The sequence below is a fragment of the Choloepus didactylus genome, chromosome 14, assembly GCF_015220235.1.
Source record: "Choloepus didactylus isolate mChoDid1 chromosome 14, mChoDid1.pri, whole genome shotgun sequence".
NCBI classification, from domain to species: domain Eukaryota; kingdom Metazoa; phylum Chordata; class Mammalia; order Pilosa; family Megalonychidae; genus Choloepus; species Choloepus didactylus.
The window spans coordinates 94436225-95550819 of record NC_051320.1 but is presented as its reverse complement, the minus strand read 5'-3'; the positions used below and the strand labels follow the sequence as shown (position 1 = coordinate 95550819).

At 46.6% G+C, this 1114595-nt stretch overlaps 4 protein-coding genes, 1 long non-coding RNA gene, 1 other non-coding gene and 5 pseudogenes across 10 annotated transcripts; 6 read left to right on the top strand and 5 right to left on the bottom strand.

The window, feature by feature from the left end:
* The first annotated feature begins 58159 nt into the window (after window positions 1-58159).
* AGO2 (argonaute RISC catalytic component 2) lies at window positions 58160-188564 on the top strand. Of its 4 annotated transcripts, none has more exons than XM_037803585.1 (19): window positions 58160-58353; window positions 125180-125375; window positions 139066-139186; window positions 146395-146576; window positions 147450-147586; window positions 149268-149402; window positions 150195-150282; window positions 151355-151502; window positions 153554-153673; window positions 153799-153921; window positions 157392-157525; window positions 160713-160897; window positions 161935-162094; window positions 162999-163089; window positions 166154-166348; window positions 167942-168076; window positions 176069-176170; window positions 176950-177149; window positions 177325-178161. In XM_037803585.1, the coding sequence occupies exons 1-19, from the start codon at window positions 58332-58334 to the stop codon at window positions 177431-177433; spliced, it is 2583 nt and encodes an 860-aa protein (XP_037659513.1). In that variant the 5' UTR covers window positions 58160-58331; the 3' UTR covers window positions 177434-178161. The 4 variants fall into 4 exon arrangements, with proteins under 4 accessions (XP_037659513.1, XP_037659516.1, XP_037659514.1 ...); XM_037803586.1 differs by lacking the exon at window positions 58160-58353 and adding an exon at window positions 63198-63800; XM_037803587.1 differs by lacking the exon at window positions 58160-58353 and adding an exon at window positions 83698-83715.
* On the top strand, window positions 106772-106925 carry LOC119509715. The gene has a single exon (XR_005211773.1). It is a non-coding gene; the product is annotated as a small nucleolar RNA SNORA62/SNORA6 family (small nucleolar RNA).
* LOC119509525 lies at window positions 169028-169729 on the top strand (annotated as a pseudogene).
* Window positions 188565-193246: 4682 nt separating the features above from the next.
* CHRAC1 (chromatin accessibility complex subunit 1) lies at window positions 193247-196485 on the bottom strand. Of its 2 annotated transcripts, none has more exons than XM_037802920.1 (3): window positions 196250-196485; window positions 194559-194685; window positions 193247-193907 (listed from the first exon to the last, which is right to left on the bottom strand). In XM_037802920.1, exons 1-3 carry the CDS (start codon window positions 196394-196396, stop codon window positions 193774-193776), a joined length of 408 nt encoding a protein of 135 aa, XP_037658848.1. In that variant the 5' UTR covers window positions 196397-196485; the 3' UTR covers window positions 193247-193773. The 2 variants fall into 2 exon arrangements, with proteins under 2 accessions (XP_037658848.1, XP_037658849.1); XM_037802921.1 differs by having other exon boundaries at window positions 193764-194454.
* Window positions 196486-217578: 21093 nt separating this feature from the next.
* LOC119509350 lies at window positions 217579-218055 on the bottom strand (annotated as a pseudogene).
* Window positions 218056-228050: 9995 nt separating this feature from the next.
* Window positions 228051-229627, top strand: LOC119509290 (annotated as a pseudogene).
* A 15332-nt stretch (window positions 229628-244959) lies between these two features.
* On the top strand, window positions 244960-988338 carry TRAPPC9 (trafficking protein particle complex 9). The gene is made up of 24 exons (XM_037803518.1): window positions 244960-245071; window positions 248842-249434; window positions 260441-260586; window positions 263794-263922; window positions 274071-274097; window positions 285898-286019; window positions 291987-292112; window positions 340997-341213; window positions 350641-350784; window positions 400326-400452; window positions 414952-415097; window positions 423912-423997; window positions 439657-439783; window positions 443648-443780; window positions 450223-450403; window positions 459814-459830; window positions 463899-464017; window positions 528984-529108; window positions 725219-725361; window positions 759183-759293; window positions 824482-824635; window positions 846745-846835; window positions 986897-987120; window positions 987457-988338. The coding sequence occupies exons 2-24, from the start codon at window positions 248851-248853 to the stop codon at window positions 987622-987624; spliced, it is 3447 nt and encodes a 1148-aa protein (XP_037659446.1). The 5' UTR covers window positions 244960-245071; window positions 248842-248850; the 3' UTR covers window positions 987625-988338.
* LOC119509524 lies at window positions 328787-329143 on the bottom strand (annotated as a pseudogene).
* LOC119509522 lies at window positions 505973-509263 on the bottom strand (annotated as a pseudogene).
* On the bottom strand, window positions 847163-853952 carry LOC119509473. Its single transcript, XR_005211716.1, has 3 exons — window positions 853827-853952; window positions 851509-851589; window positions 847163-847235 (listed from the first exon to the last, which is right to left on the bottom strand). It is a non-coding gene; the product is annotated as an uncharacterized LOC119509473 (long non-coding RNA).
* A 25892-nt stretch (window positions 988339-1014230) lies between the features above and the next one.
* Window positions 1014231-1112689, top strand: KCNK9 (potassium two pore domain channel subfamily K member 9). The gene is made up of 2 exons (XM_037802969.1): window positions 1014231-1015029; window positions 1111548-1112689. The coding sequence occupies exons 1-2, from the start codon at window positions 1014369-1014371 to the stop codon at window positions 1112387-1112389; spliced, it is 1503 nt and encodes a 500-aa protein (XP_037658897.1). The 5' UTR covers window positions 1014231-1014368; the 3' UTR covers window positions 1112390-1112689.
* The last annotated feature ends 1906 nt before the right edge of the window (window positions 1112690-1114595 follow it).

Sequence of the window (1114595 nt, the reverse complement as noted above, 5' to 3'; positions counted from 1 at the left end):
AGGAGATGAGCCCCACAGGAGATGAGCCCCGTGTAAGCGGCCAAGGGCTCTGCATATGTCGCAAGAGGTTTTGCTGAGGGGCCTTCCTGTGCCTCCTCGGGGGTCTGGCAGCTCCCCGGCCTCTACCTACTACATGCCAATAGCACCCCCTCCAGGGGTGACAACCCAAAATGCCTCCAGAAGTGCCAAATGTCCCCCAGATGAGAGTCACTGACTCGGAGTCACAGTTTGCCTGAAACTAATGTCCTTTGCCTCCTGATCTGGCTTTTCAGGAACCACTGCCAGTACAAAATCTCAGGTGAGTCTCACTCCTTCCACAATTCAAAGCCCTTCGGTTTGAGATGCTGAGTGGTGTTGGGGGCATCGTGTCAGCCGGGCTGAGCTGGAGGACAGGCATGGCACGGCCCCAGGTGCCCATCAGAGCTGGCCACCACTTGGGCTCGGTGCCAGTGGCTTGGAGGTTCACGGCCCTGGGGGCCATCACAGGAGCCATTAGGCGACTTCAGTTGTCACATAGAACCAGGGTGTTTCAAATCCAAAACCCAGAGAAGCTTTCGTTTGAAAGATAAAAGGATTCAGATTATTCAGTTTTATTGTGGTGAGAAAAACAATGACCTAATGAGGCAAACCCCATATTAGGTAGGAGAGGTCATGAAAACGAACAGAAGCCTGTTCACAAGCTCTCCCTCTTTTTGCTCCTACTGAATATTTTTATTTATTTAACACTATTTTAATTCAAGAGTAATTTAAATAGAAAAGGGGGCACATAAAGGAGCTCATTGAATTTTTCACAAAGTAAACACACGCTTGTAACTGACACTGAGATTCAGAAACATAATAATGCTGGCACCCCACAAGTCCCGGTGCTCCCTTCCAGGCACTGTTCCCCCAGAACTGTACTTGCCACTCTGATTTGTTTTATCAGTTTTGTTGAGCTATAGTTTACATGCAGTGAAGTGAACCCCTTGAGTGAATACTTAAGTGATTTTGTTGTTGCTGTAAGAATGCATCCAGTCAACCATCACTGCAATCAGGTGAGAACATTCTATCACCCTGGAAAACTCCCTCCTGCCCCCTGTAGTCAGTTCCCAATCCCACCCTAGGCAACCGCTGCACTGATTTCTTCCACTACAGACGGATTCTAGAACTCCAAGTAACTCTAATTCAGAACTCATGAACTCTAATTTCTGACTCTTTCACTCAGAATATTTTGAATATCCATGTTGTTGCATTTTTCAGAAACTTTTTTTATATTTCTGATAATATTCCATGGTATGGATGTATCACAGTCTGTTTACCTGTTCCCTTGTTGATGAATGGGACTTTGGTGGGTTCTCAGTTTTTAGCTGTTATAAAGCTGCTATGGACATTTATGAACAAATACATGTTTACATTTCTCTTGGGCAAATAACTAGGGGTGAAGTTTCTGAAACATGATAAATGTATGTTTAAATTTATTAAAAATTGCCAAAACATTTTCCAGCACGGTTGTACCATTTTATAATTCAGCCAACAATGTGTAACATTCCCATTGTCCCCCATTCTTGCCAACACTTGATATTGTCAGTCTCTTAATTTTAGACATTCTAATGGTATAGTGTCCTATTACATTTTAATTTGTTTCTTCAATGACCAATGCTAAGCATCTTTTCCTATACTTACTATTTATAATTTTTTTTTTAAAGTATTTGCTCAAGGATCTTGCCTTTTTTAAAATCAGGCTCTTGATTTTTTTGTATTTAGCATGGAAGTTCTCTGTTTACTAATGCTGCCGGAATGCAAAACAAGAGAGATGGATTGGCTTTTATAAAAGGGGGTTTATTTGGTTACACAGTTACAGTCTCAAGGCCATAAAGTGTCCAAATTGGGTACCTTCACTGGAGGATGGCTGTTGGTGTCTGGAAAACCTCCGTTAGCTGGGAAGGCATGTGGCTGGCATCTGCTCTAAAGTTCTGGTTTCAAAATGGCTTTCTCCCAGGACGTTCCTCTGGGCTGCAGTTCCTCAAAAATGTCACTCTTAGTTGCACTTGGGATATTTGTCCTCTCTCAGCTTCTCCAGAACAAGAGTCTGCTTTCAATGGCCGTCTTCAAACTGTCTCTCATCTGCAGCTCCTGTGCTTTCTTCAAAGTGTCCCCCTTGGCTGTAGCGAGCTCGCTCCTTCTGTCTGATCTTATATAGTGCACCAGTAATTTAATTCAGACCCACCCAATGGGCGGGCCAACACCTCCATGGAAATTATACAATCAGAGTCATCACCCACAGTTGGGTGGGGCGCATCTCCATGGAGACACTCAGAATTACAATCTAATTAACACTGATAGATCCACCCACACAAGATTACATCAAAGATAATGGCATTTGGGGGACATAACACATTCAAACTGGCCCAGGATGGGATTTTTGTGATTGGAATTTCACTGAATGTATAGATTTCACTGAATGTATTGTTAACATCTTAACAATATTGAGTCTTCAGAAACCTGAGCTTGGTTTATCCTTCCATTTATTTGCACCATTTATTTCTTTCAGTAATGCCTTGAAATTTTCAGCATGAAATAAAGGTTTTGAACAATTTTTGTTAGATTTAATTCTACTCAGGCATAATATGTTATCCTTTTATATACTGCTGGATTCAATTTGATAAAAATATTTTGCTGAGGATTTTTGAGTCCATGTTCATGAGAGCTGTTGGTCTGAAACTTTCTTAAAACATTTTGTCCAGTTTTGATGTTAGGGGTATGGTGCCCTCTTAAAATGACCTAAAAAGCATTCTCTCCTTTATTTTATGATGGAGTTTATATAATATCAGTATTATTTCTTCCTTAAATGTTTGATAGAATTCACTAGTGAAATAATCGGTGTCTGGAGTTTTGTTGTGGGAAAAGGATTTTTTTTAATATTATGAATTCATTTTTTAAATTAATTTTTAAATTGTCAAGGAGGCAATTAAGAAAAAAACTCCATTCACAATAGCAGCAAAAAGAATCAAGTACCTAGGAAAATAACCAAGGATGTAAAGGACCTGTACTCAGAAAACTACAGAACATTGCCAAAAGAAATCAAAGAAGACCTAAATAGGTGGAAAGACATTTTGTGTTCATGGATAGGAAGGCTAAATGTCGTTAAGATGTCAATTCTACCCAAATTGATCTACAGATTCAACGCAATACCAATCAAAATTTCAACAACTTACTTTGCAGAACTGTAAAAGTTAGTTACCAAATTTATTTGGAAGGGAAAGGGGTCTCAAATAGCTAAAAGCATCCTGAAAAAACAATGAAGTTGGAGAACTTAGACTTCCTGACTTGAAAGCCTATTATAAAGCTACAGTGGTCAGAACAGCCTGGTACTGGCAGAAAGATGGACATATTGATCAATGGAATCGAATTAAGAGTTCAGAAATAGATCCTCAGACTATGGTCATTTGATTTTTTACAACATCCCCAAATCCACTGAACTGGGATTTAATAGTTTCTTCAATAAGTGGTGCTGGAAGAATTGGATATCCGTCACCAAAAGAATGAAAGAGGACCCTTACCTCACACCTTATACAAAAATTAACCCAAGGAGGATCAAAATCTAAATGTATGAGCCAGTACCGTAAAACACTTAGAAGAAAATATAGGGAAACATCTTCACGACCTAAATTAAATATGGGGTTCGATTTTTCTTACTTCTTCTTGAGTCAGTCTTGGTAAGTTCAGTTTTTCAAGCATGTCTTCTAAGCATGTCTTCAACTTGCTTCTAAGTTGTCAAATTTATTGGCATACAATTATTTTTTATTTCTGCTGTGATCTTTAATATTTTTTCTTTCTAGTTACTTTGAGTTTGATTTGCTCTTTTTTCCTACTTCTTAAATCAGAAACTTAAAGCATTCTATTTTTTATTTTCATTTTAAGCTTTTTTATTTTGAGATCATTATAGATCCACATTCAATTGTAGCATATAATACAGAGCGGTCCTTTGTGCCTTTTTCCCAGTTTCCCCCAGCGGTAACTTTACGTCAGGCAAAACTGTAGTACAATATCACAACCAGGATATTGACATCGATACATCAAAATTTGTAAATTGTCTCTCACTACAATTATCCCTCTGTTGCTTTTTTGTAGCCATCAACTTTGCTCCCACCTGCACCCCCTCCTCAACCCTGGGCAACCACTAACCTGTTTTCCATCGCTAAGATTTTGTCATTTCAAGGTTACACAAGTGGAATCACAGAGTATGTGCCCTTTTGAGATGGGTTGTTTTCCCTGTTCAGGATCCCCTAGCGACTCATGCAGGTGGTGGTGCTGAGTAGCTGTCCACGGATGGGTGGATCACCGTTTGTTTAACCTCTCACCTGTCGAAGGGCTGTGCGTCGTTTCCAGTTTGGGGCAAGTACGAATAAAGCACAGGATTTGGTGTGAATAGAAGTTTTCATTTCTCTGGGATAAATACCCAGGGCTGAGATTGCTAGGATATTTATTGTAGTTGCATGGTTAGTTTTTTAAGAAACTGTCCAGTGTGTTCCAGAATGGCTGCACCATTTTACATTCCCCCCTCAGCAACGTGTAAGTGATCCAGTTTCTCCACATCCTTGTCAACATTTGATGTGGTCACAATTTTTCGTTGCAGCCATCCTGATACAACATCCTGATGTGTAATGTTATTTTAGGGGCTGTCTTTTGGATTTCCCTTATGGCTAAGGATGTCGAGCATCTTTTCATGTGCTTATTTCCCATCTCTGTATTATCTTCCGTGAAATGTCTCCTCTTGTCGTTTGCCCATGTTCTAATTGGATTGTTTTATTACTGTTGAATTTTGAGAGTTATTTATATATTCTAGATATTAGTCCTTTGTAGGATATGTAGCTTATAGCTATTTTCTCCCACTCTTTATCTTATTAGCCTTTAACAGGAATTTTTTTTTTCACAGCAAAAGTTTTTATTTTTGATGAAGTTCAATACATTTGGGGGGTCAGGTCTAAGAACTATTTGCCTAGCCCTAGATCCCAAAGATTTTCTCCTGTTTTTTTCCATAAAAGTCTTACAGTTTTATATGTTACACATAAGTCTGATGCTTTTTATTTTTTATATAGTTTGAAGCTTGGGTCAGTTTTTTTGCCCTGTGTACGTCCAGTTGTTCCAGCACCGTATGTTGAAATGGCCATCTTTCCTTCAATGAATGCTTTTGTGCCTTGTCAGAAATCACTGGGGCATATTTCTGTGCCTGCTTCTGGGTTCTCTCTTCTCTTCCATTGATCTGTGGGTCTGTCCCTCCGCTGTTACCACCCAGTCTTGATGACTGTAGCTATATTGAAGGTCTTCAAATTGGAAAGACTGATTCTTCCCGCTCTATTCTTCCTTACCTTTTTGTAGCTATTCTAGTTCCTTTGCCTTTTCATGTAAATTTTATAGTAATCTTGTTTCTGCCTACAAAAAAAAAAAATATTGCTGGGCTTTTATAGGAATCTCATTAAACCTGTGTATCAAGTTGGGGAAACTTGTTTTTTTCCTCTGACACCTTTACTATGTTGAGTCTTCTGACCCATGATCACAGCAGGTCTCCCCGTTTGTTGGGAGCTGCTGTGATTTCTCTCATGAGTGTTGTGCAGAATTTAGCATGCAAGTCCTGCACGTATGTTAGTTTTACGCACAAGTATACTTCTTTTTAGTTTTTGAGTGATTGTAAATGTTACTGTAATTTTAACATCAGTACCCACATGTTCACTGCTAGTGTCTAGAAATACAAGTGAGTTTTTCATCTTTGTCTGGTATCTTGTGATGTTCCTGAATTCCATTTTTGCTTCTCATTTTTTGGGATTTTCTACGCAGATAACCATTTCATCTGCAAATAGGGACAGTTTTATTCCTTCCCAAGCTACATACATTTTATTTCCTTTTTGCCACATTGCCCTGGCTAGAACTGCCAGCCTTATGTTGAATAACAGAGCGGACATCCTTGCCTAGTTCATGATCTTAGGAGAGCATTCTGTCGTTCACCATTAAATATAATGTTCACTGTAGGATTTTTGTAGATGTTCTTTATCAGGTTGAGGAAGTCCCCCTCTATTCCTGTTTTTCTGAGGGTTTTTATCTGGAGAGTTGAATTTTCTCAAACGCTTTTTCTGAGCAATATAATCACTTTTCTTTTTTAGACTTAACATGGATTACAATGATTAATCTTCCAAGATTGGACAAGCCTTGCATCCCTAGAATAAGCCTCGCTCGGTCCTGGTGTATCATTCTTTTTATATGTCACTGAGTTCTATTTGCTACTATTTTGATAAGGATATTTTTGTCTTTAGTCATGAAAGATATTGGTCTGTAGTTATCTTTTTTGGTACAGTCTTTTTGTGGATTTGGTATCTGGGTAATGCTAACTTCATAAAAGGAATTGGGAAATGTTCCCCACCTCTTCTGTTTTCTGGTGGAGATTGTGTAATATTGGTGTTAAACAATTAACACTTGGTAGAATTCTCCAGTTAAACCTTCTGCTTTTGTATTTTGGGTGGGGGTGGGGGGTTTAATTTTTACAGATTCAGTTTCCTCAATAGCTATGTGGTAGTTTGTGGAATTGGTGCATTTGTCTTTGTTGTCAAATTTCCCTTATAATTTTTGACGTCTGCAGGGTCAGTAGTGATATGTCCTGTTTCATTCCTGATTATCAGTAATTCGTGTTTTCTCTCTCTTGAATTGTCAGTCTTGTTACAGGTTTGTGAATTTTATTGATCCTTTCAAAGAGCACACTCTGTTTCATTGATTGTTTTTTCTCTCTTGAGTTTCTATTTTCACTGACCTTTGCTCTTTATTATTTCCGTCCTTCCGCTTGCTTTGGGTTTACTCTTTTTCTCAATTATTGGCTGGAAGTTTGGATTATTGATTTGGATTATTGATCTTTTCTAATATATGCTACAGATTTCCCTGTTTACACTGTTCAACTGTGTCCCACGAATTTTATTTTGATATGTTGTATTTTCAATTTCATTCAGTTCAGTGTTTTGTGGTTTTTTGTTTTGTTTTGTTTTTTTCCTTTGAGACTTCTTCTTTGACCCATAGATTATTTAGAAATGTATTGTTTAGTTTTCAAGTGTTTGGAGATGTTCCATTATGTTTCTGTTACTATTTTCTAGCTTAATTCTATAATGTTCAGCAAACACACTCTCAATTATTTTAAATTGGTTAAGGTTTGTTTTGTGGTCCAGGAATGTTATATCTTACTACATGTGTGTAGATAAAGAATGTGTCTTCTGCTTTTGGATGGAGGGTTGAATCAATGCTGATTAGATCCTGTTAGTTGATGGCATTGTTGAGTTTTTTTTTTAATATCCTTGCTGATTTTCTATCTAGTTCTATCAGTTGTTAAAAGGGGTATTGAAGCCACTGTATCTAATAGTGGATTTGTTTATTTCTCCTTTTAATTCTATCAGTTTTTGCTTCACATATTTTACAGCTCTGATGTTTGATGTATTCACATTTAGGGTTGCTATGTCTTCTTAGCGATTGAGCCTTACATCATTATATAATATTCCTCTGTGTCTCTAGTAATTTTCTTTATTCTGAAGCCTACTTTATCTGATATCAATGTAGCCACTTCTGTATTCCTTTGATTAATGTTTCCATGACACATTTTTCCCCTTCATTTTACTTTCAACCTGTTTGTATCATTATACTTTGAGTTTCTTGTAGACAGCATATAGTTGGGTTTATTTTTAATCCACTCTGCTAATCTCTGTCTTTTGGTTTGTGTTTTAGACCATTTACATTTACTGTAATAATTGACATGTTAGGGTTTAAGTCTGCCATGTTTTTTGTTTGTTTGTTTTCTGTTTGTTCTCTCTTTTTCTTGTTTCTTTTCTTTTTTTCTGCCTTCCTGTGGGTTACTGGAACATTTTTGATTTATCTATAGTGGTTTTGAGTGTATCTCTTTATAGCTTTTCTAGTGGTAGCTCTAGATATTACATTATACATACATAATCTCTCATAGGCTATCAGTATCACCATTTTACAAGTTGGAGTGAAGAATAGAAACCTTACCCTTCTTTATCTCCCTTTATCCTCCCTTGTTTATAACAGAATTGTCTTAAGTATTTCCTCTGTGTACGTTTAGAACACATCAGATGTTACAAATTTTGCTTCAACCATCAAACTTAATTTAGAAAACTCACAAGGAGAAGGAAAGCTTATTTTACCCATATTTTTGTTTACCATGTTCTTTCTTTTTTCTCAGTGATCCAGGATTCCTTCATTTATTTTTCTTTCTGCTTAAAAAAATTCTTCTAACCGTTCTTTTATGATAGGTCTGCCAGCAACAAATTCTCCTAATTTTCCTTCATCTGAGGATGTCTTGATTTCTCCTTCATTACTAAAGGATATTTTCTGTAGGTATAGTATTCTAGCCTGACAGTTCTTTCAGCACTTGAAAATGATTTTGCCATTTCCTTCTAGCCTCCATAGTTTCTGGTGAGACATCTGCTGTCATTTGAACTGTTTTTCCCCTATAGGTAAGGTGTCATTATTCTCTGGCTACTTTCAAGATTTTTTCTTTGTTTCCAGTTTTCCTAAGTTTAGTTATGATGCGTCTTGGCAGGATTTTTTTTTTTTGCATTTATCCTTTTTGCAGTTTGCTTAGCTTCTCAAATCTCTAGGTTTAAGCATTGCAAATTTAGGAAGTTTTCAGCTATCATTTCTTTAAGTATTTTTTCAGCCCCACCTTCTATCTCTTTTTTTCCTTCTCACATTCCAATGAAATGAATATTAGATCTTTTGTTAGCATCTACAGATCCCAGCAGCTTGTGCTTCCCCCCCCCCACCCTAACCCCACAGTTTTTGTTTTTGTTTTTGTTTTTCTATTTTTCAGATTGGGTGATTTTTATAATTCTATCTTCCAATTCACTGACTCTTTCCTCTGTCCAGTACATTCTGCCATTGAGCCCATCCACAGAGCTTTTGTTTGTTTGTTTATTTGTTTTGGTTGTTGTATTTTTAATTCTAAAATTTCCATCTGGTTCTTGGTTATATCATCTATTTCTTGGCTGAGAGTTTCTATTTCCTTGGTGAGGCTTTCTGTTTTCTCTTTTTTCTCTATTTTTTTTCTATTTTCTTTTTTTTCTATTTTCTTTTTTCTCATTTTTTTCTCTATTTTCTCTTTTTTTCAAGCATGTTCATAATGTTCATTGAAGCATTTTTATGATGGTTGCTTTAAAATCTTTGCCAGATCATTCTAACTCGGCTTTGGCATCTATACATTGTCTTCATTCTTTTAGCTTGGGATCTTCCTGATTCTCGGTAGGATGAATGATTTTCTATCAAAACCTGGACATTTTCATATTTTGTTACATGACTCCAAATAATATTTGAACCTTCTGTTTTAGCTGGCTTTTTCTGACACTGCCAGGTGGAGGTAGAGTCCAGGTTCCCAACTTGTCTTATCTGAGGTGGGGTTTCTTCTCAACCACTGGAGAAGGGTAGGCTTCCGGCTCACCCCGTGGTCTCCACAAACACTGCAGGAGAATGGCCTGGTGACCGCTGGCGATGGTCAAAGTCCTAACTCTCCATTAGAGTTCCTCTGGCACCACCGCAGTGGGGAAGAGGAAGACGCCTCATTATTGACAGGGTGGGGGTGGTAGAGCCCCTGGTCTCCACTGACTCCACAGCCAATGGGGGTGGAAACCCCAGATCCCTACTTGACCTCCTCTGACACTACCCTGGTGGGCATGTTGGCGTCCCTCATTAGAGGCTCTCGAAAGTGGACGTCTGAGCTCCTCACTTGCTCTTGGTGGGGGTGGAGCCACTGTGCTTTCTTGATGTTTGGCTGCCGTAGAGTGGCCATTGTCTATGAATTTTCTGTCTTAGCTACCCCTTTCCTGGTCCTTTACTAGAGAGAGCAGGCTTTTGTTGGGGCCTTGTTGGCTGTACCCACTGGTATTTCTGGGTTACTGGGTACTTTGGGTCTAAGTATGGGATATATGAGGAAAACTCAGGGAACTTACCACCATGTTGTTCCTTGGGTCCCCAGATTTAGCCAGTCTTGTTCTGTACCTTTCACAGTTTTCTTACATTTGTTTTATTTATGATGTCCAGTGTTTTAGTTGTACTTAGCTAGAGTAATAGAGAAAAAATATGTCTATTCAGTTTTCCCAGAAAAGGGGTCCTATACTGTTTAAAAATAAAACTATTAATTGAATATGTTTCTTCTGATTGCCTTTCTAAAATAAATTCATAAGAAAACATAGTATGGTTTTATACTGTACATAAATAATAATTACTACCAGTAGAATTTTTATAAATGTGGAAACCAGGCCTTTAAGTTTTCCTCCTCTATTGGGAAATAGATGAGAAATAAAATCCAGGCCAATCTACTGACTCTTTGAGAAGCTATTTTGTGAGGCACATGAACTGCCTTTCTTAATGTTTTCCACATTTTTTTCTGAGTTTAATTTATTTACATAAGTACAATAGTGAATTTTTTATTAAGATAAAATTCACATACTGTACAATTCACCTATTTGAAGTGTACAATTCAGAGTATTCAAAGAATTGTGCAACCATCACCACAATCAATTTTAGAAGATTTTCTTCACCCCAGAAGGAACCCCAATATTTATTAGCAGTCACTCCCCATTCTTCTCTCCCCATAGCCCTACGCAGCCACCAGTCTACTCTCTGTCTCCATATATTTGCCTGTTCTAAATGTTTGGAATGTTTAAATGTTGGAATAACATTAATGCCAAAGGCTTACTGGAATGTCATTAAATCCAAACCCTGACCATCTCTTTAGCCCAGGGGTCCACTCTGACCATGACATCTTGTAGCAACAAGTGTTTCCTACATTTTCCAGGAGTACCCACCACATTTATAATGACTTCATAGAGTGTGTCTACCAAGCGACGTGCTGGTATGTGTTTAACAACCAACTCCCCAGGAAAAAAATGAAAAAGCACTTGTTTGTAGTGTTTGCCAGTTTCCATGATGTAAATAGTCTCACTGTGGCCAATTTCACTAAAAGCATCTTCAGGAAGGGATGTGCACAGTTTGCTTTCATAAGCTGGTACAGGCTGGTTCCACTGGACCACTGGATGCCCAAATGCAGGGCCAGAATGGCAGCAAACTATTTCCAGCTGCCTGAACTCCCCGCTGTCACAGAAGCCTGTCTCGTCTTGTGATGTTCTGACCCGCCCGGAAGTGTCACTTCACTCCTAGTGAGGCTGCAAGTCCACGGCCTCCCAGCATGGCTCTGTCCTCATTCATGAGAGACGGGGTGTTTTTTTTTATGGACTTTATTTTATAGAACAGTTTTAGATTTATGGAAACATTGAGCAGATAGTTGAGGGTGTTCCTCTAGGCCTCCTCACCCCTGTTAATAACCTGCTCAGCGTGGTACATTTGTTACAGCTAGTGAACCAATACTGATACATTGTGATCCACCATTACAGTATCAGAACAGTTTCTCCCTAAAACTCCTCTGTGCTGCACTGACTCGGCACCCTCCTCTCCTGACGCCTTGGCAGCCAATGACCTTCACACATTCTCTGTGGTTCTGTCTTTTCCAGAATGTCGTACGGTTGGAATCATAGAGTATGTAGCCTTTTAGAACTGGCTTCTTGTACTTAACAACATGCATTTAAGGTTCCTCCATGCCTGTCCATGGCTTGAAGACTCATGTGTTTTTACCACTCAATAATATTTCGTTATATGGTTGTACCAGTTAGTTTATCCATTGAAGGACAGCTTGGTTGCTTCCAGTTTGGGACAGTTTTGAATACAGCTGCTGTAAACATTTGCATACAAGTTTTTGTGTAGACATAAGTTTTCAGCTCAGTTGGGTTGATACCAAGGAGTGTGATTGCAGAACCATAGGACAGGACTTCCAAAGCGGCCATACCCCTTTGCTTTCCCATCAGCAATATTATGGGACTTCCTGCTGCTCTACTGCCTCAGCATTGGATGTTGCCTGTTTTTTGGAGTTCTGCAACTCTAATAGTTGTGTAGTTGTATCTTGTTATCTTAATTTTCAACTCCCTAACAACTAATGAGGGTGGACATACTTTCAAAAGTTTACCTGCCATTTGTATATCTTCTCTGGTGAGGTGTCAACTCAAATCTTTTGCCATTAATTGGGTTGTTTACTTTCTTGCTGTTGAATTTTGAAAGTTCTTCATATATTTTGGATGCAAGTCCCTTATCAGATATGTGTTTTCAAATATTTTTCCCAGTCTGTGGTTCGGCTGTCCATTCTCATAATCTGATGGATGTTTCAGACCATTTTCCCGCAGAACCAGTAGGCACAGGCCTTACCCAGAGAGGGTGTCCTGCAGGCACTGCGGTATTTTTGTTTGATGATGACTCTGGCCACCAACAGGGGGTTGCAAAGATAATTTAACCTTCCCAAGTAACACAAGTTCCTACATGTTAGCTTGTAGTTGGAAATGATTTGTAAGGGTCCTGGGAAACAAATAGACAAGTTGGGGAAGGCCCATTTCCCTATATTTTACCCATTTAAGAGTTTGGGTTTAGAATGACACCATTGTTAAACATACACACACACACACACACCCCTCAGAAATGTTAAAGACTGGTATTGTAAAGGGTACAATGGTATTGCATGGTTTGGGAAATAACACATGCAAGTCCCTTGTGTCATCTAGAAAACTTAGAGTCGCTGATATTTCAAGCATATTCACAGTTGTTTTCACTGAGATGGGCAACGATGCCCTTTACCAGGCTCGGAAACCCCTTAGGAGTAGGAATAGAGTGTATGGGGGATGATTGGCTCCTGGCCTCGAGAGGGATTAAGCTGACCCCGTGGGGGGACACAGTCGTGCCAAGACGTCCATGAGGACAGGGTCCTGCGGCCAAGGAATCGGGGTGCATAAACCTCAACCAACCGGAGCCTTCTGTTCTGCACATGAGAAGGTAGCAAGCCCAGGTTTGGGGCCCTGACTGGGGTTTGGAGCAGTGGGTACAGGTGGTTGTTTCAGTTTGCATAACATCATGACCAAGAGTACACCATGGGGCTTCGTGATCGCAACAGACAGAACATTACATTTAACTATTAAAATAGTAATTTTAACATAAAAATCAGGGTCAGAGCTAAAGCAAATATAGCAAAATGTAAATTGTAGAATCCATGTAGTTGATAGGCACTGTACAAGTATTTCAATTTTCATTTGAAAATGTTCATAATAAAATGTTGAGGGCCAGGGGACAAGCCCAGAAAAAGTCCAAGATGAATAACCTCAGTTGCATCTCTCTCGTGCCCTGAATAATCCTGTTCTACGTGACCTCGGTCAGGAGGGCTCAGGCGGGTTAGCAGCCTGCTTCGAGAAGTCATCCGCTCCTGGATTAGTTTGTCCCAGAACCTTCCTTGCTAAATTACCTGCAGCCTGATCAGCTCAAAGGTGGGATTGTTCTGGAGAAGCAACTCATTTGTCTTGGGCACGAGCACCCAAGGCCCGTCCACCGGGGCTCTCATGTTTGGGTGTGTGTTTTCCAAAGCGTTAAATCACGAGGTGTTGGTTGTGTGTCCTGGGCTTTCAGGGAGGTGTCAGAGGACAGGGGTGGGCACCTGTTGATGAGAACACAGGATTGGGTTGGTTCTTTGGCAGATTGGTTGACATCAGGCTGTAACAGGTTAGCGTCTGCTGGATACATGGCCCCAGAACTCGGACGCCATCTTCTTGCTGAGAGCATGGGCCCACCTTGGCCACAAGCGAAGAAGAGAGTATCAGGGCATTTCAGTTTCCTCAATAGTTTAGCCAAAAATTTTAAGCTATTTATTTTCAACGTAGAAAATATCACAAGAAAAATAACATAAAGAACTATATCCCTTTCACCTAGATTCATCATTTTAACATTTTGCCCCATCTGCTTTCTCTCTCTCTCCTAGTATCTGTGTCTCTGTCTCTGTGTCTGTCCCTCTTTCCATACAGATTAATAAATGTGTATGTAGGTAATTATCATTTTTTGCTAAGAAATTTAAGAACATTGAAAACATCATCCCATCTTAACCCTAAATACTTCCACATGCATCTCCTAACACTGAGGACATTCACTTACATAAACACAATATATGAGTATCACACTCAGAAAACTTTAATACTATTATCCAATATACAGTCCATCAAAATGTCCTTTATAGCATTTTTTCTCCAAAATCCAGTGCAGGGTCATTCATTGCATTTGGTTGTCATGTTTCTTTAGTAGTCTAATGTTCAGGAGTTTTGTCAACTGTTTGTTAAATACAGCCATTACTAAAAATTAAATTATATAAACTTACAATTAAATGTTATATTTAAAACAGGTAATAAATACACAAAACTCATCACTTCCCAATTATTTACTACATTCTGTTATGATCTGTGCTCTCGAGGTTCTTTATGTCACTGCCTCTGATTGGTGGAAACGCTGTGTAACCACGGTGAGCACGAATGTTCCCAGTAGCTTGCAGCTGGCCATGGCAGAAGTATTTACACCACGGAAATTGGCAAACACTACCGATCAGAGCTTTTTATTCTCCTGACTTGCCAGCACACCACTGCTCTGGAATCAACTCCGATCTCAAACAGTTCCTTCCATTTCCTTTGTCTTTTATGTCATCAAAATTTTTTAAAAATACAAGTGACCCTGAGTTTGAGTTTGATGTTTCTTCATTATTAGATTCTGAGTTTGGCTGGAATATTTCATAAGTGGCAGTACCATCCAATTGCCCATTCAAAGTGTTCAATTCAATGGTTCTTACTATATTCACACATATGCGCAATCAACATCAGAACAGTTTAGAACATTTTCGTCACCTCAAGAAGAAAGCCCATACGCCTTAGGCATCACCCCTTCCTCAACAGCCCTGAGCAACTGCTCATCTACTGTCTGTTCCTTAGATTTCCCTATTCTGGACTCTTGGATGAGAGGAATCACGCAGTGACTGGGTTCTTTCACAGCATAATGTTTCCAAGGTTCATCTGTATTGTAACACGGCAGCGCTTCATTCCTTTTCACGGCTGAATAATAGTCCATGTGTGGAACTGATGGACATTCAGGCTGTCTACACCTTTTGGCTATTATGAATAATGCTGCTGCGAGCACGTATATGCAAGTTTCCTGTGTATGTATGTTTTCATTTCTCAGGGTGTATTCCAAGGAGTGGAGTTATTGGGTTATATGGTACCTCTAATTAATTGTTTGAGAAACACCAGGCTGTTTTCCACAGGGCACCACCATTTAAATTCCCATGGGGTTCTGACTTCCCCATATCCTCATCAACACTTCTTACCTGACTTTTGATTCCAGCCTTCCAGGTGGTTTTGATTTGCATTTCTCTGATGACTAATGATGTTGGGCATCTTTTCACATGCTTATTGGCCGTTTGTGTATCTTCCTTGGAGATGTGTGTTCTGATACCTTGCCCATGGTTTAATTGGGTTATTTTTTTATTATTGAGATGTAAGAATTTTTTATACATTCCAGATACAAAACCCTTATCAGATATATGGTTTGCAAATGAGCCAATTCATTTTTTTTCTTTTTTCTTTGTTTTCCCCCAGTTCATTTTTAATGGTTCAGTGTGTTCATTCTACTTTGCCCCAGCTTTGAGGGTACAGTCAGTGAAGTTCTTGAGGGAACCGAAAAGCTTGGCCAACCCCAGCACAGCCCGTGCTTGTGTTGTGGGTGTCCTAGAGCAGACTGACGCGAGTGCCGTGGAATCCCTCGCCGGGCTAATTTGTTTACTGTAAAGTGGGGGCTTTGCAGCAAGGGAAGGCCCCATCCAGCCTCACTGCGACAAGGACACATTTGTACCCGTGAGGTCTGGGGACTGCAAAGTTCACCTGCACTTGTGTAAATGGGCCCAGCAGTGCTGGCTCCACTCCCGCCTCTTTTGCACGTTTTCCAGGGTGCTGTTTGTTGCAGGAGAGACAACAACTATTTACATAGCATGTGCTTCCATAAAATTCTCCTGACAGCGTCTCTGTAACGTGGTGTTGATGCCTGTCTCCCAGCGGGCGACGGCATTGAGGACCGAGGAGGGGCCCCCGCGTGCTGCCCAGGTGTGCCAGGGCTCATCTGGGGGTAGCTGCACCCTGCACTGGCCAACGTTGTTCCAGCCAAAAACTGCAGCTCTGAGGAGTCTTTGGGGTCCCTGGAGAAGGTCGACATCTGGAAGGAGCTGCCAGGCCAGGGGGTCAAGATAACAGCAAAGGGCCCGAGAAGAAGACACAGCCTCAGCCCCAGATGCTCCTTCCCTGAGCACGCACCGCGCAACACGCACCAGGAGGCGGCTGCCGGGCCTGTGGCCGCTCCAGAAGCAAGGAGCTGCTGCTCAGGCGGCCACGTGACATTGGCACGGAAGGCTGCCCATGGGGCCCGCATGCAGTCACTGCTTAAAAGTACAGAGTCACTTCTGGATGGTGAAAGACTTTGGGTTGGAGGAGGAGACGACAGCACCCCGCGGCGGAGCTGACACCACGGAACGGGACACTTGAAAGGGCCTAAAATGGAAACTTTAAGGTGGTGTGTATGTTGCCAGAATAAAAAAACAAAATCTATAGAACTGTTCAACACCAAGAGAGAACCTTAAATGTAAACTATGGACTCTGGTGAATAATATAATTATTACTATTACAGAACGTTAACACTAGGGGGCAACTGTGTGTGAGGGTGGGGTACAGGGGACCCGTGCTTTCTGCATGACTTTTCTGTAAACCCTCAACTACTCTAATAAAAAGAATTTTTAAGGTTAAAATGGGAAGTTTGAGTTAGATATATGTTACCACAATAAAAAAATAAATAAATAAAATGAAGACTGCACATAATTTTAGCAAATAGTGTGACTCTGAGAAATAGGAACGCTCACCAGGGTGAGGGGAAATCCTACTTTCCAGACAGACTATGCAGAAGCAAAGGGGGGGCCTCTTCTCCCGCATTGGCAAACCGTGGCCTCTTCTGCAGGAGACGCGGGTTTCTTTCGTCTTACTCTCCATATAGCAGGGCAAGTGTCCACATAATTACACACACACACCACATAGATACTGTTCCTCACCGTGGATGGACTTTGTATTTGCCAATGTCCCTGCTCACTACAATTTATGTGTAACCCCAAAAGCAACTCTCGCAGCTCCTTCCTGGTCATCTGGGGACAGCACAGAGCAGTGGAAAGTCCGAGTGTCCTGACACACACACTCCCTGCTGAGGCTGAACAAGGCCACACTCGGCCTTCCTGCTTCTGCTCGCTGACAGTAAACAAGTGTCCTTTTCACGGTTATTTACTGCCATGTTTTTGCATTCTTGTGCTTTTTGTTGGTGATGTTTAAAACAGCTCCCAAGCGTAGTGCCGCCATGCTGTCCAGTGCTTCTGGGCGCGGAAGGCTCTACTGCACCATGGAGACAACAAGCGTTAGATCCACTGCGCTCAGCCAAGTTCAGTGCTGCAGGCCCGGAGCTCAGCGATAGTGAGTCAACAATCTCTAGTCAACAGGCACCCGCAGAACAAGGTTATATGTCAGTCGCTTGATGAAAATGTGCCCAGGGCTCACAGGAAACGTACCCTATAGATCTCCCAGGAGCATGGTTCTGTTTTCACTAATTCAGTGTCTGTGTTGATCCTAGAACGTAACTACTGTGAATAATGACAATCAACATAGTTACACCAAGTGATGCTTAGGTTACAATATTATCTAAAACCTGACTTTTTAAAAATACACTTAACCTTATCAAGTGTATTACAGCTCACTTATGTTACTATATTAATATGAGGATCTTGAAGAACAAATATTTATTTGTAGAGAACAGAGTCTTTACCTTCTCTGTCTCCATGAATTTTAATGTCTTTAAAATTTTCCAGGCAAAAAAATTTCTCAGTTAACTACCTCAACTTAGCATCAGTCCAAGACTCAAAGTCAATTGGAAATGTTAGAAATTATATTTTAGGTGGAGAAGAAAGAATAATGCAGGCACTTTTGGTATTAACAATTGCTCAGATGCATAAGACATTTTTAAACTTCAGCCAGGGGAGGGTCCCTGCACAGCCATGTAATTTGTGTACTTCTGGAGTTTGCAAGAACCAACTATTTAAATAAAGACAGTAGTTGCTGTAATTCAGATTGGTTTTTTTTTTTTTTCCTTTTTAATTTTTATTGGGATTGTTCAGATACCATAAAATTATCCAAAGATCCAAAGTGTACAATCACTTGCCCCTGGGTACCCTCATACAGCTGTGCATCCATCACCACACTTAATTTTTGTTCAATTTTTAGAAACTTTTCATTACTGCAGACCAGAAATAAAGTGAAAGATGAAAAAAGAAAAAAAAGAAAAGGAAACTCGAATCCTCCCCATCCCTAACCAACCCCCCTCAATTGTTGACTCGTAGTATTGATATAGTACATTTGTTACTGTTTATGAGAAGATGTTGAAATACTACTAATTGTAGTATATAGTTTGCAATAGGTATATATTTCTTCCCTATATGCCCCTCTATTATTAACTTCTAATTGTATTGTCATACATTTGTTCTGGTTCATGGAAGCGATTTCTAGTATTTGTACCATTGATCATGGACATTGCCCACCACAGGATTCAGTTTTATACATTCCTATCTTTTGACCTCCAACTTTCCTTCTGGTGACATGTATGACTCTGAGCTTCCCCTTTCCACCTCATTCACACACCATTCGGCGCTGTTAGTTATTCTCACATCTTGCTACCAACACCCCTGTTCATTTCCAAACATTTAAGTTCATCCTAGTTGAACATTCTGCTCATACTAAGCAACTGCTCCCCATTCTTAAGCCTCGTCCTATATCTTGGTACCTTATATTTCATGTCTATGAGTTTACATATTATAATTAGTTCCTATCAGTGAGACCCTGCAATATTTGTCTTTATGTGACTGGCTTATTTCACTCAGTATACTGCCCTTGAGGTTTTGTCATCAACCAATTTTTTTTTAATATGGTTTTGTTCACTCACCATACATTCCATCCTAAGTAAATAATCGAAGGTTCTCTGTATGGTCATATATTTATGTGTTCACCACCTTCACCACTATCTATATAAGGACATCTACATTTCTTCCACAAGGCAGGAGGGAGAGTCAAAAAAGGTAGAGAGGCAAAAGAAAGAGGAAAAAAAAATGACAGCTAGGAAGCAGCAAAAGGAAAAATAACCTTAAATCAAAGTAGAGTTAAGAATCAGACAATACCACCAATGTCAAGTGTCTAACATGCCTCCCCTCTCCCCCCCTCTTATCTGCATTCACCTTGGTATATCACCTTTGCTACATTAAAGGAAGCATAATACAATGATTCTATTAGTTACAGTCTCTAGTTTATGTTGATTGCATCCCTCCCCCAATGCCTCCCCATTTTTAACACCTTGCAAGGTTGACATTTGCTTGTTCTCCGTCATAAAAGAACATAGTTGTACATTTTATCACAATTGTTGAACACTCTAGATTTCACCAAGTTACACAGTCCCAGTCTTTATCTTTCCTCCATTCTTGTGGTGTCTCACATGCTCCCCACCTTCCTCTCTCAACCGTATTCATAGTTACCTTTGTTCAGTGTACTTACATTGTTGTGCTACCATCTCCCAAAATTGTGTTCCAAACCACGCACTCCTGTCTTCTATCACTCTGTAGTGCTCCCTTTAGTATTTCCTGTAGGGCGGGTGTCTTATTCACAAAGTCTCGCACTGTCTGTTTGTCAGAAAATATTTTGAGCTCTCCCTCATATTTGAAGGACAGCTTTGCTGGATATAGGATTCTTGGTTGGCGGTTTTCCTCTTTCAGTATCTTAAATATATCACACCACTTCCTTCTTGCCTCCATGGTATCTTCTGAGAGATCTGCACATAGTCTTATTAAGCTTCCTTTGTATGTAATGGATTGCTTTTCTCTTGCTGCTTTCAGGATTCTCTCTTTGTCTTTGACATTTGATAATCTGATTATTAAGTGTCTTGGCGTAGGCCTATTCATATCTCTTCTGTTTGGAGTACGCTGCTCTTCTTGGATCTGTATTTTATGTCTTTCATAACAGATGGGAAATTTTCATTAATTATTTCCTCTGTTATTGCTTCTGCCCCTTTTCCCTTCTCTTCTCCTTCCGGGACACCAATGATACGTACATTATTGTACTTTGTTTCATCCTTAAGTTCCCGGAGACACTGCTCATATTTTTTCATTCTTTTCTCCATCTGCTCCTTTGCATGTAGTCTTTCAGGTGTTTTGTTCTCCAGTTCCTGAGTGTTTTCTTCTGCCTCTTGAGATCTGCTGTTGTATGTTTCCATTGTGTCTTTCATGTCTTGTGTTGTGCCTTTCATTTCCATAGATTCTACTAGTTGTTTTTTTGAACTTTCGATTTCTGCCTTACGTATGCCCAGTGTTTTCTTTACAGCCTCTATCTCTTTTGCAATATCTTTAAACTTTTTGAATTGATTTAGCATTAGTTGTTTAAATTCCTGTATCTCAATTGAAGTGTACGTTTGTTCCTCTGACTGGGCCATAACTTTGTTTTTCTTAGTGTAGGTTGTAATTTTCTGTTGTCTAGGCATGGTTTCCTTGGTTATCCAAATCAGGTTTTCCCAGACCAGAACAGGCTCAGGTCCCAGAGGGAAGAAATATTCAGTATCTGGTTTCCCTGAGGGTGTGTCTTAGAAAATTGCTCCACCCTTTGATGCCTCAGGTCACTGTGCTTTTCTGCCCAGCAGGTGACGCCTGTTAGCCTATGATTCTTGACTGGTGTGAGGAGGTGTGGCCGTGTTCCCCCAGGCTCTGGGGTCTGGTTCTGAATGGAAAGGGCCCCACCCCTTTCCTCCTAGAGAAGACAGAGCCCCCAGGTGGAGGTCATTAGCATTTCAATGGTCTCTCTCTCTGCTTGTGCTGTCTCCACCCTTCTCTGAGTCACAGCCCTGGAAACTGAAAGTGACTGGGGCTTTCTCTGCTGAGCCAAAAAAGAAAAAGATAGTCACCTCAGACCCAGTCCAAGGTGACCCTCCGGCTCTCCAAGGTCAGTCTTCACCCAAAGCCTCTGTCTGTTTTCTGGGGCTGCGTACCTATAGTGAGCAGTTCACACTAGCTACTTAAAACCCCAGTTGGAGCTCAGCTGAGCTATATTCGCTTGCTGGGAGAGAGCTTCTCTCTGGCACCACGAGGCTCCGCAGCTTGGGCTATGGGGGAGGGGGTCTCACGACTTGGATCCGCAGGTTTTACTTACAGATTTTATGCTGTGATCTTGGGCATTCCTCCCAATTCAGGTTGGTGTATGATGAGTGGACGGTCTCGTTTGTCCCCCTGCAGTTATTCTGGATTATTTACTAGTTGTTTCTGGTTTTTTTAAGTTGTTCCAGGGGGACTACTTAGCTTCCATTCCTCTCTATGCCGCCATCTTGCCCAAGCTCCCAGATTGGTTTTGCACACATATTCACATACAAAGTCTTAAAAGTGTAAGTAACGACAACTCATCTAACATAAAGGTAAATATAAAGAATTTAGGAAATTTCTTTTAATTAGCCTTTTTTTTTACTTTAATTCATTTAAGTTTGGTTTTTAAAAGAAAAGAATGTCGGTTTGTAGTATATTTAGTGTTTCCACACTGTGATAAATGTGAGACAAAGCATATAGCTGTCTTTAAACAGAAATTCACCAAACAGTTAAATGTCCTTGATCAGAATATCAAGTCAGCATGGATTTTTTTTTAAGTACAATTCTTTTGTATTTTTCCTCTTATTAAAACCTGTTAAACCTTGGTCCAATGTCAGTGCAGAGGGTTTGTTTAAAATCTTTTGGGGCACACAAACCATCAGTTCACATTTATTATCTTATAGCTCAGCAGCAGAGGCCCTGAGGTCATTAAATTAAGGTTTCAGGTTCCGTTTTTTTTCCTCATCTGAAACTTTTAGAGAAGAAGAGTTTATATTAGAAAATAGGAATACTGCTTTATTAATGACATTATTTTAACACTTATACAAAATTATATTTAATACTTACTAAACTAGTTACCTTTTAATCAAAGGATTTTAATACTTGAATACTTTTTTCTTTCATTTCTCTCTCCCTCTCCTTCCCTTCCTCCCTCCTCCCTTTTCTCTCTCTCCCTCTCTCCCTCTCTCCTTCTCTGTCCTTCCGTCCTCCCGCCTTCTCCCCCTAGCAATTGGAAGTCACCTTTTCCAAAGAGAAACCGTTAAAAGATTGAGCCCCAGTGACCAATTTCTTCAACCTACTTCCTCATCAGCCCAGATCAGCTACATCTTAGCTCCTGAAGTTTCTTTTCTCCCAGCCTGGAGAGTGTTCTTAAAAGCTAACCCTTTAAGCACTTCAGGAGTTTTAACTTGCATTCATATTTTTTTTCCTTCCTGAAAGTGTTGAGACCCTTAGCTTATGTTCATATAAGCTCTGAGCTAGAAACCAATCAAAAGAGAAACCCTAATGAATTCCAGAGGATTTACAAACTTATTGGCTAATTCCCTCAGGAGGTTGGCTGGTTTTTCTGTGTTTCTGAGCGGCTGAGTCAGCTCACTGGGGCTCATCACCAGGTTAGGGATGACTTTATACCACAGTTAATTATATACCGGGATGCAGGCTGATGGTTTATTGCATTCAGGGGATTATGTACCACACTAATTATGAACCAGTAATTCTACACTTCACCTAACGATGAACCAGAGATTATGTGCTACATATTCTATGCCAGGAACTAAATGCTACATCTTAATATTAACAGAGACTACTACAGCTAATTACATACCAGGAATTACATACTTCAGCTAATTATGCAGCAGGGATTCAATACTAGAGCCTATTATATGGTAGGGATTAAATAACACACTTCTTGCCTTAGAGGTAAGATTAAGATGCAGGATCACAACATCCTGGGGCCTGGGGTGTTTTCGATCCATATGCAGAGCTGCCCCAGAAAAAAAGTAAATATAATACTTTAGTAAGTATTATATTTAATACTTTCTAAACTAGTTACCTTTTAATCAAAGGCTTTTAGTACTTGAATACTTGAAAGAAAGTTGTGTATGTGGAGTTTCAGAGCCTGACCCACTGTCGTTATCATAAACTGAAGGAACGTTTCTCACCGAGGAGGGCGTTGATGAAAAGGTGCTGGAGGGGGGGAGAGCAGTGGGTGCAGGTGGGGCATGGGACGGGGGTTCCCATTCGCTCTACCCAGAACCCCGGCTTTGGCCACAGCAAACGATGCCTATGAAGGTCGTTTTCAAGTTTGGGTCACCCCAAGTAAACCAATTTCAGCTCCTCCAGCCCTCCAAAAAACTGTATTTTTCATAATGCATGAACTTGGACAGACAGATTATTATAGTCGTCATGACTCTGGATGAACTACTTGGTCTTCCCCAGATGAGCTTGTCCGGGACCGTGGAGACAAACCGCTCTCCTCAAGATGGGCAGACAGGTGGCTGGAGAGGACCCAGAGGTCTTCACCTTCACAGGCACAAACCATGCCCTGCACACAAGTTGCCCAGTGGATCGGGTCCTTCCACCTTCTCACTCCAGGTGACAAAAGTGGTTCCCAAACAGGGATCTTTAGTCTCACACAAGGAGACAAAAGAGTTACAAGCCACATCTTGAGAGGGGGTCAGGAAAAACTGTGAAAGGCCTTGAAAGGGACAAGGAGATCCCCGAGTGTCCTTTCGAAGGCGGGCGCAGCCCAGGACTCTGCTGAGGGCTCTGACTCTCTAGCGTCTGGGCAGGTAAACACCCCTCACTACTTAGAGCCTCCGCAGAGTGGAAGCCAGCGGTGGGCAGCTGACATGATGCAGACGATCCTGGCCTAGAAAGGCCGGTGAGTTCTTCCTGGAGAAGATGGCAGCTGATTACCACCCTGTGGGCAGGGCCAGGTGCGCACCCGTGAGCAAATTTGTTTCTGCATTTCTGTCTGGTATTGTCTGTTCTTTGGATTCTCCTTAGAAAATTTTAACTTCCGACTGGTGTCCTTACTAATGACTGCCCTCCGTAAAATCTTTGACCGTCTTGATGTATACTTTAGCAACATCCTATCCAAACAAAAATAGTCACAACCCAGACTAGGAACTCGGAGAAAGCAAGCATCATGGAATTATCTCAGGGCCAGAGACAAAGCGTAAACATTTTAAAATTTTGTGTACATTGTCTTTGAATAAACCTGGAATTATTTTAAAGAACTTAATCCTAAATCAGGTCAACAATTAGATGCACATAATAAAAATCCCAAGCTAGTGGCTCTAATGAAACATATTTCAAAGTAGGAAATAGTAACTTTTGTATAACAAATCTTATTGAGATGTAATTCGCATGCCAGAAAATTCACCTATTGGCAGTGTACAATTCAGTGATTTTTTCATGTATTTATATAGTTGTGTGACCATCACCACAATCAATTTTAGAAATTTTTCTTCACTCCAAAAAAGAAACCCCACTCCCATTACCAGTCACTCCCCATCCACCCCTCCGCCCAGCTCCCAGTCTCCCCACACCTGCTTTCCATCTCTATAGGTTTGCCTGTTCTCAACATTTCATATAAATGGAATTATACAGTATATGGTCCTTTGTGACTAGCTTCTTTCGCTTAGCATATTTCAGGGTTCATCAGTATTGTAATATGTATCAATACTTCATTTCTTTTTATTGCCATGTAATATTCCATTATATGGATTTACCACATTTGTTCAGCCATTTGTTCCTTCATGGACATTTAGAGCGTTCCCACTTTGGGGCTGTTATCGATAATGCTGCTATAACATTCTTGTTCAAGATTTTGTGTGGGTTTTTGTGGAATTTCTGGATCATATGGTGTTTGGGTTTGCTAAAGCTGCTGGAATGCAATTTACCAGAAATGGGTTGGCTTTTACAATGGGGGTTTATTAACTTCTTAGACCATGAAAGTGTCCATCTCAAGGCATCACCAGGACAACACCTGGACTCTGAAGACAGGCTGCCGGCTGCCGGGGCGCCTGTGTCTCGGGAAAGCACATGGGTGGCGTCTTCTGGGCCTCCGCTCCCCGGCTTCGTTGCTTTCAGCTTCTGGTTCCAGTGGCTCCTCTCTGAGCTTCTCTGGGACTTTGCTCTATGAGCTGCTCTTAATGTCACCTTCTGGGCTTTTTCTGTGTGCCCTTTATCCTCTCGTAGAGGGCTCTAGCCAGGGGATTAAGACCCATCTTGAATGGGTGGGGTCACATCTCCATGGAAACAACCTAATCAAAACTCCCACCCACAATAGGTCCGCACCCATAGGACTGGAGTAAAAGAACATGGCCTTTTCTGGGGACATAACAGCTTCAAATTGCCACATTCGGTACTGAATGACTATTTTACATTGCCACATGCAGCGTATGAGGGTTCCAGTTTCCCCACATTCTTGCCAACACATGTTATTATCTGTCTTTAATTCTCACCACCCTGGTGGATGTGAAGTGGTGTTTCATTGTGGTTTTGATCTGCATTTATCTGATGCCTAATGATATCTGTATCTGTATCACATCTTTCCATGTGTTTATTGGTCATTTGTGTATCTTCTTTGGAGATGTTTCTCTTCAGATCTTCTCCATTTTAAAAATTGGGTTGTTTATCTTTTTATTGTTGAGTTGTAAGAGTTCTTTATAAATTACAGATACATGTCCCTTATCAGGTATATAATCTGCAAGTATTTTCTCCATGTTCATAAGAGATCTTGCTCTGTAGTTTTTTCTCCTTGTTATGTCTTTGTCTGATATTGCCATCAGGATAATACTGGCATCATCAAATGAATTGGGCAGTGCTTTTCCCTCTTCTGTTTTTTGGAAACATTTGTGAATTGGGAAGTGCTTTTTCCTCTTCTATTTTTGGAAAAATTTGTGAGGAATTGGTATTAGTTCTTCTGTAATGATTTGTAGAATTCACTGGTAAAGCCATTTAGACCTGAGCCTTTTTTTGCTCTTTGTATGAATTTTTTTTTTTTATTAGAGAAATTGTAGGTTTACAGAAAGATCATACAGAAAATACAGGGTTCCCATCTACCTACTCCTATCTTTAACATTTTACATTACAGTGGTAATTTTGTTACAATTTGTAAGAGAATATTATTATAATTGTACTATTAACCATAGTCTATAGTTTACATTAGGTTTCAATGTTTGTTTATACAGACCTAGGGTTGTTATTTTTATTTCTAGCAACATATATACCACCTAAAATTTCCACTTTTAACCACATTCAGATATCTAATTCAGTGGTGTTAATTACATTCCTAATGTTGTGTTACCTATTTCTTCTTGAGACAGTTTTAGTAGTTGTGTCTTTCTAGGAATTTCTCCATTTTATCTAAATTATCTAATTTATTGGTGTGCTGGTTTGGATATATTATGTACCCCCAAAAGCCATGTTTTAATGCAATCTTGTGGGATATTTGGATTAGGTTGTTTCCATGGAGATGTGACTCACCCAACTGTAGGTGATACTTTCAATTAGATTATTTCCATGGAGCTGTGGCCCCACCCACTCAGCGTGGGTCTTGATTAGTTTTCTGTAGTCTTTTAAAAAGAGCCACACACCAGACTGCATGGTACTGGCACAAAGATAGACATATAGATCAATGGAATCGAATTGAGAATTCACAGATAGACCCTCAGATCTATGGCCGACTGATCTTTGATAAGGCCCCCAAAGTCACCGAACTGAGCCATAATGGTCTTTTCAACAAATGGGGCTGGGAGAGTTGGATATCCATATCCAAAAGAATGAAAGAGGACCCCTACCTCACCCCCTACACAAAAATTAACTCAAAATGGACCAAAGATCTCAATATAAAAGAAAGTACCATAAAACTCCTAGAAGATAATGTAGGAAAACATCTTCAAGACCTTGTATTAGGAGGCCACTTCCTAGACTTTACACCCAAAGCACAAGCAACAAAAGAGAAAATAGATAAATGGGAACTCCTCAAGCTTAGAAGTTTCTGCACCTCAAAGGAATTTCTCAAAAAGGTAAAGAGGCAGCCAACTCAATGGGAAAAATTTTTTGGAAACCATGTATCTGACAAAAGACTGATATCTTGCATATACAAAGAAATCCTACAACTCAATGACAATAGTACAGACAGCCCAATTATAAAATGGGCAAAAGATATGAAAAGACAGTTCTCTGAAGAGGAAATACAAATGGCCAAGAAACACATGAAAAAATGTTCAGCTTCACTAGCTATTAGAGAGATGCAAATTAAGACCACAATGAGATACCATCTAACACCGGTTAGAATGGCTGCCATTAAACAAACAGGAAACTACAAATGCTGGAGGGGATGTGGAGAAATTGGAACTCTTATTCATTGTTGGTGGGACTGTATAATGGTTCAGCCACTCTGGAAGTCAGTCTGGCGGTTCCTTAGAAAACTAGATATAGAGCTACCATTCGATCCAGTGATTGCACTTCTCGGTATATACCTGGAAGATCAGAAAGCAGTGACACGAACAGATATCTGCACGCCAATGTTCATAGCAGCATTATTCACAATTGCCAAGAGATGGAAACAACCCAAATGTCCTTTAACAGATGAGTGGATAAATAAAATGTGGTATATACACACGATGGAATACTACGCGGCAGTAAGAAGGAACGATCTGGTGAAACATATGACAACATGGATGAACCTTGAAGACATAATGCTGAGCGAAATAAGCCAGGCACAAAAAGAGAAATATTATATGCTACCACTAATGTGAACTTTGAAAAATGTAAAACAAATGGTTTATAATGTAGAATGTAGGGGAACTAGCAGTAGAGAGCAATTAAGGAAGGGGGAACAATAATCCAAGAAGAACAGATAAGCTATTAAAAAAAAAAAAAAAAAACCAAATGGCAGAACTTATGGGAATGAAAGGCACAATAGAAGAGATGAAAAACACAATGGAGACATACAACAGTAGATGTGAAGAGGCAGAAGAAAGGATCAGTGAACTAGAAGACAGGACATCTGAAATCATACACACAAAAGAACAGATAGAGAAAAGAATGGAAAAATAAAAACAGTGTCTTAGGGAACTGAATGATAACATGAAGTGTATAAATATATGTGTTATGGGTGTCCCAGAAGGAGAAAATAAAGGAAAAGGGGCAGAAAGAATAATAGAAGAAATAATCTCTGAAAATTTCCCAACTCTTATGAAAGATAAAAAATTACAGATTCAAGAAATGCAGCATACCCCAAACAGAATGGATCTGAATGGACCTACTCCAAGAAACTTACTAATCATATTGTCCAATGTCAAAGACAAAGAGAGAATTCTCAAAGCAGCAAGAGAAAAGTGATCTATCACATACAAGGGAAGCTTGATAAGACTATGTGCGGATCTCTCAGCAGAAACCATAGAGGCAAGAAGGAAGTGGTGTGATATATTTAAGATATTGAAAGAGAAAAACTGCCAACCAAGAATCCTATATCCAGCAAAGCTGTCCTTCAAATATTAGGGAGAGCTCAAAATATTTTCCAACAAACAGACAATGAGAGACTTTGTGAAGAAGACACCAGCCGTACAGGAAATACTAAAGGGAGCACTACAGGAAGATAGGAAAAGATACGAGAGAGAGGTTTAGAGAAGAGTGTAGAAGTGAAGACTATCAGGAAGGGTAAAATGTGAGAGAGAGAAAAAAATAAGATATGAGATATAAAATCCAAAAGACAAAATGATAGAAGAAAGTACTGCCCTCACAGTATTAACACTAAATGTTAATGAATTAAACTCCCCAATAAAAAGACATTGACTTGCAAAATGGATTAAAAAACAAGACCCATCTATATTCTGTCATCAAAAGTCTTAACTTTGGACACAAAGACAAAACTAGGCTGAAAGTGAAAGGTTGGGGAAAGGTACTTCACACAAACAACAACCAGAAAAAAGCAGGAGTAACTATATTAATATCAGACAAATTAGAATTCAAATTTTAAACAACTAACAGAGACAAAGAAGGACACTAAAAATAACAGGGCAATTCATCAAGAAGACATAACAATCATAAATATTTATGCACCAAGCCAGAGTGCCCCAAAATACATGAGGCAAACATTGACAACACTGAAGGGAGAAGTAGATATCTCTACAATAATAGTTGGAGACTTCAATACACCACTCTAATCAATGGATAGAACATCTAGACAGAGGATCAATAAGGAAAAAGAGATGTTGAATTGTATGATAAATGAACCAGACTTGACGGACATTTATAGAACACTACACCCCAACTATATGCTAATAAACTAGATGATTTAGACAAAAGGGACAACTTCCTAGAAAAGCATGACCAACAAACATTGACTCAAAAAGAAATAGACGACCTCAACAAACCAATCACAAGAGATTCAGTCTTAAAAAAGACTCCCAGAAAAGCCCAAGACCAGATGGCTTGACATGTGAATTCTACCAAGCATTCAAGAAAGAATTAGTACCAATCCTGCTCAAACTATTCAAAAAAATTGAAGATGAGGGAAAACTACCTAACTCATTCTATGAAGTTAAAATCACCCTCATACCAAAGTCAGACAAAGATATTACAAAAAAAGAAAATTATACACCAATCTCTTTAATGACTATAGATGCAAAAATCCTCAACAAAATACAACTCGAATCCAGAAGCACATTTGAAGAATTATAGTCCATAACCAAGTAGGATTTATTCCAGGTATGCAAGCCTGGTTCAACACAAGAAAATCAATTAATGTAATGCACCACATCAATAAATCAAAATGGAGAAACCACGTGATCAACTCGATCAATTCAGAAAAGGCATCTGACAAAATTCAACATCCTTTCTTGATGAAAATACTCAAAAGGATAGGAATAGAAGGGACCTTTCTCAATGTGGTAAAGGCAATATACGAAAAACCCACAGCTAATGTCATACTCAATGGGGAATGACTGAAAGCTTTCCCTCTAAGACCAGGAACAAGACAGGGATGCCCGCTGTCACCATTGTTATTCAACATTGTACTGGAAGTTCTAGCTATAGCAATTAGGCAAGAAAAAAGAAATATAAGGCATCTAAATTGGAGAGGAAGAAATAAAACTTTCACTGTTTGCAGATGACATGATCCTACACGTAGAAAACCCGCAAAAATCTACAGCAAAGCTATTAGAGCTAATAAATTAATACAACAAAGTGGCAGGGTACAAGATGAACCCGCAAAAATCAGTTGTGTTATATACACCAGTAATGAGCAAAAGGAGGAGGAAATCAAGAAAAAAATTCCATTTACAATAGCAACAAAAAGAATCAAGTATTTAGGAATAAACTTAACCAAAGCCACAAAAGACCTATACATAGAAAGTTACAAGAAATTGCTGAAAGAAGTCAAACAGGATTTTTAAAAATGGAAGAACATACTGTCTTCATGGATTAGAAGACTAAATATAGTTAAGATGTCTTAACTAAACTGATTTATAGATTCAATGCAATACCAATTAAAATCCCAACAACTTAATTTGCAGAAATAGAAAAACCAATAACCAAATTTATGTAGAAGGGCAGGGTGCCCTGAATAGCCAAAAACATCTTGAGAAAGAGGAATGAAGTGGGAGGTCTCACACTACCTGACTTTGAAGCATATTACAAGCATTGGGGACTATCAATTTAGAAGGCTGAGTCTTCAATCTTGAGGCTTGCCCTTATGAACCTTGTTACTGCAAAGGAGAGGCTAAGCCTACTAATAATTGTGCTAAGAGTCTCCCCCAGAGAACCTCTTTTGTTGCTCAGATGTGGCCTGTCTCTCTCTAAGCCCACACAGCAGGTAAACACACTGCCGTCCCCACTACGTGGGACATGACTCCCAGGAGTGTAAATCTCACTGGCAATGTGGGACATGACTCCTGGGGATGAGCCTGGACCCAGTATTATGGGATTGAGAAAGTCTTCTTAACCAAAAAGTGGAAGAGAAATTTTAAAAAATAATGTTTCAGTGGCTAAGAAATTTCAAATGGAGCCAAGAGGTCATTCTGGAGGTTATTCTTATGTGTTATATAGATATCCCTTTTTAGTTTTTAGTGTATTGGAATAGCTAGAAGGAAATACCTGAAACTGTTGAACTGCAACCCAGTAGCCTTGATTCTTGAAGACAATTGTATAAGCAAGTAGCTTACATGGTGCGACTGTGTGACTATGAAAACCTTATGACTCACACTCTGTCTGTCCAGTGTATGGACCAATGAGTAGAAAAATGGAGACAAAAACTAAATGAATAATAGGGGGGGATGGGGCATGGGATGTTTTGGCTGCTCTTCTTGTCTTTTTATTCTTATTTTTACTTTTATTTTGGAGTAATGGAAGTGTTCAAAAATTGATTTTGGTGATGAATTCACAGCTGTATGATTGTACTGTGAACAGTTGATTGTACACTGTGGATGATTGTAGAATATATGAATATATCTCAATAAAATTGAATTGAAAAAAAAGTTGATTTTATTCCATTGTAGTCAGAGAACATACATTGTATTAATTCAATACTTTAAAATTTATTGAGACTTGTTTTATGGCCTAATGTATGGTCTATCCTGGAAAATGTTCCATGTGCACCTTAGTAGAACGTGTATTCTGCTGTTGTTAGGTAGAGTGTTCTATAGATGTCTGTTGAGTCTAGTTGGTTTATAGTATTGTTCAAGCCTTCTGTTTCTTATTGATCTTCTGCCTGCTTGCTCATCCATTTTTGAAAGTGGGGTGTTGACATACGTCTCTATTGCGCTGAATTTTCTGTCTCCCTTCATTTATGTCAGATTTGCTTCTTGTATTTTGTTGCTCCTGTTATTAAGTGCATATATGTTTATAATTTTTATGACTTTCTGTTATAAAATGTCCCTCTTTTATCTCTAGCAAGTTTTTTGTTTTAAAATCTATTTTGTCTGCTGTTAATATCACTCTAGCTTTCTTATGTTGTGTTTGCATGACAAGTCTTTTTCAATCCTTTTACTTTCAATCTACTATTCTCTTTTAATCTAAAGCATGTGTCCTATAGACAGCAGATCGTTTGATCATGTTTTTATGTCCAGTCTGACAATCTCTGCCTCTTAACAGGATTGTTTAATCCATTCACATATAATGTTGTTATTGAAATAGTTGGATTTACATCTGCTATTTTACTTTTTTTTACTTTTTCTTTTCAATGATCTCATGTCTTTTTTGTTCCTCTATTGCTCATTTACTGCTTTCCTTTTCATTAAGTGAATATTTTCTAACATAGACTTTTTTTGGCTTTGTAATATGCTTTATTTTTTTATTAAGATTTATACACATACCATACAATCATCCAAAATATATAATCCATTTGTCACATTACCATCATATATTGGCTCATTCATGACCCCAATCTATTTTTTTAACATTTTCCTTGTACCAGAAAAAGTGAAAGTAAGAAAAAAAATTAAGAGTAAAAACAGAACGCCCAAATTTCCCCCCTCCACCCTATTTTTCCTTTAATTTTTTGCCCCTGTTTTTCTACTCATCCATCCATAGACTGGATAAAGGGGAGTGTGGTACACATGGCTTTCATAATCACATTGTCACCCCTTGTAAGCTCCATTGTTATACAATTGTCTTCAACATTCAAGGCTTCTGGATTGGAGTTTAATAGTTTCAGGTATTTAATACTAGCTATTCCAATGCATTGAAGCCTAAAAAGAGGAGAGAACTCTAAGATGGCAGCATAGAGAGGAGTGGAAGCTAGTTAGTTCCCCTGGAACAACTAATAAACAACCAGGAACAACTAGAAAATAATCCAGAATTACTGTGGGGAGACAAACATGACCATTCACTCTCATACACCAACCTGAACTGGGAGGAATGCCTGAGATCACAGCATAAAATCTGTAAGTAAAAACTGTGGCTCCAAGCTGGGAGACCCCTCCCCCCATGGCCCAAGCTGCAAAGCCTGGCGGTGCTAGAGAGCAGCTCTCTCTGAGCAAGCAAATATAGCTCAGCTGAGCACCATTTGGGGGGTTAATTAACAAGTGTGGACTGTTCAATGGGAATCCCCAACAAGCAGACAGAGGCTTTGGGTGAAGACTGACCTTGGAGAGCTGGACTGGCCCTGAAGGGGGCTTTCTGTCCCTGTTTCGGCTCAGTGGAGAAAGCCTCAGCCATTTTCAGTTCCCAGTTCTCTGACCCAGACAAGGGTGAAGATAGCACAGGCAGAGAGAGAGAGACCACTGAAATGCTAATGACCTCTGTCTGGGGGGTCTATCTTCCCTACCTAAGAGGAAAGAGGTGGGGCCCAGCTCTATTACCAGCCTTCCATTCAGAACTAGAGCCCAGAGCCTGGGGGGAAACAGCCACGGGCCACACCTCCTTACACCAGTCTGGAGTTACAGGCTGACAGGCACCACCTGCTGGGCAGAAGAGCACAGTGACCTGAGGCCTCACAGGGTACATCAGTCTTCTAAGACACACCCTCAGGGAAACTGGATACTGAATAGTTCTTCCTTCTGGGACCGGAACCCATTTTGCTCTGGGAAAACCTGATTGGGGTAACCAAGGAAACCCTGCCTAGACAACAGAAAACTACAACCTACACTAAGAAAAATGAAGTTATGCCCAGTCAAAGGAACAAACTTACACTTCAACTGAGATACAGGAATTTAAACAACTAATACTAACTCAATTCAAAATGTTTAGGGAAGATATGGCAAAAGAGATGAACTGTATAATGAAAACGCTCAGCGTACATAAGGTAGAAATTGAAAGTTCAAAAAACCAACTGGCGGAATCTATGGAAATGAAAGGCACAACACAAGAGAGGAAAGACACAATGGAAACATACAACAGCAGATCTCAAGAGGCAGAAGAAAACACTCAGGACCTGGAGAATAAGGCATCTGAAAGCCTACACACAAAAGAACAGATAGAGAAAAGAATGGAAAAATACAAGCAATGTCTCTGGGAACTTAAGGACAAAATGAAAATCAGGAATGTATGTGTCATTGGTGTCCCAGAAGGAGAAGAGAAGGGAAAAGGGGCAGAAGCAACAATAGAGGAAATAATCAATGAAAATTTCCCATCTCTTATGAAAGACATAAAATTATGGATCCAAGAAGCACAGCATACACCAAACAGAATAAATCTGAATGGGCCTATGCCAAGACACTTAATAATCAGATTATCAAACGTCAAAGAGAAAGTGAGAATCTTGAAAGCAGCAAGAGAAAAGCGATCCATCACATACAAAGGAAGCTTGATAAGACTATGTGCAGATTTCTCAATAGCAACCATGGAGGCAAGAAGGAAGTGGGGTGAAATATTTAAGATACTGAAAGAAAAACCACAAACCAAGAATCCTATACCCAGCAAAACTGTCCTTCAAATAAGATGGAGAGCTTAAAATATTCTCAGACAAACAGACAATGACAGAGTTTGTGAACAAGATACCGTCTCTACAGGAAACATTAAAAGAAGCACTGCAGACAGAAAGGAAAAGACAGGAATGAGAGATTTGGAAAACAATTTTATGAGATAGCAGCACAGCAATGTAAGTACACTGAACAAAGATGGCTGTGAGTATGGTTGAAACAGGAAGGTTGGGACGATGTGGGAACTAGAACAAAGATGAAGAACAAGGACTAGGACTGTGTAACTCAGGGAAACCTAGGATGCTCAACAATTGTAATCAAAGGTACAAATATGTTTTGACATGAAGTAGAATAAATGAATGTTAACATTGCAAGGTGTTAAAAATAGGGTGGGATTGGGGGAAAAATACAATCAATGCAAATTAGAGACTGTAATTAACAGAAACATTGTATTATGCTTCCTTTAATGTAACAAAGGCAATATACCAAAGCTAAATGTATATGGGGGAGGGGAAGGATATGGGACTCCTGGCATTGGTGATGTTGTCTGACTCTTTATTCTACTTTAGGTTAATGCTATCTTTCCTTTTGTTGCTTTCTAGCTGTCATGTGTTTTTTTGTAGTTGTTTTTTTTTCTCTCTTTCTCTTGTCGTTTTCTTTTGCCTCTCTGCCTTCATTGACTCTTCCACCCTCTTTGTGGAAGAAATGTCCTTATATAGATAGTGGCGATGGTGCTGAATACATAAATACATGACAATACAGGGAACCAACGATTGTTTACTTAGGACGGAATGTATGGTGTGTGAACAAAACCATCTTAAAAGAAAGGGGTTGATGAAGAAACCTTGAGGGCTCTATATTGAGTGAAATAAGACAGACACATAAAGGCAAATGTTGCAGGGTCTCACTGATATGAACTAATTATAATATGTAAACTCATAGACATGAAATATAAGTTACCAGGATATAGAAGGAGGCTAAAGAATGGGGAGCAGTTGCTTATTATGAACAGAATGTTCAACTAGAGTGAACTTAAGTGTTTGGAAATGGACGGGGTGATGGTAGCACATTATGAGAATAACTAGCAGAGCTGAAAGTGTGTGAAGGTGGTGGAAAGGGTAAGCTCATAGTCACGTATGTCACCAGAAGGAAAGTTGGAGGTTAAAAGATGGGAATGTATGAAACAGTGAATCTTGTGGTGGACAATGTCCATGATTAACTATATAAATATTAGAAATCTCTCTCACAAACTAGAACAAATGTATGACACTATATCTAGAAGTTAATAATAGAAAGGTGTGATGGTTGGGTTCATGTGTCAACTTGGCTAGGTGACCCAGCTGTCTGGTCAAGCGTGCACTGGCCTGACGATTGCTGTGAGGATATTTGAGGCTGGTTAATACACCAAAGGGCTGGTTTGTTGGATCATCAGTCAATTGACTGCAGCTGACTGATGACTCATCAAGGGGTGTGCCTTCCACAATGAGAGAATGCAATTGGCTGGATTTGGTCCGGGTGATCAGTTGAAGGCTTATAAGTGGGACGGTTAGAGAACCTTCACTTCTTCTTTGGCTGCCCAGTGAAGCATTTCCTGGGGAGCTCGTCGAAGTTGCCAGTTCGTTTCCTGAGGAGTTCATCGAGCACATTCGTCGAAAATCCCAGTTCATTTCCTGAGGAGTTCGTCGAAGTTGTTGGTTCATTTCCCGAGGAGTTCATCGGACATCTTCCTTGGAGTTGACAGTTTGTTACATCTCTCATTGATTCTGTCTCCCTAGAGAACCCTAACTAATACAACTTGGTACCAGGAGTGGGGGTTGCTTTCTCAGGGGAGGTGATTACAGGATTAGCAGGCACTGAAGGGTTAATCTCCTTAGGTGGGGGTTGGGTGGCAGGCTTCTTAGGGCAGACTGGAGGTAGAGAAGCTGTTTCCCCAGGACAGCCCTCTACAGGTAAATCTAACAATGACCCAGCAGAATCCAGGGTTCCAATGTCCTCACTGCCATTATTATCAATCGATATGTCCCCATCCCAAGTTTCCAGATCCCATTCTTTTCCAATCAATGCCTTTACTTTAACAGCAGACACCCTGAGAGGTTGAGATTTTAGTTTACGTTGTAAATGTGCTACTCGCACAATGAGAGACTGTGTCTGATTTTCAGAAACTTCCAGTCTGCGGGCACAGGAAATAAGATTTTCTTTCAGGGCACACATGGAAACCTTTACATCTGTCATATGGCATTTAAGTTTTGAATTTGAAGCCTTTAGCTCATCCCTTTCTCTTACAACTTTATCCAAAGTATCTAAGAGCAGCCAGCCAACATCATTATACTTCTTAATACTGCAAAACTCCGTGAAAGTGTCGAAAACACTGTCACCCAGAGCCTTGCTTCGTACTAGAGTATGTTTAGGAGAATCAAATGGTGCTATTGTGTGTATTTCCTTTGCCAACTCATGCCATGGACTGTCAGTGCCCTCTTGATTATTGGAAATAGAGTCATTAGTGCCTCTGAATCTAATCAGAGTAGAAAACAAATTGTAAAAGCCCGTTTTAAGATTCTGTTTCTCAAGAACCACTCCTTCAGACCAAGGAACCCACTTCACAGCAAATGAAGTGAGGGAATGGGCACATGCTAATGGAATTCTGTGGTCTTACCATGTTCCCCATCATCCAGAGGCAGCTGGGTTGACAGAACAGTGGAATGGCCTGTTGAGGACTCAATTATGGCACCAACTAGGTGGCAATACCTTGCAGGGCTGGGGCAGTGTTCTCCAGGAGGCTGTGTATGCTCTGAATCAGCGTCCACTCTATGGTGCTGTTTCTCCCATAGCCAGGATTCATGGGTCCAGGAATCAAGGGGTGGAAACAGGAGTGGCACCACTCACTATCACTCCTAGTGATCCACTAGGGAAATTTTTCTTCCTGTCCCTGCAAGTTTAAGCTCTGCTGGTCTACAGGTCTTGGTTCCAAAAGGAGGAGTGCTTCCACCAGGAAACACAACAATAATCCCACTGAACTGGAAGTTAAGACTGCCACCTGGCCACTTTGGGCTTCTTATGCCTCTGAATCAACAGGCAAGTAAGGGGATTACTGTACTGGCTGGGGTGATTGATCCTGACTATCAAGGGGAAATAGCACTGCAACTACACAATGGAAGAAAAGAAGAGTTTTCCTGGAATACAGGAGATCCCCTGGGGCGTCTCTTAGTACTACCATGCCCCATGATTCAAGTCAATGGAAAACTGCAACAACCCAATCCAGGAAGGACTACCAATGGCCAAGAAACTTCGGGAATGAAGGTTTGGGTCACCCTACCAGGCAAAGAACCACGGCCAGCTGAAGTGCTTGCTGAGGGTAAAGGGAACATGGAATGGGTAGTGGAAGAAGGTCGTGATAAATATGAACTACGGCCACGTGACCAGTTATAGAAATGAGGACTATGATGACATGAATATTTCCTCCTCGTTTTGTTATGATTATGTTTGTATTTGTCTGTAAAGCAAATATCTTTGCTTTCTTCTCTCTCTTATCCCCTTATCATAAGGCATAAGCTGTAACGTTCATTTTGAAGGTATGGTTTTAGGTGATGTGTACAACTGCCAGGTTGACAAGGGGTGGACTGTGATGGTTGGGTTCATGTGTCAACTTGGCTAGGTGACCCAGCTGTCTGGTCAAGCGTGCACTGGCCTGACGATTGCTGTGAGGATATTTGAGGCTGGTTAATACACCAAAGGGCTGGTTTGTTGGATCATCAGTCAATTGACTGCAGCTGACTGATGACTCATCAAGGGGTGTGCCTTCCACAATGAGAGAATGCAATTGGCTGGATTTGGTCCGGGTGATCAGTTGAAGGCTTATAAGTGGGACGGTTAGAGAACCTTCACTTCTTCTTTGGCTGCCCAGTGAAGCATTTCCTGGGGAGCTCGTCGAAGTTGCCGGTTTGTTTCCTGAGGAGTTCATCAAGTATGTTCGTCGAAAATCCCAGTTCATTTCCTGAGGAGTTCATTGAAGTTGTCGGTTTGTTTCCCGAGGAGTTCATCGGACATCTTCCTTGGAGTTGACAGTTTGTTACATCTCTCATTGATTCTGTCTCCCTAGAGAACCCTAAGTAATACAAGAGGCATATAGGAAAAATATATATACCTATTGCAAACTATATACTACAGTTAGTAATATTTTAACATTCTTTCATCAACAGTAACAATACTATGAATCAATAATCAAGGGGGGTTGGTTAGGGGTATGGAAGGATTTGAGTTTCCTTTTTTGTCTTTATTTCTTTTCTGGAGCAATGAAAATGTTCTAATAAGTGAAAAAAAATTGTGGAGATAGATGCACAGCTGTATGATGGTACCATGGGCAATTGATTGTACACTTTGGATCTTTGGATAGTTGTATGGTATGTGAAAAATCTCAATAAAATATATATATATATAGAACAAAAAACTAAAAAGACTTATCTATATAGCATGTAAGAATGCCCACCAGAGTGACCTCTCAGCTCCTTTTGGAATCTCACAGCCACTGAAACTTTATTTCATTTCATTTCACATCCTCCTTTTGGTCAAGAAGATTCTAACATAGACTTTTAATTTCTTTAATTCACTAATGTTGTGAAGCTGCTTTTCACTGCAATTTTCAGTTATCTCCCCAGTGGTTGCTGTAGGACTTGGCGTATACATCTTGTCTAATCAGAATCAGCTTCAGATTTATACTAACTCAATTCCAGTGAAATATAGAAACATTATCCCTATATAGTTTTATTCTGTTGTTCCCCTTTTTATACATGTTACATTTGTACATGTTGCAAACACAACAGTACATAGTTATAATTATTACTTTGCGTAACTTTTATGTCTTTTAAAGAAGGTGAGAGAGGAAAGGAGAACAAATATATATTTATAGGTTTTATTATATTATCCTTCTTATTTATCATTTCTGGTTCATTTGTTCTTGTGGATTTGAGTTACCATCTGGTGTCATTTCCTTATCCCAAAATAGCTTTGCTCCATTCACCTCCTTCGTGGTGTTACTGGCAAATATATTGTATTTCTATATATTATAGGCCCAAAAATACATTGTATACATATTGTTTTATACAATTCTGTTTTTTTTTTGCCAGTTAACCATTTTTATGGTGAAATATATAGAACATAAAATTTGCTATTCAAATATTTTTAAGTAAACAACTCAGTGGCATTAATTACCTTCACATTTTTGTGCAATCATCATCACTATCAATTTCTAAAACTTTTTAATTGCCCCAAACAGAAACTCTGTACCTATTAAACAATAACTCATCCCCCTCCCTTAAGCCCCTGGTAACCTCTAATCTACTTTCTGTCTCTATTAATTTACCTGTCCTAGATATTTCATATTAGTGGGACCATATAATAGTTGGCCTTTTGTGTCTGACTTACTTCATGTAGCATAATGTTTTCAAGGCTCACCCACTTTGTAGCATGTGTCAGAACTTCATTCCTCTTAATGGTGAGTAATATTCCACGGTATGTAACATGTTGTCTGTACCACATCGTTTGTGCATGTATTGCTGTCCATTGACGGACACTTTGGTTGTTTCCACCTTTTGACTGTTGTGGATAATGCTGCTATGGACATTCGTGTACAAGGTTCTGGGCGAGCCCCTGTTTTCAGTTCTCCTGGATCTATACCTTAGGAGTAGAATTGCTGGGTCATATGGCAATTCTATGTTCAACTTTTTGAGGAACCGCCAACTGTTTTCCGGAGCAACTACATATTCCCTTTAGCAAAAGTACAAGGGCTCTGATATTTCCACATCCTTGCTAGAACTTATTTTCTGTTGTTTGGGTTTATTAATGATACCCATCATAGTGGCTGCGAAGTAGTATCTCGTTGTGGTTTAATTTGTATTCCCCTGATGATTAATGATGTTGCCCATCTTTTCATGTGCTTATTAGCTATTTGTATTTTTCTGGAGAAATGTCTATGCAAATTCTTTGACCATTTTTCACCTGGGCTGTTAGTCTTTATTTGTTGTTGAATTGTATGGGTTCTTCATATATTCTAGATATTAATCCTTATTAGATATAAGATCTGCAGCTATTTTCTCCCATTTTTTTCATTGTCTTTTCACTCTCTTAATAGTGTCCTTTGTTGCACAAAAGTTTCTAATTTTAATGAAGTCCAAACTTATCTACTTTTTCTTTTGTTACCTGTGATTTTGGTGTCATATATAGGAAACTGTTGCCAGATCCAAAATCATGAAAATTTGCCTCTATGTTTTCCTCTGAGTTTTATACTTTTAGCTCTTAAATTTAGGTCTTTGATCCATTTTAAGTTAATTTTATATATGGTATAAGGTAAGCATCCAACTTCATTCTTTTGCATGTGAATATCCAGTTTTCCCAGAACCATTTGTTGAAGAGACTTTCTCCATTGAATTGCCTTGGTGACCTTGTCAAAAATTACTGAGCCATACGTGTGTGGGTTTCTTTCTGGACTCACAATTCTATCCCAATGATCTAAGTATCTATCCTTGTGCCAGTAACATATTGTCTTGATAACTGTAGCTTTGTAGTAATGCTTGAATTTGAGACAGATCAACAGATCAACAGTGACTTTCTTAAATGCAAGTGTCTTCCTTTCCTGCCTGCCCCAGGACTCTGCAGAGGCTTTAAATGGTTGTCTTGGGTCATTTTCACCATTTCCACTGGGGAGCAGGTCTGGGAAGCTCCTCACACTGTCGTGCTGGAAGCAGGAGACCGAGAGCGGCGAGGGGGTGCCGCAGGGCTGGGGGGCACCCCAGGAAGGGAGGCCAGCACCCTGGAATGAAGGGGAGAGGGACTCCAGTGGAGAGGGGACAGCCTGACCTCCTGTCACATCACACTTCCACGGAGGGGACCATCATGGGCGTCACCCCAGATCCCAGGAGCCTGAAAATGCGGGGACCACGGCTAAGGCTCCTCAGCCCACTCCAGTCGTTCACCAGGGAGCCTCGGCCTGACCTACCCCCGCTGTCTGCCCCTCTTTCACCCCTTGACGTAACTATTCCATGCATTTCCCGTCCACAGAAGAAAGCTGTAGCCTGAAACGTACCAGTTCAAGTTTCAAGAGCTGACCCATCGTTCAAACGTCCAGGGAATGACCCAGCAGACTGAAGTCGCCCTTTCCATATTTGTTTTAAAGATACTTAACACATAACCCCTTCAGCAGTGATACAAACAGACAAAAAGCCGCATCTCACGCCTCTGTTTCCTCACCTGGGAGCCACGTCCTCGGTCTGAGGTGGTGGTTTTGCGCTGGGGAGGCTGCCCATCTTGCCGAGTTGCTGGGAGAGCTTTGCAGGAACATTGCCCACAGGCTCAGCTTCTATCCGTGCTCGTCTCTGTGCGGACGGAAGGGTCACCCCCACCTTCCCCGACCCCCCTGAGGTGAGGAAACCCCTTCAGGGGACTCGGGACGGGTGGGCTGTGGGCACGCTCTGGATACGGGGTGGTGGACACCGGCCCTGGGACAGGAGACCTGGTTGGTTAAGAGCTTTGCCTTTTCCTTCCCCGGCCGTCACGACGGACCGAATGCTCTCAAGGGAGAATCTCATATGAGAACACGGCAAAGCTATCGGAAAGAAATATTAATCGCCCAAAGTAGCTTTGTCCATGCATTTAAGCACTTCTGCCCCCCTGACTCATGCTGGTTGGCGTGTCAAGCTGGAGAGAAAAACTGCTTTTGAACGGCCAAAGCCGCAAGGTGCATGATGACAATTCTGTGAAATGTAACTGAGCGTCTTCTCGGACAATCTCATACTTGAAGAAACATTCGGATAAAACTTTTGCACAATCTCTTTCATTTGAAGTAGGCATTAATTAATGTAATCATTAAAACCTATTTCATTAAATCATTTTGGTTAATCTTCATTTTATTTCACCTTATCACATGTTTAATATTTTCTACTTCAAACAGCAAAAAGTAAAAATTATATTGTAGTAAAATGGGCACAACACAAAATTTCCCATTTTAATCTCCTTCTCATGTACAATTCAGTGATATTAGTTACATTCACAGCATGGTTCTACCGTCACTTCTGTCCATCACCAAAACTTCATCAACCCAAACAGAAACTCTGCACCCTTTAAGCAATAACTCCCCATTCCTCCCCTGCTCCCAGCCCCTAGGATCTCTAATCTACTTTCTGTTTCTATAATTTACATATTCTAGGTATTTCATGTAAGTGAGATCATACAATATTTGTCCTTTTGGACCTGGCTTATTTCATTCAGCATGATATCTTCAAGGTTCATCCATATTGTTGTATGTATCAGAACTTCATTCCTTTTAAAGGTTGAATAATATTCCATTGCATGAATATACCACATTTTGTTTGTGCATTCTTCTGTCGATGGACACTCAGGTTGCTTCCACTTTTTGGTTACTGTGAATCACGCTGCAATGGACACTGGTGTACAAGTATCTGTCCAAGTAGACTGATTATTTGTTAACCACTATATACCGTTCTCTTTCTTTAAATTCATAATATATCTAATCATCATGTTTAACAAAAATGAATGGAGTTGTTTCCAGTTTTTACACTTGATACTCATTTAGTTATTTCCTAAAACCAAAAATGCACATCTGGATACATATTCACAAACATTTACCAAAGGAATATCATGCCTTCTGTCATACTCCTTGTTTCATAAGTTACTTATTATTTTAGCTACAAATTGCATTATAATATTGCAAATTAAGTGATGTTGGACTGCATATTGATTTTCTTCCTCTTGCAACATATTATAAAGGATACATTAGTTATATTAGACTGTATCATTTTCATCTTGACTTGGCTGCTTTTAGTTAGCTATCTCACAAATGCAGTCATTAAAAATCCCTTTGTGGATCTTATTATATTCCTTGAAACACATATTAACACATTTATTTGAATTGGGAAATGATACTGGACACCTTCTGTCTACCTGGCGACTGGTTGCCCAGGAGGACCAGCTCTGCACATCAGGTTATATGGTATATTTTTCCATAAATTGCATGAGCTGTATCAGCTGCTCCAAGAGCTTGGCAGAAATATATTTCATGAAGCAATAAAACTGTTTCATCAAAAAAATACTTTATTGGCAAAGTTGCAAGTGAATTAACAATATTTTGATTTCCCTCAAGCCTTTCTGAATATATTGGGTTAAACTTGGTTCCCCTAAATGAAAGAATATTTGATATCATTCATTGCCTCAGAAAAGTTTCTTTTTTTAATGAGGTAAAATATACATACAGCAAACTGCACAATTCATTGAATTTTAACAAATGAATACACCTGTGTCACCATCACTCAAACTGAAATATAAAACACTTCCATCAATCTGGAACGTTCCCTTATGTCTCTTTCCTTCAATCCCACTCCCATAGGCAAGCCCTGTTTGGAATTTGCTGGTTGCAGATTAGTTTTTGCCTGTCATGAGTTCATACAAGTTGCAGTGCGCAGTGAGTGCTCTTTGGTATCTAGCTTCTTTCACTTAGCATAATATGTTTGAGATTCATCCACGTCATCATGTGTGTCATTCTTTTCTATTGCTGAATAGTTTTCCATGGTGGGAATAGACCATAATTTATTTATCTGTTCTCCTGTCGACAAACTCCAGATTGTTTCCAGCTGGGGGCTTTATGAATAAAGTTGTTATAAATATTTGTGGATATGTATGCTTTCATTTCTCTTGAGTAAATGTCTGGAGTAGAATTGCCAGGTCATAAGGTGGATGTCTGTTTACTTTTATTAGAAATTGACAAACAGTTTTCCAAATTAGAGGTAGCATTTCTGCACCTCCGTCAGCAGTGCAGGCGAATGCCAGATGCCCCACATGCTTGGCAGACTTGGCACTGTCAGCCCGTTCGCTCTAGTGGTTGTCAAGTGGCAGCTCATCGTGGTTTTCATTTGCATTCCCCTGATGACTAATGATGTGGAGCATTTTTTCTTGTGCATATTGACAATTTGAATATATTTTGTGAAATCCGTCCAAGTCTTCCGCTCATTTTAAAAACTGAGCTGTTAACTTTTTATTATTGATTTGTAGCAGTTCTTTATATATTCTGGAAACAGGTTTTTGCCAGCTAAATGTATTGCAAATATTATCTCCCAGTCTGTTACTTGACTTTATTTTCTTAACCATATCTTTTTTTAACGCAATTTTATTGAGATATAGTCACACACCATATAATCCATCCAAAGTATACAATCAGTGGTTCACAGTGTCATCATATAGTTGTGCATTCATCACCATAATCAATTTTAGAACATTTTCAATACTCCAAAATAAAGAGAAAAATAAAGATAAAAAAGAACACCCAAAACATCCCATACCTCTTATCCCTTCCTATTATTTATATGCATTTTTGGTCTTATTATATTACTCATTTGCCATACACTGGATAATGGGAGTGTCAGTCACCAGGTTTTCACAATCACATGGTCACACCATAAAAGCTATATAGTTATACAATCATCATCAAGAATCAAGGCTACTGGATTACAGTTCAACAGATTCAGGTATTATCTTTTATCTATTCTAATACACTCAAAACTAAAAAGGAAAATCTATACAACCCATAAGAATAACCTCCAGAATGACCTCTCGACTCTGTTTGAACTCTCTTAGACATTGAAAGTTTATTTTGTTCCATTTATTTTCCCCCTTTTGGTGAAGAAGGCATTCTCAATCCCACGATGCCAGGGCCAGGATCATCCCCAGGAGTCATGTCCCACATTGCCAGAGAGATTTACACCCCTGGGAGTCATGTCCCAGGTAGTGTGGGGAGGGCAGTGAGTTCACCTGCTGAGTGGGCTTAGAGAGAGAGGGCACATCTGAGCAACAAAAGAGGTTCCCTAGAGGTGACTCCTGGGCATAATTATAAGTAGGCTTAGCTTCTCCTTTGCAGGAGTAAGTTTCATAAGGGCAAGCCCCAAGATTGAGAATTTCAGGAATTCCTTAAGTGAGGAAGTTTAACATTTGCACATTTTCCCCCAGTCCCTCAAGGCGACTTTGAAAATACTTTTTTATTTTCTGTATGAAATACTCTGGAATTTATTGGGGTACTACATTAACCTGTACAGAATAACAAGATCTCATTCCCTATCCTGGGTTCCATGTAATTATGTTGTTTAAACAAACTGACCATACAGGTTAAATTAGATAGTGTGCTGCAGAGAATATACATTTTGTACCAAATAAACATCTCTTAAATAACACTAACCATATCTTTTGATGAGCAGAAATTTCAAATTTTAATGAAGTCCAGTTTCCTATATTTTTCTTTTTTACTTACTGCTTCTTTTCATATTTCCTAGGATATCTTTGCCTACCTCAAGTTGGAAAGATATTCACTATGTTTTCTTCTAAAAGTTTTATAGCTGCAGCTTTTGTGTTTAGGTCTATCTGGAATTAATTTGTGGGAGGAATGTGAGATAAATGTTGAAGCTCATTATTTTTTGTATGGCATCCAATTCTTCCAGTACCATTTACTGAAAAGGTTTTCCTTTCTCAGTGGTATTACCCAGGTAGCTTGGTCAAAAATCAGTTGACCATATATGTGTGAATCTACTTCCAGAGTTGTCACTCGGTTCGCTGATTTATTTGTCTGTTCTCACACCCCTCCTGAGTGTCTTGATTACCATGGTAGTTTGTCTTAAAATTGGGTAGTGTGTCATCATCCAACTTTGCTCTTTTTTTCTAGATGTTTTATTTTTGACACTTCTAACTCGTTTATGCTTGTATAATAATTTTTAGAGTCAATTTGTCAGCATCCATAAAAAGAGCCTTTAGGATTTTGACCAGATTAGCTTTTGCCGTGTGACAACAGTCATTTCACCCCCATCTGTGCCTCAGTTGGCTGCTGGCAGCAGCTGGGTGGCTCTGCTCAGATGGCAGCTGCAAGGGGGAAGCTACCGGGGTGGCAGGAAGGGCAGGCAAGCCCGCAGTCAAACCTCACCAGCATGCAAACGGATTTAAAGCCTCTGAAGGCAGGTCTGCAAACATCCTAGGGCCTGAGCCCACTGTCAGTGGAGGCAGAAGTAAACTGTTACCAGTGGGGAGAGGGGACAGAGCTGTAACTTTGGAACATAATCTAATCTACACGCCTTCTTGCAGACACTCAGGCTCTTTTAGGTGCACAAAAACTCATTTTGAAAGCCTGGAGATTTCCAGCTCTTTGTTTTCCCCAACTTGAAGGCAGCCCTAATTGAATTGTCAGCTATAGATGATTATAAGTGATTGTTTGTAAGTAGATGGTCAAGGGGTTTTTGGCATGTACCTTGGAAGGGGTTCAAATAATTGACCTGCATTGCTGATGACAAACTTTCCTTCCACTCCCATCTCCGTGTTTACTTACATGGATCTCAGCACTTACATCTAGAAAAGTGAAAATGGGGACAGAGTTGATGAAGAGCTCGTCTCAGTCCAGCAACGAGACATTTCTTATCTGAATCCATGGACTAAAGTTGAAAAAGAAATCCCTGTTCTTTTCTTTAAGAGATCCATTTCCAACAAACTTGTATTTTTCATGGTTAATAATCATTGTTCAGAATTTGCGATATATTTGTGTTTTGATTAGTTCCATACTGATAACAATTGTAATGATTATAACCCAGAAGAAAGTTTTCTAACATTTAGAGCTTCACAGGAAATAAAGCAACTTTTAAGATTTCAATTTATGCACACATTTTTTTGTTGTTGCAGGGAAGTATATAGAGTGATCAACAAGATTTTCAAACATGGTAATGTTACATTAGGATAAATATAGGTGGAAAATTTGAAATGGAAATGTGAGTTCTGGGGGTAAAGAAAGACGTAAACTATCTAAATATTGAAGAAGTGGATGATGTACTTAAAAACGTGTCAGACGGGGCGTAGGTAAAACTAGTGGGTAACTTAGAAGCCAATTCCAGTCAGTATCTCTTCTTTGAAAACAATTCAGTTTGAATCTCTAAACGATAAGGGCTCTTTTTTTCTCAATATAGCAAAATGCTATTTCAGCTAAAAAATATATTATTCCTTAATGTCATCAAATATCCAGAGTTCAAATTTTCCTAAATGTTTCATGATTTTTTTTTCTGTTTCTTTGAATCAGAATCCAAATTAGGGGCATACTTGAGGTGTCTTTTGACGAATAGAAGTTTTCAATTTATTGCAGTCCGATTTTTCATTATTTTCTTCCATGCTAATGTTCTTTTGCTTTATGTAAGAAATCTTTCCTAAATTACCTTATTAAAGCTTTATTATTTTGCCTTTCAGTTTTAGTCTATGACTCACTTAAAATTGATTTTAGGTATTTTTTTTTTTCCATCTTGAAAAGTCCCCCCACCCGCTCTGTGGTACCAGCTTATCCATAAGTCAGGGTCCCACACAGGAGAGGTGACGCCCTGGGCTCTCTCTTCTGTCCCGTTGGCTCTCCGTGTCCGTCGACTGAGCAATGCCATCTCCTCACAGCTGCTACGGCTTCATAACAAGTCCCGACACCTAGTTCACGCTCTCCCACCTGGGTCTTCTTTCTCAAGAGTGGTCGGTTTTTCTCACCATTTGCATTTTCACAAAAATTGCAAAATAAGCATGTCAAGTTCCAACAACCAACCAACCAACAGACCCACAGCAACCTATTGGGGTTGCCCTGAGTCTATAGGTCAATTTGGGGACAACCGATGTCTTTACACTATTGAGTTCCAATCCGTGAAACAGGCTACCTCCCTCCACTTATTGAGATCTTGTTAAATTTCTCAGTAATGTTTTCCGGATTTCTGCACAGAGCTTTGGGCATCGTCCATTAGATTTATTCCTGGATTCTTGGTGTTTTGTTCTTGTTAATTTTCGTTTTTAATTGTCACTAGTCTTTAGAATTAGGATTAATTTTTAGATATTGACCTTACGGCCCAAAACCTTGCTCAGTAGAAGTTTATGAGTAGATATTTTGAGGAAACCTCATACTAGATGTCAGGAATGCCCATATAAAGTAGCCTTTGTGGAGAGTTAAAAATTGATGCTTGCTTATGTCACTACAGGCTTTCATCCTGAGCTAATTTTCCGGGGCTGCTGGAACAGATTACCACAAATTTGGTGGCTTGAAACAACAGGAATTTATTCTCTTGCACGAAATCAAACTGTCAGCAGGGCCATGCTCCCTGGGGGGCTCTGGGAGGGGCCTTCCCAGTCTCTCCAGCTTTGGGGGGCTCCAGGCTTGGCACCTTTGGGACCACAGCTCTCCAGTCCCTGCCTCTCTCCACGCGCCTTCTTCTCTGCTTGTCTATCTTCTCTTCCTACAAGGATGCATGTTGTTGGAAATGGACCCACCCAGATCGACGACGACCACATCTCGAGCTCCTTGACCTAATTCCATCCGCAAAAACACTTTGCAGGGACGTGCCTTTTTGGAGGCTGCTGGTCAACCCATTTGAACTCCTATGATAAATAATAATAACTTTTCCTTAATGGTTTCTCCCTGGACTAAAGACAGCTTTTCTTCTCCTTTTCTGGTTTGTGGAAATGCCCCAAGTTGCCTGCAGTATGTCCACATTCATCCTGAAGAACTTTGGAGAAGATGTATCTGGATAAGTTTGTAAATCTTGACACTACTGCTGTAAAGCCCCCGCGGGCATTTGGTAAGTGCTCCAGATGTGGTGCTCCCGGACACGTGGGAAGGGCACCCCCTCCTTCAGACAAGGCCCGCCGTCCTTCAAAGGGGAGGTGGGTCCTGAGTTGAATTGAAAGGACTTTAAGTGCGTGTGCCAGGTGGAAGGTGGAGTTAATTCTCTAAGTGAAAAATGCCACAGTTTGAGAGGAAAGTGGAAGATGTAGTCAGAGATCAAGTGAGGTCACCAAATGAGCCCCCCACCCCATCCTGCCAGGGGGCCAGGCCACTGGAGGACACTGTGGCAGATTTTGAAGCAGATGTTGTCCCCGTGTCCCAGGACCCCAGGCTGTCCTTGCACCTTTCCGCCGCTCGCTCCAGCCCCTTCTGTGGGAATGAGATGGCTGAGCGTGGGCATGGGTGGGCCCTGGCGGCTTCTCCCCACACCCCTCACCGACAGCAGGGCTGCTTCTGTGATCCCCAGTAATAAAGTTGACTGCGATAAAAGTACAAGCCGTACACACTTCCCATAGAGCTATGGAGTCATTGCACAACACTTTGGGAGTTGCAAAGATATGTGTAAGAACGTTATGTTAGTCATCCAGGAACTCGGCTGCTAACTTCGTTTTTCTATGAGGCATCCCATTCATACATTTCAGCGTTCTTCTTTCCAAATTACCAAGGGTTCTCCAAAGTATAAATGTAAATATTTCAGTGAGAGATGAGTGAACACACAAAAACAAAACAACAAAGAAGCCCCCCCCCCCAGCATACATTTGTCTGTGTCCTCTGCCTGACATACTTCCTGGCCCCCCGATGGAGGGTCCCGGACCATCTACTTTACTGGAGGGCATCGCAGGAAACAGGGTGCTTGGAGCTGGCAGTGGAGCGGCAACACTCGTGGGTAAACTCGAGCGAGCCCACGTGCCACGTGGGTGCTGGAGAAAGTGACCTCGATTAGAGGACCGGGGAAGGGGTCGGAGTGTGTCCTAACTCCCTGGAACGCCTCTTCTGATAACTGGGAACTATTTTTCCCAGAAATATTTAAGAAATCACAAGTCGGGGAGGGGAGAGAAAAGGGATGTAAAGGGTGTTGAGCTTTGAGCCTGGGAGCTGACATTCTCTGGGGGAAGAAGAGACATTTCTTGCAAAGTGTCTGCATTTCATCTAATAATTCTACCAATTCTGTTTCTCTCTTTTTTTTGGGGGGGGGGGTGAGTTTACAGCCCACTAGAATATTTTTAATTAAACTTTTTCTTTTAACATACTTGTGGATTCACATGCAGTTGTAAGAAGTATATATGTATATATAACTTTCACAACCTACCGGTGTCATCATTTTACCAGTTTAAGTGAAGTATAGTCCTTACCACCTTAACATCCCTTTTCTCTCCCTTCCCCCACTTGTAATTTCTTAAATATTTCCTGTGCACACATTTAGAACCACTTATGACAGCTATAGCTTTTGCTTTAATGTTGAAAACAGTTTGGAAAACTCAGGAAATATGGAAAGCCTATTGCATTTAACCATAATTTTGCTCACCATTTGCTTCCTTCCTAATGTTCCAGTGTTTGTTCTTTTATTGTTTCCTTTCTGTTTAGAGAGCTTCTTTTAGCTGTCTTTTGGAGTAGCCTGCTGGTGATAAGTTCTCTCAGTTTTTCTTCATCTGAAAATGTCTTGATTTTCTCTTTATTCCTGAAGGACATTTTTGCTGGCTGTAGTATTCTGGGTTGGCAGTTGTCTTCCTTCAGCACTTGAAAAATATTGTTCCACTTCCTTCTGGCCTCTGTGGTTTCTAATAAGAAATCCTCATTAAAACTGTTTTTTGAACTGTTTTTTTCCCCCTATAGATAAGCCATTTTTCAGTGGCTGCTTTCAAGATTTTTCTTTGTCTTCAGGCTGCAGAAGTTTAATTATGATGTGACTTGGTGTGATGGTTAGGTTTATGTGCCAACTTGGACAGGTGATGGTATCCAGGTGTCTGGTCAAGCAAGCACTCTCCTGTCACTGCAAGGACATTTATGGCTGGTTAATACAGCAGAAGGCTGGTTTATTAAATCGTCAGTCAGTTGACTGCAACTGTGACTGATTACGTCAACGAAAGTTGTGTCTTCCACAATGAAAGAATTCAATCAATTGGATTTAATCCAGTCAGTTGAGGACTTTTAAGGAAGAGAGAGAGAGGACTTTCACTTCTTCCGCTAGCTAGTGAAGCGTTTCCTGAGGAGTTTATCGAACACCTTTATTGGAGTTGCCAGTTCGCGGCCTGAGGAGTTTATCAAACACCTTCATTGGAGTTGCTAGTTTGTTGCCTGCCCTACGGAATTTGGACTCGTGCATACCCACAGTTGTGTGAGGCACTTTTATAAAATCTTTTCTTTAAATACTTTTCCAGCCCACCTTCTGTCTCTTCTCTTTCCAGAATGTCAAAGAAACAAGTGTTTGTTATAGTCCCACAGGTCTCTAATACTCTGTTCATTTTTTCAATCCCGTTGTCCACCTTGGGTATTATCTGTTCTATCTTAGAGCTCGCTGATTCTTTTCTCCCTCACCTCCATTTTACTATTGAACCCATCCACTAAGCTTTTTCTTTTGACTATTGTATTTTTCAGTTCTAAAATTTCTATCTGGTTCTTTATTATCTCTTCTATATCTTTGCTGAGATTTTGTATTTCCTTGCTGAGGATTCCAAATTTTTCATTTGTTTCAAGTATGTTTGTAATTGTCCCTTGAAGTCTTTTTATCATGGCTGCTTTAAAATCTTTGTCAGAATATTCTATCATCTGTCATCTCAGTGTTGGTGCCTATAAATTGTCTTTTTCTTTCAGTTTGAGATCTTCCTGGTTCTTGGTATGAGGGATTTTCACTTGAAACCTGGACATGTTAGTATCGTGCTATCTGAGTCTGCCTTCTATTTTAGCTGGCTTTCTCTGATGGCATTCCAGCAGGGGAGGGAGGGTCACTGCCTCCTTACTGCCTGATGTCCCCCCTCAGCCTCCAAGGACACCCAAGGGGTGGGTCCCCTCAATACTGCTGGGTGCTCCCTGTGTCAGAACATCTCCACTGACACCACCATGGGGGTGGCCTTATTCCTGCCGGGAGTGATGCAAATCCTGAGTCCCCCCTTGGCCTCCTCTGACCCCACCTCTGCGAGGAGGGGGAGGCTACCTCGTTATCACCAGGTGGGGGTAAAGTCCTGGCTCCCTGTGTGGTTTCCACTGACACCGCATGAGGACCTTCTTAACGTCAGTGGGGGGTGAAAATCCCAGCTCCCTACTTGGCCCTCTCTGATAAGCACCCTAGAGGGGGTCTTGGGAGGGCTCTGCACAGCCCCATGAGGGGGGAATTCACTTGGCCTCTCCGGTGTGGGGGGAGATGGAGCTGCAGTTTTTTCTGTGGTGTTTGGCTGAGTAGACTGGGAGTTTTTTGTCTCGTTTTGTTTTGTTTGTCTGTACCATATCTGTTGGCATTTCCAGGCTGCTGTCTTCTTCAGTCCCAAAGTCTGGGATATATGGCACAAAAAGAAAACCCAGGGAATTCACCACAGCATTGTTCCTCTGGTACTGGGGTCCCTAGCAGGTTGCCACCTTCTCTCAACCTTCCAGAATCCTCCATGATTGTATTATATATAATGTCCAGGATGTTTAGCTATATTTAGCAGGAAGTCTAGGGAAATGTATGTCTAATCCATCTTCTGGGAAGGAAAGAACCAATAATTCTGTTTTTAACTATTTCATCATTAAATTGTTTCTGCTTCTTTTACAATTAAGCTAGAGTTTGTGGAGATACTAGATGGCCTGCTTCCTGTCGCTCTTTTAAAAGCCGTTCATGAACATGGAGCTCTTTTATATATGAGCCTTGCATGTGATAGCATGGGCACAGTTCTGGTTTTTCCTGTCTACACGGCAGCCCACAGACCAGTGAGTGCAGAATGAGCTCCATCTTCACCGAGGGTTTGACCGCAGATGAGGTTTTCCACTCTCTTCAGTCAGTGATATCTTGGCTGGTCTTTCCTTATCATACAGAGGAAGGAACACAGCCCTAGAGTAAACAGTGTCTCCTGGATCTAAATTAGATGCAGCGTGATTCCCAGGGGACTGGTTCATTGGGTGCTGTATACAGGCACCGTCTGAAGCACAGTGATGTCAGCGACATCCCCAGGCACACGTGTGTGCTCAGGAGTCCCAGCTTACCCACTGGGGAGCCCACAAAATGACAGGGTAATTTATTTATTCAAACTAAGTGGTTTCCATTTAATATTGGGTTCAGCGCGTAGAAATTGCTTGGTTGTGTATCTTGCTTCTGCCGTGATAGAACTATTTGTCAAATCACATCCATGCTCTTGAGTTTTCAATTCAGAAAACAGCCAATACTTTTATTCAAAGGATCCTGGAATATTAGAGCTGGAAGGGAACATAGAGGACATCTAAAGCAGTGATTCCCAAAGTGTACTCCGGGGAACACCAGTCCTCCAGGCACCCTGTGAAAAGGGCTCTGTGATAAAATGGGTTTGGGAAACATGTCACTCCGTATTGATCTACCCCATCTTTCCTTGGAAAATCACACTTCTTAATACCTTGTGTAAGCCTCTGAGAAGGCTTGCAGTTGATACACCTGTTTAGGATTGTTTGACTTAATGATTCCCAATTTATTTGACTTTCTAACCCCTCTCTCATCATGTGCAGGACACGTTTCAGTAACACATGATTTATTCCAGCGCCCTTATTTTAGTCTTGAAGAAACTCAGAACCCCCAAATTTGAGGGCTCTGTGGACTCCATGCCTTGTGCTTTTCCCTGGGTCTTAGTGTCCTGGGGCTGCTGAAACATTGCCACAAATTGGCTCACTTAAAACCACAGACATTTATTCTTGCATCATCTTGGAGGTCAGAGGCTGAGAGCCAGGTGTCCTCAGGCTCTAGGGGAGAATCTGTTCCGCAGCTCCCTCCTGGTGCCCAGCCATCCCTGGCACTCCTGGCCTGTGGTGGCACGGTGCCAGCCTCTGCCTCTGTCGTCATGTGGCCGCCGTCCCCTCCTGTGAGTCTGCGTCCTGATTCCCCTCTTCCTGGGACACCTGGCCCTGTATTCGGGCCCACCTGGATGCAGTATGACCTCATCTTAGCTTCCTTACATCTCCAAGAACCTGTTTCCAAAGAGGGGCACAGGTTCTGGGTGGGCACACATTTTTGGGGGACACTGCTCAACCCCAGGCAGCCCCCCTTATCCTCTCCTGCTGTGTTACAGCTCTGGGTGGGGGCATTGCTGTGGACTCCCAGGGTCAGGTGTCGTTGCTGCATTAGCTTCTGCAGTTTTATCAAAGCACAAGGACCCGGCCACAGCAAGGGAAGGCCAGGGCCAGGGGACCCCCGTGGGCTCTCCAGTGGGGATCCCGGGCTGTGGGGACATAGTGGCAGAGGCTTGGAGAGGGTTCAAGAGAATGGAGAGGACGCCACTGATGGATCTGTTGGATTCACGGAGTCAGGGAGCAGCGGAAGGAGCGGGGATTGGGGTGTTAAGCTTACTGGGTGGGTGTGAGTCTGTTAGCCAGGCTGGGGGGGAAGCGCAGGATGAGAGGGGCAGAGGGGGCGGGGCTCAGGGGAGAGGACCTGCTGGCGAGCAAGGGGCGCACGGCCACAGCCGGGGGCACCCACATCCCCGCGGGAGGCGGAGCGGGAGCCGAGCCGGGGACCGGCCGTGAGCAGCCCCGGAGCTTCCCCCGGGAGGGGACGGGGTCGGGCAGCGACAGCGCCCCTGGGTGGGCAGGGCCGGCGAGCGTTGGCGCTCAGCTGAGCGGCGACCCAGTGAAGCTCCGGGGATGGCAGCTCGTGCGACCCCCCGTCGGGGACCCCGTGCAACAAAGTCACCCGAAGCAGAGACGGTGCCACACGCCGCAGCAGACCCCTGGGCGTTCTCCGACGGGGAGGATTACGGTTAACACCAGCAGGGCAGGGAGGCCTCCGAGCGAGTCAGCGATTTCAGGTAGAAAACAGTTTTGGGGGCGTGTGAGAGAGGCGGAGGAAGAGAAGGCACTTGGAGATGGGGAGAGTTAGGAGATTGTGAGGTTCATAAAGAGGAGTAAGATACACGGTTAATTTTTAATGTTCTTTATTGTGAAACATAACAAAGGAACAAAAGTCTATAAAACATACATGTGCAGCTTAAGGGATTGTTGCAAAATGAACACTAGCATCACACCGCCCGGCACCCCCAAATGCACCCACCCCTAGCAGAAACCACTCTCTTCCTGCGTTTCTTTAGGTTTTTATTAATTATGCATCCCTAAGCAATGCAATTTAATTTGACCTGTTTGGGGACTGTCATAAGTGGAATCGTGCCGTGTGGCCTCTTTTGTGTCCTCCTGTTGGTTGGATTCATCCAGCTCATTGCTGGAGCAAAAGTTGGTTCCTGTTCCTTGCTAGGTTCTGTTTTAGGAGCATGCCCGCTCTGCGATCTCCTCTCCTGCTGACGGACCTTGGGGCCGTGTCCAGTTCTGGCTGTTATGGGCAGTGCTATGTGCATTTTGCCCAGATTCCCTGGTGCTCATAAACCTATACTTCAGGAGTGGCCACGTGGGCCATGAGTGTAACTTTTACCAGAACCCACCAAACTTTTCTACCAAAGTGGTTGAACCAACTCACATTCCTACAAAAATGCCCTGGAGAAAGTGAAGGTGTGGATCTGAAGAGGCCAGAAGAGGCCGAGATGAGAAGATTCTGGCAAAGCAGGCAGGGGCTGTACCATACTGGACCTTGCAAACCTAACTAAGGATTATGGACCAAGTGTAGTGGAAATGGGGAGCCCTTGGGGGTTTAAGCACCGTAAGGGCACGGTCAGATTTGTGTTCACACAACACTGGCTGTCGGGTGCAGAGCGAGTCAGCGAGAAGTAACTCTGGGGGCCATGCAAGTGGTCCAGGCCTCGGGCAGGGGGAGGGAGAGGGACGGGTGGACCACTCCCGTGCATATCAGTGACTTGGTGAAGATAAATGTCCTTTTACGTTTTCCTGTGGGGGAAATGCTGCATCTTAAGGGATGTCCTTGAGGATGCGGAGAACTAGAAGTGGACCAGGATGAAAAGCACTTGCGGGGGGATCCCTGTTCATCTTTGTGTCTCCCCAGGGTCTCCACATGTGGGGCCTGGAACCTGATATGCAGTGAACACCTTTATAGGAGGGACACAGGAACGAGCAGGCAAAAATATTAGGCCATGTTGAGGAGCTTTGGATTGTACCTCACCTTCTGAGTTCTGATCACCCCTACTTAGGGAAGAAAGGGGGTGCTGTTAGTAGGCATCCCTGGGAAAGGCCCAAAGGAGAGTTGAAGCCCAGAGGGATTTGACGGTTGAAGAGGATTTGGCTTGGAGGGAGAACATTCCAGGCAGAAGTGGAGAAGGTGTGGAGACGAGCAGAGAAGCTGATGGGTCTGATAAGGGAACCCGTGTGAAGAATCTGGGAGAGGCCCCCGGGCTGGAACGAGGGCTTTTAGTTTGGTTCTTTTTTTTTTTTTTTATTATTTTTTTTTAATCATCATTTTATTGAGATATATTCACATACCACGCAGTCATACAAAACAAATTGTACTTTCGATTGTTTACAGTACCATTACATAGTTGTACATTCATCACCTAAATCAATCCCTGACACCTTCATTAGCACACACACAAAAATAACAAGAATAATAATTAGAGTGAAAAAGAGCAATTGAAGTAAAAAAGAACACTGGGTACCTTTGTCTGTTTGTTTCCTTCCCCTACTTTTCTACACATCCATCCATAAACTAGACAAAGTGGAGTTTGGTCCTTATGGCATTCCCAATCCCATTGTCACCCCTCATAAGCTACATTTTATACAACTGTCTTCGAGATTCATGGGTTCTGGGTTGTAGTTTAATAGTTTCAGGTATCCACCACCAGCTACCCCAATTCTTTAGAACCTAAAAAAGGTTGTCTAAAGTGTTCGTAAGAGTGCCCACCAGAGTGATCTCTCGGCTCGTTTTGGAATCTCTCTGCCAGTGAAGCTTATTTCATTTCCTTTCACATCCCCCTTTTGGTCAAGAAGATGTTCTCCATCCCACGATGCCGGGTCTACATTCCTCTCCGGGAGTCATATTCCACGTTGCCAGGGAGATTCACTTCCCTGGGTGTCTGGTCCCACGTAGGGGGGAGTAGTTTGGTTCTTGATAGCAGTTAAAATTTATCAACGATTTCCTACATGATCTGATTCTTGGGCCTGGCGGCACAACGGTGAGGGGCTGGAAGGCGGTGGGTGGCGGCCAGCGGGCCCCGCTGCTTTCCACCCGAGCGGCGCCGGGAGGTGGCGGTGTGGTCGTGTGAGCGGACCGGGAGCGCGTTCAAGTTCAAGCACCGGGTAGGGAGGAAGCTTCCCGACGTTCACGTTTCGTTATTAACTTAGAAAGAGCCAGGCTCAAGTGCGGCGGCGGCGGGGGCGCTGCTGGGGGCTGCCTCCTGCGCTCCCGCCAGCATTTCGCCCAAGTTCACCCGCGGGAGGGGGGGTGCGGGAGGCAGGACCCTTCCCCACCCTTCCCCACCCTCCGCCACCGCGAGCAGCCGTTAGGCACGACCTCCGGGCGCCCGGGGAAAAAGAAAGAAACGCCACCGGAGGTTTCTTTTTTTCCTTCCCGGTCTTGGGTAGCACGCGATGCTGTCTCGCTCCTCCCGGGGCGGAGGAAGGCGCCGCCTTTCCGAGTGGCTGTGAAGGAGCCCCGCCGCCCCCACGCGCCCCCACCAGCCCCGGATTCCCCCCTGCCCGGGCTCCCGGCCCCCGATCCCTGCCCCCACCCCGCCCCCAGCCTCCGCCTCCCGGGGGGTCTCCGCTCCCAAAGGGGCCCGCGCCGTCCCCGGTGCCCGCTCGGCCTCCGCCGTCCCCGGTGCCCTCTCCCGCCTCCGCCGTCCCCGGTGCCCTCTCCCGCCTCCGCCGTCCCCGGTGCCCGCTCGGCCTCCTCCGTCCCCGGTGCCCTCTCCCGCCTCCTCCGTCCCCGGTGCCCTCTCCGGCCTCCTCCGTCCCCGGTGCCCTCTCCCGCCTCCGCCGTCCCCGGTGCCCGCTCGGCCTCCTCCGTCCCCGGTGCCCTCTCCGGCCTCCGCCGTCCCCGGTGCCCTCTCCCGCCTCCGCCAGGCCAGCCGCCGCCGCCCCCTGCCCGCGCACCCGCGCGCCCGGCCCGGCCTTCCCTTCGCGAGCGCGCGCCCGCCGCCTCCCCGCTCGCGCCCGCTCCCCCGCCCTCCCCCCCCCGCCCTCCCCCTCCCTCCCCTCCCTCCCCCCCCCCGCCCTCCCCCGCCCGCTCCTCTCCCGCCCGCCGCCCGCCTCCGCCCGCCGCCCGGGCCGCGTCGGGTAAACCTGTTTGGCGAGGCGGCCGCGCCGGGGCGGGTCGTGCGGCCGGCGGCTCCCTCGCGCTCGCGGAGTCGGGGCCCGTGGCGCGCGCGGCCGCCCCTCGGCCCCGGAGCCCCTCGGCGGCGCCGCCATGTACTCGGGAGCCGGCCCCGGTGAGTCCCGCGCGGCGGGGGCGGCGGTTGGCGGGCCCGGCGCGAGCGCGGCGGCCGTTCCCCCGGCCCGGACCCCTCGGCCCCTCGGGCCCCCGGCCCCCGCGAGTCTTCGCGGCGCCCCGCGCGGCCTGGCGCGCTCCGGGCCTCGGGGCCTGGCCGGGGTGGGCGGGCGCGCGGCGAGTAGGCCCCAGGCCCGGGGCGCCCGGCCTCGCCTGGCCTCGGCCCCCGGCCTGGCTGCCTCGCGGCCGCGCCGCTCCCGGGCGCCGGGCGGGGGTTGGCGAGCGGCTCGGGCCGGGCGGGGCAGGGCTCGACCCGGGGAGGGTTCCCGCGCCGGGGCCGGTCCGCCGGCGGCCGCGGGGGCTCAGGCCCCGGGGTGGGGGCGTCCGGGGGGCGCCGGGCCGGCCAGGGCAGGGATGCTCTCCGGAGCGCGCTCGGTTTCGTTTTTTTTGTTTTTGTTTTTGTTTTGTTTTGCCAGCACTTCTTCGGTCCTTTCTCTGAAGGAAAGTCTGGAAATGCTGAATTGTGGCCAATTCTGTTGGTCGTTTGGACTGTAGACTGAAGGGGATAGGAAACGGCACCCTAAAACTGCGAGCGTGTCTCATTTTCATTCAAGACACGCTGTCTTCCTTATTCAAGTGCTAATTGCTTTTTTTTTTTTTTAATTAGAAAAGTTGGGGGCTTACAGAACAGAACAATCCTGCATAAAATACAGGATTCCCATATACCTCCCTGTTACTAACACCTTGCCTTGGTGAGGAATCCTTAACTGATGAAAGCACATGTTTATGATGATATTAACTATTGTCCGTGGTTTAATTTAGGGTTCACAGTGTTACACAATTCCATGGTTTTTGTTTTTTTCTACAATGTTTATTCTAGCGCCATATATACAACCTAACATTTTCCTTTTTAACCACATTCAAATATCTCATTTGCTGCTGTTAATTACCTTCACAATGAAGTGCCTTCATCACCGCCATCCATCCTCGCAGAAAGAAACTGTCCATGTTAAGCCTGAGCTCCTTACTCCCTACCCACACCTGGCCCCTGGGAACCTAAAATTCTACATTCTAGATTCTGATTCTGCATTGCAAATTGCTTTTACAATCTTATTAGAAGGTGAGGCAATTTGTTGATTTCCTTAGTGCCCCTTCTTTCTAGGCAGCCTCTCTTTTTTTGGGGAAAAGTTCTAAAATAACTTAAAGCAGTAACACATTACAAAAAAGAAAAAAAAAAAAAGTAGAGGGGTGGTTTCCTTGCTGGGCTAGAAAATGGTCAAGTGTTGAAATGCTTTTTTGCCTTCTCCCGCCAGGCACGTGGCTGCTACGTTTCCCCGCCAGCCCTGCCTCTCAGACTGGGTAGGGCCTGCCCCCTTTGTCCCCAGACCCCAGTCAACTGGCTGCACACCCCAGTCGGCCGCAGGCCCTGCAGGCTCTCGGCCTGGCCCCCGCTGAACGCATTTGCACTCCCTGCCTCCCGCCAACGCCTCACCTGCGGCCCCCTCTCCCTCCTGTTCCAGACCTGCTCCAAGTCCCCTTGGATGGTCCTCAGGGACCATTTGCAGTCGCCCCCCGTGGCTGTGTCTGTTCACATCCCTGAGCTCCGTGCCTTGTGAATTCTGAGTGTCTTGTTCCTGGTGGCATCGTTCGGTGGAAAGCTTTTCCAAAGCATAACCAGCTTTCTGGCTCTTTAGGTCTCTCAGCCATGTGATAGAAGGATGGCTTGCACCCCACACCTGGGAGGTGCCACAGCCCTGGGTTGGGGGAGACCCCTGCTGCTCTGTCACAAGCCCTGGGGTCTGATCCTGGCTTCTTGGGACCTTGGGCTGGCAGTCCACCGCAGGTGAAATGGGCCTGACAGCCCCCCACTGTGCTGAGTGAGTGTCTCCAGGTGACCCCTGTGAAGGGACCCACCCCGTAAATGTTAGCCATGCTTCTCTACATTTTTTTTTTTTCCAGACTTACAGTTTAAACATTGGAGGTCAGGAACAAGTGAAGAACCTTGAAGAAGGTCAGGCTTTTGTGCTAACTGTTTTACCCGTAATTTAATCCATTTGGCAGCTTGCTAATGGTGGTGGTGTCTTCGTTTTGAAGACAAGACAACAGCAGCTCAGAGAGGTTAAGAACTTCGCCAAGGTCATACAACCAGTGAGCTTTAGAACAAACTGACTCCCAAGCTCATTCTCTGTAGACACTCCTTACAATCCTTTTTGACCTTGACCCACAGTTAAATATACCTGTTGGGTGTAGACCAGAACATACTTAGAATTGAAACAAGAGTTTCGTAAAGAACACTTAGTACCCTTCCTGCCTGCACTGCACTGAGATATTTAAAAAAAAAAGAAAAATGCTTTAACTCTCTCTGTCTCCTGGCTCATTCTGGTCACTGCCTACTTTTTGAAGAATCCCACTCTCCTGTGGCCTTAGCATTGTGGGAGGGTATGGGTGGGGGTGGGGGACACAGCTCACTGACAAAACCTGCTCTGGAATGGGACGGCTTTTGTTGAAAAAGTAAATGGGTCTGTTGGATAATCCTTAGCTAATGGCAGGATGGGAATGAATCCAAATATCAGGTTGTACAGTATGCTGTAATTATAAGGCTGTGGTGCAGTTCAATTTTATTCCACATGTGCTAAGTCTTTCAATTTTGTTTAAAATGAATTTTTGGAATAGAGTCTCTTCAATGAGACGCCTTTTAATGTTATATTTCCTAATTTAGAATAATGAAAAGACATTCAATCTACATTGTAGAATAAATACAAATAGTTTGCTACTTCCAATTTTAATGTATTTATTAAACAACTTACTAAGTAATTTAAAGAGTTCACAATAGGTCTATATTATGTCTAACAAAGAAATACTATTACATATTTGTGTTAGTATGTGGACTCTAAAAGTTAGGCATGTTAACATTTCTTAGTTGTTGGAGCTACTATTTGGATTCTAATGGAACTAATGGATTCTCTAGTGATCCTGAACCTTCATTAATGAACAGATTAGTTTGATTTTCTTTTTTTTTTAACCACTTAAAGCTCTTACTTCATGTCTGAGCGATTGTATGCTCCCAACTGGTTGTTTTTATTGACTTGATTCTGCTCAAACCCCTGTGGGCTAGCCTACTCTCCCATTTGAGACAAAGTAACTTTGTGACATCTAAGTCTCCCTTGAGAGATGTCTAAACAGGATTTTTACTTTGAGATGAACTGATTTACACCGTGGTTTCTAGTGCCGTTTAGCTTGTCCTCTACCCTGCTTCTCTTCCTGCTCCCCCGGCTGTCTACTTTGTGTGGCTACCACCTGCCCTTTGCCACTCTGAAGCGGCTGTGAGCTGGGAGGCGCAGTGGAATGGGTGGATGTTATCTGTCCGCGCAAACTCCCCCTTGGATCTTTATTTTTATTTTTTCCCCAGAAGATTTTAAGAAGCAGAATTTTTTTTTGTTAATGTCTCCATCATTAACTTCTAGTTCCTATGTCTGTCAAAAGTTAGCAATGCCAGTTGAGTTTATTCTTTATAATGTGAGTTATGTAACCCTCTGCAGTAACATGCCAGCCTGAAGAAGGATGTTTTTGTTACATGGATTGTTATTGTGTACCTTCAAAATGTAACGTTTGTTTTTCTTATAGTTTCCCTGGCAAAATTAAAATACACAAAGGTGTGCTAGTTGTACAATATTCTCCCATTTACCCATCACCAAAATTCAACAATTATCAATATTTTCCACATTTGGGTAAAATACACTGCGTTCCCTTTTTTTTAATTCTAAAGCAAGTTCAGACTTGTCCTTTCTTTTCATATACTTAAGTATGAATGTTTAAAGCAAAGGTACATCTTCTTGACATTACCCAATGCCAGTATCACACTTACCAGTCCATAGTCAATTTATTTCATTATCTCGGAAATGATGTTTCTAGTTGGTTGTTTGGGATCCTGAATTTTAATAAAAGTTCACTTATTGCATTTGGTTTTATTTCTCTTGAGGCTCTTTAATCTTTAATTTTTTTCCTGTTGACTTGTTGCAGACATTTACGTTTTTAAATTCTCCTTCTTTAGTTTATGTATATCTGTTTCCCCCATGGTTTTCTTTAATTGATTCTAAAACGAATCCCATTGCTACAGATCCCTTCTTTTTAGGTTTCTCTGCTCTTGGATGAGGCTGGCTGGAGACCAGTTGATTGTGAGTTTAATCCTGGCACATTTATCTTTGGTCCATCTATCTTAGGTGTTTTCTGATGGGTTATTTTGCATCTTTATCTTTCATTTTCAGTAGAATCCTGTGCTTTCAGCAGAAGTGATATTTTATAGAAAATATTAATGATGGCTGTGCCTCTTTTGCAGTTTGTCTCTTGATTGCTCAAAGGAGATGGATTCTTTTCCTCCCCGGTTCTGGGGGTTGGGAGGTGGAGAGAAGGGTGGTCTCCCTCAGTCTCCTCTCACCCTTATCTGTTCCTGGCCATTTCTCTAGGCTTTACTGTGTCACTCCCAGGGTCCTTATCTCATCTTCAGTTGTTGCTTCTCTGGCACACGGCCACACTTCTGAGCCCCAGCGCCTGTCCCTTCTCCCTGGGTCTGGTAAAAATCCAGCTTTTGCTGTGGCAAAATATCATCCAGCTACACTTTTCTGATTTTCTTTCTCCTTCTTTCCCCCTCAAAGTATTTGTGACCAGATACCATGTCCTCTTAATTTAGCTTTTGACAGAACCCTTTCCATGATGAGCTTACAGTTTATCATCTGAACTGGGAACTTTTGAAAGTGAAGTGGGGCGCTATTAGTTATGTCCCAGGGACAACAGACCTGAGGGAATCAGGAGGGACAAGCTCGCTGGCGAAATGCATCTAAAAGATCTAAAGCCTGTATATAAGCTCAAAAATAACAGGCTTGAACATATTTACTTGCTTTGCTTTTCAGTCACCCTGTGCTCAATTAATAGAGTGCAAGGATGGAGGCTGGGAGGCTGCCTCTGATTTGTACCACAGGGTGCCTCTGGGTGACCCTCTCCCGCTTGTCAGCTGGAGGCTGTAGCCATGTGGACTGGGGGGCCAGCTCGGGCTCCCCGCTGTCTGCCGAGAACTGGGTTCTTGCCAGGCTCTTGAGGAGTTGGATCAGGAGCTTGAAGCCCCGCCTTTTTATCTTCCTCTTCCAGCCCTCTGGGTGCGTGAAGTGGTGACTGATAGAGAAATGGGGGTCCATCTGCTCTGCTCCAGCCCGTCCTTCCCCTGTTACACGGTGTTTGCCAGCTAGTCCTCTTCCTTGGTTCTCAATTTCCTCTTGTAAAGCGAGGAGTTTGGACGTTCCCCTCCAGCCCACTCCTGTGACCCATTTCCCCCTTCACTGCCTTCTGAGGGGACGTGTGCCTCGTGGCCAGGGGGCTTGATCTGTGTGCACTGGACGGTGCTCGGCTGGGCTGGTGCAGGTGAGAAGGCCGCACGGGCCTCGTAGTGGATGCCAGGTAAGGGCACAGACCCCCTGGCCTCTGCGTCAGGGGCCCCCAGGGCTTCTTCCTTTTTATTGCCTCAAAATGACTACAGCTTCCAGAGTTGGGCATTTCTTGGGTGCGTCCGTGCTGTTAAACACTGCAGGCTGTCATGGATGCAAAGGGAATTAAAACCACACTCCCACACGCATGCACACACATGTGTGCTTACACACTTGCCTCGCTCCCTGGTCAGGTCAGAATGGGGGCCGAAGGGGACTGCTAAAGCCCATTACAGGGTGGACTCCAGTACTATCTCAGAGAAAGTTGCTCTTTATCCATCTTTCTAAGTACCCATGAAAAACAAACAGATACAGCGGGGATGAAAAACAGACCAACCCAGGAGTCAGATTGTCCCTAATGTGAGTCTCTATTGAATGTGAGCTGTCTTCTGAGAGATGGGCAGTATCTCCAGGTACAGTATTTTTGTAGTTGCCTAAGTTATTTCTTGGTGTTTCGGCTGTAAGTTCTGATTCTTAGAGAATTAGCCTAAAGAAGACTGTGACTAGAGGCTTTCACCTTGTGGGTGAATGCAGGGAGTTCAGAATAGTGAGGTTCATAGGCCAGAGCAAGTTGAGATGTTTTGTCAGGTTTTACTCATAAAGCTGAGATAATATGACCGTTGGCAGTTTATCTTTACAACGCAAAGTCAGTTTGTTTCATGGTGAAGCTTGAATTGGCTGCGTTGGCCAGGATGGTCCAAGGACTAAGAATTTGGGGGGCTTTCTTGAACTGAGGTGTGGGTCTCACGCCCTTTGGGTCGGCCTTAGGTGGGCCGAGCTCCTGGGGGACTGGAGGTGGCAGGGTGCTTGGTGGGCCTGGGGTTCTCACCAGGGTTTCGGGCTGGCTGCCACAGCATCTTGGCTACAAACACCAGTTAAAGCCTAAAGCCTACCTTTGTGCAGTGTTCACCGGAGCTGGGGCCAGCCATGCCAGGCAGCCAGAGCTGCGAAACCGGGGAGGAGACTGGGATTTTAGAACCAGAACTCTCAAGTGCTGGCATCACTTGTTTTATTTTTATAGGAATGAAGCAATTAGGAAAGTGAAACAAGTAGAAAGTGAGAGAAGGCAGAGGCAGCTGCAGGGTGATGTGAGGGGTGACTTTGGACAGAGCCCGGATATCGAGATGCCCTGAGCTCCTGGGCGGCAGGCCTCCCTAGCAACAGTCCCCTCCCCTCAGCACCCCTCCCCGCTCACAGCAGCCCCTTCTGCTCAGCACTGCCCCCTCCGCCCCTGCCTTGCTCCGGCTGGGTTGTGCCACCTCGCTTGGATCCGGGCTGCCTTGCTCACTCTCTTCACCCCTACGAGCCTCGGTTTCCTACGGTGGGACAGAAGGCGCCCGTGGTGGTGGATTTTGATCAGAGGGGACAGTGCCGGCAGCCATGCCCCAGCGAGCTGGCCTCAGAGAGTGCCTCGGAGTTACTAGGATTTCTTGTACTGCTTTCTCCCTCCGCATTGCACATGTATTGCGGAGTTTGGAAGCCAAGTGTTTACCCACCTCTGACCCCCTCCTCTCCTGCTTCCTCTTTGGTGACCTCGGGGTCTCTACTTGGGGGCACCGAAGGCAAAGGAGAACATTTAAAAACCACGTCCCCGAGAAGTAGCCCTGTAGACCCACGGCCGGGGTGAGCCATGCCCGGACAGCCCGGATACCTGTGGCCGATTGCGGGTCAGAGCCCCGGGGGTCACAGGCCCACTGACTTCTTGCTGTCCCTGTGGATTTGCCTGGTGACCCCAGACAGCTCTGTCAATGAGTGGTGGCTCTGCTGAGGAGTGTGGCAGCTGCTAAGGGCGGTGGCTCCTGCAAGGACGGCCTTATCTGATGTGAAAGCGTCTCAGCACATACAGGTTCACCGTGAGGGGTCGGCCTTAGGAGCTGCTGTGGGGTGAGCCACCAGTCCCACTTGGGGAGCGCACCCCGCTCCTGAGAGCCCCCAGGAGGCTGGCAGCTGGGAGACTGGTCAGGGACTATTGTGGTTGGGAGAGGGGCAGCCGCCGAGGCGGGGGTGTGGAGGGGGCTATTCCCCAGTGCCTCCCCAAACCCCGTTTCTCTGCTTGTTTGCCCCAGAGGGCAGGGGTTTGGCTTACTCACCAGCTGCCCGCCCCGGAGCTGGTCCATGGTGGGCTCCCAAACGTGATGGACCCCAGGGAGGTAGCCTTTGAGTTGGACTTAAAAGGATGGTGTCGGTGTGTGATTGCCTCCAGTGTGCATGGTGAGGAGGCCGTCGTCAGAGCACCACTGCCGGGCACCTGGTGTGTGCCAGGCCCTGAGGCAGTGACAGGGCAGCCTCAGGTGGGCGGGAGGGGGCTTGGAGGGTCAAAACGAGGCATGCACAGATAAGCTCGTTTTACAGCGTGGGGCCGGATGGGGGCCTGGGCATGCATGGGGGCCACATCGCCCTGTGAGCGGGTAGCAGTACAGGTGCCTTGGGAAGCTGAGATTGGAGCAGGGACTTGAGGAAGGGGAAGAAGGACTCTAGGGGAGAGTTGGGGGAAGAGAGAGGTCATGGGAGCCTCAGGGGTCCTGGGGGGCCTGAGCAGAGCAGGGATGGTAGCTGACTTTGTTTTGTTTTTTTTTTTTTTTTATCAAATTCATTTTTTTTTTTTCTGTAACTGAAGCTTTCCTTTATTTTTAAATAGTTTTCTTATTAGAGAAGCTGTAGGTTTACAGGAACATCATATAGAAAATACAGATTAACATTTCTCATTAGTGTGGCACCTTTGTTACAACTGGTAAAAGAATATTACTATGAAGGTACTATTAGCCATAGCCCATAGTTTAGATTAGGGTTCATTGTTTGTGTTATACAGTCTTATGTTTTTTTTCCTTGGAACCATGTATACAAACTAGAATTTCCCCTTTTACCCACATTCAAATATACAATACAGTTGTGTTAATTACAGTAACCATGTTGATTTTTTTAATCTTCATTTTATTGAGATATATTCACATACCACGCAGTCATACAAAACAAATCGTATATTCGATTGTTCACAGTACCATTACATAGTTGTACATTCATCACCTAAATCAATCCCTGACACCTTCATTAGCATGCACACAAAAGTAACAAGAATAATAATTAAAGTGAAAAAGAGCAATTGAAGTAAAAAAGAACACTGGGTGCCTTTGTCTGTTTGTTTGTTTGTTTCCTTCCCCTATTTTTCTACTCATCCAACCATAAACTAGACAAAGTGGAGTGTGGTCCTTATGGCTTTCCCAATCCCTTTGTCACCCCTCATAAGCTACATTTTTATACAATTGTCTTCGAGATTCATGGGTTCTGGGTTGTAGTTTGATAGTTTCAGGTATCCACCACCAGCTACCCCAATTCTTTAGAACCTAAAAAGGGTTGTCTAAAGTGCGTAAGAGTGCCCACCAGAGTGACCTCTCGGCTCCTTTTGGAATCTCTCTGCCGCTGAAGCTTATTTCATTTCCTTTCACATCCCCCTTTTGGTCAAGAAGATGTTCTCCGTCCCACGATGCCGGGTCTACATTCCTCCCCGGGAGTCATATTCCACGTTGCCAGGGAGATTCACTCCCCTGGGTGAGCTGACTTTGTTTTTGAAAGGATCTCTCTGGGAGCTGTGTTCAGAACAGACCGACAGGGGCAGGGTGGAAGCTGGGAGGCCTGCCTGGAGGAGGCTGCCAGTGCCATTTGCCATGGGGGGGATGGGCGTTGACGTGACCCCACCATGGGTACCCCTGCTTCATTTTCACCCTGCTCACATTCCACTTTCCTCATTATTTTGATTCAAATCCCAGTCATAGCACTTTATAAATATTTCTGAGTATATACCTGCAAGTTTATAAGGGCATGTATCTGTCTCGACCCCGCCTTGTAGCCCATTGCTGTCCCCAGGCCCTTAAAAGACTAACCCTTCTTGGTGTCTGTCCGCACAGGCAGTGGTCAGGGCTCCCCAGGGTCTTGCATGATGTGGGTTTTATTTTAACAGTCGACTGACTCAGGGTCCAAGTAAAGGCCACATTGTGATTGGTTGATGTGCCACTTACATACCTTTTTTTAAATAACAGTTTTATTGAGGTATAATTCACCTCCCATGCAATCCACCCGTTTAAAGTGTCCAGTTTAGTGATTCTTAGTGTAGTCACAAGGTTGTGTGACCATCACCACTAATTTTGGACATCCTTGTTCCACCCAAAAAAAAAATAAAAACAAACCTCCTCAGTAACTGCCACTTCCCCTTCTCCACAGCCACTATCTTAAGTCTCTTAATCTTTCTCCATCTCCTCCCACCCTTGCTATTTACTTGTTCATCCTGTCGAGTACACCAGGGTCTGAATTTTGCTGGTTGTGCCTTGGTGTAGTTCTGCATTCCTCTCTTCTGTGTATTTCCTGCCAATCAGTAGTCAGAGCTAGAGCAGCCTGATCGGAGTCTTGATCTGGTTCAGGACTACTTGTTTTTTTTTTGGCCAGAACAGTTCAGGAGATGGGCTCTTCCGTCAGGAGGTGTCTGTCTGGGCGTCTTGCAGCGGCAGCTCTCGGCATGTGCTGTCAGTCATTGCCCGGAACCATTAATTCATTAGGTCTTGCACAATGTCATCTTCTGGGTTAGCCTCTATGAATAAAACTGCCCCCCATCAGCCGTTTGGTTTGGGGTAGATTTTGAAGATAGAGGGAACGTCCGTGAATGAAACCTTGTTTGGAGGAAGGAGACGGGTCCGGGTTGGCAGCCACGCAGGGTGATGTCAGGGCAGGAAACCGACGCTGTCAAGTGCTGGGACCAGCCCACAGACCTAGATTTGGCCATCGCCTGACCGCTGTCCATCTTCAGGGCCAGGATGCCATCCAGGGTCCCACGCTGCATTTGTCATCTTCATGTTGTCTCTGTGTTCTCCAGGCTGTGGCCGTCCCTCAGTCTTCGTCTGTAGTGACCTTACATGGGAGTTCTGTCACCGTTGGCTCTGGTGTCCTTTAGACATGCCCCATCATTTTTTGAGTATTTCCTTTCCCGACCCATGAGATGCTCCTGGCTCGTCTTGTTTTTCCCCTGAGCCCAATTTCCTGAATCACGTTTTGTCAAGGAACCCGGTTTCCTGGATTGGAGACTGTCTTAGATCTGGGCACTGGGTGTGTTCAGACTAACACGTGTGTGCAGACTCAGTCTTACTTATCTCTGTCTATCCTCGTGTATATATATATTAAGAGCCATGAGTTCATACTGGTACTTCTGATTTAAGTCCAGTGCCACAGAGTTTGTTCTCGTCTTCCCTTTTCTTTTCTTTCTTTCTTTTTTTTTTAAAAAATAGTTCTTTATCAGAGACTGAGAAGCCTGGCTCTTATTATCCATAATAGATTTACTTATTTGTTTAAATGTAGTATATACATAAAGCAGTTTCAGAATCACTAACCCTTAATCCTGTGAGAAACAAACTTGCTAACAAGAGTGCAGTATGTGTCTACAGCAGTCTGGTCATCAGCCGCCCAGCACACAACATTGTTTTCCAGAGTTCCTTAGGTTACTTCCTTTCTTCTCGGCTCCTTTCATGGTGGTTACCTTAGGTTTGTTTGTTACTGTTTTTATTCCATTTTGGGAGCCCCTGCCCCCATCCCAGTTGAGTTTACTGAATTATTTATTTTTCATGTACTACAAGGCAGAGCTCTGTAAAAAAAAAAATCTGCTCTGAGAAGGCTTGCTCTGCCCCAGTTCCCCTGCTTTGTTTGCATCTCCTCACTTTTCACCTCCTGTCCTTTTTCTGTCCCGGGATCCCGTCCAGGGCACCACATTCCACTTAGCTATCAGGTCTCCTTGGGCTCCCTTGGCTGTGACAGCTTCTCAGACTTTTCCTTGATTTTGATTACCTTTAGCAGTTCTGCAGAAGATGGTCAGGTGTTTTGTAGGATGTGCCTCTGTTGGAATTTGTTTTCCCTTATTTTTCATGGCAACACAGTCCTCCGTTGTGTGTGTGCACCTCGGGTTATTCAGTCTGTTGTGGGTGGGCATTTCGGTTTCCTTCCCCGATGTTTTGCATATACAACGTGGTGATAAATAACATTGCACATCTGTATTTTGTATTGTTGGAGGGAGATCAGTGTGTCTGCCCCCACAGCCTCACCAGCAGATTGTGTTACACTTTCATGTTTTCAGGTGAGAGGTTGTATTTTTTTTTTTTAATTCAGTTTTATTGAAATACATTCACACAGCATACAATCATCCATGATATACAATCCACTGTCCACAGTATGATAACATAGTTATGCGTTCATCACCACAATCTATACAATCCACTGTCCACAGTATGATAACATAGTTATGCGTTCATCACCACAATCTATCTCTGAACATTTTCCTTACATCAGAAAGAACCAGAACAAGAATAAAAAATAAAAGTGAAAAAAAACACCCAAATCATCCCCCCATCCCACCCCATTTGTCCTTTAGTTTTTATCCCCATTCCTCCACTCATCCATACACTAGATAAAGGGGGTGTGATCCACAAGGTCTTCACAATCACACTGTCACCCCTTGTAATCTACATTATTATATAATTGTCTTCAGGAGTCCAGACTGCTGGGTTGGAGTTTGGTAGTTTCAGGTATTTAGTTCTAGCTATTCCAATACATTAAAGCCTAAGAGGTGTTATCTATATAGTGCATAAGAATGTCCACCAGAGTGACCTCTTGACTCCATTTGGAATCTCTCGGCCACTGAAACTATTTCGTCTCATTTTGCATCCCCCTTTTGGTCAAGAAGATACTCTCAGTCCCACGATTCCGGGTCCACACTCATCCCCGGGAGTCATACTCTGCGTTGCCAGGGAGATTTACACCCCTGGGAGTCGGGTCCCACGTAGGGGGGAGGGCAGCGAGTTCACCTGTCTAGATGGCTCAGTTAGAGAGAGAGAGGGCCACATCTGAGCAACAAAGAGGCACTCAGGGGGAGACTCTTAGGCACCATTACATACAAGTTTAGACTCTCCTTTGTGGTAATGAGCTTCATAAGGGCAAGTCCCATGCTCGAGGGCTCAGCATATCAAACCGCCAGTCCCAATGTTTGTGACAACATACGCTAGGGAATCAGCATCTCAAAGTTTAGAGATAGGCCTTACAATTCAGGGATAGAGTTAACTGCTGTAAGAGCTTACAATCTAGGGACTATTACAATTATTGTGTCCACGTTAGGCTATGTTCTAAGATTCAATTCTGAGTTTACACATTGTAGTTAGTCCATATTGGTGAGGCATCATCCCTCTCACCATGTTTTCTCCAACACTTTTACTCCTATATATATATTTTCCTACAATTTTGTAGAGTTATGTTCACATGCCATACATTTGTCCACAGTGTACAATCAGTTGTTCATGGTATCATCATAAAGTTGTACATTTATCACCACAATCAGCATTTGAACATACTGATTACTACAAGAAAAATTTTTTTTTTTTTTTTTTAGCAATAAGAAAAAATGATAAAAAGAAAAATAACATGTCATACAATACAATATACTAGTAAGGACAGCAAATAACACTACTACCAAGAATCCCATATTACTCCCTTATATCCCCTTCTCATATACATTTAGCATTGGCGTATTGCCTTTGTTACATTTAAATGGAGGTATATTACAATGTTACTGTTGACCATACACTCCAGTTTGCTTTGATTATGTTTTTTCCTGAATACAATCCCTTTTTCAAATTTCTACATGGTTGACATTCATTTGCTTTCCCACATGCAAAAACATTTTTATATTTGTATATTTAGTAACAGTCATTGGCCACTCCAGTTTTTGCCACATTATGCAGTCCCAGTCTTTATCATCTATCTTTACTTCTGGTGTCATACATTCTCCTATCCCACCTCTTTCAGCTTTACTCACAGACATCTTTGTTCAGTGTACTTACAATACCATGCTACCATCACACAGTATTATGCTATCTATTTCTGGATCTATGCAATCAATCCTAAACATTCTGTAGTCCTTCAGCATCAAATGGCTGATCTCTGCCCTCTTTCTATCTCCTGGTCGCCTGTGTTGTCAGCTTTTAACTCCCAAAGTTTGTTCAGTAATGTCTGTTCATATTAGTGAGACCATACAGAATCTGTCCTTTTGTTTCTGGCTAACTTCACTCAACATAATGTCCTCAAGGTTCATCCACATTATTACATGATCCATGTCTTTGTTCTGTCTTACAGCTGCATAATATTCCATCATGTGTATATACCACAGTTTGTTTATCCACTCGTCCTTTGATGGACATTTGGGCTGTTTCCATCTCTTGGCAATTGTGAATAATGCTGCAATAAGCATCGGTTTACAAATGTCTGTTTGTGTCTTAAGTTTCAGTTCCTCTGAGTATATACCCAGCAATGGAATAGCTGGGTCATATGGCAAATCTATATTTAGCTTCCTGAGGAACCTCCATACTGTCTTCCAGAGTGGTTGCACCATTCTGCATTCCCACCAACAATGAATAAGTGTGCCTCTTTCTCCACATCCTCTCCAGCTCTTGTCATTTTCTGTTTTTTGGATAATGGCCATTCTGGTAGGTGTGAGATGATATCTCATTGTGGTTTTGATTTGCATTTCCTTAATAGCCAGTGAAGTTGAACATTTTTTCATATGCTTTTGAGCCATTTGTATGTCCTCTTCAGAAAAATGTCTGTTCATGTCTTTTGCCCATTTTTTAATTGGATTGTTTGTCTTTCTGTTATTGAGATGCAGGATTCCTTTATATATTCGGGATATTAAACCCTGATCTGATATGTGGTTTCCAAATATCATCTCCCATTGTGTAGGTTGCCTTTTGACTTTTCTGACAAAGTCCTTTGATGTACAAAAGTGTTTAATTTTGAGGAGATCCCATTTGTCTATTTGTTCTTTGGTTGCTTGTGCCTTGGGTGTGAGGTCTAAGAAACCACCTCCTTTCACAAGATCTTTAAGATATTGCCCTACATTTTCTTCTAAGAGTTTTATGGTCTTGGTGCTAATGTTTAGGTCTGTGATCCACTTTGAGTTAATTTTGGTATAAGGTGTGACATGGACATCCTTTTTCATTCTTTTGGAAATGTATATCCAGTTCTCCAAACACCATTTATTGAACAGGCTGCTCTTTCCCAGTTGCTTCGGCTTCACTGCCTTATCAAAGATCAGTTGTCCATAGATGTGAGGGTCTACTTCTGAACACTCAATTCGATTCCATTGATCAGTATATCTGTCCTTATGCCAGTACCATGCTGTTTTGAGCACTGTAGCTTTGTAATATGCTTCAAAGTCAGGTAGTGTGAGACCTCCCACTTCACTCCTTTTTCTCAAGACATTTTTGGCTATTCGGGGCAGAGAGGTTGTATTTTAAGTATTGTTTCAATGTACATTTCTCCAGTTATGAACGCTTGAACATTTTTTCATGTGATTAAGTGTTTTTATGTCTTTGTGTGTGTGTGTGAATTGTTTATCAGGTTTTTAATTCTATTTCCTTCAATTTTTAAGCATCCTTTATATGTTAGGAACTTTAGAACTTAGTCTGGTATATATGGCACACGTTTTCTTCCCATGTGTCCATAGTCTTTTAGCTTTGTTTATGCTGTTTTTAGCCGTGTTAAAACTTCTTATGTCATCAAATTTATTCCTCTTTTATTGCCTCTGGCTTTTGTGTCATAGTTAGAAAGCTTTCCTCTACTCGGAGGTTAAGGAGGAATTTCTCCATGTTTTCCTCTAGTACTTGTGTGGTTTCATTTTTTACAATTAGATCCTTTATCCGTTTGGAGTTTGTTTTCAAATTGGCTACCCTTATTCCCTTCATTATGAATGAAAAAGCCCACCGCTGCCCAGTGATTTGAGTTGCCATCTTTCTTATAGACTCAAGTTGCAGTTTTTTGAGCTCTCTAGTCTGTTCCGCTGGGTGATGCACCTGTTTATTTGCCACTGCTGATTTAATGACAGAAATTTGTGTTTGTCAGCTGGGCTACCCCTCACTTTCATTCTTGCAAGTTTATGCTTTTTATACTTTCATGAATATTTTAGAATTTATAACGATAAGTGCTGTCTTTAAAAAACATGACCGTAATACCATTATCATACCAAACATTAACAAGCATTTCTTACTCTTGTCATATATCCAGGCTGTTTACATTTCCAGTCGTCTCAAATGTCATGGTCCTTTTTGAATCAGGATCTAAATAAAGTCTGTGTATTGCGCTGCCTCTTAAGTGTCTTTTAATCTGTATACTCCCCTTCCCTTTCTTTTTTTCCTTTAGAATTTGCTGTTTCCCACAGTCTAGATTTTGCTTTTCATCCCTATGGTGAGGTTTAACATGTTCCTCTGTCCCTGTATTTCCTTTGAATTGTTAGTTTGCTGCTTTGCAGTTCTGGCTGGTTGCGGGTTTGATTTTCTGTTTTGTTTTTGCAAGGAATGTCAAAGCATCCAAGCAGAGATGTATGGTAAACAATTGGAATGTAGGGCCTGGAGTTGGGAAGGGGAGACATCTGAAGGAGAGTTGGCTTTTCTCCTGGGTGGGAGTAGGAGGTGAGGGTGCTCTGCAGACGTGGTGGACTTGCATCCTGGAGCCCCCCGGGGTGGGTGGCTAGCCACACCTTAGGGTGTAACGGGGATGGAGGGAGCCGCCAGATGGGAGGGTACCCTTTGCTGAGTTACTCGTAGCTCCCAACTCTTGCAAGAATAGACACGAAGAGTGACTTTTTAATTAGTGAAATGATAATGCAGTTGCAGTGGTCTGTTATCTTTGTGCTTCTAGTTGCTTTCTTTGGTAATTTTACCACACATGTATTTCATCTATCAGTTACCTACAAATAAGCTTTGGGGACATATTTTCCTCTGACACCTAGATGTTTATGTGTACTTGAATCTTTTGAATGCATTATCTTGTCCATGTGTAAAAATAGATTTTAGTTTTCTGTGTCCATGGGTATTCCTAAATTCAGGGGCCCTTTTAAAATTGGGTGCTTTGGTTCCCGAGGTCCCCTCCCCACCACTCTCAGTTCCCCTCACTTTTCTGAGTGATCCTTTCCACCCCCTCCACTGAAAGGAAAATGTTCAGTAAGCCTTTGGAAAAGGGTAGAGCAGTCACTGGGCAGGGCCTGGTGGTGGCTTCTGTGGGGTGTGCGGGAGGGAAACAGTGCAAGGGGAAGGGGTGACGGACAGGGGACGGAGTGCCTGGAAGGAGGGAGGAGAGAGTGCGGAGGAGGAGAGCAAGCAGCTGATCCAGAGTGGCCAAGGAGCTGGGGAGGGGGGTCAGTCTGACTTTGTCCCGCGGGGGTTCCGGGCAGTCTTAGCAGCCCCCCACCTCCCTGCACTCTCCCACCTGCTCCTCTCCCACAGGTTCTCTCCGAGCCATGCGGTTGAGACCCTGGGGGCTAAGCCGCGTTATTGTTTCCTGTGTCCCTGCCTCCAGTTCTTCTAGCAGAGAAGAGATTCTCTTAACTTTTTAATTTTTGTAGGTGATAAGTAATCTGTAGTGGAAAATGAGATTTTTATGAAATTCATGTTTCAGTTAAAATCTGACACAAACCCAGGAGAGTCTGAACCTGGCTCTCATGTCGGAGTCGTCGTTGGGGTTGTCACTGGGGTGGGTGTGAGAGTGGGGCTTGGTAACTGTGGCCGCCGAGGGCCCACTGCCACGCCGCTCTCCTGGGGTAGGGAGAAAACAGCTGCTACCTTAAGAGAGGACGGGCACCTGTCACTCCACGGGTTTTTCACCACAATTTTCTTGTGCTATGTCCTGTGACCACAGGCAGTGCTGCCTTTTGATTCTAGTGTTTTAAAAAATTGTTCTTCCCTGCATGATGAAAGAAACACATGCTCATTTCAGCAAATTCAGAGCATATGGGAACAGAAAGAAAAGAAATCACCCGTAGTGTTACCAGAAATACGTGCTAATGTGTATTTATTCATTTATACAGACTTCCCCCCATACATATAAAGACAGTTGGGGTTAGCCTACATCTGTAATTTTACATTGTTCTTTTTTTCACCTAATATCTTGAGCATTTTTGAGTGCTGTGTATTATTTTGGGGTAGGGGGCAGGCCCATGTTTACAACAAGTTTTTAAAGTAAAAGGGTGATGGCACTAGACTCAGCTCAGACGGCGGCTCCCCGGGACAGAGGAGAGGGTGGGCAGGGGTGCTGGTGAGTGGTTCCCCACCTGTAGCTGTGAGTCCCTGGTGAGCCGTCACCGCTGTCCCTCCTGTGCCTCGGTCTCCCCTCTTGGTGTAATGGATGCAGTTAGGCCCTTCCCTCAAAGAGTTGCTGTGAAGACTGAGTGGGGGACGCCAGGCACCCCTGTTAGCTGCCTTTTTTAAAAAAATTAAATTCAGTTTTATTGAAATATATTCACATACCATACAGTCATCCATGGTGTACAATCAGCTGTTGACAGTACCATCATATATGGTTATACATTCATCACCCCAATCTATTTTTGAACATTTTCCTTACACCAGAAAGAATCAGAATAAAAAATAAAAAAGAACACCCAAATCACCCCCCCATCCCACCCTATTTTTCATCTAATTTTTGTCCCCATTTTTCTACTCATCCATCCATACACTGGATAAAGGGAGTGCGATCCACAAGGTTTTCACAATCACGCTGTCATCCCTTGTGAGCTACACTGTTATACAATTGTCTTCAGGAGTCTAGACTACTGGGTTGGAGTTTGATAGTTTCAGGTATTTACTTCTAGCTCTTCCAATACATTAAAACCTAAGAGGTGTTATCTATATAGTGCGTAAGAATGTCCACCAGAGTGACCTCTCGACTCCATTTGAAATCTCTCAGCCACTGAAGCTTTATTTTGTTTCATTTTGCATCCCCCTTTTGGTCAAGAATATGTTCTCAATCCCATGATGCCAGGTCCAGATTCATCCCCGGGAGTCATATCCTGCGTTGCCAGGGAGATTTACACCCCTGGGAGTCGGGTCCCATGTAGGGGGGAGGGCAGCAAGTTCACCTGTCGAGGTGGCTCAGTTAGAGAGAGAGAGGGCCACATCTGCGTAACAAAGAGGCACTCAAGGGGAGACTCTTAGGCACAATTATAAACAGGTTTAGCCTCTCCTTTGCAGTAAGGAGCTTCATAAGGGCAAGTCCCGTGATAGAGGGCTCAGCACATCAAACCACCAGTCCCAGTGTTTGTGACAACATCAGCATCAGTCCAGGTGAGGAAGCCCAACACTTCCGCACTTTCCCCCAGCTCCTGGGGGGGGGTGCTGCATGTATATTTTTTTCTCTGCCCAAATTACTTTGCGATGTTTCACTTCATTCAGAAGTGGATCTGAAATTCAAAGAAATTCTGGGTACTCTGTCTCCCCCCAAGACTAGCCTAGACCTTCAACTTGGGCTGTTTGATAGAAAATAACCACATATGTTACTTTTAAATTAAAAAAAAGAAAAGAAAAAAAAACAGGGAAAAAAGTCCCTTTTAAAAGCCTTTCCCCAGCCTGGAAGTTTTGTCAGTGTCAAAATAGAGGATTTAAGGATGCACTTTGGGCTATTGTCTGGATAATTACTCTCCAACAGCTTTAATCCCACCCTTGCAGGGGGCTATTGAAGTGCAAAAAGATACGAAGTCAGTGAGAAAGGAGAAGGGACAAAATGTAGGGAAAAAAAAAATCTTTTTTGGAGCCAGGGAATGGGTGCCCGCTTTTATGTGCCCTCCTTTCCTGGAGGCCCACCCTTCTCTAGCACCCCCAGCTCCAAAAATTAGTTGATTAATTCTGCCATTGAGGCTGGGTTGAGTCCCCCTTCTTGCCCTCAGCAGATTGTTTTGTTTTGTTGTTTTTCCTTTCAGGGAGTCCGTGGGGTCTGGGTGGGGAGGGGCGCCAGACCCCTGGTCGAGGGAACTTACAATGTTTGCTGCCATCTCAGCTTCTCCTCCAGTTCCAGAGTTGTGTACGATGTGTGACTGGTCACTGGAGACCCCGAAAACACTGTTTCATACAGCTCCTGGGTAATTACCAGCTGCCTTATAGGAGAGACTAAATTCCACGCCTCACCACTCCACATCTTGCCCCTTATTTTTTAGGATAAATGATAGGTTTACAGAAAGTTCCTTGTCCCCATATTCCTCCTCACACACGCAGCTTTCCCTGCTGTTACCACTTGGCCTCGGCTGCTGGTTTCTCATCGTCATTGGGGTCTCATAGCTCACCTCCTTGTCCTTCATGGTCTCTGGTAAGGCGTGTGGGGGTGGCTCGTGTCTGTCCCCTGCTGTCAGCTGCCAGCGTCCGGCATGGTTACTGCTGGACAGCAGAGCACTGGTAAATACTTGGCGAGGTGTGTGAGGGTGGGGAGACTGTTTAGTAAAAACACAAGCACTTGGGCCTGAGCAGCTGAGGCTGAGAGATGGCTGCTTCCAAAAGGGGGGGTCACCAGAGCTGCTGGCCGTGGGCGGCCGCAGGCCGGTGGCTCTGCAGCGGCCTCAGAGCACCCACCGTGTGGGGACAGTGCCCAAGGCTGAGGGCAGAGAGGAATGGGCATGGGGGAGAGCCCTAGGCAACAGGCACTTTCAGCTAAGCGGGTTCGCACCGGAAGTACTCGCCAGCAGATTCTTCCTGCGCCATCCCTCTTCTGTGAAACAGGGATGAAAGTTACCTGTCGTTGTCCTTTGTTATTAGAATGAACAATCATATGCCAATATAAAATTGTGTAATGCTATAACTCATAATGGTTGTTAATATGTTTCTATATAATATAGAATAGTGTGTATTTATTTACAACAGACAATTATTGATGTAATTATTCATTGTAGTCACACATTAACGATTGTCGTATGATTGTGTTAATTTATAACTATTCATGCTATAGTTATAGTCATCGTTCCAATGCCAGTCGTTATTCCTGTGAAGGAAAAATGAGGTGATTCCTGGGCCTTGCTGCCTGGAGCACAGTAGGTGCTTGATGCACGCTAATGTGTGTGTTATAGTAGTGATTGTCGTACTGGTGGACGAGGTGTCACAGTTCCTCTGAGGAGTGTGCCGTTCAACAGGAATTTAAAACGGTGCTTAGAAGGAAGGTTGTGTCCGTGTTGCCTGCTGGCTGGGAAGCAGGTGCTGTCGGGGCTGCGGTCGGGTCCTCGGGGTCACCTGTCTAGCCTGGGCTGGACAGGTGTAGAGGCCGTGCCGGACGACTTGCCGGGATGTGGATACTCTGTGCAGACCCTGTAATGCCCCCCGAAACACTTCCCAGGTGCCCTGTGTGACAGCATGTCCATTGGTCTGTAGGATTTTCCACCGTGTTGGGAGGAGTTGTGCTCACTATGGGATGTCACACTCGGGCAGTCTCATCTGGATGAGTGATGGTGTAAGCCTGTGCTTTTCATAGAACATCCTCCTTTGATCAGGAACAGACATCTCTTGTTGTTCTGTTAAGCGACTTTGCCGGTATTTGGTCCAAGCGGTTTGCTCGGACGTTGTCAGTCTTTTCTAAACAGAGGCCCAGGAGGTGTACAGTAGCTTGGTAGAGCTGTAATGCAATAGTGCGTTTTATTTCAAAACAGACCACTGTGTGGAAGGGGTCTGCAATGCATCTGCGAGGCAGAGCCACGGAGCTCGGAACCGACCCTTGTGAGTGGCTCGTCCAGCTTAAAACAAATGTGCATCTTGAGCGTGGATTTCACTTTACCTGTCTTTATCTCCAGAAACCCATGCTGTAGTTCAAAACAGCTACATTTTCCCGCCTGATGTGGGTTCCCTTTTGTTCTGTCTCTAAATATCGGCTATCGGGCAGGTACCCAGGGCTCCTTTCCATTCTGGCTCTTGGGCTTTAACTCACCACATGGCCGTCCTTCAGAGGGTTATTTTTAGTGCCTTGAGAGCATGTGGTCTGGTCTGCAGAGACGCCGCTGGGGCCCGTGTGGGAAGAGTGTGGCCGCCGGTGGCCTAGCGGCTTCCCTTGGGGATCTGGAGGCTCTGAGTGGGCGTCGGAAGCTGATCAGGCCGCTTCTGGGCCGTCAGAATCCGTGCCCGGAAGCCTAGAGCGGTGCGCAGCCACCAAACTCTTCATTACGTTTGTTTGTTTTACTTTAAAAGTGCATTTTCAGCACTTGCGTTTGGCAAGGAGATGGCTGGCGACAGTGAGTCCACAGGTGACAGAGCTTTGCAGATGGTGGCTGTAGTTTGAGTATGAAATCAAGAAGGCACCAAGAATCACGTAGATGAGGTTCCAGGCTGGGGAAGTGGCTTTGGGGGTGAAGTGAGGACTGTTTGGGGTGAGGGAGAGCTGAGGCGGTCAGTGCTCATTCCTCCCACAGTACTGGCGACGGCCGAGGCTCCCGCGTACCAGGCCCGTGTGATGTGCTCTCCTGCGCTCACGTTGCCGTCGCAGCAGCCCTGGGTGGCAGTGCCGTCCCTGTGCTCGTTCGGGCCCCACAGCCGGGCATGCTGGACACCGGATCCGAGTCCAAGCGGGTGCCTGGTGGTCCAGGAGCTGCACGTCAGGGCTGTGCTGCCGGGTGTCAGGCCCTGAGGGGACTGGTCGGCCCCAGAGCCTCAGGACCGGGGCCCAGAGCTGGCGGCCTGTCTGTGGGCACCAGAAGAGAAGCTTGCATTGTTTTTCCATGAATATGCAAGTATATGGGACTTTTTAGGAGCATTCTTTGAGGTAGTGCAAACTTCATTAAGGAATAAAAGAAAAAAAAATGATTTTGAACTAAGTAGGTTTAGATTTTCCAGTGTTTTAATTGAAGAATAATAATCAGTTGAATAGGTGCTATTTTGAGTAAATGGATACTGACCCTAGTTCTGCAGCTTTTCTTTACTGTGGGTTTCTGAGCCCACTGCAGAGCTTAGCACTTGGGGGATGCTCCATTGAGGGGCCCTTTGCTAACATTTCAGGCATTTTCTTAGGCTGTTCCTGCCACTTCCTGATGTCTGAGGTCATTTTCACCTGCTTGTTTATGAGGGCTGATGACCAGAATTGGGTATTGGGATGAAAGGATTGGAAAAAAACAACAGTGAAACTCACCTTCCAGCTTCCTTTATCAATTTCCTCCTTTTACACCAGCATAAAAAGGGCTGCAGCCGGGGAAGGGGCTGGGGACCTGCGTTTGGAGGTAACATTTCACAGTGGTTTTGGGGGAGCCCTGGGGTCCCTCACCTTGACCTGCCCCCTGAGCTCAGACAGGTGAGATTGGCCCTGTTAGCTGGGCGTGCCACTGCTCACCCGTGAGCGAGAGGGTGGTGTCCCAAATTCAGTGGCAGCGTTTTGTTTTCAGGTCAAATGATAAGAAAGGGGGAAAGAGCAGACTGTGGTTTCTCCGGGAGTGAGGGGCCGCTAAAGTCTTCAGGAGGTGATTTCCTTCCTCCATCTTAGTAGCCAGGTGGAGCCCACTGTTTGCTCACTGACAGGCATGAGGAGGACCTGTTTGCTCACATCTTTTCCCTGAAGAAATTTTGTGTATTTTGAAGTGAATGGTGTTTGCTGTCTTTGAGTTGAGCACTTAATAAATAGCCATTTAAATTTAAATAACTGGATCTACTTGGAGGTGATTTATGAGGATTTGCCAAAGCCCCCCCCCCCCCCCAAAAGTACGGGAAGTGTGCACTGCTGCCGACATTCATTATAAGCTTCTGAATTAAAGTCCCCTCCTTAGACTGACCACATGGGCCCGTCTCCTGCCCCACCCCTTCCCTGGGTTGTTCGTAGTAGGAGAGTAATATCTAGGTCTAGGCAGAGGTATTTGTGAGTTAATTTAATACGTTCCGTCCTGTTGTGGAGCGATGCTTTCAGTCACTTTGGAACTAGCATGGAATACCGGCGTATTTACTAATGATCAGCTCTGCTCGTTCTGGTGGAATTCTCACACGTGCCCTTGCTCCTGTTCTGGGTGGTGGTTTCCTGGAGAGTGTAGCTGCCTGATAGAGAGTTTCGGCTGCTGCTTCTCACATGCTGAGTCTGCACCAGGCTGGGCGTGGGAATGTCTGCTCCGGACGGGTGTGCAGCTCCATCCAGCACATGCCCGGGAGCCCTGGGACACGGGTTAGAGGGCTTAGGTACCTCCTTTTGTATTTTTTTCTGTGGATTTTTAAATGCTTTTATTTACATGAGTTATACCTATCAATGTCTGCTGTATTAGAAATTAAAAGTGGGGAATTTAAAAACATTTATTAATTGATGTAAATGGCAGCACACACATTCTATTAATATAAATATAGTTTTTATGAAAAATAGTTTTTCTAAGACTAAAAGTATATACTGAGAAGAGTGGCACTGCCCTACATTTTGCAAGTTTCTCTAATGTTTGGCTTAACAGAAGGTGGCGGTCGGTGCCTGTCTTCCTTCTGCGGGGATATGTTGCTTTGTGTGATGTGTAAGGAAACAGCCTGGCCTCCCACAGCTGTGCATCGGAAGGGAGGAGCGTTTTGGTAGCTTTTCAGAACATTGTGGGTGTTCTTTTTTGATACTACACCAAAAACTGGACAAGTAGTAGTTTCTTAAAAGTTAGTTGCAATGTGGAATCTGAATCCATGTCAATTGCAGTTTGAATGGATCTTTTTACCTGTGTGGGATTTTGTAACATCGTGCATGTTCATTTGGGAAATACTGGTGTACTGAGTTAGGTAGAGCTTCAAATACTGGCACTTGCCACCCCATGGTAGGAAGACATCCTATTCATTAACATCACCACTGATCTCAACGGCAGAGTCTTTAAATATCAGGAAACTTTAAGCTCATGGTGCTGAATATCAGTTTTCCACCATTCTGATTTTCCCATTAAAGCCTGAATCTGATCATTGCAACAAATGCTGACAGTTTTCCCTGGAATAGCAGGCTCCTTGGGTTGACTCTGGAGAAAATGCCCGTCAAATGCCTGACTCTGGGCTTCTGTGAAGGACGCAGTGAGTTTAGCTCAGAGCTCAGTGCTCCACCCCCACACCCCACCCCCGGCACCTCCAGAGTGCCCTGGGCCAGGGCGGGAAGCAGGGGTGCCTTCCCTGTGCCACCCGCCGTCTCCTGAGGCATCTCAGACCTGCGGGGCGATGTTCAATAGGGGCAGCTCTTTTCACTGCGTTCATCAAGGACTGTCGCAAGTAAACTGGCTTTTTATTTTGCTTGTTTCTTTACTACCAGTGTGTTCTGGTGAAGAGTCCGGTGAGTAAGAGAACCGTTGGCGCCACTGCTGAACATTTGCCACGGTAACTGCTGCTGCACCCTCCTTGCATTTGAACCTTCAACCCAGCGAAAAAGGCGACCGATGTCTTAACATGAAAATTGTTTTGACTCTGGGGCTGCCTCTTGGGGATGCTGGGGTTCTGTGGACCGTGCTTTGACAACGGCTTATCGGAAGGCTCCTAAATTCTGTTTCGCTCTGCAGAATGATCTTGGGGTGTGTGTGTGTGAATACTGAATCCCAGGAATGTTTGAGAGAGATGCTCTACTTTTAAGTTGCACCACGGTTTACAGACAGGAAGACTGTGATTCTGATCCTAAGCTCGCCTGGCTCTGTGTGAGGGGTTCGCAGCTGTGCTGATGGTCTGAGGTGTTCACGTGTCTGTTGTCTGCGAGCTGTGGGGGAAGGTGTGAGACGGTCGGTCAGTCTGTCGGGGCGGCCTGCAGGGGACCCGCCTCCCCACGTCGAGGCGCAGGAGGAAACGGGGCCCCAAGGACCACGTCTTCAGCAGCGCACCAGGCCGGGGTGGACATTTGGGGAGGCTGGTGAAGGAGCAGCCCCCTGCCTCACGTCTCGCGGACTTCTTTCTGAAAATCGGCAGCTTTAGGGGGTGGTGTCCTTAGATTGCTGAAATTCTGTTTGTGCCTTTGGGGGAGATGTGTATGAAAGTCGCCCTGTTAAGAAAGCCTCTGTCTTTACCAGGTGATGCGATGGGTTTCCTGGTAATCAAAGTGCACACTGAGGGGTGTTCCCCGAAGAGGGTGAGCAGTCTGTGGGTGACTTCCGTTCCTTGCTGCCTCCAGTAAGTGCTTCTAAACACTTTGCGGGGTCATGGAAAAAAGAAGCACCTGTCCTGCTTGCTCCTCATTTCCACTGTTTTTAAAATAAAGTCTATCCTTTCCCTCACCAGCAAACAGCCAGAAACACACTTGAAGATTTGTTGGCGGTTGTTTCTGTGGCCACTTTTCAGGATAGTTTTTTTGTGTTTTCAATAGGTAGGTCTGACCTGCTTCAGAGAAATAGGAGTGAATGGTGTGGTGCTTAGAGAGGGAAGTGTTCTCACTGATTCTTTTATTTTTTTTTTCCTTTAAACTTTTATTTTGAAATACTTTCAAATGTACGGGTCAGTTACAAAAGTAATAAATACCCCATGCAGAGAACATACCCTGTCCCCCTAGATACCCACATCCACCAATTCTGACATTTTGCTACATTTGCCATGTCATTCTGCCTATCAGTCTATCAGTCCATCTGCCTGTCTAGCTGTCTGTCTAGTTATCAATCCATTTTCTGAACATGTGTGTGCGTGTAAACTGTATATATCACGCTCCTTGAACACTTAATATAGCCATGTACATTTCCAAAGAATAAGGATAGTCAGTTATTTAACTGCCTTAAGTGTGGTTATCCAGTTCAAGCAATTTAAGTATAAAGCTTACAGTCTATATTCCAATTTTTTCATCAGTCCCAGTAATGTCCTTTTGAGCCTGCTCTCTTCCCCTCCAGGATCAGGTATTGACTTGGTCGTTGTCTCTTTAGTTGCCCCACTTCTCTCCTTTCCCCTTTCCCTTTTGCCTTCCCTTTCTCGTTCCCTTCCCCCTTTTCCTTTCCTATCCTGTATACAACGTAAACTTTCCCAAACAGAAACCTGACGCCCATTATGCATTAACTACCCCCTCCCTGCCCCTGGCAACCTGGACTCCACAAGCTTGCATATTCTCCAGTGTTTTCTTAGTATTTACCATGGGGCTTAAAATTAACACCATAATTGTCTAACAATCTTGTTTGCTTTGTTACCAACCTAATTTCAATAGGGTACACATACAGTGTTCTACCCCCCTCCAGCCCCCCACCTTTATATAATTCCTGCCACAGATTACATGCTTATTCATTGTGAGTCCAAAACATTACATTTAACATTACGTTTCATGCATTTGCCCTTTAAATCCTGTAGGAAGTAAAAAGTGGAGTTACAAATCAAAAATATTCTAGCACTGGCATTTATATTTACCCATGCCATTACCCTTACTGGAGAGCTTCATCTCTTCGTGCCACTTTGATCTTTCGTCTGTTGTCCTTTCCTTTCAGCTTGCAGACTTTCTTTAGGGCTTTGCTAGCAGTGACAACCTCTCGGTTTTTGTTTATCTGGGTATGCCTTAATCTCTTCCTCATTGTTGAAAGGCAGTTTTGCCGGATATAGAATTCTTGGTTGGCAATTTTTTGCTTTCAGCACTTTTAACTGTGTCCTCCTACTGCCTTCTTCTATGGTTTCTGGTGGGAAATTGGCCTTGATCTTATGGGGCCCCATTGTCTGTGACACACTGCTTCTCTCTTTCTTTGGCATTTTAATTGTAATGTGCCATGGCATGGGTCTATTTGGGTTTATCCTGTTTGGAGTTTGTTGAGTGCCGGGGACGTTTGTTAAATTTGGGAAGTTTTCAGCCATTGTTTCCTGAATATTCTCTCTGCCCTTTCTTCTCCTTTTGGGTTGCCGACTGTGCATTTATTGGCATGCTGGATAGTGTCCCACAGGTTCCTCAGGCCCTGTTCACTTTCCTTCGTTCTTTCCTCTTTCTGCTTGTCACACTGGATGATTTCAGTGATCTTATCTTCAAGTTCTCTGATTCTTCTGCCAGCTCCAAGCTGCTGTTGAAACCCTCTGGGGAATTTTTTATTTCTGTTGCTGTGATCTTCAGCTCTGTTTGGTTACATCTTCTAATTTCCACCTCTCTATTGATATTCTCTTTGTGCTCCTCTGTTGTTTTCCTGATCTCCACTAGTTGTCTGTCGATGTTTTCCTTGAATTCTTTGAGCATATTTAGGAGCATTTTAAAGTCTTTGTCAGGTATGTCCCAGGACTGGTCCTCTTCACTGATGGTTTCTAATACTTTAATTTTCCCCTTTTCCCGGGCCATCGCTTCTTGTTTCTTTGTATGTTTTGTAATCTTTTGTTGAAACCTGGACGTGTTGATATTTTAATGGTGTGTTGCTGGAATTTAGACTCGGAGGCTTCTGTTCCTTAAGCTTGTGTCCAGCGACTGTTATGACAGAGCTTTCCTTGACTGCCAGGAGCTAACACCAACAACAGGAAGTGCCTTCCCGGTCTGCAGATTGACCTGTACAATCCTCTTCACGGCTTGTCCGCACGGTGAGCCTGGAGAATAGCTCCTGCAGGCCTCCGTAATCCTTTCTGCACAGGACTCTTGTCTTGGGGGTAGGCATGTGGCCTGAGGAGCTCCCCAGTTTTCACGGTTTTGAATGTCCCCTCTTCCTCAGGGAACGGAGTCCTCATGGTGTGTCCTGCGGCCTGCACGGGACGTTCTGTAGGAGAGCTCGGAGAGCCGCTTTCTACCCCAGGGCAGGTTCTGGGATGGGGCGTTCCTCAGGCCACCACCGCACAGATTGGGCCAGGTGCACATGCTCCCAGCATGGGCACGAGGGTTACTCTGCTCCCTCCAGAACCGGGTCCAGGGATCTGTACCGGGAGTGTGGGCCGTTTCCTTGCGGAACCAGTGAGGGGACAGGGATGGGGCCAGCCTGGGCGCCAGGAGATCCTACCGTTTTTAACTGGCCTTTTTCTGGATTTGGCACTCACTCTGTTACTGCATTCCTTTAACCCCAGTCCTTTCTGGGGCTTTGAGAAAGATGTTCCTTCCAGTTCTTGCCGGTTGGTCGAAGCTCCTGTGGGGTATCAGAGCCCCGAAGCATCTCACTCCACCTTCTTGACTGGGGCAGGATCCCCCTCTCTCCTTGATTCGTAACCAGCAGGCAGGTGTTTCCCAGTGCTTGTAAGTTGTCAGTTAGGATTAGTGCTCACTCATCTGCTGGCTTGCCTCCGGCCCCATCCCCACGCCGCTGTCCTCCCTGCTTCTGAGCTCCTGCCTTTACAGTCTGCCTTCACTCATTCATGCATGCATTCATTCAGTGTGCTGAGCCACTTACACTGTGCTGGGCTGCCTTCCAGGTGCAGAAAAAAAAGCATTGACCAAAACAGAATTCCTGCCCTCAGGGAGCTTTTGGTCTCCCGTGTGGGGTGGGGGCGGGGCATGGGCGAACAGAACAAGTGAATAAAATGTGTAGTGCATTTGGTGTGAGGTTTGTGCACACACAGTGGGTAGGGTTGGCCTCGTCGGGATGGCAGATTGCTGAAGGCCTGGGCCCTGTGTGTGGAGGAGGAGCTGATGCAAGAGTAGGGGAGTGGGGGCAGTTGAGACCCATGTGGCCGGAGTGGTTGGAGCCGGGGCAGGGGAGGAAGGAGGTCATGGGGAGAGGGGCAACCAGCCACGCTGCCTGGGTCAGAGTTTAGGGACACTGTCACAGGCACCTGTTGGAGACTCTCAGCAGTGTCTCGAATGTGACATTTGGGCCTGTGGGATTCCCACCTCCCCTGCGGCCCCTACACCCTGCCTGTGGCCTCACATAACACAACAGTCATGCCGCCACGTGGGCCCCTCGGCGCGGTGCTCTCCTGCCTCCCTCCTATCTGCTAATGGAAATTCATCCCTTCCAGGATCAGCTCAGAATGGGTTTCTTAGGACACCTTTCCAGGTAGCGAAGTGAGGGCCTGTCAGTCCTTTCCCCGCAGTCCTGTTTGTCTCACCTGGCCCTGTGTTATGCTTGGTGGCCCACGTCCTCCCCCTCAGGAAAGGGGCTGGAAGTGCACAGTCCTGCAGCTCCAATGGGCCTTCACTGGCTCTGCAGACATTTATTAGGATCTCAGAGTCCAGTACCAGGAGGTAGTGGTGAGCTACCCTGGCAGAGCAGGTGCTGGGGCGTGGAGTCACAGGACAGTTGGGGGGCAGCAAGGTGCTGCAGTGGGGGGAAGGGGAGCGCTGAAAGTACCCAGGGCAGGACCCCTGACGGGGGAGGATGGACGAGGGCTCCGTGATGGGCTGCTTTGCCCAGCTGTGCTAGGCTGGGGTGTGGGGCCTCTCCTGGAGACCATCCACATGGCCCGCTGGTCCGCCCAGGTGTTCCAGGTAGATCCAACACTCTGTTCTGTGACCCAGCCGGTGCCGCGAGTTTCACCTTTGGAGCAACTGGACAGCCACTGGTATTGGCACAGAGCTCCCCCCCTTACCACTTTTATCTGACTCCTGTAGCATTTAGGATGTGGGGCTCTCCTTAGGAACCGTGGGGGAATGGCCCCAAGCCCCAGAAGCCCTGCTCCCCAGGCCCAGGGCTCAGGGGCCTCCTCAGCGCGCCCCGGCCAGCCCCCACCTTGGTTACCATGAACCCTTTCGCTGGGGCAGGGTTTGCTGGACACCCTGTGGGCACTGGGCAGCTGGGGTTCAGGGGCACCTGCCTCCGTGGCTGCACGCTGGCCGCCTGCCCTCCCGGGAGCCTGGGCACCTCGGAGAGGGCCGAGAAGAAGGTGCAGAGGCTGTGCGAGTGCAGATACTCGAGGTCTGTCTGTCGGAGTCTCCACTGAAAACGGGGACGAGGAGAGAAAAGATCGGGCTGGCCGGTGCCCCGAGACCTTGGTGGTTTCCACCTGGCCAGAGAGCAGTGTAGTGGACCTCGACCTGCTCTGCAGGTGCCGGGGAGGAAGGGCTGCCTGAGGCTGGTGTTCCTTGGCGGGGGCTGGGCCAGAACAAGGTGGTTGATAGGGCCCAGAGGAGAGGGTAGACCTCCACGCTGTGGTGGGTGACTTCTGTCTCATGTAACACTAATATTTTAAAAGAGAGCAGCTTTGTTTTCTCAGGTACAGCGCTCAAAGCCCCAAATCACTGGTGCATTTTCCTGGGGCTGGCTGGGTTCTGTAAAATAGAGTTCCCACATACCACCCCATTATAACACTTCGCATTGTTTACATTTGTTATATTTACATTTGTTTCATTTGTCACAATTCATGAAAGAACATTTTTATGATTGTTCTATTGATTAACTATAGTACATCATTTACAGTAGGGGTCACTGTGTTGTACACTCCTGTGTTGCTTTCTTAAAAGTTTTTATTCTAGTAATATATACAACCTAAAATTTCCCCTTTTAACCACATTCAAATATATAATTCAGTGCTGTTAATTACATTCACAGTGCTGTGCCACCGTCACCACCGTCTGTTACCAAAACTTAATGATCAACCTAAATAGAAACTGGACAATTTAAGCATTAATTCACTGTCTCCTACCCCCTCCTGGTAACCTATATTCTAGATTATGACTATGAATTCTAATTATTTCCTATCAGGTCGTATAATATTTGTCCTTTTGTGTCTGGCATATTTCATTCAACATGAATGTCTTCAGGGTTTATCCATGTTGTTGCATGCATTAGGACTTCATTCTCTTTTATGGCAGAATATTATTCTATTGTGTATATACATTGTTCCAGTTTGCTAATGCTGCCATTTTGCAAAACACTTTTATAAAGGGGGTTTATTTGGTTACAAAGTTACAGTCTTAAGGCCACAAAGTGTCAACAATCGGATACCAAAGGATGGCCAGTGGCATCCAGAAAACCTTTGTTAGCTGGGAAGGCATGTGGTTGGCGTCTGCTTGCTCCCAGGTTGCGTTTCAAAATGGCATTCTCCAAAATGTCGGTGTCAGCTTTCAATGGTTGTCTTCAAAATGTCTGTCTCAGCTGCAGCTCCCAGAGTTCCTTCTGTCTGAGCTTATATAGGGTTCTAGTAAACTAATCAAGGCCTGTGCTGAGTGGGCCGGGCCACACCTCCATGGAAATTATCCAATCAGAGTTATCACCCATAGTTGCGTGGAGTGCATCTCCATGGAAACAACCTAATCCAAAGGTTCCAACCTAATTAACACTAATACCTCTGTCCCCGCAAGATTGCATCAAAGAACATGGTGTTTTGGGGGACATAATACATCCAAACCGGCATATATATCTGTACCACATTTTCTTGTCCATTCATCAATTGATGGACACTTGGGTTGCTTCCATCTTTTGGCAATGGTGAATAATGCTGTTGTGAACATTGGTGTGCAAATATCTGTTTGAGTCCCTGCTTCCTAATGTTTGGGATCTGTACCTCGAAGTGGGATCAGAATCCACGTGCTTCCTTTAGGCAAATTAAAATGTAGCCAGTGTTCTGGAAGGTATATCTGTGTTATTTCTCTGTGTAGTGTAAGTATGGAAAAATTGTAACGTATTTGCATACCTTTCTGAATTTTTCACTTTTGACTGTGACTGGTTTATAATCATAAGAAAGCCATGCATTCTGCATATTTAGTTTCTAATAATGGTCATGTTTAGTGTATTTCAGGACTTGAAGGCACAGAATAGTAAGCAGAGTGGGGAAAATAAAGCTATTTTGTTGGTGCTTTGCTTCATTTTACAGGAGTTGCTTGACATGCCCCGTTAGCGTTGAACTTCGCGTTCTCACTCTGCTGGGTTCCTTCCGAAGCTTCTCAGCAGGTTTGCAGCTTTTCCTCCAGCAGGTTGCTCCTCCTCAACTCCCCATCATCCTATATGCCTGAGCATCCCTTACTCTCATGCATTGTGGTTCTTGACCCGCTGGTGAAAGTCGCAGGCTCCTGCCTGGCCCAGCGCCCAGTGCTCCTGCAGCTTCCGGGGTTGCCTGGGCCCTGGGTGAAGACCCGCGTGGCAGGCGCTGCAGCTGTGCACCCCGGCAGGGGCGGCGCTCTGCCCCCTTCCTCACCCACATTGCATGCTGCTTCCCCAGCCCAGCTCTTCCATCTCCGCATCAGTCTTCACCCAGCTCAGAACTTCCCTGGGCTCATTCCACTGGGGGCATCCCCTCATTTGCTGTAACTCTTTTTAAGCTTTAAAAAATACTGTAAAATTTCAAGCATTTGTAAAGGGAGAGACAGTCTAATGATCCCAGCTTCAAGAATTATCAATCCATGGCCAGCCTTTTTTTTTTTTTATAACGGCTTTATTGAACTATAATTAACATATTACTCAATTCAGCTATTCAGAGTGTACAATTTGGTGGGTTTTAGTATATTCATAGAATTGTGCAACCACCACCACAATTAATTTAGAGCAGTTTATCACCCCAAAAAGAAGCACTGTACCCCTTAGCTGTCACTCCCTCTCCCCCAAACCCCCAGCCTCTGGCAACTGCAAATCTATTCTCTGTCTTTATGGACTTGCCAATACTGGGTATTTCATGTGAACAGAATCATACAGTATTTGTCCTTTTGTGACTGGCTTCTTTCACTGAGCATCCTGTTTTCAAGGCACTTCATTCCTTTTATGACTGAATGCTATTCCACCACATGGCTAGACCACAATTTGTTTATCCATGCACCAGTTGATGGGCAGTGGTTGATTCTACTTTTTTGGCTATTAATACATGGCCAATTTTATTTCATTACTGACTGGATGATTTTGAAGTAAATCCCACATATTGTTTCATTTATTCATAAATACTTCAATGTGTGTCTCTGAAAGATAAGGATGGACTCTTTTTTTTTTTAAAAACAGAATCGTAATACCATCTCAGATAAACGGTCATTCCTTAATTGTCTCAAAAGTGCTTTTTAAAGCACTTCTAATTATTTGAATCAGTATCTGTACCAGGTCCACACACAGTTAGCTGTTACCTCCAGCATACCTATATATTTTTGCCTGTGTAATTTTCAACTTCTTGAAAGCTGCTACAGAGCCGAGACCAATGTGCTTTTAAGTTTTCCCAAAATGCACAGCACACGAGTTGCTCAGGTAGTTTTAAGAATGTGTCTTTGTCACTGTATCATTTGGGTAGTGCTCTGTAACACCCCCTCCACCACCACCACCAGCACTCTGTGGCTGGAAACCACCTTTATTACTGCTCGCAAGCCTCCTGGGCGGTTGGTTTGTGTGACTCACTCAACATCTGGCCAGATGCAGGCGAGTCGGCTGCTTTGCCCTCTTGGCTGGGTTCTCCTGCCTGCCAGGGACGCGTGGGCTGCCTCGGCTTGGCTCCACCCGGAGTGTCACGCTCTGCAGGGCAGGGGTCCCAGAGCAAGCGAGCAGGAGCACGCAGTGCTTCTGCAGGTCTCTGATGGTGGCCACGGCAAGTCCCACGGCTGAGCCCAGAGTCATCTCGTGACCTGCAAAGCTGCAGAGTGTGGGCCAGTTCCTGGTTAACTGGGGCCCTAGGTGCAGGCACCTGCCCCCGCCGCATGGCTGTTCCGAGTGAGGTCCTCACTTGGAAACCTTGGAAATATGATGCTCAGGGACGTGAGCTGGTCCCAAAGGACCATGCATTGTGCCATTCCATTCATTTGAAATGCCCGGGAGAGGTAGATCCACAGGGATAGGCAGCAGATTAGCAACTGGGGGGGGGGGGGGCAAGGGGAATGTGTGATTTAAATGTTCTAGAATTAAATAGTAGCATAGTTGCACAGCATTGTGGATGTACTAAAAGCCACTGAATTGCATGTATTAAAATGGTTCAAATGGTGAATTTTATGTTACGTGAATTTTACTTCAATGAGAAAGCAAGCCCTGGATCATTTCATGAGTAGTCATGAACCCAGGTCTCCAAACTCAGCTCGGCATTGAGCTGGAAGTTTCCAGCATCCTTTACATTGAAGTTGCGTTTTCTGTTGGTTGAATCCTTGATGCCTGTCCTGGTTTGTATATTTATGTCCCCCAGCAAAAACCATATTTTTTAATGCATTCTTGTAGGGGCAGATGTATTAATGTGGATTGGGTTGGAACCTATTGGTTCAGTGTCCATGGAGATGTGACCCACCCAACTGTAGGTGATAACTCTGATTGGATAATTTCCATGGAGGTGAGACCCTGCTCATTCAGCATGGGCCTTGTTTAGCTTACTGGAGCACTATATAAGCTCAGACAGAAGGAGCAGGCTTGCTAGAGCCAAGAGGGACAGTTTAAAGAATACACAGGACCTGAGAGAGTAGCTGCAGATAAGAGACAGTTTGAAGACGGCCATTGAAAGCAGACTCTTGCTCCGGAGAAGCTAAGAGAGGACAAACACCCCAAGAGCAACTAAGAGTGACATTTTTGAGGAACTGCAGCCTAGAGAGGAACGTCCTGGGAGAAAGCCATTTGAAACCAGAACTTTGGAGCAGACGCCAGCCACGTGCCTTCCCAGCTAACAGAGGTTTTCCGGACGCCATTGGACATCCTCCAGTGAAGGTACCTGACTGTTGATGCCTTACCTTGGACGCTTTATGGCCTTAATACTGTAACTGTGTAACCAAATAAACCCCCTTTATAAAAGCCAATCCATTTCTGGTGTTTTGCATCCTGGCAGCATTAGCAAACTAGGACAATGCCTTTTGGGGTGCACCAGGATGCACGAGACCCAGCCCTGAACCCCTTGTTCAAAGCTGCAGTTGGTAGCTTAGCAGAGCAGCCCGTGCTATTAGCCCTCGCATCCTCAGCAGCAGAGGACTCTCGGGGAAGTCCTGAAGCAAACTCTTTCCCCAGCCCCTGCTGGAGGCCTTACATATACCAAATAAATTGAAGTTCAGTGGGAGCTGGAGCCTGGCTTGGGAAGGAAAATTCCATGATTTCAGAGATGGCAGCCCAAGTCCTGCACCCAGGATCGTCCATTGCCCCACATCCTTGCAGGTGATCAGTGTTCTTTCCAGCTCCCCAGACCCCATTCTTGGGAACACACTGCTGTTTATTTTAAATTGTGAGTTTGAATCTCTTTGGAAAGGAATTGATTAAAGAAGCCAAACGGTCCTGGGGATTTTATCTGCTTGGTTTTCAACAATTTACTCTTAATTAATTATACTGACTAGAAAAAAAGCTGTACCTCCACGGGATGCCAGCATTTAGAAATGATATTTCAAATATCTAGTTGTTCAAATGGGGGGAATTTTCCTGTTTCTGTCATTTGGTAAATTTGCTTTTAAGTATCCCCTCTGGGAGTTGTATTCATTCCAAGTGACAGGAATTAAAGCAGGATTTGCATGCAGTTGAATTGGAGCAAGCCACGGTTCTTGGCTGCAGATGCCTTACTCAGTCACGCAGGGACATTTTGCCTTGTAAAACAAAGCTAAGGCTGATTTTACTTAGTTTTTTCAGATGCTCCTGGTATAAGGAGCATTCTATTTTGTTTTGTAATAGCGCCAAGGTATAGTTTGCTATTCGATGTGTGCTCTGTTTTAGTAACATTAAAAAGATTCCTTCACAATATGTAGTGATTGTAATTTAAAGTAATTGCAGTGTCCTTCTAACTAAAACTTTGCTGTGCTGAACCGGAGCAGAGGGGCGTCTGCTGGACGGCTGCCTCATCCGAGTCCCTCTGGCTGCTGTGTAGAGCAGAGGTGGGGGAGCTGTTAGGAGGCAGGGGGCTCTCCAGGCCAGCATGGTGGTGGCTCGGACCAGAGTGTTAACGGTGGAACTGGTGACCTTGATGGGTTCTGGACGCATCCTAAAGGTATTCTCCTGGTGAAGGGAGTACGATGTAGTCGCGGTCAGCTGTGAGATGAGAGGGTCAGACTTGTGAGGGCCACGCCGACTGTTCGTTTGCTAATGCTGCCGGAATGCAAAACACCAGAGATGGATTGGCTTCTATAAAGGGGGTTTACTTGGTTACACAGTTACAGTCTTAGGGCCATAAAGTGTCCAAGGTAACACATCAGCAATTGGGTACCTTCACTGGAGGATGGCCCATGGTGTCGGGAAAACCTCTGTTAGCTGGGAAGGCACGTGGCTGGTGTCTGCTCCAAAGTTCTGGTTTCAAAATGGCTTTCTCCCAGGACGTTCCTCTCTAGGCTGCAGTTCCTCAAAAATGTCACTCTTAGTTGCACTTGGGGTGTTTGTCCTCTCTTAGCTTCTCTGGAGCAAGAGTCTGCATTCAACTGTCTTCAAACTGTCTCTCATCTGCAGCTCCTGTGCTTTCTTCAAAGTGTCCCTCTTGGCTGTAGCTCCTCTTCAAAACATCACTCACAGCTGCACTGAGTTCCTTCTGTTTGTCAGCCCATTTGTATGGCTCCACTGATCAAGGCCCACCCTGAATGGATGGGGCCACGCCTCCATGGAAATATCTCATCAGTCGTCACCCACAGTTGGGTGGGGCGCATTTCCATGCAAACAACCTAATCCAAACATTCCAATTTAATCCCCACTAATATGTCTGCCCCACAAGATTGCATCAAAGAATATGGCTTTTTCCGGGGGACATAATACATTCAAACCAGCACACCAACATTTGGGATGTTTTTGGCCTGAGCAGGGGCCTTGTGGTGGAGACGAGGACAGCGGGGGTACAAGGGGTTAGTAAGGTGGACATCCTGGTGACACTGCCAGGAGGTTCAGCGGGGGCCCTGCCTGATTGGAGTCAGTGCCAGGGAGAACAGGAGGGGAGGACTTGGAGCCAGCGAGTCAAACGCTGGACTGAGATTTGACCATGGGTGGACAGCACCTGAGGCTGCACAGCCAGGTGAGGTGACTGCGGCAGTGATGGCGACGGGAGGGGGTGGGTGTTTCTATTTACTGGAGAACATCTTTATCTTCATTCTTGCGAGAGAGTTCTTCTGAGTGCAAAGACATAGGTTAAAAATTATTTCGCTTAGCACTTTGAAGACTCCCCCCACCCTGTTCTGGGTGGGCACTGTTGGGTTGAAGTCGTTTGTCTAATCATGGTGGTTTGTAGCTTATTTGTTGTTTTTTTTCCTCTCTTCTACTGTCTTGCAAGGTCTTTTCTCCATCTATGTCTTATTTTGTTTGTTTTAGGAGGGGTCTCCTCCCAGATATTTGTATGCTGTTGAGAATGATCTAGTAGAGGGGAGAATTTATGCTGGAAAAAAGCAGAAAAACTCGCTCGGGTGATGTCTTTGAGTGTGGGAACTAGCCTGTAAGTGGGTGCTTGGCCCTTGTTGGGACACCCCAGTTCACCCTAATAACAGGAGAGCCGTTGTCCCGGGAGGGTGGAAGGGTGAATGGACAGGGACAGCGTAGGATTGTCTCATGTGGGGCTCAGTTCAGCTTATTGTTGCCTCAGTCGCTGTCCCAGGGGATCCCATTTTCTCTGAGCTTTGCAACATTTTATTTTATTTTTTATTTTATATAATTTGTTTGTTGGTTTGCCCTTGGAGACATCCCTTCCTGTGAACCTCCAGGCAGAGCGTCAAGAGTTCGTTTCACCCGGGCTTAAGTTGTTTTGCAGAGGGAGGCCCTTGTGAAAACCTGGCTCTGTGCAGATGGGAGCACAACACTTAATTTGTACTCCCATTTTCCCCATTTCCTTAAACGGGAGCATGACTGACACGAGACTTCCCATCAGTCGTTTCTCAACTCCACATGCATTTCTGTTACGATTTATGGCCTCACAGGGCTGAGTAGCAGTTGGATGTCTAAATAGTCTGAATAGGGGACATAATTTTGGCCAAGAATCAGGTTGGTGTGGCACTATAAGAAAACTGGTGCTTGTTCCAGTTATCTTGCTGCGTGAAAAACCACTCCAGAGTTAGTGTTGTGAGACAACAACCATTTCATTATGCCCGTGGGTTCTGCCAGCCAGGGATTTGGGTGGGGTGCAGTGGGGGTGGCTTGTGCTGCTGCGTCACATCCCAGCCGGGGCGAGTGGTGGCTGAGGATGGGGTCACCAGGCAGCCTCTTCCTCCCCTGCCCTGCCCCTGGGCTGGAGGAGCCCCAGGACTCACTCAGCTGGACCGACGGGCCTGCAGTGGCCTCCCCGTGGGGCTTGGGCTTCCTTGCATCATGGCAGCAGGCTTCCCAGAGGAGGTGTCTGCAGATGCAGCATTTCTAGAGAAGGAGGTGTAAGCTGCAAGGCCTCTGGTGACCCAGCCGCAGGAGTCCCATATCATCACCTCCACCCTGCTCTATTAGACAAAGCACTCACAAACCCCCCCGGGTTCAAGGGAAGGGGACACAGACCCCACCTCTGAATGGAAGGCATGTCAAAGAATTCGGGGATTTTTAGTATTGTCCTTACAACAAAGTGGATTAGGACCAACATGAAGAACTAACTCTGTTTAAGAAACAGTCTCGTAATTCATTGTTGTTCAAGATGGTCATCAAATATGTCTGCTTCCCTTTTGTGACAATGTGTGGGAAAGGCTGACTCAGCGTGAGCGCTTCCAGCCACACTAAAGCACAGATTACAGCAACCGGTAAACACATTCCCCTTCCAAACCGGGCTGAACCAGTATTGAACAAAGCCATCCTAATGTAGTTGGGGGCTGTGGGAGGGGGCAGCGTAGCATCAGGGGGAGAGTCAGACTTTGGAACCAAAAAAGCTGGAGTCACAGCCCCAGCTCTCCCCACCGGCTTAACCTTTCTGAGTCTCAGCTTATCCTTCTGCAGAATGGCAATAATACCTCTCTTACAGCGGTGTTGTCAGTGCTACAGGAAACGTAAGGGGCCTGTCTAGGTGTCTGGTACGTAGATTTACAATAATAACTGGAAGCTGTTATTGGGGGATAGACTTCTGTAGTTAAGCAAATGTTATTGCACCTTTTCTTGGAATTCTAACGTGAAATATCCACACAGAACTTAATTCCACTTTTCTCTGACCGAATGAACACTTTTTGGGTCTTTAAAGCCCCCTTGTGTTAACACAAGGCCAGATAGCAGAGGCTGTTGCCAGGGTGAGACTGATTACCTGAAATACCTTTCAGGTCTATTTCATACGTGTCCTTTTATATACCTTACAGTTTTTGTCATTTGTAAAATTGACTTTGTTAATTAGTGGTTGTTCACATTTGGAAATTTGATAGGTTTTTTTGTATGTTTTGGTCTTGTTTTCAGCCAGCATGTTGGACTCTTTAGATTTAACCGTGTCTGTGGATTCCTTTCTCTCTCTCTCTTTTTAAACTTTTTTTTTATTGTGAGATATAACATGAATATAGAAAAGTGATAACTTTCAAAGTCTGATTTAACAAGTAGTTATAGAGCAAATTTAAAAGAATGTTATGGGTTACAGTTCCACAATTTCAGTTATTTCCTTTTAACATTAAAAAATGTTAGAGAGAGGAGGGGGGAGGAATCCACAGGCACAGTTAAAACTAAAAACAGTCCAGCATGCCTGCTGAAATCAAGACCAAAACACAAAAAAATCTATAGTATTTCCAAATGTGAGCAACTACTGATTAACAAAGTCAATTTTACAAGGAGACCATTCTAGTATTCGTAATCCTTTGTTAAATCTTGTCTGTTCTACCCCTCCCTCTCATTTGATCACTGTCTCAGTCTTCAGGGATATCTGGGCAGTGACCACCCTGACTTGTTTGTATTGAGGAGGGGTGTTGACATTATGGGGAAGGGGGCTGCAGCTGGATGATGTTCTTGGGGAGGCTGTTGCCTCTGGGTCCTCTCTTTTTATATATGTAGATGCTCGTGTCATATGCATAGCGGTATTTTTTGCCTTCATTTCCAGTCATGCTGCTTATTCCTTTTTTTTTTCTTACTGCACTTGCTAACATCTCTGGTAAAGTGGTGATATAGAGCATTGTTGTTTGGTTCTGACCTTAAAAGAAATTCTCTGACTGTTTCACCAATGGGACTGATATTTTCAGAAGGTTTTGTTAGCTGCCCTCTATCAAATTGGAAAGAAATCCTTCCTATCCTGATTTGCTAGGTACCTTTTGTCTGTTTTGTTTATTTGGTTTTGTTTTCAAATCATGAGAGTGCCTTGATTTGCAGACATTTAATTGAATAATACCAAGAATGATGTATGGAATGTTTGTGCACGCACACCACCAACCCTGACCCTGACCCTGACCCTGACCCTAACCTCGCTTAAAGAAATAGCTTAAGCCCCTGGTAGGACTTTTTATGTGTGTGTTAAATTTCTCAGCTGGGGAGTTGCCTGGGCCCTATAGGCAGTGTAAATTCCAAACCCAATCCTGTGAATATGGTACCCTGTAGCTACAGATTCTCAGGGGAGATTTGCCTCCACCTCCTACCCCCACCCCCCATTCTCAGCTCTGGCTGCAGAGCCTCCCTGTTCCCTGTGCCAGTGGCAGAACTGTCCTCATTGCCACTGAAGATGCTGAGCCCTCAGAGCCCAGCAGACTTGGTTTCACATCAGCATGTGTACTTTCTAATGGCATGACCCTAATGGTTAATTTATCTCCACCATTTCATCTATAAAATGGAGACACTTCATTATGCCACTTTACAGGATTCTTAATACTGGATAAGTGAATGAATGACACACCTGTTACTTGGTGGGTGTTCAGTTAACCTCCCCTCTGTCTGGTGCAGTCTCTGCTGTTGGTGGAGCACTTGTGACCTGCAGATTCCAGCACTGTGCAGGGAGCTGGGGGAGCTGAGTAAGCCCTTCTGTCTTCAGTGGGCTCAGAATCTTGTAGGAGGACAGACAGTCCTGCCCACAAGCCACTAAGATACAAGGTAGCACAGACTCTGCTCCTAGAAGTGGCACAGGTGGTAGAAACAACGAGAAGGGGAGGTACGATTGGAGACAGTGGTGTATTGTTGCTTTCCTCTAGCCGCCGAGCAGGAGCGCGGTGGGAAGTGTGAGCAGGAGGGCTGGGTTGTGGGATCCCCTGTCGCAATTGGGCACCGAGTGTGAAAGGTTTTCCTGCCAAAAGGTGACGGAGGCTTTGGATGTCTCCAGCACTGAAGGGTTTTTGGAAGAGATGATGTCCACTGGACAGCTACACTATGTTAATGATTTCTCCCCACAAAATGAAGTTGTAGCTCCAGTCTCCAGAGGAGGAAACGGGCAGAGAAAAGGGGTGTGTCTCTGTGTTTAGGAGCTCAGTGCACGGATGCCTGGGTGAAGCAAGAGGATGGATGGAGCACACAGTGTGGCTGCGTGCAGGGAATGCGCAGTGGTAACACACAAATCGATGTCTTTCTAGCTCACAGTGGGCCTGCTCCTTAGAAGGCAGAGATGGAGGTGCTTTCCAGAGAAAACTTAACATCAAGGCAGGGTGGGAGACTGAGTAAAATTATAAAAAAAAAAATTTAGGTTAAAGAGGGAGAGATTTAAGCAGTGTTCGAAGTGTTCCTTCAAGGTTTGACAGTCGATTAGCGTAAACCATGCTAGAATGTCACGCTGCAAAACTCCGGATCCTGTTCTGTTTTTCCAGTGTTGGGATGTACTCTTTCTTGTGGTTTGAGCCTCTTGCCATCAGGGTCATGGAAACAAAACTGTCTGCCTGCACTTTCCACCTATGTGGCCACATCTTTTCGGTGGCTGAGCTGCTTAGGGGTATACCATGGCCCCTTCCTGCTGTCCTTTCCTTCTTTGCCTCCTTCCTTGTAGAAAAACGAATAAGTTAGAGTAAATCGCTCAGTGGTGGGTGGGGTGTCCAGAGAAGAGAGCCGTGGGCCAGTTCTCCCAGGCCAGCGGATGATGCCACGCCTGGTTCTGAGTGTAACGGGCTGTGTGTTTCGCAACTGAGGGGGTGATGTTGGTGGGTTTCACTGTCTAGCTGGGAAAAATAACCGTTTATTCTCTTCGAGACAGGCAAAAGGTTAAGGCTTTACTTAGTAGCCCTGTGAAACGCAACCAAAATTGCAGTTTTTCCTTCTCAATGTCATTTTTTCTTTCTGATTCCTTTCCCTTAAAATCAATTAGGTCTCCCAAGTGAATAGTGATAGATCAGGTTTAAGCAGAATTTCATTAGCTAGAAATACCTGGGTGTTAATTCGTTCTTCCTCCATCCCTGAATTAAGTCAAGAGTTAGTCCTGGGGAAAGAGCCCCGATGGTGTCAGGGAGACAGGTCGGCAGCCCCCATGTGCCCCCCACTCACTTTTAGACCACTCCACATAATGAGAAATTCATTTTTCAGCACACCCACTTCTTGCTTACGCGTTTACCAGTTTGACACAAGTGAGAGTTTACTCAGTGGTACTCGCCCTTAGCAGGTGAAATGTGCTCTCAATGTTACATTCTTTTCCATTTAGGAAGGAAGGGAGGGAGGAGGGAAGGGGAAGGAAGGAAAGGAGCCGGTCGGTGGCTCTGGACGAGCCCCTGGAGACTTCCTGCCTGGGGCAAGCGTGGCTCCTGCCCAGGGCAGTGGGGCTGGGAGGGCGTCCTCGCGGGAGCCGCAGCCCGTGCTTGCTGGGAAACGTGCATGTGAATGAAGCGGTTTTCTTGCCACCTCATACAATGATTGCACCCTGTAACCGCAGCAGGGGGATTCCCCACCTGGGTAGGGCTGCTGCATGTGGGCCCAGAGATCCCTCCCTCGGTGTCATCAGAGGATGGCTCTTCTGGTAATTTTTTCCATTTATACCATTCCAGCATACACACCCTTTAATTGTGATGTAAAACCCCAAATGTGGCTCTGGTCTTCTATTTCAAATAACGTGTTCTCCAGCCACAGTGCGAAGAGAGCTTGGTGAACTGGGGAGCCAGGCCCCCTGGTGTCCATCCTGCCCTGGCCAGGTGGGTGCCCTCAGGTCCCCAGGTACTAGCAGGCACAGGGCAGTTCTTCTAGGACAGGGCTGAGTGGCTGCGGTTAGCAGGTGGCAATCAAAATGCCACCTGAGCTCTGTGCAGGCAGACGGGCAAGGGGTGCCTCTGCTATGCTGGTTGCCCGCTGCCCGTTAACCTCAGTTTATTCAACTGTAAAATGTAAAATGGGAACCTTGAAGTGGGCAAGTTTAAAAATCTCTGGATGTCTGTTAAATGGGGTAATGACTACCCCAAGCTAACGCCTTACATCATTCTATTTTCTTTAACTTCGGAAAATGTCAGACTTAGAGATAGAGAGATATTACATATCCAGCTCTCATTTGTCCTTCCCCAGAATAGAGCAACTTTGACATTTGTTCATATTTGCACTTGCAGGTTCTTTTTATTTTTCTAACAGTAGACGTAACATGCCTAATATGAAACACAGATGCTTGAAGGGGAGCAGGGAAGGCTGCCTGCTCCGGGAGAAATGCTGCTGGTGTTTTGTTTTCTGTCCTTGCCTGCAAGCTCCGTGCAGCATGTCACCAGATGAAGGAGTGTGTCAGCACCGAACAGATGGGAGTCATTTGGAAACTTTCTTTCTCTCACTTAACAATGTATGTAATATGTACATCTTTCTTTGTAGTAAGTGTAGACACACAGTGTCATTAAATCATTGTCACGGTTTATTTAAGCAGTTCTTTACTTATGGGCATTTAAATCATTGCCGGGCTTCTCTAGTTAAAGTAAACTGTGGCAAATGATCTTGTGTGTAGAGGTCTGTAACTTAAGGCTTCCGAAAGCAGACAACATAGCCATTCATATGCATGAGTGCTCATTTTATCGTGCTCTTATTAATGACACACAGGGAAAAATTATTTACAATTTCAACCTGTATTTTTTTGACTAAAGGCTGAATATGCTTTCATGTTTTTTGGCCATCAATGTTTTTTATAAGCACTGTTTGTTCATATGTTTTCCCATTTCCTGTTGGAGTTTTTAATCTCATTAATTTATATATACTCTATATTAAGGCTTGTATTTGTAGGTTTCTGAGTTTGTCATGCAGTCAGGTAAGTTTTAGGATCATATGAAGGCAGGTCTGTCTTGTGGCCTTTGCTTTTTGGTTCTAAGAAAGAAAGCATGCTCCCACCCCCAAATTATAAAAGGTTATTAATGCTTTTTATATTCCTTTGGATTTTTTTTTTTCATTTAAAAATATTGTCTATTTGCAACCCCCATCTGGAGCTTACTTTGTAATAAGCTGTTAGAGGGAGCTCGTCCTATTTTTTTCCCCTCAGATCTACAGAGAGCTGCTTCATTTTGCTTCCTGCTCTCGGTGTCCCCTTGGCTGACGTGCCCCCAGCTGCCCTGAGCTCTCTCGAGCCTGACTGACCTGTCGGTGCCACCCCCTCCCTGAGGAGCTGTGGTGGAGCAGGGCCGGGGCCGGGCTGAGGGCTCGCCGGACGGAGGCGTGTGTGGGGTGCTGGCTGCAGGGACTCCGCGAGGAGGGCTTCCTCTGTCTTGGTAGTTGCCAGGGCTCTTTTTCTCATTTGTCCAGTTGAAACACGGCTGCTTCCTGAAAGGCTTTGAGGCAGCTTGGCGCGGTGGCAGAGCTCACGTGCTCTGGCCGCCATGAGACCTGCGTTAGAGCCCGGCTTTGCCAACTGGTAACGTCAGCACACGGACACCCCAGCTTCCCATCCGTAAAATGGGGGTCGTGTTCTCCTTAACCATTTTAAAGATTAAATGAAATAATATCTGTGAAGGTATTTTGCACAGTACCTGCTGTTTTAGTGGTGGGCATTACTTTTAAAATTACTGTGGGAGCTTAAAATCCTAATGCACACATTAAAAAGGGAAATAAAATATTTTATGTAAGTATTGAGAGATGTTCTAGGAACCTAGGATGGTTCTGTTGACTAAAAGAACATTAAATTGAGTTTTGAATTTCCTAGCTGCTTAAGGGGGACAGGGTGTGGGAGAGTGGTAGGTTACTTCTTGTTTGTTTTGGGTGATAAAAAATGGATTTAGGTTCTTTGGAAAAAAAAAGATTCTCTCCTGAAGTATGAGAGAAATGTCGTGTGGATTCTTTTTTAAGGGAGATTGGGTGATTTGATGGACATATCAGCAGAGGGGTCGGTTGGAAAACACTTTGGTATTGGGCAGCTGGGAATCTGAATCCAAGCCCGTTGACTGCTGTGTGTGCGGTGGGGGCAGCCCCTCGCTCCTCCCCTGTAAGTGAAGGTGGCACAGGCTCCTTGGGGTGGGTGTGAGACAGAGGGGAGTGTGCCTGACGCCGCATGTCTTGTGCCTAGAACATGGAAGATGCCTGATAAATGCCGGTTGCTTTAGCTGAAACTGTGCAGACTGTTTGCAAAAGGTGCACAGTAATTGTCTTCGAGCAGATGCCTCTGGTTTTTGCCCTAAAAAGGCATGGCATTTAGTTATAAACCAATAGATGTGTTTCTGCAAGGAGCGTGTCAGTAAGATATTCTTCTACTCGTCCATCCATTCATTCAATAGTTCTTTAAAAACGGACTTAATCCTCTTCCTCATGGTGCCTGCATCCTAGTGGATGGGGGGTACCAAAAAGGAATGGGATAAAAACAAAACTGAGAGGGCTAAGAGAGGAGACAAGCAGTGAGTGTTGCACAGGTGGTTCCTTTTTGGTGTTTTCCTGGGAATATTTCTTAAAGAATACAGAGAAATGTGTATGTAGGATATTTTTCATGTATTCACTGAGTTTCTGTTGAGTGCTTACATCACACATTCTTGGCGGGCTCTTTTAGTGAGCCCCTGGTCAATGTTAAAAGAGCCAGAAGTGATGATGGTGGTGATAACAGCTGCCATTTTGGGAAACATTTACATTTAACCAGTATTTCTTTACTGCTTTGCATGTATTATCGTATTTCTAATACTGTTCAGTAGATCATAGAGGATGCTTTTAACTTGTGAGGGGAAGTTTATTCTGAAAATGTTTATAGGAAAAGATTTTTTTGTTTTGTTTTGTTTTTTGTTTTTTGTTCTTTAACCTATCACAGAGGTGGCTTTGGGCACAATTTCTCAAAGAGTGAGTGATGTAAATAATGGTTAGGGTTTCAGGTTGAATCAGAAAAGCCCATCAAAAACCCTCTTGTACAGGGATTGTGGGAAGACACAGAGTAGAAGCTCTAGGAATCAGTCCCTTCACAGAACAACAATTAAACAGGCAGGAACTGTCCAAGGTCCGGTAGAATACTGTAAATTACAGTAAACAGCAGTAAATTGCTCTCTCCAGTGGCGGTTATGGCGCCCAGCCCCCACCCTCGCTGCCTAGTGTGGCTTGCCAGGAAGGGACATAAAAACCTGCTTCCCCAAATCTGCAGTGGGCACAGGCCCACGGATTGCGGCTTTTGATTAGTGACTTAGGGTCCTGAGGGGCCATTGTTCCAACCCACCTGGACAGAGTGGTGGAGAAGCTTCCTCAGAGCTGCAGGGGACAGTCGAAGGGCTGCCTTTGCTGGGCAGGTCAAGAAAGTGCAGCTTTGGGGAGCCATGGAAGAAGCCCCTGGTTCCCTTCTGGACCCTGCCTCATCCCTTCCCCAGGGTAGTTTGAGGCTGGTCTCACCTCCTTCCTGGGTCCTTGCCCTTGTTCTGGCTGAGAAAGACTTGGGGAGCTCCTCTCTTGTGTGTCCTCCCCGCCCTTTCCCAGAATTTGCCTTCCTGGCAATAGCAGCTTGAGACAGTTAAAGCTGTGTAAGAAACAATTGAGGCAGGTGGCCTGGAGCAAAGGCTTACCCTTCCAGGGAGGGAGAAGGTCTGTCTCTTGGGACGTAGAGGAGCCTTCAAACTCCTGTAAACGGAACTCCTAAGCAATGAGCAAGCACAAGCCCAGGACAAGACACAGGCGCAGGAAAGAGGGAGGACCCTGCACTTGGCGGTCACCTTAGGTGGATCTTCCTGAAAGAAGGGCTGACACTCAAGAAAATCTGTGTCACATCACCAGCTGGTTCCAAAACCAAGAAACAGACGTCTCAGGGAGTAAATCCCAGAGTTAACATTTTAGAATGTACAGTGTACAACAAAAGATTACAAGATGTGCCAGTTTGAGTGTATTGTGTCCCCCAAATGCCATTATCTTTGTGGTCTTGTGTGGGGCAGGCGTTTTGGTGATGGTTGGATTTGCTTGGAATGTGCCCCACCCAGCTGTGGGCAATGATTCTGATGAGATGTTCTCATGGAGGCGTGGCCCTGCCCATTTAGGGTGGGCCCTTATCCGTGGAGCTATATAAATGAGCTGACTGGGGGGGGGGGAGAAAGAGAGTGCAGCAGGGAGTGATGTTTTGAAGAGAAGCAAGCTTGCTAGAAAGGAACGTCCTGGGAGAAAGCCGTTTTGAGGCCGGAGCTTTGGAGCAGATGCCAGCTGCCTTCCTAGCTAGCAGAGGTTTTCTGGACGCCATTGGCCATCCTCCGGTGAAAGTACCCGATTGCTGAGGTGTTACCTTGGATGCTTTGTGGCCTTAAGACTGTAACTGTGTAGTGAAATAAACCCCCATTTTATAAAAGCCTATCCATCTCTGGTATTTTGCATTCTGCAGCATTAGCAAACTAAAACACAAGACAAAGAAACAGGAAATGATGGCTCATCCAAAAGAAGAGGATAAAAATCCAGAAAACACCACTGGATTACACCAGACAGTGTACATATCAGGCGAAGTCTTAAAAAAAAAAAATGGTCTTCAATATGGCCAGAGAGATGAAGGAAAATACAGAGAAAGAACTAGAGGATACCAAGAAAACAATGAACGAGCAATTTGAGAATCTTAAAGAAATAGAAATTTCAAAAGGAACCAGACAGAACTACTGAAGACCACAATAACTGAAATGAAAAATTCCCAGGAGGGTTTCAACAATTGGAGCTGGCGGAAGGAATCAGCAAACTTGAAGATAAGACAGTTGTAATGAGTCAGGCTGAGATGCAGAAAGAAAAAAGAATTATTAAAAAAAGCTCAAAAATGCGCCTTCCCACACTACCCAGAGAGGGTCCATATAGCGTTATCCTGTGTTCCTGTTGTAACTGAAAGGGAAATGTAAACAATGTCCAGAGCCCTTGATGTTCTGCAGATGAAAGAGGAGGATGTCCTCAAATTCCTTGCAGCAGGAACCCACTCAGGTGGCACCAACCTTGACTTCCAAAAGGAGCAGTGCATCTACAAGAGGAAAAGCGATGGCATCTACATCATAGACCTGAAGCAGACCCGGGAGAAGCTTCTGCCTTTGAACACCCTACTGCTGCCAGTGTCATATCCTCCAGGAACCAGCCAGTAGGCTGTGTGGACGTCTCCTGCTACCACTGGAGCTGCTTCTGTTGCCAGGCATTTCACTCCTGGAACTGTCCTTACCAGATTCAGGCAGTCTTCTGGGAGTTGTGTCTTCTGGTAGCGACTGATCCTGGGGCTGACTGCCAGCCTCCCACAGGTTCCTCTCTGCGCTGTATGGACATTGCCATCCCATGCAACAAGGTAACTTTATGACCTAGACTGGAGCTTTTCAATGAGTGCCCTAGAAACAGCTGGGCCTTCCCTTGCACATTGTTGGAGCTTGTTGCTGAGGCCCCTGGCTGGCCAATGAACTCTCAAGGGTAGGCAGTGTGGCACACAAAGGGCATGTTTTTCAGTAACACCACAAGGGTCTCTGGCCCAAGGAGTGGAGTTTGGTAGTAATCCTTGCCACAAGTTTAAAAAACGAAATGAAACAAAGCAAAACAAAACAAACAACCAAAAATAGCCTAAGAGTTATCTGGGACACCATCAGTCATACAATATATACATTCAAGGAGTCCCAGAAGGTGAAGAAAGAGAGAAAGAAGCAGAAGGAATATTCTAAGAAACAATAACAGAAACCTTTCAAACCATAACAAAAGATGGGAAGATGTACACCCAGAAGCCCAGAGAACACCAAACAGGATACACATGTAGAAAAATACACTCTGTCAAATATTGATTAAACTCTCAAATGGAAAGGACAGGGAGAGAATTCTGGAAGCTGCAAGAGAAAAGCAATGTGTTATGTATGTGTTATGTATATATTTAAGATACTGAAAGAGTCCCAATGAGATTGAGTGCTGTTTTCTCACCAGAAGCCATGGAGGCATGAAGGCAGTGGTTGAAATACTTAAAGTGCTTCTTTGAAAGAAAGTGTTTTCTTTGAAAGAAAACAACTGTCAACCAAGAATTTTGTACCTGGCAAGACTTTCTTTCAAAAATGAGGGAGAGATCTGGACTTTTGGGAAGATGGTGGAATAAACACAGGGCTCACACTTCTCCCTAAGATCACTAATGGACAGGCAGAAACTGAAACCACTGTTCTGGGGCTGCGGAGATCAGGGAAGTACTAAACAACATCCAGGGAAGAGCAAGACGAAGAGACTGTAGTGAAAAACTGAGTAACTGTGCAGCCAAGGCTCCTGGTGTCCCCCCTCACCAAAAACAGAGGGGGACACAGCCCATTACTGAACCAGCTATTAGCCAGCACACTTAGACTGCTGGACGCCTCTACTTTAGGCTGTCCTGGACAGGTGCCACCCAGGCAATTGTTTCAACCTGCCTCAGAGGCAGAACTGCCAGAGAGCTTAAAAATACCCTGCCTTCATAGGGCTATGGGGAATAGGTTGCCAAAAAGCACCATCTGCTGGGCAGGCCAGGAAAGTGCACCTTCAGGGAGCTGTCAAAATATTGCTTGGTGAAGAGCACAATCTTCTGAGCAAACTAGGAAAGCACACACTTGAGGATCTGAAAAACAGACTTTGGTGTCTTCCTGACCCTCTCCTCAGGGCTCTTTGGAACTGGTCTGTGACACACTCCCAGTGTGGGTCACTGGTGCTGTTTTGACTGAGAAATAATTGATGAAAACCAAGGGTCAAAGAAGAGCTTTAATACAAACCCAACCAACAACAAAATCCTAGACAAAGGGAGAGAAACCAACTTTCAGAATAATCTTGTCAAGGTAATCAGATGCCCAGTTATCTTCACAGAATTACAAGCCATAAGCCGTACTTAGAAACAGGAATATATGGGGTCTTCCTGACCTACAATTTATTCAAAGGAACAAACTAAAAAGAGGAAATACAGAATTTTGAACAACTAATCAAAGATGTTCAAACAAATCTCTTAAACCAATTCAAGGAGATGAAGGAAAATTTGACTAAAAACATAAAGGATATTAAGAAGACACTCGATGAAAATAAAGAATTTGAAAGCATGCAAAAAAAAATAACTAATGGGAATGAAAGGCACAACAGATGAGATTAAAAATATGCTAAAGGCATAGAGCAGCAGATTTGAAGGCAGAAGAAAAGATCAACCTAGCAGACAGGACATCCAAAATTGAACAGAAAAAGGAGCAGTTAGAGGAAAGAAGGAAAAAACTAGAGCAGGGGTCAGGTAATTGACAGCATGAAGTGCACAAACATATGCATCCTGGGTTCCCAGCAGAAGAGAAGGAAAAGGGGGCAGAAAGAATATTTGAGGAAATAATGGCTGAAAACTTCCCAACTCTTTGAAAGACATAAACACACATATCGAAGAAGCACAACATACTCCAAACAGAATAAATCCAAATAGATCTATCCAAGAAACATGCTAATCAGACTATCAGCTGCCAAAGATAGAGAATTCTGAAAGCAGCAGGAAAAAAAGTGATCCATCACATAGAAGGGATTTAATAAGACTTCAGTGCTGATTTCTTGTCAGAAACCATGGAAGACAGTGGTGTGATATATTTAAGATACTGAAAGAGAAAAACTGCCAGCCAAGAATTCTTTATCCAGCAAAACTGTCCTTCAAAAATGAGAGGGAATTTAAAATAGTCACAGAAAAACAGAAGCAGAGTACTAAAGGTAGTTCTGCAGGCTGAAAAGAAAAAAAAGGAGACAGGCTTGGAGGAGTGTGTGGAAATGAAGAATATCAGTAAGGGTAACTAAAAAGGTAGAGAGCCAGATGCAAGATAGGACATTGTTCCTGTTTGCTAATGCTGCTGTTTTGCAAAACACCAGAAATGTATTGGCTTTTATAAAGGGGGTTTATTTTTATTTGGTTACAAGGTTACAGTCTTAAGGCCATGAAAGTGTCCAACCTAAGGTGTGAACAACAGAGCACCTTCACAGAAGAATGGCCAATGGTGTCTGGAACACCTCTGTTTTCTGGGAAGGCGCGTGGCTGGCATCATCTTCCTCTGAGTTTCAAAATGGCTTTCTCTCAGGATATTTCTCTCTAGGCATCTGGGGATGTTCTCTTAGTTTCTCTGGAGTACAGAAGTCTACTTTCAATGGCCATCTTCAAAATGTCTCTCTTGGCTGCACCTGCATTGAGTTCCTTCTGTTTGTCAGCTCTTTTATATGGCTCCAGTGATTTAATTAAGACTCACCTGAATGGGTGGGGTAACACCTCCATGGAAATTATCCAATCAAAGGTCTTGCCCACAGTTGATTGAGGCACATCTCCATGAAAACACTCAATCAATAGGTTCCAACCTAATGAAACACCAATACATCTGTCCCCACAAGACTGCATCAAAGAACATGGCATTTTGGGGAACATAATACATCAAAGCCAGCACAGCCATATAAAAGCCAAAAGATTACATGGTTGCATTAAAAAATATATGATCCATCTGTATGCTGTCTACAGTAAAGATTCATCTTAGACCCAAGGATGCAAATAGGTTGAAAGCGAAAGCCTGGAAAAACATATTCCAGGCAAACACTAACCAAAAAAGACTTGGGGTAGCTATACTAATACCAGACAAAATAGGCCTTAAATGCAAAACTGTTATAAGAGACAAAGGGGCAATCCACCAAGAAGAAATAACAATCATAAATATTTATGCACCTAAACAGGGTGCCCCAGAATACATGAGGCAAACATTGGCAACACCAAACGGAGAAATAGACATCTCTACAATAATTGTTGGAGACTTCAATACACCACTCTCATTAATAAATACAACATCTGTACAGAGGATCAACAAGGAAACAGAAAACTTAAATAATTTGATAAACGAACTAGACCTAACAGACATGCAGATCCCTGCACTCCAAAACAGCAGGCTCTACATCCTGCTCAAGTGCTCATGGATCGTTCTTAAGGATAGACCACATGTTCGGCACAAAAGAAGTCTCAATAAATTTAAAAGGATTGAAATTATACAAAGTACTTTCTCTGATCATAATGGGATGAAACGGGAAATCAATAGCAGGCGGAGAACTGGAAAAGTCATAAATATATGGAGGTTAACCAATATTCTCCTAAACAATCAGAGGGTCAGAGAAGAAACTGCAAGAGAAATCAGTAAATATCTTGAGACAAATGAAAGCAAGAGCAAAACATACCAAAACTTATAGAATGCAGCAAAGGCAGTGCTGAGAAGGTAATTTATAGCCCTAAGCACCTACATTAAGAAGGAAGAGGTAAAGTCAAAGAGCTAACTGCATACCTGAAGGAAGTAGAAAAAGAACAGCAAACAAATCCCAAATCAAGCAGAAAGAAAGAAATAACAAAGATTAGAGCAGTATTAAATGAAATTGAGATTGAAGAACAATAAAAACAACAAAGTCAAAAGTTGGTTCTTTAAGAAGATCAATAAAATCGACAAACCTTTAGCTAGACTGAAAAAGAAAAAAAAGAGAGGAGATGCAAATAAATAAAATCAAAAAATGAGAGGGGGGGGCATTACTACTGACCCCACAGAAATAAAAAAAAAAAAATCATAAAATGATACCAGGAACAACTGTATGCCAAAAAATTAGACAACTTAGATGAAATGGACAATTTCCTAGAAATGCACAAACAACCTACACTGATTCTAGAAGAAATAGAAGACCTCAGCAAACCAATCACAAGTGAAGGTATTGAATCAGGCATCAAAAACCTGTTAACAAAGAAAAGCCCAGGACCAGATGGCTTCACAGGTGAATTCTAGCAGTCATTCCAAGAAGAATTAATATCAATCCTGCTCAAACTCTTCCAAAAAAATTGAAGAGGAGGGAACACTGCCTAACTCATTCTGTGAAGCCTGTATCACCCTAATACCAAAGCCAGACAAAGATGCTACAAGAAAAGAAAATTACAGACCATTCTTTCTAGTGAATATGGATGCAAAAATTCTCAACAAAATACTAGGAAACTGAATCCCACAGCACACACTAAAATAATTATATGCCATGATTAAGTGGGATTTATCCCAGGTATGCAAGGGTGGTTCAACTTAAGAAAATCAATTAATGTAATACACCACATTAACAGAATGAAGGAAAAAAGTAGATGGTCATCTTGATTGGTGCAGAAAAGGCGTATGACAAAAAACAGCACCCTTCTTGATAAAAACACTTAGAAAACTAGGAAGGGAAGGGAACCTTCTCAACATGATGAAGGATAAATATGAAAAACCCATAGCTAACATCATACTTGATGGTGAAAGACTGACAGCTTTCCCTCTAAGATAAGATCAGGAAAAAGACAAGGATGCCCACCGTCACCACTGTTATTTCACATTGTCCTGAAAGTTCTAGCCAGAGCATTTAGACAAGAAAAAGAAATAAAATGCATCCAAATTTGAAACAAAAATTAAAACTTCCCGTTTGCTGATGAAATGATCTAATATACAGAAAATCCTGAAAAAAAAACCCACAACAAAGCCCCTAGAGCTAATAAATGAATTCAGCAAAGTGGCAGGGTACACAATCAACATGCAAAAATCAGTAGTGTTTCTATACGATAGTAATGAGCAATCAGAAGAAGAAATCAGATGAAAAATTCCATTTGTAATAGCAACTAAGGGACTCAGATATCTAGTAATAAATCTAACCAAGGATGTAAAGGACTTTTACACAGAAAACTAGAAAACATTGCTAAAAGAAATCAAAGATCTAATTAAATGGAAAGATAGTCCATTATTATTGATCAGGTGACTAAATACTGTTAAGGTGTCAATTCTACCCAAAGTGATTTACAGAGTCAATGCAATCCCAATCAAAATTCTAACAACCTTCTTTGCAGAAATGGAAGAGTCAGTAGTCAAATTTATATGGGTGAGTGGCCCAAATAGCCGAAGCCATCTTGAAAAAGAATGATGAATTTGGCGTACTCACACTTTCTAGTCTTAAGACTTGTTACAAAGCCACAGTAATCAAAACAGCATGGTACTGGCACAAGGACAGACATATGGACCAATGGAATAGGATTGAGAGCTCAGAAATCAGTCCTTACGTTTATGGCCAACTGATTTTTGACAACGGGGCAAAGACCACTCAGTAGGAAAGAATAGTCTCTTCAACAAATGGTGCCGGGAAAACTTGGGTGTCCATTTGCAAAAGAAAGATGGTGGAACCCTACCACATACCGTGTAGAAAAATCAATTAAAAATGGGTCAGAGACCTAAATGTAAGAGCCAGAACTTTCAAACTCCAAGAAGAAAAAGTAGGGAAGCATTTCAGGACCTTGTGCTAGGCAGTGCTTTCTTAGACTTTACACCCAAAGCACAAACAACAAAAGAAAAAATAGATAAATGAGACCTCATCAAAAGTAAAAACTTTTGTGCCTCAGAGGACTTTATCACAAAAGTAAACTGACAGCCTACACAATGGGAGAAAATATTTGGAAACCACATATCTGATAAGGATTTATTGTCCGGAATATATTGAAAAAAATCCTTTTACTCAACAACAGAAAGACAAACAGCCCAATTTAAAAATGGGCGAAAGATTTGAGTAGACATTTCTCCGAAAAGATATGTAAGTGGCCAATAAACATATGAAAAGATGCGTAACATCATCAGCAATCAGGGAAATGGGAATCAAAACCAAAATGAGGTATCATTTCACACACACTAGAATGGCTAGTATTAAAAAAAGATAATTACAGATGTTGGAGAGGATGTTGAGAAATAGGAACACTCATTCATTGCTGGTGGGAACGTAAAAAGGTACAGCGCGGTGGAAGACAATTTAGCGGTTCCTTTGAAAGTTGAGGATAGACTTACCATATGACCCAGCAATCCCTCTACTAGGTATATAGCCCAAAGAATTAAAAGCAGGGACTTGAACAAATATTTGGACACTGATGTTCATAGTGGCATTATTTACAATTGGCCAAAGCTGCAAGCAACCCAACTGTCCATCAGCTGATTAATGGAGAAACAAAATGTGGTGTGTAGACACAATGGAATATTATTCGGCCATAAAAAAGAATGCTGTTCTGATACATGTGACATTGTGGATGAACCTTGAAGACATCGTGTTGAGTGAAGTAAACCAGACACAAAAGGATAGTGTATTACTTTCCTGGTATGAATAGGTAAACTCATACTTAGAATCTGGAATATAGGTTACCAGGGGTGAGGTGGGGATAGGGAGCAGAAGTTAAGGATTAAAATGTAGAGTTTCTGTTTGGTATGATGGGAATGTTTTGGTAATGGATGGTAGTGATGGTAGATCAATATTGTGAATGTAATTAAGAGCACTAAAATACACACCTGAATGTGGTTAAAAGGAAAAATATTAGGTTTTATATATATAGGTACTAGAATAAACATTTAATAAAAAAATCCATGGACTTGCAAAACACAGTGAACTTACCTAAATTAAACCATGGACTACAGTTAATAGTACAATTATAAAAATGTGCTTTCATCAGTTGTAACAATGTACCACACCAGTCAAGGTGTTATAATAGGGTGGTGTATGGGAGTCCTGTATTTTATGTATGATTGTTCTGTAAACCCACAACTTCTCCAGTTAAAAAAAAAAAGCTGTAGATGAATCACAATTCTATGAATCAAAGAATTTCTTGAGTTTGCAATGAAAATAAAGTACAATGTTACTAATCTGCAGGAAAGTGGTTGGATTTTTATGATTAAACTTTAAACTACGTATTTGTCATATGTTCCTATGTTTGTCATACTGCTCGCTGAAAAAAAAAGTTTAAATATTTTTAGAATATTAGTCATTAAACCAAAAGAGTTCCTTGAGTAGTTTCTGTAGCAGTCTGCAGTGCGGTCTGGGGGAAGCAGGCGGAGCTGTGACAGAGCCCCGACTCATAAGGTCTTCCTTCCCCCGGGGTTTTCTGGCTCTGGTTTTGCCCCAGCCCCGTGCCCCCCACCCCCCGCAGGGCGCTGCTCCTCTCTAGGTCACCTCCCAGGGCCCCTCCGTTGGTGGTGCCTACAACCCGGCTGACCTAGTTTGGAATTCCCCCCAAATTTTTTTACCAGGGGTGAACATAAGCAAAATACTTACAGGAACCCTGCCCAGCATGGAGGTGACATATTTCCAAAGATCCACACCCAGATGCTGCAGCGTGGCCGCTCCTCCCCATCCCAGCTGGGGCCCTGTCCTGGGTCTCACCCGGCCTCTCCCTCCTTTCCTTCCTCTTTTCCCCAGTGGGAGGTGGTGACCACAGCTTCCCGGAGGAGGGATGAGTAAAAGTGGGTCCTTCCTCAGGGTACGGACACAGCGTCCTGCTGGGCTAGGGTCCTCTGCCCACCCCCGCGGGGCAGGGGCTAGGCGGGCCCAGGAACAGGGCGGGGGTGGTGCTGATCTCACCCATTCACATCCTTGTGCCCCTTGCATTCTGGAGCCAGCATTTACTGTCACATTTAAACACCTTGGTGGCACCAACGAGCTCCTGAGCACAGACCCCTGTGGTTCCCAGGGGCAGGGGCTGATGACATAGCTGCGCTTTCCAGGCTGCGTGTGCTCCAGCAGGTGTAGGAGCAACCTCGGCCACACCAGGGTGGGTTTGCGCCACCCTGTTTCCTGTCGAGCGAAGTGTGCCCAGCTCTGGGAGTCGGGGGCCTGGGACCATTGGAAGGTGTCTGGGATGCTTGGCTGGGAGGGCTTGAGCCTGACGTCAGAGCAAGTCAAGTATTGCAAAGGGTCCGTGTGTCTTGGCGTTTGGCCAGGCTAAAATCCACTCCTCTGGGGATACAGGTTAGGTTTGGGTTTGTTTTCTTCGTTCTCAGTCAGCCGATAGGTTGCCCAGGCCAAACCGCTTTGTCCTGTAGGTGCCGCAGAATTGCTTTAATCATATCTCCAGCCAACAGGAGCACGTGTTCCCTTCTGCGTTCTTACTGCCTGCTATGAGAATGCTCCATTAATTGCGCAGGAAGGGCCGCTGTGACTGAGTTCAGTGTAGTTCAGTCACCTTGGGTGGCCAAGAAAAAGACTTCCCTGTGCAGACGACAGGTGGATTTGGAAAGCGGCAACCGGATGCCCTGTTTTCTCCAGGAGAGGACCGGTGTGGCGAGGTCTGCCCTCTGAGCCATCAGAATCCCTTCTGCTCAGGACGAAGAGCGCGGCTGCCGCTTGTCCAGGTGACCCCGACAAATCAAATGGCCCCCAAGCCTGCACCCCCTCCTTGCAGGGAGCCATAAAGGAGGTGCTGGCCCAGCCCAGTTTGTGGCACTGAAGTATCCAGGAGCCCTGAGCTATTTCCGTCACTTTCCTTACCTTCATAATTTCTGGCTAATACCTAGTCTCAGGCCAATCGGAGGTGCATGGCCTTGAGGTATGATGCTAACTTTGCAGTTTCAGGGGGCTCTTTGCATCTCTCAGTCTCACTAAGACACAGCGGCAGGCGGGCAGCTGGACTCTCATCCCCGGAGTGCCCCGGGCCCTGCGGGAGCCTCAGCAGGTGTATGCGTCAGCAGCCGGGTGGACGGACAGCAAGCCCAAGCCAACAGTTCACTGCGCTGTAACCAAAGCTGCTGCTTTTAAGAGCCAGGCTGCTCGTTTAGTTAATCATTCTCTGTGATGGAGAAGACTGTCCTTAAGGAATATTTAAGTCACCCTGTAATGAGCAGATCATTTTGGTTTTCTAAAGGTCAGATAGCTCATAATACGATGTGGCGGAAGGAATGCTGCCTCCCAGGGTGGGGTGGTGGCAGGAAACCCGCTGCCCGTCTCGCCAGCCCCTCCTGGGCAGCTGGTGCCGCTCGCACTCATGCTGCCAGTTCCCCCGCTCGACTGGTGGCGCCGGGTCCCCCTTGGCCTCTGCAGCCCACGCGGAGCCGGGCTCATGGCGATGACTCAGCAGGCTGACGGGCGTGGGTGGGTTGTTCTCTTCCGGCTCTGCATCCTGCGATTTATTCCGTGTCATCTGTGGCTAAGGGTGTGGCGCTCAGCCTGACAGGTGTGCCCTGGCCGGCAGGGAGTGAGGGGCAGATGCAGCGAGTGAGGGTCCCTCTCTGCCTCACCCAGGTCTGTGCACCTGTCCAAGTGTGGGGCATGCTTTTTGGAAATGCTGCTTTGTATGCTTCGATGTTTGGGAAATGATCCCTGAACAAGTGGACGTGCCGCACCCCCTTGCCTGTCCCCGAAAGCTGCTGTCAGGCCGGTCGCTGGGTGAACTAGCCTGGCTCTTCTCCCGTCGGCTCCCTGTGCCCCAGGTGAACCCAGGCAGAGCCACTCATGGGGAGGACTGTCGGGAAGGGGAGGGGGCTCCCAGGGTTCCGGGGTCCCCGCCTTGGCAAGACACTGTAAGCACAGGGGGAAGCAGCGCGGAGGTGAGGGGGTTGGGCAGGGTCAGGATGTCTGTTTTCCAACTGCAAACTCAGAGCCCCTGGCCCTGGCAGGCAGCCTGGGTGACGAGCCAGAGGCCCTGAGAGCCCGGTTGTCATGGCAGCCATGAATCGTGCACGTCAGGCATGGCCCCTCTCCTTCGGGTGGCTTCTCGGCCTCTGTGCAGCCCGAGGGCGGTCCTGGTGCTGGCATGGAGCCCCTGCCTGGCGCCCAGCAGCACGGTGAGGCCGTTTGAGGGTTTGTGACATTACCGGGAGCTGGAACACTGTCTTTCTTTGTCCCTTGAGTGCAGGGCTCTAAATCTTTGGACCACAAACCCTTTTGTCAAGTTGGTGAAGCTCACAGATGGATCCCTTTGCAGAATAGTTGTCAGAATCCTAAAACGATGTGTGAAAAAGTCATAAATGACTTTATCACGGTTAATAGCAAGATCTAGCAGCCGGTCTAATAATTATGGTTTTGAAATAGTGTTGCAACGTGTTACAACCGGAATGTGATATGAGAAATGTGTGTGTTTTCTGTTGGTGTCGCAAGAACTGCTAATTTTGCTGTTATTTGCTGTCCTCGTTGCTGACGGGGGGAAATGCTAGGTTGAAGTTGGAGGTTGGTGAAAATAAAGGGGTCCCGTGTTGCCCACCCGAGCTCGCAGACCCGAGCTCTCCGTGTGGACCCCAGCTGGGAGCTCACACAGTGGTGGGTTTCGGGCTCTTTGGCCTCTAAGTGGCAAGCGGGTCTGGCCAGCTGTGAAGACAGAGGCCATGCAGGGGCAGGGGGGCCGGGCCGTGGTGGGGCTGGGTGCGTGCTGTCTTGGGGGCAATGCGGGAGCTCCAGGGACTCACCTGCAGCGGGGACCACAGGGTAAACCCAGCATCAGAGGGTTCAGGACACCAAGGAGGAAAAAGTGCAGAGCCCTGGTGAAACAAGAGCCGTGGGTGCTCCAGGTAGGGTGCAAGCAGGGGTTGCAGGGAGGCTGTCCGCTGGCCCTGGGTGTTCTCTCAGCAGTGTTGGGCAGCTCCTGGCTCGGTGTAGACCCTGCCCTTGAGAAACACATGGGATGACGGGGTGCTGCCCAGAAGTCGAAGCCCAGCGTAATGGCCAAGGTAACTGGTGCTAGCTCTTGGAGGGCAATGGGGAGGGGGATGTGTCAGTGCTTGTCACATGTGTGCTCGGGGCTCACTCCCCGAGTGCATGGATGAGCGCCAGGCTCTGAGCAGATTAGCTTGTTGGCGAGTCTAGCCACCCAGAGGTGCCCACCCCGGGGAGTGCAGGTGTGCAGAGGGTGCAGTGGCGAGCCCCCCGTGCTCCTGCTGCTGGCCGGGGCAGGGTGGGGTGATGGGACAGCCTGTGCACTAGGCACAGCCGGGCTCTTCAAGGATGTAGGTGAAGAGTTTGTGCAAGGCGACCTTGACTTTTTGAAATGAAAATTTGGAAATCACTGATGTGATGTCATTAGGAGACAACAAGTAATGCACTCATTAAAAAATGAGTTTTGGAGAATATTTCATCTGCATAATGTAACGTTAAGCAAAAGAAACAGGATATAAAATGGTGCAATCCCAGCTTAGCACATGGGCACATAGTTTTGTAAAGGTGTAAAGGAATCTCTGGCATTTTAAGTCATTATCTCTTGAGTGATGGCATTAAGGGCGATTTTTATGTTGTTTGAATTTTTCTGTATCTCGTGTTACAAGTGTGTGTTTTGATAACCAGGGAAAAGACCACAGTGTATGAGAGAAGCCAACCCGTCCAGCTGTGCCTCCACAGGGGGACACGGCCCTCCGCTCACCTGCATGTGCTCTGCAGGTGCTGGTTCCGAGGGCACCCGTGCCCTGTGGAGAGCTCTCGGCCCTGCTGGTGTGTGCGTGGCAGGGGCTTTGGGGGCGGAGTGCTGTGGGCCCTTCTCCTGGAAGGTCCTGAGCCACGCGTGGTGTGGCCACCGGGCACTGCTGAGCGCCCCTCAGTTCCCCTCCCCGGGGGACGATGTGGCTTCTGGATGGTAAACGAGGGACTGGTAGCTGGGCTCGTTGCACCCAGCACTGCCCTCTCATTCTTTTCGGGGACTGGACTCACCCCGAGAAGCACATGCTCTGCTCTTGTTCCAGTGTGGGTGCACGTTTAGTAACACATTGAATGACCTTTTCGTTCTTCCTCCCAGTTCCAGGTGGGCCAGACGGAAATTTGTCGGTGTTTACTGATCATTCATGTGTTTTCCAAGTAGGGTTAGGGAATTCTTCCCTGGGGGGGCTGAAAACTGGACTGTGGTGTTTTTTTTTTGTTTTTTTTTTTAATTAAATTCAGTTTTATTGAGATATATTCACATACCATGCAATCATCCATGGTGTACAATCAGCTGTTCACAGTACAATTTTATAGTTGTGCATTCATCACCACAATCTACTTTTGAACACTTGCCTTACATCAGAAAGAATCAGAATAAGAATAAAAAATAGAAGTAAAAAAGAACACCCAAATCATCCCCCCCAACCCACCCCACCTTTCATTTAGTTTTTTGTCCCCATTTTTCCACTCATCCATCCATACACTAGATAAAGGGGGTGTGATCCACAAGGTCTTCACAATCACACTGTCACCCCTTGTAATCTACATTATTGTGTAATTGTCTTCAGGAGTCCAGACTGCTGGGTTGGAGTTTGGTAGTTTCAGGTATTTACTTCTAGCTATTCCAATACATTAAAACCTAAGAGGTGGTATCTATATGGTGCATAAGAATGTCCACCAGAGTGACCTCTCGACTCCACTTGAAATCTCTCAGCAATTGAAGCTTTATTTGTTTCGTTTCACATCCCCCTTTTGGTCACGAGGATGTTCTCAATCCCATGATGCCAGGTCCACATTCATCCCCGGGAGTTATATCTTGCGTTGCCAGGGAGATTTACACCCCTGGGAGTCAGGTCCCATGTAGGGGAGAGGGCAGTGAGATCACCTGCGGAGGTGGCTTAGTTAGAGAGAGAGAGAGGGCCACATCTGAGCAACAAAGAGGTACTCAGGGAGAGACTCTTAGGCACAATTATATGCAAGTCTAGCCTCTCCCTTGCAGTAACGAGCCCCATAAGGGCAAGTCCCATGATAGAGAGTTCAGCACATCAAACCACTAGTCCTCAGTGTTTGTGAGAACATCGGCATTAGTCCAGGTGAGGAAGTCCAGTACTTCTTCATTTTCCCCTAGTTCCTCAGGGTGGCCCTGCAAATATATTTTTATTCTCTGTCCAAATTACTTTGGGATGTCGGACTGTGTGTTTTTAAAACGAACATGGTCTCCAAAGCAGGCTCAGCCTGGCCTTGCCAAGGCCGACCTGCAGCATGCCCACGGGGCCGCGGTGGGACGTGGGCTCACTTGACCGGGAGGTGGAAGCCTGTGTTCCCAGCTGGCCCATTGACCAGCTGTGGGGACAGAGGCTGCGGCCCTTTGAGTGCCAAAATCATTACTCGTGACCAGGCTGACCTGCTGGGGAACCAGGTGTTCAGCGCTTCACTGACTTACCGCACACCGCTCGGCAAGCCTCGACTCGGAGGAACGCCTCCCCGGGCCAGGGGGCACCCCGGCACATTGCTCCCTGGGGACCCTCGGCTGCCCTGCCAACTCCCTCACCTTTCAAATGGGCCGAGAGCCCACATGATCCCTTCCTCCCTGTGAGGCTAGCGGGATGTCCGTGGAAGTTCCTGGAGGGTGTTTGTGGCGGGGTCACTGTTGACAGTCTGATCCAGCTGGGGCTGTCCCCTGTTGCTGAATTTCTGCAGCACCTACCGGCCCCAGCCAGGACACCCACCCAGTTTGAGAACTTCCAGAAGCCTCTCACTTTTCCTTCTCTGCTCACTCCAGTGCTTGACCTGCGTGCCAGCTTTTCCTCGTCTCCATCCCTTACCTCGGTGGAGGGTTGGGCGTGCAAGCACCGCCATGGAGAGGGGCTTCCTTTCTTTTTGGGGGGTTGTGGAGGCAGCTGGGAGGTTGCACTTGGGGTCTGGGGTCCCCTCTGCGGTCCTCTTCCCGCTGGGTGCCCTCTCTGTGGTCTGCTGACCTCCGGCCCCTGCTGGCACGGGACCTGTTGCTGTGACCTGGTGACTCACGCAGGCAGGCGGTCACTCCTGGGCTACCTGTTCTCTCTCATTGTTCGCGATGTGGCTCTAAAAATGGAATTTCAGGCAAACGTGCTGAGCGGTCTCGGGAGGCTGCGTCTTCGGCAGCAGTGGGGCCCCTGGCCCTGCGCCGGGTCCGCGGCTCCGGAGCCCGACCCATCAGGGGCTCCCGACCGGGGCTGAGTCGTTAGGGTGCTGAGGGTCATGTGCGCCAGGCCCGTGGGAAATCCTTCACCTCTCGGGAACCGTGAAGTGAGCTCAGCGATTCCCGGATGAAAAAGATAGATTTGCCTTTCCATCCTTGAGAGCTTTGACCCGCAGTGCAGGCACAAGACGAGCCCTTCCATAAATAACTGGAAATCAGTTCCAAACAAAACTGTTTGATCAGCTGCCCGCTGAGGGACGTGGCTGCGTGCTGCCTGCGGCTGCGGAGGAAATGCTGGCCGGGACGCCGGGGACGTTTTTCAAGGGAAGGCAGAGCCTGGTTTTCTGGGGGGGCAGAGCTTGAGCCAGCCCGGGGTGCCTGCGTGGCCATCACTGGGAGGTCGAGCAGAGTCGTAAACGCGGGGTGGGGATGGGGATGTGGTCGCGTCAACACCAGCCCAGGGGTCTCCTCCGGGAAGCCTCCCTGTGCGTCGTGGGCTGCTGCCCAGGCTTCCACTTACTCCACCAGTGCTGGCTGAGCTGGGCTCTGTGCTGGGGGAGCTCATGCTCTGGGGGCACCTGCCTTGGTGCCCCCCTCCCCACACACAGAGTGCTCCCTCTTCATCTGCTCTCCCCGAGACCCCCGCGTGGTTCTGGGTCCTAGATCAACAGTGCCTGGCGGTACCAGGGAAGGAAATTGGGGTGTTGACGAGGTGGTCTTGTGTCAGCCCCCCTTAACTGCCTGTCCACTCGTCTGCTCTTTGGCCTGTCATAGTGTTTGGTCTCCATCTTTGCTTTGGCGCCCCAGGGAGGGGCCCGTTTCCCCTGTCTTCATGCTCACGTGGAATTCCGTGCCCGGAGCACCTTCCTGCTGTAACTTTGCCTCCTGGTGTTTTGTTTTTGAATCCTGCTTGTTTCGGTAGCTTGCACCTGGGACTCCTTATGAATTATAAAAATAGATCTAAGACATCCCGGAGGACTTAGAGACCCAGTAGAGTTAGATATTCTCCAATAGTTAGTAGTTTCCTTTCCAAAGGTGTAAAGCTCCTGGGTCCTTCCCCCATCCCTCCACTTGGAAACCTGTTCTGGTTTCTTGTGATTTTATGTTCCATATGCCTTCCCACAAAGTGACAGTGTTTTCCTTATTAAAAGCTAGAAGTGAGGAAGAAATATCTTTGTGAAATTTTTTATGAATAAACTCATCTTGTGCCCCTGCCCCAAATGCTTTTATTAAAACAAGTTGGTAACACGAGGTGGTTAATAATGTTAATTTTCATTGTTTCCCATGGCAAATGTGGAAGTAAAGGGTTTGGGGTAGGCTCCTTGGGGTAAATAGGCTCAACCTGAGAAATCAACCCTAGGTCTAATGTGTGCTAGTTGGTCAGATTTCATCACTGTCTCCTAAGTCATGGCTGATGCAGTGGAAGGAGGTGCGGTTGGGGTGTGGGGTCTCCACTCTGCCCATCACCAGCGAGTTGCTTTATCTGTCTGAGCCCTGGATGTTTTCACTTGTATATGTTACATCTTTGCTCTGTAGAATCATTTAAGAAACGTGCAAAAGCACGTTGTAAACTAGGAAGCACTGAACAGATGACAGTCCTCTTCTTTAATACGAATCCCCGTTTACTGAAATTGATGGGAGGGGTGGAGGGTTTTTTTGGCGCCATGCCTGGAGATTTCCTTTGGCACATGCGTACTTTTTATAGTTTAGCTTTGTTTCTATGGTCACAAGATCCCTCTTGCTGAATAGGCGTAATCCGCTTGTGAATGGGGACCACATGTTAGTGCACGTCCTGGTTTTGCCCCGTGCCACGTACCCGGGAGAGCTCCGGCTCTTAGAGAGCAAAGGGCTGACCAGTTTGACAAGCTGATCTGGACAGCAATGTCCACCCTTCGTCACAGCCAGCATCCCCAGTGACAGGGTCACGTGTGACCTGCTACGCTTATGAAGAGTAAACAGGCTCCATCCATTTGGAGGCTTACAGCCCAAAATCGTCCTCTGGGAATGGCATGTGGGCTGCTGGAGGGCACAGTGTACATTTGTTTCCTTGGTCCTAGCACAGTGCCCAGCACGTAAGAGGCACGTGGTGCTTGTGTGGTGAAGGAAGGAAATGTTTTACAAGTCTGCAAACACAAGCTCCATGAAGCAGTAGTCGTCCAGTGGAGAGAGGCCGTACTTCGGACTCAGTGAGATTAATGACCTGCAAAGACTGTTCATTTTCTTAAAGAAGACAAAAAAGTGACTCAAGGACTCCCTGAGTTTTCTTGGGTCAGAAATGCAGTGAGGACAGCTTATAGTATTTTTAGTAGAGTACTTTTGTTTCCAATGACTATTGATAGGGATTGAATATATGGATTTTTTTAAATGTGGGGGTGGTTCTTTCTTTATTTCTTTTTTTTCTTTCTTTCTGAAAAAAAAAGGCATTTGATTGAAAATTTAAATTATTCTGTTTTTGGAAAAATGTTCATTGCCTTTCTTCTAAAGCCACAGTTTGAACTTAAAGCATTCCCTCATTAAATTAATGGTTTAAAGTAAAAGAGGGGGGCTTTACTTGACAACTTTTGCCCCTTTAATTCTAAATGAGCCTTCTTCCTCTGGGCTTGTCTGCCTTGCCTGTAATTCACACTGTCCCATCTTTCCAGTTTATCAAATGCAAACGGAGTGTGCGTGGCAAGTATGATGACCAGCTAGGTATGATGCTGCATTTTAGGAAGGATAGCACATTGGCTAAGTATGGAGATGCTTCCTTGGTGGCAGTGTGATTCTGGGCTAAGAAGAAAAGAGGTCGCTGATTCGTTTCCAGGGACCGGAGGGGCTGCCAGAAGCCCCAGGAATGGAGGCTTGTGTGTGTTGAGTGGTTTTCAGGGTGAAGCATGGCATCTTGCATGAGTGCTGAGTTGGGAAAGCTTGATCTTCTTGACTTCTCTTTGCTGCCAGCATCTTCCTTGGTGACTTCCATGGCCCATTAAAGAGGCCCTTGTGTACCTCCCTCCCCTGGTGCTTATCTGATGTTTCTGGGCTCTTCTTGTGCGTTGGTGGGCTCCCAGGCCCTGGGGCATGTGGAGATTTTTGCCTCGAGGCAGTCATGGCCTGGCCAGGAGGCAGGTGTGCCCCCCCCCCCCCCGTGGCCCTGGGAGTGTGAGGACAGCGGAGGGGCGGGGGGGGGGGGCGGGGAGGAAGTCGTTCCTGCTGATGCTTGAGCTGGTCCTCGGAGGGATGTTCCCAGTGGGACTGTTGGGCAGGAGCCGTGATGGGCCAGGCCCTGAGGGGTTCTTGGGGAGGGGAGGAGGTGGAAGGCTAGGCTGTAGTTGGTTGAGACCAGATGATGTCCGAGCCGGGTGCTGGGGAGCCACGGATGTGGTGGGGAAGATGGGGTCTGGCGCACTGGCCTGCAGGGTGGACGAGGGAAGAGGGCGTGCAGGGGGCACTGAAAGGTGAGACCCACTGGGGTGCTTCTGCCATAGCCCCTGCAGGGTGAAGTGGGGAGCGGAGCTGAGGCCAAGGCCCAGAAGCCCTGGGAGGGAAGGGATGAATGAGGAAAGCAGGTGACGTGGTGAGGATGGTGGAGCATTGGCTGAGGAAGGGAACAGGGGTCTTGCGGGTGGGTGGTCCATGGTGTCACTGACGGTGTCCTTCCCACAGGCTTGGGGGAGAGAAGTTCAGTTGTGGATACGGAGTTTGAATTGACCGTGAGCCTTCCATGTAGCAGGAACTCAGAGGGAAGGGGGGCCTGTAGCTTGGGGATTTACTGACCACAAACAGGAGAAATGAAGAGGGCCGAGTTGAGAAAAGGCAACGTTTCAAGTAACTGGGCAGAGCAAGGAGAGGACCTGGGGGGGGAAGCGTTTGAGAAAGGAGGGCCTGGCCACACGTCACCGGGTGATCAGCGGAGGGAGCACAGTGCAGTGGTGGGAGCCCAGCGGCTGGGACGGGCTGGGTGCAGGGGCCAGGTCACAGCCCAAGGGGGGACGAGGTCCGGTGTGTAGCGGGAGGGCAGAGGAGAAGGGCGAAGGAGAGGACAAGGGGGCGTGAGGCGCAGGGCCACGGGCCGCAGTGGTGGGCTCGCACGTGGGAAGAGGGCCCTTCCCCGCTCAGCCCAGCCTTCCGAGGCACCCCGCGGCGAGGTGGCCGAGGGGGAGCCGCTGCCCTGCGTAACGGGCCTTCTTTTGCTCTTTTGCAGTGCTCGCGCCTCCCGCGCCGCCACCACCCCCCATCCAAGGATATGCCTTCAAGCCTCCACCTAGACCCGACTTTGGGACCTCTGGGAGAACAATCAAATTACAGGCCAATTTCTTTGAAATGGACATTCCAAAAATTGACATCTATCATTATGAATTGGATATCAAGCCAGAGAAGTGCCCACGAAGAGTCAACAGGTATTCTATTTCATCCTTTATCGAGCTTGATGAATTTATGAATGTGGGTGACCTACAAATGGAAAATGTAAAAATTTTAAACGATTCCACTCTTCAGTTCTCAGCAGATCCTCCTGATTTTTTTTCCCAGAAAATTTCAGTTGCATTTATTTATTTTTTAAACCTAGTTTTGTAATGAGATAAAATTTCGGTGCAGTGAGATACACGCTACAGTTCACTGGGGTTTGAGAACTGTATGTTCCCGTCACTGGAGGAAGTTGCCTCGTGCCCTCTCCCAGTCATTCCCCAACCCCGAAAGTCACGGTGATTTCTGTCACCCTAGACTTGGTTTCCCTAGTCATCTCGCGAGCCTGGCCTCTTTCCCTCGGAATAATGTTTTTGCGATTCTTCTGTATTGTGTGTATAGCAGCTTATTATTTTTGTCTCCGAGGAACACTTTATTGTATGACTATTCCGTAATTTATTAGTTCATTTTCTGTTCTGACACATCTGGACCACCCCAGTTTTGGCCATCACCAGTAAGGTTGCTGTGGACGTCGTTGTGCAAATGTTTTTATCTCCCTCCGGTGCAGACCCAGCGGTGCACTTGCTGGTGCCACGGGTGGGTGCAGGTTGAACTGCGTGAGAACTGCCGAATCCTTTCTAAAGTGATTGTCCCGCTTCACTGTCCCTTTTCACCGCCGTCAGCAGTGTCTGACGGCACATTTCTTGCCGGTGCTTGGCATAGTCAGTCTGATTTTGCCATTGGGCCGGTGTGTGATGATTTCTCATTGTGCTTTTAGTTGGCGTCTTCTTGATAACCAACCAGTTGAGCACCTTTTCATGTGCTTGTGGGCCATTCACATATTATTTTTAGCACAGTGTCTGTTGACATCTCTAGCCTCTTTTTCTATTGGGTTATTTGCCTTTTTGTTATTGATTTGTAGGAGTTTTTAATATATTCTGCATGCAAGTCCACATTGGGAGTATTTTCTCTGAGTCCGAGGCTTGCCATTTCATTTTCTTGATGTTTTCTTTTAATAAGCAGAACTTTAAAAATTTGTCAGAGTCTAATTTATCAATTTATAAGAATGATTATATTTTGTATTCTTTCTAAGAAAGCTTTTTCTCCCCAGAGTTATATTCTGTTTTCTACTGGAAGAATTGTAGTTTTGGCTTGTATGTTTAATTAATTGTGAGTTGATGTTTTCATATGGCATGAGTTAAGGGCCTATTGAAAGACTTTTCATTCCCCACTCATTTACCTGGGCACTTTTGTAAAAAAAAAAGTCAATCCAATTGTATATGTGTGGGTCATATTTCTGGACTCTCTTTTGTTCTCTTGACCTGTTTATCTGTCTGTAGGCCAGTAACTCACTGTCTTGATTACTCTAGTTTTATAGTAAGGTTTGAAATCAAAGAGATTAAGTCCTCCAAATTTATTTTTCTCAATTGTTTTGGCTATTCTAAGTCCTTTGTTTTTCCAAATAATAGAATCAGCTTCTTAGTTTGCACCAGACAGTCTTTTGGAATTTTTTTTATTGTGATGGCTTTGAATCTATAGATGAATTTGGGGGCCATATCCCTATGCTGATTCCTGAACATGGTACAGCTCTCCATTTATTTAGGTCTCCTTTAATTTCTCTTTGAAGGTTTTTGTAATTTTCAGTGTGGAGGTCTTGCATGAAAATTTATTCTTAAGTATGCTATATTCTTTGAGGATATTGTAAATAGTATTTAAAATTTTTATTTTTCAGAATGATGGGGAGTTACTGCTAATGGCTGTGAACTTTCTCTTTGAGGTGAAGAAAATGTTCTAAATGTAGATTATGGTGATGGTTGGTTGCACAACTCTGGAAATACTAAACCATTTAATTGTACATTGCTAAAGATGTTAATTTTTTTTTTCCTTTTTCCAACTATTCATTGCTAGTAAAGAGACTTAAATTCAGTGTTTGTATTTTGACCTTGTATTTTGACTTTGTGAAGTGTGCTTTAGTTCTAGCAGGTTTTTTGTTTTGTTTTTCCGTTTTGTGTTTTTGTATGTTCCTTTGGATTTTCTAAGTAAACAATCATATTGTCTGTGAATAAAGGCGTCTTTCTTTCTTTCTTTCCCATTTTTATGTATTTTATTTCTTTTACTTGACTTCTTTTACTTGGCTAGGAAATCATCCTATACAGTATTGAAAAGAACTGGTGAAGCAGACATCCTTGCCTTGTTCCTAATCTTAGGAAGAAAGCATCCAGTCTTTATCATATTTTAATCTATAAAATACGATATTAGCCATAGGGTTTTTATAGAGGTGCTTTATCAGGCTGAGGGAGTTATCTTCCTAATTTTGTTGAGAATTATCATTATCACTTAGTGTTGAATTTTGTCAAATGCTTTTTTGCATCTATTGAGGTGATCGTATGGTTTCTCTACCTTTTTTTTCCTGTTCATGTTGGAGAATTATGTTGATTTTTTTTCAGATGTTAAATCAACCTGACATAGCTGATATAATTCCATTTGTTCATGGTGTATTATTTTTAGATATTGCTGGATTTTACTTGTTAGCGTTTTGTTGAGAATTTTTGTGTTTGTGTTCCTACGGGACTTTGTAATTCTCTCTCGTCAGGTTTTGTTGTCAGGGTTTTGTGACGTAAAGTAGGCTGGGAGGTGATCCCCCTCTCCTGTATACTGAAAGGTTTGTGTAAGATTGTTATAATTTCTTTCTTAAGTGTTTGACTGAATTTGTCATTGAATCCATTTGTAGTTTTCTTCATAGGGAGCATTTTCATACAGTTTAATTTATTTAGCAGATATCAGGCTATTCAGATTTTTCTGCTGCTTCTTGTATCAGTTTTGATAGTTTGTGCTTTTCAGGGAGTCCTGTTCGTTTCATCTGAGCTGTTTAGTTTATGGGAATAAACTTGTTCATATTGTTCTTTTAGTGTCTCTAGTTCCCTAGTGAAACCCCCGTTTTACTCCTGATATTTTTACTTTGTATTTTCCCTTTCTCCTTTTTTCTTGATTAGTTTTGCTGTGGGTTTATCAATTATGGTCCTCTTTACACAGAACCAAGGTTTTACTTTTTTGAATTTTCTCTTTCGTTTGTTGACTTTTCTCTGATTTTCTCCTCTCATCTTTACTTCCTTCGACTCGCTTTGGGTTTAGATCATTGATTAAAAACGTATCTTACAATGATTTAAGGCTGTAAGTTTTGCTTTAAGCACTGTTTTAGCTTAATCCACAAATTTTCTTAGACTGCATTTTAATATCTATTCAGTTCAAAATATTTTGTCATTTCCCTTGTGATATCTTTACCCATGGGTTATTTGAGTATGATGTTCGATTTCTAGGTGTTCAGGGATTTTTTTTATACCCTTTGTCATTGATTTCTAATTTAATTCCTTTATGGCCAAAGAACATACGCTGTAAGATTTCAATCTTTTGAAATTCGTAGGGGCTAAACATGTGGTTTGTCTTGGTAAATGTTCTTCTTGCATCTGAAAAGAATGTGTATTCTGGATTCACTGGATGTGGTGCTCTATAAATGTGTATTATCTTGTGTTGGTTAATAGTGTATTCTGGTCCTCAATACCCTTTCTGTTTATTTTCTCCAAGTATGATGTGAATTTGTCCATTTCTTCATTTAGTACTGTCTGGTTTTGGTTCCTGTACTTTGAAGTTCTTTAAGTATGTGCTCAGTTGTAATTGTTATGTTTTCTACAATAAAATGACCCTTTCATCATTAGGAAATGATCTTTTATTTTTGGTAGTTCTCAAAGCTTTATTTTTGTCTGATTATTAACATAGGCTTATGAACTTTATTTTACTGTTCAACTGATACATTTTTTCCCATGGTTATATTTTCAACCTCTCTTATGTGTATGTTTGTATTTCAAGTGTATCTCTTGTAGACAGCATGTAGTTGGACCTTTTAATTGGAATGGTTGGTTCATTTAAATTTAATGTAATTTTCAGTGGTTGGCTTTAAGTTTGCCATTTTGCTTTTTTTTGTTTTTTTCCTTGTGGGCGCATCAAACATTTTTTTAGTATTCTACTTTGTTTCTTCTACTGGCCTTTAACTTTACCTCTTTGTACTTTTTTAATGATTGCTTTACAGATTTCCGTATACATCTTTAACTTTTCACAGTCTACTTAGAATTAAAATCCATATGAATGTAAAGATTTTATAACAGAATAATTCTTATGACCCCCTGTCCTTTTGCTCTGATCATATATTTACTTCTACATAAGTTATACCCCATAGTACAATGTTATCATTTTTGCTTTTAAAAATTAAAATAGTTCTCTTTACCCACATATTGACCATATCTAGTGTTCTTTACCTCTTCCTGTTGACCAGTTTTCATCTGCCTTCATTTTCCTTCATCCTGAAAAACATCCTTTAGCTTTTCTTGTTCGTGTCTGCCAGTGATGAATTCTTCCAACATTTAAAAAGAATCTGCAAATGTCTTTGTATCACCTTGACTTTGGGAAGATATTGTTGCTGGATATGGAATTCTGGGTTGGCATTTTTTTCCCTCAGCACATTACCGATGTCGTGACGTTGTCTTTTTTTATTTTAAAATTTTTTATTTATTGAGATTGTGTACATACCATACAATTATCCAAAAATCCAAAGTGTACAATCAGTTGCCCCCGATACCATCATACAGCTGTGCATCCATCACCACAATTTTTTTTTCAATTTTTAGAACATTTTCATTACTCCAGAAAAGAAATACAGACAAAAAAAAGGAAACTCAAATCCTCCCATACCCCTAACTACTCCCTCCATTGTTGACTCAAAGTATTGGTATAGTACATTTGTTACTGTTGATGAAAGAACATTAAAATGCTACTAACTGTATTTAGTTTGCAGTAGGTATATTTTTTCCCTATATGCCCCTCTATAATTTTTTTGTAAGTTTCAGAATAGTATTTAATTTTCAGATATTCATAGTCATCTTATTTGATATCACAAAATAGTGGCCGTGTTATAAATTTTACAGATAAGGATATTGTTGCACTATTCTCACCATACATAGGGTGCAGAATAAATCTGAATACAGATCAATATTTCCCCTTCTTCCTCCTTTGTATATTTACAAACATGCCTACACATAACCCTTGCTATTCAAATTATTTTTATCGGAACCAAGGAACTAAATGCATTGAGATAATTTTGTTTTGTTTATAGGAATTCATGCTGTAAACTATACAGGCTTGGGGATCAGAGAGTAAATAGATTTTTTTTTTGTCAAACCCTTTATCTGAACTCAGAAGCTAAAATGGTTCAGTATTTTCATTAACTATGCAATAAATAGCAAATCTTGGGTCCACAGTTAATGTTCTTTTATTTCAGTGTATGAAATAGAAGTTAATAATTGCCACTTAAATTTAGTGGTTCAATGACTACAGTAACAGATGTCTCTCCATATATAAATAGACATTCTCACCAACTCTGCTCCCTATATGTCTTTGCTCTATATATCCCATGCCTATCTCCAGACAATGGCCTCTAATCTACACCAACCAATAAAACATAATTGAGAATACACATTTTTCAATGCTCTCAAAAAGTACAAGAGCATTCCTTTGGATTTTCAAAAGAAGTCTATATTTTCAGACTAAAATTTAATAGTTTTTAATTATTCTTAGTCTAATTCCTGTCTTATCAATTAGGAAACTAAGAGTCATCTTACAAGTTAAGTGAGATGACCACATTTAGAATCAGCAAGTCAGAAAAGTGAGGTAAGTATCTTCTGACTGCTAACGTTTCAGAAAGAATGCCGTACCATAAACCTGAGTTATCCATTTGAAATAGAATGAAAGAAATGGTAGCATGGAATAGGATGTGATGATACCAAGTATGTTTTCTCCTTCATAATGTCACCATTCTGTAATGTCTGTTTCTTCCTCTCTGAATTAAATTCTTTTTTATTATTAAAAATAATTTAATATAGGGTTGTGTCTTATGATGACTATGATGATAATAAAGCCAAACTTATATTCAGTGGTCACTAATGGCTTAAAAAATGCATCTTTATCTAATATTATGGAACCTTTCTCCATATCTCTCTCTCCTATCTTTGTTTCTCTGTCGGTAGGGCTCCCTTTAGTATCTCAAGTAGGGCAGGTTTTTTATTAGCAAAATCTCTCAGCATTTGTTTGTCTGTGAAAAATTTAAGCTTTCCCTCAAATTTGAAGGAGAGCTTTGCTGGATAAAGAATTCTTGGCTGGCAATTTTTCTCTCTCAGGATTTTAAAAATGTCATGCCACTGCCTTCTCGCCTCCATGATGGCCGCTGAGTAGTCACTACTTAGTCTTATGTTGTTTCCTTTGTATGTGGTGAATTGCTTTTCTCTTGCTGCTTTCAGAACTTGCTCCTTCTCTTCAGTATTTGACAGTCTGATGAGAATATGTCTTGGAGTGGGTTTATTTGGATTTATTCTATTTGGAGTTCGCTGGGCATTTATGCTTTGTGTATTTGTGTAGAAGGTTTGGGAAATTTTCCCCAACAATTTGTTTGAATACTCTTTTTAGACCTTTACCCTTCTCTTCCCCTTCTGGGGCACCAAATGAGTCTTATATTTGGTTGTTTTATTTTATCTATCATATCCCTGAGGTCCATTTTGATTTTTTCAATTTTTTTCTCCATTCTTTCTTTTCTTCTTTCATTTTCCATTTTGTTGTACTCCAGGTCACTGATTCATTGTTCAGCTTCCTCTAGTCTTGTACTATGAGTATCCAGAATCTTTTTAATTTGGTCGACAGTTGCTTTTATTTCCATAAGATCATCTACTTTTTTATTTACTCTTGCAATTTCCTCTTTATGCTCTTCTAGGCTCTTCCTCATGTCCTTTATATCCTGTGTCATGGACTTTTGTTTGTCTTTAGTTCTTTGATTAATTGCTCCAAGTACTGCATCTCATCCAATCTTTTGATTTGGGTTTTTGGGTTTGGGTTATCCATATCATCTGATTTTTTCATATGCTTTAAAATTTTCTGTTGTTTTTGGCCTCTTGGCATTTTCTTAACTTGATAGGTTCTTTTAGGATATGTAGGCTAATTCAAAGACTTATCTCTAATTTGTCAGATCTACAGCTTGGTGGTGTACACTTTCTCTAACTAACCAGCAGATGGTGTCTGTGAGCCACCTATTCCCCTCAAATCAGTTCTCTCCCACTTTGTCTTTGTGGTGTGTGGGGGTCTGATTCTTGTGGGGTCCAACTGGTGCACCAGTTTTGCATTTGTAGTTGGTGCTGTCCACCCATGAATGTGGGGTGTGTGTCTGAGTGGTTAGGGAGCAAGGGCGGCTTTAACAATCAAACCTCCCAGGTGTTCCTGGAGATTTAAGGCTGTCCCAAGAGTCTGAACCTTCAGTTCGGTCTCGCCACAGATTGTCTCTGCTGCTGACCCACAAGTCCTTGGTATTGGTGTATGGTCCCTGGGATTTCCGAGTGGGTCCCTCTTCCAAGCCGTGCCCTCCTAGGGCCTCTGCTGAGGGACGGCTGTGCTACATCACAGGTGAGCACCGTTCCCCAAGGGAAGTTCTGGGCCGCAGAGCTGTGCAGGGGCGTTCCCTGCCTGCTGAAAGGATGGCTGAATGGGGCGTGTTAATTCCCCCCTTTTCGCACCACTCTGCCTTCCTAGCTCCAGGACAGTTAGCTGCAGGTTAGTGAAAGGCTGTTGTCCACGCCAGATATTGTGGCCTGTGCGCGCGTTACTGGAAACACTTCCCGTCACACTGGGTTTTTTTGGTGCAGCTCTGGGCTGTGGCACCAGCGCCGGGCAGGAGCGTTCCCAGCCCGCCAGGAAGATGGCTGTAAGGGGCGTGGTTTTTCTCCCCTTTTGGCTAACCTCTGCCTTCCTAGCTCCGACACGATTAGCAGCAGGTGCGCGAAAGGCTATTGTCCACTCCAGATACTGAGGCATGCCCACAGGTTGTGGAGACACCATTCCTTTCACACTTCTCTGTGCAGTTCTCACTGCCATATCTGCAGCCGCTTTTGGGTTTTTAAAAAAGAACTAGTCCAACTCCAAATGCCAACCCATGGTTTCATCACACAGCAGCGTGGTTGCCTGATATTCAGCCAGCTTACTCGCTCGTTTCAGAACACAGACTCCCGGTTTCACCAAGTGCATGGTCCCTGTGGATTTAGCAGACCTTGTGCAGCTGGTGCATCACTGGAACTGGTGTTCTGGGTCACTTTCTGGCTTTTATCTAGTATTTTTCACGGCGGTATTTTTTTGCCCTTTCTCTCCTAACTGCCATCTTCCGGAAGTCCATGACGTTGTCTTTTAACCTCCATTGTTTCTGACGAAGTGTCAGCTGTCATTCTCATCGTAGTTCCCCTGTGTGCAGGTTGAATATTTGTGTTTGGGTTTGATTTTCTTTTTGATTTTCCTTCTTGGGGTTCATTGAGCTTCTTGGATTTTTATGTTGATATCTTTCAGCATAAAATTTGGGAAAATACTGGTTATTTTGTCAAATAATTTTTCTGCTCCCTTGTGTCCTCTACTTCTGGGACTCCAGTTACATACATGTTAAAGCACTTGAAATTGTCTCTGTGATACTGAGATTATGATTTTTTTAAGTCTTTCCCTCTCCTCCTCAGGTTGGACAGTTTTTATTGGTCTGTCTTCAAGATCAAGATCAACAGTTTCCCTGGGTCTGTTGCCTTTCAAGCAAGGTCAGGGCTGAGAATGAGAACGCTGCTCAGTGGAGATGTTCCTCCAGGGAGCCACTGGTGCAGTGCATGTGCCGTGCTTGGTGGTGGCCACAACCACTGTAAAGAAACTCCAATCTCGGAGGCTCAAGGAGTAACACGTCCCCACGTGGCTCCTCCCAGGGGTCCCTGGGCAGCTGCTAAGTAGCAGCTGGACCTGGGAGTTGGTCTTTGCTAGAGGAGGGGAAGGAGCCCCAAGTTTAGAATTTGTGTTGACATCCTGTCATAAAAATGAAGCAGTCTCATTTCTGTCTGTGCTTTGCACCTTCCTTCCCATGAGGGGGGCCCACAGTGGCCTGGGAGCAGCGTGTGGGTGCTGAGGAATGCATTCTCTTGGCAGCAGAGGTCCCTGTGGTGGCCAGGTTGTCCTGCTGATGGACTGAGCAGGGGTCTATTGTAGTCAGTCCATCAGGGTGGTACTAGCTTCCTTTATTCAGCAAATATTTACCAAGCACCTGCTGTGTGCCAAATGCTGTGCCTGGGGCCAAATGTGGGTAAGATACGACTCCTGCCCCCGAGGACCCCCACAGCTCAATGTGTGAGTGGAGTCTTCATGCCGACAGCTGGGTGACAGCCTAGGACACTAAGCATGGTGGTGGAGACTTGTTTCACAGGCTGTGGGCTCAATTTATTTCTTTGAATGTTGGGTACCACTTGTGCCAGCACAAGTTATTGAAAAGTGTGCCTTGTTCTTTCTTTTCTGCTTCTTCACAAATGAAAAGTCCAGGAGCCTGTTTCTGGGCTCTCTGTTCTGTTCTGAGGTCTCCTTGTTGACCCCTGCACAGCACCACGCCTTCGTAGTGGAGTTTTCATGTGCCTTTGTGTCTGGTAAAGCCAGCCCTCTATCTTGTTCCTTTTAAGAGTTCCCTTCCAGGTACATTTTAGAATTAGTTTGTGAAATCATATCAAATAAAAAATAAATATCTCTCTGGAATTCTCTTGGGGTTGAAGGAATGGAAATAAAAGATTTGCATCATGGAGGTAGGAGATCCCTAGTCTCCATTTCCTATCCATTTAACTCAGAGTAAAATCCATTCCTCATCGTAACACATGACAAACCGCTGTACTCCTGCGGTTGGAAGGGACCAAGCTGCTGTATTAGCTATTCCCCAGTCTAAGGGTGGAGAAGGATGGTGGGAGGTGAGATTTTCCTTCTGGAAACTTGGAGGAGGAGAAAAGGGAGGTAGAGGATGTCTGCCAATTGTGGGAATATGGGTGGATGTGTGATACAGGGTGCATTGATACTATGTTACTATGTAAAGTAATTTAAATCTACGCTGCTAAGACATAGCCACCCTGTGTAGCCAAGCCAGGCAGGAATTCCTCTGCTGTTTGTAAGAAACTTAAATCAGAGCAGTCACAAGATGGTATCATAGGACAAGAAAAAATGTAACTCCGTCTTCACTGCTGGAAACCGAAGCTTCCTAGAGAAGGTGAGAGGTGGGGCAAGTACGTGCCTGTGGCTGCTGTCTCCCAGCCCTTCGCTCGCTCCATGACTGCCCGAGACTGCTTCCCTGTGGGTTATCGCTCACATACGTTGGGTTGATGGTTGATTTTGCATTCTGGGTTCTTCATTCCTGAGCTTTCCCCTCCCCCAGCTCTTCCTCTGAAAATATAAAATGAATAACGACTTACCAGTACTGGGGAGAAAGCGTGTGCAGTTATTCAAGAAATGTTTATGGTGTGCCCACCCTGTGCTGGGCTTGGGAGTTGCAGAGCTGTGGGAAGGACGGGGCTCTGTCTTTATTAAACTTGTATTTTTTGCATATAGGTCTGTCTGGATTTTTAGCAAGTGGAGTCTGAACATCCAGCACCTATGGCAGTTTTTCCTTCAGCACAGTCCCTATCTTTTTCATACCCCAGCGTGGTGATCATGACATGCAATACAAGACTGAACAGGAGTGGTGACAGTGGGCTCTTTGTTTCTTTGTGACTCCAGGACGGAAAGCTCGCTTGCTATCGATTTTCTGAAGTGTGTCTACCAGATTAAGGGTTTCCTTCTGTTCCTAGTTGGCTAGGTTTAAAAATAATCGTGGCTGAGTACTGAATTTTATTAAGTGTTCTTTTTCTATATCTTTGAGGTTATCATAATTTTTCTGTAATTTGATCAACTTTACTGATATAACTTAAATACAACAAAATGCTATAGCCTATGAACTTTGAAAAACGAATACAGTCACTTAACCACCACCACAGTTAAGACATACATTTCTGTCAACTCCAAAAGCTCCGCTGTGCCCCTTTGCTGTCTGTCTCCCCACCCCTACACTTGGACCAATGCTGAGCTGCTTGCTGTCACTGTAGATTAGTTTTTGCCTGTTGAGGATTTCACATTAATGGAATCATACCATATGTGTCCTTTATATCTAGCTTCTTTTATTGAACATGTTCTTAAGATTCACTCGTGATGGTGTATGTATCAGTAGTTCCTAGAATGGAGTAAAGGTATTCCCGTGTGTGGATGTACCACAACTTGTTTTTCTTGTGCCAGTTAATGGACATTTGAGTTGTTTCCAGTTTCAGGTTAGTATAAGTATCTGTAAGCAAGTATGGTGTGGATAAATGTTTTCATACCCCTTGTGTAATGATCTAGGAGTAGTAAAGCTGTGTGGTATGGTAAATAAATGTTGACCTTTGGAGGAAACTGTCTGACTTTTTTCCAAAGTTGTCGTACCATTTTACATTCCCAGTAACAGTGTCTGAGTGCTCATTGCCCTATATCCTGCATTTCCCTAACGACTGGTGATGAGTATCCTTTCGTGTGCTTATTGGCCATTTGTATATCTTGTGTGAAGTGTCTTTTGTTTATTTTTACAGTTGGATTGTTTGTCTTATTACTGAATTGAGAATTTTTTATTGTGCATATAAGTCCTTTCTTGGATAAGTTTATGTGTGTTATGAATATTTTCTCCTAATTTGTGGTTTGCCTTTCATTTTCATAGCAGTATCTTTTGAAGAATAAAAGTTTTTAATTTTGGTGAGGTCCAATTTATTTTTTTCTCTTATGACACTTTTCATTTCTGAGGAAGTCTGTCTATCCCAAGGTTCACTTACATTTTCTTCTAGAAAATTTTAGTTTTAGCTTTTACTTTAAGTCTGTGATCTGTTTTATGTTGTTAATTTTCTAATGTTGAACCAACCTTTCACTCCTGGTATATACCCAACTTTGACTTGATGTTTGTTTTTGTTCTTTTGCTTTAACATGTTGCTGAATTTGGTTAGTTAATAGATTGTTTCTGCATCAATGTTTATAAGTGAGAGGGGCCGCTCATTTTTCTTAGTACCCACCTTGCCAGCTTTTGATGTAAAGGTTTTGCTGGCCTGTAGAGTGAGTTGGAGCGTGTACCCTCTTGCTCTATTCAGGATACATTTGAGTTTGGTTGAAATGATTTGTTCTTTGAACGTGGCTGGAGCTCCCCAGTGGAGACCCCAGGCCTTGAGTTGACCGCGACATCTTGAATGGGAAGACGGGGTCCTTGAAGGTTGCGCCTCATTGTCTGGAGGCCGCGTGGAGAAAGGAGCAGCCCCCTCGTGAGGGGTTCAGGGCAAGCCTGGTTTTGGGTGGCTCGGAGTCCAGTGGAGAAAATGGGGGTTGCTGCGAGTGTTGCCTGGAGGGTGTGCAGCCTGGCAGCTGGCCAGAGCACACTGACCCTACTTGGGATCATAGCCCTGCTGAGCAGGTGTCCCCCTTGGTGTGAGGGGCTGGGGCGTTCTTGGGGAGCCATCAGAGAGGTTGCCGAGGGGCTCCTCTGCCCCAGGTGCTGTCTCAGGATTATCTAGATCTTTGGAGACTCACCTTTTGTGCCTAGCACAGTTGAAGATCAGCTAGGCAGAACCAGTTTGAATAAGGAAAGTCTTGTAGACCAGCTCTCCTTATAATCTGGGAAAGGAATGGGATGAATTGCCAGATTCTTCCTGAAAGACAGGGAGGTTGGTCAGGACCACTAGAGCAGAGCTGAGCTCCAGTCTCACCTTCTCACGGATCTTTCAGATCTCCTGAGCCTCTCACCCTCTCCAAAGCTCCCTCCCTCGCCGTTGGAATCCATCTCACCCTCTTTGCCACAGACCCGTGACCTGCCGTTTCCTGGCGAAAGATTGCGATTTGAGCATCTAACAGTAGGCGTGTTGTCAGTCCTTCACGTGCTTCCCGTGGACCTCGGGGGTGGACAAGGACCACAGCTGCCCATACCTTACTTTATTAGGCACAGTGTGCAAGAATCGAGCATTTAGTGAGTGGACTCGAAATGCCGGGAGAGCCATGTGCCAGGTGGGGGTCTCTCTGACTCAAGGGCAAGCAGAGGGAGTTGGGTGGGGCTGGCCGGTTGGTGAGGCCGCCTCTGATGGTTCCGTGTCCCCTCTGCTGACCGGCGGAGGGGGTCGTGCAGCTTGGAGCACCACAACGCGGCAGTTTCTCCGCATCAATGCCTGAGGAACAAATAACACCCACCTTTCCCCGGCCCCCAACAACAAACGTTCATTTCGTGCTTGTTGCTCTGCCAGTGAGCCCAGCCTGCAGGGGCCGCAGTGCCCGGGCCTGGCTGCTACTGCAGATCGCGGGAGCAGAGCCCAGCCAGGTAGCAGCCCACCGAGGGCCCTGCCTGCGTCCTGCCCCCGCACCGCAAAGGCCGCATCAGCGCCAGTGGGGCGGGAAGTGCTCTGCGCTCGGGAGGGAGGCCCTGGGGCGCTGTCGCTTGGGGACTGGAGTCTGTGGGTCTCCTCCTCTCTTCAGTGCCCGAAGGAGCTGGTGGAGGTCTCCTCTGCTGGTGTTAGCGTGTAAAGTCAGTTTCCTGTTGTTTGCACGAGTAAAGGAACAAGTAGAAACCCACTTAGGGTTCTTGCTTGCCTTTTCAGAGAAGGCAGTGGAGAGTCGCGTTACCAAAAGCAGCCACAGGTCTTATGAAATTGCTTACAAACTAGTGTCAGAAAAATGTGGCTTTTGCCTGCCGTTTCCCTGGTTTTATTGACATTTTGCCTGAATTCTTTGTTTCAGGGAAATAGTGGAACATATGGTCCAGCACTTTAAAACACAGATCTTTGGGGATCGGAAACCAGTGTTTGATGGAAGAAAGAATCTTTATACAGCCATGCCCCTTCCGATTGGGAGGGATAAGGTAAGTTCCTAAAGTTGTGTTTGCGTCAGATAATGTACAGTGAAATAACATCCAAACGTGCAGCAAAGTTTAAGCGATCCCTTGTCACAAGCCACATCATTTCTCCTAGGAAGTGGCCATAGGCTTCATGCTGAAATCCATAAAAATGTGTGTCCAGAGACCAGGACCAGCGGGTCTCCAGAACTTGTGGAAACCACCAAACTTAAATTTAAAACCCACACTCAACACCAGCCACGAACCTCAGTTAACCAGTGGAGCCGGAAAGACCTCAGGAAAAGGGTGTTGGTGTAGATGCGGGTGTGTGTGTGACGGATGGCAGCATAACAGAGTTAATATTCTGGTGTAGCCGGTGATTCATCTGAAATAATGATGGTAATTAGCCAGCCCAGGAGCAGTGGTGTTAAAGTGTCGCCTTTTCTTCTTGTTCCTTGGCTTTATTGTGGCTTTATTTAAAAGTAATAAAGTTTCTGCCTGGAGTTGTCACTGCTCTGCACCAACTTTCAGCAGATGCTCCACTCCAGGGTGATGTCGGGCAGGGTTGTAAGTAGAAGAGCCAAGGCCCAGGTTCACACACAGGCTCTGTGTGTGCTGTCACGTCTGGAGAGCTGGTGAGGTGGGGAAGCAGAGCCGTCCGGGCACCCAGAGCACTTCATACCCCTCTGGGACTGTCCGAGCACCCGCACAGTCAGCACCTTACACCCCTCTGTTGCTGTCCGAGCACCACACAGTCAGTGCCTTACACCCCTCTGTTGCCGTTTGAGCACTGCGCAGTCAGCGCCTTACACCCCTCTGTTGCCGTCCGAGCACCGCACAGTCAGCGCCTTACACCCCTCTGTTGCCGTCTGAGCACCGCACAGTCAGCGCCTTACACCCCTCTGTTGCTGTCCAAGCGCCGCACAGTCAGCGCCTTACACCGCTCTGTTGCCGTCCGAGCGCCGCACAGTCAGCGCCTTACACACCTCTGTTGCCGTCTGAGCGCCACACAGTCAGCACCTTACACACCTCTGTTGCCGTCCGAGCGCCGCACAGCCAGCGCCTTACACCGCTCTGCTGCCGTCCGAGCGCCGCACAGCCAGCGCCTTACACACCTCTGCTGCCGTCCGAGCGCCGCACAGTCAGCGCCTTACACCGCTCTGTTGCTGTCCGAGCACCGCACAGTCAGCGTCTTACACCCCTCTGTTGCCGTCAGAGCACCGCACAGTTAGCACCTTACACCCCTCCGGGGCGGTCCAAGCACCTGCACAGTCAGCGCCTCATACCCCTCTGTCCCCGAGGGGAAGGACAGCGTGGTGCTTGGAGGGCAGGAGAGCTGCAGTTCTCGACAGGCGTAAGCATTTGAGTGTGTGTGCGCTTTCGTGATGATCTGAAAACGATTATGCTTTTTTGGGCCCACCTGCCTGGAGCCTTCGGGAGCCATTGGCGTTTGTCCTTTCGATGAAGTTGGCGCCCGGTAGCCTGGCTTGCATTGGCCCTGGTAAGGGTCGACCGCTTTGATTGGGTCGAGGCGGGCTCATGCTGTAGCAGCGGGTCTCGCAGCGATTCTGAGTTATGTCACCTGGGCGCAATTGGCATGGGCGCTGGCTGAGGAGGGCTGCCCCTGGCAGCAGCATGTTGTTATTTGATACACGTTTTTTTTTTTTAATTTTGTGTTTAATGTGTATACTTGTTTTTTTGTTTAAAGTTGTATCAGCTTTATTTGTGTTCACAATCAAACACTAGCAGGGACAAACGACTATTTTTCCTTTGAAAGGGCTCGGGCAGTTGATAGGGCATTCCCGTTTGAGACTGTCCTCATGGAAGGGGACCGCATGGCTCTCAAGGCCACCTCACCCTGCCGGGTACTGTGAGGAGGTGTAGTGGCCACGGCTTGCAGGGTCCCTGTGAGAACGGCACGAGGCGTGCACGCACCCCGAGCGCCTCTCCAGGATCCTGTTAGGGTCCGGGCTCAGGTTCAGGATGGGGGTGGGGGGCGGCACTGAGAGCCCGCGCCTCCAACTGACCCCCAGCTCCCACTCACAGACCAACCAGCGGGCCTCAGCCCTCACTGGCCAGCGTTGCTGCTGATCCTCGGACCCAAGTCGGTCATCTTTACCTCTGTTCAGAGCATTTCCTGGGTGCCCCAGAGCCCCAAGCAGCCCACCATGCTCCCCTTTGTCTCCCTGGTGGGCACTCCGTGTTTCTCAAGTGTGATCCCAGCCAACCTCGTGGTGTTTTTAGCCTGGAAGCCCCAGGACTTTGTTCACAGGGCATCTCCTGATCCCAGGCCATGCTGTTCCTGCCGAGTTCCCCGCTTCTGGCGCTCTCTGCGGCCTGCTGAATTTGACATTTGATACGCTGAGGTGTTGCCTCCTTCCCCTTCCCATAAGTTCACATGATGCAGAGAAGTGCCATCTTTTGGAGGTATTTTTTTCCTTTAGCATTTGCTCTTCGTTCTGTACTTTTCTTCTCCTGGAGTGAGAGAGAGCTCCTCCTGTGTCCTGTAGCCCCGTGTCTGCTGAGGGGCCGGGCAGGGACTGCAGGGGCTCTTTCCTGTCCCGGCTCAGGCTCCCTTACTTGGGAAGGTTTCTCTCTAAATCTGTCCCTGTTCTCTCCTACTGACACGTGCGCCCACTGCCTTGGTTCCCGTCCCCCCGTGGAGAGAGATCACCTCTGTCAGGACTGAAGGGCCCTGGGGCCGGCTCCCTTGCTTCTCAGAAGAGGACCCTGCGGGTAGCCACGTGGTATGTCTGGCAGGACCTGGGTCTGGGCCCAGCAGGCCGCCCCTCGTCTGGTCCCTGCATCTCACTCTGTGAAACGTGAGGCTCTGCTTCCCTGAAGGATGCGCCGGGGAGGCAGGTGCCCGGCTCCCATTGCAGCAGGGCCCTGCTCCGGGGGGCAGCTGTACACAGACTCACTGCCCAACAAGACGCACACACAGAGGCCTCCCCCACCTCTGTGCCCCTGCTTTGGTCAGGCCGGGCCTTTGAGCACCCACCAGGGACTTTTCGACCAGAAATGGAAGGTACCAGAGATGAGGGAGCCAGGGAGGCTGGGGTTCACTCTGACCAGGGCAGTGGATGTCTGGGTGGCCAGGCAGTTTTGACTGACAGGTGGAGGGAGGGAGCAGGGAGCTGTACTCGGGGTGGGGTCTGTCTGTAGGCCTGTGGTAGCAGCCATCCTGGTGGCTGGCCTGCAGCCTCTTGGGGTGAGGGTCCCCCAGGGAAACAGCAGCGTTTGGACAAGTGCCTTGAGTCGAGCCAGCGCAAGTTGGAGGCACTTGGTGAATGTTGGCTAGACCTGACCGAGCAGCCGCCTCGACTTGCTGGTTTTGTCTGCCGAGGGTTACTGTGAATTCCTAGAGCATGGCAAGATTGTGAAAATTGTGGGACTGTGGTTTTTGTAGTAAGGCAGTCTGGGGCAGTGCTGATTTGCTTCATGAGGAGATTTGTTGCTGTGCAAGATCGCAGAAGGCTCTTGAATGGTCGGTTCCAGGAACACATTTTAAATAAGACGTGGCCTGCATGTCCCCTTGGAGGGACCCGACAGCTGCTGCCCTTGGCATCAGCTTGGGGAGGCACAAGGAGCAGGGGCAGCCCCTCCGAGCCCTGGAGGCCCCGGGTTGGGCCTGGCGTCCTCTCCAAGCGGAGCCATGCCAGCAGCGGGGGCCCCTGCCAGCTCCATCCTCCCTCCTTAGCGGCAGATGGCAGGGGTGCCCAGGGCCCTCACCCACCCGACAGCTGAGAGCTGCTCGAGGAAACGTCTGGAGATGCGGCTGCTTCTCTCATTTCTCTCCTGGCTCAGGGATTGGTTTCTTTGTGCTCGTTAAAGGGATGTTTTCCCTTTCTTTGTCCTGTGGTTGTATCGCTACACCAAAACAGGAATCTTTTTATTATGGTTCCCTTTTTGCTCACCCTGATGATTTTCAAATAAGAGGGAGTTTAGTTGTTTGTCTTCTCATCTGTGTGGGGAGATTGAATGTCACAGCTGCCTCACCATTCTCCAGGCCCTGGACTGGTGCCGCTTTGCTGACATTTTCGGTTGTCCACATCCAGAAAATGTTAGTGTGACGCCTGGTGTCAGATGCAGCTCCTGACAGTGTGCTGGGCTGCAGCCGGTGGGCCTGGTGCCCGAGCAGTGAGCAGGGCTGGCTGGCTGACCTGCGAGGGCTGAGGGGTGCCTGGTGGAGCCGCCCGCCAAGGCCGGGCAATGGGCAGTTGCAGAGCTGGACGTCGAGCCTGGGCCTGGGGGCTGCCAGGGCCGTGGGCTGACCCCTGCGCTGGCAGCCTGGGCACATGGGAGCCCCCCTGCCGTGGCACGTGGCCTTGCTTTTAGCAGCTCCGTGAGCCCTAAACCTTTGCAGACGTCTACAGTCAGCCCCCCTGAGACGTAGAACACGTCAATTAAAGGTGTGGAGCCTGGAGTCTATTTTGCTACCTTGTTATGGAGGCTGGAGAAGCTGGAAAAGAACGCATTTCAAAATATAAGTGTATTTTACAACAGGAAAAAATACTCCTCTGAATGCCTCCTTAGTTTTGATTGTAGCGTTGTTTTGAAGGATGATATTTAAGTGCATCTAATTAATGACAATTCACAGTACTGGTTTTTAGCTATGCCAGGTGCCATTGGGTAGAGATGTGTACATTAGGTTTTAAAATACTAATGCTAATCGAGAGGCTTCTGTGTAATTTAGAGATTAGCATGTTGGTTTCTCTTTCAGGCCCCCTTTGGCCTGAATGCCCACGGTGCCATTCATGAATCTGGAGCCACCATTGCCGGCAGCCCCCTCCCCACCCTCTGCTGGTCCAGATACCCCCCTGCTGTCCCCCATAACATGAGGCCAGCCTGCAGGCACGTGTCTCCTTTGGAGTCAGACCATCCGAGGTGGCTGCTTGCCCTTCTACATCCCCCCCTGTGACCCTGGGGGTTCGGCCCACCTCTGGGTCTTCATTTCTCGAACTGAAAGTAGAAGGGGGGTTGATGAGATCAGTGGGAAGAATAAGTTATTGTGCAAATTAAGTAATATTTGTCACATTGCTATGTTAAATGTCCACTTTTTGTTTTTATCACTTTTATATAACTTACTAAAATTTTTAATTTTTTAGTTTTCTATCTATAGTTTACAGAACAGTAATGAAACGACCACCCTGGACTCGCTGTCCTAGCCAAGGGACCCCCTCCCCCCGCCCCCACGGCCTCGGCCCCTTCTCCCGGCCACTGTCCTGGGGACTTGGCCTTTTGCCCCCGCTGTCACCTGTGATTGCAGTCCCTGCCGACATCTGTTTCCTCCCGCCCATTTTTCGACTCTCGGAAGGCACCATGCTGAGGAGGCTGTCAGTGGCTTGCTTCCTTGACTCAGGATTGGGAACCTGAAGTCCATGCACTTTGAGGACTTTGATCCTGTCACTGCTCTGGGAGCAGACTAGCGCGTGTTTCTCTCCCCGTCGGTTTGGAACCCTCAGGTGCGGTGGTGCTCTGAGAGGGGCTGGGCGAGCAGGCCGGCACCCACGCAAGGGCTGCCAGCGACTGCAGCACACCCTGGGGGTTGCTCTTGTGAGGTGGGTGCTCCTGGAGGGCTGAGCCTATGTGGAGGGACCTGGGCCAGGAGGATGAGCAGGACAGGAGCTGAGTGCAGGCGTGATGGTGGGGGGACTGAGGGGTGGATGGAGGGTGGAGGGATGAGTGAGTAAATGTGCCCACAGTGGTCGGTTGACCTGGGATGCTGAGCAGGGGTTAGTGCATGCACGAGTGGGGAGAGCACACCACGCGGTGCAGTGTGGAGGCAGCGGGAGGGATGGCCGTCCTTCTGGGATGATGGGGGCCGGGACTTCAGGTTCGGGGGTGCTGGCAGTGGTGGGCGTGGCTGTGCGGCTGTGTGAGACCCCGAGAGTGATGCTGTCAGCCCAGCCTGGGTTCCCACCCACCTCTGCCCTTTGAATAGCTGGGTGGCCTTGGGCTGTTTTCTTCACTTGTAAAGTGAGTCTCCCTTGCTGAGATTTTAGGTTTTGAAGGATAAAGTGTATGTAGTTCAGTATTGTCAGCAAATGTCAAACTTGCTCTTATGGGTTAGGTTAATGAGTGAGGTTTTGCGTGTGCCAGATATTGAGACTGCATCAAGGAGTTACTCAAATTATAAATTAATGCTGGGTTTTAAGGAGTGGAAATAAGTGATCAGGCAGAGGTGGGTCTGGGCATAACGTGGGAGTTGGGGAGACAGCTCAGAGGCTGAGGGTCAGAGAGGGGAGTGGGCGTCAGAGTTTGCTAAGCAGGCTGCACCAGGGGGCACAGGATGGACCGCTGTCCGGCACAGCAGCCACTGGCCACGCGGGGCGAAATGAAGTCGGAGTGAATACAGCGTGAGGTTCCACTCCGCAGTCCTGCGCCCCATGCTTCAAGCGCTCGGTGGCCAAGTGTGGCCAGTGCTGGCGTCCTGCACGTGCAGATGCAGAGCCTGCCGTCCACACGGGACGTTCTCGGACGTGGCTCATGGTCTGAGGTTCCTGCTGCGAGTTTTAGGAGCCCCCCCGGAATGCTAGTGGCTCTCCTTGTGGTTGGAAGCGTCCTCTGCCTGCCTCGTGCCTGGGGGTCCAGGCTCTCCCCCGTGCGCGTGAGCGGGCTTCCGGGGCCATCTACGCAGGGATGAGCCCAGTGCGGGGAGGCAGAGAGAAATGTGCGATGAAGGCCCTTCTGTGTTTAGATGCTGCAGCGGTTGGCATTTTGCTCTGTTTTTATCACACATCTATTCCGAGAAGGCTTTTGTTTACAGTTTATTCCCTGCAAAGCATCTCCTAGACTTTTAAGGGACCCAGAACACGGCAAACCCTGTCACAGGCTTCTCACAGCCTTCTTGGTTCCACTGGGGAAATAAACGATGCCCAGGGCCCCCGGCGAGCTTTAGCCTTGCGCTCAGGTTCCGCCGAGCTGGCTGCTGCCTTCTGCCGTTGAGGCCGTGGCTGCTGGCAGGCCCCTGGGGGTCTCCAGGCCCCCTTGGGTGTTGAACCTCCAGGTGGAACAGCTCCCGCCTCCTCGTGTCTGCTCTCAGGGCTTGCCTGCACCCCCAGCCTGCCCAGGACTGGGCGCGGCGCTGGCCTCGGGATCCCGGCCCTGCTCCGGTGACTTTGCTTATGAGGGAAGGGAGAGTGTGGTCGGATAAAGGAAGGAACTGGCTTCCCCCAACCCGGGAGAGCTGCTGTCCCTGCCCGGTGGTAACGTGTGTGCTCTGCCCCGTGCAGGTGGAGCTGGAGGTCACGCTGCCCGGAGAAGGCAAGGACCGCATCTTCAAGGTGTCCATCAAGTGGGTGTCCTGCGTGAGCCTGCAGGCGTTACACGATGCACTTTCGGGGCGGCTGCCCAGCGTCCCCTTTGAGACCATCCAGGCCCTGGATGTGGTCATGAGGCATTTGCCATCCATGAGGTGAGCTCCCGCGTCCCCTGGAGCGTGGAGGGTGGTGATGGCCTTGCGGACTCGCTGCGGGAAGATAGGCAACAAGCAGGGCTATGGTGCAAGGTGCCTCTTCTAACCAAATAAACCGTCGCCGGTGCCCTTAGCCTAGCACGGGAGGATGGCCTCCCTGTGCCTGCCCGCTGGGCATTCTCTCTTCCCCCAGCCCACATCCCGCCGGCCCACACTGGGGCCTGGAATGGTGAGCTTTGCAGGCCTCACCCTTGCAGGAGCCTTCACGCCGGCTTTCCATGCCGGCAGGTGACACCGCGGGTGCTTGCGGCATGTTTTTTATGCCCGTGGGATTCCTCTTACCACAGAGCACTGGGGACAGAGGGTGGGTGGACATGTTAACGACTCCTCACCTGCCACATTGCTGGGTAGAGACTTGTGCTAATTTCCCGTTTGAGCGAAGGCAGTCCCACAGCTGGACCTGACGTGGCGGCCCCTGGCACATGAGGACCTCGGAGCCACGTGGATGAGACAGACCACCACGCGGAAACCTTCCAGGGCCCGCCGCCCGCCGGGGAGATCTTAGGGGAGAGCTGAAGCCCCTTGGTCCCCTTGTAACTAGATTTTAAGGGGGGCCATGGTGCTTGACTGTCATCGGGCTGGGGCAGAGGCTGTGCAATGCAGGACAGGCTGCCACTCCTTGCGGGGATCCCCCCACCCCCTGACAGGGATGTAAACGGATGCTGGCAGTATGGATGAAAATCAGCAATTAAAGACATTAAGGAGAGAGGGGCATCAGATCGGAAACAGTGCCCCCGAGCGAGCGGCGACGCTGCTGTGGGCCGGTCTCCTCGTGAGCTGCGTTGCTCACCCGTGGGTGTCTTTTGGTTCCAGGTACACCCCCGTGGGCCGCTCCTTCTTCACCGCATCCGAGGGCTGCTCAAACCCCCTTGGAGGAGGCCGAGAAGTGTGGTTTGGCTTCCATCAGTCCGTCCGACCTTCTCTCTGGAAAATGATGCTGAATATTGACGGTAAGCAGAGCCGCATCTGTTGCAGGTGGGTTAGGGAAGGCGTTGGCAGGGCCAGGACCTGGGTCCCCGGGCAGGTGTGTGGTCTCCAGTGTGGCCTCTTTTGGAGCTGCAGATGCCACGTGGCACCTGGCCTCCCCCCACTGGGTTGGTTAGGTTCCCAGTTCCCCGGAGGACCCCACACCCAGAGTTCAGGGGGCTGGTGGGGCCTGAGACTGTGCCTTTGTGACGAGTTCCTGGGTGAGGCTGCTGGTTGGGGGCCTCCCCCTGCGGGTGAGTTTAGGGATTGTGGGGGGCGGACTAGTCCCCCTGTTCCCTGCATTGTGAGGGGAGGTCCCCCTGGCTAAGGCAGCATTGCCCCTCCTTGCTGGGGGATCTTGGGCAAGTTGCTCACCCTCTCTGTGCGCTCCGTTCCCTTTCTGTAAATCGGGGTCCACGGTGCCTCCAGGTTGTGCAGGGTCAGTGAGTTAATTCAGCAGCACACTAAGGACAGGCTGTGGTGCTTGGAAAGTGCGCAGTCAGGATTAGGTGATGATATTTGTCATCATGACCGTTAAAGCCACTGAGCTCTTAATAACTGATGCCGCGTGTGCCTGAGAACCTCACGGTGTAACGGTCACAGCTCACCCAGGGCTGCTCGTGTCCTGGGACAGCGCCCCTCGAAGTGTGCTCCCTGGTGTGTGCCAGCTGTCCACCAGGCAGGCCGTGGGGGTTGCCGGCCTGCATTTGTAGTAAGACTTCCCCAGCCAGGGAAGCAGAGCTGTGATGTCCAGCCTCAGGCCGCTCCTTGTCCACCACTGCTGGCACTTCAAGGAGCACTGCCCCAGAGGCTCCCCCAGTTTATCTGAGTCAGGTGGGCAGGTTCCTGGTGGACAATGGACTTGACCCTCTCCCACCCCCAGCACGCTCGGATCCACGTCAGGGAGCTGTCAGATGTCACGGAATAGTGCAAGCTGGGCAAGCTGGGGTGTCCACCCCAGGGGCCCTGCGTGGGGACCTCGGATCGCGTTTTCTTGGCGGGTAGTGCATGATCCCACCTCTGGGTTCCTCCTTACTCTGAGACGCCCACTTGGGGACTTGTGAGGCCGACCCGCCGGGCCTGTGCTGCTGCCCCAAGAGAGGGAGGTTGTCAGTGGCTTCTCTGTCCTGGGCCACACTTATCCCTTGGGCCAAAAGGCAATGGGAGTGAATTTACGTGAAAAGTTCTAGAAAAGCATGAAAATTAAATCTTGCTCAATTGTGCAGATATTGAAAAAATAATTACATAAAAAGGGAACGGCAAATTTCAGAAATATCTATACCAGAAGAGTCAGTACTTGAAATTGAAAATGTCCTAGAAAATCCAAGGCTTATGGTTGCCCCCATCTGTTTGCTCTTGTTTGGTTTCAAAAACTAGTTTCATTCCCAGAAGGTGGCTTTGTCTTGAGTGTCTGCCACCCTTCCCGTTGTCTCTGATTGCTGACCAGACGGGCCAGGCAGCCCGTGACGAGGCCGAATCCCCCTCTGGGCTCTGTCCCACCCCCTCGGGGCCGGGAGGCGAGCTCTGCGGAGAGGACGGGGGCCCGTGCCCGCCCCGGCCATGCCCTGGCCCGGTGCTGGCACCCGGGATGTTCGGTGCTTGACCAGCAGGTGTCGTGAGGCAGACCCTCCACGCTCTGTTGTCTTTTTCTTTTCTCACCTGTAGTCTCGGCCACCGCGTTTTATAAGGCACAGCCCGTCATCGAGTTTGTTTGTGAAGTTTTGGATTTTAAAAGCATTGAAGAACAACAAAAACCTCTGACAGATTCCCAAAGGGTAAAGTTTACCAAAGAAATCAAAGGTAACTGCCTGTCCTGCTGCACCGGCCGAGGGGCCGGGGAGCCCTGGTGGTTCTGTGCCTGCCGCCGCGCGGGAGTTCTAGTTCCTGAGGGAGGCGTCGGCTGCGGGGAAACAAGGTGGCAGGGAGATGAGGCGGCAGGGAAGGGAGCCTTTGGTGAATTAGCCCTGAGATGACCTTCAGCCGTTTCACAGCATGCTGGTAACGACCCTCTAGAGAAACACGTCCTTCCTTGTAGGCCAAGGAGCGGGACAGGGAGCCGGCGCGCCTGCATTGGGCTGTCAGGACGGAACCATCAGAGAGAGCAGGGGCGCGGCCGTAACGGGCGCTTTGCAGTTTCTGGCTGGGAGGGAGGCACATGGCCATGTGTCATTTAACCCCGTTGGCCGCCCTGGTTGGCGCTGCCCCCCCTGGCCGTGGTCCCCTCGAGGGGGTGCAGCCCGATCGGGTCATGCTGCCCGAAAGCGGCAGGTTCGGCAGCCCCCAGCACTCTCCCCTCAGGCCACCCCCTCTGCACTTGTCCTTTTCTGAGGGTGTTTAAAGGCCGGCAGTACTTGGTGTTAAACACCCTGAAGGACAGCAGAAACCCACGGTGGCAGGCGTCCCACGTGTCCCTGTCTCGGCCTTCCTTGGCCGTCCTCGGGCGCCGGGTCCCTGTGGGTGGGCGGCTCGGGGAGGGCGGCCTGCAGCCCGCTCGGTGGGCACCGGGTTCCTCCCGGGCTGCTCACCACGGCGGCTGCCGGCTCCTGGGCGCGGGTGAGCTGGAGGCTGACGCCGGGCTCCGTGTGTGGCCAGGTCTCAAGGTGGAGATAACGCACTGTGGGCAGATGAAGAGGAAGTACCGCGTCTGCAATGTGACCCGGCGGCCGGCAAGTCACCAAACGTGAGTGGCCCTTTCCCACGCTCGCTCGGTCCCCACTGAGGCTGCACCTGACAACGTAAACGTAAACGCAGATAGCAAAGCTCTCCCTGTCTGCGGAGGGGTGTAATTAGCGTTTCCTTCCTCAGTTTTATAGGTGGGAAAAAGCTTGTTTTTTTCTTTTTTTGCTTTTCCGTTCAGTCCTCAGTGCTGTGCGTGGCTGTAGAAGGCAGTCTGGGCCAGGAGGCAGGTTCTGTGCCGGCCACGGCCTCGGGGACTTGGTGTGCAAACCCTCGCCCTGATTACCCAGCATGTGAGGACGCTGGGCCCTCCCGGGTCACACGTGTGTTCTCTTTGGGAGGAAGCTCTGACTGCTGTGCTCCACCGTGGGGTCTTACGGGCCCAGAGGGGATTCACTTGTTCGTTTCCTGGGTCATTCCATGCTGAGGTGGCTGCGGCCCCTCCAGCAGGAGAGCAGGACGAGCCTGTCCGTGATGTGCTGAGTCTCCTCCCGCTGGGTGGAGGCTGCCCCCGGCCTGGATGGAGCGAGTGAGTCAGTGTAGGGAGAGCGGGGTGTCCCAGACCCTCCCCCAGGCCCTCGCCACTCTAGCCCCTGGACTCAGGCCTTAGCGATGCCCCGAGCATCTGCTCCTGCCCCAGCCGCACCTCGTGCAGCGAGGGTTTGTGAGCTCACCAGGCTCCCCCTTCCTTACCCTGTCACTGGAGTTGCAGCTCCTCTGGGCCGTGGGCTGGGGCACTGGGCTCCTAAATGTCCCCTGGAAGATGCACAGTTCCTTGTGGATTTGTCTTCATTTATCCTGACTCTTCTGCATGTTTTGTGTATGCAATGTCTAATTGATGACTGTTGCATATTATACGCATGTGAGTATTTTTTATTTCCCAACTCCAGAGGCAGAACAAGAGCTTAGGGCCCCAGCGACGTGCCGGATAATCCAGAGCGTGATTTGGTTTTGCCCCTGGGGAGGTGCAGTGACCCCCCGCTGCTGACTCGTCATCGCACCCCTGAATCTGCCTGGGCGCCTGGCCCCCGGGGAGCCCTGGGATGTCACAGCCTGAGCTGCCTCTTTGTCCCCAGGTTCCCGCTGCAGCAGGAAAGCGGGCAGACGGTGGAGTGCACGGTGGCCCAGTACTTCAAGGACAGGCACAAGCTGGTCCTGCGCTACCCCCACCTGCCGTGTTTGCAGGTCGGGCAGGAGCAGAAGCACACCTACCTTCCCCTGGAGGCAAGTCGCCCGGGGCTGCGTGGGGCCACGGCCCGGACTCCCACAGGACTCTGGCAACTTAGAAACTCCCTAGAGCCTCGGTTTCTGCGTTAACAACCTGTGTTCAGTAATCTTCTGGTGGGGTCCACGTGAGGATTAGACGAGCTCCTGGGACGTGGAGGGTCCGTGCTGGGGTGTGGGCCCTCTCCTCGCTCGCGAGCATCCCCTCCAGGGCTGCCGGCTTGAGGACTTCTTGGCCTGGGAGAAGGTCAAACGCTGAAACTAAGATGCAAGGTTTTGTTTTTTGTTTTTTTGTTTTTTTTCCACCTGTACTTTTGAAACATTTTATTTAAAAAAACATCAAAAACCCTTTGGAAGGTTCTGCTGATAGAACATTCAAAGGCAGACAGAGACAGAGCAGAACTATTTCTGGCTGTTAATAATCCTACTTACCTGAAGACAACGCCAACAATTCTAATGTATTGCAAAGATCTTAAATGTTTCTCAAACTTGAGAAGGGTTGTTTGGTTTCTGCATTTGAGCCAGGTTCCCTTAATTTTGTAACATGACACTGCTGGTGCAATTGGTTCTTTCCTGTGCAGCGAAGACTGAAAAGACCAATGCATGACGAGCAAGCGCTGCTCCACTCCAGAGGGAGCAAGGGCTCCAGCCCCGGGTGGAAAGCACGGTGGCTCCTCTGTCTGCCCTTGTCTTCCCCAGCTCATTCAACGCATGTTGCTTCAGAGCCCCTCTCTGCCCAGGAAAGACTGTTCATCCAAAATCTGACATCTCTTCTCTAAAGATAGATACTTTCAGAATTTCAAGCATTCCATTTCTCTGATAAATCATTCTTATATTTTCATACATATTGATAAAACACGAGGTTACCTTTTTTCTTTCATTTTTTAAAAATTCAATTTTATTGAGATATATTCACATACCATACAGTCATCCATGGTGTGCAATCAGTTGTTCAGAGTACCATCATATAGTTGTGTATTCATCAACATAATCTATTTTTTGAACATTTTCCTTACACCTGAAAGAATAAAAATAAGAATAAAAAATGAAAAGTAGAAAAGAACATCCTAATCATCCCCCCCACCCTGTTTTTCATTTAGTTTTTTGTCCCCGTTTTTCCACTCATCTGTCCATACACTGGAAAACGGGAGTGCGATCCACAAGTTTTTCACAGTTACACTGTCATCCCTTGTAAGCTACATAGTTATGTAATCGTCTTCAAGAGTCCAGGCTACTGGGTTGGAGTTTGATAGTTTCAGGTATTTAGTTCTAGCTATTCCAATACATTAAAACCTAAAAAAAGTGTTATCTATATAGTGCATAAGAATGTCCACCAGAGTGACCTGTTGGCTCCATTTGGAATCTCTCAGCCACTGAAACTTTGTTGTTTCATTTCGCATCCCCTTTTTGGTCAAGAAGATGTTCTCAATCCCATGAAGCCGGGTCCAGTTTCATTCCTGGGAGTCATATCCTGCTTTGCCAGGGAGATTTGCACCCCTGGGAGTCAGGTCCCACATAGAGGGGAGGGCAGTGAGTTCACCTGCCGAGGTGGCTCAGAGAGAGAGAGAGAGGGCCACATCTGAGCAACAGAGGCACTCAGTAAGATGCGAGTTTTAACTCGTTTCTTTTTGTGTTTTAAATTCTCCATACTTCTGCAGCTACCCAAAATGTGGGGCCTGGGGGTTCAAGTGTGGTAGTCCTGAGCAGACCCCGTGCATCAGCAGGTGGTTTTGCACACACCATGGGGTCTGCACTCTCCCTCACGGGTGGGCACGGTTGTGCCTGCTTTAGGCGGGGTCTGCCTAGGGCGGGATCTTCTGCTGTGAGAGAGAAGGCAGTCGAGCAGCTACCACGGGCGAGGGGTTCCTGGGCAGTTCCAGAACCAGGCACCGCCATCGGGCTGTGCACAGCGCCCCATGGTCACGGAGGAAGGACTGCACCTTGGTGGCGGGTGGCGTGCCCTGGCGCTCCGCCTCCGAGACCCAGCCTGCTCCCCCACCCCCTCTGCGGAGCCCCCGTGGCGCTGACCCTGCGTCTCCACGTCTCTGTAGGTCTGTAACATAGTGGCAGGGCAGAGATGTATAAAGAAACTGACCGACAATCAAACCTCAACCATGATCCGAGCGACTGCCCGGTCAGCGCCCGACCGGCAGGAAGAGATTAGCAAATTGGTGAGCCTGGTGTCCTGGGGAGGTCCTGGGGGGGGACACGCCCATTGCGAGGGCACACGTGGGCTTCCAGAAGGAAACAAAGTCTGCCTCTGACTCTGCTTTCATTTATGTTTTCTCTTTTCAAGATGCGCAGTGCAAGTTTCAATACAGACCCGTACGTCCGTGAGTTTGGAATCATGGTCAAGGACGAGATGACGGACGTGACTGGGCGGGTCCTGCAGCCGCCCTCCATCCTGTACGGGGGCAGGGTGCGTGCGGATGCCGGGGCCAGGCAGCGTGGGGACGTGTGGGCGGGGGGGGGGGGGCAGTGGGGGGGGCCGCCAGTCACCGGGGGTGGGATAGCAGCATTTGGCCCCACCACCTGCAGGGGAAAGGAATTCTTTCTCTTTTGGTCAGAACCTGTACAAGTTATAGGATTTCATAAAGATCTGAGTTTCCTTGGTCCTTTACAAAACTTCTTCAGAATACTCAGAATCTTTCTAATGATAATCTTCTGATCCCATCTGAACTAAAACATATCCTTTGTGCAACGGGTACTGTGCCAGTGTCAATTTATTTTCCAGGAGCTTTTACTGTTTTTCTATCTTTTGCCTTTTGCTTTGGGTATATTTGGGAGCAGGCATAGCAGTTAGTCACTGTTTTTTGTTCGTTATTGTCTTTGGTGGTGGGCCTCTAGCTGTTGATGAGCAGTCCTTAATCAGAGGTGTCAGGGCCTTTGAGCCCCTCTCACGCCTCGGGGTGGGATGTCCTCCCCGGGGTCCCATTGGACTGGCCTTGCAGAGGCAGTGGGCACCCCTGCTGGGCTCCAGGCGACTGTACTCTGCCCCCGCCCCTGCCCTCTGCTAAGGTCCTTCCGGCCAGGGCCCTGCAGGACACCATGCCGTCTGCCTAGCATAAGTGGGCTGTAATCCTTGGGACCTGGGCAGGCCTTTTGTTTGTTTTTGTTTTGTTTTTAGTCATTTCTTGCTCTTTGACTACGTTTTTGTTTGTTTATATTTTGTTTTTAATGCTTCATAGTTCAAAAGATACCAAAAGATTATTGGGAAAAGTCTCCTTTTCCCAGCAGCCAGTGGCCTTCCCAGGAAGCAGTTGATGTGATGGGTCTTCTTTGCAAATGTGCACAGGAATTACTCACATTTTCCCTCCCTTTTTTTAATGCAAATAGTAGCATGCTAAATATGCTTCTGTGCCTTGTTCTTTTTACTTAAGGTTTCCTCTTAGAGCTCATAGAGGCTGTTCACCTTGCTGGGTAACACCCTTGCTCGTTCTTTCGGAGCCTTGCACGGCTTTCCATAGTGTGGATGTGCCTGTCCTGTCTGTGGGCACAGAGGTGGCTCCCGACTCCGGAGGCGGCTCCTCAGCCTACTGGTACCCTCGTGCCACTGGACCTGCTGAACACAGTGCCTCACCACAACTCCCTGCAACACTGCAGGAAGAGAGTGATTTCCTTTTAAAATGAGCAGAGAGATGCTCAGAGATAGTCAGAAATTTCAAATCCCGTGTCTTTTCCTGCACTCTCTGCTGTCATGTTTCATTGACTTTCCACCTCCTGGTATGGACGGGGGTGGGCTAGAAAACCATGAAGCTTTTCTAATCCAATCCCGCAAAAACCTTAGGATGACAGGCATTAAAAGAGTTTGTGACTTCCTAATGAACACATTTGGCCTGGTTTCCGAAATATTTTTTTCTTTAAACTTATTTTGAAATACTTTCAAACTTAGAGGATAGTTACAAAAGTAATCCTTAACCCCATACAGAGAACTCCGACATACCCTTTTCCCCTAGACCCACCGATTTTAACCTTTTTCCAGATTCGCCATATCCATTCTTCTTTCCGTCTGTCCATCTCTGTATCTATGAACCCAATTTCTGAGCACTTGAGTGTAGCTTGTGCACATCATGCTCCTTGGAACACTTTAATACTCCCACGTACATTTCCTAAGACAAGGTTATTCACTTACGTAACCTTCTTCAGAGCCGTGATCAAGTTCAGGAACTTCAACACTGATGTGAAGCTCACAGTCTATATTCCAGTTTTTTCTTGTGCTCCATATGTCCCCTCGAGCCTTTCTCCTCCCTTGAGAGATCCCATCCAGGTTCATATGTTGCATTTAATTGTCATCAGGTGCCACAAGATTCTGCAGCTTTTAAGTGGCCTTTTTCTTGAGTTAGCGTTCGCCCTGTCACTGCAGACCTTTAACTGTTTTTGGAGCTTTGAGAAAGATGTCTCTGCCAGTTTGTGCTGGTTGTTCAAAGCCTCTGTGGGGGAGACGTGGCCCTGAAGCATCTCGCACTAGGTCGTGGTTGGGTGGGGCTCCTGTGGGAACAGACTCCCTCATCACCGGCCTGCCCGCGGTCTGCTGTTAGAGCCATTAACCGCCTCTTCCACGGGCAGTGAGCGTGCCGGTGCTTCTCCACGGGGCGGCTCTGCCCCCCGGGGGCACTTGGCGATGTCTGGAACCGTTCTGGTTCTCACAAACGGAGTCAGGATGTGCTGGCCTCTGGTGGCGGAGGCTGCCAGCGTCCTGCAGCGCACAGGGCAGGCAGGCCCCCAGCAGCCACCAGCCCCAGACGCAGCAGTGCGGAGGCTGAGGAGCCCTCCTGTCTGTGAGAGCCCCTTTGTCTTTCAGCCGCAGGCGTGAGTGTGTGCGCACGCGCGCGTTTGTGTGACCGTGTGACTGTGTGTGTGCTGTCAAAGTCTGCAACGTAAGGTGTGGGGCAGGAGTCATAAAAATATAGAAAACAAAAACATTTATTTCTAGAGTGCGTTTCATTTTTACAACAGGCTTGGGGTACTTTTCTAAGAAAAAATGTTTTCTGCTAAAAAAATAAACCTCAGCGGAGTAAATGATGGACAGCAACGTAGCAGCTCCCCGTCCCACTCACCGCCCGTGATGCCCTTCCCGGCCATCCCTTTGCCTGAGAATCACTTGAAGACAGTTCAGAGATTCCTTAGGGAACAGCCTGAGAGTGCCGGGGGCTGGTCGTGTCAGATAAATCGGGTCCTTTCTAGTTGAGAGTTGACGGCCTTAGGCAGATGCTCCCCTTCCTATAGCTACCCCTGCCTTACACAGCCCTGCTGCTCCAGGCGTAGCACTCAGTGTGGAAGGAGCAGTGGGCTCGCCCCAGTGGTCTTGTCTTCTCACGGGTCACATGACCGGGCAGAAGCACCTTGACTTCTCCCTGCTCTGCCCCCCCTGTTGGCAGTGGATGAGGTACCTTAAGAGAAAGCATTTTGTGAAACAGGAAGCCTTCCTGGGGCATCACAAGGTGCTTTCTTCCCTCCAGCCTGCCCAGGAGGGCGAATGGAGTCCTGACCCCCCCTGATCTCTGGGCTTAGCCCCCTCCAGCGTTCTTCCATCCTCCGTCTACCCGTCTGTCCTCCATCCTTTTATCCGTCCTTTATCCACCCATTCATCCTCTTTCTGTCCGTCTTCCATCCACCCACCCACCCTGCCTCCATCTCTCTGCCTTTTCTCCACCCATCTGCCCACCCACCCGTCCATCCGTCATGTATCCAACCACCGTCTTCCCACCCCCCCTGCAGATGTCTGCAGAGTGCCTTTGGTGCTGGGCAGGTCAGAGGTGGGTGAGACAGCAGGTTTGGTTCTTCACCTCTGGTCAGGGACCCAGCAGTCACAGGGAGAGTGATGACGTCCAGGGTCAGTAGGAATGTGTTTCCCATTTCTTCTTACTCAGAACTTCTTGTCATTTGCAGAATAAAGCGATTGCCACCCCTGTGCAGGGCGTCTGGGACATGAGGAACAAACAGTTCCACACGGGCATCGAGATCAAGGTGTGGGCCATCGCCTGCTTCGCTCCCCAGCGCCAGTGCACGGAGGTCCATCTCAAGTAAGCGCGCCCGGGGCCTCGCTGGCCAGGTGGAGTGACCTGGGAGGGCTGCCTCCCGGGTGGGGAGGGGAGGAGCAGCCCCACACCCATTGCTGGAGTGGGCATGGAGAACTAGCACAGGTTATATTAGAAACAACACAGCACCTGGAGATTCAGAGTTTCAAAATTAAAAGCAAGGTAAAATTGAATTCCGTGGACTGAAACTATATTTTCAAACACTTCAGCTTCATATTTCTGAAAATTAAGTGAGAAGCGGGAAGTGACTGGTGAACGGGGAGGCAGGAAAGCCTGGGGTTTATTTTCTTACCTCCCCAGGTGAGAAGGGGAGGAGGAGATCTTTGGCTCGCCCTCTGCTCGGGCCCTTGCCCAGGTGGCCGAGGGCCTCTCCAGGTGATGCCCAAGGGCCGGCCACTCCCTGGCTGTGACTCAGGCAGCGCAGCGGCAGAAGGAAGCTATGTGCTAACCAGGCTGGCTTTCGGATCCTGGCTGGGGTGTCGGCCCCTTAGAAAATAGCCCGATAAACATGCAGATTTGTCTCTTACGGTTTTGTGCCAAACAAACCTAGAAGGGAAAATAAAGCTTTTGCTTTCAGCCCCTTTTGGGTGGTAAGCAGGAAAAACCGCTAAGCCTCCGAGGTGTGGCAGGTGGCCCCAGCTTCCAGAAAGTGTCTGTTAGTGAGAGCTGACGTCCAGAGGCTGGGAGACATTGCTCTCGTCCAGTGGCCGGTGGAACGAGCTGGAAGCACAGACAGGGGTCCTGGGACACTGGACTTAAGTGGGTCATAACCCGAACGCCGGGCAACTCTCCTGCCTCATTACCTCCCTTGGCTCTTCTGTTCGGTTTTTGCCTGGAGCTCAGTGGTCCTGAGATAAAGTAACACGGAGACATAAACTTCCTCAGACACACGTGTTTCCTTAGCCGCACTAATGTATATGAAATTGAACACCCTCAGCTAGTTTGAATCAGAGTTTCTTTGCCCTTGTTATAGAAGGCCACATTATTTTTAGTCTGAGCTTAAAATAGCAGCTGTTGCTCCGTGTCCTCCTCCGCCCCCAACTCCAGAAGACCGGTTGGCTCGGCTGTCAGTGCTACTGTAGTGGTGGTTTTGTTTTTGTTTTTTCCCTCCCGTGCTTATGGCGTCCACACCCAAGATGTGCACACTGGAATAACTGAAAGAAAAAAACCAAAAGGGCAGGCAGCGAATAATTCTGATCACTCTGGGAATGCGCGGCACGCTTGAGAAGCGCTTCTGGCCGTTCCTGTGAAGCCCTGCTGAGGGGGTGGCAGCTGCTGGCGAGCTGTCCGGAGGGACGGGCCCTCTGCCCGACGCTGCCCGCTGGGGGCGTCGAGGGCTGGGGAGGCAACATGGGTGCAGGTGACACACAGCTCTCGGTCTGTGACGCTGGAGGCGACTTCCCAGTGTGTGAAGTCGGCTGTGTGGACGTTCCGCAAACCGAGCCTTTCCACGTTAATGTGTAGAGGTGCAGCTTTTTATTTTATTGTGGAATGTAACATTTATATAGAAGTGATGACTTTCCAAGTGCAATTTAACAAATAGTTAGCAAATTTCAAAGAATATTATGGGTTATAGAACCATAGTTTCAGTTATTTCTTTGTTGTGAAATACAACATACATACAGAAAGGTGGTAACTTTCAGATTACAATTTAACAAATAGCTATATAGCAGATTTCAAAGAATGTTATAGGTTACAGTTCCACCGTTTCAATTCTTTCCTTCTAGCTATTCTAATACCCTAGCAACTAAGAAAAAGAAAATTATATAGAGATTCAGTATTCATAATCCTTTGTTAAATTCCATCAGTCTGTTGTTACCCCTTCCTCTAGTGTAATCCCTTTCCCGATCTTCAGGGATGTCTAGGCAGTGACCACCCTATCCTGTTCGTGATGACAAGGGGTGTCAACTTTATGAGCAAAGGGACACATCTAGTTTATGTTCTTGAAGAGTTTGTTGCCTCTGGGTTTTGGGACTTAGCTGGCATAAGAGCTCTCTGAAGGATTTAAGTTTAACAATCTTTACCCCTATCCATTTCCATACCTTTGAATTCACCATCATTAACGTATCTGAACATATTAGATTATCATTACCCCTCAGCCAGCTACTGTCTATTACTAGGTCCCCAATATTCTTGTGTTATAAGTCATTGATTTTACATTGTTCAGGTAGTTCATAGAAGTAGTAATGTTCAATATCTCTCCTTTCGTGTCTGACTTATTTCATTCAGGATTATATCTTCAGGGTTCATCCATGTTGCCATATGTTTCAGGACCTTGTTGCTTCTTACTGCTGCATAGTATTCCATTGTATAAATATACCACATTTTGTTTATCCAATCGTCTGTGGAAGGACATTTGGATTGTTTCCATCTCTTAGCAATTGTGAACAGTGTCGTTATGAACATCAGTGTGCAAATGTCTGTTCGTGTCACTGCTTTCAGATCTTCTGGGTATATGCCAAGAAGTGAAATTGCTGGATCGTAGTAACTTAATACCTAGTTTTCTGATGAACTGCCAAACTGTCTTTCAGAGTGGCTGTACCGTTATACAGTCCCACCAGCAATGAATAAGAGTTCAATTTCTCCACATCCTCTCCAGCATTTGTAGTTCCAGTTTGTTTAACGACAGCCATTTTTATTGATGTGAGATGGTTATCTCATAGTGGTTTTGATTTGCATTTCTCTGATAGCTAATGAAGATGAACATTTTTTTCATGTGTTTTTTAGCCATTTGTATTTCCTTTTTGAAAAATGCCTTTTCCTATCTTTTGCCCATTTTATAATTGGGTTGTTTGTACTATTGTTGAGTTGTAGGATTTCTTTCTATATGCAAGATATCAGTCTCTTCTCAGGTGTACAGTTTCCAAATATTTTCTCCTATTGCGATGGCTGCCTCTTCCCCTTTTTGACAGACTCCTTTGAGGCTCAGAAGCTTTTGATTTTGAGGAGTCCCCGCTTAACCTATTTTTTCTCTTGTTGCTTGTGCTTTGGGTGTGAGGCCTCAGGAGCTAGGAGGTGCAGCTTTGATTTCTGGCTTTGGCCAGGACTCCCAGGAACTTTGATCCTGACCATGGTGCATGTTTGGGTGGGTTGAGATGTGAACGGGGCCTCTCATTGGTCTGGAACCCGTTGCCGCTCCGGGGCATCCTCAGACAAGAGCCTTCTCCTGCAGGTCCTTCACGGAGCAGCTCCGAAAGATCTCAAGGGATGCTGGGATGCCAATCCAGGGGCAGCCGTGCTTCTGCAAGTATGCCCAGGGGGCGGACAGTGTGGAGCCCATGTTCCGGCACCTGAAGAATGCCTACGCGGGCCTGCAGCTGGTGGTCGTCATCTTGCCGGGCAAAACCCCCGTGTATGGTAAGTGTGGGGCCCCCAAGCTGGCCCAGGGATTAGGTGTGGAGGCCGCTGGTCGCAGCTGACACCAGGGTTGTGGGGACGAAGGGACAGTCACTTAGTGTCCCGCTAGGGTGCCACCATCAGCACCTGCCCACACCTAGGCCCACCCCAGATTTCTCTGGAAGGTCCTCAGAGTCTTTGAGGCTGAAGGGCAGGTGCACATTCTTTCAGCTGAAATGTACTGGGCCCCCAGGCGTTGTCCCGGCCCTGGAGAATACGATGATACAGCACAGGCCCTGTTCGGGAAGCTCACAGGGTAGTGGGAGAGGTGGCGTGTGGATGGGGTGCGGAAGGGCTGTTTCAACCTGGTCGAGGCACTGTGAGGCTCAGAGGCTCCCGCGAGGGCGTTCACCCCGGGAGCTGGGGTGGACGAGGTGCTGGGAAGCTCTCTTGGATGCCCCCTCCCCCACCCCCTGCACGTGGGAAAGCTCCTCTGCCCTCTGAGTCACACGTCCAAAAACAGAAAGATGACACTGTCTGTGTGTACATCCTAGTTACAACCCCCAGGAGCCACCCTGTTTCCACGGACGTGCCCGGGGAGCGGCGGAGCAGTTGCTCTGTGGAGGAATCCGGGCACGGAGGGGTGTGGGCCCAGATAGCTCTTTGATGTTGAGTGTGCATTTGGCAAGGATTTGAAGGCAGCCAGTTTCTTTTTATTTTTAGCTCATCAAGCCTTTGCCTGTCACCGTGAACGCTGTGGTATCAGGGTCTCATCCCGGGTTCGGGAGTGCCAGCCCCTTGGGTCTAGCGTGCCCCTGTGCCCGGGGCCCTGGATAGGTCCTGCAGAGTGCCCCCATTCGTGCGTGGAAACAGGCGCGCTCGCTCAGCCACCCTTCCAGGGTGGGTGCGCCCCGGGCGGCGCCCAGCAGACCCGCGCCCGGGTGCTCTGCCAGATGCCCTCTCTCCTCGGCTTCCTTGCAGACTGGGGCGAGCGTGGGAGGGCTGGGGGCGGGCGGCTGCTGGGAGGGCTGCTGAGCGTGCGAGGCCTGTGTCCCCAGCCGAGGTGAAGCGCGTGGGCGACACGGTGCTGGGGATGGCCACGCAGTGCGTGCAGATGAAGAACGTGCAGAGGACCACGCCGCAGACCCTGTCCAACCTCTGCCTAAAGATCAACGTCAAGCTCGGGGGCGTCAACAACATCCTGCTGCCCCAGGGCAGGTGAGGCGGGACCCCCGGAGGGCGGGCGGGGGGCACGGGGCGCGGGCAGACGGTGCCTGCTCACCTGGGGGTCTTGCTGCTGCTGTGATTTTTAACTTTTTGTGCGTAGTAAGATAAAAATAACATAACCATTTGCCATCATGGTCGTTTTTAATTGTACACGCTTTAGTGGCATTAATTACGTTTACGGTGGCGTGTAATCATCACCACTATCTATTTACGGAACTTTCTCATCACCTCTAACCAAATCTCTATTCCCGTGAAGTAATAATTCCCTATTCCCAGCCCCCGTGCATGCTGCCTTTTCTGAAAAATGACACTGCATGTGATTAACGTTTAAAAGCTTAGAGGGGAATGTCGCAGCACGGCTTCTTGGCTGCTTTTTGTCTCACTATGGACATGTGACAGTGTCTGAGACACTTTGGGTTGTCACCACTGGGGAGGGGGCTCCTGGCAGCCAGAGGGTAGAGGCTGGGGGTGCTGCTCGACCTCCTGCAGTGTGCAGGGCGGCCCCACAGCAAAGAAGGAGCCCCCCAAAATGTCAGTACTGAGGGTGGGAAACGCTGGGTCAGGGTGGAGCTGCAGGTCAAAGGTGAGTGACACTTTTTTTTTTAAGTTTTTTTTAAACATCTATGAAGATAGAGGATATAGAATGATGAATCCCCACATACGTGTCCCCCAGCCTCAACAGCCCTCTTGCTTCATACACGTACCCCCATCCCACCCCACTGGGTGATTTTGAAGCAAACCTCCCCCTGATACCGTGTTATCTGTGAGGAGCTCTCTATGCTTCGTGAAAAGATAGGGGCCCTTTTTAAGGGCAACCCAGTACCCTCACCACAGCAGCCCCTTGTGACGCCGGAGACCCCTAGGCCCCGGCTCACATGCCCGCTTCCCCCCGCAGACCCCCCGTGTTCCAGCAGCCCGTCATCTTTCTGGGGGCAGATGTCACGCACCCCCCCGCCGGGGATGGGAAGAAGCCCTCCATTGCCGCCGTGAGTGCACACGCTTTCCTCTGGGCTGTCCTGCTGGAGGTGTCCTGCCTGTGGGGGCACCGGGGGCCGTGTGCCTGGGCAGAGGCGGCCGGGAAGGGGCTGCAGTTTCTTCCTGAGCTGCAGTTGGCCCAGTAGGGGTCTCCTGGGTGACAGGTGTTGGGGGGACAGCAAAGATGGCATAGAGGGTGTCTGGAGGAGGAGTCAGCGTGGCGTGAGCTGGCACTGCCCAGCCCACACCCACCAGACAGGGCAGCGCCAAGGGCCCAGGGTGAGGCCTCACCTGCTGCTCGGGCCTCACCTTGGCGGCCCCTGGTCCCCGGGACGGATGCTGCAGCCTGTTCCCCACAGTGCCTTGGCGCTCACCAATCATGTCGGCCCTCCCCGAGTGCCTCGACGTGCTGGGAACGGTGCTGGGCACGTTGGCACAGGACCCCCACAGGAAGGTGACACCGCTGATTTCCTCTTTTACTCGCAGGAGGCTGCAGTTTGGGAAGGCCGAGTCCAACTGTCTGGGCCTGTTTTAAATGCAGTCTGGTTTGTATTATAAAACACACACCATAAAATAGCAAGCAGTCTAGAGTTAAAGGCCCATGTTTCTTTTTATACCCGGCTTAGTCTGCAGGGCTGCTGGACCCAGGTGTACTGTGGACTAGCTGGCTCCCGCAACAGGGATTTATCCTCTCACAGTTTTGGGGGCTGGAAGTCCAAAGCTAAGCTAAGGCCAGGGCCATCCCTGTGCTGTCCGTCTGGTTCTGGCGGCTGCTGGCCGGCAACCCCAGCCTCAGCCAGGGGCAGGCACGTGGCCGTCTTCCTGGCCTTACCTCCGCTGCTCCCAGTTTCCCCCGCGAAGAGGGGCTCCTCATTGGGTTAGGACCCACTCTGATTCGGTCTGGCCTTGCCGTAACTGATGGCATCTTTAAAGGTCTGTTTGTAAACGGGTGCGAACCAGCAGGTGTCTCTGTGGAGGGCCCAAGCCCATCCGTGACAAGGGCCCTTCCCAGTCTCCTGCGGGTGACTCTTGTTAACTGTGTCTTTTAAACCAGTGTTTGAACTGACTTCAGACTTCCCCTTATTTTGATTTTGTAAGCGTCATCACGGTGCCAGCGTGGGTGTCTCACTCCTGCTCTGTTCTTTCCTCACCTGGAAGGTGCCGGTGCACCATCCTCACCTGCCCTGCTCCCAGAGGGGAGGGGTGCAGAGATCCCTGTGGCTGTGGCCTTTGTTCAGAAGGACTCAGCGGAACCCTGCGTTCGTGGTGGTGTGGATTCTAAAGTGTGGAGTGTGGAGAGCAAAGGCTGTCACCTCCAGGTTGTGTTTGAGGGGAAACGGCGTGTCCTGCAGCCGAGGTGTCGAGGTGGGGCGTCGGTAGTGGGCTGTGCCTGGAGCGGGTGCCCAGGGACGTTGTCTGCGCCCAGCAGTGCCCACCCATGTGAGTGCCTTCCCGGAGGCACGGGGCTGCTGGGCGGGACCCTGCCCTGGTGGTGCACCCTATCTCCTTGTCCCTGGCGCTGTGGGGGCCAGGAGGTGGAGCAGGGCCCCGTCCAGCCAGGCCCGAGGAGCCCCAGCGGGACCTCCAGAGCCAGGCGGCTGACCTCATGCCTGCGCCGCACAGGCTGGAGCTGCCTTTTCTGCCCTTTACCTCGGGCCATTGGACTCGGCCTTCCCGAACCGCAGCCTTCTACGAGTAAAATGAGGAAATCAGCAGCATCGCCCTTCTGCGATGCCAACATCGCAGCATGTCCAGCACCATTCCCGGCATATCAAGGATTCCTGAGCACCAGGTCACTGCGGGGAGGACGGTTTGCCTGCTGGCCGCCTGGCGTTGCTCAGGGAGGGCCTTGCTAACTTGATCACATTAGCAGCCGCGTGGCCTCTGCCCGCACACACAGCATCTTTTACGTTGAGAAGTGTCTCCCAGCCCTTTCCTCGTCTGATCAGTGAAGAACAGCACAGCCAGGTGTCCTGGGCATAGTTTATCCTGGATGGCAGAGGAGGAGACCGAGGTTCCTAGAGAACCCCTGTTGAGGTTTTCCCCAATAGGGGACTGCCGAGAATGCCCAGGGTTCCTCACTTGTCATTGCCTCGTTTCTTCCCATTTTCTTGCCATCTCCAGTGGTCCCTGTTTTGTTTTTCTGCACAAATAAATTTTTATGTAGCTCCATTCATGTATTTGGTTTTAGGAGGCTCAGACTGTAGTTTTTAAACTTTCAGGAACAGAAAAATCTGTGTTTATCCCATTTCTCCACAATTCTCCATCAGTAGGAACAGATTTCTGTTTATATTTTTACCTACTTGAAACTTTTAAGAGCATATTTCTTTTTCTCCTGGAGTGAGAGAGAAGCGATCTCCTGCAGCAGGACGGGGGACGTGGTGTGGGGGAAAGGTGAACCAAGGAGAAAGCTGTTCTGTAAGGACTTCCGAAGAAAGGGGCGGGGGTCTAAGGAGTAGTTTCTGTTTTTCAGTGACATGGAAGTTTTGGTTTTTTTTCCTCATAAACGTTTTTTCAAAAATTAATGAACAAGCCTTTGCCAGCCAGGTCAGAGCCCTTGGCAGGGACAAGCTTCATCACCCTGCAGATCCCCCAGTTGCGTGACAAAAAAGAATTCCAAAGTCACCGTGCATGTGTGCACGCATGTGTGCACGGATTCTTCCTGGGTGACCGTTTAGAATTTGGCAGTGTAAAGGGGGACACTTTGAGACCAGCCCCCCCAGCTCCCAGGGCCGACTCTTGGGCCCCGTACATGAGCGTGCAAATGACTGCTTGGGGGAAGCAGCTTGCCTTGAGACGCACACGGGCAGGTCCCTGGCTGCTTTCTTCACAGGGTTGTCGTCCAGCCACGGCAGGTCAGAGCAGGATAAAGGTTCTGAGTCCCGTCTGGGTTTATGATGTGCCTTGGGCACAGTGTTTGTTCTTTGGAGTGTATTTATGAACAGCATTGGCTCGTGCACAAAAGCATGAAGGTACCAAGCTGGGTTTGACGAGGTGCTGTTACTCACCAGGATAAGAGGTAGGGGGTGGGGGCAGCCCCTCCTGCAGCCCCTCTGGCAGCCTCTCCGCCGACAGGTCGTGGGCAGCATGGATGCGCACCCCAACCGCTACTGCGCCACCGTGCGGGTCCAGCAGCATCGGCAGGAGATCATCCAGGACCTGGCTGCTATGGTCCGCGAGCTGCTCATCCAGTTCTACAAGTCCACACGCTTCAAGCCCACCCGCATCATCTTCTACCGCGACGGCGTCTCCGAGGGGCAGTTCCAGCAGGTGGGTGGTCGCACTGTCGACCGCATGTCTCCTCATTTGCCTGATGGGAAGGTGGGTGCCAGGAGACTGCACCTGGGGGCTTGGCCAGGGGACAGGCTGCTGTTGGGCAGATGACCATGGGAGGGGGGTGAAGAGGAAGAGGGGGCGTGCATGGGGGGGTGGAGGGCTGTGGGGTGAGGTTTGGGAGAAGATGCTCCGGCTGCACCCCCAGAGTTGGGGCTTTGTCTCGTGGGCTGCGGGCAGCTGTTGGAGGAGGGATGTCTTTGCCGGGGAGGGGCATCATTGTGTCCGTGAGGCACCTCAGTCTGCAGGGCCCGTGTGTGGCTGTCTGGAAGGATCAGGGAGCTGCTGCATACAGGGGCGAGGGGAGAGGGAGGACGAAAGCACTTGGGCTTGGGTTGAAAGCCTCAGGTCAGGGTGACCTTGGGTGGCCATCTGTCCTCCTGGCCTGGGATTCGGGAGATGGGTGCCCTGGAATGTCGCTCCACCTTGGCTGATGTTGGAGCCTCTCCCACAGCCCCAGCAGACGGTCAATTGGGAGATACGGGGAAGGTGGGAAGGAAGACATGGGGGCTGTACTCTGGTGACGAAGGAGGCCCACCCACTTGGGAGGCAGGCTTGCTCGCTGCCCTGGCCTTGGTCACACCGGACAGAGCCTGGAAGTGCTTGCCTGTCTAGCCCAGAGTAGCAGCAGCTTGTCTTCCCGAAACCCACAGCTGCTCAGGGAAGAGTGGAATTGCCACTGCCACCTGCCTGGGGGAACGTCTTTTATGAAACCTTCTGGATTCCCTCTAGTTGGAAAAGTTCTCATTCCTGCTGGGGAGACGGATCTGCGCCTTTCTCTGTTCTCATCACCCCGCCACACACTCAGGGCCTTCCAGAATCACCATACCTGGATTTTCTGAGCAGAACCCAAGACATGTTCTTGAGATAAAGTAATGTGATACTGGGTTCGGACTGTGGTCTCTGGATAGCCTTTATCACACTGGGATACGTTGTGCACCAATTTACCCATTTCTCACCCCGGGGAGAACAGAAACTGGTCTTGCCTTCCTTTGTACCCAGATCACCTGGTGCTTGGGTGCCACATGCTTCAGTCTTCTCATCAAGCTTGAAAGTGAAAAGACTGGGGACCCGGGACGTTATGTGGCCACACAGCACTGAATGTGGGACCTGGATTTGAGTCCCTTCTCTGTCTTCTGAACCGGTCCTTTCCACTGGATCCTGTCCTCCTGAGAACAGACACCGAGGCTCAGCAAACAGTTGCTGAACTGATTTGTTCATGTCCCGTAGTGCCTCGTTACTGCTGTGGATGTTCACAGAGCACTTAGAGCTTTCCGGTTTCAGGCGTTATCTAATTCAAACCATTTAACTGTTGAAGCTGGATAGTAATAGCTCCATTTTATAGATGAAAAAACCCACCTAGAAAGGCAAAGTCATACAGTTGATAAGAAGCTAGCAGAACTAGAAGGTTTAACCACAAGTATTTGTTAAATGGTACATTTTATTAAGGGATCTAATTCTAAGGTAACAGGAGTCCCTCAAAAGACAATCCTTAAATATACTTTTTCTCTCCCTTCTCCTTTTCTTTAGGTCCTCCACCATGAATTACTGGCCATCCGAGAGGCGTGCATTAAGCTGGAGAAAGATTACCAGCCGGGGATTACTTTTATAGTTGTGCAGAAGAGGCACCACACGCGGCTCTTCTGTACTGACAAGAATGAGCGGGTGAGTCTCCTTGGTCGAAGGGGCAGCAGGCAAGGCTTCACCTGATACTACCCAGTCCCACCCGAGCCACCACCCCATTGTGCACCTGCTCCCGGATGCACCGCTCAGCCCCACCCAAGCACCCCATCTGCACCTGCTTCTGGGTGAATCACCCAGCCCCCACCTGAGCACCCCATCTGTACCTGCTCCTGGGCGCACTGCCCAGCCCCCACACTAGCACCCCACCGTGCACCTGCTCCTGGGCGCACCGCCCAGCCCCTACCCAAGCACCCCATCGGTATCTGCTGGGACTCTGCCCTGGGGTGGGGGCTTTGCAGAGACCCAGCCTCAGGTGCCAGGGAAGCGCTGCCTGCCATTTGGTAAAAAGGTTTGATCTGTAGGTCCCAGAGCCTCAGGGTGTCAGGCGTGAGATGTCATTTATCCAAAAGGAAAGAAAAGCAGATATTACCAAAAGCGGTGGCTTTGCAGAACCAGAAAGGATGCGAGTGGACTGTGTCGTCACCAAGAACTCAGTAGAACAGAGCAAACTGTCAGTGCCCCCGAGGGAGACTGGAGGGCTAGAGGGGGTTTAGGGGGCTCCTCCAGTCTGGAGAGAAATGTGGAAAGATGAGTGAAGAGATGTTGGGGGTCAGGAAGCTCCACTTGACGGCATCTCAGAGGAGCCCAGAGTAATAATAATAACGAGGGGGGAGATGGCAAGAGTTGTAGATACAGCAACGGAGAACTCTCCACAATTGAAGAAACATAGAAGTTCTCAGGTTAAAAGTGCATTCCATGGGCAGCCATTGAAGGGGAGGAGCTGTGGGATGTGTGTGCACATGAGTGTGTGTGAACAAGGAGGTGGTGTGCACGTGCATGCAAGAGTGTGTGGGCAAGGAGGTGGGGTGCTCGTGTGCACGTGAGTGTGCGTGGACAAGGAGGTGGGTGTGCATGCGGTTGTGTGGACAACAAGGTGGCTGTAGGAACGGAGTTCTGAAGGAGGTGACGAGTTAGTCCTTGACAGCTGCTTGTGTGTCAATGGGGAAGCTGAGGACCAGATGATATTTTTCAAGAACTAAGAGTTTCTGAGTATGGCTAATGTGGGACTAAGTTCACTGGCCTGGCTTCCCAGCTTAAATAAACTTTCAAAGTTAGAACATAGGGACAAGACAATTTCTGGAGGCTCGGAAGTCCTGGTGGAAAAATGTCCAAGTCATACCTACCTCAGTCTGAGTGGAGACAAAATCAAAGATCTCAGCACAGTAGAAGCGCTGCAAAATCTTAAAAACTTGGAAAGTCTCAACTTGTTTAACTGAGATCTCAAACGTGGAATATTACAGAGGACGCATTTTTGAACAACTGCAGCAAATCACATACTTAGATGGGTTTGAGCCGGAGGATAAGGAAGCAGCAGACCCTGGAGTGGCGGCGGACGGAGAGGAGGACGAGGCAGGCTCAGAACTGGGAGAGGGAGAGATAAGGAGAGGGGGGCTTCTCCTTCCAAATGAAAGAAGGGTTTGGGATGAAGAGGAGGAGGAGGACTTTGTTGAAGACGGAGATGAGAAGGAAGGTCTTGAAGGGGAGAAGAGGAAATGAGAGGCTGAAGATGACGGAGAGGAAGATGACTCCGTCAGTCCAAGACTGGATTCCCTGAAGTTCCTGGGTTTGCGGTAGAGTGGTCACGTCGTCTTTGGTTCCACACGTACGACAGCTATCCCTATCCAAGATAATGTGTAACTTTTTATAGAAAAATGTGGTTTTACTATTTCTGCCTTTTTATCATTCCAAAGAGGTTAAATTAATCTGTTTATGGTCATATTGTATGTAGAGAAAACTTTTCATTGACGCCTTTGTAAAATTCCCTGACAATTATTTGGAATTTTAATTTTTCTAATTCAGGTTTACTGTCCTAGTCATTTATAGCCCATAATTAAAACATGATAGCTTTTATACAGGTTTAGTATGGTGTGTTGCATTCATAAGGTTTAAAAGTTATTTATAAACTAATTGAAATTACAGTAGACTTTAATAGGAAATGGCAGTAGCCTCTTGAATGGCAAGTTGGGGCTTTTAGAGGTGACCCAGTAATCTTTAGTTCAGAGACAGTGACTTTTTTTGGCTCAGAGTATTTGGGTACTTTTTGTCATGTGTGTAACTTAGAAAGTAGAAGCAGAATTTAAAGGTTCTGTTCAGCAATAGAGCTCATAGAGTTTGAGGACTCGGAAACCTCTGAAGCCAGGTGACTGGTAAGACCTTATTTTTGAAGGAAAAATTGCTTCTACTAAATTCAGAGACCTGCAAGTGAGCCCTTTTTTCTTCAAGTGGCAAATCATGATGTGCCAGGCGTTTCTTGTTTTGTTTTCCAGTGTGTATTCTTTTTTCTCCTCAGCAATTCTTCAAGATCACTTTCCTTTCTTGTTTCGTTTCCCCCTTCTATCTCAAAAAGAAAGTTGGAAAACTTACAGATACACAGGAAAACCTTTACTCTTACATTGCAGCCACTTTTTCAGAACTGTCTCAGTTTTAAACACCAAGTGAAAGAAACTGAGTTTTCTCAGATACAAATATTATTATCCATACAGTTTTATATAAGCAACAAGTTCTGCTTAGTGTCAGTCTCTCTTGGTTGGCAGCATGTGCAGACTGTATTGGTAGGATGGAGAAAAAGGGGCAGGGAAGGCTTTTGGAAGCCCAACAGTCGCCTGTTCTGTAATTAGTGAGACAGTCAAGTCGATATTGTTAAATTGGCTTCCCAAATGATTTGGATACTACTTTGCAAAGTATTTTTAAATTTTCGATTATTCTTCCTATAGTTATACAGCATTACCAGATATTACAACATTTAATTGAAATATCGCAGGGAGTTGGAAAAGTATTTAAAACTAAAGCAATATTAAAAGTAAGATTTCTTTTCAAATGGATGTCCGATAAGAATAGACAGATATTTGGGATAAGTGTGTGAGTATGCGTGTACGTATTCTTTTTATGGCTACTAAGTAAATTATAATGAGTAGACTAAAGTATATCTCCCTTGTAGTCGTGAAGGCTCCACTCAGCTGTCTAAATTTTTTTCCCTTTGTTTCGAATATTTGTAAATATTTTTAAATTTGGTATCAGCAAATTTGAAGTTATGTTTAACTACTGGGACACATTTAAATTACTGAATATATAGTACTACTTTTTATTTTTTTATTTTTAAAATGTAATACTTTGGGGTTTTAAACTAAAAATTAATTTATTTGTGGAGAAACTTAAAAAGTTGCATAACTGACAAATAAAATTCTTGGGAAAAGTTCAGTGGAGGGATTGGAATCTCCAAAAGACATTAATACTTTGCTCCTTTTTAGCAGTTGAAATGCCCCATTTTAGTTCATAAGCATTTTGCTCACATAGTATGCCAGATTATAAAATACTGGTTTTAAAAATTAAATGTATAGATTTTATTTTAAATCTATTTTATTGACTATTGTATCAATCATCTTAATGTGCAAACAAAAATAGAATTCTTTGGTTTGTAAACAATAGCCTCCAGATACTTTTAAAACTTAGTTTGCTTCGTGGGTGGTATTTTCATGCAAGTAAGTAAGGGTGGGTTTTATATTTTGTAGAGTTATTTGGTCCTATTTTAATGCTCTTTTGTATGGCAGTATGTATATAGTGTGTTAAATTCCTCAAGAATCTCTCCTTTAAAAAACTTTGAAGTTAATACTTTTGTGCAACTGTTTTAAATAAAGCCGAGACAGTGTTAAAATAAAAAGTGCATTCCCTGTTCCCAACAGGATAAATAAAAACAAATCATACTTAGATACATTGTCCTGAAACTGCAGAACATCAAGATAGCTGTCTAAGATAAAAGGCATTAGATAAAGAATAGTTAATAAGTGAGAAGAAGAGATACTTTGTCATGATAAAAGGAGATACAACAGTTATGAGCTTGGATACATCTAAACATGACCTTAAAGTATGTAAAGGAAAAAAAAAGAGAGCAAACATTGATAGAATGCCAAGGAGAAACTGACAAATCCATCACCAAAGAAGGATATTTTAGCATACCTTTACAAGAAACTGATAGGTGAAACAGGTAAAAATTAGTAAAAACTGAAAAGAGTGAAATGAACAAGCCAGATTTAGTAGAATCCTGCTAACCGCAGCTAAGTTCATAAGGGAGGGTTATAAAATTGGCCCCATTTCACATCACAAAGGAAGTCTCAGGAGATTTCCAACTCTCGGTGTTGTTCGCGTTAAAAATGTAGAGAGAATAGAAATTGCAAAATAATTGGAATTGAACAAAAATGAAAGAATTTAATGTCAAACCTTATGCGATGCAGTAAAAGCAGTGCTTGTAGGGAAAATTATAGCCTCTTACGTATTTGATGTAAAATGAGGAGAAAGTGAAAATAAGCCGAGGGAGCCAGGGAGGAGAGAAAGAGGAGCTCCCAGGCACCCAGAGCTCCTGTGCTCGCACTTGCCCTCCTCTCCTCAGCCTCCATCCTCCAAAGCCAGGGATCCCGAGGGCCCAGAAGTCACCTGCACCCCCCTTCCTCATCCCAGACTAGAAAGTAATGGAATAGAAGAGGAAAAAGCAACAGAGAAAATAACAAAGTCAAACCTTCTCTGAAAATAGACAAACCTAGCAAGACTCAACAAGGAGAAGAAAGAGAGCAGTTAAAACGCTATTATGAACAAAAAAGGAACTGTAGCTACAGATTATACATTATTTAAACTATAATGGGATATTGATATCAGCTTTATGCTAATACTTTTTTTTTTTTTTTTATTTCTATCGTTTATTTGAAATGTTTGTAGAGGTCACAAACGAGCAATTTGTCTGCATGGGAAGCTTTGTTTCTGTCTTGGCCCATGTTCTTTTCATTAAAGAGGTAGAGAATGAGAACAAATTACATTTTTAGCAAAATTAAATTCAGCTGCACTTTTACTTCTACAATTTAATAAATATAAAAAGCTATACATGCTTTATTCAGTTATCTAATAAAGATTAGAGAGATAGTTGAAGGGAGAATTATAACAGTATTTTTTAATGCAATTTTATTGAGATATAGTCACACAAAATATAATCCATCCAAAGTAAACAATCAGTGGCTCACAGTATCATCATATAGTTGTGCATTCATTGCCACAATCAGTTTTCAAATATTTTCATTACTCCAAAATGCATAAAAAAATGAAAATGGAAATTAAAAAGAGCACCCAAAACATCCCATACCCCTTACCCCCCACCCCATTATTTACATATTTTTTGTCTTTATTTTATTATTCATCTGCCCATACTCTGGATAAAGGGAGTGTCAGTCTCGAGGTTTTCACCATCACATGGTCCCATGATAAAATCTATACAGTTATACAATCATCATCAAGAATCAAGGCTACCGGATTACAGTTCAACAGATTGAGGTATTTCCTTCTAGCTATTCTAGTAGACTAGAAACTGAAAAGAAATATCTATATAATGCATAAGAATAACTTCCAGAATGACCTCTTGATTCTACCTGAAATCTCTCAGCCACTGAAATTTTATTTAGTTTCATTGTCTTCCCCCTTTTGGTTGAAGAAGTCTTTCTCAATCCCACAATGCCAGGGCCAGGCTAATCCCTGGGAGTCATGTCCCACATAGGAAGGAGGATAGTAAATTTATTGGTAGAGTTGGCTGAGGGAGAGAGGCCATGTCTGAGAAACAAAGGAGGTTCTCTGGGGGTGACTCTTAGGTATAATTACAAGTAGGTCTAGCTTCACTGTTGCAGAAATAAGCTTCATAAGGGCAAGCCCCAAGATTGAGGGCTTGACTTATTAAATTGAGAATCCCTAATGCTTGCGAGACTATCAGGAGTTCCCCAGGTGGGGAAGTTTAATATTTCCACATTTTTCCCCAGTCCCTCAAGGGGACTTTGCAAATACTTTTTTATTTTCTGCCCCAAATACTCTGGGATGTATCGGGGTATTTAACAGTATTTTTTTTTTTTAATCTTCATTTTATTGAGATATATTCACATACCACGCAGTCATACAAAACAAATCGTACTTTTCGATTGTTTACAGTACCATTACATAGTTGTACATTCATCACCTAAATCAATCCCTGACACCTTCATTAGCACACACTCAAAAATAACAAGAATAATAATTAGAGTGAAAAAGAGCAATTGAAGTAAAAAAGAACACTGGGTACCTTTGTCTGTTTGTTTCCTTCCCCTATTTTTCTACTTATCCATCCATAAACTAGACAAAGTGGAGTGTGGTCCTTATGGCTTTCCCAATCCCATTGTCACCCCTCATAAGCTACATTTTTATACAACTGTCTTCGAGATTCATGGGTTCTGGGTTGTAGTTTGATAGTTTCAGGTATCCACCACCAGCTACCCCAATTCTTTAGAACCTAAAAAGGGTTGTCTAAAGTGTGCGTAAGAGTGCCCACCAGAGTGACCTCTCGGCTCCTTTTGGAATCTCTCTGCCACTCAAGCTTATTTCATTTCCTTTCACATCCCCCTTTTGGTCAAGAAGATGTTCTCCGTCCCACGATGCCAGGTCTACGCTAATACATTTTAAAACTTAGAAGAAACAGATATTCGTGGAATAATAAAATTACCAGAATCAATTCAGAAGATACAGAATGCTGAAATAATCCAGTTGTCATTTTTAAAAGCCTCCCACCCCAAAAGGTATTGGGCCTAGAGAATTTTTTGGGCAAATTTTACCAAACCTTTAAGGAATATATACTCTTAAAGTGTTGCAGAAAGTAGGAAAAGGGGGGAGAGCTACTCAGCTCATTTTATGAGGCAAGTACAGAGGTTTTTTTAAACAGGTTTTACTAACCTTCAAGAAATGATCTTATGCAGCATGTGAGAGAATGGAAAACAGGGGAGTGTAAACTCCTGTTGTGAGGTTAGCCCGATCATGCCAAGTGCGGGCACGGTGTGGGTGCCGTGCCGGGCTCCGGGTTTGGGCTCTGCAGCCACAGCCTTCCTGTGCTGACCCCTCCCGGGGAGCGTCAGCTGGGCTCTCACAGGGCAGCTGGGGTCACCGCAGTGTAGCCCGACCACGTCGCCAGGAAGACACCTGTTGCTCACTCTCTGTGGGACCATGCACAACCAGCTCGGGACACAGATGGCAGCTCCAGGGGTCTTCCCTAGAGAAACACACATGCCCTTGTACGCGTACAGGAATATATATTTACTGCAGCGTTGTTTGGAAGGACAAATGAAAACAATCCAATGGCCACTAAGACAGAGAGTACATTGTAATGTATCCCCATGTTGATGGTCTGTACAGCAGTGAAAGTGAATAAACCACACCTGTCAAATGGGCATGTGTTTTCCTAATATTAAGGTGTGAGAGGTACCCTGGTCAGTCCCTGTTTCAGCAGATGTGTTTGAAAGGTTTGGTGGCTTTGGCAACGGTTGTGGGTAGGAAGTTGTCTGGCAGTGGGAGCTTTGCTTCTGCTGTGGTGTTTACTGGATCATCAGATGACTTTTTGATCTGAGTGTAAACTCGTGGTTGGGTAGTTGAGTGTCATTTATAACCCCGCACCCTGCTCCAGCTCCTGGAGTGGGCTTGCGGGGATCACCAGCTCTTCTGTGTCTCCTGCTCCATGTGTGTTTGTGCACAGACGGTAGCCCGTCATGCATCCATTGTCCAGTTCAGTTTTTGATTTGTGTGTTGGTCACAGTTTCCATCTTGATCTCAAGTCAAAATCTTGCCAACAGAAAGAACTCAGAAGTGTCGAATGCAGATTCTCCGGTGGAGACTACAGGTCATGCCTCCCTCACGGGCCTTGGTGAGGCCAGATAGAATGTCAAATCGAACTGTTGAACCGTGTTTTAGTGCTAGGGCACTGAGCCAATGTTTTAACCAGTGCAAAGACTTCAGAAGGAGGCAGCCTCTGGCCCAGAAAGGGCAGCATCAGCAGCTGGTGGGGAACTGTCCTCCTGGTTGCCTGTTTCATTTGGTCTTTACTTGGGTAGCCTGGACGTGTCTAGAGAGATTCCTTTGTTGCCACAGGTCGGGAAAAGTGGAAACATTCCAGCAGGCACGACCGTGGACACGAAAATCACCCACCCGACTGAGTTTGACTTCTACCTGTGCAGCCATGCTGGCATCCAGGTAAGGGTAGGGCCCCCCTTGGGCAGAGTCTGGGCCACCTCTGGGAGGTCACCTGTAACACGTTCCAAACCTTGTCTGAGCACACACCCCGAACCTCCAGGGAACTGGGTCAGCGGCAGACACCGCCCCAGGGCGGGCTCGGCAGGCCAGGTGTGTTCTGCCGCTGCCCACTTTGCAGGGGCTACACAGGGTGCACGCGGTGGTCAGCTGGGCTGCCTGCTTCCCGGGCAGTGGGCACTGGGACATCCCTGCCAGGCTGGCTGGGGCGGCGCGGCGGGTGGGAAGGGGTGGGGGGGGCACCGTGTGTCCTCGCCCACTGGCCTCCAGGTGCTGCGGCAACCGTCTGATGTCCACCCGTAAGATGGGCAAGACAACTACCTCCGCTTCTTCAGATTTAAAGACTGCAGGCTGCAGAAACTGCGTAAAATATTATAACTCTCATGCTCAAACACCTACTTCAAAATGTTATCAAGATGTAACTTTTATTGGAGAATTTTTCTTGCCTTATTATATATAAAACTTTGCAGAAAACCTATCATGTACAAATGACAACATCCCCCAACCATGTTTCCTACTGCTGTACACCTTTCCTGTAATTTCCCTATGTGTAAATAAATAAGGATAGTGCCCTCATCTTACGGAGACGGGACACGGACCCACGCGGCTCTGCTGCCTTTCTTGTCCCCAGCGTGTCGGAAGTGCCCCCTGTCAGTCAGTGCGCTTGCCCAGCCTCCTTGTCAGGCGCTTCACTCGGCCCTGAGCCCATGCTCTGCTTTCAGGGCACGAGCCGGCCCTCCCACTACCATGTGCTCTGGGACGACAACCGCTTCTCCTCGGACGAACTGCAGATCCTCACCTACCAGCTCTGCCACACCTACGTGCGCTGCACACGCTCCGTGTCCATCCCGGCGCCCGCCTACTATGCCCACCTGGTGGCCTTCCGGGCCAGGTACCACCTGGTGGACAAAGAGCATGACAGGTGAGCCCAGGCCTGGGAAGCAGCCCCCCACCCCCCGCCCCTGCCCAGGGCCCCCACGAGTCCACTCACCACTGGCTGGCGTATGACCAGCCACCTGCCCCCTCCCACTCCCCGCTCCCCTCCCCGAGAGTCTTTGCTAAGGGCCGCACCCCCTTTCTCCCTGTGTCCCCCCCAGTGCTGAAGGAAGCCATACCTCGGGGCAGAGTAACGGGCGCGACCACCAGGCCCTGGCGAAGGCCGTGCAAGTGCACCAGGACACGCTGCGCACCATGTACTTTGCTTGACGTGTTCCAGTGTTTAGCGATTGTGTATGAAGTTGGATTCACACGAGACCAGCTACAGTCCGACCAACAGCTGCCCAGCCCTCCCGTGACAGCCAGCATTAAACATGAGACATCATTTATTTTATTAGATCCTCCACTTTCCAGAATGCCTTCTGTCCCAGATTTCAACTTGGATTTTGAACTGCAGACCTGTATGAGACCCCACTGTTGTAGGAAATATGGTTTGCCAAAATCTATAAGCTGCTTATTAAAATAGAGTCCCATGTTTCCTAAAATTTCCTAAAACCAATCTATGAACTCAGGGCTTTAAAACATTTTTAATTTATTTGGTCATTCAATTTACTTGTTTTTAAACACATGATTCTCTATGAAATTGATCGGCTGAAACTAGCTGTGAACATTCTTTTTAAGAGGTAAAAGCAACAGAAAACATGATTGTGGTTTTAAAGCCTTGAACATTCTGATGTCGTCACTGAAGTTTCTTTGAAAGCGATTCCCGGCGAGCTGCTGGCGTTGCCCCTGGGCACGCCAGGCGCAGGGGCAGGTGGCCACATAAGGCCTGACCCCCAGGTGTCCCTCCTGCCAGCGCCGCCCTTTCACTCAGCCCGAAAGGGGGGGGTGGTGGCAGGAGACGGCCGCGTGTGCTGCAACATTCAGAGGTCCAGAGAGATTGGCAGACAAGTGCCATTTTAATAGAAAATTATTTAAAAAAAAAAAAAAAAAGACAATATACAGACAGTCTAATTGTAAGATTTGTCCTGTAGGACTGTGACATTTATTTTCCAAAGTTTCTAAAGAATACGGGTCTGTGGTGATAAATACAGTACAATCCTTTTTTCACTGTTATGTCTTTAATGTAAGAGAAAAATATATATCTGGTTTGCAGTATTAACGTGGTAGCTAGGCGCTGCTCCTTTTATTTACCCCGGGTGCTTCTCGTGGTGGGCACAGGCAAGCCCCGGCTTGTGGCTCCTGGAGCTCGAGGTCAGGAATATGCACTTGGCAGAAGGTGTCGCGGCCACCCCTTGATGTAGACGTTTGTCACCGTGACTGTGGGGGTCGGGGGGGGAGAGGGTGTCCCCACGGGCTGCTCAGCCAACTCAGCACAGTGGGGCACGGTCCTGGGAAGCAGGCTCACATGTCACAGCACGCCTCTCCACGCACGGCTTCGCTAGGCAGGTTTCATAGGATGTGCGTACTGACACCTAGAGAGCCGGGGGGCTGCTGGCTGCCAAGTGCGACCACCTGCCACCTCAGTTGGGCGATTGCAGCCCCGGTGAGACTGTGGGCAGCTGGCAAGGCAGCGCCACCACCAGTCTGCTTGTGGGCTCTTTAGTGAAGAGTCGGAGCCGGGATTGGGAGAGGGGCAGCTGCCCGGTGCCCCCAGCCCTCGTGGCACTTACCTCTGGCACCGCGGTGCCCAGCGACAGTGAGCGCCGACTGCTGGGGAGAGCGGGCGGGACAGTAGGTGCAGGCGACCAAGGGCTGGCTGTCGTTTGTGAAGCTAGATGCTCAGAGTGGTGTGTGTGCATCCGCGTGTATGTGTGGGTGTCTTAATGGCATTAGTCTCTCCTTGCTGTATCTTTTTGTGTGTGTGTCTTTTTAAATGACATAAGCCTCTGCTCTAAGAAATGTTGCAATTCCCTGTTGTTTTATTGGCAAGTGGCACTTTCTCCTGTTTTCAGAAGGAGCATTTGGGCTCAGTAGGACTCGGTAACAGTAAACTTTCAGAATCTGAAATTAGGTTACTCTTCAGCCACTTTTGGAATCATCTAGAGCCGCGTGTCTCCAAGGTGTGGGTCTGCTGTCTGCAAAGGCTCTGGTGGGAGGTGGGGGGAGATGGGTGGTGCTGGTTGAAATGCAGATTCCTGGCCCTCCCCGAGAACCTTCTGCAGCAGCTTCGCCAGAGCTGGGCGCTGGCAGTCCTGGGCCCGCGGACCTCACTGGCCCTCCCGAGTGCGAGCGTGGAGGGAGTGGTGGGGACCCAGGGGCAGTGCTTGGAGATGCTTTCCCAAGTGAATGCCTAGGCCGGTGGAAAACTAGACCTGTACTTTAAGAAAAAATCATTTTGAAGGAAAAGTTTGCTTTTTAGTGGGCCCAAGTATTTTGAGAAAGGTACTTTTTAAAGCCCTATACTTGTTTTATAAAACTTTTAATACTAAAAATATTAACAGACCAAATGTCTCCAGTTGGGTTAACCACATACCTTTGTCCATGCCTGATGATTCAGAATTCAAAGAGCTGTAATTACACTTTCTCAGGTAAAGAGTTGTTTCCCCCAAATTCTACCAATCTCCCCCATTACTAGGATTTATTCTTCAATAAATAAAATAAATCCATTGCTAGGATTTATTTTATACTTAAGGAGAACCCCAGCACCAAGGCTTTCTTCATAAATTTGGAGACAGTGTAAGGCCTCGAAGTGCAGCAGAGTAAGTCTAAGCACTGTTTGTGTGGAAGCCAGAGAGCCGCCTTCCCATCTGCTCCTGTGTGTGTGTGCACGGTAGGGTTTGGGGTGCCCCAGGCCTGCTCTGCGGGGCTCCCACAAGGCACACGGGCGTTCTCTAGATCAGCTGACCTCCTGGGGTGCGGCCTGTTCAGATTCGAGGGGCGCCCATCCCCTGGCTGTGCCCCCACCCCACTGTTAAGTGAGCTGTGCCTTGCTTTAAGCAAACGAGGTGAACACTGTGAGGCTCCACCGGGGTTGATTCAAAAGAAAACTGGGATTTATCTCACCTCTTTAAAAGAGGCCTCCTGCTCAGATTCCTATACTGACCCTCTTCCTGGTGTGTTTTTAAATTCCCTTTTAAGATAGATTACTGTACACTCACCCTTTCCCCGCTCTCTGTGGCTTTGGAGAAGCTCTCTCTGTAACAACTAAGGGATTAGAGGAACCCAGGGGAGCTGCTCCGAGTCTCGCTTTGTGTAACGCTAAGGCACCATCGGTTTTGTGTGTGTTGTTTAAGCTCTGATTTTCCTAGTTCAGATCCATTTTTTAAAACTGCGCATACCTGTACTTTTTTAGAAAGGGATTGTTTTATTTTGGTTTTGCTTTTGCTGTTTTGCGAAGTCTTTGCATATACAGTTTTGATAACTGCGTTTTAGGGTCCGCTTTTCTCTTCGAGATGATGTTGCTCTTCGGCGTGTCCGCACACTGCCTGGAGGAGGTGTCTCCCTGGGAATGAATGTTTGCACTCTCTGAAATCACAAAGAGCCGCGGCCGCTGCGTGGGCCGGCCCCGGGGGGGCGTTGGAAGCGGGGAGGGGTCTCCTTGCTGTTGGGGGCTGGCCGCAGTCACTGTTACTCCGAGGTTTACCCAGTTCCTGAGCGCTTGCTCCAGGAGGCAGCCTCGGTCCAGTTCCCGCAGGGGCTGGGGTGGGGGGTTCCTGTCGTTATTATATGTTATTTGTATTGTTGTTAAATGCGGATGTTGCTATTTATTTTGTCCTCTCTGCCTGGTTGGATTTGGCCTATGTGGATATTCCCGTGCGTGTGGTACTTAATGAATATGATAGAAATTATTTCCCCCCCGTTTTTATAAATTGCCTAATGTTTACCTTCAAGTTTGCAGGATGATTTATTTTTGAAAGCCACAAAAGTAACTTTTCTGGATGAATTGTTTTTCTTATATATGCAGCGGTGTAATTTTACATTGATCTGCGGATGATTTAAATTTTATTTTTTCAAGGTCGTTTTTCAGCCGAATTGTATATTTGATACAGTATGATAAGGGTAGACCAGCCAGGCGTCCTGCAGTGGGGACACCGGGGTGGCATCTCCGGTCCCCTGTTGCCGTGGCAGCACTTGGCTTGTTGCGTGGCCCCGTGGGAGCCTGGGTGGTGGCACCCTTCATGGGGACTCAGATCTGCTGGGCAGTTACATGAGAACTCTTCGTGGGCATTTTCCTATCCCTAAGGCAGTTCCTTTGGGGGGGGGGGGGCTTTAGAAGTCGACATCACCCAGACAGTGACAATCCCAGTGGCACAGACAAGCCATACGAAATTTTCCTGTGACCTCTTTGACTCATCTCTCATGCTCATGAGAAAAGGAATGTACAATAAATAGAAACTTCCTCAGTGTTCGTACGCCTCACTTTCAGAATGCAAATATTTTATTTATATCCTAAGTCCCACCCCAGAGGAACTGAGACTCTTCCCCCTAGCAGCCGCCATGCCAGCAGTTTTGGCTGGTGTGACATTTTTCGATGTTGACACAGTGCACTTGTGGCTTTTGTAACATTGGGTGTCTGTGTGCTCTGAAGCCCACTCGCTGAGTCTTTTTTAAGGAAACTTTTCAACTCAAAATAATTGCACTGATTTTTTGACAACTTCCTTTTTATTATGTCCAACTTTGCATCTGCTGTACTTGTTTGAAAAGACTGTAAATAGATTTATGATAGCAGAAATGATAAGAATACAACACATTGCTTTGTCTTGTGCCAGCTGCCCCGTGTTTCAGTATTACGTGTTAGTCACGTGGACCTCTTAGTGCTGTTCTCCTGTGCGGCTTTGTGCCTGTCGGCCAGCCATTCATGAAGGACTCATCAGCTTTGTTTCTTTGTTTTCTTGTGTTTCTGAAAGGAAGCTTTCAATCTGTTTGTAGTGTGTGCTCTTCTTGAGATCTGAAAATTGATTTTGAGAGGACTGATTGTAAACCTTTTTGTCAACACCCCTTTGGTTTGCTTACCTCCTTGTTGTTGGTTGTGGCTTCCTAAAGCATTTCCTTCTCGTTCTGCCCAGCACTTGGCAGTTTGGCTAGGAAGCATCTGCGGCAGGACCAGCTGTCCCCCTGGTCAGCCCTTGTCCTAAAGCCAGCGGTCCCTGCTGGGTGGCCTCACCCACTGACACTGGGGGAGCTGCAGTCCAGGGCCCTTCCCGCGTGGCTCGTGGCTTTGCTGGGTTAGAAGTGGGTGCTGCAGCCCCACATGTGCATGTGGTTATGCTACCAAGCCTGAGAAATAGGAAGAAGCATTTGGATCCCCACTGGTCCCCCGTGTGTGCCAATCTCATGCCCACACCACTGCAGAGCCCTCCCTCAGGCTTCTTTGGTTATGTTTTGCCATTTTATTGTCTAAAGTGAATGTATTGGCTTAGCCAAATCACTACAGATGGTGGTTTCTAAATACCTTTCAGATAAAAAACAAATGCAGATAAAGGCTACCTCTGAATTCTCGATAGATTCATGTTTGCTCTTAAGCTTTGCGATCCACACTGAAAACAGCCAAAATGTTGCCTGAATAAACTGAATTGTGACCACCTATCTCTTCAGTTCTGGCTTGAAAATCTGTGTGCCATGGTGGGGCCTCGGGCGGCCCCTGCTCCGTGAGAGAGGCCAGGACATGCAGAGGCCAGCACTGGTGCAGCAGCAGGCTTCTCTCCCTGGACAGCGTGTATCTCGGCACGGCAAAAAAATAGCCCGCTGGCCCAAGTGACTTTCACTTGCCTGTCCGAAACATGAAAGCACTTCACTCTTCCCCCTTTTCCCATGCTGTCAGGTCCTGGCGGTGCTCCAACACCGACACTGTCTGTTAAACGTGCATTTAAATAGCCACCTGGCTTTGAAAGAGTGCAGGCATAACTCACCTTTGAGTTAACATCACTCCCTGCCTAAGAATGATCTAAGGTTTGACAGCAGAACGTTCTGTTCAAGCCAGGGTGTTTCATTTGCAAGGAACATCAGGGCCACAGCTGGCGTCCTGAGGCACAAGTCCCTGCTCCGGGAGAGTTTGTTTTGGCTCGGAGCGCCCTTCCCTCTGATTAACCACTTTGCTGTCAGAAATGTCATTTACCCACACGCGGTACCGTGGGTCAGACGTGGTACCCTCTGCCTTCTTCACTGCTTGCTTTAGAGTCTTCGCATTGGCTCCGAGTCGCCTGGGTTTGCTCTGGAATTGAGGACATCGGGGAGTGTGGAGGTGGCTCCGTTCTCAGGCTCAGGGCCCAGGTGCTGGTTTTGGCAAGGAGAGGCCTCCAGTCACCACCACCTAGGTCTGGCCTCTGCTGCTGCCACCTGGGGGTTCTGATGCTTTTACGCCACGGGGCGGGAATTAATTCTGAAAGAACTAAGTGTCCTTTGCAGTCTTTCTAAGAATGTTTTTTTAATTCTGCATACACACTGCCCCAAGATGCACGGACTTTAGGGGGGTGTCCCCGATGTCTGCTGACCTGCCTGAGGGGCTGCTTGGCGACCTCTGGGTCAGCCTCGGGTTTCGGGCCAGAATCCGGTACACGGTTTTCAGAGGGCACCACTGCCATGGCCCGCTCCGCCGTTCGATCCCTGAGCCGCTGGCTTTTTGCACGCGTGTCTCGGACCCTGGGGTGGGTCTTTCCCGTGATCTCGCGCTCATGAGAGATCTTCCAGTAAATGAGAGAACGGAGGATGACTGGTGCTTCTGTGAACGCTTTTCTAGCTAATGGCTGACGTGGAAGTCTAGGTGTGTTAGACTTAGAAAGTCTAAATGCCCTTGGTGGCTTGACGGAAGGGTTTTTAGTGGGTGGAGAAGGTTGCATTATCTCCTATTTAAGACCTCCTTGAATTTAAGTAGCTCGGAATTAAAGCTCAAACACCAAATACAAACTCTTCCCCCCCAAGTGCCTCCAGGAAACAGATGCTGAGGCCCCTCCCCATTCAGTGCTTTCTCAGTCTTTAAGGTCCTTATGACCAGGGAGTTGACCCCAAGAAACCCCCACAGCACCTGACTGACTGCCCGGCCCTCGGGCCCCCCGATAGACAGGTGCTCATGGGGGCCGAGGTTCCTCTGAGTTCTGGAGGTGGTGGGAGAGGCAGCCCCCGCATCCCCAGCCACAGGCAGGCACCAGATGTTCAGCCTGCGGGTGCGTGGAAGACCTAGTGTCGACCCCGTGCTTTACCAGGCAGGCCCTCAGTGTCTCTGCGAGTTAGGTCGGGCCGTGTTCCTGCCGGGCAGTGAACCTGCACCCTTCCACAGCCAGTCGCGGACCCTCGGCCTCTGAGCTGCTTTTGCTCCTGAGCTCCTCCCTCTGTAGGCTGTGAAACCAGCTCAGTCTGGGGACGGCGGGAGAGGCTGCTGCCTGGCTTCAGCTGCTTGATTTCTCTCGTGCTCCTGAGCAGTCCCACACCTGCTGGGATTTCAGGAATTAGGCTCAAAGACCCATCTCCTAGCCAGGCATCGATCGCGAGCACCAGCAAAACCTGGTGGGTTTGTTCTCATAGTTACGCGAGAAAAATATTTATTATAATGAAACTATGTTTTTTTTTAAAAAGGAAGTAGAATCATGTCTTTGCACAATGCTTGTGAAGTCCTCAGATGTAAGGTGCTATTGAGTCCTGTTACCCTGATTTTGGAATGCTTTTAGTTGCCATTGCTTTGTTTTGTGACTTGTGGGGAAATTGCGTGCGCAGGTGTGGGTGTTAGCTTGAGCGGTTCACACAGGACTCCGATTTTGGCGTACCTAATAATTTTCATCTCTAACTTTGTCAAGTCAGGTATTTAGCAGTTTCTTGGCTTGTGGTCTAATTAAAATCAGGCTTCCCTATCAAGGATGATTTCATTTTTTTGGTTTTTAGTGGGGAAACAATCCAGTGTACTCATTTGAAGTGGACAGGATCGTTTCTGATGGCCCCCCTTGCCGCTTGTGTCTCCCCAGACCCCTCGTTCCGAAAGACACCCCTGTCCAGGCCGAGGCGCAGGTTGCAGGGGGGATAATGTGTTAGCCAACTCGGCTCCTCTGCAAAGCTGAACACACACAGTGTGACACACCCTGGAAGTGTACAGGTTAGCATTAAACTGAAATCAAGGCCTGAGTTTGATAGTGGATTTTGGTGTAGTTGTTGAAGGTATGAATTCATGTTGAAGTGAGTTTTTACTGCTTAACAAGTTTTAAGAGATTAATTGTAAGTTTTCTGTGCAGCAAAGTGGCTAATTACTCATGAAATAAGAGAATGTATTGTCTAAATCCAGATTTTTTTCTTACCTCCAGTACACTTCAGCTTACTGACCTACTATGTATTGAAGGGTCTTATCCCTTAGTTTTTATCAATTTTTCTAGTTTTATTTTATTTTTATAAAATAATTGAAAAAGAACCAAAAATGAACTCAAAAGTCACATAGGTGGCTCTTGTCCCTTCTTAATTCTCCCCCAGAATAAATAAAAGAAGCGGTGCAGCTCCAAGGGCCTGGTGTCGTGGTGCCCCAGGTGGTCTGCGTCCAGGCCGGGCTGGGGGCTCCAGGACCCCCGCGCCTGTGCTTGGGAGATAGAGACCATGCCGTGCTGGTCTGTAAAATTTACAGGTCCTGTGTGGACTATGATTTATAGACATTGGCCTCTCTGTATAATTCTTTTGCTTCCTGGATTGTACAATTAATGATAAAATTATAGTCCCTGCTAACCACAATTCTGGGGCTTCATGTCGTTGACCATTCTGTGTGTCTGGAGGGTGTCAGTGCTTGTGTGAAGCTATGTGCTAAGGCCACTTTAAATTAAGCCTTAATCAGATGTTAAGTTTGTAAGTTTCAGAGTATGCAAAAACATTAGGCCAAGTGAGTTTAAACTGTTCAGACCAAGATGCTATGATAACACAAGGAGTCTTTTCTCCAGAGTTAAAAAGGGAAACTTTTAGTGCTACAGCTCTCTCCCCCCCCTTTCCCTGCCCCCCACTGTCCCCCCACCCCTTTTTCTCTCAGGTCTGGCTTGGTTGTCGCCATTCCTTGATGTAAATGGACCATTGTGCATTTCTATGGCAGTCAGTCAAAAAGACCTGTTCTGAAAGTCTTGGGACTTTTTCAGGGTTAATTTCAATGTTTTGTTTTTTTTCCTCCAGTCTTGAGATTTATTTATGGCTGATGGAGAATGTGATTTGGGCATAAATCTTCTTTGCAAACCTGCTCACATTTTAAGCTTTCTTCAGGTGGTGCCACCTGTCATCGCTTCTGCATATGATTAAAATGGATTTTTGTTTTTGTAAAAGTATTTTAAATTTAGAGATAAATGGAGGGGACCCAGCTTTCTTTACAATGTGGATCTACCTCAGTTAAACAGTTGGGTGCTATTTACTAAGTCTGTCAAATTAAATTGGAAAAAGTAACCAAACAGTGAGCTACAAATCCACATGAAGCTTGAAATCGTAATTTCCGTTTATTTAATATTTTATTTATTTTGTGCCTTTTGTGTTGAATTCTAATGCATTGAAAAAATCAATATAAAAATTAAATATTTTATGTTGAAAGTGGGGAGAAAAGCCCAATTGGCCATGAAATTTGATAGATTTCCCCCCTCCCAATTATATTGGAATCCCAACTGCCCTCTTGTGGAAAAAAAAAACACAAAATATATATATATATACTTATATATATGTATATATAAAGAGCAAATTTAACATTTTCAAACGATAAATTCCAAACTCTTCTATGCATATATTTATAGCTATTGCTTCATATTCTGTGCCAATGAAGGGGAGCCCCCCCCCCAAAAAAAAAAAAAAAAAACACATAAACTCTTATCACTGCTTTTGTAGCCATTCATGCCCCCTCTTCCTCTGGCATATCCGCTGAGCAGCACATGGACTGTTCTCGGTTTCGTCTCTCCTGACCCACCTGGCAGAGGTGCTAATGACCATGGACAGAGACGGGGGAGAGCACACGTGGCTGGCTGGGGGGCGGGAGGACTGCATGTAGCAGCAACCCCAGGGTCCCCCCAAATTAGGAAAGCTTTACGGCAGGTGAGAGAATACGATAGGAGATCGATGACTTTCCATGCTTTTATATTTGGCAATGTACAATTCTAGACTTTTCCTACTATGGTGATCTTTTTTTACTTAATTCTTTGGAGGTGACACAATATTTTGGAGTCTTAAGAATTTGATTTTATACCAATGAGAAATTTAAAAATTTTGGGATCTTTCCTGTAGTATATAGCTTTACTATTTTAAAAAAGGTCTCTGAATTTTACAAGAGAACCAACATTCCTTAGTGGCAAAACTTTGAAAGTTGATTTGGGAGGCTTTTTGCTGCAGGATCTCAAAAGAAGGGGATGATTCTAGTTAAATATTTTTAATTTTTAAACTTCCATCAGGTTGATACTTAAGCTATATTTTGTAAAGAGTAAATCATCCTTTAATATGCTGCATATAAAGATCAGCGTTGTTGCACTTTCTCAGTAATAATAAATGCCCTACAATTGGCTCACCAGGAAGCATTTTGTTTTTAACCTAACAGGAGTACTTTGGGGCAGGTGATTAAATTTATACAGGTACCTCAAGAAAAAGAACCTGAATATGCTGCATTTTGTTTCTTTAAGCTTTTACAGGTAGCATTTTGTTTAGCCTTTATTATTTTGTTTAGATAAATGCTTTCTGGACCCCAATAGACTGTTGAAAGAAATGATAAAGTTACTCTTGTAGGAATATGGTATCCTTTTTTTTCTCTCATTTTTTTTTAACTTACTGCAATATATGGTTCAAAGGTTGCCCTACATTATACTTTCCCCAAATAGACCCGAGGAAAAGGATACTATGTTTATAAGCAGACAATAATGTTCAAATCCTTTCTGTTCATGCTGCTTTCTTAATTTTCTCCATGTCATCAGAGGTTGGATAACTTATTTCTAAGTTCAAACTTAAAAATCATGGCATTTTAATGTTTTCAACACAGACCTCACAAAACTGCCATTGAGGAAGTAGCATGACCCTAAAGGTATTGGGGACCTCGGGCAGCCGGCCAGTCTTCACGTCTCTTCCTCCCCAGCACTCGCCCCGAGCTGACCCCACGGGGAGTGGTCGTGACGGACAGAAGATAAACTGGTGACGAGAGCCACAGGCTGAGACACTGAGCATCTATTGTCGGGTTAAAGCTTAGCTGGGTCCTTTCAAGTTTGTTTTACAGCTTCCTAGGTTTAGTAGTTTGCACTATTTTTGCAATAAATACATGGAAAACCTAACAGTTACTTGTTTTGTTTCTTACTGTGTGTATATAAACTAATACTAAAGGTTTGGCATAGTGTTTTTTCACCTCCTTACATAACCCTTAACATGCACAGAATGCTGTAAATCTGATAAAATATGATGTGAATGATATTTTATAAAGTTATTTTGTATGGTGTCAATTTTGTTTTGCCTCATAGTATGTCAGCAAAAAAATAAAATAAAATTCCTCATATTTACAGCTGCCTCTTCAAAGATCTTCAATTATTCACTTATTTACTTGGGTACTTCTGCACAGGTGGAGATTCTCAGCTTTCCAAGATGGGAGCATTCCTTAAATGACAGATGTCTACAGCTCTATTCTAAACACAGGGGGCCTGGTCCTTAAAAAAATATCCTCAATAGAGCTAGGCACTACCCCCGAGAATTTGGGGCTGGATGGGAGTGAGAAAGGTAACTGGCATCTCGGATGACTGGAGAGTGTCCACACTAGCTGCCACGGAGAAGAGACGTGTAGATCTGGTGAGCTGGGCCCAGCCTACATGACGCCACATGCTCCCTGCCAAACGTGGCGATCGGTGCCAACACCGTCTAGGGTTCTTGGCTCCCAGAGCTCCGTCCCCCATGGTCTGGTTAGATTTAAACACTCAGCACGGCTTGCAATCCGGGCAGCCTCACTGCTTGGGCTCTTTTTGACAACTGCTTGCTGGACTGAAAAGAATATGGGTGTTGGGAAAGGAGGGTTGGATTAGGAAAGCCTAAAGGTAGCTGAAGATCACTGGGATGTACATCAGTGCTAAAGCAAGTCACAGTTTTGTCCTAATTTAAAGCTATTTTCTGGTTTTAAGAATACTACGTGTTCATTATCACAAAAGTGAAAACTCAGGAAAACATGAAGAGATTTAAATGATCTGTAGTCACAACACTGACAGTCATTACTCTTGACATTCTGGTATATTTTGTTCCAGTCTTCTTATACATATAATAAGTTTATTTACAAAACTGAGATGCAGTTCTCTTTTTTACTTTGCATGGATAAGACATCTACTTCTTACTTCTTAATACCCAAAACCACACACTCAAAAAAAACCTTTGTTCCATTTGTCTTGCTAGTCAAGACTGGAAGAAACGATAGAGACTGATGGCAGTCTTTAAGAAGTCCACACTGATGGTGGGATCTGCAATATCCTTATTTAATGACTGTGACAGGGCCTTAATATAGTCAGTATTTCACTGTCACTCACTGGCTAGTCAGAGCTCATGATTTGGTTGGAAAAACCAAAATGTAAAAGCAGTCAGTCTATAGTGTTATGTGAGTTAAGAAAGGACTGCAGAAAAGAAACAGCTCCCAGATCGTAAGATGCACAAGGGATGCTTACGCCCCATAGAGGATGAGACCATGTCAGCGGGAATGGACGGTTGGTGAGTAGTAGGATATAAAGTAGCTTGAGATCAGCGTCAAGGACCTTGAATAATGTAGATACTTACTGTGCAAGTTGTGAGGATTATATGAAAATGGATACAATGCATATAGAAGAGGGTTAGCCCCAGTGGCTATTTGAAGATCAGCTATTTTTAACACTTCTGACCAGGAGCAGGAGATTTATCTTCATAAGATCACTTTGGTAATCTGAGAGCAGTATGCAAGATGGAAAGAAGAGAGACGATCAAGAGTGAGGAAACCAGTTCGGAAGCTACTGTAGTAGTCTAATGCAGGATTCAAAGGAACCAAGAAGGATGAGAGCTCCTTAAATAACTGTCATCTAAAGTGCTTATGGTAGCTTAAGGATACCTCAGCTGTTACATACAGAAACCAGTTTTTTCCTTGGGATTTCTTAAACAGCATTTTATTACTGTAGGTATAAAGACTGGAAGCCAAGCACAGCACTAAAAAGATACTGACACAGAAGGTCTTTGTGACCTTAGGTTTGGTAATGAGTTTTTAGATACAACATGAAAAGCATGATCTGCAAAAGAAAAAATTGATGAACTGGACTTCCTCAAAATTAAGGATGTTTGCTCTTTGAAAGATATGATTAAGAAAATGAAAAAACAAGACACAGTCTGGGAAAAAAATATTTGCAAATCACATATCTAGCAGAGGATTTGTATTCAGGATATCTAAAACGCAACAAAAAGAAAATAGCCCAATAAAGAGAAGGGCAAAAAGATTTGGACACGTCACCAAAGAAGATAGAAAGGTGGTAACTATATGCAAATGAAGACACCATCATTAATCTCTAGAGAAATGCAAATAATAACCTACACCTACTAGAATGGCCAAAATTAAAAAACAAAAAACAAAAACCTGATACCAGGTGTTGCAAAGGATGCAGATGAACTGGAATCCTCCTACATGGCTAATGGGAAGGCAAAGTGGTTCAGCCCCTTTGAAAACAAGTCTGGCAGTTTCTTATAAACAAATTTACAATTCCACTTGCAGGTATTTACACCCAAGTGAAATGAAATCCTATTTTCACGCAAAAACCTATTTATAAGTATTTATAGGACTTTAGTCATTACCATAAAAAACCGGACACAACCTAAATGGAGAATTATCCATTCATTGGGGGAATGGATGAACTGATACATCCTGATGGAATTACTCAGCATTAAAAAGGAATGAACTGATACACGCAGCATGGATGAATCTTAGATGCATTATGCTAAACATAAAGAAACCAGACTCAAAGGTTAAATACTGTATGATTCCATTTTATGAAATCCTGGAAAACTAGTCTGTGGGCCCAAACTAGACCACTGTGTTTTTGTATGGCCTGTGAGTCAGGAAATGTTTTTACATTTTTAAGCGGTGACACATGAAAATTATACAAAATTTAGTTTTCAGCATCCAGAAATAGAGTTTTCTTGCAACTTACCACGTTCATTCCTGTATGTATGTCCACGGCTGCTTTCTTACTACAACAGCAGCACTAAGCAGTTGCGACAGAGATCGTATGGCCCATGAAGGCTAAAATGTTTTCCATCTGGCCTTTTCCGAGACAAGTCTGCTGCTGTGGTAGGGGCAGCGGGTAGCTGGGCAGCTGCCAGGGTAAAGGGTGGGGCGAAGCTCGACTATGCAGGGCACTGTGAGGGAACTGGAGGGGCAGGTGACAGACTGCTACATCTCAATGGTGGTGACGGTTCCTGACTATGCATTTGTCAATATTGAGAACTCTATACCATAAAGCAAATTTTGCTGCATGTAAATGATTTCAAAATAAATTTTAAAAAACCAGAGAGGGAAAGAAAACATCTGTGGTTGCTGGGGATGGGAAAGGGATTGACAAGGGGGCAAAGGAATTTTTTGGATGGTGGAACTGTTCTATACAGTGACAGGTTCCACAACTGTATTTGTAAAAAATCACAGATTGGACACTAAAAGTGGTGCTTTTACTAGATTTAAATTATACGTAATTTTTTTTTTTTAATTTCCAGAATTCTGAAGCAGTTTATTCTGTCTGACAATTTTTACCAGTTTTCCCCTTGCTTTTTTTTTTTTTATTAAATTCAGTTTTATTGAAATACATTCACACACCATACAATCATCCATGATATACAATCCACTGTCCACAGTACGACAACATGGTTATGCGTTCGTCACCACAGTCTACCTCCGAACATTTTCCTTACATCAGAAAGAACCAGAACAAGAATAAAAAATAAAAGTGAAAAAAAACACCCAAATCATCCCCCCATCCCACCCCACCTGTCCTTTAGTTTCTATCCCCATTCCTCCACTCATCCATACACTAGATAAAGGGGGTGTGATCCACAAGGTCTTCACAACCACACCGTCACCCCTTGTAATCTACATTATTATATAATTGTCTTCAGGAGTCCAGACTGCTGGGTTGGAGTCCGGTAGCTTCAGGTATTTACCTCCAGCCACTCCAATACATTAAAGCCTAAGAGGTGTTATCTATATAGTGCATAAGAATGTCCACCAGAGTGACCTCTCGACTCCATTTGGAATCTCTCAGCCACTGAAACTATTTCATCTCATTTTGCATCCCCCTTTTGGTCAAGAAGATACTCTCAGTCCCACGATGCCGGGTCCACATTCATCCCCGGGAGTCATACTCTGCATTGCCAGGGAGATTTACACCCCTGGGAGTCGGGTCCCACGTAGTGGGGAGGGCAGCGAGTTCACCTGTTGAGATGGCTCAGTTAGAGAGAGAGAGGGCCACATCTGAGCAACAAAGAGGCACTCAGGGGGAGACTCTTAGGCACCATTACATACAACTTTAGACTCTCCTTTGTGGTAATGAGCTTCATAAGGGCAAGTCCCATGCTCGAGGGCTCAGCACATCAAACCGCCAGTCCCAATGTTTGTGACAACATACGCTAGGGGATCAGCATCTCAAAGTTTAGAGATAGGCCTTACAATTCAGGGATAGAGTTAACTGCTGTAAGAGCTTACAATCTAGGGACTATTACAATTATTGTGTCCACGTTAGGCTATGTTCTAAGATTCAATTCTGAGTTTACACATTGTAGTTAGTCCATACTGGTGAGGCATCATCCCTCTCACCATGTTTTCTCCAACACTTTAACTCCTATATATATATTTTCCTACATAAATTATACGTAATTTTAAAAAATAGAGATACTGAGAAGATAGGAGCCAAAAATGTACCCTGTGTTAAAAATAAAAAATGGGGCTTACGGTTTTCTCTTGTGGACAGTAAAAACAATAACGGTATAAAAAAAAGGAACAATAAGATGAAAGATATCTTCAGCACACAAAATGTTTCAAAATGTTTTCTAAGAACAATATGCTTATAAAAAAATTTCTTTTTGTATTTGATTTGATAATTTTGAGTTGGGATTTTTTTCTAGGAGTAATAGTGATAGAAATGCTTATTTTAAAATCTTACAAGATGTTAAAACAATAGAGGACAATAGAACAATAACTCCACAAAATATTTTACTGTAAAAATATATACAGAGCTTTAGCAGAAAAGGAAAATTATATTCTTTTAAGGTTAAAAAAAAGCAATATTTGGACAAATAGGAAATAAATCTTCTTGAAATACAAAAATTCAAATGTTAACATACTACCCAAAAACTATATATTTAGCTAAAATTGGGTCCAGTTGTTTACCAAAACTAATTTCAAAATATACATAGAGGAATTTACACAACTGATATTTAGAAAGTCTTCAAAATCCATCTGTCAATTAAAAAGTCAAGCAGAGCCGCCTTTGCCGTGACAGCGCCGGGCTGGGCACCTGGGCAGGTGGCGGCTGGTACAGCGGCGGCTCCTTCCTGGGAACCCCGAGAGGGGCTGCGTGCGGTGTGGCTGCATCAGATGCCTTAGCCAGGAAAGAAGTCTCTGAAAAGTGGAGTTGAAGTCCCACAGGCCTGGGCTTACTTGGGAGCTGTGCTGCTAATCCAGAAGGTCCTCACCAGGGTGACTTTTAAAGCATTTCTTCTTTGGTTTAGGATTCCGCTTCATCGTCACTTTCGTCATCATTGTTGGCCTCCTCCTCCTCATCCTCCTCCTCGTCTTCTTCCCTCTTTTCTTTAAGCATTTTCAGGTATTTACTAGCTAAAATCTTCTTTGGTAATATATCTTAAAAACATAAAGCTTACATCAGCAATCATTTATGGTATTCATTTGGAGATGAATACATCGATGAAATTTCAAAATGTCCTAGTTCTAGAATAGGTCCCCAAACAAGACAGAATTCAGGCTATGTTTCTGGGGGAAATATCAGAGAAACTAGCACTGCCTCCTGCCTGGTGCCAGCCGCCTGTTTCCAGCACAAACCCTGGGGCTTCCCTGTGCAGGTAATGACAGAGAGAGACCCTGCCCAGCCCACCTGGGACAGCTGGGCCTACCCAAAGGGAGACTCGCTCTTTTTGGTATGGTCCTGTTCCCCAGCAGCGAATATTAGATTCTCTGTTTCTGGGCCCAGACGACTAGCACTGAGTTTTCCCTTCCATAGCAGGCTGGATCCTGGGAGAGTGGGGTCTGCCAGGCTCACCCACCCAGCCAGCCACACACTGTCGTGCAGGTTGTTGACTTCATTATCATTCTAGGAGAACCACATAACAAACATGTTCAAAGAGAAGACTGAAAACGTCTTCTTGTGCCAGGTCATGGTAAACTTTGGCACCTAGGGAAAGCAGCAAAATGTCTATTTCAGTGAAAGGAGAACAGACAATAATGCTGTAGATTACTAAGCATTTTTTTAACCAGAATGTTTCAAAGGCTAAGTACCTTCAAGAAACTGAAAAGTTTCCGATTCCTCTGCAGTATTTGATAAATCACTGTAAGTCAGTGCTTTCTTTTCTTTTCCACTGCCATGTTTGTAGGAATATGTGGCAAGATATTGAACAAAGAGTTCCTAAAACAAAACAAAAAAGCAAAATGAAAGGTAAGCTTTGAAAACTTATTGCAGGTAGAATTTAATTTTTAAAATTACATTAAGTTTAGATGACTGAAAACCATTTTGGTTTCTCAAATTAAATTACAGGAAATCACTGGGGGAAGGAGAAACGTGAGGTCAGAAAGAAAGCAAGACCATATCAAAGTTGATGAGGAAGCAGGCACTTCCCTGAGGTTTATTTTAAATTTCTAACTTAAGAAAAATATTTAAAATAGATTGATGAATCATAAATGTTTAATGACACTGAAAGGAAGGAGTAGGAGACCATTCAACAATTGTTTGGCTCAAGAACACATTTTTAATTATCTATTTGAATGCTTTGTTTCTACCGGGCTTACCTAGAATACAATCAAATCAGCAGCTTGAAGCTGAAAATTAGCACGTTCCCATTTTGCCTAAACACTTTTCCTTATGCCAGGAACTGCCACATAATCCTCAGACTAACCTAAAGCTACAACTTAGACCTAACCTCCCTCAAAGTTTTAATTTTATGTTTATTTTATTCATTTATTTTAATAAGGGCTTCAAGAAGTGCCTGCCTAAATCTTAGTTTTCTTCATACTAACAGAACAGGCAAACACTAGTACCCCAATATTCCATGCGGAATGTGCACATATTTTCCCGGGCCCTAAGAAAGCATGGCTCTGGCATAAAGCAAGCAAGAAACGTGTGGTTTCCCTCCTCCCTCAGCTCCACTGCAGGGCCATCGCGCCCCGGCCAGGAGGCCCGGCAAGACCAAGCGCTGCAGAGCACAGCCGAGGGCCGGCCCGCCTCCGTCAGGCCACAGGCGGGTCACCGATCTGCACCTAGGAGGGGCTGGGACAAGCTGTAAAATCAAGTTTCCTGGCAGCACGTGCATCCCTGCGCAGGAGAGGGGGCCGCAGAGCCCGCCGCTCGTCCCGTCCGATTTCCTTTCTGGTGCCTCTCCCAGAGAGCACTTCCACTCCGGGGCCGGGAACGCGCCAGAGGGCGGCCCAAGCGCGCGGCTCCGGCCCGCCGGGCCCGCGGCCACGGGACGAGAGGGGGCTCTGGCTTCTCGGTGGGCCGAGGAACCACGGAACAGAGCGGACGCGGGCAGAGAGGCTTTGCAGATCGGAATCGCGGGACGCCAGAAGGCGAAGCAACGAAGAAACCCGGGACCGCGCGCCTGAGGGGGCGAGAGCAGCACGGAATGGGCGGGCCGATGCGCGGGTAGGCGGAGCGGAAGAGGGCGGGATGAGCGGGGCGACGCATAGGGTAGGCGGGGCGAGAGGGCGCGGGATAGGCGGGGCGACGCGAGGGCGCGCGAAGGCGAGCAGGCTGAGCTGGGCGCACGGGGAAGGGCGTGGGCGGGGCGCGCGGGCATGGGGCGCGCGCCGGCGGGGGAGGGGCAACGAGGAGAGGCGCGCGGGCCCGCGCAAAGGTGCCGCGGCGCGCGGGCCGAAGAGGACTGGGCAGCGCCGCGGGACCCGGCGGGGCGGGGCGCGGCGGTTAAGGGCGGCCTCCACCCCCGCCCCTCTCTCCTCCCCGCACGCAGCCTCACCGTAGCCTTGGCCGTGAGCACCAGCGCCTCCTGGTTAATGCTGGACACTTCGGGGGAGCTCTTCATGATGACCCGGATGCGGGACAGGGGCAGCGAGACCAGCCGCTGCTCCCCGCACTTCTCTTTACCAACGACTACATCCGCCATCTTCCCGCCCCCTCCCCGCGGGCGGAAACCGCGGCGGACCCGACCGCGAGCACGCCGCCTCCGCCGCGAGTGACGTGGCTGGCAAACAAAGTCGGGGCCGGGGAGCGTCCCGCTGCCCCGTGGGAGTTGTAGTGTTGGGAAGGCGCGGCCCGAGAGGTCCGGAGCCGCCCTCCCGCGGGTGGACTACAAGTTCCGTGATGCTCCGCGCCCGCCGTGCCTCTGCGCCTGCGCGGACTCGGCATCCTGAGCCGCCGCCGACGCGCCAGGATTTCCCCCGTCCCGGGCCCTGCTGTGTCTTTCCCTGCAGGCGGTATCCGCGGGAAGGCAGTGCCCGCCCATACGGGGCGCCCGCGGGAGCCGAGAGTACGCGGGGACGAGCGTGGAGCTTGCTCCCAGCACAGGCCCTGAACGGAGGGGTGGGAGGCACTCTCACAGGTGCCAGGGCGGAATCCTGGGCTTTACGCCAGGAGGAGCCGTGGAAGCGGGGTGCCCAGCCCCCTCGGAAACCCGAGGGGCGGTAGGGTGCTGCCGAGAGGTGGGGGGCCGCGGGCCCGGCTTTTGAAGGCTAAGTAAGAGTTGTACCGGAAGGTGAGGAGAGGTTTGAAACTCCGGCTCTTGTCAGTTAGTGTGTAAGTGCCTATACTAGGCACTGGGGAGGCAGCAGTGAACAAAAAGGAATTCTTGACGCTCACATTCTCGAGTAAAAGACGGAGGATAAGCAAATATTTAATGTACTGTCTGGTAGTGAGAAATATATGAAAGAAAATAGAGCAGTGCAAGAAGATACACAGTATCGGGGAATACAAGTTTAGCCAGGGTGGTAGGGAAAAGAGAAGGCAAGCCTTAGGGATGTTGGAGAAAGCGCTTTCCTGGGAGAAGGAACAACAAATGCAGAAACCCTGAGGTGGAGTCAGCCTTTTCAGGGGTGTTCAAAGAGACGCTATGGAGCCGTGAGTGCTAGATGCGGTCCCAGAGGTAGCCAGGGTCCAGCCCCTGTTGGATTTTATTCTAAGAAAAATGGGAAGCTGGAGCAGAGTATTATTAGAAGAATAATGACCTATGTCTTAAGTTTTGAAAGGATTCTTCTGTCAACTTATTGTGAATAATAAGCTTATTGTGGGGGGCAGGGGTGGGTGAAAGTAGAGAGTCCAGGTAGGAGGCCAGTGCAGCGATGCATGCAAGCAACGATGAGGATAGCATTGTGGTTGAAGGAAAATAAGCCAGGAAAAGGATGGTAGGAGGTAGCTGGGGGCCAGGTCAGATAGGAGCTAGGTGAGTTGGGAGGCTTTTGGAGGGATATGAGAAAAGTAGCAAGATGGCCTGACTTAAGTTTTACAAGGATCACTAAATTTTCTGTGTGCAGCATAGACTGTGAGAGCAAGAATGGAAGCAGGAAGAGAGCACAGTTAGGCGGCTGTTCCTGGAGCCAGGAGAGAGAGAATGGTGAGTTAGACAAGGGCAGTGGTGGTGGGAAGTCGCAAGATTTAGCATCAGATTTGTAGAGCTAACAGGATTTGCTAATGTGATGTGGAATAGGAGAGAAAGAAGGGTGGTGGTATTTACTGAGCACAGTTGGCAGGGGCATGGTTGGGAAGGTGCTAAATGGCCGTTGTCTATCGACAGTGGACAGTATCGAGCAGACAATTGGCTATTCCATCCTGCAGTTCAGGCTGGAGAAGTGCAATGAGCCATTATCATCTAAGTGGTGGGTAAAGCTCTGGACCCAGATGCGCGGGTCTAGGAAGTGGGTGTGGACAGAATAGAGAGAGCTGAGGCCTGTGTCCTGGGCACCCCAACATGTCGAGGTTGGAAAGAGAAGGAAAATCCAACAAAAGAGACTGAGAAGAAGTGGCCAGCAAGTAAGAAAAATCAAGAGATTGTGGTGCCCAGAAAGCAAAGCAAAGAAAATTTTTCTGAAAGGGGAAACTGATGGACTAGGTCACATGCTGTGGAGAGGTTAGTGAGATGCGGGTGGTCTAAACCACTCACTGGCAGTGCCCCGGGCAGGGCATGTGCCCTCCCTGGGCCACTGTGTCCTAGTCATATCTGTCTCAGGTATGAAAATGCCTGGCCATAGGTATTCAGCAAAGTTCCGTCCAAGGTGCCTCCCTCCCAGATTGTGGTGAGTGTCAAAAAGGAGGAGAATGTGAAAGCTTTTTATAAACTGCAAAGCACCTGCAAAAGCCTAAATTACTATTACTATGTAAAAGCTCAGTGTTTCTACTATAAGGTCTTGTCACATCACATTCCCCCATAGCCCAGAAGACCCAGTAACCTCAGCACCAGTAATATCACTCGAAGGTGAAGGCTGAGAATGCAGGGACAGTGTCTTCACCCTCGTGACCCCAGGCCTGGCCCAGATACTGAGCACAGAGTATGTGTCAGGGCCCAGGAACCATGCCCAGTGAATGAGCACGATGGCCGTGGCCTCTGTGCTTATGGGGTTCATGTTCACGTGCGCAGGAGACAGGATAAAAAGGACTTCTTGGATGGTAAGCGTGCGAGGGTGATGTTTGAGCTCAGATCTAAAGGAAGAAAAGGAGCCAGCCATGTAGAAAGGAGGATGAGGCAAGTGTTGTGCGCCCATAGCTGGTGTGCAGGAGCCTGAGAGGAGGGTGCCTTGGAGAAGTTGAGGAACCGCAAGGCCAGTGTGGCTGGAGGGTGGCATCGAGTCAGGGTGATACAGTCAGCAAGGTGGGTGGCACCTGCTCAATCAGCTGTTCCCCTTCTGAGAGCCTGCTCCAGTTTGCTAATGCCGTTATGCAAAATACCAGAAATGGATTGGCTTTTATAAAGGGGGTTTATTAAGTTACAAATTTATAGTTCTACAGCCATAAAAGTGTCCAAACCAAGGCATAAACATGAGTATACCTTCACTGGAGAAAGCAGCCGGCGTCCGGAAAAGCCTCTGTTAGCTTGGAAGGCATGTGGATGGCATCTGCTTGCTCCCAGGTTGTGTTTCAAAATGGTGTTCTCCAAAATGTCTAAGTGTCAGCCAACGTCGGGTCCGCTATTTCAAGCATCTCAGCTAAGCCAGCAAGCGTCTGGTTCTATGCCAGCATATTTTAATTTGTTTTTTTCATTCAGTTTTATTGCGATATATTCACATATCGTACAATTATCTGTGGTGTACAATCAACTGTTCACAGTACTATCACCCCAGTCTATATTTTGAACATTTTCCTTATACCAGAAAAAAGTAAAAATAAGAATAAAAAATAAAAAAGGAACACCCAAATCATCCCCCCCACCCTATTTTTCATTTAGTTTTTGTTCCCATTTTTCTATTCATCCATCCATACACTGGATAAAGGGAGTGTGATCCATGAAGTTTTCACAATCACACTGTCACCTCTTGTAAGCTGCATATTTATACAATCGTCTTCAAGAGTCAAGGATACTGGGTTACAGTTTGATATTTTCAGGTATTTACTTCTAGCTATTCCAATATATTAAAACCTAAGAGGTGTTATCTGTATAGTGCGTAAGAATGTCCACCAGAGTGACCTGGCTTGATTTGAAATCTCTCAGCCACTGAAACTTTATTTTGTTTCATTTTGTGTGCCATTGTTTTTAAAGGACCCCAGTAAACAAGTCAAGACCCATGCTGAATGGGCAGGGCCACGCCTCCATGGAAATAATCTAATCAAAAGTTTCACCTACAGTTGGGTAAGTCACATCTCCATGGAAACAACCTAATCCCAATGTCCCACAACATTGGATTAAAGATCATAGTTTTTTGAGGAGGACATAATATATCCAAACTGGCACAGAGCCCTGGAAAGCCATTCAGACTTTGAAGTAAGAAAGTTGGAACCAATTTACATTTTCCCTCTGCAGCAGTAAGAGATGCTGCTGCAGCCTTGGGACTCAGCTCTTAGTCAGTGGAGTCCCTTTCCTCTCCCTTCTGGCCTCTAGATGAGAAAGCTCTGAGTACACCAACTGATCGATAAAATCAGCTACATAATATGGTCTGTGGTCTGCCCAAGAAACAATATTGTTGACATATTTTAAGGTTTTTCGATATTTTGTTTCTCTAGCTGGTTACTTGTAAGGCTGTGGTTCTCTTTTGAGTATGTTCAAGAGTGGGGTTGGTTAAGATTAGGAAAGAGAACAGAAGAGACAGGCATCTAGAGAGTCAAAAGAAGGGAAGAGAGCCAAAAGAATTCAGAGAGAAAAGGGGATGAGAATCACAGGCTAGAGAATTAGCAGGTGATATTTACAGTCATTCATCATTTTGAGAAGAGGGTCAAGGAAGCAAATTTTGGGGCTGGAAAAGAGAAAAAGATGTTCACCATTTTAAAAAATAAGAAATGCACTTCAAGCCCAAGACAGTGGGAGAATGAAAGATTCTGTAACCCAGGAGCTTCCCTGCGCTGGAGAAAGCTCAGTGAATTAGCATTCTGTTGTTAGCTCTGCTACACCTTGGCCTCCTGTAGCTCCCTCTATCTTCACGACTACCAGAGGGCTGTGCCGGGCCTTTCCCGAGGCCTCTTGGCACCATTCTCAGCTCTGCACCGCCCTTCCCTGTCTGTATCCCAAGGATGCGCCTCCAGTTCGGTTCTGCCTCTGGGAGGCCGTCGTGAGGGAACACAGGGCGGGTGGAAGGAAGAGGCCCTGTTTGTCTGCTTTTGGTGGCCCCTTCAGAGGAGACATGGTGGGAGGGTGGTTCCCGCAGACATCTGCAGCACCAGGGTGACAGTGCCGGCCCCCCAGGCGGTGGGCTGGGCAGCAGCAGGTCCAGGGGCAAGGTGGGCTCTCAGGAGCCAGCTTCCTTGATCTCTGGGTGGCATCCTCTCTTCTGCACCACTCGCTTCCCCTCAGGTACCTCCAGCTCTTCTTAAACCCTTGTAACCAAGTCTGTTGACACCTAGAGAAGTGTCTGCTTTCCTGACAAGGTTCAAATTTATGTACTCATCCCAGGAGTTGTTGTAGGAAAGATTCATGGGATTGGGAGTTGGGCTGGTTCCTGAACTGATTGTACAGCGTGCCCTGCAAAACAGCTAACTGATCCCCTGTCACTGCCTGGGATGACAGACCTGCTGAAGGCAAGGCCACTCAGGTGGCTGTTCCTTGGGGTGGTGAGACCAGGCTGGGGGAACAGGCTGGCTTCTTCCCATGGCATTGGAGAGGTTTCCCAAAGAAAGCGACCTCTGAGGTCAAGCAGATCAAGGGAACCAGCTTCTGTGCAGGCCCTGGAGGTCCCTTGTCTCTTGTAGCCTCAGGGCTGGGACGGCTGAAGGTCAGGCCCAACCTTTGATCCTATCCGAGGCATAATTACATCATAAGTTCAGTTCCCAGCTTCTTGGATCTTTTATGTGAGGTTAGATTTCTGGTTGGTAAGAGCAGGGACCTGAGAATTAGGGTGGGGAGGGGGGAGGATCTAGGCAAAGAACTTTCAGCCCCATCTCTGAGCCTGCCTTCAGCGGAAGCCCCTCCTCCCCATCCGAGGAGATCAGTCTTCCTTGCTGGACATCCTCCTCATGACCTTGCTTCAGGTGGGTACCTGGCAGGGGCGTGCTGAGTTTCCCTAAGAGCCACCCCTCATTAACTCCAGATCCCTAATTTGAGTCAGAGCCCGGCATTCCTCATGGAAATGGCTCCGCTTTTATCAGCAGAAACCTCGGGAACGCTGGGGGCCGGGTTCTGATGGTGCGAGTCCAGATGGACAGAGCATGGTGTTGGATTGAGTTTATCAATATAGTCGATGGACCAGAGACTCCTTCTCTGGTGGCTTCACTCTGAAAGCTGGGAGTGGCTCGCACACTTTGCCTAGCTGGTGGGTAGACTGAGGCCTGCCTCCAGAGTGTCCTGAATTGGTAGCTTTCTTTGACTTTCCTTTACCACATTTGAGTGCGCTGCTCTGATCTGTTTACCAAGGAACCCATAGAGCTCTCTGTTTGTAGTGGGGCCCAGGGCAAGAGAAGGCCCTGCAGCAGCCAGGCTGCTCTCGTGATGCTTAAAAGGTCTCTTTCTTGCAGACAGTGCCCTTGTTTGGAACCACAGGCAGGTCCCATTAAGAGTCACAGCGTGGACTCCTGGGGGCTTGGAGCAAAGACATCCTCTTCTACAAATAACTTTTCCACTTAGAAAGCAGCCCTGGATTTGCTAGTGGGCTCTGGTAGAGTCTGAGTGCCTGACCACAGGACCCTAAATGAGTATGTGACGTGAGCTGAGTGTTAGCTGGCCCGGGTGTCACGATACCACCAAGCCATCTGCCACGCCCCTCGTCAAGGGGAAGGAGATGCGGAGGAGAGCAGGCTTCAGCAGGTTGCAGCTTGAGTCACCTGAGCAGGTGGCTCAGAATCCCATGGCACCAACTCCCACCCATCTCCTCCCCTTGTCCCCCACACCTGTGCCCTCTTGGGGCTTCTCTGTGGGCAGATGACTGAAGAAAAGGCAGACACGGTTGATAGATTGTTTTGTAAAGGAGCTGGCACCAGCCAGAAGTGAGCTGTTGCGGACTTGTGTCCCATGGGAATGCTCACCACAAGGCACCTTCTGTAGAGGAGGCCTGTCATAAACAAGTGGCAAGCACCCCACGTGTGGATGTCAGCTGGCCTCTGTCCAGGCACCCTTTGGTGCCACCACCTCAATGCTTGCTCAGTCAGCTTCTGTTCAAAGTGGCCATGGCCACATCTGGGGCTGCAGGAATCAAATCTGGAGCTGATGCAGCAAGGGTGTCCTCAAGAACCCCAGATCTTGCAGTCTTTTGGCTTTGTCATTCTTGGCGTGTTGGTTTTAGTTCTCATGCTTACCAGTTGGAAGAAGACCTTGGAATCTCACCTCTGCTACTTCCTAGCTCTGCCCTTCCGTGGCCTGAACTTCAGTTTGCTCATCAGTAAAATGAGGCTATTGGCATCCGTTCCCCAGGAGTGTTTACATGTAAAGCCCCAGACAAAAAGCATACAAGTCCCCTCCTTCTCCAAGAAGGAGATGTAACCTAAGTTGAAATGAGTTTGGGGTGGAATTAGGAAGGAAGATTTTAAAGAGCTGAGGCTACATCTTATTTATATGCTTTGCACAGCTAGAAGTGCCTACTAAATATTTAATAAAGATAATGATTATTTAGCTTGCTAAAATGTAATTATACAATTGTGAAAATATGATCGGGCCCGGCTGTTGTTGCAGATAATGGCCTGAGTACAGGGATGAGGGGGACACGCCAGACCCCACCATCTTGTGACGGCCACTGCAGATTATCGGTGGGGCCAGAGGGAGGGAGGCGGTGGGGCGGGGGTGTTGGCGGGGGTGGGGAGTGGAGTGGGAGGGGGAGTAATCTGCTTTTTGTGCGGTGCTCAGGGGCTAAGGAGAGAAGCCAGCAGGGCCACCCTGTCCAGAGCCTTGTGGTCCAGGGGATGTCGTGGGAAGTCACTGTTGAGTGATGAGAGGTGACACATGACTTTAGCTTGGGGGTGTGGCAAGCCTGGAAGCAGGGAGAAAGTTTGGAGGGGGTTCAGGCAGGAACTGGCAGTGTGTCTGAGTGGAGAGGCAGGGCTGGCTACAGAGAGCTGGAGGGTCAGGGAAAGAGTTGGGTGCTGAAAGCCTTGGGATTTCACGGTGGATCAGATGTGGGTGGGGAGGAAAGAAAGGAATCAAGAGTGACTCCTGGGTCGGGTTGGAGCAAATGGTGGTGCCCGTTTTCTGGGATGGGGGAGAAGAAGGAACAGGTTTGGGGGACATGGGGTATCAGGAGTTCCACTGAGGGCACCTGAGGTCCGAGGTGGCGCAAGGCAGCCAGGAGGAAAGGTCATCCGGGCTCCAGGGAGCCGTTGGGGCTGGGGAGGGGACCGTGACCATCACCTCTGGGCACCTGGTGCGTGAAGCCCTGGGCCCCGAGATGACGGAGGGAGGAGAGGACCCGGCCCTGTCTGGCTCTTCTACTTTGGGGGCCAGGGGAAGGAGATAGGGGCGGCCCCCGGGGAGCGGGCTGGCTGTGCTCACCAATGTCCCCGAGTGTCAGCGCCTCGCCTGCAGATCACACCATAACCACCCAGGAGCTGGGGTGGTTTGACTCGGCCCTGGGCTGACGTTGGACTTATAAATAAGGTCCTTGTGTTAGCCTTGGGGTCTAGGGTCCAGCCTCCCCCCCCAACCCCCTCCCCTGGCTCTCCGAACCCCATCTCTTCTTGGCTCAGGAAGCCCTTCCTCCCTGGAGCCTTGGGCACCCCTTCCCCGTCTTGCTGAGCTGCTCTCGCGGGTATAGCTGGAGCACCGTAGCCTGCAGAGTTGATGAAGGCAGGGATTGTGTTTTGTTCCTCTTTGCCTTCCCAGCACCCAGAGTGAAGCTTGGAACATGAGTCTCTGGATGGAGAGATTAAGGGGTAATTTTACATTTCCATACTCTGGCTATGTTTCTGTATAATTATCAAAAATAACCAAAGCCGAATCACGCATGCCTTCAACGATGATTGCTGGTGCACCACGAGGAGCCGGCCCCGGGTCCGTTGCTGGGAGGTGGAAATCTGACCCCACCGTACCCAGAGCACCCAGCAGCAGAGGCACCCACGCACTGTGGGTGGCCGTGCAATAGGGTGTGGGCACTTTGGAAAACAGTTTGACAGTTCTCCAAAAGCTGTCCATCCACTTACCATGTGATCCAGGAATTCCACTCCGGGTATTTTACCCATGAGACACAAATAATTATGTCCACACAAAGACTGGTACCCAAATGTTCACAGCAGCTTTACGCATACTGGTAAAGATGGAAACAACCCAAATGTCCACAAACAGATGAATCCTTAAGCAAACTGTGGCACATCCATACAGGGGGCACTACTCAGCACTAAAAAAGAACGACTGACAAATGCAGTAACATGGATGAATCCCCAGAGCATCATGCTAAGTAAAAGATGCCAGACACAGAAGGACGCATCCTGCCTGTCTGCGTTTATATGGAATTCTAGATAAGGCAAAACAAATTCGTAACAACAGAAAGCAGATCTTTGGCTGCCTGCCAGGGCTGGGGCTGGGGGACTGACTGCAAAGGAATGTGATGGAAATGTTCTCAATCCTGACTGTGGTGGTAGATGCATGCATTTGTCAAAACTCATTAAACTGTACACTTAAAATGGATACCTTTGTTGTATGAAATTATATCATGATGAAATGGATTAACTAAAAGCATAGGCACAGTCCCTGCCCTCATGGAGCCATTGGGCATGAAACATGGCACTCAGTAATGGTAGCAATGCTGGCAGACTGGATGAAATGCGGTGAAGAAACGATGCGGGGCCGCACAGAAGGAGCTGGGAAGAGCGGAGCCTGTGCAGGCGCTAGTTTGGTGAAGACGGACAGAGGGGCAGAACATGCCCGGCGTGGCCTGCACAGATGCTGTGGATAAAGAACAGGACCCACCTGGCACAGTCAAGATGGCAGGTGAGACGCTTTGGGGCTCCGTCCCATACAGAAGCTTTGCCCAAAGCAAGAACTGGCAGAAACATCTTTCTCGAAGCTTTAGAAAACAGTGTAATGGGCTGCAGGAGCAGGGCGCGCACCCAGTCAAGGAAAAGGCCACTTAAAAGTTGTAGGATCCCAGATGGCCCTGGCTGGCCCCTTCCATTCCCCTCACCAGCCAGGCGCAGAGCAGGTCCAGGCTCCACAGGGAGCAGAGTGACCCTCGTGCACATGCTGGGAGCTGGTGGGTCTGGCCCGATGTGCACGGTGGTGGCCTGAGGGACTTGGCAGCCCAGAACTTGCCCTGGGCTTAGCAGGTGACTCACCGAGCTCCCCCCCAGCAGGCAGTAGGAAGGCAGTCGAGTTGTGGGAGGCACGGTGGAGATGAACTCTGACCTGGGGGGAAGTGCGGTAACTTCATGTTCCACCCACCTCCTGCCCCATGGTTGCTGCAGCCAGGCCCCGAGGCGTAGCCTTCCTGCCTCTCCTATTGAGCTGAGCCTTGAAGGACAAGGAGTTCACCAGCAGGGATGGGCCGGGAGGGCGCTAGGGGTGGAAGGAGCAGCCTGTAAAAAGGCATGGGTGCAGAGCAAAACTGTGACCCTACGGAGACTCGCTCTTGGAATTGGGCTACTCCGTTTGACCTCGACCTAGAGCTGACCTGGGAGAGATGCAGTCACTGCTGCTCGGGAAAAGTGGCCGGGATGCTCCTTCCTGATTCCGGTGGGCACAGGTGGGAAGGGGCTTGGGGATCTGGCTCTGATGCAGGAATCGTTCCATTGTCCCCACGGATCCCGACCCTCAAGCTTCAAGTTTGGCTCTTGATTGAAAAGCCACGAAGCTCTTCCTGCCAGCCTTCAGGCTGAGAAAGACCTGGTGGCCCGTGGTCCCCACAGCAGGCCCGTGCTGCCCACCTGGCCAGAGCTGTCTCTGGGCAGCGGCTGAGGGGCTCTTCCGCTGCCCCGAGGGCTCCTGGTGCCTCTCCCTGGGTGCTGGTGCTTACGGTGGGAATCCTGCGTGCGTTTCTGTCAGAGCCTGGCGTGTTCCCGGGCTGGGTTCAGGGCAGGCCGGAATCCAAGAGCAGCTGGGCCCTAGATCAGTGACTGGGTCCTTTCATTAGGTGGGAAGAGAGCCCCAGGGACACAGGGAGACACACAGAGACCCCACAGGAAGAGGGAGGCAGAGACTGGAGGGGGCTGCACAAGCCACAGAGCCCTGGGGCCACCAGGAGTTGGCAGCAGGCTCCCCCAGAGCCTGTGGAGGGAAAAGGCTCTGGCTGACAGCCTGGTTTCAGACTTCTGCCCCCAGGAGTGAGAGGATAAATTCCTGTTGTTGAAAGTCGACCCGGTTTTTGGGGCTTTGCTACGGCAGCCCCAGGAAACCAGTACAGAGGGGAAAAGGAGCAGCTCGTGTGTGTGTTTAGTCATTTTGCAGATCAGGAAACTAAAGCTGAGTGCGAGCCAGCGTCCCCGGGAGCGTGTTAGAGAGTGCAAGAGCCAGGGTCAAGCCCATTTGCCAGATGGGCGTCAGATCTAGATGGTGTTGCCTGACAATACACTTACCTAAAAATCACATCCATTAACTTTACATTTCTTACGTGACAACGGATTTAGTCTTTTAGGGGAATCCTTGCATTATTCTTTTTTTTAAATGCAATTTTATTGAGATATATTCATATAACATACAATCATTCAAAGTGTGCAATCAGTTGTTCACAGTATCAGCATTTAATTGTGCTCTTATCACCACAATCTTTGAACATTTTCATTACTCCAAAAAATAAAATAGAAATTAAAAAAGAACATCCAAAACATTCCATTCCCCTCCTCTCCCCATTGTTCATTTACTTTTTTAAAAATTCAGTTTTATCGAGATATATTCACACACCCTACAGTCATCCACAGTGTATAGTCATTCACAGCACCATCATACCGTTGTGCATTCATCACCAGAATCAATTTTTGAACCTTTTCCTTACTCCAAAATAAAAGCAATAACACCAAAAACTTTCCATCCCCTCCATCCCACCCTGTTTTTCATCTAATTTTTGTCCCTATTTTTCCACTCATCTGTCCATACACTGGATAAAGGAAGTGCGAGCCATAAGGTTTTCGCACACACACGGTCACACTGTGCAAGCTACATGGTTATTTAATCATCTTCAAGAACCAAGGTCACTGGGTTGCAGTTTGACAGCTTCAGGTATTTCCCTCTAGCCATTCCAACACACCAAAAACTAAAAGGTGATATCTGTATAGCATAAGAATAACCTCCACAGTGACCTCTTGTCTCCATTTTAAATCTCTCAGCCACTGGAACCTTATTCGTTTCATCTCTCTTCCCCCTTCTGGTCAAGAAGATCCTCTCAATCCCACAGTGCCGGGTCCAGGCTCATCCCCAGGAGTCATGTCTCACGTTGCCAGGGAGATTTACACCCCTGGGTGTCAGATCCCATGTAGGGGGGAGGGCAGTGAGATCACCTGCCAAGTTGGCTTAACCAGAGAGAGACAGAGAGGGCCACATCTGAGCAACAAAGAGGCGAGGTGAGGTGGGGCGGGGGGGGTGGGGAGCTTTAGGCACGATTATAAGTGGGCTTAGCCTCTCCCTTGCAGCAATTAGCCTCACAAGGGAAGGCCCCCAGGTCGAAGGCTCAGCACACTGAATTGGCAGTCCTCAATGTTTGCAGTAAAATCAGCAATAACCCAGGTGGGGAAGTCCAACATTTCTGCATTTCTCCCCAGTTCCTCGGGTGGCCCCGCAAATACACTTATACTCTCTGCCCATATCACTCTGGGATGTACTGGGACTTCACCCCAGCCTGTACAAACTCACCAAATCCCACTTCCCATTCACCGCTCCCTGCACCTATGGTGTTCAAACAAACTGATTGTACAAGTTAAATTATCTAGTGTGCTATGGAAAATACAGATCCTGCACCAGATAAACTTCTCCTCTCCTGGTCTCACACAAAAGTTGTAGTTTTAAAACGCAGTCAGTATCATCCTTTTCCCTTGAGCCCGATTTGTCTTAGTTCCAAGCAGATCCGCTTCATTCATATCTCTGGTTGAAGTCTGAACTCTTTTTCAGCTCTTTGGACAGTTGCTGTATGGGGTAATACTGACATTCATAGCTGCCAAGCTGTAGCTCCAAGTCTTGGTTGTCACATAGATACCCAAAATTCCAGAGACCGACCAGGTTATACACAAGGAGCTCAGCATCTCAGGATTTAGAGATAACCATTACAACTCAGAAGTAGATGTAACTGCTGTAAGAGCTTACAATTTAGGGACCATTACAATAAGCGTTCCCCTGGCAAGCTGTGCCCTAAGATTCCGTTCTCAGGGTTTACACATTATAGTTAGTCCATAATAATGAGGCATTGTAATGTTTGTCCCCTCGTTTCTGGCGTACTTCACTCAAAATGCTGTACTCAAGATCCATTCACCTAGTTGCGAGTCTCACAGCTTCATTCCTTCTTGTAGCCACTCAATATTCTATTGTATGCATACACCACAGTCCACTATTGTGCTCATCAGTCAATGTACCCTTAGGCCACCTCCATCCATTGCAAATCACGAATACTGCCACTATATACGCCGGTGTGTAAATGTCCATTTGTGTCCCCTGCTCTCCGATCTTCCAAGTATATACCCCATAATGAGGTTGCAGGTCCTTATGCACCCACATACTTAGCTTCTTGTGGAACCACCACACTGTCCTCCAGATAGGCTACACCATTCTACTTCCCTACCATACATTACATGTTACAGTTAACCCCAGACTCCAGTTGCATTGATTATATTTTTTCCCTAATAGCATCCCTTTTTCAACACCTTGCAAAGTTAACATTCATTTGTTCTCTGTCATGTAAAAACATTTTTATATTTGTGTATTTGGTCACCATCACTGACCACTCTAGGTTTCACTAAGTTACACAGTCCCAGTCTTTATCGTCCATCCTTCCTCTGGTATCACACTTGACCACAGCCCTCCTCTTTCCACTTTACTCACAGACATCTTTGGTCAGTGCCCCTACAATACTGTGCTACCATCACACAGCTCTGCGCTCTCTCCATTTCTGGATGTACACGGTCAATCCTGCTGAACATTCCATAATCCTTCAGCCTGAAGTGCCTGATCTCTACCATCTATGTCCTGATAACCTGCGTTCTCAGCTTTAACTCTCAAAGTTTGTTCATTAACGTTAGTTCATATCAGTGAGACCATACAGTATTTGTCCTTTTGTTTCTGGCTAACTTCATTCAACATAACGTCCTCGAGGCTTATCCACATTGTTATATGTTCTGTGTCTTTTTTCTGTATTACAGCTGTGTAATATTCCACTGTGTGTATATACCACAGTTTATCCACTCATCCATTGTTGGACATTTGGGCTGTTTCCGTCTCTTGGCAATTGTGAATAATACCACTGTAAATATTAGTTTACAAATGTCTGTTCATGTTTTAGCTTTCAGTTCCTCTGAGTGTATACCTAGTAATGGAATTGCTGGATCATATGGCAATTCTATATTTAGCTTCCTGAGGAACTGCCACACTGTCTTTTAGAGTGGCTGCACCATTCTACAGTCCCACCAACAGTGAATAAGTGTACCTTTTTGCACATCCTCTCCAGCACTTGTAATTTTCTGTTTTTTGGATAATGGCCATTCTGATAGGTGTGAGATGATATCTCATTGTGGTTTTGATTTGCATTTCCCTGATGGCTGGTGAAATTGAGCGTCTTTTCACATGTTTTTGAGCCATTTGTATTTCCTTCAGGAAAGGGTCTATCCATGCCTTTTGCCCATTTTTAAATTGGGTTGTTTTCTTTCTGTTGTTGAGTTGTAGGATCTCTTTATATATTCTGGATAGTAAACCCTTATCTGATATGTGGTTTCCAAATATTGTCTCCCATTGTGTAGGCTGCCTTGTTACCTTTCTAACAAAGTCCTTTGATTTACAAAAGTGTTTAATTTTGAGGAGATCACATTTATCTATTTCTTCTTTGATTGCTTGTGCTTTGGGTGTAAGGTCTAGGAAACCACCTCCCATCACTGGATCTTTAAGATATTTCCCTACATTTTCTTCTAAAAGTCTTATGGTCTTAGCACTAATATTTAGCCCCTTGATCCATTTTGAGTTAATTTTTATATAATGTGTGAGATGGGAGTCATCTTTCATTCTTTTGGATATGGACATCCAGTTTTCCAAACACCATTTATTGAAGAGGCTGCTCTGTCCCAGTTGCTTTGGCTTGACTGCCTTATCAAAGATCAAATGTCCATAGATGAGAGGGTCTACTTCTGAACACTCAATTCAATTCCATTGCTTGGTATATCTGTCTTTATGCCAGTACCATGCTGTTTTGACAACTGTTGCTTTGTAGTATGCTACAAAGTCAGGTAGTGTGAGACCTCCCACTTCATTCCTCTTTCTCAAGATATTTTTGGCTATTTGGTGCACCTTGCCCTTCCAAATAAATTTGGTTATTGGTTTTTCTATTTCTGCAAAGTAAGTTGTTGGGATTTTAATTGGTATTGCATTGACTCTATAAATCAGTTTAGATAGAATGGACATCTTAACTATATTTAGTCTTCCAATCCATGAACACAGTACGTTCTTCCATTTTTTTAAGTCCTGTTTGATTTGTTTTAGCAGTATTCTTTTTTTGGGGGGGAGGGGTATATTGCCTTTGTTACATTAAAGGAAGCATAATACAATGTTTCTGCTAACTATAGTTTCTAGTTTGCATTGATTGTATTTTTTCCCCAATACCACCCTATTTTTAACACCTTGCATGGTTGACATTCATTTGTTCCTCCTCATGTAGAAGCATATTTGTACATTTTATCACAGTTGTTGAGCACTCTAGGTTTCACTGAGTTACACAGTCCCAGTCTTCATCTTTCCTCTTTCCTTCTGGCGTCCCACATGGTCCTAATCTTCCTCTTTCAGCCACACTCACAGTCATCTTTGTTCAGTGTACTTACATTGCTATACTACCATCACCCAAAATTGTGTTCCAAACCTCTCACTCCTGTCTTTTCCTTTCTGTCTGTAGTGCTCCCTTTAGTATTTCCTGTAGAGCAGGTATCTTGTTCACAAACTCTGTCTTTGTCAGTTTGTCAGAGAATATTTTAGACTCTCCCTCATATTTGAAGGACATTTTTGCCAGATATAGGATTCTTGGTTGGCAGTTTTTCTCTTTCAGTATCTTAAATATATCACACCGCGTCCTTCTTGCCATCATGGTTTCTACTGAGAAATCTGCACATAGTCTTATTAAGCTTCCTTTGGATTGCTTTTCCTTCTCTCTTGCTGCTTTTAGGATTCTCTCTTTGTCTTTGACGTTTGATAATCTGATTATTAAGATCTATTCTGTTTGGGGTATGCTGTGCATCTTGGATCTGTAATTTTAAGTTTTTCTTAAGAGATGGGAAATTTTCAGTGATTATTTCCTCCATTATTGTTTCTGTCCTTTTTCCCTTCTCTTCTCCTTCTGGGACACCCATGACATGTACATTCATGTGCTTCATGTTGTCATTCAGTTCCCTGAGACATTGCTCATATTTTTCCTTTCTTTTCCCTATCTGTTCTTTTGTGTGTAGGCTTTCAGGTGTCTTGTTCCTTGGTTCCTCAGTGTTTTCTTCTGCCTCTGAGATCTGCTGTTATGTGTCTCCATTGTGTGTTTCATCTCTTGTGTTGTGCCTTTCATTTCCAGAGATTCTGCCAGTTTTTTCAAATTTTTGATTACTACCTTATGTTTGTCCATTGTTTTCTGTATATACTTCATCTCTTTTGCCATATCTTCCCTGAACTCGTTGATTTGGTTTTTGAGTTGATTTAGCATATTTCTTGGTAAATCTTTAATTGATTGTTTCATTAAAGTGAAACAATATCTCAACTGTATCTTAATTGAGGTGTAAGTTTGTTCCTTTGACTGGGCCATATCTTCATTTTTCCTAGTGTAATTTGTAGTTTTCTGTTGTCTAGTCATCTGGTTTTCTTGGTTACCCCAATCAGATTTTCTGAGACCAGAATGGGTTCAGGTCTCAGAATGGGGTTATATTCAGTTTCAAGTTTCCCTGAGGGTGTGTCTTAGAAGAATGACAGGCTTTCCTGTGAGGTCTCTAGCTGCTGTGCTTTTCCTAACCTGCCCAGCAGGTGGCACCTGTCAGCGTGTCACTCCTGACTGGTGTAAGGAGGTGTGGCCCCTTCAGTTTCTGTTTTGGCTGTTTTCCCCCAGGCTCTGGGGTCTGATTCTGAAGGGAAGGCAGGTAGTAGAGCTTGGCCCCACCTCCTTCCTCTTAGGGAAGATACACCTCCTAGGGAGTTATCTTCTTTTTTTTTTTTTTTTTTTTTTTTTTAGTTTTATTGAAATACATTCACACACCATACAGCCATCCATGCTATACAATCCACTGTCCACAGTATGATAACATAGTTATGCGTTCATCACCACAGTCTATCTCTGAACATTTTCCTTACATCAGAAAGAACCAGAACAAGAATAAAAAATAAAAGTGAAAAAAAACACCCAAATCATCCCCCCATCCCACCCCATTTGTCCTTGGGAGTTATCTTCTGCATTTGAATTGCTCCTTTGTGTCTCTGATTCTGTTATCTCCACCCCTGTCTGGGTCAGAGCGCTGTGAACTGAAAATGGCTGAGTCTCTCTCCACTGAGCCACTCAGGTTGAGAGAGAGAAAAAGAGACAGAAAACCTCCTTTCAGAGCCAGTCCATGGCCCCCCAGTTTTGCCTGTCAGTCAGAGAGAGAACTTGGTTTTCTGGGGTCCCTTTCCCAGGGCACAGGAGTTTTCTGTCTCTTTAAGGTCAGTTGTCTCTAAAAGCCTCCATTTGCTTGTTAGGGGTTTGTCTATATTTGTAGCTTGTATTCAGCCGTCCACATTGGTTAATTAAAGCCCTAGTTGGAGCTGGGCTGAACTAGATTTGCTTGCTCTGGGACTGCTGCAAGGTCCTGCAGCTCAGCCTGCGAGAGGGGAGGGGGCTCCCAGTGCAGTTCCACAGTTTTTTACTTACAGATTCTATGCTGTGATCTCAGCCATTCCACCCAATCCAGGTTGGTGTATGTTGTGTGGACAGTCACAGTTGTGCCCCAGCAGTTGTTCCAGATTATTTACTAGTTGTTCTTGGTTGTTTATTAGTTGCTCCAGGGAACTAACTAAATTCCACATCTCTCTATGCCACCATCTTGCCCCTCCTCCCAGCATTCTCTTTAAAGAGGTCTTTTGAGTTGAATTTTTTTTTCTGGTAGGAAAATCTCATGGGATGCATTTTTCTTAATTTCAAGCAACAGGCAAAAATTTAAATAACTACAATCCACAAAGTGAGCACATTCAGGAAGAGCCAGTCAGTAGCAGAGAAAGCACTGCCACTCCTTATAATCAGGAAAAGTCCATCTCAGTATTTCCCACATCTCTGCTTTGACATGTCTCCCTCTTTGTGCATGGCCTGGAAGAAGCTTAGGTCTGAGTGCAGGAGCATCGAATGCCGAGAAAATGCTGCACATCTCCATTTTGGCCTGGGATCATGTCAGCTCCATGCAGCCATCCTGGTGGGAGCTCCTGCTGATAAATTGTTGATGAGTTTGATTAATAAAGGATGAGCAAACAAAGCAATGATTCTTTATTGAATGTGGCTTGTTTGGCAGGGTTCTCCCACCTACTGGGTCTATGGAAATTGTACTCACTCACTGGAAATCTATTTGTCCTTAAAAATGGGCTTGCTCTTTGATCCAGAAACTCTACTTCTATGATTGTCAGTCTAAGGAAATAATCTGAAATTTGGAGAAAGCATTGTACATAAAGATGGTTTTGTGCACTGTGGTACATGCCCTGATGGTATATCATACAGCCTTACAAATAAGGTGCATGGGCATACACGCACATACTCATGCCCACACATGTACACACATGCACACACACACGCACACACATGCACACACACACATGCGTGCCCGTACATGTCCACATACACACTCCTCCACATCTGCCCTTCACTGCCTCCTCTGATTAGGTCTGGGTGGAGTTATTTTTTAGTGAAGGGAAGGGAGAATGGGTTATTAATATCAAAAATAAAAACTTTACACCAGTGCTTTAAGAATGTTTATACGTAACTTGTAAAAGCATGAAAAATGTTTTTGTTAAATGGAAAGAGAATGCCAGGAAGTTATACAGTAGGATTATAACCATAGTAATATGGTTAATGTGGAAAGCTGGACTAGAACAATTGTGAAAAGGCTTTTGGGAGACAATTCTCCATGGGATCTTAAGTTTCTGCCCTGTAAACAAAGGCACTGAGAGCCTTGGATCCAGAACACCTTTTCAAGGATGTTCGCCTTGGAGATAGACACAGTGTCTCTTTCTGGAGCAGAGGGTGGGTTTCCCTACTGTTCAGTATAAGAAGGAAACTTGGGGCAAAGGGCAGGTTTGCTTGCAGCCCATTATAAAAGGTTGGGGTTTCCAAAGCTCATGGTTGCTCCACTGTGATGCAAGCCTACGGGGCCCACATCCTTGTTTCCCAAATGGAAGCTGACGCACCCCTGAAGCTCATGTGGCTTGTTGTGCTCTGAGTAAAAAAGTCCTTTGTCTCTGGCCCAAGAGTCGCATGTCTTTTGCTGGCATCCCCAAGACTCTGGCAGGCTAACTAGTTACACGTTAACTAGTTAACAAGGCTAACTCACTCATTTGCAGATAGGGTAAAATCTCCGGCTCTTGATAGAAATGTGCCAACATGTTAGCAGTGGTTGGGCCTAAATACCTGGGGCCTTTAGTCTTTCTATTTTTTCTGCTTTTTTGAATTTTTCGTTGTCTTTGATCAGAGTTGGTGAGAAGGCCGCTGAGCGCTGTTCCAGAGCTCCGTGAGGTGCTGTGAGATGCTGACCTCTGGGCCCTCCTGACACACACACCATCCCCTGCATTCAGCTTTCTGGCAGTTTCTCATGTTCCACCACGTCCTTGGGCACGTTCCTTAACTTCTTTGACTCTCAATTGCCTCCCCTGTAAAATGGGAATAATGCTTACTTTTTAAAAATTTTTATGCAATTTTATTGAGATATAATCACATAATATACAGTCATTCAAAGTGTACAATCAGTTGTTCACAGATATCATCATAAAGTTGTGTTTTCATCACCATAATCAAACTTTGAACATTTTCGATGCTGCTTACTTTTAAGAGAGAGACAATTGCATAAAGCCCCTGGCCTGGTGTCTGCCCTTACTTGGTGCTCTGTTGATACCCTGCCTCCCATGGCTCTGCCTTCCAAGCAACGGTCCCCTCATCACCCCAATCACCCCACCTTTTAGATGGTGGTCCAGAGGCTCAGTTGCACAGCTTGCCCAGAGTTACTCAACAGAGTCAAGAAGCAAATTCAGGTCTCCAAAGACTGGCTCTTTCTACCACCAGGCCTCTGTCTGCAAGCCTTTTGACTCTTTCGGCATCTTTCCCAACACGCTCACGTTTCATTGTGTTTAACTGGGTCCCAAATGTGCTGCAGGACTTAGTACTTTCTCTCACCAGAACTGCAGCCATTAGGCTCACTGTACCATTGCAGAAAGTTTTGGAAATAAAACATTTTTTCCATATTCTCCACTCTTCCAACCCAGTGATTTTTGATTTTTGTATTTATAAATTCCTTCCCAAGCTTTTCCTATGCACAGACATTCTTTATATGTTGCTATGTTGCATTCTTGCTCTTTGTCCAACCTGCTTTCTCACTTAATATTCAATATTTCTCTCCCTCTCCCTCTTTCTCTCCCTCTCTCTCTCTCTCTCTGGTACTAGAGAAGTTGTAGGTTCCTGTACTTTTTAATGGTTGCTCACTATTCCTTTGACTAGTAGAAGGAAATGCATCAAATTGTTAGTGGTAGTTGTGTTATGGTAGTGCAATTATGGAATATTTTTCTTTCCCTCATCTTTAGATTTCTTGCATTGATTTTTTTAATGTTTTATTTTGAAACTTTCAGACTTTCAGGACGGTAACAAAAATAATACAAGCCCATGCAGAGGACTCCAATATACACCAACCCCTCCCCCAGATACCCAGTTCCACCAATTTTTTTTTTTTTTTGTATACATATATATTCTCAAGGCCTTATTTTATTGTACTTATTAATTATGTAAATCAGGGGCCAAAGGAGAATAAACATTTAAATAACTGAAGCTGAGAAATTGCTATTTGGGGTATTATAAGCAAATTCTTTCATTCGGTGGTAAAAACTAGAATTTATCATCAGGAAAGGCTATTCTCTATAGGTTTTATTACACAGGAGCATTGGTCCTTATCATAGTTTGGCTTCAACAGGAAGATATAAACCCTAGAAAACCTAACTCGGTTTCTGACCTTCAGGATTTCCCAATTTTCTCCTTACCATTATGACTGTAAGAAATACTACTAATTCTAGATTCTAGTTATAACTAGAACGGTTCAGTCCAAGGTAAGCAACCCAGGAGGTAACCCTTAGGATCAGGAATTCAGCTCTATAGAACTGCCTCAAACCCATCAAAACTGTCTCAGTCCCCAAGGGATAGATGAGGGTACGTTCTCCCACCCACTGTAAAAAATGCAAACAGGTGTTCAACTAAAATTTTATCAAGAGGTATCGTTCTCATTTTATAAATGAAAGTCAGGTTCAAGTTTGCTAATTAGCTAAGGCCTCCACATTTCTTCTTAGAACCTGGTTGAGGTGGGTTCCTGATGCTGACTATGCTCAGTCTACACTCCCATCAGTCTACACTCAGACCACAAGGGAAAAGCATTTGTTAGCATTTAATGAACCTCCCTCCACATGGCTTCAAGCCACGAGGACACAGGCTCCCCCCGCACCCTTGATCTTCTCCTCAGCTCTTCTGCTGAAGGATTTGGCCTTCACGACGACAGGCTGCTTTGGGAGCTTTCCCTTTCCCAGAACTTTGTAGTAGCCCGATCGTACCACATCAATGATGGGAGCAACTCCAGTCTTGTTTTTAGCAGCATTTCCCCGTGTCTGCTCACTAACTAAGGTCCACAATTTATCAAGGTTGACAGTTGGACAGAAGCTCTGGTTCCTCTTCAAGTGATAATGTCTCATACCAACCTTCCCAAAGTAACCTAGGTGCTATTTGTCGCAGTTGATCCTGTGGTGATGCATGCACCAGCATTACCCCGGCCTCCCAGATGCTTCCAGTGTTTGCCAATACGGCCATGGCCATGGCTCACGTGGCCCCGGAGTTTCTGGGTCTTTCTCAATCTGGAAGGCATGTCGGCGGCCAAGACGAAAAAGAGCAGTTCCACCAATTTTAACATTTTGCCACATTTGCTGTATCATTCTATCATCTATCAATCCATTTTCTGAACACTTGCGTGTAGGTTGTGTACATCATTCTCCATGAGCTCTTAATACAGCCATGTGCATTTCCTAAGAACAAGGACATTCACTTATGTAACCACCCTAAGTTCACTTACCAAGTTCAAGCAATTTAACATTGATATAAAGCTTACAGTCTATATTCCAGTTTTTTCGTATGTCCCTATCATGTCTCCTCCCTTGCTAGATCCCATCCAGGATCGCGTACTGCATTTTATTGTTATTTTCTCTTTAGTTGCTCTTTTTTAAAAAAAAATTTTAGGAACATGTATACAGTGTAACTTTTTCCCATCTGTGCCACTCTGTAGCATACCATTCAATGGGATTAATCACATAATAGTGCAGTACTCTCACCATCTCCCATCTCCCTAAACAGAAACCTTACACCTGTTATGCCTCAACTCCCCATTGCCCCTGCTGCCCACCCCTGGTAACCTGGACTCTAATTTCTGTCTCTATGCGCTTGCATATTCTCCAGCATTTTCTCTGTAGTTACCATGGGGCTTACATTTAGTATTCTAAATCTATGACAATCTCTTTTGCTTGATACCAAGTTGACTTCAATAGTATATACAAACTATATTCCTGTTCCCCTCGATCCCCCTACCTTTATGTATTTCTTGTCACAAATTACATTTTAGACATGAGTCCAAAATCATTGATTTATCGTTACATTTTGGGCATGCGCCTTTTAGATCTGGTAGTAAGTAAAAAGTGGAACTAAAAACCAAAAATCAGTTGTACTGGTATTTATATTTACCCTTGTCATTACCCTCACTGGAGATCTTTGTTTCTCCATGCTGCTTCAATCTATTGTCTGTTGTCCTTTCCTTCCAACTTGCAGAACTCCCTTTAGCCTCTCTTGTAGAACCAGTCTAGGGGTGACAAACTCCCTCAGTTTTTGTTTATCTGGGAATGCCTTAATCTCACCCCCATTATTGAAAGACAGTTTTGCTGGATATAGAATTCTTGGTTGGCAGTTTTTGGCCACTTTAAATATATCCTCCCTTTGCCTTTTTGCCTCCATGGTTTCTGATGAGAAATAACAACTTAATCTTACATTCCGTTGCATGTGACATGTTGCTTCTCTCTTGCAGCTTTCAGAATTTTCTCTTTATCTTTGACATTCCACAGTTTGATTATAACCTGGTTTGGGATGTGGATCTATTTGAATTTATCCCATTTGGAGTTTGGGATAATAAAGGAAAAATAAACCTTTAAAGTTGATGAAATTTCTTCCAGTCAGCAATCAAGTAAAAAATGCCATGCCACAATACTAGAAAACATTCTTCTTTGAGCCCACTAAATTGATCCAAGCCATGCTGCTCTTAGAAACCATCTTCTCTCATTTTCTGAAATATATGCTTCTTCATGGGCATCTTGGATGTATACTTACATTAAATTTTAACATAGAAATATAGCTGAAGTCCCAATACTGCATTTTTTCCCAGTGTTGTGCTGTAGTGCAGGTTCCTCGGCCCGTTTTGGCCCATGTCCCATTTGAAAGAAAACTTGAAATCCTGCCTGGAGGGTACAGTGGATATTTTCAACCTGAAGGGAGAGAAGCAGGGTATAAGTTATATTCACATCTAAGGGAGGGAAAAGTGTCCTGAAAATCCAGTTGCATAATGATGGAATTGTACCCCCATTTCTTTCCCACCCTTGCATCTGGAAGGCAGAGACCATTTCTTGTTCATTTGTTTCCCCAGTCCCTCATGCCAGGCCTGGCACATAGTAGGGGCTCAGTAGATGTTGGGAGAATGAGTGATTCACTTAAATAAGATCCAGTGCCTGGGGCAAGGAACTTACGGCTCATCCAGGGTTTGTTTATTTCAAGCTATCCAAGTAAAGATGAGAAAAATAAACCTTTAAAGTTGAAAAAATTTCTTCCAGTCAGCAATCAAGTGAAAAATGCCATGCCACAATGCCAGAAAACATTCTTCTTTGAGCCCACTAAATTGATCCAAGCCATGCTGCTCTTAGAAACCATCTTCTCTCATCTTCTGAAATGAATATATGCTTCTTCATGGGAAATCGCTCTCTCATCCTCGAGACAGAAGAGTACAGTGGTTAGCTGTGAATTCTCTGTGGAAATATACTTCTTTGAGGGTTCTCTCCTGAGTGTGTATTGGAGGTATCTCCTAATACAGACTATCTCAGGAATGAAAACCTAAGAGTCTGAATTCATCTGGACCCAGACAGTGTCTCGATGACGCCTTTGAGCACCTGGGTTCAGCCTTATCTGAAGGAAGTCGACTCCTGGACTTTCCAGTCAGTGAGCCAATAAATTCATTGTTTTAAAACTTTTTATTGTAGTAGCAGATATACAACTCAAAAATTTCCCATTTTGACCACATTCAATTGTACGATTCAGTAGTATTAATTACATTCACAATATTGTACTACATCACCAATATCCATTACCCCAACTTTTTCATCAGCTCAAACAGAAACTCTGCACCCTGTTAAACAATAATTCTCTCTTCATGCCCCACACCCTGCCCCCTGGTAGCCTAAAATCTCCTATCTGGCTCTATGAAATTTGCTTCTTCTAGGTATTTCATATAAGCGAGAGCGTATAATATTTGTCTTTTTGGGTCTGGCTGGTTTCACTGAATGTGACGGTTTTGGCTTAAGCCATTTTTTTTTTTTTTTTTTTTTTTTTTTTTTTGTTTTTTTTTTTGTTTTTTTTGTTTTTTTTTTTTTTATAAAGGAGGTCTATTTGGTTACACAGTTACAGTCTTAAGGCCATTAAGTGTCCAAGGTAATGAATCAACAATCGGGTATCTTCACTGGAGGATGGCCAATGGTGTCCGGAAAACCTCTGTTAGCTGGGAAGGCACGTGGCTGGTGTCTGCTCCAAAGTTCTGGTTTCAAAATGGCGTTCTTCCAGGACATTCCTCTCTAGGCTGCAGCTCCTCTTCAAAATGTCACTCTCAGTTGCTCTTGGGGTGTTTGTCCTCTCTTAGCTTCTCTGGAGCAAGAGTCTGTGGCTTAAGCCATTTGCAACCAAAGATCTCTTGACTGATAAAAAGAGCCTTTGCAAAGTCACCCCAATCACCCTCTTCTGTCGGGATGATGTAATTCCCAACGTCCGCTCAGTGTGGGATGTAATCGGAGCCCAGTAACTCTCCACCTGTGCTTCTAACAGCAGGTGTCCAAGAGATAAAGGGCAGCTGCGGCTTCCTGAGGGTGAGCTCAGAGCCGAGAGGCACCTGGCGGCAGCAGGGAGGCAGGGAAGCAGGAGGTAAGGCACGTGACCTGGAAGAGGAGGGGCTTGTCCCAGGCTGGAGGCAGTGTTTCCCAGAACGAGGCTGGGAGAACGTTCCACCTTCCCTGGCCAAGTGGTGCAGCACTTGCTCACGTGTCCCCCCGCCCCTTCCCGAGGGCCAGCATTGGGTTCGATTCATTCATCATCCCCCACGGAGCCTCACACAGGCCCTGGCACTTAGTAGGACCTCAGGAATCTCTTACTGAGTCAATCAAACAGGTGAGCATGACTTTAGTCAAAGGCTATGTGATGAAATAAAATCAGTCTCTGTTTGGATGGGGAAGGAAGCTCGAGTAGTAGCCAGAGCACCTACTGTGTGCCAGGTCTGTGATCGGATCTCTCCAGGTTCAACCACATTTAACCTGCACAGCCCCCTCAGAGGGCACCATCCCTGCCTCCATTCTGCAGGCGAAAAAGGGAGGCTCAGGCAGGTGCAGTAACTGGCCCAAGGTCACACAGCTGCCAATGGACAGGTCTGAACTCATTGATTTAAGCCGTTTTATTCACACACCATGCAATCCATCCAGTGTGTACAATCAGTGGCTCTTGGTATAATCACAGAGTTGTGCTTTCATTGCCACAACCAATTTTTGAACATTTTGATTGCTCCAAAAAGAAAAACCCCATACCTCTTTACCCCCCTATTATTGACACTTAGCATTGGTATGGTACCTTCGTTGCAGTTGATGGAAGGATATTAAAATATTACTGAGCTACAGTTCATAGTTTACATTAGGTATATTTTTTCCCTACATACCACCCTATTGTTAATACCTTGTAATAGTGATGTACATTTGTTCTAGTTCATGGAAGAACATTCTTATATTTGTATTACTTGTATCATTAACTAACTACCTTTATTGTCCTCCACAGGGTTCACTATGTGAATTCTTTTATTTTTTACTGTGGTAAAATAGATATAACAGAATTTTCCATTTTAACTGTTTTAACCATACAACTCAATGGTATTAATTACATTCACAATGTTGTGAAATCATCACCACTATCTATTTTCAAAACTTTTTCATCACCCCAAACAGAAACCCTGTCTCCATTACACGATAATTCCCCCTTTCCCCTCCCCCCCAGTGCTGGTAACTTCTAATCCACTTTTTTGTCTCCCTGTATTTGCTTATTGTGAGTATTTCATATAAGTGTAATGTTCCAGTTTGCTAATGCTGCTGTTATGCAAAATGGATTGGTTTTTATAAGGGAGGTTTATTTGGTTACAAATTTACAGTTTTACAGCCATAAAAGTGTCCAAACCAACTCATAAACATGAGTTTGCCTTCACTGGAGAAAGGCCATTGGTGTCCGGAAAATCTCTGATAGCTGGGAAGGCACGTGGCTGGCGTCTGCTTGCTCCCAGGTTGTGTTTCAAAATGGCATTCTCCAAAATGTCTAAGTGTCAGCCAATGTTGGGTCCTCAACTCCAAGCATCTCTGAGCTAAGCCAGCAGTCGTCTTGGCCTGTAATGGTTCTTTTTAAAGGACTCCAGGAAACCAATCAAGACCCATGCAGAATGGGTGGGGCCACACCTCCACGGAAATAATTCCCCCAAAATTATCACATCTTCATGAAAACAACCCAATCCAATCCCACAGGACTGGATTAAAAGATCATGGCTTTTTCTTGGGGGACATAATATATCCAAACCGGCACACGGAATGACACAATAGCTGTCCTTTTGTGTCTGGCTTTTTTCACTTAGCATAGTGTCTTCAGGGTTCATCCATGTTGTTGCAGGTTTCAGAACGTTGTCCCTTCTTGTGGCTGGATAACGTCCCCTCTGTGGATGAGCTCATTTTAGCTGAGATCAGGTGTTCCTCTGTGCTGCCTGCCGGGCCCCACCGAGGCCAGCTGCGTGCGACCAGATGGTAGGGACTGGACCTCAGCTCGTGCTGCCCAGTGGCTGCACAGCAGGCTTTGGGGTGAAGCCAGCCCCTAACAGACCAGGGCTCTGCCTCTACCACGCCACTCCCCTCTTCAGAGCCTGAGTCCCCTGACGTGTGAGTGGAGGAAAATATGTGCACAGAGGGCTGTCGGGAGCCCTAGGGATAATTATGGAAAGCCCAGACTGGGCTCCCTACATTTTGGCTCTGAGTCCCTTCCTCTCCTTGGGGCTGGAGGCCGTGTCCATTCTGCCTTCAGGGAGGGTCTCCATAACTCCTCGGTTTCCTCCCTGGGGAGGGCCCGAACAGCCCCCAAAGACGTCCACACTGGATCAGCCTGTGCATCTGTTTCTGTCCAGGTCAAAGGAACTGTGAGCTGTCACTGAGGTGACCTGGCGATGGGGAGAGGCTCCTGGAGAACCCAGGAGGGCCCAGGGTGGGCACAGGGTCCTTAAAAGCAGAAGAGGGCAGTGGGGAGGCCGAGGGGCTTGGCCAGGCACTGCTGGCCTTGGAGATGGAGGACGTGGCCCCTGGTGCTGACAGCCAGCCAGGAAGCGGGACTACAGTCCTACAACCGCAAGAAGTAATCAAATCCTGCCAGCAACCCCAACACACATGGAAGCAGATCCTCCCCAGAAGCCTACCTGGCTTCGGACCTCCCACACTGTACAATGGTAAGTAAGTGCTGTTTTAAGCTCCTAAATTTGTGGTAATGTGTCACAGCAGCAGTAGAGAATGCATATGCTCCCCAAACTCTCTTCCCACTTGGGGTTGAGAGGTCGGTTCTCAGCCTGCAGCGGAAGCAAAGGCTGGACCCCTAGACCTGCACCCCTGGATCCTACAAGGCTCCTTTCTCCTCCATCTCTGCCTAACCATAGGCAGGAAGGCACAGCCCCGAGAGAGTCAAGCCCACGTGGCTTTGTGCCCAAACAAAGCTTCTGGACATGAGCACACTTCTTTTTTTTCTTTCTTTCTTTTTTTTTAAAGCCAAGTGCTGACCCATTTTTTCCTGAATGCTCTGGCTCAGACATGTCCCTCTAAAAGGAAATTAATTTCAAGTACACATTGTTCCCAGGGCTGACATTACCCAACTTGATTGGAAGCAGAAACACTGATGAGCTCTCAGAGGCAGGCATCCAACCTCTGATAGTGGAGCCAAAGCATCCACAGAAGCTGTGGTAGCTGCAGTGGACTGGCGCTGGGGGGGCTGTGGCCTTGGTTAGGATCTCCAGCCGGCGGCAATGCCATGTGATGCTCAGCCCCAGAGCTCCAGCCATCCTGGGCAAACCACGGCAGGCCAAAGAAGGAGCAGCATCTGGCCTGGCCTGGAACAAGGGCTGATGCCTGGGAAACCAACCGTGCCAGCCGAGTGGGTGCACGCCTTCGAGGCCCTGCTGAGATTTCCGGAGCCCTTGCTGGCTCTGGGACACTGATGCCCGGGGCAGATAGGCAGGTGCCGGGGAGAGTCGGCCAGCCTGGGCTTCCCTCCTGGCTCCTCACTCACCAACTGGGGGACCTGACATCGAGCCTCAGTTTCCTCATCTGTAGAACGGGGCTTGTCTTAGATTCCAGTGGCTGCTGGAACAAATTATCACAAACTTAGTCATTTAAAACAGCACATTCATTATCTTACAGTTCTGGAGTCGGAGTCCTGTCATTGAGCTGCCAGCAAGGCTGCATTCTTTCGGGAGGCTGTGGGAAAATCTGCTTTTCCAGCTTCTCCGGGCTGTCGGCCCCTTCCTCCAGCTTCAAAGCCAGCCCCCCCCGACCTCTGCTTCAGTGGTCCCCTTCTCCAGCTCCACTTCCCTGCCACCCTCTTACAAGGACCCTTGTGACTATGTCGGGTACACCCGGATAACCCAGATTGTCTCCCCATCTTCAGACGGTGAATCCCTTCTGCAAAGTTCCTTCTGCCAATAAAGTAACATATTCACAGTTCCCAGGGATTAGAAGGCGGACGTCATTTTTTGGGTGGGTGGGTGGGTGGGATGGTTTATTTTTCTGCCTGCCCCAGGGGTGGTAATTCACACCTGGAAGGTTGTGGGAGGCTTCCAGAGAGCCTGGTGTCCTGGGCTCAGCGGATAGTCGTCTTGTTTTACTGTTTGTTTCCCCCCAGGACTGCAGAGCTCCGCATGGAAGGAACGTGTCCGTCTCACCGTCGTGTCCCCAGTCTGGGCAGGTCTGGCGTGGAGCAGGTGCGGGGTAAACATGTGTTGAGCACACGCACGAACGCGGCACTCCTCCTTCCCAGATGATGAGCTCAGTCGCTGGGAGAGGCCGCCCGAGGCCGTTGCGGTGCAGGGGAATGAGGGGGAGTTGCAGGGGGTTACGGCCAGGGGAGACCCCCAGGGCCCCGGAAACGCCTTCGGTCCAGCTGGCCTTTAAGCCGGCAAGAAACATTCTGATTCCCGCTGAGGGGCCTTTGGGAGACCCTCTTTAAGGAAAAGATTATCTACACGTTTTACGAGGTCGTGGATAATATAAACACGGTGCTAGAGCCCATCCCAGGCAAGTGGGGGCCGAGCACCTGAGGGGCCACGAGGTATAGCCTTCAGTAGCTTCTTGGTGAGCCTGCCTGGGCTCGTTCTACTGTATTTTTAAGCCTCTGTATACCAGCTCCACAGCTTATTTATTCACTTTGAGTAGAACAGGTTTCCTTTTTGGGGCGTTGGAGTTTTATGCTAGATAAATTGACACTTCTTGAGAGTCAGGGTTTCCCCCCCCTCTTTATTTATACATAACAGCTTTATTGAGCCATAATTCACAGCCACTGCCCAAGTCAATTTTATAAAGTTGTCATCACCCTAAAAAGAAACCCTGTACCCATTAGCTGTCACATTCCATGCCCCCTCTTCCTAGCCCTAAAAACCACTAATCTGCTTTCTATCTCTAAGGATTCGCCTATTCTGGGTATTGCATATAAATGGAATCATACAGTGTGTGATCTTTGGTGATAAGCTTCTTGGATTAGCACAGTATTTTCAAGCTTCATGCAAGTTGTAGCAGGCATCCATACTTCATCCCTTTTTATTGTCAAATAATATTTCATTGTATGAATATAACATATTTATCCATTTGTCAGTTGATGGCCATTTGTGTTGTTTCTACTTTTTGGCTATTATGAATAATGCTTCCATGAATGTGCATACAGGTTTTTTTGTGTATGCATTTTTTCATTTCTCTCGGGAGTGGAATTGCTAGGTCATATGATAACTCTATGTTTAACCTTTTAAGTTGCTGCCAGACTGTTTTCCAAAGCAGGTACATTAGTTTACATTCTCACCAGCAGTGCATGGAGGTTCTAATTTTTCCACATTGTTGCCAACCCCTGTTATTATCTGTCCTTTGATTATAGTCATCCCAGTGAGTGTGAGATGGTATCTCATTGTGGTTTTGCTTTGCACTGAAAAATTTCCCTGATGGCTAATGATGTTGAGCATCTTTTTCTGTAATTGGTAGCCACTTGTATATCTTCTTTGGAGAAATATCCATTCAGATACTTCAATTGGGTTATTTTCTTTTTATTATTGAGTTTTCAGAGTTATATTCTAAGTGCACGTCCTTTATCAGGCTTATGATTTGAAAATATTTTCTCCTATTCTGTGAATTGTCTGTTCACTTTCTTGATTGTGTCCTTTGAAGCACAAAAATTCTTAATTTTGATGAAGTCCAATTTATCTTTTTTCTTTTTTTCCTTTGGTTGCTTGCTTTTGGTGTCTTATCTAAGAAGCCGTTGCCTAATCAAAGGTCACACAGTAAATACTATATTTTCTTCTAAGATCTGTGGTTCTTTACTTTCAGGTCTTTGCTTCGTGCTAATTTTTGTAGATGGTCTGAGGGTGGGGTTAGCCGTCATTTTCATACAGGGGAACACCCAGGTGTCCCAGTATCAGCTTTTTGAAAAGACCATTCTTTCCTCATTGAATTGTCTGGACACCCTTGTTGGAAATCAATTGGCCATAAATGTGAAGGTAACTTTTAAAATTACATATGTGTATTTAAAATACATCCATGCATATATTTTAGGACACACTGTAGAAAAATAGATAATATAGATAAAGAAGAAAGTACCGTCACTCAGAGTTGAACGTGATTATTGGTCTGATGTAAATCCCAGAAAGTTCTTTGTTGTGGCTTAACTATGGCCGTCCAAAGTAAAACAAATTAATCCAAAGAGATGCCCCGGACTTCCCTGGGCAGGGGAAGAGCGTGGGATTGGAAGCCAGAAACTGGCCCCCGTGCTTGCCTGTGGGCGGCGGCAGTGCCTCCCTCCTCCTTCCAGCTCTTTGGTGGGAGGTGGCTTCGCAGAGGAAAGTGCTTTTGCGGTTATTGGAGTTAAATCTGGGGTCAAATTCTGGATGGACCCTTTATAGTTTAGAGTGAATGGTTTTTCCTTTCAGAACTTCAGTTTCCTCAGAGCTAGGGTGGCGAGTCTGATATCTTTTTCCAGATAGTTAGGAAAAAGGGGTGTGGGGATGTGTGATATGCCTAGCAAGGAGCAGTGCTCAGTGAATTTCAGCTTCTAAATCAGCAGGATCAACTTGATCTAGCCAATGGAAAGCAGGAATGGAAAACTATAGAAAGGGTAAATGGAAAATACGAAATTAGACAGCAGATCCAAAACCTAACATAGTAGATATAAATAGGCCAATTCAGGCAGACGCACTGAGCCTAAGCAGCCAGTGATGGCGGCAGCCGCGGCAGTGGCTGCGGCGGGTCCGGGCCCATGAGGCGAAGACGGAGGCAGGACGGCTTTTACCCAGCGCTGGACTTCTGAGACAGGGAGGCTGAGGACATGGCAGGAGTGTTTGACGTAGACCTGGACCAGCCAGAGGACGCGGGTTCTGAGGATGAGCTGGAGGAGGGGGGTCAGTTAAATGAAAGCATGGACCATGGGGCAGTTGGACCGTATGAACTTGTCATGGAACATTGTGAGAAATTTGAAATCTCAGAAACTAGTGTGAACAGAGGGCCAGAAAAAATCAGACCAGAATGTTTTGAGTTACTTTGGGTACTTGGCAAAGGGGGCTATGGAAAGGTTTTTCAAATATGAAAAGTAACAGGCACAAATACTGGGAAAATATTTGCCATGAAGGTGCTTAAAAAGGCAATGATAGTAAGAAATGCTAAAGATACAGCTCATACAAAAGCAGAACGCAATATTCTGGAGGAAGTAAAGCATCCCTTCATTGTGGATTTAATTTATGCCTTTCAGACTGGTGGAAAACTCTACCTCATCCTTGAGTATCTCAGCGGAGGAGAACTATTCATGCAGTTAGAAGGAGAGGGAATATTTATGGAAGACACAGCCTGCTTTTACTTGGCAGAAATCTCCATGGCTTTGGGGCATTTAAATCAAAAGGGGATCATCTACAGAGACCTGAAGCCGGAGAATATCATGCTTAATCACCAAAGTCACGTGAAACTCACAGACTTTGGACTTTGCAAAGAATCTATTCATGATGGAACAGTCACACATACCTTTTGTAGAATGATAGAATACATGGCCCCTGAGATCTTGATGAGAAGCGGCCATAATCGTGCTGTGGATTGGTGGAGTTTGGGAGCATTAATGTATGACATGCTGACTGGAGCACCCCCGTTCACTGGGGAGAACAGAAAGAAAACAATTGACAAAATCCTCAAATGTAAACTCAATTTGCCTCCCTACCTCACACAAGAAGCCAGAGATCTGCTTAAAAAGCTGCTAAAAAGAAATGCTGCTTCTCGTCTTGGAGCTGGTCCTGGGGATGCTGGAGAAGTTCAGGCTCATCCTTTCTTCAAACATATTAACTGGGAAGAACTTCTGGCTCGGAAGGTGGAGCCTCCGTTTAAACCCCTGTTGCAATCTGAAGAGGATGTGAGTCAGTTTGATTCAAAGTTTGCACGTCAGACACCTGTTGACAGCCCAGATGACTCAACTCTCAGTGAAAGCGCCAACCAGGTCTTTCTGGGTTTCACATATGTGGCTCCATCTGTACTTGAAAGTGTGAAAGAAAAGTTTTCCTTTGAACCAAAAATCCGATCACCTAGAAGATTTTTTGGCAGCCCACGAACACCTGTCAGCCCGGTCAAATTTTCTCCGGGGATTTCTGGGGAAGAGGTGCTTCAGCCAGCACAGCAAATCCTCAGACACCTGTGGAGTACCCGATGGAAACCAGTGGAATAGAGCAGATGGATGTGACAATGAGTGGGGAAGCATCAGCACCACTTCCAATATGACAGCCGAACTCTGGGCCATACAAAAAACAAGCTTTTCCCATGATCTCCAAACGGCCAGAGCACCTGCATATGAATCTATGACAGCAGTGCTTTTAATGAATTTAAGGCAAAAAAAAAAAAAAAAAAAAAAAAAAGGGGGGGGAGGAATGTGTGAGCATCCCGGCATCCTGCAAGGTGAAATAAGAAGACTCAAAATGACAGTCTAAAAGAGTCAATATTGTTACATAGAACATTTTGGACAGAAGGAAAAATACACATGGATTTTTAAAAATCAATCAGTGGTGCAAAAAAAAAAAAAAAAAAACTTAAGCAAAATAGTATTGCAGAACTCTTAGGCACATCGATTAATCGATTCCTGGCAACATCTTCTCCACCTTATCAAGGATTTTCATGTTGATGGCTCAAAACTGACAGTATTAAGGATAGAATGTTGCTTCTGAATCACTGTTGAGTTCTGATTGTGTTGAAAAAGTGTTCTCCTTTCACTAGACAAAGAAACTGCCTGTAATACTTGCTACTAAGGACAAATTAGCATGCAAGCTTGGTCAAACTTTCCAGCAACATGGAATCAAAGACAAAAGAAACTTATCAATTGATGTTTTATGTGCAAACAACCTGAATCTTTTTTATATAAATATATATTTTTCAAATAGATTTTTGATTCAGCTCATTATGGAAAACATCCCAAACTTTAAAATGCAAAATTTTTGGTTGGTGTGAAGAAAGTCAGACAACTTCTGTTTCTTCTCTTGGTCCGAATAATAAAATGCAAATGAATCATTGTTTTTTTTTTTTTTTAAAAAAAAAGGCCAATTCACATTTAAAAGGCAAAGATTCTCTGGGCTGAACTAAAGGAAAAGAGCCAAAAATATATTGACTACAAGGAACAATCTAAAAACAAAAAGACAAAGCAAGAACAATCTAAAAACAAAAAGGAAATGTTGAAAATAAATAAAAGGATGAAAAAAGATCTGCCAGGCAAATATAAACCAAAAGAAAGCTAGGGTAGCAATATAAACAGATATTATTTTTAATAAAGCACAGAGAGACACAAGTTTTGTGGGAGTGTGAAGCTTATACTCATTTATAAACTTTCATTGTTCCCATTTTGATGGATGAGAAATGGTATCTTATGTAGGTTAAACTGCATTTCTTATATTATGAATAAAATTGAGTATCTTTTTGTATGTTTAAGTGCCATTGTATTTCTTCGACTGTGAACTGTCTGTTCATGTCCTTTGCCAATTTTGGGGGGGTTATTTGTCCTTTTCCTCCTGATTTCTAGTTTCTAGGATCTCTTTTTATTTTAGGAAGGTTTAGCCCCTTTTCCCAGCTTGTCATTTGTCTTTTGACTTCACCTTTTTCTTGTTTTTTCTGTAATACACACACACACACACACACACACACACAATGAATTCTTTTGAGATCCAGCTTCTTTCTCTCAGTATTATGTTGGCAAGATCCATCTGTGTTGTTGCATGTACCAGTAGTTTTTTTTTGTTTTTTTATTATTAATGAGTAGTATTGCATTGTGTGAATATACAACAGTTTGTTTATACATTCTCCCATTGACGGACACTTGAGCTGCTCTAGTTTTGGCAATTTTAAATAAACCTACTATGCTTATTCTTGGACAAGTCTTTGTAAACATGATTTCATTTCTCTTAGATAAATACCTAGGAGTGGAATTACTGGGTGAAAGAGTTGGTGTAGGAAACATTTGGTAAGAAATTGCCAAACATTACTCCAAAGTGTTTGTACCATTTTCCTTCCCACTAGCAATATGTGAAAATTCCACTCACTCTACCTCTTTACCAGCTCTTGGTATGGTCATTCTTTTCAATTTTAGCATTCAAATGAGTGTGTAGGGTTATGTAATTGTGGATTTAATGTGCATTTCCCTGATGACTAATCATGTTGAGAATTTTTAAATGTGCTTTTTCACCCTTCCTGTATCTTTATTCATGAAATGTCCAATCAAACATTTTCCCCATCTTTATTGGGCAATTTATTGTTTGTCTCCTAGTTATTTATATATTCTATATAAAAGTCCTTTGTCAGATATATGTATTGTGAATATTTTCTCCCAGTTTGTGTCTTTCTTTTTTATTTGCTTAATGGTGTCTTTCACTGTTACTTATTTATTATTGTTACAAATTACCCCAAAACTTAGAAATTTCTGAGGGAAAGGCATTTGAGAGAAGGTTAGTTCAGTGGCTCAGGGTCCTTCACGGGGTTGCAGGCGAGCTGTTGGCTGGGTTGCAGTCATATTAAGGCTCCACTGGGGCTGGAGAATCTCCTTCCAGTCCGCCCACAGGGCTGTTCGCCGGCCTCAGTTTCTCCTTGGCTGTTGGCTGGAGGCTTCCTCTCTTTTCCTTGGCGATCTCTCTGTAGGTTGCCAGGGGAGCTGGCTTCCCCCAGAGCAAGCGCTCCAATAGAGAGGGTGAGCAAGCAAGAAGCTGAGAAAGTGCCCAAGCCAGAGTCTTTTATACCATCACCTCCGCAGCATGTTTTAGTTTCACAGACCAACCCTGGTGCAATGTGGGAAACAGCTAGGCAAGGGGATGAATTACCGGGAGGTGGGGTCATGGAGGGCAATCTCCGAGGCCGGCTACCATACTTTCCAAAAGCTCACGTTTTAAAATTTTTATGAGGTCAAATTTATTAATCTATCCATTGATGGCTTGTGCTTTTATAAGAAATCTGTCTACTCCAAGGTTGCAAAGATTTTATCCCATATTTTCTTCTGGAGTTATATAATTTTAATTTGTACATTTAGGTCTTTGATCCAACGTGAGGGATATTTGGGTGTGGTATGAGGTTCTCTTTTTTTGGTATCAGTGTTCTTTTTTTTTCCATATGGGGTAGTCAGTTGTTTTAGCAGCAACTAAATGTTGAAAACACTATAGTTCCCCTATTGAATTCCCTTGGCACCTTTGTCAGAAGTCAATTGATCATACATGTGTGGGTCTATTTTCTGAACTCTCAAAAACATTTTAGGCTAATTGAGGTTCTTTGCATTTCCATATAAAATTTAAAATCAGCTTATTATTATCTACAGAAAAGCCTGCTGACATTTTGATCACACTTACATTGAATCTACAGATCAATTAGGGGATAATTGATATCTTAACAATATGGAAGTTTTTGATCCACAAACATGGTATATCTCTTCATTTATTCAGGCCTGCTTTGTAGTTTTCAATGTACAGACCTTGCAGATATTTGTAAAATTTATCCCTAATATTTTCATGTCTTTTGGCTGATATTACAAGTGAAACTTTTCAATTTCAATATCCAGTTGTTTGTTAGTATATGAAATGTAATTGATTTTTGTATGTTGACCTTGTATTCTGTGATTTGGTAGACTCAACCTTTTTCTAGTTGTCCCATTTATTAATCAGGCCATTTCTGCTCCAGTGATGAAACTCACTTTTAGACTATTCACTTATTCAGATTCCTTAGGTTTTCTATGTACATCATCATGTTGTCTGTGAATAAAAAGTGCTTATTTCATTTCCAATCGCTATACATTTATTTCTTTTTGTTTCTTTAGTGCCTTGGTTTCCAATAACAATATCAAAGAGGTGAGATCCTTGTCTTATTCCTGATCTTGGGAAGAAAGCATTCAAATTTTTACCATTACATATAATGTTAGCTGTGGGTTTTTCATAGATGCCCTTTGTCTGGTTGAGGAAATTCCCTTCTATTCCTAGTGTGATGAGAGTTTTTTTGCTTCTTTATTTGCTTTTTCACCATGAATGAATGTTGAATTTTATCAAGTGCTTTTTTTGCATTAATGTGATATGTTTTTTTCTTCTTCAGTCTTTTAATAGGGATGACTGGTTTTAGGAAAGAGTGCATGTGGAAACTGAAATTCTCAAATGGTGAAAATGAGTCTTTTAAAACTGTACCCATGTATTCCTTTGGAAACCTTCCTTACTCCAGAGTGTACACTTACCCATTGAAAAAGCACTGGTCCACAGTGACACCGGGGAAAGAGAGCAAACTTTAAATATATTTATATTAGGCCCATCTATATAAAAAGAGATACAAAAGAATATACAAATTCATACACACTGAAACAGCTACATGATGTGCTGCTCACAAATATGGGGGGGGGGGATGAGGGGTGGGATTTGGTGGAGAGTGAAGGAATGAAAGCAAATAAAAATTGGCTCCAGCTGGTAGAACCCTTGAACTGACTCTTGAAAGAGGAGCAGGACATTTTTGCAGCTCAAGAATGACCCGAGTGGGGAGCAGATGGATCTGGTCCCTGGGTCTGCAGGCCTCTTGCCTAGCTGGCAAGAGTCTAAAGAGTACATCCAGTACCGGATGCAGATGTGGGCGGCAAATCGAGAAGATGGAGAAGTTTGGCTTTGCAACAGAGGTGGCATTTCAAAGTGGCCAAGAAGCCTGGCTCTGCAGCCATACTCCTGGATTTAAGTCTCATCTCTGCCACTTATGAGCGCTATGATCTGGGGCTCAATAATTAGCATCCCTGCACCCCAGTTTCCTCATGTGTGAAATAATGATTGAGTTCTTACACAGAGAGCACTAAAGATAGTACCCCAAATGTGGTTTATATGCAACAGGCCTGGATGCCATCATCACTGTTAGAAATGAGAAGTCTTTGTAATTACTGGAATCAGGAAACGGAGTCCTCAGTCTCAAGAAACATGAATTCCTTGAGAGGCAAGGTCAATGGTTAATTTGATTTTGTTTCCCCACTGACCCACTTGGAACTTTGAACAAGGATAATAGGAAGCCAAACTATATTTAGTGCTCTTTATATATTATTTCATCAAATTCTCATAGCAGTGTAACGAAGTAACATTAGTCTTCCAATGAATAAATGAAGGAGTCAGTGAATGAAATCAAGCCATTTACTAACTAACTGACCTGCTAACAGACACTTCGTCCTTGGACTAGGAATCCTGAGAATGGAAGCCGTAATGCAGGCGCGAGTGGTGAGTCCTTCTTACAGCCTGAGACCCACCACCTTCCGGGCGAGGTCTTAGCAGGCATTTTCTCCAGCAGCCCTCGCCCTGCCTGCAGTCCCTGCCTCTGTGGGGTGAAGGGTTTGCCCTGGATGACCTGGCAGTTTGCCTTGAAAACTCCAGGATTCTGAAAGTGTATGTGAAGTTGTGTGTTAAGGAATCTCCTTCTCTATCTGACGCTTCTAGCTGAGGTTTAAACCATGCTTCCCTTAGTCAAGAGGCTGCCCTTGCTGTGGGCTGAGGGCTGGGGGTGCTGGAGCCCCTGGTCACCTGCTCCCTGCCTTTATTTGTGGGTCCTTAGTTGCTGTGTCATGGAGAAATGTGGGCTTTGGAGTCAGACAAGCTGGGGTCCACATCCCTGCTCTCTTTACTTACTAGGGGTGTGATGCTGGGCAAGTCAGGCAACCTCTTGGAGCCTTGATTTCTTCATTTAAAAAAATGTGGATAATAATACTGTCTCCTTAATTTTTGGGGGGGGATTAAATGACATCATGGATATAGTTCTTTGAACAGCGTCTGTCATATTCTAAGTGCTCAATAAAGGATGGCTGCTATTAGTATACTGTAATAACAAAGCGAGGTGTACTTTAGCACCTGCCTTCTTTGCCACATGCTACTTTATCCCTTGAGGTCCTGTGGTCCAACCCAGGGGTTCTGACCCAAGTCTGCTTTATCTGGGCCATCTCCCATCATTTCTCTTTCTACTCACATAAAAACTTCCCACTGAAGTCCTTGCCTGGTCCCTGTGCTAGAGATGGAACAGGGTTGGGGACAGATCTGAGAACAGTCCGTCACAGTGCGGGGTGGGAAGGCAGGACAGAGAGGCGGGGTGGGTTGAGGGATCCCTGGGGATGGAGCAACTCCCTCTGCTTGGGGAGCCAGGGAGGGCTTCACAGAGGAGACGGGACTGGAATTGAGACTTGAAGAACGTTTGGAAAGTTGCCAGATGGGCAAAGTGGGGCTGAGAAAGGGACAGGATCTGCTAGTGCTCAGAGGGACAGGGAGAACAAAGTAGTTAGAAAACTGTAGGAGTTCAGTAAGGTTGGAAAATTCTTTCCTTCTTTTTAACAACCTTATTGAGATATACGTCACATACCATACAATTCACCCATTTAAAGCACACTATCCGGTGAATGGCTTTTAGTATCTTTACAAAGTCACATGCAATCATAGGAAGCAGATTTTGAAGCCCTGTACCTCCTGTTCAAGGTGGCTTTCTGGGGCCCCATGCACTGGCTTGTAGGGAGAAGCGTGGGCACATCAGACTAACTAGAGGGAGCAGGGGCTGGGTTTGGATCCAGGCAGAAAAGAAAAAAGGCTGCCAGCAATCTTTGCCCTGAGCAAAGGAGAACTGTAGCAAGCATCCAGTGGATTGCCGGGCAAGGGAAGAGGGGCCCCCCAAATCCACCCTTTGACAGGCCACAGCTCTTTTAACCTGCGGCCACGGCTCAATCGTCAAAGCACACGGGGCCATAAAACACAGAGGGGGTCGTCCGCACTTCATTTGGCCAGCACCAAATGGAGCCCAGGTGGCCAAGAGCTTTCTTGGGAAGTAAAAGGAGAGGAGCACTTATGGATTTGTTAGTTTTCCTTTTTAAAGTGGGAGAGGGAGGGCCTCCAGGTTATTGGCAGGGGTGGAAAACAAAACCTCAGGGATCAGTGGAGGCTGAATTTAACTAGGCAACTTGTAAGGAACACTTTTTTTTTTTTTTTTTGCCATCCTGGATTATGATCTTGGTGAAAGGATGATGAAAATATCTGTTTCCCAGGCTGCTCTGACCTTTTCTTAGGCCTTGTAGAGTAGGTGCTTTCCAAACCCAGCTGAGCTTTTAAAAATACTCACCTCAGGCCCACACGACTCCAGGTGTTCTGATTCAGTACATCTGAGCAGAACACCAGGAAATAGTACTGCATTAAAAAAAAAAAGTTTTGATAGTTTTATTAATCCTCTGGTGAAAAATCTGCACAATTACCGATTCAAGTCACTGCAGAATCTCTACTTTTTTTTTTGCCAAGCACCAACATTGGCCTTTGCACTCCCCCTGACTTTCTTTTCTGTCGTTGTGCTCCTTTTGCTGTTCCCTTGAGATCTTTCCCTTCTCATACAGGCCATGTCACTCATGTCTGTGTTTGGGTTCCATGTTCTTTGCATAATCCCAGGAATCATGAATCACGTCCAAGCCAGTTGTCTTGCCACCACCAAAATGGGTACTGAATCCAAACACAGAGAAGACATCTGAGGTAGTCTTGTACATTTGGGCTTGCCTTTCCGGGGAGAAGGACATCGAGGACCATTTGCTTCCGCTGAAGTTGTCTGTTGGTCATGAACATCCTGGTCTGGAGAGTTAATGTGTTCTTGATGGTGGCGAATCCTCAGGCAGCCAGGAAGGAAAGCGCTCCTGGTGCATTTTTAACGGCTTGGACTTTCTTTCAAATCCTTTCTAGTAACTTTTGAAACAACTTCAAACTTAAGTTGCAAGTACAGTGCAAATAACTTGTGTTCCTGAACCATCTGAGAATAAGCTGCTGATCAGATACCTCAATGCCCCTGAAGAGTCACAAATAAGGACATTATCCCGTAAAACCACAGTACAGCCATCAGGACCAGGAAATTAACATTGATACATTGCCAGCATCAAATCCTCAGACTCCAAGTTTCGCCAGTTTTCCTAATGATTTTTTTTTTTTTTTTTTTTTTTTTAGCAAAATAATCCAGTTTGGAATCATGCATGACATTTGGTTGTCACATCTCTTTATTCTTCCTCAGTCTGGAATGGTTCTTCAATCTTTCCTTTGCTTTCTGGACCTTGACACTTTTGAAGATCACAGGCCAGTTATTTGGTAGAATGCTTGTTGTTTCCTCATGATTGATTTAGGCCCAACAGAGCCATAAAGCACAGAGGGAGTGGGAGTGGAGCGTGTGGAAGGTTCCAGATGTCCACTCTCCATGTGACCAGTACAGAGTGGAAGGCAATTGGGACAGAGTGGAGGCCATGCATCCTTGGCAGGAATGTCACAGAGTGATGCTGCGTGCTTCTCGTTGCTTCCTGTCAGCCGGCACATGATTTCTATCTGCCCCATTACCGGTGGTGTTTACTTTGACTTGAATCCTCTTTACCTGCCTCAGTTAGAAAAAGAAGGAAAACCATGGCAAATGTATGGATAATTCAGGTAAAAACAAAAAACAACAACAAAAAAAACCCTTCCACTCTGATCTCTTTGAATAATTCAGATAAACCCTGCTAGTTGGCAGCTAGCAGAGATGTAGCCTCATTCTGTCCTTTAAAAATTCCGCTTTTATTCTGTAACGTTTAAGACACACAAAAGGGATAAAGGATAATATAATAACTTGAATTAAAATATAACAATATATGATATAATATATAACACATATTTGCAGTTGGATTATTATATATTATTAACATATTATTTTGTATGTAACATAATAAAATAATTTGAATTCTTGAACCACCAGTTCAGGAATTAAACCACAACCAATTCAGTCAAGTCTCTCTTGTGAATACCTCCCCAGCTTCAGTCTACTCTGAATTGCCAGGACGAACTGACCTAGGATTCTCTAACAAAGTCTCAAAATCCTAGGTTTCAGAGGCAATTTCAGGCAATTAGATCTGTAATTCAGCCAGATACGGATGTTTTTGTAGGGTGGCTTCCTAGCTTGTTCTGACATCTGGTGATCACATGTGGAATTGCAGCTCCTTATATGTTATGCTTGCCACACTCTCTTTTTTCTTTTTTAAAAAATTCTTTCTTTTTCTGTTGCCTTATTTTGAAATGTAAAAATCTGTTTTTTAAAAAGTTGGGTATATTATAGCCTATTTTTTAAAGTTTTCTGGCTCTACAGGTGACCATCCTGCCTTGACCAAGAGAACTCTTGTTTTAAGGATTAGCTGCTCACATTTATCAAAGTTTTTCAGTCTTTTCAACATAGTTTCTTGATCTGTGTGTGTCTGGAGATGGCTTTCATTTATTAATGAAAAACATTTATTGCTAGTGTATTATACGATAGGCCCTGAGGTAGATATGGCACAAAATAAGAAAAATCTGGATTGCAAATTAACCTAGTGCTTCCGGATATACCCCATGAAACAGAACCCTCTTTATTAATCTGTAAAGGAAGGAACCTAACATTTACTAGCTAATATTTATTGATTACCTGTCATGTGCTATGTGAATTCACGTTATATCATGGAGAATGTCACACACATGTGCATTGTTTGAAATTTATTAAGTAGTAAGTTATAGTCATTACTAAACTGCTTGGTGATCCTCCTTGAGATGTCTGTGGCGGTTAAAATTTGCTGGTGAAAATGTGATGAGGAATAGACAATTTGCATAATCTTAAAGTATCTTCCCACCAATTGCTTATTAATTACCAAGAGGAAAATAGTAACTTTACAGTGGAGAAACTTGGTAGTCTCTACCTTAAGCAAGCAATCAAGGTTAACATCACAAACCATGGGACAAACCAACATCATGTGTCTCTGTATATGATAAACTGAGAAGGGTACACATTACTTCTGTATAACCTGAATCTAATCATGGGAAAACATCAGACTAAGTCAAATTGAGGAAGAGTCTACAAAACAACTCTTCAAACATGGTATAATCAAAAAAGACAAACAAAGACTGAGAAACTTCCAGATTACATTTACAAAAAGGTAAATAATTAGTGCATGTGGATAAAGGGCTCATGGGAGTTCTTTTTAACAATTCTTGCACATTTTCTGTAAATGTGAAATTACATTAAAAAGTGTTCTGAAAGTAACAAGCTCTTTGAGGACAAAGAGCTGGTCTCTTTAAAAATAACATGTATTTTCATTATAAAATTATAAAATAAATGTGTATGTGCTTTATAAAGAAAAAAAAAATGAGGAAATGTAGAAAAGTAAAAAAGAAAGAAAAACTATTGTCAAGGAGAAAATTGCACCAGGCAATGTGATACAGATGAGGATGACTTTGAGTTATCATGGTAGGGAAGAGAGTAGAACTTTGCTCTATTACACAAAGGACAGCGAGCCTTTTAAGGGGTGGGAGTGGGCTGTAGGGTGAAGGGGCACTGATCACTGGGTTGGGTGAGTGGTTTACCGGGTGGCAATTAGGACCGCTTGGTTACACGTTTCCCTTTGTGATAATTAGGTTAACTGGAGTCTGCGGAAGCAGTTGATGAGGAACTACCTAGTTATTAGCCTCTGAGGTGCTTGGATTGTGTAAGGGCTGGGATGAGAGGCAGGTCGGGAGCCTGGAGTCAGGGAGAAGCCTGTCTAAAGTTTGGTCAAGCTAAAGGGAAGTTAAGGCCCTCTTGGTCCTATCAATCAACCACACAGGTCACAGACCACAGGTACCTGGAAGACTGAAAGGAGTGGTTTCGGCAGCATGCTAAGGAACGAATAGGAACGTGCTAGGGGGAGGGTATTTTGGAGCGAAGGAACAATATAGAAAAGGCAAGAAGCGTGGAAGGGCATGGCTTAGTAAAAAGTGAGAATAGCGCCGTGGGTTTGCTCTAAGGTCGGGAAGCTGGGGTTTGAAAACTGAGCAGATGAGCGATGGGTAAGACTTCCAAGGAGGGACAGTCAGTGGGCGGGGAGACGGAAGTCAGTTAAATCATAATTCTCCCTGTTGGTTTTCCCAATGCCTGGCACCCTGCCGGTGCTCAATACGTATTTCTAGGCTGAATAAACGAACACACAAAAGACGAGTCCTCAAGCCCCTGGCACCCTCGAGCCCAGCACCGGGGCCAGTCGCACTGGTGACGTAATGGGACGCAGGCAGAGGCTCGGTTTCCAGGACAACCAGTGTCGGGCCGCTTCCTTCCCCTCGCGCGTCACTTCCGGTCGTTTCCCGTTTTCTTCAGCCCCGTCATAGGGAGGTTCCGGTTGGGACTGTATCGCCTCGTTAGCTGGGGCGTCGGGGTGGGGGTTGGCTTGGAAAAGGGCCGGCTAAAATGAGTCTCCGGTTCTGCGCGAGTTGCTGAGGACCGGGACGGGCAGGTGGAGCTTAACTTCTGTTCCGCCAACCAAAGGATCTCAAATGCGGGCGCCGCGGGAAAAGATGCCGGGCAGCTGCCGGCTCGGGAGCATGCGCACTTCCACGGAGGGAGCAGCATGATCCTGTGTTCCGGGATTTCCGCGTAGCCGGAGGGACTCAAGAGGGGCGGGGCCGGCGAGTGAAGGTGTTGATTGGCCAGTTGGAAGCCGGGCTCTCGGGAGTGTTGATAGACCCTCTGTGACAGGCTCTGGCGTTTCATTCATTCGTTCCCCGAATGGGTTGATTCACGCAACAAACATATACTGAGTGTACACTGTGTCAGAGCTTGTGCCAGGCACTGGTGATTCAACGTTGACTCAGACGCAGTCCCTGTCCTCACGGAACCCACAATTTGGCTGACACTGCTGCGTACCCTGCTTTCTCCCTCTGCAACCTTATCACTTCTCTTCTCCACTCAAGTCTGTGGTCAGATAGGGTTCTTGCAAAGGGAGATCACGCCCAGCCTATCTTCCTCCAGGAACCTGTCCTGATGGTTCTGTACCTCTGAAGGCAGCTGTTGAATTCTGGACTTGCAGCCAGAAAGACTTGAAGTGGAATCCTGTTAAGCTGTTTAATTACTAAGCCACTTCTATCGCTTCATGTTCACCTCTGAGAGCAGAGTAATTATCCTGAGGGGGGTGAATTGAGGTGGGTTGTGAGATTTAAAATGAGCTTTGGATTTATTCGGGGCTGAATCCGAGATTCTCCCTTATTAGCTGTGTGACTGGGCCCTTGAGGGGAGGCCTGGGGTTGTCTGAATAATTCTAAGGAGAAGGATTAGTAAAACCTTTTGGCTCCAGATCTAAAGCACCCTCTTCAATTAACATTTGATAATAAAGCTGACGTTGTAATCTTAATTGCCTGTCTCCTGTGTCTTATTTCTCTATTGTTTTAAATTTAGGCCCCTGAAACTAGAGCAACCTACCTCATAGGTTCATTGTGAGGATTATATGAGAAATTTATGCCGAGCACATGCCACATATCTGAGGGTTGCAGCTCTATAAACAGTACCTGCCGTCATTGTGTTATCTTGAGGGAATAGATGTGAAAGTTCTAACAAAGTGGTTGGTCCTTAATGATGCTAAATAAATGTAGTTAAATGAATGAATTTCATCTCTCCTTGGGTTGGGGACTAGAAAGCTGGGTGAGACATGGCACTGGAGTCAAGGGTCCCAGGGAGCCTCAATTCTTGATAGTAGTGGTGGGAGGTTGGAAACCCTGAGAGGAGGGGGCATCACCCAGCCTAGGATGACCGTATTACCCAACCAAAACACTTTAGCCAGGACAATAGACATAAACTGGAATTGTCCCAGGCAAATCTGGATGTATGTCACCTTGGCCCAAAGCCATACAAGCGGCATGCGACAGAATTGAAATGGAATTTAGATTTGGCTCACTCTGTCTCAAAGTACTTTCCCATTCTTTATTTCATTTAATCCTCATAACAGCCCTATGAAGCTATTTACCCGATTTTATAGATGAAGACATTAAGGTCATAGAGATAGTGAGTGATGGAGTGGGGGCTCCCTGCTGCACTTTTGACTTGTGGTTCAGTGATAATCCTCAACCCCACAAAGCCTCTTTGGGCATTGGTCTATTCTTTGAGACTTGTGGTAGGTAGAATTATGTACTCAGTAAACACACATTCTTAATCCACATCCCTGTGGTGTGAACCCATTGTATAGGAGCTTTCCAAAATGTGATTTTCAATTAAGCTGTGGCCGGACTGAACGAGAGTGGGTCTTGATTCGAATTGCTGGAGGCCTCGAATGGGAAAGCCAAGAGGAGGGCTAGAAGCAGGAAATCAGCGGGAAGTCATCCCCTGACCACTTGGGAGGAAGCAAGCCTAGCGAGACAATAAATTTCCCCATGTGTGGTGTTTGTCATGGCAGCCTGGCAAACCAAACAAGACCCCAACACTGGATGTTTCAGGGAAGCCAGCTCAGCTTACTGGAAAACTTTCCAATAGTGTTCTGCCTCATTTATGTCTTCAGCCTCTGTCAGAACTTCTGTAGAGGGGATCTGGTGTTGGTTAAGGTTGGACCTGCTTATTGTTGAGGCTCCTTCCAACTTCAGGTTGGAACAAAACTCCTTGAGGGCAGATGTGGGGACCCAGAGCCTGCCCCCCTCCGTAGTGAAAGTGAGTTACTGCACACGTAGCCGCCTACTCTACCAGGACAGAAGTTAAAGGTTGTCAGGCCTCCCCAGGGGCGGAAGGAATGTACACATGGGATCGTAAACAGAGCATTGAAACACCCCTCCCGGATCACTGTTGATAACAAACCTCCACACCCCTGTGTCACAAGACCCCGCTGAAACTCTGTTCTCACACCCTATGGAATGTCTTTGTTCTAACTGTCCCCTGGCACCCCCTGCTCTTTGCAAAGCACTAAATTCCATTTTCCCTGGCCGGCTGCCCCGTGGAACCATCTCCTGTTCATAAGTCCTAATTAAACTCATGTCTTACTCCGTGCCTGGAGTGTTCTTCAGTCTTTGGGCTGAGCTGGGTTGGAACAGCAGATTTTTGGATACTGCTTCGAATACATACAAAGTAGGTGCTCCCAAAGCGGGAAGCAGCCCTGGGGCTGATTCTGCAACCCCCCACCCCACCCCCATCTGATGGCTGTGGAACTGTGGCAAGCCCTTATGCCTTGTAAGCCTTAGTTTCATCATTGGTAAAAATGCAGAATAATAAATAATCCCTTCCCTTGCTCAGTTCCCCATGAATTTGCTGAGACAATAAAGTAAACTAATGTGTGTGTACACTGTAGACAAACACTCTACAAAACTAAGCAATGTTTCCTTTTGCCAGCTTTCAATTTTGCTTTCCAAGCTGCTTCTCTTATCTGTTTACAGAGAGGATAAAAACCAAAAAGGGCCTTGGAAAGAGCACAGGCAGTGGTGTCAGCCAGCCAGGGATTTGAATCCCCAAGTAACACCGCCCACTTTGCATGACCCCAGCCAAGTGATGTATCCTTTGTGACCTCAGTGCTAAGAATAGCAACTTCCCATGGACCTCCTGAGTCTGTGTGACCTCAGCCTGGGGCCTGTTCCTGGCATACAGAAGATAAATGTGTCCACAAATGGTTTCTCTCATCAATGTCTGTCTTCTGTATTCCATAGTTGTCCACCCCATTCACTGTCAACACCACAGGGCAACCACCTTGGGCAGCTTTTTGTGTCTTCCTGGAGACACTGTGTCTCAGCCCCTGGGTGCCTCTGCTGAAAACTCTGGCAAGCTGGGAATCTGCTCCATTTGTTTTACCTGGATGTTGCATCCTATTTATTACTCATTTCTGCTCCTTGGACAACAATTCAATAAAAATCCAAATGGTTTTCCACTGGCCCTGAACAGGGATGAGGAAGAGTGTATTATTTTATAAAAAAAAATATGAATAATAAAATAAGTCATAAAACAGCACTGGGCATGTAGCAGAGTCAATAACTGCTTGCTGGCTTAAAGCAACACTGGTGATGCAGGCCATTTGTCCGGGGCTGCTGGATTTGCTGAGAACCATTCCTGTTCTCCATTACATTTTTTTTTTTTACGTTTATTTAATGGAAAAAGAAATAGGTGCATGTAGTAAAAAAACTGTGTTCCTTCCCCTATGTTCTCCAGGCCCTCCCTGGGGGTGCCCACTAGCAATCCCTTCGTTGTCTTTCCAAGTATTCAATGCATATTCCAACATATGTATGTTAATTCCATTTTTTCCTTTTTTTTTCTTAAACAGAGAGAGGACTGAATTCTTCAGCGGCTTTCCCCCTAGCAAGCTGGGCGCCTGGTTCCGGAGAGCGGCCCTGCTCGGGGCCGGTTTGGAGTCCTGTCGCGTCCACAGCGTCGTTGCACCACGGCGCGCCCTCGGGAGGGTCCAACGCGCGCAGGCGCCCGGCGAGTCTCGGTTTCCCCACCTTTAAAAAAGGGGGATTTTCACTCCCCACGGGGGTAATTTTCCTCTTTAGCGTCATCGCCTCGGGGGCACAGAGCCGGCCTCGACGCGGCGGTGGCTGTAGGGACGGCCGGGCAGCACAGGCGGTCTCCCCCGGGGCGGAATTCGGGCCTCGAGGGGTCAGCGTGGAGCGGGGGCGGGCCAGGCCTCCCCCGGGTGCGCGGCCGGGAGGGTTAAGGTTCTTCGCCCCTCCTCCCTCTTCCCCCTTCTTTTCCGCCCCTCTCTTCCCGCCTGCTCCCGCCTCCGACTCCTCCTCCCGCCTCGGCTCTCCCCCTCCTGTCCTTGCCCCGACTTCCCCCCTCCCGCCGTCCTCCCCCCTCCCGCCGTCCCCCCTCCTCCCCCAGCGTCCCTTCCAAAGCCCGGAGTGGATCACTGGCCCGGAGCTGCCCTCCGCGCATGCGCAGGAGCAGGGCCGGCTCGGCCCCCTGTCGGAAGCTTCAGCTCAGAGTAGGGAAAGCGGCCGCAGAGCCCGCTCCACCCCGCTCGCTGGCCAGGCCGTGGGCTCCTGCTCCGGGCCCGGGACCACCCGCTGTGTAAGTGCAACGTGGGGGACTCCCGGCCAGGGAATGCGGCCCCGCCGCGGGGAGGGCTGTCGGGGGGTCGCGGGTGCGAGGGCGCGAGTCGGCGTGTGTCCCACCGAGGGCACTTGCCCCTGCCCACACCGCCTCTGGGCCGAGCCTGTCCCCGCCTGCGGGGCCCACGCCGCCCCGGCCCGCGGTCCCGTTTGCGCCTGCCCAGGGCCGGGTCCACACCTGCCGGGTCCACACCTGCCGCCTCCCGGGCCGCGGCCTTTGCTCTCACAGCTGCTCCCTCCTGGGCCGCCCCCTCCCCGCCGCCTGCTGACGCCCCCGGGCCCCGCGGGCGCTGCAGCCCACGCCCCCCAGCCGCGGTCCCTGCCCGGGGCTTCCCTCTTCCCCCTTTCCCTCCTGCATCTCTTCTGGATTAGAAGTGCCTCGCGTCCAGCTCGGAGGCGCCGGGCGCCGTTTCCCCGCGACGAAATTCCTCCAACTTATCCCAAAGAAGTCTCGGGAAAAGAGGCACCGGTGTGCGCCCCGCTGCATCCCGTCCCTCCCAGGTGTCCCATCTGAGCGCTCCTCGGTTCACCTTCCCGACGAAAATGCCTGTCAAGCCAGACTCCGAGATGTTGGGATGGGGTGTGATGTCACCTGTTTTTACAGAGAGAGGGGCGAAGGGTTGAAAGCAGGGCTCAGTGTAGTTCAAAGTGATTTCACGGCTGTGGGGCTGTGACGGCCGCCGACAACCCCCACCCCCACCCCCAGTTTAAACCAGTGACTGTCGGTTTTTAAAGGAGTTATAGCCAATTCTTGGTGCAGCCCATCTAGTGTTTGTCAACATGAAGTAGAAGAGGGGAGGGGCATGCGGTTGGAGACCCAGGAATATTGCAAACCTACAAATCTTTGTTGTTGTTTTTAAAATGTGTGGCGAACTAGTAGTGTAGAGAGAAAAATAGTTGTCGGGAAACTTTTCTCATAACAGCTTTATTGAGCTATAGTTCACATTCTTTAAAACTCACTCTTTAAAAATGTACAGTTTAGTGGTTTTTAGTATATTTGCAGTTGTGCAACCCCATCACCACTCTCTTAATTCCTGAGCATTTCCATCACCCCCAAAATCACTCCCCATTTCCCTCTCTGCCCCAGCCCCTGTCAACCACTAATCTATATTCCATCTCTTGTGGATTTGCCTATTCTGGGTGTTTCATATAAATGGAGTCAGGTATTTTGTGGTCTTTTGTGACTGACTCTTTTCCCTTAGCATTTTTCAGGGCTCATCCATGTTGTATTTTGCATTCATCAGTACTGTGCTCTTTTTTATTTTTATTATTTTGAATAGTCTTCTATTATATGATATACCACATTTTGTTTATTCCCTGGGTGATGGACATTTGGGTGGTTTCCACTTTTTGGCTATTCCAAAAACGTGCTATGAACATATGCACATATGTGTGTGCATGTGTTTTCAACTGGATGCCATAACCTAGCCAAACTGACACATTAAATTAACTATCACATATATCTTTTTCTTACTCATGGAGTAACCATTGTCTCAGTGCCATTTACTGAAGGGCCTTTCCTACTGCTTTACAATGGCAACTCTGCCATTTTTTAGATGTGTATGTGTGGGTCTGGTTCTGAGCCCAGTCGTGTTTCACTGGTCTGTTTCTCCATTCGTGTGGCAACAGTTTTATTGAGATTTGCATATCACACAGTTCACCCATTTGAAGTGTTCAGTTGGATGGTTTTTAGTATGTTCACAGAGTTTCTAATCTGTGAATTGACCACAGTCAATTTGAGAACATTTCCATCTTCCCCAAAATAAATCCTGTGCCCCGTTAGGGGTTGTGTCTGGTGTTGATATCTTGTGGAGCAAGTCCAACTCCCTGGTGGTGGTTTTTCTGGAGTTTCTTTATTCTTGAGCATTAGTTAACTTGTTACATTTCATGAAAAATTTGGAAGGAATTCTGATCAGATGCATTGCACCTGTATATCAAACTGGGGAGAAGGGGCATCTTTTTGATATTACCCCTTTCTATCCATGAATATATTTGGGACCCTGTCTTGCCATCTATGCATCCTCAGCACTTAATACAGAGCCTGGTAAGTCCTGGGAAGGTAGGGCACATGAATGATGAGATTTTATAGATCATTGGTTTCAACTGCAGCTTTTCACAAAAGAGCAAACCAAGCCTCAGTGAAATTATGTGACTCTCTTATGGTCACGTGGACTGTTAGAGCCAGTGCTTGGACCCGAGCCCCAACTTGGCAGACTTGCTGCATGGAACCAGAGTTACCTGTTTACTGGCTGCTGATGGGATAGCAGCGTACTTTTTGCTAATACCATTTGCTACTTGGCCACTTTAAATTTCATTAATATGATCTTATTTAGAGGCAACGTTTTTTTGTGTGTGTGGGCCTGTGTATGGTTTGTGCATATGTTAACAATAAAAATGAGTATTTTGGAGAACTTGGCGCCCAGTGTACTGTTGGCACAGAGTGGCCAGTGAGCATTTTGAATTGGGAAAATCCATAGGCTCCAAAATACTCAATTTCCATAGCCTATTACATGCAAGTCCACCTTAATTTTGGATTGAAATAAATTAATTTGATGAAATTTCATTGTACAGTATTATAGGGAAAGGGACTTGTATGGTGTTTCTCTTTCTTCTTTTTCCCTTCCCTTTGTCTCTTTTCCTCCTCTTTGTCCTCCTCCATAGTCTTTATTTAAAATTTATCTCAAAAATTTTATTTTGAGATAATTGTGGATTCCCATGAAGTTGTAAGAAATAATACAGAGAAACTTTACCCAGTTTCTTCCAGTGGTAACATCTTGCAAAATTATAGAACAATGTCAAAGAACAATATAGAATATTGTCTCAAAGGGATGTGTTATTATCCTCATTTTATTCACCTTTAAATTAAGGCTCAGAGAAGTGCCCAGACCTCCCTGAGGTCACCGAAACAGGGAGTGATAGAGCTGGGAGTGGAACATAGTCTTCCGGTTCCTAGTCAGGGTTGTTTCCATTGTGATGTTCCCGGGATGGGTGAACAGCATTCCTTTGGTTCTTTGTTCATTCATTCATTCAGACATTTACTGATGATCTCCTGTGGGCCACATTCTTTCATGTGGGTTATCTAATTAATTCTTGCAACAGTGCTGGAAATGGAATGCTGTTTTCATTTTATTTCTGAAAAAATTGGCTCAACGAGGTTACAAAAGCTAGCCCAGGGTGGCACAGCTTATACCTGGGGTTTAGTATAGTCGTATAATGTCTGTGCTTATGTAGGTACTATGCTAGGCCCTTTATCTTTGCAACTTCACTTAATCCGGCTACCAGTCTCATAAGGGAAGTTTTATTTATCTCTATTATTTTGTAGCTGAGGTGCACATGAAGACTAGAATTCAAATCCAGTGTGGTTCTTCTTTTCATTATGTCATGCTGAGGGGATGGTGGAGCATTTCCTTCATTTTCTTATTCTTTCAGCAAACGTTTTTGAGCACATACTCTCTACCTGGCTAGGTGCTGGGAATAGAAGGGTAAGGGACAGCCTCTTTTCTGCAGGGGCTCAAAGCCTAGTGCAAGAGACAGAAAAACCAAGTTAGGAGATTGTGAGAGGTGCTCTGATAGCCCCATGCAGAACTCCAAGGACTCATTTTATTTCACAGTTTTATTTGGGGCTTATCCTGCCTTCCAGCTGGTAGCATTAGAGTCCCTGCCTCCCATAGGGGGCCAACAGCCTTCCAAACAGGTGCATCTCAAAGTCTCACTTTTCTTTCCATTCAGGAATTCGAGATGAGCGTCCCTGACTATATGCAGTGTGCTGAGGACCACCAGACCCTCCTGGTTGTGGTCCAGCCTGTCGGGATCGTATCCGAAGAGAACTTCTTCCGCATCTACAAGAGGATCTCCTCTGTGAGCCAGATCAGCGTGCGGGACTCACAGCGGGTCCTGTGCATCCGCTACCGGCATCACTACCCTCCCGAGAACAACGAGTGGGGCGACTTCCAGACGCACCGTAAGGTCGTGGGCCTCATCACCATCACCGACTGCTTCTCCCCCAGGGACTGGCCGCAGACCTTTGAGAAGTTCCACGTGCAGAAGGAGATCTATGGCTCCACCCTCTACGACTCCCGGCTCTTCGTGTTCGGGCTGCAGGGGGAGGTGGCCGAGCAGCCGCGCACCGACGTGGCCTTCTACCCCAACTACGACGACTGCGACTCGGTGGAGAAGAGGACTGAAGACTTCATCGAGTCGCTCTTCATCGTGCTTGAGTCCAAGCGCCTGGACAGAGCCACAGACAAGTCCGGGGACAAGATCCCCCTGCTTTGCGTCCCATTTGAGAAAAAGGACTTCGTGGGGTTGGACACAGACAGTAGGTAGGTTTACCTGGAGACTCAGGTGCCTTGGCTTCACATTGGGGTTGCTTCCTCACAGCACATGGGATAGTCAAGTGGTGGAATTTCATTGCAGTGAGGGGTTGAAAGGTGCAGTCTGTGGGTTTCCGGGCTTTGAACAATGGGGACAGACTTTGGTTAAGGGAAATCTTTTAAATTAGTATGTTCACTCCCGCCTTTCAGTGGGGATCCCCTAGTGGGATCTCTTAGAGCTACAATGTCCAGTATAGCAGCTGCTGGCCGCATGTTGCCCTTGAGTGCTAGAAACAAGGTTGTAAATAAAATACACACTAGATTTTCAGACTTAGTACAGAAAAAAAGAATGTAAAGTATTACTATTTTCTTAATATTGACTACATGTTGAAATGACATTTTGCCTATGTTAGGATAAAGTATATTATTAAAATCAGTTTCACCTGTTTTTTACTTTTTAAAAATGTGGAAACCAGAAAACTTAAAATTATGTATGTGGTTTACATTTTTTATGTAAACCTGTGCCCTGGAGCACTTTGAAAACTTGTGTTCAATTTCATCCCTTGGATTTATAGATGAGATGCTGAAGCTGGAGTGTGAACAGAAATGGGTAATAGTTGATCTGGAAGTCGAGCGCATGCCCCTGACTCCAGGCCTGGCACTGTGCCTCATATCAGGCTACCTTTCTCTTACCTGGTAACCACAGTGTCTGATTCCCCACTTAGAGATCAGCCAAGACAGAACATCAGATTATCAGAAATACCACTAGGGAGTTCCTAAATAGCTGCCTCATTCCGATGGAAAGCTTGTTTATATTCTCTGTATGAGAAGAGCTGTTAGGTGGAGAAGGAAAAGGTCAGTCTTCATGATTTTCTCTCCTCGTAAGTCCGAAACTTGACCTTGGGCAGAGTTGCAGATCAGCTCCTCTTCATCGCTTATCTCCACTGCTGGTCCTTGCTTGGTTTCACCGTATCGTGGCTGTCCAGCGGAAGAGGATGAGATGCAGATGTGAGCTGAGGCAGCAGTCACTTGCCAAGAGCTGGTCCTACCCCCTTTCGCTAAAGGGCATGGTGGAGCCGTGTCACCAATTGGCTTCGTGCTCACAGGCATTGGTGCCCAGCCACCCTGAGCCTCTTTCTGGTTGTCTGCAGGTCTTAGAGGAAGAGTCACAGAACTGGGGGAAAGAGGCCAAGCATGGCCCTGTGAGCTAGAAGTGGAGTCACCCCAGTCACACCTGCAGGTGGTGCTTTGCAGAGTTGGAAGTAATTTTCATTTCCTGACCTGAACATTTTCATTTAGCTTAAGGTGAGGAAAAGGCGTATTGTATTTATGACCTGTGCTTGGTCCCCGTGTTGGCCTGGACTTACGTGGCACTGCTGTCCACTGATGTGGAGCTGAGGGAGCAAGGTTTAGAAACCTGGGTCGCTACCAGGTGCTGGGCAGTACCAAGCTGGTACATGAACCAGGCCTGACCCCTGGCCCGTGGGGCACTGCCTGGTGTGAAGAAACCCACTCTGCTGTCAGGCCAAGATGGTACCCATAGTCATCATCCCTTAGAAAGCAGCTCTGCATGGAATTCCGGGCCCTCCCATCTGCTGTTTGATCCTTACAACAGCCTGCAAGGCTTACAGGGAGTGGATTATTTCCGCTTTACAGACCAGAAGGCTTGCTCAGGGAGGTAGGTGTGCAGCTGAAGCTTCAAAGGCAGCTCGGGTTAGAGACCCAGCTCTGTCCCCTTCACTGGTGTCTTCCTCCTTCCCCACACTAGGCACCAGTGACATTTTTCAGCTGTCAGCTTCTTGGCTTTGAGCTTGCACATCCACCAGACAATGCTAGCTCTTTTTTGTCTTGTGAAATCTATGTTCACAATTCAGCAGGAGCAACAAGACTGTGTCAGGACGGAGGCCTGGTGTAGAGCCTTGCATGTGGTGGCCGATAGTTACTAACTCGTGCATCAAGAGCCTCACGGGCACTGTGCAGGGCTCCGGAGACACAGCCAGTCTGAAGCCCATTCCGTTCCCCTGGGATGGTCATCTTGATGAGCCCTCAGGCAGGATTGGAACTTCAGTGAGTGAATCTCAGCGATCTCAAATCAAATACATTCTCCTCTAATAAATCCTAAGCTCTTGTTGCTTTCACTTCTCCACAGTTCTCTAATTTTCTGAGCAGTGATTTGGTACAGTACAGAGCTTAGCTCTCGCCTACAGCTCTGGGGACGAATGATAAAAAATGTCCAGCCTGAGATGAGATGGTACTTTGTAGTGCAAAAAGAAATGTCTCTGTGTAAGTCCAGTTTCAGTTTGACAAATTGAACAGACTCTTGCCTAGAATTCTGACTTCAGGTCCCAGATGTACTTGTAGCTTTAGGTGCGGGTGTGTTTTACTTAAAAGTTCGCGTCTGTCTCAAGCCTCTTCCAAGACCGATGGTGATACTGAACACATAGTGTTGTAGCTATCAAAATTACTTTCATTCTTGTATCTAATTTTTGCTTTTTCCTCTTTTTTTTTTTTCCTTTTTTTTTCCCATCATATTGCCCTGTGAGTATGTTGTTGGGTCTGAAAAGGTAGGCTGTGAACACATTGCGTTAAAAATAGCTGGATTTCCCTATGTGCTTCCTTCTCATAGCCTTCCTTGCTTTAAAAAACAAAAATTTACTGCTTCCTAGATCCATGTTATCCTGGAAAATTTTTTTTTACTTTTTTAGCATGTAACTCACTGGTGTTTGATTCCTATTAAAATGCTTGCTCTGGGGAACTTGTTTGTTCTGTCGTATTTGGTGCAAATGACCCTTTATTAATTTTTCATTTTGAGAAAGTGAGATGCTGATTGATTTAGGTGGCTGCAGAGGGATCTTACACGGGGCATTTTAACTTGGAAAGTCTAAAACTGCAGAGCCTTGCTTGAGTCTAGCTTTTACATTAGGGTACGAGGCATGCGACCCTTGGCTGTGCTGTGTGGCATGCATGGTGATGCTCGCTGGGAGTGTTCCTGGGGGGGACGTTGCAGGAAGCCGTGGCGAGGCCTTTCCCTCCCTTTCGTCGTGAGCATGCCCTGCAGTTTTCCTTCTCCTCAGCGACTTTGCCACCTAGAGTAGGCAGAGGCCCTTGCAGTTCTACACTAGTGTTTTTGCCCCCTTGATGAGGGCTCAAGGGAGATTTTTCTACCTATCAGGAGAATATGGGCTTCTCCTAAATAGCCAGTTCACTGGAATCTTAGGGACACCAGAACCTCTGTTCGCCACCATGGTCCCCTTTCTGCTGTAGCCAGGAGGATGTTCCCAGAGTCGGACATGCAGTTCACCTGTAGACACCCCACAGGACCTTATGGGCACCAGGCTTTCCTTTACCCCTGGGTTGGTGAGAAGTAACTGTTTCTGCATTTGTTGAAGCTGAAGCCCATTACTGATGGGCGGGTCGTTAGTTTACATACGCGATCTAGAACCTCCAGCATCCGGGGTTAGCCCCGAGAGGAGAGCCTGCGGTGGACCTGGTCCCTGTGTGCTCTCCCCTCCTTTTCATGTCACTGCTGGGAAAGGCTTTGTGCTGCCGCTGCCGCTGTGCTGGCCAGGGCGACTTGCTTCTTCTCTCACGTTCTGGTCCAGATGTGAACACATTCATTCTTAACTTTGTCTCTGCTAAGACAGGCCAAACTTTCAGAAAGATTTTATTACGCGCAGAGTTGGGGGAACAAAACAGTGCAAATGTAGCAAGTACAAGAAGTGCTGAAAGAAGCCGCGCAGCTTAGAAAAGCCAGAGCAGGGACGGTGTGATGGCTGGGCTGGCCCTTGGGGTTGCAGGCCCTTTCTCTTGCTCCTTCGCTCTCAGAAGGGCCTTGCCTGGGCTCCTCCCCTCTGAGCCTCTCATCTCTGCCATGAGGCAGGTGTGTCCTTAGTGTCTGTTACCCAGGAGCGCTCTCAGCCCCCTGTGAGAGACAAGGGTCTTTCCTAGGTGACCCGTGCCTGGAATGCCCTTCAGTGGGTGTGGCTGCGCGTGCTGTGTCCTGTGCCAGGTCTGAGGAACCAAAGCTGAGACGTGTTTTAGAGTCTGAAATGACCGGACCTGCTGATGATTACAGTGCAGGGGTGAGGGGAGGAAAAGAGAAGTCGGGTGTGACGCTTAGGTTTCCGACTCAAACAGCAGGGCGGGTGGTGATGCTGTTTGCTCAGATGGGAAGACTGGGAGGAAATGGGGGTGAAACTCCAGCGACTGTTGGATGTGTTGTTGGAGAGGCCAGTTAGACTCCGATTGGAGATAGCCAAGAGGCAGCTGGATTTAAGAGTCTGCAGGTGAAGGCCTCGACTAGAGGTGAACATTAGGAGCCGTCAGCAATTAGACTGTATTTTAAACCATGAATATGGATGAGCGTCTCTGGGGAGACTGGACTGAGGGGGAGGAAGGCTCAGGGCTGAAGCCTGTGCCGAGGGGCCGGAGGAGAGCCCACCTTGGGGAGGCTTTGTTCTTCTAAGGAGTTTGGGGTTTTAGAAGCAGCTGCCATTATCCTACAGGTGCTGGGTGAGTGGGGGTGGTTTGAGGCAATCTGAAGGGAGCGATGTGTTCAGAAAGATTTCAGGAAGATTGCCTGGGCAGTGGGGCGGAGGAGATGCGCCCCCATGGAGCCCAGCTGAGTGGGGGTGGGCGCTCACCTGGGCGGGGAGAAAGGTGTGAGGAGGGGTAGGGATTCCCAACCAACGGGCTCTTTCTATCCTGTGAAACAAAAGAGCAGATTGGATAGAGCCTGAGGTGATGGGGAATTGGGACCAGGAGCTGACGTGTGGAAGGCTTCTTGGATAGTTCTGAAATAGTCTTCATCCCAAAAAGCAGACTTAAAGAACACAACTCTTAATGTACATTGAGAGTTACCTTTGAGGAAGTGATTCTTTTTTGATCCTGGTAAGTGTAGGACACCGTGTGGGTGGATGCAAAAATGAACAGCACAGTCCCACATCAGGGGCTTCATATTTACTGGGGGGTCATAGTTGCGGACAAGGGAAAGGGAGGGTGGGAGACCCCCACTACTGCAGGTCCAGTTAGCCTCCTCCCACACAGTCTAGTCAGGCCACATGGTGCCATGCGAGGTGGTGGTGGCAGCCCATTTTGCAGAGTGGGAAAGAGTCTCAGAGAGGTTAACTAATTAGTCCCCCCCACACAGGTAGTGCATGAAGTAGCACGATTCAGACCCTGGTTTGTCGGACTTCAGAGACATTTTGTCTCTACTAAGTCCATTACCTGCCTGTTATACTTGCAGTGGCAGTTCCCTTGTTTAATTGCTGCAGATCTAAGCTCAAACTTGTTGGTTAGGCAGCCCATAGAGAGAGCTTTTTCATTTCACTCCTGTAATATCTTGGTTGTACATAGTGCACACATGCAAAATAAAACCTAGCAATTCTGAACTTTTAAATGAAAACGTTTCCCTTCTCCCTTGATAAGATTTCTTTCAGCAGAATGTAACATATACTGCAGGATAAACCCGAGCTGTTTGTTTGTTTTAATATGCAATTTCAGCATAAAAAAGTTCAGATGGAGATAATTAACACTAACAATTTGCTTTCATAAGTTATTAATTAGAAAAGATGCAATATCAATTAGCAGCCTTTATAGCATCTGACATTGAGTATAAAACATTCTATTTTTTACTTTCTGTTTAGAGCCCCCTTACAACTTAGGGTTGTCTATTTTGTACCATGTTTTGGTATATTTATTTGATTGCATTAACATAATGTATGTAATCTGGTGGTTCTCCCCTCCAAAATATATGGGCTGTGACTGTTATTTAATTATGCAGATACTTCTAAAGCTATCTAATAATAAAAAAGATCACCTTTATCAAAGTTCTTTTAGTTTTTTAAATGTAATTTTACTGAGATATATTCACACATCGTACAATCCATCCAAAGTATACAGTGGTTCACCATATCATCACATATTTGTGCATTCATCACCATGATCAATTTTAGAACATTTGCATTACTCTAGAAAAATACATAAAAAGAAAAAAGAAAACCCCAAACATCCTATAACCCTTATTCCCCTCTCTCCCCCTTTTTAACCCCTAGTATTGCACTCTACCCAATTTTAAGACTTACAATAAAGGTAGGTTAACTAAGACAGTGTAGTATTGTCAGTGATAGTTCTATAGATCAGTGGAACAGAATAAAACTTCCAGAAGTAGATCCATACAAACAGGGGCAACCAACTTTTTTTTTCCTTTGTAACTACATATAATCATTATTAAAGATCAGGGCTACTGGATTATAGCTCAGCTATTTCTGTTATTTCCTTCTAGCTATTCTAAAACACTAGAAACTAAGAAGAAATTTAGTTTCTACATAATGAGTCAATGGTCATAATCATTTGTTAAATCCTAATTTCTCGGTTATACCTCCTTCCTCTCATTTGATCATTCTCTCAATCTTCAGGGATATCTGGGCAGTGACCATATTAACTCCTTGGTGCTGGAAAGAGGTGTTGACCTTATAGGGTAGAGGAATGAAACTGGTAGATGTTCTCAGAGAGACTGGTCCCTCTGGGTTTCAGGGCTTATCTGGCACAGGAACAATCTGGAGGCTTTACGTTTCTGAAAAAATAAACTTAGTAGGTAAAGCGTTTATGGAATCTTAGATAGAGCCCAGGGTATTCTTTAGGGTTTTCAGGAATATTGTTGGTTGGTGCTTGGCATATTGTGGCAATTTGCAATATCTGGCTACAGCTTGCATGAGAATAACCTCCAGAATGACCTCTCAAGTCTGTTTGAAATCTCTCGGCCATTGAGACTTTATTTTGTTCCATTTCTTTTCCTCCTTTTGGTAAAGAAGGCAGTCTCAATCTCGCGATGTCAAGGCCAGGCTCATCCCTCGGAGTCATGTCCAACATCGAGGGGAGAGTTCTTTTAGATTTTAACTGCAAACTATTATTGGGCAGCTCTGCCTTTTTTATGGATTTGAATATATGTAAGTTTCTTTGGATATAAATTGGTTTTTGGATTTGAATACAGAGCTCTTGCTTTTCTGAGCCATATAAATAGTGTAATAAAAATCACACAAAAATAAAACATTGTCTTTTTATATCTGGTCAAGAGTCATGGAGAGAATATAGCCTATACCTTTAATTGAATTTTAATTACAGCGTTAAGTGCAGAAAAGAAGTACAATTTGAGTGCCTTCTCTTACAATGTTTGAGGCTCTGTTTTAGGTACTTTTATACAACTTCTAGAAAGGATGCATTTCCCTTTATCTGTGTAGACTGTCAGGTCTTTGCCTATGATTTAGTTATTATTGATACAAGACCATGATGAATTAGGGGATTCTCAGGACCTAACCCCATTACTTTTTCTACTGATTCTTAATTCTGATTCCTTTAACCATTGTTTACAATTTGTATTTTAGGAATAAGGGTCACTCTTTAAGTATTTATAGCATATTCATGTTTTTGTGGCTAAGTTCTGTTACTCATGGTTTAAAGTGTACCATTAGTTAAAAAATTTACAACAAGCTAATGGCATTATATTTTTTATGTTTGAATTTTGTGTTAACTTCAAATTTATTTGCTATTGTGGTTTCATGCTGGAGTTTTCTTTTTAATATCCTGTCTGCTTGTATGTTTTCCTCCATATCCATTAAACATATTTAATGGTAATAGAATTTAATTAAGATTAAACAATTCTAATAATTGCATATGTGAGAATTCAGAAGTTCTAGAGAGATTTAAACATAACTGACGTTCTCATTTTCAAAGAAGAAAGGATGCATGCCCTAATTTTCTTTCTTTTTTTATTCTGAATTTTGCCAAAATTGGGTTAAAAATTTTTAGTTGTTTCTCTGTACCATCACTAACTAGAAAATGAATTGTCTTAATTGTGATATACATTTCTTGTTGTGCTTTTCAAAGGATTAGAACAGAATTGCTTGTGATCTTGAGACAACCCAGTCTTGGGGCACATAGCATTCTGAGAATTAAGTACTTTACATTATATAAATCTAAGGTAGAATTTTGTTTGTATGGCATTTGCAGATTTTCCCCCAAAGTACTAGGATTCATTGTTTTTTTATATTTAAAAATGTTTTAAATGGTTTTATTCAATCATATGACCTTAATATGAAAGGTGTTTAGATGACTTCTTGTGAAAATCCTATGTTTTCAAAAGTAATTGTTGCTGAATTTAATGATTGTGCTTACTGTTTTTTGAAAAATTTCTGGACTATATTTCGCTACAGCAGATGTGCATCTTTGTTACGTTCATGCAAAGATGTAATAATTGACTTCTTTTGAAGAGTTAAGATAGGATGCTCGAAAGCAAATCTTTGTCTTTTTGATTCAGAGTAAAGTCTATTTAAAAAGTCTCATTCAAAATATAGCGAGCCAATATAATGGTAGTATTCTTAAAATTATCCATGTATCGAGTTGACAATTATGTTATGGGAAGAAGAAAAGTTCATTTGGATATTGAATTCTTTTCCATGTTAGAGCAGGAAAACATACCCAGGAAGTGACTAAAACACTGTTCATCTTTGTGAGGGAGAGACACTGTGGAAACTGCTTTTTTTTTTGTGAATTGAATGTAGTAACATTTTTCTGTTTCTCAGGAGCACTGGGGAGCACATTCCCTGAAGTTCTGTTCAGTTTCTATTATTCACTCCATTGTTTTATATCAGATTAATACAATATGTTTCCGTCAGAGTAAGATACTTTCACAGTTGTTCAATTAAACATTTTTTCCCCTGAGAAGTCCTGTGGCTTGAGACATGTCTATGATAATCCTTGAATTTGGGGCTCGGGCTGTAATTCTGATTTCTCTTCCTCCTCCTCCCAGATTCCCTCAGAGAGGTAATGGTCTTGGTGGATGGGATAGACAAATAATCAGATAGTAACCATGCAGCAGGCTAAGTCCTGTTTTGGAGGACTTATCAGGGTAGACTTCCTGGAGGAAGAGGTCTCTGCCTTGAGCTCTGAGGACAGAGTATGAGTTAGCCTGGCGAGGGGGCAAGGAGAGTGGTTGAGGGAGAGGAGGCAGCCTGGGCAGAGGCCTGGAGACTTGGGTGGAGGCACAGAGAGTGCTCTGTGCTGAGAAGCTCTAAGCAGGACATCCCCCAGAACTCAGGGTGGGATGGTACCCACTAGGGAGGATGCTGGAGAGGGTCTGCTCATGGAGAGTCTTAGAGGAGCTTGCTGTCTTTTTTTTTTTTTTTTGTTAGTTTGAGAAGTTGTGGGTTTTAGAACAATCATGCATAAAATAAGGAGCTCAGTTTTTATACTGACAACGGAGGTAGTGAAGGGTTTAAAGTATTCCTGGTTTTGCCTCTGCTGACAGTTCTGCAGAAAGGAGTAGGAATGGGCAAGAGCAGCTCTGTCTGTCTGTTTTGAAACCCATCCATGCATTTGTTTATTCATAACAACTACATTTTTGAGTGTTGGGGGAAAGAGGTAGTCATACAATAGTAAGCAAAACATGCTTGCCTCTGCAGAGTTGACAGACAACAAATGTCAGAACTGATTAAGTATAGAATGTCATGGGAGTACCCAGCAGGGACTCTCATCCAGAGTGCTCGGCAGGAATGGAAGCAGAGAGCCCTAAGGAAGAGTGGGAAGTGCTGGGCAGAAGGGGTCAGGGAGGGCCTGAGCTGGCTGAGGACTTTTGCTCTGCAGCAAGGCTGAGTGTAGGCGCAGGGCCGCAGCCAGAGGAGGAAGGGTGAGCAGTGAGGAGGGGCCACTTTATGAAGCCCCTTGTAGACCACGTTTCTCCCTAGAACTGTGTTGGGAGTCTCTGAAGGGTTTGCAGTGTGGGAGTGCCATGATCAGATTTGTGCTTTGGGATGGTCACTCTGGCTGTGTATGTGTGTGTGTGTCACTCTGGCTGTGTGTGTGTGTGTGTGTGTGTGTGTGTAGAATGGATGAAGGGGAGGGGTGGTAGCAGAGGGCCAGAGAGCAGCAGAGGGCTGTTGAAGTAACCAGGGAGAGAGAGATGCCAGGTTGGGGTGGGCACGAGCAGTACAGGTTTTAGTGTTTTATTGTGGGGAGGGTTTGTCAGCTGGCACCATCACAGCGCTACCTGTGGCTAGGAGGACAGCAGCGGAGGCTGGTGTTTCCTCTACACCCGTCTCTGCCTTAAGTGATGATTTGAGTTCAAGCGATACTTGGAACAGAAAAGCTGAATTCCAGGTTAGCCAAAGAGTTTGTAAAGCTTGTTAGAGTTAAATCTGATAGGATTTAGCTTGTACTGAGATCTGTTAATGACATTCATTTAGTTAGGAACGTCAGATCCTTTAGATTTCCATAGGAGTTTGTGTTCTTGATAATATTGCTTTCTTGGGAAAGGAGAATTTAATACCCCTGCTATTTTTCTTAAAAATCATATCTTTAAAGAACATTAATATTCAAAAGATCAGGAATTTTTAAAAATTTTTAAGGAAGGTTTTGATATAGTTGTTTTGGTTTCCGAGTTGATAAGGAGTTAGGACTCTTTGCATTATTTAATAGCATATCCTTGCCAGTATTTATAGGGCTGTTGGTGAGTATTCTGGGGCTCCCACCCTCTCAAAGCATTATAAAAGCTTGTTCTGAAACAGTGACGATTAAAGGTCTTGTTTGTAAAAGTCAAAGGGTTGGCTTATAATGAGCAGCATATCTCTCTTTATAAAATAATAATAGGTTTGACATAAAGAAAGTGGAAGAAGATTGATTTTTTAAAAAGCTGAAACAAACTTTATTCTGCTAATGTGGCAACTGGAAAATTTGAAAAGAAGAATCCTATTTCAATGTTACCTAATTGAAATACATGGCAGAAATCCCATATATATATATATTACCTTTGAAACATAACTTGGCAGTTTTTTTTTGAAGGCAGTACCACTCCCGCTCACCTAACTGGCAGTTATTGTTGTTGGCTTTCAAGTGTACTGCCTCAAGTTGCTTTTTTGGCATTTTTCGGTAGTGAGAGGATTGAACAGTGCTTAGCCAGTGTGCTTTTGGGTCAGAAGCCATGTTTTAATAATGGAACATTTCCGTGGTATTTTATTTGTTAGACACTATAAGAAGCGGTGCCAGGGACGCATGCGGAAACATGTGGGGGACCTGTGTCTTCAGGCCGGGATGCTCCAGGACTCCCTGGTACATTACCACATGGCCGTGGAACTGCTCCGCTCCGTGAATGACTTTTTGTGGCTTGGAGGTAAGATTATCTGAAGAAGATTATCTGATGTGTAATTATTTCAATAGTTATTTGAACTAGGAGAAAACATTAAAAGGAAAACTGGCTCTACAAAGAAAGGATGCGAGAGAAGAGGCAGCCAGCTCATGCTGGTTGTCTAGGGGAGCCGTCTGGGGGAGCGTCTCTGCAGACCTGCTGCCTCTTCCCCGTGCAGACCTGCACGTGGGTGCACTGAAGGCCACGTGCATGGCCCTGCACCGCGAGCTGTGTTTCCTTGTTCCTCTGTTCTTAGCACATCGTTTCCTGTCCTTAGAATTCCATTCCCCACGTCATTCACCTGTTATGCTCATTTTTCAACACCTCATCCATACATTAACCAATGGGTGGATAAACAAACCATATGGTCTAGCCTTGCAATGGAATATTATCCAGCTATAAAAGGGAATGAAGTTCTGGTACATGCTACAATGTAGATGAACCTCACAAACATGCTAAGTAAAAGAGGCCAGACATAAAAGGCCACACATTTTATGATTCCATTTATATGAAATACCCAGAATAGGCAAATCTATAAAGGCAGAAAATAGATTAGTTGTTGCTAGGGGCTGTGGGGAAGGGGAATGGGAAGTGACTACTATCAGTATGGGGTTTCTTTTTGGGGTGATGAAAATGTTCTGGAATTAGATAGTGGTGATGGTTGCAGAATTTTGCAGAAATACTAAGAACCAGTGAATTGTACATTTTAAAAGCGTGAATTTTATGGTATGTAATTTATATTTAAAAAAACACAGAAAACCAGAAGAAAAAACCTTATCCAAAGGACAGCCTTTTCTGACCCTTCCAGGCAGTTAGGCAGAGTTTTGTATACATCCCCACAGGGTCTGTACAGAACTGCAGCATCTGTACAGAACTTGATCTGTTACAGAGCTTATCCCGTTGTACTGGAATTGCTTGTTTATGTGTTTCTCTCCTTCAGGGACTGTGTCTCCTGGGGGTGGGAGTGGGAGGCATGAACTGTGTTTTTTCGTCTGTATCTGTCCATCATCTAGCATATTATAGATGTCCCTTGAATGCTTGTTGAATGAACGTAGTGTCAATAAGAACTCAAATAGGGCTCTTTCCTTGGAGATGTTGACAGTGGAAGGCATATCTGTCAAGTAATGAAGGAAGTTCTTTAATAGAGATTTAATAAACAGCTGTGAAACACAAAACTTATTCATTCACTATAAGACACTTAAAATCAACTTCATTTTCATAATTTGGCTTCTTAATGAAGGTAGAGAAATAAAAGGGGTGGTGGAAGAGAGGGAGTGGGAACTAGGAATAGATGGAAAAGAGAAACAGATAAAGGAATAAGCAGGGTGAGAAAGAATGTTTTACTCATTTTTTTGAAAGAAATCTTCATAAATACTCGTTACCGACTGCATCCATATCCCAGTGCGCTGTAAGATGGGGGCTCCTGAAGCATGCACTCAGACGTAAAGACTGGTGCCAGCTGTGTGTGATTTACCCATCTCATGATAACCGGGCCAGTAGACTCCCAGTGAGGGTGCACTGTATGTCCCGTCCACTTACTTGTCTGTCTGTCCCACTGGCCCTCGAGCTTCTGGAGGTCAGGATTGTCTCATTTCATCCCTGTACCTCTAATGCCTGCAGTTCTTGGCACACAGTGGATGCTCTGTACATGTTTGTTGTATGAAAAGTAAGTGAATAAATGATATTCTTTTCTTAAGATCACCTGTGTCTGAATTCCAGCCGTTAGTCTCAAAAGCTCCAGACGTATGAACTATTATTGAGACATTGTAGGAAATCAGATGCATCTGCCTGTCTCAGTTGTCATTATGTCATTAAGATAAGAACCAGCAAGCTACAGAATCTTTGCAGTAAGGTGCTCAAATAAATGTTTGATAAATATGTGTGTGCTGGTCTTCGATAGATTCTGGTGTTGGGGGTTAAGAATCCAGAGGGCAGGGAGCTTACAGTCTAGGCTGTAGTCTGGCTGAGAGCCTAACCTTCCTGCAACAGGGCTTTACTCATGTCCAGGGCAGGGACCCTGTCGTTTTCACCTTTGAATCCCTGGGCCAGCACAGAACCTTGTGCAGAGGAGGTGTTTGGCTCATATTCCTTGAATTAAGTAAGAAGTGTATTTGTGGACTAAATGAATACATTAATGCAGCAGTTCTCAAACTGTGGTCTAGGGACTCCTGGGGAGATTTGAGATCCTTTCAGGGGGTCCATGAGGTAAAAGTATTTTCATAATGATATTAAGATATTATTTGTCTTTTTCCCTTTCATTCTCTCACAACCTGTGAAAGGGCAATATATTCAATGCAAAAGCAATTCTGAGAATCCAGCTGACTTCTATGGCCAGATTAAAGAAATCTGTAAAAATGTAAAATAATGGCATTCTTCCCAGTACATTGTTTTTGCTTTGGAAAATAGTTTATTTTTCATAGAAATTTTTATTATTATTTTAAAAGGAATTGATACATAGCTATTTAATTTTTTTTCTCAGTTTTATTTTCTAAAAGGTAAATATTGATAGATGTAACCCACATTAGAAAAAGCTCTTTGTGGTCCTCAGTAATTTTTAAGTGTCACGGGGTTCTATGACCAAAAAGTGTGAGAACCACTGAATTAATGAATAAAGATACACGCTCTAGTACAACTTACAAGGCATAGCCTTAGATTATTAGGATAGAAACACCAGTGAGAAACAAATGTGCAAGAAGTCTTTGAGGGAGACACAGGTCTACAGGTGTTTGCTGTAGCCCGAATGGAGCAGGTGGATTTAGTGCGTGATGTGGAAAGGGTTCCTTCTGGGCCTGCCTGGCTGGGATTGCTTTCAAGTATTTTCAGACCAAGGCACTTTCTGCTGCACATCTCTACACCTCCAGAGCCTGCCACACAGCATGTGCTGAAAATGTTGGTTAAATGAATGAATCAGTGAATGAGGAGGCTGCCCATTTCACGAGTGTCCCTGCGTGAAACCCTGGGCATTGTGAGGGTTTTCTGTGTCTTCATGCCTCAACTGGCCTGTGAAAGAAAAGGGGTGGCACCTTCCTGTCTGTAACAGAACGAGTGATTTTTAGGTTTGATCTTTACTTTGGGGAAAATCTATCATTTCCAAACACTTAAACTCTTGAAATAATTCTTAGCTGCTGCAATTTGAACCAATGATGGGTCACTAACCCTACTAAATGTGCTTTTATTTTTTTTAATGCCCAGCTGCCCTGGAAGGGTTATGTTCTGCTTCTGTCATCTATCACTATCCTGGTGGAACTGGCGGTAAGACTGGAGCGCGAAGGTTTCAGGGTAGCTTATTTCCTGCTGAAGCGGCCAACAGACATCGCCCAGGTAAGCTTTGCTCTTTCCTTGGCCTGTACTCATTTGAAGTCTTCAAAGCAAGCAGGAAAGTAATTTTTTACTTTTCCCTTTTTGAGTGAGGTCTGACTAGTGCTAAATGTAGTATAAAACATGCTGAGTCCAAAATCTTGCATGAGACATTTTCTTCTGATTTTTTGAATACTTACTAAACTTATTGAATCTTATTAAATAATAGTAACAGATAATAATAATTAGTTGAATTCTGGAACACTTGCATAAAATTCCATGGAAGATCTAACTTGAGGTTCTTAGGTCTGGGTCTTTTTCATAATTTCTATGTATTGGATGAAGTTAGTATCAGAAATCAATTTTAACAGCGAATTCAGGGTTTGGGGCTGTTTATTATTTTACTGGTTGATGAAGTTCTCTTAATTATATTGATTTGCTTATGCTTGTTAGCACCAGTGAAGAGTGAACAAACTTCTTTTGAGGAAATTGAACCTTTGAACTGTAGTGAATGAACTTGGCTTTAATGGTTCAGGATATAGTTGTCATGTTGCACATATCACAAAGAAAATAACAAAGAATACAGAGCTAGGTATTTTAGATCCATGAGATTTTTTTAGGCATTTTTTTTCCTCCAAAGAGAAAACCCACCATAGCTAATATGTATCGGATGGGGGAATGCCTTACATTTCTTTCTGACCTGAGTGAAGCCATCCTCCATCACCAAGAATGCAAGGAATACCTTTATGAACCAGTTACTGCACTTGCTCATAACTGCTTGGATGTGTGCACAGTGATTCTTAAAGATGTCTTAACATTCTCAGTGGAGAGTTCTTAATGATCTCAGTTATTTAAGAGGAAAATGAAGCTGGCTGAGAAGTGATATAGAAAGTCTGAAACTTTAAAATGTAAGTATTTCTGATCCTCCTTTTCAACCGTGCTTTGATTCTGACTTGAGATGCAGTGTTCACCACCTATGCTTATAACCTTGTTCTTGTAACTGCTAACACTCGCATGAGATAACAGTGACTTAAGTTTCATTGTTTTCTCTAGTCACTTACCGAGTGCTAAGATCTCCAACACACTCAGAAGGGTGAAAGCACTTTTTATTTTCTCTTTAAACTTCTGTGCTCTTTCTAGGGGTGACTTTTCAGTGGACGGTTTTCTGCTGGGATAGGAAGAGTTACAAATGTGTTGAGGCTGTTCTGCACATGGGACTAGTGAGACTACAGAGACTTTTTAGGGTAATGGTTCATTTTCCCCCTTGCTGAATATAGACAAAAAAAGTTAAGTTGAAAAATTGCTCTGTCTGCAGTAATGTCTTTATTTAGCTTTGCACAGTGTAAAAACTTGGGAACTTTTTACAATTGAAGACAGTCTGTGGGGAAAATATCCAGATGAAGTGGAGCCCAGATGAGAGCTGAGCACTGTTATGATCTCATTTGGAAGCTTGATAATGATTTTACTCCTTGGAAACAATACAGGTGCATATGACTCTGTCACCAACTACAAGTCAGTTCTGGTTCTGACTCTACTAACCTGGAGTAACCAGATTTGTAGGTTAAGAGCTCTGTCCTTGCAAGATTGCCATAAGTTTTGGGGGGCTGGGTTCCCAGCCCACCTGCACTCTGACCAACTGGCTACTTATTCGGGGTTTCCCTCTCCTCCCGCAGATGCAATAATTCATCAGAAGGACTCACAGAACTCAGGAAAGTACTATTCTTACTATTAGTTTTATTATAGCAAAAGGATACAAATAAGAAACCAGAAGATGAGAGTACGGGGAAGGTCTGGGTGGGTCCCCAACATGCCAAGTCCTCTCCCCAAGAGGTCAGATCACATCACCCTCGCGCACATCAGTGTGTGTTGTCGACCACGGAGGCTCTCTGAGATTCTGTGCACAGAGTTTTTATGGGGTTTCATTACATTGGCATGATTGATGGAATCTGCCCCTGGGGTTGAACTCAGTCTCCAGAGCCCTCTCCTTCTGAGATCCCCTCAGAGCCCCAGCCCCTGAATCCCAGGGTTGGTTTCTATGCTGTGCCCCCTCCTCCAGGCTCCCAGTGAGGCTTGCGGGACACTGATTACGTGCTTCAACTTGGCGGGCCTGGGCTGGGGGACCTGATCAGCCCCTGGGGAGGGTGGTGGGCACGGGCGACAGCGCCCTCCGCAGCCCCCCGGGCCTGGGAAAGTGAGGCCGGAGGCAGGCCCCATTTCCTCACCCAAAATAACACTGTTAGGGGAGGCTTGCCGGAGGGAACCGCCTTTTCCCCACCCCCTTATCTTGCCCGCACACCTCCCGTTGCCAGTGCAACTCCCATTACCACCAGTGCGCATACATTGTTGCCAGACACCGTTACCAGAGCAACTCTCGCCCCTTTTCAATCAACCTCCGCGCCCTCTCAGAACCAATCCAAGCCTTTAACCTCTACAGCTACCCCGCCCTCTAAACGCCCGATATAAGCTTGTACTCTCCCCTAATAAACTCTCTCTCTCTTGGCTTCTTCACCCTAAAAGAACCGTGTCCCGCCTGTTCCTTTCTCGCCGCCCTCCATACTTTGCACGCCACCCCGCCGGGGACCTGGCCAAGTCCCCCGCCTCGCCCTCGCCTCCGGGGAAGAGCCCCCGCCGCCGGTACCCTCCGAGCAATCCTGGGAGCCTAGGATTTAGCAACCGGCCGCCACCCCCCCCCCAGACGAATCAACTGCGACCGCAAGGCTGCCCCTTCCTGGTCCATTAACATAAGCTCTTGCGTCTGGTGCCCCCCCCCCCCCCCGAGAATAACAAAGACACAGCTGTCCTCAGGAAATTCCAAAGACTTACAGGGTATGTCCCAGGAACTGGGGATGAACACCAGCCAGGTTCTTTATTATACAACAGTAGGCTCCAGATCCATTAGCAAGCTTGATAACCTAAACAGATACATTGTCTTCTCTTGGATAAGTCAGTCCCTTTGCAGCGTCAGTCTCACCCTACTTCAGGAATTTATGGCATCTGTCACCCAAAATGAAGACCAGGCAAACTGATTGTTAACATTCTCCCTTGAACTTCATGGAGTGAATTCGCAGGTACCTTTTTAACATCAAAACAGCAGAAAAACTGAGATCATTTAATATTCATGTGAACTGAGCTCCCTTGTCTATGAAATGGGGAAGATAATAAGAGTTCCTCACGCCCAGGGGTGTTGTGGTTGTGGAATGAGATATACGGGGTCTAGGATAGTCCAGACTCCTGGAAGCGCTGGAAAAATGTGCGACAGTTACTATGAACACTGTGACTGCTGTTGTTGGTTAACAAATAATTCTAAGACTTTGCAATATGAATTCATGAATACTATTAAAGGACTCTAGGAATACCAGACTCAGATTACACAGTTTCCAGGCAATGCCCCTGAGAAAGGGAAATTTTTTCCCTTTTAAAATTGAGTTGTCTCAGTTTAAAAGGCAATTCTGTAGTCCCTCTTTTTTGCTTTAATCCCTGTTGTTATAATCGCCCCCGCCTCTTTTTATTTGACTTCCCTTCCACAGAATTCAAAGATTAGGGACAGCCAATTCTTTATTTTGGAGACTTGGTTGTGAACATTTAAGTTACAATTAATGAACAAAACTTGGTTTATTCAAAAATTAATAGGACATTCTACAATCATTCCAAAGGAAAATGCTTGTTAGTGACTTTTAGATGTTTCTGCTTTATAACAATTTCCACTTTTTGGTTTGTCTTAATTTTTTGGTAAGCCTTATCATCACAGCCACGTGTTGTTCAGTATTCACCACAGCAGTTGCTGTGCTGGGCGCTGCTGAATGCTTCCCGCATGCTTCGCTTCCCGGCCGGTGTTGGAGTGCAGGCATCCGTCGCTCCGTGTTGCAGAGGAGGGAATGGGCTTTAGAGGGATTAGGTAAAGTGCCCCAAGTCACGCAGCTGGCGAGTGGCAGTTAGGATTTGGACCCAGATTAGAGTGACCGCCAAGGATGCACTAATCGTTACTCAGATTAGCCTCCCGTTTACTGGTTGCCCTGTTAAAAGACAAACTTCACGCAGGTTGGGATCCCACAGCGTTATTGAGCGAGTCATGAACTGGGCAGCGCTCCCTTCAGAGTAGACGGGCGCCCCTGCGGGATGGAGGGGAGGCCCATGTGGGGGAACGGGAAGGCAAGTGGGGAAGCACCCTTAAAGTGTGCTGCATGGTCACCCCGAGTGCGTGGTGGACTGAGGTGCTGCCTGTATCATTCCTGGCTCTATTTTGCATCCCGGCTTTTGTTTTACTTTCATTCCCACTTTAAGTTTTTTTTTTTTTAAATCCTGTTTGTAGCCTTACAAGTAAGTAATTTGGGGTACAAGGAAAGTTATAAGTCTACATGCCTTTGGTACATATGTGTTGTGTTTAAGTAGCTAGCTTCTTTTACTCTGCATAATTATTTGGCGATTCATTCATGTTGTGTATATCAGCATTCCTTTTTATTGCTTGGTGGTTGTCCATTGTCTGGAAATAGTGTGGTTTGTTTTCCTAGTCACCTGCTGAGAGAGATTTGGGTTGTTCCCCATTTTTGGCTTTTGTGAATAAAGCTGCTATGAATACTCAAAAAAAAAAAAATATATATATATATATATATAAATAAATTATCTTTCTGAATCTAAGTCACTCATGGGGAGTGTGACCCTCTTAAAATATTCACCAGGACCTATCTGGGCACCCATTTTGAACAAGACAGTACAGCCCCTTGGTGAAGAGCTCTGAATCATGCATGGATTAAAATCTTGGTGTATGATATTGGCTGAGCAGATAAGCAAAACTCAAGGCCCCAGTTCTCATCTTTAAAATGGGGATGATAATGGTATCTACTTCGTAGAGTTACCAAGATCAAATGACATAAGATGTTTAATAAGCACACAAAACATGATGATTATTGAATTGAATGGTGATAATGGTGATGGTGATGGTGATGGTGATGGTGGAGAATGATGACAGTGGAGAATAATTCAGGGTTTTGAATCTGTGTATGTAAGGACCAAGTAGCTCCTGGATCTTGGTGGCCCTAAAGTCCTCCAGCAGCCCAGGATCTTCATATACATTAATCTTAGAGGTAATAATCATTTTTAAAGACCCAGCTAAAACCAATAAAATGAACAGAAAAATAGAATCCACTTTTTGGTGGAATCTCAGTTTGGGGGTTTAGATATGTTTTGTCATTTGGTAGGAATTTGTATGTCTATTCTTTTGCAATATACAATGTTTTATATGAAATACTGAACAGTCCCTGGGAAAGCAATTCAGTCCACCTCCCATCCAATTCCTGACCCCGTATTGCCTTGTTCTTTTCTACTTGTCGAACCGAGCATGAGCAATTAAACTTCTCAGATGAATTCTAAGCTTTGGCCTCAGCGTGCTGTACCCTCTCCTTTTAGGTTGCACCCTGGCTGGTTCACCTCCTTCTGGGGACCCAGTGAGGAGTTGGTAGAATATTTTGATTTATATCTGAGCAGAGTAATCAGATAGTCTTAAAAGATTGTCAGTGAAGGATGTGTTTAAGCAGAATTAAAAAATATTAACAAGAACTAGAAGATGTGGTTACTCAACTGTAAAAAAAAAAAAAAGCTACTCATCTTCCAAGTGTTTTACATAAACTAATTTAATCCTTTAATCCTTACACAAACCCAGTGAGGTAGTTTATTATCCCAGTTTTACAGATGTGCAAACATGGAGGCAGAGCGAGAGTGAGTAACTTGTCCCAGGTTATGGAGCTAGTAAGGGGCAGAGCTGGGATTTGGGCCCTGGCCAGCTGGTTGCAGTGGGGTTTAGGGGTATCAGCATAGCTGTGGATCTATCTATAGTCTAGGTGTCAATCAGCAGGGCGGGGGGCTGGTCCCCTAGAAAGTGTGAGAAAGGGAGAGTTCTCCTGAGGCTGGCAGTGGTGGCATGGCCAGTGTCTGTGGGCACCGAGGTCAGCCTCATCTGTATAAGCAGCACATCTGTCCCTGTAGCAGAAACTAGTCTACTGAATTCTCTAGAAAACTCCTCTTGCTAAATTCTCTTGAACATTCTCACCACCTAATTTACTGCTTGTGATTTGGCTGTTGAAAAAATATGCTTATTGTTAAACCTTGATATTTTGGTCTGATTGATAATCTTGTCTCCTTTTAAGTTAAGAAGTTAAACCTTCAATTTTTCTGTGTCTGTCTCTTATGATTTTGGTTAATGTGAAAACACTCCACTGGAGCCTGAAATTATTGATAGGCTAATTTGTGAGCACATCGAGGTACTTCCACCCCATGGAGACCTGGCAGGATGATTCCACTTTTTTCTCATCGTGTGGTTTCTTTAAAAAGTACCGGTTACTTGTCAACTCATGATGAAAACCCAGAGGAAAGGCAGGTGCCTGGCTAGCTGAATACAGAAGTCCTCTTGGGTTTTACTCAAACCTTTTTCAGGATATGTGATGTGGGAGTCTTTGGGTCTTGGCTTGACTCTTACCTAGGAATTAAGCAGCTGACTTGATAAATGCAAGCACTGCTTTAGCAGGTAATGTCTCTGCAGGATTTTAGGGTGTTTGTAAATTTGTAAATTTTTAATTCCAACTGGGCCCTTTCCAGTTCAAGGCCAAAAGTGAGACTCAGTAGCCCCTTGGCTTTCTGGGGGGGCAGATCTCAGAACCAGATCCCATAGAGGGCTTCAAGCCAGAAGTGTGCCTGTTCAGCACTCTGCTGGCCGTGATGCCGGCGCCTGGTGCTTGCTGGCTTCTGCCTGGGTCTGGGGCCTGCTGCCCTCGGGCCCACCCTGGCCCTTTCCCTGCTCTGCCTCTCGGGGGGTTGGCCCCGGAAGGCTGCCTTTCCCAGGCTTTCCTGTCAGCTGGCTTCAGTGGGAAAGCCAGTGGAGCGCCTGGACCGGGATGTGGAGGGGGCTGAGGAGGGGGACGTGGAGGGGGATGTGGAGCGGGGTGGGGGAGCAGAGGTTATTTCTGCCCCTCCCTCTCTACTTCTCTCTGCTTCAGGCCCGTCTCCCACCTGGCAGGCCCACAGTTCCAGGGCACTCCAGGTGACCTCCCCTCTCCATCCCGGGGCTCAGGTGGCACACCACTTCCTCCTTGGTCCCTGCAGCCCTGGTGGGCTGTTCCTTTGCACCCCCGTGTGGCTTCTGGTCGTCCCATCAACTGCACTACCAGTTTGCTGCATTAAATTCCCTTTATTGTAAATGTTTCGAGATAGTTTTGTTTTTCTGGTTAAATCCTGACTTTATGCCGTCATGACTGGATTTCCCTCATCCTGCTGTCAGTTTCCTCTGTGCAGCGCATGTGTGGACCTGAGTTAATTTCAAACGATTTGATTTAGACCGAAGTTTCCACTGAAATTTGATGAGTCTTATGTCTGTACATGAGCATCTCTAATAAACGTAAGCTGTGCCCATGCATGGATTTCATCTATCCAGAAACTTCCCTCTTTCCCCACAGGCAAGAAGCCTCCCTAGTAGGCTAGATCATCAAACAGATCGCAGAGTCCCAATCAGAAAATATTAAGTACCTACGAGTGCGTTGAAAGGAGACGGCTGCTGGGAAGCCCAACTAGATGTTAAAGTCTGTTTGGTAAAAAGCCGCCCATCATTCGTGGTTGAGTTTATTCTTCACTTTCTGTAAAAAATTACTGGGGAGCACAGATGACAGATCCACAGTGAAGTAGGTGAAGAGGACGTAAATGGCAGAAAACGGTTGTTGCAAGTTGTACCTCCACACCAACGAGAAGTCATAGTTGTCTGCGTGGTTGTGAGGAAGAGATGGACATTTTTATGAATTAAATAAAATAACTTTAAAAGCTCTGCAACCTGAGCACATTTTGTACGGGGCCCAGTTCATCACTTGAGGCCTTGAGAAGTCAAAATAATCAATGATTGTGATAATGACTCAGGTATCAAAAGTTTAAGTCATATTTCCTATTTAAAAGGTACAGCACAGTATAATATATTTGCCCAAGTTTTTCACAAAACCGAAAAGTTTTTAGGTTTAGGGGGCTGTTCCGGTTTGCTAATGCTGCCCTTTTGCAAAACACCAGAAATGGATTGGCTTTTATAAAAGGGGTTTATTTACTTTACTTCAGCCATAAAGTGTCCAAGGGAAGGCATCAACAAAGGGTACCTTCACTGGAGAAAGGCCATTGGCATCCAGAAAACCTCTGTTAGCTGGGAAGGCACGTGGCTGGTGTCTGGTATGGAGTTCTGGTTTCAAAACGGCTTTCTCCCAGGACATTCCTCTCTAGGCTGCAGCAGCATCTGGGCCTGCGTGGCTCTTTTTAAAGTACTCCAGTGATCCAATCATGATCCACGCAGAATGGGTGGGGCAGCACGTCCATGGAAACATTCAATCAAGAGGTCACATCCTAATCAAATGTGTCACTCACAGTTGGGTGGGTCAGATCTCCATGGAAACACTCAATCACAAGTTTCCAACCTAATCAATACCAATACATCTGCCCCCACAAGACTGCATCAAAGATAATGGCGTTTTGGGGGATATAATACATCCAAAGTGGTAAAGGATGTTTATGGGAATGCTACTTTCTGAGTAATTTTCCTATAAACCTACAACTGCTCTAAAAATAATGTCTACTAAAAAAGTTTTTAGGGTAATCTGGAAATCCAGAATTCCCAAGGTTCTGTGTAGCTGGAAGTTTTCCGATTGTTGATCTGTTAGCTCATTTTACAGGGGCCTGGTGTCATGGAAAAGTGTGACTTTGAGCATCCTTTAGCTCCTTGAGAGTGCCGGGTTAACGATATCTGTCTGCTACTTTGTAGGGTTGCTCTGAGAATCATGTTCGATGCTTGTAACGTATTGCAGTTGGCAGATAGTTGGTGTGCAATAGAAAGCACCTATATATATATGTATTTTAATGGTGGCTTCTAGCTTGGAGTGAATTTTAGTCTGCGTTTAAAAGTAGAGATCACAGTGCACAAAATAGGTCTTAAATAAAACTGTAATCATGGGGTTTATTCTCTATAGACAGAATTGAATGGAGATGTTATTTTAATAAGAATATATTGTTAAAAATATTAGACAAAATTACTTATGGGAGTTTATTTGAGCAGCTTATGATTCATGAATTGGGAGCTCCACCAAGGGGGCGGAAAGGGGTAATTTATACAGGGCAAACATAATTTATACAGGGGTAATTTATACAGGGTAATTTATACAGGGCACCAAGGGGGGGGGTGTGTTTTACAAAGTAGGAGGCAGATAGCAGATATCCATTTATTGGTGTGGTATGCTTGTCCATTCCAATAAGCTCTCTCTACTGGATCCAAACTGGTATAACACCAGGTGTTGCTCCTGTGCAATCCTGTAGGGTTTATTCCCCTGCAGGTCAGTTTTTGTCTTCTGGAAAATCCTTTCTCCAAAAGGTGCCCCTCCCAGCAAGGCCCAACGTAGGCAGCCCTTGTATTTTACGTAACTGTGTTAGTGGGAAACATATTTTTGAATCTTGTTAATCTGTTTAAAAATGATCATGGCCAATGATAAACACAGCTCTTGAAAGTAGTATTTCTTAGGGTTTGTTTTACCCTTGTGGGAAATTGCATTTTACAGAGAAGGCTAATTGGATCTCATTGAATTTGGATAGTTTAGCGAATGTTCAAGGCTTTTAGAAGCGTCTTGATAATAATGAAGTTAATTATTTTGTATTTTAAACAACTGTCTACAAAGCTACCTTCTAAAAGTTGGAAGTCCTTAGCTTGATGAAGTGCACAGTAAATCTGCATGTGTGTATAATTTTAGGGGGTTCGCCATATATTTCAGCATAACTTTTGGCGTCCCTCCCCCCCATTCCAGAGTTTTGATGTATATTTGCACAAATAAATGAATATTCCTTTGTCATTTGGCTTACTTGATTGAAATGAGAAATTCTCATGCTTGTTTACAAAGATTTGGGGAGCATGAGCTTAGAAAGTGGGAAGGGAAGGAGGTAAGGATGCACTTTACATTTCATTTAGGATATGAGTAATGGTAGCTTTTTTTTTCCTTCTAAAGGAGCAAAAAGGCATTGAACTTATATTGTTATTCATAATTGCTTTTCTGATCATATAGCAGTGCCTCAGATTTTTCAAGAGTATCTGAATTATGAAATGTGATCTAGTAGTAACTTTAAAAGTAGTTTTGTTTTCCAAATAAAAGACCATAATCTGTTCTTTCTTCCAGGGGCACAGGAAGTTCTCATTGATCCAGGTACACGATCTATGTGCTCAGTTTCTTTTCTTTTTCTTGTGGTGGTTGTATTTTTAAGTGCTTGTTTCATGGTGATGTGAATGAATGGTTAAAATTTCTGGATTATGATCTTTGGAACATTCTGATTTAAATAACTTTAAATCAGAGCTATTAAAAACCTGATTACTGTGTAGTGCTTGTTGGTGGGGCACCCTGCTGCTTTCTGTGTCTGTGGAGGGGATCAGCCCCCCTCCGGCATGGTTGCCTGAGTGACCTGAGAGGTGTGGCCTTGATTCCTGGAATGCACTGAGCATGCTTCTCCTGGTAATTCTGAATTCATTCACAGTAATGACCTTGTTTTGATTCTATAATTTATGCTCCTCTCAATATGAATTTGGATTCTACACTGTATTTTGTATATGTTCTTAACAGGGAAAGAAAGTTTGCATTTTTTACTGAGGTGGGTCTTTTTTTCCCCTTAACACTGTCTGTAATTAATATAGCTAAAATCCCTTTTATCACATTGCTTAATTATTTCATGATGAGGTCTGTTATTTTCTGGCTTAATGAGAAACAGTGACAAAGAGTAAATAATTTTAAAGTGAAAAACTTCCTTCATTTGAAGCATCTGATTAGTTGTGCTTACACAAGCTTTGAAACCAACACATTTACTTTTATCTCATTGGTATCTTGACTGTGAAACAAAGCTGCTTCCATTTCCAGATTTCTGTTTTAATATTTGTAGTGAAGTTTTTCTCTATGCTGATGGGAGTTTCTTGATGTGGTTTGTGGAAAGCATAGAGAAAGGAAAGTAAACGCTTTGTGTTGATTTTAGGGGACCTCAGTTAAAAAAGCACTGGAGGGCTCTATCGAGGCTTCATGTCACCGAGACATGGAATGGCCCCCTCGGCCTACATTGATGAACACTTACGTAGGAATTTGATGTATTGGTATTTGACCAAAGGAAGTTATGAGCTCTAATCTGGCTCGTTATGCCTCAAATAGAGTACTGATTTCAGTATGTTGATACTTGACTTTGTAGAAGAAATTAGATGCTTATACCAATTAGAAGTAGCTTGGAGCCATAAGAAAAGTTTATTTATGATTTTCAAAGTAACGTTGTACAATGATGAAATTGAGTTTAGAGTGTTGGGAGTAAAAGTAAGGATGATTCTGTGGGGCTTTGTTAGGCAGGGATCCAGCTGCGGAGATTAAAATCAACAGGAAGGCACAAAGGAACCAGCATCTGGCATTTGGTGGCATGTTCTGTAACGGCCCAAATTAGCAAAAAAATTGATTTGCTCTCTCCTTAACCAAAAGAGAGCAGGTAAAGAGAACGGAAATCTTGCTCCCCCACCCTCTTCCCATTCCTGCCCCACAGGCGGTGGAATTCACCTGTCTTCCTGCTTGGCTCACTCTGGCCTGGTGCCTGGACTGAACACATCTCATCCTGCCCTTAGTAAGATCTTACCTGGCTGTCGAGCAAATATGTTGGTAGTATATGTGCTGGGAGGGAATCATTTCACGGTTTCTAGGAGCAATGTGATTTGATTCTCCTTAGTCCCTAAATCTGAAGAGCTACCCTTCTTTTATGGGTTATAAACTTGTTCAGCTCCATAGAAAAGCCATTCACGTGAAGCTATTACAAAATTGACCTGCTTTCATTTTACTTTTGAGTTTTAAATGGATGTAGTATTTGAAGCAAACTCCTTCAGAAAGTTTTTTTCTACCTGGTTTACCCACAACTTTCTAAAACCGGAAAGAAAAGAGTTTGAGATTCTTTGTGTGTTGGCTTCATTGCTTGCTTTAAGAACAAAGCTTCTCCAGTCATTTCTAGAAGCTAGGCTTCTGAGTCCTTGATCAATATTTTAAATTTAATGCTTCTTGGTGTCAAATTATTTTTTCTCATTATTTCTGAACATTTTGTGTACATTCAGTAACTGTCCCAAGTAAAATGATCTGGCCAATTTCAGTTAACTCAAATTTACTTTTTCCATTTTCATATTGAGAGGATTTTCTTTTTCCTATAATAAAAATGAGCAATTAGCACTTATATGACAGGAACCTTTTAAGGTGCCCTTTTTTTTTTTTTTTAACAGCCACAGTTCACATAGCATACAACTCACCTATTTAAAGTGGGCAATTCAGTGGTTTTTTAGTGTGTTCACAGAGTTATGCAACTGTCACCACACTCGATTTTAGGACATTTTCATCACCCCAACAAGAGCACCACATCCCCACCGCCATACCCATTAGCAGTCACTCTCCATATCCCCAATCCTGGACACCACTAATCTATTTTATGTCGCTATGGATTTGCCTCTTCTGGACATTTCTTGTAAACAGAATCATGTAATATGTGATCTTTGTGACTGGCTTCTTTTACCTAACATTTTCACGATTCATCCATGTTATAGTACTTCATTTCTTTCTCTTTTTTGGAGGGGGGAATATATATCATAAAATTTGCCATTTTAATGTGTGCATTCAGTGGCATTAATTACATTTACAGTGTTGCATTACCATCCATATGCTCCATTACCAAAACTTTTTTTTTTTTTTTAATCATTTCAAACAGAAACTCTGTATCCATTAAGTAGTAACTTTTCATTTCTGCCTTCCCCTGGTAACCACTAATCTACTTTTTATCTCTATGAATTTGTTTATTCCAGGTATTTCATAAATGTGGTATCGTACAGTATTTGTCCTTTTGTGTCTGGCTTCTTTCACTTAGCTTGTTGTTTTCAAGGTTCTGTCATGTTGTATCACATATCAGGGCTTCATTCCTTTTTATGGCTGGATAATATTCCATTGCATGGATACATCTCATTTTGTTTATCCATTCACCCATTGATGGACATTTGGATTGTTTTCACTTGTTAGCTATTATGAATAATGGTGTTGTGAAATTTGTGAGACGTTTTTGTGTTTTCAGATATCTCGGGTATGTATCTAGGAGTGGAGTTTCTGTCTCCTATGGTAACTGTATGTTCAGTGTTTTGTGGAACAGCCAAACTGCCTTCCATAGTGGCTGCAATACTTTATATTCCCACTAGCTATGTGTAAGAGCCCCTTTTTCTCCACATCTTCATCAACACTTTATATTGTCTTTTTGATTATAGCCATCTTAGTGGGTGTGAATTGGCATCTCATTGTCATTTTGATTTGCATTTCCCTGATTACTAATGACATTGAGCATCTTTTCATGTGCTTCCTGGCCATTTGTATATCTTCTTTGGAGAAATGTCTATTCAGGTCCTTTGCTCAGTTTTTAATTGGATTATTTGTTTTTTAATTGAGCTGTAAGATTATTTTTATGTTTTATATGCAAGTCCTGTTTTAATTTGCCAGAGCTGCTAACACATGTACCACAAACTGGTTTTTGCGTAACAATCAGAATTTATTGGCTGACATTTTTTTTGAGGCTAGATGAAATCCAAAATCAAGATACTGGCAAGGCTTCCTTTCTCCCCGAAGACTGTAGCACTCTGGTTGCTGCTGGCAGCTCTTGAGGTTCCTTGGCTTTTATCTTTGCCTCCTGTCATGTGACCAAGTCCCTTCTCACTTCTGTGGCTTTCAGGTTTGCTCCCTGTTCCGATTTGCTAATGCTGCCATTATGCAAAATACCAGAAATGGATTGGCTTTTATAAAGGGGGTTTATTTGGTTACAGAGTTACAGACCTACAGCCATGAAAGTGTCCAAAGTAAGGCATCAACAATAGGATACCTTCACTGAATAATGGCTGATGGTGTCTGGAAAACCTCTGTCCCTGGGAAGGCACTGGCTGGTGTCTGCTCTGGGGTTCTGGTTTCAAAATGCCTTTCTCCCAGGACATTTCTCTCTGTGCATCTGGGGGTGTTCTCTTAGTTTTTCCCAGGCAAACTCTATTAGCAAAAGTCTACTTTCAGTGGCCATCTCCAAAATGCCTCTCTCAGCTGTAGCATTCTGGGCCTGTGATGGATTTTTTTTTTGTGCAATTTTATTGAGATATAATCACATAAAATACAGTCATTCAAAGTGTACAATCAGTTGTTCATAGTCTCATCATATAGTTGTGCTCTCAGCACCACAATCAAACTTTGAACATTTTCATTACTCCAAAAAATTAAATAAAAATTAAAATAAAAAAGAACATCCAGAACATCCCATTCCCCTCCTCCACCCATTGTTCATTTACTTTTTTTAAAATACAGTTTCATTGAGATATAGTCATACACCCTACAGTCATCTACAGTGTACAATCAGTTATTCACAGCCGCATCATACAGTTGTGCGTTCACTGTGATGGATCTTTTTAAAGGACTCCAGTAAACTAATCAAGACCCATGCTGAATGGGTGGGGCCACACCTCCATGGAAATAATTGTCAAAGTTATCACCTACAGTTGGGTGAGTCACATCTCCATGGAAACCTAATCCACGTATCCCTCAAGATTTCATTAAAAGATCAGGGCTTTTTCTTGGGGGACATAATATATCCGTACGGGCACTTTTTAAGGCCTGGAATCCAGGTTAAGGCCAACCCTGCTTCAGTTGGCCACCCCTAACTAAAAATTGCGTCCTCAAAAGGTCCTATTTATAAATGGGTTCACACAAACAGGGATGGATTAAGAACATGTTTTTGCTGGGGTGTATGACTCAATCTACCACAAATCCCTTATCAGATATATGATTTGCAAAAATTTTCTCCTGTGAGTTGTCTTTTCACTTTCTTGATGATGTCCTTTGAAGCATAGAAATTTTAAATTTTGATGTTGTCCAATTTATCCGTTTTCGTTGTTGCTTGTGCTTTTGGTGTTGCATCTGAGATCTAAGGTGTTTTTTTTATAGACCTTACCTAGAAAGTCATTTGATCCTCACGTCCATTCTAGGAGAGAGGTACTGTTGCTAACCCCAGCCCATGGGTGAGGAAACTGAGATGCAGAGGGGTGCACAGACTTGCTCAAGGTCGAGGCTAGTACGTGGTGATATGGGGGTTCACGCCCACGAGTTTCTCACCGACATCTGTCCTCACCACTACTCTGCGCTCCCTTCTATGGAAACCGTTTAGTAAAAACTCAAAATTGCTTACTTTCTGTCTTGCCATTTTTCTCCCTTTATTCACCTTGTGGAGCTCAGTGCTGGTTTATTTTAGGTCTAATGGAGGTGGAAGCCTTAATCTCTGATTACGTACCCTTCAGTGATGAATGTTGTTTGATGGTTGATAAAGTTGGGCTTAAGCCTTTTTTGGTCATCGCACTAAAATTCAGTTCATGACTACAAGAATATCAAGAAAGTATTTGATTGATTTCATTTTGTTAACTGATGAAGTTCGAATCCCAGTGTTGAAGTAGGTTGTAAGCCCTCCACGGATTGTTGTCTTCCTTTTATTTCATTTATTTCTGCATTGTGTCTAGGATAGTCCTTCCTGACCAGCAGATTGGTTAGAACAAGAATGTCATGAAGGGTAGGGACAGAATTTTTACAGTGGTAGCCGTTGTTCATTTCACAGGGGAAAAGATAACATTGAAATGCCTTTCAGATCTATTTTAAAAAGCCTGGAATTTTCAGAGTTCCACAAACCATATGAAAGCATTTTCAGTAACTTTAGATCTATCTTAGATGTATTTTGGTTACATAGCAGAGTAAATTCATTAACTAGGCTTGACAAGAGAAGTGCAATATTTATTATTTGTCTCAATTAAAATATTCTGCCTTGGATTATTTTTTCGCTTATTGTGAAAGTTGCGTTCAAGGTAGAGAATTTATAAAGTAAAGATAAACAAATAAATTAAAATTTACCCATAATTTCTCCACCTAGAGATAAGTTGTAGTAAGTTTTGAAATAGGGAAGTATGACTCCTCCAAATTTGTTCTCCTTTTTCAAGATTGTTTTGGCTATTCTGGGTCCCTTGAATTTCCATATGAATTTTAGGAGCAGCTTGTCAGTTTCTTCGAAGAATCCAGCTGGAATTTTGTAGGGATACATTGAATCTGTATATCAATTTGGTGAGTACTGCCATCTTAAGAATAACAAGTTTTCTGATCAATGAACATGGTATGACTTTCCATTTATTTAAGTCTATTTTAATTTCTTTCAACAATGTTTTGCAGTTTTCAGAGTATCATTTTGTTCTTCTATTAAATTTATTTTTTCTGCTGCCATTGTAAATTCAATTTTCTTAATTTTGTTTTCAGATTGTTCATTGCAAATGTATAGAAATACAAATATTTTTGTGTTCTGATCTTGTATCCTGCAACCTTGTATAACTTGTTTATTAGTTCTTATAGTTTTTTAGTGAACTCTTTACTATTTCTTATATGCAAGATTATGTCTGAATGTCAAGATAATTTTACTTCTTCCTTTGTAATCTGGATGCCTTTTGTTTCACCCCCCCCCCCCCCCCAGCAGCCCTGGATAGTACTGCCAGTACAGTGTTGAATAGAAGTGATAAGAAAGGACATGCTTGTCCTATTCTTGATCTTAGGGGCAAAGCATTTAGTTTTTCACCAGTAAGTATCATGTAAGCTGGGGGTTGTTTGTAGATGCCCTTTATCAGGTAGAGGACTTTCCTGTCTATTCCCGAGGTTTTTTGTTTTTTATTTTTTTAATTAATCAAGAAGGAGTGTTGAATTTTGTCAGATGCTTTTTATGTGTCTGTTAATATGATCATATGGTTTTTATCCTTTATTCTATTGATATGGTGTAGTGCATTAATTGCTTTTTAGATTTTTAAACCAACCTTGCATTCCAGGGATTTTTATCTCTGTATTTGTAAGAAATACTGGTCTGTAGTTTTCTTTTGTTATGATGTCTTTGTCTGGTTTTTGTATCAGGGCACTGTTGTCCTCATAGAATGAGTTGGAAAATGTTTCCTCCTCTTCTATTTTTTGGAAGAGCTCGTGAAGGATTGGTTTTAATTCTTATTTAAACATTTGATAGAAATTACTAAAGAAGCTATTTGGTCCCATGATTTTCTTTGTGGGAAAATTTTTAATGACTGATCTTTACTTATTAAAGGTCTATTCAGATATTCTGTTTTTTTCTGGTATCAGTTTTGGTAGTTTGTGTTTTTCTGGAATTTGTTCATTTAATCTAGGTTGTCTGATTTATTGCTTTACAATTGTTCACAGCAGTCCCTTATAATCATTTTTATTTCTGTAAAGGCTGTAGTAATCTCCCCTCTTTCAGTACTGATTGTAGTAATTTAAGTCTTTTCTCTTTTTTTCTTAGTCTAGCTAAAGATTTGTCAATTTTGTTGAACTTTTCAAAGAATCAACTTGTGGTTACATTGATATTCTCTGTTGTTTTCCTATTTTTGGTTTAATTTCTTTCTGCTCTTTTAGACTTTCCTTCTGTTTGCTTTGAATTAGTTTGCTCTTCTTTATCTAGTTTCTTCATGTAGAAGGTTAGGCTTTTGATTTGAGATTTTTGTTTTCTTTTTAAATTCTGATATAAATTTCTCCCTAAGCTCTGCTTCTGCTACATCTCTTAAGTTTTGGTGTGTGATGTTTTGGTTTTTATTCAGCTCAAAGTATTTTCTAATTTCCCTTGTGATTTCTTCTTTGACTCATTGGTTATTTTATATTTATTTTTGATGGTTCTACCATTTATTGATGGGCAATTTTTTGCCATGTACTCTGCTCTATTTTTTTAATATTCACATACCATACAGTCATCCAAAGTGTATCATCAGTTGTTCACAGTATCATCATATAGTTGTGCATTCATCACCACAATCAATTTTTGAACGTTTTTGTTACTCCAAAAAATAAAAATAAGAATAAAAATAAAAATAAAAGTAAAAAAGAACACCCAAACATCCCATACCTCTCCTCCCCTCCATTATTCATTTACTTTCTGTCCCCATTTTTGTGTTCATCTGTCCATATGCTGGATAAAGGGAGTGTGAGCCACAAGGTTTTCACAATCACACGGTCACACCATGTAAGCTATATAGTTATACGATCATCTTCAAGAATTGAGGATTCTGGATTACAGTTCAACAGTTTCAGGTATTTCCTTCTAGCTATTTTAATACACTTAAAAACGAAAAGGGATATCTATATAATGCGTAATAATAACCTCCAGAATGACCTCTTGACTCCATTTGAAATCTTTCAGCCTCTTAGACTTTATTTTGTTTCATTTCCCTTCCCCCTTTTGATCCAGAAGGTGACTCATTGGTTATTTAGGTATGTGTTGTTTAATTTCCAAATATTTGTGGATTTCCAAAATATCCTTCTGTTGATTTGTAATACAAGAGGTTGTGGTCAGAAAACACACTTTGTATGATTTAAATTTGTTTACATTTATTAAGACTTGTTTTCTGGCCTTCCTTGTGGTCCATCCTGGAGAATTTTCTATGTGCAGTAGAGAAGAATGTGTATTCTGCTGCTGTTGGCTGAGTACTCTCCTAGGTCTAGCTGGTTTCTAGTGTTGAAGTCTTCTGTTCTTATTTTATTTCTGTAGGATTTTTTACGTGATTCTTCAGCCTGTTTTCAGCTTGCTTAAAAGCCACAGGTCCCTCAGTATTTCTTCCTAGGTCAGTTTCTCTGAAGTTCTTTTTATGATATTATCTCCAGGGTCATTCCAGGATTTTTATTTCTTGGGAAAAAATCAGACCCTCTAGTAGACTTGGTTCTTTAACAAGGCTGGCAGCTGTCAGTAACCCCACAGGGTGGCTTGAGGCTGATGTTCTTTTCTCATGATGCCCTGATGGTGACTTCTTAGTGGCAGCACCCACCGCTGTGGTGCTGCTGGTGGTGCCCACGTGGCAGGTGTCTCTGCTTTCGTTTTGCGATAGGGCGCCGTGTGGAAGGTGCCTGGGCTGGTGCCAGCCTGCCAGCAGTTGCTAGAAGTGTTGCCACACCGGCATTTGCCTTATCTGAGCTTATTTTGTTATATTCTCTTTATGGTTTTGCCTTTCTCTTTTATGCCCAGTCTCTGCTTTATTCCTCTTACTTTTGTTTTGTTCTACTTCTATGTCTGCTTGAGTTTCTACTTTTGTGCCTTCTATAGAACATTGCACATAATAGGAATTCGATTACTGTGTCTTGAATAAATGGTTAAATGATTGATGACTTGATACTTGAGAACCTTGGTGATGGTGTCTTTTTTCAACCATTTTTTCTCCTTACTTCTTAACTATGTCCTTTCTTTTTCTTTCCTCAAGCCTAGATTTTAGCCTGCCTGTGGCATTGATTTTCCTTTTTGTAGACTGAAGGTGTGTGTCTCGATGACTCCTGGTTTCACCAGTTCATGACAGTGTTACATGTGGGCTGTCAAAACTTTATAGATGTCAAGAAAGAGCAAATCGATTGCACACTAGTATTTTTAGAGCTTGTTATTTTGTTATTGAGGGAAATGAAATCATTCTCAGCCACTCATTCCTCTTTTGAGCTATGTTCTTATGACCTTTCCTACAGGGCTGTTGTTCTGGGTTGCCCCAGTGGATTTCCTCCCTGCTTCAGCATTGGAGCTAAGTTAGTCATTCCATGAGCCGTCATTATCAGTGGTACCCTTTCTTCAAAAGATGGATGGAGCTTTTACTCTTGCTCTGTGGGGGTCCTCCAACATGTCGATCATGTCCTGCTTGGACTGCATGAGCTATATGAAGAATGAAGGACCCACTTCATTCTGACCCCAGTTATCCTTCCTTTCCTTTCTCCATGGGAAAGAGGAGTAAAATTCAGTAATATAAAGGTAACTTGTTACAGCAATGAGAGAAATAAAGATTACCTTGATTAAATATTGTCTATTCCAGAAACAAATATATTGTACCTATGGGAAACACACAAAGCCTGATATTACAGTGGTTAGGAACACAGGCTCAAGATTGACTCCTACTCAGGAGTGGCCAGCTCTATTGTAATCTTGACAACTAGTAAGAATAATTAACCTCTCTTGGACTTTGTTTCCTAACTTGTAAAAATGGAGTACACTAAGAGTCTTTCCCTTGTAGAGTTGCTTTGGGTTGTGTATTAGTCAGGGTCCTCTAGGGAAACAGAACCAATAGGAGATACCTGTAAATGTGAGATTTTATAAAAGTATCTCACACAACTGTGGGAATGCACGAGTACCAATTCTGTAGGGCAGGGCGCATGAGTCCAAATTCTATAGGGCAGGCAGTGAACTGGCAACTCTGATGAAGGTCTTCAATGAACTCCCCTGGAGAGACTGGTCGGCTAAAGAAGTGAACATTCTCTCTCTTCTCCCTTAAAAGTCTTCACCTGATTGGATTGAATCCAGCAGATTGGATTCTCTCATTGTGAAGGCACTCCCTTTGTTGATGTAATCAGCCACAGATGCACTCAATTGGCTGATGATTTAATAAACAAGGACATTTTATTAACCAGCCACAAATGTCCTTGCAGTAGGTCCGTGGTTGCTTGACCAGACACCTGGGCACCGTAACCTGGCCAAGTTGCACATGAAGCTAACCATTACAGGTTGTAAATGAGAATTTGCATGGGAGTCCTAGGCTCAGGTCCTGATTCCCTGTAGGTGTGACATAGTGTAGCTTTTGTGTTACTGTGTTATAACCTCCTGTGTAAACTCTCATTGCTTCAAAGGGATGACTTGTGCTTGGAAATGGAAATCTCTCTTAGTCCTGTAAGTACACAACGAGATGTGCTGTTGGGTCTTGCTGATTTGAATCTGTTCTTTAAAAAGTATTTATTTTTGATCTTTTTTTCAAGCATGCCCTTATCTTTTATTATTTATAGTTCTACATTCTCATTTCTTGTGATTTTTACAGAATCGGAAAGAAAGAAAGCCCTAAACCACCTGCTTCTTCAAGTTTTCTTTTTAATTCTTTCTTCCCTTACTAGAGAAGGATTTGCATATGAAATTTTCTTTGTTTCTTTTTCTTAGAGTCTCTCTGTCCATTTGTCCACCTGTCACCGATCCATCTATCCATTTATCTATCTGTTCATCCTTCTTCTGTCTTGTTCCAAAATGCAGTTGAGGTGGCTTAGAGAATTATGGAGTGAAAAATAAGGAGGTGTGGAGATTGGAGCAGGCTTAGAAAACTTAGAGAAAGAAGCTTCCGGGTGTCAAGGCTCGTGTGAGGGGCACGTCCCGGGCCCGGGCGTCTGCTGCAGTCCGGCAGTGAGTGTGGCTCTCAGCTCCCACAGGCCAAGGGAAGTGGAATTTGTGGGTGATGTCGTCTGTAAGATAAACAGGCCTTTTCTGCTACTGCAGCCTAGGAGAGTTTTTTTCTGAGAGTTCTATGAAATAAAATAATATTTCTTTTTTTTTCTGTTAGAGTCTATGCGTAATTGGTTACATCCTTTCAGTGGAAACTTTTCCAAAACTCTTTCCCACATGAGTTTGACGGCTGGGAATTAGGTGGCTTTGCTTATTGACAGGGTTGGTCAGAAACAGAAAGAGATGACCGTGGAAGGAATGCTGATAGTTCTAGGTTGTATTTGTCTAGTATTGTGGGGTGCAGACAATGCTTTTGTATGTCTTATCTCCTTTGATGATCAGAGTGGCCCTTGGCTGGCACTCATCGCTCAAAACCATAAGATAACGCATGTTTCAAGACAACTCGTCTAGATGTTGTAAACGTGCTATTTTTATACAGTACATTTCATGTTCTTTAATAAAAAATTTGAACAGTGAGGAAAACTTATTCCAAGTTAACATTTAATGCAATGCTTTGATGGTAAGACTAATATGGGGAGAATATAAGCTATGAAGATTTTTAAAAATCATTATTTAAAATTCAGTTGGGTCTATTAAAGTTTTATCTTATTTATGCTCCTCTTGTAAAATGACAAAGAAACCCAGACAGGAAAAATGAAGATGATTTCTTTTCTTCCTCTTGGTTTGCAGGTGCCCTCACCACCAATGGCATAAACCCTGACACCAGTGCTGAAATTGGGCGTGCCAAGAACTGTCTTAGTCCCGAAGACATCATTGAGAAATATAAAGAGGCCATTTCCTATTACAGCAAGGTGATTTTATTGCTTTGTAAATTTTTTTACATAATTGTGTTGTTTCGTAATACTGTGGTTTCTCCTAATTATCTTTTCCGTAAGTACTTGTGTATTATTGCTTAACGTCTGCTTAATACCATATGCCTAAACATATTTTTTTATTCAAAATAATGCACATTTAATCTAATTAATTTGGAAAAAGGAAAAAAAAAAGACATAGCTTCCATATTGAGATAATCATTGCTAACATTTTTATATCTATTTTTCTTGTCTTTTTGTCAGTGTATATTATCTATATCATAAAAAATGGTGAGCATATTGTAGTTATTTACTGAGTGATGACCTACACTTTTCATTTGTCATACTATGTGTGTTTTTCTATGTCATTAAATCTTCCATGGCTTGATTTTTAATGACCCTGTATAGCATTCCATCTTGTGGATGCACCATTCTTTTCACTTTGGACTTAAAAATTTTTAAAATTACAAGTGTATTTACTGGAATGCTGTAAAAAGGAGCTCAATCAGCACAGAAGAATGGTAGTAAGTAAAAAGTGCAAGTCCCCTACCTCCCCTATCCTAATTTCCTAAGGGTAATGGCTACTAGCAATTTGGTATGTATCTTTCACAACCTTTGTCTATGCATATAGGATATCTATGTATAAACTTTTATTTACAAAAATGGGATCATACTATTAATGTTATTTTGCAGCTTGCTTTATTCCCTCAGTAACAAATGATGGACATCCTCCCCTCTCAGATTTACTCTGTGTTTTCAAATAGAATGGTCTTCTAAACTGTGGCTGTGCTCATGTGTTAGTCAGCACCTTTTGTGAGAGATGATCATAAATGGACCCTGGGAGGATGTAGCATCCAGAGCAAGACAAAGTGTCTGCTCTTACGGAGCTCAGTGTGCCATGATTTATTGCTTATTCTCTTGTGGATGGATATTTAGTTTTCTCCCCTTTTTTACTATTAGAAAAAATACTCTGTGGAACATTCTTATACATAGCTTCTATCATTCTTATATGAATATTCTTTTAGCTTGGAGTTCTAAAAATCTAACTGCTAACAATGGATATTTACATTTGTGATAGATTGCATTCTCCAACAGGAAATGAAAAGATGTAGAATTATTTATTTAACTAATCCTCTGTTACTAAATATTATTTAGTTTCGATTTTTCTTTCCACTATTGTGAACAGTGCTGTGATAAATGTCCCTACAGATAAATCTTTGTTGACTGATTTTTTTGGGGGGTAGACTTGAGTCAGAGTCCACATTTTTTTTTTTTTTTTGAGTTTGTATATACATTGCTGTATTTTCAAAAAAGGTTGTTAACAGTTTACCCTCCTATGGATGAACATTCGCAATTATCCTTTTAAAATATTTGCCAATAGGATGGGCAAAAATCATTTTCCATTTTTTAAATTTGCATTTGGTTATCAGTGTAGCAAGACTGAACATTTTTCACTAGTTAGCCATTTGCATTTCTTTTCTGAATTGTCTGTTTTTGTCCTTTGCCCACGTTTTGGTTAGGATGCTTTTCTTATTAGTTTATGGTAGCTCTTTGTATATTATGAATATTAGCTCTTGTCTGTCATATATATATATTGCAGATCTTTTTCTTAATGTTGTTTGCCTTTTAATTTTGTTTAGGAGGTTTTTCTTTTTAGTTGTGGTTAACAATATATTTTTAATGTACAGATCTTTTTTTTATATGCTTTATATTTGGTGTTATGCTTAGGAGAACCTTCTTAATGGTGGAATAATGTGGGCAAGTCAGAACCTCTGTTCTTTGGTTGTTCTGTCTACAACGGAGGTAGTCATAGCGCCTACCTCGTGGGATTGTTGTGAGGGTGCACTGAGTTATATTTGCAAAAAATTATGTGTTTACCATTGTTATTTTAAATATTTATAACATTTTCTGAAATTATTCTGTATACATTAAGATATAGGAATATAATTAATTTTTTTCCTGATGATTATTTATCTCACAATTCATACTTTCTCATTTGTAATCTTGTTTATACTTTTACCAGAGTACTTTCTTGCCAATTTAAAAATTTGTTTCCAATTATCAAAATGGTAACAGCTAAATTCCGTAGGTGGGGAGACAGATGAAGAGAATAATGTGGCTTGAGTAAATACTTTTAGCAAGTTAGGGCTGACTCAGAGCTAGAGAAGCAGGCGTGCCCCTGAGAGAGCCCGGGTTAGGGTTCTGAAGTGCTGTGTCATGTGTGCCAGACTTCGACTCTGTGGGAAAGACTTGTCCGCTGGGCACAGCAGGGGAGCCAGGTGGCCTGTGTGTCATCACTGCGCCATCCTGGGGGGCGCAGGCTCAGGAGTCTGAGAGACGTGAGGTTGAATCCCTCCTTTCCTGATCACTGTCTAATTTTAGTCAACTTACATCATCTTTGAACCCTAGTTTTCTCATCTCTCAAGTGAGAAATTAAGGCCTGCTCCATAGAGTTTTTAATCAGGGTAAATTATTTTATATATGTAAAATGCCTCGCATGGTGACAGGCTTGTTAGTATTGCTCAATAAAAAGTCAGTCTTCTCTATGTCCTTAGTTCACTTTTCTACAAGACATCTCGGGGATAAAGCAGTTCCTAATACATTTGTGATGCAAGTAGAAAAAGAAAATGAAGGTTTTGCCTTTTTCTGGCTATGCTTTTCTTCCTTTGCTTCATTTACCTTTTTCTCTTTTTCTGTTCTCTTTCACCTCTTTCACCAAAAGAGACTGAGTTATTTCTCATGTTACCTGGAACACTAGATTAAAATTGTTAAGGTTGGTTCATTACCATGAAATGACAGTTCTATAGAAACCATTTGTATACTTCCTAGACTTGATTGCATTTGCTCTGTATCTACACATGCGTACATAGACCAGGCTACCTCCTGCTTTATAGGTGAGAAACACCACCTTTTGGTTTTCATATACTGAGAAGGGTAATATGTTTTCTAAGCAGACTCTTGCCTGGCTTTGTGAGTCATTTTTTTGTTGGATTGCTGATTTTGACCATACAAGTTCTCTTTTGTTAGAAGAGGTAAAATGAAGAAATCGACATTCTGCTTAAGATATTGGTGTCATCATATTTTGAATATGACCTTAGCGTAGAGTCGATTACCTTTTCCTAGGTGAGAAACTGAAGCCCGGGGAGGTGAAGTGACTTGACCAGAGTCACATGATGACCTGATTTGGATCTGTCTTCTTGCTGGTCCTGAGCCAGCTGCAAGGTAGCTTGCAGATAAGACAGCTGGGTTAGGAGGGCAGAGGGTCCTCTGTGCTTGGGTCCCAGTGTCTCAGTGGAGTTTTAAATGCTCACCTGCCTTGTTTATGTCCATGGTGGCCTCTCCAGTGAAACCCACTCTCTCCTGATGGATTGAGTTTCTAACCCACAAGAAGTTCTGAAGCTCTCCATCTGCTCTTGGGTCCTAGAGCTTTTTGCTGACCTGACACTTTGTCAGTAAGTCCTAAGAAACTGTTGGGCATAAAATCCTTATTGATAGTTTGTCCTTGAGTCCTTGTGTAGAGGGTGCCATCTAAGGCTAGACCAGACGTGCTGAAGGTCTGAACAAAGTCAGGGGATCGTCCGTGGTGCTGAGGCTTTCTCCCTTTCCTAATGTAGGTGCATGATGAGTTCAGATCCTGCCTTCACCAGTTACTGGCTTTGTGACCTTGGGCAAGAAACATTACTTTTTTTTAGATCTCAGTTTATCTGTAAATATAGTACTTATTTTAGGATATTTTTTAGAATTGAATTCATTTATTCCTCAAATATTGATTGTATGACTCTATGCTGGGACCTTGGTGGGTAGTTGCTAGGGTAGTGACTCAGTGGTGAAAACAGAGCTCATGTTCAAGGATAATGTTTGTAAAAGACCAGTCCCTAGTGGATTTCTAGTAAATATCCATTCTTTTCCTAATCCCCATGATTGCATATGTTTTTCTACTAATAAATGAATAATTTTTCATGATTACATTTTAATCTCTTTGTAATACAATTTAAAGTATATAAATTTACCCAGAATATGTGAAAAAACCTGAGATAATTTTATTTTCACTTTGATAGAAACTGTTTTTAAGAGTTTTGAAGGAAGTCATTTTATTTCAATTGAATCAATTCCTTGTCTTAGTTTTTTTAATTGTATTAAGTGGTTTATAAAAATTGATAAATTTTTTACTTCAATGTTAGTATTTAGGTAAGTATACATAGTTTTTTTAAACTATCATTGTGATAAATTGTATGTAATATAACACAAATTATGTGCATGTTATATGTGTGGGAAAGAGGAAAGAATGGAGATGTGCCCTTTCTGGCACAGTACTTCTGAAATTTCTTTTCCGCCTTATAAATAATTTCAGTGGGAAAGGCGACCAGTTATATCTTTGTTTCTTGGTAATTGGTGTTTTAGGTTCCCAGCTAGGAAAAGCCAGCAAGGAGATGCTAGGAGAAGTCCAAAATTGAGGTGCCATCAAGGCGATGCCTTTTCCCTGAAGACCGTGGCATTCTGGGGCTGGCTGCTGGTGACCTTTCTGTCACATGGAAAAGCACTTGGTGGCATCTTCTTTCTTTTCCAGGTTCTACTGACTTTCAGAGTCTTTTTCCTTTCCAATTTCCTTTGCTTATAAGGACTTCAGTCACGTTGGATGCAGGCCCACCCGCATTCAGTTTGGACCTCAGCTTCACTAATAACATCTTTGAGGGTTCTGTTTACAAATGATTTCGTATGCACAGGATTGGGACCTGACCATGCTTTCTGTGGGGGACATGATTCAATCCCCAGCAATTGGTAAATAGGCAGACTGCATTTAAAGGGACGTGTGCCAGCCTACAGTGGTCTCAGTAAGCACTTGTGGGTTACAAGGGTTGACTTTCGCAGTATGTGTCAATGCTTCAGTATTGAGGTAATCCCTTGTGGATGGAAAAGAAGGTTTGTGGGATTGACTGAACCTATGAATGCCCATATAAATAGTTTTCATTCATTAAAACAATCACAATAGCTTTATGTTTTACAATATCCCTCCCCAAACTCAGGCTCTCTTTAGGCACCGGAAAACATGGGTTCAGATTTATGAATCTTTTCTTCAATTGCAAGCATTTTTTTTTTTACGTATATCAATTGAAAATCACTCCAGTTTAGGATAATATAAAAAAAGAAAAAGCATTAAGTGTAGAAATGAAAAAAAGCAGAAAAATAGTTATTGTGGGAGATCTTGCAGTACAGCCTTGGAGAAAGAGAGTTTGGAGGGAGGGCAAGGAGACCTGGGCCTGGAACCTTCTCCTTTGTCTGCTCGAGGATGCTCTCTGTGGTATTTAGAATGGTTGGGAGCAGCTCTCTTGGAGTGAGGTTGCCTTGGGCAGAACCTTGAGAATTGGGGGTGGACTTTGAAAAGTATCCAGTTTGAGCAGTTAAATGAAGTTCCACAGAGCCTTCCTTCTTCAAATACCCCCACTTGTCCTTCATCTCACGAACTATAACGGGATCTGAGAAGCAGGAACAACCCAACTCTGAGGCAGAAAATCAGAAAGATTTTGAACATTTGAACAGAGGACATGTACCGGGAGGCAGGAGTTTCCAACAAAGAAAAATGGGCTTACAACTACTGCATTACAGTTGCGGATGTGAGAAATATTAAAAATGTTCTAGGGTGATAAGTGTAAACGAATAACAAAGTATCCCTTAATATTATTTTGAAATATCGTAAAACATGTGATTGTTTTAATGAATGCAACATATTTTTATGGCATTCATAGGTTCACTCAATCCCACAAATCTCCTTCTCCCCCCATAAGGGATTTGCCTCTTTCAAACACATATTACCCTGCCGAGTGTGTGGTTGGGGAGTGGGTGCCCAGGGAGCTTGTAGAGAGGTGCTCTTGCAGAGTGCTTGAGTCCCAGTGCTTTTCAGTCTTCATATATGACAGAGACATCTGTACTCTTCTTTTCTGACTGAGGTGCCTCCTTTATACTCTACAGTATAAGAACGCTGGAGTGATTGAGTTGGAAGCGTGTGTCAAAGCCGTACGTGTTCTCGCCATTCAGAAGCGGAGCATGGAAGCATCAGAATTTCTTCAGAATGCAGTTTACATTAATCTTCGCCAGGTGAGTATATGTCCTACTGTAAGTGAAAGAGTTAATACCTTCTTGTGACATTCATTCACCAGTCATCCAGTACACTTTGCTATCCTAGGGTTCAGTATGGCATGACAAACTTTGGAATCAAACTTTGATATCCTAACTGAGGTGGTTATTTATGTTTCTTTTATGATATTTTACTTTCAAAATTCAGAATTTGCTATCCTTTCCAATTTTTTCTTGTAGGAGAAATAACTTTTCCTCTTACCAGCTTTGTGACCTTAAATAAGCTTTATTCTTCTTTTGCCTAATTTTTGTCATTTGTCAAGTGAGGTTATCTACCTACCTGCCTAGGTTGTTAGGTTTATAAAATATAAAGTATGTGAAAGTACTTTGTATAGCTTGAAGATGGTAGGCTTTCAACAAGTATTAGACAGTAGGCTCTCAACAAGTAATATTTAAATCTGAATATGTTCGTAATAAAAAAAACCTTCAAACATTTTACTGCAGCTTGAAAATACAAAATCCCCAAATTTGTAGTCTAGAAAGATTTTGAATATTTAGGTAATCTAACTTGGATCTTTACAGATAGGGAAACCAAGACTCAAAAGTCATGCAATTTGCCTAGGACACAAGACTAGGATTAGAATGTAGGTCACTTTAAACCAAGAGACATGTACTGAGTATGGCATTGTGGTAGAAGGAGGGAGAGAGGTGAAGAAAGCAGACTCTGCCCCCATTGAGCTGACAGTGTAGGGGAAAGACAGACATTGAGCAGGTGGCACACAGGGAGAAGAGTGAAGGTTCAGGGTGTGAAGGGGGCAAGTGATAAAAGGATTTAACCTAGTTGGCTGGGGACAGGGGGCTGTCAGGGACACAGTCTCTTAGGCAGTAAAGTTTTAGCTGGGATGCACAGGAGACAGCTAGGTCAAAAGTAGGTAGGCAAAGAGTATTCCAGGAAGATGGGCCAGCGTGAGTGATTGTCTGAAGACAGGAGAATCAGTCCTGAGGGATGCTGGGTGAACGGAGAGTTGACATCTGGATATTTCTTTCCGTCACTGATTTTTTGGGGACCTACTGAGTGTTAGCACAATGCCAGGCAGTGGGTTTGAGGGATGGAGAGGGCGTGGTCCCCACTCCTAGGAACATGGTTGGAGTGACCAGGCCTGGGCACGCCACAAGTGGCGAGTGCTCTGGGCAGAGTCAGCAAGCAGCCAGGGGGAGGTTCTGTACTGAGGCTGAGGCGAGGCCTCCAAGAGGACTGCTGCCTGCAGAGAGTTGAGCCCAGAGACCCAGAGTGGGTAGACCCAGCACAACAAACAGCAGTATTTGGGGAGCCATAGGGAATTGGGTGAGTGAGTCTGTTGAGGGAATTGGGCAGTGAGGGAGAGTGCCTGGATGGACCTTATATGAAGGACCATATAAGTAAGGAAGTAAGGACCAGATCAGGGAGGCAAGGGGGAGACCTCAGGATTTCAAGCTGGGGACTCACACTGGAGCTGAGGAGCAGAGTTGGATGGACTTGGGTTCAAATCCCTACCTTTGCCACTTATTGGCTGGGTTACCTTGAGCAAAATTCTGTGTAACTTTTAATATCTTAATAGTTTCACCTGTAAAACAACAGAATAATAAGCCCATAAAAAGACTGGAAGGGTGGATGTGGATTAGACGTCTGTCTAGCATGGTGGCCGCCATGTAAATGCTCCTCAGCAATGGGCAGCTGTTACCAGACTGGAGGGTTGAGAAGTCATCTTTAGTGACAGCGAGAAGGATGGATTATGCTTTCAAAACGGACACTTGGAAGGCCTGGAGCTGTAGCATTTCAGACAGCAGTTGGGGGAGGGGTGCAGGGAGACCCTGGTCGGGGGAGCACCTGCTTCCGGAATGCCACCTGCACCCCCGCCTCACCATGTGCTGGCCCTTGGCCACTGGAGTTGCCTTTGCAAACTAATGGTGAAAATTTGGACCAGCTACGAAGCTGTTTTCACTGGTGGGTATATAAACATAAATATTTATAAAAATAAAATGTTTTTACTCAAAAAGTGTGGAAATTTCTTGCTGTTTCGAACAGCCCTTCCTTTTGCTGCCGCCTGCCCGAGCTTCGCGAGCAACGCTAGGGGTCAGCAGTGACCCGGCGTGAGGGTGAGTGGCGCTGCTCTCCTGCTGCCCGGCTGCACGGTGGAAATCCTGTCATTTGGCCTTTTGAGTTTTCCCCAACACGGCACTTTGCTTTAGTTGACTCATCTCGATGTTTGCTTGCCAGATGAGCAGGCAGGAAAATGATGCGTTTTGGTGGGATTTTATAATAACCATAAAAAAGAGGAGCCTGTAGGTTTTCTGAAATAGAACAAGCTCTTGGTCCTTGGCCACATGTTCCATCATAGAATTGATGACTTGTATCTCTTTCTGGGTGTGATTTTTATCTAATATGAAAGTTTTGAAAGGAGCTGAGATATGATTATTGCAGATTTCGTCTACTTTAAAAAGTCCTGTGCTTTGGTGGTATTGGGAAGAGATTCTTTAGTTTACAGAAGAATTCAATGCAGAATTCCTCATCTTTGTGTGAAGGAGCATGCATTGACCTGTCTTGTCTTTAGTTGTTCAGTAGAAAAGTTTGTGACAATTATCTAGCACTGACAAAAAGCAGCAAATATTTCATTTAATGACTGCTGTCTATAAATTTATGAATTGGGCATGCACATTTTACAGGCGCATGGTGAGGTAGAAGTGAAGTAGGAGGAGCACAGACTTTGGAACCCCAGATTTAGGTTTTAATCACCGTTTCCTCATGGTGTGCCCTTTGTTAGCCTGTTTTCACTCCTATAAAATAAGAACCATAATATTTGTCTCTTCTAGAGTTGTTGTGTAGATGATATATTGCAGACAAAGTGCTTTACACACAGGTTGGCACATAGTAATTTAAGTAATGTGTCAGCCTCCTGATGTTTCTTGAGGACCTGTTAACTGACACTTGTGAATTTGATGATTCCCTTTAATCCTTGTAACTGTGTGTGCCGAGTGCAGCTATTCTTACCGGCAGAGAAGCAACCTCAGTCTACAGAAAGGTTATGTAACATGTCCAAAGTCAGATCATCGTTCCAGAGATGAAGGGGCCTTTGTATAGCTTGCCTACTCTTTCGTTCATTCGTGTGATTGAGACAGAGACTGGGCACTGTCTGCTGCCTGCCATTCTTGAATATTCAGTGGGGAATAAAATAGACACTGCCCTGCATTCTTTGAGCTTAAACAGATTATCTACTGAATAGATAAACATAGAAATAAATAATTACAAACTGTGATCAAGTCTATAAAGGAAAGGAGCATGCCCTGCCATGTAGAGGACTTTTTGAGTCAGAGTTGCTTTAGTGGTATTAACTCCAGTAAAATCAGTTTTTTTTTTTTTATTGCATGAAGACAGTAAAGCAAAGCATTTCCATCAGATAAACTGAAACTCACTGATAATGTCTGTTCATTAAACAGCCAACTTGTTGCAGGCACTTACCTAGGTTCTTGACAGGTGACGGCCATAATCAGCAGGGCAGCTTTGCTAAGTAGTTCATGGTACTCAATCTTAGAGAAATTGAGGACAGGAGAGTTTGCTGCTTACCCAGGATTATCTCATAAATGCACCAATGGTATTTAGACCTAGTTTGTTGTGTACTTGGATTCTTCCAAACAACCCAAATGATTGAAATTAGTTTTCTCGATTGTTAAGTAGTAGAAGATGGCAAGTGACAATACATGAAAGTGGTAGTAGGGAATTGTTTGAAAAAGTAGAAAAACCCCATCTTACCAGGTGCCAGAACATACTCTAGGATCAAGGTATATTCACTCCACCTTCCTGTGCCTCCTGCAAACCCAGTGTTCAGGAATGATTCCAAGCCACTTAAGAACATTTCAGCTATGCTTATAATACTGTTAACTAGGACCTGCAACCTCTTTGTCTCCGGTTAATTTTCTCTTTGAAAGCCATTCCAGTTTTATGCAGGATATTCTGTTCAGATGCAAGAATAGCCCTTTTAAATTTTTTAATGCATTTCCTTAATGAAGCTGTTGTTAAGGAAATCTAGCAAAAGCCTGCTAGCTATGCATCTAGTAATTGTAACCTCAGAACTATGTTGATTTAAGCTGAGAATCAGAAGGACAGGAGATTTGAAAATAGCCTTTTAAGATAGCAGGAGGAAATGTGAGAATGCAGTCTAGATTAGGCTAAAACATTTTAGTCTTAGCCAGAAGGCATATGACTTTCAGAGATGGTTTGTCGGTAATTTGTAGTTCTCACAGAGAAAGGAACTTTTGGGTGGGGAGGAAAGAAAGTGAAGTTCCTTATTGGAGAAGGAGAAAGGGGGAACTGAGAACTTTCTTGTTGGACAAGAGTCTGGGGTATGGCATGATGATCTTGTATTGGGAGAGAGGTGTTTCCTTTCGTGAGGAACAGGCGTGTAAAGAGGTCTCTCGTGAGTGAGAAGTCCAGTGCATGCACCGCTTAACACAGGGATGTATAGAAGGGTTCCTGGCAAGTTGTTTCAGAAATCCCGGCTACTGGCATGTAAATTGATCTCACAAGCATTGCAGCTCTTACAGCTGATCGTGGTTTTCTTTTTGCTTTAGCTGTCTTAGGGATCTCAGGGCTGAATCTGTAGCCTACCCTACATCTTGACGCCTGTGGCATGACGTGCTTTCGCGATTTAACCTCCCCTTGTTTCAAGTCCTCAAATTCTCTTCCCTTGATTTTGGCTTTTTCTTACTGTTGTAAATTGTATGTGTTTAGAAAATTGATTAAATCCTTTTTTTTTTTTTAAAGAATGGGGCAGAATATGAATAAATGCATAAATAGAGCATGTCACAGACACTTATTACTTTTAAAAATTCTAAGCTATTTACCTTAGTAGTTACCTAAAAGCTGAACTGAATATTAAAGTGACACATCTTATTTTTATTTTATTTATTTTTTAAAGCAGTTGTAGGTTTATGGGAAATATCTATTTCCCATTTACCATCTCCCTCCCCAGTTTTCTCTATTGTTAACGTTTTACACTAGTATAATACATTTGTTACAATTTGTGAACTGGCATTATTATAATTATGTTATTAATTAAAATCCGTATCTTACATTAGGCATCACTCTGTATTGTATAATTCTGTTTTTTTTTTTTTAAATTTATTGTATTAACATGGACAACTTGGAATTTCCCATTTTAGCCACTTTCAAATATACAGTTCAGTGGTGTTAATTGCATTCATAGTGTAGTGCCGCCATCAACAGAGGAGAAACATATAAATACAGAAGCTTGGTGACGTGTGTGGATTCCGGAGCAGGGCCTGTCCTCCTCATCTTGGCGACACGGCGCTCAGCGCAGTGCCTGTGGGAGGGCAGGCCTGCAGCAGGTGCCTGGATGGACATGGCGCTGCCAGCTGGGCCTGCGGCCCCTTCCCCAGTGCTCGCTTCTGCCTTCCTGCATTTAATCCTTAAAACCCTCCTGTGAGGCACTATTTTCATAGTTTATATTTTAGCAAGTAATACACTTTGTTTTTATTTTGAAAGATTTCAAACCTTCAGAAAAGTTGCAGGAATAGTACAATGAACACATATATCCCCTTCTAAATTCAGTAGTTGTTAACACTGCCAGTTTTTTTTGAAACATTTGAGATTTGGTTGCAGACATCATTTCATTTCACCTCTCAATACTTCAGTATATTTTTTGAAGACCCAAATCATTTTTTAATTCATAATATAGTGATCATATTTGGGGAATTTAGCATCAATACAAATGATCTGTTAGACAGCCCTTATTCACATTTCCTCTGCTGTTCTAGTAATGTCTTCAGAGCTGTTTTTTGCCCTGATTCAGGAGCCAAACATATATTCTATATAATTGTCATGTCTCTTTAATCCTCTTTAATTTAAAATTGATCTCCAGCCTTTTTAAAATCCTTTCATGACACATTTCTACAGAAACTAGAACAGTTTTGTGCCATGTTCCTTCATAATTAGTTGTAAGCTGAGCATTTTTGACAGGAATTTACACTGGTGATGTGTCCTTCTCAGTGCATCTGATCAGGAGACACATGAAGCCATGTTGATCCATTCTTGGGGTGGTTTACTTTGGTCATTTGGCTCAGGGGGTTTCTACCAGATTGCTCTGTGGTAAAGACAGCTTTTCTACTCTGTAGTTAATAAGTGATCCGCAGAGTGATATTTCCCAAGGGCCTTTCACCTCACATCTTTTTATATTTCTGTGATTTTTTTCTTAGCATCTGGACATCTTGGGGCTTTTGGTACTTCATGGATGGTTCTCGATTATGGGATGGGAGATGTATTCTTGCATGTGGAGAGGCAGAGAAAGGACGTGGGCCTGGATTTAAGTCCTGATCCTGCAACTAACTGTGTGACAACACGCAAGCTAGTGCAGTGTACTCAGCTTCAGTTTCTTCATCTGCAAGATTAGGGATGGTACCCTCTCTTTTGAGAGGTTAAATGATAGTTATATAAAGACTTGTTTGTTTTTTGGTACATAGTGGGCACTTGATAATGGTAGTAATTATAACTATTATCTCATTCATTTTCTGATTTTCAGGTATGGCTTTCTGTTCTACATTGTCCTTTGTCTTCAGTTGTGTAATAGGGATAGATAAGAATTTAAAGTCAGCATGATAAAATCCTACATTCAGTCAAAACCAAATACGCAAAAAGTACCATACTTTGTTGTGCAAGTAGATTGATTTACTTGTTCCTGTGTTTGTAGTTTAGTGTAAAACAATTCCAGTTTTAAGGGAAAGAAATTCCAATTTTCTGAGGTACTTCAGGCTGTCTTGGAGTTATCTACCAAGAGTCCCCTACTATAATTTTTGTTCTGATTTTTTTTTCTTTAAAGTTTCTGGTGGCATTTGTTCTTGAGAATGCAGTGATCTGATTGAAGGGGGTTGTTATGGTAATGTGGTGAAGAGCAGAGTTAAAAATATGGCAGCTTGTTTTCTGAGCCTTCCTGGCTGTTTCCTGCCTGATTTGGGTCTGGAGCTTCCGTTTTCATCGCTCGCCCGTCCTTATCCTGCTCAGTTGATTTCACTCACAGCAGTTTCTTCTCACTGTGGGGTCTCTGACCTAGCAGTCCATGGACCCCCTGCAGTAGTCCCCTCAGGCTTGACAGTGGGACCCTTGTGCTCACTTGCATTTATCGAGGGCAAACCTTCCCGGTTTCAGCTGCTCTTCCCAGATTGGCTTCGGGTACTTTCCAGTGAATACCTATAGGCGGCTTTGGGGTTTTCCCATTGTCAGGTCTTCCAGAGATTCCCCCTACCCCCACCCCACACACACATTCCTTCCTTCTTTTTCCCACTCGCTTATACGTAGATATTACTACCCTGTAGGTTTTGTGGCTGTTTGTCCCTATTTGCTTGCTTTTTGGGATTTGTGGGGATACCTTGTTATCCCTATTTAATTATAAATGTTGTCCATGAGTTTTCCACCAAATTTGGGTAGTTTTCAGCCATTATTCAAATTTTTTTTTGCCCTCTTCACTCCTCTTTCTTCTGGAACTCCCATTATGTGTATGTGCTGTTATACTTGATGGTGTCCCACAGGTCTCTTTGAGTATCTGTTCATTTTTCTTCATTCTTTTTCCTTTATGTTCCTCAGACTGTATAATCTCAATCAACCTATCTTCAATTTGATGATACTTTCTTGTGTCTGCTCAGATCTACTGTTGAACCCGTCTAGTGAAATTTTTGTTTATTTTATTTTTCAACTCCAGACTTCTTATTTGGTTCTTTTCCCACCCCCCCCTTCCTCCTCCTCCTCATCTTTTTATTATTATTCTCTATTTGGTGAGACTTTGTTCTAATGCTTTCCTTTATTTCTTTAAGCATGATTTCCTTTAGTTCTTTAAATATATTTATAATAGCTGATTTAAAGTCTATGTCTAATCAGCCCAAGGTCTGAACTGCCTCAGGGACAGTTGCTATTGATTGTTTTTCTCCTTGTATGACTCATACTTATCTGTTTCTTTGAATGTCTCAATTTTTGGTAGAAAAGCAGGCATTTTAAATAATATGGTATAGCAGCTCTGGAAATCAGATTCTCCCCCTTCACCAGAATTTGCTGTTGTGGCTGTTTGTTGTACTAGTTCTTTATTTGTTCAGAGATTTTCTGAATTAATTCTGCAAAGTCTTTATTCTTTGTTGTGTGTGGCCCCTGAAGTTTCTGCTTGGTTAGCTTAATGGTTGGCTAATGACTGGACAGAGCTTTCCTTAAACACCTGGATCCAATAAATCTCCCAATTTGCCGAGGGACTCTTATGTGTAAGTCTTGGGGCACACCTTCCACACTCAGCCAGGCAGCTGACAGCTCTGCCTTAGCCTTCACTTCCTGCCTCAAGGGGAACCAGAGGTGTGTGCTTAGGGCCCTCTCAGCCCTTCCCGAGCACACATGCAGCTCTGGGCATGTGCACAGCCCTACGTATGTGCAGAACCCTTAAGATACTTGGGAATATGTTGGAGCTTTCCAAAGATCCCTATGGACATTTCACCCCCTGGTTTTTCCCTTTAAGCTTTTTGGTTAGTATATTGTTTGCCTCAACTGTAATATACTGCCTCAGGCAACCTCAGTGTTCAATAATTGCCTCATTTTTTTTTCTCAAAAGCTCCCTCATCATCCCCCCAGCCCAACCCCAAGCTGGGCAGTCTCCAAGGTAAAAAACTCAAGGCTGAGTTTTTGATTTTGCTATCAGTTGTTTCTTTTGTTTTTATGTGGGGAATAAGAGAGATTGAAAAATTTTGTTGCTGCCACTGCCACCATCTTCCTAGAATCTGGTTTTCTTTCTTTTTTTTCTTAATATTTTTTAAAGGGTAAAAAAAGCAACCGAGCAAACTTCTGGGCTTCTGCAAGAATGATGTGGCCATGCTTACAAGTTCTCTCTGGCACTGAGAACTCTCACCAGGAAAATATCTTTTTTGTTTCGGTCTCAAATATTTTGGATTTATAACTTGGTAGGCTTTAGAAAGCGTCATTTTTCATTTTGCCTTCTTCATATCTCTACTGAAGTCTGCTTGTCTTGTGAAGAGTCACTGGTCCTACCTGAGGAGGCAGTTCCTAGTGCCCTGTGGCAGGGGCTGCCTGCACATGAGCCATCAGTCCAGGAACTCACGCCCTCGTCCTAGCCAGCGTGGATGTGAGGGCCCATGTCTGTCTCTCCAGCTCTTCATTTCTGCTCCCAGAGATATAAATTCATGGAGTTTTGGAGATGAATGGTATTTAAAGTGATTGTGAGCCAGTTGTGGTGACGTAGCCCTTTCACTGTGTTATTAATGGGGTGGTGTCAGGGCCCCTGGGTGCTTTGTGGCAGAGAAAAGGTTAGAAGTTCCCATGCCTTCCACATGTAGGCAGAGGAGCTCCTGCTGCTTCCTCCTCTTCTTTATAACATTTTTATTGAGCTGTAATTCACGTTCCATAAAATTCACCCTTTTTAAACTGGACGTTTCAGTGGTTGTCAGTGTAGTCTCATAGTTATGCAATACAACAGTGTTGTCACACCCATTAGCAGTCAGTCCCCATTCCTCACTGCAGTCCCCCAACCCCCTGCCCGCCCAAGCCCTAAGCAATCACAAATCTTCTGTCTCTAAGGATTTGCTTATTCTGAACATTTCATATAAATGGAATCATATAATATGTGGCCTTCTGTGCCAGCTTTCTTTCACTTGCAGAATATTTTCAAGATACATCCATGTTGTAGCATGTATTTCATTCCTTTTTATGGCTGAATAACATTCCACCATATGGATATACCATATTTTGTTTATACATTCATTGGTTGATGGATATTTGAGTTGTCCACCTTTTGGCTGTTTTGAGTAATGCTGCTGTGAACATGCCTCTGCAGTTTTGTGTGTGTGTGTGTGTACATAATGCTTTGAGTTCTCTTGGGCATACACCTGGGAGTGGAATTGCTGGGTCATATGTTAACTCTATATTTAACTTTTTGAGGAACTGCCAAACTGTTTTCTGAAGAGGCTGTACCATTACCATTTTGCCTTCCCACGAGCAACATATGAGGGTTCCAGTTTCTCCACATCTTCATCAACACTTGTTATTGTCTGTCTTTTTTTGATATAGCCGGCTAGTGGGTGTGTAGTGGTATCTCACTATGGTATTGATTTTTATTTCCCTGATGGCTAATGATGTTGAGCATCTTTTCATGGTCTTATTGGCCATTGTGTATTTTCTTTGAAGAAATGTGTCTTCAAATCTTTTGTCCATAAAATTTTTATTTTGTCTTTTTTTGTTGAGTTGTAAGAGTCCTTTATATATTCTGGATACAAATTCCTTATCAGATATATGATTTGCAAAAAATATTTCCTATTCTGCATGTTGTCTTTTCAGTTTCTTGGTAGTGTCCTTTGAAGCACAAAATTTTTAAATTTCGATGAAGTCCAATTTATCTATTTTCTTTTGTTGCTGGTGCTTTTGATATATCATCTAAGAAACCATTGCCTAACCTCAAGTCATGAAGAATTTACTCCTGTATTTTCTTCTATGAATTTGTAGGATTAGCTCCTACATTTAGGTCTATGATCCATTTTGAGGTAATTTTGTTTGTGCTGTGAGGTAGAGGTATGTGGTAGTATGGAATTGTATGTTCTTAAAGCTAATCCATTCCTGTGGGTGTAAACCTATTGTAAGAAGGACCTTCTGATAAGGCTACATCAGTTAAGGCATGGTCCAGGATGGGTCTTAATCTTCTTACTGGAATCCTTTATAAGAGAATGAATTTCAGACAAAGAGAGAGAAAGCCATGGAAGCAAGAAGTTGGAAGCAGTGAAACCCGGCAGATGCTGCCGTATGCCTTGCCATGTGATGGAGGAGTCCAGGATCGCTAAAAGCTGGTCTTCAGGAGGAAAGCATCATCCTAGATGATGCCTAGATTTGGGCACTTCGACAGCTTAAAAACTGTAAGCTTGTAAGCTAATAAATTCCCATAGTTAAATGAATATCATGGTATCTGCTTTAAGCAGCTTAGCAAACTAAAACAGGGTCTAAATTCATTCTTTTGAATGTGAATATCCAGTTGTCCCAGCACCATTTGTTGAAAAGACTATTCTTTCTGCATTGAATTGTCTTGGCACCCTTGTCAAAAGTCAATAGACAGTAAATATAAGGGTGTTTTTTCTGGATTCTCAGTTCTGTTTCATTGATCTGTATGTCTGGCCTTATGTCAGTACCACCCAATTTTGATTGCTGTAGCTTTGTAGTACATTTTGATGTTGGGAAGTGTGAGTCCTCCAATTTTGTTCTTCTTCTTCCAGATTGTGTTGGCTATTCTGTTTCCCTTGCCTTTCCATATGATTTGTAGGATTAGCCTGTCAATTTCTTCAAAGAAGTCAGCTGAGGTTCTGATAGGGATTGCATTGAATCCGTAGACCAATTCTGGGGAGTTTTGCCATCTTAACAGTATTTTCTTCTATTCCACAAACATGAGATATCTTTCTGTATATTAGATGTTCTTTGATTTCTTTCAATGATATTTTGTAGTTTTCAGTATACAAGTCTTGCACTTTTTTTGGTCAAATTTATTTCTCAGTTTTTATTCTTTTTGGTGCTCTCATAAATGGATTGGTTGAGCTTCTTGAGGGCATTACTATGTATCATTTATAATGTGTTACCAGGATCTTATACATAGTATGACTAGGTATATATTTGTTTCATGAATTTATTCGTAACTGTTCTCCCCTCTCTATTTTATAAATGAGGAACTGAGATTCAAGTTAAGCTTCCTGAACATGCATATGAAATGGAGAAATCAGACCTTTGGGTGGAGCACCATGCAGGTGATATTGTGAGTTTATTTAGGATGACTTCATCCTAATTTCTTTAAAAACATCCTTTGGGTGTATTTAGTCAGATGCTTTAGGAAGATGGCCTTTTTTTTTTTTTTTTTTAAATTCAGTTTTATTGAAATATATTCACAAACCATACAGTCATCCATGGTATACAATCAACTGTTCACAGTATGATCATATAGTTATGCGTTCATCACCACAATCTATTTCTGAACATTTTCCTTACATTAGAAAGAATCAGAATAAGAATAAAAAATAAAAGTGAAAAGAGAATACCCAAACCATCCCCCCATCCCACCCTATTTGTCATTTAGTTTTTACTCCCATTTTTCTACTGATTTTTTTTTTTCAATTTTTTAACTTTGTTTATCAAAAAATTAAAAACAAACAGGCAAACAACAACCAAAAAAAACCCCACATTTCAAACAAAGCAATGGATTAAGGAAAACAAATAACCTAAAATAACTACTTTGCTTCCAATATGTTCCTACCATACCCCAAGAAAATTAATAAACCATGTCCAAACAGAGGAGTAAGAAAAACAAATAATCTAAAATAACTACATTGCTTCCAACATGTTCCTACCATACCCCAAGAAGATTAACAACCCCTAAGAAAACAAAGGAATAAGAGAAAAAAAAAAAAACCTAAAATAACTCTATTGCTTCCAACATGATCTTACTATATCCAAGAAAGTTTACAAACCATAATCATTCCTGAGCATTCCCATAACATTGAGATTACCCTCCATAGTTTATCTGTTCTTACTAGATTATCATTCCCCCTCCACTAATTGGTATCTCTAGGTCCCCTACATTCTACAGTATAAAACATTGTACATTTTTCACAGAATTCACATTAGTGGTAACATACAATATCTCTCTTTTTGTGCCTGGCTTATTTTGCTCAGCATTATGTCTTTTTTTTTTTTTTTTTTTTTTTTAATCTTCATTTTGAGATATATTCATATACCACGCAGTCATACAAAACAAATCGTACTTTCGATTGTTCACAGTACCATTACATAGTTGTACATTCATCACCCAAATCAATCCCTGACACCTTCATTAGCACACACACAAGAATAACAAGAATAATAATTAGAGTGAAAAAGAGCAATTGAAGTAAAAAAGAACACTGGGTACCTTTGTCTGTTTGTTTCCTTCCCCTATTTTTCTACTCATCCATCCATAAACTAGACAAAGTGGAGTGTGGTCCTTATGGTTTTCCCAATCCCCTTGTCACCCCTCATAAGCTACATTTTTATACAACTGTCTTTGAGATTCCTGGGTTCTGGGTTGTAGTTTGATAGTTTCAGGTATCCACCACCAGCTACCCCAATTCTTTAGAACCTAAAAAGGGTTGTCTAAAGTGTGCGTAAGAGTGCCCACCAGAGTGACCTCTCGGCTCCTTTTGGATTCTCTCTGCCACTGAAGCTTATTTCATTTCCTTTCACATCCCCCTTTTGGTCAAGAAGATGTTCTCCGTCCCACGATGCCAGGTCTACATTCCTCCCCGGGAGTCATATTCCACGTTGCCAGGGAGATTCACTCCCCTGGGTGTCTGATCCCACGTAGGGGGGAGGGCAGTGATTTCACCTTTCAAGTTGGCTTAGCTAGAGAGACAGGGCCACATCTGAGCAACAAAGAGGCATTCGGGAGGAGGCTCTTAGGCACAACCATAGGGAGGCCTAGCCTCTCCTTTGCAGCAACCGTCTTCCCAAGGGTAAACCTGTGGTAGAGGGCTCAACCCATCAAACCACCAGTCCCCTATGTCTGTGGTCATGTTAGCAACCATGGAGGTGGGGTAGGCGAATACCCCTGCATTCTCCACAGGCTCCTCAAGAGGGCACTGCATCTTTTTTTTTTCTTGTTTTTTTTTTTTTTTTTTTTTTAACTTTCCCTTCTTTTTTAAATCAACTGTATGAAAAAAAAGTTAAAAAGAAAACAAACATACAATAAAAGAACATTTCAAAGAGACCATAACAAGAGAGTAAGAAAAAGACAACTAACCTAAGATAACTGCTTAACTTCCAACATGTTCCTACTTTACCCCAAGAAAGTTACCTAATATAGCAACATTTCTGTGAACTTGCTCCTACTATATCCATCAGAAATTAACAGACCATAGTCATTCCTGGGCATCCCCAGAACGTTAAATAGCTTATCTGTTCTTCTTGGATTATTGTTCCCCCTTCCTTAATTGCTCTCTATTGCTAGTTCCCCTACATTCTACATTATAAGCCATTTGTTTTACATTTTTCAAAGTTCACATTAGTGGTAGCATATAATATTTCTCTTTTTGTGCCTGGCTTATTTCGCTCAGCATTATGTCTTCAAGGTTCATCCATGTTGTCATATGTTTCACGAGATCGTTCCTTCTTACTGCCGCGTAGTATTCCATCGTGTGTATATACCACATTTTATTTATCCACTCATCTGTTGAAGGACATTTGGGTTGTTTCCATCTTTTGGCAATTGTGAATAATGCTGCTATGAACATTGGCGTGCAGATATCTGTTCGTGTCACTGCTTTCCGATCTTCCGGGTATATACCGAGAAGTGCGATCGCTGGATCGAATGGTAACTCTATATCTAGTTTTCTAAGGAACTGCCAGACTGACTTCCAGAGTGGCTGAACCATTATACAGTCCCACCAACAGTGAATAACAGTTCCAATTTCTCCACATCCCCTCCAGCATTTGTAGTTTCCTGTTTGTTTAATGGCAGCCATTCTAACCGGTGTTAGATGGTATCTCATTGTGGTCTTAATTTGCATCTCTCTAATAGCTAGTGAAGCTGAACATTTTTTCCTGTGTTTCTTGGCCATTTGTATTTCCTCTTCAGAGAACTGTCTTTTCATATCTTTTGCCCATTTTATAATTGGGCCGACTGTACTATTGTCATTGAGTTGTAGGATTTCTTTATATATGCAAGATATCAGTCTTTTGTCAGATACATGGTTTCCAAAAATTTTTTCCCATTGAGTTGGCTGCCTCTTTACCTTTTTGAGAAATTCCTTTGAGGTGCAGAAACTTCTAAGCTTGAGGAGTTCCCATTTATCTATTTTCTCTTTTGTTGCTTGTGCTTTGGGTGTAAAGTCTAGGAAGTGGCCTCCTAATACAAGGTCTTGAAGATGTTTTCCTACATTATCTTCTAGGAGTTTTATGGTACTTTCTTTTATATTGAGATCTTTGGTCCATTTTGAGTTAATTTTTGTGTAGGGGGTGAGGTAGGGGTCCTCTTTCATTCTTTTGGATATGGATATCCAACTCTCCCAGCCCCATTTGTTGAAAAGACCATTATGGCTCAGTTCGGTGACTTTGGGGGCCTTATCAAAGATCAGTCGGCCATAGATCTGAGGGTCTATCTGTGAATTCTCAATTCGATTCCATTGATCTATATGTCTATCTTTGTGCCAGTACCATGCTGTTTTGGCAACTGTGGCTTTATAATAAGCTTCAAAGTCAGGGAGTGTAAGTCCTCCCACTTCGTTTTTCTTTTTTAGAGTGTCTTTAGCAATTCGAGGCATCTTCCCTTTCCAAATAAATTTGATAACTAGCTTTTCCAAGTCTGCAAAGTAGGTTGTTGGAATTTTGATTGGGATTGCATTGAATCTGTAGATGAGTTTGGGTAGAATTGACATCTTAATGACATTTAGCCTTCCTATCCATGAACATGGAATATTTTTCCATCTTTTAAGGTCCCCTTCTATTTCTTTTAGTAGAGTTATGTAGTTTTCTTTGTATAGGTCTTTTACATCTTTGGTTAAGTTTATTCCTAGGTACTTGATTTTTTTAGTTGCTATTGAAAATGGTATCTTTTTCTTGAGTGTCTCTTCAGTTTGTTCATTTCTAGCATATAGAAACATTACTGACTTATGTGCATTAACCTTGTATCCCGCTACTTTGCTAAATTTGTTTATTAGCTCTAGTAGGTGTATCGTTGATTTCTCAGGGTTTTCTAGATATAAGATCATATCATCTGCAAACAATGACAGTTTTACTTCTTCTTTTCCAATTTGGATGCCTTTTATTTCTTTGTCTTGCCGGATTGCCCTGGCTAGCACTTCCAGCACAATGTTGAATAACAGTGGTGACAGCGGGCATCCTTGTCTTGTTCCTGATCTTAGAGGGAAGGCTTTCAGTCTCTCACCATTGAGTACTATGCTGGCTGTGGGTTTTTCATATATGCTCTTTATCATGTTGAGGAAGTTTCCTTCAATTCCTACCTTTTGAAGTGTTTTTATCAAAAAGGGATGTTGGATTTTGTCAAATGCTTTTTCAGCATCTATTGAGATGATCAATTGATTTTTCCCTTTTGACTTGTTAATGTGTTGTAATACATTGATTGATTTTCTTATGTTGAACCATCCTTGCATGCCTGGAATAAACCCCACTTGGTCATGGTGTATGATTTTTTTTAATGTGTCTTTGGATTCGATTTGCAAGTATTTTGTTGAGGATTTTTGCATGTATATTCATTAGGGAGATTGGCCGGTAGTTTTCCTTTTTTGTAACATCTTTGCCTGGTTTTGGTATTAGATTGATGTTAGCTTCATAAAATGAGTTAGGTAGTGTTCCATTTTTTTCAATGTTTTGAAAGAGTTTGAGTAAGATTGGTGTCAGTTCTTTCTGGAAAGTTTGGTAGAATTCCCCTGTGAAGCCATCTGGCCCTGGGCATTTATTTGTGGGAAGATTTTTTTTTTTTTTTTTTAATCATCATTATATTGAGATATATTCACATACCACGCAGTCATACAAAACAAATTGTACTTTCGATTGTTTACAGTACCATTACATAGTTGTACATTCATCACCTAAATCAATCCCTGACACCTTCATTAGCACACACACAAAAATAACAAGAATAATAATTAGAGTGAACAAGAGCAATTGAAGTAAAAAAGAACACTGTGTACCTTTGTCTGTTTGTTTCCTTCCCCTACTTTTCTACACATCCATCCATAAACTAGACAAAGTGGAGTTTGGTCCTTATGGCATTCCCAATCCCACTGTCACCCCTCATAAGCTACATTTTTATACAACTGTCTTCGAGATTCATGGGTTCTGGGTTGTAGTTTAATAGTTTCAGGTATCCACCACCAGCTACCCCAATTCTTTAGAACCTAAAAAGGGTTGTCTAAAGTGTGCGTAAGAGTGCCCACCAGAGTGATCTCTCGGCTCCTTTTGGAATCTCTCTGCCACTGAAGCTTATTTCATTTCCTTTCACATCCCCCTTTTGGTCAAGAAGATGTTCTCCATCCCACGATGCCGGGTCTACATTCCTCCCCGGGAGTCATATTCCACGTTGCCAGGGAGATTCACTTCCCTGGGTGTCTGATCCCACGTAGGGGGGAGGGCAGTGATTTCACCTTTCAAGTTGGCTTAGCCAGAGAGAGAGAGCCACATCTGAGCAACAAAGAGGCATTCAGGAGGAGACTCTTAGGCACAAAAACAGGGAGGCCTAGCCTCTCCTTTGCAGCAACCGTCTTCCCAAGGGTAAAACTTATGGTAGAGGGCTCAACCCATCAAACCACCAGTCCCCTATGTCTGTGGTCATGTTAGCAACCATGGAGGTGGGGTAGGCGAATACCCCTGCATTCTCCACAGGCTCCTCAAGGGGGCACTACATCTTTTTTTTTTTTTTTTCCTTGTTTGTCTTTTTTCTTTTTTTTCTTTTTTTTAACTTTCCCTTCTTTTTTAAATCAACTGTATGAAAAAAAAAGTTAAAAAGAAAACAAACATACAATAAAAGAACATTTCAAAGAGAGCATAACAAGGGAGTAAGAAAAAGACAACTAACCTAAGATAACTGCTTAACTTCCAACATGTTCCTACTTTACCCCAAGAAAGTTACATAATATAGCAACATTTCTGTGAACTTGTTCCTACTACATCCATCAGAAATTAACAGACCATAGTCATTTCTGGGCATCCCCAGAACGTTAAATAGCTTATCTGTTCTTCTTGGATTATTGTTCCCCCCTTCCTTAATTGCTATCTACTGCTAGTTCCCCTATATTCTACATTATAAACCATTTGTTTTACATTTTTCAAAGTTCACATTAGTGGTAGCATATAATATTTCTCTTTTTGTGCCTGGCTTATTTCGCTCAGCATTATGTCTTCAAGGTTCATCCATGTTGTCATATGTTTCACCAGATCGTTCCTTCTTACTGCCGCGTAGTATTCCATCGTGTGTATATACCACATTTTATTTATCCACTCATCTGTTGAAGGACATTTGGGTTGTTTCCATCTCTTGGCAATTGTGAATAATGCTGCTATGAACATTGGCGTGCAGATATCTGTTCGTGTCACTGCTTTCCGATCTTCCGGGTATATACCGAGAAGTGCGATCGCTGGATCGAATGGTAGCTCTATATCTAGTTTTCTAAGGAACTGCCAGACTGACTTCCAGAGTGGCTGAACCATTATACAGTCCCACCAATAATGAATAAGAGTTCCAATTTCTCCACATCCCCTCCAGCATTTGTAGTTTCCTGTTTGTTTAATGGCAGCCATTCTAACCGGTGTTAGATGGTATCTCATTGTGGTCTTAATTTGCATCTCTCTAATAGCTAGTGAAGCTGAACATTTTTTCATGTGTTTCTTGGCCATTTGTATTTCCTCTTCAGAGAACTGTCTTTTCATATCTTTTGCCCATTTTATAATTGGGCTGTCTGTACTATTGTCATTGAGTTGTAGGATTTCTTTGTATATGCAAGATATCAGTCTTTTGTCAGATACATGGTTTCCAAAAATTTTTTCCCATTGAGTTGGCTGCCTCTTTACCTTTTTGAGAAATTCCTTTGAGGTGCAGAAACTTCTAAGCTTGAGGAGTTCCCATTTATCTATTTTCTCTTTTGTTGCTTGTGCTTTGGGTGTAAAGTCTAGGAAGTGGCCTCCTAATACAAGGTCTTGAAGATGTTTTCCTACATTATCTTCTAGGAGTTTTATGGTACTTTCTTTTATATTGAGATCTTTGGTCCATTTTGAGTTAATTTTTGTGTAGGGGGTGAGGTAGGGGTCCTCTTTCATTCTTTTGGATATGGATATCCAACTCTCCCAGCCCCATTTGTTGAAAAGACCATTATGGCTCAGTTCGGTGACTTTGGGGGCCTTATCAAAGATCAGTCGGCCATAGATCTGAGGGTCTATCTGTGAATTCTCAATTCGATTCCATTGATCTATATGTCTATCTTTGTGCCAGTACCATGCTGTTTTGGCAACTGTGGCTTTATAATAAGCTTCAAAGTCAGGGAGTGTAAGTCCTCCCACTTCGTTTTTCTTTTTTAGAGTGTCTTTAGCAATTCGAGGCATCTTCCCTTTCCAAATAAATTTGATAACTAGCTTTTCCAAGTCTGCAAAGTAGGTTGTTGGAATTTTGATTGGGATTGCATTGAATCTGTAGATGAGTTTGGGTAGAATTGACATCTTAATGACATTTAGCCTTCCTATCCATGAACATGGAATATTTTTCCATCTTTTAAGGTCCCCTTCTATTTCTTTTAGTAGAGTTATGTAGTTTTCTTTGTATAGGTCTTTTACATCTTTGGTTAAGTTTATTCCTAGGTACTTGATTTTTTTAGTTGCTATTGAAAATGGTATCTTTTTCTTGAGTGTCTCTTCAGTTTGTTCATTTCTAGCATATAGAAACATTACTGACTTATGTGCATTAACCTTGTATCCCGCTACTTTGCTAAATTTGTTTATTAGCTCTAGTAGGTGTATCGTTGATTTCTCAGGGTTTTCTAGATATAAGATCATATCATCTGCAAACAATGACAGTTTTACTTCTTCTTTTCCAATTTGGATGCCTTTTATTTCTTTGTCTTGCCGGATTGCCCTGGCTAGCACTTCCAGCACAATGTTGAATAACAGTGGTGACAGCGGGCATCCTTGTCTTGTTCCTGATCTTAGAGGGAAGGCTTTCAGTCTCTCACCATTGAGTACTATGCTGGCTGTGGGTTTTTCATATATGCTCTTTATCATGTTGAGGAAGTTTCCTTTAATTCCTACCTTTTGAAGTGTTTTTATCAAAAATGGATGTTGGATTTTGTCAAATGCTTTTTCAGCATCTATTGAGATGATCAATTGATTTTTCCCTTTTGACTTGTTAATGTGTTGTAATACATTGATTGTTTTTCTTATGTTGAACCATCCTTGCATGCCTGGAATGAACCCCACTTGGTCATGGTGTATGATTTTTTTAATGTGTCTTTGGATTCGATTTGCAAGTATTTTGTTGAGGATTTTTGCATCTATATTCATTAGGGAGATTGGCTGGTAGTTTTCCTTTTTTGTAGCATCTTTGTCTGGTTTTGGTATTAGATTGATGTTAGCTTCATAAAATGAGTTAGGTAGTGTTCCATTTTTTTCAATGTTTTGAAAGAGTTTGAGTAAGATTGGTGTCAGTTCTTTCTGGAAAGTTTGGTAGAATTCCCCTGTGAAGCCATCTGGCCCTGGGCATTTATTTGTGGGAAGATTTTTGATGACTGATTGGATCTCTTTGCTTGTGATGGGTTGGTTGAGGTCTTCTATTTCTTCTCTGGTCAGTCTAGGTTGTTCATATGTTTCCAGGAAATTGTCCATTTCTTCTACATTATCCAGTTTGTTGCCATACAGTTGTTCATAATATCCTCTTATAATTTTTTTAATTTCTTCAGGATCTGCAGTTATGTCACCTTTTTCATTCATTATTTTGTTTATATGGGTCTTCTCTCTTTTTGATTTTGTCAGTGTAGCTAGGGGCTTGTCAATCTTGTTGATCTTCTCAAAGAACCAACTTTTGGTGATATTTATCCTTTCTATTGTTTTTTTGTTCTCTATGTCATTTATTTCTGCTTTAATCCTTGTTATTTCTTTTCTTGTACTTGGTTTAGGATTGGTTTGCTGTTCATTTTCTAGCTTCTTCAGTTGATCCATTAGTTCTTTGATTTTGGCTCTTTCTTCCTTTTTAATATATGCGTTTAGTGCTATAAATTTCCCCCTTAGCACTGCTTTTGCTGCATCCCATAGGTTTTGGTATGTTGTGTTCTCATTTTCATTCGTCTCTATATATTTAGCAATTTCTCTTGCTATTTCTTCTTTAACCCACTGATTGTTTAGGAGTGTGTTGTTTAACCTCCAGGTATTTGTGAATTTTCTAAGTCTCTGATGGTTATTGACTTCTAATTGTATTCCATTGTGGTCAGAGAATGTGCTTTGAATAATTTCAATCTTTTTAAATTTATTGAGGCTTGTTTTATGTCCCAGCATATGATCTATTCTGGAGAAAGTTCCGTGAGCACTAGAAAAGTATGTGTATCCTGGTGATTTGGGATGTAATGTCCTGTAGATGTCTGTTAAATCTAATTCATTTATCAGATTGTTTAGGTTTTCAATTTCCTTATTGGTCTTCTGTCTGGTTGATCTATCTATAGGAGAGAGTGATGTGTTGAAGTCTCCCACAATTATTGTGGAAACATCAATTGCTTCCTTTAGTTTTGCCAATGTTTCTCTCATGTATTTTGTGGCACCTTGATTGGGTGCATAGACATTTACGATTGTTATTTCTTCTTGCTGAATTGCCCCTTTTATTAGTATGTAGTGGCCTTCTTTGTCTCTCAAAACATCCCTGCATTTGAAGTCTATTTTATCTGAGATTAATATTGCTACACCTGCTTTCTTTTGGCTGTAGCTTGCATGAAATATTTTTTTCCATCCTTTCACTTTCAGTTTCTTTGTGTCCCTGTGTCTAAGATGAGTCTCTTGTATGCAACATATTGATGGTTCATTTTTTTTGATCCATTCTGCAAATCTGTATCTTTTAATTGGGGAGTTTAATCCATTTACATTCAACGTTAAAACCGTGAAGGCATTTCTTGAATCGGCCATCTTATCCTTTGGATTATGTTTGCCATATTTTTCCCTCTCTCTATTAATATCCTTTATTGTACCCATACTGAATCTCTTTAGTACTGAACCTTTCTCCAAGTCTCTCTGTCCTGTCTTTGTTTCTCTGTCTGTAGGGCTCCCTTGAGTATCTCCAGTAGGGCAGGTCTCTTGTTAGCAAATTCTCTCAGCATTTCTTTGTCTGTGAAAAATTTAAGCTCTCCCTCAAATTTGAAGGAGAGCTTTGCTGGATAAAGTATTCTTGGCTGGAAATTCCTCTCACTCAGAATTTTAAATATATCGTGCCACTGCCTTCTCGCCTCCATGGTGGCTGCTGAGTAGTCACTACTTAGTCTTATGCTGTTTCCTTTGTATGTGGTGAATTGCTTTTCTCTTGCTGCTTTCAGAACTTGCTCCTTCTCTTCTATGTTTGACAGTGTGATCAGTATATGTCTCGGAGTGGGTTTATTTGGATTTATTCTATTTGGAGTTCGCTGAGCATTTATGATTTGTGTATTTATGTTGTTTAGAAGATTTGGGAAGTTTTCCCCAACAATTTCTTTGAATACTCTTCCTAGACCTTTACCCTTTTCTTCCCCTTCTGGGACACCAATGAGTCTTATATTCGGACGTTTCATATTATCTATCATATCCCTGAGGTCCATTTCGAGTTTTTCAATTTTTTTCCCCATTCTTTCTTTTATGCTTTCATTTTCCATTCTGTCATCTTCCAGGTCACTGATTCATTGTTCAACTTCCTCTAGTCTTGTACTATGAGTGTCCAGAATCTTTTTAATTTGGTCAACAGTTTCTTTAATTTCCATAAGATCATCCATTTTTTTATTTAGTCTTGCAATGTCTTCTTTATGCTCTTCTAGGGTCTTCTTGATTTCCTTCATATCCCGTAGTATGGTCTCATTGTTCATCTTTAGTTCTTTGAGTAGCTGCTCTAGGTGCTGTGTCTCTTCTGGTCTTTTGATTTGGGTGCTTGGGCTTGGGTTATCCATATCGTCTGTTTTTTTCATATGCTTTATAATTTTCTGTTGTTTTTGGCCTCGTGGCATTTGCTGAACTTGATAGGGTTCTTTTAGGGTTTGTAGACCAGTTGAAGTCCTTATCTCTAATTTATCAGATCTACAGCTTCGTGGAGTAGACTTTCTCTAACTAACCAGCAGGTGGCGTCCACGAGCCACCTGTTCTCCACAAGCCAGATCTCCCCTGCTTAGCCTTTTTGGTGAGTGGGGGAGTGAGTCTTTTGGGGCCCAATTGGTGTACCAAGCTTGCGTGTGTAGTTGGTGTTGCCTGCCCTGTATGTGGGGCGTGTTTCTGGGCAGTCGGGGAGGGGGGGTGGCCCTAACAATCAAATCTCCCTGATGATCCTAGAGTTTTAAAGCTGCTGCAATAGTCTAATCCTTCAGTTCAGTCCTGCCACAGTTTGTCTCTGCCACTGACCCACAAGTCTTTGGTATTGGCGTATGGCTCCTGAGACTTGCAAGTGGGCCACTCTTCCAGGCTGTGCACCCCGGGTCCTCTGTTGAGGGATGACTTTGCTATGTCACAGGTGAGTGCCGTCCCCCCAGGGCAGTTCTGGGCTGCTGGGCTGTGTTGGGAGGCTCCCAGTCTGCTCAAATGATGGCTGAATGGGGCTCTGTTAATTCACACTGCTCCCCCTTCCCAGCTCTGGGACATTCAGCTGAGGTTGCAGGGAAGGCTAATGTCCACGCCTAGTTTTGTGGTGTGTGCCTGTTATTTGAAGCACTTCCGTCACACTGGGTTGTCTCGGGCAGCTCTGGGCTATGGGGCTGGCGATGGGCAGGAGTGTTTTCTGTCCACCAGGATGGTGGCTGTGAGCGGACACCCCCCTTTTCTTGGGAAGTTGTGTTGTTTAGTGAATTTTCTCAGCCACTGGATTATTGCCTTTTGTCTCAGAGCTCTCTTAGTTCTGCTCTTGACTTGACGTGCCCAAATTTCAATTCTTTGAAGCTTTCTGTATTGAGCTTCTTAGAGTAATTGTTTTAGAAAAAGCAAAAAGGATTTAAAAAAAAAAAAACAAAAAAAAAAAACGGCCCTCCTCAGAGATCTAATGGGTTATTGAAATGCTAATAGACAAAGCAACCAGGGCCATTAAGGAAAGGTGCACAGGGCAGAGAGATCAGCTTTGCTTCGGGATTTGCATATGCGCCTCAAGGCCTGATCTCCGCCCTTCCCCTTTCTGTGTTCACCAGAACTCCCAAAATCCTCTGCTTTTATTTTGGAGTTTTTCGTGTTGTTTGTTTTCTATGCCTGTCTCCTCTCTGCTGGGCTGGCTGCTCTCAGAGTCTCTGGTGTCTGGTCTCAGTCTATCTATGGTTGGAGTTTGAATCAGTAGAATGAGTTTCCGATAAGAGCAGCCACTGCAATTCTCCCTTCTCCTTCCCGGAGCTGACAGCCCCTCCTCCCCCGGGACTGAGCCTGGCAGGGAGGGGCGCGGGTCCCCTGGCCGCAAAAACTTACAGATTTCGCTGATCTCAGCAGTTCCACGTTTTCATGAGTGTTGTATGAAGTATGCCCAAAGACAGATTGCTCTGTGGTGTCCAGTCCACGCAGTTCCTGGCTTTTTACCTACTTTCCTGGAGGAGTAACTAAAACATACAGCTCACCAGTCTGCCATCTTGCCCCGCCTCTTGTGGGAAGATTTTTGATGACTGATTGGATCTCTTTGCTTCTGATGGGTTGGTTGAGGTCTTCTATTTCTTCTCTGGTCAGTCTGGGTGGTTCATATGTTTCCAGGAAATTGTCCATTTCCTCTACTTTATCCAGTTTGTTGCCATACAGTTGTTCATAGTATCCTCTTATAATTTTTTTAATTTCTTCAGGATCTGCAGTTATGTCACCTTTTTCATTCATTAATTTGTTTATATGGGTCTTCTCTCGTTTTGATTTTGTCAGTGTAGCTAGGGGCTTGTCAATCTTGTTGATCTTCTCAAAGAACCAACTTTTGGTGATATTTATCCTCTCTATTGTTTTTTTGTTCTCTATGTCATTTATTTCTGCTTTAATCCTTGTTATTTCTTTTCTTGTACTTGGTTTAGGATTGGTTTGCTGTTCATTTTGTAGCTTCTTCAGTTGATCCATTAGTTCTTTGATTTTGGCTCTTTCTTCCTTTTTTAATATATGTGTTTAGTGCTATAAATTTCCCCCTTAGCACTGCTTTTGCTGCATCCCATAGGTTTTGGTATGTTGTGTTCTCATTTTCATTCGTCTCTATATATTTAGCAATTTCTCTTGCTATTTGTTCTTTAACCCACTGATTGTTTAGGAGTGTGTTGTTTAACCTCCAGGTATTTGTGAATTTTCTAAGTCTCTGATGGTTATTGACTTCTAATTGTATTCCATTGTGGTCAGAGAATGTGCTTTGAATAATTTCAATCTTTTTAAATTTATTGAGGCTTGTTTTATGTCCCAGCATATGATCTATTCTGGAGAAAGTTCCATGAGCACTAGAAAAGTATGTGTATCCTGGTGATTTGGGATGTAATGTCCTGTATATGTCTGTTAATTCTAATTCATTGATCAGATTGTTTAGGTTTTCAATTTCCTTATTGGTCTTCTGTCTGGTTGATCTATCTATAGGAGAAAGTGATGTGTTGAAGTCTCCCACAATTATTGTGGAAACATCAATTGCTTCCTTTAGTTTTGCCAGTGTTTCTCTCATGTATTTTGTGGCACCTTGGTTGGGTGCATAGACATTTACGATTGTTATTTCTTCTTGCTGAATTGCCCCTTTTATTAGTATGTAGTGGCCTTCTTTGTCTCTCAAAACATCCCTGCATTTGAAGTCTATTTTATCTGAGATTAATATTGCTACACCTGCTTTCTTTTGGCTGTAGCTTGCATGAAATATTTTTTTCCATCCTTTCACTTTCAGTTTCTTTGTGTCCCTGTGTCTAAGATGAGTCTCTTGTATGCAACATATTGATGGTTCATTTTTTTTGATCCATTCTGCGAATTTATATCTTTTAATTGGGGAGTTTAATCCATTTACATTCAACGTTATAACCGTGAAAGCATTTCTTGAATCAGCCATCTTATCCTTTGGTTTATGTTTGTCATATTTTTCCCCTCTGTCTATTAATATCCTTTATTGTACCCATACCGAATCTCTTTAGTACTGAACCTTTCTCTAAGTCTCTCTGTCCTTTCTTTGTTTCTCTGTCTGTAGGGCTCCCTTGAGTATCTCCAGTAGGCCAGGTCTCTTGTTAGCAAATTCTCTCAGCATTTGTTTGTCTGTGAAAAATTTAAGCTCTCCCTCAAATTTGAAGGAGAGCTTTGCTGGATAAAGTATTCTTGGCTGGAAATTTTTCTCACTCAGAATTTTAAATATATCGTGCCACTGCCTTCTCGCCTCCATGGTGGCTGCTGAGTAGTCACTACTTAGTCTTATGCTGTTTCCTTTGTATGAATGAATTGCTTTTCTCTTGCTGCTTTCAGAACTTGCTCCTTCTCTTCTGTGTTTGACAGTGTGATCAGTATATGTCTCGGAGTGGGTTTATTTGGATTTATTCTATTTGGAGTTCGCTGAGCATTTATGATTTGTGTATTTATGTTGTTTAGAAGATTTGGGAAGTTTTCCCCAACAATTTCTTTGAATACTCTTCCTAGACCTTTACCCTTTTCTTCCCCTTCTGGGACACCAATGAGTCTTATATTTGGACGTTTCATATTATCTATCATATCCCTGAGGTCCATTTCGATTTTTTCAATTTTTTTCCCCATTCTTTCTTTTATGCTTTCATTTTCCATTCTGTCATCTTCCAGGTCACTGATTCGTTGTTCAACTTCTTCTAGTCTTGTACTATGAGTGTCCAGAATCTTTTTAATTTGGTCAACAGTTTCTTTAATTTCCATAAGATCATTCATTTTTCATTTAGTCTTGCAGTGTCTTCTTTATGCTCTTCTAGGGTCTTCTTGATTTCCTTTGTCTCCCGTACTATGGTCTCATTGTTCATCTTTAGTTCTTTGAGTAGCTGCTCTAGGTGCTGTGTCTCTTCTGGTCTTTTGATTTGGGTGCTTGGGCTTGGGTTATCCATATCGTCTGGTTTTTTCATGTGCTTTATAATTTTCTGTTGTTTTTGGCCACGTGGCATTTGCTGAACTTGATAGGGTTCTTTTAGGATTTGTAGACCATTTGAAGTCCTTATCTCTAATTTATCAGATCTACAGCTTCGTGGAGTACACTTTCTCTAACTAACCAGCAGGTGGCGTCCACGAGCCACTTGTTCTCCACAAGCCAGTTCTCCCCTGCTTAGCCTTTTTGGTGAGTGGGGGAGTGAGTCTTGTGGGGTCCAATTGGTGTACCAAGCTTGCGTGTGTAGTTGGTGTTGCCTGCCCTGTATATGGGGCGTGTTTCCGGGCAGTCAGGGAGGGGGGGGTGGCTCTAACAATTAGATCTCCCTGGTGATCCTAGAGTTTTAAAGCTGCTGCAATAGTCTAATCCTTCAGTTCAGTCCTGCCACAGTTTGTCTCTGCCACTGACCCACAAGTCCTTGGTATTGGCGTATGGCTCCTGAGACTTGCAAGTGGGCCCCTCTTCCAGGCCGTGCACCCCGGGTCCTCTGCTGAGGGATGACTGTGCTATGTCACAGGTGAGTACCGTCCCCCCAGGGCAGTTCTGGGCTGCTGGGCTATGTAGGGAGGCTCCCAGTCTGCTGAAATGATGGCTGAATGGGGCTTTGTTAATTCACACTGCTCTACCTTCCCAACTCTGGGACATTCAGCTGAGGTTGCAGGGAAGGCTAATGTCCACGCCCAGTTTTGTGGTGTATGCCTGTTATTTGAAGCACTTCCGTCACACTGGGTTGTCTGGGGCAGCTCTGGGCTATGGGGCTGGCGATGCGCAGGAGTGTTTCCTGTCCACCAGGATGATGGCTGTGAGCGGACACCCCCCTTTTCTTGGGAAGTTGTGGTGTTTAGTGAATTTTCTCAGCCACTGGATTATTGCGTTTTGTCTAAGAGCTCTCCTAGTTCTGCTCTTGATTTGACCTGCCCAAATAGCAAGTCTTTGAAGCTTTCTGTATTGGGTTTCTTAGAGTAATTGTATTAGAAAAAGAAAAAAGGATTTAAAAAAAAAAAAACAATAAAAAAACGGGCCCTCCTCAGAGGTCTAATGGGTTATTGAAATGCTAAGAGACAAAGCAACCAGGGCCATTAAGGAAAGGTCCACAGGGCAGAGAGATCAGCTTTTCTTTGGAATTTGCATATGCGCCTCAGGGCCCTTCCCCTTTCTATGTTCACCAGAACTCCAAAAATCCTCCGCTTTTATTTTGGAGTTTTTCGTGTTGTTTTTTTTCTATGCCTGTCTCCTCTCTGCTGGGCTGGCTGCTCTCAGATTCTCTGGTGTTTGGTCTCAGTCTATCTATTGTTGGAGTTTGAATCAGTAGAATGAGTTTCCGATAAGGGCTGCCACTGCGGTTCTCCCTTCTCCTTCCTGGAGCTGACAGCCCCTCCTCCCCCGGGACTGAGCCTGGCAGGGAGGGGCGCGGGTCCCCTGGCCGCAAAAACTTACAGATTTCGCTGATCTCAGCAGTTCCACGTTTTCATGAGTGTTGTATGAAGTATGCCCAAAGTCAGATTGCTCTGTGGTGTCCAGTCAACGCAGTTCCTGGCTTTCTACCTACTTTCCTGGAGGAGTAACTAAAACATACAGCTCACCAGTCTGCCATCTTGCCCCGAAGATGGCCTTTTATGCATAGAGTAGGTAAGGCCATCAGTTCCAAAGTAAATTTCTAGGCATAGTGTTACACTTGAAATCTAATTTTTATTAATCTTTGAAGATATTTATGTTTGGGGAACTCTGACAAAATAGTACCCATTTTCCCTAAGTAACTATAAATAATAAACAGGACTTACAAGAATAAGGGAAGCTTTTTCCTGTGATTTTGTTAGTTGACCACAGCTGCTAAGCTTACATTTGACATTTTATGTGCACTCATAGTGACATGCTTAAATGACCTTATTAAATATTTTGCCAGCAGTCTGTTGGAACAAAGCCATAAACACTGATTTAAGTCTCCTTGCATAGAATATATTCTTATTTATGACAGTACTTACTATATGTTAGGCATTGTCGTAAGCCTTTTGTGCACATTATTTTATTTAAAACTCACAAGTATTCCTATTATTCCCACTTTATAGATAAGGAAATCAGGATTATCTTCCTTCTCAATTTTTTTTGGGGGGGGGAGTTCATTATCAATGAATGGAAGTCATAAGGAGGAAGATTTTGTTCATACTAAGAAAGAATTTTCTAAGAGTCAGGGTTAAGTCAGGTTGAAGAGGGCGATGATTCTCGACTGTTGTTTGATTGGGACTCATCTGGTACTGTAGTGTCCCAGCTGAGAGCCCAGGATTATGCAAAGTTAGCATTCGAAGGCAAAGAAATGGTAAGTACAAGGTTTGTGATGGGAGAGAGGGGGGCTCCTTAGAGAAATGGAGGCACAGAGAGCTGCCTGGGGTAAGAGGGCCTGATACAAACTGGAGAGGTGGCAGGGAACAGACCATGCAGGGGCTGTGTGAGGTCACCCATGTTTGTTTTTTTTTTTTTTTTTTTTTTAATGCATTTATTTATTGTGAACTTTAACATGTATACATAACAGTGATAACTTTCAAAGTATGATTTAACAAGTTGCTAGAGAGCAAATTTCAAAGAATATTATGGGTCACAGTTCCACAACTTCAGCTATTTTCATTATTGTAAAATATAACATACATATAGAAAGGTGTGACCTCTCGATGTACAGCTCAACAAGCAGTTATGTAGGTAATTTCAAAAATTTTTATGGGTTATAGTTCCACAGTTTCAGTTCTTTCCTTATTATGCAATATAGGGTATATACAGAAAGGTGAAGACTTTCAAAGCACAATTCAACAAATAGCTATAGAACAAATTTCAAAGGATGTTATAGATTACAATTCTACCACATCATTTACCTCCTTCCAGCTGTTCCAATACCCCAGCATCTAAATAGATATATAAAGTTTCAGTGTTCATAGACCTTTGTTAAATATTATCTTGTTTGTTGCTACCCCTTCCTCTCACTTAATCTCTTTCTCCATATTCAGGAGTGTCTAGAAAGTGAGCACCCTAACTTGTTCATATTGAAAGGGGGTGTCAACAGTATAGGGAAGGGGGCTGCATCTGATTGTTGTTCTTAAAGAGGCTGTCACCTCTGGGTTTTAGGACTTGTCTGGCATAGGAACACTCTGGTGGATTTAAGTGTCTGAGAAAGAAAACTTAGTGAGTGTATCTTTTATAGAATCTCAGGTAGGGACCTAGATATTTGGGGGACTATTTTTGGTAAGAGCATGGCATACTGTGGCCATTTGGGATATCTAGCTGGAGCCTGCGTAAGAGAAACCTCCAGAATAGCCTTTCAACTCTATTTGGGATCTCTCAGCCACTGTGACCTCAGCTTGTCACCTTTCTTCCCCCCTCCCCCTTTTGGTCAAGTAGGCATTTTCAATCCCTTGCTAACAGGGCCCAACTCATTCCTGGGCATCATGTCCCACATTACCAGGGAGGTTCATTCCCCTCAGCGTCATGTCCCTCCTGGGGGGTAGGTTAATGAATTTATTTGCCGAGTTGGGCTTAGAGAGAGAAAGGCCACATCTGAGCAACAAAAGAGGTTCCCTGGAGGTGCCTCTTAGGCATAATTTTAAGAGGGCTCAGCCTCCCATTTACAACCCTGAGTTTCACAAGAGCAAGCCTCAAGTTGAGGGCTTGATTTATTAAGTAGTGGGTTCTTAATTCTATCCCAAGCTAAACAGTTAGTTTCTTACATTATCTTCACTTTGTTGTACAATCCTAATCACTCTCAACTTTAAGCAATTATCATAACATAGTACATCCCAGAGCTCTTATCAGTTGCTAGTTATTCATCTCTAAATTAGTGTAGCATGGTAATATATTTTATTAAACATAGTCTTTAATATGTAATGGGTAACTTTCTGCACCAGTGTCATACCTTATAAGTGTATCATGCTAACACTTATTTAGGTTTGTGGTGCTACTCTGTGGGTTACATGCCTTTCAACAACCGTTTACAAACATGTTCATCTTCAATGAATCACTGATACTTAATCCTATTAATGAACCCTAGTCACATCTGACCATTCTCATACCATTAAGTTCACCCTCATTATCGTATCTGTACATATTAGATTATCATTCCCCCTTCACTAGCTTCTGTCTATCTCTAGGTCCCCTATATTCTACATAATAAGATAATTATTTTACATTTTTCACAGACACCTATGGGTTTTATCCTAAGAGCAATGAGCAGCCACCAAAGGGTTTTAAGTAGGGGAATAACCTGACCCAATTCATGCTTTAAAAGATCACTCCAATGATATTTCTGTATCCATCAATTATTTCACTAATCAGACACTTATTAGGTATGTACTTTGTGCCTGCTGGACTCTGGTTTTACATTAGAGAGCCAAATCTCCCTCTTTTCCAGGAAAGGGGCACATTTAATCACCAGCATTGTGGCAGGTGGCCATGATGGTCACTCCTCACTGACCACTTGAGACATTGGATTTGTCATTCCTGAGCTCCTCTTTAGAGTTTCTGTCCTTGTCTGAAGATTCTCTGCGTGCATTTTAATTGATAGCCTCCAAAACTTGCCCAAATTTGGGATTTTAGTTTTTTTTATTTTATTTGATTGTGTTTTACCTTGGTCATTTCCTGACAAGGGAAGCATTTATTCTGTTGTCATGTTGAGTTTAGGTATTTCCAAGACTTGACAATTTCATCCATTATATATGGATTTTATTAACCTTGTAGATTGTCTTATTTTCCTGCTTCATCCTTAGTTTTGTATGCCCCTCTGAGGCGCTATTCTTTTTGGGGCAGTTGACTGTCTACAGAAAAATCATGCAAAAAGTACAGAGTCCCCACAGGCACCTCCCCTGCCAGTTTCTCCTATTATTGTTTTATTTTAGTATGGTACATTTGTTATAATTAATGACCCAATATTATTGTAATTGTATTATTAACTAACGTCCATTGTTTACATTAAGGTTCACTGTGTTGTACTTTCTATGGGGTTTTATAAATTTTTATTCTGGTAACATACATACAACCTAAAATTTCCCATTTTAACCACTTTTAAGTATACAATTCAGTGGTGTTAATTACACTCAATGTTGTACCACCATCACCACCATTCAATACCAAAACTTTTCCATCATCCCCAACAAGAACTCTGTTCCATTTTTTTAATTAAAAAAAAAAAAAAAGAAAGAAAAATTTTAAATGATACATAAGTTTAGAAAATACCTAGTGGTTTTTGTTTTGGCAATATGTTGTACTATAAACTCTCAAGAACTCTCTCGGCCTTATGGTGCATGGGAGATAAAAAATTTCCCCCATCTTTCAAAATGCCTAGCTAACTGGCAAGAAAATAAGCATACCCCAGAGGCCAGAAACAACCAGAGAGCAGGAACTTGGAAAGGTGCGGGAGCCATGACAGCCTGCAAATGCCCACCTGCCCCCCTCAATTACTCGAGTAATTTCAAGAAGTCACATAGGAGGGACAGGAGAGGAGCCTTGGGCCTGCCTGAACTTGAGAGTTGGATGAGAGACCCATAAATGAAGCCAAGGTTCTTGAAAGGAGACATGTTTAGTAAAAGGGTGAAAATGAACAGAAAATCTCATTCCTCAAAGGGAGAAAATAAGGAACCTCTTAATCTTGTTGGAAGAAGAAAAAAAGCTACACCAGCACCACCCAAAGTGAGGATTTAGTTTAAACTTGTCCTGGCAGAAAAATGTTAAGTTATCTCTGAAGGAGAAGTAGTGTTCTTAATGAATAAGTGAAGGCAACACAAAACTTCGGGATCAAATGTTGGACACACTAAGGCCCTCTCTCTCCCAAGGCCTCACTTAAATATCCAAAACGATTTTTAAAGGAAAGAAGCCATAATTGTAATCAAATCTATTGATACTACAATATGGTATGTATTTGGAGTTGAAAAATGGTCTCTCTTTCTGGAGCTCACATTCTGTTTGGGGAGACAAACCTGTTATTCTGTGACCTTAGCAGAGCGCGGCCTTGGTTCTGTTGCAGACAGGCAGAGAGGAGCCAAGATGGCAGGGCAGTGGGGATGGGTGGGGGGGGTGGTGTTCTACTACATCCAGTCTTATTTAGTTGGCCTTTAATTTCAGGCTCCATGAGTTGCCACTGGAGGGAATAGATTTTTTTTTTTAAGTTAAACTTTTTGTTTTGAGGTAGTTGTAGATTCACATGGAGTTTTTTCCCCAGTATATGCATTTTCTATAATTTATTCCCCTTTAATGCTAAATATAAAATCATCGATTTCACCAATGTCTTTAGAGACATATGCTTACAAATTGAAATAATTACATAAGTCAAAGTGGACCCTGATGCTTAAGAAAAGCTGTTAAACGAAAAGCATTTCTAGAAAAAGAAAACCTCATGACAAAACAAAACAAACAAAAGAGAAAGGGTCATTAGTACTTTTCAATAGTAGAGGACAAAAATAAATTTAATTCATTATTAAATTCATGTAGTATAAAAACACTTCTATGGGAGTGTTGAATTATGTTTTTAAAACAGAAACAAATTGGAAATATGTTAGAGTCTGGGTAGGGTGGGGGTGGGGGTGGGGGAACCTTCCTTTTCTCCTGTTTGATTTTTATAGAACACCAGGTTTTGGCAACCAAAGTATTTCCCCAACGAAATTTTCTTCTGCTCTTCAGACACTTCAGACTTCAGACACAGCAGGATGGCACTTTGTACTCTATCTAATTTTTTTTTTTAAATTAAATTCAGTTTTATTGAAATACATTCACATACCATACAGTCATCCATGGTATACAATCAACTGTCTACATAGTTATGCATTCATCACCACAATCTATCTCTGAACATTTTCCTTACATCGAAAGAACCAGAACAAGAATAAAAAATAAAAGTGAAAAAAGAACACCCAAATCATCCCCGCCATTCCACCCCATTTGTCCTTTAGTTTTTATCCCCATTTTTCTACTCATTCATACACTAGATAAAGGGGGTGTGATCCACAAGGTTTTCACAATCACACTGTCACCCCTTGTAATCTACATTATTATATAATTGTCTTTAGGAGTCCAGACTGCTGGGTTGGAGTTTGGTAGTTTCAGGTATTTACTTCTAGCTATTCCAATACATTAAAACCTAAGAGGTATTATCTATATAGTGTATAAGAATGTCCACCAGAGTGACCTCTCGACTCCATTTGGAATCTCTCAGCCACTGAAACTATTTCGTCTCATTTTTCATCCCCCTTTTGGTCAAGAAGATACTCTCAGTCCCACGATGCCGGGTCCACATTCATCCCCGGGAGTCATATTCTGCATTGCCAGGGAGATTTACAACCCTGGGAGTCAGGTCCCACGTAGGGGGGAGGGCAGTGAGTTCACCTGTCGAGGTGACTCAGTTAGAGAGAGAGAGGGTGTACTCTATCTAATTTTAAAGTGGCATAATTTAATTTTTAGCAGCACATTTCCTTTGCCCCAATAAACTACAGAAAATAAAATTAAAATTCTGTCTTAAAATGCCCTTGATTTTACAACTATTCTTGCAATTCCCATCCATTTTTTTCCCCTAGTTTTTAAAGACTGTGATTGTCAAAATCTAAAGAGAGCTAGTTAAAGAAGGGAACAAGAAAGTCATTATTATGCTTGAAATCTGGCTAGTATAGTAGTACGACACAGTATTCTCTGAACACGGCGTGATCCTGCAGGGCAATTCCTGGGTACTCTGGATGGCTGAGGCACTGAGACAACGTCACACGCTGTGCTTCCAGCTCACACACAGCAAGTACAAGACTAGCCAGACTTGGTCTCTTGATTGCTTTGCTGATTTAAAAAACAAACAAACAAACACAAAATCTAGGGTGGAGAATGGATGGTGTGTGTTGTGGGGTAGTAATTCAGCACTACTCTCCATATGGTTTAGTATAAACATGCTGGGTATATTATGGTTATCACAAAAGCTCTAAGACAAATCTAGATAGATTTTTTGTTTTTTAAGATCTGGAAGGTATGGTATTGATCCTACAGCCCCAGAATCTAACTCACAAAGACTTGACCCTACCAAGCTGGTTTTGGTGTTCAATGGCAAGGACAGATAATTGTAACACTGAAATAAAAACTGCTGTATCTTAAAAGAAAAAAACAAACAAAAAAAACCTGTCTTATCAGAAGACCCACATGATTGAAAATAATAGCCAGTTCAAAAGGAAAAAAATTCCTGGATAGTCCTGGAATTTACCAGATGGAATTTGGCCTGGATCTTATTTAATGCCTACTAACCAGTAATATCCATAATTTGACAATAGCTTTTCTTGGAGAGAAAATCGTGGATCATTGAACATGTGTCTGTTCCAGTTGAGCAGAAATCTGTATTGTGCTGATTTCTCTGGCTGCAAATCTTGGGCTGGGATTTCAGCTTCTGCTTTCAACAAGTTCATTAGAATAGTCCACATTTAGCAAGGCAGAAGGGGATAGGGCTTTACTTCTTCTCCTCTTTCAACTTCTTATAAACTTCCTGCTCAGAATCCTAATGGCAGGCCCAGCATCCGTGTGCTGGGGATAGCAGAATATTCCAGGCAGCCGTCTGAGCATTCATCTTCTTCAAGGCTGTTCCCACTCTTGACAGTTAAATATTCTAAAAACTACAAATGTCCCTGTTGTGAGGATACGGATGCAGAAACGAGGCCTCTGTCCTAATGAAGTAGACATGTTTAGTGTTTGTCTGCATGCATTCCAACTGGATAGAGATTTTGCAAGCCAAATACAATTCAGTTCCTTTCTAGACAGCCTGCTGCCCCTTTCCTACATATGTTGTTCTTAAAACTCAACTCACATGCTTATATCTGGAATGAGATCATGTGTCTACATTAATCTGAAAAAAGCTGACACGTGCTTTGGCAAGAAATACGAGGAAGCAAAGTTAGAGAAGTGATGAAAAGTAACACAGGAAAAAGTTTAAATTGTGTAGCAATATTGGTATCTTTTAATATGTCTCATCAAGTGTTCATGAAATATATCTGAAATCTTCCTTTCTCAGAAAAATATAATCCCTTCACAAAATAGAATAAGCAGCTGTTAGGGGAGCTGCATTTGAAAATATATGTATATTTATGTATAAATAAATTACTAGAGCTGAAAATGCCTTTAGATGTTAGACAATTTTCCTATAAATTTACTACCTAGTTAGTGCACCTCTTAAAATGTATCTTTCAGTCTTATGCATTTAGGTGAAACTTTCCCCTAAAGAAGCATGTATTTTCCAAAATAGCGATTATTTTCATCCCTGTAACTTGATTCTGTTCACACGTTGTTGCTACAGTGATTTTTGGAAACATCTGTAGGAGCCTGGAGGATTTATGGGGTAAGAGTTTCCATAACAAAAAGAGGGCAAGGACATCTAACTTTTTCTACAGGTGTTATTACAAAGCACTGGAACTGTGATGTTTATGATTCTGCAGCAAAAATCTTCAATGCCTTTTGTCAACCAGCGTTGCTTTTTTCTCTTTCTGATCCAGAGATTTTAATAGCCTGGCAAACTAATTTCAAGGGTGCAATCCAGGTAGCTTCAAGAGAAATGAGTTTTATCAAAGCTGGCATCTACTATACAACCCAGGGTAGATCCAGCATTTTCTTTCTGATGACCATCAGATAAGAATGACTCATCTTTTTAGTCGTTACGGAAAAATGCCTGTAAGAGATTACAGTACCTCCAGGTGAGTGAGGCAGCTGTAGGAAAATCTGAAAATAAAAAACCCACCACAGTCCTGATTTGGCTTAAAGGAATAGAGCAATCCCCATTATATCCACATCTTCCAAAAACATCTTTTCCATGGCAAGCAAAGTTACTGATGATGTATGTGGCTTTTATCACAGTCACACATCGAGTAAGCAGGTGTGTGTTGAGTACCAGAGGGTGCTTCAAAATATATCTCCATCATCTTCTACTTTTCCTCTCTGAGAGTCTGCCTTTGATGCCAACTGTGGTTTTCGGCCTAAGAATGAAAAGATTGTGTTGCTTTCCTTTGATTTAAAAAGCCTGTCATAATCTCCACAGTATTGGTTGCCTTTAAATGTCTGAGGTGGCAGAGGGTTGCCCTGAGTGGACTTCTTTTCCAGAGGGTGTTTTTGTACATCACTGCCAGTGTTCTCCTGACATTGTGATAGCCACCTCCTCTAACTCTGTCTTGTTGGCTCCTGGAAAGCCAACCACATCCTGCTGTTTCTTCTTTATCACCACGAGCTGGGGGAAGAGGCGATGGACGTGCGGGTGACCATCCTCGCTGTATCTGGGATGGACCCTCTGCCCCAGGGGCCCCAGGCTGGCGTGGATGCAGAGGTAGCACCCAGCTCTGGGCCACCACCTCACCTGGCAGAGAGCGCGCGTCTGGGAAGATCTTGATCTCCGCATGCAGTTTTAAGAAATATTAGAGAGAGCTCATATCCTCTTTACCCAGTTTCCCACAGTAGTAACATCTATCCTACAATATCACAATTAGGATATTGACAAGATAGAGTCAAGATAAAATATTTCCATCACCATAAGGATCCCTCATATTGCCTTTTTTTAAGCCACTTTCACATCAGTGCTGTTAGTTACATTCACAATGTTGTACTACCATCGCCACCATCCATTACCAAAACTTTACAATCAGCCCCGATAGGAATTCTGTACAATTCAAGCATTATTTCCCCATGGAGGGAATAGATTTTATGGAGGACAGACCTAAGAAAATTTCAGTCTCTGCAGTGTGGAAAGGTGTATGCCAAGAAAGATTGTGGTCAAAGTTTGTGAGTCATCAAAGTACACAAAAGCTCTCCAAGCTCAAAGACTGTCAAAGTAGGCAACACTTCCTGCGCCAGAGCAGCTAACTTTTAAAGTTATCTAAGAATGAATTAAAGGGACCCAGGAGGATCAGGAGTCAAACTATTGACTTTGCTTTAACTACCGCTTTTGGGTGATATGCTTACCAAGGGTATTGCCTGTTTATAAAAGTTTACTCCTATAATATGTGTCCCAGTGCTCCGTCCTGGACCCTTTCTGGTAGGTGTCCAGGAATGTGGAGCACAAACGCCACTACATCATCCATTCTCCACCCATCTTCCGAGCACCAGAACCCTGCAGAGTGATTACTCCTGGCTCATCCGACTCCTCCACTACCCTGTTAACCGCTCAAGCATGGTTTATTTAACTCTGTTTATAATCATCCTTATTGAATGAATAAATTGTACTGGATCCAATTACTTTAGGAAAATCTTTTATAAAAAAGGTTCTTAGCACAAATCTTGTGACTCCTGCTTTGAGATATAGGGAGAAAAGTTACATTGTTTCCAATCTTTTTGGACACACATATATAGAAATTTTGTATAATTTTGAATATATGTTTTCTATCCATATAATTAGGGATAGAAATAATTGTGGATAGAAACAAAATTTGTTGTACATACTTGAGGTTGTCTGGTCTCTGCAGTTTACCACCAGCTTGTTTCACAGACATTACTGGAGTGCTCTCACCAGGCTCTCCCGAAACATCCATCACTGCTATGGTTTGGTTACCACAAGTCCCTACATTTGAAAAGACTGATGGCATTTTCTGAAGCATCTCTGGCTGGCTAATTTGGTGTTAGCACCTGTGATTTCAAAGGCATTAACTAATAATAATAATGTTTCCCATTTTTAAAATATTCATTGAGAGTTGTAGTCCCATGCTAAAATGTACATGCATTATTTTATTTAGTGTTGCCAACAATCATAATTAGATTTTATGATTGATAAGAAAGTAGATAAGAAAGTGCCAAAGCTAGGAACTTGCTGATTGGGATTGGAACTCAGGTCCTTTTGAATCCAGTCTGTGCTCCCTCCTCCCACCGTCCTGTCAGACAGAATAGTCCCAGGTGTGTGTTTGCCACTAACATTGCCACTTTATTTCAGATTGGTAGAATAAACCAGTTGTAAATTCAATTTCAAGTTGGAAATGAAATGGTGAATTAGTATTTGAATTCCCCAGAGAATTTCTCTTGTGAGTAAAGCTGCTTGTCTTGAGTGGTCTTGGAACTACTTCTGCTGTAACTTTTCATAAACATCTGGCCCTGGATTCAGACATCGTGACTGTGCAGCCTATTGAAACATTAGAACAGAGGTGTGCTGATTAATGCTTCCTAAAAGAGCAGTAGGTTGGAAATGAGTTTTGGGATTTGATTTGATTTCAAAATTTCATGAGGATCTTGGCCTAAAATTTTGCTTGGGACCATTTCATATTCCCTAGATTCTTACGCTGTAGGTATCTGTGTCGAACCAACGTGGCTTTGTCCTGAGGCACACAGGGCTCACAGGCTAATGAGACATTTGTTGGTCACACGTCAGCCTAGTGCTCCAAAGCAGTTATACCCAAGCTTTTCCCATTAAGGATCTTTTTCAGGCCTCAGAGTGATTCAACGTGTAATATAATGTTTACCATTGGTTTCTCATTACATGCAAATGATAAGAAGAAGGATCCAAGAAGGTAGTAATGATCAGAGTATTAAAGCCTTCCATCTGTAATAGGGTTGGTGACAGAATCAGAAACACTCACAGATTGGATGCCAAGGCCCGCGGTCTTCCCATGGCTGTCACCCTTTAGATGGTGGCCTCATTTACCATATTCAGCACATAGGAGGTACAGTGGAGGCCTAGGAGGCTCCAGGTTTGTGATAAAGGTGTGCAGTATCCCCCTTCTCTTTTATAGACTTCCTTTCAGTTCTCTCATGGCTGCAGTCCCACTGCACTGGCATCTCCTGCAGCTATACTGAATGCTCCGGAGAGCAGGGGCTATGTCCTGCTCAGACTTGAATCTCCATGTATCACAGACCTAAACACACAGCTTCTCGAAGAAAACATAGGAACTTTTTGGGTAGGCAAAGGTTTCTTAAACAAGGTCCCAGAAAGCACTGATCATAAAAGAAAAAAATGATAAATTGAGCTACATCAAAATTAAATGTTTTTGCTTGTCAAAAGACTCCCTTAGGAAAATAAATGGGCAACAAACTGGGGAAAGTATTTGCAAAACATTTATGACTAAGGACTTACATTCAGAATACGTAAAGAGCTCCTACAACACAGCAATAAGATAAATGATCCAGTGTAAACAATAGGCAAAAGACTTGAAAAAACACTTCATAAATGAAGATACACAAATGGCCAATAAACACATGAAAAGATGTTCAAATTCATTAGCTATTAGGAAAATACAAATTAATACCACCAGAATAGCTGCAATGAAAAAGACTGATGAGCATGTGGAGCAACTGTAATTCTCACACATCATTGGTGTGAGTGTAAAATGCTGCAGCCACTTTGGAAGGTTTGGAAAAGGTTTGGCAGTTTCCGATCAAACAGAACATACACCTGTTCTGTGACCAAGGCATTCCATTCCTAGGTATTTTCCCGAGGGACTTGCACAAGATGTTCACAGCAGTTTTCTTCATATCAGCCGACAGATGGGAAGGGCCAGGTGTCCATGAACAGGAGAATGGCTATACAAACTGGGGTGTACTCTTACAAGGAAATACTATCAGCAGTAAAAAGAAATGAAACACCGATACACGTGACAATGTGGGTGAATCTCTCAGACATGATGCTAAGTGATAGAAGCTGGCCACAAAGGAATATATACTATGTGTTTCTATTTTTATGATGTTTTAGAACAGGCAGAAATAATATATGGAGGAAAAAATCTATATTGTCTCTGGAGGAGGGTGGTGGGGGCAGGAGATTGACTGGGAAAGGGCATGAGGGAACTTTCAGGGATGGTGGAGTTGTTCTCTATCTTGTGGTTTGGGTTACTCAAGTGTGCATTTGTCAGAACTCATGAAAGGGACTTAAGATTTATAGATTTCACTGTATGTAAATTTTTCTTAGAAGAAAATCGAGAACTCTAATAATATGCATGTTGTAGTGTTTAGAGATGACTATGTCTGGAACTTAGTTTGAAATGGATTAAAAAAAGAAGATGTATAGATGTATAGATACATAATAAAGCAAACAAAGCAAAATGTGCAATCGCCAAGCCTAGGTGATGGATATGTGGATGACAACAGTGCAATTCTTTCATCTTTTCTGTATGGTGGAAAGTATTGGGGAGGAAAATTAAATGTATCTCCTGCACTTAGCAGAGCACTTGGAGCAACACATATTTGTTTAATGCATCCATACATTCACCACTGCCTGCTGTCCATCTTATCACCTGTCAGGCCCTGCCTATCACTGAAAGAGGCCCAGACTTCAATGACAGATCACCTGGGGTTGAATCTTGCTTTGCCTCTTACTAGCGTGTGACCCTGGACAAGTCATTGAACCTTTCTTTGCTTTGTTTATAAAATGGGGATCACAAGATAACGCATAGAGTTTTTTTGTGAGGATGAAATGAGAATATAGGTAAAGCAACCACTGGGCCAAGCACCTGTTAAGCCCTGCACACGTGGTAGCTGTTTGTCCTGTTCTCAAGAAGCCTGTTGTCCTGTTGGGAGGGGGTCTCACTGTGTACTTGCATAATACAGGAGATTGGGAGAAATGACATAATGGAGCCCAGAACGTTTATGGGAAGTTAGAGACAGAAGCTGTAATTTACAGCTGAAGGGCTGCAAGAAGCCCAGTGAAGAAGGTGGTGTTGGCATGGACTCTGAAGGGAGAGTGGACATGGACCTGTGGAAAAGGGGAGAGGAGCACTCTAAGCAGAGCAAGAGCATGAATGGAGAGCTGGGGTGGGAAGGCACAGGGAGGCCTGTGCTTGTTTGTTTTCTCTCTGCCAAGAATGCTCTTCATCCAGTTGATTCCTTTATTTTTTTCATTTTTCATTTTTTTTTTTATTGTGATTGTTCACATACCATACAATTATCCAAAGATCCAAAGTGTACAATCAGTTGCCCCTGGTACGACCATATAGCTGTTCATCCATCACCACAATTAATTTTTGTTCAATTTTTAGAACATTTTCATAATTCCAGAAGAGAAATAAAGACAAAAGAAGAAAAAAAAAAAGAAAAGGAAACTCAAATCCTCTCAAATCCTCCAATATCCCTAACCATCCCCCTCCATGTTGACTCACAGTATTGGTATAGTACATTTGTTACACTGTGAAAGAACATTGAAATACTACTAACTGTAGTATATAGTTTGCAATATGTATATATTTTTTCCCTATATGCCCCTCTATTATTAACTTCTAGTTGTAGTGTCATACGTTTGTTCTGGTTCATGAAAGACATTTCTACTATTTGTACAGTTAATCTCAGACATTGCCCACCACAAGGTTTACTGTTTTTTTAATTAAATTCAGTTTTATTGAAATATATTCACATGCCATACAATCATCCATAGTGTACAATCAACTGTTCACAGTACCATCATATAATTATGCATTCATCACCACAATCTATTTCTGAACATTTTCCTTACATCACAAACAATCAGAATAAGAATAAAAAATAAAAGTAAAAAAGAACATGCAAACTATCCCCCCCATCCCACCCTATTTTTCATTTAGTTTTTGTCCCCCTTTTTCTACTCATCCATCCATACATTAGATAAAGGGAGCATGATCCACAAGGTTTTCACAATCATACTGTCACCCCTTGTAATCTACATTGTTATACAGTCGTCTTCAGGAGTCCAGACTACTGGGTTGGAGTTTGGTAGTTTCAGGTATTTACTTCTAGCTATTCCAATACATTAACACCTAAGAGGTGTTATCTATATAGTGCATAAGAATATCCACCAGAGTGACCTCTTGAATCCATTTGAAATCTCTCAGCCACTGAAGCTTTATTTCGTCTCATTTTGCATCCCCCTTTTGGTCAACAAGATATTCTCAATCCCACGATGCTTGGTCCAGATTCATCCCTGGGAGTCATATCCTGCATTGCCAGGGAGATTTACATCCCTGGGAGTCGGGTCCCATGTAGGGGGGAGGGCAGTGAGTTCACCTGCTAAGGTGACTCAGTTAGAGAGAGAGAGAGAGAGGGCCACATCTGAGCAACAGAGAGATACTCAGGGGGAGACTCTTAGGCAAAATTATATGCAAATTTAGCTTCTCCTTTGCAGTAACAAGCTTCATAAGGGCAAGTCTCATGATCGAGGGCTCAGCACATCAAACCACCAGTCCCAATGTTTGTGACAACATCAACACCAGTCCAGGTGAGGAAGCCCAACACTTCCACACTTTCCTCCAGCTCCTCAGGGGGGCCCTGTAAATATATTTTCATTCTCTGCCCAAATTAGTTTGTGATGTGTCACTATTTCACTCTAATCTATATTAACCTACCCTATCTCACATCCTATTCAGAGTTCCATGTAATTGTAGTGTTTGAACAAACCGACTGTAGAGTTATACTGTTTAGACAATATAGATCCTGCACCAAATAGACCTCTCTTCCCTTGGTCTCACATGGAAGTTGAAGTTTTAAAACACAGTCATTTTGGCCTTTACCCTTTGGCCTGGTTTGCCCTAGTCTTGACCAAATCTGCTTCATTCATATCACTAATTGAAGTCTGGGTTCTTTTTCAGCTTTTTTTTTTTTTTTTTTTTTTTAAACAGTTGCTGTATGTGCTGATACTGACATTCATATCTGCCGAACTCTAGCTCTGAGTTTCAGGTGTCGAGAGACACCCAATGTTCCAGAGACCAATCAGGTTATACACTAAGGGATCAGCATCTCAGAGTTTGGAGATAGCCATTGCAATTCAGGAATAGATGTGACTGCTGTAAGAGCTTACAATCTAGGGACTATTACAATAATTGTTCCCCTCTTAGACTGTGTTCTAAGATTCAATTCTGAGTTTACACATTGTAGTTAGTCCATATTGGTGAGGCATTATAGTGTTTGCCTTTATTTCTGGTGTACTTCATTCAAAATGCTGGTACAGGATCCATTCACCTTGTTGCGTGTCTCACAGCTTCACTCCTTCTCATAGTTGCTCAATATTCCATTGTATGCGTATACATTCTGTTCCTCGAGGTTTACTGTTTTATACATTTCCATCTTTTAACCTCCAACTTTCCTTCTGGTGACATACATGACTCTGAGCTTCCCCTTTCCACCACAGTCACGCACCATTCAGCACTGTTAGTTATTCTCACATCGTGCTACTGTCACCTCTGTTCATTTCCAAACATTTAAGTTCATCGTAGTTGAACATTCTGCTCATACTAAGCAACCACTCCCCATTCTTGAGCCTCGTGCTCTATCTTGGTAACTTATATTTCATGTCTATGAGTTTACATATTGTAATTAGTTCCTATCAGTGAGACCCTGTAATAGTTGTCCTTATGTGTCTGGCTTCTTTCACTCAGTATATTGCCCTCAAGGTTTCGTCATCAACCCATTTTTTTTTTTTAAGATGGTTTTGTTCACATACCATACATTCCATCTGAAGTAAACAATTGATGGTTCCCTGTATAGTCACATATTTTTGTGTTCACTACCTTCACCACTATCTATATAAGGACATCTACATTTCTTCCACAAAGCAGGAGGAAGAGTCAAAGAAGATAGGCAAAAGAAAAAGAAAAAGGAAAGAGAAAAAACAAAACAAAACAAAACCTGACAGCTAGGAAGCTGCAAAAGGAAAGATAACCTTAAATCAAAGTAGAATAAAGAGTCAGACAACACCACCAATGCCAAGAGTCTCACACCCCTCCCCTGTGCCCCACTCTTATCTGCATTTATGTTGGTATATTGCCTTTGTTACATTAAAGGAAGCATAATATAATGATTCTGTTAATTACAGTTAAATACATTGATTGTATTTTTCCCCCAATACCTCCGTATTTTTAACATCTTGCAAGGTTGACAGTCGTTTGTTCTCCCTTGTGAAAAAACATATTTGTACATTTTATCGCAATTGTTGAAAACTCTAGGTTTCACTGAGTTATACAGTCTCAGTCTATATCTTTCCTCTTTTCTTCTGGTGTCCCACATGCTCCTAACCTTCCTCTTTCAACCATCTTCATAGTTATTTTTGTTCAGTGTACTTACATTGCTGTGTTACCGTCATCCAAAATTGTGTTCCAGACCTCTCACTACTGTCTTTTCCTATCAGTCTGTAGTGCTCTCTTTAGTATTTCCTGTAGAGCAGGTATCTTGTTCACAAACTCTCTCATCGTCTGTTTGTCAGAGAACATTTTTGAACTCTCCCTCATATTTGAAGGACAGTTTTGCCGGATATAGGATTCTTGGTTAGCAGTTTTTCTCTTTCAGTATCTTAAATATATCACACCACTTCCTTCTTGCCTCCATGGTTTCTACTGAGAAATCTGCACATAGTCTTATCAAGCTTCCTTTGTATGTGATGGATCGCTTTTCTCTTGCTGCTTTCAGGATTCTCTCTTTGTCTTTGACGTTTGATAATCTGATTATTAAGTGTCTTGGCGTAGGCCTATTCAGATCTATTCTGTTTGGAGTATGCTGTGCTTCTTGGATCTGTAATTTTATGTCTTTCATAAGAAATGGGAAATTTTCATTGATTATTTCCTCTATTATTGCTTCTGCCATTTTCCTTTCTTTTCTCTTCTGGGGCACCAATAATATGTACATTCTTATATTTTGTTTTGTCCTTAAGTTCCTGGAGATGTTGCCCATATTTTTCCATTCTTTTCCCTATCTGTACTTTTGTGTGTAGGCTTTCAGGTGCCTTGTTCTCCAGTTCCTGAGTGTTTTCTTCTGCCTCTTGAGATCTGCTGTTGTACGTTTCCATTGTGTCTTTCATCTCTTGTGTTGTGCCTTTCCTTTCCATAGATTCTGCCAGTTGTTTTTTTGAACTTTTGATTTCTGCCTTTTGTATGCCTAGTGTTTTCTTTATAGCCTTTATCTCTTTTGCCATATCGTCTCTAAACTTTTTGAATTGATTTAGCATTAGTTGTTTAAATTCCTGTATCTCAGTTGAAGTGTAAGTTTGTTCCTTTGACTGGTCCATAACTTTGTTTTTCTTAGTGTAGGTTATAGTTTTCTGTTGTCTAGGCATCTGACCTCCTTGGCCACTCCAATCAGGTTTTCCCAGATGAGAACAGGCTCAGGTCCCAGAAGGAAGAAATATTCAGTATCTGGTTTCCCTGATGGTGTGTGTGCTGGTTTGAATGTACTGTATCCCTCAGAAAAAGCCGTATTTTTTGATGCAATCTTGTGGGGCAGACATATTAGTGGGGATTAAGTTGGAATGTTTGGATTAGGTTGTTTGCATGGAAATCTGCCCCACCCAACTGTAGGTGATAACTCTGATGAGATATTTCCATGGAGGCGTGGCCACACCCATTCAGTGTGGGCCTTGATCAGTGGAGCCATATAAATGGGCTGACAAACAGAAGGAAAGTGCGGCTGAGAGTGACCTTTTAAAGAGGAGCTATAAGCAAGAGGGACACTTCGAAGAAAGCACAGGAGCTGCAGATGAGAGACAGTCTGAAGATGGCCATTGAAAGCAGACTCTTGCTCCAGAGAAGCTAAGAGAGGACAAAGGCCCCAAGAGCAATTAAGAGTGACATTTTTGAGGAACTGCAGCCTAGAGAGGAACATCCTGGGAGAAGGCCATTTTGAAACCAGAACTTGGAGCAGATGCCAGCCACATGCTTTTCCCAGCTAACAGAGGTTTTCCAGACACCATTGACCATTCTCCAGTGAAGGTACATGATTGGTGATGGACACTTTATGGCCTTAAGACTGTAACCGTGTAACCAAATAAACTCCCTTTTATAAAAGCCAATCCATGTCTGGTGTTTTGCATTCTGGCAGCATTAGCAAACTAGAACAGTGTGTCTTAGAGGATTGACACACCCTGTGCTTTTCTGCCTGGCAGGTGGTGCCTGTCAGCCTGTCACTCCATACTGGTATAAGTAGGTATGGCCTGTGACTGTTTTCCCCCAGGCTCTGGGGTCTGGTTCTGAATGGAAGGCGGGTAGTAGAGCTGGGCCCCATCTCTTTCCTCTTGGGAAGATAGACCCCCCTAGGGAGAGGTCATTAGCATTTGAATACTCTCTCTTTCTGCCTGTACTATCTCAACCCATGTCAGGGTCAGAGTGCTGTAAGTTTAAAATGGCTGAGGCTTTCTCTGCTTCAGAACACTGCAAGCTGAAAATGGTTGGGGCTCTCTCCACTGAGCTGCCCAGGTTGAGAGAGAGAAAGGGACAGAAAGCCCCTTTTGAGGGTCAATCTAGGCCCCCAGATTCACCTGTTGGCCAGAGATAGTACCCGATCCTTTGGGTTCCCCGTCCCAACACACATACTTCCCGTGACTCTCCAACGTCAGTCGTCACCAAAAGCCTCTGTGTGCTTGTTGGGGATTCGTTGTCTGTATTGAGCAGTTAACATTAAAACCCCAGTTGGAGCTGGGCTGAGGTATATTCACTTGTTTAGAGAGTTCTGCTCTCTAGCTCTGCGAGGCTTCCATGAGGGAGGGGCTCTCGGCTCTCTGCTCGCGGCGCAGGTCTGCAGTTTTTACTTACAGATTTTATGCTGTGATCTCGGGCATTCCTCCCAATTCAGGTTGGTAGATGAGTGGACAGTCACGTTTGTCTCCCCACAGTTATTCCAGATTATTTACTAGTTGTTCCTGTTGTTTATTAGTTGTTCCAGGGGGACTAACTAGCTTCCACTCCTCTCTATGCTGCTGTCTTAGCTCCTCCGGTTGATTCCTTTTTACTGCCTCTCTAGAGTTGAGTCTCCCCCAATCTCTGTCATTCTTTGTCATTGTACACTGAATTGCACATACAACAATTATTTTATTTCTTTGTTCACTTGTTTATTGTCGGCTTTTCCACGGATCCCAAGCAAGGGCTTAGAGGGCCAGAACTTGCCTGTCACTAGCATGTAAGCCCCTTGAGGGCAGGGGTCTTTGCCTGTTTTGTTCTCTGCTGCGTCTGCAGTAAGTAGAACGGTGGCTGGTACAGAGGAGGCATTCAATAAAAATGTGTGGACAGAATGAGAGAACGAATGAACTATCTAGGGTTCCGTTGGCTCAGTCATGGGTAGGCAGTGGGACCTGGAGTTACAGGGGCAGATGGGGCCTAACTCGAGGGGGCCTGGCATGCCAGTGAAGGAACTGGGCTTAGTTTGGAGCACTGAAGGGTTTCTGAGCTATGTGTGTTTTCCGAGCTGTGCTCGAGAATGCGAGTCATCAGAGAGAGGTGGTAGGAAGAGCTCTTAGGTTGGTCTTCTGGGGCAACGCGAATGAGGACCTGAGTGGGCCGGAGCAGTGAGAGTGAAGAGGGCGTGGGTGGGAGGGATTAGAGAACATGGGTGGCCAGGGAAAGGACGGGAGGGGAGAGGGCTGCTTCCGCAAGCAGGTGGCCTCAGCAGCAGTGTGGGTTCTGGCTGGACCTTCCTCTGTGACGCAGCCGTGGTGGAACCAGGTCAGTGCTTGTGGCAGGCACAATTGGAACCCAAAGTCAGCTCTTATTTCTGACACTTCTTAGCTGTGTGATTTTGCACGAGTTATTATCTCCTTTCTGAGCTTCAGATTCCCTCCTCTATTAGCTGGGGCAATAGTAGGCCCGGGGATTGCTGTGATGGTTAAATAAGGCATGCTAAGTTTGCCTTAAACCTACTAAACTGAAGATGTCACTGCTACTTCACTGGGTTTTTGGAAAATTCAGGTAGGCCATGGATGAAAACAAACCTTTTGTGAACCGTGAAGTCTTAAATCTAAGTTAGCTGGTGTTATTAACCATTTATTACCTGGTTACATGGTACTGTGTATTTGTCCATTTGAGAAATTTTGTCTTTGATGAAAGGCCCTGTCAAAATCCTAGATAGTGCCTAGATGAACTAATATTCCTTTCTTCTTCTTTTATAAAGAAACTTAAAATAGATGTCTTGTGATGTGCAGCAAACACCTTTGTTCTAGAGAATATGGGCCTTATTAGCAAAAGGACAGGATGAAATTGAAGAGAGCAGGGCTCATAAAAGGCTTTGGAGCTTTCACATAAGGCTGTATCACATCGTGCTCTTCTTTTTATTGTCATAAGTATCACAGTGTTGGGCTTTCCCTTTCCTTGACATTTCCTCATATCTTTGTTTTGCTTTTAAGAACAAACATTTTTTATGTATGCTTCCTTTTTCATTTATAAATTTCTTTGAAATGTTTTTTGCTTTCTTTCTATGCTTCAGCTTTCTGAAGAAGAAAAAATTCAGCGGTACAGCATCCTCTCTGAGCTCTACGAGTTGATTGGTTTCCATCGCAAGTCGGCGTTCTTCAAGCGTGTGGCTGCTATGCAGTGTGTGGCCCCCAGCATCGCGGAGCCTGGGTGGCGGGCCTGCTACAAGCTTCTGCTGGAGACGCTGCCTGGCTATAGCCTGTCGCTGGACCCAAAAGACTTCAGCAAAGGTACGTGGACATCCCGTGGCTGAAATTAAAATGCCGTTTTAATTAATGGGTCATGCATTTCTTTCAGCACCTGCTCAACATGGCAGATATTGTGATTGGTGCTGGAGATTCGAAGATGAATAAAACCCTGCCCTGCACTTGAGGACCTACATGAATAGGAAGTAGGGATGTTTTGCTTTGGAACTTACCTTCTTAGACCTTTATCAGTGGGAGTCAGAATTCTCCCCTGAGCTCATTGACTTGTATTATTAACAAAATACTTTATAAATATTTGATGAATTTCACTTATTTTTTGAAATTTACCTAAGTTAGCAATTAGCTAAGAATAAATACCCTTGGCTATATGTGTACACATAGAGGTATGTGCTTGGTAATAAATCCTTATTCTGCAAGATTTACGCATGGTAGTACACAGTACATATTAAAAATAAAGCTGTAAATCTAATAACAACTATATATAATATAGTGCCTGGTATTAGGCAAAATCTGATTAATGGAAAATTTTTTTGGTTATTATTTTAGGTAAGACATAAATATGTAGCACTTTTTTTCAGTTCAAATATAGAGTTAGTGAAGGCATAGGCTCCTGGAATGGGAGCTGAGATGTCATCTGGCCACTTAGTCCCCAGAGCAGAGATGGATTCTCCAGCATCTTCTGTATATGCTCATGTGATTTGGCCTCAAGTCTGCACTGGAGGAGGAGCTCACGGTCTGAATGAAGAATCCTTTGGGAGTGTTCTAACTATTAGGGTTCTCCCCCAGTGTTGAATCAAAGATCACCAGCGTCCTTACTTTCACCTACTACAAAGTCTCAGACTGGAGGTTTGGAAGAGAAAAGGAAGACTCAGTGAGTGGCAGAGCAGGAGGAGGGTCTTTTCATGCAGTCTCTGGGGGGAGAAGGAAAGGAGGTGGGGCACACGCAGTCCCCTAGACTCGCACCTCTGGATGGGAAGAGACTTAGAATGTGAGTGCGAGGGGCTGAGTGCAGTCCACTGAGCGCACTTTGATCTGGCCTGCGTGCTCGGCGGGAGTTACGGTAGGAAGAGCTGAGGCTCCATATGTGGGCAGGTGTGCTGAGGAGGGGGTGGAGACCCACCCAGCCCCATTGAGGCCCCTGTAGGAGTAAAGCGGCTGGAGGGTTTTGTCTTTAGGGCCTAGCATGTCTTGTTTCTCTGCAAGGATTTGGTAGGCAAAATGCTAATTATGGCAGTCTGTATATTTTTCTATTTATGTGGCCCAAGAGTGCATGCCTCATTTTAAAAAATTGTATAATCAAATAGGTAATAAATTTAGGTAATAATTTGATAGGTGATACATTTACCATCCTTTCAGCATAGCATCCTATAAACAAAATTGCCTTTAGGTTCTAGTCAATTTGTTTTATAACTTCCTTTTAATTAAATCAGATTAAAAATATTCATCTTTAATATTTTTGTTAAATGTATACATACACAAAAGCATGTGTGAAACATGTTTTCATCATTTTTAGAATGATTTAACAAAAGCAATTACCAGTATACCCACTGCTCAGCTTAAGAAAAACAACATGAGCACCACTTTAGAAGCCCTGTTCCTCCTTTCCCCAGACCTAACCATCACAGTGCACTATTCTTTTGCCTTGTTTTTAATAGTTTTCATATAGGTGTACTTTAGCTTATACATATATTATAAATATATATTTTATTATCTATTATTTTTATGCAAATATATATTTTTATTTTATAAAATAGTTGTAATGGTTTATATATGTTTTATTATATATATAAACACATTTTAAAAATTTTGTATGTGAATCTATAGAAACAGAAAGTAGATCAGTGGTTACCCAGAGCAGGGGATTGGAGCAGGGCGAATGAGCGTGAAATAACTTTTTGGGATAATGGAAATGTTTTAAAACTATATTGTGGTGGTAGTTGCACAACTCACAAATTTACTAAAAATCACAGAACTGTATTCTTACAGTGGGTAATTTTATGATAGGTAAACTTTACTAATAAATCTGTAACTAATTATCTATAGATCTGTGTATCTGTTCACATGCTATCTCTTCTGGGAAGCCTTCTCTGACTACCCCAGACAGAAATTCGTTTGTGTTCCTGTGTTATGGTACTCTGTTTTCAACTAGAGTTTAAAGCTCCCGGTGCACCTGAGTGTCTTTTTTCAATCCTGTATCACTCTCTACCACCACCCGCCCTAATATCGCAAGAGCAGTTCTTGAAATCTTGCCGCTCATTAAATAGCTGTTTGATGAATGGGTGAGCCCCCCTCTGAGAAGGGTGGCCTTCCGTGATCCCCGGGGGAAGAGTGAGTGGGTCCCCTGAGAGGCTGCAGAGAGCGGGTGGAGGTGAAGAGCTCTGGCCCTGGAGCTGCATCCTCCACGTCCAGTCGCAGCTCCACCCCTGTGATCTTCCGGCAAGTTACCGAACCTTCTGTGCCTCAGTTTCTTCATCTTAATCACTTGATTTCCATGGGATTTCACGAAACAACCAGAACTTGCTGTATATTCTCTACATGTCCAACTTTTGGATGATGATTTTTAACTGTCAGTTCTTCAGTTCTTTTCACATTTCCAGACCTGCTGTAAGTCTACCCTCTCCATGGGTCACTCTTGAGGAGGACTCGGAGAATCTCAGGTGTGAAAGTTAAGCCACCACCGTGTCCCTGAGGCTGGGTGGGAGGGGCCAGCTCGCCCTAGCCTTGGCCCAGTCGAGCCACCGTGGCCAGGTAGGGTCTGGCACTCCAAAGTGCCCCAGCGGGCTCCACTGGCTGCATTCCCTTTGAAAATCTGCCTCATGCAACATACCTTTTCACCTTACCATGCCAAGTTCCCTCCATCCTCTACTGATGCAGGTGATTTTTTTTTTTAATTAATCCAGGGACTTAACAATTGTCTATGTTGGATATCATTGAGGATTGTGACTCGTATTATTGGTGGAGTTCATTTTGAACTTGGGTCTTGCCCTCACTGTTGGTGATGGTATTGAGTACAGGAGGTCAATTGTTGAATTTTGGGACCGTCTTTAACAGGTCTTGCTATTTAGCAGGCATTTCTTGGTTCTAGCTTTGTGCTGGACATCATGCCATGTATTAAGGATAAACACATGAATACGACAGGCTCCCTGCCAGATATCAACCCTGTCTGGATTCATTAGGGGTACTCTCATCTACATCATATTTCACCATCTTATTCAAATGGATATCGTGACAGATTTTTTATCACCTATGCATATGAAACAGGCCATACTTTCCTGTTTATTTGTGTTTCATAATATTTTAATGATAAACTGGACTTTCTGAGTATTATTTCATAATACTCCCTGTCTCCCTGTCTCTGGGTTCCCTCGAGAGATGGGCTGGAATCCCAGGCTTGCTGAGCACCCATTTCCTAGCCTGTACCGCTTTTAGATGGACTACCAGTATTCTATAAATCAATACTGATGCTCCTGCGATTTAGTACTGCTGCTTCTCTTTCACAGACAAGGAACCTCAGGGCAGGTAAAGTGCTTCTTGGACCACTTTCCAGTTTCCACGTGGCCCTTTGGCAGTCCTTTAGCTGGCTTCTCAGGGGCTTCCACCCTCAATAGATTTGCCTCAAAGCACTGTTATGACTGTGTAGTCTTGTTTAACAAAACATTGCATGAATCCTGAGGACAGCAGGTAGTTCACAGTTCAGAAATGAAAACCTTCAGGTGGGATGGAGTCCGATGCCAGGCCTCTGTGTTGGCTGTCCCCCAGTCGCGCTCTTTGCCCTGGCTCTGAGCCTATCACGTCAGATGCAGGGGCCACCGCCATCCCCCATTGGAGTCCAGGACCAGCTCTTTCCCCCTTCAGAGAGAGGAGGATGTCTTTCCTGTGGCTCCCCCCCATTCCACACACATTTTTTTTTTTTTGCTCCAGAGATGAGGACAACACTTCATTGGCCAGGGTGTGGTGTGCAGTGAGGCCTGGGCGTGCGTATTTGGGAAAGTCTCATGTGATCCCGAGCCTAGTTCTGAGAATCTGGCCTAGTTCTTACCCTTTCCGTACAGAGGGGCAGTGGGCGCTTGCTTTGTGTGCTTTCTGTGGGAAACGTCAAGTTGGTTATGGAGTAAGGAAGGGGACCCCTAGAGTGAAGGCTGTGGGTCTAGGTTGACCAAGGGGAGATGGAGGACAGTTAAGGGGAGAAAGGAAAGGTGTAACGAGTAATCAGGGAGTTGCTGCATTTGGGGTTGTGTATTTCATGTCTTTCATCAAATTTAAGAAGTTTTCAGCTGTTACTTCTTCAGATATATACATATATATATATATGTATATATATATAGACCCTTTCTCTCTTGTGCTTCTGGGACTCCACTGATGGGTGGGTTGGTATCCTTGATGGTGTCCCACAGGTCCCTCAGGCTCTGTTCGTTATTTTTTTCCTTCTCCTGACACTGGATGATTTCAATTGTCTTCCTTTTCCAGTTTGCTAATCCTTTTTTCTGCTTGTTCAAGTCTGCTGTTGAATCTGTCTAGTGAGTTTTTAATTTCAATTACTGTACTTTGCAGCTCCGAAATTTTGTTTGGTTCCTTTTTGTAATTTCCATCTCTTTATTTTGTTTAGACAATGTTTTCTTAATTCCTTTTAGTTCTTTGTATATGGATTCCTTTAGCTCACTGAACATGTTTGACAGTTAATTTAAAAGCTTTGACTAATAGTTCCAGTGTATGAGCTTCCTCAAGGATGGTTTCTGGCTTTTTTTTTTTTTTTTTTTTTTCCTGTGAATGGGCCATACTTTCCTGTTTATTTGTGTGTTTTGTAGTATTTTATTGAGAACTGGACTGAGTATTATTTTCTAATACTCAGAAACTCTGGAAATCTAGTTCTCCCACTCCTCTGGAATTGCTAATTTTATTTTATTTTTGTTCTTGTTGAGGGCTGGAGCCATTGATTTGTGACTTTTCCAAACTATTTTTACCCCCAAATAGAGACTGGAAAGAGAGAGGGGGTGGGGGTGGGGTGGGAGAAGGTCTCTGCCTGAGGGGTCTGGGCCAGTGGCCACCCTCAGAGCCAGCGCCCAGCAGTCCGACATAGCTGGTCAAAAGCAGTGGTCGGCAGTCAGACCACACTCCCCGGGGTTTTGGAGGACTAGGTCCTTACAGCCCACCCCAGCACCAGCACGCTGCCCTGGAGCCCCAGCTGCAGTCCCCACTGCTGCCTGCCCGCAGCTGGAGCTTGAAATTCTCTGCTGTTTACCACCACTCACCAGCCTCTCCCTCCAGCTCTTCCCTGGGTGCTGCCCAGTATTCCAGAGAGGCCAGGGGTTGAAATACTTGGTTCAGACGGTTCCTGCTGGCTCTGTAGTTGTTCTGGGAGAGGAACTGATTCCTGGAGATTCCTACTCCAACATCTTCCCATAATCCTCTCCCTCAGCTAGCTGTATAAATAAAAAGTAAAATTCCCGTTAAAGCCCATCTTCCACTCTCCCTCCACACCACTTTAAACCTTTCTCAGAGAATTAAATGGAAATCGACTAAAACCCTGTACCTGTGAATAAAAGATAACTTCTTTCTTCTCAGGACCAAAATGTATTTCTACCTGTTTCTTGAAATGAACATTTTCAGTAGTTGGTTATAAGAGTAGTTGAGTTAGGAGCACAGATGTGTGCTGTGTATACTTGCCAGCTGAGGAGGCTGCTTATTATCATTATAATGTGATTCGTGTTGCTATATATGAAGATTTTTGATCATGCTTTTTGCTCATCATTTTGCTGAACGAGGGATTAAATTTTCCTCAGGAACTCTTATGAAAGAATCTGGCAAGGCAAATGGATTTGTTAAAAGGCAATGGTTGACATGTATAATAAACTCCCAAATCACTGAACTTTTTGATTACATGAATGTTGAAAATTTTATCACGTGGGTCATATACTTTATATCTGTCTTGGGAAAAAAAAAGATTCATATTTTGTATAGGAGCAGCAATTTGAATCACATAGAAATGACTTGCACACCATTTAGTGTTAAAAAAACATACTCAGTCTTACTCATGTTTGTCTGTGGTAGGAACTGGATCATTATCTATTTTAAAAAAATTGTTTGCCCTATTCTTAAATGAAAAAAACTTCTGATGTGGTAGTGTTGAGATTAATTAAATTGGGTCCTTTTGAATTAATGGCTAGGTTAGGCACAGCATTGATTTAAGTTTCTTAATCTTTTTAAAATTTCTTTTATCATTTGACAATGTGGTAATATTGCAGTGACACGTTTTTCTACTCTTCCCTGTGGTTGTATGAAAAGCACCATTATTTTACATTCTAAAAGATTTCTCTGCATTAACAACTAGGACCTAAAGTAGTGGCTTTCTGTGTGTGTTTGGCCAGCTCAAAGACTTTCAACTAAAAAAATTAAGAAATATTTTAAATATGCATAAAAGGAGAATAGTATGAGTCCTTTACCCAGATTAAATGATTATCAGGATTTTTCCACATTTGCTTTATTTATTCTTCTCTCTTTGTTCAAGTATTTTATAGTAAATCCCAGAAATCTTATCATTTCCCCTCTACATACTTAAGTTTGCATCTCTACAAGATAGAAACGTTTTCTTTCCTCTGGCTTTCAGCTGAATCCACAGGTGTCCTGGGTTGTCCATGTGCCAGGCATCATGTTGGGCACTAGAGGTTGTTGAATGAATGAGCCACAGCCCTGGTGCCCATGGAAGGTAAAGGTGGAAGGAACAGCTGCGGGAATTGACAGGCGCCTCGCTGTCCCCTGCGGCTCGAAATGTGTGCGGTGGAAGTGCAGAACAGGCTGTGCAGGGTGGGCCAGCGAGAGAGGAGGCCTCCTCCGAGCGGAGTCTGAAAATAGTAGCAAACTATTTCAGGATAGAAAACAGACTGCTGGCTGCTGTGAGTGCTGGGGGAAGGCTTTCCTGCCTCTCTTGGGGGCAACCGTTCCTGAGTCAACTGGGGCTGAGGGCTTCACTCTTTGCCAGGGCTGGCCTGGGGCACAATGCTAAAGAGCACGCAGTCTTCAAATTACAGAACTCATACCTGAGCAGGAGATTTTGACCCGATAAATACATGAACAGAAATCTGAACAAAGAGCTGTGGCTCCAAATGGTTGGGTCATCAGTCTTTTCACAGCTAGAGTAAAAGCCTGATGTTGTCTGTTAACCCCATCATACCAACTGAAAAATAATAATAATAGCAACTAACATTTGTTGAGACCTTGTTGTAAGTGAGCTGCTAAAGCACCTGTAGCCTCACGTCGCCAAGTTCATGTCACAGGTGGTTGCCACTGTCTGATCATCAAGGTCTCACACAGATGTCTCCTCCTTGCCCAACCCCCCTGGTTAACATGGTACCCTCGCGCCTCCAGCTGTCTCCCCACCATCCTGTCTTGTGTTCTTCACAGCATTTGCCAGTACTTGAAATTGTCTTCCGTATGTCTTTCCTAAGGACTTACTGCCTGGCTCTCCCCAGCAGAATGGGCCCTGGGTTAGGCCCCCAGTAGACATTGTTAACTGACTAGCTGTGCTGAGCTGGTGCAGATGTTCAGTACATGTTTGTTTTGTCTGAGCATGAGTGCCCCTGTGTGTGTGTGTGTGTGTGTGTGTGTTTTCATGACATATGTTTTGTATTAGCTGCAACAATGATTTCCCAATCTGGTTGATTATTAAATTCATTTGGAGGGCTTTTAAAAACTCAGATTTCCTGACCTCACTCTAGATATACTGAAATCAGAAGCATGTGGAGGGAAGGATGTGGTGCAATCTGTATTTTTAAAAAGCCTCTGAAGTGACTCTGTTGGGAGTCACTGGAGTAGAGACCCCTTGGCTCACAGCTGAGTGTCTGCCAGGCAAGTGGGTTCCGGATAGGTGGGAAAGGAGGTCTTGAGTTGGCAAGGTCTCTGAGTCAGACCTGATAGGACTGAGACTCATGTCTGAAATCTTTTCTCCCCAACCTTTCCACCAAGCCCCTGAAGCCTCTGAACACACTACATTGCGTGATAACTTGTCTGCCTGGATTCCTGTTATCACATCTTCTTCATGAAGTTCTGTTTTTTTTCTTTTAATTGAGGTGAAATTCATGTAACATAAAATTAACCATTTGAAAGCGAACAGTTCAGTGGTGTTTAGTATATTTACAGTGTTTTGCAACCACTACCTTTATCTGGTTCCAAAACATTCCATTACCCTAAAAGGAAACTCCATACTCATTAAGAAGTTGCTTCCCCCGTCCCCAGCAATCACCAATTTGCTTTTTCTCTTCATGGATCTACCTATTCTGAATATTTTCTATAAAGGGAATCATAAATATGTGATCTTTTGTGTCTGGCTTCTTTCACTCAGCAACATGTTTTTTATCTTCATCCTTGTTGTAGCGTGTACCAATACTTCATTTTTTCTGCTTAATAATCTATTGTATGGATATATTTTGGGCTGTTTCCACGTTTTGGCCATTGTGAATAGTGCTGCTATGAACAAACATGTACATGTATTTGTTTGAGTCCCTGTTTTCAATTCTTTGAATTGAGTTCTTTTCAATTCTAGGAGTGGAATTGCTGGGTCATGTGATAATTCTGTGTCTAACTTTCTGAGGAACTGCCAAACTATTTTCCTCAATAGCTACACCATTTTGCATTCCCACTAGCAATGTACAAGGGTTCCAATTTGTCTATATCTTCACCAATACTTCTCATTTCCATTAAAAAAATTAGTAGAGTCATCCTGGTAGGTGTGAAGTGGTAGCTCATTGTGGTTTTGATTTGCATTTCCCTAATGGATAATGATATTGAGCATCTTCTCATATGTTCTTTGGGCATTTGTATATCTACTTTGCATAAATGACTATTCAAGTCATTTTTAAATTGGGTTGTTTGTCCTTCTTGAAGGATTTAAAGGTGGAAAATGATGAAAAATAGTAATTGATACTTTTTGATTGGCTTTCCAGCTGATTTCTCTCATTATTAATTTCAAACATGGAAAATTATTTTGGAGGGAGTAGCCACAAGTCTTTTTTTTCCTTCTAATTTAGCTATGACCCTTTCTGTACTTTTCTTATACATTAGAGAAATATACTTTTAAATTTAATGTCCTTGGTTGTTGATAATGAAGCCCCAACTAATATCACCATTTTGGGGGGTGGGATGGGGGGGAATGTCTGTAATCTAAATGCCTGCCAGTGAAAATGTAATCTTTTGCTCTAAGCTTGTTACAATTTTTTCAGAATAGGTTATTTTTGCAGATGAGGGGTAATATAAAACATAGTTTTAATGTATGAAAAAATATAGCATTTGAGTTCCTTTCCAGGATAAACACAGGGAAAATGTTTTTTGTTGCCCGTTGAGGCATTTGTTTTGAAACCACCAGATTTTACACGTTACATTGAATGTATTCAGGGAGACCCTGTCTGCGCTGCTGCCCGCGCTCCCCCCATGCGCTCACGGTGTCCGTCCTCCGTTGCAGGCGCGCACAGAGGCTGGGCGGCCGTGCAGATGCGGCTGCTCCACGAGCTGGTCTACGCCTCGCGGAGGATGGGGAACCCTGCGCTCTCCGTCCGGCACCTGTCCTTCCTGCTGCAGACCATGCTGGACTTCTTGTCGGATCAGGGTGAGTGATCTCACACTCGGAGTTTTCTCATGGAGATGTGAATGGGCGCACCTAAACTTCCGGTGTAGGGTGGCGGGGGTGGCGGGGGTGGCAGGGGTGGCGGGGTGGGTGGGTGGGGAGGGGGTGGATGCCTCGCCGTTTTGTGTCGGTGAGAAGACGCTGGGCCCCACCGTGCCCTCAGCAGCCGCGCCCGCCCCTGCGTCCGTCGGGGCGCTCGATGCCGTGACTCCTTTGTCCTTCACACCTCTCTTCCTGGGTGCCCTGACACCACACCCTTCTGGTTTCCTTTCTACCTCTCTGGCTTCTCCTTCTCGGTATCCTTTATGGACTCATCTTTGCTTACTTTTTTTGTTTGTTTCACAATACCCTTCATTTTTAGAGCAGTTTTAGGGTTACAGAAAAATTGCACAGAAAGTTGAGTTCCCATAGTTTCCTCCCCCATAGTCTTTGCCTACGTTAAAAAAACTGTAAATGTTGAGTTTAAACATTTATGTAGAAGGGTGCACAATTTATAAGAATACAACTCAGCGAATTTTCACCAAGCGGCCGCTCCCATGCAGATCAGAGATGGAACATGTCAGGAACCCACAGCCTCCGTGGGCCCCTTTTAGTCACCAACCCCTTCAAGGGTAACCTCTGCCCTGACTTCCAATACCGAAGGTGAGTTGTCCGGTGTTTGCTGTAACGGAATCATGCCATATTGCCCCCCCCTTTTTTTAAATTCATTTTATTGAGATATATTCACATACCTGCAGTCACCACAGTGTACAGTCAGTACCATCATACAGTTGTGCACTCATCACCACAATCAATTTTTGAACATTTTCATTACTCCAAAAAAAAAAAAAATAAATAAAGAATAAAAATAAAAGTAAAAAAGAATACCTAAAACATCGCACTCCCCACATCTCACCCTATTTTTCATTTAACTTTTGTTCCCATTTTTCTACTCATGTGTCCATATACTGGTTAAAGGTATTGTGGGCCACGAGGTTTTTACAGTCACACAGTCACACCGTGTAAGCTTCATAGTTATACAGTCTTTAAGAATCAAGGCCACTGGGTTGCAGTTCAATATTTTCAGATATTTCCTTCTAGCTATTCCGATACACAAAAAACTAAAGATGTATGTCTGTATAGCACGTAAGAATGCCCTCCAGAGTGACCTCTCCACTCCACTTGAAATCTCTCAGCCACGAAACTTTGTTTTGTTTCATTTCGCTTCCTCCTTTTGCTCAAGAAGACTTTCTCAGTACCGTGGTGCCAGGTCCAGGCTCATCCCCGGGAGTCATGTCCTGCATTGCCAGGGAGATTTACACCCCTGGGAGTCCGGTCCCACATAGTGGGGAGGCTGCCCACATTTTAGAGGCCGCTTTCCTCTTGGGTTCTTTCCTTGGTCATGTTCTCTTTTCACATTGTTTCTGGATGTCAGCTGCTTTTTAGGTTTCCTCCCAGAGCCCCAGACAAGTTTATTCACTTGCTTTCAGGATATCGCCCCTGGGATGTTCCATGGACACCTGAAAATCAGCTTGTCAAAAATGGAACTCAATTGCTTCCCCATCAAACGTATTTACTTTTCTGCTCACCTTAGTTTAGTGTATGTTGCAGGTTGGGTTTTCAGGAGCACATTCTCTGATATGGAGATGCATATGCAGAAAGGGTATTAAGAAGTACTCTTGGGGTCAACATCTACTGAAGGAAAGAGAAAGAAAGAAGGCTGGGCAGAGGGGGAGACTGGGCCTCAGTGCAGTGTCCACAAAGGCCTCCACTAGCCTAAGGGGAGCTCTGAGGCTGGGGTGGTCCAGCAGAGCTGTCCTGCATTCTAGCAAGGGGCTGGGCCTTTTGCCTTCCTCACTGAGTGGTAATTGGACACAGGTCACCCTTCTAGGTCTTGCCTTCCTCTTAGAAGCTGTTTATAAGTCCTTAGCTAGGCTAGGCACTCCTGTTATTTGTTCTCTTCCTTCATGCACTTATCATAATTATAATTAATCAGTTGTGTATTTATGGGGTCAAACCTGTCTTTTCCTTGGAAGCTTCTTAGGATATGAACGTACTGAATGTCTGGTTGACTGCTTGAGCACCAACTCCCCGAGCTGTACCTTGTTGAACACATACTTGTTTAAAAAATAAAACCACAGATTGTAGTAGTTCTCAGATGTGATTGATATCCTTATAACCCTTGCTTTAATCATGATTACTTACAGGAAAATTGCTTTTAACCTTAGTTTTTAGGCAATTTTCAATTCTCTTGGATTTTCTATTTCTCAAGGAACATGGGTCATATCTTCAGCTTGGGGTGCCCTGCAGTTTATATGGGACATAGGAAGCATTTAGTGCTTGTTAGTAAATGAACTTGTGAGTGGGATCTATAACTAGAACAATCCTTTCCACTCTTGTCCTATATTTTTATTTTTTTAAAAAATTAAAAAAAATTTAAAGTTGTAGGTTTATACAAAATCATGCAGAAAATACAGAGTTCCCATATATCCCTCTCATAGTTTTCCCTGTTAACACTTTGCATTCTTATGGTACCTTTGTTATAATCGATGAAACAATATTATTAAATTTTACTATTAACTATAGTCCATAGTTTACATTAGGGTTCACTGTGTTGTACAGTCCTATGTTTTCTTTTTTTTTTTTCTTTTTTCTTTTTACTCTAGTAACATACATACAACCTAAAATTTCCCCTTTAACCACATTCAGATATATATTAATGTTCACAATGTTGTGCTACCATCACCACTATCCTTTACCAAAACTTTTCCATCACCCCAAACAGAAACTCTGTGCCAATTAAGCCTTAATATCTCATTCCCTTCTCCCAGCACTGCCCCTGGTAACTTATATTCTAGTCTCTGACTCCACTAATTTGCTTGCTCTAATTATTTCATATCAGCTGGATCATACAATATTTGTCCTTTTGTGTCTGCCTTATTTCACTCAACATGAAGTCTTCAGGGTTCATCCGTGCTGTCGCCATCCTGTTTTGAAAGAATGCACAGAGGAGAGGGCATCCAACAGCCTCTCGCATCACACACCCGCTCGACGGTTTATGTGATCTGTGTGATGGCTGGGGAAGCTGAAGGCCCCTGGGGAGACAAACACTAGAGGAACACATTAGGACTCTCATATTTTTCAGTTTTTTTTTTTTTTTTTTCCCTCTTTGTCAACAGCATTCCTTTATTGTTGACAAAAAGGCCAAGGGCCAGTAAGTAAAAGTAAACATCTGCTTTTCCATCTACCTTGCAATTCACATTAGGGACTCAAGATTCACCATCTTTTTTTCAAATGGCAAGTAAAATCTCTCACAATAATAAGACTTCTAGCTGATGATTTAACAATCTTCTTTACCACTGACTCTTGCCTTCCCTCTCATTTTTCTTCTATCCTGTTTATATTTTTAAGACATGTTGACTTCTAAACCTGTCGTGAGATTGTTGTACTTACTCCTCATGTGATCTTTCAGAAAGGGTGATCTGTATGCTATGTCCTATAACAGTCATATTCAAGGCTCCTTTAATATATGCATACAAGATATTTAAATATAAAATGTTATTGAAATGACAGCTAATTGTGGCCTATGGTCTTTAATGGTCTTAATGAGGCCTTTTGAACTACTTTGTTCCACGTGAGGGCTGGTTTTGTTTGTGGCTCATCAGTCAGACTCTTTTTTTTCTCCCTCAGCTGGGAATGGATGCCTGAGTCCCCGATAATTGCACTTTCACCCTGTGGTCTCTCTGCAGTGTGTCTTCTGCACATTGGAATCCTGAAAATAGTTTCTTTTCTTTTCCTTTCTTTTCCCCCTCATTTTGAGATCTACTAGATAGGAGTATTGGAGAAGAAAATAAATTTAAAATCTAAGTTCCAGGTAGAACTCACAGAGAGTGGAATTAGTACACTTTCATGTTGCCTTCATTTTCTTTAGAAACAAGTTGTTTTCTACATTTGATAGAGAGGCTGTGTAACTCTTTACTCTGAAAGTGCAGGTCCTTTCTTGGGAAGACTGATGAATCCTGTGATTGATGGGATCCTGGCTGTATGTTTTTTAGGTAGCAGAAGGATTTGTTTGCCCATGAAATGCTGGTTTTTTGAGGTCATATTAATTAGCAATCCAAAGACCTGAGATTTAAATGGAGGAGAACTTGGGCATTTGATGCTGTTGAACAAATAGCTATCTCTGTAAAGGCCTACATATAATGATATTTAGTTAATTGGGGTCTTCTGAGGAAAGGGTGAAAGTCAGGAAGGTTTTTTCCACCAACCTCAGCCTATAATTACTGTAATCTCAGATCAATAATTAAATTCTTCCCGGGCCTCAGTTTTCTCATTTGTACAACTGGGATGTTGCAAATTCTGTGGTAGTTTATTATTTTCTTAATGATTTATTTTAACATTTGTTGGATGCCCTTTCTTCTGACGAGTCCATGGTATCATTCGCAGAGAGGATAATTAACACTTCTGAATATGGCTGTGTTGAAATTAAAGATGGAATAGAGGAGTAGAGCAGAAAGAAAAAAGAGATACACTGGGCTTGAGAAATCTGTCTTTCTAGTTTTCATATCATGTATTGGTTATTTGTACTGAAGATAATAATTTGGGAAGTTGCCCTTCCCTAACCTTCCTAATATATGCAAATAGGAGTGAACTCACAAGATAAGTTATGAGTACAATCTATTTAAAGGCTCAGGGCTCTCCAAGACTTCTGGCATTTTTTTTTACAAGAGAGAAGTACTAAAATTGAGGATATATAGAATGTTCTTTGGAACCATGATGTATTATTTCTTATTATTATTGATGTGGGGTCATTTTGTGGTGGTGTCTTAACTAGGCACACAGCTTCAAGCTTCCAGGGCATTATGGCTGTAGATTAATGGAGCTGTTATCCCCACAGCTTCATGGGCTGTGAATGCAAAACTGGTCCTGTGTACTGCACTAGAGTCTCATGGAAAAGGATTCTTCACTTGGCAAAGCTTCCTGAGTGGCTGACGTGGGTTGAATTATGACCCTCCCAAAAGATATGCCCAAGTCCTAGCCCTTGGTACCCAGGAATTTGACCTTATTTGGATAAAGGGTCTTTGCAGATGTAGTTAAGTGAAGGATCTTGAGATGAGATCATCTGGATTTACCACATGGGCTCTAAATCCAGTGACAAGTGTCCTTGAAAGGAGAAGAGAAGACACTGACATGGGCGGCCACGGTAGGAGGGAGGCACAGACTGGAGCCACGCTGCCCGAGGAGTGCCCGAGGCCGCCGGCAGCCGGGGGAGGCAAGGAGGGCTTCTCCCTCTCAGCCCTTTGAGGGAGCATGACTCTGGCATCTTATTTTCGGGTTTCTGGCCTCTGGACTGAGAGAGAATAAATTTCTCTGGTTTTTCAGTCACTAAGTTTGTGATAATCTGTTACAGCAGCCGCAGGAAACCAACACAAAGGTGTATTTTCACGATCTCTGTATTCTTATCATTTACTTCTCAGAGTCACCCTGTGTTTTGGCCAGACTAACTTCTTGACAGTTGTCCACATGCAAGAGTGTTTCATTTTTGCTGCCTTTGCATGTGCTGGCCCACCTGTCCTCACTGGCACCTCCCCATTTCTGTTACTCTGTCCAGGAATTCATTCCCTCCGTGACCTAGTCCCTGCCCCTCCACCCCACCCTGGGTGCCCACCGTGCCACGGCCAGCCTCTGTCAGGGCTCCCACCACTCTGGGCTGCCCGAGTGGAGTTGCTGGTCTGTTTGCCCCACCAGCCTAACCTGTAAGCTGCTCAAGGACAGGGACTGTCAGCTGTACACAGCACTGGCACCTGGAAGGCCCTGGAATGCTGACTGAATGAGTGGAGGTTTCTCTCTTTAAGTCCACCCCCTGCTATGCTGCCAAACTGGTATTTCTACTAATTAGCCAGTTAAACCCCCTTCTGTGGCTTTTCATCATCTATTGCAGGGATTGAGGAACTGCCACCTATGGGCCAAATCCGGCCCACCTACTGTTTCCAACCTTTGCATTGGCTCTTCCGGAATGCGTTTGTGGATGCTAACACCAGCTCCTGAGGACATAAAAGACTTGCTACTTTGACATCAAATTATGCAAAGTGTAAGCTCAGAGATGGATGGAGCAGGGGCAAAGGAAAACTTGGCAAAAGCACCAGGGGATAAGGACTGACCATATATTGCATGTGCTACTGGGAGTGAAGTGTTATGTAGAAAATATGCACACTTTAAATAGCGTGTGTCAACACCCCGAGGAAGAGTCGGACAATGAGGAAAGGAGGGCCCTGTGGATGGACCAGTACTAAGGACGTGCCTTATTTCAAAGCCTTGCACCGTTTAAGCCTCTTTACCGTGCTGTCTTGGCAGAGATTGCTCAGTTCTTGGCTCTAGAGTATAGATGCTTTCATTAGCAAAATCTAAATTTCGAATGGTTGCTTGGTCATGTCCCTTTTGGGGCCCACAGCTTTCTTGTTTGTCTTTTTACTGTAGTTCAGCATTTGCTGATAGATGGTGGTTTTCTTGTTAAGGCAGCATCCATTTCCTGACCTCTCAGAACCTCAATTTCTCATCCACCTTGCAGGGTTGTTGTAGGGATAGTATCAGAAATAACATACATGAGGTGATAACAAGGAAGTGCTAACAAGTATCCTAAGTTGGCACTGCTGTCTCCCAGGGGGACTTGCACACCTGCTTATTCGTCAGAGGCTCACAGTCCTTACCTGTGGTGCCGTAAAAGGACCGTGAGAGAGAAATATGGAATCTCTTGTTGGCAGAACAGCGGAATGACCCCAAGGGGCTAGTAGATGAGGGTGCTGTTCTTTTCATGGCATACTGGTATAATCTGCATTACATGACTAGAATTGACAGTAGCATCTCTCAACAGGAGCTGGTCGGGGTGTGATTGGGAGTTGGAGAGGGAGGAGGTGGCAGGGGAACGGGGTGCAGCCCCACCGGGGCACCCTCTGGGTGGAGAGCAGTGGTCAGCCTAACTGGGGCCTTGGCATCCTTGTCTCCATCCTTCCGGTGGGAGTGTTGGCATCACCACCTCTTCACTGGAAGTGTAGACTGAGATTAGGCAGCCAGTTCCTCATTTAGCTAAAGCAGCGTAGAATGTCAGGTGTCATAGTCTAGAAGGTGACTTTGACTTAATGTTAGAATTTGATTGAGGTCCTAGGAGAACATTTGGCTCAGCTGGCCTCTACTACTTGGGGCACTGAGTGGGAGATACAGGATTTAGGGGACATGCAGATACAGATTCACAGATTCCAGCCTCAGTGGCTTCATCAGAAAATGAGGATTATAATACATAGATGGTGCTAGGTCAGTGTGAGAATAAATGACATAATGACTTAACTTGCAACATCTGAAATTTATATCTTGAGTTTCCTAGCCTTTTCTCTGATTCCCAGATTTGCATACCTCACATCCCTTGGATGTTTAATAGGTATCTCAGACTTCCAAAACAGAGCTGTTGTTATGCAACCCCTTCCACCCATAGCAGTTACAATGTTTTTGCCTATAGGAAACCAAGTATCTTACTAAAATGGACTTAATGGTTTTTTTTTAAAAACAACTTTATTGAGAAACAATTCACACACCACACATTTCACCCATTTAAAGTTCAATGTATTTTAGTATATTCACACTGCTATACAACCATTGCTACAGTATAATCTTAGGAAATTTCCCCACTGCTTAAAGAAACCCTGTATCCAGCCAGTTGCTGTTCTCCCTTCCTCATCCCCACCCCCTTCCTTTGCTCTGCCAGAGGCCACCCTTTCCTTTCATGCCTCTCAGTTTTCTCGGCTCCCTCCTCCTTCTTCACTTTTTCCCACTCTACTGGATTATTCCCATGGGTATGCAATGGGAATCCCATATGTATGCCCGTATGTGTCCAAAAGAAAACAAAACCACAAAACCCTCCGCCTTTGAAGCAAAACCTCTACAAAGAGTTGTCCATATGTGCACTTACATTTCCATTTCTTTCCCTTCCAGACTCTGTTCAGCCCGCTCCACCAGGCCTGCCCCTCTCACGCTGGCCATGGTCGCAGTTCCCAGGCCGTTGGCATTTCTCGCTCCTCTCTTCTTTCTTTCAACACCGTAGTTGAATGATTCTTCCTTCACACCCTTTCTTTCTTTCCTTGGCTTCCATGATGTCTCTTGTTACTTCCTTCTTGGCCTCCATTGCTGAATTGTCTTTCCTGATTTCTAAGTGGCGGAATGCGTCAGGGCTTGGTTCTGGGTCTCTTCTCTAGCTGGTCCCACTGCCCAGGTGATTTCAACTAGTCCTGTGCTTAAGTACCATTTGTGTGCCGATGACTGGTCCACTGGTATCTCTGGCCCTGACTGCCCCCTCCCCCCAAACTCCAGATTCCACTCAGCTGTCTAACAGGGACTTGTCCAAAACAGAGAGATTGTTTCATCTTCTCCCAAAGCTGTGTCTCACCATTCCTCACCTAACTGTTCAAGCTGAAGTCCTGGGTGTTGTCATTGAATCCTCTTGGCCTCACACCCCCTTCAAGTCAGCAGTAAGCTGCATCAGCTGTAACTCTGCGCAGTCGCTCCAGCCTGGCCAGTTCTCCCTCTCTCCCTTGTGAATACCTGGATCCTGCACCACATCTCTTTCATGGACTACTGCTGCAACTTCCTCACTCATCTTCCTGCTGCCACTTCTGTCCCCCTCTACAATTCATTCTTTACCAAGCAGCTGGGGTGATCTTTTAAAACATGTATCAGATTATGTCACTTTCCTGCTTTCAACCTCCATGGCCTCTCACTGTACTTCAAATAACACTTAAATTCCTTACCATAGTTTAAAACATAGGTTGGCAAACTATAGCTTGTGGGCGAAATCTGCATCACTGCCTGCTTTTCTGTATGGCCCATGAGCTAAGAATGGTTTTTACAGATGAACATTTGCAATTGATTTGATAGGAAACCTTGCTTTGAACCCCAAATGAACAAAACATTACCGTCAAAGAAAACAAACAAACATGGAATTCTGTTGTTCTCATTTGTAGATCTGTATTTCAAAAATTGTATTCAATGATTATATTATGTATCTTTTCAATAAAAACTATGTAGAAATTTGCTTTCTCACTTGTTATATAAGTACATGCTCCTTGGCCTGCAAAGCCTAAAATATTGACTACCAAGTCATTTACCCTTTACAAAAAAGTCGGCTGACCCTGGGTTATAGGGTCGTGGTGATCTGGTCTCGGCCTCTCTCGGCCTCATCTTGGACGACTTTGCTTTGGTCGCTGTGTCCAGGTCACTGCCCTTCTTACAGGCCCATTTCCTTTAAGCTATTTTTCTTTTTTGGATCCTTACACTTGCTTTTCCCAGGTTTTCATGTGGCTGGCTCCTTTGTATTGTTCAAGTCTCACTTCAAATTGTGAGTGCCCTTCCCTGACCTTCTCATCCTGAGGAGTCACCCCCTACACCCACCCCCTTACTCCCCTCATCACCGTCTTTCACATTACCCTGGATCCCCAGTAAATATTTGGTGAATAGAAGTGTGGATGAATGACTTGGGTTTAGATGTCAGTTTAGATCACTGTTACTGTTACAAACCAGGTAACTTAAAGAAGGCTACTGATGTCTTAAAGAGGTTACTGAAGTCTCCTTGCTGTAAAATAGGGGTTAAAAATATGTTTCCTTCTCTGAGTTGTTGTGAAGATCAAATGAGATAGTAGATATGAAGGGGTTTTGAAGTGACAAAAGCTAAATTCTCATTACCTAGTGATTGTTCCTTCATTTCTCCTTCTCTGTTCTTTAGTGCCATTTGTCACTCTTGTGTATCAGATTCTGAGTTGCCATACGGGTTCCATGGGTTCCATAGGGTTGGAACCTATCGTCTTTTACTTTTGTGACTCTGCACAGGTAATTTATCTTCTCCAAGCCCCAGCTTTCTGATCTGTACATTAAGGATAACATCTGTCTCATAGGACTGTTAGTCGAAGTCAGATGCTTAGGAAGTGCCTGGTGTAGAGCCTGGCACACACTGGACATCGGATACCTAGAGTAGGGCCTGTTGATGTTGACAGCATCGTGGGCAGCTGTCTGCAGTGTGGGCCAGGGGTGCGGGCGAGCTGGGAGGAAGCAGTGGTCAGTGCTGTGCCATGCAGAGTGATGGTCGGGAGGGTGCCTGTGTCAGCACATGGAGAGAGGAGCACCATGGGAGAACTCACTAATTCTTTTTAGAGGTGGAAGAATGGTTTGGGTAATGTTCCAAGAGGACAGTGGCCTTTGAACTAGACCTTGAAGAACAAGTCAGTGTTTGCCAGACTGAGTACAGGGAAGAGGATTTCAGGTAGAGGAACTTTCTCTAATTCTGGTGGAATTAGAGTGTGTGCTTGATTTGGGGAAGGATAAATATGGTACTTTGGTTCATGTGTCTGGGATTTTGGGAAGTAAGGTGGATGATCATATTACGGGAAAAAACCATTAGACAATGTATAGCCCAGCAGTTCTTCTATGTGTATACCCAAGAGAATTGAAACACATCTGCACAAAGACTTGCACGTGAATGTTTATAGTAGCATTATGCAAAATAGCCACAAAATGGAAACAACCTAAATATCCATTGACTGTTAAATGGGTAAAGAAAATGTTGTGTATCCATACAATGGACTGTTAGTCAACAGTAAAATGATACATGCTAGAGTTCATTCATTTCAGTACATGGATGAATCTCGAAATTATTGTGCTAATAGAAAGAAGCCAGACACAAAGGGGCACATATTTATGATTGCATTGATATGAAATATCCAGAATAGACCAATGTATAGAGATAGAGAGTAGATTAGTGTTTGCAGGACCTGGGAGGGAGGAGGGAATGGATAGTGACTGCTGATGGATCAGAGGTTTCCTCTGAGAGGGTGATAAAATGTTCTAAAATTAGCTTGTATTGATAGTTGCACAATTTTGAATATACTGAAAACTACTGAACTGTACCCTCTAAATTGGTGAGTTTTATGGTATGTAAATTTTATCTCAATAAAGCTGTTAAAACAAAACAAAACATTAACAAACAAACAGTTATGGCCAAATAGTGCCAGAATGTCAGATGGAGTAAGGAATTTTCAGCCTTGCATGTCAGTTGCTGATTATTTCTGTGGGAGCTAAAATTTCAAATTAATCGGATGGAATAGTTCAGCATGACCCAACCCTGGAGTGTTTGGGGGGATTGGGGGTGATGGTCAGCAGAGGCTAGAGAGGGAGGTGGGTGGCTGTCGGCTTGTGAAAGGCCTTATGGGAAGCGGATGTTTACGCATCAAACATGTAATTCGTTCTCTCCCTCTACCATGGGGTCACCCCTGGGAAAGAGAAGGTGCACAGGCCCTGTCTCCTGTAAACTTGTTGATGTTGGCAAACACAGTAATGGTATTTCCTAGTGGAGGAGTCCTTATCTGTGGATGGACCTTGTCACCAGAATGGCTTATCGTGAAGGAACCTGGAATTTATGCTGTTTAAGGAAATGGTTCCCTGGAAAATGTCACAGTGTGTATCTTCGCATAAAATGGAGATGTTTTATAACCAAAGCGGGTCCTTCTGTGTAAATGAATTGACCATGCACATCACTCAGAGACCTGGCGTGCTTGTTTGGGCCAGAGCCCCTGCTATGTCGTAGGGATTCTTTTTTTATTTTGTTCAGGAGTTTTCTTAATCATCTTAAAGGCTGTATAATTCTGTTGGTTGATGTACCACATTCACTTAATAATTTCCCTACTATTGGCTAATCTCAGCCCACCCTCGTCTAATTAATTACTGTCCCACTGTGACTGTTGAGGGCCCCATATCTGGACCTCCTTCCGAGCCTGTTTCTAGTCTGTTCATCCACCTGCCTCGAAAGCATTTTGACTTGGGTGTCCCACAGGCACCCTAGACTCCATGCAAAGCTGAACTCACCCTCAGTTCTTCCCAGAAATCTGGGTGTCATCTACTCCCAGTGTGCGTTGTGTCACCAAGTGCTGTCAGGTTTGCCTGCTCAACAGCTCTCAAGTCTGTCTCCTTCTGGCAGCCCCACATGAGTCCGGGCTGCTACCATCTTGAGCCTCCAGCACTGCAACAGGCTGCCCCTGCTTTCAGTTTGTCCAGTCTCCACGTGGTAGCCAGAGTGACCTTTTTGAATGCAGGTTACATTATGCTATGAGCCTGCTTGAAACCGGTCGGTAGCTTCTTATTCCCTTTATGTTAGAAAACAAAACCCAAATTCCTTAATTTGGCATTTTAATCTCTGACGTGTTCTGCCTCATCGTCTGCCTCTCTGTCTCCTGCTGTTCTGAATTTCTTTCTATTCCTTGACTGCTCCGTGTTCTTTCCCCTCTGAGCCGTCAGGCTCACGCTTTTCCACTTCCACATCCCTTCTCTTTTACGCTTGCCCTCCTCCATTCCTGCCTTCTTTGTTTGATAGCATATGTTCATCCTTCACTTCTCAACTTGGATAGCACTTTTATTTTTTTCTGTGGAGAGTTTCTTGATCCCTCAATACTAACTGTTTCTTTTAAGACTTCCTACTGGTTATGTCCTTACCTCCAGAGCACTTTCTCCTCCCACTGTATTTTGATTCCTTGTTTAATGACAGCCTCTTCCCCAACCTTCTCTCCCTGCAGGCTGTAGGCCCTCTGAAGGCAGGGTCCCTGTCTGACTTGTTATTTTTCCTATTCTTGGTACATACTTAGATTCATATATTATTGATTTTGTTTGTTTGTTTGCTTGCTTTTTTTGCAGTTTGGGTTTGTTTTTGCTATTGTTGATAATAGGATTGTGAACATCTTCAGGTGTTTGGCTTTTTTTTAATAGGAGAGAGTTTTCTTTAGGAGAGGGCTTATTGGATCAGCCATTTTGGACGTTTTTATTGCTGTGGAGGCAAACTGCCTTCTGAAAGGGTTCCAGTTACATGGGTAGCAGTGATGCTAAGTTAGTATGTATAGAATGTTGCTTTATGGTTTTAATTTTGTGTTTTCTTAGTAATTTGCAAGGTTGAATATTTTTTCCCATGTGTTTGTTTACTAATTGTGTCTCTTTTCTGTGAAATTCCTTTACAGTCTTCTGACTACTTTCAAGTCTCTTGCCTCATTTGATTCTCAAGGAAGCTCTGTGGGTTTGGCAGGGCAGATAATGTCATGGCCATTTTGCGAGGTAGGGCTTTAATATTCTAGGATGCTAATTAAGTAGTATGTCCCCAGATAGCCCTAATTATTCTGGGCAAAAATGAGGTCTCAGACCCAAGCTCTTAGCCATAGCACAAAGCATATGTACATACCTAAATATAAAATACATCCTGTGCCTTATGAGACCTAGATAGTGGCCATGGTCTTGAAAGAGTTAAAATGCTTTCCAAAAGTGCTTCACTTGTTTCTGGACTAGAGCTTAAAGTATCAGGAAAATCCATTTTAAAGATTTTATGATAGCTCTCATTAGCCTAGTTTGAAAATTAAAAACTATCATTGTAACTTTGAGAGAGACATTTTAAGTTACAGAAGATTAGCTTCAGATTGACATGTATCAATTTAAAAGAGCATGTAAGGCTCACATTTGACCCATGTCGGCTGCCTTTTTGTTTCTTGAATTCGTTAACCCTTTTCCATTTCAGACATCCACACTTGCTGTCAGTCAAGCTCTTATCCCAGCCTTTCACATGGCTAGCTTTTCTAATCCTTCAGTTATGTGGTGGATATTTGTGGGTTGCTTTCCCAATAGCCATCTTCTTCTTTAGTCTTCCTAATAGTTTCCTGACTTTTCATCTAGGAAGGCAATTTAGAAGAAATTGACCCACTCTTTATTGCTTATCCTATAATTCCTCTCCTGATAAATTTGTGAAAGTCCATCCAGTCAGGGCCAACAAGGCTGAATTTTGGGACTGTGTCTGAGCTATCTGGGAAGGGAAGGGATGTACTTTTTTCCACTGCATTTGAATGGAGAAGTGTGAAGCTACAAGAGTTGCTAGCAACCACTCTGGATCCTGTGGGGAGAAGAGTCTAGGAATGCAGCAAAAGCTGAGGACATGGCTTAGGAGATGAAGAGTGAGGAACTGAGCTGGTCTACCATTAGCATCCGCATAAAGCCTTCCCTGCATCCATCCTGAACTGTTAGGTTATGTGAGCCAGCGAGGTCTCTTTTCCACTTAAGTCAGTTTGGGTTGAATTTTCTGGTACTTGCATGTGAAAGCACATGCTACATGGTCTCAGCTCAGAGGCCACCTTTTCGTTGCCCTCCTCTCATCATCCTGTGTAAAATATGTCCCCATCTTTCCTGTCTTTTTCTCTGTCTCACATATGTATTTGTTCATATGTGTTCTAGTTTGCTAATGCTGCCAGAATGCAAAACACCAGAGATGGATTGGCTTTTATAAAATGGGGTTTATTTGGTTACACAATTACAGTCTTAAGGCCATCAGCAATTGGGTACCTTCACTGGACGATGGCCAATGGTGTCCGGAAAACCTCTGTTAGCTGGGAAGGCACGTGGCTGGTGTCTGCTCCAAAGTTCTGGTTTCAAAATGGCTTTCTCCCAGGACGTTCCTCTCTAGAGTGCAGTTCCTCAAAAATGTCACTCTTAGTTGCCCTTGGGGTTTTTGTCCTCTCTCAGCTTCTCTGGAGCAATAGTCTGCTTTCAATGGCTGTCTTCAAACTGTCTCTCATCTGCAGCTCCTGTGCTTTCTTCAAAGTGTCCCTCTTGGCTGTAGCAGCTTGCTCCTTCTGTCTGATCTTATAATAGTGCTCCAGTAACTTAATTCAGACCCAACCAATGGGCAGGCCAACACCTCCATGGAAATTATCCAATCAGAGTCATCCCCTACAGTTGGGTGGGTCACATCTCCATGGAAATACTCAAAGGATTCCAGTCTAATCAGCACTAGAACGTCTGACCCACAAGATTGCATCAAAGTACGTGGCTTTTTCTGGGGGACATAATACCTTCAAACCAGCACAATATGTTGATCATCAGTTTTGTTTCTCCATGAGAATGTAAGCTTCAGAAAGGCAGGCTGTGTCTACCTTGTTCGTCAGGGCGTCCCCCTGCCCGGAAGGGCACCCGGCACACAGTAGGTCCTCAGCAGTTTCTTGTGAGTTGCTGAATGGAGCATAGTCACGTAAGAAACCCAGAATAAACATTAGAGTATTTTTTACCAGCTCACAGTTCTAGACCTTCTAAGAGAAGCATTCCAGAGCTTTTCTGTGCACCCACAGTACTGCTTGTTGTCAGCTCTTCTCTGTACTTGCGTATCAGATTCTTGGTAGGTTTGGGAGGGAGCTGCGTGAAAATGTCTGGCCACTAGAGCAGCAAGGCTGTTTGAGAGAACTGTAGCCTTCTGATACTGGGGCCATTCAGCAGTAAACACCTGGAAGACCCTTGTGCTCTTTTCCAGGCCTTAACCTAGTACCAAATGGGCTGTGCCAGTGGGATCTTAGAATTGGAGGGATCATCTTCCTCCTGTTAACCTCACACTCCTGCACCATCATCCTCTAATGTGCAGATGGACATGCCAGTCCCCCAGCAAGACCTTCCTTAGCTCCCTGCTGCCTGCAGGGCAGAGTCCGAACCCCTCTGCACAGCTTCCGTGCTGATCATTGTCATCCCTTGTCTGGACTCTCAGCTGCCTTTCTTACCTCTTCTTGCCTCTTATCCTTTAGGGGTTGTAAACACCTGAAATGTTCGAGTGCCCTGCTCACTCATCCTCCAGGCTTCCCAGATGCTCTGCTGCCTCCTGCTGTCCCCTCATGCCTCCGTCTGGTCCTGGGTTACATTTCTTCATAACTGTCTGTTGGTCTCTCATACTATCCCTATAGCAGGGACTGTGTTTTTTCATCATCATATCACCAATCCTAGAATAGTATCTGGCATTTAAGACTCACTCAGGAAATACTGACTGAAGAAAAAATAAAGGAACAATTTAAATAATGCATAAATGCAGTTTAACATAGTGCTTTGTATTTAGCAAACAGACATTTGAATGAATGAAAATAATATTTAAAAGTTGATTCTAAATATGTATATTTGTTGTAAATATATATGCACACATATAATTTGAACACTATTTTAAAAAATGAGATTCTGGAAGCTTTTAAACCAGAGTACAAGTGTCTTTAAAAACCTGTGTGAGAGGACTTTTAAGACTAACCCCCTATTATTCATTCCACATGTAGTAAAGTGAATTTAGAACCTTGCCTTTTACTGTACACAAAGATAAACTTAAAATAGATCATAGACCTAAATGTAAGAGCTAAAGTTATACAATTTTTAGAAGAAAATACAGGAGAAAATCTTTGTGACCTTAGGTTAGGCAGAGTTCTTAGCTATAATACCAAAAGTATGATCCATACAAGTAAAAATTGGTAAGTTGAGTTTCACCAAAATTAAAACCTTTTGGTCTTCAAAAGACACGGTTAAGAAAATGAAAATACAAGCCACAGACTGAGAGGAAATATTTGTAAATCAAATATTGGGTAAAATACAGAATATGTAAGGAACACTTACAACTCAGTAATAAAAAGACAACCCAATTAAAAAAAAATGGACAAAAGACTCAATAGACATTTCATCAGAGAAGATATACAAAGTCAATAAGCCCATGAAAATATGTTTGATATCATTAGTCATTTGGAAAATTCAAATTGAAACGACAGTGAGATGTCACCACCCACCTCTTAGGATGGTAAAATGAAAACAAACAAACAAACAAACAAACAAACAAAAAAACTGACCATGCCAAGTGTTGTTGAACATGCAGAGAACCTGGACCTTCAAGCATGGTTGGTGGTGGTATAAGGTGGTGCAGTCACTTTGGAAAAAGGTTGGCAGTTTCTTAAAGAGTTAAGCAAATTTACCCAGCAATTTCCCTCTTCTTTCTATGGTCTTCTCCTTCTCAGTAAATGTACCCTAATTTAATTCCTGAAACCCAGCAACCCACCTAGATGCATTCTCTAGGAGAGGCAGTGACTTTGCTTTGTTCACTTGTACTTGTAGCACTGTGCCAGTTTGAATGTATTGTGTCCCCCAAACGCCATTATCTTTGATGTAATCTTGTGTGGGCAGATGTTATCAGTTTTGATTATATTTCCTTGAGTATTTCTTTGGAGATGCGCCCCACCCAGCTGTGGGTGATGACTCTAATTGGATATCTCCATGAAGCCTTGGCCCCACCCATTTAGGGTGGGCCTTGATCAGTGGAGCCATATAAATGAGCTGACGGGCGGAGGGAACTCAGTGCAGCTGTGAGTGACATTTTGAAGAGGAGCTACAGACAAAAGGGACACTTTGAAGAAAGCACAGGAGCTGCAGATGAGAGAAAGTTTGAAGATGGCCGTTGAAAGCAGACTCTTGCTCTGGAGAAGCTGAGAGAGGACAGATACCCCAGGTGTAAGTAAGAGTGACATTTTTGAGGAACTGCAGCCTAGAGAGGAACATCCTGGGAGAAAGCCATTTGAAACCAGAACTTTGGAGCAGACACCAGCCACGTGCCTTCCCAGCTAACAGAGGTTTTCCGGACACCATTGGCCGTCCTCCAGTGAAGGTACCCAATTGCTGATGCGTTACCTTGGACACTTTATGGCCTTAAGACTGTAACTGTGTAACCAAATAATCCCTTTTATAAAAGCCAATCCATCTCTGGTGTTTTGCATTCTGGCGGCATTAGCAAACTAGAACAAGCACCTAAGATGACTGTGTCGTTTGTTCACGTTAATAGTGACAGAATGGATGAGGTGCCTGGCCCCTCCCCCAGTCCAGTCCTTGGCCTGGCCTCTGACTGGATCATTAACAAGAATATAGATTTTGTTTTTGTCATTTATGGCAGGTTTTTTTAAAAATACCATTTTATTTAGATATATTCACATACCATACAATCATCCATGGTGTACAATCAACTGTTCACAGTACCATCTTATAGTTGTGCCTTCATCACCCCAGTCAATTTTTGAACATTTTCCTTATTCCGAAAAGAATGAAAATAAGAATAAAAATAAAAGTTAAAAAGAACACCCAAAGCATTCCATCCCTCTATACACCCTGTTTTTCATTTAATTGTTGTCCTCATTTTTCTACTCATCTGCCCATACACTGGGTAAAGGGAGTGTGAGCTACAAGGTTTTCCCAGTCACACCGTCATCCATTGTAAGATACATAGTTATACAATCATCTTCAAATCAAGGCTAGTGAGTTCGACAGTTTCAGTTATTTCATATTTCAATATTTCTAGCTATTCCAATGCATCAAAACCTAAAAAAGGTTACCTGTATAGTGGATAAGAATGCCCTCCAGAGTGACCTCTCCTCCGTCTGAAATCTCTCAGCCACTGAAACTTTATTTTGTTTCATTTCTCTTCCCCTTTTCGGTCAAGAAGATGTTCTCAGTCCCATGATGCCGGGTCCAGGCTCTTCCTCAGGAGTCGTGTCCCATGTTGTCACGAGTATAGTTTTAAGGAAACCCGGGAGAGTGATTGCTCCTCTCGGGGAGGGATGAGAAAGCTTCACCAGGAGGAAATGAATGCTTGAGGTTGGCCTTGAAGAACCAGTAGGTTTTTGGCAGGTATGTGAAAGAACGATGGAAAAGGATCTGGGAGGGGGATTGAATTTTAAGGAAAGGGCCGGGTGTGTGAAGGTGAAAGTGTGCCATGTGGCCAGGGCCTGGGGATGCTGGTCTGCCTGTGAGCTCTGTCCTCATGCCCACCGTGTCACTTGGTGCACAGAGGCCATCGTCTTGTACAGCGGGAAGGGAAAATCCTCCCTTGCAGGGTTGTTGAAAGGGTTAAGTGAAGTCGGGTGTGTTAAAATCCTTTTCAAACTATGCACGTCTCCAGTCAGCTGTGTTCGTGGCCTCTAGGACGTCAGAGCTGAGCATGGCCCAGCTTGGTTGCAGATGGGGTTGCCAAGGCCCAGCTGGGGTTAAGCACCTGCCTTAACGGCTGTGAGTGGCCGAAAGTGCGGAGACCCTGAGCTTCCCAACTCCTGATAGAGGAGGAACCACTTGCCATGCACCGCTTGACGGGTGTATTTTGTTGTTCAATTATCAAACGAGAGAATGCTTCTCATGCAGCTGGTTCCTTGTTGCACAGTGCTACTGCCCTCTGGTGGTAGGGAGGTGATGTGTGAGTGTTTTTCCTTGACGGGAAAAAACCCACTTTTTGAACTTTGAGATAGTTCCGAATCAGTCTTTGTCGCACAAAGGGTTTTGTTTATGGGGAAGGAAGACATACCAATTTGTAAATGAGGGAAAAGCTTTAAACTGCTGTATTGGTCAGGGTTCAAAACATACACATGCATGATTTATTATTGGGCTTTGGCCTAACACAGTAGTAGATAGAGGCTGGTTACCGGGTTAGGTGAAACTGTCGCTTCTGTGTCTGCGGCCGGGGCCTGGAACCCTCAGACAGGCAGTTGGGCAGGGGTTTGAGATGAGAGAAGGATGTCAAGTGTGTGAATGTGGTGGGGGGCAGGGGGAGTGAGGATCAGCTGGAACAACAAGGACGGGCTGGGACCCTAGTTAGCTTCTCCCCCCTCCCAGCCTTGGATTTTGACGATGGGGGTTCCCGGAGGAGAGGCTGGTGCCCTTTGTCACTGAGCTAAACGCACGCTTGGCCCAGGAGAGAGAGGAGCTGAAGCAGAGACTGGCAGGAGTGGGAGGGACTGGGAGTGGGTGCTGCTGCAGCCCCGGGGGCCCTGCCTGACTTCCTGGGCACAAGGGCTGCCCCTTCCCGTCTGCCTTCCAGATCGCAGGCAGCGTGCTCCCTCACGACTGCAGGGGAGAGGACTCTGGACTCCGGGGACTGGAGCTGCAGCGTCGTGGCTTACGGGCCCTGGTTTCAAAATGAATGGACTTGACGCCAGTGCACCACAGTTCCAGTGGGGAAGGTTTTAATTTCTGGTTTGAAAATTTCAGGAAGTAGGAGATAAATCTCCTTGGAGAAAAAGCACTCTTATTTGTGCTTGTCTCTCCAGCATATTTGATATTTTACTTTTCTTTTCTTTTTTTTTTTAAACACCAGGAAATTTTGGTTTCCCTTTGGCAAGCCTATACTTGTAGGCTTAGATGGATTAGACAAATTATTCTTCTTTTCCTTCTTTTTATTTTGCTGGATTGAAAAATCTCTGAGATTATTGATGCCTTTTGAATGAGAGTAAATTGTATTGTGGAGACAATAAGAAAAAAAAAAGTAGTATTTCCTTTAAAATTTTGGTTTTTACATATAAAATAGGTTTTTGAGTTGTGAATACAATCCCAGTAGACCCATAGGGCTCATAAAGGATGCAATTTAAGGTTCTAGGAAAACTGTACAGATAATAAGGGTCAAGGAAAAGATTGAGCGTTTACAGAGGAGAGGGTATCTATTTTCTACAAATATTTGTCTACAAATATTTATCGATCATCTCTTTGAACTGGGGCTCTACGCTGGATGCAAGTGGCTCAGGAGGTGACTTAGGAGCTGCACTTTTAAGACTGAGTAGGACGATGCCGAGGAGGCTGTGGGAGGGGTGGGAGACATTCTGGGCAGAAGTGGTTGTGTGAGCAAAGATGCAAGGGGTTGTGAATGTTCCTGGTGTCTGTGGGCACAGCACGCATTCTTTGTGGCAGAGATATCTACAGAACAGCTGGCATTGGGATTGACGGGGTGGGGCGATGAGAGCCTTTCATGCCAGGCCGAGAGCTTGAACCCAGCCCTGTAGCTGGTGAGAGGGAGGCTTTCAGCATGGGGGTTACCTGATCACTTTCCTTTTTGTCTTGGGGAAGGACGAACGGATGGATAGGTGATGGAAGGGGCTTGGGATGAACTGGAGAATCTGGGTTGGATTATTTTGGGCTGGGGAAACAGTTAAACTGGAAGAAGCCAAAGGTCACTGTCTTCCATGCTGTTCAGTTTGCCAAAGCTGCTGGAATGCAATGTAACAGAAATGGGTTGGCTTTTTCAATGGGGATTTGTTAGTTTACAAATTTATAGTTCTGAGGGCATGCAAAAGTCCAAATGAAGGCATCAAGAGGTAGGTATCTGTGCTGGGTTGAATGTATCATGTCCCCCAAAACTCCATTATCTTTGATGGAATCTTGTGTGGGCAGACGTATCAGTGTTGATTAGATTGTAATTCTTTGAGTGTTTCCATGGAGATGCGATCCACCCAACTGTGGATGATGACTCTGATTGGATAATTTCCATGGCGGTGTTACCCCACCTATTTAAGGTGGGTCAAAATTAAATCACTGGAGCCATATAAATGAGCTGACAAACAGAAGGAACTCAGTGCAGCTGTGAGTGACATTTTCAAGTGCAGCTGAGAGCGACATTTTGAAGAGGAGCTACAGCCAAGAGGGACACTTTGAAGAATGCGCAAGAACGGAGAGAGGAGCTGCAGATGATGGGACAGTTTGAAGACTGCTGTTGAAAGCAGACTTTTACTCCAGAGAAGCTGAGAGAGGAAAAACACCCCAAGAGCAACTGAGAGTGACATTTTTGAGGAACTGCAGCCTGGAGAGGAACGTCCTGGAAGAAAGCCATTTTGAAACCAGAACTTTGGAGCAGACCCCAGCCACGTGCCTTCCCAGCTAACAGAGGTTTCCTGGACACCATTGGCCATCCTCCAGTGAAGGAACCCGATCGCTGATGTGTTACCTTGGACACTTTATGGCCTTAAGACTATAACTGTGTAACCAAATAAAGCCAATCCATCTCTTCTCTGGTGTTTTGCATTCTGGCAGCATTAGCAAACTAGGAACAGAATCTTATCTGAGGACAGGCTGGCACCTGGGTTCCTGTGTCACATGGGAAGGCACGTGGTGATATCTGCTTGTCCTTCTTCCCTGGGCCCTGATTTCAAAATGGCTCTCTCAGTTTCTGTGAGTCCTTCTTGCTTCTCCTGGGGTGTTTTCTTTCTCAGCTTCTCTCCTGGTTCTCGTTGCAATGACTGTCTCCAAAACGCCTCTCTAAAAAGTTTCTCTGTGTGTTTCCTCGTGAGTGACTGTCCTTTATCCTCTCACAGAGGACTCCAGTAAAGATGACTAAGCCCCACCCTGAATGGGCAGGGTCACGTCTCCATGGAAACAACCTAATCAAAAGGTCCCACCCACAATAGGTCTGCCCCCAAAAGAATAGATCAGAAGAACATAGTCTTTTCTGGGGTATGTAACAGCTCCAAACCAGCTCACATGCCAATCAAAGCTTTCTAAACGTGCTGCAGGGATTTTCAGATTTACAGGCTCCTTAGGTAGAATGTTAACCTATATTAAAGGCCTTCATAGCTTTTATTTTGACTCTTGATTTTGGAGTTGGGCACACGTGGGTGTGAATCCTTCTTACAGCATCATGGCTTACCATTTTTCTGCTTGATCTCTCCTCTGGGTTCCCATTACACACTTAATAAAATTGAATAAAATCCAGTTACTATTTACTACTTTTGTTTCTTTAATACTCCAGACCCTGTGGCTGTTCCTCTGAGCCTGCCCCTCCTGCAAGGGTGTGACCAATCTCCCGAAGGTCTTCAGCCCCTACTGCCACAGGCCATTCATCACAATCCCAGTGCATCTCGACCCTGTCAGAGGTCCTTCCAGATCACCCGTCACTGCACAGATGTTCACCTTCACCAGTCTGTGTCCCTGGATCAGGCCCCATTTCCCATCCCTTCCTGCCCTGTGGACCCTTCGACTGTGACCTCAGGAACCCGTAGTCTGTTATAGCAAACTCCCCTATTCCATCCCAGCCTCTATTTGTCTAACTGCTCCATTAACCTTCTTATATTAGCTAGTGGCTCTTCACCCCAGGAGTTTGGAAATGTGTTTCTGGTAGAACCATGACTGGGTTGTGCCACTGTCGTTTGGTGGGAAGGGACGAGGAAGGTAAATGCAGGTGCCACTCGAGTCCTGCCCAGTGAAGCACTGCCCCACTCCGAATGCTGACAGTCGGAGGCGCCCTGTGAGCCAGGAAGGCTTCCTCTGCCAATCCCTCTCCTGTTTCCTCCTGTATCCCCAGTGTCTCAGGGCCTGGGGGGGTGGAAGTCATTCTTCATTGCTGCTCCTCAGCAGTCCTCTTTCAGAAATTCCTGGTTGTTCTGGCTCCAAACCCGGAAGTTGTTTTCTCCCTCTCAGACCCCACAGGGAATACACCAGTAAGAACTAATGGTTTTCCCTCCTGGAGTCCCAGATGTCACCCCTCTCCCCACTGCAGCAGCACAGTCCAAAGCCCCCGCTGTCCTGCCTGCACTGCCCAGCGGTCTCCTTGCCGGGCTCCTTGCCTGGAGTCCGTCCTCCCTGCAGCATCGCCACCGACCACTTTCCTGTGTGAACTCTCCTGTGGGTTCCCATTACTCATTTAATAAAATTGAATAAAATCAAATTTATTTCCCAAAGCCTACCAGGCCCCATATAATATTCCTCTCTTGAGTTCTCCACATTAATCTCCTTCCAGTTTTCCTCCCATTCACTCAGCTCCAGTGATATTTGGTCTTCTTTGTTGCTTTCCAAGAAAACAAGCTCATTTTTGTCCCCCTCTGTGGGACCTTGTACTTGTTTCTTCTGCTTCAGTAGCTTTTCCCCCAGATCTTTGTGAGCCTGCCTTTCCTGCGTCCTTCAGGTCTGGTCTCAAAGCCCCGTCCACTCTCTGCCGAGCATCATCTTGTTTATCTCTTTGCCCTCTTATGGCCAGTCTCTCTCCTCGCTGGAGCATGAGCTCTGGGAGGGCAGGCAGGGATTCTGTCTCTGCTGCTCGCCTTGCTCTCTGCTACCCACAGGGCGTGCCATGTGCTCGGTAAATATTTTGGTGACTTTATGTCCAACAAGGGAGGTCATTTGCTTTCTTGCCCCTTCACTTTCCCTGGAATGGGCACAGAGAGGACCTACCTCCTGCAGTGCTCGAGGACCAGAGCAGCCAAGGCGGTTGTGTGTGTTCTGTGCTCCCACTCTGGCTTCCACCTGATGAGCTCTGGTAACTGTGAATCCCCCCCCAACTTCTGAGCACCACTCAGCTCGCATGGATTTGGCTATTTTGTTGAAGTAAGACTCAGCCCTCAGGGAAATACTTATATTCTGAAGAAAAATCTTGCTAACTCTAAGCTAACTCAGCATTTACAGTGCAAGTTCTGGGGCCCCACTCTACACCTGCTGAATCAGAATCTCTGGCCTAGAACCCAGGACCACCCAGTGTTTCTCAGGACCTCTGGCGCGTCTAAACAGAGGTCCTGGCCTGCAGTCGGAAAAACAGGCCATGAGAAGTAGAAATTATCCATGCGTTTTTATCCCCCTTGCATTTTTATCGAACCATGCAGTACTTTTAATCGCAGACTTTTCTGGGTCTTGGCTTATTTCTGAAAATCATCCTCCCTGCTCTTCACCGCCTTAGTCAGTAGTTGTTGGTTAGGAAGTAAAGTGCGCATACTCACCATGGTTGCCCACGTCGCCCTCAGAGGAGGTGGAATGCCCTTTTGGGGCCCTGCTTTGTGGATGGCACTGTTTTCCAAATCATATTCATGCCATATAGACTAAGGAGATTGTTTGCATGGAAATTTATGTGTATGAAAAGTCATGCAAAACTATACAAGTTATGTCAATTTAGTTACATATTTAGTGAAATGCTTTTATTGAAAAGAAAGATACTGGGGTGTTGACTTGAAAATCTTACTTCTATGATTGTTGATACCAACTGCTTCAGCAAAATTCTCCCTCTTTTAGGGAGTCAAGACAGCGAGGAGCAGAACTGTGCAATGTCTAGTACCGGACAAAACAAATACAGAAATACCCACTCTGACTCCCCTAACTCCCACCTTCTCTTACAGGAGTTCTAGGCTTTTTGTGAATTATAATATAATTTTCTGGTTACTTTTTTATAATCTGGGGTACTTTAATACATATTGTTTACATTTTCTGAATTTAAGAAATGGATAAAATAGTATTTGAAATAAGAATGCTTTATTTTACTAGATTTTGGTATGAGATTTTATGAGTAAAATAATATGAATATAATAACAAAAAATCCCCCATACTATAGACCAACAGGCTTAAAACATACAGGATTTGGGTTTAGGGCCCTAGTTATCTTATTCCCGTTATGAAGTCCGTGCAGACTTTAGATTCACATTTTTTGTCCTTTGGTTTCATATAGCAAAATATATAGAGGTACAGTATGAACTCTGGCCAAAACTGAAGGACATATTTTTTCTGTTTTTAAGACAAATATATTTTTTTACTTCCTTAAATGATTTTTCCCCTTGCATTTTTTTTCCAGATGGTATGTGTGGTTTTTCAGTGAATTTTGATTTGTTATATTTCATTTTTCACCTGGTTGGGAGAGATATGAATATGAATTATTATGTTATAAAGAGTCCTGGTGGGAGCTCTTCAATAAAGGGGTGTAATTTGTTTCCGTTGCAGTTTACACCATCCCTTTGTCTGTTCAGAAATAGACGGAAGGGGTTGAACAAAAAACCCAGCCGAAATGAAGGGAAACTTTTGACTTTCTTTTAGTTCCATGTTGAAGAGATAAGTACCGTCTAGTACAACATAATGAGTACCTGCTAATAAAATGTGTTCTTGGTAGAGAAAGCAAATGTGTAAAATAATGAGGCAAAGAAAAACTACCACTAGATCAAAATTCCAAATATATTACTGGATTTACTAGTTATGGGAAAATACTAATTTGCCAAGTTTTAGGTGAGCTAAAATAGCGCATCACAGGAAGGCGTCGGAAGGGGCATTCTGCAGCTGCTTAGCCTCTGTGGTCAGTGTGGTCTGAATAGTGAGTGATTTTGAACCATGGGTGGAGACAGCCTTTTCTGATGACTTGCCCACCATCTGCTGGTCAAGTGGCCAGAGAGCTTTGCCCAGCTGGCCTTGCCATCTCTGGTTGGCATGTGGCAACGTGGCTTCCCACGTCCCCCGTTTCTTGTCTGTTCTCCACCAGATTATAAAGTGAATTTCTGTAGCAATTATCTTCTCAAGTCGCTCAAAGCCTTCCCTTTGCCTACAGGAATATAGTTCAGATTCCTAGCATATTATGTGATATTCTTTTCAGTCTGGGCCCAGTCTGTCTTTTGAGTCTGGCTCATGTATTTAGCTGCTGTTTCCAGAGCAGAGTGTCTGTGTTTGCATTCCTGTGGTTGTGATTATTGCCCCCTTGGATTTTCAGTACACAGAGGGTAGCACTGACTTCCATTCCACCTGCCTCTTTTTTTGATACCTTCAGGTAGCATCAATTTCTTTCTTGCCAAAGTCTTATTACATTGTATATTAAGACTGGGCAGCTGGGATTGGGTCTCTGTGTTTTTTTAACCCCAGCCTTGAACACAGTCTGGCCCGTAGGGGCTCAATAAAGGCTTATTAAATCAAATTGCCTTGCTTTTCTCTGGCATTGTTTCCTCTGGTAAAGTGAGAATCATACATACCTTGCTGTGCTGTTGGATTAGAGACAATGTATATAAAAAGCCTGTAACATAATATGCACTCAATACATAGTACTTGTTTTTGTTTATGTTGATTTGTTTCTGCTTTCCAGAAGAGTGCTTCAACATTATACTGCTCTTAAACTGAAGAACTGTGCTAGCTTTATATTTTGATGATGTGTACATGTCATTCATGGGATGGTGGTTGCATGGCCTCAGATGGGATGTGGATGGGGACAAGGCCTCACAGGCAGGGGTGCGTGGGGCAGCGAGTGTGGGCCATGGGCCTCGGACCAGGCGGCGCGGGTTGGCATGCTGCTCGTCCGCTCGGGCAGTGTGACCTTTGACGTTTACCTGCTTTACTAAGCCTGTGTTTCAACTGTAAAATTAGGAAGATAATGCCTGGCTAGTGGGAGGCTGGTCAGAAACAATGTCAATTAACTGCTTGGCTAAGTACTTGCAATAAAAGGAGCTTGGGAATTTACTTCTTTGAAAGATAGGTGTTTTCTACCTGATAATATCGTTACACAGTCTTTTCTAGCTTGAGGATCTTCCTATCTTTAAGCTTTTGGTGGGTATTACAGAAAGTTTTAGCAGCAGAGTAACCTGTTAAGAGTATAACAAGATAGTTTCTCAGTAGGATTTTCATAGTTAGGTGGGAACTTTTGGTTTTGGCTATGTCTGGCTCTAATCTTTGACAAATTTTATTTAAAAAGTATTTATCTAGGTGTTATGCTGTGGGTACTTACTTATTGCTAAGGGTGACTGACATGATCAAAGTGTCCGCATTTCTGTATCAGGAAAGTATCTGAGTAAGAGGGCAGACCTTCTGTTTATTGTATTCAAGCCAAAATGAAGTAGTAGGGATTTCACATGGAAGGCTTGAACCTGAAAACTGGAAGCACCTGGAAAAGGTCGGGCAGGCCATGGGACAACTGTGGGTTGCTCGGGATTTGGCATGGGGTTCTGAATGGGTGGCAGGATGAGGAACTAGGATATTGAGATTTTAGCCTTAAGTGGCCTTTTCAGGCATGGCTTTGGGCCAATCATTTCTCTTTTCTCTGGCCTTCAGTTTCCTCTTTGGTAAAAAAAAATGAAGAAATTAGGTTAAATGATCACTTATATATGCTCACTTATTTATCAGATAGCTCTGCATTAGATAGTGCATCATGGAGTTGATTTAGAATTTTCAATCTACTGTTATATTCTGTCATTTCAGTGGGAGGGGTTTAAGAAGTATTGGGAAAACTTACTGAGCACCAAAGAGGACAGCTGACCTGGATCCGTGACAGTAGCTGCTTTCCAACTTCTTTGATTATGACCTGTTAGAGGAAAAACAGTGTGTGTGGAAAATCAGGTTTCACACAACTGTACTCACTCTTACTGTGTGAGGTGCTGTGACGTGCTCTACCCTATTCTACCCCAGGCCATCCCATCTACCTGCCCCCACCTCATTCCATTTAAAATGCTGGTCATTGCTCACCAGGTTGATTTTTATGACTCACAAATAAGTCACAAATGCTTACAATCTGTTACTTGCTTGAATGGCTCGTTTAGTAGTGGTGATGAAAGAGAATGGTTTGAAACAATTCAGTCTCGCACTGCTCTAGTTTCTCCCGTGCCAGTGGCCCGTAGCTGTGAGGCTCCCTTGCACGTAGAGCAGGGGACAGAATAAGGCCGCCTGGCCCGTGCGCGCCTCAAACCTGACTGCTATCCTGCTTCAGTAGGACGAGAGAGTAAAGGGGGCATCAGGCCAAGCTTTTCTGGAGAGCTTTTTTCTTCAATCTCTAAGTGGCAGGGATCTGTTTTACGGAAAGAAATGGTGTATCCTTTAGTAAAAATAAAATGCAGAGACCTTTTTAGAGTGTTCAGGTTTTTTCTCTTCTCTGAGGATTGTCCCTGCAAATGACCCCCCTTCCCAGGGGATTAGCCCCTGCACTCAGCACACAGGGGCACAGCCTTGTTTGTGGAGGTCCTTAGAGAACCACCCCGGAGGTCAGAATGCGAGACCCCAGGCAGTGCTGGCTCCAGCTGTTTGTCAGCAACCCTGAAGGTCCAGGTTTTGTAGTGAATTTAAAATTCTGCTGAGAACCACAAATATAGATAGGTGCTTGCATGATAAACCTCTAAGGTATGACACTGGCACAGAGAGTTGACACTGGCACAGAAGGGTACATGGGAAAAATCTACACATTGCATACTAGGGACTATAGTAATAGGAATACTGTGCTAGTATTATGTATATACTAGGGACAAATAATTCAGGGCTGAGAAGAGCTATGACATGTTTTGGGTCATGAGAATTGTTTAAAATGGAGAGTGATGAGGATTGTATTAGAATGGTTAGAAGGAAACTCAGTTGTTGTGAGATATGAATGGATTATCGATATAATGTATGCTATGTGAACTTAGGAACACCCTGCTTTATGAGTCAAGCCCTCAGTCTTGAGGCTTGGGTGAAACTTACGGCTGTAAAGAGGAGGCTGAGCCCATCTGTAACTATGCCGAGGAGCCACCTCCAGGGAACCTGTCTTGTTGCTCAAGCCTAACTCTGCAAATAAATTGATCACCTTCCTCCCAACATGGGACAGGACCCCCAAGATGAATGAGCCTTCCTGGGGACATGATATGGATTCCAGGAATGAACCTGACCTGGCATCGAGGGATTGAGAATGCCTTTTTGACCAAAAGGAAGAAAAGAAAGGCAACAAAATAAGGTTTTAGTGGCTAAGAGAATTCAAATAGAGTCAGAAGGTTGTCCTGGAGGTTACTCCTATGCAAGCCTCACCTAGATATGCCAAATGACCACAATATGATAAGCCCCAGTCAACAGTAGTCCTGAAAACCTTAAAGAACACCTGGATCCCTCTCTGAGACTCTAGAAGTTTGACGCACTAAGTTTATTCATCAGAAACTTAGATCCTTCAGAGAGCTCCTACGCCAGCTAAGTCCCCAACCCACAGGCAACAGCCTCCTCAAGAACATCGCCTAGAGGTGTCGCCTTTGTTCATCGACGCCCTTTTTCAGCACAAGCAGGTCAGGGTGGTCACTGCCTAGACATCCCTGAAGACTGGGAAAGGGGTTAAACTAGAGGAGGGTCACAACAGACATGACGGAATTTAACAAAGGATTACGAGTACTGAAACTTCATGTAATTTTCTGTTTCTTAGTTGCTAGGGTATTAGAATGGTTAGAAGGAAAGAATAGAAATAGTAGAACTGTAACCCATAGCATCTTTTGTATTTGTTCTATAGCTGCTTGTTAAATTGTAATTTGAAAGCTAACCTTTTTGTATATATGTTATGTTTCACAATAAGGAAATAACTGCAACTATGGTACTATAACTCATAATAACTTTGGGAATTTCATATATATCTACTTGTTAAATCATACTTTGAAAGATAATACCTTTTTGTATTTATGTTATATTTCATAATAAGGAAACAACTGAAACTGTGGAATTATAACTTATATTCTTTGAAATTTGCTCTCTGTTAAATTGCTCAAACAGCAACAACAACAACAACAACAACAACAAACTCTGCTGAGGCAGGGGTTTTGGGTTGTACCTCCAGTGAGGCTAGCATAGGAAAGTGTCCCATCGCTTCTGAGCCAGCCTGGTGGTTGCTCGGCTGCTGTACTTTGGTGTGTCCTCATTATTCTCTAATTGATATTGTGAAAATATGATAGTTCTTACTATGTGTCCAAGGACTTGCTTAAACAGTTCAGTGATCATATTTTATGCATTTATAAAAAGTTTCAGTGAACCATGGAGTTTGCAAAAGTCCAAGGACTTCTCCCAAGTGTCAAGGCTCCGCTGGACATAACAGTAACCCCAGCAGTGGTGTGAGAGAGATCTAGACAGCAAGGGGATGGGGGTATTTGTCATGGCTGTAGATGGATTTGGAGGAAATAAATGTCTGAGATGCTGGCAGATGTGAAAAGTGCACAGATGGTCTAATCAAAGTGCCACAGAAAATCTAAGGTGAGCACGTTCACTCTGACTGGGGCGCTCTGGCTGTGACAGAGGTGATAATGTCACAGCTGGACTTAAGAGAGAACCAGAACTTCAGATGGGGCCAACGCTGCAGCAAAAGCAGAGACAGTCACTTTCCCTCCTGGAGGCTCACTTGGCTCTGTAAAATCGGGGTGATTAATGACCAAACAGGGTGCTGCATATTTTACACCCAGCATAGCATCCGGCACACTCTGGGAACTCAATTATTGAGAACTCCCTTTTTTATTTCTTACCTCAAGTTCCCTTTGTTCTGATATTTTGGATTTTAATAAGAAAAGTTAATGGCAACACTCGCTGCCCCACTGTGTGTTGCATGCTTACTGTGTGCCCAGCCTCTGCAGCATCTCATAACAGGCTCAGAGCAGTCCAGCCACGGGTGCTCACCTCCACAGCCGGTGCTGGGCAGGGCCAGAGACTCGGACCCTGGTGCTGACCTCTGATTTGTCCACCCTCTTCTGATGGTCTAACTCAGTCTCAGCACTTAGCCTCTGCTTCTCAGATCGAAGACTCCTGATGTTTTCATCCTGTGCTCATATGTCAGGCAGTCCTGGGATCTGAAGCTTGATTCATTCATCTGCTCAGTCACTCAGTCAGTGCTTACCTTTTTAGTATGCTTTTCTTGTTCCTCAAAGGCTGTACCTTCAAGATGAGAGAAAAAGTGACCAGCCTTTGCCTTAATGAGGGTTTCTGGTCCCTAGAGAGTGTGTGTGACAAATAGTTACCAAGCACCTCCCCTGTGCTGGGCCTGGTGTAAGTGCTTCTACATGGACAAGCCATTGCAGCCCTCTCAACTGCCCCATGACGGCAGCTACTGTCATTATGCTCATTTTGCAGTGGTGGAATCAAGATCTAAAGAGATTGGCTGACAGGCCTTAAAGGTCTCCAAGGAAGTACACAAAAACCAGGAATTTGAACCCTTGTAGTCTGGCTCTGGACTCCCTGCCCCTCTGTCCTATGCTGCACTGTCTCCAGTAAGCTGAGTGCACCCTTCAGATACCAAATCTCATTGTCCTGCACTGACAAGGAACAGGACACCAGAGGTTGCATCTACTGGCATTGGATACTGCACCTTTGGTTTGTCTGTAGACCAAGGAGTTTGTCTATCAACTTAGACACGGTTGTCATTTGTTTAAAAGGCAAGGATTGGATGAGACTGAAAATGTCAGACTAAATTTATTCAGCTACTCCTTCATTTTATCGTCAGCTCATTACTTTGCTGCTCAGCCCAAAGAAAATGCATTACCAGTTTGCTCTTCATCAGTGTCAGAGCAGATTGATACTTGGCTTGGGTAAGGTCACGCTCTGCTAGGGCCTTGAGATGGGTCTCAGTCTCATTTCACTGTGTTTCTTGGGAAGAGAGAGGGAAAGAAATGAAAGACGTTATGCATTTTCAAAATATTTCCAGTGGTCCTCAGTTTTGACATTGCTTTTCTTTCTTTCTCAGTTCCACACCAATCTATGCAGAGTGGTGTAGCCAGAGGCAACTAGCATTGGAATCTTCAGCTGGATTGCTGCTGCATCCAGAAACACTAGAAAAATCTGTTGAACAAAATCTTTTGTTCCATTTTAACTTGTGATCATATGTCAGAATGCCAAAAAGGTGTTCTTATTTTAAATACTAAGTAGTATTACCTCTGGAGTATGGCACAGAAGTACATTTATTTCATTCGCATCAACTTGGGAAAGAACCTAAGCAACTGGAAAAGAAACTTTGGGTTTTGAAAAAATTATGACATTAGTTATACATCAAAAATAATTATTTGAGTTAGGAAAAGAAGGATGTTAAAAACCAGAAATTAAAAAGTGGGTCAATGAGGGCATATATTTTTAAAATTCTGTGAAGATTTATGGGGGGAGTTTAAGAAGTGAAATTCTTGGTGTATTTGGAATATTCTTTAACAGAAATTTGCTCATGATTTTGTATACTTATGCTTCCAGTTCTGACTGCTGAGCTTCGGTTTCCAAATGCAGGCTGGACACATCTCCTGAGTGCTTCAGATGACCTCAAAGTCACTGTATTCTCTGTTGAATTTTTCTCCCTCCATGTTTCCTGTTTAACTCTGTTCTCCAGTATCTGTCTTATGTTGCTAATTTCTCAGTCTTAGAAGCAAGTTTGCAGTCACTCTCATATTGTACTTATTATCCCATACCCTATTAATTACTTGGAATGTCCATTCTTAAGCTTGAGTTGAACTCATATGTGACTCCTCTTCTCTCGTCTACTGCCACTGCTCTGGTCCAGGCTTGCAGCATCATTTATTTGGATTTTTGCAGTAGAGCCTTAGCATCATGTCCTGTTTCCTGTCTTTGCTTCTTCCAGTCCATCCTTCATACTGAAGACAGAATTATCTCCTTAAAATACGAGCTAAAGCACACCATTCTGTTCCTTAAGAACCTGCAGTGACTACCCTTTGTCTGTCTAGTAAAGTCTCAGCGCCATCTCAAGGATGTTCGTAATGACCAAGGGGTCTTGAACTTCACTGTAGCTCGACTAAACGTTAGATGGGCTCTTCCTCAACGCCAGGCCCCGACCACCCTCTCACTCCAGCCCTCGCACTATCCGGGCGCCAGAGAAACTCTTACCCAGGTGGTTCCTCCTCTCCTTCCTCCGCACCAGCCTTCACGGACTCCAGGTGGCTTAATGACCACTAACCAAGTGGTCCTAATGGCAGCCTCAGTGAATCACTCACCCTCCCGGTGATCCAGGGTCGATACTCCGCATTTGTTGTTAAATGAATGTTGCGTTAAACACAAAATAGTTTTAGAAGAAGGAGAGATGGGTAACATAGTAATTTACACACCGAGAGATTGTGGTGGAGAGGCAGAGGCACCTTGAACTAGGAGTAAGATCTTTCCAAGCTTCAATTTCCTCGTCTGTAAAATACAGATTATTCTTTTTATGAGAGTTTAGGGGTGACTTCATGAGATAACAGGTAAAGTGCCTGGCATTTAATAAGTCCTCAATAAATGTCAGTTGCTGATGTAGCTGTTGTTCCCAAGCGCTGTTGAGAACAGCTGTGTGACGTGGGGAATGCCTGTTAATTTCCTTACATTACACGCCCACCTCTGTGACAGGGGGGGACTGCACCAATTCCTTGCTACATTGACATTGTGTGATTCGATGTTCTTTACTCATATGGAACATTGGCAGACAAATCCGGACTCTTCTTTATAAAACATATCTGAAAATTCACTTTTAAGCATTTTTGAAATAATGTTTATTATACAAATAATATGTGCTTATTTTAGAAATCTTGGAAAACAGATAAACAGAAATGAAAAAAAAAACTTATGCATAATCCAAGATAGGCACTTAACAATTTAGTGTATTTCTTTTGTTCTTTTTTAAAAATGAATTTATTTTGTAAATATAATTCTGCATTCTGCTTTTTCATATAACATAATGAACATTTCCTATATTACTGCAGACTCTTTAAATGTTATTTTTAATAACTGCATAAATTTGCATTGTATTACTGCACCACAGCTTATATATAGTTAGATGCACAGGTTCTTTCTAATTACTTATTGTCTTTATTCTGAAGATAATTTTGTCTTTTGGGTGTTGTGTTAAGATTGTTGGAGACACTTAAAATTTTTCTAGGTAGTGCTTTAAATGGACGATTGCATAATAAGCTGATGGCTCAATGTAACTGCCTTTCATTTTGGTAGAACATGTTTATATACTTGAAAGGTACAGGGAAAAATATTTAATCTCTTGGTGTACTTGAATGACTGCTTATCAAGAACTCCAACCTGTCACTGTGTAAATCAAGTGAAGAAAAAAATATAAATTATGTTGACAGGAGGAAGCTAATACAGCTCACCGCAAGTTCATTTGAGTTAATCAGCATTCTGTTAAGAAAGGCTTTTTTCTTGTTATGTTACAGGTCTTATTTGATATCTCCTGGTTTGCCATATCATTAGTTTTTATAGTAGTGGCGTGTGACTGTTGCACCTTTTTTAGTTGGACCATTATGCTACATGGATGTATATGCAGAGTGAAGAAAAGCTGAGTTGATTTTTCTTGCTGTGTAAGATGCTTTACTTGCTGGAAATGTGTTTTCTTTTGTGTTTTTACATGCTGGGGCAGCCTGGGAGAGCAGTGTGACAAAATGGACAGAGGAAAAAGTTTGAATTGGTAGCTCTGAGTTTGAATATAATTTAGCCATTTATTACCTGAATGCCTCCAGGAAATGACCGTTCAGAGCATCAGATTCCCTGGACACAGTAAGGCCCAAGGAAATCACGCTGTTTGTTGGAAAGAGCATGAGATTTGAGAAGCATGGGGTTAAAAGCTCAGCTTTGCCCGCTAGCCGTGTAACTTTAGAAAAGTTATGTAATATCTTGGATCCTCAGTTTTCTCTTTTTACTTACTGAGAAAATACAAGTATTAAGTAAGACAGTGCTGGAGAAAGCCCCTAACCTGGTGCCTAACCTTTAAGCTACTGCTTGCATGTGCTTTAAAAATTCTTCACTGCTAGAACTAGCCAGCCTGTTTGCAACTCTCCACCATTCTTGATTTGCTGCTGCTGAGTTCCTGTGCCACAAGTTCCTCTTGAAGATCACAAATGACCACTTCCTTCCCAAGTGTGCATCCCCATTTCTCTTTTTCTAGAAAAACTCATCTTACAGCTTCTTGAGTCTCATCCTAAACTTCTAGAATGGTCTCTTTTCAAACTTGTGTACTGGCTCTTCCTTTTCTCACTGCCCTTACCTCTGTGTTTCCCAGAATTTTGTCCTTGGGTCCTCTAGTCTTCTTTTGTCACCTTCACGCTTTACCTTGGAAACGTTATCTTTGCTGATTTCGTGGTGCTTAGGATTCTACTGTATCCTCAGTCCCCTCTTCTAATCACTGTTCACCATTTTTCTGGGCATCTTCCTTCTTCTGGGTGGTGCCCACATATTTCAAACTTGACATGTCCCAATCTATATTTTCAGATCACATCAGCCCGAACCTTTCTCATATCCTGTGTTTCTACCTTGGTCAATGATTCTATCTTCTACCTGGTCTCCAAAGCTCTTCCTCTTGGTGTCAGTCTTGTCTGCATCCTCCTCTTCAGTTCCCAGTCCGTTTGAATATCAAATACTTTTTACTCTAACTCATAAACAATAAATAAATGAATTAGATCACAGCACCCTTGACCATATGTAAACATCTCTATATTTCCAGGACCCTATACTATGCCTGGCACACACTAGATCTCAACAATTGATTGTATAAGTAAATGTTTTATTAGACATATACCTAACCATTTCCTGTTTTTTGTTTTTTTTTAGCTTGTAAATGATTAAAAAAAAATCGGCTTCCAACTGTTTATTGCTAGTGTATAGAAATATGATTACTTTTTATAGGCTGACTTGTATCCTATGATCTGACTGAATTCATGTATTACTTTCTAAGAGTTTTTTTTTTTTTTTTAATAGATTCTTTAGGATTTCCTATGGAGAAAATCATGTCATCTATGAATAGGGACAATTTTATTTCTTTCTCTTCAATCTGTATTCCTGTTTTCTTTTGCTTGCCTTATTGCACTGATTCGGATTTCCTGTATTATGTTGAATAAAAAGTAGCGAGACTGGAAATCCTTGCCTTGCCTTGGTCCCTGCTTTAGGGGGAAGGTGTTCAGTCCTTTACCATTAAGCATGATGCTAACTATAGGTCTTATGGTAGATAAATTTAATCAGACAGAGGAGTTCTTTCTTTTCCTCTTTTACTGAGAGTTTTTATTATGAATGGATGTTGAATATCATCTCGCTTTTTCTGCATCAATTGATATGATCAGATGGTTTATTTCTTTAGTCTGTTAATATGGTGGATTATGTCAATTTTCTATTATTGCATTCCTGAGATAAACCAGATTTGGTTGTAGTGTATTATTATTTTTATGTATTGCTGAACTCCATTTGCTAATATTTTTTTGAGATTTTTTTGCTGTTCCTGTATATTAATCTGTAGTTTCCTTTTCTTGTACTGTCTTTGGCTAGTTTTGGTATCAGGTAATGCTGACCTCATAAAATACATTGGGAAGTGTTCCCTCCTATTCTGTTTTCTGGGTGATATTGTGACTAATTGGTCTTCTCTCTTCTATAAATAGTTGGTGAAACATCTAGACCTGGAAATTCCTTTTTGGAAGGTTTAAAACTAATAAATTCAATTTAAAAATAGTTACAGGACTAAAAAAAGTTATCTGTTTCATCTTCAGTGTATTTTAGTAGCTTGTTGTTTCTGAGGAATTGGACCATTTCATTTAAGTTGCTAAATTTATGTGTACATAGTTATTTATAGAAATAGTTGTTTTCCAACAAGTAACCAGTTGTTCTTCTCTGGCTATTTTCAAGATTTTTTCCTTTGCTTTTCGTTTCCATTAGTTTTATTATGATGTGTCTAGGCATAGACTTCTTTGGTTTTATCCTGTTTGGCGTTTGCTGAGCTTCTGAACTTAGCCACTATTTCTTCAAATAGTTTTTCTGCATTACACTCTATCCTTTCTCCTTCTGGGACTTCAAGACACAAATGCTAGGTCTTTTGGTATTGTCTCCAGTCTGTTCTTCAGACTGGGTAATTTTTATTGATTTATCTTCATACTCACTGACTCTGTCATCTCCATTCCAATATTGAGCCAATCCAGTGGTTTTTTAAAAAACTTTGACTTGGGTTATCGTGTTTTTTTAGTTCTAAAATTTTCGTTTGATTTTTTTTTTTTTCATTTTTTCATTGTGAAATTTAACATATATACGTAACAGTGATAACTTTAAAAGTATGATTTAACAAGTATTTAGAGAGCAAATTTCAAAGAATGTTATGGGTTACAGTTCTACAATTTCCTTATTGTAATATATAACATATATACAGAAAGATGTTGACTTTTGATGTACAGCTCAACAGGCAATTATATACGTAATTTCAAAGGGTGTTACGGGTTACAGTTCCACAGTTTCAGTTCTTTCCTTATAGTAAAATATAAGATATTTACAAGAAAGGTGATACCTTTTAAAGTACAATTTAATGATTAGCTATAGAGCAAATTTCAAAGGATGTTACGGGATACAGTTCCACCTTTTCAGTTATTTCCTTCTAGTTATCCTAATACCCTAGCATCTAAAAATATTTATATAAAGATTAAGTATTTGTAATCCTTTGTTAAATCCGATCTTGTCTGTTGCTACCCCTTCCTCTCGTTTACTTTCTTGATCTTCATGGGTGTCTAGGCAGAGACCACCCTAACTCGTTCATATTGAAAGGGGGTGTCGACATTATGGGGAAGGGGGCTGCATCTGAATGTTGTTCTTAGAGAGGCTGTTGCCTCTGGGTTTTAGCATTTGTCTGGCATAGGAACACTGTGGTGTATTTAAGTTTCTGGGAGATAAACTTAGTGAGTGAAACTTTTATGGAGTCTCAGATAGAGACCTAGCTATTTTGGGACTGCTCTTGGTTAGGGCATGGCATCCTGTGGCCGATTGAGATATCTAGCTGGAGCTAGCATAAGAGAAACCTCCAGGATAGCCTCTCAACTGTATTTGAGATTTCTTAACCACTATAACTGTATTTTGTTACCTTTCTTTCCCTCCTGTTGGTCAAGAAGGTATTTTCAGTCCCTTGATGCCAGTGCCAGGCTCATTCCTGGAGTCACGTTCCATGTTGCCAGGGAGAGTCACTCTTCTGTGAGTCATGTCCCACATAGGGGGAGGTTAATAAATTTATTTGCTGATTTGGGCTTAGAGAGAGAAAGGCCACATCTGAGCAACAAAAGAGGTTCTTTGGAGGTGCCTCTTAGCCTCCCTTTTACAGCCATCAGTTTCAGTAGAGCAAGCTTCCAGATCAAAGTCTTGACTTATTAAGTATGAGATTCCTAATTTCATATAACATATATTCTGCCCAAGATAAACAATCAGTATCTCACATTATCATCACATTAACCATCACTTGATTGGTTGTACAATCATCATCACTCTCAATTCTAAACAATTATAACACAAAACATCCCAGATCTCTTATTTATATTGTTTTTATATTGTCTGTTTTCTGAGCCTTTCTGTTTTTCCATTAGTTTCAAGAGTGTTCACTCACACTTGGAACATTTTTATAATAACTCTTTAAAGTGTTTGTCAGGTAATTCCAACATCTGTGTCATTTTGGCATTAGCAGCTTTTGGTTGCCTTTTTCTATGTTAGTTTAGATTTTCCTGGTTCTTCGTATGCTGAGAAATTTTGGAATTGTATCCTGGACAATTTGAATATTATGCTATTAGACTGTAAATCTTATTTTAATCCTATGGAAAATGTTCTTATTTTTTTGTTTCGCAGGCTGTCAGCTGATTGGGGTCAGGCTGCAAGTTTTGATCAGCTGTCTGTGGGTTGTGATTTCACTGTCCTTTTAGTTTTCAAAGCCTTTGGAGTGCTGTTTCAGATTGTTCTGCATGTGCATCACCAGTGGTCAGCTGGGAGCTGGGTGGTGACTTCTCTCTTAGTACACTTCTCAAGGTCTTTTGGTTGCTTTTTAGGGTCTGGTGCACACATAGAACTCCACAGAGTCACTTTCCTGATGCCCGCTCTCTCTGCCATCTCCCCGATATTTGCTAATTCCCTGGTGCTCCATTTTTGGTTCTCCAGCCAGAAGGTTGGGGCTTTCAGAGTTTCAGGAGCCTGTGAACCCTCTATTGAGCTACTCTTCCTGCCGGGAGACCCCTTCCCTGTTCTTCAAGCCAGAACCAGAAGGCTTCTCTGGGAGCTCTCTCTGTTGGCGCTGATGCCCATTTCTGGATTTTGAGATGCCTTGAGTCCAGGCTGGGAAATACCAAAGGAGTAGAAACACATGGCCTTGGGTGGAACTTTGAATTCTGGTCTTCTTTCCCAGTCTGCTAGTCAAATTTACTTTTTAGAGTCCTCAAATAGCTGCTCCATACAGGTTTTATAGCTGCATTCAGTGGGAAAGACAGAATCGAAACGGCTTGTTGCATAAAGTATCAAACAACAGGTTTCTTAATGTTCATCTTTCCCAAAACTTCTTGATTAAGTATAAAATTGTTGCCTAATTTATGTAATTGTCCTTTGCATCACTGTATCATGTTTCTTTTTTATGACCAAAGGAGAAAGTAAATAATGCACAAAATCATGCAGAAGGTAGAGTTCCCACTACCCATCCCCCCAGTTTTCCTAGTATTAACATTTTGCATCCGTTATACCTTTGTTACAAATGATGAAACCATATTATTATAATATGTTATTTACTATAGTCCATAGTTTACATTAGTATTCACTTTTTGTGTTGTACTCTTCTATGGCTTTTTTTCCCTTATAAATTTTTATTCTGGTAATGTGTATACAACTTAAAATTTCCTTTTTTTTCCACTTTCAGTTATGCAATTCAGTGGTAATAATTACAGTTACAACGTTGTGCCAGCGTCAGTACCATCCATTACCAAAACTTTTCCATCACCCCAAATAGAAACTGTGTGCCAATTAAGCATTAACTCCCCATTCCCCAGCCCCACCTGGCCCTGGTTACCTCTATTCTAGTTTCTGACTTTATGAATTTGCTTAGTAATGTGTATTCTAAAGTCAAAACTAATGATGTTTGTCTGACTGAATTGAGAGAGTAAGTTGTCGGACTTGGGCATGTCAGGAGAGATTTGCCACGGTTGTCAGAGGGTTGGGGCGGGTGGGCAGAGTGGACCGCCTGTCACATGGTGGGGAAGAAGCTGTTCTCGACCACCGCTGCTTGTGAAGCACAGACGACCTGGAAGTTGTGTGGCCTGCCGCTAGAGCACTGCAGTCCAGCATGACAGAGCTGAGCACAGAGGGGAGGCTCTGGGGAGGTTTCCCCAGGTCTTCAGGTGCCTCCTCCTCATTAATTTCCCATTTCTTAGAAACTTCTCTGATTTATATTTGTGTGTCAGTGCTTCACCCTCAGTGGCCCATGTGCCTCAGGGGGGCCTGCATCAGGCCTGACCTCCTCAGTGGGGTGCCACTGTCTGCTGGGAGGAGTGGGCTCGGGGTGCAAGTGGGCCGTGAAGCAGAAGGAGGAACTTCCTCGCCACCCCGTCCTCTCTTACGCACACATGCCCTGGACATGGGAGCTACGTTGTGTCCACAAGGAAGAGCTGGCACCGCTGAGGGCAGAACTGAGAAACAAAGAAATTGGGTCCTTGGTGATATCCCCGATTGTTGTAATAAGCCAACCTCGAGACGTGACCCAGCTCTGGACTTACCGGTTCCAAAAACAGATAAATCCCGTTTATTGTTTATTCCACTTTGAGTTACATTTCTGCCATTTGCAATGTTAAAGTGTTGAAATGAGACTTTAATCTTGGTAACATCATTACTGTGTAAAATAAAAATAACCTAGATCTTTAAAACAGCACATTGGTATAAATTCTATCTATGAGACTCTTTTTCTGAAGTTCTGGGTAGAATAAATGAACTCATATCATAAGAGAAAAGTTTTTAAAAAAAGTGTTTCCAAGGTTACAGTTTTCTAGAAATATGATTTAAGTTTCCCATTCTTAATTTACCATTATTCTTTCAAAATAACCCAGCCATCTTAATTTCAGTTTAAAGGTATGGACTTTTGTAGTTACATGAAATAATTGTGTTTTGTTTTATGAATATAAAAGGTATAAACAGGGAGATAAGTGCTCAGAGTGTCATAGCTGTGTTTTTCTTCTGTCCAGTTTTAGAGGGTTTTGTGTTTCCATAGAATACAAAGGATGGCAGAAATTTTCTGGTCAGTTTATTTCTTTGCCCCAGGCTTTATTTGGGCTCAGTTTATTTCATCGCTAATATTAAAAGCCATCTAGCATGTTACAGAACATTTGAAACTGTGTTCTGGATTGGACCTAGAAACAGCAGTTCTTCTAAGAAAAATGCATAGCAGTTAGATGCTTCCACCCAACTCATCATTAAAAAAAGATGAGAAGACAAGGAATATGGCAGTATTTTACACTGGCCTTTCAGCTCACGCCTCATCTGTTTCTGTTACACCATGTATTGATATCTTAATTTATGTTTTTATACTTTTTATTTCTAGAATAATTATTTGATTCCTTTTCAGAAATACCAGTTCTCTAGTGAATTTCTCCATCTTGCTATTTTTTATTTAACATATCAATTACAATTATTTTAAAGTTTGTGTTTGTTGACACCAATATCTAGATCCCCTCTGGGCCTATTTCTATTATCTGATTTTTGTGTTGGTCCTGTTAATTACTATGCTTGGTAATTTTTAAATGAAATGTTAGATACTACCTTTTTTCAAAGAGTATTTGTCTAATCTTCTGGCTGTAGGAGATGGGCAGATCATCTCAGTCTAATCAGGAACCAGACTGGCTTGAGGCTCATTGCATTTTTTTTCCCCCTTTTCTTTTATTAGAGAAGTTGTGGGTTTACAGAACAATCATGCATAAAATACAGGATTCCCATACACCACCCCACCACCTTGCATTGGTGTGGAACATTTGTTACAATAGTTGATAACTCATTTTTATAATTGTACTATTAGTTAAAATCCATGGTTTAATTTAGGGTTCACTGTGTGGTAGTGTTCCATGAATAGTAAAACATTTTTTTAATTCTGTTACCATATATACAATCTAACATTTCCCTTTTTAATCATATTCAGTTATACATTTCGGTGCTGTTAATTGCATTCACACTATTGTGCTACTATCACCACTATCCATTACCAAGACATTTCCATCATACCAAGCAGGAACCCTGTACATTTTAAGCTTTTAACTTCCCATTTCCTGTCCCTGCTCTCCCCCACCCCCGCACCCCCTGGTAATTTATATTCTAGATTCTGATTCTATGAGTTCGCTTATTGTAATTGTTTCAAATGAGTGAGATCATACAATGCTTGTCCTTTTGTGTCTGGCTTAATCTTAACTCAAGATGATGTTTTCAAGGTTCATCCATGTTGCATATGTATTAGGACTTCATTCCTTTCTACGGCTGAGTCATATTCCATTGTATGTATATACCCCATTTGATTTATCCATTCGTCAGTTGATGGACACGGGTTGTTTCCATCTTTTGGCAATTGTGAATAATGTGCTATGAACATTGGTGTGTAAATATCTGTTCAAGTCCCTGCTTCAGTACTTCTGGGTATATACTGAGTAGTTGGGTTGCTGGGTCATAAGGTAGTTCTATACTTAACTTCCTGAGGAACCACCAAACTGTCTTCCACAGCGGCTATACCTTTTGCATACCCACCAGCAGTGAAGGAGTGTTCCTATTTCTCCACATCTTCTCCAACACTGGTGATTTTCTGTTTTTTAAATAGCAGTCATTCTAATGGATGTGAAATGGTTTCTCACTGTGGTTTTGATTTGCATTCATTGCACTTATTATAAGGCTTTGGTTAAAGCCCTTTAGGGGTGGCATTGGAGAACCTGGGGTATTTCCTGGAGTCCTTCCTCCTTGGTGAGTCCCAAACTCTTAATATTTGTTTCTTTAATTCCATGAGACTGCTGAAGATTCCATGCTGCCTTTTGGTCTCTAATTTTATTTTCTTTTACTTATTTGTCAGTTTTGACATCAGAGTTATTTTGGTGTCATAAAACAAGTGGGAAGTATTCTCTTTATTTTCTGAAGAGTTTGTGTAAGATTGGCATTGTTTCTGTCTTAAACACATGATAGAATTCACTAGTGAATCATCTGGGATAGGAGGCTTTTTTTGGGGTAGGGGTGATGGGCAAGTTTTAAATTACAGAGTCAATATTTAAAATAGATTTAGGGCTATTTAGATCTTCAGTTTTTTCTCGTGTCATTTTAGGTTAGTTTTCTTTTCTGCAAGCAATTTGTCCATTTTACTTAAGTTGTCAAATTTGTTGGCATAAAGTTGTTTATAATAGACCTTTATTACCTTTTAATGAGTGTATGGGCTGCCTATGTTTTATTCCTTGCATAGCTGATTTTTGTTTCTCTCCTTTTTCCTTGATCAGCCTTGCTAGGGATTTATCAATTTTGTTAATCTTTTCAAAGTAACAACTTTCAAGTTTGATGATTTTCTTTATTGTTTTCTATTTTTCTTTTCATTGATTATTTCCTTTTTTTACTTACTTTGGTTTATTTTATCTTTTTTCTAACTTTTACAGTGGAAACTTAGATAATTGATTTTGGACCTTTCTTTTCTAATATGAGCATTTATAGCTATGAATTTCTAAGAACTGTTTCATGTGCATCTCACAAATATCTATGTTGTGTTTTTATTATCATCCAGGTAGAAATATTTTTAAAGTTCTCTTGTGATTTTTTGATGTATGTATTATTTAAAAGTGTGTTGCTTAATCTTTTAAATATTTGAAGCTTTTCTAGGTATCTTACTGCTATTGATTTCTATTTTAATACTGTGTGGTTAGAGAACATACTCTGTATGAATTCAGTCCCTTTAAATTTATCAAGACTTGTTTGAAGTGTGAAATGTGGTCTGCCGTGATGAATTTTCTGTGCACACTTGAGAAGAATTTCTGCTCTGTAGTTGATGAGTATAGTGTTCTATAAATGTCAATTAGATTAAGTTGGTTGATAGTTTCTTCAAATCTTTTATATACTAATTAATTTTTTTGTCTAAATTATTCATAGGGGAGTGTTTAAAGCCTCCGCCTTTAGAAAGATTGTGACTCTTCCGTCAGGTTTCGCTTCAAGTATTTTGAAGTTCTGCCCTGTCCTTGGTGTCGGTGAGAAGTTTCACTCTCTAAGAAAACTTCGGTTTCAGATCCTTAAGCATGGCCTGTGTCAGCAAAGATGGCATTTTAGCCTCTATTTTTCTGCATTGTTTTGTTTCCATAGGAACCATGTAGACAAAAGGGTCCTGCCTACTGGGACCTCAGCATTATGGTGTTGAAAGGTCAGTGAGAATATTCTTGTGAAAACAATTCAGTACTGATTGTGGCTTTCCTTCCTGTAACCGGCAGCCCCAGAACGGGCTCCTCTCGGCCACTCCTGCACTCCCCTGGGGGGCTTCTTTTTCCTTCTTCCTTATGTTCTTTTTTTCTCCCCCGACTCTTCTCAGATTTGGGAGAAAAAGATGTCCACGCCTGTCTGCCTCCCCCTCTTTCCGTCTCCGCCTGCCTGGAAGACTGTGGCCGCCCAGGTCCGGTGCCGGCCGCAGAGGCCTGGTGACGCCACACGCCCGGTTCTCAGGCTGGCAGCAGCTCCCTTATGGCAAACGGCCTGTGACAGTTTAATGATCAAAAATTTAGATCTTATTTTCTGCTTCTGCAAGGAACAGTACAGTTAAGGTAGCAACTAGGCTTTCATTTAAAATGTTCTGTCTGCATGAATTCTCTAACTTCTGAGCTATGAAAAATGACTCTCATGGACAATAGGTGCTCTAGTTTGATTGAAAAACATTTTGGAATTTCTGATCAAAATTGAGCAAGATATGTTAATTTTTAATGAAACAGAAGGAGAATGTTAAAAGGATTTATCACATGCTCCATTCCAGTTTGGCTGTAGACGACGTTAGCAGCCCCTGTGGCCTGTTGTTCATTTGTGTGGTGCCGGTGGGGAGCCGCCAGCCCTAACCTGGAGGGACTGGGGCACCGAGTCACCTCTGTTACCTGTGAGGCAGCTAACTTTGAGCAAATCATTTAACTTCCCCAAGCTCACCAAAAGCCTTTCCCATGAAGGAATTTCAAACCTAAATACAGGTATGAAGAATAATAAAATGAATCCCATGGATCGATCACCCTGATGCGATAGGCATCAAGATTTTTATACTTTTACTTCACCCCTTCAATTTTTTTTTTCTGAATTATTTGAAAGCCAATCCCAGACCTCACGTTGTTTCAAACCTTAACACTTCAGTGTGCATTGCTAAAAATCATGGGCATTTTCTTATGTAACCACAGTGTTAGTGTTATACCTAACAAAATTCATAACAATTCTTTGGCCACATTTACTACCAATCCAGAATCAAACTTCTCCGATTGTCCCTCAGTTAATTTTTATCACCTTTTAAAGGGGGATAATAATGCCTTTTTGGTCAGGGATTTTGTGAGGGGATATTGTATACTTGTTTTGGGTAAAAAAAGACTGTCGAAGTTCTGTTACACACCAGCGTCTCTTGCCTTGAGGATCTTATAGACTGAGGAATATTATGTGGCACATAGGAAGTGCTCAGTAAGTTTAACTGTGGGTAGCAATTTTCTGCTTAGAACCCGTGCCCGTCTCCACTGAAGATACCACGGAGGTGCAAATGTTCTGGAAATAGGTCCTGAGCTTGCTGTGTTTGTTCTTCGGCATCTCTGAGCATTTCTATTTTCCTTTTCCTGGGCCTGAAGTCTTCCTGATCTGCTTAGCAGAATTGTATTCATCCTTTATCAACCAGAGGAGGAGTTCTGCAGTAAATTTCACAGAGGACATGTGGGTCAAGTATTTGACTTCTGTATACCACAAAGCCAGTGCCTGGCCATTTGCTTCTAATGTGAGCGTGGAGCTAGAACTCATTCTCACTCCTGCTGTTTTCTCTGCAGGACCCTGCACTGCCCACACCTGTCAGCCCGCTGGATGTATACAGAATGATCAGACCTCTTGCACAGGGCTTAGGCAACTTCTTTGTCAACTTTTGTTGTGTAAACACAGCTTATACTTACATATTATTAAACACCCATGTCCCTTTCTTGTCATTCTTTCTTTGTAACAGAGCATAGCAAAATCCACAAATGTTGTACTCATTTTTTCCCCCCAGATTCCTATGACCCTTGACAAAGACCAAATATTGCATCTTCTATTAGCCTTCCTTGGCAAAATTAGGTGTGCATCCTCTCTTCTCACAGACTTTGCTCTTGCCTTTGCAAAGTCACTAGAAGGAATTATAGTGTAATATTTTGACTTTGTGTTTTCTTTGAACTGTGGACACCTTGAAGGTAGAGCCTTGGTGCCACTTATATGCCTGGTGTTCAATGCTATTGGCACATAGTAGATGCTTGATAGATATTGAGTGCACAAATGCATAGATGAGTAAATTCAGGGAAGATTAAAGAAAGGAAAGGAAAATAACAACTTGATAAATGAAGAGAAATGATACAAGTAGTAGTGAGTGGTGGAATGCTTCTAATGATTATTTCAGCTGTTATTTTTGGAAGTAGAAAAATGTAAGAAATTATTCCCACCTAGCCCAGGGATCCCTGGAAAAAGAATGGTCTAAGTGTGGATCTCAGTTGTTCATGTTGACAGTTGGTACCCAAAGCTACTCTCCAGGTCCTACTGTGAAATGTTGGAATAAATGAAGTCAGTCAATCAGAACATAATTTTCTAACACTTCTGTATGCTAAGCAATCTTGACAAATAGGGGGAAAAACAAAAAAGAAGACAAGATTCTTTTCCTTTTGAGGAGCCTGCAGTACGACCTTTATTTTTGCTGTCAAACTGAAAAAAAAAATAAAGTAAAAATAACTTATATCTCAGTACTTTAAGTATTTGGTAAGTTGTCTTGTCCTTTGAAAAGGCTGAGAGAGCCGATGAGCACTGCTGGTCTCCAGAGTCTTGTCTGTCAACACTGTTGTCCAAGGAAAGGAACCGGGACTCCTTGAAGAGGTGGCTGATTCTAGCCTGGGGCTGGAAGCGAGCCAGGAAGAGGGAAACCGATTGAAGGATAATGGAGTCTTGTGTAATGTGCAAAGGAGCCAATTGAAGGGGCTCCCATTGGCCAAAGATGGGACAATTCAGACATCAAAAAAGAATGTAATGGCAACTAATTTAGACATCAAATATACAAAAATCCATGAGTTCGTAATGATACTAAATAATATATAACTCACTGGTCGTTACTGGAAGTTGTTAGGGCACCAGTTGTCTACCCCATTAGATAAAGGGAAAGGCTCAACCATTTATTAGCCCCTTTTCTGCATCAACTGTGTTTTAGAGTCATCAGATTGTTGGTAAAGAAACATCTTTTATAGACAAATTCTAGGTTATAAAAGAAGAGAAATTAGAGAAGAACATCACTATCTTAGAATCCTTGTTGAAATAATAGATCTGGGCCACAATTTATAAGACGCGCTCAAATCCATTAGGAGAAAGGTCTTTGGGTACTTTCAGTGCCTGGACCACACTGACGATTGATCATGCCCTTCCTAACATTAGGTAAATTAGTGGAAACCCCACTAAACTGAAAATGCAGTCATCAGGTAGTTGTGGGAAATACAGGAGCTCTACAGGTTCCTTTAGCATTGCGAAAGCTTCAAAGACAGTGAGCTCACACTCTGGATGTGAGTGTGGTGACAGCAGTAACAACAGGAGAATCTTGAAAGTCGGCTTGTGAGTCGATCATTTCCTCACATCTCCTTCTCTGTCCCGGAGGCAGGTGACTGTCGCTCTTCCAGCCCAGCTGCAGGCTGGAATTTTACTCGATGGAGAGGGTAGAATGAAGAAGTCTGTGGCCAGGAGTCTCTGGGCACAGGGGATGCTGCTTCTGAGGCCCCAGCCCCTCACCCAGGCCCCCATGCCACCCTGGAATGCTCACAGCCTGGCTATACCCCACACGCCAGTCAGAAGGGTCTTTTCTAGGAAAATAACCAGACCAAAAGAAGAGGCCCAGCATGCCGACACAGTGGGCTCCCCGATGGGGCGGCACAGCAGGAGCCCCCGGCAGCGAGACCCCCATGGCCATGTGTCACTCGTGTCACTCACAATTTGTGTTGCTATGTCTGTGTAAATGCTGTTAAAGCCGAGCCAAGTACCATAGCGTTAGTACTGCTCCTTCTGGAGAGCTTCATGAGTGGCATCGGGCATCCCTAATAGATTCATTTCCTCTTCATTTTAGCAGGTTAGGATCCAACCAAGGTACCCAAACCTTAAATGCCCTCCCTAACATAGGCAAATTAGATAATTTACATGATAACAGCTGAGCCCTTTGGAAGAGTTATCATCTATAAATTGAAGGTGATTTAATTATTTTAAGAGTATTTTTGTGTTGCAGATGACCATTATTGCACTGTATCCAAGATTAATCCTTTTTGCTTTTATGCCCTCCTGTTCCTTTCTAAAGAATGATGTTTAGGGACAGAAAATTCCTGCAGCAGCAGTTTACCAATTAATATACATGCCTGGGCTCCATAAATCCTTGCCTTAATATTTATTATTTATGGTTGCCAGCCTGGTGGGGAGGCCATCTACCTGTTCTCTGTCAGCCTTCCCACGTGTCCTCAGTGCAGCTTCATGGTAATGAAAATAACAGTTCTGATCATTTCCATTTATTCAGTATTTATAACTACCCATCACTGTTTCTTATTGTTTTATTCATTTTATCTTTAGTAACTCTTTAGCTGGGTACTACTCTGGATGCAGGAAAATGAGGCTCGGAAATGCTGAATGACTTCCCCAAAGGTGATGGAAGTCCAGCCCAGGTCTGAGTCCCTGGCCCCTGGTCCAGCCCTGGTTTTCCCTGCCCCTGACGGCCCTCCTCGCGCCTCTGTCTTTTCCTCCCAGTGATGCCCCTGTCTGGTATTTTGTAGAGAAAACAGACACTGGAAGGAGTGAACTTCTTATTCGCCACATCCGTCTCTCAATCCCTTACTTTCCTTAATTCTTCAAACTGGGTAGCAAGACCACAGGCGCAGGGCCAAATACGTGATGCTTGCTGGACCATTTAACTTCACGCATACTCAGTTTTCTCATCTGCCAAAGGGGACAGTAATGTCTCCCTTCCTGGATTGGTGTGAGCTTTAGAGCTGGAGGGGCCCCTGGTATGACATGGACGGGAGCACAACTCGTCTTTACCCATCTCCTCTTCTCTCCCTCCTGTAAGAGGGTGAGGGTAGGGGTGGGGGGAGGGTGGACAGCGTCTGAGGGTTTGTTTTGTATGTTTAAGTAATAAAATATACTGGTTCTCCAGTCTTGCCTATTGACTGTCTTAGATTCCCATAACGATTTATTTTCTTGGAAAATGGAAATCTTCTCAAGGGCAGTAACTTAATCACCCTTTTGTCTGTAGGCCCTTAAATGGAGTAGCTGCTAGTAATTATTTAAATAAATTGCATAAAACTTCTGCTTTGTTTTTGTCTTCTAGGACCCACCATTCTTTTATTTCTGTCAGAAGACTGGACTCACTGGACAGTCGTAGATTGGATTGAGAGTTTTATTTTTGCTCAAAAAAAAAAAAAAATAAATAAAGGCCACCCACTTTTACTTTAGTTTACTGAACCTTTATTTTGTTTTTGTTTTCTCTTTAGAAAAGAAAGATGTGACTCAGAGCCTAGAGAACTACACATCCAAGTGTCCCGGGACGATGGAGCCCCTCATGCTCCCAGACGGGCTCACGCTGCCCCCCGTGCCCTTCACCCGGCTCCCCATTGTCAGGTGAGCGGGAGGGTGCTGCATTCTGCAGCACTTCCCTCTGGTCAGATCGTGAACGTGGGTCTTTGGAAAGCTGCCGTTTTTTGTTGACTGCCTATCTGGCTCACGGTCTCATTAAATCTTGATGGCAGCGTATGAGGGGTAAGTTAGTATTTTGTAGATGAGAGAGTTGAGTCTGGGACAGGACCTCACTGGTATAGCCACATGGCTGTTGAGTGACAGAGCCGGATGCCAACCCAGGTGGCCCTGACTCCAGAGCCTGCGCTGTGCCTGTGAAGCTGTGCTGCTGGGCACCAAACTGACCCTGCCCCTCTTTTTGGGAGTTTCCCGTTTTTGTAGACTGTATCCCAGCATCATGGAAGTGGGCGTCAGTCCTGGTGCACGCCTGGTGCTTTCTGACTTGGCTGCCTTGCTCATGCTCTGCTCTCCCCTAGAACACATCCCTTCTCCCCCACCGTGCGCTCGCTCACTCAGCCACACCATCGCCACCTCACGTTTCAGGAGGGTTTTCCTGCTGCTGCCTCTGTGCTGCCATAGTACCCAGTGCTTACCCCTCATGGTATTTGCCACTGTCAAAAGTCCTGAAAGAGTCTTTTTATGACACTGTCTTTCAACAGATTGCAAGGTTTTAGAGAGTGGTGGCCCTTTGGCGTATGCAAAGTGGTTACTTCAAAAGGTTTATGAACTAGTCTCGTGAAATGATTTCTGAATTTCTGAAAGGTTTGCTTGACCATAAAAGAAAAAGTTGAAATTTGACATTTTTCTGTTCTGTAGAAATGCTATAGAAGTGTGTTTTGTATGAGAGGTGAAACTAAAAGTGGAATAGGTTTGATTTGGGCTTAAGAGTATGATTCATTTTTTTTTTTTTTTGGTAATTAAAGGCTAGAAAAGCTTTTCTTAATAATTTTTCACCTGCATCATGACTCAAATCATTCTTAGATTTAGAAAACCTTGCATGTAGAACATTCTGAATGGCATGTGGATGCTGCGGCTGGGCCTCCACCTGTCAGGCCTTTTGTGGTGAAGCTGGGGAGGGACGGTCCCCGCAGGCTGTCGGGACCGAGGAGGGAGGCACCAGGCAGCCCGGGGCTGATGTGAGATCCCTGGAGTTCGTAGCAAGCGACCTGGGGCAAGGACTTAGCTTCCTCTTCCTTAAAATCGATTAAAAATTACCCCCTCACAGGGTTTTTGTTTAGTTTTGTTTTAGCTGGGCTGCTACATTCAAAACACAGAGCACTTATTAAGCACTCAGTAAACCTAAATTTTCTACCTAGAGACATTTTTATACCCATGTGTCAAAGCAAATGTTGATTGAAAATTGCTGTAGTTTTAGCATTGTAATCTCTTGGTGGTTTAAAAATGTTGGATGGAACAGATTGGATGAAAGCATAATAGTTCACTGTTTACGTAAATGTTGTTTCACAGGTCTGCTAGGAACACCCTTTTGTTGGCAGCGTGTCTCTTTCACTGTCAGGTCCATGTGGTCCGTGTTGGAAAACTCCTTCTGAATGGCTGGAAGAGCCTCACTCTGCTTCCTGGTGTCCTTTCTCTTGACCAGTCATGGGCCATTTTTTAAAATCCAGTTGTCTTTTACCCACCATCTTTCTAAACATGTTCTGGATGGTTTGTGGAGGCTCTACTTAGAGAAGTAAGTTCACTTTATCCTAATCACCCTGGTGATTGTGTCATTCATATCTGGTATCATAAAAAACTTGAAAGAAATACTGTACGAGAGTAGGTACAGAAAACCCAGTGGATGGTTCTTTAACCAACAGTATCATCAACACTCATGGGTAAACTGAAAGGGAATTTCTTTGGACAACCTGGAAAATAAGAGGATCTCACAGCCTGCCGTGTTCCCTGTCACCTATAGAGTAAAGTCCAGTCCGCTTGCTTTGCTTGGCTCACAAGGCCCTCTGTGGCCTGTCTCCAGTCTTTGATCGTGAGCCCCTTATTATACCTTCAGGCCTCACAAAACCCTTATAAAAATATTTGCAGTAGGCAAAATGTGTAGTAGGGTTTTGTTCCTTTGTTCAGGCTTCATTCTTTGCTTGAAATGCCTTTGCCTCTCTTACTAAGTATGATGATACTTAGTCATCTTTCAAGATTTAGTTCCAGGATTATCTCCTCTGTAAAGTCTTTTCCTGAGCCACCCAGGTAGAAATGACTACTCCTTCTGTATAAATTAGGAATCATTTCAGCTGCAAAGGACAGAAAACCTAAGAATGGATAGCCAAGAGGGGATTATTTTTCTTATTTATTAAGAAGCTGGAAGCAGGTGGCTCCTCTGCAATTCAGTCTTTATGTCATGATTACCAGGTGGCTGCTGTAGCTCCAGATCACACATCTGCTGCCAAGACAGGAAGAAGGGACAAGGGGCAAGGCCAGTGATGTCTATTTTTTGTTTACTTGGAAAGCAAAACTGTCTTGACAGTTTTATAGTGGGCTTCTGCATCAGTCTCATTGACCAGAAGTGTGGCTCATGCCATTCTAGTTGCAAGAGAGGCTGAGGAAACGAATATTTAGTTCTCCCAGTCTCTGTAATATAGGCAGGCAGGGGAGAACGGGGTCAGAAATCGGTGCTGGTTCAGTTGTATCTGCCTTGTCTTTCTTCCATACCACTTACAGACTTGATTATACGACTTTGTTGACATTTTGGGTTCTTGTCTTAGATCAAGACCTCTCAGAGGAGCTCTTTGTCTTCGTACCCCCCCCAGGTGATCATGTGTGTTAAATGAATGAACAGATGTGTCACTTAGAATTCTTTATGTGGCATTTGATAGAAAGTCTCACCCAGACTAATTTAGGCAAAAAGGCACTCTATTGGCACAAATACCTGAAAAATCCAGGGGAGGAATTCAGGCAGGGCTGGAGAAAGGGTCCAAATAACCTCATCAGAACTTGATTTCTGTCCAGTGCAGTGATGGTTTTAGTCCTAGGCCCCCCATGGGCTCAGGATGTCAGCACCAGCTCCAGGCCTTATACCCCCTTCGCACAGTGTCCTGGAAAAGAGAGAAGGTGCCTTTCAGTGATGCCCGTGGAGAAGGAGGGGCCTCAGCAAGTGTCCCTGACTTTCCATTGCCTGTTTTGGGGTTATGGACTCAGATCTGAGCCAGTTTCACCCAAACCGTGTGGCTGAGAGGAGGAGATGTGTCGTTCCCCTAAAGCAAAACCTAGGAATTGTTGGTCAGGAGAAGGGGGACGTGACTGTTAGGGAGGCAACCAAGAAGTCTACCACAGCAAGTGATGCCCCTGCTCCACTCCCTCCACCTCCTTGCCCAGATAAAAAGCCCAGTTTCTGGCTTCCAGACTAATGCTTATGAGTCAGGACAGCGCTTTGAATGAGTGTTTGCTCCTTGGAGCCACACTTCTCAAGTCAGAAAGCGTTATCTGGAAAAAGCACCACCTTGAAATGAGTTCATACTTTATTTTATGGACTACATTTCATCTTCCTTGGTCTTTTGATACTTTCTGACCTGGAGGGCTAGTTATATGCTTTTGTTTTTACTAAAAATGTGCTTGTGTTTTTATTCTAGATTAATTTTTATACACAGATAAAAGGTTGCTTATTTCAAAGTGTTTGTCAAATTTGACTTTTGCACTATTCTTCTAAGTTTTTGCGATTTGGAAATTTTAGGATAAATGTGATGTCCTTGCTCCACAGTTCTTCAGCCTCTATCACTCTTCTTTTTCCTCGTCAAAGCAGGATCTTTTTTGTTCAAAGATGCACCATAGGTCATATTTGAAGCTACATGCAATTTTCTCCTCCAAATTTCTCTCTGTCATGATTATGTGAGAGCGATACTGATGTGCAAATGTTTCTTTAGGTTTCAGAAAAGAAAGAACTAAAATTTACTGCTGTGTCTTATTTGCCTGGCATTCATGAGCTCCCTTCCTATAAAACTGGACACATCACAATTTTATTCATTCATCCTGTATTCAAACCCTAGTTCTACAATTAATTGTTTATCTTTAAACAAGCTCTTTAATTTCTCCAAGGCTTAGTATCCTCTTCTGAAAATGGGGTTGACAGTACATACCTCACATACATGGATGGATGGAAGGTAATGTTTGAGAAAGCGCTTTGTAAGCAAAAAAGCTGTTTGCAGATATGAGTTATAGAAGAGTGAGGGAGATCTCCCTCTAATTAGAAGCCCCTTTACTGTTCTCTGCCAGTTATTACTTTTGTTTGTATATATTAAACTTAGTTGATTGAATTAAATTCCATCACTGTCTTAAGAAATGCTAAAATGTAACTTATGTTATTTTAAAAAAATTCATCTCATCCAAAGTCAGAAAGTCTCTGAGCTGGAAAATTGAAGTGTGATCATTATGTGGGCCCAAACACCTTTTTGCTCCTTATTTTCGCAGGCCATTTTCTCATATCAGAAAACCGAACCAGTTGCATTGGGCTGGTGAGCTCTGAAGTAGCAATCGATCTCCCACTGTAAATTTACCTTCCTAGACACAATGGTGGGTTTTTATACAGAATAATGGTACCAAAATCACTGTCAGCAAGCCGTGTATTTTGCATCGCCTCTTTGTGCTAAAAATTTTATTATTTGGAAAAGAAAGAATTGGTCGTTTTTCTTCATTTCATGAAGATATAAATGCCAGGAACTGTACTAATTGCCCAGATACCAAGATATAAGATTACTCTCTTGTCTTGAGAATGTTCCTAGCCTAGCGGGGAACAGGCAAGTGAAGAAATGGTCTTAAAACTATGTTATACATGTACAGGTGTAAGGTACTCGGGTGTGCAGAGAAGGGGTTGGTTGTTCAGTTGGGATGTAGGTTCTGGAGTTAGCTAGGTGTGCAAGTCAGGTACAGAGAGCAGCTTGAACAAGGGAAGGGAGGAAGAGGAGAGTGGCTTGTGTTCCAGGAACATAGAACACCATTTCTTGATGAAGCTCCTAACTCCTGTGGCTGGAGAAAGGGACAAGGGTGAGAGTCAGACTGGTGACTTCTGTTTCTTTAGCCTAGAGCTCCATTTTTATTTGCCTAGTACATTGACTGGGGTACTTTCCATTGCAAGTGATAAAAACCCAAAAGGCACTAGCTTAAGCAAAAAAGAAAAATTATTGTCTCATGTAAATGGACATCTAGGGAGATAGTTGGCCTCAGAGATCCAAGGACTCAAATAAATGACCTTAGGAAAACTTGCTTTTTAGAATCTCTCATCCTCACTTCTCTGTGTTGTGCATCATTCTCTTTTCCTTTTGGTGGGCTTCCTCCTTGTGATGGGGCAAGCCACTCAGGACCGCAGACAACGTTAGCTTTAAATCACTGCAGAGGAGTGTTCTTAGAAGAAAGAGAGCTTCTTTCTCTTTGGCATATATGCAAGTAAAACATTGGGGAAAGATGCTGGTTGGCTTGACTTTTCCTTTTTTCAAGCATTCAGGTGTTCCATCATCCTAGAAAAGGACATTTTCCTACAGAACCACAATATGACCATCAAAATCAGGATCTTAACATTGGCTTATTATTACCATCTAATCTGTACACTTATTCATTTGTGTGTATAAAGGTCTAGTAATGGCCTTGATAGCAAAAACATCTAGTTCAGAGTCCCACATGGGATTTTGTGGTCATTTCTCTTTAGTCCTTGTCAGTTTGCAATATTTCTCCAGTCTTCCCTTGGTTTCCATGACCTTGACAATTTGAAGGTGACAGATCAGTTGTTTTGTAGAATGTCAGTTGTTTCCTCAGGATTGGATATAAATCATGCATCTTTGGCATGAGTGTCATAGAAGTTATGCTCTGCTCCCCACACTGAGTTCTTTCTGGAGAGATGTGATTTTTGTGTGTCCCATTGCTTGAGTGAGGTTGGGTCTTACCAGACTTCTCCATTGTAGAGTGTTATGGTTTGCTAATGCTGCCATTTTGCAAAACACCAGAAATGGATTGACTTTTATAAAGGGGGTTTATTTGGTTACTAAGTTAATAGTCTTAAGGCCATGAAGTGTCCAAGGTAAGGCATCAACAATAGGGTACTTTCGCTGAAGGATGGCCAATGGTGTCCAGAAAATCTGTGTTAGCTGGTAAGGCACATGGCTGGTGTCTGCTCTGATTTCACAATGGCTTTCTCCCAGGATGTTTCTCTCTAGGCATCCGGGGGTGTTCTCTTAGTTTCTCCCAGGCAAACCCTGGACTAGCAAAAGTCTGCTTTCAATGGCTGTCTTCAAAATGTCTCTCTTGGCTGTGGCAGCACTGAGCTCCTTCTGTCTGAGCTTTTATAGGGCTCTGGTAAACTAATCAAGACCCACACTGAATGGGTCAGGCCACACCTCCGTGGAATTAATCTAATCAAAGGTATTACACACAGTTGAGTGGGTCACATATCCATGGAAACAACCTAATCCAAAGATTCCAACCTAATCAACACTAATACCTCTGCCCCCACAAGATTGCATTAAAGAACATGGCATTTTTGGGGACATAATGCATCCAAACCGGACATGGAGTTACTCTTTCCCCTTTGTATCTTTTTCCTCATCAGATTTCTTGTTTGTTTGTTTCACTATGAGCCCATGGTTTCCTATTATGTAGTATTGTGATGATGAATCTTATTTTCACGCTCAAATTGTCCTTGATTTGGCCAGTTGATGCCACCTCAAGCTGGCTCTGTGCCCGTTGTCATGTGCCCATCTTTCTCTGAGCAAATCCTCACTTTCTGGTGCAAGAAGATGCCCAGACTCATCTCGTACTTCCCCTGCCCCCAGCCCCGCGTCAGCCTTTTCTCCAAAGAACTCCAGTTCCTTTTAGTGGAGAATGGATTTAGAAGTGAAGGTCTGGGTGCCAAGTATGCTGCTCTCGGTGGATGGAGCTGGGGAATATTTGTATTTATATGTGTATGTGGTACACACACATGCACGTTTCTGTTTATTTCTGTATCCCTTTGTAAGTACTGACAACCCTGAGTTCATACTGATACCTCCAGGTCTAATCCAGCACTCCAGTGTCCACTGTGGTTTTTTCACTCTCCATATCTGGACTCCTTTCTCAGACAGCCAGAACCCTGTCTCCTTCTGCTTCATCGGTCGATTTCCCTGTTTGTTACCTGTCTCCTGTCGTCTACCTCCCCTCACCCCCTGCCCCACATGAATATTTTCCTCACTGTACTTGGACTCTGATACACTCTGCCGGGCTGCTGCTATCCCCCCAGTACCCTCCCCCCAGCCCCCATACCCTGCTTGGGCTCCAACAACCCTGCTGGGCCACCTCCTCCTACCAACCCCCCACCCCTTCCCTGGACACTCTCCTCGCCCTCCGCAGCCTGCTCAGGCTGTGGCACTTTGCTGCCCTCCTGCCCAAGCTTAGAGCTCCTGTGACCCCACCCACACATATGCCTGCCTTGCTCTGCACTTTCTAATGGCTCGAGGGTTGCATTGTTAGGGGCAGACAGGAAAGGAACAGAAAGCATTTTTTTTAAATTTTAATTTTTTTATTTGAGAAGTTGTAGGTTTACACAACAGTCATGCATAACCACCCTATTATAATACCCTGTATTGGTGTGGGACATTTGTCACAATTGATAGAAACACATTTTTATTATTGTACTATGAACTATAGTCCATGGTTTAACTTAGAACTCACTGTTCATGTTGTGCAGTATCATGGATTTTTTAAAACAGTTTTTATTATGTTATCATATATACAACCTAACATTTCCCCTTTAAACCACATTCAGATATAAATTTCAGAACTGACAGTTATGTTCATAATATTATGCTAATATCACTACCATCCATTACTAAAACATATCCATGTTTTCAAATAGAAACTCTGTAAATTTTAAACCTTAACTCCCTGTTCCCTAGGAAGGAAGCTTTTTGATCTATTTTGATCAACAAATAAGCTTGCCCTTAAGATCTTAGTCTAGCATGAACTAGGCTCACCCCAAAATGGTTATGAGTAATTATGATGCAAGTACATGTATTTTGCCTTAGTTCATAAAACATTTGGGGCAGCTCGTGTACATATTCTCTCAAAAAGAGTCTAAGTAATGAGAGTGAAGGGAAAATAAGGAAGGAATAGGAAAATAAAACAATGAGTCCTGTTAGTACACAGAGATCATAAGGTCCCATGGGATGGCTCAAGATAGGAAAACATTTGATCCTCGTATAACTAGCTGACAAGTCAAGAAGTGTACAGGATTGGTTATGGAATTTTCTGTCTTTCAAAAGCAGACACATACTCATGTATCTGGAGGGGAATACCTTTTTGGTGGTAATGAGACCTGTGGGAAATTCTTCTTGTGGATTCTCTCTCTCCCTCTCTTTTTTAAATTGAGGCGAAATTCACGTAACATACAGTTAATCATTTTAAAGCATAAAATTCAGTGGCTTTTAGTGCATTCACAATGTTGTGCAACTACCACCTCTCTAGTTTCAGAACTTTTTCATTACCCTAGAAAAACATCCATTAAGGAATCACTCCCCATTTCCCCCTTTCCACATCCTCTTATAACCATTAATCTGCTTTCTATATCTATGGATTTGCCTATTCTGGATATATCATATAAAAGGAATCATATGTGCTCTTTTGTGTCTGGTTACTTTCACTTAGTATAATGTGTTCAAGGTTCACCCAAGTTGTAGCATTTTTCAGTACTTTGCTCCTTTTTATGGCTGAGTATTAGTCCACCATATGGATATGCCATATTTTGTTTATCCATTCATCTGTTGATGGACATTTGGTTGGTCCCACCGTTTGGCTGTTATGACTAATGCTGCTGTAAATGTTCATGTACAAGTTTCTGTATGGACATAGGTTTTTATTTTTCTTGGGTATTTACCTAGTAGTGGAATTGCTGGGTCATATGGTAATTCTATGTTTAACTTTTTGAGGACCTGCCAAACTGTTTTCCACAGTGGTTGTACCATTTTACATTCCTGCCTGCAACATACAGGGTTCCTGTTTTTTTGTTTTGTTTTGTTTTGTTTTTTCATATTTTTAACCACACTTGTTATTTTTCCATTTTTAAAAAAGAATTAAAGCTAGTGGGTCATAAGTACTTCACTGTGGTTTTGATTTTCATTTCCTTAATGACAAAAAATGTTGCACATTTTTTTGTGTGCTTGTTGGCTACTTGTGTGCCTTCTTTGGAAAAATGTCTGTTCAAGTCCTATGCCCACTTTTAAGCTGGGTTGATTGCCTTTTTATTGTTGAGTTGTAACAGTTCTTTAGGTATTTTGGATATTTAACTCTTAACAGACATATGATTTACAAGTATTTTATCCTATTCTGTAGTTTATCTTTCACTCTCTTGACAATGTCCTTTGATGCACAAAATTTTAGTGAAGTCCAATTTATTTACTTATTTTTTGTTGCTTATGCTTTTGGTGTCATAGTTAAGAAACCATTGCCAAATCCAAAGCCATGAACATTTACCCCTATGTTTTCTTCTGTAGTTTTACAGCTTTAGCTCTTATATTTTGCTTATTGATCAATTTGAGTTAATTTTTGTATACAGAGTGAGGTAGGAGTCCACCTTCATTCTTTTGCATGTGAATATCCGGTTTTCCTGGCACCATTTTTGACCATATATGTGAGGATTTATTGCTTTATTTCTGGACTCTCAATTATATTCCATTGGTCTATATGTCTATCCTTATGTCAGAACTATACTGTTTTGATTTGTAATAAGTTTTGAAATCAGGAAGTGTAAGTTCTCCAACTTTGTTTTTCGTTTTCAAAATTGTTTTGGCTTTTAAGGGCCCCTTGCAGTTCCTTATGAATTTGAGGATTGGCTTTTCCATTTCTTCAAAAAAGGCCATTGGGATTTTGACAGGGATTGCATTGAATCTGTAAATCACTTTGGAGAGTATTGACAACTTAATAATATTAGTTCTTCCAATTCATGAATATGGATGTCTTCCCGTTAATTTAGTTCTTTTTTAACTTCTTTCAGCAATGTGTTGTAGTTTTCAGTGTAGAAGTCCTTTACCTCCTTAATTAAATTTATTCCTAGTTATCTAATTTTTTTGGATGCTATTGCTATTGGAATTCTTTTCTTCATTTCCGTTTTGGATTGTTCATTGGTAGGTGGAAACACAACTGATTTTTGCACGTTGATCTTGTACCCTGTCACATTGCTGAATTTGTTTATTAGCTCTAGTGGTTTGTGTGTGTGTGTGTGTATTCTATGCGATTTTCTATATATAGAATCATGTCACTGTAAATAGAGGTAATTTGACTTCTTCCTTTCCAATTTCTATGCCTTTTTTCCCCCTTCTTTTTCTTCTTAGTGCCTCTGGCCGGAACTTTGAGTGCAATGTTGAATAGCAGAAGTGACAGTGGGCATCCTTGTCTTGTTCTTGATCTTAGAGGGAAAGTTTTCAACCTTTCACCATTGAGTGTGATGTTAGCTATGGATATTTCATATATATTCCCTTGGTCATATTGAGGATTTCCCATCTATTCCTAGTTTGCTGGGTGTTTTTATCATGAAAGTGTGGATTCTTTTAAAGAAAACACTGTGATATATTGAGTAGCCTCCTCAACATTATCACCATGAAAATCTTAGAGCAAGTTTCTAATGGCCATTTTGTGTCGTGTTCCTCAGTGCAGAATGAGGGCACAATGCAGAGTTCAACTGAGTAAAGGCAGTTCTTCCAGAAGAAAAAGCATTGTGGTCGAAGCGCTCTAGTAGTGCTGATTTGTTCCAGCAATAAAATTAGGACTATCTAGATTAATGGATGGACTACTTATATATATCAAACATTCCTTCCCGAATGTGATTTCTCATGAATAAGCTTTTGGTAAAAGTTAGGCAGCATGGATTTCAAAGTTATGTTGTCAGGCAAAAACAGGATTGATCTGTGATGCTGGCAGATCCATATTATTGCTAGTCAGTCAGTACCTGGTACTTGACAGGCAGTCAGTGAATTTAGGTGGAATGAATAAATGTTCACATTGCATGTAGGCTTGTTGTCCTGTCACTAAATTAGCATGCCTCATCTCCATGTGGCCAGTGCTGGGCCTGAGGATTGGGACAATGCTTTTCCTTAGAAAAGAAGTCTGGGTCTGTTTTAATATGTTAACCAAATCCCTCAGAGTCCTAGGCTTGCAAACATAGACTTCATCCATTTAATTAAAAAAAATTTTTAAATCAGGCATTTCAAGTCATTCCTTCTAACTATGGGGAGAGCTCAGTGTTATGTTGGTTGAAAAGTGTCCACATCACTGAGTAAATTATCACATTTGCTCTACAGAATTGTTAGATAATGACTTAATGTTGGAGATGTCTCATAATTATGATTTTGGTTTTGTAGTAGATGGTCAGAACCTTTTTTTTTTTTTTTTTTCAATTAAGGCCTTTCCCAGTTTTTTACAATAAAACCATTTAATCAGTTTGCAGAAAAATACTTGTGTTCTGTAGCATGGGAACATGAACTGGGAACCAAAAATGGTTTTAAGTAATTATGATGCAAGTTAATTTTAAAAAAGGGGGCCAAAGTACAAATTTGTTTTAATTGACTTCAAAATTCAATTAATCAAGTATTAATATTGAGTGCCTAAGCTGTGCCTGACCTAGTGCTAAATGCTAGCGCTGCAGTAATGGTCAAACATCATCCCATGTGGCAGGGCGGCTGTCAAACATATATGTTGTTACTACTGTCCCCAGTTAGAGCAGTGAAAAGTTCAGTTAAAACTATACACATTCTGATTTTAGTCTTTACAGAATTCTCTCTAATTGCTAATAGTAGAATATCAGGCTCAGATAATCATGGAGATGGTCAAGAAACTAGAAATTATAGACTGTTAAAGAGGGAATTGGGATAGAGTTTAGTTGCCATTTCTAGTAAATCAGTGGCTGTTTAATTGGGGAGGATTAGCGTATATTTTTTGTTGTTGTTGAACTGATGTTGAGTTCTTTCAGCTTGGAAAAGAGCTTTAGAATTAATGAGGGTTTTTAAATTGATAAGGACTGAAACCTCATAGTCACAGTGAACTTTGAGTTGTTTTGAGTGGCTTTGGCACTTTCAAAACTTAATCTTTTCAGTGAATTTCATTATTTGAGAAAGGATTACAGGCATTTATTTAAGAAGAGGTTACAGGCCACAACATTCAGGGGGATTTTTCTTGTTTTACAAAACAGGACAAAGTCAGCCTCTCAGATTCCAGTGGATGCAGCTTCCGTGATCTCCCCAGGTTCACGTCGTTGTTAGAATCTTCTTTCATTCTTGGTATAATGGCCAGGTCCACAACCTCCTTTGAGGATTTCCTGAAGTAGAGCCTTTTGGGGATAGTAAGACATGTATGATGGCATGCAGGGCTGAGAGCTGGGTGGCCTCCCGTTATTAGCCTGGCCAGCGTGGGCTGCCCGTTTCAGCTGTTGCAGCATGCCCCGGCTTGGGAGGGTCAGTGGCCTCATCATTCCAAACGGGATCATCCAGGCCAGGTGTAGTCGCTGCCAGTCTGTTATGAGATATTCAGTAGATTCTTAGGTTTGTTTCCCCTGTAAATAAGTTTGATAGATTAAAAATCGAGGACGGAAGCTGAGTTTGTTGCATTCCTGTCAGCCTCATTGCTTCAGTCACTTCCCTAATTGGCTCCATGTTTCCCTGCATTGTCCCAGTTGGCCATAGTGTGCTGAGGAAAGTCAGATTTTTAAATGTCAACAGTTTCCAAATGGAGTCTCTGAAAATAATCCTTGTGCTTGAAACCTTATCCCTGGAATTCTGCTTTACTGTTGGCAGCTTCGTAAACCAAGGACAGTATTATTAGTTCTGCAATAAATGGATTATGCTCCTTTACGTCAGGTGATTTGAACGATTGTTTTTCTGCAGGGCACGTTTTATAAAGTGATCTTTTATGCAAAATTTTGGGTTAGACTGAAGGCTGTGACAGTTTATTGGGTTACTTTTCTGGCTGACCATGCCCTCAGACTTCTTTTGCATATTTTAAAAAGCTTTTATGTGATCTGCAATTTCTGTGCTTGTCATAGATCCCTGTAGAATCACAGATGATATCGGATTTTAAGGTGGTGATTCTGTGGCATGAAATAGAAGGCTATTAGTGTCCCAGGAAAATGCAATCACTTTACAAATGAGGCTTCTCGAAGACCCGATAAACCTGACTTGCTCCAAGGTCCACAGCATCTTCTCAGCAGGGTTTCTTTACTACAGTCCAGTCTTATAATCTTTGAACTAGGGACTCTGCTCTCTATGTGTGTAAGTAAGTGTTGTTTTAAAGAGAGGAAGAGAAGGGAAATTTTGAGCACCTACTTGGTGTCAGGCCCTATTATAGATGCTTTACATTATTACCTTACTTAATCCTCAAAGTGACCCACTAAGGTTTGCAGTTTTCCAGTTCATAGCACTCTATCCTCCTGCCCCCGCCCCCGCCTGAGTTTGAAATCAATAGAAAGAAACATGTGTCTCAGGCAGATGGCAGGTGTAATGCAAGGCACGGCTCAGATCTGGCCAGATGGCTGTGAGACCTTCCCTGAGTCGGAGGGACTTACCCCAGTCACTGCATAGCTGTAGGCCTCTTCCATGGGGCAGGCCCCTGTTAAGGCACAGAAGTGTGCTCCCTGCAGGCAGCCAGGCCTCCAGAGGAAGGGGTTGAGCCAGGAACCCCCTGGTTCTCCACCTGGATTTACCACCTCACTCTGGAGCAGGGAGGAGGGACAGAGTGAGGTCAGGACTGTTAGTCTGATGGGTGTCAACCCGCATGGAAACATGGAACCAGGGGAAAGGAGGAGTCCTCCTGAGGTCAGGACCACAAGTCCAATGGGCGTTCTGTCTCGTGTCAGTGTCCTCTTGGATAGAGTGGAGCCGATAATGATAGTGCCCAGCTCAGAAGGTACGTTAGGAAGTGGCCAGCACACTGCCCGACTGTGCTCAGACGCTGTTGACGAGGCTTTTTCAACAAATGCCAGTTGATTGGATTTGCACGCAAGTAAAGATTTCCACAGCTGGGAAAACAATTTTAAGATGTAGACTGTGCTGATAGAGAATCAGCCAGCTCCTGAAGTAAAGCAGGTGGTGCCTTCTGACCTTACAGAGTAGGGTCTGCACTTATATTTGCTGTGGGTATGACTATTGGGAAGGGGAAGGAGGCTCAGCGGAGGGAACCAGCCTCTGCAGGGCAGGAGACACTGTGCCAGGAGCATTTGATTTACCCCTCCCTGTAGTTCTGGGAGGCCGTGGCTTTCTGCAAAGGCATGCAGCTGGTAAGTATTGCAGCTCAGACTCCAAACGGGCCCCTCGGACTCCAGTCCATCATTGAGTGAATCCACGAAGCCCACGGCAGGGAAGTGGCAGCCTCCGACCCCCTGAGCCATGTGGACTTACTTCCTATCCCCAGGACAGAGCTGAGTGACTGAGGGCGAAGTTCTTCTGCTGTGTCCCACCCAGTTTGAGTGCATTTCCTTCCCTCAGTTTATCCTCTATTTCGATTAATTTTTTTCTAACACATGTTATTTGGTAGTATTTATCCTGAAACCAAGCTAACAAGGCAGATGAAGTATTTTTGTTCCATTTGAATCAACAGGCATGTGAAACTGTTGAACCTTCCTGCCAGCCTTCGGCCACAGAAAATGAAAAGCTTGCTGGGTCAGAACATGTCGACCAAGAGTCCTTTCATCTACTCTCCCATTATTGCCCACAGCCGCGGAGAGGAGCGCAACAAGAAAATAGGTGAGCCTTTTACTCTTGCTTTCTAACTGGGCTCTGCCACCTGGTATCCAGTTTTTTACAAAATCAACATTTTTTGGGGCAAAATTAACATGCCAATGCATCCATTCATTCTTTTATGTATCAACGTATTTTTATATGTATACACGTGTATACTTATACACATATTTGTATATACTCCCATATAATTTCATTCTGTTTGCTGCCTTTGTCAGGCAGTTGACCATAGATCTGATTTTTAAAATTTATTTCATAAAAGATGATTTTGTTAGAAGTTCTAGAAATCAGAAAGACCTCTGTTAACTGGGTCTTATGCAAACACCGGAAGAGTCATAATTGGAGACCAGAGTGATTTTCCAAGGCCTAAAATGACTTCTGAATCATCAGAGAAAGAGTAAAAGGTTGGATGATGTGTGGGATTGACTGGGGATAAGGAAATTGTCTTGTTTTCTCTTTGAACACTGGTAGTCCTTGTTTTGTATAGGTGGTAGCCATAGCCAGTCCCGAAGTGTATGATGAACCATCAAAGAAAGATTAAATTACATTATGGGATAGATGGGGAGTGAAACCTGTTGTGTTGTGCTCTCATTCTTTGAAAACCTCTAATGTGCTCTTCTAAGCGCTAAGCTCCCAACCCCAGACCTGCTCACTTCCCTCCTCGTGGCAGGCCTGGGTCTCCCTCTGCCCTCGCCCACTCTGGGCCGGGCATCCTCTGAAGTCTGGCTGTGGATGGGCCTCTTTCTTCCCCAGTGCCCCCTTCCTAGCAGCTGCCCAGACAGGCCCATGGGCCCCTGGCAGTTTGGGATTGTTACTGCTGATCACTGCCAGGTAGAGGACTAAAACAGAGCGTGCACGTCACAAGGACAAATCTAAATGGATGCAGAGGCTGGTCCTTGGTAGGTGATTGCTAAATCCCTTCTAGGAATGTAAATGGAAGGCCTGCTAAGGTTTTGCTCCCTGCTTTTGAAATACAATGTTTTCTTCTTCCTCTCCTTACCACCCCCCTATCCCCCCCACCCCACTTTCTGGGAACAAGGCATCCTGACTCCTTCCTCGATGAGGTCCCTTTCCCTAGGATATAGGCTTCCTGTTGCACCTACAATAATGTCCACACTCCTTTTCGTGGATTAGTGGTGCATGGTGCTGCTTTTGCCTGCCTCTTCCATCTTGCCTGTTTGGGCTTTTGTGCTTCTTGTTCCCTCTGCCTAGAATCAATCCCCCATGCCTTCACTGGCTCACACACTCTGTCACCTTATTGCACTCTCAGTTCAGCTGGCCCCGCCTTGGGGAGCCTTCTCTGATCCCATATTGCACTTGCCACTGCTCCTGTCCTTCTCCAGGTCCACTATCTGTGTTTCTCTTTGCCTGGAGGACGTCCCTACAACTCAGATAGTGGCTAATCCTTTCCTGCTTTTCCTTCCGCAGTGTAGTAGGAGGCCAGGGACTCTATCTTGTTCAGTCCAGCTCCTACAACAGGTTGAACGAATGAATGAATGAATGAATCCCATTTTACAGATAAGAAAACCAAGATTCAGTGAGTTTAAGTGACTTGTTTAAGAACTCACAGCAGACCCTAGAACCTAGAACCTCGTTACATTCCTTGCTCTTTTTCTGCTGCACTGTGGAATTCAAGGCAGAAGGGACGTGAGCATTATGCATGTCATATAATCTTATATTAAACTATCTCTAGAATTTCTTAGCTTCTTTCAGGGTCTCATAATAAACCTTATTCACAATTAATAAATTGTCTGACCATCTTAAAAACAAAGCATTCCTTAAGAAGTAGAGTTGTTCCCTAATACAGAGGGCTTAAGTAAGGTAAGAATGCTAAAAAGACCTTTGTGCTTTCTTGTACTGGTGATCATTACTCTCATTCAAATAGTGCTTTATGAGGGGGTGTTGTAACTGTTGTCTCATTTAATTTTCCCAGTATTTTTTAAGGAAGTTATCTTCCTCTTCCTTTTACAGATGAGGAAGGAAACTCAGAGGGATGGCTGACCAAATGTTACTCAGCTAGTTAGTGGCCAAGGGAGCTCCTGTCTCTTCACACTGAGTGCGGCACTCCTGCTCCCCCCAGCCCCCCACCCCGTCGTGTGCTCAGTGTGCATGGTGGGGCCTCACAGTCCCTGCCCTCCACAAAGCTTCCAGTGCAGTTCATGCCGGCAGGACACAAACACATGCGAAGCTGGAAATCAAGACCAGATTAAATAATAGTTCTCTAAAACTGGTGGGACACAAATGAAAAGCACTAAACAGACTGAGAGGAGGGAAACCCCAGACTTTGGAGAAAGCCTCTTGGAGACTCTTAAAGCAATTTTGCCTTCTGGGGAGCAGTGTGGATTTCTGAAGGTGTGGCTTGGAGAGTTCTAGCTGTTCATATTAAAATAAAAAGAATAATAAAGGAAGGGACATGGGGTGATGCCTTTGAAAAACAGCATCTGATTTTGAATTTTGGTGAATTTATGAAACTATGAGCCCTCTGTATATGGTATGCTAATTATCTATGTGCTTGTGTATGGATGTATGTACGTGTTTGTCATGTCTATGTCTGTATCTGTATCTATATCTAATCTGTCTCTGTCCTCTCTGTCTGTCTATATTGCCACTAATTCAGTCATTCCTTGGTTCCTTCCTTCATCCTTCAGTGAGCCTCCCTCTGTATGCCAGGCATCTGGTATCCCTGGCCTGTAGTTCTGGGAGTGAACAAGACAGACGTGGGCCTGCTGTCCTCAGGTCTAGGTAGAAGTTGAAGGGAAGTAGTAAGTACAAATAAGTAGTACCTTCAAGAAATAGTAATTCCACATTAGTAGACTAATAAATAAAATAGTGGCTAATTTTAATTAGTGGCATGAAATAAACAAAAAAGATTGAACGGAAAAAATTGTTTTCTTCTGTAGCATGGAAACTTTTGCCTTTCTTTTACTAAATATCTTTAATAAATATATTTAAAATGACAAGATTTTAAACTTTCTCTTATGTTTTGCATGTTTCCTTTCTGCTCTGGAGGTGTTGGAAAGGAGTTTTCTAACAGTGGCCATCAGTGACCAGTAGGATTGGATTTGATAGAAACATGAAATAAGCATAATCTCTTACACTCACATGCTACAGCTTGCCTTTCCTGTAGCACTTACCACATTACAATTAAGTAATTGCATGCTAGTCTTCCCTTAGATATTAGTTGCACAAGAACTGGGTCCTGCATGTTCTATTTACTCCTGTATCCCCAGCACCCAGCCTAGGGCCGTGAATAGAGTCAGTGCTCAGTACATATTTGTAGAGCAAATGAAGGGGCAGAAGGAGCCAGATGACCACTTACAGGTGAGAAATCATGAAGAAGAGGAAGTTGATTATTTTGGCTCCCAGCAATCATCTGAAACGTTGTTTATGGACAAATCATAGAAAATCTTGGATGCTAGACTATCGGTTTAGACATTATAGTGCAGATAATGGGGGTCATTAGTGGCTCTTAAACAGAATTGCAGATTGGAGCAGGGCTTTAGGAATGGCTGCTAAGCCCCTTCTCCTTGGTGTGTGCCTTGGTTGGCTTCAAATGGCCTTCCTCAGTAAGGAAGAACTACACATGGTAAGGTCTAACAGTTTACACAAGTAACAGAACCACCTGCCATTTATCCAACAAAGTAAAAATTTGGAAACCTCTTGGATTGAATCTGTTTACACAGAGCCCATGTATTTAAAGAAGGCAAATGGTTTATCTAGAAACTGGTTAGGTTCATTTTCCTATAGAGAAAGCAATTGTTATGTTAAGTACTACACAAACATTTCTTTGGAAACAACTTTGAATTTAATAATGATAGGAAACCGACCGGGATTTTAGTGGGCTCTGTTGCAGAGCTGCAGGGTCTTCTTCTGATCAGATCATGGAGCAGGTGGTCCTGTTTAGGACTGTGCATGTGGGCAAGTGGAAGTGTATGTTTGTGTTGATAGTTCTCAAAACTGTGCACCCGTCTGAGCCACTGGATGTTCCCCGAACCCCTGTTAGGGATGCAGAACTGTTCTGGGGGCTACTCTAATAGGAGGAAGCAGGAAAAATCAGAACAGTGTGTAGCCCAGTGCATGACTCTTGTTGTGTGGAGGATGCCTTTGGAGATGACAGTTAGGCCCCCCGATGGATGTTATTTATTGAATACCCATGGGTAGGAAAATGTAATTTATATTCTGTGGCTTCCAATACTGTTTGGCAATATTCTCATCAGTGAGTCCCTGCCTAGAGGTTTGACGAATCACCTGGGCAGGCCGTCCTCTTCACCAGGGGCACCATATGCTCCTTTCCTTTGTAGCACGTGGGAGATCAAATCACAGGATCCATTTACCTTTTTGTCTCTTCCACCCAGACTGTGAGCCTCTTGAGGTCAATCACTTTTTCTTTTTATAACCCCATCTCCAGGGTCCAGCAAAGACCTGGCACCTAATAAGTCCACTAAATATTCAGGGAATGAGTGACCTTTCCTGCTGTAGTCATTTACTGGTTTCAGGGGAGAAAGAACCAACCAAATAGACATTTGTAGTGTGAAGTTAAGTCTTTGAAATTCCAGTTTTAATCTATTGATTTTGAAAGACAGCCCCAGTATGTATCCCTGCCTGCTGCTTCTGTGCTCTGGAGCGCACAGTGGAGGTGATGGAGACCCAGGAGCTAGGTGGACACTGTGGTTAGCCAGGAAGGGCCACTGATGCTTCCCGGGTCCACCCCAGCGCACCTTCCGTTTAGCAGGAGGGATGAAAACAATGTCTGTTCTTTCCTCATTTGGGGGGCAGTGAGGCCTCCTTTTTCCTAGAGGACTTGGGTCCTGCTCCGATTCGGCATCTTCCAGGTGCTGTGATGATGGGCAGGTTGCTTTCTGGGCCCCTCTTTCCTTAGGTGGCCCTGGACTCCAGTCTTTACAGAATTGACGAGGCTCTTCTCTCTCAGACCTTCTAGGAGTCTCTGGCTTCTCTTTTTGGTTCTCCTCAGGGGTGGGAGAAAGCTTTCTCCCATAAAGAACTTCTTAGTAAAGTTTCACCCATTTCATTTGGAGAAAAACTTCTAGAGGTGCCTTAGAGGCCTGGGAGTGAAGTGTGCGACTCCTCATCTCAGGACCGGCTACATAGTTCAAAGTGAAAATGGAGGACCCCTTGTTCAACAGTTACTCAGAATTTCAGGACCGCGATAGCAGAGCATTAGACCTAGTGTGGGGCTCCTCTGGGCACAAGGCCCCGTGGAGTACACGGGACGTCCACCCGTGACGCTGGCTCTGAGCCTTCTTTATTTCTTCCTCTAAGTCTTAAGGAACTGTTGCAGTTTCTTTTTATGGAGACAACACTATACATTTGTTGAAGGAGCTCACACATACACTATCCAGAGAGTCTCATAACTGTGTGATGTGGGTGCTGGAGACACGGTTGTATTCCAAACTTACAGATGAGAAAAACGAGATTCGGAATACAACCTTCCCAAGGCCAGAGAACTAGAAACTGCAGAGCTCAATTGCCAGCCCAGCTTTCACGACTCAGACCCCAGGGATTTTTCTCATTGCCACCTGGCTCCTCATTGTGTTGAGATGTACTGAGCGTCCAGGCAGAGAATGGATTCAGTGGATGATGCAGGATTTTTTTCTGAGACATTACAGAAGGTTCAACCATAATGCATGTTATTTATTGAATACCCATGGGTAGGAAAATGTAGTTTGTATTCTGTGGCTTCCAATACTGTTTGGCAATATTCTCATCAGTGAGTCCCTGCCTAGAGGTTTGATGAATCACCTATCTTTAACCTACATTTCTAGTCTCAAAAAAGAATCTGTGGCTGTTTTGGAGAGTTATCATTACGTGATAGAGCACAGAGTAGTAGAGAAGAAGAAACCCTCAAGGGCAGTTTTTGAGACCATTTTCGAGTATAATGTGGGAAAATTTACCAGTCTTTATGTCTGTTTATTGACTTGCATTGCCGTCATCTGAGTTAAACTCTAAATGCAAAGATAATTGCAGCATGGTGACTTTGGATTGAGCGTAGAGGCCTGGGCTTCTGTGTAACTGTGACTTTGCAGCAGGTGAGGTCTTGCTGGTTGAGAGCTCCCAGAGGCAGTGTGGGGGCCCAGAAAGACCCTAGCTGTCAGGGGGACTTGGGCTGTAGCCCTTCCCTGCTGCGTAAGCTTGGACAAGTCCTCTAGGGTCCTGCGGCTGCAGCTGCCCCGTCTACAAAACGGGGATGGTAGAGTGAGCTAACTGGGAGGGTTATTCTGAGGACTGAGTGAGGTAATGCCCCAAAGTGCCTGGCAGTCATTCACATAACTTTTTGCGTACCAGTTGCACACACTGTGCTGGCACTGGGATGCGGTAATAAATCTGAAGTGCTTCCTGCCGCTGGGGCCCCTCCAGTGCAGGAGAAAGAGGAACTGGTCAATGTTAGCAGCTGGAGAGCTGCCGTTATCCCCCTGAGAGCAGTACGTGCCAGCCGGAGGGGCAAAGGGGTGTCCTCGGTACACGTTCCTCTCCTTCCCATCATTGCCAGGACACGATATCTAAGAAGCAGCACCACTGTGGGCTTTGAGCCACTAAGGGTTGGAAAGGGGATTATCGCCTTCTTTCAGATAAAAATAACTTTTCATGTAATCAGTGATTTAGCTTAGATTTACCTTTAGTAGACTAGGAGCACATAATTTATTCCATCAGCACCCCTGGAGAATTTTTTTTTTTTTCTTTTAAATGATTATTTTTTGACCATGACAGAGAAAATGAACCTTTCTTTAGGTGCCAGGCAAGCAACTTTTGTTTTGTTTTGTTTTTGTTTTAAAAAAAGACTTTCATCTGCTCTGAGGAGTAGGCTGGGATGTTAAACACCTGTCAGTCACTGACAGGCTCAGTGGCGACACTGAAGACGGGGGAGAGGGTCGGTGCTATCGGTAGACAATGCTCTGGCTAATGACCTTTGTGAACAAGGACGGAGGGTTATTGTGTCCCCCCCCCCCCCCAAGATACACATAGATTGGGACTGGGGAGGGCAGGGAGGGAGAGCTGGGGTGAAGCAGGGAGGCAGAGCACCTAGGTTTTTGCATCTCCTCAGAGGTAGAGCAGAACAGTGACGAGAACATAGGCTTTGAAGCCAGGCAGACTTGCGTTTGAATGTTAGCTGTCTTATTCATTAGGGCCTGAGATGGACAGGCAGTTCAGCCTGTCAGGTGGAGTTTTTTTTTTTTGTAGAATGAGAATAACACTTGCTCTGCTGACCACTTCACCACATTGTCAGGAGGCTCAAATGAGTACATGGCTGTGCAAGTATTTTGTAAGTTCACTTACCTGAGAGGTTATTTTTTATTTTGCACAATTTCAAGATGCTAACTCATGTTCATGTGTCATAGATTTGGTGGAGTTTGCCTTCGTCTCTGTGCAGGGTACCTGGTGCAAAGTGAAAAAAAGCTGTGTCTTGAAAATATGGTTGTGGAAGCTCTGTGAGAATTGAGTAAATCTAGTCAGTGAATCTAATATCTACCTTAGAAAAAGCCTTACTCTTCCCTTTGAACCAGCAGTGCCCATTCTAGATGCTCCTTTGAGTTCAAGGACCTGGGTTTGGATCCCTGTTGCACTTCCTGTTAGCTGGGAGATTCCTGGACAAGTCAAACCTCTCTGGGCCTTGAGTGCCTGCCTTGTGACAGTGCGATTGTAGTAACTACCTCAGGAGGTAATTTTGGAAAGTGTTGAGATAATCTATCTGAAAGTCCTTCACACGTAACAGATACCCAACATGTGTTAGTTAATTCTGAAATAACTTCTGGTTTGCTTAATGGAGTATCGTAAAGGCAGGAAGGAGAGGGGAAATGGGGATGAGAACTCTTTTAATTTTCATTTTCCTTTAATTCCGTTTTCAAATTTCATTAATTTGCTATGTAGCAAATTACCCAGAAACTTTTAGTGGCTTAAAAGAACACAATTTTGTCATTCCATGGGCCAGGAATCTGGCATGTTTTAGCTGGGTCCTCTACTCACTGTCTCACAGGCCGAAATCGAGGTGTCCTGTGGAGACTTGATTAAGGAGGGGTCCACTTCCAAGCTCACTCAGGTTGTTGGCAGAGCTCATTTCCTTGTGTTTGTGTGACAGGGTTCCCTATTTTCCTGCTGGCTGTCAGCAGGGACTGCTCTCAGCTCCTAGAGGCTGCTCTCAGGTCTTTGACATGTGGCCCCTCCTTAGACCCTCTCATGCTTCGAAGATTTTCCTTCCGGAAGTGTCATGTCCATTCTGAGGGCTCACCTGATTGGGTCAGGCCCACCGAGGAGAATCTCCTTTTGATTAACTCAGTCAACTGATCTGGGACCTCAGTTACACCTACAAATGCCTCTCAGCCTGTTCTATAACCTAACCTAACTGTCACCCTCATACGCAGGGTCATCTCAGAATTGTGTGTACCACAGGTGCTGACCTGGGAGTCGGGGAGAGAAGTCGCCGCCTTCTTTCACAGTCTTAGGGAGGGATGGGGTTGACCCCAGGGCCACCTTCCCTAGTTGGCTACTCTGGACCAGTGAAGTTCTGTTTCACTTTTGGCCCTCACCAACAACAGAGCCATTGCAACTGATTCTGGTTTTGAGGAGCTGCCTGGGGCAGGCTGGAACGACTGTAGCATGTGGAAGAACGACGAGAAACACCCTTCACATTCGCTGTCCAAGTGGCAGTAATGACTCGCTAGCCCAAACACTAGTTCTGAATCGTGTGTTTCAAGGTAATCACTGTGCTTACTACTTTGTTGGGAAAATCAATGACAGAGGAATAATCTGAAACCATGTGAAATGTGCAAAATACCTAATGCACGGGTTCTTCTGTGTATTTTCTAGATTTCCAGTGGGTTCAAGGAGATGTGTGTGAAGTTCAACTGATGGTATATAACCCAATGCCATTTGAACTCCGAGTTGAAAACATGGTATGTATTGCCAATCGTTTGACCTTTTTGGGCCCAAACACCAACTTATCATTAAAATGTGTTTTTACTTAATATTTAAGGACACACATTCTAGGATATATGTCTGTTTTTATATTTGTTTTGTGGGTGAGGATCACGTCTTGTCATTCTTGTGTCTTTTCTGACTGGTCCAGTGGTGCTCAATAAGCAGCATAAACTTAATAAATACGTAAATCACGGAACAAAGAAACCTCCAATTTGAACACATACCAAGCTTAGTTGTTTAGACATAAGATTAGAAATAATCATTTTGAAGTTTACATGAAGTTAGTGTAGTTTACAAAGTCTACATTATGCCTGCTACCTGATAACTTCAGTATCATTTTATTGCTGCAAGATGACATGATGACCAAGGCTCAGGGAGAGAACAAGCTCTTTCAAAAAAGGATAAATTACTGTGCTTCTACTATGAGGTTTTCTCTTGGGTTGAAATCCCGATGTTCTGTTCCCGTGTTTTGTGTAGGGCATTAAAGTTTCACTTGCAGTAGCGTCTGTTGGAATGGCTCTCCCAGCTAACTCGAACGTTCCCAGAGCTGAGCCACCCACCTGCCCACCCCTGTAGATTCCGTTCCTTGAGTCTTCCATATGCATATTATTACAGAGTACTGCTTTGTTGCTTTTCAGTGATGTGCAGTGGGCAGTGTAAAAATAGCTGACATTTTCCTTTAGCCTGCTAGAATGAGCTGGAGTTGGCTGGGTAGGCTGTCACTTGGTAGCTATTTAGGGTGGTGTTTAGGCTTCCAGCAGGTGGCGTGGTGAAAAACTCTGCAAAATATTACACTTACAGTCCTGAGGCTCCCCCAGGGAATGGACCATTGTTTTCTATTTTACCTGGGGGCAATAGCCACCTAATTGGTTTTTCTGCTTCTGCCCTTTACTCACTGTATCTGTTCTACACATAGATCACTTCAAGCTCTGCTCAAATTTGGGCACTAGGTGCACTCATCTTTGTTTTGGATGGTTCCTGTAGGAAAGGTAGACATGCATATATATATGTATGCTTATACCTACAGACTTATACCCACGTACAAATATGCATGCACGTATACGTGCATATACACCCCCACAAATGCATAATTAAAAATTGTGAGTTCACATTGATACCTCCAATTCCAGTCCATCCCCATAGGGTTTTCTCTTGCCTGTCTTTATTCCATTTTGTGCCTCTTCTTCCAGTGTGAGAACCGGGCTCCCAACATCAACACACTCCCCCATTTGCTCAATACTGTAACACAAGCAAAGTAGCTCTGAGTTGCTTTGGCCACACCACCACAGAAAGCAAGCCCACCGAAAAGAGTTCAGGATTTGTTTGCAGTTCTCCAGCACCCACCCCTTACTTCACTCGGGGCAGAGGATGGTGAAACATCATCTGCATAAGTTACGTGCATGAGTTGTCTCCTACCCTTTTTAGTTGTTATGATTTCATTTGAGTCCAGTTGGGTCCATGTATTTCAGTTTTCTTTCAGTTTAGTTTTTCCCATTTTCATTGATTTAATTTTATTTATTTTTTAATATGGAGGACATTAATGTGCCTTCAAAATCAAAACTCCTGTATTTTCTACCTTCTTTCTCCTTTTTGTAGGTAACCGACTTCATTGTTTTCTAATTTACTCTTCTTGTGATTCTTTTTATGAAGATAAGCAGATACATGTATATTTTCTTATGTCTCCTTATTTCTCTTACAAGAGGTAACCTACTCTGTATGCTATTTTGTACTTTACTTTCCTCCTTCACAATATCTCCTGGAAATTGCTCATATTGCCTTAGAGATCCTCTTCATTTTTTTTTCACAGCAGCATGTACCGCATTATATGTATATACCATAATTTATTCAACTAAAATTTTCTGCTTGGATATTTTGCCAATATTCCCCACTAGAACCTGAGATACACTACACTTTCAGCTGTCATTGATTCTTTCTGGCTCATTCAACAAACATTTATCAAGCATCTTCTGTATTCTGGGGTATAAGCAAGTCACTGGAGAAGTGGTCCTTGTTCTTGAGGAAGGCATTCCAAAGGGGGAGGCAGGCATGGAAGCCGGTAGCCATGGCATTTGCTTAGTGCTGTGTGCTCAGTGCTACATGAAATAGAGATGTGAGACCTTCTGAAGATCAGAGCAGAATGTGTTTACAGGGGACTTAGGGAAGAAAGTCCTTTCTAAGAAGGTGAGTTTGGATCTGAGGCTTGAAGAAGGAATGGCACCCTGCTGGGTTGATGCGACCAGCTCAAGTCCAGGAAGCAGCCTCTGTAGGAAGGTATCAAAGTCAGAAGGCCGTGCCCAGCAGGCCCATTGAGGCCAAGGCTGGCATCCTTCTCTAAACCCTGAGACCTGCTAGAAACAGTGTCAGGCAGAAATGGCAAGTTCATTTTATAAACATTTCAGTGTGGAAGTTATATAATATTGAGGCAGATAGTGAACAAGAAACCTAGTCAGTAGGTAACTTATATAGCATATTAGAAGATCATAAATGACAATGGAAAGCAAAGAGCAGGGTGAGGTGGGCAGGGCCAGCTGTGCTGGTCAGCTTATTGACGAAGGTTGTCAGGGTAAAGCTTCACCGAGAAAAATGCAAATCAAACAAGGCCATGTCACATTCAGGAATATGCAGACAGTTGGTCCATGGGAGGAAGCTGTGGATGTGACTGACATGGAGAAAAGGACAAGATGGTGAGGAGGCTTGCACGTTTTACTGAAGAGTTTGGGCTTTTTCCAGAAGCCTGCCGGGCAGCCCTGCAGCCTTTCCCCAGGAGCAGGGTTATGGTCCAGCAGTGACCCTGCCGGGCTCTGTCTGCCTCCGGTGTAAGCTCCTGTCCACCCTGGCAGCTTGAGAGTAAGTGCTGCCGCCTCCTCTCCGCAGCCCTCCATGTCCCCCAGGAACCCCTGGTGCCCAGGTGGAGCCTGCCTGGGAGTGTGGAACTGTGCCTTGCAAACCCTCACATCCCAGCACCCAGTGTGATGCATTCTGTGTGCTCAGTTAGTGCTTGTGTTTATTTGACTTGAGTGACTTGCTGGAATTTGAAAATTTCAAGTAATTGGTAGCTTAAAACGTTGGTCATCATTATAGTCATCTCAGCTCCACCTTCATAGATTTTATGTTCTTTGAATCCAGTTTCTGTAGAGGAAAATGTTTCCTTGCTTTGGAAATCAGCTTCTTGAACAACCCTTGACGAGAATAAGAATGTAAGAGTGGAGGGTAAGAGAGCACCTGAAGGATTCCCGGGAGGAGTTTTCATTTTCGCTTTTGAGCTCTTTGGACTGCATTCCTGAATTCAAAGTGCTCTCCGCTTTTGCTGAATAAGAGTGAATGCCCATGTGGCTATGGCCTGTCACGGAGCCGGTCCTCGGAGGTCCCTTCAGCGGGTGCTGTGGGGTGGTCCTGGGGTCTTCCTGTGCTACCACTGCTGCTTTCTTCTTGCTTATTCCCAAAGCCCGAGGCTCCAGCCTCATGCTAATTGGAAAGGAAGAAGAAAACCAGAGCAAAATTCCTAGTATTACCCCTCTGGGTCAGGTATGAGTATGTGTTGGCCTGATGAAATTCAGGAGAATATGCTATTTCCAAGCCATATCTTCTAGCTTATGTTTCCTTTTATATTTGTCTGTCTTCAAAGTAAAAAACAAAACAAACAAAAAAACACAAACAAACAAAAAACAAGTGATGGGCAAGGTTGGGGGCTTTTAAACTTAGATTATGATTTCTTTTAAACGTAAAGCAGTTTTACAGTGCCTTTTGCATTAAACTGAAGTTTGAGAAATTGAATAAATATAACTTTGCCTTAACTATCTCTTATCTTTTGAGAATGAATTTTCTTCCTTTTAGGAGCCAGAATAGCATGATAGTCAGAGTGAAGTTTTGGTGTAAGACAGACCTGGCTTTGAATCCTACTCAGTTAATATCTATCCTTTGTATCAACATGGAGTTACGGAGATTAAAGATGCTAGATGTGAAAACGCTTTGAAAGTATTTCAGGTCCATTCAGTGGGTATTAATTGCAGAAAGTTCTATTTGAATGTGAAGTATGATCATTAATGTATTGTAAAACTATTACCATTTATTTACAAGTGTATTATCCAATTTTAGGCTAGAGTAAAAATATTTACTACCAATTCATTAATAGTACTTGTTGAATGACTATTATGTATTAGGCAAGAGAATGAAAAAGATGGATTGATTATTTATTTATTTATTATTTTTTTATATTAGAGAAGTTAGATTTACAGAAAAATCATGCAAAAAATAGAGTATACGTATACCACTGTATTATTAACACCTTGCATTAGTATGGTACATTTGTTTGCAACTGATGAAAGAACATTTTTAAAATTGTACCATTAATTATAATTGATGATTTACGTTACGGTTCGCTGCACGTATTGTATAGCCCTGTGGTGCTAGCAACATATAGACAACATAAATTTTCCCCTTTTAACCACATACACATATGTAATTCATTGCTGTTAATTACATTCATAATGTTGTGCTACCATCACTACCATCCATTACCAAAACTTTCCCATCAACCCAAATATAAACTCTGAACTCCCCATTCTCTACCCTCATCCTGGCCCCTGGTAGACTATATGCCAGTTTCTGACTCTATGAGTTTGTTTATACCAATTATTTCATATCAGCGAGAGCATACAATATTTGTCCTTTTGTGTCTGGCTTGTTTCACTTAACGTGATGTCTTCAGGTTTCACTCATGTTGTCACATGTATCAGCACTTCAGTTCTTTTTATGGCTGAATAATATTTCGTTGTGTAGGTGTATACCACATTTGTTTATCCCATTCACTGGTTGATGTTGGTTTGCTTCCACCTTTTAGTAATTGTGAATAGTGCCACCATGAACATTGGTATGCAAATATCTGTTTAAGTCCCTACTGTCTGTTTTTTTGGTTTTATATCTAGAAGTGGAATTGCCGGGTCATATGGTAATTCCATCCTTAAGTTTCTGAGGAACTTCCAAACTGGAGGAAGACGGATAATTTTTGAAACGCCTTAGGTGGACTTTGGAGTTGTAGATACCAGCTTTAGCCCTTTAAGTTGTAGGGCACTCAGCATGAGGGAATTATGCTTGTCGAGGAGGTCGTTATTGAGAGCCCCCTCTGTGCTTGGTGTTGGGCAGGACAGTGCCACAATTATTTATTCATTTGACATTTCTAATAATCCTGAGATTTACTTCTACAGATGATGAAACTGAGCTTCAGAAAGACTCATCAAATTGTTAGAAGCCAAATAGCTAGTAAGTGGAATAGGCATTGTCTGACCCTGGTCTCTCTGATTCCAAGCCTGAGTTTTTTCATTAGGGCTTGTTTTCTATAAGGCTTGGTAAGTAGGACTGAAAACTCTATTTTGATATGACCACAGCTGTAGAATTATATTAATTTTTTTGCTCCGAAGTTGTTTTTTTTTTAAGTTAAAAAAATTGGATACAATTAACATACAACAGAATACACAGATCTTAAGTGTTTAATTCGATGAGTTTTACATTTGAATTACACTCAAGTAACCTCCCAGAACAAGTTATAGAAAATTGTTATCACGCAGATAGTTCCCGCGTGCCCCTTTCCAGTCAGTCACCCTTCCCCCTGCCCAGGGAGGCACTTTCTGATTTCTCTCCCCATCAGTTTGGCCTGTTGATGGACTCCATGTAAATAGAATTATACACTATGTATTCTTTCTGTGTCTCCTTTTGCTTAGTATGTTTTTGAGATTCGTCCACATTGTTGTATGTAGTTCTTTTATCATTGCTGAGTCTATACGACAATCTTTTTTTTTTTTTTTTTTTTTTTTTAATAATAATTTTATTGAGATATATTCACATACCACGCAGTCATACAAAACAAATTGTACTTTCGATTGTTTACAGTACCATTACATAGTTGTACATTCATCACCTAAATCAATCCCTGACACCTTCATTAGCACACACACAAAAATAACAAGAATAATAATTAGAGTGAAAAAGAGCAATTGAAGTAAAAAAGAACACTAGGTACCTTTGTCTGTTTGTTTGCTTCCCCTACTTTTCTACACATCGATCCATAAACTAGACAAAGTGGAGTTTGGTCCTTATGGCATTCCCAATCCCACTGTCACCCCTCATAAGCTACATTTTTATACAACTGTCTTCGAGATTCATGGGTTCTGGGTTGTAGTTTAATAGTTTCAGGTATCCACCACCAGCTACCCCCAATTCTTTAGAACCTAAAAAAGGTTGTCTAAAGTGTGCGTAAGAGTGCCCACCAGAGTGATCTCTCGGCTCGTTTTGGAATCTCTCTGCCACTGAAGCTTATTTCATTTCCTTTCACATCCCCCTTTTGGTCAAGAAGATGTTCTCCATCCCACGATGCCGGGTCTCCATTCCTCCCCGGGAGTCATATTCCACGTTGCCAGGGAGATTCACTTCCCTGGGTGTCTGATCCCACGTAGGGGGGAGGGCAGTGATTTCACCTTTCAAGTTGGCTTAGCCAGAGAGAGAGGGCCACATCTGAGCAACAAAGAGGCATTCAGGAGGAGACTCTTAGGCACAAATACAGGGAGGCCTAGCCTCTCCTTTGCAGCAACCGTCTTCCCAAGGGTAAAACTTATGGTAGAGGGCTCAACCCATCAAACCACCAGTCCCCTATGTCTGTGGTCATGTTAGCAACCATGGAGGTGGGGTAGGCGAATACCCCTGCATTCTCCACAGGCTCCTCAAGGGGGCACTACATCTTTTTTTTTTTTTCCTTGTTTGTCTTTTTTCTTTCTTTTTTTTTTTTTTTAACTTTCCCTTCTTTTTTGAAATCAACTGTATGAAAAAAAAAGTTAAAAAGAAAACAAACATACAATAAAAGAACATTTCAAAGAGACCATAGCAAGGGAGTAAGATAAAGACAACTAACCTAAGATAACTGCTTAACTTCCAACATGTTCCTACTTTACCCCAAGAAAGTTACATACTATAGCAACATTTCAGTGAACTTGTTCCTACTACATCCATCAGAAATTAACAGACCATAGTCATTTCTGGGCATCCCCAGAACGTTAAATAGCTTATCTGTTCTTCTTGGATTATTGTTCCCCCTTCCTTAATTGCTCTCTACTGCTAGTTCCCCTACATTCTACATTATAAACCATTTGTTTTACATTTTTCAAAGTTCACATTAGTGGTAGCATATAATATTTCTCTTTTTGTGCCTGGCTTATTTCGCTCAGCATTATGTCTTCAAGGTTCATCCATGTTGTCATATGTTTCACCAGATCGTTCCTTCTTACTGCCGCGTAGTATTCCATCGTGTGTATATACCACATTTTATTTATCCACTCATCTGTTGATGGACATTTGGGTTGTTTCCATCTCTTGGCAATTGTGAATAATGCTGCTATGAACATTGGCGTGCAGATATCTGTTCGTGTCACTGCTTTCCGATCTTCCGGGTATATCCCGAGAAGTGCAATCGCTGGATCGAATGGTAGCTCTATCTCTAGTTTTCTAAGGAACTGCCAGACTGACTTCCAGAGTGGCTGAACCATTATACAGTCCCACCAACAATGAATAAGAGTTCCAATTTCTCCACATCCCCTCCAGCATTTGTAGTTTCCTGTTTGTTTAATGGCAGCCATTCTAACCGGTGTTAGATGGTATCTCATTGTGGTCTTAATTTGCATCTCTCTAATAGCTAGTGAAGCTGAACATTTTTTCATGTGTTTCTTGGCCATTTGTATTTCCTCTTCAGAGAACTGTCTTTTCATATCTTTTGCCCATTTTATAATTGGGCTGTCTGTACTATTGTCATTGAGTTGTAGGATTTCTTTGTATATGCAAGATATCAGTCTTTTGTCAGATACATGGTTTCCAAAAATTTTTTCCCATTGAGTTGGCTGCCTCTTTACCTTTTTGAGAAATTCCTTTGAGGTACAGAAACTTCTAAGCTTGAGGAGTTCCCATTTATCTATTTTCTCTTTTGTTGCTTGTGCTTTGGGTGTAAAGTCTAGGAAGTGGCCTCCTAATACAAGGTCTTGAAGATGTTTTCCTACATTATCTTCTAGTAGTTTAATGGTACTTTCTTTTATATTGAGATCCTTGGTCCATTTTGAGTTAATTTTTGTGTAGGGGGTGAGGTAGGGGTCCTCTTTCATTCTTTTGGATATGGATATCCAACTCTCCCAGCCCCATTTGTTGAAAAGACCATTATGGCTCAGTTCGGTGACTTTGGGGGCCTTATCAAAGATCAGTCGGCCATAGATCTGAGGGTCTATCTCTGAATTCTCAATTCGATTCCATTGATCTATATGTCTATCTTTGTGCCAGTACCATGCTGTTTTGGCAACTGTGGCTTTATAATAAGCTTCAAAGTCAGGGAGTGTAAGTCCTCCCACTTCGTTTTCTTTTTTAAAGTGTCTTTAGCAATTCGAGGCATCTTCCCTTTCCAAATAAATTTGATAACTAGCTTTTCCAAGTCTGCAAAGTAGGTTGTTGGAATTTTGATTGGGATTGCATTGAATCTGTAGATGAGTTTGGGTAGAATTGACATCTTAATGACATTTAGCCTTCCTATCCATGAACATGGAATATTTTTCCATCTTTTAAGGTCCCCTTCTATTTCTTTTAGTAGAGTTATGTAGTTTTCTTTGTATAGGTCTTTTACATCTTTGGTTAAGTTTATTCCTAGGTACTTGATTTTTTTAGTTGCTATTGAAAATGGTATCTTTTTCTTGAGTGTCTCTTCAGTTTGTTCATTTCTAGCATATAGAAACATTACTGACTTATGTGCATTAATCTTATATCCCGCTACTTTGCTAAATGTGTTTATTAGCTCTAGTAGGTGTATCGTTGATTTCTCAGGGTTTTCTAGATATAAGATCATATCATCTGCAAACAATGACAGTTTTACTTCTTCTTTTCCAATTTGGATGCCTTTTATTTCTTTGTCTTGCCGGATTGCCCTGGCTAGCACTTCCAGCACAATTGTGAATAACAGTGGTGACAGCGGGCATCCTTGTCTTGTTCCTGTTCTTAGAGGGAAGGCTTTCAGTCTCTCACCATTGAGTACTATGCTGGCTGTGGGTTTTTCATATATGCTCTTTATCATGTTGAGGAAGTTTCCTTCAATTCCTACCTTTTGAAGTGTTTTTATCAAAAACGGATGTTGGATTTTGTCAAATGCTTTTTCAGCATCTATTGAGATGATCAATTGATTTTTCCCTTTCGAGTTTTTAATGTGTTGTAATACATTGATTGTTTTTCTTATGTTGAACCATCCTTGCATGCCTGGAATGAACCCCACTTGGTCATGGTGTATGATTTTTTTGATGTGTCTTTGGATTCGATTTGCAAGTATTTTGTTGAGGATTTTTGCATCTATATTCATTAGGGAGATTGGCCGGTAGTTTTCCTTTTTTGTAGCATCTTTGCCTGGTTTTGGTATTAGATTGATGTTAGCTTCATAAAATGAGTTAGGTAGTGTTCCATTTTTTTTCAATGTTTTGAAAGAGTTTGAGTAAGATTGGTGTCAGTTCTTTCTGGAAAGTTTGGTAGAATTCCCCTGTGAAGCCATCTGGCCCTGGGCATTTATTTGTGGGAAGATTTTGATGACTGATTGGATCTCTTTGCTTGTGATGGGTTGGTTGAGGTCTTCTATTTCTTCTCTGGTCAGTCTAGGTTGTTCATATGTTTCCAGGAAATTGTCCATTTCTTCTACATTATCCAGTTTGTTGCCATACAGTTGTTCATAATATCCTCTTATAATTTTTTTAATTTCTTCAGGATCTGCAGTTATGTCACCTTTTTCATTCATTATTTTGTTTATATGGGTCTTCTCTCTTTTTGATTTTGTCAGTCTAGCTAGGGGCTTGTCAATCTTGTTGATCTTCTCAAAGAACCAACTTTTGGTGATATTTATCCTTTCTATTGTTTTTTTGTTCTCTATGTCATTTATTTCTGCTTTAATCCTTGATATTTCTTTTCTTCTACTTGGTTTAGGATTGGTTTGCTGTTCATTTTCTAGCTTCTTCAGTTGATCCATTAGTTCTTTGATTTTGGCTCTTTCTTCCTTTTTAATATATGCGTTTAGTGCTATAAATTTCCCCCTTAGCACTGCTTTTGCTGCATCCCATAGGTTTTGGTATGTTGTGTTCTCATTTTCATTCGTCTCTATATATTTAGCAATTTCTCTTGCTATTTCTTCTTTAACCCACTGATTGTTTAGGAGTGTGTTGTTTAACCTCCAGGTATTTGTGAATTTTCTAAGTCTCTGATGGTTATTGACTTCTAATTGTATTCCATTGTGGTCAGAGAATGTGCTTTGAATAATTTCAATCTTTTAAATTTATTGAGGCTTGTTTTATGTCCCAGCATATGATCTATTCTGGAGAAAGTTCCGTGAGCACTAGAAAAGTATGTGTATCCTGTTGATTTGGGATGTAATGTCCTGTAGATGTCTGTTAAATCTAATTCATTTATCAGATTGTTTAGGTTTTCAATTTCCTTATTGGTCTTCTGTCTGGTTGATCTATCTATAGGAGAGAGTGATGTGTTGAAGTCTCCCACAATTATTGTGGAAACATCAATTGCTTCCTTTAGTTTTGCCAATGTTTCTCTCATGTATTTTGTGGCACCTTGATTGGGTGCATAGACATTTACGATTGTTATTTCTTCTTGCTGAATTGCCCCTTTTATTAGTATGTAGTGGCCTTCTTTGTCTCTCAAAACATCCCTGCATTTGAAGTCTATTTTATCTGAGATTAATATTGCTACACCTGCTTTCTTTTGGCTGTAGCTTGCATGAAATATTTTTTTCCATCCTTTCACTTTCAGTTTCTTTGTGTCCCTGTGTCTAAGATGAGTCTCTTGTATGCAAACATATTGATGGTTCATTTTTTTTGATCCATTCTGCGAATCTATATCTTTTAATTGGGGAGTTTAATCCATTTACATTCAACGTTAAAACCGTGAAGGCATTTCTTGAATCGGCCATCTTATCCTTTGGATTATGTTTGCCATATTTTTCCCTCTCTCTATTAATATCCTTTATTGTACCCATACCGAATCTCTTTAGTACTGAACCTTTCTCCAAGTCTCTCTGTCCTGTCTTTGTTTCTCTGTCTGTAGGGCTCCCTTTAGTATCTCCAGTAGGGCAGGTCTCTTGTTAGCAAATTCTCTCAGCATTTCTTTGTCTGTGAAAAATTTAAGCTCTCCCTCAAATTTGAAGGAGAGCTTTGCTGGATAGAGTATTCTTGGCTGGAAATTCCTCTCACTCAGAATTTTAAATATATCGTGCCACTGCCTTCTCGCCTCCATGGTGGCTGCTGCGTAGTCACTACTTAGTCTTATGCTGTTTCCTTTGTATGTGGTGAATTGCTTTTCTCTTGCTGCTTTCAGAACTTGCTCCTTCTCTTCTATGTTTGACAGTGTGATCAGTATATGTCTCGGAGTGGGTTTTTTTGGATTTATTCTATTTGGAGTTCGCTGAGCATTTATGATTTGTGCATTTATGTTGTTTAGAAGATTTGGGAAGTTTTCCCCAACAATTTCTTTGAATACTCTTCCTAGACCTTTACCCTTTTCTTCCCCTTCTGGGACACCAATGAGTCTTATATTCGGACGTTTCATATTATCTATCATATCCCTGAGGTCCATTTCGAGTTTTTCAATTTTTTTCCCCATTCTTTCTTTTATGTTTTCATTTTCCATTCTGTCATCTTCCAGGTCACTGATTCGTTGTTCAACTTCCTCTAGTCTTGTACTATGAGTGTCCAGAATCTTTTTAATTTGGTCAACAGTTTCTTTAATTTCCATAAGATCATCCATTTTTTTATTTAGTCTTGCAATGTCTTCTTTATGCTCTTCTAGGGTCTTCTTGATTTCCTTCATATCCCGTACTAGGGTCTCATTGTTCATCTTTAGTTCTTTGAGTAGCTGCTCTAGGTGTGTCTCTTCTGGTCTTTTGATTTGGGTGCTTGGGCTTGGGTTATCCATATCGTCTGGTTTTTTCATATGCTTTATAATTTTCTGTTGTTTTTGGCCTCGTGGCATTTGCTGACCTTGATAGGGTTCTTTTAGGGTTTGTAGACCAGTTGAAGTCCTTATCTCTAATTTATCAGATCTACAGCTTCGTGGAGTACACTTTCTCTAACTAACCAGCAGGTGGCGTCCACGAGCCACCTGTTCTCCACAAGCCAGTTCTCCCCTGCTTAGCCTTTTTGGTGAGTGGGGGAGTGAGTCTTGTGGGGCCTAATTGGTGTCCCAAGCTTGCGTGTGTAGTTGGTGTTGCCTGCCCTGTATGTGGGGCGTGTTTCTGGGCAGTCGGGGAGGGGGGGTGGCCCTAACAATCAAATCTCCCTGATGATCCTAGAGTTTTAAAGGTACTGCAATAGTCTAATCCTTCAGTTCAGTCCTGCCACAGTTTGTCTCTGCCACTGACCCACAAGTCTTTGGTATTGGCGTATGGCTCCTGAGACTTGCAAGTGGGCCCCTCTTCCAGGCTGTGCACCCCGGGTCCTCTGTTGAGGGATGACTGTGCTATGTCACAGGTGAGTGCCGTCCCCCCAGGGCAGTTCTGGGCTGCTGGGCTGTGTTGGGAGGCTCCCAGTCTGCTCAAATGATGGCTGAATGGGGCTCTGTTAATTCACACTGCTCCCCCTTCCCAGCTCTGGGACATTCAGCTGAGGTTGCAGGGAGGGCTAATGTCCACGCCCAGTTTTGTGGTGTGTGCCTGTTATTTGAAGCACTTCCGTCACACTGGGTTGTCTGGGGCAGCTCTGGGCTATGGGGCTGGCGATGGGCAGGAGTGTTTCCTGTCCACCAGGATGGTGGCTGTGAGCGGACACCCCCCTTTTCTTGGGAAGTTGTGTTGTTTAGTGAATTTTCTCAGCCACTGGATTATTGCCTTTTGTCTCAGAGCTCTCTTAGTTCTGCTCTTGACTTGATGTGCCCAAATTTCAATTCTTTGAAGCTTTCTGTATTGAGCTTCTTAGAGTAATTGTTTTAGAAAAAGCAAAAAGGATTTAAAAAAAAAAAAAAAAAAAAAAAACGGTCCTCCTCAGAGATTTAATGGGTTATTGAAATGCTAATAGACAAAGCAACCAGGGCCATTAAGGAAAGGTGCCCAGGGCAGAGAGATCAGCCTTGCTTCGGGATTTGCATATGCGCCTCCAGGCCTGATCTCCGCCCTTCCCCTTTCTGTGTTCACCAGAACTCCAAAAATCCTCTGCTTTTATTTTGGAGTTTTTCGTGTTGTTTTTGTTCTATGCCTGTCTCCTCTCTGCTGGGCTGGCTGCTCTCAGAGTCTCTGGTGTCTGGCCTCAGTCTATCTATGGTTGGAGTTTGAATCAGTAGAATGAGTTTCCGGTAAGAGCAGCCACTGCAATTCTCCCTTCTCCTTCCTGGAGCTGACAGCCCCTCCTCCCCCGGGACTGAGCCTGGCAGGGAGGGGCGCGGGTCCCCTGGCCGCAAAAACTTACAGATTTCGCTGATCCCAGCAGTTCCACATTTTCATGAGTGTTGTATGAAGTATGCCCAAAGACAGATTGCTCTGTGGTGTCCAGTCCACGCAGTTCCTGGCTTTTTACCTACTTTCCTGGAGGAGTAACTAAAACATACAGCTCACCAGTCTGCCATCTTGCCCCCTCCTCACGACAATCTTTTAATTCATTTTTCCTGTTAAATAATGTTTTCAGTTTTTTGTTGGCTTGTTTACAGTTTCTGGCTATAATGAATAGGCAGTTAGGAACATCCTTGTTCGAGTCTTTGTGAGGACATATGCTTTACTTCTTTTGGGTCAATACTTAGCAACAGAATTGCTAGGTCATAGGGTAGGTGCATATTTAGTTTCATGAGAAACTGCCAGACCTTTTCCCCCAGTGGTTGTATCATTTCACCCTTTAGCCAGCAGAGATTTGGTTGTGCCACCTCCTTGATAAGTTTTGGTGTGGTTGGGGTTTTAATATTAGCTGTTCAAATAGAATTGCAATGGTATCTTGTGATTTTAATTTGCATTCCCTGATTACTAACCAGGTTGAATACTTTGTCATCTGCTTTTTGGCATTCATATAACTTCTTTTGCAAAGTGTCTGTTCAATCTTTTGCTTATTTATTATTAGGTTGCCTTTAATTATTAAATGGTAGTTTTTGATTCTGAATAAAATATTTTGTCTGATATCTATTTTATGCGTATGTTCATCCAGTCTATAGCAGGCTTCTTCATTTTCTTAGGGGAGTCTTTGATGGGTGGTTTTTAATTTGATGATGTCTAATTTATCACTTTGTGTGTGTGTATGTGTGTGTGTGTGTATTGCTTTGTGCAAGCTGTTTAAGAAACCTTTGCCAACTCCCAAGTCTTTTTGAAGTTTTATCATTTTATCCTTTTCATTAAGGTCTCTGATTCAAATTACTTTTGTATTTGGTGTGAGGTAGGGGATCCAGGTTTGTTTTCTTCCTTATGTGTATCTATTTGTTCCAGTTACGGTCTTTGGCTTGGCATCTTGGTTTAAAGTCAGTTAACTGTATAAGTGCAGGTCTTTTACTGACTCTTGTCTCTGTTCCACTGATATATTTGCCTATCTTTATGCCAATTCTACAATGTATCTATTAATGCTGATTTTTAATATTTTGAAATCAATTTGTGTAAGTCCTCCATCTTTGTTCCTTTTCAAGATAATTTTGCTTATTTTAAATTCTTTTGCATATCCATATAAATTTTAGAATCTGCACAGCCATTTCTTCAAAAGATTATCTATAGATCACTTTAGGAAGAATGGATGTCTTAACACTATTGGATCTGCCCAATACAAATATTTCAGTTGTACAAAGATATCAAATGGTATATCTTTCCTTTTGTTTAGATTTTCTTTACTTTATTCTATGTTCTGTAGCTTTCCATATGGAAATCTTGCATATCATTCATTAGATTTATTCCAAGATAGTTGCTTTTTTTGATCTCTTGTTAATGGTATTTTTTTCTGTTTTATTTTCCCATTGTTTATTGCTAGACTATAGAAATACCACTGATTTTTAAATATTTTAAATATTGACTTTGTCACTTTGCTAAACATTGTTTGTGAATAATGATTGTTGTGCTTTTTACTTCTTTTTCTCGCTTTGCTGCGCTGGGTAGGCCCCCTGTTATGTGTTGAATGGCTTTGTGGGGGCTGACATCCTGCACCGTTTGCCATCATGGGGGTGACTGACTTGTTCACTGTCTAGCATAGTGCCTGGTGCATCCTGAATCGACATGAGCTGTGATAAGTCAGAGGTGGGCTGGAAGGATATGAACTGGTGATATATTTTTACAATTTCATGTTTTTTCTTTTTGTTCATAATTAAAATGTGCATTTTTCCTTTGTGTTCACATTCCCATTTGGTAAAACAGCAAAACAAAATAAATATTAAAAAACACAACACAAAACAAAACAGGGCTAATATCGTGATGGAACTGTTGTTTATCACCTGGAGTACCCTCAGTGCTCTTTCCATTGCAAGACTGATTTGTGTTACAATTTTAGACGGTCTCCGACCTTCACCGTGGGGATTCATTCTGACGGCTGGTAGAGCCTGCCTGTTAGTGAGCACACTGGGCCCTGTGGCAGGTTTGGGATGTGCTAATTCACACTGCTCCTTGCTCCTGCGTGTGCTCTAGGGGCTCCTCACCAGTGGAGTGGAGTTCGAGTCTCTCCCTGCAGCACTCTCCCTCCCAGCTGAATCCGGTCTTTACCCAGTGACACTCGTCGGGGTCCCGCGGACGACGGGGACAATCACTGTGAATGGTAAGGAGGCCCTCCTTGGTGATTTCCAGATCAGGTGGGATGGCAGACTTGTGTGCTGCGTCACTGAGGCCCATGACTCACCCTCCTCCTTCCAGTCCCAGCCAAGAGGAAAGAAGGACAGCTGCCTTCCCATGGGGTGATGGGAAAGCCAGGAGGATGGGCTGCCTTTCCGTGGGGTGATGGGAAAGTGTGCTTGGGTGGGTGCAGCAGGCCTGTGCCATGCTCCTGTTACCTCCACGCCCTGCCCAGCACCCGCCCCTTCCCCCCTCCTCACCTTTCCCCCTTCTGCTGTCTTCTCCAGTAAGCCTTTAACCATGCCCTCAGGGTCTCCCACTCCAGGAAGCCCTCCTTGCCTCGTGGTTTCCTCTAACTACGGCCTGAGGTTTTGCCTCCTCTGCTCAGACAGCCCTTTCCTAGAGTTGTTGTACATGCTGAGTCCACTTTTCCACCCCAGGTTGGTTGGTTAGGCCTCCTCACGACACTGAGGTCCTAGCAGGATTTTTCTGGCTAGATCCAGGGCCTACTTTTTGGTTTGCTTCCAGCTTGCTGCTCACAGCCTTTACCCCGCGCCCACCTCTTTCAGGGTCTGCTCTCCCCTTTGGCTCGGTGATTGCAACCCTCCTGCTTTCTGCCTGCCCCGTGACGCTGCCTGTTCAGTCTCCCTGGCCACTCTCCACCTGCAGGCACCGCCTCTGTGGCCAGCCCATATGTGGGTGCTGGGGGTGCTCCCCATGGCCTGCTCCGGTCTCTCTCCTTTTTCCTGTCCCTTTCCTCCCCCACCCCATTCTCTCCCCGTGTCCCTGCCCTTTCCCTCCGCACACCTTCTTTCCCTTCCTCCTCCCTTCCACTTCCCTCTCACCTGCTGTATCACGCAGTCCCTCAGCTCACCCACTTCTTTGGCTTCAAATGCCATCTCTGTGCTGACGATTCCTGGAGCCACACTCCACCCCAGCTACGTCCTTTTCCGGAACTCACGACTCGCATATCCGTCTCCTTGGATGTCTTGTAGACACTTCACATTCTGTGTATCCAAAACAGAGTCCGTCCTCTCTCCTCCCCAAAGCTGTGGCTCCTCTGTGGTTCCCATCTCAGTGAAGGCACCACCGAGTGGCCAGTTGCCCAAATTAGTTCCTAGGGCATCATCCTTAACTTACACACACTCCCCCACCCTGCGTATTGGCACTGTCGTTAGTGCTTCTCAAGGACTTCCACTTCCCCTCCACAGCCACCTGTCTTGCCTATAGTGACTCTCTTACAAGGCTTGTCACACAGCATTCCGACTGGACTTTCTGTCTTCAGGCTTGCTTGCTAATAAATCCATTTTCCATACTGCAGCCAAGTAATCTTTCTACAGTGCAAATCTGGTCATGTCCTTGCTTGACTGAGAGCCCCAGTATCTTCCCTGGCCCTGATTATCAAGGCTTGATCCCTTCACGTAGCTTTCAGAGCACTGTGTCACTGGCCGCTGCTTACCTCTGCAGCCTTCTTTTTTGCCCTTTCCCTCCTCTTAAGTTATCCTTCAGTCTCCTTTTAGTTCTGGAACCCTCCATGCTTCCGAAGCCTCTGCCTGTGCTCTTCCTTCCACCTGGGGAGCTCCTGTGCTCCTTTCAGTGCTCAGCCTCGCGCTCATTCTCCCTGGACACCTTCCTCACCCTCCCCACGTGGAACGAGACACCCTTGCCGGGTGCTGCCCCTGTGCTGGCCTCTGCAGGGGCTGGGCCCGTCTTGCTCAGTTGGACGCTCAGTGCCTCGCGCAGAGCCTGGCGTGCTGTAGGCCTGCAGCGGATGCTCATTGGCTGGAAGAGCAGACGTCTGTGGAGGGCCTGCTCTGTGAAGGGCCGATGCTCCGTGCTGGGACGCAATGCAGTGAGACGCAGCCCAGCCTCAGGGCGCTCTGTCAGGTGCGGGAGGCAGACGCACGCCCAGGTTAGGATGTCTTGTTGCCAGTGCGGAGATGGAGCTCAGCACAAGGCGCGTGGGAACTTAGAGACCTGAAGGGGAGAGGGGATAGAGGAAGGCTTCTGGGGTAAGTGACGCTGAGTTTTGAAGGGCAAGTGGAATTATCCAAATGAATGAGGGTTGGCAGGGGAGAGGAGTTGGGGGGAGGTGCACAGGGGCTAGGAAGGGGTTCCACATACAAAGAACAACTTGCACGAAGTCCTGGAGGTAAGAGAGAGCACGGTGAGTCTGTGGGGACTGCAAGTGGTTCAGAGTGGATGGAACAAGTAAAGGGGATGGCTAGAGATAAGTTCCTGAAGGTGGATAGAGGGCAGATTTACAAGAGACTTGCAGGTACAGTGCTAAAGGATTTTGGTTTAATACTGAGGGCAGTTGAGAGCTACTGAATTACTTGAGTAAGAGGGGAGACATAGTGAGATGGGCAGTTCAGAACCATCCCCCTGGCTGCTGTTGTGGAGAATGGACTGGAGATGAGCAAGACTGGAGGTTGGGAGAAAATTATGAAGCTTTGGCCATAATCCAGGCAGAAAACAATGAAGGTAGAACCATGGCTGTGGCTGGGCATTGGAGCAAAGGGGATAGATTAGAGAGGAGACAAATTGGATTGCCTGGTCTGATTAGTAACAGCTAATATGTTCATGGGTGAATAGTTGGAACCTTAATTACAACTTCTTAGTTGTTTGCCCCAGGTACAGACTAGTTTGTGTTCATTTTTTGGCATGCCTGGTGTGCGAGGTTCAAGGGCTCACCTTGTTTTGTTAGGCATAATTACATAGAGTATTTGTTACCAGATTTTTTGATTTGTTGGACAGGCACCTTCAGCAATGGGTAAGAAAAGGAAAATCATTGATTTTAATTAAGAATTAGAAAACAAAGTTTGTTTGATAGACCAAACCACATTTATATCAGTTTTTGTAGAAAGGAAAGTATGAGGGGGCATGAGTGCCAGATGTGGGTTTATGGGAAGGAAAATGTTTGCAAGTTAAATTAAAGATGGTCTTTTAAGATGTGTACTTTGTAAAGAAGGAAGTTAGAGTTATTTCAAGTTGAGAGACCAGTTTAAACTGGCAGAAGGTAAAGGAGAGAGTTGATGTGGCTATATAAGGGCCATAATGTGCCCTTGAGGTAATACCTCTCTTCTCTGGTTGATATACAACAGTTTAATGTAAATGCAGAATTGTCACTCTTGGCATTTAGCTATTGGATGTTGTTTCATTTGGTTACACAGTGAATGTTGTTTATAACAATTATCTTGTTATTTCAAAAGCCCTTTTAAAGCTTTGCTTAAATGACTTCAAGTGCTTATCCAACCAGTGGACTTTTTTCCCCTCAAAATGCTTGGAAATTTTGCTAATCTTAAATTAAAGTACTGTACACATTCAGCAAATTTATCATACCATGTAGCTGCTGTAATAGCAATAATTGGTTCTTGAACTTTCATCTATCTCTCAACAGAAGATTTAGAAGCATTTTTCAGATACTCATTAAGTCACATTATGTCCTCAAAAGAAATATTAACTTTCATTCTCATTTCAGAGATAGATAAATTTGAAAAGCAAATTAGTAATGGGATGAGATACTAATTATTATGTTGCATAGAGATTTATAGTTTACAGAGACTCCCGTAAACACTTTCATTTGGATCCAGTCAGTTTTGTGAAATAAGAAAACAGGCATCATCGTTGTCTCTACTTTATCTATGAGGAAATTAAGGAAATTAAAGGTCATGGGGGTTGAGTGTGGGAGCTGTGGGAGAGAGCTAGCACGTGGTGGGGCCAGAATCTGAACTCAGGTCTTCTGGAGAGGAACGCTCTTCTCTTTCCACCTACCTGGGCTGCCTTTGGAGGTGGGCGGGAGACTCAAAGCCGTTCCAGATGGCATGAGGATTTCTGTGTTGTTTCCCAGGTTACCATACCACGGTCTTTGGCGTCTTTAGCGACTGCCTTCTGGATAACCTCCCGGGAATTAAGAGCAGCGGCTCCACCGTGGAAGTCGTCCCTGCTCTGCCGAGACTGCAGATGAGCACCTCCCTGCCCAGGTGGATCTCACTTTTCATGGGCGGTGGCACGGGCACATAGTCCTTAGTTAGACGTCGCTTAACGGCACTGAGTCTGAGTTAATCTGTAATTCTCATGACCATAATATGGGCGTTTGTTAAGATAACCAGTTTGCTTAAGGTGAATTGGAACAAAGTTGAAGTCTTTCTTACCAAGATCAGAACAAAATGTGAAATTAGCCTTTGAAATCGTCAATTTTGTGAAAAATGGTTCAAGTTCAAGTGTCAGAGTACTTAAGAAAAACCTGAGCTTTTAAAAAGTAGTTCATTTTGTTAAGCATTGTAGAAAAGAATAAGGAAGAAAGGAAAATAAATCCAGGAGTCCTAGAGGCAATTACTGTTAATGCTTTGTGGCATTTCTTTATGATCTTTTCTCCTTTTTTTTCTTTCCTTGTTTAAATAGTTAAGATCATTCTGCATCATATTTAGTATCGTAGATGACTTTTTCCGTAAGAAAAAAATATAAACTTTTCCCCATGGTTTTACAGATTCATAAAAAATTTAATTTTAATGGCTTCAAAAAAGTATGTTATGATATCTTAAAATTGTGTTCCCTTGTTATTGGAACTTGGGATTGTCTCCGTTTTTGCTCTTATGAATGATGCTTTAATGCCTACCCTTTTGACTATTTTTATAAAATTTGTCTTGGGATTTTCTGAAATGTTTTTAAGCAGTCACATATTTAATGAGCTCTTTTCATTTGCCAGGCCCGTGCTAGGGTCTAGGGCTATGACAGAGAACAAGACAGTCCTGGCCCCTGCCCTCATGAGAGCTTACTGTTAATCGGGAGAGAGTGACAAGTGGCCCCAATCACAGTCTGTTTCTGAGGGGCCCTGAGGTGGAGGTACAGTGCCCTGTGGGCGAGCATAGGGCGCTCGGGAAAGCCTTCTTCCAGGAGGTCGTGTAACCTGTGGTATGAGAGGTGAGTGGGGAAGAGCTAGCCTTGTAAAATGGGCAGGCAGGAGCAGTTTCCCAACCAAGGGAGCAGCGTGTGAGAGACCTGGAAGGTGAGATGAAGCATCTTGTGATTGGGAACAAAATGGAATGTAGCAAAAATTAACTAAAAATGTATCAAATACCTAAATGTAAGAACTAAAAGTATAAAACTTTTGGAAGAAAACATAGGAGCAAATTTTTGTGTACTTGGGCTAGGCAAAGAGTTCTTTGATATGACACCAAAAGCAGAATCCATAAAAGAACATACGGATACGTTGGACTTCATCAAAATTGAAAACCTTTGCACTTCAAAAGAAACCATTAAGAAACTGAAGTGACAAGCCACAGACTGGGAGAAAAAGTCTGCAAATCATATATCTGATTTAGAACATGTATTCACAATATATAAAGAATTCTTGAAACTCAATAATAAAAAGACAAAGAGCCAAATTCTAAAATGGGCAAGAGATTTGAGTAGATATTTCACTACAAAAGATTTTTGAATAGTTAACAAGGAACCTGAAAGATGCTCAACATTATTAGTCATTGTGGAACTGGTACCAGAATGAGATTCCACTTCATACCCACTAGAATGGCTACAGTCCAAAAGACAGACAATAACAAATGTTGACAAGGTTGTGGAGAAACTGGAACCCTCAGACATTGCTAATATGCATGTAAAATATATCCACTATGGAAAACACTGACAGTTTTTTAGAAAATCAAACATGAATTTTTCATGTGACCCAACAATTCTACTTCGAGGTTTCTACCCAAGACAAAAGGAAACATTTTTTTGTATGTGAATGTTAATAGCAGCATTCTTCATGGTAACCAAAAAGGTAGAAAGAACCCAAATGTCCATTAACTGGTGAATGAATAAACAAAATATGACCTCTCCGTGCAGTGGAAAACTACTCAGCAGTGGAAAGGAACAGATCCTGACACAATCTCCAGTACAGATGAACCTCAGGAACACAAGGCTGAGGGAAAGAAGCCAGATGCAAAAGACCACAGACCATAGGATTCTATTTATATGAAATATCCGGAAAAGGCAGAGCTGTAGGGCACATGTGCTCTTTGCTACCCGGTACCTCTGAAAGAGATGTGCCACATCTGGTCGCGCTTGCCCTCGGTGTGGACAGAGCAGAATCCCAGGCAGCCCCACTGGTGGTTGGTCCTCAGCGGGAGAGCATGTGCCATGGAAGGCCAGTCCCTTTGTCATGGAATTGGGGTGGAGCGAACATTTTTGTCTTTTCTTTCTTATTTAAAAAAATTGTATGTAACTTACAATTTTTCTAAAGTGATTTTCTGAAGTATGTAAAAAAGTATTTAATTAATACTTTTAATTACAATTAAGTATTGTAATTAATCGAATGTAAATGTATCTTTGACTGATGCATTAAATTCATTCAGTAGTAGTTATTGATGCCCACCGTGTTCTCTAGGCTTTGTGGTATAGGACTAGCAATTAATAAACAATGCTCTTGACCATCCTTGCCCCCGTCGGAGTTCACATTCTAAAGGGACGATGACAAGCTGTTGTTAATGTCTCAGTACTCCTGTAATGTGAAAACAAGATGAGAGGTTGGTGCTCCCCTTTGAGGTGCAGAAGGTTTCATAGAGAGGTTTCACTTGGGCCTTAAAGGGATCACAAGAATTGGCCAGATAATCAAAGAAGGAAGAATATGGCAAGAAGAGGGAAATGACTAAATAAACACACAAGTGTGGACCAAGGAGAAATAAGTGCTATGAAGGAAAACAGAGCAGGCCGAGCCGGCAGAGCCACGGGGAGTCGAGTCTTCCTTTGTAGGGTGGAAGAAAGTTCTCTCGGCAGAGAAGACCTTGGAGCAGAGACCCAAAGGATGCAGGTGAAATGTGGGCACAGCGCCTCTGGCCAGCAGGTGCAGTGGAGGTGGAGCACTGTGACGTGTGGAGATGGCAGGGCTGGGGTGCGGGGAGCACTGACGGGGGGTGGGTGCCAAGGTGGGACTGCCAGGGTGTGCGCCTGTGTAGTCAGGGCCTTTCCTGCCTTGTCCGTGGTCAAGCAGCCAAAGGTAGCACATGTTTCACAGGGCAGGGCACCTGGGAGGCAGCTGTTAGACGTGCAGTGAACCTGGCTGGGTCCTGGGCCTGTGTAATCTATTGCTGGGACAGTTTTCTGAGTTGAACAGGTGGTTCAGATTTGAGATTCTTATTAATTTATTCAATCCGTATTCAGTGAGTGTCTATTAGGTACTCGGCATCTAGCTAATTACTGGTAGTACAGAAATAAAAATATTGCCCCTACCCTCAGAAAGCTTTTGGTCTTGTACAGGGGAGGGGAGAGCAGTCCCATCCGGAGGGATGGTAGCCCTGTCCCAGAGTGTTCATGGAACACGAGTGGAGCCCTCGTGGGAGTGTGGCCCCTTCATGTAGGTGACCCCAAGCTGCTTTCTGAAGCATGAGTAGGAGAAGAAGAGGGCTGGAAAGGGTGTTCTAGGCAGAAGGAACATCGTTTTCCAAGGGCAGGTGGCATAGAAGAGCCTTCTCTGAAGGGGTGCCGAGAGGCCAGGTGTAGAACCCTGGAGGTCAGCTCGGCTCTCCTTGGCTGCACTCAGCTCTGGGTGCCGGGGGCCTCCCCTCGCGGGCTTAATGCTGCTCAGTCCTGAGGCAGTCTTCCCTGGTGCAGACCATATATTAGAGGCCACATCCTCAGAAAAGAGGGCTGTGTGGGCATAGACCTCACACTTACCTCGCAAGGTCTTGTCCAGGTGTGGCAGGCTGAAACATGGCCCCTTGAAAGGTATGCACGTCACCTCCCTGGCCTCCGTGAAGGTGACTGTTTGAGTCTCCTAGGCTCCTCAAAGCTGCACACCATGAAATGGTTTGGCTTGAACATCAAGAATTTAGTCGCTTACAGTTGGAGTCTGGGAAAATGTCCAGATCAAGGCATCATCAAGGTGACGCTCTCTTCCCGAAGACCAGCTGCTGGCTACCCTCGGCCCCTCTGCCACATGGCAGTGTCTCCTGGTCTCTCCCTACTCTTCTGGGTTTCATGCTTTCAGCATCTTGCTTCCATGGCTTCCTCTCCCTCTGTCTAAATTTCATCCTCTTATAAAAGACTCCCGTAAAAGGATTAAGACCCATCCTGATTGAGGTGGGCCACACCTTAACTGAAGGAGCTTCATGAGAAGGTCCTGCCTAAGATGGGTTCATACCCACAGGGATGGATCCACTTTAAGCACATGTTTTTCTAGGGTACGGACAGCTCCAAACCACCACAGGGACCTTATTTGGGAAGTCTCTCAGGTGCAATTACGTTAAGAATCTTGAGTTGAGGTGATCATTATCCAGGTGGGCCCTAAAGCCCATGAAACGTGTCTTTCTAAGAGACACACAGGGAGGTTTGACAGGGATGAGGAGGTGGCAGTGCAGAGATTGGAGAGACGGAGAGATGGAGCCACAGGTCCAGGAGCACCTGGGGCCACTGGAAGATTCGGGAGGCTGGAAGGAGCCTCCCCTGGAGCCTTTGGATGGAGCATGGCCCGGCCCGGCCCACTCCTTGGTTTTGGACTTCTGGCCTCCAGAACTGTGAGAGGATAAATTTTTGTTGCTTTAAGTCCCCCCAGTTTGTGGTGCTTTGTTACAGCAGCCACGAGAAACTAATACACCAGGTAAACCCATATTCCCACTAAGTCATGGATTTCCCATTCCAAGTTATGCAACAGAGGCAAACGGTCTTCATCTATTCTTGAAGAACATTCTAGTTCCTCTCTGGAAGGAAGATCTGCTCCATCTCAGCCCCTGCCCAGGGTCCGGCTCCTGTTCTGGGCTGGGCATGTGTGGCTGCCATCCACCCCCACCTCGACCTGCTCGCGGCTGGGTGCTGGAGAGCCAGCTGCTCCTCCTGGGGCAGGTCCTGCTGCTGCCTGCGTCCCTCCACTCTTTTCCCACACCACCAGTTGTTAGAGCCACAAATGAACCTCGGGTTCCACCCAAGTACCTTCTCTGCAAATGCAAGTTGGCTGCATACAGCTTTTTTTTGAGAAGGTGTGTGTTCTACAATGTGGAAAGATGCTATTTATAGTGAAGATGTTGAGTCAGTTTTCTTTCCTTGACAGAGAAACTATTTTATTTCTTTGCTCATGAAACAGCTTGATTCACTTTGCGGCAATTTTCTAAAAATTTGGTAGGAACATCAGACTTCTGCCAGGGTCTCCATCACTGGTCTGGGGGTGCATCACTGGCTCGCAAAGCCTAATGCAGTGTAAACATCATATCTTTCCTCGGACAACGGATGTGCCAGACCTTCAGTGGACGGGCTGGGGTCTGCTGGTTTCTGCCTTGTCAAGGAGCAGCGCTAGGAAGAGTGGCCATCGGGGGTTGCTGGGGTGGCCTGGAGCCTCCTTGTGGATTTCCTGACACTTTTCTGATTCAATGAAGTGTAAAAATTTGGCTCATCTGCATTTAGACTAATTGTGGCTCCATGTGGAAATCCTTCAGGAACAAGGAAGAAGGTTGTGGGGTCCTAAGTAAATCCTTCCGGTCCCAGGAAAAAATGTTGAACCCTTTTTCCTCTGTGGTTGCCACCTCGCTCCCCCTTTCTTTTGTGGCCAAAGTTCTCCAGTTGGTTGTACTTTCAGGTCTCGTCTCCCACGCGTGGCTCCATTCCACATACGCTGGCTTTGTCCCCACTGCGTGACTGATGGCGTTTTCCCTGTGGTCAGCAGTCCCCTCCTTGCCAAGAAACCTCCTGTTTGCTGCCTGTGGTTGGGGATGGGACACTAGCGACAGTTTGCTTTGTGAATTGTTAAAGCCAGCGGTGCTGGGGTGGAGCTTACAGACTGAGGGGCTTAGTCCAGGAGGCCGAGGGAGCCCTGAGGCCCGGGAGGACAGAGGTGGCAGGACGCCCGCCATGGGCTGCCCTCTAGGCAGAGCGTGGGTCTCATCAGACCCGCCCGACCCCGGCAGGCAGCCCGATGGTCTGCACCCCACTTTCACGGTGCTTGGAGGCTCTGTTCAGAGTCTGTATCTGTGGGGTGGAATCCCGTATATCTTCTGTTCATCTCTGTTTTGTCCTGTTTCTTGTGTTCTTAGAAAGGTTCATTTAAATTTTCTTCCTATGTCTATGGATTTTTCCCAAGGCAGTTCTGTTCTGAGCATCAGATGTTTTATTTTTTGAGAGAGCAACACTTTCCAGGTTCATTTGGATACTTTTTTTTGCTTCATGCACTCATAGGACCCCAAGGCCCAGTGAGGGCGATCTTGTTTGTAACACGTATGTGACCCAGGTTTGCATGTGGAAAGCGCTGGGCTCGTGGCAAGTCAGCATTCGGTTCCTGGGCACTGACTTAGGTGTCAGAAGCCAGGGTTTCCTGTCCCTTATTTCTGAAGTGCTTAGGTGTGGTGATCCTTTAATTCATGTCACTATTTCGAAAGTGCTCTTGGTTTCTTTTCTCTTTCTCTTTCTTTTTTTCATATATTATTATTGTTACTACTATTTTAGATCTGCACATTCATTGCAACCTTCCTCTGGCGATGAAATAACTACTAATGTGTCTGTCCAGCTTTATAATGGAGAGACCCAGCAACTTATCATTAAATTGGAAAATGTTGGAATGGAACCTTTGGAGAAACTGGAAGTCACCTCAAAAATTCTTACTACCAAAGGTAGGTACTATAAGCAGGTTTGAGCCCAGGAATATTTATTTTCTTTACTTTCAAAGGAGGCACTTTTTTTAAAAAAATTCAGTTATATTGAGATATATTCACATACCATACAATCATCCATGATGTACAATCAACTGTTCACAGAACCATCTTATAGTTGTGCATTCATCACCCCAATCTATTTTTGAACATTTTCGTTACACCAGAAAGAATCAGAATAAGAATAAAAAATAAAAATAAAAAAAGAACACCCAAATCCCACCCCAGTCCCACCCTATTTTTCATTTAGGTTTTGTCCCCATTTTTCTACTCATCCATCCATACACTGGATAAATGGAGTGCGATCCACAAGGTTTTCACAATCACAGTCACTCCTTGTAAGCTACATTGTTATACAATCGTCTTCAAGAGTCGAGGATACTGGGTTGGAGTTTGGTAGTTTCAGGTATTTACTTCTAGCTATTCCAATATGTTAAAATCAAACAAGTGTTATCTATATAGTGTGTAAAAATGTCCACCAGAGTGACCTCTTGACTCCGTTTGAAATCTCTCAGCCAGTGAAGCTTTTTTTTGTTTCATTTTGCATCCCCCTTTTGGTCAAGAAGATGTTCTCAATCCCACGATGCCAGGTCCAGATTCATCCCTGGGAGTCATATCCTGCATTGCCAGGGAGATTTACACCCCTGGGAGTCAGGTCCCATGTAGAGGGGAGGGCAGTGAGATCACCCGCCAAGGTGGCTTAGTTAGAGAGAGAGAGAGAGAGAGGACCACATCTGAGCAACAAAGAGGCACTCGGGGAGACTCTTAGGCACAATTATAAGCAGGTTTAGCATCTCCTTGCAGCAAAAAGCTCCATAGGGGCCAGCCCCAAGACAGGGCTCAGCACACCAAGCCGTCAGTCCCCAATGTTTGTGAGAACATCAGCAACAATCCAAGTGAGGAGTCCAACACCTCTGCATCCTCCCCTAGCTCTTTGGGGGGGCCCGAATATATGTTTTTGTTCTCCACCCAAATTACTTTAGGATGTGTTGCTATTTCATTCTAATCTATACCGACCTACCATAGCTCACTTTCTATTCCAAGTTCCCTGTAATTGTAGTGTTTGAACAAACTGACTATAGAAGTTATACTGTTTAGAAAATATAGATCCTACACCAAATAAACATCTCTTCCCTTGGTCTTACATGGAAGTTGAAGTTTGAACACAGTCAGTTTCAACCTTTACCCTTTGGCCCGATTTGCTGTAGTCTTAACCAGATCTGCTTTATTCATATCTCTAATTGAAGTCTGGGATCTGTTTCAGCTTTTTTTTTTTTTTTTTAACAGTTGCTGTATGCATTAACACTGATACTCATATCTGCTGAGCTCTAGCTCTGCGTTTCAGGTGTAACACAGATACCCAATGTTCCAGAGACCAGTCAGGTTATACATTAAGGGATCAACATCTCAGAGTTTGGATACAGCCATTACAATTCAGGAATAGATTTGACTGCTGTAAGAGCTTACAATCTAGGGACCATTACAATAATCATTTCCCTGTTAGGCTGTGCCAAAGGAGGTGCTTTTAATAACCAGTGTTCAGGAAGTTTAAAAGTTACTCTCACTTCTAGTTTGGTGCCGTCTTGAAAGTGGCATACCAATTACACGTGAAGGAGACACAAGGTCATAGAACAATGTGTCCACCTGTGTATCACCAGGGCTCCTTACAGTACCTGAAGCTCAGGAAAAATACTTCTCAAGTGAATGGATGAGAGAGAAATGTTACCCCTTGGTCCCATCCCCTACTCCCTCCAGCTCAGTATTCTCCATGGGCTCGACACTCACACAGCCTCACCAGCTCCTCCCACGTGCCTGCACTGGGACAGAATTCAGGAGATGCTTTTGTCAGTGAGTCTATCCCAACACTGTCAACAACAAACACCTCCTCTGCCCAGCTGTCAAATTTGGTTTTTCCACCACTGCCTTGCCCAGGGCTCACCTGTCTCTGTTACTGAATCATTCTTCTGTGCTCATCTGCCCCTCTGGTCCGTCCTAGGATGGATAGGGCAAGCATCGTAACCTTTGCTTTACAGAGAGGCAAGTAAAAGCAGAGTTTGGGCAGCCTATGTACAGCCCCCTGCATAGCAAGTTCACGAGGCACCGCCAGGACTGGAACTTAGTTCTACTTCTAACTGTGAGGCGGGCGGCCTCCTGGATGAAAGACTAGTTAGTATATACCATATAGCATGGCACAGCCATTTACAAGTGAAAAATTAAAGCTGTCATTGTTTTTTTATTCTTGTCCCCAAATGCAGGACATTTATGTGTGGAATTAAATTAATGAAAGCAAACCATCTGCTTCCAAAATATGCAGAGGGAATAATTCCTGTCACTGAGATGTTCTGTAGTATCAAAAAGCTGTCAGTATTAATAAATGACCTACTATAGATGAGAAGATGGGAAGATGTCTTAAGCTGGAAACATGAGCGGGAGTTATGTGCGTGAGCAGGGGAGGGCAGCAGAGACAATGGAAGATTTGGTCGTGGATGTTAAGTAACACCTATTTCCATTTTAGCATTATCTTTATTTTAGGTCCAGTGAGTTTAGGTTCTTTCAGTTTTCTCTTAAATGTCTAGTCTGTGAAACTTTCCCACATGGAATTGAATTTTCCCTTCTCTGGGTTCCCATATTTTCTTTTTACTGCTATTAGAGTTATTTTATGTTTTATTAATAGTAATAGCTTTCACTTCTTAGTACTCCCCGTGTGCTTGGTGAGTGGCTCTGCCCATACTTTTTTCTCATGGTATCATCACAACCCTAAGCGAGCTGCTTTTTGGGGGTGTCTGCTCCTTTCACTGCCGCGACCCCGGTAAGAACAGTGCTGTCGTGTCATAGGCCGTCAATAAATAGAGTGTCATTCCCGACCTGATAGTCACTCAGTGTCACCTGACTAAACTATGGCGTTAAAATACTATTATTTCTGAAATTAAATTCTGCAGGCAGAATATTAGCAATATACACTACAATTTTGATTTATGTTTATCTTGTTATTCTTGACAAGATTTTGAAGAGCCCCTTCAGGCATCCCATTTTGTATGACAGTCCTGAAAGGGAAAAATGGAAACAGAAAGAACTATTTTTGAGGCATGAAAACGTATTAAATCTGACGATTGAGCTATTGAGTTTTCAGAAATGCTGCAGCTATGGAGCAGTCTTTTTGCATCGTCAATTTCCTCTGTGCTTTGACTTAAAAATACCTTGGCTGTTTGGCCTCAGAGGGAAATAAGCTGTTCCCTGTGAGTGAATTTGCCTGTGGCTTGAAAGTGCCACTTTTAAACAACAAAACTTAATGCAGAAATAATCAGTGCATTAGAAATCTTTCTAAGGTTACCATATGCTTGGAAATACGAGAATTCTGACACAGAAAAATTCACAGGCCTTTGTTTAGTTAAAGGACTTTTGTGTGGGTAGGGGCCTGAATTGGGGTGGTGATTTTCAACCCCTGTCCTGCCGGGCTGCCTGCCTGTGCACCCCTGGACCCAGCTGTCACCCTCCCGGTTTTCATGCAGGTTTTCTTTCCCTTTCCTTGGTGCCGTGCTAGTTACTTCTGTCAGTGCAGGTTTCTAGCACAGCCTCTCCGCAGCCCAGGGCGATGAGAAAGACATGGGTTTTGGAGTCCAGCAGACTTGGTTTCCAGGCCCCACTCTGTTAGCTGTGGGACTGGTCTCCAGCAAGTTATCTGACTACTTGGGGTGTAGCATTCCCCTCTGGATGCCAGGGGATCTGTTCCTTTCTCTGCAGTAACTGGAAAACGAGCACAATGTCTCTGAAGCACCGAGTGCGGTTTCCTTCCCGGTTAGTGGTGGAGCGAGCTAGTGGTTTCGATTCCCCGCTTTGCACGTCTGGTCTGCTGGGGGCTGGGAAATCGGAGTGTGAGGACTGTCAGAGCTGCCCCGACATGAGCAAAGGCATGCCCCCGTGGGGGACAGGTGCCTGGGGCTGCCTTTCCTGGGCTCGGCTCTGTCGGCCGGTCAGAGACCATCCTGGCTCTCTCCTTGCTCTCAGGTTTCCTCCAGGATGGCGAAGGGCAGTGGCTCCCCGGGGGGTGAGGGTGCACTTGTGTTAAACAGCAGCACTTCACCACCAGGAAGCATATAGTAGGGTCAGCACGAGCCCTGCTATTGCACAGGGAGTACAGCCAGGAAAGGTGAGGAGGGGGCGCATCTCCGGAGGCTGTGGGCAGACCCCCAGCGAGGCCTCCTTGCTCCCTAGTGTGGTTCTCAGGCCGGGGGCTCACTTGTCAGCTGGCTGGAGTGCCCTGGGGGAGGCGCCTTGCCCGTCAGCTTTCTGACTTCTCTTCGGCCTGGTCCATTTCTGAGTCATTTGTGCAGTGCTGTCTTTATTTATTTTTCTCTCTCTTTTTAAGTTTAACATTATGGCAATACAGGGCACAGTTTTGAAAATAAATGTGTAGAGAAATGGTTTGCTACTTTTTAGCATTGCCAAATAGTGAAGTGTCTTGGGGAGTGGAGCAAAAAGGACTTAATTTCTTTGATATTTTCTTCTGGTTTTCATGCTGAGTCCCCACTTGCATCTTTGCATGTGGCAGAGACAGGGACAGAGCTGAGAGTAGGCTGCTGTGGCCGGCACTGGTTAGTGGGCAAAGGGGACTAGTAGAAAGAGCCCCAGGACCAGGCCGTCCTCAATTTTAAACTTAGTGATTATGATTAATACAGTCTTTGGAATCCCCCTGACTTGGTTTGAATCCTGGTTTGCTACTTACTGGCTACCCTGGACCAAGCTGCTTGCTTCTGTGGAGAATCTGCGTCCCTCCTAATGGGGATAGGACTACCCAGCTCTCCTCGTCGTCGTGTCACAGGTCATGCTCGTACTAGTGTCTGGAGGTTTCTAAGCAGTCAATAAACATGAGCGATTCCTATAAGCTGCTGGTTGCAACTGTCATTGTTATAAAAATGTCAGTTCGTTTGTCACCTTTCTTAAACATTTTAATAGCTTTCTTAACTTCAGTTTCTTAGCCTGGTGTTCAGAGAATCTGGTCATCTGGCCTTGCTGCCTGCCTTTCTTCCTCTCTTCTCTGCATAAACACTTGCCTGGTATCTTCTGTGCTTCGGGGAACAGGGCAACAGTGGTCCCTGTGCTCCGGAGCTCCCGGGGGAGGCTTGACTGTGAGCAAGTGTAACGTGTGCCACGGAAGCAGTGGGACAGGGTGGTGGCTGTGGCAGGATGCCCTCTCAGTTGTCCTTTCCCATCACTGATTCCTCTGCTCAGCTCAGCTCAGCTCGTGCCGCCTCCTGGAAGCCTTTCCTGTCCCTTCAAGTAGCATTAGTTACGCCACTCCTACTCACAGTGCGTTGCTTAGACTTCCGTTACAGTCGCACTTACCTCACTTGGCTTCGTATTATTCCACAGTCACGTAGCTCCATCCATTTGGAGACCTGTCGCCGTGCCAGGCACATGCATAAAACATGAGGCCTATCCTGGCGGAGCTCGCAGCGTAGTGTAGGAGTCAGACACGCTCACTGAAGTGAACTGAATTCTGACTTCAAGTCCTGCATTGTTTCTGCTACGTATGATTCACCCCTGTGAATGGATTTATTGGTTTGCTTCCTAGAAAGACATTGGAGTTCAAGACTGATTAGAATTCATTCAACTTGGTGCCTCCTTGTGTACATGATCACAGTGTCTTTCTTGTGCAATTGAGCATTTTACAGAGTTCTAGAGTCACACTGCGTAAGTTTACAAAGCAGTTAATCTTAAGACACAGTGAAATGATTTTTAATCAGTACTGGGAGACATGATACAGCTCATTGGGAGCATGGATGGGATACAAATATCAGGACAAGGAGGGGAGAAGGAATGAGGAAGTCTGACCCTGTGGTCTGGGACCTTTCGAATGTCAAATTCCCGCTTAGTTGTTTGGGGTCCTCTGTGTGTCACGGATGCTGACGGCACAGACGACACGTGTCCTGGCGTGGCTTCAGCAGTACTCTGCCCTTCCCAAGATCACAGCCCCCGAGAATGCCTACTCAAAGATGTAAAACGAGGCAAAAATCACTATTTAAAATTGAAATATGGCACTCTTCCACAGGTTTGTTACCAAGGTTAAACAAGTAAACATTTTAAGGGGTAGACTATATAGCAAAGTGTTGAACCTGGTTCTACCCACTTCTCTATGGTCTTGGACAACTTACCTACACTTACCTGCCCAAGTAGGACTTACTGGACAGTCTGGTTAAAGCTCTCGGCATGGTGCCTGCTCCACAGACACTGCATGGAGGTTAGCTGTCTGCTGGTCATTGTGGCGCTAACAGCACCCAGCACTCAGTAAACATTAATTTCTTCCTCCTCCTCTTCCTTTTGGTTGTGTTTGGTAAGTGCTCCCCATGGCACAGTTGAAATCACAGTTGATGATTTTTTTTTTTTAAGTTTCCTTTTTCATTAACAAACAACTGCCTCCAGTGGCTCTGTGTTTGTGTGGTATCAGCCTTGGGTCCCCTGCAGCCACCGCGGCAGTGGGGAGGCCCTGAGGTGTCTTGTGGTTCATTTAAAAGAGTTACCGCCTCTGTCTAAACACTTCTTGTTAAAGATGAAAAGCCATCCACAAAGATGAGAGTGTGGAAGTGATAGCCTTTGGATTTAACTTCCCCTATGCGTACTAGTTACAGTGTTTACAGCTTTACCTTCTAATAGGCTAGATTGACAGCTGAAAGAATTTGTTCTCTCATACAAATCTGGGGGCTTAATAGGTCCACTTTTTTAGTGCAAGCCACTAGGACAGTGAGATAAGATTGGGGCAGTTCTTTACTTTAGCAAACAATTATTGAACCTGTTCTGTATATAATGATGTTACAAAAATTTAAGAGATTCTCAGATTGAGAGGGACCTCCTTTATCAGCTGGTCTGAGCTTTTGGGGACTTCTTGTACCACCCCCTCATCTTATCTTACAGTGTGAGTGAGATCCACCCTTTCCCCCCATGTCCTTTGTCTCCTTGAGGGCAGGACCTGTGTCTTATTTACCTCCTTTTTCTAAGAGTCTTAGGTCAGTGCATGACATGAGAGTATCTAGTGCTTCCAGTTCATGTCCATTAAATGAGTGAAATAAGCAGTAGAAAGTAAAAAGCAAATGAGTGAATATTAACATAGTGCTTTACAGGTTATGGAGGATTTTCATATAAATTAAGCAGCTCCTGTGTGTCCAGTGACTATGCTAAGACCTCAAGGTGTCTTGTTTTGCCCCACAGTAGAAGATAAGGGACTTCATCTGGCCAAGGAGCTGTAAGTGGCAGTGCTGGGATTCAAGTTCAAGTTTTTCTGGCCATGAAGCTCGCATGCTTGACTATTACATTTTATTTCCTACCATCTCTTATCAAGATACTGTGTCAGAGCACCGCAGTAGTGTGGTTCTTTTTTAATACTCTCGTCTCTCCTTATAATGCTGCTTGGGTTAATAGTCCAGATAAATGGTGAGAGTCAGACTAGTACAATGGAAAGAGTGTGGGCTTGCTAGTCTTGGTGTGGAGTCTTGGTCCTATTGCTTACTAGCTGTTTGGCTTTGGGTAAGTTGCTTCAACTCTCTGAGGTTTAGTTACCTCTTTTATAACAAATGAATAATATAGCTATAATGAGAAGTTAAAAGATAGTACTTAGTAGATGGCGTTTTCAATGATTGTTTTAATAAAGAGCTCTTGGAGAAGAATTTGCCTTGAGTTCCATGGGCCTACACCTTCTCTTCCCTCCAGAGTGGCCCAGTTTTGCCAACTTAGCATGGGAAGTGGAAAGGAGAGGCTGAGCCTGCCCAGTTACTTTGGACCAGCTCTTTTATAAGCCTGGTCAAATTCTTTTAGGCATTTGACCACCCACCCAGGCTCAGCAGAGTTAATGTACTGCTTCAGAGAAGTTTATTCAGCCGGGCAGAGCTGAGTCTGGAGACTCGGACGGTTGATTGCTGTCCTTGTCATAGTACCTGGCCGTGATGTAGGGCACTGTAGTGGGCAGCTGCAGTGGCTCCTACCTCTCCTTGCTCTCTCGGTGGCTGTGAGGGATTCTCCTGCGTCATCTGCATGATGTCCTGATCCTGAGTGTGGACTGCAGGCCAGACTCCCAGGATTTCTTACATATTGAATTGGAGGGGTGGGGGGAGGTGCACTTAGACTCAAGAGTGAACCTGTAGCATGTTTATATATGTAATTTTTGTTTGTTTTTTGTTTGTTTATAAAAGTGTAATATGTATTCTTTATAGAAAATTTGGAAAATACTAAACAATTTAAAATTACCCATGATCCCTCTACTCAAAGACAATCAAAAGTAGCATATAGGTGTGTTTCTTCCTTTTTTTCTATGTGAATATTCTTATATAGTTACAATGATACCATACATCAATTCAGCATTCTGCTTTTTTCATGTCACTTTTGTCCATGTTCTTTCATGATGAATCTAAAACAATATATTGGAGCACATTCGCACAGTCGGCATTGTGTACTTATTGAGCACCTACTAAGTGTCAGGGGCCTTTAGTCATTGGATAGGGGGGGATTCTGATGGCAGCTGACACTAATGTGTGCTTACTGAATGCCAAGCACAGAGCTCCATGTCCCATGAGAATTCTTCAGTCCTCACACAGCTTTGGTGAAGGGGTACTGTTATTGTCCATTTTTAAGGATAAAGAAGTTGGGGTAGAGGAGTAGGCGAAAAACTAGCACTTTTCAAATGCTTATTTTACTCCAAGTCCTGTTCTAAGCATTTTGCTTTTTTTTTTTTAAACTCTTTTAATGTTCATGCCAGCCTATTTCATAGAAGAGTAAACTGAGGCACACAGAGGTTTGGTAACTTGCCTAAGGATACCCAGCTACAGCCAGGATTTGCACCCAGGCAGTTGGTGTTTAAGTTGGTTCTGAGCCAGCATGTACCTTGCCTCCTGGAGGTGGTGGTGAGCTTCAGAGGTGGGGTCAGGTCCCTGCCTTCCCTTCGTCGATGACTTGCTGGAAGAGCGAGCCATGTAACGCAGGGGGTGATGTTCTCATAGAGGTGTGTACGTCGGTGCACTGAAGGAGTACTGTTTACTTCCACCTGAATCAGGTGGGAAAGGCATCACAGAAATCTGCTGTTGGGTTTGAAGACAGGTAGGAATTCACCCTGCAAGAAGGAGGAATGGGCATTGTGGGCAGAGGGAGCATGTGTGGAGGGTGAGTAAGGACAGAGGGTGAGGAGAGGGGCGGGGGCAGGAAGAACTGGAGAGAGGGAGACCAGATGCCCTTCCCGAGGCATTTCGGTGTGGTCGGGTCCAGCATGGAGATGTGCCGAGAGCCCTCCCCTGCTCCTCCCCCTCCAGGGGTCATGTGCGAGTCGTGGGAAAGGACCTGAGTGAGCAGCTGGCTCTTGGGGCCTATGCTTCAGAAAAGGCCTGCTGGAACCTTTGCAGGGCCTCAGTTTCTCACCTGGTGCTTGTCTTTTGTAGAAACACTGGGCAGTGGTACCCTAGCAGCTGGACAGGCCAATTAAGGAAGCTGGCATGAGGTTCCCATGCCCCTGGGGCATTGGGGTCAGCATTCCCAGCAAGCAGTGCCCAAGTACTTTTTTCTCCTGGCTTCACATAATTTAGCTCTCTTATCCCATTCCATTCTGAATTAATTGCCTGGATTGGAAAATAAAAGTGGAATTTAGTCATCTTTTTTTAAACAATCATTTATTGAATATGAGCTCCGAGGTCATTGAGAGGATCTTGCTACTATAAATGGTTTGTAAGGGAGGCAGGTAATTTCCATTTTGGAGTTGGGTGCTGGCAAAACACCCAGAGAATCTACCAAGCAGGTGGTTGAAATTGCAGCACTAGTAGTTCAGATAGGGGTCAAGTAAGCTTGTAAAGATAATCAGTATTCCCTGGTTAGGTTAGGACCATGTGCTAAAAGAATAAATAAGTCATTTTTGTTGTGTTAGCAAGCATCTAGAATCTCTGGATTATTACATAGGAAGAAGATGATAAGATCAGAGTGTGGAGGCATTTTGAGGACAATGTCAATTACGTTCATCACACAAGCAAGGGAAGGTGTAAACCCACATAGGACAAGTCCAGAATCACGTGCACAGGTTCACTCTCCCTCTCTTTACCCTGCCTGACTTTTCCTCATCCTTCAAGTCTTGTCTGAATATCAGTCTCTCCAGGAATTTTTGGAGGATCACTTGTGTCTGTGTATACTGCCAAGTACCCAAGACTTTCCCTGTCATGACACACGTCGTTGTTGTGGCCTCCGAATTTCTGTCCTCTGCCAGGCCAAAGGTACCAGGCCTTTGGCAAAGGGTAGGGGAATGGTCCTCTCAGCCCCTGGTCCAGGAAGCTTGGCTGTTACGATATGGAGGATAGAGCCTGCCAAGAGGCACCTGCGGGGTATGGCAGCACCAGGGAAGAGCCCCCTAGTTCAGGGGCTGCGGGTGGTGTGGCCGCGCGCTGGTGAGCACTCTGGGCTGAGCACTGGGAGATGGTGGGGAAGGCAGCCAGGCAGAGAGGGCCAGGGGCAAGGGAGACAGTTCCAGCCGGAGGAGCATGATGGGGCCAAGGTCTGCGCCCAGGGCAGCATGTCCCAGCCGCTCCTCAGAGGCGCTGTCGGCTGATGGGGAGAGGGCCCTGTGCTCCACCCGGGCTGTGCCTCCTCTCTGCGATGGCTCCGAGCGATCCCGCCAGCGCGGCTCTTCCCAAAGAGGGGCGGCCTGACCCGGCGCTACACAGAAGCTGGAGGACTCTTCCCCAAACCAGCTCGAAGTGGGAATGTGAGTTAGGGTTTTATAGGTAAAGGAAGGGGGTAGGGGTCCACAGTGATTCATTCTTATCAGGTCAGCGATGACATTGGATTTTCGTGAGGTGGGCATGAGCAATTCCTCAATCCTGTGTTTTCTCACATGTCTTATTCCAGCTTTAGTGATTAGATTTAGATATTGATGTGCCAGCTCTTACGTGCAGGGTCTCCATGACTCTTTTCTTAGCTGATTCTCAGGAATGTCAGACTTTTGTCTTTTGAGGAGGATGTCACTGATTCACTGGGCCGCAGGGTGTTCTGGATGCTGTTCTGTAAGCAGAGCTGGGAGGGTCTGGTTAGTGTCCCGGGAGCTAAGTACAGAGAGTAGACTGCTGAGCCCAGCCAGGGCCAGCATAGTTTCCAGCTATCACGAGTTCTTTTCCAGTTTGGAAGCTTTTGGTCACAAGGCACGTCTCTGTCCCTTTTGGGCGTGCGTGACTCACCTTCTGAAGGACTGACCCCAAGAGTGGCATCCACACATCCCGCCAAGCAGCAGAGCCTAGTGTTGTGTGCTGGGGCAGGTTTCACAGCAGATGCTTCAGAAGCCTGTTATGGTAGTTAAATATGAAAGGAATCATTGTTTTGCACCCCTTGCTATTTCTCCCCAAAGCTCTAGCTGAAACCTTTAGATTTTTATCCTGTAATTATAGTGGCTAATCTTGGATCTGTGACTCACTTTCTTCCACTTTTGGTTATTCTTATTGACCCTTCCTTCTTCATTATTTGAGATTCATGCTTCCCTCCAATTCTCTATTTCCATTTCTGACTCTAAATTCCCATGAGTCTTTTTCAACACCCACAGCTTCTTGAATCCACCCCAACCCAGGGATTCATACCTCACATTGTTGTAAAAGCCCTACTTTCCAGGAACCAGCACTCTCAACAATTCAGTCACCTGTTTCTCAGCTGTATTTTTCTAGATCATTCTAAAATAAACACCCAGTATATTATTGAGCACCCATTATATGCTAAGTCTCCTACTTAAACCATCTGAATGACATTGGTCACATACGTTAACTTCCTTGGTTTCCTCGGTTAAATGGGGTAATGACCGCTACTTCACTGGGTTATCCTGAACATTAAGTGAGACAACATGTGGAAATCATTGGTACTTTTGAGGTATTGAATAAATAAGTAAACAGATGAAGTGATGTGGTTTCTAAACACCTCTCAAGGAAGCCAACCCCGGTCTGTTCCTGTTGGTTAGCATCCCTTCCAAGGCTAGCACCGAGACATAAATGTGGTCTGTTAGCCTCTTTGGACCAGAGCTTCGCCGGTTCTGATGGACTGTGCCCTGACTGAGCACACCTCTAGGAAGATGTGACTTACTTTAACCTCATATCCTTGCAATCAGCAAAACCCACAGATCTTTTTTCTTTCATGTGGACCCTGGTCAAGCCATGTCTTCCACTGAATTCTTGTGAGGTTGGCTTGTGCGTCCTAAGAGTAGGACTTTATACCACCCTACCACAGGGGCATCCTTGTCCAGGAAGTGTAATGTAATGGCTTTGGAGTCATTTGGAGCTAGATGCCTAGATCTTCTCCCTAGCTCATGACCATGCACAAGTTACTTAATCTCTCTGAGCTTCCGTTCTTTATTTAGAGAGAGGAAATTTGGCACGGAGAATTGGTTTGCACAACGGGAGATGGTGGGGCAACCCAGAGGGTCGCAGCAGCAGCAAGCAGCTCCCACCTCTGGGCTGGAGGACAGCAGGGGGAGGTGTTAGCAGAGCTGGAAGTGAGGGCCTTCTGGAAGAGTGGGAACCACAGGGGCTGGTCTGGTGGAAGGGGGACTGTTGGGGGGCTGGGGTGGGTGTATGGCACAGGCTGCAGCCTTGGGGGTGACCCAGCTGCTTCCTCAGGGGTGCACATGGTGCCCTCATCCTCCGATTCCTCCCATTCTCGCCTCCTTCCCTAGTGGTTTTACCTTCAGTTTGTAAAGTGCCGTAATCTTGTCAGCTCTTTCCAGATACTATTTTGCTCAATCTATAAAACAACTCTGTGAGATAGTAGTTGTTATCCCATTTTATAGATGAAGGAACTTCGGCTTAAAGGAACCATTACTCTCCATGGTACTACACTTAATAAGTGTCAAAAGGTATCAATGCAAGGTATTTGGCTCCAAATCTTAGGGTCTCTTAAGGAGAGAGTCAGGATTGCACTCAAGCCAAAGAAGCTTAAGCTTCACAGGCCCTCACTTCTGCAGGTCGTGTCCAAGGTGCTATATCTCATTTTCATTCCTGCTTTTGTATTCTTTTTTTTTTTTTTTTTTAAAAAAGAGTGTTTCTCAATGTATAGGATTTGCCCCACTAAACTTGGATCTGTCTGTTTCAAGATGATGAAATAGAGAAATATTTTGTTACAGAGAAATTTACTTTAACTCTGATTTATTTTATAATAGCAAAAAAAAATGGCATTTATTTTGTCAGTGAGAAGAAGCTGCTTACTAGGAGTAAATATACTTGACTTGAAGCTTGATGCTTTTAATAATACCTGCTAGTTTGCCTCTTTTGCCTCGTTATATAAAGAGAGGTACACTGATTCCAGAGTTTTATTGGTACTTTGATCTATAACATTTTAAATGCTTTTTCACTTTTCTTTTGAGAATGTATTAGAGTTTTCTAGGGAGTTGGTAAGTTGCGTATTTACTTTGGTTACATCTTCATAAACATTACAATTGTTATTGTAGAAAAATTGTATGTGATTTTTTGAGCTGGAAGCTAGAAGAGAAACCCTGGCCCAGTTTCCTTTGCAACCTGGAAAGATCGCCACTTTCACCGTCAACGTCCGTGTGAAGCTGGACTTCTCTGGCCAGGAGAACCTCCTGCAGGACCTCAGCGACGGTGAGCGCTTCCCGATGTCACTCAGCCCTTCCCGGTCCCCAGTGCGCCGTGGAGCACCCCGGGCGCCTGCTTCTCTTTCTGTTTACTTGCTGATCGTCCAGTAAGCTGAGCTGCTCAGGGCTTCTCCTGGGCACTGGGAACAGAGTGAGTTCCTGTCTGTCTGTAGGCTCAGCTGTTTCTCAATCCCCACTCTACTGTTTTGCTCCTGTTTGCCAGGAGGTCATCCCAGATTAGTGGAATGTAGAATTACTCCATGTTTCCAAGTATAACTGCTGTGATCTTTTGGACAGCTGTGGTGATAAGTTCTCTTCCATAGTCTGGTGATTTCTGTAAGGAAATGGAATCTGGAGAAAACGGGGATTTTTATTTGTTGTAACATTAGTACTAGCTGATTAGGGATAAAATTTCCTAGATTAATTATGTAAAATTATGAGGAATGCTTTATACATTCATTTTGAGGCATTGTGGGGTATTACTGGAGTTTGTCAGTGGATTCTGATCTCTAGAAGTTACCAGCTATAAAACTTCGGGTGAATTACTTAACCTGTCTACACCTTCATCTCCTAATCTATACAATGGTAATACTACCCATTTTTAGGGTTGTTTGAGAATTTGCACATCACCTGGAATATGGTAATGGCTCAACAAGTGTTAGTTATATTTCCCGCCCCACCCTCCGTTATTCATTTAGAAAACATTTAATTATTTATGAGACAAGCATTGGCTCAGCTCTTGGAAAACAAAGTTGAATGAGTCATGGCCCATCACCTGGAGAAGAATAATAGCTAACATTTGAGAGCTTTACATAAATTAACTTACTCTTCAGAACAGCCCTATGAGATAGGTGCCATTAGTGTCCGCATTTTACAAATGAGGGCAGTAAGACACAGGTTGAGTAACTTTCCGAAGGTCACCCAGCTGGGAAATGGCAGAGCTGGGCTATGAACCCAGGCAGCCTGATTCTAGAGCCAGTACTCATAACCAGTGTGCTGTTTTGTGGCTCGTTATTACCCAGAGGGTCAGGCAGAAAGTAAATCGGTGATTACAGCACATTGAGGCTTAAGACTGGGATGCAGATGCAGCTGATCCCATTGGGGAGGCCTGTGAGTTGACATCTGACTTGCACCAGGAGGTTTCCTCGGTGAAGAATAAAATGGGCCCTTCAGGCTGAGGGAGCACCATGTACAGTGGCCCAGAGGCCTGATTGTCAGTTACTAAGTGGGGGTTTCGCTCCAGAGCAGGAGAGCACCTTGCTAGATCTCTTGCCTCTCTCTCTTCCTTTGGGGATGGAATTCTCTTCACTGGCTAGTCTCTCCCAGCCATACCTGCATGCTTAGGAGATGATGCTGTCACACTGAATGCAAGAGGCTGCAGGATTAGCTGTGTGTTTTGCTTCCTATGACAAGAAATTACCTTCCACACTCTTCCCCCTTTGAGAAGTCTCCAGGCACCCTGGCCACCTTGTTCCAGAAACACACCGGCCTATTTCTGCCTGGGGGCCTTGTACCTGCCCTTCTCTTAGCCTGAATGCTTGGCCCCACATTTTATACGACTCGCCCCTATTCAGATCTCGGTTCAGGTGTCCCCTTCACAGAGAGGCCATCCCTGACCACTCTGCTAAATTAGCACTTCCTCTCACCATTGCTCTTGTCACCTCACCCCGCACCCTTGCTTCTTAGCACTTGTTCCCTGAAATTATCTTGTCCGAGTTTTTCCTGTCCATCCATCTCCATCCTTTAGAACCTCCTCTGTCTTGTTCAGTCCTGTTCACACAATGTCTCGAATGAGCCGGGCCAAAGGGCAGTTGCATGTTTGTGGCCTGGATGGGTGCAGGAGGCCCCTCACTCCTCTCCTCCCCGCGACGTGGGTGTTCAGGATTGTATCCTCTTCAGTCTCGTGAGGATTTGCCTCCGAAGACTTCTGTAAAGCATTGTGGAAGGTCTCAAAGTTCTGAGTCAAGAGATTTGTACTGAAATCTCTGTGCTGGAGATCCAGAAATGGACTGCTTTGTTTATTTTTTTTATAACAGTTACTATATTAAGATCTAACATGCCACTGCATAAATTTGCTCTCCCTTACTTTCTGCAGTGTTTAATAGCCATCTTGAGAGTCCTTGTATACTGCTGGTACTTAATAAAAAATTTTTAATATTATTAATGAAGGTAGGAAACAAGTTTATTGTTGGATTTATTAGAAATTCTAAATGTCAAGTGGATTTAACATTATACCAGGCCTTTAAAAAATCAGAAGGAGAGGATTTCTTTTTCTGTTCATAAACTGCTTTACAGCATCAGAATGCATTTTCTATCGGTAGACAAATGGTTCTATTAGTTCTGTCTTTTCTTTTTCCCAAGAAGGGAGTGTGGCAGAATAAATGGTGCCCGTTGCCTGTCCTGGGAACGCTTTAGATATCTTCCCCCGGGGTGTCTAGTAAAATAGGCTTCTTCCTGCTGAGTATCTGGGCTTGAGAAGTGAGGGAGACTGATGCCCCTTCTGCTGCTGATCACCTGTGGCGTCAGGTTGCGACCTTAACTCTGTTTTGGTGGCTGAGTTGATGTGTTCAATGCTGACATATTTTGCTATGTGGTTGTACATGTGCCTTTGGCTTCAGAGGGGTCCGGAGCATTCATTCTGCCTTTCTAAACTGAGAGTAGGATTGCAGCTTGGGCTCTGCAGTCTGAGAATGCCTTTTTCTATCTTTTAAATAAAACCAAAACAAATAGAACTAGAATTATGGTTTCTGACTGGCTTGGGCCATCCTCCTAATTTCTGGTCCGTTAGATATAGCACAGATGTGAAATAGAGCATGGCTGTTATTTGGATGCCCTGTTTATTGTTGTTGGTTAATTGAAGCTCTGGGTGGTTGTTCACATAGCCGTCATGGGATTTGAGACGGAGAATCTAATGTCCATAACCTGAGTACACTTTACAGAGGACGGACACCAGGGGCCCACACAACACCCTTGCAGCGTTGGTCCGTGGGTGATGCGTTGCTGTGTGCGGTTAGTTCTGCCTGAGGCTTCATCAGTCCCCAGAAGGAGCCTGTAGACCCAGTGGCAGGTGTGGGCTCTGGGAACCGGGAGATGACCCCACGGGGCTCGCAGTCTGGCAGTCCCAGAAACACCCAACTGGGGATCGCATGGGGACTGTTTTCAGGTGTGGACTCATATTAACTGCAGTTACAGAAAGCAGATGCCACTTTATAAATTTGTAGCAATAAGGATAGCTGTCCCGCAAACTAGGATACTGATCAAGCATGGGCTGAAGGCAGGTGGAAGGGTTGTCATATATGGCATGTAAGGACTGAACTGACCACTTTATTTGCATTATTTCTATTTAATCTACTCAACAATTTTTTAAGGTAGATACTATCATTATTACTCCCACTTTGTAAAAACAGGGAGGAGGGCTGTTGTAGTTTAAAGGAGATTGAAGAGGTATAACAACAAAGTTCTATGCATGATACTTAATTGTATCCTGGATTTTAAAAAAAAGATTCTAGAGACATTTTTGAGACAATTGGAGAAATTGAATATAAATTATATATTAGATAATATTGTATCAATGATAAATTTCTTGGGTGTGATAATGAAATTATAGTGGAATGTCCTTCTTCTTAAGAAATATATGCTAAAGTATTTAAGGGTAAAATATAATTATGCCTGCAAGTTACTTTGATATGATTCAGCTAAAAAAAAAGAAAGAAAAAGCATGTGAATGTGAATAAAGAGAGAGATAAAGCAAATGTGTCAAATTATTAAAAATTAGTGGCCTTAGATAAAGGGTATATGGGTGTTCATTTCTATTCTGGTAATTTTTCTGTAGGTTTGATATTTTTCAAAAGAAAAGATAGGGAGGAAAAAATGGCTTTGTAGAGCACTGCTTTGATCTACTGTGTTTTGATTTCTAGTTGAACTTAGAAAGCAACTTATTTCCCTTATCTCAAGTTCTTGGGAGACATCTCTCTGTCATTCTCACACAACAAACCTAGGGTAAAAGAAGATATTCACCTTGAAACTGGTATATTCTTTTCCTATGATCTTTAAAATTAGAAATCTTGGAAGATGATGGTAAGGTGTGACAGGTTTTGGAGATCCCTGAATTATCTTCCAAAATAGACTGAGCAGCTAGACAGGAAAATACCCATGGATAATGTATTCAATAAAACTAGATACCAGGGTACCTCTGTGAACCTCCAAATATAAGTAGATGCTGACAAATCACTGATAGTTACAAGGCTTTCATGGTTCCAGCATCTGTGCAAGAGGAAGCAGGGAACAGTGAGTTAATTGGTCTTCTGAAGAATCCCCAAACAGCCAGTAGGTACTCATTGGGAAGTTCAGTGGGCCAAAATAAGAATAGCAGCTGAAACCTGGACAGGTTTCACACATTCCAATAGTAGATGAATGCAAAAAATTCTTCTAGGACAAAGCCCCAACTCAGGAGACTCTGCTGGGAATAGAGGTGGGATAATAGAGGAAAGGAAAGAGAAGGTTTGGCTGAAAATGGAGGAGTAGAACAGAGCCAAGTGATCTGAGAAAATAAGCTGCTGTATTTTTGAGCACTACACAAAAACACAGAAGAGCTGTAGATTTATCAGAGTTAGAAAAGCTATCTTGAAGCATGCTTCCTAAAAGTGCAAGTAAATCAATTTCATATAAAAATGGTCAGCAGGAAAGGATCAAGGTCAAATCCCATACAAAGTTATAATGAAAACAGAGTAAGGAGCAGGATAACATCTACGAAAACCGTGAAAGCGTGCCAGAAAAACATGCTCACAACACTGATGAAAATTATAAACTGTTCAAAAATGAGCTAAAGGACATTAAGAAAATGGTACAAGTTACAAAAGAACAGCACCTTCACTAGCATTTTAACTGAAAATGACATCCTTAAGAGGTCCTTTTTACAAGGACATGCACAGGGACCTGGATTAAGAATAAGAACATATGTTTATTGGGGTACATAATTCAACCTATCACGTGTAGCTAAGACTAAAATGAGTGCCAAAAAGGAGAATGTAGTGTGTCATGGCTAGATGCTCTAACAATATGGATACATTACAATTACTTAAAAGGTGAGGAAGCATGGGGAAATTGTATGTGAAAGTAATTTTTAAACTGTTTTCAGTAATTCTTTTGATAGAGATAGTGTTGGTATTGTTATTAATATTCTGAAACTGTGTATGTAATATGGAATAGAGTAAATGCTTAATTTTCTGATAATCTAATTCATTCATCTAAATCTGGTCTTGATCTAGGTTTCTGGTGTGGGAGAAAGGAGGTTACTGATGTGAGATAAAAGAGGTTAAGTAAAAACCCTGTGGTCCAGAATTTGAATTGAAAAGATCAGTAAGAAATCACAATTTAAAAGATCGATCTGTCCTTTCCATCTGTCCAAACGTCTGTCAGTCCACCCGTTTATCCGTCCATCCATCCAAACTATCTCTTAGTTGTGTCCACTACCAGGGCCTAGAAACTGACCAAGGCAGCATCAGGGAGCATTCCCAGTGTGTACATCACGGTCTTGAAACACTCTTTCCTGCTGGAAGAAACAAGGGCTTCTCGGGGTAATGGCTGATTCCAGGTGTGGAGCCGGAAGTGCAACAGGATGATCTTGGAAGATCAAAGACTACCAGGGCTGTGTCAAAAGGACCCAGGAATCAACTCGAAGGGGCTGCCACTGGCGATTTGGCATCAGTAAGGATGATAACTCTGTTTCAATCCATTAGTTCATTTGGTACTAAAAAGAATTATTCATGTTTGGAAAATGATAGGCAACCAATTCATTATTTTGAAAATGGTAAGGAGCATTTATCTGCCTTTCCCATATAAACTGTCCTATTGGACAGCCTCATAGTTGATGAGGAGGGTGTGGTTTCTCTCTCAGAAGTATTCCAGCTAGCACTCTAGGAGGAATGGTAGAGTTGGAATAGCATCACTCTGCAATCCCTAGTGGATTAACGGATGAAGACTGAGCACCTCCCCCATGCCGTGTGCCCCCACCCCAGCCCTGCGCCTGCGCGGCCCCACAGCTCCAACTGCCAATTTCCAGGAACTCAGGGACAGAAAAACTTGTTAAACTGCATCATGAGGCTGCAATCAGCAGTCCAGACTGTGGGAAACTACAGTCAAACAGCCTGGTTCCTTCAACAAACAAATTAGAAGTGAAAAACAGTGGGGAAGGGTGGGGGGGATGAGAGGGCTGCCTGGGGTTTAAAAGGGATTTAAACGACATATCTGAAAAAAAGAAAAACAGGCAGAACTAAACTATAGGGTTTACAGCTGCATGCTTAGGTAGTGAAATGATTAATCATAATAATGATAATAATAATAATAAAGCAAGGAAGTGATTATTTTAATGCCAGGATAGTGGTTACTTTGGGTGGAGGAAGGGGATTATGATTGGGATGAGGCAAATTGTGGACTCCTCGGTGGCTGGCAAAATTCTCTTTTTTGACTTGTATGGTAGTTTCAGGGGTGTTTGCTTTATAATAGTTCATTAACCTTTACATTTATTTTATGCAATTTTGTCAATCTGTGCTATATTTCACAATAAAATATCTTAAGAACAAAAAAATTGGAAATTTCTGGGCAATAATACTTTTGCCTGGTTTGTTGTGAACTGCATGTCTGTTTTCATTTTGTGAACAAATGGAGATTGATTTTTTTTTTTTTTTTTTTTTTTTTTTAGTTTTGATGTGATACCAGCATATGTGAGGTGTGCTACCACCTGAGGGTGGAGGGTAGGAGGGAGTGTGGTGCAAATCCCATCCTTTAAATTACCTGCTTCTATTGCATCTTGAGAAGGAACCAGCTGACTCTGGTGAATGACATTCATTTACTCTCCTTTAATGTACCCATACCGAATCTCTTTAGTACTGAACCTTTCTCCAAGTCTCTCTCTCCTTTCTTTGTTTCTCTGTCTGTAGGGCTCCCTTTAGTATCTCCAGTAGGGCAGGTCTCTTGTTAGCAAATTCTCTCAGCATTCGTTTTTTTGTGCAAAATTTAAGCTCTCCCTCAAATTTGAAGGAGAGCTTTGCTGGATAAAGTATTCTTGGTTGGAAATTTTTCTCACTCAGAATTTTAAATATGTCGTGCCACTGCCTTCTTGCCTCCATGGTGGCTGCTGAGTAGTCACTACTTAGTCTTATGCTGTTTCCTTTGTATGTGGTGAATTGCTTTTCTCTTGCTGCTTTCAGAACTTGCTCCTTCTCTTCTGTGTTTGACAGTGTGGTCAGAATATGTCTCGGAGTGGGTTCATTTGGATTTATTCTATTTGGAGTATGCTGGGCATTTATGATTTGTGTACTTATAGTGTTTAGAAGATTTGGGAAGTTTTCCCCAACAATTTCTTTGAATACTCTTCCTAGACCTTTACCCTTTTCTTCTCCTTCTGGAACACCAATGAGTCTTATATTTGGACGTTTCATATTATCTATCATATCCCTGAGGTCCATTTCAATTTTTTTGATTTTTTTCCCCATTCTTTCTTTTGTGCTTTCATTTTCCATTCTGTCATCTTCCAGGTCACTGATTCGTTGTTCAGCTTCCTCTAGTCTTGTACTATGAGTATCCAGAATCTTTTTAATTTGGTCAACAGTTTCTTTAATTTCCATAAGATCATCTGTTTTTTTAATTTAGTCTTGCAGTGTCTTCTTTATGCTCTTCTAGGGTCTTCTTGATGTCCTTTATATCCTGTTCCATGCTCTTCTTGATGTCTTTTATATCCCGTGCCATGGTCTCATCGTTCATCTTTAGTTCTTTAATTAGTTGCTCTAAGTACTGTATTTCTTCTGATCTTTTGATTTGGGTGCTTGGGCTTGAGTTATCCGTATTGTCTGGTTTTTTCATGTGCTTGAAAATTTTCTGTTGTTATTGGCCTCTTGGCATTTGCTTAACTTGGTAGGGTTCTTTTAGGATTTATAGACCAATTGAAATCCTTATCTCTGATTTGTCAGGTCTGCAGCTTCGTGGAGTACACTTTCTCTAACTAACCAGCAGGTGGCGTCCACGAGCCACCTGTTCTCCACAAGCCAGTTCTCCCCTGCTTTGCCTCTGTGGTGAGTGGGGGAGTAAGTCTTGTGGGGTCCAGTTGGTGTACCAAGCTTGCGTGTGTAGTTGGTGTTGCCCCCCTGTATAAGGGGTGTGTGTCTGGGCAGTCAGGGAGGAGGGCGGCTCTAACAATCAAATCTCCCTGGTGTTCTGGAGTTTTAAAGCTGCTGCAATAGTCTAATCCTTTGGTTCAGTCCTGCCACAGTTTGTCTCTGCTACTGACCCACAAGTCCTTGGTATTGGCGTGTGGCCCCTGAGACTTGTGAGTGGGTCCCTCTTCCAGGCCTTGCACCCCCTGTTCCTCTGTTGAGGGATGACTGTGCTATGTCACAGGTGAGTGCCGTCCCCCCAGGGTGGTTCTGGGCTGCTGGGCTGTGTAGGGAGGCTCCCAGTCTGCTGAAATGATGTCTGAATGGGGCTTGTTAATTCCCACTGCTCCACCTTCCCAAGTCTGGGACAACCAGCTGAGGGTGCAGGGAAGGCTAATGTCCACGCCCAGTTTTGTGGTGTATGCGTGTTATTGTAAGCACTTCTGTCACACTCGGTTGTCTGGAGTAGCTCTAGGCTATGGGGCTGGCGATGGGCAGGAGTGTTTCCTGTCCACCAGGATGATGGCTGTGGGAGGACGCCCCCATTTTCTTGGGAAGTTGTGGTGTTTAGTGAATTTTCTCAGCCACTGGATTATTGCCTTTTGTCTCAGAGCTCTCTTAGTTCTGCTCTTGTCTTGACCTGCCCAAATTGGAAGTCTTTGAGGCTCTCTGTATTGGGCTTCTTAGAGTAATTGTTTTAGAAAATGAAAAAAAGATAAAAAAAAAAAAAAAGGAAAAAAAAAGGGCCCTCCCGGCAGATCAAATGCGTTATTGAAATGCTAAGAGACAAAGCAATTAGGGCTATTAAGGAAAGATCCAGGGGGCAGAGAGATCAGTTTTTCTTCGGGTTTTGCAAATGAGCCTGCGGGCCTGAGCTCTGCCCTTCCCCTTTCTATGTTCATCAGAACTCCAAAAAGCATCTGCTTTTATTTTTGAGTTTGTCTTGCTGTTTTTTGCTATGCCAATCTCCTCTCTGCTGGGCTGGCTGTGTCCCCTGGCCACAAAAACTTATAGATTTCGCTGATCTCAGCAGTTCCACGTTTTCATGAGTGTTGTATGAAGTATGCCAAAAGTCAGATTGCTCTGTGGTGTCCACGCAGTTCCTGGCTTTCTATCTACTTTCCTGGAGGAGTAAGTAAAACATATACCTCACCAATCCACCATCTTGCCCCGCCCTGTCCTTCCTCATTTACTCTCATGAATTTTAATACTGTAGGGGAAGTATGCTTATCTGCACTATAGGGTTCTCCCACCACTGAACATTCATTCATTCAAAAAATATTGACAAGTGTGTTTGTGGTCCTGCTCTTGTCTGTGTGCTGTCCTTTTCAAACCCTCTGCCCCTCTCTTACACCCTGGCTCTCAGCAGATGACTTTTTCCAAGATAAATGGAGTCCATAGACAGAAACTTTCTCAACTTCCTTCTCTCCATCTGGAATACATTTGCATTTCCACCTATTTGATCCCAGAGGGAGATATGATTCTCCTCTTATCAGAGGCTAATTCTTTCACTGTGTTCTACATCAATTATTCTCTCTTGGGGCTTTTAACATTGGCCCATGTTTTTCCGAGTCCATGAACATCACCTGCATGAGTGGGTGTTTGCCAAAATGCAGATTCCTTTGCACACCCTGATCTTCCAAATATGTCTCTGAGGGTTCTGGTTTGGGGACAGGTCAGAAATTCCTGAGGAGATTCATCTGCACACCCAGGTTTGAGCAATTTTTGGTAGTCCCTCAGCATATATGTTCCATCTTTTTCTCTGTTAGAAATCTAGACAAAAAGAACAACTCCTTTTCTCAACCATGCATTTCTCTGTAGCTGCCACTCTTTCTTCTTTCTTTTCTCCTCCCTTCTTGTACTCTTCACCTTGCTGAGGTGAGGGGTTGACTCCCCACCACAGCTTCCACTTTTCAGTCCTCTTCGGGCAGCACGGTGTCTGTCTGCTCCCTACAGGGTCCTCCTCCAGCCCAGGCACCTCCTCTCCCCCCCTGCATGGACTTGTTCCTCCCGATCATCCGTCACTGGCTCCTGCTTTGTGTCTGCATCCCAATCATTGGATTGTTTTGTCCTTAGCCCTCTCTTCTTCTTATACCATATTTTTCCTGAACGATTTCATAAACTTCCATAACCTCAATTCCCACTCTATGCTAATGACTGAAATCTTTATTTCTCATCTGAATTCCAAATGGTTAGCTGTTTTGACATTTTTACCTGGCAGTCCCCAAAGCACCTCAAATTCATTATTTCCACATTTGGATGCGCTGGTATTCCGTCCAGACCTGCTCATCTTTGTGTTTACTCGGTTGATGAAAGGAGTTGCCATCTACTCAGTGGTGCAAGCGGGAAACCAGGCATCCTTCTAGGCTGCTCCTTCCCCAGTACTGCCAACACCCATCGGTGTCACTCTGCTCTGTCTGTTCTTTGTCTTAACTATCCCTACTCCACCTCCTCTTTGCCTCGGTGTGCATTCTCAACGTCTTTTTTTTAAATCGTTAAATGTGCCTAGCAACTCATCTCCCTGCCACAAGGCTTGCCTTCTTGATTTTTTTTTCTCTTGATTTTTCTCAAAAACAAATAACCCTCCTCAGTTTGGGGTATTAAGGCCCTATATAATCTGCTCCAACCTTTCATTTGCTTCATTTGTGCTGCTGGCCTCTTACATTTTATATTCAGCCACCCTGAAATATGGTTTTGAGTGTGTGTTTTTTCCTCTGCCTGCCTGCTGATCCCAACTCATTCGCTTTCTCTTTTAAGCCCGTAGACCTCCTTCCTACATATTCTTTCATGACAAAGTTAGTTGTCTCCTGTGTGGTATATGGAACCTTGGAAAACCATGGGTTTCTCCCACACTGTTTTGCTTTACATCTCGATTCCCAACTTCCAGCACTGGGCCTGCTCAAGAGATTTCCAGTGAAGATTTGTTGACTGAGGGGATGAAGGCAGTGAGTGAAAGGTCAAATGATTACCAAAGACCTGTCATGAAGCCAAACTGAGTGTTCCTGAGCGCGAGTCCAGAACAAGGAGAGATGTCTGGGCAGGGATGACTTCTGGGTGGAGGATGAGCTCAACAGCAGCGAGCAGGGAGGGAGGAGGCGGGTCAGCGCGGACCAGCCTGGGCAGCATAGGGGATCCAGGACGAAGAGCGGAAACAGGTGGGAATGGTAGGGTCAGGCGGGCGACAGAGGGCCCTAAACTCCAGGAAATAATTTGAGCTTTACTGAAAGGTACTGGAGAGCCACTGAACATTTTTGGAAGGCAGGCTGGCATGCTGGAGATGCTGTTTGAAGGTGAATGGGCTGGGTTGGAGGGGTGGCCTGAGGTTTACCTGCGAGGCCAGGGGGCCTGGAGAGGGTACGGTGGAGGGGTTGGGTGGGGGTGGTCTTTTCCCCTGAGCACATCCTTCCCCCATCTTCCCTGTCGGCTGTCAGTGGAGGATTTTATGTGTTTGCCACACAGAAGTGAGTAGCAGGTCAGGCAGTTTGATGAGCTGCCATTAGAATTTATTCTGTTCTCCATAGAAAAATGCATTTATTCTTGCCTGAAATGTCTCATGTTTGTTAGACTAAAGACAAACACTGCCTTTGGGAAGTTGGAATCATTCAGTTCTTTGTCTAGAGTTGGAGACAACTGAAACAAACAAAAAAAAGCCAACATATTTACATCTGGCATTTTATTATACTTTGCCTCTTCACAATTTAATGATAATGGATGCTTCAATTTACCATTGTGGCCCAGAATTAATTTTATTTGAGAGCCTTCACTTTTGAGTATACTATATTTGATTTCCTAACTTTCCCCTTCCCCTTCCCCCTGTTATTGTACTCTAAAATTGGAACAATTATTCAATGTCTTTGCCTCTATCTACTGCTCCACTTGAAAATAATAATTTTTAGAATTTTCCTATTTTTTAAAGAATATTGACTCATCCCAAATTACTCAGAAATGAAAGGCAAAGGTGATTGAAATCTTATGCCATAATGTTCCTTTTTTTCTTTGTAAATCCTGAAGTCCTCAGGCTTTCACAAACATATGTGTTTTTAGAAGAAGGCGGCCAGGATTTTACTGAACCCTGGGCTCTGAGGCTAGAGACTGGAGGGGATGGAAGGGAATACATGTTTACTGAGAGCTCTCACAGTTGGGTGTGTCTCTAAGGCACTTCCTATGCATCTTTGTGTTCCCTCTCCCCGTGACCTTGTGAGCGGTTGCTGCTGCCTTCCCCTCCAGGCCTGCCTTCTCGCCTTCCCCGCCTGAGCTCGGGGGTGGCCCTCCATGCCAGCCCAAGCTCGGGGGTGACCCTCCATGCCAGCCTGAGCTTGGCGGTGACCCTCCATGCCACATGCCAGCCTGAACTCGGGGGTGACCCTCCATGCCAGCACTAGGCCCCAGCCACTGTAACTCTGGTTGTAGGTTTGGTCTCACTACTCTGTAAGCGTCTCAAGGAAAGGGCCAGAGTCTTACTTGTCTTTTAGTTCTTGGCTCCTAGCTTTGTGTCTGGAGCTTTGTCTTCTACCTCATGGGCAGCTCTTTGTCAGTTTCATTTGGTGAGTCTTCCTCTTTCTCCTTCCCATTAACCACCAGAATCCCTTAGGGCTCCATCCAAGGGCCTCTTCTAGTTTTCCCCTCGGTTCTTTCAAAATGTTCTCAACTGCTCAGATGGCTTCCGTGATGCCCTCTCCCCACCCTTAGCCCCTCATTCCCCACCCCAGCCAGACCTCTTTCCTGAGCTCCTGGCCCATGGATCCAGGCTGCTTCACTGACACTAGAAACTCAAAATGAATTTGCCCTCCCCCAACACTCTTGTTTGACCATCAGTCTTCCCCCTCTTTGGGCTTGCACCATGCTCCATTTGATTGCCCCTGCTGGGATACTGAAGATCATCTTGTTCTTTTCCCTTGGCCTCCCCCTGCCCACTGAGTTTTGTTGCTTCTACCTTCTAATCACCTCTCCGGGTCACTGACTGCTTCCAGCCCTTCCTCTCGCTGCTGCCAGCCTGTTCTCCACTTTGCTTCATGACAAGACTTTCAGGAAACATCACTGACCTTGCCAATGTCCTGTCTGAATAGTTGATAGCTTTCCTTAGCTCTTGAAATCCAAAATCTTTCCATGGTCCTCAAGAATCCTCACTGATAGGATGTCTGTCTGTCCTCCCAGTCTTATCTCTCGTCAGGGTCTCACTCAGTCTTAGCATTTGAGCCACTCTAGCCTTCTTTTATTTCCTGGAGTTTGCCACAGTCTTTTTCCGTGTCAGGGATTTACACGTAACTTTTCACTCTTTCCCTACTTCCCCTTCTTCCTACCCTCTTTTGGCATCCTTCATATGTCTGCTTAAAAATCATTTCCCCGGAGAAGCCCACCGTGATCCCTGCCCCTCACATCCACGGATTAGGTTGGCTCCTTTCATGACACACCCCTATATCCCCTATATTTCTCTTATGTAGAGCTCATCACATACGTAATGACTTGTTTGAAGTCTGTCTTTCCTGCTAGATTTTAAGCTACAGGGTTCATTTTGTCATTCGCTGTACAATACCTGCAGCACCTTTACCTGGCACATGGCAAAGCCATGATAGGTGTTGATGAATGAATGAAGGGGGGTGAGCAGGTCATCATGTTACAAACGAGTATGCTAGTGCTGTGGGCGAACCATCAGCGTTTGTTTCCACCTCAGGCTGGCCCCTCCATTGTGGGTGCAATCTCATTCCTTTTCTTTTATTTAAGGACAACACTCCAGAAATTGCCCCCTTTATCTCCCATAGCAGAAATTGTATCTCTCTATTGTGTTATATCCACTATTAGCATGTAAAATCTCCCATGATAATATTGCTGCTACATACTTCTCCTTCACCCCTTATCTTATCCCAACAAGTTGTGTATAATTTATTATTTTATATTCCCCTGCTCCAGATCTCCTTTAAGTTCACTCCAATTGGCATTAATTTATTTATTTGAGAAGTTGTGGGTTTATACAACAACCATGCATAAAACAAAGATACCATACACCATCTGTTCCAGTTTGCTAATGCTTCCGGAACGCAAAACACCAGAAATGGATTGGCTTTTATAAAAGGGGGTTTATTTGGTTACACAGTTACAGTCTTAAGGCCGTAAAGTGTCAAGGTAATGTAGTAACAATTGGGTACCTTCACTGGAGGATGGGCAATGGCGTCTGGAAAACCTCTGTTAGCTCAGAAGGCACATGGCTGGCATCTTCTTGCTCCCAGGTTGCATTTCAAAATGGCGTTCTCCAAAATGTTCCTCTTGGGGCATTTGTCCTTGCTTATCTTCTCCAGAGCAAAAGTCTGCTTTCAATGGCCATCTTCAAACTGTCTCTCATCTGCAGCTCTTCTCTCAGCTCCTGTGCATTCTTCAAAGTGTCCCTCTTGGTTGTAGCAAACTCGCTCCTTCTGTCTGTGCTTATATAGTGCTCCAGGGAACTAATCAAGGCCCTCACTAAATGGGCGGGGCCACACTTCCATGGAAATTACATAATCAGAGTTATCACCTGCAATTGGGTGGGTTGCATCTCCATGGAAACCCTCAAAGAATTACAATCCAATCAACACCAATACATCTGCCCACACAAGATTGCATCAAAGATCATGGTGTTTTGGGGGACATGATACATCCAAACCGGCACACCATCCTACCACCACCAACTTGCATTGGTATGGACGTTTGTTACCATTTATGTTAGCACATTTTCATAATTGTACTATTAATTAAAATCAGTGGTTTAATTTAGGGTCCACTGTGTAGTGGAGTTACATGGATTAAATTTTTTTTTAAATTTTGTTATCATATATACAATCTAACATTTCCCATTTCAATAATGTTCAGATATATGTCAGTGGTGTTAATTGTGGTCACAACATTGTGCTAACATCACCACTATCCATTACCAAAACATTTCTGTCATTCCAAATAAGAACGCTGTACTTTTTGTGAATTAACTTCCTATTCCCTATCCTATCCTATCCCTAGTAATTTATATTCTAGATTCTGACTCTTTGAGTTTACTTATTCTAATTGTTTCAAAACAGTGAGATCATGCAATATTTGTCCTTTTGTGCCTGGCTTATTTCAGTTAATGTGATGTCTTCAAGGTTCATCCACGTCATCTCATGTATCAGGACCTCAATCCTTTTTACCTTTAAATATATTCCATTGTATATATAGACCATATTTTATATATCCATTTATCAGTTGATGGACACTTGGGTTGCTTCCATCTTTTGGTATTTGTGAATAATGCTGCTATGAACATCGGTGTGCAAATATCTGTTCAAGTCCCTGCTTCAGTTCTTTTGGATATATACTAAGTCGTGGGATTCCTGGGTCATGTGGTAGTTCTATACTTAGCTTTCTGAGGACGCACCAAACTGTCTTCCACAACGGCTGTACCATATTGCATTCCCACCAGCAGTGAATGAGGGTTCCTGTTTCTCCTCATCCTTTCCAACACTTGTAGTTTTCTGTTTTTTTTTTTTTTTTAAATAGCAGCCATTCTAATGGATGTGAAATGGTATCTCATTGTGGTTTTGATTTGCGTTACCCTGTGGCTAATGATGTTGAGCATCTTTTCATGTGCTTTCTGGCCATTTGCCTATCTTCTTTGGAGAGATGCTGTTCAAGTCTTTTGCCCAGTCTTTTGTTGTTGAGTTGAAGGATTTATTTATATATTCTGGATATTAATCCTTTATTGGATATGTTGTTTCCAAATATTTTCTCCCAGTGTATAGATTGTTGTTTTACTTTCATGATAAAGGCCTTTTAGGAAACAAAGTTTTAAATATTGATGAGGTCCCATTTATCTAATTTTTCTTTTGTTGCTTGTGCTTTGGGTATAAAGTTTAAAAAACCACTATGTAGCACAACATCCTAAAGATGGTTCTCTACATTTCCTCCTAGGAGTTTGATAGTTCTAGTTTTCTTTTATTAAGGTCTTTGATCCATTTTGAGTTGATTTTAGTATATGGTGTGAGGTAGAGGTTCTATTTCTTTTTTTTGTACCATTTGTTGATGAGACTATTCTTTCCCAATTGAGTGGTCTTTGCCACCTTGTCAAAATCATTTGGCCATAAATGTGAGGCTTGATATCTGAGCTCTCAATTCAATTCCATGGGTCTATGTACCCATGCTGTTTTGATTACTTTGAGGTTTTTTCCCCCCCTTGGTTACCCTCTTTTTCATGTCTGATATATATTTTTCAACTTTTAATTTTGAAATAATTTTAGATATAGAGAAGATTTGGAAAGATAGTAGGGAGAGTTTGCATATACCCTTCACCCAGCTTCCCCTAATGTTGACATTTTACATAGCCGCAGTACATTTATAAAAATTAAGAAATTAATGTTGGCACAATACTATTATCTAAACTACAGACTTTATTTGATTTCCTGTTTTTCTTCCAATGCCATTTTTCTATTGCATGATCTAACCCAGGATATCATATTGCATTTAGTCATCATGTCTCCTTAGTGTCTTTCAATGTATGTCAGTTTCTTGGTCTTTGTTTGTCTTTATGTCCTAGACACTTTTGACAAGTACTGGTCAAGTATTTTGTAGAATGTTCTTCAATTTGGGTTTGGCTTATATTTTCTCCTCATTTTACTGGACTTTTTACAATATCCCAGAGGTGAATTGTCCTTCTCTTGAGGGGTTTCTGTTGTCAATGTGATCACCAATTAACTGGTGATGTTAATGTCCATCACTTGGTTAAGGTGGTGTCTGCCAGGTATCTCCAGGGCAAAGTTTCTACTTTCCCTTTTCCATACTCTCTCTGTTAGATGTGGGCCGCTAAGTCCAGCCCATGCTCCAGGGTGGAGAATTAAATGCCGTTTCCTGAGGGGGGATGTATCCACAAATTTGTGGACATTTTTGAAACCCATTACTTTGAGACTATGCTAATATTTTGTTTCTCTGTTTCTCAAAGTTTTGACCACTGTTTTTAGAATTCATCACTGGATCTTGCCTCAGGCAATTTATTACAGTGCTGTTCTCTTGGTGATTTTCTATTTCCCTTATTTCTTCTACTTTGATTTTTTGAGATTTTTCTCTAAGAAAAATGTGTTCCTTCTCTCCAATTTGTTTATCTATTCAAACATTCCCTTTTTGGAATATAATATAAATTGAGTAATAGAATATATAGCCTTTTGGGTCGTCGTCTTTTTTGTTTTTTTTAACTTAGGAAAATGCATTTAAAGATTCATTCAGCTTGTTCTGTGAGTCAATGCTTCTTTCCTTGTTATTGCAGTATAGCATTCCATTATACGGGTGTACCACAATTTGTTTATCCACTGACCCATGAAAGGACATGTTAGTTACTTTCAGTTTTTAGCAATTGTGAATAAAACTGTTATTATAAAGAGTTATGTATAGCTTTTGCTTGAACATGTTTTCAAGTCATTTGGATAAATACCTTGGGTTGTTATTACTGCTGGGTGTAGTAAGTCTATGTTGAACCATATAAGAAACTGCCAAATTGTCTTACAAAGTGACTGTACCATTTTGCATCCCCACTGGCAATGAAGGAGAATTTCTGTGGTTCCAATTTCTCATCAGCATTTGGTATTGTCAGTTTTTTTGGATTTTAGCTATTTTTATAAGACCACAATATCTCATGGTGGTTTTAACTCACATTTCTTTAATGATTAATTAGTTTGAGTATCATTTCATGTGCTTATTTGTCTTCCATATATCTTCTTTGAGGAAGTGTCTGTTCAGATCTTTTGCCCATTTTTTGTTGGGTAGTTAATTCTCTTATTGTTGAATTTTAAGGGTTTTGTATATTTTTTTGGATACAAGTCCTTCATTCGATATATGATTTCCAAATATTTTCTCCCATTCTTTGGCTTGTCTCTTCATTCTCTTTACAGTGTCTTTTGCAAAACAAAAATTTTTAATTTTGATCAATTCCAATTTATCAGTTTTTTTCTTTTATGGATTGGTTCTTGCATGTCACATCTAAAAACTCATTGACAAATTCACAGTCATGCAGATTTCCTTCTATGTTTTCTTCTAGAAATTCTACAAATTTGTATTTTCACATGTAGTTTAGGTCTGTGATCCATTTTGAGTTAAATTTTGTGTCACGTGTGAGTTAATGTGTTGAGGCTCATTGTTTTGCACGTGGATGCTCCATTGTCCCAGCACCCTTGTTGAAAAGATTATCATTACTCCTCTGAAATGCCTTTGCACCTGTACCAAAAATCAGTTGTGGACATTTGTGTGGTTTTATGTTGGGCTCTCTATGCTGTTCCATTAATTTATGTCTGTTCTTTCACCAATAACATTGTAGCTATAAATTATGTCTTGAAGTCAGGTGGTGTGAGTTCTCCAACTTTGTGCTTCCATTTCAGAATTGTGTTAGCTATTCTAGTACCTCTGTCTTTCCATAAACACTTTAGATGCAGTTGGTTCATATCTGTAAAAACCTGGCTTGGGTTCTGACTGGGATTGCATTGACTATATTTAATTGAATCTTTTAACTTATGAACCTAGTATATCTCTCCATTTATTTATATCTTTTAAAACTTTTTTCATAAGAATTATAACATCTTTGGTATACATATCCCACACATACTTTGTTATTTTTATACTTAATTAATTCAGATTTTGGGTGCAATTGTATATGGTATTGTTTTCTGTTTTTTAAATTTCAAAGTCCAGTTTTCTTTGCTGTTATATGGGAATATGATTAACATTTGTATTTGACCTTGTATCCTACTATCATAGTGACTTTTATGTATGCTATGAGCATACACAATACATTATCACTATTTTTGCTTTAATTAGTTATCTCTAATTAAAAATAAAAAGTTATTTTATCATCATTTATTCCATTTCTGATGTTCTTTTTTTTTTTGAACATACAAGTTTCTGATGTATATCATATTCCTTTTGCCTAAAGAATAATATTTAACATTTCTTACAAATCTGCTTGCAGTGAATTCCATTTTTATCTGAAAAAGTATTTATTTCTCCTTCACTTCTGAAAGACATTTTCTCTGGATGTAGAATTCTGGGTTTAACAGGCCTCTTCTCCCCCACCTCCCACACTTTTAAGTATTACTTTGTTGTGTTTGTGCTTGCATGTTTTTTGATGAGAAGTCTGCTCTGCTTCTCACGTTTGCTCCCTTGGAGGATGTGTGTCTCCTTTTCACTTGGCTACTTTCAAGATTTTCTTGTTGTCTTTAATTTTTAGCAGTGTGAATGTCTGTACACATGCTTTTTAAATTGTTGCTGTTCTTTTGTTATTGTTTTTGGTATTTATCTGCACTGATACTCTTTGAGCTTCTTGGATCTGTGGGCTGGTGTCTGTCTTTAATATTTGGAAAATTCTCTGACATGTTTTTCTTCCAGTATTTCTTCTTCCCCCTTTTCTCATTCTTCTCCTTGTGAGATTCCATTTACACGTGTATTAGACTGTTTGATATTGTCCCATGGCTCTTGGATGATTGGTTCTGCTTTTTGTCCCCCATTCCTGTTTTTCTCTTTGAGTTTTGGTTCGTGTAATTTCTGCTGACCACCCTTCCAGTTTACTCATCCTGTCTATGGATTTTTCAAGTGTATGGATGAGCCTATGTCTCTGATTTCTACCTTTTCCATTCAGCTCTTTCTTATAGTTTCTGTCTCTCTGATGAAACCTATGGGATCGTGTGTGTCCTCTACCTTTTCCATTCGACCCTTTAATATATTAACCTGATATCTTAAAATTTTCTGCTTGATAGTTCTAATCTGTTTCATGTTTGCATCTGGTTCAGATCATTGCTTTGTCTCTTCAGACTGTGTATTTTTCTTGCCTCTTTGTATGCCACGTAATTTTTTGTTGAAATCAGTTGGATACTGAGGTAAATATGCATGGAAATGACAATGCCATTCCTTCTGCTAGTCCTTTAACATGGGGGGTGTGTGTTAACCTAGGCAGGGGCTGGGCTCGGATTGACGTTTGTTGTTCCCATGGTTACCTTTTGTGCACCACACGCTTAAAATTTCTCCAGTGATTCCCTGTGATTTTGGAATGGGCTAATTGCCAGAGAGTTTTCTCAGTATCTGCTCCCAGTTGGCCTGGGGTCTACCCTTTGATTCCCAGTTGCCCCTTTATACTGCCCCCAGAGAACATCTGTCTCTCGAGCTGTCCGAGTTATATTCCTTTGGTGTATTTCCTTAGTTCTTAGCATGGTTGAAGGGAGCCAGGGAGGGAGTTTTGGTATTTCAATTATGTCACGGTCTTGAGCAGCTCTGTGAACCTAGGTCTTCAGTGTGTGGCCTTCACAGTTGTTCCTGTATCTCCTCTAGATGCAATTCTGGCCTAGCAGGAGTCCTGCCCCTTCCTCAGGGGTGGAGTTGCCCTCTTCTGGTTTCTCTCTCCCGTTGCAGTGGGTTTCCACTTCCACGGTGCCCTCCTGCCACACCGTCTCCTGCCCTTGCCATGCGTTTCAGGCTTTCGGTTTTTAGGGGAGCTGGGGAGATGGCTCTGGGTGGAGCTTTGGTGGTGACTGTGGGTCTCCATCAGCAGCTGCGGTGGTTTTCACCTGTGCTCGTGCCCGCAGTCCTTGCTGCCCTTCCTCTAGCAGATGAAGGCCTTTATTTCCCAAGGGCGTTTGGAGAGGGGAGCTGGGTGGAGTTCAAACAGCAGCCGCTGCTCCTCCAGCCAGCCAGCCCCTCGGGGAAGCTTTCCTGGGAAGCACCTGAGGAGGTGCACAGAGGAAACGCCTGCCCGAGGGTCTCTGTCTGCCCAAGGTCTGCAGCCCCCACGGACTTGCCAACCCCCGACTACCCTGTAGAAATTCATTGAACACCTCCAGCTGAACCTTTTTACTGGCTGATTTGGCACTGAGCAGTCACAGGGAGGCAAATGCTGGGTCCTGTTTCTCCCTGCAGGACCTGTCTCAAGGTTTCAGGTTACGTGTTTTCCCTGTGACCTTAGTTCTCATTGGCTCAGGAAAAGTTGTTAATTTTTAACTTCCAGCTTTTTTCCCATAATGGTGTGGGCAGCGCTTTTTCCAGCCCTCTACATATCCAAGCTGAAATGGGACTTCCATATCTTCTATTTTAACTCAGCCCTCCAATTATTTTTGGATTGTGTTGGGCATTTGTTAGACTATGCACTGGTCTGGTTTTGTGTTCAGTGGGTTATCTGGCTCTTCTGAAGGAAAAAGGCTAATGGTGACCTTGCAGCCTGGCTGCTGTTATATTTAGCCTGTGCCACCCCCTGGCCTTCTGACTCATAAACAGTAATTTCACAGCATGGTGGCTTAGCCAAGGGAAAGGCCAGCCTGCTCCTGCTTCCCTGGGGTTCTCAGGGGCACACCTCTGAGTGCTGGTGCTACTTGCGACATAGAAAGCGTCACAACACCTCTAAGCTGAATTCCGGCCTGTGGGTGTGCACTTACCCCTGAGCCACCGTTAGCCCTGCGGGTGGGAAGGTTGACTCAGTTCTTTGATTTACATTCAGTTTGGAAAATAACTTACTAAACCACCAGGAAAGAATGAAAATCCAGGTGTTTGTCATTCATCAGCAACAGGTTATCCTGTTGCAGGCTCCCAGAGCCCAAGTCTTTTGGACCATTGATCTCGCCGTTCTCATTATAGCCTGTTTCAACCAGGCTGGTGGTGATTCATCATGGAACAAAATAGGTGGGTGTTCAGTGAAGAAAATTTAAAAGTATTTTTGTCCAAAGAGGAAAAAGGTAGTTTCTATGGATCTCTGCAGGTTGTTTTACTGTTGGCTCGTGCTGTTGATTGCATCAAGTCTTGTCAGTTTTGTTTTCTAAGTGCTTGCACCTCTTCTCTCCGTATCCACCACCACTGCTCTGGTTCTCATCCTGGCCATTTCTCATCCTTAATGTGCTAGCAGTCTTCTGATTGGTCGTCCAGAGGTCGCCTGAGCTGCCTTTCCTTTGTCTTCCCCTTGCTGCCACAGTCACCTTTCTAAAGCAGAGTCTGATGATGTTCCTCCTTTACAATTTCAGTGGCTTTCCATTGTCCCGAGGATAAGGTCTGTAATACGGCTTGCGTGGTCTTCCCCTTGCTGCCTGTTTAGCCTCGTTGCCCACCAACCCCCTCCCCCATTTGGTTTATATTCCAGAAATTTTGAATTACTTGTATCGCTGTGATTTGCCATGCCCGCACGCTTACAGTGGTTCCTGAACTGCTACACAGTGGAATCACCTGACGCCTGGTTCCCACCCGGGGCATTCCGGTTTAATTGGCACGGGGCTTTGTGATTTAATATGACCCAGGCATCAGGAGTTTTAAAAGCTCCTCAGGTGATTCCAGTGTGCAGCACAGTTTGGGAACCATTGGTAAATACTGTCTTCCTTCTGTCTGTTTTCTTGAAAAACTCTTATTTAATCTCTGAGTCTCAGGTCATTGTTCCAAATTCCTGGTTTCTTCAGGTAGACCCAGTTACTTTCCAGCACCCCTGGGTTCTCTCGTGTCCTGCCCCAGTCAATAACTCTCCACAAAAATAACAACAATTATGAGCTCTATTATCAGAGATTAGTTTTGCCTGTTCTTGAATTTCATGGAGAAGTCAAGAGTATGTAGTATATACTCTTGTGTCTTATTTTTTCAGTTAATATTATATATAAGATTCATGCATGTTGCTATGTGTTGTGTTAATTTGTTCTTTTTGATTGCTTAGTGGTATTCCACTATTGTGTGAAAACAGCACAATTCATCCCTGCTACTTTTTTTTTTTTTTCATACAAAACAAATTGTACTTTCAATTGTTTACAGTACCATTACATAGTTGTACATTCATCACCTAAATCAATCCCTGACACCTTCATTAGCACACACACAAAAATAACAAGAATAATAATTAGAGTGAAAAAGAGCAATTGAAGTAAAAAAGAACACTGGGTACCTTTGTCTGTTTGTTTCCTTCCCCTACTTTTCTACACGTCCATCCATAAACTAGACAAAGTGGAGTTTGGTCCTTATGGCTTTCCCAATCCCATTGTCACCCCTCATAAGCTACATTTTTATACAACTGTCTTCGAGATTCATGGGTTCTGGGTTGTAGTTTGATAGTTTCAGGTATCCACCACCAGCTACCCCAATTCTTTAGAACCTAAAAAGGGTTGTCTAAAGTGTGCATAAGAGTGCCCACCAGAGTGATCTCTCGGCTCGTTTTGGAATCTCTCTGCCACTGAAGCTTATTTCATTTCCTTTCACATCCCCCTTTTGGTCAAGAAGATGTACTCCGTCCCACGATGCCGGGTCTACATTCCTCCCCGGGAGTCATATTCCACGTTGCCAGGGAGATTCACTCCCCTGGGTGTCTGATCCCACGTAGGGGGGAGGGCAGTGATTTCACCTTTCAAGTTGGCTTAGCCAGAGAGAGAGGGCCACATCTGAGCAACAAAGAGGCATTCAGGAGGAGACTCTTAGGCACTAATATAGGGAGGCCTAGCCTCTGCTTTGCAGCAACCGTCTTCCCAAGGGTAAAACTTATGGTAGAGGGCTCAACCCATCAAACCACCAGTCTCCTATGTCTGTGGTCATGTTAGCAACCATGGAGGTGGGGTAGGCGAATACCCCTGCATTCTCCACAGGCTCCTCAAGGGGGCACTACATCTTTTTTTTTTTCCTTGTTTTTCTTTTTTTTTTTTTTTTTTTTTTAACTTTCCCTTCTTTGTTAAATCAACTGTATGAAAAAAAAAGTTAAAACAAACATACAATAAAAGAACATTTCAAAGAGACCATAACAAGGGGGTAAGAAAAAGACAACTAACCTAAGATAACTGCTTAACTTCCAACATGTTCCTACTTTACCCCAAGAAAGTTACATAATATAGCAACATTTCTGTGAACTTGTTCCTACTATATCCATCAGAAATTAACAGACCATAGTCATTTCTGGGCATCCCCAGAACGTTAAATAGCTTATCTGTTCTTGGATTATTGTTCCCCCTTCCTTAATTGCTCTCTACTGCTAGTTCCCCTACATTCTACATTATAAACCATTTGTTTTACATTTTTCAAAGTTCACATTAGTGGTAGCATATAATATTTCTCTTTTTGTTCCTGGCTTATTTCGCTCAGCATTATGTCTTCAAGGTTCATCCATGTTGTCATATGTTTCACGAGATCGTTCCTTCTTACTGCCGCGTAGTATTCCATCGTGTGTATATACCACATTTTATTTATCCACTCATCTGTTGAAGGACATTTGGGTTGTTTCCATCTTTTGGCAATTGTGAATAATGCTGCTATGAACATTGGCTTGCAGATATCTGTTCGTGTCACTGCTGTCCGATCTTCCGGGTATATACCGAGAAGTGCAATCGCTGGATCGAATGGTAGCTCTATATCTAGTTTTCTAAGGAACTGCCAGACTGACTTCCAGAGTGGCTGAACCATTATACAGTCCCACCAACAGTGAATAAGAGTTCCAATTTCTCCACATCCCCTCCAGCATTTGTAGTTTCCTGTTTGTTTAATGGCAGCCATTCTAACTGTTGTTAGATGGTATCTCATTGTGGTCTTAATTTGCATCTCTCTAATAGCTAGTGAAGCTGAACATTTTTTCCTGTGTTTCTTGGACATTTGTATTTCCTCTTCAGAGAACTGTCTTTTCATATCTTTTGCCCATTTTATAATTGGGCTGTCTGTACTATTGTCATTGAGTTGTAGGATTTCTTTGTATATGCAAGATATCAGTCTTTTGTCAGATACATGGTTTCCAAAAATTTTTTCCCATTGAGTTGGCTGCCTCTTTACCTTTTTGAGAAATTCCTTTGAGGTGCAGAAACTTCTAAGCTTGAGGAGTTCCCATTTATCTATTTTCTCTTTTGTTGCTTGTGCTTTGGGTGTAAAGTCTAGGAAGTGGCCTCCTAATACAAGGTCTTGAAGATGTTTTCCTACATTATCTTCTAGGAGTTTTATGGTACTTTCTTTTATATTGAGATCTTTGGTCCATTTTGAGTTAATTTTTGTGTAGGGGGTGAGGTAGGGGTCCTCTTTCATTCTTTTGGATATGGATATCCAACTCTCCCAGCCCCATTTGTTGAAAAGACCATTATGGCTCAGTTCAGTGACTTTGGGGGCCTTATCAAAGATCAGTCGGCCATAGATCTGAGGGTCTATCTCTGAATTCTCAATTCGATTCCATTGATCTATATGTCTATCTTTGTGCCAGTACCATGCTGTTTTGGCAACTGTGGCTTTATAATAAGCTTCAAAGTCAGGGAGTGTAAGTCCTCCGACTTCGTTTTTCTTTTTTAGAGTGTCTTTAGCAATTCGAGGCATCTTCCCTTTCCAAATAAATTTGATAACTAGCTTTTCCAAGTCTGCAAAGTAGGTTGTTGGAATTTTGATTGGGATTGCATTGAATCTGTAGATGAGTTTGGGTAGAATTGACATCTTAATGACATTTAGCCTTCCTATCCATGAACATGGAATATTTTTCCATCTTTTAAGGTCCCCTTCTATTTCTTTTAGTAGAGTTATGTAGTTTTCTTTGTATAGGTCTTTTACATCTTTGGTTAAGTTTATTCCTAGATACTTGATTTTTTTAGTTGCTATTGAAAGTGGTATCTTTTTCTTGAGTGTCTCTTCAGTTTGTTCATTTCTAGCATATAGAAACATGACTGACTTATGTGCATTAATCTTGTATCCCGCTACTTTGCTAAATTTGTTTATTAGCTCTAGTAGCTGTATCGTCGATTTCTCAGGGTTTTCTAGATATAAGATCATATCATCTGCAAACAATGACAGTTTTACTTCTTCTTTTCCAATTTGGATGCCTTTTATTTCTTTGTCTTGCCGGATTGCCCTGGCTAGCACTTCCAGCACAATGTTGAATAACAGTGGTGACAGCGGGCATCCTTGTCTTGTTCCTGATCTTAGAGGGAAGGCTTTCAGTCTCTCACCATTGAGTACTATGCTGGCTGTGGGTTTTTCATATATGCTCTTTATCATGTTGAGGAAGTTTCCTTCAATTCCTACCTTTTGAAGTGTTTTTATCAAAAAGGGATGTTGGATTTTGTCAAATGCTTTTTCAGCATCTATTGAGATGATCAATTGATTTTTCCCTTTCGAGTTTTTAATGTGTTGTAATACATTGATTGTTTTCCTTATGTTGAACCATCCTTGCATGCCTGGAATGAACCCCACTTGGTCATGGTGTATGATTTTTTTAATGTGTCTTTGGATTCGATTTGCAAGTATTTTGTTGAGGATTTCTGCATCTATATTCATGAGGGAGATTGGCCGGTAGTTTTCCTTTTTTGTAGCATCTTTGCCTGGTTTTGGTATTAGATTGATGTTAGCTTCATAAAATGAGTTAGGTAGTGTTCCATTTTCTTCAATGTTTTGAAAGAGTTTGAGTAAGATTGGTGTCAGTTCTTTCTGGAAAGTTTGGTAGAATTCCCCTGTGAAGCCATCTGGCCCTGGGCATTTATTTGTGGGAAGATTTTTGATGACTGATTGGATCTCTTTGCTTGTGAGGGGTTGGTTGAGGCCTTGTATTTCTTCTCTGGTCAGTCTAGGTTGTTCATATGCTTCCAGGAAATTGTCCATTTCTTCTACATTGTCCAGTTTGTTGCCATACAGTTGTTCATAATATCCTCTTATAATTTTTTTAATTTCTTCAGGATCTGCAGTTATGTCACCTTTTTCATTCATTATTTTGTTTATATGGGTCTTCTCTCTTTTTGATTTTGTCAGTCTAGCTAGGGGCTTGTCAATCTTGTTGATCTTCTCAAAGAACCAACTTTTGGTGATATTTATCCTCTCTATTGTTTTTTTGTTCTCTATGTCATTTATTTCTGCTTTAATCCTTGTTATTTCTTTTCTTGTACTTGGTTTAGGATTGGTTTGCTGTTCATTTTCTAGCTTCTTCAGTTGATCCATTAGTTCTTTGATTTTGGCTCTTTCTTCCTTTTTAATATATGCGTTTAGTGCTATAAATTTCCCCCTTAGCACTGCTTTTGCTGCATCCCATAGGTTTTGGTATGTTGTGTTCTCATTTTCATTCGTCTCTATATATTTAGCAATTTCTCTTGCTATTTCTTCTTTAACCCACTGATTGTTTAGGAGTGTGTTGTTTAACCTCCAGGTATTTGTGAATTTTCTAAGTCTCTGATGGTAATTGACTTCTAATTGTATTCCATTGTGGTCAGAGAATGTGCTTTGAATAATTTCAATCTTTTTAAATTTATTGAGTCTTGTTTTATGCCCCAGCATATGATCTATTCTGGAGAAAGTTCCATGAGCACTAGAAAAGTATGTGTATCCTGGTGATTTGGGATGTAATGTCCTGTATATGTCTGTTAAATCTAATTCATTTATCAGATTGTTTAGGTTTTCAATTTCCTTATTGGTCTTCTGTCTGGTTGATCTATCTATAGGAGAGAGTGATGTGTTGAAGTCTCCCACAATTATTGTGGAAACATCAATTGCTTCCTTTAGTTTTGCCAGTGTTTCTCTCATGTATTTTGTGGCACCTTGATTGGGTGCATAGACATTTACGATTGTTATTTCTTCTTGCTGAATTGCCCCTTTTATTAGTATGTAGTGGCCTTCTTTGTCTCTCAAAACATCCCTGCATTTGAAGTCTGTTTTATCTGAGATTAATATTGCTACACCTGCTTTCTTTTGGCTGTAGCTTGCATGAAATATTTTTTTCCATCCTTTCACTTTCAGTTTCTTTGTGTCCCTGTGTCTAAGATGAGTCTCTTGTATGCAACATATTGATGGTTCATTTTTTTTGATCCATTCTGCGAATCTATATCTTTTAATTGGGGAGTTTAATCCATTTACATTCAACGTTATAACCGTGAAGGCATTTCTTGAATCGGCCATCTTATCCTTTGGTTTATGTTTGCCATATTTTTCCGTCTCTGTATTAATATCCTTTATTGTACCCATACCGAATCTCTTTAGTACTGAACCTTTCTCCAAGTCTCTCTGTCGTGTCTTTGTTTCTCTGTCTGTAGGGCTCCCTTGAGTATCTCCAGTAGGGCAGGTCTCTTGTTAGCAAATTCTCTCAGCATTTGTTTGTCTGTGAAAAATTTAAGCTCTCCCTCAAATTTGAAGGAGAGCTTTGCTGGATAAAGTATTCTTGGCTGGAAATTTTTCTCACTCAGAATTTTAAATATATCGTGCCACTGCCTTCTCGCCTCCATGGTGGCTGCTGAGTAGTCACTACTTAGTCTTATGCTGTTTCCTTTGTATGTGGTGAACTGCTTTTCTCTTGCTGCTTTCAGAACTTGCTCCTTCTCTTCTGTGTTTGACAGTGTGATCAGTATATGTCTCGGAGTGGGTTTATTTGGATTTATTCTATTTGGAGTTCGCTGAGCATTTATGATTTGTGTATTTATGTTGTTTAGAAGATTTGGGAAGTTTTCCCCAACAATTTCTTTGAATACTCTTCCTAGACCTTTACCCTTTTCTTCCCCTTCTGGGACACCAATGAGTCTTATATTTGGACGTTTCATATTATCTATCATATCCCTGAGGTCCATTTCAATTTTTTCAATTTTTTTCCCCATTCTTTCTTTTATGCTTTCATTTTCCATTCTGTCATCTTCCAGGTCACTGATTCGTTGTTGAACTTCCTCTAGTCTTGTACTATGAGTGTCCAGAATCTTTTTAATTTGGTCAACAGTTTCTTTAATTTCCATAAGATCATCCATTTTTTTATTTAGTCTTGCAGTGTCTTCTTTATGCTCTTCTAGAGTCTTCTTGATTTCCTTCATATCCCGTACTATGGTCTCATTGTTCATCTTTAGTTCTTTGAGTAGCTGCTCTAGGTGCTGTGTCTCTTCTGGTATTTTGATTTGGGTGCTTGGGCTTGGGTTATCCATATCGTCTGGTTTTTTCATATGCTTTATAATTTTCTGTTGTTTTTGGCCTCGTGGCATTTGCTGAACTTGATAGGGTTCTTTTAGGGTTTGTAGACCTATTGAAGTCCTTATCTCTAATTTATCAGATCTACAGCTTCGTGGAGTACACTTTCTCTAACTAACCAGCAGGTGGCGTCCACGAGGCACCTGTTCTCCACAAGCCAGTTCTCCCCTGCTTAGCCTTTTTTTTTGGTGAGTGGGAGAGTGAGTCTTGTGGGGTCCAATTGGTGTACCAAGCTTGCGTGTGTAGTTGGTGTTGCCTGCCCTGTATGTGGGGCGTGTTTCTGGGCAGTCGGGGAGGGGGGGTGGCCCTAACAATCAAATCTCCCTGATGATCCTAGAGTTTTAAAGCTGCTGCAATAGTCTAATCCTTCAGTTCAGTCCTGCCACAGTTTGTCTCTGACCCTCAAGTCTTTGGTATTGGCGTATGGCTCCTGAGACTTGCAAGTGGGCCCCTCTTCCAGGCCGTGCACCCTGGGTCCTCTGTTGAGGGATGACTGTGCTATGTCACAGGTGAGTGCCGTCCCCCCAGGGCAGTTCTGGGCTGCTGGGCTGTGTAGGGAGGCTCCCAGTCTGCTCAAATGATGGCTGAATGGGGCTTTGTTAATTCACACTGCTCCACCTTCCCAGCTCTGGGACAATCAGCTGAGGTTTCAGGGAAGGCTAATGTCCACGCCCAGTTTTGTGGTGTGTGCCTGTTATTTGAAGCACTTCCGTCACACTGGGTTGTCTGGGGCAGCTCTGGGCTATGGGGCTGGCGATGGGCAGGAGTGTTTCCTGTCCACCAGGATGGTGGCTGTGAGCGGACACCCCCGTTTTCTTGGGAAGTTGTGGTGTTTAGTGAATTTTCTCAGCCACTGAATTATTACCTTTTGTCTCAGAGCTCTCTTAGTTCTGCTCTTGACTTGATGTGCCCAAATTGAAAGTCTTTGAAGCTTTCTGTATTGGGCTTCTTAGAGTAATTGTTTTAGAAAAAGAAAAAAGGATTTAAAAAAAAAAAAAAAAGGGTCCTCCTCAGAGATCTAATGGGTTATTGAAATGCTAAGAGACAAAGCAACCAGGGCCATTAAGGAAAGGTCCACAGGGCAGAGAGATCGGCTTTTCTTCGGGATTTGCATATGCGCCTTAGGGCCTGAGCTCCGCCCTTCCCCTTTCTGTGTTCACCAGAACTCCAAAAATCCTCTGCTTTTATTTTGGAGTTTTTCGTGTTATTTTTTTTTTTCTATGCCTGTCTCCTCTCTGCTGGGCTGGCAGCTCTCAGATTCTCTGGTGTCTGGTCTCTGTCTATCTATGGTTGGAGTCTGGATCAGTAGAATGAGTTTCCGATAAGAGCAGCCACTGCAGTTCTCCCTTCTCCTTCCCGGAGCTGGCAGCCCCTCCTCCCACGGGACTGAGCCTGGCAGGGAGGGGCGCGGGTCCCCTGGCCGCAAAAACTTACAGATTTCGCTGATCTCAGCAGTTCGACATTTTCATGAGTGTTGTATGAAGTATGCCCAAAGACAGATTGCTCTGTGGTGTCCAGTCCACGCAGTTCCTGGCTTTTTACCTACTTTCCTGGAGGAGTAACTAAAACTTACAGCTCACCAGTCTGCCATCTTGCCCCGCCTCTCCCCCTGCTACTTTTGATGGGCATTTGGATTTTTCCAGTTTGGGGCTATTATGAACAGTGCTGCTCTGTAACCGTTCTTGTACATTTCTTGTGTGGACATAAGTCCACATTTTTGTTGGTTATATACCCAGGACTGGTTTTGCTAGGTCATAGATTATATGTATATTTAGCTTAAATATATGTATAGCCAAACAGATATTCAAAGTGGTTATTTCAATTTACATATGCACCAGCCATGTGTGAGAGTTTTCTGCTGCTCAGTATCCTTACCACCACTTGGCAATTTTAAATTTTAACCATTCTAGTCCATGTATAGTGGTATCTCATCGTGATTTTAATTTGCATGTCTGTGAGAACTAATGATCCATGCTTTTTCATATGCTTATTTATCATTTAGATATCTATTTTTGTGAAATGTCTGAGCAAATATTTTTCTCATTTTTTAATTGGGCTGTTTCTCTTTTACTTACTGATTTATAGGAGTACTCACATATTTCAGATCTTAGTCCTTTGTCAGTTATGTGTATTGAAAATATCTTCTTACAGTATGTGGCTAGCCTTTTAACTCTCCTAATGTCTTTTGATGAACAGAATTTCTTTAATGAAGTTCAATTTAGTCATTCTTTTTCTCTTGGTTAGTGCTATGTTTTTGTTTAAGGAATCTTTCCCAACACCAAGGCCATGTTGATATTATCTTATGTTTTCTTTTAGAAGCTTTACTATTTTAATTTTTACATCTAGATCTATGAGCCATCTTGAATTAATTTTTATTGTAGTATATGGTACATATGAAGTATTCGTAAGTATTTTCTGAGTAAATATAGGGAGCAGGCATTATAGAATATTTGGAATTATGTCAGAATTTTAAGTTGTGGAAGTAATTATTAATATTCTTTTCTAATCAGATAACAGGACTTACAGAATTTTCTTCTTTCTTGGTTTTCATAATTCACTATGTAGTTTATCAAAGAAAGCAGTTAAGGTTCCCTTTTCTCCCTCATCCCCTTACAACTGTTCTTTATTTTTTTATTCCATGCACTGTATTACCCTTAGGATCATATGCAGGAATGAAATAAGACACAGTTCTTTCCCTCGAGTTTATTTACCAGTGCAGAGCTGTCCGATAGAATTTCCTGGTGGTAGAAATATTCTGTATCTGCACTGTCCAGTACAGTAGCCACGAGCCACAGTTGCCTATTATTAACTGGGAAGGTGGATGGTGTCTCTGAATAACTGAATTATTAATTTATTTTAATTTTAATTACCTTGTATTTAAATACCCACTTGTAGCTAGTGGATACTGTATTAGACACCAGAAGTCTGATAGGAGGGACAATAATTAAGGAATTTCACAAATAAATGAAAAATAACAACTTTACTAAATGCTAGATTAGAAAAGTATATGATGCTATGAGCCTATAATATGAGGTTTGACTTCCTTTAAAGGGGTTAGGGAGGCTTTTGTGTGGACGTGATGACTGCGGTAAGATTTACAGAGTGAGTAGGACTGAGTTAGGTGAAAGGGTAGGAAGGGAAAACCAGCTCCACATGCAGAGGAAAGAGCACACAGGCAGCAGGCATGACAGAATATGTGGAATTATGTCAGAATGTTGAGTTATAGAAGTAGGTAGTTATTAACAGTCTGTTCTAATCAGGTAGCAGGACTGTCCTGTTACAAACCCATGGCAGAAAGAGCCAGGTTCCAGGAGCTTGGAAACATCCAGTGTTGTTGGAGGGATTGAGGTGGCCCCGGAGATTTGCCTGGCATTGTGACCATATTAGAGTCCTAGAGAGTTGTTGAAGTGCTGTTTACAGGACAGTGACATCGTGTGTGAGCTCTGGAAAGCACACTGAGGCTCTGGGTGGGGACGGGATCCAGCGTGGGCCTCAGCATGGGTTCCCTGAAGCCAGCACCAAGGGCACCGGGACCATGTGAGACTCACAAATTCTTGGGTCCTGCCCCACCCCACCCCGCACACCCCTGTGAACCCAGACCCTGGCCGTGGCCCTCTCAGTCTGTTTTTTTTTTTTTTTTTTTTTTTTATCTTCATTTTATTGAGATATATTCACATACCACGCAGTCATACAAAACAAACCGTACTTTCGATTGTTTACAGTACCATTACATAGTTGTACATTCATCACCTAAATCAATCCCTGACACCTTCATTAGCACACACGCAAAAATAACAAGAATAATAATTAGAGTGAAAAAGAGCAATTGAAGTAAAAAAGAACACTGGGTACCTTTGTCTGTTTGTTTCCTTCCCCTATTTTTCTACTCATCCATCCATAAACTAGACAAAGTAGAGTGTGGTCCTTATGGCTTTCCCAATCCCATTGTCACCCCTCATAAACTACATCTTTATACAACTGTCTTCGAGATTCATGGGTTCTGGGTTGTAGTTTGATAGTTTCAGGTATCCACCACCATCTACCCCAATTCTTTGGAACCTAAAAAGGGTTGTCTAAATTGTGCGTAAGAGTGCCCACCAGAGTGACCTCTCGGCTTCTTTTGGAATCTCTCTGTCACTGAAGCTTATTTCATTTCCTTTCACATCCCCCTTTTGGTCAAGAAGATGTTCTCCGTCCCACGATGCCGGGTCTACATTCCTCCCCGGGAGTCATATTCCACGTTGCCAGGGAGATTCACTCCCCTGGGTGTCTGATCCCACGTAGGGGGGAGGGCAGTGATTTCACCTTTCAAGTTGGCTTAGCCAGAGAGAGAGGGCCACATCTGAGCAACAAAGAGGCATTCAGGAGGCTCTTAGGCACAACCATAGGGAGGCCTAGCCTCTCCTTTGCAGCAACCGTCTTCCCAAGGGTGAAACTTATGGTAGAGGGCTCAACCCATCAAACCACCAGTCCCCTATGTCTGTGGTCATGTTAGCAACCATGGAGGTGGGGTAGGCGAATACCCCTGCATTCTCCACAGGCTCCTCAAGGGGGCACTATATCTTTTTTTTTTTTTTCCTTGTTTGTCTTTTTTCTTTTTTTTTTTTTTTTTAACTTTCCCTTCTTTTTTAAATCAACTGTATGAAAAAAAAGTTAAAAAGAAAACAAACATACAATAAAAGAACATTTCAAAGAGACCATAACAAGGGAGTAAGAAAAAGACAACTAACCTAAGATAACTGCTTAACTTCCAACATGTTCCTGCTTTACCCCAAGAAAGTTACCTAATATAGCAACATTTCTGTGAACTTGCTCCTACTATATCCATCAGAAATTAACAGACCATAGTGATTCCTGGGCATCCCCAGAACATTAAATAGCTTATCTGTTCTTCTTGGATTATTGTTCCCCCTTCCTTAATTGCTCTCTATTGCTAGTTCCCCTACATTGTACATTATAAACCATTTGTTTTACATTTTTCAAAGTTCACATTAGTGGTAGCATATAATATTTCTCTTTTTGTGCCTGGCTTATTTCGCTCAGCATTATGTCTTCAAGGTTCATCCATGTTGTCATATGTTTCACGAGATCGTTCCTTCTTACTGCCGCGTAGTATTCCATCGTGTGTATATACCACATTTTATTTATCCACTCATCTGTTGAAGGACATTTGGGTTGTTTCCATCTTTTGGCAATTGTGAATAATGCTGCTATGAACATTGGCTTGCAGATATCTGTTCGTGTCACTGCTTTCCGATCTTCCGGGTATATACCGAGAAGTGCAATCGCTGGATCGAATGGTAACTCTATATCTAGTTTTCTAAGGAACTGCCAGACTGACTTCCAGAGTGGCTGAACCATTGTACAGTCCCACCAACAATGAATAAGAGTTCCAATTTCTCCACATCCCCTCCAGCATTTGTAGTTTCCTGTTTGTTTAATGGCAGCCATTCTAATCGGTGTTAGATGGTATCTCATTGTGGTCTTAATTTGCATCTCTCTAATAGCTAGTGAAGCTGAACATTTTTTCATGTGTTTCTTGGCCATTTGTATTTCCTCTTCAGAGAACTGTCTTTTCATATCTTTTGCCCATTTTATAATTGGGCTGTCTGTACTATTGTCATTGAGTTGTAGGATTTCTTTATATATGTAAGATATCAGTCTTTTGTCAGATACATGGTTTCCAAAAATTTTTTCCCATTGAGTTGGCTGCCTCTTTACATTTTTGAGAAATTCCTTTGAGGTGCAGAAACTTCTAAGCTTGAGGAGTTCCCATTTATCTATTTTCTCTTTTGTTGCTTGTGCTTTGGGTGTAAAGTCTAGGAAGTGGCCGCCTAATACAAGGTCTTGAAGATGTTTTCCTACATTATCTTCTAGGAGTTTTATGGTACTTTCTTTTATATTGAGATCTTTGGTCCATTTTGAGTTAATTTTTGTGTAGGGGGTGAGGTAGGGGTCCTCTTTCATTCTTTTGGATATGGATATCCAACTCTCCCAGCCCCATTTGTTGAAAAGACCATTATGGCTCAGTTCAGTGACTTTGGGGGCCTTATCAAAGATCAGTCGGCCATAGATCTGAGGGTCTATCTCTGAATTCTCAATTCGATTCCATTGATCTATATGTCTATCTTTGTGCCAGTACCATGCTGTTTTGGCAACTGTGGCTTTATAATAAGCTTCAAAGTCAGGGAGTGTAAGTCCTCCGACTTCGTTTTTCTTTTTTAGAGTGTCTTTAGCAATTCGAGGCATCTTCCCTTTCCAAATAAATTTGATAACTAGCTTTTCCAAGTCTGCAAAGTAGGTTGTTGGAATTTTGATTGGGATTGCATTGAATCTGTAGATGAGTTTGGGTAGAATTGACATCTTAATGACATTTAGCCTTCCTATCCATGAACATGGAATATTTTTCCATCTTTTAAGGTCCCCTTCTATTTCTTTAGTAGAGTTATGTAGTTTTCTTTGTATAGGTCTTTTACATCTTTGGTTAAGTTTATTCCTAGATACTTGATTTTTTTAGTTGCTATTGAAAGTGGTATCTTTTTCTTGAGTGTCTCTTCAGTTTGTTCATTTCTAGCATATAGAAACATGACTGACTTATGTGCATTAATCTTGTATCCCGCTACTTTGCTAAATTTGTTTATTAGCTCTAGTAGCTGTATCGTCGATTTCTCAGGGTTTTCTAGATATAAGATCATATCATCTGCAAACAATGACAGTTTTACTTCTTCTTTTCCAATTTGGATGCCTTTTATTTCTTTGTCTTGCCGGATTGCCCTGGCTAGCACTTCCAGCACAATGTTGAATAACAGTGGTGACAGCGGGCATCCTTGTCTTGTTCCTGATCTTAGAGGGAAGGCTTTCAGTCTCTCACCATTGAGTACTATGCTGGCTGTGGGTTTTTCATATATGCTCTTTATCATGTTGAGGAAGTTTCCTTCAATTCCTACCTTTTGAAGTGTTTTTATCAAAAAGGGATGTTGGATTTTGTCAAATGCTTTTTCAGCATCTCTTGAGATGATCAATTGATTTTTCCCTTTTGACTTGTTAATGTGTTGTAATACATTGATAGATTTTCTTATGTTGAACCATCCTTGCATGCCTGGAATAAACCCCACTTGGTCATGGTGTATGATTTTTTTAATGTGTCTTTGGATTCGATTTGCAAGTATTTTGTTGAGGATTTTTGTATCTATATTCATGAGGGAGATTGGCCGGTAGTTTTCCTTTTTTGTAGCATCTTTGCCTGGTTTTGGTATTAGATTGATGTTAGCTTCATAAAATGAGTTAGGTAGTGTTCAATTTTCTTCAATGTTTTGAAAGAGTTTGAGAAGATTGGTGTCAGTTCTTTCTGGAAAGTTTGGTAGAATTCCCCTGTGAAGCCATCTGGCCCTGGGCATTTATTTGTGGGAAGATTTTTGATGACTGATTGGATCTCTTTGCTTGTGATGGGTTGATTGAGGTCTTTATTTCTTCTCTGGTCAGTCTAGGTTGTTCATATGTTTCCAGGAAATTGTCCATTTCCTCTACATTATCCAGTTTGTTGGCATACAGTTGTTCATAGTATCCTCTTATAATTTTTTTAATTTCTTCAGGATCTGCAGTTATGTTACCTTTTTCATTCATTATTTTGTTTATATGGGTCTTCTCTCTTTTTGATTTTGTCAGTCTAGCTAGGGGCTTGTCAATCTTGTTGATCTTCTCAAAGAACCAACTTTTGGTGATATTTATCCTCTCTATTGTTTTTTTGTTCTCTATGTCATTTATTTCTGCTTTAATCCTTGTTATTTCTTTTCTTGTACTTGGTTTAGGATTGGTTTGCTGTTCATTTTCTAGCTTCTTCAGTTGATCCATTAGTTCTTTGATTTTGGCTCTTTCTTCCTTTTTAATATATGCGTTTAGTGCTATAAATTTCCCCCTCAGCACTACTTTTGCTGCATCCCATAGGTTTTGGTATGTTGTGTTCTCATTTTCATTCGTCTCTATATATTTAGCAATTTCTCTTGCTATTTCTTCTTTAACCCACTGATTGTTTAGGAGTGTGTTGTTTAACCTCCAGGTATTTGTGAATTTTCTAAGTCTCTGATGGTTATTGACTTCTAATTGTATTCCATTGTGGTCAGAGAATGTGCTTTGAATTATTTCAATCTTTTTAAATTTATTGAGGCTTGTTTTATGTCCCAGCATATGATCTATTCTGGAGAAAGTTCCATGAGCACTAGAAAAGTATGTGTATCCTGGTGATTTGGAATGTAATGTCCTGTATATGTCTGTTAAATCTAATTCATTTATCAGATTGTTTAGGTTTTCAATTTCCTTATTGGTCTTCTGTCTGGTTGATCTATCTATAGGAGAGAGTGATGTGTTGAACTCTCCCACAATTATTGTGGAAACATCAATTGCTTCCTTTAGTTTTGCCAGTGTTTCTCTCATGTATTTTGTGGCACCTTGATTGGGTGCGTAGACATTTACGATTGTTATTTCTTCTTGTTGAATTGCCCCTTTTATTAGTATGTAGTGGCCTTCTTTGTCTCTCAAAACATCTCTGCATTTGAAGTCTGTTTTATCTGAGATTAATATTGCTACACCTGCTTTCTTTTGGCTGTAGCTTGCATGAAATATTTTTTTCCATCCTTTCACTTTCAGTTTCTTTGTGTCCCTGTGTCTAATATGAGTCTCTTGTATGCAACATATTGATGGTTCATTTTTTTGGATCCATTCTGCGAATCTATATCTTTTAATTGGGGAGTTTAATCCATTTACATTCAACGTTATAACCGTGAAGGCATTTCTTGAATCAGCCATCTTATCCTTTGGTTTATGTTTGTCATATTTTTCCCCTCTGTCTATTAATATCCTTTATTGTACCCATACCGAATCTCTTTAGTACTGAACCTTTCTCCAAGTCTCTCTGTCGTGTCTTTGTTTCTCTGTCTGTAGGGCTCCCTTGAGTATCTCCAGTAGGGCAGGTCTCTTGTTAGCAAATTCTCTCAGCATTTGTTTGTCTGTGAAAAATTTAAGCTCTCCCTCAAATTTGAAGGAGAGCTTTGCTGGATAAAGTATTCTTGGCTGGAAATTTTTCTCACTCAGAATTTTAAATATATCGTGCCACTGCCTTCTCGCCTCCATGGTGGCTGCTGAGTAGTCACTACTTAGTCTTATGCTGTTTCCTTTGTATGTGGTGAATTGCTTTTCTCTTGCTGCTTTCAGAACTTGCTCCTTCTCTTCTGTGTTTGACAGTGTGATCAGTATATGTCTCGGAGTGGGTTTATTTGGATTTATTCTATTTGGAGTTCGCTGAGCATTTATGATTTGTGTATTTATGTTGTTTAGAAGATTTGGGAAGTTTTCCCCAACAATTTCTTTGAATACTCTTCCTAGACCTTTACCCTTTTCTTCCCCTTCTGGGACACCAATGAGTCTTATATTTGGACGTTTCATATTATCTATCATATCCCTGAGGTCCGTTTCGATTTTTTCAATTTTTTTCCCCATTCTTTCTTTTATGCTTTCATTTTCCATTCTGTCATCTTCCAGGTCACTGATTCGTTGTTCAGCTTCCTCTAGTCTTTTACTATGAGTGTCCAGAATCTTTTTAATTTGGTCAGCAGTTTCTTTAATTTCCATAAGATCATCCATTTTTTAATTTAGTCTTGCAGTGTCTTCTTTATGCCCTTCTAGGGTCTTCTTGATTTCCTTTGTCTCCCGTACTATGGTCTCATTGTTCATCTTTAGTTCTTTGAGTAGCTGCTCTAGGTGCTGTGTCTCTTCTGATCTTTTGATTTGGGTGCTTGGGCTTGGGTTATCCATATCGTCTGGTTTTTTCATATGCTTTATAATTTTCTGTTGTTTTTGGCCTCGTGGCATTTGCTGAACTTGATAGGGTTCTTTTTGGATTTGTAGACCAATTGAGGTCCTTATCTCTAATTTATCAGATCTACAGCTTCGTGGAGTACACTTTCTTTAACTAACCAGCAGGTGGCGTCCACGAGCCACCTGTTCTCCACAAGCCAGTTCTCCCCTGCTTAGCCTTTTTGGTGAGTGGGGAAGTGAGTCTTGTGGGGTCCAATTGGTGTACCAAGCTTGCGTGTGTAGTTGGTGTTGCCTGCCCTGTATATGGGGCGTGTTTCTGGGCAGTCAGGGAGGGAGGGTGGCCCTAACAATCAAATCTCCCTGGTGATCCTGGAGTTTTAAAGCTGCTGCAATCGTCTAATCGTTCAGTTCAGTCCTGCCACAGTTTGTCTCTGCCACTGACCCACAAGTCCTTGGTATTGGCGTATGGCTCCTGAGACTTGCAAGTGGGCCCCTCTTCCAGGCTGTGCACCCCGGGTCCTCTGTTGAGGGATGACTGTGCTATGTCACAGGTGAGTGCCGTCCCCCCAGGGCAGTTCTGGGCTGCTGGGCTGTGTAGGGAGGCTCCCAGTCTGCTGAAATGATGGTTGAATGGGGCTTTGTTAATTCACACTGCTCCACCTTCCCAAGTCTGGGACAATCAGCTGAGGTTGCAGGGAAGGCTAATGTCCACGCCCAGTTTTGTGGTGTGTGCCTGTTATTTCAAGCACTTCCGTCACACTGGGTTGTCTGGGGCAGTTCTGGGCTATGGGGCTGGCGATGGGCAGGAGTGTTTCCTGTCCACCAGGATGATGGCTGTGAGCGGATACCCCCCTTTTCTTGGGAAGTTGTGGTGATTAGTGAATTTTCTCAGCCACTGGATTGTTGCCTTTTGTCTCAGAGCTCTCTTAGTTCTGCTCTTGACTTGAACTGCCCAAATTGCAAGTGTTTGAAGCTTTCTGTATTGGGCTTCTTAGAGTAATTGTTTTAGAAAAAGAAAAAAGGATTAAAGAAAAAAAAAAGGGCCCTCCTCAGAGATCTAATGGGTTATTGAAATGCTAAGAGACAAAGCAATTAGGGCCATTAAGGAAAGGTCCACAGGGCAGAGAGATCAGCTTTTCTTCGGGATTTGCATATGCGCCTCAGGGCCTGAGCTCTGCCCTTCCCCTTTCTATGTTCACGAGAACTCCAAAAATCCTCCGCTTTTATTTTGAAGTTTTTCGTGTTGTTTTTTTTCTATGCCTGTCTCCTCTCTGCTGGGCTGGCTGCTCTCAGATTCTCTGGTGTCTGGTCTCAGTCTATCTACAGTTGGAGTTTGGATCAGTAGAATGAGTTTCCGATAAGGGCTGCCACTGCAGTTCTCCCTTCTCCTTCCCGGAGCTGACAGCCCCTCCTCCCACGGGACTGAGCCTGGCAGGGAGGGGCGCGGGTCCCCTGGCTGCAAAAACTTACAGATTTCGCTGATCTCAGCAGTTCGACATTTTCATAGTGTTGTATGAAGTATGCCCAAAGACAGATTGCTCTGTGGTGTCCAGTCCACGCAGTTCCTGGCTTTCTACCTCCTTTCCTGGAGGAGTAACTAAAACATACAGCTCACCAGTCCGCCATGTTGCCCCGCCTCTCCTCTCAGTCTGTTTTAACAAGAGGCTGGGGGATTCTGATGCACGTGAATGTTTGAGGACCACTGGATCACAGTAGGGAAGATTTTAAAAGATCTTAACAACTGATTGCCTCCAGATTTCTCTCGATACCTGTTTTAAGGCCAGAAAATCCTCTGCAGCATTACGGAGTGGAGGCATAGACCCTGGGGTCGCACATATCTGTGCCTGGGTCACTTGGACTCATTTCTTGGAGCCTCTTGTAATGTGGGGAAAGGAAGATCCGTCTTCCGGGCGCTGTGGCGCTGAGTGAATTCCATCCCGCGCTTTTGTCTCCCTTAAGGCTCTCAGAAGATAAATGTGGGACCCATTTTCTTTGATTTTTTTTTGTGCTAACTATTAGGACCCACACACTTATTTCATTATGCTAAATATTATAATAATTTTTAATATTAATTTTATTACAGCTAATATTTAGCTGTGTCTCAGAACTTCAAGAATTTGTTTATTATTTTACTTAATATTCACTTAAGTTATTTAACATTTGCATAACTCTATGTGTATGTCTTCATTTCATATTCATCACAATTCAGTAAGGTAGGTGCTAGACTGTTGTAGATCCAGTTTGTAGATGAAGCAACTGAAGCACAGAGGGGTTAAGTAATTGTCTGAGGTCAAATTTGCCTCAAAACGGACTCGACCCAGGTGGTTTGACTTCAGAGCCCTTGCTTTTAACATACACGGTACTATCTTCCCTTCCTTTGAAAATTAGAAGTTATGTGTAGGCCACGTTCTTGGGTCATAAGCAGTAAAACTGGAAATGAATGACAAAAACATGTGCTCCGCACTGCTCCCTGGATGAGCACAGGGGAGGCCCTCTGGGTTGGGGGAAGCACAGGTATAGGTTAGTCAGCGCTGAGGGCCGGAAACAGCTGTGAGGTCCACTGGGCTAGGGCAGATACATACTAAGAGATAACTTCTAACCTTTAAATGCTTTTAAAAATAAAAGAGAAAATTAGGGAACTAGGCACCGAATTAAGATTTTAGAAAGTGAATAATGGACTAAAATGGTCAACAAGGTAGCAGAAGGAAATTCTAAATATAAAAGAGGAATTATAGATAAGAAAATATCAGTTGTCTTGATAAATAAAACACCAAGTGCAGATTTTTTTTTTACAATGTAGAATAAGTTTATACACTTTGTGTGCAAAGTTAATTGTAAAAGGATAAGACTTTTTGTTTAGAAACAAGCCGCCTCCTTGTTTATATTTCTTTCTCCTTGATATAAATTGGAGATGTGTACTATTTAAAAATAATACCTTTAAATAGTAAAATATACTAGAGATTCTTGTGCATAACAAAAATGCCTTGAAAATATGTGGCCATTTGAAGTATAAAATAGCACTTGTAAAGAATAGCATGATTGTAAAACTGTTATTTTGGACTTATTAACAGTACAAAATAGTTTGCCTTTTCTGAGTTCATAATTATACAATAGTGCAAACAAAAATGTCTCAAAATTTAATGGCTACCTAGCTCAAAGGCAGACAAAACATGGAACCTCTTTAGTGTCATGTGAACTGAACCAAGTTCTTTAGTGTCATGTGAACTGAACCAGCCTTTCCAAATGAGCTTCTGAGCCTTCTTCATTTAATCGTGTCTGCAAAGTGATTTGGCCTCCAGTAGAAGTCATTCAGCTAAGTGCTGCTTCAATCTGATCTTTCTCTTTGGTAAGTTCATAAAAAAATTCCGTTTCAGCTAGGGTCCGAATTTTTGCTGTGTATTCAAAATCGTTACCATATGGTTTTATTGAAACGGGCTTACACTCTTCATAGCTAACTGATTTATTCTTCTCCCAGGCAGATCTCACAGATACGTTCCTTGCTTCATTTAGCAATGGTTCGGGGCAAGAGCTATGATTTTCGGTATTTTTTTCTGAAAATACCTTCTTCCGAATCATCTAGAGGAAGAAAGTGGAGTTGTTTTCTTGGATTGGTATGTTGTAATGTTGACACAGGAACAGTATCTAAATCATCCGAAAGTATGTCAGATTGAAATGGACTGCTTTCGTTTTTGCTAAGTAGAATGACCAAATCCTGGGGACAAATTTCTTTAGGGGATTGCTTCAGACTACAAGCCAGTCACTGGTGTCAACGTCATCTCTCGTGTTGTTGGAGGATCTCATTTCCTATTGGAAGGTGGAAGAGTGACACTGTCTGTGCGGCAGAAGTCAGTCTCCTCTGCTGGCCGCTTTTCTCTGGGGACCGACTGGCACTGGGGAAGTGCGAGTTTGCTGGGGAGCCACGGCTTCATCCAGGAGCCCACTTTATCTGTGTGCTCCAACTTTTAAATACTTTTTCCTCATCAAGGTCTTTTAAGGCTTTCATGATTAGTGTGCCTGAAGTCTCTGCTTTTTATAATCTATAAACTTGTTGGCGGATCTCCAGGTGAAGAATCCTTTTCTGAAGAGAACTGTACCCGGGAACGCAGGCTTCGTCCAGCCGGTGGTTCACTGTCCTCTCCCAGGCACCCAGAGGCTGCCCAGTGAGGAGGGTGTGCTCCATGCCTGGCACCAGCCGCTTCACCTGCTGACGTCTGGAGTGCTGGGGTGCTGGCACGTGAGGGTCTTGGGGAGTTTTGGAATGATGAGGAAGACTTCACACACTTTCGTTCTCTCTGCTATCTTGAGCATCAGGTTTTGAGATTGTTCTTTTCAAATCGGAAATCTGAGTAAGGGCATCAAGCAATTTGTTCTCAGTTGTATTTAATGTTTCCTTTATCTTTCGTGTTCTTTTCCAAGGGATTTATACTCTTCTAAAAGATCTTGAAACATTTAGCTATCTTGTTTTAGTCTATTTTTTTTAATCATCTGATAGCGTGTAAGCATTCTCAAATGCGTCTTCTAAATTCTGCAGTCTAGATTTTAGTTGGATGATGGTATTGTCTTTTTCTTTATTTGTTCTCATTTCCTCAATTCCTTCCTGCAAAATTTTGGAGACATTGCTGGCTGCACTAAAGTGTTTTCTCAAATCATTCACTTCAATTTCCACTAAGTTATTCTTATTTTCAAGTGTTCTTACACAACTGGTAGCTTCATTCAGAGCATTGTCTAATTGGCCATATCAAATCTACAAGAATTTGATTTTTTTCCCCCAATCTTGAACTGCAGAAATTTCTTATGCCTCTAGCTTCTGTTTTAAATTATATGTTTCTGATTCATGTTAAGCTTGACGATCTGCTACATATTGAGCATGGCTTTCCTTCAGGTTCTGCCTAATCATAGACAATGTCACAGGATTTCCCAAGGAAAATGCATCCTGGGCCACTGTTGGCTGTACCTGGAAGCTGGGGCTGACTGAGGCTGGAGCTCCCATGATGTATAGTGTTGGCTGAGAGAACATTACTATTAATAGCATATTTGAAGGAAATGTAGAACTGGTCCTCATTTTGGAATGCATGATTTTTCCAAGAGTTCACTGGTGAAGCTTTTGGGTTTGAAGGATATTTTTGGAATCCAGATAACAGAAGTGATTATTACTTGCTTGTACAAACATGTGTATGTCAGAATAGCTAGACATACTAGGTTCTAGAACACAGTCTGTTGGAAAGGAAATTCTGTCATCCGCTGTATTCAGAAAGCCATGTGGTTGGATCCTTGAAGTCTGCTGATTTGGCTTCATATGTAATGTGGGATCTAAGGTCAGTGCCTGGCTTGGTAACACATCTGTGGAGGAGGATGGTACAGACGTCTTCTCTAAAGTCTCAGGCAGAGTGATACACGTCCTTCCAGTTTCTAATAAGTCAGTCCTGTTGCTGAATCAGATATCCAAGAATTTGGACTTTCACCTGGTTTACTTAGGTAGAAAGCATGAGGATGCGTAGCAGCAGGGAAATCAGGTTTCTCAGTTGGTAATGTCTTTGTCTTTGCTCACTTCCTTGCAGAGATTGCGAACACCCCTCTTCTACGTGTGCTCTCTTTGGTTAGTTCTCTTTCAGCTTGTATGTATCAGAATACTGTATGTATCAGAAATCTTGTTTTCACCAAGATAATGATGTTCAAATTCACTAGCTAAAATAAAAATATCTTCCTTTGAAGATACGTTAACATCTTCAGTAGTCTGTATGTAAATCTCTCGTATTTTACACCATCTACAAGTGAATCCATCTGCACCACAGGTGCTAGCTACTGTCCTTTAGAAGCCTCTTTATGCTCCATGAACTCTTTAGGGTCTTTAGATTTGTTGGTATTTAATTCTGAGATGCAAAAGTACCATACCTACCACTTACTGAACTACTGTCTGCGTTGTGGGTGGTTGTGATAGGGATGTTTCTTGCTGTGTTTCAGGTTTTGGAGACTTAGGATAACTGACAACAGATTCATTTCTGCCACTCTTTTCAGAAAACAGCCAACATTTGACTTCCTGAAAATATTTGTTTGCTTGAAGAACTTTTATTGTTGGGAGCCCAAGAAGTATTACTGGTCTGTAACTTTATGGAATTTTTTATCTCCTCCTGTATACATTGAATTTGGTTGTGGAACTGTACCTGCTGGGAAACTATCTGTTCTTGGCATTGTTTTTCTACCGAGTTCAATAGTTGTAACCACCTAGTCTCAGTTTTTCCAAAGTTTCCCATCCATCTTCCCATTGTTTTGTAGCTCTTGCATTAGAGAGATTGGGACTTCAACTATGCACTTAATTACAGATGGTCTGGTTAAGTTCAGTCCAAGAGAATGGGGGAAATTTTTGAGATCAGATGCTATAGAAGATGAAGTTTCTTTGGTAAGGTTTTCACCAAGTCAGAATCTTCCATAGTGTACAGAAATTGTTAGACTGTCTTACCTGAAAGTGTGCTTCTTTCACTGTTTGAAGAAATTGAACCCAAGTCATCTTCAGATGCGTCATCATCTACAGGCGTTTTCAGTTACTGATATTCAGAGCCGGAAAATATCCGACGTGCCCCTCCCACTGCCGAGGTCAGGGTCAGGCGAGCGGCCTCTTCCTCAGGTTCTTTTTAATACCAATAAATTAACTTTTGGTACATCTTACCAAGATAAAAAATAAAAAGGGAGAAAATGCAAATATGTAGCCCTAAGAATGAGGAAGAAAATAGTTAAAATAAAAAGGGGTCTTATGTAAATTTTATGATAATACATTTTAATATCTGGATATGATGGATCATTTTTGTTTTCTGGAATATATAGCTATCAATTATCTCAATAAGGAGTAAACAACTTAACTAGCTCAATAGGAGAAAAACTGTAAGTTGTGAAAGACCCTCTTTAGTAAGGTGGCCTGTAGCAAGACACATACCACCAACCCCCCACCCTGCCGTGTCTTGAACGCTGATCCCACTTACAAAAACCAATAGAAACAAACATAAACAAAATGAATAAAGCAAACAAATCTCAGGAATAAACTTAAAGTAAGGGTGATCAAGACATATATCAATCAAAGTGTAAAAGTTCACTGGATGCCCTAAGAGAAGATTTGATTAAATGGAGGGCTAGCTAGCCATCAATCAAAACACAGAATGAAAATCAACCCCAAACCAATCAGTAAATTTAGCATTAAATCAGAATTCAAAAGGGATTTTTTTGAGATAACTTCACAAATGTAATCTAAAATTTTTCTAGAAGAATAAGTGAAAATTGTGAAAGTTTGCTTTGGAAAGGAAATGTAAGAGGGAGAGGGAGGAAATAATTTTGCTGTACTAGATATTAAAATTTATTACAAAGTTACAGTGAAGAGAGTAGCTCAGACTTTAGCCATGTTAGACAGATATTGGAATAGTGTTTCCAAATGAATAACACTTGGAAATTTTACTTAGGTATAGTTTCATATTGGTGGTGAATGGGTGAATTATTCCATAAATGATATTGGTGCAAACAATTATAAGCCACATTTTAAATGTTTGATTCCTTCATCAAATGGATACATTAGAGATAGGTTTTTAAAGATGTGAGTATAAAACGTGAAACAATGAAAGTACAAACAAAAAATACAGATAACATGTTTTTATTTTCTTAAGTAGAAATGGGAGTGAGGTGGCTTTTCCAGAAATGACATCACAAGTACAAAAGTATGAGGAAGATATATCTGACTTCATAAAAAGCTAGAAAAAAAATGATAGTAATCACAATAAATAAAGTAAAAAATTTAAATGTCAGAGAAGGAAACATACCCTATACGAATGAGAGTGAATTGTTATTCTTTGCAAATGAAGATCTATTACAAACTGTTAAGGAATAGACAAGCCTGCCAGTGGAAAACTGGCAAAATAATACAAATGACTACCAGACATTAAAGACTAATGAAATTACTATTCATGAAAGAAAGGCAGATTAATGTAACATGGCATTTTTTCTCTATGGGGTTGGTAAAGATGATAGAAATTGGAAAAGGGGAGAGTTTGGGGGAAATAAGTTCTGTCATGTACTGCTGTCAGTGTATATATTTTTATGACCATTTTACACATCCTTTTGGCAGTACATGTATGAAAGTCCTTTTGAAAGTATGTACCTTTGACCCAGGAATCTAATTTATGGAAATTTATTCTAAGGAAATGGATGAATGCAGAGATGAATGTAAGATATTTAGATGCTTAGTGTTTTTATTAGCAAGAAATTGGAAGAAAACTTAAATGTAAATTGAAAGAATATTTGTTCAATTGTGGTTTATCTACACAAGTATGCAGGGAAACCTTTTAAGTGATGATCTGTATTTACTGACGTCGTAAAATGCCTAAAATATATTAAATTGTGTAATGAGGGAGAAGGCAGATTACATAATGGTATTTATAGTAGGATTGCATTTTTATTAACAAAATATAAGCCTGCCTCTTTCTGTAGTAGACACTGTGACGTGCCTGCGACTCTCCTCCCAGACGGGGAGTGCTGCTGGCAGTCCTGGGCCCCAGCGCCTTCGGAATCGGCTCCGCTGAAGTGATTTCAGTCCTGCTGTCTTCCCAGGGACTGCGTGATGTGGGTGTGCACAGGCCCAGTCTCTTCTCCTCACCTTGGGGTATCTCTGAAGGCCACCCCAACCCCCCAGCTCCTGGGGAACCACCTGAGACCTTCCTGGAGATGGCCTCCCAGCCCAGACCTGCTCCCCGCCCTCCACCTCCCGTGGTGTTCCGGTCTGTCTCAGGGTCTGCTTCTAGTGAACCCAGCGAGGGGTTTTTGAAAGCTTTTAAATGAACTGTTTCGGTTTGCTAAAGCTGCTGGAATGCAATAAACCGGAGATGAGTTGGCTTTTATGATGGGGATTTATTAACTAACAATTTACAGTTCTTAGGCTGTGAAAACATCCAACTCAAGGCATCAACAGGACGATACCTGGATTCTGGAGACAGGCTGCCGGCATCGGGGACTCCTCTGTTGCATGGGAAGGCACGTGGCTGCATCTGCTGGTCCTTTGCTCCTGGGTTTTGTTGTTTCAGCTCTTGGATTCAGTGACTTCCTCTCAGCTCTTCTGGGGGCTTTTCTCTGAGCATCTCTGGATTTCATCTCCTAGTGTCTCTGGGGCTGTTCTGAGTTCTCAGGGCTTTTTCTGTCTTTTATCTTGCCATAAAGGACTCCAGTAAAAGGGTTAAGACTCACCTCAAATGGGCTGGGTCACATCTCAACTGAAATAACCTAACCAAAAGGTCCCACGCACAGCAGGTGTGCACCACAGGAATGGATTAAAAGGACATAGCCTTTTCTGGGCTACATAGCAGCTTCAAACTACCACAAGGGCATATAAGAATTTTATAAGATTTTATAAAATTTTACAGAAGTTTTATTAAGAAGGTCACCTACATGGGGGGGGGGGCGCTAGACAGTGAGCGAGTGAGCAATTCTTAAAGGTGGTCCTTAAGAGAGTTTGTAGGTATTAAAACTAATTTGTGGGGAGGAAGGATTTTGTGGGATGATTGGGCCAACTCTTTTTGTTTGATACTTTTAAAAATCAATGCTCAAACATGAATCCGCCAGCTTTCTAAGTTCTGTGGTTTGGCTGGTTGTTTCATGAAGAAATAATGGCATTCTCTGTCTTGTGGGGATGTGCTGTGCTTTATGACTGCTGTGAAGTGTGCACTAAGCACGCAGACTGTACTTCCAATTTCCTCTTTCCAAAAGCAGAACAAACACATGTCATTATTTGGTTTGGGACACCACCATTCCCCCTTTATTATCTCGCATTATCTTATGACAAAGACATTCTATTTTCAACTTCAAACTAGCAGCACTCTGGTTTGGTTTCCCTAATTTTTATCCTAAAATAACATCTGCTAATTGAGCAATCTCCGTGGCTTTCTTTGCAGAATTGATGTTCATTTATTTGCTTTTATCTTCAAGCAGAAATAGAGTAACACATGTAAACAAGATATAAAGCATCTAAAACCTGGAGTGGAAGCATCTGAGGAGGACATGTTATTACTGTTGAGCCTCCACATTAAATACCTTTCCAAGGTCAGGGGGGCGGGGTTTGGCGGGGCCGAGTTTGCCACGTGCTAGGTGGTGGGACATACGAGTCTCGTGCAGACTTTAGAGGTGCCCACTTCCTGCGCTCGGGGTGCTCATAGGCTAGTGAGGCATCAGTGCAGGTGGTGAGCAACCGGATCCAGGTCTGTTCCGGGACTGGGAACTTCCCATCCCAGTCATGGGAGCAGGAAAGGCCCCTCTGCTGGAGAGTTTTCTGCTCTCTTGAAGGTTTCCAGAGAAGAGAAGGCAGCTTACCTTTGCTTGGAGACACATTTCAGGGCTCTGTCATCAGTGGTCAAAAATGTCTTCCTTATCTTTGACTGAAGCTTCCCTCATTTCATCCATTTCTTTCCTTAAGCATCTTTAGAGGGTCAGAAAGCTCGGTAATATGTTTTGCTAGCAGGACTGTTAACTGGTTTCTTGGTGACCAGTGATGTGAATGGTGCCGCTTTCCAGCAAAGGTGATTGTTATTATCAGTGGGCTCCAGAATATGATCTTAGTTGGAAATAGGCTTTTCTGTCATGTATTGTACTTTGTCTGTTGTGAGAAGGCCTTGCTCCTGCATGAGCTTTCACATTTCCCCTTGGAGGGGACAGGCTGGACTCTGAAATTACTGAGAGAAATGTGCATCTGTCTTTAGTGCTGTGTGGAATTATGCCTTTGTTGTCTTTTGTATGGCTGCAACATTAAAGGATTTTTTCTACCTATGTTATTTTGTTTTGTACATAGTATAAGCTATATTTGCTATATATTGTATTTGTTATCTTGTACATAGTATAAGCTAAGGCATTAAAAGCATGCTAAGTTCACTCAAGCACAATGTTTAGATGTATATTCATGCTTGTTATTTTCTATTTTCACCATCCTTTCTTACATCTCTAACCTTCTGAAATTATTTTCTTTTTTCCCGAAGTATATTGTTTGCCAGTTCCTTTAGTAAGAATCTGTTGATGGTCTTTTCAGTTTCTGTCCATAAGTGTCGTGTCACTATCATTCTTGGAAAGTAGTTCTGCTCTGTACGTAATTGTAGGTTAGCAGAAAAATTTTCTTAACTACTTTGACAATGATATACCTATTATCTAATGGCTTTCATTGCTCTTGAGAAGTAAACTATTGGGTTAATTATTATTCTTTTGGATAAGCTTAGGAGCTTGTTTGCATTCTAAGGAAAATAGTCCTAACCCTTTGCTTAAAAAATTATATCTTTATTGAGATATAATTCACATACCATAAACTTCACCCTTTTGAAGTGTGTAAGGCATTGGCTTTTAGTCTATTCACAGAGTTGTGCAATTGTCACCATAATCTGAATGTAGGACAGTTTCATTGCCCCAAAAGAAATCTCATACCCATTCACAGTCACTCTCCATCCCTCCTGCCTCTAGCCCTAGATAACCACTAATCTATTTTTTGTCTCTGTGGAGACATTTGAAAGGGAAATGATAAAACAGTTCCGAATTCTGTCTATGTCTCATAATTCCTGTGCCTGATCTCAGAAGATTTTAAAGCAGTGGGGTAGAGCAGAGAGGATCCAGGAATCAGTAGTTTTAAAAAGCTCTTTAGGTGATTAAAAAAAAGTTGCAAAATAATTCACATTCCATAATATTAAAATTTTTAAGCATACATTTCAGTGGTCAGTGATTTTTAGTAAACTCAGAATTGTCCAATCATCACGACTATCTAGATCCAGAACATTTTCATAAACCCGAAAAGAAACCCATCACCCGTTATCAGCCACCTCTTGCCTTCCCAACTTTCTCCACATCCTGGCAACCCACTAATCTATTTTCTATCTCTATGAATTTGACTATTCTGGATATTTCATAAAAATGGATATAGTTGGTCATGCTTTTTTTAAAAATTCAGTTTTATTGAGATATATTCACATACCATACAATCATCCATGGTGTATAATCAACTGTTCATGGTACCATTTTATAGTTGTGCATTCATCACCCCAATCTATTTTTGAACATTTTCCTTACGCCAGAAAGAATCAGAATAAGAATAAAAAATAAAAATAAAAAAAGAACACCCAAGTCATCCTCCCCATCCCACCCTATTTTTCATTCAGTTTTTGTTCCTATTTTTCTACTCATCCATCCATACACTGGATAAAGGGAGTGTGATCCACAAGGTTTTTGCAATCACACTGTCACCCCTTGTAATCTACATTGTTATACAGTCGTCTTCAGGAGTCCAGACTACTGGGTTGGAGTTTGGTAGTTTCAGGTATTTACTTCTAGTTATTCCAATGTATTAAAACCTAGCAAGTGTTATCTATATAGTGCGTAAGAATGTCCACCAGAGTGACCTCTCGACTCCATTTGAAATCTCTCAGCCACTGAAGCTTTATTTCGTTTCAGTTTACATCCCCCTTTTGGTCAAGAAGATGTTCTCAATCCCAAGACGCTGGGTCCAGATTCATCCCCGGGAGTTATATCCTGCATTGCCAGGGAGATTTACACCCCTGGGAGTCAGTTCCCACGTAGGGGGGAGGGCAGCAAGATCACCTGCTAAGGTGGCTCAGTTAGAGAGAGGGAGAGAGGGCCGCATCTGAGCAACAAAGAGGCACTTGGGGAGACTCTTAGGCACAATTATAAGCAGGTTTAGCCTCTCCTTGCAGCAACAAGCTTCATAGGGGCCAGCCCCAAGACAGAGGGCTTAGCACATCAAGCCATCAGTCCCCAATGTTTGTGAGAACATCATCAACAATCCAGGTGAGGAAGTCCAACACTTCTGCATCCTCCCCCAGCTCTTTGGGGAGGCCCAAATATATGTTTTTGTTCTCCACCCAAATTACTTTAGGATGTGTTGCTATTTCATTCTAATCTATACAGACCAACCATAGCTCACTTCCTATTCAAAGTTCTCTGTAATTGTAGTGTTTGAACAAACTGACTGTAGAAGTTATGTTTAGAAAATACAGATCCTACACCAAATAAACATCTCTTCCCTTAGTCTCACATGGAAGTTGAAGTTTGAACACAGTCAGTTTCAACCTTTACCTTTTGGCCCTATTTGCTCTAGTCTTAACCAGGTCTGCTTTATTCATATCTCTAATTGAAGTTTGGGCTCTATTTCAGTTTTTTTTTTTAACAGTTGCTGTATGTGTTAATACTGATATTCATACCTGCTGAGCTCTAGCTCTGAGTTTCAGGTGTAACGCAGATACCCAATATTCCAGAGTTGGTCATGCTTTTTTTATGCATTCTGCCAATCCCTGCCTTTTGAATGAAGAGTTTAATCCATTTGCATTTAAAGTCATTTCTGATAATGCCAGACTTTCTTCTGCCATCTTTCTATTTAAACTTTTTAAGTCTTATATCTTTTTTGTCCCTCAATTCTTCTATTAATGCCTACTTTTATATTTATTAGATTTTTGTTGTTGTTGTACCATATTGAGTGCCTTCTCTTTTCTGTCCGGATACATTTTTCATATATTTTCCTTGTGTTACCCATAGGGTTGAAATTTAACATCTGAAATATTTAAGAATCATATTTGGATTGATAATGACTTTTATAGCATACACATATACTTTTCCTATACCCCAGTGTTCCCCTAATCTTTTTTTTATACTTGTTACCACTTTTATCTTTGTGCATTGTGCGTTTGAAACCATAGGTTAGTCATTATTTTTTATACATTTCCCTTTTAGCACCTGTGGAAAGTAACCTGTAGGAAGTAAGAAGTTACATACTAAATGTTCTGGTTTGCTAAAGCTGCTGTTATGCAAAATATCCGAAATGGATTGGCTTTTATAAAGGGGATTTATTAGGTTACAAATTTACAGTTCTAAGGTCATAAAGGTGTCCAAACTAAGGCATCAACACGAGGATAACTTCACTGAAGAATGGCCTATGGTGTCCGGAACACCTTTGTCAGCTGAGAAGGCATGTGGCTGGCATGTGCTGGTCCTTTGCTCCCAAGTTGTATTTCAAAATGACTTTCTCTGAAATGTCTCTGGGTTTCTGTCTTCACTCCTCTCTCTCAATTTTGTGCATCCTTGCTTCTTTCTCCCAGGACATTTCTCTCTAAGCATGTGGGAGTCCTCTCTTAGCTTCTCCAGGGCAAATTCTGGGCTTCATTTCTTAGCTTAGCTTCTCCAAATGTCTCCAAGCGTTAGCATCAGTACCTGTGTTGGCTCCTGAGCTCTCCTACAAACTACTGTGAACCAATCAAAACCCACCCTGAATGGGTGGGGTCCACAGCTCCATGGAAATAACCCAATTAATGTTTCACCCTAATCAACAGAGTAATCAGTCTGCCCCCACAAGATTGCATTAAAGAATGTGGCTTTTCTGGGGGACATAATATATCCAAACTGGCACATAAACAATACAGTACAATACTACTGGGCATTTATGATTACCTAAGTGGTTACCTTTATTGGCTGTCTTTATTTTTTTAGGCCACTTTGAATCACTCCCTGGTGTCTTTTCCTTCAGTCTGAAGAACTCCCTTTAGTGTTGTTTGTAGGGCAGGTCAAGTGGTGATGAATTTCCTCAGCTTTTGTTTACTTGGAAATGTCTTAATTTTTCCCTCATTTTTGAAAGAAAGTTTTCGCCAGATATGCAATTCTTCGTTGGCAGTTGTTTTCTTTCAGCATGTTAAGTATTTCAACCCACTGCCTTCTTACCTTCATGGTTTCTGATGAGAAATTGGCATTCAATCCAATTGGGACTCTTGTACATAACAGATTGCACTTCTCTTGCAGCTTTCAGAACTCTCTCCTTGTCCTTTCCATTTGAAAGTGTGATCAGTGTATGATGGGGTACATTTTTCTTCATGTTTATTCTCTTTCTTGTTCTCTGGGCTTCTTGGATGTGCATATTTATGACTTTTGCTCAGTTTGGAATGTTCTCTATCATTATTTCTTAGAATATTCCTTCTGCCTCCTTTCTCTCTTTCTTCCCCCTCTGGAACTCCCATAATGTATGTACTGGTACTCTAGATGGTGTCCCAGAGGTGTGTTAGGGTACTTTTGCTTTTTATAATTGTTTGCTTCTTTCTGTTCCTCAGTCTGGCTCACCATTGTCTTGTTTTCAGGTTTGCTGATTCTTTCTTCTGCCAGCTCCTGTCTGCTTTTAAAGCCTTCCTGGGAAGTTTTCATTTTAGTTATTGTTGTCTTCAACTCCAGCAGTTCTGTTTTGTTCCTTTTAAAAATTTCTGTCTCTTTACTGAGATTCTCATATTGCTCATTCATTGTTTTCCCCATAACCTTTAATTCTTTCTTTAATTCTTTCTCTGTGTTTTTCTTCATTTCCTTGACCATTTTTAAGATCTTTTTTCTTTTTCTTTTTCTTTTTTTTTGAGTGTGTGTTTGGGTTGTCCACATTCTCTTGTTTCCATTGTTTTGTTGAGCCACACCCATTTGTTCACAGATGGCCTCCAGCTGCTTTTTGCCAGGTTGGGAGAGTGGAGTAGTCTTGACACAGACACATGACTCCACAAAGCCTAAAATATTCACTGTCTGGTTCCATTCAAAAAAAGTTTCCCAATGCCTGTTCTAAATCATGGAGTCTAGGGCTGGATAAGGTAGGCATGGATGTAAGTGGATTGACTGATAGAGAAGAAATGAGTTGATAGACTCTGATTTTCAAGAGATTAGAACAGTGTTTGGTGGAGTGTTAGAGCTAGTGAGCTTTGGCATGGGTAAACTGAAAGCACAGACAATATGTAATGTTAAAGAGCTCATGTCTTGTGCTCCTGGGATAGCAAGTCGGGTACAACTCAGAACAGTTCCTGCATTTAGTAGGGAATTATTAAGCATCTGTGTACATGGTGATTTCTAACTTCAGTGAGAGCAGAAGACATAAAATGTGGTCCCTTCACAGGGGAGAATTGGAGCAACCAACAGAGAGAAAAGTAAGGTTTCCCACTGGGGAAAGAGGACTGTTTCCATCTGAATGGTACACGGAGGGCAGTGTTTGATTCTGAATGATTATTCTTTCTTTCTTAAGCATATTCCAAAGCTTTGAATGAATGAGCATGTCACTTTCTCTATGGAAATGAAGGATAAGTATTGGATAATTTCCTAGCCAACTGTTCCTCCTGCAATGGTTTTCTTGGTGGTATTTTATGATAACCAGATGGGCTTTTTTGGCACCTGTGGATTTTATGAATAAATGGAAAGGCATCTTGGAAATATATTCTACCTAGAACAGCATACTCTGACAAACTCCCACTGAGAGATTGTTGTCTTCTTTTGCTTATGTATTTTATTCTAGTTACATTCTAGTTTATTCCTCAGTGTGTCTTTTGAATGTGCGCAAAGTGAATGCATTGCCTGAGTAGACACCATCAGAGAGGAACGTTAAACCATTTTGAGGGTCCTTACGATAGGTTTAGTGGGATGCATGGTGTGCAGTTTTGACCCAGTGATGTACTGCAGAACATCCTGGCCTGATTTTGTAAAAGCTTAGTGTTAGGACTGAAATGTGTTATTTGGGCCCAACGTTGCTGGATAGTGATGAATCCAGCGTTCCTGAGTCCCAGTCCTGGCTCTGCTTCTGGTGACCTGTGTAATAGTGACCAAGTTACTTACCTTCTCAGAACCTCGATATCCTCATCTAGGAAATAGAGTAAGTTAGAAGGCGTGTACTAAGTGGCAGTGCTATGCCAAGGGGCAGGAAACACTCAAGTTGTCAATCTCTCATGTTAGAGGTATATTTATTGTGTCTATGTTTTTTTGTCTCAACCTCACAAATCCACTTTCAGCTGTCACTTCTCCCTGTTGTCATTGTGGTTGAGACATATTTGAATTCAACAGAAAAGTGTTATTTTAGAATGCAGAATTGTAGTTCTGAATCGCCCACAGAGATGCTCTTAATAGAAAAATTGAGCTGTATAAATAACTGCAAAATTCTCTCCAAATGCTTGATTTTATTCATGATGAGATACCAGACTCATACCATTCTTAAATACCCTTCTGTCATGATAAATCCACTAAGATCTTTGGTTTTCCTACAGGTCTGTTTGTAACTTTTTCTGTCCTGTCTTCCTTTTAATTGCCGTCTCAATCTGTTTTCTGTTCTATTAATGATAGCCCTGTGTTGGCAGAAAAGTTGTCTGAAAGATTGAACATAATTTTGCTCCCTCCACCTCACCCCAGCTGGAGAGTTTTTCCTTCACAGGCATTTGCTGTGTTTTTGTGTCCTGCTCCCTACATTTTTTCCATCTATCCACCCTTCTGCAGCTGTCTCCATCTTCTTCCAGTTCTGTTCTTGTATGGACTTAGGTCTCATCTTGTAAATGCTAGTTTCTGCCTCCTGCTTGACCTGTCCTCATTTATAACCTCTAAGTTACTTGTTTCTTCCTTCCTCAGTTGGATTAGAGAGCTTGAAGACTGCAGGTTTTTTGAGGTCTCTGTGGCTCTGATGAGCGACCTGAAAAGCAGGCAAATGTATAACTTTTAGCCTTTTTTTTTTTTTTTTGTAAAGTATCCCAACCTAGATCATTCTAATCTCAAGACATTGAGTATTTGTGTTTTACAGATATTGTAACTTGAATTATCTCATCAAGTCCCTTGAGTTGGTTCTCACTTTAGAGCCCCCAAAAGTGAGCTTAGAGAGCGATGTGGCTTGCCCAGAGATTCTGAATGTGCTAGGAAGGATGCCTATAGGAAGGCCCCATACCTGTGTCTTTATAGCATGTGATTGAAAGGAAGCAAACCTCCTTTTCTTTTCTCCCAGAATTCTTTGATCAAGTCTTGTGGAAGTAGTTGGAGTGACTCTTCTTGTGCCTTCTTTGTGTCCTCTGGATCAGTCATGGTTGACGGGACGTTTCCATCTCTGGCCATGGCTGGGTCAGGGCCGCCACATGGTTGGAGAAGGAGCATTCCCCAAAGAAAAGACGAGTTCTGGGAAGACAAAGAACAGACATTCACTGCATCTTTCCACTATACTCCAGTACTTCTGGGCTATTTCCAGAAATGAAGAATTTAGCATTGTTAGAAGTCTAAAATATGATTGCTATTTCTAAGGCCAAAAAAGCGTCTGAGTCTCCTGTGAGCCAGCAGCTTTTGTTTAGTTTGCTAATGATGGGAACGTTCCCTGGGGGCTAGCAAGCAAAGTAGTATCCCCAGGCGCGCGCGCGCGCGCGTGTGTGGGTGTGTGTGTGTGTGTGTGTGTGTATGCGGTTGAGAGAGACAGAGACAAGATGGTATTTAAAAATACCTTTGGGCACCTGGCCTTACCTGGAAAAGACTGACTTACGGGGCTGAGTCACGTTTAGTGTCTTCAGCACAAGGTTCACATAACGGCTCCACTTGACCTAGTTTCTAGGGTAGGATGCTGAAAACCGTGGTGTTCGTGTTTTGCAATTGACTATATTCATAGTCCTAGTTCCCTTCACAGCAGGCATCAGGGTGTAGTTTTATAGATTGTGCTCCTGTGCTGGGAGAATAAGAAAAGGGAGAGAAAAAACTCATTGAAATTCAACTAACAGCTTTTGATTGAGTCTTTGCAAATGAGTCTTTACATAGAGACACATGATGAAATTTCAGCTAACCAGGAGTTGGTTGTTGAATGTGGCTTTGGGATGATGGAATTTTTGTTGAGCATGAGTGGGTAAGCCAATTTGACTCTGTAATTTCTTAATCCATTCACTTAATATTTACTGAGGGATTACAGTTTACTAGATCCTGTGCCAGCTACTGTGGGGGAGATGAAAATTAATTTGACAAGGATTCTACCGTCAAGGAGTTGATAGTGAATATAAGATGGGCATCATTTACTCTAACAATAATAATAGCTCTTTTTGTTGAGTGCTTGTCATGTACTAGGCATTGTGATAAAAACTTTATACACAGTAACTTATTCATCTAGATCACTCTATAACCTGTGTATTTGTATTCACATTTTAGGGATGAGGAATTTAAAGCCCAAAGAGGTTAAGTGACTGGGTAAAAGTTGTTCAACCAGATAGTGAAGGAGCCAAGATTCTTCCCCAGGTCTGTCTGGCTCCCTACACGTGACCTGACTATGTGGCTTCCGCCTGTGGTTTGGGGCTGTAGGCAGTAAGTGTGGGAGTAACAGAGACACCAAGATTTGGGGACTCAGAGGAAGGAGAGCTTGCTTTCAGGGAGGGCAACTAGGGGAGGCATTTTGGAGGAGCTGGCATTTGAACTGAGACTTAAAGAAGTTGGGGTATTAGCATGGGTAAATCGGTTCTCAGAGGGAAGAGAACTGCGAAAGCACAGACATGAGAAAACATGGGCAGGACAAGGACTGAAAGGATGTATTTTGTTGGAGGAATTGCCTGAACTCACTTTCAGGGACGGACCTGGTCCAGTGCTGGGCTTGGTGTCCCCATGAGGGCCACTTTATTTCAGCCTTCCCTTACACTTGCTGTGTAGTCCTTCGGTGTCCCAACCAAAACTTCAGGGCTCTACCATCCCCTCTCCTTGAGGGATGTCAAACATGCCTTTTTGCCCACCTGTCCTATGACTGTGAAAACTTCTCAGGTTCCCAGCTTCTCCGTTGTCTCTTCTGGAATCTGCAGGCAGGCACCTCTAAGAGAATTGTGGCTTAAAATGCCAGCCTCATGTCTCGGTATTTCCTCCTCCTCCTGGAACATGTCCCTGTAGTTCTTTACTGCCATCTTAGCTCTTCAATGCTGTGAACAGAATTTAAAAATACTTTGTCCATATTTTTTTGTTCTCACGGGCTGAGTTGGTCTTAATTGTCTAGCCTGCTGTTAGCAACAGCAAACCTTTCTGAAGTTCATGATGCGCCTGTTCAGTTTGAGCTGCTTGGGGGACATCAGAGGTACCCCTGCTGCTGACTCCTGATGCTTGAACAAGGGCCTACTTGGCCCTTCCATTTTCTTTGGAAATGAAAAGATGAATTTACCCTTAAATGCTTAATCATGGTCTTCAGGCATACCTTCTACAGCCATAACTGATGGAAACAGATCAGTTAGTAACTTTTCTATTATAGAATCCCAAATGTCTGATTCTTACATGTGCTGTTTTGAGTTCAGTGTATAACAAACCTTCTAATGTGATACACTCTTTAAAAAAAAAATTTATAACAGTGTTTGAACAGTGAAGTCTCTAAACAGAAAATTAGTAAATTCTACTTCACCTAGGTAAATATTGCCATTATGAAAACTGAATTACTTAAGGGAACTTACCTTAGCAAATGACATTTAAGAGAAATCTGTTTTCTTATTTTTTAAACCATTGGCCTTTTACATTATACTTGGTTAATAAGTTTATGCAAAGAGATGCCAGGTATAAAGCCCTAGGTCTCAGTGATTGGGAATTTGGAAATATTTGTTCTGTATCAGTTAAAAGTAAATGCTCTTCAGCTTCTCACAAAGAACTTTACTTGCTTAATAAGTTACTATGATGGGTTGTTTGTGATATATGGTCATTTGAATTTCCTTTCCCAGCTACTTTAGTACGGTGAAAAGAATGCTAGGCTTGAAATGGGATTGTGGGAAGATGGTGGAGTAGGAAGCCCCAGAAGCTGTCTGCATAAACGATTTTGGAACTTTGGAGTCTAGTGGAAAACTGTGCAGCATCCAGGGAGGAGCTGGAGGTAGAGGCTGATGAATTGTGGTAAATACTGATGGCTTTCACCTTCCGTGCAGCGGCCACCATCCTCCATCCCTCAGCTGCGTGGCAGGCAACAGTGGGCATTGCAGCCCAGGCTCCTGGTGTAGTTTGCAGGTGCCAGAGTGGGCTGTAAGGACCTAGTCCCTGCAATCCCAGGGAGTGTGGTCTGACTGCTCATCACTGCTTTTGAGCAGCTACTTCAGATCCCTGGGGAGCCTGGCTCTGGGGGTGGCCATAATGAGTATGTTATGTATATCAGGTACATGTAAAGTTGCTCAACATCATCAGCCACTACAGAAATGCTAATTAAAACTACAATGAAATACCAATTCCCACCCACTAGGATGGTTATTATTAAAACAAAACCTAGTATAATGTGTTGGCGAGATGCAGAGACATAGGAACTCTTGTACCTTGTTGATGGGAATGTAAAAATGTTGCAGATGCTGTGGGGAAGCATTTGGCAGGTCCTCAGAAAGTTAAAACATAGGCTTACTGTATGACCTGGCAATTCCACTACTAGGTATATACCCCAAGGAATTGAAAGCAGGGGTGTGGACACATATTTGTATGCCAGTGTTCATGGCAGCGTTATTTACAGTGGCCAAAAGGTGGAAGCAACCCAAGTGTCCGTCAACAGACAAATGGATAAACAAAATATGGGTTTACACAATGGAATATTATTCAACTGGAAAAAGAAATGAGTATTGATACATGCTACAATGTGGATGAAACTTGAGGACATCGTGTTAAGTGAAATAAGCCAGATACTAAAGGACAAATATTGTATGATTTCTCTTATATGAAATACTAAGAATTATCAAATTCTTAGAGTAAGAAAGCAGAATAATGGTCACCAGGGGTAGGGTTACGGGAGAATGAGTTTTGGTTTGGGAGGATGAAAATAGTCTGGAAATAGTGGTGAAAGTTACACAGTATCGTCAATGTATTTATGTCAAGGAATTGTCAACTTAAAATGGTTAAAATAATTTTTGTTTTGTATATTTTATTACAGTTAAAAATAAAATTTAAAAGGTTGGTAGGCTTGGAATCAAAGGCACTGTGTGAGTTTCAGGTCTGCCATCCATCCTTCTATCCATCCATTCATCCATCTATCCATACATGCAAGTTTATTAACTATCCTTTCATATGTGGTGCTATCTCAGGATCAATTATTGCCAATATGACCTTGGGCAAGTTATTCTTTGTCTTCTTTGAAATGGAGGCGACTTTAAAGTATCATACTGGTATGAGTTGTCCTCTAACCAACCTCACTTCCTGTCATTTTCTGTTTCTTCTATGTCTGTTCCCATGCATCTTAAGCCAAAATTAATATTCACTTTCAGCTCTTGCAGAGATTGATAATTGGTTCCTCGGCTTGGTTTATAATAGAAGTCTATCATAATTGACGTACTTATAGGTGTACCCCTTCTACATGCCTCCTGGAATCTGTAAGGGAAACACAAAATATCATTCGGGAGTATCCAGAGAAATAGAATTGACAGGACACACACACACACACACACACACACACACACACACACACACACACACACTTATTTATGTATGTAAATATTAAGAGATTTATTATAGGAATTGGCTCAAATCTATAATAAAGGAGACTTATAGGATTGCATCATTGAAAGATGAGATCAACTGGCTAGTGATTTTTCACAGTAACAATCCAGCTTGCTTGACCAAACAACTAGACACCATAATTTAGCCACGTTGACACATGAAATTAACCATCACTCCCAGTTATGGAAAATAACTTATTAGGAGACAATCTTTTTATGTTTTTTAAAGTAATAAAACTATATTCAAATAACTCACCAATTCAGCTGGGGTCATCTCTTTAGTTAGGTGGAATTAGTGGGATTTTCTTAATGTGTCCATCTCCTAAAGTCTGTTAATTTAAATGGACTTGTCTGTAAGTGGAACGGTGCCCCAGAACAGAGAAAAGATCAAATGCATGGGAGTCAGACAGACCTAAATTTGAACCTTGACTCAGTCTCTTAGTTTAAAAAATCTGTTAAAATGTTTTTGAATAGAAATAAAATTGTTTTTAAACCTTTTTATTATAAAATAAAAAATAGGTAATGAAGGCTACACAACACAAATGTATAGCTTACTCAGTTGTTATAAAGGGAAAATTCTTATAATTATTACCTGAATAAAAAAAATTGAACTTTGTCATCTGAGTAGCCCTTCCTGTGCCCCATCCCAGTTTCACCCCCACCCTTACCCCAAAATGAACCCCTATCCTAGTCTCATTGTCATCACTTTCATCTGTTTCTTTATGGTTTTATCACACATGTATACAGTTCTAGAAACAAATATTTAAAAATTTCAAATTTACTTAAGTCTCTCTTAATCTGCCCTCTCTCTCTTTCTTTTCCTTGTAATTTGTGTGTTGAAGAATCTGGGACCTTTGTCCTGATACTTTTGCGCAGCCTGGGTTTTGTTGATTGCACACACACTCGTGCTGCAGTTAACTTGTTTCTCTGCATTCTGTGTTTCCTGCAGATTGACAGGTGGGTCTAGAAGCGTGGCCAAGCTCATCTCTAGTGGATCCCTTTGGCAAGTCCAAAGGTGGTCTAGTATTTTTATATCAGGATACATGTAATAGCTGGTTGTTTCTCCCTTTTTCTTTTTCTTTTTCTTTTTTTTTTTTAATGATGGTAGCTATTGATGCTTGTTGCCTAGGTCAGGGTTCTCAGCCAGGGACAGTTTTGCTTTCTGGGGGGAATTTGGCATTGTTTGAAGTCATTTTTATTTTTCACAACTGGAGGGAGAGTGTGCTACTGGCTTCTCCCGAGTAGAGGCCGGGGATGCCTCTAACCATCTTACAGTGCACAGAACAGCCCCCAACAGAAAGAACTGTCCAGTCCAAAATTTCAGGAATGCCAAGACTGAAAAATCCTGGATTAGATCTATTAGTTCATTGGAGTTTGCAAAAAGGTATTATTCTGATTTTACCACTTTTTAAACATTTATTTGTTAGAATGCTTTTATAAAGAGATGCTCTGCCTCATATATTATTTGGTTACCCTGTGGTACAGTTCGTATAAGAAAGAATTAAAATGCTTGATTCTTTATGTTTACTTAGCATTGTTCCCTCTCATCCTCCACAGTGATCAGTTTGGTTTTTAAAAAAATGTGTATTACAGACATGTGGATTTAAACATAGTTTAGTAGTTTCAATCAGTTGCAATTACTATTGCTTTCAAGTTCAAATTGTCGCATCTTTGGTGTGTGGGATCTCCTTCCAGTTGGTTCCAGAGTCTTTTGACTTGACCCTTGTAGTCTTTGTTGTCTTTCTTGGTATCTGGTAGACTGAGATGTTCCAGCATTATCTTGTACATTTCCTGCCATAGGCTTGGCATTATCCATCTCTTCAAGAAACTCTGGTCTCCTTTAGTAGGAAGTGATCTTTTCTGGCAGTGGCTGGTCACCAAGGATGACCACTGCTCTCTGGTCAGCCGTTGTTTGGGGCCTCTTTGGGGAAGAGCTGCTTACACATGTGAACATGTAATTGTGTATTTTCCTTCTCTAAAGAGTAAAATGCATCATGAATTCATGTGGAAATTTCAGTTAAAATTTGGGAACACATACTTTAAAAATTATTGTTCTATTTTCAAGTGTTGCTGTCAAAAAAAGTTTGATGGTAATTTGATTTTCTTTTCAATTCACTTGTTTTATTTGTTTGTTACCTTGATAGATTTTCTTATTTATAGATTCCACTGACCTGTATGTTGAGTCTTCTTTTTAATGTCTTCAATATTTGCCATTTCTCTGGAATTCTTTTATATTTCTTTCATCGTATATTTTTTATTAAAAATTTCCTTTTTTTCCTTAGAGGAATAATTTGTTATGTTTATTTGCTCTTCTTAGTTTGGTCTTCATTTCAGAAATGATTTTTATTTTATTTTTTATTTTTTAAACCTTCTAATTTTGAAACACTTTTGGATTTATGGAGGACTTGCCAAAAGTGCAGTGGGTTCTTGTGTGTCCCTCAGATCTCCCTCATGTAATCACCATACATAACGGTGGCACATTTAGGAAGTAATTCTTTTAATTGGTAATTTTTCCTTTGTTTAGCCATCTTGAGCTTTTCTAATTATGACTTATTGTTCTTTCATCTTTCATGTCTTGTATCATTTTCTTAATGTTTTAAAATTTGTTTTTGAATAGAATGTTTTAGTTTTGATTTCTGCAAAAAGGTGTTTCTGGCTTGCTTTTATTGTCTGTAGGGATTTTATTCTATACCTCATTCTTTTTTTCTCTGAATAACTTTGCATGGTATTTGAAGTTGATAGGGATGTGTTACTTTTATCTGGATCATTTTTACGTGAAATTTGCAGTTTGTCCGATGTCCCACTGTTTCCATCTTTTTTCTCCCGCCCAAGGCCTTGTTGCTATTGGTGGTTTGCATATTGGGTTGTGGGAATATCTTGGCACCTGGTTAGTCCCATCTGGGTTTTGGTTTTGCTATCTAGCTGCTCTGCCTTTATGTTGGGATCTCAGAGGTTCAAAACCTGTGCTGCGCTGCTGTCTTCTCAGAACAAAGAAGATGAACGTCGGAGTAAGAGGGTTGGGAAGTGGTCTTGGGGTGGGCAGGAGGAGGATGGCAGGTGGCAAGCTAGGTTTCATTGAGAAGGCGATGCTTGTGCCTTGACTTGAAGAGGCAAGGAAATTAGCCTTGTGTACAGCGAGGGGCAGACCAGAGGGAGGAGTTGGTGCCAACACCCCCCAAGGGGGAGCATTCCAGCTGGCGGGGGGAGCGGCCCGTGTGTGATGGGGGACGGTTGGGGGGGGCAGGATCATGGGCGCCGAGGTCGGGTCACCTGGTGGCCTCGGAGAGAGCAGCGAGGAGGCGCTTCATGAGTCCCCGAGGGGGTGGTGGGGCCTCAGCCCAGGGTGGAGGCTGTTGAAATCATTTCTGGATGTGCTTCGAGAGCCAACAAGATTTCCTGTTGGATGGTACATGGGGTGTGAGATTGAGAGAGGATTTAGACTGACAGATTATGTTAACGAATAAGAACATACCGGGTAGCAGCGAGTGCTCCACAGAAGTTTAGAGACCTGGGTCTACTTAACTTGGATGGGGAGGTCACGTTTAAACTACGATAGAGTTGCAAGATGGAGCCAGCCGTGTGCAGGGAGGGGAGAAGCGTTCCAGGCTGTGGGGCGCCTCGGACAAAGGCCCAAAGGTAAGAAGGGGCTTGGCGTGGGTCGGCAGAAAGGAAGGCTGCGTGGCTGGTTCACCTGGCGCCGCAGGTGGGGAGCAGCTGTCCTTGACGCGTGGCACGTTCTCAACTTTTTATTGACATTGGTGTGACTTTAGGTTGCAGGGTGATTCATTAGGCAGTTGTAATTAACATGAGGGAGACTAGTAAGGCAAATCCAGACTGCTCGTTCCAGTTAGCATATTTGAGTACCAACCCCTACCTTTTAAAAACTCAAGCTAACTTCTTGTTTTTTTCTCCTCCTGTTTTTTAGATGGAATCAGTGTCAGTGGCTTTCCACTGTCTAGTCCTTTTCGCCAGGTTGTCAGGTCCCGAGTGGACAGCAAACCTACAAACCCACCAGAAAGCAGCAAAGCAGGTGACTTCAGCCATGTGAAGGTGAGCCAGTGATCCTACAGAAGTGAATTCTGCAGGTGACATGCCTTGCTTGATTTCTCCAAAGCCTGTTCTGAGGCAAAGTTTGAGTATGTTTCTGAAAGGAAAGGAAGAGTGTATTTGACAATGCGATTGTGTTTGTGAAAAGTATTTTCATTCTGTGGAATGTTTTGGAAAGCAGTTACAATGAGGCTTGATTGTATTTTGTTTCAGTGTTGCAAACTCTGTTTCCTAGAAACATTGGGATTTTGTGGGCTGAATCCAGGAGCACAGTGATTAAAGTGGATGATTTCTTGCCTTTTTCCTATTCATTTATAAAATTCAATTATTGCAAATTTTTTCTAGATTTTTATCTTCTATGTATATTTAACCTTCTGAACCCCTTCTACCTCTTGCTTTGTAAGCACTCAGGGAGACTAAGCAAATACGTAAGTAACCAGTGAATGTCAGTGGAAAGTTGCAAAAATCGGGACTTCTGGGTGAGAATGTGCAGAAGCAGTGGGAGCCAGGAACTCAAGGAGAGGTCTGAACTCGAGCTCTTCGTTCTTGGTCATCAGCCGTGGGGATGCTCTGGCTTTGTGTAGAAGCATGCGTTCAGGACCACCCTTTGGAGCACTGCTTACAGTTGGTGCCAAAATGTCAGAGGGGTGGACTGATTAGGACTAAGGCAGGATGAACAGTAGGGGAACAAGAAAGCTGCCTGCAGTGAAGTCATGGCCAGGGGAAATAAGCTGGTTTTAGGTGACACAGTTCATCCATGGATCAGAGTCATGATGAGCTAGGCTTTAGGGGGGCGAGCCTTTTCACATATAGACCCTTGCTATAAAGAAGGTGGTGGTAGTTGCAGCTGATAGTGTTTAAGCTAAGCTTGTTTGCTAACATCTGTTAGCCCTGGGCTCTTGGGAGTGGGAAGAAGACTCCCACCAGGGGAAGCAAAGGTACAGAGGCATGAAACAGCATGACCTATGCACGGAGCTCCCGGCATCTGATGCTGTGGAGGGTAGGTTTGTGGCAGGGAGTGATGTAGAAGAGGCTGGAGAAGTGGCTTCCTGGGAAGGCTCCTCAGGTTTCGGGTTCCTGCCAGCTGCCTTAGGACCTCACAATAACCAAACACAGGCCATGACTTTGTTTCTCCTGTGAGTCCGGCACCTCCGCATCAGTCGGTGGACACTGCAGCTCCTCCCTTCCATGTGGCCGTTGCTTCTGTCTGCTTTGGACAGGCAGTGGGGGCACGCTCCTCTTTTACAGCCTCTTCTTGGAGCTGTCAGGATTGGTATTTTGTGGCTCTGATGACTGGGGACAGCAATAGCCTTTGGGTGAGACTTGGATAGCAGGAAGATGATAGCACCCAGGATCTCCCTCTGCTGTTCCTCACCCAGCTGTTGCCTGTGTTTGGAGCCAGGTACGATTTATCAGTAGGTGATTTGGTAGTAAGGCTCTTGATGGTGAGCAAAGGCTAAACTGATTGGAAAAAAAATACTCAGGACATCAGGAAGATTTTCTAAAGAAAATTATGGAAATCATATTGCTGTGAGGCATAAAAAATATCAAAACTCATCTAGCCATTGGGTTTGGAACCACAAAACCTTGATTCAGATCTTCAGTCCCACGTCTGACCTCCCTTGTCTCCACTTTGTTTGCAACGAGGGAGACAGGCTCAGGGTGTCGTTTCTGTAAGAGACTTCAGAGACAGAAGAGAGACGCATTACTTCTTGAGAAACCATGTGCAGTGCTTGAGTTATCTTGTAGGGAACCTAGAACCCAGGGAGTTTGTGCTTTGCCCAAGATCACTTGTGGATCAGGGACCTGATCATAGATGTTTTGAGGAAAAGCCACACTGCTGTTTGTTTTCATATAGCGAGGCCCAAGCAGTGCCACAGAGCAGTATGTTCATCTTCCAAATATGGGAGTGTTTTTACATATAGATTTAGTTCCTAATCTTAGAAATTTATAACTATTTATAGCTATGATTCGTCCCTTAAAACTGACTCTGTGAGTTTATTCCAAAAGCAGATCCGTTTAGTCTTTTTTTTTAAAAAAAAAAAAAACCTTTATTGAGGTATACTTTACATACCGTAAAATTCATTTTAAGTGTACAGGACAGTGGGTTTTAGTAAATTTACATAGTTGTGCAGACATTAGCATGACCCAATTTTATAACATTTCTGTCACCCCATGAAGATCCCTTGTGCCCATTTGGAGTCACTCCCCGTTCCCATTTCCACTAATCCACTTTCTATGTAGATTTACCTTTTTTGTACGCTTCATATAAATGGGATCATACACTGTATGGTCGTTCCTGACTTGGCCTCTTTCACGTTGCATAATATTTCTGAGGCTCCTCTGTGCCGTAGCATCTATCGCTGGTTCTTTCCTCTGATTTCCGAGCAGCATTAATTGTACGGCTATGCCACATTTTCTTTATTTTTTACCAATTAATGGACTTTTGTTTTTGTAGCTTTTGGCTATTATGAATAATACTGCTATGGACATTCACCTATAAGTGTTTGTTTGAACACATCTTCATTTGTTATTGGTAGATACCTAGGAGCGGAACTGCTGGGTTGTATGATACATTTATGTTCACCTTTTAATTAAGAAACTGCCAAATGATTTTCTGAAGTGGCCGCACCATGTTACATTCCCATCAGTAGAATTTGAGGGTTCTAATTGCTACATGGCCTTATCAACATTCGTTATTGGCTCTTTTAAATTATAGACATTCTAGTGGGAGTGAAGTTGTATTTCATTATGGTTTTAATTTGTATTTCCCCAGAGACTAACGATGTTGAGCATCTTTTCATGTGCTCATCAGCTCGGATATCTTTGCTGGTGAAATGTCTAGTGAAGTTTTATGTTCATTTAAAAAATTGGGTTATTTTATCTTATTATTGAGGTGAAATAGTTCTTTATATATTCTGGATAAAGGTCCTTATCAGATACATGATTTGCAAATATTTTCTCCCAGTATGTGGCTTATCTTTTCACGTTCTTAAAGGTGTCGTTTGAAGTGAAAAAGTTTTCCATTTCAATGAAGTCAAATTGATTAACTTTTCCTTTTATCGCTTCTGCTTTTGCAGTTGTATCCAAGCAGTCCTTGTCTACAGCAAGGTCACGAAGATTTACTCCTCTGTTTCCATCCTTGAGTTCTATTGATTTAGTACTTGCATTCAGGCCTGTAATCCATTTTGGGTTAGTTTTTCTAGGGTTTGTGAAGCAAGGGTCTAAATTCTACTTTTGGCATATGGATATCCAATTGCCCCACACCATTTGTTGAAAAGAGTATCCTTTCCCCTTTGAATTGCCTTGGCATTCTTGTTGAACATCAGTTGATCATAAATATAAGGGTTTGTTTCTGGACTCTCAGTTCTATTCCATTGATGTGTGTGTCTTACTTTATGCCAGTACTACACTCTCTTGACAACAGTAGATTTTTAATAAGTTTTGAAATTGGACAGTGAAAGTCCTCCATCTTTCTTCTTCTTTTTCAAGATTGTTTGGATTACTCTGGGTCCTTTGCATTTACCTATGAATTGTAGGTTTAGCATGTTATTGTATGCAAAAAAGTCTGCTTGGATTTTTATAGGCATTTCATCGAATTTGTAAATCAATTTAGGGAGAATTGCCATCTTAAAAATATTGAATCTTCAGGTCGATAAACATAGAATGTGTCCCTATTTATTTTGAGCTTGTTTAGTTTAATTCAACTGTCTTTTGTAGTTTTCAGTATATGTCTTATACTTCTTTTATTAAACTTATTCCTAATTAATATAATTTAATTATTTATTCTTAATAATTCTATTAGTTTCTTTTTTTTAATTTACTCTGGTAAAATTTCCCATTTTATCCACTTTCAATTTCATAGCTTCATAGTGTTAATTATAGCCACAGTAAACTGCTACTATCACCATTGTCCATTACCAAAACTTTCCATCACCCCAAATAGAAAATCTGTACAAATTAAAAATTACAACTCCATTCCCAACCCCACCAGGCCCCTGTATTCTACTTTCTGACTTTATGAATTTGCATATTTTGCTTGCTTTATATCAGTGAGATCATACAATATTTGTCCTTTTGTCTCTGGCTTATTTTGCTCAACATGATGTCTTCAAGTTTCATCCATATTGCAGCATGCCTCAGAACTTCATTCTTTATTATGGCCAAATAATCTGTTGTTTGGTTATACCAAATTTTGTTTATCCATTCATCTGTAGATGGATACTTGGGTTGCTTCCAACCTTTTGGCACTTGTGGACCATGCCGCTATGAACATCAGTGTGCAAGTATCTTTTGGAGACCCTGCTTTCAATTCTTTTGGGTATCTACCTAGAAGCAGATTTGCTTAACTTTCTGAGGAACTGACAAATTATTTTCTCACCAACAAAGTACAAGGGTTTCTGTTTCTCCACATCTTTTCAACACTTATATTTCTGTTCTTTTAATAGTAGCCATTCTAGTGGGTATAAAATGTATCTCATTGTAGTTTTGATTTACATTTCCCTAATGGCTAATGATGTTGAATCTCTTTTCATGTGCTTATTGGCCATTTGTATATCTTCTTTGAAGAAATAGCTATTCAAGTATTTTGTCCATTTCTTAATTGGGTTGTTTGTCTTTCCATTGTTGAGTTCTAGGAGTTCTTTATATGTTCTGTATATTAAACCATTATCAGATATATGTTTCTAACTGTTTTCTTCCATTCTGTAGGTTGTCTTATTTTTCTTGATAAAGTCTTCTGATGCACAAAAGGTTTTAATTTTGTGATGCTCCATTTATCTATTTTTACTTTTCTTTTCTGGTGCTTTTGCTGTAAAGAAACCATTGCCTAACATGAGGTCCTGAATATGTTTATCTATGTGTTCTTATAGGAGTTTTATAGTTTTGTCTTCTCTATTTAGGTCTTTGATCCATTTTGAGTTGATTTTTGTATATGGTGTGAGGCAAGGATCTACCTTCATTCTTTTGCTTATGGTTATCCAGTTTTCCCAGCAGCATTTGTTGAAGAGACTATTTTTTCCCTGTTGAATGGACTTGACATCCTTGTCTAAAATCAATTGGCCCTAAATGTGAGGGTTTCTCTCTGAACCTTCAGTTCAATTTCATTGGTCTGTATGTCTGTCCTTATTCCAGTAACTTGCTGTTTTAATTGTAGCTTGTAATAAGTTTTTTAAAATTCAATTTTATTGAGATATATTCATAAACCATACAGTCATCCACAGTATACAATCAGTTGTTCACAGTACCATTATATAGTTGTGTAATCATCACCACAATCGATTTTTGAACATTTTCTTATGGTAAGTTTTGAAATCAGGTAGTGTGAGTCTTCCAACTTCATTCTTCTTTTTCAAGATAGTTATGGCTATTTGTGACCATTTATCCTTCCTTATAAATTTGATGATTGGCTTTTCCATTTCTGCAAAGAAGGCTGTTGGATGTTTGGTATTGCATTGAATCTGTAAATTGCTTTGGGTAGAACTGACATCTGAACAACATTTAGTCTTCCAATCCATGAGTACTGAGTGTGCTTCCATTTATTTAGGTCTTTGATTTCTTTCAGCAATTTTTTTGTAGTTTTCCATGTACAAGTCCTTACATCCTTGGTTAAATTTCATCTAGATATTTGATTCTTTTAGTTGCTATTGTAAATGGATTCTTTTCTTGATTTTCTCTTTAGAATGTTCATTACTATTGCATAGAAACACCACTGATTTTTGCATGGTGATGTTGTACTCCACCACTTTGCTGAATTAGTTTATTAGCTCTAGTAGCTTTGTTTTGGATTTTGCAGGATTTTCCATATATTGAATCATATCTTCTGCAAATAGGGAAAGATTTACTTCCTCCTTTCCAATTTGGATTCCTTTTGTTATTTTTTTTATTGCCCAATTGATATGGCTAGATCTTTCAGTACAGTGCTGAATAGCAGTTGTGACAGTGGGTGTCCTTGTCTTGTTCCTGATCTTAGATGGAGAGCTTTCAGTCTCTCACCATTGAGTATGATGTTAGCTGTGGGTTTTTCATATATGCTGTTTATCATGTTGAGGCCATTCCCTTCTTTTCCTAGTTTTCTGTTTTAATTAAGAAGGTGCTTGATTTTGACAAATGCCATTTCTGGGCCAATTGAAATGATCATTTTTTTTTCCCCTTCATTTTGTTATGTGATGTATTGCATTAATTTTCTTTTGTTAAAACATGCTTGCATACCTGGGATAAATCCCATCATGTTGTATAATTCTTTTACTGTGCTGTTGGATTCTGTTTGCTAGTATTTTGTTGAGTATTTTTGCATCTATATTCACAGGGGATATTGATATGTAATTTTCTTTTCTTGTGATATCTTTGTGTGTGTGTGTGTGTGTGTGTGTGTGTTAGGTGAAATTGGCCCCCTAGAATGAGTTAAAGAGTGTTCCCTTCTCTTCAGTTTTATTTGGAAGAGTTTGAGCAGGATTGTTGTCAATTCTTGAAATGTATGGTAAAATTCACCAGTGAAAGCATCTTATCCTTGTTTTTTCTTTGTTAGAAGCTTTCTGAATACTGATTCAATCTGTTTGCTTCTTGTTATTTTCTTTTGAGATCTTCTGTTTCTTTTTAGTGGGTTTAGGTGGTTTGTATATTTGTAGGAATTTGCTCATTCTTCTAGGCTATCTAATTTGGCATATGGTTGTTCATAGTATGCTCTTATAAACCTTTTTATTTCTGTGGGGTCAGTAGTAATGTCTGATTTTAGTTATTTGCACCCTTTCTCTCCTTTTCTCTGTCAGTCTAGCTGAGGGTATGCCTGTTTTTTAAAGAACCAACTTTTGGTTTTGTTGATTCTCTCTATTTAAAAAATTATTTATTTCACTTATCTCTGCTTTAATCTTTTTTTATTTCCTTCCTTCTGCTTGCTTTGGTTTTAGATTGCTCTTTTTCTAGGTCCTCCAGTTGTGATGTTACATCTCTGCTTTGAGAGCTTTCTTCTTTTTAAAAATGAACATTTAGAACTGTTTTCCATCAGCACTGCCTTTGTGGCATCCTGTAAGTTTTGGTTTCCTGTGTCGTATTTTTATTTCCCTCAAGATGTTTCCTGATTTCCCTTGTAATTTCTTCTCTTTCGCATTGGTTGTTTAAAAGTATGTTGTTTAATTTCCTCATATTTGTGAATTTTCCAGTTTTCCCCGTGTCAGTGATTTCTAGCTTCATTCCATTGTGATTGGAGAATATACATTGCATGATTTCAGTATTTTTGAATTTTTTGAGACTTGTTTTATGACCTAACATATGGCCTATCCATGTGCGATAGAGAAGAATGCGCATTCCGTTGCTGTTGGGTTAAGTGTTCTGTTTGTCTGTTACATCTACTTGGTTTGTAGTATCATTCAAGTCTTCTATTTCCTTATTGATCTTTTGTCTAGATATTCTATCCTTTATTGGCTGAAAGTGGTATATTGAAATCACCTACTATTGATGTAGAGCCATCTATTTTTTGCTTTCAACCTGTCAATATTTGATCATGTACTTAGGAGCTTTGCCATTAGGTGCATATATGTTTATAAGTTGATGTATCTTGTTTTTGAATTGACTCCTTTATCAGTGTCTAGTGATCTTCTTTGTCACTTGTAACAGTTTGTGACTTAAACTGAATTTGATATGATAGTAGTTTAGCTATTCCAGGTCTATTTTTGCTACTATGTGCAGGATATAATTTTTCCATCCTTTCACTTTCAGCCTACTTGAGTCTTTGAATTTAAGTTGAGTCTCTTGTAATCAGTATATAGTTGGGTCGTGCTTTTTTTATTACAATCAATTCTGCCATTCTCTGCCTTTTGACCAGGAGTTTAATCTGTTTGCATCTAAACTTACTACTGATAGTGTAGGACTTTCTTCTGCCATTTTGTAAGTCTTATACCTTTTTTGTCCTTGGATTCTTCTGTTAATCCTACTTTTATATTTTGTAGTGTACCATTTTGGGTACCTTCTCCTTTCCTTCTATGTATATTTTTCAGTTATTTTCTTTGTGGTAACCATGGAGCTTAAATTTAACATCCTCATTCTATAACGGTCAGGTTTTATTTGATTCCAATTTCAGTAGCAGCACACATTGCTGCTACATCCCTCCGTCCTCCCACCTTTTTGTGATATTTGTAACAAATTGTATCTATGCATTGTATGTTCAAAACCATCAATTTATCATAACTGTTTATGCATTTGCATTTTAGAACCTATAAGATGTAAAAAGTGGAGTCACATACTCCACTTTAATAATTCTGGCATTTATAATTACCCATATGGTTACCTTTACCATAGGTCTTTATTTCTTTATTCCACTTTGATCCACTGTTTAGTCCTCTCCTTCGAATATGAAAAACTCCCTTTAGCATTGCTTGTCGGGCAGTTCAAGTGGTGACGAACTCCCTCAGCTTTTTTTTTTTTTTTAAATCTTGAAATGTCTTAATTTAAACATTTGTCCCCATGCCTTCTTGTCTCTATGGTTTCTGATGAGAAATTGGCCCTTAATTTTATTGGGACTTGCTTGTATATAACACACTGCTTTTCTCTTGCAGCTTTCAGAACTCCTTCATTGTCTTTGGCATTTGATGGTTTGACTACTGTGCATCAGGGCATAGTTACCTTCATTTTTATCCTGTTTGCGGTTCTTTGGGATTCTTGTTTATGTATAGTCATGTCTTTCATTAAATTTGGGAATTTTTCTTCCATTATTTGTCTGAAAAGTCCTTCTGCCTTTTTCTTTCTTCTATCTCCCAGAACTCTCATAATGCATATAGTGGTATGCTTGATGGTGTCCCACAGGGCATGTCTTCAGCTCTGTTCACTCTTTTCATTCATTTTTCTTTCTCCTCTTCAGCCTGGAACGTTTCAGTTATCTTGTCTCTGAGTTCACTGATTCTTTCTTCTGGCAGCTACTTTCTGCTGTTGAAACCTGTAGGAAAATTTTCATTTACATTATCATGATCTTCAACTCCAGTGTTTCTCTTAGATTCCTTTTTAAAATTGTTTTTCTTTTTATTGAGATTCTCATATTCTTCATTCTTTGATATCCTGATATCTTTTAGTTCTTTCTCCAGGTTTTCTTTTTTACTCCTTGAGAATATTGAGGATCATTTTTTTTTAACATCTGTGTCCAGTATGTCCAAAGTCTGGTCTTCTTTGTTGATGGTTACTGAATTTTTGTCCTCTTTCTTTGAAGGGGCCGTCTTTTCCTGTTTATTTGCTATCTTGTAACCTTTTGTTGCACACTGTACCTTTTAATATTTTGAAGTATTATTTCTGAGATTTAGTACCTGAGATGTCTGTTCCTTAAGTTTGTATCCAACTAGTGATATGATAGAGATTTCCTTGAGTTCTAGGAGGTAACAAAAACAAACAAAGGCAAAAAACACCTTTCACAGTCTTTGCAAATTGGGTTTATATTGGCTAATGTTCTTGTTCTTGTTCTTGTTAGCCTTCCTTCTGTAAAGATCTGCCCGGGGCAAATAGGCAGGGTCATCTCTGTCTTTTCTGAGCATGCATCCTGTCCTCAGCATGCCAGGGATCCAAATATCCCGTCTCTTCCCTTTTAAATCGACTTCTCCTTCCTAGATGCTTTATTATATAGGTCTTGAAGTGCTTCATTCAGATGGTTTCTTATACTGTTTTAGCTATCTGCAAGCTTTTCTGCCTGCAGGGCAAGCTCTGGGCAGGCAAGTCAGACGTGAGTGTCCTCGTTCAGTCCTTCAGTCATGCCACCCAATAGATTGGCACCAACACACAGGCACCTCATTGTGCACATAGGGGCTACTCTGCTGCCTACAGAGTAAGGCCAGGGACCCACAGTGAGCATGCAGGCTGGCTTCTCTTCATGCATGGTGGGGGTGGGGGAAGATCCAGCAGGGCATTATGAGCTTCTCTTCCAGTTTAAGCTGCCCTTTCTTCATTTGACACCAGATGCTGCAACCCTCTGATTCTTTTCTGGAGCTCTGAGGAAGAGGGTTCTGTTAGTTTTTGCAAGTTGTTCAAAGATTCCGCAGGGGTTGGAACCCTGGAGCAGAGTGTCCTCCATCGCTTTCTTGGTCAACTGGAAGTCTCCAGTTTATTCTTTTTGATGCTATGGTGATGAAATTGTTTTCTTCATTTCCTTTCTGGATTGTTAATGCTAGTATCTAGAAACAGAGTAGATTGGTTAATTTACTATTTTTTTCTTAATATTTTTTCTCTAATCTTTATTATTTCCTGTTTAATGCTTGTCCTGGTTTTAAGGTCGAAGCTTAGACTATTGATTTGACATCTTTTCTGATGTAAGCATTTACAACTACAAATTGTTCCCTCTAAATCTGCTTTAACTGTGCCCAATACCTTTTGATTTTTGTGTTTCACTTTTCATTCAACTCAGTATTTTAAATAATTTATCTTTGATGTCTTCTTTGATCCATAGTTTATTTATTTTTAAATGCAATTTTATTGAGATGCAATCACATAACATGCAATCCTCCAAACTGTACAATCAGTTGTTCACAGCATCATCATATAGTTGTGCATTCATCACCACAATCTTTGAACATCTTCATTACTCCAAAAATTAAAATTAAAATTAAAATTAAAATAGAACATCCAAAACATTCCACTCCCCTCCTCCCTGCATTGTTCATTTACTTTTTTTAACTCGTTTTTTTTAACTTTATCAAAAAATTGAAAAACAAACAATAAAAAACATTTCAAACAAAACCAAAACAAAGGAATAAGAAAAAACAACCTAAAATAACTACATTGCTTCCAACATGTTCCTACCACCCAAAAATTAACAAACCATAACTGAACAAAGGAATAAGAAAAAACAAATAACCTAAAATAATTACATTGCTTCCAACATATTTCTACCCTACCCCAAGAAAATAAACAAACTGTAACCAAAAGAATGAGAAGAACAAACTAAAATAACTGCATTGCTGCCAATTTGTTCCTACCATATCCCCATAGTCATTCCTTAGCCTTCCCATAACATTAAATATACCCTCCATAACTTACCTGTCCTTGTTAGATTATCGTTCCCCCTTCACTATTTGCTGTGTATCGCTAGGTTCCCTACATTCTATAATATCAACCATTTATTTTACATTTTTCAGAGAGTTCACATTAGTTGTAACATACAGTATTTCTCTTTTTCGTAGTTTATTTAGAAATATGTTGTTTAATTTGTAAATGTTTGTGGATTTCCTCCATTCCTTCCTGTTGTTGACTTTGTCGATTCCATTTTGATTGGAGAACATACTTTGCATGATTCCAGTTATTTAAAATGTGTTGGGATTTGCTTTATGGCCCAGCATCTGGCCTATTCCTGGAGTTATTATATGTGCTCTTAAAAAAATGTGTATTCTGCCATAGTTGATGAGATTGTTCTATAGATGTCAGTTGGGTCAAGTTGGTTGATCGTGTTGTTCAAGTCTTTCATATTTTTCTGTCAAGTTGTCCTATCTATAATTAAGAATGGAAAATTGAAGTTGTCAATTGTTTTTTATTGAATTGTCTATTTTTTTCTTTAATTCTGTGGATTTTTCTTCATTTGTTTTTGGGCTCTGCTGTTAGATGTGTATATGTTTATTATTGTTTATAATTGTGATATCTTCCTCATGAATTTACCTTTTTATCATTATAAAATGTTCCTCTCTGTCTCTTGTAACATTTTTTGTCTTAAACCCTATTTTGTCTCATTTTATTGTAGTTACTCCTCTTCTCTCATGCTTTCTGTTTCAGTGACATATCTTTTTCTGTCCTTTTACTTTCAGCCTATTTATGTGTTTGAATTTAAAGTATATCTCTTCCTGACAGTATGTAGTTTGATCTTTTTTTATTAATCCAGACAATTTTTGTCATCTGATTGGATTGTGTAATCCATTCACATGTAATATTTCTGTTAATATGGAAGAGTTTATTGCTACCATTTTGCTATTTATTTCCTGTATGTCCCACGTATTTTTTTGTTTTCTTTCGTTACTTCCTCCTTTGTATTAAATATGTATTTTCTACTATATCATTTTAGCTCCTTTGTTGATCTTAACTGTTGTTTTTAGAGGTTGCTGTAGGTATTATAATATTTATCTCCATTTAACACAAACCGCTCCAGATTAGTGTTAATTTAATGTCAATAAAGTATAGAAAATTTCCTTCCGTGTAGCTCAATTCCCTTTCTCATCCTTTGTGCTTTTGTTGTCATATGTGTTGCAACTATATATAAGTTGTAAAGCCAATAATACAGTGTTAAAATGATTTCTTTATATCATCTTATGTCTTTTAAAGGAGTTAAGAGAAGAAAGAAGGAAAGATGTATTTGTAGAGTCTTTTATATTAACCTAAATTTTACCATTTCCCCTACTCTATTTCTCCCTGTGTACTTGAGTTACCAGCTGGTGTATTTTGTTTGCTCCAATTTAATTGCATTCTGCCTCCTCTTTTGTACTGTTATTGCTACATTTATTACATATCTTATGTTATTTTCAAGCAATATAATTTTATGATTATTGTTTTATGCACTTGTCTTTTAAATCAGTTAAGAGTAGGAAAAAGAAAAAAAGTTTATAATTTGTTTTATAATTACCTACATAGTTATTTTTACAATGCCCTTTGTTTTTTGTCTGGATTCAATTTACCATCTTGTTTCACTTCCTTTTAACTTGAAGTACTTCCTTTGTATTTTTATAGGACAGATCTGCTAGCGATGAAATTTCTCAGTGTTTGTTTTTCTGGAAATGTCTTTATTTCACCTTCTTATTTGAAGTTTTGCTGGACATAAGAGTGCGTGGTTTTCAATTTTTTCTTTAAGCCTTTGAATACATCATCCCACTGCCCGCCCTTTTCATTCTGCCCTCCTTCCAGAACTTCCATTCCATGTGATAGTATATCTGATGATGTCCTGTGGTTCTTTGAGTCTTTGTTTATTATTCTTTTACTCTTCTTTCTATCTTTCTTTTTTAATGCAATTTTATTGAGATATATTTATATACCATACAATCATCGAAAATGTGCAGTCAGTTGTTCACAGTATCATATAATTGTGCATTCATCACCGTAATCAATTTTTGAACATTTTCATTACTCCAAAAAATAAGAATAAAAAGAAAAGTAAAAAAGAACACTCAAAACGTCTCATCCACCCCCCCCCCATTATTCACTTACTTTTTGTTCCCATTTTTCTACTCATCTCTCCATACACTAGATAAAGGGAGTGTGAGCCACAAGGTTTTCACAATCACACAGTCACACCGTATAAGCTATATAGTTATACAGTCATCTTCAGGAATCCAGGATACTGGATTGTGGTTCAACAGTTTCAGGTATTTCCTTCTAGTTATTCTAGTACACGAAAAACTGAAAGGGATGTCTATATAATGCATAAGAATAACCTCCAGAATGACCTCTTGACTCTATTTGAAATCTCTCAGCCACTGAAACTTTATTTTGTTTCATTTCCTTTCCCCCATTTAGTCCAGAAGGCTTTCTCATTCCTACAATGCTGGGTCCAGGCTCATCCCTGGGAGTCATGTCCCACATTGCCAGGAAGATTTACACCCCTGGGAGTCATGTCCCACATAGGGGGGAGGACAGCAAGTCTACCTGCCTAGTTGGCTTAGAGAGAGAGGCTACATCTGAGCAACAAAAGGGGCTCTCTGGGGGAGACTCTTAGGCAAATTTTAAGTAGGCTTAGCTTCTCCTTTGTGGTAACAAGCTTCATAAGGGCAAGCCCCAAGATTAAGGGCTCGACCTACTAAACTGGTAGAATATCAGGAATTCTCGAGGTGGGAAAGTTTAATTTTTCCACATTTTTCCCAAGTCCTTCAAGAGGGCTTTGCAAATACTGCTCAGATTACTCTGGGATGTATTGGGGCTTCACGCTAACCTGTATAAACCAACCAGATCTTGCTCCCTGTTCAAGGTTCCGTGTAATTATGGTGTTTGAATAAACTGAACATGCTAGTTAAATTATATAGTGTACTACTGAAAATATAGATTTTTTTCCCAAATAAAAGTCTCTTCCTTTGGTCTCACACAGAAGTCGAGGTTTTAGAACACAGTCAATATCATCTTTTACTCTTTAGTCTGATTTACGTTAGTACTAACCAAGTCCAGTTCATTCATATCTCGAATTGAAATCTCATCTCTTTTTCAGCTTCTTTAACAGTTGCTGTATGGGGTAATGTTGACATTCATAGCTCCTGAACTCTAGCTCCTTGTCTCAGATGTCATACAGATACCTGAAGTTCCAGAGACTTACCAGGTTATACACAAAAGCTCAGCATCTCAGAATTTAGAAATGACCATTACAACTCATGAATAGATACAAGTGCTGTAAGAGCTTACAATCTAGGAACCTTTACCATAAGCCTTCCCTTGATAACCTATGCTTTCAGCATCAATTCTCAGAATTTGCACATAATAGGTAGTCCATATTAGTGAGTCGTTGTAGTGTTTATCCTTTTTTTTCTGGCTTATTTCACTCAACATACTGTCCTCAAGGTCGATTCACTTAGTTGCACACCTCACAATTTCATTCCTTCTTGTAGCAGCTCAATATTGGTGTGTATATACCACAGTTCACCATTCCATTTATTAGTCAATGTACCCTTAGGCCACCTCCATCCATTGAAAATCTTGAATACTACCTCCATAAACACCAGTGTGCAAATGTCCACTCATGTCCCTGCTCTTAGTTCTTCCAATTATATACCCAATAACAGGGTTGCAGGGCCATACGGCAACCCCATGCTTAGCTTCCTGTGGAACCACCACGCTGCTCTCCAGATGGGCTGTTCCATTCTGCTTCTCCACCAACAGTGAATAAGTACATTCCTCTTTCCACGTTTTCTCCAGCACTTGCATCCCTCTGTGTATTTTTGAAATAGTTTTATTCACACACTGTACAATCCATCCTAAGTAAGCAGTCAGTGATTCCTGGTATAATCACATACTTATGCATTCACCACCACAATCTATATGAGGACATTTCCATTTCTTCCACAAAGAGGAAGAGAACAACAACAACAACAACAACAACAGCAAAATAAAAAAACAAGAGGAAGAATAAAAATGAAGAAAAAATAAAAGTAAAATAAAATAAAATACAATGAAAAGTTCAGGTGACAGCAGCACCAAGAGTCCCACACCCCTCCCTTTTATCCCCCTCTAGAACATTTAGCTTTGGTATACTGCCTTTGTTAAAATTAATGGAAGCGTATTACAGTGTTACTGTTAACTGTAGACTCTAGTTTGCAATGGTTGTATTTTTTCCCCTATACCATCCAATTTTCAACACCTTGCAAAGCTGACATTTATTTGTTCTTCCTGATGTAAAAACATTCTTTTATTGGTACATTTAATCATTTACCAGTCTAGATTTCGCTAAGTTATACGATCACAGTCTTTATCTTCTGTCTTTCCTTCTGGTGTCATGTATGCCCCTAGCCTTCTGGTTTCAACCATGTTCACACTCATCTTTGTTCAGAGTACTTACATTATTGTGCTACGTCACACAGTATTTGCTATCCACTTCTGAGTGTATACAATCAATCCTGTTGAACATTCTGTAGTCCTTCAGCATCAAATGCCTGATCTCTACCTTCTTTCTAGCTCCTGATAACCTGTGTTCTCAGCTTTAACTCTCAAAGTTAGTGATTGAGCCCCACCTGCCTTTCCAGCATGTTGGTTCTCTGCTGTCCCAACACTCTCAGGAGCCCCATACCCAGCCTGGAACACCCACTGCTTTCCTCTCTCTCTCCGCTAGTGTCTTATGAAGGAAAGGAAAAGAACTAATCTTTGCTGATTGGTGTTTACAGGCCCTGAGATCTGCTAAGTGTGTTCCATTTGCACTACACTCAATCCGTACAGATGCCCTCTGGGGTAGCAGGGGCACTGAAGTTCAGGAGCGGTCAGTGTCCTGCCCAGGCTCCCAGAGCCAGCGGTGGTGGGCCAGGGAGAGGAATCCCGCTCCTTCCCCTGAGCCTTAGGTTGGGGCTGGCCCCTGGGAGCTGGAGGGTCCGGGCGCTGCGCAGTCGTGGGCGGGGAGGTGGGGCTGCCTAGGCGCGAGAGAGCAGCTCAGTCCCGGGGCTGCGGGTGGCGATGTGGTGGTGGTCTTGAACCACATTTGTCTGGAATTGCTCACCCTTTTCTGGTTGTGAAGAGATGCCCATGGGTGCGGAACGGAGCCGGGTGAGTGAGGGGCGCGCTGTGCTGCTCTGTGGGCCTGCCTGCGCTTCTGCGTTTGCAGTGTAGTCCTTCTCCCTAGAGCCAGACTGGTATTATTTAATTGGAAAACACTAAACCTATAAAAGGATTGCTGAGGAATGACGGGGTTGTGGAAATGAGAAATTTGGTGAAAGCAGTTCTAGGGACCACCCCCTCCACCAGCAAAGTGTGGAAAGATAACGTGTGCTACTTCAGCTTTTCAAGGATTTCCTCCCCTGCTCAGTCATCACTGGTCCTGCCCGTGCGTGCCCGTGCGTGCCCGTGACTGCCTTTTCTGCAGACCCCAGGGAGAGGCTGAGAGGACTGGGAATGGAGGCTGCACAGTGGGTGCTCATTAGATGTGGAGCTCCCGGAAGCCGACTCTGCACCCGCGTGACCCTCACTTTCCCCATCCATAAAATGGACTAATAATGCAGCCTTCGTAGGGCTGTTGGGTGGATCGTATACTGTAAGTAAAGAAATAAAGCCAAATCAAATCAGGAAATCATAACGAATTGGAACTTCCTTCCTGTGTATTAAGAGGAAATGGGATTTGGGTAGGTGATTCTGGGTTATCGCTGTAGGAGCAGGTCTGCTTGGGGGCAGCCAACCTGCAGTCCAGGCTGTGCCCAGGTCAGCTCCCAGCCCCCAGCAAGTGACAGAGCCTGCCCAGCCTTGACTTCCCTGGCTTTAACGAGAGGGTAGTTTCCCCTGATAGATTAGCTGCTGTGTGCAGGCCGTGTAGCAATGTGACTGGCACCTGGCGGGGGCTCCATGGAGAGCCCCCTGATGAGGGCAAGGCTCGGGGAGGCTCTCTGGGGGCTGGGGCACCATGTCCAGGGAGAGGGAGGCCCTTCGCCTGTGCCGGCCTGTGCTGAGTGTATCAGAGCTTCGCCTGCAGGATTATCCAAATTGTTCGTAGCCTCTAGGGCTAGACTGCACAGAAACGGGGGAGCCGGCCGAGTTGGGTGCATGAAGCATGTCCGGAGCCTGGAACGATCACTGAGCAGTCAGAGCTCCAGCTCCCAGCATGTGGCCACTGCAGCCATTCATCACTATGTGTTCTCTGGCTGCTAAATATATTCCATTTTCCCACCATCTACAAGACTCTTGGTAAACACTTCACATCTGCATGTAGCCTGCTGAAGAGCAATTCTGAAATCCTAACAAAACCAGAGCTTGCCCTGAGGCAGGGGAGCCGGTGCTCCTTTGGGCTCTGTGCACACGTGGCTTTGGGCAGCTTCCTGCTGTGCGCCCACCCTTGCCAACGGCAGACATGAGGGTGACAGCCTTGACAGTGGTGGCTTCATTCCTGGGCGGCCCCCAGGGGAGCCAGGGACTGCGTGGGGTGCATCCCCTGAGGGCTGGGGCTGGAGCCTAGAATGTGGGAGCTTGCATGCCTCTGCACCCTGGGGTCTCTGCTCGGTGCTCTTGACACCCAAAATGACCCATCCAGTGGCCGCAAAATTCACTTCAAAGGCCTGAGCCCAGTGAAGTCAGCAAATTTGGGCAGGGTGGTGGTGGAATTCTCTCAGAAGGCAGTTAGTGGAGATCCACTGCGATATTACTTAGGCAGGTGTTTCATCAAAAAGAAAACAAAATTAAAAGGAACAGGTCGGGGTGGAGGGCCAAATGCAGAGGTGATGTGAGTGGACAGTTGAAGGATGTGCTGAAGGGGGCCACGAGGGGTGGGTGGTGGCCAGGGCCTCCTTGCCTTGTCCAGCTGCCCCCACAAATGTGAGGCCGGCATAACCTGCTCCCTGGGCCGCCCCGCTCTCCCCGCAGCCACCCACACAGCCGCGTGCTTTCTGCCGTCTGGTCTCACGCCGCTCCCCCTGTCCTTGCCCGGCCAGCTCCTCACCCGGCGGCTGTCCTCCAGCTCCCCGTCTGTCCTGTCCCTGCCCCACGCATGGTCCCACCACCCACTCTTTCTTCACGTGACTCACTGCCACCTGGGGCCACATTTTCTTCTTTGTTTTTTGTATTCATTGCTTCACCAGAATGTGAACGCTGCTAGAGCAGGGCTTCATTCACCTTATTCTCCATTCTGTCCTCAAACCGAGGGCAGTGCCTGGCACCAGGAAGTGAATAAATTAATGAGTGAACAGATATTTTTGCCAATTTGGGGCAAGGCACCAGTTAGACAAGGGGAGGGGCTTTTTTTTCTCAAGAGCATTAGCTGTGTAGTTGGGGGAGATCAGCTGCCGTTCTGTCCCCGAGTGACTCCCAGAGGCCGCTCTGCACAGCGTGAACAGCACACGGAGCGCCGGATGGCAGGCAGGGAGCTGGGCGCAGCCACGGGGACACGGGTTAGCATCTGTCCAGCATTCGGGGAGCAGCTGCTGCAGGTGTCCCTCTTGTCCCCGGACTCGGGAGTCCTGGGCCCAAGCCTGAGCCCTGGTCAGCTCCAACGCTGATGTGCTTTTTGTCCTCTGCTTTTCTGTGTGTTTTCCCCCTTTAATTAGAAGAATTGCTGGAGTCCTCTGTATATTCATGAGAATGTGTGTCCTTTTGTCTTTGGCCATTACTTTTTAGGTCCTACACAACTTTCAGAAAGTGGTAGATAAAAGCTGATTCTCCACTGATTGAAAATTATTCATCCTTACTGATGCTGGGTCCTATTTGTTGTGTGTTTATTTTCCCAAGTTGCTCCCACTGATTTTGAAGAACACATTTAGTCTATTTGGGGAAGCAGGAATAACATGGCTTTATAGTCAGCAAACACATCGAGATCTGGCAGGGTAAATCCAAGGACCCATGATCCGATCCTCAGTTTCCCCACCTGTGAAATGGGGCTCATGTGAGGGGGCAGAAGTTGAGGGTATGCAGAATGCCTGGGCAGTGCTTGGTGCATTATGGACCCCCATCCCTGATATCAGCTCCCATCAGCCTGTGCTCACGTGCACCTGACTACGGACGTCACCGGTGAGGGTAGTAAATGCCACCTGACACTGATTTTATCGTGTTCACAGCAGGGCTCGGCTGAAGTTTTTAGTTTGCTCTTTCCTCCAAAAGGAAAACGCATCCTGGGTGAGTGGTCCTGTGGGCTCTGTCCAGTGTGGGGTTAGCGGAGCCTTGGGGAGGCCTGGCCCAAGGAGCCCACTGTGTGTGTGCACCCTGCTGCTGCTGTGGCCACATGGAGGGACTGGGGGGTTGTCATCCCAGCTGTTTCTCTAGTGCTACCCGAGAGTGGAACTGGATTTGTCACAGTAATAAATAATTATCTCCATTCATAAACGTATGCTAGAGAAAAACCCAGAAAAATCTTCAAAATTAAACCGTGTAATCCAAAATTAAGCTGTCCTAAATTCAAGGAAGATTCCAAATGGACTCATACTTTGTCTACCATTTATCCAAAGTCACTCTAAGGTGATGATTCAATGTCAAGTGTGGAAGGGGAAGACTGTTTATGGCCCTGAGCTGGCCATGCACCCCCCTCTCCCCCAACCAACCCAGGGGCCGGAGAAGGAGCGCAGTTTTCCGGGCTGGCAATCCACACTGAAGGACTGGTGGGGCACCTGGAGCAAGCCGTGGGAGCCTCGATGGGGCTCAGTCTTGCCGCAGCGCAGAGCTGACACGTGCAGCGTACCCCAGCCTGTGCTTAGTTGTTGTCGGTGAACGTCACATGGTAGATGTTGTCAGTGACAGCTCATGCTAAGGGAGTCCAGCAGTGAGTGACACACACATGGTCCCTGCCCTCATGGAGCTTACAATCTGGAGATGGAGACAAAAGATGGTAAAAATAGAGTTACTAGGAAAACACAAGGAGCGTGTTATTGGGAGGTCATGTCTAGGGTGGTGTGGGAGATGGGAATGAGGTTGGAAGAGGACCAGGCCTTGGGGAGAGCCTCCCCGGGTGCTTAGCTGATGTCTCTAGATGGCAAGAGGAGGTGCAGGCGGCAGATGGCGAAGCCTCAGGACAAGGGACACCAAGTTGCTTCCAGGAATGAAAGACTGTGCTGTTGGTGGGAGGGTTGAGAGGAAGAACGAGGTGGACTTGGAAGGACATTTCTCCCCGTGGGCTGTGGGATGTTACAGAAGTGTAAGCAGATGAGGGACGAGGACAGATCTGCGTCTGGGGAGGCTTACTCTTGCTGCCATGTGAGGCTGGGCTACAGGGTCAGGACTGGACGCCGGGAGACCTGGGGCTGAGCCGGCAGTCCAGGTGAGTCCGCAGGGACTGGCTGTGGTGGTGGGGAGGCGGGGCAGCACGGAACTGGGTGACTGACATGCGTGTGCATGTGCGGGTGTTGGTGTGTTTGGGAGGGGCCGTGGTGGGGGGAGATGGAACGACGTCAAGCAGTAGTTCCCAAACTTGCTGCATGTTATGATCGTTTGATGCTCAGGTCACACTCCACGCCAACTAACCCAGAGCATCTGGGAGTGGGAGCCAGGCATTTTTTTGAGGAGCCCCACATGATTCTAGTGTGCAGCAATGTTGTGGAACCGTTCTTGGCAAAGGTTCTAGCTCGGGCACCTGAGTGATGCTGATGTCATTCCTACAGCCAAGACTTGCTGACTGTCGTCCACATGCCCCCACGTGCTAGGTGTGCAGCCAGTTGCTTCATCCTGAGATGCGGAGCAGCAGAGATTTGGGGGCAAAAGATAAGTTCAGTTTTGGATGTTTAAAAAATGTCCAATAAAAGTTGGAAGTGCAGCCTGGAGTTACATGTGTAATTTTATATTTGCTCCCTTTTTAAAAACGGCTCGATTAAGGTATAATTGACATTCATTGAGCTGCACGTTTAAGATGTACAATTTGATAAGTTCTGTCGTATGTATATACCCGCCATTACCACAATCAAGGAAATGAACAACCTCCCCCAAAGTTTCCTTGTGCCCATTATCATCCCTCCTGCCCCTTCCGGCTTCTCGTGCCCTCTCATCCCCAGGCACCCACTGACCAGCTTTCTGTCACTATAGTTTGTGTCTTCCAGAATTTTATAGAAATAAGTCATACAGTAGAGACCCTTTTTTGACTGGCTTCTTTCATTCAACCTACTTATCTTGGAATTCGTTCATATTGTAGCATACTTCATTAATTTTTGTTCCATTGTATGGCTATACTGCAGTTTGTTGTTCATTCACCTGAATGGATGTTTGGATTGCTTCTGGTTATTGGCTATGACAAATAAATACTCGTGTACCAGGCTTTGTGTGGACATGTTTAACTCCCCACCCCCATCCCTTGGTTAAAACCTAGGATTAAAATGGCTGGATCATATCGTAGGTGTATATATAACTTTTTAAGAAACTGCCAAAGTGTTTACCAAAGTGAGTGTACGTTTCCCATTCCCATCAGCAGTATCTGAGAATTCTAGTGCCTGTATGTTTTCACCAATGTTTTACCCATTCTGTAGGTAGTTGTGTAGTGGTTTCATTTGTATTTCCCTACTGACATGATGCTGAGTATCTTTTCCTGTTCTTATTTGCCATCTGCACGTATTATTTGATAAAATGTCTGTTCAAATCTTTGCCCATTTTTAGAAAATTGAGTTATCTTATAATTGAGTTTTGAAAGTTATTTATACATTGTGGACAGACATCCTTTATCAGAAATGTGATATGTGAATATTTTCTCCCAGTCTGTAGCTTGTATTTTGTTCTCTAGCAGTGGCTTTAAAGAGCAAAAGTTTTGAATTTTGATGCAATCCAATTTGTCAATTTGTTCTTCTATGGATCATGCTTTGGATGTTACGTCTATGAAATTTTGCCTAATTCAAGGTCACAAATGTTTGTTCCCATGTTTTCTTCCAGCAATTTTATAGTTTTATGTTTTACATTTAGGCCTATCATCTTTTTTGTTTGTTTATTTTCATATCTGCTGTAAGGTGTTGATCAAAAATCGCCTTTTTTTTTTTTTTTTGCTTATGCATATTTAATTGAGCCAGCACATTTGTTGAAAAGACAATTCTTCCACTGAATTTACTTTGTACCTTTGTTGAAAATTAGTTGTTTCTATATGTGTAGTTCTATTTCTGGACTGTCTATTTTATTTTATTGAATGATTTGCCTATCTTGATGAATTTCTGTATTATCTTGATTACTGTAGTTTTATAGTTTCAGTTCAGTTAGTGTTAGTCCTCTAATTTTGTTCTGTTTTCAAAGTTGGTTTGGCTATTACAGGTCCTTTACATTTCCATATGAATTTTACAATCAGTTTGTCAATTTGTAAAAAACAAAACAAAAGAAAAAACTGCTAGAATTTTGATGGAAATTGCATTTAATTTATAGATTTCTTTGGAAAGAATTGATATTTTACCAATATTGAATCTATTGACCTATGAACACAATATCTCTCTCCATTTATTTAAATGATCTTTAATTTCTCATGGTAACACTTTCTGGTTTTCAGTGTGAAGGCTATATATATATATGTGTGTATATATTTATCAGATTTATGTTTCTTGTATTTCTGATGGTATTGGAAATAGTATTGTTTTTTAAGTTTCAATTTCCAATTGTTCATTTGTATTACATAGAATGTAATTGGTTTTTCATGTATTGATCTTTTATCCTGCAACCTTGCTCAATTCATTTATTAATAGTTGCTCTTTTTTGGGTAGGATTTTTAAAGCAGACAATCAGGTTGTCTGTAAATAAAGACAGTGTTAATTCTTCCTTTTCAATCTGGATAAATTTATTTCTTTTACTTTCCTTATGATACTGGCCTTGCTCTGATTGTAGAAATAAAATATCCAGTCTTTCATAATTAAGTGTGATGTTACCTGTAGTGTTTTCATAATCCTCTTTATCAAACTAAGGAAATTCCCTATAAAAACCACTAAAATAACAAAGGATGCCAAATAGAGCCATAAAAAGTTCAGTTAATCCAAAAGAAGGCAGAAAAAGGAAAAAAGGAAAATGGGACAGATAGAAAATAAATAGCAAGATGATAGTGATAAACCTAACCATCTCAATAACCACATAAAAAATAAATGGTCTAAATACCAAAATTAGAAGGCAGAGATTTTCAGACTGGATTTTTTTTTAAAAGACCAAACTATAGCTATATCCAAGTAATGAATTTTAAGTTTAAAGGCACAAGTGGAGTCAAACTAAATGGAAAAAAAATATGCCATACTAACACTAATGAAAAGAGATCTGGAGTGGTAATATTAATATCAGTAAAAAGTAGATTTCAGAGCAAAGAATATTACCAAGGGTGATGATAAAGATATTTACATAATGATAAAGGGGTCAGTTCATCAAGGACACGTAATAGCCATAAACATTTGTATGCTTATAACAGTTTCAAAATACATCAGGCAAAAGCTGATAGAACCACAGAGAGAAATAGAAAAATTTAGAGTTCAATAACCCTCAATAGTTGATAGAAAAAGCAGACAAAAATCAATAAAAGACATAGAAGATTTGAATAATACTATTAAGCAATTTGACCTAATTGATATTTATAGAAAACTCTACCCCAAAACATTAGAATACACATTCTTTTCAATTGTACAGAGAACATTTACCGAAATAGGCCATTTTGAGTACTATAAAACAAATCTCAAAAAATTGAAAGGGATTCTCATCTTACAAAGTATATTATCTGATGATAAAGGAGTTGAATTAGAAACCAATAATGAGAGGTTTTTAAAAAAAAATCCCCAAACATATGGAAACAAAATAACACACTTGTAATAAATCCATGGGTCAAAGAAAAAATAAACAATGAAATTGGAAAGTATTTTGAAGTGAATGAAAACACATATCAGCATATCAAAATTTGTGCGATGCTGCTAACGCAGTGCTTCTGTTGATGCCTATAGCACTTAATGCCTATATTGGAATAGAAGAATGGTCTCAAATCAAGAGACCTCAGCTCCAACTTTAAGAAATTAGAAAACTATGTGGAAATTAAACCCGAAGTAAGAAGAAAAGCTTGTTCTTTGAGAATATCAGTGAAATTTATCTACTTCTAGCCAGATTGATGAGAGAAAAAAAGACAAATTGCCAGTATTCAGAATGAGAGAAGTGGCACCATTACAGATTATACAGATACTAAAAAGATAACAAGGATATATCATGAGCAACTTTATGAAAAACATGAAACTTAGATGAAATGGCCAAATTCCTTGAAAGACTAAACTACCAAAGCTTATTTAAGAAGATACAGAAAACCAGAATAGTCCTATATCCATTAAAGAAATTGAATTTTTAGTTAAAAACTTCCCATAGAGAAGATTATAGGTCCAAATGGCTCCACTTGTGAATCTTACCAAAAATTTAAGGAAGAGATAAAATGAATTCTATGCAAACTCTTCTTTCAGGAAACTTGAAAAACAGGAACACTTCCTAATTCATTCTTTGAGGCCAGCATTGCCCCAGTACCAAAACCAGACAAGGAAATTATGAGAAAAGAAAACCACAGACCAATATCTCTCTTAAGCCTAGACACAAAGAATTTAAATGAAACTTGAACAAATCTTATCCGGCAATATATAAAATATTGACAAAGTAGGTTTACCCGAGTGCAATGTTGATTTAACTTTAGAAAATCAACCAGTGTTAACTCTCCTTATTAATACACTAAAGAATGAAAACCACATAATCATGCCAGTAGATGCAGAAAAAGCATTTGACAAAATCAACATGTATTTCCAATTAAAATTCTCAGCAAAGTAGAAACAGAAGGAAACTTCCTCAACCTGATAAAATATGTCTAAAACCACCTACAGTTAACACCTAATGGTGAGAGACTGATTGTGTGTTCCCCTAAGCTCAGATACGGCCTGCCCTCGCCTGCCGCTGTTCTGGGCACCGGCTGTTCGCTCTGGCTGGAAGTCCTTCTCCATCCCTTTGCCTCCTAGTGTGTCCCTCAACCCCTCTTCGGGGCCTCTCTCTGACGGGGCTCATCTGCCAAGCCAGGCCCTCCTTGCTCGGTCCTCTCCCAGCTCTCTATCCCTGCCTGTGCTGCAGCATATTTTTTTCATCCTTATCTGCTTGCGTCCCTGAATTTTCTGTAACTGTTAGCTTTTCACGGGCACGGGTTGTGACACTTGCCTTTGTATTCCCTGCCACCTGGCACAGGGCTCAGCCTTTTCTCTTGGTCTAGAGATTCCGGGTCGCTGGCCAACTGACTTTCTGCACGGAGTTAGCTAGCGATTCTCTTTGTCAGGGAAGGAAAACAAGACAGTTAAGCAAGTCTTCCCACTGAATCAGAGTAGAGCCTCACTTTGGACTTTCCAGAATCCCAACAATATTCATACTACATTTTATGCTGGGTTAAATATTTTATATTCCTCTAGCCTTTACCATAAACAATTCTGTAATGTTCATATAGTTCCTATATACTTTTACATTTTCATAATTGTAGTTATAAATGGACTGACAAATCTGCTAAGAAGATTTATGAGCAAATGTATTCAAGTTAAAAAAAGCTATATTCAACAGACAGCACATTTTCTTAATCAAACCATGCTACACATGAAAAATGGTTCCCGTGAGCTTTTTTGGAGCCTGGGGATAGTGGACTTAAAGCTCATGTCGGCTGTGAGGAGGAAATGTGCTGTGCGGAGGAAATGTGCTGTGTGGATTATTCATTGAATATTTAGAGAACACGGTGTGAGTAAGGCACTATGGTTGAAGGCTCCACGTGAAAGTCTTTCAGTGGAGCTCAGGAGAAAAAGTATATAAATACAGCACAGAGCAGGTCTTATCACAGGAGCATGCAGTCGGTTTTGCCAGTCAGTATTTTTTTAATGAATGAATAGTGGGCAAACCCTGTAGTGCAGATAAACATACTTCCCCTACAGCATTAAAATTCATGAGAGTAAACAAATGTCATTCACCAGAGTCAACTGGTTCCTTCTCAAGATGTAATAGAAGCAGGTAATTTAAAGGATGGGATTTGTACCATACCCCCTCCTACCCTCCACCCTCCCAAGGTGGTAGGACACCTCACATATGCTGGTATCACATCAAAACTTAAAAAAAAAAAAAAAAAAAAAAAAAAAAAATCTCCATTTGTCTACAGAATGAAAACAGACATGCAGTTCACAACAAACCAGAACTTGGTCTCCACAGCCACCACACGGATGCTGCCTAGACATTCTCTCCTGCCTGTTGCCCGGAGTGGGGAAGGAGCACCGAGCACTAAGACCACCTCCCATGGTGAGTGGGACCTGGTTGCTGGTGTGTGAGGTGTGCACTAGGCACACACCTTTCTGGGCCTCAAGTTCCTGTTGTGTAAAGTAAAATCACACCAGACGGCCTCTGCAGGCTCGCCCAGCTCCGTGATACTAACGACCACGGTTTCACACATTCAGACTGAAATGCCAGCTTTAACTACGCCTAACAGGAATGGTCAGCAAAGAGAGCTGAAACAGCTCTTAAAAGACTGAAAGCCAAAAAGTGCACAAAAAAGAAAAGCAAATCAAGTAGTTTAATTAATTAACTGAAAAGAAAACTGAAAGCAGGTGATACTTTCATTCCATTGTCAAGAAACAGCAACCCCTGAAGACACTTTTCATCTGAAGCTTCAACCTCAGTAAAAACAGAACACTGATTGATCAGTCTCTCTGAAAGCTCACTGTGCTCAAACATGTCTTGGATAAAGAAGGTGGTGTGTGCAACAGCCTGACTCAGTGGCACCATAACACCCTGAGGAAAAGCTTCTTGGATAAAAATAATTCTTCAATCTAATCAGATAAGAAAGCTGTCAGGCAAAAGTATTATTGCCAAGAAATTTCTAATTCTTTTGTTCTTCTTAAGACATTTTATTGTGAAATATAGCACAGATTGACAAAATTGCATAAAATAAATGTAAAGGTTAATGAATTATTATAAAGCAAACACCCCTGAAACTACCATACAAGTCAAAAAAGAGAATTTTGCCAGCCACCGAGGAGTCCACAATTTGCCTCATCCCAGTCATAATCCCCTTCCTTCATCCAAAGTAACCACTATCCTGGCATTACAATAATCACTTCCTTGCTTTTTTTTTTTATTATTATTAATCATTTTACTACCTCAGCATGCACCTGTAAACCCTACAATTTAGTTCTGCCTGTTTTTTGTTTTTTCAAATATGTTTAAATCCTTTTTAAACCCCAGGCAGCCCTCTCATCCCCCCCACCCGTCCCCACTTTTTTTCACTTCTAATTTGTTTGTTGAAGAAACCAGGCTGTTTGGCTGTAGTTTCCCACAGTCTGGACTGCTGATTGCAATTTAACAAGTTTTTCTGTCCCTGAGTTCCTGGAAACTGGCAGTTGGAGCTGCGGTGCTGCGCAGGGGCGGGGTGGGGGCCGTGCCCTCCTCCTGGTGGTGGCATGTACTCCTGCCCGGAGGGGCACGCGGCATGGGTCCGGTGGGGGGGGGCGCTCAGTCTCCATCCGTTAATCCACTAGAGATTGCAGAGTGATGCTAGTCCAACTCTACCACTCCTCCTTGAGTGCTAGCTGGAATACTTCTGTGAGGGAAACTGTCTTCAGGGCAGGAAGTGCCTTTATGATCTGTGTGCTGGGCAGGAAAGGGATTGGCGGAGTAGGAGCAGAGGTGGGGCGGTGCTCCCCAGGGGGGAGTCAGGGAAGGCAGGCACAGTGAGCCCGTAGGTGGGGACTCGCCAGGCAGCGGGGAGCTCGGCCAGGTGGGCAGGAAGCAACCCCGAAACAGCAGGAGAACCTCCCAGCCCTTCCCGAGGCTCACTTGCAGCCTGCACCAGGGCCAGCACCGGCTGCCTTAGCTCTGCAGCCCCCATCACGAGCCGGTGAGGCACGTGCCTCTCGGGCCATCCGATCTACATGAGTGTGTGGTGGCTTGGGCACAAGGGCACTTTGCCCAGTCACCCAAAGAGCCACATGGCAGAGGCAGGATGGGCATGGGGCTGTCCATGAGGGCAGGCCGTTCAGCACACCTGGGTCAGATAGATGCGCCGGCCCATGCAGGGGAGCCAGGCAGAGAGGCGCACAAAAGTTAGTTCACCTCGGTCAAGCTGTTTCTAAGTGGGAGTTAAAATTCATACCCAGGTATGGCTGAATCCAAAGCTTATGCTATTTCAACCATATCATGCTGTTCTTCTACAAATAGTTCCTAAGTTTGTACAGGATACAAAACATTCTCTCTTGATTAAGACCATATTTATAGAGCAGGGAGCAAAGCTCCTTCGCAGGCCTGACCCTGAGTTTCCCGTCTGTACAGTGCAGATGGCAGTGCCTCCTCCCGGCCTATGGCCAGGAGTGAAGTATCTGCTCTTAGCCCTGGTAGATGAGAGAAGCTCACAAAACGGCAAATCCAATTCAGTTCCAAATTATTTCTAATCTGTCTCAGTAATAGTTATAGAGACAGTTTCTTTCTACAAGGTTTAAGCACCAAATCTTCAAAGCAATCCTTTTATCTACTCAGCAATTTCGAAACTTAATGAGAAATAGTGGTTTAGCAATACAAGATGTGGTGAGTTGGCTGCGTGTGGAATTCTAAAATAAATGTGGAGAGAGATCAGAAGAATGTTCCTTGAGGTTACATGACACTTTAGAACTTTGCGTTGCACCATAGTCACTACTCGCCTGGACTCTCCCTAACAATTCATCTCATTCATTATTCAGCAAATACCAAGTGAGCAGCTATTGTGTGCTCAGTTCTGCGTGCTGGGGATACAACTCTGAACAAGAGAAGGCCCCAGGGCTTACATTCTGGCAGAAGAGACAACAGGGGGCAAACAAGCAGAGACCAGTTGTGATCAGTGCTATGGGGAAAAGTAAAGGGAGGGAGGGAGCTGGGGCTCTTGCTCTTTTAGGTGGGATTCAAGCCCAGGCCTGACAGCAGGATGTGATGTGACAGGAGGGGCGTCTTGGTGTGTCCTCTTCAATGCTGTAAGGACATTATTTGGAATACCATCCTCAACTACGGAGTATCATTTATATGTCATTTTTTCCTCACTAAACTATGAGTTAATCAAAGCAAAGGTGATACCTTATTGCTCATTGCATTTCCAGCAGCTGGCACAGGGGCTGACACATAATAATTTGCTCTTAGCAAATGTTGAATGAGTGAAATAGAAAGAAAATGTAACGGCTTCGAGAGTATTGCTATGCTCTACCACTTCTTGCTATTACTCTTATGCTACATTTGATCCTACCAGTGCCCGAAGAGAGTGGTCCTCAAACTTTAGCCTACCTCACAGTCACCGGGAGGGCTCGCTAAAACAGACGTGGACGCTCCTTAGTAGAGGGAGGTGTCATTGTGGGGGTGCACAGAACTCCCAGGTGGGCCTGCCTGTCCCTCTGCTGAACATCTCGTATTCTGCCTTGATTAGACATACTAGTTTTCACCGTTTCCCAGTCTGAATTTGGGGGGGGTGGGCAGTTACCCTCTCCCACCTTACAGCTCTTCCTAAACATGCCAGTGAATTGAATGTCATTTCTTCCCATTAGGAAGCTGTGCTGGTTTGTGTATATTATGTCCCCCAGAAAAAGCCATGTTCTTTAATGCAGTCTTGTGGGGGCAGATGTATTAGTGTTGATTAGGTTGGAACCTTCTGACTGAGTGTTTCCATGGAGATGTGACCCACCCAACTGGGAGTGACACCTTTGATTAGGGTGTGACCTCTTGATTGAATGTTTCCATGGAAATGTGGCCCCACCTATTCAGAATGGGTCTTGATTAGTTCTCTGGAGTCCTGTAAAAAGAGCTCACAAACAGAGGGACCTCAGAGTAACTGAGAGTGGCATTTTGAAGAGGAGCTGCAGCTGAGAGAGGACAAAATGCCCCAAGAGCAACATTTTGGAGAATGCCATTTTGAAATGCAACCTGGGAGCAAGCAGATGTTAGCCACATGCCTTTTGAGCTAACAGAAGTTTTCGGACGCCAGTGGCCATCCTTCAGTGAAGGTACCCTATTGTTGATGCCTTACCTTGGACACTTTATGGCCTTAAGACTGTAACTTTGTAACCAAATAAACCCCCTGTATACAAGCCAATCCATTTCTGATGTTTTGCAAAACAGCAGCATTAGCAAACCAAACACAAACATTCACAAGGGGAGCTTACAGCTACATTCCCAGGTGCTTTACTGGATGCTGAGGGTGAATACTGGGATGAGTGCAGTTCCTCTCCTTGAAGAGCTTGCAGCCTTGGGGAAAGGCAAGCAGGGCGGGTGGAGGGGAAGCTGTTTGTGAGCATAGACTGATGGCCGTGTCGGTGGTTCCAAAGGTCCAGACTGGACACTGACGTCAGGGGTGTAAGTTTAAATTCCAGCCCAGGAGTGCATACTCCATGCTTTCCCTTGTGATTCCTGAGTCCTCGGGGACGAATGGTCACATTTGAAAGTTCTGTCCCAGGTGCATTCTTTGTAGAGCTTGCACTACCAAAGTGTAAGGTGAGAGCAAGGCCTTTGAAGTCAAAAGCCCTGGGTTTGGGTTGAAGTCTTACCCCTTATGCTTTGTGATCTTAGACAAATTACTTTACCTCCCTGTTGCCTTAAACTCCAGTGGGATAATAATTTCTTACTCCCCCCCCTGCCTTTTTTTTCCCTTCTCTTTTCTAAATGTAGTTTTGAGAATGGGAGGATTATAAGAGAAATGTGTCTAGTTTAAAGACCTGCCAGATGTAATTAGTTATTATTCTATTTATCATTAATACAAACCCTATAGGCTATAGAGAGGCGATGGTGAAGAGCATGGGCTTTGGCTCCACACCTTAGTAGCTGTGCCACTTTGGACAAGTTACTTACCCTCTCTGTGCTTATTTCCTCACCTGTGCAGTGGAGCTATACCAGTAGCTGCCTCATGGGGTTGCTGAGAATTGAGTTAATCCACGTGAAAGGAATGATCTAACTGAGTGTCCGGGATTGCTGAGGGCAGCACCCAGCAGAGAGCAGGTGCCCTTGGTATCGTGAGCTCTCCAAAACCCAACAGCAACTCTCCTCTCTTGCACACAACCCTCTTCCATTGGCTTGTCTCATTTTTGCTTAATGTTCCATTTTCATTTTTAAAACTCACAGTGGGGGAACATTCCATTCATACACCGATAGCACTAGGATGGAAGAGGGCTGCTGAAATGCTGCACCTGGCACCGACACATAATCTTTATAAGGTGTGCAGCTTGGGAAACCAATTTTACATCTTACTAGAAGTTAGCTTAGAAGTGAAAATATAACTGAAGTTTGGAATTTAGTATGGAAACAATACAGACCCTAAGCACAGACCTTTCCAGATTTTTCTGACATTTCCAAACATGCAGAAAAGCAGTGGAGAAATGTTCCCCCTTTGAAGCGTGCTCAAGTTGCCCCCTCCAACTAAGCCACTAAATTAGTGGTAATTTGTTACGCACCCGTAGAAAACTAATCCAGTCAAGATCTAGATGTTTTCCGTAAATGGGCCTCTTTTCATCTTGCCAGCAAACAGTAATATATGTATGTTATCTCCATTTGGAATGGGGAAACGGAGGCTTAGAACAGATAATTTGTAACAGTTAATATAGCTAATAGATAGCTGTGCTCTGGTCCACAGCAGATTTGTCTGACTGCAGAGTCTTTCCCACAGTTTAGCAACCTTCTGCATTATTTGCTCTGTTCCCGCCAAATTTGAGTCTCTGGCCCAGCTGTGCGCCTGCTGGCTGCGCTCTGTCCCTCCCTCTGCCAGTTTGCGCAGGGCCACTGTTTGCTCTGTCTGCGTCACCAGGTCCTCAGGGTACTGACGTCCTGCCCACCCCCAGCCTTCTCCCATCCCTCACTGCTGCCCCTTCTTCGCTTGTCCCTTTTGTGTAGCCTGAGGATGTTAGTGTCCATGCGGGTTGAGTGGGAGTCAGGGGTCTGGTGTGTTTAAATGTCCCCACCATCAAAATAACAGAATTAAAGTATGACTATATTTTTGAATTTAATATTAAGACCTGTCATCTGACATAACTTATAAACAATGAGATAGAATGCTTGAAATTAGAAGTGTCCTGAGGAATTGAAGCTAATTCTATAATATCTGTAGACATTAAATAACGGAATGAAAACTAACTATAATCTGTTTTCTGGAAGAGTGTAAAATAAATCTGTTTAGTACTAACTAAGGCATTCTTGGAAGAATCCAGGAATCTATCAAGCCAGATTTGTAGGCAGCAGGGTTTAACCAAAAATAGAATGTAGAAACCTTTCTCTCAAGAAACTTAATATATAACAGTACACAGGGCCCTAATATTATTGAAAAACCCAAAAAATAAGTATGCTGAACTTATGTAAATAAGGGTATATTTATCCTATTATAAAAATTACATTACTGTCTCCAGTGTCTACACTTCAGCTCAGAGGAAACAAAGTGGCACCCAGTGGGCTGGAAAACCCAACCGGCAGATCTGCACTTGGCTCAGACAATGTTTTCACAAGGTGTGTGCCTTCCAGTCTCCGCCCCTTCCCAGGCTTACTTTCTGCCTGCTTCGCGCATGCGTCTTGCTCATCTGGCCTCTGAAATACTTGAGCTTGTGATCCCCGGCACCCAGGCACTGTGACAGCACAGGGGCTTCCAAAGAGGGCATTTGCAAGACATGCCATTGGGATGCAAGAAGAAAATTATACTTATTTTTATCTCCTCATTTTAAAAAAGTAAGCTTTCTATTTTAGAGCAGTTGTGGATTTATGGAAGAGTCCTTCAGGTAATACAGAGAGCTGCCTATACTCCTCACCAGTTTTCCCTACTGGTAACAGCTTACATTACTGTGGTTCACTTGTCCCAACAAAAAAGCCAACGTTAGTGTGTTACAGTTGTCTAAACCTTGAACTTTATTCAAATTTCCCCCATTTTTCCGTTCACGCCCCTCTTCTGTTCCAGGACCCCATCCAGGTTACTGCGTGATGTTGAGTTGTCCTGTCTCCTTAGTCTCCCCTGGTTTGTGATGAAGGTTTCTCAGTCTTCCCTTATTTTTTCCTTTTCATGACCTTGCCAGTTTTCAGGAAGATCGGTGAGGTATTTTGTAGACTGTCCCTCAGTTTGGTTTCTCTGATGTTTTCCTTATAGTTAGAAAGAGGTGAAGGACCCTTTCTGTCACACCGTGACAGGGGCAGGTGCTGTCCATGTGCCTTATCACTGGTGCGGTGACCTGGCTCACCTGGCCAGGTCTCATCGCTGTAAAGTCACCTTTACTTCTGTTGGTTCCCTTTCTGTTCTTTGGAAGCCAAGACCACACTCAGGGGGCTGGGGTACAGGTATGGGGTGGAGGATGGGGGGTGTTAAGCTCCACCTTCTGGCTGGGGAGTAGCTATATAAATTATTTGGAATTCTTCTAAACAGAGGATTTGTGCTGGGTGCCATTGCTCCTTGGTCCCCTAGCAGGAAATATATGTGTATTCACCCATCTATTTAAGTTAATGTCTGTTTAAGTTAAACATGAGTTCCTACTGATGCCTGATGCTCGCTTGACCTTCTCCTCTTGTTTATCTGTAAGTTCTCTCTCCAACAGGGAGAAACTTGGTTCCTGCATGTATTATCCATCTACTTATTTGTTTGACCGCAGTATACATGTAAAATAGTTTCAGAATGTTTAATTCATACACCAGTGAGAAACAACTTTATCAATTAGTGTACAGAGCTTATGCCTAATTCCTATTATCTTTAGCCTTACCGGTCACAGTCAAAACAACATCTCCTAAAGTTATCTCATCCTTTTTAATATTTTGCTTATGTTTTAAAATGTACATGTATAGAATTTAAATAAATGTGCATATTGGTATGTATTTCAAAATAGATTTTCAACTCATGAGGTGTACAGTTGGAAAACTGAAGATCTATTGATATAAACTATGGTTCACATGATGAAAAATATTTGCCTTTGACTTTGAAATAAATTATATTTATTGTGTGTGGTTGTGCCTTGTTAATTTATTGATTTTTAACAGACATATATTGAGAAAGCAATAAGATGCAGTCAAAGGGTTATGGGCTCTGGGATTACATGACCCTGGGTTCAAATTCCAGCTCTGTTGTCTACGATTATGTGACATGAGGCAAGTTACTTAACCTGAGTTTTTTTTTTCTGAGTCTAATACTTCCACCTGTAACACAGGTTAATATGCGTCTCACAGAATGTTGTGCAGATTGTGTGTGTATGTGTACCTGGAATACTCAAAGCATGGTCTTCTAACTGAGAACATCAGCATCCTTTGAGAGTGGGTTGGAAGTACAGATTCTCAAACCCTACCCTAGACCTACTGAATTTGGAATCTGCCTTTTTACAAGATCTCCAGGTGGCTTGAATTTGAGTTCAAGTTTGAGAAGCCTTGCTCTGTCCTGTGCTTTAAGAAGCTGTGATCCATACAACTCCCAAGCTCCCACTGACTCTTCTTGCTAATTTGAAGTGCTTCAGTGCTGGGCACCACTGGTGTCTCCTCCCTGGAGCCCCCCACTTGCCATGGGCTTCTGTATTGTGGGCAGCCGGCTGCCCTCGGTTACCTGTGTCCTGGTCTGCTTTACCTTTAGTCCTTTGTACCCTTGTAGCCTCAGTTGTGGGCACACTGAATGTGCTCAATAAACATTCACTGAATAAAAGGATGCTCTTGGTGATAGACCAGCTACTAGGGATATAGGAGGAAAAAGTGGTCCGTGCTGCTCAGGAGCACATTTAGCTTGAAGCTGAGTCTTGAAGATGAGTAAGCCAATAAGCAAAGACTCCATCTCGCTTCACTGCCCAAGGCATCCCAGGGGAAACCGATGTTGCCTTGTTTCTTGCACCTTAATCTTGTGTCCATTGGCAGGCTGTGACCAGCTCATCTCGGTGCCCTGTCAGCTTCAGAAAAGGCACTTTACTGGCCCTGAGGACGCCCTCTGTCCTTATCTTTAGCCTGTGCTGCCTCACCCATGAAAAAAATTAATATTTATTCCTTTGTTCTGTGCTCTTTTGTTCTGTGTTCTGTGCTCGTGAAGAGATATGGCTATTTTAAAAGACAACATGAAACTCATTAAATGAAATACCCAAAAGGGTTAGCTTGTGACCTGAGTGTCATTACATATCTGGTGAGGAAAGAGGAAATTAAAACCCACATCACGATATTTCATCTGGAGAGCCTTAATATCAAGGGAGACACTTCCCAACAGCAAAATTACATATGGTGCAAAGAGCGAAAAGTACTGTGGGCTTGAGCACAGGTTCCATCCCGTGACGGCCCCTTCCTCGGGCAAGTCACCGTGCCGCTCTGGGCCTCGGATTTCTCACCTGCAACGTGCAGAGAGCAGGGTCTGCTCTACTTTTTTTTTTTTTTTTTAATTATTATTTTTTATTAGAGAAGTTGCAGGTTTACAGAAAAGCCATGCAGAAAATACATAAAATGCAGAGTTCCCATGTATCTCCCTATTATTAACACCTTGCATTGGTGTGGTGTATTTGTTACCATTCATGAAAGAACAGTTATATAATTGTACCTTGAACTATGCTTGTACTATCAACTAAAGCCCACTGTTTACGATAGGGTTCACTGTTTGTGTTGGACAGCCTTATATGTATATATTTTAATTTGTATTCAAGTAACATCTATACAACCTAAAATTTCACCTTTTAACTACATACACATAAATAATCGAGTGCTGTTAATTACATTCACAATGCTGTGCTACCATTGCCACCATCCATTACCAAAACTGTATAATCAACCTTAGTAGATACTGTACAGTTCAAGCATTAACTCCCCATTCCCTACCCCCATCCCAGCCCCTGGTAACCTATAATTCCGCATTCTGGCTCTATGAATTTGCTTATTCTCATAATTTCATATGAGTGAAATTATACAATATTTGTCCTTTTTGTGTTTGGCTTATTTCACTCAACACAATGTCTTCAAGATTCATCCATGTTGTCACATGTATCAGAACTTCATTCCTTTTTACAGCTGAATAATATCCCATTATATGTATATACCATAGTATGTTTAGCCATTCTTCAGTTGATGGACCCTGGCGTTGCTTCCATCTTTTAATAATTGTGAATAATGATGCTATAAACATCAGTGTGTACTAATATATGTTCGAGTCCCTGCTTTCAATTCTTTGGGGAATATACCTAGTAGAGGGATTGCCGGGTCATATGGTGGTTCTGTGCGTAACTTTCTGAGGAACCACCAAACTGTCTTCCACAGTGGCTGCACCATTTTACATTCCCACCAGCAGTGAATGATGGGTCCTCTTTCTCCACACCCTCTCCAACACTTGTAATTTTCTGTTTTCTTTTTTTTTTTTTTTTAATAGTAGCCATCCTAACAGGATACCATTCCTGACGGATGTAAAATGGTATCTCATTGTGATTTTGATTTTGTTTTCCTTAATAGCTATGATAGCTAATGATGATGAACATTTTTTCATGTGCTTTTGGACATTTATATATCTTCTTTGGAGAGCTGTCTAGTCAAGTTTTTGCTCGTTTTAAAATTGAGTTGTTTGTCTTTTTATTGTTGAGTTGTATTTTTTTATATAGTCTGGATATTAAATCCTTATTGGAAATATAGTTTCCAAATATTTTCTCTCATTCAATAGTTTGTCTTTTTGTTTTGCACACTTAGATGTGCAAAAGATTTTAATTTCGATAAGGTCCCATTTATCTATTTTTTTCTTTTGTTGTCTGTGCTTTGGGTGTGAAGTCTAAGAAACTATTGCCTATAACAAGATCTTGAAGATGCTTCCCTGCATTATTTTCTAGGAGTTTTATGGTCCTAGTTCTTATATTTAAGTCTTGGATCCATTTTGAGTTAATTTTTGTGTATGGTGTGAGATAGGGGTCCTCCTTCATTCTTTTGCATGTGTACATCCAGTTTTCCCAGCACCATTTGTTGAAGAGATTGTTCTTTCCCAATTGAGTGAACTTGAAAGTCTTGTCAAAAATCTGTTGGCCATAGAGGTGAGGCTCTATTTCTGAACTCTCATTTCGATTTCCTTTGTCAACGTATTTTATTTTTATGTTGGTACCATGCTGTTTTGACCACTGTAGCTTTGTAATAAGTCTTAAAGCCATGAAGTGTGAGTAATCCAACTTTATTCTTCTTTTTCAAGATGGTTTTGGCTTTTGGGGGCCCCTTACCCTTCCAAAAATAAATGTGATGATTGGCTTTTGGAATTTTGAGTGGGATTGCATTGAATCTGTAAATCGCTTTGGGTAGAATAGACATCTTAACAATATTTAGTCTTCCAATCCATGAGCGTGGACTGTCCTTTTGTTTATTTAGGTCTTCTTTGATTTCTTTTAGCAGAGTTATATAGATTTCTGTGTATAAATCCTTTACTTCCTTTATTATTTTTTCTGAGGTATTTGATTCTCTTAGTTGCTATTATAAATGGCACTTTTTCCCTTGATTTCCCCCTCATATTGCTCATTACTAGTGTAAAGAAACACTACTGTGGATCTTGTACCCCACCACTTTGCAGAAATCATTTAACAGCTCCAGTAGCTTTTTTGTAGATTTTTTGGGATATTCTATATATAGGGTCATGTTATTTGCAAATGGTAAAAGTTTTACTTCTTCCTTTCCAATAAGGATGACTTTTATATCTTTTTCTGGCCCGACTGATCTGGCTAGCACTTCCAGTACAATGTTGAACAGCAGTGGTCCCAGTGGGCACCCTTGTCTTGTTCCTGATCTTAGAGGAAAAGCTTTCAGTCTTTCACCATTGAGTATGATGTTAGCTGTGGGTTTTTCGTATATGTCCTTTATCATGTTGAGGAAGTTTTCCTTCTGTTCCTAGTGTTCCAAGTATTTTTCGTAAGAAACAATGCTGGAATTTGTCAAATGCCTTGTCTGCCTTGATTGAGATGATCATGTGGTTTTTTTTCCCCGTCTTCTGTTGATGTGGTGTATTGCAGTAACTCGTTTTCTTATGTTGAACCACACTTGCATGCCTGGGATAAATCTCTCTTGATTATGGTGTATAAATCTTTTAAGGTGCTATTGGGTTCGATTTGCTAATATTTCACTGAGGATTTTTACATCTATTTTCATAAGAGGGAGAGAATTTATCTGTGATTTTCTTTTCTTTTTTTACAATATCTTTATCTGCCTTTGGTATTAGAGTGATGTTGGCCTTATGAAATGAGTTAATGTTCCTTCCTCTTCCATTTTCTTGAAGAGTCTGAGTAGGATAGGTATTGATTATTCTTGGATTTTTTTGGCAGAAATCCCTGTGAAGCAATTTGTTCCTGGGCTTTTAATTGTTGGGAGGTTTTTGTTACTGACTGTGGTGGTTTGAAGCTGTATGTACTCCAGAAAAATCTTGTTCTCAAATCTAATCCATTCCTGTTGGTGTGAACCCATTGTGAGTAGGACCTTTAGATGAGGTACTTCAGTTAGAAAGGTGTGGCCCTGGCCCACCTCGATCAGGATGGGTCTTAATCCTGTTACTTTAGTTCTTTCTAAGTGGAGTGAAATTCAGACAGAGGGTGAGAAAGCCTCAGCAGGAGCAGCTAGAAGCCCAAACCAAGGAACCCGAAAGAAAAAGAAGCAGCCAGAAGAGGCTGCTGTGTGACGAGCTAAGTACCAAGGATCACTAGCAGCCAGCCCCAGTATGCAAGTCTTTGGGGAAGAAAACATTGCCTTGATGATGTCTTGATTTGGACTTTGTCTTAGCCTCAAAACTAAAATAAATTCCCATTGTTTAACCTGACCCATTTCATGGTATTTGCTTGAGCAGCCTAGGAACTAAAACACTGAGTCAGTCTCTTTACAAGCATTGGGTCTGTTAAGGTCTTCTATTTCTTCTCAAGTCAGTGTAGGTTGCTTGCCTGTTTCCAGGAGTTTGTCCATTTCATCTGGGTTTTCTGATTTGTTGGCATACCATTGTTCATAGTATCCTCTTATGATCGTTGTTATTTCTGTGGGATTATTAGTACTATTTCCCCTCTCTCATTTCTGATTTTATTTATTTGTACCTAGTCTCATCTTTTCTTTGTCAGTCTAGCTACAGGTTTGTCAGTTTTATTGATTTTTTTCCAAAGGACCAACTTTTGGTTTTGTTAATGCTCTCTTTTTATTCTCTATTTCATTTATTTCTCCTCTAATATTTGTTATTTCTTTCCTCCTACTTGCTTTGGGATTAGTTTGCTGTTCTTTTTCTAGTTCTTCCAGGTGTGCAGTTAGATCCTTGATTTTGGCTTTTTCTTCTTTTTTAAAGTCAGCATTTAGGGCTATAAATTTCCCTCTGAGTACTGCCCTTGCTGCATCCCATAAGCCCCCCCCCCCCCAATCAAAAGGAGTTTTATTGTCTGGCCATGCACAGGTGGACTGAAGCCTAAGAAAACGGCAACTTCCCTGAGCCAAGGGAACAGTTGGGCTTATAAAGGATGGTTGGTGGGAAGTCCTTTGTCCAGGGAAGGGGAGGCTGGCAGGTCTAAGTGTGGCAGTTTCTCAGTGGCTACTTTGGGGAAAGGGGGTAGCTGGCAAGTTTCCATTGGCTGGTTTGAAAGTGGGGGCTTGGGAGTGGGAAAGTTCAAAACCTTAACATTCAGGATTCCCTAGGGTGGGGGCTGCAGCTTATTGCAGACCCGCAGAGTTCCTAGGGTGAGGGCAGTGGCTTATTGTAGATCTGCAGGGCTCCTAGGGCAGATGGTGGGGGCGGTGGCTCTGTCGCAAAATTTTAAGGGCAGGGGTGGGGTGGGGGCCCATGGCCTATACCTAACATTCCCAGCTTTTTCTGTTATTTTTCTAGGGATGCTGAAGGACGCAGATTGGTGCTTCTGTATCTGCTTCCGGCTGGTGGGGGGTGTAGAATTGTCCCTACAGCCCGTTGTGGGGTAGTGGTTGGAAAGGGTGTTTTCGTTGGAGGAGTAGCCTGGTTTGTCACGGTTGGAACGGTTCTGTGAATAAATCTGGTTAGAAGTAAGAAACAAGCATCCCATAAGTTTTGATATGTTGTGTTCTCATTTTCATTCATCTCAAGATATTTACTGATTTCCCTTGTGATTTCTTCTTTGACCCACTGATGTCTAAGAATATGGTTTTTAACTTCCATGTATTTGTGGATTTTCCAGTTCTCTGCCTGGTATTGATTTCCAGCTTCCTTCCATTGTGGTCAGAGAAGATGCTTTTTATAATTTTCAAATCTTTTTAAATTCTTTGAGAGTTGTTTTGTGATCCTGAGGAACCGTCCATGTGCACTGAAGAAGAATGTGGTTCCTGCTGTTTTGGGGTGTTCTGTGTATGTCTGTTAGGTCTAGTTCATTTAACATATTATTCAAGTTCTCTGTTTCCTTATTGATCTTCTGTCTAGATGTTCTATTGATGAAAGTAGTGCATTGAAGTCTTCTGCTATTTTTGTAGAGATGTCTATTTCTTCCTTCAGTCTTGCCAGTGTTTGTCTTATGTATTTTGTGAAACCATAGTTAGGTGCATAAATATTTGATTGCTATTTCTTCTTTGGGGGTTGCCTTTTTATTAATATGTAGTCTCCTTCTTTGTGTCTTGTAACAGCTTTTGACTTAAAATCCATTTTGTCCAATATTCCTGTAGCTACCCCAGCTCTTTTTTGGTTGCTATTTGCTGGGAGTATGTGTCTCCATCCATTCACTTTCAACCTAATTGTGTCTTTGGGTCTATGGTGAGTCTCTTATAAACAACGTATAGTTGGATCATGCTTTTTTTTATCTATTCTGCCAATCTGTGTCTTTTGATTGAGGTGTTTAATCCGTTAACATCCAGTGTTATTACTGTAAAGGCAGCACTTCAGCCATTTTGTCCTTTGGTTTTTATGTCATATATATTTTTTTGTCTCTTTTCTTTTATTGCAACCTCCTTTTCTGGTCTTTTATGATGTATCTGACAGTTTTCTTTCTCATTTCTGTTTCTGTATATTTTAATAATACTTCCTTTGGGGTAATCCTGGGGTTTGCATTGTACAAAGTACATCTAAAACCTTCTAATTAAAAAATATCCCAATTTAGCTTCAATAGCATCGTTCTCTGCTCCACATTACCTCTTAATATTTTGTGTTGCCGTTATCAGGAAATAGGCCTTTTTCCTGTTCCGTTGTATTCTGGATTAACAGAATCAAAGAGTAGAGCTGTGTATTGAGGATACAGTACTCTTGGGTTCTGCATTTACCTATTTTGTTACGTTTACTGAAGCGCTCCGCTTATTCACAGTGCCCCAAGCCACTTTCTTGTCTTTCCCTTTTAACCTGAAGGTCTCCATTCCGCAGTTCTTGTCGGGCAGGTTTGTTTTTGATGAACTCTCTGTTTCTTTTAATTTGTGAATGTCTTAAACTCTCCCTCATTTTTTGAGGAACAGTTTTGCCAGATAAAGAACTTTTGACTGGTAGTTTTTCTCTGTCAGTACCTTCATTATACCATACCACTACCGTCTTACCTCCATGGTTTCTGATGTGTAGTTGTCACTGCGATGGTTAGGTTCATGTGTCAACTTGGCCAGGTGGTGGTGCCCAGGTGTCTGGTCAAGCAAGCACTGGCTTAACCGTTATTGCAGGCACATTTGTGGCTGGTTAATAAACCAGAAGGCTGGCTTATTAAATCGTCAGTCAATTTGGCTACACCTGAGACTGATTATATCAATGAAGGGAGTGTCTTCTGCAATGAGATAATTCAATCAGCTGGATTTAACCCAATCAGTTGAAGAATTTTAAGGGAGAAGAGGGAGAACTTTCACTTCTTCAGCAAGCCAGCCTCTCCTGGGGAGTTCATCCCTGTGAACTGGGGATAAAAAGATAAAAAACAAAATGTAACTTTTACAAAAGGCATTTGTGTGTAAATCAGCAAATACATTCTTATGTTGCATATGCTGTCTGTTCAGAGGGCGTGGTTAATTTCGTACATGTGTGTGTGAGCCTGCATGGATTTAGAAGCTTCGAAGGACAGTTGCTACGTGAGCTGGGTAGTAAAAGATGAATAGGTATTCAAATACATGGTGTGGGGGCCCAGGCAAAGGCTTGGAGCTACAGCATAGCCTGATGCAGCGCGTGAGCTCCGTTAATTTCAGCTGGGTGGGTGTGAAGGGGTGGGGGAAAGGGAAGGATTGGCTAGGAGTAGTTAGAAGGGAAAGAAAAGGAGTGCAGTGAGAGTCAGGGCTGAAAAGATAGACAAAGGCCTTGCCCACACCGTGGACTTTGACTTTTAAGTGGGTGGTCCTGGCAGTTTCAAATAGAGGAGTGATCTGGACAGAGTTAATTTTCAGAGAGATCAGTCTGGTTGCCTCAGGGTGAGAATGATGGATTAAAACTGGGATTAGAAGCTATGGCTCCAGGTGAGCATCAGAGTCAGGACGTGATCTTGTGTTTTCCGCCTCCATTTCTTAGACTTATCCCAGAATGTTGCCTTATACCAAATGGCAACATGTATTAGTGTCCATATATTGGACCCTGCTTTGTCTCAGGCACTGTGCTGGGTGCTTTGCAGACATTACCCACAATTATTAGAACAACCCTGAAATATAAGTATTCTGATCTTCACCCATAGCAATAGTTTGTCTGCTGTCACACAGGTGGGACGTGGGACAGTTGCCTGATCTCAGAGCATTTGTTCTTTCCGTCAGGGTAGCCTTCCTCCCCTGCATCAGCTTCAGACATTTCCGGAGTCGTCATTGTTCAAGTAGGCTTTTTTTTTTTTCCTGCAAGTACACAGCTACCTTCATATCCTATAGAGCTTTGTGGGAAAGTGTCATTTTCTCTATTCTTTTGGCTGAAATATGAATTTCTTAAACTTGCCAGTGATCTGACAAATAAACAGTTTTGCCCCAGTAGATGTTTCAAGCTCAACTTTGCAGATTTATATTCACCTGACTTGGGTACAAAGCTGGACTTTGCAGTGCCTACAACACAAAGCTTTTCCTTGCTCTGAAGGTGGGTCACTCTGTTTGAGTTTATTTGTGTTCATGATTTTTAAGCTGAGATCTGCCAGATTCTATGTCTTAGCGCTCAGTGTGTAATTCAGTCTTATTACTGCGGGGGAATAACCTAGATCTTCTTTAGAAAGTCACTTTGGAATACATTTTCACGTTTTAGATTGCTGAGGCAGGAGTTTAAAAGATTATTTATTTAAAAGCTTTCCTTCAAGGGGGATCTCAAGGATGGAGGTATGTATACATGCAGAGGTGTTTGAAACCTGTCCTTTTCTACTGGAAGACTTCTTTGCACCTCTGCTAGATTTAAACAACCATCCATGCAAGTTTGGGGAAAATGCCTAATAAATAGTAATAGTTTTAGTATTAATACTGTTTAGTAATAGCTATCTATGTGACAAGGATCTCAGAGACCACATTGCATATTATTTCTAATACCTGGCAGAAACCTGGTTGGAGCAGGTTTTGCAGATGATGAAGCACGGATGCATGTCAGGTTGCTTTTCTGACTGCAGGCTGGCATCGGACGAGTGAGTCTGCCTGCGCCCCAGGCCCTGTGCTAGGAGGCTCCTAGGTGTCGTCTTGCTTTTTAGGTAACTCGGTGCTATTGATTTCAGAAGTCAGCCAGTGCCTTCCTGTGAGTGTCCTCCCCCTCGCCCCGAGGTGCTTTTCTCCTGAAATGTGGCAACCTTGCTTTCACTTTCTGGAACCCCTTTCCTAAGCTTGGCAGCTCACCCTGCCTTTTTGGCCTTCGTGGCCTGTATCTGGGTTTGGAAATTGTAGACCAATCAAGGAAGCTGTTTTGAAAGCTGGTGTTAGAAGTGAGCACAGCTGATGCAGATTTTTTTTTGTTTTGTTTTGTTTTGTTTTTTGATTAGCTGCAGCTCCAAGACGTTAACACTTAAGAAAGAAGAGAAGGGATATCATATTTCTCAAATGCCTGCTGTGTTCCAGGCAATGTTCATATTTTATTTCATCCCATGACAGTCCTGAGCGGTAGACACCTATCTCCCTTCAGGGAATGGTGTAGGGCCAAACAGGTAAGGAAGTGCCTACTGTTAGGTAGGTGGAAAGTGCAAGAGAAGAGATTTAAACTCAGGGATTCTTACCCTCAGGCCTGTGTTCTTTCCACTCTCCTCTGGGTTACTTGCCTGGGAACACCTGCCTTTTCATGTGCAGCATAGCATTATTGGAGCGAGTATGGACTAGGAAAGAATTTTGGCTTTAAAGTTAGACCTGGTTCACATCCAGGGCCCACATGTCTAATTGTCACCCACAGGCAAGTTACTTAGCTTCTGGGAGCCTTTCTTTATCTGTAGAATCAGAAATTAGTGGATCCTTGAAAGTTCTTGTGAGAATAGGGATAGTGAACATAAAAAGCACATCAGAAAGCACAAAATCACATGATAATGCCCATCTGCCGCCTAGTTGGCCCTCAGTAAAAGTCAGTTTCCTCTCTTGTCCTGGTGATCAGAGCCCAAGCTCCTTAATGGATTCAGAGGCAGGTGCTGAGAATTTGGAAGATGTGGTGACCTTCCCACCCTTGTGTAATCCTCTTTTGCCAACTAATTTGGTCTTTTCAAGAGACTGACAGTTCTGCTCATTTGAGAGCAGAGATTTGTAGGAGATGTGACTTAGGTACTTGACAGTGACCTTGAGCATCCCATTGTTGGAGAACCCTCAACCATGCGGCATTGGAGATGGCATTCTGCTGGTTGCAGTGAAAACACACTTCAGTGCTCTGAAGTTTTTGCTTTCTCCTCTGTTAGTCTCTCTTCTTACACATTTGACCACCACCTTCTTTTGGTAAAGTCTGGGCCCCAAAACTAGGTAAGCTCTTAAAATTGCTGAGAAAGTTGTTTTGATAAGTTTGCTTATCAAATAGCAATTTTCTAGAGTGAGGAAGGACTGAAAGAAGAGCACAGCAGTGTTTTCTTCAGTTGAGCGTTTTGTCTCTCTCTGTGACTCTCCTTTGTATAACAGAATGAGCACCTTCTATCAAGTGAGACAGATCTGGTTCACTCCAGGCTCTGCTTCTGTGTAAACTCGGGCAAACAGACCCAATCGCTCTGAACCAGTCAGCACCTGTTTGGAATTCAGCTGATTATCATCCATAGCAGTTAGCTGTTCTTTATAGAATTTTAATCATGTTCTGTTTTCTGGCCAGAGATTCTGGTAAACGACAGCAATCAAAAGACGATTAAAAAAATTATTAGCTTTGATATCTTTGTCTTTTCAATTCAGTTCAACAAATCCTACTTGAAATATTTGACTTCAAAACTTAGCATAGGGTGCAGGGATATCCAGCAGTGGGAAACCTGTTTGTTCATTCTCAGCATTTTTCGGCAAATATGTGCCAAGCATGTGTTAGGCCATTTAGGAGGCGGTTGAAGAAGGAGAGATGATGGAAGATTGAAGAGGGGAGTTTTAGTGAGGGTGGACAGGAGGGATTGATGTTGGAATTATTTGGTTGAGGAACAGTATTTGAATAGGGGGTGGTTTCTGGAAGCAGATGGAGTGTTACTTGGGACACATAGTGGGGGGTAAAACCATCTCTTGATACAGTGATGTTGGGAGCGGGGGCGGGTTTCAGCGGGTGAGCCAGGCAGAAGTGTCAGCTAGAATTCTGGAGGAAGGTCCAGCCTGGTGGAATCAGTTGGAGAATAATCCTATGACTAATGGCTGAATTGTGTGGGTCTCCATAGAGTGGATAGAGAGAAGAAAGAGGAGCAGAGCTGGATCCCTGGGGAGCATCAGCCTTTACAGGCAGTCAGGAAATTGATTAAAGGCTTGAAGGATAAGTACAAACATCTCCAGGATTGGAAGAGGTAAAGGGCTTTTGGGGACTTTGTCCAGCACGTGCAGAGCAGAGAGTGGTGAGAGGAATGTGACATGTTCAAAAACAGTGATGGGCTGTTGTGGTCAGAGAGCTGCACAGCAGGGCTGGAGCAGTAGGTCAGGGCCAGAGCTTAGAGAGGGGAGTTTGGAGTTTTTTCAGGGAGCAATTGCTCTCCTTTATGCCTCTGCTTGCTTCCATGTTCTCATGCTGCCTCGTGGACGTGGCATCAGTGTACTCCCTGCCTCAATTTATAGATAAGCATTTGTTTGCGCCCACTGGACTCTTAGCTCCTTGAGCAGGGAGGGTCTGCTCTTTGCACAGTTAGTGCCGAGGGGTGCCTGTTCCTTGGGGAAGCTCGGGGTGTGCTCGACAGAGGGTCATGTGTTGTCACTGCTCAGGACACTTTCATTTTCTTATGCCCTCCACGACTGTACTCTTTCATAACATTCATCACATTATCCTGTGTGTGTTTTCACTCCTGAGTCTGAGCCCCGGGGTGAAGCAAGGACCTGGTACTTCTGACAATGTCTGCCATGTGCTTACTGTATTCCAAATGCTGCACTGGTACTGGGGACATGGATTTGAGAAGGGATACAGGAGAAAAGACTCCCAAATCCCTTTTGAACTTGCTACAGTAGACAGGTTTGGGTTGGAGAAAGATTGGATTGTAACTTGAAAATCTTGTTCTAAGCTCACGTCTGGAGACTGGGGTGATGGCGCACATCCTTTGTGCTCAGCCAAACACCAACTGCAAAGGGCGCATCTTACCTGATGAGCACGGATCACTTCACGGTGGTTTACTGTGGCGAGCTCTCTGTCTTACCTTTTGAGTGTTATGGTCAGTGCCAGCCCTCCGATGTTCCTATGACAGCAGATGCCACATTGCCTGCCCCATGGTGGAGGTGCACAGATGGTGCTAGGGCAGCACGCGGAAAGGGTCCCTAGAGATGGTGGAGTGGGTGCACAGTGGGCTCCCTGGGGAGGGGCTCCAGAAATGGGTTTTAAAGGGTGAGTTGGATTGACGTAGGCATGAAAGGGAGTCGGTACCCCGGCGTTTTAGGCAGAGGGAGCAGTGTGAGCAAAGGACAGTGCAAAGTATGGAGCAGTTTGGTCAGAGAAATGACATTGGAGGAGTGGGCAGAGCTGTCGGGGAGTGTTGCTAATTGCTTGGCCCTGCTGCTTACTTGCCAGTGAGGTACTTAAACTCTGTGTGCTTCAGTTTCCTCATCTGTGACGTGAGGATAACAGTAGTACCCATTTTGTGATGTGGATGCCAGGATTAAATCAGTATATGCAGTAAAGCACTTGAAACAATTAGGGCACAGTGGTATTGATGAAAGGGGCTTTGTTACTAGCTAGGGACTGGCTCATGAAGGAAATTGTTTTTTTAATTTATCTTTTGTCAAGGCGTTTACACGTTATTCTGCATAAGATCTGGAGCCCTGGAAGAGGCCTGACATCCTCAGGTGTGTGTTGTGGGCGCCTCAATGTGGCAGCCGACTCCCAATGGACTAGAGAGGGGAGACAGGGCTGCTGGGGGTTGAGTGGAGAAAGGATGCGGGCTTGAACCAGGTGTAAGGGGTGCATAGGAGAGGATGCATAGAGGTGACATTCAAAGGATGAAACTGTCCAGCCTTGGGTTTGTTGGATGTGGATTTTAGGTTTCTGACCTGAATGGCTGCTAGGCAGAGAGAGGAGTGGCAGGTCCATCGAATTCCATGTGGATACCCTGGGCCGTGGCCCCTGCACAGTGGCAGGAGGAGAGGTCCAGTAGCTGATTATATAAACAAATCTGAGCTGGAGGTGGAGATTTGACAGTTAGTACCAGGTGGGTGGAAAAGGAATCCATGAGATGGTTGTGATCACTCTGGGAATGATTTTGAAGGAGAAGGTATTTGAGCCATCGTCAACGTTCTGCCCCGTCAGTGTGGTAGGCACAGGGGAAGGAAGAGGTAGTCATGGAAGAGACTGAAGAGGAACATGAAGAGGGCAGGGGGTTCTCAAAAATGATGCAATGATTAATAGCAGGGAGATCTAGAACAGTGTGGGGAATATCCGCAGAATTTAGCGAGGTGGAAGTCAGTGATGACCTTATTAAGAGTTACTGGAGAAGCTTCATTAGAGTGTACCCACAGAAGCCAGATGATGATGCATTGAGAAGTCACTGGGAGGAAGTAAGCAGCAACTGTAATTACTCTTTTATGAAGTTTGGCTGTAAAAATTATGAGAGAAATGAGTCAGAAACAAGAAATGAATCTTATTCTTCTTTGTATCCCCACTGCCTTGAACTACACTGGGCACATGGTGGTGCATGGCAGTGCTGGCCAAGTCGGGGTGCACGTCATGCTGACGTTTCCCAACAGACCTGTACAGCTTTTTACCAACTCGTATATAGAGATTCGACTCTTTCTCAATTTTTCATATCTTGTCTTCATTAAAGATTTAAGTTAGTAGCTATTTTTTTAAGTGAGGTATTTTTTTTTCTCAAAAAATATCTTTCTATTTGTTAATTCTTTTTAAAATATAATTTCTAAGTCATTTCTCTTCTTGGGCCTGTTGCTAATAGGCTTTTGCATTGACCTTATCCTTTCCTTGAAATCTGAACTCATAATTATATTCTAGGCTTCCTCTCTCTCTCTCTCTCTCTGTCTCTCTCTCTCTTTTTTTGATTTTTTCCTAAAAGGCAATTTATTGAAACAAAGTCTAAAATAACTAAAGGAAAAATCTTGGTGTATTGTATGAGTATAGTCAGACTGATCTGATTTCAGGACTCAGATAATTCCCAAGATGTTAGCTTTCATTTAAGACGTGTAGCGTGGCTTTCTATGTCTGTCAGGTCCTGCTGCCAGCCACCCTTTCCATTTCTTACTGAAGCCATTCATTCAGTGCTTCATTCATTTATTGGTTGGTGTTTCAGCACTGTGGTGTTGTTGACTTCTGAGTCAGACTTGGATTTGATTCTCCATCTTAGTAAGTGACAATTACATCCACAAAGCTTTGCACCAAATCTCTGCTCAATGAATAGCAGCCATTGAGGATTTTTAATTTAATTTAATTTTATTTGTTGAATGTTTACTAGGTATAGGACTCTGCTAGGTTCTGGACACTGTATGAAGTTAGTCTGTCTTTACAGAACTCCCACTCTAGGTTAGAAGCTCAACTAGTTTGACTTTGAAAGTTGTGGTTAGGTGGTAGACTAACCTGATGTGCTCGGGGGAGACAGTATCTGTTGCGGTAAGTGGGCATCCCGTGGGCTGCAGCTCTGCTCAGGGGCTGGGATGGTTTGGCTGTTAGTGCCTTGCTCATTTCCATAGCCTCTCCTTTGCTGCAGGAACCAGGCAGCTCTTCAGAATGGTGTGTGGTCCATGCTCTTGGTTCTACACCCCTTTTCCCCCAATTTAATCATTTTGCAGTGGTGGACAGTCTACCCAGAGTTTATGAATTATCCTTTCGTCCATTCATTAGATACACATTGAACATTTGCTGTGTATCAGGCCCTGGACTATGTACTGGGGATACAAGTCGAACAGGAGAAATAATGTCTTTAAGGAACTGGAATCCTAAAAGGAGCAAGCAACACACCTGGCTGTGTTATGGGCACTGTTGAAAGCCAACACTGTGCTGGGTTAGAGTGATTGGAATAGCTTTCCAGGTAGAAGAAGCAGTATGTGAAAACTCACTAAGGACTGAAACAGCATTGAAGTTTGGGGGAACCATAAGGAGTTACATATGGCTGGAAGCTAGCATCGGAGATGGAGGGCTGGCACATGGAGAAGTAGGAGGTGAGGTTGGAAAGCAGGTGCCAGGTTGTGGTTGTCCCCCAGAAAGAACATTTCAGTCATTTTCAATTTTGTTTGGGTTCTGTAGGTACAGTGCTGTATAAACACTGAGTGACAGATCCTATGCTCAAGGCAAACAGATAGTGTCCTACATGAGGACTGGTATGTTGTTGAAGGCCAGGCAGGGCCTAAGGGGCACCCTCTGGCCAGAGAAGGCAAGACAGAGTGGTGCACAGAGGGCCGTCTTCAGGGAAAGATCTCTAAACTTGCTGCTGCAAGCCATGGACTTGGCCAGGGATGCTATCATAGGTCAGGAACCTGGCTCTGTTTGTTAGTTGGCGTGTCTGCTCTGGACTTCCTGCTGATATGTTCCAGCTGGTGCTCACATGTGCATCTCTCTAGCCCTCCTTTTCATTGCCCAGGTCTAGATCTTGAGCTCATCACATAGTTGGATGGACAGTTGAGGTTGCAGGGCTTGGGAGTGAACTTTGACTCAGTTGTTTGTTCACCCTGTCATCTTGGACAAGGAACTTAATCTCTTTGAACTGCAGCTCCTACATCTGTAAAGTTGGGATAATATTCACCTTGAGTGTGGTGTGGAGTAGAGATAATGGATGCAAGGTGCCTGGAACACAGTCAGTGCCAGCAGGTGTATTTTATTCTCTTCCACTGAAGGGGTGGAAGAGAGGAAGAGTGAAGAGTGCTTGATTTAGTTTGTTGCACCTGGTTTCCAGCAGGCTCTCGAGCAGTCAGGTATTATCTGTGAGAAGTCTGCAAGTTGTCAACTCCTCCAAACCTCGACTTCCTCATTGTAAAACAGAGATGTTAACAGTTGCCTCTGATTAAATGAGATAATAAATTGGAAGCCCTGGAGACACTCGGGCACATAGCGGGCACTCAGCAGTGGTGGCGTTCATGTTTTTGTTTGCGTTGTACTCGCACTTTTCCTCGTGGTCTTGTTTCAGGGCTCGGAGAGTCGGCCTCACTAGTGCCCGTTCCCCCTTGACTGTTAACCAGGGCAGCAGCTTCCGGAGCAGATGCCGGCAGACCAACCCGAGAAAGGACCCGCGGCCGAGGTCTTCAGGGGACCTAGATGCTTGCAGTTCATCTGTTAGCCACACAGGGTTGCCCTTTCTCAGCAGTTGCCTGCAGCACCTGGAAAAAGGCTTGATTTGAGTCAGAGATAGTATTGATAATTTGGCTTGTTTTTTGTTTCTCTTTCATGTGTAATGCTTGATTTTCTTCGGATTTGTGAGTGAGAGACCTGATTTCCTTCATTCCTTTGGTCAAACGGTTTGAGTGAGATTCAGAAGAAATGTTGGCTTTATCTATGAATTACTGCTTTGTTTTTAAATGCACTATTCTCTTTTTCCAATGCATAATTATGCTTTACTTATGGACATGATTTAGAGGCAGGTGAGTGGCAAACTTTTTGAGGGGAAGATGTCCTTAGATTTCTATGGAGTTAGAAAACAGTGAGCATGGAGAGGGGAAAGGGAGGGGTTTTGGACAGTAGTTCGACAGGTAATTATTGAGGACCTGTTACGTGGTGTTCATGAGTGAACGAAAGAGATGAAGACTCCTGCCCTCCTGCAGCTTTCATTCAACAGGGGGGGAAGTAAGCATAGTAAATACATAGACCTAGGTATTTTAAATCTACATTTACCTAAATGGAATTTTAGATAATTATGGAGAAAAGCAAAAGCAGAGCAGGGGAAGGGAGATTGGTGAGTGAGGGCAGGTTAGCGTGTTAAATGGAATGGTTGGGATTTAGGTTCCCAACCTGAAGCCGCCTCTTTCCAGCTATGTCCCCCTAGGGTGTTTGTTCCACTGAGGGCAGGAACTTTTCTTGTTCACTGCTGCGCCTTTGGTGCTAGAACAGTGCTGGGCAGTGGCAGGTGCTCTTTCAATATTTATTGAATGAATAGATTAACCTTCTTGAGCATTAGTTTATTAAGCTGTAAAATCACATTAAGTAATTACTTGCTTACAAGTTTAGGGGAAGAGATGTATGAAATGAGGGTAGTGACTGGTGTATAGTAGATGCTCAGGAAAACGTTAATTCCATTCTCCTTGGGACAGTCGCTCACCATCCAAAGCAGTGGAGACCTAGTGTGGAAATGCTATTAAAGCTGGCAGTACCGGGGTGAGAGAATTGTGTTGAATTTCTAATATAGTTTACTTTAGAAGTAACAATACATTTACAAAAAGGCTTAGAAATTTGTGCATTAGCTTTCTGTTGCTGCTATAACAAATACCACAAACTTATTGTCTTAAAATAAAACAAATTTATTATCTGACAGTTCTGTGGGTTGGAAGTCTTACTCGGCTAGCATCAAGGCCCGAGTTCCTTCTGGAGGCTGTGGGAGAGAATCATTTCCTTGCCTTTTCCAGCATCCAGAGGCTGCGGGCATTTCTGGGCTCATGGCCCCTTCAGACTACAAAGCCAGGGGCGTAGCATCTTCAGATTTCCGCCTGACCCTCCTGCCTCCCTCTTGCAGCTTCGGGGACCCTTGTGATAACAGTGGGCCCACCTGGGTAGTCCAGGAGCTTCGTTCCACCTTGTGGTCTTTAGCTTAACCACCCTACACTCAGGTCCCTTTTGCTGTGTGAAGTCACATATTCGCAGGTTTGAGCAATGGGACGTGGACGTCATTGGCGGGCCGTTATTTAGCCTACCATGGTGTGCAAACCTTTTGACCCAGCAATCTCACATCTGGTTTCTCTTAAGGAAAAACATGAACTAGAGCACAAAGATGCATGTATTAGGTTGTTCATCAGAGCATATTTTTAGAAGCAACATAAATGTCCAATATAGGGAATTAATGAAATGGTGATATAGTCATATGATACACAGCCATTAAAAATGAAGATCTAGAACATATATTATTGTGGAAAGATTTCCATGACTTAAGTAATAAAAGGCAAATAGTATGAATATGATCTGGTTCTTCTAAAAATATACATAAAAAAAATCTAGAAGACTCTAGCCAAGATGTTAACAAAGATTATTTCTATGTTTTGGGACTATAGGTGATTTTTTTATTTTTTGCTTTTCTGTATTTCCTAATGTTTTGACAGTGAAAATGTATTTTTTAATCTCCCTCCTTTAAAAAAAAAAATTACTGAATTCAGTGAGAAAAATTATGATCTAATGCATCTGAAAGTTCCACTTGTGAATTGAATCCTTAGCCCCAGAGTGGATGACAGCCTTCTTGCTCAGTGCTTCAGAGCATTATGTGGAATGTCACTTTTCTGCTCTTGAATCTTTCCAGAGCCGTGCACTCGTATTTTCAGCCGCCTGTGGTGGGTAGGTACTGCCGGCTTTCTTCCTTGCCCACGGAAGGAACAAAAGGAAGGCTTTTGAATGTTTTTGAGTGGAAAGGAATGCTTTCCCAATTTTTGCTGCAGCATAATGGTTTTACATTTATTTTATTTTGACCTGCTCTTTAAAGTCTCTCTTCTTCTACATTAAAATTTCTTTCATTCACTGTGCTCTTCTCCTTTTTAAAATTTTATGTTTTCTTGACCACATCTCTATTCCAGAGATCCTGTGGCAGCCCTTACATTGTATCCATGTCTGAATTAAAAAATTCCTTTCTTGGTCTTTCATGAGCTTGAGGCTGGCTTACCTGGAACTGGAGAGCACCTGCAGTTGGTGGGGCGGGGGGCGGGCTGGGGAGCGGGGTGGGGGTGGGGGAGTGGAGGTGGGGTGGCGGTGCACTGCCTCTCAGGAGTTTTTCCTTACTAGGCTCCTGGTACAAGATACCAGTTATTTCCAGATTTTTTTCAGGAATTACATGGCCTCCAATTGAAGTTTTGTCTTGAATGATAAAAGAAAAGAAATTTGTAATTAAAAAATTAATTTGATAGTGTTTTTGAGTGCAGTGATAATAACAGAAGTTTAACACAGCAGTTTTGCATCCGTCTTTCATTTGAGCCTCATAGTAACCCCGTGAGGCAAGGAATGTAATATTTTCATTTCTTAGTGGCAGAAATGGAGACTTGAAGATGTTAAATGTTTGTATCAGAGTTAGATGACTAGCCAGCATCCAAGCTGGTGTGAACGCTCAGGCCCCCTGGCTGGCAGGTCTGCCCTGCCCGATGTTTGTGTGCTTGTCATCCTGGTCTAAGGGATTCTAAGATACGTGAAACAGGTGGTGGTGGTAGTGGTGGGTGGGGTGGGGCAGGCATTAGCGTTTGTTTCTTGCCACTGCTGGTGGGATAGGAGCCCTGGTCTCTCTGATTTTAAATCCCATCCCCCTTCCTCTTACCCCACGCTTTTCTTGTGTGGGCCATAAGCAATGGTATTGACTGTTGTGGTTACCTAAACAAAGTACTGGCCTTGAATTCAAGCCAGTTGAAAAGTGTTGGCCCTTAGAGAAATTATTTTAAAGGTTTACAAGTGTCTCTGAAAAAATGAGATGATGTCCTTTTCTGTTGTTGTTAGAACATAACCACTGTTCCTATTAGGCATTGCCAATCAATTTGGCAACTGTTTCAGGAACCAAATTATACAATCAGTTGGTTTAGCTAGCCTGCTTTTTTGGGCATTGATTGACAGAAAGGGGTAACATGTCAATAGACCCAGAGAAATTTATCTTTTCTGGCTGAAGGGTGACATATTAATACCAATGAGGTTATCCTTTTAATTTATTAAAGTGATTTCTTGATATTTAAGGCTTGGAAGCAATCTGGAAGGTCATCTGAAAACTCCTGTAGGGTGCAATGTGGATCTTATTTATATCTGATTCCCTTGTTCCTAGTATTCACTTAATAGATGTTCAACAAATACTTATTGAATAAAAAGGAGAATCTGTCAAATCTCTAACCAACTGCAGGTCTTCTTTCTGTAGCATGTGGGAAGGAGCTTTGGAGTCTGGTCGATCCCCTCCAGTGACGGGAGCTCGAGTTCCTCCTGCTCTTTAACATCCTGCTGCTTCTGCTCACTCACTGGTCCTAGTTCTTGCCTTCTGGAGTCTCACAAAAAATACCTTAGAAGACTCCTAATACTGAGGGAAGGGATTCCATCTCTTCCAAGACTTTCTATCTTTGAGTTTAGACACTCTGAGTCTAGAAACCCTGTCTAGATCTTCTTGTTCTTTTGTTTACCAATGAAAACTTTTGTCCTAAATGGTAGTGGCCAGGATCCACTCCTCCATCGAATGAGCCCTTCAGTCGCTGGACATCTGCTAAGTGCCAGGGATTGAAATTAAAAAGCCTCCTATACACATGGAACTCACTGCCCAGTAAGGGGAGATATATCAACAAAGTATTCTAACAAGGTGTTCTAGTTTGCTAATGCTGCCTTACGCAAAATACCCAAAATGGATTGGCTTTTATAAAGGGGGTTTATTTGGTTACAAAGTTACAGTCTTAAGGCCATAAAATGTGCAAGGTAAGGCATTAACAAAGGGTACCTTCACTGGAGAAAGGCCATTGGCATACAGAAAACCTCTGTTAGTTGGGAGGGCATGTGGCTGGTGTCTGCTTGCTCCCACGTTGTGTTTCAAAATGGCGTTCTCCAAAATGTCAGTGTCACCTTCCAACGGCCGTCTTCAAAATGTGTCTCTCAGCTGCAGATAGCTGTGAGCTCCTTCTGTCTGAGCTTTTATAGGGCCCCAGTGAACTAATCAAGGCCCACGCTGAATGGGCGGGGCCACGCCTCCATGGAAATCATCTAATCAGAGTTATCACCTATAGTTGGATGGGTCATATCTCTATGGACACAACTTAATCCAAAGGTTCCAACTTAATCAACACTAATATGTCTGCCCCTACAAGATTGCATTAAAGAATATGGCTTTTTCTGGGGGACATAATATACGCAAACCGGCACACAAGGTATTGTAAGTGCTGTGCTGGAATTGTGGTAAGGTACAGTGGGGCCCAAAGGAAGGAGGTGCTCATTTCTACCTGAGAGTTGCAATGAGTAAAGATTTGATGTACATTTATTCACTTAAATACTTACTGAGTGCCTTCTTTGTGCCAGTGATGTGCTAGAAAATAGGGTATAACGACATGGTGCCTTCCCTCATGGGGTTTATGTTCTGTAGACATAGTAATCTGATTTAAATGAGGGTGTTACTCCATAGTGAGATAAAAGTTGTGAAGAAAAGGGATGTGATTCTACGAAGCCACAGACTGGCCTAAGTTTCCTGAGGCGGTGATGTGTGAGCTGAGATCTGAAGGGAGAGTAAGAATTAATGAGGCAGAGGGATGAGGGAGGAGTGTTGAAAGCAGAGGCACTGGAGGGGCCAGCAGGCTGGAGCTGCAGTCAGGGAGATTTGAACATGCAGCCTCGTAGGACTTGATGAGGTTTTGGGCTTTATCGTCAGAGTAATGGGAGCCTTTAGGGATTTCAAGCAGTGGGGAGAAGGAGTGAGATGATAAGGTTTGCACCCTTGTTGTGTTTTGGAGAGTGGCGTTTAAAGGGAGGCCAGTGTGCAAACAGGTTAGTTAGGAGGCTGTTGCACTAGACCAGGAGAAAAATGATGATGGCTTGGACTAAGGTGGTGGCATAGTGCGGTCGCGTCTACTGCTTCGGGGGGGCGGGGGGGGCCGGTTGCTGAACCCTCGGCTCTCGGCGTTGCTCTGAGGGTACCGGCGGCGGGGCCTCTTTCCTGGAGGCGAGGGCGAGGCGGGGGACTTGGCCAGGTCCCCGGCGGTGGCGTGCAAGGTGTGGAGGGCGGCGAGAAGGGAAAGACAAGACACTCTTCCTCCAGTAGGGGTAGAACAAAAGGAGCTTTATTCAGGGGTGAGCACAGGTTATATAGGCTGGTAAGAAGTGCGGGGGTTGTTACAAGCCAATGCTGAGGGGATAAAGGCTAGGATTGGTTCTGAGAGGGTGCAGAGGTTAGGATTGGTTCTAAGAGGGCGCGGAGGTTGTTTGAAAAGGGGCGGGAGTTGCTCTGGCAACGGTGTCTGGCAACAGTGTATGCGCACTGGTGGTGGTGGGAGTTGCTCTGGCAACGGGGAGTGTCCGGGCAAGATAAGGGGGTGGGGAAAAGGCGGTTCCCTCCGGCAAGCCTCCCCTAATGGTGGTATTTTGGGTGAGGAAATGGGGCCTGCCTCCGGCCTCACTATCCCAGGCCTGGGGGGCTGTGGAGGGCGCTGTCGCCCGTGCCCACCACCCTCCCCAGGGGCGGATCCGGTCCCCTGGCCCAGGCCCGCCAAGTTGAAGCACGTAATCAGTATCCCGCATTTCCCCCTTCTTTTCTAATTAAAGGAAGAAGCTTACCGGAGAGGTCCGCTAAGGGATGAGGGAAGGGGGAGGCCGGGGAGGGGAAAAGGGGTTGACGGTGGCTCAGCGAGGTTGGAGCTTGACGTTGGTGTGGCGCCCGGGCGCTCGACAGGTGCCTCGCTGCTTGCGGGATGGACGAGGGTGGCGACGCTGCGGAGGGTCAGCTTCTTCAGTGGAGGCAAGTTGTTGATACTGGACTTGCACAAATGATGAGAGGACAGCATTGGTATTGGCCTGGCTTTTAGCAAGTTGGCGAAGTCTGCGGATAACCCAGGGTCCTAGGGTGAGAGCTAGAATAATTATTAGTAGGGGGCCTATGAGGGGGAGGAGGTAAGGGAGGAGGGAGGTAAAGATGTGGGACCAATAGTTGGCAGCTTCACGGTCCCTTTTGCGCTGTTCTAGTCCCTCTCGGACTTTCTTTAGGCTGTCTTCGGCGAGACCTGTGGAATTGGCATAAACACAGCATTCTTCTCCTAGGGCGGCGCAAAGGCCTCCTTCTTTGAGGAGAAGAAGGTCGAGACCTCGGCGGTTTTGGAGCACGACCTCAGAGAGGGAGTTAACAGAATTTTTAAGATGGGAAATAGCGTTTTGTAGGTGACGAATGTCCTCGTCAACGGCCGCCCGGAGGTGAGTTAGGGCGGAACCTTGACTGGCTAACGCAGCGATTCCGGTGCCAGCGCCTGCAAGACCTAGGAGGGAGGCAATCGTGAGGGCGGTGATGGGCTCTCGCTTTTGCAGAGGGGCAGGAGCTGCAGTTCTTTCCAGGCGGAGGAAGAAGTCTTCCTCGCTGTGGTATAGGACCCTAGGGATAAGGACAATTAGGAGGCAGGTTTCATTAGTTATATTGAGGGTTTGCACATTAAGGCAAGGGGTAAGTCCTGTAGAGGAGCAGAGCCATTGGGAGGAGTTGTGGGGAATAAGAAACTTGGCAGAGCTGCTGGGAGATGAGTAGTTGGCACAAGCTGTGAGGTTGGGAGAGTTACTTGAGCGAGGGCGGATGCACTTTCCTGTAAAGGAGACTGAATGAAAGGTTAGGGGGACGGCAGAGGTATTCCAATTGCATTCCGAGGGGCTGTCCTCTGTGTTTTCTGAAAAGGAGAGGTTGGAGGCAACTGGCTCATACAGGGAGGAGGAGGTGGAGAGGCAAAGCCAACAGGAGGAGGTAAGATTGGGGTAGGAGACATTTAGTGAGGTGAAGGCTGCTTGGATAAGGCTGAGGAGGGGAGAGGAGTAATGAGAGGGGGGCAGAAAAGGTTGGGGTGGTGGGGTTGGCGATGCACTGTTTGTAGCTGAGGTGCGGTTTCCGGATGCGCTGCTTGTACTTGAGGTGCGGCTGGAGGGCTGTGGATTAAGGGGGTTAAGGACTTGGTTGGGACCTATGCCAGAGGGTGTTTTTAATGCAGTATTTTGGCATGGTTGGCTTGCAGCCTCCTTTTTTATGAGAATAAGTGATCCTCAGTCGGCTCCTTTCTCATAGATTCTGAAGCCCCAAGTTTGACTGAGTAACCAGGAGGGATCAGTGGGGAGCTGCACTGTAAGATTAAGATGTGTGCAGGATCCCTCGCTTTCTTGGCCGAGCCAGATAACTGTAGGGAGTTTGCACCCTGTAGGGGCCCACTTTAAGGTAAGGTATTGATCAGGAACAGGAGGCTTCCAATTAGTGGCTAATGTTTCACACCCCCAGTATGCACAGTAGTACTCGTTGGGGGAATTGCAGTACGATTTTCCAGGATTTGAGGATGGGCACATGTAATACTGGTCTAGATTTTTGTTACTGCATACTTCAACTCGGCCTCCCCTTCTAGAACTACCAGAATCGCTATTGGTGGGGGAAAGGTTTCGGGAAGAAACAGTTCAGAGGCATTAAAAGAAAAGGAGGGGGGTTGTGCAGGCTGCGGGGAACCCATGGGAAGAATATGCTTATTGATCTCCCGCAGATCATGGAGGAGCCTAAATTTCCCTGTGGCTTTTTTATGAATAACAAACACTGGCGAATTATAGGGACTAGTAGAAGGTTCTATGTGGCTTGCGTCCAATTGTTCTTGGACAAGGGCTTGGAGTGCAACTAATTTGTGCGTGGGAAGGGGCCACTGCTCCACCCATATAGGTTCCTCAGTATCCCACTGCAGAGGAACGGGCGCTGGAGGTGTTAAACGAGCAGTGGCGCACATTATTGGGGGGCTGCGTGGTAAGCACTGCCCCAGAGGCGGCGAGGATATCATGGCCCCATAAAATTTGGTCTATGGTGTGGAGGAACAACGGGCGGAAGGTGCCTGAGTGGCCTTCTTCATCCTCCCACTTAATGGGCCCTATGGCCTGAAGAGAAGTGGAGGTACCAGTGGCTCCCACTACCGAGGGACCATCGAGAACCATGCACATGGTAGCATACTGAGCGGGCATACAAGAGACTTCTGCCCCTGAATCGAGCGTGCCCGTGTACCATTGCCCCCCTATCCTTAATTTACGAGTAGGCTTTTCCGGAGTGATAGGGACTGTCCAGAGAAGCGTTTTATTGCCGGTGAGGTGATGGGTTTTAGTAGAACCGGCCGGCATGCTGCCTCTTAGGGGCGGGGCTGAGGCTTGCCCCGCTTGGAGTTTAAAGCTTGCTCAGCACTTTGGCGCTGATTAACACTGGGGCAGCGGCAGAGGTTTTTGGGGTTATTTTTACAATCGCGCGCCCAGTGATAGCCACGCTGGCAGCGTGGGCAAGGAGTGGAAGGGGGGCGCCCATTGCGCTGCATGGAAGGCGGGCGGTTGACCTCTGCCTTGGGGCACTCCCGGGCAAAATGACTGCTCTGCCCGCACTTAAAGCAACCGGTGGTGGCGGCTAAGGCGGCAGTGACAGCGCCAGAGACAGCCTGGGCTAGGGACGCGGCAGCTGGGTCAAAGGCGCTGCAGGCAAGTACCCAATCGTATAGGCTTTTCTCCCGCAAGGGAAGAATAGCCTGCTTGCAAGGGGGATTGGCTCCCTTGAGAATGAGTTCTCGAGCGAGAGCCAGTTGGGCCTGGGGATCACTAACCTTCCGAGCGCAGGTTTCTTCAACCCTGGAGACAAAGGTGGCAAAAGGCTCATTTGGCTCCTGGAGGAGCTTGGTGAATTTAGTAGGCCGACAGGCGGAACAGTTGGCAAACGCTCGCAAGGCGATTCCCCGAAGGATAGGCCAAAAGGTGGCAGGTGCATTAATATAGGCAGATGCATTTATAAACGCTCCCGTGCCCAAGTAGGCTTCGGGGTGATGATAGACTCCAGTGGCTGCGTCTTGCTCGCTTTGCCTAGCTGCTTCCGCCTGGAAGTGGGCACGCCAATCAACGAACTGGCCGGGGTTAAGGATGGTAGGGGCAAGCGAGGCCCAGTCTTGGGGGAGGCAAAAGTCCATGGCGAGATCCTGCAGTATTTGGGAAGCGTATGGGCTACCCAACCCGTCCTCCTTGACGGCCCTGCGAAGCTGCTTGATAGTATCTGAGTCAATGGGATACCAGTCGTACGGTTTCTGCGGTGTGGGGGTAAGGTTAAGAGGAAAGCAGCGAAAAGCACGAGAGAAAGGAGGATGCGCTTGCAGAGGGCTTGGCGCGGGAGTGGGGGTAGGGGCAGCGTTGTCCCAAGGGTTGTCTTGAGGTGTAGAAGGCAGCCAGGGGTTGTTAGTCGGCAGGGTGGGAGGAGTGGCGGCGGCTGCCGGTAGCGGCTTCGATGGGGAGCGCGCCGAAGGGGGAGGCGGAAGTGGGAGGCCCCAAGTGTCGCAAGATGGCGGCGCGGTAGGCGTGGCTAAGACACAAGATGGCGGACTAGCTCCGCCCTGTGAAAGGGCGGGGCCTAAGGCATAAGATGGTGGACTAACTCCGCCCTGTGAAAGGGCGGGGCCTAAGGCATAAGATGGCGGACTAACTCCGTCCTGTGAAAGGGCGGGGCCTAAGGCATAAGATGGTGGACTAGCTCCGCCCTGTGAAAGGGCGGGGCCGAAGGCATAAGACGGCGGACTAGCTCCGCCCTGTGAAAGGGCGGGGCCGAAGGCATAAGACGGCGGACTAGCTCCGCCCTGTGAAAGGGCGGGGCCGAAGGCATAAGATGGCGGACTAGCTCCGCCCTGTGAAAGGGCGGGGCCTAAGGCATAAGATGGTGGACTAGCTCCGCCCTCTGAAAGGGCGGGGTAAAGCGCATGCGGTTTCCGGCCCGGCTTAGGGCTGACGTCATCACTAGAGCACTTCCTCCCCTCAGTAGAAGAAGAAGGAGGAAGGTCGCCATTTTGGAGCAGTTTGGGGGGGCGGTTGCAAAGAGGCACACGGCGCCAAACAAAGAAACAAAGACACAAAGGACTACAGCAAAGTAATGGAGGGGAAGAGGGAGAGTGTCAGGAGGAAGAGTGTCAGGAGGAATGGGGGACATAGGAAGAGAAGATGAAAGGTAGTCGGGGGCAATAGCCGGGTTAATACGGGAAAGGAGGAGCGGCCCGGGCGCGGAGCGGCGAGGGAGAGGAGGCTCTGGACGTGGAGCGGCGAGGGAGAGGCGGCTCCGCGGGGCGGCGAGGGAGAGGCGGCCCTTACCTTGCAGGCCAGGAGAAGGGGAGTTGGAGAGGCGTCCGGGTGAGCGGGTGGTTTACTGGACCGCTGTGTGGAGAGGACCATCCTCACACGGGGCACCAGTTGCGGTCGCGTCTACTGCTTCGGGGGGGGGGGGGGGGCGGCCGGTTGCTGAACCCTCGGCTCTCGGCGTTGCTCGGAGGGTACCGGCGGCGGGGGCTCTTTCCCGGAGGCGAGGGCGAGGCGGGGGACTTGGCCAGGTCCCCGGCGGTGGCGTGCAAGGTGTGGAGGGCGGTGAGAAGGGAAAGACAAGACACTCTTCCTCCAGTAGGGGTAGAACAAAAGGAGCTTTATTCAGGGGTGAGCACAGGTTATATAGGCTGGTAAGAAGTGCGGGGGTTGTTACAAGCCAATGCTGAGGGGGTAAAGGCTAGGATTGGTTCTGAGAGGGTGCGGAGGTTAGGATTGGTTCTAAGAGGGCGCGGAGGTTGTTTGAAAAGGGGCGGGAGTTGCTCTGGCAACGGTGTCTGGCAACAGTGTATGCGCACTGGTGGTGGTGGGAGTTGCACTGGCAACGGGGGGTGTGCGGGCAAGATAAGGGGGTGGGGAAAAGGCGGTTCCCTCCGGCAAGCCTCCCCTAACGGTGGTATTTTGGGTGAGGAAATGGGGCCTGCCTCCGGCCTCACTATCCCAGGCCTGGGGGGCTGTGGAGGGCGCTGTCGCCCGTGCCCACCACCCTCCCCAGGGGCGGATCCGGTCCCCTGGCCCAGGCCCGCCAAGTTGAAGCACGTAATCAGTATCCCGCAGCATAGAGCCAGAAAGAAATGGGTGGATTTCAGAGATATTTGGGAACAAAAATGGATAGCATCCACTTGGTGATGGAGGATATGGAGAGATGTAAAAGAGTCGTGAATGGCTCATAGGTTGCTGACAAGTATTTGGTTGGGTGAGTCATTATTGAGGTAGAAAACGTAAGCAAGTAAAGTTGTTTTCTTTTTCTTGGCAGCAGTAGGATAGAGAGTAGCATGAATTCAGTCTTAGATTTGGCGAGCATAGGGTGCCTTTGAAATATCCAAGCAAAGTAGACAGCTGTATAAACAGATTTAGAGCTCAAAGGTGATGTCTGAGCTGACTTGTGAGAAAATCATTGGGTGTTTTCCAGGTAAACAGTAGGGAAGGTCATTCAAGGCCATTCAAGGCAGTGGGCATGATGTAAGCAAAAGGGGGGAGACTTGAAAGAGCCCTGTTGTGTTAGGGGAGTTGTAAATAGTTTGCAGGAATTCGAGGGTGGGATGTGTAAGATAAGAATGGAAAGATAGGGGCTGGGACAGATTGTGGAGAATCTTTTTTGTCATGTTAAGAAATTTGGACTTTATCCTGAAGGGTATCAGCAGCTGTTGAAGAGGTTTTAGCCATTGAGTATCGTAACCAAATTTGCACTTGAGAAAAATCCCTCTGCCAGTGAAGCGGAGGATCGATTTGATGAGTCATTCATTCATTCAACAATGCCATATGTTATATGCTACATGCTAAGCACTGGTTGAAACTGGCAAGACAAAGGTCAATAAGGCAGAGACAATACCTTTAACAAATTGCATGTCTATTGGAGAAGACAGGCTCATAAACAGAAAATTATAATATGGTAATTGTAATGACACGTGCACAGAGTATTTGTGATAACAGAAGCAAAGCTCAGTTCGTCAGCGGATTTAAGGAATGTTTCTAAGATGAAATAATGAAATGCTTTAAAGGAATTACATTGGTGAATGTGGTCATAGGAATTGCATTCCAAACAGAAGGTACAGAATGAACAAAATCATGAACAGTAGAAATAGTGGAGTATGCTAGAAAATCTCAATTTGTTGCCAGAGCGCAAAGTGCAAAGAGAAAGTGGTGAGAAGTGAGGATGGAGAAGTGAGGAGTTGTCCAAGTGTTTCAGGTTGCTAAAGCTGCTGGAATGCAATATACCAGAAATGAGTTGGCTTTTACAATGGGAATTTATTAGCCTACAAGCTTACAGTTCTTAGGCCATGAAAATGTCCAAAACAAGGCATCAACAGGATGGTTCCTGGACTCTGAAGAAAGGCTGCCAACATCTAGGACACCTCTGCCATGTGGGAAGGCACATGGCTGGCATCTGCCGTTCCTTCTTTCCCGGCTTTCATTGCTTTCAGCTCTGGCATCAGTGGCTTCCTCTCTCAGCTTCTCCAGGACTTCTTCTCTCCACACTTCTCTGGCTGTTTCTTCTCTGAGCTTCTCTCAGCCTTTTCTGTCTTTTATCCTCATACAGGAGTCCAGTAAAGGGGTTAAAACCCACCTTGAATGGGATCACACCTCAACTGAAATAACATAACCAAAAGGTCCCACCCAGAACAGATCTGCACCCACAGGACTGGATTAAAATAGCATGGCCTTTTCTGGGGTACATAACATCTTCAAACTGCCACACCAGTCCTAAACAATATCCTGTAGCCTAAGAAAAAAAGCAGTGACTTGATCAGTTTTGCATTTTAGAAAAATCATTTTGTGTTGTAGAGAGAATGGATTTGCAGGCAATAAGACTATGAGGACCCCCTTTATGATAAAACTCAACAAATTAGCAATAGAATGGAACTTTCTCAACCTAATAAAAGGCGTCCACGAAAAATCCACAGCTAACATCATACCTAATGTGAAAGACTGAACACTTTCCCCCTAAAATGAACAAGTCGAGGATGTCTGCTCTTGCCATTTCTATTCAGCATTGTACAAGAGGGTCTAGCCTGGGTAATTGACCAGAAAATGAAAAGCTATCCAGTTTGTAAAGGAGGAAGTGAAATTGTATTTGCAGATGACATGATCTTGTATATAAACAAAAACAAAAACAAAAACAAAACAAAGCTAAGAAATCCACTTCCAAAAATTTAAAATAATAAATGAATTCATCAAGGTTGTGGGATACAAGATCAGTATACAAAAATCAATTGTATTTCTTTACACTTACAATGAACAATGTAAAATGAAGTTAAGAAACAGTTCTATTTATAAATAGCATCAAAAATAGTAAAATAATTAGGAATAAGTTTAACAAAAGGAAGTGCAAAACGTGTATACTGAAAACTACAAAACATCACTGAAAGAATTGTTAAAGAAGACCCAAATAAATGGAAAGTCATCCTGTGTTCATGGATTGGAAATCTTAATATTATTGAGCTGGAATATTCCCCAAATTTATCTATAGAGTTAATTCAATCTCTGTCAAAATCCCAGCTGAGTTCTTTATAGAAATTGACAAGCTAATCCTAAAATTTATATGGAAATGCAAGGGAACCAGAATAGCTAACACAATCTGGACAAAGAAGAACAAAATTGGAGGATTTACACTTCTCACTGTCAAAACAAAGCGACAACAGTCAAGATTGAGTGTTACTGGCATAAGGGTAGACATACAGATTAATGGGATAGAATGTAACACCCTTACATTTACTGTCTATTCATTTTTGACCAGGGTACCAAGATAATTCAACACAAAAAGAATAGTGTTTTTGACAAACAGCGCTGAGACAACTGGATATCTACATGCAAATAAATGAAGATGAACAAACCCTTTCTTTATATAAAAAAATTAACTCAAAATGGGCCAAAGACCCAAATGTAAGAGCTGGACAGATGTGAATAAAAATGGCAGAATTAGGACCTCTGAAAATTCCTCCATAAAAGCAATGATAAAATTGGCAAAAAGCATGAGAATCGACTTTTTGAGATCTCTGAAAAATAACAAAGCCTTCCGTCAATTTAAGGAACATTTATTAAAGAAAACCGGCTGAATCTTAGAACTGTGAACTTTGTGGCTTTTTATCTTGCCCTGGCCCCACCCCAAACTCTCCAGCTCAGCGGTAGCCTTGTAAACTGACAGCCTACATTGAGAGGGAAAACCAGCAGCCTGGCAGCCACTGGAAGGAGAGATCAGGGCCAGGCCTCCTTCAAAGCCTCATTCCCAGAGAATTATCATCTGATCTGACTGGTGGTTTCCCTGTTAAGATACCTGGACTCTGTTGCAAGGGTGTGTCTGAATTTGATCTGACTCAGACCTCACTCAGTGCAAATAGACTTTTCACCCCAGGATTATTTGTGAAAAAACAATTACAGGTAATTGTTTACCTTAATGGTTGCCTTAGGCAGTGGATAACAGTTGAAGTAAACAATAGATTAACCATAAAGCTTAAAAGGAAAAGCTGGATAATGAACTGTCAATAAGGTTTTGAAAAGTTTCCACATGTTCTTGTTCTGGGCCATGTGTATGTGTAGGGTTGTGCACATGCCTATGGTTATGCATTTGCTCGGGAAAGACCTAAGTGCTCACTTCTAACTGACCTTGAGGTTCTGTGCAAGCAAGAAGTGAAGGCTAAGGCAGAGTTGTCAGCTGTCTGCTGAGTGTTAAAGACTTGGGGACTTACTGATTCCAAGTGGTTAAGGAAATCTCTGTACAATCTTTAGTTGATCACTAACCTAATGCAGCAGAGACTTTGGTGGCCATACATGAGAAAGGATATGGGCTTTACGGAATTTACACTAAATAAACAACTACAACAAATAGCAACAACAGTAAGTCCTGGGGAGGAGAGAGAATCTGATTCCCACATTATATTATTTTAAATGTCCAGTTTTTAACAAAAAAAATTGTGAGACACGTAAAGAGATAAGAAAGTACGGCTCATACCCAGGGTTAAAAATCAATCAATGGAAGCTGCTCCGTGGAAGTACAGATATTGGACTTTCTAGACAAAGACTTTAAATCAACTGTCTTAAATATTCTTAAAGAGCCAAAGGGAACCATGGACAAGGAACTGGAGGAAACCAGGAAAATGATGTCTCACCAAATAGACAATAGAGAGAAATAAATTATATATAAAAAAGGAACCAAATAGAAATTCAGGAGTTGAAAAGTACAACTGAAATGAAAAGAAAAAATTCACTGGAGGGGGTCCATGGTAGTGTGAACAAGCAGAGGAAAGAATCAGTGAATTTGAAGATAGGTCAATGGAGAATATCCTCTTTTAGGAACAGAAAGAAAAAAAACAATGAAGAGAAGTGAGCAAAGCCGAAGAGACCTGTGAGTTCCAAGCATGAAGGCTTGATACCATCAACTTACCAATATACACTAATGGGATTCCCAGAAGTAGAGGAGAGAAAGAAGGGCAGAGAATATTTGAAGTAACAGTGGTTGAAAACTTCTCAGACTTGTTAAAAGACATGAATCTACACATCCAAGAAGCTCAGCCAGTTCCAAGTAGGATAAACACATGGAGACCCACACACCTAGAGACATCATTATCAGACTGTTGAAAGTCAAAGGCAAAGAGAGAGTCTTGAAAGCAGTAAGAGAGAAACAACTTATCATATAATATACTGGTGATATTCAGTAAATTCAATAGCTGGTTTCCCATCAGAAGCCATGGAGGTCAGAAGGCAATGGAATGGCCTATTGAAATTGTTGAAAGAAAATACTGTTAACAAAGTATTCTATATTCAGCAAAGCTATCGTTTAAAAATGGAGAAAGTAAGACATTCTCAGATGAACAAAAACTTGAGAGAATTTGTCACTAGCATACCTTCCTTAAAGAAGTACTCGAGCGTCTTTCAGGTGGAAATAGAAGGACACAGACAGTAACTTGAATTCACACAAAGAAATAAAGTGCACCAATAAAGATAAATACATACTGTGATGGTTTGAAGTCATATGTACCCCAGAAAAGATCATGTTCTTACAGCTAATCCATTCCTGTGGGGGTAAACCTATTGTAGGTGGGATCTTTTGATCAGTTTATTCAGTTGAGGCCTGCCTCAGGTGGGTTTTCATCCTCTTACTGGGTCCTTTATAAGAGGTGAAATTCAGAGAAGCACACAGAGAAGCTGAGAGAGGACACACAGCAAACAGAGAAACCGCAGAAACAGAGAGGAAGTCACTGAAGCCAGAAGCCAGAAGCAGCGAGACCTGTGAGAGAAGGGGGAGCGCAGCGGATGTCGCCATGTTCTTGGCCATGTGACGGGAGCTGAGGATCGCGGGCGGCTGGTCATCAGGGAGAAAGCATCGTCTGTTGATGCCTTGATTTGGACGTTTTCATGGTCTCAGAACTGTATGTTTTTAAGTTAATAAATCCCCATTGTTAAAAGCCAGCCCATTTCTGGTATATTGCGTTTTGGCAACTTGAGCAAGTTAATCACAAGGGTAAATATAAAAGACAGGATAAATATAAATGTATTTATATTATATAAAAATATAAGTACATTTTTGTAACTATTTTTCTCCTATCTGATTTAAAAGACAACTACATAAAACAATAATTTTTAAGGTGTGTTGATGAGCACACAATATATAAAGATGTAATTTGTATGACAATAATAGCACAAAGGAGGGGGAAAGAGTGGTGCTATATAGGAGCAAAGTTTTTGCATTATCATTGAAATTAAGTAGATAGTAATCCAAACTGAGGTTTTTATGAATTGATGATTTTAATCTCCAGGATTAAAAAACTCAAATTATGTAGTAAAACAAACAATAAGGGAATCAGAATGGTGCACTATAAAATATATACTTAACATAAAAGGCAGTGATGGAGGAATAGAGGACCAAAAAAGATAAGACATATAGAAAACAAATAGCAAAGTGAGAAATGTAAATGCTACTTTATCAGTTATCACTTTAAATGTAAGTGGATTAAACACTCCAATTAAAAGGCAGACTGGTAGATTATTGAAAAACCTCAAATGTATGCTCACTATAGGAGACAAAGTAGATTCAAAGAAACAGATAGGTTGAAAGTAAAAGGTTGGAAAAAGATATGCCATGCAAACAGTACCCAAAAGAGGGCTGAAATGGTTATATAATATCAGACAAAATAAACTTTATGACAAAAATCATTACTAAAGATAAAGATAGAGATAAATATAAGAGTCACTCCATCAAGAAGGGGTAACTATTATTAGCATATATGCACTAAACAAAGAGCTTAAGGGAGAACCAGACAATTCAACAATAATAGTGGGAGACTCAGTACCCCACTTTTTTTTTAATTAAATTCAGTTTTATTGAGATATATTCACATACCATACAGTCATCCATGGTGTACAATCAGCTATTCATAGTACCATTTTATAGTTGTGCATTCATCACCCCAATCTATTTTTGAACATTTTCCTTATACCAGAAAGAATCAGAATAAGAATAAAAAATAAAAGTAAAAAAGAACACCCAAATCATCCCCCCCATCCTACCCTATTTTTCATTCAGTTTTTGTTCCCATTTTCTACTCATCCATCCATACAGTGGATAAAGGGAGTGTGATCCACAAGGTTTTCGCAATCACGCTGTCACCCCTTGTAATCTACATTATTATACAATCGTTTTCAAGAGTCCAGACTACTGGGTTGGAGTTTGATAGTTTCAGGTGTTTACTTCTAGCTATTCCAATATATTAAAACCTAATAAGTGTTACCTATATAATGTGTAAGAATGTCCCCCAGAGTGACCTCTTGACTCCATTTGAAATCTCTTAGCTACTGAAGCTTTATTGTGTTTCATTTCTCTTCCCCCTTTTGGTCAAGAAGATGTTCTCAATCCCATGATGCTGGGTCCAGATTCATCCCCAGGAGTCATATTCTGCGTTGCCAGGGAGATTTACACCCCTGGGAGTCAGAATACCTCACTTTTAACAATGCATAGGAAAACTAGAGAAAAGCTCAGTGAGGATATAGAATATTTTAGTGACCATGAAGCCGACTGAGTCCAATAGACCCCTGTAGAGCACTCCACCCGACAACAGCAGAATGTACATTCCTCTCAAGTACACTTGGGACAGTCTCCAATATAGGCCAGAATATTAAGCCATAAATCAAGTCTAAATAAATTTAGAAGGATTGAAATAAAACGGAGTATGTCCTTCAACCATAATGGGATGAAATTAGAAATCAGTAACATGCTAATTTGGGAAATTCACGTTTGGAAATTAAATGAAACATTCCTAAATAATCAATAGATCATATAGAAGTAATCAAAAAGGAAACTAGAAAATACTTTGACATGAATTAAAGTGAAAACATAATATACCAAAACTTATGGATGCAGTTAAACCCGTGCTTAGAGGGAAACTTATAGCTCTAAGTTTCTTATATTAAAAAAAAGAAGAGAGGTCTTAGATCAATAAACTAACTTTCTACCTTAAGAAACTAGAAAAAGAAGAGCAAATTATACCCAAATCAAGTAGAAGGAAGGATATAATGAAGATTAGAGTAGAATAAATGAAAGAGACTGTAAAAACAATAGAGAAAATCAACAACACCAAAAGTTGGTCCTTTGAAAAGATCAACAAAATGGACAAACTTTGAGCTAGACTGACTAAGGAAAGGAGAATACTCAAATTACTAAACTCTAGAATGAATGAGGGGACGTTACTGACTGACCTTATAGAAAAGAAGTTGACCCATACCATATACAAAAATCAACTCAAAATGGGTCAACGACCTAAATCTAAAAAAAATTCTTGTAAGTATAAGTCTTTGAAACCTTGGATTAAGCAATGACGTCTTGGATGTGACATCAAAAGCACAAACAATAGAAGACAAAAATAGACAATTTGGATTTCACCAGAAGTAAAGTGTTGTGTATCACAGGAGATCATCATCAGAAAAAGTGAAGACAACCCAGAGAATGGAAGAAAATATTTGCGAATCATATATCTCATAAGAGACTGGTATTTGAATTTATAAAGATCTCCTACAACCCAATAAGAAGAGGACAAAAAAATTTTATAAAGGGGAATCTAAATAAAATTTTCCCAAAGAAAATGGTCACATGACCAGTAAGCACCTGAACTGGTGTTCCACTTCAACACTCATCAGGGAAATGCAAATCAAACCAGGAGATACTGCTTAATACTCAGTGGGATAACAATAATAAAAAGGACCTACAATTAGAGCTGTGGAGGATGTTTCAAAATTAGAACCCTCATACTGCTTTGAAACTCAGTTTGCCAATTTCCTGAAAATATGTGAATTATATCACAATGTTTTAAAAAGAGAATTTGACAAGGGTGTGAAGGAGGGTGATGGAAGGATAGAGTTGAGAAGTATTTAGAAGAAAGTGGCAGGACTTGGTGGTGGATTGGACAAAGTCAATGAGACAGTGGCCAGTTAGTATGGCACCTGTTTTTCTAGCATGAGTTCCTGGGAGGATAGCCTCACCCAGTTTCAGAGATTGTATCTGACCAACACCAATGTCCAGGGCCTTGTTCCGATCCTTTGACAGTGTTAATTAACCTTTGCAAGAAGCCTATGCTGCAAGTTCTGTTATTATTACTTACATTTAACAGATGAGGGAATGGAAAGAAACTTGCCCAAGGTCACATGGTCAGGGATTGAATCCGTTGGTCTGGCTCCAGATTTCGTGGTCTTAACCCCTGCAGAATACTGCCTCTTTCCCTAACGAGATAGAGCACACAGGAGCAGCGTGGAGTATGGTGAGTCTGAGAGGTCTGGACATGTGGTTGGAGTGGCTTGGCAGGCATTTGGCCTCATATCTGGAACACAGGAAGAAGAAGGTGGGTTTGGGATAAATGTGTGACCATTGTTGACATAAAGGCGCAGGCATTGTCGTGAAGACCGGGAGGAAAGCACCAAGGCAGAGGATGCAGAGGGAGATGAGCAGTTCGCTGATGACGGACTTCTGGGCTACAGGAGCTCAGTGAGGAAGGAAAGGAGGTTCACTGAGGAGGGGTGACCAGAGGTGTCAAATTCAGCAGAGAGTGGAGGCTGGAATCAGCTCCGAGTCCCCGAGAGCAGAGCCTCCGCTGCTCCAGCTGCTATTTTGTTGCTGAGATACCCGAGGTGGTGTCCACAGCTGAGTCGTGGTCAGATGCCCTCCTTGAGCACTTTATGCTGTCACCTGCTGCCAGTCTCAATCGCCCCATATCTGTTCCTGTGCAATCATTTCTTTGAACCTAATTGTGAGAGTTACTTGAATCCCTGTTAAATGTTGTTGTTCCGGTTTGCTAATGCTGCCTTTTGCAAAACACCAGAAGTGGATTGGCTTTTATAAAGGGGGTTATTTGGTTACACAGTTACAGTCTTAAGGCCATGAAGTGTCCAAGGTAAGGCATCAACAAGGTACCTTCACTGAAAGATGGCCATTGGCATCTGGAAAACCTCTGTTAGTCAGAAGGCACGTGGCTGACATCTGCTTGCTCCCAGGTGGCGTTTCAAAATGGCATTCTTCAAAATGTTGCTCTTGGGGCGTTTTGTCTTCTCTTAGCTGAAGCCCCTCTCCAAAATGTCACTCTCAGTTGCTCAGCGTCTGGGCCTGTGTGGCTCTTTTTAAAGTACTCCAGTGATCCAATAAAGACCCACCCTGAATGGGTAGGGCAACACCTCCATAGAAATAATCCAATGAAAGATCTCACCCACAGTTGACTGAGTCACATCTCAGTCATGGAAACACTGAACCAATAGATTCCAACCTAATCAACACTAATACGTCTGCCCCCACAAGATTGCATCAAAGAACATGGCTTTTTCTGGGGGACATAATATATACAAACCGGCACAGTCGTCTTATTGGTTTTGGTTCGGTGTTCCAGCCAGAAGAAATCACTTGAAACTTCAGCTCTGTTGTCTTTCTGTTTGCTTTTCCTACAGACCTGTGGTACCCTTGGGTTTGAAATAAACTTGTCTTTATCTAAGTCACTGGTGGGGAAAAAACAACAACAAACAGTTGTAAGAGAAGGACCAAAGGGCAGAGACCCTGGCATGTGCCTGGCATCCTTGTTGAAAGTGTATCTCCTCTTGGTGTCTGGGACCTGTAACCTGAGAACTCCTATCCCACCCTTCTCCGATGCCTTTGTAGGTTCTGCTCCTCCCCCTGCCTCCTTAAATGTGGTGTTGCCTGGGTTTTGGTTTTGACCATCACACTTTTTATTCTGTCTTGATGATCTCACATCCTCTCCTGGTGTCAGCTACCACCTGTTACTACCAATGATCAGTAAGTCTTTGGATTCGTTCCTTTGATCCAGTTAGTATCCACCACATTTAACTCTTGGGCTTCAGTTTCCTCATCTGTAAATGAGAATACTACTAATGAAACAGACTCATGAGGTTGTTGTCATGATTAGATGATATAAGTAGAGAACTTGGTGGCATGTAGTGAGCCCATTATCCTGGTGATAAGCTCCTCACTGCAGCTGCCCCTCTACCACCATCATCAGCACTTGTTTCTCATTCCATGCCACACTATTGGAATGGCAGACAACTGATATTTTGCTTTAATTTGGTAGTCCCTTCTGATTCTTCTCTTCTCTGCTCTGGAATCTTCTGGGCTTTGTGTAGTGTTAATAGAATCATTTCATATAGGCTCCTTGGGGCTCATACTTGTGTTTCATATACTGGGACAGGTTGAGCAAAAACTTGGAGGAGATGAGAAAGTGATTTAGCATATATCAAATACCTACTATTGGCCAGGCACCGTGGTAGATAACATATATACATTTTAATCAACCCTATGTGGTAGACATTTTATCCTTAGTTCACAAATGTGGAATTTGAAGCCCAGTCAAGTATCCAAGAAATAGTAATATTATTTCTATTTAAGAGCTCAAGGAGCCTGCGGTTGTTTGAACTTCCTGATCCTTTTGGATTGTCTTGGCAGTGGGGCTACCCACCCACACAGCTGGGCCCCAGGAGTAGCTGTGCGGAGGGGCCAGAGCAGTGGGCACGAGGTCAGAGGCTGACAGCACCCTCACTCTCAGGAGCACAACAATTATAGCTTCTGCCATGAAATTGTTTTCATATTATTACCTTATTTAGCTCAGGATAAACTAGCTTAGCCCAGCAAGTACAGTTTAAAAATATAAAAGACTTACCTATGCTCTTTTTCTGTTTTAGATACAGGGAACTTAACAAGAAAACCACCCCCAAATGGGTTAGCTCCTTCAGGAAATGTCATCAATAGTACATGACTGTAAATAGTGTCTGTAAATTAACAATTTACAATTCCAATAAAGTAAGAACAGATTGCAACAATAAATAGATAAACTAGGCAGAAAAATGAGAATAACTCTAGTCAAGTTGTTCATTATTCATTCATGTTGAGCTGAGAACTGTGAATGTGCCAGTTCCAAGAATTTTTTTATTCCTTCTGTTGTAAGGTGAATACTGTATTGTTGGACATGATTTTCTAAATGAATTTGCCTAGAGTTTTTTTCTGAATTGGAGCAAGATAGCTGGGCAGTGTATACCTGAAAGGAAAGCCTCTAAGGGGGATCTCATGGTGTCAGGCTGTGTGGGGATGTGAGGCTTTGATGAAATATGTTGGGCCATGAGTGTTGGGCCGTGGGTGTGGGGCCGTGGGTGTTGGGCCATGGGTGTTGGGGCCGTGGGGGTTGGGGTCGTGGGTGTTGGTCCGTGGTTGTTGGTCTGTGGGGGTTGGGCCATGGGTGTTGGGGCCGTGGGTGTTGATCTGTGGGTGTGGGGCCGTGGGTGTTGGGGCCGTGGGTGTTGGGCCGTGGGTGTTGGGGTGCTGCCTGAGGATTCCCACTGGCTCAGCCTCGCTGTTGTGCTGTGGGATATTAAAACTACTCTCATAAGCAAGAATGAAATGACAGATGGGACAGCTTTTAAGGTGTTTTCCCATTCAGGTAGCAAGTCCATTAAGGACATGTAATTCTCTTTTCTCTGGCAACATAAAATTTGGTGTTGAAGAGAGTTCACCATCATAAAGCCGAGTCCAGGATCTGGGTGTGAAAGTCAAGGGAGACTATGGTCAATTCTTGAGAATGGACATTCATTTTGAAGGTATAGAGCAGTGATGGGGGAGTCATTTTTATTAGAGTGATGAGGGTGTGTAAGTACTGAATGATCAGAATACGTGGAGCCTTTCAGCTCCCACAAGCAGGTGAGTGGTTTCCTTCCTCTGTGCATGTGCTCACCGTGTCCTGTGCCTCACACCCCACATTGTTGGCGCTGCCCGTTCGTGTGGGCCCTTGAGGGTAGCTCCAGCGGGGCAGGGCTTTGTCCACCTTGTTCATCACCCTGCTTCCGTGACCTGGACCAGCCCCGGGCACACCGTTGGATCCAATGAATATTTTTTTCTATAAGTGAATACATGAATGGCTGCCTTTCTTCTCTATCGAAAGTTCCACGAGAGGGGCCTCGATCCTGGGGCCCACAGTAGTGCTGGGCCCAAGGGGGGCTGCTCTGGGCCTGGGTTCCGACCTGGGCTCCTCCACGAGTGTTTCCTGCGATGGCGGCATGGCAGCTGCCTACGTCAGCTTCAGTTTCCTCTTCAGTAAATCGACTCCTGTGGCTTATTATGAGAATCAAGTGAAATAATACATAGGAAAATGCTTTTAAAACCTTGAAGTTTTGTTGTCAGTGACTGTTGCTTCTGTCCTCAGTCTGCTCATCCGTCCATCTATCCACCCATCCGTCCATCCATCCCTCCCTATCATTTATCCATCTATCTATCTGTTATTAATTATGGTAATTCAGGGCAGTGTGTTCATACTTATGATATAAAAAACTCTGATAAGATTTCTGTAAATGGTACGTGTGCCTCAGTGGCCACAGACTGTCAGAGGAGGCAGGGAAGGTGTTGGAAAGTCCAGCATACAGAGAATTGAGTAGCTGCTGGAGAGTTCACTAAATATATCCTCTTAAAACCCCCAAATGAATAACATTTCCAAATGCTTTGTTCTTGGAAAAATATTGGTTTTGAAAATCCACCAGTATATTGAATATTCAATTTGTTAACTGGATTGAATAAACTCTGATATGCCAGGTATTCTATTAGGATTTAATATACATTGTCCCATTTAAGGTAATAAGTACTGAATTTAGGTGAAGGTTTGAATAAAAGAAAGACAATGAGGATGGAATTATGGAAAGAGAATTGGTATGGAATTCCATTCAGGATGACCCAGTAAGTTCTTGCTTTGATATGTCCTTGCCAGCACAAGGGCTGAGCAATTATAGGAAAAATTTTAAAAGAGAAAACCAACATACCTCAGTGGGTTAAAAGATAAAATAAACGTTTCATGAAATAGAAATGAAATGAAATAAAAATAGCAAGCAGTTTGCTACATTCTGGGTCCAAAAGCTTCATTGGTGGCTAGGATTTTAGCACAATGCAAAAAACCTAAATAACATTAATAAATCAAATTCTGGTATAAAAGCAATAAATAATATGGCATAACCAAGGTGTATCTTAGGAATGCAAGGATGGTTCTATGTTAGAAAATCTATCATTTAATATAACATGCTAGCAGATTGAGAAGGAAACATACAATAATTTCAACAGTTATAGGAAAATTATTCAATAGAAGCCAAAATTTACTCATAAAAACAACTTTCAGTAAACTAGGACCAGAAGGGAGCATTATCAATTTAATAAAGGATATTTATAGAAAATCTATAGGAAATGTCATACTTAAAGGTGAAACTTTAGAAAGGTTACCTTTTAAGTCAGGAAAAAGGAAAAAAATGCCTGCTGTCACTGCTACTACTGAATATTATCTTCTAGTTTTAGCTAATGTAATAAGAAAATATATTTAAAAAATGAGGTATATGAATTAGGAAGGAACAGAATTGTCCTTATTTGCACATGACAGGATTGCCTATATGGAAAATTCAAGAGAACCTTTGGACAAACTATTAGAATTAGTGAGGAAATTCAACAGGTTTTCTTGAGTCAAGATAAAATTTTAATAGCATTCCTCTATACAAATAAAACCTAGTTATAAAATAGGATTTAAAATATTTCCATTCGTAATAGCTACCAATACTCCAAGTTACCTTGAAAAAAAAATCTAACAATGTAAGCGAGAGCTTTTGACTGCTGCGTATACTAAAGCCAATCTGATGAAATAGCAAAGTATAACATGGATGGGAAGACTCAATAATGTGAAGATGTCAGTTTACTCCCAGATTACTCTCTGGATTGCATGTAATTCCTAATAAAATTCCAACAGGAATTTAAAAATCAATTTGACAAGCTAATCTTAAAGTTCATGTAGAAGAAGGTGTCAGGAAAAGCCAAGATAAACTGGATGTGGCCAGGCTGAGAAGTCTTGTTCAATTCGATAGTAAGGCAGCTGGAGCCGTAGTAATTGATCCGGTATCATAATGATTAGGGCAGACAGACAAGTGGAGCCGAACAGAAAGCCCTAAATCAGATCCATGGTGTATGGAAACATGATATGCCCTATTTCATCATTTTTAAGAAGCTCTTTTGTTTCACAATTTAATATCTCTGAAATATAAATTTATCTTATGATCAGTGGTGTTTTATAATTGTTGTCAGCCAGATGGCAGACCAAGCATAGTTTTATGGAAATCTTCTGATAAGAATTATAGAATTGATGATTTATGGAATGGTGCGAAGGCATTATAAATCTGTGGGAGAAATAAATGTCCCATTTCATAAATGATGCTGGGACAATTACGTTATACATGTGAAAAAATAAAATTCAGATATCATATACAGAATCAGTGTCAGGTAACGTAAATACCTGAGTGTGAAAAGCATATGTTTAGAATTTTAGAAGAGACTATAGGAGACTGTCTCAACAACCTTGGTTAGTAAGGATTTCTTAAGCTTGTCCTATAAAGCACAGGCCATAAAGGAAAAGACTGATAAGTTTGATGACAGCAGAATTTTAGAAAATTCTGTAAAAGACATTCTGAACAAACTGTGAAAGGTAAGTCCCATGCACATATGTGTTTTTTTACAGTTCTAAGTATGTGATTTATCTCCAATGAAGAAAATTGCTGGGGGAGGAGAGAGCCACAGAAAGGGAGAAGATGCCCCTAGCGCACAAGTCAACAGAGGCCCGTGTGCAGACTGCATGAGGGATTCTGATTGACACGTGTCAATACCGAAAAGTCAGAAAAACGGGGGGTGGCGAGAGCGGCCTTTCCCTGGCGAGGCAGCCGCAGAGAGAGGGTGGGACTCGCTGCCAGCTCCGGCTCAGCCGCTCAGTGCCCTGACCCCTGTGCTTTGACTGGCTGGAGCCTGTGCTCCACCAGCTGATGAAATACTTTTAATAATACTCTTGTAAATGCTCATCGGGGAAGTGCACGTTGACATGCTCTGATGCAGCAGCTCCCTTTATTCTCTACCCCGTTTTCCCGCTTCATTTTCCCCCACAGCACTTATTACCGTCTGGACATGGTCAGTGATCTCTTGCTGTGGCCTGTTTCGGGCTCCCTCGGCTGAAATGCTGGCTCCAGAAGGGCCGTGGTTTGTCTGCTGTGCTCACTGTTGTGCCTTCGGTGCGTTTAGTACACTGCTTGGCACATGACAGTTTAAATGTTTCTTAAATAAATGACTGGATGAATGAATGAATGAGAGAAAAGCGATGCACTTTCACAAGTGTAAAATGTGTCCTCATCGGATTGGGAAATTTTTTTTTTTTAAATCTGTTATTACCAGATATGGCAAAGACATGGCAGAGCAGGAACTCTCCCATGGTTTATGTACAAAATATAAATTTGTACAACCACTTGGCACTTTTAGTAAACTCGTGGATGTGTATATTTTTGACCAATTATGGCTACTCCTTGGACTTATACATCAGAGAAACTCTTCAACAAGGAAGGAAGTACAAAACGGTTCCCTGCAGCACTGTTTTAGTAGTAAAAAGTGAAAACAAGCTAAATAATAATAGGGACTCAAATAAAATGTGGTAAATTCATACAGTAGTTAAAATGACTGAAATGATTCTACTTTTATTAGCATGGATAAATCTCAAAATGATCATATGGAGTGAAAACAGCAAACTTCAGAACAAAGTGGTTAGTATGCTTCCATTTACACCCTGTTTAAACACATGCAGAATAATGTAACCATATACTTGCAATAAAAGTATAAGAAAATACATGTGAATGACACACAGCAACCTGAGGATGAATAGTTGGTTACCTCTGAGGGGAAGGCAGCTCCAGGGTCTTCACCTCTATGTGCTATTACTTAGAAGAAGAAGATCTAATGTAGATATGGCAGAGTACTAAGATTTGTGTCCATGGATATTGATCACATATTCTGTACTATTTAGGTTTTAGATAGTTCATAAATTTGAAAAAAGGGATAAAAGAAAGATCTTGATTCAAATTCTGCTTCTAACTGTAGGACCCTGGCTCATTTCTTAATCATTCTGAAAGTTGGTTTGTTCACCTGTAAAATAATTTCTCCTTTGCAAAACTGTTTTAGTCATTGAAGTTAATGCCTATGAAGTGCAGTGTGTGCAGTTGGGAACTCAATGCAAGGCAGCTATTGAATTAATGAGATTAAATCGCAACACAAGCACCTGGAAGATGGAAGGAGGTGAAGCATGGTGGACGGGGTCAGACAGCTCTGGGTGTACATGCTTGTTCTACTGTGCTAGTTGGTGGCTTTGAGCAAGGTACTCATTTTGAACCTCGGTTTTTACCTCTCATAATTGAGGTGATTACAGCTCTCTTATGGAAGTGTGTGTGTGTGTGTGTGTGTGTGTGTGTGTGTTCAATGAGAGCAGAGCTCTTGCCTGTCAGGGAAGGTGACAGCGATCATGGCCAGCATGCATCTGCCCTGAGATCTTGCCTCCCCTCCCCTGTGTGGCCCGTGCATGCTCTCATGCTGTCTTGACAGCAAACCCGGGTCTGCTGGTGCTCAGGACTCGCCCAGTTCCGGAGCTCTGAGCTTGGACGCACATTTCTCTTTGAGGAGGCGGCACACACTGGCACTCTCCTCTCTTTGTAAGGAGATTTTTTCCTTGCCATGTATGTTTTGTTACACACATACCACAGGATACAGACATACTGAAGTTTCATGTCTTTTTTTCGATTGAGGGGATGATTGAGGAGTTGTGAGTGATGGGAACCGAGGAAGAGGCCCATGGAGTGCCTTCTCTGTGTGTGCCCTGGGCCAGGTGGAGCTCCCGTCCCCAGGAAAGAGGGTGAGGGGTGGGGGCAGCAGGGCCACCAGCTGAGCGCTCCCAGATGGAGGCATGCTTCTGTCACTGTCTCGTTTATTCCTTTCCACAGCCCTCTAGAGTAGGCATTTCATTATCCCTCCTTTACAAATAAAGAAATAAAGCCTCAGAGAGGTTAATTCATTTATGCAAGTAAACTAATAATGTGGCTGAGCTGAAATTCAAACCTGCAGCTCCCTGCTCCTACATAGAAAATAACCTGTGTTTTAGGAGGAATATAAGTAAGGTGCTCCTGGAGCATGGAAGCAGGGAAATGAGAGGGGCTGCGTGGAGGCCGTGGCATGAACTGGTCATCCCCTTCTTGAGATCATCTGTTTGCTCCAGCCCGTCCCCCCCACACCCCCGGGGGTCACTGCAGAGGCCGCTTTTCCTGTGGTGTGAGCACATGGCACCTATTGGGGATGTGCGGGGGCTCTGGCTGCTGCATTGCTGCCCATTCAGGCTCACTGTGCCACCCAGACTTGCCAACAGCTGCCCTTTATATTTTGGGGGCTTCTTTTTGGAATATTGTAGCAGAAGAGGGAGATCATAAAATGTCACATTGTGTATTGTTTGCCTCCACTGTTCAATTCTTGGCACTTGGGAAAAAGAAAATAAAAAACCTTTCTCTGTGTGTGAGAGTGTGTGCAGGAGACGCAGTGTTTCTGAGGACACGTCTTCAAATGCACTCATGGGCTATTTTTAGGCACCCTTTCTCCCAACAGTGCTGTTTAAAGATTCAGCTCAGGCTGCTAATAGGTATATTTATAACCATTCTGTCGACTGCCCCAGCATGAATGCTGCTGCAGATGATGCTATTCTTGGAGGCAGTTGCCATGGTTACCATTAACCCTTTTGCCTGGGAAGACTCTGTCAGTGGTATGCTTTGTTTCCCCCGGGTGCTCAGTAGCATTTGAATGCATGAATGCACTCTGAAATGGAACAAAAAAAATGAGTGCATTTTATGCTTAAACAGTGAATAACTCAGTAAATGAATGGGCAGCACTAGTAATTAATATTAGTAGAGGTTCCCCCCTTACCCCTACAAAAATATAATAATAAGTTAGCTTTGTTGCCACTGCTGAGCCCTGGGGTGCTAATATCATCTTTTAAATTTGAATGTAGGTTAACATGTGAGAAAGAAGAGTCTGTCCCTTAAGATACATTGTTCCCACTTCACTGCTTACAATTTCTCTAATTTAGCAACTTATCGATTATAAAAATCAGACTCTCTTTACCAATATTCATTCATTAACTAGAACACCACTACCACAGTTTCTAAAGCTGGCATCCCTTAGGGTGTAGATGCAATCTGGATTTCTCTAGAAGGACTCATTGGGCTGGACATTCCAAATAAATAGAACAGAGTCAGACACAAAAGGACAGATATTGTGTGCTTCCATTTGCATGAAATATCTATAATAGGCAGATTCATGGGGACAGAAAGTAGATTAGGATTAGCGGTTACCAGGGGAGTCATTGCTTAATGTGGACGAGTTCCTGCTCGGGGTGATAAAAAGGTTTTGGCAGAGGATGGTAGTGATGGTGGCACAACATTTTGAATGTGATTAATGCCACTGAATTGTACACTTAAAGTGGTTAAATGACAACTTTATGTTATGTATATAATGCAATAAAATTTCCAAAAACAGGAGAGACATATCCAGCAGGTAGACTTACCTCCACACTTTTGATGAGCCTGCACCGTGAGACATGCTGTGGGTGGTTCTTCTATGTACAAGTAGCTTATGGTTAGAAGAGAAACTAAACAATCAGCTATCTAGAATGAAGACCAAAGAAGTGTTATGAAAAGATATCAGAAACGGTCTGCAGAAATGTAGAAAAGTTGCCATTTGGGCTAATTCTCAGGAATTCATTATGAGTAGCCTAGGTGGAGAGAGTGGTTGGAAAATCACTGGCCGAGGGGAAATCTGTGCAAGGGCATTGGCCTGGTGGGTGATGACTGTGGCATGAGCTTGGGAGAGACTTAGGGGGAGTTGAGGCTGGAAAGACAAAACAGGGAAGGTCTAGAATGCCAAGCTAAGCAGAATGCATAAAACTTTTCTTTCTTAATTGGTAATAGGAGGCTTATTTGAATTATCATTCATCTTTGATGTATACAATAGACATTTTTACACTACTGTTAAATGCCAGACATCACGCTAAGTATACTGGACGAAGCAGGGTATTAAATGTACAGGTACAGCACACACGCAAGCAAAAAATAGAGATAATTCTTATTATTTAGAACTGCCGACTTAACCGAAAGACGTCTCTGCAATGAATAGTCTATCTGATTAAGTTCAATGTAAAATGCATTTTGTGAATGTGGAATGGGTGGTTTGAGGATAAGGCGACAGGGTCACTGCTGGCAGCCAGAGGGTCTGGATCCTGGGTCAGCTGGCTTTGTGACTCTGGGCTTCTGTTTCCTCAGGTGTAAGATGAAGGGGAAGGAGAGACGAGCTCTAGATCCAGTAAGTGATCCACCAAAGAGAGCGGGACCACCTCCAGGACGTCCTTGTCCGGTTTCCCTCCGTCTGCCTGCACCCTACGTGCTACGGGGAAGGAGACGTGTGCAAGGCACCCTCTTGCCCTCCTGTGAAGGCGTCCACATTGTGTGCACCCATGTGCCCCTCCCTCCCCACCCACCCCCGCCCCAGACTATACGCTCCTAAAGGGCAGGGACTGATCTCAGTTATTTTTGTGTTCCCTCTTCCTAGAATGGATCTGGGTTTGTATCAGGCACCAGTGAGCATTGAATGAATGAACAAATGAAAACAAAACCAAGAAATGATTAATGACTTTATGGTGGAGTGGATTTTTTTGTTTATTAAGAATTGAGATGTACCAGAAGGGTCTGTAGCAGACTGTCGTGATCAGCCGAGTGCGCTGCCCAGTGAGGGCGGGAGTGTGGCCGGCGCCCCTGCAGCCCCAGACCGGCCCGCCCAGGGCGGCTGCCTGCTTCGCAGAGCGAACCACGGTCCTCGGCGGGGTGTTTGCCGCTCCTGCATTTCTCTGTACTTCTAATGATGTGTCCCTCCCTGAACAGTACCCAGCACTGAGTCACATGTCTTCAGCTTTCTGTAAGTCTACTGTGGGTATGAAGAGGAGTTTAGAGAGCAGCTTGCAGGGTGAGGTCTGGCAGTGACTGGAGAGGCCAGGAAGGGGGAGAGGCCCCTTTAGGCAAAGTAGGACTTGACTGGGGCAGCGAGAGGAGCCTTGCCACCTCTGGCACCTGGGGGACCAGGGAAGGGAGCCCGTCTGGCCCAGGGACTGGAAGCCTGAGGCAGGGGTCCCACACGCCCATGGGATTTTTTTTTTAAATTAACTTTATTTATCAAAAAAAAAAATTTTTTTTTCCAGACAAACTAAAACAAAGGAATAGGAAAAACTGATATCCTGAAATAACTTCATTGCTTCCAGTATGCTCTTAACATACTTCAAGAAAATTAACAAACCATGGTCTTTAGATGATGAAGGCTCCCTTACATTTGTACAGGCTTTTTGATTTACAAAGCACTTTGATGTGGATTTTCCCATTGAGAAAAAATCAGGGCAAATATTATCCTTATTCTTTGAACAAAGGGAACTGAAACTTAGGAGTGTGATTGTCATCAACCAGATTGATTGTCATCAACCAGAGCCTAAAACATCCCAGAAAGCCGTGAATTTTCAAGAAACTGAGGAAATCCCAGGCTTTCCTTTAGGCACCAGCTTTCAAATGTAAGGCTTTGATATCTACTTATTCATGTTGACTTTGTCAAATAAATTAGATGGGTCAAACTTTTCAATTTTGTATTTCTTACCACACACAAAAAACATCAGCACATTATCCAATAAGCCTCTTCTTCTTATTGAGCATGCCAATAGACTGCTGCAGATTAGACTGTAAATATGGATTACACATTTCTGGAGAACCTTCCATAAAATTGAAAAATGCAGCAATCGTTTTCTCAAAAAAGTTTCATTAAAAATAAAAATGATGTGCCATGAGTTGGGTTCCCATTCTCTCTTTTGAAGGATGACCTAAATTGTTTGGTATTAGTTGCTCAAGGAGAAGGTAACCAATTCAGCAAGTGAGTGAAACCAGGAAGAAATTTCAGAAACAATCTAGCACTTTCTGCCAGTGCATATGTCAGAAGTGCATTTGTTCAACAAAGACAGCACTTAAGAAGTATCATTTGGTTGGCAAAGACACTATACTATCAATTTGTAGTTGAAATTTTAGACCTTGTCTTATCAGCTTGATTATCCATTTCTGGGTGGATTTAGTGTAAGACCATGTGTGTCTTCCTTGTGGCTGGTTTTGGGGCTGACCAGTCCATCCAGTGTGGAGGTGGCACGTCAGCGGGCGCAGCTGGCACGATCAGCTGTGCTCCTTGCAGCCCTTTCCTGTCCGTGTGGCCTGTCCTCACGGCAAGTTCCCTTGTGGCTGGTGGGGCTCCTGTAGCATTTAGAACTTCAGAAAGGGGGGCACAGAGAAGATGACATCATTTTTAATATAGTTGAAAGTTCACTTTAAAGGGAAAATATTTACACTGAGCAAGCAGCGATCCCTGAGTGGAGGAGCTACTGATTTAGGAAGACGTCCTGGGCCGCGGTACTCTCAGGACTGTGGCTTCTTGCCCAGGGCCCTTGAGGGTGGATTTCATGCATCCTTTCATCCGCAGTTACAGACATACACATTGACAAGTCTTCCCTTAACTTATTCAATTTCCTTGTCAGTAAAGCAGAGGCAATAATACCTGCCTCGTAGACTTGTGATGAGAATTAAAGAGATGATGTGTGACAAGCCCTTGGCACCGTGCTGGCCCGCGGTTTAGGGCTCTGCTACCTTGGCTGCTACGTGCCTCGTTCCTCGACTGGGCTGTGCGTGCTGTGACAGAGGCAGGTTACACCCTGCCTTCAAGGGGCGGACGGTCTAGTTGGTGAAATCATTGGGTAAACAGATACTTATGAATATCGTACAGGCTTTATTGTGAAAAGGCCCTGGTTTAAATCCTGGTTGTGACGCTTCCACCTGAGCGAGGGGGCGTGCGTCACACTGGCTCTGGGCCTCAGGTTCTCCACCTGGAGGGTGAAGGTGGTGTCACCAGTTGGGGCCCCCGGGAGTGTTAAGTGGGACCCTGTGTGCACCCTGCCTCACCCGGCTCCCGGTGCTGCCCCATAAATATTTGATCAGTAAATGGAGCTGCTTTTCTTTTCAATGAACTTTTAATTGAATGTAAACATAAAGTTAGATAATGCACAAATCATAAGGTTCAGCTCAATGAAATATTGAACACCCTGCATAACTGAAAGTTTGAATACTTTTGTCTAACCACCTTTTGGATAAAAGAAATAGACCATTACCAGCATCCAGAAATCCTCCTTGCGGTGCCTCTGCTCATTCACGACCCACTCTTCTCTGCAGAAGTAAACACTCTTCTGAATTCCAATACCATAGATCATTTTGCTTATTTTTGAACTTTATGTAAGTGGCTCTGTACAATATGTACTTTTTTGTATCTGGATTTTTCCCAACATTATGTTTGTGAAATTCAACCATGTTGTTGCATGTGGCAGTAGTTGATTCATTTCCCATAGGGCTATGGGATTCCTTTGTATGAATATATCAGAATTTACTTACTCTGCATTTGATTGGTATTTGGGTTATTTTCCCATTTAGGGTTCTTATATAAGAATATATAAGGTGTTCTTTGTGTGTCTTTTTGGTGCACGTGTTGACATGTTTCTTTTGGGTGTAAACCTCGGGGTGGAAATGTTGGATCTTGAACTCTGTAGCTGTTTTTATGAGAAAATTCTAATGAGTGCAGTGTAGTGCAGTGGAAGTGTGATGTAGTGAAAGTGAGATGGGTATAGAGAGGCGAGAGTATCTTGCTCTCCCAGGGAGGGTTTTAAAGAACATTTCGCAGCATCTGACCTGGCCGTGAAGAGCGTGTAGGGCTGGGCCAGACGGAAGCGGGGTGGGCTCCCAGGCTGAGGCGGGGGGTGACGAGGCCCCGCCACTCCGCAGCCATCCTCTCCTCCTTCGGACCTCATGCCTGTTGGACCTGTCCCTTTAGGGACCCTTAGCTGTGCTGTCCTTTGCTTCTAGAATCCTTTATTTGGCTCCCCTTTCTAGAATGGGTGCACCATGGACTTCTTTGCCTAAATTTAAGAATATTATGCATGGCTGACTCCCAAGTCTGTGATCATTAAAATGCCAGCAAATCTAACTGAACACAGCTGCTCTTCCGATGATGGCTTAGCAAGGCCTTGGGGTTCTGGGTGCCCTGTACCCTCAGAGAGAACCCTGATTCTCAGTGCCCCAGGCTACGGACATCGGCCACCGAGTCAGGTCGGGATCCACCCTGCCATGTATCCTAAGGCGGTCACTTTTTTTTTTTTTTGTAAAACAAAACAAATCTGATATCAACTTGCTTTTACAGCTTTGGGCAGAGCATGACAGATGTATTCCATTCTGTATTTTGCTTGTCTAGATTCTGGCTGTGCTTGCTGATCTGAGGACAGACCCCAGGCCTTGCCACCTCTCTGGTTTTGTTTGGGCATCTCCACCTGTTGGGCTCCTACCCCTCCTTCAAGACCCAACTTGAATTGGCCGCCTTCCTTGAGCCCCTTCCTCCACTAGAGCTGCTGTTCACAGCCCTGGAACGAAGGCCTTGTCTTGCACATCTTCGAGGCTTTAAGCCACTTGAGGACAGGGTTAGAGTTTGTGATTCATTTCGGAACCTCACAGCTCCTTGCCCACAGGCACTGAGCAGTAAATGCATGTGTGTGTCTGGTGGGAGACAGCGACAGGCTCTGGTGAAAGACTTGTCCTGCCCCCTTCCCATCATCAGGCAGCCCTGCTTGTGTCCCCGTCGTCCCTGTGGGCTCCATCTGGCCGCCTGGCTTGGCGCAGCTTTGCTTTATCTGGTGGCCACCTGAGTCCAGGTCCTCCCGCGGTAGCCCCCATCAGACCCCAACCTTCCCACTCCCTTGTCTTGCTTGTTTTGCCTTTGCAGGGCTTGATGAATGTGCCTACTTTCCTTTCCAGACTGCCAGGAACATCGGAAATATGAGCTCCATTTCCTTTTCTTCTCTCCACCCCCCTCTGCAGTGTGGTACTTTGTAACTTCATCTTTTCCTGATTGCAATTTAGTATTCCGACACTTTTGTTTTATTGAACCTTTCATTCTTCTCCTTAGCACTCCTGCTTGTGGAGGGAAAGGCGCACTCCTCCTACCTCAGCAGGGCTGGGCGCCACGACTGCAGCTGCGCGCTGCCCGGGCTCCTCTCCTCTGCACCAGGGGCCGTGGAGTTGCCTGGCACTCGCCACGCTTTCCACCGAGATCACCCCTTCCCCCGGCTGGCCTCCTCTAGGACGTTTATTCCTAAGTTTATGTGCTCTCCCCCCACCCATGCCCGCGGCCCTCGGGGTGGTGCACGCATTTGCATCGTCTTGCTGCTTGTCTTTCTACCCGCCAGACTGAGGCCTCGGAGGCCCAGCGCGCTCCTGTGCATCCCGCCGCCCCTCGGAGAGAGTCCTGTGTCGGGGGGACGGGCGGGCGGTCTGTCCTGGCTGTGTGTCACTCGCAGAGGTGGTGGGCTTGATGAAGTGACCTTGCAGCAGCAGAAGCGAAGCCCTTATTTCATTTCTCAGCTACTTGCGGCACAGAGCAGGACGGTGATGGTGACTACCCAGACTGAAGTTTGGGTGATAATAGAGTAATACAGAAAAGAAGTTTTACACACAGCTCTAAAAAGTAAGAAGGTCCTTTGGGTCTCAGAATCAGAAATGAACTCTTATGTGGTTTCAGGCCCTTTTTAATGGTCTTTTTCTTCTTCTGTAATACAACACTTCTTAAAAAGAGAGAGTCCAAAGAGTAACATGGTTTCAGAGTTGTTGCTTTTGTAGCCTTCGGGCTTATTGCTCGGGTACCAGCCCCGGGTGGCCGCTGAGTGTTGGAGCTGGGTGGAGCCGGGCGGGAGACGAGAAGGAGCCCCCGTCGTCACGGCCCTCGAGCTGGCAGGCAGCGCCGTGGGAGGTGACAGCCCCGTGTGCCTGGGAGGGTTGGGGGTCCAGGGGTGGCAAAGGCTGAGGGAATGCGGCGGAGGGGCTGAGCCTGGTGCAGGATGTCTGTCCACACTTGGAGCTTGGGCTGGAGGGTGGTTTCGGACCCCATTAGGAAGAGCTTTTTTGGGGGGGAGGGGAGGGATTTGCTTAACCCAGAGGTCAATGAAACGGATGAGCTACTGCCTGGGGCTCCTGGCAGGTGCAGATGGGGAGAACCACTGGGTGAGTCCCATGGGCCTCTCAGCCTCAGTGGGGTCTCTGAGGAGAGAGAAAGGCTGCTCCATTTGCAGCAGGTGGATTCCACCACGGAGAAAGCCTGGGAATTCCACCACGAGGCGGAAGGCCCACACAGCCCCACGCTCCGCCTGTGAGCGCTGAGCTGGCCGTGTCACCCCCTGCTCGACCCGCTCAGTGGGAGGCTGGGGGTCCATACTGATTCGCTTCCTTCCAGGGGCGGGGGGCGGGTTGCTGCAGAGGGCACCTGAGCTGTGTCTGCAAGAAAGTCTCAAAGGTAGCCAAAAAGCTGGGCAGATGGTGATTGTGTTAAAATTCAGAACACTTTTTAGCAGAGACTCTCAATCCTGCTTGTGTGTATAGTTTGGTGTAATGTTTCTGTAGGGCAATTTGACAGTCCTCTGTGTGTCAAGAATGTTTAAAAAGTCTATACCCTATTATCTAATGGGTTTACTTCTAGAAGTATACCCTAAGGAGAAAAATCAGATGTGTGCAAGGTTGTATGTGTAAAGAGGTTTATTGCAGTATTATTTATGATGAAGAAAAAAATCACAGTCTGAATGTGAAATAATGGAAGATTGCTAATTGAATTGTTGTACACCTTTACAATGGGATTATATGCAGCCATTCAAAAAGTTTTAAAAGTACATTAGGAGATATTTTTACAATGTAATTTTAATTTATTAAAAATTTTGCTCAGAAAAAAGACTGGAAGACTGAATTGTTAATATCATTCATCTCTGAGTGATGGGATAATAGACTATTTAAATTTTTCTTATTTTCTAAATTTTTTCATGATCAGCATATATCATGCTTGGCAAAGTTTTTCTGCAGTTTTTTTTTGTTGTTGTTGTATATTATGAGATAGTCTCAAACTCCATTTGAAATCTCTCAGCCACTGGAACCTTATTTTTTTTCATGTCTTCCCCCTTTTGGTCAAGAAGATATTCTCAATCCCACGATGTTGGGTCCAGATTCATCCCCGGAAGTTATATTGTGCATTGCCAGGGGGATTCACACCCCTGGGAGTCATGCCCCTTGTAGGGGGAAGGGCAGTGAGGTCACCTGCCAAGTTGGCTTAGAGGGAGGGGGCCACATCTGAGTAACAAGGAGGATCTCTGGTGGGGACTCTTCGGTATAAGTGGGCTTAGCCTCTCCCTTGCAGCAACGGGCCTCACAGGGGAGAGCCCCCAGATCAAGGGCTCAGCCCACTAAATTGGCAGTCCTCAATGTCTGCGGGAAAATCAGCAATAGTCCGGGTGGGGAAGTCCAACACTTCCGCATTTCTCCCCAGCTCCTCAGGAGCCCCGCAAATACACTTATATCACTCTGGGATGTGTTGGAATTTCACCCCAGCGTGTACAAACTCTCCAAACCCCACTTCCCATTCACTGCTCCCTGCACCTATGGTGTTCAAACAAACTGATGGTACAAGTTAAATTATCTAGTGTGCTACAGAAAATATAGATCCTGCGCCAGATAAACATCTCCTCCCTTGGTTTCACACGTAAGTCATAGTTTTAAAATCCAGTCAGTATCATCCTTTACCCTTGGGCCTGATTTACCTTCTAAGGTCCTAACCAGATTCGCTTTGTTCATATCTCTAAAGTCTGAACTCTTTTTCAGCTCTTTCAGCAGTTGCTGTATGGGGTAATCCTGACATTCATAGCTGCCGAGTTCTAGCTCCGAGCCTCATGTATGACTGGGTGTTTTTAAAGATCTTGATTCAGTCAGTCTGTAGATTCTCCCTCATGATTGGACTCAGGTCAGCCGTGGGGCTGGGCTCCCCTGGCCGCATCGTTGCACACCTGCTGCCCCCCGCCGCCTCCTGCCCCGAACACGTTCATTGGGAGCCCTGGACTGATATGGCGTCCGCCAGACTTCCTGACTGTGAAGTTACTCTGAAGTTAGTATTTATGGGAAGGCTCTGTGAAACTATGTAAAGATCCCCTTCCTTGTCAAACTGCCGATTCACTCATTTATTTATTTACAGCATTATGGACTCCTGGTCTCATATGTTATTCAGTGGGTTCTCGCTCATTACCTTGTTATTTATTTTGATGCTCGGATTGTCTTAGGTTTGGCCAGTGGGTGCCCCTCAAGCTTTGCCTTTGGACAGGTGTGTGTCTCTCTTTGAGAACTTCCTCGCTTTCTGGCCTAAGATGTCCCAGGTAACACAGCACCTTCCCTGCTCCAGCTCTGCAAGGGACCCTGGGGTCTGGGTAGGAGATGTGCTCCCTGCTCTTGGGGTGTCTCTGCTCTCAGGCCCTCTCAGTGACAGGCTAGCATTTCATCCATGTCTACTTCCCTATGTATCTGCATTGAAAAATGTGTGTTCTCGCCGATATTGCCAGCTCCAGTCCACTGTCAGGTTTTGTTCTGATTTTCTCTTCCATTTTCTCACAGTGGGAAACTTGCCTCCTGCCTTCCTTCAGCTCTCCTCCTTCGTCCAGTGTCTCTGAGGACACGTACCATCCTCACCCCGCTTGGGTCTGACCCCTGTGCCCGTCTGCCCCTCTCCTGACGGGCTCTGCACCCTGCTCAGGCTCTGACTCCCCACTGGACCGCCCATGCGTGGGTGCCCTCGCACCCTCCTTGGTTCAGATTCCCTGGGCCTGTTTTCCCCTCCACCAGGTTCTCCTGAACCCTGCGACTTTTACTTTTCAAATCGGGCTGCTCCTGTGACTGGATGCCCTTCTCACCATGCTCAGGCTCTGCTGCCCATGCCAGGCCTGCCCCACGTGTGTGTGTCCTCCTCACGCCCCGGGGCTTGGGCTCCCACCACTAGGCGCCCCTCGCTCGGTGCCCAGCTCTGCTTGTCTGGTCCCTAACTCCTTCCTCCAGGCCTCCCCTCCTCGCAGATACCCACCTGCTGTGCCTCAATCAGTAAGCTCAGGGCCAAACTGTTCAAACCAGGAGATGGGATGCCACTTGTGGTCCTTGTTAAAGAAACAGCCATAGGTAGGGAATTGGAATAAGCTTTGGAGTGACTTGAGGCTTAGGGAGAAGGACTTTGCCCAAGAAAACCAACCACAGAGGTTCTCAGAAGAGGAGTCTTCTCCACAGGGAGCTTAAATGACTCTGAAGCTGCCGGCTTTCGAGATGAGTCAGCTTTCGGACCCCCTTGGATGCAGAACTCCTCATCAGAGGACCTGACAGAGGTAGAGTGGACAGATGGGAAGAGCAGTGGCTCTGCCGCGGAGAGACCTGGCTCCAGGTGTGAGCGCTCCCTTTTCCTGGGCAACTCGCACCATTTCTGAGCCTCTGTTCTCTCATGCCGTGCCGTGCAGCACTGATGATCCCTACCTCACAGCTGTTTCCAGGAGACCCAGTCAGTATTCGATTAGTGGTAGTTCTCTTCTTTCCCTTCTGTCAAAGCAAATGAATTTGCCTCACCAAGACTTTCAGGTTTATCATCATTCTGGATATGGAGGCTCCTGAATTTGTGTTAAGGGGTGTTACTGGATGTGGGAAGAGGATGTGTCTTTAGGGTCTCTCTGACTCTACGTGTACCCCAGCCTTTGTGCCTGCACAGCACCCTCAGACGTTTACTCACTGTTTCCTGCATGCCAGCCACCCCTTAGGGTGGGTGTGGGGTGAGAGCAGGCCTCTGGGATCGCTCTCTGAGTCCCAGCCTCTCACTCTAGACAGCTTGCTTATGCTGGTTGTTTTCCATGAAAGCTGATTTTCTTTTCTGCTCCAAAGTAAATGAAGACATGTTTAAGCAATTTCAATATCAAACCTAATCTTGATTGAACTCACTGTGGCAATCTGAATTCAGCAGTGACTAAAGAGTCATAGGAAAGTAAGAGGAACATTAATCAAATTGTAAATCCTCATTTTTGTATATGTCATTGTCTGGCCTGTCTTTGTTTTTGGCTGAAAAGCCAGTTTAGATCTTCACTGTGAATCATTTTAGTAAGTCAAGTAGATGTTATTTTCATTTGTTGGTTATAATTCACCCTGCAAAAATTATAATGTTACTTACACTTTCATAATAAAGGGGAATTTGGGGTTTTGAATTTATGACTTTGTTATTCCATTGAAATCACTGTAACTCTTACATTCTTGAAATCTCATTTTTGTCCAGAGCCTGATGGAGTGACATAAAGACTTATAAACTCAGACTTCCTTTACAGTCATCGCTTTAGCTCTCACTGGTTTGTGTATGGAGAACTGAATTTCTGGATCTGGCCTGTGATGGGAATGCCTTCACAACCAATAATGTATCTCCTTAAAATGTTCATTGAAAAAATGAAATGATTTCTGGACTATATTTTTTATCATTAATGAAATCTGTGGCTTTTTTTTTTTTTTTTTTTAAGGTTCAATGCTTCTTAAAATGATTCTTGAAATTAAGGAGACCAAAAGATAACTTCAGTTTATTTAGCCCATCGGATATTTATTGAGCACTTACTGTGACAAGAAACTAATTTTAGTGCTGGGGCTTTGCTCATGTATGAAAGATGGTCTCTGCCCTCAAGATGCCTGATGTCTGACGGGAAAACTGTGTGACCATGAATTTCATGGGGTATGATATGTAGTTACGGAATGTAGTTTTCCCTTTCAGTGTTTAACTCAGTGACAGTCATTTTAATTGTTTCTTCTTTCTGTTTTCTGTTTCTTCACGCTGTATTATGCTTACTCACATATGTATGCGTTCAGGATTCTGTTCATTCATTCATCCATTTGTTCGGTTGGTCAACAGTAAGTGTGCATTGCATCCCTATACATCACAGCAGGCATCCAGGCAGACTCGGCACGTGCCTTTACGGAGCTTCTGTCTAGATTCTTCTTTGTTCTAAAGCTCATGTTTGAAAGAACAACTATCCAGCATGTACTTGGAGCCAAGTGCGGTCGCAGTTGATTCGTCTGGGGGAGGGTGGCGGCCGGTTGCTAAATCCTAGGCTCCCAGGATTGCTCCGAGGGTACCGGCAGCGGGGGCTCTTTCCCGGAGGCGAGGGCGAGGCGGGGGACTTGGCCAGGTCCCCGGCGGGAGGCGTGCAAGTATGGAGGGCGGCGAGAAAGGAACAGGCGGGACACGTTTCTTTTAGGATGATGAAAACCAAGAGAGTTTATTAGGGGAGAGTACAAGCTTATATTGGGCCGTTTAGAGGGCGGGGTAGCTGTAGGGGTTAAAGGCTTGGATTGGTTCTGAGAGGGCGCGGAGGTTGATTGAAAAGGGGCGAGAGTTGCTCCCGTAACGGTGTCCGGCAACAATGTATGCGCACCGGTGGTGATGGGAGTTGCGCTGGCAACGGGGAGTGTCCGGGCAAGATAAGGGGGTGGGGAAAAGGCGGTTCCCTCCGGCAAGCCTCTCCTAACATTTGGTATATTTTGGGTGAGGAAATGGGGCCTGCCTCCGGCCTCACTTTCCCAGGCCCGGGGGGCTGTAGAGGGCGCACTCACCCGTACCCACTACCCTCCCCAGGGGTGGATCCGGTCCCCCAGCCCAGGCCCGCCAAGTTAAAGCGCGTAATCAGTGTCCCGCATTTCCCCCTTCTTTTCCAATTAAAGGAAGAAGCTTACCGGAGAGGTCCGCTAAGGGATGAGGGAAGGGGGGAGGTCGGGGAGGGGAAAAGGGGTTGACGGTGGCTCAGCGAGGCTGGAGCTCGGCGTTGGTGGGGCGCCCGGGCGCTCGACAGGGGCCTTGCTGCTTGCGGGATGGACGAGGGTGGGGGGTTTAAAGTTGGAGGTTCAGAGAAGCTGGAGCTCGAGGTTGGTGCGATGTTCAGGCGATCGAGAAGGGCCTCGCGGTCGGCGGGTTGACCAGTGGCGGTGAGGTCGCGGAGGGTTGGTTGTCATCTCGGAGTAGGGAGCGTCAGAGGTGGCGAGTCGCTGGTACTGGACTTGCACGAACGAGGAAAAAATAGCATCCGTTTGTTTCCTTACAAGCTGGACAATTCTGCGGATAATGTAGGGTCCTAAGGTGAGAGCTAGAATAATCATTAGTAGGGGGCCGAGGAGAGGGAGGAGGTATGGGAGGAGGGGGGTGAAGATGTGGGACCAATAGCTGGTGGCTTCACGGTCTGTTTTGCGTTGTTCTAGTCCCTCTCGGACCTTTTTTAGGCTGTCCTCGGCGAGCCCTGTGGAATTGGCATATACACAGCACTCTTCTCCTAGGGCGGCGCAGAGGTCTCCTTCTTTGAGGAGGAGAAGGTCGAGACCTCGGCGGTTTTGGAGCACTACCTCAGAGAGGGAATTGACAGAATTTTTAAGATGGGAAATAGCGTATTGTAGGTGACGAATGTCCTCGTCAACAGCCGCCCTGAGGTGAGTTAGGGCGGAGTCTTGACTGGCTAATGCAGCGATTCCGGTGCCAGCGCCTGCAAGACCTAGGAGGGAGGCAATCGTGAGGACGGTGATGGGCTCTCACTTTTGCAGTGGGGCAGAAGCTGCAGTTGTTTCCAGGCGGAGGAAGAAGTCTTCCTCGCTGTGGTATAAGACCCTAGGGATGAGGACAATTAGGAGGCAAGTTTCATTAGTTGTATTGAGGGTTTGCACGTTAAGGCAGGGGGTAAGCCCTGTAGAGGAGCAGAGCCATTGGGAGGAGTTATGAGGAATGAGAAATTTTGCAGAGCTGCTGGGAGATGAGTAGTCGGCACAAGCTGTGAGGTTGGGAGAGTTACTTGAGCGAGGGCGGATGCACTTTCCTGTAAAGGAGACTGAATGAAAGGTTAGGGGGACGGCAGAGGTGTTCCAATTGCATTCCGAGGGGCTGTCCTCTGTGTTTTCTGAAAAGGAGAGGTTGGAGGCTACTGGCTCATACAGAGGGGAGGAAGTGGAGAGGCAAAGCCAACAAGAGGAGGTAAGATTGGGGTTGGAGGAATTCACTGAGGTGAAGGCTGCTTGGATAAGGTCGAGGAGGGGAGAAGAGTAGCGAGAGAAGTAGCGAGAGGGGGGTAGAGGAGGTCGGGGTGGTGGGGTTGGCGATGCGTTGTTTGTAGCCGAGGTACGGTTTTCGGGTGTGCTGCTTGTACTCGAGGTGCGGCTGGAGAGCTGTGGAAAAAGGGGGTTAATGACTTGGTTGGGACCTATGCCAGAGGGTGTTCTTAATGCAGTATTTTGGCCTGGTTGGTTTGCAGCCTCTTTTTTTATGAGAATATGCGTGGGAAGGGGCCACTGCTCCACCCATATAGGTTCCTCAGTATCCCACTGCAGAGGAACGGGCGCTGGAGGTGTTAAACGAGTAGTGGTGCACATTATTGGGGGGGCTGCGTGGTAAGCACTGCCCCAGAGGCGGCGAGGATGTCACGGCCCCATAAAATTTGGTCTATGGTGTGTAGAAATAATGGGCGGAAGGTGCCTGAGTGGCCCTCTTCATCCTCCCACTTAATGGGCCCTATGGCCTGAAGAGAGGTGGAGGTACCAGTGGCTCCCACTACCGAGGGACCATCGAGAACCATGCACATGGTGGCATACTGAGCGGGCATGCAAGAGACCTCTGCCCCTGAATCGAGCGTGCCCGTGTACCATTGCCCCTCTATTCTTAACTTACGAGTAGGCTTTTCTGGGGTGATAGGGACTGTCCAGAGAAGCGTTTTACTGCCGGTGAAGTGATTAGTTTTATCAGAACCGGCCGGCACGCTGCCTCTTAGGGGCGGGGCTGAGGCTTGCCCCGCTTGGAGTTTAAAGCTTGCTCAGTGCCCTGGCGCTGACTGCTGTCAGGGCACCAGGGATAGCAGAGGTTTTTTAAGCTATCCTTGCTAAGATCTCTGGGGCTGCTCTTGCAATCGCGCGCCCAGTGATAGCCACGCTGGCAGCGTGGGCAAGGAGTGGGAGGGGGGCGCCCATTACGCTGCATGAAAGGTAGGCGGTTGATTTCTGCATTGGGGCACTCCCGTGCAAAATGACCGCTCTGCCCGCACTTAAAACAACCGGTGGTGGCGGCTAAGGCGGCAGTGACAGCGCCAGAGACAGCCTGGGCTAGGGACGCGGCAGCTGGGTCAAAGGCGCTGCAGGCGAGAACCCAGTCATCTAGACTTTTTTCCCTCAAGGGGAGAATGGCTTGCTTACAGGGGGGGTTAGCCCCTTCTAGAATGAGTTCTCGGGTGAGAGCTAGCTGGGCTTGGGGGTTGCTAACTTTTCTAGCGCAGGTTTCTTCGACTCTGGATACGAAGGTGGCGAAAGGTTCGTTTGGCTCCTGGAGGAGCTTGGTAAAGCTGTCAGGTCGACGGGCAGAGCAGTTGGCAAACGCGCGTAAGGCGATGCCTCTGAGGATAGTCCAGAAGGTGGCAGGGACATTAATATAAGCAGACGCATTTAGAAACGCTCCCGTGCCTAAATAGGCTTCGGGGGGAAGATAGACTCCAGTGGCTGCGTCTTGCTCACTTTGCTTAGCTGCTTCCACCTGGAAGTGAGCACGCCAATCAATAAACTGGCCGGGGTTAAGAATGGAACGGGCAAGCGAGGCCCAGTCTTGGGGGATGCAAAAGTCCATGCCGAGATCCTGCAGTATTTGGGAAGCGTATGGGCTACCCAACCCGTCCTCCTTGACGGCCCTGCGAAGCTGCTTAATAGTATTAGAGTCAATGGGATACCAGTCATACGGTTTCTGTGGTGTGGGGGTAAGGTTAAGAGGAAAGCAGTGAAAGGCACGAGAGAAAGGAGGACGCGCTTGCAGAGGGCTTGGCGCGGGAGTGGGGGTAGGGGGAGCGTTGCCCCAAGGGTTGCCTTGAGGTGCAGAAGGCAGCCAGGGGTTGTTAGTCGGCAGGGTGGGAGGGGCGGCGGCAGCTGCCGGTAGCGGCTCCGAGGGGGAGCTCGCCGGAGGGGGAGGCGGAAGTGGGAGGCCCCAAGCGTCGCAAGACGGCGGCGCGGTGGGAGTGGCTAAGGCATAAGATGGTGGACTAGCCCTGTCCTGTGAAAGGGCGGGGCCCAAGGCATAAGATGGTGGACTAGCTCCACCCTGTGGAAGGGCGGGGTAAAGCGCATGCGGTTTCCGGCCCAGCTTAGGGCTGACGTCATCGCCGGAGCACTTCCTCCCCTCGATGGAAGAAGAAGGAGGAAGTTCGCCATCTTGGCGAGGCTTAGTATTGCTTTGTTTTTGGGGGGCGATTTCGAGCGCGTTGTTAATTTGCTCGACTAAGGACTCTGTGTCCGAATCGTGGTCTACATTAGTATTGCTGTCTGAATCTGTTGGCTGGGTTGATAGGGCCTCTTTGGATTTAATGGGGCCTCGATCAAGGAGGAGGGAGCCTTGAAGGCAGGAGCGGACGGTTATTAAGGTGGGGAGCAAGCCGGGAGGGAAGCGCTTGCTCTCATGTTCCATGGCGTTGGTGACCTGATCAATAAGGCGATCATAAGTAACAGGGTCCCAAAGATGGCAAGTGGTGAGCCATGGGTTAAAGGGCAGCAGGAGGTCCCAATATACTTGCAGCTGCCGGACAGACACTTTACAGCGATGAGTGTCTAGGAGACCCGCCAGAGCACGAACTTGGGGTGCCTGTCGTGCAGATAGACGATTACCCATAGCGGAGAAAGAAAAGAAAAAAAAGAAGGGGAGTTGATTATTGAGTGTAGAAAATGAGGTAAATCGTAGCCGCGAGGCCGAAGGAGACGGCAAGAGCAGAAAGCAGGACCCTGTGGCAGCGTGAGCAGTCTGGGGGAGCGGTTGCAAAGAGGCACAGGGCGCCAAACAAAGAGAGAAAGACACAAAGGAGGACAGCAAAGTAATGGAGGGGAAGAGGGAGAGCGTTAGGAAGAATGGGGGTCATAGAAGAAAAGAAGGAGAGGCAGCCGGGATAATTGGGGAAGGGAGGAGCGGCTCCGGAGCGGTGAGGGAGAGGCGGCCCCTAACGCGGAGCGGCGAGGGAGAAGCGGCTCCTAACGCGGAGCGGCGAGGGAGAGGCGGCCCCTAACGCGGAGCGGCGAGGGAGAAGCGGCTCCGGGAGCGGCGAAGGAGAGGCGGCCCTTACCTTGCAGGCGAGGAGAAGGGGAGCTGGAGAGGCGTCCGGGCGAGCGGGTGGTGTACTGGATCGCTGCGTGGAGAGGTCGTGCCCCACGTTGGGCGCCAGTTGCGGTCGCAGTTGATTCGTCTGGGGGAGGGTGGCGGCCGGTTGCTAAATCCTAGGCTCCCAGGATTCCTCCGAGGGTACCGGCGGCGGGGGCTCTTTCCCGGAGGCGAGGGCGAGGCGGGGGACTTGGCCAGGTCCCCGGCGGGAGGCGTGCAAGTATGGAGGGCGGCGAGAAAGGAACAGGCGGGACACGTTTCTTTTAGGATGATGAAAACCAAGAGAGTTTATTAGGGGAGAGTACAAGCTTATATTGGGCCGTTTAGAGGGCGGGGTAGCTGTAGGGGTTAAAGGCTTGGATTGGTTCTGAGAGGGCGCGGAGGTTGATTGAAAAGGGGCGAGAGTTGCTCCCGTAACGGTGTCCGGCAACAATGTATGCGCACCGGTGGTGATGGGAGTTGCGCTGGCAACGGGGAGTGTCCGGGCAAGATAAGGGGGTGGGGAAAAGGCGGTTCCCTCCGGCAAGCCTCTCCTAACATTTGGTATATTTTGGGTGAGGAAATGGGGCCTGCCTCCGGCCTCACTTTCCCAGGCCCGGGGGGCTGTAGAGGGCGCACTCACCCGTACCCACTACCCTCCCCAGGGGTGGATCCGGTCCCCCAGCCCAGGCCCGCCAAGTTAAAGCGCGTAATCAGTGTCCCGCAGCCAAGCACTATGCTAAATGCTCCTTACACATTTCCAGATTTAATTGGCACTGTCCATGGGAGAGATGCTTCTTTCTCTCTCTCGGTTTACAAATAAAGAAACTGTGGCTCCAAATACTCATCTTACGGAGGCACAGACATGGCTGTTGAAGACAGGGAGACTTAAATTCCTGCTGCGGGACCCTCGATGTGCCATGCCACCCACGTCAGGAGGACAGTGACTCCCAGGAGTTCAGGCCTCTGCCGAAGTCAAGCAGGAGTCACGCCTTTCCGAGGCTTCCCCACCGCATCATGCTGCTGCAGAGCTGCAGAGATGAGGTTTGGTGAAGTTAGCCAGACGGAGGCGCTGGCTAAATACATTGTCCTAATTAAATGTTTCTTTTTCATTTGAAATTCCACAGTGCTATAATTCAAATTAGAAAGCTTCTATTTTGACAGATGATATCATTTAATCTTGGGATCGTTGTACTTCTTGTATTCAACTACAAACTAAATTGGACCCTCGCTTGGAGCTATTATACACTATAAAATATTACATTTTTCTGAGTGTCTGATTAGCTTGACCTGGTGGGGCGCTTGACATCCCTTGCGCTGATGGCATCCTTTGAGAGAACTCCTTGACATGGGTGGGGGGGGGCTTGATTAGTTAATGCACTTGTTTGGAACTTGGTGTGCAGTGGGGCCAGTGTGCAAGTTTCATCTGTCTGATGGCCACAGACCATGTGTCATGCTTAAAATTGCTCCAAGTGGAACCTGCCATCTTCCCCTCTTCTCTAAGCCAGGTCCGCTTTCTTCACCTTTGGCCTCAGTGCGTTAAAACCTCTCCTCCCCTCATCCCTTTGCTTCCAGGTCATTTTGATGATCTCCTTAAGCCCACCTTACTGAGGTATAACTCACATTCAATAAATGTCCCTGTTTTAACCACATGGAGGATGAGTTCTCACAATATAGACACCCATGAAACCACTGCTGGAGCCAAGACACAGTCCCAGGGACCCTGTGCCCTGCCCCGGCATCCCTCACCCCCAGTGCAGAGATTGTTATGCTTCTGGTACCTGTCGATTAGGTTGGCCTTTTCTAGAATTTTATACAATTCTTTTAAATCTCTTTCAAACCTGTGGTCTTCCTGTCTCCGCTCCATTGCTGTGGTTTCAGCTTCTGCCACCTCCTCCTGGGTCATCGTGTAGCCTTACGAGGGGCTCTTCTGAGCCTGGTCCAGTCTCCTTTCTGTCCGTCCTCCACTCAGCCCGGCCCTGGAGGGAGTGTGCTCTCGCACTCGGGCTCTCACTGACACAGCCGCTGCCTGGCTGTCCACTCTGCTTTACCATCTGCCCACGAGCTCAGCCACTCTCCACGCGTTTCATTTCCTCTCACACGCCTTGAAGGAAGTGACCAAGGCATTGTTGTTCTTTCTATTTTAAAGACAAGCCAACTGGGTCCAGGATTTATCCAAGACTGCCCAGTGCAAGGCGACCTTAATGACTTTCATCAAGAGAATGCCTACAGAGTGCAGGGACTTTCACTCTAAAAATGGAAAGATTTAAACTTGAAATACTGAATGTCTTCTTGTCCAGCTCTACAAAATTTTCCCTAGAGCCAAATCATGAAGACTCTTTTCTCCAGTGATCACCCCACTCGCTGCCTTCTGCACCCACTGCCTTCAGACTCGGCCTAGTGATTGTGTTCCTCTCCCCTGGGAGGGGGTTGAGCTTCCCTGCCCTTTTGACGTCAGTGTGAATAGAAGGGCATGTGGTAGACAGAGTAATGGCCCCTGGGGTGTCCATGCTTAATCCTCAAGCCTGGGAATAGATCGCCGCACATAGGGAAAGGGACTTTGCAAATGCAATTAAGTGGAGGATCCTGAGATGGAAAGGGCCTAATGTCATCATAAGGTTTCTTAGAAGAGGGAGGCAGGAGGACCAGAGTGTGAGATGTGGCTGTGGAAGCAGAGGGTGGAGTGACGTGAGGAAGGGGCCATTGACCACGGAGTCCTGGCCGCCTCCAGAAGCTGGAAAAAGCCAGGAAACAGAGTCTTCCCTGAAGCCTCCTGTGCTGGTTTGTGTATATTATGTCCCCCAGAAAAAGCCATATTCTTTAATGCAGTCTTGTGGGGGCAGACGTATTGGTGTTGATTAGGTTGGAACCCATTGTTTCAGTGTTTCCGTGGAGATGTGACTCAATCAACTGTGGGGGAGACCTTTCATTGGATTATTTCTATGGAGGTGTTGTCCCACCCATTCAGGGTGGGTCTTTATTGGATCACTGGAGTACTTTAAAAAGAGCCACACATGCCCAGATGTAGAGCAGCTAAGTGTGACATTTTGGAGAGCAATCAAAAGTGACATTTTGGAGGAGCTGCAGCTTACAGAGATATCTTGGAGAACGCAACCCAGGAATAAGCAGTCGCCTAGAGAGGAACGTCCTGGGAGAAAGCCATTTTGAAACCAGAACTCCAGAGCGGACGCCAGCCACATGCCTTCCCAGCTAACAGAGGTTTTCTGGACACCATTGGCCATCCTCCAGTGAAGGTACCCAATTGTTGATGCCTTACCTTGGACATTTTATGGCCTTAAGACCGTAACTGTGTAACCAAAGAAAGCCCCTTTTATAAAAGCCAATCCATTTCTGGTGTTTTGCGTTTTGGCAGCATTAGCAAACTGGAGCATCTCCTGTCCTGGTTTGCTAATACTGCTGTTATGAAAAATACCAGAAGTGGATTGGTTTTTATAAAGGGGGTTTATTAGGTTACAAATTTATAGTTCTAAGGCCATAAAAGCATCCAAACTAAGGCACCAGCAAGAGGCTGCCTTCACTGAAGAATGGCCGATGGCGTCTGGAACACCTCTGTCAGCTGGGAAGGCACGTGACTGGCGTCTGCTGGTCCTGAATTGCACTTTCATCCCTGGCCTTCCTGCATTTGTTTCTGCCAGCTTGTCCCCCCTCTTACTGCCGGAGTGTTCTTCTTCAATGGAAATCTGATCACAGTATTCCCCATCACCTCTGGAATAAAACCCAAGCTCCTTGGATATCTGGAGTCCTCGGTGATGTTTTCCGTGCTTGCTTCTCCAGCCTCATGTCTTGACCCTTTCTGTCCTGCCTCTGATGGTTCAGTACCAAAGTCCCTGCGACTCCCTGGTCGCTCTGTCCTGCCTTCTGCTTTTGCAGCCATTGTTTTCTCTAAAATGTCCTTTACCCCCTCCTAACTTTACTCTCCCCTATAAATATAGGGCTTCTTTTCAAGACTCAGATCCAGAGGTTGCTCCTCTAGGAAGATTTCCCTGATGTCTTCAGGAAAAGTTAGTCCTCATTCTGCTGAACCATGAAGTGCCCTCTTAGAGCACTCAGTGTGCTGAGTGATTTCAATTTGCTCCCTGACCGCCTTCTACACTCACCTTTGTCTTCTCAGAACCTGGCACAGTACTTGGGCATAGCATGTGCTCCGTAAATTTTGATTGAATGAGTGAATGAATGAATGAAGGATTGAATGAGAGTATTGCAGCAAAGCTGTGAGGAATGGGAAATCCTTAAAGCAAGTTCTATTTAAAATTCCTTTCTAGGGGAAGCACGCTATATTGTATTAATTAATGCAGAAGCTTGCCCATCGGGGAAATGCTAATGACCTCCCTTTTCTGGTTCCTGGAGAGGGGAGCTGGCAGAGCACCCACTCCGCCATTGTTTTCAGCTTAGGTCTGGATGCGCTTGTTTTCCTGGTTATTAAGGAAAATAAATTACACCATGCTTTGAGTTGAAAGGAGTATCTTTTGGAGTCTAAATTTTGCCTTCATTTCTATTTTTGAGGAAACATTTTAGATGTTATCCAAGTCAAGGCTGGAATCGGCCACAGTGCCTAGGCCAGTGCTGAATACGTGTGCACTGCAGACCCGTGGGTTACCTTGTGAAACAAATCCTCTGGGAAGCTCCTTGTCCAATTTATGTTCATTTGCTTCTGGAACACATAACACTTGTTACGTGAAATTATGGCTTCCAGTAATCTGACATTTGGAAACAAGGAGCTCAGTTAGCCTGGTGCTACGATAAATGTAAAAAGAAATGCACGTAGGTAGGCAGATGTCAGTACTTTGGGAAACCCCCACATAGTTCTGTGGGAGACTGGTTGAGAAGGGGATTCTCTTCTGGTTTAGGTAAATCTGGAAAGTTCTATAGAGGAGGTGACCTTTGAGAGCCCCTGGTGTGAGGTCATAGGATTTGGAGCCAAAATTCTCTGCTTTATTTCTCAGCTGAGCTACCCTGGAGAAGTGACTTGGCCTCTTCTTGCCTCAGCTTTTTAGCTTGTGAGTTGGGAATATTAATGTCTTCTGAAGAGTTCTGATATGGAATTAAATGCATTTTAATTATTTTGTTGGAGCTGGACTTTAGAGTATGCATGGGAATTGTACCTAAAGAAGAAAGGCTATGACAACCAGAGGGACCAGCATGAGGCAAGGGCAAGACAGAAAAGAGTGGCCCGAGGAGAGGGTGCAGTGGGGACTGAGTCCTGCCCAGCTGTGGGCTTGGTGGGTGGTGGGAACTGGGGGTGGAAAGATGGGTTGGCAGGAGCCATTCCAGGGGTGATTCTGAAAGGACTTCTGTTTTGCTTTCTCATGCACTGCATTTTTGTTCAGCAAATTCATCGTCCTGATCACATTTTTCTTAGGCTGTGGTTAAAATTAGCCTATGTTTCCAGATGACAACCGTCTAGCCCATGTGCTTGCTGGCTGCAGGAGGGGACGCTGCCTGGGGTCGCCGGCTGGCATCCTTTTTGCTCTGGCCTGCTGCTGTGGACCTGGCTTCCTGCTTATCTCTTCCCCTTGCCAGCATCTTACAACACAGCTGTGGCCCACCTGGGTCTCCTGGGGACTCTTCGTCTTCAAATGGCTTTGGCGTGACATTAGATTACATTTGGAAGGGGCCCGTCTAAATTAAGACTCTTCATTGTAATTAACAAAATCATTCAAGCTAACTTAAGCAAAAGAGGGAATTTATCGGGAAGAAGCTTGGGTGTCTCATGGAATCCTGACACATTGCCCAGCCAGGCTGCGGGGGCTGAAGGGCTGGAAAGCCATCAGGAACCAACGTATCAGGCTTTCAGCTTCAGTGTGCATGCGTGTGCCTTGCTCTCGCACACTCACAGTGTCTTGTCCCTTCTTTGTCGTTTTCTATGCACCTGCCACCTCTCCTGCTTCAAACACAGGCCCCCTACCCCACACACACAATAGCTACCTCACCTCCCGGGTTCCTGTTGCCACAGGCTAAACCAAGAATCCAACTAAGTTCCGTCAGTCCCAATCCCAGATTTCAGGAGGGAGCATCTGGCCCAGCTTCTGTTCAGTGTCATCTCCTGGTTCTGTCCACTAGGGTCAGTGGACCCTGAGCTCTTTAATGATAAACATGGCTGTCAGCGGCCACTCCTGTACACAGGGGGCTGGTTTCCAAAGAAGGGGGTTGTTGTGGATGGGCTGACTTCAGACGGTGTCTGTTAAGGCACTCAAAGGTTGTTGAATTCTTTGACTGCTACCCTGGAATCCTGGGACCTCTTTGGAGGCCATACAGATGCAATGAGGGGCATTTACTCTTAGTCATTTATCACCCCCAGTGGCAGGCACTGGGCTACATTCTGAAGATAATGTGTGTGTGTGTTTCTGCAGATTCTCTCCCGACACCTGTCGAAATCAGACTTTACCTTTACTAAAGGTTAGTTTGGGCTGGACTTAATGACTTTTCCATCCAATTACCATTCCTGTGTATCAGGAAAAATTCTGCGGGGGCTCTAGCCATCAAGTCCTGCTCCTCGGTAGACGTGAGGCTCCTGAGGGAATTGAACAGGTGTTCACCTAGTTTGTAAAATGGGATTAATAGTGACCATTCTCTAGAGTTTTTGTGAGGTTTAAATGAGAAAATGTGTTTGTATGTACTTTGTAAGCTCTAGAATTACACAGAGATGATTTCAAATCACCAGTTGTGATAGTTAATTTTATATGTCCACTTGGCTAGGTTATGGTGTCTAGTTTGTTTGTGAAATGTTGGCCTAGATGTTGCTGTAGAGACACTTTATAGACAGGATTAGCACCTACAATCAGTTGACTTAGTAAAGGAGATTACCCTTGATAATATAAGAGAGCCTCATCTGATTATTTAGAGACCTTAAGTGCAAAGAACTGAGGATTCTGGGAAGAAGAAGGAATTCTGCCTCAAGACTATACACTCCACCCCTCCCTGGGTTTCCAGGATAAGGAATTTGGAACCCAAGACTTCAAGGTCACTTTTACAGGAATTTCAAGCCTCTGGCCTGCCCTACAGAAATCAGACTTTTCAGCCCCCGCAATTGGGTGAGCCAATCCCTTATAATAAATCCTTTTACACCCCCCCCCACACACCCCTGCTTGTTTTGTTACTCTGCAGAACACTGACTGATACGCTAGTGGTTGCAGGTAGATGCAGCGTGGTTCAATCATGGGAGATGAATTTCAAAAGCTCTTGGTCTGTGTAGGTCTTAAGTTTGGGAGGAATCTACTTTTTACTTTCTAGAAAATACAGATTTGATGTTGTATCTCTTAACATGAATATAGTGCTGTATCATAATTTATTTCCCAAATACCTTTTAAGGGAATAAATATCGAGCCTACTTTTGCTACTCTGTTGTGAAGCATGTTAGAGGCTGTTTCACTTTCTGTGGATTTATTTTTTGATGGCTTGGCACTGAATAAAAGCTGTCATTAAATGCTTACTGTGTGCCAAGCACTTTTCATGGATCATCTCATTTTTATCCTTATACCAACCTTGTGAAGAACACAACATTATCTTCATTTTCTAGATGAAGAAACCAAGTCTGAGTCTAAGTGACTTGCCCAAATTAAGTTCGTAAGATCTCAGACACTGAAGACCGTCTTCTTTCCACAGTACGCTCTGCCTCTCACTCAAATGATGGGGTTAGCACTTGAAGCAGGGAGACATCTCCCCCTCTGGTTTATGTGGATCCCATTGTGGAAGGCGTTTATGTGAACCAGGACAGATTAGTAGCTCTGGTTGCATCTGGGGGTGGGGGAGAGCCTGAGCCTGGTCCCCCCGCCACCCCTCAGCCTCTGCTGTGCTCCAGAACCCCTAGACCTCCTTTGAGTACAGAGGGAAACCACAGACGGTTTCCCCTTCCTTCCCACCCATCTTCCCATGCACATTTTACATGCTAGGAGACCGAGTCCATGTCAGGCCTCTCCCTGAGAGCACTCACCTTTGTCAGCTGTCACCAGAAGGCAGGTGTAGCTGTATGCTCAGCCCGGGCTGAGTCCTGCAACCACAGCAGGCCCTTATTGTGTTTAATAACCAATAGCATTCTGAATCACTTTTACTGCTGGAGAGATATATGCGACTCTGAATAATGGCCCTCTAAAATTTGTAAATTACAGGTATCAGTGTCAATAAAATAATGACAGCGCCAAACAAGGGACTCGTCTTCTTCAGTCAGGTTCTGTACATTCTTACCTGCTCTCAAAGGGAAAAAATGTACTTAGTTGACTGTTCAGCTGAATGGTCTGCACTTTTCACAAGGAGAGAGCATGTCAGATGTAGAGAAACCCACCTGCAGGGGGATGCGTGATGGCCGCCTCTGTTGGGGTGGATTTCCTGCCTTTGAAAGCTGGCCAGCATTTCTTCCAACAGGTGCAGGACAAACCCTCTCCGTCCTGTATGTAGCTGCCAGCACGATCTCTCTAAAATACAGAGAAGGACACTCCTTACCCCTGCTTTAATCCCTTTAGTGATTCTTTGCTGGCTTCAGCATGAAAGTCCAGCTTCTGCTCCCTGCCCTGCTGCCTCCCCCCCCAACCCCACCACACTTTGTTTTCCCACGGTCTGTAGCAGCTTGGAGTTCTTACACTCACTGTGTTTGTCGTGCCTCCCTGCTTGGCACCTGCTGCGCTGTCTGCTTGCACGGTCTTCCGATGATTGATCAGTCCATTCTCTGTGCTGTCACCATAATTTGTATTGCTATGGTTAGCCCACTGTATTGCAATTATTACTTGCTTGTCTAGGTTCTCTACTAGATTGTGAGCATCCCGCAATCAGGAACTATCCTTGTTCATCTTCTGTTTACCTCTATGGCAAATCTAGCTCTCAGGAGGGACTCAAAGATGCTGGGTTGAACTTAATTGAACTTGTTATGCTGTGGATATTGTAGCTTTTCCTTTGTTTCCTATAATTTTACTCACATAGCCTGGAAAACAGTTATCTCTGGATCATCAGCAATTCCGTCCCTCATCTTGTCTCTTGACTTCTTTCTTCTTCCAGAAGCTTTTTCTGTATCTGCTGAAGTCTTCATGAAAGGACCTGGTGGAGAGACTAGGGTCCCCCTTCCGGATGCTTCCCTGTCTTTTTCCCTATCATGTTCCATTTCTTTGCTTTCCTAATAACAGGCACTTCTCCTCCTTCCTCCTCCTTTGTCTTGAATGTAATGACTCAGGCCTAAAATGCAATTATCTAATGATTGCATCAGTGATGGATGATCCCATTGTGATTACATCCTATGCTGGGATTAAAGATCTTAGCATGAAGTGTCAGGGATGACTACATTAATGTCATCTTTTTGATCACACTTAATTCAAATTTTTGTCGACAAGAACTGTCAAATTAATGACATTATGATAACAGATTTCCATTGGAGGCTACGTGGCCCTCAAGTGCCATGTGTCTTTTACAGTGTCAGCTGTTGCTGTTGGGATTGTCTTCTTTGTGGAGAAAGGTTTTGGGTGGTTTGTTTTTTATTACGTTAATTTATTTTTAAAAATTTCTCATCCTTATTAACCCAGTGCTACACATTGTGGACATTCTGTGTTGGCTGACCTGACAGATGCATAGCATGGGGTTAGCATTCCGTTTACTCCACCACCATTTAAGGAGTGCATCCTTACATGCTCGGTGCTAGACTAGGTGCTAGGACTGTAAACACGAAAAAGCACAGCCTCTGGTGCAAGGGAGAAAGAGTTTCATGGGAGACTCAGACATTTAACAGACAGTGTCGGTAAGGGAACGTACTGAGTGCTGTTGAAGCATCAAGAGACCACCGACTTCAGACTGGTGGACACTAGGGCTTAACAAAGGGTTTCTGGAAGTGGTAACTTCTGATCAGAGACTTTAAGGCGCCATGTTGAAGGATGGTCCATCTGCCCAAATTAAGCCAGTTTGAAAATTAGCCGGCAGTTCTGCAGATTTGCCGGCCAGTCCTGCCAGGTAGAGTGAAAAGCTTGAACTGTCACCCCCCAAACTTTGATTGTGACAGGATTCTAGTGTGGGGGAGCTAGAGAGCCTTTTGAGCTTAGGACCAATTACGGCTAGAACTCAGGGGGCTTGCTCATTCTCCCCGGAGTGGAATCTCCCCCTGAAAATTCGAGACTTCCACCAAGGAGCCTGGCCCTTGGAGACTGATGGCATGTGGCTTTCTAGAGACAGCAGATCCCAGGGGACCCTGGGGGGCTGTGCTGGGCATGCTGAGCTTCTCCTCTCCTCTGAGTGAGTGGCGGTGGGGTCTTACTCGCACAGAGCTTCTCTGAGTGAACATTTGAAGCCAGGGAGAGGGCTCTCTCTTCCCCTGTCCTCAATATAGAAATAGCTTCCCGACATTTTTGCTGTTTTGAAATAGATTATTCTAGCATAGTAAATGAGGCAGAGGTGGCACATCTGTATATTCCAGCCAAACGGAACTACTTAGAATTCTTCGATGCTGACCTTTCTGCTTTCCCAATTTTGTGCCTTTGCTTATGAATTTCTTTCTACCTGGTACACCCTAAAGCATGACTGTTTCAGCCCTATTTATCCAAAAATGCCTCCTACTTCTTGATATTCTGGGTTGAAATGTTCCCTCCTTTCTGGAGAGTCTGGGATTGGGCTTCAGCTTTCACTGCCTGGCACGGTGCTGTTTTCCTTAAATAAATTTCCTAGCGTGAAGCTCCTTCTGGGTGCGGGGCCTCTGCCGGCTGTCATTGTGTGACCTCGGTGTGCTGGTCAGTTCCCGACCCCTGTTGTTTGCTTTCCACATCCTTTCCTCTGGTCCCCACAATAATATTGTACATATTTCCAACCATCAAGGGTCTCTGACATAAGAATCTTTAGTGAATATCGAATGAATGACTAGTAGTGAATGAAAAATTATGTGGAAGAATATTTTTAATTTTTAGATGTCAAGGAAAGAGGAATTAGACAGTGAAGATACGTTCTTCTGTGTCCTGGCTTTGAATTGCAGCTCTGCCACCTCCTGAACATGGGCTTCTCAGTGGAATTTCTTTACCTGTGAAATGGGGCTTTCTGTTTCACAGGATTTGGGGAGAATAGGGAATACTTCCACATCCCAGCAGCTCTGGCCTGCAGTTCCTTAGGCGTGAGATGGGGGAGATAGCTTATATGCCTGTTGGGGAGATTAAACATAATTCATCTAGAGTGTTGAGTTCAGTGCCTGACATGGGGTAGAAGCTCAATATATGGCTGCTGTGCTGTTACCCCGAATCCTTGGTCACCTCACCTTCTACCTCAGAGGCAGAACAAGCCAAACCTCCCTGTTGACACCCTGTCTTATTATTACTGCTCTGTTTATGAAAATAGTCAAGTTAATAAAGGAGAAGGGCTACCCAAAATGTTCCTTTGCAGAGAAGGCAGTGAGTATTTTGTGAAGCACACACACAAGCCCCCCATGGCGACTGTGCCCCGGCTTCTTGTGAGTCACCTTATTAAAGTGTCACCTTTGATGGACTGCACTGAGTGCACTCAGAAAGCTCGCATCTTTCCCGAGTCATTTTAAGGTCATAAATATTTTAAGGAGTTTCATCTGTTCACTGTTTTCTGTATATTAATCTTTCAAATTGATCACTTTTTCAGAACAGAGCATCTTGCCTTGTTCTTGTCAGGGAGTCACAAATACTAGTGTCAGTCCCTCTCTCCCTCCGGGCACCTGTTTCTCTTTCTTTCTTTTTTTTTTTTCCTTCTTTCTTCTGTTTTACCTCAGTTTTGAAGTAAAGTTCTCCATTTTTCTCATCCATACATTTGGGACTCTTTAGAAAATTATCATCATCCTGAGGAAACATGAAAGTTTCCATCAGATTTCGAGCCTCCGGGAAACCTGGCTTCATGTGTTTTATCTTCTCGTGAGCTCCACCTCGGCTCTTGTGAGTGCTGCTGTGCTGGGCACCTGGCGAGGTGGTGGGGACAGCTGTGCTCACAGACAGGTGGCTGGGGCCTGAAGTGGGGCCCGGAGCCCCAGGAGCGGGCAGGGAAAGCACTGCTGCCAGCCTGGGCGGAGGTGGCTTGCAGAGAAGCGTCGGAGGGACTTTTGGAAGGTGGCGGCGGCTGCAGAGCTCGTCCTCTCGTCCTGTGGGAGGGCCGTCCTCTTTGGAGCCTCAGTTCCTCACTTGTCCCTGCGGGCGTCATCCTCACAGGGAACGGAGGAGGCCTTTCAGGTGAAGTTCCCCACCTGGCCCCAGTCACCGGGCACCTGGCAAGCAGGCCCCCCCCCAGGAAACAGGCTGCAGCGTCCAGGGGTGGATTGAGGAGAGTTTGAGGTGTGGGCAGGTTGTGGGAAACAGTGAGGGTTGGTGAAGAAGCCCGGGGCTGGCAATGGCCGGGAGCCTTTAACCCTGCTAGGGGAAGGGGTCTGGAGGGGACAGCTACAGAGACCAAGAGAACTGGGTGGGGAGCGCTGGGAGGGAGCTCTTCTGGTCTCCATCTCACTGCTCTCCCCTTCCGTCTGCCAACCCGGCTCGCAGCCCAGGGGCCCCGAGACTGTCCATGCAGTCGTGTGGATGCCTCCCAAGCACAGGGCAGGGTGGGAAGCAGATCCGGGGGAGCAAACAGCATGGTCAGCACGGAGGGTTTAGTGCATTGTATTTTCTGAGGCTTCAGCAACAAGTCTACTAAACTCTTGTTGACTTTCCTCAGCATTCGTCAGACCAGGCAATGGGCAGGCCTTTCCTGGGTGTCTCCGGGGTATGTTTGGTTTGTTTGTCATCTGTTTTCATGGTCTCATTGGGAGGGGTTACTGGTTTGCACGTGAGGAAATGGGTCATTAGAGAGGTTGAGTGACTTGCCTCGTATCCTGTGGTTTGCTTGGGGGGTGGAGCTGGGTGCCAGCTCTTAGCTGGACTCTTGGTTCCTTCTCACTATACCCACCACCCTCAGTGCACATGGGGTGGTTTAGGTTAAGCTCTTGTCACTTCGCGTTTAATCCTCAGCCCTGTGAGGGAGCTGGTAATGGTACTTTGTCCGTGGTCTGGGATTCAGACCAGCTATGTTTGTATCATTGTACTGCGTGGCCTGTTTTCTTCTTAAGAGTTTTGGAGTGGGGACCATATTTCCCTGGGACTTGACAGAGTCCCTTCCTGGATGGTCGTCTCCGCCCCCATCTTGATTGAGGCGGCCTTGCTTTTCGGGACCTTCCTCCGGCCGCTGCAGGGATCAGGTGCTCCTGTTTGCTTGTGACGCCTGCCTGGGGCACCTGTCAACAGCGTCCCTCCCCTCTCAAAACTGACCGGTGGGTTGTGGCTTTCGGCTGCCCCTCCAGTGGCCACCCTCCCTCTGGGGCTTGCTGGGGGGAGGCCTGAGGGCAGGGCTCAGCCTTGTGGGTCTTTGTTCCCGAACACGGCACAAAGCAGGGCTCCCTTTCCTCCGTCCCCCTGGGGTTGTGAGCTCTCATTCTCATTATGTAATTTCTGTAAAATCTCAGCGTGTACCTAGGGGCATTTCAGAATCACATTTGCTTCAGAATTGGAAAGGTGAAGTATTTTTGGCAGTTATAAATCACCTCTGTCTCATTTTTTGGAAACTCCATTTATATCAGACTCTTTGTTCAGTGAGTAAAAAGGCTTCTTGAAATGAGGAAAAGAAAGAAAAAATCTATCCCCTAGATAGTGGTTTCAAATTTATTTTTAGCAGTAGGACATTTTGTCAAGTGAAGCCGTCTTAGAACCCCCAAACATAAATCAGATAAATGCTGAGCTGCTCCAGTTGAAGCAAAATAGTGGGCTGTCTGGGGTTTGGAGGACAGTTAACAAATTGGTTCCACACATTTATGGAGGACCTACTGTGCGCTAGCAGTGAACGTACAGACACAAAATGCAGTTGGAGGATGACATTCCATGGTGGAAGGGCCTGAAACCACCGCTCAGCTCACCCTCCTGGTTGTGTACACCGAGGAGCGGGCTCTGAGGAAGACGGGGAGGGCTGTTTCCAGGCTGGGGGTGTGTGCAGGCGCTCACAGGCCTGCTCGCTCTCAGGCTATGAGAAATGCACCCAAAGCAAACAGACACGTGTGTTTAAAGCATCTTCTCCAGGCCTTGTTCTGGGCTGGGCATCCTGGAGGCTCATTCAGGATTGTTAGGGACAAAGGACCATACTAATGCATTAAAATTGGCCCAACACCAACCACCATAAAAGAGAGCTCCCGGGGATCCAAGTAAATGAAGGGCTGGGCCCTGGGGGAGCTGAGGGTGAGGGCCAGAAACTCACAATTTGGGTTTTCATTTTGATTTTGCAAAGAGGCAACCATATAATTATCAAATAAGTTGTTTGGTTCATCACCTCTTCTAGGTCTTGGTTTTCTTGCTTGAAAATACAGGATTGGACCAGATAAAGGCTCGATCCCTTCCTCCCACCTAGTTTATCCCCCACACATTTATGGATCAGTGATTTTTAGATTCAAGTTTTACTCTGTGATATTTTATTTGTATATAAATATGCACATATTATGTTTATATATTTTTGTTCCTTTTTACATTTTTAATCATTTTTTGTTGAATATAACATTTATACATAAAAGTAATAACTTTTATGTGCAATTTAAACAAGTTGTTAGAGAGCAAATTTCAAAAATTATTATAGATTATAGTTCCACAGTTTCAGTTATTTCCTTATTGTGAAAGATAACATATATACAAGAAAGGTACTGTCTTTCAAAGTATGATTTAACAAGTAAATATACAGTAAATTTCCAAAGTTATTATGAGTTATAATACCATAGTTTCAGTTATTTCCTTAGTGTAAAATCTAACATATATACAAAAAGCTGATGGCTTTCAAGTTACAATTGAACAAGTAGCTATAGAACAAATGTCAAAGGATGCTATGTGTTAGGGTTCCACCATTTTAGTTCTTTCTTCCTAGCTATTCTAATATCCTAGCAACCAAGAAAAAGAAGATTATATAAAGATTCATATTCATAATCCTTTGTTAAATTCCATCATGTCTCTTGCTACCCCTTCCTCTAGCATAATCACTTTCCTGATCTTCAGGGATGTCTAGGCAGTGACCACCCTAACCTATTCATGTTGAAAAGGGGTGTCAGCTTTATGAGCAAAGGGGACATATCTAGTTGTTGTTCTTGAAGAGGCTATTGCCTCTGGGTTTTGGGACTTAGCTGGCATAGGAGCTCTCTAAAGGATTTAAGTCTCTGAAGAATAAACTTAGTGAGTGAAACTTTTATAGATTCCCAGATATGGATCAGGGTATTTAAGGTTTTTGGGACTACTGTTGGCTTGGGCTTATCATATTGTGGTCCTTTGGTAAATCTAGGTGAAGCTCACGTAGGAGTAACCTCCAGGACAGCCTCTTGACTCTATTTGAACTCTCTTAGCCACTAAAACCTTATTTTGTTGCCTTGAATCTTTTCCCCCATTTGGTCAAAAAGGCATTCTCAGTCCCTTGTTGCCAGGGTCAGGCTCATTCCCGGAATCCATGTCCTACATTGCCAGGAAGGCTCATTCATCTTGGGGGTCCTGTCCCATGTTGGGGGGTGGTGGTGGTGATGAATTTATTTGCAGGGTTAGGCTTAGAGAGAGAAAGTCCACATTTGAGCAACAAAAGAGGTTCTCTGGAGGTGACTCCTAGGCACAATTATAAGTGGGCTTAGCCTCCCATTTACAACCGTAAGTTTCACCCGAGCAAGCCTCAATATCGAGGGCTTGAATTATAAAGCAGGGGGTTCCTAAATTCATATAGCATATGTTATGTCCATGATAATCCATCCATATCTCAGATTATCATCACTTAGCTATGCATTCCTCATAACTCCCCATTTTAAACAATTCTTATGACCCAAAATCTTTTGTAGCTCCTGTCAGCCCTCTATTATTTATCCCTAGTATTTGTGTAATACTACTATGATTTTCCTATTAATTATAGTCCCTACTGTGCAATTTGTAGATTTTTCCCATACACCTTTCTGTTGTCGGCTCTCTGTGCTAGTGTCATACATTAGAAGTATGTCATGCAAGCACCCGTCTTTATTTGTGGTGCTGATCTGTGGGAAACATGCCTTTAAACAACCCCTTTCAATCCTACTCACCTTCAATACAGCTCTGATATTTATAATTCCATTAATAAAAAATGTCACCCCTTTCCATTACCATACCTTTGAATTCACCATCATTAACATATCTGAATATATTAGATTATCATTCCTCCTCACCAGCTACTGTCTATCACTAGGTCCCCAATATTCTACATTATGACATTGATTTTACATTGTTCAGCAAGTTCATAGTTGTGGTAACATACAGTATCTCTTCTTTTGTGTCTGACTTATTTCACTCAGAATTATATCTTCAAGGTTCATCCATGTTGCCATATGTTTCAGGACTTTGTTGCTTCTTACTGTTGCATAGTATTCCATTGTGTGTATATACCACATTTTGTTTATCCACTCGTCTGTTGAAGGTCACTTGGATTGTTTCCATCTCTTGGCAGTTGTAAACAATGCTGCTATTAAAATCGGTTGTACAAATGTCTGTTTGTGTCACTGCTTTCAAATCTTTGGGGTATATACCAAGAAGAGGAATTGCCAGATCATAGGGAAATTCAATATCTAGTTTTATGAGGAACTGCCAAACTGTCTTTCACAGTGGCTGTATTATTATACAGTCCAACCAGCAATGAATAAAACTTCCAATTTCTCCACATCCTCTGCAGCATTTGTAGTTTCCTGTTTGTTTAATGGCAGCCGTTCTTATTGGTGTGAGATGATATCTCATTGTGGTCTTGATTTGCATCTCCCTAATAGCTAGTGAAGATGAACATTTTTTCATGTGTTTTTTAGCCATTTGTATTTCTTCTTCAGAGAAATGTCTTTTCATATCTTTTGCCCATTTTATAATTGGGCTGTTTGTGCTATTGTCGTTGAGTTGTAAGATTTCTCTATATATGCAAGATATTAGTCTCTTATCAGATACATGATTTCCAAATATTTTCTCCCATTACGTTGGCTGCTTCTTCACCTTTTTGACAAATTCCTTTGAGGTGTAGGAGCTTTTGATTTTGAGGAGTTCTCATTTGTCTATTTTTTTCTTTTGTTGCTTGTGCTTTGGGTGTAAGATCTAAGAAGCAACCTCCTACTACTAGGTCTTGAAGGTTTTTCCCTACATTATCTTCTGGGAGTTTTATGGTATTGTCTCTTATGTTGAGGTCTTTGATCTACTTTGAGTTAATTTTTGTGTAGAATGTGAGGTAGGAGTCCTCTTTCATTCTTTTTGTTATGGCTATCCAGTTCTCCCAGCCCCATTTGTTGAGGAGACTGTTCTGTCCCTTATCAAAAATTAGTCAACCATGTATCTGGTGATCTATTTCTGAACTCTCAATTTGATTCCATTGATCAATATGTCTATCTTTATGCCAATACAATGCTGTTTTTGCATCTTGCAGCTTTAGAGTAGGCTTCAAAGTCTGGAAGTGTAAGTCCTCCCACTTCATTCTTCTTTTTTAGGATGTTTTTGGGAATTTGAGCCCCTTTCCCTTCCAAATAAATTTGATAACTAGCTTTTCCAAGTCTGCAAAGTAGGTTGTTGGAATTTTTATTGGAATTCTGTTGAATCTGTAGATCAGTTTGGGTAGAATTGACATCTTAACAATGCTTACTCTTCCTATCCATGAGCATGGTATATTTTCCCACTTATTTAGGTCCTTTTTTATTTCTTTTAGTAAAATTTTGTAGTTTTCTCTGTAGAGGTCTTTTATGTCCTTGGCTAAGTTTATTCCTAGGTACTTGATTTTTTTAGTTGCTATTGTGAGTGGAATTTTTTTTTTTTTTTTTTTTTTTTGATTGCCTCTTCAGTTAGGTCATTAGTGTATGGGAATGTTACCAACTTTCGCACATTAATCTTATATCCCACCGCTCTGCTGAATTTGTTAGCTCAAGTAGCTTTGTGGTCAAAGTCTCAGGATTTCTCAAATATATGATCATATCATCTACAAATAATGACAGTTGTATTTCTTCCTTTCCAATTTGGATGCCTTTTATATCTTTATCTTGGTGAATTGCTCTGGCTTCTAGCACAATGTTGAATAATAGAGGTGAGAGTGGGCATCCTTGTCTCATTCCTGATCTTAGGGGGAAGGCTTTCAGCCTCTCATCATTGAGTACTATGCTGGCTGTGGGTATTTCATATATGCCCTTTACCAATATTGAGGAAGTTTCTTCAGTTACTATCTTTTGAAGTGTTTTTATAAAAAGAGGTGTTGAATTTTGTCAAATGCTTTTTCAGCATCTATCAAGATGATCATTTGATTTTTCCATTTTGATTTGTTAATGTGTTGAATTACAGTAATTGATTTTCTTATTTTTAACCACCCTTGCATGCCAGGAATGAACCCCACTTGGTCATGATGTATCATTCTTTTAATGTGCCTTTGAATTTGATTTGCAAGTATTTTGTTTAGGATTTTGGCATCTATATTCATTAGGGAGATTGGCCTATAGTTTTCCTTTTTTGTATTGTCTTCACCTGGTTTTGGTATCAGAGTGATATTAGCTTCATAAAATGAGTTAGGTAGTATTCCTTTTTCTTCAGTATTTTGAAAGAGTTTGAGCAGGAATGTTGTCAATTTTTTTTTGGAAAGTTTGGTAAAACTCCCCAGTGAAGGCATCTGGCTCTGGGCTTTTATTTGTAAGTAGATTTTTGATGACTGATTGCATCTCTTTGCTTGTGATTGGTTTGTTGAGGTCTTCTATTTCTTCTTGGGTCATTCTAGGTTGTTGATGTGTTTCTAGGAAATTGTCCATTTCCTCTGAATTGTCTAGCTTGTTGGCATAGAGTTGTTCATAATATCCTCTTAGGATTTTTTTTTTTTTTATTTCTTCAGGATCTGTAGTAATTATCCCCTTCTCATTTCTGATTCTGTTTCTTGGGGTCTTCTCTCTTTTTGACTTTGTCAGTCTAGCTAAGGGTCTGTCAATCTTATTGATATTCTCAAAGAACCCACTTTTGGTTTTATTTATTCTCTCTATTGATTTTTGTTCTCCAGTTCATGTATTTCTTCTTTAATCTTTGTTATTTCTTTTTGTCTACTTGCTTTGGGGTTATTTTGTTGATCATTCTGTAGCCTCTTCAGTTGTTCAGTTAGATATTTAGGTTTAGCTCTTTCTTGCTTTTTGATATATGCATTTAGAGCTATAAATTTCCCTCTCAGTACTGCCTTTGCTGCATCCCACAGGTTTTGATATGTTGTGTTCTCATTTTCATTCATCTCTAGATATTTACCAATTTCTCTTTCAATTTCTTCTTTGACCCAATGGTTGTTTAGGAGTGTGTTGTTTAACCTCTATATATTTGTGAAGGATCTGGTTCTTTGGTAGTTGTTGATTTCTAGTTGCATTCCATTGTGGTCAGAGAATGTGCTTTCAATAATTTCAATCTTTTAAAATTTATTAAGACTTGTTTTGTGCCCCAGCATATGATCTATCCTGGAAAATGTTCCATGGGCACCAGAGAACAGTGTGTATACTGGTCCTTTGGGATATAACAGTCTATACATGTCTGTTAAATCTAATTAATTTATCATATTGTTTTGGTTCTCAATTTCCTTGTTGGTCCTCTCTCTAGTTCTATCTATAGTAGAGAGTGATGTATTGAAGTTTCCTGCTATAATTGTAGATTGTCTATGGCTCCCTTCAATTTAGCCAATGTTTGTCTCATGTATTTTGTAGCTTCTTGATTGGGTGCATAAACATTTATAATTGTTATTTCTTTTGGTGAATTATCCCTTTTATTAATATATCGTGTCCTTCTTTGTCTCTTATGACATCTTTGCATTTAAAGTCTATTTTGTCCAATATTAGTATAGCTACCCCAGCTTTCTTTTGATTGCAGTTTACATAGAATATTTTTTCTATCCTTTCACTTTCAGTCTCTTTGTATCGCAGGGTCTAGGATGAGTCTCTTGTAAACAGCATGTTGATGGGTCCTACTTTTAAATTAATTCTACTAGTCTGTATCTTTTAATTGGAGAGTTTAATCCATTCACATTAAAATTTATTACTTTGAAGGGATTTCTTGAGCCAGCCATCTTATCCTTTTGTGTTCAGTTGTTAGATGTATTTTTTTCCCCTTTCTTTTGTTTTTCCTTTAAGTTACCCTTGTTAATAACTCTTCAGTTCTGTGCTCTTCTCCAGGCATCTCTCTCCTTTCTTTTTTTTCTCAGCTAGTAGAGCTCCCTTTAGTATTTTTTGCAGTGTAGGTGTCTTGTTAGCAAATTCTCACAGCATTAGTTTGTCTGTGAAAACTTTAAACTCTCCCTCAAGTTTGAAGGAGAGCTTTGCTGGATAAAGAATTCTTGGTTGGCAATTTTTCTCTTTCAGTATCTGAAATATGCCATACCACTGCCTTCTTGCCTCCACTGTGCCTGCTGAGTAGTCAGTACTTAGTCTTATGTTGTTTTCCTTTTATGTGGTGAATCCCTTCTCTCTTACCACTGCTTTCAGAAGTTTCTCCTTCTCTTCAGCATTTGACGATCTAATCAGTATATGTCTCAGAGTTGGTTTATTTGGATTTTTTGTATTTGGAGTTTGTTGGGCATCTTTGATTTGCATATTTATATCATTTAGAAGGTTTGGGAAGTTTTCCTCAATTATGTCTTCAAACACTCTTCCTAGCCCTTTGTCTTCTCTTCTCCTTCTGGGATACCAGTGATTCTTATATTTGTTCGCTTCATGTTGTCCACCATTTCTCTGAGATCCATTTCAAATTTTTTTTTATTTTTTTCACATTTGTACTCTTGTGTGCTCGCATTCAATTACTCTTGTGTGCTCACATTCAATTACTTTGTTGTCAAGTTCACTTATCCTTTCTTCAGCTTTTTAAAATTTGCTACTGTGTGTCTCTAGTATAATTTTAATTTAAGCCACAATGTCTTTTATTTCCATAAGGTCTGCTACTTTTTTATTTACTCTTTCAAATTCTTCTTTATGCTCTTGTAGAGTCTTCTTGATTTGCTTTATGTCTCTAGCCATCTCATTGAAGTTGTTTTGGAGATTTGTTTGTACTTCTTTAATTAAATTTTGTGTCTTTTGTGACTTTTTAATTTGTTCATTTGGCTTTTCCATATCTTCTAGATCCTTTAAGTGCTCTGTAATTTTCTTTTGGCTTCAGGGCATTTGCTTGTCTTGATAGGGCTATTTTGGGAAGTGCAGAGTTATTTGAGCATTTATATATAATTTGGTTTGCAAATCCTTCCAACAGGTAGTGCTCCTGAGGCACAGCTTGCTGAAGTGCATTTTCCCTATCTACCAGCAGGTGGTGCTCTCAGGTAGGTCTTCCCTGAACTTCTCCTGTGCAGTGGGTGGAGTCAAAACCCGGTGGGGAGCCACTCAATGCACCAATATCCATGTGTTCTGGAGAACCCCGGTCCCAGGGCTGCCTCATGGGTCCTGGGCAGGTAGGCAGGGAGTCCGCTCAAGGGCACCCTGCATTTGGAACATGGGCTCTGCCTGCTGGTTCTCTGCCTTCCTTCACCTGTGAGTCTTTGAGGTGTGGGAGGGGCTTCTGATGGCTTGTATGGTGCCTCTCCCTTCCCCGCTTCTTGCCGTTGCACCCCTCCCCCCAGACTTCCTTGAGGGGAGAGCAAATGCTGCCCACCTGGTTCCCTCATGGGAGCTCCCAGTGTCTGACTGTGGATGATCATCCTCCAGCAGACTGTCAAGGTGGGTGCACGGCAGTGGAGGGCTGCTTCTCACTCCCTTGCCTGGCAAAGATTTTGCTCTGGGGGTACCTCTGTGGGTGGTCACACCCTGAAACTGCAGTCCCTGGTGTCCTCCAGCCCCTTTCTAGTTACTGTCATGGAGGAAAAGCCTGTTCCATCTCACCTACCCAGTCATCTTTCTGGAAGTCTCCTCTTTACATTTTGAAAACTCGAGATCCTCATTGTTCCAGTTTGCTAATGCTGCCCTTTTGCAAAACACCAGAAATCGATTGGCTTTTATAAAGGGGGTTTATTTGGTTACAAAATTACAGTCTTAAGGCCATAAATTGTCCAAGGTAAGGCATCAACAATCGGGTACCTTCATTGGAGAAAGGCCGTTGGTGTCCGGAAAACCTCTGTTAGCTGGGAAGGCACGTGGCTGGTGTTTGCTTGCTCCTAGGTTTTGTTTCAAAATGGCATTCTCCAAAATGTTGCTCTTGGGGTATTTTGTCCTCTCTTAGCTGCAGCTCCTCTCCCAAATGTCACTCGCAGTTGCTCTGTATCAGGCCTATGTGGCTCTTTTTAAAGCACTCCAGTGATCCAATAAAGACCCACCCTGAATGGGTGGGGCAACACTCCATGGAAATAATCCAATGAAAAGTCTTGCCCACAGTTAACTGAGTCACATCTCCATGTACACAATGACCCAATAGGTTTCAACCTAGTCAACACTAATAAGCCTGCCCCCACAAGATTGCATCAAAGATAACAGTGTTTTGGGGGACATAGTACATCCAAACTAGCACACTTATACTTGGTTTTCCTCGCCTAGACTGTGGCAAAATGAAGACCTCAGAAATTTGTCTTAACGCCTCTGTATCATGTGCACTTTTATTATATGTGCTGCTACAGTGAGCCCCAGGCAGAGATGGTTAGGCATTGCCCGCCTTGCACTTTAATGCCTCCCCAGCACTCTTAGAGTCAGTCCCACCACAGCCTTGCAACACTCCTTCTCCCCTGGCCGGTCCCATCCCTTCTTGGTACTGTGTGGACTGGGCAGATAAAAATTTTCCCATTTCTCTCAGCTGTGAGCTTCAGCCTGTACTTCTCCTTGGAACACTGTTCCTCTTTACGCTCCCACCATTTGCTCTCAGCTACCTCCTTCTCATTCCTCAAGTACTAGCTGAATTGTCGCTGCTCTTGGGATGCTCTCCCTGAACAGGGTGCCCGCTCCACCCTACCATTTGCCTCCAATTCTGGACTGCCCCTCCTGGGTGCTCCTGTAGAACCTTTCAGTTCCCTTACAATCATGTGTTACAATCATCAGGTTATTGTGTTGTGTCTTCATTGTAATCGCCTTAAGGTCAGGGACTGTTCCTTTTTACTTGCTATGATCGTCTCAGCATATGGCACCACGCCTGGCCCATTGTAGGGGCTCAATTAAATACTCACTGGGTGAATAAATGAATGGCCATCTAAGGAGCCTTCCAGTTCTGCTTTTTATGGTTCTGAGATTCTGTAATTACTAATAATTTGTACAGACAGTAATTGCTCAAAGACTTCAGAGGAGGGATTTGAATTTAGGGCTTGAAGGATGTGTAGGGAGGAGTAGAATATGCCTGGTGGTTTACGCCCCATGAATGTCAAACAGGAAGTGTTGGCTGTGGTGGGGAGCATCAGGGGTGGGGTCATGTAGAGGAGAGGCGGGTAGTGACTGAGGGCAGATCGGCTGGGGCTGTGCAGTGAAGGGCTCTCGAGGCCTCTCGTATGGTGGTCCTTTCTCTATTTTGGGTCAATTCCTGAAAAGATAGGCACAAAACCTGGCCTATGGTGCCGGGAGGTTCTTAGACCCCTGGAGTCCATGGAGCTCCAGGTCAGAACTCCTCTTGTGGGCAGGGCTCTCACTCAAACGGAGTTTTTTAACTTTTGCAAATATTTATGAAGGCTGTGCTACGTGCCAGGCATTTCTAGTTTCTGGAGATATAAAGATAAGTAACAATAGGTTCCTGTGCTCAAGGAGGGGAAGAAGAGAGAGATCTGTTTTTCGAGCGTCCCCTTGGAACCTGGCACTGTTCAAGCCCTTTATGTTTTAAATTTAATTCTTATAGCAACTCTTGTGCAATAGGCATTGTCTGCATCTTTAATAGGAAGAAATGGAGTCGCAGAGAGGTGAAAGGATTTTTCCAGGGTCACATAGGGAGCTAGGATTTGAAGTCAAAGTTTCTCTTGCTCCAAAGCCTGAACATGCTCCTTCTCAAGAACAGAGCTTCCGCTCGCTGGGCTCTTCCTGCCTCCGGTTGCTCTGAAGGGCCCGGCCAGCCCACACGTCCCCAGATCTTGGCATCAACCCACCTGCCCAGCATCGCGGTGCGGCTCCCCTGACCTCCTTTCACGCGGAGACCGCCTTTGTGGCAGCGCAGCTGGTGACTAGGATCGTCCGTCCTTTCGGGCATCTTGTTTATCCTTCAGACAACTCTGATAGGAAATTTTTCTGATCTTGAGTCAATGTCAGTGTCCCAGACGCATGTCTCTGTCAGCACCTTTTTTGACCTTTTCTGTGAACCACGGCCTGACCACAAGTGACAGCCTGGTGTCCACTTTTTGGACCAGAGCCTTTGCTTGTGGCATGATGGGCTTTGGCAAGGAGCTGCACGAAGAGGCCAAGAGGCCCTCCCCCAGGAGCTGCTGGTTGTGCCCTTGCTGGGAGGGTCAGCTGAGCCCCAAGGTCGTCATCCGGAACTCCGTCTCATTTATGTTCCCTTTGATCTGAGTCCCAGAGAGATTTTTCTTTCTTATTTCTTCATTTCAAAATCTACATTCAACTGAGTGATTTCACTCATTGGGAAGGCTCTTTCAGTGCCCTTTCCTTTTATTCCTGCATCTAAGGAAAGTGCGGACATGCCGCCTGCCACGCAAGGTCTCACTGAAGACGTGGCCTGACGCTTACGGATCGCTGTGCATTGGTGCTCCATGAGGGAGGAGGGAGACCCCAAGGTGGGTGTGACCCAAGTCATGTGCACGCTCTCTCCCTCCCTCTCTCTCTCTCTCTCTCTCTCTCTCTCTCTCTCTCTCTCTCTCTCTCTCGGCCCCAGGCAGCCTCTCCCCACGTGGTGAGTGATGTGAGTAGGTTATGAACGAAGGACAGAAGTGGCGGAAAGGGGGTGGGAGGTGGAGAAAAGTTGGTTGGCGTTTGCCAGGCAGACGAGGGGAAGGAGGATGGCGCGTGTTCCAGGAGGGTGGGCAGGTCAACGGAGGGAGGCGTGAAAGAGAGGACGTGTTAGGGGTGTTTATATGTCTGTGGGTTTCCACGTTTTCTACTAAGCACATGTCTCTATGAAGTATAGTTCTCTATCTCTATATGTAAGACACCGGAGCCAAATAATGCCAGAAAAAAGAAGAAACCATACCAAGCATAGGAAGCGTTGATCCACTTAGCCCTCAGAATCTTGTGCAATCACTGCTGGGAAACAGGTCCAACAGTATTGGCCAAAATCTTGAGAGAAGAGCTGACTGTTGGGAATAAAACTACCCAGTTCTGTTTCATTTTCTGTGTTTACAGATCTTATGTTACGTTTTAGCACAGCCACCGTTTCCTCTGAGATGGAGCTTCCAGCTGATCCTCCTAATCACTGTGAGGAGCATAATGAGGAAAACAGGAGCCTGAGACTTTGTGATTTTGTCATGGGAAAGGGGAGGCACAGGGAGGGGTAGAAAATAGATGAGGGAAAGGGGAAAGAGAGGAGGGGGCTGTGTTTCTGTAACATGTGGAAGAGTCCTCACTGGGGCACCGGGTCGCGGCCAGGCTGCCTGCGGCCTCCTGCTGCAGACAGTGGCTGACCACAGCTGGGTTGTCCCATAGACCACTTGTGGTCAGATTGAGTGTGACGCTGGGGCCTTGGAGCCCTGTCGTGGTGTGGCACACATTACTGGCTAGGGCACGAGCTGGAGCAGTCAGCCCTGAGAGCTCTAAGTTATTAAACGTACCATTTAGTACTTCCTAGAAGGCCTAGAAAGAGGAAGTGAGATTACAGTTCTCCCCAGCAACTCTGAACACTTTGTGATCAAGAGAGAGATGTTTAAGAAGCATCTGAGAGTTGCCGACTTCAGTCCTCATCCTTCTTCTGATGGCACGGATAACTAGAGCTGGCCCGGACCTCAGTGCCCGGGCTGAGTGGGCGGCCCCTTGATGAGGAGCAGAGTGTTGCTGCCTTTTCAGAGTGCCTGGAGTGTGGTATCCCTGCAGCCAAAGTTGTCATCCTCCTGCCTCAGAGCCACCATGTTCCAGTCACCAGGGCTTAAAACATTGGGGGCAACGTGGCCTCTTCCTGTTTTTCCGTAACTGGTTCTTGAATCCTCCCATCCTTCCACCAATCCACTTACATATTCTTTTTATAACCTCTTGTGATTGCCAATATGTCTATCTGACATTCCACTTGGCCCCGAGTATCTCAAGGATCTTGGGAGCTGTGTCTCCATCATCTTCATTCCTCAGGGCATTTCATATTTCCTCTTGTTTATCCCTTTCCTGGAATGTCCTCTCTAATTTATGTGCCTGGAAAACTCTTCCTCTGTCAATATCTGATTCAGGGAGGCTGCCTGGTTCTATTCAGGCAGACGTGGAGGTCTTTATTCTCTGTCCCCAAAGCTTGTATGTGTGACTCATGGTCATCACTCTAGTACAGCACTTAAGTTAGACTAGAATGCAAGTCTGTGCATACACGTCTGCTGTCTTAGTTCCCCAGCTGCTAAAACAAATACCATGCAATGGGTTGGCTTGAACAATGGGAATTTATTGGCTCATGGTTTTAAGGCTGGGAGAAGTCCAAAATTGAGGTGTCAGCAGACTGTGGCATTCGGGGGCTGGCTGCCTGCGATTCTTGGTGCTTGGCTTTTCTGTCACATGACAGTGCTTGGGGTAACAGCTTCTCCTTTCTCTTCCGAGTTCTGATGACTTCCAGCTTCTCGTTGCTCTCCATGGCTTCCCTTTCCTTTGCTTATAAAGACTTCATCTGTATTGGATTAAGGCCCGCCCTCCTTCAGTTTGAGCACCTTAACTAATAACATCTTCAAAGGTCCTAATTGCAAATGGGTTCACACCCGCAGGATCAGGGCTTGGGAACTTAACATGCCTTTTGGGAGGGCTGTGACTCAATCCCCCGTATCTGTCTTTCCAGTAAACTGTTTCATCTCTGATCCTCAGCATATATTACAATGCTTGGTACACAGTAGAAGTGCCGAGTAAATGTTGAGTGAATGAATAAACATGAGGCAAAGGGATGGTCCAATGTGTGAATTTAGAGATGGACTTTATTAAATTATGTATTTAGATGTCTTCATTTATATGTTCAAAATCAGGTATTTCTGTAGCTCAGAAATCAGATGCTGGTGTCCCTTGCTTCTGTGTCCCGGGTGGAAGGTGGCACGGTGGCAATTGTGCTGACTCTGGAGGTGGGTGCCTGGGTTCGAGCCCTGGTTCCACCACAGACCAGCTGGATCAACCTTGGTAAGGCACTCTGTTTTTTGAAACTTAGCACCTTCATCTGTTAAAAAAAAAGGGGTGGTGGTGGTGGCAATAGTGTATTTCAAAGTGTTACTGTGAGGGTTAGCCAAGATGATGTCTGTAACCGTGCTTTGTAGAGATGACAATATCATTAATAATATAACATCATGACAACCATTATTTCCTGCCACTTACTAGATTCCGGCCACTGTTCTAATACTTTACAGCCGTGTTTTCCAAGAGCGGCATTGTTGTCATTTTTGAGTGGATCCCCTTTGTGTGGGGCTGTCCTGTCCTGTGCTCTGCAGGATTTGTAGCCGCATCCTTGGCCTCTGCCCACCAGGTGTGGTGGCCCCTCCCCCACCCCGTCATGACAGCCCAGCTGGCTCCACCTGTCCCCTGGGAGACCTGATGGCCCCGGCTGAGACCTCTGTGTGTGTGTTCTCTCCCTTAAACCGCACAGTTCTCCAAGGTGGGTTCTATTATGAGTCCTGATGATGAGGCATAATAAGGCTAATTAATTGCTCCAATAATGGTATATTAAAAGTGTTTCTAGAAAAAAGGAAGCTTCCTAACTATCTCTTCCAAGGTTCCTTTCTAGAAGAGAGAATTAAGGGAGGTGAAGTGCAGGGCTGTTGGTTCATCGTCCGCCTCGGCTGTGCCCCTCCGGGCCCCAGCCCTCTTGTCCGTAACAGGGAGACGTGCAGCAGATGGCCTCTCAGGTTTTTTCTGCTGCTTGTATTCTTGATTTCTAGTTTTATTTCATTACTTTATTGGGTATCTTCCTTGTTTCTAGATTGTAAAATACATTCTGGGCTTCTAAGAAATATTCAGTTTAGTAGTTCCCTTCAAACCAGAGCCATGGGGATGTGGAGGTTGGGTGGAATGCAGCCCAAGGCCATCACTCTGCAGGTGAAGAAAATGAGAGTCACACAAGTCAACGATTTGTCCAGAATCTTGTGGCAGGATGGCCCCAAAGCCAAGGCTCAGCCATCAGCGTCCTCAGCATCCTCACCACGCTCGCTCACCCTTGTCAGCAGCCCCCTGAAACAGTTGTCTGTGTGACTGCCTTCCCCTTCCCCACCCCCATGCCTTCCCTTTGCCCTTCAGCCCACTCTAGGGGGAAGAAGGGAACTGAGAAGTGAACAGGAAAGCAGGCAGGAAAGCAAACCCAAACCAGACCAGGAGTATGTGTGTTTGAAAGCCAAGAGAGGGTGTATCAGAGAGAAGACATGATAACCTGTGTCCTCCACTCCTCCTTAACTTCTTTTTTAAAAACCAAAATTCTAAAGAACTTTTCATTTTCAAATAATTTCAAACTTACAGTACAGTTGCAAGAATAATACCCCATGCAGAGAACTCCATCATGCCCCAGATCCACCAATTTAAATATTTTGCTGTATTTTTTGCCCTTTCATTCTGCCTGCCTGCCTATCTGTGTATCTTCTGAACATTTGAGAGCAGATTGCAAACATCATATTCCTTGAATACATATACTTCCATGTACATTTCCTACAGAATGGGTATTCACTTATGTAATCACCTTAAGCACAGTTATGAAGTTCAAGAAATTTAACATTGATGTAAAGCTTACATTTTGTATCACAGTTTTTTATTATGTCCCAATAACGTCCTTTTGAGCCTTTTCTCCTCCATTCTTAGATCCCATCCAGTATTGTATGTTGCATTTAATTGTCTTTATCTCTTTGGTTTCTCTTTTTTTTTAAAAATTGTGGAAGCGTACAACATAAACTTTCTGAAGCATACGCTTCAGTGGGATTAACCACATTCTTAATGTTATGGTGTACCTCTCCACCACCCATTACTTGAGCTTTCCTGTCACCCCAAACAGAAACACTACGCTCATTTCACATTGATTCCCTGTTGCCCCTGCCCCCCACCCTGGTAACCTATATCTATTTTCTTGTCTTTATTGAATATTCTCTGATATTTTCTTTTTATTTACCATGGGGCTTAAATTTAACGTCCTGAATCTATAACAATCTTGTTTGCTTTGATACCAACTTAATTTCAGTAGTACACACACTTTGTTTCTATGTTCCTCCTTCCCCCCACCTGTATGTAGTTCTTATCACGGATTATATTTTTAGACGTTATGAGTCCAAAACCACTGATTTATCATTACATTTTATACATTGCCTTTTAGAAGCTGTAGGAAGTAAAAAGTGAAGTTACAAATTAAAAATACAATAGTAGTGGTATTTATATTTACCCATGTCATTTTCATTACCGGTGATCTTTATTTCTTCACATGGCCTCAGTCAATTGTGTAGTGTCCTTTCCTGTCAACTTGCAGAGCTCCCTTTACCATCCTGTAGGGCTGGTCTGGTGCTGACAAAGTCCCTTGGCTTTTGTTTATTTAAGATGTTTTACTGCTTTCCTCATCTTTGAAAGACAGATATGCCGGACAGAGAAATCTTGGCATGGGTTTGCTTTCAGCACTTGAAGCGTGTAATCCCACTATTTTCTTTCCTCCATGGTTTCTGATGAGAAATTGACTGAATCTTATTGTGGCTCCCTTGTATGTGACGCATTGCTTCTCTCTTGTGGCTCTCAGAATTCTCTCTCTGGCATTCTACAGTTTGATTATAACATGGCACAGTATGAATCTATTTGGTTTTATCCTGTTTGGAGTTCGTTGAGCATCTTGGATGTGTATACTCATGTCTTTCATTAAATTTGGGAAGTTTTTAGCCACTGTTTCTTTGAATATTCTTTCTGGCCCTCTCTCTCTCTCCTTCTGGGATATTGGTATAATTTCTGGTGTCCTGGGTTCCTTGGGCTCTTTTCACTTTTTCATTCTTCTGGTCCTTAGAATGAATGATTTCAATGGTCTTATTTTCAAGTTCCTAGAGACCATCGTGGTCTCTTCAGCTCAGGAACTGGGCTGTTATAGGCTCAGGGTGGTTGATGTGGGCAGGACCACGGCTGTGCAGGCAGGGTGTCCAGCAGAGAGAACCCAGTGGTCAGAGTGGGCCCCGGCTGGTGGGGCTGTGCAGTGAGCCCTTGGTTTCTCCTCCAAATAGGAGCCAACCCAGAGCTGACTGGGGCATCCAGGAGTGGCCTTTCTAAGATGTCATTATCTGTGAGATATGGCCTCCCAGGGGAAAGTTTTAGAGGACCACAAGCTCAATGAGAATGATTAAATGTCGGGACAGGTGTGTGGCCAAGGTTGCCATTCAGATTCCAGCCCTGCAAACCCCTTTTGGTGGCCTTTGGCGGCATCTTCACACTGGAGGGCTCCGCTTCCCTGCTGCTCGGTGAGGGCCCAGGCGTGGCCTCCAGAGGTGCCCAGCTCTGAGCAAGCAGAATGTTGTTTTTCTGTCTGAAGCCTTGTTATTTGTTGTTGGTTCTTAAGAGCTTGTTCTTTAGGTAATCGTCTGCTGGGCAGCCTCCACCTTTAGCAAGACCAGGTGAGAACACAGGGCTAAGTTTCTGCCTGACGGGACATGGAAGCGATTTCCTTCAGAGAACCTGCCTCCAGCAATGCCCGACACACAGAATGTCTGCCAGGAAGTTTTGTTAGATATGGAACAAAAGCCTGAGGGAAAATTCCTTAACCCAGATTTTGGAGGTCCTCAAATGACAAAGATTTTTGAGTGTCTGGAGATGGTTTAAATATTGGCTGATAAAGAGATGAGCAGGGGGGCTTTTTAAAAAGCTTATTTTTTTCCATTACAAGTGTAATAATAATTATTAGAAAGATACCTGAATCAGGCATTGTACTGAGTGCTTTATATATACTAACTAATTTGATTTCATAATAACCCTGATTAATTAACAGATTGAGTTTAAATAATCTATCCATGTTCTCATAACTACTACGTGCCAGAGCTGAGAATCTAGATCTTTATGATTGTAAATCCCAATCTCTTAACCCCTACACTACTGTAAGCTTGTTTCACAAACAAAAACATGAAAAGTATAGGGATATATTAAGGCACCAATGTTTCCAGCACCCAGAGACCATCCCCTTTTGAGCTGTCCTCAGGAAGGAAATGGTAACTCTGGATGGTAGTGGGTGGGATGAGGGAGAAGAGATGTGCTTGGGCGTCAGTCAGTCCTGGTTCTGTGACATTGGACAGGTTCATCAGTCTCTTTGAAACCAGTTTCCTCATTTGTAAAATAAAGATAATGATGCATACCGCATATAAGATGTTGAAGAGTAAGTGAAATAATACATTTTTTAATAGCAGAATACCTGGCATTAGGTTTGGTACTCAGTGAAGGGTGGCTTCTCAGCGTGGTGAAGGGTTCCTCTGAGGGGTAGGAGAGTGGAGGAGAGTGGAGGGTCTCGGATGGTGGGGGCAGTGGAGGCCCAGGCGTCTGTGCCACGCTGTGGGGTGGCAGCGGGGGGGCTGGTGGGGATGGGTCTGCAGGGATGGACATGCCAGACCCCAGACGGACGGCCTTGAAAGCCATGCTGTGGGGTCGGCCGCCGTCCTGAGTCCTGAGAATCATGGACGCTGTAGGAGAGACTGCTGGGAGAGCAGTTCTGGGTGGGAACAGTTTTTAATTCCCTGCTATTTACGTAACTTGATTGCAGCAGGCAGGACAGCAGATCAGAAACCTCTGAAGCCGGCTTCAGAGCCTTGCACACCCCTGCCTCACTTGCTGGTTTCTAGCGTCTTTCATCTCTGCTGTTGTCTCGATCATTGCAGTTAATTATTTTCCCAGTGTTAACTCTATCCCAGACTTCTTAATGAGATTTTCCGGCCTATTCCAAAGAGAACCTGCTGTTTCTCTGGGAAACAGACACCCTTGGCAATATGGTTTTGGCACCCAGCAGTGGCGGCAGCAGCGTGCAAGTGACTTGAAAAGGTCTTTGAGCGGACTCAGCTGGAGCTGTTAGGAGTGTCAGGAGCTCCCAGAGCCTCTGTTCTCCTTTCTCCAGAGTGTGAAATCGGGAGACCCCTTGCAGCTGACCCACCTTTGCCTTTCCTTTTGTAAACATGTGTTCAGTGTTCAGTCCGTGCCGGGCCTTCGCCTCATGGCAGGGCCTTGACCACTAGATGGACGTCCCGGGGAAACGTGGGACACGTGATGGGAGGGGGGCAGCTGTCGCAGAGGCCGAGGGCCGGGCTGCCCACGTCTGAGTCCGTCCAGGCCCCCCACGGCCTGCCCGTGGCCGCGGAACAGCTCCTTAACCCAGGGTACCTCTGTTTTCAGTATCTCATACTGAATATCTGTAACTTTTTAGGACTCTTTCTTATATATTCAGGCTTTCTTCTTTTCCTCTCTTTGCTGTTACTATTTCTTCTGTCCATCCTTGTAGGCGCATCTTCAGCTTTTCCAGGCTCCAAAACTTACTTCTCTTAGCTGTGAGGACAGGGGCACCTTCCTGAGGCGGAGTCACACTGGCCCAGCTCCTGGAGCTAGAAGTGTAGCCCGGAAGGCAGTCTATTAACATTGTCTGATTAGCTCTAGAAATGGAGCTCCAGGCTTTACGTCAGTCCCACCAGCCTCCTCTCCCCCGTGAGCCTGGTGCAAGGGAAGCAGATTATAAACCCAGCTTGCTTGGTGTGCTGGCAACAGTTCTGGGCTTAGGGGACTGGCTGTGTGTTTGCTCTCCTAGGTTGGGATTGTCTGTGGTGGCTTGTCCTGGACTAGGGGTGGGCACAATCTAGTAGGCAAGTGATTTGAGGCACCTGCAGGGGCCTCTTCCTTCAGGCAGGGCTGGGGGGACACGGTCTTGTTGGTCCCAGGCAGCCCCTCCTTGCTTCCGTGGATGTCCAGTCCCATTTATGATTGAGTATGCTAATCTAAAGAAAAAATATGTCAACAAAAATACACTGAAATTGAGTAACCAAAAGTGTGTTTCTCAGAGGTCATGTTGTTTCCCAGTGCTTTGTTGTCACCTCAGTTTTTTCCCCCACTTAATCACTATAAGGAATTTAGGAATTAGATGAAATCAGCCTGGTCCTTGCCTGCTATGATCCTGTGGTCTCACAGAAATGAATGGAAATGTGGAGACTTGCAGGAAGAGGAGGCTAAAGGCTACATGAGAAAGAAAACGTGGGCCTGTGTGTGAGGAGGAGCCAGGCCTCCTGCTGCCCTGCAGACCTGAGGGGACGGGGTGGGTGTGGACCCCCCGGCTCTGCTCTCTGCGTCCCCCTAGCCCTCGTCATGGTCCCTCTGCACCCCGACTCACTCCTGCATCCGGAGTCCCTCCTGCTGTCAATTGCAGGGTACACAAGTGTGCCCGGGGCCCACACAGAACTTGGCCTGCCTGAATGCCCAATAAATACAGAAATTATTTGGATTAGCTCCAGTCCCTCGGTGTCCCAGGTAATCTGGAGATGAGTCAGCTGGCACCTGGTAATACAGCCAGTGGAGTTAAGCGTAATGAGGATATTTTTAGAAAAATATATCAGCTGTTTAATGTCAGGTGAGAAATAAACCTTGCGAATGGATTGGGATTCACTTTCAATGCAGACATGCTGGGGGCTGAGTTCTTCAGCTTGATCTGAGCAGTTGCAGCCGCATCAGGAGGCCCTTCGAGGAGCTGTTAGTGTGACAGGGCAGCGGGCCGCGTCTGGGACGAAGTGAACAGTGGGTTTCTTTGTGTCACTGTCGGTGTAAATGTGCTCGTTACAGGGGGGAGCCTGAGTTCATACAGGAACGTACAGCTGCTCTCCAGCCGAGTCAGCTGTGGAAATTCTAACAGTTAAGAGCAATCAGAGTCCTCACTGTCAGTTTGGATTAGTGTAAAGACGCATTTGCCTGTGCTTAGGTGTTTAGTATAAACTCAGAAGGTCTCCTGGCCTGCTCCTCCATCAAGTACCAAACACCTGTCATGTGCCAGGCTCCCTGCTGGGCCCTGGGGAATGAGATGAATCAGGCATGACTCCCGTCCTCGAGGTGCCCGGACTTTCTAGCAAGAGAGACAGACAGGAAGACAGCTTTACTTGCCATGCCAAAGTCTGAAATGCTCCCCAAAGAAAGGCTTCTCTTTTTATGAAGATGGTGGCAAAACCTGATGTGAGTTTGGGTGAAGCCCTTGGTGATATTTCCTGGCAGAATTAATGTGCATGATTGGAGGGTGCTGCTCCAGGCCCAGCTCGGGGAGCTGCCTGGTAGAGGGTGGGTGTGGCCCAGGCCTTCCTGAAATCCAAAGAAGTCTCAGTTCCCATGCACGCCTCGAGGGCTCTGGATTGGGGTGGTGGACTTGTGTTTTTCTGACTTCTGAGATGGAGAAGTTAGAGTGGAAGGCAGAGGGTACGGAGAGGATCAGGGAGCTAGTGGCATTTGGAAAAGGTTGGAGTCTGGGGAGGGATTTCCCTGGGCAAGAGGGAAGAAAGGCTTTGCCAGGACTTCTGCAAAGGCGCAGCACTGTGGGGGCCTCGAGGGCGGCCGTGTGGCCTCACGGGGAGCTCTGCTGTGTGGCAATAGGGGGCATTGGTTTTGTGTCTGTGTGTGTTTTTAATGCAATTTAATTGTGTTAACATAAATATGAATTTCATTTTTAAAAATGCAAGCACAACAGAAAAGTACACAGAAGAAGCAAAGAATCACCCCCCATTTTATGACTCCGAGATGATGGTTATTAGTGTTAGCCGCATCCTTGCGTTTCTTTGTGAATAGAAAGACTGGTGGGAAGGAGAAATCATTTTCCATACAAGTAGCATCATAAGATACAGGCTATTTTTAATAAAAGTATTAAATTTTATTTTACTTGGGTATAACAGGAAAAAAATAACAGAAGTGAAATTTAAGTAATTCCTGAAATTCTGATATGTTCATTCATAACAGGAGAAATTATTTCCCAGAAGATCTCTTTAAGGTGAAGAAAAAAAAGACTAAAAACTTGAAGAATCAGAGTAGCTATGGTACATTGTTAAACTATGTATTTCAATTTTGCATATTATTGATTGATTTCTTGTTAGGAAAAATGAGAAAATTTATGCTCTCTGTCTCCTGACTCTTCCCCCAAATATTTCTTCTAGCCTTCTAACAAAGGCTATTTCTTCTTTGTTGAGGTTTGTAACATTTACATTCGGTTCTTTAATTTCAAAAGGCATTTAGTCCTACCACGTGTCCTTTTGCCATAACTTTTCCATTCCCGTGTTTGCTCTTCTTAGTTCTCTCTTGGTTGGTTGGATCCTGCACTGAGTAAGGGTGTGTGCCAGTTTGAATGTGTTATGTCCCCCAGAAAAAGCCATATTCTTTGATGCAATCTTGTGGGGCAGACATAATAGTGGGGATTAAGTTGGAACGTTTGGATTAGGTTGTTTGCATGGAGATGCCCCCCACCCAACTGTAGGTGATAACTGATGGGATATTTCCATGGAGGTGTGGCCCCACCCATTCAGGGTGGGCCTTGATCAGTGGAGCCATATAAATGAGCTGACTCAAAGAGAAGGAACTCAGTGCAGCTGTGAGTGACGTTTTGAAGAGGAGCAAGCTTGCTAGAGAGGAACGTCCTGGGAGAAAGCCGTTTTGAAACCAGAACTTTGGAGCGGACACCAGCCATGTGCCTTCCCAGCTAACAGAGGTTTTCCAGAAGCCATTGGCCATCCTCCAGTGAAGGTACCCGATTACTGATGTGTTGCCTTGGATACTTTATGGCCTTAAGACTGTAACTGTGTAGCCAAATAAACCCCCTTTTTATAAAAGCCAGTCCATCTCTGGTGTTTTGCATTCCGCAGCATTAGCAAAGTAGAACAGGGTGCCTCATGAATTTTTGATCTTAGCAACTGAATGGATTGTGGTGTTCTTCACTGAGATGGGGAAAGCTTGGTGGGTTTAGATTGTGGGGGGGGAAACTCAGTGATCCTTTCTAGGGTTGTTATGTTTGAGTACCATGAGGCCTCCAAGTGGGGGTGTGCCGGAGGCTGTCCTACAGCTCAGTCTGGTGCTAAAGTGAGAGGTCTGGATTGCAGAGAAAAGTTAGAGGCTCAGCAGCTTGTGGACAGAGTTTAAAACCATTGGCCTGGATGACATTACCGGGCAGGATAGCAGAGACAGACCACCAAGCCTTGGGGTGCCCCAGCATCATCAGGGAAGCTGGCGAAGGAGATGAGGAGGAGGCAGCTGTTGGGAAGGCTGGCAGGCAGGCATGGTGTCACAGGGACCCAGAGAGAACGCCAAGGCAACCGAGCCAGTGAGGGTGGAACAGTGACCGTTGGCTTTGGTAACAGGAAAGTCATGTCAGAGGAGGAGGAGGGATGGGCGCCGAATGGGAGGCAGGAGGAGGAGGCAGGGAAAGCAGGCCCCTCTTTGGAGTTTTGCCATAAAGGAGGACAGAGAAACAGGACGGTAGCTGGAGGCAGAGGAGGGGTCCAGGGAGGGTGACGGGTGTTGGTACACCCCTGAGACTGGCCGAGGAGAGAGAGCAACGGTGCAGGTTGGGGCGGGGGTCCTGGAGCGGAGCTGCGGGGTGCGCGGAGGTCGTGGCCTGGGACAGCCTGGGGAGACCTGCCTGTGAAGGGGGAAGGCAGAGCCGGGGCAGGTGGGTGGGGGGTGGTGGGCAGAGGCGTCATTCGCAGGTGCTCGCACTCCCTGCCCCGTCCTCTTCTTCCTTCTCTCCCCATCTCTCCCAGCCCTTCCCACTCCCTCCTCTTCCCCTTTCCTTCTCCCTATTCTGTTGTCTCCTCGCTCACCTCCTCTTCTTCCTCCTCCTCCTCCTTCTCTGAGCTCCTGTTGCACTTTGTTTCTTTAGATAGTACTTATCAAAACCTGCATTTTGCACCCGTACCACACTGCCTCTCAAGCACAGTAATCTAAGCCTCATTAGGTTACACTTGATGTTTGGCCGTGCTCTTTTCATCTTAAAGGGTATGGGAAGACCTGATAGCCTGCGAAGTTGCCTTAGGCTTCAGGCAGAGAGAATCAGTTAGAAAACTGAAAAGTCTTAGAGTTTCATATGCAAGACCAAACTGTTTCATTTTTCATTTCCTTCTATCAGCTTATCCTTCCAAAAAGCTACAATGATTGCAAAAGGGCAGGAGGTAGAACATCATAATGCAGTAGCCTTAGGAAAGAGTTCTGCCAGCACTTTGAAGGAGAAGTGTTTATTTTTAGCAATGAACTGGAGAAATGAAAGGCGGTACTTTGGCAGACAGACTGCGGCTTCGCATGGGGAGAGTGCCCAGCCGGCCGGGACTAACCGCGGTGATTGCCCTCGTCTGCTTCTGGAGGGGGTGAGTGGGGGGCTCAGCTGGGCCTTGGGTACATGACTGGCCTCTTCCACTTTAAGTGGACGGGCAGAACAGAGCAGAGAGGTTCACTTTGAAAAGAGCAGAATTGGTAAACTGGTGACATCAGAATCCGGGGCTTCCCCTCAGGTGCTTCTGCTTCAGTAACAAGAATTCGTGGAGTATTAATACTGCATTAGTGGACAGTATTTTGCTGGTGTTGTTATTCAAGAGAGTTTTTAGTGACTCTCGTGCTACAACATAAAGGAATGACCTTGTACATGTAAAATAAAGGTGTTTCTTTTTTTAAAGATATTTCAGCAGGATGTTAGAATGGAAGAGGTTGAATTGGAAGAGATTATTTTTCAGTCTAATCTAGCGGTTTTCAAATTTTTTTTTTTTTTTTAAACAGCAGAATCCTTTCTGCAAACAAAATCTTTCAGGGGAACCCAAAGTATACAGCAATTTCAACTGGTGCAGCTCCACTAGAAGTGGCCGTGTGGGTTCTTGGAGGAACCTTAATCACTAGTCCTGTCATTCCTGAGACACATTGGCAAACACTGGAGCACAGGGGAAACTGCCTCATCCCCAAGACCTCGTGGGCCTTAAAGTTTGCAGAGGTTTCTGAACCTAGCTCTGATCTCAGGCACCTTGGGCAAGTTACCAAGCCTCATAGGTATCGGTTTCTTATCTACAAAACAAGAAAAAGATATGCCAACTCTAAAGATTTATTGTGAGAAATGGAATAAGCTAGAATAGAGCTTAGCCCTGGGTCTGGCCCTTAACCATCTCCTGTGGGGGTGCCAGGGTGTGCAGGGAGGGAAGATGGCTCATCCTTCAAGGCTGGGCCCCAGGCTCTGGACTCGCAGACAGACACACCACCTGGCTGAGAACCAGGCAAGTCTTACCTGGACACGGCTCACCTTTGGGAGCCTTAGGTGGTCCCAGCCTGCTGGTGGGCAGCACCAGGACAACCCAGAAAGCGAAAGTAGCTTTGGTGAAATGGTTTGTTCTGATTTTCATGTTGGCCTTTGGGTAAGGCAGGTTGGGACCAGATCATGAAGGAACTTGGACTTTATCCTGTAAGCTACAACGTTCTACTAAAGGATCTGTTCAGCAAGTTCATTGGTGGCTTGAAAACTATTGGATTCTTGTCTAAGTTAGAGATGACTTGAAAGTAAGAATACTAATAATATTTTTACTATCCTATTTAGGGTTTCTTAAACAACAATTTCACATTAATAGAGACTTATTTTCATTAGAATAGTGTAACATATTCACCAAAGAAGATGTGAAAACATAGCAAAGTTGGAGGAAAAAAACATGGCTCTACTGCACAATTTTATTCTGCATTCACTGCACAATTCTCTTTTCTTCGCACAGTTGTAATAATACCTACCATCTATTCAGTGCCTACTGCGTGATAGATAGTATTCTAATCTTTTTATAAGGTGGAAACGGAAGATCCTAGAGTTTGTGGTTTGACCAAGATCCCACAGCTAGTAAATGGCAGAAGTTAGATTTGAGTCCCTGACATTCTGACTTCAAGGTTCTTGTTCTTTCCATTTTACCAGGTTGCATATATCATTTTGTATCTTGCTTTCATCCCTCAAAGTTATAACAGAAGCATTTTCCCAATTATTCAACATTTATTGTCAACATAATTTTAATGGCTGTATAATATTCCATTGTATGATGTTTCCAGAATATTCTAAATATTTTTTCCCAAATGTTAGAAATTTAGGTGATTTTTCCCTTTATTGTTAAATTTTATAAACACTGTTGTGATAAACATCTCTGTGGAAAAATGTCATCTAAATTTCATATCATAGTGTTAGGCTAGATTCCCAGAAATAGAATTACTGGGTCAAAAGGTATGACCGTTTTTAAGTTAATTGTAACCCACTGCCAAATTGCTTTCTAGAAAAGCTGTCCCGGTTTCTGTATCACCAGCTGTGTTTGAGAATGTTTACTTTACCCCATGCTCTCCAGCAATGGACATTTTCTTTTTTATAACTTCAAATGAATGTGAACTGATCTGAAATATATGTAATTTTGGCCAGGCACATAATCGTGAACTAAATCAGACCATTTTGATTTCTTTTGTCTAAAAGATGTAGAAAAGAGTGTGTTTAGGGTGTTTAATGATCTTTTGCAAAAGCTTTCTTTCCAGCAGGAAAATTCATTTGAAAATCAGGCTGAAAAAAAAGATGAAGTTAATAACAGTTTGTCAAGGGCCGGGCTATTATTCAAAGCAGTATTTTCAAGTTTAGTAGCTTATCATCCTTAACTTCTTAACCCCCTTTCTTCTGTGCGTCTGTCACCACCTTAACGTTAATTAGGTTGTTAAAATGCATTAAAATATCAAGATGTGGTGACACTTCCCTCTTTCACCTGTCTTCATTATTGGGCAAATCAGATTGTTCTCTCTGCTGCTGCTTCCAGGGCCCCTCATTACCAGCTGGCCTTGGAGCAGGTTTTAATTGGGTTACCTTTGGGTGGAGGGAAAAAGGATTCACCAGTTCATTCAGCACATTTTCCACCCTTAGAAGGCACTTGGCGGCCTAATGTTACATTTTAGATCCTTTCTTCCTTAAATTCTTGGGGGAAAAAACTGCTGCTGCGTCCAGGTCATAAAAACATGTGGCGTTCACGTGGCGGTTGGGTCTGATTCCAGAAACGTGACTTTCACGTGGCCTGGATAAAAACTTAAATTTTAGAGAGGGCAGAAATGGATGAAAGCATTTTCAGAGTTTTTCTTCCATTAACGGTATCCTTTCCTTGTTGTTGGTTGAGTTGACTCGGTTCCCAGGCTTGGAGGACATGCTGTGTTCTGGGGAGGCTGGCCCCGCGTGGTCAGAGGTGAGCAGAGGTGCCCCAGACGCCGGCCTAACACAGTGATGAGTGCAGGGGAAGTGAGGCCCCCGAGCCCGCTCCAGGCAGGCCTCGGGTCTGCTGAGGACAGGGAGCCCAACACTGCGTGCCTTGACCATCCCTCCGAACCAAAGGACAGGACAAAGGAGTTTCTCCCTGGTTTGTAAGCTTCTTCGCATGCATATCTTAAGGAGGTGTCACGTGCATTTTTTTCAGGCATGGATTTTATTCATCTCAGCGATGACGGGGCCAGCCACTGCTCTGGGAATACAGGGAGGCATCGGGGAGGTCTTCACCCTGGAGGGCTCTCAAGCTGGGGTTTCAGGGATGATTAAGGATTTGACGGCTGGAGATGTGGCGAGCTTAGAGGGGAGTTGAGAGCAAGCTCCAGGTGGGAACCTTCAGAGCCAAGGTGGAGGCAGGAGGTTTTCAGCTGGAGGGTCAGGTGGGAGCAGGTGGTATGGGGCGGTTTGATCTTGGCTTTGTCAGGGGGTAGGTAGTTCCCTTCGCTGAGAACCCCCTCTGTCATTCTCCAGAGCCATCCATGGTGCCTTCCTGGAGGAGGTGGCCTCCCTCAGTGGTGGGGTGAGGTGAGGCTAGGATTTGTGACCATGGGCACACGGGGGCCCATCACCCTGCCTCCCCCACCTGCTGACAACAGGACAGTGGGAGGGCACGGGCATGGAGGTGCCTTGTCCTCCAAAGCACCCAGCGACACTTTCCTGCTCTGTGCTTGTTTCCTTGGCACTCGACCCACATAATCACAGCTGGCCTGGCTCTGGCCATGGCCCTGGAAATCACACTTGTAGCTTTTCTTTGGGGAGTGTGTATGTGCTGAGCTTTTCTGAAGCTGGAGGAAGGTTTATTACCCTGGTTTTGGAGGTCCATTCTGCTGGGCTTCAAGGTCCCAAGGAAGGCTGCTGAGAGCTTTTACATGGTGGCACTGAGGGTTCGGTCCTGAAAGCCTCGCCTCTGACCCTGTCATCTGCTTGGTTCTCCTGCATCATGAAGGGTCACTTCTCTTCTGGGGACTCTTGACTTCTTAAGGAAAAAGAATTAATCATTATAAGTCATAATTTATTGAAGCAAAATGTTGAGATGGAACCACACCTGGCCAGTTGAAAGGGATACCTCTTTCTTATTATGCTTGACAGGACTTTTTATTGCCAGTGTGTTCCGGTTGTATAAAGTTAAAAAAAAAAATCTGAGTGCATGAGTTTAGGAAGAACCCTTGTGATAAATATCAACAAAAACCCCTGCTGCCTTCTGAGCTGCCTTGGAGCCAGCCTCTGCACGTCTTCCCTGCTCCTTCCGGCACTGCGCAGGAGGGGATCCTCTTGTCCCTCTGGGCTCCGGGAGGTTGAGGAACTGGCCAGATTCGCCAGCTTGTCAGCAGCAGATCTGGGATTGGAACCCAGCTTTGGCCATTTTAAAACCTGGACTCTTGTGACTTCCTTTGCTGCTTCTGGCTGTCACAAGGCCAAGTCGAGATCTTCAGAATGGTAGCGCTGGACAGACCTCAGGGTGGACTGGTGGCTGTGGGGACAGAGGGCAGGCAGCGTGTTCATGGCCTCCAGCGCTGACCTGGTCTCTGGACGGGGATCTCAGCGCCCACACCGGCTCCTAGGACAGCACCCCTGCGGCCCTGAGCTGCGTCTTCCCAAAGTGGTTTCAGTTGCAGCATCGGACCCTCTGCCCCTGTGACTGGGGTTCGGCCCGGGTTGCCTTCCCTCCCTGGTGTGACTCGCTCCCCACCCCGGAAGAAGCTCCTTTCCAGAGCCCCGGCCTCCCCCGACTCTGTCGTCCCCATGAACCCTGAGCCCACGCGGGGAATCCCGGGCCTCTCGCTGATCCTGAGGCCGAGGCCTGCCCGCCACCCAGGGCTGCGTCGCCCCCACCCCCCGGGGTGCTGAGGTTTGGGTGGTTTGAATCTGGATCGGCCGTTTTGAGAGTCCCTCGGCCTCTCTGGGGTGAAGAGAGCACCTCCCCAGACTCGGACAGACCGCTGCTGCCCAGTCGCTGGCAGATTTCTTCTTGTCTTTTGTTGAAATAATTTTTCCTTATAAATTAAGAAAATAATTCCATAAAACTTTGTACCCTTGCAAATGACAGTGTAGGGAGATTTGAAAATGAAGAAAGCAATGAGAAAATGATCTGGAATGTCTGTAAGCTGATTGCGGGACAGTTTTTTCCTTCTTTCAGAACGATTTCCAATTAAATGGAGATGAACCGCATGCTTTGAAGACATTTTGTCTTGCAGCATTCTCCTAGTGTTACCGGGTTTTTACAGCTTTGTTTCTAATTATTTCAACTCCATGACAAATTCGGAATAAAGTGCTTGCTTTTCTGAGAAAACCTTATTTTTTTTGTAAGTAACTCAGTGATCATAAATGTTAGCTTTCTCTCCCTCTTTCAGTCTGAGACTCTTGTGCACTTCCTAGTCTTACCTGCCAGGATTTTCCCTTGTTCTAGCCTTCAGGCTTCCTACAGCTTCCTTGCCTCTCAGTTTTTCATGCAAGAATTCATGTGCCTGGGGTGCTTTACACCTACTTTTCCAGGCCTCTCCATGCTTGAGCTCTGGTCTGGCTGCCCCTCGTCCAGGACGTGGCTGGCGATGCCCCCACTGGGAAGGGGCCTCTCCCTGCCCTGCGTGCTCGGTTCTCTTCCTTCTTTCCTGGTCACTCTAGCTTCACCTGCTTCTGCTCTGCGTTGGCCTCACCTCTGGAGAGCACAGGATCAGCTCAGCTCAGCTCAAGGGCCTGTCAGTGGAGGAGGGTTGAAAGCACCTGCCCGGGGCCAGGCTTGGCCTGGGGGCTGTCTGTCTTGACCCCTGGGTCAGCCCTTCCAGAGGAGGGGTCCTGTCACACCTTCCTCTTTGTGCTTTTCTGTGAGTTGAAGTAAAATCAAGTGCGAAAGCCATTGGACTGTCTGCTTTTTTTTTTAGTTTCCTCCATGAAGCTACGTGCTCCCTAAAAATAGGTATTATGTTTCATTCATTCATTCAAGTATTTATTGAGTCCCCATAACTGAACAACTGAGCAAAGGTCCCTGTTCTCATGGAGCTTTCAGTGTAATGGGATATTTATTCCACATGTAAACATATATGTATATATATATAAAATTTGTATTCTTTTTCATACTCATTTATATTTATGCTATTTTACATTTATATTGCTATATTATATATAATTGTATGTGTATAACAATCACAAATTATGGTTGTTGCCTAATGAATTGATTGAACCACTGAATGAAATCATGAGCCAGAGTATGAGTGTGGTGGTGATGGTGTGGCATGGCGATGATGGTGGGGTATGATGGTGATGGGATGTGACGTGATGGGGTGCGGTGGTAAAGGGGGTATGGTGTGATGGTGGGGTGTGGTGGTGATGGGGGTGTGGCGTGATGCAGGTGTGGGTGATGGTGGGGTGGGGTGTGACGGTGGGGTGGGGTGTGATGTGGGTGTGGTGGTGATGGGGGTGTGGGTGATGATGGGGTGGGGTGTGACGGGTGTGGTGGTGATGGGGGTGTGGTGGTGATGGGGGTGTGGTGGTGATGGGGGTGTGGCGTGATGCAGGAGTGGTGGTGATGGGGGTGTGGGTGATGGTGGGGTGTGGCGTGATGGTGGGGTGTGGCTCAGAGCAGCAGTGCTTGGCCAGCCCTGGGCACTGGGGTTGATCTTCAGAATCGGAAGTGGGTGTTCTCGAGGTGGAGTTTTGGGTGGGCACCAGGGAGCCTGAGAGAAAGGGTTGCGGCAGGCAGTAAGGACTGACCTACCCCCCGATGCTGTAACATGCCTGTCCTTGTCCTTCCCTTACTTTGATGGGCCATTCTGGTGAAATCCTGGCTCTTGCTGAGAGAATAGTGTTTGTGGAAGTTTTTACTTTTTAAGAGCAGTAGCCTGGTTGATTGGAGAGTGCCCTTTACAGGAACCCCCTGATTAGCAGGACCCACTCACCAAGCAGCAGGGAGGTGTCAGCTCTTTTGAGAGGCTCTCAGACCTGCCGTTTTTTGCAGCGATGTGCTCAAGTGAGCATTTACAGACCATTCTATCTCCCACTAATATAAATCAGTCCCTTTCCTTGATACGGACTCGTCTCAGTGATGCTGTCTGTGCATGTGACGGCTGAGATGGTGGGACAGCTTGTTGGATCTCCATTTCCTTACCTGTGAAATTGGGATCATAAAAGCCACTCCCCTCCTTATAGGCATGAGGTTTACGTGACTCTCACACCAAGCTTGGAGAGCAGTAGCCCTTCATGTTAGCTGTTACTGTTGGCGTTGTCCTTGTGGTCATCGTTGGGTTATGTTGATTAAAATCAGTACTTTCAAACGGCAGTTAGGAGAGCAGAGTCCAAGGCCAGGCGTGTAGCCGTCAGAGGAGGCCTCCCTCACGCCTCAGCACGGCTCCTGGGGAAAGGGCCTCGGGAGGCAGAGCCTGGACGTCGGGGCCACAGTGGGGCAGGGGAGGCTCTGATTGTCGGCAGTCTCTTGTTTTTTCCCGTGGAAAATGAAGGAAATGATGCACCGTGCTTACTTGTTTAATAGACGCTCCAGTTGATGATGGTGGTGACGGCCATGATGTCTTACATTGTGATGGCGAAGGCAGCTCAGAGACATCTCCTGATGGAGTGAGGATGAGTGTGTCCTCACCCGTGGGTGGCAGGGAGCAGGCTGGCTCTTCTATCCCGGATGTGAGGGGCAGAGGGGGACGGGCAGAGCGGAACCGGGCTAATGTTGACAGCGCTTAGGTCTTCCCGTCGGGGCTGCCTGTGGACCGTCTTCGTTCCCTCTCGTGGTGACCAAGCCGAGCTGTTATTGCCTTGGTTGACCCCATCCTGTCAGAGTTACCAAAAGTAGTATCTGAACAATAACAAAGTGTCTCTTTATGAAGAGTTTGATAGGCATTACAGCATATAGTTTCCAAACACACCAGTGAAGTAGGCAACTTTACTTCCGTTTTCTAGACAAGGGGCTTAGGATGGGAGAGGGGACACGGTTTCCCCATGGCCACCCTGCTTTAGGGCAGAGTGTGGGGCTGAGTGGCTCCTCGGTCACCCAGGAGAGGAGTGGGGGCCGGAGGCAGGAGATCTGGGTTTGGGCCTGTTGTAATATGTGACTGAGCGTGGGCAGGTCGGGCTCCCTTCTGGACTCTAGTTCCCTCATCTGAAAACTCTGGTGTCTGGGGGTGTGTGTGTGTGTGGGGGGGGGGGCGCCATGATTCCTGAGATGCCTACACGTGGGGCACCCCCGTGGCTCATTTGCTTTCAGCCCTTCTAGCTCCCCACGCTCCCTGCCCTTGCCCGCATCTTCTTGGAGCGCCTTTTCTCAACTCACTGAGGAGCCCCTCTTCCTGGGTGCTGTGCCGAGAGGTGGTCTATTGTCCCCAGGCGACTCGGCACTCCGTGCCTCAGGACTCGCCCGCCTGGGCTGGGAGCTGCCTCTCTGACGGCAGTCAGTCTGTCTGTCAGTCCTCACCTGAGGAGAAGGGTACATTGAGGGCAGGGGCTGCCTTTGCCTGGTGTGGTCCCAGGGCCAGGAACAAAGCCCCACCGACAGTGGGAACTCGGAGCGTGTCCCACGGAGCACAACATCAGGACCCAGGCACCCCGTTCTCCTTCCAGCCTCGGAGTCCATCACAGCGCTGTCCCCTTCCACTAGGAGGGCCCCCAGGAGGATGGGAGCCCCAGGGAGCAGGTGATGATGCTGTGGGGAAGAGGGAGGAGGGGATGCCCTTGCCCCAGAGCCAGAAACAGTACCCTTCCTGAGCATTCCTTTACAACTTTACCCATTTCCACCAGGGCGCAGTGTCTACCTCCAGGTTGCAAAAATATTTTCCTATGATTTCTTTTGAAAGCTCTGTAATTTTACTGTTACATTTAGGTCTTTGATCCACCTTGAATTACTTTTTTTGTGTACCTAGTGCAGTAGGGGGTTTAATTTAGTTTTCCCTATATGGGGTATCAGTTGTTCCACCCCACTGGTGTAAAATATTTTCCTTTTCCCACTGAATTGTTTTGGTGCCTTTATCAAAAGCCAGTTGACGTATATGCATGGGAGATCAATAACTTTTACTCATAATTCTGTGCCCCTCGTTGGAAAAGATGGGGCGAGTGTTCCTAGAAGGGGGCAGATTGGAGGGCAACTCCTGACGGTGAGTGCAGCCTGGGACGGCAGTGCAGCTGCGCCAAGGCTGGGCATTGAGGGGACACAAAGTTTTCTCTGAAACCTTTAGTTCAAATTTCATTAACATTTTAGAAATAAGCTTCTTGTGGCACTTCTGCAGAGTCTTGGTCTTAATTTAATGGACGCGACTCTGAATTTTGCTCTTTTATTGTGACAGATCTTTCGGCTGTTTCCCACAATTGCCTTATGCAGAAACGATGGTTGGGCCAATTGAAGCCTAGAATTGGTCTCTTCCTCATTGACTTGGAATAAAAGCATTTGATTGACACCTACCACAGAAGCTTTTAGACTTTTAGGTTTGTTGCTGAAAGCTGAGCTCTCCCCCCTCGCTGAGGGCTTCCCTGTCCTCCCCACACAGACCCCAGTGACGTCTCCACCTCTCCAGTAATGGCCGTCCAGGATTGCCCTGGTCTGTGAGCGTGTCCCGCCCTCTGTCCGCTCCGTCCTGGCGCCTGGGTGTTGAAACCTCTCCATTACTTTCATTCTCATTACTGCAGGGCTTTCATGTGTGTTACCCATTTTATCCTCAGAATGACTGCATGAGCCAGAATTTGGTGACTGAGCTGTTCAGAGAGACTCGGTGCAAGAGAAAGGAACTACTACTTGTGGAGCTAGGAGGCAGATTGCATATATGGTTAATTTAACCCTCCACACAACCCTGGGAGGCAGGCACTTTGTTCCATCTTTAGATGAGGTTGAGAAACTTCCCACCAGGCAGGACTGTGGGACTCCAGAGATCAGGGGGCTGAATGCCTCACAGGCCTCCTACTGCTGCTGGGTGAGTGGAGGCCTGGTGAGCCCACGCTTTCTGACAGGGGAAGGGCTTGCTCCCTCCCGCCAGCCTGCTCGCCCAAGGCAGAACTTAGGCTGGGCCCAGAGAGTAGAGTACATCTGGTACATTCGAGGGCCAGGGCCCAGCATAATCCTAGGGGCTGCAGCAAGACTGTGAGCACTGCAGGGCCTGCGGGAGAGGCTCCCAGGCTCCAGCAGCCCTCTCCAGGTGGTCCACTTGGGCAGGTATAGCCACAGGGTGTAGGTGAGACCTGGGTTTCAGAACCAGCTGGGCAGATGTCTGAACCCAGCTGTGCTTCTACAGTCACATCAGCTCAGGCGAACTGTACCATCTGTGAGCCTCGGTTTCTTCCTCTGTTGGTTGGAGAGAAGGCAGTATTTGCATTTTAGGATTGTTGTGTGGGTTGAGATACCATGGCAGACAGTTGGCAGGGCCTGGCTCTGAAGCAGCTCAGATGCTGAAAGGGTGATCGTCTCCCTCTTGGAGCCTCTGCTGGCCGGCTGCCCTGGGTCAAGCCTGCTGCTCCAGTTCTCCAGTGTTGTCACCAGGGCCGCGCTCCCTCTGCATCCCAGCACTGCCCCCAAGCTTAGGTGAGAGGAGTAGAGGCTGGACACACGGCAGCTCAAGGCACTCATTTGCAGGCCTCAGACCCCCTGGAAACAGTTTCTGGCACCGTGGACAGCTCTGACCATGTGTGACTCCAGCAAGAGTCGACAGTGTGCTTGACCTTGGGGGACAGCCCTATTGGTGTGAAAAATAGGCGAGTGCTCGGCCCTTTCTGAACTGGATATTGACATGTCTTGAGAATCTGTCTGCTATTCTGATCACCACGGCCAATTTCAAAATAGGACCCCATTGCTCCTCCCTGCAGGGAGTGCCTTGCCTTGTCTAATTATAGACCAAAAACCACAGGCTGGCTTATCTGACCTGTTTTTGTTCTCATTGTAATTACTAATTAAGAGTTTATTATTCAATGAAATGCAAATTCACATAGCTTTGAGCCACCATTGTATGTGTGTATGAGTGAGTGAATGTATATGTATATATGTGTGTATTTTTTATGTAAAGTTGATTGCTGGCAAAAGTGTCTGGAGACTGTTAAGTTGTTTCTGCTGCCTGTGTGAATTGATACAATCTCTTAAGAAAGATGCACCTGGACAGGCATGATCTGCTATAATGACCTTTCTGTCATTTGTCTCTATCTTAAAATACTTAAAAAATATGGACCCTTACAAGGTATTCTGAAGATGTCCTCTCAAGCCTTATTTGTATTAGCAAATATGAGAATAGCTTAAATGTCCAATAATAGGGTACATGTTTGTGGTTTATTGTTCATTTAGGTAACGATATATTTTGCAGTCATTAGAAAATATATGCATGCAAATTATTTAAATTCACTCAGTTCCAGTTGTTTATAAATTGTGGGCAAGTGGACAAGCCCGGAGAGGATGCCCCTCTATAAAATGAGGTGGCCGTTTCAGACCACCTTGCTGGTCCGTCACGTGCTGCCTGTGCTCACCTGGGCCCACCAAATTGCCCCTCCCCCACCCTGGAAGGCAGATAATGTTCTCCCGGCTTTTTCCATGGACATACCAAGGCCTTCAGCTGCTCATTTGCTCCAGGGTAGGTGGGTAAGGAACCCTGACACTGGGGCTTGACACAACCTTCTGACCTTGAATTCTGAACTTTCTGGATTAATGCCACCCTGGGGTGTGGTGGAAGAATAGCAAGTGTGGGGCGATTTTTTTCTTCTTTCTCAATAATTATTTACGTCTGCACATATTTTCTAATGACTGCATAATATATCAATATATCTCTTCCGAATGAACAAATGCTGCTGTGCTTGTGTTCTTTACAAGTTCAGGGAGCACAGCGACTTTAGGATGGAACTTCACAGGCGTGGGTGTGCCCAGCGTGCTGGGGCTGGGAGGCATCCTCTGTGCTCTGCACAGGATCTGGTTTATGCTTTGCAGAAATTAATTTTCTCAGCAGCATTTTAAAACCTTGTTTTCTTTCTAGTGTTGTTTTTTTTTTAATCCCCAGCATATTGTAGATGCAAGGCAAAGTCAAGGGTGAATTACTCAGTATAGTAACACAGATTAAATAATCAAACTTGCATTGACACAGAAAGGTTCATGCATAATTCAGGTAGTTAATACTCACTGATTTAATTTATTAGGCAAGGCTACATTATTGTGCCAGATGAAGCACTGTTTTGAATGTGCATTGAACAAGTGTCCAGAATAGTGCTGTTTGTGGTAAACTAATTAGGCTTTGATTGCTGCTTGCAAAATACAAATGTACTAATTAAGCTATTTTGATTTAAGAATTTCATAATGCAGGTGATCATCCCATCTTGTTTTATCCAGAGGCCTCGTTTCATTAGGAGAGTTGCTGAATTTGAATGTTTTTTTTTTTTTTTTTTTTTTTTTTTTTTGCTGAGGAATATTGACAGTGGAAATGTCTTTGAAAGTTGAAATTATCTGGGTCATAACTAGATAAGATTCCTCAGTGAAAGTCCCCTCCAAATATGAAAGCTTCTGTTACATGGTCTGCCAGCAGCCTCTCTTTCCAGGATGTGAGGTGAGAATAGTCTCTCATGGTCCCACTGGGAGTTTGATTAGTCTCCTGGTTGCATTTGGCATCTGGGATTTCCAGGCTGCCTACAGCCAGCAGAAAGCCTAACATAGGCAAACATAGCTTCACTCGTGCTGTTCCTTTGCCTGAAACGCCATCCATTCTCTCTCTGTCCCCTGTGAACCCACCATGCCTTTCTTAAATGACTCAAGTGCTGTTTCTCCACAAAGCCTTTCCTACTTTCCTAGATACTCTGTTCTATTAAGTAGTAATTAATGATTGACAAGTATGGGGTCAGGGAATCAGGGATGCAAGGTCAGTCGGCCGTAGTCCTGCTTACAAGGAGCTCAGGCATCCAAGGAGACTGTCAGTTACCACACAGGGTGACAGATGTGTAACAGATGGGTAGTATAGGGTAATGGCGACGGTCAGAAGCAGTACTGTCAGCTAAGGGAATAAATGAAGGAATGAATAAAGAAATACATACACATTCCGGGTGCTCAGTGAAAAGCTCCCCATGTAAAATATGCTTTCTTAGAAATTCTATGTGTGGGGCCTGGTTCTACCACTTGGGACCATGTAATGCATTTCCACCAGCCTTCAGAGCTTTGAAGATGGCAACCAAATATCCCTGGAATTCTTTTCTTCCTTTCCTTCAGCTTTTTCTTTTTCACATGGGTTTAGGTCCCTCGCCAATCTCTCCCTTTGTCTGAATGCGCTCTTATTGGTCCATGTTAATAGCAATTATAGATTACATGCATTTTATACTCACCCCATTTAATCACTTGTATTCTCCAGTTACTTGCCCACTAACCTAGGTCAAGTCACTTTCTTCTCTAGATTTTCTCCTGCAAAAAAAAGTAGGAAAGGCCCTTCCAGTTCTTCCATTTGCTTAGATTTTCCCAAAGATCAAGGCCTGTACTCACGTAAGTGGGCCCTGGACAGTTCTCCTGGAATGTGAGGAAAATCAGAATGGATAGCCTATTGCCGAGAGCTGAATATGACCATTTAAAAAGTGAAAAGATTTAAATAGAAAAGGAAAGGTTTTTCACAAGCACTGCTCCTCTCTGAACGACTCCTACATTCTCCGGAATGAATGTGTTACTAAAATTCTTTCAGGAGAGAAAGTAAGTATTTACTGTTCATGGTTCCTCTTGCCTGTCCTGGATGTGCTCCCCCCCCCCTCCCCCGCCCCATACCAGCCCCGGAAGTTGTACAGAGGGTACCTGTACCAGTTGGCTTGGATTTCACAGCAGATGCCTCTCTCCTGGTAGTAAGTTCCACGGAAAAGAGCAGCCCTCCTCTCACCAGGTGAGCCTTGGATGTGAGTTGGCAGGTGTCAGCTGTGCTCCTTGTCACCTTTCCCTTAGATTATGTCCCCTTGGCTCAGTACCATGTGCTTTTAATCTCTGTCTCCCTCCCAGCCTTTTATTAAATAGGTGTTACTTAGATTTCGGTTTTGTTTATAGGGACTGCACATAGGAGGTGTTAAGTACATCCTTGATAGTTTAGTTGAGAATTGTATCCTATATATAATTTCTCAATTATTTTCTTTTCATTGACCTTCTTACAAACTGTAGTCTAGGGCAAACCTAATAATTTCTGGTGGTCATTTTCTCAAGGAGCTATTCCATTTTACTTGGTTTCTGAAATGCATGGGTCTTGTCCCCTGCACATATCAGCCCAGTTACTTCATTTCCCTGCACTTCAACAGACATTCATGGTGCTGCCCCATTCATCAAATAGGATGTCAGTTCCTAAGGTGCTCACAGCCGTCCATAACCATCCTAGCATCTTCAGGCTCTGTCTTGAGAGTGGCTTAGGTATCCTGTGGCTTAAAAGAAGTCTTCTGTGAAGTTTTTGACCCCACTAGGAGCTTTCATCTTTCCCTCCTGTTTGTCAGTGCTGAATTTCATCAACAGGAGTCAAACATTTGTACCTAAGGAAAGGGCAAAATACTGAGGGGGAAGCAGAGTCCCGGACTCTTGGCAGGATTGGAGGAGCCTGGTTGCTGATGTTTTTGACTGATAGATTCGCAGCAAACACAATTGCATAGAGTGTTCTAAGTGCAGCCATAGGGTCAGAGAAGCCTTATGGAAGTGATATTAAGTCGCGTTTTGAAGACTGTGTGGGACAAGGGGACGTGTGAGACGAAGCTTCCTTGAGCATCATCTGCTGTGTTGTCATTATGTTAGAGACCAGAGATCTCGGCCAGAGAAGGGCGTGATGTGACTCACTGTGCCCTTTGATCAGATTCTGCTTTCCCAGCACACTAGTGACGCTCTCCTTGATTTGCCACCTCTATTGGAGGTTCCCAGTTCAAGAGTGCTTTAGTTTCATGCAGGCTTTCTTCATTTGAAAAGGAGACACAAGTCATAAAAAAGCAAGGTGGTCAGAAATGTTAATGTAAGATATGTCTGAAACTCTTTATCATAAGGGAAGAATATCTTACTGCTGAAAATCGTCAACTGTTTTGATGGACACAGTCTGTGCTTGCTAGAGGGCCAAGGAGGCCTTTCTGAGGGTGAGAACAATTGTGTCAACACACCAGAACCTTTCCTTCCTGTGTGGAGAAGACCAACCCTGCCTGCGGTTCTCGTGGGCACCCATTGCTGGGGTCTTTGCAGCCCTGCAGTAAGGGGGTCTGCTTTGGCCCTGCAGGCACAGCCAGAGCCCACCCCCACCCCAACACTGCCAGGAAACTCTCTCTTTTTCCTTCATCCAGTGCTCAAATCTGAGAGAAACACGTTATACAGCTGCTATTGCCTGGAGGTCAGATTTTTGTCAAGATACATGTGCCAGTGTTTGCAAAATTCCCAAGACAACCATTTGAGGTTTCTTTTCTTCACACGGCTTCCTTCTTTATTCTGTTTGCCCATCCATTTGTCCCTCCAGCATTTAGGCCTTTAGAACATGGCTAGTCTATTTCTCTTTCATTCACCAACTCACTAATTATGTTGAGACCCTAAGCTGAACACAGGGGATGTTCACAAGTAAAACAGGTTCCTGCCCTCCAGGAGCTCCAAACCTGCCTGGAAATACCTCTGATTCCAGGATGATCGAGATAAGAACCGTGATCTCTGCTCCTTATTTTCTATGAGCCTTTAAATTTTATCAATTTCAAAATGCCTCCTTTGTCCCTCCCCTGTTTTTCCACCCCTACTCCCCACTGTTTTAATGATAAATTTTTTTATTAGAGAATTTGTGGGTTTACAGAACAATTATGCATAAAATACAGGATTTCCGTATACCACCCTATTATTACAATCTTGGTTTGGTGTGGTCTATTTGTTACAGTTGATAAAAGCACATTTTTATAATTATGGCTTTAACTATAGTCCATGGTTTAACTTAAGTTGTGCAGGTCCATGAATTTTTTTAAAATTTTTATTCTAGTACCATATGTACAGCCTAGCATTTCCCCTTTTATTCAGGTATAGAATTCAGTGCTGTGAATTATCTTCACAATGTTGAGCTACCATCACCACCATCCATTACCAAAACACTTCCATCATCCCAAATGGGAACGCTGTACACCGTAAGCCTCAACTTCCCATTCCCTCTCCCCACCCCATCCCCTGGTAACCTATATTCTAGATTCTGATGCTTTCAGTTTGCTTATTCTAATTATTTCATTTCAGTGAGATCATTCAATGTTTGTCCTTCTGCATCTGGTCTGTCTCACTCAACATGATGTCTTCAGGGTTCATCCATGTTGTAACATGTATCAGAACTTCATTCCTTTTTATGGCTGAATAATATTCCATTGTGCATATATACATTTTGTTTATCCATTCATCAGTTGATGGACCTTTAGGTTGCTATTGTCTTTTGGTAACTGTGAATAATGCCAGTATGAACACTGGTGTGTTCGAGTCCCTGTTTTCAATTTTTTTGGATATAACCCTAGAAGTGGGATTGCCTTGCCAGGTCATGTGGTAATTCTGTACTGTACTTTCTGAGGAAATGCCAAATTGTCTTCCACAGCAACTGCACCATTTTACATTGCCACCGGCAATTAATGAGTGTTCCTTTTTCTCCACGTCCTCTCCAACACTTGGAATTTCCTGGGGGTTTTTTTTTTTTTTTGATCGTATAGTAGCCATTCTAAATGGGTGTGAAATTGTATCTCATTGTGGTTTTGATTTGCATTTCCATGAAGGCTAATGATGTTGAGCATCTTTTCATGTGCTTTTTTAGCCATTTCTATATCTTCTTTGGAGACATGTCTTTTGAATGTTTTTAAATTGAGTTGCTGGTATTTTTGTTGAGTTAAAGGATCTTGGTATATATTCTAGATATTAAACCCTTACCAGATGTGTGGTTTCCAAATATTTTCTCCCATTGTGTTGGTGGTGATTTTACTTTCATGATAAAGTCCTTTGCACTAAAGTTTTTAATTTTGATGAGGTCCCATTTGTCTATTTTTTTCTTTTGTTGCTTGTGCTTTGGATGTAAAGTATAAGAAACCGTTGCCTAGCACAAGGTCCTGAAGTTGAGTTGATTTTTGTATCCTACTTCCTATTAATGATTAAAGTTGCAGTCTCTAACTCAGGTTACACAGGACTGTAGGTATATATCAATGAATGTCACTTTGTAAAACAAGAAAAGGTAAAAAAAAAAAAAGAAAAGAAAAGAAAAGAAAAGCTGACCATTGCTCATAAGCCATTACTGTGCAAACAGTGATTTTCTTTATGGTTTTCAGGAAGGAGTCATGTGGGTTAGTATAATTGGCATAGGAACTTGTTATTCCTGCCAAACATATCAGTTGAGTGGGGAATACTCATTATTTGAATATGTCACTATGAAAAGGTGTGCTGTTTTGATAAATGGCTAACTGACATGTAATGGCTACATACAGAAAACTGAATTAATATCCTCTAGGAAAGGCTCCACTGAAGGAGTGCCATCTCAGCTGGGCCTTCAAAAGAGAGTAGGAATTTGGCTGCTAGAGAAACTGGGAGCCAGCGTTAACAGACGCTCAAGCATGACCATGGTTTAGGAAGCAGGGCTACAAGTCTGCCCTGGGTTTAGGGCATGTGTGGTAGGAAGAGAAGGTAAAGCACGAGCCCCAGGGGTGAAACATGAGTACAGGCAACTCAGGAGACATGCAGAGCGAGCAGACTTAACACCCCATGCTCGGATTGCTTACTCTGAACAAGAAGTAAAATAAGTCTTCAAAAGCAGAAATATTTTAAGTTGTTTAGCATCCTGCTGAAATAAATCTTTTGTGAAGAAAATATGCACTGAATACCTAGAATACTCCTCAGGCATCATTTTTATCCAGTAGCAAAAATATAAATTTTCTTTATTGCAGCTCTTTGCTTGTTTTGTTAACCCAACCATTCAAGAAGTGTTTTTTTGGGCTCTGCATGGCCAGGGAGATGTGGCATTGAAGGGACTGTCTGAAGCGTTCAGGAACTCTTTCTCAAACTGGCTGAATGCTGGAATCACCTGTGGAGCTTAAACACCCTGATGCTTGGGGACTCTGATTTAGCTGATCTGGAATGTGGCCTGGGCACTGAGGTTTTAAAACCTCACCAGGTGGACTTCCACTTTGCTGCAAACCACTAGAAATTTGAAAAAATGGATGACGCGGTGGTTTTCAGATAACAGACCAGGAAAACAGCAGCAGCAGCAACGCCAGCACAGCCCTGTGAGCCCTGAGAGCAGAGAAGCAGATGAGGTGAGCCCTGCGGCTGCCTTGGCTTTCTGCCTGGAGGCACACTGAACGGATGTGTAGGGAGAGGGAATCAAGCAAAGCATGGCAGTTTTGCTGAGTTGAGGAGAATGAGATTAGAGTTCAGGAAGGCTGAAGTGGCCTAAATTGTGGGGCAGAGTACCAGAAGGAGTTAAGCCAAGAGAGAGCACCAGAATCTGCATAGTGGTCACCTTGAGCTCTAAACCATGCACCTGGCCAGAAGGCCACGCAAGGAGTTACCAGGTAACCATAACCTGGACAATTCTAAGAGCTCACACACAGCTGGGAGGTAATCCAGCTGTAACTAGCGGAGTTGGGAGAGCTTGTTGAACACCTAAGCCTTTCTGAGGTGGAGATCACAAAAGGGCCCTACCTTAGGAGTAGGTTTACCTAGCTCTAGAGTAAAGGCCACTTTAGACTTACCCTGAAAGAACCTAAATAAGCATTGTTCCAGTTTGCTAACGTTTTCTTTTTACAAAACACCAGAACTGGATCGGCTTTTTTAAAGGAGATTTATTTGGTTACAAAGTTACAGTCTTAAGGCCATAAAGTATCCAAGGTAAGTCATCAAACAATCGGGTACCTTCACTGGAGGATGGCCAGTGGCTTCCGGAAAACCTCTGTTAGCTGGGAAGGCACATGGATGGCAACTGCTCCAGAGTTCTGGTTTCACAATGGCTTTTTCCCAGGACGTTCCTCTCTAGGCTGCAGCTCCTCAAAAATGTCACTCTGAGTTGCTCTTGGGGTGTTTGTCCTTTCTTAGCTTCTCCAGAGCAAAAGTCTGCTTTCAAAGGCCATCTCCAAAATGTCTCTGTAAGCTGCAGCCCCGCTCTCAGCTCCTGTGCATTCTTCGAAGTGTCCCTCTTGGCTGTAGCAAGCAGTGAGCTCCTTCTGTTTGAGCTTATATAGTGCGCCAGTAAATTATTCAAGGCCCATGCTGAATGGGCAGGCCACACCTCCATGGAAACTATCCAGTCAGAGTTATCACCCACAGTTGGGTGGGTCTCATCTCCATGGAAGCAGTCAAAGAATTACAATCTAATCAACACTAATATGTTTGCCCACACAAGATTGCATCAAAGATAATGGTGTTTTGGGGGACATAATACATTCAAACTGACACAAGCATCAAAGGAGCAAGGTGATCCACAGGCTACTTAACTGTCAGTCAAAACCAAATTCAGCGTTCTTTAAATGAAGACAACAAAATTCAGACATTTAGCAGCATAAAACTTACAAAGTCCTATCAGTGAAGCAGGAAAATATGAGCAATAACTAGGAGAAAAGTCACCCAATAGAAACAGACTCAGAAATGATAAGGATAATGACATTAGCGTATGCAGACTTTGAGGCAGTTAGTATAATTAAGCTCAAGAATTTAAAGGAAAATATAAACTTAACAAATGGAAGAAGTCTTTTGAACATCTGAGATAGCCACATAAGATGCCCCAAGTCCTGTTCCCCATAAGATCTTGGAACAATTTGCAAAAATTGGCAGAGCCATCTTCCTCAGAACTCTAGAAAACAGTTAAAGGGTTGCAGTAACTTGGTGAGTGCTGCATCAAGAAAATGCTGCTTTTAAAATGGCAGGGAAAGCTGGTGAAGACCTTGCTGGCCCCTCTTCTGCCTCCCAGGTGTGGTGTGTACCCAGCCTGTGCTCCCGGTGTGAGTTCCTGGCCCTGCTCCTGAAGAAGCAGAGCAAACCCTGTGCGCATACTGGAGTGCTTGTATTTCAGTGCCTATCTGTCTGGTGGCAGTCTGAAATCCTGAACCAGGACACTAGTCTCTGGCTCCTTCTCAGAACTTGTCCTGCAGGCAGAAGTAGCTTGCAGACAGTTAAAGCAGTGTAAGAAATAACCAGGGGAAGTGGCCTGGGGCAAAGGATAACCAGCTTTAAGACATAAGTAGAGCTCCCTGGAGGGAGAGTCTATTTCTTAGGAAATAGAGGGAGCATTGGGATTCCTGTGAACTGTGGGATTCCTAAGCCACAAGCAAGCACAGGATCAGGAAAAGAAGCAGGCTCAGAAAAGACAGTGAAGGCCCAGACCTTTTCTTGTGCCCTGAGCTGATCTTCTTGCTAGGAGGGCTAACCTCTGAAAGAGAGCACCAGCTGAGGCAGAGCCGATTGGCAAAGCCTATGAAACGTGGGTTTTCTTTTTTTTTTTTTTTCTTTCTATTGGTTTGTTTTGTTAGCCCTGGCACTTAAGGAAATCTCTGTTATTTCTCTAGCTAGATAGAAACTTAAGGAACAGACAGCTCAGGGACTAAATCCTAGAGTTAACATAAAATATTAAAATGCTGAGTGTCCAAGATTATAAGACAAACAAAGAAACAGGAAATGATGGCTGATCCAAAGGAACAAGATAAAAATCTAGAAACCAACAGTGAAGAAGTCTAGACTTTGGACAAGGAAGTATTTTTAAAATTCATCTTCAAAATGCTCAAGGAGATAAAGGAAGATATGTGGAAAGAACTTAAGGATGTCAGGAAAACAAGGAATGAACCATATGAGAATCCCAGTAAAGAGAGAGAAATTTTTAAAAGAAATCAAATGGAATTACTGGAGTTGAAGACCACAGTAATGCAAAAAAAAATTCCCTATAGGATTTCAACAGCAGGTTGGAACTGGCAGAAGAAAGAATCAGGACAACTGATTGCTTTCCTTTTCTTCTTCTGACCTTACCTCCTGCTTGAAATGACAGTGATGTTACCCAACAACATTTCAAGGACTTGGTTGAAGAACAGTGCCTTTTGTGGTGGTGGTTGTTAGGAGAATCCTCTCCATCTAAATGACGGGAGAGAGAAGTTAGAAGTTAACACCCAGCAGCAGTTTTGGTTGTATGTGTCTGTCTTAAGAGGAATTATAGTAAAATGGAGAAAGGATAGGCTTTGGAGTCATGCAGAGTGGTTTTCAATTCTCTTCTAGTTGGAGGGATTTGGTGTCTTCACCTTTTCAAGTATCTCTTCTCATAGGGAAAATGCAAATATAAGGCACATCTTATAAGACTGTGACAAATGAAAGTAAGCAAGAGAAGCTTCTAGCAGAATGCTGGACATCACACAGATGCTCAACAAATTTATTATCTCTTTCCCAGCCTGACTTTGTCCCAGTCTTAATATTTTTGCAGTCCTGGGTCTTTAAGCCTTCAGAGTTTAGGGCATAGGGAAATCCAAGTCATTGTAGAATGAATGAACTCTTCTTGCCCTCTTTGGTCAATTCCATGCCAGTATCACCTTTGAGCCTGTGCCAGTGCTCCTGGCAGGGAGACAGTGGCTTCCCTGATTCCCTTTGAAGGTGAGAGCACAGAGAGGGAGGTTCACGAAGCCCAGGCCAGGTTCTCAGGCCTCTGCTGCCATATCCTAGGCCCTGCTCTGGACCTGTGTACACATTCTGTCTGCTTTCTGGTTCTCTCCCGCCTCTCTCAGGAGCTGGCCTAGCCTTTGAAGGTACTAGAGAGCTTTCTTTCTAAGTTCTTTGCAGCCTTCACTGATGACTAGATGCATGGCTGTAGGCAGTGTGCTTCTCAGGACTGGACTGTGACCAAAACCCAATCTTGAGGAGGCCTACAAATTGGTGGTGATGGTACAGATCGTAGCATCTCCCTATCCTGTTAACTGTGATCTACCACTTGAACCTCCCTCTGCCTCAATTCCCTGATCTTTAAAGTTGGAATAATAAATAGGACTGGGGGGCAGGATTAGATGAGCTAGTATAGGAACCACACTTATTACATTATCTGGCACTCAGTAAGTATCAGATGCTGTTGCATAGCATTAAATTTGTTTAAACTTTGTATTTTGAAATAACTTCAGATTTATAAGAAAGTTGAAAAAATAGTTCAGAGAATTTCTATATACCCTTAACCCAAATTCCTCAGATTTTAACATCTTACGTAACCGCGGTGCAATTACTAGAACTAGGAGAAATTCACATGACACAATACTATTAACTCATCTACCGATGATATTCCAGTTTTGCCCGCTGTTTTACTGAGGACTCTGTTCTGGGTCAGGACCCATCCAGGCTCACGCGTTGCTCCTAGTTGTCCTGTCTCCCTTGTCTCTTTACTCTGGGGCAATTCCTCAGTCTTTGTCTTTCATGATCTTGACGCTTTTGAAGATCACTGGTCAGTTATTTTATAGAATGTCTCTCAGTTTGAGTTTGTCCGATGTTTCCTCGTGATCTCCTGGAGGTTTTGCATTTTGGCGGGAAGGCCTCGGAAGCGGTGCTCAGCCCTTGCCTGGGCCCTCAGGAGGCGCTGATGTCCCTGCTCGATGACCCTGCTGGGGTCACCTGACCACGTGGTTGGGGTGGCACCTCGCAGGGAGCACCACTGGAGGGTCACTCTTCGCCCTTTTGTAATTAATAAATGTCTCGTGAGAGGGCCCTTGAGGCTGTGTGAATATCCTGTTTCTCCTCATACTTTCACTCCCTAATTTTAGCATCCTGTGGATGGTTCTTATCTCCAGCAGTTACTACTGAAGTGTTTTGCCAAATAGTGATTCCTTCTACATTCATTAATGGAAATTCTCTGTAGGAAAGAACAGTCCCCTTTCCCTCATTTATTAACTTTCTTCAGTAGGGGTCGTGGATATTGGTTTAATCCATGGTTAGCGTCCATCACTGTCGTGGTTTACTTAGTTGCTCACATTATTCCAGAGTTAACCAGTGGACTGGCCTCTGTTTTGGAGAAAATACCAAAAGAGAAAGGATACTTTTTTGCTAGAGAAATGCTGTGTACTGGATAACTTTGCCTGTTCTTCCTTTGCTGCGGTGATTTTGAGTTAGCATTATAAAACCTCTGAGCTGGAATGAAAAATCTTCATCCTCCCTTGCCGAGCCCTGTGTGGGTCCCATCCCCTGTGCGCGCCTCCCGGCTCGGCCGCTCTCTGTCGTCTTTAATTACTTTCGCTGTAACTTCAGGAGCTGGAGAAATCTGCGGGCAGCACTCCCTCCCGGCTCCTCCCCTTCCTGCTCCTACTACCCTGATTACAATGAGAAGAACCCCGGCTGATGCTTTCAAACTGGGGACACGTTTTCTCTCATGCTGTGAGCCTGTGTGAGAATTAAAAATATTTAGTCACTAATAATGAGTTTAAATGTGTGCTCTTCTCGTTAGTTTCTTCTGTGCATATGCTCCCCCAGAAGTATCTCAGGACCACGAGAAATAGCCTTCTTTTATGTGGGAAAGCAACCATGTAAATTTAACATCTTTAAATTATTATAAATATCTTTTTTAGGCCATCTAACATAAATCCCTGGAGAACAAAACTTCCCTGTTCCCTGTTTTGTGTTCTTAAAGGCAAAAAAGGTTAGTTGTATCTTACTGTTTTCTTCGGTGGGGCTGCAGCCAGCAGGCTCTGACGGGTTTAAGCAGAAAGTATTTGGCAGCTGCCCGTTGCATGTGCTGTCCTAGCCCCTCTCTCGACTATGTCGGGATGATTAAGACGTGTCTGGAATGGGAGAGGGACCAATAAGATGTTTGCAGGAAGAAACAGATAAACTTGTTGTCTTTTAAAGGCCCCAACTGCCCCTTTATCTCTTCTAATTAATGTGCAGAAGGAGGCTGTGCAATGCAATGGTTGGTGCTAATCTCTCCTTACCATCCAGTGGTCCCTGGTGCCTCATTCAGTTAGGGAAATGTGTACCACGGAGCTCAGCTTTCTTGTTAACACCTTGTGTAGAGTGGCCACAAAGTCTCTGTGTGTGATATTGTGCCTTAACAGTTGAAGATCTAAATACGGCTGTCAAGGGATGCTTTAATAACTTCTAATCATTCAGCGTGGGCCACGCAGTCTAGAAGAACATGGGAGCAATGAAATGTGTTGAGAAAGGGGGGAGCACACACCCCTAGTATTGCTGTGGTACTAGTGAGGTATTCCTGTCAAATACAGCCCGTAGCATACAAGGGGCTGTGCGGCCACCTTGTCCCTGTGTCCTACAAGCAGGACAGTATTTCTTCCCTGCTGTGGTTCTTGGAGGTTTCATCTGGTCTCCTTGTGAGATCCCAGGCTCGATGACTGATTACTTCCTCCCTTCCCCTTTCTCCCTCCTTCTACAGACATTTATTGGGCACATATATGCACGCAGTGGCCTGTGGGAATGCGGAAGGGTGGCCTGAGGCCCTGTGAGCCCTAGACAGGTACAGGAAATGTGAGGTGCATGCAGCAATGGAGGCAGATTCTCTTGATTTGGGCACAGAGGAGGGTGGGTCAGTTGGCTGTCCTGGTGGGCCGAGAAGAGCACTTCCCAGAATAAAGGCAGGACCTGGGATGGGTGTTGGGGTTGAAGTCTTGCTTAGGCAGCCATTCTGGGCACAGCATGGAAAAGGCTCGGGCTTTGGGCTGAGACACATCTGCATCCTGGTGGAGGCGGGGCCTTGTGCTCGGGTGTGTCCTTGGGCACAGTGATAACCTCTCTGAGCCTCAGTTTCCTCATTTGTGAAATGGGTATTTGTTGTGATAATTATAGAGGAAATACATGGCATTGCTCAGCACATAGTAGACTTTCTGCAAAAGATAATCCTTTTGTTTCTTAATTCCCAGATAGGAGGCCCTGGACACCATCACTCTCCACTTAGATGTTCCTCCTGCAGATGACAAGGTCAAAATGTTAAAGGGAACTCCAAGTTAGTGTTCTGAGAAAAGCAGATTTCGTTGAGATATAGTCACATAGCGTGTATTCCATCCAAAATAAACAGTCTGTCATGGGATCCTCACTTAATTGTGCAATCATCATCACTCTGAATGTTAGACAATTTTTATTGCTACAAAGAGAAAAATAAGAGATAGACACACCCAGACCAAAGAGAAAACCAAAACACCCCATAACTCTCCTCCCACCCAATTATTTACCCCTAGTATTGCTGTGGTACTAGTGAGGTATTCCTGTCAAATATAGTCCATAGCATGCAATAGGTAATTTTTCCCATATACCACTCTATTATTAAGTCTTTGTACAAGTGTCATACCTTTGAAATAGTTCATGCAAGAACTTATTTACATTTGTTGTATTAATTGGTGAGACACATGCCTTTAAACAATCCCTTTCAATCATATTCACCTTCAGTATGGCTCTATTACTTACGATCCCGCTAATGAACTACCATCACCTCTATCCATTCCCATATATTTAAGTTGAACCTCATTAACAAGTCTGTACATATTAGGTAACCGTTCCACCTTCTCTAGCTTCTGTCTTTCTGTAGGTCTCCTTTATTCTACATTTTAAGACTCTGAATTTACATTTTTTAGGAGATTCAATTGGTGAAATCATATAAAGACTCTCCTTTTGTGTCTGAGCATTATGTCCTCAAGGTTCATTCGTCTTGTTACATGCGTCAGGACCTCATTCCTTCTTACTGCTGCATCATATACCATCGTATGTCTATACCACATTTTATTTATCCACTCCTCTGTTGAAGGAGCCTTGGATTGTTTCCATCTTTTGGCAATTGTGAACAATGCCACTGTGAACATCGCTGTGCAAATGTCTGTTCGTATCACTGCTTTCAGATCTTCTGGGTACATACTGAGTAGTGGAATTGCCAGGTTGTAGGGCAACTTGATTTTTAGTTTTCTGCGGAACCACCAAACTGTCTTCCATAGTGGCTGTACCAGTATACATTCCCACTAGCAGTGAATAAGTGTTCCAATTTCTCCACATCCTCTCCAACATTTGTAGTTTCCGGTTTGCTTAATGGCAGCCATTCTTACAGGTGTGAGATCATATCTCATTGTGGTTTTGGTTTGCATTTCCCTAATAGTTAATGAAGATGGACATCTTTTCACATGCTTTCTAGCCATTTGTATTTCTTCTTTGGAAAACTGTCTATTCCCGTCTTTGGCCCATTTGGTAATTGGGTTATATGTCCTATTGTTGAGTTCTAGGATTTCTTTATATATAATGGATCTCAAACCCTTATCAGATACTTGGTTTGCAAATATTTTCTCCCATTGAGTTGGCTGCCTCTTCACCTTTTTGACAAAGTCCTTTGAGGCACAGAAGCATTTGATTTTAAGGAGTTCCCATTTACCTATTTTTTCTTTTGTTGCTTGTGCTTTGAATTTAAGATCTAAGAAGCCACCTCCTATTACTAAGTCTTAATGATGTTTCCCTATGTTTTCTTCTAGGAGTTTTATGGTACTGGCTCTTATATTGAGGTCTTTGATTGCCTTTGAGTTAATTTTGGTACAGGGTGTGAAGTAAGTGTCCTCTTTCATCCTTTTGGATATAGATATCCAGTTCTCCCGTCCCCATTTGTTAAAGAGATTATTCTGTCCCAGTTCAGTGGATTTGGGGGCCTTGTCAAAAACCGATTGACTCTAGATCCTGCGGGTCAATTTCCAAACTCTCAATTTGAGTATATTGATGAATATTCTATCTTTGGGCTAATATGCTGTTTTGACCACTGTGACTTTATAATAAGCTTTGAAGTCTGGATAAGTCCTCCCACTTCATTCTTTATTTTTAGGAAGTTTTTGGCAATTTGAGGCCCCTTTATCATATTGAGGATGTTTCCTTCAATTCCTACCTTTTGAATTGTTTTTATCAGAAAATGATGCTGAATTTGTCTAGTGCTTTTTCAGCATTATTGAGATAATCATTTGATTTTTCCCTTTTGATTTGTTAATGTGTTGTATTACATTGATTTTCTTATGTTGAACCACCCTTGCATGCCTGGGATAAGCCCCACTTGGTCAGAGTGTATGATTTTTTTAATGTGTCTTTGGATCTGATTTGCAAGTATTTTGTTGAGAAGTTTTGCATCTATATTCATTAGGGAGATTGGACTGTAGTTTTCCTTTCTTATAGCATCTTTATCTGGTTTTGGTATTAGAGTGATGTTGGCTTCATAAAATGACTTAGGTGGTCATCCATTTTCTTCAATTTTTTCAAAGAGTTTTAGTAGGAATGGTGTCAATTCTTTTTGGAAAGTTTAATAGAATTCCCCAGTGAAGCCATCTGGCCCTGGGCTTTTATTTGTAGGAAGCTTTTTATTGACTTATTGGATCTCTTTGCTTGTGATTGGTTTGTTGAGGTCTTCTATTTCTTTTCTGGTCAGTCTAGGTTGTTCATGTATTTCTAGGAAATTATCCATTTCCTCTAAATTGTCTAGTTTGTTGGCGTACAGTTGTTCATAGTATCCTCTTTTTTCTTTTGTACTTCTTAAAGTGCATTTTTTCATTGTGAACTTTAACATACATACACAATAGTGATAACCCTCAAAGCACGATACAACAAGCAGTTAGAATGCAAACTTCAAAGAATGTCGTGGGTCACAGTTTCAAAACTTCAGCCAGTTCCATTTTTGTAAAATATAACTTACATACAGAAAGGTGTTAACTTTTGATGTACAGCTCAACAAGCAGTTATAAAGGTAATTTCGAAAATTGTCATGGGGTACAGTTCCAGAGTCTCCGCTCCTCTTATGATTTTTAAAGTTCTTTGGGATCCATAGTAATGTCCCCCCTCATTTATTATTTTATTTATTTGGATTTTTTCTCTTTTTGACTTTATCATTCTAGCTAAGGGTTTGTCAATCTTTTTTATCTTCTCAAAGAGCCAACTTTTGGTTTTAGTTATTCTCTCTATTGCTTATTTTGTTCTCCATATCATTTATTTCTGCTTTAATCCTTGTTATTTCTTTTCTTCTCCTTGCTTTAGGATTAGTTTGCTGAGAATTTTCTAGCTTCTTCAGTTGTTTTATTAGTTCTTTGATCTTAGCTCTTTCTTCCTTTTTAATGTATGCATTTAGAGCTATAAATTTACCCTCAATACTGCCTGTCTGCATCCCATGAGTTTTGATATGTTGTGTTCTCATTTTCATTCGTCTGTAGATATTTAGTAATTTTTCTTGCAGTTTCTTTTTTGACCCACTGATTGTTTAGGAGTGTGTTGTTTAACCTCCACATATTTATGAATGTTCTAGATCTTTGATAGTTATTGGCTTTTAGTTGCATTCTATTGGGGTCAGAGAATGTGCTTTGAATAATTTCCATCTTTAAATTTATTGAGGCTTGCTTTATGCCCAAGTATATGATCTATCCTGGAGAAATTTCCATGAGCTCTAGAGAAGAATGTTTATTTTGGTAATTTGGGATGTAATGCTCTATATGTCTGTTAAGTCTAATTTGTTTATTACATTATTTAGATTCTATATTTCCTTATTATTCCTCTGTTTGATCTAGGAAAGAGTGGTATATTGAAGTCTCCCACAATTATTGTGGATACGTCTGTTGCTTACTTCAGTTTTGCCAATGTTTGTCTCATGTACTTTGGCACATGTTGATTGGGTGCATAAACATTTATGATCGTTATTTCTTCGTGGTGAATTGTCCCTTTTATTAGTATATAGTGTCCTACTTTGTCTTTTAAGACATCCTTGCATTTAAAGTCTATTTTATCTGATATTAGTATTGCTACCCCTGCTTTATTTTGGCTGTAGCTTGCGTGGAATATTTTTTTCCATCCTTTCACTTTCAATCTCTTTGTGTTGCTGGGTCTAAGATGAGTCTCTCATAAACAGCATATTGATGGTTCATATTTTTTAATCCATCCTGCCAATCGATATCTTTTAATTGGGGAGTTTGATCCATTCACATTCAATGTTATTACCATGAAGGCAGTTCTTGAACAGCCATCTTATCCTTTGGTTTTTATTTGTCTCTCTCTTTGTTTCCTTTAAGTTACCCTTACTAATACTCTTCAGTTCTGGGCCCTCCTTTAGGCCTCACTCTCCTGTCTTTTTTTATCAGCTGGTAGAGCTCCCTTTGGTATTTCTTGTAGGGCAGGTCTCTTCTGAACAAATTCTCTCAGCATTTGTTCTGTGAAAATTTTAAGCTCTCCCTCTATTTTGAGGGAGAATGTTGCTGGATAAAGAATTCTTGGCTTGCAATTTTTCTCTTTCAGAATTTTAAATATGTCACACCACTGCCTTCTCGCCTCCGTGCTGCCCTCTGAATAGTCAGTACTTAGTCTTATGTTGTTGCCCTTGTATGTGGTGAATTGCTTCTCCCTTGCTGCTTTCAGAATTTTCTCCTCTTCAGCATTTGGCAGTCTGATCAGAATATGTCTCAGAGTGGGTTTATTTGGATTTATTCTATTTGGAGTTCGTTGAGCATCTTTGATTTGCATATTTATGTCATTTAGAAGGTTCGGAAGTTTTCCCCAACAATGTCTTTGAATAGTCTTCCTAGCCCTTTATTCTTTTTTTTTTTTTAAATTAAATTCAGTTTTATTGAAATACATTCACACACCATACAATCATCCATGATATACAATCCACTGTCCACAGTATGATAACATAGTTATGCGTTCATCACCACAGTCTATCTCTGAACATTTTCCTTACATCAGAAAGAACCAGAACAAGAATAAAAAATAAAAGTGAAAAAAAATACCCAAATCATCCCCCCATCCCACCCCATTTGTCCTTCAGTTTTTTTTTGTTTTTTTTTTTTTTGGCTTTCATAAAGGGGTTTCATTTGGTTACAAAGTTACAGTATTAAGTCCTTTAAGTGTCCAAGATAAGGTGTCAACAATCAGGTACCTTCAGTGGAGGATGGCCAATGGCTTCTGGAAAACCTCTGTTAGCTGGGAAGGCATGTGACTGGCATCTGCTCCAGAGTTCTGGTTTCAAAATGGCTGCAGCTCCTCAAAAATGTCTCTCTTAGTTGCTCTTGGGGCATTTGTCCTCTCTTACCTTCTCCAGAGCAAATGTCTGCTTTCAAAGTCCATCTGCAAAATGTCTCTATAAGCTGCAGCTCCTCTTTCAGTTCCTGTGTGTTCCTCAAAGTGTCCCTCTTGTATGTAGCAAGCTTGCTCCTTCTGTCTGAGCTTATATGGTGCTCTAGTAAACTAATCAAGGTCCCAGGTAAATGGGCAGGGAATCACAGAACTTGGCACAGCTGAGATGTTAGTATTGGGCAAGTCCCCAGGAAGAGAAATTGAGCCCAGACTCAGGTGACCTGCCATGGAGAAATCAAGCTTCATTCCTTCTCTCTTCCTTACCCAGCATCTCCTCCTGGAAGTAAAAGATGACCTGGGGCCTTGATTGTTTTTCACAGCATGGGTCCCAGAGGTGTGCCAATATCTTTTCTGGCTGTCTCTTCTTCCATTTGTGCGGGTGACTGAACTTGTACCTCGGCTTGCCAGGCCTGGGCCAGGGGACCTGATCACCCCCTGGGGAGGGTAGTAGGTACGGGCGTGAGTGCCCTCTGCAGCCCCCCCGAGCCTGGGGAGCGAGGTCAAGGCAGCTCCCTTTTCCTCACCCAAAATGCCACTGGCAGGGGAGGCTTGCCGGAGGAAACCGCCTTTCTCCCAACTGCCCTTTCCCCACTTCCTTATCTTACCCACTCACTCCCTGGTGCCAAGGCCACTCCTGCCACCGCCAGCGCGCATGCACCGTGGCCAGAACAACCCCCGCCCCGCTGCAACGGCTCCTGCGTTCTCTCAGAACCAATCCTAGCCCCTATCCCTTCAGTATTGCCATTTAAGGCTGCTTCACCTCCTTTCCAGCCCTGCCCTTCTTACCAGCCTATATAACCTGTAATCACCCCTGAATAAATCTCTTTGGCGCATACTCCTACTGGATGAAGAGTGTCTTGTCCTTATCGCCGCCCTCCACACCTTGCACGCCTCTCGCCGAGGACCCGGCCAAGTCCTCCGCCTCGCCCTCGCCTCCGGGAAAGAGCCCCCGCCGCCGGTACCCTTTAAGCAGCCCTGAGAGCTGAGGGCTCAGCTACCGGCCGCCCCTCCCCCTAGAAGCAGTAACCGCGACCGCACATTTGTTGTGATATTTGACCATGTTGAGCACAATTCGGGGTCTCCCGGCCTGGCTACTCCCCGCCGCCATTTCCGCAGCCTAGGGGCCTTTGCCTGCTTCTGTGGAGGTCTAGGCGCCAAGGTGGTGCCACAGGAGGGGTCTTGAGGTGGCAGACGCTACCGTGTGACTGTCCTTCAGTTTTTATCCCCATTCCTCCACTCATCCATACACTAGATAAAGGGGATGTGATCTGCAAGGTCTTCACAATCACACGGTCACCCCTCATAATCTACATTATTATATAATTGTCTTCAGGAGTCCAGACTGCTGGGTTGGAGTTTGGTAGTTTCAGGTATTTACTTCTAGCTATTCCAATACATTAAAGCCTAAGAGGTGTTATCTATATAGTGCATAAGAATGTCCACCAGAGTGACCTCTCGACTCCATTTGGAATCTCTCAGCCACTGAAACTATTTCGTCTCATTTTGCATCCCCCTTTTGGTCAAGAAGATACTCTCAGTCCCACGATGCTGGGTCCACATTCATCCCCGGGAGTCATACTCTGCATTGCCAGGGAGATTTACACCCCTGGGAGTCGGGTCCCACGTAGGGGGGAGGGCAGCGAGTTCACCTGTCGAGATGGCTCAGTTAGAGAGAGAGAGGGCCACATCTGAGCAACAAAGAGGTACTCAGGGGGAGACTCTTAGGCACCATTACATACAAGTTTAGACTCTCCTTTGTGGTAATGAGCTTCATAAGGGCAAGTCCCATGCTCGAGGGCTCAGCATATCAAACCACCAGTCCCAATGTTTGTGACAACATATGCTAGGGGATCAGCATCTTAAAGTTTAGAGATAGGCCTTACGATTCAGGGATAGAGTTAACTGCTGTAAGAGCTTACAATTTAGGGACTATTACAATTATTGTGTCCACGTTAGCCTAGCCCTTTACTCTTGTCTTTCTAGGACACTAGTCATTCTTATTTTTGTGTGCTTTATGTTGTCCATCATTTCCCAGAACGCTAATTCAAATTTTTCCATCTTTTTCACCATTTGTTCTTTTGTGTGTTCGCATTCAAATATGCTGTCCTCTAGTTCACTTATCCTTTCTTCTGCCTCTTAAATCTGCTGTTGTCTCTATTACATTTTTAATTTGATCTACAGTATCTTTCATTTCCATAAGATCTGCTGTTTTTAATTTACTCTTTCAAATTCTTCTTTATGCTTGTCTGTTGTCTTCTTGATATCCTTTATGTATTAGGCAATCCATTGAAGTTGTTTTGGAGAGTTGTATGTCTATCTTTGATTAGTGGTTCCAAATTCTGTGTCCCCTCTGACTTTTTATTTTGGTCATTTGACGTGGCAAAATCTTCTTGCACCTTTGTGTGCTTTGTGATTTTCTGCTGATTTCTTGGCATTTGATTATCTTGAGGAAGTTATTTTGAAAGTTTATTTCCCTCACTTACCTTAGATTTTATAGTTGCTTGGGTTTGCACTGACGGTCTCCTTTGGCACTTTGTTTATTATTAATTCTCCGTCAGGCCAACCCCAAGACCTCCCACAGGAGATGCAAGTCTAGTTTGTCATCTGTAGAAGATTTGGCAGAACAGCAGCTTGCCAGAGTGCACTTTTCCTGTCTTCCCAGCAGATGGTGCTCTTGTGCCACCTCTTCCTCTCATGCCTGCTTTTCCCTGACTGGTGGGCATGGTCCAAAGCAGGTGAAAATCAAGTCAGTGCAGCAGGTCTCTGTACATGCTGGGGACCACTAGCCCCAGGGTGAGGATGGACACTGTGCCCTCAGCAGAGAATTTGCTTGAGGGCACGTAGGGTCTGGTGATTTTCAGCCTTCTGAATGGAATAACTTCAGGCTGTGGGACTGAGATTTTCACCTTCTCCAGCCCTCAGCCAGCTTGGAAGTACCCTGCTATTCATTGGCCCACAATATCCCTGCCCTCCATGTACCTGCAGGTCTCTGGGGTAGGGGAGGAGTTCTTGGTGCTTCCGTATGACTCTCTTCCTTGTCCCTGCCTCTCTGCCCATGCGTGCTGTGAACACTGCTGGCCTCTGTGGAGAAAGGTTACAGGCAGCAGAACACAGAATGTCTCTCTCACCTGCTAATTGTGGGATCAGCTCTGCTCTGCATTCCCTCTCCCCCCAAGGCGGGGGGCCCGCAGTCTTCCCCAAACCAGGGCTCGCAGCGGCCTGCCTCAGTGTTGGGGACTGGGCACTGCGCACTGCAGCAAGGTCTCTGTGTGTGTCTAAAACAAATCTGTTGGTTCCTGAGTTCCCACACGGGAGCTCCTGGCTGCAAGACTGAGAAAGGTGATCTCCTGAGCTGGTGGCAGAGATGGGAGTGTGGAGTGCGTAGCTCCTCCCACACCTGCCCTGGCCTGCTTGCAGCAGCCATCCCCAGAGGCTGTCGCAGTTAGTTAAACTCACCCTGTCCTTTCAGTCATAGTTTCCATGTTTTTATCCAGGTCCTCCCTATATAATGCAGAAGTCCGTCTCTGGCTGCTTGAACCCTGGAACCACTGTCCCCTTCATTTTCTGCCCTTTCTCTAGCTATTCCATGGTAGAGAAGTCACCTCTGCCTCTCCTACTTGGCCATCCTCCCGGACACCTTGTGAACATGGCCTGGTTTCTACCGGGGCCGCCAGCACCTCCTGGATGGGTATTTCTGGGGGTGGTCCGAGGCCACAGGAGAGGGTACCTTGGGGCCTTAGATGTGCAGGGCAGGAAGCCCTGGTTCTCAGTTTAGCGCACCCTCATCCGAGACTCGGGCTGAGTTACCGAGATGGTGTTGAGATTACTCAATGCCAGTGCCAGAGCCTGATGAAGGCCCCTCCTCAGCACTCAACATGAAGGTCCCCCCTTGGAGGGTCCGTGCCTGAGCTGACATGGCACACGACTGCCTGGTGTGAAACCCAAGCTCTGCTGTTGCCCAGGACTCTTGCTAGCTCAGTGTAGACCTTAACTCGGGTCCTGGCTAGCAGCTCAAAGCTCAAATCCTCGAGGGTTCCTTTTACGCTCTGCTCTTAGCCCTGCTGACCGCATTCTGTGCTCATGCCCTTGGTCCTTTAACATCTGATTCCACTAACAGTCATCTGGAAACACCTGCATGTTTCATTTGCAGTTTACATGAGCAGTTTTATCATATAAGTTCCACTGTTTGGTCAGTGACTCTGGTGTTGGGGACTGAGTTGCAGTGGAATTGAGGGAGGGGTACTCCCACCTGACCTTTCTCATTTCTACTTACCTCACAGAAATTATTTTGAGGACTCAGTGGGAGACCCTCAAAAATGCCTAGCACAGTGTTGGCACTGTGTCGGCACAGGTGCTCAGTAACTCAGTGTTAATTTTCTCATTTCCAGCCTCAAGCAAAGCCCAGGGTTTGGAGGTTGGAGGGATCAGTCCACCTTAATGGTTTTCTTCCCGGCTGGATGTGAGTTAGTTTTCGGAGGTTCGTGAGCAAATGGGCAGACTACAGAATTAGCAACTTGCCCACTTTCTTTGGTTGTTGGAGAAATAATTTGGTGGTCTCTGAGGTCACTGCAGCATTTCTCTTCATGCTTTATGAGAGGCTTGAGTGAAAGCATCAGGTTTCATTGTAGGCTTTTTCCACGAGTGGGCAGTCAGCTTCTCTTAGAAGCCCAGGAGCCCAGTCACAACACCAGTAACCTTTGAAGGCTCTACTTCCTCAGACAAAAAACAAGGCCAATTTGAAGCTCATTGATTTTCCACTTAGGCCAAGAAGGGAGCATCTATATTTTTAAGTCAAGTGATATGACTCTACTTGCCAAAAGTTTTAGGACTTAAGTCCTACTTGTGCAGTGGGACAAACTCTGGTTCAGCAGTCCTGTGTCAAGGATTTTGGTTCTGGCCCTGTCCCTAATTGGTTGTGTGACCTGTGGAATTAACCTGTCTGGGCCTCATTTTCCATACCTGTAAAACAAGGTTGCTGAGCTGGGTGTTCTGTTGGAGTCCTAGCTATCACATAAAAGTGATGAGACTAACTTGATAATCAAGGGAAATACCGATGTGGATACGTGACTCTGCATATGTGCTCCAAGTCTTTGGCTTGGTTTCTAACCAGATCTGTAGGTCTGCTTTCCTTTACTTCACTCTCTCAGTTTTTCCTTTTGGCAAATGTTTCTGGAGTTCCTATTTTGTGTCAGGCACTGATATTGTAAAGATCAAAGCACCTGATTCCTGCTTTCAAAGAGAAGGTCAGTGCAGACTAACTGGTTAGACCTGTGGGTAAGGGGCACAAGTTTCTTTGTATGCCCAGGAGCAAGCACAGATCTCCCCCATTGTTGCCATTCAAGCAGGCAATGAGCTCTGGGTCTCGGCCAGGCAACCTCCCTTCACATTTCACTCTGCCACATCCACTAGCTTTGTGGCTTTGTGCGAGTGACTGCAGCATCTTAAGACTCAGTCTCCTCCTCTGGAAATTAACATCTTTCATGTCCATGATGCACGATCAAGTGAGATAACATGCAGGGAGTTGCTTGGCCAGTGGTGGGGCACAGTATCACGGGCATATGTTAGCCTGGCACTGGGCTAGAGGTGCTGGGCAGTGGGGCTCAGTGGAAAGAGCACAGGCTTGAGAGTTAGACAGCTAACGTGTAAGTCCTGGGCTTCAGGTAAAAGAACCATGACTGCCCCTCCCCAGGCTGTAGATACTGCCCTTCCTGAGTCTTGGTCAGCCCATCTGTCAGGTGGAGCTGTTTGTCTGCACATCATGGGCAGATGAGCTGCCATCTGTTAATAATGCACCTGGCAGTGCATGGCACAGCACTCAGGTTGGGGATCCGTCCATCTCCCTGCATTCTGTCCTTCCTCTGCACAGGTATGGGCCCTCACAGAGACAAAGCCTGTTTTCTCCAGAGCTTCCAGTAGGAGTGTCTTCATCTAGAGTGAGTGCTGCCATGTGGAAGGCACTGTCACCATCTTCCTCATTGTGACAAGTTATTGGACACTGTACCTGCCAGATTTCTGTCCCCACAGCAGCCTTGTGAAATCAGGATGGTTGACTTATCTTTCAGACAAAGACATGGGGATCAAAGAGTTAAGTGCCTTGCTCAGGGGCAACACAGATGTTATTGCAGAGCTGGATGGAAGACCGGTTGTGCCCTGTGATGAGCTGTCATGTCCATACCACGTGAGGTTCTCCCTGGGCATGGGTGCTCACTATTGCTGTTCTCTGTGTGGTCCTCTATCAGAGACTGGGAGCTGGGGGGTGTTGGCTCTCAAGCAGGCCCTCCATGTCAAAGGGGACTAAACCCTGGCTGTCTGCACCCTCGTGGCCCATCCTTGCCCGTCTCCACGTGAGGTACCCAGGACACTCTCATTTTTCCTTCCTCTTCCTCTGGGGCGCTCCTCTCAGCAGAGTGGCTCGCCTTCGCCCATGCTGTGCCCACCGTCACACTTTGACTTTCATCCTACCTAGGTTATTTTTAGCACATTCAAATTTTAGACCTGTCCAGGGCAGGGAGTTGCATTTATTGAGCTGCTGTGTGCGTGCATGTGTGTGTGTGTGTGTGTGTGTACCTTGTGTTGTGGGGGGAGGCCACTGGGAAGGAAGTGGGGAAAGAAAGAAAGCGCACACCTCATGTCTCTATGCCCTCGCATCTGCAGAGCTATATTTAGCTGCTTCAGCACGCATCTACCCGTGCGGCTGAGCAGGGGCAGGTGGGCCTTCCGTGGGGTGGGCTGGGACTCAGGCACGAGGCCACGACCATCCTTGCAGGACACAACTCACCCCATCACAAACGAGTTCTGACCCACCTTCAAAGCCATTCTGCAGATAGCAACCCGGTGTGTATAGTGGTGTGGCAGGACGTTCCTAGGCTCTTTCTCTGCACATTTCTCTTCCTCAGGCAGCCTCAGGATAGGGGATGTTTCCCCATTCTATAGACGAGGAGACTGAGGCACAGAGAGTGACATAATTTGCCCAAGCTTGTGACTTGTTGAATCGGGATTTGAACCCGGTCTTACTGTGCCTCTTAGTTCAAGTAAAAGGTTGAGGTAAATGTTCAGATAAAAGCATTTATAATTGAGAAAGGAGCAGGGTGTTGGAGGATCAGCCTGTGTCCTGTCTTCGTTCCTAGATTGTTTAGGAAATGCAAATGTTAGGATGTTGTTTCCAGCCATCGCAAAGGTTCTCACATTTTGGCCGATGTGGGCTGCGCTGTATCAGAGAACCCTCTGGGAGCTGTCTTCAGGAGGAGAATCATCAGAAAGGTCTTTGCAGGTTGTGGGCGGCACAGCCTCCTGTGGGGGCTCCTGCGTCTGGCTCGTCTGATGGAGCCCTGAAGTCTTGGAAGGAAGGCTGGAGGCAGGAGCAGGGCCCGGGTCTGTCAGAGCCGAGCCCACAAAGAAGCAGGCTGAGGAGGGGATTAAGTGATTGTGAAGAATCCAGGATCAAGGCCCTTCTCAGCCTGCCCCAGACCTGTCTTTCCAATCCTGTCTCCTGACATAAAGCTTGAGCCGCAGCCACACTGGATTCTTGTGTTTCCCTGCACCCAAGTAGACGCTGCTCTCCTGGGCTGCAGATGAGGAAACTGAGTCTCAGATTAATCAGTTTCCCCAGGTTTATATAACTCATCATAAAGAGATCAGAGTTAAAAGCCAAGTCTGGATCCTGGAGCCTGTGTCCTATTTCCTGGGACGAATTCTCATACAAATGGGAGTGCCAAGCACTGCCCGAGAAGTGGGCACTGAAGGCGGGAGCTGCCATCTCTCCTGGGAAGCCTGTCAGTCCTTACCCAGGTGTTCCTTAGTGGGGAGGGTGGGCTTGCCTGCCACAGGGACTCCTGTCACCCAGTCTTGAGGCAGCCCCAAATTTTTCTTAAAAAGGACCCCTTTCCTTCTCATTAAAATTCCGCCATTCTTTGGAGAAGGACAGTGGATCTCTGGAAAGTCTCTGCTGCATTATTGACTAAATTCAAATAGTAGTGTTGATAATACTGCTTTTCATTTTCTTGGTTAAATAGAATAATATTGACTTGGAACAACTGTGGACAAGGAAGGAATGGAGGAGACAGCTGACTGGGGCTCTTTACTGCCTGATTGGGTGGGAGGGGGCAGCCTCCCCCCGACCACTGTTGGTTTCAGGGTCCTGGAAGGCCCCACCACCTTCCGGCATCTTTGTGAGAAAGCATGGTGTACTGCAAGTGGGAGCAAGAGGGAACTGGCAGTGTTAAACCCAGGCCCCTGTCATCTCATTTCATCCTTACAGCCACTCTGAGTGAGAGAAAACTTGATCATTTCAGCTGACACTAAGGAGACTGGGGCTCAGAAGAGTGAACTAGTTTGTCCTGGTCATAAGGCACTTGGACTGGACCTTTGGGCCCCCCATTTCTCCCCTCCTCTCCTCTCCTCTCCGTTTGGGTGGTGGTGTGGGAATGCAGGCAGGGACTCAAGCTAAATGTGAAGCCAAGTGCACCTTGGTAGTGACTTGGCTCTTGTTTTGGGCGTGGAGTTCTATGCTCATCTTGTATCCTTTTTGCTTTTAATACTAATGATTCCTTGTGATGACGTATTGATTATTCACTAATCTTAGCTTACATCTGGCTTATTTTTTTCAGCTGACATAGAATATTACTTCTTTGTAAATTATATTATTTAGCTATTCTTAGTTTTTAGAGTGAATATGTCTTAGGTGAGTGTAATTAGAAATGCATATTTAGCACTCAAGGGATAATTTTCTCATTTGCAGCTGTGCATTAAAAAAAATAAATAGCATCTGCAGGATTGCAAAGTTTCCCTTTATAATGGGGATTTATTTTCCCAGAGGCCAGGGAGCTGTAATTCTCTGAAAGCCTGTCATATCAATGCTGAAGGTATTTCTTTCATTCATTCGTTTAGTCAGTCAGCATCTGTGGAGCACCTTCTCCATCGGGCAGTGTGCCAGGCAGTGTGCCAAGCATTGGGAGGCACTGCCCGTGCCCTGCAGGGACTCCCAGGTGGCCCTGCCATTTAAACGGGATGTGACACCTGTTGTGCAGTGGTGCTGTGGCTCTTAGCAGTGGGCTGTTAGCAGGGAAGTCGGAGCTGGGCGGATATGGGATTGAATTCTGCCACTGCCAACTCTGGGATTAGTTGGGCAAGTTACTGAACAAACCCAAGCTGCACTTTCTTTATCTGCACACAAGAGGCTGTATGGGGTAGTGGTCAGGGCATTGTCTCAGAAGTCAATGCCCGAGTTAGAACGCCACGTCTTGTTCTCTGGATACCTGTCTGTCTATCTATCATCTATCTATCTGTCTGTCTATCTATCTATCTATCTATCTATCTATCTATCTATCTATCTATCTTTGTCATTGTAGTTCAGATGCTTCTGGATCAGGACTTGGTCCTGGGCCCTGACTGTCCTGGAAAAGTGCACTGGGCAGAGTTCAGTGGCTATTTGCTGGGACTCCCTGTCTGCCTCTTCTGTTCCACTCCACCCTCCCTCCCCAGCACCCGCCTTCATTCAGCTGGGGGCAGACATCAGCTCCCAAGTTTCAGTGTGGTTTTCTGTCTTCTCAAGCCTCTTCCAGAAGAGCCTGCTCTCTTTCCTTCACTCTCTCATGGCAGGATAGCACAGGGTCTGGCTTGAGGTGGGGCTCTCCAGTACGGTGCTGAGGAGCAGTGGAAAGCGGGGGACATTTGGAGCCGGGCCTGGCTTGGGTGCTCACAGCCCTGGGACATCTTCGGGGTGTGTAGCAGAGCCTGAGGGGGAGGCCTGACCAGCACCCTGCTGGCCCGATTGAAGCTGGGAACAACTGAGCCATGCTGGCGGGAGCTGCGTGTTCTGTGACCCACTGAGGGAAACTGATTGCGGGCTGCCTTGCTCAGGGCCTGCTGGGCTTGCCAGGCCTTTGCTGTCGAATTGAAGGTATCCACACAGCGATGGGCAGACCACAGGCTCACAGGAGCAGACTCCTCTGGGAGGAGAGGGAAAGGGGAGCCCACATGGCCTGTTGTTTTCCCTCTCTCCAACTAGGGAAGTTGTCTCATCCTTTGGGAAAGGAAGCGAGGGAGTTGGACTCCAGGGTTGTGGCTCTCGTTAATTCTCTGCCCGCAGCCCCTACCTGTAAATGAGAAATGCAGGTGTGGGGTCCAGCAGGCTGCCTTTTAGCTGCCCTGCCCGTGGGTGGGCTGCGAATGGGTGCTGGAGGCCCTCCCTCCTCCAGGTGGCCAGCTGGGGCGGAGGCAGCCAGAGCAGCCTGCCCTGGGCTCCGCCATGGTCACCGGGCTGGGTGTGCGTGTCCATGCACGTCACGGTGGGGCAAGGGCAAGGCGGGAGCTCTGCTGGGGAGACCCTGTTCACACGGAAACCTGAAGAAGGAGAACAAGGCGGGTCTGGGCGTGCTGCTCACGCCCCAAGCTGCCTCCCCTCACCTGTCGGGTGATGACTGTTCTCTGTGGGGTTATTCTGAGGCTTAAATCACACGGTGAATAAACAAAAATGAATGCTACATGTAGCCGTGTATCGTAGATACTCATTAAAAGGCAGTTTCCTTTCCTTTCCTGTTGATCTAGGTGGGACATTGTGGAAGGCCTCAGAAACAGAATCACAGTTTATAGACTAGAGGAGGATTCTGGATGCTGTTTTGGCTCTCACTGTTGCAGTTAGAAGCCTGCAGAGAACTTAGAACAGCACCTTGTCCAGCTAGCCAAACCTCAGCCCTTGTTTTCACCGGGGTGAGCGGGGCAGGGGAGGGTGCTAATGTCCCTGGGGAGGGACGGGACGCGCGGGCTGTGGCTTTTGGCCTGTGGTGCCAGTTGAGCTGAAAATAATTTTGTAAATTGATTGCTATTGTGGAGATCAAGAAACTGAGGCTCAGAAAGACGTAAACCTTACCCAGGCCACCAGCTGGAAGGAGCCGGGAAATGCCATTTCTGACAAAGCCAGCCAGAAAGTTCTTGTTTTCTGTTTAAATAAGAAAGTTTGCTAGGAGTGGGAGAGAAACAAAAGTTGTTGAATAATTGAAAAGATTAAGCAGAAAGAAATAAAATCAAGAGCAGGCCCAGTGGTGGGGAAGGGAGCCTTGCGTGCTGTGCAGTTTGAGCACTCACTGCCCTGGCATCTGTGCAGCCCCCTCTGGCTGTGGCCAAGGCCCTTTCCCAGGCAGTGGCTCAGTTTCCCCTGGGCGAGGGCCCTCGAGGCGCAGCACAGCAGAAGGGGCCCTGGCCTGGGGTCAGGGGCAGACTCGGAGACCAGCAGGCCTTCCTCAAGGCTGTGACCGGGGGGCTGAGCCCCAGTTATCTCTGCTGAAAAGGGAAGTTAGTTTATTTATTTTACTCAGTGGTTCTAGCATGCTTGATTTCTCCAACTCTTTTATTTTGAAAAATTTCAAGCATGAATTTGGAAGAATTGTATAATGAACATCTGTATACCCTTTACCTTCCCTCTGTCTCCACTCTCCATCCTCTCTGTCTCTTCTCATCTCCTCTCTCTCTCTGTATACGTGCACACACACACAGACACACAGACACACGGCTTATGGGGGCACCATTTAAAAGTTATTTGCTGACTTGATATTACTTCTCCCTTAAATACTTCTTCATGTATCTCCTAAGGATGATGACGTTTTCTTAAGTGAACACAATACCATTATCGCATCTGTTAAATTTAACATTGATGCAGTAATGTTATCTGATATGTAGTCTATATTCAGATTTCTCCAGTTGTTCCAAAATGTTGATTTGCTGATGATCTTTTTTTTTTTCTGTTTAATAGTAATAGAGATCTCAGTCTATAATCCTTCTTTCTCCCAGTGCAGCTTGTTGTAAGACTTTTTTTCTTGGTTTTGTTTTTGTTTTGTTTCGCTGACAAGAAGCTGTAACAGATCTAATTCTAGCCTGAGGGCCTCTGAGCAGTGTGTTATCCCTTTGAGGAGCAGCAAATGGCCTTCTTTCCGCTCTCTCCATTGGTGGTTTGGTATAAAAAGGGCCCAGATTGGAATACAAGCCTTGGGTTTGGGTCTTGGCCAGTTGTCTGTTCTTTTCTGGATCTTGGTTTCCTGAGTTGAAGAATAAGGTTGCCGACTTGATTATTTCTCTTGCCCTTTTGGAGTCCAACTTCTTGCGGCTAAAATCCTTTAATCTTTGCTGCGGGGAGGAAGGACTCAAGAGGTCACTCAGGCCGGTTTGCGGGACAGTGCAGCCCTCCCCGGTGTGCGATTGGCTCCTGGCTGGACACCTGCTGAGAGGGCTCATTGTTTCACAGAACTCGAAGTTTTAGGACACTTTCTCTTTCTCTCTTTTTTTTTTTCCTGCTGGGTACAATATATTGATGGTGCTGATTGTACATGACCCTTGGAACCTCCCTTCTGCAGGGGCTCAGGGATGAAGATGGTAGGAGACGGGAGCCCCTCGGTGTTCTGGGAGTGAGATGGGTCAGGGGGTCCTGTGGCTCAGGGCTTGTGTTCCTCCTCTGCTGTGGCTGTCGTCACCCAGGGCTCTTACCCCTTGGAGGCCCCACGGACCACGGGCTCCCCCGTGCATTTGGACCCACATTCACACCACAAAGTTCGCTTGACACAGTAGTCTTTGAAGATCATCAAGGGTGGAAGACGGAAGATCTTTATTAAAGCTGCAGGACCTGTGCCCCCCTGTAGCTCAGGATGTCTTCCAAGGAGCGCTTCAGTGCCTGCTTTTGGAGGGTGGGGTACAGAGGCCTCCGGTTTCCCCACTCTGCTGCACCCACATTCCCCCACCTCAGTCAGTGGCAGCCACATTCTCCTAGTTTCTTCAGCCAAAAATCTTGAAGAAGTCCTTGACCTCCTTTTCCCTTCCCACCCAGCATCCAATTCATCAGTCAATTCTGGTGGTTCTAACTTCAAAATACATGTGGAAGCGGATCGTTTGCCTTCACCCCACTGCCACCCCTGGGTACCTCCTCACTTTTCACGAGGACGATTGCATTAGCTCTCTGACTTGTCACCTTCATTTTAGCCTCATCTTGTAAAATTGGTTTTCTACATTGCAGCCAGAGTGTTCTCTTAAAAAAGTAATTAAGATCATGTTTTTGCTAAAAGCTTTGAAGGCTCTCCATCTTGTTTGGCACCAAAGCGGAAGTCCTTACTGAATCTGACACGCTGTTTGTGACCTGGCTGCTGGCTGCTCTCGGAGAGCATCACCCTGCGTGCTCCCTCTCCCTGCACGCATGCTCCCTGCACCCACGCTCCCTGCACCCACACGCTCTGCACCCACACGCCCTGCACCCACACGCCCTGCACCCACGCTCCCTGCACCCACACGCTCTGCACCCACATGCCCTGTACCCACACGCCCTGCACCCACGCGCCCTGCACCCACGCTCCCTGCACCCACACGCCCTGTACCCACACGCCCTGCACCCACGCGCCCTGCACCCACGCTCCCTGCACCCACATGCCCTGTACCCACATGCCCTGCACCCACGCTCCCTGCACCCACACTCCCTGCACCCACACGCCCTGTACCCACACGCCCTGCACCCACGCGCCCTGCACCCACACTCCCTGCACCCACACGCCCTGTACCCACACGCCCTGCACCCACGCTCCCGGCACCCACACACCCTGCACCCACGTACCCTGCACCCACGTTCCCTGCACCCACGCTCCTTACACCCACGTGCCCTGCACCCATGCTCCCTGCACCCATGCGCCCTGCACCCACACTGGCCTCGTTATTTCTTAAGCTCATTGGACATGATCCTGCCTTGCAGTCTCTGTACTTATGGCTTCCTCTGTTTGGAATGTTCTTCCCCAGAAGAGCCACAAAAGAAAAGATTAATACATTATCTACAAAAATTTACAAATTTCTGCAAGGCAGAAAACATTATAAGCAAAACCAAAGACAGATGTCCAACTGTAAAAAAAATTTGTGATTTTTATCACAGATAAGGAGTCATCTCTTTATTATGTAAAACCTCCTAAAAATTTGGAAGAAAAGGACTGACAGCTCTATAAAATATGGTCAAATGATACGAACATGTAATTCACAGAAAAAGAAATGAAAAAATGGCCCAAACATATGAAAAGATGTTCAACTTTCTTAATAATGAGAGAGATGAAAAGTAAGACTACCCCAGGATTTCTTTATCTGTCAGACTGTCAGAAAGCCAGGAGTCGGACAGCATGCCTTACGTGCAAGGCTTTGAGAAAGAATTTCTCTGAACCGTTGCTGTGAGGTGTGAAATGGCCCACCTCTAATGGAGGGCATGCTGCTTGTGTCTATTAAAATAGTGTAAGTATATTTACTTTTTGACCCAGCACTTGCCCCTTGGGAAAATATCTTTCAGAAATTTCAACATACATAGGAAGTAGCTGTGTTCATGGTTATTTATTGAAACATTGTAACAGCAAAATATCGGAAACAACCAAAAAGCCAGTATCTAGGGGACTGTTTAAATCAACTAAAGCACATTCCCACAGTGAAATACCACACATTTCTACAAATAAGAAGATTGTTCTCTCTACTGAGAAGGGAAAATGTCCGGGTTATGTTGTTAAGTGAAAACAAATGAACGAGCAGTAAGGCGCACAAGGTGGATAGTGCATGCTTTTTTTTTTAAGATGGGAGCAAGGAGAAAAAAGTATATATTTGAATTTTTTGTATATCCACATAAATAAACACTTGTAGGTACATTAGGAAAACTAATAAATGTGGTTCTTACCCCAAATGGGAGAGGAGCACAGTAAGGTCGTAGGGACCGGGTGGGAGCCAGCCATCTCAGTGCAAGCTGTTTTATACATTCAGATTTTGAATGATGTAAATACATTACCTATTGCAAAAAGGAATATGAGTAATTTAAAGTGTGATGGGTGCTGTAGTGGAGTTAAAAGCAGAGGCCAGGTGGGCATATGTCAGAGGACCACAAATTTTCCTTGGAGATACTGGAAAGGCTTCTCAGAAGAGGGGACATTTGATCTAAGAGTACGTAAATTCCAGGGAGGGCTGTCCTTTGTTCTGCTGTGGTCTGTGGAAATTGGGCTGATCAGATACCTTCCTTCCGTCTTATCCATCAGCTAGGCGGTTGGACAGGAGGCACCCGGGTCTCTGACCTGCTGCTTTCCTTGATACCAAAAAGCTGACTTTTGACTTGGTCTTTTCAAAGCCCCCAGCCACATTGCCCCTCCTTCTAGACGCAGTTTTCTAGCCTCTTCTCAGCCACCTGGGAGTGCTGGGCCTCGTGAGCAGGAGCTGTCTTGGTGGCTGCTGGTACTCAAGCCCATTCCTGCACTGCTGTGGCTACAGCATTTTAATTTGTAGTTACTTGACATCTTTAAGGCATAATTAACATTGAAGAAAGACTCAGGTCCAGGGTGCTAATTAACTGGAAAGTTAATAATGGCATGGTTTTCATTTATGTTTCATTGACCTTAAATAAACTGTAGGAGGACTGGTTTTGGGGGAATGAGCCCCAGCTGGGACCCCTGGTCCTGATCTTCTGCCTTATTAAGTGGATCATATCACAGCTATTACTCTTATGTCACATCACAGAAATAGAGCAGAAGGAAGTCAGTGGTGCAAAGATTTTGGAATCTTTAAAAATTAGAGCTCTACTTCTTAGACATGTAATAGGTTAGGATACATACAAGGGTAATGGACTTTTTTCTGGTGATAGCCTCAGTTAGACTAGGAATCATGGAACCTTAGATGACACATACAAACTGCGCAGTGACAATTCCTATAAAAGCTGTTAAGAACCTCAGACAGTAGCTGGCACAACCCTCAGATTTTACAGACGTGTATTTTGAGAAGAGAAGAGACTTGACTTTTCCGAGGTCATAGGAAGTGTTGCTTAGGTAAACCATACTCCCACTTGCACTGTTTCTGATGCAGAACCTGTGAGTCCTGAGTGTCCGTCTAGGGTCCCTCTGCAGCCTCTTCCCAGGCTCCACACTGGTCCTCAGCACGGGCAGACGCACATGGCTGTGGCCCTCATTGTGACGTGAAGGGTGCATGTTAGTGTTTATAAGTGACCGTGTGCCCATTAACGGTCAGCATCAACTTTATAAAGTATACTTTGCATAGTATGAAATGCAATCACGTAAGTGAAGAGCTCATTGAGTCTTGACGGATAAATGTCCCCAGGTAAACCGTTAACACAGTCAAGCTGTAGAATGCTTTCATCACCCCCCCAATATTTCCCTGAGATCCTTGTGATGAGTCCTCTCCTACCCGCGGCTCCAAGCAACTTCTCATCATCTCCTCCTCCTCTGCCTGCCTTATTCTTGAGGAAGTGCATCAACGCACAGAACATAAAAATGATTTTAACCATGTTTAAGTGTACAATTCAGTGACGTTGTGTACAATGACAATGTTGTGTAACTTTTACCACTGTCTATTTTTAGAGCACTTTCATCATCCCAACAGAACACTGTTCTGCTTTTTGTCACTGCGATTAGCTCTGTCTTTTCTAGTGTCCTTTATGAATGCAAGCATAAAGTGTATGTTCTTTTGTGTCTGACTTCTTTCACTTAGAATAATGTTTTTGAGATTTCTCCATGCTGTTGTGTGTATCAGTAGTTAGATCCATTTTTGTTGCTCAGTAATATTCCATTTGATGGATATAATGTAATTTGTTTAATCAGTCACGTGTTGTTGGACATTTAGGTGATTTTAACTTTTGGATAATTATGAATAAAATTTCTGTGGACACTTATATACATGTCTTTGTGCAGCCACATGTGTTTATATTTCTGGAATAAATGTCTAGATGTGGAATTCCTGGGTAATATGTTAAATGCATGTTTAAATTTATAAGAAATTGCCTAGCGGTTTTCCAAAGTGATTGTACTATTTTATATTACCACCAGCCATGTATGAGAGTTTCAATAGATTCCTTAGGATTTTTTTTTTTATATAATCACAATATTTATGTGCAAAGGAAGTTTTACTGCTTCCTTTCCAATATGTGTATCTTTAATTTCTTTTTCTTGCCTTATCACACTTGCCAGGTAAAATGCTGATAGAAGTAATGAGAACAATGTCTTTACCTTATTATGGATTTTAGGGGCAAAGCATTCAGTCATTTGCCATCAACTGTGGTTTTAGCTATAAATTTGCATGGGTACATTTGAACAGGTCTAGGACATTCCTTTCTATGCCTAGTTCACTGGAGATTTCATTTTCATTTTTTTTTTTTAATCATAAATGGGTATTGAATGTTTTTCAACTGCTTTTTCTGCAAGTATTGAGATGATTGTATGGCTTTTCTTTTTTTTTTTTTTTTGTTAATATAGTGAATGACATTGATTGCATTTTCCAATGTTAAACCAACTGTGCATTGCTGAGATAAAACTTACTTGGACATGATGCATTAGCTATTTTATATAATACTGGATTTGATTCACTAATTTTTTTTTAAGGATTTTTACATCTAATTTTATGAGGGATATAGGCTTATAGTTTTCTTGTAAACTCTTTTTCTGGTTTCAATATTTGAGTAATACTGGCCTCATTAAAACAATTGGGAAGCTTTTTCCCTTCCTTTAGTTTCTCAAAAATTTTGTGTAAAATTGGTATTATCTTTAACATACATGTTTGCTAGAATTCAGCAATAAAACCATCTGGGCTTGGAGGTTCTTTTTGGAGAATTTTTTTCTTTTTAATTAGAGAAGTTTTAGGTTTACAGAAAAATCATGTAGAAAATACAGAATTCCTATATACAAACCCCTCATACACTCGGTTTTCCCTATTTTTTTTTTTTTTTTACATTTTGCATCAGTGTAGTAACTTTGTTAAAATTGACAAAGCAAAGTTATTAAAATTATGCTGCTAATGATAATGCATACTTTACATTAGAGTTCTCTGTTTATGTTGTACTGTCCTGTGGTTTTATACCAATATTTTATTCTAGTAACATATAAACAGCCTAAAATTTCCCCTTTTGATCACATTCACATATATAATTCAGTGCTGTTAATTATATTCACAGTGTTTTGCTACCATTACCACCATCCACTACCAAAACTTTCCATCACCCAAAACAGAAATCCTATATCAATTAAACATCAACTTCCCATTCCCTGTTTTCTTTTATCTGACTTTATGAATTTGCTTGTTCTACTAATTTCATATCAGTGAGAACGTACACTATTTGTCCTTTCGTGTCTGGCTTATTTCACTCAACATGATGTTCTGAGAGTTCATCCATGTTGTTGGATGTATCAGAACTTCACTCCTTTTTAAGGCCGAATAATATTTTATTATATGTGTATACCACAATTTGTTTATCCATTCATTGGTTAAGGGACACTTGGGTTACTTGTATCTTTTGGCAATTTTGAATAATGTCCTCCAATATTGTTCTTTTTCAAGATGGTTTTGTCTATCAGGAGCTATTGCCCTTCCATATGAATTTGATAATTGGGGTTTCCATTTATGCACAGAAGGCTGTTGGAATTTTGATTGGGATTATGTTGAATTTGTAAGTCATTTTGGGTGGTTTTGACATCTTGACAGTATTTAGTCTTCTAATCGATTCCCAAGGAATGTCCAAAAGCCACTGTTGGGCTGAATGATGGGCAGTCATGACTTGGTCCATATGTGGGTGTCCAACAGCAACATGGCATGTACTTCATGAGGTAGGCAAGGCAGAGGGTGGTTAATTGGCTCATGCTGGCAGTTAGTGCAGCAGTGCGCAGCCCGGCCTCATCTCCACACTCTGGATGGGGTCAGAAATGGGCCAAGGGCATTGTAGAGCTGGTGCCTCAGCCACAGGCAACTGCACATGTTGGATGTCCTTCAAGAAAGTGTTTACCACTTCCACTGAGATGTTGATGTCCATGGTGATCTGGTTGTTGGACAGAGCCTGTTTTTTGGTGGCCACATCATTGCTGATTTACAAGCTGGTGGTGATTTGGGGAGGCCGTGGACAGAGGACTTCAGGAAATGAACTGGGAGAGGATTCAGTGTTTCTGTCATCAAGGTGGCAGGTCAGTGGTCCCTTGGAGTAGGTTTGGGGCCCACTCCTGTGAGTGGGTACACGGGCTCGTTCAGGGAGTAGCTGTGCAGCTCATGTCGTGAGGGTCTCGGCATCCGTTTACAGTTCAGCTATTTGTGTCTGTGTATTTAAACAATGTTTCTTGTAGGCAACTTATAGTAGGGTCTTTTTTTTTTTTTTTTAAGACAGCCTGACAGTTTCATTCTAGTTGGAATGTTTTTGTCATTTGTATTTAATCTAATTACTAGTGTAGTGAGTTTGTCATGTTTTTATTTATCTTTTTCTCATCTCTGTTCTCTGTTCCATTTGTTTCTTTTCCTGCCTTTTTATGGGATAATTGAATATTTTTTAATATTTCATTTTATTTCCACTTTTTTCCACTTTTGAATTATTAGCTTTTACTCTTAAAAATTTTTATTGCTTATTCCAGATGTGTATCTTTAACACATCACTATGTAACTTCCAATAATGACCTCACATAAGTTAACCATAAAATAGTATATTTAAATATACTCTCTTATGTTTGTTCTATTATCATGCATTTTTACACATCATAATTATTTTTGTTAGAGTTGGTTATCTTTTAAGAACAGTAAAAAGTGAGGAATATTATCTGTTTAACCACAGAAGTAACATTTCCAGCACTGTTTCATTTTTTAGTATATTTCCAAATTTGTCTGTTTTTATTTTTATTCTACCTGAAAAACTTCTTTTAATATATATCTTTTCTGTATGTTTTCTGGTGACTAATTCATTAATCTTTTTTTCTTTAACAAAAAATTTTATCTTCACTTTTTCATTTCTTTTTTCTCAGTTTTGTTAAAAAAATCAGAACATCATTCATGTATAACATTCACTCTTTTAAAGTATACAGTTTAGTAGTTTTCAGTATCTTCACAAAGTTGTACGTTCATCACTACTGTCTATTTTCAGGATATTTTTTTCATCCCAAAAAGAAAGCCCGTACCTATTAGCAGTCATTCCCCATTCTCCTTCTGATTAGCCCCTTGTCCCATAATTTCCTCTCTGTCTCTGTGGATTTGCCTGTTCTGGTCATTTCATATAAATGGGATTATACAGTGCATTGCTGTTTATGTTTTCTTTCTTTCACTTAGTGTAATGTTCTTAAGGACCATCCATGTTGTAATATAAATCTGTATTTCATTCTTTTTTTGGCTGAATAATATTCCTTTATATATGAATATACCACATTTTGTTTATCTGTTTGTCAGTTGATGGACATTTGAATTATTTCCATTTTTTTTGGCTATTATGAATAATGCTGCTATGAACACTTGCGAAAAGTTTTTGAGTGAACATAATGGATTTTATTTCTCTTGAGTATATATTAGGAGGGGAATTGCTGGTTCAGTGTTGAATGTATGTTTAACTTACAGAATAACTGCCAGACTGCATTATTTTATATCCCCACCATCAATGTATGAGGATTTCAATTTCTTCACATCCTTCCCAATTCTTTTTATCATCCACATTTTAATTACCATTTTATTTGGTGTGAAATATTTCATTTTGTTTTGATTTGCATTTTCCAAATGACTGAAAACAGTGAGCCATCTTTTCGTGTGCTTTTTGGCCATTTGTGTGTCTTGTTTGGAGAACTGCCTGTTTAAATGCTTTGTCATTTTGTGATTGGTTTATTTGTCTTTTGATTGTTAAGCTTTAAGAATTCTTAATAATTCTGGATACTAGCATCTTATCAGGTATATGATTTGCAGATATTTTTTCCCCATTCTTTGGCTTCTCATTTCATTTTCTCAATAGTTTTTTTTTTTTTTTTAATTATAAAAGTTTTTGGTTTCAATGACCTCTAATTTCTCTCTTTTGTCTTTCCTTGCTTGTTTTTTTTTTTTTTTTGATGTCATATCTAAGAAACGGATGCCTAATCCAAGATCATGAAGATTTATTTCTGTTTTCTTTTAAGAGTTGTATAGTTTAGTTTTAGTTCATATATTTATGTCTTTGGTCCATTTTTTGTTAATTTTTGCATATGGTATAAGCTAGGAGTCCAACTTCATTCTTTTGCTTGTGGATATCCATTTGTTTCTGCACTGTTTGTTGAAAAGGATATTTTTTCCCATTGAATTTTCTTGACACCTGTGCCAGTTTGAATATATTGTGTCCCCCAAATGCCATTATCTTTGAGGTAATCTTGTGTGGGCAGACGTTATCAGTGTTGATTAGATTGTAATTCTTTGAGTGTTTCTTTGGAATGCGCCCCACCCAGCTGTGGGTGTTGACTCTGATTGGATAATTTCCATGGAGGTGTTGCTCTGCCCGTTTGGGGTGGGTCTAAGTTGATCAGTGGAGCCATATAAATGAGCTGACATAACAGAAGGAACTCAGTGCAGCTGAGAGTGAACTTTTGAAGAGGAGCTACAGCCAAGAGGGACATTTTGAAGAAAGCACAGGAGCTGCAGATGAGAGACATTTTGAAGATGGCCAGTGAAAGCAGACTCTTGCTCCGGAGAAGCTAAGAGAGTACAAATATCCCAAGTGCAACTAAGAGTGACATTTTTGAGGAACTGCAGCCTAGGGAGGAACATCCTAGGAGAAAGCCATTTTAAAACCAGAACTTTGGAGCAGATGCCAGCACGTACCTTCCCATCTAACAGAGGTTTTCCTGGACACCATTGGCCATCCTCCAGTGAAGGTACCCGATTGCTGATGTGTTACCTTGGATACTTTATGGCCTTAAGATTGTAACTGTGTGACCAAATAAACCCCCTTTTATAAAAGCCAATCCATCTCTGGTGTTTTGCATTCCGGCAGCATTAGCAAACTAGAACAATACCTCTGTTGAAAATCAATTGACTGTAGATGTATGGGTTTGTCTCTAGACTCTCAATTCGAATCCATTGTTCTATATTTCTATCCTTATACCATTACCACACAGTCTTGATTGCAGTAGTTTTGAGTAAGTTTTGAAATTGGGAAGTAAGAGTCCTCCAACTTTATTTTCTTTTTTAAGATTATTTTGGCTGTACTGGATTCCTTGTATTTCCATTTGAATTTTAGGATCATCTTGTCAATATCTGCAAATATTGCTAGCTGGGCTTTTGATAGTGTTTGTGTTGAATCCATAGAACATTTTGGAGTTGTAGCCATCTTAATGGCTTAATATTAGTATATTAATAATAAGTCTTTCAATCCATTACATTGGAATGTCTTTCCATTTTATAACATTTTCTGTAATTTATTTTGAGTAATTTTATAGTTTTTGTTGTATAAGACCTGTACTTCTCTTTCTTAAACTTATTATTAACTATTTTATTCTTTTATGCTATTATAAATGGAATTGTTTTCTTGATTTTAGATTGTTGATTGTTGGCGTATAGAAATGCAAGTGATTTTTGTATATTGATCTCACATCCTGCTACCATGCTGAGCTCCTTGATCCAGTTGTTCTTTAGTAGATTCCCTTTGATTGTCTGTCTATAAGATCATGTCATCTGCAAGTAGAGTTTTACTTCTTTTCTACTCTGGATGCCTTTTATTTCTTTTTCTTGCTTCATTATCCTAGTTAGATTCTCCAATACAAGATTGAATAAAAATGGCAAGATTGAACGTTCTTGTCTTGATCCTAGGAGGAAGGCTTGCAATCTGTCATTATTATGTCTGATGTTAGTTGTGGATTTTTCATAGATTACTGTTCCTGGTTTCCTAATGCTGCTGTTATGCAAAATACCAGAAGTAGATTGGCTTTTATAAAGGGGATTTATTAGATTACAAATTTACAGTTCTAAGGCCATAAAAGTGTCCAAACTAAGGTATCAACAAGAGGATCCCTTCACTGAAGAAAGGCCAGTGGTGTCCGGAACATCTCTGTCAGCTGGGAAGGCACGTGGCTGATGTTTGCTGGTCCTTTGCTCCCGGGTTGTGTTTCAAAATGGTTTTCTCCAAAATGTCTCTGGGCTTCTGTCTACTTAGCTTCTCTCAGTTCTCTGCTTGGTTCTCCCAGGACGTTTCTTCCTAAGCATCTGCGAGTCCTTTTTTAGCTTCTCCAGGGCAAACTCTGGGCTTCAACTCTTAGCTTAGTGTCTCCAAATGCCCTTCTGTCTGCATCTTTCAGCATCTCCAAGTGTCTGGGTCTGTGTCTGCTCTAACTTCTCCTGGGGACAAACTCTGGAATACATATCTTAGCTTTCCAAAATGTCTCTCTCAGCTTCTCTGAGCTCCTTCTCTCCATGAGCTCTCTTGAAGGACTCTAGTGATCCAATTAAGACCTACCCTGACTGAGCAGGGTCCCCTCTCCATGGAACTATTCAATCAAAGGTCTCACCCACTGTTGGGTGGGTCACATATCCATGGAAACATTCAATCAAAAGGTTCCACTCAACAAGATTGGATTAAAAGATCGTGGCTCTTCTGGGGTCCATAACGATTTCAAACCAGCACAATTACCTTTATCAATTTGAGTGAGTTCTCTTCTATTACTAGTTTGTTGAGTTCTAATTCATCAAGGAATACTGTTAGATTTTGTCAACTGCTTCTCTATATTTACATTCACTTTTGAATGACAATAGCAGTGTGTAGAAATCTATATCAACAGCTTTTTTGATGTTTTCTTTCCTCATTTGATAAATGTTCATCTGTTATATTTTGGCTTGCATAGTTTTTCATGACAAATTTCAGTTATTCTTTTTTTTTCCTTCTGTATATAATATGCTATTTTTTCTCTGCGTTTAAGATTTTCTATTTTTTTCTGTATGTACATGAAGTACAGATCTTGTACATAATTTGATACTGATTCTGTTTATTTTGCTCAGGGGTCCCTTTCCCTTTGAACTTCGTGGATCTGTGGCTTTATAATTTTCATAAAATTTGGACATTTTTCATTTTTGTTTTTTTCAAATATTTTTTCTCTTCCCCATCCCATTTTTCTGAGAATTCAGTTACATGTATGATAAACTGCTTTATATTTTTCATATGTCACCAAGCCTTCTTCATTATTTGTAACCCTTTTGTCCTGTGTGTTTCATTTTTGCTAGTGTCTACTGCTGTCTTCTGGTTCACTGGCATTTTCTTCTGTAATAGCAAATATTCTTTTAATCTCATCTGGTATATTTTTCATTAAAGATATTGTAATTTTCAACTCTTAAAGTTCCTTTTGATTCTTTTTTCGTATCTTCACATTTCTATTCCCTTTATCTCCAAGTTTTCATTTAAATTCTTGAAGAGAAATATATTATGTATGTAATAGCTTTTTAAATGTCTTTTCTAATTCCATAGTCATTTTTAAGTCCATTTTCATCAACTTATTTTTTTCCTTTTTATTGGTCAAATTTTCCTGCTTTTTACTTGTCTAATAATTTTTTATCTATTTATGGACAATTTGGATATTACATTGTTGAGAGTCTGAATTTTGTTTTATTCCTCTAAAGAGTGTTGGAATTGGTTCAGGCTAGTAATTAAATTATTTACAGAGCAGATTGCTCCTTTCAAGACTTTTTTTTAAAAACTGTTTTAGGATGTGTCTAGACTAGCCTTTACTATATGACTTATTTAGCCTCATAAATAAGTCACAGCCCTTTTAGGGCCTTCTGAATGCTCCACATCTTCAATTACATCTCTCTACTTGGCTGGTGGAAATGTGAGTGATTTCTAACCCTGGGTGAGCTCTGGGAATCGTTTGGGTTCAGCTCCTCTGTTGCTAGTCTTTCCTTGGCAGTTTTTTGTTTTTGGCCAGGCCTTGATATTTTCACCCTACTCATGCACGGATTGATTTTCAGGCAACTACCTAAGAGGGTTCCTAGGTATATTTCTGGAGCCCTTTCTCTGGATAGCGTTCGTGTCACTTGAACTTTTCCCTGTGTGGTCTCACCTCCCTGGCTCCTCTGAACTCTCTTCTCTCTCCTCATGTCAGCAAGTCTGCCCTGTGCTGTTTGGGTCCCGCTCGCCACTGCATGGCTTAGAATTTGCAACTAGGCCGAAATCTCAGATTACCATAAAGCTTACATCATTTGTTTATTTTTTCTGAGATCACAGTCCTGTACTATCTATTGCCAAATCTTGGAAAACAGTATTTTTATATATTTTTCAGTTTCCTATTTGTTTTGTTTGGGAAGTATGTTTTATGGGCAGACACGAACATTGCTTAGTGTCATTTTGACTGTTATAAATTTTGTTGTCTTTTTTGGAAATATATAATTATGTTGGTTGGTTGTTTATGAAATGTCACATTATTCCCCAAATTTTCAAGTGGCTACAGAAAATTTTTTGATAGCTGAAGAAATTAGAATAATGGAAAATATAAATCTAAGGATGTTGATACTATGCATTGCAAGATATAAACCGTAAATTTGCCTCTGAATTGTCTAGCATCCAAAGTAAAGCACCAAATGTGTTCATATTTTACAGTATGATAAAAGAAAGCAGTTGATCAAGAGAATGCTGGAGATTTTCCTGATATGGAAATCCAAGAAAAATTTCTACTGTCTGTCTTCATAAAGTAATACTGTGTGACATGGTGGACGACAAATTCTTCAATATTTGTAGAGTTAATATTGTTTCCTTTGATTTCTTTTTATATCTCATTCTTGGGTGGTCTTTATTAGGTCTATCTTGTGGCATAATGCTTCATTTTATATGTGTAATTTATTTTCTTCCAAACACATTTAAATACTTACATTGACATTTAATACTTACTATGTACCAGGGGCTATGCTGAGTCCTTTCCAAGTATTAAGTAATTGTAGTCACCTTTAAGCAATGTTCACGTCTGCCCATAAAACATACGTGGTTCTGAAGGATCACTCTGGTTTTAATCCAGGTACACAATAGAGACCAACTGAGTGGAATAGATGAGCTGCGTATCCTTCAGGCAATATTCCATGAAAAGGACTTATCATAACTGAACTTTTTGTAACACTCGGCCATGCTGGAGTTCGATTTAATGTTCTTTCCCAGGACCCTGAAGTAGTTATATTCTTTATTCCCAATCAAAGGGTCTGTTGGGTTTCATGATCAACGTGGTGGATAGTATTTGAATGGCAGTGCATGTTTTAAACATTGTTTTATGTTCAATTTCATTTGAGCTTCACGACGAGGACGGGGGAGATAGGGAGGGTGGGATATTCAGTAGTTTGGTGCCCTGTGCACCCTGCATTGGCTCTGGACTACGGCAGCTAGTACCTCTTCTGCCTGGGCTGTTCCTTCCCTCCTGGCTGCTTGGTGAACTTATCTTCATGTGACGCTCAGGGTATGTGTCACCTCTTTCAGCTGTTCATTCATAATGTTCCCGGACTTCGGGATTAGTGATGGGACCGTTCTCTCTCTCTGTTCATTGATTGGAAGAGAGAAATACATGTAATTGGATTAGAGAAATACATGTAAACCTGTCAATTTCCTGTGTGCTAAGATCACAGTAAGCTCATGGAATTGCTGGAGAATAAAGGAGTAAGGGTTATCCAACCTGAGTTGAACTTTAAAAATTAACTGGATTTTAAGTTCTGCTGCTCACTAGCTCTGTGATATTGGGTAATTTACTTTATTTTCTCAAGCCTGTTTCCTTATTCATAAAATGGTGATAATCCGTATCTTGCAGGTGTGTTTTGAGAATTAAATAAGAGTGGCCTGTCCCATAAATCTTCATTTCTCCTCTAGTAACAGAAGGCTTGCGACAGCTGCCCGTGTCCCCTCCTCGATGGTGCTGGCCGTCCTCCTCTCCTAGGCCTCTTTCTGGAGCGCAGCGTCCAGGGACTCGGAAGTCAGTTCTTCCCGGGCTCCCTGCTCAGCTCCTGTCTAGCCGAGTGACCTTGGGCTGATCACGTTCGTCTTTCTGCCACAGTGCTCTCGTCCGTACAGTGAAGCTAACCCTGCCTTCCTCCCGGGATGTTGTTCCTTCCTGCCCAACTCCTGCCCCCCAGCACACAGGGTCCCTTCTTGACCTGTATCTTCATGTGTCCTAATACCCCTCTCTGCCATGTGACACTTCAGCGTTTATCTTGGACGTCCCTAGGCTTGTTTCTTTTACTGGACTCTGAGCGCCGCTAGGGTGGCACTGTGCCTTTTTGCACTCAGTGTGGTCCCCGGCACATAGCAGATGGTCATCCAGGGCCAGCGAGGGAGTGACCGGTGGCTGAGTGAGAGCTGCTGTGAGCAGGTTGTGTGTGAACAGAGAGCGGGTTGTGCAGCCGGGTAGCTCGTGTTCTGGTCCGGGTGGGCAGCCTCGGCCGTCACTGCGCTCGCTGAGCCCCCTCACCAGAGCAGGGCCCTCCTGGTGGGGCGCTGTGGGCACTCGAGTCCATGGGTGTCCATCAGTCCATGGGGTCCAGTAGCACATGCGGGCACCTAGCAGGTGTTTGATGAGAGGGAGCCACTGAAGACCTTTCATTTTAGCTTCAGTGATTGGTTGTGAAAGTAAGGACTGCAAAATATTCTCAGAAGGGAAAGTCTTATGTCAGCTTAGTGCTTCTTGTTACATTTCAGTGGAAAAAAAAGCTTGAACATCAAGGGATTTTTTCCCCCCTTACCAGCCCACTATGTGGTTTTATTAAAATATTCTAATTTTCCTGAGCTGAGGAGGCTTTTTATTTCAGTCAAGGAGAAAATGGCAGGAATAGACTCCATAATTTTACAAAACCTTTTCTAAGTTTGATTTTATAAATTAGATATTTTTCTTCATAATTATATCTTTTCCTTGCTACTCTACAGAGTAAAGAAACAGCCAATTCCAAGACAATAGAAACACAGACTTGCTTCTTTGTTACATGGTTCTTGATGGTAATCTCCTCCTTGTATTTTTTGTTCCTGCCCCAGATGATTTCTGCTGCAGCACTCTCTGGAAGTGACTTTAAGGTTTACCTTAAAAAAACAAAACAAAAACCAAAAAAACAGCCTAACATTTGTTGTTACTCCCCAGAATTTGGCTTTTCAAGGCCATCATTGAGAGCCTGTTTATTTTTCTTTGAATCCTGTGCCTTCAATTTGAGGAAGACACTGCACATGTGTGGGCTTGTGGGTTGGCCTCATTCGTTTATTTATTAGTTCATTCATTCATTCATCCATTCATTCCCTCAGTGTTTACTAAACCTGGTCTCAGAAATGACCCAGGAAGTATTTAAACAGATGATTGAAAGCATAGTTCAAGCAAATGAAAAGTTAATTCGGGTGGTAAATCTGCAGGAACTTGGTGCAGGTCATTTGGATTAAGACCATCTCTAAGGAGGTCTTACTCGGGTTTCCACATGTGGGACTCCCACCTGCCTCTGGTGACAAGGGGAATTTCAAGAAGGGTAAAGCTTGTTCACAAGAAATGAGATCCTCTTGAGATGGTGGGGAAGTGCTTTGGGCTAAGGTGAGTGGGAAAGGGATTTGGGATTTTGCTGAGGCCAAAACATTACCCTTGAGTCATAAAAAAAGTTTGTATTTCATTAAGCACTTTTCAAGTGAGGTGGTAATGGAAGTCTTTCTGGAGACGGTGCAGCTTTATCTGGGCTGTGCAGGAGAAGCAAGATTTAAATTGTGAAGAGGATAAGTGAAGGCATTTCTGGTGGCACAAAAGTTTCTGGGCACCGTGCACATGAAGGCATGGAAGGCAGCTTGGGGGCTGGCAGGGGGCAAGGTGGGAGGGCTGAGGTGGAGCATCGACCTTTTAAAATGGATGAGGGTGCAGACTGAGGAAGCAGTTTATTTAATGAGTGCTTACTTGTTCTGCTGCTGCATTTTCTCATTTATTCCTCAGCCAGGTCTGATGAGATAGGTATTGATCGTTATCCCCATTTAACATCTGAGAAACTGAGGCAGAGAATGGTGACATAAGGTGCCCAAGACGAGTTGGACTGGCCTCCACGCCTGCTCCTTCCACTCGGCCATCCTGCCTTGCAGGTCCTTGGAACTCGGTCCTCTGACCTTCCCAAAGGAGCAGCACTCGCCTCTGTATGATACGAGAACATACTGGCCATTTTCTTTATTATCTAGAAATTTGGTAATCATGGCTGCCTCTCTGTTGGAGAAGAGAAGTGGGTCAGCAAAAGTAGTAACTGAAGACTAAACCCTGCATCTTGCCAGGACGGTTGCTCAAATATGCCCTTGGGGCCTGGGTGAGAAGGGAGGAAGGCACGCGTCCCCTTGTAGCCTTTTGACTCTCGGCTTCAGGTGCTTGTGCCGGGAGAGGGTGCTGGGGCCCATGTCCGCGTGTGGCTCCAGGCCCCCGGCGGGGGCCTGGCGGGTGCTGGACTGCTGCTCCGGCTCACAGCCCTCCTGTCCTCTGCCTGCCTCTGCCTTCCACCCTCACTTCTGTCTTTCTGGAAAATGCTTCCATGGTGGTCATCAGTGGCCACTGTTGCCAATGCAGCGGTCATTTCCTCAGACCTCACTTCACACGACTTCCCTGCAGCTGCGGTGCCACCACTGACCCGCCTCCTCAGGGGCTGTCCTCCCAGGGTTTCCCTGACCACGTTCTTCCAGAACCCTCTGGCTGCTGCATTTCATATTCTGCCTGCCTGTCCTCTTCTGTTCCCTGCCCTCTAAGTATCTGTGTTCCTCAGAGTCAAGGAAACTTCTTGCTCTGGGCACAGCTCTGAGGTCACCTGGCTCCAGACAGCATGAGGCAGGGGCCTGGGTGATGAAGTCCTGCTGTCCTGCTGGGCTCTCTAAACCTAGGCGGCAACGTTGACTTCAGTGTCCCATGGTTACACACCTGAGACACGTCTGCCGTCACACCTGCCGCCTCCCCTGCCTGAATCACCGCACCTTGTCTTCTCCAGGCCCCGCTGCCCAAGCCAGAAACCCAAGAGTCTTTCTGGATTCTGCTCCTCCATATTCACCCCTGTCTGCCCCACCCCCACCCAGTCACCGAATTTGGCCAACTCTGCCTTCATGATCACTCAAAACCGTGTTTTACCCGACTAGATCCCTACTGCCTCTGCCTTTGTTTAGGATTTCATTGGCTCTGGGGTTTTTTTCAGATAAGGTTTAGAGAGCCCAGCAGGACAGCGAGACTTTTTGTCACCCGGGTCTCTGCCTTGCTCCCCAGCCTCATGGGTACGGTCACATACAGTCTCTGTTGCATACTCATTGTTGTTTTGTTTTTGTTATTGTTTTGTTTTACAACCTTTTGAAAATGTGAAGCCCATTCTTAGCTTTCAGGCCATACACAAACAGGTGTGGGTGAGAGTTGGCCCACGGGCCACTGTTTTAGGACATGACCGTGGAGGTTGAGCCGTTCCAGTTGAGGGTGACGCTGTTTGGGCTTGCTTGTTGCTGTCGTTACCTTTGGTGGCCCGTAGGCTCCACATTTGTCTAGTGGAGCGTTGTCCTCAATGAGGGGTGGGAGGGAAGGAAGTAGGGGCTCCGAGGTGCCGGAGGGTTGTTCCAGTGTACCCTCACCTCAACTCTCTCCGCAGCTCGGCTCCCCCCGAGTGGTGCTTCTGCCTTGGTGTTTGCTCAGCTGGTGGCAGGAGCAGGTGAGGCCCCCGCTCACCCTCACCCAGCCTCCGGCTTAGGGGGGCTCTGTGTGCATGAGTCTGGCCTGTGGGCTTTCTCGGCACTTCTACCCCTTGCCCCCTGGCTGCCAGCCTCTGCCTGGTATCTGCGGTGGGTGTTGGGTGGGAGGGGTTTCCTGCCCCTGTCCCAGATGGACTACTGGCATATGGACACCCCCAGTGGCACTGGCATGGGGTGTCCTCACCTTCCTCCAGCAGCTTCTGCCCTTCTTCCAACAAGAGTGGGGCTTGGGTTTGCTGCCTCTTCCCCAGCAGCTGAAGATTTTGCTTCACAGGAGGGAAGGGTCTGGAAGGGGTGGGTGGGACAGAGGGTGTTGAAGTGGGGAGTGGAAGTGGTCTGGACCGGGGTGGCCTGGGATTTCGGTGACCCCCTTCTCCCTGCCTGAGCCACCGCGGGAGGCTCTCTCCGCCCCGCTTTCCTCCTGCCGGTCCTGCGAGCACCCGGCAGAGGTCTGTGGAGGAGACCCCGGGCGCCAGGGCGAGCCCCTCAGCTGGTGGCCACGGGTTCTTCCAACACCGGAAACCTTTGGCAGTTGCTCCGGTTTCCGCCGACTCCCTCCCGCGGCCCGTGCGGTGCGGCCTCTCAGCAGCCCCCGCCCGTCTCCCCGAGAAGGCCCTGCCCGCCCGGGAGTCCAGGCTGCGAGTGTCCTCGTCTCTCGGGGGCTCAGGGAAGCGTCACGAGCCCGGAGCTTGCTGCCGTTACGCACTGTGAGCGCCGGAGCAGCAGCTACATCCTGGGTGGGAGCTCGGCCCCTCCGGCCTCATCTGTATATTTAAACAGCATTGATTCTAATATATGTTTCTTTCTAAAATGCTAAATTTTTGAACCCTTTCTCATTTGCATTTCCAGGCTGAGAGTTGTTGGGGTAACCATCAGGGTGTCAGGGGAAAGACGGTGTCAGGGTGGAGATGGGGGAGAGTCGCCCACTGCGTTATCGGTGGGTTGTCCTCAGACTCTTCCCAAGAAGAATATTGATCAACTGAGTGAGGACTAACATCATTTTTTAAATCTTTTTAGACTCTGGAAGCCATCCTGAATTTCAGATACTCTGGAGGCCCAGGTCACATTGAAGGATATTACAGGAGCCTCTCCCTGGGGCTGCATGTTGAAGTGGAGCCATCTGTGTTTTTCACCCGAGTCAGTACTCTCCCGGCAACCAGGTAAACTTACTAACTCCTGTTAATAACCTTCTGGTAGGCTCTGATCATACTGGACTTGGATTACTGACATAGGTTTTTATTTTGATCCTGCCTCCAATCGTATCCCTGCCCTTGTACCAAGTTGCTTTGCCTCTCTGGGTCTTAGTTTCCTTCTCAGAACAGTAGACATTGCATCATACCCTGTCTCTTAGTTAGCTGCAGATGAACAGGCTTTATGAACTGTGACATGTGCAATACTGTTTAGGACTGCAGTGTTCTCGTTTGTAGTCGTCTTTGTGGAGGGCACATTTCCCACTTGTCCTGAGACCAGTCTTTGCTCTGGTCTGCCTCAGTCTCCAAAGAGCTGGGGCTCAGCAGGAGCCCACAGTGTCTTGGGGACTTCTGGAGGACCCAGCATCTCTCTGCGTCATTCCTGGCATCCCGGTACAAAGACGGGTGCTTCGTGGGGGGCCAGGCTGCTCGGCATCTTACCCTCTCCTGGTCAAGTGCAGCTGCGGGTCAGAGAGTCCTTCTTGCAGGAAGCCTTTCTCTCCCGTTCACTCTTCCAGGCCTAGGGACCGAGAAATCAGAGAAATCAAGCAGTTTGTCTAGTTCACACCCAGAAGTGGCGAGAGCTACTGAATATATTCTTCTCTGAGGTGGGGCAATGACGGTTGCTCTCCTGAAACTTTGACCTAGGGTGAAGTGGGAGTGGTGGGGGCTGAGAGCTCCTGGTAGAGCTCCAGGTGACTTGAGGCCCTTGGCCACTGAGCCCCCTGCCCGTGTGGGAAGAGGCTGTGGGGAGGCAGGTGCTGATCGTCCCTGAGCATGTCTGCATTTCAGCAACTCCCATCCAGTGGTGCCTTGCGTATCTGGGGGTCAGACAGGGTGGGCTAGTGTTATTTATTCTTAGTAGAGGTAAGGCAGCAGCCGTGACACTTACCTGTTGTTTGGGTTTACTAAAGTTGCTGGAATGCAATATACCAGAAATGGATTGGCTTTTACATTGGGGGGTTATTAAATTATCACAAATTTACAGTTCTAAGGCCATGAAAATGTCCTCATTAAGGCACCAACAGGAAAATAAACCTTCTCTGAAGAAAGACTGATAGCATCTGGGGTTCCTTTGTCACATGGAAAGGCACACAGCTGACTCAGCTGATCCTTCTCTCCTGGGTTTAGCTTCTGGTTTCAGTGGCTCTCTTCAAAATGTCTCTGGGCTTCTGTCTCAACTTCTCTGAGCTCTCTCCAAAATGTCCCTGCCTTTTGTCCTCTCATAGAGGACTCCAGCAGGGGGATTACGACCCACTTGAATGGGTGGGGTCACATCTCCATGGAAACAACCTAATCAAAAGGTTCCACTCACAATAGTTTTACCCCCACAGGATTGGATTTAAAGAACATAGGCTTTTCTGGGGTGTATAACAGATCCAAACCAGCACACCTGTCTAGCCTTGAACACAGCAGAGAGAACAACCCATGTAGCAACCCACCCCCACCAGTCCAAGAAAAATGCCCATGTTAGTGCAGACATAGCAACTCCTTTAAAGTGATGCAGCCTCAAAAGAGAAGTATAGTTTTAGTTTGGAGGAGACTGATTTTTTCTTCCAGCCATTGGGAGAATGGCTTCAGCAAGAATTAATGGCTTAGCTGGGACCTTTTAGCATCACCTTTCATCATCTATCAATTTTTCAATCAGTGGAGCAAAAATCTTTCTTGCCAAGGCTTGCCTCTGTTTTGCATTTGTGTAAAGCTTTAAAAGGATGTGACCCTGGGGAAGATTTGGCCAGGGCTGCTGCCAGAAAATAGAGTATCTGAGGCGCTTTCTGTGCATTTAGGTCCCCTCCGTCATAAACGTCATATGTGTTTCTCCTCCCCTCATCTCCTGCTGCGTTAAGCCCATATAAATGGTTCTTGGAAGCAGCACAGGTTGTCACTGAGGTTTTTTTGTTTTGTTTTGTTTTTTTCTCTAATTGATATCTGGCTTCCCCATTCTGGTCCGTACAGCTCTAAATGAAAATTAAAGATGTGAAAAATGCCATCACATGGTATGCTGCAGACATACACTTGAAAGGGTTGGTTGTGAGCTCAAGTGCTATTTGGCTCCTAGTTAGCCAGCCTGTCAACTTTGCTCTCTTCTTTTGGCCTACATGTTTTGTTTGTTTTCTGCTGTTGACTTCTTCTTTCTTTCTTTCCTTTTTGCTGAGATATTAAAGAGTATTCAAATCCTATGGATTCAACTTCTGAAATGGTCCTGAGTCCATCCTCTACATTCCATTCCAAGTCTTCATCATCTTTCCTCAGGACTGTGGAAATAGCTGCCTGGTGATCTCCCTGCTTCCAGTCTGGCTCCCTCAGTACGCTCCCTTAGCTACATTTCCATGTCACTGCCTGGCTGCAAGGCTGGCTCAGGACCAGTGGGCTAAAGCTCAGAGGCCCGACTGTGATACTCAAGGTGCTTACCAATCTGACCTGTGTCTTCCTCTTCACCTCCTTTTGTTTGCAGCCCCTCATGTAAACTCCACTTTATTTCTCATCATACTAGGACATGTGAAGGAATTCCACTCTAATGAGACTTTGCACACATCCTTTTCTAAAACTATTCTTCTTCTTGAACTATCATTCTGCCACTTAACGTCTTGGAAAATATGTTTGCCCTTGATGATCTATTACTTACGTAAGAAAGGTTTACAAAGAAGTAAGTTTAAGTAGGCAGAGTTGGTTATCCCTTTTGTGGGTTCCCTTGTACATTGTTCATACTTCTAATAAAGCAGTTAGCAGATTGCATTGTAAGTACTCTCATTCATTCTTTAAACTAACACCTCCAAAGTTTTAGCTACTCACTGAGGTATAAGATGGAGAGAACACGGTTCTTGTTTTCTAAGAACCCACAGTCAGATGGATAAGGCACACTTATGGTTAATTAAAATAAAATTGGTTACAGGATACCACTTCTAGGCACGCTCAAAAAAAAACTGTGCCAGATTAGCCCTCCTACTATAAACTACCAGAAAATCAAAATGCCTAAAATAACTTCCTCTTTGCCAAAGTGCAGGACTGTGATTCCTGAGATAAGGGAAGCAAATGAGATGGGCCCCACTTACTACCCTGGCTTTCTGCTTGGAGGCCTTTTGCAGACCGCAGAGCAGGGAGGCAGAAGACACAGCCCAGCCTTCAGGGAACAGGAAGGAGACCCAGATCAGAGCTGGGCGCTGCTGCTGCCGTTGCAGTTTGTAGGGCTGAGTTAGAGATGGAGGGAAGCCAAGCAGAGAAGGAACTCCAGAAATCTGCCAAAGGGGCTTTTGAGTTTGTGCCTGAATACTGTGCTGTGTCTGCACAAATCCAGGCCAGGAAAGCTACTGGGGAGCGATAGGTAGAACAACTAGAGAACAACCAGGGCTTGCCCAGAGCTCAGAAACATTCAAGTTCCAACCAGCCGGAAGTGAGGGAAGTAATCAAACACTCTGGACATTCAGTAAAGACTCAAGAAATGCCATAGATGGGGGCGTCTATTTCTGAATTCTCAATTCAGTTCCATTGGTCTATATATCTTTGTGTCAGTACCATGCTGTTTTGACCACTATAGCTTTGTAACAAATTTTAAAGTCAGGAAGCATAAGTAATCGAACTTCATTCTTCCTTTTCAAGTGTTTTTGGCTCTTCAGGGCCTTTTACTCTTCCAAAAATAAGTTTATTTGATAATTGGCTTTTTCCATTCCTATGAAGAAGGCTGTTGGAATTTTGATTGAGATTGTGTTAAATCTGTGAATTATTTTGGGTAGAATGGACATCTTAATATTTAGGCTTGCAATCTATGAGCATAGTATATCCTTCCATTTATTTAGATCTTCTTTGATTTCTCTTAGCAAATTTTTGTGGTTTTCCATGTCTTTACATCCTTGGTTAAATTTATTCCTAGATATTTGATTCTTTTAGTTGTATTGTAAATGGCATTTTTTTCTAGATTTCCTCCTCAGATTGTTAATTACTAACATATAGAAACTCTACTGATTTTTGTATATTGAGCTTGTACCCCTCCACTTTGCTGAATTTATGTATTAGCTCTAGGGGCTTTGTTGTAGATTTTTTGGGACTCTCTCTATATAGGATCATCTTACCTGCAGATAGTGAGAAAAATTCTTCCTTTTCAATATGAATGCCTTTTCTTTCTTTCTCTTGCCTAATTTCTCTGGCTGGGACTTCCAGAACAATGTTGAATTACAATGGTGACAGTGGGCATCCTTGTCTCTTTCCATATCTTACAGAGAAAGCTTTCCGTCTTGCCATTGAGTATGATGTTAGCTGTGGGTTTTTCATATACACTCTTTACCATGTTGAGGAAGTTTCCTTCTATTCCTTGTTTTCTAAATTTTTTTATCAAGAAAGAATGCTGGATTTTGTCTAATGCCCTTTCTATGTCAGTTGAGCTGATCACATGTTTTTTTCCCTTTGTTTTGTTAATGTGGTATTTTACATTAATTGATTTTCTTATGTAGAACTTCCCTTGCATAACTGGGATAAAATCACTTGATCATGCTGTATAATTCTTTTAAATGTGCTATTGGATTTGATTTGCTAGAATTTTGTTGAAGAGTTTTGCATCTGTATTCATAAGAAAAATTGGTCTGTAATTTTCTTTTCTTTTAATATTTTTATCTGCCTCTCTTACTGGAGAGATTTGGCCTCATAGAATGAGTTTAAGTAATCCCTCTTCTTCAATTTTTTGGAAGAGTTTGAGTAGAATTGGTATTAATTCTTCTTGGAATGTTTGGTAGAATTCCCCTGTGAATCCATCCTTTTCTTTCTGGAGAGATTTTTAATGACTGATTCAATCCCTTTGCTTGTAACTGTTCCATTGAATCTTCTATTTCTTCTAGCATCGGTGTAGGTTGTTCATGTGTTTCTAGGAATTTGTCCATTTCATCTAAACTTTCTGATTTGCTGGCATACAGTTGTTCATGGAATCCTCTTCCCGATCCTTTTTAGTTTTGTGCAGTCAGTACTAATGTACCCCCTCCTCGTTTTTTATTTCATTATTTTGAGTCGTCTTTTTTCTTTGTCAGTCTAGCTAAGGGTTTGTCAATTTTATTCTTTTCTAAGAACCAACATTTGGTTTTGCTAATGTTCTCTATTTTTTTTCCCTCTTATTCCAATTATTTCTACTCTAACCTTTGTTATTTCTTTCTTTCTGCTTGCTTTGGGCTTAATTCTCTGTTCTTATTCTACTTCCTCTGGTGTGTAGTTAGGTCTTTGAGTTTAGCTCTTTCTTCTTCTTTAATTTAAGTATTTTGGGCTATAAATTTCCCTCTGAGCACTGCCTTCACTGTATCCCATAAGTTTCGATATGTTGTGTTCTTGTTTTCATTCGTCTCAAGGTTTTTACTAAGTTCCCTTGTAACTTCTTTGATCTATTGGTTGTTTGAGTGTGTTATTTAATTTCATATATTTGTGGAGTTTCCTGATTTCCTGTTTTGTTGCTTTATGGTTAGAGAAGATGCTTTGTATAATTTCAATCTTTTCAAATTTATTGAAATTTGTTTTGTGGCCCAACATGTGGTCTAACATGGAGAGCAATCCATGTGCATTTTAGAAGAAGGCATATCCTGCCATTTTGGGGTCAGTGTTCTGTTTATGTCTGTCTTTTTGATCTTCTGTCTGGGTGCTTTACCTCTTGATGAGAGTGGTGAATTGAAGTCTCCAACTAATATTGTAGAGACATCTGTTTCTCCCTTCAGTCTTGCCAGTGTTTCCTCATGTATTTTGTGGCACTGTAGTTAGGTGCATAAATGTTTGTAATTGTTATTTCTTCTTGATGATTGACCATTTTATTAATATATACTGTCCTTTTTTGTCTCGTTTAACAGCTTTTGACTTAAAGTCCATTTTGTCCAATATTTTTATAGCTACTCCAGCTCTTTTTTGGTTACTATTTGCTTGGAGTATGTTATGTTTTCTCATCCTTTCACGTTCAACCTATTTGTATCTTTGGGTCTAGGGTGAGTCTCCTATAAACAACATATAGTTGGATCATGCTTTTTTATCCATTCTTCCAGTCTGTGTCATTTGATTAGGAGTTTAATCCGTTAACATTCACTGTTACTACTGTAAAGGCAGGACTTCTGCCATTTTGTCCTTTGGTTTTTATGTTTTATTTGAGTTTTGGTTCTCTTTTCCTTTATTACAAACTCCTTTTCTGTATAGTTTATGTTGTGTGATGTTTCTGACTGATCCTTTTCTCATTTCTGCTTCTAAATATTTTAAAAATGCTTTCTTTGTTGTTACCCTGGGGTTTGTATTACACAACATGTGTTTATAATCTACTTAATTGAAAAGATGCCAACTGAGCTTCAGTAGCATACATGATCTCTGCTCCCATGTCCATCTGTTTCCCCTCTTATGTTGTTTTTGTCCCACATTACCTCTTTATATTTTGTGTGTCCATTATCAAGAGATATGATTTTTCTTGTCTCTCCCATCCCCCTGGCTGGAGTGGGGTGCTTTCGTATGCGGCTTGTGTTCTCTCCTGGGCCTCTGTGCACTTGGGTCCCCGTGTCTGCACCTGCAGCAGGCGGGGCCTGGGCTGTGCTGTCTCTGTGCCACTGCTGCGTTGCACAGAGCAGTGATGGGGAGGTGTCCAGACTGGAGGTTCTGGAATGAAAATCTCCTGCCTGATTGTGGGCATTACTTTTCTTTTTCTTTGATTCAGTATTTGTGGAGTCCTTCTCCATTCTCTATTATTCTCCTGAGTTCCAAGCAAGTGGGATTTGTTCTTTTGTTAGTTGGTTCTGAGGACAGACTTTCCCAGGGGATGTCTTACGTCATCATGTTGATGACATCGAGCTCATCAATTGATTTTTAACAAGTTGTGAAAACAGTTTCATGGGGAAAGAAAAGTCTTTTCAACCATTCTTCACATCATACGAACAACTTCACTAGAGATAGATTTTAGACCTAAATGTAAAATCTTTAACTATAAACTTCCTCATAGAAAATGTAGCAGATTATCTTTTTGACTTGGAGGCAGGCAAAGATTTCTTATATGCAGCCAGAAAATAGTAATCATAAAATAAAAAGTTGATAAAAGGGATTCCATCAAAAATAGAAACTTATGCTCACCCAAAGGCAAGTCACATCTTGGGAGAAAATATTTTCAATACAGTATGCCTTATAATCCAAGATATTATGAACTTTTAAAAATAAATACTGGAGTTACAATCATACAGAAAGTAGGAGATATTTCACAAAGGAAGATAGACAAATGGTCCATAATTACCTGAAAAGTACTCAACATCATTAATCATTGGGGAATTTCAAATTAAAAAGTACTACATACTCAGTAGAGTGGCTAAAATGAAACAAGACTAACAATACCAAATATTGGTAAGAAGGTAAAACAATTGGAAGTCTTTGAAATTGCTGGTGGGAGTATAAAATGGTACAGCCACTTTAGATAGCAGTCAAGCCTTTTCTCTTAACTTTAAGCATACAGCTCTGCCATAGCCCAGCAACTCCATTTCTGCATGTGTACCCAAGAGAAATAAGAACTCATGCCTACAAAAAGACTCCATCAAGAATGTTCATAGCTGCTTTATTTATAATGGCCCCAACCTGGAAACAATGCAAATGCCCCACACAGGTGAATGAATAAACAATGTGTGTGGTACATCCATACTAGCAATATTTCTCAGAAATAAAAATAGAACCCATGCAACAGCATAATTAAGCTCAAAATCATTATGCTGATTAAAGGAATCTAGGCCCAAAGGAATTCACATTATATGATTCATTCCATTTTTACAAATTTCTAGAATAGGCAAAGTATTCTGTGGTAAAAGAAATCTAAACAGTTGTTGTCAGCTTGGGCCTGTTTGAAGTTTCAAGCCAATTTTAGTGCAAAGAGACACCAAAAATACATGAAAAGATAACTTCATTGCTTGTAACCACAGAAACATATACTATAATCTGAAACCCAAATACATTTGGATATTAAGTGATTTGCTGCTGGGGTAGTTTATGTGTCTGCTCTTCTCCTTAATAATATATGCAGTTGACCTTATTGGTAATTTTTTTCATGGCAGGATACTAGAAGTTAAAGGGGGAAGAGAAATAATATTTATTAGAGCCTGTTATATTGCAGGGGGCGCCTTAGGTGGTTTGTGTTCAGCATGCCATTTAACCTCCATGCTTTAAAGTCAGCACTGGTAACCGGACATGTTAAATAGTTCACCCTGTGCTGCACATTAATGGTGGAAGAGATGCAGTGGAATCATGGCTGTCTGTCACATGACCTTTGAGCTAGGAGTTGACCCCTGAACTGGGAATCCAGAGACCTGGGTTCTGGTTTCCATTCTCTTCCCTTCCAGTGCTCCTTTGGAGGAGTCTCTTTGTCTCTCCAAGCTTTAGCTTTCCTTTCCTTGGCTGCAGTGATCGTCTCAGCTCTGCCCACCTCATCTGGGTGACAAGGGAAAGAAATTAAACAATAGAGGGGGAAGTTTTTATAAACTCTAACTAAAACAATATAAATGTGAGGTGGAATCCTCTTATTTTTTTATTTTTTATTTTTATTTTTTACCATTCTTCCTCATGGGCATACATGGGTCTTCAGTTGACTATTATTTAGAAGATTAATTGCCTTTGAGTTCCGTTTTTTACACAAAGCTGCCCAGTAATGTTCTTAGCTACTAGAAATGGGCTAAGCCAGTCTATCACTATTTGAATGCTGAACCTCCGTCTCTTCCGAGGAGCAGTTTCTTTCTAGCTTGTTACAATAAATGATCCAATCTCCTACCTTTCTACTTTGAAGCTTTGCAAAAAAATATACTCCTCTGAGCAGGTGTAGGGTGCAATAGTTATTACATTTTTAATAGAAATCATACCTCTCGTGGCATCATAGCACTTGTGCTCAGCTATTTAGAAAAATTCCATTGCCCACCGTGGGGCAACGGCAGCTCAGCCCTTTGAGGAGCATGTGCTCTTGGACACATAATGAAGGCATTTCTAAGGTTGGATTTTTATTATAGTAACTCTTTCTCAAGTTGCTGTATTGATTCAGTTGGTTTTAAATTTAACAAGAACTTAGAATTTTAGGAAGCACCAGGATTCAGAATTAGACGTACCTGTATCTGATTTCAAATTTTGATTCTACTACCTGTTTGCTCTGTGGTCTTGAGTACGTAATTCAAGTTTATTCATTTTTCCTTCATCTAGAAATGGAAATGACATTGATCTTGCAGGGTCGTGGTGAGGTTTAAAAAATGTTTGTGCCCGACTGAAGTTTGTCAGTTTTCTCGTGTGTGTGTGGACCTGTGCACACACACTCATACATGGACTCTTGTGGTGTGCCAAATGCTAGGGACAGAGGGGTGAGTCAGTCACGTAAACACGGGCCAGCTTTGCAGCAGTCCACCTGTGGCTCGGACAGTTCTCACCTGGGCACATCTGAGAGGCCTGCTTGCTGCCCTTCCTTCCCCGCTGTGTAAGCCCTGCGGAGGCAAGCACCCTGACCCACTCTGACCCACTCCGGGTCTGCAGCATCTTGCGCTGTGCTTGGGATAAAATAAACAATTTTGAACTCAATTGAATTGTTGAATGAATATTATAACTGGGATATAAACAGCGTGTGGAGAGAGCCCTGAAGTAAGAAGGACTCAATTCGCGTGGGTGGTTGAGGGGAGCATCATGGAGGAGGTGCAGTAGGAGTTCTCTGGATAAGGGGGTGGTGCAGTCTGAGACCCGGAGGTGGCCTGATCAGAGGTGGGCGTTCAGTGGAGGGGCAGAGAGAGGTTTGGGTGGGCAGAGCATAGGTCCCTGAGGGCCACACTGAAAGGTGAAGTAGTTTTACCCTCACCTGGCCTCATCTGCCAAGTAAGCACAAAAGGACTGAATTTCATCTTTTGCAAAGGCATCTATTTAAAATTGGACTTAGCGTCCCACTCACTCTAAGATGCTGCCCTTTCCAGTTCTCTGTGTTGCCTCATCAGCCCTGGTCTTTAGATGCACAGATTTTTGTGAAGTTGTGGGCACAGTGTATAATTGTATCATTATTGGGCTCCTACTAGGGGCCAGGCCAGCTGCAGGATATAGGTTCTCTGCTGTGTCTGTAACCCATTTGTCCCCTTAGGAAACATTTTCCGGGTTCTGCTGCCTCTCAGCACTTACCTTGCCCACCTGCAAATGAGGATCATTACAGAGAGATTGGCCTGGACTAGGACCTGGCACCTGCGACATGCTCAGGAGGCACTGGCTCCTGCTGCTTTCATCCCGTGATAGCCGAGGAACTTGGGCACCAAGAGGAGAAATAACTAGCCTGTCCTTAGGAATGGCTGCATGACACCCCCAAATGGTAGAGGAGCCAGGGGCCAACCACAGGCGAAGGTGGCGGGGCTGAGAGATAAGGAGAGTGGGTTTTGGGGTTAGGCAGACTTAGGTGGGAAACCCAGCTCTGCGCTCACCAGCTGCGTGGCTTTGGACAGGTCATAGGGTCTCTAGGAAATGGGGCTCCTGACGAGAGTTCTGTGGGGACAGAGCCTGGCACTAGCAAGCCAGCAGGGCATGGGGGTAGATACTGTTTTCCTTCCCTCTTGCTGTGAATCTTGATAGATGTGTTGCTTTCTCCCTTTAAATGTGTCCCTAAGCTTACTGGCAAATGGTAGGGGCATCACAAATGTCTGGGGAATGACAGTGAACCTTCATCTAGTAGAGAAGAAAGGATCTGGAATCAGAGGTCTGCATCCATTTCCAGCCTTTCGTCAGGGCTCTCAGAGGCTTGAGCCCTGGTTTTCTTTGACAGAAAATAGTGGACTTTTTATTTGACAGGGTTGTAGGTAAGATTATATAAAAACCGTGTTTTTCTCCTCTGCTCTTTTTTTGCTGAAAGCCAATTTCATTCAAACTTGTTATACAAAATTTATGCCTTGTGGAAATGTTTAGTAGGAAATGAGTATCTGTTGCATGTCATCTCATAAAAGGCAACCTTATTAAAAGTTTAATGCAAATTTCTTCAAATTACTTTTATTCATGTAAATATGCATAAAATATTTATCACCATTATTTTAAAAATAAAATCTTAATGATTCACACAACTAAAAATGTATCTAATACACGTTGATTGTCATTCTATATCAGTATATATAGTTCTCCTTATTTGTTCACCCATAGCATACTCTTCCATTATATAGATGTATCATAATTTTTTAACTACTTCCTTATTGAGGAACAGTTAGATTATTTTCAACTTTTGCTATTTTAAACTGTTCTGCATTGGACATTCTTGTATAGAAATCTTGGTCTGTGTGTGGAATGCTTTTTGTAATAAATTCCAGTAATTTTTAGTTTAAATATGTTATGGAATTTTTCTTCATCTCCTGAAAGAGTGTGTTAGAATGCTAATTTCTCCTGATTGTAGACATCACTGGATATATTATTATTTTTCATTGTTTTCAGTTTGGATGAGAAACATCTCACTATCATTGGTAATTTTAATTTCTTTAATCTTATTAAAGTCAAAAATATTTTTATATGTTTAACTATGAACATGTCTTAAATGAGTGCCTTTATACATACTCTTAGCTGAGTTAAAAATTTTTATGTTTTATTGATCAGTTATTTTTGTGTATTCTGCGTATTAATTTTATCATAATTTGTCATTCGTATTTTAATTTTCTTTGTGGTATCTTTTTTCTGTGTACATTTGTTAATTTGTAGTAAAAATTATCACATTGTTCTTAAAGGCTCCTGGGTATCATGTATTGTTTCAAAAAACTTTCCCTACTCAAGATTATATATACATCCTTCTTGATTTTCTTCTAAGATTTTTATAATTTTACAGTTTTACATTTATATTACTAATACATCTTTCTTTATGTTGTGTGATGTTGGGAACCAATTTTTTTACAATAAAAATCTAAAAGGCAGTGTATTTTAAAATGTATTATAAAGTGTAAAGCATTATACAAATTTAGTTGCTATATATGTTAAAAAATTAAAAATTGATTCCTTATTCATCATTTAAATAAATAACACATGCATGCATGCCTGCAAAAGTTGTAAGTTGTTTCCAAATCGTGTTGTATATTTTTTAATTGCCTACCAAAAATTGCCAGGATATAATAAAAAGTTTGCATGAATGTACTTGCTTCCCTGCAGCCTCACCAGAATTCAGTTTTTCCTGCCTGAGTCCTTCCCTCTCTCCTTTCATGGAATGCTTTTTGCATTCGATTTTGTGCCAAGCACTGTCCTAGGTGCTGAAGAGACAGCAATGAGTAAAACAAAGTTCATGCTCTCAGCTTTTATTTCAGGGGGAGGAAATGAGTGTTAAACATGCAGGTGGTATCCTTGCCAGGTGGTATAGACAGCACACATAAGTATGCCAGGTGATAAGCATTACAGAGAGAAATCAGCTTTTGTGGGAGGAGAGACTGTTGGTGCAAACAGCTGGTTGCTGCTGCAATCCTGGTGTATTGGCGAGAGAGGTGATAAAAACCCCTCCGATCCTGGATATGTTCAGATGAGCAGTGCATCAGACATGGGTTTTCTCTCGCATGGGAGGCTCGGTGACTCCAAGACTTTGTCCTGATGAGCTGGAAAGATGTAGGTGCCCTGGCCGAGAAGGGTACAACTGTAGGGGCAACAGGCTTTAGAGTGTTTTGTTAATCTGTTGAGGGTGAAATATAAAGTATAAAACAGTTTTCACTTTCGTTTTTTCCATTCATGTTGTTTTAATCCTTCAGATGATAATTTTTTCCTTGTCCTTGCTCAGTGTTTGTGCGTCTCGTCTCAAATGCCTGATGAACAGGGCCAGTGCCCTCGTATCTTGTGGCATCACAATGGCCTCAGTGTGACCCTAAATGCTGAGCTACTGTGGGCATGCTGAGTTCTGTTGATGCGCGTCTGGACTGTTAAGGACTTAGGCTCCAGACTTCCCGTTTTATTTCATGATAAGTACATTTCTACGGGGGAGAAGTGTTGTAAATCCCTTAGATTTCTAAGCCCTGGAATTTGTTACAGAACTGGAGACAAAACCTCTTCTTTCCTCCTCCTGACTGCAAATAACTGAAAATGTTGATTTGATTCAGACCCTGCAATTTTTTTCAACTCCTTCTTTGAAAATAATTATAGATTCACAGGAGGTTGTAAAACAAATGAGATGGGGGAGCCCATGCAGCCTATGCCCAGCCACCCTCCGTGGTAACATCCCACATGACGTATGCAGTATCACAGCTAGGAAATGGGCCTTATTCCATCTCACCAAGTTTTCCAAGACTCATTTACGTATGTGTGTGTATATAGTTCTGTGAAATTTTATCACATGTGTAGCCTTGTATAAACACTGCCACAATCAAGAACCCATTTATATTGATACTCCACCCTCCTTCCACACTCCTGAGTTGGCAACTTCTAATCTGTTGTCCATCTCTATAATTTTGTTATTTCAAGAATGTTATATAGGCAGAATCATAAGTTTGTAACCTTTCGAGGTTGGCTTTTTAACTCAGTTAATTCTCTGGAGATCTGTACAGGTTGTTGTGTGTAGTGGTAGTTCTTTCCTTTTTATTGCTAAGTGGTATTCTGTGCTGTGGATTCTCCCCAGTTGGTTTAACATCCACCTGTTCAAGGACATCTGGGTTGTTGCCAGTTTCTGGCTTTTACAAATAAAGCTGCTATGAACATCCATGGACAGGTTTATGTATGAACATAAATTTTCATTTCTGTGGGATAAATGCCAAAGGGTGTGATTTCCAGGGTATATAATAAGTGCATGTTTAGTTATTAAAGAAACTGCCAAACCATTTTCTGGAATGGCTGTCTCATTTTACAGTTCTGCTAGCAATGAAAGTAATCCAGTGCCCTTCATCTTTGCCAGCATTTGGTGTTAGCAGTATTTTTAATTGTTACCATTCTGACAGATAAGTAGTATTTTCTCATTGTGATTTTAATTTGCATTTCTCTAATGACCAATGATTTTGAACATCTTTTTATGTGCTTGTTTGCTATCTGTAAATCCTTTTCATTGAAATGTCTCTTTATGTCTTTTGCCCATTTTTTATTTTGATTTTTTTAATGGTTGAGTTTTGACAGTTCTTTATGTATTCTAGATATGTCATTTGTCAGATACGTGGTGTGGAAATATTTTCTCCCAGTGTGTAGTTTGTCTTATCATCCTCTTAACAGTGTATTTTTTTTTACTTTTTATTTTGAAATACTTTCAAACTCACAGGACAGAAAAGAAAGTACAAATCCTATCAGAGAACTCCAACGTACTTCTACCACCCAGATACCCTGATCCACCAATTTTAACTTTTTGCAACAGTTGCTATATATTCCCTCCCACCCTCCCTCCCTCCCTTCTGCCTTCTATCTATCTATACGTGTCTTTATCAATCCATTTTCTGAACACTTGAGTGTAGGTTGTATACATCATGCTCCTTGAGCACTTAACACAGCTATATACATTTCCTAAGAACGAGGATGTTCACTTAAGTAACCACCCTAAGGCAGTCATCACGTTCAAGACATTTAACACTGATATAAAGCTTACAGTCTATATTCCAGATTTTTCATGTCCCAATAATGTCCCTTTGAGCTTTTCCTCCTCCCTTGCTGGATTCTATCCAGGAACATGTATTGCATTTAATTGCCATTGTCTCTTTAGTTGCTGTTTCTATGTTTTTTAATTATGGGAATATATATGTATATAATATAAATATTTCCCATCTCTACCGCTCTGAGCGTGCCATTCAATGGGATTCATCACATTCACAACACTGCAGCGCCCTCACCACCTTCCATCACTGAGACTTTTCCATCTCCGCAAACAGAAAGCCTACACCCATTATGCATTAACTCCCCGTTCCCCTACCCCGCTCCTCAACCTGGACACTAATTTCTGTCTCTGTGAGCTTGTATATTCTCTGATATTTTCCTTGTACTTACCATGGGGCTTAAATCTAACATCCTAAATCTAAAACAATTCGGTTGCTTTGATACCAACTGAACTTTAGTAGAATACACACACTCTAATAGAATACACACGCTCTATTTCTATACTCCTCTGTCCCCGTCTTTATTTTGTGAGTGCAAAACCACTGATTTCTCACTACAGTTTATGCATTTGCCTTTTACATCCTGTAAGAAGTAAAAAAAAAAAAAAAAAAAGGTGTAGTTACAAACCAAAAATTTAATAGTACTGGCATTATATTTACCCATGCCATTACCCTCATCGGAGATGTTTATTTCTTTGTGCAGCTTCCATGTATTGTCTAGCGTCCTTTCCTTTCCAGCTGCAGAACTCTTCAGCATCTTTTGTAGTACTGGTCTGGTGGTGAACTTCCTCAGCTTTTGTTTCTCTAGAAAAGTGTTCATCTGTCCTTCATTTTTGAAAGAGTTTTGTGAGATATACAATTCTTGGTTGGCAAGTTTTTCTTTTAGAACTTTGTCATCCCATTGCCTTCTTGGTTTCTGATGAGAAATTGGCAATTTATCTCATTGAGTCTGTGACACGTGACATGTGGCTTCTCTCTTGAAGCTTTCAGAATTCTTTTTGTTTGGCATTAGGCAGTTGCAGGAAGTTGTACTCTATTCTTAGTTTGTAACAAGATTTTATTGTGAATAAATGTATACTAATAAATTTATCATGAATGGGTGTTGGGTTTTGTCATTCTTTTTCTGCATCAATTGATACAATCATGGTTTTTCTTTATTAGCCTTCATACTGATTTTTTAATATTGAACCAACCATCAAAATGGTTCTGGAATGACTTCCATTTGGTCATGGTATGTAATTATTTTATACATCGCTGGATTTGATTTGCTAATATTTCAGTGAGGTGGTTTTTTTTTTTTTTTGCATTAAAATTCGTCAAAGATATGCACCTCTGGTTTTCTCTTTTTTGTACTGTTTTGTCTAGTTTTGGTATCAGAGCAATACTGGTCTCATAAAAATGAAATGATGAGTTTTCCCTCTTTTCACACTGATTTTGTAAAATTGGTGTTAATTCTTCTTAAAATAGTAAATTTTTTTTCAGTAAAGCCATCTGGGCCTGAGATTTCTTTTATGAGAGATTTTTAATTTCAAATTAAATTTTTCTAGCAGTTATCAGACTATTCAGATTATTTTGCCATGGTGCATTTGAGGAAATAGTCTATTGCTTCTAAGTTATAGAATTTATGAGTGAGAAGTTGTTTATACTTTTCTCTCATTATCCTTTCATGTCTGTCGGTCTTTAGTGATATCCCCTTTCATTCCTCATATCATTCCTTTGTGAATTGATGCTTCCCTCATTATGTAGTGTCCCTCTTTGTTCCTAGTAATTCTTTGCTCTGATATCTACTTTATCTGATATTAATATATGCATTCTTTTTTTAAAAATGAATGTTTGAATGATATATCTTTTTCTATCCCTTTAATTGCAACCTCCCTACATCATTATTTGATTTGAGTTTCCTGTAGTTGGATCTGTTTTTTTAATCCACTTTGTCAGTATATGTTTTTAATTGACCATTTACATTTAAAGTAATTATTGATATGTAAGGGCTTATATCTGTAGTTTAATTACTTGTTTCATATTTGATCCCTCTGTTTCTTATTCTTCTGTTTCTCTTTTCTTCCTGTTTGTTGCTTTAACTTTTGCTTTGTAATTACATTTTGATTTATTTGTAGTGTTTTTGAGTATATAACTTTACATATTTTTCTTAGTGGTTACTCTAGTATTATAATATAGATATGGAACTTATAACAGTCTACTGCTGTTAATGTTTTACCACTTTGAGTGAAGAATAGACAATCTAAGTAAATTTACCATCCCCACTTTTTAAGTACAAATAACTTAAGTATTTACTCTGCATATATTGAACAACACATTAGACTGATGTTAGAATTTTTGTATCAACCATTAAGTATGATATAAGAAACCCATGATGAGAACCATATTCTACTTACCCTTACTTTTACCCATTTTATTATTCTTTTCTTATGTTCCAAGGCTGCTTCTTTCATCGTTTACACTCTGTTCATAGAAGTTCCTTTAGCCATTATTTAAGGATAGATCTACAAATACTTTTAGTTTTCCTTCATCTGAGAATGTCCTAATTTCCCCTCCATTTCAAAGGAGAGGTTGGATATAGAATTTGAAGTTGCCAGTTTTGTTCCTGTAGCCCTTGGAAAGTGTTGTGCCACTTTATTTTGGTCTCCATGGTTTCAAATGAGAAATCCAGTGTTGTTTGTCTGGTTGTTCCCCTATAGACAATGCATCATTTCTTGCTTACTACTTGTAAGATATTTTCTTTGTCTTTAGTTTTAGAGGTTTAATTATGATATATCTTGGCATGGATTTCTTTGAGTTTGTCCTATTTGTGGTTCACTCAGCTTCTTGAATGTATGGGTGTTGTTTTTTGCTATTTAATCTTTGAATAGTTTTATAGTCCCACTCTCTTACTGCCTCACTGCTTTCCTTCTGGGAATCATATGACACAAATTTTAGGGTTTGTTCCGGTTTGCTAATGCTTCACTGGAGGATGGCCAATGGCATCTGGAAAACCTCTGTCAGCTATGAAGGCATGTGGTTGGCGTCTGCTCCAGAGTTCTGGTTTCAAAATGGCTTTCTCCCAGGACGTTCCTCTCTAGGCTGCAGCTCCTCAAAAATGTCACTCTTAGTTGCTCTTGGGGCATTTGCCCTTTCTTAGCTTCTCTTGAACAACAGTCTGCTTTCAAAGGCTGCCTCCAAAATGTCTCTGTAAGCTGCAGCTCCTCTCTCAGTTTGTGTGCATTCTTCAAAGTGTCCTTCTTGGTTGTAGCAAGCTTGCTCCTTCTGTCTGAGCTTATATAGTGCTCTACTAAACTAATCAAGGCCCACGCTGAATGGGCAGGGCCACACCTCCATGGAAATTATCTGATCAGAGTTATCACCTACAGTTGGGTGGGTCGCATCTTCATGGAAACACTCAATCAAAGAATTACAATCTAATCAACACTGATTCGTTTGCCCACACAAGATTGCATTAAAGATAGTGGTGTTTTGGGGGACATAATACATTCAAACTGGCACAGAGTGTTTTTTTTTTTTTGTTTTTTTGTGTTTTTTTTTGGTTATTATACATCAGATCCCTAGGTCATGGTTCCCTTTTTTTCTTCCAGTCTGTTTTCTCTCTATTGTTCATATTGGACAAATTCTATTGATCCTACCTCAAATTCATTGATTCTGTTCATTGTCATTTCCATTCTACTGTTGGATCCATCCAGTGAGTTTTTATTTCACTTGTTGTGTTTTTCAGTTGTATAATTTCCATTTGGTTGTTTTTTCATAAATTTTATTTTTTATTAGGTTTCTGTATTTTTATTTGCTTCAAGAGAATTCATAATTTCTTCTTGAAGAATTTTTATGATGAATGCTGTAAAATCCTCAAGAGATATTTCCAATGTCTGATTTATCTTGGTGTTGACATAAATTGATTGTGTTTTCTTTTTCAAGTTTCAAACTTCCTGGTCCTGGGTCTGGGTATGACAAGTGATTTTTTTCTATTGCCCTCTGTGAATTTTTGTTATAAGAGACTCTGGATCCTGTTTCCATCTCCTATTTTAGCAGGCAGTCATCATGTTTAGGTTTAGCATGTAGTTCTTGGCCTACATTTTAGGGTTGTGTTTCTAGTGATAATTTAGTGGTCAGAGGCCTTGCAGTGCTATTCTGGTGTGCTTTGTCTACTGGACAGGCACTTCTTACGCTCCTGCTTGATCCCTCTGGTGCCACCTGTGTGGGCAGCGTGTGCTTCCCTAGCCCTGTGGCTGCTAGGTGGAGGTGGGGGACACCAGGCCTGTTTGTGAGGCACACCTACCTGCTGCCTGTCTGCTGGGCTGCCCCTTTCCCAGGCCACGGGGCTCTTGTTGCCCATGCCTGTTGGTGGCCTGGGGGACAGGCCTTTCCTGCTCCCAGCCTGGGGTGTATGGGAAATAAATTAAGAGCACAGGGAGCTCACCACACTGTTGTTCCTCACCTTCCCTAGCCAGTACACCTTCCTGTTCCTGTCTTTCAGAGTCTGTTTAGGATTGTTTGTAGAAATATTTCCAGGGTGTCTTGTTTTATTTAGAGGGAGGAGCAGGAAAAGTGAATCTATCCCATCTTGTCTGAAATGGAAATCAGGCCTTTGTCATTGTCAACCCTGATTATCCCTGCCCACTGATGTTCAGCCCTGCCTACTGTGCATTAATTGAGCACCTGCTCAATTCTGGTGATAGAAAAAACAATAAGGCCTATTTCTTGCCCTGGAGGGTTGTGCAGTCTAAAGGAACTGTGGCAGTGATGTGTACTTGAATAGTTCTCTGCGGGATCATTCTGACAACATTATTCTAATAGAAAATTGAGAGAAGACAGTGGTGCTGCTGGTGGGGAATATGGTAGTTTTGCAGGGTCATATTTCTCTCCCCTGGCCGTCTGGCCAGGCTCTCGTAGAGATCACAGCTTTCTGCTAGGCAGCATCTTTTCTACAACACCGTCAACACCCTCTTGCTGCGGGTGATATAAAATATTCAGGTCTGCGTTGCAAAATTTAGAAAATAAATATTGGAAGAAATTATTTTAAGTACCAAATTGAGACCCCTTAGTCTTACTTTTTAATCAGATGAACTTTTCAGTTTTTTTTTTTTTTTTTTTGTAACGTTATGTATAGGACATTTAATGACGTTGAATTGGTTTGCTAGGATGTGAGATGACTGGAGGCCAAGATTGTTTTGAAAGGGTAGCTGTCCCTCTTTGGAGTTGTACCATTGTGTTTTTTTGTCCTATAGCTTAAGTGTGTGGTAAAAGCCCTGCGGGTCTGTGAAACAAGATGAGACCCTGCTCTGTCTTCTTTGGAGGTTTTATAATTCACAGTCTGTTATCAACAGCTGCTCTGCATCTCAGAAATTCTCAGAGTGGTCAAGGGCAAGGTAAGGGACTCATCGTCTTCCTTGTGGAAGTTGCAGGGTGACAACTTCGCTGGTTAATTCAGTCCTGGTTGCTGACCAGAAGAAGAGGGCTGCCTTACAGAGAAAGCCTCCCCCAGCCTTCAGCTCTACCCTCTTAACATCAGTGGTTGATTACAGTCTTGGAAGTGCTTGTGACCTGCAGGGAAACTACCTGAAGTGAGAAGAGGAGGTGGGGAGAACGTATTTGAAGTTGTGTCACAGGCTCCATGCAGCACACCCCTGCCCTGAAATTGCAAGCGCACTTCTGTGATTTACAGAATCTCAGGTTGGAAGGGAGCTTAACAATTGAATGTACTGCCCCACTCCCTCCCTCCCTCCCCTGGCCAGAGCGTGCTCTGAGATGAAGAGCCTGCTTTTCTCCTCCTCTCCAGCTGGGGCCAGCCCGTCCTTGGTCGGAGCAGCGAGCCTGGGTGTCCTCTGGGGTGACGTCCGTGCACGGCCCTCCCAGGTGCACCTCTGCCCAGCGGACAGCCTCACGTTGTGCTTTGTTCACTTTATGTCTGACTGATATATGTACTATTAACTTATTAAAATCAGTAATCTAGTCTTTAATTTTAGATTAATATATTTTAAAAAAGTATATGTTAATATTCACCTTAAAACAATATTTAATAAATATTTAAAGACTGGTTTCGATTTTCTATTTAACAAGTACTGTACTATTTTATGTATTATGTTTAAAAAACATGGTTTAGAAGCAAATTAAAAATGAATATATAGTGTTTGGTTTGGCAGTTGAATATATATTAAAAGATAGATTGTTCAGCATCAGCAGTTGACCAGGGTTTCTTTGTGACTTTGTGTTTGGAATCCTTGCATTTTGAAAGTTCTACTGGTTTGTTGTTTAAATCATTTCAGATCTTAATTTCCAAGTGATAATATGTGAAATATGATTTCAGGTTGTTGTTTGCAAGTATACTTGTCTACAAATAATCCTTTGTGAATTTGGATTGTCTTCATTTCCAGAAAGTGAAAAGCCAGATTGGATATAATCTTCCCTTTTTTTTTAAACATGTTGTCTTATATTTTAAGGCACTACAAGTGTCTAAATGTGTTACGAATGAATTTTGATGAGATGCATAAGTGTCACAGACCTGGTGACAATCACCCGGGGCACAATTGCAAAGTCATTTTTGTGCCCCTCATTAAATTGTGATCTCTATGGCTCTTTTCTTTAACCAATGGTCTGTTATGAGTGCAAACTAAACTGTGTAGAGAATAAACTGTATGTTTATCAAACCTATTATGCTATTGATTGTTGATAGTTGAGAGATGAAGCAACTGAGTGACTGAGTCATAGGCATTTACAGCTGATCTCCAGTAACTGTTGCTCACTTCTATAAAATTAGGCTCTCAAATTGTTCTCTTATTTAAAAAAAAAAAAAGCTTTATTGAGGTATAATTAACATACTGTCTTATTTACCCGTTTAATATGTACAATTCAGTGTTTTTAGTATATTCATAGGGTTGTGCAACCATCATCACTAGAAAATTTGAGAACATGTTCATTCCCCCCAATGAAACTGTGTACTTATTAGCTGTCGCTTCCTAACCCCCTACTCCTAGTCCTTCCCCCAGTCCATGCAAACCACTGATCTACTTTCCGTCTCTATGGATTTGCCTCTTCTAGACATTTAATGTAAAAGGAATCACACAGCATTTGGTCTTTTTTGTCTGGCTTCATTCTCTTGGCATAATGCTTGCAAGGTTATTCCACAATGAAGTGTCAGTACCTCATTTATTTTTATTGACTAATATTCCATGGTATACATATACAACATTTTGTTTATCCATTCATCAGTTGATGGACATTTGGGTTGTTTCCACTTTGGGGCTCATGTGAACAGTGGTGCAGTGAACATTTGTGTACGTGTTTTTGTGTGGACTTAAGATTTCGTTTCTCTAGCATAGATACCAAGAAGTGGAGTTGCTGGGTCATAGGTAACTCTGTGTTCAACCTTCCAGACTGTTTTCCGAAGTGTCTGTACCATTTTACATTCCCATCAGCAATGTATGAAGGTTCCAATTTCTTTATATCTTTGCCAACATTTATTATTGTCTATTTTTTTTTGTAGCCATCCCAAATTATTTCTCCTAAGGGAAAAAATTTAAAACAATATTTTAAAACTTATTTAATAAAAAAATTAGGAACAGAGACCCTCTCTGCCTTCAATAATGTGAAGCCTCAGACACCCTTCACAAAGCCCTACTTGCTTGTCAATCACTGTTAGGGAAATGCTCTCACATTCCAGCGGTTCACCAAACTATGTCCTTTCTTCTTTAATAGCTCTGTTTGACTCAGGCAAAGACTTTTCAAATCCACTTTGCCTTCAGTTTCTCCCTTTCCGTGTTATGAAGAATACCATACGTGGATTGGCTTAAACAATGAAAAATTATTGGTTCATGGTTTTGAGGATAGAAGAAATCCAAAATCATTGTGAAAGTTTGTTTTCTCCCTAAAATCTGTAAGCATTATGGTGCTGGCTGCTGGCAATCCTTGGGGTTTCTTGGCTTGTATTTCTGCCTCCTGTCACCTGGCAATATCCTCTACTTTCTGACTTCTGAATTCCTCAGTTCTGGCTTTAAGACCCCAACTGATTGGATGCAGAGACTCCCCTCATTGCTGAGGGCAATCTCTTTTGTTGATTGTAGAAGCATTTAGCCACAGATGCAGTTAACTGACTATAGATGCAAATCGTCTATGAAGTATCAGCCAGAGCTTGCTTGACCAAACAACTGGACAGCATAACCTAGCCAAGCTGACACCTGAAATGAATCATCAGACTTTTCAATTCATTTCCCAAATGTATGCCAAAGTGTTCTTTCCAAAACACAAGAATGAATTTGTTACTTCTTTTCTTAGGGTCCTTAGTGAGTGCCCATTATCTAGGAATCAAGTTTGTGTTGCAGAGTTTCCATAATCTGACCTAATATGTCTCCCTTGCTTCCCCCCCATCATACCTTTCTCATCCCTGTGAGAAAGTTCCTGGAAGCTCCCTGGACAAGCCATGCTGATTCCGGCCTTGGGCCTTGGCACCTGCTGCTCACTCTGTCTGGAATGCCAACCCCCTCCTCCCACAGGTTTGCTTCTTAGCCCTTGTGTTCTAAGCCCCTTAGTGAGCACAAGAGTCACTTCCTATCTAAAGTCTTCCCGGATTCTTTTTCATGCTACAATGTTTGCTGTGTTGCCACTATGTGCTCATCCTTCTCTCCATTAAAATTTGAGATCCTTGAGAGTTACAGATCTTATGTTTTGTAATTCTGTATATATAGCTTGCATGGTGAGACCCAAATTTCAGAGTGCATTGGGGTAGTCTTGACATTACCCCCAGAGTTTCTGATTCATTGAATCTCAGCTAGAGCCTAGGAATGTGATTCTTGTAGTCCTAGTGCTATTCTTGGAGAAACCTGATCTAGCAGTTCATAACTTACTGTCAGAGGTTAAGATGAGATGATATCACCACAAGAACATTTTGAGTCTTAACTTCTATTTTGTTCTGATCTGACTTTCTAAAAATTGACAAGGAAGTGATCCATCCTGATACTGGCTATCAGTTCTTCCTGGAAGGATGACAGATTAGAAAATAGGTGAGCTTGTAGAAGTTTGAAAGACCACACAACTTTGGCCACTGTTATCTGCAGCTGTCACTACCTGATTTAGATTCATGTTTGCTCCTGGAAATGACTGAACATTGATGTTTGCACTTGGGAAGGCCCCAGAGGTATTGACCAGACCGAGGGAGGGAGCCAGCTCCATTTAATTTCTTGTTGCCGCTCCGTGGTTGTTACGCACATTCAAACCTTGCTCTGTGAGTTTCTGTATGCATTTTTAGCTGAGTCAATACTGAATGCTTAGCTGGTATTGGTTTGTTGTCAGGGTTGGATGTTCTTTCTGCTGCTCCACTGACAGCAACGAAGCTAATGATTATCACCATCCCTCCTATTTATATCATAATATACTTTCAGTTTTACGAAACCCTTTCACTTCTTTTCATTGGAGCCTGCTTGTATTCAGGGACATAGGCTTTCTTATACCCATTATGGAAATGAAGAACTGAGACTCAGAGGAATTAAATGATTTGCATAAGATGTTATAGCCGTTAAGCAACAAAACTGGTATTTGGATCAAACTCCATACACTGTAGCTTATCAAACTCATCATGATGTTTATTTGTTTAATTGTATTATGATAACATAAAAAGAATATAGAATTTGCCGTTTTAACCATTATTAAGTGTACAATTCAGTGGCATTAATTGCATTTAGAATGTTATGCTAACATTGCTATCATCCATTGCCAAAACCTTTCTATCACCCCAAACAGAATCTCTGAACCCACTAAGCATTAACTCCCCATTCCTTCCTCTCCACAACCCCTTGTATCCACCAGTCTACTTTCTGTCTCTACAAATTTGCTAATTCTAGATGCTGCATGTAAGTGGAATTATACTCTTTTACTTATAGCTTATTTCACTTATAATTTCTTTTTAATTAGAGAAGCTTTGGGTTCACAGAAAAATCATGGGTCTAATACAGGGCTTCCATATATCACCCTATTATTAACACCTTATATTGGTGAGGTTCATTTGTTACAATTGTTCTATTTTTATAGTTGTATTATTAACTGTATACTCCGTGGTTTAACTTAGGGTTCACTGTGTTGTGCAGTTCCAAGGATTGTTTTTTAAAATTTTTAGTGCATAGATATCACCTAACATTTCCCCTTTGAACAAAATTCACATATACAATTCACTACTGTTAATTACATTCACAATGTTGTGCTACCATCTCCGCTATCCATTACCAAAACTTTTCCATCATCCCAAATAGAAGCTCTGAACCTTTTAAGCCTTAACTCCCTATTCCCTGCCCTGTTCCCATCCTGTGGTAACCTGTTTTCTAGATTCTGACTTTATGAATTTGCTTATTCGAATTGTTTCATATAAGTGAAATCATGTGGTACTTTTCCTTTTGTGTCTGGCTTATTTCACTCAACAAGATATGTTCAGGGTTCATCCGTGTTGTCACATGGATCAGAACTTCATTCCTTTTTATGGTTGTATAGTATTCCATTGTGTGTTTATATACCACATTGTGTTTATTCATTCCATCAGTTGATGAAAGCAACTTGAATTGCATCCCAGGTGACAAATAATCTGTTCTAGTTCATGCTTTCAGTTGTTTTGGATATATACCTAGAAGTGGAATTGCCAGGTCATATGATAATTCTGTACTTACTGAGGAACTGTCAAAGTGTTTTCTACAGAGGTTGTACCATTTTACATTCCTACTAGCAATGAATGAGTGTTCCAGTGTCTCAACATCCTTTCCAATACTTGCAATTTTACATTTTTTAAATAGTAGCCATTCTAGTGAGTATGAAATGGTCGCTCATTGTGGGTTTGATTTGAATTTTTCTAATTACCTTATGATGTTGAACATCTTTTCATATGTTTTTTGGTCATTTGTACATCTTCCTTGGAGAAATGTCTTCAAATTTCCTGCCCATTTTTAAATTGGGTTGTTGGTTTTTTGTTGTTGACTTGAAGGATTTCTTTATATAGTCTGGGTATTAAACCCTCATTGGATATGTGATTTCCAAATACTTTCTCCCATTGTGTAGGTTGTCTTTTTGCTTTCATGATAAAGTCCTTTGGGGAACAAAAGTTTTAAATTTTGATGAAGTCCCGTTTATCTGTTTTTTCTTTTGTTCTTGTGCTTTGGGTGTAAAGTCTAAGAAACCATTACCTAACAGAAGATCTTTGATCCATTTTGAGTTGATTTTTGTATATGGTGTGAGGTGGAGAGGGGAGGTGTCCTCCTTTTTTTTTTTTTTTTTTGCAAACGGAAATCCAGTTTTCCCAGCACCATTTGTTGAAGAGACTAGTCTTTTCCAATTGATTGATCTTTACTTCCTTGTCAAATGTGATAAAAGGCATATATGAAAAACCCACAGCTAACAATAGTGAAAGACTGAAAGCTTTCCATCTAAGACCAGGAAAAGGATAAAGATGTCCACGGTCACCACTGTTACTCAACATTATACTGGATATTCTATCCAGAGCAATTAGGCAAGAAAAAGAAATAGAAGGCATCCAAATTGGAAAGAATTAAAATTTTCCATATTTGCAGATGACATGATCATATATACAGAAAATCCTGAAAAATCCACCACAAAGCTCTTAGTACTAATAAATGAATTCAGCAAAGGGGCAGTGTACAAGATCAATACTTTAAAAATCAGTAGTGTTTCTGTACACTAGAAATGAGCAATAAGAAGAAGAAATTAAGAAAAAAAATCCAATCACAATGACGATTATAAGTGTCAAGTATCTAGGAATAAATCTGACCAAAGATGTCAATGTCTTATACACAGAAAACTACAAAAGATTGCTAAAAGAAGTCAAAAGAGACCTAAATAAATGGACATTCCTTTTTCTTGGAAGACTAAATATTGTTAGGATGTCATTTCTACCCAAAGCAATTTATAGATTGAATGCAATCCCAATCAAAATTCCAAAAATCTTCTTTGCAGAAATGGAAAAGTCAGTCCTCAAATTTTTTTGGAAGGGTAGGGGCTTCAAATATCCAAAGGCATCTTGAAAAAGAAGAATGATACTGGGGGCGAACACTTCTGATCTTAAAACTTGTTACAAAGTTGCAGCAATCAATACAACTTGGTACTGGCACAAGGCCGAGCATGTTGACCAATTGAATACAACTGAAGAGTTCAGAAAACAACCCTCACTTATATTTTCAGGTTTCATCCATGTTGTAGCATTATCAAAACTTCATTGCTTTTTATAGCTGATTAATACTGTATGTATATGACATATTTTGTTTATTCAAAATGTTTGTTTTTTTAATGCATTGATTTAATTTTTTTTTAACTAGCATGCTGTAAAATTGACGATCAGTATGTGGTCAACATTTCTTCTATACCCTTGACAGCCAATTTTATGTCTATTTGTTCTCTTCATTGCTGAGAAAGGAGTGTTGAAGTTTCCAGCTATAATTATGGTTTTGTTCATTTCTCCTTTTTGTTTTCTCAGTTTTTGCTTCACATGTTTTGAAGCTGTGTAGTTAGGTGCATTAAGATTTAGGATGATTATTCCTTCTCGATGAACTGATGCTTTTGTCATTAAATAATGTCCCTCTTGATCACTGGGAATTTTCCTTGCTTTGAAGTATACTCTGAAATGTCTGCTATTAATATAATCAGTTTCTTTGGGTTAGTATTTACATGGTACATCTTTTTCTATTCTTTTACGTTTAACCTATCCCCTCTATTTTATTTAAATTATGTTCTTGTGGATAGCATATAGTTGAGTCTTGGTTTATTTGTTTGTTGTTTTCCATCCTGTCTGAGTCTATTATTTGGAATGTTTAGGCATTCCATTTAATTAATTCAAGAGTTAGATCTATAATTTCACTTTTTTGCTTGTTGTATGGTCTTTGTTTTTCTTTTCTTTTCTTTTTCTTTTTTATCTTGTTTCTCCTTTCTGCCTTCTTTAGGATGATTTGAATTTTTTTTATCCATTTTAATATATAACTTGTGTTTTCAAACTTTATCTCTTTGTATAGTGGTATTAGTGGTTGCTCTAGGGATTACAATATGCACATTTACCTTTCCATAATCTGTTTAGATTTAATATTTTATCGTTTCTAGTAGAATGTGAAAAACATAAAGCAATATAAGTCTTTTCCCCCTTCCTTTTTATTGCAGCTGCATTATGTATTACATCTATATATTTTGAAAACTCTGTCAGTATTATAATTTTTGCTTTTAATTACCATACTTTTGAAAGAACTGAAGAAGAAAATTATATTTAGTCAGATATTTACCGTTTTGTTGCTCTTTCTTTATTCCTGATGTTCCAAGGATCCTTGTGGTATTATTTTCCTTTCATTTGAAATACTTTCGTCAGTCTACTGACAAGTAATTTTCTTAGTTTTCCTACCTGTAATGATGTCTTTGTTCCACCTTCTCTCCTGGAGAATATTTTCACTTGATAGAGAATTCTGTGTTTATAGTTCTTCTGTTTCAGCTCTTTAAAAATGTTTTCCTTCTCTTTGCCCTCCATTGGTTTTGATGAGGAATCTTCAGACGTTTAATCATTCTCTCCCCCTGTGTCAAATGCTTTGTTTGCTCTGACTGCTTTCAGGAGTTTTGTTTTTTGTTTTTTGTTTTTTTTTCTTTAGCTTTCTGCATTTAATTATGATGTATCTGGTTTTGGATTTCTTTTAATTTATACTGTTTGGGGTGTACTTAGCTGCCTGCATCAATAAGTTAGTATCTTTGCCAAATTTGTTAAATTTTCAGCCGTTATTTCTTCCAAAGCTCCATGCTTTTCCTTCTTTCTTTCTGAAGCTCCTGAGACATGGCATTTAACTTTTGTTTTCCCAAATGACTCTATTTTTTCCAATATTTTTTCTCTTTTTTTTTCCATTGCATGATTTTGTTAATGAAGCTTCATGTTTCCTGATTCTCTTCTCGATTGTTCTCATTCTGCTATTAATCCTATGCAGTGAATTTTCAGTTCAGTTATTGTCTTTCTCTTTTCTGAAGTTTCAGTTTGGCTCTTCTTTGCTGACAGCACCTGACTTCTGCTGTGAGGAGGATCTCTTGCTTTCTGGTATATTATAAACCTCCTCTGAGGCTGCAGGATTAGATGCCCATGGAAACTGCTCTGGACCTGGGCATGAAAGTGTGAAGTAATTAGCACCCCTTGGGTGCCTGACGACTGGGTGCAGAGCTGGTGGAGGAAACATCTCCTCTTCCCAGGGGCTCTGTGGGGTTGAGCCCATTTGCCCTAGGGTTGACTGTCTCAGTTACAGGCTCCCTGCTGCTTCCCCGCCTCCCCTTCCCGAGGTCTCAGACGCCCGCTCCTCCTGGCTTCACCTCCCCATGAGCCCCTCCTTGTGGGCTCTGCTTTCTGAGGGGAACCCGGGCTTTGCCAATATTGTAAGTGAATTTACAAGCATGTTTTTAAAATATTTCAAGAATACAGAATATAAAAATGATAAAAGAGATACCAATCTGTCCACTCCAGAGATCTGTCAAATTTTAAAATTTTTGTGTGCTATTTTAACTTTGGTCTTTTGTTAAAGACATAAAAATGATATTGTTAAAGCTCTTTATGTGCCTCTCTGACACCTTCTCTCTTCCTCCCTCACCAGCAATGACTATTTTCTTTATAAACAATTGTAGAGTATTTTTAATATTTTAAAATTTGATGCAATTACACACCATATGGTATCTTCTGCACCTTGTTTTTTATTCACCCAACTTTATCATCTGAGACTTATCTATATTAATGTATATAGTTCTATTTAATTCATTTTCACTTCTGTATAGGTTTCCACTGTCTGGCTATACCAAATTTACTTACTCTCTAGCTGATGTACACTAAGTTAAAAGCTTTTTTGCTTTTAAACAATCCTGTAATGAACATTTTTAAATGTGTCCTTGTGTCCCACTCTGAGAGGGTGTGCTCCCTCCCACTCTGTGTGTGTGTGTGTGTGTGTGTGTGTGTGTGTGGCTATAAGTACTGGTGTTAGGTCAGAGGATAGTCATCTACCACTTGACTAGGTTTTCCCTATTGTTGTACCAATTTGTGCCCCTAACAGTAGTGAACTAGAATCCTCACATTTCTTGTTGATCTACCTCTTGGCTGGCATTTGGTACTAGAAAACTTTTAAAATATTTCCAAATGGTTGGGTGTGAAATAGTATCTTAGAATATTATTTCCATTTTCCTGATTACCAGTTGAATTTAGCTTCTGTTCCTATTTATTGGCCATTTGAGTTTCTTCTGCATTAAATTATACATTCTCGTCCTTCCTTTTGGGTCATAGCTTTTTTCCTGATTTATAGTTCTTTATAAATTCTGTATTCTAATCCTTTGTCCGTTTTATGTGTTAGCAACACCCTTTCACAATGTGGGTTGTCCTTGCTTTTGTTTACAATGTTTTTCATCATGTAAATGTTCTTAATTTGAATGCACCAAATGTTTTAAAATTTTCATTCATGTCTTGTATGTCTTGTAACTCATTTGAAAAATCTTTCTGTCCTCCAAGGTCAGAAGCCTTTTCTTCTAAATGTTTTTTAGTATTTGTTTTTACATTTAGTTATTTCTTCAATCTACAGGCATACCTCAGAGATATTATATGTTTGATTCCGGACCACCACAATAAAGCAGATGCCACAATAAAGCAAATCACGTGAATTTTTTGCTTTTCCAGTGCATATAAATATTATCTTTACACAATACTATAGCCTATTAAGTGTGCAGTGGCATTATGTCTAAAACAACAATGTGCATACCTTAATTAAAATGTGACACAGAGACAGGAAGTGAGCACGTTATTGGTAAAATGACTCCAGTAGACTTTCTCAAAAACAGGGCTGCCACAAACCTTTAGTTTGTTTTAAAAAAAAAAAAGGGGGGGCACTATCTGTGAGGTTCAGTAAAGTGAAGCAAGATGAAAAGAGATATGTCTTGTATTTGGAATTTCATTTTGCTCCTGGTGTGAAGTAGGGATTTAAGTTTCTGTCTGTATGCATGACCTGTCTCCACATCATTCATTGAATCGCTTCTCTGTCAATCAATAGTGCCACCTCAGGCATCTACCCAGTTCCCTTATATTGTGGATCTGTTTCTGGGCTGTCTTTTCTTTCATCAATATTTATTTATCACTGCCCCAATGCAGTCTTCATTACAACTCTTGATATTGGTAGACCAAATCCCTTTCAGAAATCATCTTCATCGTTTTGCATGTTCTTGGCCCTTTGCTCTGACATAAAAATTTTAGAAAAAGCTTGTCAAGTTTCACACACACAAAATAACCCTGTTGGAATTTTTTTATTGACTTGCATTGAATTTATAGATGAATTTGGAAAGAGGTGACTTTAAAACATTGTCTTCCCTACCTTAAACGTACTATTTCTCTGCATGTATTTGTCTTCTTTAATATCTTCCCATAAAGTTTTATAATTTCCTCCATAAATGTCTAGCCTATATTTTGTTAGATTTATTCCTAGGTGCATTGTGGATTGCATTGCTATTAGAAATATATTTTCTTAAAAATTTTATTTTCTGATTATTTTTAGCTGGTGTGTAATAATGTTTGTGTGTGTTATGCCTGTATTCAGCAACCTTTCTGAACTTCTTTTGAATTGTTTTATTTTCCTCATTTTATAAAATATGACTAAAACAATTTTTAAAATTTAACTGCCCCATCATTTCCAGCCCTACCCCCTCCCAGGAATGTAATTTCCGTAGAATCAGAGATTCTGTGTTTCTCGTTTGTTTCCATATCCCAAAGGCACACAGCAGGTACTCAGTAGATATTTGTTGAATAACTAAATTAATAAAATTCCCAATTTTAGGCACAGGAAATAACACACTTTAAAGCCATCCAGTGGTTTCTCCCACATTTTTCTGTTTGCCTGGAATCTACATCTCTTTTCCACCTGGCCCCTTCTCCCTCTTACCCAGCCTACTCCACGTGTGACTGCTTCAGATTCGCAAAATGCGTGTTCCTCCACGCTGCTGGGTGTGTGCCGCCTTTCCCACCCAAACGTGGAACACGTGTCTAACTTTCATGATTAGTGCCACCCTCTGTTCTTCCAGGAGGCTTTCCAGGACTTTCCCATTCTTCAGAAAGGCAGATCCAGAAACAAACAAACAAACAAAAGGAAACAAGAATAAAAAATAAACTGTATACTCAAACAAGTTTTCAAATGTACACAGAGCAGATGACATTCTGGAGGGCACATACAGTGTGGGAAAGGGGATTAATTTACATGTAGCAGATAAAGATCCTCCAATGTTTCATAATGTCAACAGTTAGAAGGAGCGGAACCCCTGGATCAAGATGCCTCACACTCAGTGAATCAGCTTTAAAAATAAAAAAGGACAAAAGAAGTATTTGTGTTGAGTTGCTCCTTCCTATCCAGTTTTCTCAGCACTGTATTCTTGAGTGAAAACATGTATTTGAATCTTTTATTCCCTGCTTTTAAAATCACTTCCATTTTCCTCCTCTGATAAATGTTTTACAAATTCCCTTTTCTGATGAGAGATTTTGCTGTGACTAAAGATTTCATGAAGTTATGACAGGTAGAATAGACGTCTCTTCATTCTTGTAGGCTCGTTGTTCTGTGAGCTGAGTGAACAGACTTCTTGCAGACAGTTGCTGGAGGTAACGAATGCTTTCCGAGTGCTGAACCTCTGGGTTAGGTGCCCCCGCCCAGAGACCTGAGTCAGCCAGTGCACAGCTGCCCTGCAGAGACACGGGCTGTGCACCACCCGCACCGTGGTGTAGCACAGAAACGACAGTGTGGCACCTCGGCCATCCTCCGTGAGTGGTCACATCTGCACATTTTGAAACCCTGATATTCCACAGATGTGGCTCCTAGGTGATGTCCATGTTTGTGTGTGCATGTGTGTACACCTTTGGACAAGTTATGCCCCCCCACCCCTGTGCCTCGGTGAAGGGGTGGTGATAGGCTGCCCAGCCTCTCATGGAGAGATTGCACCCATCAAGCAGCCTGGCACACAGCAGTGTAGTCCCCTCCCCCTTTCCTCTACTTGACTCTTCTGGCAGCCAGCAGAGCCTTACCTCCCACTTCGAGAAATACATCTGAAGATCCAAATGCCGTTTGGAGGGCCATGGCTTGAAGAAGCACAGAGGTAAAGATGAATCAGAGCCCAGAGGTTTTCTCTGCGTTTGTTTTCCCTGTGCAGAACCGTTCACCCTACTCCTCCAGGAAGGGGAGAGACTCTGCGTTGGCTGCTGACTTCCCTGTCTTCTTCTAGCTGGAGTTCAGCAGTCGGTTCAGATCAGCCAACATTTATTGATTACCTGTCACATGCCATCCGTGATACTTGGCATTTGGGATGCTGTGCTAGTTTTAGGCAGGTGTTCAGCAGGGATGGAGACGCAGCCTGTGTTTTCATTTCCTGTGGACCTGGGAGGCAGCGTGCGCGGTGACGACTGCTCAGGGAGGCCGTCAGTGCCCAGGCCCCTCTCCCCAGTTCTGTCATCCATAACATGTGGCTTTTGTCCTTATTGTCTCAGAATGGTCGCTGAGCATCTAGGCCTCCAGCTCATTCCTAGGGAGGGAGGAGAAGGAATGAAGGCGGCTGAAGAGGGGAAGCTCCTTCTCCAAGGCACCGTCCTCCAGGAGGAGAGGGAAGGCTTCTCCAGAGGCCTGCATCTTGTTGGCTGGAGCTGTCACATGGACCCCCTTGCTGCAAGTGGTGGTGGGAGTTTGAGTATTTCACTCCCTACCTTCTTTAATAGAGGAGAACGAAGGAGTAGGGCTCTCAAATGGGTGAAAATTGAGTAAATCTTCATTATCTGTCACAGTTGAAAAGATGAGTAATCTGTAGTCTCTGTTCTAAGAAACACTTAGCAGACATGTGCGTTTTCAGTCATTATACAATTCTTTATGTGCCATTGCCTGCACTTTGCTTGCTACCTGGTGGAAAATGCAATCCCTCACCGAGGGACACTAAATGTCAAGCATGTCCATCCAGGTTAGCTTCCTTACCCAGTCAGCATTCCAGTGCACATAATGTACCGAGGCTGGGAGGACTGGGGCTACTTTCCAGAGGTCACTCGGTTTGCAAAGGGCTGAGCTGGGCTGCGAGCACATGTCCACAGGACTCCAGGACCAAGGAGGAGCTGCCATCAAACCCACTTTTTGGAGCTCATGGTTTGTGCAGAGTAAGTCTCAGTTATCTGACCCAGTCCAGGGGCATTTGACATGTTCATAAATCACACTGTTAAGGAGCGCAGAATCATTGGAGAGGACAAAAAGGCAAAGTTGTGCTTCTCTTGACTACTAGAAGGTTCTGAGTCTTCTCGTTTTCTCAATGCAGCACCCGACAGTGCCACCTGCTTCTGGATGTCTTCAACTCTACAGAGCATGAGCTGACCATCAGCGCCCAGGGCAATGAGGAGCTCATCCTGCATGCCGGCGAGTGCCAGCGGTAAGTGTCCCACCCGTGGGCCCCTGGACGCTCCCCAGCAGGCCCTCCCAGACCCTGAAGCTGTGCCTGAGTGCACCCTTTGCAGCTTGGATTCTACGAGCTTGCTCTCATAGATGGATTAGAGACGGAATAAGATATAGGTGGAATGATGTTTGGTTTTTGCTTGTGAAATACTTCAAACATACAGAAAATAATTTATGAACATAGCATACTCATATCCCAGATTTAAACATTTTGCTATATTTGTTCCAGATTTCTCTCTCCCCCTCTCTCTCTCATTTTGAGGAAATAAAATATTTAAAAAATAGCTTACATTAACATCATTAGTCAATGGGGAAATGCAGATTCAAACCACAGTGATAGACCACTACACATTCATCAGAATGGCTGAAATTAGCAACACCACGTGTCGATGAGGGTGTGAAGCAGCTGGCACTCTTGTACTTTGTTAGTGGGAATGTAAAATTGTACAACCCTGTCCCTGTTTGCTAATGCTGCTGTTTTGCAGAACACCAGAAATGGATTCCCTTTCATGAAGGGGGTTTAGTTGGTTACAAAGTTACAGTCTTAAGGCCATAAAATGTCCAAGGTAAGGCATTAACAAAGGGTGCCTGTACTGGAGAAAGGCCATTGGCATCTGGAAAACCTCTGTTACCTGGGAAGGTACGTGGCTAGTGTCTGCTTGCTCCCAGGTTGTGTTTGAAAATGGCGTTCTCCAAAATGTTGCTCTTGAGGTGTTTTGTCTTCTGTTAGCTGCGGCTCCTCTTCAAATGTCACTCTCAGTTGCTCTCAGGTCCTTCTGTCTGTGAACTCCTATATAGGACTCCAGTGATCCAATTAACACCCACCCTAAATGGGCAGGGTAACACCTCCATGGATATTATCCAATCAAACGTTTCACTCACAGTTGATTGAGTCACATCTCCATGGAAACACTCAATCAAAGAATTCCGGTCTATTCAACACTGATATACCTGCCCACACAAGATTGCATCAAAAGAACATGGAGTTTCGGGGGACATAATACATCCAAACTGGCACAAAGCCCTTTAGCAAAAGGCCTGGAAGTTGCTTGTAAAACTAAACATACCTCTTCCTTGCCCAGCAATTCCAGCCCTCATTACTTAAAAAGTTGCCTGTGGAACTGTCGGCCTTCTGTTTTGTCCTTCTTTTCTGGATGTTTAGAGGTAGCCTGAGATCCCAGAGTGTAGAAACCTGGTCGTCTTTGGACAGCAATATAAAACATGTTTCTACAAAATTATAAATTGCTAAGCCTGTTCTGTGTGGTAAGCTGGAATCCTTCTTGGTAGTGGAAGTCATGCATAACTGCATTTTAGTCGTTGCTTCAGGCTTCTTCATCATTAAGCTTTTTGCTTCAATGCTCAAATCTTAATGCTCCCTCACTCACATTTTTTTGTTCATTCATAAAATATTCATTTGATAAATATTGATACTGTGAGAACCTGCCGTGTGGTTAGCCCTGGCTTGGCCCCGGGAATGCCAAGATGAGGAAATAAGGGTCCTCCCCACCCTGACCGGGCCGTAGCCTGTGAGCTGCCGCACAGTGTGACAGGGGTGTAACCCGGGGGGCAGGGTGGGAGGGGTGGAGCAAGTCAGAAGCCTGGGGTTACAGTTCTCTAGGGGCCACCCTTGGTGCTCCCAGCGCCCCACTGTTGAGGATGCCCAGCAGTTGAGGGGTGGCTGAGCTGCGTGTCCCTGTGTTTGCAAAGTAGAGCCCTGAAGCCCCTCCAGCTCGCTTCTCTTCTGGAGGCCCTGCAAGATGTAGGGAGTGTCCCACCTTCCCCTTCCCAGATACCTCTTGCCTTGCAGTCTCCCTGGATCCAAAGCACCCTCCACCGCTGTGAAGGGGTTCACAGTCCTTTGGTTGAAAGGTCAGGTGGCTCCACAGAGCAGCTCCGGGTGGAGGAGGCAGAGGTGGTGGCACGCTCTTCCCGCCCCCAAGCTTCCCCCTCCTTGGGGACGCGCCCCTTCACCCCCAGGAGCCGTCTCACAGCCCCGCAGGCTTCCCTCTGCCCAGACGCTGCCACTCCGAAGTGGGCGTGGGTGGGCTCTGCCTCCCTGAGGGCATGGGGGTGCTCAGTCCCCCGTCGAACCTCTCTCCATGTGACCGCAGGAGATGCTCCTCCTGCCACCTAGGAATTGGGGCACCGGCTGTCCTCACGGACAGCATGCGGGAGCCTTACATGAAAAATCATGCTCCTGTCATTAACACGGCTCTGGTGCTTCCTGCAAGACCGTGGCATTCCTGTGTCAAGAAGCGTTTGACTGCTTTTTGAGGGTGGCCTGCAAACGGGAGAGAGACCAACTCTAAACAGATTCCTCTGGGGCCTGCCCCTCCCAGTATAAGATTTTATCCCAGTGCCGGAGCTGTGGATGGGAATGGATGCTCAGGAGCATCCTGCATTGCTGTGTGGCAGGAAGTACGGAAGTAATGTTTACTGAGCACTGTGTTCTGGAAGAGGTTGGGTGCTTTCCATGTGAAATCTCATTTAGTCCTCAAAGCACCCACATCTGGTAAATTTTGTCCCATTTTATAGATAAACAAACTGAGTAGAAGTAACTGTCAGATGTCAAAACCTGTGTTCCTGCTGCACCACACGCCAAGGGGAGAAGATGCCCAGGCAAAGCTTTGGGTGAGGATTTTAAAGTTTGCAAGACAGGCTGGAGCGAGGCAGGAGGGGAAGCAGAAACAAAGCTGGGGCAAGGCTCCTCTTTCAGCTCTGCCCAGCCTCTGAGAAGCGTGCAGTCGGCATTGGAAAGTCCGATTTTAACCAGCAGAAGGAAGGGTGAGGAGGAAGAACATGGGGGTTTTTGGCTTTCATTCATTCATTCATCACTTCAGTCATTCAGCAAATATTTACTGAGTGTCTCTGGTGCCAGGCCCTGCCAGGAGGTCAGACGAAGAGTGACCGTGGTACCAGCTGGCCCTCCTAATGCTTGTGTTCCGGTGTGGAGGGGAGGCTCACAGACAGGCAGCTGCTGCAAGGTGTGGGGTGAATTGAAAGCATGTGGGAACGCTCCCTGCCCCCTACAGACTCAGGGGCAGGAACTGAGGGGCTTCCTGGAGGAGGTGATGTGGACACGGGACGTGGCAGATGGGTAGAAGTTAGCTTGGGCTAGAGATTGGGGGTTGTAGTCCAGGTAGAAGGACAGCATGACAGAAACGGGCGTGGGTGTGTGAGCGTGCGTGCACACGTTTGTGTTTGGGGGAAAGAGTTGTTGATCAGCTACAAGTAGGCAGTTTTAAAAATTAAAAATATCACTGTTATATTTCTTATAAGTATCTTTTTAATTTTATAATTTAAAATCAGCGTTTAAACAGATTGGCATGGAAAGTACTTTTCTAGCTTCCTAATCTCTTCTTTAAAAGCTCCTTTGGAAACAAGCGGCTCATCTCCCAGCTTGTGAGTTTCGGTGGCAGAGTTGATGCGTCAGTTCTGTAATTCAGGGTTGTTAGTTAACTGTTTTTGGCTGAACATGATTTGCGATGCTTGGTCTGTAATTAGGTTTTCTGGGACTGCGCACTGTCCGCTGTGACCTCAAGACGCTGTTGCCCCGTCTTGAAGCTAGATGCTTGTGTTAACATTCGTTTTCACCTCAGGTGAGGTGTGCTGCCAGATGCATTCTCACAGGTCATTGCCCCTGGAACCCCAACAATGGTCCTTCAGAGTGCAGGGGTCATGCCTACTTTTGCATATGAGGAGGGCAGGCTCCTCTGAGATGTCAAGACTCGCCAAGTTCCTGCAGCTACTGGGAGTTGGAGCCCAGGACTGCCCGACGCCAGCTGCCCCTCGACCCCCACATGCCCCTCCTCCACGGGTACCCACAGTTATTTGGGCTCAGACCCTGGAGTTAGGCATTCTACTTCATCTGGTTTCAAAAGATAACGGATACAGTAGAGGTCTTTTCCAAGAGAAGAGTAGTGCAAATGTTCTTAAGAAAATGCAGTGCCACCAGCAGCAATGGCTTTAATTTACTGGAAAATTAAGATATGATACTTATTGTGTTTTTGCATAATTATGAAACTATAAAAATTAAATTTCATGGCGGCCTCATTTTTGTGTAAATCTCTTTATGATTTATATTAATAAATGTTATGTCATTACATGCTTGAGGATACCTGGCTGTTACAGTTTCCTAGGCTGCTCCAAGCAAATGCTATGAAGTGGGTTGGCTTCAACAATGGGAATTTATTAGCTTACACTTTTGAGGCTGCGCTGGTTTGGATGTATTATGTCCCCCAAAATGCCATTGTCTTTGATGCTGTCTTGCGTGGGCAGGAAACGTATTAGTGTTGATTGGGTTGGAGACTTTTGAGTGGATGTTTCTGTGGAAATGTTATCACTCAACTGTGGGTGAGGTCTTTCATTGGATAATTTCCATGGAGGTGTGGCCCTGCCCATTCAGCTTGGGCCTTGATGAGTTTACTGGAGCACTATGTGAGCTCGGACAGAAGGAGCGAGCTTGCTATTGCCAAGAGAGACACTTGGAAGAATGCACAGAAGCTGAGAGAGCAGCTGCAGATGAGAGACAGTTTGAAGATGGCTGTTGAAAGCAGACTTATGCTCCAGAGAAGCTAAGAGAGGACAAACACCCCAAGAGCAACTGAGAGTGACATTTTGAAGAGGAGCTGCGGCCTAGAGAGGAACATCCTGGGAGAAAGCCATTTTGAAACCAGAACTTGGAGCAGATGCCAGCCATGTGCCTTTCCAGCTAACAGAGGTTTTCTGGACACCATTGGCCATCCTCCAGTGAAGGTACCCTATTGTTAATGCGTTACCTTGGACACTTTATGGCCTTAAGACTGTAATTTTGTAACCAGATAAATCCCCTTTATAAAAACCAATCCATTTCTGGTGTTTTGCATTCTGGCAGCATTAGCAAACTAGAACAGATGCCATGAAAATGTTCAAATCAAGGCATTATCCAGTGATGTTGTCTTCCTGAAGACCAGCTGTCAGTGATCCTTGGCTCCTCCACCACATGCCAAGGCACATGGCGGCATCCCCTGGTTTCCACCTTCTCTGCTGGGTTTTGTTGCTTTCAGCTTCTTGCTTCCATGGCTTTTTCTGTCTGTCTCTCTGTCTCTCTCTGTGTGTGTATCATTCCATTTTTAAAGGAGTCCAGTAAGAGGATTAAGACCCATCCTGAATGAGGTGGGCCACACCTTAACTGAAGTAGCCTTGTCAAAATGTCCTACCTTACTACGAGCTCACACCCACAGGAATGGATTAGATTTAAGAACATGTCTTTCTGGGGTTCATGCAGCTTCAAACCATTACACCGGCTTTGCTCCATCCATCCCTCACAGCAGTGGCCCTGCCCTTCTGTGCACGGCTGCCCTGGCAGCAAAAAGTCTCCAAGGCCATCATCGCTGCTGAGATTTATCAGTGGGTGGGTCTGAGTAGATCCACCCTGTCGTCTGTTTTGATAGTGCACATGCATGGATTACAGAACAGGAAAGAGTTCCACAGGCAAATCTACAACTTCGGTACTTAGAACTTTCTCTGTGACAATGCAGAGGCTGTGGGGAGGCCCTGGCTTGGTTGGATCCTGGAGTGGGCACTGGGAGGGTCACGGATGGAGGTCTGAACCAGGAGTGGGAAGCCTGGATGCTTCGTCTTGCCACTGCCATCATCGCTGTTTACTTAGAGGGTCCTTGGTAACCTGTGGACCAGCTCAGGCCTCACCTCTGCTGCAGCAACTAGTGATCTGCAGGGGCTGATATTCGTGGTTTTCTTCTGGTGAGCTGTGAAGTGGGCACCATTGCATTGCCCCATTTTCCGATGAATGCTCTGAGGCTCAGAGTGGTGATGAGCTGAGGACTGCGCAGTCCCCTACCGTCTCAAGTGCTTCTGGCCTTACGTGGATTCCTCACAGAAGCATCTTGGGGAGATGCTTGGGGAAAATTACACCAAAAGAGGTTGTAGCGCCTGTGCCCGTTCCACGCACACTCGCCCTGCACCCTCTTGTGCCAGGTGCTTTTTCTGGGCACTGGAGGATGCTGAAAGGGACCCTGACCTGCCTCTGGGAGTTCATACACTAGTGTGCTGTGGACGGATACAGGGTCGGTGCAGTGCCGTCTGCCTGCTTCCCACGCTCCAGGGTTTCTCATACTGTGCAGGTCCTGTTTATCCAATTAGCCCAGAAACGCGCATCTCTGGCTCCACCTCTCAACTGTCTCTACATTTGGTTTCTTTCCTCTTTTAGTTCCTTCACACACTCCCAAGTGCTTTGTGAATCATCAGACTGTTACTTAATCGTTCGAAGCCCAGTGTTATTACTAGTTGCTACTAAGCCATATTTCTTTCTCTTCTCTTTTTTTCCCGTTCCCGCTCCCACTCCCTCTCTTTCTTTCTTTTTGACATCTCTCAATCCTTTGGTGGTATACCTTGCCCCTTTCAGTTCACCAGTCTGTTTTCCTCGCCCTTGGCTTTCCTGTCTCCAGGCTTTCTGAGTTGCAAGGGATTTCTTGTATGTTCTGTGTACCTTCTTTTCCTGTCTATCTGAAAGGAAAATGGGAAAAACCATCAGAAACTCAGATTCTAAAAACAAAAAGGGGCCATCTTGTTCTCATCCTCTCAACTGATACATGGGGAAACTAAGGCTCAGGTTCACTTTGCAAGCCCTTGGCAGAGTGCTCTTGGAAGTCAGGGCTCCTGATTCCCTGCCCGAACTGTCTCTACCATCCCAGAAGGCCTCCCTTCCAATTAGCTGTTTGTAAAGTTTTCCTAATAGAAACCCAGGATGCCCCTGAAATCAATAGGACCCCTAATGATTCATATGCAGAGAGAAGACATGTGAGAGCTCAGCTGAGAGGAGCAATTTGATTAGAGAAATTCAGTTCTTTGGAAATGCTGCAATTTGCTGACTCAGGTGATGGAAAAATTGTTTCCTTTTGTGTGATTTCTGGGTTGGCTTTCTATATGCTGCAGCCTTGTTCCTCAGGCCCCTCAGCTAGGGGGTGTTTCTCTGTGGCTTTGCCCCTGCTGTCCTTGGGGGATCATGCCTGGAGTGTGCACCCTGCGTGTCAGGGACCCCGCCCGTGTCGTCAGGTGACTCCGCTGCCCAGTCCGCTGCCCCAAGGCTGAGCTCACAGAGGCCACACCTGTCCTGTTTCGGCTCCCAGCTCTGCCTCTAGCTCGCGTGGTGACCTTGGACGAGCCCTTGGCCTTGCCGAGCTCTCCTCTAATACGGAGTGAACGATACCTGTCCTGCCCATTGTTGTTAAGCCCCCAGCACCACACATGATGTGCAGGAGGCACCCAGGAAAGGGTGGGCCACGCTGCTGTTTTCCAGCACCTCCTCCCTGTGCTTCCCGCGGCTCTTAGTTAGCAGTAGGGTCTGGAGGCTTGATCATATCCAGCAATTTTTTTTTTGGCAGAATTACTTCACAGCTAGTGTTATGAACTCCCATTCAAGGCATCAGCTCTGCTTACCTTTCTTTCTGTGATGGAGCCTTTATTTGATCTTTTCTCCTTACCTAACCCGACACCTCTGATGCCTTGTGTGGAGCCTCTATTCCAAAGGCAGACCTCTTCACCCTCGATGGATCAGTGAACGTTGAGAACCACCTCTTCCTCATAAGCTCAAAACAAAACAAGATACAAAAGCACTTTATTGTCTGAGGTCTGGGAAGGGATCAGGTGAAGAAAAGAAGCCCTTTTCTGGATAACTTCAGCTCGAAATCGCTGTCCTCAGCAGATTATCAAGGCTCTTCGTCTCAGCGGCCGCTGGGGTGAGGCCTTGGATGAGTGCTGGCATCGCAGTGGGCTCTTGGGGGGCTGGGTGGGATGAAGACCCCCTGGCCCCCACTGCAGCTCAGCAGGGCGGGACTGGGCTGGGCCACCGGGGGGATTGGCGGCATCTTTGGCTCTCTAGTGGAATGTCGTTTTTGAGGGTAGAATAAGGCAAGGTTGAACTGAGGGTGAGTGGGACTTTCCGATACAAATGCAGGTTGAGCAGCCTCTGTGTGTACTTGTCAGACCTAATGCTGCTTCCTCTGATGATAACTAAAGTTTGTAGAATTGTCGTCTTCTGGGGCAGTGACAGCTCACTGAAGTCTAGGATAGCTCAGGGACCTCTCGGTCACGCGCCTGGCTGAGTTCCTGTGCCAGTTTGAATATATTGTGTCCCCCAAATGCCACTATCTTTGAGGTAATCTTGTGTGGGCGGATGTTATCATTGTTGATTAGATTTCTTTGAGTGTTTCTTTGGAGATGCGCCCCACCCAGCTGTGGGTGATGACTGGATAATTTCCATGGAGGTGTTGCTCTGCCCATTCAGGGTGGGTCTAAGTTGATCAGAGGAGCCATATAAACGTGCTGACAAACAGAAGGAACTCAGTGCAGCTGTGAGTGAGGTTTTGAAGAGGCGCTACAGACAAGAGGGACACTTTGCAGAAAGCACAGGAGCTGCAGATGAGAGAAAGTATGAAGATGGCCGTTGAAAGCAGACTCTTGCTCTGGAGAAGCTGAGAGAGGACAAATATCCCAAGTGCAACTGAGAGTGACATTTTTGAGGAACTGCAGCCTAGAGAGGAACGTCCTGGGAGAAAGCCATTTTGAAACTAGAACTTTGGAGCAGACGCCAGCCACGTGCCTTCCCAGCTAACAGAGGTTTTCTGGACACCACTGGCCATCCTCCAGTGAAGGTAATCGATTGCTGATGTGTTACCTTGGACACTTTATGGCCTTAAGACTGTGGCTGTGTAACCAAATAACCCCCCTTTTATAAAAGCCAATCCATCTCTGGTGTTTTGCATTCCGGCAGCATTAGCAAACTAGAACAGTTCCCAAATGCGCAGGTTTAACCAGGTCCGTTTGCGGCGCACACCTTGCTTCTCCCCCAGCACCCTCCCTGGAGAAGCAGAGGCAGGGGCGCCGCCCGCCGGGTGCACAGGGCAGGCTCCAGCTGCTGCTTCCACAGAAGGCAAAGGAGAGTGCGGGTGGGCTGCGTGTGCCCTGGGAAGCCCTGAAGGCCACTTTCCTGTTTTGGATTTTAGTCTGTCTAAAAGGCATGCAGTGGTACCTGTTGTGGTTTTGATTTGCAGTTCTCTGATGACTGATGCTGGGCACCTTTTCAGGGGCTTAGGAGCCATTCACATCTCACTTGGTGACATGCCTGAGCCCTTTGTGCATTTTTAATCATGTTGTTAGTCTCATCATTGAGTTCTGAGCATTCATCATATCCTGTGGTTAAAAGCCCTTTGCCAGATACATGATTTAGAAATATATTTTTCCAGTCTGTCATTTGTCTTTTGATTTCCTTAATAGTGAGGCATTTTAAATATTGATGAGGTCCAACTGGTGAATTTTTTTCTTTTAGAGTGTGCTTTTGGTGTCGTGTCTAAGAAATCTTTGCATAATTCAAGGTCACAAAGATTTTCTATGATGCCTCCTAGAAGTCTGACAGTTGTAGACTTCACATTCAGGTCTATGATCTTTCTTGACTTTCCTCTGCCTGGATGGTTCAGGCGGAGCCTGGTGCTCATGTGGCTGAGCAACCAGCCTGGGGGCCCTGCCCAAGGCCCCAAGATAGTTTCCACTTTATGTTTCGTATTGCATATCCTTGTCCCCATTGAAATGACCCTATTTTCTCTTAAATATCTTGAGATGGGGTGCGTTGTAAACTGACCCTCTTATTTCTCAAATTCCCCATCCATCTTTCAACCATGGCAGGCTCAAGAGAGACACAGGATTCTGATGAATCTCAACCCCCTGCTTCACCACCACCCCCAAACCTTGCGGCCTGCCACCCATTAGTATGGGAAGATGCACAAGGTCCGGGGTGGCCCTGGGGCACAGGCTGCAGCCAACTGTGAGGGATGACCCAGCCCCTGCACCTCCCAGCTGTGGTGGCCGGGGAGCTCATGTGTGGGTCCTCTTGGCCCTGAGTGGCCAGTGGCTCTCTACCCTGAGGGATCCTGAAGGTTGCTGGAACAGTTTTGGAGCCTGGCCATCACGCCTGCCTCTTGTAGCAGCATCTGTCACCCTCTCAGGCAGTGCTCAGGATGAAGGAGCTCATTGCCAAGGGGTGTGTTAGGAAGAAACCCCTCTGGGCACCTCCTTTGCGTCCGCCTGATGTGGCTCCCCAAGTGTGCCTCGGCCCCTGCCTGGCGGTGCACGTAGCGTTTCCTGTCTCACCTGCTTCCTCGGTCATTTCTATTCATGTTGATAGTCACTGTCATATTGGCATTGATCTAATGCTTTGACCTTTTCAGATCTGATCCCCTTGTGCCTATGGCCTAGGTGTGTTCGCTTGGTAATGCACGCCTTGAGATGCTCCCAGCCCAGTTTCATCATGGTCCAGGATATTGCCGAGACGGGGACGGGAGCAGTGATAACAGCAGTGGCGAGGTGGGGGCAGTGGGCCACGACCCAGCCCATCTGGGGAGGTCTGGAACCAGGGGCCACCTGCCTCCCAGGCTGGCAGAGAGGGGGCTGCCTGCTCTGCCTGCAGGACCCGAGAGCTCCCAACCCCATGTCAGCTGCCTGTCCTGGACCACTCACGGGGCCGCCCTGCCCTGCTCTCACCCTGTACGCTTGGTGCGTCACGAGCATCTGTCGATCCAGGTAGATGACAGTTTACGTGATTCTTATTGTAAAAACACTTGACCATGAAGAACATAGTGGCTGTTTGATTCCGACCGCCCTTCGGTTGTTGGAGCCCATTCCTCCTTCCCCTTACCCCACGGGGTAGGCCACGGGCAGAAGGGAGGACATAGCTGTCTCCCCGGAGTTTTACAGCCGATTGGAGGAGGCCGACCTGAGCTGACCGCCCTGGTGGGTGGTGGAGAGGTCTTGGCCAGGGCTGAGCTGGAATTTGGCAGGGGAGAATTTGACCTTTGATCTTTTTTCCCTCCTGTCTCATCTATAAACATCATGGTGATAAAGACTTATTTCTTTTGCGTCCTCTGCTTTGTTGTGGAGTAATTCTTTGGGCTCTGACTTTTCCATTGTCTGTTGCATCACGGTTTGGGCTTAGATGCTGAGGTCTGGCTCAGGTGGGGATGGACACGCCCTGATGGAGGCGCCAGTGCCCAGTGTCACTTGGGACTGAGGCCTGGCTGGGGCCAGCACATCTGGGGGCACAGGCTGAGCCTGGCATGGGTGACACTGGCCTGGGGGAGCTTGTGCGGGGTCTGAAGTTCAGTTCACGTTCTGCCTGGGGGGCCTGTCAGGTCTGTGCCAGCATGGAGAAGGGGCTGCGCTTTCTAATCGGGTTCCCCAGAGGCTACTGCAGGGTTTTGCAGTGTGTCTGCCCAGGAGGGACACTTAGTTTCTGATAGGCAGAAAGGCATTCTTTGTGCTCCCAGTAGCCAGGGGTATATCCTCCTAAAAATGATGATTTCATCATCTTAATTTATCTCTCTATTCCTATGGGGAAATCTTTGGTAAGGGCAAGTATAAAATGCTAGTGTTCTATACAGAACCTTCTTGTGTGTACATTTGGGCTCATCCCCACATCAGAATTGTACTATGGAAGTTTTATAAAATCAGTATTTGTCCCCTTTAATGTATTGAATTAAATCCTCTCTCAAACTGCTGATGGTCTGTGGGCCTGGAGATGGAGTGGCAGTAGGATATGCTGGCGATAGGTGTGCTCTTTTATAGTAGAAATCTGAAATATATAACCAGTAGCTTTGCCAGCATTCAGCATTCATTGAAAGCCTGTCACCTTGCCAGGTGTGTTTGTCTTGGTGTGACAGCTGAGAACAAGACAATTGTTGGTGCAGAAAGCTACAGGCTGGAGGGGTTGCTGCTGAGCCTCAGCATGTGACCCGTTGCCAGTTGCTGTGGGTGTGAAGGCAGGGCCAGGCCCAGCTCACCCCCACCCAGCCTGGCTGGGGGTTGCTCAGGCCAGGAAATGGGCCAGGAGGTGAGAGAGGGGTGCAGACCTTGCTCGGGGCCTGGGATTTGGAGTGGATGGAGCTGGGAGGTGGAGGGAAAGAAGTCCAGGGAGAAGAGGAGGCAGCGCAGGGGGAAGGGTGAGCTTTTCCATCTTCTTGGGTCATGAAAAGGAATTAGGCAGGAGAGTGATGTGACGAGGTTGGCCTTATCTCATCAACTCGCCGGCAGTGAAGGGGACCACGAGCTCCGTGGTCACGGGAGGGGCCAGTGGGGCACAGCGGCTGCCTGCCTAGACCTGCTTCAGCTCCTGACCGTGGGCCCCGCTGTCTGCACTGTCCGTTTGGCGTAGCTGCCTCCTGTTTCCTGACTCCAGTCTTTCCAGCCTCGGAATGGGGCTCAGTTCTCCCCTTGGTTTGGGGAGGAGTAGGAAAGAGGAGGGTCAGGACGCCCACCTGGTGCCATGTTCCAGGTCCGCATCGTGGGAGTGGCCCGAGTCTGGGCGTGCGGCCACCGCGACACGGGCCTGCTCGGGCTGGTGGGGTCTGAGGCAGTCTGAGGACTGCTCTCTCTGGGGCGAGGCTGTAGCTTATCAGCAGATTGGTTCATGGCCCAGAAAAATCAGTCTCTCCTTGGGCTGCAGCTGACCCAACATTTTTCACAGAATGAAAGAAATGCTGCCGTGGTGAAAACGGGCTGGAACGTGGATATCGAGACTGACTCTGAGAGCAAAGTGCTTGCCGATTAGGACTGTTGGCAGCAAAACCAAAGTGAAATGAGGCTGACATAATGGAGGCATTTAATTTGTGTCAGTTCAGGAAGTCTCCACAAAGTTACATTAATTCAGAAGACCTATCAGTCACTGGAACCTGCCCAAGAGAGACACTGTAAAACCCAGATGTCAGAGGAAAGCTTTTCTGGTTCCCATGGCTTGTGACTTAATGCCTCCTGGCATTGGAGGAAAGGAACATTCTGCAGCTGTCTGCACAGACCATTTGCTGCACCTCATACTGTGCACTCTCTGATTTTATAGCCCTTCAGTGTTAACCGGAGGCTTTCATATCCACCGTGTCCCCTCCCTGAATCTGTTTGCCAAATGAGGAAACTGAGGCTCGGTGAGATCAGGTGACCTGTCCCAGGTGGCACCACAGGTGTGTGTCAGAGGCAGATTTGAGCCAAGGCTTTGCGACTTCTGCTGCAGGGGTCCCACCGGGCTTTGCTTCCTCCTTCATTCCTGGCTGTGAGCTGAGCTCTCATGGGGGCTGCGCGGCTCACCAGGTGCTGGGGATGCCAATAGTAATGTCTCGTCTATTGGGGGACACAGGCCAGCCCTGTTTGATGGGCAAGACCTCCCTGCAGATCAGCCCAAGACACTGGGGCACACAAAGGAGGGGCCCGTGGGTCACTCAGGGAGAGGTGGGTGTGTCTGACAGGACTCCTGAAGCAGTGACACTGTGTCTTATGGTGCAGGAACAGGTGTTGGCCTATTTGGTGCCATCTTACCAGTTGTCCCTGCTTATCTTCAAAATTGGGAATGACTGTGTCACATCTGTATTATATGCATGCACGTATAGGTGCTGCATGTGTACGTGTGTTCAGAGATATAGTGTGTATTTCTGCACACCTGCACACACACAGGTGTGCATGTTACTTTTACTATCCTTGGAACGCTGTTGTTATGGTGCGTGGGGTTTATCTGAGGTGCAGTTGTAGCTAATAATCCCTCCACTTAAATACTGGGGAGGCCAGGACCTCCAGGGCCACAGAGAGCTGGTTGGAATCCCATCTCCGTTACTTGGCATGTCATGTAATCATGGGTGAGTTACTAACCTCTGAGCAGCAGTGGTGACTTCCATGAAACGGGGATGATGATGCAGCTTGCCTTGCCAGATTATGTGAAAACTGAGACAGTGGCTTCACGTGCCTGGCCACTGCCATTCTGGTATTTAGTAACTTCTCCATAAGGGGTAGCTTGCCCCCCTCCCCGTTTAGAGAAATAGGTGCCCTATAGTATCAGTAATACGTAATTACGGAGAGAAAGAAGGTGAAGGGCCTTTGGGGTGGTGCTTGCCAGGTGGAGGAGATGTCCACCCTGAGGCATGTGGGCTTTGCTAATGTGTTAGGCGTCTCCCTGTGAGGTGATGCCAGAGCAAGGCAGAGCTAGGCCAGGGAGCCGAAAGACCAGCTGAGTCCTGTTGCTCCATCCAGCCTTATCTCTCAGCTCATGTCAGGATCTTTTTGGAGAGCCCCAAGATTCAAGGAAGACAGGAGACAGACTAGGCATGTCATAGGAAAGAACTTAAGACTGGATTTGGGGGCTGTCTCCAGGCTTGTTAGAAATCAGGGAACTGTTAATAGGACAATAAGCAGGTGGCTGAGCAGTGGAGAGAAGGTAAGACCAGAGGCAGAGAAGAAAGGCTGCAGGTTTCTCAGTTTAACATAAAAATTGGGCACAGATCCATGCTGTTGTGCATTTCTTAAAGGCCAACAATATAATGCATGTGTTTTCCGGTTATGATTCCACAGCAGAAGGAAAAGAGAAGACAGAAGAGATGCCAGAGTAATATAATATACGGCATCATAGGAGTGTGAGACTATTAATAGCTCACCCTGTGCCTTCTTTCTGGAATGCCCTGCCAGCGCCCCAGCCTGCCAGCTCATCTCTTCATCCTCTGAGGCTCCCCCAGGCCCTCGGACCCACCACGGTCACAGGCTCCCGTTGCCCTTGGTCCCCGCACACTCTGCAGCTCGCACAGCAGCAGGGTTTCTGTTGACACGTCTGCCCTGCCCTGGGAGCCGCCTTTGAGAGGGCTCGTGTGCTCGTCATCTCTCTGTGCATCCTGCACAGTGAGAATTGAATTGAATCACCTCTGGTGCCATTCAGGTTAGGGCAAGTTATTCTGCAACGACAAATGACCCCAGACTCTTAGTGACTTAGAACAGGACATTCATTTCCATTCATGTCCCTTGCCCACCCGGGGTTGATATTAGCTGTCCCTCTGTGCTTTCATTTGACGGCTCATTCCCTCTCTGGGCCGGGGAAAAGGAGGAGGGGATAGGCCACATGATGCTTCATGGACGTTGTGCTTGGAAGTGGCATGCTTGTCACTTCCCTGCACGTTCTGTGTGTCAAAGCAGGTCACAGCACAGGCCTGAAGTCAGTGAGGGGAAGGGCCATCCCGTAGGACGGGGCAGTGAGTACTTTGAATGATAGCACAGTCCACCATACCTCCTTTGCACTTCAGGGAAAACTACCAAGTATCTTAAAGCTTTCCATGGTCATGTTTAATTTTATGCCATCTTTCAAGGATGCGTGTTTGTTTCCCTCATCCTGTGTTTACATACCACTTTGCAATTGACTGTGCATTCTTTTATTCTTTCCTATATTCATTCAGAAGGCACTGATGTGCTGAACAGTAGGCATGTGCTGACCAGCATGCCAGCTACAGTGCTAAAAAGGTCACAGAGATCGGATCACTTAAATCCTGGCGTGCTTAAGCAGAGAGTGTGACACTTGCTCTTTTGTCCTGTGTATTAGCCCCTCCTATATTCAAGCCACCATGAGAATTACAGCGAAAAGGCACCATCTCTGCCCTCAAGGCGTTTTTGCTCTAGGGGATCAGAGAGGGAGTGCTGGGCACCCCCATGCCCCTGCCCCTGTGCTACCTGCTCTGAGTGCAGGCTTGAATAAGCCTCCCAATAACTCTAAAGAACAGGCATCTTTATCCCCAGTTTATAAGTGAGACCGAGACTGAGAAGATGTTTAAAACACCCGCATGCACAATTGCACACAGTGGGATATTCTGTAATAAGGGCCAGGCCTGGGTTTCTGTGTGTCCCTCAGCACCTGTGCTCCCCACTGCAGGGAGCAGGGTGGAAGGACGGTGCTGAGAGCAGGGAGTGTGTCGGGGAGTGGCCCGGCCTGGCATGAGCAGTGAGCCGACGCCCAGAGGCCACGTTGCCCTCCCGCAGGCTGCACACCCAGGGAGCCAGGGCTTGGACCCTGGCCTGGAGCTCTGGGCCCAGGGCACAGCCTCCAGGAGGGGCAGCCCCAAAGCCAGGGAGCCCATCTTGCCTGCCCTTGAACCTAAACCCAGCATGGTGTCTGGCCCGGAGGAGGCGCTCTGGAATTGTTGTTGATTGGACGCTCTTCATGGCTGTAATAAGCTTCCCATTTAAAAGGTGGTTTTCTAAGACTGATGGGCACCAAGGCCTTTTTTCCCTCTGCAGACCTCTTTCAAGAGAAGACATTGTGATGTATGCTGCACGGCTCTCTGAGATGTGTCTGCCTTGCTTCCTTCATTGCTATTTACTGGTGATTAGGTTAAAGGAAATTCTTTTATTTCCAATTAGTCATCCTTCATGAACTTGCTCTGTATTCAGCACACAGCAGACTCTGTACTTAACATGTAGCTGCATCTCTCTCCTTTGTGATTCTTTTCTGTCTTTAAAGAAGTAATTAGGTTGTTTGTTTGCTCCTTGCGTGTCGGGATGTCTCTACAGCAGGGAAGCAGGGGTCATGGTTGGCAAGTGCTAACGGGCGCTGGAGAGGAGAGTCTTAGTTAGCCGGTCTCCACTTCTTTACCTTGGGAACCTTTGTCCTCGATAAATACTTCTGACAATTAAAAATTCTTGAGTGCATCATTTCTGCCAAACAGTATCTCAGGGCCCCCTTGTCACCCCCAATCTGCAGCTCTAAGCACTGCAACTCCTACTGACTCCACCTAGGAGGGCGGGTGCTGACAAGGTGGGGGGCGCTGGGGGGCACTGGGGGGTGCTGGTGCCCAGAGCAGCTGTGCAGCAACCAGGCTTAGCCTGGAGAAAGGCAGTTTTTCAAGGGTCGCCACGTGGGAAGAACCTGTAACTTTTGCGAGCGGAACAAGGCTCGGGATTTCAGGTTATGGAGGGCAGGGTCCGGCTTGTTTTATGAAATAGTGGTTTCTCACTGAGCAGCCATTCTGAGTGCCTGTGTGTGCAGAGCTGTGCTCGGGGCAGTGAGGCTGGGGGAGCCGCTGACCTCCTCGCTGGTGAGGGAAGGGAGACCCCGAGCAGGCACTGGCCCAGAGAGGGGGGACAGCCCGGTGGCCTTCCCCCTGCTTTTTTGGATCAGTGCAAACTGCAGGTTTCCAGTTATGCTCAGTGAGGATGGAACAAATTAGTTGCTGCTTGGTGATTTCATGGACAGCATTCCTCTCCTACCTTCATTGAATAATCATCTCAAGTATGTGTATTAATAGCACTGGGGATTAAAGATCCTTGGTAGAAATGTTTAGTATTTTAGGGAAATTAAAAATCTAGCCTCCATCAAACGTTTGCTAAGTGCTTGAGTTTATACCATCTTGCCATGTTTTTCCACCCTTTTTTAATCTCTGGGGTGTTTTGAATTTGTACCCCAGTTTGGGCATGTTCTTGGTTTTGGTCTGCGTTCTAGTGGGTGCAGACCCATTAAAAAAAGAGCGTTTGAAGATGTTATTTTTAGTTACAGTGTGGCAGTGTGGCCCAACTGGATTGGGTTGGACTTTAATCTGGATGACTGGGGTCCTTTATAAGCACAGTGAAGTTCAGACCTAGAGAGAGAAGCCACCACGGGGAGCCGAAACTCAAGGGGACCCGGAAGAGGAGACACCACCGCGTGCATTGCCTTGTGATGATCTGTAACAAATTGTGATTATATGTAACAAAGGGCCTCGGAAGCCTTTGGAACAGTGATTCCCTCCTGGGAAGTGCTCCTGGTGGGGGAAAAACCCTGAAACACAGACCAAGCCTTAAACACAAGGATGTTTATTTCTGGGTTATTTATAATATGGAAACATTGGAAACAGCCCAAATGTCCAACAATAGGGCATGATTAGTCAATTATGGTACATTTATGTAATTGAATGTGATGCAGCGATCAGAAATTTTGTTTTTATGGAATTTTTAGGGACATCCTCCCTAGTCACAAAGAGGAGAGTGATGCTGGACCTGGGCAGAAGACACAGCCCCTCAGGGCTGTGAGGGACGCACCTCCTGGGCTCCAGCTGCCCCACGGAGCAGGAGAGGGCCGCGGGGCCTTGTCTGCAGGCTCGGGGAAGTCCCCCACCGCTCCTGATACCTCCGGGTTGGGGGCCGTTCTTGGAAGTTCATGTATCTCCTGGTACTGGACCCTCGGTTCTGTGTCCGCTGCCCACCACGGTGTTCCCGAGTGCTGCCCTCGCAGCTGGGTGGATCGCATGTGGTTTCCCAGGCTCAGCGACCGAGGCGTGTGGCCCCCAGAGACCCAGGCCCCAGGCTGGCCTCGGGTGTGTCCCTGCAAAGTGGATGATGTTCACTGTTGAAGGAGTGGAAAAGGCACAAGGAAAAATGGTATTTATGAAGCAGTAGACAATATCTAGAAATCAACTAACGAATAAAATGTGTATATGTGGGGGTGACTGGAAGGAAGTACAACAAAATGTTCAACTGATAGAACCATGGGTGATTTTTTTTCTGTGTTTTTCAATTTTTGTAATGCACAAATCTTATATTTGAAATATATGATATTTGCTTTAAAAAAAGACACCACCGCACATTATATTACAAAATACTTTTTGGTTTTCAAAACAGCATCATATACACTGTCCCATTTTTATTGTTTTGTGTGTGCGATTGAATTTGTTCAATTTTGTCCACTGGGAATCCCAGGTGTATTCTGGGGATGTTTGGGTCACATTTGGACTTGACCCCTGCCCATTTTATTTCATCTCCCACTGTCACTGTTTTGCCAGTGGCCATCCTGCTAAGTTTGAGGTGCACCCGTGACGGTGGAGTCCTTGGAGATCCCGAGGGATTTCCGCTTTGCCTGCCGTGGACCCTGCAGCCAAATCGAATGGGTTTAGAAAAGCCGCTTCCAGGCCATTGCTTCCCTGGGACGACTGCGTCCCATACTGCCCCACTCGGTCCCTCTCTCCAGCTGCGGAGCCTGCGCTCACTTGAATTCGCTCAGCCTCTGAAGCCTTCCCCGATGTCACAAAGCGAGTGTGAGGAGGTTTTTAACGGGCTTCCTGCTCACCCCCTCCCACGGGGGGAAGGATTGCCCAGCAATGGGTCGCTCGTGCCAGCCCCTTTGGGCGTTTGGTGGCTCTCTTCAGCAGTCTCTGTGCAGCCAGACATCTGTGTGGGAGCCCCGGGGCTCTCCTCTCCTGATGCACTTTGCAGTGCAACACCAGGCTCGGGGGCAGCCTCTGTCCTCAGCTCCAGTGCCATCCCCTCACCCTTAGGCTCCTACCACCTGCCAGCTGGATAGGAAACCCCCAGGCCTTTATGTGGCCCCCCCCGCACCGTTCAGCCCTTCCCCCCTTCCAGGATTGTCATGCAGGTGTCATCCTACTAGTTTCCCACTCAGAAGCCCCGAAGGCCTCTTCTTTGCCTGTTAGATAAAGTCTGACTCCTCCAGGGGATGCAGGAGCCCTTCACCTTCCCTCCCCTCTCCCCCCAGTTATCAGGTGTGTACTAAGCCCATGGGTGGTTTGGGATCTAATGACAGCTCCAGTCTCCGCTCTTGAAACGCCCTGCGTGGGAGGGAAGCAGATAAATAACCAAGTCTTAGAATACAATCTCCTCATCTCTCGCCATTACTTTCCTAGGCTTATTCATTCGTTCACTAGTTTGTTCATTCATTCGTGTTTGTTTGTTCGTATCCATTTGTTTTTGCCTCCTTGGCGTTTTCCGCTCTAGCAGAGTGAACTGAACACGCCATGATGGGTCGTGTTTCTCTGCTCTTGTGTGCATCATTCCTTCTGCCTGTGACACATTCTCTCCCTCTCCTGACTGGGCAATCTCAGCCTCACACATTCGATCAGAAACTTCTCCTCTGACCATCCCGGGTACCATCTGTCACTTAGTTCTTCCATGATCCCCATGTATTTTTAGTTTTTTTATTCAACACTTTATAGTTCACGTTTTTCATGTACTAGACCCTAAACTTCTTAAAATCAGGAATCGGGTCTTTTTGAATTTTTGTATACCTAGAGCTCACCCAGTATGTATTTGATCTTCAGATGTTTGTTGAATAAGTGGGTGAATGAAGAGAATGTGTAACTTTTTTTCTACCTCTATGCCTTTGCTTCTGCTTTCGCTGTTTATGGAATGTCTATGAATTTCATTTTTGTGGTGTTGTAGTTATAATTTAGTTAGCACCTGATATATTACAGATGCTGAAGCGTAGTAAATTGAAGGTTCTTGAGTTCAGAAACTCTGTTCTCACACCTATCCCCAGCTCTGCCAGGTAGGCTGTCTTAGTTTGCCCAGGGTGCTGTAACAAAATAGCACACTTGGTTTGAACAACAGGTGTGTATCATCTCACAATTCTGGAGGCTAGAAATCTGAAATCAGGGTGTTGGCAGGGCCAGCTGCCTCTTAAAGGGTCGAGTCCGCTCTGTACCTCTCTCCTGGCTTCTGGCCAGCGAGCCATGGCAGTCTGTGGCTTGCGACAGCGCAGCTCCATCTCTGCCTCCTTCACACAGCTGTTCCTCTCTCTGTCAGTGTCTGAACTTCCTCTCCTTATAGGGACACCAAGTATATTGGATTAGGACCCACCCTAATCCAGTTTGGCTTCATCGTAACTGATAACATCTTCAGAGTCCTATTTACAAATAAATTCACATGCACAGGTTGGGGCATTAGGACTTGAACATGTCAATAACATAGGCCTATAGTAAAGAGGTGTAGGGTGCAGCCCTGCACACGTGCTTGTCAGCTCTGGGTCTTAATATGTTGCTGCTGCTCTTTTACTATTCAAATGTCATTTCCTCTCCCCTCAGAAGTATAGCAGGAGAAAGGCAGACATCCCATAACAGATCTAATGCCCCACAATCTGCCTTGCTTTCTTGCTCTCTGCCTGTCTCTGACTTGGAGGGCTCATGTAAGGTGTCATGTTGACACTCAGTGCTTGTTCTCCTCCCTGCAGGTGTATTTTATGCCTCCTGAGCCTTCTTTGATTTCCCATCATGTCAGCCTGTATAGAGCTTTGGGCTAATCCCAACTCAACGGACCCTTTTAGCTCAAGCCCCTATCACCAGCTAGCTCTAGTCTATGAATTCACACTTTGAGAAAGAGCATGTTTGCTGGCTGGTGAGTTGGCTATCTTGGACTAAGGGTCCATTTGTGGGCCAGTTGTCCATGACCCACACTCAGGATCTTTGGGTTCACAGAGCTGCCCCTTTCGGGGGCTGTGGATGGTGCTGGAAAATATGCAGATGCATCTGGTACATTTGGGAACAGAAAATAGGTCAATTTGATTAGAACACAGGGTCTCTGCAGGGATCTAATAAGTGGCTGGACACAGGCTGGGAACAGAGGAAGACCTGGAGAGCGAGGCTGACTTACTCTGCCGAGAATTCAGCCCAAAAAGAGCAAGTGATTTCCTTTGCATGTTGACCTCGGTGTTTGCTCAGTTGCTATTCACTTTGCTCCTCTGTCCAGCTTAAAAAGTATAGAAGCTGGCCCCTGGGCTGTGGCTGTCAGCATCTGGACTCAGACGTTGCTGGCGATGGGCCCTTCCTTGCCAGGGAATCTGACCTTCATCTGTGTATCTTTTCTCTCTCTCTCAGTGGATGTAGCTAGAGGTATCCAGAGAGCAAGTGCCAAGTGCCAGAAAGACACACTACTTGCCTCATCACAAAGCTGCCCAGGGCTCAGGCATCATTATCCCCATTTTATTACCAGGAAACCGAGACCCAGAGTCATCTGCCTAGGGCCAAGCCACTGGTATGCAGGGTGCCATCTCCACAACTTGGTCAGATCCAGAGCTCCTGCTCTCTCCGGTGCAGCCCGTTAGCTCTCCGTTTGTTTAGGAAGGAAAAGCTGACAGCACATTCAGGCACCAAAGGCCTTATGCTGCCCACCTGAGGCGGGTTCTCACGTCACAACAGTCTGAGTTGGTCTCTGCTTCTCCCTGTCCCAGCGCTGCCTCCTTCTCAAGTCACCGAAGTCCCGGCGGCCTGGCGGTGGGTACCGCTGCTGGCCCTTCTTGCTCGTGGGGTCGCCCGTGTGCCTGCTGTTTCCGTAGCTCAGCCCAAGTTCCCGTTGACAAAGATGGCTGTTGCTCTAGGGACTAAAGAGAAGGTGTCCATGGGCTGATGGAGCGCCTGTGGGGAAAATCTTTTCACGTAGAAGCGTTACAGGCTGAAATACGTCTCAGAGCATGACCGACACCCAGTGTGGAATGTGTTTGCCATCTCTGAGGTAGTCGCCTTTTGGTGTTTTTTTTTCCTCTCAAACTTGGAAGCATACCCCAAAAGTGCCTCCTCAGTTTCCCCAGATTTACTTTCTCTTTCTCTTACTCTCACTTTTATAAGCCCTATGAAGTTTTTCTGGGCTAATTAGACAAGATAATGATCCTTTTACCAACTGAAATTTGTTCTCTAGGGACTCCCCCCACCCAGCTCTGAGCCCTGTGCCCACTGGCCTGAAAGCAAGGGGCTTTCTCCCAGGATGAGGGGCAGCCGCCAGGGGCCTCCTGTCGACAGCCGTCTGCAAGGCAGCGGGGAAGCAGGCCCACTGAGGATTTGTTCCTTGCCAAAGGTCACACTGATGGCTGGTGGCAGAGGCAGCGCATGAAGCCAGCCAGGCCACAGCCAGTGTCACCACAGTGCGGTGCCACCAAATGAGCAATGGGTGTGGACACAGCCAGCCTCCAGGCTCCAGTTTGGGGAATGTTGAGGTCACTGTGATACCTCAGAATGCTGTCCCAGCCCCGTGCCTCATTGTCAAGGGTTCTCTGGGTAGAGGAGGGCAAGCCTTGGATGATTTCCAAAATTGAGTCCCAGACGGTTGGTTGATGATTCCAAATCCTGTCTGTGCTTTCTCCTCCATCCTTCCCATGTCCACTGATCCTTGGGGTTGGGGGTGGGGTGCCCTCGGGCAGCAGAACCCTCTGCCCTAGTTCATGATCTGGCCACTGCTGTCACATCTTCTCCCTGATCTGTCACCCAGCTACTAGTCTATCCAGCCCCTGGCATCGGCCACCCATCCTTTTGCTGCGCCGCCCCCAAAGTAATCCTTCTGAAGCACAAATACCACGGTGGTGCTCCCCACTCATCATCCTTCAGTTCCTCGTCGCTTACAGGATGGAGATTTACAAAGACCTGGCTGCTTCTCCCTTGCTGGCTCATCTTCCCCATAATGCTGCCGTGCCCCGACTGGGACACTCATGTCCTCAAGGTTCACCTTCTGTGTCCATTCACCTTCTACAGAAAGACTTCCTTGATCCTGAATCCAGGCCCCTTCCTGTTTCTGGAGCACCCAGTGAATGAAAATGACTCTGTCTTCCTTAACACTTTTCATAAGCGTTAGGCTCCCGTGAGCTGAACAAAGCCATCCCAGGCTCACACGAAAGGGCTGGTTTAGTTTTCTTTGCTGCTCTAGCAAATACCATGCAAGGGGTTGGCTTCAACAATGGGAATTTATTAGCTCATGGTTTTGAGGCTCAGAAAAAGTTCAAATCGAAGCCTCATCAAGGCGATGCTTTCTTCCCGCTGGTTGGCGTTCTGGGGCTGGCTGCTTGTGAGCCTTGGCCCTGGGTCCTCTGTCACGTGACGGCTTCTCCTGGCCTCTCCCTTCTCTTCCAGGTTCCTTTGAGCTTCAGCTGCTTCTTCCCATGCATTTTTCTCTCTGTCTGAATTTCATTCTGCTTATAAAGGACTCCAAAAATAGAATTAGGAACCACCCTGATTGAGTTGAGCCACACATTAACTGAAGAGGCCCCATCAGAAGATCCTGCTAGCAGTGGATTCACAAGCATGGCCATGAATTAAATTTAAGAACATACTTTCTTGGGGTATGGAGCTCCAACCACCCCCAGCCTGTCCTGAGTACAAACAGAGCCTACGACACATTTGCTGTGAGTGAGGCACGTGGGGGAAGGTGGAGACATATGCTGGGCCGAGTATAGGTCTTCACCTCAAAGAGATCCTGCACTAAAAGCAGACTGAGGCAAGGATTTGAGAAGCAATAATCCAAATCGAGTAAAATATATAAAGAGAAGAACAGAGCACTGTTGGGGTTGGGGCTGCATGTCAAAGCAGTGAGAACTATGTCTCCTTTAAGGGACTTACTCAGTAACTCTCTCACTAAATATTAACTAGCTGCCTTATTTAAAACAACTTAAATATGTTAACTTAAAGTTAATTATAAAATCCTTATGGTTATAGTACTTACATTTGTAAAACCACTTTTCCAAATTATATATAGGCAAAATGATGAAACCATTATAAGTAAAATCATCAGATTAACTAACTTGACATGATGTTTTGGTAAAATTCAGTTGCTAATAGAAATGTGAATATGATATTGATGACTATAGGGCTGGTTTCTTTGATTTTTAGCATGGTCATGTATGCAACATGATGGATCTGTATTCTCGACATTTCTGTTTATCATCGGCTTGCCGTTTGACCCTCAGCTGCGGTGAGCAAATCCACCTCTGTTCCTTCTCACTGGTCTGTGACAGCGAAATAGGTGTGTGACACACACAGATGCAGAGCTAGCATTACATGGCTGTGCTTCTCATACGATGGTCAGTCAGGTGGTTTAGAGTGTGCATACATAGATTTCTACACAGCTTTATTCAGGCGGAGTTGGCATACAATAAACGGTACGTATATAAAATAGTGAATTTGATAAGTCTTTACCTTTGTTTACACCAAGAAAGCATTACCATAGTCAAGAGTGAACACATCTGTCACACCCAAAGGTCCCCCTGCCCCTTGGTGCCCAGGAGTTTTATGTAAATGGGATCAAACAGTCTGTATTTATTGTCTGGCGTCTTTCACTCAGCATACTTATTTTGAGATCCGTCCTCATTGTTGAGTGTATCAGTAATTTCTCCACATCTTCCCCAGACTTGGTGTGGTCAATCCTTGTAACTTTAGTCCTTCTAATTACATGTTTAGGGTATATCTTTATGGTTGTAATTTGCATTTCCCTAATGAATAATGAGCATCCTTTCATGTACCTATTTGCCATCCATAAATCTTTGGTGAGATGTGTGTTCAAGTCTTTTATCCATTTTTAAATTGAGTTGTTTTTTCTCTTACTGAGTTTTAAGATCTCTATATATTCTAGATACAAGTCCTGAATCAGATATATGACTTGAAAATATTGTATTTTCATTTTCTTAAGTGTCAAAGAGCAGAAATTTTTAATTTTGATGAAGTCCAATTTATCAATTTGTTCTTTAATGAATCATGCTTTTGATGTCATATCTAGGATATTTTTGCTTAACCTAAGATCTGAATGATTTTCTTCTATGCTTACTTCTAGGTGTTTTATAATTTTAGGTTTTATATTTTTAGCTACGATTATTTTAAGTTACTATTGTATATAGTGTAAAGAAGGATCAAAGTTCATTTGTTGCCTACCGATACCCAGTTGTTTCACCATCGTATATGGAAGGGGCTGTGCTTTCCCCCTGAATGGCTGTCTACCCCTGTGGAAAATCAGTTGTTCCTGTACCTGCAGGTCTATCTCTGGGATATCTGTTCTGTGCCTTTGATCTATTCGTCTGTCTTGATGCCAGTTCTGCACTGTCTTTACTACTGTACCTTTATGATAAGTCCTGATTTAGGCAGTGGGTACTTTGTTCTTCACGTTTAAAGTTGCCTTGGCTATGTGAAGTCCTTTGCATTTCCATACAAATTTTTAAAGTAGCTGGTCAAAAAAGAACCTGCTGGGATTTTGATTTGGGATTGTGTTGAATCTGTGAATCCATTTGTGGATAATAGATATTTTTTTTTTTTAATCATCATTTTATTGAGATATATTCACATACCACGCAGTCATACAAAACAAATTGTACTTTCGATTGTTTACAGTACCATTACATAGTTGTACATTCATCACCTAAATCAATCCCTGACACCTTCATTAGCACACACACAAAAATAACAAGAATAATAATTAGAGTGAAAAAGAGCAATTGAAGTAAAAAGAACACTGGGTACCTTTGTCTGTTTGTTTGCTTCCCCTACTTTTCTACACATCCATCCATAAACTAGACAAAGTGGAGTTTGGTCCTTATGGCATTCCCAATCCCACTGTCACCCCTCATAAGCTACATTTTTATACAACTGTCTTCGAGATTCATGGGTTCTGGGTTGTAGTTTAATAGTTTCAGATATCCACCACCAGCTACCCCAATTCTTTAGAACCTAAAAAAGGTTGTCTAAAGTGTGCGTAAGAGTGCCCACCAGAGTGATCTCTCGGCTCGTTTTGGAGTCTCTCTGCCACTGAAGCTTATTTCATTTCCTTTCACATCCCCCTTTTGATAATAGATATTTTAACACAATATTGAGTCTTCTGACCCATGAACACAGCGTATCTCTCCATTTATTTAAGGCCTTAGTAAATTTCTCACAGCAATGTTTTGTAGTACTCAATGTTCAGATACTGCAGATCCCTTGTCAGATGCATCCATTCCTATTTCATGGTTTTTTATGTGATTGTAAATGATATTTTTAAAATTTTAATTTCTGATTATACATTTCTAGTATACAGAAATACAAATGCATTTTGCATATTAATTTTTTCCCTGTAACTTTGCTAAATTATTAGTTCTAAATGCTTTTCTATAGATGTTTAGATTTTCAAAGTAGACAATCATGGTGTGTGTAAAGAAAGTTTTACTTCTGTCTTTCCAATATGAATGCCTTTTATTTCTTTGTCTTGCCTTATTGCACTGGCACGAACCTCTAGTGCACAGCTGAACAGAAATGGGAGAGCAGACAGCCTTGCCTTGTTCTTGAACTTAGGGTAGAGCATTCAGTCTGTCACCATTAAGTGTCACATTAACTCCAGGTTATTTGTAGATTCCCTTTATTAGTTTGTGGATGTTCCATTCTATTTCTAATTTACTGAATGTTGTTATCAGTACATGTTCTAGTTTGCTAATGCTGCCAGAATGCAAAACACCAGAAATGGATTGGCTTTTATAAAAGGAAGTTTATTTGGTTACACAGTTACAGTCTTAAGGCCATGAAGTGTCTGACAATCGGGTACCTTCACTGGAGGATGGCCAATGGCATCCAGAAAACCTCTGTTAGCTGGGAAGGCACATGGCTGGCATCTGCTCCAAAGTTCTGGTTTCAAAATGACTTCCTCCTTGGATGTTCCTCTCTAGGCTTCAGTTCCTCAGAAATGGCTTTCTCCCAGGACGTTCCTCTCTAGGCTTCAGCTTCTCTCCAAAATGTCACTCTTAGTTGCTCTTGGGGCATTTGTCCTCTCTTAGCTTCTCTGGAGCAAGATTCTGCTTTCAACAGCTGTCTTCAAACTGTCTCTTATCTGCAGCTCCTCTCAGCTACTGGGGGTTCTTCAGAGTGTCCCTCTTGGCTGTAGCAAGCTCGCTTCTTCTGTCTGAGCTTATATAGTGCTCTAGTAAACTAATCAAGGCCCATGCTGAATGGGTGCGGCCACGCCTCCATGGAAATTATCTCATCAGAGTTATCACCTACAGTTGGGTGGGTCACATCTCCATGGAAACACTCAGAGGATTCCAATCTAATCAGCACTAAAACATCTGCCCCACAAGATTGCATCAAAGAATATGGCTTTTTCTGGGGAACATAATACATTCAAACTGGCACAGTACAGATGTTGGATTTTGTCAAATGCTCTTTCTGCATCTGGAGCAGAGATCAGCAAACTTTTTCTGTAAAGGGCCACTTCTTGAACATTTTAGGCTTTGTTGACCACATATGGTCTCTCTGTGGTTCTATATGCACTTGAAAAGAAAGACTGTTCCTGTGAACACGGGTGGAATGTTTGTAAATATCACTTAGGTTGAGGTTGATAGTGTTATTCAGAGCTTCTATACCCTTAGTCCTTATCTTCCTACTTCTTCTGTCATTTATTGAGAGGACTGTTGAAAAATGTAATTATAATCATGGATTTATCTATTTCTCTTTGCAGTTCTATCAGTTTTTACTTCACGTATTTTGAAATTCGGTACTAGGAACATAGACATTTGGAATTTTTATGTACTCTTGATGGATTGACTCCTTATCGTTGTGAAATAACCTTTTTTATCCCTGGTAATATTCTTTGCTCTCAAATCTACTTTGTCTTGTATCAGTATAGCCCCATGCCAAATTTCTTTTAATTAGTGTTAAGTGGTGTATCTTTTTCCATCCTTTTTCTTTTGAGATATAATTCACATACCAGAAAATTCATACTCTTTTAAAGTGTCCATCTTTTTAAACTATTTTTGGCTTTTACTTTAAACTATTTGTGTCTTTATATTTAAAGTGTTCTACTTGTAAGTGGCATATAGTTGGATTGTGCTTTTTTTAATCCAATCTTACAGTCTTTGTCTTTTATTTGGAGTGTTTTGGCTGTTTATATTTAATGTGATTATTGTTATGGCTAGGTGTAAGTCTGTCATCTTGCTATTAATTTTCTTTTGTTGCCTCTGTTCTTTTTCTCCCATTTTCTTCTGTCTTTTGCATTCATTCGATATTATTTATGATTCCATTTGATGTCCTTTCTTAGCTTATTAGCTACAAAATTTTGTTTTGTTGTTTTAACAGTTACTTTAGGGTTAATAGTTTATATTTTACCTTTTCACAATCTACCTTCAAGTGCAGTTATGCCACTTCATATACGATACAAGGACTTGGCAATCATGTAGTTTCATTTCTTCCGTCTGGGCCTTTCTGCGATTGTTTTACTTTTTCACTTTCATATCTGTTATAGAGTCCATATTACAATGTTATTAGTTTTGTTTAAACAACTAATTTCCTTTTAAAAATATATAAATAATAAGAAAAATTCTTGTATATTTAATGAGGTAGTTACCACTGTCTGTGCTCCTTGCCTAGATTCATATTTCCATCTGGTGTCATTTTCCTTTTGCCAGATGGACTTGCTTTAGCGTTCCTTTTAGCGTGGGTCTGATGAAGAGGAATTCTTTTAGCTTCTGTATACCTGGGTATGGAATTCTGGATTGCCTTTTTTTTTTTTCTTACAGTATTTTAGAGATGGTACTCCATTATGCTTTTTACAAGCAGTATTTTCTATGGGAAATCTGCTGTCATCCTTATTTTTGTTCCTCTGAACATGACAATTTTTTTTCCTCTGGCTACTTTTAAGAATTTCTGTTTATCACTGCTTTTGAGCAATATGATTATCATGTCCCTCAGAAAGTTTTCTTTGTATTTTTGTGCTTGGGATTCATGGTCTCTGGGTTTATGTTTTTTTTCAAATTAGGGAAAATTTTGACTGATATGTCTTAGAATATTTTTTCTGCTCCCTTCTCTCCCTTGGGGACTCCAATTACACATATATTAGGCATTCTATGTTACTTCCTCACACTTTATCTTTTCTTTAATTCTTTTTTTATACATATTTTTTTATTTTGGATAGTTTTGATTATTGAGCCTTCAAATTCACCAACCTTTTCTTCTGCAGTGGCTAACCTGCCATTAATATCTTTCAGTGCATTTTTGGTATCAGATATTATAATTTTTGTCTCTAGAAGTTTGATGTGGCTCTTTTTTATATCTTGCATGTCTCATTTAACTTTTTAAACATATGGAATGCTGTTATAATAATTGTTTAACGCCTTTCCCACTAATTCTAACATCTGTGTCATTTCAGAGTCTTAATTGGTTTATTTTTCTCTTCCTCATGGATCATATTTTTCTTCTTTGCCTGCTTGGTAATTGTTATAGGATACCAGACATTGTTTATTTTACCTTTTGGGGTATTGGATACTTCTGTGTTCCTATAAATATTTTTGAGCTTTGTTCTGGGATGCAATTAAATTACTTGGAAATAGTTTGATTCTTTCAGGTCTTGCTTCTGTTGTTTGTTCAGTAGGTCCAGAGAAGTAAGTATTTTTAAATTAATTATTCTCTACTATTGAGGCAGTTCCATTCTGAGTGCTTTACCCAATTCCCTGTGTGTGTTTGGAATGGTGGGAACCAGCACTGCTCTCAGCCCTGTTTGGGTTACGGACTGTGCCTCTAATTCTTCCTGGTGGTTCTTTCCCGAGCCTCACGTCGTTTCCTCGCACACGTGTGCTGAATGCATGAGAGGACCATCTGAACGCCTCTGTGGTTCTCTCTGTGGATCTCTTTTCTCAACTGCGGGCATCTGCTGGGCTCCACCCAGCTTTCTTTTCTTTACTCTGCAGCCTGGAAAATCTCTCAAGGCAGGAAGCTGGGACCATCTCAGGGCTCTCTTTGTTTCTTGTCTCTCAGGGGTTACTGGCTTTGTTGCTTGCTTACTTCTTAGAGCTGAGTTTGGCAAACACATGATGCTAGAGGGCCCTGGGAAATACGAATACGTTCTGAGGATTCCATAAACTGGGTTGGTCTCTGTCATCTTTCTATTTCTGTATGATTCTAGGAGGTTTACCCTGTTATCAGCAATTATTTATCTCTGTTACTGCCCTTTCACCTTGTATCAGAAATCTTGTTTACTTATTTTTCTCTTATCCTATTTGGGAATGCCAGTAGCCAGGGGCTGCGTATTTCTCCTTTCTGTTTTGATTGCAGTGCCTAGCATGCATTTAGATTGTTATGAGTTTATTTAGTGAATGAGTGTGTCCTCCTTTACTGGTCTCACATAGGCTTTAAGAGACAGGCTGCTTCTTATTGTTGCTTGACCTTACCTTTGTCGCGGATGGGAAGCCTGCACCGAAGTTAGAATCATTGGGTAGAACCCACTAGACTCCCTCAATTTGGACTCATTGGCACCATGACTATGAAGGAGTGGAGGTGGGGGGAGTTGGCATGCATGTTTCCTAAGTTAAAAACAAATCCCTAAGGATGTCTTCTCATGACCTTTAGGAAGGACCATAGACCTTCTGTCTTCTACCGTGCTTGGCATATTGACCCAACAATCCAGAAGGCTAGGTGGTATTTCTGACACCATCGCTGTTCAGACTCATGCATTAAGTTTCTCCTGTGAGTCAAGGACAGTTCTAGACATTTATATGGATAGCCAATGAGATGAGCGGCCTAAGAATTAATATGCCAAGTTTGACGATGAGACTGCTGCTGTTCACTGCATCTGCCTGAGCTCTCCAAGGTCACATAGTAAGTGTTGGATGGACCTAGATGCAAACCCGGGTCCTTCTTCTGTCTCCAAATGCAGGGTCCTCTTGTAGCCCCTGCCCTCTTCCATGCTCTTGCTTCTTGCTGCAGGAAGGGCAGCGTAACGGCTCAGGCTTGGACTTAAGCCTTGGATTCAAATTCAAATGCCACTTACAAGCTGTGGGACCTTGGAAAGTTAACTGATCTCTTAACCTTCCATTTCTTCATCAGTAACTTGTGGTTAATAATGGAACATACTTTTTGGGATCGGTGAAGACCAGTTAGATAATATAACTAATGCCCAGTGCCTGGCGCACAGGAGCTAACGGTATCCAATAAACAGTAACTATCCACGTTGTTTCTGCCGCCATCATCCTGTGCAAGAGGCCCCTGCCTCAGCTGCCTTCCTGCTTCAGTGAGGGATCCCCTCACCCCAGCCTTTCGTGTCCTGCCTTGTTCGGTAATATCTTGTTCTCATCTTTGTAAGGTCCCAGAATCTTCACCTCTGAGTCTTTTATATCCTCTTGTCCCGGCTTGTTCCATTTTCTCTGTGCACTGTTTGCAGAGAACTTGGATAATCCTAGCTGCTGGACCCCCATAAAATCTTGCCATTTGTGGCCTATTTCAACAGCTTCTGATTCCTCTGCCTTCCCTAAAGGTCCAGTGAAATAGAAAGCATTGGACCTGCAGTCAGAGAGACCCAGGTTCATATCCTGATTTTGTCACTTAGTTAACAGTTTGACTTAATCAGTTCATTTCAACTCTCTGAGCCTGTTTCATCTTCTGTAATAGTCAAAAGAAAACTCACTTCATGGGTTATCCTGAAGATTAAATGTGTTACTAGATACAAAAGCCCCTTACACCATGGCCTGGCACACATCTGCATATACTCACTAATTATTAATCTAATTCTGAAAATAATATTGATCAGGCCTTTAGCTACAAGAATGCACAATGAAGAAAAAGCCATTTTTCTTGAGACAATTTAGTGACAGCTTAAGCTGTAGAGTAGAGAGAGAGCAAAGTATGTTCACAAATTTTAAGCCTAGAGAGATGGTTTGTTTCCTTCCTCTTACAAAGAAAGAGGGAAATTAGAAGCAAAAATCTGTCATTTATTAAAATAAATTTTTTAGTGAGCCAAATGAACAAATTATTGAAATGTGGCAATTTAGGTAACCAGGATACCTTCCTCCCTGATTGTGCGCAATAAAGAGTGATGATGATGTGTATTAGCCTGCCACTTGGCCTTAAGAGTTTCAATGATAGGTTTTTCTTCAATTTGCAGTGCAGTTGAAATAATCGACTAATAGATATTAATGCTCTGGGCTTTAGATTATCTTTGTGAGCCTCTCTTCTGCCCCATCAAAGCCTTTTGGAGTGGATTTAGAGATACATGAATTTTGAGGCAGCTGGAGCAAAGTGAAAAGAGCAGAGATCTGGAATCCCGCATCCTGGGTTAGCATCCCGGCTGTTAGCTCATTCTGAGCACTTGGGCAGGCGTCTCCAGGGCCCCACCCATTATTGGGAAAATGGACATACATTCCTTAAACAAGCAACGTACACAGAGAGCCCGCTGCCCGCAAGGATCTACCGTCTAATAGTATAAGCAGAAGCAGAGGGAATGGATGGCCGAGAGCATTGAAGATGATCAAAGAGAACCTACTTGTGATGAAGGTGATGGAGATCCTGCTGGTGGTGCGGACACCTGCCCCCAGAATGTGCCGTGTTCCTTTTGTCGTTGTCTTTTTTTAACCCTCTTGGCACAGATTTTGTTCATTTTGTAGGTTACTAAGCCACCAAAAGAAAATGGCTAGATTTCAACTAACCTGACTTGTGTTCTGGTCATCAGCTCACGAATTTGTGCACCAGTTCTAAGAGAAAGAAGGAGAGCTGGTATGTTAGTTCTGTACCTGCCAGGCTTTATGTTAGGAAATTGTATAAATGTTTTCTTGCTTAATTTCCATGCCAATTCTGTGAGGTATTAGAATTAATATCCAGTGTTTTAGGTGAGAAAGTTGAGGCTGAGAGAGTGAAATGACCAGCTTCTAGTCACAGGGGAGGAAGTGGCATTTGCAATGCCACCTCCTGTCCCTGGGTCTCCCTAAATAGTGTGAGCAGAGAAGTTTATCCTTGGTCCACTCATTTAACCCCTTTATGACTCATTTGCTTTGACTATGGAAAGAGAATGCTGCCCGCTCCCTCCTGGCCGTGGGGCCTGCTGGTGCACACCACCGTCCTGGGGCACGTACGAACAAAGCTGGGGGGCTTAGTGTCCGTTTGTGGGTTGGTGTGCAGAGTCACACTGCTGCAGTCCCCTGCTTTTCTAGCTAATCAAATTGTCAAGCAAATTTATTTACTAGTTTTTTATCAGTCTGAAGGTTGCTGATTTCTGTGGTGTATCAAGAGATGGTGATTTGGGAAAGGAGTTGATTCATCCCTACGGTAGTTTTAGTTGTCTGGTTGGTGGGTTATCTCCAGCACTTGGAAGGCCAATAACTGGTGCAACCTTATCATTACGATACCTGTTTATTCACAGCAGCAAATTAAACTCTTATCCTGTTGAAAGTTATACCTTGACCAATGGGATGTTCTGCTTTATGGGCAGCCACCCGACTACCAAGCAGCAGATTTGATGTAAGTCCTAGTTTACTAGCTGTGGGAACTAGCAGTGCCCCTCTGGAGATTTTCCTTAAGCACTCTGAAACTCAGTTACCTTATGCTTAGGTTGGGGGACAGTAATAACCAAGTCACAGAAATCAACTTGAAAATTTCAACTGGTGACAGATTGGAATTCCATTTGTATGCTAATCATAAAATCTTAAACATTTGTCGCCTGCTTTACAGAGTATAAACTATTTCTACATACTGTTTTTTTCATTAGAGAAGTTGTAGGTTTGCAGAAAATCATGCAGAAAATACAGAGTTCCCTACACCCTGCATTATTAACACCTGGCATTATTAAGGTACATTTGTTACATTTGATAGAAGAATATGATTATAACATTGTATTTATTATATATTATGTATAATTTTATATTACAATATTATTATAACAGTATATCATTTGAGTTCACTATTTGTGTTTTATAGCCCTATTTTTAAAAAAATTTTATTCTAATAACATATTTAGAACCTAAAATTTTCCTTTAATCACATTCAAATGTGTAAGTCAGTGCTGTTAATTATGTTCACAATGCTGTGCTCCTGTCACTACCTTCCATTACCAAAACTTCTCCGTCACCCCAAGTAGAAATTCTGTACAATTTAAGCATTAACTCCCCATTCTGTACCCCTACCCCAGCCCCTGGTAACCTATATTCTAGTTTCTGACTGTATGAATTTGCTTATTCTAATTATTTCATCAGGGAGGTCATACAGTTTTTTCCTTTTGTGCCTGGCTAATTTCACTCAACATGTCTTCAAGGTTCAGCCATGTCGTCTCCTGTATCAAAACTTCATTCCTTTTTGATAATTGAGTAATATTCCGTAGTAGGTATATACTAGATTTTGTCTTTCCAGTCGTTGGTTGATGGACAGCTGGGTGGCTCCTACATTTTGGCAATTTTGAATAATGTACCCAAGAGAATTCGTGGTCACATCTCCTCTCCTCACTCCCTGCCTCCCTCTTTCTGTTGCGAGGACCCTTGTAGCGACACTGGGCCCACGGGGTAACCCGGGATGCTCTCGCCATCTCAGGTCCTTAACTGAAGCACCGCTGCTGAATTCCTCCGGCCGTGTAAGGTGGCATGTTCACAAATTCTGGGTGTTAAGCCATGGACATATTTGAAGGCCATTTTTTCTGCCAACCAGACCTATCCTGTGATGTTGGGAAAATAACCAACCTGTGCCTCAGTTTCCTCAGCTGTAAAATGGGTAAGATAGTAGTTTTCTTGCATGATGGCTTGATATTAAATGCAACGATGAGTGATATTAGATGCAATACTGTGTGTAAAGTGTCTGGCCAATGCTTGGCATCTTGCAGGTTCTCTGTAAGTATTAATTCCTCTTCCTGCTCAGTTGTAAGCAGGGCCCTGCGCTCCCCGCTTACCCCCAGCACATGAAACAGGGCCCGGCAGGGGATCGTTGCCGCCTGGAAGAGGGAGCGTGATCCTGGAGAAGTCTGTTACGCTAGGTCGCCCTGTCCCCACGCTGCGGACGAGGGAAGGAGGCTCGTGGTGGCTGCACAACTTTCTCAAGGTCGTTATCCTCGGCAAGGGGCAGACATGGAGCTATCATCCAGCTCGGTGTGACTCCAAAACTTGTGCTCTTCACTCTAATGCCTCTCCACACCATTGTGATTGTGAAGCTTTGTAAGGGAAATAAGCAGAAGAGTTTTATTCTAACTTTCAGGATGGATAAAACAAAGCTGTATGTAAATTGGAGCAAGAGAGATTTTGGTGTATATGACGGAGCTCCATTTTTCTTCCCGCTCTGTCCTTGTTAATTTGTTGTTCCTGTGTCCTTAGCTCCCTGAGGCTGGCAGCACCCAGCCCTGCTTTTCCTAGTGCCTTTTATAGCTCCAGAACTACGTTATCCCTTGGTGAATGTTGTTTCATGGTGTTGATGGGATTAGGGCATGGTGCTTTATGGAAGTAGTGGAGACCCCCTTTATCACATCTGAAGCGTTGGAATATTTACAGCATAAGAGTTTGCATGAAGTTTGTTTCCTTCGTTGCCCATGGTGGTGATATTTCACTAATGACACCCCCCTGTTTTGCTGTGACACATTAGCTATTTGACTTGCCAAGTGGATCTCGTGGAGACCTGGCCATTTAATTACATCCTCATTTCTCTTGCTTAAGAAGTATGTCACTAGATGAGTAGAAAAATGGGGACAAAAACTAAATGAAAAATCAGGTATGTTCCAATTTGCTAATGCTGCCAGAATGCAAAACACCAGAGATGGATTGGCTTTTATAAAGGGGGTTTACTTAGTTACAAAGTTACAGTCTTAAGGCCATAAAGTGTCCAAGATAATGCATCAACAATCAAGTACCTTCACTGGAGAATGGCCAATGGTGTCCAGAAAACCTTTGTTAGCTGTGAAGGCACGTGGCTGGCATCTGCTCCAGAGTTCTGGTTTCAAAATGGCTTTCTCCCAGGATGTTCCTCTCCAGGCTGCAGTTCCTCAAAAATGTCACTCTTAGTTGCTCTTGAGGCATTTTTCCTCTCTTAGCTTCTCTGGAGCAAAAGTCTGCTTTCCACGGCCGTCTTCAAATTGTCTCTCATCTGCAGCTCCTGTGCTTTCTTCAGAGTGTCCCTCTTGGCTGTAGCAAGCTTGCTCCTTCTGTCTGAGCTTATATAGTGCTCCAGTAAACTAATCAAGGCCCATGCTGAATGGGCAGGGCCACACCTCCATGGAAATTATCCAATGAAAGATCTCGCCCACAGTTGAATGATCACATCTCCATGGAAACATCTAATCAAAAGTCTCCAACCTGATCAACAGCAATACGTTTCCTGCCCACACAAGACTGCATCAAAGTTATTGATGTTTGGAGGAATAATACATCCTAACCAGCACAGGGTGGGATGGATGGATGGAATGCTTTGGGTGTTCTTTTTAACTTTTATTTTTATTCCTATTTTTATTCTTTTTGGAGAAACGAAAATGTTCAAAAATTGTTTGGGGTAATCAGTGCACAACTATATGAATGGTGCTGTGAACAGTTGAGTGTACACTGTATCTTAGGTGAATATATCTCAATAAAACGGAATTTAAAAAAGAAGCGTGTCACTCCCTGCTCAGAAGGGGAAGGGAAAGAATCACTAATAATTATCCAGTGCCTACCATATACCACACACTGAGATAAGATTTTAAATATCATGTCCCATTTAATTTCCCCATGAACCTTCAGGTAGATGCAATTATTGGCCCCATTTTACAGTTGATGAAACTGAGGCGCAGAAAGATGGAGTTATTCTGCAGTGAAGAGTAAGTGAAATTGAAATAAGGTTCAGGTCTATCTGGCACAAAGGTTGGTTGGTCCTATTCTGCTGCACCAGAGTGGTTTTTGAGCTTCTATTTCCTTGAGATTTTCCTTAAAAGGCAGGGGAGGGACTCGTGAAGCAGAGTTTTGGAAATGCTGCATGGCCATTTTGGGGATTTGCAATGTATAATTAGTATCTTATGGATTTTGAGAAGTCTTCTGCTTTAAAATAAGTTTTACTTTTTTCCTTTTTTTTAAATTATGAAAAATTTCAAACATATAGCAAAGTTGAAAGAATCTTACAGTGGGTACTGGTACACCTATCACTTAGGTTCCACCACTAATAATTAGCTATACTTGTTTTATCACATAATCTATTCATTTGTCCATTCCTTTATCCATCCATCAATCCATATTTTGCTCTTGCATTTTAAAGCAAATTGCAAATATCGGTATATGTTCTATAAATGTCTCAGCATGCAGATCGTTAAATAGGGTTTAATACATTCTCCGTGTGATTTCAGTGGCCCAGTGTTTGGGCCATCTTAGTGAATGTACTTTATGAACTTGAAAAGAATGCATATTCTGAAGTTGACTGTAGCATTCTATATATTCCAGTTCGGTGATTGATAGTGTTGTTCAATTCATTTATGTCTTTGCTGTTTTTTGTTTTTGTTTTTTGTTGTTTTTTGTTTTTGTCTAACTGTGCTGTCAGTTGCTGTGAAAGGGATCTTAAAATCTCCAACTATGACTGTAGAATTATCTGTGACTATTATTTATTGTCAATTTTTGCTTCACTTATTTTGAAGTTCTGTTACTGCATACAGACACATTATGATTATTATATCCTGCTGATGAATTGACTTCTTTACCACTGTGAAATTTCTTTTTTATCCCTGGAAATACTCTTTTACTTAAAGTTTGTTTTATGGGACATTAATATAATAATCACTCCAGTATGGTAATGTAACCATGCTATTTGCGTGAATTATCTCTTTCAACCTACCTTTGTTATTATTTAACAGTATGTATTTTGCTGCCCAATTCTCTTATGTCCTGTCCTTTTGTCCTGTCAAGGACAGTTATGTTAGAATTTTTATATTGTTCCACAAGTCCTTGAGGCTTGGTTCATTTTTTAAAATTCTTTCTCTGTCTCTGTATTTAAGATTGGGTTACTTTTTTTGCTCAGTGTTCCATTTTACTGAATCTGTCCTCTGTCATTTCCATCCTCCTCTTAAGCTTATCTAGTGAATTTTAATTTTTTTTTTTTTCAGTTTTAGCTTTCCTAGGTGGTTCTATTTTTATAATTTTTATTTCTCTGCATAATTTTCCCATCTATTCATTTATGCCAGCATATTTTACTTAATGTTCTTGAGTATAGTTTTAGTAATGTTTTAAAAAGCCTTGTCTGCAAATTACAACATCGGCAGCATTTCAGCATTGGTGTCCATTGATTGTCTTTTCTCTTGAGACTTGGTCATTCTTGATTTGTTGTGTGTCAGTTAATTTTGGATTGTACCCTGGATGTTGTCTGTTATGTTGTGGTGTCTCTGGGTTCTGTTGCATTCCTTTGACAAGGATCGATTGTTTTATACTTTAGCAGGCATTTGTTTTTGTTGGACGGAAACTGCGAATTCCTCCACTGGGTATCTCAAAGCCCAGTTCTTTTCTTTTATTCTTCGCTGGGTTGCATTTACTGTGCTTCGTGCATGTGCGTTTCAGGAGTGGGTCAAAGATTTGGCTCCGGTTGTTTGACTCTCTCCTTTCCTGCTTTGCTAGTTCCCCGCCCCCCCCTCTTTGCAGTGGCTGTGACTGTCCCAAAGTCTGTCTTCTGATTCTCTGAGCAAGGAGGATGTCAGGTTTTCTATCAGAGTTTTGGCTTCCATGTGGTAGAGACTTGGCCAGTCCTCAACCCAAGCCGTGAAAAGGGTGGCCCCCATGTTTTCCCTTCTTCCAAGTGTCTTCTCTCCTCCACTTTTAACCACTCTCCAGTCCTTCAGACTGTTGTTGATAACATATTTTGTCCAGAATCAATTGTTGTTTTCCTCAGGAGAAGTTGCAGCTTACTCAGACATTCTGGAACTATTCTTTTTTTAAAAACTTTGCATTTGTCGTCCCTCTGAGGACGGCCTTCTGCTTCTTGATGCCCTCCTCTCCTGTTTGCCTCCCGTGCCCCTGACCCCCCTCCTGATCTCCTGGAACATCCAGCACACCCCTGCAAACATCTCACCTCGTGGGCCGTGCTGATGTGCTCTCTCCGGCCGGTAGTTTCCTTTCACCAGACTGACGCCTTCTAGGCCCTTCTGTGGCCTCCTTCGATTTGGGCCTGGCCCTTCTCTGACCTCACGATGGCACTCGCCAGCAGTCTGTGAGGTCACTCTTCACTGCCCCTCGGCCCGCCCAGTCAGCGGCAGGTCTGCGAGTGCAGAGGCCGTGTGTGTTTGCCCTGGGACCCCAGAACCCAGCAGAGACCCTGGAACACAGTGGAGCTCCTTAGCTGTTGGTGGGGAGGGAAGAGAGAACAGGGACAGCATGCTTACTCCTCCTTCGGCCTTCAAGGAATAACTGCGTTGACTCTGTGTATGGTCTTGAGGAGTCACATGAAAATAGACCATTTCAGATGACCTTGTCATTGTCTGGTTTCTCCTCTGATCTCAGCATAGGGCCGCTGGATAACCTGTTAGACAGGGGACAGTTTTATTCAGTTCTCCAGAGAAAGACCTGCCAGTCAGTGTGAGTGGCAAGAGGCTGTTTATTGTTTTAAGCTCGGAATTTCTTTCTCGTCCCTAGCTGCAAATTCCTTGTTGTTAATAATTCATATCTCAGTGGATATGGCATTCTCAATATTAAACCAGAGTCTCTAAAGACAATCCTCCTGCAAGACTGACTTTTCTGTTTTCAGATCTCCAAAGATACAAAACAGCTCATGGTTCTTTATTGCCAGGAGCTCACTTTGTCTGCTTGTCTGCGCCACGGCAGGCGTGGAAGTGAGTGTGGGGCCCAGCGGCCTCTGGGCAGAGGCTTTGTCACCCCACGCTCAACCCGGGGAGACGCCGTGCTCACAGGGGTGGTAACACGTGGAGTGACGGTGCCGTCTCCACTGCACACTGCGCCTTCGAGGGTTTTCACTCAAGGTCCTTCCGCATCTGCCGGGGGTAGGTCCAGAATTCCTTGTTTTAATCCTCTTCCGACCGGACTGCTTGCTGTTGCCTGTAGAGATGGCGCCTGTCTCCCGTGTGTGCTCACCTCGGTCCTTCTCTTTGCTCTGCCCCTGCTTCTGCAGCCACAGCTTCCCCCCACCTCGCCCGTCACCGCCACTGCCCGGGCTCAGGCCCCACTGCCTCCGTGTCGCCGGAAGCCGCCCCCTGACCAGCCCCTGCTGCTGCCCTGGCCTTCTTCCATCCTGCTCCCGTGGAACGGAGTTTCTTTTCTTCTCTTAAATCACATCTGTTAATCTCTACAAGAATGATGCATGTGCATTTTAGAAAATGAGGAAGAGTATTAAAAAAAATTTAATTAACCTCGATCCCACCATCCAGAGCTAAGACTCTCCTATCCATACCCAGATCCATATTGCTGTCTGTTTCTAGTTTAGTTTATTTATACAAAATCTGGGGCCATTTTGTATTCCTGCTTCCATAACCTGCCCTTTTCCTACAATGTAAAAGAGCTTTGTCATTGTTCTCCAGGAGCACGATGTTTCATGGTTTCATCTTATTCTGTAAACGTAGTTTATTCAAGCTGTTCCCTATTGGAGACACGACGTGGCATGCCCTCACCCTCACCCCGCTCGGCCTGAGCCTCGGCCCCCCAGACGTTCCCTTGCTCACCCCACCCCATGGCCAGACTGAAGTTCTCCAGAATCCCTGGGTGCACCACGGGCTCAGCGCTCGGCATGTGTCCCAGGACACCCTTCCCCTCCTGTGTGCCTGCTGCGCTCCTCTCCCCGGTCCCCTGCACTCCCCCGGCATCTCATACCCAGCTCTGTTGTAGCCTTGTCACGTCTCTGTAAACATGTGTCTGTCCCTCCACCAACCCTTTGCTCCTTGGTCGCTGGGGTGGCCTTTCATTCTTCTTCGTATTTCTCGCTTGTCTAGGGCTTGGGTTGGCACTCAGGAAGCATTTTATGAATTAATAAATACACTGCATCACTTAAGAGTTGCCTTGGGAAAGGCTTTGGGTTTTCTGTTCCTTTAGAAAAGGGCTAAGGGTGCGGTGGTGGGCACTGGCCAGGGGGGCAGCCAATGGCTCCTTGCTGTTTCTCTGAAGGAACCCGTGTGGGACCTTTACAGACCACAGGGTGAGGCCCTGATGGGAACTTGCCCATCTCCTGGAGAAGCCTTCACTTGAGGTGTCCTCAGATTTTGAAAAGTCAAGCTGCTAACAGCTGATATTGTCTCAGGTGCTTGTTGTGTGTCCATTTAAAATCCAAGCTCGGGAGGCAAGTGCCCAGCTGTCAGGGGTTCCCAGCTCATCAAACCAAAGGGATGCAGGAAGAGGGTGGGTCCTTTTTAATAGGCCAAAAAATCACATTTGTCAAGAAAGGGATACTGACTTTGGGTGAAGTCTATAAAGGACAAGCAGGTTATCAAACAGAGACGACAAGGGGAGGGTTTGTCTTTCCAAGGAGTGCGCCAAGTACTCTCCTTTGTGCAGTGGCCTGCACACCTACAAACCTTGAGAAAGTCAGGGAGCCCCCGGCACTGCCGGTCCATCTCCGCGGCAGGCGTCGGGGCGTGAGAGCGTCCCGGAGTTGACAGCCAGCAAGCGTGAGGTGGACGGGGCCCTCACCAGCTGGCAGGTCCCGCTGCCCGACCAAGTGTGACTCCCTGCCCGAGGCACGAGGAAGGCCCCGTGGTGGGACAGTGTCTGGAGGATCTCAGGCAGGTCCTGGCACTGACACCGACCGGCTCGCTCGCTCGGCACAGCTCCCCTGCCATCCCTGGTCCTGGCTTCTTCACCGCTGAAATGGGGTTGTCATGACAATGAGATGAGGTGATTGACCAGAATGTATATTTAAAGTTTAAGGCACTAAGAAATGGCAGGTAATAATAGCAGAGATAGTGTTTTCATTTATTGCTATTGCTAAGTCACTTGCTGGAGTTCACAGAGCGAATTAATTGAACTCGAATCAAATGTAAATACAACAAAAACGCGAAGCCTGAAGGAATGTATTTTAATGAGGGATGCAGATCTGAGAGATGCTTTGTGCACACTTGCCACATCGTACACCTGCCTCCCAGTTCTTGGCTCTGGAAGGCTCCTGGACACTGTCTTCTTTCCGCCAAGGTCAAGGATGGCCTAACTCGGAGTCACCCACAGATGGATTTGGAACCCCGGCTCTCTGCTATTATTATCTGCCATTACTTAGTGCATTAAACTTTAAATATACTTTCAGAAAGTATATTTTCTCTCATTTCATACTTGTAAGAATGTTGCATAGTAGGTATTTTTTCTTATTTTAAGGATGAGGAACTAGAGCACAGAGAGGGGCCAGGAGCCTGTCACAGGTTCCTCGTGGACTGTCCTGCAGCCCTGTGGGGCGGGCAGGGGGAGTGGAGTCTCCCTGTTTTCACAGAAGCATGTGTGACTAAAGGAAAAAGTCCCCCCCTCGCCTCTTTTCGGCAGCTGCACTCCCAGAGCTGAGCCGCCCTTTCGAAGGGTGGGCGCCCTGCGTGGCCCCAGCGGTCTCTATGAGGAGTCCACTTCGGGCCCTCTCACATAGCATGGTTTTATTTGGTCTTTACAAGAGTCACGTGAGCTAGTTTTCAGGGAAGGGGCTGAAATCCTGAGAGGATAAAATACAGTTTTCTGGGGAATACCCACAGTTCTCTCTCTCTTTATCCTGGTCTTGTGCCAAAGACTCTAAACGTTATCTCCTTTACTTCTCACAAGAAGCCAGTGTAGCAGCCACTAGTAATCCCGTTTCACAGGTGAGGAACGTGGAACCTCGAATGCTTGACTGGTGTGGCCAAGGCCGCCACTAGCTGTTGGCAGAGCTGGGGTTCCAAATCCACGTGTGGGTGACTCTGAGTCAGGCCGTCCTTGACCTCGGCTAGCAGCTCCTGTGTCTGCGTGGGCACTGACCTGAGGGGCCCTTGCAGCTTTGCCCAGTGTGTCTCTTGACGAAGGAAGTGGGGTGAGCCTTCTCTGGGCTTAGCCGAGGAGGAGCCCCGGCTGTTTGCTCAGTCCTGGAGGTTCCTCAGCAGGACCAGGGTCAGATTCCTGTAGGTAGAAGAGTATTAAAAGAGAATTGCTTAGCCTTTTAAAAATGATGGCTCAGACAGGGCCTGATGATCGAGTGAAAGAGCCTACACTGTGAGCGCCACTAAGGCAGCCTGGGGAAAGCCACCAGTGACACTGTGCTGAAGAGGGGCTGGAGGACGGGCGAGAGAGCCAGGCTTGCTGCTGTCTGTGTAGCTTGTGGGTGGCGGTGGAGTAGTTCACAGTTGTCATCAGCCCTCACGGGCACCAGCTGTCCCTCCCGGTGGCTGTAGGTGCTCGGCCGTGCCCAGGGTCCCCCGAGGGCTCTTCTCCCCTCTCTGACTGGCCTGGGAGGCCCCTGACGGTGGGGCTTAGCACATTCACCTGAAATGGCTGGTGCATAGTCGACACACGAAGCGTTTTTGTTGAATGCATGAAAGCAATGAAACAATGGCTTAATCTTTATTATTATTATTGTTATTGAATTTGCTCTCAAAAATGCGTCTGTAAGTGTAACTTCTCACATAGGTGTCTGCACCTTAGACAATGAAGCGATATGGACAGGGTGCTGTTGTAATCAAACAGATGCATAAAACAACAGATGACACCTACTAGAGCTACATACCATGGTAGATGCAGTCTGTATTTTATTTCTCATCTTCACCTTAATCTTGGAATGTAATGCTATGGCTATTTTAAAGATAAAGAAATTAGAGTTCAGATAGTTTTGGTAGTTTAATTCAGCTCTCACAGCTAAGTGAGGTGGACCTGGAATTCATATCCTTGGTCTCTTAAGGGGTGGTTTCCAATGGAAAATTAATGTGGATAGGTGCAAAGAGGTATAAAAAACTGATCTTGGGATTAGATTAGATATTGAATAGGTGTGAATGGGTTCTCAAAACCTACTGCAAGTGATCAGAAACCAAGACAGGGGCCAGCTGAAGGTAGGAGTCAAGAGCAAGCGTTCCCGGAAGAGGCCGAGTTTGGGATTTCGCCGTCTGTGGTCCGTGGAGAGGCAGACCTGGGACAGGGCGTGTGGGCTCGGGTGTGCCCTGCTGCAGCCACGCCTGCCCCGTGCTGTGGCCTGTGGGCCCCAGGGTCCTCCTCTGAGCTGACAGGTGAGGGGTTGCACGGGGTGCTTTACTTTCTTCATGTGATGCAGCTAATTACTGGGATTGTTCCTGCAGAAGTGCTGTCACAGCAGTTTGGCTCTGTAGGTACCACTTATAAACTAGTTCGCTTTTTCATCTCTTCCTTCACACTCAACACATATTCATTTATTAACTGGGTCATATGCCTTAAATATTGGAAAAGATCTTGGTTACGCTGTTCCCTGTTTTGTGTAGAGCAGACAGGCAGAGGAGCCAGGTAAGATTCAGAGCTGTCTTACCTGCAGCATGTCCTCAAGGAATTTATCCTACAGCAGGAGCGATAAAGTTTGGTCATGAATAACTGCAATGCAAAAAAAAGTGATAAAAGCCACAGGGGGACAGATAAGGAGCCTGGATCCTAAAAGGAGAAAGATTGCTCCTGGCTGGGGATCAGGACGGCTTCTGGAAGGATCAGCATGTGCTCTAGGCCCTGGAGAGTGGGCGTTTGCACAGTGCCCGAGAGGCACGAGGGCAGCTGAGGGAGAAGCTGGTAGAGCTGCACCCCTCTGCACTGGGCTAGGCTGAGCTCTCAGTGACTAAAACCAAGGCTCGTGGCTTACATTCGTGCCCACTGGAGCTGCCGCAGCTCTGGGCCCTGCCCCACCTGCCTTTCCCATCCCAGGAGTTGGATCAGCCCCCACCTCACCCTAGGCTTGTGGCAGGGGGAGAAGAGAAATGACCAAACCGCAAGGTGGCTCCTAAAGCCTCTGGTCTGACGGGGCAGCCATCATTGTGCCAGAGCAAGTCAGATGGCCGGGCTGACACCAGGGAGGGGAGGAGGGAGCAGACACCACGGGGCACTCAGGAGCAAGGCCGCTTGCTGGTGGCAGCACCTGCCCCGCTCCGGGACCACTGGGTCTGGGCTGCGAACCGTCTCGTGTCCCCTGTTCCTATGTTTTGGGTAAATGCTTCCACATCCCAAAGCACTGACTGTGGAGTAGAGCCCAGATTTTAGCTGCCTGTTCTGGACACTTTGGCCTTTCGTTTCTCCTCAAATCCTACTGGCACTCAGGGTTGCTCCCGGGATGTTGACAGGTTCTCTAGGAGCAAGGATAACACTGGAGCAGAAAGCATCTGGAGAGCAGCATCTTCCAATTTGGGCAAAACCACTCTGGGTGATTTTTATTTTTTATTTCTCAACACAGAGTTTCTCTAACAGGCCACCGATTCTCAGGGTGCGCTGTGTGTGATTCATGGCCATGCAGGAAGTGCGATCCGCAAAGCCCTGGTAAGGGCCTCAGTTTCACCAGGATACGCGGGCAGCTTGGAGACCTGTACTCCTTCCCCAGGCTGCTGGGGCTGAGATTGTTCCAGTGCAGCTGGACCTTCTCAAACAGGGAGCTCCATGCAGAGAAAGGAGCCTTTCCTCAGAACGCCAAGAGTGAGCTCTTGGCGACGTCGCCTTTGTTGTCGTGGCCATCACCCAGCATCTGTGTGATACTGTGACTGCAGTGGTGCGGCCTGCCCTTCCCAGCCTCTCCCCAGACCTCATGAAACATTGGTGGAGGGGCTGTGTCTCTAAGGGCCCTCCCAGCCCTGAGAGACCAGGCATTCGGAGTGGCTGAAGATGAACATCTCTGTGCATAGTCAGCTCCCCCTCCAAGGGGCCAGACACAGCAATACAGCAGTGCCCCTTATGGTATTTGGCAGGCCTAGAAGAATTGAAACCATCTTTGATTATTAATATTGTTGTTTTACCCTTTTGTACTTTTGACGTCTTGGTTGGAAGAAATGGGGATATAAAAAAGCTCATCTATTTCCATATAGACTCGGATAGCACTCACTCTTTTGTGAAACATTAGAGAAAGCTCATCTGCAAAGCTTTGATCCAGCTATTACCTCCCTGGTTTTCCTGTGTAGTCCCGAGCCGTCCAGCCGTCCTCCTGCCTGAGGCTGAGGTTGGCCGGAGAGAGCATCGTCTTGTGTGCACTGAACTTGTGCTGCCCTTTGCTCCTGTTAGCCGTGTCTTGCTCACGTGACATGTCACTGCAGGTCGCTGCAGCCCTGGGCCTGCCCCACCTGCCTTTCCCACGCCAGGAGTCTACTAGAGGGACGAATGCACTTTAAAATGATGGGGTCCGGGTATCAGGTGTGACCACCCTTCTGGGCCTAATGCCTGGGATGGTTTTGTCAAAGGAAGAACTGCAGTGCAGTGGTAAACAGGCAAGGGGCTGTCATAGCGGGGTGTGTGGGGGAGAGGGGGCTCCATGTGGGTGAGCTCAACTCCTCTGTCCGAACGAAGGCAGGCCAGCTTCCTCGGGGCTGCGAGGGGCTCAGAGGACGGGGGGCTGAGTGGTTTACTGAGGCTACCATTAGGACCACTCAGTTGAGAAAGTTTCCTTTGGGGTGATTAGGTCCCCGGGGTCTGTAAGGGCTGGGAGGGAGGGGGGAGCTGAGGGGCTGCCCTGTTAGGAGCCTCTCAGGCCCCCGGGGAGCCTGGGTGAGGGGGAGAGGGCAGCAGGGGCCCTGGATGAGATCAATACTTACGATAGTTAGGGTCAGATGTTTCCTTTTTTCCCTGAGTCCTGTTGTTTTCCTCTGTAGTCCTACAGCTGCAAGAGTAGTTTCCAGGTAGTCAGGCAAGTGGGGAGCAGGTGGGGGGGGGGGCACAAGGAAGGCTGGCAGCTGATCGAGAGAAAGAAAAACAGCCTTGGTCAGTGTCATGAGTGTTTTCCCCTTGGTCCATCACACAAAAGACATCGAGGACATTCCAGAAGTCCTCGTGAAGTTACAGGTGTCTGACACCTACTGCCTGCTCGGCATGATGCCGAGTGTTTTCTGAATACATCCTCCATGCGACAGAGAGGTTTGGTGCACCTCCCCATCGCAGGCACTGCTCCTTGTATGCCAACCTACCGGGGCCCTGCTCCCAGCCCCCCAAAGTGGTGGGAGCCCCACAGAATCAGGGTCTCAGAGGTGCAGATGACCCCTCTGGAGAGCCACGGGGCCCCTGCATCAGGAGAGAAAAGCACGTGGCACACTGGCCCTGCATGGAGAAAACACCCAGAGCTGAGCAGCAGACGGAGGTGGGGAAGGGCAGGCATCTGGTTTTCTTTCCTCTCCCCAGATCCGGGATGAGCACTGTAAGAATGAGCGTATCATAAAGTCATCCAGAGGTTCCTTTTCCTATGCATTTTGTCAGACTACGGCTTTTCATTATGGCGACTAGACTTGGAGGATTTTTGTTTGCAGTCATCTGTGCATTGCTGGATGAGGTGAGGCTTTAGAAACGTGCCTGCTTGAAGCAGGAGAGATGTGGCCGCCCCCTGGGTGGCTCTGTCAGGGGAAGCTTAGAGAGTTGTTCACTACTTACTTCCATTAAAAAAAAATGTGCGTAACTTACTTCCATTTTTAAAGAGAATTACTTTATTTTAAACAAATAGAACGGATGATAGTTTTGTATTTCGTTATTACTTGCTAGTCACAAATTCACCACCAAATAACGTTGCCCTCAGTGTGTAACACGCTCTGTGGAAATGACCCCCCCCCCACATTCACACACACTCACCTTTCCATCGAGCAGGAGAAAGCACTCGTCACCCACAGGCACTGCTGAGCAGCTGTGGGAAGCAGCAAAGGAGAGGGTGTGTGCGCCCAGGGAGCTCACCATTTCCTAGAGATGTAGGGCGCACCCCCCAGAAGTGTGAGATGAAGCCAAAGCAGCACCACCACAGACTTTATCTACTCTTTGGGGTTCACAGGCAGGATCCGTGTTTTCACGTGAGTGCTTGAGCTGTAGTCACGTTCGCACGATGGAGAAGGGGAAGGACATCCCAGGTGGATGCAGCAGCCACAGCTAGGCGACCTCGGGGCGCGGTGGGAGCGGGAGCACAGCCCAGGTGAGGGGGCCCTGGGTGGCAGCCGGGAGGCACGGCCCACCGGGACCTCACTGAATCCTCCCAGCACCCAGGAGGTGGCAGAGGCCGCTGGCACTTCCATTTTATAGACAGAGATTGCAGTCAAGGCTGTTCAGTAACTTCTAGACCTCGGACTCAGACCCAGATTTTTCTGAATCCACGTTTTTAAAGTGATACAGAGCTAGAATTGTGGAGGGCTTTAGTTCCGTGGTCAGAGCTTTGCACTCTGTCTTTTGGTACAACTTTGTAGAAGTGTAATTGAAGTGACCTATATGTATTTAAAATGTACCATTGGATCGACTTTGACATATGTATACCCCCCAAAGAACCATCACCACATTTAGCATTTCAAATGTTTTTTATCACTTGCAAAATTTTCCGTGTCCTTTTGTCAACCATTCCCAGGCCACCACTGCTTTGCTTTCTGTCACTGAAGGTTAGCTTGTATGTTCTAGGATTTTACACAGACGACATCAGTCATATAGCACGTGCTTGCTTTGCCCAGCTTCTCTCACTCAGCATGATGATTCTGAGATTTGTCTGTGGTGTCAGTGTGTAGCGATTGCACATTCCTTCTTACGGCTGGTCACTGGTCCCCTGGAAGGACACACCCTGTCCGTTCACCGTCCTTTCTGCTTTGGCCTAGTGTGAATCACCTGCTCTGGCCACTCCTGTCCCAGTCTTTCACAGATAAATGCTTCCCTTTCTCTTGGTAAATGCCTAGGCGTGGACTGTGGGATCACGCCACAGGTCTCCGGTGGCTTTCTGAGGCCCTGCCAGGCCGCCTGCCCTGGCCACACCGCGTCCCGTCCGGTCAGCCCTGCATGTGGGCTGTGGTTCCACCCCAGTGTCACCCACCAGGGTGGTCAGCCTTCCTCGTTGGAGCCGTTCTCGTGGCGCGTGCCTCATTGGGGTTTGGACTTGCGTTTCCCTGGTGACCAGTGATGCTGAGCCTCTTCTCGTGCATTTACTGAGACATTCGCCTGTCTTCTTTTGTGGAGTGTTGTGTGAATCTTTGCCATCTTAATTGGTTTGGTTGTATTCTTACTGAGTTTTTGATAGTTTCTTTAAATAGTCTGGATACAAGTCCTTTCTCCGTCCCGTGTGCACTGTTTTCTTCCAGGCTTTGATTTGCCTTTGAAGAGCAAAATTTCAAAGTTTTGATGGAATTCAGTTTATCAGTATTTTCTTTTATCTATTTTCAAGTCCCATACTCTTTCCTCTCTTATCCCATTCTGCTACTGAGCTCATGCAGTGAGGTTTTTTTTTATTTCAGATGTTGTATTTTTAAAGTTGTATTCATCTTGCCTTTTATTTTCTGTTTCTCTGTTGAAAATTTCCATCTTTTCATTCAAGTGTCATTTCCTTTTCTCAGAGGGTGGGGTTATATTAGCAGCCTTAAAGACTTGTCTGACACTTGCAGCATTTGGCTCATCTTAGGGTTGGTGTCCACTGATTCTTTAGAGAAGGTCCCATGTTCCCTTTTTATGCATGTCAATTTGCATTGTATCTTGGACACTGCGACTGTGAATTTTTGTAGATACTGGGTCCTGTATAATCCTCTGAAGAACACTGATGGTTTGTTTCGGCAGACAATTTTAATCCCGCTGGGCTCAGACCATACACTCTGCCTTACTAGGTGGTTTTCAGATCCCAGCTCCGCTCCCTAAGTGCAGTCCCCATGCCTCTGCTGTGTTGGTTTGGGTCTGTCCAGCTATGAGCTGGTAAAATTTTAACAACCAACCCTGGTTTGTAGCATTTTACAATTTCCATGGTGCAAATATTTCCCCATGGGAAGAAAGAAATGGTGGTGTGACAGGAAGTTAAACTTGGTGGATTGGGGTATTGAGGGAGGGGAGGTCAGGGTGTGCTGGAGTTCTGTGTATAGGGTTTGTATTGTTTTTGCAACTGTTCCTGTAAGACTGAATTTATTTCAAAATAAAATTAAAAAAAAAAATTTCCCATGGCTAATTGCAAGCTACCAACATGATCTCTGAATGCAAGTTGAAAAGAGAGGCTAACGTCTGGCTCTTGCTGGCCGGAGCTGCTCCAGCCCACCAGGTCAGGAAGACCTTTCAGCAGGCGGCTCGGCTGTCAGCCTGGTTTGCCGAGTCTTGGCCATGCTGGTTGGGTCTGTGTGTGCACAGGCAGAGGCGGGTCGGGAATGGGTGGGTGGGGAAGAGGGGTGATCACAGTTCCGTTCTCTAAGCCTTGTGGGTGGGTGTGTCCTGCTCAGGGCTTAAGGTGAGATTTGTGCAGGTTCATACCCAGAATTAGGGGACCCCCTCCTCTGGCTGTCTCCCCTTTGAGATCACACACACACATACATGGACTCTCCAGCCTGCAGGGAGCCCTTTTCCTGACTTCTCTGGCCAGAAGGCTGGTGTTTCTCTTGGGTTTTAGCCACTGGTGCCCCTGCTGCCCTTACGCTCTGCACCTGGGGCTGCACCTGGGCCAGGCGGGGAGAAGGGGAGAGAGAGGGTGACCCCGCAGCCCTGAGTGCTCTCCCTGCCCTTGCTCTGGTAGGCTGAAGGGCCAGCTGTGCCCCCACCCCCACCCCTCCAACCCCATGCGAGCACACACCTTCCGGCTGTGTGCAAGGGAATTCCGAGGGTTTCCTGTTGGCTTTCCCCATTTAATTTAGGAAATATGAGGCTTAACTTAGAATTGATAATATGTGTAATTAGATTAAAGGTCCTCTTTTACTAATGGCAACTGATTTAGTGTGATTGAGGCATTTTAACAATGCCTCAGTTTTTAACAGTTTAACAAAACGGATGCGTTTCACTGCTTTAAAACCAGTCTGCTCTTTTCTGAGCAGTTCCCTGTAGGATGGCGATGCTTCAGCCAGACAAAGGCTTTCGGGTGCCTCTTACTTTAGCAAACATTTTCCAGCACCTGTCATGTGCCAGATATTGTGCCAGGTGTTAGGAAGTTACATTTCTGCTCTGCAGAGAACTCTCAGTTAAGTGGAGAAAAATATGCATGCAACTCGGATCATTCCAGTGTGTGCTGTATCAGACGCACTGCAGAAGCACAGAGGGCTGAGATAAAGGTGGCCGGAAGATGAGCTCAGCCAGGTGAAGTCAGGGTGCAAGCTGCCCCGGGAGGGAACAGTGAGGTAGCGGTGAGGGCGGATCTCAGTGTGGGGAGGGTGGGAGGCAGCACGCGGACACGTCAGGAGTGCCGGAGCCCCGGGCAGACGCCGGGTGCCAGCAGCTCGTGCACGCCTGGGTGGAGCGTGCGCCGTGGGAGTGGATGAACCCCGTCCCGAGGCGCCCGCCAGTCTCGCGCAGCGGGTGGGAGCTGGTGTCTTGCTGCTGCTGTCCTGTCAACAGCTTTAGAACAGCTTCTCTGTGAAGCCGTGAGGACTGATTTCGGAAGCGTCTAGAGCGAAGGCCACAGGCCTTAAGCATCTGGATCGAAACACCTTTCTCCGTCCTGCCTCCTTAGTCCCAGTCGTGTCTGTCCCTCCCGGGGCTTTCACAGCACTCTCCTCACTTGGCCTCCCACCGCCAGCCCTTCGCCCTGAGTTCAGCAGCGCAGCCACCTTGCCCTTCACAGCGCTGAATTGCAAATCCAGGCGTGGCCCTCCCCTACTTCACCCTCCCCGCAGCCATGCACTGGGCTCAGGTCACGGGCCTCACACCTCATCTGCGTCCAAGGCTGATGTGACAGCGCCACAGCCCAGGGCTGACAACAGGGATGTGCTCTCAGCAGAGCCGGGGGCCAGGAGCCTGAACTCGGGGTGTGGGCAGGGCTGGGCTCCTCCGAAGGCTCCAGGGGAAGGGTCCCTCTTTGGCCCTTCCAGCTCCTGGTGGCTCACCTGGCATTTGGGGGCTTGTGGCCCCATCGCCCCCATCTCAGCCCCCGTCTTCACGTGGCTGTTTCCTCTGCATCTCTCCCGCATCTGTCTCTTCCCCTCTCCTTGTGGGACGCCATTTAGGACCCACCCTAAAATCAGGTTGAGTGTATTTTGAGATCCTTAATTACATCTGGAAAGACCCCAGTTCCAAATAAGATCTCTTCCTGAGGTTCTGGGAGACACGATTTAGAGGACACTCTCCAGTCCCCTACAGAAGCCCCCCAGGCCATGTTTCCACCCAGCACCCTCCCGCCACCCTGCTGCCCAGGCCTGTCTGCACCCTGTGGCGTTCAGGGCTCGGCCCCTCTCTCTGCAGTCCTCCCACCCCTCCTCACCCCCAGCAGCTGACTCCCCCTCATCAGCTCTCTGCTTGCGAGCCGCCGTCCCTGAAGGCTCTACTTCCGCGTCTTCTTCACTAGACTGAGTATGCAGGAGCCTCGGTTTTCTCATCATTGTTCCCCCCACAAGGATGGAAGGAAAATCACGGTGAGCGGTGCTTGGCCCAGGGGCTGCCGTTTTGAGGTTGTACGTGCTAAACGAGTAGATGGGGCCCGGCCCAGAGGAATATCTCCGTCTTCTCATTTTTTAATTCAAACTCCTCTCCGGCACTTTTTGAAGGCCTTCTTGAATGACTTTTGGCTTCCTGGAAATTTACTCACATTTTTATTTTCTAAAGGAGTTTCATTTTATTCTATATTGGTGTCCTGTAAATACATTCTGTATTTGTACTAGTTCTTGGTACAAATGCTATCTTGCATATTAGATGGTAATTAGGTGATTTCCAATAGCAGATCCCTGTGAGAGCTCTGCAGCTTGGTATTCCGTTTTCTGATGGCTCTTTCACCTTGGATTTGGACAGCTGCCTGTAATCCCCACCTTGCTAACCTTCCATTTGGGGGCCTCAGTTGTCTTTCTTAAGGCTCAAATGTGACGGCCGCTGTCCAGTAAACCTTCACGGACTCCCTTTGCCCAGAGGCAGCTCACGATGCCCCAGGAGGCACCGAGCTTGACCCCAGGGTCCTCTGAAGTCTGCACCTACTACTTTTACTGGTCTCCGCTCTGTAGCATGCCCCCCACCCCACCCCAGGTGCTATTCTTGGGCAACCAGGGGCCCTTTAGAAGCAGGCAAGCTTATATACTTATGTGATCAGATTCGTGCTGGAGGAAAATTAGCTGAAGGTACAGCGGGTTGGAGAGGGAGAGCCCGCAGCCGGGAGCTGCGAGCTGGATGGGGTGGTGGTCACGGAGCCCACAGAGAAGCCGGCAGGAGGCCTGGCGGAGGCCGGGGAGCAGGGCCAGGGTGGGGGGCAGCAGCCGGGTGCTCATAGCCTACCGCCGGGCAGAGCAGGGGGCAGAGGCGGAGGAGGGCCCGCAGGGACGCGGTGGGTGCAGACCGTGCAGGGTGGGAAGCAGGCTCGGGGGACGCGTCTGGCCTCGGGTGTATCGAGTTTGCGGTGCCAGCGGGAAGTTGTAGCTGCGGTAATGATAGGAATAAAAGAACTAGGATTTCTAAAATGTTTTCTAATGAAGAACACGCTGCCATAATCCACAGCCCATCTCTTTTTAGATCGTTTTACAGAAGAAAACCCCGGGGTGAGGGGTTGTCACAGCGATCAGGACACTCGCCCAGCTCAGCACATGGCCTGGCACCCAGGTCTCCCGACGACGACCCTGTTTAGAGCACCAAGGACAGCAGAGTTGACTCGGGCCCTGGGGCTCCTCGCCAGGGGCCCAGCTCCACACCTGCCAGGCCGTGCACCGCTAGGCACCACCCCACATTGAAGGAGGCCCGTTCCGGGGACGCAGGCCGTCCCTGCCTGCCCCAGCACGTGTCCACCCCTCTGTCCACTCGGACGCGGTACGGTGCTCACCAAGGCTGGGCTGGGTGACTTTGCACAGGCTGTTAAACTGCAGAGTGTGGCCACGAGAGTAAACACATTTAGTGCACAAGGGGCTGAGAATTAAATGAGACGCTGTCTATGGTGACGCTGACAGGTGAGTCAGTGGGGGTGACGGCCACGCCCAGGTGCGGACGTGAGTCTGAGGTGGCCACCGCATCCCGAGAAAAGCCGTCTCTGCACCATGTGCTGACTGCGAGGAATGCACACCAAGAGGGGTCCCACTGAGGCAGGCGTAACTTGTTTTGGGAGGAGAAAAATTTGCATTCTAATATAGAAAGACTTTTGTCAAAAAGACTGATGCAAAATGGTTATGTTTTGTAGGTTTAGCTCCCTTTAACGGGGACATTTTCATGCAAGGGAATTTGTATTTCCAGGGAGTCCAGATCATTGAAGCACTGCTGTCTTTCGGTATAGTCTGTGTATTTTTCATTTACCTTTGAAATTGACACTGAACCAGGATCCTTTGCTGCATTTTAATCGGTTTACCAGTCAGATCCTTCTGTAGTTGTCCTAAAAAAGCTATTTTAGGATTTAACTCTGTGGGTTCTTTTGCTTCTGATTAGCTTGATGAGGGAAACTGCCGCAGTCTTAAATCCAAATGTCAAAAGTACTTCATTTCTCTTTGCATCCTTCTTTTAGCAAAATACTAGGAAAAAACTGCCAGAGACGTCCCAATTTTTCACTTTACCTTCCGCCTCTGGCCTGGAGTTGGGGTCCTAGTTGACATTCTGGCCCTGCCACCAGCTAGCAGAGCAGGTGTAGACCCTCCCTCTCGCTCTGCCTCAGCATCCTCCCCCACCAAAGGGGGTCCCAGCCCTCCCCGTTGCCAATCAGGCTGTCCCCATGTGGGCATTGGCTCTCCCCTTTAGGAATTTTGGGCCAAGGTCCTGGGCTGTGGCCTGTGAACAGTGTCTCTGGTGTCACCTGGAATGGAGGGAGAAGGTGGGGACCCACTGCGGGAGCTTGTGGTCGGCCTCGTGCTGCTCCCCGTGCTACCCCCACCCCCCTCCGGCCTGGGGAGGACGTGCTGTTCGCACCCACGGAGACCTGGCCTCAGGCAGGCGGGCCGTGTGCCCGAGCCCCTCCCCTGCTTTGTGAAGATGATAAACCCATTTCAGGAATTGCTCTTGGAGGAAAACTAAAGCACAGGAGTTACCATATGTGATAGTTACAGGGACTCAGTAAATATTCTCTCCCTCGTGGTTTATTTCCTCTTTCTTTCCCTCTTTCACTTCCTCCTTTTCTGTACCACCTCCTTTGATTTCCTCTCTTCTTCAGTCTGGCCTTTGGTGTTCACTTCAGTCGAGACCACCCGTCCATCTGTCTGACTGTCCACTGGGCAACAGTGGTGAGGGGGACGGGCAGCCTCCTTCCTCAACCAGGCCCTGCCCACCTCTCGGGCTGTGTCCCTTCCCACTCCCCTTGTCCAGCCAGTCTGGTCATCCAGGGTCCTGAGCTCTGCCCACTTTCTCCCACATCCAGCCCTTTGCAAGGGTTGTTCCTTCTTCCTGGAACATTCTCTATCTGTATCCAACTCCCAGCTTCTCCCCATCCTGCCTGTCTCTGCTTAGCCATCACTTCTTTCCAGCTCTTTCTGAAGTTTCTAAGGCAGGATTAGTTGTTCCTTTTCTATACTCTTTTACCATCCTGAGCATCCTTGTATCAAAGCACTTACCACAACTTTCCACAGATGTAGCAGCCTGTCTGCCCATTGTTCTGTCTCTCCCATGAAGCTCCAAAGCTCCTGGAGGAGCAGGGCCTGTTTCTGATTCATCCTATATATCCGTGCACCAGGCTTAGGGCCTGCAGCCTGGCAGCCGCTCTGTGATGCTGTCAGGTTAGCCCTGCATGGCTTGGCCGAGGGTCCTGACCGCGGGTCTGGCCTGGACGGCATCCCCATGTGAGCCGTGACGGTCCTGGCTTCCTGCCCTCCCACGTCAGCCGGTGGAGCGCCAAGGCAGGCGCGGTGAGGACCCACAGAGCCTTCGGGGCTGTACCAAGTTGCGCGTATCCACCTGTGCTTCACGGGAGCAGTTGGCGCCCACCGGCTGTTGGACGAGGTCCAAGTCGCAGCAGTGCACTGGGAGCCACCACCCCATGTGCCATGCAGGGGACCCCACGCCTTCAGATCCGGGCTCCCCAGTAATGCCGGTTGCACCTTCTGCACGGATGACGGTGCAGAGGCCAGCGCTGTGACCACCATGACGTTGTTCAGTGATCCGCCTCTCCAGGCTCAGCGAACCAGTCTAGAAGCACTTTCAAGGAGCTGGAGGGAGACTGAGCTTTTGTTAACGTTCTGGCGTTTCACTTCAGGAAATGTGGGAGGCACAGCGTATCTGCCTCAACAGATGCTGGTGGTGGTTGTCCGAGCCCCTTCGTCCAGGCCATTTGCTGCTGCCACTGCTTTTCCAGCCTGCTGTGGCTTAGCATGACCCTTTGGAAAACAAGGAAACACTTGGGCTCTCCTGGTCATATTTGGCCCAGAAACTTCAATACAGCCAATTTTCTATTAAAATCGATTTCTATTAAAATCTGAAAAGTAGGAGGAACCTGACATTGATGTGCACCTGAGCCATTCTGGGCCCTTTCACTTATGTTAACTCATGATTCCTTGGAACAGTTCTGGAAGAAAGCTGCCCCCTCCTCATCTTAGGAGAGAGCCCCCGAGAAGGGTGGCTGCCCAAAGGCGTGGCCGAGCAGAGGCAGAGCCAAGCAGAACCAAGACTCTCAGACAAAAGAACAGCAGAAAACCAACAAGGAATCTGATACATATTTTGATATTAGTACAAACCTCCCCAGAATATTCCATGAGCATCCCAGGGAACAAATTAAAACACCCCCCACTGGATACAGAGCCAGGGGAGAGTTAAGATGACTTCCCCTGCTTGATGGGACGGGAATCCCCACTTTGACCGACCTTGTGCCCTCTGGGGCCGTGTTCCCACCACCAGGCCTGGAGATCGGTAAGTGGGGTTATGAGGAACAAAAAGAGGGCAGGATGAGATGAGAATCAGATGTGCAGAAGCTTTGGACTAGCCACTTCATTCGGCTTGTGGTTCTCCGCCCGTTACATGCTGCGTGCTCTGTCAGCCTGGGGGAAGCAGAGAGGAAGAAAACAGCTCTGTCCTAACTCACATAAGGCCATAGCAGGGCCATCAATGTTAGTCTTAGTGAAATTTTTTATGAATGCAGGACAGTGAATGAAAGTAATAAAATATGTAGTATTTATCTAGCAGTTACTTCAAACAGTGTCTTCATAAATGCTATGTCATATCTTTATTATGATAACATCCTTCAATTGCTGTAATTTTTTACAGTTTTTCTGAGATATGACTCACACGTCACTCAATTCACCCATTTGAAGTGTACAATTCAGTGGTCTTTAAGTATATTCACAGTCGTGCAACTGTCACCACCATCAATTGTAGAACATTTTCATCGTCCCCAAAAGTAACAGCTAGAAGATTTGAACACCAATTTGTTGCCAGGTCGTTCAAGCTAATTCTCCCAGACCCAGAATAACCTGCCGTGTGGGATAGTCCCTGTGCAGCTGTAGACACCGAGGCTTGGAGACACTTGTGTAACTTGCCTGTGGCCACAGAGCCAATAAGTGGTCAAGAGTGGACCGGAACCCAGGCCTGGTGGCCCAATGGCTTCAGCAGCCCGCTGGGCCTCGGGAGGCCCGTGAGAAAGCGGGAAGAAGTGACCCAGAGGGCAGAGGCCCGGTCCCTGCTCTGCTCTTGCCATTTAAAGACGGAGGACACCTGGCAGCCAGATGACATTATGAATAAATCCCATTTTATTGCGCACTATTTTCTGTGCTAAGGAAAGTACTTGAAGTTCCTAAAATAAATGTTCCTCTAAAGAAATGCGAGTAAGGGGTTGTGCTTCCCACAGGAAGGCGGCTGTGAGAGGGGAAGGAGCTCTGACATTGGCACTGGAGAGCCGGCTTCTCTGGAGCAGTGTCAGAGTCTCCAGCCATTGAAAGCATCGCTTATTTTTTTTTCCTGTAACACAGAACAAATACCTGTACATTTTATCTAAGAGATACCAGCTTTCAAGGGAATATTCCAGAGGCTCCCTGTGGAAGCATCGTTCCTGGAGCGCATGTGCTTTTACCAGCTGTTACGGCGCAAGTCCTGGACTGTGGAGTCACAGAGACGACAGATCCTGTCCCCGTGGGTCGTACCGACAGGGGACGGGTGTGAACGCTGCCATCACGGGGGCTGTGTGGGAGGCCGTGGCCACTGGGCACCTGGGCAGCCTCGGAAGGCAGGTGGACGGGCAAGGCCAGCTGCTCGGTGCAGGCCAGGGCTGGCTGGATCCAAAGGGTGAGGGGACGCTAGCCGTTTGGGACAGAGGGGCGGACAGCCCTCAGGCGAGACAGACAGGAGACAGTGAGTGACAGAGAGGAGTGAGGCTCTGTCGCTCACTTTGGGGACAGGAGAGGGTTTCCTTGCTGAGCTCAGGTCACCCCTCTGTAGAAGGGGCTCTGCAGTATCTTCCGAGCTGATGGGCGGCCCGTCTCCCAGCACAGCAGGGGGGGGCTCCCCTGGTCTCACTCCCCAGAGGAACCAGCAGACCCCGCGGCCCGAGCCTCCTGCGGAGACCCCTCTCCCCTGCCCTTCTCGGAACTCACGGAATCCGAGCAGAAGCGTCCGGTGAGCCCTGTGCCACCGTTTCTCCTTCCCTGTTGCTCCAGTTCCTAGAAGAAGAAATGAAGACTCAGGAGAGTTGAATAACTTGGAATCCTAGCCCTGCAGCTTGGAAGAGCCCCTGGATGCGAGGCACCTCCTCAGCCTTCCCCCAGGTGCTTCTCCAGCCCCCGCCCAGAGCAGACGGAGGGGAGGTGGCCTGCAGACTGCCCGCCGCCCAGCTCCCCGTTCCTGTGGCTCCCAGTGCCCAGCGGCCCACGCGTGCCCTCGTGAGCAGCCGTCCTCCTGCAGAGCCCGGCGGTGTCTGACGGCAGCTGGGGGAGCCGACGGCTTCGGGCCCTTAAGACCTGGCTCCCGTGGCTATGGGCAGGTTGCTTTCTTTTCTGCAAAACGCTGATATAATCTCTCCCAGGGGCGGGGGTTGAGGGGACTCGAGACTCTGAGCAGGTGGCTCGGCATGGGGCAGCCTGGGCCAGGTGTGGGGTGCCACCGCAGCACGGGGCTTTGCGCCAGTCCTGGTGATGCGCCCACTGTGTGTGCAGGGCTCTGATTTTAGGACACAAGCTTATCTTGTCTCTTCAGTTAAAACTAATAAGAAGTGGGGATTTTTCTTACCATAATTGATCTCTGGGGCGTAATGAGAAAATGGTCTTCTGTTTGGGTGTCAGATGTCAGCGTCAGTGCCCTTTCCTTGTCTGCCCGAGTCCCTTCTCCCTCAGGGTGGCTGTTCTGGAAGGTGCCGCCTCACTTTCATTTGGTTTTTACCTCATTATCAAGCAGAGAACAGTGTATTCTGCAGAGTCAAATAGATTCCCATCGGATGCACTGCATAAATTTAGAATACCAGTCTTATAACTATCAATTATCTCCCGATGAAAGTTCAATTTAATTATATGTGGATAGTCCTTTTAAATCCGACTCCTTGATTTGTATTTAAATGTCATCGTTATGACTTCCCTGGTGAGGTTATCAGCTGTTCAAAGGCTGAATCATATGATATGGCATTTTAAAACCACCGCTTTTTTTTATAGAGCCTTCAAAAATCACAGCACCTTTTTTTAGTGCCAACTCTTGACTGTTATTGTCACTTTGGGCCATAAAATTAAACATGAAAATTGGCATTCAATAATAGTATTAATTGTATTTAACTCAGACTCATCAAAGATTAACAGAATCAAATGATGTTGGAGACTGTCTGCAGGGTCTTAAAGAACTCGGGGTTTAGAATCAGAGCAGAATTTGAATCTCAGCTTGTCCATGGACTTGCCTCTTTTTTTTGACCTTAGGTTATTTCCTTGACTTCTGGGCACCTCTGTCTCCTTATCCATTAATGTGGACTAGAATTGCGGCAGCCGCTGCTATTTACAGAGCTGGTTGTGGGCCAGGGACTGTGCTGAGCGTTTTGCATCCCAACATTAGACCAAGAAAGTGACCTGCAGTGTTTTGCAAACAGTGAGGGGCTATAAATTGTGAGGGCATGTCACTAATCCAGGAAGAAAACGGCCTGTGAGGTGTGGGCAGCTGGACAGGCCTCCTGCGAGAGATCGGACTGGGACCCAGTGTCACCAGATCCACGGAGACTGTGTGGCGCCTGGGCCTCCCCGCTGTCCAGGGCCCAAGGCTCGTCCCTTCAGCTAATGCGTGTGGACATCTCATGTGCCGCGTGCGTCCACACACATCGTCACCCTTCTTCACACAGTGACCCCATAACCCAGGGAGAGGCAGGTGGGGCGCAGGAGGTCCCCGAGGCTGTGGCCGGCCCCCGCCTGTGGGCAAGCACACAGCCCTGTCCTGGAGAGCTTCGGGCCACAAGAGCCGGATCCCCGTCCCTGCCCACCCGCCCTGAGAGAGCTCTGGGTTCTCGCCCCAGGCCAGCCACCAGCGGTCGCTAATGCACCTGCGTCCTCAGCACGCTGCCCTTTCTTCACCCAAAATAGATAGAAGCAAAAGACAGAACCATCCAGGGGAACAAGGCATTAGGCGAGAGAGCCGCTGCTGTTATCACGCAGATGTGCTGGCCTGGGCGCGGGGCTGCCCACCCTCCAGGACGCCACCTGAAGGGCCAGTTGCTCAGCCCCAGAGGCCACGAAGAAGGCAGAACAGGCTCATGTGCTGTCGGCCATGGCTCGCTTGCTTGCTCGCTCTCTGGCCCTTGCTTTCCTGTGCTGTTTTCAAAGACTATGCTTACCTGTTCTGCTATGGTTTGCCAGAAGCATCAGTCACGTATTTGACCCTTTTTAATGGAAGATTGCATGCGTACTCTCTAGTATATGTTGCCTCTCCCCCCACCTTTAAGCACAAGCTTGAATCATGAGTGAGGAGGGGGTGAGCACACAAAGTGAGGAAAGCACTCACTGGAGAGCGGGCTTCTCCTCTGCAAGGGGTTACACGTGGGCCAAGGCAAGTGGTGGGCACTGTGGCTTCGGCTCTGCGTTACGGTTTTAGTTCTTTGCAGCTATGAAAACTTGCTTGCTAACTGAGGAAGTGCTCGGCACTAACCTGATCACGGAGTGTGGGTTGACTATTGTGGCCACCGTTTATTGGCACTGGACTAAGAACCGTCTTAGCTCCCTCCACCCCGCTTGGTGTGGACAGTACAAATGCCATTTCACAGAGACGCTCGGAGGGAGGGAGGGCTCGCCCAGGGTCATGGGTAGAGCCGAGGTGCCGGCTCCGAGGCCTGAGCTCTCATCCCTCGGTCCTGCTGCCCCAGGGCTGCTGTGGGTCCATGACCCCTGGGGGTCAGCTGGAGTCAATGGGCTCTCACTTCCCTCATCCCGCAGCACCTGGATCTCCCCACTCAGCCTGGCGTTCTCCTGTGCATGGCTCTGATGGGTGCTGCGGGCCTCTCCGGGGGCTCTCCAGGTGGCCCGTGGGGGCTGCCTGCACATGCACTGCTCATCGGCTGCCTGTCACCTCCGCAGGCTCTGCTCCCTCCAGTCAGGGTGGTTTCGTGACTCAAGTGACAAACCTCCAAACACAGTGGCGTCAGTCTTCTTTAGAGGTCCTGATGGGTCTTTGGTTGAACTCAGACAAGGCTGTCCATGGGGGCCCAGGCGAGTGGGTCCCCCTTGCCCAGATGTGGCCCTCCATGCTGTCAGGGTCATGCAGCCCCCTGTGGTGGGGAGAGCTCATCTCTCAGCGGGCCAGGGGACCACCGCGCCGCTCTCCCGGGGTGTGGGTGTTGGGGCTCACGTGGAGATGCCAGGCCACGCTCCTCTGTGGTTTGGGGAACGCTCACCGGCTCTGGATCCGGTCCAATCCGAGCTGGAATCTTGGCTCTGGGACTTTTCACTGGTGACCCTAGCCAGGTTCCTCAATTCTGTGGTTCTCAGTCTGGCCACCCAGCGGTGAGAGAGGAGGGTTTTGCCTACTTTGTGGGCTTGGTAGGGAGGTGCACCAGCAGGTGGGAACTCGGGAAGTGTGGAGAGCAGGCTCCGGAGTCACCTGTGGCCGAGACCCTCCCAGCCCTGCAGACTTCCCCAGCAGGAACAGGGGAGAGCCCAACAGCCCAAACACAAAGAGCAGGGGTGTGGGGCCAGGCAGCCCTGGGCACGGGTGCTGTGTGGGGCTTCCTCTCGCGGAGCTTCATGCCGTCACCCATCCTTAGGCTTGCTGCCATATCAAATACGGTGAATGTAGATGGCATATACCCAGCCTGGAGCTAATAAGCACATATTAAGTGGTTGTTACGTTGTGTCTCCTTCCCTCATTTACTTTTATGGGCACACCTGGCTACAGTTTTATTACGGCATGGGGTCGGGACAATGCTTACTAACTCACAAGTTGCTCAGAAAAGCCCCCCACAGTATTGCACAACTGGAATTCCAGCGGCAAAAGCGCCCAGGGTGTGTTTGTACCCTAAGCTTGGTAACTGCCAGTGGTGTTCCCTCCGGAGAGCCTGATACCAGGGCTGTTTTCAGACCCATCTGACAGGTGAACGTTATTAGTTCTTTTTGGGTTAGCAGGCAGTGGACTTAAATTGGCCTTTTTAGTAGAACTTAGAAAATATTCTGACCTTTTGTCTGAAGAAAACACTAATTTGCTTCAATTTACCTCTGAGGTGGAGGAACCAGAAGAGCTTCTGTGGGTGGAAAATTGGAAGCGTTTTTGTTACACATGTAGGCATTTCCCAGGGGAAGAAAGATAAACAGTTAACAGGCTTCTGAGAAAATGTTCAACCTCGAGGATATTCAGAACTGCAAATTAAAACATTAAAAATCCTTGTTCTAGTTTGCTAATGCTGCCAGAATGCAAAACACCGGAGATGGATTGGCTTTTATAAAGAGGGTTTATTTGGTTACGCAGTTACAGTCTTAAGGCCATAAAGTGTCCAAGGTAACACATCAGCAATCGGGTTCCTTCACTGGAGGATGGCCAATGGTGCCTGGAAAACCTCTGTTAGCTGGGAAGGCACGTGGCTGGCATCTGCTCCAAAGTTCTGGTCTCAAAATGGCTTTCTCCCAGGACATTCCTCTCTAGGCTGCAGTTCCTCAAAAATGTCACTCTTAGTTGCACTTGGGGCATTTGTCCTCTCTCAGCTTCTCCAGAGCAAGAGTCCACTTTCAACAGCCGTCTTCAAACTGTAACTCCTCTCTCAGCTTCTGGGCGTTCTTCAAAGTGTCCCTCTTGGCTGTAGCAGCTCGCTCCTTCTGTCTGAGCTTATATAGTGCTCCAGTAATTTAATTCAGACCCACCCAATGGGCGGGCCAACACCTCCATGGAAATTATCCAATCAGAGTCATCACCCACAGTTGGGTGGGGTGCATCTCCATGGAGACACTCAAAGAATTGCAATCTAATCAACACTGATGGGTCTGCCCACACAAGATTACATCAAAGATAATGGCATTTGGGGGAACATAATACATTCAAACTGGCATAGTCCTGGAGCCAGGATTCCACAAGCATTTTCCCTGTTACTAGCAAAGATTAAATATTGCTAATCATCAGTATTAGCAGAGGTGCAGTGGAGAGAACGAGCATTCGTAAACCTTCCCTAAAGGGGGCTCGGCACCATATGTCGGAGTTGTCCATTTCCTAACGTGCGAGTCAGAAACTCCACTTCTAGAAATATATCCTAAGAAATGGACAGAAATTCAGACAAAGATTTAAGCACAAAGATGTTTTACAATAGCACAAATGATGTTTTACAATAGCAGTTTTTAAAAAATGGAAAAGATCTGAGAAATTAAGAGGAATAGTGAAATTAAGTGAACTGTATTACATCCAGGTGATAGAATATTTTGTAGACTAAATTTTAGTAATGTGTAAATGTTCATAGTATACTAAGAAAATAAACAAGATATAAAATTTTGTGTATGAATATATGTATGTGTATATATACATAAATAATGATAAACTAGAGTAAAAGTATATATTAGAAAAAAGACTATAAGATATTAACATTGGAGTATAAGATTCCGTGTGCTTCTTATTTTCTTATTGTATGCCTTCCTCTGTTTTCTTTTTACAATATGCCTACCTACTTATATAATCAGAAAAGGACAGTAAATATAATTTTTTTGAAAATCTCTCTTTCTATAAAACATACTGTCCTCTGCTTGCAAGGGAGTCTTTGTAGCCCTTGGGTGGCTCAGCCCTCAGCCGTGCTCCTGGCTGACTGCTACTGATTTATTGACACTTCAGTAGCTCTTTCCCAGACTGTCACAGTGACTGAGACCTCTTCTTTGGGTTTAATCTAATATTTCTACACCCTGAGCTTCAATCCCTCTCGTCTGCTATTTGTTAAAGGGAATAGCCCCAAAGGCCAATTAGAGCATGCTGAGTTTTGTTGGAAAATGTTGACTATTGCACAGTTTATGCGATGAAAATACAAAAACTCTCCTTTTTTCCATTGACTCGCGAACCCCCAGTCATCTTTCAGTTGATGGCTTATGGGTAGGGCGGGACTTAGGGGGTCTAGCATGAAGAAGCCCCCCTCCTCGCTCTCTCCTGCCACCCATCCATGTTGCACACCTCCGTGGAGTACCTGGACATGTCTGATGTTGTGCTGGGGGCTGCACAGCCCACCTGTGTGGGTGTCCTTGGTGGCCTGGAGACAGCCCCAGGCCCAGCTCATTAGAGCGCGGTGCAGCGAGTGCAGGTGGGCATCCAGGCACGTAGCTCCGTGCCTCCTGTAGACGGTCGCCAGGACCAGGGCGTGTGTGATGTGGGTGGAGGCACGAGGCCCAGGCAGTGATGGCAGGAGGAGGCAAGAATTGGCTGGGCTATCGGGGAAGGTTTCCTTCACTCCTTCAGTTGTTCACCTGACAGTCGATGGAGAAGCTGCAGTGTGCCAGGTATACAAGCCCAGGAGGCTCTCTGCCCTCAGGGAGCTGGATTCCAGTTCGGTTAACAGACAATTAACAAATCTAAAAATAAGTAAAATATTTACAGCCCATGATAAAAGCTGTGGCAGATGTAAATTGAGTGCTGCAGTAGAGAATAAGGTGAGGGTAGATGAGAGAGGTTTGAATTTCTGACTGTGTCTCCATTTCCAAGCTGTGTGTGGAGCCACCTCTGCAGTCAGTGCCACCCTGGGAGTCTGTCATTTCATTTTCTTGGGGTAAATCTGTGATGAATTAATGATGATTCATTGTACTGTCTCACGCTGGCACGTGCCACTTCTCCAGCAGCCAGCAGAAGAGATTGCCCAACTGATTAATTCTCTGTTGTGTTCCCCCCCACCTCCTTCTCCTAGAATGGCTATTCAAGTGGACAAGTTCAACTTTGAGAGTTTCCCAGAATCCCCTGGGGAGAAAGGACAATTTGCAAACTCAAAGCAGCTGGAAGAAGAGAAGCAAGAAGCACGAGGCCTGGAGATCAACAGCAAACTGGGCATCCGCTGGGAAATCATATCCTTTTCCTGGGGCCCACCTGGAAATTCAGTGCACCACTCTCTGGGGTCTTTGACTGCTGGGAACTGGGGAGGGGGGTAGCTGCTGAATTTTAACCACAAGTTACTCAGAAATGCCACGGCAAGAAGGTATGGGCCAAAGGGCTGGCCTTTTCTTAACCTCTTAATGCTTGAAAGGCCACACTTAATGAAGTATCGATTCCGTGCGAGGAAAGGTCTTCTCGGGCCAGTGGTGTTCCTGTCCGTGGATCACGTATTTCTTGCCAGTGTTGATATTCATATTAGTGACAGGCTCTAATGGCCACCCATGAATTCTGGGCTTGAGGAATTTCACATTCTGACACCTGAAAACACTGATGGCCTTGTCCAGGAAACTGAAATCAGATTATACAGCTTACTGAGGCATGAAGCTGCTGTTTTAAAAATTCTGAGAAAGTTTTCAGAAGGGCTGTGCTACAAAGAGGGATCTGAAAGTGACTGACCCTGTTCTGAACTTGGGAACAATTCCTGGTTCTTGGTAGGTACGTAATTGAATGCATGAGTGCCTGGGAAAAAGAACAGGTTCGTGTGTCTGTTTGACTGTTCAGCAATATTTACGTTCGCTGACGTTGGGTGAGGATTCTGCTAGATGCTTAGCAGGAAATGAAAAAAAAAACGAGGTCTCATTGCAGTCTCCCCATCCCGTAGGGTGTGGATGTGTCGAGTGAGAGTTAAACACACTGTGTGACAGGACTGCGCCAGATAGAGGAAGAAGCTGCTGGTGCAGGGGACAATCAAGGAAGGCTTCACAGAGGGGGTGACGTTTGAGTGGGCTCTGTAAAGGTGAATAGAAGTTTGTGAAGGGCATAAGGATGGAAAAGTGCCCAAAGGTACCATGGTACGTGAGCAGGGTTTGCTCAGAGAATGTTTTCTGGAAAGACAGCTCTGGTTTGAAGATCTGTTAATTATCTCATTCATGCATCAGTTTTGTGGATATGGGCTATCATTCTGGATACTTCCCTGAATTCTGAGAAGATCCTCAGTTTATGTTCTGGAGCCTGAGGCCAGTTCCTCCTTTCAGGCCAAAGTGAATTTTGGGCTTGGTAGACCCAGTGTCTCCAAGGAATTGGTGACAAAAAAGCACTTTACACGTTGATAGTTTTGTTTTTTTTTTTGCACCAGATACTAAAAATAGAGTGCTTGGGGACTCCTGGAGAGCAGATAGAAGCAGCACATTGTGGCACCTTTTGTACAGAGAGATAAAAAAAATGGGTGTGGCCAGAGTAGTCCTCCCCTCGCCCTCCCCTCCGAGCTCAGCACCACAGCAGGCTCCAGTCAGTTCTTGCTGCTCAAATGAGTCAAGTGACATAGCAGGGAAGAAAGTCAGGAATTAGCACTGTATACCAGGCACATTACACCCGTCATCTCAGTGGATCCTTCCCTGTCTGTTGGATCAGCACTGTTACTTCCCAGTGAAGAAACCGAATCACAAATACCCAAACTCACCTCCGTCTAGCCAGCCGGTGAGTGGTGGAGCCAGGGGCCAGCCAGGTGTGTTTGGAGACAAAGAGTGTCCCCCGGGTCCCTGTTTTCTCAGATGGTAAACTTTCGCAAGAGAGCCCTGCAGGCCACCCAGGTGCTGAACTGGGTGACAGAGGGGCCTTTGACTCTCACCTCCTGGTACATACCATCGTGGCTCAGAGCCAGAAAGTGGTGTGGGTTTCTCTGATGGAAGAGTGTTGGAGAGGCTCAGTATCTGGCATGGATGCCTCCGCGTGAGGCAGGAGATGGAGCCTGTGCGGAGGGAAGCAGGCACGGCGGGTCTGAGTCAGCCTGAGCCCAACATCACAGAACTTCAAGTGCAGGAAGGGGCGACCCTCTGGGGGTCCCCGGAGGACCTGGCCTTCTAGCAAGTGGTCTCGCCCTGGGGCTGAGGTCCGAGCAGGAGGCCCAGTAGTGGGGGTCTGGGGCCCTCACGGCCAGCTGCGGGTCTCCTGGAACGGCCTGCTCACCTGTAACTGCTTTGCCAGGAGCTTCCATGTGCCGGGCACTGGGGTGGACCCTTGTCACCCAGGCCCCTCCCTCCTGAAGGGCCCCAGGCTGCTTTAGGTGGCTGCCTCAGGGACCAGGAAGTTGCGGCTCAAGCAAGTGGTGGCAGAGCAGACATGGAGCCCGTGCTAGCCCGTCTCTCCCGGCAGGCAGCCTCCTGGCGTCCTGGGCCCTCCGGCACAGCAAGCCGGGGTCTGCCCCTGCACATGCTGCCTGCTAATGGGATTAATTGACCAAAAATCTTAGGCTCTTTGAAAACCATCATCAAAAAGTATGTTGATGTCTTTTAATGTCTCTCCTTTCAGCCTTGACTCCTTTGAGAGGTTGACTTCCCTATTTTCTGTATTCACTTACTAATTCGTACAAGTAATTATCTAATGCCTGCCATATGCCACCCTCATCTGTCCCCCAAGTTTACTGATTGGGAGTATGTGAGGGACTTCTGTGTGGACAAATCTGAATGCTCTGTTGTTTCCAGGAAGGAAATTTGGAGAGTGAATTTGATTAAAGAAAATTAACATTAAGGAGAATATTCTCTCTCCCTTTCTCTTTCTTTTCTTTGCATCTGGTATTGTCCTCTAGCTTGGAATGAATAGCACACTCTCCCTATTGTAAACCTGAAATCAAGCAGATAGAAAGGCCAAAGGTTGAATTGGCTGATGATTTCATTATGCACTTTAATATTTTCAAAATTTTAGACTTGATAGTTAAAAAATGAGCCTCATTTTCGCTCATCCATAGTTATAGAAATTGTCCGTATGTAGCACCTGAGAGCAGATAGATGCGTTTGAAGGGAAGCTGTGTATCTTGCGGTAGAAACACACACACCTGTCTACCTAAGAAAGAGCAAGGACGGAAGGAGCAGCTGGGGGACAGCAGGCGCCTCCGCCCGTCCCTCCCTGCGGGCCTCCTCCGCGGTGTCCTGGGCCCTCCGGCGCAGCAGTCTGGGGGGAGAGCGGTGCAGGCACCTGCCGCCCCCGTGAGCGCCCGGGAAGGTGAACCCCGGAGCTCCTCCAGGGGCTGCGTGGCGGGAGCCACGAAGCCGACGGGAGCCTGGGCAGTGCGGGGACTGCAGGGGCCCCAGGCCCAGAAGGAGGCCGGGTCGTTCTCCCGAGGATGTGGCGCGGCCAGACCCTGTGTCCACAGCCCCTCTGGCTGCGGCGGGAACGATGGAACTGCCATGACGCGGGACCGACGGGAGGCCCACTCGGGCTGCTGCCGAACCCGGCCCAGGGGCTGCCAGGGGCTGAGCAGAGGGAGCCATGGAGGGAAGGAGGGGAGGGGGCCCCTTGTCGGCTCCCCCAGCCAGGTGGGCTTCACTTCCCGGGGCCCGCCCAGCCCGAAACGGGGCGTGGAAGCCCCTCGGCGTTGGCCCCTCTCCCTCCCCACCCCCACAGGCCCTTCCCTCCCTCCCTCCCTCCTTTCTTTCCTCTTCCTTTTTATGTTCTAGTTCTGCAAATTTGCTGTTTCTTCTCATCTCTTGTAGGGGACACCATACAGTTTTTGTCCTTATGTGTCTTGCTTATTTCACTGAGCGTAATATTCTAAGGTTCTTCTGTGTTGCAGCAGGCCTCGTCACCTCATTCTACCTTACGGCTGAATACTATTCCATTGTGTGTGTGAGTCACAGGTTATTTTTCCATTCCTTTTTTGATGGACACTCGCACTGTTTCCAGCTTTTGCCTGTTGTGAATAATGTTGCCATAAACAGTGATGTTCAAGTATCCGTTTGTGACCCTTTTTTCACTGTCTTCGAGTATATACACCTAGAAGTATAATTGCTGAGTCATATGAAAATTCCATGTTTAACATTTTGCAGAACCACCATCCTGCTTTCCGTGGGCCTTCATGGGGGGCAGTTTAGAGAACAGGCCAGGAAGCCAAGGCTGAGTAGCTGCACAGTAAGTGGTTATTCGTTGTCATGATGATAATAAAAATGATAAATAGGGTTTAAGAGATACATTTAAGAGCACCATTTTACATTCCCACCAACAGTGCACTCGAGTTCCAGTTTCTCTGTATCCTCTCCAGCACTTTTTTTCGGTTTTTTATAGCCATCCTTGCAGATGTGAAGTGGTATCTTGTTGTGGTTTTAATTTGCATTTCCCTAACGGCTAAAGATATTGAGTATCTTTTCATGTGGTTTTTGACCATCTGTGTATCTCCTTTGGAAAAATATCTATTCAAGGCATTTGCCCACTTTTTAATTGGGTTGTTTGTCTTTTTGTGGTGCATTGTACAAGGTCATTATATATTCTGGATGTTAAACCTTTATCCCATGTATTCTTTGAAACCATTTTCTCCCATTCTAAAGATTGTCTTTTTACTTCTTGATAATTCCCTTCAATGCACAAAAGTTTTTAGTTTTCATGAAATCAAATTTATCTCTTGTTTCTTTTGTTGCTCGCTTTTGGTTAATATCTAAGGATCCGCTGCTAAATCCCAGGTCATGAAGATTTGCCCCTGTGTTAAATTCCAAGAATTTTTAAGTTGTTGCTCTGGTGTTTAGGTCCTTCATCCATTTTCAGTTGTTTTTGTATGTGGTGTGAGGTAGGGATCTAACTCATTGTTCTGCATCTGGAGCACTAGTTTTCCCAGCATATTTGTTGAAGATCTTTCTTTCCCCACTGCATGTACCTAGCACCTTTGTTGGAAATCAGTTGGCCACAGATGTGCTCGTCTATTTCTGGACCTTCAATTCTGTTCCACTGCTCTGTTGGTCTGTCTTTGGCCCTTTTCCTTTTCCTTGTTCTTTGCTTGGTCATGATGAAAGGATCAACTCAGTGGTCTCCTTGCCCCCATCCTCCCCTAACAGTCTGTGACTGTCCACTCCAGGGCTTTCTTTATAAAGGCCTTGGGAGCTGGTGTAGCCTTCCGAGGAAGGCCTGGCCTGCCCTAATGAGGCCAATTGCTGCTTTCTGTTCCCTTCTCAGCTGGTGCTCATGCCCGCTCTGTGGAGGAGGCAGGGCAGGAGCCATGACAAGGAGGCTGGGACCCTGGAGAACCAAAATGTTTAAGGTCACTTCCCTAGAAACCGGCCAAGCGCAGATGGTGCCCGAGCCTCCTGGTGGCTGGTCTGGCCCTCCACAGGCTGCCCCAGGAGCGATCTCTCAGACCATGTTGCTGGAGGTTGAGGTGGCCTCATGGGGAGGAGGTGGGGTGTGCCGGCTGTCATGGGCTAGGTAGTGGTTTTGGCCTGAAATTTACTGCTTCTGAGGTAGAATTTATATTCTACCATGCCTTAGCTACTTAGCTACCATGCCTTAGCTACTTGGCATGTTCTCTAAACTGCGCCCCATGAAGCAGTGATCATGTTTTATTGAGTCCCAGAGGACTCAGGCCCAGTAGGCGGGAGAGGCTCGACTGAGCACAGGCTACAGGCAGGCTGGCCGACGTGTCTGTGCTTGGGCTCCCCTTGATTGCCACCTGGGGGGCCACGGCAGCTCCTACCTCAGACAGGCTGGTGAGAGCTCAATGCACTCGTGCAGACAGGTGCACAGCCCCCGTCCTGGTGCTGGCCGTCTGCTTGGCCTCACTGACTCCCCCGCCAGACCCCTTCCCACTGTCCACATCACTCCACACCCCTGGAGCCATCTGTCTTCTTCTGTTTCAGACTCAAATTTTTTACAAAGGACTCCTCATGCTCGAAAATCTCTTATTAAGCTCTTTCTCCTACATTGCCTATTTATTATTGCCAATATTAGCCTGGCAATATTTTAAAGGAATTTTTCAACCAGAACTCTCTTCTTTCCCGATAAGAACTCACTTGTTCATAGCACCTGTGTAATTTCCCTGGGTGTGGGGCTCTGCCATCTGGCCCCGGAAAGCCGGCCACACTTGATATGCATCGATGCTTTTTGGATAAAAGATACCCTCATTTTCAGCTTCTCTGTGCACTCTCCTTTAACCTCTCCCCACTCTCCAGCTACCAGTATTGGGCAGTTTTTATTTATTAGACTTGGAAGACCTTAAAACAGCCAACTCTTTGTGAACTCTGTCAATATTAGGTAGTAGCCTTCAACATGTGATCCAGAAACTGTTTGCAGTTGACTTTGTAATGAGACCATAGAGGCAGTTCAGTGTGGCTGTCGGAGCCCTGGTCAGGAGACCTGGCCCTGCCGCGCCCAGCGTCCAGAGGCCGGGGGGCCGGGGGGGGGGGTGGTGGCCTGGGAGGGCACGTGTCTCCCCAGCTCCAGGAGGCCATGAGCCCACTCGGGTAGCATTGGTGTTAGTAGTAGAATCTTCCCTTCTATCTTCTTCCATGTACGAAGCATCATATTAGCTCTTCATGTACCAAAAACCTACTAAAAGGGTATGACTCCCAGGGATGAATCTAGACCCGGCATCGTGGGATTGAGAACATCTTGACCCAAAGGGGGATGTGAAATGAAGCAAAATAAAGCTTCAGTGGCTGAGAGATTTCAAATGGAGTCGAGAGGTCACTCTGGTGGGCATTCTTACATACTATGTAGATAACCCTGTTTAGGTTTTAATGTACTGGAATAGCTAGAAGTAAATACCTGAAACTATCAAACTGCAACCCAGTAGCCTTGACTCTGAAGACGATTGTATAGTAGTGTAGCTTACATGGGGTGACAGTGTGATTGTGAAAGCCTTGTGGATCACACTCCCTTTATCCAGTGTATGGATGGATGACTAGATAAAAGGGGCAAAAACTAAATGAAAAATGTGGGGGATAGAGGGGATGATTTGGGTGTTCTTTTTTACTTTTATTTTTTATTCTTCTGATTCTTTCTGGTGTAAGGAAATTGTTCAAAAATAGATTAGGGTGATGAATGCACAACTATATGTGGTACTGTGAACAGCTGATTGTACACCTTGGATGACTACGGTATGTGAATATATTGCAACAAAACTGAATTTAAGAAACAAACCCTGCTAAATAAGTAGTAGGCACACTGCCTTGCACAGGCTGGTGAAAAATAAGGAGAGTTGAGAAGTTAAGTAAATCAAGTCAGGTTACACGGCTGGCAGGATAGCTGTGATTCCAAACATGTGTGACTGTCATGTTGACGGCTTCAGGTGCGGCCACGGCCGCGAGCTGCCCACCTCGGTGGAGTGTGAGCTCCGTTTCCCGCGGTCGGAGCTCGGGCCGCTCGGGAGGCCGCACACGAGGTTCCTTCTGGAGAGCGAGGACGGTGGACCTGCCCGTGAGCATCTCGCCCCCTGCCCGGCGCCGGGCCTGCCCGAACGCACCGTGGAGACGCAGCTGGTTTGGGGGGTGTTTAGAGGCTGACCATCTTTATTTTCATTTTCCACTCATAATTCAGAAGAAGAGTTGTAAACGTCTTTTTCATCCTGTAAGACTGAACTCTCATGTCACGTCTGCTGAGGGCCTTCCCTGTTATGTACCTCCCTTCTGTCCTGCCCTGGCTTGGACCATCCCCTCCCCGGGGCTCCTGCAGCTCCCAGTGCTTAAGTTTGTTTGTTATAATATTTGAAAAGTACTTTTTGAAAAGTTTTTCTCCCCCTGAAGTCAGTCTCCCTTGCGAGAGTGTTCCGTTTTGAGGTCAGGTGGATCCTGCTCACTCATTCCCCAGGTGTTTATTAACCACCTACTGCGTGCCGGAGACTGGAGGCACTGGAGCCACGTGATGAGCAAGACCACCAGTGCCCCCTGCCCTGATAGGGTGCACCCCCTCCCCCGCCCCAGCCAGGCACAACCCTGGACGGCAGGTGTTCACGCTGCTGATGAACAGTTGCCTCTTGGCTGACGTGGCAAGCAGAATGGTGACGGCTTCGTCGCACCACACTCTATGCTGTGGTGAATGCATGAAGAGTTGGCAGCTGGCACCAGCAGCCTCCCTTGGCGCCTGGTTCCTTTTCTGTCAGCCATGCCTGGGCACAGAGGATCTGCAGCAGGAGCAGACCAGGGGTGCCCTTTGGACAAGAGTGGTGTCATCTCATCTGCTCTTTCTCCTCATTTTTGTTGCAAATCTCCCCTCAAAGAACATTTCAGGGTTTGGTAAGATACTTGCTGATGTACCAGAAGCCCACACCACATGGATTTAAGGATGGGGAGCCTGGGACACAGGTCAGTAGGTTCCCACAAAGACAGATAACAGGACTGTGTGGTCAGGGGCGCTGCCAGCTTGTCCACTAAGAGTGAATCTCACTGCTCTTGCGAGAAGCATCCGTTAACCATCTCGGCTGCTCTGAGAGCATGGAGGCACAGGCTCGAGCCGTCTGATGGTGAATGAGATTTTAGACATCTATGAGTTTACATCCCAGAGTAAGAGATGGGATATCTTCATGGGATCCAGAGGTCGAATAAATGTCAGTATATAATTTGGGACATAGAAGCTCTTGAACTTTGTGGGGTGCCGGGGCTGCATTCCAGAGGGGCTGCCTTCTGGGCAGAGGTAGCCCGTGCTGCCTTGGGCCCCAGGCTGTGTGTCACTGGGGAGTATCTGCCTTCGAGTGCTCAGCCACCGGCCTCCCTCCAGACACCTGTCCAACAGTGGGGGGATGTTCGCCATCAGTATTTATTTGGGGTTTCATGAGCATAACCATTAATTGGACGACAACCACCAGGACATGGAAGGGGAATAAGGCACACCTGTGCTCTATTCTCACTTTCCAAGACTGTTTCCTTTCCAATAAGGAAATTTTACTTTCTCATGATCCTTCTTCCCTCTCAAGAGAGGGGCAGAGATTAAACTGTTGGCATTGGATTGCTGAAGACTAGCCTTTAACCTCTCCAGTTGGCTTTGAGCTTCTTCTAAAAGATACTTCTTAATGGATCTCTGTCTTCTCATCACCTGAAAAAAAATTAAGTACCTTTAAACAAGATTCCTTAAAACGCTGTGTCTTTCTAGCAGTCATGCTTGGAGAAAAAGTTTTATCTATATGAATTTTAGTTCAACAGCTCCTGTCATTTGGACAGCGGATTCTTTGATCATCTTAAGTTCAATGCAGGGTTGTATTTTGTATCTGCCTTTAGGTAGTTTGACTTTTGTACTGTTCACAATAACTTGGTTCAGAGGCCTTTAATCTGCCTCATTGCAAAGGAATTTTGCCAGCCAGGAAGATGCACGTCTGATCAGTGATGGTAGTAGAGGCACCCTGGCTGTTTGCCTTCTATGGGAGGGGGAGTAAGATAAGAGGGATGTGGATTTGATTGCTGTCTCCCCCAAATCCAAATACAGTGGCCTTGCATATCTTAAAACTAAAGGAATGAGAATTGGAGTCATAGACAGCAGAGATTTCAGATTTGGCCAGCCCATGGGAGTGGAGAAGGCTCTTTCCCAGCACGCAAAGCACCGTTTCAGGTCTTTGTGTGTGCACGTGTGTGTGTGTGTGTGTGTGTGTGTGAACAAATGAGTCTGGGTATGACTGGCTGTATCCAGGCCCATGTGTGTGCCTGAACATGCACGTGAATTGACATGCGTGTGCGTTTATGCTGCTGGGTGCTTGTCAGACTTTTACACATTCTGTGGTTTTTTGGTGTGACAATTATGCTGAGCACACACATCTTATATAATAGACTCATAATTACAGTGCTTAAGTGGCAGCTAACACCCCCAGCCACCTACTAGGTGCCAGGCACTGTTCTGAGCAATTTATATAGATTTAATCACTTAATTTTCACAACCCTAGGAGGCAATGGCTAGCCACATTCCACAGTTGAGAACACCGAGATCCAGTGAGGTTAACTAACATGTTCAAGATCACCCAGCTACTAAGTGGATCTGTCTGTGCTCTTAACTCCATGCTGGGACTATGAAGAGCCTCTGGTGCCTGTCACTCCCTTCAAATTGTTCCCGTTTTTCAGACAAAGCCTAAAGAGATTACAGCCCTCCTTGGTCACACTGCTGATGGGTGTCTGCCTTCCCTGGCCACTGCTCACTCCATTTCACCTGGTTGCCATCTTGGGACTCTGGAATATTCTCAACCAAACAAGATCTGCAGCAGTGAACCAATTGTGGCCTCTCCCCTTGGCTGCTGCATCACAACTGCATGGCTTCTTCTGTCCAGCTGGTCCGACACCAGGGAGCTCGGCGCAGATGCCCGTGCTGGGTGCGCTTACCCGGATGAGGACAACAGCGTCAGCAGTCTGAAAGTTCACGATGCAAGTGAGAAAACACAGCCACGGTGAAGAGGCTCATTAATCATTTAAAGCAGTCTTTCCATTAGTGTAATTTCTATTTATGACAATTTGCTAATTCAGTTGAGCTGTAGTGGGGCTGGGCTAAGTCTCTGCACCTGTAGTTACTCATTGTGGAGCTGGTGCATGGGGGCAGAGAGCGCATCTTCCTGGGGGACGCCTGGAGGGAAGCACGGCCTCCACGGGGCACACCGTCAGGGCCCTCACCCTGAGCCAGGCTGAAAGCCTCTGCGGCCACGTCTCTCGTGACGGATTTCCAGCCTCTGCTCATAGGCCTCTCACGACAACCAGGGTGCTCAGAGTGGAGCACCTATTTCTCCTTGGGGGGTGGTGGTGAGGCTAATGCCCCTCAGATCTCCAGGTGCAGAAGAGAACCTGGCAAATCCCCGCTGGCTTGCACGTTCCCCAAGGAGAGAGTTGATCGCACAGTCATTTTTTTCCTAACATAGCAAACCAGTTCATGATAAATTTCAGCCATGTTTAAGTACAGACAGGATCTCTAAAGCTGCTTGATGGTTTTGAATGTTTCTTTGTGGTACATTACCAAATATTTCCTGCTAATGGCCTAGGTGAAAATAAGAGGAAAGATGTTTTATTAACCTTCTGAATTTTCCTTAGATCTGGCTGTGTTTTTAAAAGATTTGGAAGCAAACATTCACAGTTCCCAAGACACACAGAAGATTTACTGAGACAGTGTGTGTGTAAACCCTTATCAACAAAAATACTCTGTACAAATTTTGACTAATTAAATTTAATTAATAGTGATAATTACTAAAAAATATAAAGATGTAATCCTTGCCTGAGAGATGGGGTTTCTTCAAAGTAGGGTCTCCTCTTGGTTGGTCTTTTCCTTCCCAGCACCTAACCTGACATATGCAGTAGGCGTGATGTGAATCAAGGCACTTGTGGTCCAGCTGGGGGAGTGGGGGCAACACAGTGGTGTAGCCCAGGTGCTGTGCAGGGTTTAGTGGGGACAGCCAGGGAGGTGGGAAGTATTGGCTTCCGGGATGGGGTTGCAGGGTCAGAGAGGATGTAAGGTGAGGTGGTGCTTAAGTTATAGAAGACAGAGAGGTGCTCATCAGAAGATGATGCTTACGAGTGTTCCAGGCAGGGGCGAAGCAGGTGTAAAGGCAATGTGTGTAACACGTTCCAGTGGTGGGTGTGGCTGGAGCACACACAAGGGGCACAAGACCTGGGCAAGGAGAGGTGGGAAGGGAGGCTCCTTGTGGAGGAGCTCGTGTACGTGCCAGGGGCTGATTCCTATTCCAAGGAAAGTGTGTAGCCACCGAAAGATTTTGAGGACAGGAGTGGTGTGATCAGATGTTTTTGGAAGATGACTGTGGTAGGATAGTGAATCACACGTCTCCTTCCACTCCCCACCCCTCCTCCTCTAGCATGACGTGTCCGTCTCATGTTCAGTTCTGTGTGGTGAGATTGTGCTGCCTTTGGAGATTAAGCATAAGAGCAAGACTCTAAAATTGGACAGGACATCACAAGCCTGTCTCTGCTTTCTCTGCCTTCCTCCTGCTCTGCAGCTTGTGAGACCTTAAAGGGGTGTTGAGTGGAAAAGGAGGAGTGCTTTAGGAATGGGGTTCCTGTTGGGTGGAAATTGTTTCTGCTCTGAAAGATGATGATGAAAACCCAGAGCCTGGTAATGCTCTGAGCCCTACAGTGTGTGGCAAAGGAGTGCAGGAGGAGGTCTGTCTGAGCACAGAGAGGACCCATTATATATTGGGGTGTATGTCCTTATGTGCTTTGAGTTTTGGTTTTTAAATGTCAGCCCTTCTCTTCTAGCCAGATTGTAAGCTGAGGGAAGGAATTGGGATATGAGAGAGAGCTGGTGTGTGTCATGTTTCTTTTCCACAATGTGTGCAGCTTCCATAAGCCTCAGTCACTGGGGATCCATAGACTCTGCCTCTTGCATGTGGTGGGTGAGATGCTCAGAGAAGGTACCGCTCCAGCTGCTGTGTGGTGGTAATGGACTGCCCACGCAGAAGAGGCCTCCAGTCCAGGGAATTGCCCCTTCTCTCACTGGCAAGTGCACAGGAAGTGCTCGGGAATTATTCGCTTCCCCAGGCCTGCTAATAAAGTGTGGCACTATGTTGCTAGCTGGGTTGTAACTGACAGCTATGGGGACAATCCCTTCCACATCCTTTCTGGAAAAATTCATTCATTCCGCCAACCTTTACCCCTTATCAACTCTGCAGATCTGAGTTAGGACCTAGGGCTGAGAGGTCATACTCTTGGTCTCTGCCCTGCAGGTGCTCCTGTTCTACTTGGAGAATCAGTTATGTCAACACACACCCAGAGCCCAGGCTGGCTGGTGCACCATGGGAGTGTAGAGCAGGAGTCCGGGGCCAGGAACAGCCTGCCCCGTGTGGGCCACCAGAGCTTGCCACCCACCAGATCTGGGGCTGCCTTTCCCTTGTGAGGGGAAGCCCCTTCCCCATTTTCCTGGAGTGAACCCCACTTACACATGCCCCCCAGTCCTGGAACTAAGCATGGCCACTGCATCTGTGGTGGAACAAACCCAGACCCTTCAGGGACTTAAGCTGGTGTTGCTGAGCAGGTCTGTGGCCCCATCTCCCAGAAACATCATGAGTTAGCTCATGGGAGAAGTGAGCCACTAGGGCCCATGGGCTTCTTGCCCTCACTGCGGGCGTGACCCAGATGCTACCCCAAGTGCCTGATTCCTGCAGAGCTACTTCAGAGGTCCCCTGGTCACACTCGGAGCAGGTGGCTGCATGGGAGGAAGCATGGCATGGGGAACAGGCACGGACTGTCCCTCACACGAGCTCTTCCGAGCTGTGGGGCTTTGGGAAAGCTACTTAACATCCCTGAGGAAATGTCCTCAACTTGAAAATGCTGGCATGGATATCCCCTCACAATAACGTGGAGAGGCTCCTGAGACAATGCATAGAAAGTGAACACATAGCCGGTGCCCAGGGTAAAGTAGTTGGACGGGAAGGCATGGCGTTTGGGTGAGCATTTACTGAGCATGTACCACATCTGGGACACAGAACCTGTATCCAGGGGCACCATTCCTTCCTGTCCCCATGGTTGGAAGCCTCTGAATTCTTCCAGTGTTGGTTTGCGTTTTTCTATTCTATGAATAGAAACTGTGCAGGTGAGAAGGTGGAGCTGCCCGGTCACCTACCTTGCTAGCTTGAGCAGGGGATGGCAGAGGAGGTTTAAACTGATCAAGAGCCAGCCCCAGACTCTGAGCCTCATGGCTCATCTCCGAGGGTTTGTCACTGGCAGGAGGCATGAGCAGAACTGTACTGGAATCCAGATAACTTACTCCTGTCTCTGAGACAGAAAGCAGTAAGCGCAGACGGCATTGCAAATGGAATTGTGGCTTCCTGGGAAGGAGTTGGAAAATGGCTTGTGGATGGCTCCCGGGATGAAAAATGTGAGTTGGGCTCAAGTGTGCCAGGAACTCAAGTTTTCTCCTGGTTCGGGCACACAGGGCTGGTTGGTCATTGTTAGTGGGTGTGGTTGTCTTGATTGGCAGCAGTAGTGACTTCACAGTCCTCCGGCTGGCCATGCCATTGGCTCTGCCCCCCTGAGAGACAGCGGCAGAATCCCAGGGACGAGAACCGGGTGACTCTTAGGATAGATGATTGCAGCGTCCCTGAAGGGCCTACGCAGGGGGCAGCCCTTCAGCACCACGGAGAGTTCCCGGCGGGCTTCCTTCCGGCTGGAGGCAGGCACTGACAGTCTGGAGTGAAGGCTGGATCCTTGTTTGTCCATTGGGGATAATGGGTCATACGCCTTCCCCAGAGGATCCGATATCACGCTTTTGAGAAATGTGTGCCCCGAAGTGGGGCTCAGAGCATGGGCTCCACAGTCGGTCTGCCTGGGTTCCTGCCTTGGCTGCCACTTCCTACCTGGGGGAGCTTGCTTTCTCTCTCTCTGTGCCTGAGTTGTTTCTTTTAAAAAATATTTGAAATGGAAATAGCAGTACTTACCTGATAGCTATCATGTTCTGAAGTCTTTACTTGAAAATAGTATTACATTGAGAAGACACACATTAAACCTTAGCTCATGGTAAACACTTTGGGCGTGTTCTCTACTTTAGCCTAGTGTTAGGAATTACTATAATTGTCATCATTATGTACTGCCTTCTTGCCCCAAAGGCCACGGTCTGTGTGTTTAAGAAATAGTAGCCAGGCTGGCAGCCGATGGAGCAGCAAGTTGCTGACTGGTCGGCCCTACTTTGCCGTTTGTGTGCTCGGGCTCAGGATGGTTTATGGGGCTGGGGGGGTGGGGGGAGGGTAGGTGGGGTGTGCAGGTAATTAGTCTTATTAGCTCAGCCAGATAAGTTTATGGCTCATGTCAGAAAGTAAATTAGTACAGAAATATGCTATTGGAATGGTGCCATTGGCAACTTCGTAATTACACACCTGCTAACTCGGTCTCCTGACCAGTGCTTTCCAGGGCACTGTTTTTCCACAGGCACAGTGCGGCCTCGTTTGTGGCATCTGCCTTGAAAGCCTGGTGGGATTTAAAAAAAAAAAGAGTAATATGCCATTTTCTGAGGTCTTACTTCCGTACATACAAGTAAAAATAAATCCTGGAAAGAATCAGGAAAGAAAGGTTGGAGGAAACACAAAAATGGCTAGTTTTAAATCCAAACGTGCTTAGGATTTGTGTTCTCAGCTCCTCTCCCTTTTTGTCTAGGATGAGATCCATTAAGGTTTGCATCAGGTCCACTCTATAGCTCAGTTCCTTTCACGTAATCCCAGGGCTGCTGCTAAACTCACAGGGTGTTTTGTTTATGGTTTTATCGAGGGCACTTTATGACTTACTTTTTCTGAAATAATTATTTTTATTTTAAATAGGTGAAACATGCACATGGGTTAAAAATTTTAAAAACACAAGAAGTACCCATCTGCCCTATCCCTTCCCCTCCTCCCAAAGATATCATTTTTGTTTCTTGTAGATTCTTTTAGAATTTCTTTCTAAACAAGAAGCAAGTACAAATAGTCTTATTTTTATACGCATTTTTAATATAAAAGTTATATGCTGTTTTGCAGCTTGCTTTTTTCACTTAACAGATCTTGGAAAACTTTCCGTATTATCTTACAGAAAACTTTGTGTCTCCTTTTGACAAGCGTGTAATTTTACAGCAAGGTTGATTGTCCCTCTGCTCCCCCAGCTTGGCCAATGCACATTCTCAAATGCTTGGGTTTTTGCAGGCTGGGAGAGACGTGCTCTTGAGGCTGTCATTTCTCCTTTCTGCAGACACCGTGCTGGAAAGAGTCTGGTTGCTGGAGCTGAGTGGCTCTGGACGAAGCCCTGCCCCACCTCTTGGTAGCCTGGCACCAGGTTGTCAAAGCCCTCCTAGCCCCCGGCACCTCGCCTGCACTGGGGGTTCACCACTGCTGCCCCCTGGGTGGAAGGGAGCACGTAAGGCACCTGTCTTAGAGCCTGCCACCCTTCAGGGCCAGCCCAGTGCTAGTGCCCTTCCCCACTGGACATCTTAGGGTCTGAGCCCAGAGTTCTCCACTGGGAGTATTTCCTTCCCTGAGGATCAGTCTTGCCTGCTGAGAATGGATGTTTGTGAGCCTCATGGCCGTTAGATTACAGGTGAGAGCCCACAGCACAAGAGCTGCAATTGGGCACGTTTTGCCAGCACTGCACATACAGGGCTGCTTTCCCTCGGTGTCTTTGATTGTAGTGAATCAGAGTGCTTCCAGGGCAGTCCATGCACTAAGAAAGGGGCGACTCAGTGTCTTCCTTCTGAAAGAGAGGGCATGGCTCAGAGGGAGAGGGGAGCTAGGGGCTAGCTTCCTGTCAGCTGGTCCTCCACTGGTTTGGGTCACCCACAATAGTCACCTCCCTGCTATGGTGACTTAGGTCACTGGGGAAGGCCCCCGGCCCCAGAGGCAGCTTAGAACCCATGTCTGCCACTGCCAACCACACAAGGGAACCCAGTTGCTTGGGAGTGGCACAGCTGCTCTGCAGGGAGGCCGCTGAGTGGCATGCTGGGGACACGCCGTGGCAAGGGTCCCTGGGTCAAGGCCAGTGGGTGGGTGGGGCTCCAGGAAGGATGGCGCTCCCACTCGGGACCTGGGCTTATCCTGGGCTGGCGTTGATCCTGTGTCCTTCCCCTCAGGAGGGCAGCCACCCGGCCGCTTGGAGGGGACTTGGAGATGTGCATTGTACAGAAGCTGCACCAAGCCAGCCTGAGACAATCAACTGCAAAACCACCAGCAACACTCTCACAAATGATGCTTTTTGTGTTTTCCTATTGGTGGAGTCCCAGCAGGCAGTGCAGGGGTGGCCAGTTGACAAGGACAGAGGGTGATGAGCCGCTTGGTGGCCATGACCAGGGATAAGGATGTGGAGTCGTGGCTGTGGCAGAGTCCACAGAATGGGTCCCAGCTCTCTGTACCCGCACCGTGGCTGTGTGGGCAGGGAGGTGGCCACCTTCGGCCAGGAGTTCCAGAAGTAATCCCATTAGCGACAGGTGAGCAGCAGCGAGGGCCTGGCCCGGCAGCCAGCTGTGCCACTCGCAAGCAACTGGGTTCCCTTGTGTGGTTGGCAGTGGCAGACATGGGTTCTAAGCTGCCTCTGGGGCCAGGGGCCTTCCCCAGTGACCTAAGTCACCACAGCAGGGAGGTGACTATTGTGGGTGACCCAAACCAGTGGAGATCAGCTTTTGATGAAAAGCGTCCACCCACCCCTGCCTGCATTCAGGCAAACCTGCCAGCATCCATTCTCTAAAGCATCAAAGCAGCAACCCGCATTTGTGGAGCTACTGATGCGGACCACGAGTTGTGCAAGAGATTAGAGCTTTGAAGAAGGCAGTTGCCCGTGATGTAGGCAGGGGGACAGGCCTGTGGGACCTTGGCTGCAGGGCTGCTTGACTGGGGCTCTGAGAACCACGTGCACTTTTGAGGGGGTGCTCCATGAGGAGGCGCGGTGGTGCGGGTCTGAGAGAGAGAGTAGGGGTCCGCCGGGCAGAGGAGGCAGGAGGGGGCGTTCCAGGAAGAGACCTGTGCAGAGCCCGGAAAGGAGGGCGCATGGAGGTGGGGCAGTTGGGAGGTGCCCCCCAGGCTCCCCACACCCCCATGCTCCAGGGCCTGCACTAAGCAGCGAGAGGCAGAGGTCAGGACGGCACGCGGTCCTCTCGCCAAGGGGCCCGAGGCTGCGGTGGAAAACAGGCGTGTTAATGCATGGTTAGGAAGGCAGCAGGAGCTGCGGGTCCCAGGGGAGCCACTCGTGGTGTGTGCTGGAAACATGGCTTGTGTCCTCCTCCAGCCTGTGCGTTCTCTGAGGACAGAGAGTGGGTTTGTTTCTCTTTAACTCCATGAGCCTAATGCTGCCCGTCACCACCCCACGGGATGGTTCAGTTTGCCCAGCGGTTCCTGCCCGTTGTCTCTCTGTCCTCAGCGCTCTCTGTTGATGACACCCATTGTGGAGGGGCGGGGGCAGCAGTGGACAGAGGTGGTAAATGCAGCCCCCAGCCTCGTCGGCATCCGGGCTCCACTGCTTGTCACGTGCTTGGGCGACAGGGCATCTCCCGAGCGGGTGGGGCCCTGGCGTGGGGGTTTGTGGAACACACTGCCGTTTCTAAGTAACTGGGTAAAACGTGGGTGCCTGCGCCAAGGTTGCGACACCTTCTCCTGAGAGGGTGGTGGTGTCCGCAGTGAGCAGAGGGGGTGCTTTTATCAAAGACTGGTGGCCTGCCCCCCTCTCTCCTCCCAGTGTCTCTTCCATGCTAGTGGGGCCCATGGGCTCCCGGCCCTGGATTCGCGAGGGGAGCCGCCTGAGGGGTGCAGATGCCGCGGGGTGGCCTGCACGTGCCGCCATCATTCCTTCTCAGCTGAGGCAGCTGATCCTCAGGGCTTTCTTGGGTGCTTTTCCAGAGGCCCCGGGACTTCCCTCTGCGCACTGAGTCCCCCCAGAGTCCTGACCCCAGGTAATCGTTCGACTCAGCCTTGTTGAGTCCCTTGGGTGGCCCAGGAGGGCACAAAGCCCCAGGGGTCCTGTTGGGTGCATGTGGCCATTGGAGAGCCACTGTGGGGCACCTCCTCGAGCCTGGAGGGAGCAGAGCCCTGAGTCTTCCCAGCGGCCTGCCGTGTGCAGGAGAAGCCTGGTGCATGTGTTGGTGGCTCGCAGTGTGTGTGTATGTGCCGTGTTCACACGTGACCACTGCACACTAAGGGCCTTGCGCTGCTGCCCACTTTCTGTGGCTCGGAGGCCTGTGCTGAGGACACAGCCTCTGGCCCTAGACTGCCCGAGGCTCCTCCATGGACTGACTGTGTGGCTGTGGGCAAGTTTCCTAACCTCTCTGCCTCCATTTCCTTCTCTGCAAAATAGGTGTAATAATAACGGCTACCTGTGAGTGCTGTGATTGAATTGAAATTACTCAATATGTGTAAGCTGCCCAGACCAGGCCTGGCCTGCAGTAGGCTCCCTGGAACTGTCGGCTCTTGGCTGCTAGTGCACTTGCACACTCACGTGCATGCAGACCCACAGGGTTATCAGGGGCCTGAATTTTCTACCTGCCCCCCACAAAGCCCACCAGCCCCCAGCACCTTTGATGCCTCATGGACTTGGGGAGCCCTAGAAAGCAGCAGAATGCAGCAGCCGCGCCAGTCTCCTCCCCAAGGGGAGGGGTGTCTCCTGAGTGCAGTGCTGACCCCCGTGTCTAGCCCAGGGCCTGGTGTGGTGGGCACCCCAAGTGGAGGGGCCAGTGAGCCTTTTCTTCAGAAAAGGCCTTGGATCTATCTAACTAGAAGCCCTTATTCCACATTCCTTACTTCAAGGGGTAATTTAATATGGTGCATTGAGTGTTTAAGTTAGAATATTGAAATCTATGGGTTCAGAAGAAGAACAAAGCCATCATTAACTCGTTATCTGTGGGAACTACACACTGTTCATAAAGATAGAGAACATCCCAGCCAATAAATTCTTAATCAGCAGCCCCTCTTAAGACAATTAAATTTCTAGGAAACTGAGAGGGGCTGTCATTTATTCTGGAGCTTGATTGTTTGCACAGGTGATGTGAGCAGGGGCTGGAATTGAGAAATGGAAATCCATCAGCTTCGGCTGTTGTGAAATAAGAGGTCTCCGCATCAGTTAGCCAATCACAGGCAGCCACAGGTATGGTCCAAACCCCACTTTGGACAGAAAGGCCCTGAGAAGGGGGATGTCAGCCAAGGGCTTTCCTGGGGGAGGGCTCAAAGGGGAGCCCTACAAGGGAGGGAGTCAGGGGGGCAGGAGGAGCAGGGCGGAAGTGGGCAGAGAGGTGCCCAGCAGAGACGAGCTTTAGCCTGACTCTGCCAGGTTTAGAGCTTACGACCAGTATTAGCCAGATCTTGACGCACGGGGGCTGGCCTTTGTTTGTCCCCTTTGCCCATCCATCTGTCTTTGGCTGTGCACTTCCTCTCCTAACCTCTCAGGCGTCTCCGCGACAGCAGCTGTCAGCCCAGGCCCTTTGCCCTGAGAAGGGTGTGGCTCTGGGTTCCCAGCCAGGTGGGGGTGACCCGGTTCCCCCCTCACAGCTGCTGGGAAGAGCAGGGCAGAGGCCCAGGTCCTGAGCCAGCAGCCACCCTTGTCACAACCCCGGGATTGGGGGGGGCGGTCCCCCAGGTTCCCGACAACCTGCAGGCCCAGGACCAGTGCTGATGTGCTTCCCACCTGTGTGTGCTCCTGTGAGGGAGAGAGGACTCGTTTGTCAGAGGTGATGCAACGGAACAGAGTGCTGTGTGAGCAGGCTCCTTGTCCTGCCCGTCGGAGCAGTCACAGGCAGAGGCCGTGGCTGTTGTTGAGATTCCGCCTGACACCCTCCGCCTGCTGTGTGCGCTGCTCCCTCCACTCCGGGAGCCTGGTCCTGGTGAGGGGTGTCCCTGAGCCCACCCGTGTGCCTTCGTGGGGCTCAGCGAGCTCCGTGACCAGCGGAGGGAGACGGGCACTGCTGACAGGCAGGGGCATGGGGACGGCAGGGTGGTTGGAGAAGCTGCCTCCCGGCAGGGCAGGGGGCCGGGCCAGGGGTGCACAGGTGCCAGGAGGAGCTGGGATGGGACGTGGGCCCTGTGGCTGCACGGTGACCTGGGGCAGCCCGACCGCTCTGGGCCTGTTTCCTCCTCTTTCTGATGGAAATCTCTCTCTCCTCCTGCCCCTCTCACCAGCTTCCCTGGACATCTTTGCTTCCTTGCCCCCATAAGCTGCTGCCTCTGCTGGGGTGCTTTACTCACCCCTCACTCTCCCAGTGCCCTAAACCCCTTGTTTTCCATGGGGCTCTGCTCAGCTGTCCCCTCCACTGGGAAATTTCCATTTTCTGTAGGGGTTACTCCCTTCCTAATCACAGAACCCTTCTTTTGATGTTCCAGCAGCAACTAGGAGCTCAGCTCCTGGCCTAAGTTCAGCATCCTGGCCACATCCCAGGGCCTCATCCCAGACGTACGCTCAGGAGCTGTTTGTTGGGTGAACGAATGAGGCAAATGAATGAACCCTATTTCCCAGGATTGTTGCAGGATCAAATAAGATAATTAAAAGCACTTTGCAAATTATATAGCAATAATAATTTCAGTTCAACAAACAGACTGTGTGTGTAATGAGATGGAGAAAATTTCATTCACTAGAATTCTCTGGAAGAAACGATAAGTTGCTTGTGGTAGAATGGGATCCCTATGGGAGTCTGAAGCGACAGAGAGGCCGGCTGAACTGAGGCAAGGAGAGAAAGTTCCTGTCTCCTAGGAGAGTGAGGAGGGGTGGCCGATGGCTAAGAAGATGGGGTGCTGTTACCAGTAGCTGACATTTACTTAACACCCACTGTGGAGTGGGGTGTGTTACTACATTTACTCCTGTGACAACCCATGACGTTGGTGCTGTGATGGTCCCCACTTCACAGACGAGGAAACAAAACCCAGAGAGTTCAAGTAAACTGACCAAGGATCACCAGTGGTGGTGATCGGTTCAAATGCAGGCTGAGCCCCGGAACCTACACTTTGCGCTGTCCTAAAAGAGGGGGAGCCACGGGAGGGGCAGATGCAGTTGCTGGGGGTGTGGCAAGAGGGGCAGATGCTGGTACTCAGGTAACAGAGGCACAGATGCTGTTACTCGGGGGATGGTGATTGGGGCAGGTGCGGTTACTCAGGTAACAGTGAGCCGGGCAGATGCTGATACTCAGGGTGGGTGTCGGTTAGCGAGGCAGATGCTGTTACTGGGGTGTCGGTGAAGGGGGTAGATGCTGTTACTGGGGTGTTGGTGAGTGGAGCAGATGCTGTTACTGGGGAACAGTGAGTGGGACAGATGCTGATACTCAGGTAACGGTGAGTGGGGCCCTAATCTCCAGAGAGCGTCAGAAATGAAGTTCTTAAATGCCGTGGCTTCAGTTAGTGCAGGGAATGGGAAAGAGTTTGCAGCTCCATTTCTGAGAGATGCATTGGTCTTGATTATCAGGGCCTGGGAGGTGTCTGTTTTCTGCATTTCTGAACTTAATTTCTTCACCCACTGACACATGCTGAGAGACTTTATGACTTTCTTGTTTGTAAACTCACTTAAGTAAGCCCCATTTGCAATAATTTGTAATAATTGCGTAATTACAGCAAGACGTATAGCACGACAAACCCGACGCCAGTGTGAAAGCACTACATGTCAAGAGACACACTGGTTGTGTTCAACAGTGCATCACAGTTTGTGTGTTTTATTATGGGGAAACAACCTTCCTTATTTCTCCTAGTAAGAATAGTTGGAATAAAATTAGCCCAGCAGGTTTCCCCTCCTTACATCTCAATAGCTTAAGGTAGCAGGTTTGAGGGTGGGTGGAGAGGGCCTTGATATATTTGTGTCCTTCCCGTGTTTCCCACTTGGGGTGACATGTCTGGGGCTGGGGTTGGTTGGGGGCAGGTTTCCCACCTGAGGGCCCCCTAGAGTGTGATTTCATCCTGGTGGGTGCTCGGCCAGAAGCCACGTTTTCCTTGACTGCAGCCCACCCGTCCCTGCGGCGCAGAGGCGAGGCGAGTGTGGAGGGGCTCCTGAACCAGCTCGTCCTGGAGCACCTGCAGCTGGCTCCCCTGCAGTGGGGTGAGTACCCGCGGTCGCCGGGCCTTTCTGGGGGGATGCTCGTGTCTCAAAGTTTGCAAGTCCTTGGTGGCATGTGCTGGGGAGCCCAGGGGTTTGTGCGAGCTGAGTGACATCGTATGGAACCCTGTCAAGCTGCGTCGGCCTCCTGGCACCTGGGCCTCGGTTTCAGCTGACGAGAAGGGCCCAGGTCTGCGTGGCAGCCTCGGAGGCGCGTCCTGTCAGCCGTGGGCACCGCGCACCCTTGTGAAGGAGTTCAGTGCTTGTGGCAGCTCAGAAGGCTGCTGACAGACATCCAGAGCTGCCTCGAGTCCAGTGGCTGGAGTCGGCTCTCTCCCAGGTGGCCGGGGACTGTGCCTGGATAGGTGCGTGTTCCACCAGTGGTTATGGACCTGCATGTGATCTGGGATGGGGAAAGAGCACAAGCGTGTGGTTGGCATCTTGCCTTTGCACCCCATTCCCTTGAATTGGGCTTCAACAGATTTTCACTTTGTTTATACGGGAAAGTGTATATTCTGTAAACACCTAAACTAAGCTTTGTGTTCACCCCAAGGACATCACCATTGTTTAGCACTTAGCACAATTTATTTGCATATTTGCTTCCTGTTGCCCCTAGGAGCGTTTACCTTAGTTTGTGCCTTCCTAAATAGTATTCAAAAATATTTTGCTGTAAAACAAACTGAAATTAGTATTTTTGTGTTGTTGAAATGAGAGGCTTATTCTACTCAACATGATGTATTCAACATTCATCCATGTTGTAGCATGTACCAGCACTCATTCCTTTAGACGGCTAAATAATATTCCATTGAATGGACGTACCACATTTTGTTTATCCATTCATCAGTTGATGGACACTTGGGTTGCTTCCACCTTTCGCTTTTGTGAATAATACTGCAGTGAACACTGGTGTACAATTATCTGTCCAACCCCTGCGTTCACTTCTTTGGGGTGTATACCTAGGAGTAGAATTGCCAGGTCATATGGTAATTCTGTGTTTAACTTTCTGAGGAACCACCAACCTGCCTTCCACAGCAGCTGCGCCATTTTACATTCCCGCCAACATTGTACAAGGGTTCCTATTTCTCCACATCTTTGTCAACACTTATTATTTTCAGTTTTTTTTAATAATAGCCATCCTAGAATGTGTGAGGTGGTATCTTGTAGTTTTAATTTGCATTTCTTTAATGGTGAATGATTTTGAACATCTTTTCATATACTTTTGGCTATTTGAATATCTTCTTTGGAGAAATCTATTCAGGTCTTTGTTCCATTGTTTAAGTGGATTGTTTGTCATTTTGTTTTTGAGTTGTAGGCTTTCTATATATATTCTGGATATTTTGCCCTTAACAGATACATGGTTTCTAAATATTTTTTCTCCCCATTCTATAGGTTTGTCTTTTCACTTTCTTGATAATGTCCATTGCACAAAAGTTTTTAATTTGATGAAGTTCATTTTATTTATTTTTTTTCTCATGCTTTTGGTGTAAAAGCTAAAAATCCAGTGCAATTACTCCATTATTGCCTTATTTGTATTTAGTTGTTTTTTTATAGGGTACCATTTTTGATTCCCTTCTTTCCATTTTTTTCTATATTTTCTAGTTATTTTCATACTGGTTACCTTTGTAATTACATTTAGCATCTTAACCTAATAACAATGTAGTTGGACTAGTACCAGCCTAGTTCCAGTACTACACAAACTCTTGACTCCAAGTGTCTCCTTCCCTCCCCCTTCAGATTGTTATTCATAGATTACATCTTTATATATTGTATGCCCATTGGCATAGATTTAAAATGTTATTTTACACGTTTGCCTGTTAAGTCATATGGGGGAAGGGGGAACCAGTTACAAACTGAAAGTGCAATAATATGGGATTTTATTCTACCTATGTCATTATCTTTACCAATGTTCTTTATTTCTTCTTATGGCTTACCTGTCTCATGTCATTTTATTTCAGCCTAAAGGACTCCCTTTAACATTTCTTATAAGACAAGTCTTTCAGTTTTCATTTACCTCTAAATTTCTTAATTTCACTGTCATTTCTGAAAGATCATTGTGCCGGATACAGAATTCTTGATTGACAGTATTTTTCTATAAGGACTTCCGATGTGTCATCCCTCTCTTCTGGTCTCCATCGTTTCTGATGATAAATCCACTGATAATTTTATTGGGGATTGTTTGTATGTGACAAGTCATTTCTCTCTTGCTGTTTTCAAAACACTCTCTCCATCTTTGAATTTTGACAATTTTGCTATGTCTTGGTGTAGTTGTCTTAGAGTCTATCCTGCTTGGAGTTTGTTAAGCTTCCTGGATTTATATATTCATGACTTTCATCAAATTTGGGAAGGTTTCAGCCATTATTTCATCAAACATTTTTCCTGCCCCTTCCTCTCTTCCCCTTGTCCTTCCAGGACTCCAGTGACGGGTCTGCCAATACGATTGATGGCTCCGGCTCATGTTTCTAGATTATTTTTCTTGCCACTCCTCACACTGGGTAATTTCAATAGTTTTGCTTCAGGTTCACTGATCCTTTCTTCTTGCTGTTCAAATCTGCAGGCAAATCTGTGTAATGAGTTTTTCATTTCAGTTACTGTGCTTTGCAGCTCCAAAATTTGTGCTTGTTTCCTTTTTATAATTTTCATCTCTTTATTTTGTTCAAGCAGTATTTTCTTAATTTCCTTTGGTTCTTTGTATATGGATTCCTTTATATCACTGATCATATTTAAAACAGTTGATTTAAAGGCTCTAACTAGTAGTTCTAATGTACGAGCTTTTCTCAGGGATGGCTGTAGCAAATTCTTTTCTTTTTTTCCTTTTTCTTTGTGTGTTTTGTAACATTTTTGTCAAAAACATTCTGAGTATTATCTTGTTGTAACTCTGGAAATCTAGCTCGTCCACTACTCTGGGATTGCTAGTGTTGTTGAGTGCTGGAGCCATCAGTTTTTGATTTTTCCAAAATGGGAAATGAAAAGAGAAAAGGGGGTGGTGGAAGAGGTGCAGCCCCTTTAAGAGTGCTCTGCAGCTTCTGCCTGAGAGGAGCTGGTGCAGTGGCCCCCAGCTGTCAGAAACAGCTAATTCAAAGCAGCAGTCAGCGTGCACACACACGTACACACACACATTTTGCTGCCCATTGGTGCCTGCCGTGCAGCTGGGGGATGGAGGTTGGTAGCAGCTGCACAGAGGGTGAAAGTCACCGATATTTATGGCAATTTATCATCCTCCTCCTACAACTCTCCTTGGATGCTGCGGTGTTCCACCAGACTCTGGAGTTTCAAAACAGTTGATTCAGACAGTTCCTGCCAGTTTTGGTGGAGGATCTGATTCCTGGAGCTTCCTGCTCCAACATCTTCCCACTTACTTCCCCCTTTTAGTGTTTTGAGGTGTTATTTTGGAAATGTCATCCTGTCCCATAGCCTTTTGGAGTCATGCAGCCCTGGGTTCACATATTAGCTCTCTGACATCTTACCTGTGTAACCTTAGGCAAGTCGCTTAACCTCTCTGAGCCTGTGTATCCTCTCTTCTGGAATGGGGATGCCCGCACCTACCCATTCAGTGCCCAGCCCTACCTCCTGCCCTTCCTTCCCTCCAGGGCTCGCACCCCTCACCTGTCCTCCCCCCACACCGGAAACCTGGACTGGGATTCAGGGTGCTCGGCACAAACGGGGCCCTCTGGCCTTTGGGCCCGATGCAGGTGAGATGACATTTCATTAATGCCATCGACCTTTTCTCATTGCAGCCTCTGAGGGACAAGAAGCAGGGAAGGGACAGGGTGAGAGAGAACTGTGGTTTTAACTGCATTTGTATCTCAAAGCAACATACGTTGTCACCTGCGTGGTGTATTAGAGGCTGTACGTGGAGGCAGGTGGACCTTGGTTTGCAATTTGGTCCTGTGTGTACTTGTGGGGCGATCCTGGACTGGGATTTTGTGTCCCTGAGCTGCCATTTCTTGTCCCAGGATGGTGTGGGTGTCTTCTATGGCTACCTCACGGTGTTGCCGTGAGCGTCAGAATCAAAGTGAAGTGGCATTTGTGGAGGTTTTTGGGAAACCCTAAATCCCTAATGTCTGACTGCATAAAGGCTTATTATGATCATTTATGTTGATGATCAGAGCCTTTGATACAGTTACTCCTGGAGGACCAGCTCGGTTCCGAGAGCCCCTGTCAGAAGTCTTGGTGGGAGAAGCTCACTGAGGGGGCTTGGCAGTCCCTCTCGCCCAGGGCCAGGCAGCGAGTGGAGCTCTTCATTGGTGCCCTGGTGGGCTGGGTCACATGAAGAGGAAGTGCCCCTTGCCCCCACTGGGGCCGGGGTGAGCAGGTGTGGGGGGATGAGGGTTTGCTGAGTGCAGGGGTAATGGCGCTTGGGCACACGTATGCCACATACGTCATTAATGGATTGTTATTCCTTCCACTGCCAGTGAGCCAGCCGGCCCAGCAGCTGACGCCTGTTTCATCTCTGTGCTCGGGGAGGTGGGGAAGGTTGGAGGGGGCCATGTGTGTGGTGGAGAAAGAGGATTGGCAGTTCGGTGCCAACTTCGGTTTTCCTAACTATGACAGTTGTAAAGTGCATCTCTTAGGATCGTGGTTTGAGACACAGTGCGTCGGAAATCTGAAGACCATTTCACTTCTTGGTTGTGAGGTTAGGGGCAGGATGCTGTCCCGCCCTCCACCAGCTCACTCACCGGTCGGATGTGACAAAGCCACTGGACTGGGTGGCCGGGGGCTCCTCGGGCACAAGACATGGGTGGACGCTCTGTGGACTCCTGTTGAATGACAGTAGTTAGGAAACCATAAACTCATTTAAAGTGTGAGCTCTTGTGAAATATTACTAAGGTTTGAACAGAAAACCCATCTGTTTCTAAAGAAAATTGATTTCCCTTAAAAAACTAATAGAAATGAGACAAAACTTGTACTAATGAATCATGTCAGTTGAAAGAAATGAAGTCCCCAAAGAACAAGCCATCGCAGGGCCCCATCCCTCTGAGCGCGCCTGCGTGGAGGTTAATTCCATTCCAGAAACACCCAGGACTCCTGGGGGACACGGGGCTCCTTCTTCCACATTTCCTTTGCTGCCTCCTGTTTGACTTTTTGGCTTGGGTCAGCGGTTTGTAAGTTCATCTCACGTGTACACCAGTATGTTTGCAAATAGTTCAAGTGTGAGTACTTTTGTCCTGGAAAAAATGCTTGACTTTTAGAGGAGAACAGTGAGACCCAAGCAGCATTTCTGCCGTGAGGCACCCCTTGTAGGGGCGCGGGCAGCCCTCCCCTGTCCTCGCAGGAGACCGAGCAGGGACCCGCACAGCCTCCTCTTTCCCCTCCCTGGGGAACAGCCCCCACCCCACCCCACCCCTCCCCACCCCAGGGCCCGCTTCTATCCTCAGGCACTAAACATTCCTCAGGGACAGTGCATAATACTCCCCTGTTTCCAGCATCTTGTGCTTAACTGTTACATCTGGTTATTTCCAGTGAACATCTCAATATAGAAATGTTTGCTGGCTTCCCTGACTAGACCTGTTTTCTGGTGATGGAGTCACTAAGCCTGAAGATGCGAACATGCTTAAGGCCCTTGGATCTTCTGTCAAATGAGTATGTGATGGGGACACTGGGAGACGTAGATTTCCGATGTGACCTTCTCGCTGGCCCCCGCTGCGAGCACAGGACATCCAGCTTCCCTGTGAAGGTGGCAGTGTGGAGGCAGGTCCTGCGCGGTTCAGAGAGACGGGAGCCCGCTGTGCGCTTGGAGACACTGTGGTTCCCCGAGAGCTGCGTCGTCTATTGGGGGGCGTCATGATTGCAGACCCCCATGCCACAGACGCGTCTGCATCCCAGGAGGGCCACTGCCCCTGGGGCTTCTGGGTCACCCCCACCGCAAGCTGCCATTTAGTGGTCTCATGGTGCCTTGGCTTTTCCAGCCTTCTGCAGCCCCTGGAGTAGTCCATGACTGCAGCGAGCTCCCAGGGGTGCCTGCAGGGCTCAGCCGAGTCGGAAGGCACCTCTTCCCAAGGGCAGCCAAGTGGGATGTTCCACTGCTCGCCCGGACATTTTCTTGGATCCTTTTTTAAAATCATGTATTTTTGTATCTGTGCATGTCCAGAGAGGAGAGCAAGCCCCCTCCCTGTGTGTACTCGTAGCTCAGGCCCTGGGGAGAGAGCAGGGAGCAGGACACTGGCACATGGCACGAGCCGGGGTTGCGAAAGCAGGGGGCTGCTTCTGCTCCTGGCTGTGCCGGATCCTGCCGAGTCGGCCCAGGCGCCCTGAGCAGCTGCAGCCCTGAGTGCCAGTCCTGTCTCGCGGAGTGGCTTGGACCCAGCCCCTCACAGGTTTGTTGGGAGAATTGAACAAGCTCATTCAAATAAACCTATTATAGTTAGTGCGCAAATCTCTATTTTTTTTTTTTTCTGTCTCCTCCGTCTTCCTCTTTCTCTCAGGGATCAGCTTCTCTCCTAGTAGAGGAGAAAACATGGCCAGTATAAAAACAGCAGTAACAACACAGCGGGTAATTTATTATCTGTTGTGGTTGGAAAAGCCGCGTTTCACAAGAGGAAGGCTCTTTGGAGGAGGAAGACGTGACTGAAGTGAAGGGAGCAGGGCTGTGTCGTCCAGGAGGGAGGCCGGGGTTGAACTGGGAAGGAGAAGCGGCTGGGCTGGAGTTGTGGCTTGAGCTTTCCACCACGGTCAGGGTCAGGGGGAGAGTGTAGACCACGATCTGTCCATTTCCAGTGTGGAAAAAGCTGGGCCGGCCTCCTCGCTGCTGATTTTGACCCTGACCCATGTCTGCTCCCCCCACCTGCCCCGCTGTGGTCACTGTCCACGTCGTCCCTGGCCTCAGCGCACGCCCCCCACGTCCTTCCTGCCACCGCGTCTCAGCCCCCTGCCGGCTCCTCACCACTAACTGGGACTCCCGGCTCCTAAGGATTCTCCAGGGCTCCCCTAGGGGGTGAGGTAAGGAGACCCTGGGGTGAGCAAGTTCAGATTTAGCCCTGGGCGAGTCCCTGCTTACCTGCGGGCCTGTCTTGAGCTTCCAAACATCGGTCACATCTGACCTGGGCCAGGCTTGGGCCGATTGGGGCAGGGGCGGTGGGAGGAGTCATTTAAAAAAATCACGATTTTTCCGAGGACATTTCACGTACCAGGCAAGGTTTGTGGACATTTCCTTTCAGGATTCCTCCCCTCAAGCACAGCAGTCCTTACATGACCCCTTTTGGGTGCCTAAGTCAAGGCTCAGTGACGTCTGTTTCCTGGCTCTAGACAGACCCACATCCAAATGCAGCCTTCCTCTCTCTGAGATCTCGTCCTTCTCCTGTGTCCCTGCATGGAACGTAGACAATCTTATTGTAGAAAGCAAGGAAAAATCAGAGAAGAATGGCCATTTTCCTACCCTAAAAAAAACCTCTGTTTTATTTTTGTGCCTTTCTTTTCAATGTTTTTTTCTATTCCTAAATTTTAGTTTTGTTCATAGAGATGATCATCCTGTATATGTACTTTTGTGCCCTCTTTCACTTGATAAAATGTTTCCTGTGTTATAAACATGCTACACTTATTTTTAATAGCCACGCCATATTTCATCAAATGGATCCCAGATAAGTTAATAACAGTTCGATTGTTGAATGTTTCGGCTGTTTCAGGATGTTTACTCTTGTATGGGTTATATGCAGTGGTTTGTACATAAAGCCTTTTCTGTGTTTGGGGGTATTCCTCAGCATAGTTTCCTATAAATTATTAATATTTTACGGGATCTTGGCAGATAGCAAGATTGTCAGCTCTTCCTGTGCGCAGACCACAGCCGTCCCTGTGGCCCGTGTGAGCGTGGCTTTGGAGCTGAGCCGCCTTGGGTTCACAGCCTCCCTCTGCTGTTCCTCGTGGTGTGATTTTACTTTGGCAAGTAGTAAAGTTCTCTGCACCTCAGTTTTCTAGTTTGTAAGGTGGCGATGCTGAGCGTGCCTCGACCCTTCAGTAAAGGTGTGATCCCCCGAGCGTGTGGTTGCATGGCTCTCGGATGCACCATGGGCCGAGGGAGAGCCTGGAGCTGGATCCGGATGCAGTGCAGCCCTGGGGGTTTGCCCGAATCGTTGTTGGTGTCCCAGTTGCAGAGAGGAGAGCACGGAGATCCAGGTGTGGATTCAGGACCTTGTGTGCTCCTGCGGAGGAGCCCCAGGCCAGGCCACAGAGGGTGGGCTGGAGCCTGGGTGGGCACGGGTGGGCACAGCTCCCGAGCAGGCTGAGGTCTGGCCTGCCGACTCCCCTCGCCTCTTGCCTCAGGTGTGTGAATGGTCTGGAAGCCGGGGTTGCGGGGGCCTCCAGTGGGGAGGAGGGCAGGAGGCACGGGCTGGGCCTTCTCTGATGCCAAAATCCAGGGCCCTCCCTGGGGTCTGTTGTGGTGGCCACACAGCTATCTCCACGGACACCTGGCCATGGCAAAAAGGAGGGTTGAGTGCCCTCCCCAATGGGCCCCCCTCACCTCCTTCAGTCGATAGTGCTTTTCTCTCCATAGCTTTGACTTGGAAACGTGAAGGACTTGGCAGTTCAGCTTCAGCCACATCACGGGGCTGGTGTTCTCAGCACTCACCAAGCAGACCCCACCCTGAGCTGGGGCTCTGGGCTGTAAATCAAGCAGCGCTTGCAGGGATGAGGGGCTCCCGTCTCGGAACAAGGGCGTCACTGCTGCACCGGACGCCGACGGCCTGGCCGCCAGGAGGCTCCTCCCTCGTGTCTGGGGCTCGCGGCCGTCCGGTTCTCCCAGGGCTGGGCCAGGTCACGTTGGAGCGCCTTTTACAAATGAGGAAGCAGCTCCGAAGGGAAGTTCTGCCCAAGGTGACGGAGGCACGTTGATGACATTGATTCTTTGATAAATTGGCTCATCATTCATTCTGCAAATATCTTTAGAACATCTGCTGTGCCCGGGCACTGGTTTAGGTGCTGGAGTTCCAAAACTGAATTAACTGAGATCCTGCCTTTGAGAAACTCCTGGGCTGCTATGGGGTGGGGGGCCCAGGTCAGTAAACAGGCTGCTCACACACAGCCTGGCATGCACTGGCTGAGAAGCTTATGCAGGCGTTGTGCAAGCCGAGGCGAGAGGGAGAACCCCGATTCCAGCAGCCATTCCTTCCGGAAAAGGCAGCAATGCACTCGGACGTGGCGCACAGCCCGCTGCCCAGCAAACCTCCCTGCCGGCAGGAAGGTGGGGAGCCCCTGATGTTTGAGTGTTCGTCCTTTTATCTATGTGGCACCCTCTGCATTCAACCTATTGAGTTCAGGAGTCCAGATTCGGGAATGCCAGGCAGCCACAACTCTGTACCACTGCGCTGTGGGTGGACTCCGTCCCGGGGGTTCAGGGGTCTACAGAGAGGCGTGCCCACCCACTCCTGGAAAGTGCCCTTGCATCAGATGGTGTAACTGTAGGTCTTGTGCGTGTGTGTATTGGGGGGGGGGTGTTTGTTTTTAACACAAAGATCATACGAAATGGCTGCTGCAAGTAACCAAACACAATCACGTCTTGGACGGCTTGGGAGACGGAGCAGGAGAATGGCTTTCGAGAACCAGTTTCCATCCAGCAAGAAAGCCAGCCGCCGGCCTCCCCGTCAGCGCCGCGGCCGCTAGCCCTCGCCTTGCTCCCAGGTAGCTGAGCAACGGCCCTGGGCTGTGGGCTTCGCAGGCACAGCTGCGGTCTCCAAACATCTGCTCCCTGCGAAAGTGTGAGCACTTGAGGGTCATCGAGGGGGTGGGGAGGGTGTCACGGGGCAGTTGAGAGGTTTTGACTCTTCAGCCTCGGAACCTCTTACGAAGGAGCTAAGCGCTGTATTGTCTTTCTCGTTCTAAAAATGAGGAAAAGGAGGCTGAGAGGGGCTGAGGGACCAAGCCAGGGCCCCCCAGTCACCAGCGGTAACCTCAAGACTAGTCTGGAAACACGGTTCTAGACTTCCATTCTCTTACTTTACCATCCATCTGTCTGTGCATCCATCCACCCTCCTATCCATCTGTCCGTCCATCAAGTAGCTCTTGAGCACTTTCTGTGTGCCAGGCATCCCCCGGGTGCATGCTTTGAAATTCCGAGGGCCTGCAATGGTGTACAAGTGACAGTCTCCTTCTCAGCTCCAGCCCTCTCTCTCGAGGCTGCCACTATTTCCCATTCAGGGGAAATCTCTCCAGACATGCTCTGTATTTTCTTTCCTCCAGTGGCAGTACAGGATACCTGTTCTGCCACGTGATGATATTTCTTGGATGTTATTCCATACGAATCCATGCAGAGCTGCGACATTCTTTTTCACAACTGGGTAAGATGTATAGTAATTTATTTGCTCTGCCTGTCTGGATGGACCCTTAAGTTGTTTCTCATATTTTGCTATTATAAATATTATTGCAGTAAAAATCCTCATAAGGGTGCCAGCGCGCAGAGGATATTATTTCAAATTTAGCACTCTCTTTAAAAATATCTCGTTTCTATACCATACTTAGAAAGACCTTCCCTTTTCCCTATTTAATATTCTATTTATTTTTAAGAGTCTCCATTGTTTGTTCCTAATACTGTTAGAGGCTCATTTGTTTTAGCACTTAAATCTTTATTTCCAGAATTTATTAAGACACGAGCAGTGCAGCATGGCGTCTCCTTTTCTTTTTCTAGGAAGCTCCCCAGTTACCCCCAAGTCCTTTAATAAATGATCTTTCTCTACTAATCTGCAATGTCATCTTCTTACATGTGTTTAGGGAAATTTTTGGAGTCTATGCCATTGATCTGTCTACTCATGAGCCAGTAACCACCTTGTAATTATTGTATATTTTATTGTATATTGTATATACACCCTTTACTATATATTTTAATATCTTCTATAGATAATTCTTTGTCAACGTCATTCTTGCTAATTTTTCATGTTTGTTTTCATATAATTTCAGGAAGAACTTATCTAGCTCATAAAAAAAATTTTATAGGTATTTTAACCGCTTCTTTACCTGAAATAATGCTTCCATTCTTGTTAGTTCTTTAACATATTTTTGCTTTCTCTCCTTTTATTCTTAATTAAGCTGGCTATCAAATAATATACTTTATTCATTAATTCTGCCTTTTCACTTTTCTAATTCAATAATTTTTGCTTCTAGTTTACTGATTTCTGCTTGGGCTTATTGTATTTCTCCCCCTCATTTATAGAGTTGCACATGTAATTCATTTATTTAGATTTTCCTATATATTAATATTAAGTATTTAAGTCTATGAGTTTTCCTGTGATCACTACTTTACTTGTATCCCATGTTCTGGTACTTAATGTTTTCATATTTATTTATTAGGCCTTCTGCAATTGTAATTTAGATTTCATCTTTGTCCCAAGAGCTATTTGAAAGGTAGTTTAAAAAAAAAAACTTTCTATGGTAGTTTTCATTTATTTTGTTTTCTGATCTTTGTGATTACTTCCTAATGTAATGGTATTGTTATCAGTTTAGTCCTATTTGCACCTCTTGGTGAAACCTTACTGAGGTTTCTTTGTGGCTAGTTTTTTTTAAATTTTATTTTAATGATGACTTCATGGACAGTTAAATAGAAGGTATATTTCTTTTTTTAAGGCTATTGCAGTGAAAATAGATGAATTAGCTCTACCTTATTAATTACATTGCTAAAGTCTTTAACATTCAATTGAAATATTCCACTAACAATAGCCTTTGAGAGGTGAATTAAGACGACCACAACCGTGTGTCCCATTTCATCTAAAAGTCTCGCGTCCCTTCATGTGGTGAGTGCATGTCCCGAAACGAAAGCGCGTGCTTTGGTGCATAGACGCTCATAATTACTTTTCTGCTGTCCTCTTTACCATTTAAAAGGTCCTCCTTAGTCTTCTTCATTGTTTTTTGCCCTTAATTCAATTTTATCTGATATTAAACCCATCACCCCGTTTTTCTTTTCCTTTGGCTCTCTTATGTTTTAAACCTTTGTGAATTACCTTTTCCTTTTTTATGTGGTTCCCTTGGATGAGGCATAGAGTTGAGTTTGCTTTGTGATCCAACGTCAGTCTTTTTCATTAATAGTCGAGTTTAGGCCACTCACTTTCACCGATGTGACATGTATGTTTGCTCTTGGTTCTGTCATACTGTTATGCTTTTTGTTTTTGTTATTCTTTTTTATCTTTACTTTTCTGATCTGTATTTTCTTGATTTTGCTTTGTGTGATAATTTTTTCTTGTTTTCCTTCTTCTTCCTTTCCAAGCTCTCTTTCACTTTCTTTTGCCTGACCTCTTTCCCACTATCACCCACTGTTTGGTTTGCTAAAGCTGCCAGAACGCAATATACCAGAACTGGGTTGGCTTTTACAATGGGGATTTATTAACTAACAATTTACGATCCTTAGGCTGTGAAATGTCCAACTCAAGACTTCAACAGGATGATAGCTGGACTCTGGAGACAGACTGCCGACATCCGGGACACCTCGGTCACATGGGAAGGCACATGGCTGGCGTCTGCTGGTCTTTCTCTCCTGGGTTTTTGTTGCTTTCAGCTTCTGCCTTCAGTGACTTCCTCTCTCAGCTCCTCCAGGGGCTTTTTCTCCGTGAGCTTCTCTTAAATTCATCTCTCTACCTCTGTGTGTGTTTTGTCCTCCCATAAAGGACTCCAGTAAGGGGATTAAGACCCACCTTGAATGGGCTAGGTCACATCTCAGTTGAAATAACCTAACCAAAAGGCCCCACCCACAGTAGGTCTGCACCCACAGGGATGGATTAAGAGAACATGGCCTTTTCTGGGTACACACAGCTTCAAACGACCACAACTACTCTCACCTTCTAACGCCTTATCTGCTTTATTCTTCTTTATGATCCTTATAATCCTCTGAAATTTCATTATTTACACAGATTCATTTACTGTTTGTCGCTCCATCCCCACAAGTATAAGGTCCATGTGAGGAAGTTTTGTTTGTCACTCTATTCTGAGAACCTGGAATTGTTACTGGACATTTAATGCATGGTTAACAAATTTTTGTTAAAGAAATCAATAATATAGCCTTCACAATATAGCTCTGAAGTAGGGAGTGCTCTTCCTCTGCTATACAGGAAAGCCATCTCAAAGAGCATCCGCAGCCCTGCAGCCCGGAAGTGGCACAGTGTGGACTGGAACACACTCTCTGTGATTTGAAATCCACGTTTTCCCCAGTGTTGTGCCCTTCCCCGAGTCGTGTCGTGAGCTGGGGGCTGGGGCCTGCTGACACCCAACCGGACAGTCCACCGCAACACACGCTTTTAAAAAATAATAGCAATAAAGAAAATAATTTTATTTTGCACACACTCACAGGAAAGTTGCGTGTATAATAGCAAGAGTTTTTTTTTTCTTTGCTGAACCATTTTCGAATAAGTGGCTGACATTATGCCCCTTCACCCCCAAATTATTTAGTATATATTTTCTACAAACAAGGACATTCTCCTACATAGCACAATTCAACCATCAAAATCAGGAAATTGACATTGCTCCATTGCTGTCATCTAATATTGGGACCCCATTTAAGTTTCACCAACTGTCCCAATAACGTCCTTTATTGAAAGAGGGTCTAGGTCTAGTTCAGAACCATTTGCTGCATATAGTTGTTTGCCTTTCATCTCTTTTTGTCTAGAATAGTTCCTTCATCTTTCTTTGACTTTCATTAACTTGACACTTTAAAATATTCCAGCCAACTATTTTGTAGAATGTTCCTCAATTTGTATTTGTATGATGGTTCCTCTTGGTTAGATTCCATTAATGGTCTTTGGCAGGAAGCTCACAGAAGTGACGCGGTGTCCTGCTCGTTGCCTCTGCCAGCAGCACATAACTTCAATTAGTCTCATTACTGATAATGTTCCTTCTGACTGTGATTAAGGTGGTATCTGCCAGAGTTCTTTACTATGGTCACCTTTTGTCTTTATAATCAGTCAACATTTTGTAATAAGTATTTTAAGTGTAACTTTGAAACTATGTAAATATATAATTCGCCATCAAACTTTCCTTTGTTCATTAATTTCTACTTGCATAGACTCATAGTTTTCTATTTTATTCAATGGGTTGAAATGTTACTATCATTTTTTTAAATTTTGATGCTCAAATTGTCCCAGCTTTGACCAGTGGGAGCCCCTTCAAGTTGACCCCTGAGTCCTCTTGACATGAATCTCTCCTTTGAGCATTTCCCCACTTTTTGGCACAGAAAGGCGTCCCAGGTTCATTTTGAACTTTCTCTGCCACTGCCCAGGCATCAGCCTTTTCTCCAAGCAGCCCTGGTTCCCTTTAGAGAAGAATGGCATCTAGAAACCAAAATCTAGACACTAGGGGTGCTCATTCTGATGAAGGTGTTACTACTCGCAAGTCCTGTCAGAGGACAGAGCAGGAAGTACACGTGTAGACACACACACACACATGCACACACACACATTTACACCTGTATTTCTCCATCTATGTGTACCAAAATCCAGGAGTTCACACTGACACCTCTAATCCCACTCCAACACAACAAGGTTCATTCTGGTTTGTTCCCTTTCCTTATTTGTACCTCACTTCCTCAGCATTCAGAAATCTGGCTTTCAATATTCCTAATATAATAACTTATCTATCGGTCCCCTATATGTAACCGTCTCCCGTCTCCACCATCACCCCTCCCCAGGCCCTCTCACCATGGGACCTGCCCCCTGAAACCACCGAGCCAGGCCCTCTCATCTCGCTAGTGCTCCGACACCCCAGACCAGGCAGCCCCTCTGTGTGGGCACCCTCATCCCAGGTCTGGGCCCTGGCATCCTGCCCGGGGCAGCCGTAGCGTGCAGTGCCCTGCTGGTACTCTGTGTTCCACCCTACCCAGGTTCAGGAGGGGGACGGAAGGAAGGTAGGGATGGAGGGGAATTGAGCAGAGGGGGCAAAAGAGGGGCGTCATGCTCCATGTGACATTTGGTTTGTGCCTTTGCTCATGTTATTCTCTTCATCTGCCATCTTTTCAAACCCTTTCCCGGTGGTTCGCTCTTATGTATTCTCCCAGGCCCGGGTACAGGGCCACCTCTTCTCCGACGTGCTCCTTGCACTGCTTCCCATCTGTGTCCCCCTCCTCACTGGGGCTCCTCCAGGTTCCCCTGCGGTGACTCTCTGAACTCCTGGGAGACAAGGTCCGAGTCGTGTTTCCCTCCCGCTTCCCAGGACACCGTGGGTTCAAAGGAGAGTCCTGTTGAAGGGGTGTAAACAGTGAGCCTCTGTGGGTGTCTGTTTTGTGGGTGAAAGGATGGTTGGGTGGATGGGCCAATGGAGGGATGAGTGAACTGCCTCCAGGAGTTCACAGGCTTGTTGGGGAGAAAGGCTGCATTCCTATCAGATCAAAATATGTGAGGCCGAATCCCTTCCACCAGGGAAATCAGCATCTCTGTTCATCCGCAGAGGTGCTTGCGGGCTCTCACCCTGAGAGCAACCTGCGTCAGAGCCCGAGGGGGACCCTAATGTGATGGCACTCCTTGCTCTGGGTCTCCTCGTGTTCTCTCCCCTGCTCCTCTGCTGTCGCCTAATCAGAGTGAAATCAAGAGACTGTAGACTGCTGGTTTGAATTGTTGCTAATCAGAGGAGATGTAAGTCAAGCCCAGGTCTCCGTGGGCTTCTTTTTTCCTGGGGAAGCATGCATGCATGTTCCTGTGAGCGTATTCCATCATCCTTGCACCTGTTGATGTTTATTTCCAGCACCCTAGGGCTCTGACCTCCATGGGCTCCCCACTGGCTCACGTACACCGGGAGCAGTGACATCCTCCGGGTGCACCTCTGCTGGCAGAGCACCGTCGTCCTGGCACAGGGGGCAGGCCGCTGTGGAGAAATGACCTGCCCGAACCAGGGCAGAGGCCATGGTGTTGATTCTGTTGGACGTCACCGTCCGCTGAGATCTCACGTCCAGATCAGGAGCAGCCCCCAGGGTTTTCCCAGTGCTGGGAGGGACAGTCCTGGGGGGCAGGGCCACGTGCTTGCTCCCCGCCATGCCCTGCAGCAGGTGTCACCACCCTCGCTTCCCAGAGCTGGATGCTGGGGGCTCTGAGGTCACCCTGCCGGAAAGCCCCACAGCCGCCATTTGAATCGCCATCTGTCCAGCTCAAACCGTAGGACTTGACCTGTATCAATCCTCTTAACTGTTTTCTGTCCCTTAAATGACAGTCAACTTCAAGATACTTTGCTCAAAATAGGTGACAGAGATTTCTGTCTTTCTCCAGTTCTTCCATTGCTTCTTTACAAGACAAAAAATATTTAACTCCTGGTTGCTCTGTATCACAAGAAATTTCACTTCTCTGGGTTTGGCAGCCTTTCCAACTCCTTGTATTGAAGGCTTTGCAGAGGGAAAATGTCTGTTGTTGGAGATGTGAGTAATTGATAGGATGTCTGGATGTGGGTCAGTGGGGACTTACTGTACCAGAGGATGAAACCTCTTATTTTTCCAAGAGCAGCACAGAAAAATCCTGCGGTATCTGAGGAGTAAACAGCTCTGTGAACAACTTGGCGGGGACACGTGCGCAAGGGGAGAGCAGGCCGAGCCCAGGACTGGGTTCGTGCAGCTCTCGGGGCTGCAGGGGAGTAGGAAGAAGGGCACTGCCCAGGGCCTCCCTTGCTCTGCCCAGCTCAGGACCCAGGCGCCCATTACCCTGCTGAACACTGGCTGAGGCAGCTGGGGGCTCTGGCTGGTGATTGCCCGGTGGGTACATGATGTCATCACACGGGCTTGGGCTGGAGTGGGCAGTAGCTGCCACCGGCGGGTGGGCTCCATTCCAGGCTGGCTGGCAGGAGGGGATCGGCTTTCCCGCATCCCACCACTGCAGCCTCCGTTAGGCCCTCCACGGCCCAGCCCTCCTCCCAGGCCATTGTGGGGGCCTCTCCACCAGCCTCCAGCCCCCAGCCTCCTCTGCCTCCAGGAAGGCACCTTGTGAACTGCCATTCAGAGACTTCCCAGACCCTGCCGTTGGCCCTCTTCCAGCCCTCATCAGCTGTACTTCACCCTTATTTTTCAGGGCTTGCCCACAGTGGGTAGAAAGTACTAAATCAGCACAGGGCAAGAGCTTAATGGAAAATGTTTGAAATTAAGCTCTTTAATTTCTTGTGAAGGAAAAGAGGTCGGAATACAAAGGGGGCTCAGTTTAGGCTTCAGTACGAACAGGGTTTTGAGGAAAATAACGGCTTCCTGTTTGAGGACTAGACAAAGGAAGTGACCCTGAACGCAGCGCCGGCCTTCAGACACCTTGAAGCCAGACCTTGCGCCTGGCACAGCAACTGGCCTTTTCCAAGCATCGCCTGGCCACGTCCTTCTGCCCAAGGTCCTTTGTTTTGTCATTGGATGGTTGATCCCGCCGCAAAACTGGAAAAAACAGTCAAGTAACCTTTGCCCTCTGAGACGTCAGCTTTATGGAGGAACAGGCCCCTTACCTGGAAACAAGGTCCCAGGTCTCCCTCGGCAGTGTGAGCTGTGTGGATCTTGGTAGGGGGAAGAAATGCCTGGCGTTGCCCCCTCTTCTGAAAAAACAGCACATTAGAAAGAGCACAAACTCTCAGCTGAGTGCCTGGGTCCTCTGTGTGAGCGTCTCGCTGCGTGGCCTTGGTTAAGCTGCTTTACCTTGCAGAACCTCCGTTTCCTACTGTAAAATGGGACCATAATCCTACCACACATTACTGTGGAGACGATTAAATGAGACAATGTGCATTTGGCACCTGTCTCGCCGGAGTGCCCCACACACACTGTGTTCTCAACAATGGAGACGTGTTCCCTGGAGGGCGGTGCTCAGCCTGTCTGTGCCCACATGGGTGGACGTGAAGTGGTGCCTTCCCCTTCCAGCGAGTGGGCCAGCTCCCACAAACCCATCTCTGCAGCCCCACCCTCACCCCGAGAAGTCCGCTGGCTCCCGACCCAGGGCCCTGCTTTCTCGAGGGAATGGTGGCCACGCTCTGAGCCTCCTCACGTAGGGAGACCAGGGCTCAGAGACCGTAGGTATCTGCTCAGCATTGCTCACCTCACCACTGCCGGAGGACTCGTCACTCTCCTCGAGACGAGAACAGGCAGAAGAAAGCACACGGGACGTAAACGGAAGCCAGTGCTTCTGTCAGCTTACGTGTTCCACAGAGGTGCGGAGGGCAGCTGTGGAAAGTGACGGAAAGCCTGCTTAGGCCAGCCCACGCGCGGTGTGCTCCCACAAGCCACGCAGCTCCCAGAATCTACACAGCTCTTACGATCACAGCCCTCTCAAGAAGCAGCGATTCTCAGGTGGCCGAGGTGGGTGCAGGCCACCAGGGGACCCCAGGAGGGGGCGCTGCCCCATGCAACTGACCTTAGAGAGCCACAGCTCAGCCCCTGAGCATATGCCGCAGCCCTGCCCTCGGCCCGCGCCGGCGGAAGCTGCTGCCAGCAGTGCAGTGTGAGGGGGCAGAGCCTCAGGCCGCCGTGAACTCCCGTCCTGGCCTGTTGGATGCCAGGATTTGTTGAAACTGCTTGGGGTGGGGACGCAGCAGCACACAGGGGCAGGCCAGGCCCTGGCTTCCAGGAGCCGACTGCCTAGATGAAGAGATAGCTGTTCATTCACTGAGTAACCGTGCACGTGGTGTGAAGGAACAGGCCATGGGCAATGCCAGGGGGAGACAGGGAGACAGGGTTAGCCAGGGAGATGGGGAGGTGCCCAGAGGAAGGGGCATTTGAGCAGAGGTGGAGAAGAATTGGCAGTAACCAGGCTCTGAGGGGTTGCAGGGATGGAGTAGGGGGCGGTGCAGCCTCCTTTAGCTGGAGGCTCTGAGGGGTGGTGTGGCTGGAGCCCGGGGATTCAGGGGCCATGTACAAGGGAGGCTGAGGGCACAGGGGAGCCCAGACCCTGGAGGACCACAGTGGATTCAGGTTTTATCCTGACAGCTATGGGATGCCATTGAGGTATTTTAAGACACAGGAAACAGAAATGCATGATCAGAGTTGTGCCTTGTAAAGATGACTATGGTTTCAGTGTGCAGAAGAGATTTGGGGGACGAAGCAGATTGGGGGGAAGGGGGCAGGTCTGGGAGGGAAATCACTAATAGTTTCTAGGCCAAAGACAATGGTACAGAGTTGTGGGCATGGAAGACAGGGCCCCAGGAAGGGGGCTGGGAAATGGTGGAGTTGGCCTCGAAAGCCAAGGGGAGGTGAGTGCCGGGACAGGACGGCCTGAGTTGTCACGTGCTGTGGAGGAGCCCCATGGCACCTGATTGGAGCATCCGGTTGTCTCCCATGCTCATCTTCTCCCTGCGCCCCTTCAGTGGGCGTCTGTGAGCCTCCAGCATGTGCCTGGAGGAGGAGATTTCAGGGTCCCCAGAAGCACAGCCTTCCCCCAGGTGCCGGCTCTGCTCAACAACACTCAGTCGTGTCCGCATTTCGATGTCTCGTGCTTCTGGCTGTCGCCATCTTGAGGTCAGACTCATCGGTCACATCCCCGGTCCCTTGCGGCACTGAGCATGTGGTCCTTGGAGTGTCTCACTGCATCCGATGCAGAGCCAGGGCCTGTGAGCTACCGTGGGCTCTCGGTGGTGCCTCTGGGTATGGCAGAAGCCCGGATATCGTAAGGGCACAAACCAGGAATTATTGGGTTCTTCTGGGCTGTAAGGATGGCTGGAATTGGGATGTTCATAGAAAACGAAGACTGGTGGGTCACAGCCCTCAGGGACTTCCCTGAGTATCTTAAAATGAGAGCACGGCAGAGGGTGGGCACAGAAGTCTCCCTGAGTTCAGTTGTGTTCCAGTCTGCACACTTGGGATGACATGGATTAGTCTGAGTTTATTTGAATGTTGAGCTAAATTCTGGAGAGATGGGGAAGTGACTTGTCCTCTTAAAACTCACATTCCAGTGAGTAAATGTCTAAAGCAAGAGCTGGGATTCGCGTTGTCCTCAAGTGGCATAAAATTGTTTGCCCTTACGCATGTACGTTCATTTTTCTGGGAACAGGATCCTTGGTTTTCATCAGGTTCTCCGAAGGTTTATGACCCAGAAGGGTTGGGAATGACTCTGTTTAAAGCATTAAGACAGCAGTTGCTCCGTGAACTTACTGCCCCCTGCAAGGTGCGGCTCAGCTGTCAGCCCCACCCCCACCCCACCCCGGCCTGAAGTCTAGGGCTCCCTTCACCGTGCTCGAGGGCACCTGCTCTGTGGCTCTGTCCACGGCCATGGCCATGAGAGCCACCTGCTCCCGCCTGGTCAGCACGTGTCCCCGGGGACCAGGGGCTGGCCGGCTCCCCTGGGTCCCCAGCACCTTGCAGCTACACAGGGCAGAGCCAGCCCTCGGGCCCCTGCTTTGTGTGCAAGAACCGTCAGGTGTAAGAACAGAGTGGCTGTGGGCCGTTCCGTTTATCGGGATGCAGACACTGTCCTGCTGTCGTTAGAAGGGAGACATTAGCTCCCCTGCTCTCTGAAGGCTTTTCTATTTCTGGAAGCATGAACTTTATTATGCAGACATTCAGCCTTGCTTAGTAAGCAGCGGCAAGCCCTGCTTTCGCTCCGCATCTCTGTGGGTCCTCGGGACGGTGAGCGATATCGATAGCTGCTCCTAAAAATGGAAACACGGGGTGGGCTTGTCGATCGGGATGGGAGGCAGCATGACAGCCCCCAGCCTATGTGGACCAGAAGTCCAGCCACACAGGATCCCACCAGGTTCTTACCTGAACCCCGACTCTGGGCAGCATCTGGGGGCAGGGTAGGGGCATGAGGAGACAGGGTCCCAGCCCTCGAGAACCCAGCCCGGCCTGGCGTCGCTAACGCGGAGCTGAGGATACCAACGCGGCAAGCTCTGGAGGAGGTTGTCACATCTGTCGGGGGTGCTCAGGGTCAATTCACGGAGGAGGAAGAGTGAGCGAGGTCTCAGGGCAGGGATGGGACTTCAGCCTGCAGAATGAGGATGGGGCATCTCTATGGGGCTCTCAGGTGGGGCCAAGGCCTGGAGGGGGCCCTGCAAGTCGTGTCTGAGGGGACAAGTGTGCGGGATAGGAGGGGGTGTCAGGCAGCTTCCTCCGGGCAGCCCCAGCCTCAGGGTGGCTCTAGCTGAGCACTCTCGCCCAGAATTCAGGTCCCTGCACTCACCGGCTGTGTTGCAGTCGAGGGCTCACGAAGGGGCTGCCCACGTTCAGGTGGTTCCCACCGACACCCCCTCCCCACTGGGTCACCAGCTCTGTTGGGGCCTCCCGTGCCCAGCACTCACAGGGCCTGACAGGAGGGTGCAGGGCAGATGCCCCCCAGCAGAGGGGGAGGGCAGTCACCAGGTGCCCCAGCTCCCGAGGAGGCCGTTCAGATCTCAGGGTGGCAGAGGCCTTAGGGGAGCATTCCAGTCGCTTTGCAAAAATGACGCTCTTGACAGCAATGCTGCAGAAGCCAAATGTCAGGAGAAGTGGGTCATATTGTGTTACATACACGCTGGTTAGAAAATTGCAGGAAAAGCCACCAAAACGTGATTCTTTCTTTGTTCTTTCTGCATTTTATTAAATATAACCTAAAATAATGTTGTTTTCATAGTTCTGGGGGTTTCATTTTTCAAGGTAAAGCCTCAGTCAGACTTTATTTCCACTTTGTGCTGTACCCTTTGGTCCCATTTGTAGGTAGATGCACTTCACATGGCCTTTTGCCCCCTCCTGTCCTCGGGGCAGCTACCTGCTCGGTGACAGTCGGTGACGTGTGGAAGGAGGCAGGAAGGGCCGGCTCACCCGGGCCCCCGTGGTTCTCCCTGGCTGGCGGCTCCTCCGCCACGGTGGGCTCTGCAGCAGGTGCCGCCGCGCAGCTCCCGAGCCCGGGTCAGCTCCTCCTGGGGGGCAGGTGCTCACCGGCGGCGCGGCCCGCGGCTGCTCTGGCTGTGTGTCGTTACGGTCACCACGCTTTCCTCGGCCACTGGCAGCCACGAGAGAGCAGTGGGCACTGGGTGGCGGTGGGCCTGGGTCTGAGTCGCCACCCACTGCCTCACTCAGTTTCCTCGGTTGTCACGTGGGGACCTTCCCGTAGGTTGGTGATTAGGGTGAAATGTGAGTTGGGTGGAGGTTCTTTGTGAACACGTGGGAAGGGGTGTTCGTTCCTGAAGGCCTTTCTCCTTCAAGTGTTCATTGGCCCCCGTTGTCCCCAGAACACCAGCAGGGACCCCCACCCCCACCCCCGGCTCTGAGGCGGGCCTGCTCCCCTGCTTTTGGAACACTGCGGTTTCCGGAAGCCGGGGCCCACGTACCTCCCTGCCTGGGCATGTGCTGTTCCTTCCTCCTGGGATGCTGGGCTCCTCCGTGCATCTTTCGGACCTCAGGGTTGGCAGCCCCTGCACTGGGCTTCCGGTCCACCCTGCCAGCACTTCCACTGTCCCTCGTGGACAGCCAGCCCCCTTGGGAGCAGGGGAGTGGCTGTGGCGTTTGTGTGCCGGGTCGAGCACAGTGCCAGCTGCTCCACGGCAGCCATACCAAGAATGTTTGAATGAAAACGAGCCAGTGAATGAAGGAACGAACATTTAAACGGATGAATGGACGTTGACATGAATGAATGAATGCGTTCTCTTTCCACTTGAGCTGGTCCTGCTTGCACCTGCCCCAGCCTCCTCTCCCTCCCAGTCAGTTGCTCTCTGGCGGGCACCAGGGTTCGACATGGGAACCAGTTAGGACCGAAAGCAAGCCGAGCACACCACAAACCCGGACGTGCTCGGCTCAGCTGCTCTCGAGAAAAGCTGTCCCTTAGTCTGTTTTGGCCTCCACCCGCCTGGCTGCTTTGCTGTCACCCTGTGTTACAGATGAGCAAGGGAGAGGCTGGGAGAACAACACCCCACTTCTCTCACGTCTCCCCTTCGTCAGAACTCAGGCCTCAGTGGCAAGCGGCAGGTTCACTTCCCAAGGCCGGAGCTGCCCTGCCTCCTGGTCCCAGAGAGGGGAGTGGGGGACACTGAGGTCCCTCTCCCCAGGGAGCAGAGCTGGCTGCAGGGAGCAAGCCCCTGAAAGGCTGGTGTTGGTCCTTAGCAGGTGCCGGGTAGAAGTGGCTGATGTTTGGAGGAGGGATGTTGCCATTAGCTCCTTGCTGCTGCCAAGGGGAGGTTTCCCAACTTGCCCCTTGATCTCCAGCCCCTCTTCCCACGACCCCTTCCCCAAGTCTGCAACTTCTTGAGGTGCCAGACTTACTGCAGGAGGGGTTTCCAGGCTCATGAGCCGGCAGATGAGACCAACTGCAAGGGGGAGGAAGCTAGCTGCCTTCACGGAGGATGTACGGAAGCATTACGCCTCGTGTGCATTGTCACCGCGCATCTTTAATACACCAGGGAGGCGGGGAGCTCAGTTCCCATTGACTGAAGGGGCTGGGATGCTCGGAGCCGGGGCGTTTGCCCAAGTCAGCCAGCCAGTGAGGCGTAGAGCTGGAATCCAAATCCAGTTCTGACCAGGCCCGCGGGAGGTCTGTGCTCGCTGTCACTGGTGAAATGAGAGGAATGTGGTTCAGTCTTTGATTCTAGGAAGTGCAGGTCTTGTAAACTCTGTAAATCATGCTTTAAATGGTGCCATCGCGAGGACGACTCTTAGGCACAGGTTCAAGCAGAGCCTCCCCAAGACAAGGGGGCACCCACTTCCTACACATCTCCCAAGTGCCACACACTCGGGGCTTTTCACCAGCGATTCCCCGAGGGAGGGTGGCAGGTGCCCGGGCAGCCTCTCCAGTCTCACCTGAAGAGCTTAAACCTGAAGACCCTGGCCACGGGCCTCCAGAGGGTCCTTCAGAGGGTCAGGAGCACAGCACGATTCTTGGAACGAGCCCCCTGGGACTGCCTGCTGTACGTCGTCTTGGTCTTCCGGGGACTTACGAGCTTGGTGATGCTGTCATCAGTTTACGAGGGTTAAATCTAAGGCTCAGAGAAGTGAAGCAACAAGACAAGGTCACTGTGCCTGCCAGAAATGGGGCTGGGGTCCAGCCCTGACAAGGGTGAGCTCTTGGCACCATGGCGTGCCAGGGCTGGGGATTCTGAACAGAAGGTTTGGAAAGTCCTCAGGTTGCTCACCTGATTACCAAGGTGAACGAATTTTTGGCTGCTTTTGATTCACTTCCCAAACCTAGAAGTTTGATGTTACCAGATTCAGAATCTTGGGGCCTCTTTTATTTATTTATTTGTCCTTTGATCTAGCCCTGCTCTTGGTTACCAGGTAACCAGGTGGGCTGCATTGTCTCTCAGGGATGTTTGCGGAGGAGGCAAAGTCTCTGCCTCTGAGACACGAGCAAATAATGGTTTAATAATTGATGGCCCTAACTCCGTAGATGTTATCAGCTGTGTGTAGCAGATGATCGCTCAAAAACAGAAGGCGCCAGAGAGCCCATCTGAGGTCTGGGGTCTTCCCTGGCCCTCGTTTCAAGGTGGGGATGTGCAGCCACCAGGCCAGCTCCGCACCCAGGGGCCCTGGTGCCTGCACCCCGGCCTCCTCACCCACTTGGCACCCCTTCTCTGAGCGCTCAGACCTGGCTGGGGGGAACTGCCAGCAAAATCTGCTGAGGGATTTGGCCAGGAGAGCAAGAGGAAAGAGGATTTCATTAGAGCCCTATTTCTTAAGCCTTCACTGAGCACAAGGCATCATGGGGGTGCTCTCCTAAGAGGGGCCTGCTGTGGGCACTGTTACCATGATCATCTCAGGCTCAGAGAGGGTACGTTCCTTCTCCAGAGCCACCCAGCGAGGAAGGACAGGAGCCAGGGTTTGCATTGAAGTGGTTTGCTGTTCCAGTGACAAGCCAAACAGTGGCCATGCTGTGTGCCCAGCCCTGTGCTCAGGCTCTCTTGTCACCCCTTTCCACCCACTAATGCTATGGGCTGAGGGTCGTGTTAGTGTCCCAGGGGGCAGGCAGGGTGCAGGCAGGTCCCTCAGTGGCAGTAACAGGATGGGAGCCCAGCCCAGGCCCATCCAACCGCAGTGCCTGAGCCCTGAGCCCCTTTCCAGAACTAAAACATCACTGCTGGTGGATTTGCACACTGGGGCTCCAGAGAATAGAGCCAGCCCCATCGATTGTGACTTGGTCACTCATTTCGCTGTTCCAGCTAGTTTGGGGAATAGAGAAAATTCCTAAGCAATAGAGGAATCAACCTGCAGAGGTTTCTGAGCACCTGGAGCCCTCATAAAACCCTTCAAGGGTCTGATGATTGGATGGAAAACGACAAATTTTCTACCACAAAATGCTCAAATACAAAGCGTGGTCGGATGTGCTGATTTCCCTGGTTTCGTGGCTTTACTCAGATGCACCTGCTAGTGGGACATTTGCCCTGAGAATTCAGACAAAACAAAAGCCCTTTGCTCCCTCTTCGTAAAATGCCCCCCATCCTGGCCACCTGCCCCTCTGGAGTGTGCCTGGGTTACTGGGGCTGCCTGCCCCCCTTCTGCTCTTGGCTTCTCACTGCCCCGTCTGCGGCTGACCCCCCTAGGCTGGCCCTGCCCCATCCTGCTGCCTAACCATTGCCATCCTGGAAGTAGAGTCGCAGCCTCTCAGCACAGCCCTGCCTCAGGACTAAACCACAGCCTTGGGGAGGTCGGGGTTGGAGCCCTGCTCATTTGTTCATTCATTCATTCGACTTCTGGTTTGTTGTTTAGTTGATTGTTCATCCCTTCAGTGAGTGTTTGGTGAACACCTGCCTTGTGCCAAGCTCTGGCAATTTGGGATGAGCTGGTCCTGTGCTTTCCTTCCCGTCCCTTCTCCCTGTGGGGCAGATGGATTCCGAGTCACTGATTGAGTGGACTGTGAGAAGCCTGGAGGGGGAGGCACGCACAGGGGATGGGGGACGGAGATACTCACCTCCCCCTTTGTCATCCCAGGAGCAGCGGGCCGTACGAGGGGAGCTGGCTGTGGTCACCCGCACTCCTGCCGCCGGCATGTTGCCGATGGTGCCGGGTCCAGGAAAGCTGCCAGCACAGGCCGCCCCAGGTGAGCCTGGCCCCTCCTTACACGCAGACTGGTTGGGGAACAGCTGGGCACGGACAGCACAGGCACCATTTGCTGCCAGCCTTTGGTGTCGCCTGGACTCACACCTGTTGTTGCGGAGGGCATCTGTGAACCGACGTGTGGCCTGGCCAGCGGTGGGCACGGAAGGCGGCCTGGCAGGCGCCCGAGGACGGAGGCTTTCCCCACCCTCCACCGAGGCGGTGCTGTCGCTGCCACCCCTCTCCCAAGTCCCCCACGGTTTGAAAGACTGTGTACCAGCCTGTTCATCGAAGGCTGCTGAACTCGTGCTTTCATCTTATTAATCAAAAATGCGTATCTGCCGAGCCCAGCTTCTGCCCAGCCCAAGGGAACCTGCGTCACTCCATGGAGCTGAGATAACTGCAGTCCGAAGGGAGGAATGTGGTTTCCTCGGATGTGTGCTGCCCAGCGGGGGAAACGCATGCCATCCGTTTGTGTGAGACACGGACGGGCACTGCCTGGTGGTTTTTCCGCCTCCGGGAGCCCCAGGTCAGGGCCATGGGCGGCTCCTCCTCTGATTTTACATGTTTGGGAATTCAGTCCATGAAAAATCAGTCATGAAGGGCAGAACCGGGACTCGGGGGAGGGATAGACACTGATTGAGCACCCGCCGCATTCCTGGCCCGAGGTGAGGAGCTTCAGGTCAGGGAGGAGACAGGCCTGGCAGACGGGCTTGCGATCCAGCTTCGATAAATCAGGGTGGACGTGCGGAGTGCCAGGTCGGGGAAGGCAGCGAGCCTCAGGGATTTAGTTCCCCCTTCCCCAAGCACCTAACTGGGTGCTCCTGCACCTCAGACGCTCCAGGAATGCTTACTGAATGTGTCGCATGCTCGTTAGCCAAAAGCAAAATGTCGCTTTCCCATCGCCCACGTCACCCTGACAGAGTCCGCTCAGATCCCTAAGGAGGCTCACCCTTGTGCAGCCTGACGGCTTCTGAGGTCCCGTTCTCATGCACCGGGTCATTCTCGTCCAGAATGGCAGAAATACAGTTATTTCATGCAGCTGCCATACATGCTCCAAAGATTTACTAAATGTAAATACTTCCCATAAGTCCGTGGGAAGTCCTTTGCCCCACTGCCTCGTTGGCACTCTCTGCACTTCCCAGGCTGCACCTCGGTGACGGTGAATTCCCCCTGCTGAGCTTCCTCTGGACACCCAGCCACGGGGCACGGCCAGAACAGTGCTGGTGGACCTTCCGGAGCCTAGGGAGCCAGCTCGGGACCCCTCATTCAAGGAGAACTGCCATTCAGTAGCCATGCTCACATCTCTCCTCAGCGTCAAGATGGGAGAGCAGCTGGTGGAATTTCTATTTTCCGAGTTGCTTTGAGCCCCTCGATTCCAAGGAAAGCGGCAGTGAAATGGGAAGAGGATGAGCTTTGGCATCACACTGACTTGGGTTTGAGTCAGGGCAAGTTGAAATAATGTACAGCCTGCCCCAACCTGGTCTGGTGTGCTCCCTGCTCGTGCCTCTCCTTTAGAACCTACCACATTGTCGTACAGAAGTTCCTTGTCGTACAAAAGGGCTGTGCATTTTGTTCTGCCTTGTGTTTGTGGGAAGGGGCACCACGTAAGGGACCCACAGCATCAGCTGCTGGTCTGGGGCTGAGCTGAGGTGCATTTGCTCCACCGGTTAGCTTTGCTTATTCCTCTGAAAGTTCCCAAGGGGAAAATCTTTGACTAGAGGAGTTTCTATATAGTTTTTTTCTTCTTAAATGATTGTCCCACCTTTTAGACTGAGAGTTCAAATTGGGAAAATACCTTATGTCTCTTGATGTTCCCAACACCTGCAATAGTTCTTGGCATGTGGTAGGAACTCAATAAGTGATTGTTGGGGAGGTGGATGGGGGGACGGATGGGTGGGACAATGGGAGGGTGGCTGGGTTCCCAGAAAGGCAAATGGTTGGGCGGGTAGAGACAGGGTTGAATGGGTAGAGGGGTGAAGAGTTGACTAAGTGGACAGTTGATTGGCTGCAAAGGATAAATGGATAGATGGCTAATGAAGGGTTAGGTGGTAGGATGCATTTGTGGATGATTTGGTTGTTTGAATCATGGATGAAAAGTCTTCCTTTGGTGATTTAAATCCTTAAAATGGCAATGATATGGCCCAGCTTTTATGGATGCACCAGCATATCTCTGAGAGTCTCACTCTGTCTTCTTTAACAGTTGGGTTGACTCATAATTAAAATGTTGTCATGAGTAACGCAGTTTCCCATCCAGACAAGGGCAGTCCTGGGCTGGCGATGGCCAGAGAGTCACAGGAGGCCCCACCCCCGAAGGGCGCTGATGCTTGGTCCTTGTGATGACAGCCCTGAGCTGGGAGGACGGAGCCCTGGGCACTGGTCGGCTCTGCCAGCTGCTCAGCGTTAGACCTTAGGTGAGTGACGTAACCCTTCCATCTCAGTTTCTTCCCTTGTAAAAGGGGATAAAAAGCCCACTTTGTAGAACTGAGGATTAATTGTCATCATGTGTATAGAGTTCTTACCACTGTGACTGGCCCAGAGGCACTGTAAGATAAAAGTTTTTACTTCACTCTTCTGAGCCTCTTCTTAGTCCACCTGCCCCATTTGTAATTTCTACCAGATGAGATAATGGACACAGATACACTTTAATAAACAGTCCAGTCCCCAGAGAAGGGGTTCAGGGCCCCAGACACCTGGGCAGAGGTTCAGGCTTGGATTTGGGGGTTCCTGGGGAGCTGGAACAGGAGCTGAGAACGAGAGCAGGAAGCTGGACCCCGGGGCAGAGTCCCCAGCCCCCCTTGCCCGGGAGGACGGCCCCGTGGGGATCCAGGTCAGGGGTCCTCAGAGCTGAGCCGGGGGCAGCGAGGTGCTCGGGTGGAGCTGGCCTTTGATGGGAATCCTGACAGGGCAACCTTGAGGAAGCCACCTCACCTCCCATCCTGTCCCAGCACCCGTGGAACAAGCATGTTGACACCCACGTCACGGGGTATGAAACGCACTCGAAACTGTTCACCCTGATGCTAATGATAGTGTCAGTGTATCACTCACTATTATGCATTCTGTGTCAAATGCTACCTGTTGTGTACTATAACTTAGCTAGTTTACTGCAGTCCAGTATACATATCACACATTCAATATTATACATAAAGTGCATTTATATTATGAAATTATAATAATTGCACAGTTCCTAAGACATCTCTGTTGATTTGATGAGGAGCATAGTGAAGGCCCAGAACCAGCAGGAGGGGAGTAGGAATGAACAGCTGTATTCCAGCTGCTTTGTTGGCTCCTGCCTCCCAGCAGGTCTCCCCATAGCAGCTGCTGCTTCTGCAGGTGCCACGCGGGCAGAGGGCAGGCAGGGTGGGCGCACAGGCCCTCCAGGTGCACCCCTGTGGCCGGTGGGCATGAAAGCCCCTTGTCGGTGCCTGTCCCTCCTAGTGCGGGGGGCAGCATCCTGATGGCACCCCCTAGTCCAGTTCCCGTCTGCTCTCACGATGTGCCTCGGAATTCTAGTCAGCCGGGAGGGCTCTCCATCAGGCACCCTGATGAAGCTGGGGGGAAGACTGGACCGGGAACAGCCTGGCTGGAGGGACTGCTGGGGACAGCTCCTCCCGGGGCCCACAAGGACATGTAGCACCCCCATTTTACCCAGGAGCTGGGGGAGCCAGTGGCACCTGGACTAAGTGGACAGTTGATTGGCTGAAAAGGATAAATGGTGAGGCATGAGCGGGGGCGCCCAGGCCCACGTGTGCCCTGACATCATCTGCATTTGCAAATTATGAATCAACCGGGCCTGTCTGCAAAAACCCTCTGTACCAAACAGATCTGTCTCCAGCCTTCCATGGCACATTTAGTCTAGACAGTGACCCTTTGGTGGGGCTTGGCATGTGAAGCCACATGATCTACAGTTGGAAGCAAGCATTATTTGCCAAGCCAAGGGAAGGCCGTTTAAAAAAACCCAGAGCAGGCTGCTTTAGTGTGGAACAAGGCACTCAGCTCCAGAGCCTATCTCCTTTCTCCTTAAGAACATACAGATTTCTATTTCAGGGGCGGGAGAGCTATATACAGGCACATACATATTTATACGGAGGGAGCGGTAGCAATACACTTGAGCATCTATATGTGGAAAGAGAGCTAACTTTAGACCAAGGCACACACGTAGATTGTGCATATGCACATACACAATATGTGTGTTCCACGCCCCGTATCCTGGTCCCGTAATAAATGTTGGGAGCTTTTCTTCTCCAGGTCATTTACTCTAGGTCATCCACCATGGCGTAAACTGTCTGTGTGGGGGTGTGTGTCTGTGTGTGTGTGTGTGTGTGTGTGTTTCACTTATTTTCTCTCATCATTGAACTGGCAACCTGGACTTGGGCTGAGGAGACCAGATGACAGTGTTTACCCCACGCGCTGGGAAGCTTGGAGGTGGGTGAGCCCAGTGCCCAGCGCTGACCGCGTGGTGTGTGCCCGGTGCTCGGGCGGAGCTGGGGCGCGATGTGAAGTGTGCTTCAAGCCCACAGGCACAGCTGCCTCTGTTTCCATTCTCTTCCCTCCCGCCCGCAGACCTGGGGAGAAAGCCACGTCGATCCAGTGACTTGCCCAAGAAAAGAGGCCATGAGGCTCCCCAGCACAGGCCCTGAGCTGGAGGCCCCGTCCTGCTTCCTGTGGACTGGGTCAGGCCCTGGTCTGCAGCACCCTGCCGCCTGGGCCTGGGGTGCATGCTGCTGGTCTGGGGAGGGGCAGGCCTTGGTGAAGATCTTTGCCCTTGGGAGAAAAGCTTTTAAATGTGCTCCTGTCTCAGCCATTCAGGGGGAACGTCAAGCTCACCTAGCCCCCCACGCTAGTCCCCATCACCCACATTTGTCTTGAAAGGTAACCTGGATTTGAGTGAATGGCTTAATCGGCTGGCTCCAGGGACCCGTGTGTGTGTCTGCAGGTATGCGTCATTCCGACGGAATTAACTCAATTGCTTCCATCTGTCATGTAGGATGAAAATTGGTTCTATTAGTTTTTCATTTCAGCTCTTCTGTAAGCGAATGGGAGAGTGTGTGTACATGGTGTATGCGTGTGTGTTTCATTTCAGCTGTCCTGTGAGTAAATGGGAGAGTGTGTGTGCACAGTGATTGTGTGCGTTTCACTTCAGCTCTCCTGTGAGTAAATGGGAGAGCATGTGTACAAGGTGATTGCGTGTGTGTTTCATTTCAGCTCTTCTGTGAGTAAATGGGAGAGTGTGTGTGCCTGGTGATTGTGTTTCGTTTCAGCTCTCCTGTGAGCAAATGGGAGAGTGTGTTTCCCCCTTCTCAGAAACCTCAGCTGATTTTTGTTTTCCCAAGTTAGCATCGGCTTTCTTGGCATTGTACTTGGTTTTGGAAAGCTGCTGTGTTTGCTACTTGAGAGGACCCCCTGTTCTGTTTCTCAGGGCTCTTGAAACTTCTTTGCTCCTGTTCTGAGCAGCTGGGCTGCATTTCTGCCTGTGTGCCCCAAGTCACTGACATTTGGGGTCTGTGCAGGACAGGCAGGTGGCAAGCCCAGGGCCCAGCAGAGTCACCTCTTGGTGAGTAATGTTGAATGAGTGTTCTGATTGATTCAACCAGACAGCTCCAATCACCTGTTAATGAATCTAGATAATCAATTTGTCTGATAAGAAAAGCTAGTGTCTCCGTGGATTGTTGATCTAACAGAATGCAGAGTGGAATCCGAATTCTGACCTCCCACACTCAGCCTTGGCCTCCTGGTAGTACATGCGGGTCAGCTGGCACAGCACCCGGGTGGTGAGAACAAAACGCGGGACGAGCCGGGGTGGGGGTGGGGGCTTCCCGGGGCTGCGGTCCTGTCCCCACCTGCGGGTGACTCGGTAGCCATGCATCTTTTGGCTCCTGAGTGCATCCAGCAGCTCTCAGTGCAGCTAGAATAGTATGTTCTAAACCAGATGAACTAGAACACAGTGAAACGTTTCAATTTCCTTTCAGAGACCATTAAAAGTACATAGATACGTTAATTTCTCTGGAGCAGTTTATAAATATCCGTCTTGATTTTTCATTTTACTCCTGAAGTAATGTACTGCTTATACCAACTATGTTCATTTAAGATGTAATTTGCCGTATCCTAGAAGAGTCAGTTTATAAGCTTGGAGGAGGAAGGGCTTGTCACTGGCAAAGGCTGGTGACGATTTGGTGGGGCCTGGTGCAAGCACAGCAGGCCAGCTGGCGTGGGCCTGGCTGCAGCTGCTGGTGTACCCTTGGTCCACTCGTGCGGGGAGCCCTGCGTCCAGGCCCCACCACCCTCGCCGCGCTACCGATGGTGCCTCCCGCTGGCTGGCACCTCGTCTTCCCTCCCCTTGAGATTTCGGAAACGCAGGCCTGGCCGTGTCTAGCTTCGAGCCTGCCAAGGGTCCAGTAGCTCCCTAGTAAAGCTCAGCCCATCACAGCCCAAGGCCCGGCCCGTTCACGCCGCTCTCTCAAGGCCTCTCTTTGGTCTGGGTCTCAGCAGAAATGCCCTGCTCTGCCTGCAAGGCTCCTCCCTCGCCCTTTAAGCCTCCATGGGCCACCTCCTCTGTGAAGCCTTCCCTGATCTACCCTCCTCCCTTATCTGAGCATTCCTGTCCCCAGGCTGTGATTCCCGGGCCGAGGGACTGGGCTCACTCACTAGACAGAATGAGGAGCACATCCACAACCTACAGAAGCCTACAGAATGTCCGTTAGGGTTATATTTGGCTACAAGTAACAGAAACCCAAAATAATAGTGGCTTAAAGCAAGTGCAGGTGTCTCATCCCATTAAAACCTGGTGGCAGGCAGGGCCGGTAGGGTGTGCCCTGGTGCTGGGCATGGGGTTCCCATCCCCTGCTCGGCCTCCACGGCCTGCAGGGCCTCACCACCCTGGAGTCGAGACAGCTGCTGCCTCTCCCACCGCCGCAGCCGGATTTCAGTCAGCAGGAAGACGGAAGGGGAGGGGAGGGCAGGGCCTCATCTGGTTAGCGGCAGGGTAGTCAGGAGTGTGAGCTGTATTACGGATGGCCTGCGCCCAGCTAAATGTTGGGGTTCCATTACCGTAGAAAGGGAAAGTGTGTATCAGGAGCCATTAGTGGCCTCTGCTACTCGGGTTTCATTCCACTTGCAGACTTCACACCCGCGTGGGACGGGCGGTGGGGGGGGGGGCAGTGGAGAGAACAGGCCTTGGTCAGTGTCCCCGTGCTGGCCTCTGCAAACCCCCTTTAGCCTCATTTGGAGACCCAGAAATGGTAATGTGAGGTGCCCTAGTCATTCAAGCAGTAAAAGGTAAGTAAACCAGGATTGAAACCCAGAAGTTTCCCACTCCAAAGGCTCCATCCTTTTTAGCTCCTTCTGAAGAAACATACCTGTAATAAAAGTCAAGATAAAATAAGTGCCACATTGCATTGTGAGCACAAAGGACTCGTTACGAGTCTAGACCAGACGGGAGAGGAGCAGGCAGGGCCAGTGCTGGAGTGGCTCGGAGCCCTGTGGCAGGGGACGCTCCGGGCGGGCAGCACACGGCGGGTGAGGCCGTCAGCCCAGGACTGGCAGGTGTCGGTAACTACGTAGGGGTCCCGGGCAGGGGCTTCTGCATTTCTAGAGCAACCCAGACCCGGTTCTGGAAACACAGGATAAAGGCCTCGCTCAGTGGGTAGGTGATACAAAATGAAAAAATAAATAAATAAAAAGCTTTTTTTTCCTTGTTATAAAAAATTTTGTGCCATTGTCCAGACCATCCTCCAGAAAGCTCGTGCCGATTTACGCTCTCGCCAATGGCCTGTGAGTGTGGCGCTCGTCACCTTAGTTTTAATTTGAGGTGCACCGTTCAGAGTGTGCTGGTTTGTGTCCACGCAGGAAACACACGGGCAGGGACCCCTCACCGCTGCTCCTCCTGCCTGGCTCCTCGCTGACCTGTGCCTGGCTCTGGGCCGGGAGGCGGTGCGTGCCATTCGTGACACACCTTTCCAGAAAAGCCACGGCCCCTCTCTTTCTCGTGGAAGGAGCAACGAAGGAATGTCTTGCTGAGACAGAAAAGCCTCGTGCTGTCTCGCCTTCTGTGTGAGGCCGGTTATCTGAGATGAGGAGCCTGTGCTTTGCCGGAGGCCACCCTGTTTTCTCTCCTGGTCTTCACGAACAGTCAGATGAGATACCTGCTGCCCGCGTCTCACAGACGAGGACGGGGAGCCTCAGGGAGGTCACGCACCCTCTCGGCAGCGCAGAGGTTGAGAGTCCACAGCCATCCTCAGGTTTTCCGTCCCTTGAGCCGCTCTGTGACTTTGGCAGTGGCGGCCGCGGCCTCCCTGGGAAGGCAGCCCAAGGAGCAGGGGATGGTCTTGAAGCGATACCTGGGCAAGGAGCCTCCCGCTGGGAGAGGGGCTGCCTGCCTGCCAACTGTGACCCGAGGCCGTGTCGGGTTCCTGCTGCTGTCTCACGTCACCGCACACTTGGCTGCTGGAGACAACACCCGCTCACCACCTCACAGTTCCGGAGGTCAGAGTCCAAACTGGGTGTCCTGGACTCTAGTCAAGGGGTCCACAGGGCTGCTTCCTTCCAGCAGCTCCAGGCCATCCGTTTCCTTGTCTGCCAGCCTCTCCAGGACGCCCACCTTTTGGAGCTCCCGGCCCTCCTCCATCTCCCAGCCAGCAGGGAGGGTGAGGTCTTTCTCCCCAGGGCTGACTGACCCGCCCTCTTCCTCCTGTGAGGACCCTCCTGTCAACACCGGGCCCACCTGGGTAACCCCTGTCCTGAGATCGGCCACTCAGCCACCTTGACTCCCCCTGGCCATGTGGAGACAGGTGCCCACGGTCCAGGGATTAGGGGTGGGCAGCTTTGTATGGTGGGGTAAGCTTTCCACCCCCCGTACCTGATGACAATTACAGAATTCAGAGGAGTCAGCTTAACCAGAGACGCCCCCTTGCCTGATGCCCAGCCCGGTGTCGCTGGAGCCTGGAATTCAGCCTGGCCCCTGGGCCCCCCTGCTGCCCCATGTCTCTGCCCCTCCATTTGCTCATGCCTAAAACGATGGGTGGCTCTGCCCCGGCTGTCGCAGGACCGTTTATTCAGTGGTTATCTCAGTACCCACAACGCACTCCTCATTTTCCACAATTTTCACATTTGCCGAGGGCCCAGGATGTGCTGGGCATGGTGGGGGACCCTCGGCACAGGGTAGTGAGCAGCTGCATGCTGCCCACCCTCCAGCTGCCTGGCATCCGGTGCTGAAGCCAGGGCCAGGCCACGGGCACATGGCCAGGAGTACCAGATGCTTCTTGGCATGGTGGCCAAGTTTGGAGCCAGGTAATCCCAGGCCTGCCACACTCCTGTCACTTCCCCTCCCTGAGCCTCAGCTTCCTCGTCAGCAGAAAGAAGTTTCTAGGGATTAGGTGCAAGAAACTGTGGCAGAGGCTGGCCTGGGCGAGGTGCTCCGTAAGAGAGGGTGAGTGCAGCCACGGTGCAGATGGCAGGACTGCAGACAGCAGGAAAGAGAATGGAGTCCCTGCTCCTGTCTGCATGTCGCAAGGACGCTGCTGTAATGGGGGGGGGGGGGCTAGGGCTCCAATGCGCCCCTTCCCTGCAGTCGGCCCCCTGTAGCCCTCCCCGCCCCCTCCTCCACAGGAGGCCAGACTCCTTGTGCAGAGGGAAGCCGGGAATGTGGCCCCAGGCAGGAAGGCAGGAGAGAATGTCGATCCAATTTACAAATGTGGTGCAGCGCCTGCTGGTTGTGTTTATTTGTCGAGGCTGCTGTGAAGCGGGTGTCAGTGGGGGATGTCTGTGCGGATCGAAGCCAGGGTCTGGTTTGACAGGAGCTAGAAGTAGGGTTTGTTTTCCCCCTGATTAACTCCTACTGTTCAGGTTGAACGTGGAGCGTGGAAGCCTGACTGGGGGCCTTTGGCTTACAACAAACTGCTGGATGGCAGTTGGGGTTTTACAGCAAGTTTCCCCAGGTGGAGACCCAGGCCCAGGCTGCTCTTTAGAAAGAAGCGGCCGCCCCAGAGCCAAGCAGCAGCAGTACCCAGTAGGCAAGGAAATTAACTTCCCTTGCAGCTGTCAAAAGAGAGGCTGCACCTCGGCAAGGTCAATGAAGCCGGAAGAAGCTTTTAGAAGCACAAATTGGACCAGTGGCCAAAAGGATCCAGTGCAGCCGTCTTAGTTTCCAGCACAAGGGCCTCGGGGACCAGCAGCACCTGGGCTTCCCAGGCCGTTTCCCTGTCAGGGACCAAGGACCTACAGGCAGATTTCCCCGGAGACATCACTGCAAAACTGGATGGCCTTTGACACCTGGCAGATGGGAACGGACGCTCACTCGTGCATTCATTCAGCAAACATTCATCTGGTGCTGACCGTTTGCCAGCCCTCTGGCTGCAGCTCCCTTGAGCTTCTGAGGGTCCCTGTCTGAGACCGCTGGATCCCAGGTAGGCCTCCAGGTGGGCAGTGGGGAGCAAGAGCCCTTCTCAGCCCTTCCAAACGCCTCTGAGCTCAGGCCGCCGGACCAACTGCAGGTTCTATTTACTTTGCTTTGGATGGAAAACAACCCCGTGCAGCACATGCTACGGACACAAAGTTAACAGCCACAGTTTCTTTGGCCCACAGTCTTTCAGAAAACGAAGTCCGTCGGAGACAGCACAAAAGAGAGCCACGTGTGCATCCTGGAAGGGCAGAGGCCATTCCCTTTCACCCCTTGTCCCAGTGCCTGGCACACAGCTTGCACTGCCCGTCTCTGATTCCCGCCCATCCAGGTCACTAACTGGGGAGATGCCCCACAGAGCCGAGTTCCTGGGGCAGGGCTGTTTCCGCTGTGACCTCAGGGTGGGCAGGGCCACACCGGTCACACTGGGTGGGGGACCAGGTGGGGCCCACAGGGCCCTCGTGAGCATGCAGGCACATGGTAGCCATGGAGCATGGGGGAGGCGGGGGGCAGTTCAGACTCGACCCTAGTTACCACCCTTGAAGGATCAAAGACCATGGATTCCTGCATCGATAGCTTCTGCTGACTCTGCCTTCAGAACCTTTCTCAAATCCCTCATCTCCTCTCCATCCCCCAGCCACAGCCGGGGTCAGCCCACATCACCCGGGCCGGGCCCAGCACCGTGGCGGCTTCGGGCCCCTGCATCGCAGCCGGCTGACCCTCTTGCGATAGCATTTGGCATTGTTTGGTGGATATTCTACGTATAGCACTTCCAAGCATGAAAAGGGAGATAGTCTCCCCCCTCCCAGAACCTGTACCCACAGGTTTCCACCAACCTGGTGCATCTGCTCCTCCTGCTGTGTCCGGCTCTCCCAGTCGCTATGAAGCGGTTGACCCTGGGGGGCCCAGCTGCAGCGCACCCCCAGCTCACCCCCAACTGGGCGAAGGCCCTTTACCTCCCACAGCAAGGGCTGGAAGGAAGGGAGATAAGAGGAAGGAAATGGACGGTCAAGTTCCTGGGTGACCTCTGGGCACCCAGCCCCACTGAATGCCACCATCTGTCAGAGGCAGCTGTGAAAATGCCTTTGCTGGGGCAGAGGAAGTCCATGGGCTGTGCTGGCGTCTCCAGAGGCCAGGCCCCAGCTGGGGAGGCTCACGAGGCAAAGGAAACCGCGATGGCCTCCTAGGAGGCATTGCCTTGTCCCAGCATCACAGCCAGCACTCTCACCCCGGGAAGGCTGGCCCCCCAAAAGCAAAGCAGCCTTGGCTCATCTTGGTTGAGAAGTCCATGCATCAAAATCTCCTGGGACCTGCTTCGTCCACCGCTGGTTTTAAGGCAGATCATTTCAGCTGCAGAATGACTTCCTTGAGTGGCTTCAAGCGGTGAACAAAAACTCAGACCAGGAAGAACCCTTCCAGGGCACAGACGCGCTCGTGCTGGGTCCCCAGCACTGCCCAGGGGGTTCATAGCACCCTTCTCAGTGACTCACTCGCGTTCCCTTAGCAAGCGCTCATCGAGCAGCTGCCGTTCACCGGGCATCATTTATGGGGCAACGATGGGATGCCTTATGGATGTGGTTATGGTCTAATAGGGAAGAGAAGCAGTTAAGTAAAATTTCAGTGAACAGAGTTGTGTTAATAAGAGAACATGTAAAGGCAGGTGTGTGTGCACAGAGCAGGGGATCTACCCTTGTCTGGGTGAAGGGGAAAGCTTCCTGGAGGAGGCGGTGTTTAAACTGAGACCTAGAGGCGAGTGACAGCTAGAGGGTCATGAAGGGAGAGCGACTGAAGATGGGGTGTAGCACTGGAGGGGCTCCGGGAGGTGGTGTTGAGGACCTGGAAGAAGGCAGCGTCCTGGCAAGGGCCCCAGCGTGCAGCCCATGCTGCGTCCTGCAGGGCCTGCAGGTGTGAGGAGCCGACATGCTGGGGTGGGGGGCATCAGAGGGCTTTGAGTGATGTGATCAGAAGTAGGCAGTGGGGACACCAGCACGGAGGAGGGCTTGGCTACAGGTGGGAGGGCAATGAGGAGAGGGTGGCCCCGAACAGTAGCAGCTCTGGGGAGGGAGAGGGATGGACAGACCCTGTAGGCTCCGGAAGGACAGTCTGCTGGCTCCAGTGCTGAGAGAGAAGCAAGGAGAGACAAGAGGAGCTGTGGGGCCTCCTTGGTGCTTTCGCTGGGACAGGGAGACCAGATGTGAGCTGGGAAGCCGGTGAGGGGCAGCCAATGGGGATGCCAAGGACACCCTGGATGCGACTCTGCAGATCGGGAGAGCCTGGGGCTGGCGATGGGCCTTCAGAAGAGTCAGTGCCACGGCATGTGCGGGGCCTCCGGGGCGTGTGGAGTGGGAGCACCCTCCCAGGAGCACCAGCAGGCAGGGGGTCAGCAGAGGGAAGACTGATGGGGGCCTCTACTGCTCGTGGGAACAGCCATCCATCAGATTGCTCTTTTCGAAGCTAGAACTCTGTTCCGAGGGATGGTGCCCTTCAGGTGCTAATTCTGCCTCAGTGAAAGCCTTTTGTTGGGTAGACAGAACTTTCCGAAGAGCCAGCTGGTGCTGTGAGTCCTCTCCAGGAGCTGGATGCTGTGCTCCGGGCAGCCTGGTGCTCGGCAGACTCTGTGTCCTGTCCGGAAATGGTGAGGGCAGCTCCGTCTCACCCCACAGCCCTGGGGCAGAGGGAGAGGAACCTCTTACCCTGTGGTGATCACCGCCAGGACTAGCTGCTGACCTCGTACAGCCCCGTGTGTTTCGTGCAGACGAGCTAATATGGCCTCCAAGTTTACGGAGCATTTTCCTGTCTACCGTCCTGTTCCTGTCCGCGCCCCATGGTTAGGGAGAGCGTCAGGCTCCTGCTGGGAAATGTACTGTCTTTGTTCCTTGCTCAAGCTCTCATGGCCAAGCTGGAATCTGAACCAGGTCTCTAGGCTCCAGTCCTCATGGTGGTTTTTCTTTTTAAGTAAAAAAAAACAGAGAGAGAAAACGGAGAAAAAGGAAGCAGCGCCTATCGAGCCTCTCCGACTTCCCGGGAGGCACTGGGGCCTAATCATTTCATCCTCTTCTCAGCAACAGTAGCAGACACTGAGGTTTTTTAAAGGACGTTGACATTTTTTCCTTTACTTTACAAAATAAAGTATCTCCAATTAGAAGCACCCTCCAGAAAGAGGATTGTACCTTCTCCTGACAAATTAGGTTCCTGCTGAGTCTCAGCTCACGGGAATTCAACAGACTGTCCCCAATGGCTTTTGGGAAGCTGGGTTCTCGCACGCAGGTGAGCCTTCAGTCCCTCTCAGCGCTGGCTCCGGGGCTGCGGTTCCTCGATGGTCGAGGGTGGGAGCGGCGGCTTGGGGCTGACGGGCATGACAGGTGCACGGCTGAGGCCCGGCCCCCCTTCCGTGAGGCCTCAGTGCTCCTGGGCTTTGGGGAGCAGGACGTGAGAGGGGCACCTGCAGGACCCAGCACGAGGGGCAGCCAGAATGGGGAGAGCGGGGGCTTCTTTCCCCAGGAAACTTCCTTCTGTGCTCCCTTCAGCCACCTGCGTTTCTTCCTTAAAAATCGTTTGTCAAAAAAAAGAAAAAAAAATATTGTCCAGACGAGTGGTGAGAGGGCCAACCCTGCTGGTGACTAAGGGAGTGGGCCCACTCTTTAATGCCTCTGGCTTGTTCTGGGCCCCTTCCCTTTTTAAAAAAAAATCATATTTTTTATTGTGGAATATAATGTTATACACAGAAGTGATAACTTTCCAAGTGCAATTTAATAAGTAGTTAGCGAGCAAATGTCAGTGTTATGGGTTACAGTTCACTGTTTCAGTTACCTCCTTATTGTGAAATATAACATATATGCAAAAAGGTAATAGTTTCCAAAGTACCATTTAACAAGTAGTTATATAGGAAATTTCCAAAAATGTTATGAGTTACAGTACCATAATTTCAGTTTTTTCCTTATTGTGAGATATAACATATATACAGAAGGTGATAACTTCCAAATTACAATTTAACAAGTAGCTATAGAGCAAATTTCAAAGGATGCTATGGGTTACAGTTTCACCATTTCAGTTCTTTCCTTCTAGCTATTCTAATCCCTAGCAACTAAGAAAAAAAAAATTATATAGAGATTCAGTATTCATAATCGTTTGTTCAATTCCATCTTGTCTGTTGCTTCCCCTTCCTCTCGTTTAATCACTTTCCTGATCTTCAGCGATGTCTAGGCAGTGACCACCCTAACCTGTTCATGTAGAAAAGGGGTGTCGACTTTATGGGAAAAGGGGATTCAGCTGGTTGATATTCTTGAAGAGACTATTGCCTTTAGGTTTTGGGACTTGGCTAGCATAGGAGTTCTCTGAAGGATTTAAGTTTCTGAAGAATAAACTTAGTGAGTGAAACTTTTATAGAGTCTCAGATAGGGACTCAGGTATTCTTTAGGGTTTTCGGGACTACTGTTGACTTGGGCTTATCCTACTGTGGCCATTTGGCATATCTGGGTGAAATTTGCTTCAGAGTAACCTCCAGGACAGCCTCTTGACTCTATTTGAAATCTCTTAGCCACTGAAACCTTATTTTGTTGCCTTTCTTTTCCCCCTTTTGGTCAAAAAGGCATTCTCAACCCCTTGATGCCAGTGGACCCCTTCCTTTTATAACGGCTTCTGTGTGGGCTCTCTAGGGAAACTCTCTCGTAGTCTTCAGCTTTCCCTCATGTCTTAGCAAACCAGTGAGGCTTGAAATCTCTTCATCTCACTCTGCTGGCTCTTATCAGTTTCACCTTTAATTAAAGAAAGCTGGCGTGGCAGGAGTGTCTCGTGTCTACTGTCATTTGGGACTTGGTCAGTTCACGGCCCTGCAGCACTGGCTTCCTTGCTGCCTCCTTCTATCTCCCCAGAGATCTTGGTTGGAAAGTTTCATGGATGTGGAATGTGTACAGTGAGAGAGCGAGATTCACACGCACATTTACAGAGAGATGCACATCTCTACACACATATAGAGACACACATATGCACGCACACAAGCCCGTGTGTACAGAGATACACCCATGCACACACGTGCGCGTATGGAGGGAGCAAGCTGCTGAGTGCTCACACATCTGGATCCCCCGAAGGAGAGAAATGACGGTAACAAGGACACTTACCCAGCATCATGGAGGGGCACAGCCAGGAAGCACCTGCTGGATTCTTCAGCTCAGTGGCTTTCAGATGGGTTAATGAAATGCAGTGTATGTGCAACCCCAAATCCAAAACCAGCGAGAAGCAGCCCTACCCCGAGTGAAGGGGTGAGGAGGCCGGAGGGGCTGGTCAGGTGGTGAAGTTTAGGGTGGTCTCACCCCACCCCTCCCTGCAACCCCGTTTAAAGAACCCGTCCTCCACCTCAGGCCCAGGGCGCGAGGGATCTGCTCAGGCTCCTTAACAGCCAAACCCTGATGGGAGAAACGCCCAAACACCACAGCGGCCAGGACCCCTCCCAGCTGCTCCCTCGCCCATGTCACAGGGAGTCTTTGCTGCAGGGTCCCTGCCCCCATGCCCAAGTGGCGCTGAAGTAAAAGCAACCCCCAGTGCCTGGGATAGAAACTTCCTAAGGACTGCAGGGGGAGGGGTTGCCGGACTTAGAGCCATTTGGAGCTGGCACCGCACACCAGCTCAGTTTCTGATCCCTGTTGTATCGTGGGACCCACAGCCCCCGATGGCTCTGATGTGGCCCCTCGCTGCTTGCTGTGCCTGCAAACACCACCAAATGTGGCCATTTCCCTGCCCCCCACATCCGAGTCCATCCTCTCCCTGCCTGTGTGTGAAGACAGAACAAAGCTACACTAAGCAACACCAACGGCAAGACCCATCTTTTAGCTCGGCTAGTTGGGAAGTAAATAATGTACACCAGCATCTGTCCCTCTGTTGGTGCTAGCTCCTTCTGGAAATGTCCCTTTCCCCCTATTCTGGCAGGAGGGACAGACCCTGGGGGTGGGGCTGCAGCACATTGCCCCGCACCCCCCAAGCCATGGGCCAGGCCTGGTTCAGGGGAGACCTCAGTTTGGCGTGAGGATGAGCCCCCAGCCCTGGGCTGCTGCTCACAGGCCGGGCTGCTCTCTAATGTCAGCTCAGTGGCCAGCACCTGCCCACCTCAGTGGAGGAGGCCGGGGTGCAGTGGGGAGGGGTCTGGCGACCTGGCCAGGGGTGTTCCTTCTCCTGCAGGTAACGGGGAGCTTGCTGGAGAAGCCAGGCAGAAGGCTCTGCTGCTGGCAGAGGCTTAAATGCTAGGACGTCAGCCAGACTGGGGGAGCTTCAGGCTTCCAGAGGGTTCTTTCTGCAGGGTCTGACAAGGTCAAAATCAAGGTGTTCGCTGAGCTGAGTCCTCTGGAGGCCCCAAGGAAAGCCTGTTTCCAAGCTCAGCCTCATTGCTGGCAGCATTCAGTTCCTGGCGGTCATAGCACTGCGGCCCTGTTCTTTGCTGGCTGCGGTTGGGACCGCCCTCAGCTCCTGGAGGCTGCCTGCGTTCCTGGATATACAGCCTTCTCCATCTTCAGCCGGCAACAGCAGGTTGATCCTTCTTGTGCTTCAGGTCTCTGACTTCCTCGTCTCAGACCAGCCGGGGAAGATGCTCCGCTCTTACAGGGCCCCTGATTAGGCCAGGCCCACCCAGGGTCATCTCCCTCTTGCCAGACAGTGTAATGTAATCACGAGGGTGAGCTCCCTGTGTCCACGGGTTCCACCCACACTCCGGGGGAGATGACACAAGTGCGGGTCTTTTTGTCCAGCACAGTGAGGGATGCCTGATCCAACCTGCAGGCCGGGCTGCTCCCTGGAGGAGGCTGCTCTTGGCAGGATCTTGCAAGCCGGGGCATGGGGGCTCCAAGGAGTGGGAGTTCTCTGTGTTTGCTCCTGCAGGGCTCATCTGTGTACCTTCCCTGGAATGTCACCCTTACCCTCAGCTGAGGGTTTGTTGAATTCAAGAGTCTCTGTTAGAGCAGCAGAGCCCAGTCCTGGGAAAGTTATGTGCCAAAGGTCGTCCCGGAGGTGAAAGGCCAAGCCCCCTCCTGATTCTTCACCACCCCACCCCTGCCGCCGCCTTTGCTGTGGGCAGGTTCCCACTCGTCCTGGCAGGAACAGCAGGTTTCACTAGCGGATCCCACCGGAATATCCTGCACGTTTGTCTGTATCATACATGCCTTGTCAGATTTTGAGTATTAAAAACAGATTCTGAGCTGGATGGTAGTCAGATGTTGTCATGCAAATGTTACTGTTTTTACAGGAAGAGCCAAGGAAGAGGCTGTTTTTGCACTGTGATTGGAAATCGCACTCCCCAGACACTGGGCTTGGTGGGAAGAGACTGTGAGTTGGTGGGGCGGGGGCGCCTTCCCCAGAGAAGCCCTGAAAGGGGGGCCTTCGGGGGCGACCCACTGTTGACGGCCTGAGAGGAAGGAAACCGGCCACGGGCACCTTGGGGATGGGAAGAGGGGAACCTGGGAGACGTGGTTGATGGACCCTTCACCCAGAGTGTGGGTGACGTGCGTTTCTGGAAGATGAGAGCTGTCACAGCCCCACACTGGGCCGCACGGCATCTGTGCTGGGAGGCCACGGGCCCAGTTCTGTTTTAGAGAGCTCTGGAAGGGCATTGCTATTGCCAGCTAATGTACGCTTGAAGTTGCCGTGTGTTCACAGTCACTCACATTCCCTCTCTCCATCCCCCTGACACACCCCCATGTGTGCATAGAGAGAGAAAAGTTCCATGATGCAAGGTCATGGGCAGGCCCTGGTGTTTGGACTTGGACACAGCTTGGCCAGCCCCTCGACCCCTCGGAGCCTCAGCCTCCTCTTTAGGACGAGGTGGCAGTTGCTATCCCCCTGGTGGAGCACAGGGTCGGAGGTCAGAGGCTGGAGAGCATGCTGGTGAGGCCAGCCTGGCCGCAGGCACCACACAGCAAATGGTGCTTTGTGCGTCTGCATCGCAGGTCTGCAGGCAAAAATGAATCTGTTCTTCCTGCCTGTCTGTCGTCTTTACCGCCCTCTTACGACACAGCTTTAGCTCCCTAGGCTGCTCAAGGCAAACACCATGACGTGGGTCAGGTTAAACAATGGGAATTTATTTGCTCATGGTTTTGAGGCCAGGAAAATGTCCAAATCAAGCCATCCTCACGGTGATGCTTTCTCCCCAAAAACCAGCTGCCGGCGACCCTGGGCTCCTCCGCCACATGGCGAGGCACACGGTGGCGTCTGCTGGTCTCCCCCTTCTCTTCTGGGTTGCGTGGATTTCAGCTTCTTGTTTCTGTGGCTTTCTCTCTGTGTCTAAATTTCATTCTTTTATAAAAGACTCCAAGAATAGGATTAAGACCATCCTGACTGAAGTGGACCGCACCTTATCTGATCAAAAGGTCCTACTTAAGATGGGCCCATGCCCTCAGGGATGGAGTGGATTTAAGGACAATTTTTTTCTGGGTACATGCAGCTTCAGACCATCACAGACATGTATTTCCTATCTTGGATTGTCATATTTAGAGTCCTAGAACTATAAAGTAAAAGAAATAGAAAGAACCTTCCCTTCTGAAGTGTAGGATCTATATCCATTTTCTCCCCATGGCACCGGCTGGAGGCCTTGGTGAGGACCAGGGAGTGTGTATCTGCAGATTGGTGTGTGCAGGCATCTTGTGCGTGGCTGCATGTCTACAGGCACACCTGTTCACGTGTGCATGTGCAGACAGGTACGCACCCCGAGACCCCCTTCACCTGAGTGTACAGGTGGGAGAACAGCCGGGGGTGGGAGTGGTGGGCAGAGTCCCAGCTGAACACCGGGGGTCTGCCGTTTTCTGGCGAGCAGGTGGTTCGACCTCCTGGCACCGCTGTTTCCTCGTCTCATTTGTACTTGCCTCGAGTGCACAGTGGCTGTGAGGCTGTAAAAAGTGGTGCACACATCTAAGCAGCAATGGGAGTGTCACATAGAAAACCAGAGAGACCTCGTATCCCCGAGGGGGGCTCCCTGTAGAGTCACGCACCCTCACACCCTGGTCTGGGAATGCTCTTTACGGTCAGGAATGAGATTCTCTGTATATTAGCAAAGATTTCTGTGGGGACAAAGAAAGATCAGTCTTTCATGTTGATGTCTAGGAATTTCTAAGCAGAGAATATATATGGGAGAAAAGAAGAATTCCAAGTTTTCATGGATTTCTTTAGCTGCTCTTATTTGTATCAACATGTCACTCATTGGCTTGGTTCCCTCCAGCTTGTATGCATCTGTGTGGCATCGTTCACCTATTCTCTGGATTTCCCCCTGAGGGTCCAACACCCCATGGGTGCTGGGGACAGAGGGGCAGCTGTCCTCGACATAGACTCAGGCCAGACACACCTGGCCAGGGTTCCCTCAGGTGGTTGTCTGGTAATGAATCGCATGGGCACAAACGACGTGTTGACTTTGCAGGCCCAGCCTCTGGTGAATGCTCACCCCACCGTTAGCCAGCCCGGGCAGCCCAGTCCCACGCTGAGAAATCCCTGGATGTTCCTGCAAAGAAGCATGTCCTGACTCCGTCATCGCTTTCCTCAGGGGTGCTTGGTCTTTGATCCACTTGGTAGAAAACGTGAACCAATCCCTTTGATTGCCAACCTTCAGTGCACCTTTGCCCACATCGTCCTCCTTGTTTCAGAATAAGGGGTCAAGTGGTTTCCTGGATTAGCTCATGGGGACCAAAGATGCCAGATTTATCCAAAAAGAGGATTCTAGGTGAAAAACAACGTTCCTTGAGGGTGGAGGGCTTCTGTCCCCAGACAAGCAGGTGCTGGCTGAGCTCCTCCGTGTGCCGCTCCCTCACTGCCCCCACCAGCAAGGGGGCCTCGTGGGGCACCTGGCAGGGGCTGGGGCCGAGATGTATAGCAAGAGGGGTACAGCTCTGCCGCTGGACCAGCTGGTGGAGCACCGTCCACTGCTCCTGTGGCCGTGCCTCGGCCTCGCAGGGCCTCCATTCACTGATCAGCCGGTGGGACCCCCGGGTCGCACTAGGGTCGCTCTACCCAGTGCAGACCTGGGAGGCAAAGCCAGAGCTGCCTGGCTCCCTTACACCACACTGCCCCCCAGAAAGCCAGTGGTGATGTGGTTCAGCCCCCTTTCGGCTGCTGGGCACAGCATCATGCTGATGTCCTGAGGAGCCCGATCAGGGGTTAGAGAGATCCACCCCAACTTGGCCTTCCTGTGCTCTGCACTCAGGGACACCAAAAGTGAGTCAAGTGACTGTATGACCTGCCTAAAATAAAGGCAATCAGTGGGAACTGGATTTTTCCATCATCATTGGGCCAGTGTATGTAATCTATAAAAGATGGGGTTTGTGCAGGAAACAACCTGGAGCACCCATCAGCCTGAACGTCCTCCAGTTCTCTGAGCTGAGCTTGATCTGGGCACCCCCTTTGCAGGGTGCTTGAGAGCAGATGCGGCTGCAGCCATGGGCAGAAGGGCTGCTGGTGGCCACTGAAGCTGAGACGAGGCACTCACCTCCCAGAGGGTTCTTTCCTTTCCCAGTTGTAGCAATTGTCAAGCCCTGGAGTCAGCATGGCACTGGGCTTGGTTTGGCAAGGAGCACGTTCTGGGCTGCTGTGATTCTGGGGGTCCCCCGTCATCAGCCTTTGCCACAAAGACAGTGCTCTCCACTTCAGTGACAATAATTCACTTAGGTGGGTTCTCTGTCATCTCCTGGGCCCAGAAAGGAGAAGCATCCAGAAGGTTAGGATCTAGCCCTCAAAGTGTCAAGGGGTTGCATTTGGAAAACATTTTAGCCTTATTCTGTGATGCCTCCATCGCAAAGCCGTGTGTGGTGATGAGAGACCCAGGGACAAAGAAGAAAGGCTCCGAGCAGCTGGAGTCCGCAGAAGGCTGAATGGGCAACTTCAGGAGGTGGAAAATTCCACCTGAAGCATTCCAGCGCAGATAGGTGGCATCTTGGCAGAAATACTGGACTTGGGGCTCGAGTACCAAATGGATGGTTGGACACCAAGGAGTCCCTTCTAGTCTTCATGTCTTACACATGGTCAGAGCTTCATGCAGGAGAGAGAGAGGGCCAGGGAGAGCACAGACGGGCAAGCCGCAGCCTGGGTCAGGGCCGGGAGAGACCCAGCAGGGACTGGATTGTCGGTGTCTAGTGGCAGAGGCGGGACTGGGGAGGGGGTTGGCTAAGAAACCTGGGTGATCCTGGCACACTGGGCAGGAACTGCACTTGATGAGTTTGCTTGACTGACACTGTAAGTTCATCTCCCTCCTGTTTGTGGAGGCTTGAAGCTGCATGTACCCCAGAAACACAGGTTCTTAAACGTAATCCTCTCCTGTGGGTGCGAACCCGTTACAAGTAGGACTTCAGAAGAGGCTGCTTCAGATGAAGTGTGGCCTGAGCCCATCAGGATGGGTCATCACCCTGTTACTGGAATCCTTTATAAGCAGAATGAAATTCAGACAGAGGGAAGCAAGAAGCTGAAATTAAATGGAACTGGAAGAGAAGGGAGAGGCCAGGAGAGGCCGCCATGTGCATTGCCACGTGACACAGAGCCCAGAAACAAGGACCGCCGGCAGGAGCCCAGAACACCAGTCTTTGGGAAGAAAGCATCACCTAGATGACATCTTAATTTGGACTTTTTTGCAATCTCAAAACCATGAGCTAATGAATTCCCATTGTTTAGGCTGACCCGTTGCATGGTATTAGATTGAACAGCCAAGGAAACTAAAACACCGTTAATATATAAAAGAAGTTATGCTAATATGGGAAAGTCAAGACTGAATGCAAAAGTTTTAGTTCCCACGTTTCCAAATATTACCCTGTGGGAACTTGGCACTGATAGTCAAGCCTGTCAGATAAGCACCCCGAAAAATGGCATTTAAATGTGTCGGGATGATTAGAAGCCTGGAAAAGCCAGGTTCTCTCACCTCTACCATTCCTGAATCTGTGTCCAACATTTTTGCAGTATCCGTGCTTAGAGAGCCCTCAATGACAGGTTGTTCTCAGCAGCTCTTAACAATGATTCATGCTCCTAAACAGTCTCAACACAGACCAGGGCTGCAGGCCGCGAATTTCCAATCATTTACCTCGAGCAGGAAAATAGAGAGAGATGAGAGATTAGTCAGCCATGCCTGGAATTGAGAAAAATCAGGGTTCCCATCCCTCCTCTGATAACTTCCTGTTAATTTTACTGCTGAAATCGCTCTCAAATCTATCACCTTTTCCTCTTCCCTACGCATCCCCACCCCTGCCTGGGTCGTTGGCGCTGTCAGCCCCTTACCCTCCCCTGCCTTGGTCCTGAGCAGCCCCTCCCCTGAGGGCCCAGCCCCCAGACTTTCCTGCCATCTGTTTGTCTGTGGCCCATTAGACTTCACTGTCAGGCCAGTTCCTAGCGTCTTCCCCACACTCAGTAAGAGCACAACAAATACCTCATAAATGATTAGATGCTTCCATTCCAACCCTCTGACCCGTCCTCCATACTCAGCCCAGAATGATCTTTCCAACATAGCCTGTCAGTCTTACTCTTAAACCTCTCAGTGCACCCCATTCCAGACTCCCTCGCTCGGCATATGAGACCATCCATGACCTTAAACTTTTTCAGCGTCTGTAGCTTTGTGGGGCATTGGCGCTCAACGGCCTTTTAAAGCGGCAGATGAGAACGTGGGCCATATAATCCAACAGAGCCCTTGCCAGCCGGGCCTGGTTTGAGTGATGTGGCTCCTGGGTCTGGGGGTTGCCATCTGCAGCACTGAGGCCATCCCAGCTCATGGACTTGCTGTGGGATTTTAATGAGTGGGTGAGACAATGTCTGGGGAGCCCTGGCAAGCTGCTGGTGCTCAGGTAAAAATGACCCTTTGCTTCGCCGTTTTCCCAACTCTTCACTTGTCGTCTCAAGCCCTGGAAGCCTGGCTCTTTGGCTCTGAGGCGGACGCTGCCTCCATGCACCGTTGCTGGACCACAAATCAAAGCCAGCGTTAACTTAGTGAAGTGGTAGATGAAGAGAGGCGTCTTTGTACCTCCTCTGGTATGAGCGGTCCGTGGATTGTGTGAAACCAGGAAATGGGGGGAATGAGCCCCGACCCCTGGCAGCCCCCAGGTGCACGCTGTGCTCCCTTCTCGGCTGGAGGCACTGTGGCCTCAGTGATGTCTTGGTTCCGGGCAGAGGGCTGTGGAAACTGAGGCAGGGTCACTCCATGGACAGGCACTCCTCGAAGTCAGGAAACCAGCCCTGCCCCTGAGAGCAGCGACTGGGGTGACTTGCTTCTCTGAGCCCCCGTTTCCTCACCTACAAAGAGGAGATGATAATCCTTACATTGTAGAGAAACCGGGAGGATCAGAGAGGCAGCACATACACTGTGCTAGGAGGGGGCCCTGGGGAGATGTTGGCCACCCTGGGGTCTGTACACGTTAGCCCCATTCAGCACAGAACCTGGAGTGTCACCCCCCACCCGGCACGATTCTGGGCCCTCGGTCTCCTGTTGCCCAGTGTGGCTTGTGGCCTGGTGACAAGGGCTGGCTGCGTGGCCATGCTGGCCTGAGCTGGGGGGCCCCCCTGGGTTGGAAAATGCACTGCAGTGTCTGCCAGGAGCCATCTTGTCCCAAATGGGCGCCCTTTCCAGGGCCGTGGGCTGAATTCAGGGCCCGCGGCAGGTTCCCCGTCTCCCAGCACGGCGTCTTACAGCCAGGGTAATCGAGGGTGGCTCGAGCAGCAAGCCTGGAGAGTGGAGCTGCCAGGGATTGTCCTGTGGCTACGGGGAGGGACGCTGCCGAGTCGCTGTGGCTCTCGGTTCCCCTTGCGGCCTAACAATGTCCTTCACTGGAGACCAGTGGCCGGCGGCTCCCCCAGGACGGCAGCACATGGTAGAATGGCCCCTCTGAGTCCTCCGGTGACTTCCCTCCACGTGGCCTGGAGTGCAGCGTCGGGGTCTCCCTGTCACTTCCTGGCAGCGGAACGGTCCCGAGCTTCAGACTCGAGACGCGGCCCCACCCTTAGCGGCCCGTGACGCTGGGAAGGAGCGTCTGAACTCCCAGTGCTAAGGTGTCATGAGGATCAGAAATAAATGATGCAAATGGCTTACGTGTTCCTGGCACCCTCTGGGAGCCCAGTCAGGGCTCTGGCAGGACAGAGCGGTGCACAGCTTTGAAAAGCGAGGCTGGGAGGGAACTCCAGATACCTTAGAACTGGAGAAATTTTTCTGCAAACGAGACTTTTGTGAAGACACATTTTTAAGATGGGAAGTGAGGAACTAACATCCAGCCACCTCTCGGCTGAACTGGGGCGTCTCAGCAGGCCAGTTAAGGGTGACGGCTGAGCCCCCAGAGTGGGTGAGGCGCGGCTCGTCGTGAGAGCTTTCTCCACTCCTTCCCCGCTTCCCTCTCGCCCTCTCTTTCTCCCTCAGTGACTGAACATCTAGAATGTGTCAGATGCTTAGCCAGGCCCTGGGATACCAAGGTGATGGGACGGTAGCGGTGGCCGCCCTCCGTGATCCGAGGCCGCAGCTGGCTTGCAGAGAGCACCCTGTTCTCTCACAGCCCAGGGGGCAGGTGCTGTGGGCTCCCCGCTTTAGAAACGAGCAAACAGGGCTGGGAAGCAGGAAGGGGAGGGCAGGATCCCTGGCCTCAGGAGCTTCCAGATCGTGGCAGCCTACCCCTCAGTTTCTGGAGCTGCTGAAAATCGGCTCCCTGTTTGGGAAGAGCGATCTGCAAGACATCTGTTGCTTCTTTTGATAGCAGGTGTATTTTCTAAGTACTTAAATTTGTTGTGTTCTATGCTCTGAGGGTGTCATAACTGGGTGTCCTGGCTCCCGAGCCTTGGTCTCCAGGTGGGGGGCCCACATTGGCCTCTCAGTTGCCCCTTCTCCGGAATGCCAGGCCCCCTCTGGGGCCCCATGTCTGCCGCTCGGTGGAATTCAGGACCCAGCCTTGCTGCTCCCTCAGCTCTCCCGGCCCCACAGCGGCTGCACCACCCGCCTCTCCCTGGCCTCACCCAGGGACTTCTGGTGCCTCACTCCTCTCCGCTCACCCCCCACCAGCCTGCGTCCCCACTGTGTCCCCTGGTATCCACTGCGTCCCCTCCCCATCCACCTGCACTGCCACAGCCTTGGTTCCAACCCTCTTGACTCAGTGTCCGTTTATTCAGCTGCACTGTGGGGTGACTGTGATCCCCCTGGATGCTGCCCGGGAGGGGAAGGATTCCAGGCTTCCACTGCCAGGCCCCACAGGCCCTGAAGGAGCAGCAGCCCTGGGCTTGCTTCTCACGGCCGCCGTCTGTCCACCTGCTGTCTGGTCTTCTCAATTTGACTCCCACACCACTGCCGACACGCCCTCTAAAGTGTCCCCACGTCCCAGCGCCGTCCTGCTGGCAGAGCTCGGTCGGCTCCCAGTTGCCCACAGGATTTATCCCAGACCCCCAGGTGCAGCTTCTGGCCACCTCTGCCCCCCTCCTCTGTCCCAGTTCACCCCTCGGGGCACGGGGAGCCCCTTCAGGATACTCCCCCAGCTTAGATACCTGCCCCCCCCGCTTCACACCTGGTGCTAGTGCCACCTGCCCGCCCTCCCCCCGTGCCAGGAGAACAGGCCCCCGTGGCGGGACGGGGCGCACACTCACCTGGCCCGGCTCACCTGCTCCACCTGGCCGGTCCCAGCCCAGCATCCGCGAGGGCAGATGCTGTGCACTGGCTGCTCACCTGTCGCCCCAGCGTGGGCACAGTGCTGGGCACGACGACCACTCAGATTCATGAACAAGTGAGTGAGTGAGCCCCGCGGGACGTGCTCCGATGTTGAGTCAAACTCCAGCTCCTTGTCGGGGGCCGCAGGCTCCTCTGCTGGGCCCTGCCCTCACGGTCTGGGCAGCGAGCTCTTCAGGGGGGCTCATCACACCCCTGTCCTGCAAAATGCCCAGCCACGGGCAGAACAACCCAGGGAAATGGAGCTCCCTGTGGGTGGCAGCGACCTTTTCCTCAGGGCTTATTATGGAAATTAAATTTCCATTTTTATTGGAAACATGAATGGATCCCACGGGGTTGTGTGCAGCGATTCTTCTAGTGGAGTTTCTGATCTTGGAGGTCAGAGGCTGCCCTCAGGGCAGAGGGGCCTGCCCAGGCCTGGGCTCTGCGTCGGGCCCGCTGCCCGGGGATGTGCCTCCCTGAGTGCCCTGCACTCCCTTCCCGGGGCTCACGCAGGGCAGGGGCTACCCAGGGGACTCACGCCACAGCCCATCAGCCACGGGATCTGAGAACGGGCAGTGTCCACTGCACTCTCTCCTTCGTTTCGGGGAGGAGGAGGTCCTGGACGAGGGCAGCTGCTGGTCCCAGCAGGGCTATTTCTGGGAAAGACCTGAGCTGCCTGCACTGATAGCGGTCGGGTGGGCTACAGCCTCGCTCTGCACCGAGGGCAGGGGCTGGGGCTGGAGTGGGGCTGGAGAGGGGCCCGGATCAGGAATCGAGCCGCACCCGTGGGCAGAGCTGCCTGTCCCTCAGCCCACGGGGCCCGTGACTGCTCCAGGCAGCGATGCCGACAGGGGCCTGTCCCTGGTCTCCAGGTCCCACGGCCTGAGGGGTCGGGCAGGTTCCCAGGTCACTCCAGGGCAACTCAGTGAATGCGCAGACCCCACTCACCGCCCGGGCCTGTGCCAAATGTGTTCATCTTATCTTGATTTTTCTTCAAATGTTTTTGTTAGAAAAGTAATGATACTACATTATGGGAAAAATTAACAATTGCTCATCACCCACAACACCCTTGTTTATAAAGTCCTGAGCTCTTTACTGGCCCTGTGCCTCCCCCACCTCGGCTGCCCTCAGTCAACCCATCAGCGCCCGCTGTGGCCACCACCTGGGGGCTTTAAGGCCACGGTCCTCCGTGTCCCCGCGCCCGACGCCCGCTCTGCCACGCTCCGCCTCGCCAGCCGGTCTGGCTGCAGGAACACACACCACTTTTCCTTCTCCGGTGTCTTTGCTGGTGGGGCTCACGTCCCTGCAGAGCCCCCAGGCCCTGCACCTCCGCTTCCCTGCCTGCCCCGCCGCCTAACCACCTGACGAGTGGGGAACAGTTTCGGGCCTGTCACTGCGAGTCACTCTCTCTCCCACGAGCCGCAGGGGCAGTGCCAGCTGCCACCTCGGGGTCCCCATTTGCAGCCCGCCCCGTGCCCCGAGTCTGCTGCCCCCTCCACTCAGACCCCTCAACAAGTGTGGTCCCGAGAGCAGCGATGGCGGTGATTCCGATTTCCATCCTTGGAAACGCTGTTTGTCTCCCGTCTAGAAAGCACTTTCAAACCATTTATTACACTTTTAAAATTATAAAAGCAATTCACTCAACTAACTGGTGAATAACACAGTAGCATAAAATGAAATAGCCTCTCCCACCTCTCCTCGTATCCGTCTGCTCCTTCCGGGACCCCCACAGGGAAGGGACTGTGTCCCTGGGGGGTCCCCTTGTGCCCTCACTCTCCGCCTGCCCCTCTCAATCCCTGCTTCACCGCGGGCCCCTCCGCGTGGCAGCACCGTGACGCTCCGTGGGTGAGTGGGGTGCCGTGGGCTGCCTGCCTCCCGCCGGCGCTCGGTGTCCCCATTACTTGCACCGTTTCCGCCGTGAGCAGACGCAGTAAGCTTCCCCGCGGAGGGAACCCCGCACCCCTGGCCTGTGGGGCAGACTCCCCCGGGGCCAGGCACGCGACACCACGGATCCGGAGCCATCGGGACGTGGTGCTCACACCCCAGCATGCTCGGCGCACGCCCGTGGCCTGCCACCTCCCCGGCCATGTGCAGTTTCCGTGTTTTCTAGAAAACACCGTGATGGCTGTGGCCTGCCTTTCGCTGACCGCTGCTGCGACTGGGCCTCTGCGCCCTCTCCTCGGCGGCTGCCCACGCTCCCTGCCCCGTCCCCTGGGGAGCGCGCGGCCTCCCCTCGCCCACTCGCAGGAACGCGGGACCCGGAGCTTGTGGCCAGTCGCCGCCGCGGGAACGAGTTCCTAACCTGCCGCTTCTCCTGCGTTTGTCCCCACGGCTTCTCCGCAGAACAGTCACTGATTGTCACGTGATCCCGTATGTCCGTGCGTGGGGAGGTCCGGCTCCCCCACTCAGACTGAACAGGGGATCTCCATGTCTCTTAGGGGTTTGCTTGTCTTTTCACTTAAAACGCTAATCTCTCTGGAATTTATTATTGCAAATAGAATGAGGTGGCCCCTGGTGTTGCTTTCTTAGATGTCTGGTCAGCTTAGCCAGAACCAATTATTTTAAAAACCTTTCTCCTCTTAACTCATATTCAGTTTCTGTTCCTATAGAAACATGGCTCTGTTCCTGGATTCTCTTAGTCTGGGCTAATAAAAAGATTTGTCTTTTTCTACACTAATACCATGTACTTTTATTATAATGGCTAGAGAATAACTTTTAATGTCTGGCAAAGCAAGCTCCCTTCGTTTTACAGTTTCAGTTATGTGAACATATGAACTTTAAGAACATTTTTTTCCAGTTAAAAATTAGCATCCTTATTAGAAATGCAAATTAATTACATATGCTATGATTCCTCATGTTATAATAATTGCTGTTTTGTAGAATAGGCTTTATAATTTAAATATTTTTCTACTGTTACTGTTTTAAGAGATTTTTGGTTTTTCCCAGAAGTCTTCTGATTTTTTTTTAGTCAAATGACTTGAGGCACTTACTGTTATAATCATAATTTTTCCCCTTTGAGTGTTATAATAATTTCAGCTTGATGTTGAACCATCCTTGGAATAAGTCATACTTGGTCATGAGGAAGTCTTTTTTGACTCACTGATGTATTGACGTGTTGTTCTAGTTTTCTAATGCTGCAGAATGCAAAACACCAGAGATGGATAGGCTTTTATAAAATGGGGGTTTATTTCACTACACAATTACAGTCTTAAGGCCACAAAGCGTCCAAGGTAACACCTCAGCAATCGGGTACCTTCACCGGAGGATGGCCAATGGCGTCCGGAAAACCTGTTAGCTAGGAAGGCAGCTGGCGTCTGCTCCAAAGCTCCGGCCTCAAAACGGCTTTCTCCCAGGACGTTCCTCTCTAGCAAGCTTGCTCCTCTACAAAACATCACTCCCAGCTGCACTCAGTTTCCTCTGAGTCAGCTCATTTATATAGCTCCACCAATCAAGGCCCACCCCGAATGGGTGGGGCCACGCCTCCATGGGAACATCTCATCAAAATCATCATCCACAGCTGGGTGGGGCACACTCCAAGCAAATCCAACCATCACCAAAACGTCTGCCCCACACAAGACCGCAAAGATAATGGCATTTGGGGTACACAATACACTCAAACCGGCACATTCCACCCCCTGGACCCCAAAATGACATTATCTTTCCAAACACAAAATACATTCATTTCATCACAATATCACAAAAACTTAAATCATTTCAGTAACAATAGTTAAGCACAAAATCCCATCAAAATCAATTTAGGTGTGGTCAGTACTAAGGCATAATTCCTCTTTACTTGTGGATCTGTGAACTTAGAACAAGTTATGTGCTCCCAATATACAAAGGAGAGACATTCATAGGATAAACATTTTCATTGCCATAAGGAGAAACAGTAAGGAAAACAGGGTTAACAGGAGCAAAACAGTTCCTAAAACCTGCAGGACAAACTTCATTAGATTTCAAAGTCTGAGAGTCATTTCTAGAACAACATTGCATCCTTGGGGCTTGAGAGAGCGGGAGTCTAACCCTTCCTAAGGGCCTTTTTGGCAGCTGTTTCCTCTCCAAATGCTTGGGTGAGTGCTCCAACATTTCCACACATTGGGGAGACCACCTTCTCGGCCCCACCCTCCTCAAACATCGGGGCAGCTCCCGGATTCCCTTCCATCTCCGGGGCACATGCTCAACCCCTTCAGAACAGTGTGGTGGCAGCCAGGCTCTCCCCAATTCCCTGGAAATGTGCTCCACCCTCTTTGGGACCTGAGGTGGCAAAACTCTTCCAGAGCATCGAGGCGGAAAGCCCGCCCTCGACCTCCAGGGCAAACTCACCCTTTCCATGCGTGTGGGCCACTCTGCTCTCCCAGCCCGAGACCTCCTGACTCCAGACCTCAACCTCCATGGCTCTGTCTTTGAAGAAATTTTTCCTTTAATTTTTTTCCTTGTCTGTCTCCTCCAGTCCAGACTGGCAATGGCTCCGTCTATAAAGATCTCGCAAAAATTCTGTTGGCTTTGCATGAAGCACACAGGGGTCAAAGCCATTAGACAATAGGACTTTCCACAAATCCTTTCTGCTTAACTCCTTTTCCAATCTTGGCTTGTACTGAAATGGTGGCTGGGTTCCATGTTTGGTTACATCCTCATGTTGGGCTGTAGCTTCTGCGATTCCACCCCCTGGAAGCCTGTAATTTTCCAAGCCATCAACTTCTGGTTTCTTTGAACCCAAGAGTTCAGTTCTAAGTTTATCTCTCTCTGCTTGCATTTTGCTATAAGCTGCAAGGAGAAGCCAGGATACATCCTCCACACGTAGTCTGGAGATCTCCTCAGCTAAGTATTCCAGGTTGTTGCTTCCAGATTCTTCCTTCCATCTGACACCAGGACTCAATTTTGCCAAATTCTCTGCCACTTTAAAACAAGGATCACCTTTCTTCCAGTTTGCAACAACACATTCATCATTTCTGCTCAAGGCCTCATCAGAAGTATCTTTAGAGTCCATATTTCCATAAACAGTCTCTTTAAAGCAGTTTTGGCCTTTTCTATCAAGCTCCTCACAACTCTTCCAGAAACTCCCCATTATCCATTTAAAAAGCCATTCCAACATGTTTGGTATTTGCAAACTCAGCAGCAAAAGCACCCCACTTCTCTGGTACCAAAATCTGTTCTAGTTTTCTAATGCTGCAGAATGCAAAACACCAGAGATGGATAGGCTTTTATAAAATGGGGGTTTATTTCACTACACAATTACAGTCTTAAGGCCACAAAGCGTCCAAGGTGACACCTCAGCAATCGGGTACCTTCACCGGAGGATGGCCAATGGCGTCCGGAAAACCTGTTAGCTAGGAAGGCAGCTGGCGTCTGCTCCAAAGCTCCGGCCTCAAAATGGCTTTCTCCCAGGACGTTCCTCTCTAGCAAGCTTGCTCCTCTGCAAAACATCACTCCCAGCTGCACTCAGTTTCCTCTGAGTCAGCTCATTTATATAGCTCCACTGATCAAGGCCCACCCTGAATGGGTGGGGCCACGCCTCCATGGGAACATCTCATCAAAATCATCACCCACAGCTGGGTGGGGCACACTCCAAGCAAATCCAACCATCACCAAAATGTCTGCCCCACACAAGACCACAAAGATAATGGCATTTGGGGTACACAATACACTCAAACCGGCACAACGTGCTAATATTTTATTTAGAATGTTTGCCTCTATGCTGATACATGGACTTACCTGTAGTTGTCTGCAAAATACTGTTCTCCAAGTGCCAGGCCCTGTGCGCTGATGACATTGTCTCTGTCTTCAGGGGCTCTCAAGGAACAGCGATAGTGCTGGGGAGAAAGTGCTGGGACTAGACTGCATATAAAGGGCCCCAGGCCCCAAAATAAAGCAATGCATTGTTCCTGTAGCTGACCAGGGGAGCGTTGAGGCATTGGCATTGAACTGTCCATAGAGACCGGGTGACTTCACCAAGGGGCAGAGGAGGGAGACTGTCCAGGGTGTGCAACAGCCCATGTGGACAGGCCGACTGCCGCCTTGAGTTTGTAAGCTGGTGAACTTCGTGTTGGTAGCTAGAAATCAGATAAGGGGGAGTATTTACACCAAGGAAATTGGCAAATCAGGGCTTTTGTCCATCAACAGCCAGCACGCCCCGACCACCTGTTTCTGACTTCCCATCCTATCCTGTCCTCAGCCCTTAATCAGATCCCTGAGGCAGGGACAGGCCCCTGATCCGTGTTCAGAGCATGGCACCAAGAGTTGGGAAATGCACGAAGCTTTTGGGAACACAGGCTTTGGAGCCAAAGAAACCTGGGGTTCAGTCACTTACCGGCCAACAGCAGGTTGCCCGGAGTCCCCAATTCTCCATCCCCTCGTCCCCAGAAGCAGGTGGCAATCCCTGCTCGTGCATCCAGTGTGTGCCAATGCTTAGAGGGCTGGTGCCAGTGGTAGGTTAAAAGTAAAATTGTGGAATTGAAACTGTACATAATTAACACACTCAAAGACCCTCCTGCTTGTCCTTGGGGGTCTCTAAATGGCTTTGAGGGACATGAGTAAGTGCACCTCTGAGGCAAGGGTGCCAGTGGTGCTATGTGGCTCTGTGCTGTTCCCTTGGCCTTCAGATGGTGCCTAAAACTTGCATTCCTTTCCAGGAGCAGCGGCTGCTCCACCATACCATAGGGAGGTGTGGGGCCGAGGCCGGTGGTCGCAGCCAGCCGAGGGTCCCCGCAGTGGCTGGGACTGAAGATCTTGGAGCCTTGCAGAGAGGGACTGCCCCAGGAGCACCAGCTACATTTGAGCCTGGCGCTGCTGCCTGCCCTGCTGTGGTGCCAGCTGCCGGGGCCCACCTCCCGGGGATGGCTAAGAGCAAGACGCTCACCCATGACGGGGGGCAGAGCGGGGCGGCAGCAGACATCCCCCCGTACGCTGCCATTGGGAGAGATGTGAGGGCATCTCGCCGGTCCGGGTGCCTGAAGCAGCACTGAACTTTGCAAAATCGTGCCTTTTCCACTCACCCTCTCAGTAGTTCACCAATTTCTAAGGAAAAAGAAACTTCAGAGGTGTAACTACCATAAGTAGTGTTCTAAGATTGTGTGCTCGAAACAGGGACCAGAATTGACTCTACCGAGAGAGGCCACATGGGGCAGTGGAATTATCTGAGATTTTAAACCTGAACCTGCTACTCTGCTGCTGTGTTTGCTGAACGAGTGCCTCCACCTCTCTGAGCCTTCCCGCCTTGAATCTACCCTGGGTGCCGCCCTTCCCAGGGGAGCACCAGGCCAGGAGCTACTAAGCAAACAGGACGACAGGCGTGTTTGTTTGGGTCCGTCCTTGTGAAAGACAGGATTTAAAACAGTTTGCAGGGATTCGCGAATTCAAACTGTGGCAAAAGGAGAAGGAAACAACAGGGGAGCTGTTAGATGGAGGCAGAAACGAAGCCAGATGTGATGTGCATGGTCACCCGCAGCCGGAGTGGTCCACGCGGGGTTCTGAGCAGCTGAAGGGGAGAGGAGCCCTCCTCCACGTGGCTCCCTGGCCATCAGGAGGCTCAGGCAAGGCTCCCGTGCTCCCGCTGAGGTCCGGGCCGGTGTCCTGCTGGCCTCTGCATGTGGACCTGACTTGCGCACAGGTGATGTGACCATCCGTAGGAGACTCTGTTTCCCACTGTTCCAGTTTGCAGAAGCTCCCAAAATGCAAAATACAAGAAATGGTTTGGCTTTTACAATGGGGGTTTATTAGTTCATAAATTTACTGTTCTAAGGTCATGAAAGTGTCCAAACTAAGGCATCAACAAGAGGCTCCCATCTCTGAAGAAAGGCCAGTGGTGCCTGGGGTTCCCCTGTGACATAGGAAGGCACATGGCTGGAGTCTCCTGGGCCTCTCCTGGGTGTTAGCGTCTCCAGAATGCCTCTGAGCTTCTCGTAGCTTCTGTCTCTCAGCTCCTGTGTATCTTTGCTTGTTTCTCCCAGCGTGTTTCTCTCCAAGCATCTGGGGATCCTCTCTTAGCTTCTCCAGGCAAACTCTGGATTTCATCTCTCAGCTTCTCTCCTGGATCGGGTTTCAATAGCTGTCTCCAGAATGTCTCTGGGCATTTTCTCCTGAGCATCTCTGAGCTCTTTTCAAAATGTCTCTGCCTTTTATCCTCTCATAGAGGACACCAGTCAACTAACTGAGACCCACCTTGAATAGGTGGGGTCACATCTCCATGGAACAACCTAATCAAAGGCCCCACCCACAATAGGTCTGCCCCCGTGGCTTAGCTGGGGTGCACAGTAGGTCCAAACCAGCTCAGCCACCTTGCAGGCGCCATGTCCTGGCGAGACTGGGCGGTGCAGAGTCGGATGGGACCCTCCAGGTCTGCTGCTCCCCTCCGGCCCCTGCCCCACCTCCATCTCAGAAGAGCCGCGAAGGCTCCTCCCTGGAGACGTCAGGGAGCGCGGCCCGCCAACACCCTGATTTCAGACATCTGGCTTCCAGAAATATGAGAGAATAAATTTCCATCGTTTTGAGACCCCCCCCCCCCCCAATTTGTGGTGCTTTGCTATTGCAGCCCCAGGAAACTGAGGCACCAACCCAAGGTCAAGCAGGTGTGGAGCACCCTCTGCCTGGGTCCCAAATCCTCCTCCTGCCCGCTGTCCTGCCTGGCCAGGCCGCGCTCTCTCATGGTGATGCAGGAGAGAAGCAGAGCCTCCTGGGGCCTGGGGTTGGACCAGAACTGGGGGAGACTAGGGGGCTGCAGAAGGAAGGTCAGAGACTCGGGGACATCACCGCCCTCTGCTCAGAGCCCCCCCAGTCCCGGCGCCCTCATCCGGGAGGGTCTCTGAGGCTGAGATGAGCTGTGGCGGGGGCCCCCCGGGAGCAGAGCCCTTTCAGGGTTCAGGCTCTGGTCTCTGGCTCCTTACTCTTGGCCTCGGATCTTTGGCGTGATTTAAGCTCAGGTCCATCGGTAAACTCTTTTTGTTTCATTCAGTGTCCTTGGATGATTCATTTCTTTAAAAACATTTTTTATTCCAAATAATATATGCATATGATTTTAAAAGCCCTTGGTTCTGCGAGGCTGGTGAAGAGAAACAGCAGTCCTGCCTCCCGCCGTCCCCATTGCCGAGTCCTGGACCTCAGGGCACTTCTTTACGTTCTTAACTGTTTCTTCAGTCGTTCACCTCAGAAACTGTGACTGAGTTAATGCCAAATAGCGTTTACTGATCTCTCTTGAATTTTCCACTTCAGACATCTATTGTGTCCTGCCCCCATCCTCCCAACGCAGCCCTAACACAAATTCTTGTGTTAATTTTATTATGTGACAAAAGTCTTTTTTCATAGCTGAGCTAACTGTTTACTGGGATTGCACTTCCCTTTGAAGCTTATACAGGTTTTTTGTTGTTGTTGTTGTTTTTGACTTTTCCTAGAGTTAATAATTGCCCTACTTTTCCTTTATTTACTTCTCTATGAGCTTATAGCTAATTTCTCTCGAACTCTCCAGGAGAGCTGTGAGTGCCTTCTCAACACCACCAAAGCCGGCGGCGACTGTCAGCATTTGCTTTGCTCTTGAGACCACACTCCGCACCTTCCGTGTCCCACTCCGGTGTCCAGCCCGGCCTCGAGGCCAGCTGCACGGCTGCGTCCTGCACTGCCCTCCCCACCCTCCCGGGCCTGCCCTTGCCTGCCTCTGTCCTGGGTGCCCACCTCTTGTCTCTCTTGTCTTTCTCTTTATAGGTTTACTCCCTCGCTTTGTTGGAGCACATCCTCTAGTGCTTTCCCAGGGAAGACTGCAAAGAAAAAAAATATTTTGAAATATTATATGTCTGAATAAATATGCCTTTCTCTCCCCTCAGATTTAATTGATAATTGACTAGGTATAGAATTTGGAATTCTTTTTCTTCCAGCCTCCAAATATTACATCTTCTAGCTTCTAGAAATTTACATCTTCCAAAAATGAGCTTCTGATGTTCCTATTAAAAAGTCCACTGCCGTGCGAATAACTGATCCTTTGTAAAAGACCTTCAAACTCAGGTGTTCTTGTCACATCATCTAGTGCGCCCTTGTGGTGTTCTTCTAAAATTTGAAATTCATTTGTGCTGGGCCTCGGTGGTGGGCCATCTCAGTTAAAAAGTCTAGGAAATATTCTTTGGAAGTTTCTTTAGTAATTCCCCCTTCCGTTTTCCCTTTCCTCTTTCTATGTCGTCTGTTAGTTGTGTGTTGGTCCTCCCTGACTAGTCCTTTAATTTTCTTATCTTTTCTCTCCCATCTTCCATTTTAAAGAATTTTTGTTCTGCTTCCTGGGAAGCTCCAATTTTATCTTCCAATGTTTGTAGTAAATTTCCCTTATTTATGCTAAATTTTTTTATTTCTAAGAGCCCTTCCTTGTTCTCTAATTTTTCTTTTTTTACGGTGTCTAGTTCTTAATTCATGAATATTTTATCTCTTTGAGGATATTAATTATGGCATTCTTTCACGTTTTCTTCATTCCCTGCATCATTTATTTTTACTCTCCCCTTTCTCTTTTATTCGTTATGGTCTCTTTCATTTTAAAGACTTTCCTCAAATGGCTGTGAACCTCGGCATCCGTTCCCATCTGCAGACGAGGCCCCTGGCTGATGCCCTGTGTGGGGGCTTCCTTGTGGAGACTGCGGTGGGGGCTGCCCTCTCACACCAGGGCCATGGACCTCGCTGCTGGCATTCTGGAAGCCTGATCAGAGAAGGAGCCGCTGCTCTCGAGAATTAGTGTCTGGACTTTCCCTTCGTCTCCACTCCATGGAATCTTGAGTTCTGAGGCTCCCTGGCCCAGGTTCTGCCAAGACCAGGACTCCATCCTGCCAGGCTGGGCACTTGGGGGAGGGACGGCATTTAAGCAGCAGTGTACTGGTTAACATGGTTGACAACCAGCTCCCCTGGCGGGTAGCATTGGCTGATTTCCGTGATGTAAGTCCTCCTACCATGACAGTTTCATGTCACCAACATGATGTCAGCTGATCTCCCACGTTCCTTTGTCTTTCCCGATGAGCTCTCGTGAGCAAGCACCTGCTGGCCCTGGCTCACCACTGGGCTCAGGCTGCATTGTCTGTTCACATTTCTGCCGACGTCTCGTGCTCACCCCTCCCCAGGCATGTGTCTGTAGTGCCCAGGCTTGGACCCATCGAGCTTCCTCTGCTGTTAGGCTGGTGCCTCTCACCCGTCCTCTTCACTCCTTCCAAAACTCAGCCGACCTCTTTCCACAGCTATCCTTGCCTCCTCTTCCTCATAGGTTTGCACCTTTGTTACTCCTTCACTGTCCCTTCAGTGGGTTTCAGGAGGAGGGAGGAGAGAGGAATGCAGGTTTCCACCTGCCCACCTAACCTGGAGTCTCCCCCAGCCATGCATTCCAGCTCCCCAGGGATTCCTCACGAAGGCAGGGGTGCACGGGCACATGACGTGCCCTGGAGCTACACCTGCTTGTCGAGCTTGGGGTGGGGGTGGAGCGAGGCAGGGAGGAGACCTCCTGGGTGAGCCCATGATGGTGGGGCTGGGCTGAGAGTTCGCAGGACGAAGTGGAGGCTGTTCATTGCACGATGCTCGTGGACGTGCTTTGTAACCTGGGGCCTGGGGTGTTGGTGGGTGGTGTTACCTGGGGTTGTGGCAGTGGTTGTTGTGAATGCTCCTTTTGTGGTGGGCATGGGTGCTGTCCTCGAGGTGTGGCCGTCCTGGCTGTGGTGACTGTCCTTGCTGGTTGTGATCCGGGACTCCAGGTGAGACAGAACGGAGCCTTCCTAGGGTAACGAGGCGAGCAGGGCTGGGAGAGCAGGCCCGGCTGGTTCAGGCAGGATCCCGGTGCCAGCACGTGATTTAGACGCGAATCCCCAGGCACAGGAAGGGCACCCTCAAGTTTAATTGATATTTGACTAGGTATAGAGTTTGGAATTCTTTTTTTTCCAGCTTCCAAATATTACATATTCTACCTTCTGAAAATTTACATCTTTCAAAAATGAGCTTCCAGTGTTCCTATTAAAAAGCCCACTGCCATGTGAATAACTGATCCTTTGTAATGACCTTCTGCTTCTCTTTGGGAGCCTTTGGCATCTTCTCTTCAATCTCCAGTGTTCTCGTTGTGTCACCTAGTGTGCCCTGGTGCGCCCTGATGGTGTCCTTTTGAAATTTGCAATTCATTTGTGCTGGGCCCTCGGGGGTCCAAGGTGAAAAGATCAAAGTCCAAGGAGAGTGAAGCAGGAACTCACCCAGTGGCACTCGGGAAGTTTTCTACCATCACTTGGAGCTCAATCTCCCGCCCTTTCCAGTGCTGCCAGCCTTTAGGCACCCCTGGAAGAGAGATCCAGTCCCGGTCACTGCACCGTGACGTCAGAGTACAGCGGGTGCAGCCGGGGCCGCCCGCGAGCGGGCCTTGGCAGGTCTGTCCTGTAAAGTTCATTTTAGAAACAGCTCTGAGCAGTTCTAGGCAACATTTCTTTCTTTTTGTGAGAACTGCTAACTGAGCAGGTTAAGAGATTTTGGGGGCTTTGTATTTCTTTCCTTGTCCTCCAGAATGGCTATCAAATGCAGTAGATATTTTGAGTGGTAAAACATTACAGTAAATAAAGAATCTGGTGTTTGCTCTTGTATTGAACCTCCATTATGGCACAGAACAGAGAAAACACGGGAGTTTAAAGTCGCTCAGATCCACCCACCCCTAGGTCTACATCCAAGGGAAATGAAAACACACGTCCACACTGACGTGGACACAGATGTTCACAGCAGCACTATTCACAGTAGCCCAGAGTAGGGGCAGCAGCGCGTCCCTCAGCTGATGACCGGATGAGCAGATTGTGGCCTCTGTGCAGTGGACGGTCATCCTGCCACACAGAGGAACAACGTGCTAAAGCAGGCCACGCCGCGGGGAGGAGACCTGTCACGGAGGGCCACAGGCTGCGTGACGCCGTCCACGCTCACACCCAGAAGGCAGAGAGAAGGTGGGGGGCTGCCAGGGGCAGGGGAGGGGGCTGGAGTGACTGCTAGCGGGCACGGGGTTTCTTTTGGGTGATGAAACTATTCTTAAATTGGATTAGTGCCAATGGTTGCACAACTTTGCCAACAGACTAAAAACAGCTGCACCGTACGCTTGACGTGGGTGAACTGTAGGAGGGTGAATTAGGCCTAAAGGTGGGGAATGACAGCACAGCAGTAGTGACAAGTCAGACACGCTCGGCCCTGCCTCTGCCACCGCTGGCTCTGAGAATTCAGCAGAGCTCCTTCGTCTTTCCAAGCCTTGCCCTCCTCATGTGTAAACCAGACTTGAAAGTTCCTGCTGTGCGGGACACAGGTCCCTGTGTGCCTGCCCCCGCAGCTCCTGGACACCTTTCCTGTATGGGGGGACATTCCTGACCTTGGAGTCCCGTCCCACCAAAAGCGAGGCGCAGCGAGCATGCAGGGGACCCCAAGCTCCCGCTACGTCCCTGCCCTGAGCCCCTGCTGGTGTCCCTGCCCCGGTCCACAGCATGGTGGGTCATGCCCCCCAGGAGGGCCCTGGGCTCTGATCCTGGCTGCAGCACCTCCAGGCCTGGTTCTCTGGCCTGGGGGACTCTTTAATCCAGCCCATTTCCACCTAAACCAGCTGAAGTTGGTTCCCGGGTCTTTGCCCAAGAATCCCAACACATGTACCACCCAGAGGGATGTGAAAATCTCAGTGCGCTCTCGGAGAGGCCTGTCCAGGGCTGGATGAACATCACGTCTGTGACACACGGTGCATCTGGGCCTGTGCCAGGGACACAATGGACGTCTTCGCCGAGGCCAGGACCATCTCCCCACGGCTCTCATTGATCCGTGGTGGCTGGGGCTCAGCAGGGCATTGGGCCACACAGGGAGGCAGCAGGAAAGCGGGTGCTTGTATTGCACAGGAGTAAGAGGGCCTGGCTGGAGCCCGGCCCCGACACTCACTCTGCGACTCAGTGGCAAAGTCATTGCTTCTCAGAGTCTCCATTTCTTTGTGTATAAAATGGAAATTGTACCATTGTTAACAAATTTATGATGATTAGATAAAGATGATGTTGAGTGCAAGGGTGCGCTATTATATACATTATCAGCTGCCCAGTATGTTGTTTGTTTAATAGTTTTCATTGGAGAGGCTGGACACATTCTTTCACCTTCAGTTTTCTCATTGTTAAAATAAGGGGTTTAGATTTGATCAACATCTCCTAAAGGGTGTGCTAGTGAAATCTAGTCTCAGAGATATTCAATACAGAAAGGGTTCTGTAGTCAAATAGGCTTGAGAAATGTTCCCTCCCGTAGCCCCTTTTGGGAAGTTCATAGCTCCTCTTAGTGTGTTCAAGGCCCTGAGAAGTCCTGCAGAGGAGACACATCACCCGTTTAGCCGGGGTATTTGACCACAGAGCCCCTTCACAGACCCTTATCCACACAGGTGTGGCAGCACTGCCCCAGGGGACCCGAATGCCACCCCCCCCCCCAGCACTGGCTTCCTGTGACTTCCTGCCTGAAATCCGAGGTGAGCCCTCGGTGTAGGTGTTACACAGGCCTGCCCCTTGTGCGTGAGTCAGGTGTGAGTACTGAGACCCTCGTGCGTGCTCTTGCCTGCAGCCGGCTCATGAGAGGCTGGAGTGGGGTTTGCTGGGCCTCAGCCTGGAGGGCACGTCCCGCCCGTTATCCACCTTCCTCTGCCAAGGCCTCTGCTGGGGATTCTGTCCCCGCTTGGAGTGAACCTGTACGTCCTGCCTCTTTCACACATTCATTCAAGAAAGTTTTACTGGGCACCTACTGTGTGCACTGTGTGGTTTTCTTTTAAGGGTTATTATCAACCTATTTGCTTGCAGTCAAAGACAGAACTTCTTGGGCATCAGAGAGAGAGGACCTGTAGTCTAGAACCCCCTACGCAATCCCGTAGAACAGGAGTCCACAAAGCACTTTTGCACCCAGGACCCATGTCAACAGTTACGGCTGGAACACCTTCACGTTCAGGGTCCTGCGCCATCCCCTGGATTTTCCTTACAGATTTCATTGATGATTAAATCAGGGCATGTTAGTGAAGTACCTGGCACCGTGTGTGCTGTGTCAGCAGGAGCTCAGGAAAGAAAGTTCCTGTCCGTGCTGGCAGAGGGTGGCCTGTGAGCCTCTCCGTGGAGTTCAGACTCGGCTGGATCTGGGGTGTGGGGCTGTGATGCTAGGTTAGGGCCCTTGTTCCCATCACCTGTCTGCAGAGGCAGGAGGCCGTTCTGGCCTCAGGGACAAGGTTGCCAGGCCCTGCCCACTGAGACTGACTGCATACCCCACACACACAAACACAGACTCACACACAGGGAGGGCAGACACTGCCTGACTGCAAGGAAAAGGGCACGTGTCCCCTGCTGCATTGGATTGTCAGCCATCAGTTCCCCTCTCTGCGCCTTGGTTTTATCACAGGTGGAATAAGAATGAAAGTTTCCATGCCAGAGGATGGACGGGATTAAATCGCAGAAGTTTACTTGTAGTACCCGGCATCATGCTTGGTGTTTAGGAAAATTAACGTTCCATTCCCATAGAGCTCTGTTTTGGGGTCCTTGAAGTTATGCCAAGGAGTCTGGGCTTCATTTTCCCCTCGGCACTGCGTGCACGTGCTTGCCCCAGAAGGGGGTCATCACCGGGACTGGGCACCACGACAGGCTTCCGGAAGTTGAGGTACTTATAGGCTTAGTTTGGTCCACTCTGGAGGAGACTTTCTGGCACTTGGAAGTATCTCCCCTGCTGCCATTTTTCTCAGAATATTATGGTCTGTACTTAATCACTGTGCTCTGAGGCCCTGGGAACGTGTGCTAGCTTTTCACTGCATGTCAGCAGAGACCAGCCTTTGCACTTAAACTGAGCATTCCTTTTATAATTCTTCTCAGGGACTCTGCCTTTGAAAGGTTTGCTCTATCAGAATATATACTGCTTAGAAATAGTTAATCCGCTGCCCCATTTTTATTCCCGACAAGCCCCTGTGCCTGCCCACAGCTCTCCTGGTGGATTCCGTGTCTGTGTCCCCACTGGGCCGTGGGCTCCGTATGGGCTGACGGGCAGCGTGTCCATTACTGGACCTCGGTCCCCACGCCGGCCCGGTCACAGCAAGTGCCTGCTGGTCGCTTGTTGAGAGGCTGTGCAAGCACGGTCCCCACCTGCCCACCTGGGGACAGAGTTCACGTGGCCTGGCCACAGGGCATAGGTGCTCTGCTTGGGCTTTGGGGTTTCCTCTACAGGGGTCCCCAGAAAGGGCCCCTGGATTCTGTCGTGACGTGCGCCGGCAGGTACACAGCCAGACCACCGGGGCACTCAGCGGCCTGGGGAGCGTGCAGGAGCATCCGGGTTTCCACGTGACACCTCACACAGTGGGTTTCCCGAGAACAGGTGACAGTGTCTCCGCCTCGGGCTGTGCTGCTGCTGGCTCCTGCGTGTCCCATGAAGGAGCGGCCCTGTGGGACCCGGCAGCTCCAGGGGCGATGGCACAGCCAGGTGTCTTCCCAGCTCCTCGCCACTGGCAGCCCGACGAGCCCAGATTACAGCAGTGCCAGCCGCTGGGCTCCTGGTTTCTTGTCCTTTTCCCTCACCAGTTCTGCACTCTGGTGTCACGCGGAAACGGCATCCTTCCTCCTCTTCTTCATTTCCCCGAGCTCAGATGCACTGAGCAGTTCTCATAGGTGCTGCTTTCCTCCCAGACAAGATAGTGTGAGTGATTCCATGTTCATTCATTTACTCATAAATGTGTGCTGCGCGCCGATCCGCTCAGGAGCTTTCCTAAGTGCTCTTCAGACATGATTTATTTGATCCTCATCTTACAAATGAGGAAGCCGAGGCTGGATTCCACCTCCAGGCACCAGGCAGGGACGTGGTGTCCACCTCACGGACAGAGGGCCGGGGTTGAGGGGCTCAGGGGCTGCCCCGCCCAGCATGGGGGGCCCTGACAGTGGAGAAGAGAGGGAGAGTGTTCCTGGCCAGGAGGTGAGAAGAACAGTGTCCCCCTGGCGCCCTGGTGGGCAGGGACGTTGAAGCGAGTGGAGGGAGGTGAGTGTAGAGGGCTAAAAAGCAGGTCTGATCTCTTGGTCTTTCATCAACAGATATCTATTTCTGTTTTTCCTAAATGGCCCCTGCACCGTAGGAAACTCCTCATCAGAATGGATAGGAGAACAGAGTTGGCCCTTCCACGTTACAGAGCCAACTGCAATAGCCACTGTAGTGAGGCCATTGCTGTGTGCCAGAGGGAGGCAGATGTGCCCGCCCCTGTGCTGCCCGGAACGTGAGGTCCAGAGAATCCACCGAGCACCGTGCCCCATCCAGCCTGAGGTGGGCACCTGACCCAGTGGTGGAGCCCAGGCTGGCCCCAGGTGCCCACGAGGTTGAGTTGGCAGCGTGTGCACCAGTTGAGTAACCCGGGTGGGGTGTCCACCCTCACTGAGAGGCGGCGCCCAGCTCAGAGCCCTGTGCTTCACACGTCCCCATGAAGTCCTCTGGGTTTCCCTGTGCTTTGGGGCCGCCCATGTTTGTGGCTGGAGGGACACAAGGAGACAAGAGAAAAGGCCAGAAGCTCCCCATCACGACCCCACCGCAGGGTTCCACCCCTACCACAGGGCCCCACCTGGAGCAAGGCCCCGCCCACACGGTTGAGTGAGGCTCCACCCCCACACCCCTGGCCCCACCCACCCGGCCCCAGCGTCCTGGGCCCTGGGAGCAGCTGTCCCTCAAAGCCATGCGTGTCCCTCCCAGCTCAGCACTGACCCCAGCCCACCTGTCATCTCAGTGCCCGCCTGTGGCAGCCCCGTTCTGCAGCTGACTCCAGGAACATCTTGACCTGGTACATGGTGAACTCTGCTGAGAGTGCACATGACGCATTTGGATATCGTTGCTTTGAGATTGTTGCCAAAGTGACTGAAATAAAATCCCAGCGTGTTCCTCCTGGGGAAGTGGTGAAGGTAACAGCAGTGGCCGGGGAAGGAGGCAGGAGCACAGTCCGTCTGAATGGGTTTGGTGTTCCTGTGGCCGCCAGGCACTTTTAGAAGTCTCCTTTGAGGAAAATGGGCTTGAAGTTCTTTGGAAGACTTTCTGCCAGGAAATTGGGAAGGAGGAGGAAGGTAATATTTGCTGAGGATCTAATATGTGCAAGTTACTGGGCTGAGCATCTGCTGCTGTGCTGGGGCCGTGGCTACTGGAGGCCCCGCATGGAAGGGTCCGGAGCCCAACGTTCCCAGCACTGCCCTTAACTCAGAGGCAAAGGCAGTCTTTCTTTCTTTCCCAAATATAATGTCCTGCCTTATGGACTACATTCCAGTCATCATCAGGGATGAATACTGGGTGAAATCTTGCCCTTAAGAAAGAATTACTCACCTTTCCCCTCTTGGCCTGCTGTGAGCGTCTTATAGGATTTCAGAGCTTGCGAATTGCTGTCGTCTTTCATCTTCACTGCAATCCTGTGAACTGCTTAACATCATCCCCATTTAAAGGTGAAGAAACCAAGTCAGAGGGCCAAGGGACATTGGAGGCCTCACCCATCATTGATGGGGAGCCAGGACGGTCCTCAACTCTCTGCTCACCCTCCTACCCCTGCCACCGTGTCAGTGCCTGCTAACTTGGCAGGAGCTGTCCCGTCGCTACGGGACAGTTACCCCAGTAGCTCGGCCTGCCCTGTCTGTCCCCACCCCTCTGAAGATCCAGGGCCCTGCACCCTGGCCCTGCCAAGCCCCACGGTGTCTCTCAGGCCAGCAAGCAGGAGGTGTTTTCCCCAGTCTTTCCTCCCCTGTGGGAGTAGCTGTGAGGTCTTCACTCGCTGTGCGATTGTGGCTGGGGTAGGTTCTCAGCCGCCCTTGCTCTGTGCCCGGTGTGGAGTGGGTGCTCTGCAAACCTGGGCCCACCTGAGCCAGGCTGACTGGGAGCCAGCACGGGAGGTGAGGGGTGGGTGCAGAGGCCTGGGGCGCCACGGGGCAGCAGCCAGCTGCTCGCCAGGCTCAGCACCCCGGGCTTGGGTTCTGCACGGTGCCCCTAGGCAGGAAAGCCCTTGGAATCATGGAGAGAGGGGCTCCATGGAAACTCCGGGACCCTGGGGAATCCACAGACCCACTCTGGGATTGGAGCAGACACTGAGGGGCTCAGTGTTAGGAGTGGTGAGGTTCACTGCTCTGTGTAGCCCCCAGGTTGGGGTGTGCACCTAGCAAACCCTGCTCGTTAGCTAATTGGCACTTGAAAAGTTGAGGCTAAAGAACAGAACTGAAGAAAGGAGCTGACACAGCCCAACTGATCCAGAGTCGTCAGTATGGATTCCCGGCGAGTGCTGCCTCGGGCTGTGTGCTCCAGAAGCAGAACTCGTGAATTCCTGATTCTTCTGGCCAGAATGCCAGGGTCATGCCTAATGCTGGCTGAGAACAGCCCCACCTCCCCACTCTCCCCTCGTCCCTTTGCACAGAGTTTGTTGCAGCTGACAGTGATCCCCCCACCACCCCCGCCTTGTTCCAGGAACAGGGGACACAGCCATGGGGGTTGGGGAGGCTGGGGACTGAGGACATAGAAAAGAATGGGGTCCAGCCTCAGCCTCAGGGCAGGGGTTAGGTCTGCTGGTCAGGGGCAGTGGAGGGAGCACCGCAGCGTGGCAGCAGTCGGCACTGGCACTCGGGACCATCCCTCCTCTGGGTGCCCCTCTGGGGGCACATCCGTGCAGGGTGGGCACCTCGTGTGAGTGGCGTGTGTGTGTCCGTGTGTGGTATCTGTGTGCTTGCCAGGTTGCAGACCCCTTGGCGGTGTGATTGCTGGTTTCCGTGTCCACCCCTGTGGCCTCTCCTGTTGCTAACCAGCTATGGCCGTCGAGTTTTCTGTGTCCTGTGGAACCGCCCGGCCCCTGGGCGGCAGCTTGGCCCACCCCCCACCCGGCCCTGCAGGAGGCGACCCGCACTGCTGTTCTGAGAGCTCGCGGGGGCCCTTCACTGCTTCTTGCCCAGGCGCCCCAGGTGGGGTTGGGAGACAGGGTTGTGGCAGAGCCCTCTGAGACGGGACAGAAAATGGGATTGTGTGGAAAATGGTCCTTCTGGAAGCCGATGAGGAGTCTGGGGTGGTGCGTCAGGCATAATGTTGGGGAGGTTGAGGTCCAGCCTTGGCTGGATGTGCTTGTGAGGATCCCGCTGTCTACAGAGTCACTCAGAGGGCACTGTGGTCGGCTGAAAGGGCCCCCCACCCCTAACCCCCACCCCCCAAAAGAGCGAGCCATGTCCCGATCCCTGGACCTGTGCATGGTACCTGATATGGTGAGAAAAGGGTCCTCGCAGGTGTGATTAGGTTAAGGGTCTGGAGGTGGGGCAGTTATCCTGGATTATCTGGGAGGACCCTAAAGCAATGACATGTATCCCTCAGGAGGGAGCCCGAGGGAGACTGGGCACACGGACGGAAGGGGAGAGAAGGAATGCTGGCAGCCACCGGAGGCCAGGGGTGGGCAGGGACAGGTTCCCCTCCAGCGGCTCTCCCCTGGTCCGGAGGGAGCATGGCCCGGCTGAGACCTCGATTTAGGTCCAGCAATGCAGACTTCTGACTTCTGACCTCCAGAACTGTAAGCAAATAAATTTCTGTTGTGTTAAGCCACCAGGGTTACGGTGTTTGTCACAGCAGCCTCAGATCCCATCACGTGTCCCCATGTTGACTCACCGCTGCAGTGGCCAGGCCCTGGGGGTCCAGGAGACAACCATCGGAGCACCAGAACTGGCCGTAACTTCAGCTCACACTGTTTCCAGTAGACCATCGTTCACTCATGCCCTCGTCAGGGCCAGCTTCTGTAGAGCACAGATCCTGAGATGGGCCACAGACAGCCAGGCCTCTCCACTAGGTCTCTCCTTGAAAAATCTAAACAAACAGCGAGGAGCAGCCACTGTGCAGTCAGGCCTCTCCTCACCCTGGGTCAGCACGATTCTCCGCTCCCCAGTCTCTATACCTCCACACTTCTGGCATCTTCTCTTCAGATGCTAAATCCTAATTCTGATTAAAATTCTCATTTGACATAAAGATCAATATACTAAAATAAGTTGTATTTCTGTATACTCGCAATGAACAGTCCAAAAATGAAACCAGTTCCATTTATATTAGCTGCTAAAAGATTACTTAGGAACAAATTTAACAAAAGAAGTGTGAGACCTGCACACTGAAAGCTGCAAAACATCACTGAAAAAAATTAAAGAATGCCTAAATAAATAGAAAGCCATCCTCTATTCATGGATCAGAAGATTTCATATTGTTAAGATATCAACACTTCCCAAATTGATCTACAGATTGGGTGCAATCCCTTTGAAAATCCCGCTAGCTTCTTGGCAGAAATTGACAAGCTGATCCTAAAATTCATATGGAAATTCAAGAGACCCAGAATAGCCTAAATAGCCTTGAGAAAGAAAAAGATGGAGTACTCATACTTCCAATTTCAGCACTTACTACAAAGCAACCAAGTAGGAGTGGTACTGGTGTAAGGATAGGTGTATAGACCAATGGAATAGAACTGAGAGTCCAGAGATCAACCTTTACATTTATGGCCAATTGATCTTCAAGAAGGGTGCCAAGACAATTCAATGGAAAAAGTCTTTTCAACAAATGATTCTGGAACAACTAGATAGCTGCCTGTAAAAGAATAAAACTGGATCTCTACTTTATATCATACACAAAAATTTGGATCAAAGACCTAAATATGAGAGCTCAAACTATAAAACTCTTAGGAGAAAACATAGGCATAAATCTTCATGGCCTTGATTTGGCTGTAGTTTCTTAGATAAGACATCAAAAGCACAGCAAATTAGATAACTGACTTCTTCAAAATTAAAATTTTGTGCTTCCAAGTACATCATCAAGAAAGTGTAAATACAATTCACAGAATACAAAAATATTTGCAAATCATATATCTGACAAGGGTCTAGTATTAAGAATGTATTAAGAACTCTTACAACTCAACAATAAAAAGACAATCCAATGCAAGAATTGGCAAAGGACTTAAATAGATTTTCTCCAAAGAAGGTATATGAATGGGCAATGAGCACATGAAAAGATGCTCAACATCATTAGTTATTAAGGAAATGCAAATCAAAACCACCATGAGATGCAACTTCATACCCACTAGGATGGCTATAGTAAAAAAGATAGACAATAACAAGTGTTGCCGAGGATGTGGAGAAATTGGTGCCCTCATACACTCGTTACTGGTGGGACTATAAAAGGGGAGGAACTGCATCAACTTTCGGAACAGTTTGGCATTTCTTCAAAAAGTTAAGCGTAGGGTCTCCATATGAACCAGTAATTCCACTCCTGGGTGTACGCTCAAGTGGAAACATGTCCACACAGAAACTTGTACATGAATGTTCATCACAGCATTATTTTTAATAATCAACAAGTGGAAACAACCAAATCTCCACCTGTGGATGAATGGATAAACAAAAGGGGGTATATCCACATGGTGGAATACTATTCAACAATAAAAAGGAATAAAGTACTGATGCAGACCACCACTTGGATAAATCTTGAAAACATGATGCTAAGTGAAAGAGGCCAGACAAGAAAGGCCCTATATAGTTCAATTTCATCTCTATGAAATGTCCAAAAATAGGCAAATCTATAGGACAGAAAGTAGATAAGGGGTGCCAGGGGGAACGGGGAGTGACTGCTACTGGGTATGGGGTTTCTTTGAGGGGTGATAAAGACATTCTGGAATTAGGTAATGGTGATGGCTGCACAGCTTTATGAATATACTAAAAATCACTGAACTATACACTTCAGAAGAGTGAATTTTATATGAAGTATATCTCAGTAAAAAGAGGATGTTCTCTGTTGGCTCCGTTGCCATGGGGTCGACTAGAAGCACCCGGGACAGGAAGGGCTCGCGGAGGTGTGCTGGCAGGGCTGGTGTGTGAGGGCACCTCATCGGGGACCTGTGCAGGTGCCGGGGGTTCTTTGTTGGCTTGATTAATCACCACAGCGCCCTGCAAGCCGGGCGTTAGCCCTAATCTGGCCGCCACGTGGCCAGGGCTGCAGTCAAGGTCACGGAGGAGGAGGAGAGGTGGTGGCTGCCTGCCCTGAACGGGGTGCTGCGTGGGCCAGAAACAGCAGTGAACGAGACAGGCAAAATCCCCGTCCTCACGGAGAGAGATTTAAAAAGCAGCGTCGCAAGTTGAATCCAATGTCAGGTGGTAACAAGTGTTATTTAGAAAACCGCAGCTGGGTTGGGGATAGAGATAAAGGAGAGGACAGGGGCCCGGGAGATGATTAGAGAGGAGTGGCCGGGGAGGCCTGCCCAGGGGAAACGTGGGCAAAGGGCAGAGTGGGCGAGGGGAGGAGTGTCCCAGCCATGGGAGCCGCCCGTGCAGAGACCCTGGGTCGGGGGAGCTTGGCTCGGCTGCCCGAGGATCACCAAGAGGCCGCGGGGCTGGAGCACGGCAGGAGGTGGGGAGGAGTGGGTCACGGATCCGGGAGGTGCGGGCAGGTGACACGGGGCTGGGTGGGGCCTGTAACGTCATGGAAAGATGGAAACTGATGGGAGGGCTTGGAGCAGGGAGTCATGTGCTCTGACAGTCTCAGAAGATACCTCTAGTGACTTGGGGAGGACAGGCCAAGACAGACAAGCATGGAGGCAGGAAGCTCACCCCAAATCCCTACTCTCTTCCTGGCACCACCTTATCCTGGCAACGCATCACAGGGTCCTGGGGCTAGAACAGCCTAAAAGAGGACCTGAGGTTGCCTCTCTCGCCTTGCCCTGAAGACCCTGAGTGAGCCAGCATCCCGGGGCCGGGCCAGGGCCCCAGAGAGCACAGGGCAGGGCGCAGGGCACCTGATACCTGTATGATTTCATTCCGGGCAGCAGAAAAAGGAGGCGTCCTGAGCAGGAGGCCGTCAGACCCTCAAACAGCCCTCGGAGCCTGGCCACCTTCTCCCGTTCTCTGGCTGCTCAACAGGGGCCAATGGCCCTGAGCGTTCGCAGGCTGGGATCCCTGTCCCCTCCCCGTGCCATTTTGAGGATCGATCTCTGGTTGGTAATTGGCTCGTGCTTGACTGGTTCTCACTTCCAGAGGTCTGCTTCCCACCTCTCGCATCTGACGGCCCCCAGGCAGCACGGTGAACTCACCTGTCGTTTCCCAGCACAGTATTTGTGTGCTCTGGGTTTCAGGTTCGTTCGCAGAATATTTTTCACGTAATTGAAAAGGATGCTTTGCACTCCCAAATGATGGCTGCGAGTGCTCATCCAAGTGTGTCCCTCCCCAGGGTCCCCCTGCCGGGTTTGGTTGCATGTTGCTCGGGCCGCGTCGCCTGGCGGTCCAGCCTCACCAGGCTCAGGGGAAGGGCTGGGTTCGAATCAGGGAAGCACAGGCTGTTGCAGCTGGAAGGGCCCCAGGGGGTCACCTGGCCCACTGCTCCATCTTACAGGAAGGGTCTGGAGACATCTGTGGCCCTGGGAAGTGTGGTGTCTCACTGCGGGGCCCATGGAGAGAGTTGCAGGTGTGGGGCAGCAGGCCCTTTCTCCTACCGTGATTGCCGGGGAAATGGGGTCACAGGCAGGAGTCAAGTCTTGCAGGGAAGAAGAGTCTGCATCACAGCCAAATCCCTCTGGGCTCCCCTTGCCGCTCCGCACTGCTTGGTGGGAGGTGGGGCCAGGCTGCTTAACCGCCCCCCCATGCTACCCTCCCCAACAAGTTCACAGAGACCAGTTTGCTTCTGTACAGGCCGGTTTCTTCCCCAAGAGCCTGGCAAGTTCTTTCTTCCCTGGTGGCTGCGGGGACTCCACAAGTTAAAGTGTGAAAAGTGCTTGGCACATAGTAAGTGCTTTATAAATCCCTGCTCCTTTCTTTGTGTTCTCTGGGCTGGGCTCACCCTGGACAGGAAAGGGGCCCAGCCCTGGGTCCAACGTCGGGCGGCTCCCACAAGGGTCACCTGCTCTGTGCCGTAAACAGCCATCAGATGCTGCCCGTTTGGACTGCAGTGGCACTTTCTGGTTAGACTCATGTTCAGTTTGTCTCTTTAGAACCTGTCCCTGCTAGACCCTGCATGGAAGGTGAGGCAGGCCCAGGCCCGGCCACGAAGAGCTGCCAGGCAGAGACAGCGGCCTCTCGGCTGGGCTCCGCTCCCCATGTACTGCGCCAGGCAGGCACCAGCACCGCAAAGACACGAAGGAGGGAGCCCTTTCCCCTCCAGGAGCCCCAGTCTGCGGGGCCTAGGGAGATGAACCAGAGCCTCCCACCTGCCGACTTGCTGCTTGTTCTGGGGGGCTCATACCTGGACTCCCTCAGCAATGCCCCCCTGGGGTGCTCGCAGTGCCAGGAGGCCAGATGCTCGATGGGCTCCGGAAGGCTGCTGGCTCAGAGCACTTGTATGACACACACTGCCCCTTGGCGTCAGGGCTCCGAGAAATCCCTGGCTTAACAAACCAGGCCTCTTGGCATAGCCACGGATTTCTCCATGACCTGGAGCCCTCTTTTCCTGGCTGACCTGACTGTTGACAGCAACTGTGGGAAACTCTGCTTCCGACCCGTGTGACAGTTGAGAGCTTTGTTCACTGAGTCCTGATGGGCAGCCACTGAGGAGGAAAGCGGCGGGGGGGCCCGGTCCCAGGTGGCGGGGTCCGGTGAGGGGTTACCTCGTCAGGGTAGACGCCTTTCATGCTCCCTGTGCATTTTTGGAAGGTGGCTGCTGGATGGAAGTGTTCCCAGGTGTGGGAACACAAGGTGTCTGCTCCCACAGAGCTGACGTCTAAGCAGGGCTGGGGACAGACGGAAACAAACAGGCAGTCGTGTGTGTGCTGCTGTCTGTGCCGCTCCGCAGCAGTCCCCGCCTTTGGCTCACAGAGGGCTCGGGTGGGCTTTGCCCGCTGAGAACCTTTGCAGAGCACAGTGCCGAGTCTCGCTGCCCCAGAGCGGGAAGCATTTTGCAGCGCGCTCCCCCTCACGCCTGCCGAGTGGCTTTCGGGCTGGACCAGTGAGGTGGGCGGAAGTCACGGGCGGTTGCCGCACCCCAGAGTGGCCGGGTGGTGGCCCTGCAAGGAAATGGATTTGAGGTAAAGCCACTGGCAGACGGGCGTGGCGACACTCTGAACGGGTTGTGGAGTCTGCACAGCACTTCCTATTCGTCCGTCTGTCCATCCACCGTTCACTCTCCTTCACATTCTGGAAACCTGTGCTGCTGTCCCGGTTTGCTAATGCTGCCCGTTATGCAAAACACCAGAAATGGATTGGCTTTTATAAAGGGGGTTATTTGGTTACAAAGTTACAGTCTTAAGGCCATAAAGTGTCCAAGGTAAGGGGGTACCTTCACTGGAGACAGGCCATTGGCGTCTGAAAAACCTCTATTAGCTCAGAAGGCACGTGGCTGTCATCTGCTTGCTCCCAGGTTGCATTTCAAAATGGTGTTCTCCAAATGTTGCTTTTGGGGTGTTTTGTCCTCCCTTAGCTGCAGCTTCTCTTCAAAATGTCACTCCCAGTTGCTCTGAGTCCCTCTGTCTGTGAGTTCCTTTATATGACTCCAGTGATCAATTAACACCCACTCTGAATGGGCAGGGTGACACCTCCATGGAAACTATCCAGTCAAACTTTTCACTCACAGTTGATTGAGTCACATCTCCGTGGAAACAAAGGATTCCAATCTAATCAACACTAATACATCTGCTCCCACAAGATTGCATCAAGGTAATGGCATTTTGAGGGACATAATACATCCAAACTGGCACAGCTGCTCTTCTTCTCTGGTTCAGCAGGTGCCAGGGTGCAAAGGTGACCACGCAAGCCCCTGTGCCCGAGAAGCTCATATTCAGTGTCGGCACACACGGTGTGGCGTGCGCTTTTGTTGGACTTCAGCCCACATCAGTCCCGTTCACGGTTTGTGGACACTGAATCTGGGGCCATTACTTGTTGCCTCTGACCCTGCTACTGAATCCCTCAGCGACTCTCCTAGGAACGTGCTTTTTCCTTGTTTCTCAATAAAGGCCCTGACGTTCCAGGAGGTGAGGGACCCCACGCTCCCCAGACCGGAGCCCACCAAGCCTGCTGCCAAACCCTTCTCCCTCTCCACGAGCTGCCTGGGCGTCTTCCTGCCGCCTCCACCAGGGCAAGTGGGTGGCAGAGGCGGACCCATGCTCGGCTGCCTGTGGGGCCCTGCACTGGACAACGTGGCTGCCGGGCTCTGCCGGGTGGGGCAGGGCCCTCAGCTTCTCACTGCTGCTCTCGTTTGCTCCACTGTTGGCCTCCTCTGTGGGCCCCACAGGGGAAGAGTGGCCCCAAGGGCAGGGGGCACAGACGCCTCTAGGTTGGTGGCCCCGCGGGTAACGACTGGAGCCGGTTTGGGCCCTGTAGCTGCTGGGGCTAGAGCTTGAGCCCCGTGTCCTGAGGCTCCGCACTTCTTTCTGCTCAGCGGCTTTGGGGGTGAGCCAGAGAGAGGAGGAGAGGATAGAGTGGAGGCAGAGGAGGTGGAAGCCCAGGCCCCAGCCTCCCTGAGAGCAGACAGAGCCCCCGTGGACTTCTGGGGCACCCCAAGTCCCGCCCCCTTGCCCTCCCTCTCTCGCTTGCTTCTTCCTTCTTCAGATGGTCCTAAGCAGCGTCTGCTTGCCAGGCTCTGGGAGGGGTGCTGGGGTACAGGGAGCCTGGACACCCCCTGGCTTCTTCGCGCTCACGGTCTAGGGAGGCAGGCGCCAAGGGCTTGCATGGGGGGCGGCCCAGCGTACGGGGGGTCCCCAGGGCCAGGACAGCAGGGAGCCCAGGAAGGTGGGAGGTTCTTAAAGAAAAGAAGCCCACGTCGAGCCTCGAGGGATGAATGGGAGTTTCCTGGTGGAGTCTGGGGAAAGCTTTCCAGCCAGTGGGAAGAGCTTCTGAAAGATGCGGTGGAGACAGAGGGCTGTGATGCTTGGCAAGCCTGGAGCAGGCACTGCATGAAGGACAGGGGACACGGCAGAAGCAGAGGGACGCTCAGGGAGGGGCCTGCAGGGGGAGGCCGGGTGCCCCTGCGAGCCTGGGAGCTGCCACCCGGCAAGGTGTCAGGGGTTGGCTCAGGCTGCAGGGCAGGCCTTTCCCAGGGCAAGGCCAGGCGCCCCTGAGTCTGGACTGTCTTCTCTGGGGTTTGGAGGAGGGGGCACCGTGGGCCGGTGGCTGAGTCACACTCGAGAGGGTATCAGTGTGTGTGGGTGCTTGCTGTCCCCCAGGACCCTTTAGGGTCAGACTTTTCCTGGCAGGAAATGCCCTCTGGACTTGCCCACCCCTGACCCCTCGCCACCTCCCCCTGGCACAAGCCCTGGACGCTTGTCCTGGCACAAGTTTGGGGCCCTTGGACAAGTCACAGAATGCCCCAGCCCCAGGCCCATGTGCTGCCTGCTGAGCCCTCCACATCCTTCATGGCTCACATGTGCACACAGTGTGCTATCCCCCTCCCCTCACACACACCTCCTGCCTTCCGTCATCTGCTCAGGTGGCAGGTTCACAGCCCCCAACCCCGGCCTCCTGGGCCCCAGCCGCGCCTCCCCTGAGGCCTGCGTGTTATACTCAGTGACCTGTCTATGGTCAGACAGGAGCAGGGGCTGGGTGGGCGTCACCCCCAAGCCCCGTTCCTGTTAGTTGATGGGGCTGGTTTGAAGGGTGGGGCCTACAGCAGGGGCACCAGCCTCGGCCCTGTCGACACGGGGGGCCAGATCGTTCTGGGGGTGTCATCCTGTGCCAGCAGCAACCCCCCCCCAAACATGACAATCCTCACCCCCGGCTGAGCAACCTTGCTCTGCACCCCCATCTCTTGTCCCTTGGATGCTCACAGCACCCCAAGTCCACCCCCCAAGGGCTGTGGCCTCTGTCCCATCCCATGTGCCACCGCAGGATCTGGCACAGCTCCCAGCCCCGCAGCCTGTGCTCACCGCCCCCCCACATCTCATGACGCCTGGTGCCCGGGAACAAAGCAGCCCTCTTGGTCTTGTTTATTCTCAACTCACAAAAACTTCTGAACGTGATTAGCAGAACCAAGCTCTGTGGCCTCAGCTTTAGCAGAACACTTGGGTCCCTGTTCAAACAGGGTAAACTTATCTCTGAGAAAATGGACTGTGTGTGAGGCCTAATCACAGGCATTAGAGCCGTTAATTAGTGATAAGATTCAATTTCCCCGTGTCCTTGCCCTGGTGTGTCCTGCTGCAGGGACTGTGCCGTGGGCACCGTGCACAGATGCACCGACAGACACCTGCTGTTCCAGCGTGGGGAGGCAAGCCTGCCATGCTGCCCAGCCCGGCCCCAAGTAACCCCATTACCGAGAAAGATGATCCGCACCAAATGTCTCCCCGACAGGCGGGCGGGCGGAGGGGGGAGCGGGAGGAGGCAGCCATCCTCCCTAATCGGATTACGGGCCTCGGATGTCCCGGCTGGGCCTGTTAACCGTGCGGATGTGCTGCTCCCAGAGTGAGCTCAGCTCCACCAGGCTCAGTTTGGGCTCCTCAAATCTCCTCAATAACATGGTTCTCGTTTCTTCTAAGCCCTCACCTCCACCACTGGCTTCCCTCTGGGGCCAAAACCAGCGTCCGGGGTCAGAGGAGCGCTGACCTTTCCCCCCAGCAGAGGACACGCTGAGCTGAGCGTCTCCATCTCCCCAGGGGCCACGCCTTGCCCCCTGCCCTTCCCCACCCGCTGAGCTGTGGCATCGTGTTCTCCTCCCTCGTGCAGACAGGCCGGGGACCCTGAAGCTCTGGGCCCCCAGGAGGCCCGCAGGGAGGGGGGTTCAGAATGACGACTGGGGGGTGGGGGTAACCACAGCCACTGTGCCCCGACCCTTGGCCAGCCCGGGGGTGGGCAGGGGAGGCTTCCGGGCCTCCGTCAGTGCTGTCCCCCCCGCACCCGTCCTGGCCCTGGAGGCCTGGGCTGTCGCTCTTGGCTCGGCATCCCCCCTTCGAGGCCCGCTGGCCTCTGCCCACGGGTGGGGGAGATGGCCACCCTTCCCAAACCACAGCCCACGACTTTTGGCTGCATTTTCATGATTCCATAATGTTTAGATGGATACGCACGCCTATTTCAGCCGCATTATTTTCTTAACCCCCCGTATTTCATTTGCATCTTAGTATATAAAACATTCCTTGCCTCGGAGAAAATCAAGGGTTTCATATTTGAGTTTGTTTTAAGCAGGTTGCTCTTCATTTGGGCTTTTCTTCCACAGCCCGTGGCTGATGCGCAGAAATCGGGCAGGGGGCTGAAGCCTTGGGGACAAGGAGCGCTGGCCCCACTCGTGGGAAAGGGGAGCAGAGGGCGTTCTGGTGGGGTCTCTGGGTAACCTGTTGAGGCACGTGATAGGTGACGTGGTGGGTGCTGTGTCTCCTCCAGGGCTGGGGGCTTTGAAACGGTCCTGAGTGTTCCCCCTCTCCACTCCCAACCCCCTGTGGGTCTGTGCTTGCCCTGGAAAGGCAGGCGGGTGGTGGCCAGAGCACAGCCCCAGCCAGAGCCCTCTGGGGACCCTGTTGCAACGGGGCTTGGGAGCAAGAGCTTAGGAGTCAGACCTCCCTGGATCTGCAGCCCCGCTTGCTGCCTGCATACTGTGCACACTTGGAAAGCTTCTCTCCCTCCCCCACCCAGGGGGTAATAACTCCTGACCCCAGTGCCGCTGTACGGACTCAGCATGGGGGTGTGTGTGGAAAGCATGTGGGCAGCGCTTGGCCAGGAGTGCTCTTAGCATGCCTGGGACCACCCCAGCTCGGGTTGTGAGGGCAGGGCCCCAGCAGCCAGCACAGCACCACGAGTCCAGGCCACGCTCTATGGGCATTGGCGTCCTGCTGGGCTCCTACCACACCGCCTCCTGGAGCAGCCCCTGTCTTCACCCTGCGTGATAGTTAACAGTGTTGACAGGCCAAGCTATTTTTAGAAACCTGTTCCCACTCCTTTTCCCTGTGGGAAAAAGAAAGCAAGTTAAAATTTTAAATTAATCCACTACCCTTTCCCTCCTCCAACACGGGCTAATAAGGCAAGGAGGCTTAGCTACTCTGGATGTAAAGCTTCTCGGAGCCAGGAAGCAGGAGGCTGGAGGGAGGGTAAGAGGGAGGAGGGAGGGAGGAGAAAGGGAAGGAGAAACAGGACAGAGAGAGGGAGGGAGTGGGGTATGGGAAGTGGGGAGAGGGAAGGGGGTAAGGAGAGGGAGGGAGGAAGGCAGTGAGGGAGTCAAGGGAGCCCCTGTGGGGCCTCTGCTGCCTCAGGCTCTGCGAGGGGCGCTGCATCCTTAGGCCCCGGGTCAGCCGGTCAGTCTGCAAGTGGGCCAGCTGCCCTGGAGGGCACCTCGGGGTGAGGGTGAGGATCGAACGCCCAGGCTCCAAATCGCCCGCTGTACCTTCCAAAGCTCTTCCACAGCCAGGCTTATCCCTGGAGAGAGGCAGCATCAGGATTGTCACCCAAACTGACAGAGCAAACCCGAGGCCTCATGGAGGAATAAATGGTTGCTCAAAGGCCCAGCCCCTGGGGAGCGGGCAGCGGGCCCTGGGGGAAGGCAGCCCACATGCACATGGGCAGGTCCTGCAGGAAGTCTGAGATTCATAACTTGAAAAACAATGGGGTTAATTTGAAAAATAAATTTAAAGTCCAAGTAAAATAGTCACTGATTTCCAAATATTAAATAAGGATTTGATATTTATTCCAACTTCTAAATAAAGATTGAGAAAAAGTTTAAAGATATATCAAAGTCCTCATCTCTATATGTTCGCTTAAGCTTTCGGTGAGGCCCTTGTGTCTCTCTGGACGTGAGCTGTCTCCCGGGGCAGCCCCACGGGGGTGGGGGCGGCAGGGAGGACAGAGCGAGGGCTTGGGGTCAGGATGAGAGAGGGTCAGGAGTATCCAGCGCCCGCCCCCCGCCCCAGTCTGCTCAGCCTGTAACAGAGACATAAATCAGCTCAGTTGTTTCTGAACAAGGTTTTTCCTCCTCAAATTCAAATTAAACAACCACCAGACGTTCCCCCGGGCCGTGACTGTACCAGGTGACCGCCCTCACTCTGTCAGGTCAGTGCTTTTTGTGCGGCCTCACCGGGCAGTAACAGCCAACGTGGGTGCACCGTGGTTGAGTCGGTCTCTGGATTTCTTTAACAGCTTTATTGGGTATAACTGACATAGAGCAAACGGAGTATAATTAAACAGTTAAGTTTTCACAGATGTATTCATTCATGAAACATCAACCCAATCAAGGTAACGGACGTCTCCATCACCCCTGAGTGTCCTCCCACTCGTTTGTCATCCCTCATCCTGCCCTCGCTGCCTCCGCTCCCCTGGCAGTCCCCTGTCTGCTTGCTGGAGTTTTGTCTAAATGGATTCATACACTACATACTTGTTTTTGACTGGCTTCTTTCACCCAGAATACTTATTTTCAGTCATTTGTTGTTGCATGTATCAATAATTTGTTCCTTTTTGTTGCTGAGTAGTAGTTGGTCCTATGACGTGTAACGATCGTCTTACCCTCACTGAAGGGCATCTGGGTTGCCAGTGTTTGGCTCTTACAGAGACAGCAGCTGTGGGCATGTACATCAAGTCTGTGTGTGGGCATTTGCTAGTCTTCATTCTCAAGTTGTTTGAGCTATTCTAGGTCTTTTGCATTCCATATGAATCTTAACATCATTTTGTCAGTTCCTGCCAAAAAAAAAGGCCCATTGGAATTTCAAATGGGATTGAGTTGACTTCCAATTTAGGGAAAGCTGACATCTTAATGTTGAATTTTCCTATCCATGAACAAGGTATATATCTCCATTTACAGTTTCTCTAAGCAATGTCTTTACATTTTCCATGTGCCGTTATTGTACTCTTCTACCAGATGTAGCCCTATGTATTTCACGTTTTTGATAGTACTGTTATTTAAATTTCCACTTCCAATTGTTCATTGCTAGTATATAGAAATACAATTGAATATGTGTGTGTTGATCTTGTATTTTGTGACCTTTCTAAATGCTTTTATTAGGTTTTTCTTTTTTAGCCTTTCTGTAGATTTCATTGGATTTTCTATAAAGTCAGTCATGTCATCTAAGAATAAAGACAGTGTTCCTCTTTTCCCACCTGGATGCATTTTTTCCTTTGCCATATTGCAATGGCTAGGACTTCTGGTACAGTGGTGAATACAAGAAGTGAGAACAGGATATTTTGTCTTGTTCCTGACCCAGATCCTGAACTCTAGTTCCTGTGTCTTTCAGCGTTACATACGACTTTTATAGTTTTCAGAGACACCATCCAGTAGTGAAAACTAGTTTGCTTGGTTTTCATCAGGAATGCATGCTGGATTATGTCAAATGTCTTTTCTGTAGATATTGAAGTGATCATATGATTTTTCTTTTTTAAGTGTTAAGGTGAATTACATTGTTTGGTTTTCAAATGTTAAACCAACCATGCATTCCTGGGATAAAAATTTTTTTGTATATTGTGGGATTATACTTCTTAAAAAATTTCTAGAATGTTTTCATATATGTTTATTAAAAATATTGATCTGTAGTTTTCTTGTAATGTATTTGTCTGGTTTTGATGTCAGGGTAATATTGGACTCATCAAATGAGTTGAGAAATATTCCCTCCTCTTCAGTTTTCTGGATGAGTTTGTGTAGAATTCAGCATTGCTTCTTCCTTATATGCTTGGGAGCTTTTCTCAGTGAAATAATCTGGGCTGGAGTTTCTTTGTGAGAAGAGTTTGGCTACAAATTCAATGTCTTTATTAGATATTTATCTAGTTCTTCTTTAGTGAGTTTTGGTAGTGTCTTTCAAGGAATTTATCCATTTCACCTAAGTTGTCAAACTAGTTGGCGTAAAATTGTATGTAATGTTCCCTTATTTTCTCTTTGATGCTTATAGATTTTGCAGTGATGTCACCTCTCTCATTCCTGATATTGATAATTTGTGCCGTCTCTCTTTTTCTCCTTATCAGTTTGGTTAGAGGTTTATTAAATCTATTGATCTTACAGAACCAGCCTTTGGTTTCATTGATTTTCTCTGTTATCTGATTTCTATTTCATTGATGTTTACTTTGCAGTTTATTATTTCTTTTCTTTTGCTTATTTTGGTTTTAATTTGTTCTTTTCCTTGTGTCTTAAAGTACAAGCTGAGATCATATATTTGAGGCCTTTCATCTTTTCTTACAGACCCTTAATGATATAAATTTCTCTATAAGTACCATGCTAGTGGCATGTCACAGGTTTTGATGTGTTGTGGTTTCATTTTCATTCAGTTCAAAATACTTTTTACTTTCACTTTTGATTTCTTTTATTTTGACCCAAGAGCTATTTAGAAATATGTTCAGTTTCTAAATCTTTGGAGATTTCCTAGATATTTCTTTGTTATTTGGTTTCTAATTTAATTCCATGGTTGTCAGAAAACATACTTTGTATGACTTTAATCCTTTTAAATTTATTGAGACATATTTTATGACTAAGAATATGGTGTATGTTGGTAAATATTCCATGTGCACTTTAAAATCATGTATATTCTGCTGTTATTGGGTAGAGTGTTCTATAAATGTCAATTAGATCAAATTGTTTGATAGTGTTATTCAGTTCTCAGATTACAACTGTAAATTTGTCTATTTCTACTTGCAGCGCTCACAGATTTTGCTTCATGTACTTTATTTTGTGATTGAGTCTGTAAACAGTTTGGATTCTTATATCCTTTCAATGACTTGACCTCTACAATTATAAAAGTTCCATACTGTACTTCCAATTTTAACCTATTCACTTATATTTAAAGTGCAGTTCATAAAAGCAGCATGTGGTTAGGTCTTGCTTATTTAATTCTATCTGACAATCTTTGCCTTTTAATTGTGTCCATTTACATTTAATGTGATTATTGCTATAGCTAGGTTTGTCTTATCATCTTCCTATTTGTTTTCTATTTGTTCCATTTTATCTCTTTTTCTTCCTTCTTTTGGATTCCTTGAGTATTTTTATAATTTCATTCTTTCTCATTTTTTTGCCTTATTAACTAGGACTCTGTTGTTTTATTATTTTAGAACCCTAGAGTAGTACACTTCCAATCCTTCACTTTGATCTTTTATGCTATTATCATATATTGTACTTGTAGACATGTTGTAAACCCCATAATACATTATTATAATTTTTGTTTAAAGTCGATTATCTTTTTTTTTTCCTTTTTAATTTTTATTGGGATTGTTCAGATACCATAAAATTATCCAAAGATCCAAAGTATACAATCACTTGCCCCTGGGTACCCTCATACAGCTGTGCATCCATCACCACACATAATTTTTGTTCAATTTTTAGAAACTTTTCATTACTCCAGACAAGAAATAAAGTGAAAGATGAAAAAAGAAAAAAGGAAAAGGAAACTCAAATCCTCCCCTATCCCTAACCAACCCCCCTCAAATGTTGACTCGTAGTGTTGGTATAGTACATTTGTTACTGTTTATGAAAAAATGTTGAAATACTACCAACTGTAGTATATAGTTTGCAATAGGTATATATTTCTTCCCTATATGCCCCTCTATTTATTGACTTCTAATTGTATTGTCATACATTTGTTCTGGTTCATGGAAGAGATTTCTAGTATTTGTACAGTTGATCATGGACATTGCCCACCATAGGATTCAGTTTTATACATTCCCATCTTTTGATCTCCAGCTTTCCTTCTGATGACATATATGACTCTGAGCTTCCCCTTTTCACCTAATTCACACACCATTCAGCACTGTTAGTTATTCTCACATCTTGCTACTGACATGTCTGTTCATTTCCAAACATTTAAGTTCATCCTAGTTGAACATTCTGCTCATACTAAGCAACCACTCCCCATTCTTAAGCCTTGTCCTGTATCTTGGTACCTTATATTTCATGTCTGTGAGTTTACATATTATAATTAGTTCCTATCAGTGAGACCCTGCAATAATTGTCCTTATGTGTCTGGCTTGTTTCACTCAGTATATTGCCTTCGAGGTTTTGTCATCAACCCATTTTTTTTTTAATATGGTTTTGTTCACTCACCATACATTCCATCCTAAGTAAATAATCGATGGTTCTCTGTATGGTCATATATTTATGTGTTCACCACCTTCACCACTATCTATATAAGGGCATCTACATTTCTTCCACAAGGCAGGAGGAAGAGTCAAAGAAGGTAGAGAGGCAAAAGAAAGAGGGAAAAAAAATGACAGCTAGGAAGCAGCAAAAGGAAAAACAACCTTAGATCAAAGTAGAGTAAAGAATCAGACAACACCACCAATGTCAAGTGTCTAACATGCCTCCCCTCTCCCCCCCTCTTATCTGCATTTACCTTGGTATGTTTACATTAAAGGAAGCATAATACAATGATTCTATTAGTTACAGTCTCTAGTTTATGCTGATTGCATCCCTCCCCAATGCCTCCCCATTTTTAACACCTTGCAAGGTTGACATTTGCTTGTTCTCCCTCATAAAAGAACATAGTTGTACATTTTATCACAATTGTTGAACACTCTAGATTTCACCAAGTTACACAGTCCCAGTCTTTATCTTTCCTCCTTTCTTCTGGTGTCTCACATGCTCCCAACCTTCCTCTCTCAACCATATACATAGCTATCTTTGTTCAGTGTACTTACATTGCTGTGCTACCATCTCCCAAAATTGTGTTCCAAACCACGCACTCCTGTCTTCTATCACTCCGTAGTGCTCCCTTTAGTATTTCCTGTAGGGCGGGTGTCTTGTTTACAAAGTCTCTCATTGTCTGTTTGTCAGAAAACATTTTGAGCTCTCCCTCATAATTGAAGGACAGCTTTGCTGGATATAGAATTCTTGGTTGGCGGTTTTTCTCTTTCAGTATCTTAAATATATCACACCACTTCCTTCTTGCCTCCATGGTTTCTGCTGAGAGATCCGCACATAGTCTTATTAAGCTTCCTTTGTATGTAATGGATTGCTTTTCTCTTGCTGCTTTCAGGATTCTCTCTTTGTCTTTGACATTTGATAATCTGATTATTAAGTGTCTTGGCGTAGGCCTATTCATATCTCTTCTGTTTGGAGTACGCTGCTCTTCTTGGATCTGTAATTTTATGTCTTTCATAAGAGATGGGAAATTTTCATTAATTATTTCCTCTATTATTGCTTCTTCCCCTTTTCCCTTCTCTTCTCCTTCTGGGACACCAATGATACGTACATTATTGTACTTTGTTTCATCCTTAAGTTCCCGGAGACATTGCTCATATTTTTTCATTCTTTTCTCCATCTGCTCCTTTGCATGTAGGCTTTCAGGTGTTTTGTTCTCCAGTTCCTGAGTGTTTTCTTCTGCCTTTTGAGATTTGCTGTTGTATGTTTCCATTGTGTCTTTCATGTCTTGTGTTGTGCCTTTCATTTCCATAGATTCTACTAGTTGTTTTCTTGAACTTTCGATTTCTACCTTATATATGCCCAGTGTTTTTTTTACAGCTTCTGTCTCTTTTGCGATATCTTCTCTAAACTTTTTGAATTGATTTAGCATTAGTTGTTTAAATTCCTGTATCTTAGTTGAAGTGTACGTTTGTTCCTTTGACTGGGCCATAACTTTGTTTTTCTTAGTGTAGGTTGTAATTTTCTGTTGTCTAGGCATGGTTTCCTTGGTTATCCAAATCAGGTTTTCCCAGACCAGAACCTAAAGTCGATTATCTTTTAAAGAAATTTCAGTAAGAAAAAGTTCTTATACATTTACCCACATAGTTACTATTTCAGATGCTCTGTTTCTTTTTATAGATCCATGTTTCCATCTGGTATTTTTTTTCATACCTAAAAGCCCTCATTTAACATTTCTCGTAGTGCAGGTCTGTAGCTCCTGAGTTCTTCCTGCTTTTATTTCTGAAATAAAGTCTTAATTTAACTTTAGTTTTTAAGAGATCTCTAACCTGGATTTAGAATTCTAGATTGAGAGTTTGTTTTTGTTTTTGTTTTCCTTCAGTTGTTAAACCCCTTTAGGATGTTGCTCGACGTTGTTTCTGAGGGGAAATCTGCTGTCACTTTTATATTAGTTCCTCTACATCTACCGTGCCCTAGTCCCGCCCCATCCCCCAGCTGCTTTTGAGATTTCCTCTTCATTGTTGTTTTTGAGCAATGTGATTATGTTGCCTTGGTGTCATTTACTTCATATTTCTTGTGCTTGGAGTTCGTTGGGCTCCTTAGATCCATGAGCTTATCAGTTAAAAGCTTTGGCCATTATTTTTTCAATCAGTTTTTTATTTCCTCCACTCTCCTCCCTTTTGGAGGACTCCAGTTATAGGTATATTAGGACACTTGAAAGTACCCCAGAGTTTACTGATGCTCTTTTCATTATTTTTTTTTCCTCTGTTTCATTTTGGATAATTCCTATTGCTATTGTTTGGGTTCACTTATCTTTTCTTCTGCCCTGTCTAATCTGCTGTTAATCTCATCCAGTTTATTTTTCATCTTGGATATTTTATATTTCACTGCAGAAGTTCAGTGTGGGTCTTCTTTATCTCTTCCATGTCACAAGTGAATTTTTTGAATACCTGGAATACAGTTGTAATAGCTATTTTAATGTCCTTGTTGGCTAATTCTAACATTTGTCAGTTCTGGTTCTGCTTTGGTTGGTTGTGTTTTCTCCTCGTGGTGAGTCACGTCTTTCTGCTTCTTTGTGTGTCTGATAATCTTTGACTGGATGCCAGGCATGATGAATTTTACCTTGTTAGGTGCGGAATATAAATAACCCTTGAGCTTTGTTTAACACCCAGCTAAGTTACTTAGAAACAGTTAGGTTCTTTGCTTCGAAGCTTTTTTAGGCAGGACCGTGGCATTGTTTTGTCTGGGGCTAATTATTCCTCACCACCAAGGAAGAGCCTTCTGAGTGTGCTGCCCAATGCCCTGGAAATTATGATTTTTAAAAACTCTGGCTGGCGGGAGCGGGTACCATTCCTGATTCTTCCTGAGCATGGAGCACTTTCCCTGTAATCTCTCGGTGGCTCTTTCCCAGCCTGGGGTTTGTCCTCCCCGTGCATGAGGCTCACTGCTCCGCTGGCTGTGTGGGCGCCCTGCAGGGACCCCAGTCGCGCTCTCCACCTCTTCTCTCCTGCATCCTTTCCCACAAACTCCAGCCGCCTTGCTCTCCCTGCCTGCTCTGCTTCGTCTCCTCAACCCAGAGGGTCCGCAGAGCTCGGCCTGGGTTCTCCCGCTCCGCTGCAGCCTGGCACCCCTCTCAGGCAGCAAACAGCGGTGACCACAGGCTCCCTCCACTTGGGTCCTGTCTCTCAGGGATCACTGTTCTTCAATGCCTAGTGGGCCGTGTGCGGAAACCGCTGTTTTGTGTATCTTGTCTGGGTTTTGGTTTTTTTATTTGTTTTGGGGAGGGGGTGAATCTGATCCATCTTTCCTTAAGCAAAAGTCCCTTCAGCTCAAGACGCTTGGGCGTGATTTTGCTTCAGCAAAGTGCAAGTTGATGCCTAAGAGTCTCTTGGTGAATAGCACACTTAGGAAATCCTTGTTGCCAAGTAGAAAAATCATTTGCTCATTCATTCATTCATTCAGGAAAGGTTTGCTTCTCCCCCAAGGTCATAGGGATACAGCAGGATAAAACAGACACACTCTTTTCCCTCTGGGGCCTATTTGGACCCATGTCCGAGGAATTTTAACATCTGTCTTGGGTGAACCTCAAGAAGAAAAACAAGTGCTCCTTGTCATTCGTTCAGCAGAGCCAGCCTCCCCAGTCCTGCCCCTCAGGAGCACATGGCCTTACAGGGGTGGAGGCACCAACAGATCATCAGGATACCTTCTGCAACGTGCTGAGATGGAAAGCTGCAAAAAAAGGAGAGCACATTGGGTTTTGCCCGTGAGGAAGGAGAAAACGTCCCTGAGAAGGTGACGGTTGAACTGAATGTTGAAAGGTGTCCAGGCAGGAGGGCCTGGCAAGGGCTTAGGGCCGTGGCGGTGTGTCCATGGAGGGGGAAGAGGTTTGGGGTGGCAGGGCCTGAGTGCTGGGGGCTGAGTCTCCTGAGCGGGAAGGGGGCAGGCCATGGGAGGGTTGCAGGGGGCGAGGCTGGCGTTGTCCTGAGGGCCCCAGGAGCTGCAGACGGAGGAGGGCACAGCCCTGGCTTGAGCTGCTCTGAGGTGTGGGAAAAGACATTCATATTGTCAGTAGATATGAACGCAGAGGCACAGTGAAAACGTGGACTTCTGCTTTAATTACCTTGAGATCACTTTTGGTTTTCTTGCGGGAACTTTATGGTGGAGTTCCCCAAGTAAAAATTAGCGACTTTGGTTGGCTTGGGTGCCTATACTGCAGTGAGCTCTTGACATCATACATCCACGTGTGCATGCACACACACGTGCACACAGGCCCACCTGTGTGCAGCACAAGGTAGATGGGCGGGGCCATACTCCTGTTGTCCCAGAGCCGCCTGGCAGAGCCCACTCTGGGTCCGACTCAGGGTGTCGCTGCAGATCAGGCTGCAGGGCTGTGGGAGTGGACGGTGCTGTTCTAGCGATTGATTTTGATTGAAGCCCTGATTCCCGAATGTGCTGCTGTGAATCCCATCTCTGCAAACTAGTGTGGCTCACCATGGACATTGGGCATCGTTCTAGTTTGCTAATGCTGCCAGAATGCAAAACACCAGAAATGGATTGGCTTTTATAAAAGGGGGCTTATTTGGTTACCCAGTTACAGTCTTAAGGCCATAAAGTGTCCAACTTAACACATCAGCAATCAGGTGCCTCCACTGGAGGATGGGCAATGGCGTCCGGAAAACCTCTGTTAGCTGGGAAGGCACGTGGCTGGTGTCTGCTCCAAAGTTCTGGGTTCAAAATGGCTTTTCTGCCAGGACGTTCCTCTCTAGGCTGCAGTTCCTCAAAAATATCACTCTCAGTTGCTCTTGTGGCGTCTGTCCTCTCTTAGCTTCTCTGGAGCAAAAGTCTGCTTTCAACAGCCATCTTCAAACTGTCTCTCATCTGCAGCTACTCTCTCAGCTTCTGTGCATTCTTCGAAGTGTCCCTCTTGGCTGTAGCTCCTCTTCAAAATGTCACTCACAGCTGCACTGAGTCACTTCTGTTTGCCAGCTCATTTATATGGCTCCAGTGATTTCATTTAGACCTACCCTGAATGGGTGGGGTAACACCTCCACGGAAATTATCCAGAGTCATCACCCACAGTTGGGTGGGGCACATCTCCATGGAAACACTCAAAGAATTACAATCTAATTAACACTGATAGGTCCACCCACACAAGATTCCATCAAAGAAAACGGCGTCAAAGATCTGGGTCACAGAGAGCAGCCCAGTCGATACTGTGTTGTGCGGTTTACGTTCTCTGGTTAGTCCCATTGGCCCAAGGGGAAGACTTTGCCTGGGTAGCTCAGTTCATCGAGCACTCAGGAGCACGCACGGGCGAGCCGCCATGGAGGGGACGAAGGACTCCGGACTGGAGCCAGCCTGTGTCTGTGTCCACTGTCCCTCCCAGGTGAGTGTGTTGGTCCTGGCTGAGTCCGCTCAGCCTTGGGAGTGGCTGGACCAGCCGCCGCCTAAGTTCTAAGACTCCGGAGGGGCCACTGTGGCAGAGGGAGGTGCTGCAAGGGCCCGGGACAGCCTGGCACGTCAGACATGTTGTGGGGTGTGCCCAGGCAAGGGCACAGGGCCAACCCAGGGAGCCTGTCCTGGCACCTGGCCGTCACGCATTGGGTGTGCAGGGGACCGCACACAGGTGGGGGGACGCACAGAAGTCAGAGAGGCAGCCTTGGCCCCAAAGGAGGGGAGGACTCCAGTCGGCAGAAATGCAAGACGCTGAGGCCAAGGGCCGCATTTCTTCCTGGGCCTGTGGAGGCTCTGGCATTTGGGCTTCACCCTGTAGGGCAGTGGGAAAGAGGGAGGAGGCTCCCCAAGTTTCCGTGGCTGGTAGGGGTGAGCCAGGGGTGACCAAGCCCGTGGGGCCCGAAGCCCAGGCTCTGTCCTCCCTGCTGGCTGTACCCAGGCACACCTGCATGGGGGCAGATCGTGCTGGCCGTCCGATCCCTGCAGGACTCAAACCCTGTGTGGGCACCTGGTCCCACGCCACTGGGCCCCACTCCACCTGGCCCCACCCCACCTGGCCTCATACCCACCCCACCTGGCCCCACCCCACCGGGCCCCACCCCACCTGGCCCCTTGCCCTGAGATGTGGCCTTCAGCCCTGGAGAAGCAGCAGGTGACTTCCAGCCCTGAATTTCATGCTTTGGGCCCAGCTGGGCAAAAGGCCCTTTTCTCAGTTTCTGGGAAAAGCAAATTTATCAGCCTGTGGAAAGGGGAAATGTTTACGGGAAAGGAAGGCACTAACTGAGTGAATAATTGCAGTTCCGTCCTTAGTCCCCCGAGACCGATATCCTAGCCTTGTTTGCTTTTATTAGAAAAGTGAGCCAGAGAGGCCGCCCGCCTGTGGAGCGGGGCAGCACCTGGCAGCTCGCGCGTGCCCGGCGGGGTCCCGCAGGCCGTGGCCTGGACAGGGAAGGACGCGGCGTGTGGCCCCAGCGCAGGCTCCTGGTCGTGGGTCCTGAGGGTGCTCGGCACCACGTGCCGCCCCCACCCTCGGAATGACCCCAGAACCACAGCCTTCACCCTGGTCTCCTTTAAGCGCTGTGACCACGAGAGTAGCCTGACGCCATCTGCCACCTCCCTCCGTTCCGTGCCCTGTGATCTGCAGACCTTGGGCAGGGGGTGGGGATGGGCCGGAGGAGCTGACGTCACTTCCCAGCTCTGTCCCTCACTTGTCAGCTGGGTAAATTATGTCCTTTACTGAGCCTTCATGTCCTCATTGGAAAATAATAACATTAATGATTCATGATAATAAGACACTCTTGGGGTTGGCAGGAAGCTTCTCTCATTCCTTCGGTAAGTGATTGTTAAGCACCATGTGCTTCTCCTGGCCCTGGGGAGGCAGAGACGAGAACACATGGTCCCTGTCCTCAGGTGGGGAGAGCCGGGGGCCTAAAGACAGGTGAAGCCACTGCGGGCAGGAGGCGGTGGCTGCACTGGAGGGGCTGGAGACAGGGGGGTGGCCGTGGGGGTCACGCAGGATGAGGCCATGTGCGGGAATGAGGGGAAGAGAGAGAGTGGCCTGGGTCACAGGCATGCACACACACACACTGCACACCCATGGTGCACTGTGCACACACACGCACACCCACACTGCAGTGCACACCTGTGCGCACACACACCTGCATGGACCAGCTCTCCCCAGCCCCCCACTCCCACCCTCGCCCTGGCCCTGCTCCCCGGCCTCCCCTCTGGGCTCTTTCAGCTTCACCACCTGCGGTCTCTCCCTGTGGCAGCCCGGGGGAGCCTGTTGAACAGTGACTCAGAGCTGTCACCTCCCACCCAAGGCCTCCCTGACTTCCCATCCCCCTGGGAGTGCACGGCTGAGACCCCGCCCTGCACTGGCCCCCTCGCCTCCCTCCACCACACCCGCTCCGAGGCAGCCCTGCGCTTTTGGGTGCCCTGGCCTGGGCGGCTCTCCTCCTGGGTGCCTGCTCCCAGGCCTTAGCTGCCTGCTCCTGGGCCTTTGCAGAGGCCCCTGACCGTGCTGCTAGCAGCACCTCCCCCCTCTCTACCCCTTCCCTGTTTCCGTTTCCTTCTCAGAACGTGTGACAACCTGACATGTGATATGTCATTTGGGTGATTTCCGTCTTCTCCAGTGGAATACGAGCTTCATGGGAGCAGGTGGTCTGTTTGCCTTTCTGTCTTGTTTCTGTTTCCCCAGTGCCCAGCGCGTAGCATGACCTGCCCATGAGACACGAGTGAATGCATTAATGGATGAACTGATTGATCGGGTGACTGAATGGTTGATTGGTGCATGTCAAGGGATCGCCATGCACAGAGGCCTATAGAAGGAGCCGGTGGTTGGGGTTAGCTGGTGGTGCATCTGTAGGGCTGGGGGTGGCCCACAGTGGCTTCTGCCAGCAGGCAGCGGAGCACCCGGGAGCCAGAGAGGGCTCTGCTGTTCCTGAGCCTGGAGGCAACGGAGTGACAGTGCAGAGGACAAGCGAGAGGCTGGCGTCGGAGCCCAGGGGCTTGGCCCTGCCAGCGGCCCTGAGGCCCATCCAAGGGCAACTCACCTATCCTTGCTGGGAGACCTGCCTCCTCAGGTCCCTGACCTCCGTGAAGTTAGACCTGCTGCACTGCCCGATGCCAAGGGGTGATTGTACCCAGGACAGGCCCCATTGGATGTAGTCAGGACTCTTGCAGCCATTGGAGGCTTTGTCTTCATTTACTTTAATTCTAATTATCCAAATGAGCCCCAAATACCATCCAGCTTCTATTCTGGAGTGTAGTGGAAACCTATTAAAGCCAAGGGATGAGAAAAGAGAGAGGAGAAAACCGAGCTGTGTGGGGCCCAGTGTACCCCCCCAATCCGGCAAGGCAGGCAGAGCCCATTGACTGTGAGGACTGTGAGGAGCCAGGCCCTGCCCGGAGTCCACCAGCCTCTGACAGGGTGGCAGCCGGCTCCACGCCCGGGAGACTCGGCTGTTAGCTACGAAGAAGCACAGTGGCCCGAGACCCCAAGCTGCCTCACCCGAGCCCCGTGTCCTCTGTGAAGCCGCTCTGCAGAGCGTGACTCAGCCGCTGCCCAGGGACCTGAGACTCACCAGGGCGAGGTCAGGGGGCAGGGCCAGGTGGGGCTGGCTCTGGAGAAGGGGGAGCCCCTAGATGAGGTGGATGCCTGGGGAGTTTAGGGGCAGAGTGTGGGATTCTCAGGGCCCTGGGCCTGGGCTTCGGAACATGGGGCCAAGGGGCTGAAGTGGGGTGTGGCAGGCTTGCTGGGGTGAAGGGTCCCTCAAGAGGTCCTTGCCTGGGGCTGCCCCCTTGTCCTTCCCGACATCCACCTGCCTTCCAAGGAGACCCTGCAGCTCCTGGAGCTGCACTGTGGCTCCTGTTCCTGGGTTAGGGGCCAAGGCTGCTCTGTCTCCTTCACCTGCCAAGGCCATGGAGGCCTGTGCTGGGGAAGAGCCGGGGAGTGGCCGGGCCATGTCTCTGCCGCTTCCCAGCAGAGCGGGCACCCTTGTGTGGTCACTGGACCCTGAGCCTCCCTGACCCCGTCTATAGGATGGGGTTGATGCTCCTCACCTTGCCAGGTCCCTGCGGGGGCTGGGTGGGGGGCACCAGCTGGCATATTTGCAGCACCGGCCCTGGGAGGATGTTCCCTTCCCCCTTGCCCTCCTGCCGGGGCCTGGGCATCCCTGGGCCTCAGGCCACACAGGCAGCCAACACGTGGACACACTCACCATGTGCACGCGCCCACACACACATGGCCACTGGCCTTGATTAACAATCACTTTCCATTTGGATCCCAAGTGATTCCATAAGCAGGCTATATATAGACCTCAGGGAGCAGCAGGACAAATCGATGGCCATTAGCCACGTTTAGGCAGCCCGCGACCCTTCCACCCCCAGAGCCAGGCCGAGGCATAGTTGAATTTCCACCAAAGGGGCTGCCACCATTTGCTGAGTCATCATCTTGCCCAGCCAACCTGGGCAGCTGCCCGGATTCGTGCTGGGGCAGAGACTTCTCCAAGCCCCAGCTCTCTGCAGGAGGCCTGCGGGCACTGTCTCGGGCTCCCGTGCTCGCTGGGCGCCCTGGCCTGGAAGGCTGCAGGGACAGGTTGTGGGAAGGTCCCCAAGCCCTGGGCCCAGGCTGCCTGCACAGGTGGGCTGGAGGCCCTGGTGTGTCGGCCTGTCTCCTTCTGCATCACGGACGTCCCTGTGGTCCTCCGAGCTGGGCCTGGGTCTGCAGAAGGGCGCACGTGTGGGTTCCCCTCAGCCAGCTCTTCCCTCAGTGAGGCCCCTCACAGCCCCTCATTCCATTCTTCAGGGTCCTGGGCAACTTCTAACCTTGTCTCGGGTCTGTTTTTTTTTAAATTTAAAACATACACCGAGACGCCTGTTTGGAACAGTGGTCACATGTGGTGAGGTCACGTGCTGCTATTTAAATGAAACCGTCCAGCCCTGGACAGGCAGCCCCTGCGGGGCCCTGGAGGAAGGTGGCCGCCGGACGCTCCCAGCCCAGTTTGATCCCTAGCTGACACCTGTGGCGCAGCTACTGGGAGTCCGTAGCCAGGGGGCACACGAGGCAGGTGCCAGGGCTGATGCCAGCTGCCTTGGCACGGGTGGTGCCCTCTGAGGCAGGGAGCTCGGAGGGGAGTGGCTTTGGGCAGAGATGATGCCTTAGGTTTCCGACAGATCCCGTTGAACAAGTTGTCTGCCAGACTTTCCTGGGGGCAGGGCAGGCCCAGAGGAGGAGGAACCTGGGGAGCAAGGCGTTCCCTGCTCGTGCAAGCGTACAGGAGTGTCCATGGCAGGAAGGGGTGCGGTGGGGTCCTCGCTGCCACAGGGCCCTAAGTGTCCCCAGCTGCTGACATCCCTGAGGGTAAACTTCCAGGCCAGCCCCCCATCCTGACCCTTTCCCTCAGGAGGCTCCTGCGGGACGGTGGGGAGTGGGCTGCTGGGGAGGGGCACCAGCCCCCCTGGTGGGGCACGTTTGCCATGTGCAGGAAAGCCCCCACCTCCCAAAGCGTCTTGCAGCTGTCTCCCCTTTGCCATCCGGGCCGGTGGGACGACCTTTTGCTCATGGTCTGCAGCCGTGGACCTGTCCTCAACTGCCCTTCTTTTTTCTGGAATTTTCCTTCTGCGAGCCAGGGCCTGGGTTGTTGAATGTGTTTTCCCCACGGCACTAATAAATCATTTCATATCGTTTCAAAGCGCCACTCCAAGTTTTCCAGTTTTAAACTACTACGTTCACTGCCATTTCTTGGGAGCAAAATCAGCCCTCTCACTTCTTCCTCTGGAGCCCGAGCAGCCCCCACGTTTGTCCTCCTCGCACACCACTGCACTGGGCTCAGTTTAACCTGGGGTCACGTTGATGCCCCTCAGCCAGGTGTGGCTTATCCCATTCGAGGATTGGGGAAAGCCAGGCCCAGCTGATGTCACACAAGGTCACCACACTGGAAGAGGAGAGCACACGCTCTCTCCTGGGCACCTGCCACCTGGGCCAGGGGACCTTAATAAGACATGCTCTTATTTTGAAACCAGAACCTGAGCTCTCTGCTAAGGATCAGAATCAGGATAGAAACATCCTGAGTTGTGAAAGGGGGTCAAAGCCAGGCTGCAGGTGGGACGTCCCAGAAGGGAGAGGGCACTGCAAGTCGGGGACACAGCAGAGCTGCCGCAAGAGGTCCTTCATACTCCACAGCTGCTGCCCGTGGAGGCAGGCTGGGAAGAGTGCAGGAGAGAATGGGGAGGGAGATGGAGCTGTGGGGACATTAGGGAAACTGAGCATCCCGAGGAGGGACAGGAAACAGTGCAGATGGCTGGCAAGGGTGGGGTGGAGGCTGTGCTGGCACCTGGAGCCTGCCCGGGGTCGGCATGGCTGCAGTTCCCACCAGCTTCACCCCTCTCAGTGCCCAGACCCCTCGGGAGGGGCTGCATCTCTCTGGGTGCTGGGGGTGCGGTGGCCCTATTCACAACTGTCTTCCCAGCACCCTGTACACTCGGTAAAGGGTTCTGGGATGGAAGATTGGTTCCTTTAATTTTTCTTTTCTAAAGCATGTTTTAAATAGCTTAAAAACATAAATTTAAAAGAAATTCACGTGCATCGTAGATAATAGTAATCAAAGGTGAACATCGGGAAGAAAAAGAAATATTGCCGCCCAACCATCCGGGGAGAGTGGCTTGTAACAAATAGGCATGTAGCTTTCCAGGTCTTCTCCTGTACATGCATTTTATAAAATGAGACGTAATAAGAACCTGGCATATCGCTGTGCTTTCAGTTGGCGTGTGCAGTCACTATCTTCTGTACCACACACGACCAAAGCATGCCTCGTAATGGCTGCGCAGCGCTCCTTTCTGCTAACATCCCTCGGTGTGTTTAGCCCAGCCCTGTATTTTTAGATTATAGGTAGTTTCTTATTTCTCACTGTTACAAATACTATAATCCAAGTCCACCCATATTCTAGACATGAAATTTGGTGTTTTAAAAGTGAAAATTCGCCCTAGAAGTGAAATTGCCAAATCAAAGGGTCTGCATGTTTTTTGAGGCTGTTTGCGACATGTTACGAGATCGTCCTCTGTAAACATTAGAGCTTTTACCCTCTCCCCGGCTGTGTGTGAAAATACCCATTTCCCGTACCTCCACCCAGCACTAGCTTCTACTTTCTTTGAAAAATCCGTGCTGGTCTAAGGGGTCAGAAGAGGGTGGCTTTGCAGCGTTTCAGCTTGCATCGTCTGCTGGCCGCCGGCTTCCCCGCACGTGCTTGCCGGCTCTCGGTTTCTCTTCTGAGGAAGCCCCAGTTGCGTGTTATTTCCCGGGTTGTGCAGTCTGGGCCCAGCCAGAGAGGCCGCTTTCTGTGGACAAATCCACCAACCTTTGTTTGCGGCTCTACCTGCTCCTTCTTGAACCTTCTCTCACTCCCCTCACCACCCTTGCCCAAGCTCCCCTCTGGGCCACCTACCTCAGCTACCTTGGGGCTCGGGGGGGGGGGGGGGGGGGGGGGGGGGGGTGTTCCCCTCCGGAGGCTGCTCTGGCTCCCGGGGTCCCGCCGTGCGGACAGCGCCTTTCCCAGGCCACCCTAGGCAGCCCCTCCGCTGGCCTTGGAGGAGGAGCCTGGCTCTCGCCTCTCGTGGCTCGTGTCACTTCCACCCGTGTTGCTTGGAAGTTGGCCTCAGCAAACTCTCGACAGTGGGCAGGGTGGGGAAAGCCCGGCTGCCCTTCCGAGCTGTGCAACTCTGGGCAGGTTGTTCAACCTCTTGGGGTCCCCTTTCTCCTCTGGTAGCCAGGAGTTGACGGCCCCACCTTGCAGGGTGTGGCGAGACTTAGTGAGCTCACCTGGGCCCGGCAGTCAGCCAGCAGCTGACCCGTGGGCATCATCGTGGGCAGTGCTGCCGTCTTCAGGAGGGGCAGCAGGCCCAGCAGTAGCGCTGGGCACGGGGGGCTCATCGTCTGAGAACTGACAGTCAATGTGCCTTGATGGACGTGGAGCAGCACGGGTGGAACAGGGGCCTGGGTGTGACCTGAAGGGCAGCTTGCTCAGCCGCAGAGTGACCCTGTCCTCTCCCTCGGGTGGGGTGACCTCAGAGCAGGGACCTCTTGTGGGGTGCCTACCATGGCTGGGCACTGAGCCAAGGGCTTCCCCGGGATTAGCTCCCTAAGTCCCCATGGTTAGGGATGTTATAGGTAAGGAAATGGCACACCCATGAGTTGAGTGTCTCATGCAAGGCCCCCTTGGCTGTAAGTGGCAGAACCCTGATTTGAAGGTAGAGCTCTGCCAGAGCCCCTTCTGTGCCAGTTTGGATGCATTACATCCCCCAAAACTTCCATATTCTTTAATGCCGTCTTGTAGGGGCAGATGTATTAGTGTTGATTAGGTTGGAATCCTTTGACTGAGTGTTTCTGTGGAGATGTGACTCAATCAATTGTGAGTGAATTGGGTTATTCCCATGGAGATATGGGCCCTACCCATTCAGGGTGGGTCTTGATTTAATCACTGGAGTCCTGTAAGGAGCTCACAAACAGAAGGACCTCAGAGCAGCTGAGAGGGCCATTTTGGAGACGGCCATTGAAAGCAGACTTTTGCTAGCCCAGAGTTTGCCTGGGAGAAACTAAGAGAACACCCCCAGATGCATAGAGAAACGTCCTGGGAGAAAGGCGTTTTGAAACTAGAACCCTGGAGCAGATGCCAGCCATGTGCCTTCCTAGCTGACAGAGGTTTTCCGGACACCATTGGCGTTCTTTGGTGAAGGTGCCCTACTGTCAGTGCCTTTGTTTGGACATTTTTATGGCCTTAGTACTATAACTGTGTAACCTAATAAACCGCCTTTATAAAAGCTAATCCATTAATGGTATTTTGCATAATGGCAGCTTTAGCAAACTGGAACCCCTTCCAAAGCCCCTGGTCCAGAAGTCAGTACAGATTTGCTGAGGAATGGAGCCCGTATTTGGACAGTAAATGCTAACCGGACACTTTAGAGGCCACCTGGGAACAGAGGCTCCCCAGCCCAGCTATGTGTCTACTCTGGGGGTGGGGGTGGGGGTGTCAGGGCAGTGGGCCTGGGGAGAAGGCCTGGCCCAACCCAGGGTCATGGGTTACCCTTAGGACATTTCTGAAGTGCAGCGGGCCACAGCGGCTTTGAGCCAGCTGCAGTGACCAAATCCCAGAGTGGTAGAGTGGGGGCCCTTAGGACCATCTGGTCTACCCCTCCTATTTCACAGATGGGGGCTGAGCCCAAGAGTGAGTGACTTGCCCGAGGATGCCCAGAGCTGGTAGTGGACTCTGACCTCTGACTGCGCTGAATTGCAAGGAGCTATTGAAACTCCTTTTTCTTTCCTTCTCTGTTCCTCGGTGTTTGGGGCCAAAGGGATTTTGACAGGTTTTTTTTTTTTAAAAAAAAAAGGCAAAACATTCAGCTATTGGATTACTTTGTAAGTTAGATGTTGTGTCTATGAAAATTACTCAGTGATTATTTCTGTGCCTGTAAACCTTTGGGGGATAGCACCCTCCCAGCAGGACCTGTGTCCCTAAAAGGCGCTGCTGGTAATTTCCAAGCTCTCTGTCAGATGCCGGGGAGGCCAAGCTAATCGAGATCTCCCACTGCCTGCCTGCAGCGAAGGTCAGCACTGGGGAGCAGAGCAGGGACAAAGTGGGACATGTGCCCAAGCCAGGATCGTGTTAATTATTTATACATACAAATTCAGTTGTAGGAGAGCAAGAGCGTGGGGTGTAATTCAGAAGCAGATCTGTGTGGGCTTTGAATTTCAGGCACATGTGTCTGTGTATCCACTCCTACAGTCCTTGCTTCTATCCCCTGCCTGCCCTCTGGGTCCCCTCTCTGCCTGCAGGGGGTTCCCAGCTCCCCAACCTTCTGCAGGGGCTTGGAACCCAGCACCATGGCCTCACCCAGCCGCTCGACACAGGCTCCGACCCACAGAGCCTGCATTTCCCTCATTTCCCTTTTCCAAACTGTTTCTTCCCCTTAGCTCACCTCTTCTCTGGCCTTTCAGATCCTGGCTATTGACTTTTAGGGACCCCAAGCTTTTGAGGGTCAGCTGGTAGTGGGGAGACGTGTGCTCATGCACATCCACTCACGTATGCATGATGGCCCATGGCCTTCCAGGACATCCATGGACCCTGCGGGGGAACAAGCTCTGAGGGCCCCCCAGTGACAGCGCCCAACCTCAGCTTGCTCCTAGAACTTTGACACCTGCCAGCGTCTCCACGGTGAGGCCCACCTCGCAGCGTGTTCGATGGGCAGGAAACAAATGAGCCGGCAAGAGAGGAAAAGGGACATGAGAAGTGCACATTGGGTGAGGGACAAGGTGGGGCCCCACCACGGGGCGCCTCGGCTCCTGTAGCTCCTGGCTGGGTCCCAGCGACCCCAGCAGGTGCTCAGTGGATCCTAGAGGGCACTGAAAGGTCTGCGCACAGAGACCAGCTTGAAGGCCGCAGTGTGGCTCCTTGGAGAATGGCTGACTCTGGTCACCTTCCGTGCAGTGCCTGTGGACCGCCGTATGCCGGGGTGCCAGCGGGTCCTGGAGGATCGCGGGGCTGTGGGGGAGAAGGGAATGCGGCTCTGGGACCAGACCGAGAGTTTTTAACCCAAGTACACTTTCTACCATGTTGGAGGGTCTTCTTTCCCCAACATACCCGAGGGATTTGACTCTCTCCATGTCGCCTGGAAAGGTGTGGGGGTGCTCAGTGCCAGATGCCACATCCTTTCCATGGCTGTCCGGGTGGTTCTGATGCCCTGGACAATACCCACCTGGCACCAGGGAGGACTGCTCTCCAGCACAGGACCTGGGACCTCAGCAGTAGATCATGGCTTGTCCTTGGGATGTAGATACTGGAAAATGACCAAAGCACGAGCAGGTTAAACCTCAGACAGGCATAACCAGCAAGGCTGAACAGGCTCCTGACTCAGCGCCAGCCCGGATGTGATGCCAGGACTGGATGAGAATAAGTGATTGTGTCTGCATTTCCCGTGTGGCCTGGTTCCCGGACGCCCTGTCCATCTCTCTGAATCCACCTCTGCATCCGTGATGCACAGCCATGCCCTCTGTCTCCTCCCATCCCCTGCATCCTCTCTCTTCCTCTCCCACGGATCCTGCCCAGCAACAAGTAAGCTGTGACCACCGTGTCTTAGCAGGAACAGCCCCCCGAGGCCCCACTTCCCCTCCAGGCACCACCCCACTTCTCTGCTACATTTACAGCAACTTAACGCCTCTGCCCAGGCTTTGTCCCCCCAGCCAGACACCATCCGGGTCCCCTGTGACCTCCGTGTCACCCGTGGTCCCTGGTTGGGCCTCACCATTCTTGTCTTATCGCTGGTGTCTGTCACTGTAGATCCCTCTCTCCTAATACCCCTCTCACTCGGCCTCTGGGACACTCTTCTCTTTTGGATGGCACCTGCTGCCCCTTTTCTGCCTCCTTGGCTGGCTCCTTCTCGCCCGCCTCTGCTGTTGCAGGTGCCCTGGGCCCTGTCCTCGGGTGCAGACCCCCTCTCTCTGCACTCAGCACCTGCTCCCCCAGGCTTTCTCCTCGAGGCCACAGTTTCAATCCCCTCTACATGTTCCACTCTTTTTTTAGCAAAAATTTGAACTGTAATTCACTCACCACAAAAGTCGCCCTTTTAAGGTGGTTTTTAGTATATTCACAGAGTTGTACAACTGTCACCACTATCTAATTATAGCATGTTTTCATCACTCCAAAGAGAAGCCCTGCACCCAATTGCCATCACCCCCATTTCCCCCTCCCCCAGCCCTGTCTCTATGGATGGGCTGCTCGGGGCGTTTCTCGTGAGTGGAATCAGACAGCACGTGGCCTTCCGTGCCTGGCTTCGTTCACTTGGCAGATGTCTTCCGGGCTCATCCAGGCCGTGGCACGGGTCAGGCCTCAGCCGCCCCTGACATTCCTCCTTGTGCAGTCCCACACATTCCCACCCCAGCCAAGCACACGGTCTCCAGGCTCCCAAATCTCAGTGCCCCTTGGCTCCCCATCCTTGTCCACAGTGAATTTTTCTGGGTGCCCAGGCTTGGTTCCAGCTTTCTCTGCCTCTCGCCCATGCCGCTCCCTCTCCATCTCAGCTGCTGTCAGCTCTGCCTTCACTGCACAGCTAGATCTCACACTTCTCCCCATGCCCACTCCCACCAGCCCACGCCACTGTCCTTTCTCCCCAGCCCGGCAGGGCAGGGGCCTCCAGACTCGCCTCCCTGATCTCTTCTCTGCCCATGTCCATCTCTTCTGCTCTCAGGGTCCTGAGTGATCCTGGCAAAATGTAAGTCAATTCATGTCTCTCCTCTGTTCAGAACCCTCCAGGGGCTTCCAGATCAAAGTCCCAAGGCTGGTCTGGAAGCCCTGCCCCGTTCAGTCCCGCTGCTCCTCTCTGTTCTCATCCTCCAGCCACAGCCACCCCCTCGCCGCGACTCACCTGGCACTGGCCCTCCCCGAGGTCCGGGGGCTCCCCTCCTCCAAGCCTCAGTGTCCCCTCCCCACAGGGACCCTCCCAGGCAGCCTCCTCCAAGCAGCCTCCCATCTTCCTCATGCTGCTTTGTCTGTCACTGCACTTACCACCGCCTGACTGCAGGCACACTGATTTTCATCTCTCATTTCTTTGTTTCTTCCCCTACCAGAAGCAAGCGCCTCGAAGTCAGGGACTTTGTTTTGTCCCTAGCACCCAGCATGGGCATGGGGATTGCTTAACTAAGAGTTGCTCATGAATGAGTGATGAACGGAGGAATGAATGAATGAATGAGCCTGCAGGGCTCCACAGGCTGTGAGGGATTTCTGAAACGGCCACCAGCCATTGTCTCCTTGTGTAGCTGCACCGTCGGGGGCAGGGCTCCAGTTCCCCACGACTCAAGGCATTTCTATAGCGGCTTGGGCCCCCAGGTGGATCCACGGATCTCTTCACTCTCTCTGCAGACCAGGCCCATCTGTGGCTGTGGCAAAAGATCCTACACTGTATATTCAGGCAGACCAGGTTTTAAATCCAGTCCAACTCCTTGGCTTTAGTCAAATCACTTAACCTCTCTTCGGGTTTTTCCGTCTGTAAAGCCTAGCTTATGGGGTCATAAGAAGACAAAAATGGAATGTTTGAAAAACGCCTATTGCTGGGGTTAGCACCTAACTAATGCTTGCTTAAGGCCTTCCTAAGTATTATTCTCTTCCCTGTTCTATTGAAGGGAGAGGAACGTGGAGGCCTGTCCTGTGCCCGAGCCCGTACCCACATTCAGTGTTGGGCAGATGTGACATCATGATGCCAGTAGACTCGAAACAGCCCCCACCCTGCACCCTGCTGGGGGATGTGCCCGATGCTCCTGGGGGGTATTTGTGGTCTTGTCCAGTCTCCTTAACACCAGGAGGCTCACGGGGCTGCATGGTGACCCCGCTCCCAGATGGCACATGGGGCCTGCGGGCACATGGCCACAAGGGGCGGCCCGGGGGCGTCAGGCGCAGGCCCCCTCTCCTCTCCTGTGCCTCTGTCTCCTGAGCACACGTGTCCCGGGCTGCAGGGAAGACAATGGTGGGGATGACTTAATTATTTAGGAGAACAAACTGTTTTCAAGCACCCTGATTTGCATGCTAGCTCTTAACATGCTAATTGCAAGCCATCCTTCTTGGCTCTCGCAGCGGCACCCAGCACATCTCTCTATTGGCTGCTCTGTTGGCACTGACAGGCGGTTTGTACTTGGTCCTCTCTGCCTCACCTCTGGCGGCTGTGCAGCAGGGTCCCTCCAGGTGCAGGAGGGTCCCCTGGTCCCCAGAACCAAGGTTGTGTCGTGGAGAGGGATCTGCTGGGTCTAAAGGGCTGTGCCTGGGCCCACTGTGAATCTCCATGTTTCTGTCAGCCAAGAATCTTCCTTCGAACTTAGTACCGGAGTGTGGACAAACGGGCGGAGTGCGAAGGAAGCCAGGGTGTGTCTTCAGGCAGCCAAGCACGGAGGAGACGAGGGCCATGGAGTCAGAAAACCGAGAAGGTGGTGGCATCAGGCTTTGGGGGGTGGCAGTGCGTGGAGAGAGCGAGGGCAGAGCGGGGCAGGGCATCTCCTGCTGGAGACCCGGGGCAGGGGACAGAGAGGAAGGGAACGGGGTGAGTTCAGCCCTGGTTGCGCTGAGAGTGCCTCCAGCAGGCGCCACGGAGGTGTGGAGGGGTGGGGTCCACAGGTTGGAGTCGGGGTCACCAGCCCTGGATGGTGGTTAAAGAAAGGAGAGTGTGAAATCACCCGGTGAATGGGAGCGGGGTGCTCAGTGCCTGCACTGGGCTGGGGGTGGAGATGAAAAGCACCAAGCCCACCATTCACCCGCCTTTCGTTCGTTGAGCTGTTGTTGATCCCCAATGGCACCCAGCACTGTGCGGGCTGATGGATGGCTGTTACCACCCCGGCCCTGTGGGTCAGGCCTTCTCCCAGACAGCAAGCAGCCTGTGCAGCCAGCGCCCTGGTGGGGGGCGGGGGGCACGAGGGGAGGGGCGCCTCAATGTGCCGGGGTGGTGGACGGCTTCCTGGAGGAGGCGCCATTAGACCTGGGCCTTCCAAGGAAGCGGGCATTGGTGCCCAGCAGGGAAGGAGCAGGAGAAGCGGCCCTGGGCCCTCGGGCAGAACCAGGGGAGGCCGGCCCAGGGCAGGGGCAGCAGGCTGGCCGGGCACAGTCTCCTCAGGTGAGAAGTAGACATCAGGGCCAGCCTGGGACCCACCCGTGTTCCAGAGGGGCCCTGCTGCACCCGACTCGGGCCACATCCGTTCCCCCCACGGGCCCAGGGTCCTGCCCACCCTGAGCCTGCCCCCGCCACCTGGGCATCCCAGAACTCCCTTCCCGCTTTCAGAGGCTGTGCAGGCCTCTTTTCCAGGCTGCTCTCCCACAGGGTGGCCAAGGAGTGGCCCTTGGCCAGGATGCGGATGGCGCAGGTGAGGCGTAAGTGTGTGGATGAGAGGCCCCCAGGTCAAGGCACAGCAGGGCAGTGGGGGAAGCCGAAGGCTGTGCACCCACCCCACTCCAGCCCGGAACTCGGAGGGGTTAAAAGTCCAAACCTGAGCTTGGCTTTCCAGGTCATCGTGAAAGTGTAACTGTCGAGTCAGGAGGATAAAACAAATGTCCCGACGTGGGGCTTTTACTTGATTTATAACTTGAAATCTTTAGACATGGGCTGGTGGGCCGCTACTCGCACCCTTGCCCTGAGCCCCAGACGTGTTATCGGTGCACCTGGCTGGCAGTGCTCCCCCCCAGGGCCCCCTAGCCAGAGCCCAGCTGCACACCCCCCCACCCCCATCTGGAGCCTTGCTGCACGGGGTCTCCGATTGCTTTCCTATTAATTAAGCAAGCAACACGGCAGGCGGTCATTTCCAAGTTGCTTTTAAAATCACATTTTTCTCTTGGAAGCCGTGTTGTTGACCCAGAGAAGTAGGTGCCACTTCTCTGACAGGTAGAGGCTGATCAGCCAAGCTAGGGGTGAGGGGTACGGGGTGGGGCATGGGGCAGACAGGGCAGGGTAGGGGGCTTCTGGCCCCAGTCTCCATGTCCCCTTAACAATCCCCCTAACAGTGTGGGGTCTCCTTCCCCTTAACCGGGTGGGCTCTGCCAGCCCCCAGGAAGCTCTTGACTTGAAGGAGAGATGTTCAGCGAGTGTTTGTTTTTGGCTGGGCTTGAGTCCCTGCCATGGGTGGGCCCTAGAATGTGAGCTGAGCTGCTTCTGAGCTATGACGTCTGCTGTGGCCGTGGCATTTGCCTCGGACAATCATAACCACGTGTCTCCCCACGGCCCCCCTAGTGGATTCTGTCGCTCAGCCCCAGCCTCTGGTGGCTTGACAGCTTCTGCTTTCTGCCCCTGGGAGCCAGCCACCCTGAGAGGAGGGAGACTTTCCCGAGACCACGCTGTGGAGGGGCCTTGAGGGTGGGCGGTAAAGAGAGAAGGGGGACCGGGGCTGGAGGGGCCCACAGACTGGCCCAGGATGCCGGGCTCCGGAGGGCAGCAGCCATCTCAGAACGGGGTCCTCCAGCACCAGCCCCCCCAGCCCGTGCCACATGGCCCAGAGGAGAGGTACCCAGAGGAGCCCCCCCTTATGTGACCCACACGATCACAGGCAAAGGACAATGGCTGTTGTCAGCCACCACGTCTTGGAGGTGTTTGCTGAGTAGCAATCGCTTCTCAGGGCACCCCCCATCCCTGTGCTGCTCCCTGACCCTGCGCTGCCCCCCTTCAGCCTCCTCCACGTGGAGGCGGGCGCCTGCCCCACTTTTATTGGCGGACTGAGCCCCGGGGTAGGGGCTGAATACATAAAGGGTCTTCCCTTTATGGACAAAGCAGACCTTGGTTTTGGGGCAGAGAACCTCATTTTCTTGGCTGCCTAATTCCCACCTCAAACCCTGTTGCATCAAAAGAAGGAGGGTGGTCTGAAGGCCGCAGGGTGCGACGCTGTCATCCATGTCCCAAATCGTGCCCTGGAGCACCGGAGTGTCGGGAGCGCCCGGGAGCCAGGCCGCTGTCGTCTGCGCGGGTCACTTGCAGACGGAGATTCTGTCTCCCAGTGGGACCCTTGATCTCACACTCTCAGCCTTACAACGGATCTTATTTTCCACTGTGCTTGGCTTCTGGGGAACTCAGCCAAATCAGCAGCCACTTCCCCACTGGCTTTATGTTATTTTTCTATCATTATTTCCCCCAACCCTGATTTCCATATCATTTCATTTTGGTTTTTTTAAATTATTTGTGGAAGCCTATTAAAATCATTTGGGAACCAGGTAGGATATGAGTGAGAGAATATAGATCTGGGGAAAGCAGCGGCTGTCTCGGGAGGTTCATGTCGAAGTGCACTTAGTGGGCGCTCAGAAATGTCGCTGAAGGCGTGAAGGAGGGTGGCCTGCAGCCCCGGGCTCTCAGGCTCGGAATTTACAGGGAGATGGATGCTGACGGCCTAGTGTGCTGTGACCGTGGCCAAGGGGAGGTCCGGGCTGTGGGGTACAGAGGAGCCCCTCAGCCCTGAGAGTCAGGGGACCTGAAATACCCCCCTTTCAACCCAGGCCCATCAGACTCCAGAGGCCATCCTGTCCTTCCCATCGCGTGTCCCCCTTGCTGAGCTCGCGCCTCGGCCCTCTCAGGTGGACGAAAGCTCCTTCCATGCAGCTCCTTCCTTCAACTCAAAGCAAGCGGCCCAGCTGCCCTTTGACTTCTCCTGCAGGCTTTGGCCACCTCGGGCCACCCAGAGCTCAGTGGTGGGCCCACCCCAAAGGGAGGCCATGTCTTGCCAGGTCCACTGCCCAGGGGCCTCCGTGGCCAGCTTTGAGACAGGCTCGGGTCATCCACTACCTTCCCCTCCCCCTTCTCCACGCTGAGCTGTGGTCACCAAGTACCGACTCTGCGTCTGCTCAAAAGGCAGTCACAGCACAGCCAGCGAATGGAGAAACAGGCCGACACCCAACAGACTGCTCAGCAGCTCCGGTGCCACCCTCGAGGCTGGTGCCAGCAGCCCCACTGCTGACCAGCCTAACGCCCAGCTTGCCCCCCACCCCAGACCTCCCTAGACCTCCCTGCCCCATTTGCCGTGTTAGGGCTCTGCCGGAAGGGACCCCTGCAGGCTCAGCTGGTCCTGGGCCTCCCTATGCAACGAGGCCCAGAGAGGGGAAGGGGCAGGTCCAGGGTGACACAGCAAGGGACCCACCCAGGCCTCCACATGCAGCTCGGCTCCCAGCACAGAGCAGGCCTGTTCTCCTTTGCTCTCCACATCTCTCGCTCTCTTTCACACCCTGTGCACGCGCGCCCCTGTTCCCTCCAGCAGAAGGAAGAGAACATTTAAACATTTCCCTTCCCATCCTCTGTCCACTGTGGCTACTGTGAGAAACAAGCACTATCCCTAAAGAGGAATGAACGCTCACCCGATTGTGGAGAAGAAAAGAATGTATTCACGATCTTGCAAGAACGGGCCCAACCAAATTGCGGGGGTTGTTGCCCAGAACAATAGACCCAGCAGTATTTATTCCCTACACCTAACCGCAAGTCCCTCCCCTGTTTCACCATTGGCTGGATACTCCAGAGGTTACATTCTATTCCACAAGCCTAACTAGCCCACACAAATTTGAAACATGCAGCCCGCCCAAATTGGAAACATTTGAAAAAAAAGTCTCCTGTGCAAACTTGGAACATTTGAAAGAAGTCTCCACCCCTCTTTCCTTCGTTCTTGAGCTGCAGAGCCAGTCTGAGCTAGTTTGGTAACAACTTATGAAGCTGTTTAAGGAACCTTCCCCCCACCCAGTCTCCACCTTGCAAGGACAGTGGGAGGATAAACAGGAGGACTGGCCACCGATTATAGCTTGGCTTCTTGACTCTCTGCCATTCCCCTGAGCTGCCCCCAGCCTGTGTGAAAGCTAAACTTAATCTAATTCTCACAACTCCCCCATTTTTCTTTTAAACTCTTATTAGCTTTCACATTTTAGTCAAACTTCTGGAGAGCTTTCTCACATTTCTCATCATAAAGATCCTCCTCCTTGAGGGAGAACAAATTGTTTTGTGTGTATTGAACTGGCATTTGTTTGATTAGGGCTGTCTTAATAAATCTTTGAGTCAATCCCTGTACCTGTGGGATGATGTAGCACCCGACTGTTGTGAGTACTTCAGCTACGGACAATGTCACCCCTTTCCACTTTCCCAACCAGCTTTCCCACCACCCAGTAAGGGGGTTATTAATACCTGAGTTCTCTGTTAGACCTTGCAAAGCTTTGGTGATGGTTTCATCAGGTGCTGTATTATTTGGGATAAATGTACAACAACTACCGCCAATCATTACATAAATGCCTACTTTTTTAGCAAGCATCATGTTTAAGGCTATTCTATTTTCCAATGCCATTTGGCTAATAGCATTTTGCTGCTTTGTGATGCCCTTAACTGCATTCTTGGTATAATTGATATATTTTTGTCGGTTATAATATATGTAATTAATCCAGTCTACGTTCTTATTAATCATGACCCACCAGAACAAAAATGACTCAAATCCTGCAGCTATTTGATTCCTAGCTTTAAACTCATCTGGGATTCCCTGTGGAACTCCTATACTGTCTAAATATATCCGGTTGTCAAAAGAACCAGGTAAACTCCTTTTCTCTTGGGTTTCACATCCTTTCTCGAATGCCAGGGTGACTGGGGTGGCCAAGTGGACCAGAGCACAGGTCCCTTCCACTTTTCAGGTGACACTGGTTGGAGGATGCCCCTTCCGCAGCACCACCAAAGGTCTGCTCGGGATGTGGTTAGACGGGAGAAACCACCATTACTGTCCTCAGTCACATCCCACACTGGGGTACACGAGGCCACGGTCCCGAGATCCTGGAGCCCCTCTCCCCATCTGGAGAGACAGGCAGAGTGGTTTCCTGGACCAGGGTGAGGAGCCAGCCTGGCCTTGGTGTTTCCTCTCCTGACTGGAGGAAAGAGGGAGGACAACGTGCTGCAGTTTTCACCAGGAGCAGTGTTCCGGGAAAGGAGCAGCACACACCTGAACTCCTGCTCACGCTTTTCCACACCAGAGGGACAGGGCACGATCCGAGCAGTGGTCGGCCTGTTGCACACGCTGAGCAGTTACTTTTGTCTAAGCTCTGGACTGTGTATTTAAACCCATTCTACCCAGGCATTTGCATCCCCACATCCTGTTTCTATTTCTATGGTTTGCTTTAAGTTTTCTGCTTTGATTATTCTAATTACCTTGTCCCCTTAAGTATTACTGAAAGGCTAACTGGAGAGAACATTGTTAATGACAAGTTTAATAGAGGGGAATGGACTCATAGACGGAATCTCCCCAGACGATCCCTACCAGTAACTTCTACCCCTATGCCATATGCCCCGTCAACTCCCCCACTGGTAGTGGGTTGTTTATCAGCTCCTTTAATAGTTACTACCACTGGGTTGCATTGATGATTCTTGCATTTTGGTGGGGTACTACCTTTGTAAAAGTTTATTTTATCCTTTTATTTCCAGTGGGTTGGGCAGATCCAACTCCTATCTACGGTCCATCCCTTGTACTGGGTAGTCCACCATACATCAGCCCAAGAGAGACAAGGGGAGACTCAGCTGAAAATATTCCTTACTGGCTCCAGGCATAGATATTTATCCTTCCCACTCAGCCACTGCTGGTACTCCAAATTCCCACAGTCCACTGCCTGATATGCCTCAAACTACACTATTTGAAACTCTAAGCTTTCAGTTATATTTATTACTAGTTTGACAGGACTCATTGCCTTCCAAACTGGGAACATTATGGCTAGCATAATTATCCCCGTTTCTAGTCTGAGCTTTAAGCTGCCCATTCTTCAGTTTTCTAAAGCACCTGACCAAGTGGTATGGAGACACAGGGTTTGACCCGCCCCCTACCTTTTCCAATATTCCCTCCCAGCTATTGTCTTTTTAGAGTGACTCTTAAGGGATCTGAGGTTGGAGTTATTTTCCAAGATTTGGGTGGAGTTGCTGGGTACTTATCGTCCGGTTCAGAGACTGGTCCCTTTACTCGGGTGTAGTGAGTCCAGCCTTTCTCTGCCATCTGGACTGCTGTTTCAGTTGTTAACAAAACTTGATAAGGTCCCTCCCAGGCTGTTTGAAGTCTGGACTCCTTCCATGACTTGATGAGGACCCAGCTGCCAGGTTGGTGATGATGGACAGCACATTCAAGGGGCGGAGTTTGGGCCAGCAAACCAGGGTGCCTGAGGGATGACAGAGTAGGAGACAAAGCCAGTACATAATTTTTAAGGAAGAGGTTCTTTGAATCTAAGGAAGGGAGATCTCTAGTTTTAGCTGCCCCACTGGGGGAATCTCAGTGTAACTAACTTGAATACTCTAAAATGGCCTGAGGCCTGGTTCCCTTCCCCCATGTACTTATTCCCTTAGGACTTTCTTACTAACCCTTTGGCAAATTATGCATCATTTATGTATTTGTTTAGCTACAGTATAAAGGCCCACACATCTAAAATCCTTAACAGCCAGATTACACATGGTCTGTACTTCCCAATGACTCCCCTGGTGTAAAACTGCTAATACTTCCCTCAGATACAGACACCCCTGAACTCATGTATATGAAGCACAGCAGGAATTTATCAGCATTTAAGGCTATTTACTGCTAAAAAGAATGGAGCAATTAGACAACAATAATTCAGAATAACCCAGGATTAATGAACAAAAAGGCTCACCATTCCCAAATACCCACTGAAAATCCAGTCTTCAATATACCCAGTTCAGTGATGCCTGAATATACTTGATTTACATATATGTACACCTTGAACACACACACCAGCTTTGCTGCCAGATGAGTAATAATTCACTCTTCAGGGGGAGGACGACAAGCTTGGTGTGTGGCATTTGATAATACAAGTGGTGCCTCTGTTCCCACCAGAGCCAATTTTATGCTAGCAACCCGGCATCACCAAACACAGAGCAGGGAAGAGATATGCACCACTCACTGTCCCAAGTTTGTTCGATGCAGCTTCAGTGAACCTTAACCCCTTTTACAGAAACGTGTGCATACAATTCCCTTGCACTCTGATTATGAACCTTTTGCTTTTGCCCAAAATATATCAGCAAAATCATACTACAAATCACAAGAACACACAGCCCCTTATATATTTGGAACAGACAGATACATACAACTTACACATACTCAAACCACTTCTACCTAAGGGAAAACGCTGTACACAGTAAAATTCGTATATACACACCCATAACCATACAAAACCACACATTATGCCCATTTGCAAGCATGTACAGCCAGTTTCTTTTACAGTTTCAAGTAAAGAGTTGTCTCATTCTCCACACCATTGTAAACCTGCACATAATTGCCCAGCTTTAGAGTACACACAAACTAGTATATGCTACAAAGAAATAAAGAAGGATCTCCAGTCTACCATAGATGAGCACACAGGAAATCTCTGCCAAGTCTCAAACCATACATTGACAAACTTCCACAGCTTTAAAGACTCGTACATAATTGTATCACGTGCTTTCATTTCATACAAATATAATTATCCCACATCCCTGTGTAAACACACAACTCAAACTTCCATTAGATGCACAAATTTTTAACTCCTAGAATTCATACACTAAAATATGCAAATGTATCCACCAATATCTATTCAGCCCCACGTCACTTAAGTATGTGGATAGAGAATCACACAAACCCCATGCCACTGAATCCTTAAATCTGAACATATACGACACCCCACTAAACCCAGAAATTTCCTTAGTTCCCTTTGTTTCCTGGGGAAGAGGTAAGCCAGCCATGGCCTGAATTCCCCTCAGACCAATCCCCCCTTTCTTTCTAACTGGCCCCGACTACTTCTCTTTCTCGCCTCTGCCTGTCTCCTTCCTGCCTCGGCCCTGATCTCTCCTTGACCCTGAGGTCAGCCGTGGTCATCATGACCTTGGCTTTCTGCTTCTGCTTTTCCTCCTCTTTCTCACAAACACTCTCTGAGACTCTCTCGATAACTCCTCCAATGGCTTATCCAGCCAGCCGTCCATTTTCCGGATCTTTTTCTGAATATCAGGCCAAGATCCCTTTACATAGCTGACCTTTAGCATTCCCTGGGCCACAGGATTATTGGGATTCATTCCTGAGTATTTCCTCACCTGGTCCCTCAACCTTTACAGGTGGGCTGAGGGGGTCTCATCTTTTTTCTGATTTACCTCAAAGGCCTTACTTAGGTTCTGGGATTTGGGTACAGCCAATTTTATTCCCAGTATATAGTTCTCTAAGATCTTCCGTGTGTGTTCTGTCCTCCTGATCATTATTATCCCAATTGGGGTCCACACTGGGGAACTTCTGCTCTGCTGCCCTCACCCCTGTCCGGGCGGGTGCAGCCTCCCCCATCCTCCCACAGCCGCCCTCCTCGCCATTCCCCTTTCCTCTCCTGCAAAGGGGATGTTTAGTGTGGACATAAGTTCGGACCAGGTAGATAAACTGGGGCCCAAGAATTGATCCAATTGTTCAGCTAGCCCCGCTGAGTCCTCCATTAAAGCTTTCATTTCCTTCTTGAACCTCCTTACTTCTGTGCTCATCAATGGGGCATTTACATAACCGATTTCCCCTGGTCTAAGAGGCACGTCCCTGAGAGGGTACAGAGACTCAGCGGGTTTATACAGCCTCACCCTCCTCTCCTCAGGAGCCTCTGGGAACGGAAGCTCCTGTGTATCTTTTTTACATTGTTCCACTTTTTTTCTCAGCTGGGGGTGGGTGGTAACTGGTGGAGCAGTCGGCACCGATTGGCTCTCCGACTGCCCCTCCCCTTCCCCAGGGGCGGGGTTTGGCTCCATTGAATCTTCAGGGCTTAACAGTTCCTGCCCCAATAGGGGAGGGGAAACATACGGCGGGGAAAGCTTAACAAACGATCCCAGGTTTTACTTTTTAAAGATCCAGTCTCTGAATCTGGGTTTTTAACTTTCATGTTATAAAAAACTGGTTTCTTTTCCCTGCAGCCAGCACATGGCATAGTCAGATTTTTCCTTGGAAAAAGGTTTCTTTTTATTACCATAACGCACAATGTTGGCACAAAGCCATTCCTCATCTGCCCCGTATTTTGGCCAGAATACATCGGGCGGCAAAATGCTTTTCTTGTCTAAACATAATAATATTTCTTTTTATCCTTTCCCTTGGTCCGATCACTTTCAGCCCAATGTTTCAACATCCTCCCCAATGGACTATCCAGAGGAACGTTCCTGGGGTACCCTACAGGTACCCCCTTCCCTTTTTTCTTCCCCCGGCCGGCCGACTGCCTTACTCCCCATTCTGAGTCTTGTCTGGGCGTCTTTCCCTTAGGATCAGCTTCAGACTCATCAGAATGTCCCCACCACCAAGGTAATGCTTAATAGTCCTTTTTTCTTACCTTGGTCTGTGCAGAGTTACCTGGTGGCTGCGAGGCACGTTTTTCTTTCCCCTTTTCTTGTCCACAAGTGGCAGACCTAAGCATCTGATCACAGGTCTCACCAGCAGTCAGAGGTGGGCCCCCAACGACAGAGTCCGAGACCGCTCAAACTGAGGGGCGCGCCTTCCCTTCTTCCATCCCAGGGGGTCCTCCCTGATGCTTCGGATCCCGGACAAGCCCCCAAGAAATTGTGAGAAACAAGCATTATCCCTAAAAAGGAATAAACGCTCACCCGATTGTGGAGAAGAAAAGAATTTATTCACGATCTTGCAAGAACGGGCCCAACCAAAATGTGGGGGTTGGTGCCCAGAACAATAGACCCAGCAGTATTTATTCCCTACACCTAACCGCAAGTCCCTCCCCTGTTTCTCCATTGGCTGGATACTCCAGAGGTTACATTCTATTTGACAAGCCTAACTAGCCCAGCAAATTTGAAAGATGCAGCCCGCCCAAATTGGAAACATTTGAAAAAAAAGTCTCCTGTGCAAACTTGGAACATTTGAAAGAAGTCTCCACCCCTCTTTCCTTTGTTCTTGAACTGCAGAGCCAGTCTGAGCTAGTTTGGTAACAACTTATGAAGCTGTTTAAGGAACCTCTCCCCCCACCCAGTCTCCACCTTGCAAGGACAGTGGGAGGATAAACAGGAGGACTGGCCACCGATTATAGCTTGGCTTCTTGACTCTCTGCCATTCCCCTGAGCTGCCCCCAGCCTGGGTGAAAGCTAAACTTAATCTAATTCTCACACTACTGATTGGATTTACATACAAAATCACCCCCATTGGTACTCAAAGGCATGTATCTTCTATGATGAAATCACTGAGGACAGAATTTGAGACATTTTAAATGGTTTCCTTACACCCACACTCCACTGTGTGGTTTAGTTCCTTCAGGCAGGGCCCGTGTCTGGACAGACAGACACCCTGACAGAGCAACCAACTCTCCGTCCTTCAAGTAACACCACATTCACTTCGTACTGAAGCAGCACTGCAGGCAGAGCAGCTCCTCAACATACGCATATTGAGAATGCACACACACACAGATGCACACACACATGCACACATACACACACAGACACACACAGACACACACACATTTCTCTTTTTTTTTCATTGCGTAAATAACATTATAATTGTAACAAATGACATTTTCCAAAGAGAGACATGCTCCTACCATCCCGACAACACATCTGTTATTTCCGTTTTCTCCCAGACCTGTTGCATCAGTAGATTCTTGTTGATAAATTATAACCAATTTAGAGAAATGAGGCCGACTCCCAGGAAGGATTGTGTGCCAGAATTTGTCATGGCTCCTTTGCGTGAGGTAGATAAGTCCAAAGAACAGCCAGACACTGTTCCACCCCTTCCATCTCTGGCGGCCTGGTCGCTGTAGGCTCTCCGGGCTGCATTCCGTATTTAACAACTTTAAAGGGCCACCCTTTGTGTGCCGAGCATGCCTGGGCACTGGGCACACAGCCATGAGCAAAACAGATGCTCTCTACCTCAACCGAGCTTGTACTGCAGTGGGAGAGATGGACAATAGAGCGTCCCAAGGAAGACAGAAACAAGGGCACGTGCAGGTGCTGCCAAGGGCCCCTGGGGGCCCAGGGAGGACCCTCTGCGGAGTCCCCTGAGCTGGGAGCCAATGGTGGGAGGAGTCCAGTCCTGGGAAGGTCTGAGGTGAGTGCTCCCAGCTGACGGATGGGGGAGCAGCACGTGCAAAGGCCCTGGGCGGTGACAAGCTTGGTGCATTTGAGGGGCAGAAGGAAAAACCATGGGTGAGGGTGGAAGGACGGAGAGGCGGCCAGGAGCCGGGGTGTGTAAAGTCTTGCAGGGACCAGAGAGGATTTTGGATTTTTATACTAAGTGAATTGGAAAACCACTGGCGTTTATTTTTTTATTGTGGTAAAGTATATATAACATAAAATTTGAACCACATTTAAGTGCTTAAATTTGTAGCATTAGTTACATCCATGATGTTGTGCAGCCATCACCATAATCTGTTTCCAACTTCTTCTTCATCACTTCCAACAGAAACTCTGTAACCGTTAAGCAGTAACTCCCCAAATGCCCCCCGCCCCAGCCCCTGGTAACCTCTGGTCTGTTTTCAGTCTCCGTGAAATTGCCTGTTCTAGATATTTCATATAAGTGGAATTATACAATGTGGTTGTTTGTGTCTGGCAAAGGTCTTTAAGGTTCATCCATGTTGTAGCATGTCGCAGAGCTTTGTTCCTTTTAATGGCTGACTGACATCCACTGTAGGGACAGACCCGCAATTGGCTTACCTGTTCACCTGTGGAGGGACACCTGGGCTGACTCCATCTTTGGGCCACCGTGACTGTGCTGCTCTGGACATACACACACAAGTGGTAGCTGAGTCCTGCTTTCAGTTCTTTAGGGTCTTCACCTAGGAATGGAATTGCCAGGTCATATGGTAACCATGTCTAACTTTTTGAAGAAACACCAAAGTGTTTTCCACGTTGGCTTCACCATTTTACATTCCTGCTGGCAATGCATGAGAGTTTCAGTCTCCGCATCCTCTCCAATGCCTGTTATTTTCCTTTTTTGATGATTCTAGCCATCCTGCTAGGCAGGAAGTGGTAGCTCATTGAGGCTTTGATTTGCATTTCCCTAATGGCTAATGATGTTGAATATCTTTTTATGTGGCTATTGGCCATTTGTGTATCTTCTTTAGAGAAATGTCTGTTCAAGCTCTTTGACAATTTTAAATTGTGTTGTTTGTGTAGAATCTTAGGAGTTCTTTATTTAATCTGGATATTAATCCCTTATCCAATGTATAATTTCCAACTATTTTCTCCCATTCTATGGGGTGTTTTTTTAATTCTCTTGATAGTGTCCTTTGATGCACAGAAGATTTTAATTTTGATAGTCTTAATTTCTGTTGTTTTCTTTAGTTGTCATATTTAAGAAACCGTTGCCAAATCTAAAGTCATGAAGATTTACCCCTACAGTTTCTTCTAAGAGTTTCATGGTTTTAGCTCTTATATTTAGGTCGCTGATCCATTTTGAGTTAACTTTTGAATGTGGTGTAAGATAGGGATCTGACTTCATTCGTTTGCATGTGATTTCCAGTTTTCCCAGCACCAATTGTTGAAGAGTCTGTTCCCCCATTCAATGCACTTGGCCCCCTTTTGAAAATCAATTGACCATAAATGTGAGGTTGACTATTCTGGGCCCTCGATTCTGGTCCATTGATCCCAACGTCTCCCTTTATGCTGGTGCCACACTGAGCACTGTTTTGATTCCTGTAGCTCTGTAGTAGGTTTGGAACTGGGAACTTGTGGGAAACTGAGTCTTCCATGTTGCCTGTGGCATATCTAGGGTGGTGGCTTAGAACGCTGAGCCGCAGGCCTGCATAGAATGTCATGCAGGCCCGCCCTGTAAAGATGTGTGTCTTGTGACTACCATTGTCTTAAACCTAGATTGTATGCACCTGATGTAAATATACCTGATGTAAACATAAGTATCTGGTGGGCTCTCCCCCACCTGAGGACCTTTGGCATATACACCTGATCTTCTGAAATAACTAGCTGGAGCAAGGCTGCGTTGTCTTCTACTTAGCACGAGATGCAGTGGGCCCCCTGCTCCCTTAACTCTTAGCTTTGTGTCTGTGTCTCATTCCTGCGCCACCCTGTCAGCAATAGGAACTGTGAGTCTTCTGATTCTGTTCTTTTTCAGCATTGTTTTGACTCTTTGGGGGCCCCCAGAGGTTTTGAAGCAGGGAACTTGCATGATGTGACTTGTTTCCAAGTGGTCCCTGCTGTGGCTGTGTTGAAAACGAGAACAGAAGCCGGGAGGCAGAAGCTGTTCTTGGAGAAGGAGCTGGCTGCGCCATGCACATCCCTTAGATCCAAGTGTGACGTCGCAGAATTCTTCTGACCACATTCAAGCGAGCGAGCGAGAAGGTGCCTGACTCTCAGATGCTTCAGGGAGAGCCGACAGGTCCTACGGAAAGAGTCCTTTTCTCTAGGTGGGAAGGACCAGAAGGTGGGTGGAGTGGGATGGGGGTGACAGAGGGAAGGAGTGTTCTGTGCTGAGCGTGGTGGCTGGTGGGAGCTGCGGGGCCAGGCGGAGCAAGGGGCCCTAGGCGCAGCATGGGTGGGGGCCGCGCTGCTTGCATTCCCGATGGTGCAGGGTGGGCTGCTTAACTTCCCTGGGCCTCAGCCTCCTCATCCACAAACAGCTGCAGTATCAGCACGGGATTTGGTGGAAATGCACTCCTAGTTTCTCGCAGGGCACCTGGCACGTGCAGAAGTCAGTGGACGGGGCCACTGTTGTCATTGTTCTGAGCAGAACACTAGCAGTAGCTTCTAGGATGCCCAACAAATGAGCCCCCTGGGATTGTTGCCTCCAAAACCCGTGGTGAGCCTCTTCAGTCAAACCACACCGCGGAGCATCCTCCCTGGAAAAATCGCCCAGGTCCTTGGGCTCCAATTTCCCCAGCATCCATAGTGCAGCTAATTGGTTTCTCAGGTCCTCTGTTGAGTCTCATGGTCATTTAGGCAGCAAGAGAGAAAGAACAGCAGGTCTCTTGTCTCTGGGCTTTGAGTCTGGGTGTGACAATCAGCTGTACTTGCTGGGAGCTTCGCAAGCTGTTTGGGATTCGGGGTGTTAGGCTCGGAGCTGGCCCTCAGTCCCCACCTTCCGTAGGACGGCTGCCGTCGCCCTGCCAGTGGGCATCTCAGGGTTCACATGGACACCTGTGTTGGTCATTCCAGCCACTGAAGGAAGGGGCTTCCCAGGAACCTCATTCGGGCTCTTGTCCGGGGACCCCTCCTGTCCTGTCTTGTGCGATGTGACTGGATCGCAGCTGGACAAGCTCAGGCTCCAGCCACACCCCGTCCTCTCTGTATCCTGCCAGGCAGGGCTCTCTGGGTCTGCCCCACAGGAACGACGGTCTAGGGGGTGGCTGAGTGGCCGAGCTCTGGAGGATGACATGACACAGGGCACAGGCAGAAGAGGGAGCGGAGCGTCCATCTTTCTTGGGACATGGGAGAGAAGCCAGAGCAGGCAGGCTGGGCGAGTACTGGAAGGTAAAGAGAAGTGTGCCCATGGGCACTGTGGTAAGGAGGGACCCCCTGCCGCATGCACAACAGGGGAAGTCATGGTGCACCTGTCCCAGCATGGGGAGGGCTCCATGGGGCTCCCCCCTGCCTCTTGCATAGCAGGACCATGTCAGCTCTGCAGAGACCCAGGGATGGTCCCAGGCCCAGAGTGCCAAGGACCTGCCCAGGGCACCCAGCTGGTGGGATTGGGGTTAGGGTGCCAGGGCCCGTGGTCTGAGTCCCTGCTCCCCCTGCCAGGGAGTGACAGCAGAGAGGGTGACAGGGATGGATGGTGGAGAGCTTCTGGCCATAGACCCAGGAGGCCCTGCGGCTGGGGTGGGGGCTGGAGGGGACTGCAGAGGATGCCTGGCTTCTGTGCGTGGACTGAGAGGCTGTGATGCCCTGCTCTGAAACAGCAAGCCCTGAGGTTTCCTTGGGGCTCAACGAGACCTTACAGAGGGCTCTCCTCCTTTGCTGGCTCCCCAGAAAAAGGAACCTGGTCCCCCTGAGGATTGGGAGGGGGAGATGTCATGGTGCCTGTCTGGAGGGGCTGTGACACCCCACCCCGTGCCCGAGGGGACCAGCAGAAGGCACTAGGGTTTGTCCCCCGTGCTTTCCTGGCCTCCCGGCAAGCTGGCAACCCCAGTGAAATATCCTGCTTGTCGGGTTAGAGCTAAGTGTCATACAGAGTTGATGTAACATTTAGGAGGACCTAAATGTCCCGGGCAGGCAGGGCTCAGTGGCCCCGGGCAGATGGAGCCCGGAGCCCGCTCAGGTGGGCAGATGTGCGCCAGCTGCTGGGGGCAGGCAGGGAAGCCTGTGCTCCCGTGCAAATATTTACCAGGCAGGAGCAGACAGGGCAGTCCCACGGGGTGGGGCAAGAGCAGAATCCGTGAGGCCCCCTCGCCTGGGGCTCCCCCTGTTCCTGCAGGCGGATATGAGGAAGTGACCACCACCCCCACCCACCCCGCTACATCTCGGGGGACATTTTTTTGTCTTTTGTTTTTTATTTTCAGTTAATGAGAAACCAGTCTGCAAACACCCCTTTAAGATCTGCACCTGCTTTTACGCAGGGCTCAACCTCGGCTGGTTGGGACGGAGGTTGGATTTTCCCCCAGGATTCCCCAGCCCAGGAATCAAAAGCTTAGCAGCTCCTCACCCCTAAACTGAAATGCACGGCCTGAAGAGTAGGGAAAAGGGCTGCTGCTTTATTTGGCGGGGACAGACCTCCCGAGTCACCACCGAAAAGCTGTGCACCCAGATCCCGTTCCACGTACAGCATGGACTGAGGCCACCTGGGGCCAGGCAGGGGCTCAGGGACCCCCCATCCCCGGTGCTGAGCTGAGCCCCGTGCGCTCACTGAGGCCGGGGGCAGGAGCCCAGCAGCACAGCCCCGGCCTCGGGAGACCTCCCTGGGAGCTCGGGCAGTGGGCTGGGGGGCCAGGGAGCCTCCTGGAGGAGGGGCTGGCACCCCAGGCCTGAGGTGTGGGGAGGGCTGTTTAAAAAGTGATATTCAGTTTATTACAGTTAAATTCTTCCTCAAGCTTTTGAGTTAAATTTACACACCTTATTATTCTATTTCTAAATATAACATTTTAGCATCTCTTTTAAGGAAGCCTTTGGTTAGGTTTAGACCATTTATAAACTTACTTAAATAAACTTCCTTGAACAGTCAAACTACATTTACAAATGTAATATATTTGATTTCCTTTTTATGTATCTCAGTTGTCTGAACAAATAAGCAAAAGCATCCTGTATGCCTACATATCTCTAATAAATTAAACTAAGAAATGTGGAGACATTTAGGTCCTCCTAAATGTTATGTCAACTCTGTATGACACTTAGCGAGATTTCAGCCGGAGACCTGTGTCTCAGCTGGCCACTCAGTTCCACGGCGTGTGTTGGAACGTTCCAGAACAGGCCAGGCCCCGCGCACATACCTGAAAGCGTCAAACTTGCACACATTCTCCTGAGGGTAAAACCCACCCTGAGGTCTGGACCAGGACCCCAGCAGGTCCTTGCTTCAGCTCCGATGGAGCGGGCACCCGGACCCTCGCCTTTGGTCCCTGCGAGCCCACGGCTTCGGGAAGGAGCTGGCCGTGCCTGCACGTCCCTCACATCCAAACGGGGCGTCGCAGAATCCTTCCAACCACATGCAGGAGTCCTCCCTCCCTCCCCGGTGCTGCTTGCCCAGCCTCTACAGTTTCTTCGCTTGTAGGTTGTATAAATGTCTTTTCCATCTGACCCCAAGGATGGGTGGACAGGTGGAAGGATGGGTGGGTGCATGGTGCTTTGTCTGGGTGAGAGGGATGCTGCTGGTGGGCTGCTGATCATGCTGCCTGGAGAGGGGGCTGCTGGCCCCATCCTCATGATGTGTGCGCCGGGGGGCCAGCTCCCTGCCTCCTCTCCTGGCAGGACGTGGGGGGAGGGCTGGAGCAGGTGGTGGTCTCCTGGGAGCATTTGAAAACCAGCCTGGATCTGGAATTTGTGTTCCTCCCCGGGGAACCCAGCACCGGTGTCTGCTTGTGGTTGGCATTTCCCAGAGGAGGTCACCTTCTAGAAGTGCTCCTTGGCTTTCGTTTCGAATAGCAACTCATCCATCTCCACCTTGTTTGAAAAATCACAAAGCTCCCTCACTCCCAGCTCCTTTGCAAGAAGAAACTGGTGTAGCCTAGCTCAGGAAGCAAAGTCTGCCTCCTCCCTATTTTTGCCGGCATTTGAATTCCCACTTACTTTGTCTTGCCCTCCTTCCTTTCACCCACCATGGGGCAACCTCCTGCTGAGCTTTTAAACAAAGACCTGGGTTTAAACTCTACTTCTGCCATTTGCCTGGGAAAGTTGTCACCTTCTCTAAACCTCAGTGTCCTCATCTGTGAAATGGGGCCCTAACCGTTCCTAATGCAGAGGGTTGCTCTCAGGAAACGTTAGCTGCCATCGTCAACCTGCACCACCATCACCGTCTGTGCAGAGCAGGAGCAGAATGAGACCGTGGGCTCAGTGACAGGGAGTCCGAGGCTGCCCGTGCTCATTGTGGTCTCTCTCTGGTTCCACAGATGCTTGGGTAGGGACCTCTGGAGGAGGTGGCAGGGGGGAGGTCAGCACAAGCTTTGACAGAAGAAACTTGATTCAGACTTGCCAACTATGGCCTGGAGCTGGTTTGCACTCGGCTGGTTTGTGCTTGGCTGGTTTGTGACATAATCTGGGTTTTCTGCCTCTCTCACATTCTCTGTCACTGCCTTTCCTCTGCTGAAAGCTCTCAAAGCCCCTAAGACCTTGTTTTACCCCCACCTCCACCATCACCCTCAAAGGAAGGTTTGCTTACCTGTGCATTACAGATCCTCTTGCCCTGGGGCTCCACCCTCCATCCCCTCCCACCTGCTGTGCCTGGGTTACCCCTGTTGGTCCTCTAGCCTCAGCCCAGAAAGCCCTTCCTCCAGGAAGCCTGCCATCTAGTAGGTGCTCAGTAAAACCTTTGAATGAATGAGATAATGAATGAGGGACGCTCTCCTTGTCTTTGTCCCCTCCCCTGTTTTTGCATTTCCCAGCCACTCCGGCTTGAATGCTGCTGGCTAGAGATGGTTTCCAGAGGCTACCATCTTGACCCTCATGCCAGGAGGGCTAGAGATGGAGGATGGATGGATGGATGGATGGGAGGATGGATGGATGGATGGAAGATGGATGGATGGGAGGATGGATGGATGGGAGGATGGATGGGAGGATGAGCGGCATGCAGGCTAATATTGTTTGCTTGTGAAGGCAGACGTTATAGTGTCCAGATCCTGTTTCCAGGATGGGGGAGGGGGGCACGGGGCACAGCTAGCTGAGCAGATGGAAGGAGCTGTGGGGGTCACGTTACCCCAGGACACCACAAAACTGAGGTCACCAACTTCAGTGATTGTAACAGGGGAGCATGATAAGGTTGCCAGTGGTGGAGGGCTACCAGCGGGTGTTGGAAGCCAGGTGGGCAGGATGCAGAAAGGTGGGCCAGGGCTTGGCAGGTGATCTGGTTTCTGGAAGGGCCTGGTTTATCTAAGAGCTAAGGGTGGACGACTGGAATGGTTGGGGGTCAGCCCCAAGCAGACAGGAGAATTTGGTTCCAGTCTGCTGTGGACTTGGCCTCTCGGTACCCCTCACTTCTGGATCCCACAGAAATCCGTTCTGTTTAGTTCCGGCTACCATTCTCCTCATGGCTGGGGAATCCACTGTGATTTCCAGGCTAACACCTGGCAGAATTGGGCCAGAGGTTTCCGACGCGTGGCCGGGCGGGCTGCCCGTAACCTCTGCCCGTCTGAGCTGTGCTTGGCTGGGGCGGGAGCAGCAGTTCCTCATCCTTGGGAAGGCCCCGGAGGCCCCTTGTCCCGGCCCCTCGACTCATGCATGGCTGTCCACAGCCCTCCCTCAGGGCGGCCCGCATGAGCGGGGGACCTCCCTGCAGGCGCATGAGCGCATGAGGTTTCCCCGAGTGTCCCGTGGCAGCCAGGACCCTGCCTGCCAGCGTCACCTGCTGCTGCAGGGAGCCCCTGGGGTGTGGATCAAGGCGGGTGAGCTCTGGAGGCAAGTGACCTTGTCCATAAAGTGGGGACAGTGACAGTCCTTCTCCATGGGGATCTGGTGAGGGTTTGGTGGGTCCTCCACCCCCAGCACTTAGGGCAGCGCCAGGCACGCAGCAAGCACTCAAGTGCATGGTCACTGACATTCCGCTGCCACTCCTGCCAAGGGGACTTGGGAAGCCAGAGGGCAGCCTGGAATGTAAGAAGGGTAATCTCCATTCCTCCACGCGTCCACTCCTTCATTCATTCACAGACGATCACTGGCGGAGCCTCGGCCCTGCCCTCCGGCCCCGTGGCTGGGGAGGCCCTCAGGAGCCCGGGTCGGGGCTGGAGAGGGGTGTGGCCACAATGCTGAAGGCTTCCCGGAGGAGGAGGGCTCCCTGGGCCCAGGCCCGGGACCTGAGCGAGTGCACGGGGCCTGTGGGTGCGCAGGGGCTGTGGGGGTCTGTTCCAGGGCGAGGGGTGTGGATGTAGAGCTCTGGGTCGCCATCCACCTTACAGATGAGGAGACCAAGCCCGGGCAGGGGAAGCGACAGCCCCAGCCGCACTGTGGGTGCAGGGCCTAGCTCCCCCCTGCCCCCACCCCAGCCTGTGCGTCCTGCCTCTTGATCATTCCCCAGACCTGCCCCTGCTCCAGCTGTGCAGCCGCGGGACCAGGGAGCCCTTTCTCTGAGGACAGCTGGTGGCAGTCTTGACATCTCTGCTCAGTTTGGGAAGCGACATCACCCCCGAAGGATTTTACGCACTTGCTCCAGGATCAATACCTGCTTGCGTTTGCTCGGCGTCGGGTGGGGGGAGCAGGCGTGTGTCTGACGTGCAGCTGTGGAGCCCGCTGGAAGACCTTGTCCAAGGGCACAGCCTGGATGTTGTAGGGGATGGGGCAAGTGTGGTTGAGCGGCCCCTCAGGACCTGTCCTGGGCAGGCCCTTGGGGAGATCCCAGGGCTCTCCATTCAGCCCCAGTCTTGGCTTCCTGGAGCGAGGCAGGAGCAGAAGGCCACAGCGGGCAGCAGGGACGAGCCCTCTCTTCTCTGCTCAGGGCTGCTGTGGGTGCCCTGCCAGGCTGAAAGCTCCAAGGCCCTTTCTCGGCACAGCTGTGCAATGCAGAGCTGCTGCCTGCACCCAAACTCCCCCTCCGCAAGCCAGGAGGACCCAGTGGATGCCAGGGGGCAGCAGCTCACTGTGCCTCGTCTCTGCGGGGGCGGCCAAGTGAGGGGGTGAGGGGGGTGAGGAGAAGGGACCTGGTGAGGGTGTGGGGTGGGCCAGCCCAGTAGCCAAGGGCCCTGGGGGACAGGCTTTGCCTCCTGGATCTGGTAAATCCCACCCATTCCCAGCAGGCCTGCGTCATCTGAGAGATTCCTGAACCTTGTGCACATATCCAGGACCCTGGAGGGGATTAAACACTCCCAGCCTCTGGGGCTGCTCCAGCACTAGTCAGGGAAGGCCAGGCTGGGAAGGTCATGCCCAGGCCTCCTGGCTGAGTGGATACCATGAGGCCACCACTGTGAGGTCGTTGGGGACCAACACCGCACCCCAGACCTGGATAGCCAGGCTGTGTGCCCTGAGGCAGCTCCCCTCCTCCCCCTCCTCCTCGTCCTCCACCACCCCTGGTTTGTGCAGCCCCTCGGGGCCTACCCAGAGGTACCCATCTGTGTTGCCAGCTGGGGCCAGGGTGAAGGGGCGTGAGAGGGGCCCATCCTTATGAACCTTCCGGGCTCTCTGCTGCCCCTTCCTGAGAGGCCAACCATCCCACCTCTCGGGGGGAGCTGCTCTCCTGGCCAGGAGCTGCCCAGGCCACATTCACAGCCAAGCCCCCGTGCATCCAGCCCCCCAGTCTGGGACTTGGGCAGGCAGCGCTTCAGGAGGTGCCCGTGTGCCCCACGTCCCTCCCGATTTCTCTGGTTTTGCTCTGGTTTGTTATGGTTCTACCTGAAGCTTCTGCTGGCACCAGCAAGAGTCTGTTCAACACAACTGCTGCGGGAGCACCAGCAGGTGCCAGGCCCTGGCTGGGTGCAGAGGGGGGTGGGGAGGGGGAGGCAGTGCCTGGGAGAGGCAGGAGGGGCTCCCCGTACGCAGGGTGGGCAAACACACCGCCTTCCTGCAGACCAAAGAAAGATCCTGGCGAGGCCTTAGGGACCCGGGCCCAGGGATGAGAACCACACAACATAAGGCTGTTGTGAAATCTCCCGTTCTGTTCCCCTCAGGTCATGAATGGGCAGCTGAGACTCAGAGAGGCAAAGTGATTTACCTCAGGTCACACAGCAGGTCATGGGTGGGTTGAGTTCATTTGTCCGTTCATCCTGAGCCCCTGTCCTCAGGGAGCTCACTGCTGTCAGGGAAGAGAATCCAGTCTACAGAACATTCTGGTGCAGGGCGGCACGTGCTCTGATGAGGGTATCTGATGCACCTCGTGTGGGCTGGTGGTGGTTCAGGAAGTCTTCCTGGAGGAAGGGATGTTGCAACTGAGTTTTATGAAGGCCAACAGGGGCCAGCTGGAGGGCGGGTGTGAGGGGCGTTGGTGTGGTTGTGAGGGGCTGACTGTGGAGAGTGTGAGCGCAGGGTAAGGCTGGAGGGCAGGGTGCTGGGGGAGTGTGACCAGGGGGAAGGGGAAGCAACAGGCAGCCTTGAACCTCGCCCTGAATACCTGGAGGAGCCATTGAGCGTATCATTTCGATTCTAGAGTCATGTTTTGTCTTCTTTCTGGAAGCCCTTTTTCTTCCTCTTGTCCAGGTTCCTGGCTTGCAGGTCCGGCCCACTGCTGGCCAGTCAAAGCCCCACAAAGCCCGATGGGGGCTCTGTCTGTGCACAATGGAGCAGCCGGTCCCAGCCGTCAGGGCACTGCCACGCTGTGGGTGGAGGCAGCTGCCCAAACTCCGTGCCTGGCTGGGTGGGCATTCGTGAGGGGTGGGCAGCGTGCTGAGGAGGGACAGCTCGCCAGGAGGGGACACTGCACCAGCAGACAGACGGGGACAGGCTCCTGGGGACAGACAGGAATGGCCCGTGCAAAGCCCCAGCGGCAGGGCCCAGCGCACAGCCTCTCCGCTCCCCTCAGCCCCTCCTGTGCCCCTTCCCCACTGCAGCCTCAGCTTCCTCCTCGAGGAAAAGAAGGGTCCCACGATTCCCGCGACCGCCCCCGGTGGGGCCCACCCAGGGGAGCTGACTCGGGCGGACGAGAAGGTTCGCGGTGGGGATGGCGCCAGGCTGTGAGCGCAGCGGGCGGGATCTGCACAGGCCGAGGATTTTCCCTTTGTTTCGACAGGCTCCAGAGAGGATGAAACACCAGAGAGTGAAAAGGTAGAGACATCACTCGGGGACAGAGGAGTCACTTTAAATTCTCTGCTCTTCTCAGAAGGATGTCTTTGCGTAATGCTCCCGGCTAGCAGGCATATTTTCCTTTTTTCTCTCCCATTTTTTTCCTCTGGTTTATATTCAGTTATCTGAGCACTTGTCCAAAAAAAGAAGGTTGAAGGAGAAGGACTTAATATAGCCACTGTCTCCAGCAGGTGAAGAGGTTTCTTTGGGGAAGGAGACGCTAGCTCCCGTCCTGGAGCCCCAGTGGCCCACGAACCCTGGCCGGTGGCCGTGGAGGGTGGCCATGGGCTGGGGGTCCCGACTCGGTCTCAGGTTCATGACGTGGGTCAGCATCAGTAGACCTGATCGGCTCTGGGGGCCGCATCCCCATCGGCCCCCTCTCTGTGCCGGGCACACTGTGCCAGCCCGGATGCCGTGTGCCCGGGCACGGCGAGCCGGTGGAGAGCCAAACCACACGGGTCTCCTCCCTGGCTCTGGTCGACCTTAATTGTAATTTAATTCCCTTTAATCTTTAATGAAAAGTTGTAAAAGTAAATTATTTATCCAAGAGAGCCAACAGGCACCTGGGGAGCTGTTCTCAACCTGAGCGTAATTACACGTGGGCCTGGGACGAGGCTCCCCTCCCTGGGTGCCGAGGCTCTCTGGTTTATGACCTAATGAGCTATCTCAGTAGTGTAAAGATACGCGCCGTATGGTGCGCTGGGAGCGGAGCTGCAGGGGCCGAGGGGGCAGAAGGGGCCTGTGCTCTGTCCCGCCAGGTCCCCTTGGGAATCAGGCCTGGGCTTGCCCAGGCTCTCTGCAAGCAGCTGGGGGTCAAATGCACCCTCCTCCCGCCCTGCGGCCCCTCACCTCGACCGTCTCCATGTCCACACTGCCTCCCACAGCCCAGGGGAGGTTCACGGGGGTGGCAGGTGGGGGTGAGGGCTGCAGTGGGAACAGCGAGGGGGGCGTGTGGTCTGAAGCCCCCATCCCCAGGCTGGGCCCTGCTTCCTAGCACTCAGACCCACTCAGATCACCCCAACCCCCACCCCTGGGCATCATCGTGGTTCTAACCTCTTTTCTAAACCCTCTCCTCATATATGGTAAAATGGCCAAATAAAATTTAAGACGTGAACCTAGGAAAATCATATCTATCGTAGTTGGTCAAGACGTGGAGGAGCGGGTCTGCAGGACAGGCAGTGTGAGTGTGTGGGTGTGTATATACATGTGAGAGTGTGTGTATGTGTGTGCGTGGTGGGGGCATGACTGAAAGACAGCTCCTGAAGGCCAGTGTGGTGCTCTGGTTTGGTACACATTTGGATTCGAGCTTCCTAACAGCCAACGAGAAAAGGTCAGTTACTTGACTCTCACTGATAAAGAGGAAAAACATGCCTGGCTGATTGAGGCTCCCAGCAACTACCTACATTGGCATTAGAGAACGTTCTCCACTTTTCCATGGATAATAGGAAATCACAGGGTTTTATACTGGATCTGCCTGTGCCTTGCTACAGAGGACAGCTGGGCAGGCCCTGTCAAGGGGGAGCGTGAAACGAGACCTACAGCCTGCGACCCTTTGGCTCAGCTCTCTTTGCACATCAGAAGCTCTGGCTAATTTTTCACGTGAACTTCTTTGGCTTCATCTAGAGAGTGACAAAGCTCCTTGATTAATCCTTAAGCCAAGCCTTGCCTGAATCAAATCTGACTCTAAAATTTAAGCTCACCCGAGATTAATGTTGACTAGGAAAATTTGTGTGTCTTGTGAAATTTAAAATTTAAATATGCTTCAGCTGAAGCAGGCTTGGTGGCGCCTCAGAAGCCTGACTCACTTTGAGTGTCCCCAGGTCATCAAATCATCTGTTTGTGCTGCCTTTTTCTTAAGTCTTTTAAAATCTTTATGCAAAGTTAGACACTTGCATCTGAAGTCGCCAAGGCCGGGAAGGTGGAGCTGTGGGTTGGACATCCTCTTGAGGGTTTTGAGTTCCAGGGAAAAACAAACCTTCACCTGCCCAGCCTGGGGTGCTCTGTCTGAAAGAAGCAGGGAGCAGATTTGTTGGACAGGCCAGTTGAGCAGCAAATACAGTCATCATTCCTCTTGGCCTACAGAAAGTGACTTGTCCGTGCTGTGACCTGGGTCTGCGATGTTTTAGACCCTAACTTCCACCACACAGGGAGCCGCTCTGCACAGCTGCCCCTGCGGTCATGCCCCTGTCCGATTTTCCACTCCTCGGCTCTGGGCTCCTCTCTGTGGCCCACTCGGGGTCAGGAGACGGCGCGTTCATTTGTCAGGGACACACACCAGAGTCACATGCTCAGCACCAGCTGAGACAACTGAACAGGAACTGCCAGGGGCAGAGGGGAGCTTTGAAACGCCCACCCCACTGTTCTAACGAGGGTGGAACCACTGCTTGGGTGCGGACCCCTCTGCCTGGGGCGGCGGCTCTCTCTGTTTGCCAGGCTGCCGTGGCCAAGCCCACTCGCTGGCGCTCACAGATGGCACCGCGTTGGCTGTGGTTCTGCAGTGTTCTGACACCGGCCTGCTGCGGTCCTGGGGCTCCTCGGCTGGCACCCCAGCCTCCTGTCACACGGCCACCTCGCTCTCCTCGTGTCTGCACCTCCGGCTTCTCCTTAGAAGGACTTCGCTGGCACAGGTGAAGGGCCCCACTGAACAGGATCTTAGAAGACCTGTCACAAGTGAGTCCAACCTTAACTGATAAAGCATCTGCAAAGGGCCCTGCTTATAGGGAGGGCCACCCCCACAGAACGCAGATTAAGAGTGAGGAGGCATCTTTTGTTGGGGTCCACGATTCAGTCCACCACAGAACTGTGCTCTTCCTGCCCTGGCCCCGGCCCCCCACACCACTCAGCTGCATGGATGCTGCCAGGCCAGCCTGATTCGTGGGTCCTCGGAATCCTCTCGGCCTGGCCCCCTCCTGGTTCCCTCATCCCTACACTGTCCATTCTGCGCGCTCTCTCTCCCACGGATATGTTCCTGGCCCCTGGTTTTCCCTGAGTCTGGATCCTGACCTCTCTGGTGGTCTCCGACATGCCCCACCCTGGCCCCGACTCCCTGCAAACTCTACTTACCCCGCCGGGGTGAGAGGATGAGGGCTCCAAGGGCCACCCCTGGCTCAGCCCCCAGGCTCTAATCAGGGCACATACTCCAGTCCTCCATGGAGGGGAAGGGTTTGGGATCCCAAAGGACCCTCACAGCTATGGGTATCCAAAGACAGACCCAATCACTGTCCCAGGCCAGCAGAGCCCAGAGGCTCCTGCCAACCCAACGGGGCAGGATGAGGGCCGTGGGCACGGGTTCCAGCAGGAACCAGCCCTTGCCAGGAGGGGGGTCTCCATCTACAAAGCAGGGCAGTGAGTGCCAGCCTCGCGGGGTGCTTTGGGGACTGAATGACACCCCCATGAGCCCTCAGACCAGTGCCTGGCTCACAGTGGGTGCCCAGAGGGAGCTACGCTGGTTACAGTGAGAACCATGACAGTGACGGCAGCCTGGATGGAGCGTGGACACGGTTAGCAGCCCGTTCTCCAGGCAGTGCCGAGCCAGGTGAAATCCACATGGTCGCTCCCCAGAGCTGTGCCTCCCCCTGCCCCTGCTGCCCCCTCAACCCCCACCACACTGAGCGGAGTGCAGCAGCAGCTGCAGCAGCGCTTGGCAGAGCCCAGATGGGGAGGCCTAAAAATAGCCCTGCGCCTGCCCTGCAGCCTCCAGGAGCTCGGGTCAGCTCCAGCTGGATGGAAAAGCTGGGCTGCTCTGGCTCCTCGCGGGGCAGCGATGGGAGCTGAGGCCAAACGGCATGGCTGGCTCCAGTGCTGGCCCCTGGGGGCTCCAGGACACTGTGCACTGACCTCTCACGTGCCCTGACCATGTCACATGGGCCAGCCCGAGGGCATTGCCTCCCCACACCCCTGTGCCTTGATCCCCTGGGGTGCAGCGCGGGGCAGGGGCATACATGGGGCCCCAGGCCGCCCAGGTGACCTCCCTGACCCTCAGTGTCCTCAGGCAAAAGTGGGTAAAATGGCACCTGTTCTCTGGGCCTGCTGGGACAGTCGTGAGGGCTGGTGGTCAGACACTGTGTCCAGTGGGGGCCACGTAAGGCTCTTGTTGCCTCCCAGGGCGGCCTCGGCTGCCACCCTCGCCCTCATGTCCTCAGTCCTCTGTCACCGCATGGACACCCCCTCCCCGTGTCCTCCGACGGCCATGCTCGGGCTGGCCCCGCCGGCTTCCCTTTTTCTCGGCCAGCAGCGCGGGTGGCCGCCTGTCCCTTTCGGCTGCTGTTCATAGCGCGTTTCTGCAGAGCCTGTCGTCGTGCGGTAGCATGAGTGTGGTGGGGTTTTCAGGAGGAATTCTGGGCCCCGCAGAGTCCAGTCCGTGACCCCGGCTGGTACTGAAGGCGGGAGGGGAGCGGGGCGGCAGGCTGGAGAGGAGACTGCTCCGCGCCGGCTCCCTCGTCACGCGCTTCCCGGGCTTCGCGAGTGTTCCCCCCGATGGCGCAGTCCGGGCCTGGGCCCGAGAGGGGAGGCCGTGTCTCCACGGACGAGGGCGGGCAGGGCCCCGGAGCCGGAGCTGCTCACTCATCCTCGCGACACCCACGAGACCCGGCGGGCGCCACCTCCTCGGCGCCGGGGACGCCACAGCGAGCCAGGCGGCCGGTCCAGTGTCCCTGGCGCTTCCGAGAGGGGCACGGACGTTAATAATTAAGCTCGGGATACACAAGGCCTTTGCAGATGAGACGTTGAGGGCTACGAGAACATATTCAGGGACACGGTGGCTCTCTAGGCCGTGTCATCGGGGGCCTCTCTGAGCAGTCGAAACAGGACAACGAAAGCAGCCCGTGCACAGAGCTCTCGGGGGGCAGGCCCGGTGCTGGGGAGCTGGGGGAGCCGTGCAGTTAGGGCGCAGGGCGGGGCGGGGGTCAGCGGCCTCAGCGATGGGGGTGGGGATGGCAGGAGACGGGGTCCAGGGCCTGGCAGGCTGCGGAGGCCAGCGTCGGGGTTGGGGTTTGAGCCTCCCTTTGAATCCAAGTGTGAAAGAGGCCACTGGGGAGGGGGTTGGGCAAGGAAGTGACACAATGTCCCACACTTTTGCACGAGCACTCTGGCTGTGTGCAGGGGAGTGTGGGCGCCGGGAGACCCTGGGCTTAGGAGGCGGGGCTGTCTTCGCAGGGGAGGTGTCGGCCGGGGCTAGGGTGGGGCGGTGGGTGGAGCGAGGGGCACGGCCAGGCTGACCCACATCCCGAAGGGCAGATTTTGGTGGAGAGGTGGAGAGGTCACGAGCTGACCCCTAGATGCCGGGTGTGTGTGGGAAAACCCGAGAGAAAGGGTTTGAGGTCAAAAGATGGCCAAAAGGGAACTTTCAACTTTTGACCTCAAACCATGAGGTGCCAGCAGAGGCATCAGGTGGGCCTCAGGTGGGCAGCCCACCCGAGGGGCCCGGCCGGTCCATGGCCTCCCTGAGGCCCCAAGCACTTGGGCACAATGTCGTCCTGCAACTGCCCCCCAGCCCTGGTCCCCATGTGGGGTCCTCCTGGACCTGTGAGCTGTCTGTGGGCTGGTGAGGCCCTTCATCTGAGCCTGGCAGCCCTGGGTGCTCGAGAAAATGCAGGGTAAACCTTAGCTGGGTAGGGTTCCAGAGATGTGCAGTGGGGCACGGGCAGAGACTGACATTCCTGAAGCCCCAGACTCCACCTGGTGCTTTCCATAGGGGACGCGAAGCTCTCAGACAACCTTTCCAAACAGTGAACCGCTTCTCAGGGAGCCAAAGCTCCTGCCCCAGACCGCTCAGCTCCTTAGATGGATTGTGTCCCGTGGGCCTCCAGCCAGGCCCTGCCCACCCCTCTGTGGGGGGCAATGGTCCCAGGGCTGCCCAGACCCCACCGGCCTGCCCAGACCTGCCTGTACTTGTTTCCCGTGGCTGCTGTAATAGATCCCCACAGACTGAGCTGCTAACACAACCCAACTCCCTTCTCTTACAGCTCCGGAGAGCAGAATTCTGGAGTGGTCTGCAGGACCAGGTTCCTTCTGCAGGCTCTGGGGGGAATCCACTTCCCTTCCTTCTCTGGTGGTGGGGTCCTCCTGAGCCTCCAGCCCCTTCCCCGATCTTCAAAGCCAGCAGGACTTCCATCCTTGCCCCCCCTTTTCACTCTCTCTCTCTCCTGCCTCCCTCCCTGCCAGTGTTGTGGCCCCACCTCGAGGCCCCTATTCACAGGGCCCAGGGACTAGAAGGTGGCATCTGTCTACGGTGCCACCCTCCCTGTCGGGAAAGTAGGCAGAGGTTTCCAGAAGTCTTCCAGGGACAGGTGCAACCATCGCAGGGCTGGGCGCCGTCTCTACAGCACCCCCGTCCCAGTCCCCGGGCACCTGGAGGCTGAGGTTCCAGTGCCTGCCCCCACCCCCAGCTGTGGCCCCGCCCCTGCACATTTTGCCCCCCCCCTGCACATCTGGCCCCGCCCCTGCAGACCGGCCCCCCACACACACACACTGGCCCTGCCCACGTACACTCCAGCCCCGCCACAGTGCACACTGGCGTCCCGCCTCCCTGGGCCCACTGGGTTGAGCTGAGCCGCCCCGGCTGGCAGGCAGGGCCTGGCCCAGTGCTGGCCTTGCCCCCACGTGAGGCTGGGGCCTCTGCACCCACCTCCTCCTTCTGGAGATCGCAGGACTGGCCTGGAGCAGACAGGAGACGCTGGGAAGTCCCTGCTGGCCCAGCTCCCCGCAGCCTCCACCTCCCAACTTGTGGTTCTTGTTCATCAGTTGTGCTCTAGAAACTGGGGCAAGACAGCTTGTCAGAGAAATGTCTTCAGGGCTGTTTCTTCCCGAGCTCTTTTCCAGTAAAAGTGGAGGCTACTGTTTTATGAATTGAGCATAAGAGCCGGGCTTCTCTGGCCTGGTCCTGGCTTCCACACAGTCTTTCTGCACTGGGCTTCCGTGTGAGGGCTTGCCCTGCAGGAAATGGGGCTCCTTTCTGATTCTCCCAGGGGAGGACAGGTGGCTGAAGTCCAGAGCCAGGGGCTGACGCTTAGGGGGGCTGGTGGGGTCAGATCCTTACTGCAGCAGGGGGCAGCTGCAGTACTACTAAGTATTATCGTCGCCGATGTTACTACTTGTACTGTATTCAGGTTCCTTCTCACCCTGTTTCCTAAACAGCAGCCCGTGGGGCCTGGAGAGCCCAGGTGGCAACCTTTGAAAGGCAGACGGCTGCGTCTTCCCAGAGAATAAGAGGTCTCTGCTCTCCTAGGCCGTGCCCTGCTGTGCTGTGGGTGGTTTGGTGCCTTCCACCGGATCCTGGAAGCAGCAGAGGGGGCACGGCACTGGGCGCCTGTTGGGCACAGGAGCTGGTGACTTGGGCAGGTGGCGACTGTGCCAGGCCCGGGGTGGGGGTGGGGGGAAGGTGCCCGGGCCTCCCTGCCTGCAGCGGAGGGTTCCCAGCATGCAGGACAGTCAGTGCTCAGGCCAGACAGATGGTCCCCTAGGACTGGGGACACCCTAGGGAGCAGGAGGTGTGGGCTCTGCCCTTCCAGAGCATTCACTCTTGGGGAGGCAGGCAAGAAGGGGGGGAGGTCAGAGGTTGGGAAAGCGCCCACAGTGTGGGAGCCCTTAGTGGTGGGGGCTGGGTCCCTCCGCTTCTGCCTGGTTCCCACCCCCCACCCAGGCCTGGCATGGTCAGTATCCCTCGGCCAGCTTTATAGGTGAAGGAAAGGAGACTCAGAGGGTGAAGGGCCTCTCAGGGTAAACAGGCAGGGGTGGAGCCGTGATGGCAGCCTGGCCTGCCCAGCACGAGCCCGGCCTGGTCTTGGGGCCACAAGCCCCTCTCTGGAGAGAAGGTGGAAAGGAAAGATTCCCACTGGGAGCTGTGTTCCCAGGGAAATTGCGGGTGGTGGGAGGGCATGTGGGGTGAGCGCTTCAAGGGGGCACCGGCTCCCACTGGTGCAAATGGACTGATGGGCCAGTCCTCCGCCACCCGGGCAGTGCACAGGTCCTCTGCAAAAGAAAAAAAAAAAGGAGAGCCAAGCTGTTCTGAGCCAGCCACCCTCCACCGATGTGCACATAATCATCTCTTTCCCTTAATGGAACCAGACGCTCCGACATCTGCTCCCTCCATCTTCCTCCATTTGATTCTGGAGGGATGGATGGCTCACGGCACCTTCCGTGCAGGCCTAGGTACAGCACCCCTCTGGGCCCCATCAGCCTGTGACGTGACCGGCTCTCCTGCCAGCAGTGGGACTCCATCCAAGCCCCTCACGTAGGGCAGGGTAGTCCCACCCTGAGACCCTCCAGAGAGGAGTTTCTAGAACTAGAACTCTCATCTCTGCCCCACGTGTGGCCCTTGAGGCAGCTGGAATCCCTTCACAACTCTGCGATGCTGTGTCCATTTCACAGAAGGGGAAACTGAGGCTCAGGAGGTGAAGGTTCCCCCCTGGGAATGGCCAAGCACAGGCTCCTCCAGTTCTAGCTCCTTCGCTCAGCAAACCCAGCAGCAAGAGAGAAGAGCCCCGTGCTTGTGTGCCTGAGGCCCTGCTGGAAGAGCTTATGGTGCTGCGGAGAGGCCAGTGGGCAGGGACTTGGGCCCCCACCCCCATTTATCCCAGCCTGGCCAGGCTCAGTCATGGGTCACTGTGCATCAAAGAGTACAGGATGCAACAAAAGTTGCATCTTGAGGGCAAATTATAGCCTTTAAAGCATATGTTCAAAAACAGACAGCAGTCCTTTCCCGCAGGCAGCCCACCATGCTGCCATCCCCAGGCCTGCGTGGGGTTGAGGGCCCCTGGGCCGGGAGCCACAGACCCCCGTGGGAGTCGCTGTGGTAGTAACCCAACATGGTCACACTCTCGGCTTCTCTGTCTTTCTCTGTCACTGGACTAGGAGCCTTCTCAACCCCATCGGGGCTTGTCCCCCTTGACCGCAGGCTCCAGCAAGGGGAGACAGCTGGAGAGGGGCCGGTCCCTCATCTGGCCTTCCTGTGGGGCAGTCCAGGCTTGAACCAGCCACTCTTAGAAATGGCTTTACCCTCATCCCAGATATTCCATCTCTGAGACAGTCTCTGGGAACATAGACCTGAAATTCAAAGCTCAATGCAAATATGTGTCCATTAGAGTTATTAATGCACTAAAAGAGGGGACACACCCTAAACACGGTGGGGTGAGCAAATTATAGCTCCTTCCTCTAGTGGAATCCTCTTTAAAAACTGTTCTCACGAAACCACAGCCCGGGGCAGGCTTGCATCCTCTGTCAGAGCAAAAGTTGTGTAAAAGCCACAAGATCTGTGTTAATAAATAAACAGAAAAAAGACAGGAAGGAAATATTCCCTGAACTGTCAAGATTGGTTGTTGGGGGGGTGGGGTGGGGAGAAGGGGTTGGCATTCTGAGAGAATTTTATTTTTTTTTCTAGAAAATTTTAGAATGTTTATAGAGGCTTATAATTTTAAAGAAACAAAATATGGGGGTAGGAGCTTGAGCAGGGAAAAGTCTTCCTGGCGGAATGGACTTCCCCGCTCCCACCTGCTGTGTTCAGAGCTGCAGGGTGCTGGGGTCCCTCCCTCCCCCCCTTCTCCTTCCTGCAGTTTCTCCTGCCTCCTCAGCCTCCCTGCCTCCCTCACACACTCCCCAGCCCTGGCTTTGCGTATAGGACTTTCTGCTGAGTAGGTGCAAGTGTACATGAGGGCCTCCACCTGGCCTTGCCACCCCACCTGCCTCCAGCTCTGTGCCTGCAAAGCCCTGGGAGCAGCTGCTTAGACCCCCGGCCCTGCTGCCCCTGCCCCTAACCAGGGGTCTGCTCCAGTTCAGCAGGCCCAGGGCATGGCGGCCTCATCACCCACCTGGCATTGATTTCTTTAGGAGGAAAGAAACCCCACCAGGGCCCCTCCTACCAGGACCCCTCCCCACCCCAGCCCCCTGCTCTGGGGTCTCCTGTCCCCCACCTGGCGGGCTCGGGGCCCCACTCTGCCTTCCTCCTCCACCGCTGCATGTGTCCCTCCCTCCCACTGATCCCCTGGGACCCACTTAGGGTCCCTCCCCACCTGCTTCTCTGTGCTCTGGGGCCTTCCCCAACCCCGGGGGGCACCTTCCACTCTGGCCACTTGTGGGCCTTGCCCCCCGCCTCCAGACTGGGTTCCTGGAGGCTCCTTCTCAAGTCCCTGCTGGTGTCCCCCACAGTGCCCCACGGAGGGCCCCAGCCCACCCCAGCCACCCCGCGGGCCTGGTGCTGTGGGCTGTGTGCCCTGGGGAGGGAGCACACTGAGTGGGGATGGCCCCTTCTGAGCCATGGCCCCCCATCTCCCCCATACCTCCCCACGCCTCTGCTCCCCTCCTTCCCCTGCTCCCAGGCTCCCTGGGTCTTGTCCAGCCATGGCCTCCTCCTCCCTATGCCCTGTGACTGCCCCAGAGGGCCCGGGACTGGTGAGGCAGTGGGCAGCAGCAGGCCTGTCTTCCGGGGCACCCACCTGTGTTGCCCCCTCGTTTACACCTGCACCATGGCACCCTGGGAAGGAAGCAGCAGGTGGGCAGAGGCCCAGACAGGGGCTGCTGGGGGCCGGGCACGGAGAGGGCGTGAGCAGCCGCATGGCCAGGGTACGGCGAGGCGGGCACGGTGGCGGCCCAGCTCTGAGCACTCCTGTTGCCCTGCAGATGTGCTGGTGGACGGCCAGCTGTGCGAATGCCAGGCGGCCACGGCCTGCCGGGTGGGCGACCCTGTGCGCCTGGAGGTGCGGCTGACCAACCGGAGCCCACGCTGTGTGGGGCCCTTCGCGCTCACCGTGGTGCCCTTCCAGGACCACCAGAACGGCGTGCACAACGACGACCTGCACAACGCCGTCTCCTTCGTGGGCTCCAGCACCTTCTACCTGCAGGCAGTGCGTGCGGGCAGCCGGGCCCCATCATCCCCTCCCTGCTCCCCACCCTTCTTCACGGTCACCTTCCAGCCCCTCATTGACCGGACTGTCTTCACCCCACCCTAGAGACCTGGGCTCACTGAACCCCCAAACTGTCCAGGGAGGTAAATACGATCAGCTCCTTTCAAAGACAAAGAGCCCGAGGCTCAGAGAGGACCAGAGACTCGTCCAGGCAGCTCAGTGGGGAGTCTGCAGCGGGCCTGGGTGGAGGCAGGCTCCCTGGGTCCCCTGGGCTCCAGGGCCATGTCTAGGGTCCATGGTGACGCCTGGTCCCTCCTCTCTCTTCCCTTCTCACAGGTGCAGCCAGCAGGTGAGTCGACCTGCCTTGGGGCCCTCCTCTTCCTCTACGCCGGCGACTTCTTCCTGCACATCAGGTTCCACGAGGACAGTGCCAGCAAGGAGCTGCCACCCTCTTGGTTCTGTCTGCCCAGCGTACACCTGCGCGCCCAGGAGGTGCAGGCCTGAGGCCTGGGCCTGCCCATCCCCATGTCCAGGTCCGTTCCGGAGGGGCCCCAAGGGTGACTGGAGTGGGGACCCAGACTGTCCCCCACCCTGCTGTGGGTGGGCCATGGCCTCTGCAGCAGCCAGACTCCTCCAGCCACCCCAGCCCAGCCCAGCCCTCTCTGCCCCTTTCTCCTGCAGCTGCTTTCCTGGGCTGCAGAAGAGCCCCCAGACATGCAGCCCCAGCCCCACCCCTCACTGCCCCCTGCCCCTCTGCCGGAGCCCCTGGCCAACCCTGGTGGGCACAACCACCCAGCCCAGGTCCGGGGTCCCTGCACCCATTCCCCTGGCCCGGGGCACAGCCCAGCCCTGTCTGCTCTCACCCCAGGTGAGGGGCCGGCCCTGGGGCACTAGGAAGGAAAGGCCAGCCTGAGGGTGGAGCCCACCTGGCCTGGGCAGCCCCACCCCTGCGCCTTGGCCCTGGAGGCCCCTGAGGGCCAGTTCCTTTCTCCGAGGCCAGAAGTGCTTGTGGCAGCCCAGGCGGGACGGACGGCACCAGGAGGGGCCGCCTGCCCTGGGGACCTGGCCTGAGGCGGCCGACATCCGTCCTCTGCCAGCTCTTCTGGGCCCCCGAGCTGCCCAGCACTCTCCCACCCACCTGGGCCCCGGGCACCCCAGCCCATGTGTTTCTGTGTTTCTGCGACAAGCTCTCCAATAAAGGCTCACCCCCAGCCGGCCCACCAGCGTCCGTGTGTCCACTTGTCCAGTGTGGTCAGGGCCACTGCAGAGCCCAACAAAAACACCCCCATGATGTGCATGCCTGGCAGGGGCAGCAGGGTTGGGCCAGTGTCTGTCTGTCCGTATAGCACCCACTCAAGTCTCAATCCCACCACTCAGGCCACTCCCTAGGGCCCTGCCCCCATAACCCCCCAGGGACCTGTGCTCATAAACCCCCCAGGGCCTGCCCCCATGACCCCTTCAGGGTTCCCAGGTCACCTCCTGCCCCCACCCCCTTCCTGTCTGCCTGCAGCCTGGCTCCTGGCCTCTCCGTAGCAGACTCAAGCTCACACACTTTGGTCCAGAGTCACCCTGAGCCCCCAGGACGGCTCTACCCTCCCGGCCTCTCTCTCCCCCCGAGGCCCCGGGACCCTCGCTCTCCCTCGCGTTCCACACTCACCTGCTTAAACTGTCAGGAGCAGCAATGTGCATCAAAGAGGTCTGGATTCCCTGGCTGGACGCAGACCCCCGCTGAGGCAGTGGCAGCCACGTCCTGCCCCCAGCCCCTGCTGCCCACCCCGGTGAGGGGGGAGGTGCCCCGGCATCCTTGCATCCACCCCTTCCATTCCCTCCCATTCCACAGCCTCTCCCCGCCGGGCAGGCCTACAGAGCCCACCTTCCACCCGATCCTGGCCAGGGGCTTCTGTCCAACAAGCACGGCTCACGGAGCAGGACGCTGGGCCCGGCTATAAGGCCGTGATGTGGCTTCCACCCGGGAGCTCCGGGAGGGAGCATGGGGGCCCAGGGAGCCAGGATGGGGCAGGGCGAGGCCAGTGGCGTCTGAGGCTCCCACACAGCCACCCGAGCTGCAGGGCATGGTGCTGACTCACCCAGGGGGACGGAGGGGACAGAGGGGATGGAGGGGGGTGGAGGACAGGACAGAGAGGATGGAGGAGGACAGGGGGACGGAGGAGGACGGAGGGGAAGGAGTGAGGGATGGGTGGGTGCAGCTGCCAGGAGGGGTGTGTGAGCTGTTTCCCACACTGTGCCCACCTGAGGGAGCGAGGGGGACTGACACAGGCTAAGGGGCACCTCCTCCAAATCTGCACAAAGCCACCAGAGGGGCCTCTGTCCTCGCAGGCTGGCTTCCTGACAGAGGTCTGCCCAGAGCCGCCCTCCCCTGTGTGGCCAGATGCCCGAGACTCCCCTGGAGCCCGGGACCCAGAGGGACTGCAGGAGCCTCCTGGGGAAGCTCTCACCTCAGCGAGGAGGGGGCCAAACCCCCAGGCCGGAAGTGGAGCACCAGCGGCTGGTTTGGCAGGTGGAGGGGACACCGGTGGGGGAGCGCAGGGGTCGTGGGAAGAGAAGTAGCTGTTCAAGGGCCGCAACTGAGCCGGCCACCAGAGTGGGCAGCTGGCACCAGTGTCTTTAGGGCAACCTCAGGGACTGGTGAAAACCCAAACCTCAGCATTGTCCCCAAGGAGTAGGAGAGCTGGGGTATTTGTACCCCAATTCCCGAGTCGCTGGTGGGGGCTGCTTCCAGTCTGCCCCCTGCGTGAGCAGCTCAGCACTCCACGGTTTGGGACACACACAGCCTAGGGCAGCAGCAGATACCAGGTGAGTATCATCGGGGTGCACTCAAAGTCAGGGGGTTTGGGGTGTTAGGTGAGGACCAGGGCTTGCCCAGGGTCACTTGGCAGAGCCGGGAAGGGCCCACCTAGCCCCCTGGGGGTATACGGGCCCGAAACCCCCTGCCTGCGCCTCCCTAGCGGGGTCAGGACCCTGCGGCCTCCACGCCTGACAGGAGTGTCGCGTCGGGCTGTTGTGATTTGTGGGGACAAGGGCACGTGGGTCCCTTCAGTGTCGCCTGTTTGCCAGCTGCCGGTGGCTGGGGCCCCTCAGGCAATGAGGCCCCTCAGCTCCCCCGTCCAGGGCTCCTCCTAGGCAGCTGGCCCGGCCACGTGCTCCGTCTCTGCAGCAGAGATGGCACCAGCCCTTTCCTCCCCAGGCCATGCGGCCATCTGTCCGGGTCTCTCTGGGGCCAGGGCCAGGTCTGGCCTGTTCTACGCCCTCGGCCCACACAGGGCCTGGCACCTGGGGGCACTCTGGAGGTCAGGGACGAGTGCTGGGCCTGAGGCCTTGGGCCTAGGCTCAGGTCCTGTCTCAAGAGAGACCTGGCCCATTGCCTCCTGAGCCCTGCTCTCCTCCTAGGGTCTCGTCTCCCTACCTGGGGCATCATCGTCGGGGTTAGAGTGCACCATCAAAGTAGAGGGCTCGATGCACACAGGGCTCTCTCAATGGCCCTGGGTCCAGGGAGCACCTGGCGTGTCCCACCTGCTCTGGCTGCCGCCGCATCATTTGCCTGCTCGGGGGCCCAGGAGTTCTAGTGGGAGGCCCACCGCCGTTTGGTGAGCTCTGCCTGCACACCTGGAACAGGTACATCCCTGTGACAGGGTGGGGGGCTGGCGCTGCAATCGTCATCCTCACCCTCTCAGAGACATGTTCTTAAAGAAGCCAGAGCCATCGCTGGCCATCATTCCTGGGCTCGCATGAGGCCACCTGCCCTGGGCCAGCAAACAGCAAGGAAGAGGCACAGCTCAGGGGCCTCGTCCTCACCAGCTCAAGGAGGAGCTGAGTGGCTCATGCGATTTAATGGGATTGGGTTGAATTGAACACCAAGCTGCAACCAGGCAGTCCCTGCCCTCAGCCAGCCAGGAAAAGTGAAAACATCCCTGCTAGGGGGGCAGGTGGGTTCCCAACACTTGTCAGCTGGGGTCCAGGAGCACAGCCCGCTGTCTCAGTGGAGCCATCGGGCGAAGCGAGAGGGCTGGAGCGCTGGGTGGGAGGATCAGAGAAGACTTCCTGGAGGAGGTGGCACCTGGGGTGGGGCTTGGTGGGTAGAGAGGAGGATGAAGGGATTTGCAGAAGGAGGAGGAAGGGCTTGAGCAGAGCTCTGGAGGTGGGACAGTGGCCCCGTGAGTCCTGGGGACATGCATGGACCACTGCCTCTGGGCCTGTGCTTGCTGGGCAGGGAGGTACAGGGAAGATGACCTCAGAGTTCACTGGAGGGAGAGGGTGGAGGAAGGGTGTTCCAGGTAGGAGGAACAGCATTTGCAGAGGCCTGGAGGCATGAAGCCGAGAAAGTTGGAGATGCATGTGAACTCTGATGGAATAATTAGCTCGTTCCTGGCCCTGAAGAGGGCAAAGTCTGCCCGTGGCACTGGTCAGGGGGTCCTGAGGCAGGTGGGGCGCTCCCCAAAGGGATCCCATGGAGCCCTGGAACGAGGACAGGTCAGGAGACCACAACTCAGAAGCAGATGCTGGAGAGGAAAGAGAACAGAGGTCTGGGGATGTGTGGGTCTGGTTGGTTCTCAGTGGCTCTGGGGGCAGGGGCTGTCGTCTCCTGCCCACTTGTCCAGCCTCATGTCCTACGACCCTTCACAACCCCGCCCCCGCCAGTGAACACACCGTGCTCCAGCCACGCTGCCTATTCTCTTCCTCGTCACCCAAGCCTGCACCCCACAGGATCTCAGGCCCTCCCCGTCCTCTCTCCCGGGTGCTCTGGCCCCAGACCTCACTGGCCGTCTTGCGTTTCTCAGCCCCATGCCACCTCCTGATGGTCCCAGCCCCCAGAGGACAGACGGCCACTTCTGGAGCCACCTGCCTGCTCACTCACGTCCGCTGTGTCCTCTGCAGGGACGTGAGCACCAGGGAGGGCGATCAATGCACAGAGTACTCAGGGTATCTGCCAAGTGCTATCCTCGGCCAGTTGGTCCCTCTGGGAGTGGAGAGAGTGTGAGACTCGGAGCTCAACGGATGCTCCAGCTCTGCCTGGCCGTGTGGCTGTGGGGTGCCACTTCATTCTCCAAGCCCCCATTTTCTCACTTGTAAAATGGAGATGGCCCTGTCTCCCTTGGCAGGGGGTTGTTGAGGGTTAAACCTGATGGCCCAGAACTGTGCAGGGCATGTCTTGGTGCCAGCCGACATTTATTGAATGAATGAATGAAGAAACTAAGGAATAAGTGATTGTAGCATGCCTGGCTTTGCGGCAGTCTTGGCCCTGTCACCCGTTAATGTGTGGCCTTGGGGAAGTCAGTGTGCCTCTCTGAGCCCTGACTCTGTAGAATGCGTCTCTAGCCCATTTCACCCTCCAAATGCACCACCCACCACCACCCTAGGAGCAGCAGAGAGCATGCTGGGCCGGGGCCTCCTGGCTCCAAAGGGCTCTGTGCTGTCCATCTGAGGCACCCAAATTCCACCTTGGTGAAAATGGTGAGCAAAGCAAGGCAGGAGGCTCGCAAGTGGCCCTGTGTCTCCCTAACACCCTCCTCCCTGCCCCCTCCCCACATCAGCCCTGCAGAGACCACCGGCTGGAGGAGGAGCTCTGGGTGTGATGGCCTGATGGGCTAGGAGGTCTAGAATTATAAGGGCCCCCAAGAAAAGCAGGCTGGGGCAGTGTCTCGGCTTTCTGTAAAATCCGAAGCAGAGCATTTTGCACAATAGAAGTGCTCCTGCGAACCCTTCCCCACATGGCAAGAAGATGGACAGAAAACCAGGAGAGGGGCAAAGGGCTGAAGGACTCGGTCAGCCACAAGGAGGGCAAGCTGTCTCTGCCTCGCAGCGTGGTTTCCCAAGCAAAAATTAGCAGCCGCCTAAATGACCACGAATGGGGAACTGGAAATGGTGCTAAATGGAACTCACCATGTCTATGTACATCAACATGGACGGATCCCAAAATATGCTCTTGAACAAAACAGCATGCCGTACAGCAAGGGGTGCAACCCGGCCCCCCTCCAAACATTTCACACTTTCTATGCATCAAAATATGTCTGCAGAAGCAGGTTTAAAAGATGGGAAGGGCACACACCTCCCTTGGCAGAGAGGATTCACCTGGGGTTACAAGAGGGCGTGAGAATGGGGGAGCATGTGAAGGGCACTGTTTTTGTTTCCTTGGCTGCTCAAGCAAACACCGTGAAATGAGTTAAACAAAGAGAATTTATTCACTCACAGTTTAAGGCCGGGAGAAAGTCCAAATCAAGGCGTCATCAAGGAGAAGACTGTGGTGTTCGGGGCTGGCTGCCGGCGAGCCTCGGTCCTTAGCCTGTCACCCAGCAGGGCACATGGCGGCCGCTCCCCATCTCCCTTCTCGTGGGGCCGCGTTGGTGACCAGCTGTTCCCTCTGTGACGTCTCTCCACTTTATAACGGACCCAGAAGTAGGGTGAGGACCCATCCTGATTGGGCTGGGCCACCCCGTAACTGAGGTCACCTCATCAAAAGGTTTAAGAACATGTTTTTCTGGGGTACATACAGCTTCGAGCTATCACAGGGACTCCAGTAAATTCCAATTTCTTCTTAAAAGTACAATAGATTTGATGAGACAGATAGATTACAGATATGAATATAGACACAGATACAGATATGGATATAGAAAAAAGTCTGGAAATGAATATGGAAAAATTCTGACATTGATTCTGAGTGGTAAGTATTCTGTTACTCTTCTGTATTTTTTTGTTCCCAAAACACAAATCAGAAAGTCCCCAGGGAAGATGCTCGTTCTCTAAGGGCAGGAGGCAAAGGTGTCTTTTGGAAGGAGGGGCATTAGAAATTACCCAGACACCTGAAAAATGACCCAGCCAAGGCCCGCGCAAAAAGGCTCCCAGGCTCTTCCCCCAGCCTAAGTGCCCTGTGAGATGGGCGCTTTGCTGCGAGGACAGCAGGGGGGCAGGTTTGGAAGGGGGAGTGCTCCCTGGAGCACTGGTGGAGCTGTGTCAGTGGATGGAGGCTGAGGGAGTCCCGGGGCAGGTGTCCCGACAGCCTCCGGGTTCCCCCGGGTGCCCACAAAAAGCTGCCGGCCCCTCAGCACACGTTCCTGCAGCAGGGACCCCTCCTAACCTCTGGTTCATCTAGAAGCTTCCCTCCCCAGGCCAGAGGAGGCAGATCCAGGAACAGCCCTGTCCTTTTCTCTTCACCAGCTAAGCTGGGTTGCTTTTGCCTCCTCTTTGTTCCTTTGGACAGGACAGGCCTGCAGTGACCCCCGAGTCCCTCGGCCATCACACTCCGTCATACACTTCTCACAAGGATGAGCGAGGAGCCAGCTCAGTCTCTTGGCTACTTTGTGACCTTGGACAAGTTACTTAAATGAACCTCAGTTTCTTTTACCTGAAAAAACAGAGATGATAATGCTTATTTAATGGGCACTTATACATTAATCGTCGACTTATGTAATCTTCTCAGCTCACTTTGTACATGATACTAACTCCTCAGGATACACTGCTTCCCTCCTGCCACTCTGCCCTTTGCCTTTCTTTTTTCTCCCATCCAGATGTCCTGCCAGGTGCCTGAAATTCTGCCGTTCCTCCGGGAAGCTTAACGTGCAGTATCATTGTTCACTCTTTACTCTACGTGGAATAATTTATTAGGTAACATAAAGCAAGATGAAGCAGAACTTTCTACCGCAGCGCTCAAAGAGGAAAGGCCCTGCCTGAGGGAAAGAGGTCTTTGTGACTAGAGGTATTCAAGCAAAGGCTGGGCCTGTGGATGTTTTCAAAAGATTCGAGCATCATCTGGGGCCTCTCAGCCTGCAGCCCAGGAAACCATGGCCATTCTGATGTCCTAAGAGCCAGCCCTGGTCCCAGGAAGCAGGGAGGACAGGAAGACGCATGTGGACCTCTGGATCCCGGGGCTTCTGAGCATGGTCTTAAGGGATTTAAAAAAAATACTAGATATAGAATAAAAGAGGTGTCGACCTGATGGCCCAGTGGCCCAGTCTAAGCTTACTAACCCAGACAACTGAAACAACTAGAAATCATGGTGATTATCTAAAAAGCACATTTGAGAATGGAACCATGACATTCCGATAGTAAAATAAGAACTGCTCGGCCCAGCTCCTAAGAACAGGTGGAGCCCAGAGAGACAAGCCGTTCCCTGATGCTAACTTTCACTTTGAGGGTATTTGCCAAAGGAGGAGCGTCAGTTGTTGCAGCCTTGCAAAAAACTAGAGAAAAGAAGCCAAGGCCCAGTGGCCACAACAGGGGACTGCTCTCCATTCATTTGGGAGCCAAAAGGATTATACCCTCAGTTAATGCTGAGCTAAAAGTAATCTTCTCCCACACTTTCAGGAGAGTGAAAAGAAAACTGCCCTGCTTCTACCCTTTGATTCCAACCCAAACTGCAAATCCGACCTGAAAAAAGAATCAGATGTTGGAATTATAGGACAAACTTTGACATAAGTATGTTTAGTATGTTACAAGAAATAAAAGATTAGAATGGGTAAAGAGCTAGAACCTTGCAAAAGAATCAAACAGAATCCCTGAGACTAAAAAATACCATTGAAATCAAATACCTAATGAATAGATTGAAGAGCAGCTTAAGCCCAGCTCAACATAGAATTAGTGAATGGAAGATGGAACTGAAATGTTATCAAACATGCATCCCAGAAAGACCAAAAAATATGAGAGTTAAGGCACGTGGAGGACAAACTGAGACGCTCTCATACAGCTCTAATCAGAGTTCCTGGAGGAGACGATAAAGAAAATGGCCCAAAAACAATATTTGAAGAAATAATGGCTAAGAATTTCCCAGAACTGATAAAAACAAGAATGCACAAATCCAAAAAGCCCAGCAGATTCCAAGTAGCATGCATTCTAAAATACCCATAGACAACTGCAGAAAACCAGATGCAAAAGGATGACCTTGATGAGCCAGGAAGGCACATTTCCTTCAAGAAGTGGCCCTTTGATGGACATCTGACTTCTCACCAGCAACAGTGAAGCCTGGAAATCAGTGGAATGATTTCTGAGAATGTTCTGAGGGACAAAGATACTTTTAAATAGGTGAAATGATTTTCATATAAACAAATATAGAATTTTCAACCACAAAAAAATGTCATTGAAGGAAATCTGAAGAATAAACTCCCAACCGGTGGAAATTCTTAACAGATGGAAGGACAGATGCAAGAAAGAAGGAAGAACTAATAAAGCAGTACATATGTGGGTAAAGCTAAACAAATTTTGACTGTATGAAACAGTAGTAACTGTGAATTATGGAGTTAAAAATGTGATACGTAGCAAACTGACACATAAATAAACGTTGTTGAGGGGGTGACTGAAATCAAAGTGTATCAGGGATCCTCAATTTCAATGTCAAAGGTTCAGGAGGAGGGTGAAGATATTGATAGACTTTGTTTTACCCTTTTGTGCTTTAACTATGCAAGTTCCCTTTTCTGGGATAACCACTGAAAGAATGGGAAATAGCATGAACAACTTCTAAACCAGAGGACTTCAAAATATGAAAGAACAAGAAGTAATCAGTCAGTCCAAAAGAAGTCAAGAAAGGCAAAACAAAGAACCAGAGAAAAGGCAGAACAAACAAAACTATAATCATAATATTAATACAAATAGTAATGCTTACACTTACAACACTATGTGGTAGGTGTTATCTAAGAATATAAAGATATTCTTATGTATAGAATACATTTATATATGTACAAAAATACATTTAATCCTAACAAAACCTATGAAGTAGATACAATTATTATCCCCATATTACAACTGAGGAAAATGAGACACAGAGGGTTTAAGTATGTCCGCAATACCACAGCTAGAAAGTGGTTATAAAATAAGCTCTAGAAATAGGTATATTGGTGCTTACAATACACGAAAACAGGCTTAATATTCCAGATAAAAACTGAGGCAAAACCCACAAAATGAGGTTTGTGATGGTTACAGGAAGCACACCTAAACCACGAGGATTCTAAAGGTTGAAATAAAATTGTAGGAAAAGATGAACCAGAAAAAATTTTAATGAAAAGAAAGTCCAGGGGGGAAAAAAAAAGAAGAAGATTTGAACAACTCAGTCAATCAATTTGACTTAAGGGATGCTACGTCAATCAAGAGCTGTAGAAACACATTTTCATCAAGCACATATGTTGAGATTTGCTATGTTCCAGTATGTATTTAAAGGACTGTTATCAAACAGACTTCACCCTCTGAAACCAGTATTTTCAAGTTAGAAAACAATCACCAAAAGATAACTATAAAAGCTCTGTATATTTGGAAATTAGGAAACATTTCTAGATAACTCATGGTTGAAAGAAGAAATCACCATGGAAAATAGGAAACATTAAAATAGAACAGTAATAAAAGTACCTCTAAAAATTTGTGGAATACAGATAAATTAGTATTTAGAGGGAGATTTCATAGCCTTACATGTTTATGTTCAAAAAAGGAAAACCTGAAAGTTAAGGAGCTAAGCATCCATCCCCAGAAACTGAAAAAGAAATGGCATGTAGGAAGTCTAAGAAAATAGAACGATATAATAAAGATGAGATCACAACTTAATAAAATAGAAAAGAAACACACAATAGATAGATACCCCAAAAGACAAAGGGTGTTTCTTGAAAAAACTAATAAAATAGACAAACCTCTGACTAAATTAATAGAGAAAAAAGAAAAGGCACAAATAACCACATTCCTAATAAGGAAGGGTCCTCAGATACTGCAGACAATAATAGGAGGAATTTATAAACATGGTAAGAGGAAATTATGAAAAACTTTATACCCATAAATTTGAAAACTTAAAATAGAAAATCTCTACAAAAATATAATAAAAATAAATATTGATGATAATGATACATAGAATGATTGAACAATCCTAAAGCCATTAAGAAATTGAATCAGTAGTTAAAAATCTTTCACAAAGAAAACTCTGGATCCAGAGAGGGAATGCTCTCAAATTATTTTTATGAGGCTAGCATAACCTTGTAACAAAAGGTAATAAGGAAAATTTCAAGCTAAATCATGCATAGATGCAAAAATCCTCAACTCAGTGTTAGCAAACAAATTTGGTGATCTGTGAAAATGATAACATATCATGACCAAGTTGTGGTTATTCAGGGAATGCAAGGTTGGTTTAACATTAGAAAAGAGTGCTGGTTTGAAGCTGTTATGTACCCCGGAACATGCCATGTTCTTTTCATCCATCCCTAAGGGTGCAGACCTATTGTGGGTGGGACCTTTAGATGAGGTTGTTTCAACTGAGATGTGACCCACCCAATTCAGGGTGGGTCTTAATCCTTTATTGGAGTCCTTTACAGAGGATAAAAGGCAGAGACATTTAGAGAAAGCAGAGAGAAAGAGAAATGGCCAGAGATGCTAAGAGAGAACCCACAGACACTCAGAGAGAAAGCCACTGGAATCAGAAACTGAAAGCAAAGGACCAGCAGACACTAGCCATGTGCCTTACTATCTGACAGGAACCCCGGATGCCAGAAGCCTTTCTTCAGAGAAGATATCCTCTCGTTGATGCCTTAATTTGGACATTTAAATGGCCTTAGAACTGGTATACTGCATTCAGGCAGCTTTAGCAAACTGAAACAAAAAGCTATTAATGAATTTACCATATTAACAGATTAAAGAAGCGAAGTCATATGATCATCCTTATAGATGCAGAAAAGTTAACATTCTTTCAAAAAAATAATGTTTAGCAAAATAAGTTTAGTAGAGCATTTCCTTGACCTGATAAAAGGTTATCTATAAAAAATGTACACACAGCAAACCTTATTCTTAATGTTGAAGCACTGTAAGCATTCTCTTTAAGGTCAGGAACAAAACCAGGATGTTCATTATCTCCACTTTTATTCAACATTGTAGAAGTGGTCTATGCCAACCCAGAAAAGCAAGGAAAAGAGTAAAGCATAAGGGCTAGAAAGGAAGACAAAAAACAATCACTGTTTGCAAACAACAGCATCGACTACATAACATATCCAAAGAAATCTTCATTAATAAGTTGTTGAGCAAGGTTGCTGAATATAACAAATACAAAAATCCACTGCATTTCTGTGCCACACCAACAAATGGCCAGAAAATAAAATTGTAAAAAAGAACATTTGCAGACCTATAAAAATGTAAAGGACCTATGGTAGGCAGAATACTGGGATGCCAGAGATGTCCACATCCTAAACCCCAGAACCTGTGAATATGTTATGTTTCATGGCAAGTGAGAATCAGAGCTGCAGATAGAATTACGGTTGCTGACCAGGTGAACTGAAGATTTTCGCAGATTACCCAGGTAGGCCCAATGTAATCTCAAGGGTCCTTAAAATGGAAAGAGAGAGGCAAGAGAGAACAATGAGGAGGATTCAGCCAGATGTTGCTGGCTTTGAGAGTGGAGGAAGGGGCCATAAGCCGAGGAATGCCTCAGCCTCTGAGAGCTGGAAAAAGCAAGAAGGTCCTTCTTTCCCTGGAGGATCCACGAATAATGCAGCCCTGCCCACACTCTGGTTTTAGCCCAGTGAGACCCATTTCAGACTTGTGACCTCCAGAACTGTTAGATGATTAATTTGTGTTGTTTTAAGCCACTAAGTTTATGGTAATTTTTTGCAGCCACAATAGGAAACTAATATAGAACCCAAGAATAAATCCTTTCTTTATTGTGTAAGACCTTTATGGAGAAAGTTATAAAAATTTATTGGAGGACATTAAGGAAGGTCTAAATAAATAGGTTGGAAGACTCTTTCTCATAAAGATGTAAGTTCTCCGTAAATTGATCTATAGATTCAATGCAACAGCAATAAAAATCTTGACAATTTTTTTTGGTGGAACTTGGCAAGCTGATTCTAAAATGTGTATGGAAATGCAGGAGCCCAATAATAGCCAACATACTCTTGAAGTCAAAGCGTATTATAATTCTAAAGCAATTAGAGAATGTGGAATAGACAAATGGACTAATGAAGGTTCATTGGAAATGACCCTCATATATGCATATATGGACACTTGGTGGACGAAACATTGCTATTGCGTAACCATGGGGATGGGCTAGCTTTTTCCTTAAACCGTGCTGGAGACGTTGTAACCACAGAGAAAGAAAGATGGCAGACACTACTACACACCACATACAAAAATCTATTCTTTAGAAGACACTACAGATATCGTTATGATCTTGGGATAGGGATAAATATCCTAAATAAGGCATAAAAAGCACAAACCATTAAAATGATACAATCAACTGTATTAAAATTAAGAACTTTTGTCTATAAAAAGATACTGTAGAGAGGGTGAAAACATAAGTCACAAGCTGACAGTATTATGTCAAGGGTCCAACACTGAAGTGAGATTATTCAATCTGGAGATGATATCCGTCACTTGTGTCCACAATGCATGGAGCAGAGCGCGTCCCCTGGCCCCTGTGGACTAAGAATAGAGAGTGTCTCCCTGGGGAGGAGAGGGCAACAGGATTTAGGTGAGCACCAGAAGTTACCACTCCTAGTAAAGTTGAACCAGTCAGTCCCTGTGTGAGGTAACTCAGGGCAGGGTGCAGCAGCAGACATGCACCAAAATGTTTACAGCCACATTTTCCATAACAGAAAAAAGTGGACAAAGGCCCATATGGCCATTAGGAGTGGAGTGGATAAATTGTGGCGTAGTCACATAATGGAACACTATATAAGAATGAACATGCAACAACAAGAATGCATTTCAAAAACATAATGTTGAAGAAGTAAAGCAGATGATAGAAGAATACAAGCAACATGATCCCAATTACACAGAGTTCCAAAAGCAAATCCGTGTGCAGTTTTTATTACAGATATGTACACAAGTCAATAAAAAACTGTAAAGGCAAGTAAGTGAATAATTAACACAAATTTCAGGATACCGATTCCCTCTGGGGAAAAGAAGGATGTGATTTTCAAAGAACAAACGAGAGGCTTTGGCAATTAGGTGATGTACCAGTTCTTCACCTGGATATTGGAAACTTAATTCTTTGCCTCTCTCCAAAGACTGAGATGTTCAATTCAGGCCTAAGTGATGCAAATTGCCAAAACCATGATTTTAGGCAAAAATAAATAAATAAATAAATAAATAAATAAAATAAAGGAAGATACTTTGGCACTGGCTCAGACCAATAAAGAATTCTTCCTTCTGCCTTTAGAATTTCGTTTGCCATTTCCAAGCTGCTGATTAATCACGGATGCTCCTGGCGACAGCACAGGCCAGTGCCTCTGGAAATGGGTGAAGTTGGAGCCCTCCACAGGAGCTCCTTCAGCACCACGGAGAGCGACCCGCCACTCTGGATAAACAGACTGGCATTCTACGTCACCAGGGGACTGTGAGGCTTTGCAGTCTGTCTCACCAGGGCTTAGAACTGGACAGTGCCCCTCGCCAGGCGAGTGCCCTCAGACGTCACTGCATCCCTCCAAGCCTCTGCGTCAGTCGCCTCCCCTCCCACAGAGCTGTTGCGAGAATTCAATGATATTGGAAGAGCTCACGGTCAACACAGCACCTTGCATGCTAGTGCTCAATTAAAAACAAGAAAATCCCTTAGCCCCTCCCTCAGTGGATTTCAAATTGGAAAGGAATTGGCTTTATGGAACATTTCAAAGATGCTGAAACCATATTACATTTTCGAACCTGTTTCGGAAATAAACCCCATAAAATTTCCATATAAAATCCTGACATTTCCTGAAAGATAGTAAGTCTTCATTGATGTTCTCCCCAGACCTTTTCTATCTAGACCTGTTCATTCAAGCCTCCTGATGCCCTAGAGATCATCACCTAATGTGTTCTTACTTCTGTCCCACCAAGAGAGGCTGACAATGTGCCGACAAGCTGCCCCCAGGGCCAAGGGTCGTAAGTTCCTGACTACTGTCATGTATTATTCTTTTGATATCTTGCTGGATTCTATTTGCTACTATTTTATTTAGAATATTTAATCATTGGTCGATCCCTTATTTTGTATTGTATGTATTAAAGTTACTCTTGATGCGCAGAATGAGTAAGGCAGTTTCTCTTTTATGTTTTCCCAGGGTCCAAAATTGATTAAATAGCATTGAAATGAGCAGTTCTTTAAAAATCAGATGCATTTCGGCTGTGAGCCTGTCTGATCCTGGGGCCTCTTCACTGATAGATCTTCAATCACTTCTAATCTTTTCTATGGTAATTGGTGCATTAAAATTTTCCATTTTTTTCTTGGATTGATTTTGGCAATTCACTTTTGCTAGGAAATCATCCATTTCCTAGAGATTTTCAATTTGTTATCATGGCATTGCATATAATATTCTCTCATAATTATTTTTTTATCTCCCCTGTATCTGTAGTTGTATTGGTTATGCCTGTCCTCTCATTCCCAATTTGCCTAATTTTACTTTCTCTTTCTTCATTCTCCATAATTGGACTCATGAGGGGGTTTTCTATTTTAATAGCCTTTTCAAAGAACCGACTTTTGCATTTACTTATTCTTTCCACTATTTGCTATTTCATTGATTTCAGTTCTCACTTTATGAATTCCCTTTTCTTTGTCTCTTTCATTTTGTTTCTTTTCCTAATTTCTTGAGACAACTATGCTCTGTTTAGCCTTTCCCCCTTTCTAATGAAGGCATTTAAAGCTGTGTGTTTCTCTCTAAGCAGCCTGTTGACTTTGAGACTTAGGTTTTAAAATAAAGCATTCTCTTTTGGTTTTCCAGATAGTATGTATTTTCTCCTTCGATTTTTCTCTTTGGCCCAAGGGTTATCTAGGCATATTGTAAAGTTGCAAATAGTTAAATTTGGCGGGCTCCCTTTTTGATTGATTATACTTGTATTGGATATGTCCAGAGCATGTGGTGTGTGCAAAGCTTTGTTTATATGTTCTAGAATTTGGTAAAGTTTTCTTTATGGTCCATTATATGCTGAGTTTCATCAGTGGTCTTTAAAGATATGAAAATGTTTTCTCTATTTGAGAACATATATATATGTGTCTGTACATACACACAAATCTATGTACTTATATATATCCACAATTATTTGTTGCAGTATCCAATTCTGATAAATCATTACTTTGCTTTTTTAAATTTGGAAAAAATTCGAATGTACAGAAAAGCAGAAAGACAAATATAATGAATGCCATATATCTGTCATCAACATTCAATAACTGTACATTTAGCCATATTTAGTTTTGCTGAACTATTTAAAAGTAAAATATAGGCTTTGTGGCATTCCATCCCTAGGTACTTCAGTTTTCATCTTTAAAAAAGAAGGACATTTTCCTACATAACCATGAGACTATTACTGCACAAAAGAAAATTACAGTAGTGATCGGCGATCTACTGAAACTACCTCCATCCTCAAATTTCCCTAACTGTCCCAAAATGAGTTTTTCAGCTGGATTGTTCAAAATAGGATCCAACCAATACGTTTGACTCTTCTGTAGGGTTTGTCTAATTCTTCTGTCCATTTATGACAGAGGTGTGCAGTTGTCACTCACTGTGATCTTTTTTCTTTGGTTTCCTAATCATTTATGTTTCATGTGTTTAACTGCTGTCTTAGTCTGCCAGGCTGCTATCACAAATACCATTTAATGGTTTGGCTTTAACTACAAGCATTTATTGAACCCCTGTTCTGAAGGCCCGGAGTCCCAAATCGAGGCGTTGACAAGGCCGTGCTTCCTCCCCGAAGACCGTGGGGTTCTGGGCTGGTGTGCTGCCATCCTAGGGGTTCCTTCACTTGCATGTCTGCCTCCGGTCACCTGGTGGTGTCCTGGCTCTCCCCACTGGCTTGCTCTGACTCCTTTATCTGAATTTTTTCTGCCAATAAAGGACCCTGGTAATCTGGATTACTTGATTCAGTTGGGCCACGTCTAAATAGGATCTTAGAAGACTGTCTTCACAAATGAGTCCACACCTTAACTGATAACCCATCTTCAAAGGGCCCTATTTACAAATGGGTGCACACCCACAGGAACACGGGTTAGGACCAAGAACATCCTTTTGTGGGGGCCATAATTCAACCCACCTCAGCCAACAATAAAATATTGTAGGAATTCCATTAAATACCAGAGCTAATATCCTAGATGGAAAGAACTGAATTCGTCCACTGTCATATTGGGTTCACCAAGCAAAACCTACAGGACCAATTAGAAGCTATTAGAAGCCCACTTAAAACAAAATGATTTTTTAAAGGATTTAAAATAAGTGGCTGGGAAAAGATTTACAAGAATAAAGCAAATGAAAATAAAGTAGGGTTGGGAAATAGTATTATCAAAAAAGGTTAAAAACACTTACATGTGAGAAATTAGAACATTATACAATGATGCAATTATAGCCAAAAAACAAAACATAACAAAACAAACTGTATGCAAAAACAACAACAAAAACAGAGCAACTGGATTGACTTGTGAATTGTGTGTTCCAAAAAAGAATTGGATGTATTATGTCCCCCAAAACTCCATGTTCTTTGATGCAATCTTGTGTGGGCAGAAGTATTAGTATTGATTGAGCTGGAACCTTTGGATTAGGTTGTTTCCATGGAGGCGTGACCCCGCCCATTCAGCATGGGCCTTGATTAGTTCATTGGAGCCCTATAAAAGCTCAGACAGAAGGAGCTCACTGCTAGCTGCAGCTTACAGAGACATTTTGGAGATGGCCTTTGAAAGCAGACTTTTGCTCTGGAGAAGCTAAGAGAGGACAAATGCCCCAAGAGCAACATTTTGAAGACCGCACAGGAGCAGAGAGAAGAGCTGGAACACAACCTGGGGTCAGCAGACTCCAGCCACGTGTCTTCCCAGCTAACAGAGGTTTTTCAGATGCCAGTGGCCTTTCTCCAGTGAAAGTACCCTTTGTTGATGCCTTACCTTGGACATTTTATGGCCTTAAGACTGTAACTTTGTAACCAAATAAACCCCTTTTATAAAAGCCAATCCATTTCTGGTGTTTTGCATAATGGCAGCATTAGCAAACCGCAACAGACATGCTCTTCCCATCTTAATCCGTGTTCCTGTGGGCATGAACCCATTTGTAAATGGGATCCTTGGGAAATGTGTTATCAGTTAATAGGTGCACTCATTTGTGCATAGGATCTTCTAAAACCCTATTTACGTGTGACCCAATTGAATCAGGCTGGCCCTTACTCCATATTACTGGAGTCCTTAAAAAAGCCAGAAGTCAGAGAAAGTCACAGGAGAAGACCAAGATGACAGCGCCATGTGACACCAACACCAGAACGCTACAGACTTCAGGAGACAGCAAGGCCTTGCCAACACCTTGGCTTCTAAAACCATGAGCCAATAACTTCTTGCTCTTTAAACTAACTGGTGTGTGCTATTTGTCATAGCCGCTCTTGGGGTCCTTGTCTGTGACCCCAAGCTCCTTGTCTTGACCCCTAAGACATTGGTTATTTATTTTGCATCACTGTTTCTTCTTTGCTCTTTTCCTCATTTTGATGGTTTGATCAAGTTGCTCTTCCATTGTTCCCTTTTTAAATTTGGATGTTCTACTATTCCCTCTTTTTCTCTCCTTGTATAACAACATGTGGACTGCTCTACTATTCGATGATAACAAGACACCAACTCGTTTACACAAGATGTTCATTTCCCCCCAAAATTATTCATGCTCAGTCTAATAAGATGATACTTCTAGAGTTATTTTATTTCCCTCCTTTCCCTCTGCCATCCCCAAGATGGTAGAGGAGAAGTTTTTAATTTCCCCCTCCCCCAACTCCTAGATGTTGCTGAGCTATGACTTTTATAGAAACACTGTCTATCAGAATTTTCCCTTCAGTGTGCACCTTCTATTTCAAGGGCCCTTATTTTGCACTTACATCATGCAGCCCAGGACAGGTCTATACTTATTCATTTAGACTTAATTCATCCACATAGCCAGGTCTGCTGCTCACCAGTGCTTCTTGCCCCTTTCCTCCTTCTTCACTTGGTGGGCTCTGTTCTGTCTCATCTGTTGCTTGGTTTGAGTCTTCTCATGAGTGTTTTCCTCAAATTAGAGATGTGGGTGATCTACAAGGATTCCACTATGACCCCAAGCTCCTTATCTGTGACCCCAAGCCTTGCCTGTGACCTCAAGTTCCTCATCTGTGACCCTGACTCGTCTGTGACCTCGAGCTCCCTGTCTTGACCCTGAGCTCCTTGTCTGTGACCTTGAGCTCCTCGTCGGTGACCCTGACTCCTTGTCTGTGACCCCGAGCTCCCTGTCTTGACCCTGAGCTCCTTGCCTGTGACCCTGACCTCCTTGACTTGACCCCGAGCTCCCTGTCTGTGACCCTGACTCCTTGTCTGTGACCCTGAGCTCCAGTCAGGAAGAGGCAGAACTCTGGGTGGATGCTCCACAGACAGGTCCACCAGACAGGAGTCAGGAACTTCCTCTCGACTCCTTCTCTCTTACCCCCTTCTCCCTTCTCTCTGACCCCCATCTCCTTCTTTCTCTCTGACCCCTGCCTCCCTCCTTCTCTCTGACTCTCCTGCTGCCGCCTCTGCCCCGCTGGGCTCTGACTTCCCAGGCACTGCTACTTGCGCATGCCCACTGCCCTGCATTAGGAGGAGACACAGTGGCTTGCTAGACAGTGAGGTTCAAGGCCAGGGTCAGAGGCCAACTGGAGCAGCCCACACTTGCTCAGTGCTCGCCTATGCCAGGAGCTCTGCTAAGAGGCGAGCAAACACCCTGCTCCCATTTCATAGACTCAGGCCAGGGAAGTAGCCCCAGATAAAACAGTCAGGATGGGCTGGAGCCAGGATTCAAACCCGGGGCTCACCCTCTTGCGCCACTCCTTCCATTCAGGGACCATGCTGGTGCGCTCTGCGGCCTGCCTTGCTGAGCTTCGCCCTCACTGCCCAGCCAGCGAGGGGCCTGCTCTGCAGTGTCTGAGGCGAGGGTCTGGGGCTCAGAGTCCCCTCCCCTGGGAATCTGGGCACTCAGATCTGGCCGGGTCTGCCCCACGCCCCTGGTGAGCTCTTGGCCATACGCAGTCTCTCCTCACACGAGACCCTCTCCACACCGCTGTCCCCGGGACATCGCGTCCTGACGCGCCCAGGCTCGTGTCCGTCCAACTCTCGGCATTTGCTGAGTGAGGACTGGAAAGCTGTCATCTACTCAGATGGCCCAGGAAGGGGTCAGGGCGGCCTCTCCCCTGACCTCATGCCCAGGAAGTCCTCCCAGCCCGTCCTGGAACCTCCAGGGCTGTCCCTGAGCTGGGTGGGACCATGTAGGCTGGGGCTTCCCTGGAAAGGCTGACCATGGGGGGACAGAAGGGGTGAAGGCAGCTGGGTGGGCTTCTGCTTGCTGACCGACCCCGAGCCAGCTCTGACCCTGGGGACGTGAACCTCTGCCCGCCCCTCCCCAGCTGCTCATGGGAACCAAGGGCAACAAAAACGGAGCTTAGCTTGTGACGCGTTCAAGGTGGCACTCTGGGGGGCAGCCGTGGGTCTGGCTAGGGTGGGCCAGACAGCGTCTGCCAGCTCCTCGCCAGGGCCTCCCCTCCCTTCCTCTGACCTTCTCCCCTGAAACATCTCAGACACCCACTGAATTGACTCTTCAGGCACAGCCTTCCAGAAGCATCCACTGACCTGAGGCTGTGAAAGTCAGCGTCTCACGAAACTGGAACCCAGTGGCCACAGAGCTGTCAAATTGCCCAGGGGAAAATTCCTTGGGATTTGGGGTGGTGTTTTGTTTTGTTTGACTTCTTTACACTTTCGTCTACTTTTCGGATTTTATGCAAAAGTATGAATTTTATGATCGGAAATAAATAGATAAAAAGAACATGATTTAAAAAGAGTCAGCGTTTCAATCTGCCACCATTAAAGAGAGTTTCAGCATCAGGGAGGAGGTAGGGAGGGATTTGGGGCCCAGGGATCCCCTCCCCATGCTGTGGAAAAGCTCTGCTGGCTGGTCCCGGGGCAGGAGCTGGGCAGCACCTAGAAGTCACCCGGTGACCTCTCTGAACTTGTCCCCAGTGGCCTCTGCTTCCTGGTGAGTGGCCCTGGCATCGTGGGATCAGGGCGAGGGGGAATGCTCAGGAGTGTACTCTGGGGGGCTGGTGACATGAGCCACGTGCTCTGCAAACCCAATGTGTACCTGTCCTTAGAGCTGCAATCAATGTTATTTGAATTGGCTGCCCATTTCTTGGCGGGGGTGGGGTGGGGTGGGGGGTTCCTCCAGAGTCAGAGATAGGGTCAGTGGGCTCCTCTGGGCCCTGTGCCCTCCCACTGAGCTGCCCCCACCTCAGCTCCCTCCTCCTGCCATCCATCCATCCACCCCTGGCTCACAGGACTTCCACCAAGTCACATGTAAAACCCAAACTCCTGACCACAGCCTGCAAAAGCCTTCAGGAACTGGGCCCACCTCCATCTTCTGGGGCCCGGGGAGGCCCTGCCCTCTGCCCTCCCCTGGCACCACCGTCCCCTTGTTGTCCAGTCTTCCCTGGACCTCAATGCCCACGCTGGGTGCTGGAGCCGGGTGCGAGCTGCCTGCTGAGCTAAGCCTCCCCAGGGACCCTCAGCTGGGCTGTGCCTGGGCTCAGGGGTACTGGGAGGGAAACGGGGTCCCAGCTCTGTTGATGGGCTCTGTGACAAGTGTCTGGACTTCTCTGGCTGTCAGATGAGGACGGTTACCACATGGTGGCATTCCTTCCAGCTCTATGGGATTTAAATCCCGAACGAGGCCCTACTGTGTGCTAGGCATATCCGAGGAGAGTTACCTGTGTCATAGCAAGCCCGTGAGCAAGGATCAGCCCGTTCCGCAGCCTGGGAGCTGGGAAGCAAAAGCCCCCTCTGCCAACCCTCTGTGACCCCCCAACTGAACTGTTCTGGGCTCCCGCGGACCCACGTACCCCCAGACTCTGCTGTCTCCCCTTCACTTTGTTTCTCCACCCCCGGGGCTGGCCTGGCCCAGAAGCCCTCAGTCTGGCAGGGGGTGTTGGGGCCACAGGGGGCTCCGACCCATCCCTGGTGTGGAGGGAATGGGAGCCCTGGGGGAGGGGGGCTATTTGCAATCGGGAGGTACCCAGCCTCTGCCAAGACCCAACCTGGGGGCCTGAGAAGATTCCCGGGGGAGAGGCTGCTGCAGCCGAGGGCTGTGGCCTCGGGGTGCCTCAGGAACTGCTCCGTCCTCTCCTCCTGCTCCCCGGGAGATGACGGCACCAGAATTGATACAAGCGACACACCTGCGGGCCCCCGAAATAGCAGCAGTGTGCACAGGGACACCGCGTCACGCTGCGAAGTTGCTGCCACCTCGGCTGCGTCTGCAAAAATACCTTCTGCCACACAAAGGTGAAAATGGCAGAGGCGAGAACCAGGCTTCTGAAAAGGAAAAATATTGAAACACCTTCCGCAGCGATCAGTAAACTCTTGGCACAACTAACACCCCATGTGATGGGGCTAAAGTTAGCTCCTGCCCGGCGGCTGGGTGCGTAGTAGCATCTCGGTGGCGGCAGGTGCGGCTGGCTCCAGGCCCGGTGGGCGGGCACCGAGGAGCAGGGAGAGGCGGGCGCCACGTTGTCCGAGGGGTGCCCGCTCCCCACCAGGACCCGCACGCCTCACTTCACGTCACCCTCCTGGGCTCAAGCTCTGGGGCACAGGGAGAGTCCCGCAGTCGTCCAGGTCACCCGCGGAGTAAATGACAACCTGGGGATTTGAACCCTGTCCACCTGACTGCTGCCCAAGTGGGCTTTGGGGCTCCACCTGCAGCTGGTTCCCAGTGATGGGGTACCTGGTCACGCTGGCTGTGAATTTTAGGGGCAGGTGAGTGCCATGGGGAGAAGGTACAGGTGAACTGAACTGGGTCCAACAAATGCCCCTTACAGTTAGTGTTCCATTATGTTAGGCACTGGGTGGCAGGAGGTGACCGGGACAAAGGTCACCATTCAATTCCTGGCTACCAACATGTCTGCCACCTGCATCCATTGCATTAATCTATTCCACAGACACCCAGCAGGCTTCAGCGCCCATCCCGTGGCTCGGGGTGGCCTCCCGGCCGCACAGGAGCCCAGCTCGGTGGCAAGGCTCGCCACTGCGGCCTGCAGGCAGGACCCAGGCTGCCCACTCTCACCTCTGGCTGGTTTCAGAGCAGCCTCCTGGGGGCATCAACCCACCTGGACTGATGAGACCCTCAGAAAGGGCACAGCATGCATGCCCTTGATGCTGACTCTGCATCCTTTACCTGTTTTCAAAGAGGGGGTGAGTAACACGACTATGTATTACACACACCCAAGGAGTCCGGCTATTCTGGGGAGCAGCAGCAGGCTCTGGGTCCTTCAGCAAACTGCCCCTGCCTGGCCAGTCCTGTGGGACAGCCTGCCTGGGGCACCTGCTTATCCACCTGGGGAAACGTGGCCCACCTGCTTTGGCTAGCAGCAGAATCTGCTTTCACAGACACCGGAGAGCAGCATGAGAGGGGCCCTGGCAGGGAGTCAGGTCTACACTGACCCACTGTGGGGCCAGGATAAACCGCTCAGCCTCTCAGGGCAAAACAGGTTTATAGCCTTAGTCCTCGGGGCTGGGGGCCTGCCCAGGAAGTATGAAGAACCCATTTCTTTCTTTTCTAATAGGATACCTCTGCTTTACTGGGGGAAACTGAGGCCCAGAGAAGCCCAGGGATGGATGCTGGCAGGCGCCGACAGGCTGTGGACCCAGCTCTCCTGGCACCAGCAGCACAGGTCAGGACTAACGCAAACGAGGTGGCCCTTGAGTGCCCCCCATGGCTGCATCTGGGTCTCAAGCAAGTCTCTCTGCAGGCCCCACTCTCCACCTGCAGGCCCCACCCTCCACCTGCAGACCTCTGACCTGGCTCCACCCAGCAATGCTTTGTCAAACCCTGATTCAGGTGCCTCTGGGTTACACCTGCAGTTTACAGCTCTGGCCGGGAGGGCTGTCATTGGGTGAGAGGTGGACGGTGAGCAAAGTGCAGCCAATCACTGTGGCCTGGGAAAATCCCAGGCTCTGATTGGCTGTGGCGTACACTAGCCTTGCCCATCTCTGGGCTGGAGTGGGGGCGCCCAGGTCCACGTGAGCTGAGAGGGGAGGCGGGCTCCCCGAAGGTGCTGTCCGCAGCCCCATTTCTTAATGGGCTATCACGTGGCCTCAGTACACGGGCGCCAAAGGAGCAACTGCCTGTGCAGGCTCAGGGATAGACGCTGGGGGCGCAGGAAGGCCTGGCTCCGAGGGGTCACGTCCCACCTGGGTGACAAGAGACACAGAAGGACAGGAGCGTGGCACAAGGCACTCGCCTTTTCCATCCCCACACCCTGCCCTGGGCCCGGCTCCTTGGGCTGGCTCCTCTGAAGTCCAGGAGCCCTGTTTTGGAGATGGGAGACTGGGAAGAACCAGCGTTCAGGGTGCGGCTTGTGGCCATTCGCAGCGGGTGTGAACTCGGGGGGGCGGGGGCTTCAGGAGCCTGGGAGGAGGGTCAGGGGCTGGTCCTGGATCAGAATTGCTGTGCGATCTGGGCCACGAGGTCCTCTGGGTGGGAGCGTCCCCCAGTGTAAACCAGGGGTGGGTGTAGCTGATCTCTGATGCCCCTTCCATAGGGTTCTCTTGATTGGCTGAATCTAAGTGGGGGTTCCGCAAACAGAATTAAGGAGGTGCTCTCCAAATAATAATAATAATAATAATAATAATAATAATAAACAAATAAAAATAAATCCTGGGAGAAAAGAATCCTCGGCACAGCTTGGGCTCTGTGAGCTGGGTAGGTCCCACCCCCCACCCGGGCTCTAGCGGGTGGTTGGGAGTCCAGTGCCCCCTGGCGGCGCGGAGGCGCGCGGGCCCTGCGGACCCCGCCGAGGCCCGACGGCTGTGACTCAGGCGCCGCGGCGCGCAGGCCCGGTGGCGGGAGGCCAGCCTGGGGTTCCGTGAGGGACCGCGCCAGGGCGCAATTAATTACCAGCTGCTGGGAATCCTTGTCGCCCGCTCGCGGTGACTCACCGGGCAGCCAGATTCACTCGCAGAGAGCGCGGGGGCCTGGGTTTCCAAAAGGAATTCTGGGGAGAGCGCCTGCCCCGGACTGGGGCGCCCCGCTCCGGTGCCTCATGGCGCCCGCAACTCAGAGGAAACCCGACAGCCCGGACGTCGCCCGCACCGCGGAAGCCCCTTGCCAGGTGGGGCAGGGGACACCGGCACGCGGGAGCCCCGGAAAAGGGGTGGAGAGCGTCCCAGCCGGGGGCCCACTGGGCCCTGAGTGCCTGCGGAGGAGAGACGGAGCACGGCCCGAGGGGGCGGACGAGAGGGACCCTGGATCGCGGAGCCAACCAGCTGCGCCAAGGTCGGGTCTGATTCCCCCGCCTACCCACCATCGCCTTAGGCCAGCCTCTGCCCTGGCGGCTTCGCCTGCCGCCAGGGCCGCCCCTATCCCCATGTGTCCTTCTCGTCCCTGGCTTCCTTGGGGTCTCCACGGCTTCGCCCACTCATTTCCAGCTCAACTGCTCAATGGAGCAATGGGGGCGCGGTGCTCGAGGGAAAGTCCCCGACGGGATGAGCAGCGCAGAGAGGGCCCAAGGGGGCGCAAGGCTGGAGTGTGCAGCGGCGCAAACGAGGTCTTACTAGGAAAGAGACAAAACCCAGCGTGGCCTCCCCTCCGGGCGAAAGGAAGAGCTGCGCCCCCTGCCTGAGCCTCGTGGTCGTCCCCCGGCTCCTCCGAGAGGCGACGCCGAGCGGCGCGGGGAGCCGGGGGAGGGGGAGGGCTGCTTTCCGGGTGCACCCGCGCCCAGCCTCAGGGGACCAAGGAGTGTTTCTCGGAAAAGTAACAAGGAATGGACAAGGAAGAGGAACGCGACGTCCTCCTCTGCGGCCCCAACTCCAGGAGTGGCGGCCCATGCCACCCCAGGGCTCCCGGGGGAAGCGGCCCAGGGCGGCAGGTGCCGGCCACCCGGCGGGCGCCGCTCGCGGGGGCTGAGGCGGCCCTCCGGGACCCCACAACGCGGCGAGGCGGAGGCGACGGTGCCCCGGCCAGTGACCCGCGCCCGCGCCAGGTGGCTGGTCCCCAAGAGGCGGGGGGTGGGGACGACCGCGTGCGCCGACGCTGTCTTCGCGCTCCCGGGCGCCCACGGACCCTCCCCTTCTGCTCCCTACTCTCCGCTGGATGCTCCCCTCCCTTATGCCGCCTGTCCGCCCTCTCAGGCTGAATCTTGTTTCCCTCCCCGAGTCCGGGGTCCCCCAAACTCTCCACCCCGCGAGATTGAGTGCGCTCTCAGGGAGGCGGTGTGGAAGGACCCGAGCAGCCCCAGTAACCTGCCCATCCCCCACCCGAAACCCGCCGGAGCCTCCGCCCCCCGCACACACCCCCTCCCCCGCGGACTCGCGGTCCTCCGCCCGCCCTCGTCCCCGCCCCCGCCTCCGCCTCGGCGGACCCGGCTGCCCCGCCCGGGCTCCCTCCGCGTGCGCTCTGCGCCGCGCTCGGTCTGCGGCGGAGCCGCCACAGCAGCCTCGCCAGCTGGCTGGGAACCAGGCAGGAGGCGGCGCGCCCCGGAGGCTGCGGGAGGGAGGGAGGAGGGGAGGCTGGGCCTCGGCGTAGCCCGGCCCCCGACCCCCTGCGGCCCTCCCGCCTGTGCGGGGCTACCACGCGCGTTCACACACACGCGCACACACACGCACACACACTTGGGCTCTCTCCGGCGCGCACGCACACAGCGCCCCGGGCAGCCAAGCGCCGCAGCCGCCTCCCCGGACGCCGGACACCGGAGGGGCCCGACCCCGGCGCGGCTCATGCGCCCGCGCCAGCCCCGCAGCTCCGCAAGGCCCGCGGGACCCCTCCCGCCGCCGCCGCGCCCGCCGCCCCGGAAGGAACAGGGCTGGCCGGCCGCCGCCACCGCGCCGCCCCCCGGCCGTCCCCGAGGCCGCTGCGCCGCAGACCCTGCCGCCCGGGGGACGCGCCCCGCTCCTGCGCCTCGGGGTCTGAGCCCAGCAAACTTCACTGACCGCCTGCCGCCCGCCGCACGCCCGGGGAGGGTGCGGGGCGCCCGTACCTTTGGGCCTCGGGGTGCCCCGCCCGCCGCACCTGCTCGGCCCCCTCCCCGCTGGCAGGGGACTCCGGAGACGCCGCCACTTCGCAAACTTTTCCACCCCCCGCCGAGGTGGGGGGCGAGGAGGGGTAAAAGGCGAAGGCGGTCCGCGCGGCGCGCGCAGATCTGCGGGCTCCTCGCTGGACGCCGCCGCCCGGGCGCCGGGCACCGAGGGGCGCGGGCCCCTGCGGCCACCCGCGGGCCGCGCTCCGGCTCCCGCTCCCGCCCCTGCGTGGCCGGCGGGAGCGGGGGGCGAGGGGCGTTGGGCCGCGCGGCCCTCGAGGTGCCCGGCGCGGCCGCCGTGCATGGCCCTGCGCAGTGGGACGGGCTACTTCGACCGGGTCTGGCGCAGGGTGTCGGGGCTCCCGGACGCCTGGCCCCGGCGCTCCAGCAGCCTCCTGTGCCTGTCCGCCTTCTCGCCCGAGCCCGGGCCCGCGCCGCCCCTGCCCCGCCAGCCGCCTCGCAGTGGCGGCGGCGGTGGCGGCCCCGGCGGAGGGGGGCCCCCCCAGCCTCCCCGCCCCCCGCCTCCCTGCTGCTGGTGCTGCTGCTGCCGCCGCCGCTTACAACTTGGAGGCGGTGGCGGCGGCGGAGGAGGCGGCGGTGGCCGCCGGGCGCTGCAGTGGGACGCGCGCGGCTGCGAGCCTGCGGGACATGCCCCCCGCGCCGGCTCCTTGCTGGCGGCCATGAAGAGGCAGAACGTGCGGACTCTGTCCCTCATCGTCTGCACCTTCACCTACCTGCTGGTGGGCGCCGCCGTCTTCGACGCCCTCGAGTCGGACCACGAGATGCGCGAGGAGGAGAAACTCAAAGCCGAGGAGATCCGGATCAAGGGGAAGTACAACATCAGCGGCGAGGACTACCGGCAGCTGGAGCTGGTGATCCTGCAGTCGGAACCGCACCGCGCCGGCGTCCAGTGGAAATTCGCCGGTTCCTTCTACTTTGCCATCACGGTCATCACCACCATAGGTAAGGGCTGGGCGCGCCGCCGCCGGGCTCCCGCGCCCCAGGAGGAGGCCAGGGAGGCGGCTGAGCGCGCGCGGCGCGGGGCTGGGGTGCGGGGCGCCGAGGGTTAAAACGCAGCCTCTCGCGGGGGCCCCTCCCGCCGCGCCCCCTCCTCTCTGGGGAGCCCACGCCTCTTCTGCGTCTCGGGGACCCCACCCGGTGCTCCCCTCCGCGCCGGTGTCTGGGCCGGGCGTGCGAGCGCCGAGCGGAGCGTGCGGGAGCCTGGCGAGCCGAGGCGCCACTTTTGCGAAGAGAGTGGAGCGCTAAGAATAATCTCGGCGTAGACACCCACCCACCCACCGCCTTGGCGCGGACTGGGGTGCGCCGCGCGGGGCAGGTTTCCAAGGCTTACACTTACTACCTCTCCGGGAGTTGGAGGGGCTGTCGTGGCACCCGGGGTGCCGGGGCGCGGAGAAGGGTGGTAGGGGACTGCTTGTGGGGCGTGGGAGGCGCCGACCCTCGCCAGCCTCCGGGCGCCCCCTCCAGCCTTCTCTTCTGTGAGCTGCCCTCGCCGCTCCTCTGCCCGAGTTCTGGAGCCTGGACGCTCCAGGTTCCCAGGGAGGAGAGAGTTGGCCTTTGGGTGTTTGGGGTGCTGGTGGGGGGTGGGGGGCAGGGCCTGGCAGGTCCCCTAGGCTGTGACAGTGGTGATGGGAACGCTGGATGTTGCCCAGAAATGGGGAAGCTCAGCCTCGGTTGGGAGAGGGGGTCCAAGCTGGAACACCCCAGGACGCCTGTGGGTCCACTGGAGCAGGCAGTCTGAGGGGGCTTGGCCGTTCCCCCTACTGTGCTGGGGTTTCTGGGAACTTGTGGATATGGCACTTTGAGACCTACACGAGAGCAGGTCGCTTGTTTTTCCCAGGAGTGGTGGTGGATGCCGTGAGTGGTAGGAGGTGGCCTCTCTCGCTGGTTCTGTAACTTGTCCCATCTCCCCACCTGCACCTTTCCATGGCCACCTCCTCGGACCCGTCCGGCCAACGTGCCAGTGCCTGGGGCCTCTTTCCTGTGCTCCCCAGTTCTCTTGTCCCCGTGCCCCGGGGAAAAGGCCCCCTCTTTGCTGTCCTTCTCTCCACCCCTCCTTGCTTTCCTGGCCTTCCTTTAATTTCCCCCTTGCTATTTCTCTTTGGAACACTGTGCGTGCTGGAAACCCGGATTTCTCAGTGCCATATGCAGCAGGAAGCCCCAGCACAGGACAGCCTGTCTTCCCTGCTTGGTTGCAGAGACTTTTTAGAGAATCATCTTGTCTTGAATGTTTAATTCATTGGTGTAGGTTTTCATGTTTTTAGAAGGAAGTTGTCCTGTCTCTGCTACTGGTTTTGCTCCCGCTCTGCCCAGACAAGTCCTTCCCTCCTTACCCTGGGCTCCCAACGTCTGGGGTGGCGAGCCGGCTGTCACCGTCATTTGTCTTGGAACTTGCAGCGTGGGCTGTGGCGGCAACAACAGCTGCGCAGGGCAGCGAGCCTGGGGGACAGGGGCCTGGTTGCCGAGGGCTGGAGAGAACGAAATAAATGCGCCTCCAAACTGACTGCCTCTGGGGGCGGGGAGAAGGCCCCCCACCCCTAAAGTCGCTTTTAGCCCTGGAGCTGAGTGAGACGTGGCTCGCTGACACGGAGAGCCCAGAGCTGAGCCACAGACTTTGAGGAAAGGGTTCATTCAGGAAAAACCCAGAAATGTTCAGATTTTCCTTAAGAAATGAGTTGTTGAGACTAATAGTTTTCAGTGAGGTGTGTTTCTTTTATAGATTCTGATGGGCACCTCTGGGCAGGCACTTTAAATCCTTAAAACTCCAAAGAGGAAAGTGGGGCAAGGAAAGTGGGGCCAAATCGAGAGTGACGTCTTAGTGGGGTGATTGTATGTGTGTGTGGGGGGAGGGGGGCACACTTGTATTTGTCCAGGATAAGAGGAAAATCTGATGAATATACTGAGTTTGTTCCTTCTTTCTTCGGATTTTCAGCTGCTTTTTCTAGCCAGGCAGGTTGAAGTATAAATGTAAGGTGAGCAAGAAAAGACTGTCCTAAAACAGCTGCCCCTTAGTGGAAAGACACTGAACTTTGAATCTGCAGACCTGGTTTGACTCTCACTCCTGACTCATTTGCCACATGGGGAAGTTATTTCCTGTCTCTGAACCTCAGTTTCCCCAACTGTAGAAGGACGTTACCCAGCCCCCACCTGGTGCCTCATGGGTGCCTAATGCGTGTCTTCTGGAATAGGCCGAGCCTCATTCTCTCGGCCCTAAAAAGCTGTTTAGCTGAAGAGCTCAAATTTACAGGAAACAAAGCACCTTCCCAGTTAATTCTGTTTGTTTTTTTCTTTTTTTAATATAAATGCAAATTAAGGTGCTCCTGGGCCTAGAACAAAAACCAGCCCCAAGCTAGGCCCTCCAAGGGATTGTCTCCTATTGGACAGCGATATTAATGGGTCAGGTTAATCTTCGTGGGTGTTCTTATTTTTAATCTCACCTGCAGGACTTCTCCGCGTGCTTCAACTTTGCGTCCCAGTCCCCGAGGCTGGGCCGGAGCATGCTGGACCCCGGCATCTGCCCTTGAAGCTTCTCCGCAGATGCAGTTACCAGCCCAGTACGTGAAATGGATTGTAAAAACGATATAATTACCACTCTATGTTGAATTTCTGGCCGCACCTTCATAAAAGGGTTTGGAGGATGTGCCATCGAGCCTGGCCAGGCCTCCGGGGACTGCGGGCACTGCCACTGCTGCGACAGTGGGGAAAGAGCCTAAGTCCAGCTGGGCTCCGAGAGGGGCCTGTTCCGTGGCCTCTTTACCCGGTTCCAGTTTTGATTGCTGCCTGGTGGCTGCTTTTGATGTCTGGGCTACTTGCAGAAGATTATATTGTTTCGTTCTAAACTTGCAGAACCCTAGACCTGTGGAACATTCCAGTGCCTCCTTGCAGATGGAAAACTGTTCTATATCCCTGCTTATCTGACCAGCGGGATGCTTTGAAACGCCACCCCCGTCCTCACAGGCTGGCAGAAGTGGTGGACATCGGGATGTGGCTCCGGGGCCCGGGCAGGCGGGTGGAGGGCATTGTTGGAGTTTGCCATGCTCGGGGCTGAGGCCTGGGGTCTCAGGGACCCTGGAGCACACAGGGGACTTCCTACAGTGGGCCCTTTAGGCCAGGGTTACATCCCACCGAGAGCTGCTACCCGTGACGTAACAGGGACCCCTGGGACACTCACCCTTTAGGTCTAAGATCTGCCATCCAAGTTCTTAACCACCTTCAGGATGGTTGGAAGCGAAAAACCCGTGCTTGGGAACCAGACCTCATCGGCAGGGTCTGGCTGGCCATGAAGAGGAGGAGACTTGGGTTTTCCTCTTCTGCTACGTGTGAAGGTGGGGGGGGTGGGACACAGCAGAGTATTTCCCCAGGACCCCCTGCAGCCTGGGGGGTGGCCTGGAATTCAGGCACATGGCTTAGGCGCCAGGGTCTGCTGGCTGGGGAGTTGGGCACACCCAGAAAGTTTTGGGGGTTGCACGGGTTTCTTTGATCTTCCCCTTCTCTCACCCGTGAGCAGAGCCTCGCACCCGGACCTCATGGTAGGGAAAGCATTTTCCTCTTTTTCGTTCTGTCCCTCCTGGGTGCAGTGTCCACCCCTGGTTCAGACCCTTTGCTGAGCACCTGCCCCGGCCTGGGCCTGTGGTGCCTTAGAGGCTCGGGGGACAGCACAGATGACAAGGTGGGGCCTGGCCTCGAGGCAGGGGGAGCTGGAATCCAGTCAGTTGTGGCTCAGAGTAAAGTATGGGGGCAGCTGAGCCCCTGGCCACTGTCACCCACCCCACACCACCAAGCTCTGGCCTCCCAGAGGGGCCGCCCTGTGCTTGCCCCTTCGAACCCTTCTTACAGGTCCTCGCCCTCCAGGAAGTCTTCCTGGCTTTCCTCCCACACTTCACTGCCTCCCTGAGCTGTGCCCCATTTCTTCTACCAGGAACAGGGTGGCTTTGCCCCCTGTTCCCCAGCGGGTACTGGGCCCCTCACGTAGGACTACAGCACAGAAGCGGGGCCAGGAGAACCCAGCTGGCTATGAGGGAGAGTGCCCCACGTGGCAGATAAGGACACGGAGTCCCAGCGAGGCCTGTGTGCTCCCAGGCAGGGGGCTCTGAACTCTGTGATGCCATCAGCACCTCCTGACTGCAGGCTCGGACTGTGGAGTTGTCCCGGGAGCCAGGCACAGGCTGGTGGAATGTTCCCTCCGTGTGGTCTTTTGGCTTCTTTCTTTAGTGCCCTGTTTGGGAAGCCCACCCTTCACACCGGGATCGGGCCTGGGTGCAGGAATGTGCCTTGTTAACCTCCAGGGAGGTTGCGGGCAATGCCCAGGGAGCGTGGGGTCCCCTGGGCAGCCCCCTTTCCTGAGCCCTCCTGGGCCCTGGGCTGAGTCCACTGAGCCCCGGGCCCTGCAGGGCACATGGCCCGTTGGTAGGTGCTGGGGAGGAAAACAGGGCAGCAGGCTGGAAGGGGGTTCCTTCAGATTTGGGGTGTCATAAATGAGACTGCTGCCCAGGGGTTTATGGAGACCCCCAGCTGGGTGCTCTGAGGAGGGGCAGGATTCAGATGGGACCCCGGAGTTTGGGCACCCATTGTTTTCACCTGCTCCATCCTGGGTCCTTTCACCAGCAGGGTCAGCACAGGGGGCAGGGGACAGGCCTCGGTGTACATCAGCTCCTCCACGTGCTTGTTCTTTCACGTCCCCATCCACCCTTCCATCCCTTCCTGCACCCGTTCATTCACACCCCCATCCATCCACTGCCCGCACACTCACTCATTCCCCCGTTCAGCAGATTTTCATCCGGCACCTTCCATGCAGCACCGTGCTGGCCTCAGGCATTCAGTGCGCAGGCTGGCGCGCAAGCCTTGAGAGCATGCACAGAGCCCCTGGCCGGGGGCATCGCCGAGGTGTTCCAGCTCGTTCCCTCCCTGCCAAATGTCAGCCAATCCCAGTTGCTTTTGATTTTTAAAAATTTCTATCAAAGTGTAATGTTCATCAGCAAGATGCATGTATAAGCCTATTGTTCAGTGGGTTCTCATAAACAAATCATGTCCGTGATTCAGATCGAAACACACAACATGACCAACAGCCCAGAGCTCTTCTTGAATGCCTCTAGGGACAGGGATCTCATCACCTCATGTTGTAATGAGTATGTGTTTAGAGGAGTGTAGAGGTCCTTGTGTGGGGTGCTGACATGGTTGCCCACCCATGTGGGAAGGAGGTATGTATGTCCAGGGGGCAAGAGCTCCTCTTAAAGGGGTGGCTGGGCTCTATGGTTGTTGCCTGGGGAGGGGCCAGGAGATCTCCAGTTAGAAGCTGGAACTCAGAGGAGGGGCCGAGGCCTAGGGAGCAGGAGAGGAGCTCAACATGCACATGTCTGGGTGGGCTCTGGAGTGGGCAGCCCTGGGTGGGGGTCCTGGGAGCCAGGAGGATGGGCTTCCAGCCCCAGAGGTGCCACCCTTGTGTGCAGCTTGACACTCTGTGCGGGCACCAGATGTGACAGGAGGCCAGGAAGGCCCAGGGGCAAGACGCACCGTGGCCGATCCCAGCAGGGCACTGGGACACAGGAGGCAAGAACTCTGCAGGGGCTGATAACGGGGGACAGTGGGCGCTCTTGAGAGTCCCACCGACAGGAATTCTGGACCGGAGAACTGGGATGGGGCCCTGCCCTCCTCCTCCGTGGCATTCGCCTCTGGGGCCTGCCCCTGCTGCTCATTTCCCAAGGGGATTTGTTTCGAGAGTCCCCTTGCCTACTTGTCCCACCTCAGGGACCTCTGCAGGTGGACAGCCCTCCCTTCTCTTCACTAGGGCCCCCCAGCCTGAAGCGTCCAGTCGTCCAAGGAAGGGCCAAGTGGGGCTTGGCTCATCCAGGACACGGGGCAGCTGGCAGGGATTTGGAGATAGCTGGGGCCCCCTGAGTTTCTTCTGGGGCCCCTCCCTGGCCTGGTCCCCTCTGCTGAGCAGCTGTGGGCCGGGAGTCCACGCCAAGCCTGGCCTGACCCTGTCTCCCGGTGCTGCATGTCGGTGAAGGCCCCTGGTGGGGCTCCCCAGCTTTTTGGGCAGCGCCTCCTGCCCTGACTGGTTTGGAGCTCCCCGTCCACGCAGGCGTCGGCCGTGCACTCACAGGCGCCCATTCCTCCAGCCCGGGTGGGTGTGGGCCTGAGTGCAGGCGCTGGCGCTGCTCCCTGAGCACAAAGCAGAATTATGCGCTGTGGACGGAGAGACGCTGGGGTGATGGATGGAAAAATTTGCCGTGGGGGAAGATGAGACAATTTCGGAGCGCCCGTGAGTGTGTGCGGGCCCGGCCTGGCTGCTCAGGACGCTGCTGGCGAATGTCAGCTGCTGGGCCGGGGAAAGGGGGCTGCCTCTGGCTGACGGTGTGCAGGCCTCACTGCCCACCCCCGACGGTGCCCCTGCCCGGGGCCTTGGGGTCAGCCGGGCCCTGAGTGATCTCTGAGGCTGTAGAAGGAGTAGCTGCTTGGGGAGGCTGGGGGCTGCGTGGTGGGGCCGGATCTGAACTGTCCCCTCCCTCCCCATGCCCACAGCCCCGGTGACCGGCTGGCGCTGGGGCCACACTGGGCTGGGGGTGGTGGGTGGCAAGAGGGATGCTGGGCCAGGCAACTGGAGAGCCAGCGGTGAGGCCTGGCCAGACAAGGGGAGCCTCGGTTTCCCCTCCGGGAACGGGTTGTGATGCTGTCCTGCCTCGTGGGCTGGGCGTGGGAGGGCCTCCCCTGTGAGGCCCTGTGGAGAGGCCGGGGGACAGGTCCCAGGGGTGGCACGTTCCTGGGTGGCACAGCTCATGTCTGGCCCACGGCCCCATCCGAGGCACCTCCCTTCGGCCTTGGCTTCCTCCGCTGTGAAATGGGGCAGCGGAGTGCAGCTTTGCGTCTTGCGGGAGGGACCAGAGATGCTGAAGGCCCCGGGCGCAGATGAGGGAGACGGTGGATGGAGGGGCATGGTGGACGGACGGCCCTGTGGTTCGCACCGTCGTGGCGGTGATGCTGGACCGCACCATGTGCTCAGATGTGCGCTGTGGGCTAAGCTGGGAGGTTCTCTGGGGGCCTCCGCTCTGTTCCCCACCCCTGCTGCTTCCACCAGGACACCCCCACACTGCCCGGCCCCGGGGGCCTCAGTCCTCAGCAGAGGCTGCCTGAGGGCCCCTCACCACGCGGGCATTTAGAGATGGCCCTCCGGGGATGGAAAGCATTTGCTGTCCCAGGGAAGGAGGCGAGAGTGGTGGGCTGGGAGGCTGGGGGCTTCCGGGGCCACTGGGCCCTTGCCAGGTGGTCACCACTCCCTAATCCGACCCCGTCAGGAAAGGCGGCCTCCTGGGTGCCACCTCCACCCTGCTGCCACGGCGACCTTCACGAAGCCCACGGGGGCCGTCAGGGTCCCCTGTCCTGTGGAGGCCGACCCAGGCCCGAAGCCCCCTTTTATCCTCCAGTTCCCGTCCTGTCCGGGCCTCCTGTGCACCCACCATCCCCCTTGCTCCAGCTGTGCCCCCACCTTCCCCCCAAGTGCCCTTTTCCCCTTGGGCAAGACCGGCTGTCCCCTTGGTGCTCGTGGCTCCGCTGGGTGACAGTGTGCGAGTCTGCGGGGCGCCTGGTGGAAAGAGCTGCCCCTCCTGCATCCCTGTGAGTGGCCTCTGGCCATTGCTGGCCCGGCCAGGTGTGCGAGGTTAGAACCTGCTCAGGGAGGTGGAGGCCGCTGCAGGGACAGAGGCCAGGCTGGCTTTTACCCGGGCTGGAGGGGCATGGGGGTCCCTGCCCTCTGCAGCCCCTTTGTCACAGTGCCCACCCTGCCTGGCCCTCCCAGCCGTGCCCTGTGGCTCCCCTCCCACCCTTCTGCCCCACCCCCCTCCTGCCCTCACCCTCCTGCCCTCTAACCGGACTTGCTGCCAGTTCCCAGCTGGGGACCTTCTCCATGCTGATGCCTCTGCCCAGCCCGGCCACCCTGTGCACCCAGGTTACCCCCTGCCCCCCGCCCTGCCCAGGATAACCCCCCCCACCTTATTAACCCTCCTCCCCCCTCCCCCAACTCCACCCTGCCCAGCACCTGGCACATACAGGTGTTTGTTGATTGACATCCAGATAGACTTTCGGGACCAAGACACAGTGTCCAGGGTTCAGGAAGTTCATAGGCTCACAAAGCCAGTGGTGGGGGCACCTGAGGGTCCCGAGGCTGCAAGTTGGAGGCCTGGGTGGTGGGCGCGCACCTGGTTGTGAGGTTAGGAGCGGGTGCGGCTTGGGGGAGACATGGGGCGGAGCAGGGAGAGGGGCCACTGGGAGGCCGGCCACACGGAGGGGTGACTGACCCTATGGTCCAGGCAGTGCAGTTGCTCCCAGGCCCCGGACCCCCATGCCCGTTTGCGAGTGCAGGGTGCCCCCTGCTGGCCTCCAGCCTTGCCTCAAGCCCCCATCTTCTTGGGGAGGTGCTTTGTCAGGGCCTGTGGGGGACCCTCCAACTTCCGTCAGGGGCTTCCAGGGTGCCACCCACTGTGCTCCTGCCTCTGTGGGAAAGAGAGGGTGCTTGTCCCCAGCCAGCGAGGACACCGGGGGCGCGGAGAGGCACCTGGGGCTGGGTGCAGAGGCTGCGGCCCTCCGGGGTGGCATGGGGCTCCTGCAGGGCCCTCCTCTCCCACACTGGGACCCTCAGGGCTGCTCTAGCTCTGTGGGGGGCTGTCGTGTGTGTCTTGCAGTGTCCCCGGCCTCCTCCCAGTAGGTGCCAGTAGCACCCCCAAACCCCCCAAGTGTGACAATGAAAATGTCTCCAGACAGGCCACGTGGCCCTGGGGGCAAAATCACCCTGGGTGTGTGTCCTCAGGAGGCTCTCCTTCAGAACGGGGAGAGGACACCTGCCTCCCCAACTTCCCCATCATGGTGGGTGGGGTGGGCTGGGAGGGGGCTCTGTGTGTAAGCGTCAGGGAGAAGCAGCTGATTTGGAGAAGGTCTTGAGCTTCCAGGAACAGCAAAATGGGGGGAGAACAGAGCTCAGGTGGGCACGGGGGGGGGGGCTGGGGAGAACCACAGCGTGGCCACCTGGCTCCCACCCATGAGCAGAGCTTGGGGTGGCCTTCCTGTGGGGAGGGGACATGGGGGTGTGATCTGAGGCCTCACCTGAGCCCCTGGAGCATGGGCAGTGGCACGCCCCACCGCCTAGGCATGTTGGGGCTCCGCATTTTGTGGGACTCCGTGTCTGAGCAAGATGGCCGCGTGCCTGGGCCCCGGGACCCTGCGGGGTCTGGGGGGGACATCCCCGCCCTGAGCTTGACCCTAACGAGGTGGTTCTCCCAGCGCCGGTGCCGCTTCCTGGGAGGTGACAGTCTCCGGAGAGCACTGGGGGGGCTGCGGCAGCCTCTGGCAGGTGGTGGAATAGAGCTAGGCCTTTTTGGAACCGTGTTCAGGCCAGGGTGTGGTGTCGCTAGTCCTGCACTGCTGAAAAGATGAAGTGTAAGCAGGGGCGGAGCGAGTTCCGTAAAGAGGGAGGAGAGTACCCACAACTCATCTGTGGTCCCACAGCCACAGACGAGAACGGCTTCAGCTTTTTGTGTTCACCTTCTTGTCTCCCCTGGAAGGTGCCCATTGTTTTTATCATTTTCATCACAATGAATCAGTTAGGGATTGTTTTAGCTATCTGTACCAGAGAATCTGAGTAACAGTGACTTGAAAAAGAGTGGTTTTGTTTTTCTTAGTTAAGGAGTCTGGGCAGGCAGATCATCTGCAATACCTGTAGACACTCAGACTCTGTCTGTCTTTCTGCTCATCCATCTTAGCTTGGCTTTCAGCCTCAGGCTGTTGCCTCGTGGTTCCAAGATGGCTGCTCAAGCTCCAGCATCACGGCTGAGTTCCTGGCTGGAAGAAGAGAAAGAACAAAAGTCAAAGGTGTGTGCCAGCTGAGCCTCTTCTTTCTAAAGAGCTTTCCTGGTTGGTTCACCCAACGACTTCTACTTCTACTTCCATCTCATTGGCCAGAACTGTGTCTTATGCGCAACTCTAGCTGCAAGGGAGTCTGACAAGTATAGTCTTTTTACTGAGGCCTGTTGCCAGTCCAAACCAAACTGGGGTTCTGATGGTGAGGAAGGAGAGGAGACGGGTGTTGTTAGACATCCTCTGTGTCTGTTGCAGTCTGCACAGTGTTTCAGAACCCCTTTTCTTATTAAGTTCATATAAATGTTACCTTGCATTTCTACATTCTTAAGGGAAGTATGTTTTATGGCTGCATATCGAGTGAAAATACTGTCACTTGTATAACCATTTCTCTGTTTTTAGTGACAAAGTAGTTTTCTTTTTCTAAATTGTGGATTATTAACACTGCATTGTGGGACGTGTGTGTGTGTGTGTGGAGTCTGCTGGGTTCTTCCTTTAAGGGGTTCTCCCAGTGGTGGGGTTCCCGGGTCAGAGGGCACGAGCGCTCGTTCCCATGAGGGGTGGCCCACGTCCGGCCCACTGGTGTGGTCTCACTGCGACTTCAGCAGCCTCAGCAACATGGGAGACATTCCTGCTGTTCTTACTACTGTGGAACGTTCTCTTAGCACTTGGCGTGTTTTTTAAAGGCAGCCCGGATGAGGTCCCGCGGGGTTGGAGGGCTGGGGCCCGCAGTCGTGAAAATCCACCCTTGTCCCTAGTCCCGGAGGATCCTCAGGTGCAATTGTAAAGGCCCCGCAGTCTAGCTCCGGGGACAGACAGGGAGGTCTGGCCTTGCCAGCTGGGCCTGCAAATTGGCTGTCTTCATGGAGCCTGTGCTGAGAACCAGCCGCAGTGGGGAGGAGCGCAGTGTGTGGTTGGTGGGTCATGTCTGCTGGGGCATGGAATGGGCAGTGGTGGCACGCTGGCCACATACTTGCCTCCCCTGGGCTGCCGGAAGACAGGACTTCAGGAGGGGGAGAACTTGTCCTCCGTGTGCCAGGAGGGACATCGCTTGGATGGCAGTGTGGCTACTGCGTGTCCCCAGGCCTGTTGGTTTACAAGACAGGATCCCGTCTGGGACCATCCTTCACCCGTGCAGCAGCCCTGTGGAACAGGCTGGGTTGGGGATCAACCCTGAGGCTCAGAGAGGTCTAGCCAGCTGCCCGGGGACACACAGGAGAGCTCGGGACCTGAGCCCAAGCTGAACCCTGAACCCTGCCCTCGCCCGGCACGTTCTTTGTTATACCCTAGCCTCTTCCTCGTGCTCTCCCAGATCCTGTTCACCTGCCCAGGGGCATCCCGGGTGTGGCTTGGGGAGAATCAGCCTCAGGGATTGTTGTTGGACAGTCAGGAGGGGCTCAGGGGTCACATAGTCCCACCCTCCTCTTTTCGTGAACCCTCCAAAGACTGAGAGTGGATTGCCTCAGTAAATTAGCTGGGAGAGGAAGCCGGAGTGTCAGTGTGAACACAAAAGAAGCTGAGAAAGGACTGTCACCTGCTCGTCTTGGTCGTGCCGACTGGAGTGCCTCAGGACAAGCCTTGCCTCTCATTCATTTTCTTGCCCGACAGCTGTCATGCATGGCCTGCCCCTGGGATTCTGGCCCTTTACAGGCACAAGCTCCTCTAATTTTCAACCCTAGGAGATATATTTTTTTCATGTTTCCTCATTTCACAGATAAGGGCATAGAAGATCAGAGAGGTTAAGCAACTTGCCCAAGGTCACACAGCTAACGAGAGCAGCTAACGAGGATGCAGACCCAGGCAGCCTGGCATCAGAGTCTGTGCTTGTAACTGTGTTCCTCCTTCAGACCTTCCGTATCAGTTAGCTAGAGGAGCGTAACAAGTCAGTCACAGTTGTAGAGGCTTCAAAAAATGACTGTTTATCATACTTCCTGTTCATGGCTCAGCGAGGCAGCCGTTTCTCACTGCCAGGCTGCAGGTTGACTGGGGCGGCCGTCGTGTGCTTTCCCCTTGGTGATTGCAGAGGTGTGAGAAAGCAGCGGAAGCGAGCGTTACTTCTTCCAGTAGCCAAAGCCAATAGCCAAAGCAAATAGCCAGTGCCAGTAGCCAAAGCAAGTCACAGAACCAAGGCCGAGTCAGGGGCTGGGGAAATACACTCTGCCCAAGGCCAAGCCGGGGGCACAGTCTTCTCCCGTTGGCCGGCCAAGAGCTTGCCCACACCCCTTGCCGAGCCGCTCCCCGCTCTCCACCATCAGCTGCCTGGCGCAGTGGGGAGGGCGCAGCTCTGGACAGTTATCTGGGGTCACGGCCCGTTTCGCAGCTCTGAGACAATGTGCTGTTTCCTCATCTGCAAAATGGATGATTCACCCTCTGCCTCCCAGATCTGCTGTGGGGATTAAATAAGCCCATGGAAAACTCCGGGCCCAGAGATGGTCTCAGAGAAGTTGCTCAACAAGTGTTGGCTTTCTGCCCTAACAGGTTTAGGAGGAATGTGAGGTTATCTCATTTTGGCCAAGAAGGTTGTGTTGCTAACGTTAATCTGTTATTAGTCTCAAAATCTGGTGATGTGTTGGGTCAGCAGGTTACCGTGATAGAGCAGCCCCCAGATGTGTTGTCGAGGGTCCGACCACAGGCAAACCACATCACTGCTCTCAGCCCGTGTCCCCGTTTGCAGGCTGCTCAGGCCTCCCGCAGCGTGTTTTGGAGTATACAGTTTACTGTGCTTCCTTAAACTTTTTTCTTAACTGGAGTTTTTGTAGATGGCTTGTAGTACCTCTGTAGTTTAAACACACACACACATATTAGTTTACATTGTTCCATGTGATTAATTTATCATGGCTATGTGTAATAAATGAGTCCTTATCTTTATGAGATATATGCTGAAACACTTAAACATGAAACGAAGTGTCTGGGATTTGCTTCAAACTAATCTGAGTTGTAGGGGAAGTGGGTGGGGGTTTAGAGAAAACAGATTGGCCATGAGTTGTTAATTGTTGATGCTTGATTATTCATATCAGGGAGTTTCTTATGCTTTTTTTCTCTACCTTAATTTATGTTTGAAATTTTTATAGCAAAAAGGTTAAAAAAATCAAACCAAACCTAAAAGTAGGCATTGAAGGCCCAGCCACGGCCCTGCCCCTCAGCACTGTCCCGGAAGGGGCCTGCCGCCGGCTGGTCTCCGCACCCAAGAGCCTGGGAAGGGCTGACGTTAGTGCAGCCTCTGGCCCGGACAAGTGTTTTCTTTGGGCCTTTTATGATTTGAAAGAAATGGGAATTAGTTGCCAACGTTTATTGACTTTTTTTCCAAAGGAACCAGCTCTTGGTTTTATAAGTTAGGTGATCGATCTAGTTTATTGATTTTGCCTTTTATCTTTATTAAACACTTATTTTACCTGCTTTAGTTGTATTTATTTTTCTCATCCTAGCTTGACAGTCACTTAGAATTTCTGCCTTTATTTTTTTGTTAAACAAATGTCACAAAAGGCTATCCATCTCCCTCTCTGTGCCACTTTGGCTGAGTCTCAGAGGCTCTCAATCATTTATTTGTAAGTAATTTGCCTATTCAGTCAATATATATCTTTGATCCAAGCATTATTTGAAAGGTGTGTGTGTTTTACACATATGCACCCTTTGTTATACTTTGTTATACTTTTTTGTGGCTATGGAGCAAATTAGCCCAGTGATGAGGAGCCTGCACTTTGGAGCAGACTGCCTGGTGCTGCAACCTCTCTAGGCCTTGACTTTTCCATCTATAAAATGGGAATAACAAAAATAATAATTGTGATCCCTATAGTAATAGCCCTCAGGGGTTTTGAGAGGATTAAATTAGTTGTTGCATCCCAAGCAGTTGAAATAGATGACACATTTCCAAAGTGTGATTTCTAAGTTTTAAAATTTATTGCATTTTATCTTTGTGACTTAATGATTACTTTTTGCAGAGTTCCATGGATATTTAAAAAATACCCATCTCTTTGTTATGGATAAAGTTCTACATACATCTGTTAAATCAAACTTGTTAATTATGCCATTCAAATCCTCTTCAAGGGTTGAAAACTCTTAGCTTAGTGGCTGAATCAGCCTGTACACATGTTGGGTTTGGTGCATACACAGTGTTTTGAATTATCATTATTTAAAAAATGTTAATGCCTTACATGGACCATGTGCGGTGTCCAGTTCACTGCAGTCTCCAGCGTCCTTTAGTTCTTACATCACTCCTTTCCTTCATCTGCCTGGCACAAAAGGCATTTTAACTTGTGCCCCTTCCTTTATAATCTGATTTGATGATTATTATTATTTTGTCTACTTAATTTCTGAGAGATGTCTGTTAGTGTGTCCCCTGGTGCTCGTGGTTTATCAGTTTCTTCTTGTATTTCTGACAGTTTCAGTTTATGTATTTTGAAGCTATGTGGTTAGATGCATAAAAGTTCCTGCTTGCTATTTCTTTTTCATGGATACAGGCTTGCCTTTGTAAAAGAAGCTTCTTTATTGCATTTGATGTTTTTGCCTTATATTATTTTTTTTCTGATATCATTGTAGTGATTGCTTTCTTTTTATTAGCATGTGTTTCTTACAGCTTTGTTCATCTTTTACACTTATTTTTACCCTTTTTCTCCTAGGAAGGTTTTGACATAGCTTATAACAAAAGGCATGAAGTCATGCCCTAGAAGCCGGTGGGGTGGTGGTGGTGACTCATGCCCATTTACCTCCGTAAGGCTGTGATGAATTTCATTTGGAGCTTCCTAGGAGAAAGGGCGAGAAAGGAAACTTGCCACCTGTCATGGCTCCTGGTATCAGAAACATTTGGCACTGAATCGCACCAGTGTTCTCGCGTGCCTTCGCCGAGGGCCCCTGGAGCAGGGTCATATTGGTGTCACGAAGGGGACGTAATAGTGTTGGAGATCAGTGAGGACCCTTGCGACGTGGCTGCCTGGCTTTGCGTGGACGTGGTGTTCCCAGGGCGTCTGGGTGGCATATCCTGTGAGTGACATCCTGACACTTGTGCTCTGTCTTCCTCGAGTGTCGGCCTCTGTACTTATGGTTGTCACACCCCTGTTCCAGCAGGAAGGAGGAAGAGGGGACAAGAGCCAGAGGGATGCTCAGCTGAGGGGCCCCACCCAGCTACTTCGCTTCTGTGTCATTGGCCAGGGGTGGGTCACATGGCTACACATGGGCCAATCACTGGATGATGACTGGAAAGGGGGCATGGCTGGGGGCGGGCCAGCCAAGGCCATGGTGTTAGCTGCTGCCTTCCAAAGGTGTCTGCTTGGAGTGTGATGGCGGATGGGTTGAGGATTTGGGAAGGCGGCGTTAGAGTTCTGTCTGGATGTTGGTAAGCAGCATGTGATGGAAACTACGCCCAGGTCTGTAGATGGCCTCTCGCTTGCAGGTTGCACAGCTCGTGCAAGTTGCTGCGTGATCCTGTGCCTCGGTTTCCTTATCTGTAAAACAGGGCAGTGGGCTCAGTAATGGAGCCGCTAAAGTACCCACATCCTAATCCCCAGAACCTGTGAAGGTCACCTTCTGTGGCAGAAGGGCCTCTGCAGGTCTGATCAGGTTGAGGACCTTGAGATGGGAGGTTGTCCTGGACCATACAGGTTCACACAAATGTCACCACAAGTGTCCTTAGAAGACGGGCAGAGGGACATGGGACACCGAGAAGAAGGCATTTGATGGCCGACACTGCAGGCTTTGAATATGGAGCCAAGGAACACAAGGAATGCAAAGAGTGCAGCTCTAGGAGCTGGACCAGGCAAGACATGGCTCCCCACCTGCAGCCTCCTGAGGGGCTCGGCCCTGCTGTCCTTGATTACAGCCGGTGAAACTGAGCTTGGACCTCTGGTCTCTGGGGCAGCCAGAGAGGGCTAACATGTTGTTTTAAGCCACCAGGTTTTGTGGCGGTTTGTTATGGCAGCCAGAGGAAACTGGTGCCCTGATGCCCAGGGTGGTGGTGAGGGTGAGCTGATGGGCTGCTTTTATCATGGGTTAAGGGAGTTTTAAGGAGACCCGCTTGGCTTGGAGAGGAGGTGGCCCAGCAGCTTGTGCTAAAGGAAGTGGGTGAGGCAGTGTGGCAGGCTGGAAAGACCCCCCAGCTCCACCCTGGCCTGCTGCAGACCCAGGGGACGTGGCTTCCGGGCTCCTGGCAGGAGGGACCGTCTGGCAACCTAGTCTGCTACGTGCCTGCTGTGGTAGGGACAGTGCTCTGAGCCCTTGGACATGGTCAGCGAGCATCCCGAGTGGCCACCGCCTCTTGGCAAACCTGCCCACCCTGACTGGGCCTCAGTTTCCCCGGGTGGGAAAGGAGAACATGGGCAGGGTCAGTGCTGTGGTCTCCAGGGCTAGAGATGGGAGCCCCCAGGCCTGCTGCTGAAGACAGAGACCACTTGCTATTGAATTTGGCGTTCCAGGATGTCCCAGGAGCTCCCTGTGAAAGGATCCAAAGAGAAGACAACTCTGAGCTGGGGGGCAGGGGTGCTGTCACCAGGGGAACATCTTGGAGTGAGAAGACCAGGGTGGGACGGGGCGGGGGTGCCGGGGAAGCTGCGGCCGCCAGGACAGGGCCGGTGCTCTCTCCGGTTCCCTCCTCCTGCCTGGTTCCAGACACCCCCGTTTCCCCCTTTCCTTGCCCCCAGTGAAGGAGAACTCAGTGCCTGCAGGGCACGAACTTTCCCCTTAAGCATTGCTTCCTGGGCCCGGCAGGGACCCCTTGCAAGGTGGGGTGTTACATGCGGCTGCCTCTCCTTCCCCCTGCTCTCGGGTGGGCTGCGGCCTTTCACCAGGACCTCCCGCCCGTTATCCTGCAGGAAGGAGCTGCCACAGCCCCTTCCCGGCCCCGGCTGCCCTGCCCCTGCCGCAGGCCCCCTTCCCCCAGACCCAGGATCCCCGGCCACCGGAGAATCCCTGGTTCTTTTCCTTTGGGTTTTGTTTTCCAGCTCAGCCCGGGTCCTTTCTGGGCACACGGAGCCCTTGCTCATTTTTGGCTTCCCCTGGGAATGACCTAAGCAGTTGTTTTTGAAGTGCTGGCGGGGGGCACCGGGCGTTATGCAACTCGGCCTCCTCCCACTTGCCAGCGTTTCTGAGATGATTCAGGGCTGGTGCTGATGTGCACGAAGCCGGCGTGGGGCCATCAAATCAGATCAGGCCACTCCCCTGCTCAAAAACTGTCCATGGCTCCCAGTGGCCTCCAGCACAAACGCGTTGCTTACCGCAGCCCCTGAAGCCCGGGCTCTACTCTTGGCCCTGGTGCTTCCCACACGTGCCCCTTGCACACTGACTCCCAGGCGGAGACCCAGCCAGGCCCCCTCTTGCTGCCTAAAGACCCTCCTCTGGGAAGCCCACCTTGGCCGGCTGGCTCCCGCTCCTATGTGCCCCTGCAGCCCCAGACCCCCCACCATCTCCGCACCTGTCACCCTGTGTCGTGCCCAGCTCTTCCCCAGCCCCTCTTCCTGCCCCGCCCTGTGCCTCTCGGCAGGGACCGTGCTGTTCACCTCGCCGTGGCCAAGGCGCCCAGCTGCCAGCGTCTGGCACCAGGCAGGCCCTCCGAGAACGTTTGTTGAATGAACACACCCATGTAAACGGAGCAGCTTTCACGAGAGCTATATTTAATTGTTCTAGAATGTTTTCCAGGTCTTTAAGAAAAGCAAATCCTTGAAACATAACAGCCCACGAAGCTGAACGGCAGGTGTTTGCAAGAATTGGTGGGTGGTCCGGTTGGATGGGTGCCCCCACTGCCTGTGGGAGCCAGGGCTCTCCCTGCACCCCGTTCCCCCCGCTCACCCCAAGGTGCCTGCTGCCCCCGCCGCTGCCCCTGCAAACCCCAGGGCACTGTGGGGCCTGGCTTGGTTCCCGTGGACTTCTGGGAACTTCCGTCTGGGCAGGCCGCAGGGAGGGACCCTTCTTTCCCGCGTGGGGCCACTTTTCCTGGGCACTCCCGTCCCTGAGCTCCAGGAGTGGCTCAGACCATCTGGGCCACACACACTGTCGGACAGTTAAGCAGCAGTCCTCGGCCTGAGCTCTGAGCATCGATCCCCAGATCAGCCCCTGCCCTCCCAAGCAGGGCTCTGGGCCCCAGGCGTCCACTCCAGGCTGCCCAGTGCCCGGCGCCAGGATGTAGGATTGATCCCACCGGCCTCGGCTGGGAAGATGGCCTTGGCAGCCTCGGGAACTCTCACTCTGTAGGGCTCAGGGAGCAGTCAGCCCCAGGGGCCTCGTGCCCCACTGTGCCATCTGCAGCCGTGTGGCGAGGGGAGAGCACCCGAAGGCCAGCAGCTCGTGTCCCTTCCCAGCTCCTAGACCCTTGGAGGCTCCAGAAAGTCTGTGGGGCCCGGTGCAAACCCCTGAGTGGTGCAGCTCTCCCTGGTGACCCTTCTCCCCCAGCTTCCTCTCCTTCATGCTGCGCTCCGGGCTGAGGTGCTGGTTTCCTTCAACATGGTTTGGCCCTTTGTCCCCCGTCTTTCTACTTCCAGACCCCTCTGCTGTGTCTGCATCAGGGAGCGTCTGCTGAGCTGCAAGTTAGGGAGAGGAGGTGGCTCAGCAGTTAGAGCTGGCCGGGGACTCAGACCCCCACGGACACGTGTCCCGGCCGGCCTCCTTCTGGTGTGACCTTGAGCAGATCGCGTGCTCCGAGCCCAGTGTCTTCCCGTGGAAGGTGGTGGAAGTTTGGCTGCTTTGCACAGTGTGTGAGGGTGAAACGAGGCACGTCAGGGCTGGGGTACCCAGCCTGCGGTGCACAGTGACCAAAGGGCGGGTGTCGCCATCATCGTCGTCGTCACCACCGTTTTCTGTCACGTGCTCGGCTGGGCTCTGTACCAGGTGCTGTTGGTTCAGAGGCTGACAAAGCAGGCAGGGAGCCCACATACCTTGTTTGGGGGACAGTTATTAACCAAGTAAAGACAAATACATTTGAAGTTACAGGTTGCAGGACCGGCTGTGAAGGAGGAGGAGAGCCTGCAAGAGTGGCGCTGGGATGGAATTTGGATCGGGTGCTCAGGGCTGAGGGACCGAGAGGTGCTGCTTGAGCTGATGGGCGACGGCTTGGCCGGGACGGGGATGGGGCAGCGCTCCGGGACAGGCGAGCAGCACAGCTCGTGCCAAGGCCCCGTGGCGGGACGGGAACGGAAAGGTGGCCGGGCGCTGCGGCTGGAGAGGGCGCCTGGGCTGGGGGCTGGTGAGGAATTTGGACTTTTCCCCATAGATCTCGGGGGAGATTCAGAGGGTGGGGGTCTCACAGCTCTTGGATGAGAGAATTAGAGCAACCAGGAATGACTCGCTCAGTCGTTTACTAGTATGTGGCCTCAGACAAGCCCCTTGACCCACGTGTGCCCTCGTTTCCTTGACTGTGAAGAGGGCATTGGCTTCCAAGGGGGGTTGCGGGTTATGAGTGTGTGTGCAGGTGAGGTCCTGGTGGCACGTGTGCAGGTGAGGGCCTGGCATGTGCACTCAGCCAGTTAACAGCTGTGACATGATAACAGGTGCGCTTGAGAAATGCTCTGGAGGCAGGTAGTGTGGGGGCTGCAGGGCCCAGAGTGGGGACGAGAGAGCCGTGCAGGCTGCAGCCCTCTGGGTGGGCCCCAGTGGGGACTTTGCGAGGGGAAGGTGCAGGGGTGGGTCTGAGCTGATGAAGTCCTAGGGGGCAGCTTCTTCCCCTGCTCTGCATGGGGAAGGCGTCCCTGCCCCCTGCCCCTCACCCAGCCCTGGGACGGTCCCCTGGGGGACCTCAGTGCTGCCCACGAGGCCCACCCGGAGGTGTGTGGGTCTCAGGCGGCCTCGGGAGCTGTCCTCTGCAGGCCCAGGACAAGAGGCCTCTTCCCAGCCGGAGTGGGGGGCCCTCACTTTGATTCCTGGGGAAGTGGAGCCAGGAGGACAGGGTCGGGAGGCAAACAGCGCACCTCCGTGGCCCCTTTGCCACCCAACCGGAGGACCCCGGCACTGGAACTTCTGGTCCCTTCTGCTTCTGCCACGCTGGCAAAGGCCAGGCTCGGAGGCTGCACTTGGCTCGTGGTGGGCAGAGGCTCTGCCAGCCGGAAGGGAGGCTGCCAGCTCCTGCCGGGCCTGGGCACGACTCCTGCAGACGTGGGGTGGGACCAGGTGGCGCAGGGAAAAGAGCGCTGTGGGGTGGGGCCGGGCGCAGACCCCCAGACCATCCAGCCCCGGGGCAAGGCCTCCTCCTCGGCTCTGCGTCCCGATCCCCTAACCTGGTCCTGGGACAGAGGAAGGGCTCGTGAACGCTTGTCAACTGGATGAATCAGTTTGGACTTGGGCTCTGCTGCCATCCTGGGTAGCTGCTAACCCTCTGGGTTGTGTTCCCTTCCGTGAACACAGGCTTCTTGGCTGCGTAAGCTCTTTAACTTCTCTGAGCTGTTTTCTCTTGTGTGACCTGCGGCTGCCGAGCCACAGCTGCTGGGAGGACTGAGTGGAGAACGCAGCCCAGGCCAGCGCCCAGCGCCTGCCAAGCTGTCCCCCGCTTTGCTCAGGGCAGGGCACGGCCAGCGGTCCTGGGGGGAGTCCTTTCTGCCCATATCAGGAAGGGTGTGGTGGGCTCCGCGGAAGGAAACTGACCCCAGCGGCTTGGCCAACGTAGGGTTCTCCCCCATAACAGGAGGTCCTGATGTCGGCAGGCTGGGGCCCCTTCGGCTCCTTCAGCCTCCTGGACCATCGTCATTAGCCCTTTCGTGTCGAGCTTCTTTCCGGAGCACCACTATATGAGCCTCCTGTCGTGACAAAGTACTGCACACCGGGTGGCTTTAAACTATGGGACTGGATTCTTGCTGGTTCTCGAGCCAGCAGTCCTAACTGACATGTCCTGCGGGGTCAGGCGCCCTCTGAGGCCTGCTTCTTCCTGCTTGTGGGGGGGGGGGCAGCAGCCCTCGGCGCCCCTCGGCTGTGGCGGCACCCCCAGGCCCTGCCTCCCGCTCCCCCGGCACCCCCTGCGTCGGTGCCTCTGCTTGGCCTTAAGGGGACACTCGTCCTTGGCCTAGGCCTGCCCTGCCCAGTGTGACTGCACCTTAACTAACTGCATCTGCAGGGACCCTATTTACAAACTAGGTTGCAGCTGAGGCTGTGGTGCACGTGCATTTTCGGAGGACACGATTCTACCCCTGCACTCAGTTTGTGCTGACTTCTGCTGTCACTGGTTGCTTATGGGGTACGTGGCTTCCCGGGGGTTTTTTAGCTGGTCTGTTGCTGTTCCAAATACAGCTTCTGAGAGGAAGGAGGGCACGTGGGCCCTGGCTAGACCTGGGGGCCCTGCATTTGATGCACGTTACTCTGACACGGGCTCTAATACCACACAGAAAATGCACGTGTGTTCTTTCGGGTCAGCGTGGCCCTGCCTCCTAGTGGCCACATTGTCTACACTACCATACGGATATGAAAACTCCGTTTGGTTGGCCCTGTGGGTGGAGGCTGCGTTTTCTTACCCACTTAAAGCTGAGGAGAGAGGATATCGGTGGCTGCATTGTCTGCAGTGGAATAAGTGTTGGTTGGAAGGTGGGGGTGGGAAGTGGCCTGTAGCACAGGCCAGGCGGGGCCCCGAGGCCGGCCACCCACCTGTTAGCGATGACCCACGTCCCCCACAAAGACATGTTCAAATCCCAGCCCCGGGTCCTGTGGATGTGACCGTTTTGTAAATAGGATCTCGAGATGAAGGTGAGGCCAGACCAAGTCAGGGTGACCCCACTGCAGTGTGACTGGGTCCTCGCTGGTCCCACTGCAGTGTGACTGGGTCCCGGGTGGCCCCACTGCAGCGTGACTGGGTCCCGGGTGGCTCCACTGCAGCATGACTGGGTCCCAGGTGTCCCCACTGCAGTGTGACTGGGTCCTGGTGACCCCACTGCAGTGTGACAGGGTCCTCACTGGCTCCACTGCAGTGTTACTGGATCCTGGTGGCCCCACTGCAGCATGACTGGGTCCTTGTGGCTCCACTGCAGTGTGACTGGATCCCGGGTGGCCCCACTGCAGCATGACTGGATCCTGGTGGCCCCACTGCAGCGTGACTGGATCCTGGTGGCCCCACTGCAGCGTGACTGGGTCCTTGTGGCTCCACTGCAGTGTGACTGGATCCCGGGTGGCCCCACTGCAGCGTGACTGGATCCTGGTGGCCCCACTGCAGCGTGACTGGGTCCTTGTGGTTCCACTGCAGTGTGACTGGATCCCGGGTGGCCCCACTGCAGTGTGACTGGATCCCGGGTGGCTCCACTGCAGTGTGACTGGGGTCCTTACAAGCAGAGGAGATTTGGAAGCAGGAGTGGGAGACAGGCCATGTGACCAAGGCGGACGTTGAGTTACGGGTGGCCGGCAGGCTGCCACCAGGGCACTGTGGGCCTCAGAGGAAGCCTGACCCTGCTGGCACCCTGATTTTGGACTTGTCACTTCCAAAACTGCGAGACAGTAAAATCCTGGTATTTCAGCCCTCCAGTCCACAGTACTTGTTACAACGGCCCGGCAGACGACGATGCCACCCAAGCCAGCAACCCCCGGACTCCCACAGGGGACGGTGTCTGTGGGCAGCAGGATGGCCGTGGTGTCCAGGACAGCTCTGGTGGCTGCACTGAACCAAGGGCCTTCTCAGGATGGCACAGAAGCCACTGGAGGTGCTGGGAGGATGTCCGAGATGCGAGGACCAGGCCCCAGAGCTCCTGACGCAGCAGGACAGCCGAGTGGGCCGCGGACCCCAGGATCAGGTGCACGCTGAATGGATCTGGAGAAGGTTTCCTGGGAGACCCCAGGGAGCCTGGGCCAGTGGGTCCGGAGCAGAGGGTGGTCGCTGTCCTGGACCCTCAGCCTGCGGTGGCAACTTGGATTCCAATCCCGAATCTAAGTGGGAGATGCTCGACAGCGTGTGTAGCAGATGGTGGGTCACCTCTTTTCACCTGCACCTGGCCCAGAATCTTAATTCCAGAAGCTTCCAAAGAGTTCTTGTGGTTAAATCTGGAAAGCAGGCAGAGCTTCTGAACGCAGTGGTCCTGTGCCCCAGTGGGGATCCGGTCACTGGCGGGGTGGGGGAGGAAGCCCACCTGCCAGCCCTGGGCGGCTCTGGGCCGAGGTGGCCGTGGGCACCAGGCCCGCTGAGTTGGCCTGCGAGGACGTGCTCTGCAGCTGCTCTTGGAGAACGTCTGGTTTATTTTCCTTCCCCCTCGTGAGGGGGTCCGGCCCACTCTTTCACCCTCTCTCAGCCATCGGGGGCAGCTCTTGTTGATCCCACAGATTCCCCCACCCTGAGCACCCAGATCCCTTGCTCAGCTGAGTGGCGGAAGCAGTGGCCTGGGCTGGGCCGTGGGGAAGGTCGACCAGAAGGCCTGACTGTGATGTGCGTCTTCTGGGGGAGGCGGGGGCTGGAGGGGGTTTCTGTGTGTCCAGGAGCCCACCTGCCTGGGTTTTGATCCTGCCTTTGCAGCTTACCAGCCATGGGACCACGGGGAAGTGACCCACCTCCTTTGTGCCCCTGTTTTGTGACAAATGTGTACTTGTGAAGAGTGTTGGGTGGTGCCTGGCATGTGGCCGACATGTAGGAAGCACTTAACTCTCAGAGAGTCAGGTGCAGGCTGAGGCTGGGGGCCCTTGGAGCGTAATGAACCTGTTCCGGTTTGCTAATGCTGCCGTTATGCAAAATACCAGAAATGGATTGGTTTTTATAAAGGGGTTTTAATGGTTACAAAGTTACAGTCTGAAGGCCATGAAAATGTCCAGATGAAGGCATCAACACAAGTATGCCTTCACCGAAGGAAGGCCAGTGGCATCCGGAAAACCTCTGTTAGCTGGGAAGGCACGTGGCTGGCATCTGCTCATCCCAGGTTGTGTTCTAGCTCCTCTCTCAGCTCCTGTGCATTCTTCAAAGTGTGTCTCTCGGCTGCAGCACCTCCTTCTGTTTGTCAGCTCTTTTATATGACTCCAGTGACTTAATTAGGACCCACCCTAAATGGGTGGGGTAACACCTCCATGAAAATTATGCAATCAAAGGTCTCGCCCAGTTGATTGAGTCACATCTCCATGGAAACACTCAGTCGGTTCCAACCTAATCAACACTAATACATCTGCCCCCACAAGATTGCATTGAAGAACATGGCATTTTAGGGGACAAAATACATCCAAACCAGCACAGAACCCAAACTTCTCCTTTCCCGGGTGGCCCTATTCTGAGAAGCGCTGGTGTGTTCATAAGGCAAAATTTATGCATGCCAGCTCTGTGCCGGCTCTGGGGTAGGAAACAGAATCGAGTAATTTGTGGGTGTGCTCCTGGCCTCAGACAGCTCGCAGGCCAGTGAGGGAGCCAGGCCAGCACCCAGCGAAAGACGGCACGGTGGGCACAAGGCTGGGGAAGCTCAGGGAGGGAGCTGTCAGTGGATGTTTCTGTCCCTGGGAGGCGAGCCTGAGCAGTGATGAGTCAGTAGAGGCCACCTGCTGTGACAGACAGCCCCCCACTCTCAGTGGCTTAGCGGAAGTGTATTTTGCATCAGCGGAAGGCAGGGCAGAGCAGAGGCTCGGCTCGTTGGTCGCTCTGGGCCTCGGGCACCTTCCGTCCTGTGGTTTGCCCAACTCCAGCTCCCTGAAGCCCCCTGCATCCAGCCCGGAGGCTTCTGCGGGATGTTTTCCATGGGCCAGGCCTGGGAGGGCATGTGTCACTTCCACCCACACTGCACTGGCCAGCGCGCGGCCAGTCTCGGGACTGGGAAGTGCAGTCCAGCCACATGCTGGGGAGGACGTGGGCACGAGGTTTGCGAGATTTGTGAACCCCGGGCATTGTCTGCCCTGGAGGCTTCTGGGAGAGGAGACCTGTGACCCTGGGGGCAGAGACGGCTCACACGCTCCAGCAGGACTGAGACGGGGTGGGTGGGAGGGCGGCAGGAGGTGAGGAGCTGCGCCCCCCACCCCGCCATCCTGTCCCTTCCCCAAGCCCCCGAGGACCTGAGGTGTGTTCCCCATCACAAGCAGGACTCCCTCGCTCGCCCCACCCCTGCTCCCTCGCGGGCTCGCTGGGTCCCAGGCTTGGGGAGAGTCAGTACATTTCCTGCAGCTCCTGCAGCCAGAAAAGCACAGAGCCAGGATTTGAACCCAAGTGTGTCTGACGTGAAGGCCCCACAGGGCACCTGCTGTCAGCGAGGCTGAGGGGGGCGGGGAAGGCTTGGTGGGGTGGGGCGCATGTGTCTGGGGTGGTATCCAGGGGCTCGTGCCTTTAGACGTCACTGCAGGGAAGCACTCGCTGTGTCCAGGGCTGCTGTGGGCCCGGCGTCTCCACCCAAGGCTGCCCAGCCTTGGGGCCTCTGGGGTCCTGGGAGAAGCTCTCTGTTTCCATAAACACGTCAGCAAAGGAGAAGGGCCCGGCGCGGGGCCCAGGGCCGGGGTGAAGGCCGTTTGGCCCAGGCGAGGGTGGCGGTGTCCTGAGCAGGGCTGGGCTCCGAGGTCAGGGGTCCCGGGCACACCTGCTGGCTACCCCCCCCCCCCGCCAGCTCTGTGTACTGGGTATGACAAAGACCCTCAGGCTCCTCTGTACAGCGGGGGCCCAGGACCCCGAGCCGGGCCAGCCTCCACAGGTGAAGCCACATCCCCATACGGCTGCCCTTACCTCACATTTGGGGGTTCCCAGGGCCACCCTCACTGCTGACCAACTGGCTACAAATTTGGGGGTTTCCACTTACCCCCTCAAGTTTGCAAATTTGCTAGAATGACTCAGAACTCAGGGCAGTGCTGTACTTACAGTCACAGTCTTAGTAAAGCAGAAAGGAGACAGCGTCAGGATCAGCCATGAGAAGAGACGCCAAGGGGATGCAGGAGGGTCCCCAAGGGTAAAGCCTCCATTGTCCCCTCCCAGTGGGGTCAGGCCCACCACCACGGGGACACCACGAGTGACAGATACTCCCATCGTTCTGGAAATTCCACAGTTCAAGAGGTGACCCCCAAGAGGGGGGACAAAGGGGCCACATTCCTTACTATTTACGAGGACCCCTGCCTCACGGACAGATGGTACCAGAGACCCCGAATGTGACCTTGGAGGGGCCCTGGCAGTGGGTGGGGTGGGCTCAGAGTGATGGGGGAGTAGTTCTCTCCTCTGTTGGAAGCGGGGAGGCCTGGACCCCCTCCCAGCTGCGGCAGAAGGAAAGGGAGGCTGGGTGGCCTTTTGCAACCTGCTGAGGGGCTTAACCCGTGGTCCCAAATGCGTGCAGCTGACAGCTTAGACACGCGGCTTCCTTGCCCGCCAGCTGTGCAGCCCTCAAAGCTGTCCTAACCGTGGTGTCCCCATCTGGGAAAAGGGGCTGCTGATGTCACGAAGTGCCTGCCCCATAAGGTTGTTGTGAGAAATGAGATGGGTACTGTCTTCCAGTCTCTGCGCCCCAGTTGTCTTATCTGTGAAAAGGGAACGTGGCTGGGAAGTGGCAGAAGTGGCCAAGACCCAGCGGCCGGCTTCTCTTCTGCATCACGGAGCGTGGAGGCGGCAGGCAGCCAGGTGCCTGGGTACCACCTGGCCTCCCCTGGAGCTGCGGGCCCTGGGCCTCACCTTTCTAAGGCCCCGTCTCCCTTCTGTGAGTTGGAGAAAGCGTGGCCCCTGCCCCTGGCTTTGACCCTGCTGTCTCGGGGCAAGCTCTGCAGTTGCACTTCTGCCAGGAAGGTAATTCGTTCTGTGAGCAGGAAGGTATCTGCAGGTCGGCATGGGCGGGGAGGCCACTCTATGTCTCCTATTTTTGGGGTGACTTCCTGAGAACCTAGTTCTAGTAAAAAAAAAAAAATCCAATGCCTGTCTCAGCCATTAAAAAATAGCTATCTAGTCAGCCTCACCAGCCCCTCTTTCCTTCACCTCCAGGTCCTTAAAAGTCACAGATTAAAGCTGGAAGTTGAAGATAACCGAGGCACAAGCCCCAGGGTTCCCTCTGCACCCCGGAGCGGCTGGCGGCCCGGATCCGCTGAGTCAGGGCTGTGGAAAGATCGCGTTCCCCTTCCTGCCAGCCCGCGGCCAGTGGACGGCCCTGGTCAGCCTTTGGAGCTCTCTCCACCTGGGAAATGGCCTAGTGTGTCCCAGGTTGGGTAATGAGGGCTAAGTGAGGTGCTGGCTGGCAAGGTTATAGGCAGGATGTACAAGGCCCCGTTGCCCCCCGGCACCTGGCCGTGCTGCCGAGGCACCCCTTGTTGATTCTGAGAACATCTCTGCTGCGTGTTCGTTTGGCAACAAAGGGGACCTAAGCTCCCCAAATCCAAAGATAGAGGCCTCTTAGCCTGCATCCTGTTCTGCATAAGTGGGGGCTCTAAGGGGTCAGAGGTCAGTGAGTTGCACCTGAGGTGCTTTATTTAACCACCACCACCCCCATCTTGTGGCTCCCCACTGGAGGGGCTGCTCCCTGGCGTGTGCCCCCACCCGGGCTGGCTCAGTGCCTTGGGCATGGTGGGTGCAGGGGAAGATCTGAGAAGGTTGGAGCTTGGCACGGCTTCTCCTGGTGGCTCTTTCTAGCGCATTCTGGGAGGTTGGTGATTCCCCAGCTGCTGGCCGCCCCCCCCCAGACTCCTCCCCCCGCCTTTCCTGTTTTGGGGGAAGATACTGGGCTGAGAACTGGGCTGGGCCCCTTCTGTGCTCCTGGGAGACGGTGGGTTGGGAGCCCCTCTTCCGGGCGGTGTCCTGGGGAGGCTGGCCACTGGGGCCCCTGCTCCCCGCCCCCCTCAGGCGGCCCGCCAGCGCGGGGCCGTTGCCATGGGAATTGTGTATCCAGAGTCTATTTTTAATTCTGCCTGTTGAGTTTCTGCGGTTGCCCAAGTGGAGGGATTTTGACTGGGAGAGGGCTTTGACTGTTTTTGTTTCCAGATGTGTCCGTGCCTGGAACCGAGCCTGAGCCGCTGGTAGCAGGTGGGCCCCTGCCATGGCAGGTTCTCCGGCCTGCCCAGCCCCGGGGAGCGGAGGGGAGCCCCGTGCCCAGGACGGGTCGTGTTGTGGGCTGTGCCTCCCTGCCCCCCATGCTCGCTTCTGCCCTGGCCATTCTGCCCTGGCCAGCGGGGGGTGGGGGGGGTGGGGGGTGTCTCATGAGAATTGGATGAGAGATTTGAAGGGACCTGGTGTTGACCCGCGGCTCCTGTTGGGGGTCGAAGTGTCTCCCCAAAAGCCACATTCAGGCCCTAAACCCCCGGTGCCTCGGAAGGGGACCTTATTTGGAAACGGGGTCTTTGCAGACAGGGAAGTTAGGCCAGTGCCTCTGGGAGCCGATGCCAGGCTCTCCTTGACCCCACCACATTAGTCTCTTTCACACTCCAAGCTGAGCCTCATGCCTGGAACCGAGGGCTGAGGTTGGATTTCACTCGTCTTTTTTCCCTTCACCTTGGCCGTGTTGATTTAAATAGAGAACACCGTCTGTCATGGGTTGGATTGTGTCCGCAAAGAAGACATGCTCCCATCCAGCCCTGGTCCCACTAATGTCCCCTGGTTTGGAAATAGGTACTTGGGGGATGTGATTTGGAAACAGGAGGCCCTACTGGAGTAGGGTGGCCCCAGTCAACGGCCGGGAGAGACACGTGAACACATGGGGAAGGATGATGGCCCCGTGGCCACGGAGGCAGGGACGAGTGCTGCACCTCCAAGCCAAGGACTGCCGGCCAGCACCGGAAGCCGGAAGGAGCCTCCCCGGGGCGTTTGGAGGGAGCCTGGCCCTGCTGACACCTTGATCGCAGACCCTGGGCCCCCATAATGGAGGGACGGTCCACTTCTGTTTATGCCGCCCGGTCTGTAGTCTATCGTCACGGCCCCAGGACGCTCGGAGCCCAAGGAGCCCCTGCAGAGGCTGCCGGTACATGGGCTCCAGACCGCTGCCCTGCCCGAGGGGGCTGCACCTGCCGCTTGCTCCCCTGGCCCCTGAGCCCTCCTTTCTGGCGCTCGTCAGAGAGCAAGTGTCCTGTGCTTGTGAACTGTGTGTGTGTGTTGCTGAGACCCCCCAAGCACAGGCAGGCTTGGTGCCACCCCCCTCTGCACACCCAGGTGCCTGGAATAAATATTAGAGGATGAAAGAATGAATGTAAGCGAGCAGCCGTGGGGTCCTATGCGGGAGCTCATGGGAAGTCTCCCTGCCTGCTCCAGGCTGCTCGGGGGTCCCTGCCGCCAGGGCACAAAGCAAAGTGGTGAACACCTGGCCCAAGGGCGTCCCCTAGGAAGGGGCACTTGTGGGTGATAGGAGCTGAGCCTGGAAAAGGGAGGGAGGCACGTCTTAGAAGCCTGGCCTTTGAAGTCATCCTCTGAAAACGGGCTAATTCATTTATATTTGCCTGCTTCTGGCTCCCAAGCAGCCCAGCGCTGTGTGGGCTGGGACTGGTATCACCCTTAGGTTTCTTTCTCGGGTCGGATGTTGTCAGAACAGGCTTGCGGCAGGCAGGAGGGAGACGAGGAGCCCACGGGCAGGGTGGGTGAGGGTGTGGGTGGGTGAGGACGGGGAACCGGCCTCCATGGGGCCAGCGTGACGTCCCACTGCGAATGAGGCCCTGATGGTGAGCCTCCGCATTTGACCCGAGCATGTTGGAAATGGTAATCATGCCAATGATACGTCATCATTGCAAGAAAAGTTAGAATATGCAGGTGAGGAAAAAAAAAACATCTGATCTCCTACCACCCCACGTTGCCGGCTCTTAGGCTCCAAATGTTATTTTTCTGCACTTTTCCAGTGTGCGCATAGCTGAGGTCTGGTTCTTGTTCTTGTTCTTATTTGCTTTTCAACAAACAGGTTTGTACTTTGCTTCCTTTTCTGTAACTGGTGTTTTCCACTTAACGTATCCGGAACCTGCTTTCATGGAATAGATAGAATCACATAGCATTGCTTTCTTGGTCTGCTGAACAGTAGAATGTTTATTTTAGTTTCCTGATGTATCTCTTTGTGTGTGGTAATATGTGCATGTACATGTCTATACACATCCCATAAAATTTTCCATTTTAACCATTGTTGAGTGTACAACTCAACAGCATAAATCCCATTCACGACTTTGTGCTACAGCACCACCATCCATTTCCAAAACTTCTTCATCGTCCCAAGTAGGAACTCTCCGTGTTGGGCAATAACCCCCCATGCCCCCCACCCCAGCCCCTGGTGCCCTGTCATCTACTTTCTGTCTCCATGAATTCACTAATTCTAAATATTTCATATAACTGGAACCACACACTATTTGTCCTTTTGCATCTGCCTCACCTCCCTGCGTGGAATCTGAAAACGCAGTCGTTAGCCTGTGTTATGTCATGTCTTTGTCATTATAGGAATGCTGTTCACACTCCTTTGCACACCTGTCCACTTTCCCCCTTGGGATAAACTCCTAGAAGTACAATTGCAGGTCAAAACTGTCTTGTAAAATCCCATTCCATCCCCACTTTATGAAAGAGGCTTTTGTGGGTCAGGCTGTTCCCCCTGGTGCGAAGGTGGAGCCCGTTTTGGCAGCAGGCGCTTGCCCCATCACGGAGAGCATCTGATCTGGGGGATGCTCCCTGCCCCCCTGCACGGTGCTGGCCCGCGGCCTCAGGGAGTGACCATGCCTGGGGACGTACCTTCACCGAGCCTTGGTTTCCCCATCTCCACAATGGGGATACTGGGCCCACCTTGCAGGGTGGTGAGGGCGTGACCTCACAGTGCCTCGTCCCCGGCTGGGCAGCCTTGGACGGGACGGCCTCGAGGGCCAGAGCCATGTCTTTGTTCTCTCTCAGTCCTCGGAGCAGGGCCTTCCAAGGGGAAGCTGGTGTCCCCTGCCAGCACCTCCAGTGCCACCCCCAGAGGCTCCTGCAGGCTGTTCAGGGAACAGAGCAAGTAAGGATCCAGTGGAGGGATGGGTGTCGTTGCTAAAACAGAGGTTCAGGGGGCGGGGCAGGGATTTGCTGGGCCTGGGGTTGCCGGGGGGGGGGGGCACAACAGACCCTTCAGGAGGGGACAGGTGGGGGAGGGGGATTGTCTTGGCAGTGGCATTGGCTACCAATCCCAGCAATTCCCAGAGAAGAGGAGGAAGTAGAAGTAGGAGAGCTGAGGTTGTAGCCTTTAGACAGCTGTGGCTTTTGTGGTGGCCTGAGGTACCTGTATCTGGAAGGTCATTTCCTCTGCCTCCCTGGCTTGTGGCGAGGATACTTAACGCTCAGATGCACTGTCTGCCCCCCAACCTGCCTCTGTCCCCCGCTCCTACCTTTCCCAGAGTCTAGGAGGGACACCCTGGGGACAAATGGACAGTTGTGTGTGTGAACCATTTCTGGCTAAAACCCGTTGGTGCCTTAGGGGGTCGGTGTAGGGGCATGCTGGGACCACGTTGGCATGAGGACGTGGCTGTGAGCCCACCTCTCCGCCCTGGTCTGGGCATTTGAATCTGAGTGTGTCACCTGTCCCCATGTTGGGACGAGGGACTGAGACACAAAGAGCTTCTGGTGCGAGAGGGGGCACTGGGTCGGGCTCCAGCAGTGAATGCACGAGAACTTTGAAGGGGGGGTGCTTCTTTCCATGGGACCAGCGGGGATCGGGGGAGGAGGGTGGCCTAGTGACACACAGGATTGGGGCCCGGGTCTCAGGACCCGAGAGAGCGTCCAGCGTGCAGATCAGACCCAGGCTGAACGCTGGAGAGACTGGAGTGTGGTAGACTTTTCCCCTGGGTGGTGCTTGCACAGCTCGGCTGGGCCACCCGTTCCTGGCATAGACACAGCCAAGCGCAGGGTCCCGCGCCCGTCGGGGGGCTCAGCCCAGGTGACCACCCAGGGCCCTGGAACCGGCGCTTTCCGGAGGATGGCATCGCTCTCGGCAGCCGCTCACTGGGGACGCGGCGGCACATGCCGAGGCCGAGGGGCGCAGCGGGACCCCCCATCGCCACATCCCATCACCGGCGGGTCTGCGCCGCATCAGCTGGGCTGGGGGATGGGTCACAGGACGGGAATGGCACGGGGTTGCCAGGTTCATCGGGGCCCCTTTCCTTTTAGCCACAGGTCTGGGGGAGGCAAGGAGAGAGCGCTGGGCGGAGGGCAGGGTCCGGTGCGGGTGGTCGCGGGTGGTCGCGGGTGGCGTGGGCAGGAGCCCCGGGACCTTGGCCTTGTCCGCCGTGGAGGGGAAGGGCTGGCCGGGTGGCGGCTCCCTAGGGCGAGAGGCACGTTTCACACTGGCCCGGTGCGCACGAGGCGCGCACACACACGCGCACACACACGCTCTCACTCATAAAACTTTAAAACTTCCGTGGAACAGTAATTTCCCACATCAGCTCTGTTGTGCTCTGACCTTATCTGTTGTTTCCTTTTCTCTCCTTTTCCCTCTTCTCCTCCCTGTTCCCTCCCTCTTCTCTTCTCTTTCCCACCGTAAGAAATCAGCCGGGCCGCAGCCCACTGACCGGCTTCCCGGGCCCCGCCTGCGCCCGCGGGTCTCGGGTTTGAAATGGCTCAGCATCTGCCTGCGCGGGCGGGGCCGGGGCGGGGCCAGGCGCGGGGGCGGGGCAGGTGGGCGGGGCCGGGTTGGGCGGGGCAGGCGGGCGGGGCCGGGTGTGGGGCAGGGGTCCCGCCGGGCTGCTGTGCCTGCAGTGGTCGCTCCCCTTGCGTCTCCCCGCCCTGGCCCTGGCCCTGGCCCTTCGGAATGCCTGGAAGACACCTTTGGGAAAGTCAACAAGCTCCTGTCCTGCTCAAATGCCGGGGCTTTGGTTCCTTTTCGTGCCCTGTGATTGTCCATCGCTGGGGGGTGAAGGGAGCAGCGACCCCGCTCTGGGGCCACACGAGCCCCGTCTCAGCGCGGGGTTGGGGACGGACCCCTTGGCCTCGCGGGCTTTAGCATTTCCCGCCTGTGCAGTGGACGCAGGGGCGCTGCCCTCACAGGGCCTGGCGGGGTGCGGAGGGCAGGCCTGCGTCCCAGGCCTGGTGCCAGAGAGGCCCCTAAACATGGCTTTCCTCATCGCTGACCTCAGCTCACCTCCCCATCTTCCCACTTCGGACCGCATGTCTGTAAAGCAGAGGGGCGGGGCGGGGGGCTGCGGGGACCGTGGTGTCCTTCCAGGCCTGTCGATGAGCGGTGGGGACGTGTGGGCACCATGGGGCTGCTCTGAGGGCCGCCAGGCCTGGGTCGGTTTGCTGGGTGGTTAAACTCCATCGCGGGGACTTGATGGTGTGCGGGGTTGGCGGGGGGCTGACTCAAAGTGGCTGCTGCCAGGGGTCCCAGCACGGGGAGCACTGATTCTGGAGTCATCCACCAGCTGCCAAGTCTGCAAGACCCTGGGCGGGTCCCAGGCCCCTCACCTGTGACGGGGGTGAGATGTGACAAGGTTGATCCTCTCCGCCCCTGTGAAGCAGTCTATTAGGTGCCTGCTCTGCTGAAAGCTTTTAATACACTGCTAGTGTCGTGTGTGTGGCTTTGAGTCACACGTGTGGGGACCTGGTGTTCAGTCAGTGGGCACCTCTCTCTCCCTAGTGTGAATTTGGCCTTAAAAGCAGTGCAGGGTCACGGTGGCGTCCCTCTCGGATCACAGGGCTGGTTGTCACCAGTGCGATGTGCTGCCCTTACGCTGCAGAAGTACAACTCCCGTTTGCTCCGGGCCTTTGGGCCTGATACTTCCTGCCCCAGGTGGGCAGTCCCGAGGCCAGGCTGGTGCTTTCCCCACGGGGCCCTCCACCAGCCGAGGCCCCGTGGGTGATGGGCTGGATGGTGGGTGGGTGGGACTGGGCATGGTCTTTGACTCAGCCACAGCATTGCAGGGGGTGGTGCTGGGAGACAGAGTGGGGGTGGGGGGCACCTCTGCTCCAGGGTGAGGCTCAGCTCACCCCAGGGCATTTTGGGGCACCTGGCTCAGGCCTTGCATTGAAGGAGGTGCACGGCTTAAGGTTGAAAAATGGTTATGGATGAAGAAAACAAAAGTGGAAAGAAATGGAAAAATCAGACCAGATGTTGGTGCAGAGCTGATGGGAGTCAGTTATTTGACACAGTTTAATGTGGCTCTGGATCTTTCTGTGGAGTCAGGTGCCTCCTCCTTTCAGTCAGCAGGTATCTGGGCACTTGCTCTCTGCACGGGGGTCCAGCTCAAGCACCGACAGAGCAGAACGGGGCTGGGCTGCCCGGGTTCAGGTCCGGCCTTGCTGCTCACTGGCCCTGTGAGCTTGGCCCCCTGGCTTCGGTTTCCTCATCTGTAAAGATGGGATGATCGTGGTACCCCCAGAGCTCGTGGAAGAGGGCTGCTGCATGGCTGACCCATTCGACTCTCCCGACACCCAGGAGCCAGGTGCCCGTCTGTATGTTCTCACTTAGCTTTACCAGATAGGAAGGCCCTAGCCCGGCACTGACATAAGGCAGTGCTCAATAAATAATAACAGTGTCGCATGTCTTTTACCCATCTTCACAATAGGCATTGTTCCCATTTTGCAGGTGGGAAAACTGAGGCTCAGGAATATTAGTAACTTGCTTCTGGTCCTCCAGCCAGAACACAGCGAGACCGGAATTTGCACCTGTGTCCCTGGTGCGTAGTTGCCATCATGGGCCTGGCAGGGAACGCTGCTCCAGAATTGGGTTCCGTTGTTGTCATGTGTGATGGTTTGGAGGTTTTATGGACCCCAGAAAAGATCATGTTCTTAAAGCTAATCCATTTCTGTGGGTGTAGATCTATAGTTGGTGGGCCCTTTTGACTGGTTAATTTCAGTTGGTGGGTCTTAATCCTCTTTCTGGAACCTTCTATGAGAGCATGAAATGGAGAGAAAAAGACACAGAAGCGCAAAGAAATCCGGAAGCTAAGAGAGACAGAAGACAGTAAAAAGTCCGAGAAGCTGAGAGAAGACAGAGCAGAGAGAAACCACAGAAACAGCGAGGAAACCACTGAAGCCAGAAGCTGGAGGCCCCTAAGCCCCGGAGAGAAGGGAGAGACCAGCAGACATTGCCATGTGCCTGGCCACGTGACGGGAGCTGAGGATCACCAGTAGCCAGTCTTCAGGGAGAAAGCATCGCCTGTTGATGCCTTGATTTGGACATTTTCACAGCCCAAGAACTGTATGCTTGTAAGTTAATAAATCCTCATTGTAAAAGCCAGCTCATTTTTGGTATATTGCATTTCAGCAGCTTTAGCAAACTAAAACACCATCGAATGCACAGTGGGTGGCCAGGCAGCCGGGATCAGATCCCAGCTGGGCCCAAGTTGGTCCCTGGGCAGGAGGAGGCTTCTGGCTGCCGTTGCTGAGCACGGCTGTGCTGATGGAGTGGAGTGTGGGTGACGGACCTCTGCTCCCACAAGGTGGTTCAAAGCAGAGATGCTGTGCCGGTTTGAATGTATTATGTCCCCCAAACACCATTATCTTTGATGTAATCTTGTGTGGGCAGACCTATCAGTGTTAATTAGATTGGAATTCTTTGAGTGTTTCCATGGAATGCGCCCCACCCAACTGTGGGTGATGACTCTGATGAGATACTTCCATGGAGATGTGGTCCCACCCATTCAGGGTGGGCCTTGATCAATGGAGCCATACAAATGGGCTGACAAACAGAGGAAACTCAGTGCAGCTGTGAGTGACATTTTGAAGAGGAGCTACAGCCAAGAGGGACACTTTGAAGAATGCACAGGAGCTGAGAAAGGAGCTGCAGATGAGAGACAGTTTGAAGACGGCTGTTGAAAGCAGACTCTTGCTCCAGAGAAGCTGAGAGAGGACAGATATCCCAAGTGCAGCTACGAGTGACATTTTTGAGGAACTGCAGCCTAGAGAGGAACGTCCTGGGAGAAAGCCATTTTGAAACCAGAACTTTGGAGCAGACACCAGCCACGTGCCTTCCCAGCTAACAGAGGTTTTCTGGACTCCATTGGCCATCCTCCCGTGAAGGTACCCGATTGCTGATGTGTTACCTTGGACACTTTATGGCCTTAAGACTGTAACTCTGTTACCAAATAAACCGCCTTTATAAAAGCCAATCCATCTCTGGTGTTTGCATTCCGGCAGCATTAGCAAACTAGAACAGACACTCACACATGGCCCTGCTGAGTGCTGCCTGTGGACCCGCCGGCCTCAGTGGGCAGCTGGCTGGACTGGCTGAGCCTTGGCCCCTTCTACACCAGTGGCCTTGGAAGCTGCAGTCAGGAACCTGTGTGCACGCTGGGTTCAAGAAGTGCTGCTGTAGATGGTGGGGTGTGGGGCCATCCCTCTTCAGCTGTTCTGCTGAGGCCTTGGGGTGATGACATTGCCCCCTCGGAGCCTCAGAGGAGCACGCTGTTAGGGGTGTGTGGAGGAGCTGAGGTCCATGGGAATGCCTAGGAAGCACCTAGTGTGGGATGATGCCTTGCAGCTGCTCTGTGTGGCAGGTGGTCTAAAGCCCACCCCCAGATGTCCGAGTCCCAATCCCTGGAACCTGTAAACATGTTACCTTCCAGGGCACACCCTTTGCAAATTTGTAAGGTGGGGACCTGGTGTAGCCAGGCAGGCCTGGTGCCATCCCCAGGGTCCCTCTAAAGGGGAGGCAGGGGGCTCAGAGAAGATATGACAGTGGGAGCAGACGTCACAGGGACTCAACCCTCTTTTGGTGGTACTAAAGGTACAGGAAGGGACCACGCAAGGAATGCAGCTTCTAGAAGCTAGAGAAGGCAAGGGATGGATTCTCCCTGAAAGCTTCTAGAAGGAACACAGCCCTGCTAGCCCCTTGAATTTAGCCCAGGGACCCAGTGCAGACTCCAGCCCTCCAGGACTCTTAGATGACACGTGTGTGTGGTTTCAAGTGCTGTTTGTGGTTATTTGTTATGGCAGCCACAGGAATCTGAAGTCAGTAAGTGTCGGCTGTGTAGCTACTTATGCCCAGTCACTTTGTGTAAAACTGTAATGGTGACTGGTTCTGCCCGAGTCTTTGGTTTGGGAAGGACAGATCTTGTGAGGCTTTCCCCAAATACCCTGCTTCAGGGGCAGGGTAGATCATTTTTTGGGGGGGGTGGTGACGGTCATCCTTCCCTCCCTTTCCCCCACCCCCACCCCTTGGCCCCAGCCCCAGCCCCAGCCCATGCTCCTGGGATGACGCGTTAGGCAGGGGTTCTCTGCAAAGGTGTGGGGGACCGTGGCTCCTGGGGAGCCAGAAGGTCCCAGTGGCTAGAGGGTGGGACCAGGAGAACAGGGTAGGAGCCTGGTGGGCTGTGACACCTGGCTCAGGGTCATGGCCACTTGCCCTTAGCTCCCAGCCCATGCAGGCTGTACCTGTGGAGGGCCCGGGAAGGAATGGTGGAAGGAACCTGTGCCTTGCATGTGGTCAGCATCTGGTGGGTCACAGGTGACAGCACCCAGCTAAGGGGTGGCTGAGCCCCCACTGGCACCTCAATCCCCCAGAATGCCATTATCTTTGATGCAGTCTTGTGTGGGCAGGAAATGTATTGGTGTTGATTGGGTTGGAGACTTTTGATTGGATGTTTCCGTGGAGATGTGATCACTCAGTTGAGAGTGAGATGTTTCATTGGATAATTTCTGTGGAGCTGTGGCCCCACCCATTCAGCATGGGCCTTGATTAGTTTACTGGAGCACTGTATAAGCTCAGGCAGAAGGAGCAAGCTTGCTATAGCCAGGGGGGACACTTTGAAGAATGCACAGGAGCTGAGAGAGGAACTGCAGTTTACAGAGACATTTTGGAGACGGCCTTTGAAAGCAGACTTTTGCTCAGGAGAAGCTAAGAGAGGACAGACGCCCCAAGAGTAACTGAGAGTGACATTTTGGAGAGAAGCTGAAGCCTATAGAGGAATGTCCTGGGAGAAAGCCATTTTGAGACCAGAACTTTGGAGCAGACGCCAGCCACGTGCCTTCCCAGATAACAGAGGTTTTCCGGACACCATTGGCCATCCTCCAGTGAAGGTATCTGATTGCTGATGTGTTACTTTGGACACTTAATGGCCTTAAGACTGTAACTATGTAACCAAATAAACCCCCTTTTGTAAAAGCCAATCTATTTCTGGTGTTTTGCATTCCCAGCAGCATTAGCAAACTAGAACACTGGGTATTTAAAAAAATTTTGGGGGCAGGGAGTAAAGGGTTGGAGTGAGGAAATTAGCTCCATGGAGAATGTAAATAATAAAGGAAGCTAGAGGGGCTTTAGAGACAAGTCCCCTGCAGGGAGCTGTTAAGGACTAGAAGGGATGGAGGGGGTTTGTGGGGCCTGGTAGGGGTTTTGCCTGGCTGGGGGAGGGCTGGCAGTTTGTGACAAGCTGCAGTGGGCTGGAGTGGGCAACAGGGCAGCCATCTGGGCCAGTGGCTTCGTGGGGAGGAGCAAGACGAGCAGGGGGTACCCTGAGGGCGGCTCAGGAGTGAGGGGCTCAGCAGTGTCCCTCCTGCAGGAGTGGGACGCGCACTCGCAGAGCATGGGGACCAGTGTCCTCTCCCCGTGCAAGAGGACCAGTGTCCATTCCCCGTGTGTGGGGACCAGCATCCACTCCCCACGCCTTGGCCTCAGGGCTTCCTGGGGCAGGTCAAACAATCCATTCTAGGACCTTGACTTGAGGCTGCTTGAGGGCCGGGGACTGATCGCAGTTCCTGCTTGCAGGTGGCAGAGCCAGGATTCAGTCCCTGCGGCCGGCTCTGTGGACTTGACCCGGTGGAGACCCCAGTCTTGGCATCTCCTGGGCCTCCTGCCAAACCCAAATGTCCCTTGGCTGGGGTGGGGCTAGGGGCTGGTGGGATGGAGCCCTGGGCCCACCTGCTGCGTTTCTCAGGGTGTCCCCTTGCCAGGACCATCTCTACCTGTCCTTGCAGCATTTGGCCTCATGAGCCCAGGCCCTGGCCGGCCCACTGCCACCCCGAGAGCAGGCAGAGCAGATCCACCAGTGCGGCGGAGAATCATGCCCCATGGCTCTGTCTAGGGAAGGAGGAGCCCTGCTCTGGTCACCCACAGCTGGGGAGACTGTGCGAGCAGACCAGGCACTCGTAGTGAGCTCAAACAGTCAGGTGCCAAAGGGACAGCACTGGGCAGCACAGAGAAACAAACATCGTTGCCCTTTAGGAGGTTGCCAGCCAATGGGAGAGATGGGCACCAAACAAAACCAAATGAACACTGCAGTAGGCCAGACAGTGGTTTATGAGACTGTCCTATGCAAGGCTTTTTGTGTCTGTCCCTTGGCCCCAACATGGGTACTGGTTCCAGTAGTGCTGCCAGGCCCTGGCTGTGTGATTTTGAGGCAATCCCTTGACCTCTCTGAGCCTCTCTGCCGTCACCTCCATTTTGAAGGCGAGAACATCGGCTGTTTCCTGTCCCACTGGGCCGAGACTGCGTCTTGCTCAGCTCCTCTTCCCAGCCCCCATCACAGCCCAGCAGTCGCCACGTGGGATGCAGGGCAAGCCGAGGCCAGAATAAAAATTTCCAAAGGATGCGACACACCTGCAACAGCGCTTGAGGGGAACACAGGGAGGAGCTGTGTTTCATGGCCTGGGGTTCTCAGCCCTGAGGTGAGTGGAAGGGACCTCAGATGCCGTGGCTAGTGGGGCACACACCGATACCCTGGGATGACATCTAACAGCCTCACAGGTGATTCTTGCTGATGGAGAATCTCAGGCCCAAGGGGAAGGGTGTGCTCTTGTTGAGGGCCCTGCCCACTGCCCCGGCCCTCCTGGGAACCCACAGTGTGTGCTCTCGCCACCTCCATCTTCCAAACAGCCAGGAAGGAGGCGTTGGTCCTGAGCCGGGCTGGGATAGGTGCCTTGGGGGTCGAGCCAGGCCAAGCCCCCGGCTGATTTCCTTTCCAGAGCCCAGTGGCGTGTGGCGTGGGGTTCTGGGCAGTGTCCAGCCTCCAGGACCTGCTTCCAACCAAGAGGCACAGACTGGCAGTTGCCATGGCAACCAGGATACGGGATGGGGTCACCAGGGTGGGGGTGGGCCTCCCTCCCGGGGAGAGTTGGGGAACTGGGTCCATCTCTTCTCTGAACCTCAGTTTCCTCACAATTAAATGGTGGCCCTACTAGGAGCCCTGGAGGCATGGCTTTCAGGCGGGGCAGGAGCCCCAGAACTTCTTACTGAGCCCTGTTTCTACCACTTGTTAGTCAGGACAAGTTTAACCTCTCTGTGTCTCGGTTTCCTCATCTGCAAAATAGGACATCGTCATCATCATCTTTGTCACTGTACCTGTCCCCCTGCCCCACGCTCTGTCAACTTCCCCTTTGCCCAGTTACTGCCTCCTCTGCCCTTCTGGTCCCTCGGCTAGAAACTTCTGCTTCATGCTTGACCTGGATCCTTGAGCTCTGCCCAGAACCAGGTGGGACCGAAGCCTGTCTCCCACCTGCAGAAGAGATCCGGAATCTGGCCCTTCTCTGTACCCCTTGCCTACCACCCAGGCAGGCCTCCTCCAGCCCTGTGCCCACCCTGCTGGTCCCCCATCTCCCACACCGCAGCCAGAGGGAGAGTGACCCCCCCAAAGCCAGGTCTGACCATGTCGCGCTGGCTTTCACTGAGGGATGTGAGTCAAGTCCTGCCAGTGGACCCCAAGGCCTTAGGTCACCTCCCCCCGGTCCCCCGTGAGAGCCGCCATCACCCTGCTCCCGCGAGCCCACAGCCCAGGACTCATCTTCCTCCACCCGGAAGCCTCTTCCATGAACACTGTCACCTCCTTCAGCGATGCATGCACAGCTCACCTCCTGGCCGTGCTCTCTAACAGCCCTTGTTACCTGTGGACACCTCTGCCCACCTTGTCCTGCCTTATGGACAATAAAGCCGAGTCCCTGCCCCTGTGGAGCTTAGATTCCTGCCCCCCATCTGTGGCCTTGGTGTCTGTCACGTAGTAGCAGTAGATTCACTGCACAGTAACTGTGGCCTGTGTGTGGACCCTACAGTGCAGCAGAGGCCTGGGGGTGAGTGAGCTGTCCCCTCAGTCCCAGTGCCCAGGTTTGAGTCCTGGCTCTGCCCCTTTGTAACAGGTAACCCTGGAAGTCATTGAGTTGAGCATTTTCATTGCATTCCTACCCAAGAAGTGTGGAAGGAGCTAGTGCCTGTCAGGAGCTGGGGGTTGCAGATATACCCCAGGGGCAGGGGGCGGGAAGGGCTTTGAAGCTGGTGGGAACTGGCCTCCTCCGCCCGAGAGCTCTGTAATCTCCTCGGCAAATGACCTGGCTTCTCGAGCCTTAGTTTCCCACCTGGAAGGTGGAGATGGTCCTAAGACATATGTTCTCAGAGCACGGCATGCAGGAGTGGATGTCCAGTGTGCTGTCTCACGTGCTAAGCCCGGAGTGATAACCAGCGTGCATTGTTAGTCAACAAATGCTTGTTGACTGAATGAGAAATATGTCCGATATGTAGGTTTTGCCCAGACATTTTTTATTCTTTGTAAGAACGGGTTGGGAGAAAATGTTTCCCATCTTCTTTGTGATCTATTATTACTGAATGCTTACTGTCTGTGAGGTGTTATTCTAAGTGCTTTTTACAGATATCTCATTAGTCAATATGATAATATTCCAAAGAGGTTGAGGCTTAGTTTTATTGCTAGTAATAGTACTTTGGAAATTTCTTACTCACCTAGTGTCATGTAAAAATAAGCAGAGTAAAACAGTCCCGACCAGCTGTTTTATTGAATGGGCAGTATACACATAAATAGTTTAGATAGTGAGACAAAATACAAAAGTGTTCATTGAGACTTTCTCCCACCCCACTCTGTTCTTTTCATCCCATCCTCATCCAGCCTGCTATTTCCCTGCTCTTACAAATAAAAAGGGAATCATTTTTATTATCTTATGTTTCTGATGCACACACAGATCTATATTCCACACCCCTTTTCTTATACACAAGGCAGTGTACTTGACCACTGCTCTGTATCTTGCTGTTTTCCCTAACAATAAACCCCAGAGATCTTTCCATATTAACATGTGAAACCTATTCTATTTTGTGGATTTACCAAAGTGTATTCAGTCTCTTCTCAATTAATGAATATTCTGGTTGTAATAGCAAAGGATTGGAAAAAACTCATGCAACAATGAGTAACTTTGTACATACATCGTTCATGCAGGTACAGGCGTACTTTAAGGATAAATGTGCAGATGCAAATGCACTTGTAATTTTCATAGATGCTGCCTAACTCCCTTTGCTGGGGACTCACCTGTTGTGCCCACCCACCAGCAACATACGAGAACTTCCCCGTGGCATCCTCGTCAGAGCTTTTTCAAGCTTTTGGATTTTTCCCAGTCTGTTTGCCCAGAGAAGGGAGCTCTAAGTAGCTCGGATCTAAGGTTGGGCTTCTTTTCCTATGCTTAATAGTTAACTCATGCTTCTTTATTTTCAGGAAATTGCCTATTCATGCCTTTTTCCATCTTTCTCTTGTGCTGTTGGTCATTTAAATGTCCTCTCTCTGTGGCACAGGTCAGAAGGGAGGCTAAAAGCTCAGACTCTCACTTTAGACTGCCAGGGTTCAAATTCCAGCTCTACTAACACTTGAGAAGAAAAGGGGAATAATAATAAAAAGAAAAGGTGAAGACTTTTGAGGAGCAGAGTTCCCCAGAAAAGGAGCCGTCTCTGGTCCCTTTGTGATGAATTGGTCACTGATGTTGAACATTCAATCGGATCCTGTCTGACCCTGACACAGGGTCAGAGGTCAAGCCGGAGAAGCCAGGGACCCAGAGCTGGGCTGTCAGGGTGATGGGGACCGGGCAGTCTCCTAGTTTCCTAGAGCTACCCTAATAAACCAGATGGCTTAAAACAACAGACTTTTAGTCTCACACAGTTCTGGAAGCCCCAAAATCCAGGTGTCCTAGGGCCACACTCCCTCCAAAATCCACAGGGGAGACGCCTTCCCTGCCTCGTCCAGCTTCCAGCATCTGCCAGCCATTCCCGGCATTCCTTGTCCTGTGGATGTGTCACTCCCATCTCTGCCTCCTCCATTGTCACATGGTCTTTTCCTTGGTGTCTGTCTGTCTCTGAGTCCAAATTTCCTCTTCTTAAAAGGACACCAGTCATCCTGGGTTAGGCCCACCCGAGTCAAGTTTGGCCTCATCTTAATTCATCACATCTTAGCATCATCACATCAGAGTCTTAGGACTCTGTTCCAAATATAGAAAGGCCACAGTCACAGGGTCGGGGATTAGGCCGTGAACAGGGGACACAGGTCCGCGCACAGTAGAGGGTATTCTCTATTTTTAACCACCATGGCTGAGGCAAAGGGAAAAGAGGAGAGAGAGACCCAACACATGCTCTCAGTCCTAGGCATATGTCATATTTCAGGGATTTGAGAGAGACCTGTGTGGCAGGGTTAAGGAAAGCCTTGCATTTGGCGTTAAGGGGCTGGGTCTAGCCTGGAGCTGTGCCTAGGAGGTGGGTGGCCTTGGGCAAGTCCCGTGGACAGCTCACAGCCGGGGCTGACATCCAGTGGGGTGCCTGGGGCCACAGACATGCTTTCCTGCCCACGAGCTCTGACGCTCACCAGGACCCCGAGCTTCAGTGACTTTGCACATGCTGTCCCTTCTACCCAGAATGCCTTCCTTGCTAACCTGTCTTCCCTCAAAATGTTAACACTCCAACTCACTTCTCATCTCATCCCCTCTTGGAGCTTTCTGACCAACCGCCAGAACTTCCACAATTCTCCGTCCTCCCCACTGTGTGTCACTGAACACTGTCCGTACCTGTGGGGAGTGATCTCAGCACCATGGACAGCGCCCACAAGCCCGGCCTTCTAGAAGGCAGGCCGAGGGGCAGAGCCTAGGGGGACACTCCAGAGGTTGCGCTGCCCCCTTACGGAGGAGCAGGCGAGGGGAGTGGACCCCTGGGACCCCCGGCAGGGCAGCTGCCGAGCTTGCGTTACAGTCCGTGGCCCATGGTACAGCTGCCATCACTGACAGAGTAGCCAGAACCAAGGTTTGGCTTCTTGGTTGCCGTGGCCAACCCAAAGAGGGCAGGAACTGGGGTGAGCTCCCTGGTAGCTCGGGGGAGAATGGGATTCAGATGGAGAGGTCTGCAGAAAAGGGGTGCCGGCAGCAGGGGAGTCAAATGTGGCCTTGTCCCTATCCAAGTTCCTGTGTTCAGCAATATCTCGAGGGTGGGGGTCCACGAGGAAAGAGCTGGGGGCCTGGTCCCAGGAAGGTCCAGCCGCAGGAGATGAGAGAGTCAGGGGAGAATGAGGTTGGGGTATTTCTTCCCTGCTTTCTCTCTGACTCAGTGTCGTCCATGACTGCCCCTGGGGGCTCCTCTGCCCGTCTCTGCTCTCACTGCCCCCGGGTCGTGGGGCCTCCAGGTGGTAACAATTTCCCACTCGCTCGTCCCTGGAGGCCTCAGTTCCCCGATGGGTGCTCTTACCCTCCCCTTGCCTCTACAAACTGTCTCTTCTGTCTCTTCATTAGATGCTCCATTGGCTCCATCTGAGCGGACTCCCCTTTTGTGCCGTGACCTGAACTTGAGACAGCTCAGGACTTTAGGTTTTGCTTGAGTCCAATAGGTGGCTGTATTCATCTGCTCCGTGTCTTCCATGGGGGCAAATCTGCGGTACCCCCAGCCCAGTGTGGGGCGGGACCCGCTGGGATGGAGGGGAGTGGGGAGACCCGTAGAGACCCCTCCCCCAACCTGCTCCTCCTGGGTGGAGTCAGTGAGTTCATTCGTGCAGGGACTCATGGAGCAGGGCCTGGGTGATGAGAAAACAGGCAGCGCCGTCAGCTCCGTGGCCTCCGACTTGATGGGAGACAGGGTGTGCTGCTGGCAGAATCCGCACCCCCTTCTCCTGGGGCGGGTGACACGTGTCAAGTTTCCTGGGGCTGCCGTCACAGGGGACCCCAAACTAGGTGGTTCAAAACAACAGGAATTTATTGTCCCCCAGTCCTGGAGGCTAGGCGTCCGAAGCTGCCGGGGAGGATCCTGCCTCTCCCCTCTTCTTGATGGCTGCTGGTGGTCCCGGGGATTTCGTCGTCATGTCGTCGTTACCCAACTTGGGGAGTTTTAGCCAAGGGGAGGCAGTGGCAGAGTTCAAAAGTTCTTTGAAATTCAGAGTTCAGAATCCACACTGCACCCCTCCCCTCCCGTCCTCCGGGCTCCTGCTCTGGCAGTGCCCTCACCCTGACCCATCCCGGCCCATCGCCTGAGGGTGGGGACAGCTTCCAGTTCCCGTCACCTGTGACCAACGTTCTGGATTAAGTTCTCTGCTCTCTTTTCCTGGCCCGACTCTGTGAGCAGTGACACTCAGAGAAGTTCAGCAACTCACCAAAGTCGCACAGCTGGCTAGGGTCACCAGGATGCCCGAGTTGAACCCTGGCTCAGGCCTGCCCCATGGCTTTGCCCCTCTCCAAGAGACAAGGGAGGATTCCTGGGGGCAGTGACTTTGGTGTGAGCCCTAAGGAAGAGTGGGACTCAGCCGGGAGGACGGGGCAGGGTGGTGTCGAGGACACAGCACGTGCAGAGGTGTGGGTGCACATGCTGGGACGAGGGGCCAGGGAGGGTGGGGCTGGAAGAGATGAGCACAGCTGTATCAGGGAAGGCTGAGCCCAGGGCATCCTGGACTGGTGGGCAGGGTGCTGAGTGGGGCTCGGACACGGGCTGATTTGGGTTGGAGAAGCTCGCTCTGGCCGCTGGGTGGCACGGCCTGCGGAGAAGGCTGTGGGGAGGCTGTTGGGTCTGTCCAGGTGAGAGATGATGGTGACCTGGGCTGGGCTTGTGTGGTGGAGACCGAGAGAGGCCAGTTCCCTGTGTGCCCACCCTCCTTGGTCTGCAGCCGGCGAGGGAGAGGCAGGGAAGGGCCCGTGAGGCAGAGGGCACAGCATGTGCAAAAGCTCAGAGGCGCGAGAGTCATCATGCTACACCTGGACAGCAGAGCCTGGGCCCAGGGGTGGCTGGAGCACAGGGGGTGCAGGATGGTGTGTGGGGGGGGCCGGGAAGGCAGGGCCAGCTGGGCGCTGGCTGAGCACCTCATGGCGCCCTGCTCCGGCTGCTTACACTTTCGCCTTCTTCCTGGCACAGGGAGGGCTCGGGTCTCTGGGCTCAGATCTGGACACCAAGCAGGGTCATTCCCCTGCACCTGGGGGCTCAGCCCCCGCCCCACCCCCTGCTGCTCATTCATCTCTCTGGCTGTGCCCATGAGAGGGGGTGGCAGAGATCAGCCCTGAGTGTCCTGGATGTTTCCCAAGCTTTATGGCCACGGGTGCCCCACTTGCCCTTAGACTCTGATTTGAACCTCATTTGACTTTACACCCTTCCTTCCTCCCACTTCCACTCCCTCCTTTCCCTCCCTTTTGGTGTTCTTATACCCACTCTGCAGATGACATTTCAAAGCTCCACGGCTTTGCTCTCTTTCACTAGCTATAGGTAGGAATCCTTTTGAACCCTGCCTCCTCCTCCAGGAAGCCTTCCCTGACTGCCTTGAGCACAGGCGCGGTGTCTGCTTTCTCCCTGGATGGCTGCGCCTCTGGGGTGAGGAGTCAGCTGCACCTGCTTGGATTCAGCGTGTGCGGCCTGCAGCGGTTTCTTCCCCTCTCCAAGCCTTAGTTTACCCTTGTGAGAAGGGGGGTGACCATGCTTCCCCACTGGGCAGATGTGAGGATTCGCCCTGCAGGCGGCCACGGAGCCCTCCACCCTCCCGAGGGGCGCCCTGCCCTGACCCGCAGGAGTCGCGGCCTCTCACACACACCCACCCCCGTCCCACCCCCACCCCACCCCCAGCTCAGGGCTCGGAAATCTGCCGAGTCAGGTTTGGCTGCGGGAGAGCCAGCGGCCAGCGTGCCTGGGTGGCGAGAGGCTATTTTGGGAAGGAGCCGGGAGGGAGCGCTTTGTTTTGTCTGTCCCTCGTGATTCCTAGAGGCGGCCGAGTCCTGCCTCTTTGCTTGGATGCCCAGTGGGGTCAGAGCCGGGGGAGGGGAGGGAGGGAGGGGGCGCGGTGCCTGTGAGATGGCCACAGGCCAGCGGGGTCCCTACCCCCCTTCATGTCTCCCTCTGTTTGCTCCCAAGCAGTGTCTGAGAGACAGCCAGGGGGAGGGGAGGAAGGGGGGTGAGTGGGAAACTGGGGAACTCAGATCCTGACTCATCAGTGCTTGATTCCCAGCCCTGCCACCCCCACATCCCCCCACTTATTCATCCGCCCTTTTACACACCCGTCCGTCTCCCCACCATCCGCCCACCCATCTCTCCATTTATCCTTCCCTTTTTCCATCACCTTTCATTCTTCTCAGCCACCTACCCCTCCCTCCCTCTGTCCATCAGTCCGTCTGCCCACCCACTCCCACCCATCTCTTCATCTGTCCACCTGTCCCTGTCTTCACCTAACCATCTCCCTCTGCATCCATTGGTCCAGGCCTCCATCCACTTGCCCCATCCATCCTGTTGTCGCCAGAACTGTGGGTGGGCGGTGTCACTGTGCGTCGTGGTGTACCTCACCCAGGTAAAACGGTGAACACATCGCACACCGTGGCTCTGCCTTGCCCACTAGAGGTCACGGTTAAACAACTAATTAGGCATTTAGTGTCATATGTGTGTGTGTGTGTGTGTGTGTGTGTGTGTGTGAGAGAGAGAGAGAGAGAGAGAGAGAGCGCCCTACAATGTCACAGGTGTGTGGATGGATTTGAACAGGTGCCGTGTGAGGGAACTGAAGTGAAAGCCTCTCGGGAGCCGAGATTTCGGCTGAGACCTGAAGGCACCCCAGGGGTCTCCCCAGCTGGCTCGCTGTGGCCCCAGCTCGGGGGAGAGCCTGGGGAGGCCCTGAGGTGAGAAGGGGCTTATCTTGGGAACAGCAAGAAAGCCAGGGGGTCTGGAGTTCAGTGACGGGGTGGACGGTGGGTGTGGAAATGACATCAGTGGGAGTGGGGCTGGCAGCACAGGGCCCGAGGCCGGGAAAGGACCCTCCCCCCCCGGGGGATGCCTGGCAGGGTCCGGGCCCTGGGCGAGCTCCCTGCGGCCCCGGAGCTCCCCGAGGTCGGTCGGAGCTGTCGGTGGTCTGAGGGGCTCGGTGCAGGCTGCGGGGTGCACTGTGGCCCCAGAGTGTCTGGCAGTTTGTTCCGCACCTCCCCAGGCTGTACACGCAGAGAATTCAGGTGCATGTCCGTTATTCCTGGGCTACACCTGATCCCATGTAGAGTTTTCTTTATCCTTAAATAAAAGCATCCTCGTTTTCCTCCCTAAGCGTATTAAACTGGAAAGCACTTTTCCAGAGAGAATTTAGTCGACAAGATCTTGGGCGTGGGTGTTGGGGTCCCAGGCTGGCACTACTTTGCTGTGTGGCCTTTGAGCCACTACCTTGCCCACTCTGGGCCTCGGCGTCCTGTGGGTGGAAAGGAACATGGCGGTTTGGTCAAGCCCCTTGTGCTCGGAGGCTCTGGGCTTCGGGATGGGGGGCTGCTGAGGCCTCTGGCAGCACAGGGAGGAAACTGCCCAGGAGCTGGGCTGGCTGGCGTGAGGAGTGGGTGCGGAGTGAGCCTGTGGGTCTCTGGAAATGTGACCGGGAAAAGCGGAATTTCTCCTGAGCTGATAATTCCTCCTTGTGTTTGCAGAGCGATTTACGGGTTTTGAAAGCACTTTCCCTCGAGTCTGATGATTGGAAGCTCGAGTATCTCTTCAACAGGTGCTCGCGTGTGGTGGCACCGGAAGCCAGGGCCTGGCCCTGCGGGGCTAGGATGGGTGGGGGCTGCTTCTGCCCTCAGAGGCTCACGTGGGCCTGGGGGCCTCGGCACACCCCAGAAATGTCTGGAGAGACCAAGAGAGTGGGACGGGTGTCTGGGCTGCAGGAGGGGTCAGAGGTAGACCCCAGGACCCCGAAGCTGGGTGGGCATTGGGCTTGCCGCAGGCAGAGGCGCTGGGTCCTCTGGGAGAACTCAGATTCAAAGCAAGTGTGGCCAAAGGAATCAGGCACCTCAGACACTCTTTTCATTACGTTAAGATAAAGCCAAATGTGTATAAAATGTGTTTATAACATTTTCTGTTGCTGGCCATATATTTGCAGTATCTTATAATCAAATTCATTTTTAAAGAGTGGTTTCTGCCACCTGGAGACCCAATTTGGAATCAGAGGCCAACAGGGCCGGGGGCTTGGGTGTTTTAATTCATCAGCTCACACAGTGAACACTTTTGAGCACCGTGATGTGCCAGGCAATGGGCTGGGTACAGGCTGGCCGGCGAGTCTCCCAATCCAGTGCTGTGTAAAGACAGGGGGAGTATTTATTTAGAGGTGATTGACTGCTAGGGGGTGAGAGAAGGAGCACCCCTATGTGGTGCATGAGGGGGAGGAGCACCCTTAAGTGATGCGTGGAGAGGAGGAGCTCCCCTACGTGATACATGGGGTGGAGGAGCACCCCTACGTGATGCTTGGGGGTGGAGCACCCTCACATGATACATGGGGGGTATAAGGAGCACCCCTACGTGATGCATGGGGGGAGGAGCACCCCCACGTGATGCATGGGGGGAGGAGCACCCCACGTGATGCATGGGGGGGAGCACCCCCACGTGATGCGTGGAGAGGAGGAGCACCCCCATGTGATGCGTGGGGGGAGGAGCACCCCTATGTGATGCATGGAGAGGAGGAGCACCCCATGTGATGCATGGGGGAAGGAGCACCCCTATGTGATGAATGGAGCAGGGGAGAAGGAGCACCCCATGTGATGCACAGGGTCATCATAGCACCCAGCACCTGTGGAAGCAGCAGCTTCAGCATCTCCAGTCCCCAGGGGTCACCTCCCAACCCAGTGAGAGAAGGTGAGGCTGGGCCGTGGTCATGCCCTTGCCTGGTCCCACGGCTCCAGGCTCACGGGGACCCACCAGCCGCAGCTGCCCTGGGACCCGGTATCAGGAGTCCCCCAAACTTGCCGCCTGCCACAGGCTCTCCTGGCCGCTGGCCACTGACAGCATTTGGCTGCCCAGACCTTGGTGTATTTATAGAGCCATAAAATATGAAATAATCATCACACAGCACTTTTTCTCCCGAAAGCCCTTTAGGGTCCATATTTCCCCCATTTGGAAGGCAGAACAAATAACCATTTAATCAACCTGCAGCTCCAGAACAAGGATCTGCCCTGGAGGCGCTCCAGGACGGGCAGCCCCAGGAGCATCAGGCTGGTACCGGGCAGCTCAGGCCAGGGGCAGAGCTGGGGGAGCCCAGGGCTCTCTGTGAGCTCCCCCCACCCCACAGCAGATTGAACCCTAAGCCTCTGGGACTCTAAAGGGGCCAGATGGGAACATGCAGTTTAAGGCAGAGTGGTTAGGGCCGGGCACGTTAGAGCTGGGCATGTCGGGGCCGGGCTGGGCAAGCTGGGCAGGTTAGGGACAGAGTGGTCAGGGCTGGGCTGGTTAGGGCCATTCAGGTTAGGGCCGGGCTGTCCAGGGACAGGGAGCTCAGGGACAGGCAAGCCGGGAACGGGCCGTTCAGGGGCACTTAGGGGCAGGAGAAACTGGTCCGAGAAGCTGCATGAATTATCATCACAAGGGCCTGTGGCACGGGAAGAACTTGGCTTGAAAATCCCTAACAGCTTCTCCTTTCACCCAGAATCAGATCCAGACGAGTGGACCCGACTTGGATTTTAAATGGATTATTCTGGCTGCTGTTTGTGAAAGAGATTTTGGGGGTGGGGGTGGGGGTGGAAGCATCTTTTGCTGACAAGGGGAAAGCCTTAGCTAACTCGTTTCACCCCCTCAACGACTCTGTGAGCTCCTAGTAACATCCCTTCCAGACCTCCCCCCGCCCCTGCCTTGGACCTGCACAGAGAAGGGTTTTACTAAGGGCTGTCGTGAGCGCCAGCACAGCACCCAAGAGGCTGGGGGTGGGCTGGTGGGGGCAGGGGCCTTTGCACGTGCCATTCCCCCTGCCTGGGACGCTCTCTCCCCCTTGCTGCCCTCAGGGAGGTGAGGAGAGGGGCCTCCTCTGACTACCCATCTCCACCCCTGCCCCTCTCTCCAGCCACTCCGAGTTCCCGCCTGGCTTCCATGGACCCTTCATTCTAGTGGGGAGAGGTCATTTATTGCCTTCTGCTGCTTTTTCTTCTCCATGGTAGCTACTCATTAAATATTCTTTTAATGAATGAATGAGGCAGACAGGTAAAGTGTTTTGCATGGGATCACATAGCTAATAAGCGAGAGAGCTGGGATTAGAAGCCAGGCAGTGTGGCCTTAAAACCAGACCTAGCCTTCTTTGCTTGATGAGGGGCTGGCACAATGCTGCAGGTGCTGGGGAGCCATGGAAGAGTCTTGAGCAGGGGAGTGCCCCTGCTGGCCCGGCATGGGAGGAAGGCTCGGGCGGGAGTTAAAGCAGGCAGGGGAGGCCGTCCCCAGGGGTGGGGTGAAGGCCTCACGGCAATGCCAAGGACCCAGCGAGGGGCGGAATGTCATGTGGGACAGATTTGGGAGGGAATTGGGCCCAGCCTGGTGTCTCTGTTTTGTCAAATCTGCCCTCTTTTGATAGCCACCAAGTCGACTCGCTTGCGATGGTCCAAGCTCATCTCCCCAGCCCCGGTGCCCCAGGCTTCAGCGTTTACATAATTAAACACACACTTATGACACGCCACTCCAGCTGATTTTTCAGATCGCTTCTACTCTAAAATGCTGTCATTTTCCACCAGCCGAGTTACAGTGAAACAGGGTAATTTAACCGGCATCCATCCATCTTCAGCAAAAGGGAGCAATTCTGGCCCATCCTTAGCTGAAGGTCATGAAATATGGAGTAAGGGGGTGTGGGAAGGGAGGCTGCGAGCATCGGGGATGTGGGACCACTTCTTGGAGGATTTTTTTTGAGAGAGAGCGATCACGGAAGTGAATTATGAGAATCAGTGGAAATAATTTGCTTAGGCTTCCAGTGGCTCTTTTTCTTGTTTTATGTTAAGATGATTATGTAGCCACAGGGGAAATGTAAGGTGGAGATAAAAATTGGAGAAAGCCAGAGGAGGCGGGCAGTAGGACCTAGCCCAGCCCCAGGAAGAGTACCACCTCCCCATACCTGCCCGAGGACAGGTGTCACTTGGCCAGCTTGGCCCAGTGTTCCAGCCGACCCTCCCCCGGGGCCGGGAAGGCTGGGCAGCGTGTTCACCTCCCTGTCAGCCAGGGAAGCCCCTTTCCCATGTTAATCCCACTCAGGCCAGGCTCTGTGCTGGGAACCAGCTGCTTGGTCATGGGGTGGGGTGGGGGATGGGGTGGGGTTGTCCCCAGCAGGTGTTTGCGATCAGCAGTCGGTACCGGGTGAGTTCCTGAACTCTGTGCTGAGCTGGCGGCTGCCCGGGCAAGCCCTGGGCCTGGTGGGGTCGGAGACCTGCGGTGGTGTCGGCTTTGTGGTTTCCACCCTCTTGTGCTTTGCACCTTCCAGCCTACTTGGTAATTTCCTCATTTCCTGGGTTCGGTGTTCATTGTCGGTACCCGCCCCTCTCCCTCCATCCCTCCCCAGGGGAGAGCGTAAGCTGTAGCCAGGCAAGGGCCTGGTGCAGTCACTGACTATCCCAAACGTCTACACCTGTGCCTGACAACTGGCAGGCTCTCAGGTGATAGTTCTTGAATGGTTGAATGATGATCAAGACTCCTTGTAGCGTCTCACCAGCCTCCCATGGGCTAACAGTGTCGGGGAGGCCTGGGACCCCCTTCAGACTTTGCCAGCTCCAGTCCTGTCACCACTGTCTTCCCAGGTACTGCCCCCTGTGTCTGTCCCACCTTCCCTCCCGGTGCCCCCTTCAAGCCCCATGCTCTCTCTGTACATCTCTCTCTGCTTGTGCCTTTGAACCTCAGCCCTGCAGGGCCCCCTGCAGCCACAGAGGGTGGGAGGTGTCCCTTGTTTAGGGTCCCCAAAAGGCTGATGCACAGCTGGTCTCCTCCCCACCCATGCACTGTTGCACAGCTGCATTGTGGAGGTGTGAGGGCAGGGGGCCAGGGTCCCTCCGTTTGGGGCGCCCCTTATCTGTGCGAGCAGATCAAAACAGTGATCCCTTATGGGGTGACCTCATCTGGCTGCTTATTGTTTTAAACTAAGGGACAGCAGTTTATGTTAAACCTGTATTTATGCCATGGGCTCCTGGAGTCTATTTGTAGGAATGTCTGTTTATCATGATTTATCTTAGTTTGTTAGATTCAAGATCTCAAAAGACTTCAAAAAGCTGGAAAGATGATTGGATCTGTTACCCAAAATATTTGTTCATTCATTCGGGTGGCCAGTGTTTCAGGACTGCTTGACACATAGGACATGCTGACATTCTTGGGGACAGTGTTCGTTTACTGACAGGGGCTTCGGATGGAGGGCTGATCAGCTGCAGGTGACCCAAAGGACACACACATACAGGCTGGTGGCAGTGGGTCTGGGGGGCCCGGCAGGGGAGGGGGGCAGGAGGCAGGGAGCCAGCCCTGTCAGGCTCCTGCTCTGTGCCTTGCACAGAGCCGAATGTCCTCAAGAATTCCATTGCAGGTGAGGGAGCAGAGACTGGGGGAGGCCCAGCTCCTCTGCCACCCCACTTGCCTCAACCTCCCGCCCTGGACCGCGAAGGCTGGGCCCTTTACAGGGCTGGGGGCAGAGGTGGGGGGACAGTCCAGGAGCTGGCTGGGCCTCGGGATCACAGGGCCCAGGCCTTCAGAGGGTGAAGGAATCATGACCCCCTCTTGGAGGTGGGGCCCAGATCCCACAGCCTGGGGCTTCCCCCCTGCCTCAGTGCTCCAGGCTCTAGGGGCACCCTTGGGCGGCTCCCCACACCCTCCGGGTTCCCCTGGAGTGCTCGGTAGGGGTCCCTGCTGGGCGGCCATGGTTTCCACTCTGGGTACTTAACTCGGAGATGAAAAGTGCACACAGGGCAGGCAGGGAGCCGCCTTGTGCTTTGTCTGGCACCCGCCTGGCATTGATCCCTGGGAGCCCTGGGCACTGGCACATTTGTCTGCACAGATGGACAGGGCATGGGTGGGGTCACAGAGCCAGTTGTAGCCTCTGGGCCCTGAAGGGGTGGGGGCTCCAGCAGCGGCCACGCCGGCAGGGAGGCGACCCTGGGCTTCTGTCCCGGCTCAGCCGCTGGCCGGCCTGAGCAGACGCTGCTGCAAGGCATGCTGGGATTCGGGCAGCCGAGGGGAGAGGAGAGGGTTGGGGGTGGGGACCCAGGCTGGGGTGGCCCAGGGAGGCCTGGCTGGGGCTGTGCTACCTCAGGCCTTCAGGGGCCTCCTGAGGCTCAGTTTCCTTACCCGCGAATTGGGGGTGCCGACTCTCACTTTGCAAACCAGTTGTCACACCGCACCTCAGTGTTCCAACCTACTCACTCCAGGGCCCGTTCCAAACCGCCTCTGCCGGAAAAACCTGGCGCTGGGATACTGTCTAAATTGTGGCTTGTGATCCATTAGCAGGTCATGAAATCGAGTTAGTGGATCACAGCTAGAATATTAAAAAACGAAATAGAATAGAGTGAAATCCAATAATAGGACAGAAAAAAACCCGAGAACGCTGCCAGCAGGATAAATATCCTTCTGTGCGACTTTGGTTTCGTATGCATGGATGCTGGGACACGCTGTTAAATGCATTTCTTACTAAGGGTCAGTGCAGAAAATTTACCAAGAACGTGGGCTTTCGGATTGCCTGGGCTCGAATGTCAGCCCCACAGGTCCAAGCTGCGGACACTGGCGCCTCCTCGGCCAGACTGGTCCTAACAGGTCCTCCTCTTGTGGCCACAGTGAGCCCTGTGGGTGGGCTTAAACCCCAGGAATTAATAGTCTCGTGGTTGTGGAGGCTAGAAGTTGAAAATCAAGGTGTTGGCAAGGCTGTGCTTTCTCCCCAAAGTCCGTAGCGTTCTGGTGCCAGCTTGTCGCAATCCTTGGGGCTCCTTGGCTTGCTTCCCTGCCTCCATCACACAGCGATGTCCCTGCTCCCCTTTCGTGGCTTTCCCTGCATCTGGTTCCTTCTGCTTATAAAGGACCCTAGTAATCTGGGTTGAAGCCCACCTGGATGGATCCCGGAAGGTGACGAGCACCCTGGTGACACATTTTCCAAAGGCCCCCACGTACACATGGGCTCACATCCACGGGTGCAGAGCAAGGTGAAGGATGCATCTGCCGTCGGGGTCCGTGATTCTGTCCACCACGGCCATGACTTGTCGGCAGCTTAGCACAGGCCGGGCCCCTCATCACCACGCAGTGGGGGAGCCGGGGTTTTGTTATTCAGCAGCAGCTGCCAAGCGGGGTTGCTGTGGGAGGGGCAGGGAACCCCAACCTCGGCCCTCGAGGGGGTGAGACTGGCCAGGCCCAGCCAGCAGGAGCCCAGAGCGAGTGTGGAAAGACTCCCCCGCCCCCAGCCTGTGGGTGCAGAGGAGGGGTGGGCTGAGTACGGGGCCATTGGGTGGGAACATCGAACCCGCGTCTGAAGGGTGAGAGAGGCTTTGGGTGGGGAGAGCCCTGGGGGAGGAATTAGGGGCAAAGGTCCCAAGCAGAGTCTCAGTGAGACCCCTGGAGCTGTGGGAAGGGGGTAGGGCCTGCCCAGGAGACTGCGGGGGACATCCCCTCCTGCGCCTTGTCACCCTCCCGGTAGCTGCAGCTGTTTCCCCCGTGCCGAGCCCCAGGCCCACCTCTGCTTCCAAGCCCTGGAGGCACCTCTCTGTCGAGCCTCTCCTGCCCCCCAGGGCCCCCAGGAGACTGAAGGAAGTGATTCTGGAACCTCCTTATAGACAGAGGGAAGAGCTGGCCTGGAAGCCCCACCTCCCTGCACACCTGGCTGGCACACCTGTGAAAGGTGCTGAGGTGCTGGGTCGGTTGGAAGCAGCCATCTCTGCCACCCCTTCCCCACCCCAGGGCCTTCCTGAGCATGGAGGTGGAGGGGGCTGGCAGCGGGGGGCACACACCTTGCAGCCTTACTCACTGTGCAGGAGGTTGGGGAGGGGCTGCAGCGCTGCCAGGACCTGTGTGGGGAGGGGTCAGCTGCTCCCCCAGTGCCTCGTGGGGACACAGGTTCAGGGCACAACAGAAACTCGCAGCAGATGATCCCTCTATTGCACAGAATAGTCCAGAAAGGGCGACTCCTGTCACACAGCACGGAGTCCGAGAGAGCAGGGGAGAGTCCCGTCAGGGCCCCGGGCTGGGGGTGTTGGGTGGCAGCTCCGCGTGCCCCGCTTCGTGTGGAGGGACCACTCTGTACTGCATGAGTGCGTTTCCCCCGAGCGTCTGGGGCTGTGGGTGCCTGGTTCAGGCTGAAGATCAGGCTGTGGAGGGGCACCCAGGAGAGAGGAGGTGGGGACAGGGAGGGCCCAAGGATGGCCGCTTAGTGTGGGTGTGAGGAGGTGGGGGGGCACTTTTCTGTAACATCCCCTCGGGGGGGTGGGGCTTGGCATCTCTGCAGCAAGACAGCAGGGCTGGGTGTGGGTGACCAGTGACTGTGGCATCCTGTATGGCGGTCAGTGAGGGGAGGCAGCTGAAGGCAAAGGTGGGTAAGGGGACTCGTTTTCAGGACCCCTCCTCAGGTGCAGAGAGAGGGTCCTTAGCCCAGGAGCTCCTCCTGGGTGTGGGGACCCCTCCCACACTGATGACAGCAGAGCCCAAGTGGCAGGCGCAGCCCAAGTGCCACTGGTGGGATACCTCATTCAGACCTCGGAACAACCTGCTGAGCAGGTGCTTTTTCCCCATTTTACTTTATGGGAAACAGACTCAGAGAGGTTAAGTAACTTGTGGAGGGCTGCCCAGCTCAGTGGCAGCTGGGATTCCCCCCGGGCGGCCTGGCATCCTAGCCCCTCGCTCCCGCCCTCCACTGCCTCTCCCTCCCCTCCTGGCAGCTTCCTGGGCTCCTTGCCACCCACCCCTGCGTTTTCTCACTGGTCACCCCAGCAACTGTGCAGCTGGTAGTGGCTTGTCCCCCTTCTGTGGATGAAGCCAGCCTGGCCCCTCTGCCCACCTAGCGGGGGCCCTTGGATCCACCTGGATTTTCTTCTCTGGGAGGGGGCTCCTGCAGAGAAGGATGCCCGAGGATGCTTCTGGAGGATTGGCGGGCTTGCAGGCATCATGCCCCACGAGGTGCAGAACTCCAGGGTCCTGGACTTGGAGCATTTGCTCTCAGCCTGAGCTGCCCCCTTGACCAGAACCCCGCTCTGGCCCCTCGCTGTGGATTCCAGGACCTTTTGGGGCTCCTCATGTGAAAGCCATTCCATTTCTTCAGCTCCCCAGGAACGAGTGGAGGGCAGGGCAGGGGCTAGGAACACTGTACCCCCTCCGTCCCTCTAAGAAATGATGGAGGTGGGGCTCGACTGCCAAGAGAAAGGAGCTTCTCTCCAAAGGGACCCTCACTGCACCGAAACTGGCCTCTCATGGCCCCTTCTTGTGCCTTCTGGGTGGAGAGGAGAGGCGCCTGTGCTCCCATCGGGGTTGTCATTTTGCAGGGACGGTTTTGACCACCAGGCTGGGCCAGCTGTGGCGGGACCCTAGCCAAAGTGGAAAGGCGGCACTTTGACGTTCAGTGTCACACTCACTTGGCAAAGCGGAGAGTTAGTTCAAAACCCATGATGTTTCTAGAAGAACCTCCTTCCCCCACTTTTTAAACTCACAAAACATTTTTTTAAATATTTTTCATTGCTATTGAGCTCACTAAAATGGTTTATGTGATGGCAACAAATGATTTAAAGTTTTTCTTCTAACATTAATTTTGTTTTGAGGCTGTTATCAGTTTATTTTCTCAGGGGTAAAATTTATCTTTTTTCAAGCACCTGTGGGCCCAGCTTTGATCCTCAGTTTTTCCGGGGTTCTCGGCAGTTGTCTCTGAAGGAGCCGCTAAATTTGCACAGGCTGCTCTCAGCACAGGGTGAAATTTAGTTGATTTCCGTTTTGGGTGGGGAAGGGCTGTCCATGAGTAACAAAAGGTGATTATGGTTATAGGAGTGCCTGAGCTAGGGTAAGGAGACTTCAGAGTCCCTCATCTGACCATCCTGGGTGAATGGTCATCCAACCTTGGCTTATATACCCCCAGCTATGGGGAGCTCACTACCTAACCAGCCTGGGACAGGAGGCCTGTTCACCACCCGGCTGAGCTCTGCCAGCCCCATGGCTCATCCAGTTGCCCTTGGTGAGGTCTCATCTCCTGCTCCTGAAGACTCAAATGATGTGCACCATCCTCCCCCTTTGGAGGCTCTTAGGGGAGAGGGCCCAGGGGCTAAGGGAAGAGGGAGGGGCAAGGGGTATTGGGAATCCAGGTGGGCGGCGGAGAGCCAGGGACAAGCTGAGTGGTGGGTGTGGGTCAGGGGCAGGAACTGAGGACCCCATCATTTGGAGGAACACAGTGTGTGCCGGCCGGTGCTGGTAGTGTTTGCACGCTCCTGTCATTGGGCCTTCCACCCCATCTGTCTCTAAAAGGAGACAGTCCCAATGCCTGCTTCAGGGGGGGCCCTTCTGCATGCTTCCAGTGTCTGCTGAGCCCTGTGTGCTGACAGGGGGCTTTGAGCTGCAGGCTGGGGGAAACCTGGGATGACTTATAGGAGGGCAGGGGTTGGAGAGGGACGGGCCATGGGGTGATGGTTGGAGGGTCCCTGGGTGGGCTGGGCACCCCAAGGCAGCAGTCCTGGACCCCAAGACCCCCTAAGTGCAGGTCCTGTGTGCAACATCAGGGGATGAATGAACTGGTCCTGCCAGCAGGCCTGGGCCTGGGGGCCTCACTGCAGCACCACCGCTGACCCAGAGTGTGTCCTGGGAGCCCCAAAAGGATCTGGTCAGTGCTCCCTGATAAAGATGATGGAGAACATTCTTCATGGCCCCTACTGATGATATTAGCTAATCCTCTCCAGGAAACCAACACAACTGAAACACAGATACTGAAATATGTTTTTAAATGTGTGATAGTGTGGATATGTGCTTCTGTTACAAGAACCATTGGTGGCCCAACAACTGCGATAACCTCAACGCGATCAGGCCCGTACATGATATTTCATGATGTCTACAGCCACAGAATACTATGAGCCATATCTCATTCCTGTTGATGACGCAGTGACAGCTACTGCCGAGCCCTCTGTGGTTTGTCATCCGCATGCATGAAGGAAGGAAATGCTGTATTTCAGCTAGAGGGGACTGAAGATGAAGATGGTGTTTGGTTTTTTTTTTTTTCCCCATCCAACTCGGATCCCTGAGTTCTGTCTGCAGATCCCAGGGGTCCGGGAAACTGTCCCGGAGGGTCCTTGGCCGGCCCCGCAGGGCAGGCTCACTGTCCAGTGACTCCCCCAACAGCCGGCCCAGGGTGCAGGAGCACTGGTGGAAGTCCCATCCTCGGGGCTCAGGGCTCTTTGGAGAAAGGGGTGCAGGGGTGCCGGTGGAGGGACCAGCACCCACACGGTCCTAGAGGTTGGAAACAGCTAGGCTTATTCTGGGATTGGAAGACACGGTATGGCAGGAGCTTGGGGGGTCTCTGGGGGTGCCGTTTAGCAGTGTTTGGGTGCCAGGCTCGAGCTCTGACCTGCCAGGGAAGGCAGCATCACGGGGAAAGCCGTGTGCGTTATTCACTCACACTCCACGGTAACCTTTCTGGGCTTCACAGGGCTCAGCACAGCATCTGGGGTACGGGGGCCCTCAGTACGTGTCGGCTGAGGTCGGTTTTACTGCTCTTCTGAGGCTGGCGAGATGCCAAGCCCAGCTGACCCCGTGGCCCGAGCCTGGCCTGGAGGACGGGGGAGCCGCTGTAGGGTCTGGAGCCGGGGACTGAGTGAGTGAGTGAGGGTGGGTCCCGGCGGGTTGGCCCAGGCTGCCAGGAAGAACATGGGAGGTGGCAGCTGGACATGGGGATGGCCCTCGGCCCTCGTACAGGCACATCCTCTTCACATGCCGTCTCCATGGTGGGGCTGGGGAGGCCCCGTGTGTCCTTCATGCAGATCAGAAGCTGACCTCAGAGAGGACGGGTCCAAGGCTGTAAGCCAAGCGAGAGGCTGGCTCCATGTTCACGCCGAGGCTGCCCCTCTCCCAAGGGCAGGGACTGGGTATTGCCTGGGGAGAATGGGCTCTGTGGTCCGGGGGGCACAGGGCTAGAGAGGTGGAGTCACAGTTTGTTGAATGAATGAACCAGTGCATGACTGCATTAGTAGTAAAATGTTAGTAGGTATTCAGTGCGTGTAGAGACACTGAATGGAGGAATTTCAGAGCAAGGACAAGCCATTGGCCTGGGAATAGTCTGGGAAGGCCCCCTGGAGGAGGTGGCACTTCTCCCAGGATATGGAAGGCGAGTGCTGAGTTGTGGCGTCCAGGTTCTAAAAGCTATGGGAGTCAGCATGGGGAAGGGGATAGGGACGCATTTTATAGTGGGTGCTGGGGAAGGGAGCTCAGTGAATGTCATGCTTCCATCCATCCTCCCTTCCTTCCTTCCCCCCTCAAACCACCCATCCACCCACCCATTCATTTGCCCACCCATCCATCCGTTTATCCCATCTATCCGTCCATCTCCATCCATCCATCTGTCCTCCACCTACATACTCTCACTCGTGGTTTTAATTAGGGCAAATAACACTAACTGCTTTAATCGTGTAACAGACCTTAGTGGACTAATACAAATAAGTTTCTTTCCCACCCAGGGGGTGCTTCTGGTCGAGTGGCCTTCCTTGTGGACCCCCCCCCACACACACCTTAGGCCTGAGGGTGACCACGTCACTTGGGCTCACGTTCTCCTGGGCAGACGTAGGCAGAGGGCTGCACCTCACCGCAAGGGAGTCTGGGAAATGTGGTCCACCTGTGTGTTCAGGAGGGTAAGGGAGTGGGTTTCGTGAATTTCCTGCAGTTTCTGCCACCCACACTTCACCGTCCACAGCATGAACGTGCCCATGCTCCCTCGTTCCCTTAGTAAGTGAATGGATGGGGTGAAGAAGGTGGGGAGGAGGAGCTTCCATCCCTCCATCCATCCCTCCATCCATCCATCCACCCATCTGTCCATCCATCCGTCCATCCCTCCACCTGTCCATCCATCCCTCCATCCATCCATCCATCCTTCTATCCATCCATCCATCCATCATCCCTCCGTCCGTCCGTCCATCCATCCATCCACCTGTCCATCCACCCGTCCCTCTGTAGTCCGTCCATCCCTGCCTCCATCCATCCGCCCATCCCTCTGTCATCCATCCATCCATCCCTCTGTCCATCCATCCATCCATTCCCTGTTAGATGTGATCTTTGTCACCAGGTCTTTTCTGAGGCCCGTCCCTGAGTGGATGGACCCCTCTAGCCTTGGTCACCAGCTCGCCTGCCCCTTGGCAGGGTATTGCCTTGGGGGATTTAAAGGTGTGGGCTCTGGGGCCAGGATTCTTGGCTTGGGGTTCTGGCCTCCCCACTAGCTCTGTAACTTTGGACAGGTAACTTCATCCCTACAACAAGCCTGTAAGGTAGTTTCGGGTACTTTCCCCATCCTAGTGATGAGGGGACTGAGTCCAGCACAGGCTTGGGGGTACAGAGAGTGCTCCGGAAATCTGGCTCTGAGTGTTGTTAAACACTCTCTGGCAAGTGACCGTCTGCTGTGAGATTTAATTCCTGCTGTGCGCGCCCCGTCCTGCAGACTCTGAGGTCAGTGGTGTCTGAGGTCCTGGCATTAGCACTGCACATGGGAGGTGCATAGTAGCTGCTCAGCGCGTATTCAGGACCAGCCAGCCCTGGAGAACCCTTCAAAGCCATCCACTCAGTAGGGGTTTTTCTAGGTTTTCAGGGGCAGAAAATTCATCAAGCTGTGAGTACGTTCCCTCTTTTCCCAGCCCGTGGGAGAGAGGACGGGGCCACACTGTGACCCTGTGGGTTACAGTGTGTGTGGGAAAGTGCCCCTTGGAGATATTTGTTGAAGACCAAACAGAAGGCCACGGAGATGTCCGCTCAGATTTGCCTCAGAATGATGATAGCTGAGGTGACTTCCGTGTTGATCCCACCTGTCTCCATTCCCTGAAGCCCACCTTCCTTGGTCCGCATGGCTCTCCAGCTCCCCACAGCCCGGAAAGCTCGACCCAGCCCGGGGCCACTGCTCGGCGAGTCCGTAACTGGGGAGAAGAGAGGCCTGTGGGTCAGGGGGAGCCCGAGGGGTCTGGGGGCTGTGGGGAGGGGAGAGGTGGGGTGTGGGGGGAGGGGCTGGGCAGCCTGGAGGCCCGCAGCGCCTGTGGGGGTGGGCAGAGGGCTGTGGGGGGCGTGGGCTCCTGGGGGCCCCCTCAGAAGTGGAGGGAGCAGTCAGTGAGGGGCTGGGGTGTGGGGTGTGGTGAGCGTGTGTTCTCTCACCTCAGTTTTGAGTTCACACCCATGTCCTATTACTTATTTTGATTGTGGTAACATATACATATATACCATGAATTTGCCATGAATTTTAACCATTTTAAGTGTACAATTCAGTGGCACTGATTACATTTCAAGGGTTGTGCTCCCATCACCACCATCCATTAGTCAAAGGTTTTCATTGCCCCAAACAGAAACTCTGCACCCATTAAGCAGTGACATTCCATTGCCCCTACCCTGGCCTCAGGAAACCTCTATTCTACTTTCTGTCTCTATGAATTTGCTTACTCCAGGTATTTCGTAAAAGTGGAGTCATACAATGTTTGTCTTTCTTTTCCCCTCTGACTTCTTTCACTTGGCATAATGGTTTCATGGTTTGTCTGTGTTGTCACATCCGTCAGAACTTCACTCCTTTTCATGGTGGGGTAATATTCCATGTGTGTATAGACCACATTTTGTTTATCCATTTATCTGTCGAAGGACACTTGGGTTGTTTCTACCTTTTGACTATTGAAGCATGTGACTATGGACATATGTGTATAAGTATCTGTTTGGGTCCCTGCTTTCAATTATTTGGGGTTTATATCTAGGAGTGGAATTGCTGCATGATACAGTAATTCTTTTTATCTTTTTGAGAAATTAAAAAACTTTACAATGGCTGCACCATTTTACATTTCCTCTCCAATGCTTGCTATTTTCTGTTTTTAAAACAGCCCTCGTATTAGGTGTGAAGTGGTCTCTCTGTGGTTTTGATTTGCATTTCCCTAATGGCCAGTGATGTTGAGCATCTTTTCATGCACTTATGGGCCATTTGTGTATCTTTGGAGAAATGTCTGTTTGAGTCCTTAGCCAATATTTTTAACTGGATTGTGTTTTTTGTTGAATTGTGGAAGTTCTTTATATATTCTGGATATTAAATCGTTACCAGATACGTGGCTTGCAATTCTTTTCTCCCTTTCTGTGGGTTGTCTTTTCACTTTCTCATGTAATCGTTACCTTTTGCTGCGTACCAGATCACCCTAAGCCCAGTGTCTTCGTGCAGCCACGGTTCTGAGGGTTGGCACTTTGGGGCCCACCTGGGCTGCTGTGCTGGTCTTACTGGGGCCGGGGGCTCGCTCGGGCAGCCGCAGTCAGCTGGTGGGAGGGCCGTGGGCTGGTTGGTTTGGGGAGCCTCAGCAGGGCGGACTGTCCTCTGCACCGCGTGGTCTCACTCCAGGAGGGTGGCTCAGCTCTCGTCCCGTGGTGGCTGGGTGCAAAAGCAGCAAGAGGGGCAAGGCCTGACGTGGAAGCCCTTTTCAAGACTTCACTTGGGTCCCGTTTGCTACTGTCTTACCAGCCCCATCAAGCCATATGGACGAGCCTCGTGGGGAGGAAGCCGGGGGGGCTGACACAGGTGAAACTGCTCTGTAACCCCGTCTCCATCCTTCACCCAGTTGCCTGGCACAGTGGCTGTGGGCCTTGGGGGTTCGGTGGCACTCTTGGACAGGGAAGGGAGAGAGCTCGTGTCTGTTGATCACCTGTTAAATGCCGGGTGCTGTGACAGCTACACCTGCCAAATGAGTGAACGCATGGAATCAGGGTGCCTGGGTTCCCATCCCACTTATGAGTGGCGTGGTCCTTGGCAAGATCCTTCCCCTTCTCAGAAGCTGAATTCTGCACACTGGGGAGTGGAGCAGGTTCTGCCCAGGGGATCGTGATGAGAATGAAAGGACTTACCTGTTCACCTGGCAGGGAGTAAGCATCCAGTGAATTCAGCAGCTAATGTTATTTTTTAATGCTATTTTATTGAGATGTATTCACATACCATACAGTCATCCAAAGTGTACAATCATTTGTTCACAGTATCATCACATAGTTGTACATTCATCACCACAATCCTTTGAACATTTTCATTAATCCAAGAAGTAAAAATAAAAATAAGAGTAAAAGTAAAAAAGAACACCCAAAACAAACAACTCATACCCCCCCCCATAATTCATTTACTTCTTGTCCCCCTTTCTTCTACTCATCTGTCCATACACTGGATAGAGGGAGTGTGGGCCACAAGGTTTTCACAATCACATGGTCATCTCATATAAGGTGTATAGTTATACGATTGTCTTCAGGAATCAGGGGCACTGAATTACAGTTCAACAGTTTTAGGTATTTCCTTCTAGCTATTCTAATACACTAAAAACTAAAAAGGGTTATTTATATAATGCGTAAGAATAACCTCCAAACTGACCTCTCAACTCCATCTGAAATCTCTCAGCCATTGAACCTTAATTTTGTTTCATTTCACAACCCCCTTTTGGTCAAGAAGATGTTCTCAATGCCATGATGCTGGGTCCAGGCTCATCCCCAGGAGTCATGTCCCACGTTGCCAGGGAGATTTCTACCCCTGGAAGTCATGTCCCGCGTAAGGAGGAGGGCAGTGAGTTTACCTGCCCTGTTGGCTTAGAGAGAGAGGCCACATCTGAGCAATGAAAGAAGTTCTCTGGGGGTGACTTTTAGGCACAATTATAAGTAGGCTTAGCCTCTCCTTTGCAGTAACAAGCTTCATAAGGGCAAGCCCCAAGATTGAGGACTTCGCCTACTACAATGGTAGTCCCCAATGCTTGCAAGAATATCAGGAATTCCCCAGGTGGGGAAGTTTAACATTTCCAATTTTCTCCAGGCCCTCAAGGGGGCTTTGCAAATAGTTTTTGTTCTCTGCCCAAATTACTCTGGGATGTATCAGAGTTTCATGCTAACCTGTACAAACCAACCAGATCTCACCCCCATATTCAAAGTTCCATGTAATTATGGTGTTTGAATAAACTGACCATACAAGTTGCATTATATAACATGCTACAGGAAATATGGATTTTCCACCAAATAAATGTCTATTCCTTTGGTCTCACACAGAAGTTGAAGTTTTAAAACACAGTCAATATCATCCTTTTCCCTTTAGTCTGGTTTACCTTAGTTCTAATCAAGTCCATTTTGTTCATATCTCTAATTGAAGTCTGATTTCTTTTTCAGCTTCTTTAACATTTGCTGTGTCAGGTAATGCTGACATTCATAGCTGCTGAACTCTGGCTCTGAGTCTCAGGTGTCACACAGGTACCCAAGGTTCCAGGACAACCAGGTTATACACAAACAGCTCAGCATCTCAGAATTTAGAGATAACCATTACACCTCATGAATAGATGTGACTGCTGCAAGAGCTTACAATCTAGGAACCTTTACCATAAGCCCTCCCTGATAACCCATGCTCTCAGATTCTATTCTCCGAGTTTGCACATTATAGTTAGTCCCTATTAGTGAGGTGTTATGATGTTTTTCTTTCGATTCTAGCTTATTTCACTCAACATATTGTCCTCAAGGTCCAGTCACCCAGTTGCATACCTCACAACTTCATTCCTTCTTGCCACCACTCAGTATTCTGTAGTATGCATACACCATAGTTCACCATTCTGTTCCTCAGTCAATGTACCCGTAAGCCACCTCCATCCATTGCAAATTGTGACTACTGCCTCCACAAACACCAGTGTGCAATGTCCATCATGTTCCTGCTCTCGGTTCTTCCAAGTATATACCCAATAACAGGGTTGCAGGACCACATGGCAACCCCATAGTTAGCTTCCTGTGGAACCACCACCCTGCCCTCCAGCTGGGCTGTGCCATTCTACCTCCCCACTGACAGGGAATAGGTACATACCTCTCTCCACATTTTCTCCAGCACTTGTATCCCTCTGTGTTTTTTTTTCTTTTGAAATAAATTTATAGTTAAAGGAACAGTTGCAAAAACAATACAAACCCCATACATAGAACTCCAGCATACCCTGACCCCCCTCCCCCGATACCCCAATCCACTAACTTTAACATGCTGTCACATCACTATTTCTTTCCCTCCCTCCCTCCCTCCCTATCCATCATCTATTGCTCTGTCTTCTGAACATATGAGAGCTAGCTGCACACATCCTTGAACATACACTATAATTCACGTATACACTTCCCATGAACAAGAACATTCTTGTATGCAATCCCATTAAGTGCAGCTAAGAAGTACAAGAGATTCAACAATGATACAAAGCTTACATTCTATGTTTCCGTTTCCTTATCTCTCAACTGTGTCCCTTTGAGCCTCCTGTCCTCCATCCTCCAATCCCATCCAAGTTCATCCTTGGCATTCAATTGTCATCTATTTAGACTGTCTTTTTTATTTTTTATTTTTTTTCCAATTGTGGAAACATATATACAGCCTAAATCTTCCCATTCCACCCCCTCCCTGGCCTTCCATTAGTGGGATTAATCACATTTAGAATGTTGTAATGCTCTTTCCCACCATCCATTACTAGTAATTTCCCTTCACCTCAAACAGCAACCCTACACTCATTTCTTAACTCCCCATTGCCCCTTCCCCCATTTCTCTTAACCCATTCTCTACTTTTTATCTCTATGGTCATATTCTCTGACAATTTCTTTGTGTTTACTGTGGGGCTTAAAATTAACCTCTTAAATCCATATCAATCTTGTTTTTCTTTGATACCACCTTCACTTCAAATAGGACACATAAACTATGTTCCTATACTCCTCCATTCCCCCATCTTTATATAGTTGTCTAAAATTACATATTTTATGTTGAGTTCAAAGCCACTGATTTGTCATTAGAGTTTGTGTATTTTATATCATGTAGGAAGTAAATAGTGGAGTTATAATTCAAAAATTATTGACTTCTATTTGTATTCCATTGTGGTTGGAGAATGTGCTTTGAGTATATTCAATTTTTTTTTTAATTTCTTGAGGCTTGTTTTATGTCCCAGCTTATGGTCCCTTCTGGAGAAAGATCCATGATCACTAGAGAAAAATGAGTGTCCTGGTGATTTGGGATGTAAGGTTCTATATATGTCTGTTAAAATTCTCTATATCTCTTTCTCCTTTCTTTGTCTCTCTGTTGGTACGGCTCCCTTTAGTATCTGAAGTAGAGCAGGTCTTTTATTGGCAAAGTCTCTCAGCATTTGTTTGTCTGTGAAAAATATAAGCTCTCCCTCAAATCTGAAGGAGAGTTTTGCTGGATAAAGTATTCTTGGTTGGAAATTTTTCTCTCTCAGAATTTTAAATATGTCATGCCACTGCCTTCTTGCCTCCATGGTGGCCGCTGAGTAGTCACTACTTAGTCTTATACTGTTTCCTTTGTATGTGGTGAATTGCTTTTCTCTTGCTGCTTTCAGAACTTGCTCCTTCTCTTCAGTATTTGAGAGTCTGATCAGAATATGTCTCAGAGTGGGTTTATTTGGATTTATTCTATTTGGAGTTCGCTGGGCATTTATGCTTTGTGTATTTATATTGTGTAGAAGGTTTGGGAAGTTTTCGCCAACAATTTCTTTGAATACTCTTTCTAGACCTTTACCCTTCTCTTCCCCTTCTGAGACACCAATGGTCTTAAGTTTGGATGTTTTATTTTATCTATCTTATCCGTGAGATCCATTTCGATTTTTTCGATTTTTTTCCCCATTCTTTCTTTTGTTCTTTCATTTTCTTTTCTGTGGACTTCTAGGACACTGAGACATTGTTCAACTTCCTCTAATCTTGTATTGTGAGTATCCAGAGTCTTTTTAATTTGGTCAACAGTTTCTTTAATTTCCATAAGATCATCTATTTTTTTATTTACTCTTGCAATGTCTTCTTTATGCTCTTCTAGGGTCTTCTTTGTGTTGCTTGTTGCTTATATCCTGGGCCATGGTCTTCTTTGTGTCCTTTAAATCCTTTGCCATGTTTTCGTTCCTCGATTGTAGTTCTTTGATTAATTGTGCCAAGTACTGTGTCTCTTCTGATATTTTGATTTGGGAGTTTGGAATTGGGTTCTCCATATCATCTGTTTTTATCATATACATTAAGTTTTTCTGCTGTTTTTGGCCTCTTGGCATTTGCTTTGCTTGATAAGGTTCTTTCAAGTTGTAAAAAAAAAAAAGATACCAATCTAATTTTTCAGAACTACAAGTTGGTGGCGTACACTTTCTCTAACTAACCAGCAGATGGTGTCTGCGAGTCACCTGTACCCCTCAAGTCAGTTCTCCACCTTTTCCCCGCGGTATGTGGGGAAATGATTCTTGTGGGGTTCAGATGGTGAACTCAGTTTGGGTGTGTTGCTGGAACCGACCGCCCTGAATGTGGGGTGTGTGTCCGGGTGGCCAGGGAGGAAGGGCAGCTTTAATATTCAAACACCCCAGGTTCCTGGAGATTCAAGGCTGCCACAAGAGTCTAAGCCTTCATTTCACTTCAGCCCCAGATCCTCTCTCTCGCTAACTCACAAACCACTGGACTTGGCGTAGTGTCCCTGGGTTTTCCGAGCAGGCCGCCTTTCTCAGCTGTGATCTTCCAGGACCTCTGCCGAGGGAATGCTGTGCTACGTCACCAGTGCGCGCCGTCCCTCAAGGGAAGCCCCAGACCGCTGGGCTGTGTAGAAGCGCTCTCAGCCTGATGCAAAGATGGCCGAACAGGGCGTCTTGAACCCCCCCTCCTCACACTGTTCCTCCTTGCCAGCTCCGGGACAACTGGCAGGGCTCTGGGTTGTGGGCACGGCCCTGGGCAGGAGTTTATCCAGCCCTCCAGGGAGCCAGCTACAAGCTGCGGGGTTTCTTTCTGCTTCCGGCTCCCCCCTCCACTCCCCTGTCCCTGAGGGTATCTGCAGCGGGCTATCCTCCAGGCAAGATACCAAGAGGCCACTCAGCCCTCTTGTGCTGTGTTTTACTGCATGGTTCCCACTCCCGCAACTGCAGCCGCTCCTGGGTTTTTCCCTTTTTTTTTTTTTTTTTTTTAAAAGAACCAGTTGGTCTCCAAATGCCAAACCCTGGCTTCCCCACACCGCAGCGCGGCTGCGGGTCTTCCAGCTGGCTTACTCACTCATTTCAGAAGGCAGACTCCCGGTTTCACCAAGTATATGGCCCCTGTGGAGCAAGGAGACCTCGTCCAGTTGGTGCATCGCTGTAACCTGTATTCTAGGTCACGTTCTGGTTTTTATCTAGTATTTTTCACAGAGGTGTTTTCTTGCCCTGTCATACCTAGCCGCCATCTTAGGTTCTCCCCCCTCTGTGTATTTTTAAAACAGTTTTATTCACACACTGTACAATCCATTCTAAGTAAACAATCAGTGATTCCCAGTATAATCACATAATTAAGCATTCACCACCACAATCTATATGAAGACATTTCCATTTTTTTCCACAAAGAAAGAGGGAAAGGAGAAAAAAAAATGAAGAATAAAAATATAAAAAGATAGAAGAAAAATAAAAATAAAATAAAATACAATGAAAAAGTAAGAAAACAACACCACAACCACCAAGAATCCCATATCACTCCCTTATATCCCCCTCTTATATACACTTAGCTTTGGTATATTGTCTCTGTTACAATTAATGGAAGCATCTTACAATGTTACTGTTAACTTTAGACTCTAGTTTGCATTGATTGTATTTTTCCCCCATACTATCCAATTTTCAACACCTTGCAATGTTGGCATTCATTTGTTCTTCCTCTTTTAAAAACTTTCTTATATTTGTACATTTAATCACCATCATTGACCACTCTGGGTTTTCCTAAGTTATACAATCCCAGTCTTTATCTCCTACCATTCCTTCTGGTGTCATACATGCCTCTAGCTTTCCATTTTCAACTGTACTCACATTCATCTTTGTTCAGAGTGCTTACAATATTGTGCTGCCATCACACACTATTATGCTATCCATTTCTGGATCTATACAATCAATCCTGTTGAACCTTATGTACTCCTCCAGCATTGAATGCCCATTTTCTAACTTCTTTCTACCTGTGTTCTCAACTTTAACTCTCAAATTTTGCTCATCAATGTTAGTTAAGATTAGTGAGTTCATACGGTACCCATCCTTTTGTTTCTGGCTAATTTCACTCAATGTAATGTCTACTGTCCACCATTTTGTCTTTTGGATTTTATATGTCATATCTTATTTTTATCTTTTCTCTCTATCCTTTTTTACCCTTACTGATAGTCTTCATTTCTACTCTCTTCTCCAAACCTCTCTCTCCTGTCTTTTCCTATCTGCCCGTAGTGCTCCCTTTAGTTTTCTTATAGAGCAGGTATCTTGTTTATATACTCTCTCAGTGTCTGTTTGTCAGAAAATATTTTAAAGTCTTTCTCATTTTTGAAGGACAGTTTTGCCAGACATAGAATTCTTGGGTGGCAATTTTTTCTCTTTCAGTATCTTAAATATATCATGCTACTGCCTTCTCCCCTCTATGGTTTCTAGTGAAAAATCTGCACATTTGGATCGCTTTTCTCTTGCTGCTCTCAGAATTCTCTCTTTGTCTTTGACATTTGATAATCTGATTATTATGTGTCTTGGAGTAGGCCTATTCATATCTCTTCTGTTTGGGGTACGCTGCACTTCTCGGATCTGCAATTTTATGTCTTTCATAAGAGATGGGAAATTTTCAGTGATTATTTCCTCTATTACTGCTTCTGCCCCTTTTCCCTTCTCTTCTCCTTCTGGGACACCAATGATACATATATTCATGCACTTCATATTGTCATTCAATTCCCTGATACCCTACTCATATTTTTCCATTCTTTTTCCTATCTGTTCTTTTATGTGTGTAGGATTTTGGATGTTCTGTCCTCTAGTTCCTGAATCCTTTCTTCTGCCTCTTCAAATCTGTTGCTGTATGTCTCCACTGTTTTTCATCAGTGTTGTGCCTTTCATTCCCATAAGTTCTGCCAATTGTTTTTTCAAACTTTCAAGTTTTTCCTTATGTTCGCCCAATGTCTTCTTCTTTTTTTTTTTATTAAATTCAGTTTTATTGAGATACATTCACACACCATACAGTCATCCATGGTATACAATCAACTGTCCACAGTATGATAACATAGTTATGCGTTCATCACCACAATCTATCTCTGAACATTTTCCTTATATCAGAAACAAACAGAACAAGAATAGAAAATAAAAGTGAAAAAAGAGCACCCAAATCATCCCCCCCATCCCCCCCATTTGTCCTTTAGTTTTTATCCCCATTTTTCTACTCATCCATACACTAGATAAAGGGGATGTTATCCACAAGGTCTTCACAATCACATTGTCACCCCTTGTAATCTACATTATTATATAATTGTCTTCAGGAGTCCAGACTGCTGGGTTGGAGTTTGGTAGTTTCAGGTATTTACTTCTAGCTATTCCAATACATTAAAACCTAAGAGGTGTTATCTATATAGTGCATAAGAATGTCCACCAGAGTGACCTCTCGACTCCATTTGAAATCTCTCAGCCACTGAAACTATTTCGTCTCATTTTGCATCCCCCTTTTGGTCAAGAAGATACTCTCAGTCCCATAATGCCGGGTCCAGATTCATCCCCGGGAGTCATATTCTGCATTGCCAGGGAGATTTACAACCCTGGGAGTCGGGTCCCGCGTAGCGGGGAGGGCAGCGAGTTCACCTGTTGAGGTGGCTCAGTTAGAGAGAGAGAGAGGGCCACATCTGAGCAACAAAGAGGTACTCAGTGGGAGACTCTTAGGCACCATTACTTGCAAGTTTAGACTCTCCTTTGCGGTAATGAGCTTCATAAGGGCAAGTCCCATGATCGAGGGCTCAGTACATCAAACCACCAGTCCCAATGTTTGTGACAACATCAACACCAGTCCAGGTGAGGAAGTCCAACACATCCGCACCTTCCCCTAGATCCTCAGGGCTGGAGAGGGAGAGGCTGTAAATATATTTTTTATTATCTGCCCAAATTACTCTGGGATGTGACACTATTTCACTCCAGCCTATACTAACCTACCGTATCTCACTTCCTATTCAAAGTTCCATGCAATTGTGGTATTTGAACAAATTGACTGTAGAGTTGTACCGTTTAGAAAATTTAGATCCTGTACCAAATAGATATCTCTTCCCTTGGTCTCATATGGAACTTGAAGTTTTAAAACACAGTCAGTTTCAACCTTTACCCTTTGGCCTGGCTTGCCCTGGTCTTAACCAGACCTGCTTCATTCATATCACTAATTGAAGTCTGGGCTCTTTTTCAGCTTTTTTTTTTTTTTTTTTTTTTTTTGACAGTGGCTGTATGCACCAATACTGACATTCATATCTGCCGAGCTCTAGCTCTGAGTTTCAGGTGTCTCAGAGATACACATTGTTCCAGAGACCAATCAGGTTATAAGCTAAGGGAGCAGCATCTCAAAGTTTAGAGATAGGCATTACAATTCAGGGATAGAGTTAACTGCTGTAGGAACTTACAATCTAGGGACTATTACAATTATTATGTCCACGTTAGGCTATGTTCTAAGATTCAATTCTGAGTTTACACATTGTAGTTAGTCCATATTGGTGAGGCATTAAAGTGTTTGCCTTTATTTCTGGTGTACTTCACTCAAATCCTGTGTACAGGATCCATTCACCTCGTTGTGTGTCTCACAGCTTCACTCCTTGTAGTTGCTCAGTGTCCCACTGTATGCGTACACCACAGTACACCATTCCATTCTTCAATCAATGTACCCTTAGGTCATTTGCACCCTTTGCAAATCATGATTACTGCCTCCATGAACACCAGTTTGCAAATGTCCATTCATGTCTCTGCTCTCAGATCTTCAAATGACATACCCCATAATGAGGCTGCAGGACCTTTTGGTCCCCACATACTTAACTTTTTGTGGAACAGCCACACTGACCTTCAGAAAGGCTACCCCATTCTACCTGCTCATCAACAGCAGATATCAATGTTTTCTTTATATCCTTCATCTCTTTTGCCGTATCTTCCCTCAACACATTGATTTGATTTTTGAATTGATTTAGCATATTTGTTTGAAGATCTTTGATTACTTGTTTCAACTCCTGTATCTCAGTTGAAGTGTAAGTTTGTCCCTTTGACTGGGCCATATCTTCATTTTTTCTAGTGTGATTCATAAATTTTGTCGTCTAGGCATCTGGTGTTCTTGATTACACCAATGAGATTTTCCCAAACCAGACGGGCCCGTTCTGAAAAAGTGGATGTATTCAGTACCAGGTTTCTCTGAGGGTGACACCCAGCAGATTGTCAGACCCTCCTGTGAGTCTTCTAGATGCTGTGTTTTTCGTATTATACCCTGCACGTGGCGCTCGTCAGCCCACGGCTCCCCACTGGTGGAGAGAGGTGTGTTGCCTTTAATCATCAGGAGACCCTGTCCCTCCCAGGGGCCGAGAGGGTCAGAGCCAAGCTTAAGGTGTTTCTGGATTTTTTCCCCACAGGCCCTAAAATCTGAGTTCTCTGATGGAGGGCAGCCACTTAAAGTGGGCCCCACCTCCCCTTTTTCTTAGGGAAGATAAACCCTTTAGGAATTTAACTCCTATACTTGACTCCTTCCTTTGTCTCTCTGACTATCTTAACTCTACCCTTGCCTGGGTTAGCACTGACAATTGAAAATTCCTGAGGCTTTCTCTAATGAGCTACTTAGAATGAGAGAAAAAAAGGGAAAAAAGAAAGAAATCCCCTTTTCAGAGCCAGTCCCCAGTCCCCCAGTTACCAGTCAAGAATTGGAGTTGGTGCCGGTTCTGTGTCTCTTTTCTTGGGACACAGCCCTTTTCCAGAATTCTGAGCTCAGCCAATTCCAAAAGCCTCTGTTTTTATTTATTTATGTATTTTTTTTCTGTCAGCCCTGCCTCCTCTCTGCCAGGAGAAACTTCTGGGTTCCTTTCCTGCTTGCTCCAGGTTTATTTGTGCTTACAGATTGTATTCAGTAGTCCAAATTCATTAACTAAAACCGCAATTGGAGCTTGGTTGTGCTACCTTCCCTTCCTCCTTATAGACTGCTTCTTTTTTGCACAGGGAAGTCTTCCAGCTCAGCCTGCCATGCCAGTGGGGAGGGGTGCCAACTCCACAGTTTGGGGAGCTTTACTTCCAGTTCTTGTGCTGCGATCTCAGCTGTTCCACCCATTCCAGACTGGTGCACGATGTTTGTCTGGTCACAGATGTCCCCCAACAGTTGTTCCAGACTATTTAATAGTTGTCCCTGGCTATATGCTAGTTGTTCCAGGGGACTAACTAAATTCCATACCTCTCTATGCCACCATCTTACCCTGCCTTTGGTCAGCTAATGTTATTTTAACACAGAAGAAGCTGGAGCTCAGAGAGGTGCAGTAAGTTGCCCAGGGTGGCACAGCTGGCTGCGAGGCTCCAAAGCTCAGCTCTCATTCCCTCCATGCCCCTTCGCACTTAGGCCAATTCACGTTGCACATGGAATGTCTCTGTAAACCATGGTGCTCCCTGTGCATAGTGGTGTTTTTGACATTTGGGGGAGATTAACCTGGCAGCGATTGTCCAGAATATGTCAGAGGCAGCAGAGACTGCAGTGGGCACCAGGGGGTGGTGGAGGGGATGCGCTAAGGCCCTGGGCATGGGGAGGGGGCGATGGGCTGGGGGCAGGTAGGGCTGGAAGACATGAGACTGGGGGGCCCATGGATGCTGCTGGTTGTAACCAAAGAGGAGTCGATGACACCCTGATTCTGAGTCATTGAGTGAGGCAGGGGTAGGTCATCAGAGGAGCCACCAGAAGGCAGACTCACATACATGGGTGTCCTTTGTCCTCCAGCTAATACATGGGCACAACAGGTGGGGGCTCCGTTCATCATCTCATCCAGTTACCCAGCAAACCTAACCCCATGTCTGCCGAGGCAGGGGGAGTTGATGGGAGACCCATCCTGCAAGTCGGGGTGGGCGGGCCGCCCTGGATGGGGGGCGCCCCAGCGAGGCTGGGAGGAACTTCCTGCCAGGAAAAGCAGCTGGCACTTGGATCAGAGAAAGTTGTTCAGAGGAAGCTGAGGAAGCCCCCTCCCCTGCCAGTCTCATTCCTGGTTCCTGCCATGACCTCTGTGCCCATTTCTCCCACCAGCCCACAGACCCCACCCCAGTTTGGGTTTAAGGCCTTGGGAAGCCGTGGAGGTGTTTGAGCTGTGAAGAGTTGACCAGAACTTTGTCAGATGTAGATTCTGAAAGAACAGCTGTGGCCAAACCCACTCGTCAGTGGCTCCGTATTCTCTCACCGGGCTCCTGCTGTATACCAGGTTCTCTGCAGGGCATTGGGGACTCTGATTCAGGTGGTCCGTGCCACTCACCGGTGTGCGGCCATCCTGTTCATCAGGAGTCGTGTCTAAGCATGAAATAGAGGGATGTACAGCTGAGGAGTAATCTACCTCGCCTTCCCTGGCTGCCCCAGGCAGGAGAGAGGGACATTTGGGGTGGCTTTTGAAGGATGTACAGGAGTTTCATAAGCTGTTCCCTCTTTCTGTCCTGTCCATCTGACCGAGGTACTCCAAGTAAAGATTGGAGATGTGAACCAACCTATCTCCCACTATCTTATTGCAGAGACGAGGACCCGAGCAGGCTGCTCCCGGGTTCATAATCTATGTCTCACTGAGTGTGTTCTTGGTAACACACATTCCTCTCGCTCACCCTCTGTCTGGCTGGAGGCCACGGTGGAAGGAGGGGCGTGGGGAAAGCAGGGCCCGGAAGATACTGCTGCCAGCTGAAGGAACATGGACTTCAGGAAGATGGCAGAGGAGCCCCAACCTGATCAGTGGTTACCATGGATCCCAAGGGGCTCCTTGCCCGGGGTGCTCCCATTACTGACACAGGTCACCTGCATCCCAGCCCCAGGGAAGGGGAGGGTTCCTTGCATCCCACTGACCCTGAGGAAGTGGGGTGGCTGTTGTCTGGGACAGGAGAACCTCAGTGGCAAGAGGTGGTCATTGTGGGTGGCAGAGGCCACCCAGTCACAGAGCACTGACGGTCCCCGAGGCACCCACGCCTTTGGCCACCTGCAAGAGGGGTGGCACCCAGTGGGAGAGGATTCATCCTTTCCCGCTGCCCTTCCCTGTTCTCAAACAAGGCTGGGCCTCCAAGGGGATGGGGGAGCAGTCTCTCAGCAGACCCCAAGTCCCCCTCCATCTCTCCCTGCGCCCCGAGGTAGGGCCCCGACTCCGTCCTGCACTGGGGGGACTTCAGTGGAGTTCAAGAAGACACTTTAGACTTTTTTGAGTTTTTAGCTACTGGAAGTGACTAGGAAGTTATGGAATCTTCCCCAGATGCCATGAAAGGATGATGGGAAAGGGAAGTTAACAGGGCATGGTTCCTTTATGCGGTACTAACCCCTCAACACTGTTTTATCATTATTGCTTTATTCAGTTGTCTTTTAAATCAGGTAGAAGAAAAGAGTTATAAACAAAATAGATTTATACTGGCTTATGTATTTACCTATGTAGTACCTTTCCTGGAACTATTTATTTCTTTGTGTCATTTCAAGTACTGTCTAGTGTCTTTACATTTCTGCTAGAAGGACTCTCTTTAGTATTTCTTATAGGGCAGGTTTGCTAGTAACTAAGCTTTGTTTTGTTTTTTCTGGGATTGTCTTAGTTTCACCTGTTTTTGAAGGATAGTGTCACTGGATATAGGATTCTTGTTTTTTTTTTTAATTACAAAATTTGTTTTGGCACTTTGAACATGTCTTTCTGCTGCCTCTGACCTCCATGGTGTCTGATGAGAAGTCACCTGTTAATCTTACTGAGGATTTCTTGTACACAATGGTCACTTTTCTCATTGCTTTCAAAATTCTTTGTTTTTGTCTTTCAGTAGTTTAACTCAATGTGTCCAGGAATTTATCCTCCTTGGAGTTGATCAAGTTTCTTGAATGTGCAGATTAATGTTTTCTCCACATTTAGGAAGTTTTTGGCCCTTATTTCTTCAAATATTCATTTTGCCCTTTGCTCTCACTCCTGTTCTTTCAGCACTGTGATGAAACAAGTGTTAGATCTCTTATTATAGTCGTACAGGTCGCTGAGGTGCTGTTCATTTTTCTTCATTATATTTTTTCTATCTGTTACTCAGATTGGGTAATCTCTATGGCCCTGTCTCCAGGTTCACTGATTCTTTCTTCTATCACTTTATGTCTACTGTTGAGCCCTCACATGGAATTTTCATTTCAGTTATTGTACTTTTCAACTCCACATTTTCTGTTTGGTTCTTTTTTATGAGTTCTACTTCTTTACTGATACTCTCCATTTGGTAAGATATTGTTCTCATATTTTCCTTTATTTCTTTAGAAATGGTTTCCTTTGGATCTTTGAACATATTTATAACAACTGATTTAAAGTCTTTGTTTAGTAAGCCCAACCTCAGCTTCCTCAGGGACAATTTCTTTGGATGTCTTTTTCCCCTGTGTATGGCCATATTTTCCTTTGTCTTTGTGTGTCTTGCAATTTTTGTTGAAAACTGGATATTTTAAATAATATAACATGGCAACTCTGGAATTCTGAACCTCTCCCCACCCTCTGGCCTTATTGTTGCTTTTCGGTCAATGATGCTATTTGTTTGCTTCATGACTTGCTTGGTATAATTCTGTAAAGGTTGTATTTTCTTGCGAGTGTGTGTGTGTGTGTGTGCATGTGTGTGTGGTCACACTGTCTCTGCTTGGTTAGCTTAGTAGTCAGCTAGTGATTTGACAGATATTTCCTTAAATGCCTGGAGACAGCAAGTCTCCCAGCCTTTGCCAAGGGGATCTGTGTATGGCCAGGATCCACCTCTGCTGGAAGGAAAGGACCTCAGCGAGGGAAAAGGAGAGGTTCTGGATCCAGTCAGATGAGAGGCTCGGGAACTGACCCTGCCCCAAGACATGTGGTCTGCCCCACGCCTCCCAGCCTAGTGGTGTCTTCACAGCTGGCTGTGCTCATCAGTCCATCACCTGAGGATGGCCAGGGCTTTGGGGTCAGAGTGATGGAAGTGGGAGTTCCAACATGGCCAGTCACAAGCTGTGTGACCTGGCGCAAGTCACTCACCCTCTCTGAGTGTGTTTCTTCATCTGGAAAAATGGGAGTGACCATCTCTAGTACCTTGGCATGCTCTGGGAAGAGAGTTCTCCTGGGTGCTGGGGCAAACAAAGGACCTTTTTCATTTTTGACTTGCTCAGTGTCCAGCCAAAGTCCGGGCACTGAACTAGTTCCTGATACTTGCATGTGGAATGAATCCCAAGAGCTGGAAACAGTTTACTTATGGCTAAAACACATGTGGTTATTTACAACAGAGACAAATTGGAGTTGAATGAATTCCCTGTTCAGCCCACTTAGGTCAGGAATTTGTGGCATTTCTACTTGACGTTTATGAAGAATTGAAAATGATGTTTGTGAAGAAGTTTTATTGACACTATAATATCTTAAGCATTTTCTTATGAGTAGAAAGAAGCAGGCTGCATAACTGTGTATCTACAGTTTGCCCTCAGCCATGGAGGCTGTATTTAGGAAAAGGGCTCAGAGGAGATATAACTGAATGTTTACAAGGCTGCTTCCTGAGCGGCGGGTAATTTTTTTCCTGCTTCTTTAGATATCTTTTTTTCTCTCTTTAACTTTACGATTCTCTTCAGTGAGTGTGTATTATTCCCATAATCAGCAAATTAGAAAGTGAAAAAAATCCCCCTAAAAATAGAAAATTATATAAAAGGAAGTAGGCAGAGTCTAAGAGATAACTTGAGTAGGATTATAACGGCAGGGATTTTTCCTATTTCTTTTCTCACTTTGTGTTTTGGTTTCTTGATTTCCGCAAGGTTAGGTGACTTGTCCCAGAACACATAGCTAAGATGTGGAAGAGGTGGCACCAGGACCCAGGTCTTCCGTCTTAATTATGCGGAATAATTACGGCCGTGGAGTGTCCCCCGGGAGATGCCTGCCTTCCCCCTTGCTGGTGGATCCAGCTGACTGATGATGGGAATTGGCAGCGACAGACGCAGGGAGAGTCCACCCCAGCTACGTTCAACCTCAGCTTTTTCGGGAAGGGCCTCGAGGGCAGTGCCCTGGTTGGGCCTGACCTCTCCCTGTGGGGCTGGGCCCAGGAGGCTTAAGCCAGCAGGGAGTTCCCTTGGGGACCCCGTGGGCCTCTGTCCACACTGCACAGCCCCTGGAAATCCATGACATTCTGCCTCACCCCCCACCCAGAAGCTCGTGCTAGAGCTGCCCGGCAGCCAGAGTGGTTTCTATAGTGCAGATCCCAGGGCCCGTTCCCAGTACAGGCCTGGAAACCTGCATTCCGACCAGCACCCTGTTGATTCCAGTCAACGGTCTTTGGGAAACACTGACCCAGGGCAAGCAGGAGTGGTTGGTGCCTTAAAAGGAAAGACCCTGCAATTTTGCAGACAGGCACGAGGGCACAGGCGTGGCCGGTTTGGGAGAGGGACTGAGACAGGCTGATGGAGGCTACTGTTGGCACATCCATGCTGGGTTCAGGGCTGAGCCCTTTACGCACGACGCCCGCCTCACAGAGCCCTGGTGAGACACGAGGGATTCTGCTTCCCTTTAACAGGCAAAGAAACCGAGGGTCGCGGAGGCTGGGAGATTTGCTCACAGCCCCACGACCAGCGCGAGAGCTGGGAACCCAGCCTTTCAGACTGGTCAGTGCAGTGCTCCATCGACCGTCGTCTTCATCTGGGTAGAAAGCGTAGGAAACGCTCTCATGCTAACTACACATGGCTGAACTAGCTTCTCCAGCAGATCACGCTTGGAAGGATAGGGTGTGATGTGGGCACAGGGAGCAGGGAGGGGGTTCAGGCTCCACTAACACCTGTTGAGGGTCTGCTGTGTGCTTCAGCTCTGTGATCTCGTCACGTCATCCGTGGTGCTCTGAGGAAGAAGTTTAATCATAAGTGGTGTTCTTACTGTTGTTGGTTTTAGCATCAACACAGTGATTTCTATATACCTGGTGCCATTTAATCAGGGTGCAAGTGCTTTGCAAGATCGGCTCGTTTATCCCTCACGGCTACCCCAGGTGGCAGGACTGATCTTGTTCCAAGCTACAGAGGGGAAACTGAGTCCCAGAGAGGCCCTGAACCCAGGGCTCCTGACCCAGCCTGAATCCAGTGCCCAGCCTGTCCCCTGAAGGCCGTAGGTGGCCTCTGAGCAGCACCTGTTGGTCCCCAGGGGTGTGCCATGCAGCCAGACGGGGTGCTCACCTGCGGCAGCTGCAGAAGCTGAGCTGGTCCTCATTTCCCCAGGGGCCGAGGCCTTTTCCAGGAGTGGGGTGGGGTCTTTCTCGGAGGCGAGCATGTCCACGGGGGGTGCTGCTCTGCTCATCCCTGTGGGATGGGGCTGCCCTCTCGGAGGCAGCCCCCTTGGGCCGAGGTGGAGTCTCCCTGTCCTGCCCAGGTGGCTCCCCGATGCTCAGCCACTAGCAAGACAGGTGCAGGGCCTTCTCGCGGTCCAAGGCCATCCCTCTCCCGCAGACAGCTGGGCAGCGGCTTTAATGAACAGGGCTCCGTGGCCCTGGATCGATGAACTGGGGCCAGCTCCTGCTAGTAACAGCTTCCTCCCGCAGGGACGGAGGCTCCTGGGCTGGCTTTTCTCCAAGGGTGCAGACGGGTGGACGGGCACCTGCCCTTCCCCTCGGCTGCTGAGCCGGGGCTGGAGCTCCCACCGAGAGCCGGATGCTGGGCTGGGGGCTCGGCGTGGGGGACCCTGGGTGGCCTCAGCTGGGAGCGGAGCATGTCGGGGACCTGCCCGAGAGCTGTTCTCTCTCCCGACCCATCTGAGGGCCTCGCATGCATGGCTCCCTCTGCTGATGGGGCAGTTGGCCAAAAGCCTTTACAGCAGTTCCCATCGTCATCTTCGTTGTCATCATTGTGCTTTCCCCCTCCCGAGACATGAGGCAGGAGCCCCTGCCCCCAGGCTGCTGCCCATTCCCAAGAAGGGAGGCGCACGCTCTGGGGGTGTCGCGAGCCATTCCCCTCCACCTCTGCACCCCCATCTGCCTCTTCGCTGCCTCCCTCCGTCCTGCCCTGACCTCCTTCCCCGGCCCTGTCACGGCCCCCTCCCCAAAGCCGGCCGGGATTGGAAGGGGGCTCAGCTCCCACCGCGCGGTGAGCACGGCACAGTCACGGGGGAAGCTGGGCCCTGCCCAGGGAGCGGGGTCTGGCACCGTCTGGGTTTGATCTCGCTCTATCATGCCACCCCGAGCCTCCGTTAAAAATAATTCCTGTAGGGTAATTGTACCTCTGGGAGGTCCTTTAACACTGGGAACAGGGCCCAGAATTTGGTGAACATTTGATGTGCACTTCATGGTTTTCCTTTTTTCATTTATTCATTTGGTTAACAAATTTTTATCAAGGTCCTACCGTGTGCCAGGCAGTGGGGAGATCTACAGCTGTGAGTGAAACAGGCTCTGGAGCCTCTGTGATGGGCACTGCTTGTCCCCACCTGTCCCTACCTGCCCCTTATCCACCAGGGTGTCTCTGTAGTGGGGAAATGATCGGATGGTGACTGGGCCGTCCATTACAGGTGCCTGCATGTTTATCCATCGCCTCCTGTTTTCTGGACAAAGCCCCTGGAAGTTCTTTGCAAAACCCCAGTCCCACGCAGAGCAGAAGGGCAGGCCTGGCACGGGCTGGGCACGCCTTGGCAGATTTCCTTCTTCATAATCTACCTACCTCCCACCCCTTCACCTGAGGCTCCCATTTACTGGTGAGAGAAAAACCAAAGGGAGCCTTCATCCGTCCGTCACCGGGCAGAGCCACCTGCGAGTGCCAGGCTTGGCCCTGGGATTTGGAAGCCACCTGGAGCCAGTGCCCACCTTTGAGGCTTTCCCGCTGCTCTGGAAGGACAGAGGTGTCAGCCAGGCCCCCCGGGGGAGAGGCGCCCCTCCATGCAGATAACCCTGAGGCTTCCTTAGAGGGGCCCTTTCCAGAGGGGGGAGGGTGTGGGAAACTCGGGGTGGCGCTGTCCGGGGGCCAGGAACAGTGGACGGCGCTGAGGGCCCCAGGGCTGAGGGCGCCAGGGATGGGCAGGTCCGGAGGGCACAGGGCAGCCGCGGAGGCCTCCAGACCTGGAGGAGAGGGGAGTTTACCCGTAAGGCAGGGGGCTGCAGTCGGGTGGCCGTGGGTTGCCTCGCTGAGGCTTCCGGGCCTCTGGCCTCTCTGCAAAGGGGCCACACACCCAAGGAGTAAGTGAGCAGAGCGCGTGGTGGCCGCCCCTTCAGAAGGTCCCATCCTGCTGCCTCGGGCCTGGCCCTTGTTTGAACTCAAGACCCCCAGCCTAAGGAAACCAAAACCTAGGACGCCTTGACTCAGCCCGGGGTCCACGCTGCTGAGAAGTCCCAGCCCAAGGCCAAAGGACGAAGGACATGCCCTGGCAGGCAGCACGGCACATGCCAAGGCCCGTGAAGCGGAAGTGAGAATCCTCTTATGCCTGTGATGAGCCCATTTACTACATGCGCAGGGCTTCTTGGAAACCAAGAGGCAAAACCAAAGAGGCCTCTGGTGTTTAGGGGTCCCATGCCAGGTGCAGGGACTGGGAGCAGCCCCTGGTGTTTAGGGGGCCGGTGCCAGGGGCTTTGTGTCTGCCGTCGTCCTCTAAGGCTCACAGCAAGCCTTGCAGGAAGGTGCCGTTTTCCTTCGGGTCTCCAGGGCAGCAGAGGGCACGAGGTACCGAGGCAGTGTTCCCGAGGTCGCACGGGGGAAGAGGGAGTCGGCTGGGCTGGCGTGGCTCTCCGCAGCCTCAGAGCTCCTTGGATTGCTGTTATGTCAGGGGGGTCTGGGAGAGCCTGGGGTGTGAGTGTATCTGCATTTGCACGTGTGCACCTGTCGTCTGTGTGTGTGCACCTGTCTGTGCATGCATGTGTGTGTCCATGTGCCTCTTTGTGTGTGTTTTCCCACAGGCACTGGCTGCAGCCTGTTTAGAAGGAGCATTGCACAGGGTAGTTGTACAGCAATAGGGGACTGCCATGTGCAAACTGTCCTTGGGCAAATGGCTCGGCTTCAGTCACTGGCTCCTCTTGACTCCAGGAGGGTGGTGGTGGTATTATCCTCATTTTCCCAACAAGGGAACTGAGGCAGAGAAATGCTACGTGCCCAGTGTTGTTTTAAGCTTTTGACCAGCATTTGCATTTGTTGTGTGTTTACACTAAATCAAGGAGAGAATGGGGCCTCTGATATTCTTTGATTTATCCTGCATGTTTTCTTTTACTCCCCAACAAAATCAGGCCACACATACACCCAGGCCAAGTATGTGTGTGTGCATGAGTGTGTGCATGTATGTGAAGTGTGTGCACGTGTGTGCATGTGTGTGCACAGAGGGCCGGTCAGCATCAGGCAGCAGCTGCCCTCTTCAGTCAGAGCCTGACGGCTACGTCCCAGGCTGGGCCTCACTGCCGATGGGACGCTCCCAAGATCACAGGCTGCTCGAAGGGCTTGTCAACTGTCCGTATTTCTACCCAGGAAGGGGTTTTTCAGGGGATTTTGTTGCTATGCCAGAAAAACTACAGGTGGGTGATGAGAGCCTGTACACATTTGCTCTTTAAGCTCAACTTCTATGCTGGTAAATAATAGTATTTATCAAGCACTTCTTATGAGCTAAATGCATAGCAGATCCATTCCTAAATACCAGTGGCCTAATAAATGAGTCACTTTTTCTCTTGTGTCAGTGTCCGCTGCAGGCCAGCAGGCTGGTGATCCCTGCAGACATTCAGGGGTCCAGTGTCTTAAGCACTGGAGATTCCGCCTGCCCCTCAGATCCCAGAGCCTCTCCATCCTCAGGTTGGGGGGAGCAGGTTTTTAGGAGCCAGGCCTGGAGCAGCGGCCCAGCACTCTGGCCGACCCTAAGTCAGTCAGCCATGTCTCCTGGAAGGGGACGCGGGGCCCAGCTGTGACCAGGAGCAGGGGCAGGTCATGTGCACGGGTGGACGCTGGCACTGTCTGCCAGAAACCACCTCTTCTGTTGCTTCTTGTCTCTCCAAACAAGTCCCTCGAAGCAAGGCTGTTCCCATCAGACTCAGGCATGAAGCTATTGCGAAGATCAAATGAGTTTGATAGAATAGCCCAGAGGACAGCTTTGGAAGCCCTAAGGCCAGAAAAACATCGCCCCCATCAGCAGTTGCAGGCCTCCCTTCCCTCCAGACGCCGTCCTTCTCTGCGGGAGGTTCGCGGTCCTGAGTGCCAGCCCAGGCCCCACCCAAGACCTCCTGCCTTGGAACCTGCATTTTAACAGGGCCCTGGTGATCCGTGTGTTGGGGAAGCACAGACACCACTTTTTGCCATTATTCCAGCTAACTAGGCCTCCCAGGAGGCGGTGGGTTTTATAGTTGGTCATTTTGAACTCTAAATGCACCCTGCCTGCTCCCCCCGCCACGTTTGAGTCACCATTTCACAAGTAAGGTCCAGGGGGCTTGGCTTCAGGCCTCCGAACTCCATGTTGCTTAAACCTCTGTGTGTCCAGAGCTCCTTTCCACGTCACACGAAGAGAACCTTCCTAGAGAAGGTGGCCTTTGAACTGGGCCCTGGAAGAGGGTAGAGCCCAGGCCAGTGGGGGTGTAGACGGCTGCCAGGCGGGAGGGAGAACCCGGGCCAAGCCAGAGGATGAGGAAAGCCGGGCCCCAGAGGGCATGGTAAGCTGGTTTCAGGACTCTGTCTGCACTTACTCGACTGCCTTTAATTCTGCCTGCCTGCTGTCAGGTGCACTGAAGTTACATAACCCTAAAAGGGCTCTCCACGGCAAACAGAAACAATGCATGAGTTTTTAAATTTTCAAGTTGGTTTTTCTTTTTTTAAAAAGAATGTGTAAATTATTACTCAATGAGTGTACCTTTGGTGCCTAGCTTGATTTTTAAATTGTCTTAATCTACTGTGAGTTTAGTTTTATATTATTTTTTCCTATGAACTTAATTTTGTAATTTCCATTTGTTTCTCCCCATTTTTCATAGTTATGGTGGGGCGGGGAGATTTATGTATTGAGGTTGGGGGGATAGAAGACTAGAATGGAAGAGATAGAGGAGAATTCTATTTGAAAGGGATGGAGGAGACCAGAAGGAAATACTGGCTTCTTTCAAGTTCCTCGAGAAACTGGAAGGTTCTGGCCCCAGGTTGACAGATGGGGAGTGGCTGAGAGTGGGGAAGGGGGACGGGAACCCAGATCAGTCTGCCTTGGCTTTGAGGCTTAGAAAGCATACTCCGGCCAAGATTCCAGGGCATTTTCTCATCCATGAGACAGAGCTATCACTTACCTCGCAGAGGGTATTCCCCCAGGAGTGAAATGCGATGAACGTGAAATACTCATTTTAGCTCTGTTCCTGGCACGGAGTGAGCCCTGCATAAAGGGTGGTTGTCATTATCGTTGTATTTCATCGATTGTAAGCTGCCACTGGCTGATGGTAGCTTCAGGGAGGAAGCTCCCCACCTGGCCCGTGCCCTCCGTGGGACAGCAGGTGGCTTTTTCTCTGGCTCTCCTTGGCTCGGGCGTCCCTGGGAAGGGGCGCGGGGCGCTGGCGCCACCAGCGCGGCCCGATTCCTGTCCCTGCAGGTGCCCGAGCGGCCGCCAGAGGGTGCGCGCGCCTTGGGTGCGGGTCTCCCCGGCGAGGGGCCCGCGGCCGCGCCTCTAACCGCCCGTGCGGCCCGTCGGGCCCCTGGCAGCATCGTGTAGGAACCTCTAAGGGAGCAATCTGCGGTGGTGGGTGGGGCCTCCCTCCGCTTGCAGGGTGCGGGCCCCTCTGCGAGGCGGGCGGCCGGGAAGGCTGAGCCCCGCGAGAGCCCCGATCCAGCCCGAGCTCGGTCTCGCCGGGCCGGGGGCGCCGTGACGTGGGGCGGGCGCTGCCGCGGGGGACGGGGGTGCCGAACCCGCGGGCGGTGGCACCGGCCCTGCACCCCCCCACCCCCCGGAGAAGACCCGCAGGGTGGGGGCGGGGCTCCCCCCCCCCCGCGCCCCCGCGCAGCCCCTCCCTGGGTGGGCGCCCATTGCCCCCCGGCCCGGGCGCGGTGACCGCTGCCCCCCTGACGCATCTCAGCCCCCAGCGGGGTTCACTCGCCCACCCGGCCGGGTCACCCAGACCCAAGGGGGGGCCCAGGGAGGGGCAGGAGCCAACGTGTCGTGAGGGCGGCGGGGGCGCAGCGCCTTCGGGAAAATGGGGGCGACAGCACCCCACTTAGCATCCCCACGCGATCCTTGAAACCAGGAGGAAACCGGGGCCCGGGCGGTGAAGCCACAGAGCCGGAAGGCGGCGGCGCTGGCGCCCGGACCCGGGGTTCTGGAGCGCACTCCCCGCGAGCCCCGGAACCGGAGGGATGGAGCGCCCAGAGCGACCTCGGGGCCGGACAGGGGTGGGGGTGGCGGCTGGCGAGGTCCCGGTGGGGTCCTCGCGGGCCTCCGGGGGGAGGGAGGACCACAGGCCCGGCCCTAGCCGTTGTCAGACACGTGTGCTTTGCCAGCTTGATTTTTTAAAATATTACTCATAGATACCTCTTCCCCCCTTAAGAAATACGATGAAGGGAAACCAGAACAGAACTGGATTCTGTTTGGAAATTAATAAAAAAACATATAGGGGGATTGCTCTTTCATTAAATAACACCGAATCTGCCAGATTTTCCTCCAGAGGACACCACGTGCCAGACCACGAGTAAGCAAGTCAGGAAGCCTCCGGGGTGGCCGGGAGAAGAGCCGAGGGCTTGGGAAGTGGAATCCGAGCATCCGCGGGACTGGAGGGCCAGCTCGGCCACACGTACCCTGCCTGTGGTCCCCGCTCAGAGCCTGCCCCCCACCAGCAGCTCTCCTGTGAGGTGGGGTCATGGATCCCGGGGGTCGAGTCCTCGCCAGGATAGTGGAAGGGGACTCCGTCTACACAGGATGCGGCCTCTCTCTGTGCATCTGTGAAATGGACCTGCTGCAGGTTCTCACCCCAGTGGCCCCCAGCGTGGGAGGGAAGCAGCAAGCACCCGCAGGCTGTGGCCTTGCCTGGAGGGAGGGTGGCGGCCTTGTGGGGAGGCCTCCCACCGACCTCCATTTGCCGCCCACCCGCTTTCTGCCCCCTCCTGCTCTCTGTTGTCTCCTGCGGCCGTTCTCTCCCTTCGCGCTTTCCTCCATTTCTGGAACCTAGCACCCTCTATTTCACACAAACAGATGGTCGGTTTTGTCTTATTTTGTTTGGCCTGTGCAATGTTTTAAAATTTTTAATTAGACACCAATTAGATCCCACATTTTAAAAACATATATTTCTAGCTTCTCTTTAAAAATCAGAAATTGGGCCTCCCTGGCCCCACTGTCCGGGGCAGCAGCTGCTCTTTTAGAAGACCTGGCTCTGCTGTTGGCTGCTGTCTGCCCAGAAGCAGGGTTCACATCACCAGCCCATCTCCCTTTGGAAAGATCCAAGGGGCTTGTAAGGGAGACCATGCGAGATGGAGGGATGTGCAAATCGTGAAGCACTTGGTGTCAATACAAAATTGTGTTTCATAATTTGTAATCATGCTAAGGTATTAAGGCATGTACTCTGGGGTTGAATGTGGGTCAGTTGTAATCAAAACATCAGAAGATTTTGGGGAGGCAGAATGGATCATCTGTGAGTGAGACTGGCTCTGGGCTGGGCTGAGATGCAGAGAGTGCAACAATTTTCCTAGTACTACTTCCCCCGTCCCTCAGATCAGGGACATTCTTCTCTGTGGGTGGACTCTGTTTCATGGTGGCAAGATGACTGCAGCGGCTCCGGCCCTCTCACCCTGTCACCCTTCAAATCTGGAGGGAAAGAACAAAAGCCTTTATCCCAGCAACCCCTGCAAAAAGCCTCACTGGCCCAGGGCTAGTCAGTGCCTACAAGAAGCATCACTCTCCTCTCAGGGACTGAGTATGAGATGTCAAGATAAGCCCAAGCACATGGGCCGGGGATGGTGGAACAGCTGCTATCCCAGAAGAAATCAGGGTTCTGCTACATTGCAAGAAGGGCAGCTTGATTTCAGGCAGCCAAAAAATTGATACCCCTTACAGATAAAATAATGAGTATGGAAAAGCTTTGTAAACTGCAAAGTTCTGAATAACTGGAAGGGACTGCTTCATTTCTTATCCCCTTTTACAGAAGAGAAAGTCAAGGCTTGGAGAGATTGGGTGGCTCGCCCATGATCACGGGTGGTAAATGGGAGATGGAGCCAATGTAGACCTTGGGATGTGCCGAGTCCCTCCCAGGGTTTCCTTCGCCATAACCAAGAAACTCCTAAGGAGCCCTCCTGCCTGCCCCTGCCCCCACAGGGGCATGACTCATCTTCCTTCTTAGTGTTTGCAGACACTTGGGTCTCTTAATAATCACGTCAAGCTCCTTTGGGGCCTTGAGCAGGACAAAGGCTCGTGGGAGGATGAGTGGGACGTTTGTTGAAGGCTCACATGGGGAAGCAGCCAGAAAGCAGGGGGCGGGAGTGCCTAGGGGGCAGCTCCCCTCTCCAGCAGGCCCCTTCTCAAAGCCACCTGAGTCATTCTTTAATGGGATTTGTGCCTATTTTAATTCCTCCCAGCACAAGAACCTTGCATGTCCTTTATAAATACTTCATTCTCTTCCAGCAGCCAATTTCCTGATGCCCAGATGCTTGTGCTGTCCTTTCCTTCCCTGGCAGGGCAGGTTCTTCCCAGCCTGGGCAGCTGTGGCCTCCAGGAGAGAGACACAGCCACCCCTCCCTGACAGGGGGCTGGATCTGGCTGGCTTCACCTGGCCATGAACTTGAGAGATGAGAAAGAGGAGGCTGGGGAGGGGAGGTGACTGCCTATGGTCTCTAAGGGGCCAGAATTTGAAGCCGGGCTGGCCAGGGGCCATCCTCGTACCCCGTCGCTGCACAGGCTCCACGCGACTTCAGAGCCGGCTCAATCGCTTCTGGTACAGAAGTCAGGGCAGGCTTCAGGGAGGGCACCCCTTGAGCTGACCTTGAAAATGAGTGGGCTTTGGCCACCTGTAAATAGGGTAAAGTTCAGAGCAACCCCAAGTGGAAGGAATGGAGGGTGCACAGGCACAGAAGCAGGAGGGTGAAGGCCTCGTTCTCCACCTGCTCCCTGAATGTGCTCCACAAAGAGGGAAGCTTTGCAAACTGTGAAGTGCTGCGTAAACCCGGAAAGGTCCTTTATTGGCAGGTGTTGACAGGCCTAGATGGCCAGAAACAGAAGGGAGCCACAGCTAGTTCTTGAGCATTGGAGGGTCAGGGTTGGGGCTGGTCTTTGGTCCTCCCAGTTCAGGCTGCAGGTTCGCCTGGTAAAGTAGGGGGAGCCTGCCGGGCGCTCCAAGCATCTTTTAATCACATGCCGTTCCAGGCAGGAGCCAGGGCCTGGAAACTTCTCCCACCTGGGGGCTTTCACGGTGCTGGGAAATCTTGGAGCCGGTGGGGAGCCCAAGGCATCTTGTGAGCGAGCACTGCCTTCCGGCCAGGGCTGCTTCTATGGGGAGCTCCAGAGCCCAACAGAAAGGATTGGTTTTATTACCCTCCTTTTCTGCGTCTCTCTCCTCCAAGACGATGGAACGTATTCAGTTTTTCTTCTTTCCTTATCCAGCTGCAGCAGAGATGTGGGGGCCTCGTCCCTGCAAACTCTCCCCCAGCACCCAGCAGACAGACCCACTAAGTCTACTAAAGGGGCTGTAAAAATGGGGACAGATGAAGCAGTGTCTTGGGCAGAGCTGCCCCCAGCCTCTTCAGGCTTGGTGGGGGCTTGGGGAATTGGCCGGGACTTCCAGGCAGGCCCAGAGAGATGGGATCATTTGCCAGGAATGTAGCGCTCTAAAGCCAGGTGCCTCCTCAATACTGGGCACTGTGTTTCGCGGAGGTGGGTCAGAGTGGGCAGGTCGGCGCTGGGCAGAAAGCCTCATAGAGGTGCACAGTAGGGCCAGTGAGGGAGGCTCTGCGGAGAGCTCGGGAGGGGCCTGGAATCTGCCTGGAAGCAGACCCCCAGGAGGGCTGGTGGGCAGCACACAGGCCCCTGTGCAGCAAGGGGCTGCTTCTCAGAGCCAGAAGTGGCCAAACCAGCCAAGGGCAGCAGGGAGGGCAGGAAGGGCTTTCTAGGAGAGGCAGCGTTGGAGAAGAGGCCTCACCTGGCTGCTGGGAGAGGAAACAGCACCTGTGGAGACTTCCAGGAACAAGGCTTCTGCGGTTGGAGGGTGGCAGGAGAATGGGCAGTGCCCAGGGGTGGGGCTGGCAGGCTGGCGAGGGTGGGCTCCTGAGGGGCTGGGCTGGCAGGCGGGCATCCCCAGGAGTGGCCCCTCCTGCCAGTGGCTTGGCCCAAGGTGGAGAGGGTGGGGCATTGTCTGCAGGTGAGTGAGGGTGTGCACTCTGGATGGTGGCCCTGCTCTGGAGCACCCAACCTCCACCTGGGTCTGGGGACGGAAGGAGGTTTGGAGGGAGTGGGGCTGGCAGGTGTCCACCAGCCCCATGTGCCCAGAGGTTGTAGCTGAGTTCAGCGGCACACAGGGCTGGAAGCCTATACCCATATCCAATACCAGCTCCAACGAGGGCTTGGGTCAAAGGCTGCACTGCCCAGCTCCAGGTGAGGGCACAGCTAGGGGCAATATGACCCCCACGTCATTCTCGGCAGGGACCTGTGAGGGGTGATGAGTGAGTTCTCCTTCTGGCTCCGTCTTCCTCTGCTCTATGTCCTAGGTCCTATTTCACGGATGGGGAAACCGAGTCAACTCCCAGGGCACTCAGGTATGAGGGCAGAGTCCAGAGCTGGCCTTTCAAAGTGGGGTCTGTTCTTTCTACCATGAATCTCCCATTTCTGGCTTTGCAGTTTGGGAACACCGTCTCCGGCCTGCCGTGCGGGGTTGGGTATCCGCTCTCTCTGGGTCTCATTTTGCCCCCCTGATTCATGAGGAGGTTGTCTCAGCGATGCCAACTCTCCTCCAGGGTTCACTTCGTGCCTTCCCCCTCTTAACAAATAACATTTCAGCTCTTAGAACGTTCCGGCACCTCTGGGCTTAGCAAGTGGTGCCCTCCTGGAGGGTTGGTTTCATGCTCTGGAGGGTGGGGCTGGGCACAGGGTCTTCCTTTCGATTCTCTAAACCTCTTCGCTGCACAAACACGCAGTGCCTCTGCCCTCTCTCCACCCTGCCCCTCCCCCCAGCACTCTGAGGTGGGGGCTCAGGCCCCAGGCTCCTTTCTGCTGCCCTCTTTCTGGTGCCTGGGCCCTGATACCTGCTGACAAAACCAAATGGGCAGCAGAAATCTAAAAGAAGCTGAGGAATGGCTCAGCTCCCAGCAGAGGGAGCAGCCGGCGAACTCCACTCAGCTCTTCCCTTGGCGAACTCCTATTCATCTGTCAAAACTCTGAAGGTTCCTAGGAGCAGCAGCGCCTTCTCTGTGCTCCCTGGCACCCAGCATCTGCTCTGTGGTAGAACTTCCGACCGGGTGAAGCAGATGATGCAGACACTGTGTTTCTCCTTCCCCCAGCCTCTCCCCAGGAGCTCCTGGTCACTTCTTCATTCATCTCTGATTCTGCAGCAACTGGCGCAGGAGCTGGCACAGAGAAGCCCGAGTCGGTGTTAGATCTCAGGACCCCTCTTGTGTGCTCCCTCAGCCAAGCCCAGTTGCAGATCCTGAGGCCACTCTGACCTGGGCCCCACTTCCCTTCATGGGACTGAGGAGCCTTGAATCGGGTGTAAAAGGTGTGTCCTTGTTGGCCCCGGCCTTAAGCACTGGGAACCTATGAGCAACTTGGCGCAGTGCTGCTCAGCTCCCTCCTGTCACAGCCTGAGTGCACTGTAGGTGCTCAGCAAACATTGCAGGATGAAAGGCTGGGATGGGGCCTGGGTGCTCAGCAAACACTGCAGGATGAAAGGATGGGGTGGGGCCTGGGTGCTCAGCAAACACTGCCAGCTGAAAGTATGGGGCTGGGCCGTGGCAGTGGATGGGACGTTGGGGCGGTGCTGAGGGTGAGGGTGCCGATGCCGGCAGGGCTGGCAAAGTTGGGATGTGTAATCTCCTGAACCATCCCCTCTGGGTGACTCAGGCCCTGCAGCCCTGCCCAGAGCTGGTGTCAGGAAATCTCAGGAGGGGCATGTGGGGCGCAGCTGCTGTGTGCAGCACTGGGGGGCGGGAGGGAGTTTGAGGCAGTCCCTACAATCACCCACACGGCAGTGACTCCCCACCCCCCAGACCCCAGGCTTGGGGCCTGGCGCCCTGTGGCACCAAGCAGCCCACTGGGCACGCTGGAGCCTGGAGCCAGCAGGCCTCTGACATCCCCGTGGGGGTGGGCAGGGAGGCAATGTGCTGCCCCAGCGGCCGAGCAGTGGGTGCTGGCTGCACCTTCTGTGGGAAGACTTGGGTCTCAGCACTGTGGCCCTCGCTTTCCCCAGTTGGCAGGGCTCGGGATTGCCATTGTCATCTCGACACCATCACCTCCTGCAGGTTGGCTGTGAGCTGTGTATCTCCCTCTTTCCAACATGTTTTCCATCCATATTAAGGGAAACAGGGGGGCTTTCCTGAGGTCACAGGGCTAGCCTCCCTAGAACCCAAGGGTGCCATTCAGGGCTCCCTGGTTTCAAATCTCTCTTCTTTCCCCTGCACCTGCACCTCCTGAACCACTGGTACATCAATTTTAGAAGGCTCTTTGCCAAAAAGATGAATTATTCATGCACAATGATGAAAAGATGAGCGATCTGTAGTCCCAGATTGTTTTCCTGAAGACAAGGGGTGGGCTAGGCCGCCTTGCCTTCCAGGCTCCTGGCTTCCTGAGGTGGAGCCTCTGCCGGGCTCAGAGGTGGGGGAGGCCCCGGCTGCCAGGGATGCAGGTGGGTGGGAGCCTGGGGTCTTCGGGGGATGCAGCTCATGAGCACAAAGGACCCGTCGCCCCAGGTGGGTGGGAGACAGCAACCTGGTGACCCCCACCCCACCCTGTTGAGTGCTGGCTTATGCCAGCTCCGTGTGGACAGCCGGCTGGAGCCTCCTGGGAGGTTCTGCAGTGAGAGGAAAAGTTCTGTGGACTCCCTGTGCCATCCGCAGGTCCCCGTGCAGAGTCAATGCTCAGGGAATGTCTGAATGCATAACGAATGGAAAAGATGAATGGACGTGTCTTCCCACCCAGGGAGTCCTGCATTCATTAATCCATTCAAAGATGAGAAAACCGCAGTCACCGTCCTTCAGGAGCTGAGCTGATGCACAGGGTGTGGTGGGAAACCCAAGGACATGTGCCCACTCTCCTCTCCCGCGGATCTGGCACACGTGCATTTTGCTTGTTCTCTGCTGAGAACCGTGTACACATAACCCATAGATATTCTGCATGCTACTGAAATACAAATATGTACAGAAAGTCCCTGCAGATATACCTAAGTGTGGTATACACATCTGGTAACCCAAGCACCGTTCTGCATGTGCATGCACATATGCAGGTAAAAAAATTTAGTAGTGAACCTGTGGGTATACTGTATATGCTTGTCATGTGCTCATCTATATGTACTGTATGGTCTGGCTCCTCTATGTCCCAGGTGTATGTGCAGTTATTCTACACAAGATATACATATTGTTCATGCAGTTTCAGGGGTACACTCGTGTAGTCTGTAGTATCCGTAGAAGCCACATACTATGTGTTCCATAAAGATGCTCTGTGAATACGCTAAGTGCGTACCTGGTATTTGTAGATCTGTGTTGCACTCGTACAGTGGTAAGCGGACCCAGTGGGAATACGCATGGTATGTTAGTTAGGGTCTTTGCTGGAAACAGTACACTCAAATTGAGTAATCAATAAATAAGCTATTTACAAACTTCTTGAAAGTGTGGGCAGGGTCTAGGGGAAGCAACAGCGGAAGGTGCTGTACCCCAGGACTAGCAACAGGTGAGAGCTGTTACCATACCAGGGAAACCGTCACTGGGTCTTGTAGTGGGGAGCTCTTTGTGGAGAGCCAGCTAACAGGAGCTGTGGCTTCATTTCCAGGGACCTCATTTCCCCTCTTCTGCTCTCCTACCAGGGCTGGCCATTGGATGAACCCAACTGGACACCAGAGGGCAAAGGAACTCTGTGACATAGCTCGGGCAGGCCAGCCTCCCAGGGTTGAGGGCAGGGGGAGATGGGTGGAGAGTGGCTGTAGCTGGGCAAACTGAAGCTATCCACAACCTTCTTTTTCTGGGTTTTGCAAGTTGCAGCAGCTTGTCTCTCACTTTAGAGAGAACAGCCCCTTGCCTCAGACCACTGGACCCCTAGGAACTTCATTGACATGGGCAGGCCCCAAGCGTTGGTGGTGACCGTCTCCTGTACTCTCTCAGGCATGTGTCCTACTAACGAAGCATAATGTCATCAACGTAATGGACCAGTGAGAAGTGATGTGAGATGTCAAAATGACCAAGTTTGTCTGTGCTGTGGTGTAAGGGGCAGCAGGAGAACCAACCTGACCTGATCCGGGATGTTAAGGGCACACTGCTGTCCAGGTCACGTCCCCTCAAAAGCTGCTTCTGATCATCCTTACTCACAGGAACATTGGAAGGGAAGCCACTGGCACCTGATGTGCCATTTCTGATCCAGCAAATACTGTGTTGATTTCCTCCAATAAATACATCACATCCGGAGCTGTTAGCATCACCACCTTATTAAGTTCCAAACATCTACTGTTGTTCTCCAACACCCATCTGGCTTTTGCATCAACCACCCAGGTGACCTAAATGGGGATTCCCACCCACACATCTTTTATATTTACCTGCCTGTTTATCAAGATGTGCTGCATTCTCTCCTGAAGACCCAAGTTTCTACCTGGTATCATTTCCCTTCAGCCAGAAGAATTTCCTTTTGTATTTCTTGTCGTGCAGGTCTGTTGGTGTTGAACTCTCTTAGTTTTATTTATTATGAAAATATACTTATTTTGACTTCATTTTTGAAGGGTATTTGTCTCTGGAGATGGAATTTTGGGTTAATAGTGTTTTCTTTCAGTTCTTTATGATGTTATTCCACTGTTTCCTGACTTCCATTGTTCACAATGAAAAGTAAGTGGGTTATAAGTTGTGTTCTCCATATGTAATGTATTGTTTTTCTCTGTTTGGTTTTCAGAAATTTGACCAGGATGTGCCTAAATGTGGTTTTCTTTGTATTTAGCCTGCTTGGGGTTCACTGAGCTTCTGGAATCTGTACTGTATATCTTTCATCAAATTTGGTTAACCTGTGCTGTTATTTTCTCAATTTCTCTCTCTCTCTTTTTCTCCCCTCTCTTTCTTGGACACTAAGTACATGTACAGTGGACCCTTTGATATTGTCTTACAGACCCTGAGGCTTTTTTTCCCTCTCTGTTCTTCCGATTGGATAGTTTCTGTTGATTATCTGTTGCTTTCCTTTTCTGCTTTTCTCTTTCCCCACTTGATCTTTCCTGGCCTGAGTCCAATTCTGTCATGTCATTCACCCTCCTGGTAAGGCTGTGGGGCTTCTGAGGGGTTGGGGCTCAGTGCTGACTGGGGTGGTGGGGTGGAGGGCAGAGAGAACGAGAAGGCCTCCTGGGGGCAAGCGTGTGAAGTGACCTCTTCCGCAAGAGCATGGGCCTGTCAGGGAGGCTGTGGCATATATTCACACCGAGGGAGAGACCCAGGAGGTGGGGCCCTGGCAGGGGTTTGGGGCCGAAGCAGGCTGAGCAGGCTTGCAGTGGGGAGACGGAGGTGTGGTGAGGGGGAGGCCTGGGAGGCCCCTATGAGTACCAGGTCCTGGAACAGGTAGGTGCTCTTTCATCTCAGCAGATCCACACAGTGACCCCACCTGGGAAAGATTATTGCCTCATGTGACAAATAAAGAAATCTGGGCTTAGAACGGTTGCCTGGGGCCCAGAATAACTCAACTGCTTAAACGGCTGTGAGCCTGTGGCCTGGGGTAACATCGGGGAAACATTCAGTGTTGCAACACGATTTGAGGCATTAGGAAGCCTCGTTCATCCTCTGAGTTTCCAGTCCAAATACTGTCAACAATCCAGCTTTTTGGGGGTGTATCAGTCCCAGAATTTGAACTAGAATCAACTGAATCCCCTGTTCTTTCTGCCATATTGTTCTAGAACTATCCTGGAAGCTGGATGATGCTGGCAAGTAACTTACCTTTACAGTATCCTCATACTCACTGTGACTATGAGGAAATACAGGCTCAACCGTGCACAGTCATCATAGGTGATCATCGAAGTGACATGCTGTGACGTTGTATCAGGAGTTTCTAAAGCACTTACACACCTAAGGCATTTAGGGGTTGTGTGTTCCCTCTTTCCTAGCAAGGCTACGTTCAGACAACGGCACGAATTTATTCATTCCTTCATTAAGTAAATATTTTACCTGCCAGGTGTTGCTCTAGGTGGTGGGGATACATCAGTGAATGGAGCACCTGGCCTCAGATTTGATATTCCACTCTGCCTTAACCTCTCGAGATTCAGAGATGCCTGAAGGTCCTTCTTGGTGGCTGAAAACTGTGCAGATACCAGCTCTGAAGAAATCAAGTTACCTTGCTATTAAGTAACTAACCCAGCTCCCTCGCCAGCCGTGTTGGAATCATGATGCCTGTTTTACAGGATGGCTGGGTGGGAGTGAGGCACCATATGATACGCACAAGAGCCAGTGCCTACCATTCCCTGAGTATTTTTTCTCAATATCATTCTGGGGGTGGGGGAAGGGCATACTTAATTTTCTCTCTTGGGCTTGGTACTTTGAAGTGTCCTAAGAAGTGAATGATATGCTGTTTTATTTTTGGAAAACTTTGTGTTGTTCTAAGAAGAACATTGAAATGCCCCAGGGCCCTTCCAGCCCAGAACCGCACATGATTTTTCCATTGGTTTGCCCTGGTTCTTCTTTCCTTTCCCTTCAGGCTGTGAGCATGTCTCGGGCCCTGTCCCAGCTGAAAATCCCCTGAACCCCTCCCCACTGAAATGCCCCCAACCTCAGAGCCCCCCACACCCCCCAGCTGCCCCCCAACCCCAGACGTCACGTGGCCTCTCCTCACCGGCTCTCCCCTTCTTCTCTCCCTCCCGCCTCCAGGCTACGGGCACGCCGCTCCGGGCACTGACGCGGGCAAGGCCTTCTGCATGTTCTACGCGGTGCTGGGCATCCCGCTGACGCTCGTCATGTTCCAAAGCCTGGGCGAGCGGATGAACACCTTCGTGCGCTACCTGCTCAAGCGCATCAAGAAGTGCTGCGGCATGCGCAGCACGGACGTGTCCATGGAGAACATGGTGACCGTGGGCTTCTTCTCGTGCATGGGGACGCTCTGCATCGGGGCGGCTGCTTTCTCCCAGTGCGAGGAGTGGAGCTTCTTCCACGCCTACTACTACTGCTTCATCACGCTGACCACCATCGGCTTCGGGGACTACGTGGCCCTGCAGACCAAGGGGGCCCTGCAGAAGAAGCCGCTCTACGTGGCCTTCAGCTTCATGTACATCCTGGTGGGGCTGACGGTCATCGGGGCCTTCCTCAACCTGGTGGTCCTCAGGTTCCTGACCATGAACAGCGAGGACGAGCGGCGGGACGCCGAGGAGAGGGCGTCGCTGGCGGGCACCCGCAACAGCATGGTCATCCACATCCAGGAGGAGGCCCAGCCGGGCCGGCCCAGGTACAAGGCCGACATCACGGACCTGCGCTCGGTCTGCTCCTGCATGTGCTACCGGGCGCAGGACTGCGGCGGCCGCCCGGCTGCCCACCAGAACTCCTTCAGCGCCAAGCCCCAGCCCCCGTTCTTCCACTCCGTCTCGTATAAGATCGAGGAGATCTCGCCAAGCACACTGAAAAACAGCTTCTTCCCGTCGCCCATCAGCTCCGTCTCCCCCGGGTTACACAGCTTTACCGACAACCACAGGCTGATGCGGCGGCGGAGGTCCGTTTAGGGACAGAGGACAGGGAACGTCGTTCGTCGCGTCTGATGTTCAGTTCCACCGCCCCCACCCGTCTTTTCTTTTATTTATTTTCATTTATTATTCTTATTATTATTAATATTACCATCATCGTCATTTATTGTTGTTATTGTTGTCGTCACCTTTATTACTTTCTCTCCTTCCGTCCTTCTCGGTTTCATTTCTTCCCCACCTCTCCAGCGAGACAGAGCAGGCCAAAGGGGAAATAAAGGCCCATCATCCTCTGAAACTCGCAGCCGAGCATGAAGCATGGATTCCTCCTTCCCAGCGAAGTATGCCTTACTTTCCTGCCCCCGACCTGCCCCCTCTCTGGGGCAGCTTTCCCAGGATAGATGTGCAACCGAGACGGCCAAGACTGACCGAGAGGACGCCGAGCCCAAAGCTGCACGCCCAGCCGAGCCCCTCTGAGCGCCTGCCCGCAGAGGTGGCGTGCCCTGGCACCTTTCTCTTCCTCCTCACCGTGTGGATGGCTGTGTGTGTGTGTACACCTGTGCACGTGTGGGGTCTGAGTGTGTGCGTGTGCACATGTGTGCATGTGTATGGTGGGTGTGTGCACAAATGTGCACATGTGTGGGTGTGTGTGCGTGCATGCACTTGCTAGCCCACACTCGGGTGTGCTTTTGTGCATGTGTGTACCATGGGACAAAACAGAAAGGATCAGGTATTCATTTTTGTTTTCCATCACACAGTTTTGTTAATGGCCTGCTTTTGGCTGCTTCCAAACCAAACGGGAAAACAAAAGCCACGAGGTTTTTGATTTATCATCTTTGCTGAACCAAGCATGTCCCATAGGCAGTCTTTATCCCAGATGTGCTATGATCATATTTTTTAAATGCTAGGTTCTAAATTATATTAACTTCTTTTGGGGGGTTGGGGGGGGTGAGAAGACACAGATCATTTTAGCTTGCCAGTTCAAAAATTTTTAAAAAGCATGCACTTTGTTAAACTGGTATGCATTATCAACACAAAAAGACAAAACTAGCAATGGAATAAATAATCAAAATCCAATAACAATATTAATTTATGAAAGACATTTTTAATTTTATCATCTCTGGTTCCAACAATTTGCCAAGCAATTGGAATTGTCAGGGAAAACCGGAAAATTGTTGGAACTGTAGAGCCACTATTTTATTGTTTCCTCTTATTTATTTGATGATGATGAAGATGATGATGATGATGGTAATTTTGTGTGGCCTCTACCTGCGTGGATAAGAATTACAGTTTTGGAAAGCTTGGCTGAGAATGAGTATTAATAGGTGGGTGTGTTTTGTTTTCGTCATAAAAATTGACAGGGCACTCCTTGTTAAAAAATATACACAGATATTTCAAAAGAGACTGTCTCTGATCACATACGGTTTGTAAATGAGGGAAAGTTCACACAGGTTTCAGGAAGACTTTGGAGGGTGAGGAGCTGTGTCTTGGCCTGCTGGGAACTTGTCAGTCTCAGGATGATTTTGTCTGCGTAGTGAAGAAGTTCCTCCCCGCCCTCAACAGGGGACGATTCCAAAGGGAGGCCTGCTAATCCCCTGGGGGACGGTTTAAGCTGTAGAATGGGGCACATCGGAGGTCCCTGACCTCTAGATTCCTACAGTCTTTTATTCCTGGTCACCATCCCTGCATTTCTGAAAATCGCTCACTGTCCTGCTCCATTTTAGTAAACTGGAATTTCATGTCTCTTGGGAATGGGCTTTGGCCATTGGGAATGGGCTGCTTGGATGCAGTGTGCCTATGGCCTGTGAGATCCCCCAGATGGAGGAGCTGCTCCCCAGGAAGGGTGGGTCTGCAAGATTTCTTAAAGCAGGTAGCACCCAAATGCCACCACTCCCAAGCATTTGGGCCACTGGATGGAAACACATGAGCGTTAAAGACTTTGGGTGTGCTTTGGTGTCATACACAATGTTGAGAATGTCCCTGTGGTCCAGGACGTAGGGCCTTTGGAAGGAGCTTCTCCAGGCCAGAGGTGACGGTAATCTTCAAATCGTTGCCAATCCACTCGTGTTTAGGGTTTATTTTATGGAATGCCCTTTTTAGGGCTCTTAAGTCTATACAGGGAACAAAAGCGGTAGCTCTTACATTTTTTTTTTTTCTTTTAATTTATAACAGTCATAGGCTATAGAGGGGTCAAAGGAGTGAAAATACCAGTGCACATCTGCAGAGTATATTATGCTCTGGACGGAAA

Excerpts from the sequence above, each read along its gene's own strand:
- AGO2 (XM_037803585.1), top strand. The coding sequence starts at position 58,332 with ATGTACTCGGGAGCCGGCCCCG. Across the intron at positions 146,577-147,449 it reads AGGCATTTGCCATCCATGAG|GTACACCCCCGTGGGCCGCT; the intron begins GTGAGCTCCCGC and ends TTTTGGTTCCAG. Across the intron at positions 168,077-176,068 it reads GTACTGACAAGAATGAGCGG|GTCGGGAAAAGTGGAAACAT; the intron begins GTGAGTCTCCTT and ends TTGTTGCCACAG.
- CHRAC1 (XM_037802920.1), bottom strand. The coding sequence starts at position 196,396 with ATGGCGGATGTAGTCGTTGGTAAAGAGAAGTGCGGGGAGCAGCGGCTG. Across the intron at positions 194,686-196,249 it reads TGCTCACGGCCAAGGCTACG|GAACTCTTTGTTCAATATCT; the intron begins GTGAGGCTGCGT and ends GTTTTGTTTTAG. Across the intron at positions 193,908-194,558 it reads AACTTTTCAGTTTCTTGAAG|ATATATTACCAAAGAAGATT; the intron begins GTACTTAGCCTT and ends TATGTTTTTAAG.
- TRAPPC9 (XM_037803518.1), top strand. The coding sequence starts at position 248,851 with ATGAGCGTCCCTGACTATATGCAGTGTGCTGAGGACCACCAGACCCTC. Across the intron at positions 423,998-439,656 it reads AACTCCGAGTTGAAAACATG|GGGCTCCTCACCAGTGGAGT; the intron begins GTATGTATTGCC and ends CGTGTGCTCTAG. Across the intron at positions 846,836-986,896 it reads GCTGGCTCCCCTGCAGTGGG|ATGTGCTGGTGGACGGCCAG; the intron begins GTGAGTACCCGC and ends GTTGCCCTGCAG.
- KCNK9 (XM_037802969.1), top strand. The coding sequence starts at position 1,014,369 with ATGGCCCTGCGCAGTGGGACGGGCTACTTCGACCGGGTCTGGCGCAGG. Across the intron at positions 1,015,030-1,111,547 it reads CACGGTCATCACCACCATAG|GCTACGGGCACGCCGCTCCG; the intron begins GTAAGGGCTGGG and ends TCCCGCCTCCAG.